Source organism: Cnephaeus nilssonii, assembly GCF_951640355.1.
Source record: "Cnephaeus nilssonii genome assembly, chromosome: 1".
In the NCBI taxonomy this organism is placed as follows: Eukaryota; Metazoa; Chordata; class Mammalia; order Chiroptera; family Vespertilionidae; genus Cnephaeus; species Cnephaeus nilssonii.
The window spans coordinates 23,570,118-24,651,791 of NC_137072.1; the positions used below are offsets into that span (position 1 = coordinate 23,570,118).

Sequence of the window (1,081,674 nt, forward strand, 5' to 3'; positions counted from 1 at the left end):
AAACTTTAAACATTTTCTACTGTTATCTACTGTTATGTATTAGGTATGAGTCCAACTTCTTGCCAGCTGACTCAGCATATTTTGTTTTCAAGTTTTCACATTTTTCAGGAAAGGATAAGAACAAAACACAATAAGATGTTAAAGTACAGTTGCTCCTTGACTTACCATGGGATTATATCCTGAAAAAAACCATTGTAATTTGAAAATATCTTAAGTTGAAATGCATTTAATACACCTAACCACCAAACACCCTAGCTTAGCCTAGTTCATTTCTACTGAATACCTATCATATTCATACTCTCACAAAGTCAAAAAATTCTAAACTGAACCCTGGCAAGTCAGGGACCATCTGAACTAATAAAACTGGTGTACATACATGGTGCTACTTACATTGAACTATATAGCCTGGGAAGAGTTCCTTTTTGTGACAGCTTGAAATATTTGTCAGCTAATTATAAAGATCTTAATTCAGAATCATGAGGGTTATTTAAGGACACCAATATGTAATTTTTAAATGGAACTTCTATGGAAAGCAAACACATAAAAAACAAAACAGGAACTACCCATAATTACCTACCTCTTGTCTCCTTGGTTCAAGTTTCCAGAGCACCTGCATGCTGCCCAGGTATTTGGAAAGTCCCTTTTCGGCACTTGGCCTGACTTAGGGATGCTACTAGTACTTAGCTTACTTCAGAGAAAGTGAGCAGCATACTGGATAGATGCTGATTAATCTGCCTTTTTATTGAATAACAGCCTCAGGGAAAGGCGCCATTAGAAAATCAAAGCAGAAAAACTTTAAGGCCACTAAAGCGCTCTGGAAATAAGCTATAAGTGAATTACAAGAAGAAACACTTAATAATCTTAGTTTATCTTTAAGAATAAATGCTTCATGATATTGAAAGATGTTCAGTAAGCGGTTTATTTACAAGAACCAAGACTAATAGCATATTAAGCACTGAAAAATTTAGTAATGTTAGTGTTATTTTAAATTCACTTTGATAATTCCTTTATCTTTTATTTACCTATTTACTTCTTGAAAAGTATAAGCAGATATAATTTTATTAATATAAGGCATCCTCAGAATTCTAGATATAAAGTACTTAATAATAATAATAGATATAATTTATTATGCAAACACAGTACTATGCAAAGATTACAATATATTTAATATCTTATTTTTCCTATCCTATATAATAAAAGGGTAATATGCAAATTGACCCTAATGGTAGAATAATGGGGAATGACCGGTTGCTATGACATGCACTGACCACCAGGGGGCAGACACTCAACACAGGAGCTGCCCCCTGGTGGTCAGTGCACTCCCACAGGGGGAGCTCCACTTAGCCATAAGCCAGGCTGATGGCTATGAGCGCAGCAGTGATGGCAGGAGCCTCTCCAGCCTCCTTGGCAGCGCTAAGGATGTCGACTGTGGCTTAGGCTCCCAGACTGCCAGAGGGATGTTTGACTACCAACTTAGGCCTGATCCCCCAGGGAGTGGGCCTAAGCTGGCAGGTGGACATCTCCCGAGGGGTCTCAGACTGTGAGAGGGTGCAGGCTGGGCTGAGGGACCCCCACAAGTGCACAGATTTTTGTGCACTGGGCCTCTAGTATCTTTTATAAAACCTCATTCTGGCTGGGTACATTTTAAGTCTTTAATACATATTTATTTTACTACAATATTGAGAAAACACTGTTTTCAGAATTATAAATGAAAATATTATTCTCAACTCTATCATTTATTAATTGTAATCTCTTTGTTTAATTACTTGTTTTGTTAGTTTTTTCTTATTTTTGTTTAGATTTGTTTTTGGAATAAATAATAAGAAAAATGTAAGTCAGGATAAAAGGAACTTTTTGCTGTAGGAACAAGAGGCAACTTGAATTTGTCTATATAATAGCTGCACAGGAGGCCATGCTTATATAGTACTAGAGGCCCGGTGCACAAAGAGATGCGTGCAATAGGCTTTCCTTCCTTTGGCTTCCAGCACCAGTTTTCCTCTGGTACCTGGGACCCAGGCCTTTGCTCCGGCCGGAGTCTGCTGCCTTTTCCAGCTTAAGCCCAAGTCTGCTGCTCGGCCAGCGTCTGCTGCCTTTGTCTTCACTGCAGACTCCGGCCAGAGTCTGCCATCTTTGTCTTCACTGCTTCACTGCAGACTCCGGCCAGCGTCTGCTGCCTTTGTCTTCGCTGCAGACTCTGGCTTGAGTCTGCTGTCTTCATCTTCACTGCAGATTCCAGAGTCTGCAGTCTTCATCTTCGCTGCAGCTGGAGTGCCACTTCTGTAGATCCCCTCACCCCCTGCCCTCCCTCTCATAGCAGGCGTCCTGCCCCACCAGGCTACTTCGCGCCTAGAGCAGCTGGGCAGCCACCATCTTTCTCCTTCTAATTTGCATATTCCCTCCTGATTGGCTAGTGGGTGTAGTGGAGTGATGGTTAATTTGCATGTTTCTCTTTTATTAGTGAAGATAGTACTAGTTGCATGAGGTGGGGGGATTATAGAACAGTGCTCACATCTAACTTACGTATCTTTCTAGTACTTACCCAAATCTGGGTTAGAATATAGATAGATGTACTTATTGCTTAGCTCCCATTTCTGAATTGTAAGCTCCTTCAGGTTATAATGTATTTCATTTGCTTGTTACCTGACGTTCCAGCCCACATCTTACATAGTATAAGTGCTGCTGCAAAATATTAGTAAATTTTAACTAATTAGTTAACTTCTTGTCAGAAATTATTGAAAGTTATAATTCATTTAAGTAAAGTGACTAAATTTTTTAACTAAAATAAACCTTTCTAACATTAAAAAGCATTGCATTTCTGTTATAGAATATTTGGAATATAGTGGAAGCCATAATTAGAAATAAACATTTCTCATAGCTTCACGAATAAGAGATGCCTGTGTTCATTTACCAATACTGAGCACTGCCTCCTGCTCCAGGGCCAGGTGATTAACTCCAACAAGCCTCTGTCTTCATGGAGGCTGGGTTGCAGTGGGAGACATGCTCCCAACTCAAACACCTGGGAGAAGTGTGTTCTGGCACAAACGTCCTAAAGGGGAGGGACTTGATGTGCAGGAATCTTCTGAGGCTGGAAAAGATGACAGAGGGTGAGAGTGGAATATGCAGATGCTCATGCAGGCCACTGTTAAGAAGCTGAGTTTTCACTTTATATACTACTAGTGACCCAGTACACGGGTTCATGAACATTGAAAGGAAATTAATTAGAAGGTGGCTGGTGGGGCGGGACTGGGCAAGATGGGCCAGACATGCCCTGGAGCCAACCTCCGTGGTCCCTTCCCAGCTGGCCACACCTGGGGTGGCACCGTGGCTCGAAGGGCATCTGCAGAGTGAGCAGGGTCCCTCCGGCAGGTAGGGTCCCTCAGCCTGGCCTGGGGGATTAGGCTGAAACCAGCTCTCCAACATCCCTTGAGGGGTCCTGGAATGCGAGAGGGCACTCTGCAAAGTTGCTGTAGTACAGGGTGTAGAACGCAAATGCAAGTGTGCAGTAAACCAGATTCGGGGCCAACAGTGCCCCAGCAACAACATCACTCATGGCCGAAGGTGGAATTGTGCGGCCCCATGAGGAATAGGGCTACCTCCTCTCTGGTTTCAGGGTTTGTCACCTGAGAACTGCCACTGCCAAGTCATTGCAGCTCGGCAACTCCTGCATTGAGCATCTGCACCCTGGTGGTCAGTGTGCTTCATAGCGACTGGTCGGACGGGTGGAGGAACACTTAGCATATTAGCCTTTTATATTTATCTCTGTATATAAAAAGCCAGTGACTGGAACAACCAAAATGACTAGTCACTATTATGCTCACTGTGGCTGGCCAACTGGCCTGATCGGGGGCAGGGCCAGCTAGCCGACCTCCCGCAGTCCCACCCCCCGCCAACCCAGCCTGATCAGCCCTCATTGGGATTGGCCTGCCAGACCCCACCTGTACACAAATTTGTGCACCAGGCCTCTAGTATATATATAAAGTCCTAATACACAAATAGACTGAACAGCGGAACAACTGAACAACCGATCGCTATGACGTGCACTGACCATCAGGGGGCGCACGCAGAACATGGTGGGTGTCAGCCAAGGCAGGATGGTGGAGCAGGTGAGCGGGGGTGCCAGACCGAGACGGGACACCAGTCGCTGTCATGGAGGCAAGTCTCTGGTGGTTACTGAAAATTCTTTGCTCCCGTATGCCATGGTTCTGCCTGGTGCTTGTGCCTGGTGCTCGCACCTGCTGCCGGCACCAGAGCTCCTGCTTGCACTTGCTGCTGGCCCCAATCACTCGGTACCACTAGTGGGTGTGAGCGGTGGCTGCCAGCCCTGATCGCCCCTCAGGACTTCTCTACCTCCCCCTGCTCTAGAGGGGCGATTGGGGCCAGCAGCTGCCTCTTGCATCCACTGCCAGTGCCAGCCCCACTCGCACCTTCTGCTAGCGCTGGCCCCAATTGCTCCACGCCATCAGCAGGTGCAAGTGGGGCTGGCACCATCAGTATGTGGGAGCGGAGGCAGTGGGAGTAGGCAGACAGGGGACCTGGGGTTGCAGTGGGAGGGGCCGGGCATGGGCACAGAGGATGGGCGGAGACCCACCCCTGTGCCCACTGCAGCCTCGCAGCCCACAGTTCCTTTCAAGGTGCACAAATTCATGCACTGGGCCCCTAGTAACATATAATTGGAAATAGTCTGTGAGATTTCTGAGAAGGTTATTTCAAGCACAGTGATGTGTCCTTTTCACCCTTTTTTCTTTCCTCTGTCTTCCTTCATGAACCCTGGATAGGAGGGGTGGTGTGCTAAGACCAGCATGGATACTGAAGTGATTTTAAATATGGAAGCAACTGCTAAGATGGTAAATCAGAAACGTAAAGAAAAAAAAAAAAAAAAAAAGCCCTAATGGCCAAGGAGCTTAAATAGCAGCTATGAATGCTGACATTCAGGCCTCCTTTATATAGGAGAAAAATCAAATTTATATTTCCAAGACACTAATTTTGATATTTTGTTTTACTTGCAGCTGCATTCAATCTGCAATGATACCCACCGGCTTGAGGAGGAGGATTGAATTTCAAGAACTACGTTTGGAAATGGTACTTTGAGATGCCTATTAGACATTCAAATGGGAGTGTCAAGTAAGCAACTGGATATAGAAACCTGGTTCTAAAGTTGGAGAATAGGGCTGAAGATGAAATGTGGGAGATAGTAAGAGAGTTAAACCATGAGGTTTGATAAGATCAGGTAGGAAGAAGGAAATGTAGGTGGGAAAGAGAAAAGGGCGCAGCACTGAGCCCTGGGGACCTCAATATTTAGGTGCCAGAGGGTGAGGCTGAGAAAAGCAGGTCGTAAGAGAATTCAAAGATTGTGGTTTCAATGCAGTAAAGAGAGGAAAATATACGAAGTCATAGGTTGCTGCCAATTATATTGAAGAAATTGAGTGGAGCATTGAATTGAATGAATTGAGTTCAAACAGAAAAGTGAATGTTAAGGTTGGCTAACATGGACAACATTTTATCTCTGACAAGAACAGTTTTAATGGGATGGAAAAGAGGGAAGGGAGCTTGAATTGGAGAGAAATAAAAGACGTGAATGGAAAGCTTTAGTTTCCCGCAATGTGGACAAACACATATCTTGGAAAGCCTCCCAAAGGAAAACTTAGAAATGCTGGACAAAGTATAGCAAACACCATCTTAAATATAAAGGAAACTACAAGATCTAAGGATAATCCCAAGGGGTAGACAATGAAGAGGATACAGAGGAACTTAGAAACCGTGAGGATACACTGAAAATAAAGCTGTAGAGCTGCCCCTGGTATTTGCCAATCACTGTTCAATTTTTTTCTTCAATATTGAGTTGGCGCGATGCTGTTTACTAAGTACTAGTGATGTATGAAAACAATCATGATAAATGAACTTACAAGAGCCTTTAAAGTCCTCCAGGTCACTTCACTTTCCCAACCCCTCAGCGTTAACCCCATCCTGAACACGTTATTACTATCTTCACTTTCTTTACAGTTTCATCAAAATGGTCACCGCAAACAAGGTTCCCATTAGCCCAGCAAGTTGTAATCTATATTTAAATAAATTCTTAATCTTTATGTTTTTGCATCTTGCTTTTTTTAGCTTAATAGTATTTTTCTGATGTTTATCAATGTTGTTACATGAAGTCATAATTCAATAGCTGATGCCAAAGGAAACGCTGCCCAGCGGGGAGGAAAAGCTGGTTTTGTTTCCCGAAGAGGGTGGCGGAGGATACGCTGAGTGAAGGCCATGCAGGGATGGTCAGGCAAGTTCCGCCCAAAGCTCTTTAGGCCCAAAACTGCCAAGCAGAACTTATTCTGTGATCGCGTGTGGAGATATTCTCAGATACTTTTGCACACTGTTGTACAGGTGGAAAACAGCTGGACGTGGCCCTGAACTTAGCACAGAGCAGGTACCCTGGCCCCATTCCAAGGTGCTCATCTCTTCTGGGCCAGCAGCCAGGGCCAAATGTGCATGGAGGGCACACACCCCTGAGGCCAGACGTTTCTCAAGCTTCTTGCACTTCTCTGCCCTGGGCAGGCTCACTTTCCTGGCACCCTGGACTTTTTAAAGTTTCACTGTGTTTAAAAAATCCACCTGAATGAGTAAAAAGGAGCCCTTGCTGAACCAGAGAAATAATATGTTTAAAATCAAAAGCGTCCATACATCACTCAGTGATTTTACATATGATAATTCACAAAGAAAACATTTTCAATGGGTTTCCTACTTTTTAATAATAAGCTCTCTTGCAATATTTCCTTAAAGAAGGGAGGGGTCCTCATCTTCATATTATATATTGCTTTTCTAGTAAAGAAAACATTTTAAGAACTTTTGTCATTTCTGATGATTGATTTAAAAAAAAAAAGTGCTCGATAAAAAGCACTGAGTTATTTTGGCTGCAATTATGCCTTCCCCCTCTAGAAAGTCTTCCATATGAAACTTCAGATCTATAGTGCTATCTGCCATCCTTATTTAATGAATAGGGAAACAAGGCTGGAGAGGCCAACGGGCTCATCCATGACCACAGAGTCACAGGGAAATAAATTCTCAGCGTGGACCCTCACTCAGGCCCTTTGCTGCTGACACCTGACCACAGGCTAGAGAGAATGGTGTGTGCAAATGTCAACATGGATTCATCTCCAAAGGGCTAATCAGTGATCTTATTATTAAATATATTGTACTAAATTCATGAAATAAATCACAAAATTGAATTGATAAACATTTAACTCATTGTCTACACAATGTAGCTGCTAGCATTATGGCTTCTTGTCAAATGCATCCCAACTCATATGCTTGTGTATAAATTATAAAGTATAATTTAATATCTGATATGGGCACATTTTCAGCATGTTTGATATAATATTAAGCACTTCAGAGAGTGTCTAGAGCTTACGAAGGACCACCTCCCCAGGTCTACCTGGAAACAGCTATTCATCTGTCACATGCCAGCTCAAGAGCCACTTCCTCTGAAAGGCTGTTCAGTATTCTGCACTTCTGTTTCCACTAGGTTAAAGAGGGAAGCTCTTATTTTTCTGTGGTAACTTGTTCATATTACCGTATTTTCCGGTGTATAAGACGACTGGGCGTATAAGATTTTCCTGGGTTAAAAAGTCGTCTTATATGCCAGAAAATACGGTAGTCCAATATATCTAATCCATTATATCTAATCCCATCAATATAGTCCAATATTCTGTATTTTCCGGCGTATAAAACGACTTTTTAACCCAGGAAAATCTTATACACCCAGTCGTCTTATACGCCGGAAAGTACGGTATTATTGCAATAGTTTATTATAGTTTTCCAGTGTTGGTTGGTTTGTTAGTTGATGTGCTTTAACATGCTGTCTGGATTCTCAGTTTATCAAAGGCAGGGACCACGCATCACTCATCTCTGTATTTCTAGTATTGATAACACTGCAGGTAATATGGCAGGTGCCTCACAGTTGTTTATTGAATTAAATTCATTTTCTGTGCAGATGTGAGAGCATCAGAAATTCTACTTGTTTTGGGGTCTGAGTGTGCTCATCATAAAATGTATATAGTCTTGGGACTTATAATGGAGTGTTTTCCTTGTATATTTGCATACCTTACAGTTTTTCCTAGGACGGAGTAGTTACAGAATATTAGAATCATATTGGATCGTTTAACTTTTCCTTAAAGAATGATGGCTAAAGACTTCCTCAAAGTGCCTCTCTCCTCCATTCTCTTTTTTCTGTTTCTTCTCTGGATCGTCATAAGGTTGTTTTTTTCCCCCTCTTTCCTCCTTCTATTTTGGACCTATCAATGAAGATTTCACCAAGAATCAAACTTCTTGAGAGTTATTTATATAAAAAACTCTTAAGATTTAAGATTTCCTTTCCTATAAACCTTTTCATAATGTATTCATACTTCCAGAATGTTTGTTTTCTCTTTTACTGGAAAGGAATAAAAATAGAGACAGAGCATGCTTATTCTCATACTTAATATTTTACACTTACCCATTCTTGATTAATTACAATGATATGCTGCAGATGTCCAGCATAAACTGGATCATTTAATGTGTAATTATACCTTTTAGATGAATTCCAGATCTATTGCTGTTATTTTCCATGGACTGGAGCAGTTATGTGCCTGAACAGAATTAAGTTCCAATTATCCTGTGTCATGGGGTATTATCTCATGGAAGATGAGAGTGAAATAGAACCTAGCTTGTGGAGAAATTGTTCCTATAATAACAAAAGTGTCACTTTGGGAATGCTTTGAAGTTCCTGAAAGACAGGAAACTACCAAATGCCACAATAACTCATGTAGTAAAAAGTAAACTCCATTTTACAACTGGTGAAACTGTTCACAGGATAGTGAGTAATACTGCCTGCCACTAGAGGAGTGGGTTTCAAGAAATGTTGTATCATGGACTTAATAACAAAATACTATTCGTATGCTTCAACTTTCTTTATTAAAAAAAAAAAAGAATTCCTATCTCTTTTTATTTTTATTGATTTCAGAGAGAAAAGGAGAGGTAGAGAGATATAGAAACATCAATGATGAGAGAGAATCATTGATCGGCTGCCTCCTGCACACCCCCTATTGGGGATCGAGCCTGCAACCCAGGCATATGCCCTTGACCTGAATCGAACCTGGGACCCTTCAGTCCACAGGCCTATGCTCTATCCACTAAGCCAAACTGGCTATCGCAAGAATTTCCATCTTTTAAACCCAAGAAAAAACTTTTAGTGTTGAAGGGATAAAAAGTTTTTTTTTTAAAAGACTACAGTATATATATATATATATATATAAATATATATATATATATATACATTGAGTGGCCAGATTATTATGATCTCTGAACACATAATAATCTGGCCACTCAGTGTATATATGTGTATATATATATTAGAGGCCCGGTGCATGAATTCGTGCATGGGTGGGGTCCGGCCAGCCTGGCCAGGGGGAGGGGACATGGGTGGTTGGCTGGCCTGCCTGCTGGTCAAACTCCTGGTCGAGGGGACAATTTGTATATTAGCCTTTTATTATATAGGATATACACTGAGTGGCCAGATTATTATGCGTTCAGAGATCATAATAATCTGGCCACTCAGTGTATAAATTCTTTATTGTTTAAAGTATTACAAATGTCTCCTTTACCCCCATTGACCTCTCCACAGTCATTCCTCCCCTGCCCCCAGCACATACTGTCACCCCGCTACTGTCTCTATCCATGTATTATGCTTATGTGCACGCATACAAGTCCTTTGGTTGATCTCTCCACCCCCCTTCCCCCCACCTCCCCCACCTTCCCTCTGAGGTTGGATGGTCTGTTCAATGTTTCTATGGCTCTGGATCTATTTTAGTTCATCAGTTTATGTTGTTTATTGTATTCCACAAGTGAGTGAGATCATGTGATATTTATCTTTCTACAACTGGCTTATTTTGCTTAGCATATTTTTTTTGCTTCATTTCAAACTTGAGCTTGTTGGAATAGAGTTAACATGCTATGTATTTTTCTATAGGAGTAACTATTAATCAAGACAGCACTGAATATGTGTGGCTGAGTTTTTAGAGATAATAAGAACCTTTAAAAATTTTATTGGATTAATGCCATAACAGCACTAGAATTTCAACACAAACTCTGAAAAAATCAATAACAGCTATATCTCTAAATTATTTCATTGAATTCTGCACTTAACATCTTAATTTGATTACAGGTTTTGAACCTTTGTCTTACTCTTGGAGATTTTTATAATGGGATGATAAACTATTGAAGTGCTTTCAAGGTCAAAAGATTGTGCACCACAGTTGCCTTTCAAATGCAGTGTTTCATAGAGCTGCTTTATTGAGGTGAGTTCCACAGCAAAAGGTGCATGTTGAGCTCACTGAGAGGCAGATTTTATAAGACAGAGCTGTATGCTGAGAGTCGGAAGCCAGAAGTGCAAGTTCAGTTTCATAGCTCTACTTTGTGAATGACCATTGGCAGGCAAGTCATGAACCTTATAAAGTTGATGGTAATAGCTGCTTAAAAGGATGGCTTTATGAATTTGATAAAATGATACCTGGGAAGGTACTGAAAAGTACAAAATTGCACAAATCTCAAACTCTAAATTTTGTCCTGCTCTGCTGCCCAAAGTATCACATTTGCCCTAAAGTTGAAGCATTTTGTTAGCCCAAAAAATGTAGCTCAAAGCACTTCTTTGGATTTAACTTCAAACACATTATATGCTCTCTCTGGTTGACGTAATTAATTTCTGTTAATCCAATTAACTTCAAAAACAAATAGCCACAGAGCTGTCATTTATTGAGGTGCTGTGTGCATCCCATCTATTTGCCCACTAAAAACTCTGTGAGGTAGTTAATATTATCTGCAATTAAAAAATGAAATTAAAAAATGAAACTCAAGAAGACCAGGATGTAAATTTTCAGTTTTTCCCTTCACATTGGTCTGGAGCAGCAAACCTGTATTACCTACTATTTATTAAAATATTCACTGGGATAACTAGGTTACTTAAATTTAACATGTTTAAATCTAAACTCATTATTTTTCTTCCCAGATCAGTGTCTCTGTCTTGCACCCCTACTTTAGTCAATTCTATCAATATCTGCTTAATTTCTTAAGCCAGAAACCTGGTATCTTTTCAGATTCCTCCTTTTCCCTCACCCACTGGAGCCTAATAGTCAAGACACTGCCAATTATACCATAAAAGTGGTTCTCAAAGTCTTTCTATCCACACAGCCATATTTCTCGTCCAAATCAAATAACTGTCTTGTCCCTATGGAAGCCTTTACGTTGGCCTCACTGCCATCCTTTATTCCTTATCCAGAAACCATCTATCACATTGGAAGCATAGCTATCTTCCTAAACTAATAATAAAAATGTGTGGTCCTGCCACTTCCTTGCTAAAATAACCACTATGTGTTTTCTGGTCAATCCAGGCTAGAATCTAAACTGCTTATCAGGACCTACTGTCCTTTATTAATATGCATTGACTTATGTTTCTGTTCTTATTTCCTGCCTCCAGTATCTTCTATCTCTTGCCTCACACATTAGCTGAACTCTTCCAGAAATTATCCAGCACTTCTCTACAGCTATGCTTTTGTTCTGACTTTTACCTCACTGGATTTTCCCAAAATTTCTTGCCTTAAAATCTCTCATTTATTCTTCAGACTTACTAGTAATTATACTATCTCTTTTATTAAGTCTTTCTTTAGTTCTCTGTCTATATGTGTGTTCCTTCTAGCAGACTAACATCTTCTAGAAGCTAACACTCAAGATTTACTCCCCTTTTCCTTGACAACTACAGTGTAGAGCATCATATATAGAAGTGTTTGATAAATTTTGTGAAATACATTATTGAATTAATAGTCTATTTCTGAATACACTGGAAATTCAAAGGATGATCAAAAGCTAAAATTGTCTATTTTAATAAAGTCTAGGTATATTTGTATGCAATAATATTATTTAGATGTACAAAGCTCAGGACAATTTTGTTGTTTTCTTTTCTTACAGTCTGCCTCCTGAACTTCACATATTGTAGTTTTACCATCTACAATGTAGATGGAGACTTAGACAGTTGCTACTTAATATGAAAAAAATAGACAAATTATAGCTTATGATGTAGAAAATCAAGAATATGTCACTCCCAACATAACAATGAAAAAAAGCCAGACAACCTACAAAATTATGATTTTTTTAGAGCTTGTTGAAGAGCTGAGGCTGTAAGATAAAGCAAGCTGACTAAATTCCTTAGATGTCTCTGAAAGGACAAAGAGGACACAACAACTGTTCCAACTTGACAAAATGCAGGAGAAAGAGGTGGCCATTATGCAAACAGGTAAGAGGAAATCAGGTGATAGACTTCCAAATGACAACATGAGTAGCTATGCTGCCTTGTTCTCCAGTAAAACTGGTAAAAACTATATTATAAATAAAACATTTAAAACCTCTGAAAATGATCCTAAGGGAAAATAGCAAATGAAAAAAAAAATCTATTCAAGAACTTCTATGAAAATCAATCCTACATAATAAAAAGGTAGTATGTAAATTACCATCACTCCGCTACGCCCACGATTGGGCTAGCGGGAGACACAGGAGGCGGGACTCGGGGTGGCTGGGGTGGTGATTGGGCCGGTAGGACGCTGAGCTTGCGCTGCAGCTCAGCGTCTGCGCCAAGGCTGTGCTGCAGCACAGACGGGTTTGGAGGTTTGGAGGCAGCGCGGGTGGGCGGGCGGCGCGGCTCCGGGGGGAGGAGTCTGGCGGCAGTTGGGCCGCAGGAGCACGTGGCGGTGTCCCTGTGTCGGCAGAGGACGCGGGTTTCCACGAAGGCAGAGGAGGCGGCGGCGGCGGCGGCCCCAGCCTTCCTGGGCAGGAGGCAAAGGCAAGACCCCTGCCTGGGCTCCGGCCGCAGGAGGACCACGCCCCCGCCCCGCCTCGCCCTAGGGGCCTAGGGACTTCGGAGCTGCCTGCCACACCAGGTCCCAACCAGCGGACAGACAGCCTACACGTGCATGATTAAATCATGCACTGGGCCTCTAGTCTACACTAATAAAAGAGAAACATGCAAATGGACCATACCTCTGCTACGCCCATGAACTCCAGCCAATCAGGAGCAAGTATGCAAATCAACCCAACCAAGATGGCTGCAGCCATGGAGAGAGCAGGTGGCTTGGGTTGTCCCTGGCGATGGGGAAAGCCAAGCTTCCCGCCCTGCCCTGGCCGGCCCTGGCCTCCACTCAAGGCTACAAAGTTTCAATTATAGAAGATAAATAAATCCCAGATACCAGGGCCTCTGCTTGGGTCGCCGGGGGGCATGGCCGGCCTGCAAACCACCACAGGCCCCTTGCCCAGGCTGCCCCATGCCCCAAGGGAACCCCCACCTTGATCTGGGACACCCTTCAGGGAAAACCAGCCAGCCCCCACCCATGCACCAGGCCTCTATCCTATCTAATTCTCCTATCTAATAAAAGAATAATATGCAAATTGACAATCATTCCAACACACAAGATGGCTGCCTACATGTTGTCAAAGATGGCTGCCCCCATGTGGACACAAGATGGCTGCCACAAGATGGCCAGCAGGGGAGGGTAGTTGGGAGGGACCAGGCCTGCAAGGGAGTACAGTTGGGGGCAATCAAGCCTGCAGGGGAGGGCAGTTGGGAGGGACCAGGCCTGAAGGGGAGGGCAGTTGGGGGGGACCAGGTATGCAGGGGAGGGCAGTTAGGGGCAATTGGGCTGGCAGGGGCTCAGTTAGGCATCAATCAGGCTGGCAGGGGAGTGGTTAGGGGGTGATCAGGCTGGCAGGCAGAAGCAGTTAGGGGCAATCAGGAAGGCAGGCGGGTGAGCAGTTGGGAGCCAGCAGTCCTGGACTGTGAGAGGAATGTCTGACTGCCGTTTAGGCCCGATCCTTAAACGGGCAGTTGGACATCCCTCGAGAGGTCCCAGATTGGAGAGTGTGCAGGCTGGGCTGAGGGACACACACCCCCGTGCACAAATTTTGTGCACCAGGCCTCTAGTATATATATAAAAGGCTAATATGCTGTGTCTCCTGGTAGCTATGATGCACACTGACCACCAGGGGCAGACGCTCAATGCTGGAGCTGTTGAGCTACTGTGACTTGGCAGTGGTGGTTCTCCCAAAACCAGAGAGGAGGGAGCCCGATTCCTCACAGGGGAGTGTGATTCCACCTTCAGCTGCGAGTTATGTTGTTGCTGGGGCACTGTCGGCCCTGAATCTGGTTTACTGAGCACTTGCATTTGCATTCCACACCCTGTACTACAGCAACTTTGCAGAGTGCCCTCTCGCACTTTGGGACCCCTCGGGGGATGTTGGAGAACTGGTTTCGGCCCTAACCCTGCAGGCCAGGCCAAGGGACCCCACCTGCCAGAGGGACCCTGCTCACTCCACAGGCGCCCACCCTTTGAGCCACAGAGCCACCCCAGGTGTGACCTGCTGGGGAGGGACCCTGGGAGGTTGACTCCAGGGTGTGTCTGGCCTATCTTGCCCAGTCCTGTTCCCACCCCCCACCCCAGCCACCTTCTAATTAATTTCCTTTCAATGTGCACGAATCCGTGCACCGGGTCACTAGTTTTGTAAGAAAGATGGGCGTCTGTAGTATTTGAACCAAGACTGCCCCTTCCTATCCTCTACTCACTCGGTGAGGCAGAAACTCTATTCCACACTACTGCCTCCAAGAGCACTGGTTCCCTCTCCTCTCTGATCTTAGAGGAGGGCTTTCTGTTTTGGAGGAGTAGGGCCGCAGCATGTCTCATTTCTGCCCCCACCTACCTATTACAGAGGTTAGGTCCAGGGTGAATACAATTGAAACACTAGCATTCCCTTCTTGTGCTCAGCCTTCACTTAGGGAACAGAGGTTCTATCTTGGCTGCAGCATGCTAAAATACTGGCAGCCTGATCACGCTTGTCCCAGTTGGTGAGGTGGTGGTTCCAGGCTAGAAGAGGCTTCTGCCCCCACCCATCAGCACTGGGTTCCGGGACCAATGTCCCACTCACAGAAGATTGCTACTCTCTGCACCCCTAATTCCAGAACCTTGGCTCAGAGATTTTTGCCTGGGAAGAGAAAGAAGCGCACAATAAAAACAGAACTACAAATCCCAGTGGACAGGCACTCTGAAGAATAATAGAGGTTGCGATCAAGGTGATTGGGAGGAGGTTCAAGCTATAGGATAAATTATAGGTCAGCGCTTTGAAGGGGAGAACTAGGAAATAATACAGCTCTGGGGAGTCCTGACGTCAGAATAAAAATCAATCACTTGTCTGAGAAACTATGTCTTTGAGGGAATCACATTTGATTGGATTAGCTTGCAGAACAATTTATGACCAAGACATTATTAAAAATATGATAGAGCAATCAGCTGGTACTTGGTAGACTTTAAGAGCTGTGGGTAGTCAGGGAAAAGGTATTTAAAAACTTGTACCAGTACTACTGTTATCCCAGAGCGACTGGATATACCCAAAGTTGTACCATCCTGAGGAACAACATCAGAGGCTGATACCGAGGGTCAGAGTGGGGTGGGGATTGGGAATAGACCTCACTAAAGTAATCCAGTTGGTCACTGCACAAGTAAATAAGCAAATAATAATAGCAAGCCCCTGAGTGCTTGTTAACAAGCTTTGTTATTAATAAGTACTCAAAGTTACTGCAATATATTATATAAACTGTCCTGTTTCCAACAATAAACATTTCTGTGCTATGCAAAACAAACAAACAAACAAAAAACAAAAACAGGAAAGTATGACATACACTTGTGGAAAAAAAGCAGGCAATAAAAAAAATTACCAACAAACGGAGCAATGGCTAAAGAAATTAAAGAAGGCCCTAACCGGTTTGGCTCAGTGGATAGAGCGTTAGCCTGCAGACTCAAGGGTCCCAGGTTCGATTCCAGTCAAGGGCATGTACCTTGGTTGCGGGCACATACCTTGTAGGGAGTGTGCAGGAAGCAGCTGATCGATGTTTTCTCTCATCAATGTTTCTAACTCTCTATCCTTCTCCCTTCCTCTCTGTAAAAAATCAATAAAATATATTTAAAAAAAGAAATTAAAGAAGGTATAATAATTGAAAAAATTCCATGTTCAGAGATCAAAATACTTAATTTTAAAAAATGACAATATTCTTCAAACTGATATATAGATGCAACACACTACCCATCAAAATCCCATACAACCTCTTTATAGAAATTAACAAGCTGATTCTAAAATTCATACAGAATTGCAAGGCATTCAGAATAGACAGAAAATTAAATAATAATAATAAAGAAACAAAGTTAGAAGACTCACAATTCCTTATTTGAAAATTTACTACAAAGCTTGAACAACCAAGAAAGCACTGGCACAGGACAGACATATAGCTCAATGGAACAGGATTCAGAGTCCAGGTATACTAGTAGATCTGCATATCTGTGGTCAACTGCTTTTTAACAAGGGTGACAAAACCATTCAATGGGAAAACAAACATCTTTTCAATAAAAGTATCGGAGACAACTAGATATCTATATACAATAATTTATATAAGATAGTGAAAATGCCCAAATGTAAGAGTTAAACCTATGAAACTCTTAGAGGAAAACCTAGAGGTAAATCTTCTATACCTTGGATTTGGCAATGGGTTCTTAGATATGTGAGCAAATACAGAAACAACAAAACAAAAATATTAAATTAAATTCACCAAATTTAAAAACACTTATGCTTCTAAGGAAACCATCTAGAAAGTGAAAAGACAACCCCAAGAAGGGCAGAAAATATTTGTAAATCATTCATATATTGCTGAACAAAACATGAGGCTGGAAAAAAAAAAAAAAAAAACGGTGTGAACCTCAGGCCCCACTCTAAGAATAAGGTAACAATAAGCAACTGCTATAGGTATTTGAAGTCAGTGGGGAACAGAAGGTTATGAGAGGAGCAACAAAACCTACAACAAGCCAAACTCCTGATTGGAATCACCCCACCACCAACTCTACCACCACACACACACATAGAAGCATGACAAAGCATGACGTTTTCATAATAAACACTATTTACCTCAGTTTCTACTCTTCTACATAGGATATCCAGCACTCAAAAATATTATAAGACAAAAAAGCAAGAAAAAACAATCCTAATCAAGAGGCACATTAATCAAAAGACCCATTTTCAAGTGACCCAATTGTTGAAATGATCTGATAGAGAATTGATTATAATAGCTATAATCAATAAAGATCTTGTGGAAAAAGTGGTAACATATATGAGCAGATGTGGGATTTCAGCAGGCAGAAAATAATGATTTTTTTTTAAGTGTCAAGTGAGAACACTAAAATAAAAAAATGTCAGAGATGGTGCATTCCTCCAATGGGCTCATCAGCAGACCAAATGCAGCTGAGAAAAAAATAACTAACTTTGAGGATAAGTATGTTTGAAAATTATTCAAACAGACTAAAAGATAAAAATTTTGGAGGAAAAATAACCCAAAAGAAACAAAAAAAGAGCACCTAAGACATTTAGGATTCTATCAAATGTTCTAACATACACGAAATTTTAATCCCAAAAGGAGAGAGAAAGCATAAGGCAATAAGAATATGGAGATGTAATAGCCAGAAAATTTTTTGAAATTTATGAAAAAAATATCCACAGATCCATGAATCCCAAAGAATATGAAGCAGGATAAATTCCCCAAATCACACCTACACACATTATGGTCAAACAACTAAAATTTAATGATAAAAAGAAAAATCTGGAAAGAAACCAGAAAATACAAGCAAAATTACATAGAGGGGAACAAAGACAATGACTTCACCAGACTTCATGTTAGAAAGTATATAGCCCAGAAGAAAATGGAGTGAGCTCCTTTAAAGTAGTTATAGAAAAATCTTTCAATACAGACTTTGATACTCAGCAAAAATATCCTTAAAAAATAAATGCAAAATAAAGACCTTTTTCAGACAAACAAAAGCTGACAGAATTTATCACCATAAGGCCTGTGCTACAAAACATGTTAGACAAATATGATAGAAATTGATACCTACCTAGATAAATAATGTAGTGTTTTTATATTTTTAAATATAAAAATAATGGTAAATCATCATAGATGTTTTCATAATTTTAGTTGCTTTAAAACATAATGCAGAAGTAGTGACAATGTGTTTTGTAGTTTTGACATAAATAGATGGTAAAAAGCATGGCAAAAAATAGCATGTAGGATTAAGAGGGAGAAAAAGGAAGGTTCTTACACTATGTATGAAGTGATATTTGATGTTTTGATAAATTGATGTATACTCTATACTGTACAATAATCACTGAAAATAATGTAACACTTTACCTGATAATATGGGAAATCTCTAGAATAAAAAGTGCCATACTTTTAAAAAATATGTTTTTAGCCCTGTCTGGTTTGGCTCAGTGGATAAAGTATCAGCCCACGGACTGGAGGGTCCCAGGTTCAATTCTGGTCAAGGGCATGTATCTTGGTTAATTCTCAGTGGGGGGAATGCAGGAAGCACTGATCGGTGTTTCTCTCTCATTGATGTTTCTAACTCTCTATCCCTCTCCCTTCCTCTCTGTAAAAAAAATCAATAAAAATATATTATATATATGCTGATTTCAGAGAGGGAGAGAAAGATAGAAACATCAATGATGAGAGAGAATTATTGATCGGTTGCCTTCTGCACACTGCAACCACAGCATATGCCCTGATCAGGAATCGAACCATGACCTCCTGGTTCATAGGTCTACCTTCAACCACTGAGAAATGCTGGTCAGGCAAATGTGTGATACTTTTAAAAATACATTGTTAATTAATGAAGACGATGTTCTCTTCTTATAAAATATTTGTTATAAATTGAAAATACAAAAATATTTTAAATGTAAATCTTTAATCTTAAAGCCAGTAAAGTTTATCTTTTTCATGCTGTAGTCTCTGTACAAATTCAAATATAAACTAACTGTGATTAATATGGTAAAGAATCTAGTGGACAATGTGGACAATATTTTGTTCTTCTACTATAGATACTCTTAGCACTATCAAACATAGTAGTGAAAGCTTAAGAGCATTTTGTTTTAAATAGCAAGCAATAAACTCACGTATTCTACTTTCCATTCCTTACTATGGTAGCAAAAACAATCTCGCATTATACCATCACCTTCCAGGGCATCATGTTTCAAATACACCATTGAAAATCTACACACAGAATGAAGAACCCCAGGCAATAGCAAGGACTTTGAAGGGGAAGGAAGAATAGTGTTTATTTGTTTCTTATACTTTTTACTTCATTCTTACAATGATATTTTGGATCCAAAACACATAGGGAAAAGATAATGTTTATATTTTTAGTTGTCATAAAACACATTCAGTTCCAATAAAACATTAAAAAGTTGAGCTTTTAATCCTAATATAAGGTTTCCTATAACTTCCAAATTATAGTTGTTGCTGTAATAAAATTGATAGAAACATATCAAATGCTGACCATTTTTCCTGCGTTAATTGAACTACATTCATTCTAATGTTTGGCTTGGTGATGGTTTTATGGTCTGCATGGGAATGAGCAGCGACTGAGCTGGTTTTCTGAAATTTCTTCCCATCTCCCTTACTTTGTTTTCAGTTCTGCCTCTAGATGCTGCAGTAGATCAAAGCTTTTCAAAAGCAGCAATGCGCTCATTGTCTTTCCAGTCATGGTGTGATACAAAGTGACGAAGAGGAACAAGAGTGTTTGGAACAGTCACAATAGTATCTATTATGCATCCATCATAGAAGGACTGGAGCTGGATTGCACAGAAGTGATATGTGCCTATTGTTGAAGCTTTTTCTGTGCTAGCAGATAGACATAATCATTCTGTGGAAGGCTTTCCTGGGAAAGATAGCCTCTCACTTTTGGACGTGCATTTTAGTGTGGTAGATGGTTCTGCAGTTCATATACGGCGCAGCAAATGAGTAATGCAATTTCAAAGAATTGGTTTTAATTACTGTGGCAATAGTAAATGACCCAGCATTGAAATGTAGAATACCAGGGGCCGAATTGGCAGTCCTTGGAATTAGAAATTGCTTATTTTCATATTTATATCTGGCAAACCCCTTAAGTGTGGAGAAATGCAAATACTTCAGGGAACTGCAAATGGGTATCTGCCATACAGGCGTCCATTAAGAGTAAAATGTCTAGTGCTCTTGAGAATCTTGAAATTCGTTTTCAGAAATCATGAAAATCCTACTTGACACAGGCCTAATGTGCCTTGTCTCCATACTTAGGGCACTGACTACTCTGCATGCCTTTCTTCTGCTAACATTTATAATTTTAAATGAAAATGTTAAATATTTTACTCTATTCCACTTTATAATACAAAATCTCTGAGGATGGTGTACTTCATCAAATATCCTTAGAAAGTGAATTCCCAAGGTCTTTTTCTAATTAAAAATTTCCAGGGGATTCATTTTGCAGGAAGATGTGTACAAGTTTATTAAAAATGGGCTCGATGATCTCACAGGCACATTATTAAGAATGTAAAATAACCAATTTTAGATTAAGAAGAAAAAAATCTTGCGAGAAATTGCTCCTAAGATTCTCCATGCATCCTTAATATTCTTTACCTGTAGGGAAAGATCTGTCACCAGTCACAGTGGGTCCTCCCTGAGCAGCAGAGCTTACACAATGGGCTAGCGCTGTGCAGACATAGAGGAGGCAACCTAAGAATTTTATCACTTCCTGTCTTGGCTCACCTGGGCAGGTATGGAGAAGTGGCTTCTCTTTACGATGGCCATGGGGAAGCTCTCTTAATCCAATCTGGAAAGACTGAAGAGAGGATATCCAAAGAAAGGATTTAGGCCTCAATTTCAAGATTTGACCCAAACCAGAAGGATATGATCTTCCTCTCTCTGGATCTATCATCTACCTATCTATCTATTTACCACCTACACATAACATCTATCTGCATCTACACCTACACCTATCTATATCTACATCTGTATCTACTGCTATGTTGTTTTTGAGAGTCCTTAACTTGTATCAATAGTTTGTTTGCACCATCACTACAAAGCTCTCTATTGAATTGCACATTATCTAGACATAAGAACATTTCCTTTCTCTCCTATAATGTGATACCTGTGTATAGACATAGAATATAATTATACATAGGCTTGATTGTGCTACTTACCTACCTATTCAGGATTAATGTCATTTAAATGGATACATTTCCTGCTACTGCACCTGGAAAACTACTATGAATTCGTGGCATACTGACATAAATGATTATCATTCTTGAAATTGATATGATCATAATGTTGAGTCCTATCAAAAGTATGCTTTAATTTGGCATTAAATAACTTTAATTTCTTGAAAACTATGTAGATTAATAATGAACAATATTGAAACCTTTATTTTACTTAGTTTCCAAGTCTAATGCAGTTCAGAACCTTGCATATTTGCACCTGAAAACAAAACGAAAGCACTGTAAATTGATTTCTGAGGAATAACATATCTCCAAATCTTCATCACAGAATGTGTACTAGGCAAATCAAAATTAAGTGGAATTGTTTGTACTCCACTTACAAATTTGTTGAGTGAATTGAAATTTTATTCTATTAAATCAAATCTGTGAAATTTTGGCAAATAAATATTTATTGTGATTCTTCATGCTTTATTTTAAAAATACTTTTAATAACTTTATAAACTCAGTATTAATTATCCTTTTATGAGTTTATATTATGAAAAGTTTCTAATGAATGTTGCTTTTATCCATCCTGCTCTAACAATCTGTTCTCATACATGCCAGAATGCTTTATAAAATCTATTAAAATAATGATATATATTATTAAATCTTTATTGGGAGTATTACAGATATCCCCTTTTTCCCCCATTGCCCCCCTCCACCCGGTTCCCAACCTGCCCCAGGCCTTCACCCCCCTACCGTCTGTGTCTATTGGTAAGGTCTTTGGTTACTATCTTCCCACCACCCCTTGCTCTCTTTGCTCTGAGATTCATAGTCTGTTCCATGCTTCCATGGCTCTGACTCTATTTTATTCACCAGTTTATTTTGTTACGGGCTCGATCCCCAGTAGGGGCTGTGCAGGAGGCAGCAGATCAATGATTCTCTCTCATTGATGTTTCTCTCTCTCTCTCTCTCTTTCTTTCTCTCTTCTTTCATCTCTGAAATCAATAAACATTGTTGATGTTTCTATCTCCCTCTCCCTCTCCCTTCCTCTCTGAAATCAATTTTTTAAAAAAGAACTTCACTTTCAATTAATATAATTAATCCATAGTAATGGACAATATGCAAAATGCACCTGTTAAAAAAGAGTAAAGAAATTATTAACCACCTGAATAAATAAATTTCCTAATCCATTCTTGGTCTACAATCACAGGTCATTGTCTAAATTAGGACTTGAATTTTACATTCTCTTTCTATTATATTCTCAGCCTTAATATATTCTCATACCCATTGTGATCTATGAACTAATAATGTCAAAAGAAACCATTGCAGGTCTTGTAGAACAGCACTGTTAAGGGCTGAAATGCTTGTATCCTTTTAAATTCACATATTGAAGCCCTACCCATAATGTGATGGTATTTGGAAATGAAGCATTTAGAAAGTAATTTGGTTTAGATGAGGTCACAAGGTGGGGGGCACAGTATGGGATTAATGCCCTTCTCTAAAGAAACACCAGATAAGACCTTCCTTCCCCAGCTCTTTCCCCTCACTAGGGAAGAAGAGGTCATGTGAGCACACAGTGAGTGGCCTATTCACCAAGAGACAAGGTTTCCGGTTGGAACTTACATTGCTGGCATCTTGATCCTGGACTTCACAGCTTCAGACTGTAAGAAATAAATGCCTGTTGTTTAAGCCACAAGTCTGAGATATTTTATTATTGCAGCACCAGCTGGCTAAGGTAAGCCCCGATTTATGCTTCAATTGGCTTTCTTTGGTTGCTAGAAATGGACCCTGACCAACTTAGGGAAAACAAAAGGACATATTGAAAAGATACCGCCCTAGCCGGTATGGCTCAGTGGACAGAGCGTCGGCCTGCGGACTGAAAGGTCCCAGGTTCGATTCCGGTCAAGGGCATGTACCTTGGTTGCAGGCACATCCCCAGTGGGGGGTGTGCAGGAGGCAGGTGATCGATGTTTCTCTCTCATCGATGTTTCTACCTCTCTATCCCTCTCCCTTCCTCTCTGTAAAAAAGCAATAAAATAAAATAAAAAAAGATACCAGGGAGCAAACAACATTAAAAATAAATAAATAAATAAATAAATAAATAAATAAATAAATAAATAAATAAAAGCAGAACCTCCAGAATGTGTGACAATTTGAATGGAGAGTTGCCTTGAACATTGTAGTAACGGGAGTAGGGTTACCAACTTTCTAGGCATTTCCAGGTTCTCTTGCCTTCAGTCCAACCCTCTTCCATTCTCATGTATCTTTGCTTAAGATGTAAATTCCCATCAGAGAGAACTCGGCCTGCCAGGGAGTTGCTAAAATTTAACCTGGGATTTTTGAATCATTTTTTATACGAAAAATTAGTCAAAATTTATTTTTTCTTTGTTACATTCATACTTTAATTTTATTAACAGTACAATACATGCATTATAGTTGAAAGGGGCATGATGGTTTAGAACAGTTCAAATAGCATAGAAATTTATTTCTATAAGATTTGAACTAATTTCTTTTGAAGCCATCATTGCTTTTTGATTTCTTCATGTTTTGTCATATCTCAAATCAATTTTTATAACTGCCATTTCCCTAGAAAATCATTCAATTTTAATCCAGATTTTCAAATTTCGTAGCATTCAATAATACAAATTATTTTATAGTGAAGAATTATATTTTTCTAGTCTTATTGAGATACAATTAACATATAACATTGTATCTGTTTAAAATATATAACAATGATTTGCTATATATTAAGATGTGTTAAATGAGTATTCAAATAAAGTCAAGTTTAGGACAATACTTTGTAACATTTTTCCCTAAAGTCAGAAATAAAATTTACTCATAGTGATGGGGAAATTGAGACATTTTTGGGGTCTAGCAATCTGAACCTGTGCCATTAACCTAATACACATTCTTATTAGCCTATAGTCTAGTCTCTGCCCCTGTTTACTCCCATTTTAGAGAGGCCATAAACTATCAGACGGAGTTGTCAGTGCTAGTGCCCGGCCAGGCCTTTAGTTGTGGTCTGAAGGAAACAGCACATGGGGCTCTTTAAGAACTTGCAAAGGGGACTGGAAAAACCCTTATTTGGGAGAAAAAGAACTGGAAAAAGTATAAATATGGAAAGCTTTCTCCATGTTTTTGCCCAGAATTTGAAAGACATTTTTCTCTGAGCCCACCAGTGTAATAATAATAAAGTATAGCCCTGACCAGTTTGGCTCAGTGGATAGAGTGTCAGCCTGTGGACTGAGGGTCCCAGGTTTGATTCCGGTCAAGGGCATGTACCTTGGTTGTGGGCACATCCCCAGTGGGGGGTGTGCAGGAGGCAGCTGATCGATGTTTCTCTCTCATCGGTGTTTCTAACTCTCTATCTCTCTCCCTTCCTCTCTGTAAAAAATCAATAAAATATATTAAAATAATAATAATAATAATAAAGTGTAACTCCATTTCTCTAAGCGTTGCTTGGTTTTTCTCTGGTCTTATGTAACAATAGTTGCATTGATTAGGATTACTATGATTTTTCCTTCCTGCTAGTTTGTATGCTGAGATAGTTCACCTTTGTTTCTAAGCTCTATGGAATCTAAATAAGCATTTTAAAACTTCTATTATTCAGGACCTGAAACAATTTGATTCATTATGTTAATAATGAATTATTCAATTATTTAATTATTTTAATAATGGTGGTAAAATCAAAGGAAAACAAGAAACTTAAGTAGAACATTTTATTAAAATATTCAGATATACAATGATGATAAGGTTCTGATTCAAATTCCATGAAACCATTCAATATATTCAGTGAGAATATTTATTCTTAAAGTTAATAATTACAGTAGTATTCTGAATAAACTTTCATTTTTTACTATTGCATAAGATGAGTTTCTATCACATTTGACAGATTGTAATTTTCTATATACTCTACATGCTAGATGATACTTGATCTTGACAATACTATTTGAGATGATTAGATACGGTCTGCAGGCTTCCTGATGTTGTGCCATATAGCGGATTTGGGAAGGAGTATGTAGAACTCTAAAGAAAAACACATTGAAAAGAATAGAATTTTAGGCATTAAAATAAGAGACTTCTTTCCAGATCATGAAGAATATAGCAAGTTTTTAATGATTTTCCACTGGAGTAATAAGTGGAACATCCCTAATTCCCCAGCACTCACTCCCAGGCTACACTGCCGGTACCTCTGGCACCTCAGTCTAGTCTCAGTGTGTGCTGTCTTCTGTGCTTCAGAGCCACTGCCTTATCCTCACCTCTGGTGGGTGGAGGGTATGCACTTGTCCGTATCTTGACTGCTACTCTTTATGGTGCTGGTTTTTCTAAGTCTGCTGTATTTACTATAGACATGTTACACAAAACAATAAAAGAAACAACCAATTGCTTTTATTTGGGAGAATTGTATTTTGCAGAGTATATTAGAAAATCTAAAATTTGGGACATTCTATAGGACAAACAACTTGATTTCTTTAACAGATAAATTGCAAGAAAAATATAAGAGTGAGAAAATGGAACCTAGAGATTAAAAGAGACTTAAGAGACAAGTCTAACAATTTGGATGCATATTATCTTATATTGATCCTGATTTTAAAAAAATATAGCAGCAATAACAACAAATATAAATGCCCATACTTATTTATGACACAATTGGGGGAGATTGAACACTGACTGAATATTTGATGTATCAAGGAACATTGTTAAATGTTTAGGTGAGATACTGTGGTTAGATCCCTTAAATGTGCAGCTGAGTCTTTATAGGTGAAATTAAATGACATTTGGAATTTGCTTAAAAACATTCTGGTTGACACCAAAAATGAACCTTATTGTAAACTATGGACTCTGTGTGATAATGACAAGTTAATGTAGGTTCATCAGTTGTTAATAATGTAGCACTCTGGTGCGGGTTGTTAACAGTGGAGGAGACTATGCATGTGTGGGGGCAGGGAATAAATGGGAGCTCCCTGCACTGCATGCTCAATTTTACTGTGAACCTAAAACTGCTTAAAGAAAATAAAATCTAAAAACGCCATCACCACTCTGGTGGGTGGAGGAAATGGGTGGCAATAGAAGTGAATCCAGAATGACCATGGGCCCTAACCGGTTTGGCTCAGTGGGTAGAGCGTCGGCCTGCAGACTGAAGGGTCCCAGGTTCGATTCTGGTCAAGGGCATGTACCTTGGTTGCAGGCACATCCCCAGTAGGGGTTGTGCAGGAGGCAGCTTATTGATGTTTCTCTCTCATCGATGTTTCTAACTCTCTATCCCTCTCCCTTCCTCTCTGTAAAAAATCAATAAAATATATTAAAAAAAAAAAAAAAAAAAAGAATGACCATGGGTTGATAATTGTTGAATTTGGTGGCAGGTACAATTATACAATTATCTCAATTTCTGTATCAGAATATGAGAATTTTCGCTGAGTGTTTGGAAGAGTATTTTGGAGAAATCTATTTCTCTGTTATAATGTCAGTGAAGAAACACAGTTTAATTAATACAAAGGCGTTTGTTTCTGAAAAAATAGAAATCAAAATAGCAACAAAGGTCAAGAGCAATTACAGGATTTTTTCTCTAGCCATTTGTAATGGAAGGAAAAAGGAATGTGAAAGGGGAATTTTTATTAGAAAATAAAATAAAAAGAAACTGCTTCCAAGGTTTGCTAGAGTCATCAGTCGCCCTGCCATAGGTACACATAGTAGAAAGCATCTTAAAAGCATGTGAAAGGTGGGTCTTTGAAATGGACCTCTTCCTGTCACCAGAGAAGCCACCTTCTCAGTACAAAGTAAAGGATCCTTAACACTTTCCGAGCATACAGTTAATTATTTTCAGTTGATGAGATATTAATACTTAAAATGCCAAATTTAAAACACTACATTTAATTCTTATATAATTTTCTCCTTCAGGTACTAAAAGTTAAGCTATGCTAAAGATAAAAAGATTACAATTTCTTTTCTTTAGTAAAAATGAAAATAGGTGTATATATAGGGTGTCCCAAAAATGTATGCACACACTTTGAATAATTATAAAGGCAGTGTTTATTAAAATCCATTTCATTTTCCAAATTGAGCTACCAGCTGTTAAAGTGTGCATACATTTTTTGGGGACACTGTATCATACCTTCCTACGTTGTCAAAAAGATACATTTGGTTTCTTTAACATGCACTTATTTATTTATTACCCATTAACTAGGAATAGATATCACTTTTACTTGATGTCTTGATTGACTTGACAGACCACCCAAATTAATTATCTCCGTGCTCTGGGAAATATCTTACTCCTTGTTTTCAATCCTACCAAAACAATACTCACAGTGTGTATGACATCATAATTGACGAAAACAAAAAAGTCAAAGGTTGTGTTAGACTTCAGCCTCACCAGCCAAGCCTCAAAATTACCAGAAACCACCTGACCTGATACCTTTGCTACTATTTTCAAGAACAATAACAAACTGCTCATGACCTATTTTCATAAAAAAATAATGGAGGAAAATTAAAACTTTTATGTGCTCACCTTGACAGGAGATTAAATTTTATATAACATTTCTAAAATCAGATGTGAGGAAGCTTTCAGAGATAGAAAGCGATGTGTCATGGCTAATACCATTTTATGCCCAAAAGAAGGCTCATATTATCCACTTAAGAAAAGGATGAGAAAGATTTTACTTGCCATGTTCGCTCTAGCCTACTTCATACGCTAGTAAGGAGTAGCCCTGAAATGGGCCAAGAAAGATGTAATGCACTATTTCTCTCTTTATCTTCTGAGTTTTCAGGTAAAGGCCCTCATTGTCCACACCTACACAAGAGAACACAGAATGCCATCCTCCCTTTTGTCTTTGACAATAAAATATGAAGAACAGTCATATTTGAACTAGTCAAATATGAGTAGATACTGTGAGTCGCTAACATTCTGTGGGTGAAACAGATATTTTCCAGATTTGTCAGTTCTCTGAGTATGAACAGTGGCCACAAAGCCATTTAACAGTGAACTGATTTTACAAGCAGATTGAAACTGTCCTGGAATGGAAAATTCTCATAGCACATTTAGAGAGACGGAAACTCCTTTCCACCCTCAGATGAAATCGCTCCTCTGAGTAAAACGTGTTCAAACAGCACTGTGTATGTGTGTGTGTTCGCTTCTGAAACAATGCAGTTCACCGCCGTCTCTTACCTCTGATTTCTCTGGGTTGCTCCAGCTCCCGTACACTGGATTAACGAATGCACAATTAACACTTCCTTTAGTTTTCCTTAAAGCACACGGGGTTGCAAAAAAAGAAAGAGAAAAGAATAAGTATTAAAATGTACCACAGTAAATTTTTAGGTAAAAATCTGGTAGAAATCTTTGCGAGACACATTGTCCAGTCTGCATACATATTTTTAAGAATATCTATATAAGTAAAAAGCCAGCGACCGAACACCGTTAACAACCGGAATGACAGGTCGCTATGATGCCCACTGTGGCCACGAACCTGCCCGATCAGTGGGTGGGGCTGGCCGGCCAACCTCCCTCGGCCCCTCCCCGCAGCCAGCTCCACCCTGATCAGCCTTTCCCACGCTGATCAAGGGTGGGGCGGCCTGCCAACCCCACCCCCCTATGACCCTTCCCCAGGCCGGCCTCGCCCTGATTGGCCAGCCCCACCCCCAAAGGTGCAGGCCCTTTGGGGGTGGGGCCAGCCAGCCAACCTCCTTCAGCCCCTCCCTCCAGCTGGCCCCACTCCCAAAGGGTCTGCACCCGATTGTCCTGCGGCCCCTCCCCCAGCCAGCTCCACCCCCAGTTGCCCCCCCCCCACTCTGATCAGGGGCAGGGCCAGCTGGCCAACCACCTATTGTCCCTCCCCCAGGCCGCTGGCCCCCGATCGACCCACCCACCCCATTCAGGGGCAGGGCTGGCTGGCCCACCACCCACAGCCCCTCTCTGCAGCCAGCCCCACCTCTGATCAGCCCCTACCACCCAAATCGGCCCATGGCCCCAATCAGGGCAGGCCAGCCGACCAACCTCCCACTGTCTCCTCCTCCCAATAGGCCCGGCCCCAATCTGCCAATTGGGGCCAGGCCAGCAGGACCCCACCCGTGCACGAATTTGTGCACTGGGCCTCTAGTATTACTATAAGTAAAGACTTTTTAGCCTGACACCAAAGCAACCACATTCTTGAAAGCAAGTGTTATTTATCCTTTGAATATTTAGATCCAAATAAACCCAGGCAAAGACAAAAATGGCATAAGTTGATTTTTAAAATTGACTTCTTAAAATATTTCTCAAATAATATGAGGAAAATATTAAAAAGAACAATCTATATATATAAAAGCCTAAGCAACCTACAACTGACTGACCAGAATGACCAGAACGACCAGTTTACCAGTCGCTATGACGTGCACTGACCACCAGGGGGCAGATGCTCAATGCAGGAGCTGCCCTCTGGTGGTCAGTGCGCTCCCGCAGTCAACCTCCTGCAGTCAAACCTCCCGCATCTGGCCAACCTCCCTCAGTCCCTCCCCCCTTTCCCTACCCCTGGCCAGCAGGCCCCAATTGGCCCAGCCCCGATTGGCCAGGCCCCAGTCAGGACTGGGTGAGACAGCCCCAATCAGCCCTGATCACCAGCCAGGCCTAGGGACCCCACCCGTGCACGATTTCATGCACTGGGCCTCTAGTATAATACAAAGCTGAACTGATTATAAGAAAAGGCCACCTTGAAGTCCCTGAGACTTTAAAGGTGCAAGTCCTCACATTCTGAGGACTATTCTTCATGACAGTGTATGTCTTAAAGATTTATGGCATCATAGTCTTTAATATTTTAAACAGAAAAGTTAAATATGAGTGTTTTGAAGAGTTCTTTATGTTAATTTTCCTTTTATGAATCACAAATGGGCATGTCCTTGGTAATCTCACACATTGGTCTAAGTCCACATAATTGACTCAGATATAGTGGGATCCTAAGCGATCATTTTCTTTTTATACTTTAATTACTTAAGAGTCAATAGGCTTATCAGAAGACAACTAGCCTGAAATAGTTGCTGATAAAGAAAAAATGCCCATCACAGGGACAGAAAAATGTATAATTGGATATGCAAATATACTCTCCTAAAGACAGAGGAAGGATCACAGTCATGCACACAAATATACATGCACACATACACATAATGGAGAATGAAAGACCAATTCCAGAATGATTGCAGGTGTCCTGAGGAAAAATATGTTCATGAATACTTTTGACTAATCGAAGTATAATGACGACAAATTTGCCAGTAATATACCTTTCGATCCTAAAAGAAAAGAGAGTAAAGAGGAAGCTCTTGCTGTTATGCTTTTTGAAAATAAGTTGTCACAGGTATGACCTCTTATTTTATCCACCATACCAACCACATAGTCCTCTTCTAAAAAGAGTGAGCCCGGCCGTATAACCTGGGTAAGTGTGTTTGGCTGGCAATACATTCTCCCTGTGGATTCAGTGTCTTCCAAGCTTCCTGCCCACCACTGTGTCTATACCATTGGCTTAAATATTCAATAATCTCACCAGTTCACCCTCACTGTGTCTACATTTTGGTTATTGATGAAGAGAGCAATAGCAGCCTTTTTGTGGATTACATTTTGGGAAAAAAAAAATCATAGAATACTCTTAAACGATGAGGCAACAAGTGTCATTAATTGAATACTTATGATTGCTCCAATTAAATCAAACAAGTGGTGCTTGATTCCTTGCCTGTTCTTCCTCCAAGAATAATCAATGTTAAGTTCTCAGAGTAGCAAGCTCAGGAATGGTTGGGTTGGGGCATGAGCAGGTTTGCTTTCAAAGTTGAGACTTGGTACGAAATGAAGGGCAGTTTTGAGATGCATCCAAGTGTCAAAGCAAAAGCTGGTACAGGAGATAGATATTAACATGGAGGTAGGGAGAATCAAAACAGAATAAAAATTAAGCAGTAGGTAAAGAGGCGATAGCCACAGATACCAGCAGCTCATAAAAATTAATCTTGCCATGAAAAGGAAGCAGGAGGAAGCCCAAACCGTAGGACCAGACAGGACAGATGGTGCAAAGGCCGGGCATGCAACCAGGATGAGGGACAGGCTTGGCAGCCAACTGGATAGAAGTGAGGCACAGAACACAGAAAATCTTAATATGAGGTGATTATCTTTGGCTTTGGACTGCTGGGGCCCAGATGACCTAGACCAAGATTAGCAGGCTGAAGTCAGGTAAATTGATCCATTTTCCAGCCCTGTTAATTCAGCTATTGAATCTAATTTTCTTCAGAAGGGATTTTGTCTTAAGCAATTTTATATTAAAATGTAGGTGGCCACCCTTTGGGGATTGAGCGACCACAAAGAAGGAAGTGTGCTACTTAAGGGGAAGGATGTGGAATTGTAATAAAGAGGAAAGGGTCACAGTATGAATAGTGGGAGTGGAACAAAGGTTAATCCTTCCTACTACAAATTATCTTTATTAGCAATCTCACACTTTTATTTTTTCCAGATAAAAAGATGTCTCCCAATATTAGAAACCTCTGAATTATTAGGATTAATTCTTAATATCTTTTCTTTGTGAAGTAAAATATTACTCGTCACCCATAAATACTACCATTAAATGGATTTCTGGTGTCAACTCCATACATTTACGATTTCAAGTTCTGTGATATAATTTTTTATCCTCCTCAATTTTGTAAGTTTGGTTTTCAAACATAATCAATTTTACTTCAAATGATGAATCCTTATATGAGGAAAACAAACTGATTATGATGTGTTTCTGCTAGTTCTAACACTATATGGTGCAATGGTAAGTCTGCATTAGGCTAAAAAAAAATGCTATGTTTAACTTCTATTATTTGTAGAGAGGCAGATGGTTCGGAAAGAGCTGAGATTTCAAAGAATCTAACCACCCCCAGGAATCAGCAAGGAATTGACTTAGACGTTTAGAGTTGAGGAAAGGAAAACCTGCATGGATCACATCAGTTTTCCACCCATAACTTATGCATTCACTTAAATTATTATTAAATGCCATGCTTTATCCAATATGTGCAGAAACTGCATAAAGAGGAATTCTGAGTGGGTTTAAGAGAGATATGTCAGTGCAGAACTAGGGCAATTCTGATGGGAATTTCCAATTTAAATATAGTGAGCATATGTATACTTCTAAAGGAATTCACTTCATGGATTATTGACTAAAATATTTTTTAGTGTTAATTAAAAACATGGAAGGGTTTATTAAAGGTATCTGAAATTATTGTAAATGGGCAATGAAGATAATAAAAAAGACTAAAACAAAAACTCATCTATGTTGATATAGTAAACATGACTTTGAGGTAAATGTTTATTTTATTTTATATATACAGGGGTGGGCAAAAGTAGGTTTATAGTTGTGAGTACACGAAACACAGTTTAACAGTGTATTATTATTTATTAATTATTGTATTATCTTCCATATGAACAACTGTAAACCTACTTTTGCTCACTTTGTATTTTAAAAGCCTCATTGAATTATAATTCACAAATCATACAATTCTTTCAACACATATAATTTAATTTTTAAAAGTAATATTGATATTAATTTACTGTAATTAGTTATTAATTTTGAGAACTGTAGTAAAATAACATAAAAATTGACATTTTAATTATCTTTAAAATGTACAATTCAGTAGAATTCATTACATTCACAATGTTATGCAACCACACCAATATGTATTTCCAAAATGTTTTTATAACTACAAATAGAAACTGTAGCCATTAAACAGTAACTCCACATTTTCCCTTCCTCCAGCTCCTGTAACCTCTAATTTATTTTCTATCTCTACAAATTTGTCTATTCTGGATACTTCATATGAGTGGAAATGTGAAGTATACAATACTTACCATTTTGTGTCTGCCTTATTTAACTTAGCACAATGCTTTCAAAGTTCATCTATATTGTAGCATGTACAAAAACTTCAGTCATTTTTATGGCTGAATAATATTCCATTGTATTCATATGCTACATTTTGTTTGTTCATTTGATGATAGATACTTGAGTTGTTTCCATCTTTTGGCTATTGTGAATACTTTGCTGTGAACATTGGCATGTAATTATCTGAGTCCCCATTTCCATTCCTTTGGGTATATAACTAGGAGTAAAATTGCTGGGTCATATAGAAATTCTATTTAGCTTTTTGTGGAAGAACTAAACAGTTTTCCAGAGCAGCTGCACCATTTTACATTTCCACTAATATTTTATGAGGTTTTTCTATTTCTCCACATCCTTACAAACACTTATTATTTTTTGTTTTGTTTTTGCCATTCTAATAGGTGTGAAGTAGTATTTAATTGTAGTTTTGATTTGTATTTTCCCTAACAACTAATGACATTAGTATAGGCCATTTGTATATCTTCTTTGAAGAAATGTCTATTCAAGTCTGCTTATTTTTTTAAATATTTGTTATTGATTTTTAGAGAGAGATAGAAACATCAATGAGAGAGAAATATCCATCAGGCTGCCTCTTGCACACCCTCTAGTGGGGATGGAACCTAAAAGCCAGGCGTGTGCCCTGACCAGGAATCAAACCTGCATGAGTCAATGCTCAACCATTAAGCCACACTGGCTGGGCAAGTCTGTTTATTTTTTAATTGGGTTGTTGCGCTCTTTGTTGTTGAATTGTAGGATTTTTGTGTATTCTGGATATTAAACTCTTACGAAATATATAATTTCAAATATTTTCTCCCACTTTGTAGGTTATCCTTTCACTTTCTTCATAATGTCCTTTCATGTATGAAAGTTTTTGATGAAGTCCAGTTTAGTTATTTTTCTTTTGTTCTTATGCTTTAGGTATCATATCTAAGAATGCGTTGCCAAATCCCAGGTCATGCAGATTTGCTCATATGTTTTCTTCTAGGTTTTTTTTTTTTTTTTATGATTTTAAGCTCTTTTTTAAATAAAAAAAAGATGTATTTTTATTGATTTCAGAGAGAAAGGGAGAGGGAGAGAGAGATAGAAACATCAATGATTAGAGAAAATCACTGATCGGCTGCCTCCTGCATGCCCCACACTGGGGATCCAGCCTGCAACCTGGGCATGTGCCCTGACCTGACTGGGAATAGAACCGTGACCTCCTCCTGGTTCATAGGTTGACAATCAACCACTGAGCCACACTGTCCAGGCTTAGCTCTTATATTTATGTCTAAATCAATCCATTTTGAAATAATTTTTGTGCATATTTGTGGTAGGGGTTCAACTTCATTCTTTTTTTTTAATATATTTTATTGACTTTTTACAGAGAGGAAAGGAGAGGGACAGAGAGTTAGAAACATCGATGAGAGAGAAACATCGACCAGCTGCCTCTTGCACCCCCCCCCCCCACCGGGGATGTGCCCGCAACCAATGTACATGTCCTTGACCGGAATCGAACCTGGGACCCTTCAGTCCGCAGACCGATGCTCTATCCACTGAGCCAAACCGGTTTCGGCTCAACTTCATTCTTTTGCATGTGAAAATCCAGTTGTTCCAGCAGCATCTAGACTATTATTTTCTTATTGAATGTACTTGGTATTCTTGTCAAAAATTAATTGGTCATAGATGTATGGGTTTATAGTTGGATTACCAGTTCTAGTCCATGTATACTAGTTTGTTCAGACCTCACCTTTAGTTTGCTATAGCTTTATGGTAGGTTTTGAATCAGGAAGTGTGAGTTCTCCAACTTTGTCCTTTATCAAGATTGTTTTGGCTCTTTAGTGTTCTTGCTCTTCCTTATGAATTTCTGCAAATAAAAGGCTGTTGGAGTTTTAATAGTGAGTGGGTTGTATATATAGATTGCTTTGAATACTTTCAAGTATTGACAGCTTGAAAATACTAAGTCTTCCTATCTATAAACTTGAAATGTCTTTTCACTTATTTAAGTTTTATTTAATTTCTTTTAGTAACACTTCATTCTTTTAAGCATAGAAATCTTTCACCTCCCTGGTTAAATTTATTCCCAGGTATTATTATATTCTTTTATATTCTATTGTCATATGTGATTGCTTTCTTAATATATTTTTATGATTTTTCATTACTTGTATTTAAGAGAACAACTGATTTTTGTGTGTTGTTCTTATATCCTGCAAATTTGCTGAATTCATTTATTAGCTTTAGTAAATTTCTTGTAGATTTTTGGGAATTTTCTATAAATACAGTAAGGTTGTTTGTAAACAGAGATAGATTTACTTATTCCTTTCCAATTTGGATTTATTTTATTTCTTTTTCTTGTCTAATTGCTCTGGTTAAGTTTTCTTATTACACTATATGAAATTGGGGTAATTATAATGCAGCTATCAAGGTGATTTGAAGAGCTAAACATGATAATTAATTTACTAAAATATACTTCTTGGGCATGCTTGTGTGAAGGAAATTGCTCTCATACTTCCACTATAAAATAATTTCTAGATATTGTTTCTAAATGTTAAAGAATATTCTAATATCCCAAAAAATGATTGTCCTGAGTTAAGGGAAATGATGCTCTACAATGTAGTCACTCACTCCTTAAGGGGTAGAAGGACATAATGTTGATTATGTTGTTTATCATCTTTCATATTTATTTAAATTTGTCCAATATTTCCAGGACACATACTATATACTAAACACTGCATTAGGTACTGGACTTACAAGGCTGATCAACATATCCATGAAACTTGTAGAACTTGAACTTGTCTCTAGAACTTCTTTTGGAGGGTGGCAGATATGGAATTTCTGTCTCTTAGATGAAATTGCATGTTCATAAAATGCCTACCACAAATAGATGCCCACTAATAGTTGAGTGCTATTCTCTTTACTTTTGTTTCTTTTTCTTTCCTCCTTTTGTCATTTATATCCACTTTTAAACTTGACCCCAATGCCTGGGACTAATGAAGTGACATCAGCATAAAGAAAAACAATGAGGAAGTATCAAATAATCACTGTAGTACTTACTAATATTTTAAAATTAGATCTATTAATTTAAAGTTATCAAGGACCTTTGTAATCATCTTGTTAATGACTTTTAACAAATGGGGCAACTGAGATTCGCCCCCCCCCCCCCCACTAGACAGTACAAGGATTTTTCTGGTTTTCTCTTCTACCTCAGCATCTAGTGAAGTACCTAGTGCAGTAGGAATCAACCAAATGTTTACAGGAAGGGTAATTTCATGAATGCATATAGTCTGAAGGCTTAATGATGGAACAAAATTCACTATCCTCTCTACCCTGTTCCCCAATGCCCTCCTAACAATATACGTCATTGGTATCCAGAGAGAGAAGACATTAATTTTTTGCTGTTGTTATCACGGAGCCACATTTGTATTAGTTTTCTGTTCCACTTAGTACAAGACTTTAAGTGGGGCAGGAGTTTACTTTTGCCCACTACTCTTTCCATTCTATTTTCAGCAAGTTAAGTGGCAGCCAGAAGAGTAGCTTGGGGGCTTCCCTGAAGATGAGCAGAGTCTAACAGACTAGAGAAGGCCCTTCTATCCCTTTCTATTACATACAAATGGGGAAAAGTCATATTATTGGAGAAAAATATATTTGGTATTAATAACTCATTTTATAATATTTGAAAAATAATGGTCTGTGTTCCTCATATAGTATATGTATCTCTGAAAAATGAGAGGCATGAAATATCCATGTATAACTATCAGAATACATTTTAGGCTATGAAATACTTGATTTGTTACTATTGAGGAAAATGTTTACTAACCATAAAAGTACATGTGACATATTTTTTAAAACTAAGGATCCATCTAAATGATGAAATACAACCATTTCACTAGTGGGAATGGAATTCATTTATTCTGAGAGTCATGCCTATTACCTTATATTTTGCTTAGCCTGATTAATGGTGAATCTGGGGTGTCTCAGAAAAGTGAATCTCAGTTCTACTCTCTCTATTTCCACCTGCAATTTTAAACACTTTTTAAAAATTTAAATCATTTTTTTTTTTATTTTTCAATTACAGTTGACATACAATGTTATATTAATTTCAGATATACACCTCAGTGATTAGACATATAATTTACTAAGTGATCATCCTAATAAATCTAGTACCCATCTGACACCATACATAGTTATTAGAATATTATTGACTATATTCCCTATGCTGTAATTTACACCCCCATGACTATTCTGTAAAACCCAATTTGTATTCCTTAACCCCTTTACATTTTTCACCCATTCCTCCAATTCCTTCCCATCTGGCAACTATCAAAATGTTCTCTGTATCTGAGTCTATTTCTGTTCTGCTTCTTTGTTTGTTGTTTCAATTCATTTGTTGATAGATACGTATTTATTGCCATTTTCTTCTTGTTGTTCTTGTTGTTCTTGTTTTCTTGTTGTTGTTGTTGTTGTTGTTGTTCTTCTTCTTCTTCTTCTTCTTCTTCTTCTTCTTCTTCTTCTTCTTCTTTCTTCTCCTTTTTCTTCAAAAAATCCTTTAACATTTCATGTAAAACCTGTTTGGTGGTTATGAACTCCTTTAGCTTTCCTTATCTGGGAAGCTTATCTTTTAAAATTTATCTTTATTGTTAAAAGTATTATAGATGTCCCTCTTGTTTTCCCACACCCCCGCACCTCCAGGCCTCCACCATACTATTATCTGTGTCCATGGGCTATGCAGAGAATACAAGTTCTTTGGTTAATCTCTCCCCAACCCACCCAATCCAGAGATTTGTCAGTCTGTTTTATGCTTCTATGTCTCTGGATCTATTTTGTTCATTAGTTTATTTTGTTCATTAGATTTCACATATGAGTGAGATATTTTTCTAACTGGCTTATTTCACTTAGCAGAAGCTCTTTTGATTCTAAATTATCACAACTAGTCCTTGCAGCGAATTGGCCTGGGGGTAAATCCCTCTCATTAAAGTGCCAACGACAATCAAGGCTCAACTACAATAGGAGGGTGTACACCTGGAGTGCCCAGCTCCAGTGAACTGGACCTAAAGGACACCTACTACCTTAAGCCACTCTACCTGGCCTGGGAGACATAGAAGATCTACATAATACATAAACTCATCAGTTAGGCTTTTTCACAAATGTTTCTAGTCCTAAGACTTTGTATGAAGCCCTTTTGAGTATATTCGTCTTTCAGAAAAGAGGAAAATATATTACAAAATCCTAGTAAAAATAAAATATTTCTGAGTTTCTACTTTTACTTGTATCTATTTTTAATGTTTCTTAACCAGGGTGTTCATAACTTTTTTCTCTGTCTCATCATAAAAATTAATACGTATACTTTTTTTCTTTTTGTTTCCTGATTTTAAAACCTATGAAACTGAGGTGTTTTTATTTTTTGTTTTGGTCACTTTGAACTCACAGTAATAGAAAGAGATTGGTAAACTGTGTTTCCTGTGTAATTGTCAGTGGCACATAATTCACACTTACCATCATATTTCTTTTCTTAGAAACTTAGACAAGTTTTATGTTACACCTGGTCTCTGATCATTTCCAATCCAAATTTCAGTCTGTTTGAATAGACTGTTTATAAGGAGAGTTATCACAAATTTTAAAAGTTAGACAATATTTTGTTATTTTGAAATAAGGACAGATTTATGGAAGTTTGCAAAGGTAAGCACTATAGAAGACTGCAAAACAAATAAAAAGTAGATAGGAAGCTGGAGAAAGGGACTCTGAGAACTAGAAAATAGAGTTGAGCCAGAGGTAATGAGATAGACAGCACATGAAATGGGTATAGTGAGAGTCTATATGTTTATTAAATGTAGAATACAAATTTGCCTTTAAGATTTATGAATTCAAATTTAAGCAAGACAATAAAGTGACATAGGGTCACACTTTCAAAAAGAAACAAACCAGGTACTTAGAAGCACATCTTCTCCAACGCAGGAGAGAAGACTTAACTTATACTGTGTGCATCCTGTTACCATAATCTAGCTAACAAAGTAGCAAGCCCTCAAAACATTATCTTAGGAAAAAATACTAATGGGTTTCAGTAGGTTGTTTGTTCACTCATACCTTTCAAAATATCAGACTAAAACTATGCCAACAAGTGCTTAGTGAAAACTGTCTAGGAGAAGGTGGTAGCAAGAAGGTGAATGAATTTTATGGAACCCTTGATGCACAGAAGGGCCTTAGAGAATTTGACTTGGGGGTGGGGGGACATTTTCATGTTTGTGTTTATCATAAAAAAGTCACCAAGACTAAAATATGTAGTATGTTATTAGAGTTGGCACATTAAATCTGTCATAAGGATCTATAGGTATAATGAATTGCATGACATCATGAGGCAATATAAGAAAGAATAAATTGAGTCTATTCAATCAACCTTTTCTCACTGACTGTACATGACTATGTATTATCTTACTACTGCTAAAGAAAAAGGGGGAAATCATGCTAACTAGTTAGTGGAGATAATCAGCTACATAACAGTATCTACTTCTGGCAAGATTATGACTTTTTTTAAAAAAGAATTAAAACAAACAATCTGGGAAAAAATAGAAAGGAAGAAAAGAAGCAAGCCAATTTGAAAAAAAAAAAAACACAGAAGGGAATGTTTATGAGCTCGTTTTCATTTCCAAGCCTTTAAGGAACAAGCTGAACCAAATGTTTGGGTGAAAAAGTTCAGAGAGAATTGGGTTCGCAAACATAACCAGAAATGCCACAAAAGGGAGAGGAAAGGATTAATCATCCGGGGTCACACAATCAAACAATCAGGACACCAAATTTCGCTAAACTCATTCACATGTTACAGCAGCTGCTCTATTTTCCTCTTACTCTTTTAAGGCAGGAAATCAGTATCGCTGACCACAAAACCTGTCACCGTTTAATGCGATCTTGCTGTGGCAGAGTGCTTCAGTGGGAACATGCCCAGGAATATGGATGCAATTAGCATGAATAAAGCTGACCCAGGTTCCTGTAGCTTAACCTGCAGGAGACCCCATGCTGCCAATGGGAGCGCAGTCTCCACTGGGCTTCCCCTCCTGACTGCAGTGTTAGCACATTCACAGCCACCTAACGGGAACCAGATGCAGAGCGGGAGCGTCCTTTGGAAGTGTATTTGATAGTACACTTGGGGATGTTTGCTTCACCTAGTAAACTTACTGGGAGCCAACCTTTAGGAAACAATTAGAGAGGAAGACCCAGATTTATACAGAAAAAGGCTCACCACAAATGGCTGATAACAATGAAAGATTAGATACGATCTACATGTCTAATAATATGAGAATGGCCGAATGATGAGACATACAGTACTTGCGGGAGCATTAGTGAGCCTTCCAAGTGATGCTTCAGTGGCGCGAGGGCAGCGTTTCCCAGAGTGCCGTCCGTGGACCACTGGAGGTCCTGAGACATCTCCAGGGGCCACACCATTCAAACATATTTTCAGAGTAAGACACAGGGGTAAGTGTGGGAGCCCCTTTCACGTCCCATGTGTTTCAGGGTTCCCGTTCAGGTCCGGTTTCTGGAGAAGGCCGCAATCAAAATGAAAAGAGACTGGAAAAGAATTAATTTGGGTAAATGGGGGGCCAGGCGGGAGCCCACCTCTAGCGGGAGGACTACTCACTGCTCTGGCCTTTGCCATCCCTTTTATTGGGGTTCTGAGATACACCCATATCCTTTAGGCTGGAAATTCCAATAATAGACAATCAGCAAAAATTTACATATGATTAACGGGTGCACGTTGCTTTAACTACCAATGTCTCAACTAAACAATGAGTGAATAGCTCCGACCATTCAGAGCGATGAAGGTTGACCCGGATTCCCTTTTCACATTTAACTTCCAATGTCTCAATGTTCCGTTTCCGGCAGGTAAGAGATTCAATCAAAGTGCAATCTAAGTCAGTTAATTTTATCATAACATACTTTCCCACTGTGTTGATATTTGTACCAATGGAGCAAGTGCAATGGTGGGTAAAAACTGCAGATTGGTGCAGCCACTGTGGAAAGCAATACCGAATTACTTCAAATAATTAAAAATGGAACTGCTTTATAACCCAGTGATTCCACTTCTGGGAATGTATCCGAAGAAACCCAAAACACTAATTCAAAAGAATAGATGATCCCCTATGTTCATTGCAGCATTATTTAAATAGCCAAGAGTTTGGAAACAGTCAGAGCCCATCAGTAGATGAGTGGGTGAGACAGCTATGGTACAGTTACACAATGGAACATCCCTCGGTTGGAAAAAGAAGGAAAATTTAGCCTTTCTGACAGTATGGATGGACGTGGGAAACATCATGCTTAGTGAAATAAGCCAATAGGAGAAAGACAAGTACCTTATGATTTCATGCATAGGTGGAATCTAGTGAACAAACTAAACTAACAAGAAAAATAGAGACTAGACTTATAGATAGAGAGCAGGCTGGCAATTATCGGGAAGGGGCGGGGGGAGTTGGACAGGTGGAGGGATTGAGCAAAAAAGAAAAAAGGAGAGAAAGAACTCATTGATACAGCCAACAGAAAAACCACTTCTCTTCTTTATACTCCACTATGCGCAGTGCATTTTACTCACAGAACATATAGTACTTCCTTTAATTGGGATGAAATACTTTTCTACGTAAATTGCTCTGTATGAAAACTCACTCAGATTTCCTTATTGAATTCTCTTAGACACATAATCCCTTTGTTGAAAACTGATTGCAATATTGAAGGTAATAATCAATCTTTGTGATTTGCAGTACCAATCACCTAGCAACTTGCTTCATTGTTAAGTTTTTTTTGACAATTTAAAGTTGAAAACCTTATGTAAGAATCTGTGTAGAAAATGGATAGTTGCATTTATTTATTTACATTCATATCTCTGTCACTTGAATGTTAACTTCCTCTGGGCAGAGCTAAAGTCTTCATTTTACAGTTTCTCCAGGAAACATTACGACTGAGTCCCGAGCATGTGTCATGGACTCTATTACAGAGCCACTCAGAGTGTGACTTATTTATGGCTTGGTCTTATTCTGTTTATTGTTCCATGATGAGATAAATACGAAAATTGAGAACCAGTGTTTAGAAACATTTGTAGCAATTTGACAGAGTAAATTTATGTCTGTTGGGGCTAAGAATAAAACATTTGGACTAGTATTTTATATCTTTTAACTTCATTTTTCCCCAATTCTTATAAAAACATTAATATGTGATGAATTGAAAACAACAAGCCAAAACAGAGCTGATCCTTCACCAAAAAAATAGCTTGAATGGCTTTTTTCTACACTGTGAGTCCACAGATGAGTAAACACTCATTTGCTTGGCTTACTTATTTTCCTTCAATAAGTTTTTGCTAGCTAACTCTTCTGAAAATATTCTTTTCTCTTTCTCCTTATGAAATGAGATCTCAAAGCTCCATTTTTGGAAGGGCCAAGTACTATATAACTTCCTCTGATCAAAATGAAATGCTTTTTTCATGTAAATTTCTCTATGTGAAACTCACTCTAATTTCCTTATTGAATTCTCTTAGATACATAATCGTTTGATTGAAATAGATTGCAGTGTTGAAGTTAATTATCAGACTTCATTCCCTTAGCAATCACCTAGCAACTTGCTTCTTTCTAAACCTTGTTAGATGATTTTAAAGTTGACAGCACTATATGAGAATTTGTCTAGAAAAATTGACTTGTTTTATTATGACTCTCAAATATTTGCAAATTCCTTTAAATAGAGCCTATTTTGAATTTAATACTTGTAGTTAAAATTGTCTTTTACCATGAATAAACTCAATTATAATACTTAAAAAACTTAAACAAGGAATAAAACTATATTGTCTTATAGTTTTAAAAACAACCTATGTTTGAAACTTCAAGTCAAATTATAAGCACACAGCACAATTAGCTTTCTATGTAGATTTGTTAAAAAGGAACTTTACCCTATTGATTCCCAGTATATTTCCCTCATTTTCTCTTACCTGACCTACGTTTTATTCACAGTAACCATGATTTTCTCTGTCACAACTCGTGCCTTTACACGAGTGCTTCTGCCTCCTTGCAATGCCCCTCCTCCTTGTCATCTAGTGATTTCAACCCAAGCCTTCAGGCTTGCATGATACGGCGCATCTCACTGACCCCTTCTTTCGCGTCACCACCATGTGACTTCCACTTCGGAGCAAATCCAGCTTCTCCTTGACTGTGTTTCTCTGGTGCTTTGCAGAAAGCAACGGTATGTCCTATTAAGATACACTTGTTGGAGAACTGATATTATTTGCTTTTCTATATGCCCTCTCTTACGAGAGTATAAATTATTTTTTATTTTTATATTCTCAGCTCCTAACAGTGCCAAGCACATAATAGGTGCTTAATAAATGTTTGCCAGCAAATATATGAATGAAGTACTACGAGTTTCTGATTTATGTGTGTTTTGTTTTACAAAGATGAAAATAAGCTGTTCATTTAAGTTCTGTTGTCAATCTGTCCTTTGAGTCATTAATGAGCTAGAAATTCAATACAGTAAACATAGTGCTAAACTTATAGCAGTGTCCCCAAGGATGCTTTTAAAAAACAAATATGTGAAATGTGATTTGAAAGCAGAAAGGAGTCTATCAGGAGGATAGCAAAGCAGTTACTGAAGAAAAGTTATGAAGCTGCTCCCACTCCCCTCTTCCAAATCCCTTATCCTCCCTCTAGTAACACCGATAAAGAACAACCTAAGTGTTGTTCTGATTCTGCAGTCAAAGTTGCTGAATGTATTTGCTGCATGCCATGGTAGAGCTATATGACTTACTAATAACACACTTCACTCGACTGCCTTCTTGTCCTTCCTCTTTTACACGGGTTACCTCTTTCAAAGAGCATCTCTGATTTTCCTACGACACCTTGACCTGCTCTGATGGCTGGATACAAGGAAACACATGCAACACAGAAATATCATGGGCTGAAATGCTGTGCTTTTGCTATGGAAGGTTTACAGTGAACTGAGGAAAGGGCCGTGAATCCTGTCCAGGGGACAGTCTCTGCCAAACAGTCCTGTTTCAAAACGGAAACGTGGCTGTCTTCAGACCAAACCATTAGAACCTGGGCCGGTATACAGTAAAGTGCTTGTAAAATCTTTATACAGCTTTCATTTATTTTTTTGTTGTTAATCCTCACCCTAGGTTATTTTTCCATTAATTTTTTAGAGAAAGGGTGGGAGGGGGAGAGACAAAGAGAGAGAAACATGTATGTGAGAGAGACACATTGACTGGTTGCCTCCCACACTCGGCCCTTGGGGCGGGCCAGGGAGTGAGCCTGCAACCAAGGTACATGTGCTCGCCTGGAATTGAACCCAGGGCCCTTCAGTCTGCGGGGCTGGTGCTCTATCCACTGAGCAAAACCAGCTAGGGCCATAGTTCATCTCTTGAGCTATTTGGAGTTTGTGTCCAATGACAATAGATTTGCAACCACACACAGGTCCACACCAAATGAAGCCGGTATTATTCAAGACTTGTATTCCTGACACATGGCAGGTAAACTAATTTTGTTTAGTCAAATAATATATTTTCTAACTATCATGGAATTAGTTATTTTTAAAATGACTAAATATTCAGTAAAAATAGCAAATCATTTTGGAACTCATATAAAATTTCTACTTTTGTTCCATTAATAAATATGAGAACTATTTTCTTGAAAAGAGTTAATCTAAATACTAATTTGAAAATGACTTCTCTAAGAAAATAGAATGAGGAGAACAATACCTTTATAAGTAAAATTGGTAATTACATTAGGTTGACAGATGCCAAGCAATGTTTTCAGAAGTTTCAGAGCAAAATCTGTCACATATATATGTACATCTAAATTAAATGCTCTGGTATGAGGATAATTTGGGGGAAAGTGAACACAGTTACTCTTGTAACTAAATTCCATTTCCTGCCCCCCTGAAGTGCCCAGGTTTTCTGATGCTAAGTTTTTTTTCCATAGATTTTGAATACTTATACTTGCAGATTTTGGTTTTCTTTATTAATATCCTAGTATTTAAGCTTCTGATTATGGACTGATTTTTAGTCCATTGTGGACTCCAATAATCAGTCTGCCAAGAGTCATACAAGCAGAATCATTTGTTGTTCCTTGATTTGCTTTCAACTTTCACAGAATAGAATGCAGTTCAGTCAACTGGGTGGAAATTCTTCAAGAATACCCAACAATGATAGCTCAACTTTTAGAGTCATCTTGTGAGGATTCTAATCTGAATAAATTCTGGAGCATTATGGCCAAGTAAAAGAGTGCTTTGGAATATAAATTGTTCATTTGGGTTCCAACATACTATTGTAAATAGGCTGAGAAATTCAACCTAACAAATATTTACTGAGATGAATTCTTAACTGCTACTTGTGAACTTAGGGATATAAATATGAATAGCACAAGGATCCTGCCTTCAAGAGGCTCAAAATCTTGGGAAGTCAAATGTGATGAGTGAAAAACAAGCTGAGAACTAAGTGCTTTGGGAGCTCAGAGGCAGAAATGGTTACTTCTGTCCAAAGTGCCCTGGGAAGATTTGCAGAGGACACCACTTTTGTGGTTAGCTTTGGTAGAAGTCTTACCTTTTATGTTTTATTTTTATGGTAAAGAAAGCATTAAGCCCAGCATTTCTGAAAGTTTGTTCTACATTTTATATTAGAAAGGTGGCAGTTTGCATTACTCATTTATGTCTTGAGCATAATCAGCCCATAGAGCCTGAACTCCAAGACTTTGATGTATTATTGTAAATCTACAAATCCCAGCCATCTTATTTTTCATCTTCCCTAGATGTTATTTATGAAATGCACACCATGTGTTAGGCAAGATGCAAGATAAACAGACAATGCTGTCCCTGCTTTCCAGAGAGTTATCAGTGAATAGAATTACAACTGAGTCCCAGACATTGCTGTTTTCACCAGTCAGTTGTGTGGTCAAGACCACCACACAGATAGATTTGCCAAATGTTTGGTCTCATATCGAATTACAACTTAGGCACATTTTTACTTTTTAAAATAAGCATTAACTCTCTCAGGGAATTGTAATGCAAAGATTAAGGTAGGATACTTCTCAGATTAAAGCTACCCTAATAGCCCTGGAATACTCAGGGCTCAAAGAATCAAGTTCAATATTCCATTTGAATCATGCAATTTTGGAGCTTGGAGATAGCTTTAAAATAATTTAATTATCATTTCCTATTATGTAGTAGGTGAAACAATGGTTATAAGAAAGAGTAATTTAGGCAACACAAACATTTTAACTTTATAGTTACATTTTATATTAATGTTATAATAAATATATATAAATGGCACATTAAACTCATGATTTCATGAATATTATTTCTCTAGAGAAAACTAAATAAAAAATGTACTCTATTTAAAGATAAATATAAGTAATAGTAAACATAATACATACTCAAGTCCTAAATTGTGGTGTGGATTATAAATGATAGAAAATTGGAAAATTGATTGAATTAAAGTTCCTCATTTTATACATAAGAAAATGTGGAATATTAAAGTAATTTTCTTCCCTATTATCAAAAGCAAGCTTATCTTTCTTCCTGGGTTTTGGATCTCTGTTAGTGGCATTATCACCTATGCAGTCGCTTAGGAATAACACCCTTGAAACAACTTTGATACTTGCATTTTTCTCACCTCCTATATTAAGTCAATTATCACTGTTCAGTTTCAAGTTCTCATCTCTCACCTAAACCTCTTGAACAAGTGTATGTCCTCTAGACTGCCAATCTCTTTCTCATCTATTTTCATGCTCTTCATTCTTTTATTGAACACAGACGTGAGCTTGCCATTCTTCTGTTTAAAAACCTTTCCTGGTTTGTATCGGTTAAGACCCTAGCAGGAAATAGCTGAAATACTCAAGTTGGAAAATTTGAGGAGTGTTTGATAAAGTGGCAATTTGCAAAGCCAGAATGTAGAGAAACAATAAAAGATGGTGCAGTAGCAGGGCCAATGACATCAGGCCTGTTATCACCCCAGGTGGGAAGAAGGAAAAAGGAAAGGTATGGGAGAAGGTCCCTGTGGAATGCATAGAGGCTCCTCCCTGGAACACTGCTGCAGGAAGAATCCAGGATTATGAATAACCAGACCCTTCTCTTTCCTCTCTCAACGTGCCCCACTTTGGCCAAACATAACAAATTCAGATGAGAAGAGAGCTTGTTAATGCAATCCAAAAAGGTCAAGTCTCCAGATTTACCTTCTGTACTTCTCCATGCTCTTTGGTTGAGGAAGGTGGAGAGTGGATCTGGGGACAGACAGAATATAGCCAGAACTCAGTCCTATTTTTTTTTTTAATGAGTTGAAATCTATTTAGACATTCAAAATTCTTTAACCACTTCTCCACAACCTCCTGTTCTAAGTGTAATTTACCATTTCCTTTCCCATATTCTGTATACTATGTGAGACATTTTTGAAAACATGATTTTCCACATTTTATTTTATTTTATTTTATTTCATTTTATTTTATTATTACCCCTCCTTCCTTTTCCTCATCTGTGCCTGGTTTCTTCATCCTTCAAGTCTCAATGCAAATACTATCTCCCCTTAGGAGCTCTCTTAATCCATCGGGATGCTAGCTCCCTGTTATATATCACCTCCATGTGACCGAGCAAGACCTGCCCTGTGCACCACTCATCCCACACTGAAGAAGAAGAGCTATGGCTTTATGGAATCCCTGGCCACAGCGTCAGAAGGAGGGCTCATATAAGAGGAGCAAAAATGTGACCCGCTTGGGACAAATACTCCTTTTCCTTTGAGTCCTCTCTTATGGGCCTTTTCCACCATTTCGGGACAAGAAAACAAAGGTGAGTATTAAGGGGAAAGTATCAGGCTGCATAGGCTTCTCTTTAAAATAGAGAAGGAGGAGGAGGAAGTGCAGAAGGAGAAAGAGGAAGAGGAGGAGGATCCCATTTTTAGGAGAAGATTTTGAATTCCCCTTCTCAATTTCCCTTTTCTTGCCCAAAGCAAACACTTAGCAGTATTAGCAGAGCATGGCCACTATATGTCTCACAAGGGACTGAGATTGGAGAGTTAGGCTCATGGGCCTTAACAGCTACACTTTTTGTGGGCAGACACACATGCAGACAGACCAAAGTGTGTCAGCATTATGAGACCACTGTGGTCATTGTCCCAGGTGGAATTCCAGTTTGCTAAGGCTACGTATTCATTTCAGGAACCAGGGCAGGCTCACTGGTGATACTCTAGCTGCAAAAGCAGCTGAATGCCTTGAGGCATAGAGAAAGCAAGGTTATGATTTTTGTTAAGGATAAATATTCGTTGCTGGGCCCAGGTTAGGCCTCTCCAGGGATCCTAAACTACATGAGCAGCTAAACTTCTGCCTCCAAAGCTCCACATTATTTATTATACAAGGTTTTAGCAGTGGGGAAAGCTCTGGTGGAGAGATTATATTATAGAAATAGATATTTTATTTGGAGGTCAGGACTACTCATTCATGATTTTCAAACAAGAACATTTATATCTCCAATGGGTTATATAGGGCAGCATGTCCAGCTTTTGAAATTCTAATTGCCTCTGTTTCTTATCAGAAATATTTTTAAAAATTATTCTTTTGATCATTCTCCCCTTCCATTTTACCCCCAAAGTATTTTGGTTTACATTTCTACCATGATACTCATCATAGTCTAACATATATTACAATTGAATATGAGTCAGAGAGCAGGGAAATCATCTTATATATCTTTGAGATCTCTCAAGACAAGCACATATGAAGTCTTCATTAATGTTTGTGAAATTTAATCATGAGACATTCCCAAGAGCACATTCTGATCTCATAATTTCCTTCTCAGCAAAGCACACACTAACTAACAATCTTATAAAAATTTTTTAGAAAATTTCCTGATCTAAACTTTTCCAAAAAAATCCTCACACAGAGATATCTTATTTCTCAGAATAACTAACTATAATGTTTGCTTTTAAAAGTTTTCTTAGTGTATTTATTACATTAACCTTCAGGAATAAAGTGCCACAATGCAGCTATTTATTGACAATTTCCCCCCAGGCAAAGATGATAGTCTAACTTCTCCCAAGAAGGCATAGAAATGGCATATATATATATATATATATATATATATATATATATATATGCTTAACTTCACTAGCTACTAGGCAAATGTAAAACAAAAGTACAATGAGATATGATCTAACACCTGTTAGAATGGCTATTTTCAATAAGACAAGTAATAACTATTGTTGGAAAGGTTGTACTGGAAAGGAACCCTTTATTCACTGCTGGTGGGAATGTAAACTCGTACTGCCACTCTGGAAAACAGTATAAAAATTCCTCAAAAAAAATTAAGAATAGAGTTACCCTATGACCCAGTAACTCCTCTTCTGGGTATCTACCTGACAATTTTGAAAATATTTGTTTGTAAAGATATATGCACCCCTGTGTTCATTGCAGCACTATTCGCAGTGGCCCAGACATGAAAACAACCCTAAGTGTCCTTTGATAGATGATTAGACAAAGATGTGGTACATATACAAAATGGAAACCTACTCAGCCGTAAGAAAAAATGAAAGACTGCCATTTGCAACAACATGAATGGACCTTGAGAATTATCATGCTAAGCAAAATAAACCAGTCAGAAAATGCTAAGAACCGTATGTTTCACTCATATGTGAAACTCATAGACACAGACAATAGTATGGTGGCTACCAGAGGGAAAGGGAGTATGGGGGTAGTAGAGATTAGGAGGAGTCAAGTGTTTGGTGATGAAAGGAGATTTGAATTTAGGTGGTGGGCACTCAATGCAATATGCAGATGATGTATCATAGAAATACATACTTGAAAACTATATCATTTTATTAATGAATGGCACTCCAATAAATTTATTTTTTTTTAAAGATGATATAGTCTACACTAGGAAAGCAGTGGGAATTATGTGGCTGCTGGTAAGGAAAGGATAGTCCATTATTTATATGTTCCCATTAATCTTGATTTCTAGGTATAGATTTTGATGATCAGATCTACTTTCTGTTACTATAAACAAGTCTAGAAGGCTGTCATAGCTGTTGCTTCCTCAACAGTCCCATGGCAGAATGAAACTCTGGTGGAGTCGGGGCCATGGGGACAGCTGTTGTGGATACCTTTCAGAGAATTTTCACAATAACCTCTTTCTTGTCCCATCCCCACCACTATAGTGCCTTAATATGGGTGCCTGCAGCCATGCTTATACTATTGACCTCGCCTCCTATCTCACCCGTCATGGATTTGGCCAGAAATGGGATCCTTACCTCAGTGGGCTAATCAGGTATTCTTCCTTTAGAATACCGAATGGGGATAGAAAGACAAATATTTACTCTTTCCCCACGTTTCAAGATCTAATGAGTACTTAGTACCCATCCTCTGGGTGGTGACCATTTTGTTATATAAACAGTGAGTAGAGGACTGCATTCTCACATTATCTCTCTATTTGTATCCCGGGGTATTGCCCTGCCATTCTCCCACAAGTGATTTATTTTGATAAGAATCAGGATGGATGTGGATAAAGAAGAGGACATGAGTGAATGAATAAATGAGAAAGGAGAAGCAGCAGGCCAAAGGAATCTTTCTCAATGTAGAAGAAAACGCATGGAATGTGGGCATCTACAAAATGACTCACTTGGAACCATTGGTGTCATGTACCCTCAAGAAGTCTCCAAGGCCTCAGATAAGCATGCTCCAGTCTGTAGAAGCTGGTATAGTGAATGGTGGCAATTACGGTTGTGGTCTGCCTCATGTTTGGGCTGAGGCCAGTCTGGTTCCTCAGAGGGAGTTCCGCTCTCTTCGTTCCCACTAGTGGGAGCTTCATTCTGTGGCCTCCACGGCAACATGAACAAGGAATGGTTCGGGAGATCACTAAAGACTGAGAATACAGTCTTGGGTGGTATTTTGGGGTGGGTAGTAGAGGGAATCAAACCTTTTTGTTTGAGATCTTGGAAATGAGAAGAGAAGGTACAAGGGAGAGGGAAGAAGATGTGGAAATGAATCAGTGTGTCAGAGACAGAGACACTGGCTTGGATCTCAAGTCTTGGACTTCACCTACCTCTATTAGGAGCAGAGACTTAGGATTTTGGTAACTGATTTGTAATCTTTTTTTTTCTCTACTGTGTTTTATCAATCATCCTCCCTTCTTGGTCCAATTCACATATATTTTGGGCAAATTTCATAACATTATTGTCTCTTTTAATGATTAAAAGTTAGTTTTTGATGTGTAAAACATAATCCAATCTACTTTAAAGCTACCAAGTAATTCCAGACTTTAACTTTTATTTGTTGCCTGCCCTTTCCCCATTCCAGACTTGAGATCGGACCATGGCTGCTGCTTGGAATCAGGAAGAGACTAAAGGTCATGGTTTTGGCTTTCAACTAACTCCCCTCCCCTGCTTTCATTTTTCATTTTTCAAGGTTATCATGGGGACACGGAGATGAAGGGGAAATGCAAGGCAGGGATCTTCTTAGCAACTAGTCTCCTGTCATTGGTTGGTAGGCCCCCGCCATTGCACAATGGATGGTTCTCACTTTTCTCTTGTCATGGCCTCCATGGTGATAACATATGGAATTCATGTGTGTGTGTGTGTGAATCAACTTCATTTTGGCCCCTTCTATTACTGAATGCCTTTTAAAAGAAGGCAGCTGTGTCAACATTGAGTTCAGTCCTTCCCCTAATGCCCTTTTCAGGAAGGGCATCACCTCACTTAACCTGGCAGCTGACTGAACAGCCCAACACCAATTTACCTCCATTCTCTGTGCTTCTTCAAATGGACCGAGGAAGGAAACTCTAAGTTCTCTTCCAGACATTTGGAGGGTTGTGCACAATTGGGATGCAGTTTAGCGCCCTTCCCCTCTCACTCCACTCTCCTGTTGTTTCCAGGTACATTGTACCACAGTCCTTTTAAGCCCAGCTGGAATAGGATGCTCCCAGGACCACCCACTTCCAGAACAATGAACCAAAAATTGTCTCCATGTCTTTCTGCAAAGGGTACATGTATCACGTACTCTTGAGAGCTTTTTCTCTGCATTGCACTCTGATGTGGAACAGGGATCAGACTTTGCAGGATTTTCACTCTTTCTTCTAGGCATCACAAATCTTAACTATTGATTCTCGTGGGGCTCTTCCATCCCATTGCTTTGGGTAGTGTTGGAGGTGGTATCTTCCTCCCTTCTTTACTGGGAAGGAGGTAAAACTTCTCACTGCAAACACTGCGCTGCTCCAAAGACAATGACTGCAAGGACCCCTTCTCTTTCCTTCCCAGGCCTCTCCCTACCTAGACTGGAGAAATAAAAGGTTGGTTGATGACAGTACAGATGGTTCTGTTTCCATTAGTAAGCCTTAGTGGGTTGTATCTGGCCTAAATTACTGGTAATCTTGGAAGTTCTTTAAAATATGCAGTAATAGGAGCCTTATATTTGTAAATGTAGCCAATTCCACTCAATTTTTTGTGTATCTTGTGCAAGAGGGGTTGTTATTGTAAGATAAGAGTTCTGATGTGTTCAGGTAGGATGATAAAAGCAGCTATATAAGCTTTTCACCTCAAATAATGAAGTTACTCTTTATTTTGGGGAATCTCAAAGGTAGGTTCCAGAGTTGGAAAATGATGGGTGCTAATATTTCATAATGTTAAAGTCAATGTATCTAGAAAAATTCTATGGAGAAGTCTAGCAAATAATTAAAAGCATGATATGAATCTGGAGCATGGAAAAGAACTTCAGTAAGACAGAGAGATTATTTGGAGCCATTAATGTGTAGATGGCATTTGAAACCTTGGAAATGAATGATATCTTACATGAAAGGGAATCAGATATAGAGGCAAACTCTGGAGACCATCAATAAAGGATGAGAAGAAGATACTAAACATTTTTTTAAAAAGTGTCAGAGAAACAGAAAAGATTAAGAGGAGATGAACAAATAAATAGGAAAAGAGAAAACAGAAATAGAATTTGGCAAAGAATGAAGGTGAGGAGTGATGAGGAAGGGGAAGTGTGATGTTGAAGAAGAATGATGGAAGTGAGAGAAAGGAGAGCTGGCTGTCAGGCTGTGGCAGAGTGCCACTGACATTTGCCTGAGAGGTCTCTCCAAAGCCCCAATGGCATAAGCTGTCCAACATGAACCTGGAAAAAGTGTGAAATTTAGGGTTCTTCCTAAATACTCTCGCTGGCTGTGTTAATGTGATAACTCATTCACATAACATGATGATTTAATTTTTTGAATCCTCACCCGAGGATATTTTTTCGATTGATTTTTAGAGTGGAAGAGAGAGGGAAAGACAGAGAGGAACATCGATGTGAAAGAAACACATTGATTGGTTGCCTCCTGCACAAGCCGTGACCTGGGCCCGGGCTGGGGAGGAGCCTGCAATTGAGGTCTGCCCTTGACTGGAATGGAACCTCGGACCCTTTGGTCTGCAGGTGACACTCTATCCGCTGAGCCAAACTGGCAAGGTCCATGGTGATTAATTTTATGTGTCAACTGGGCTAGACTGTGGCATCCAGTTCTTTGCTCAAATTCTAGTCCAGGTGTTGTTGTAAAAGTATTTTTTAGGTGTGATTAACATTTATAATCAGCCAAGTTTAAGTAAAGCAGATTACGTTTCATAATGTGGGTGAACCGAATTCAACCATTTAAACTGCAGGGGTCCTCAAACTTTTTAAACAGGGGGCCAGTTCACTGTCCCTCAGACCTTTGGAGGGCCAGACTATAGTTTTAAAAAAACTATGAACAAATTCCTGTGCACACTGCACATATCTTATTTTGAAGTAAAAAAAAAACAAAACGGCAAAAACACCCGCATGTGGCCCTTGGGCCGTAGTTTGAGGACGCCTGATTTAAAGGCTTTAACAACAAAGACTGAAGTTTCCCAAATGAGAAGGAATTCTGCCTCAAGGCTACAAGGAAACCCTCCCTGTGTTTCCAGCCTGATAGCATCCCTGGCAGACTTTGGATACAAGCCTACACCACCAACTCTTACTTGAATTGTGACTTGCCGGCCTCAATTACATAAGTCAATTCCTTAAAATAAATCTTTTTCTAATTCCATATACTATATTAATTATATTATCAATATAATTAAAATAATCATTTTTAAATTAATTTCCCAATAAATATAATTTGAATAATTAATATTATATATTAAATGAAAATATATCTTACTAGAGGCCCGGTGCACGAAATTCATGCATGGGGGGGTGTATGTCCCTCAGCCCAGCCAGCACCCTCTCCAATCTGGGACCCCTCTCACAATCCAGGACTGCTGGCTCCCAACCGCTCGACTGCCTGCCTGCCTGATTGCCCCTAACCACTTCTGCCTGCCAGCCTGATCACCCACTAACCACTCCCCTGCCAGCCTGATCAACGCCTAACTGCTCCCCTGCTTGCCCGATTGCCCCTAACTGCCCTCTCTTTCCAGCCTGGTCCCCCCTAACTGCCCTCCCCTGCAGGCCTGGTCACCCCCAAGTGCCCTCCCCTGCTGGCCATCTTGTGGTGGCCATCTTGTGTCCATATGGGGGTGGCCATCTTGTGTGTTGGAGTGATGGTCAAATAACCACAGAATTAGTAGGTCAGTATGTTCTTCTTGATAGTAATGGATTAAAAATGTCAGATCTTTTTTCCTAATGAATACCATAGTTCTGGAATAATTTTGCTTTAATTGATGATAACAAGTTTGGTGTCTGGTATTTAACAAGACTGCAGGCTGGATAGCTGAGAAGCATTCATCAGCAGGTGGCATATTCCATTTGACACCAAGGAGAATGCAGTTATCCTGTGCTCTGTGACACATCGGTGTTGCAGCTGATCTAAATCTCTGACCACAGACTCAGCTCACAAGACATGATGTGCTTTTTCAATATCTTAAAATTGTATTAAATCTTATTCTGAGTCTTTATCTTGTTCGGTTCATGGAAAAGATAGTCACTTTCCTTATTGGGGTGACCTGTATCCCTTACAGGTGATGGGAAGATGGGTATTGGGTAGGAAGCTCTTAGCATCATTTTTAAAATTTTATCTTTATTGTTGAAAGTATTATATATGACCCTCTTTTTCCCATTGACCCCTTTTAGCCCAAGCTGGACCCCTGCCCCAGGCCTTCCCCACACTATTGTCTTTGTCCATGGGCTAGGTATATATTCACACAAGTTCTTTGGTTAATCTCTTCCCACCCACCCTCACCTTCCCTCTGAGATTCCATAGTCTGTTCCATGTTTCTATATCTTGGATCTATTTTGTTCATCAGCTTATTTTGTTCTTTAAATTCCACATATGATACTTGTTTTTCTTTGACTGGCTTATTTCGCTTAGCATAATATTCTTCTCCAGGTCCCTCCATGCTGTCTCAAAAGGTAAGAGATCCTTCCTTTTACAGCTACATAGTATTCCATGGTGTAAATGTGCCACAGCTTTTTTATTCATTCATCTATTCCTAGTATCTTGATCAGCACAGTAGACTGTGAGGTCTCCTGTGTCACGCCTGTGCCCCGCCTGCAAAGTTCCTCCAGGTACAGCAGCTCTTGGCCTCTGGCCTGTGCATTTCCTAGGACCTGGGGGTCTTGGCCTGGAAAGATGGTGCCTAGAGTTCAGCCTTCCTGGGAAAGCCAGAAAGTATCTCTTTTGCAGTTCTGCCGCCTTCCCTGGGCACCACCATAAACTTGGATGTCCATCCCCTTCTATCTTTTTAATCAGTGCAGAATGCCATGTTCTCCTTTGTGTTGTCATCAAAATGCTCCTAACATAATTGAAAAAGTCAACTTTACTAAAAAAAATAAGTAAATAAGAGAAAGATATCATGAATTATGAAAACACTAAAGTTACCTTGCATGTAAAATGGAGTGAAAGGAAAACACAGCAAATTAAATGTTTCACTTACCTTACTGGTACTTTTCTGTTCACAAGAAAACACAAGGTGGCAACTGTAATATGAGTCATCAGGAAAGCTAATCCAATACCCAGGAGAGTCCATATATCTGGAATTTCAAACCAATGAAAAGGACACACACACAGTCAAAAATATTAGACACTCAAAAACCCAGTGATTCGTTTAGTCACAATGTCACCTACTATTCTGAGAGTATGTAAGATCTGCAGTAGAATGGTGAACTTTGATATGACATCGGTTTCCTGTCCATCCTTGTCGACATCTGGAAATGAGATAAAAGATGACAGTTAGAAAAACAAAAAGGAAGTAGCAGCATATTTTAGTAGTATTGTCATGGAATAAAATGATGAGTGTCAATAGACAATGAAATACCTGCAATGTGGGTAACTTTGATAAGAAACTAAAAATGTTAAACCAAAGTCAAAACAAAATTAAATTTCATTATTTTCACATTATTGTGTAACAGGATGTTTGTCGTGATTTACCTTCTCCTAGATTATAAGATGGGCACTTAGTTTTCAGAGACTTCCTTTTTTTGTTTTCAAAAATTGACTTGTTTTTCACCAGTGTCCATACTACTTTACTCATTTGTCTCAAACTTAAAAGCTAGCACATTTTTCAATAAAAAGTGATTTAACTTACTTCAGGTACTGATAGAGAAGATTCAAATTATGGATTAATATAAATTACAGATGATCCTTCAAGTTCATAGATTTGGAATCAGGTTGGTAATCTCATGAGATAGATTAGGAATACTACTAGAATTTCACGTCCTTTGTTTTACTTACGGACATACATGATGAAACTTAACACTGGGAGCATCTCTTTTGATATGGATAGTTTTCAATAGTTCAGAAATGGAGACTAGCTTGTGCTCAGAGAGATAAGATTGATTTCTAAGTGGTAAATGTGTTAGAATACTTCTGGTAGTATGTATTTGCATATGGGTGTGAAAGCTTGGGTACATATTCTTGTTTACCAGAAATAACACAATACAAATGAAAAAGGATTTAGTTGAATTTCCTGCCAGGTTCATGGTACATGCGACAAAATAGGATTAAAAACTAGCTTCTGACTAGTGTGCTTAAGAGCTGTGTATTGAACAATGCTTCTTCAGCACACATTTGTTTTAGTTTCAATCTCTCTTTTGAATTTGAAAACTTGAATGATCAATAGCAATTCCTTCAAAAAGCAATAGCTTTTTTAAATATAAAAAGCTTAGATGTATAAGGAGGTCCATATAAGAATATCTTCTTTCCTTAGGAGGTATTCTTTAAAAGGTAGAAATTTAAGACAATTTGTTTGGATGTTTCTGAAATTCAAATGAAAATAAATCAGAATTGTTGATTAATGGAGTATTTTTTCTTTTGAGTTTCTTATTTATGTATTCTTTCATTTATTTATTTGTTAAATTTACTTATCTCTTTTATTCTCATTCTTCATTTTAATATTTTTCTTTCCAACTTGTCATTCATTTTAAAGTGCTTAAAGATGTTTTTTTCAGCTTGGGTAACCTTCTAAAACATCTAATATTATTTTACATGCATACATTAATACTATGTTTTTTATTCTCATAACCCTTAGGATATAGTTCTTGTCAGTTCTCAATTGACAGTGTGACTCTACATGTCAGTCTTTCACATGTGCACAAACTGGTGTGGCCTAGAGACAGGGACAGGTTTTCATTTTGGTTAATTGGGCATCGTTAGATTTTTTAAAATGCCACTCACTGGCACGAGGATCATACTAGTCTTCCCTTTAGATATATGGTAGGTATTTGAATGTGCCTATTAAGATAAATGTCAGTGGACACTGTCTTAAAATACCAGTTAAAAAATGAATGGGAAAAATCCAAATGTGTGCTATCTATCGATCATCTATCTTCTCTCTATTTGTCTATTTATATATGTACTTATATATTATCATTTACCTATCTATAGTGTGTGTGTATATATATATATATATGTGTGTGTGTGTGTGTGTGTGTGTATGTATATATATCACTCTTCTGGTGATGAACAAATAGTCTATTAAGTAACTATTTCTTTTGACTATTTTTTTACTGAAAGAAAAATTCCAACTATACTGAAAATATTTTGATGATAATTTTACAGAAATAAGTACAGATGCTATTGATAAAAGGAAAATTAAAGATAGGCAATTTGTTTTTACATTGGTAAAAATATACCTGTAAAAAGTAACAGAATATAACCTTCCTTTAAAGATAAATATATATTACTGAATTTTTATTTATTTTTCTACTGAAGAACAACTATATTAAAGAATAAATCAAGGTGATATATAATCTTATCAAGTACCATGATAAAGGTAATAGAAAGAAATGTATTTTAAGGGCCCAAATTAGTTTCAAAATATGCTGAATTTTTGTCACTTTTGGCCAAGGAAATTTTGAATTTAAGAAGTATGAATGAAATTTTGAGTTAGATATTTATAATAAAAAATCCTTTAAAGGAGTTATTTTAGAAGAAACTGAGTATCCTACCCTCAAAAGTTTCCATTTAAGTATATCAGTCTGCTATATTTATTTGTTTATTTTTTAAATCCTCACTCAGGGATATTTTTTCCATTGATTTTAGAGAAAGGGGAAGAGAAGGGGAGAGACAGAGAGAAACAGCCATGTGAGAGAGGCACACCAATTGGTTGCCTCCCGCACATGCCCTGGCCCTGACCAGGGCCTAGTATTGAGCCTACAACCAAAGTATGTGCCCTTCACCAGAATGGAACCCGAGACCCTTCAGTCTGACACTCTATCCACTGAAGCAAACCAGCTAGGGCAATCTTCCTAATTTAAACCAATTGTTTTCTATATGTGTTTTCAAAGGGGCTTATCTCTGAATTTTAATATATATCAATTAATTTTGAAATATGAATAGAAATTACTGAAATTTTAAAATTATACAGTAATATCTATGATTCAAAAAAATTCTTGTCACTGGGCTGATGTGTCTCAGTGGTTGGGTGTCGACCTATGAACCAGGAGGTCAAGGTTTGATTCCTGGTCAGGGCATATGCCTACGTTGTGGGCTTAATCCCTAGTTAGGGGGCATGCAGGAGGCAGCCAATCAATGATTCTCTCTCACCATTGATGTTTCTCTCTCCCTCTCCTTTTCTTTCTCTGAAATCAATAAAACATATTTTAAAAATTCTTGTCAATAACAATAAATTGTTCCTTGAAGCAGAGATTGTAATCTCCACACCAACCTGATTCCAAGCCCTCACTTCCTTCCTATTTGATGTTTATCAGATTAAAAGTAATACATGCTTAAAGTCATGTATGTTTGAATACAACCCTTCATATCCCTATGTAATTCCATCCTCCTTATGTAACTAATATAAACAGCCAAGTATGTCTCTTTCCACTCCTTTACCCTTTCATAGAACACACACATGCACACACATGTGTGTGTTTATTGTAATAGAAGCATCTACATCTCTCTGTAACAAACTGGCTTTTACTTTCAACAATGCATTATGGGCTTCCTTAAGGCCAGCTGTCTATACAAACAACCCATACAGACAATTTTCAGAAATTAACATATCATGTATATATTTCTCAGTTTAATATTTTTGTTGTTGCTTTTTGCCTTCTCCTCAACCCTCTCCACTAAGGAGAAACATTAGCTTGGTTGCAAAAAGAAGCAAGTAAGAATATTTAACATATATTTTATCTTTGTCATACTAAACCTCTTCTATGGATATCAGTGTTCAAAGTAATTGTGGCAGTTGCATGCCTAGACTCCATTCAAACAGGGAGAATGGATGATATATTGGGGAGATTTTGGTGTGCTTTGATTAGGCGCATGCCAACCTGAGAGAACCAGTCCTGGTGGGGCATCTAAGGCAGAGCTGGATGGTTGTTAGAGTGGGGTGGGTGTAGGGAGTGCTGTGCAATTGTGTGATGCCAAGATACAAAGTAGAGATTAAAATATATGAAATATAATAAGGTTAAAAAAAGTGCTAAAGACCCTAGCTGGTTTGGCTCAGTGGATAGAGCATTGGCCTATGGACTGAAGGGTCCTGGATTCAATCTTCTCTCTCTCTGTCTCTCCCCCTCCCCTCCACTCTCTGGAAAAATAACCTTGGGTGAGGATTGGCCAATAAAAAAAAAATAATAAAAAAAAGTTTGCTTTCCTTTTTTAAGATAAATTATATACCTTTAAAAAAAAGTGCTAAAAGAGAGGATGAAAGAATTGCTTCAAGAATAATTATATTTCCAGACCCAGAAAGTGAAAAATGTGCAACCTCAATTATACATTTATTGAACAGGTGATATATTAAATTATATTTTAAATTATATTTATTCCAAAGAATGAAGTATAAAATGTTACAGAAAAATTGGTCATCCAATAATATAGAAATCATTTATAATTGATGAGATCTGGAGAAATATATTCAAATATATTATTATGGGGTCCCAAATTAACCTGTAGATCTCCACATTCTATTTTACACTGTGTTTGTGCAGCCATACTTCCTCTAATATTGCAGCTTTTGAGGATGTGGAAGTAAAATCCCTTCAGAAGCAGCATGCATTTTGAATATATTTTAGATTAGATTTATTAATTTATTAGATTTATTAATCTAGCATTATAGTAGTAGACTTGTTTTTCTTTTTCTTAGGTATTTTTATAGCAATATGTTGTGATTATTAAATTCATTTATATCATTTTTGTTTATAGGAGCCAGTATCTTCTATATTTACATTCCATGCTTCAGAAAACTACAATATATAAAGCCCAAAAGGAATTACAATTGAAAACCTGCTATGTGCTCAACAATATACTAAATGCTTTACTATACTATGTGTAATACAATAATGTTACAGAAAAGGAATTATTTCTCCATTTCATATTTGAAGAAATAAGTCACAGAGCGGTTGAACAGCAAATCACCCAGGGGTACATTCTGAATGAGATTTTCAACTATGTCTCTTACTCTCCTCAGCCAATGACTCTCTGCTCACTATATGGTTTTGCTTCCCAGGTCTTCCCAAAGTAGGAATTTAGTTGTTTATAATGGCAGTTAACTTTATAATGTTTATCTGTTAGAACTTCCTGGTCTTTGCTGTCTGGAAAAGTCCATTGATCACATTAAGCTTTGCTCTGGAAACATCTCTAGTTGTAGAGGAGGCAGTGTGGCGCTAAGGAAAGAGTAAGTAATCGGGTCAGGGCACCTGGGTTTGAGGCTAATCTTTGCCATTTTCTAGCTATGGGAGAATCAAATGACTCCAGTTTCCTATTATGAGCAGTAACAATTACAACTCACCTCATAGAATGTGTATGGGAATTAAACAACACATATAAAAGTCTATTGCAGAAGTGTTATCTCTGCCAAGCTGCCCCATAGCCAGGCTTTTACTTTCGGGTGGAAGTCATGGTCATGTCCCCTGCTGACTTTATGCCCTAACAGGCTGTCCCTCCAGGGAGCTGGCATCTGACAACTGCCCTGTCTCCCATCCTTGCCTGAGCATCGGTTAAGGCTTATAAAGCAGTGAAAAGCCATTGCCACCGCTTCTGCTTTCATGTGGTGATTTTGAGGGGGTGGGGGAGGAGTAGGGGAGCGTGAAGGTGGAACAGGGCATAGAGGAGATAGACGGTGATGGAAATAATAAAATAAAATACATAAACATTTTATATATAAATATGCCTGGAGGTTCTTAATCCAGTTATAGAGGTAGGGGAGGGAAAAGCGGTTGTTGAATATGCTCAGTGCCTGCAGTGTACATTCCTCCGCCCCAAACCAATGAGGCTTCTACCCATCAGACACATGAATCAGACACATGTACTAGTACTCCAAGCGGGGAGAGGGAAGTGCTGCCTCAACTTAGTCTGAGGGCACCAGCTCTGACTGTGTTTTCGGGGCTGTGTGCTGAGCCTGTGCCAGCGGAAAGGACACGGGACAATTGAGGAGAGCCCTTAACAAGCCATCCTGATTGTCATGGGCGAATTCATTTAACAGGAAACAAGAAAGCAGGAGCAGCCACTAAATAATCTCTGAGCCACAAAGCACCGAAATTCCACTTTGAGCACCGGTGACTAATTTGCTTAGACTAATTTCCTACTTGACTAATTAGCTCCACCATATTTTGTAAAATTTATAAGTATTAGGGAGAGTCCACCTGAAAGAGAAAGATAAATGTCCCACATCATCCATGCATAAGAGTTTGTTTTCTTAACAAAAACAGGAGAAAGGGAGAAATAAAATATAATTAGACACTCTCAGTCGGAGCCAACATGCTAATCTTTCCTTAATTCTAATAGGCCTTCTGCTATTAGTACACTATAACCCAGGGGCTCTGAAATCACTTATTTCTGGATGTGCTTGGTAACACCCATTCATTACCCACTAAACCTGGAACAAAGGCTCCTCCCATCCTTACTGTCATCTGTGTGTTGGCCCCAGTTCCTGTGTCTCATTGCCAGGGAAAAGGAAGAGCCATGCATTTTCTGAGCATAGATTCATGGGAACAGGCAGGAGGTTTATTCTTTTTTGTTTTGTTTTTTATTTTAACTACTTCAATTGTTCAACTAGGGCTAAAGTAATAAGAGGAAAAATTAAGTGCTAATGCAGAGGCATGGTTATTTCATTAAAATGTTGATATTTGCATATTCAAATTTAGAAAAGACTTAAAATGTAAATTAGGTAACTTAATCCAATACTTTTCACTGACTCAGGATAATGGGGAGATCACATTTGATTGCATTCTTCCTAACAATTATGAAACTAAAGGGACTTTTAATACTATTTTGAAATATAGCATTCCTAGCACCAGAAGGAGATAAAAATTTTTTCAAAGATAAAAAGCAATTTCTAGATTCCCATATCCATTCCTCTACTGCATCAGCTCAATCACCAAAGTTCCAACAGTTTACTTCTGAATTATCTCATCCATGCGTCTTCTCTATTACTGCAACAGGCTCCTCACTGGATTTCCTGCCTCCAGACTGATGTCACATTGTTCACTTCCCCAATTCAAACCCTTTACTACTTTCTCACAGCTCTTAGAGTCCTGTCCAGAAGTGGTTTTATACAGAGACTGTTTTCTGATATGGACTCTTGAAGGCACAACTGGTTTGATCTCAATTTTCTCTTTGCTCATAAACTCTTTATTCTTATTGGAATACCTTCACCTGAGAGATGTACTCTTTTGCCCTTCTACATCTTTCCAGCACATCTATTCCCATTCTCTGGAAGATGGCTTAACTTCTCATCCATCTGGCTAACGTATATTTATCCTTAAAGACACAGACACAGACCAAATAAACATTTACCCTGGGGGGCCCTCCTTTGTGTCCTGTCTGACTTAAAAAATACTTATTTGGGTCCCATGGCATCCTGTAAACTCTGAGGACAGCACTTGGCACACAGTAGTTCAACTGTCCTTTTCCTTATAAATCTTTTTAGACTATACATTTTTGGAAGGTAAGGACTATTATACCTGTTGTATTCTTGTAAGCTCCAATTAACACAATCTGCTCATAGAGATTTACTGAAAATATTCACTATCATCATAATTGTAGTTAACACATGGATAATTTGTTACAGTTATCAAAGCACCTTTATTTTGTACTTATATTACCTTATTTAATCATTATAACAGTCATATACACAATTAGTATGCATCAGAATCTCCTGTAAGGTTTACTAGTATAAAAACAGATTGCTGGCCCCATCCCTAGAGTTTCTGATTCACAATGTCTGGCTGATATTGTTGTAATTAGCTAGTTATTAATAATAGAAAAGAAGCAAAGAGGGAAGGCCAGGCACTATAGGCACGTCATTTGGGCAGCTTCACCAGGAAGCTGCAACTTTGCACTCCCCAGGGCACCACTGGCCTGTTCCCTGAAAAACAGTCAGGGAAGGGACCCAACAAAGGAAAGATCAATGCATGCCCAGTCAAGTTGGGGTGACACAGTCAAACCTGGGGACAGAGATCATTGGCCCAAATGGGATGGGCGTGGCCACTGCAAGCACCTGAAAATTTGGGAATACATAATCTCCTGAACAAAGCATTCTCTCTCTCTTGTGCTTTTGGCTCGCTCTTGGCTTCCTTGCATTCGCCTGTGTTTCCTCCACAGCCATGTTTACCTGTAGACCCTACCTGCAATGGACTGACGGACTGCAGTGGGGAAACACAGAGTACGCTAGCCTGATGCTGGATCGGACTGTGCAGACCCGGAATGTAAACTCTGGACACTGGCTCTGATTTTAGCTCTGCTGAAGACCTAGCTATACTTCTATGGCAGGACAAAGGGAAATGGGGCTTTGGAAATGTGGGGAATTAATTCCATGGAAATAAAGCCTTCTATCATATTTCATCCTCCTGTGTGAGACTCAGAAAATTCTTTTTCTTGGGATAGTGCAAGAATTCCACCCTCATGAGCCACCGGCAGGGATAAGACCTCTTACCCAGTAACAGATGGTGACCCAGATGAGACCCTACCAGGAGAACTGACTTATGGAAAGCATCCCTTCTCTTCTACTTCCCCGGCCAAAGCATGCCCACAGCCTTCAAACTTGCATGTCTGCACCTGGCCTGTACTCCAAAGCGAGAAAAAACTGGCCTAGGTTGTGGTGAGAAACCTCCGTCCCTAGCCTGGGAGTTTTATAATTCGTTTCTCACATTGTCTCCTGGATTGGTGCTTGTCTGAATCTTTTGCTTCCTTTTCTCTGCCCTAACTAGCTTCTGCTGCTTTGGATGCAAATCCAGTAGAAAGCGGCACCCTGCTCCCAGTCCCAAAGACACAACAGGCTCCAGAAAATGCTGAGAAGGTGCATGACCTGATACTACTATGGAGTTTGTGCCTTGTGTCCATACTCCTCCCTGTTTACAAAACTCATCTCTCTTAACCACTCCCCTGCATGCTGCTCATGTTGCTACAATTTAACTTCTCTCTGTTCCCGCCCCACAGGATTCAGATTGCGGGCCGGGAACACCCTTTATTGCCAGCGTGGTGCCAGTGCTATGGGTTCCTGCAGCGCAATATGCAGATGAGTGCCCGGGGGAGCCGGCATGCACTCACTACTGCCTTGACATTTACTCCTGGCCTGGGAAACCCCCAGCTCTCCAGCCTGCTTAAGCCCAGGGAGGGGCCAGCAGCCCCGCATCCCAAGCTGGGGGTTTAAGGCCAGACTCCCAGCCCAGTGCAGCCCCAAGCCAAGGACCATCCCGGCCCTCGCTTCCCTCTGCCTCCCATCTCCCTCTGCGTCTGCCCTGCTAGTGCGCCCAGGGTGCTGAGGAGCAGGGGTCCTGGAGGTGGGCCACAGACTGGATGGCTGCTGCCTCCTGCCCACACCCCTGCAAGTTCCCCAACCAAAGCTCCCCTGGACCTCATGGGTCTAGTGGCCTGGGGCTGGGCACCTGTGGGGGAAGGCGCAACAGAGACAGTCTGAATGCAGAGAGAAGCCTCCAAGAAAAGCTGCTACCAGGTCCCCGCCCCTGGCAAGCCCAGGGCTGCTACCTGCCTGGTTCCACCCTCTCCCTGGCTCATCACAGGGGATGGGAACTACAATCATCACTAGGTCAGAGGGTACCTCCCTGGCAGCCTGTTACTTGAGGCCTGGCAGCCCGTTACTTGAGGCTGGAAGTTATAAATTGTAACCGCCCCGGCAGCCATGTCATTGCTTAAGAGCAACCCGGCAGCCAGTCAGAGGAGCTGCTCACTGCTGGTACTGTTTCGGTTACAAATGAAACTGCTGTGTCATTTGATTCATGCAAACTTTACTACTTGTCACTAATGCTTCTTCCACAGGCATAACTAATAGAGAAAAGCCTCAAATATACAGTTGCTCAAAAAAAGAAAGGTTTTTGTTATCTAATCTTGGAAATTAACTACAAACAGAATTTAACCCCAGGGCCCCGGGTGTTAAATCTTTGTCTTGGCAGATTAACAGGGGATATTCCCCCTCTCTTAAAGGAAGCTGTCTCATGCTGCCAAGGGACTGAGGCTGTTGGGAAATGAGACAGCAACAGATTGCCAGCCCAGCTATTAAAGGCTAGTTTTAAAAGCCATATTTTCCCATCCAAGACAATAAAGAGTAAAAACCCCCAGTAAGGTCCAAGGCCATCAGAATCCCCTGTGTGGAGTTAAAGGCCCCACGCCTGGACAATTGTATTACTATCTGGGGAAGAGTCTCTATGCCAGGCGTGAGAAGGGATTTTGTACTGGGGGTGAATGTGAGTCCCCCGGCTGGTGAAGGTAGGATGGCTGTGGGACCTTGGTGGCTAAGGTGTCATAGGCCACTCCAAATTCTGGTATATGACAGAAAGCTGGAAAGCAGAGAAGACATTTATTTTATGCCTCCCTCAGCTATCAGGTCGCCTTGTCAAGTTTTTTTTTTTAAAGATTTTACTCCCTGAAGTCAATAAATAATGCGATCTCCACTCACAGTGCCTTGAGAGTGCCTACTCTGGCAAGAAATTTTATTCTAGGTTTATCAAGGAAAGGACTGTCTGCCTTTAAAGTACTAATACCTGGTCTCCAAGAACTCTTATCTAAACTATCTATTAAAATGCAAATGTTAAAAAAATAAATCTTGTCTGAGCCTCAGCTATTTGAGCCAACCAGTTTAACTCAATTCACCTATGATTTGCTAAATCAGTGAGCTTTACTATATGATACCTGTCTCCATGGAAATATGTCTCTTGAAGTATAAATATATTTGCTAGTAAATAAAGCAAACCTGTATTTCTAAAAGTTATGAAATATGTTTTCTGATCTTGAAAATGCTAATTTTTTATTTTTAGCCTTTTCTCCCTACATGATACCTCCAGAGCCTGACAATTCTTAATGAGTGCATAATGGCAATACCTTTCTTTGCACATACTCAATAAGACCAATTTCAAATGACCTGGTCTTATTAACCAATATTTTGACTAAAATACCATGTCTAAGAGAGACAGGCCTGGACTCTGGATGTCACCAGATGCCTTAAGGAATTGAGATTGACATCCAAAGCCAACTGAAGCCACATGGCCTGATACCTTACTTGGTCACATGGCTCATAGCAATCTTCCCAAGGAACAAACAAACATTGCTTTGCTGAAAGATGGCAAGAAAGAAACCTCAAGACATTTTGGGGACCTCAAGGACTTAAGGAATTGACCCAAACCTATAGGTATTGAAGACAAAGCCTGATGGAAACTGTAGCTTGCCTTCTCTGCCCTGAGGAGATGACTACAGCTCAATATTTAAATTCCTCGTGAAAGATGGCAGCGAAGCAAATTTGAAAGAGCCTGTGTGATTTGTTTGATCAGTTGCTATTCTTGTACTTATGCAAATACTCAGACCAAACTAAAACTGGACTTAATACAGTCTCTTAGAATATGAGAATAATTGTAAGAAGAAAAATTGTATGACAATAAAAACCACAAAGCCTAATTGTGGATTTTTGACTCTAGTACAATTAATTATCTTTAAATTTTTAGTTTTAGGCTATCTCTATATATGCCATACAGATCTCAGCACCTAATAATATCATCAGCGATGTTAAACTGCAGAAAATCTATCAGACTGTCACTGCTGGCTTTAATTCTAGCAAAAGCCTTGCATCTAAAAGTCTTCTCAACCGGTTTGTGATTTGTTATGAGCATTAACCTTTGGTTTTGTTTCCTTGCTTCTGTTTTCATAGGGTGCATGCCTATGTTCTTATTTACTTGATTGCTTATTCACACAACTCAAGCCTCACTCTAGAAACCAACCGCATCACTTGTCTTCTGAAATGAGTCAATGCTTTGGACTTAAGGTTGGGTCAATGAAATATGGACGGTCTATCAACTTCATTTGAAACTGCTTTCCTTTTTCTGCCCATATGGTTCAGACAGAAAAGCCCCACACAGGGGAAATCTTAAAATATTTCCCTTAGCTTAATCTATAAATAATAAAAGTGTAATATGCAAATTGACCGAACAGCAGAACGACCATCCAAAAGACCTTCCAGATGACCATGCTATAACACGCATGATGGCAGGCCAGCCAAGGCAGGTACGTTGTGATTGGTCGGGAACCCAGCCATTGCCCCATGATTGCCCTGCAGAGGGAGGCCCAGGCCACTGGCCGGCGGGGCAATTGATCAATCAGGGGGCTGCACAATCACCCCAGAGAGGGAGGCCCAGGCTACCCTGTGGTGGTGCTGTGGCTGGTGGGTAGGGCCTCCCTCTGCAGGGGTGATCCATCATGGAGCCCTGGCTGGGTGGGCAGGGCCTACCACTTAGGGGTGATCAATCATGGGGCTCCTGGACTGTGAGAGAGCGCAGGCCGGGCTGAGGGACTCCTGCCCCCAAGTGCATGGAATTTCATGCACCGGGCCTCTAGTTTAAATATAATGGGCAGAAGGGCTTCAGGCAGGTGTGACACACCTTCCTCCAAGGAAGCCACTCCTCCACCCTAATCTGGGGCATGTAAAGTTAACCTTTCCCTTTACCACATGGGCTCTTTATCTCTCACCAGACCTTTAGTTACTATAAGTCTCCTCACTTTTAAATTGTGCCTTTTAACCTTCTTGTCAAGTTTGTCATTTCCAGAATACAATAGGAATGCAGCTTGTCAAATGCATCATCCTCTGGACATCACTTATTTCACCTCACAGGGACAGCAGACTAACACAGATTTCGCAAAATCCCTCTTCCCTGTGTGAATACCCCACTTCCCTTTTGCTCCTCCTTCCTCTGTCAGGGAGAAACTCTGAGCATAGATCTGCCAGGGAAAGGCAGATCTACACCCTTTGACAGCCAGAAGCAATTACAAGAAAATGAAAACTTTCATCCATTTATTCTTATACGATTTCAAGGCTTCTCACCAAGAAACAAAGAGAGAGAGGGCCCAAATAATAGAAAAATCAGAAATGGAAGAGGTGAAGTATCAACCAATCCCACTGAAATATAAAAGATTGTTAAAAAAACACTATGAACGACTCTATTCAAACAAACCAGACAACCTAGATGAAATTGACATATTCCTAGAAAAATAAAATCTTCCAAAACTATCAGAAAACCTGAAAAAGCCGATAACTACCAATGAAATTGAAGAGTAATCAAAAACTTCCAGCAAACAAAAGCCCTGGTCCTGATTAGTTCACAGGGAAGTTTTATTAAAACATTCAAAGAAGAACAAACACAGATCCTCCTCAGACTATTCAAAAAAATTCAAGAGGAAGAAACACTTCCAAGCTCTTTCTATGAAGCCAGCATTACAATCCCAAAATCAGATAAAGACATGACACAGAAAGAGTATTACAGGCCAATATCCCTGATGAACATAGATGCTAAAATCCTCAACAAAATATTAGCAAATCACATCCAGCAATACAATAAAAAGATCATGCACCATGACCAAGTGGGATTCATTCCAGGGATATAAGGCTGGTACAGTAACCACAAATCAATAAGTGTGATACATCACATAAAGAAATTGAAAGAAAAAAATCACATATTAATATCAGTTGATGTAGAAAAAGCATTTAACAAAATTCAACACCCTTTCTTGATAAAAACTCTCAGCAAAGTGGGAATAAAACCTTAACATAATAAAAGCGTAATATGACAAACCTATACCCAACATCATTCTCAATGGGCAAATACTAAAACTATTTTCCCTAAAAACAGGAACAAGACATCAATCCTTCACCTATACTTTCACCAATCCTGTTCGACATAGTACCGGAAGTGCTAGCCATAGCGATCAGACAAGAAGAAGAAATAAAAAGCATCCAAACTGGAAAAGAAGAAAACTGACATTATTCACAGATGACATGATATTATACAAAGAAAACCCTAAAGTCTCCATCAAAAAACTACTAGATTTAAAAAATGAATTCAGCAATGTAGCAGGATACAAAATTAACACCAAGAAATCTATGGCATCTTTATACACCGATAATGAACTCACAGAAGGAGAAACTAAATAAACAATCCTACTTACCATTGGACCAAAATAATTAAGATACTTAGGAGTAAACTTAACTAAGAAGGTAAAAGACCTGTACTCGGAAAACTACGGGACATTGAAAAAAGACATAGAGGAATATATAAACAAATGGAAGAATATACTGTGTTGATGGATTGGTAGAATTAACATCATTAAAATATTCATATGATTCAAGGCAATCTATAGATCCAATGCAATTTCCATTAAAATACCAGTGGCATGTTTCACAGACCTGGAACAAATGCTCCTAAGATTTATATGGAATAAAAAAAGACCCTGAATACCTGCAGCAATCCTAAAATAGAAGAAAAAAGTTGGAGGGATTACAATGCCAGGTATCAAGCTATATTACAAAGCCACTGTTCTCAAAACTGCCTGGTACTGGCACAAGAACGGACACACAGACCAATCGAACAGAACAGAGAACCCAGAAATTGACCGAAGCCATTATGTTCAATTAATATTTGACAAAGGAGGCAAGAGCATACAATGGAGTTAAGACAATCTCTTAAATAAATGGAGTTGGGAAAATTGGACAGATACATGCAAAAAAAAAAAAAATGAAACTAGACCACCAACTTAACACCATTCACACACAAAAAACCCTCAAATGGATAAAGGACTTAAACGTAAGACAGGAAACCAAAAAATCTTAGAAGAAACCATAGACAGCAAAATAGCAGATATATGTCATAGCAATATCTTTACTGATACAGCTCCTAGGACAATGGAAACTAAGGAGAAAGTAAACAAATGGGACTACATCAAAATAAAAACCTTCTGCACAGCAAAAGAAACTATCAACAAAACAACAAGAAAGCCTACTGCATGGGAGAACATATTTGCCAATGTTACATTCGATAAAGGTTTAATCTCCAAAATTTATAGGGAACTCATACAACTTAACAAAAGGAAGATAAATAATTCAATAAAAAAATGGGCAAAGGACCCAAATAGACACTTTTCGAAAGTGGACATACAGAAGGCTGACAGACATATGAAAATATGCTCAAAGTCACTAATCATTCAAGAGATGCTAATAAAAACAACAATGAAGTACCATCTCATAGCTGTCAGAATGGCTGTCATCAACAAATCAACCAAATGCTGGCAAGGATGTAGAGAAAAAGGAACCCTCGTGGACTGCTGGTGGGAATGCAGACTGGTGCAGCCACTGTGGAAAATAGTCTGGAATTTCCTCAAAAATTTAAAAATGGAACTCCCATTTGACCCAGTAATCCCACTTCTAGGGATATATACCAAGAAATCAGAAATATCAATCAGAAAGAATATATGCATCTCTTTGTTTATAGCAGCACAATTTACAATAGCTAAGATTTGGAAACAGCCTAAGTTCCCATCAGCAGATGAGTGGATTAAAAGATAGTGGTAGATCTACACAATGGAATTATATGCTGCTATAAAAAAGAAAGAACTCTACTATTTACAGCAGCATGGATGGACATGAGAGCATTATGCTAAGTGAAATAGGCCAGTTGGAGAAAGATAAATATCACATGATCTCACTTATTTGTGGAATATAATGAACAACATACACTGATGAACAACAATAGATCCAGAGACACAGAATCATTGAACAGACTGTCAAACCTCAGAGGAAGGCCGGAGAGGGTGGGGTGGTGGGTTAATTGATCAACCAAAGGACTTGTATCCATGCATATGAACATGACCAATGGACACAGACAATAGGTGGGTGGGGGTATGTGCTGAGGGGTGGGAGCAGGATGGTAGAGCTCAATGGGGTGAAAGGAGACTTTATGTAAAACTCTCAACAATAAATAATTTTTTAAAAAGATTATTTTTAAAAATTTTAATTTTTTTAAAAAAGGCCTTATTTCTCTAAATGGGACACCAGTAGTTATAATTAGCAAGTAATTAATAATTGGAAAGAAGCAAAGAAACAAAACCAGATACTATAGGCATGTCATTTGTGCAGCATCAGGAAGCTGCAACTTTGCACTCCCCAGGGAACCACTGGCCTATTCCCTGAAAAACAGTCAGGGAAGGGACCCAACAAAGGAAAGATCAATGCATGCCCAGTCAAGTTGGGGTGATGTAAGGAAGATACTTGCCTGTCAGTCAAACCTGGGGACAGAGATCATTGGCCAGAATGGGATGGGCGTGGCCACTGCAAGCACATGAAAATTTGGGAATTCATAATCTCCTGAACAAAGCAGTTCTCTCTCTCTTGTGCTTTTGGCTCACTCTTGGCTTCCTTGCATTCGCCTGTGTTTCCTCCACAGCCATGTTTACCTGTAGACCCCACCTGCAATGGACTGATGGACTGCAGTGGGGAAACACAGAGTACGCTAGCCTGATGCTGGATCGGACTGTGCAGACCCGGAAAGGAAACTCTGGACACTGGCTCTGATTTTAGCTCTGCTGAAGACCTAGCTATACTTCCATGGCAGGACAAAGGGAAATGGGGCTTTGGAAACGTGGGGATTTAATTCCATGGAAATAAAGCCTTCTATCATATTTCATCCTCCTGTGTGAGACTCAGAAAATTCTTTTTCTCAAGGTATCACAAGAATTCCGCCACTGGTGGGGACAAGGATCTCTCCTGTATGGTAACATGGGGTGATCTCAGAATTTCATTTCTAACAATTTCTCAGGTGCCACTGACTGCTGATCTGGGGAATACTTTGAGACTCGCTGCCTTAGAATATTGCTTTGAGGCTGGGTTATTATTCTCAATCTACAGAGAACAAATTAAAACTTAGAGGACAATGGCTTTGTCAATGTTGAATTCAGATTCTTAGAGCTGCTTAGCTGTTTTCTTATTATTGTATCTATATTCCACTTCCTCACAAAAGTAGTATATTTATTACCAGATTCTGTTTTTAGGGGATGATAATTTGAAAATGCAAATCACATGTTCCTATGGCTTTTTTTTGTACTCCCACTTGAATTGGTAGCCAAGTTACTCAGAATTGCAAATGTAGGAAGGGAGCACATTCATATATTATTTCAAGTTATTACAACATCATAGAAACAAAAAACTGTTTCTACTCTTACTTCAGAGAGCATAAAGCAGATAAAAAGTGTTCTGCTTTCATTCATTTAGACTACTGGTTGGTGTGGTGCTGCAACTGATAGGAAACTAAAAAAGAAAAAAAAATTCCTAAAGATTATGTTTTAGGTTTTCCTCTTCTAACATTTTCCACTATTATGAAGTGACTAGTAGCCCTGCACATGAATCCGTGTGCCAGTAGCTCTCTGCGGGGCCTGGCCACTCCGCGCCTGCTGCCCAGAGGCTCTCCGCCTCCCAGAGGCCCATCCGTGGCCGGGCGCGGAACGCTTGCCTCATTGCCAGGGCGATGATGCAAGCGTACCCCCCTCCCCCCCACGCCTCTCTGTGCCTGCTGCCCAGAGGCCCTCCATGCCCGCTGCCCAGAGGCTCACGCTGCCCACTCTCAGCGGCCGCCCCCCTGGGACTGAGGGGACTCTGGCGGGGCTGAGAGGACTGGGCGTCACCATCTTGTGGCTATGGGCGCCACTATCTTTGTGACGGAATGACAGTTAATTTACATATTACCCTTTTATTAGATAGGATACTTCACTGGAGTTGCAAAAAACAAAAAGAAAGAAAGAAAAAGAAATAGCAAGGAAATGAAATAATTCACAAATTGGACAACTGAAAATGGGCTGAGAGTTAATAGAAACTAGTGTTGTTCTAAGATGACGGAGGTAAAGGCATTACACTTTTTGCTGTGGAGTACACTCACAACAAAAAATGGGTTTTTGAAATTTTTCTTTTGCTATTATATGATGTATGAAAAACACATGTCTTGAAAACATAGGTTCTGACCTTTTTAATTCCAGCAAGGCATTATTGATGTTTTCTTTATTTCACATTAAAGTACACACATGTAAGCACAAAATGGTAGGCTTACAATGAGAAAGAAGGAGCAGTGGGATGCTGGCTCTGGAAGGAACTTCCCATAACCACAGTGCTTACAAGGATGAGAATCCTTGGGTGTCTGCAGTCTACTTTGACCTTTAGTAAAGTGACAAGGCCCTTTACTTGCTCAGTACAAGACAAGGCATCGTCTAATGATTTTCCATCAAACTGAGAAAAATGTCTAAACTCCACACTCTTTGTTCAGTTAGTGATTATTGAGTGTCTTGAATTCACTAGGCCTTGTTTAAGGTGTACCATTGTCTGTTAGACCATTTGCTACTGGCCTCCAAACTCACTCCTTCACAATATGATAATGCTCTTCTCTAAACTCTCTTAGCTTGTTCTTATCTCAAGTACTTTATGTTTTATACTTTTTCTGATAGATAAGTAGTTTGCCCAAATCTTGGAATAGTTTTCCCTTTCATAAAACTGTGATCTTGACTCAAATGACACCCTCTCAGAGAGTGCTTAGTCAACAAGTTTATCTAAAACATACCACAGCCAGCACCTCTGCCTCATCCCTGACTGACAATCTGCTCACCCTATTTTCTTCATTGCTTTTGTTACTACTCAATTTTATGCACATATGCATACACATGCATATCCAATCTAATAAAAGAGTAATATGCAAATTGACCATCACTCCAACACACAAGATGGCCACCCCCATGGTCAAAGATGGCTACCCCCATGGGGACACAAGATGGCCCCTACAAGATGGCCAGCAGGGGAGGGCAGTTAGGGGTGACTAGACTGGCAGGGGAGGGCAGTTAGGGACAACCAGGCCTGCAGGGGAGGACAGTTAGGAGCAACCAGGCCTGCAGGGGAGGGCTGTTGGGGGTGACCAGGCCTACAGGGGAGGGAAGTTGGGGGGACCAGGCCTGCAGGGGAGGGAAGCTGGGGGAGATCAGGCTGGCAGGGGAGGGTAGTTAGGGGTGACCAGGCTGGCAAGGGAGGGCAGTTAGGGGTGACCGGGCCAGCAGGGGAGGGCAATTAGGGGCAACCAGGCTGGCAAGGGAGGGCAGTTAGGGGCGGCCAGGCCAGCAGGGAAGGGAAGTTGGGGGTGACCAGGCCTGCAAGGGAGGACAGTTAGGGGCGACCAGGCTGGCAGGGGAAGGCAGTTAGGGATGGCCAGGCCAGCAGGGGAGGGCAGTTAGGGGCAATCGGGCAGGCAGGGGAGGAGTTAGGCATTGATCAGGCTGGCAGGGGAGTTGTTTGGGGGTCATCATGTTGTCAGGCAGAAGTGGTTAGGGGCAATCAGGCAGGCAGGCAGGCAGGCGAGTGGTTGGGAACTAGCAGTCCTGGATTGTGACAGGGATGTCCGGTGGGATTGGGCCTAAACGGGCAGTCGGACATCCCTTGAGGGGTCCCAGATTGGAGAGGATGCAGGCTGGGCTCAGGGACACCCCCCACCCCCATGCAAAAATTTCGTGCACAGGGCCTGTAGTATATTATATATGTATGTATATTTAAAATATTTTAGATAAATATTAATTTTTAAGTATGTAGTATACATTACCTATAATGTATGTATAATAAACATGCTTATATATTATGTGCATATACATACAAACACATATTAAACTTTATAACCAGAAACTTGAAAACCTCAATTAAATGATTTTGCAATGGTAATATAAATTATAAAGTTAATATAACCACTAGAAAATGAGAGTAGATCCATAATGTATGTAATATTGAAAAAGGCTTAAAAATGCTTCAAAACTAGGCTATTTGGCTGTTTTGGTCTTTCAAAATTTCAAGAAAAGGTAATTCTCATGTTATACTTGGAATTTCAGAAAATAAAAGAAGCTACCCAACTTATTTCAGGGAGCTAATGTTTGCCTAAGATAATAAAAACCTAAAAAAAAAATATTATATACAGAAGAAACTCTGGGAACAATTCCACTTATAGATATCAAAATCCTAAATAAATTACCAGCACACTGCATACAAGAATACATTGTGCTGTAGGCTTTAGTAAAAACTGCTTCTTCCCTCAGTATGTAGTTATAATCCATAAGGAAAGGCAAATCAATGTGTATAAGGAGCAGAGGGCCTTGTGGGATAGAAGGAAAACTGTAGTAGAAGACTTATTGTTCTAAATTATAAACAGATTCCCTCCAAGAATGTTTCTACCTCTGAATCACTCTACTGATGACTTTTCTCCAGTTCTAAATGTATAAGTAACCCTCAAGTTATATAAACTCTTCTAAACATATAAAATGTGTGATAACAATGAAAAGTACATTATTATTAACAAATAATCCCTTAATATATTTCCTGGGCTAGATCTGTTTACTGGTGATTTCTCTCAAATATTTAGTAAACATACAATTTATTGATTACATATATATTCTTCTTAATATATGAAATGGTTAAGGTAAACTAATTTGTTTCATTAAGCTATATATCTCTGCTACCAAAGTAAAATACAGGAAAAAGTTTTATATTAGAAAGTCTAAACAGCAGACAGTAGTATTTGTTAATATATATATATATATATATATATATATATATATATATATATATATGATATATATATATATATTATATATATATATTTCCATTATTTGTATATCTCTGTTGTTAGATTACATGATGATCACTTAAAAATTCAAACCCTTGGACATCATGAAGAATGATGTTCCCTAATATGTAATACCTGGTGATGAAGGCGCTCTATGACCGGCGATGGTTGGCACAGAGGAGGAAACTCTGGAATAAGAATAGGGTGGTGTGGCCAGCAATGGAAGAAAAATGACTCTGTTAGGGGCTATTTCATGTTGTAAAAATCTCATAAATTTTAAGAATAATAGGTCTTTAACCGCCTGTCCTGTGATAATATAGGTGCATAGGGGAGAGAGAAGTTGGGGGGGGGGGAAAGGCAAGGCAAGTGCCAGCCAATAATGACAACAGTTTATCAGAGATATTGCTTTATCTTCCTCTTTGGTTTAGGCAATTTCTGTTATAATAAATCCTGATATTAGATAATTTTATCACCCCAAATACAGAGCAAAAACATTTCCTGTTAAATTAAATATATATATATATATATATATATATATATATATATATACACACACACATATATATATGTATATATATATGTATGTATATGTGTGTGTGTATATATATATATACATATATATATATATTAAACTATACATACATAGTTTTAATTATTTCTGAGCACTTTACCACATCTGCAAGGAAATAAATATCCACTTAAATTCAGATTTTTAGGCAATGAGAACTGACATGTAGCACATATTGGTTTTGTTTATGTTACTAAATATTTAGCTATTTTTATAGCATGTTATATTTATATGTAAACATAAAATCAAGTTGGTGCAAAATCATGGAATACATATTTTCATTTGCTTCACATCATATATTTCAAAGGTTGTTTTATAAAGCATAGATTTTTAAAAAATATTCAATTGTCACATTGTATGTTCCACATTGTGTACCATATATTAATACTAAAACATCTTTTTAAATAAATCATTGCATTCTTTTGAAATAAGATTTTATACTTGATTCATTTGTTTAAATATTTTTATTGAAGGCCAGGTGCTAAGTCTTAAGTGTGGTCTAACCGCACGAAGGACAAAGTCCTGACCTCCGGAAGTGTACATTTCATTGAGGAAGGGAGGGGTGGAGAAAGACAATAAGCAAATCCATGTCATCCTATCTACGGGGGAGTCAGAGAGGCTGCAGTGCCAATAGAAGGACCAAATTGGAGACAGAATGTGGATAACTCTTTTGGAAAGTTTTATCTCAAAATGAGAAGATACATTTGTTGGGAGCAGAAGCAGACAGTGGGAGCAAGTGAGAGTTTTGTTTGTTTTTGGTTTGCTTTGTTTTTTTAAGGGAATAGCTACAAGAGCATGTTTATTCAATAGATGAGATAAAGCTAGTGTCTGATAGAGAGAGACAGGGGACTTGAGAGAAATTCTTGGGAAGAGGAGAAGGAACGGGTTCCACAGCCCATGGAGGAACAGGGTCTTTTCTGAGAGAAGGCAGGTACATGAGAATGGGTTATTTGCTCCTGGAGTGATTGGGAGTTCTCTGATGATGAATCTTTTAACGAAATTAGTAGAGATGGTAGTGTGGGGTGGGAACCTTGAGGCAGAGGGGAGAAAACATAAATTGGAGTAATTTTGACTCAGAAATCACCCAAACTAGACACATGCAACAGCATTTTCACACAGGGCTGAGTGCCCATTAAGGTCATAAATGTGTGTGTGTGTATGTGTGTTTGTCAATAGAGGGAATTTTGCTATATTTATATTTTATTAAAGTATTGCATGCCTATTTTTCAAACACTCAAGTTGTGCTTTAGCTCCAAAGACACATGCTTTCAATTTCCTTAACTGTTTCTTTTAGTGCAAACCTCTATTTTTATTGATAATATACAACGTGTGCTTTTTGATTTGCCTATTTTATTGTTATGCTAAAATTTTCACTGGCATTGTATAAACAGCAACTCCTTACTTTACTGCCTCTTAGAGGCTTCCCTCCACCACTCAATATAATTAAATCAATATTCAGAGTTTATAATATTATTATTTCATAAATATTGCTGTTCACTGCTAAGCTAATAGTGTACAAAGATTAATGATCTATTTACTTTTTTTGGCTCCCTTTTCCTCGAGTGAACTATCCAATTCATTTTAATTTGCTAAGTATTCTATGCTTGTGGCTAATTCTTCAACTCTCCAACATCCTCTCAACACAATTTTTCACCTGGTTAAAATATCAGGTAGATTCTCAGTCTTCTTCTTTTAGGAATGTCCCAAGTCTCCTGTTTCTTTGGGCCAACCTGGACTGCGTGCTCTGTAGACCTATTCTTTGAGAATTTCTAGGACTTCTCTTCAATGTCAGCTCTTCCTAGGTTTCCTCCTTCATTTTGCTGGAGCGCAGTGTGCATGGGATGTTAAATTTTTGAGATCTTTTGTTTGAAATATTACACTCAAAATAAATGTTTACTTTGCTTGGCTTTAGAACTCAGGTTTGAAAATCACATCTATAATAATAAAAGGGTAATATGCTAATTAGACTGGACGTCCTTCTGGAAGTCCTTCCGGATGAAGCTGGGGTGGGAGCAAAGCCTGGATCCCAGGAGCCAGAGGAAAGTCTGTGCTGGCAGCTGGGGGAAGGAAGGCCTACTCTTGCAGGAATGTTCATGCATCAGGCCTCCAGTCTATAACAATAAAAGGGTAATATGCTAATTAGACCGGACATCCTTCCAGACAAAACCGGGGATGGAGGGAAGCCCGGGTACCAGGTGCCAGAGCAAGCCAGTGCTGGCAGCCGGGGGAAGGAAGGCCTACTCTTGCATGCATTTTTCATGGGGCCTCTAGTACTCTAATAAACCAGAGCATTTATTACCTTCTAGATATCTCCATTATCTTCTAGCTGTTAGAAGTCTCCATTATCCTGTATTTTCCAATACTTCTCTGATTACATGCCTCAATTTTTGTATGTGACCTATTATATTCACAGATATGTCCTCATCCCAGGTTTTCTGAAATTTCCCCACGGAGGCCATTGTATGGTTCTTTTTTCATTCACTGACACTTCATCAATCTGGGCAAGTTTTCTGCATTATTTCTTCTGACAATTCTCTCCCTGCTCTATTTACTCTGTTCTTTCTTTCTGGAATTCTTATTATTTGGATATTGAACTTCCTGACTTGGTCCTTAAATTTTCTTATTTTTATTGCATACTTTCCTTGTCTTTATATTCTATTTTGGGAAGAATGCTCTGATTTTATATTCTAATATTCTTATTAATGTTTAAGCATTTTAAGTGTTATATTTTAAATTTCCTTAAGTCTTTTTTTCTATAATCATTTTTTTCTCATAGACATTTCCTAACTTTCCGAGCACATTAACTATAATTAAACATTTTTATTCAGCTCTCCACAGTTTCTGTTTCATTTGAGTTCTATTTTTCCACCTGAGTCTGGTGACTTATTATTTTACCTGTCTTTCATATTAGTGGCTTCCTTGTACACCTGGTCATTCTTATCTTTCTAAGTGTATTTAAGAGTAAAGCTCTATAAAAATTATTACAGGGTTTCTGGCACAGGCCGAACTGGTTGACTGATGGACTACAGTTTAGGGCAACAAGGTTTATTCTATCTTTATATTGATGTCATCCCACCTCTCCATCAAGAGAGATTTCCATTTCTGTTGGAGTCTAATTTGGCATGGGGAAGATATAAGATTCAATGCTGGGGTTTTGGGAGCTGGGAAGAAATACGGAAAATAGGGTTTTCACCATTTAACATAAAAACAGGTAATTATTCAAGGAACACCTCATGGCTGCCCTCTGCTGAGTCTGGTCTTCTTGTGTCTGGAGTCTTTGGCACAATTTCTCCAAAGAATAATTGGGTGGGTGCCATTGGGGGTTGGATATCTAAGACTCCTTACAGGCTTTCAACAAATTATTTTTCCACTGAGTGTTTCATTCTGCCATTGGGGTACTCAGTACCTCTAACTATTTGGCTTTCTAGAGAGAGAATGCACTGTACCTCATTGGAAACCCCCTTCTCAGATGCTTAGATTTTAGCTTTTGCACTCAGATAAGTCATCCTCCACCTACATCTTATCTTCTAAAATGTTATTACCGTCCCTTGTTCTTTGTTGTTTATTCTTCATTGTCTTACCCTTGTCAATTTATATGGCTTTTACTTTTTTTGTTGTTGTTGATATTTTGACAGGTCTGGAAAGGAGACTGGGTAAATGCATATGCATTTAGTTGCTCTGGTGTAATTCATAGGAAGTTGGGTTCATTCAGAAGTGAAATGTGTCCCAATAGACCTGACAGATGGAGAAATGTGAAAGGGGGTTGGCAAGATTACCAAAAGAATATGTTTAATAATGAAACATGGAACTTAATCTCTGTAAGAATGGAAGTAAAGACATGAGGAAGATGATGATGAATGTATAAAATAGTTTGGGGTCAACAATTTGGAAAACTGAATAAGAACAGAATATTGCAGTGAATATACTAGATAGATTACATGGAAGTACGAGGCACTCTATTCAGAAAGAGTGATTTTGAAATCTAAATAATGTAGCTGGAGGTGGTGACAATGTCCAGAAACTGACCATAAGAATGAATAGATCTGCAAGGATAGAAGAAAAGCTAATTGGGGAGAAGTCAGAGAATGAAAAGGACCAAGAATATTGTTGAAGAACACTCCTAGATGCTTAGGTCCCTAAGAATGATTACCCAAGTGGAAATGAATACAGCTGAAAGCCAAGATCAATAAATGTGCAAGTCAGATGCCAGGAACAGTGAGAAGCAGCAAACAGTATAGCCAGATGGCACAGTTCTGAAAGGCCAGCCTGCGTTGTTATGGCAAAGACGTAAAGAAAATCATTCTAGAAGATACTAGGGTTCTGAGAAAGTCTGCTGACCACATATCTGAGACAGAGGACAGAAAGAAAGAGTCTGAGAAAATGGAGAGAGCTGGGGGATTGATTTAGCTTAGCAAATATAAAAAAACAATAATATTGAAACTACTTGGTCATAATAGATGACTGAGAAAGAAAAAATGTAGTAAAGTGAAAGTTTAAGCTAAGGCACTAAAAGCCTAAATTTTGGCACAATCTGGGCCAGTAATGGTCTATAAATCACTTCTCTCTTCCTGTATATAATAAATATATTACAACATTACTTTTAATAAGAAACCACAAATATTAAAATATATCACAATACCATGAATTACGTATTTTCTTTTACTTAGATATGGGCTTACTTTATTAAAAATGTTACTGTACGAAACATTCAGATTAATAAATCAGTTTGCTCTGAGATACAAAAAGGATACGACAATATCATCCCAAAACTGAATGAACATTTTAAGCCAATAATTTCCAAACTGGACTCATCACCAGCATCACTAAGAAAGTTACTTTTTATAAGACAATAAAAAAAGATTGATTGAGATCTCATGGCTTCGACTGAGATTACTGGAGTGAAGTAGTGTCTTTTTGATAATTAGACAGCACTTGAAACCACTGTCATAAAACAATATAAAACAAAAATTATATTACATCTAATTAATCATTAAATTAATAATCTAATAAGCAGGCAAATTCAACCAGTCACCATGTTTCTTCAGGCAGACTGGCTACAGACCTCAGGAACAGGGGAACCCTGTAGGGAGGAGTCCCCTGTTGCGTTTGTGTGTGTGTTTTTCTCCTCGCCTTCTGTATATCCCTGCCTAGGCAGTAGAAAAGGCCACAACCCATAAGCACCCATAGGTGTTGACAATAAAAGCCTGCTCCTTCTATCCATAAAACTGGTCAAAGGTGGCCCAGCAGAACAGAAACCTTTTAACCACATGGACCTGTTGTCCAGATCAATCCCATGTATGAAACTGTGCCATTTCCCCATACTAAAGGGTGAATTCTCCTCAACTGGTCTAACAGCAGTTCATCTTTTCCTCATAGAGAAAAACTCTCAATAAAATTTGAGAGAAATATATGATAGTCTTGTGCGGTTAATTTTTTTCTCCCTAGAGCTTAGAACAGTATGTCTCGCTGAGGGCTGCAGGAGCTCTGTGGGGGCTGAGTAAAATCCTTACTGTCGGGCTTGGGTTCTGCTCTCTCTTCTGAGAGCCCATGAAAAGTCCTGCTCTGTGGGGCTTCAAGACCAGCCATGATCATATGCCTCTTCTGTGGGATAACATCCCATGGTAGATGAGTAAGGGCCTCTTCTCCTGAGGGTTTTCACCTTGACTTTTTCTAGAGCCACCTAATTACCTCCTCAACCCACCCATCTGCAAATGAAGGGCTATCACCCAGAGTTTTCTTTGTCCTTAACTGCTTTTGTGATGGAGGTGATGTGGGTGACAGGCAAAGCCTCACTGATGAACCACAATCAGGAATCACGCTTTACTAAGTTATACACAGAACTGCACAAAATAGCGCTAAAACACGAGCAGTTGAAAATTTTAAAATCTGACTTTTCTTTTTCCTTGGAAAACTGGATGATGACCTTGAGTAAATCATTTAAACTCTCAATACCTTTGTCTGCAAATATCCACAGTATATACTCTGAGTTTCAGAAAGGCTAAGAATATATACTTGTTTCAAGAGTAGGAACGTATTAAAAAAAAAAAAAGAGTAGGAAAGTATTTTGAATTCTTCAAAAAGAATGACACTATATAAACTCAACAGTAATGTTTGGTTTTGTTTAATAACAAGTGATGAATAAAATGATTATTTCTCTCTCTGCTTGTTTCCTTCTGCAAGCTGCTTCTCTGAGATGTACGTCACTCTCCTTCAAAGAGCAGGTTAGGCAGAGACTCAATTAATTAACACTTTCATCTTAAAAGTCCTTTAATTTCCATTTCTCTGTATGCACTCTGCTTCAAATAATTAGTTAATCTGCATGTATTCAACTATAAATACAACATAGTGCCGGTATTGAGTAGTACCTAATCCATAGCAAAAATATATGGTAGTCTTGTCCGGTTCATTTTTTTCTCCCTAGAACTTAGAACAGTATGTATTAATTATACACTTTCATATGAAAGAAGTCTGTGATTGTATTAATAGTTGCTAAATATATTTTTGGATTCATTAAATCAAAAGGAGAAAAAATGAAGGAATGGATCTTACATGAACTCATCTGTATTTTGCAAAATTAATTCAAAACCTCACATTTTCCATCTGAAGCACCTATTTTGTTTATCTTGGCGCAAGCTATGGTGTTTAATAAATGCATCAATTTCTCACAATAGCAAGTAAGTCTTTTTTCTTTGGTTTTCTCTCTGTGATTACATTAATATTAATGTCCTTTCTTTTCCTTTCAAACAAAGAATATTCTTAAGTGTGTTAGGAATGACGAGGTGGAGAAAATGAAGTGTCAGCTACCACCTCCTCTTGCATGGAAACATAAAACCTCCCACCACCTCATCCAGCAAAACAAAAGAGTTTAACAAGAAAATCCAATTGTGAAACAACACTAGGATGACTGTAGCCAATTAGGTTTCTCTTTTATGAAAATGTAATGAAATAAAAAAAAAAACCTTCTAGAATTAATGCCACTATTTCTACAGCATGCTGTTTTGTTTAATTGGATTCATATGGGAGAAAATATTCGATGCTTTCAAGTGATTATAATGGCTTTTGGCTCTCAAAAGTAAAGCATACTAAAGAAAAACAAAACCAAACAGCTGTGTTTTTTTGTTTTATTTTGTTTTGTTTTGCATAGAGAAAGGTGGGACGTAGCTTATAAAATAATTTGAGCATTTTGAAAGGATACCTGACTACTATAAATAGACTTAGTATCCTGTTCTTCCATTTTCAAGGACTCATCATGCATAAATAATAACTTTTTAACTGTGTGTTTTCACTCCTAACCTCTAAGACCATGAAGACAGCAGTAATGTGTCTTGTTCACTGCTTTATCTGCAGCCTGGGAAAAGAGGCACTTTGTGGTCATTCAGTGTACACGTTTTGAATTAAACTGTGCTGAGTGTTTATAACATGTATGGATATCTCTGATGACCCAGAGAGAGAAGAAAACTCAGAACCCAAAACCAAGATTGCCAGAGACTGGAGAGATTTCTTCAGAAAAAAAAAAATCAGGCAGATTAACACAAACACCCAAGCTAGGAGACAATATGGAGTCCTTTTTGTTACTGCCAAGTACTTTATCTCTCTGTCTTTTCAGTGAGGGGGGTGTGTGTTTAGGGACAGGAGGAGTTTCCCCCCAAACCAACATGACCCAAAGATTGATTGGGTCACAGGATATCCTGTACAATAAAATCTGCACAGCTGAAGTTACTGAAGGGGGGATGAAGTTAGGCAAAAAATCCACATATCATCTCTGGCTGCGCTATTCTTATGCAATTCAGTATTTGTTATTAATCAATCCCAGGAATCCAAGGCCCATTAGCAGGTACAGCAGATTCTCCAACTTAACACCTCAGCTTGGAGATGAAAATGGGATAGTCGTCACCATTTGATTTGCGACAAACTTCAAATCTCCCAGACAGAAGTGGAGCAGGGACATAGGCACCTTGTATACTGTTTATTGACCTCATCCACAGGGAAAAAAAATGCCACCTTAAAAATTATGTTAGGGAAAGTTGAAAGGAATATTATCCTAAGGATTAAGAGAATGACCATTGTAAGAATGGCTTCTATGAAGCAGACCAATGGTGAAGTGAAGAGAGAAGAAAACAAAATGAATACAAAGAGGAATAAGGTAAGAAAGATTATGCAGAAATGTAAATCAACAGAGTTAAAAAATTAAAATCAAAATATATGTTAGAGATAATGAAAATAAAAATAGACATTTAAAAAATAGTTTATTGCTGAAGTGAATAAACTTGAGAATCTCATTCAGTATGTAAATAAAGATAATTACTTAATCTATTTGTGCTTCAGTTCCTTCTATAAAATATATCAATATAATAACACCTATCTCTTAGGGCTTAACTTAATATATGTCAAAGTGCTTATAATTGTACCTGGTATGTATTAAGCATTCTATGAATATTAGCTACTATTATCATAGACAAATATAGACACTCCTAATATATGGAGTGTACAGTGCTAATTATTATATATATAAATGCTAAAGCAGCTGACATATTGATCAAAAGTTAATCCCTGCCAGTGTGGCTCAGTGGTTGAGCGTTCACCTATAAACCAGGAGGTCACAGTGCAATTCCAATCAGGGCTTGTGCCCGAGTTGTGGCCTTGATCTCCAGTAAGGGCCATGCAGGAGGCAGCGGGATCAATGATTCTCTCTCATCATTGGTTTTTTTCCTCTCTCTCCCTTTCCCTTCCTCTCTGAAATCAATAAAAATATATTTGAAAAAAGTTAATCAAATGACTAGCAGAGAAAATACCAAGCAAAAGACTGAACTAGATAAGAAAGAGCTTCCTGTCCTAAAATAACACTGATGGCTAAAGAGCAAATAGTAGGAAAATACACAGATGAATCATTTTTATGGTCAGTTTTGCAAACAGGCAGTTTTCTACTTTGCCAATTAAAACACATACAAGATATCAAACCATTTTTTCTTCCAAAGTAAACATTTGGCTCAATTGATTTTTTATTTATTCTTTAAAAAATCATGATTGTTTTCAATGGCACCTCTCTAACAAAATCAGTGGAGCCATATGATGACTTTCAGAGGTAAACCACCAAGAGAGACCTTGCGTGTTTCTCAACTGTGGTCAACATTACAATGAAAAATAAATGGTATGAAATCAGAGGCCGTGCCAAGTACCCAGTAGGTAAACAAGAGAGAGTGATAAAATTTCACACAAAGTGAGTCCTTATTGCTTTCTGGTCCAAGTTGCTGCCCCATTCCAATTTACATAAAAGGAAATTGGAGATCAGAGAAGTGAATTAATTGGGTAGAAATGACTAAGCTTATGACTGAATATCCATCAGGGTCCATGACTCTTGACCTTCAATATTAAAATATCTCTAATATTTCAAACTGTTGTGTTTTGATTGTCCTTTTTTTGAAAACAGAATACAAAAAGAAGAAACTTTCAGTGACCTCTTCTAACACTCACTGTGGTTCATAACACTCCCACCTCCAGGAGTAAGTGTCAGGGATGCATGTACTCTCAGGTTTCCTTTTGAACAGGCAAGAATATCAGCAGTGTATGCAAAAGATCCTTAAAAACTGACCACACACAATATAATGTAGCACTATTATTTTGATTGTGCATATGATTCTCAAATCTATTTTGATCTTTTGTAAAACATCATTTTCTATACTTTGCCTGAGTATCAAAATATAGCACTTACAATATTAATCAAGAAATATTAGCTGAGTGCCATGAGAGAGGCAGAGCAGATACCCCAATGTATAACAGCCTCTTCTCTTTCAAAACCTACCATCTACTTGATGCCTATATTTATACTAGAGGCCCGGTGCACGAAATTCGTGCACGGGAAGGGGGTCCCCTCAGCTCAGCCTGCACTCTCTCCAATTTGGGACCCCTCAGAACTTCTGGCTCCTAACCGCTCACCTGCCTGCCAGCCTGATCCCCCTAAGTGCTCTCCCCTGACAGCCTGTTCACCCTAACTGCTCTCCCCTGCTGGCCTTGTCCCACTAACTGCTCTCCCCTGCCTGCCTGATAGCCTCTAACCTCCTCTGCCTTGGCCCCGCCAACATGGCTTTGACGGGAAGGTTGTCTGGAAGATGTTCAGTCCAATTAGCGTATTTCCCTTTTATTAGTATAGATGCCACCTTGTCCTAAAAATGCAGGTTGTTCCCAGGTTTTCCTATTGTGGAAGGGGAGCCTGCAGTAGCATCCTGGGTTCTGAGCAGGGCTTATGCGCTTGTGCTTTATCTCAGCAGATGTGATTCCTAGAAGAAGACTCTTGGATGTACCTTGAACATTTCTATCGAATTTGCCAAATCATCCTCCAAAAATGTTGAACCACTTTAAACTCCCACCAGCAACCATGCATGTGCCCTCCGTCCCACTTTGATACCAATGTCATTGATTTCTCCCTAGAAGCTTCCCTCCCGTCAGCCAAGACTGCTTGGTACTTGAGCCAACCTCATTGTTCAGCTGAGGACTTGATTTCCCGAGATAGAATTATGGAGGAGGAAAAATAGTTTTCCTCTAGCTTTCTGAGTTCTTAGTGGAGGCCCTTGTAATGAAAGACAGATCATCAAGAGAAAAACAAATGTTCATTAACATGTGTACCTCATGTATATGTGGGAGATCCCAGGGAAAAATGAGTAACTCCCCAAGGTGGCTTAGAATGCAGATTTAAATACCTTCTTCCTAGGGAAAGGGACAGGAGATGTAGGCCTCTTAGAGGTGAGTAAATGATTTTTAGGAAAGATGAATGGGGGTGGGAGAAATAGTTTGTAACAAAGTATGGGTGTGATGTCAACTTCTACTCTCCTGTCCTGTGACAGGAGTCAGTCTTCTCTGACTGATGACACTTCTCCCGTCAAGGGGACCTATGACATTTAAGCTCCTTTAGGGGGGTCCGATTTTAGGCAGATCAGGAGACTTCAGTGAAATCCTCTGCATGCATTTGCTGTTTTTCAAGCATCTGCAGGTCAAGATCATCAATATAACAACACAGCATATGTTGGGCTGGCATGTTCTCTGACCTTCAGAATAAACCCAAGAAAAGCTTGTTTCCTCTCTTAGATGATTTGCCACAGTAGCATTATTCCCTGGAGACGGTATTCTGACCAGACCTTCCTGGGAGTGGTCATAACATACCCTGTGTTTGTAGAAAAGTGTGGGCCACATCACTAAATAAACCCAGGGCAGTTTTCTCATCTTGTGGAAAGGGAGATAAAGTTATGATAGTTTATCTCCCTTTCCACAGGTTTCTTGCAGGTTTGTATCTCCGCTGCCCCCCCACACACACCCCCCAGCAGCCCCAGAGCCTCCGCCTTGGGCCTTGGGGCTTCTGGGTGTCAGGCCTATGGGTTTGTGTCTCCAATCCACCCCCCCACCCCCAGCCCCAGGTCTGCGGTGGCGGGGCTTGGGGCTGCTGGGTGCTGGCCTCCCTGCTGGTTTGTGTCTCCCATCTGCCCCAGCAGCCCCAGTGCCACCTGGCCGCTATGGGCCTCACCATCTTGGTTGGGTTAATTTGCATACTCACTCCTATTGGCTGGTAGCATAGCAGAGGTACAGTCAATTTGCATGTTTTTCTTTTATTAGATAGGATAATGGAATTTTCAAAGAACTTCTTTATACATTATTCTATTCAGTTCTCCGAACAGCCCTATGAAGCAGCCAAGGCAAACATTCTCAGCCCATTTTTTAAAAAATATATTTTTATTGATTTCAGAGAGGAAGGGAGAGGGAGAAAGAGATAGAAACATCAACGATGAGAGAGAATTATTGATTGGCTGCCTCCTGAACGCCCCCTACTGGGGATTGAGCCCACAACCTAGGCATGTGCCCTTGACTAGAATCAAACCTGGGACCCTTCAGTCCGCAGGCCAATGACTTTATTCACTGAGCCAAACTGGCTAGGGCTTAGCCCATTTTTAAGATGGAAAAATCAATGTTTATGGAAGTCTCACAAGCAATAATTGCAGAAGACAAGAAGTGTCACCTAAGCTCTTAATGCGGGGATCATGAAGGTTTTTTAATAATTTCTGAGTTATATATTTTGAAACTAGTGTTATACTTAACCAATTATTGAATGCATATATATATATATATAATCTGAAATAATTTATCTTTCTTAATTCCTTTACTTCTAACATAAAACATAACAAAAACAACTATATTTCCCATCCTTGCATTCATTTCTTGGTGCCTAGGTAGAGCTCCTCATTAAGTTTGCCAGACCGCTAGACATAGAGGTCCCTGATGTGGACGTTAGAATGCACTTTCACTGGGTTCTTCTGGGAAGCCACTCTGAACTTTACATTCTTAAGGAAGTGAAAAGCAAATCCCAAGGATTGTGTGGGAGAATGTACATTGATAGGATTTGGGAGGAAGGAATTAATTAAGTGAAGACTAAAAATTAAATTACTGCCGAAACCGGTTTGGCTCAGTGGATAGAGCGTCGGTCTGTGGACTGAAAGGTCCCAGGTTCGATTCCGGTCAAGGGCATGTACATTGGTTGCGGGCACATTCCCGGAAGGGGGTGTGCAGGAGGCAGCTGGTCGATGTTTCTCTCTCATCGATGTTTCTAGCTCTCTGTCCCTCTCCCTTCCTCTCTGTAAAAAATCAATGAAATATATTTAAAAAAAAATTTAAAAAAAAACCTTAAAAAAAAAATTAAATTACTATAAAGGCCAAATCAGTTAACAAAGCAGAAGCTGGAGGCAGGTCAAAGAGAAAAGGATAAGATGATCCAGGGTGGTTGAACGACTGTGACAGTATAGCAAAATGTAAAGGGTAAAAAAAAAAAAAAAGAAAGAAAAGATTGAGAGAGAATGAGGATAACAAGTTTAATCTGCAAATGGGGAAATTTGGTGATGGAAGGTAATAGGTATACAAAATCATCACTGACCATTTGGACCAATATTATTTAACACATGTCTGCATCACTATAATATATTTATTCGGCAGCAACAATCCTCTAATATATTATAAATTTTAAAAAATCTGGAGAGGTAGATCAAAATAGAATGGAGTGTTTGTTTGCAGAGTGAGGAAAGCGAAGTGAGTGAAAAAGATTGAGGATGTCATAAAAAAGAGAAGAGTGCCAAAGGGAAATGTTTCATAAAGACAAGGTCAAGGGCACTGTTGGACAATCGGATGGATCACCCTAACGAAAAAATTGTTGCTGCAAAATTGTCATGTTACTCATAAAGTAAGCATATAGCTTAGAAACATTCCCTAGAATTCCAATCTCTATTTGGGAAGTTTTTATAAAATTACATACCGGTAGAGACCACAGATAAATGCACAGGGCTGCGGGTTAGTTTGGGTCAGACAGAAAAAATAAAGTTCACTGGGAGAAATATTGCCAGGATTTCTTGGATCACAACAGTAAAAGTAATAACAAGAATGAATGATGGCAATTCAGCAAGGAGTAACTGGCCCTTCATATATTATTTTAAGTTATATTTAATAAAGAAAACATTTATTTATAGAATTAATACTTTGGAAAATTTAGATGAATATGTCTGAATATTGTTCTCACAAAACATTAATTATAAGGAAAATATAATGGCTGTCATGAACAATATCAAATAAAACATTTTAAGATAATTGATCTTTTATTGATATTTTTTAAATAGAAGATTATAAATGGTTACAATAATTAAACACAAATATTACCTGAAACCCTTAGATACTTCAAAATGTATTAGGTATAATATATTTGGCTCAAGACAATATATATTCTGTTTTTTTTATAAGCTCTGTAAAATTGTAGAGCTTTTTTTTAATGCCAATCCACCAAAACAATTATAATAGCTAGGGGAATAGAGCATTGACTATGTACTTAGCATTGATTTAGGTGTTTAGCCAATATTAGCGCATTTAATCTTCACACCTACACTATGAGGAAGGTCCTGTTACAATTTGTATTATACATATGAAAATATTGAAAAGAGTGAAATTAACTTGCCCAAGCTCATGCAGATAGATAGCATCAGAGACAGGAAATCAACTCAGATATTCTGAACCCTGAATGCTATACACTTAATCATGACATTCTACTGTCTCCAAATAAGATCATACACAATTAAGGTAAGTGTGTGGCCCTTGAGAGAAGGGAATTGAGAGAAGATAAATCAGAAATGTAATAGGGCTTCCTATCAGAGTCACTAACTATCTTTTTAAAAATTGTCTTTATTCTACTGGTATCTTTTTCCTTCATGGGTATGTCTTTTTGTTGATATATCTCACATGGCAGTCATTCAATCTCAACTATTATAATGGGAATAATTTTGGATAATATTATTATTTTATCTGTAGAAATATACATGACTTCCTGGATCTCTAGGTTCTTTGATAGCAAGTGTATCTTCAAATCACCAATAGTTACATTGAAGAAAGTCAAGCCCAGAGTGCTAACGAATACGAAGAAATCTGGGCCAGGAATGGTCTATAAATCACTTCTCTCCTCCTGTACTCAAAGGGAAAACTGCTAGAAACACACTCTTCTCCCAAGTCTTCAAAACCTCTTCCATTTGCAGTTCACTTTTAAAATTAATTTGACCAGAAGACGGCAGAAGAACAACAACAAAAAAAACTGATGAACATGTTTCTTTTTTTAATATTAAATGCAGTTTCTATAAAAAATGCCACTATTTGTGGTTTTTATCCCACAGAACAGGGCAAAGTATTGACCAATTGCATCATATTTTCTGCTCTCTAAAAGGAGTATTTTGTTTCCCATAAGCTCTGTGATTAACTTCAAGTTATTATCAGAAGAGAAGGATTAATTACTTTGTTAAATAAACAGGAAAATAGTTGCAGTTAGTTACTCTCTAATGAATCCAAATACCTTGATTCTTCATAAGGGGTTTATGTGCCGGTAGGGCAGGAAGCTGAAAGAGGCCGTGAATATCCAGGAACTCAGCCCCAGCACACACACAGGGCTGTGTCTATCTTCTACATTTCTTTCTTGCCTCATTCCCCTGGCAGTCACTTCCTGATTTCCCCTCTGTGTGTAGATATTTTCAGCTTCAATTTTCATGCTCTCTCATTTTCTCTGTTACTGTATTCAATGACAAAGGTAGTTTCTTTTGGGAACTTTGTTCCCTAACCTCTTTTTGCTTTAAGAACAGTGAATTTTAGATTCACCTGAAAGTTATTTGTTTGCAATGGGAGTAAAGGAAAGCAAAGAAATGCAGCCTTTTATTACAGCAAAGGTTTCCCTCCTAAAACATAGTGAGAACAAGAAACTGTGCTACTTCATATGATTCCCCTTTTGGGCTCATCTCTGTAAAAATGTGGATAATGGCCATTTGTCCTAAACAAAGACTGCCTTTACATCTGTTTTCACTGGTGCTTAACGTATAAACCAGGAAAGCATTGATAAAATTAAATAGACCTTCACCTCAAGGCTCGAATGATGACTGTGTTTGGTGAAATGTTTTATGCCACACATCTTGTTAATAAGATATATTAGAGAAAAAACCCACATTTTTTGATACAATTTTTCTTTCCCTTTTCTTAATCTTGCTTTAGTCTTTTATCCATCAAACTTGTTTGTTCCCACTGGAGGGAGCCTGCCAGGGGAAGCATTACTCCTGCCTGGTGGATGGCAGTGCATATGGAAGGTGATCAATCATTTTGTCATTTCAGGAAAATCACACATTCGTCTGCTCCCACCGGAGACAATGCTACGCTATAAAGTCTATGGCTGCCTATTCTTAATGCTGTACATGTCAGGAAGCCACTCAGTATGTCAGTGATAACCCTGCTCATTTTTAACAAAGAGCTTAATTAAACTGTTAACAGGTGATCATAGTTTCAACTGGATTCAGCTATCTGGGTCACTGTTGGGATCTCTCCAGCAAGGGAGGGCTTACATCATCTCTTCATTAAGCTTTCAAAAAATAGAGGAGAGAGAAAATGGTATTTAAGGTTCCTTTCTGTAATCTATAGAAGACTTTATATTTCTACTATCTTGTTATACTATTAAGTTAATTAGCTAATTAATTCAACCATGGACTAAGTCTGAGAGCTACAATGGTGAAAAAGAAGTAATGTTTAGCCAAAACCGGTTTGGCTCAGTGGATAGAGCGTCGGCCTGCGGACTCAAGGGTCCCAGGTTCGATTCCGGTCAAGGGCATGTACCTTGGTTGCGGGCACATCCCCAGTAGGGGTGTGCAAGAGGCAACTGATCGATGTTTCTCTCTCATTGATGTTTCTGACTCTCTATTCCCTCTCTCTTCCTCTCTGTAAAAAATCAATAAAATATATTAAAAAAAAAAAGAAGTAATGTTTATCCTTCTGGTTAGTTGGTGCTTTAGTGAAGGCAATTAGGAGGCACAGGAGTTTAAGGAGTGATGTCCATAATTTGTAGAATACCCAAAGAGTGTCACAGCAAAATGGACTGGCTAAAGTCTTCAGACAACTGACATCTTCATCTTGCATAAATTTACATATACATTTGTAATGACAATTAGCAGCCAAAGACAATGCTGCATAACTCAAAAGTTTTTATTAATAATGGAAAAACTACATTAAAATGGGTCACCATAGATCACCGAAGAATAACTAGGATAATGTTCTGAAATTTAGATAGACTATTCAAAAGTTTATTGGCATAGAAGTAAGGAAGAACAAAATTTGCAATTCCTTTCTGCTACCCTTTTGTTTATTTTATTTGCTTTTTGAACCTACAAAAACCGTAACTTCGATCTGAAGAAAAAATTCAGTAATTGTTTAGTTTTATTCTTGTTAGAGATCCAGAATATTGTTTGCATTTTTTTAACTGGAAGGAATTTTTAAGGAACACCACTGGCTTCTCATATTTACCCTCTTACTTTTATTTTTGAAACACTTGTCATATCTACATATACCATGTACTTTACCAATTCACTGCTTTTGCTCTAAGTACTAAGCTTGCTGATGGTATTCTAGTTGTTCAGAAGTAGACATTTTCCATGCCTATCTTACTGGGTTCTTCACCATTTGACCATTCAGGCAACTGTGGTTAAGGTTCTCCAGGATTCTAGGAATTCTCTCTAGGATTTCATGACACCGATGGTCCTAGTTACTTTCCTTACTCAGATTCCTCCTTATATTCCTTTCTGCACTCTGCCTGCCCCTTGCATTTATATACTGATAATTCTCCAAATCAAAACCTCTAGTTCTAAATGTTAAGAGCTACTGCTAGCAGACATACATTGTAATTGATATACATTATTTAGTTCTTCACATATAGAACCATAGAGGTAGAGGTTATTCCCATTTCAGAGTTAAAAAAAATTGAAGTTCTGAGAACTTAAACAACTCGCTGAGGTCATACAGCTTATAAGTAGTAGAGTGGTGACTACAAGTAAAGACAGTAAGACCAAAAGCTTCAACCTCTGCCCCTTGCTACAATGATTCTCAACAATCTCAAGTGCCAGACACTTCTATTGAACTCTCCAGAGGATATCTCCGTGTGTGTATTCTACAGGTCCTTCAGGGTCAGTATATACAAGGTTGAATTCAACATCATCCTGCAAAACCTTCTAATGTTTCTGCCTCTCTTGTTTCAGAGATTGTTATTCCTAGCAACCTAGGTGTACAAATCCACAACCCGAGTATTATTTTAAGCCATTCATTCTTCCTCATCCCTATATCTGATCAATTTTCAAGTCTTGCACAATTTCCACAGGCATAGTCATCATCCAGACTTTTACCTTAATTTAATTCAATAGCTGCCTGACTCGTGCTGCTTGCCTCGGTATAGTGCTGATCTATATCCATTCCCAGAGCATCCCTCATTGTGCACAGATTTTTGTAACGTTCACATCCCTCCCCATTTCTCTCAGAATAAGGCTTACCCTCCCTATTGTGTCACACATGAACTTTCATGATGTGGGCTGTCTGCTTTAAGAATTTTACCTTCTATGTCTCTCGCACATGGGCCATGTACTTGAGCAGCATGTTCAAAAGGTATGTCCTTGAATATTTCATTCTTTCTTAGAAGATACAGCCCCTTCCCTATTTGTAAACATCTATTTATCAAGCTTCACCCCACAAACAATTCATATGAGTGAGAGGCAGAGCCCATATCCCATTATAGGAATTAAACACTTCAGACACTTGCTTTTCCAGTTTCCATGGCAGCTAAGATGTCAACATGCAACTTAGGCTCCGCCAAGAAGAGGTTAGACTTTGAATTTGAGGCTAGTGATGCATCATGGACATCATCACTGATAGTGCTGGCATTTTCATAAGTTGTCCCAATATTCACATAATATGTTACAATATTCTGGGATAATATTGTGCTATAGTGCTACAAGCTTAGCACTAGTGTTTTGTGGTAGCCACAGTGATGTCCTTTCACCATTAGTTCTGGGGCATGCACTTAGCCATTGTTTCTCGCTTCATAGCCCCTGAGCATTGTTTTCCAGCCCTCCAAGTATTTCTGTGGATTATGCTATAGTTTTAAAATAAACTCCTTTTCACTTAAATCTACCAGAGTCATTTCTATTGCTTGCAACTGAAAACATTGACTGTTATGCCCAGGCAAGATTAAGCAAGCGCTATTCTCTGACTTTTCAAGGCTACTATGTACTTGTCTCATTATATTGTGGCTCCATAGCTCATATGTCTTCTCTACTATATAAATCATTTTAAAGCTAGGATAATTACTTTTTTTTTTTGTTTGTTTGTTTGTATCAACTTCCTATCACAGGTCATGGTGCATAATAGTGTTCAGTATGTGTTTGTTTGTTTGCTTTGAATGATGAAACTACTTAGAAGCTAAATAACTGTCATTCTGAAATAGTCTACTTTTCACATTATGCTTTTTCTCCTTCAAATAATAACCCTCTCTTAAAAATTAATAATTACGCCTAAGTAGGCTCACTCTGCCTATATAGAATCTGATGATTCAAAGTATATTCTGACGACAACAGTTGAGAAATCAAACAATATTCTTACATTTATCTGGTAAGAAGTATTTCTGAAGATAAATAAAGTAGAGTTCACCATAACACATCCCAACATATTGAAGAGTGGCCCAGCCTCATTCAGTTTTACCAATCTTCAGTTAACTAGAAACATCATCATAGACACAGACAACAGTAGGGTGGTTACCAGAGGAAAAAGGGGCGGGGGTAGTGTAGGATAGAGGGGGTCAAGTATGTAATGCAATAAGGAGATTTGACTTTGGGTGGTAAACACACAATGCAATATAATTGTATTGTATAATTGTATACTTAGAACTTATATGATCTTTCATTTCCTTTTAAATTTGTTATTTATTTATTTACTAGAGGCCTGGTGCATGAAATTCGTGCACTTGGGGGGGGGGGGTCCCTCAGCCTGGCCTAGCAGTCCAGGAGCCCTGGGAGGATGTCCAACTGACAGCTTAGTGGGCCTAAGCCGTCAGTCGGACATCCTTAGCATTGCCACGGAGGTGGGAGAGGCTCCCACCATTGCTGCTGTGCTTGCCAGCTGTGAGCCTGGCTTCTGGCTGTACGGCGCTCCCCCTATGGGAGCACACTGACCACCAGGGGGCAGTTCCTGCATTGAGTGTCTGCCCCCTGGTGGTCAGTGTGCATCATAGTGACCAGTCATTCCACCATTTGGTCATTTGCAATTAGCCTTTTATTATGTAGAATATGCTGTAGATGAGGCCCCCTAGAACCAAAAGAAATGCAAAAAATTCACTGTTAACTCATTCTCGAATTGCCCCCACTTAAAATCAAATTGCCCCCCTGTGGGGCATGTGCTGCACCTTGGGAACCACTGGGCTTGACACTTTTCCTCTCTGAGCTTCATTTCTGACTACATACACATATACCATGGGAATTGTAATCTCTTCTCCGCCTACCTCATTGGGTTGTCATGAGAAAGTTCTGAGCTAATAAACCTAGAAATGTTTCATCAAGTAAGTGATGTCTAAAGGGGAAGGGATTGTTATTTTTAAGCCCACGGGTACCCTCACAGGTAGCAGGTGCTGATGAGGGGAGGAGGGCATGATTGTTCCTGGGACTGTAGCTATGGAAGCTTTGCAGAGGGTTCTGCAGGCCTCAGAGGGCGGGCTCTGGCCAGCAGCCCTGTAGCGGTGGTCGTCTCTGGAGGCGCTGGCAGCTAATAACCACATGGAACAGCTAATAACCACATGGAACATTGACAATTACCAAGAGGGAAAGACTACAGCAAAGAGCAAAGTGGCTCCTGGGGGGTGGCGAGGCCGAAGGGGGAGTAACTGTCAAACCTTACTGCTTGGCGCCATTCTTTAAATTGTATGTGGCTGTTTCATAGCTCTACCTGCTCAGGGCGGGGCTCCAATCTCCTGGAGCTGGGTGGGGGCTGGGCCAGGGTGGAGCCAGGCAGGCTAGGAGGGCGGTTTTAGCCACACCCCCAGTGAGGTTCAGCTCGCTTCCACTGCAGAGAAGGCACTGCTGCTGTAGGGGGGAAGGGTCTGACCCTGGGGGGCCGCTCAGGCCTGCCTCCACCTGGGTCTGGAGTTGTAGGGAGGAGAGGTGTGCCTGGCCCCAGCAGATGGTGCCCCACAGCGGTGGGCTGTGGGCCCTGGGTGCCTTGGGGGCGCTAACAGGAGGTCGCCGACGTACTATTGTTGTGGGCGCCCCTGGCGGGGGTAGCATGGGAAGAGATCTGGAGTCAGAGGTATGGGCTGCAGCTACCCCCGAGGCTGGATCTTCTCCCCGTCCGGTCAGCCTCCCCATCCGCCCCCCCCCTCAGGGGTGCGGGGGCTGGGGTAGGGTCCCTGTACTGGAAGAGCTCCTCGTGGCCGCTTCCTCTTCCTTCTTTGCAGTCCAGGCTCTTGTCAGGTACTCTCCTCAGACCCCTGGGAACTTGTCTCCAGCTGCCCCCCCTCTGCTGCACGTGCATCAATATGCAAATTGGTCGTTATGGGGACACCATAATGGCAATTAGCAAATTACCTCTTTATATGTATGTGTGTGTGTGTATATGTGTGTGTGTGTGTATATATATATATATATATATATATATATATATATATATATATATACATATATATATATATATATATATTTACTAGAGGCCCAATGCATGAATTCGTGCACCAGTGGGGTCCCTCAGCCTGGCCTGTGGGGATCAGGCCAAAACCGGCTCTCTGACATCCCGGCTCTCTGAGAGGTCCTGCATTGCAAGAGGGTGCAGGACAGGCCGAGGGACCCCACCGGTGCACTATCAGGGCGGGGAGGGACCATGGGAGGGCTCCATGGCATGTCAGGCCCTTCTTGGCTCGTCCCGAACAGCTGGACCCCAGCAGCAAGCTAACCTACCAGTCAGAGTGTCTGCCCCCTGATGGTCAGTGCACATCATAGTAACTGGTCGAATGGTTGAATGGTCGGACACTTAGCATATTAGACTTTTATTATATAGGATAAAGAGAATTCATTGGTTGCTTCTTGTAGCCCTGATTAGAGATCAAACCTGCAACCTTGGTGTATTTGGATGACACTCTAACCAACTGAGCTACTTGGCCAGGGCAAAACCTATATAAATTTATTGACCAATATTGCCTCAATAAATTTAATAAAAAACACATATTCATGGTAGTTAACTAAAACATTACTGTAACTAAAACAACACCTAAATTATTTGGACTTGTGACCATTTAATTTACATTTTTAACATAGATAAAGAAGAGAAATAGTATTGTGGAAAATATTCCACTATGATATAACATATTTTATTTGGGTCAAGAGTAGAGACTATCCTTTGATAGGGACAGTAAGTCTAGAGCAGATGGGGAGATTGGTTTTTCTATTGACCACCCAGTGCACTTAGAAACAGCACCCCCGGCCGGTCTAGCTAAATGGTTGAGTGTTGACCCATGAATCAGGAGGTCACAGTTCAATTCCTGGTCAGGACACATGCCTGGCTTGCAGGCTCTATCCCCAGTAGGGGGTGTGCAGGAGGCAGCCGATGAATGATACTTTCTCATCATTGATGTTTCTATCTCTTTCTCCCTCTCCCTTCCTCTCTGAAATAAATGAAAACATATTAATAAAAATAATAAAAGAAACAGCACCCAGTGTTTTTTCTAACTTTCAGTAAAATCTCTGAACTGTCAGGCTAAACTGACAGCAATTCTAACTCTCAGTAGGAAGTGTTGCTGCAGACTGAATCTAAAGAAAGACCTAGGAGGCAGTTCATAGAGGTTCAGTTGACTTAAAAGATGCATATGAATTGATTGGAAATCTGTAACATTAAGAAATGATGCCCAGCTGGCATGGTTCAGTGGTTGAGCATCGACCTATGAACCAGGGGGTCATGGTTCCATTCCCAGACAGGGCACATGCCCGGATTGTGGGCTCAATCCCCGTTGTGGGCATGCAGGAGGTAGCTGATCAATTATTCTCTCTCATCATTGATGTTTCTGTCTCTCCCTCTCCCTTCCTCTCTGAAATTAATAAAAATATATTTATTACAGAGATGTTAATTGAGCCTGTAATGTAAGTTTATTGACCTCACAACAGTGTATCACTATCATAAATTTGTCTGTCTCCACGACAGTCCACTTGAGGATAAGAACTTTGTTGGACTTTACCATTCATTGTCATATTTCTAGGATAAGCACTGTGTGTGCTTGGCACAATTTTATTTTACTTATTTGTTTTTTAATATATTTTTAAAAAATTAATTTTAGAGAGCAAGAGAGAGTGAGAAAGAGAAATATTGATGAGAGAGAGAAACACTGATCAGCTGTCTCCCACATGCTCTCTACTGGAGATCAAACCCACAATCCAGGCATGTGCCCTGACTGGGAATTCAACAGGTGACCTCTTGGTGTATGGGAAGATGCTCAAACAACTGAGCCACACTGGCCAGGGCACTTGGCATAATTTTAAAAGTAAGTAGTCATGATAAGATAAAGTCCATAAACCAATTCCCCCTTAAAAACAGTTTAAAAGCTGCTTTTTGCAAGTCAACTCAAATTTTTTTATTATCCATTTGATGGTTTAAAGAGACTAATAATATCCACTTTGTCCTTTTCAATATTTCCATATGGCTTTAGTCAGTTTCTCTTCTTTTATTCCTCTAAAATATGTTAAATAATACTTTAGTTCTGGAGCATGTTTAAAATGTAAATAGTACCATGTTCACATTTAACAACAATCTCCATATATAAAACAGTAATATGCAAATCATCACTCCACTACACTCACAAGCCACGCCCACTGGTCACGCCCACCGGCCAATCAGAAAGGGAATATGCAAATACACCTAACCAAGATGGCTGCAGCCTCGGAGAGCAGTTGTTTGAACTGGGATATTGGAGCCGAAGATCAGAGGGGAATATCAGAGCCATCAGGGGTCCCCCACAGGTGATCAGAGCCAGCTGGGGTCCCCTGCAGGCGATCGGAGCCAGCTGGGGGTCCCTGTCCAGGGCCCGAGCCTCAGCCAGAGGCTTGCGGCATTGGCTGGGGGTGGAGCTGGGCCACTGGAACCAGCTGGGGTCCCCTGCGGTGATTGGAGCCAGCTGGGGGTCCCTGACCAGGGCCCAAGCCTCAAACAGAAGCTTGAGGCCTTGGCCTTGGATGGAGCGGGGGATAGAGCCATCTGGGGGTCCCTGCCCAGGGGCCGAGCCTCAAACAGAGGCTTGCGGCATTGGATGGGGGCGGAGCGGGGAGATCAGAGCCAGCTGGGGGTCCTGCCCAGAGCCCAAGCCTTGGCCAGAGGCTTGCAGCCTTGGCCGTTGGGGCGGAGCCTGGTGATCGGAGCCTGGCGATCAGAGCCAGCTGGGGGTCCCTGCAGGTGATTGGAGCCAGCTGGGGGTCCCTGCCCAGGGCGCAAGCCTCAGCCAGAGGCTTTAGGCCTTGGCTTGGGGTGGAGCCCTCCAGCGGAGCCAGCTGGGGTCCCTTGCAGGTGATCCGAGCCAGCTGGGGGGTCCCTGCCCAGAGCCCAAGCCTCTGCCAGAGGCTTGCGGCCTTGGCCGCTGGGGCGGAGCCTGGCAATCAGAGCAAGCTGGGGTCCCCTGTGGGCGATCGGAGCCAGCTGGGGGTCCCTGCCCAGAGCCCAAGCCTAGAGGCTTGCAGCCTTGGCCGTGGGTGGAGCCGGGCGATAGAGCCAGCTGTGGGTGTCTGTGGGCAATTGGAACCAGCTGGGGGTCCCTGCCCAGGGCCCGAGCCTCAAACAGAGGCTTGCGGCCTTGGCTGGGGGTAGAGCAGGGCGATCAGAGCCAGCTGGGGGTCCCTGCCCAGGGCTGGAGGCTTTAGGCCTTGGCAGGGGTGGAGCCGGAGATCACAGGAGATAGGTGTGAACTACAGAGGAAATACCTTTTCTGACTACTCATTGGCTAAGCTCCCTGTATGCCACTGGTAATATTCTTAGTAACTTGGGTATAAGAATCCAAAAAGGTGATCTAGGGCTTTTCCACCACACTCCTGGAGAAAAAAATGAAGGTCCACTGCTGGAGGGCTAAGAAATGTCATAACCTGCCCTACACGATTTGGCTCAGTGGATAATGTCTAGGTTTGCCAACCGCAGAGTCCAGGTTAGATTCTGATCAAGGGCATGTACCTAAGTTGCAGGCTCCTCCCTGGCTGGGGCCCAGGTCAGGGCTCAGGAAGGAGGCAAGCAATATAAGTATTCCTCTCACTTTGATGTTTCTCTCTGTCTTTCCCTTTCTCTTTCACATTCTCTAAAAGTCCATGGAAACATATACTCAGGTGAGGATAAAAAAAAAAAAAAAAGAAAGAAATGTCATCCTATCTAATAAAAGAGTACTATGCAGATTGATCATCACTGCAACACACAATATAGCTGCCCCCATGTGGTCAAAGATCCTGCCCCCATGTGGACACAAGATGGCAACCACAAGATGGCCAGCAGGAGAGGGCAGTTGGGAGGCACCCGGCCTGCAAGGGAGGGCAGTTGAGAAGGACCAGGCCTGCAAGGGAGGGCAGTTGGAGGTGATCAACCCTGCAGGAGAGGGCAGTTAGGGGTAACCAGGCCGGCAGAGGAGGGAAGTTGGGGGCAAACAGGCTGGCAGCAGAGTGGTTAGGGGGTGATCAGGCTGGCAGGCAGAAGCGGTTAGAGGCAATCAGGAAGGCAGGCAGGCAAGCAGTTGGGAGCCAGCAGTCCTGGATTGTGAGAGGGATGTCCCTTGAGGGGTCCCAGATTGGAGAGGGTACAGGCTGGGCTGAGGGACAACCCCCCTCCGTGCACGAATTTCGTGCACCGGGCCTCTAGTAACTAATAAACATATGTGAACTTGATATTTTAATTAATGTTACAGATGTGATATTGTGATTTTATTATATATAATAAACATCTAAAATATTTAATTGATTTTTCAAAACTAATGTCTTTCTCAAGTTCAAATACCATGACAGAGCTAATCCCCGCCATGACTGGTTCTGATGCTTACACTATCTCTTAAATTGTTTTTTGTTTTTATCTTCTAATATGCCTTGTAATTTCTTCTTGATAGCCAGACATGATATACTGGGTAAAAGAAACTAGGTGGTCAGGTGTGTGTGGAGGGGGGTACAAGCCCTAGAATTAGGTCTCAGTCTTTTACTGAGCCTATACCTCTGGCTGGGAACTTCACAGGTGTTTAACAGATTGGTTTTTGTTTTGTTTTGTTTTGTTTTGTTTTTCCTTTCTCAGGTGGGACAGGATGGGTAGAAAGGGCTGGAGTTAGGTATTTTCCTTCCCTTCAGATCAGTTAGGTTCTGGTTAATTAGTTTCCCCTGAGGGCAGGCCTCCTTAGGAAGAACAAAACTCTAAAGTATTTCAAAATAGTTCTTTTTCCCCTCCCCATGCTGGAAGCATGAGGGGATTTCTCTCTATTTACTGTGGGAACCTTATTGAGCTACTGGAGGTAAATCGCACAGTATTGTGGGAGGCACCAACGACTGCAGTTTTCAACTCATGCTTGTCCACGCCGAGACTCCAGCAGTTTGTCAAACCAAAGTCCAGGTTTCCCTGTCCTGGCACTCATTCCTGCAGTGGTTCCTGATGGCAACCTCTGCTCCGGCAAGCTGTGGCTCCTGTAGTCACCTGTCTGTCACTCAGGTCCTGGGAACAGCAGTTTGCCAGGTGTGGTGTCCTCCCCTCTCTTATGGCTCCAAGAAGAGTGGATTTTTCAGTCTGTTCAGTATTATACTTGTTGTTATCACATAGTCCATCACAAATTCTTTAACTAAGTGTAGGTTCCAAATGTGTGTGCTGCAACTGTTTGGTGTAGTGGTCTATACATACCATTTAGGTTAAGGTGGTTGATAGTGTTGTTTGGATAATGTTCATACTTAATGAATTTTAGTCTACTTGTTCTATCGCTAACTAAATAAGTGACATTTAAAATCATCAACTACGCCGAAACCGGTTTGGCTCAGTGGATAGAGCGTCGGCCTGCAGAGTGAAAGGTCCCAGGTTCGATTCCGGTCAAGGGCATGTACCTTGGTTGCGGGCACATCCCCAGTAGGGGTTGTGCAAGAGGCAGCTGATCGATGTTTCTCTATCATCGATGTTTCTAACTCTCTATCCCTCTCTCTTCCTCTCTGTGAAAAATCAATAAAATATATTAAAAAAAATATATAAAATCATCAACTATGATTGTGAAATTGTCTGTTTCTCCCTTTGAGAGAGTTTAGCCACTCTTTGCTTCATGAATCCTGAAGCTCTGATCTTAGTTGTATACATATTTAGATCAATAGGTCTATTGTTAGTTAATTGCCCCTTTTGTCATTATAAATGCCTCTCTTTACTTCTTATAGTACTCTTTGTCTTTAAATCTATTTTTATCTGATATTAACAGTCTCAGCAGCTTTCTCATTCTTAGTGTCTACATAGAGTATCATATTGATTCTCGAAGGCTTCACTCCTGCTATTGAATTCTTTATGTTAATTGAATAGTTTCTGGAAGTCCATTTTAGTTCTTCTGAGGGGGAATGTAGGGGACAACCTGGGGGGGGGGGGGGCGGGCGCGGGATAGCAATCTGAATCTGTGCCAGTAACCAGTATCCTAATGCACATTCTTGTTAGCCTATAATTAAGTTACTGCCCCTTCCTTAGGCAATAATCTGTTTTCCAAAATACTCCCAGTTTATGAGGACCATAAACCAAGAATTTAACAGCTTAGCCAGAGGGGAGGTCACTGGCACCACCCAGGCCAGGCCTTTGGGTGTAATCTCACTTCTCCCATCCCAACCCACAGAGGCACTGCAAAGCCCGTGAAAAGTCTGGAAGCCTGGTCCATGTTTGGGGATACAAAGAAACCAAGGGGATAAATGGGAGAGATCCTCCACATTCGGTACTCAGACTTTGGAAACTGACTCCCCTGAGTCACTGTACTAGTACATCTGCAAATAAAGGGTTTTTCCTGAATCTTCTGAGTACACGATGTGTGTTTTTCGGTCACCTGGTAAATTCTGCAACACTTCTATTAACTTCTTAGTTATGCCTTTTAAATTTGTTTTAATTGTTGTGCTAGTGCTATAATTATGTATCCTTAAATTATCAATTTCTAATTAAAGAGACTTTTCACTTCTTCCCACTTAAATTTCCTATTTCCCATTTCACAAATATGATAAACTCACAACAGTATAAGTCTGGTTACCCACCTCACCTGGTCCTTTTTGCTTTTTTTGTTACTTCACACACATTTCATATTCCTCATTTCCTACCTTACAATGTTAAAACATCAGCTGCCTCTTAAGAAAAAATGAGAGGAAAAAAACAAAACCTTTTTTTTAAAAAATATTTATTACTTTTGCCATTCCTGATGCTCTTATTTCTCCCTATAGATTCAAGTTTCCATCTCATATTGTTACCATTGTAACCAGCCAGTTATTAATATCATTAATAGGAAGAAATCAAAAGGGAGGCTGACATTATAATCATGATCATCTGGGCACCTGCACCAGGAAGCGGCAACTTTGCCCTCCCCAGGGAACCACCAGCCCATTCCCTGCAGATCACTGCGGGGAGGGGTCCAACAAAGGGGAAGATGGGTGCATGCGCAGTGAAGTCAGGGTGACATAGGGAAAATGCTTGCCTGTCAGCCTAGCCTGGAAAAAAAGATAATTGTCTAGGAGTGGAGCTACTGCAAGCACACGGAATGTTAGAAGGTCAACATCCCAGATAAGGGAATTCTCTCTCTCTTGTTCCTCTGGCTTTGCTCCTGCTTCCCTGCTCTTGTCTGTGTTCCCTCCGTGGCTGTGTGGCCCCTACATGCAGTGGACTGCACCTGGGAACACAGGCTGAGCTAGCCAGATGCTGGACTGGACTGTGCAAATATGGAGTGGAAATGCTGGACACTGGCTTTCATCCTAGCTCTGCTGAACATGAACTGGGATGATTTCCTTTGTGGGACTGAGGGGGATGGTACCTTGGAAACTCAGGGATTTAATTCCATGTAAATAAATATCACTTATTCTCCCATGTGAGTCTCAGAAAATGCCTTGTCTCCTGACATCGTAAGAAGCCCACTTTCACTAGCAGCGGGTGGGGACATGAAGGACACCCCACGGGTAACAATAGCATTTCCCTTTAGCCAGAATGATGTTCTTTTCATTTCTTATAGTATGTGGCTTCTAGTGACAAATTGTTTGGGGGGCTTTGTTTATCTAAAAATGTATTTCACTTTTGCTTTGAATATTTTAATAAACAGTTTCTTTTTCTTTTATCCCTTTGGATTTTGGTCCATTACGTTTGCTTCTATTGCTTCTGACAGGAATTCAACTTTCAAATGTATTACTTGTTCTTTGTATATAATGAGTTGTTGCGTTTTTTTTTCCTCCAGTAGCTTTTTTCCTTTCCCCTTTAAGTTTGGTTTTTAGAAATTTTACTATGATGTGTTTAGATATGGATTTTTTCATATTTATCTTGCTTGGTTGGAGTTTGTTGAATTTATAAGTTGATGGTTTTCACTAAATTAGGTAATTTTTTAATCTATGCCCTTAAATATTTATATGGTCAATCTCATTCTCTTCATCTTGGACTCTTATTATGAACTAGAGACCCAGTGCATGAAATGTGTGCATGGATAGGGTCCCTAGGCCTGGCTGGCGATCAGGGCCGATTGTGGGGCGACTGGTAGGCTAATCAGGGGGCCCCCTGCTAGCACCCACCTTGGCCAGCCTGGCGCCACCCACTAGCCAGCCCCAACCCCAGCAGCCGCCACCAGTTGCCTCTCTCTGTGGGGCGACCTGCGAGGCGATCAGGGGGGCCCCCACTGGCACCCTCCTTGGCTGGCCTGGGCCCTGCGGGCTGGGGGCAGCTTCTGTGTTGAGTGTCTGTCCCCTGGTGGTCAGTGCACATCATAGTGACCAGTCATGCCACTGTTCAGTTGATTTGCATATTAGGCTTTTATTATATAGGATACGTAAAACCATTCAGAGTATCATATTATCTAACAGGTTCTTAAGGTTCTGTTCATTGTATTTGCCAATTGGTTTCTTTTCTTTTCATGTTTTTCTGATAGCATAATTTTTATATGAAACTCCCTTAAGTTTGTTTTATTTGAATGGGTTGGCATAAAAGTGGTATGCTACAGAATATGCAAAATATGATATAAATGTGTCTAACTTGGGGGCATCAATTATACTAAAATAATTTTGGAAAACATTATTATATACAGAGAAATGCAGATATGACATCATGCACATTGCAGATTATGCTAACTTCCAAAAGGTAAAGCAGGAGACTATCAGGACATGTCACACCTGCAGAGCGGCATCAAGCCGCACCCCTGAACTTTCCCAGGGATATTCATTTGTGTCTTTCTGCTTCTAGTGCTCTCTTGGTGAAAAAAAAAAAATTGAGGAACATTTCTTAGACACTTGAGGACATTTTTCAAATCTCATTCAGCTTTAAAAATTATCTTAGTGCTTTTTTTCTGTCGGCCCAATCACCTCTCATAAGTCTTTTATCACTCAGTGCTCAGACCAGCTGTTAAAACTTTTCTGTTAAGGACTAAATATATCTTCACCACATTTTATTTCTTAAAAAACAAAGCAATGCATATTTTTATTTTGCCTTTTACTCCTGAACCAAGAAGAGTGAAAGCCTGTGCATTGGTTATCTCATTCAACACATAAAACAACTTCATTACAAATGTATTATTGTGATTTGCTTTATTATTTTTTTTAAAGTACCCATGTGCCAAACATTGTTTGAGTGCCAGGGATACAGACATAAACAGTACTCAGCCCCATAATTGAGAAACTAACAGAGGAAGCTTTAAACCCACATTAAATCTAAACTATTTTATATTTTATAAACATTTTGGGTCATTGGCTAACCAAAAGTTGGAAACAATGTAGTAGATGAGACAGTGGAATGAGTTTTCCTATTAACAATTCCAGCCAGCAGCCACATGCCAGTACCTTCCTTAATGAACTGCTGAAAAGGAAATGCTAACCTTTGGATGTGTCTCAGAGAAAATAAACAACAGGAGAAAGTGTCATGTTTTAAAAAGAAAATGGTGGTGGTGGTGGTGGGGGGATGGCGATGACTAGAGCCATAGTTCACATAGCACAACTTTGTTTTTCCTTATTTACATGAGCTACAAAACTTGCCTTTTGTCAACAAAGAAAAAGGGAATGAAGGAAAACCAGAATTGTTTTTTTGTAGGAAAAAAGATACACTGTTGTTTGAAGTATCATTTAGAAATTAAGAAAATAATTGGATTCCTACTCATTTCTTATATACTGAATTCAGAGATCACTGTCTAAGATTTTTACAAGACATAATGACACCATTACTCATAAAAAATAGAAAAATTACTGATAATGTCCTTTAATTAGAATTGACAGTACTATATTCCTTGTTCTAATCAGTACTAGAGAATTATTTATATACTGCCATAAAAATATAACTATTTTTATAGGATCTTTTACAACAAATAGTTTTATGAACTATTACTTTTTCACATATGCACCAAGAGGCTAATTATGAGGGTTAATAGTTAAGAGAATATTATTTATAGTCCAACAGATTTGGTTTATATTCCAATTGTGCTACTTATTAGATGAGTGACTGGGAAAGATACTAAATTGTTTGGACCTCAGTCAGATTCATCACCTGAAGACAACACTGCATGGATTTTTCCCCTTAAAATTAAATGAGACACTTGTGCCTGACCCACAGTATTAAAATAATGGTCATTTATATTATTAGATGATATACTGTCTATTACCAAAACTGTTTTGACTCATTATGGGATCATGTCATGAGAAAAGATCATTTTGGGAAATGCTAATCTTTAAGATGATTAGAATCAGATGCTGCCTTGTAGGTAGAGTGATATATCTACATAAGCATAAACACTCCCTCCCCTCAATCACTGCACATGATCCAATTGAATGAACTGTTTCTTCTTGTCTCTCTCTGATGCCTACAAACAAAGCATTTGGAGGCATAAGTGCCTTTCAACAAAGCAGACTGATAGAGCAGCTGTGGTGAGCATCTGCTGAGCTGTGACACAAACTTCACTGACTCTTTCAAATGAACAACAATGAGGTCTCTTTATCAGATCAGATATCTAAATGAGTTCAGGAAGACAGCACCCCACAGGATCCCTGGTTCCTGTACTTAGGGGATCTTTCAGCCCATAGAGCACCACTTGGTCCTTAAAATCAAGAGTTTGGAGGGGAAGCGTTCTGCGAGGGTTCTGACTAATAAAACAGATGATATAGTCGATTTGGTTTATTGAGGAGAGTTTATTAAAGGGATTTTTTTTTTAAGTGAAGGCAAGGTTTTGGCAAACAACAAGGAATTAGGCAATATACCAAGACAAGTAACAGCAGGAAGTTGAAGGAACTCTTTCCTGAGTTAAAAATATACTAGTAGTGGAAGAGGGCTACCAGAAGTTATGTCTTAGAAGGACACAGTTAGATTACAGTAACCCTGAAAGGAGGGGGCCAAGGAAACATACTCTCACTTTCCTTCTACCCTCTGATCTCTACCAGTGCATCCCACTGGCTGAATTCAATGAGAAGCCAAAGAGCAAGGGAGCCGATTGATGCAGTCCAGAAGGTCAGCGTGCCAGCCACAGAGCGTGGGAAAGCGGGTGGAGAATAGATATGGGGGTGGGGGACAGAGGCTATATGCTGTGAGGAAGGACAGATTGTGCAGTAGTTCTGAGGTGGACACTGCATACTAATAAATAAACCTCTTTCTAAAAAATCGTAATGTCAGGGGCTAAACTTAGAAGAATGGGTACCAATTTCCCCCCTCTATTGTCAGAATTAATGTGAGCTTACATTATAAAAGTACGTTAAAATTATTGGACAGTTTAATCAAGTACAGTGTTGGCTAACTGAATAAGTAATGTGAAAAGTCTTATTCAGGATAATTTAAGCAATTTTTATTTTACTCAAATTACCAACATGTCTCTTACTAGTTGTTATGCAAATTTTCCCTAAAAGGAAGAGAATACACATACAAAGAAAACGCAAGCGCAAACTGGACTTGACCATTATCCACAAGAGTAAGATAGCTAGCTCCAAACTAATTACGGTTATTACTACACCTACAGGCCATATTATGAATCAAACTCAATGAGAGTCTGAAGAAGAGAGGGCTTTCTGGAGCCCATGGTAATGCCTTTGTGGGCATAAGTCTATCTGACACCACGCCCTGAAGCCTATCAGAAACGTGTTCTCTCATGGCCTCCTTCTAACCTCACAACCCGGCTAACTGAGTAAGTTACTATACTCTCTACAGAAACACACGGATGCCAGAAATCTTTGATTCTTTTATTCTAGACTCTCAAACTTGAGTTATCTACTCTAAGACTTCAACTTTTAAAAGCCCCATGTGTCTTCTCATAGGAATGTTACCTAAACTGAACTTGAGGATGTTCATGCAGATTATATTTTATTTTTTGTTGTTGTTTTTAGATCTTTCTAAATTATTCAGAGTATTGCGCCAAGCTTTAGAAATAGATTTGTCCAGTTGGATTATATGTGTATGTACATTCTGATTATTTCAATCTCCCCACCATCTATTCAGTAAATTTTTAGCTTGTTTTTATATTATTTTCCTTTCTTTTATCTTCCACTTTTACTGAGGAATTGAAAGTAGCAATTTAAGAGGGTCAACCATGCAGGTAGGCTGCTTTAAATTAAGAAACTCAATATTTTGGTTGGTTCAGTTAGCATTTCACAAGCAAATTTTTTTGTACTGGTATGTAGATTTCAAAACAGGGGCACAAGGTCCAGTTAAAAATTTATACATTTTGCCAACTCTGGAGATCACAGAGTCCAGTACACCTTCACAGAAGAATGATAAGATTAACCACAAAGTTCAATAGATTTTCTGAATACTCTGTTATTCTATTTTGACAATGATTCCAGCCAATATAAGGAGATACATTTTATATATATATATATATATATATATATATATATATATATATATACACACATACATACACACACTAGAGGCCCGGTGCACAAAATTCATGCATGGGAAGGGGGTCCCCTCAGCTCGGCCTGCACTCTCTCCAATCTGGGACCCCTCAGGACCTCTGGCTCCTAACCGCTCACCTGCCTGCCAGCCTGATCCCCCTAACTGCTCTCCCTGAAAGCCTGTTTGCCCTAACTGCTCTTTCCTCCTGGCCTGGTCCCCCTAACAGCTCTCCCCTGCCTGCCTGATTGCCTCTAACCTCCTCTGCCTTGGCCCTGCCAACATGGCTTTGTTGGGAAGGATGTACGGAAGGACATCCGGAAGGTCGTCCGGAAGATGTTCAGTCTAATTAGCATATTACCCTTTTATTAGTATAGATGCCACCTTGTCCTAAAAATGCAGGTTGTTCCCAGGTTTTCCTATCATGGAAGGGGAGCCCGCAGTAGCATCCTGGGTTCTGACCAGGGCTTATGCACTTGTGCTTTATCTCAGTAGATGTGATTCCTAGAAGAAGACTCTTGGATGTACCTTGAACATTTCTATCGAATTTGCCAAATCATCCTCCAAAAATGTTGACCCACTTTAAACTCCCACCAGCAACCATGCGTGTGCCCTACGTCCCACTTTGATACCAATATCATTGATTTCTCCCTAGAAGCTTCCCTCCCGTCAGCCAAGACTGCTTGGTACTTGAGCCAGCCTCATTGTTCAGCTGGGGACTTGATTTCCTGAGATAGAATTATGGAGGAGGAAAAATAGTTTTCCTCTAGCTTTCTGAGTTCTTAGTGGAGGCCCTTGTAATGAAAGACAGATCACCAAGAGAAAAACAAAAGTTTCCCCCACCCCCCGCCAGCAGCCCCAGCGCCTCTGCCTCGGGCCTTGGGGCTGCTGGGTGCCAGGCCTGCAGGTTTGTGTCTCCAATCCACTCCCTCCCTCCCCCAGCCCCAGGTCTGAGGTGGCAGGGCTTGGGGCTGCAGGGTGCTGGCCTCCCTGCAGGTTTGTGTCTCCGATCTGGGGGCTGCTGGGTGTCGGCCCCCTGTGGGTTTGTGTCTCCGATCCAGCCCCCCGCAGCCCCAACGTGGCCATGGCGGGGCTTGGGGCTGCTGGGTGCCGGCCTCCCTGCAGGTTTGTGTCTCAGATCTGGGGGCTGCTGGGTGCTGGCCCCCTGTGCATTTATGTCTCTGATCTGGGGGCTGCTGGGTGCCGGCCCCCTGCGGGTTTGTGTCTATGATCCAGCCCCCTGTAGCCCCAACGTGGCCATGGCGGGGCTTGGGGCTGCTGGGTGCCGGCCTCCCTGCGGGTTTATCTCTCTGATCTGGGGGCTGCTGGGTGCCTGCCCCCTGCGTGTTTGTGTCTCCCACCTGGCCACTATGGGCCTCGCCATCTTGGTTGGGTTAATTTGCATACTCACTCCTATTGGCTGGTAGTGTAGCGAAGGTACAGTCAATTTGCATGTTTTTCTTTTATTAGATAGGATATTGTTGGGCTGGCCCTGGCCGGTTTGGCTCAGTGAATAGAGTGTGTGTGAGCCCACGGAGTGTAGTGTCTGGGTTTGATTACAGTAAAGGGCATGAGCCTTGGTTTCAGGCTCTATCCCCAGCCATGGCAGGGGCAATGGATGTGTCTCTCTCATATTGATGTTTCTCTTTTTCCGTGTTTCCCTTCCACTCTCTCAAAAGAAAAATTGTTGGGATGACATCCCTTAAAAACAAAGTATGTTGTAAAGTTTCGATAAATTTAGTTTGGGGTTGAATTTGAATTATATCATTAGAAAATATATTTTAAAAATATGCCATAAGTACTAAGATTAGTTTTAATTTGGAGAAAAAGAATGCATTAATTTTTATTTCACTCAAAGATAATCTCCAGGTCTGAACATTATGAGTTTACTTGCTATTACCAATAATAAAAGAACAGGTTTTAGATGTATGGATTGTAACACAACTTGGGTCATTTCACAGGTATGAGTGTTGAATAGACAATTTAACTCTGGGAGAGTCATGCCTAGTGGTAGGGAAACATTTTGTAAAATATACTTGTAATTAAATTTAGGCTGCTTGTTCCAGGCACTAAAAATCAACTAATGAGCTTGCATAAGAGGCAAACTCACATTAGACTGTAAATAGTGGAATATAGCTATAATACTCATTCTCCCATAATGAAGGCTTTTCATTTCAAAAATGTAACAAATGGTTTCCATTATTCCTTGAAGGTCTAACTTTTTCCATAATTTGTTTGTTGCGTCCTATAATCTGTAATGGAGAACCAGAGTACCACACAAAAAAAGTTCTAAACAAAGTCTAATATTGTATTGAAAAAGTTTTGTTAAATAAGTAAAGCCAAATCATTAATCTGCCTCAAGATGATGTCTTTTGCTTGCAATAACCATATTCTTTTATAGTTTTTTTCTGTATTGCAGAATATACATTTTTATTTGGCATGTAAAGCCTTTGTCTAATAATCAAAAGGCTTTTAAATGTACATATAATTATTGCTTAGTACTCTGATGTGCATATTTACTTAGAATATTTTTAATGTTATTCATTATTCACTTTAACCATTTTATCTAACAATAGATTTTTGAATGTTAATTTTAGAATTTCATTTTGTATTATTGCTTGCTGTTTATCAGATTTATTATACTATAAATACTATCATCTAAAAACAAAATCCACCTGCAATACTATCATCTAAAAACATAATCCACCTGCAGTATAGAGTCTATACTATATGAAAAATACATTTGGAATTTTAAACCTGACAAATATGTGATAAACATACCTTTGGGGTGTTAAGTCTGATAATTTTGGCCCTTTTCTCTTATTTAAGCCTAATTTTTTCTTCCATGGGACCATTAGTAAAAATGAATGTCCAATATAAATAAATGCAGATGACATTAAGATGATAATAATATGAGTAGACAGCAATTCCTAGATGATTTCTAGTTGCATATGAAAACAAAATTAAAAACATGTAGCACCATTTTTTTAAAGACAAAATCCATTACTCTGACAATTCCTTATTTGTTCTTTTTCTCTTTTCATTTTAAAGACAAAAATGTATTATATAATTTCCACATCTCAGCTCTTTTGCTGTGTAATACCATGATTACAGTTATTTCTGAATTACATAGAGAGGAGAAGGAGGAAACTAGATAAGTTCAAGAAATGGACTGAAAGGAACATTTTTACCACAGGGTAACAGTGACCCAGAGAGAAACAAATTAGAAATAGATGTTATTGGATACCACATTTTCCAAAATAGTCTACAGCAATGAGTCTATGAAATATTTGATGCAAAATATAATTAGGGTAGGAAGGAACATTAATAAAATCTTCAGTGTTCAACTGTATTTTTTTGGAAAGACCCTATAGTCAACTTTTTTATTTCAAAATATTAAAACACACTGTCTTTTTTTTCTTCCTTCTGCCTTTTTTTAAGGATTAAAGACACTCGGATACTGCAATGGGCCTGCAGAGAATCGCAGCCCAGGAGAACAGGACGAAGCAACGCCCCCTGGTAAATGTCAGTTCAATGGTGAGTCACTGCAATAGGATGTGTTGGGGGAAGGGAGGTGACTTGAAATAATTTCAATTTAATTTGAATTAAATAGTTTCATCCATCTATGTACACAGTTGAACCCTACTTGGTGGTGCAATGGATGCTTTTCTGCTGTGGAAATAATCTCTATCTCTACTATTGCCTGAAAAACAACAACATTCGTATAGTCCAATATGTGTGACATCCTACATAATAAAATGGTAATATGTAAATTACCATCACTCCGCTACGCCCACGATTGGGCCAGCAGGAGGCGCAGGGGGCGGGACTCAGGGTGGCCGGGGTAGCTGATTGGGCCAGCAGGACGCTGAGCTCGCGGCGCCACTGGCGCCACGAGCTCAGCGTCTGTGCCATGGCTGCCCCGGAGGCTTTCGGAAGGCCTGGGGCACCGGCGGACAGCCGGCCAGGTCCCCTGCGATCAAAGGCCAAAGCGGGGGACCTGGCCGGCTGTCTGCTCCGGCGCAAGGCCTTTCGAAAGCCTCCGCAGCGCCGGAGGCTTTCGGAAAGCCTGGGGCACCGGCGGACAGCCAGCCCGCTGGTGCACCAGGTGCATGATTAAATCATGCACTGGGCCTCTAGTATAGACATAAAGCCACACATTTGACTCTTTAGGGCAAGGCAACTCTGAGGTTTAGTTACTGGTGACTCCAACTACATCCTGTCTTGTTGAGTTAAAAACACTCAAATTATCTGTATTCTGAAAATGATACAGCAGTTAACTTCTGGCCAGGGGCATATATGTTGAAAATATGATCAGAACTACTAATGTTCAATTGTTATACAATCATACTCTCTTATTTAATTCCATCCACCAATAAAATAATTTGTATCTGTCATTTCCCACATGGATTTTATGGTGGAAGACTAGAGTTGTATACTGAAGTTCCTGTTCACTGAAGGAATGGACTATGAGATTAAAAGGACTCCTTTGGGGATACTGTGGAAAGTCAAACTCTGATTTTAATGAGTTGTTATTGTTACTATTATTATTATTTTGCATATTTCCCAAAATGTATGGTGTGAGCTGGGGAAAAGTTGATTTAAAGGGGTTGGGAATGTGTTGTGAGCAGAGAGCTATTTTACAGGACACTTGTGGGGATCAAACAGATGTGCCTATTGAATATGGCTCCTTCATTTCAGCCATTTTCCTATCAAGACCAATTAGAGAAAAGTATACAACTACTAGTATATGCTGACAGTGTCCTAGAGACAAATAAACATATGAGTTTCATCCATCTATGCACACAGTTGAACCCTTTTGATTGGGCAATGGATGCTTCTTTAGAAATGCAAGCACAGTACTAAGACTAAATATTTTTCTTTGCTATAATATAATTTTTTGAAGGAGAAAATGTTGCACATTTTATATAATCCAGAACTGTCTCTCTATTTGAACTCCTGGACCATTCCTCACTTATACTTCCTAACTTTTACTTTACTTCATGTTTAGTTGTTTGTCTTATGGAGCTCTTAGCTTTTACTTTTTTTTTTTTTTGTCTTCTGATAAAGCAAAATTTAAGAATTTAGTTTTCATGGGGTTTCAATCAAAAAGAGAAAACAACAACAACTTAGCCTTCCTGTTACTCTCTTACCCACATGACCAAAAGGAAGTTAAACTGTTTGCTGACATGTCTCTTATGCTTTAAGTCTGGGCTTCCTTCACTAGGAGTCTTGCCAAACATTCAACTTCCACAATCTTTTGTGGGAGGTGACTTCATTGGAATCTGAGAGCAAAGGCTAAAAAAAAAAAGTGCCATAACAACTGCAAACAAACCCTAGTTCTGGTGAAGGATTGCTTGGTTTACATTCCTGAAGTAGCTGGACATATTCTTTCTGGATAGTTTAATAGAATAGTAGTTTTCTTCTCTGGAAAACAACTCCTTTTCCAGATATTCAAGTTCCTCCTTATGATACGACCATTTTCCAAGTTATTAAAAGGCTTAGGGTAATCTTTCTTTCTTCCTCTTCCTTATCATCCCTCACTCACATTCAATTAACTATTAAGTTCTAAAGTCATTTTCCAAAATTAATTTTCTGCTACTCTCTTAATGCAGAATCACTTTTTACTTTTAGTTTAATAGTGTGACCATAACTTTTATGATTAATTTCAGTTACTCTAAGCAGTTGCTCCATTTTCATCTCTACTCTTATTTGTTTTGTCCTGTGCCTTTAACAAATTTGACATGATTTCATAGTCCATAGAGAGAAACAAAAAACAAAAAAAAAGAAGTTCCTTTGTCAAGTGACCTTATTCACTGCCTTTTAACTTTAAACATTTACCTTATGTATTCTTGGCATTCCTTTTTTTAAACAATTTATTGATATTAAATAGAGAGGAAGGGAGAGGGAGAGAGGGAGAAACATCAATGTGAGAGAGAAACATCGATCCTGCATACTCACTACTGGCGATCCAGCTGGCAATCAAACTGGAGACCTTTTGGTGCATGGGATGATGCTCAACCAACTGAGCTACACCAGCTTATATATTAGGACTAAAACTTTTGCCTTTTCTCCAGAATTCTTTGATCTGTTATACGATGAAAAGTGGAAATGGATGATAGTGATGGTTGTACAACTGTGTGAATATTACAACTTATCTCTACACTTAAAAATGATAAATTTTGTTATATAATTTTACACAATAAAACAATGAAAAATATATTCATAAGTATTATTTTTCAAACAAATCCTAAAGTACTTTGGAATGTCTATCTTCTGAAATGTAAAAGGAATTTAGCCTATATAACCACCCTCTGAACGCTCTCCTCTTTTTGATATTATTCCTTTCCAGATTTTAGTTCTGACTTTTTAAAACAAATTTAAGAGTAGGTATATTTTTTAGAGTTAATAGTTAGTAAATTTATAGAAGAATTTACCTGTTTCTTTAATCACAATTGTTTTATGCATCCTCATTTTCCCTTTGGGATAAACTTTTCTTTTTGCTTAAGGAATTATTTCTTTTATTGGAAAATCTATGGGTAGTAAACACTCCTAAACTCTGTATGACTGATGATGTCTTTATTTCACCCTCCCTCACACATGACTTAAATAGTTTATCAGAGCATAGAATTCCAGTGTGACAATAATATTCCCTCAGCACTTTCCTACCTCTGTTATCATCTGGTATCTATAGTCTTGGGAGAATACCAATGTCAGTTTAAATTTCTAAAACTTCATAAGTACTTTGTATCTTTTCTCTGAATGCTTTAAAAATATTGTTTTCCCTGATATCCTTGCATTAAGGTCTTTATTTTTTTGTTTCGTTTTGTGCACACCTGTGCATGTAACACTTTACATGCTAAATTTGAAGTCACGGCTTTATTCCAATCAGAAATATTCTCAGCCACTATGCTCTTTGAATATTGCTTTTTAAATATTTATCTTCTTTGTTCTAGAATTTATAGTGGCATATATTAAAGTTCATCAATCTACCCTTCGTATATCATAGGTGTTTTTCATATTTTAAAATATGCATTCTGAGTCAGTTTCTTAAAAATATCTTCCAATTTATCAATTCTCTTTTCAACTGTGTTCAACTTAAAATCTGATTTTAATTTTAATTTTCATGACTAGTTTTCAGTTTAATTTTTCTTGAATCATAGCCTTGAGAATTTAAAATAAAAAATGCTTTAACATACAAAATTTGAACTTAGTTTAAATTGCTTGTTTTTCCTTTTTATTTCACCAGGACTATATTTCCCAATTGTGATTTTGTTTACTGCCTCTCTTATTATTAGATTTTCCTCTGCCTTAGAGCTTTATTTTGTGAGTTTGTGTTAAATTGGAGCTCCCCTTTATGATTCTCCCGTGTAGAGGTTTTAGGTTACTTTTCTTAGGCTGCCCTCCATTCTCCATCAAGTATGTTATTGTTTCAAGGCTCCTGTACTGCCATGATACTAGATATCTCAAATATGTAGTTCTTATTCCTCTGGGTGGCTTTGTCCAGGTAGTAGTTGTAGGCAATCTTGGTCCTTGCTATGTAGGCATTCAGCTTTATAAAAGGTGCATATAAAAGCCACAATTGCTATTTTTTTAATCCTAATTTCCTGAGTTCTTGAAATTGAATCCTGCTTGAATACCTCATTTCATTCATTCTTCTATCAAACTAGGACTTCTGGTACTGATTCTTCTACAGCAGCAAAATGACCAGCCAATTTTGCCTTTTTTATTAGGCTTTAGCCAAAAAAAAAAAATCTCTAGAATCAAACTCTTTTTATTAAATGTTTATAGCTTATTTACTTTTTATAGCATTTTTTATAGCTCTGTTGTCTTATTTGAGGACCCTGGTCTGGTTCATGCTGCTCAATTTGCAGATGAGTTCTATGGGAGAGACTGCTGGGCGCCTAGTCCAAATCCATTCTCTCCTTCCTTATCGAAAGAACCCTGAAAAATGCCCAGCTGAAAAATTATTAAACTTGTATATTATACAAGCATAAATTTTCTAATATAATAAAAATAATATTGATTTTTTATCTTCCATGGTTTTAAATCTGTTACATATAAATACAAGTTTCAGGTGGCCTCATTTCTTCCCTGCTCATTTTAGGTAAATCAATATGTAATAGTTACTTTGAGTGACAAAATTCAGTCTCATTTTGGTGATCTAACTGCTCAATCTTATGTGATCATCAAAGCCCCAAACTTAAAGTTGTGTTTCCTTCCTTCCCTTAGTAGGATCCAGTTTTAGGAAGTCTGACCACCTTTGGAGAAGGTGAGCTGGCTTTTATTTTTCTCCCTCATCTCCTCCCTTTTCCAACTGCTTCTGGTCCATCTGGCATCAGAGTCTGGGCAAGGAAAGGGGAAAGCTGACAAAGAACAATCTTATTTGAGTTGTGCTTCTGTTCTCTGAGCCTACCAAGTGTCTAAAGAATCTTTCGACTTTTTCAGAAGGCAGTTTTAGAGTCATTTTGCTTTAGGGTCCCCTCAACTTCTGGCAAAACCACCTGGGGAAACCTTTTATAAACCACCAGGCTGACATTACTAATATGATAGAACATTGGACTCCAGGATTTGTATACTTTTGAAGTACTTCTAAGGGGAATCATGCAGTTGCTTTCCAATGTCCCCACCACTGGTTCATTCCGCCCAACAGCCACTGCCAGCCACCTTTAGATAACTCATGTACATGACAAACACCACTCCCATGAGTTTTACAGCTGTAGGAAACCTATACATGCTCGCTGTAAAGTTTCTGTGAAGCCTATTTCACTGTGTTTTTCCTTTAATGATGGGGTGGGGCTCAGCATGGCCAACAAATCTTTATAAATCTACTCCCTATTATCCTTTTCTCAATACTTTTAATAGTCTCAATGTTACACAAGATGTCTAAAACACAATTTCTTATAATTTGATTATCTTATTAATCTTTACTTCTTAAGCTAAACTTCCACTGAATACATTGTCTTGGTATATTTCTTAGGAAATTGAGGTATATTTGGAAATTGTTAGGTGGAGCTTCTGGTCAAGTCCCCCTTTCCCATCAACCCTATTTTCCTTAAATTGCCTGGAAAGGGGTTCTGATGGAGCACCAGGCCCAGAATGTGTCAGGAGCAGCACAGTTTTGGCTTTGGCATTCTTGAACAAATGAAATGATGCCAGCAATCATTTGTCTCTAGAACTTTGGTCATAAGAAAAAGGACGTTTCCTTCGGTTTTTAAGTCACTGAGCCAGAGCTCTGCTGCTAGAAGCTGGAAGGGCTTTCTAATTGATAAGCATACTGACACAGAGAACGGTTAGGAGATTTACCAAGGTCACTCCACTGGCCAAGGCCCCTTCCTATGCCCAATTCTGTATCCGGAAAAAAAGACCTTTATGAATCACATTCTTCTCTATGTCCCCTTGTTGGCTTTCTATTGGGTTTAGTCAATGGGAGCCAGAGTTTAGAGGGTGAGAGGAGAGATAATTGGGTGTGTTTTGTCTGTTTCCTCTAGCTTCTCTAGCAGGGTGGTTTGTGCATCCTTCAACAACTGTTGCTCCTGCTGTAGGGTCCTCCCCACAGTTCCAGCTCTCCCCAGGAGCTGTTGATCCACAACCCACACCTTGTCCCTTCAGTTTAGGCTTTCTACTTTTACCAGTGTCTTGCGTCTCAACATCCCTATTATTCCTTTAACCTTGCCTATACCTTCACTAAAGTAAGTATTCTTATAAGTTTTGTCATTTTAGCCATCTGGGTAAATTATCTTTTCTGTTGGGTCCCTGACTGATTCTGATGTATAATTATTAAGTGTTGTTGAGGCAGCTCTTCTAATTTCATATCCAGGCTTCCTTCTTTTGCACCTCACAATACTTCATATACTTAGTATTCAATGAATGATTAAATTTTATATATTGTGATGTTTTGCCATAAAAATAAAGAAACATAGGCAAATACTTGTCAATGTGGATATATATTTGTTCAGTAGTGTGATTTATCCTAGTAAACAATATACTATAAAAATAATATATTATATACTATTTATCAACATATACCTTTTTATGTATATAACTTGTATTCTCTCAACATTATAAAAGCCATAGCCAATAGGAAAGACAATGCATTATAATTTACATTGCTACAGAGAAAATTCTTATATCATGTTTAATTCCAACAAAATTGAAAAGAATAATATATGTGAAACCTTTTTTCTATATTGAAGTTTTTAGTCAAATTAAAAGCATTCTCATTCTGACATTCTAATAAGAAAACAGTGTTTTCAGTTTTATCTACAAAGTAAAAAAAATTATTAGAAAATATTCTCATTCCAGAATGATAATTCTATTTATTGTTAGATGGTAGAGCCACAAAATGTAAAGATTTGCTGTGAAGTGATCTTAAATGTTTTGATTCTGGATTCCCAGGCAATAAATTCAAAAAGGATGCATTTTTCTATATGCAATAATAAAATGCATGTTCTCTCCCTTTGATCTCTTTTCTTGCTGCTGCTCCTGTGGTATTTGCTGTAATAAATTTGTGTGCTCACTCAGTGCCCACACATAGAGAATGAAAAGGCAAGTAGGAGTTCTAGCAACACTATCATTATCATTTCTGAAAATTATTTTTCTGTGTTGTATGTTACAGTTTTCATGTATGATTCTCACAAATCTTTATCTTTTAACACACAGTAAACAGAAGGATAATATAGACATATAGATTATATAGGATTTATATATAGATTATATAGATATAGGTTATATAAAAATCTAGCTACTGATCATAGGTAGTCATAATTTAATTTTAAACTTGGAGACAGAAACAATTGCCATTACCTCTTTTTTCTTCCTGGTGAAAATAAAGAAAATAAACTGTCATCCTAAGGGGAACACAAACGGGTGCCCATATCTCAGAGTTACGATGGGCAGCAGTTAAGGCAATGGCAAACGTACACTTGGGCTTTCAGAGGATCAGAAAAATCCCACAGGGGTTTCAAAGTTGAAATGCATTTAACTACTTAGATCTGTCAACATTTCACTAGTAAGGGGGATAAATTCAAAAAGTTCTACCTCATTTGCTAGATTTTGCTTCTGGAAGGCAGAGATCAGCCACCTAGCAACAGCACAAAAGATTCTACTGTGACATAGTTAAACTCATGCTGACTGAGCAGGAAGAAAAGCTATGTAGGATCAAGGCAGAGCTGGATGGCCAGCAGTTCCAGTGCCACTCGGGAGCCTGGTTTGGGAAATTGTGAAATTCAGTCTGAGGAATGACTTTTCGTCAGCATTTTTTTGAAGCTCAGGTCTCTGAGCGTCTCCACTGGGCTCTCTCTCTCTCTCTCTCTCTCTCTCTCTCTCTCTCTCTCATTCAATCCAGTGCTTTGGAAACATAGACACACACACGTTACACATAGCCACAAAAGAAAAGATGTCATTTCCAACCAACGGCCACTCCATTAAAGCTCAGTTGTGCACATGCAAGGAAAACGGATAAAGTAAAAACTGTGTTGATGAAGAGGGAACATTTTCCTACACAGCTATTTGAGGATCGGTGAAGTAGCAGGCTTTTTTGAATTCCCGATCCCTATAAGATAGACAGCTATCTCTTGTTCTCTCATTTAAAGCAAGTCCTTTGGCATTAGATACGGCCCCAGAAGTAACCCACCACTTTTCTTCCAGGAGGAGAGAACTATCTACTTAACAGTCAGGTCATACCAGAGACTTTGGAAAATATCTGGACCACAAATCCCTGTCAGCAATGACCAGTGAACCGAATCTGGGCCATGTCCTTCCTTGGAGGATGCCCTCCCTGGATGAGTCAACAGGTCATTCAAGAGGCACTTACATCAAATTGTCAAAGCAATGCCGAGCTCAGCTGTGAAAGCCCACGGCTGGCATGGAAAGTCTAAACACAATTTAACAGTTAAGTGTACAAACAGATCACGTGGCTTTCTTTCTGGGAAAGGGGCAGAGAAGGCAAATTAGGGATCACTGTGCTTTTCATTTTCATAACGCTTTTGGCACATGTGATCAGAGAAGAATCCAGCTTTGGGAGGGAGGTGGGGAGGGAGGCTTGGTGAGAGAGGCTATTTGCTTCATGTTCAGTCACATTCCTGGTCTGTCTGACTTGTTTGGCTCTACACGGGGCAGAGAGTGTGTAATGCTTTCTGACAACAGGGTAAGAAAACCGAGGGACAGGCACATTAACTTGAGCCACTGCTAAAAGCAGCCAGTTGGCTGTGCCTTTTATGGTAAGAGATGTTATTGTTTTTAAAAAAATATTGCAACTGTTATTAGGATTTCTTTTTAAAAAATGCATTTCTAAGTTACAGAAGCAGTGCTTAAGATGAAAATGCAGAAACGAAAATATGAAACTGCTCTTTCCCCCGAAGCCAATTTCCCTCTACAGAGGTCACTGAACTCCCGAAACTTGGAGGTGCACACTGCTAGACTTGTTTTCTTTTTTACATGTACACATTTACATACTCCCCCCCCCCACATATGCATATTATTTTGAAATTTGCACTTTTTACAGAATATTATAGATACTTTTCTATGTCAGGACTTATATGTCCCATTTAAAATATTATGTAATATCCCATTTCACTATTTTGAACTTTTAAAAAAATATATATTTTATTGATTTTTTCACAGAGAGGAAGGGAGAGGGATAGAAAGTTAGAAACATAGATGAGAGAGAAACATCTATCAGCTGCCTCCTGCACACCTCCCACTGGGGATGTGCACGCAACCAAGGTACACGCCGTTGACCAGAATCAAACCTGGGACCCTTCAGTCCGCAGGCCGACGCTTTAACCACTGAGCCAAACCAGTTAGGGCTACACTATTTTGAACTTTTAAGTTTGTTTTCACAATAATACTGCAAAACACCCAAATCAACACATTAATCCATATCTTTCTTTTTATTATGTCATTAGCCTAATTATATTCCTATAATCTATGTATAAAAGGGTCAGTGTTTCTACATTCTATAGAGTTTATTATGAGACATTTTTTTCTCATTTTGACAGGTAAAACTGGAATTTCAAAGATTTATTTTGCACTTATTTATTATTAATGAGGGTTGAATTTTTTTCAGATATGTTGGCAATCTTGTCTAGTTATCTATAGTATAAATTTTATTGCTTTGAGAGGATACTATATATGTATACATATATGTACATGTGTGTATACATATAGGTATACATATATATAACAGCTAATATATAATAGCTAATCTTTGTCTGTAGTATATATGTATATCTTTTTTGTGGTCTGTTGTGCTTCTTAACATTTTTGTTTATGGCGTTTTCACCATAATGCAGTATTAAGAACCACCCATATGGTCAACTTACACATTTTCTTTTCTGGCTGCTAATAAACTTATAATTGACTTCTATACTTCAATATTTTAAAATATCCCCTTATTCTATATTTCCTTTCAGAATTTTTTTGTTTATATCTTTAATAAATCTAGAATGAATTCCTTGTGTATAGTATCAATAATAATTTATATTGTATTTTTAAAAAATGAGAAACAGAATGCTTTATTTCATGATACATGGAATGGAATGGAGAAAAAGTTTTCCCTCAACATTCAAAGATACATGACTTGTGGAAAATAATTTGTATTTTAAATAAATGTCTAACAATTACTCTAATATCAGTTATTACAAAACCCAGCCCATTCTCATGAACTTGAAATGTTACCTATTTAATACTAATTTCACCTGTTTGTAGACTCTTCATTCTATTCCAATAATCTGTCTATTTCTATCCCAGCACTGCAATATTTATTACCATTGTGTTATAGCAAGCTTTAGTGCCAAGTAGAGCAAATATCAATCCTTAATTTTTTTCTTTAAATATTATGTTTATTTTCTAGGTGAACATTACAATTCATTGGTCTATTTCAAAAAACAAACCAAAACCAGAAACACTAAAAAGGCTCTTTGGTTAATTGTCATTTGTACACTATTGAATTTTGCTGCTTCTGGAAAGAAAGTTCATCCATTATTTTTTTATCCATTAAATCGGGTCTTTGAATATTCTCACCTTCATTTGAGCTTTTTAGTTTTCTTTATATGGATCTTAAACATTACTGTTAAGTGTAGGTTTGTTTATCTATACTAATAAAAGGGTAATGTGCTAATTAGACTAGGTAGACTGAACGTCATTCTGGATGTTCTTCCTGACAAAGCTGGTGCCTGTGGCCGGCCTGGGATGAAGCCTCCCAGAGTCCTGGGTGCCTGCGGCCTGCAAGAGGGAGGGAAGCCTGAGTCCCGAGTGTGGGGGCAGAGGCGGTTAGGGGCGATCAGGCTGGAAGGTGAGCAGTTAGGGGCAATCAGGCAGGCAGGCAGAGGTGGTTAGGGGTGATCAGGCAGGCAGGCGAGTGATTAGGAGCCAGTGGTCCCAGATTTCGAGATTGGGCCTAAACTGGCATTCAGACATCCCCCGAGGGGTCCTGGATTGGAGAGGGTGCAGGCCAGGCTGAGGGACCCCCCCACCCCCGTGGATGAATTTCGTGCACTGGGCCTCTAGTATTATAATAATTGCTGCTGTTTCAGAATAGAACTCTGTTCTAATTATCTTCCTCAATTATTATGCTAATGGTAAAAGGGAAACTTATCTAGTGTTGCATATTTATTTTGTATCCATCTACCATGCTGAACCCTTTTATCATAGTAATAGTGTCACAGTTAATTTGCTTGAATTTCCTGCCTGTGAATATCTACAATAATATCAGTGTTTCTCCTTTTTCAATATGTTTTTATTCTTACTTCTTTTGCTTGATCCTTTGGCTGAAACATCTCGAGTGAATGTAATAATCTCAGTGCTAACAGACTTTTCTTTTTAATTTGGCTTTAAGGGAAAATGCTTTCAGTTTTAAAAAATATATATCACATTTAAATTTTTGGAAGAGAGGGACTATATATTTGACTTTTAAAATTTCTATTATGTCATTCAATCTGCTAAACCTTAAAACCTCTTTCTGGGGGCAATTTTGGTAACTTATATTTTCCCATAAAATTGTTTATACCATGTGTTGGGTTTGAAAAAAAAAATACACCTACATGGACTTTCAAGCTTACTACATAAAATATATTTAAATGCCCTCCTCTTTACATTGACCTTTTGAAACCTTGAAATGATTTTCATTTATGAAAAACTCGTGTTATTATGAATATATTTGTTAGTTCTTAGCAGTGAGTACTATGTTTGAAAAAATAACAGAGGCCATGATCTTAAATTTGATGATTTGTTCTGTCTTCCACCTAGTAAAGAACTATTTTTTGTTGCTATAGAGATGATTTCTATAATGTTAAAAAAGGAACTGGCAAATACATTACTAATGCTTCCCACTCAGATGCAACATTTAAAAAATGCTCCTTAGTAAACAAAACAATTACACATTACAGCAATAACGGAGCCATGTTTACGTCAAAGCTCCATTATGTCAGATATTGTTTTCTTAGTGAATGGCCATTTCCCTAGTCCCCCTCAGAAAAAGGTTAAATGATTTATTCAAAGTCATGGGGTTAGTAAGTGTGGATGGAGCTCATACTCAAAGCCAGGCTGCTTTATTTAGTACTGCTTATTAAAGGTATGGGAAACATGGCCAGTATTTTCTACGACAATTGTCTTCAAAATTATTGTCCACACATTCTCCAAAAGAGTTTTTTTGTAGTTACTTTAATATTGAGTAAAAATTAAAAATTTTATCTTAACATTAAGCATTTGCAATGGATTCACTCTCCAGGCTACTGCAAATAAAACTCTTACACTTTTAAATGTAAACATTGAAATGTAAATACCGTGGTTATTGAATACACATTATCTTCCAATCCATAACACATAAAGTAGTCTTTAGTATTTAGAAATATTTATTGTTCCTTTTATTCCTTAAACTAATATTTTGATTTTCCTTACCAAAAGATTTATATTCTAAGTTATTTTATACTTTAAAGCCATGGATTATGTTTTTCTGCAATAAAACAAGGACAATAATTTATTTTTAAATTTCCAATTACCATAATTGTCCAAAGTTACCTTTACAAATAAAACTAGTAAAAATTGGGTAAAACGAATTTTGTTAGTCACAAAAAATAAAATTTTATTGGAAATGTAATTCTTAGTAGGATAGACAGGGCATATTTTCATAAAACTTTTTAAAAATTGAAGTAGTTTTTAATAAAACTCATACTTGTAAAATAACAAGGTAACAGAAGCATAAAGGATCCCAGAAAGAAGCCATTCTCTCTGGTTGGTCTGGCAAAGTCTTCCCAGAGAAAATGTCATCCATATAGGATCTAAAATATTAAAAGACATTCTTTGGTCAAATAAGGTAGACAAAGAAAACTCTAGGCAGAAGGAACAGCGTGTGCAAATCTTGGAAAAAGGTAAAAATGTACCCTGTCTAGGCATCAGGTATTTTTGGACATGATAAATTTGTGATGCCTATCAGATATCAAAATGAAACCTGAATGAAATCTGGGGTCTTGTTAGCAATTGAATTTAAGAATGTAAATGTCAGTGGATAGGTTTGGGCTGCTGATAAATTGTATTCAAAGTTTATAAAGCAACCCAAGCTTAGATGTGATCATGTGTTAAGTAAGGGTAGGCAGAAGAGAGAATTTCATACACTGAGAACTGGAGCACTCCAATATTTGAACATCAGGGGAAAGAGAAGGAAACAGTAAAGGAGAATGCAAAAGGTGTCCGATGGTACCCTAGAAAGGAGGTGAAGAGAAAAAAGTGATCCGAGCTCAAATACTGCCACCTTGAGAAGGTGAGCGATGAGAAATTACCATTTTTATTGCCTTTTTAATTCCTGGCTAAAGTGCCTTTTTAATATAAGGGCTTCCTAGAAATGATATTTAAAATGTTCAAGAGTTGTTTTGTTCTTTGTCATCACTCTATATTTTTTATTTCTTGTTTTATTAGATTACATTTAGATAAATTGGCTGAGCAAAATCAACTGCTTTTATTAGTTTTTTTTTTTTTTTTAGTCAACTACGTGGATATAAGGAAATGACATATAATTATATATGTTTTTTAATTTCACGCTGCTTCCTATTTCTCCCTTTTAGCCTTGCTGACTTGATTTTCTTTTCTTTCTCGCAACCACTTTCCTGCCCTGAATATTAATTTGGAATTTATATTTCATAGCTCAGTCTATTTTTTCCTAACGAACATATTGATATACAACATAACATAATAATCAAGCCTCTTTAGCTGAGGGATATTTCCCTCCTCTGGCTCATGCTTTGCATATTCAGTCCTCAAACAAACATGACAAGCCATTGGTGTTTCTCAAGTAATGGGAAAACATGGTTCGCCTAGTAGTTTTTACTCTTGTGGATAATTTTAAACTCCCGGGAACCCAAATGACCTTCTTGTAAAGAAGTCTCTTTTTTTTTCTGGAATTACTGGTAAAACATGAATGTCCTTTCTCAAGGTGTTTTATTTTATTTTTAAAAATATATGTTTTTATTAATTTCAGAGAGAGAAACGGAGAGGGAAAGAGATAGAGAAACATCAATGATGAGAGAGAATAATTGACCAGCTGCCCCTGCCCGGCCACTACTGGAGATTGAGCCTGTAGCTTGGGTTTGTGCCCTGACCGGGATTTGAACCATGACCTCCTGTTTCATAGGTCGACGCTCAACCACTGAGCCACACCAGCCAGGATCTCAAGAATAAGTCCAAAGGTTTTTGTGGTAGGCCTCCTCAGGTAACCAGCAAAATCTTATATTCACAATGACCTGGATGAGAGGTGGGTTTGATCTGTTGTCCTTACTTCTTTTGGTGATAAAGACAATGCATTCTCACCCAGGAGTTAAAGAGTATGGCCTGATATAAAGCCAACACCTTTTCACAGTGCCCTCTATTTACTCTAAATTCTGCATTCTAGCCATGGCCTGGTGGCTTAGTTGGTTGCAGCGTTGTACCATAGATGAAAAGGTTGCAGGTTTGATTCTCAGTCTGGGCACATACCTAGGTTGCAGGTTCGTAAGGGAGACAACTGATCAATGTTTTTCTCTCTCTCTAAAAATCAATAAACATATTCTCAGGTAAGGATTAAAAAATTTAAAAACTCTCTCTCTATATATATATATAAAAACTCTGTATACTAAAGCTGTCTTTATTTAACCTTAAATTCAAAAATAAATACCTGTATGTGACAAATGACCTGGACACTAAATTTACTTGGGAATGAATTTGACACTAAGTATAAATAGAAATAATTTGCATGATTATTTGGCATTTCAGTAAATGATTAAAGAATTGTGCAGAATAAGTCAAATGGTGGATACTGCAAGATTTTTTGTGAAGCAAATATTTAAGAACTAAACAATCATTAGTAGGATAAATGGGGTTAATTCAGTGATGAAAAACCAATGATTTAAGTAGTATACTACATGGCATAAAAAAGAAAGATAAAATAATATTGATGGCCACCGTTCCTATAATATCTTGTATGTGCCAGGCATTGTACAGAGTGTTTGACGTATGTTAACCCCTGTAAACCTCACACCTACATGATGAGGTAGGTGGGGTTATTTTCTCCATTTTACCAAAAAAGAAGCTGGAACAAAGGCAGGCTAAGGACGTCTCCAAAACTACACAGCCAGCAAGGGGTGGATGTAGAGTTACATATACCAGCATAGAGAAAGGAATGATATTTCATAAAGAGAGAAAAAAAATCCCAAGGTAAAAAGTAGATGCATAAAGTGTAATTCGCATTTCTGTAAGAAACAAAGTTTGCTTGTATGTGTACATGTGTTTGTGAAAGGGGAAATGTAGACCATACTACTAAAGAGAGGATTTTGATGTTGGAATTTCTACTTTTGGTCTGTTACATTATGGTAATTTTTTAAAAATTATATATATATATATATATATATATATATATATATATATATATATATAAATTTTTGAACTGCTCTCTCTCTCTCTATATATATATATATATATATATATATTTATATTTATATTTATATTAAATCCTATATTACAATGTAAAAATTTTTCAAATGTCATTTTTCATACCTATGTTGTAGATAGCACTAAGTCCAAACATTTGTTACTATTGATAACAATTCTAATTATTTAGGCTATTTGAAAAATTTTATTTAATATCAAAAGTAATATATTAAAATATTTGATGGATTTCCAGTTAATTCCTTTCTACATTTGCTGCATTGATTTCCTTTCTTTTGTCCACCCCCCCCTCTCACATCTTCTCCCCCTATTAGAGTTTTCTTAATTGAGAGAAACAAGTTTCGACATCACCATCTGGATTTCGATTTTTGAAGTTTAATTAAATACATGAGGATGTTGCCAAGAACGTAAATGTCTTTGCTTGCTCATCTGAGGCTCGCTAGAGTGTGGGAGTTTTCTTGTCTATAAGGGTTAGGGAGCACAAAAAATTCAAACTTCTTTACTCTAAACAGTTGGTACTAAATAACATTCAGCTAACTTTCAATATTTATTATTTTAACATCATTCTCAGTTTTTTTTCAGGAGATTTTAGAAATTAATATTATGCATCCCATCTTTCCATCATGTTATATTATGACAAATTAATTTCCATGAAAAGGGATACAAGGAAAACTATAATTTTGTTGAGATGTGAAATAAATTATGTAATAAATTTGAGAGACAAAATACTTTGAGAAACCCATTAATAGTTCAGTTTCAATAATGCCAAAACAGTGTCTAAATATAGTTCATCAAAATTTTGTTGTTTTAATTTATAGAGGATTTTGCTTATTTTAGGGACAAACAACATTTCCTAAAATTTGAGTGTTGAACAGAAGGATATAAGGATTTAAGCAACTATTAATCAGTACCTTCCAGATACTTTTGTATGTTTCCTATGACTTGAATATCAATCTGAAATCAGTTCTCTAATAAGCAAAGTAATATGTCCATTGGTCTTCTAGACTGAAAAGTCATAGACAGAAATATAATTGAATATGCATTATTTCCTTTGGAATTTATGAAAGTTTTGCGCAATTCCCTAAAGGATGAGAAAAAAAATTCAAGCAATTTTTGATAAACAATGTAAATAACTTCCAAAAGAAATCACAAGGCCTATTTTTATTTATTTTTGTTTTAAAAATATTTGAAGTATACAAACGTATATCTTATCTGTACCTTAACTTAAGCTATTCATAAACACCCACTGCATAAACCAGAAATAGGATTTATTTATGAATTTTATTCTTTGTTGTTAGAAAAAAGAAGTATGAAATTTGAAATACAAAGGAAGAAACACAGACACTTAATTAACCTGAAATAGGATGATATGCACATAAAAATATTTTTATAACCTGATATAAATATTAAATACAAGGAGTAATGAGTATTATTAAACTATATATGCCATGTAATATAAAATGCTCAAAGACATAAAATCATGTTAAATAATTTATATTTTTCTGAAAGGCAATCACACATTACTTTTTCTTATTCAGACAGATACACATAAATAATGCCATTATTCACTATTTTTTACCTTATTAACAACATTGATACTCTATTATATCAGCCTCAAGAAAAATAAGTAAGCCAAGTGCAATAAATGTTAAAAAAAAACATAGACAATGCTACTTACCGACACATAGGACCACTTTTCTCCACCACACAAGTCCCACCATTTCTGCAATAAGCTATTGGACACTCTAAAAAAAAGCATCACAGAATACCAATGTTAATTATAAATATTACTAGAGGCCTGGTGCATAAAATTTGTGCACTTGGGGAGAGGGTCCCTCAGCCCGGATTGCAAGAGGGCACAGGTCAGGCCGAGGGACCCCCACCGGTGCATGATCAGGGCCAGGGAGGGACACAGGAGGTTGGCCAGCCAGGGAGGGACTGTAGGAGGGCTCCAGGGCGTGTCAGGCCTGTTTCGCTCAGTCCTAATCGGCCAGACCACAGCAGCAAGCTAACCTACCGATCAGAGCGTCTGCCCCCAGTGGTCAGTGCGTGTCATTTGAGTGGTTGAATTGCCTTAGCACATTATTAGCATATTATGTTTTGATTGGTGGAACAGACAACCGGATGACAAAACACTTAGCATATTAGGCTTTTATTATATAGGATTAGCAAGATGATGGTCATATCACTGTTAGTCATTGCATTAAATGTAATAATTTAACATCAATTGCTTTCTAGTTACTAAAAGCACATGAATTCTCTGAGGCTTCTTTCCTGTAGCTCTAAACTTACTCAGTGGCCCCTACTTCCTGGGATGTGTTCATTCTCTTCACATGCCTGAGTGGTGGACCAGATAAGTAGACTTCTCGCCTGGGTTAGGAAATGTGATTTGCTTTTCCAAGGATATATTCACCATCTTGCCTACACTTACTCCTCCCTGTTTAACGAATTTCAATAAGGAGCAAGATGCTGAAGACAAGAATAAAGCGCTTTACTCCTCAGGCACCAGGGGTATGCTCAACTGAATAGAACAGATTCTAAATTTCCTTCATAAACAAGAAATTAGCTGGTTTGATTAAAAATAGCTGACCAATATGATGAAGCATATGTAGATACAATCCTTGTTAGATAAACCTGTTTATGGTTATTTTTGGTCTTAAGTACAATTTTAGTCTTCCTTAAATAAGAGGTTTGTTTTACTAAAACACCAGTCAGTGTCTGATACTGCAAAGTATCAAAATACACACAGATGCACATTTCTTTTCTGGGGTTATTAATAATTACTTTGATTGTAGTGAGTAACATATAGACTAGCCTTATATCGGAATGATTCTGTGAGAATCTAGATCTGTACCCTCTTGCACTGAATAATGGAGCACCTTGAAAAGCAGAGAGTGGTATTGGTCAGAACAAGAAGTGAATCCTGGTATTTTGGAGGACAGAAGATTTGCAGATTATCTCTAATGAGTTTTTATAAGTTTCTGCTTTTCAGCCAGGTTCTTTATTCATAAAATGGAAAGACATTACACAGTATTTTCATCTTCAATTTACTCAAAACAGTTTAGAGCAGAGGGTAGATGAAATGGAGAAGGGCATGGGTCTGAAAAGACTAAATATATCTCCAGTAGTGAAGTAGATAGTTCCCAAGATTGGAACTAGGAATCTATGGGGTTTTGTTAGAATTAGTACAGGTCCCCAGGGTCTTTAGCCACACCGATATCTCACTGCCTTCTACTCCCTTGTATTGGTTATTATGACATGTGTCTGGAGGTCCATACAACTCATGGCTGACTTTGTAGAACAATCATTCTTTGAAAAATTCAAGTTCAATCCCAAAGTGGTGTATCACTTTGGAAAAAGAGGAACACCTATAAACTGGACAAGTGATCAATTTAAAAACAAAAGTAACTTTTAAAAATAAATATATTTTTATTGATTTTTTACAGAGAGGAAGGGAGAGGGATAGAGAGTTAGAAACATCAATGATAGAGAAACATGGATCAGCAGCCTCCTGCACACCCCCTACTGGGGATGTGCCTGCAACCAAGGTACATGCCCTTGAACGGAACCGAACCTGGGACCCTTCAGTCCGCAGGCCAATGCGCTATCCACTGAGCCAAACCAGTCAGGGCAAAAAAAAAAAAGGTAACTTTTAAACTTAAATGTAAATAATTTACAACTAGACACCTTTCTTTGTTGTTGCTATTGTTTCGCTCAATGTGTATAGAGACTAAGGGATTGACAGCTATTACAAGGTGGATTGTTGGGAAGGCATAATCATGTGAGTCTTGGTTTTCCCTCCCTGAAAACTACTCAGTTAATAAGTTGTGTGACCTTGGTCTAAGTATTTTAGTTATAAAGTTCTTCATGTTTAAAGTGAGGATTATTTCACCTTCCTTACGGGGCTGCTAGGAGGATAAATTAAATTTATAACACTTCTATACTAGTCAATGGTATGCATAAGTATTAAAATAATTGTTCTGATGCATCCTTCTATTTTGGGGCATTCTTTGAATTTGCCATGAAATCTAATTTTCATTACCAGTGCACTCTCCATCTTCTCATCTTCCTTTTCTTCCCAGCACCACTGCCATTTACTGCAGACCTGCTCTGTCATAATCTGTCCTAAGAGTTTTACCGGTGTTACCTCATTTAATCCTCATAACATTATGTGGTACATCCCACTTATCCTTTCTTACAGAGGACACTGCTTAATGATGTAATGCTCAAGTTAACAGCAAGGAAGCAGCAGGTATTGAACTAAATTCTGGTCCTCTCACTCCAAAGCCTGTCAATTTAAAAATGTCAAATGATCCATTATTCAGTTCAGAATTTCTATAACCCCTGGCAGTTCTTAACATTATGGGATTTTAAACCCCTTTGAATCATGTTGTCTTAATGCACTGCCATGGGTAAATATCCATATACACAATAAACAGCAGCGTAGTTTCAGGAGCAGTCTGGATTTTAAGAGTCCACCAGAAAGCTTGTGCAGCAAACCAAGTTCCCAGCTGGCACAGATTGTTCTCTTTATCTTGAAATCCCAGCACAGAGACTGCAGGAAAGATTAACTGCTGCTAAGAAACTTGAAATAGCTCCACAGTACCTACATGAGAAGTTTTTGTTTTTTGTTTTCATTCGGTTTTGAAAAATCTACTGAAATGTTATTTTGCTGTATTATTATTATTAGTAGTAGTAGTAGCATTTTATTATTCATATATTAAATTATATTCATAATATTTCATCCTGTACATTTAAATTTTAGTGTCTTTTCCTAATTCTCCTTCAAATAGCTGATTATCATAATTATAGTATCACCATTGCATAACCTTAATTAACCTCTACTACTGCAAATGACTGGGAAAACTTTCAACTTAAAATTAAGCTGGACAAATTCTGTTCAATGATTTTCTATTGCATAAACAGCCAAACTTGAAAAGAATATGTCTTTCTATTTAAACTTGGGAATAGGACCCACAGAAAATACTTAACCTGTAATACCCATTCATTGCCTGAGCTTGATGTTCTCGTTAATGATTTAAACTTTGAGGTGAAGGCAGACCAACTGCTCACCATCTGCTGTGTGACTACGGGGAGAAGTAGTGGATGCTGTAAGGTTTGGCATAAAAGTCTATGAAATGCTGACCTTAGAGGACTATGATGCTTGAAAGAAACAGGAAGGTTTAATGTGCACTGACACATCTTAGCATGGATTAGCATTAAAGTCATTCTTAAAAATGGAAGCATTGACTATTATATTTGATTGACAAACTAAAAAGCAAATAAAATATAAATAGAGAATACATAATATAATATGGATTTTATTTCTGAAAACTGTTCCACTAGTTCTTTATTTTACTTTAACCCCAAAGCTGTGGCAATGTGACCTATATATTTAAAAAAATTGCAAATGAATTGGTAAGTGATTAAAATATATGGGGCAACAAAAATGTATTATTATCTACTAGAGGCCTGGTGCATGAAAATTCATGCACTGGAGGGGGGGGTCCCTCAGCCTGGCCTGCCCCCTCTCACAGTCCGGGAGCCCTCAGGGGCGGGAGGCGATCCGGTGATCAGGGGAAGGCGATGCCTCCATCACACCTCTGCTGCTGCCACTGCCGGCAGCACAAGCCTCGGATGGCCCTGGTTACCTGAGCCTCAGGCGGCACTGGGCGGCTGGGCAGCTGCCATTCGGGGTTTGCCTGCATGTCGGGCCGGCCCTGGGTGACTGGGCAGCTGCCATCTGATCCTTGCCTGCGCCTTGGGCCAGCCCTGTGTGTCTGGGCAGCCACCATCCAAGCCTTGCCTCCACCTCGGGCCAGCCCTGGGTGGCTGGGGGGCTGAGGGGACTGGGCACTTGTGGCTGTGGGCACCGCCATCTTTGAGGGCGTGACAGTCAATTAGCATATTCCCTCCTTATTGGCTGTGGGAACCGCCATCTTTGCAATGGCGTGAGGGTCAATTAGCATATTCCCTCTTTGTTAGATAGGATAGGGTGTCCGTCACTCAGTATGAATGGCAGGTCTTCTGTATTTCTGATCATATTTTTACAGGTAGAACATGTTAAAGCAAACAATAAACCACAGCATATTATATTTGTTCTCATATAAAATTATACTAAAGAAACATCTCACCTTTATGTAAATAAATTTTGGTATTGGACTTAAGTACTGTGTCTTAATAGTTTCAAAGAATGGAACTACCTCATTAATATATTTCTAACTGTCTGAAAAGATAGCAAGAAGATTTACTTTTGGGTGTCTAATCTGATGTATGTGAATGCCTAGTAGAGAAATAATGTTGGAAAGCATTTATCTTTGCATATTTTATGGCACCAGATTTGCTCAATTCTTGATTTCCTTTTGTATTCATAAAATTCAGTGTTGTGTGAGTATTCATTTTCAGCAGCATAAAAAAAAGATGTCATATACTATGACTTGAATATAATTATCATGCTGTTTTCACTTACAATGTTCTCCTTTCTTGAAAGATACAAAGAATAGTCTTACAAAGAATGTAATTTTGATATGAAATATCTGCAATTTATTTAGAAAATATGATCAAATACACCTTTTATCACCAATTCATATTATCTTTAGTTGTGACAGATTTATATTGCCCCTATCTATTATTTTATGCTAGAGGCCCAGTGCATGAAAATTCGTGCACTCGGGGAGTACCTCAGCCTGGCCTGCACCCTCTGGCACCTGGGAGCCCCCAGGGGATGTCCACCTGTCAGCTTAGGCCCCCTCCCCAGGGGATTGGGCCTAAGCTGGCAGTCAGACATCCCTCTGGAAGCCCGGGGGAGCGGGCCTAAGCCGCAGTTGGACATCCTTAGTGCTGCAGACATTCCACCACTTCCACTGTGCTGCTGTCAGCCAGGCTTGTGACTGAGCAGAGCTCCCCCTGTGGGAGCACACTGACCACCAGGGGGAAGCTCCTGCATTGAGCATCTGCCCCCTGGTGGTCAGTGCGCGTCATAGTGACTGGTTGTTCCTGGTCATTCCACCATTAGGGTCAATTTGCATAATACCCTTTTCTTATATAGGATATATAATAGTCAGGAGGAATGCTAACAATGAGTTACAATAAATTAGAGCATATTAAAACAGTTTTGATCAAAGTATAACCACAAATATATATTATCAGCTCTTATAACTGTTCCAAGGTAAGAAAAAAAGAAAAAAAATGTTTAAAAGTCAGTCTAAAGTTTAATAAATTAACTTTTAGACATGAATAGATTATGCAAATAGGGAGCTCTTATGAAGAGGTGGAAGAACACTACAAAGTTTAAAAAGTTAATAACATGTTAGATTGTGAAGGGTTTATTATATAAACCAAGCAATTTTCATTAGAGTATTAAATGCTAATAATCTTAAATTATATTATAGTAAATTAAATTAAGTATTTGACTTTTCTTTATTTTTAAACATTGTTTATATAGAATAAGCAAGTTCATTATATTATACTAGAGGCCCGATGCACGAAGATTGGTGCAAGAATGGACCTTCCTTCCCCTGGCTGCTGGCACCGCCTTCACTCCAGCCGGAGCAACCTTTTTGCTCCAGCTCTGAGCCACCTTTCTGCCTTCCCACACTCCCCAGAGGCCCGGAGCGGCTGGGGTGGTGTGGAACGCCTGCATCGTCACCATAGTGACGATGCAAGTGTCCCACACCACCCCCGGCTGCTCGGCACCTGAATATGCAAATTAACCCATCTTTGTTGGGTTAATTTGCATACTCACTCCTGATTGGCTGGTGGGCGTCGCGAAGGTATGGTCAATTTGTATATAGATATTTGTAATATTTATTTGTTTATTTTTAAGATTTATTTTTTTATTAAATTTTAAAGATTGAGGAAAAAAGAGGGAGAGAGAGAAACATCAATGTGAGAACAATACATCAAACTGCTGCCTCCTGCATGTCCCTACGAGGGATTGAGCCCATAACCTGGGCATGTGCCCCAACTGAGGATTGTACAGGCTATCTCTTGGTGCATGGGATGATACCCCACCAACTGAGCCACATCGGCCAGAGCTGTATTTGTAATATTTAAATGTCAACATTCTTCTTGCCCCAAACCAATAATAGAAATGCAGTTATTTCATTCTTATTATTATTTGAATTTCATGTTTTATTATTATTATTGTCTGCAGGTTAAGTTACTATCTTAGATTGTAAAGAATATTTGAATGGAAATGGAGTACCTGAACAGCTGGACTCATCAAGTTGGAAGTCCATGCAGTTGGCAAAACCATCACAGCGCTCGTGAACTGGGATACAGCTGTTAGAGGAGGTGCACAGCAGAGCTCCAGCAGAACAGCTGACATTGGCTGGAAAAAAAGAATCAACATCATCATTTTTTTAAAAAAAATTTTCTAATGAAATAATACAATTTATTGTATTATCCTTCATTTATTAGTTCTATATTTAAATTATATATTCAATTTAATAAGTTGAACATTTTTCAAAGTATGTTGATGGAATCATTTCTCAGCATTGCATTATGTATGTATAAAATGCATCATATGTACTATGTACTAGTAGTCTGAATTGATTTTAGACTAGAGACAAATTTACATCAAAGAAGATCTCTGTTACTCCTCAAATGTCCCCGATATTAGGTGCAATTGAACTGATAGGTACCGTAACTCATTTGAGTGTTCATCAATTGCCAACTGGGTTATAAGTTATGAGTAGTGGCTAGGTGCCCATTAGATCTGGGTGTTGATGTGGTCACTGCAGCTCAATGTGCTATGACTGTGTGACCTTAAAGCACTGTGTTGGTGCATGATGGAGGTATTTTGTAAATCCCAGAGTATCTTATTAGCCTGACTTCAAGAAGCAAGCATAAGTCTTATTCACAAGACTTTCGTTTTGGTTTTTTTTTTTCAGAAAAATGTCTTTATTGATGCCTGTCAAGGGTACTGACAGTTCAATGGAGTCTAGTCCTGCAAATGACTAGACTTCCCTTGGATGTTCTCTTAGTCCTTACACTGTAGTGTTGTGTTCTTCTCTCTCATTCTCTGGTCTCTTTAGGATTGTGACTTCCTATAAAGCTGGAGGCTGTGTTTTAGACTCCTTCTATGAGTTAGGCTGAACCAGAACATTTCATTCTAGGCCATCATGTGTCTCTGTTCTCCCGATTACTTAAAAACCTAGAAACCAGCAGGCCTGAGTTTCAGGCCTGATTTCTATTTTCTCTGGTTCTACCTCTGTTTTGTTCCATGCTAATATTCAATGTCCTCAAGGCCTTTTGTGTGATAGCTCTTCTCTCTAGCATTGCTGTGTTTGGAGTAGAGGGAAAGTGTCAAAGCATGAACCCGCTGCGCCATCTTCTCAGAAACACAAATAGGTTTAGAAAGTAATAATAATGATATTGGTCTACACTGTTTCTCTAACCTGTTTCCTTTAAGTCATAGTGTTTTGCAGAGATAATGTGAAAGACAGGAGTGGTCAGCCAGGGCTTTCTGGGGCTTAACCCAAGTTCAACAAAAACAGCTCTGCTTTTCTTCAATATACTTAATGATATGATATAATATCTTATTTGAACATTTTAATTCAAATCTGCTAACATTTTTAAAGGATTGATCTGGGAAGTTACTTTTACTAGAATAAAGACAACTAAGTTCAAACTTCTCAAACTAAATGGACAGTTTAGAAGACATGGGAATAGAGATCCCCAAGTATGGTTCTTGCACAGATTTTGTCAGTTATTTTAAAAATTTTTATTTTTTTCAAACATATTTGTGTGCTGGAAGGAATTGTTTAGAGTTATCATAGGATATTGGCACAGTTTAGTTTGAGAACTGCCTATCAAAATTTATTTTCAAGTTGAACATAAAAATGTTGTTTCTAAGAGTTGTACTTCCATTGATTAAAATGCTGGCTCTGAACAATTAAAGTGACAGTCTTCATTCAGCAATCCTTCCTGAGGTGCTGGAACATCAATTCAACAGCAATAAATATTATTAAGCTGTCACGACATGTAAGATACTAGGCTTAGCATTTCAAATGAAGGGCACAGGGGAGACATGTAAATAAAGAGACATCAGAATGTATACAGCAACAATAGCAAGATAACAATACAAGAGTGATCAGCAGTTCAAAACAATAATAAAAGATATGCCATAAGGTCAGATTTAGTTGGTAAAGCACTGGTATAAATAAGCATTATAAAAGCAAGAGATTCCTTTAGTGTAGGGAGATCTATAAAGACTGAAAGAAGAGTAGAGTCTTGAGATGTGTTTTAAATTTTTTTTTTAATATATTTTATTGATTCTTTACAGAGAGGAAGAGAGAGGAATAGAGAGTTAGAAACATTGATGAGAGAGAAACATCAATCAGCTGCCTCTTGCACACCCCCTACTGGGGATGTGCCCCCAACCGCAACCAAGGTACATGCCCTTGACCGGAATCGAACCTGGGACCCTTGAGTCCGCAGGCCGACGCTCTATCCACTGAGCCAAACCGGTTTCGGCGAGATGTGTTTTAAATTTTAATGTTTCCAGAGAAAAGCCATTTAAAGTAATCTGTAGACAGAGAATCAATAAATTTGGTATTGAAACCATGAATAAAGTAGTTTGCCTTTAACTGGAGAATTATGTAAGAAGGTGGTACAAACAAACCTGAAAAACAAGGCTGAAACCAGCTTTGTAGAAATGGCTAAGGTCCCAAGGGAAAAGATAATCTAAGCTTTTCCAAAGGTTTAAGAGATTTTAGGATATACATTGACAAGATAAATCATATTTCAAACACATAAACTAGAAAATTGCACAATTTCCAACTCTTATAAGATCCAGAGATGTTTGCAAAATAATGTGTATGTTTATTAATGCATCTATATATCTACATGTATGAGCATGTGTGTATATATACATATTTTTATTATCAATGCATTGCAAGGAGCTGAGAGATAATATAAGATGATAGTTTTAAGGTTTTAAATAATATAATATATTGAAATTTGTAAACAAAGATGATAGATACTACTCATCTACTTATAAAGCATTATTTTTAATCCTTTTCTCAGAAATACTAATCCATCCATATTCCCTCACCCAATTTCCAGTGGGAATGATAGCTTATCTTCTAGTTGACTGCACAATGAAGATTTGTAACTTACCAGTAATATAAAATGTCAATTATGACCCAAATAGCATTAAAAGACGTAAAATATACCTCTATCAGAAAAAAATTTAAAAAGGGTTTTACTTTTTTCCTTTTAATAGAAAGTTTTCAATTTAGACAGTTAAAAATGGACCTTTTACTTTATAAAATTGAAAACTAAAACCATAGTTTCTGTGGCATTTTAAATAGTATAACATTAAAGTTAATGGATGTTTATCAATTTCCTTTTAAATGTAGGTGGCAAATAAATTATGAATGCAATTAATATTTACTGACATATACAGCAAAGAGCATTGCACTAAATATAGGACAACAAATTGAACTATTGCTCTCTTTTTCCCTTCTATCATTAATATATATACACATTAAGGACAATTTCCAAAATTAGTCCAAATAAGTCATATATGAAATTTATTATTTTTAACTTTATTTTTGTTGTTGACATTATTACGCTCCCCCTCCCGCCCCTCCCCCCCCCCCACACTTTGTCTACCTCCACTCAGCTTCTGCCACCTCTTCCCTTTGGCCATGACTACACTGTTGTCTGTGTCTATGGGTTATGCATAAGTATAAAATTTATAGGAAACTGAGATTTCAAAATGTTTCCCTTGACAATATCTACTTGTGCCACATTCACATTAAAATGTTATGTTTTAATGTCTACAGAAATACTTATTTCAATCTGTCATCATCCTACATTATCTTTCTTACCTAAATGAGCCAAGTAACACAGAACATTGTGTGGCTTTTAGCTCATTCACTCAGGTACTCAGGTAGATGATACATTAAAGATAAGCAATTCATGAATATTTCATTGGCGTCACTTCCCTAAAGCAAAATTCCTGTTATAATTGATGCATAAAAAAATAAACCCTAAGTAAAGCATGTATGACTATGGATGTGTATCCACCCAGTATCTTAGGAGCATGACCTATTCCAAGTGTTCGGTAAGGGGTATTCAACTTACTGGGACATATCAACTTCTACTGGAACAAATTAAAGTTAGAAAATAGGTAAATCATCCGCTTCCCTTTATGTTTTCCACAGATTTGTTTATCATTGATGGAGAGTTTCCATTTCCTCTTTTGAGTCATTCTCTACCTCCTCTTCTTGCTCTAGGCCCTGGGAGACTAAACTATAAGGACACATTAACAAGATTCTTTGTCCTTTGGATTTTGATTAGGTTTAATTTTTGTTAAGGTTTGGCAAATGGGTAGCATCAGCAGGAGACTAATACAAGGGAAGTGACTGTGAAATCACCCTTTAACCAAATACCACAACTTTTAAAAAAATAATATATTTATTGATTTGGGAGAGGGAGAGAGAAATAGAAACATCAATGATGAGAAAGAATCATTGATTGGCTGCCTACTACACACCTCCTACTGGTGGCCAAGTCCACAGCCCGTGCAAGTGCCCTTGACTGGAATCAAACCCAGAACCCTTCAGTCCACAGGCCGACTGTCTATGCACTGAGCCAAACCAGCTCACGCACCACAGCTTTTCTTAATGGACTTCTTTGACTCCAGATTCATACAACTGTTTCTTCCTCTTAAATGCTTTGGTCTGTAGGTGATAAAAGCCCCTATTCTGCCTATCCTGTTTGGTTTCTTTATGCACAATATTTCCCTAATAAATAATCACTTTATTAAAATATTCTCAAATTATACAGTATCAATGAACCATCTATTTCTTGACAGAATATTAATAATGCAATATCTGATGAAATCTTGAAATCTTGGTAAATAGATTGCTATCAGTGAGAAGACTGTTCCTAGTTTTGTGCTATTTTCCCATATAACTAAACCATACTTATTTTTCTTCATTTTTAAGGGAAAAGGGATAGTTTTGGTAAAGTAAATGTCACTCCAGTTCATTAAAACAATGTGTTTCTAATGGAAAGACAATATTAAATACAAATTATTTTTAAATGTTGAACTCATCACTGATTTGTTTAAACATTCTACCGCTACAGCATCTATTTTTGCCTGAAGAGGCCTTCAAATATCAATTGCTATTGATTTTCCTGCTTAAAATTGTAAACACCCCAGAATCCTATTCCTACAACATTTAAACATGTACAAGCCTATCAAAAGAAACAAACCAAACAAACAAACCTCTTATTTGGCCCTACATCTCACTAAATGTCAACTTCTTGAAAGAGTTGTCTATAATTGATTGCTCTTTGCCATTTCCCATTTTCTCTACAAAAGATTGACTTCCAAATTCTTCCCTCTCATTCCAGAACAGGTTCTCTCTTTCCAAGATCACCAGAAACCACCTTTTGCTTTTCCCAGCCTACATATTTTTTAGGCCTAATCTCTCTGAAACATTCCAACCTGTGGACACTCTGATAATTACAGGCTTTTATCATCAGATCATCAATCTCTTTTTGTTGTCCTGAGGTGTCCATGTCCACATCTTGGTGTCTTTCAATGCTTGGTTTTCTTAACTGTGTTTTAGATGTTCCTTAGGATTTTGTCTGCCACTTTCTCTTTTTACTCTTTATTATCTCATCTGCATCACAGTTTTAACCATCATATGTTGATGGCCATGTATCTGTATAGAACTTGCTTTATCTCTTTCCTGAGCTCCAGATATTCATTTCTAAATACTTTCTGAATATTTCTGTGGATGTGCTACAGATACCACAAATGTAACATGTTTAAAAATGAAGCCACAATCTTATGTAACAGGTCCTTCTCTTCCTATTTTCCCCAGTTCAGGAAATGGTAGATTAGTTGTCCTGGTGCCCAAATCAGAAACTTGGAAACTATTCTTGATTATTTTCTCTTCCTCTTCACCAGAATGTCTCTTAAATCTATTCCTATCTTTACCACACACCATTATTTAACCAATGCCTTTATATTTTGACTACAACATTTCCTAAGCAGTCCTCTTCCTTGCTTCAGTCCATTCCATGTGCTACTTAAAGGGTTGTGTAGCCCTGGCATGATGGGGAGGCCCCTTCAAGATTGAGTCCTTGCTTGCCTGTCCAGACTTATTTATACATTTCCCACCACAAAGTACTCTAGTTATACGAAATATGCTTCAAAGAACCTTTTCACTATGCTTGGGACATTCTTCACTGAAATTAAGCATCTCTATTTGCCTAATGACTACTTGTCTTTCCAAATTTGGCTCTTTTTAAAGTTTACAGAATCCCTAGCACCATAGTCAGAGTTGCCTATATATTCAATAACCCTGTATCTCTCTCCCTCACAGAACTTATCACATGGAATTCCCAACTATCACTTACCAATCTCCTTCAGTAATATAAGAAGTATCTATGAATTGGACTGGTACAATGCCAAATCCCACCTGAATCATAAATGTCCAGTACAATAAGTGGCATAAATTGTGTTCCTATTGAAAGTTTGTGAACAAGTGAATGAATGAATGTGAGTTTACAAAATATTCTAAATCAGTAGGTAAGCCCAGGAAAAAAAGTTATTCCCCCTTGGGAGGAAATTTCCATCATTGGATGCTTTTATTTTGTAATTTTGTTCCAGCATTTTGTCCATTGTTCATTTTCACACAATTTACCCTCTAGAGTAAGAACTCTTAAATATTTTAGAGATGGGTAGAAGCAATTTTCTCATGATAGCAGTCTATTCCTAATGTGGACTTATTTCCCTCTAGGAGCAGAACTTCAGATATTGCTACCTCATCAAACACCAATTTTCAACAAATCTCTAAAAGTATAAGGATACAGCACTTACCTAAGCTTCTCTTTAAATAGCATTGCTATTTAAAGTCAAATATCACATGATTATATTGAACTTAATATGATTCCTATCAGCCAAATAACATTAAAACCTTGATGGGAAAAGGGATAAGTAGTTAGGCAGACTTTTTCTTTTTTATTCATTTCCATTTGTTTACCTTGCCTCTAAGAAAATATTATAAGACTTGACAAGTTGGCTTTATTACAGAAAGAATATACTTGTATTTAATAACAGGGAGATAGAAAACCAATCTCTTAGTTTCAGCCAGGAAAAAGAAGTTCACTGATTTAAGGATGAAACCTTTTTAATTTTGTTTTTTAATTTACAGTTAAGGCTGAAACCTTTAAACATTCAAAGGATGCCTTCCTTTTCCTTCATTCATCTTTAGTCTTTTCCAATAATTACTATGATTCTGGATGTCCACACTAAATAGGGCACTGATATTGCCTTATATTTATTTCAATGTTCCAAAGTGCTTTTTACTATTTAAAAAAAAATGTGGTCATTAACATATGGTTTATGGAGCTCTATCATTGCAGCTCTTGCCAAAAATAGAGTATAGTTAACATACTATAAAATCAAGCAAATAAAAAATAATTACATAAATATTAATGGTGCTTTGATCCCACCACAATTATGTGCTTACCTTAAAGTTTGGTGTAATTACTTAACTAAAATTCTTCCTTTCTTATCTGACATAGGCTAATTATAATTAAAATAGAAGATGCTAAATAAAAGGGCTTGGGATTTTACAATGTATTCTCTCAAATCCTCACAGCCCTGAAAGGTAGGTATTATGTGGATGAGGAGACTGACTCAAATAACTTGCCCAAGACTGCACAGGTAGTGACAAGGATGAGATCAAACCTATATCCTTAGGGTTTACACGTATTCTTAATGAAATGATATTTGCCCAGGTAGTTGTCCAGGTCTAGCCCCTAACTACACATATTCATTGAAATGAATATTTTCCCATAGAGCTTTGCTTGTTTCTCTTCATTAACATTTATGGTGGGAAGAAATGATAATTACATGTCTTCAATCCATTTCCATAAACATTGTTAAAAACATTAACCAATACTTAAGACCATCCCCATATGAATGGCACAGATATGAGTAAGAAAGGAAATCAGATAAGTTTAACAGAGATTAATGTGACTACACAGATAGAATGCTTCTAGAGATGCTAAACAAGGGCTATATGTTTTGTCTAGAAACACAACATAAAGAACTATGTTATTGATGATATGGTCATGGTATGACTCTAGAGAATTTTGTTTTATTTGTCAAGCTCTCTTGATCATTCCCAAACAGCATTTCTTCCCTGGCACATTAAGTTAGTGAAATGACTCACAGCAGCTGGATTCATCTTCATTAAAGTGGCAGTCAGGCACTCCATCACATAGCAGGAGGGATGGGATACACTCGTGGGGAGAGCACGGGAACTCCATTTTACCGCAGAGCTGAGGAGGAGGGCTGAGAGAACAATCCATTTCATCCGATCCATCTATGCAATCCTCCTGTCCATTGCATTTCCCTGAGAGAGGGACACACTGGAGTGTGTAGACACAAGAAAATTGATCAGCTTCACAAGGAGGTGGCTGTGTTGTGACAGGACCTGAAAAGAGAACATATCAAGTCATTTTTGGCATTAGGAGTGTTATATCTCTGTCTAGTGTTAAAACATTGTAAGATATATTTATTCTTTATTAAACATAAAACATTTTGGTAATTTAAGTATATTAATTTCCAATTAGAAATTATATGAACTCCACAAAACATACAAACATGATTAGAGAAAATGCCTTATCTAAATCTCAGAAACAGCATTCTTTTTTTTTATTGATTAAAGTATTATATATGTGTCCTTATCCCCCTATTGTCCCCCCACCCCCCACTCATACCCTCATCCCCCTGTTGTCTGTGTCCATTGGTTAGGCTTATATGTATGCATACAAGTCCTTTGGTTGACATCTCCCCCTTACCCCCACCCTCCCCTACCTTCCCTCTGAGGTTTCATGGTCTGATCGATGCTTCTCTGTCTCTGGATCTGTTTTTGTTCATCAGTTTATGTTGTTCATTATATTCCATAAATGAGTGAGATCATGTGATATTTATCTTTCTCTGACTGGCTTATTTCGCTTAGCATAATGCTCTCCAGTTCCATCCATGCTGTTGCAAATGGTAAGAATTCCTTCTTTTTTTTACCGCAGCATAGTATTCCATTGTGTAGATGTACCACAGTTATTTATATTTATATTTATATTTGTATTTATATTTATATTTATATAAAACAATGGTCAATTAAATAGTTTCTCTTCATTCATTCTTTTTGTTGGATTAATCTCATATTTAAGGAAGGGCAGACATCCTTAATTTTATTTTTTTTTCTAAAATATTTTATTCACTAAACATTTATCTTTTGAACTCACCAAAGGTTAAAAAAGTTGAATAAACATTTTTGCATGTGATGAAAATCTAGAACCAACTTTAGTAGTGCTCTTATTATTTAGCTAAGATCTTTTCTGGGGGGGAAACAAACAAACAGAAACAACATCACCACAAAACAAAACAAACAAACAAAAATCATGAGGGAAGTAATTTTCTCTATTTCAAGACAAGTACAAGTTTCTTATGCTTCTCAGACTATTTCAAATGTGTGTGTGTGTATGCACTCCTTTATATTTTTCCTTATATTAGACTAGAGGCCTGGTGCATGAAATTCGTGTACATTGGGGGGTGTCCCTCAGCCCAGCCTGCACCCTCTCCAATCTGGGACCCCTCAGGGGATGTCCAACTGCCAGTTTAGGCCCGATCCTGGCAATCTGGCCTAAACCGCAGTCGGACATTCCTCTCACAATCTGGGACTGCTGGGTCCTAACCACTTGCCTGCCTGTCAGCCTGATTGACGCCTAACTGCTCACCTGTCAGCCCGATTGCCCCCAACTGCCCTCCCCTGCCGGCCCAGTCACCCCCAACTTCCCTCCTTTGCAGGCCTGGTCCCCCCAAGTGTCCTCCCTTGCCGGCCCGGTCACCCCTAACTGTCCTCCCTTGCAGGCATGGTTGCCCTTAACTGTCCTCCCTTGCAGGCCTGGTTGCCCCTAACTGTCCTCCCTTGCAGGTCTGGTCATCCCCAACTGCCCTCCCCTGCTGGCCTAGTCCCCTCCAATTGTCCTCCTCTGCTGGCCTGATCGCCCACAACTACCCTCCCCTGTGGGCCATCTTGTGGTGGCCATCTTTGACAACATGGGGATGGCCACCTTTGACCACATGGGGGCAGCCATATTGTGTGATGGTGTGAGGGTCAATTTGCATATTATATCTTTATGATATAGGATATGCAAAAACAAAATTCTCTCTTTTATCTTGAGGTAGCAATGTCATCAAATTTCAGAGCCATTTATATCAAAAGGTACTCACAACTCACTTATTCTAGACCCTTCTAAACAAAAAAGCTGAGGCACTTGTACTATCTATAAAGGATTCTGTGTTGTATTGCCTATAGCGGATTCCATCTTCCATCAAGATTAAGGTGTTCATTCTCACAACTGCCAGGAAATTACCAGATGACAACTCACAAATGAGTTCAGCTCCAGGAGCTTCCCTCTAAGTTGCACTGCCTCACAAGAACAGCTCCATTCGTTGACTAGTTAATTGTGGATAAGATGACCCAACCCATATGTCTCAATTTGGGACAACTATGAGGGCCATTATAGCCCTAGCGTTCCCCATGGCAGCCACTGAGTCCCACTATTGCACCTGCATCACAGCTCAACCCTCCCTCTGCCCAGTCCTGCTCCTTCACTTCACAAGGCTTGTTCCTGGGAGAATTTCCAATGAACCTTCTACATGGAAATCTTTGCCTCAGAGTTCACTTCTCTGGGAACCCAATCTAAGATACTATCCAACCATCAAAATATATCTTGTCTGAAATTAAATCTCCCTTGAATCATTTCTCAAATTTTCCACTGAAGTATTTCTAATGTAAGAGAATATTAACTTGCACCCTTCCGGGAGTCTACGTAGGCTCTTAGCCAGAAGCACTTTTCTGTAAGTTCAACATTTCTTTTAAGTCTCTTGTTTTATCTAGTGAAAGTTCTGCATATAGATGTTTTTTTAATATAAAAGCTTCCTCCAGTTCTCATTTCAAATAAAATGATTACTCATGGAAGATGAACTATGTTTATCTTTTGAATTGAAAGTATTCTACTATATTCTCTCTTTGAGAAGTTAATAAATTTTCCTAAAAATTTAATATCAATGTATTTATATTTCAATGTCACGCTTGAAGTTACATAATTATTATAGGTCATGTCTTTTCATATAATTCTGTAAAAACTGAACAAAATTAATTGTTCCCTGTTTTAAACTGAAAAATCTTAGCACCACCTTAAATGCATATTACTAAGTGAGAATAGTCAATCTAAGAAGGGTATATATTGTCTGATTTCATCTATATAACATTCTAGAAAAGGCAAAACTGTGGATAGAATAAAATGATCAATGGCTAGCAGGAGCTGAGGGGAAGGAAGAGTTGAGTACATAGAGCACAGAGGATTGTCAGAGCAGTGTCATTCTGTATGACATTGCAACAGTGGATACATGCCATGCCATAGACTGAATGTTTGTGTCTTCCCAAATTTCCTAGGTTGAAACCTAATCCCCCATGTCATGATATTTGGAGATGGCACCTTGGGAAGTGATTAGGTCATGAAGCCCTCATGAATGGATTAGTGACCTTGTAAAAGTGGCCGAAGACAGCTACCTTGCTCCTTCTGTCTCCTGAGGACACAGCACAAAGGCACCGTCTATGAGGAAGCAGTTTTTTTCTGGGCACCAAATCTGTCAGAAGCTTGATCTTGGACTTCCTAAGCCTCCAAAACTGAAAAATGAATATTTGTTGTTTGTAAACCACTCAGTCTATGATATTCTGTTTAGAAGTCTGAACAGATTAGACGTGCCATCACACATTTGTCAAAACCCGTGGAATTTATAGTACTAAGAGTGAAGCCTAATGTAAGCTATGAACTTTGCATGATAGTTATGTGTAAATATTGGTTCATCCATTGTAAGAAATGCACCACTGTAGTGGGGCATGTTGATTGTGAGAGGCTGTGAGTGGGGAGAGAGATGGGTATACATGAACTCTCTGAAACTCCACTTAATTTTGCTTTAAAACAAAAACTTCTCTAAAAAATTATATACTTTATATAAATTTTAGCACTAATATGTCCCAGAGCATATAATCTAGCTGTACAGAATGTTTTATGTTTTTCTTTTTGCAATTTTTATGTTCAGTGAGCTGCTTAGTCAGGTTGTTGAAAAGTCATGGAATTGAGTCCCAGACAGTGTGGCTAAGTGGTTGAGCATCAACCCATGAACCAGGACGTTATGGTTTGATTTCCAGTCAGGGCACATGCCAGGGTTCCAGGCTCCAACCCCAGTAGAGGATGTGCAGGAGGCAGCCAATTGATGATTCTCTTTCATCATTCATGTTTCTGTCTCCCTCCCCCACTCTCTTTCTCTATCTGAAATCAATAATTAAAAAATAACATATTTAAAAACATGGAATTGAGATGCAAGGCCAGTGAATCCACAAGCAAACGATGCCAGATTAGTCCTAACCTTAATTAGCTTCCTTGGAAATGCATGTTTTTATCAATTACATGAGAGAGTTATTCTGTGGGAGAGCATATAGCATGATAAGTACAAAACTAACACCTACAACAGGAAAGCAAACTGATCTGATTCTGGGGCAAGAAGAATATACTGCTATGAAAGCTTAGTGGATTTACACACACACACCCACACACACACATGCACACACACGCGCGTGTGCGCACATACTCACACACACTCACACCTTAATATATTATATCAGATTTAGGGGAATGTTTCTCAAATGGATCACAAGTCTCAAGTTTGTGGAGATCAACAATAAAGTATATCTCGTGTTGTAGTTTGCAATTGATTTACTCTTTATATTGGAGCCGCTTCAAGGCTGTACCAACAATAAAATTATGCTGACTCCCTAGTATCTCACCAAATATGCTTCTCCAGTGCAAAGTAAGGATGTGGATTTATAGCTATCATCTAAAAATTGTTTTAAGTCATCGCTCTCTTGCCTGTATTGCACCAGTCATATGACAAGCACATGAGCATTAGCTCTCATGAGTTTCAACAGAAAATAGGTTAAGAAATCTGATTTAGAGTACAAGGGGTTTGTATTGCAAGTTAGTTTGAGAACAGTGGTTCTGAAGCCAAAGGAAAATCCCACAATCAAAGCTATGCTAGGGTCATCATGAAATGTCAGTTGTGTCACGGCAACAGCATCTTTACCAGGCCTTTACCCATTCTAGAGGTGTGACCTCACACTGTGTTTGGACATTCCAAGTCAGAGTTGGAAACATGTTAACCTCCCTTTGAGAATGCAGCGACATATTCTTCAATAAATACTTCTTAAATTGATGAATAATAATTCATGGTTAAAATAGTTTTACTTTCTATGATTAATTAACATAAGGTAACAATAAATAAAGAATGCATTGACTATTTCCATTGATTTAATAAACCGTAAAATAGTATAGATCAGAAAAATAAAAACTATAAGACTCTTTAAAAATAACTTTCTAATATATGTGAATATAAATCTATAATTTAGTAACACCTATATTCATTTATATAGATGCTATGGTTTTTACCAATTGTTTTAGAAGGTTTATGAGATTTCACATAAAGCACTTTTGCAAACAAGGTTACATATAAATGTGTAAAAAGAAATGTGCCTTTTGTTTTATAATAAATGTTAGGAGAGAGAAAAAGAAAATATTTTAGGAAAAAAACCACCTGAGATAAAAGGGTGTAGGAACTGGCATTATTAGCTAACTTTTACATTCCCTGGAACCAAAAAATTCCTCTGATTACCACATTCTATTTCATTTTGTGCTATGAAGCATGTTACAATTTCTGACATCCTGGTTATTCTTTGTCTTCCTACAGAATGTTGAGTTTCATTGTTCACTTCGTTTGGGCAGCAGTTGAAATATCTTTCTTAGAGCAATAAAACTTACTTCATGCTGATAATTTGCAGTGAAATACAATGAAATGTTCTCATGAATTTCATATAAATCCAATACATGCCTAAATTGCCCAAGGATAACCTGGTGGATTTTTATCTTTATGATTAATATGTTTAGTGAAAGCAAAATGAATTGCTGGTGTTGAAAGGAAAAATAGTTTTAAAGAGGAGGAAATAAGCTCTTGCCAAATATTGCCATACTCAGTGATATAAATGGTAAATGCTCATTGTAAAATACATCAGTTATAAGTTGATAATTGTTTGTCTCTGGCAGATATTTTATTCACAAAAATGGAAAAATATCACAAAAACCCATGAGGAAAAATATCATTTTTAAGTGCAATTCCTAAGAAATCCTGGTTTGAAATTATTTTTAATTATAATTTTATATTTATCCTTTCTTAAGTTTCTTTATAAAGAACAAAAATATTCATTAATTTTTAAAAAATATATTTTATTGATTTTTTACAGAGAGGAAGGGAGAAGGATAGAAAGCTAGAAACATCGATGAGAGAGAAACATCGACCAGCTGCCTCCTGCACATCCCCTACCGGGGATGTGCCCGCAACCAACGTACATGCCCTTGACCGGAATCGAACCAGGGACCCCTCAGTCCGCGGGCCGACGCTCTATCCACTGAGCCAAACCGGTTTTGGCTTCATTAATTTTTTAATTTAAAAATTGTTATCTCTAGGTGGAGCTCTAAGAGAATCATTTTGATCTCCTTTAATCTCAATATCTGGTTAGTTTAAATATTCTTGGAAAGATGATAGAATGTGACCTCTGTTTGGACTAAAAACAACAGAAAAGTCTGGGACATACAGAGAAGTGTGGAGCATGTGGAGCAGAGGAGTCAGGAGGGCTTGTTGAGCTTGTCCAAAAGAGAAGAGCTAGAAGTTTGACAGAAGCGACAAGGCAAAGGCGGCCTAAAAGTTTCCAGAAGTTGAATCCAATACAGAAGCTGTCAAGCATCTAAGAACAAATGCCAAATAGAAAGTGATAATTATTTTCAAAGTAAGTAGCTGCAGCTAGCCAAGGCTGAAAAGCTACAGTAACTTAAGGAGAGAGCTAACAGATTAAAAAATTTATGTGATATACATATAAGCACTTATACATGTATATATCTGCATTTGTGCAATTATTGTGTGTGTGTGCATCTTTGCATATGCACACATGCGTGTACACAGTTTCACCAGTGACAGAAACTGTTCACCAGTGATAGAAAGGCTGGAGGAGAGAGGCTGGGCAGTGGTGCTGGGCAACACAGGTGAGAAAAAACATGAGACTGTGGTGGAGGGGCGAGTACCTTATTACCAGAGTTCTTTTTCCCCCTCGGCACATACTGAGAATGCAGACTTGAAAGAAACTCAAGAAAATATTTTCTGCACTAGGGAAAATAAGAGCTGAAGAAACGGAAGGTATTAAGAGGCCCCAAAAGAGTTATCCTTTTTACTCAACATCAATATCTGCCACGATTATAGAGAATTCCTTCCTAACTAAAAATAGTGATATCACTGCAAGTGACTGAAATTGTATAAATGAAGAATTTTCTGCCTTCACATAACACAAAATAATCTAAAACTTATGTGAATGGAGAAACATGAAATGCTAGGTTGCTGGTCATTTCTTTCTTGTCATGAGCCCTGAAATCCAGAGAGACCCTCGTGGATTACATATTCATTCCTATTTTATCATTTCCAGATGGTGCTATAGTTCTTGGTCTGACATATTTTTATTGGTGTGGCCTCTATTATATGCAATGATGGACCAGGTTATGTACTTGGACTAATTTAATGCTATTGTTCACTGATTACATATTAACTACAACTTTATTTAATAGTTAAGAATTCCCTAAATGCTGAACTCTTGATTTCTAACTTTAAGGACAATATTATGAAATAAATTATCCTTTTAATTCATGCTTCACATTGCATTTCCCAAAAGGAAGAATCCTGTTCAAAAATGGTTCTTCAATGCTTTATAAGTTTAACTCCACTATTCTTATGGGATTGAATGCCATTATCCTGTTGGTATTCAATGATCTGATGCCTGATTTGACCTCACGTATATTCTAAAACCTAAACCTGTAGAGGAAATAATGAACATTCCAGACACAGCAGCGTTATACTCTTTGCTGGCTGGGACGGGGCCAGGAAGGAGAATGTCATGTTAATCATGTGAGCGGAAAGGCTTCTCTTTACAGAAATTCTGAGTTGGTATTTAGGCACCAATCACTTCTTTGGTCTTTGTTTTTGTGTAGAAGGCTTAAGAATGGAGAGTGGGAAGCTATCTCTCCATCACACACCATAAATAATATAAATTCAAGGAAACATAAAAAGTTTTGGGCAATCTGTGAGGGAATATTGTTCAATTTCATGCATAATTTTGGAACACCTGCCTCAGGAATGTCAAAGGAGAGACACATGGCTTAGTGGAGTGGGCAAAGGAGAAGAACACTCAGGAGTCAACTGCAGTTCTATGGCGGCCTTTCAGAGACCTCCCAGCTGTAATGTCTTGACTACCTCTGTGATCCAGCCAAACACAGAAAGTGGCTATGGTACCATCATTTCCAGTTCACGGGGCATTGGCACCAAAGACAGGGACACACATGCTGCGTTTAACTTATTACTTTGGGGAAATATGGATGAGGAGCTTGGAGTGTTATATATTAATGTATCACTATTTTTAAAATCACATAGTTTTTGAGACTAATTCCTGCCTTGCTAATGAAATAATTAAAAATGATTATGTTAAAGTGTGTGTTGGGCTCTCTTGCCCTGTATGGGGTCCTACAGGAGGCGTGCCTAACTAACCTCAGATTAATTACATTATAATCAAAAAGAGCAGGAGGGTAAAAAAGCAAGACTATCTGGACTGGCCTCTTACTTGATTAATCATCTACTCCATCCTGCAGGCAAGACCCAGCCATGGGCCTGTCATTCTTTCAACAACCTCCTCTTTTTTTACCCGCCCCCCCAAAACCTGGTTATTTCTCTAGCTCCCTATTTTCTATTTTAAGCAAGTTTATATTAGTGAAGATGACAATTCATACTTGAAAACCCATTTACTTTTTGGTAAGCCAAGAAATGTTTTGTTTGTTTGTTTTCTATTTTCCCATTTCCAACTATTTTCACAGAGTAACCAGCATTTTCTGGGTAAAATGTTCTCACAGGCCAATAAGATGCTATCAGTAAAACTGGTCATTCTGTTGAAGTCATTTGTTTTTCCACTGAAAAAATATTTTCTTAAAACAGATTTTTTAGTAATGCAATGTCACATTCTTATTCTATTTCTTAGGTAATAAACACACAAACATGTTTTCATAAAGTCTGGATGTTTTCCATATAACAACATATGTGTTCCAAGAAATCAGAAAACCCGTAATAAAAATAGACTCTAATAGCCCAAGAGAACAAAACATGGCCAGATTGACCTTGGCTGTGAAAAGCACCCAGAATCTTTCATACATACTTTGCCTGGTAAAACATTTGGCCTTTTGTGTATTTCTCAGTGAAAAAAAGAGTCAGCAAAGGTTATAATAATTTCTAAAAATGACTAGGAATTTAGGAATTGGTTTTTGTTTTCATACAGTAGAGAAATTACTAAATTGCCACACCATGTTTTATTGTGTATATACATTATATTACATATATATCCAAGTATACATTGCAAGTGTATTTACATACTATATCCTATATAATAAAAGCCTAATATGCAAATAGACCGACCAGCAGAACGACCAGTCGCTATAATGCACACTGACCACCAGGGGGCAGATGCTCAATGCAGGAGCTGCCCCAGCCCTCAGGCCCCAGGCCAGCCAAGGTGGGTGCCAGCAGGCAGGGGCCCCCCGATCGCCCCGCTGGTCGCCCCACAGATTGGCTCTGATTGCCAGCCAGACCTAGGGACCCTACCCGTGCACGAATTTCATGCACTGGGCCTCTAGTATATACATAAATACATATATTGATTTGGGAAGTACCACTGTTCACATAAAAGCATTCAACTTTAAGACAGAGTGTTGGGATGGTAATTTATGGTTTGTCTTCAAGTTCAGGTTCACTGTCAAATCCAGGCTAACAGAATATGCTTCATACTGTTTTTTTCATGGTTGTCATTTGGATTTCTTTCCCTTAATTCAACAAGATTTCTCCAAACTGATGATCAGCAGGAAACCAAGTATGAATCACTTCATAACAGGCAAGCTTCTTTCTCCCATAAGCCTGCTTGGTACTAGCTTTTAATGCTATTTTCTGGTTCTGGTCCCCTTTCCCTCTTTAAATCTAATACTCCTTCTAGGAGTTAAGAGGAATTACCCCATCCTCTGACAAACTGTGAGGACTTCGTGATCCATGATAATAGATTTAAAACCCAAGAATATTCTATAAGCCAATAATAGGGAAATAGGATCTACTAATAATCACTTTCAGCTTTTTGTACATTCATCACTATTCATTTTAAAATTAGGTCCATGAATCAATAACTAAATCAAAATTATAAAAGTGAACCATGCATTAAAACCACATTTTAAATAATTTATCTACAATTGCTATAACTTCTGATATAAAATGGATATCTACTCTTTATATCAGATGCTGACTTGAAATTTATATTTTTCTTAGTCAACCTAATAGTTAAAGATCTCTCATTCTCACTAAAATAGAAAAAACAAACAAACAAGATAATGACAATGGGGATTTTTCAATGTGGAGAAACTGAAAATGATGTAATACAAGCTACACATCACAAAATATCACATAAGGCATATTATAGGAGAGCTGCAAACTTAAGGCTAAGCTCTAGAACAGAGTTTGGCTTCTTGTGGGGAAGATGAAATATAATTTCATGAAGAAGGTGGCTTTTGTTCTGCCCTCAAAGGTAGAAAAGGCTTTTAACTAGAGGAGGTAAAGGGCAGGGTGCTCCCAGCCAGGAAGCAGTAAGACCAAAGTCATAGAGATAAGAGAATATGGGGCATAATTGAGAAAGGTAAGAGGTCCCATTTTAAGGGATCATTTTGCAGAGACATACAGGTATGGCAGGAGTTGTACTAAAGAATAAGAAAACTATTTGGTAAGCAATTGGAACTTCTAAGCATTTTATTCATAACCTGTATGAATTTGTATATTTTGACTAGTTTCTCTTATATTTCCTCTCTCACCATTAGAGTATAGATAGTTTATTGTCACTGGTCAACTTTATAATTTGGTCCATATGTTGCAGAATATTCAGGTTTGATTATGATTTAAAAAGACAGAGAATAGCCTCACCCAGAGGTGGATAATGTGGAAATTAGATACAAAAGATTAACTGAGGAGACTGACATATAAACATATGACTTGGGCTTGGTCTATGGTGTGCTTCCAACAAGTTCTTTTAATTTTGAGGGAGTGACATGGGGACAGATAGAGATTATTTAAAGTGATGACATGGGAGCAGATATCCCAGCTTCCAAGAAAATTATTTAAAGGCAGTGGAATTCGCCAGTTTTACCCTCTGTTTTAGTCAATTTTACTTGTTTCTCACTCTCCTCTTTTGATTCTCAGTTTTACATTTGATATTTAGAGCTATCCAGTATCCTTTCAATAAACTTATTTTCTGCTTGTTAGCCCAAGCCTGATTTTTGTTGCTTGCATAAAAATTTATTTTGGTTGTTGTGGTGAATAAGAAAGATAGGTTTACCTTTTCGGGAACTTACACTATAATAGGGACTAGGGGACTAATTTGGTACTTGTATATGACACATGTCAGTAAATTTGATAAATCAGTTATGTAGCTATTACAGAGATTCTGATGAGCAATAAGAAGGCCTTGAACTAGAGCTTGAGTCATAAAATAAAACTGAGTGGGGAGGAAAAGAAGGCAAATATCTATATGCAGCCTGAGGTTTGTAGTAAGGAAATAAAGGAGTAAAAAACAAACAAACAAACAAACAAATAAAAAAATCCCACACTGATTTTAAAGTGGATATTTATAAAAAGAAAGGCACTGAAAATTTAATGACATGTTCTATGGTTATGCATAACCAAAAGGTTTCTCAGGAGTTTTTATCAACTCATACAAAAGATACAAATATCCTCACTATAGAATACTAGAGCCCCAGTGCACAAAATTTGTGTATGGGTGCCATCTCTAAGCCTGGCCAGAGATCGAAGCACGAGCATCTGGCATGGAAGGGCAGGTCCCAGTTGACCTCGGGGTCCTGGGCACCAACTGGGCCCCTGGGCCCCCCGCAATCCCCCCTCTGCCTGAGTAACAGCACCCGAGTCCCCATACGGAGATGCAGTGAGCATAGCTGGACACCTTGGGCTGGGACACAGTGTGGGCCTCTGAGCCGCCCAGCAGTGCCGCCTGGAAGCAGGGCAGGCAGCATGCTCACTCCTGGCCAGCCTTGCAGACCGGCTCCTGTGCGAACCCAAGGGAAGCCCGACCAGCCCCTGCGGTCCTGGCAGCTCACCCAGAAGAGGCCACACTGGTGCGAGGTGGGCTCCTCAAGGGCGTCCGGACCTGAGCATGGGGGCTTCCCTGGCGTGCAAGCCCTGGCATCCCAGGGTAGGGAGCAGGGGGAGTGAGAGTGAGCTCAGCCAACATCCCACATTCTTACCACACCTCCATCCCCTCAACCCCTGCCCCCAGGTAGCTGGTGAGAGGTCGCAGTGTGTCACTGACGCTCACCATGTTTAGCTATGCCTCTGGTAGTCAGCACACGTCATAGTGAGCAGTCAAACTCCCAGTCAAACGACTGCCCGAGGGGACAATTTGCATATTAGGCTTTTATTATATAGGACTATTGGCCTGGTGCACGAAATTCGTGCACGCGGACGGGGTGTTCCCCTCAGCTCAGCCTGTACCCTCTCACAACCCGGGACCACTGGCTCCTAACTGCTCACCTGCCTGCCTGCCTGATTGCCCCTAACTGCCCCCCCTGCCAACTTGCTCACCCCTAACCGCCTCTGCCTGCTAGCCTGATTGCCCCAACTGCCCCCACCCACCACCCTGGTCACCCCATGCAGCCTGCTGTTGAGTCATTTGGTTGTCCCTCAGTAACCCCCTTGCTGGCCTGGTTGCCCTATGCAGCCTGCTATTGAGTTTTTTGGTCATCCCTCACTAAACCCCTGCTGGCCTGGTCGCCCCAGGCTATTACTGTGACAGCATCCTGGACAATATGCATATTCCTCTATTATTAGATAGATGTTTCATTAGCAATATTCTTGGTTCACAATGCTAAGTAAATGTGCACCATTCTCTGTGTTGAACACCATTAGAGTATAGATAGAGAGTATATTGTTGCTGGTCAACTTTATAATTCGGTCCCTATGCTGCAGAATATGGACAGCTTCAGTTTTCATTCAACTGTCGAGCTGAGAGGAGGTAGCACCACTGCCCTGGAGCTCACTCCTCTGACCCTGTGTGTGCTGTAGCCTGTGGTACGACTGTGTGCATCTCTTCCCAATCCCACCTCCCCCTCCCGTGATGTCACACTGGTAACCTGCAATCAATTATGCTAGGAGTATTTACACCCAGAAAATAGGCAAGTGTTACAAATCAGGGCTCCTTTCTTTAAAGAAATAAGAGCTAGATTACCAGCAAACCACTGACTATTTCTCAGAATATTCAACTATGTCTCAAGAAACTACTCTTTGATGATACCTCTAAGTGAAACGAAATCATCTTAGAACACAGATCTTAGAGCTGACCGAGTTTCAAATACACTTTATCTTGCTTTAAACCTTCAGGTATGCATCATTATCATAATATCTCATTAGATTTTGAACTCCTGGAGAACTGGTGATACAATTATATTCATATCTGTCCTTCCGATCTAAAGTCAGGGCAACACACAGATTCTCAACAAACACTGACTCAATGAAAGCCTGGCTTACTCAAATTTACAGACATACCAAGTATTGAGAACTCTTCTGCATCTAATTGCAATAACATTTCTGCTTGTACCTGTGGGCCCTAACCCCTAGACCCCTTTTAACTTCCTTCTCCTTCTCTTTGGACTCTGTCCCTTTCTGTGTCATTCTCTGGTTCCCTTCTGCTGTCATGATCCTTGGCAACAAATCCAGTCCATACAATCATAAAATGGCAAAGCTGGAAGAGACTAAGAGATGTCTATTTAATTTCCTCAATGAAAAACATGGTTTAAAGATTTAAAATGGTTTTCTTAAAATTATACAAGTATTTAGTGGCACAGTCATGATTTAGACTCATGTTTTCAAAAGTTTAGTCTAGTCATCTTTCTAGCACTCAAAATAGTCACAGAATCTGTTGGACAATTCACTATCTTCTTTCTCTCTCTAAACAGGGATTTGAGAAGCCTGGAAGGAGAGTACATTGATGGTAGTAAAGAGAGGTACCATATGAATTCAGTTGGCAATAAGTTTTCTTTATTCATCTATCCATTTAACATTTATTTGTCTATTCACAGCATATTTATTGAATATCTACTATAAAACAGGAACTCTTCTGGGCTTGCGGAATTCATAATTGAAGATAATATAAATGATGATGATGATGATGATGATGATGATGATGATGGTGATAATGATGATGATGAAAACAGACAAACATCTCAACCTCTAAATAATTTGCATTCAAGAGAATACAACTGTCCTGGAAATGTTCCAGAGTTACACTTGCTGTTCAAGTTCAGGGATGTGAAAAGAGAAGGAGAATCTCTATTCAAAAATGAAGTTGTCCTTTAATAGTGATAATATAAATAAGGAGAATCTATGACTGCCTATTCCCCTTGAATTTCTAATGAATATTATACTTTATTTTGTCACCTTGTTTAGTTGCTATCATTTTATATTTACCATGTTAAGATTAAATCTAAAAAAGGTGCCCTACAATAATATTTATTTTCTTTGGAATTTGCATTCCTCCCTGAAAATCTATTTTCTTTAGATTAAACACATAAGAGCAAAGTTGTTATTTACTATGTATTAGATAATGGAGCATCAGACTCAGCACTATTCTACTAGGAATGTTCGCAGTGTAAGGTGAGATGTCTTACATTTGCTTAAGAATTATTGTTAGGTTTTGCCAAATAATTATTTAATTGTCTGAAATAGTTCATGAGATTCTTTTTTTTCCAACTTTTTTTAATTAAGGTATTATATGTGTACATATCTTACCATTGCCTCCCCCCTCACCCCACTCCCATATATGCCCTCACCCCCCCCCCCCCAGAGTTTGCGTCCATTGGTTATGCTTATATGCATGCATACAAGTCCTTCGGTTGATCTCTTATCTTCCCCACCTCTCCCTAATCTTCCTGCTGTAATTTGACAGACTGTTTGATGCTTTACTGCCTCTGTATCTATCTTTTGTTCAACAGTGTATAATGTTCTTTATTATCCATAAATGAGTGAGATCATGTGGTATTTTTCTTTCATTGACTGGCTTATTTCAATCAGCATAATGTTCTCCAATTCCATCCAGGTTGCTGCAAATGGTAAGAATTCCTTCTTTTTTATGGCAGCATAGTATTCCATTGTGTAGATGTACCATAGTTTTCTGATCCAGTTATCTGCTGATGGGCACCTAGGCTGTTTCCAGATCTTAGCTATTGTAAATTGTGCTGCTATGAACATAGGGGTGCATATATCCTTTCTTATTGGTGTTCCCAGTTTCTTAGGATATATTCCTAGCAGTGGGATTACTGGGTCAAATGGGAGTTCCATTTTCAGTTTTATGAGGAAACTCCATACTGTTCTCCACAGTGGCTGCACCAGTCTGCATTCCCACCAGCAGTGCACGAGGGTTCCTTTTTCTCCACATCCTCGCCAACACTTGTCGTTTGTTGATTTATTGATGAAAGCCATTCAGACAGGTGTGAGATGCTACTGCATTGTCGTTTTGATTTGCATCTCTCGGGTAATTAGTGACATTGAGCATGTTTTCATGTGTCTCTTGGCCTTCCTTCTGTCTTCTTTTGAAAAGATTCTATTTAGGTCTGTTGCCCATTTTTTTATTGGATCATTTATCTTCCTTTTATTAAGTTGTATAAGCTGCCTGTAGATGTTGGAGATTAAACCTTTAACAGTGATACCATTTGCAAATATGTTCTCCCATACAGTGGGCTTTCTTGTTGTTTTGTTGATAGTTTCTTTTGCTGTAAAAAAGCTTTTTATTTTGATGTAGTCCCATTTGTTTATTTTCTCTTTAGCTTCCATTGCCCTAGGGGCAGTATTGGTGAAGAAGTTCTTTTGGCATATGTCTGAGATTTTGCTGCCTGTGGATTCCTCTAGTATTTTTATGGTTTCCCGTCTTATGTTTAAGTCCTGTATCCATTTTGAGTTTATTTTTGTGTATGGTGTAAGTTGGTGATCTAGCTTCATTTTTTTGCATGTATCTGTCCAATTTTCCCAACACCATTTATTGAAGAGACTGTCTTGATTCCATTGTATGTTCATGCCTCCTTTGTCAAATATTAATTGAGCATAGTGGTTTGGGTCAATATCTGGATTCTCTATTCTATTCCATTGATCTATATGTCTGTTCTTGTGCCAGTACCAGGCTGTTTTGAGAATAGTGGCTTTGTAATACAGCTTGAAATCTGGTATTGAGATCCCTCCTACTTTATTCTTCTTTCTCAGGATTGCTGTGGCTATTCGGGGTCTTTTTTTATTCCAGATGAATTTTTGGAGAGTTCTTTCAAGGTCTGTGAAATATGCCGTTGGTATTTTAATGGGGAGTGCATTGAATCTATAGATTGCTTTGGGTAGTATGGACATTTTAATGATGTTGATCCTACCAATCCATGAACATGGTATGTTCTTCCATCTGTTTACGTCTTCCTCTATCTCTTTTTTCAGTGTCCTGTAGTTTTCCGCATATAGGTCTTTTACCTCTTTAGTTAAGTTTATTCCTAGGTATCTTAATTTTTTTGGTGTGATGGTAAATGGGATTGCCTTTTTAGTATCTCTTTCTGTAAGTTCACTATTGGTGTATAGAAAGGCCATAGATTTCTTGGTGTTAATTTTGTATCCTGCTACATTGCTGAATTCATTTATTAAGTCTATTAGTTTTTTGACGGAGTCTTTCGGATTTTTTATGTACAATATCATGTCGTCTGCAAATAAAGACAGCTTTACTTGTTCTTTTCCAATTTGGATGCCTTTTATTTCTTCTTCTTGTCTAATTGCAATGTCTAATACTTCCAGTACTATGTCAAACAGGAGTGGTGAGAGTGGGCATCCCTGTCTTGTTCCTGTTCTTAGGGGAAATGTTTTTAGTTTTTGTCCATTGAGTATGATGTTTGCTGTGGGTTTATCATATATCGCTTTTATTATGTTGAGGTATGAGCCTTCTATTCCCACCTTGTTGAGAGTTTTTATTAAAAAAGGGTGTTGGATTTTGTCAAATGCTTTTTCTGCATCAATTGATATGACTATGTGATTTTTATCTCTCAATTTGTTTATGTGATGTATCACGTTTATTGATTATTGGATATTGTACCATCCTTGCATTCCTGGGATAAATCCTACTTGGTCATGGTGTATGATCTTTCTGATGTACTGCTGGAGCCGATTTGCTAGAATTTTGTTGAGGATTTTGGCATCTATGTTCATGAGGGATATTGGTCTGTAATTCTCTTTCATTGTGTTGTCTTTATCTGGTTTTGGTATTAGGGTGATGCTGGCTTCATAGAAGGATCTTGGAAGTGTTCCTTCCTCTTGAATTTTTTGGAATAGTCTGAGGAGGATAGGTTTTAGTTCTTCCGTTCTTTTAGACAAAACACATTTCCTAAATCTTGACAATAATCATTTCATGGGTAAGGAAAATCAGGTCAGATGTGCGGTAAGGGGTTTAATGAAGGTTTGAACCTAGTTCTTGATGACAAAGTAGATCTCAATGTTGCCACTTGTGTTCGTTTCTTAGGGCTGCTATAACCAAGTACCACAGACTGGGTGCTTAAAGCAGCAGAAATTTATTCTCTCACCGTTCTGCAGGCCAGAGTCTGAATTCAAGGTGTTGGCACAGGTGTGCTCTCTCTGTTGGCTCTCTATGAGAACCCAGCCCATTCCTTTCTCTTGGCTTCCTGTTTTTCTGGCAATCCTTGTCATTCCTGGACTCATAGAAGTATCAGTTCAATCTCTGCCTCTTTCACCACATGGTATTCTCCCCTCAAGTGTCCCTGTTTCCTTGTACCTTCTCCTCTACTTACAGGGATGCCAGTCATATTGTATTAAGGCCAACCCTGCTCCAGTACAATCTCATCTTACCTTACATCTTAATCATATCTGCAAAGATCTTATTTCCAAATAAGGTCACAGTCTAAGGTTCCAGGAAGAACATGGATCCTGAGGCCATACTATTCAACCCAGGACACCAGTAAATTCTGGTGCTGAGATCATCTGCTTCCTACCTATCAACCCCCGCCCCCCGCCCCTCCAATTGTGTGTACTGGTATCTGCCTATTTATTAGACTCCTGACCAAATTATGTAGAAATATATCATATCTTTAAGCATCTTATAATTTCTCTGCCATTGTTGTTTCAAATACTTTAAAACATTTTATATATCCTATCAGCTCTGCAAAATGTTTCTTCATCCTGGAAAAAAATGTGATCTTCTTTGTTTCAAGTTATAGGAGAAAATAGCACACATCTCCTACCCTTGGACACTCACATGGCTAAAGAAAACAGACTGTGAACATAAATACATTTCTCTGCTGACTCAGAATTGCTAGAGATGTTTTATTGCATGGAGAATGCCTCCATTTAGAAAATGTCCTGGGAAACTGAAAGTAATTAAAGGGAGAGTGGAGAAGTAATAATGCAGAAAGCAAAGATTCTTCAGGGTGGTGGAGGGGCTACTGTTATACGACAACCTTCTAAATGGAAAGAAAACTACATGTAACTTGTGTTGACAAATGCTGTCTATTCCTTTAGTAATGGGAGAGTGTATATTTTTGGAGTGGAAACAGGAGGGTAGATAAAACTTCAAAAAACCTAGTATGAGGTTGAAAGGAAGTTGAGGGCTATTTTTAACCTTAGGATGTTAATTTGGACATGAGAAAAAAGCTGGTATGCTAAATGTAAAAATCTGGATGTCATATTATAAAATTTTTAAAAAAAATAACCTAAGTTAATTTAGCTACTTTAGTTCATTTGAATCTAGATGGAATCTAAGGAAAGATGGAAAAAGCAAGCAGTTTTGATAGTATAGATGGTTTCACCTTCTCCGAGGGCTGAATGAAGAACACACATAAGTGAATACAGGAAAAAATCTATTTAAACTTCTTTCTCTTCCTTTGTTTAATAAACATTCATAGTAGCGGATCCTGTACTATCAGAATTTTTGTGTCCTTTTACAACAATATTTTACAGGAAAGCTGTGTCCCATTCTGGGCATTCTTATTCAACATAAAAGAAAACTTGTGCAAGCATATTATCAAAATTTGATCAATTTGGATTTTACATGAAAATAATGCTTCCTTTATCCAGCATTACTAGGAAATGAAGTTTTCCTGGCTAAGTACTAACACTTAAAGATCATTTATTTTTAATCCTCACCTGAGGACATGCTTTTATTGATTTTAGAAAGAGAGGAAGGGAGAGAGAGGGAGAGAAAAACATTGATGAGAGAGTGAAACATCAATACATGGATGTATTGTATTGATACATCCCGCACGCTCCCTGACCCAGGGTAGAACCTGCAACCCTGACTGGGAATTGAACTGCCACCTTTAGCTGTAAGAGAGGAAGCTCTAACCAACTGAGCCACACTGGCCAGTGATAAAGAGTGTTTTTATCCAAGCTTACTGAGACATATGTGCGTGTGTGTATTTTTCCTTCTTAAAAGCTTTAAAAATTCTGTATGAGGAGCATGACATCAGAATGATGGTTGAATAGATGGCCCCTGGCTCACATACCCCACCGCCTCCCCACAAACAATACTCTGGCAGCCATCCATGGACAAACTGTCTGCTGGAGCTTTAAGAATCAGGTAGGAGGTTATGACCCCCCGGGTGGAGCCCCAGACCAGGAGAGCCACTTGGAGAATGCAGGCCCACACCTTGGTGGTGGGCTCATTGAATTCAGTCCTGGCTACAGACTAAAAGTAGCTCTGTCCCCCAATGGGTACAGTACAGCCCTGCTTAGCTGAAATTTTGCACCAGTTCCATCTTCCAAGGGGTCGGGGAGGAGCCATCCCTGTCTGTGCCCTTGTAATAGGCCACTGGCCTTGGACTCAACTGTGGATCCTAAACCAGTCCTGCGACCAGGCTCCAGTCTGAGACCACCCCTTCTACGGGAGTCTAGAGGCGTTCCTGCCCATGCAGCAACCAGCAACACTTGTTTGTGCCCCTGGGAAGCCGGACTGTCAGTATTAGTCCTGGCTGAGGACCCTGAAGCTATCCTGTGATTCAGTTCCAACCCTGCTCTGCTGTGGTCCAGGGGCAATCGTGCTCACACAGCATCTGGCAGGAGACGTGCCCATCTGTGCCCCTGGTAATAGGCCAACTGACCTAAACCCAACTATGGTTCCGGAGGCAGACTTGTGACCTGTCTTGAGTCCTGCTATACCATGGTGAGAAGGCAGACCTGCCCACCCAAGGACCTGGCGAGAGCCATATGCACCAGCTTACCCAGTAACAGACCTGTTGCTCTTGGACAAGACAGCGGACCTACAAGCAGCCCTGTGACCCAGCTACAGCCCTGCTCTATGATAGTCAGAGGCAGTCCTGCATGCCCAGGGTTAGAGTGGGAGCCACCCATGTGTACATCTCCGGTAACGGGTCTGCCATCTGCAGGCTTGATCACAGACCCAGAAGAGATCCCATGACCTGGCTCCAGTTCTGCTGGCCTGTGGTCCTGGAGGCAGTCTCATCCACTTGGGGGTCCAGCAGGAGCTGGGCACTCCCATATCCCTGGCAACAGGCCTGCCAACCCTGTTCCCATCTGTGGACTAGTAGCAGCCATGTGATTCATCTCCAGCCCCACTAAATTGTGTTCTAAATGTCCTAGGTCTTGTGAAAGAGGCAAGCTCCTCTCGGTCTTGAGGAGCTCACAATTAGTGGGAAATTGTGTGTGTGTGTGTGTGTGTGTGTGTGTGTGTGTGTGTGTGGGTGGGTGGGTGTGTGTGACAAGAGCCAAAAGTGACAGAAAAGAAACTGAAGATATAGAATAAAGGACAGAGAAGACTTTTATGGGAGAAGTTGAGAACAGAAATGATCAAGAAGAGAGATTTACTCTTGGAAAAATGGAGGTGTTTTTTTCCTGAGACAAAAGGTGACAAAAAAAATAAATAAAATTTGGTTGTAGATATAGGTATATTTGGAGATGAAAAGATAAAATTAAAGGTATTTGTTATAAAATGGCTCTATATTCGACTAGAGGCCTGGTGCACAAGATTCGTGCACTTGGGGTGGGTCTCTCAGCCCAGCCTGCACCCTATTGCAGTCCAGAAGCTCTCAGGGGATGTCCAACTGATGGCTTAGGCCCTCTCCCCATCTGGCTACAGACTAAAAGTAGCCCTGTCCCCAATGGATACAGGACATCCTTAGCACTGCTGCGGAGGTGGGAAAGACTTCCCCCACCGCTACTGAGCTTGCCAGCCATGAGTCTGGCTCCTGGCTGAGCGGTGCTCCCCTGCAAGAGCGCACTGACCACCAGAGGGCAGCTCCAGCATTGAGCGTCTGCCCCCTGGTGGTCAGTGCATGTCATAGCAACCAGTCATTCCTCAGATTGTTCGAATTGCATATTAGCCTTTTATTACATAGGATTCAAAGGATATAAAAACATCGACAGAATGAAGGAAGTCCAAGGAAGAAGTTGGAGGATTTGAGAATTGCTGTAGAAAAACAGTGCCAGGAATGGGAAACACATGTATCTGGGATCCTTGAAGGCCCAGCTAAGGGTCCAAAATTTCTAGTTGTCCCAGTGAGCATGAGCATCAGCAGTTTGGAAAATACAGATGGTCATAGCAATTCAATTTTAAAGACTGATAAAGTCATTATGACCAAACATGAGCTGGATACTTGTATCTATTCTACAGGGATGGTCTGATAAATACTTGCAATGTGCTTATCAGAGTTTCTGGCACATAATTAGGACCCATATTTATATTAAAATGAAAGAATCCTATATAATAAAAGGGTAATATACAAATTGACCAAACGGCAGAATGACCTGTTGCTATGATGTGCACTGACCACCAAGGGGCAGACACTCAACACAGGAGCTGCCTCCAGCCCACAGGCCCCAATTGCCCGATTGTAGGCCCCAATTGCCTGATTGGGGGCTGCTGGCCAACCTCTCAGTCCCTTCCCCAGCCGGCAGGCTCCGATCACCTGATGGGGAATGGGGAACCAGGGGTGGGTGGCGGTGGACATGGGCAGCATCAGGCTAAGGTCCCCGCCCCACCGGTTGCCCCCCACACAGAGGGCGACTGGCATCAGGGGATGGGGCCAGCAAGCAAGCAGGAATGGCCAACCTCTTGGTCCCTCCCCGCTGCCGGCAGGCTCTGATCATTGGATGGCAAATGGGGAACCAGGAGTGGGTGGCAGCGGGGGGCAGAGCCAGCTGCCAGCAGCAAGGGAAGATGGCCCTGATCACAGGCCAGGCCTAGGGACTGTACCCATGCACAAATTGTGTGCGCCGGGCCTCTAGTAGGACATAATAGAATTCAAAGTGCTGATTTAGAATGGAGTTGTGGTGTCTGATAATTACATCTGGGATTACTAGGAAGAAAGTATAAAGAGGGTGTTTTATAAAAAGCACATAAAACATTGAGAATCTAGAATTTTTTTCATATTATTTACTGAAGGCCAGGTACATGAAAATTCATGCACTGGAGGGGTGTCCCTCAGCCCGGCCTGTCCCCTCTCACAATCTGGGAGCCCTCAGGGGCAGGAGGTGACCCAGTGATCAGGGGAAGGCAATGCCCCCATCACACCTCTGCTGCTGCCACTGCTGGCAGCACAAGCCTTGGGCAGCCCTGGTTACCTGAGCCTTGGGCAGCCCTGGGCAGCTGGGCAGCCACCATCCAAGGCTTGCCTGCACCTCGGGCCGGCCCTGGGTGGCTGCGCAGCCATCGGTGGCTTGCCTGTGCCTCGGGCCGGCCCTGGACAGCTGGGGGGGACTCCGGAGGCAGTAGTGAAGAGTGGCCGGACCCACCTGGGGGCGGACCTGGCCAGGCTGCATGCCTGCCGCCCTAGCGGGGCTAAGGGGACTGGGTGCCGCCATCTTGTGGTTGTGGGCGCTGCCATCTTTGAGGATGTGGCAGTCAATTATCATATTCCCTCCTTATTGGCTGTTGGCGCCACCAGCTTTGTGAGGGTGTGATGGTCAATTAGCATATTCCCTCTTTATTAGATAGGATGTTGGAAACAGGTTTAGAAGAAGTAATCAAGAAGAAGAGAACATAAGAATTAGATGAAATTTTCAACCTAGATTTTCAGAGCGTGTTATAAGGTCCAGAAAGTAACTATGAGATTTGGTTAATGAGGAAAATATTTATGAAGGTGACTAGCACTGAAGGTCAGTGTTTTACACGAGCTCAATCACCTGGAAGTTGAGGTTGTCCAGAATTTAGGATCCAAAGAAAAATCACAAAAAAGATAAGAACCCTGATGTGTGACTAGAAGAATAAAATTTTGAAAGAGGCAGCAAGTAGGAAAAAGACAATGACCCTATTGTCAAGCATTAAACTTTTTAAGACTAAATTTAAAAGAGAATAAATTGCCACTTAAGGAAAACATCTTAAGTAGGAGAAGGTCAGTTTTCAGTTAAGGGGATTTTTTTTAAAGAGTCAGTGACAGGACTTTTGCTTTCTTTATGCAATAGAATAAGAATTCTAGATTGTAGAGAATAAAATGGAAAAAGCCTACAGAAAGGCAAAAGTTGATATGGATGGAAAAGACAGTCTGAAATATGATAGGTGACCAGAGGGATCTTTACCTTGTGCAGTTACTGCAAACCTACTTAAGAAAGTAGACAATAAAGCTATATTAATGAAACCAAATTTCTGCCATGCTTTTAAAAGAACTTTAGTCAAAGTTATTTTGTTGTCCAGATGACATGAAAATTCCATAGTGAAGCGTCATGGGCAGAAAAATCTTTACCTCCTATAATACAGACTGCTCTTTCTTCAGTATACAACTAGGATGGAACCTGGAAAGAAATGCTATTCCTCAGAATTCCAAATTCCTCTGTATTTAGATATTAAAAACAATGTGCGCATATCCCATTTTCTGAAGGAATCACTTACCTCCAAATACACATTCTGGGGTAAAGGAGATGTCATCAAGGGCAATAAAGATGTGTTCATTACCACTCAAATCAGCTTCAAATGCCACCTTAAATGGACTGTTACTGGAGAGATGTACATATCCGTACACCCAACCGGTTCTTTTATTGCCAATCACTGACCACACCAGGATATTTAGTCCAGATTCCTCAACAATATACACCTATGGGTGGGGGAAAAAACAGAGAAAAAGCAACTCTTTATGGTTTGGATATTAGAAATATATATACTTGGGTATCTTCTACCCAAGGCAGTATAATATTCTCAATGTGAATAGAAACCGCTTTTGACTTGTTTTGGCTTGTTTCCATGGTGTTTAAGAAAGAAGGAAGCCTGGAGAGCACTCTACACTGACTTGATGTTTTCAGGTTTTTTAGATGTAGGCGCTAGTTTCATTTCTGTGTAATGTACCCTGTCAGGTGCTACAGATTAAAATAGGATTAGTCCTTCCCTTTAATGGGCCATGTGATAAACCCATTTCCTCAACTATGGGCTGGTGGTTCAAAGGGCAAAGTTTGAAGCAGACTGCCCCCACTTGAATCCTGATTCTGCTCTTCATTGGGCATCCAAGTTCTTAATGAAAAAATGGAGTCTGGCCATGTGACAGCTCAGTACCTTGACTATAATATTTTCTATATGTTATAACCATAGTATGTACATATAGAAATTAACATGACAAAACCAAAGATTTAATTAACAAAAGACAATGTAACATACACATAGTACATAGTAGATTTTGTTAATTAAATCTTTGGTTTTGTCATGTTAATTTCTGTGTATCAAATTGGACATGGTAAAAACTATAACATTTTTAAGCATCTAAAAAGCTGGAGGTGCAATACAACTAGAATCTCTCATTGCTAAGGAGAAATCCATGTCTAACTAAGGTTGCATCACTGGAGAAAAAGAAAACCCTCACAGTAAGTGACTATGAGAGTTTTCAAGTAACTTTAGAAACTAATGTCAGAAAATATTTAATATTTTGACAGAAAATCTTCCTGAATTAATTTACGTCAATATTCAGGATGTTATAAAGTTCAAGAGCTAATAAAGTTCAGGTTTCAACAAAGAATAAATGAAATAGAAATACAGTTAGTTTTGAAACCAAGCTTTGTGCCAAGTTTTAATCATTTAAAAACAAAAACCTGTCATTTATAGCTCTCTTTACCAAAAGTTCTGTGCTTAAACAACAAAAAATGTAAAGCTCCAAAGTTATTTTTCTATATTTTCTTTTTGTTTACTGAATTTAATAGTGATCAGTTCCCTAGATCCATGGTCGGCAAACTGCAGCTCGCGAGCCACATGTGGCTCTTTGGCCCCTTGAGTGTGGCTCTTCCACAAAATACCACAGCCTGGGCGAGTCTATTTTGAAGAAGTGGCGTTAGAAGAAGTTTAAGTTTAAAAAATTTGGCTCTCAAAAGAAATGTCAATCGTTGTACTGTTGATATTTGGCTCTGTTGATTAATGAGTTTGCTGACCACTGCCCTAGATGATTAGTAATGTACTTGAGCAATCACTTATACTACTCTTGCTTTTATAGAAAACCAAGACCCAGAGAAAACACATAGATAGCAATTTCCTTGCATTGCAATAGTCTTGTTTGTGCAATGACATTCCCCTTTATTAAGTACTTTTACTTTCTTACTTTTTTTTTAGTGTCAAAATTTATCCTATAAAAATCTATCTAAAACGTATACTAACACAAGAAGATGATAAGACCATTCATCCTGCTGCATAAGATATTATATTGACATTCTAGAAATACTACCAAGAATTGTCAAATATTCCAGACCTGGAAATCAAGCATGTTGTCAATGCTCACCACTATAAAAAAAGTGAAGTCAAACCAGAAACCCAACTGTTAATGGACATTAAACAAAACAGTAAAAATAAATCAAGGGGAGGGGGGCGCATTAAACTGAAGAAAAATAGAAAGCTTGCACAGTTTGAAACCTGAAAAGTGAGAATATAACACCAACATTTTGAAAAAGCAGATATTTCTTAAGCAAAAATCACTTTTTATATTGATGTTTCAATAAATGAAATATGCTAAGTCTCAACATGAAAGGAATTTGAGTCATTTAACTGTTTCCACTCTCAAACATTCATCCCAAAGAGTCTTCAGCTCCAGGATTTGGTGGATACGTAGCTGTCACATTTATGCAAGTTTCCCCACACCCCTTTTTTAAAACTTAAAAGTAAAAAAAAAAACTAAAAAAGTATGAAGCTTTCAGTTCAACTTGATAATCAGACAGCTTACAAAATTATACTAAACTAGAGGCCAGTGCACGAAATTCATGAACGGGGGTGTGTGTCCCTCAGCCCAGCCTGCACCCTCTCCAATCTGGGACCCCACCGGGATTGGGCCTAAACGGGCAGTCGGACATTTCTCTCACAATCCAGGACTGCTGGCTCCCAACTGCTCGCCTGCCTGCCTTCCTGATTGCCCCTAAGCGCTTCTGCCTGCCAGCCTAATCACCCCCTAACCACTCCCCTGCCAGCCTGATTGATGCCTAACTGCTCCCCTGCCAGCCTGTTTGCCCCTAACTGCCCTCCCCTGCAGGCCTGGTCACCCCTAACTGCCCTCCCTTGCAGGCCTGGTCACCCCTAACTGCCCTCCCCTGCAGGCCTGGTCACCCCCAACTGCTCTCCCCTGCAGGCCTGGGTCCCCCCGCAACTGCCTTTCCCTGCAGGCCCGGTTGCCCCCAACTTCCCTCCTCTGCCAGCCTGGTCACCCCTAACTGCCCTCCCCTGCAGGCTTGATCACCCCCAACTGCCCTCCCTTGGGGGTGATCAATAGGGCCTGGTCCCTCTCAAATGCCCTCCCCTGCTGGCCTGATCGCTCACAACTGCCCTCCCTTGCAGGCCTGGTCCCTCCCAACTGCCCTCCCCCGCTGGCCATCTTGTGTCCACATGGGGGCAGGATCTTTGACCACATAGGGGCAGCCATCTTGTGTGTTGGAGTGATGGTCAATTTGCATATTATTCTTTTACTAGAGGCCTGTTGCAGGAAGATTCCTGCAAGAATAGGGCTTCCTGCAGCCTGAGCAAAGTGGAGAAGGGAGCGAAGCCTGCCTCGCTCCCTCCTGTCTCTGCTGCCTCGCTCCCTTCTCCGCAGCTTCGTTCCCTTCTGTAGCGCTTGGCTCCCTTCTGCAGCGCTTGGCTTCCTTCTACACTGTCTTCAGTCTTCGCTTCGTTCCTGTGTATGCAAATTAACCGCCATCTTTGTTGGGTTAATTTGCATACTCGCTCCTGATTGGCTGGTGGGTGTAGCAGAGGGAAGGTCAATTTGCATGTTTCTCTTTTATTAGTGTAGATTAGATAGGATAGAGGCCTGGTGCATGGGTGGGGGCCAGCTGCTTTGCCCTGAAGGGTGTCTCGGATCAGGGTGGGAGTTCCCTTGGGACATGGGGAGGCCTAGGAGAGGGGCCTATGGTGGTTTGCAGGCCGGCCATGCCCCCTGGTGACCCAAGCAGAGGCCCTGGTATCTGGGATTTATTTATCTTCTATAATTGAAACTTTGTAGGCTTGAGCAGAGCTAAGCCTCCTGCTTGCTCCATTTTTGTTGGGATTTATTTATCTTCTGTAATTGAAACTTTGTAGCCTTGAGGCTGTCCAGGGCTGCAGAAGCTTGGCTTCCTCCATCACCAGGGGCAACTCAAGCCTCCTGCTCTCTCTAGCTCTGTGGCTGAGGCCATTTTTGTTGGGATTTATTTATCTTCTATAATTGAAACTTTGTAGCCTTGAGTGGAGGCCTGGGGTGGCCAGGGTGTGCGGAAAGCTTGGCTTCCTCCATTGCCAGGGAAACCCAAGCCTCCTGCTCTCTCTGTGGCTGCAGCCATCTTGGTTGGGTTAATTTGCATACTCGCTCCTGATTGGCTGGTGGGTGTGGCTTGTGGGTGAAGCGGAATGATGGCTAATTTGCATATTACTCTTTTATTAGATAGGATTGAGTTTTTGGTTGTTTTTTTTACATAAATTATGCATTATTTCACAAGGATTTAAAAAGAAATAGCTTTATTTTATAACTCTTTACCTGGGAAAACTAGTGCAAAAAACCAATTACATGAAAATATAACCCAAAACTTTGTTTTTCACCCCCAAATTCTAGCATATATATGTATTTTAGTTATTAATGTATCTATTTTATTTACGCTTTATTGTATTCTCTACCTTCAGTCTTTTAAATCTTCAATCAATCCTGGATGCTCTTGCCAAATTCCTTTTTCTTTCATTGTCCTTTTACCTTACTTCTCAAAAACTCACCCCCTGATTGCTCCCAACCTCCCCTCCCCGCGCCCCCACCGACACACACACCATCATGAGCATTATCATTATGTCTCCAATAGATGCCAACCTATCTTGTCTCATTATTTCACCCTAGTATAGTCCAAATGAGTTCTGGTCAACTTCATTAACTAACTTAATTGCAATGAAACTCTTTTTGAGGAAGCAACTCTCAGCACTTGAATAAACATCCCTTTGAATTAAAATATTCAATAACATATATGAACAGATAATAGAAAATATGAGTGGTAATGATTAAATTCAGAAAATTATGGATATCAGAGACTAGTTATTTCAACAATATCCATGTGCCTAAATTATCCAGGTAAGAATTTAAATAACGTGATTAGTAGCTTTTGGTGAAGTTCCTCTCTTCCTTCCTGTCTCCTTCAGTAAGACAGGAAGGCTAGAAGAGACTGAAATTGCTTATTCCCCTCCCCCCACCTGGAAAGCTATCAGAGGCTGGGATGGGTATTTTTCTTTCTCCAATTTGTTAAGCTCTGGTAAACTCCAATAAATCAAGCTCTCTTTAAATAGTTTGACTTGAGGGCAGATCTGGCCAGGAAGATTAGAATGATGGGTATATTTCAAAATGGTCTATTTTCCCCTTTTCCTACCAAATGATTGCAGTGACTTTTCTCTGTTTTTCAATGTGAGAACCTTGTAAGGCTGTTAGAGGTCAAACTCACAAAAGTATGGTATTCCTTCCAGAATGTTTAACTTTCAAACTTGTCCACAGTGAGCCTCCAGCAATTCATTAATTATAGCCCAGGCTTTCTTACCCCAATACTGGGTAAGAAGCCCAGGCCCAGGCCTTGCCTTAGCAGCTGTGTCTGGGCTTCAGATCCAGCTGTGTCCTGGGAACCAGGGGGATAAAGAAGGATGGCAGAGGCCTCAGTTCTTGCAGGGTAACCTTTCCTCACTTTCTCCTGTCCTTTGGACCTCTGGCAGGTGGTTTGGGGAATGGTTGGTCTAGAGTTGGGGGAACAAAGGGTCAAGGCTCTTGGAGGCTCCCTGGATGGTGTGGGGCTAGCTGCAGCACTGAGGGGAATCTGGTCAGGCACCAGACATGTGGGTGGGGCACATCTCAGCAGGGCCCCTGCTTCTAGGACAGCCTCCCGCCCCCCACCACCCACCACTCCCCTGCCTGCCACACCAATATGGTAGAATTTATTCAATTCCAAGTATGATTGTAGCTATATCAATTTCTGGGAAAGATAAAACTATAAATTCAGCAAAAAAGATTAGTGATTGCAAGGGATGTGGAGGTGGTAGGGAGGAATGAATCGGTGGAGCACAGGTGGATATTTTAGGGCAGCGATGCTATTCTATATGATAATCTGGATATGTCATACATTTGTGGAAACCATGGAATGTACAAGAGAAAGGGTGAACCCAAAGGTAAACCGTAGATTTTAACGAATAATAAAGCATTAACATTGGCTCATCAATTGTAACAAATGTACCACAATAATGCATGATGTTAATAATAGTGGAAACTTGGGGTAGGAAATGCAAGGGAGTATATGGGAATTGTCTGAATGCTGCTGAGTTTTTCCTGTCAATCTGTAGCAGCTAATGAGAAAGCCTATTAATTAAAAAGCAAGAAAATATATACAAGTACAGATCTGGGATGGAATTTTTCTTATTTGCTTTGATTCACTCAATTGCCTAATTAGTTGGAAAATCACAAATGTCTCATCCATTTTAATGTCAGTTAAAACAATTATTCAAATGGTCACTTGGTTCTCTAAACACATTTACTCACTCTTTCCTCTCTTCCCTCTTTCCATCACACTTTCTAATTTCAGATATTTAAAAAAGTCTGGTGGTACATCATTTCTAATTTTACTAATGTCAACTGCTTTCCCAAGCTCCCTCTCCTGAGACCTAGCAACTTTGCCTGATCAGAGGCAAGGATGATCAAATACCAGGTACATTATGGTATCAAAGGAGGTACTAAAGAACTCAGTTAATAACAACAGTTTTCTAGAACCGGGCCCCAAAGAACAGTTAATGAGAAAATCCTTACAATGCTACAAAGCTTTCTTCAAGATTTCTCTCCCCTGTCCCTTTCCTCTATGTTTTGTTACTCTCTCCCTCCCTGTGTCTAGCCACAAGGCTCCCTTGCCAGTCCTCCTAAACACCAGGCACACTCTAGGCTTGAAGCTTTGCACTATTTCTTCTCATGTCTGAACTGTTCTTCCACCTGCAGCTCATATTTGCATGGCTCACTCCCTCACCTCCTTCAAGTGTTTGTTCAAAGTTTACATTTTTACTGCGGCCCCCTCTGACTGTGGTTTTGAAAATGAGCCCATACCCAGCTCCAACAATCCTATTATTCTGCTTTACTGTGTTATACAGTTTTTTAAAATAATTTTATTGAATTTATTGGGGGTGATGTTGGTTAATAAAATTATATAGTTTCAAATGTACAATTCTATAATACATCATCTGTATATTGCATTGTGTTTTCACTACCCAAAGTCAAGTCTCCTTCTGTCATCATTTATACCTCCTTTACCCTCTTCTACCTCCCCACACCCCACTTTCCCTCCGGTAGTCACCATGCTGTTGATTGTGTCTATGAGTTTTTTGCTTTTTTTTTCTTCTTAATCCCTTCACATTTTTCACCCAGCTTGCCAACATCCCTTGCCTCTGACAGCCATTTGTCTGCTTTCTGTATCTATGAGTCTGTTTCTATTTTGTTAGATTCCACATTTAAATGAAATCATATGATATTTGTCTTTTTCTCTGACTGGCTTACTTCACTTAGCCAAATATGCTCCGGATCTATCCATGCTGTCACAAAAGGTAAGATTTCCTTCTTTTTTTTCTGGTTGAATAGCAGTGTATTGTGTAAATACACCATAGCTTTTTTATCCACTCATTTACTGATGGGCCCTTAGGCTGCTTCCAAATCTTGGCTATTGTAAATAACATTGTAATAAACACAGGGGTGCATATATTATTTTGAATTCATGTTTGGGTTTCTTTGAATATATTAATAGAAGTGGAATTGCTGGGTCATAAGGAAGTTCCATTTTTATTTTTTTGAGGAAACTATATGTTTTTTATAGTGGCTGCACCAATCAGTATTCCCACCAACAATGCATGAGGATTCCCTTTTCTCCACAGCTTCACCAACACATGTTTTTTGATTTATTGATGATAGCCATTCTGATAGACATGAGGTGATATTTCATTGTGGTTTTAATTTGCATTTTCTGATGATTAATGATGTTGAACATCCTTTCATATGTCTATTGGCCATCTCTATTTCCTCTTTGGAGAAGTGTCTATTCAGGTCCTCTGCCCATTTTTTAATTAGGTTGTCTGTTTTTGTTTTTGTTTTGATGTTGAGTTGTATAAGTTCTTTATACATTTTGCGTATTAAGCTCTTATCAGATGTATCATTGGTAAATATATTCCCCCATTCAGTGGTTTGTCTTTTCATTTTGTTGATGGTTTCCTTTGCTGTGCAAAACCTTTTTAGGTTGATGTAGTCCCATTTGTTTATTTTGTCTTGTTTCCCATGTTACATGACTTTAAAACAATTACCCATCTTACTTATTTATCACATTTCCTGCTTGCTGTCTTCCTCCAGTATAATGTAAATTCTATGAGGGCAGAGAGTGTGTTTGTTTTATTTAATTATGTATCCTTAATGCTTAGAATATGACTGGGTACATAATAGATGCTCAGTAAACATTTGATAAATAATGAAAGAGTGGAAAAGTTAAAATTTTAAGAACTTCAGTGTTTTCAAAGGATCTTGGAGACCTTCTAGAGAACTAGAGGGAATAATTGACTCACTAGTTAATAATGGGAGCAGAAGTAGAAGCTCATATTTTTCATTGTGATATTTCTATCTTAGCAAATTTATTATTTTATTTTTAAAAAATGTATGTACTTACAAAACTCAGTCATTCAGGAGCTTCAGTAAGAACTAGTAATGCTCTAATCCCTATGTTTAGAAATAATTACTTGTTCACACTAAAGCATCACCTCAACTTCTTTTCTTAGTTTACTACTAGAGTTCACTGTGTTATAATTAAGCTACATGTCTTAAAATAAGAAATTCACCATAGATCCGTGGTCAGCAAACTGCAGCTCGCGAGCCACATGCGGCTCTTTGTCCCCTTGAGTGTGGCTCTTCCACAAAATACCATGGACTGGGCGATTCTATTTTGAAGAAGTGGCATTGGCAGAAGTTTAAGTTTAAAAAATTTGGCTCTCAAAATAAATTTCCATCGTTGTACTGTTGATATTTGGCTCTGTTGACTAATGAGTTTGCCGACCACTGCCATAGATAAGTATGGGCATGGGTAATTTTCTATATATCTGACACACATCCAGATATATGTGTTATATATGTATACAAAAATATATATATATGTTTAGAACAACCAGAATATGAAGATCAATTTACATTTAAGCTCTATCTTTAACGGTTGAATAAATAGATGACTCTTTTTTCTTTCTTATTTGAGATGGAAGATAAACAATACCAGTTTGTTCTCTAATATCCCAAAGCAAATTCAATGAGTTCATTCACATGAAATCTGTGTTGAAACTATAAAAACCTATCCAAAGTTGGTTGGTGATTACTAGTAAATGTGGTATAATGAGGCATTTCTATCATATTTTAAAAGCATACAGCTTTCCTTCAGTGTTTAACCTACCTAGCAATAAGAAGGCTGAACTTAAACTGGGCCTAGAACCCAGATTCTAATCCTGGTTCTGCCAATACTAACTGGATGTCTTAGTCTAACTGACCTAATCTGTTTAAACCTTGATTTCTCCTCTATTGAGTGGAAGATATTAATACCTGATAGGTATGTAATTAGGTTTAAATAAATATATATAATTCATATAAAGTTAATGCCAACACTAAGTAACACATCCTTATTATTATTCATGTGCTTGCTATTACATATCATTATATATTTTTTTAAAAAGAGTTTATATAGTAGGATTAATTATGTTAATAAGGATGCTTTCATCATGAGGAGCTGACACTATTGTAGGATTAAAAAGTAATTTCAGGGTTGTTTGTTTGTGTTTGGTGTGTGTGTGTGTGTGTTTCAAAAGCATTGTTAGAGTCCTCTTAATAAGGGGAATGAGACCAGAGAGCCTTAGAAATTTTCAGTGTCCAGTCATTTGTAACTCAGAAAGCTAGTCTGGGATAAGGTTTCCCTGTATTCCAGTTGATTGCCCCTCCTGAACATCACTTGAGTTGCAGTAAACAGCAGTGACTGAATCAGAGGAGGAAGAGCTGAGAAAACTACGGCTACTATGCATGTGGAAATGGAAACAGCAGATCTGTATTTAGCTCTACAACATTAACCTCACATTCTTTGAAAGAGCCAGACTATTTGGAAGTAATCAGAAATAAAGCATCAGCCAAATGACTCACTAGCAGAATGACCTGTGTAGCATTCAATATTAGCCTGATACTCACAAGTGATTTTTTTTCCCCTCCCAGCTAATAATATCACTGTACAGATCACCTTCAAAATGCCTTCAAAATACCTGCCCTCAAAAAGAAGAAAAATTAGCCGGCAAAATAGCAAATAAAAAAAAATGGAATAGGGTGTTAATTTACTTTAGTTTTAGCATGTTCTGCAAAATTGTAAGTATTTGAAAAAATGACTTGTGATTCTGATGGCAAAATGAAAACACATGCTTACCTCTACTCCTCAAGAATATTCCACTGCAAAGACAGGAAAAATACAGAAATAAATCTACTGACACTGGAAAATCAAGAGCATAGCTACCAACATAAAAAAAAAAAAAGAACTTTCTGAAAGTTTTAAACTGAATAGAAACTGATGAAAATATGTAAGTAAAACTGAGAAAGTTGTGAACACCTACAAATGAAGAAAAGACCAACCAAGAAATGACTGTTCCCAGCAGAATTCTGGGAGCATAAAGAAGGAGCTGTGCATGTGTCACTGGCTAGTAATTCATCTTTATAAAAAGTCAGGTCAATCTCTGTGTGAGGAGTTGCTGATCTAGCATCCGTGCCTGGAACACACAGCGTGAGTAAATACTAGTATTGCTCCTGTGGGCGATCTGACACACGAGTTTCCATGAGTGGGCACTGGGACCAGAGGAACGAGGAGGCGTCCCTTGTGACTGTCATGTAGTTCTCACACCTCCCTCAACAAATAAACAAGCTACCATTACATCACAATTTCAAGCCCCCTAGAAATTCAGCTCCTCCTTTACACCAGAGCAACAGAGAACTAGAGATCATGATTCAAAATAAGTATGCACTTTTAGGGGAATGAAACTGCTTACTTGGTTGGAGGCAATGAAATATATATATTCACACACACACACACACACACACACACACACACACACACACTAGAGGCCCGATGCACGAAGTTTGTGCAAGGGGCTTGGCCCTCGCAGCCTTGGCTTCATCCAGAAGGTCATTTGGACGATAGTTCTGCTGTTTGGTGTAATTAGCATATTAGATCTTTATTATATAGGATTATTCAATGTAGACTTATCCACATATAGAAATACAAAACCAATAGGAAGTAACCAAACCAGTGAGGAAAATTCTAAGAGACATTAAATTGCACAGAATACTAGTGGAATACCTTGAGGAAGATTGCTAATAGAGTAAGTGGGCAATAAATAATGTAAGTAACTCCCTTGAGAGATTTGGGTACCCAATATATCAATAGAATAGAATAGGATAATAAGAAAAAGAAGCATTCAGAGTTCTTAGAAATTAATAATATGATTGCAAGTATAAAACCCCAGAGATTAACTGAATAGCAGAATCAATACAAATTAAATTCCAAAAAGTAAACTGGAAAATTGAACCAAGTAATCAGATACAGTGCCAGAAGACCAGAACATAAAACCTTTGAAGACATGTTAGAGGGTAGCAAGGACAAAGGCAGTTTACACATGTGTCTAATAGATTTTCCCAGAAGGAGGTAATCAAATAAATTGCAGAATAAAACCACCTGGTGATGAAACATGATGAGGGCCCACCAAATTTCCAGGATGATGAACTCCAGGAATAAAAAAATATTTTACGCACTTTCTGAGAGAAAAGTAAGATTCATAAAAATTCTGGAGGAGAAATAATCAGACTGACATCTGTCTTCTGTAAGGCATACAGATCATGGATTTTAGAATACAATGCAACAGCGCCTTCAATAACTTAAGGAAAAATAATTTTGAACCTAGAAGTTCATACCCAATCAAACTATCTTTCCAATATGGGTACATAACAGTTTTTCAATTAATCAGGAACTCACAAAGCTTACCACCCATGTATACACTATTTTTGAAATGTGTGTAAAGAAGACATGTTATTTGGGGCTGACGCTGCCCGCCCCAGAGTTCATATGTTGATACCTAAACCCTAGTACTTTAAACTGTGACTGTATTTAGAGACAATAAGTGATTAAATTAACATGAGGCCATTAGGGTGGACCCTAATACAATTTTTCTGATGTTCTCAAAAGAAAAGGAAATTTGGACACAGGAAGAGATAGATATACCAGAGATGATCGCACATAGAGGAAAATTCACGTGAGGGAAGATGAGAAGGCTACTATCTGTAAGCCAATGAGAAAAAACTCAGAAGAAATCCAACATGTTGACAAGCTGATCTTGGACCAGTAGAATCTAGAACTGTGAGTAAATAAACTTCTGTTGTTCAAGCTACCCAATCTGTGGTATTTTGTTATGGCAGGTTAGCAAACTAATATACACAGTAAACAAAAAAATTCAATATAATGATTGCATAGGAATTGATAAAGACTAGTGAGCAAAGATAGCTATAAAAGTTTTACTTGATTATTATATATTAGTGAGGCATTTCAAAGGAGGTGATTGTCAAGAGCGTGGATGAACTACACCCTGAATCTTCTGTTCTAGCCAATTTTAGTAAGTCATAGAGCTGGGAGGATAAGCCAGGTCAATAAAATCTTGCCAAAGATCTTCATTTATTTGAGGAGTGGGTAGGTTGGAAGTATGCAATTCATTTACAATAATAGTGGATAAATATTTTAAAGAATTTAATAAAAATTAAGCGTCCACTTCAGAAAAAGAGACACAGCAATTAAAATTTCTAAATATCTGGGAATAAGCAAGAACAAAAGACATAAAAACGGAAAAGACATATAAAGGGAAAAATAATGAAACAAGGAAAAAGACACAGAAAACATACAAAAATAGGTCTCCATTTTGATGAAACAGCAACCATAACACTGAGTTGATTTGTAAAAGAACAGAAGCTCAGATAACAGGAAAAAGATAACCCCAGCCATATCTTTATAACTGACATAATGAAAGCCAACTATCACAGAATAATAAAAATAAAGAGATGGGTAAGATTTTACAGAAATTATTTTTTAAATGGTAAGAACATCCAAATTATTAACAGGCAAAAAGATTTCAGGGAAAGTATAAAGAGGGATGTTTAAACTTGATAAAAGTTCTAATTCCCCAAGCAGATATAACTGTCTTGAATTTTTACACATTCAACAACATAGCTTTGAACTATAAAGGGCTGAGATGGATATAAACAAAAAGACAAACTGAGAATTCTATAATCAAACTGGAGGAATTTAAAATACCTTTTCCCCAAATTGACAAACTCAGTAGATAACAGTAAGCATGTAGAGGATTATTATGTATCTCTGTGTTTCTATCGTCTTTCTATGCCTCTATCTATTTTTGTATCAAACTGAGAAACAACCTTTCTTTTATACATCTGTAGAAAATTTAAAAATGCATATATAAATTTCACGTATAATAATGGAAGCATGTCAAATCAACAAGAGAGGACACAGTACTGAATCAATGGTGATGGTGGAGGAATTGGCTTGCAAACGGCAAAAATTAGGAGCTTCTAACTTTTCACCATACATACACAAAATAAATTATAAGTGGATTAATTAATTAAATGTAGAAATCAAAATTGTATAAATCTAAAATAAGATTATTTTTATGGCAGGAAAGTGCTTCCTAAATAAAGCATTAAAGCCAGGATCTCTAAGGAAAATAGATTAATAGATTTCATGAAATAAGAATGTAAAAGAAATTTCCTTTAATCAAATATGGCATTTTTAAAATTTTATATAAAATAAAAGACCCAGACTTTTAAGCAAAGCTGGTTTTGGGGTCTTTCTTATGGTGACTTTGCACCTACTCAATGTTGGCAGGTGTAAGAAATACCTTCTTTTGCAAATTCCCATGTCTGTGTCTTAAAACTGTGACATTATTTTAATTTTTAGCAGCATATTTCTTCAAGATGAAGTTACTTTTCTTTTTCTGATTTTATTATATTCTAAAGGAAAATTTTATTTTGAAGGTCAGATTAGATTAGCTCCTTCTCTTGAGTGTCAGCCTTTTCATTTCATGTGGTGCCTGCCCACCAAGCTCCATTTATAATTTAATTGCAACTTATAGTAGTATGTTTTACCATCCTCTTTTTCTATTTTCTGCAATGGGAGATACACAGCACATCTCAGCATAGCTGGTTTTAGCTACACCATCAAAGTATCTCTTTGCTGGCAAGATCTACACACCCACCTTTACTAATCTGGTAACAAACGCCCTTGATTCTTATGTTGTGATGGATGATGGTTGTGTGTCGGACACACTCTCCAAGGCAAAGCTCGTATGTCATGCACCCCACCCAGCAAAATGCCTGGCACATGGCACATGCAACCTTACCTTTCTCTTTTATTTAATAGGACCTATCAGATTAAAATATGGAACACTGATAATATGTTGAAAAAACCTTGAATCTATTCTCAAAAAGGGAGGAAATCACAAAAATAGTTAGGTTAATTTCAACTATTGTTATTATATACTAGAGGCCTGGTGCATGAAATGCGTGCACGGGGGCGGGGGGGCGGTGTCCCTCAGCCCAGCCTGCACCCTCTCCAATTTGGGACCCCTCGAGGGCAGTTGGACAACCCTCTCACAATCCAGGACTGCTGGCTCCCAACTGCTCACCTGCCTGCCTTCCTGATTGCCCCTAACCACTTCTGCCTACCAGCCTGATCACCCCCTAACCACTCCCATGCCAGCCTGATTGATGTCTAACTGCTCCCCTGCCAGCCTGTTTGCCCCCAACTTCCCTCCTCTGCTGGCCTGGTCACCCCTAATTGCCCTCCCCTGCAGGGTTGATCGCCTCCAACTGCCCTCTCCTGCTTGCCTGATCACCCACAACTGCCCTCCCTTGCAGGCCTGGTCCCTCCCAACTGCCCTCCCCTGCTGGCCATCTTGTCGTGGCCATCTTGTGTCCACATAGGGGCAGGATCTTTGACCACATGGGGGCAGCCATCTTGTGTGTTGGAGTAATGGTCAATCTGCATATTACTCTTTTATTAGATAGGATAGAGGCCTGGTGCGTGGGTGGGGGCCGGCTGGTTTGCCCTGAAGTGTGTCCCAGATCAGGGTGGGGGTTCCCTTGGGGTGTGGGGCGGCCTGAGTGAGGGGCCTGTGGTGGTTTGCAGGCCAGCCACGCCCCCTGGTGACCCAAGCAGAGGCCCTGGTATCTGGAATTTATTTTCCTTCTACAATTGAAACTTTGTAGCCTGGAGCAGAGCCAAGCCTCCTGCTCGGTCCGTGGCCGGCAGCCATTTCTGTTGAAATTTATGTATCTTCTATAATTGAAACTTTGTAGCCTGGAGTGGAGGCTTACACTGGCCAGGGTGTGCGGAAAGCTTTGCTTCCTCCATTGCCAGGGGCAACCCTAGCCTCCCTCTCTTTCCAGGTCAGTGGCTGCTGCCATTTCTGTTTGGATTTGTTTACCTACTATAATTGAAACTTTGTAGCCTTGAGTGGAGGCCTAGGCTGGCAAGGGCAGTCAGAAAGCTTGGCTTCCTCCATTGCCTGGGAAACTCAAGCCTCCCTCCTGCTCTCTGTGGCTGTAGCCATCTTGGTTGGGTTTATTTGCATACTTGCTCTGATTGGCTGGTGGGTGTGGCTGGTGGGCGTGGCTGGTGGGTGTAGCAGAGTGATGGTTAATTTGCATATTACTCTTTTATTAGGTAGGGTTACATTGTTACTTACAACTGATTGCAATGCAGCAGTGTGTGACATGTGGAAAATTACTGCCCCAGTATATTGCTTCCTATATTTCTGCTTAAAATACATAAAATGCTCAATTTAGAGTATAATCTAGATCTTCTGAAAGACTGTTTAGATGGCAGAAATGTGTTATGCTCAATGACTCCTACACATATCTCTACCATTTATATCTGGGGATGCTGCATATACTATTGTTTCCTCTCTTAAACACAATCTACTATTATTTTCAAACTAGAGGCCCGGTGCATGAATTTGTGCATGGGTAGGGTCCCTCAGCCTGGCCAGTGATCAGGGCTAATCAGGGCCAATTGGGGCCAGGCAGCTGGAGGGAGGAACTGTGGGAGGTTGGCCAGCCCCAGGAGGTTGGGGCTGTGGGAGTACACTGACCTCCAGGGGGCAGCTCCTGAGTGTCTGCCCCCTGGTGGTCAGAGCACGTCATATCTACCGGCTGGTTGTCTGGTCTTCCGGTCGTCTGGTCATAACGGTAGCTTTGGCTTTTATAAATATAGACGCTGCCCTTGATAAGCAGTGTGCCACCACTGGTGAAAACTATGACCATAAACTTTAGCATAAACAGGAAAGAAAGAGACTTGGTTAATCTGGAACATCAGTAAAAATGTACTTTTAAAAAAGAATAAAATTATAAATGGAATACTGATGGTGCCTCCCAACAAATATAACATCATAACATTTTAAAATTGAGCATTAATAATATAAAAAAGGAATAAAACAAAATAACCAGATATGTAAATTGCCTTAAGGACATGCAATACAGTGAGTACCTATTTAATTTTTAATACATATTTTTAAAAATGTAACAAGCATTTTCAATATTTTTTCTCTTTTGAAACAACAGTTTTTTATTGGTTTTCTTTTTTACTCAACATATGCCTGGAGGAATTTATGCTGCACTCATGATAATTACAAAATGGGCCAGATCCTCATCTGTGTGGTAACATGTCATGGTAATAACCAGAGCCTTTTTGGCAACTTTTTAACAGAGGTTATCAGTTTGTAAGTTATTCTTCACTGCACCAAATGGTAAATAGTGCCCCAATTAAGTGAAAATAAATCTAAAATTTTTCCTCTACTAGTAGAAACTATTCATATTTCATTGATTCATTATTCAACTATTCATCATGACCATGGTTATATGTGGGTGGTGACATTAGGTGCTGATTGGTATGTCAAATGTCCTTTCTGGGGTATCTTATGTCCCAGCAGGCCCACGCTCACTTTGTGTTTAAGAAACAAGACAGAATGGGATAAAACTCTTCCTCCTTTGCCAGACTTCTTATTCTGAAGGTCAGGCATCTGGGAGCATCCAGGGAATAAAAAGAATTTCCTTCTTCATTAGCATTCAGAAAACCACCCTCTGAATGATCTGATTCTTCTAATAGGACATCTGTAAATCTGATGAGAAACTTGAGAAGTCCAAAACTGACCAGAAAAGGTCTTAATCAGTTTGACGAAGAGATGTAGTCTTGGTGGTCCTTGAACTACACCTTCAACAGTTAATTATTAAAAGCAGCAGAACACCTAGTACACTGATGATGGGAATGCAGACTGGTGCAGCCATTACGGAAAACAGTATGCAGTTTCCTCAAAAAATTAAATATGGGACTGCCACGAAACCCAAAATACCAATAAGAAAGAATGTATGCACCCCTCTTTCATAAAAGCACAATTTAGAATAGCTAAGATCTGAAAACAGCCCAAGTGGCCATCAGCAGATGAGTGGATAAAAAAGCTGTGATATATTTACACCATGGAATATTATGCAGCTATAAAAAAGAAGGATCTCTTACTCTTTGAGACAGCTTGGATGGACCTGGAGAGTATTATGCAAAGTGAAATAAGCAGTCAAAAAAAGACAAGTATCACATGATCTCACTCATAAGTGGAATCTAATGAATAAAATAAACTGATGAACAAAATAGATCCAGAGACATGGAAGCATAGAACAAACTGATGAATCACAGAGGGAAGGTGGGTGGGGGGGAGGTAGGGGGGAGAGATTAATTGGGGCACTTATATACATATATGCACAGCCTATGGACATAGACAATAGTGTGGTGAAGGCCTGGGAGGGGGGCAGTATGGGGTGGAGGGGATCAATGGGGAAAATCAGGGGACATATGTAATGCTCTCAACAATAAAGATAGTTTTTTTAAAAAGTATGTCTTTACTTAAAAAAAAAAAAAGCAGCAGAAAAAAAGGATGACATGGTAGGTCACATAGGCAATTATAGGTAAAACAAGTACATATAGCACCCAACTCACCAACTTTTAAAGAACTAGGTTTCAATAAATATTTGTAGACAATATGGGATGATTTTGAATAATAAAAATAAAGAAAACTAAAATGTGCCATAAAAATCGCCATCTAGTTCTGAGAGACAGTAAACACAGACTGGAGCGGGTGGCTCTGGGGACACCAAGGCCTGTCACCTCCTAGCTCTAGGACTTCAGACAAGCTCCAGAAGCTTCCTCTGTCTCATTATCGTTCTCTATTAAAATGTGGATAATATTAGCCCTGGCTTGTTTGGGTAAGTGTTTAGAGCATCAGTCCATAGGTCATAGGTTTGATTCGGGGTCAAGTGAGGTTCTGCTTCCCGGTATATGTCAACAGTTTGGCTCAAATAAACTCACAAAAATTGTTTACAGGTTTCAATGTTTTTTTGTGTTTTTTTTACTTGACATTACTTGGCACAGTCACGACAGAATTCCAAAGAAGCTCACCCAGGACCATCCCTTGGACTTGGACTTGGTGCTAGGATCCAGCAACGAGCCCATTGAGCCCGCCGGTTCTCCGCCCATTGGGTAAACGTGGATTCCTTGAACCCTAACAGATGCTGAGTAAGACCCCAGCATTAATGGCACCCAAGACAAGGACATCTAGAGAAGAAGATTCGCCAGAGCGAAGAAAAGAAGTTAAGCACCGGTAAAGGTGGGTCACAGAAAATTCAGTGGGGAGATTCACTGCGTGTAAAGCTTGCACCAAGTATTGGAGGTCGAGAGCCTAAGGTGGGCAAGAAAGTCTTTTGTTTCAAGCCAGGCCATAATGGGGAAGGATTCAACCAAAGGCGAAAATATCTTTGTAAATTTTTAGCTTCCATGCTCAAGGATAAAGAAATTAAAATGTTGAAAGGTACTCTTTTAAATCAGGCTCAAGGAAAAAGAGTGCCATTGTCATCTTTAACTATGTGGGGTCTTGTTCAAACTCTATTATGCCTAATTTGTATCAGGGATAAAAAGTCCATAATAAGAAAAAGGGCCTCGCCAGATCCTCTGCCTCTGGTGTTGGGAGGTTCAAAGGCAGCTAGAGAGGGTGGAGCTGTTAATCCTCTCGCCAGGGAATGCTCTGATGCTTTGTTTAAAAATTACCATAGGATGCCTTGGGACAGGCAGATTTTAGCTAAAATAACTTTAAAGGCCAGTCAATGCTTTGGAGAGCGGAATAGGAAGAGATTCAGGAAAAGAACTGCAATTTATTAAGTCTGTATGTTATATGTTGAATGTAGTTTTATCTGTCATTTTATTTGGCTTAACATGTGTACTGTTAGTCTATTAAGCATGCCTTTAATTCAATAAGAAAGGAAACCTGGGCGGCCAGGTCAGTTGCTAAATTTCCCAAAGCAAGCAGGAGGTGGGGGTGGAGAGACACCTGGTATTCCTGTAAAATGGACGCCCACTCCCGAGAGTACTATTAGGAAAATCTCATTGCTTCCAGCAGTCAAGGGCACAGACATCCGTTGTAGGTTCCTGAGCCCTGGTGGGGGTGCTTTCAGCAGGCAACAAATTGATATGTCTCTCTCCAGTTGATGTCTCTCTCTCTCTCTCTCTCTCTCTCTCTCTCTCCCCCCCCCCCCCACTCCCTCTCCCTACCTCCTACTCTCTCTAGAAATCAATGGGGAAAATATCCTTGGGTGAGGATTAAAAAAAAAAAAAAAGCAGACAATGTTAGTGCTTGCCTCATTGGAGGATGTGAGGATTAGACCAATCAATACACGTAAAACACTTTAGACAGTGCATAGCCTACAGTAACCATCTGATACTACTCTCTGCTATTTTTCTCTGCTCTTACTGTCTTCCTAAATATCACAGCAAAGCAAAGAAAATCTCACAAACACTGACCACAACAATAATGACTTACTGAACGGAACAATTACATGCTTAATTCCATAGGTTTTAGCAGAAATCATTTAGGTCTAAAAACCCCTAACTCTATTTCAACACAACAGGTTAACTGTTCTGAAATATGAAAAACAGGCAACTAGAAACCCATATAGATATATGAATTCATCTGTTATCACTGAACACAGTTTTAAGTAGTTGCTTATGTTTTTTTCTTCACAAGCAATTAGAAATTTCTACAAATTACCAAAAATAGTTGTAGAAGTATTAATTATTAAAGTTACCTGCCTTCCTTTGTGTATCTTTAAAAAATGAATTTGGATATTAAAGGATATTAGTCATTTTTTACAGGAATGCCTTTTGTCCAGTGTCAAACTTTACCTCTTTTCATAGACATTAAGTAACTCACATGAGTTAGCATTAAATATCAAAACAAGCTGAAATACTGGAATTAAATAATCTCATGGGAAATTGATTTGGTTCATTGAGGTTATTTTGGCAATGTGGATCAAAAGTAACTAGCACCATTTTAAGGAGTGCTTTTAATTTTATATGTAGGTAGGTAATTGAAAAAAAAACTGACCTAGAAAATAAAGTATGTATTAGCATTGTTCTATAATTTCCGAGCCTTTGAATAAAAGGATATTGATGCCTATATGAACATTTTATTATTCTGAATATTATTCATTCACCACCAGGCTTCCCAGTTCTTATAAAACAGTTGCCTTCTTGCCGAAACCAGTTTGGCTCAGTGGATAGAGCGTAGGCCTGCAGACTCAAGGGTCCCGGGTTTGATTCCGGTCAAGGGCATGTACCTTGGTTGCGGGCACATCCCCAGTAGGGGGTGTGCAAGAGGCAGCTGATCGATGTTTCTCTCTCATTGATGTTTCTAACTCTCTATCCCTCTCTCTTCCTCTCTGTAAAAAATCAATAAAATATATTTAGAAAAAAATAAATAAATAAAACAGTTGCCTTCTCTATGCAACACTCTACTTTGCAATCTGGGATAAATCTGAATTGTTTGGCTTTTTATCCCAAAAAGTTATAGAAAGCTCATAATTGAATTTAACTTTGATCTCCTCAACTGTACAAGTCTTCTTTGACTACTAGCTTTATATGATGCCCTTCATTAATATACTAATAACATTAAAGCATGCGTAATTTAGAAAATAATCTTAATATACCAGTGAAAATCTAAGTCTTGCTCATTATGTAGAGATTGCTTTTTAGTTTATCCTTATAGACTCCACTTTAGATCAAGCCCTAACTTCTCTGCCCAAACTTCTAGAAATCATCTAACTTGTCTCCTTGTTTCACTTCCACTTCTATCCTCCTCCTGCCACCAGCACTCATTCCTTTTCCCTGTAGTAGTGGGACAGTCTTTTAAATTATCAAATAAGGTTATATTATTCCACAGGTTCACACTCTCTGCTATGGATTGGATGTTTGTATCTGTCTCACCAACTTCATATGGCGAAGCCCTCATCCCCAATGCTTTAGTTTTTGGTGGGGCTTTGAGAGGTAATTAGGTCATGAGGGTGAAGGCCCTATGAATGGGATTTGTGTTGTTATAAAAAGAGACCCAAGAGAGATGATCTCTCTGCCAGGTGAGCACACAGAGAAGGCAGCCATCTGCAAATCAGGAAGAGGATGCACAACAGAAACTGAATTGGCGGGCACCTTGATCTTGGATTTTTCAGCCCCCAGGACTGTGAGATGTAAGTTTCTCTTGTGTAAGCCACCTAGTTCATGGTAATTTGTTATAGCAGTCCAAGACACTCCCAATGACGTTGCATGGTTCTTAAATAAAATCTAATCTCACAGTCACAAGGCCTACAGGAGCTGGCCCCTGCCTGTTTGATATCTCTCTTCTCTCTCTCTCTCTCTCTCTCTCTCTCTCTCATTTTGTGCCAGCTATACTGGCCCTCACATTCCTTTCATCTTTGCACTTTTTCATTGACTTGCTCCCTCTGCCTAGAACAAGGCTGGCTCTGTCTTGTTTTTCAAATATAAATTCAAACATTATTTTTCTCGGGGAGGATTCCTTACCATTCAGTATAAAATAACACTCTCAGCAGACCCTAAGTAATTATTCATCACCAAAATATGTTTTATTTGCTTCAGGGTATGGTATCACAAATTGAAGTTTTCATATTTGGGTGTTTTTAATTTTGTTTTCTGTCTTCCCTACTAGAGGGTAGTTTTTAATAAGTTAACATAAGCAGACAAATTTAAACTGATTGGTGCTGACTCAAAATTTTTCATTATTTTAAAAATTAATATCTTAAAAAGATTTGTATTTTCTTTGGGGTGGGCACTAATATCAGACAGGGACAAGCTATAAGATATAAACTAGTCTAACATATTTCAAAAATAGAGGAAATTTAATATGGGGAATTGGTTGCAAAATTTATTGCAAAGATGAGAAACCACCAAGAAATTTATGAGACAATAGATTAGTATGCACAGGAAGATGTTTCCATCCCTAAAACTAGAGCATTAAAGTAAGGTGACCAGACGTCCCGCATTTGATGGGACAGTCCTGATTTTTAACAATTTGTCCCGCGTCCCGCGGCGTTTTAAAAAGGTCCCAATTTTTGGAAAGAATGCATGACAAGCTAGGGAACGGCGGGAGAACGGGAAGGGAATATACGGTTTTCGGCAGCCATGTGGCTATTTAGCCAGGATATGAGTTTTATATTATTTTTGTTAATTTTATAATGTTAAACTTTAATAATAACAAATAATTGTTGAGAACTGATTATCGAGAACTGCTTATCAAAGTTCGCATTGTTGATCAGTTGTTAGAATTCGACCACCATTGTTTGGACTTAATGAACAATGGCATTTTTTGGGATTGGCAACGACGAAAACATTTTGTAACTGTCTCTCAGACAATACACATCGTACTGCATGCTAGTAAGCTACACCCCCCTCCCCCCCGCCCCCCCCCCCCCCCCCCCCCCCCGTCAATGGTGTCCCGCTTTACCAATGTTAAAATCTGGTCACCTTACATTAAAGGGAAGTAGTCACCAAAATTGAGTTGCTGGAAGAAGCTAGAATTTGGCAGGCTTACTTGGTGGGAGTTAGAACTAAGGAGCCAGTGCCTATCTGGATGAAACTGAGTTACAGATGAGATGCAGTTAGAAAGTCAGCCAAAAAGGAGAGAAGGGGAAGGCTTGCCTCCTCTTCCTGCCTGTATGTCTTTGGCCAGTGCCTTTTATTGGTCAAACTTATCCAGATAGCAGAGAGCAAAGAAACTTGGGAAATGTAGTTCTCTGGGATACAGAACAGAGTACAGAAGGGCAAAGATTATACAGTACTTAATATAATTTCATAAAATTTGTGCTGGCAAGAAAACACACTACCACAATCTACAATTGGAAATCTCTATTAGGAATGCTGTGCTATTTTCATTGCCTCATAAATCCTCTATTAGAAACCTCACCTTAGGTAGTTTCCTTGCCATACCCTTTCTAAAGGATTTATGTAATCACTGTAAGTAGTTTCAGATTAGCACAATTATACTCTGCCATGTGCTCCAAGACTATATTTGCTCTTTATGAACTCAAGCAGTCATCTGTTATGGCACATCCTAGAGCAGTATCTCTCAACCCTTTCAATTTAAACACCCTTTAGATATACATTTTTTAAATTAGAAAAGTATTACATATTTAATGCAGAAAACTATAAAATTAATGAGTAAAACTAATGAAATAATATTTTTTCTCCACCATCTAGAGATAATTAACCATTGTTTGTGTATGCTTACATATATTTCTTTTAAAAATGTAGATATTTATATAGATTAAGATATATATATTTATACACACTGATGCACTCAAAATTAGATATATGTTTTAAATGGCATTCTGGAATGCATCTTTATTAATATCTGCTTTAGTTATTAATGAGATATAAACACTTCTCTTTATCACTATTATTCATTAACATAATTAGTTTAATATATTATATAATAACTAGAGGCATGGTGCACGAAATTCGTGCACAGGAGGGGGGTGTCCCTCAGCCCAGCCTGCACCCTCTCCAATCTGGGATCCCTCTCACAATCCAGGACTGCTGGCTCCCAACTGCTCGCCTGCCTGCCTTTCTGACTGCCCCTAACCACTTCTGCCTGCCAGCCTGATCACCCCCTAACCACTGCCCTGCCAGCCTGATTGATGTCTAACTGCTCCCATGCCAGCCTGTTTGCCCCCAACTTCCCTCCTCTGCTGACCTGGTCACCCCTAACTTCCCTACCCTGCAGGCTTGATTGCCCCCAACTGCCCTCCCTTGCAGGCCTCGTCCCTCCCAACTGCCCTCCCCTGCTGGCCATCTTGTGGTGGCCATCTTGTGTCCACATGGGGGCAGGATCTTTGACCACATGGGGGCAGTTATCTTGATCTTGTGTGTTGGAGTGATGGCCAATCTGTGTATTACTCTTTTATTAGATAGGATAGAGGCCTGATGCATGGGTGGGGGCCAGCTGGTTTGCCCTAAAGGGTGTCCCGGATCAGGGTGGGGGTCCCTTGGGGTATGGGGCAGCCTGGGCGAGGGGCCTGTGGTGGTTTGCAGGCCATCCATGCCCCCCGGCGACCCAAGCGGAGGTCCTGGTATTTGGGATATATTTATCTTCTACAATTGAAACTTTGTAGCCTGGAGCAAAGTCAAGCCTTCTGCTCGCTCTGTGGCTGCTGCCATTTCTGTTTAGATTTGTTTACCTTCTATAATTGAAACTTTGTAGCCTTAAGTGGAGGCTTGGGCCAGCCAGGGCAGGTTGAAAGCTTGGCTTCCTCGGTTGCTGGGGGCAACCCTAGCCTGCACTCTCCAGCTCCATTTTTCTTGGGATTTATCTTCTATCATTGAAACTTTGTATTTTTGAATGGAGGCCTGGGCCCACTAGGGTGTGTGGAAAGCTTGGCTTCCTCTGTTGCTGGGGAAACCCAAGCCTCCCTCCTGCTCTCTGTGGTGGCAGCCATCTTGGTTGGGGTTAATTTGCACACTCGCACTGATTGGTTGGTGGGTGTGGCTGGTGGGCGTGGCTTGTGGGTGTAGCAGAGTGATGGTTAATTTGCATATTACTCTTTTATTAGGTAGGATAAAAGTGAATGTATTGTATTTCACCATTTCCTATCATTTGCCATTCAGTTGGTTTTAAATAGTTACTATTATAAATAATAGTAAAATAAAAAAACTTCATAAATAAAACATCATGCATGTCTATATTTATTTTCTTATATTTCTAGATGTGGAATGTTTTGATAATTATTATAAAAAATATGAAGCTTTCAAATACCAAAATATTCTTTATAATTTCATATTTATAGCAACAAATAAGAATATTTATTTATCCACACCTATACCAACAATGCACATTATTATTCATTTTATTCCTTTAAAAACTCTTTTTAATATTAAAATATAAGAGGTTCTTCCTCACCACAATTCCAGATAATATTAGTTAGACTTTTGGTCTTAGTTACTTTAGAAAACACATGCACAAATATTAAGTTCTCAGACCCCTGGTAGGGAGTAATCTGCTCACCAAAATTCCCCATGTCATAACTGCAGACAGTTCTTACAAATGCAACACATCTGTGGAAAAACCTCTGTCCCCAAAATGTAGTAAAACATGACACTGATATGCCCAAATTAGAGATAATAAGAAAGAAAAAGTTTATAAGATTATGAAAAAGAAAATATGTTTAAAGACATTCTATAAAGATTTTAGTGCAACACAGATCTCTGTCTTCCTTTTGTACCTTTAGTACTCCCATACTCCTGGGATCGGTCATGTAGAACCAGAACCGAACAGTACACACTCCGAGGCTTGCCGGGAAGTACTGAGAAGTAGTGATTCTTGCAGTGTATCCTTCTTTGGGACCAGATGAGTTGACATACACGAAGTGTTGTCCACTACCTTGAAATAGATAAATATAACTTTTTTTATTAAATTATATATTTTATAGCATGAGGCAGAATGTAGTTATACTATGTATACATTTCATTTTTCTTCAACCAACCACACACACACACACACACACACACACACACACACACACAAACATATACACAAATGCATTTAAACACAATTCATTTACTTTTTGTGAGTTATATATCAATAACATTTATTTTTTTGAACAACAACAAAAAAAAGAGTCATGATTATGCGATTCACAAAATTCACCCAGGGATGTGACTCATGCATAAAGTGATAAAATATTTGTGTGTTTTTCCCAGTTTGCTTAAATTGTCCATCAGTTTCAAGTAAATAAAATATTTTGTGAGCTGCATGTTGGGCAGGTATTGGGGGCTGATTGATGTATCTCATTTTCGGTTGTTCTGATTCACACACTAGCTACAGTAGTAGTGAATGGTGATACCAGCAAAGTGAAATGTAATTCTCAATGCCACTACATTATTTTTTTCTGAGCAATAAATGACTTCTCCTCAATTGCATTATGGCATGAATATGTTAAAGATCTCTCCATTTAAACATAGCTGGATTTAATTCCCCTGCATACATCATCATATGTCTTTTGACATTCTGTATGTACTGTCTGGAGAAATACCTATTCAGGTCCTTTTTAATTAGATTGATTGTATTTTTTTAATGTTAAGTTGTCTGAGTTCTTCATAAATTTGGATATTAATCTCTATTGGATATACAATTGGCAAATATCTTCCACCATGTGATAGTTTGTTTTTCCATTTTCTTGATGTTTTCCTTTGCTGTGCCAAAAGTTTTAGTTGGATGTAGTTCCATTTGTTAATTTTTTCTTTTGTTTCCCTTGTCCTAGAGGATATATCAGGGGAAAAAATGTTGCTATGAGAAATATCTGAGATTTTACTGCCTATGTTTTCATCTCATGTCATTATGGTTTTGAGTCTAACATTTCAGTCTTTAATCCATTTTGAGTTTATTCTTGTGTATGGTAGAAGAAGGTTATCTAGGTTTTTTTTTTTTTTTTTTTTTTTTTTTTTGCATATATCCATCCAGTTTTCCCAACACCATTTATAGAAGAGACTGTCTTTTTCTCATTGTATATTCTTGCCTCCTTTGTCAAATATTAATTGAATATAAAGGCATGGGTTAATTTCTGGACTTTCTATTCTATTCCATTGATCTAAGTGTCTGTTTTCATGTCAGTACCATACTGTTTTTATTACTACAGTATAGCCTTATAATATAGTTTGATATTAGGTAGCATGATACCTCCAACTTTTTAAACACTGCTTTAGCTACTTGGGGTCTTTTGTAGTTCCATATAAATATTACGATTATTTGCAAAAAATGACATTGGTATTTTAATAAAAATTATATTGAATCTGTAGATTGCTTTGGGTATTATAAACATTTTAATGATGCTGTAATTATTCCTATTCATGAGCAGAGTATATGCTTACATTCATTTATACCTTCAATTTCTTTCTTCAATGTGTTATAATTTTCTGAATACAGGTCTTTTACTTCCTTGGTGAAATTTGTTCCTAGGTATTTTTTGATGCAATTTTAAATGGTATTGCTTTTATAATTTCTCTTTCTGATAGTTTGTTATTGGTATATAAAAATGCATCTGAATTCAGAATATTAATTTTATGTCCTTTTTATTGAATTTACTTATTAGTTCTAGTAGTTTTTTGGTGGAATTTTTAGTATTATCTACATACAGTATCATGTCATCTGCAAATGATGACATTTTTTTCTTCCATTCCAATTTAAATGCCTTTTTTTTTCTTGCCTGATTACTATGGTTAGGACTTACATTATTATTCTGAATAAAAGCGGTGAAAGTGGACACTGTCTTGTTCCTGATTTTAAGTAAAACACTTAGTTTTCCCTTTTTACTATGACGTTAGCTATGCTTTTGTCATATATGTCCTTTATTATATTGAGGTATGTTTCTTCTATTCCTACTTTGTTGAGCATTTTAATCATAAATATATATTGTATTTTAAGTGTTATCCTGCATCTATTGTGATAATCATACGATTTTTAGTCTTCATTTTGTTTATGTGGTTTATCACATTAATTGATTTGTGGATTGAACCAATTTTGCATCCCAGGACTAAATCTCACATGATCATGGTGTTTTACCTTTTCAATGTATTGCTAAATTAGATTTGCTAATATTTTGTTGAATATTCTTACATCTATGTTCATCAGGAATATTGACCTGTAATTTTCTTTTCTTTTTTCTTTTTTTGTAATGTCTTTGTCTGGTTTTGAATTCAGTAAAGCTGTCCTTGTAAAATTAGTTTGGAAGCCTTCATCCCTCTTTAATTTTTTGGGATAGTTTGAGAATGATAGGAGTTAATTTTCCTTTGAATGTTTGCTAAAATTCACCTGTGAAGCCATTGGATTCAGAATTTTTTGTTGTTGCTCTTGTTGTTTTTAAATTAATGAATTAATTTTTTATTACTGACTCTATTTAGTTAGTAGGTATTCATCTATTCAGATTCATTGTTTCTTCTTGACTCAGTCATGGAAGACTGTATGCTTCTAAGAATTTATCCATTTCTTACAGATAGTCCACTTTGTTGTCAAATTTATTTCATACGCAAAAAGCCACAATACTAGGGGGTGAGACTATTAAACACTGACCAATTTCTCAAATCTTGAAATTGGATTGAACATCTTCACTTCCTATTCCAAATTTCCCATTTCATATTTATTTCCCCCAGTATTTACTTTTATTATAGTAACTTCTAAAACACAGTTTATTAAATATATGATATAATTACAAGGGATTTAGGACAAACTAAAATTTGCATTTTTAGGACTATATTATGAAATTTAATTAAAATATTTATAATTCACTGGGTCTAATAATAATCCATCATTTCACTGAAGCTTATCTACTTCAGTAAAAAACAAACAGTGTTATAGAGCTCAATATCAACGCTAGCAATTCCAATGATTAGTTAGAGCACTCTAAGTGTGTTTTCAAAATATTACCCACCTAACCTCTTGTAATTTGCATATTCAATTTTGGTCTTACAAAATCCTGTGCCTGATCACAAAAATCAGAAAGCCAATCCCTGGGTAATATATGAATGCATGAAAATGTGAAATTTTATCCATTTTAAAATTTAAGAATGCAAAACCATGCCTGGCAATTTAGAAGAGACCATTGCAAAGTTGGTCTTTGGGGATTTTTAATTGTGGAATTCTAGCATATGTAAATTTGGCTTTGTAAGGAGAAAAGACTTGTTGCAATAACATATTTTTACTTGAGAACTATAAAGATAAAAAGTTGCTTAGCCTCTTGAAATTATTAATAGAATTATATGAATTATCCAGGAACTATGTAATGTAGAACAAATTTATAAAACCTTACATTGAATTACATTTTCAGAAATAGACTCATTCTTTATCTTGCAAGTTCAGACTAGACCCACTTTCAAACATTTATAAACTTTCAGTTGCTTCTTTGAGAATTACCTATTTATATATCTAGCAAAATCCTTGGAGAAGGTCACTCTAACATCCCACACAAAGTTCATAATTCATTAAAGCAGTTAAAAAAGCTTAAACGTGTCAACTGCTAGAGCGTATTTAGAATGCAGTGGTAAATCATTAAATCAGTTCACTTCATTTATGTGTGACTCTGTGCAATGATCAACAACATTCATGTGCACTTTTTTTTGTTGGTTTGATTTTGGACTACTTTAAAGCTTTCTACTAGCCATTTAAAAGTTAGTTAACTCTCATATATTAGATCTCATGCATTCAATTACTTTGTAAAATATAGCATATGTTAACTAAGTATTAATAGATGTAGTACTCTGGAATGTGGGCATTCATTAAATATGTTTGAGTGTATTTTTAAAAATGTATCTTTATTGTTGAAAGTATTCAGATCCGGGGAACTTATATCCTATCTAATAATAGACAAATATGCAAATTGACCGCACCTTTGCTACGCCCAAGCCACGCCCACCAGCCAAGCCACGCCCACCAACCAATCAGGACGAGTATGCAAATTACCCCAACAATGATGGCGGCTAACTTGCATATCAAGACAGCGTCGAAAGAAGCCAAGAGCTGCAGAAGGGAGTAAAGCTTTGGAGAAGCAAGCAAGCCGGGGGGAGGAGAAGGGAGGAGCGGAGGCAGGGCCGGGGGCGAAGATTAAAGCAGGGCTGGCGGAGAAGACAGGGCGGGCGACAAGGGAGGAGCGGAGGCGGGGCCGGGGGAGAAGGGAGGAGCGGAGGCGGGGCCGGGGGCGAAGGGAAAAGCAGGCGGGCTGGCCGAGAAGGCGGGGCCCCGGGCGACAAGGGAGGAGCGGAGGCGGGGTAGAGTGCAGCAGGAAATCCTATTGCAGGATTTTTCCTGCAACGGGAACGCTAGTGCATATATCATAGCCCATGGACACAGACAGTGTGATGAAGGCCTGGGGAGGTAGGGTGGAGGGGGTCAATGGGAATAAAAAAGGAGACATCTGTAATACTTTCCACAATAAAGATAAATCTAAAAAAAAAGTATTACAGATGTCCCCTTTTGTACCCCATTGACCCTCTCTACCTCCCCCCCTTACCCTCAGGCCTTCATCTCTGCCTTCTGTGTTTTTCTGTACACTTTCAGGTACTACTTTAGTTTTGCTTATACAGGTTTTGTAAGTTTTTAATATTCTCTTTTTAAATTATCACCTGAGGATATGTTTCCATTTATGTTTTTGTTTTTTAGAGAGAGAAGAAGGGGGAGAAGAAACATCAATGTGAGAGATAAACGTGGATTGGTGCACCAACTGGGGATCAAACTGCAACTTGGAAATGTTCCCTGACCAGAATAGATCCTACAACCTTTGGTGTATGGAACAATGCTCCCGCCAAATAAGTCACTGGCTAGGACTAAGTTGTTAATATTCTTAAAGTACAGATCTTATCTTTCACATATCAGTTAAAATCAGGCACTGAATAGAAGTTTCTCATTAATATTCCATTTTTACTTTAAGAACTATTTAAAGAATTGCACACATTTTAAAAAATTAGGGTCTACTTAGTGCCCAATAGTGTAAATTCAGCATCAAAGTGTATTGTTTACAAATCACTATTGTTACTTGATATTGGGATGCCCAGTTGTACAAGCCACATTCCCAACCCATCCCCATGCTTCACGGACACTTTCTCCTTTCAGCGTTGCCAGAGTGGAAAGATCACCATTTGTCTTTTAGATGTTGTGAGCTACTATCTTGAGTTTTTGAAAATGGTTCCTCAAGTTATCAGGCTACCAGGTAATCAGTTTGACATTTCTTTTTTTAAAAGGACAGTTAGTACTTTTAAAAGACAGCATGTTTTCATAGCTCCAGTCCCCTCAGCAGAATCCCACTCATGTGTACTGGGGTCAAATCATAAAAGACAATTTCCTACTTCAAGTGATCTGAATACACTATTTGCTTTAAATTGTAGGTAATTTAAACTTTTTTTCCCCCTTGCTCATAAAATAAGGCTGCCTAATTTTTTTTTTTTCAATGCCTCTCTTTCAAAATAGCAAAATCCTTCCTGGCTTCAGAGTCAGACTTACATAAGCTTGGCTCCTCATCCTCTGTAATTTCTGACTGCCCCTCAGTCTAAATGGAAGGGTGCATAGTGAGTGACTATCAGTTGAAATGCCCTCAATCTCTTTTTGCACTTTAATCCCCCACCCCATATTTTCAAGGTGGTGGCTATTTGTGGCTGCAAGTTTTAAAGGCCTTAACAAGTAAGCATTCTCAGAGAGAGAACAAAAGTTTCCTCAAAGCTGCCGAAACGGTAACCACAGAATGAGTGCCTCTGAAATCAAATGAAATATTCTCATGGTCTTTGATAGAAATGTCTGTCCTTATGTCACTCTTATTTGCTTTTTGAATGGCTGTATAATGAATGGATTAGCATTTTTTAATATCTGTCTTTCCCAAAATTTATTTTTTTAGGCATTATTCTCTTTTGAGAGTAATTAAACACTTTTCAGCAAAATGTCTTATTTTAACACTATTTACTATTATAAAATTTAGGATTATTAATTTTCCCCCTCACTATGGATGGATCTGATATAAAAATGAAGCTTCTGATTATGACATGCCAACACAAGGTAGATTCATCTTATTTTGAAAGCTTCTAATTACTTAGCAGCAAATATATCTCAACCATATTATCTTATACTAGAGGCCTGGTGCATAAAATTCATGCACAGGGGTGGGGAGAGGTGTCTCTCAGCTGGCCTGCACCTCTCCAATCTGGGACACCTTGGGGGATGTCCAAACACCCCTAACTGCTCCCCTGCCATCCTGATTGCCCCTAACTGCTCCACTGCCTGTGGGATCGGGCCTAAACTGGCAGTCAGATATCCCTCTTGCAATCCGAGACTACTAGCTCCTAACCACTCACCTGCTTGCATGTCTGATTGCCCCTAACCACTCTGCCTGCCTGCCTGATTGCCCCTACCCCCTGCCTGCTTGCCTGATTGCCTCTAACCACCTCTGCCTACTTGCCTGATGACCCTTAACCCCTCTGCATGCCTGCCTGATTGCCCCTAACCACCTCTGCCTGCCTGCCTGATCACCCCCAACTGCTCCCCTGCCATCCTGATTGCCCCTAACTGCCTCTGCCTCCACCTCCGCCACCACGGCTTTGTCTGGAAGGACATCTGGAATGACATCAGGAAGGTCATTCAGTCTAATTAGCATATTACAGATAATAAAAGCATGGTATGCAAATTGTCCCCTTGACCAAGAGTTTTCTGGGAGTTTGACCAGGGGGCAGGGCTGGCTGGGGGAAGGGAGGGAGGCCTTGGCTGGCAGCCAGCAGCTGCTAGGGACCCCACTAGTGCATGAATTTTGTGCACTGGAACTCTAGTAATGATATACTAGTAAGGATGAAATTCTGAATCTCTTATTTCTCACATTAGAAGAACCCAGAGAACCTGAAATGTGTAACTTTCTTGTCAAGATGCTTTTGGAAACATGCATTGACCTCATAGCATATCTGAAACTTGATTTAATTTGACAAATGGAGATTAAAAAGGAAACTTATTTCCTAGACATGGAAGAAGGAAGAACTAATAAATCATAAACCTTTTTCTTTAGGTAAGTGACTTTGTTTAGATTTGAGATCCATTTAAACTGAATGAATGTGGAAAGCAAATAGAACAATATTTGTTTTCATTGAAACATAAAAGAGTTATTATCAGATTATTTTAATGAATATGTAATAAGCAGAAACTGTGGGGCAGATTGTCCACTAGTTAAGCCTGTAAGCACTCGAGCTGTGGGTTTCAGTTCAAATTCGATTCTACCACTTACTAGTTATGTGACTTTGAAGAACCTATTTAAATTCTCTAGGACTAAGAAGAAATAAAATATAAATATAGTAGATACTTTAGTCTCATGAGATTGTGGTGAAACTTAAATGTTACACTAAATGTAAAGTGCTTTGAATACAAGTGTAAAGTAGAGCTATTCTCCTGGGAAATTAGAGAATATGTAAGAAATATTATTTTAGCAGTAGTAAAACACTATCAATCACAAGTTATTGATTGAATAACTACTGCCATATAGAAGGCATCATGTGTTGCATTTGGATGTTAGGGAGTTGAACAAATCCTGGCTTGGAAAAAATGAAACATAACCCAAAGAATCTAATGATTAAAGACATCAATATGTACTATTGAGAAGACAAGCTCTAGATCACACTAGGTTCAAATTCAAACTGATACTTGCCTTTGATTTTGGGAAAATCATTACATACCCACTGTGTCTTATATTCATCATCTATCAAACAAGGAATAATTAATGATAATAATAATAATAAAATCTTCACTGGGATTATTGTGAATCTATTATACCAAATATTGATGTAGATCCTAAGTTGTTATACTATTTAGCAGATAAAAGATGGTTTAAATTTTGTGACTGAGAAAATACTTTATAAAATACATGTCAGTATACAGTATATTGAAGGAAATAGTGGAAAAGGTAGCAGGCAAAAAAAAAAAAATCAGTTTAGAGTGGCAAAGATCCTTCTAAAAATATAACCATGTGGGAGGATATCTGGTTTCTAGTCCAGCATGTAAGGAGCATAGAAGGCATCAGTCTCATCTTCACAACAAGAAAGTTAAACTAGCCCTAGCTGGTTTGGCTCAGTGGATAGAGCATCGGCCTGTGGACTGAAGGTTTGATCAAGGGCACACGCCCGGGTTGCGGGCTCGATCCTCAGTAGGGGGCATGCAACAGGCAGCCGATCAGTGATACTCTCTCATCATTGATGTTTCTCTCTCTCTCTCTCCCTTCTCCCTTCCTCTCTGAAATCAATAAAAATATATTTAATAAAAAAAGAAGTTTAACTAAAACTCAAAAACTCTCCTTAGATCCACCAGACACTAAAGTAGAGATCACAGGGCAACTGCCACCCCCAGTTGGAGAGACAGGTAGGCAGATGCAATTTAGTGGAGCAGAACCTCGGGAGCAGGAATCACTAAATGGAGCCCATACGGGGTGAGGAGCATGGCAGCTGTAATTAACAAGCTGGAGGCTCAGGGTGGAAAAGCTAAAGATATGAGAATTCCAGGGGGACAAGGTTTAGGGGTACCCTCAAAGTTTTACCTCCAGAAGCCCTAACAAGTTCTCACAGTGAAGACTGGAGAAAAATCTCTCTGCTTTTTTCAGGGGAGGGGAAAGTAGCCACTCTGAAGTGTGTCTATGTTTCCTCGCCAGGTCTAGATGTCCTCGCTCAGGTGACCGGGCAGGAGAACTGAGAAGCACTTGTGAAGGTCACAGTGAACGGCTTGCTAAAATCACAGGATTGTAGAATGCTTCCCTTCCCCCGACTTTACCACCTAACACCGTTCCACCTTACCACCCCATCGGTAAGGCTCCTGTACATTAGTAAGGGACTGGAACGGAAACAACTTTATCTCTCAGACATTAAGTCTCTAGGGGAACCAAAATAAAACAAGGGAGACAAAAACAAGGCTGCTAGAGGAAATTTTACCTTCTGACACTTACAGCAAACAGTAATCACATCCTTACTCCAGGCAAGATAAAAAATTAAAGGCCTATTTACTGCAGTTCCTTTTACCCAGTGCATTGTGTCCACTATCAAGCAAAAATTACAAGTCATGCTAAAACAATGATATGACCGAAAGTTGATGTTTATAACATCCAAAGCATATTTGAGGAGGGAGAATGCAGTGTTTGGAGCAGAATAAAAAAAAAATCACAGTCTAATGAAAACACAGGATGAAAACTTTAGGAGGGTGTGGATTAATTAGTCCATAGTGTCAAATGCATCATAAAAGGAATCAGGTCATTATGATTATGAAGTCACTAAAGTCCATGAAGATGCTAAATTATAAGCTCCATGAGGGTTGGGGCTATATTTGGTAAACAATTAACACTACAGTGTCTAGACCAGTGACAGTGGGTGACCAATAATTATTTGCTGATGAAATAATATTTTTGCAGAAGACAGGTTGTAGAGAACCAAAGAAGGTGTGTGTAGTGAGGTAGAAGATACAAACAATGTGTGGGAAATGATATTTTAAGATATAAGAATGAGCCCGGCAGGTGTGGCTCAATGGTTGAGCATCATCCTATAAACCAGGAGGTCACAGTTCAATTCCTGGTCAGGACACATGCCCGGGTTTTAGGCTCAATCCCCAGTAGTGGGTGTGCAGGAGGAAACCAATCAATGATTCTCTCTATTCATTGATGTTTCTATTTCTCTCTCCCTCTCCCTTCCTCCTAAAATCAATAAAAACATATTTTTTTTAAAAAAGACATAAAAATGAAAAATAGTACTCAAAAGGAAAGTGAAGTTAAGGTTAGACACATACTTTTCTTTCTTTTTTTCCACCCCAGGGAAATTGAGAATTATGATGCTTGAAGCCAAAACCTATACTGTAGTTATAGAGAGGCAGTGTAAGGATAATTTTTAAAAGGGAGTAAATAAAAACAGGCAAGGGTTTGAGAAGATAGACAGGGATATGTTTTATGGTTCATTATTTTATGAGAAATAAAGTCTGTAAAAAATATGCATCTAGTAAATTCCTTTAGAAAAACTACAATGATTGGTTTCTTGCAGAATGATGAAATAATTAACCTAAACTATTTTCAGATTATTTATTCAGAGTTTAATCTTGTCCTCCACGATTCTAAAAGATTTGGTTCGTTCACATGCTTTTCACTGACTACCTTTGTCTCACAGAGGATACCTCTTACCTTTTTATAAAAAGAAGGCATCATCTGGGTTCCAGTATGTAGTAAAAATAAACCAAGACAAAGGAAAGAAAAACAGGAATTACGATTATGTTTCTCTACAGAGGCAGAAACATTTGATATGAATTGAATGGGATATTGATTCAAATGGCACATGTCGATGATTGGAAAAGATTCATGATTTGAGACCAGAATGCTTTTTGGTAAAAAAAATGGAAATCACAGTCTGATAATGCAAACCGGAGGAGTTATATATGGTCTGGTCTTGTTCTTATTGCCTAATCATCACTAAAGTTAACCTTCTGTCTCAGAGAAAATATGGAAAACAGAATGACCCATGGTCTAAACACTCACTATGATTTCATGAAGAGAATTGCTTTTATTCTAAAGCTGGTAAACAAACAAATGATGCACGTAATTTGTTGCCGTTTTGAGAAAAATAAATCTGTAAGATGTATTCTGAGACTTATCAACTGAAATTCTCCTGGTTTTATTCCTTGCATTGTTGTGTAGTTGGAATGGAAGGTTTGTGTTTCTAAAAAGTAACACAAGACAAAGAGAAAGCAGACATGATACTGAACTGTGGTAAGAAAATGGCAACTAGAGTAAATAAGATATGTAGAAAAATGTAGAAAAAACATACTTGTGTTGAGCTGTTTCATATTGATAAAATGCCTCCCTTTTAATATAGCTAAAATATCACTTCCAACACTTGTGTATTTTAGAAGATAAACTATCAATTGATCATTATTTGTACGATCGTCAAATTGACACATTTCAGGAAGTGATGAGAATGTCATATTAAGCTGTAGAGATTGATGGATACTAATAGAGGCTTTCGCTTCAGAGAGACATGGGTCCCAATGATAGATTCAAGTGTCTTCTGCATGGCTAGGGGCATATTATTTACTCTCTGTGTGCATCAATTTCCTCTTCTGAAAAAGCCTCAAGGTAAATGTGAGGATTAAAGGAGAAAGCTTGAATAAGCCATGTACATGGTGATTGGCACTCAATGAATGGTTGCTATGTATAGTCACATCAATTTTGATGACAACTGTTCTATTCAGTTAGACATACAAGTATCTATTTTTAGTAGTATATTATTGCTTAAAAAAGAATAAAAATAACAATAAAAAATCATCATCATCTGTACAGTATGAAAGGAATTACTCTAAAGTATTTTACTCTAGAGTCTTTTATTCTAAAGTATTCGTTTAATGATTAAATTAATATATTATTTAGACAATATTGGAGCCAAATTGCTTTTAAAATATAGTATTAAAAGTTACCAAAATATTTGATAAAGAAAAATATTATTTGTATTATTTATTATTACTCAGTTTATACTATATTGTATGTCATTCTTTTTTAGAAAATCTCCTTTTACTTAGTACTCATATGTTTCAGAGGCACAATAGAAGTAAAGGGGAAAGGAAATACAAATAGGGGAGAATAAGAAAAAATACTAATATTCATAATTTACATACAGGCTGTCTTGCATAACTTCAGCAAAATCATGAGAAATATTGGCATTGAAAGAAAATTAGAATAAGTACACAAACATTTTGAAGTCATATTAAAAATCAAGGGATCTGTCCATGGCAAATCAAATAAAAAATGTTTTAAGAATTATGGAAAACAAATAATCTTTTAAAAATAATCTGAGATAAATTAAAGTGTTGTTGCAAAATGAGATCCTACATCCTACCACATTAGACTATGGGGATAATGCTGTTTAATTAATTGTTAAAGCAAAGCATCCAAAGCAAATCAATTTAGATGACCAGTAATGGTCCAGGCTGATGGTCATAATTCCAGTGAAGGTGGTGGTGGTGGTCAGTGAAATTCATGATGTAGCGATTGCTACTGAACTTCAACCCAATTATGTAGTAAGGCCAGGATATTCCTATTCAAGAGACTTTGGAATATGATTGTCTGCTAATGAAACAACTAAACATTTTATTAAAGTATCACTCTGCCAAAAAAAATTATCACATTATAGTATGTATGAAAAACTTTTAAGGCTGTCACCTGAAAATGCAGATTCTATAAGAATTAATACTAAATTTATACATTTATACCTCGAATGGTTTGCATATTTAATTATGGAGATAATTAGGGATTTGTCATAACATCCCTGCTTTCATAGGTATGTTTGTACACAGTCATAAATATTCTCCAACAGGTCAGAGACTCTATAATTTCACAAAAGTGATTAAGTATTAACCTTAATTTTGACTGTATATTAGAAAAAGAAAAACATAAAAGATAAGTTAAAGTACATATGGAATTAATGACATTGGTTCTTCTCTTTGAAAATTATTTAGGCAATAATTCATAAAGTATTATTTTTGGATATAAGAAGACTACATGTTAATATTTAATTATTAGGATGCAATATACATATAATAATATAACATTATGAAGATAATATATCAGATTAGATTATAATTATCCACTTGCTTTTTATATGTCCTTTTTAAAGCACCTTTCCCTTAAAGTAAAGTGGCAGTTAAATAGATCATCTTTGCAGTTCCTAGCTCAAGTGTGTGAATTCATCATGAAGAGATTGCCCACCTTCAAAGATATATAGAGATGGACACTAGTATTTCTTTAGTGAATTCAAGTGTTTTATTCACTTGATAAACAAGAAGGCCTTCCCTATGTCTGCAGTGAAATGTAGAATAAAAACATACTGTGAGCCACATCTGTATCTTTAAACATTTTAGTAGAAACATTTTTAAAAAGCAAAAAGAAATGTTGATTTTTAGTAATATATTTGATTTAACCAAATGTATCCATAATGCTTTAATTTCAACATATAATCACTGTATGTTATTGATGACTTATTTTTTTATATTGTGAGTTTCTTCTTTTTATTTGTATTACATATTCAAAATCTAGCATGTATTTTACACTTATTTTACATTTTACATTAACACATCTCATTTGGGACCAGCCTCATTTCAATGGCTCAGTAGGTCCTTGTGGCTGGTGGCTATCATATTGGACAGTATGGGCTACAGAGGAAAGTCTTTGGAGCTGGAGTTTAGTATTCCAATCCCCCTGCCCAGTCACTCCTGTGACTTGGTGAAGTTATTTAAACTTTCTAAAAATTTGGTATCTTCCATCATAATGTTTTAAAAAAATTCAATGAGATAACATATGCCAATCTTCTTTTGTAGTTTCTGACTGTTAGGAAATATTTAACAAATGTTAGTTCTCTTCCTCTAAATCCCTTGAGATTTCGATTTATTTATTTATTTATTTATTTATTTATTTATTTATTTAAGGGGGAGTCCTTTTGTTTAGAGTTTTGTGAATGGGAAAGAAGAGCAACTATTCAGCATCCATCCATGCTCCTTTATAAAACTAGAAGCAGTAATGCAAGCACCCTCATTCCAATGGCAAAATTTTTCTAATTTAACCCCCCAATTTTTTTCTAACTTAACCCCCACCCACACCACCACTCTGTACTCCTAGCTGCTCCCCACTAGTTCCTCATTGGTCCTTCTTTTGCTGCTCCTCTTTTCTTCTTCACCTCCCTGCCCCCACACACCTCATAGCATTAATCAACTTCCAACAAACTACACAGAATATTTATTTATAACACTTGATATTGATTGTCTATCCCCCCCTCTGTTATAATATCAGCTACATGATGGTAGATTTCCTTCTGCCATGTGTTCAACATGTATATATACCTGGAACAGTAACTAGCAAGAATGAGCTCAGCAAATACTTATTGAATGAATTGATAGAAAACTTTTTTTTTTTTTGCCATTCCAATATATTATTTTCTGAGACACTCATCTGTAGAAAATCTATTTAGTCACATAACAGAGTGGGGCAAAAGTAGGTTTACAGTTGTGAGTACATAAAACACAGTTTATTCTTGTATAATTATTTATTAACTAGTGGCCCAGTGCACGAAATTCATGCCTGGAGGGGCGCTTCCCTCAGCCCAGCCTGCACCCTCTCCAATCGGGGACCCCTGAGGGATGTCCGACTGCTGGTTTAGGCCCAATCCCTGCAGGCCTGGTTGCCTCCAACTGCCCTCCCCTGCCGGCCTGGTTCCCCCAACTGCCCTCCCCTGCAGGCCTGATTTCACCCCCAACTGCCCTCCCCTGACGGCTTGATCTTGCTCCCAACTGCCCTCCCCTGCCAGTCTGGTTGCCCCCAACGGCCCTCCCCTGCCAGCCTGATCTTGTCTCTAACTGCCTTTCCCTGCTGGCCTGGTTGCCCCCAACTGCCCTCCCTTGCCGGCCTGATCTCACCCCCAACTGCCCTCCCCTGCAGGCCTGATCTCGCACCCAGCTGCCATCCTTTGCCGGCCAATTTGGTTCTGATTGGTCGGTTTCTATGCCAGTCAGCATCAAAAGCTCTGCCTCCTAGGCAACCATTGGCTCCTCACACTTCACCCAGATTTGGTTCTGATTGGTTAGTTTCTATGCCAATCAACGTCAAAAGCTCTGCCTCCTAGGCCACCATTGGTTCCTCACACTTCACCCAAATTTGGTTCTGATTGGTCGGTTTCTATGCCAGTCAGCATCTCTGGGCCTTTAACGGGGCCTGATCAGAAAGGCAGGGCTGATCAGCAGCCATGGTGGAGACCTGGAGAGAAATGGAGGCGAGGCTGCTGGCCAGACTGGGAGAGAAAGAGAGAGGCAAGTGCTGATCAAAAGCTGCCACAGAGTCAATGAATCAGTCCCTGCTTCTCTCTTCAGGCCTCTCTCTGGCCCTGATTCGCAGCCCCCTCAGCAGTCCCTGCTGGGGCATTGCACCTGCAGTGGAAGTAGTCAGCCAGCGCTGGGTTGCCACAGTAACCCAGGGCTGACTGCAGGACTGACTTCTGGTTGGTGGAGCCTCAGTCATTACTGGTCGTTACGACCCAGGGTTTTTATATATTAGGATTATTAGGATTATTGTATTATTTTTCATACAAACAACTGAAAATCTACTTTTGCCCCACCCTATATTTTTTAAGTGGTGGATGAAGCATCACACAAATCATAGTTGATTTCCTTTAACATTCTTCTCAGACTTTAATCTCATTATAAATTGTAGTAGAACATTAGTAATTAACTCCCCTTGAAGTATAAAAAAAAATCTTAACAGAAATCTGCTCTGAACTGATATCATAAGAAATTCCAATGTATTATTTAAGGATTAGATAAAACAAAAGAAAAATTTACAAATCATATATTTTTTAAATCCTCACTCAAGGACATATTTTCACTGACTTAAGAGAGAGAGGAAGGGAGAAAGAGAGAGAGAGGGAAATATGGATGTGAAAGATAAACATTGATGGGTTGCCTCCTGTAGGTGACTGGACTGGGGATCAAACCCAGGACTGGGGATCAAACCCAGGACTGGGGATCAAACCCACAACCTAGGTATGTACCCTTACCAGGAATGGAACCTGCAACCTTTTGGTATACAGGATAATGCTCCAACCAACTGAGCCACCTGTCCAGGGCATCATATCCTATATAATAAAAGCCTAATATGTTAAGTGTCTGGTCGTCTGGTCGTCCGTTCAACCAATCAAAGTATGATATGCTAAGGCTGCTCAACCACTCCCTATGATGTGCACTGACCACCAGGGGGCAGACACTCTAACTGGTAGGTTAAACTTGCTGCTGGGGTCTGGCCAATGGGGTGGGCCTGACACACCCTGGAGCCCTCCCATAGTCCCTCCCCAGCTGGCCAACCTCCCATGTCCCTTCCCGGCCCTGATTGTACACCAGTGGGGTCCCTCAGCTTCTCGCAATCTGGGACTCCTCGGGGGATGTTGGAGAGCTGGTTTTGGCCCGATCCTGCAGGCCAGGCCAAGGGACCCCACCGGTGCATGAATTCATGCACTGGGCCTCTAATCCTACCTAATAAAACAGTAATATGCAAATTGACCGCACCTTCACTATGCCCAAACCACGCCCACCAGCCAAGCCACGCCCACCAGCCAATCAGAGAGAGTATGCAAATAAACCCGACCAAGATGGCGGTTAATTTGTATACATAGGCCCCCTGAGCTGACCCCCTGCGACGGATTGCAGTGAGCTGGGGTCCGCTCTGGCACCAGACCGAAAGCCTCCGCTGGAGGCTTTTGGCCTGGAGCCGGAGCGGACACCCAGCTCCCCGCTTTCGATAGATGGTGGGCATGGTGGATACCCAGCTCCTTGCTCTGATTGGATGGTGGGCGTGGCGAGCGGACCCCCTGCCATCGAAAGTGGGGAGCTGGGTGTCCGCTCTGGCTCCAGGAGGCTTTTGGCCTGGAGCCCGAGCGGACCCCCTGCCATCGATTGCAGGGAGCCTGAACCCTCCCGGTGAATGGGGCCTATCCCAAGCCCTTCTCCAGGACATCACCATAGCATGTGTGGTCCTTATTTACTGCTCCATCTAAATCTTCATATTTGGGGCCTCTTAACCTTTATTTCATGTCATGCTTATATGGCCATCTCACCCTGATCTCTGATATTTGGTACAGGGAGATTCCCATATTCATTAACTTGGGAGAGTAGGAGTGAGGTCAGTGACACACAGTTAGATATTGAAAAGTCAAATGATACTGAGTCTTATCGAAGTACTAGAGGCCAGACTGCGGCTTAGGTACGCTCCCTGTGGGGCGCAGGCCTAAGCCGTCAGTAGGACATCCCCTGAGGGCTCCCAGTATGTGAGAGGGGGCAGGTTGGGCTGAGGGACCCCTGACCCCCAGTGCACGAATCATTCAGCTTTTTACTGAGGTATAACATAGAAATGATGTCTGTTCTTCCTGCCGAAAAGGAAGCACGGTTATCATCTGCCTAGCCTGCAGGGCTCTGTCTACAAAGTATCAAGTAAATTACATTTGTTGAACACTTTGTGCTTTAAACTGCTATTAACACAGCAGAGCATTAACCTCACTAAGATTGGGGGTTTGACCTTGAGTTGTGAACATAGACGTAATAGTGAGCATGTGGGTTATATCGAGCAGTGTATTTCAGTCCAGTTACTTTTCAAACACTAGTTAATTCATAACCTCAGTTCCCAACACATTGTGTGTGGTGTTTCATAGGCATTCAAGAAATGCTTGTTGTATTAATTAATTCAAAATACATGGCTGTTAAAAATGCAGAATGAGATATATCCAAATAACATGACCTACACAAGTATTTATAAAGTACTATTCAATTTTAAATGCTGGAGTGAATATAAAAATACAAAAGATGTGACTCCTGGAGTTTATAGTCTAATTGTGGAGATGGTCGATTACGCCATTTAAAAAAGAGAAAGTTATGAAGGGAGGGAAAACAGAGACAGCGGCCATCTACATTACCCCGTTGTTAATTCATGTCACACAAATGTCACTCTTGCCATTAAATCCCATGTACACTATGTCTAAACACTATTCATGTGCAGACTAGAGAGTGGATTAATGTTTGTACTGTAGTTTCTTTCTATAGTTTCAACAATGGCTCCAACAAGACTCATAAATAGTTATGTGGTGGGCATTGAAAATGTCCTCCCTATGTATCTAATTCTTCATCCTGGTAACAATAAATGAAAAGATCCACAAATACAGTTTTAATTAACAGCAATCCTGTGATGCTTATAAATAGACCAGAGGCTCTTTGAATCGGTTGGCCTTCTCAGAAAGAATTTTGTTTTTCCCAGAGGGTCAAAATTAATTAATGTTCATACAATTTATTTAGCAGCCTATTACCTTAGAGATGCCTAAACAAGTTCAGTGAACCATGTTAGTGTATCAAGGATGACATAATCAAGCTGCTTTAAAGAGAACACTTTGTAAAAATATACTGTATCAAGTAGTAATTAACAGGGAGGATAATAAAGAATTCTGTCAGAATGATTACTTTCCTTTATCTCTGGACAACATTACTTGGTACAATATTAGATAAATAACCAAACACAAAACTTTTTATGTGGTCTTTAATGAACACACACAAGCTGTGAAAGTTAAAAAAATAAATAAATAGTGCTATTAATAGTCCTTAAATGTTCCATTAAAAGCTATCAATTGATGACTTTTGTTTGTCTTTTTGAACATGCATGAAACCTTCTCATATCCATTGATTATACTTTTATCTTTCCTAAAATGAACCTATAATACTTTTTGTACCATTAGTAATATTATACTAGCAGTGTTTTCAAATACTGTCTTAAGAAGAAAGAAAATGCTGCAAATGTAATCTAATGAACTAACACATAAACAAACAAAACAAAAACAAACTCATAGATACAGAGAACAAACTGATTGTTGCCAGATGGGAGGGGGTTGGAAGAGGTAAAAAAGGTGAAGGGATTGAGAAGTTACAAACTGGCAGTTACAGAACCGTCATGGAGATGTAAAGCACCATATAGAGAATATGGCCAGTAATCCTATCTAATAAAAGAGTAATATGCAAATTGACCATCACTCCAACACACAATATGGCTGCCCTCATGTGGTCAAAGATGGCTGCCCCCATGTGGACACAAGATGGCCACCAGAAGATGGCCAACAGGGGAGGGCAGTTGTGGGCGATCAGGCCAGCAGGGGAGGGCAGTTGGGAGAAACCAGGCCTGCAAGGGAGGGCAGTTGGGGGCGATCAAGCCTGCAGGGGAGGGCAATTAGGGGTGACCAGGCTGGCAGAGGAGGGAAGTTGGGGGTGACCGGGCCTGTAGGGAAGGGCAGTTGGGGGGACCCAGGCCTGCAGGAGAGAGCAGTTGGGGGGACCAGGCCTGCAGGGAAGGGCAGTTAGGGGTGACCAGGCCTGCAGGGGAGGGCAGTTAGGGGCAATCAGGCTGGCAGGGGAGCAGTTAGGCATCAATCAGGCTGGCAGGGGAGTGGTTAGGGGGTGATAAGGCAGAAGCGGTTAGGGGCAATCAGGAAGGCAGGCAGGCAAGCAGTTGGGTGCCAGCAGTCCTGGATTGTGAGAGGGATGTAGGATCCCAGTAGGATTGGGCCTAAACGGGCAGTCGGACATCCCTTGAGGGGTCCCAGATTGGAGAGGGTGCAGGCTGGGCTGAAGGACACCCTCCACCCCCTCCACCCCCCCACCCCCGTGCACAGATATTGTGCACCGGGCCTCTAGTACTATAATAACTATGTATAGTGTGAGGTGGGTACTGGACTTACTGGGAGGATCACTTTGTAAATTACATAAATTTCTAACCACTATGCCGTATACCTGAGACTAATATAGTATCAGATGTCAACTATATTGAAACAATGTTTTTTTAAATTTAAAAAAGAATTCACAGGCATTTGCATCAAGATATTACTGTCGGATCATAGTAGCAAAATTCAAAATTGTCTTATTTCTCATAACTTCTTAAGTAAAAAAAATATATACTTATCCTTAGGAATAATCATAAAAGTTTAATAATGTATATTCATTGTTGTGATACTTATACTACAACTGTAATAAATGTCACAACAACAAATATACCGCTAAATATATATTAATTGCTGATATTTATTATATTGCATGTGCCAAAAAATAATTTAACTTTAACATTAAATAATTTTATAAATTATGATATACCCAAAATGTAAAATACTATGTTCTAACTAAAACTATATTGCTAAAAATATTCCATAACAAAAAACCTACTCACATTACATTTTCTAAATTACAAAATACAAAGCTTACAGATGGTTATATCACTCTACTGATATTACGAGACAACTTTTTTATTTTTATTTTTATTTCTACCCTCCACTCTCCACCCTCCACCCCGCCCTGGCCCGCACGACTCTGGCAGCCGCCACGAGACAACTTTTTATTTTTTCTGCTTAATTATATTTTAAATTTTTTAGGAAAAGAGGGAATCCTTAGTAATGTAAAATTGATGAAAAGAAACATTGAACAAAACTAAATATTAAAAAAGTGAAAAGCTTTTTAAGTGGTAAACATTTAAAATATACACCACAATTCCATAAATACATAAATGTTCTACCATCATGTATATTCAATTTTCTTATGAGGTGCAATTCCTGTTTTACTTATTTTACTTTTAGATTTATCATCCTCTCCTTTATTTGAACCCTATCACCATCCAAGTAGTAATCCATTTTAATAAATGAATATATGTTTTATCATAATTTTTTCTATAGTCATATAGTTATTCATAGACATATCTACCTATATATTTATTCATATGCTCAAATAAAAGATGTTAGTCATTCTTTGCTTTAGAAAAACTGGGTCATACTATATAATAATTTTGCATATGGCTTTACCCTTTTAATAGTATCTTTTGGAAATCCCTACACATCAACTGTATAACATGAAACTCTGTTTTATGGATTGCATGACATCGCATGCTGTGTGTTTAACAGGTTACACTGGCCTCCAGGTTGTTCCTCCAGGTTCTCAACAGAAGTGGGGGCGGGGAGGGTGGTGATTTGGGCCCCAAGGAATTTCTAAGACGTTTTGACTGGTCAAGACTAGGAGAGAAGTGCTACTGCAACTGGTGGGTAGAGGCCAGGGATACTGCCCACTATCCTACACTGCACAGGACAGCCCCACACCAGCTAATTCCATACCCAAACCATCAGTGGGGCCCAGGTTCAGACTCCAACCAGGTGTCTGACCTCAGGGCATTTGGCACTGGCTGTCACTCTACTATCACTCTGTCACTTTCCTTAGACATCCAGATGGCTCACTCCTCACCTCTTTCAAGTGTGGAGTTTTTTATTTAAATGGCGTTTTCTCAATGCAGCCTACTTTGATCAGTATATTTTAACAGCCATCCCTCCCTCCCTTTTTCCCCTGCAACTGCAATGCACACACCCATCCTTGGGCCTTCTTGGTCCTACTTCATTCCTTCTTTCTCCTCAACTTCTAACAGTCCATACAATTGGAACTGTTTGTTCATTATCTTGACTCTCCTTGTAGAAAGTGAACTCCACTTCGGCAGCAATTTTTATGTTTTATTCACTAATGTATTCCCAAGACTAAAGAGTGCCTGACATTCAATCTATATTAATAAAAGGGTAATATGCTAATTAGACCAGACATCTACCAGACATCCTTCCAAACGTCCTTCCGGACAAAGCCACGGTGGGTGGTGGGGGCCAAGGCAGAGGCAGTTAGGGGCAATCAGGCTGGCAGGGGAGAGCAGTTAGGGGCAAGAGGGTGCAGGCCAGGCTGAGGGATCCCCCCGCCCCATGCATGAATTTCATGCATGGGGTCTCTAGTAGACCAATAAAGCAACAAGGAACCAATAACTGAATGTATGAATAATGTACATTTATTTTATTTCCTTTTTTTTTCCAATCACAAATAATGCTGAAGTAAGATTCCCTATACACATGTGCTTCTGTATTGGTCTTTTTATTTCTATACTAGAGGCCTGGTGCACAAAATTTGTGCACGGGGAGGTGGTGGTCCCTCAGCCTGGACTGCACCTCTCGCAGTCCAGGACCCCTTGGGGGATGTCCGACTGCCAGTTTAGGCCTGATCCTGAAGGGACCACTGGCTCCTAACTGCTAGCTTGCCAGCCTGCCTGATCGCCCCTAATCACTCTGCCTGCCTGCTTCACTGCCCCTAACCACTTGCCTGCCTGCCTCATAGCCCCTAACCACTTGCCTGCCTGCCTCATAGCCCCTAACCACTTGCCTGCCTGCTCGCCTGCCTTCCTGATCGGCCCTAACCGCCTCTACCTGCTTTCCTGATCGGCCCTAACCGCCTCTGCCTGCCTGCCTGATTGCCCTTAACTGCTTGCCTGCCTGCCTGATTGCCCCTAACCACTCTACCTGCCTGCCTGATTGCCCCTAACCCCTCTGCCTGCCTGCCTAATTGTCCCTAACCACTCGACTGCCTGCCTGATTACCCCTAACCGCTTCTGCCTTGGCCACTGTGGCTTCATCTGGAAGGACATACAGAATGAAGTCTGGAAGGTCATTCGGCTGTCCAGTCTAATTAGCATATTACACTTTTATTATTATAGATGGTCAGAATGTTTTCCAATCCATGAACATTTCCCATAACCATGTTTGAGTATCCTTCCCCTGCTTCTCCACTCTTTCTCTCAGCCATCTATAGGTGGCTTTTGAAAATATTTTTTCTCCATCTCTTTATTATTTATTTTGCATTTTTCTGATAACTTGTGAACTTGAGCATCATTGAATATATTTGTAGATTATATTAATGTAATCATCTGTGAATTGATTATGCAATAGATAGATATAGATATAGATTAGATATAGAGATAGAGATAGTGATAGAGATAGAGATGACATAAATATAATCTTACTTGTAATCTGTAAGGAAAAATTTTCTAACCTATTATGTGCCTATTGGTTTTATTTATGAAAACTTTAGACCACAGTTAAAATTTCACATAATGAAATATGTACATCTTTTCTTTTGTAGCTTCTGAACTTTTGGAAGTTAGATCCTGTCTTTAAATTGCACATTGCTTATCCTCTGTTTTCTTGCAAGAATTTTATTATTTGTTACATTTAAGTCCTTAATCAATCTAGGCTATATTTCTGTATATGAAATATGCAGAAGAAAAATGGGTTTAATTTTATTTATTTCCAGGTGAATAACCAGATATACCAGCACCATATTAAATAATACATCTTTTTAAATTGAATTAACTTTTGTTATATATTAAATCCTCCTAATTACTGACCTCAGTGTCTTGGTTCTCTTTTCTGTTCTTTTAACATATAATATGGTGTATATTAACTTCATGTTTTTAAAGAAAAAAACAGCTTGGTAAAAGGAAGAGGAAATATAACCTGGCAGGTCAAAAGAAATAAACATGTTCAATTTGAAGATGAATTAGGGAACAACTTTAAAATAAGAATGAGTACACATGTTGTAACTGATCATCATGTCATTTTCAATCTGCCTAAAATGTAAAAACAATAAAACTATAGTTCTATTCTCCCTAGTCATAAAATGTCTGGGCCAACCTCATATATTTTTCCTATGAAAAGTTATTTTAATTTATATAATCTTGCTCTTTTTCATTGTGCCTATGCTTCCATCCTTTTGAGTAATTTTTATTTGTTAGGTTTCTCCAGAAAAATAGAACTAATAAAATGTATGTAAATATAGAAATACATTTGTTATAAGGAAATGGGTCATATGATTATGATGCTGGTAAGCCTTAACTGCCCAGCGTGGGCCAGCAGGCTGGAGCCCCAGGAAAGCCAATGGTGCAGATGAAGTCCAAAGGCAGTCTGTTGGTGACATTAACTTCTGGTTGGGCAGCCCATCTGCTTTGTTCTATTAGGCCATCAATTGATTGGATGAGGACCGCCCATATTATGGAGAGCAATCTGCTTGAAGTTTACTGATATAAATGTTAACCTCATGACATATAGATGGTCAATAGACATATGAAAAGATGCTCAATCAGAGAAATGCAAATTAAAACCACAATGAGATATCACCTCACACCTGTCAGAATGGCTATCATCAATAAATCAACAAACAAGTGATGGGGAAGATGTGGAGAAAAGGGAACAGTCATACACTGTTGGTGGGAATGTAGATTGGTGCCGCTACTATGGAAAACAGTATGGAGGTTGCTAAAAATATTAAAAATGGAACTGCTTAAACCCAAAACACTAATTCAAAAGAATAGATGAACCCCCATCCTATGTTCATTGCAGTGTTATTTACAATAGCCAAGCTATGGAAGCAATCTAAGTGCCCATCACTAGGCGAGTGGATAAAAAAGCTGTGGTACATTACTCAATGGAATATTACTCAGCCATAAGAAAGATCAAAATCTTACCATTTGCGACAGCATGGATGGTCCTAGAGGGTGTTATGCTAAGTGAAATAAATCAGTCAGAGAAAAATAAATACCATATGGTTTCAGTTATATGTAGAATCTAGAGAACAATCTAAGCAAATAAATAAAACAGAAACTGAATCATAAGTGCAGAGAACAGACTAATGGTTGCCAGGTGGAGAGGAGTTGAGGGGCTGGGTGAAAAAGGTGAGGGGACTGAGAAGTACAGATTGGTAGTTACAAAATAGCCATAGGGACACAGAGTACAGCATAGAAAATGTAGTCAATAAAGCTGTAATGACTATATATGTTGCCAATTTGGTGCTGGAAATAGCAGGGGGAACACTTTATGTATGCTTGTCTAACCACTGTGTTGTGCACATGAAACTAAAACAAAATAATATTGAATGTAAAAAAAAATGTTAACCTTGTCCAATAACACCCTCTAAGTTGCTACATAAAATTAACCATCACAACTATCTCATGTTATTTTTTTATTCCTAAGAAAACTTATCTATAAAAAAGTTATTTTTTACCCCTGGGGAAAGTTAATTCCTAAAGAAGAAAAGTGCTGAGTAGGCAAGATTCCAGGCTCAATATAAATAAGGTTACTATCCTACTTATACTCTGATTCTACTAACTGTAAAACCATTAAAGGTTACATTTACCTAAAATCACAGGACATTTGTGGATGCTCATTCCTCCATCACCAACTTACCTCTCTGTCTTGGACCTTCAGAGAGACTAGAATAAAATTGGTGTCCAGCTACTGGCCATTGCGTATTTTGAGAATTCTTATCATTGCTAATTGTAAACCTTTTCATGCATTAATCTGATTGCCCCCTACTTGTCACTGCTCTGATTGTTGATTTAAGAAACACATTTAGGGTAGAGGGAAAACATTCTGTGACTCTCTTAAAATATAAGTCATGGATTTCCTTGTTGTAGCAATGTCAGTTCTGAGTCTATTCAGTAATTCAGGGGTTAAACAGAAAGTACTAACTTTCTTTTCATAATCCCTATTGATTTATAACTGCCCCTCCTCCCCCACCTGCAGGCATAACAGACACACACCAGCATTCAATCAAATAGATAAAGCAGGTTTCCAAGAGCCTGTGTATCTCTAGTAGGGTTACCTGGTGTATGATCAGAGTCTGCACTCAGTGCTTCATCAGGCACTCTGTTGCCAATGGCCCAGTCCAAGTCATCTTCAGAGTCTTGAGTAAGACTACAGGCTGTGGTCCAATTGCTGGAAGTTGTTTCAAAGTTACAGCTTCCTGTTGTGGTTGTGTACTGGCCTAAGGAAACAAACATTTTATTGAAATGTTCTGAAAATCCATATTGCACTTGATATTTTACTACATTAGTGATGATTTTAATTAATATCTGCATATTCTAATTCTTTATAAATAAATGCATAGAACCAGGACATTTGCACCCTTTGATAATATCAGTTGTAACCAGCTTTTTTAGCCCAGGGTCCAGAAGCTGTGCATGAATATTGTCATTTTCCCATTAAGAAGCTATATGGATTGACTAATGATACTTATAAATGATAGATAAAACTATCTACACATAAACAGTGAACATAACATTATAATACCTATCGAATCAAATAAATCAACAGCTTCAGTTGTCTGGATATTAATTCAGTTGCTCTGAGTACTCTGGTGTTTGAACAGCATAGACTGTTAGCGAGGCAAACTCATTAACTAAAGAAAAGGTGGCTTTGGGTGAAACAGTAAACTGTACGGACACACACCCTTTTGGCATACGATACAATCACCCATGTACAACATTTCAGAACTAGTCAGTAAATAATGAAAGATGTTCTCTTCTAAAAGTGTTGATTGATAACTCATTAAAAATTAAGTTATTCACAATATAAATTACTAGATAATAACTGTGTTGTGATAATAACTAGTTGAGATAACAACTAGTCATCTGTGAAAAGTGCCATCATAACATTCTGTTATCTGCTTTCATTTTTCTTTTTATTATTTTGCATAGCAGTTATTGTATTTGAGCATTCGCTATAAAAACTGTGTTGTACATGCAGAGTGAATTATTGGGTGACTGAATCAGTAGGAATCAACTGAGATTGTCATTGACTTTTCCTATCCTTTTTTTCTGTTTTTGTTTTTGTTTTGTTTTGTTTTTTGGTGTTTTTTTTAGAAATATGAAGTTTATATTATTTTAACATTTCTTCAAGTAGTTTCTTGTTTATAACTTTTTCTTAACATCAAACTAATACTAGCATATAGAAACTTCATCAGAAGAAAAACTTGCCGTTAAAATGGACACCAAATATATAGCAAAAATAGCTTTCATATCTTTATAGAAAATTTTCTGGATCTCTGAGAGAATTTTCATAAAGTATCAGCATTTCACTTCTCAGGTATGATTGCATTTTATCTCCAAAAGTAAAATCACTTTAAATTGTGTACATTTATTTCACTCATTCTACATAATTTATAATTAATTGATTTTTATGTGTTTCTTTATGGACACTATATATCTTTATGCTTTTCTGTATCAAACCCATGGCTTAGATAGGTTTATATTATGCAAACAATGTGGATAAAAGTGAGAGATTCAGTTCTCCAGGTGTTTAACCAGCACAACTGCAAAAATGCAGAACCTATCCATGTACATACAAGACAGCCACTGTGGGTTCTTCAGAATAATGTCACATCCAGGCTCTGTACTATTGTATGTCTGTGTAACTGACTCTCCAACACATAGGCCTGGCAATAATTATCCTACATCCTTTTCCTTTCTCTGTGACCGCTCTGTCCTAGCTCCAATTTATTTAATATATGACCTTTATCTTTGACCCTAGGGATATGCATGCAATCAGGATCAATTCCCTTTCATTCTCTTTACATCAAATTTTGAAACTTTTCCTTTCTAGCGCTAATCTCAGTCTATGATCTCTACTCCTTAGCAACACTATTTTTAGGATTCCACAGCCTCATTTATTTCAAAGTTACACAATTTTTCCACATTCGCCAATCTCACATTCTCTACTAATTACTTTCCTGTAACTTGCAGATACAGTCACGGTGTCCCTCTTGATTTAAAAAATATGTATTTATTTACTTAAATTTCTCACTCTGTATATCTTCACTCATCCTGTCCAGGGGCCCTTCACACTTTTATGCAGATGGCTTACAAATAAATCCGCAGCCATGATGAAATGCAGGCGTTTATCTTCAAATGCTTTTTGAACATTTCATGTGGAATACACAACCATTACCTCGAAACCAAGCAAGCCTAAAACAAACTCATCATTCACTTCTCAAGTTGGGTTCTTCTTTTTGAGATTATTGACTAATTTCATAGGATGAATCTTCTCTCTTTCTAAAGATTCTAACTTTGGAGTTATCTTTGATTCTGCATTCTTCATTTTCATATCCAATCTATCACCAAATACCTGTACATTCCCCCTTTGAAAACTTATTTAATGCATTTCCTTCCTTGCAGTTCCATAGTGCCTGTTCCAGTTCCATTGGTTTCAGCCACCTGGTTTAATGGAGTCTCTTTTTTTTAACGCAGCCTTCAATCTATCAACATTACAAACGCAAACCACATTAATCGCCTTTAAGAAAGTTCTTATGTGTTATTTCCCTGGCTAAAAATATTCAAGTTTTCACATTGTCTGAAGATACTCTCCAAAATCTCTAGCCTTGAATGCAGTAACCTTTATGCAATGCAAAGTGTTTTTCAGGCTGAAATCTGTCTCATATTTAAAATTGCCTGCCAACCGAATTTTTCAGAAAATTATCTCTTGAATAAAAACAGACTTTCTTCAACTTTTATGGTTAAAGCTAATTCTCACTTTTTAAAATGTTTTCTCTAGCATTTGGGTGCTCATTTGTCAGCCATCCCTTCCCTCTCTTGTTCAGGAGAGAATTGCAATTTTCTCCAGGTATAAACCTTATCTCAGTCAGGTCTGTGTTTTATGGGTGAAACAGCCCCTCAGCAGCTCCAGGGGTGACTGACTGATGGTTTATCTCAGCAATTGTGATGCCATGTTCCTCTTTCTTAATTAGCTTAGGCATCAACGTGGGATGCAAATCTAGACAATGAGACTTATTGGAGAAAAGGCACCTAGGAAATTTTTTCTTTAAAAAAAAATCAAAAAGGAAGAAAATCTATTTGTCCTTTCTCAGGATATCATTGCAAAAATGAGATACTCAGGATTGCAGAATTTGATGGGGAGGAGCTGGCTTTACTGAATACCAAATCTTCGTAACTCAAACAGACAGGAATTAATTTATTTCAATTAACAGTAAGTTGGGAAGTTGTCAGTTTAAGGTTGGCATTGTGGTGCAGCCGTGCAGTGGGTGCGGTGTGAAGCACACATTTCCCACCTTTCAATGCTGTCACCTTGTCATCCTCATGCTCATGCATGGTTGCAAGACAACTGCTGTACTTCCATGGGTCACAAACATTCAAGCATTGAGGGAGACAAAAAGAGGAAAGCGCTTTTTCTTTCTGAAAGAGACACCTTTCCACAATTCCCATGTGTATTCATTGGCCTCTGGTGGCTGTAAGGAAGATTGGAGATGGTGGTATTTGCAGCTGGTCACAATGCCGCCCCAGATAAAATTGGAGTTCTGTTTTTAAGCAACAAAAAGAAATGAAAAGCAACTAGCAGGGACTCCTGTCCATGTAAACTGCGTAAGGTTGGAATTTCTGTTACAAGTATCTTTATCTCCTCTTCTCCATTCCATCTTCCTTGAATGTCCAATGTCTATACCATCTCTGCCTTTGAAGACCATTCCAGTTCTCGGGGCATGTGTGGGTTTATGGCATTATAGTTGTTACCACTAATTTGGAAATTCATTACTTCTTTATTTTATATTGTCATCTTACTTGTTGTTTACAATTATATTACTATAAACATTTCCATGTGATCAGTAATTTTTAGTGAACTACATCATATATATCAAAGTGTTCCCATACATAATTATTGAATGATGAATGATATGAAGATTTTGCAATGTTTCTTGATGAGGTCTATGTATCATCTGTATTTTCAAAATAGCTATTGCTTTAGAAAAATGATTTTATAAATTGTGTGTGATCTTTATCATGACCCCTTGAAGGATTCAAAGCATTAGTAACATTCTTTTAAACAATTGGCATTTTCCCAGTGGAATAATATGGTTGTATGGTCAGTGTAAATATTGATCAATTAACATGTTTAAGAGATAGCACCATATTTATCTTTAATTCCTTACATCCACATATCCACCTTATTTTGCCATACCATAATGCATAATACATGAATATTAAATAGTTTATCCTCATTGTGAAATGGCATCTTTGCTGCATTGAGAAGGGTATTTAAGAATCTGGGTAGACTGGGAAAGAGGATGTTTGTCTCTGTAAGAGGCAGGAGAGAAAGAGACTGCCAGCACGCTGGATATCCCCAGCTGAGAACACAAGGTGCACTTGACACGTTTTAGGTAATAATTTCCTTCCATGAAAGAAGAGAGCACATTTTCTGATTTAACTGTTGTGGGTTGCTGTTGTTTTTTAAGAATCGATCTCACTTATTTGTAACCATATATTTTGCAACAGGAGGTAAAGATGCAAAAGAAAATTTTATTTTATGACACATTTTTGAGGAATAACTGCATTTATTTTCTGTAAGCATAAAGGCCATGTATATAAGACATGACTGAAAATTTTCCAGAGAATGTAAAAATGATGATATGGAAAAAGCTAACATTATCAATTCTAGGATACTGAACAGAGACATTCTTTACATTATTTCATTTAATTCTCAAAGCACTCAATAGGATGGATGTTATTATATCTACTAAACAGATGAGAAAAGTGAGTCATTGAGAATTTAAATAATTGCCCAACAAGTGAGGGTCAAAGTCAAAATGAGAACTCCAGTTTAATAACCCAAAAGATCAACTCTTTCTTATATTTCTCCAAAGGTCATTTTAAAAATGTGCAATTTATTCCATTATGCACATAGATTATCTGACTTCAGGAATGTAGCCCTGATGATTTACATTGGATAATATATCTAAAAGACCATCAATATAAAATATTAATGAAGTTAATGTGCAGAACTAAGTCACTTGTACATTTTTGTATGCTGTGTAGTTTTGTTTGTGGATATGAAAAAAAAAGTGTATCAAGAGACTAAGAAAAGTGGCTTTTTAATTTGTCAATATTTTATTTTTATATTAATAAATTCAACTATTTCTTGCAGTTGTCCATCATAGTTGTGGGTAACACTAACAGATATAAGTAATTGACTTCAGTTTCAGAAAATCAAAACTGCCTGTGAGTGTTTTCACATCAATAAATGTGAGGGGAAAAAAGCATATAAGGCAGTCTGAGAGGAAAAATGAGCGAAGTCAGAAGAACATGGGCAGCATTCACATTTGAAAACCCAAATTACCTATAACTCTCCCTAGCATTTTGTAAGCCTGTTTCTATATTGCACATACAGGTATATACACACACACACACATGCTATTCTTCATTTGTACTCTCTGAATAAGCTGTGATAACCTTATTCTTGATAGAACTTGTTACACTTTACAATTAACCAGGAAACATCTCATTTACTAACAACTTCTTTAAAAAGAGAGAAAAAAACACATTAGATTTAAATACAATTTTCTTCATAGTCCCTCACACACAGAGTACAAAGTAAGTTTTTGAAGTGTAAAACAATGTCTTGTTCATTTTTATATATCTAATGTTCAGAAAGTTGTTCCTAGCCCATATTAAGAATAGGAATAAATGAAAGAATATACTTTTATATAAATACTAGAGGCCTGGTGCACAAAATTCATGAAAGGGCCTGCACCCTCTCCAATCTGGGACCCCTCAAGGGATGTCCGACTGCCCATTTAGGCCCCATCCCAGTAGGATCGGGACTAAACGGGCAGTCGGACATCCCTCTCACAATCCAGGACTGCTGGCTCCCAACTGCTCACCTGCCTGCCTTTCTGATTGCCCCTAACCGCTTCTGCCTGCCAGCCTGATCACCCCCTAACCACTCCCCTGCCAGCCTGATTGATGCCTAACTGCTCCCCTGCCAGCCTGTTTGCCCCTAACTGCCCTCCCCTGCAGGCCTGGTCACCCCTAACTGCCCTCCCCTACAGGCCTGGTCACCCCTAACTGCCCTCCCCTGCAGGCCTGGTCACCCCTAACTGCCCTCCCCTGCAGGCCTGGTCCCCCCCAACTGCTTTCCCCTGCAGGCCTGGGTCCCCCACAACTGCCCTTCCCTACAGGCCCGGTCACCCCCAACTTCCCTCCTCTGCTGGCCTGGTCACCCCTAACTGCCCTCCCCTGCAAGCTTGATTGCCCCCAACTGCCCTCCCTTGCAGGCCTGGTCCCTCCTAACTGCCCTTCCCTGCTGGCCATCTTGTGGTGGCCATCTTGTGTCCACATGGGGGCAGCCATCTTGTGTGTTGGAGTGATGGTTAATTTGCATATTACTCTTATTAGATAGGATTTTAATATACATACATCTTTACATGAGAGGAAGATAATTTTACTATCTACAGTAACATTTCTATGTGCCTGTGACAGTATTCCTTTCTCCACTGAATATATGTATCTATGCCATCATATTTCAATTATTTTTTCCTTTAGAACATTTATAAATTTGGCTTAGTTTTTAATGTTTTACTGGTGGTTATGAAATGTTCTATTTGTTATGTCTTGTGGGGAAAATGGTGATTTTACAAGTGTTTTAGAATTCCATTGAAATCAATTTCTTACAGTAAGTATAAAAAATGTATTTTTGTCCCTGGCTAGTGTGGCTCAATTGGTTGGAGTGTTGTCCCATATATCAAGAGAAGGCAGGTTCAATTCCTGGTCAGGACACATACCCAGGTTGCAGGTTTGATACCTGGTCTGATGCACTTAAAAGAAGTTAGAAATAACAGTAAGAAGCATTATTTAATGTATTATAAATTTCATTTGAAAATACACATATTAAATTAAATATATAATTATTTTAAAATAAAGAATATAATGTGTAATATTCATAGTATAGTTTAAACAATCCAATTACTTTCACTTCCTTTTATACTTTGATTTAAAACTAAAATATGGGATGAATGTTGAGGACATTATGCTATGTGAAATGAGCCATTCACTAAAAAATTTAAAAAATTATGTATGATTCCAGTTATATGAGGTACCTAGAGTTCTCAAATGCATAAAAACAAAAAGTATAATGATGGTTGCTGGGAACTGGGGTGTGGGGAGAATAGAGATTTGCTGTTTATTGGGTACTGAGATATACTTTTTCAAGATAAAAACTTTCTGGAGATGGCTGGTGGTGTTGGCTACACTCATAGTTCTATATAGTGACATGATGGGAAAGTTTTCTAACATGATTTGCTATAGATTTATTGCAGTTTTTAATACAGGAGTAAAAAGAATGAGAGAGGACTGCCATCTGCATATTTTCATAGAGAAGTTGAAAAAATGTTTGGCTATTCTAAATCTACTGTAGTGCACGAAAAGAACATTTCTTCTCAGCTATGCCAATATGTTTCTCTACTAATAAAGTGAAAATCTGTGCTGAGCTGGCAGCATTAGAAGAGACAAATATACTTACCACAGTGAGCTTCATCAGACCTATCAGAGCAGTCTGGTTTATAGTCACAGACAAGGTGGGATGCAATACACTTCTTGTTGTGGCACAAAAAGTCAGTGGCTTCTGGGCAAATTTCAGAAGTCTCTCCCACTGGGGAAAAAACAAAGGTGTTACTTTGTGATGGTTTCATTACATTTGATTACTCATTTTAATCATTTTATATATTTCACACTATTAAATAAGTTAGTGATTTTAATAGTTGTCCAAGGTAGATGTCTACACAACTTCCCCTCTCTCAGTCCTACCTCCATTGTTCAGCAAGTTATATAGATGGTAATTTCAAAATATCCTTTAATTAGTCAAAGGCTGACCATTAGCTATTATATAAACCCAAACTTCTAAACAAATCTTTTGTTTTTTGGTACCTTAGTTTTTAATTCTCATTGTTTTGCAACTCTTCTCATAAGCACCTGCAACAGAAGGTTTCACAAATATGTCATTTGTCCTTTATTTTCCCATGTGTTCATATGCAGTTTCCTTTACCTACACCGACCATCTCTCTTGTGCTTCTGCTGGTCTTCTCAACCTCAAGACTCAAGGAAACAACTCCTCTCTCTACCCTTGTCTTGCCTTTCTCTTGATCATCCAACTTCCTGGTTGGACACCCCCTGTTTTATGCCAGTGAAGACCTCTTTTATTCCTATATTAAATACTCAGAACCTCATATAAGAGCAGTTTACATGCCTGTCTGTCCCTTCAGACTCCAAGCCCCTTAGCAGTATTCTCTTGGATTTAACATGGCACCTACTACGTACTTTGTGCTTCATAAATGCTGGTTATAATAATTGAAGGTACAGTACAATGGTTTCATCTAAAAGAAAAGTGAATTGACAGGATTTTCAAAGCAAGTCACATAATTGAATATCCCTTGAACTGATATGAAGTCTAATGATAATTTTCACAGCTTCAAAGTGATACACATTAAAGATATAAAACTATTTTTATCAAAATCAACAAATTAAATAAAGCTTAGCAATTCTTTTGATACATAGACTATAAGTTCAGTCTGGTGTGCCTGAGGTAAGGTAAGTTACTCAAGGTTAGGCAGTATTTCCATAAAGGAAAATGGTAAAACTCCATAGATTTGATAAAGTGCATTTTCATATCCTTTGAATCATCCCCACACACAACAGCTAAAACTTGAATAATTTGCAGAAATACTTTAACAGTAACATGTAGTCCAAATATGAAGATTGAAGAAAAAGCATCTAAGACAATAGCAAATATTTCAACTAGGAACATCACTAAGATGAAGAACTTACAGTCAGGTTCATTGGCTAGTTTAGAATCTTTCCCAAATAATTTTAATAAACACTAGAGAAAATTTACACTTATCCAGAGCAACATGTAGACATTATTTAGTATGCAAATATACGCATTGGAGATTATTTCATACTCCACAGAGGAAATGTCTTAACCCATAATCTAAGTAATAGGATTTTTAGTTTTTTAAAAATTTGACTAAAATAGGTTATATCTCTAAATATTATTTCCCTAACAGTATAGAATAACAAAGATATGAAGAGAAATCAAGTCAGTGCTTTGAATTTCAGTAAACCAAGCAACTGCTAGAATCCCTATTGTATGTGAATTATACTAAAAAAAATATATATATATATATATATATATATATATATATATATATATATATATATTAGAAAGCCTACAATTCTAAGAAAAGTAGATCCTTAAGACAAGAATATAGTCAATCAGATTGCAGTTAGCAAAAACATCATGGTAAATAGAAAATTTAGATTATTTGAGTGATAATGTTTATGCCTGTTCAGCCAGTTTCAATTTCTTCATCCAGTTAGTATGATACACTCTATAGATTTGATAAAGTTGTTAAATATAAGAAATAAAAGATAATCCCAAATATTCTATAGTTAATGATGCAATGATGGAAAAAATTTGGAGCTCATGTTAGAGAGATGAAGATAATCTGGCTGGCAGAATATGGCATATGAAAAAAACTAAATTATTTACTTTCGCCAAAAAATAAAAATAAAACATAAAAGATTGTCAGAGACATAAAGACCTAAAACTAAAGCAAGATAGGCTGAAGAATCCTAGAAAGGAAAGGCCTGAAAAATTATGTAGCCATAAGAAATGAATATTTAATCCAATGAAAGCATGAAGTATATATATATATAGGGTTAATTCATATGCATTTGAACAAACTGTCACCATCCTGAATGTGACATCAATTGAAAGCTGGCTTTATTCTGCTTTGAAACAGAATTTACAGTAAAGATGTCCTTGACACATGTAAGGATTTAATCCCTTTCATTGTGTAGAGGGCCTCCTGGGAAGGCACCTGAGCATTCTATATTTGTCCCTCTTACCCTTTAGGCCAAGAGGGACCCTCTTCTCACATTTCAATTGCTCACAGCTGTTGCATGAGCTCTCTGTTCATGTCGAGGCTTAAGTCTCGTGATGACTGGTGCATGGATCTGTCTCTCGCCCAGTGGGGCAAACTGAACCCTCCCTGGAGAAGAAACCCGGGTTTCCCAAGATATGTGATCAGTGCTGGGGCCCCGCCAGCAGGCGAGGGGATCCCAAGGCAGGTGCTGGGCATGGAGGCCACGGGGCCATAGGCTACCAAGGAGACAAAACTGAATCTCACGTCACCCTGCTTGGCCCCGGAGGATGGCTGGTTAGCCAGAGACGGGTAAGATTCCTCAGGGAAGGAATAACCTAAGATAGGCACAGTCGCAGTGGGGCCATCAGGAGAAAACTTGGGGGTCAACAGAGGTGGGGCACAGAACCTCACCCCCCCAACATTGCAGGGGCCTGAACCCTAGCCCCTTCTGAGGGAGGTCTCCTGCCCCCATGGCTGCTTCGTGCTTCCCATGCCCAGCTCAGATCAGGACCCAGGTGACCGACAGAGACTTGGCCGACAGCAGCTGCCCTCTCACTGCAACAAGAATTGTTTGAGTTGTCGTGTACCCATGGTGTGGGGAAGTGGGTTTTTGATATCTAATTCCAGCCTACCACCAGGAATGCTCAGGGCCTACTCAAGAAGGCAAATAATCCCTTCCACTAATATTTACAGGGTAAAATAAGATTATTGTTAGAGTAACAAATTTGACAGTAAAATAGTAGTCAAGTTTTCAGGCAAATTTAAATTGGCTAGTTGAAACAAGCGAATATTCTAGAAAAATTAATTGTACTGGACAAAAAGGTGTTCCTAAAGTGTTAACTAAAATTTTTATTGGTACTTCATCTCATGATAAAATTGTGCACCATGTAATGAACCTAAAACAGTAATATTATAGTGCAAAAAATTAAAATTTAAAAGCCATCAAGACTACATTATAAAATTTTCAAAAGCCTCATAACATTTAAATCAAAAAAGGAGGGGATAGTAGAAGAATATCATGTAAGGAAAAATATCCTGTAAGTAAATTACATCTAGAAAATTAATACTTTAGAAAATTAATTGTAAGGCTAAAAGCAAGACACCCATGAAAAACACACAAGGTGTCAAAACAAGCCAGAGGAAAATCATTTGGGCAAAAAATGAAATAGGATCCCAAGTCAAATTTATAGAAAATATTCCTTTATTAACTTTTGGTCGAGAATATGTTTGTATATTTTCAGAAAAGAACTCGGAGACCATGTGGATTCCAGCAACAGAGGAATCGACAGGACTACTCCAGCCATGAAGACAGAAGAGAAGCAGTCCAGAGATGGAAGACGCTGACGTGGCCTTCCCATACTAGCAGTTAGCAGCTGTGCATCACTGCAGGTTGCCCAGGACCAAACCAGAGAGAGTCGGACCTGCATTACCACCATTTGTCCACCATCCAGAACTGTAATGTCAGTGCTGACATGTACACATAAGGAACTGGTGGACATTGAAATTGGGTCTCAAAAGAACTGTTGGCCCAGAAAGAAACTCACTACAGACTGATTCATTTGCCTGTCACCATAACCATTATTGCTTGTCTCATTTTTGGTTCTTATAAGTGTATTTCTAATAGCACATGATCTTACTCATCTAGGGGAAATAATGAACAACATAGACTGATGAACAAGAACAGACCCAGAAACAAGGAGGCATGAATCAGACTGTCGGGCCTCAGAGGGAAGGTAGGGGAGGGTAGGGGTAAAGGGGAGAGATCAACCAAAGGACTTGTGTGCAAGCATATGACCCTAACCAGTGGTTAAGGACAACAGGGGGGTGGGGGCATGTGTGGGGAGGGGTGTGGGATGGGAATGGGGAGATGAGGACAAATATGTGATACCTTAATCAATAAATAAATTTAAAAAAAAGATGTCCTTGACTATAAATTTCTATTTGAATTTAAGTAGTTTTATACACAGGATTCATGCTACTTTATTTTATTGCTCCCATTATTCCAGTTTTGGCCAGGGGAAGCTCTTTAAGTTAGTTCCCGTGTCCTTTTGACATACCTCATCAATGTAGTCATTTCTTTTGGACACAACCTGATTTTCTAGCACTGCAAGTTGCTCAGGGTTAACATATATTTCCTGATCCAGTTCTAGAGTCAGTCATCAGCCATTTGGAGCACTGGTTTCCTTCACTGGAGAATGCCCTTAGAAACCAAGATCTGGGTACCAGGTTGCTCCTTGCTACCGAGGTGCCATTTTTTTCTATGCTACGATAACTTGAAGAGTCATGCCATTTTTCAATTATGGAAAATGATCAATATTTTCTGTTTTGGAATTCTTATTCTCACATGACATACTATCCTATATGTGGTGTGACACAAGTTTAGGGTTTTGTTTTGGGGCTGGTAGCTCCTATCTTATTTGTTTGTATTTCCTTCATTTTTGCACAAGCCCCTGGAAAAAACAACCACATTTCTTTGAGCCTGACCTAAAAAGACTAAGCTGTACGAAAAGAGTCATGCCTAGATCTCCTCTTCTCACACAGGATTATAAAATGCAGTCCCCACATCTTTTAGGCCACTGGGAAGTTAGCTTCCACCTGTGATCTATATTTTGATTCTTCTCCTTTGGTTCTGGGTCTAGTATATTTTTTCTTCTTTAAATTTCAGTTTAGAGTATTAATAAGTGCATTAGACATATTTTTATGTTTTCAGTGAGTGGAAATAGTATCTTATTATATGATTTTGTCAATTCTTCTATAGCCTAACTTTCAATATAAATTTAATATTTAAAATCTGTCAAAATATTATGAATTCTAAAAACAACCACAAGAAAGCTAAAGAAAACAATTTTCTCCAAATAATGTTCCTTATTTAATGTAAATTTTATGACACTTGCACTTTTTTCCAATAGCAGATCTTTGTTTAAAGAAATCTCTCTTTATTTTGTGTTCATAAAAAAGTAAATATATGTAAGCATCTGAGTGTACTCAGAGCAAGAGAAACATTAAGATGTATTTGTAGTGGTTAGAAGAGGAAACTTTTCCAAAACCAGGGTTTCTTTTTACTTGATAATGTATGAAATTTCTTTGTAATTTGTCTATTTTAATTTGATAAATTATCCCTGGATAGTTTTTTTTATTATAGGTATATCTCAGAAGTTTTAGCATTCTAAGTAAAAGTTTTTCTCTAGTTAAAGCTGCTGATAATGGACAGTAAATACTGATTGCAAATGGGCAGTCCAAATAAAAGATGTAGACCAATATAATGATTTTGAACTCCCATTCTTTTTGTTAAATCCTTACTTGAGAATATGTTTTACTGATTTGAGAGAGAGAGAAAGAGAGATCAATATATGATAAACATTCATCTATTGCCTCTCATACATGCCTTCACAGGGGATTGAACCCAGAGCCTAGACATGTGCCCTTAGGAATCAAACACAATAAACTTTCAGTGCATGGTCCAACCAACTGAGCCACACCATTCTTATAAAAGCTGCAACCTTAGGTTAAGTCATATAATATTGATCTCTAAATGAAAACATTGATCAATAGTTTTTCATACAAAAGACTATATGCTCATATCTAGTGATGTCATCTATTTAGAATCTTTAATTATTCATCCTAGAAACATATAGTAAGCAATTATCAGACACCCTGGTGGATATTATGATAGTTCTTACCTTCAAATAATTCATAATCTGCTGATGAAAACTTATTATTAAGATGGTATATGTTGTGCTATAATTGAAGATATTTATGGCTGGCTGTCAGAGGACAATAAAAAGTAGCTCAAGTTTATAGTTATTTTAATAAATATTTAATGCATTTATTCAGTTGATGGACTTTAAAGTGCCTATCATCTCAGTCATTCAGCCAATTAATAAAATAGGCCAGACCATCAACTGAGAGGAAGCAGTTCCTATATGAATTTTCTTCCATTCTTCTTAGCTTCCTTATGAAGAAAATTTGACCACATTGAATATATGGAAGATTCAGATTTATTTGAAGGAAGAGAAACATTTTGGATACTGAAAGGGAAATAGGCTCAAGAATAGATATTTTGGAAAAGATTATGCACCTCAAATCTTCCTTCACAGATGAACTTCTTATTTCGCTTGAGTACTCTCTTGTTCTAGAAACATCAGGGGCAAGTTTGTACATAAAAGGAAATCTCAATACTGCAGAAGACTCAATATCACACAACAAGGATTTTCAAATGTTTAGAAAATAACAGTGTTTCATATTTTCCATTCACCATGAACACTTAAATCTGTCTTATGTTAGAAAAATTGCTAAGTTTTAAGGTCAGTGCACATATCAGACAATTGATAGCAACACATCTGAAACTGTCACCTCAGTGATCTCAGTGACCGCAGAGCTCAGTGTGTGTCACATTATCTGAAGTGTTACTGGAGGTACTGGACCATGTCAGTGTACAGCAAGAGTTTGGGGAAATATAAAAAATCTGATTCTGCTTGTGATGCAGAGGCAAGCTGCCTGCTAAGTGGAAAATATCATAAAGATCAACTTTTCATGTTTTTAGACAAAAAGGGTGACTACAAACTGTGTCTATATTTGTCTGAAAGAAAATTATATGTACAAACCTCTCTTTTAATGAATGAAACCCAGATTTTTATCTTTAAATTTTTATATCTGGACATAGTTTAAGTATTTAGTTTTCTTTGTGATTTTTCACATATTTTAAGGGCAACAGATTGCTCAACCCTAAGAGATATATATATATATATATATATATATATATATGTATATATATATATATATATATATATATATATATATATATCAGTAATTGGTTTAAAGATTTATATAAAACAAAACACACACAATTTTAGAAGGCCCAGGAAGAAGGCAGAGGAAATAATAAGAAAATAAAACAACATCAACAACAAAACGCAACTGATTTAACTGACAAAGAGCACACATTTCTGTGCATGAAGAAATGTTATTAACGGTTTAATGTTTCAGAAGTCCTCATCAACTCCTCAGCTCTTTTCAATTCCCAATCCTCTACCAGAAGATAACTTGCTCAATTACTTGACTTTTAAATGGTAGTTTCTAACTACCGTTTAAAAAAGACATAGCAACCATTTCCATTCTGGACTTTACTGCTGCTTCTGATATGCCAAAAATGTCTTCCCTTTTGTAACCCTTAAGGCCCTTAGGTGTTTGGCATCATATTCCTGCTGTTCTGCTGCCTCTTAACCGTCCTTTTCTTCCCTGGGCTCCCGGTCCAATATGGACATTTAAATGCCTGTGGAGCAAATTGTGACCCTGACTCATTATCTTTTGCTCTTCCTTGGGCATCATATTTACTGTCATGGTTGTATCTACCAACTGGGGGGCTGATGACCCAATAGCTACATCCCAATCTGTAACTTTTCCTGAGTTTATACACTTATACATCTTCCATTGGATTTCTCTGTAACATATTAGACACACTAAACATGACCAAAGATGCATACACTGTCTTTTCTTTTTGCCTCCTACTTTATCTTTCCCTACTTCTTGCCTCACAATAAACTTCACAGTACCCATCTATATATGGTCCACAGATACACATTTTTTTCACCAATTTTGCCTTTATTCATGTTTTTATGCCTTCATACTTCACATTCCATGTGGTGGAGATGGCTGGCTATTTACAAGACATGCTCAAATTTCACATATTTTAAGGGCAACAGATTGCTCAACCCTAAGCTATATATATATATATATATATATATATATATATTATTATACCAGTAATTGGTTTAAAGGTTTATATAAAACAAAAACAAAACACACACAATTTTAGAAGGCCAAGGAAGAAGGCAGAGGAAATAATAAATCAACAACAAAACTCAGTGCCCTTGATAATCTCAATGATAATAGATGTATTAAAATACAGTACCATGATACATTTTCTGTTGCATTGATTGACTATATAATGGACAAAATAATCATGCTTATTCTGAAAAAAGTACAGAAGAATCCTTAAAGGAAGTAACTGTTTTATATTTATTGCTATACCCCTAAAACATAGCACAGAGCCCAGACTCCTTTCAGGTGATAAAGTAATATTTGCTGAACTGTGTTTAAAATTGGTAAACTGGACTTTACCATTGCAATCAGAATAGTTGGCTATTTAAACTTAAAATGGATTAAAAGCATGCTAAGAGTACTAAGAACTGAGAAGTGCATTTAGCAAATTTAAAATGCATTGGGTTAAATCATTCCTACAAAATCTTGCAGTTAAAAATAATTATAAAAGAACTGTCAACTACTGAAAACTGTTCAGAGGATAAATGGGCTGTGTGGTAATTATTATCACTGCCTAATATAATTTCTGAGATGTAATATATTCTGTGAGTTTGATAGTCCATATAAACACAGCTAATGATGTAATTTATTGGTTGCTACATGGACAAGGATGCTCAATGGTGTGTGATGACATGAGGCAGAAAGTAAAGACAATCTGAAGAGAAATGGGACAAGGCAACATAGAATATCCTATATAATAAAAGGGTAATAGGCAAATCGACCGAATGGCAGAACATCCTGTTGCTGTGATGCCCACTGACCACTAGGGGGTAGACGCTCAATGCAGGAGCCACCCCCTGGTGGTCAGTGAGCTCCCACAGGGGGAGCACTGCTCAGCCAGAAGCTGGGTTCATGGCTGATGAGCACAGTGATGTGGTGGAGCCCCTCCCGTCTCTGTGGCAGCACTAAAGATGTCCAACTGACGGCTTAGGCCCACTCCCCATGGGCCTCCAGTTAAGATAATAAAGGAAGATCAATTTGAGGAAGATGAATTTGGTATGCTACATAAAATTGTAAGGAAAGAAAAAAATTACTTAGGAAAATTATAATCATCATTAAAAGTGGCCCAATCATTAAAAATATTTGTTTACATGCTAGATTCCAACTTGGACTTAAAAAAGACCCATGATGGATGGAATATGTCATGTGTTTAGATCAAAGTAAAAAATTTGAATTGATATATTAAGAAGAAATACACACTTTGCTCAAAATTCATCTTCACTCCAGTGGAGTGTGATATAAGGGAAGAGTTGTACATTAAAGCACCAACATCATAGACATCTGACAGGGAATGACAAAGGAAGCAGATTCAATTACGTATTTAATTACATTTGTCTCAGAATACTATTGTCTTTTCCTTTGCTCAGGTAACTTTTTTTTTTTTAATCCTCACCCAAGTATATATTTTCCATTGATATTAGAGATAGGAAGGGATAAAGACAGAGAGAGAAACATGAGAAACATTGATGTAAGAGAGAAACATCGATCAGTTGCCTCCCGTGCACACCCCCAGGGACCAGGGATGGAACCCACAACCTGGGTATGTGCCCTGACCAGGAATCGAACCTGCCACCTTTTGGTGTGTGGGATGATGCTCCAACCAACTGAGCCATACTGGCGAGGGCTGTTCAGGAACTTTTGCATAAAATTTATACTGAAGCTTTGCTTCAAAATATCAGTTCAAAATATCCTATATAATAAAAGCCTAATATGCTAAGTGTCCAACTGTTCGACCATTCAACCAGTCGTTATGACGTGCACTGACTACCAGGGAGCAGACTCTCCAACTGATAGGTTAGCTTGCTGCTGGGGTCTGGCAGATCTGGACTGAGCAAGATGGGCCAGACACGCCCTGGAGCCCTCCTGCAGTCCCTCCCCAGCCCTGATCATGCACCTCTAGGGTCCCTCGGCCTGGCCTGTGCCCTCTCACAATCCGGGACCCCTCGGGGAATGTTGGAGAGCTGGTTTTGGCTCAATCCCCACAGGCCAGGCCAAGGGACCCCACTGATGCACTAATTACATAACATGTAATAAATAGTTTATTCATTCTGACCACATTGAAAACTACAATTTTTATATCTTACCAATCAAGTCAGCAATTATGTTTGCTTATTTCTATTTCTCTTACAACCATTATGGAATGATAGGTTAATCACTAAATTGATAGTCAATACGCCTTATTTCTATATTTGTAAAACCCCAAAATAACTTGAAATAAAATCATTTAAACACTCTGGATTGTTAGGTCTTTTCCCTCTAAAATTCTATAAAATATTAGATATTATCTGAAAACACTTTCTTCGTTAATTCACTGAAATTTTTCTGTTTTTTTTAAATATAAATGCAAGTACAAAAATGCTGTTAACAAGTAACCTATGATTATAATTTTCAGCTATCCAAAACTTCCAAAACCACATTTGTCTTATGAGGTAATATGTAAGAAATAAATTCTGTTAACATTTTTGGACTTTAAAGAGTTAAAAATTACTCTTGTAGACTGTCTCACACTATAGATATCCCCACTCCGGCATGTACATTTGCACTGGAAAGGAGACATCAAGAGTTACATAAAGCTGAAGAGTTTACTAGCATTGATCCCGTAGAAATAAGGTGTGGGAATAACTTGAAAAAAACAAAACCATTACATTTTTTGTGTACAAAATTTTAAAAAATAATGAGGTAAAGAACTTAGGCTCAGGGACAGACCCCTTGCCAACCGGGAAGGAGTGTAGCAGGAGGGAGACAGCACAGGACCCTCTAATGCTCATTACCAAGAATCTCATGGTGATACCAACATGGCTGCTTTATCACAGGATAGACAGCTGATTAAAGAAAGGCCAACGGGATTATTCCTATTGAGATGGAATGTTGGACCAAGACACACACAAATGGCAGGATCGGGGGCATAGGTGTCTACTGGGCGCTTCACTGGAACAAATTTCCATGAGCCCCTGTTGCTTAGGTCCTTGGAGCTTAAGCTTCCCAAGGCTGGCTTGCACAATTGTTTCTTCAATTCTCTGATCTTCAATTAAAGATCCCAGAATCTTTAACCAAAAATGACCTTGATTTATTTACTAGTAAGTTTGAAAAAGTTGGTACCTGCACTAAAAGGATATAAGCTGTTAACTACATTTACTTTTTATCTAAGTTGGCCCCGCTCTAGAAGTAGAAGGGCTGCAATAATAATCAATGATATGTGTAATAAAGGAGAACAATCCCACCCATGTTCAAGGAAATGTATAGCCTTCCTTAAAATATAAGGTTCTGGAACCTCTCTGGTGGTGATCCCTTTAATGGGCGTTAATGAAGATGAAGAGCTTTTGACATGCTGAACAATCTGATTCAGACTTTTTAATTAGTACAACTTGTCTACTATTTATGTAGTAAGGTCACGACAAGACACTGTTACATAATTTTAAACTTATGTGCAAATTTCAGGGTCAAACAATGATCAAGTTATGCTTTCTTGCATAAAATAAACACAAATCTAACCACAATAGAATATTATCATTGACCCTTTCCAATGAACTCTCTATTTTGTGAGATGTATAAAAAATTAATCTGCACTGTATTTTCTATATAGCATTTCATTCAAATCTTCAGAATTTAATAGGTTTACTGTGGACTGGAGGTTATTATTGAAACTGGGACTAAGGATAAATATTTATTTATTTATTTATTTATTTATTTTTTTCAATTTTTTTATTAAGGTATTATATGTGTACATATCTTACCATTGCCCTCCCCACACCCCCCTCCCATATATGCCCCCACCCCCCAGAGTTTTGCATCCATTGGTTATGCTTATATGCATGCATACAAGTCCTTTGATTGATCTCTTATCTCCCCCACCTCTCCCTAACCTTCCCCTTGTAATCTGACAGTCTGTTTGATGCTTTACTGTCTCTGTATCTATCTTTTTGTTCAAGATTATAATGTTCTTTATTATCCATAAATGAGTGAGATCATGTGGTATTTTTCTTTCATTGACTGACTTATTTCACTTAACATAATGTTCTCCAATTCCTCCCAGGTTGCTGCAAATGATGAGAATTCCTTCTTTTTTATGGCAGCATAGTATTCCATTGTGTAGATGTACCACAGTTTTCTGATCCAGTCATCTGCTGACGGGCACCTAGGCTGTTTCCAAATCTTAGCTATGGTGAATTGTGCTGCTATGAACATAGGGGTGCATATATCCTTTCTAATTGGTGTTTCTAGTTTCTTCGGATATATTCCCAGGAGTGGGATTACTGGGTCAAATGGGAGTTCCATTTTCAGTTTTTTGAGGAAACTCCATACTGTTCTCCACAGTGGCTGCACCAGTCTGCAATCCCACCAGCAGTGCACGAGGGTTCCTTTTTCTCCGCATCCTCGCCAACACTTGTCGTTTGTTGATTTGTTGATGATAGCCATTCTGACAGGTGTGAGATGGTACCGCATTGTTGTTTTGATTTGCATCTCTCGGATAATTAGTGACGTTGAGCATGTTTTCATGTGTCTCTTGGCCTTCCTTCTGTCTTCTTTTGAAAAGATTCTATTTAGGTCTGTTGCCCATTTTTTTATTGGATCATTTATCTTCCTTTTATTAAGTTGTATAAGCTGCCTGTAGATGTTGGAGATTAAACCTTTATCAGTGATGCCATTTGCAAATATGTTCTCCCATGCAGTGGGCCTTCTTGTTGTTTTGTTGATGGTTTCTTTTGCTGTGAAAAAGCTTTTTATTTTGATGTAGTCCCATTTGTTAATTTTCTCTTTAGCTTCCATTGCCCTAGGGGCAGTGTCAGTGAAGAATTTCTTTTGGCATATGTCTGACATTTTGCTGCCTGTGGATTGCTCTAGTATTTTTATGGTTTCCCGTCTTATGTTTAAGTCCTGTATCCATTTTGAGTTTATTTTTGTGTATGGCGTAAGTTGGTGATCAAGCTTCATTTTTTTGCATGTATCTGTCCAATTTTCCCAACACCATTTATTGAAGAGACTGTCTTTATTCCATTGTATGTTCATGCCTCCTTTGTCAAATATTAATTGAGCATAGTGGTTTGGGTCAATATCTGGATTCTCTATTCTGTTCCATTGATCTATATGTCTGTTCTTGTGCCAGTACCAGGCTGTTTTGAGAACAGTGGCTTTGTAATACAGCTTGAAATCTGGTATTGAGATCCCTCCTACTTTATTCTTCTTTCTCAGGATTGCTGTGGCTATTCGGGGTCTTTTTTTATTCCAGATGAATTTTTGGAGAGTTCTTTCAAGGTCTGTGAAATATGCCGTTGGTATTTTAATGGGGAGTGCATTGAATCTATAGATTGCTTTGGGTAATATGGACATTTTAATGATGTTGATTCTACCAATCCATGAACATGGTATGTTCTTCCATCTGTTTACGTCTTCCTCTATCTCTTTTTTCAGTGTCCTGTAGTTTTCCGTGTATAGGTCTTTTACCTCCTTAGTTAAGTTTATTCCTAGGTATCTTAATTTTTTTGGTGCGATGGTAAATGGGATTGCCTTTTTAGTCTCTCTGTCTGTAAGTTCACTATTGGTGTATAGAAAGGCCATAGATTTCTTGGCGTTAATTTTGTATCCTGCTACATTGCCGAATTCATTTATTATGTCTATTAGTTTTTTGACGGAGTCTTTCGGATTTTTTATGTACAATATCATGTCGTCTGCAAATAAAGACAGCTTTACTTGTTCTTTTCCAATTTGGATGCCTTTTATTTCTTCTTCTTGTCTAATTGCAATGGCTAATACTTCCAGTACTATGTCAAACAGGAGTGGTGAGAGTGGGCATCCCTGTCTTGTTCCTGTTCTTAGGGGAAATGTTTTTAGTTTTTGTCCATTGAGTATGATGTTTGCTGTGGGTTTATCATATATAGCTTTTATTATGTTGAGGTATGAGCCATCTATTCCCACCTTGTTGAGAGTTTTTATCAAGAAAGGGTGTTGGATTTTGTCAAATGCTTTTTCTGCATCAATGGATATGACTATGTGATTTTTATCTTTCAATTTGTTTATGTGATGTATCACGTTTATTGATTTGCGGATATTGTACCATCCTTGCATTCCTGGGATAAATCCTACTTGGTCATGGTGTATGATCTTTCTGATGTACTGCTGGAGCCGATTTGCTAGAATTTTGTTGAGGATTTTGGCATCTATGTTCATGAGGGATATTGGTCTGTAATTCTCTTTCATTGTGTTGTCTTTATCTGGTTTTGGTATTAGGGTGATGCTGGCTTCATAGAAGGAGCTTGGAAGTGTTCCTTCCACTTGAATTTTTTGGAATAGTCTGAGGAGGATAGGTTTTAGTTCTTCCTTGAATGTTTGGTAAAACTCTCCTGTGAAGCCATCAGGCCCCGGGCTTTTGTTTGCCGGAAGCTTTTTGATGACTGCTTCAATTTCGTCCATAGTTATTGGCCTATTGAGCTGTTTAGATTCTTCTTGATTGATTTTTGGAAGGTTATATTTTTCTAGGAATATGTCCATTTCCTCCAGGTTGTCCAGTTTGTTGGAATAGAGTTGTTCGTAGTATTTTGTAACAATCCTTTGTATCTCAGCGGGGTCTGTTGTTATTTCACCTCTTTCATTTCTGATTTTGTTTATTTGGGTCCTCTCTCTTTGCTTCTTGGTGAGCCTGGCTAGAGGTCCATCAATCTTGTTTATCCTTTCAAAGAACCAGCTCTTGGTTTTGTTGATCTTATGTATTGTTTCTTTGGTCTCTATGTCATTTATCTCCGCTCTGATCTTTGTTATTTCCTTCCTTCTGGTTACACTGGGCTTTTCTTGCTGCTCTTTTTCTAGCTCTTTGAGTTGTAGGGTTAAGTAATTTATTACCATTGTTTCTTGTTTTTTGCAATAGGCCTGTAGAGCTATGAACTTCCCTCTCAAGACTGCTTTCGCTGTGTCCCATAGATTTTGGATTGTTGTGTTTTCATTGTCATTTGTTGCCATGATGTTTTTTATTTCTTCCTTGATCTCTCTGGTGACCCAGTCCTTGTTTAATAGCATGCTGTTTAGTCTCCATGTGTTTGATTTCTTTGGATTGTATTTATTGTAGTTGATTTCCAGTTTTATGCCACTGTGATCTGAGAAGATGCTTGATATAATTTCTATCTTCTTGAATTTGAAGAGACTTTGCCTGTGACCCAGCATATGGTCTATCTTTGAAAATGACCCATGTGCACTTGAGAAGAATGTATATTCTGTGGCTTTGGGGTGAAATGTTCTGAAGATGTCAATTAATTCCATCTGGTCTAGTGCGTCATTTAGGATTGCTGTTTCTTTGCTGATTTTTTGTTTAGAGGATTTGTCCAGTGGTGATAGTGGGGTATTAAAGTCTCCTACTATGATTGTGTTGCTATTAATCTCTCCCTTGATATCCTCCAGGAGTTTTTTTATGTATTTGGGTGCTCCTATATTGGGAGCGTATATATTTACCATAATTATTTCTTCTTGTTGGATTTCTCCCTTTAGTATTATGAAGTGGCCTTCCTTATCTCTTGTTATGGCATTTACTTTGAGGTCTATTTTGTCAGATATAAGTATTGCTACCCCAGCTTTTTTTTCATTTCCATTTGCCTGAAAGATATTTTTCCATCCCTTCACTTTCAATCTGTGTGAGTCTCTTGTTCTGAGGTGGGTCTCTTGTAGACAGCATATATATGGGTCGTGTTTTTTTATCCATTCAGCTACTCGATGTCTTTTGATTGGAGCATTTAGTCCGTTTACATTTAAAGTTATTACTGAAAGGTATTTGTTTGCAGTCATATCTATTTTTGTGTCTGTATTCCTTCTTACCTGTTTATTTCTTCTTTTTACAGTATTCCCTTTAGCAATTCTTGCATTGCTGGTTTGGTGGTGATAAACTCCCTGAGGCTTTTTTTGTCTGCAAAGCTCCTGATTTCCCCTTCAATTTTGATTGATAGTCTTGCTGGATATAGTATTCTTGGATTCAGTCCTTTGCTTTGCAACACTTTGTATACCTCCTTCCATTCACTTCTAGCTTGTTGTGTTTCTGATGAGTAATCATTTGACAATCTGATGGGTGTTCCTTTGTAGGTAACTCTCTGTCTCTCTCTTGCCGCCTTTAGGATTCTCTCTTTATCATTTATATTTGCCATTGAAATTATGACATGTCTTGGTGTGGGTCTTTTGGGGTTGATCCTGCTTGGGACTCTCTTTACTTGCGTAACTTTTATCTTTCCCATATCCGGGAAGTTTTCTGTCATTATTTCTTCAAATAGATTTTCTAATCCCTGCTGCTCTTCTTGTCCTTCTGGCAGCCCTGTTATACGCATGTTACTTCGTTTCATGTTGTCCCGAAGCTCCCTTAGGCTTTCCTCCTGCTTTTTAATTTTTTTCTCCAATTGCTGTTCAGCTTGAGCTTGTTTCTGTACCTGATCTTCTAACTCACTAATTCGGTCCTCTGCTTCTTGTAGTCTACTGTTGAAACTTTCCATGGTGTTTTTGATTGTAGCTATATCACTTTTCATTTCTTCCTGATTCTTGCATAAGTTGTTGATTTTCTCATCCATCCGATGTATAAATTCCATGACCATTACTCTGAATTCCTTTTCGGTCATGTTGCAAGCTTCATTTTCACTAATTTCCTTTCTTGGCGACTCCACATTTTCTTTCCTCTGTGAGTTATTTCGTTTCCCCATTCTGGCTATTACCAGAAAGCTCAAGCTTCTGTTTGCGTGGACCTGGGCCGTGTGCTGTGGGGACTTCGCTCCACCCTAGTTTCACTGAAGTGCTCTGACACTAGGACGTGTGGCTGTCTTTGGTTGGTGGGAACCAGACTTGCCCAGGATCAGTGTCCCCAGTGTTCTGTGTGGTCTCGTGTGCACATTTAGAATCAGGGGCCCTGTCTGCACCACACTGTTGGTATGTGCCGAGAATGAGATCCTTAGCATATGCCAGGAGTCAGAGTTTCCCTGTGTCTGCACCAAGACTCGAGTGTCAAAGTCTCTGTTGCCTTGTGCGGTTTCTCGTTGAGAATCAGGGTCCCTGTGTGTGCACGCACCAACAATTGGGGTCGCTGGCTCTTAGTGTGAATGCGCTGTGAGTCAGGGATCCCAGGCAGCTGTGTCCGGCGTGCCAAATTCCCTGAAGTGGAGCTGCGTCCTGTGTGTGCTCTCTCTGCTGAGCCAAACCGGCTAGAGCGCACTTTCTTAAAAACCTGAAGGTGAGCCGGCTCAGTGCACTCTCCCAAAGTCCCAGAAGGGGGGCGGAGTCCGTCCTGCGCGCCAAATTCCCCAAAGGGAAGCCCCTCTGTGCAGGCTCTTAAGAATCTCCGAAGGGGGAGCTGTGACCCGCGAGCCAAATTCCCCCAAATTCCCCGAAGGGGAGCCCTCTGTGCGCACTGACAGATTTCCCCGACGGGGAGCTGCTTCTGTCCCGTGCGCGAGCGCGCGCCAAGTTCCCTAAGAGGGAGCGCGTCCCTGCGCAAAGCTCGGCAGCTTGGGCCGGGGGCGGGTCTATCAGTTACTATGGCGCTGTCTGTGCGCGCTCCTGTGAGCAGCTAGGGCGAAGGGCGCGTCTATCAGTTACTATGGCGCTTTCCGCGCGCTGTGGGCGCTCAGCAGCTTGGGGGAGGGGCAGGTCTATCAGTTACTATGGCGCTATCAGCGCCTGCGAGGAGGGGGATAGGCTCTTTGACTCACGGAAATCTGCCAGGAAGTCTGGATTCTTGTTGTTTGTTTGTCTGAAGCTGTGATAGCAGTTCTCTGTCCCCGGTGGCTGCAGGGTCCTGGTTTGTGTCAGAAGCCAGGATCTGAGTCTCAGGAAGCTCTGTTTCTCAAGATGGCGTGGTCTCTGCGTCCGCACCAGCCGCCGAGAAGTGTCTGCTTTGTGCGCGGGGCTCCGCCGTCTAGGGCTGCCCTGTTCGGGAGCCCTTGGAAGACCTGCAGAATCTAACTGACCCTATCTCATACACACACACACACCACACACATCTACACTCTCCTCTATGGGTTCCTCACTCACACTCTCTCTCTCCCTACCTTCCTGCCAGTCGCCATCTTTTTCTGTTCTCAAGGATAAATATTTAGATGTACTTTATATTTGTTAGCAAATAGCTTAGGTCCAACAAAGAAAATTTAAAATAGTTTTTTACAAAATCTTAAAATCTTTTTGAGTAAAATCCGTAACATTTTGTGTGTTTTGGTTAAACTAATTAATCTTTTTTAGGCTCTGATTCCTGATCTGACAAGTGGAGATAGTAAAGTTCCCATGTAAATAACAGCTGTGTAAACATGAAGTGAGATAATGTATGCTGAGTTACCAGTACATACCTGACACTTAGTACATGTTCTATTGATAGGGGTTCGGCACAGAGTAATAAGAATAGAACCACAGCTGTTTAATGATTATTCACCTTGTAACTATAGATAGGAGGTTTCCTTACAGACCCGGGAAACTGGAGGATGAAACCGGGCTGTGAAAGACAAGACACCTCGGAGCCTGGATGGGGTCGTTACTCAGAAAATATGTTTTAAAACCAGACCAAGGATATGACATGCTTTGATTTGGTCGTTATGCCGAGATCCTTACCCCCTCGGGAGTTTGCCTCAGGAATGCTGACCCTTCTCTGGTCCCAGGACTGGGCGGAGCTGTTCGCAATGTCATAGAAGGTTAGCCACCTTGTTATTGGGCTTTGAGCTCCTGAAGATCAGACTGCAGACCCTCCCCTCTCCTTTTCCCTGCTACACTCATAGCTGCACATAGCTTTCTTCCTCACCCTGATATAATCAGCCAGCTGGCAAGGGGGCAGAGCAGAATTTTCAGGATGACCTGCTGCTCTCCCATACTGCCGGCATTATTTGAATAAATGCTCAGATATGATTCAATCCTGTCTGTGCTTAATTTGGGTCAAGTAGTCACAGGTGGCCTCAGACCCAGTTAGTGTCCAGTATTACTGTTAATGATAGTTTTTCCATTTTTTTCCCTTGAATCTTGACTACTTGCCCTCTCAGAGTCTTAGTTTCTTTATTTATAAAATGGGTTCTTATAAGACTTAGCTAAGATAAAATATATAAAGTTGATAAACTCCTTGATTTATAGAAGTTGAAAGTCCTAGTTCTTCCTGAATTTATCCCAGGCCAGCATTCTTTCTACCAAAAATCACTGCTTTGAGAAAACATGAATACTACTTTATATAGTAATTTACTTGTAAATAGTTAGAAAATGTCAGCATTAATTGGTAATATTAATTATTGACTTATAATGGGCTTGATACTTGTTTAATCATTTTGCAAGGATTAAATCAAAAGATTTTTACAATAATTCAATTTGTATAGAAGAGGTATGGAGTGGTTATGTAACTTGTCCCAGGTCACACAGCTAAGAAACAGTGAAGTTAAAATTCAAACTAAGATAATGATTCCAATGCCTATCACCAATAACCTCTAAGATATTGCTTTCTAATCAGAATGGTTATGAAAGAATGTAACTAAAGTGTGTAATTTATACATTTAAGGAAATTTGAAAATAGTTAAAAGATTTAAAAGTGGAGGTCTTGGCATATTTCTAGATTGGAAACATCTGGAAAGTCATTGGATTCACAGTCAAACTCAACATAATATTTAAGTTGCTTAATATGTTTTACAAATTATTTTAAAAATAACCTCTCCTAATCACACACTATGTCCTAAAGAATAAAGCAGGGTTGACATCTTGGGAGAACATATACATTTTAAGTGGCTAAACATTTAAAAAATGATGGTATAGTTTTCCAAAATACATATAACCCTATATAATAAATAGGTAATATGCAAATTAACCCTCACAAGATGGCTGCCTACAACCAGGCTGGCAGGAGGGGGGCAGTTGGGGGTGACCAGGCCATCAGGGAAGCAGTAAGGGGTGACCAGGCTGGCAGGGGGGAGGCAGTTAGGAGCGACCAGGCCAGCAGGGGGGGGGGGCAGTTAGGGGCAATCAGGCCGGCACACAGAGGCAGTGAGGTGCGATCAGGCTGGCAAGGGGGGGTGCATTAGGGCTGACCAGGCAAGCACACAGGTGAGAGATTAGGAGCCAGTGGTCCAGGATTGTGAGAGGAATGCCCAACTGCCGGTTTAGGCCGGACATCCCCCAAGGGGTCCTGGATTGGAGAGGGTGCAGGCTGCCTGAGGGACATCACCCCCCCCCCCCACTGCACGAATTTTGTGCACTGGGCCTCTAGTAAAACATTATAAAACACCTCTTGCTAATTATATACTTTACATTTTTAAATATTATGAATAAAAGAAACATGTATTACTTCCATTTTTGGCAAGATGATAATTAAATCACCTCATTTGAGAGGAAGCATCTACAATGTGTAATAAAATATTGAAATATATTTTAAATTTAAGACTATTCAAAGCCAGAAATGAAATTAATTCAGCCAACAAGAAATATCTGTTGAAATCTTCAGATAACTTCATTGGCTCAGGCCCCACCCAGGACATGAAATTTATGGGAGGCTCCCACACAAAACTGAAATCTATAGATTTATACCTGCTGCATTAAAGTAAATGAGAAATAAGCCTGCCTATCAGAAGTGGTGGACATGAAATATACATCACCTAGATCTCAAATTTATAGGCAATATCAAAAGGCTAATAAGAACCAAGACACTCCTGAGAAAGAAGATCAAAATCAAGAGACTATATAACTTAGATAACAAAACTTACCTAAATATCTTGATAAATTATAATAAGTAAAATGGTGTGGAATGGCAAAGACATAGACTAATACACCATGGAAACATAATGGAAGACCTAGAACTGGATCTCATGTGTTTAGAAATTTGATTTTTGGCAGACTTGGCATGCATGTTGGAAAAGGAAGAATGAACTAATCATATATCAGCAATCTTCAGGCTGAGTTAAGGGTACATTGAAGAGAATATAAAGATCCTGCAAGGAAGATAAAGGCATATAGTTTTAAGGAAATCAATTTCTAGATCACAATTTTCAAATATGAAGCTTCCTAAGATCAACATGCCTGAGAATGCATCTATGACCAGCCTGGCTCTCCTTTGTACATTTCACAACCATACTCCCTACTTTCCAGGGAGTAAAAGAGCTTCGCATCTTTCCATTTATTCAACATTCAAAAATATTCATGGGCAAGTTGTGGCAGTACCTTATTTAAAGTCTCACACCCTATATAATAAAGAGGTAATATGCAAATTGACTGTCATGCCCTCGCACAAGATGGCCACCCTCATGTGGTCACAAGATGGTCTTCCATATGTGGTCACAAGATGGCCACCCCCATTGGTCACAAGATGGCTGCCCTAATGTGGTCACAAGATGGTTGCACCCATGTCATCACAAGATGGCCACCCCCATGTCATCACAAGATGGCCGCCACAAGATGACCGGCAGGGGAGGGTAGTTGTGGGTGATCAGGCCAGCAGGGTAAGACAGTTGTGGGTGAACAGGCCAGCAGGGAAGGGCAATTGGGGGGCAATTGGGCTGGCAAGGATGAGCAGTTGGGGGTGACCAGGCCTGCACGGGAAGGAAGTTGGGGGGAACCAGGTTGGCAGGGGAGGGCAGTTGGGGGTGATCGGGCTGGCAGGGGAGCGGTTAGGGGCAATCTGGCAGGCAGTTAGGAGCCAGTAGTCCTGGATTGTGAGAGTGATGTCCAACTGCCGTTTAGGCCCAATTCCACAGGGATTGGGCCTAAACGGCAGTCGGACATCCCCTGAGAGGTCCCAGATTGGTGAGGGTGCAGGCTGGGCTGAGGGACACCTCCCCCCCCCAGTGCACGAATTTCATGCAGCGGGCCTCTAGTCTTTATATTTGACTATTTTCAAAGAATGATTTATCTAGAAAGAGAGCATTGTGAGACTGAAGTAAAAAATAACATGAAACTATTTATCATACAATGTTATTTACTACCAACACATTAATCACTTAAAACAAACCTAATTTTTTTTATTAAGAAAACTAAAGATGTAAGTGCAAATGTAAATAAATTTAATATTTTAAAACTCTCATCAAAGTTGTCTTTGGAGGTTTGATACAAATTAGCATTGCTCATAGTGAAAGATAGAGAAAGATACACATCATTAGAAAAATGACAGTAGCTGATGTACTATTAGTAGCTACATGTTAAATGTTCATTTCGACACCTCAGAAAACTGATTCCCTATAATGACATCACTGCTATTGATGAATGTCTATGATGGCAGAAACTGTTGTTCAACAGGTTGTATCAAAAATTATGGTAGATTAACAAAAAAAAGCTATTCCTTAGAACAAAGAAAATTATGTTATCACTGAGCTTATAGTGAGCAAAGAGGAGATTGCTGAGTTTGGGCAGTTTTACACAAGTATATTTGAACTTACAATAGAAATGAGGTATATTTAGAAATATTTACAAATTCATATTGACCTATATATTTATATTTCCTGATGTAGCTGCTCAATGACAAAACAAAGGGTGGCTTCATTGCTCATATTCATCTCTATACTAATTTTAAAAAGATTGGCTTAAAACTCAACAGCACAAAAACACACAAGCAACCCAATTAAAAATGTGCAAATGACTTCAAAATATATTTCTTCAGAGAAGATATACAAATGGCTCATAAGCATGTGAAAAGATGTTTATCATCACTAATGCAAATTGGGAAAATGCAAATCGAAACCAAATGAGATGCCACCTCTCCCCTATTAGGATGCTACTATAAAACAACAACAATAATAAAAACCAAAAACCAAACAAACACAACAACAATAAAACACAGAAAAGCTTTGGTGTGGATATGAGAAGTAGGAATGCCCTAAAGAACTTAAAAACAGAATTATCATATGATCCAGCAATTCTAATTTGGCACATATACCTAAAAGAATTGATAACATGGACTCAACAGCTATTAGTACACCAATGTTCATAGCAGTATTATTACAATAGCCAAAAGGTGGAAATCACCCAAGTGTCCATTGGCAGACGAATGAATAAACAAAATGTGGTCTATACGTACAGGCTTAAAAGGGAATTCTTTATTTTTTATGGAAAGGTGGAAATTTATTGGAAACAACCACAGACTCCCACATGGGGAGGGGGTCTCAAAGGGGGTAGCCCACTAAGCTTGTTTTTCCTAAGGTTTATAAAGGCTGCAGTTCTTTGTGTCCTGATATTCTAAAAGGGAATTCTTATATATGCTACAACATCGATGAACTTTGAGGATATTGTGCTAAGTGAAGTAAGCTAGTCACAAAAGGACAAATATTGTATGATTCCACTTATATGAGGTATCTAGAATAATCAAATTCATAGACACAGCAAGTGAAATGGTAGTTGCTAAGGTTTAGGGGTTCAGGAAATATAGTTTAATGGATAGAGAATTTCAGTTTTGCAAGGTGAAAAGAGTTCTTAGACAGATGTTGGTGAAGGTTGCCCAACAATGTAAATGTACTTAATGCTACAAAACTATATACTTTAAAATGATTGAGATGGTAAATTTTATGTTCTGTGTATTTTATCACAATTAAAAATATATATATATATATATATATATATATATATATATATATATATGTGTACATGTATATGTACATCCTTTATAATAAAAGGCTTATATGCAAATTGACCAATCTACAGAATGACCGATCACTATGACTTGCACTGAACACCAGGGGGCAGTTGTTCAATGCAAGAGCTGCCCCCTGGTGGTCAGTGTGCTCCCGCAGGGGGAGCACTGCTTAGCCAGAAGCCCTGAGCCGGGCTCACGGCTGGTGAGCCCAGCAGCAGTGGTGGGAGCCTCTCCCATCTCCATGGCAGCGCTGAGGATGGAGAGTGAGCCTAAGTCATCAGTCAGACATCCTCCGAGGGCTCACGGACTGCGAGAGGCCTGGGACACCCCCCCCAGTGCACAAATTTTGTGCACTGGGCTTCTAGTGTGTGTGTGTGTGTGTGTGTGTGTGTGTGTGTGTGTGTGTGTGTGTGTGTATTGATTATCTACTGAGTGTTAGGCACTGTTCTAGAAGCAGGTGTTTCAGTATAGCCCAACTTCTTTTTTCTCAACTTAAATTTGGAAACATTTTTATTGATAGCAAGCTTTGAATGCTAAAATACTTAGCCTTCACTTGCAGAGTGTGTGTGGGACAGTGCTGCTAAAATGACAAATATTATTTTCTAGGAGATTAAACCTGTATATTTTTAAAAAGACATAAAGAATATGGGATATTTATATTCAGCAATTATTATATTTAGATGTGAGATAGCTGTCATGGAAGGTATATTTACACATTTATTTGAATTTTAAAAATAAAGATAAGTTTATAATGATGAAAACTAAGTCTGTTTTAACCGGCTGATTTACAGAGAACTGCATTTACCAAATATTACACATGTCAGACATTTTAATAAAAACTAGTGAACTAAATCTGCAGATTTGATATAAATTTGTCTGATTCATGTAACAAAATACTTATTTTATAAAAATAATGGATATTTATATTAAAACTAGAGGCCCAGTGCATGAATTCATGCACTTGGGGGGGGGCTCCTCAGTCCAGCGCCCTCTTGCAGTCCAGGAGCCCTCGGGGGATGTCTGATTGACAGCTTAGGCCTGCTCCCCACTGGGAGTGGGCCAAAGCTGGCAGTCAGACATCCTTAGCGCTACAGCAGAGATGGAAGAGGCTCCCGCCACAACCGCTGTGCTTGCTAGCCATGAGCCCGGCTCAAGGCTTCTGGCTGAGTGATGCTTCCCCTGTGGGAGCGCACTGACCACCAGGGGGCAGCTCCTGCATTGAGCATCTGCCCCCTGGTGGTCAGTGTGTGTCATAGCGACTGGTCATTCCACCGTTTGGTCTATTAGCATATTAGCCTTTTATTATATAGGATTACTCATTTTTCAACTTTTCACATCTTTATGACAATTTGTGTAGAGCAGTGGTTGGCAAACTCATTAGTCAACAGAGTCAAATATCAACAGTACAATGATTTAAATTTCTTTTGAGAGCCAAATTTTTTAAACTTAAACTTCTTCTAACGCCACTTCTTCAAAATAGACTCGCCCAGGCCGTGGTATTTTGTGGAAGAGCCACACTCAAGGGGCCAAAGAGCCGCATGTGGCTCGCGAGCCTCAGTTTGCCGACCACGGGTGTAGAGTAACTAGGGGATCACTTTAATATTATGCTAGCAATATACATTTAAAATACAATTTTATATGTATAATAAGGGCTCAAATAATAAAGGGAAAATTAGAATTATTTGAAGCTTTAAAAAATGTGGTTACCTTTACTCCACATCCAGAGATAATGATTTAAATGGTCTGGAATGGGGCTTGGGCAGAGATATTATTTTAATCTCCCCCAGAGATGTTAATGTGCAGCCAGGATTGAGAACTGCAATCACTGATTCATTTCACAATAGAAAGTGAACATTTTTTTTAACAAGATAAAAAAAAATGAGAGCGAGAGCGAGAGCGAGAGCGAGAGAGAGAGAGAGAGAGAGAGAGAGAGAAAGTGAGGGAAGGAGAGACTGAAGGAGGGCCAGAATGAAGAAAAGCAATTTTTGCCTCTTCAAAGAAATACCTTTGTCATAGTGGGTGGTGGGTAACATTAGTGTCAGAACCAATGAGAGAAAAGGGTATAAAATCAGGCAGGGAGTGGATTGATTTCTGGAAATGGGCATTCTTGGATCCCAGGCAACGAGAGAACTGAATTTTTTCAGGTCATTTAAACACGGAGGCTACCCATCGTTGGTTTACCTCGCATTGAAGGCCTCCTTAGGCCTTACAAAGGCTTATGTTCTCATGGTTTCTGGCCGACATGACACAGCTTATTGGGCAATTGCATCCAAAGCCCAAAGATGGCTGTATTCCACTCAGCTTCATTTCAATGTGCTTACAATAGTTAATAACTATTGAGATAAATTTCAATCAATCACTAAACTCATAAAATTATACCTAGGCATAAAATGATTAACATTAAAGATGGTTTAGAAACATATTAACATGTAAAAAAAGTAGTGATAATAAAATTATTAATTTCTTAATATTTTAATTTCTTTTTTTTACTAGCTCAACCAACACATTTAGCTTTAGTACAGATAAAAAGAGCCTTTTAATACCTTGGACTAAGTTTATATTTAAAGCAATAAAGAAAATGAAAGCATCTCCCTGCCAAATGAATCCCTATGAGTCCTTGATAATCAGGGTAATCAATGAATTTCACATTTAGTTTCCATCAGAGTGGGACAATTAAGAGAATCCTATTTAACTATTAAAGATAAACAACTAAAATGAATCCAGGGTGTTCCCTCAGTGCAATGGACAAAAAAATAAAATAAAAAATAATTACAATAGTAAAATGTGCCAACATGTAAAAAAATAAATAAATCACAAAACAAACTTGTGGTGAATTATTTTGGTAGAGGACTTGGGAAGAAGGATCAACCAAAAGTATAAAGCATTATTAATTAGACAAAATCTGGTGAATAAATATGTATGGCTCAAGGACATTTAAATATTAGTGCTAAATTATAAAGATGGAAAAAACTATGAAGAACATTTCATCTCAGAGTGTTTCTTAAGCCTAGTGATAAAGATAAACCTATAGAGTAAAACTTCGATTATATTAAATTAAATAAATTACATAAAACGTGTTCTATAAAAATATAAAAAGAGCCCTGGTGGTGTCATCTGGTGGGTCAAGGCTGTGGGTTCCATCCCAGTCAGGGCACATACAAGAGTCAACCAATGAATGCATAAATAAGTGGAACAACAAATCAATGTATTACTCTTTCTCTCTCTCCCTTCCTCTCTTTCTCTCTCTAATCAATATAAAAATTCAGTTATAAAAATATAAAACATAAAAAGAAAATGAAAAGCAAGAAAGTCATATTTACAACGTATCTTATAAAATAGCATTTATATGATTAGCAAAGAAAGAGCATGTCCAACTCAATATAAGAAAACAAATAGCTGTTCAGAAATTTTTGGAAGGAAATAAATAGGCTAGCCTGAAGAGAAGAAATGTGAATGACCAATAACAAGCACATCGGTTAAAATAAGCAATAAGCAACCGTGATGGAGAGCATGTGGAGAAACAGAGTAAAGGACACTGAGTGAAGAGTTGCCAGTGGAAACTTAAATATTTATACTCATTCTTAATTGACAATAAATATTAAAGTGATAATTTTGTATAATCTTAGGCTGAGAAATTGTTTAGTGAGAGCTTGTAGTAGGCTATTTGTTCTCTAAACAAATACCTATTCCCTTCCTTTACCTTAGATTATTTTGTTTTGTTTTGTTTTGTAATCCTCACCTGAGGTTATTTTTCCCATTGAGTGAAGGGAGGGAGAAGAGGGGGGGAGGGGTTTGAGAACCGCTGCTGTAGAGCCTAAGACCATCGGAAAACACAGATATTTACATTACGATTCATAACAGTAGCAAAATTACAGTTATGAAGTAACAACAAAAATAATTTTATGGTTGGGGGTCACCACAACATGAGGAACTGTATTAAAGGGTCGCGGCATTAGAAAGGTTGAGAACCACTGTTCTAAAGTATGTGCTCTTTGCCTCTTTCTGTACCTTTTTTTTTTTTTTTTCCTGCCAGTAGGAAGGGAAACCAAATGACTGGAGTTTAATCACTCATTCTGAACTCTTCCCCCAATATTTCAAACACCCATTTCCCCATCTCTATTCTTACTGCGTATGCTAGATCAATTCATTACTCTTTATCTACACCATTAGAGAAGCCATCTATTGGAACAATCAGGTCACTGGGCAATACCCTTCAATATACTTGTATATGGGGGTACTGTATGAGTATCTGTTAAATGAATACTAACTATTCGAAGAATATATCTTCAATGAGCCAATAGTGAACTTTTTTATCCCACTCCCTTTCATCCACCTACTCCCCTCATCCATACTGCCACCAAGGTGGAGGCCCAGTAGGTGTGATTGTACAGCATGTCACTGCCATCTGATTACAATTGACATATTTGAGAGTGGCCATTTGACCTAAGATAGGTCAATCAGAGTCCCCTACCAGAAAATGTAGAAATGTAACCAATCAGTTTCTGCAACAATGTGTTAAAGACTCTTTTTTAAAAAAACAAACAAACATATTTTTATTGATTTCAGAGAGGAAGGGAGAGGGAGAGAGAGATAGAAACATCAATGATGAGAGAGAATCATTGATTGGCTGCCTCCTGCATACCTCCTACTGGGGATGGAGCCCACAACCTGGGCATGCGCCCTGACCTGGAATCGAACCGTGACCTCCTGGTTCAAAGGTCTACGCTCAGTCGCTGAGCCACGCCAGCAGAGCTTATAGGCTCTTGAATCCTGTGGTGCAGTCCTGTTTCTGCCGTGTGTGCTGAAGCAGAGGAAGCTGGTTCCAGGAGAGAGGGGACAGAAATAGATGAGGGAGGAGCAATTAAACAAGAGAAGAGGCACAGAAAGATCGCAGCTCAAGTTCCCTCTTTTTCAATTCCTGGTTTTAGAGCCTTCCTGAAGCGGGGCTGTTTTTCTGATCCTGGGTTTCCTGAGATTCCTCATCTGAGGACCCTGCAGAATATGCCGGATGTTAAAGGCCCATGTGCCATACACACGTGCAAAGGCAATGACACGGCAGTTTTACTGTACGCACTATGCAGGTGCACCTTTATCTTGTGTAAAACTGATGTCACGATTTGGCAAGAAGCCTCTAGCGTGTCTGAGTTAGTATACAATGTGTTACTGATCAGCTGGTGGGCTGCTTTGGGGCTGCTGTGTTTGCAGTAAAGCATGGCCCACCTTCCTACAGCTGTTGGGTCTTTTTCCAATTCCCAGCCTCCAAAGAGGTCAAATCCCTGGCAGAGGAACTTGGACCCAACACCTCATCTCCATAATTAAACTCCCTTTATGTTTGATGCTATTGTCAATTAAACTAGACCTAATTAACCTAGAGATTTCCTATAAATTATCATGAGAATGTATAAAAATTAAAAAACCAAAAAGTAAACTACTTGACATAAATTCAAACTATAATGGGTCTTTTGTTTGTTTGTTGTTGCTGTTTTTTGTGTGTGTTTTTGTTTGTTTGTTTTTTTGTGGGGTTTTTTTGCTGAGCTCCTTCATGACCTTTTAATCAACCATTTAAAACTGTATTTCCCAACTCCTCTGAGGTAAATTTCCACACAATTTATGTGCTCCTATTTTGCTCATAACCTTTAAGAGCCTATTCTGTATTAAACACCATTCCCTCCTTAAAATGAATAATGTATGTGCCAGGTCTAGTTTGATCTTGGCACCCACTAGGTGCTCAATATATATTAGTTTCCTTCCATTGTCTTACCATGTACCCAATGCATGTTTTCATAAAACGTGAAGTTTGTATGTAACTGATCGATGAAGGAATTAGGTCAATACAACAGAGAAGTTGTGTTGATTCCTACATGGTTGTTCCCACTACAATAACCAAGGCACAGCAGAGGAAAACCGGAAAACCGCTGAGCCCAGCCAGCCAGGGCAGACACAGGGCTGCTGAGGATGTCTCACCAGTGGTCGTGGCCGCTTCTCCACAGGCTGCCTGACAGAAGCACTATTTGTCCTATGGTTTTTCCAAACTTCGGTCACTTTTCCTTGGGTCCTTTGCCCATTTTTAATTGGATTGCTTGTCTTCATTTTGTTAATTTGTATGAGTTCCTTATCTATTTTGAAATTAACCCATTTCTGATGACTCAGCTCTGCACGATGTGGCCTCATTTTCTCCCTCCCCTTGTTTCCTTCTGACTCGTCAAGGCGCTCCCCTGCCAGTCAACCTGCCTCACTAGTTCTGGGGCCAGGGTGCTCTTCCCCAAGGTGTTTGCCTGGTTGCCTTTTATTTCAGCGAAGCCTTTGCTTACCTGTAATCTTCAAAGGGGCAGTTTCTGACCACTCCAATCAGGTTAGTCATTCTCCATCACTTTCACCCTAGTTTGTTCATAATGCCTATCACTATGTGAGACAATATTGCCTATTACATTATTGTCTGTGTCCGCCACCAGAACGTAACCCAATGAAGGCAGAAAATTATCTGTCTGTCCCTTTATCCATCTATCTATCCATCCATATTCCTATTTTCCATCATATGTGAATCCTTACATTATACAATGCTACCTACCATCTCTCCCTCCCCTCCCCCCTTTTCTGACAATTATTTTTTAAAGAAAATTGTGAAAGATCTAAATGCAACATTTGGAACACATATGTTGAGCAGAACTATAGCTTTTCATCAAACTAAGTGAAGAAGGTAAGTTTTGAAATCAAACTCTACATGGTTCTGTTTATAGATTTATGCATTCGTGAGCTTTATATACAGCAATCACTGTTTTGTGATCTCCGAAGTTCAATTCAAATCCAGAGTGAGGCTGCCCTGAAATCATTATCATCAAGCCACTATTTTTCACTCCAGATGAATTACTGTTTAAAGGACACTTAGGAGTCATACATACAGTTTTAAGGGGAAAAGATGAAAGGTGTGAAAGTAGTTATAATAAAAAAGATGTCTTTTCAGGCTATGTGTGAAGACAATGTACTAGACATCTAAAATTATGGCACTGGCTTCTCTTATTTTATTCCCAAGTTATTTCCTTCCTTTCACATTTATGATTATTTGGGGAGCATGATGTGTTTTTGTTCTGTATGAATTTAGAGAGAGACTGAGTAGCTATTGTTTACTTAGAAGATTTTATGGACTTCTGGAAGCATTTTCTATTCCCTAAATTATTTCTTTTTCACTGAACTGAAAAGTGGTCATCATTCAATTGGATCTTCTAGGTTTTTTCAGGGGAAAAGGCAACATCTTATATCATTATTGGCTCCCACATGAGTCTCCAGGTTCACCAGTGTCTTAGAGACAGTTTACAGACCAGTCCTGGAAATATAAGATGGTTGCGGTGGTGGGGGAGCACATGGGGAAGAAGAGGAAATGCCAGGAGTCAAGAAAGGGTCTTAAAAGGTGAAATAGAAAATAAATAAAGCAAACACTGCACGCGACATGCATTTCGCTACTGCTCTGAGGAGTTGGGCCTAGTGCACTGCACAGAGCTTCCCTCCGCATATGCAATCATTAATTGTTTGCTGAACCTCTCAATAGGACAGAACCTGATCTTAAACACTGATATAAAAAGTATTGTGCTAAAACAATGTCAAGTCTTTGCTTTTGTTGCTTATTTTTAGTTTTAGCCAACAGATTTTCAGTGCTTGCTATATCTCATGCATTCTTCAGAGGACTTTATGTAAAGTAAATTATTTAATCCTTGTAAGAACTCTATGAGATGGAAGCACTGTCAGTTCAATTCCTAGCTGAGAAAATGAGACAAAGGAAGGTTATGCCCAAAACCACAGAGCAGACAGCAAATGGGTAAGCTAGGACCTGCACAGTGGTCTTGTGGCAGAACCGACAAAAATGCTATTTAGTATTAATAGTAAACACAGTAAGAATTAGGTAAATTACTATACTTAATAAATAATGTTCTGATTGAAAATTGATTAAGCATTTAAATTTAGAATTATCACATTTATAATTACAATGATGGAATATTCCTTTTCTTTTCATATGAATTATCCTCTTATTTCTCTGCTCTATAGAATCGTAGTTGCATTTATGATTTTTGTGCAAGATATTTTAAAATCAGTTTGAATTTTTAAAAAAGATTTACCAATTTCATAATCTTTCACTTATTTTTTTTTTTATAACTAAGTTACTTGCTCCCTTGTTAACTTGTCCAAAAAGGAGATATGCTTTTTAATGTTTCTGTGGGCAGACAAAAGAATATGTCTATTCTTTGGTCTCGTTTTTCTTTTTGAAAAAAGTACAATAAATTTGATAGTAAATTGAAGATAGTACCAGAATGCAAAGAAATAAAAAGAATATGTCTATCTTATTTTAGCCATGTACTAAATATTATATTTTAAATTCAGTTGTAAGTTTTTTAATGGAAAGTAAAAAAATAAATATGAAGCTCAAACAGCTTTTTTATTTGCAAGTAAAGTAGATAACTACCAAATATATATATATATATATATATATATATATATATATATATATCCTTTTTCTTCTTCTCCACTTTTATTCTTAATCAATTTTAAACTTTGCTCTCATGGAATAAGTCAGACAGAAAAAGATAAGAAGCATGTATACACTTTCACTCATATGTGGGATTTAAAATTGAAAGCAACAAATGAGCAAACAAGAAAAATAAACAAGCAAAATTTCATAGACACAGACAACAATATAATGGTTATCAGAGGGAAGGGAGGATTGTAAAGGCTAATGGGGGCCAAATTAAGAGTGACAATAAGATTTGACTTTGGTGGTAAACACACCATGAATATACAGATAATGTATCATAGAATTGTACACTTGAAACCTATATAACTTTATTAACCAACTAGAGGCTCGGTGCATGAAATTCATGCACAGGGGGTGAGGGGGGTCCCTCAGCCCGGCCTGCGCCATCTCGCAATCTGAGACCTCTGAGGAGATGTCGGGCCTAAATCAGCAGTCAGACATCCCTCTCACAATCTGAGACGTTGCATGCACCAGCGACCATACTTTTCATACAGGTAAAAGGCATCTTGTTGTTGTATGGGCAGCTACATTTTTTTGCCCTGATTGTAAAAAGTAGTACATAACATGATCCTTCTGAGGCAGTAGTACCATTTTCCCCATCTTATGGGTGGAAAACCTAAAGCAGAGAGAAGTTAAGTAGTTGGCTTTGTCACATAGTTACAAGTATCAGAATCAGGGCTGACCACAAAATGTGCAAGCCAGAGTCTATGCAAGTCATTGTTGCATCATCTTGTTTCTTCAGTGTTAGAGTAGCCTTGCCAGGTTTTAATTTTAAATCTAAGAGACTCTTCCCAATATACAGGGTAGGGTCCCTAGGCCTGGCCAGTGATCAGGGTCATCTGTGAGGCGACTGGTGGGTGAGGCAATTGTGGGGCCCCCACTGACACCCACCTTGGCTGGCGGCTTGGTGCTGCCCCTTGGCCGGCCCTGCCCCCCAATCACCACTGCCAGTCTGCCCCCTGGTGGTCAGTGTGCATCATTCCGCTTGCTGGTCCTTCCACATTTGGTTGATTTGCATATTAAGGTTTTATTATATAGGATGTCACCCCAATAAATTTATTTAAAAACTAAAAATAATAATAAATTGAATTCTCATTGTGTCAAATGATATATTTTCAGTAAGAAAAATATGCTGGATTCTAGAGTTGTCAATTCTATGAAAATCTCAGAGATGGTCTATTATGATCCTGTCATTTTGCAAACAAGGAAACTGAGGCTCTAAAATGATATGAGAAATGTTAAGTGATTAGTATCAAAGTCTATAGAACTTAAATAAATCTATACAAATATGATGACTTGCATTTGAGATTTCCTGGCTCATTTCTCCTTTGATGTCATCTTCTCTTTCTTTCATCTGTCCCTGGTCCACTCAATTTTGAATCCACTCCCAGTGGTGTTTGATTTGGTTTTTCATTTTTTGTATTGGTTTTGAACACGGGCTGATGTACTGGAAAGGAATCTTGGTGGATCCATTTTGAGAGTCCGCGGTAGCTGGACTGCTCTAGTCGCACCAACTCCCATAGACCACTTGGGCCCACTCATTCTCAAAGTGGGTAAAATCCCTCCCAATTTTAGCTGCCATTTTCAAACTGTCTGACTGATTTTCTAGTGAATATCTGCCTGTTGGCTCTATTGTGATTCTCCTGCCTTCTCTTTTGTAGACAGAAATAGCACACAGGTCTTGAGGCTGTTGCCAGTTTGTCTCCATTAGCTTGTAGGTTTTGTAGGTTTCAGTGCTTATTGACTTTGCTTACTAGGTACTCTGACTGTTTTGATATGAGGACTTTGAAAAATCCAAAAGCTATTCTGACACCACCACTACCATCTCTCCAGAATTCTCCCTCATTTATTTTTTTATTTTTATTTTTAATAGATTTATTGATTTATAATGTACAATTCACATTCCACTAAGTTAATCCATATAAAATTTAAAATGTAATGGTTTTACTATATTTATGAAGTTGTGTATCAATCACCATAAAAAATTAGAACATTTTTTCACCCCATAAAGAAACCCATACTCAATAACAGTCATTCCCCAAATCTACACTTTTTCAGCCCTAAGTAACCACTAATCTACTTTCTATCTCTACACATCTGCTATTCTGTACATTCCATATAAATGTTATCATATAATATGCAGTCTTTTGTGATTGGCAGGAAGTGACAGAGAAATGAACATTGTCATTTTAACTTTAATTTCAAATGGGAAACAGCAACAATTTATTGGTGACAGATTTTCATGACAAATTATCTGCATATGATTTAAGTTGATTTGCTAATACAGGGCATAGAGCACTATTTGAAAACATGGCATAGTAAATAATAATGATGATTATTACAGCAATCCTATATAATAAAAGGCTAATATGCAAAATTGTCCCCTCTACTGGGAGTTCGGCTGGGAGTTTGACCAGGAGGTGGGGCTGGCTGACCAACCACCCGTGGCCCCGATCGGGGCAGGTAGGCCAGACCCCACCCATGCATGAATTTGTGCACCAGGCCTCTAGAAAAGTATATAAATTTTACTAAATGCCAAGACTATTCTAAGTGCTTCATTTATATTATCAGATTTCATATTCACAGCAATCTATGATGGAAGTATCATTACTACTATCCCCATTTTATTGATAACAAAACTAAGGCTAAGTGAAAAAACACACACACACACAAAAACACACCCAAGGTAGACAGTAGAAGAGCCAGATTCCACACCCAGAGAGTTTGACTCAAGACTCCTTGTTCTTAATCACCATTCTATAGTGCTTTTCTGATTTTGGGGTGTTTTGTCAACTATCATTCTCTTCTTTTAAATTGCAATAGTAAAACACAACTTAGGGTAACATATTCTAAACTTTTTCTCATTAGCCATACTTCATAGCATTGATAGTTTATTGGTGTATGGAGTGGACATAGAGGGGATAAACGTGATGAAAAAATAATATTAAATTAATATTTAAAAATAAATGATCATATGTGTGATGATTAATTATTAAAAACAAACTAATGAATCATAGTTTTTTAGTTCCATGTTTAGTTTTTTAAACTTTTACATAATTCTTTTTTTTCTTTCTATTTTGATTCATATATAATTTGAAAAGCCTCATTATTTGTATCAAGCTGGTCTATTAAAGACAATTAATTTTCCCTAAAATATATTTAATATACAATTGACTACATTCACCTACAAGTGACCACAATTTGTCTTTATCATTTATGACATAGAAAGAACTATAGTAGTTTGTCACTAAATATAATATATTAAAGAATTACTCAGTAAACTAAGCATTGGATTGAACTGAACAAAATTAACTATAATCATGTAAATTTTCACAGGACTTCAAGATAAATAGGGGAGAAAACAGTGTAAACTTCTAAATGAAACCTGACAAAGTTGGAATAATTTTCCGTTTTCTTCTGTCCTGAATCAAACCACCTAAGAATCATTCTGCTTCTCTTGAGAAGAAAGAAATCTCTCTTGTTTAATAAAGCTTCTTCTTTTTTTCTAAAATTTTCAAAAACGCTTTGAAAAAAATGTTTAAGTTGCTAGAAGCATATATAGATTGAGTGACAACTGTAATAGAAATTTACCATATTTCTAGGAAAGTTACTAGGAGGGAGCTGAAGCAGCACATTGTGACCTCTAAGATACCTTTGCATGATTATAGTTCCTTTCTGCCATCCGGCATCCTCTCCCAAACTCCTCTAAGTCAGACGACCCTGTCTCCTGTTTGACACAGATACGGGGAGCTCTGTGCTCCAGATCATCTGGGCATGGATTCTGACTTTCTGTAACATGTTCCAAGAAACATAATGGGGGAAATCAAACTACAGAACTGACTTTTAAGCAGAATCCTTTGAAGCAGCCCTGGTCATAAAAAGAGCAGATGGTTCAACATCACCAAAAACTAAAGTCATATTTTTTAACTGCCTCAGTGAAGTCATATTTTAATATGAGAGCAACAATATAATTAAATAGCATTCAAGTTTAGCTCTCAGTCCCAGGTCTTACCTCTAAGTTACTCCATGTAGAAAATCACAGAAGGCATATCTCTCATTAGCAGTATATATCACACACCACTACTTTGGAAAGCAGATGGAATGATTCCTCAGAAAGAACTATGCCAATTGTGAAAATGTGCAAGTGTATTTATAATTATTTTTTACATTTTCTAGGTATTTTTGTAAGAAAAATCTAAGTATAGTTAGACTTCACATTTAGAAGCATGATAAATAGCAGAGTTTTGCAAGTTGCTGTTCACTTGCTAGAGTGGCTTCTTAAGTCCCCTAAGCATAGACTTCAACTCAAGTCCTGCTTGAATTGTACCTAGTTGAACTTATTTCTCATATGTTCACCAACTACTAGCTTTCTAATCAAGAAGATTCATCTTAAATTATATAAAGTAGATAAATGTATATAAATATTAGGCCTACACTTTAAATTATGTTGAAAATAAGTAATTCAAAGAAGAACACTTCTGCATGTTAGAAAGGGGATGTATGGAAGGAAGAAAGACATTACTTGAGCAATTAACAAGTGTAGAAAATACAACCTCTTAACATGTAAGTGTACGTTCAATAATTATGAAATGGAATTATAAATTTATTTTTATTTATGTACAGAACATATAGCAGAAGAACACTTTATAAATATGAAACCAAGACAAAAAGGCTAGATTATAAGTGTGCTTCCAAATGGAAATGCTTTCCAGAAACTTACCAGTCGTGCAGTTTTTAAATTCAATGTCATCAATTGCAGCTCCTCCTCCTAGATCCCTTGTTCTGATACCTTGGAATATAACTTCAAAATTTCTTAATTTTCCTAGCAGGATGACAGCCTTTTGCCACTGATCACCAGAAGTCTGCTTACTTTCTTGCCATACTTGAGATAGTCCTTTCTCTGTCTGAAAGTAAAATAGTTTACATTAGAGAAATAATTAAACACAAGAGGAAAAGAATAAAAAATACCCTCCAATCATTTCATCAGTGAAAACTCGATTTAAAAACATTGAAACTCTGATTAGCTATCTATATATATAAAAACCTAAGTGACTGAATGACTGGTCGACTGGTTGCTATGACATGCACTGACCACCAGGGGCACATGCTCAATGTAGGAGCTGCCCTCTGGTGGTCACTGTGCTCCCACAGCCACTTCCTATGGCCAGCCAACCTCCCACAGCCCCTCCTCCCCCCCCCCCCCCCCGGCCGGCCCCGATCGCCAGCCAGGCCAAGGGACCCCACCTGTGCATGAATTTGTGCCCCAGGCCTCTAGTGATATATATTACTGTATTTTTCCGTGTACAAGATGTTATGTTTTTCTAAACTCGTTAGACTGAAAATCGAGGGGCATTCTTATACATGGAAGTCAGCCGAAGAGTGAGCCACGTTGGTGCGTGGCTTCCCACACCTTGTCAAACAGGCTTCCCCAATCATGAGCCTTATTGTTACTGATGTCAGCTGATGCTGTAATTCAAGCATGTCAAACTTGCGGCCCACAGGCAGCATGCTTCATTTATTTGGCCTGTGTTAGCCTTTGAGTTTGACATGTTTGCTGTAATTGGAGGTGGAGGTGGAGAGTGCAGAGATGCAACAGTGATCAGAGCATTCTGAGCCCAAAAAGATGTCAAAAAATAAAAAGATAAATAGTGGTAAGCAATTGTCTTACTCTGCAAAATTCAAACTGAATGTAATCAGCTATGTAAAAGAGCATGGAAACAGAGCTGCAGAGAGAAAATTTGGACCTCCCTGCACTGATCAGACAGTGGAGAAAACAAGAAGAACAATTCCTTAAGATGCCAAAAAAGAAGAAGGCCTTAAGAGGACACCAGCAGAATGTTTAAAATATTGATTTCTTAATTTGGGGTTGGAAAAGTGGGGGGCATCTTATACATGGGGTGTCTTATACATGTAAAAACATGGCACATCATCAAAACAGACATATTAATCTACTGCAGTGTTTCTTAAAAGCAATACTAGCAGAAGTCACAATAACTTTGTTTTGGTATTTTCAGAGACACCATTATTAAAAAACTAGAGGCCTGATGCATGAAATTCATGCAAGAGTAGGCCTTCCTTCCCCCGGCCTCCAGCACTGGCTTCCCTCTGGCACCCGGGACCCAGGCTTCCCTCACAGCCCTGGCTTCATCCAGAAGGTTGTCTGGAAGGACGTCTGGTTTAATTAGCATATTACACTTATTATTATAGACTAGAGGCCCGGTGCACAAAATTCGTGTACGGGGTGGGGGGGGTGTTCCCTCAGCCCAGCCTGCACCCTCCCCAATCTGGGGCCCCTCGGGGGATGTCCGACTGCCGGTTTAGGCCCGATCCCCAGGACATCCCTCTCACAATCCGGGACCACTGTCTCCTAACTGCTCACCTGCCTGCCTGCCTGACTGCCCCTAACTGCCTCCCCTGCTGGCCTGGTCACCCCCAACTGCCCCCCATACTGACATAGTCACCCCCAACTGCCCCCCCCACCAGCCTGGTCACCCCTAACCACCTCCCCTGTCAGCCTGGTTGCCCCTTAGTGCCCCCCCTCCCCCCGCCAACCTGGTTGCCCCTCACTGCCCCCCCCCCGCCAGTCTGGTCGCCCTAACTGTCCCCCTCCCCCCCACGGGCCTTGTAGCCCCACACAGCCTGCTGCTCAGTCATTTGGTCACCCCTCACTAACCCCCTGCTGGCCTGGTCACCCCACCCAGCCTGCTGCTCAGTCGTTTGGTCACCCCTCATTGCTCCCCACCTACTGGCCTGGTCACTGACAACTGCCCCAGCCCCCCCCCCCCCCCCCCGTGGGCCTTTTTGCCCCATGCAGCCTGCTGCTCAGTTGTTTGGTCATCCCTCACTAACCCCCTTGCCAGCCTGGTCACCCCACACAGCCTGTTCAGTTGTCCGTTCGGTTGTTTCGGATGTGATGGTCGCTTATCCTTTTATATATATAGACTAGAGGCCCGGTGCACGAAATTCGTGCACGGAGGGGGGTTGTCCCTCAGCCCAGCCTGTACCCTCTCCAATCTGGGACCCCTCAAGGGATGTCCGACTGCCTTGAGGGCAGTCGGACATCCCTCTCACAATCCAGGACTGCTGGCTCCCAACTGCTTGCCTGCCTGCCTTCCTGATTGTCCCTAACCGCTTCTGCCTGCCAGCCTGATCACCCCCTAACCACTCTGCTGCCAGCCTGTTTGCCCCCAACTTCCCTCCTCTGCCGGCCTGGTCACCCCTAACTGCCCTCTCCTGCAGGGTTGATCACCTCCAACTGCCCTCCCTTGCAGGCCTGGTCCTTCTCAACTGCCCTCCCTTGCAGGCCGGGTGCCTCCCAACCGCCCTCTCCTGCTGGCCATCTTGTGGTTGCCATCTTGTGTCCACATGGGGGCAGGATCTTTGACCACATGGGGGCAGCTATATTGTGTGTTGCAGTGATGATCAATCTGCATAGTACTCTTTTATTAGATAGGATGACATTTCTTTCTTTTTTTTTTTTTTTATCCTCACCTGAGGATATGTTTTTATTGACTTTTAGAGAATGTGGAAGAGAAAGGGAAAGACAGAGAGAAACATCAAAGTGAGAGGAATACTTAGATTGCTTGCCTCCTTCCTGAGCCCTGACCTGGGCCCCAGCCAGGGAGGAGCCTGCAACTTAGGTACATGCCCTTGATCAGAATCTAACCTGGACTCTGCGGTTGGCAAACCTAGACATTATCCACTGAGCCAAACCGTGTAGGGCAGGTTATGACATTTCTTAGCCCTCCAGCAGTGGACCTTCGTTTTTTTCTCCAGGAGTGTGGTGGAAAAGCCCTAGATCACCTTTTTGGATTCTTATACCCAAGTTACTAAGAATATTACCAGTGGCATACAGGGAGCTTAGCCAATGAGTGGTCAGAAAAGGTATTTCCTCTGTAGTTCACACCTATCTCCTGTGATCTCCGGCTCCACCCCTGCCAAGGCCTAAAGCCTCCAGCCCTGGGCAGGGACCCCCAGCTGGCTCTGATCGCCCTGCTCTACCCCCAGCCAAGGCCGCAAGCCTCGGTTTGAGGCTCAGGCCCTGGGCAGGGACCCCCAGCTGGTTCCAATTGCCCACAGACACCCACAGCTGGCTCTATCGCCCGGCTCCACCCATGGCCAAGGCTGCAAGCCTCAAGGCTTGGGCTCTGGGCAGGGACCCCCAGCTGGCTCCGATCGCCCTCAGGGGACCCCAGCTGGCTCTGATCGCCAGGCTCCGATCACCAGGCTCCGCCCCAACGGCCAAGGCTGCAAGCCTCTGGCCAAGGCTTGGGCTCTGGGCAGGACCCCCAGCTGGCTCTGATCTCCCCGCTCCGCCCCCATCCAATGCCGCAAGCCTCTGTTTGAGGCTCGGCCCCTGGGCAGGGACCCCCAGATGGCTCTATCCCCCGCTCCATCCAAGGCCAAGGCCTCAAGCTTCTGTTTGAGGCTTGGGCCCTGGTCAGGGACCCCCAGCTGGCTCCAATCACCGCAGGGGACCCCAGCTGGTTCCAGTGGCCCAGCTCCACCCCCAGCCAATGCCGCAAGCCACTGGCTGAGGCTCGGGCCCTGGACAGGGACCCCAGCTGGCTCTGATCACCTGTGGGGGACCCCCGCTGGCTCCGATCTTCCCCTCTGATCTTCGGCTCCAATATCCCAGTTCCAACAACTGCTCTCCCAGGCTGCAGCCATCTTGGTTAGGTGTGTTTGCATATTCCCTTTCTGATTGGCCGGTGGGCGTGGCCAGTGGGCGTGGCTTGTGAGTGTAGCGGAGTGATGATTTGCATATTACTGTTTTATAGATAGGATGTCCACCCGGCCAGCATGGTTTAATGGTTGAGCATCAACCAATGAACCAGGAGTTCGTGGTTTGTTTTCTGGTCGGGGCACATGCTTGGGTTTCAGCCTTGATCCCCAGTGTGGGGCATGCATGAGGCATCCAATCAATGATTCTTTCTCATCATTGATGCTTCTATCTCTCTCTCCCTTGGCCTTCCTTTCTGAATCAATAAAAACATATTTTAAAAATATATCCTACTCAATTCAATCCACTTCTCCTGTCATGTATACAAAATATTTTATATCTTTTGGAATCTGAACAGTTTATAGAAATCCTGGATTTATAGCTCTGGCTATTCCTTCAAACTTCTATTCATATTTTTAATTATTGAGACTGCACCTTCATTAAAGAGCTGAAATAACTTAGAGAAGGAAAGGGAAAAAGAGATGAAAGGAGGACTATGTGGGGAAAATCACTTATCCCTGATGGATATGATAAAGGAACTGTGGAGTGAATTGAGTATGGGTGGAAAGTGATAATTCCTAAATTCTGTCAGATTTCAAAAACCCTATTATTCTATTATTTTGACTACTTAAATTCTATTATAATATTATTATTATATGAGCACTAACTATAACTATTTCTATACCAAGTTCTTTATTTATAAAAGAAAAATTAATTTCTAAGAGATTTATGTAAATATCTCCTCTGAATGTCTAAGGTTGGTCTACTAGTAGAATAGTATTATGATACCTGAATAATCCCAATGTAGTATGTATAACATGACATGACATATAACATAACCCTAATGATAAAAAAATAATGCCTATAGTAAAACAAAATATAAACCAGTTGAGCTCAAGGAAAAGTCTTTAATTGTCTACAATTTTCTTTAATAATTTTGAGCCTAGACTATCTCTGGGAATTAGATGTTTAATAAATCATGATAATAAATACAAGAAAGATAAATATATACATACATACATGCATATATTACATTTTGTTTATGGTTAGCCCCAAGTAATTAATATCTCAGGCTCCAGTACTGTGTTCTTATGATGAATTCACAAGAAAATCTGGCTTTCAAATTTATAATCAAACAGTAGAATAAAGAATATTTAATGTAATGGCATTCAGGAAATCAAGGAAAATATTTCAACAGATTTATAGCATACAACTCTGAAACATATAATTTACAGAATATATATATGTGTATATATATATATATATATATATATATATATATATATATATATACACACACATATATATATACTAAAGAAAAAAGAGAAATGTTTGAAAAAGATATCCAAAGGAGTTATGCATTCAGTTTCATGTTTTAGGGATCTACTGTTAATAAATATTATTGACCCTTGTTCTGCTGAGGGAGACACAGATCAATCAAGTGGCTCTTCCTCTACTGAGTTACAAAGAGAAAGTAGAACTCCATATCATTTCATCTAAAATTAACTTCACAAAGCAACTAAGGTAGATCTTTCAACACACTTTCCAAAACAACTAACCTTTACAACCAGAGACTCTTATAACTTCTGCATGAAGATGAAAAATCCACACCTACTTAATGGAGCTTTGGATCTTTCTGATGGCTAAAGAAGAGAAGCCATTTTCAAGGTTAGTCTTTGACTCTTGGTGATGTCTCAGTGATTTGGAATCAAAGGAATGATTAGTTAAATTAAAGATTAGAGTAGAAGGGTTCTGTCTGACACATAGCTATATAACAAGCAAGGATATTCATAAAGTCAGTCTTAAGTTACAAATTTAATTCACTTTGCTAATTTTTCCTTTCAACCTGCTTCTGAAGTTAATAGAGCCACTCATCAACCATGTCTCAAAAGGTTTTCAACAAAAATCATCAAAGAAGATCGTGTAATCACTTTAATCAATACAAGGAGAATCATTTCTTAAATCTTACAACTGGCTTTTTAATAAAAAGACTAGAGGCCCGATGCATGAAATTCATGCAAGAGTAGGCCTTCCTTCCCCCGGCACTAGCTTCCCTCCTGCACCCAGGACCCAGGCTTCCCTCGCAGTCCTGGCTTTGTCTGGAAGGTCGTCTGAAAAGATGTCTGGTCTAATTAGCATATTATGCTTTTATTATTATAGATATTTAAATAATACATACATTGTCATTTTATGTGTTAGGAAAAGAAAACAAGGGTAAATTCTTTTAAAAACCAACTATGGATTAACCTACTGATGTGTTATTGTAGAATATTATTCTAATATACTTGCTATTGCTCCACTTTGATATATAACATATAAAATCTTAACCTCATAGTTTTCAAAAGCATTCATCCAAGTGTGCAATGCATACTTATTTATTGTACTAGAAGCCCGGTGCACGAAATTCGTGCACGGCGGGGGGTTGTCCCTCAACCCAGCCTGTACCCTCTCCAATCTGGGACTCCTGGAGGGATGTCCGACTGCCCGTTTAGGCCCGATCGGGCCTAAATGGGCAGTCGGACATCCCTCTCACAATCCAGGACTGCTGGCTCCCAACTACTTGCCTGCCTGCCTTCCTGATTGCCCCTAACCGCTTCTGCCTGCCAGCCTGATCACCCCCTAACCACTCTGCTGCCAGCCTGGTTGATGCTTAACTGCTCCCCTGCCAGTCTGTTTGCCCCCAACTTCCCTCTGCCAGCCTGGTCACCCCTAACTGCCCTCTCCTGCAGGGTTGATCACCTCCAACTGCCCTCCCTTGCAGGCCAGATGCCTCCCAAATGCCCTCTCCTGCTGGCCATCTTGTAGTGGCCATCTTGTGTCCACATGGGGGCAGGATCTTTGACCACATGGGGGCAGCTATATTGTGTGTTGCAGTGATGATCAATCTGTATATTACTCTTTTATTAGATAAGATAGAGGCCTGGTGCACGGGTGGGGGCCAGCTGGTTTGCCCTGAAGGGTGTCCCTGATCAGGGTGGGGTTCCCTTGGGGCGTGGGGCGGCCTGAGCGAGGGGCCTATGGTGGTTTGCAGGCTGGCCACGCCCCCTGGCTGCCCAAGCAGAGGCCCTGGTATCTGGGATTTATTTTCCTTCTACAATTGAAACTTTGTAGCCTGGAGCAGAGCCAAGCCTGCTGTTCCCTCCGGGGCGGCAGCCATCTCTGTGGCAGTTAATTCACCTTCTACAGTTGAAACTTTGTAGCCTTAAGCGGGTGGGCTCGGCCAGGGTGTGCTTTAAAGCTTTGCTTCCCCTGTTGCCGCTGGCAACCCTGGCCTGCTCTCTCAAGCTCCATTCTGTTGCCATTTGTTTCAATTTGTTTACCTTCTATAACTGAAACTTTGTAGCTTGAGTGGAGGCTTAGGCCTGGAACGGCTATGGAAAGCTTGGCTTGCTCTGTTACCTGGGAAACCTTGCTCTCTGTGGCTGTAGCCATCTTGGATTGGGGTTAATTTGCATATTCGCCCTGATTGGCGGGTGGGCGTGGCTTGGCTGGTGGGCGTGGCTTATGTAGCAGAGTGATGGTTAATTTGCATATTACCATTTTATTAGAGAAGATGCATCCAGTCATTCATTCATTTAGCAAACACTTGCTAAATAAATGAATGCATCCAGTCATTCATTTATTTAGCAAACATTTGATGTTCATACAGATCCAAATACTATGTTACACACCAGGAACAAAAAGGTGAAAAAAAAGGGTGTCTACCATGTGATGGTATTAATCTAATAGGAGAGAATCATAAAAGTAAATAACTATAAAATTACTACAGAAATATAAAACAGATCAAGTTTTTAAAAAGTAATTACATATAAATTCCCAAATGTTTGTTCCACACACATCAGTGCTTTATTCATTTACTTATTATTCTGTTTTTAACTCTTTTTAAATTGAGAAAGAAAGGTCTCTCAATTCAAAGTCACATCTTTGCCACTGCCCATTCTTGTATCATGTGATGTTAAATTCAAGAACCCAAGGCAGTACACATATGAAAAGTGATTAACCACTCTAACCATAATTAAAAATACACATTAACACAAAATGTTTAAAATGTAAAAATTGGAAAAATACTCTCTTCTTATAATTTAACTTTTCATACAATTTTCATTGAATTCCCATATATTATGAATATTAACCATTTTATGTTATTAGAGGCCTGGCACACAAAATTGTGTGCAGGTATGGTCCCTAGGCATACCCTGTGATCAGGGCCATCTTCCCCAGCTGCTGGCAGCCGGCCCTGCCCCCAACCCCCATTCCCCATTTGCCATCCAGCAATGGGAGCCTGACGGCCGGGGGAGAGACCAAGAGGTTGGCCATTCCTGCCATCTCTCCAGCCCCACCATTGCTGCTGGTTGCCCTCTGTGTGTGGGGTGACCGGTGGAGTAAGGGCCTTGGCCTGGCGCTGCCCACATCCCCCAACACCCACCCCAGTTCCCCATTTGCCATTGGTGATCGGAGCCTTCCGGCCAGGGAAAGGGACTAAGAGGTGGTCAGTGCACCTCATAGTGACTGGTTGACTGGTCGTTCTGGTCATTCTGCCATTATGGTTGCTGTGCTTTTATTATATAGGATGGTGCTTATCTGTTTTTGCAATGTGTTTGTCTTATACTTTATTCCCTTCTTTCCCTTTGGGTCATGTAAAGAATAGTGATAAGAAATACTAAAATGGTAGAGCCACTTCGAGTTGTAGATATATATATTAATAAAGTACTATATAGCCATTTGAATTTTCAGTCTCATATGTTTGAGGTGAATATATAACTTTTCTTCAAATTATTAGTCTATTTTCCTAAAACCAATTGTTCAACAACTCTTTTCTCCCAACAGTTTTTCTCTTTATCATATTGTGAATCTGTTTTTAGAGTTCCCATTTCAGTCTGATCTGTATTCCTCCATCAATATCATACTTATTAAGTCACTATATTTTGCTCTGGGAATATCTGAATGGACTTAATTTTCATATTCTTCTTAAACTCCTGTGCATTATATTTAGTTTTATATAAATACTAGAGGCCCAGTGCATGACATTTGTGGACTGGGGGGGGGGGGGTTTCTCTCAGCCTGGCCTGTACTCTCTTGCAGTCCAGGACCCATTAGGGGATGTCCAACTGCTGGCTTAGGCCCACACCACAGGCCTAAGCCAGCAGTCAGACATCCCCCAAGGGGTTCTTAGCGCTGTCATGGAGGCGGGAGAGCCATAATCCCAGCTTCAGGCTGAGCAGCGCTTGCACTGACCACCAGGGGGCAATTCCTGCATTAAGCGTCTGCTCTCTGGTGGTCAGTGAGTGTCACAGCAACCGGTCGTTCTGCTGTTTGGTCTATTTGCATATTAGGGTTTTATTATATAGGATAAAGGATTCTAAAAAGTGGAGAGAAGGCAGACTAATTAGAGATTTCAGGACTCAAGGAACCACAGGTGATGAGTTTTCTAAATTTTCTTTTGTATCACATATCCCAAAATGGACATGAGAATCTGGCAATGTGGAATTTCAACAGGCACAGACTGCTCTGTCTAAGCCAAAGGACCAAGAAAGGGAAGTCTAGCAGAAATAAATCATTTCGATAATAATTGTTCTACAACAGCCAAGCACCATAGAAAAATTACATTCTGACCACCCACCCCAACAGCAAAGGCCAAATAGAGAGCTTAGATGGCCACACAAATTAGGCCCCAAGGGCCCAAGAGCCCTTCTTCCCAGGCTTTTTCTAAACAAAGGAAAAATAAAAAAAAAAATTGTCTCCAATAGACCTACCCTAAACAAATGGTTAAAAGAACTTCTTTGAACAGAAAAGAGAGTAAAGATATGATAAAGAGATGTAAGGTTTCTATGCTTGAGTCATTTAAGTCTTAATGTTACATTTTAATAGTCACATTTTCATCCTTAATATTACTTTTATTCTTTTGGCTTTCTCATACATTAATTCTCCCAAATGAATTTTAGAACAATTTAATGAATAACTGAAATATTTAAAGAATTAATTACTTTACCATGAGATATCATTTATCTTTTGATACCCTGTGATATCTTTTTTTAGGACTCTTTTTATGCCACTGACTAAAATTTTATAGTTGTCAATAAATAAGTTACAGACCTATTAAAATTTATTTCTAGATATAGCAATGTGTGTTACAATGTTGAATGGGATACTTCTCTATTATTCTTTGCCAACTGTTGATAATATAAACAATCATATTGACAGAATGGCAAACTAGCAATAATTGCTAGCTCCCTCACCAGATATAAACCCTGAAATACTATAGAAACTATTGGATAGAACTAGTTTGAGGAACAGCAAGTGGGAAGAAAAAGAAAGAAAGAAAGAAAGAAAGAGAGAGAGAGAGAGAGAGAGAGAGAGAGAGAGAGAGAGAGAGAGAGAGAGAAAGAAAGAAAGAAAGAAAGAAAGAAAGAAAGAAAGAAAGAAAGAAAGAAAGAAAGAAAGAAAGAGGGAAAGAGGGAGGGAGGGAGGGAGGGAGGGAGGGAGGGAGGGAGGGAGGGAGGGAGGGAGGAAGAAAGGAAGGAAGGAAGGAAGGAAGGAAGGAAGGAAGGAAGGAAGGAAGGAAGGAAGGAAGGAAGGAGAAGGAAGGAAGGGAGGGAGGGAGGGAGGGAGGGAAGGAGGGAGGGAGGGAGGAAAAAAGAAGCAGAAATTGTGAAACACCTGGGAAGTCTATAGGTTTTCTTGAATGCCAGTGCCTTGCGGGTGGGTAGGGAGTTCCTGCAGTGTGGGAAAAAGGGAGCTAGAAAGATCAATGAGCATGGGCTGTAGGGGAGCTCCTGTACAGGCATGTCTTTTTTCCCTATTGCTTGTAAGAATGATTGCCAGGCTTCACAAAAACCAGTACTTCAATTTTAAGCTGCAATATCTGTGATCTATTAAGGCAGCTGAAATATTAATGTATGCAATTTAAAAAACATTTAGGAAATTGAAATATCTCAGGAAGGAATGTGAACTGTGACAAAACAATCTAAATGTATTACCAATGTATAAAATAATTTCACTAAGGGGTTGGAGGAGAAAGGTGTTGATCTAAGTAAATTTGGAATGAATGGAATCTGTAAGACAAAGGCAAAAAGGAACTGCATATAAGCACTGTATTCTAGTTTATAAAGTGGTTTCCCATGAGAATATAGGTAACCAGTTTGAAGCCACTACACACATACATGTACTCTACAATTAAAAAATTAATCAAATGCAAAAAGAATAGTGAGGGCCAGGTTTCTCACCTTTGTAGTAAGAGGTTACAGATGAATGAGGGCTAAAGCTATGTGGCAATGAATTACAGTAGAAACATTATAAGCTTGCATTTAGGTTACTATAGATGCAAATGGTTACATATAGAAATATGTATAAATATGTGTATATACACAGTTTGTATACACACACATATATTCTAGCTCCATCAGCTAAAATATCCTACAAGCAACAAGACCCCATTAGCAAGGAGAATACCTAATGCCCAGATTTGGTTTATAATACCATCTATATATGTATCTACACTAATAAAAGAGTAAGATGCAAATTGACCGTACCTTCGTGATGCCCACCAGCTAATCAGGAGTGAGTATGCAAATTAACCCAACAAAGATGGAGGGTTAGTTTGCATACGTAGGTGCAGAGTGGCCAGGGGTGGGGTGGGACGCTTGCATCATCGCCATGGTGACAACACAGGCATTCCACACTGCCCCAGCTGCTCCGGGCCTTTGGGCAGCATGGGAAGGCAGAAAGGTGGCTCCGGCCTAAGCAAAGGCAGTGCTGGCAGCCAGGGGAAGGAAGGCCCATTCTTGCATGAATCTTCGTGCATCGGGCCTCTAATATATATATATATATATATATATATATATATATATATATATATACACACACACACACACATACACATACACATATACATATATATGTATGTATATGTATATATATGTGTGTATATATATGTATATATACATATATATGTGTGTATATATATGTATGTGTGTGTGTAAATATATATATAAAAGGCTAATATGCTAAGTGTCCTTTCCACTGTCCAACTGGTTGCTATAATGCGCACTGACCACCAGGGGGCGGATGTTCAATGCAGGAGCTGCCATGAGGCACACTTGCCATTTACAGATAAATGGCAGCACGGACCTGGCTGACAAAGCAACACTTGGCCCCACCACCATCCCAGAGTGACAGGCCACCAAATCCCTGCCGATGCTGCCGAGACCCCATAGCCAGCCTGAAAATGGTCACTGTGGGTGTCAGGTAATGACATCATGCAGCAATACCCAGCTTCCTCTCCCTAGTGATGACTAGCCTCCTTACAGTTTTTTCAGCCCAGGAACAGGACTTGCTTTATAGCCAGGTGGAAACATTTCCTACTGTAACCAAATGTCTGTGAAGCATTTTCCTGTGCCTCATCTAATTTGATCCTCACAGAAGTCCTAGAGTAGGTAGATAGGAGACTTGATAGAATCCTATTTTCTTTTCATTAGTCAGAAAATGGAGATTTAGAAAGCTTAGAAACTTGACCCGATTGAAAAGATGTAAGAAATGATGGACCTTGAAAATGACTTCAGGTTTTCTCACTGAGCAGAATATAGTCAAACACTGCTGCAGTTAAATATTTTACCCTTTGTTCTCCCTATGAGATCTACAATAATAATCTGCTTCGTGTTGATATTTACTGCTGTCTAGCTGACAATTACATGAAAGAGAAGTTAGGGTGCTTCACTGGGCTGGAAAAAGTTTCACCACATCAGAAAGCAGGTCTAATTAAGCAAATTTATTCTATATATATAAAAGGCTAAATTGACTGGTGCATATGCAATACATATAAAGCTCTCGCTGGCGCCAATCTCACTCCTGTGTTTCCATCTGTCATTGTTGATTGTGAATTTGGTTGACACTTCTATTATAGAGAAAGGGTGAATAGTGATATTAAAATATTTCTTCTAATTAATTTCCTTTCAATGTGCACAAATTCATGCACCAGGCCACTAGTTCTTTTGAGACAGCATGGAGGGACCTGGGGAGTATTATGCTAAGTGAAATAGGCCAGTCGGAGAAAGATAAGTATCATACAATCACACTCATATGTGGAATCTAATGAACAAAATAAACTGATGAACAAAATAGATCCAGAGACATAGAAACATGGAACAGTCTTTGGAATCTCAGAGGGAAAGTGTGGGTGGGTGAGTGTGTGGGTGGGTGAGAAGAGATTAACCAAAGAACTTACATGCATATATGCAAAACCCATGGACACAGACAATAGAGTGGGAAAGGCCTGGGGAGTGGGGCAGCTGCAGACTAGAAGGGGTCAATGGAGAAAAAGGGGAGAACATCTGTAATACTTTTAACAATAAAGATAAATAATTTTTTTTTTTAAAAAAAGGAATCAGGACTCCATGGAGAAAATGGCTGGCTCAGAAAATATGCAACATGGGCTTGGGGCATCTTGTAGCACCAGAACGTGAAAAAGTGTTTAAAAGATAAATACCAACTATGCTTGGGGTATATCAAAGGGACAATGGAGCAAACTGAAAGAAATCCCAATGACCAAAGTTGGAATAATTTGAGCAACAAAATAAATAAGGTAGTATTGGACTATAACCCTCAGTGTAAAATATATATCAATGAGTCCGTGTTCATATAAATAGATGTCAAATAAATAGATGAGAATAGACAACTCTGTCCCACTGAAGAATTCCAAGGATACTCCACCCTTAAAGAGGAGAAGCATGACTTTCTTCCAAAGAGTATCATTTGAAAGGGGGTAAAAAAGTAACTTACCAGTGGAGAGACATGATAAGCACTACCTCAAGCCTTGTGATAAAGGTTGCTATCACAGCGATATCACATTTTGATAGTCTATGCCCTTGATATAATGTGATAAGAATGGCATTTTGCTTCTGTAGTTTGACTCCCCAAAACACATCATTCCCCTATCTAATAAGAAAAACACCAGGTTAAATACTGATGGATAGATATTTTACAAAATATCTGAGCAATACTTCTCAAAACCATCAAGGTAATAAAAAACAAGGAAAGTCTACTGTCACAACCAAGTGGAGGCTAAGAAGACATAGTTACTGCAACAGAAAACTGGTATTAAGAAAACACTGAGAAAATCTGAATAAGGTATGGACTTTAGTTACTATTTACATACTATATTGGTTCATTAATTCTGACAAGTGTGCCAAACTAATGTCAAATATTAAAAATAGGAGAAACTGGAGTGTGAGGTATACAGTTTCTTTGCAGTCTATACTAATAAAAGAGAAATATGTAAATTGACCATCACTTCACAATGCCCACAGCCAGTCAGGAGTGAGTATGCAAATTAACCCAACAAAGATGGTGGCAGCCCCACCCCCTAGCCGCTCTGGGCCTCTGGGCAGCATGCCTCCTCAGGGCCTCCCTGCTGCGATCCACACCTGTCAACCGTCTTTGCAGCCTCCCTGTGGCCCAGCCCCCAGCCTCAGAGGCAACCCTCTGGTGCCTGAGGTTGAAGCTCCCTACCCCACCCCTGCCCTGCTGCTCTGATAAACAAAACCGTAGTGGGAGCAGCCCCGTGAGTGCGGACGCATGCAGGAGCTAGCTCGGTGCACATTTAGCGCTCCCCGGGAGCCCCGGGCCAGCCAAGGGGCGATGGTGGCATCTGTGGCGGCAGTGGCAGGCGGCTCAGCTTTGTTTTGAATAGATGAAAGAGGCCACCTACACAGTAACCCAAATTATCAGATCTCCCTCCTCCCTATCTCGCCAAATCAAGAGGGGAGGGGTGATGGGCTTGGAGGGAGGGTGGGCGGGCAGGGGGCAGAGGAGGAAGAGGATGAGGAAGGGGGCCAGGTGCATCCCACTCTCACAATGGGAAAGTGAAACGCACTAGCGCACCAACCGCTCCAGTCCTCCCCGCCTGCCTCGCTCCCCCCACCTGTTCCCCTCCGCACCTCCCCGGGAGCGCCGGTGCTGCACAGAGGAACTCTCTGGAGAAGGAGGGCGAGGAGGAAGCTGCGCTGGAGCACTCAAGGCTAGCCACCGCTGCAGCCGCTGCACAGGCTGCCGGAGCGAGCACGCTGCGAGCCGGCAGCCAGGGGAAGGAAGGCCTATTCTAGTAATTATGTAAATCTAAAACTATTATAAAATAAAAGAGTTTGATAAACACAATTTAAAAAATCTACTTTCTATAATATGTAATTACATCTATGCTTTAATACATATTAATTATATAACTATCTCTCTTTGTAAATTATATAATTATATTTCATGTAATTACCATGAATAACTAGAATTTAGAAATCCAATCTGAGGACAGAAAAAAAAGAACTATCAGAAACTTTTTTCATTTATAAGATAATAATGCACAGCTTCCAAATATTCCAATTTTAAAAAACTTTCTTTTTGTGTCCATAAAAATTTTGCTGTTTTTTTAAAATTTTTTCATCAATTACAAAAAAATTAAAACATTTTTAAGTAAACATAATCCTCATAATAAATTGAGCACATAAATAATATATAACAAAGATGAAATGTCACACAGAAATCACCTTGAAACTAAACAACAACAAACATAATTTAATATATGTTTGGCCCTACTCATTGTCATAGTAGCTTAGTTTTCTCTTCTCCCTCTGTACAAGATTAAAACATTGAATATTTGAAGCCACATGGATGACTTAACTTGTATTAAAAGCATCCATGGTTATAATAAAATATTTTTAAGTACCTTTTAACAAATGGAGTGGAGTGTCTAGGGCCTAGAATATGTTTCTAGCAGATAAATTTATATAATTCTTTAAATAATTTAAAATATTAAGTATTTAAAAATACTAGAAATTCCTTTAAAACTTAAAACATATTACAGTATTTACAGTTTATGTACAAGTTAATGTTATTTTGAATTTTTGAAAAGAATGAAATTGTGTAGGCTATTTTAAATTTGCATAAAAATCTCTTCCCCAGAAATATCTTGCATATAGCTATTATGCTTCGAGTAAGTTCTCTAACTCAGTGATTCTTGTTTTTACAGAAAGCCTTATTCCCTGAGATAATCACGTTGAGGATTAGATCAATATACTCATTGGGTAGATGTGTGTGGTCTTAGATGGATATTTTGTAAAATCATATTAAACAGACAGAATATCGTAACATTTTTGCCAGAATAATGTTTTGTTACATTCAAAATATTTATTTCCTCGCAATTTTAAAAAAAATCTAGGCAACTAATATAGACCTTTTAGTTGAAATAGACAGTTTAATGAAAAAATTAGAGATGAATGAAGCTGAAGTTGTATAATTAATGTCTTATAATCACATTCATTTTTACCATACTAATCTTTCTTTTTTTTCCCAGTGTTTCCAACTGCAGAATCATACACTCATTCACATTGTATTAGAAAGTTTAGTTTCTCTTTCATTCATATAAACACATATAGATGATCCATCCATCCATCTATCTATCTATCTATCTGTCTGTCTGTCTATCTATCTATCTATCTATCTATCTATCTATCTATCTATCTACACACACACAGATAGTGGTCACAAAGTCCCCCATGCATGACTCTCTCTTGAGCCTTTCTATTTTCCATACAGATGTTAAAGATTTCCTGCATGTTCACATGGTCATTTTATTCCATGTTTAATGGAGCAATATATGATATCAACCTTTAGGTCTTCAAAGATAACTAGCAGTGTTAAAGTATTTCCCTACTACGATGGTCTAAAGTTAATGGGCATAAATTGTTTGGTCTGATTATCAAGAGTGCCATAGCAAGTCTGTTCTGTGACCATTCTTTCATCCACTAAATGTGCCATTATGATATTATTTGCCCAGCCAGTGTGGCTCAGTGGTTGAATGTAAACTCATGAACAAGGAGGTCAGGGTTTGATTCCCAATCATGGCATATGCCCAGGTTGCAGGCTTGACCCCCATTCGGAGGCAAGAAGGAAACAGACAATCAATGATTCTCTCTTATCATTGATGTTTCTATCTTTCTCTGCCTCTCCCTTCCTCTCTCTGAAATAAATTTTAAAAACACACATAAGAAAATATGTTATTTAACCAGGAAAACATGAGTTGCTGGATCATTATCTTCTAGGATAACTGTTGCTTGGGCACATCTATTATCATGGTGGAGTAAATCATGTCTGAATAAGCACTGTGTATGTTCAATAAGCAATATGACTGACATGCTATTAAACACAATTTGGTTCTATCAAGTGATCTTATAAAATCAATGTTCATACTATGAAAGGAAGTGGCTACTTCTCAATTAGCAGGCACACAATCTCATGTTAAAGCGACTCAGAGATCTTCTGCCCAACCTCATTTCCTACCAGGTATCTCTTCATTCCTCCTGTGACATCTACACCCACACGTTTTCAGTCCTCGCAGCGGTCACCAACCGGTGGTCCATGAGGTCTGAAAGGTTGGCGACCTCTGGTTTAAGGAAACCTTTGGTGTCTAATGGCCCAAGCTCCTTCCCATTTCAGCACATTTATATGAAATGCTCCTTTTCTTTCCCCCTTTCAATACAGTTAATTCCCACTCATGTTTCAGTGGAATCATATCTGTCTAACACAACCTCATTGATCTCAATCTCTCTACCATAGACTCCGAGAGCATTTTGTACTTCTCCTTCATAGCTCTTATCTCACTTGTATTATGTAGTCTTTACTAGAGCGATGACTTGATAAATATTTCTCTCCATCAGATAGACTATAATGCTGGGTAAAGTATGATCAATTGTACCTAGCTAGCATAGTGCCTTGCATATAGTAAGGTGCTTAATAAATAACTACAAACAAAATACATGTCTACATATACATATGAAGAGAAAATAAAAATACATTATTTAATCGATACTAAATGTGTATGCAGTATAAAGAATGTAATCTGAAAATATATTCATTATAAAGCATCAAAATATATTTATTTTAAAGCATCTAAAATATTTCAATTTCCTTTTCAAACTGTTTTCAGGAGCCTAGGATATTGGGATTTGGGGGAAGAAAGACAAGACCAGTTCATACGTGCAATTACTGAGATTACAGAATTACAGTATTAGAGATTATATTTTTCTCTTTAAATGTCACTTTGGAGAAGCCTTCCCAGGACTTCAAGGGTGGGTTCCACTCTCAATCATATCATATCATCCTACCTTAATGTTTATAGCACCTTTTACTTCTAATTTTTTATTTTCTTCCTGTGTTTTAATTATTTTTAATAATTGTTCATTTTTTGTCTCCCCAGCACAATTTAAAGTCCATGAGGATGAGAATTTCTCTATCTTATTCACCTCTGGATGTCACTTGCCTAAAACAAAGCTTGGCATGGGGTGAGCACTAAAAAAACATTCCTTTATTCAATGAAAGCATATTGAATTTCAACTTGGTGAATTAAGATATTTCCTATAAAACTTTGACTATATTTCAGATTCTTTCTTCAATATAGGTTAAAACTAATTTTAATGTGTTTAAATTGAATAACTTGTAATAAACATTAAAAAACTCACTAAAAAGCATGTTCTCTACTGAGTTACTACATTCATATAGATAACTTTCTGAGACATACTATAATTGTTCTAAATCTTATGTGATACAAAAAGGAGTAAGAAGTAGTTATAATAAGAAATAGGCTGTGGAGCTGGTAGTTCTGACAAAGTTACATTCAGAAGGATTGTTGCAAGGTCTTTGCTATACACTATAGAAAAGGCTCACTAACCCAATTAAATTCTCAATCTATGATATTCAAGGTGATTTCCTACTTAGTGGTTGATGGTTGGTCTCTACTGCCTTTCACACTACATTTAGTTCCTGAAGGAGAAAGACATTCATGTGGTTGAACATAGGAGAACAATGTTGGAAAAAAATTAAAATGAGGAGTCCTTAGGAAGCATCTGACAGGAAGAATAATAAGAGGAGGCAGGAAGGTCTGGAGCAGGATGTCAGTCCTGAATGATTGTACCTGCCCATTGATACACTACTATTCATGAAGGTTGATAACCATTCGATGCAAACAGAACAACATTTTATGACAAAATTATTGGACATAATTCATCTCAGTGTCTTCCTCCAGGAGAGAAGAATAATGAGAGAGAAAATTGAACAAGTATATGTGAGTCAAACAGCAAACAAGTACAAATGAAAGCTAAGATCCTTGTACAATTTTTTCTTCCAAAAGGGACATTGTTTATAAAAAATAAATAAAAATATTTCAGTAGAGTATTACAAGTAATATTTTCAATTCAGAATCCTCTGAAAACCAATACTATTTAATGGTAGACACAAAAGAAAATGTATAAAGGTGCTACTAGTCAAAGAAGTATATATTATGTATGTATGAAGAATGGAAGGATTTTCTTGCTTGAATAAATCATTGGATTCAGCCAACTAGAAATACTGTTTGGTATTTAACAAACAAGTAAAAAATATCCAAACTTTTACTCTCCAACATATTGATGAAATAAAGATTATATTGAAAAAGCTATTGCAAAGCTAATATACAAGCATAAAGATGAAAAGACAATATCATCTGTTGCTAAGTCAATAACAAAGGAGGTAAGTCTAGCCATCAATTCTCACATGATAGAAATAAAGTGGGATACTCAATGATTTATTAATTTAAGATTAGAAACTCAACATGTTAAAATGAACTTATTTATTTATACTTCCTTACTCTTATATGGAGCAGCAAGTCTAAGTCAGGCATCCTTCTACTTGATGATAATCTATAATAATAAAAGCATAATATGCTAATTAGACTGGATGTCCTTCTGGATGTTCTTCTGGATGACCTTCCAGATGAAGCCAGAGATGTGAGGGAAGCCCGGGTCCTGGGTGCCAGAGGGAAGCCAATACCGGCAGCCAGGGGAAGGAAGGCCTACTCTTGCACGAATTTCATGCATTGGGCCTCTAGTATGTTATAATAACAGAAGTGAAACTTAAAATGAAGATTGTTTTACATAAACTCGAAGGAGGCATTTTAATTTGCTCACTACATTTTAATATTCCCTAATGCAGGTGAGGACAATGCAATCAGAATAATTACTATTCATGTGAGTGTAGTATTTTAATTTTACTTAGTTCTTATTAGGTGTCTTTTGTATGCCATTAATTAAGCCAGTTGTCAAAAAGAAAAATAAGTTATGATTTAAGGGGCTCATAAATAAATGGGAACAAAAACACCATATAACTATTATACTTGAGTGTGAGAAAATTCCATTGTATTATAGAAAAAAAGGTATAGTACTTTGGTAAGGTTGCAGTGAAATGAAGGGCCTATGTGAAAGTAGGAAAGTGCAATAACGAGTATAGCATTTGAATTGGGCTTTAGAAATGGAACAGGATAGCACCAAGTACACAAAGTAGATGAGGACGTTCTAAGCAAAGAAAAACAACATGACTAAATGCACTGAGGTATGAAAGTGTTTTAATATTTTGGAAGCCCTGAATAGTCTGATGTGGTTAGAATACCAAAAGTAAGTTAAGAACCGAGGAGTCACGACTAGATATACAGACCAAGGCCACATTATGGAAGGTGTCCTTCATTACATGTTGAGGATTTAAGTCTCATTCCTATAGCCAATTGGAAGCCACTGACCATTGTTAAGTTATGGTGTGCCTTCAATCGATCTGCTTTGGAAGGATCAGATCTTTAGCAGATAGAGTTGACGACACTAGGCAGGATGAATTCATAGAACATAATCCCAGAGCTATGAAGGGAAAAAATGGACAAGATTTATAAGTGAGTTGGGATAGGATAGATGCCAACAAGGAGCTGTAGAATTTGAGAGCAAAGGCAGAGGTTCCTGGGAATAGACAATGCTTTTAGAATGAATGAATTGAGGGACTGCATTACAGATTTAGTTAAAATTGGATATCATAAATTAGTAATGAAAATGATCAATATATAGTACATGGCTTTCTCAGTAGGCCAAAATCAAGAACTAGAAATCATACAAAGATTGTTAAAAATGTATAGGGAGAGTTGTGAAAATTTAGGGCTACAGCAATTATCAGAAGAAGCCACATGCTTGGAGTCCAGGTTCTGGATCCAGAGTGATTCTGTTTGAACCTTAGTTACATCCCTTACTTAATGTATGACTTTGGGTAAGTCACAATTTATTTTGGCCTCTTATTTCTTAGTTGTAAAATGGAGATGACAGCAATATTCATTCCAAAGTACTTTACCTCAGCCCTTTGTAATTAAATGTTTTTTAATTCAAAAATTTTCAAACATTTAGAAAGATATTAGAGTACTATATTTTAAGTGTATACCCCATACTATTAATTACATATAGTTGCCTTGGTGGAAATTTAGAAGAAAGGAAAAGAGGAGGTAAGTAAACATAGGTTTGTGCTTCACAAAGAAGAAATATCTTTGATCAAATTAACCAAATGTAGAATAAGCCATGAAAGCTAGGTAAGACTTTTAGACCATCCACTCACATCCAAATCACCGGCACTTCAACTTCCTAAACCCCTCTCCCACCCCAAGAAGACATGAAGGTAGTAAGGGAAAACTGATATTGGGTCAAACTGTTCTTTATTCTCTCCACAAGGTGGGGACGTTGATCTAGAACAGTGGACACTGGTCAGAGAATCTGGACAGGTGATGAAAAAGAGGTGAAGTATCTATAGCACCTTAGGTTTCTACGTTAGGATATTATTGCATGTGATTGGATATTTTGTCGGCTTGCATATGTGTATATATTGGTGGGCAAAAGTAGGTATATACTTGTTCATAAGGAAAAAGACATACAGGTTATGATTATTACAATAGCTTTATTAACTCAAAAGAATGTCATTATAGCACAGTAAACCTACTTTTGCCCACTTCTGTATGTAGTATATATACTAGTATATGCATTTTACTGGAATGCATTTCTTCTTGGGAAATGCTGTGTCTTATTTCTTTGTGTTCCTCTATCAAAGATGCCTAATGCAATATCTCCTATAGAGAAGATGCATACTAAGTTATAAAAGAATTGAACCTTTTTTTTTTTTAGCTTTCATGATGTAATACTAAATATAAATTCTAGTAATATTAACCTACTAGTAATGGTAACTATTCTGGGGTCTTAGATACAGTTTGTTTATTGCTAATAACAACCCTGAAAGTACCTATTATTAATCCATTTTATAAATAACAAAACTAAAGCTCAGTGGTGAGGAAACTTAAAGCTGAGAACATACATAACAAGAAAGGTGGTAGAGTAGAGGTTGAACCCAGATTTGTCTGAATCTAATGCCCATGCTGATATCCACTACCTGGAACTGGGAGCTACACTAACAAGAGGCTGTCTACAAAGCATGGATTAAGTCCTTGCTAAGCCAGATGCAATGTTTTTCTTTTAAAATGTAATAACAAGCCCTAACCGGTTTGGCTCAGTGGATAGAGCATCAGCCTGCAGACTGAAGGGTCCCAGATTCGATTCCAGTCAAGGGCAAGTACCTTGGTTGCGGGCACATCCCCAGTAGGGGGTGTGCAAGAGGTGGCTGATCGATGTTTCTCTCTCATCGATGTTTCTAACTCTCTATCCCTCTTTTTTCCTCTCTGTAAAAAATCAATAAAATATATTTTTTAAAATGTAATAACAACACTCTATAATGTATCATCTGGACATTTTAACTGCTGAAATACACGGTAGTAAAGAACAAAAGTTTCATTTGGTTTAGCCTTTAAATTTATTATGTATGTACAAATATGAGATCCATACCATTAAGGTTTAATGTCATGAAAGAACCATGAATGTCCCTGAAAGCCTTGGGCAATAGCTCTGAGATCCAAATGCCCAAGAGTAGTCAATTAATTACCCACAGTAAATTGTAAGAAGTTTACTAAGGACAAGAATACTCTGTGGAAAGAATAATTATTGCATTCATTTAGTCATACCTTTCTCCCAAGGACATGACCTAGATGTCAGCCACAGACGTTCCTCATAGCCACATTCATTAGTAAAATGTAGCTGCAAATACATACACACATTTGAGATGCCAGAGTTTCCTCTTATTTATTGCAGGCTGGAAATTCCACACCTGTACGTGGGCTTAGCAGGACAATGTCATGACCAGTTAGTGATGTCTCCATGAGACCCTATGGGAAGACAGTGCTGCTTTTTGCAAGTACTTCCCATTCCTTCAGTTGTATGGTAAGTGATCAATGAGCTAAAATCTCTCACTATTTTCAAACTTGACTCAACTATAATTACTTTAATTTGAGCTCAATGGAGTCTAATGGAAATAACTCACGTCTCTACTAATTGAGCATGTTTTTAACCACTTTGAACCTCATTTTCCACATCTGGAACATGAAAACTGTTGCATTTACCTTGTAACCTTTTATGAGGATTTGAAATCAACAATTTAAGGCTTCTAACATGATGCCTGATATAGAAAATATTAACATTTTACCAATATATTTTCATAATAAACATTGATTAATAAAATCTTTATCAAATTATAAATATACTAGAGGCCCGGTGCACAAATTCATGCACAGGTGAGGTCCCTCTGGGTGGCCTGTGGGGATTGGGCCCCAGCTCGCGTCCCCAACCTTGCAATTCTGCAGCCCTGCCTGGCACCCTGCTGTGGCCTGGCGCTGCCCCCATACCTGCTCCACCATCCCGCCTGCAGGGTGATTGATCGGGGCTGGCCCCCCACACTGCTCCCTCAGCGCCTGGGAATTGGGTGGCGGCCCCACCCCCCATTGCCACTGCTGGTTGCCGTCTGCAGGGGGACAATCAGGCAACTGCTTGCACCCTCCTTGGCTTGGTGCTGCCCGCTCACCTACTCCACCCTCCTGCTGTGGCCCCGCTCTCCTCGGGGCCCATGGGGCCAGCAGCGCCTCCACTGCAGCCCACTGCCAGCGCTGCATTGCTGACGCCTGCCATGTTCTGCACCGCCCCCTGGTGGTCAGCACACATCATAGTGAGTGGTCAAACCCCTGGTCTCCTGGTTTGAATTCCTGGCAGAATGACTGCCCGAGGGGACAATTTGCATGTTAGGCTTTTATTATATAGGATTTCTATAATAAAACTCATCATTGTTTAAACAGTATCATCCCACAATCTATTTTCTTTCCAGGGAGATGTTTTTGGGGAGAGATGAAGAAAAATAAAAAATAGGAAAGAAATACGTCTTCATTCTCAAAGATTAGGTTAATGCCCTGGGATTCGGTGGCAGTGGTGGGGAGACGAATAAATGTGTTGGTAGCTTGTGGCTCAAAGGAGACTCTAAGGACAAATAGTTACTCTGCAATCACCCTACTCTACAATTGCCTGGACCACAGAGGTCGCCACATTAAATCCATCTGTCCTGTCCAATTCCATACTTGCCAGACTCCAGTAAACAGAAACGAAAACAGAAACAACAAAAATGTAGATATTTATTTATATATCTACATGTACATATGTACACACTATGCTGTGTATGTCTACACACTTATGTATGTATGCATATCTATTACCATATTGCATATACACACACACACATGCATGTATATTTACCATAGCCTAGTCCAGTGGTCGACAAACTGCGGCTTGTGAGCCACATGCGGCTCTTTGGCCCCTTGAGTGTGGCTCTTCCACAAAATATCACGTGCGGGCGCACATGTACAGTGCGATTGAAACTTTGTGGCCCATGCGCAGAAGTCGGTTTTTAGCTCTCAAAAGAAATTTCAATCATTGTACTGTTGATATTTGGCTCTGTTGACTAATGAGTTTGCCGACCACTGGCCTAGTCAATGCTACTATTTATTGGGACTCACTAGAAACCATTCTCTTTTCCATAGTGGGGAGTCACTAATGACTAAGGAAAGGAAAAGGGAAAAATCATGACTAACAGGTGAAGACAAAACTAAGGTAAAATCCAAATAAACAGCCAAACTGTTTTATTAAGGCTAAGAATAAGAAAACATACTTATTTTTTAAAACTAATCTAAATGGCTTCACACGTTGACTTCACATTGTCATTTACTGGCTGTTAAAGGCAGATCACAACTGTCTTGGAAAGCCACCCTGGCAGATAAAAAGATATGGAGGAAATACCCCTGATCATTTCTTAATGATGTGATTAAATGTACAGCTATAATATTTAAAAAGACTAATCCAAAAATAATTCATGGCAACCATTAAAATGCTTTTGGAAAAGTGGTCCCTGTTCTCATCCTATCCTCTTTCCCTTTGGTGCAATGTTCTTTTTATTCTATTTTTATTCTGTTTCGTTGAACTTCTTGACATTGTTTTAAAGAGCCACCCCTTTGTTAGTGATAGGCCCACACTTCTCTGGTACCTGATGTTAATCTGTTTGCTGGTCCTTGTTGCCAAGCAAACTCAGCTCAGAATTTTATCGCTTTTGGACAAAGGCCATTTCCAGACTTAGAGAACAAGAACTAATGTGATTTTAAAAGCAAAATTTTAAAATATCGGTATAACAAACAAAGCACATTATTAAATCCTCCTGATAGTATCAACAATAAAATATTTTTATTGGAAAAAATAAAAGCAAGTGTTAATACTTAACACCAAACACAATTGGAGAAGTTTCTGAATATAAAAGCAGGTAACAGTGAGTTGTCTATTTCACATGAGCAACAAACACATTTCTATATTTTAATTGTAGCATTGGAAATAATTTTAGCTCTAATTTTTGAAATGTTCAATGTAAAGAAGAAAATCTCATGATAATGTATGTTTCTGTGTAGGGCTGTCTGTAACCTTTCTCTTTCTCTTTCTTTCTCTCTCTCAATTTTGTTTGAGTTGAAATTAGTTAAGATTATGTTAAAGAACAATTGGAATAATTCCAGAAATATGAGCTAGGTTCCCAAACTCTTGGTTCAATTTCTTTAATTAAATTTATGTTCTAAACATATTGTTTTTCCTTTTTTTGGGGGGGAGGGAGGCTGTTTTATTTTAATGTTTGATCAATCTTCTCTGGGATTGATTTCATTCAATATTTTTCTATGTAATCCTGTTAGATTAACACCCAACATAAATTATCTAAATGACATATTTTCCTCACTTCATTCTTGTTAATTTGTCAACCTGTTCCTATGTCACAGTGTGCTCATTGTTAGAATAATCATTCTTGTGAATGAAATAAAACACCCTAGTGCATCCTGGCCTTCAAGAACAGCAGACAGATGTATTTCAGGATGACACAAAACTGCCAGTCATGCAGTCTCTTTTCTGCTTTGTCCATAGTTAGGCTCTGGATATCATGTGGGGAGGCACACACAACCTTCCCCCCAGGGCCTCAACCCCTTATTTCTCCTCTCTTCATTATTAGAAGCAGTGTTAGTTGTCTCATGTTTTTATACACATGATGACCTGCCATCGGGGTCCCTCAATACTCTGAGATTCTTCCCTAAACACTCAGGTGCCACCTCTACTTCTTGCAGACAGGGTGATTCATGGCTTAATGCATTTAGTTTAAATTTCAGCATCATTATTTGCATAGAGCACTCCATTGTAGGGAGTTTGTTTTGGTTATTTTTTTTATCATATTAACTTTAAAGCCTATTATTCCTGAATTATGGTCATTTGAATTAAATAAACTACCTTAAATATAATAGAAACTAGAGGCCCGATGCACGAAGATTCATGCAAGAATGGGCCTTCCTTCCCCTGGCTGCCAGCACTGCCTTCACTCTGGCCGGAGCTGTGTTTTCACTCTGGCCCAGAGCCACCTTTTCGCCTTCCCACGCTGCCCAGAGTCCTGGAGCGGCTGGGGCGGGGCGGGAAGCTTGCGTCGTCGCCATGGCAATGACTCAAGCATCCCGCCCTGCCCCCAACCGCTCAGCACCTGAATATGCAAATTAACCCACCATCTTTGTTGGGTTAATTTGCATACTCACTCCTGATTGGCTGATGGGCGTTGTGAAGATACGGTCAATTTGCATCTTACTCTTTTATTAGTGTAGAGATAATTATTTTGGTATTTATTAATGGAGTAGTCATAAACTTCTGTCCCCAAAGAAAAAGGCTTAGAGTAAAACATTAAATAGGATTGCATTTTACTACAGAATGCTGAGAGTTTACAATAGATCTGTGCTTTATTGGAACAATATAAACAATTACAAGTTTATAAAGTTTTCTAAGCCAGATTTGGCCAAACCTCATATAGTCAATTACTAGGCTTCACAAAACTTCTCCAGTCAGAATAAGCACTGTTTTTTGTTGTTGCTGTTGAATGCAATCTTTCCATTTTAAGGAGAACTTCCAACCTGACAGCATACACCAGGCAGGCATGGGTACAGAGTGAGTACAGCAAAGGCACATGAAGCTCGCTGGGGGCTTACTCCTCAGGAATAGGCTAGTCATAACCACTGCAAATGAGCGCAGAGCCTGGTTAATGAGGTATTGCCCTGAAGTGAGACAGAAAGAGAGAGAGAGAGAGAGAGAGAGAGAGACAGAGAGAGAGAGAGAGAGAGACAGAGAGCAGGCCAACTACTTTTCTTGGGGGCATACTTGAAACACCAGAGTGAAGCATTAAAATGCTATCATTATTCCACACTTTGCATTTCTCATAGAAATTTCCAGCCCAATTAGCAAGGCTTCATAACTTTCCACAATGAAAGGAAAATGAAAACTCAGACAAATAAACTTCAAGAAAAAATTCTAGACAGAAAGTGAAATCTGGTTTAGAAGATAATATAATATAATGTAGTAATTATTTTACAGTGTTCCAATAAACCATAGACCCAGAGAATTCTGCATATTATCATTAGGTATAAAAATGCAATTCTCATTTGTTAAATTTCACTCTAAATCTGTACCTCTGGAGCCAGAAAGCAATTTTCACTCTATGCACAAATATTATGGGGTAATAATTATCTTTGCCATTCTTGAGTTCTCTCCAGCATGTTGTCTCATAAGATGTCAAGTCTTTATTTCATGGCTTCTCAAAAAATTGAAGGTCTTCTGGATTTAGTCCATGTGTTGCTGTGTTTGTTTACTGTATATAGCATTAGTAACATCTAAAGTATATTTATCTTGCTAAAACTTTTATTGTTGTTTTGTTTGAAATTCATTTCTCATGCACATTACTATGTTCTGCATAAAGGTATTTTATTGATCATAAAATTGCAAAAATATTGATAGCACAGCAGCATTCCATCTTAGGGCTCCATAGTCAATTTGTATTACTAGTGCCAATATGAAGTTAAGAAAGAATATAAATGAAACAGAGCTCAAATAGGAGCAATAAGACTTCTTTAGAGTTTAAAGAAATAGATTTTTTCCCTTTTCAAAATTTCTTCCTGAAAGAAATGATATTTTTCTGCACCAGCAGTCTTTATCAGTCTTCCAGAGGGTTTTGTTCTCAAATGGAATCATTCACTCTTCTTGGTTGTGCTTTAATTATTTTTCTGTTGCATCATCAAAGGCAGCTTGCTATGGTCGGGTCCAATCATGTGCTCCTTCCATCCTTCTTCCTGGCACAGACACACTAACTTTGGCTCTGGTCTTTGAAATCCCTGTACCTAAGCCAAACTCTCAACGTGTCTTTCAAGTTAAGGGTTTTAACCCAGTCATGGTAAAAAAAAAAAAAAAAAAAAAAAAAAAAAGTGCAATAACAGTCTGCCTTTGAGGACTGGAGGGGGATATGATGGATTATCAAAATCTTCTTTATGAATTACTGACAAGCCAACACCAATAATGGAAAAGCTCATAACTATTTTAATCATATTAATTTGAGTGGGATATACAGGATATGTTTCCAGCATGGCAATTAATCATTGCTGTATTTGGTCAAATTTGCAATAATAAAATATGTTTCTTCTTTATTTTATACTCTTCAGTAAAGCTTCTGGACATTCTCTAGCCCTGGAGTAATTAACCAGGGACATAGTAATTATAGGAGGTCAGTGTCTGAGATACCTTGTACTATTTCACTGGGGCCTCTAACCAAGAATTAAAAATGCCCTCTTTTCAAATTCCTTGTCTTGCCCTACAGTGACCTTAGGTGAATTAGCTATTACTTGTTATTCCCTATTTAAGTTTGTGAGTTTCTTTACACATCTCCAAAGTTAACATTATAATGTCAGTGCTTAGAACCAGAATATATCAGAAAACCAAGGTTCAAATAATAATTCTTATTAACAGAGTTTATGAAATATAGTGTGTAACAAATCCTAGGTTTAAAACACACATATATACATGGACACACACAAGTAACAGAAACATCTACAGTGACAGAAAAGTTAACAACAGACATTTTAACTGAAAATTACCAAAATTACTGCAAAATAAGATGTCATATTCAATACATTAAACATAATCCAAAGCTTCTTTTCAGAGTCACATAGAGGAGATATCTCCTTATCCACCAATTAAGAAAAATTTATAATTCAATTCTCAAAGTCATACCTAAAATATAATTATGAAGTTGAAAAATATAATCTTTAACCTTTTGCACTCGGATGTCGAGTGTGACTCGACACGGTTAGCATTAGAATAAAGGAATCGAGAAAAAAGCAAGTGAGTGCAAAGGGTTAATTTTTTTGGTTACAATCTTCTATACCATGGCATTTATATTTGAAAGTAATGTGTGTGTGTGTGTGGAGTGATTGGGTGTATTTTATTTATATATCAATGTTATCTAGCTAGTTAGGTAGCTGAATATACTTATTTATTATAATTTACACTAATAAAAGAGAAATATGCAAATTGACCATCACTTCATGACACCCACCAACCAATCAGGAGTGAGTATGCAAATCAACCCAACAAAGATGGTGGTGGCCCCAACCCCCAACTGCTGCGGGCCTCTGGGCAGCACGCATGCAGGCACAGAGCAGCCGGGTGGGGCGGGATGCCTGCTGTGAGGGGGAGGATGGGGGGCGGAGGGAGCTACAGGAGCGGCGCTCTGGCTGGAGCGAAGACTGAAGGCAGTGGCTAGAGCGAAGTCCTGGGTCCCGGGTGCCAGAGGAAAACCAGTGCCGGCAGCCAGGGGAAGAAAGGCCTATTGCATGAATCTTCATGCAACAGGCCTCTAGTATATTATATATGTATAAATCTAAAATATGTACACACACATATGTAGTCACTCTGAATTTTTATCTCTACAGTCAACATTGTGGTGAATAAATGAGTAAAAATAGAACTCAATAACTACCCAGGAAATGCACAAAAATGAATGGCATCAGTCTAGAAAAAACATTTTATTTATTTAAGCATATTTATTAAAGTGTATTTTATCCCTTTAAAAATGTTACATATGCTTACTTAAGATAAAGTTTTGTATATTTCTGCTTTTGTAAATTATTATAGTAAGGTTAATGAATGACTTAGAAGTAAATTTGTTCCACTGATTAGAGTTAAGCGTGCATTTATTTTAGAGTGTATGTTTGTCTTGCCATATTTACATATTAATTTAATTCAATGAATATTAAGCATCAAATAGTTACTTCTCATTGTGCTATGTGTCATAACAAATATAAAAGTGTAAACTGATGTTTCAAAACTCTAAGTATTTACAAACACTCTGGGAAAGGAACGTCATATGTACATGACGCTACCTATAGTAATAAAAGCATAACGTACAAATCAACCCAACGACTGAACAGCAGAATGACCGTCAAGACCACCTTCTGGACCACCACACTATGACACGCACTGGAGCCAGGCCAGTCAAGGCGGATGCAATGCACATGATCACCCCACAGAGGGAGGCCCAGGCCACCCTCTGCTGGGCAATCGATGGGGGGGGGGGTGGTCTGTGGAACCAGGGAACGGGGGTGGGGGGGTCGGGGGGAGTGGCAGCAGACACAGGCAGCACCAGTCCAAGGCGGGTGCAGGCAGGGGGCAGGGCAGCCAGGTCCGTGAGGCAGCCAGGGTCACGAGGGCACCAGTAGCCGGGGCTGCCAGGCCACCAGCTGGGGCAGCGAGGCACTGGAGCCACGAGGGCCCAGTAGCCGGGGCTACGAAGACATACCCTTGCAGAATTTCATGCATCGGGCCTCTAGTTATAAAAATAAGAAAACTTAGAGCATGCACCCAAATCAAAGTTTAATTTGTATACTAAATGTATTAGCAATCCAATTCATGAGGCAGTTTTGATGTGAGATATGGAAAGGAAGCAGTAGGCATTTAAAGCTATATGAAAGGACAAGATATTATAAGGAGATGCAAAGAGAAAAATAAGGAGGCAAGGACCTGTCATGAGGTAATCAAGGTTTTTACAATTAGTACAGAGATAGAAGAATTGGAAAAGGATATGAGAAGGAAAGATATAGAAGTCAGAAGAAAACCATGAATGTGTTCCATATGTCAAGCAAAGAATAAGAAAGTGTTTCTACCCGGGGATGGCCACGGATGTTGAATACTGCTGAGCAGCCAAATGATTCGGGCACAGAAAAGTGTTAATTGGCTTTGCTGGGATGAAACTAGCATCTTTTCAAGAGAAGATTCAGTGGAGTTTTGAGGGTTGAATACAAGTTGGGTGAGGAGTGAATACAAGTTGGAGAAGTGAGAGCAAAATAACTTTTCAAGAAGGTTTATGGTGAAGGGAAGCCCAGTAAAGAGATGGAACCTGAAGCAAGAAATAACATACATGCAAAATGGTAAAAAGATATCTGTATGCTGATTTGATGATGCAGTGACAGAGTGAAACTAAAAACATAGGAGAAAGGGTGTCATCAAGAAAGCAAGCACAGGAGAAAGGAGGAAGGCTTACAGTACGGAACATATACGGATGGCAACTGGAGAAGTGTGAGATAAGGATGCAAAAGTTGATCAGTGCCCAACTGTGTTGAGACTAATATGCAGGATTACAGGTTTGATTTTTTTTTCAGCTGGAAATGAAAAACTTCTCAATGTAGATGAGCAAACAAGGACTGTTAGAATTTACATCCATGCAGAATAGCTGGTAGCGGTTATCAGGATGGCCTCCTGGCAGGCAACCTCCATGGTGGCCGCCTAATCCACCAGCTGGTATTTACTGACCTGTGGCTTGAGACATCTTTGAGTGGCCCCTTCTCGCTTGAACAGTGCTGGTCTATGTAACCAATAGGTAATTGTGGAAATGACTGTGTGACTTCTGAAGCTGGGCTGTACTGGTATAAGACATCATGACTTCTGCCTTGTTCCCTTAGGCAAATTAGTTGACATGCAACCAGCCCTTTCATACAAACATTTAGTTTACACCTAGAAACAAATAACTGAACTATCCATATGTAATATTTTTCCTTAAAGGCCCATTTCACTTAGTAAATAAATATTCAGGTGCCTCTCTACTAAGCCCAATTCTCAAACCTTGGAATTTGTCTGGGAACAAAACAGACAAAAACTCTAATTTCTTTTTTTTTTTTTTTAAAAAAAAGGTTTATTGTCCAGAGAGGATAATGACCAGGAGCACACCCTTTGCTGCAGGCAGTATTATGTAGCCAGGGTTTTTTATTATTTAGAATTCTAATGGAATCCCCATTAAATATGAAAACTACCTTGATCTTTTTAAAGAATAATTATCATGTGGAAGTCTGTAGAAATGATCTATTCTCTAGGGCCTATTTCTTAAAAGAGCACATTTATAAATTTAAAAATACTAACCATTAAAATTGTCTGGTAATTTGTGTATGTCCTATTTTTATAAACCCTGCTTTCCTGTCTAGTCTACATGTAGAAATGGCTGGTGATTGCCATTTATCATGTTTAAATATGCTAATTAACACAATTAGTCTGAAGACAGTATAATAATACATTATTTGTGAAAATATAAATCATCTTAACTAACAGATTCTCAAAAAAGCAAGGAATTATATATTTAAATTATTGATTTAGTCTAATAACTCAGAAGGGGGGATCCCAATATCATTAGCTATTTTTTAAAAAGTTTACATGAACAATCTTCATTTAAATGAATGCGGATCCTATACTGCTCTGGAGGTATGATCAATGCCTAAACAGAAAAGTCCTTTTATGGCTGCCTTATTAGTATGTATGCTTAGCTGGTTGGCAGCCTATTTCAGTGGCTGTTGAGGCCTTTATCATCCCTTCCCAAGTCCTGTATCCCCTGTCCATCTCCAGCTGGGCATCCTTTAAGTTTGGCTGTTTGACTCAGTGAGCCATCCTTGATGCCACAGTACCCAATTTGGAGGCCTTCTCCCCATTCCAATCCTATGTCTTTGGTTTTAAAGATCTGATGTAATTTTTATGATTCCATCGTGTTTCATGACCAATGCCTTACAGCCGGTCATGAGAGGCTCCATAATGTGTTAAGTCCTTGGTTTAGTTTATGTCTCTGAGTTAAAAGAACTTAAACATGGGACTGAGAAGTGCCAGGAATCTGAGTTTCTTAGGGAAAGGCACCTGCCAATTAAAGGGGCAGTGACATCAGTGTGAAGACCTGGGGCTCAGATCAGATTCCTTCTGGTTAGACGGAGGTTTAGCCAGAGACACAAAGTAAAACAAACCAATAAATATGTTTTAAAAGGGAGAAGACTGATGGGTTAGAAAGGACCTTTCACTGAGGGAGAAAACAAACAAACAAGCAAACAAAAAAACTAAGTAGGATAGAGAAAATGAATTCCCGATTTCCCTCTACTTCCTACTTGCAATTTTTATACCAACCACTTAAAGACTTAGGTTTTTAAGTACCTCTCTTTCCCAATTCCAAGTCACAAACCACTTACTTAATGATGTGTTGTGTTTTTATTTTTATCACATAATTTTCATATTAGTTGTGACAAAATGGTTTACCAATTTTTACTTTATGACAGTTTTAAATTACACTTGAGTGGACTTACTTTTTCTCCCCCTCTAGTGCATTCTAGTATTACCATTAGAAAAGCCTTCTGGAAAAGACATAAAGATGTTTTATCCAGAAGTTTAATTACTGAACACAGTGCGTTATCATATAAAAGTCTGTAGGTCCGTTTCTATTTTGCTTGGTAGTTCAATTTATTCATTAAATTCCACAGAGACTCATAGATAGAGAGCAGGCAGACCGCTTTGGTTGGAGGAATGTTGTGGGGTGGAGGGACTGAGCAAAATAGAAAACAAAGAGAAAGAACTTGTGGAGATGGACAACAGTATGGTGATTGTGGGGTGGGGAGAGGGGTCGAGGTGAAAGAAGGCAAAGAGGGGATAAATGGTGATGGGGAAAAATAAAATGAAAAAAATTAATAAAATAAAATGAAAAAAATTTTAAAGCTCAGAGCCAGGAAAAAAAGTTTGTGTGGTCCAGAAAAAGCAGACCTTTAGCTCTGGCCGCATGGCTCAGTTGGTTGGAGCATCATCCCATACACCAAAAGGTTCTGGACTCAATTCTGGTCAGGACACATAACTAGGTTGCAGGTTCCATCCCTGGTCAGGATGTGTATGAGAGGCAACCGATCGATATTTCTCTCTCTCCCTTTCTTCATCTAAAATAAAATAAATGAAATAAAATAAAATAATAAAATAAAATAAAATAAAAATCAATATAAATATATCCTTGGGTGAGGATTTTTTTAAAAAAAGCAAAATATCAGACTTTTCCTGGAAAAATTACTAAATTATCTTATAAGAAATTTAATTTAATTTATATATTATGTAACACATTTAAGAAAATTGAACTTAGAGGGAAAGAATGATGAGGAAAGAAATTGGTAACCACTGAGCAAAACTGGCTAAGGCAGTTTTTTTTTTATTTAAACAAAAAATAATAATCTAGTAGATGGGTAGATAAAGTTGGGGATATAAATTAATGTTTTTTAAAATTTTCATGATTAAAAGAAAGAGTCCAATTAAATTGTGTTCAATAAATAAGTAGATATTTAGTGTATATTTTGCAAAGCAGACATAAAAAATCATGAATAAAAAAAACCTCTCAAAATCAATCAAGAATAAACAGGAAATTGACGAAAGAAACTTAAGGAAAGCAGAGTAAACTGAATATTTTTATTGAGTATTACTGTGCTTTCTTTGAGAATATAAATCGATGTTTCAGTCCTAAATTTGAAGTAGTGTTGCAAAATGATAAAAAGTTAAAGGCATTTTACAGAATACCAGTGTATAATAATTAAACCCCCCAAATTTTAAAATTATTTAGTTGTAGTTCACTGTCATTGAAAGCTATGAAGTCAGAGAGATTTAAAATCTTTGAATCTTAGTTCCTCACTTGTAAAATGGAGTAAATAACTATTTCATAATACTGTTAAGGGACTTTTAATACATCATGTATATAGTGTGCCTGCACATAGATAGATAGATGGTGTTTACCATTACTTTCTTTTCAAAGATTTCAATCCAGGTATTTCAAATGAGTTCAATATGTAAGAATAAAGTTATCATCTAAAATACATCATTCAGGAACGAGTTTTCTTCCTTCTCTGTAAAATGAAATGTATGATCTACATAGTAATAGTTTGTAAAATGCATAGTCCTCACTTAACACTACTATGAGAAGGAACAGTGATACACAACTGCAGGAATTCCCGAGAAAGATGACCAGATATAAACTTGGGAATAGAATGGCATGATACTTTTTCGGCTTTATGGCTTTATGGTGGCTCACTCTGCCTCCTGGTGGCTCATTTTCTACCTTGGTTTGCCGTTCCTCACTGTGAGTTCATCATTGCAGTGTGTGCTGCGGTTGTGAATGTGTCCCACAGGGCTCCAGGTGCAGCCTCAGGGTTGCAGGTGTCCTACATCTGTCTGAACGCTAATTTCTTATCCCAGGATGTCTCTACATGCAGACAGTAGCTCCCACTGAAGCACTTTAAGAAATTGGGGGTTCACATTATTTCAGAGACTTTTGAGGCCCACAAAAGATTTGTGAAATATGTCAAACTTTTTTGTTTCTCTTCCTTGTTGGTTGATAGAGTTTTTCTAGTACCATTTTATCAATTATTGATTTATTTGATTGATTCCATTTATGAGGATAATTTATGTGAGCCCAAACCCATTTGTGGGTTTAAAAGGGTGGATTATGTTCTAAACTTTGTAATACAGTTGTGTATTATGCAATTTACTATGTAATGATCAATGTGAAATATCAGTTCTCGCACAAAGCTCATACTTTCTTTAAAAGCTCTTAACATAGTTTTCTAATTAAATGTAAATATATAATTAAATTAAATTTCTTATAACAAACATGTTCTTTTACACAAATTACACAAATTCAGCTTTTGAAAGAGTGTGTGTCCAAGTTTGTAACCTCTGAACTATCCCATAAGCTACATGCAATTCTTAGAATAGTAATAATCTATGTGCAGCTATCATGCAACATTTATTCTCAACTGTGCCTGGCTTAAAGTAGGTCCTTAACTAAACATGGAAGGAAGTGAAATCGTATGGTTCTTAGCTTTTTCTGACTGACTTATTTCACTTAGCATAATATTCCCAAGGTCCATCCATGTGTTGTAAATGGCAGTATTTCATCCTTTCTTATTGCTGAGTAGTAGATGCCAGAGGGAAGGGGGTAGGGAGTTACAAGAGGGAATATATGGTGACGGGCAAAGATATGACTTTGGGCATTAGGCACACAGTGCAATACACAGATCTTGTATCATAGAAACCCACAACTGAAACCTATCCTATATAATAAAAGCCTAATATGCAAATTGTCCCCTCGGGTGGTCGTTCAACCCAGAGTTCGACCGCTCGCTATGACACGTGCTGACCACCAGGGGGCAGCGTGGAACATGGTGGGCATCAGCGATGTGCTGCAACGTCTCATCGGCTACCTGGGGATGGGGGTGACAGGAATGGAGGGGCAGTAAGAATGCGGGGTGTCCACTGAGCTCACTCTCACTCCCCCTGCACCCTCCCCTGGGACTCCAGGGCTCGTATTCTGGGGAAGCCCCCGCACTCAGGTGCCAGGAGCCCACGAGGAGCCTGCCTCACACCCGCGTGGCCTCCTCCGGGTGAGCCGGGCCACAGCCACCAGGACCGCAGGGGCCGGTTGGAGTCCTGCGGGCAGATCGCACAGGAGCCGGTCTGCGAGGTCAGCCGGGGGAGAGCGCGCTGCCCGCCCCGCTTCCCTGCGGCGCTTCTGGGCGGCCCAGAAGCCCACACTGGGCCCGTGGTGTCCAGCTGCGCTCATCGCATCTCTGCGTGGGGACTCCGGCGCCGTGACTCAGGTGGAGGGGGGCACACAGGGGCCCGGGGGCCCAGAGGTCAGCTGGGACCTGCTCTTCCACACCAGACGCTTGCACTGGGCCTCTAGTATGGTCATATTAACCTATGTCACCCCAGTAAATTTAATAAATAAAAAATAATAAATTAAACCATCATGGAAAAAACTAAACTGAACTTTGGTACAAAATATCAAAAACCATTTATTGTATAGCTAAAATTTAAAATTTGACATGGGATAATATAGACAATGTGAAAAGAAGAAAGTGTGAAAATAATACTTTTGGAAGTAAGAATTGCTGATATAAGGGTGAAATTGACATGAAGATGCAAGTAGCAAGGAATATTATCTGTGTATTTATGACAGGGCATGGCTTGAAACAGAAACAGACCAAGCTACCAAGTCACTAAAATCTGAAATACCATAAGCTAAGATTACTATGGTATCCATTTCTGATAAAATCAGGAAGTACAGATAGCTACATATAACGTCATAATTAAGAAGATGGAATACTTTCAGACTGTATAAATTGCAGAGAAAGTTTAGCTGGGTAGAAGATGAAGCAAAACCATCATTAGGATTTTAACTTAACACACAGTTATTTTTAAACTGCTTGTTTTGATGTAATTGTAGATTCACATTCAGGTGTGTTTTTTAATGCTCTTTTTTATTGTTGAAAGTATTACAGATGCCCCCCATTTTCTCCCTGCATAGGCCCCCTCCACCCGACTCCTGCCCCCTACAGCAATACCCTTTACCCAGTTCCCCCAGTGGAAACATCTTGTAGAGCTACAGGAAATATTATCCCCAGGACATTGACAGTGACACAGAACATTTCTTTAAGCACAGGGACCATTCCTGTCTCTCATTGTCCTCTTAGAGATACACCACTTCTCCCCCCTCCCATCCCCATCAAATGATGAACGATGACTTCTCTTCATTTAAGATAGAAGCAAAACTGATGTGCTTTTGGAGGTGGAAGGTGAACACAAAGGTTCTACATGGATATCTGACGAAACGAGCTAAAATCATAGCAATCATTAAATTATCCTCCTCATCCTCAGTGCTTTTATGGAGAACTGGCACTCTGGTAACAAAGTGCTTTTATGGAGAACTGGCACTCTGGTAACAAAGCATGGGCATTGTATTTTTCCCCCAGCACAGAGCTACTAAATGAGTTATCTGCAGCGCTGTGTCATGTTAATGATCCTCTAAGTGTGAGCTATGGTGATAATTTGAACATTTGTCATGTGAGAGAAGAGGAATGAATGTCTTTCTAATGGATTATGCTGACATATCTCAATACCCTTCCTTTACTTTAAAAACAAACATCTTAGTTTTTTTCTGGGTATTTATTTGTCCTGAATAACGCTCCTCATCACAGCATTCTGCTTGTCTAGCATCATCTCCTAAATGACAGACATCCTGAGCCAGGTTATGGGAAGCACACAGTAACAGCTTGTGCTCTAAACTTAATGCCTGACAGAATCGCATCATCAGCTATCAGTGAACACAGGCACAAAGTTCTATGCACACCCTCCAAATAGACAATGTGTGAGAACAAACAAGATAATGAGTTCTGGCATCAAAAAGAAGGACACTTAAATGGAAACAATATGAAAATTCCCAGTTAGAGTAGTAATGAATCACCCATGTTTGGATGATACATATTCTTATACAGTTAAATTTATTTTTAACCAATGTAAGTAAATATTCTGAGTATTACTTTTCTCTTTTTTTCTATGCTTACTTTTCATTATCAGTTAATAAAAGAAAATGACCTAGAACTTGTTAAATGCTTTATGGTTTTGAAGCACATTCTCACCCATTATTATAGCATTTGATGACCCTAAAACTATTTCAGCTCATATTATGACCATTTTTTTAAACACAGAGAGATGGCAGGACATAGATGCTAAGCGATTTACCCAAGGTAATGACTAATAAGTGGTAGAACTGGGATTCAAGTCTAAGTCTCTCTATCTGGCTACATGTATAGTGATCTTTTGTCATATCCAGAAGCCTACTGAGATATTCTATCAGCTAAACACCTCGCACTTTGGAAAATGAACTGATATAGGCCACTGTATCTTTTGATTGCTCTGGCAAAAGAAAGAAAAATGTACCCAAGGTCAAGATCATTGCTATGTTTGAGGTGGTGTTATCTGAAACAGGAATCTATTTTGCATTGGAAAGATAAATCATGTGATTCCTTGAAAGGTTCAAAGGAAGATCAAAAGTGAAGGAAAAGAGTAAGACTGAGAACTATTTATGTTTCTCTTCCTATGTTCTAAAATTCTAATTAGATACAACTCTTCTGTAAAATCTGACATACACTTATGCCTTGTGTTGGTAGTTTTGTTCTCCATTAATGGATTGACTTAAAGGGAAATGTGGTTTTCTTCCTGTGTTGAAAACAGCAAGAAAATTGCAGCAAGGTGTCAAGCCAGGGATCTTAGAGCCCCAGAAAGCAACTGGAGCAGAATAATCAGTGGCCAGAAATGTATGCAAGTAAAAGTACACAATGCTGAGAAGCAGCTGCCTGATAAACAACTCAGTGGTAGATAATAAAAATAATCTCAAAATATGAAGAGTGAGACCTTCAAGGAGTGAGAGAAGATGGTCCTTCTTGTTGAACATTAATTTCCATAAAAGAAGTGACTGTTCATACAACTACTTCTACATTCTACGGGTTCTAACTTCATCGAAAATAACAAGGAAGATGTTTCAAGATTTATTATCAAATTCATAAATATTTTAAAAATACAATAATGTTACTGTATGCAAAAGACCAGTAATGCCTCCTTTCAAATTGCAGTTGTTTTCACAATCCTTTTACAGGATTGGGTTTTTGGAGTCAGTATGTAATACCTACTGAATAAAATGCTAATTATCTTATTGAATACACATGTAGAGCTTTCATTTACATGGATACATTTATAGTAAATTACAAGGAAATTCATAAATTTGCTTTTTCTTCTCTGTGCATACAATTTCATATATTTTCAGAGTACTTATCATATATGAGAAGGTACAAATGGACTAATTGAGTACTGTGCCTTGTACTAGTATAATGATTCTGATTCTAGCAATTCACATTGAAGCTATTAAATTTAACAGAACTTTTCTGAAGTTCTGACTTAAAAGAGAATTGAAGTAATTTATATTATGTGTGTGCAAAATAAAATGGAATATGGATCTCTCTTCCCCAGAGAAGTAGGAAAACTAAGTGAATCTATATTATTCTGTCAGTCATGTTGAACCATGCACTGTCATTTACTTGGCTCTAGTTCATTGTCTCACTATGTTTGCATTCATAAAATTTTCTTAAAATATAATAGTGCTTAAGTTATGCAGAAAAAACATATATTTGCCTACAAAGTTTGAAGGTGGGGGAAGTGGATTTTCAAGAAAGCAGGGCATATCAAAAATTCTAGTATGAAATAGAAGGTAGCACATCTTATCTAAAAATAAATTATCTAGAAAAATGTTTCTGTAGATCCATGCTAATGCTATGCCTTTAATGGCTTCACAAAATAGAAAAACTTTTTCAAGTATTGAGCTATCCATTTTAAAGTATTCCATGAGTTTTTTCAAATGATGTTTATTACTGCATAGATAGAATAGTAATAAAAAAGCATACATGCACTCATAAAACTGTTCACAATCTCTCCACATCTAAGTAAACAAAGTAATTGGAAAAAATATTCATTTATATATTTCTATCTTATTTTATGCTCAAATGTAGAAAGAAAGTTTTTAAAATTTCTCTGATTTTGACTATTTTTTTTTCCTTAATTCATCTTCTGGTTAAACTTATTTTTTTTTTTTTTTTGTCAAATATCAAAAGAAACAAAGTTGCTTAGCTTGTTTAATACCATTTGGGGTATAATTTTCTCCTTTTCAATTTAGGTGCACTTGTGTATATGTTTATGTTCCTTTGGATACAAAGAAAAGTTAGCTCCAATGCTAATAAGGCTAAGAGGTTTTTTTTACCATTCTTTCATAATTTAGAAGCCATAGGACATCTAACTTTGGTGAGATTGTATTTGCTGAATGATCCCCAGTGAAGTCAAAAGGAGTCAAGATAAACTTATTAAAATATGACCCCTAAAATCCTTAGGGCTCGTGAATGCTGAAGAACTAAGTAAGTTATCTTGCCACCAGCAAGTTAGCATAAAAGAAGATAAGGCAATGTACTAAGATCATCTGCAGTATATAGTAAATAGCATACCTTGAGTGGAAAATAAAATTCATTAGTACTTTTAATTCTTAACAAAATCTTCAATGAGTCATTCATGGAAATTTGAATGTTAAAACCTTCATATGTATGGTCTGATCCATAAAGTAAGTCCATAAATAGATGGTCTAATTTATTAAAAGAACACTAATGCACTTTTGTTATCCTTCTGTTTTTCTATTTTGACAGAGTAATATCAACTATGATGTGATATAGGGTTTGCAATTAGGACCATAAAAGTAATGGCTTTATGTAGAGTAATTTGTCTAGACTACATAGGTAATTTCATATTTGGCTCCCACTCAAAATTTCCCCCAAATCTTCTACTTTGTGAATTCCTTTAATTATGTGTATTGGGAACTTCTTATATTTTTTCTAACAAATATAATATGTGTTTACAATGAGCCATTCATTATGAAGGACACAAAAATAAATTGTACCTCTATCTGACCTTCAAGAGAGTGATGGAAAATGGTAAGTGCCAAAAGAATGTAGAAAAAGACATTGATTTTTTGAAAAAAGTTATGCATAATGAAAAGACATGGATAAGAACGTAGAAGAAAATGTATATGGATAATGTGGTTGTATTTGCTTACTGAGAAATATTTTAAGGTTATATTTGCTAAACTAAATTTAGCAAAGGTATTAAGTTGGAAAGCTTGCCTTTGAGAAAGATGAACAATGATGTCCCTCACAAAAGAAAAGAGATTTCAGAATACTATAGATGAAGAGAGGAAAGTAGAAGGGTATAACATATATATATATATATATATATATATATATATATATATATATATATATATATTTAAATATATTTTATTGATTTTTTACAGAGAGGAAGAGAGAGGGATAGAGAGTTAGAAACATCAATGAGAGAGAAACATTGATCAGCTGCCTCTTGCACACCCCCTACTGGGGATGTGCCCACAACCAAGGTACATGCCCTTGACCGGAATCGAACCTGGGACCCTTGAGTCCACAGGCCGACACTCTATCCACTGAGCCAAACCGGTTTTGGCTATAACATATATTTTTAATGGGGCCCAAAACATTGGTTCTTAGGGAGTAAAATCTTAGATATTTCAATGGTTTGAAACCTTCCAAAACTTAATATTACTGAGAAAAATCTTTTACTTTAATATTTAATTAATCTTGTTGGAGATTTTTTTTGTATCACATGAACAGCATTGACATGAAATTCTTTAAAGTTATATAAATGTACGGAAGATGAGTGCTATGAAATGTTGAAAATAGATGACTCTGGAGAACCTTCTCTTAATCCATTTTTCAATGTTAAGTCTTATCACAAGAGTGCCTATAGGTTGGCACTATCTTGTCGATGTTGTTTATGTTGATCCTAAGTAATTTTGTGCATAAGCTGAGCTATAAAAACTGAATTTAAAAAATCATATTTTAATTTAATTCTATAAAAGTTATTCAACATGTGTCAATTGGTGAAAAGAAAATAATGTTGACGATATCTGAATGAATATCTAGCAGCTAAGTTGAAAATTCTTTTCTCATATCAAGCAGAAGTTAAAAGTTAAGCTCATTAACTATAAGTACTTTTAACAATTTACATTTTCAATTGTTTTCTTTTGCTGTTCAAAGAGCAATTTTGAATTATTTTTAAATTTGCTTAGACTGCTATTACCAGTATTTATACAAACCACCAATTTGCATTTATAATTTGACACATTTAAATTTAAGGTGAATACATTACAAGTCACTCAATATATATGGTTATAAAGTTAAATTAAAGCTAAAGATAAGTTATCCAAATTCTTCTTAATTTCAAGATCAGGTTTCCTCTAAACACTTTCAGTCCATAAATGTTTCAATAGCTTTCAAATTTCTAACATATTATATGGTTTGTTCTACATAGTTGGCATCTCATTATGTACTGCTTATATTTTCACTCATTCGATTATAATACCCACTATATGCTTGGCACTATATTTCATTCTAGAAACAGGACAGATGTATTCTCTGTCATGAAAGCTCCCTAGTCATCAGAGAATCGAACTTTCTGTAGAGAGGGTCATCATGCAGTGTAGCAGGGCCATGAAACAAAGACTCAGTGGTATGGGAACACAATGCCCCTTAATTAGGACCCATCCCATGAAACCCAGAGGTCCCTGTTTCAGGAATTCAGCACAGGAAGTCATAAGTCACCCTTTCAGAAAGAGTGTAATTTTGGAAAGAGGGCAATAAAATATTGAAGAACATGCTGTTTCTAATGGGAGAGATCTGTTTCTGATAGAAAGAATGAAAGTCATATTGCTGCTTTTGCAAGCATTTAAGTCTACTCTAAGCTTACCAGCTCCATGACAGCAAGTGTGTTTAGTACAAGCTCACTGAAGGATTATTTGAATGCATGAATGGAATCAAGGAGTGGAAAGAGTTGGGACTGAGCTGGCAACTCAGTATTTGCAAAGGAGTGTGTAGTCCTAAATCAAAGGGACTGAGTTAGCGACAGACAGACAAGGTAAGTGCAGAGGATATCCTAAACAGCCCAGCTTTTCTTTATTTGTATCTCTCACAGAATGCTACCCACAGATGTGGAATCACAGCAGAATCTTCCAAGAAGCTTTGTTGACACAAGTTCTAGATTATTAAAAAGATATTCCTGACTTCTTTAGAAGATGTGGAGAGTTGTACTAATCTGGAAAATACCAATTTAAACCTATTTATTCAGTGTTAAAAATTAGAACTTAAACATTTGTTTTATTTATTTTTTAATCTTTATTGTTGAAAGTATTACATATGTTCCCCTTTTCTCCCATTGCCCTCCCCCACCCCCTTTACCCCCATTTATTTTTATTAAAATTCACAAAAGATTACAAATAGGAATGTGTTATATACTCATCTTTCACAGAGTTAAGATTGCTAATATTATTGGGATTTTAATTATTTAATATGATAATACATATGAGGGTGAATCATAGGGGTTTTGTCTTTTCCAAATCTGTGATCTAGAATTAGCGAAAACTGACTGCCAATCTTGTAGCAACCTCTGAGTCAAGGATGTGAGTCAGTTAGAACAATCAGGCCATGAAAAAGCAAGTTTAACCTGTTCTGGTAGAAGCATGTGTTGCAAACTCCACAGCAAATTAACAGAGCAGGTGTTAAAAATGAACTGATGATAACTTATGAGTTCCAAATAGAATTACTATTATTTGCCAAACATTACTGTGATTTTTCAGACAATATCCTAAAAAAATAAAATGACATAAAAAGAATGTTTTGCCATGAAAATGTTCTTTTAAAATTGTTAAAATGTAAATATTATCAGAAATAAGCCAAAGTTAAAGTGAAATTAATTGGCACTCAGGATTCCTACATAGGACAGTTCTGTACAAAACAATTGTGCCTATGAATTTTCTTGGGCAAATTAACAGTGACCATGTGAAGCTATTGGCCAACTATATCTTAAACTAGGCATGTCACAATATTTTTTTTTCTTCTCTTTCTATCCTAGATCTTATCCTATATAATAAAAGGCTAATATGCAAATTGACCAAATGGCAGAATGACCAGTCGCTATGACGCACACTGACCACCAGGGGGCAGATACTCAATGTAGGAGCTGCCCCCTGGTTGTCAGTGTGTTCCCACAGGGGGAGTGCTGTTCAGCCAGAAGCTGGGCTCACGGCTGGCGAGCGCAGCAGCGGTGGCAGGAGCCTCTCCCGCCTCCATGGCAGCACTAAGGATGTCCCACTGATGGCTTAGGCCCGCTCCCCATGGACCTAAGCCATCAGTTGGCCATCCCCTAAGGGCTCCTGGACTGCGAGAGAGCACAGGCTGGGCTGAGAGACCCCCCCTGAGTGCATGAATTTTGTGCATCGGGCCTCTAGTCATAATAAAAAAGGCCAAGAGGCATCACGACCAAAACAACCAAATGACCAGTCACCATGAGGTGCACGGAGCACCTCTCAGGCCCGGCACCCTGTGGGATGCCTCCTCACACAGCAGGAGGCAGGGTACCTCCTCTTGTGATTTCAATCGCATGCTGGGCCTCTAGTATTAAATAAAAAGTCAATAGCTGTTAAGGCATTTGAAAAGACACCCCTGAATCTGGGTGACAAATCTCTCAATATATTAACCCACAGGCAGTCAGTTTGGAAGTTGCTGACTCTACCTGGCAGCAACCCTGATATCCAGCCACTGAAATAGCTCTTCTCTGTGGCAGAACCTAAGCCCATTTACATTCAGCCTGCTCTGGAATTGCTTCAGATAGATCTTCAGTGTCTTTATGTTTCATTCATTGGGTACTGGAGTTGACTTATGCAAAAATTTCCTACTCAGATAAGGCATAGTGATTTTTCTTAATAAATGAATGTAAACAATGAACATGCAAGATAGACACCCTTATGAAATTTAAAAATTTCAAGGCCCTCTATACATAAAATATTGCTTTTCAAGAGGATTGTAATATAGATGTGTTATCATCCTTAGCTACTTGATGATGGAAAGGAAGCAAACAAATTGAGCATATTCAGCTGGGAAGCAGAAGCCTATTTGCTTCACCAGGAAGCTACAGCTTCACACCCCAATAAATGACAGCATTGTCTCTCCCAGGGGATTAACACCCCTCCCCTCCCCCCTGCAGTTCAGGATTGGGTGTGTGAGGGAGAGAGCCGGGAAAATAATGACATACCCAATAAAGACAAAATGTGCAGGAGGAGGTGCTGGACCACAGAGGACTGTTGGTCTAACCTGGGAAAGGGATCATTTGTCAGAGGGTGGATACCATCAGAAGCCCACAAAACTTTGGGCAGCAAATTGGTTACTTTGGACAAGCTCTTGGATATAATTCCAGGAGACAAAGATCTCTCTCTCTCTCTCACTCACTCGCTCGCTCTCTCACTCTCGCTCTCTCTCAATGCATACTTGCCCCCTTAGTCTGTGTTCTCTCCCACCCAGGAACATGGGACCATACAGGTCTAGTGGCCATCTGGGGCCCGGGACAGACTACTCAGGCTCCCAAGGACTATGAAGCAGAAACTCTGGGCATTGGCCTTTGCCTTGGCCCTGCTGAATACAGGAGTAGACCTTTTCCATGGCTGGAGGGAGGGAAATGGGACATGGGAAGACCAGGGGCAGAGGCGAGCAGCACCAATAAAGCACCTTGCCACATTACAATTTCCCGTGCATGCATGGATCCTTGAAATGCTTTCCTCACAATCCCAGGGAAGAGCCTATTTCCTACCCACAACAGTTGAAGGAAATGCATCTTTATTCTTGCTGCTTTCAAATAAAATTGGGTATTTTCTTCAATCAAGAATACAGGCAGCAAACTATAGATATTAGTACTACCTGCGACTCTCTAACCAATAATAATAACAATATTTGATATAATGTTAAAGGTCTGTGATTACCTGATTATGCCTTTGAAATAATAGTAGTTATTTTATACTCTGTTAGGTGTTGTCATTTAACATACATTTATTAAGTCATAATTTTTTATTTTAAAAATATTTTAATAACTAGTATTAATTTAATTGTTCCTTTATAATTCTAATATTTTATTTTTTACATTTATAGAAGTATTCTGAGAAGTAATTCAGAAGTTCATCACACTAACAAATAAGTCAATGATACCCACAAACACCCACACACATGATAAACTCCAGATCTTGAAGAACTCTGATTTTAATTTAGAATGTCTCAGTTTTAAAGAGGAAAACATTATTATTGACCAAGTTTGATCATATGAGAGGAAGATTCTGAAAGAATAGATGTTTGCAATAATTTTAAAGATTTCATGCTTGAATAATAGTTAATGTAATTAATTAGAAGACTCATCTATCTAGTTTTGTTCGTATATAAGTCAAATTACATTGTTTTAAATTCATTCTTTCCTTACCAACATAAAAATGCAGCAAAATAATATTAGATATGATTCTGAAATTTATGAATTATATTAGATATGAGGGAGAGTGCTTTAGATAAATACTATTACTGTTGATAGATATTGACAAGCTAAGGTGGAAAAATAAATAAAACAGCAGAAGTTGCTGAACAGAATCATCTCCCCTCTCTAACATGTGTGTGGAACAGGCCTATGGATTTATTAATACGTAGAGATGGACATCTCTAATTTGTATGATTTCTGAACCACTAGAAAACTTTGATGGGCAGTAATATCTCGACACCCTGAGTATAAAAATGGTTTAAATGCAAATAGCAGAAGTTAAAAGTAATGGTTAAGAGTGTGGATTTTGAACTTAGACTTGGCTTTTAATCCTGATTATACCACTTACTATTTATGTGATCTGGGTCTCAATTTCCTTCTCTGTAAAATTAGGGCAAAGAATCTACCTCACAAATTTATTTTGTAGGTTAAGTGAGTTAATATATGTAAAAGACTTAGCACATTGTATGAAAAAAAAGGGGGGGGGGGAGATCAGCCAATAACTGGACATGACAAGAATAGTAGCAGTGGAAGTCTAAATAGAAGTGAAATAGCAGCTAGAGTAGTGAGAATAATGTTCTGCAGTGCTGACCATATGTGTCTCATGTAAAGCAAAAACTCCTGGGATTAATTAAACAGTGTTAGCATCCTGAAGAAGTGTTTTCCCTGTGACAGAAGGGACTCCAGTGGCCCTGGCTACACAGAAGTCCTAGTGGATAGCAGGAGAGGAGCCTGAAAGAGGTAAGAGATGTAGGAAAGAAGCGAGAAATTTTAAAAAAAATCTTACTTAGTAAAAAGTATGCCTGGAACAAATATGCCCATGTTCTCCAGGGTGATTAAAATAAACATTTATTATATATAAATCAGGACATTGTGATCTGGTGGCAGCTAATTTAATAAACCTCTGAGTGGGTTGATATCTTGCATGGCTCCAGCTTGAAATGCAAAGATCAACTTTTCTCCCCTGACTTGGTCAAGGTCAATAATGCAATCAATATAGCTCACACTATGTAGATGGAACTGTTAAGGTGCTGAAACAATTCTGATTAAAAAAAATAAAATAAAATGTTGATACTAAAAGTTTAGTATAATTGATTTATACAATCCACATGGCAGTCTAAAATAAAATAATCAAAATTTCAGAATATGTATCAATAGAGATTCTATGTATCCTCTCTATCCATATTTTCTACATCATTTTCTCTGAAACAGCGAATAAGATGCCAGCAATGTAAGTAAAATAGCATCAGATATTCAGTAAGCTGAAGAGATCAAAATATGTCTAAATCTGAAAATCGGTCTGACATACTCTAATATTTAGGCACATGTGGTGTTAGTAACTACAGTAGATGTAAACCTCAGGTCAGGATGTGGTGAGCGTGTGTGCGGGGGAGAGGGTAATGGCAGGTTGGTCAGGATGGAAATGCTCATTTTTGCCAGTTGACAACTGAGGCTCACTGTTCTCTAGACTGAGAATAAAAGATGACTTAGTCTATTAAGCAAAGAAATCTGTCCTTTCATTTGTTGATTTGATATTTTTCACTGCCTATTGAACAAAATTGGTATTCCCATATTCAATATGATCTTTACACAGAATTTCCAGGAAGTCAAATATAATAACTCTAAATTAGAAGTCAGAAGAATTGGATTCATATCCTAACTTTTTTTCTTAAAATACCATATGAGTTGGGGCAAGAAATATAACCTCATAATCTTAGTTCCTTCATCCGTAAAATGAATAGCTTAGATTAAATATATTTCAAGAACCCCACCAGCTCTAAAATTCTCTGAATCACTAAGCAAGATAAAGCAATGAACTAATTTAATTATGGTTTTTCAGCATAACTACGCTGCTATAATCAGAAGGGCTCTCCTGAAACACATTATTCTCCTCCACTTCTGGCTTGAATATATTATGTTTTCTATCATAATGGTATAATGGATAGCCCTGAATGCCTTCAGTCAAGTAGATGCAAATTCCCTACAGCATACAGTCCTTTGATTAAAATAACATTTTATTACGGATGGAGTAGCTCCAAAACACAATAATGTTCTTCAGGTAGCAGGTGCTCCTGTATTTTTTCAAATGACTAACTGAAAAGATGCGAAGGTGTTTTGTTTCTTGATGAGTAAACAGACGTATACCCATGACAACAAAATGGTAAATTAAAATATTCTCCCCAAATTCTTTACAGTGTATTAAAATTTACATATTACTCATCATTAATTAACCCCATAAGAAAACAAGTGAGTGGAAATATGAATAAAATTAAATATATTTATAAAAACAAGTTAACTTTTATGTTGTAGAACTCTTACCCTGCTCCTGAGCATGTACTTTTTTGTTTTAAATCTTAGATGATCTGAAAAGCAATACATTTAAATTTGATGAGAATGTATCAAATTTAAATAAGTTAAAAGGTAGGTTAAAATGATCAATGTTATCAAGAATAAGTATACTATTTAAAAATGAATTATTACTAAATTCAGAAAAATACATGACCCATGGATTTTAATTTAGATTATCAACATCCAATCTTCCTCCATAGAACAAAAACAAACAGACTGTATAACATTCTAATCTTGGTTCTTATAATCCCTGAGTTCAACTCTTAGCTCATCTAGTATCTTATAACCTTGGACTTACTACTTAACCCATCTGAGTCTTCAGTGAGGAAGGCAATGCAAAGCAGAGATCACAACCAGTTGCCATGGACTACATCCCATTCTCAATGTGGCTTGGCTCAAGCAGTGAGTGTTAGGCAACAATCCTTCTATTTGACAAACTCTATAATCTCACAATAAAACTAGCTGTATTTTTAAAAGTTGTTATTGCTCTTGAAAAATTTTTAGCTACTTTATTTCATCGTGGTTATTTTTTACATTTATAACTAAAGCAAACTTCAAAGAAAAGAAAAATATTAAGGTTAAAATTTCTCAACAAAATACTTCCTCTATCTTCTTGTAATTCACTTATCACTTTAAGACCGAAAGGTTACATTTGTTTCAATTACACCTGTTTAGTAAAAAGTAGTTCTCATACCACTAAAAGCAAGAAATATAGAAGTAATACATGCATTATGTAAACTAATACTGTTCTTTACTAAATATTCCCTAAAGCAATAGATTTTCTTTGTTGGGATTTCCCTAAATTAATTCCTTTATTACAGGAGCAGTTTAACAATTACACATATCCATTCTAAGAACTATTATTCATTTTGTTTTCCTAAAAAATAAAATGATTCTACGCAATGAATTTGGGTCTCAGTAAAATAAAGTCCCCATCTTATTAGGAGAGGGAAACATGCACTATTATCAGTGAAGGACATTTGGGGATGGTGAGGGGTAAATAAATAAGTTTTGGATGTAAATATACCTGAATGCCAACTCCCAGTCTGTTACTGACTGACTAGGTAGCCATGGGATGGTTATGTTATTTCCAATGAGACCCCTTTATTCCCTGTTATAGTAAAACTAGAGGCCCGGTGCACGAAATTCGTGCACGGAGGGGGGTTGTCCATCAGCCCAGCCTGTACCCTCGCCAATATGGGACCCCTCAAGGGATGTCCGACTGCCCGTTTAGGCCCGATTCCACCGGGATCGGGCCTAAACGGGCAGTCGGACATCCCTCTCACAATCCAGGACTGCTGGCTCCCAACTGCTTGCCTGCCTGCCTTCCTGATTGCCCCTAACCGCTTCTGCCTGCCAGCCTGATCACCCCCTAACCACTCTGCTGCCAGCCTGTTTGCCCCCAACTTCCCTCCTCTGCAAACCTGGTCACCCCTAACTGCTCTCTCCTGCAGGGTTGATCACCTCCAACTGCCCTCCCTTGCAGGCCTGGTCCTTCTCAACTGTCCTCCCTTGCAGGCTGGGTGCCTCCCAACTGCCCTCTCCTGCTGGCCATCTTGTGGTGGCCATCTTGTGTCCACATGGGGGGCAGGATCTTTGACCACATGGGGGCAGCTATATTGTGTGTTGCAGTGATGATCAATCTGTATATTACTCTTTTATTAGATAGGATAGAGGCCTGGTACAGGGGTGGGGACAGCTGGTTTGCCCTGAAGGGTGTCCCAGATCAGGTGGGGGTTCCCTTGGGGCATGGGGCGGCCTGAGAGAGGGGCCTGTGGTGGTTTGCAGGCCGGCCACGCCCCCTGGCAACCCAAGCGGAGGCCCTGGTATCTGGAATTTATTTTCCTTCTACAATTGAAACTTTTAGCCTGGAGCGGAGCCAAGCCTGGGGCTCCCTCCGCGGCCAGCAGCCATTTCCGTTGGGGTTATAATTGAAACTTCGTAGCCTTAAGCGGAGGCCTGGGCCCGGCCAGGGTGTGCGGAAAGCTTTGCTTCCCCTGTTGCCGCCGGCAACCCTGGCCTGCTCTCTCAAGCTCCATTCTGCCACCATTTGTTTGAATTTGTTTACCTTCTGTAATTGAAACTTTGTAGCTTGAGTGGAGGCTTAGGCCTGGCCAGGGCAGGCAGAAAGCTTGGCTTCCTCTGTTACCTAGGAAACCTTGCTCTCTGTGGCTGTAGCTATCTTGGTTTGGGTTAATTTGCATGCTCGCTCTGATTGGATAGTGGGTGTGGCTTGTGGGTGTGTCAGAGGTATGGTCAATTTGCATATTTGTCTATTATTAGGTAGGATTGGAGCTCACATTATTTAACTCAGAGGGTTGTGCCAAGAATTACATGAAATAGTACATGTTGATGTTCAACAAATGGTATGTGGTTAGTTTTCAAAAAATGTATCTATTATTGTGTGTTACTGTGGTTGTGCTCTACAAGCAATAGTAACCTTTAAAACTATAATATTATTAAACTAGAGGCCCGGTGCATGGAATTCGTGCATGGGGCGTGTCCCTCAGCCCGACCTCACCCTTTCCAATCTGGGACCCGTTGGGGGATGTTCGACTGTTGGTTTAGGCCCCATCCCCTGCTGGCCTGATCACCCCCAACTGCCCTCCCTGCAGGCCTGCCCCCCCCCCCGACAACTGCCCTCGCTTACAGGCCTCGTTTCCCCCATCTGCCCTCCCCTGTCAGCCTGATCACCCCCAACTGCCCTCCCCTGCTGGCCTGGTTGCCCCACGCAGCCTGCTGTTCAGTAGTTTGGTTTTCCCTCACTAACCCCCCTACCAGCCTGGTCGCCCCATGTAGCCTGCTGTTAGTCATTTGGTCGTCCCTCACTCACCCCCCTGCTGGCCTTGTCACCCCAAGCAGCCTGCTGTTTGGTCATTACTGTTACTGTGACGAAGTCCCAGACAATTTGCATATTCCTCTATTATTAGATAGACTAGAGGCCCATCTCACCCAGTCCTGATCGGGGCCAATCGGGGCCAGCCGGCCAGGGGAGGGACTGTGGGAGGTTGGCCTGCCATGGGAGGTTGGCTAAGGGAGTGCACTGACAACCAGGGCAACTCCTGCATTAAGCATCTGTCCCCTGGTGGTCAGTGCTCATCATAGCTACTGGCCAGTTGTCTTGTCGTCCGGTCGTTTGGCTGTAACAGTCGCTTAGGCTTTTACATATATAGACTGGGGGCCCTGTGCACCAATTTGTGCACCTTGAAAGGATCTATGGGCTGAGAGGCTGCAGTAGGCACAGGGGCCGGTCTTGGCCCATCCTCCACGACCTCGCCCAGCCCCTCCCGCCATGGCCCCCAGTCCTATGTCTGCTGGCAGCCCTGCTCCCGCTACCATTGCTCCCACGAGCTGATGCCAGTCCCACTCACACCAGCTGATGGTGCAGAGCGATTGGGGCTGGTGCCAGCAGCGGGTGTGAGCGGGGCCGGCGCCATTAGTGGGTGTGAGTGGCAGCTGCTGCCCCAATCACCTTTCAGGAGAAGGGAAAGGTGGAGAAACCCTCAGGGGCGATCAGGGCTGGCAGCCGCCACTCGTACCCACTGATGGCGCCGAGTGATTGGGACCAGGGCCTGGCACTGGCAGTGGGTGAGAGTGGCATCTCTGGCACCAGCAGCGGGTGAGAGCTGGGCCGGTGCTGGCAGCAGGTGCGAGTGCCGGGCGGGACCATGGCACACGGGAGCAAAGAATTTTCAGTAACCACCAGAGGCTCACCCCGATGACAGCGACTGGTGCCCCGCCTTGGTCTGGTGCCCTCACTCATCTGCTCCACCATCCCGCTGTGGCCAACACCCACCATATTCCGCACATGCCACCTAGTGGTCAGCACACATCATAGCAACCGATTGTTCTGTTGTTTGGTTGTTTGGTTGCTCCGGTTGTTCCGCTGTTTGATCTATTTCTTAGCCTTTTATTATATTGGACTAGAGGCCCAGTGCATGAAATTATAGCCTAGCCTGACCCCTCTCACAGACTGGGAACCCTAGGGGATGTCCTACTGACAGCTTAGTCTGGCCTCCCTCTGTGGGAGGCAACCAGGATGATCAGGGAAGGTGCCACCCCCATCACCCTGCTGCTGCTGCCACTGCTGGCCGCCGCAGCCGCCAAGGTGTTCTCATCAACACAGACTCCAGTCCCTTCACCACGAAAAAATGTCAACTTTCTTTATGCATTTTCAAGATGTCTCTTTCGTAGGATATGACATTTCTTTCTTTCTTTTTTAATCCTCACCTGAGGATATTTTTCCATTGGTTTTTAGAGAACATGGAAGAGAGAATGAAAGACAGAGAGAAATACCAATGTGAGAGGGACACTTCGATTGGTTGCCTCCTGCATGAGCCCTAACCTGGGCCCTGGCCAGGGAGGAGCCTGCAATCTAGGTACATGCCCTTGATCAGAATCAAATCCAGACCCTGAGGTCCGCAGTCTGAGGCTCTATCCACTGAGCCAAACTGGCTAGGGCAGGATATGACATTTCTTAGCCCCTCCAGCAGTGGACCTTCATTTTTTCCCTCCAGGAATGAGGTGGAAAACCCCTAGATCACCTTCTTGGATTCTTATTACCCAAGTTACCAAGAACACTGCGAGTGGCGTACAGGGAGCTTAGCCAATGAGCGGTCAGAAAAGGTGTTTCCTCTGCAGCTCACGCACAGAGGTGGGACTGCTGGCTCGCAGCAGCTGGCAGGCCCCCCTGTCTGCCTCCACTCTGGGCCTGCTCAAGCCGCCGTGGCATCTGTGGCTTGCCTCACCTCCCACGCAGTCCCCTCCTGCCCACCTGTGCACGCAGCCTCCTCCTGAGCTCCTGAGCAGTCATGATGTTACAGTGTCCCGGACAATTTGCATATTGCCTCTCTCTCTCTCTCTCTCTCTCTCTCTCTCTCTCTCTCTCTCTATATATATATATATATATATATATATATATATATATATATATATATATATTATTGTTCAATGTAATGTGACTCTTGCAACTGATTGCATGCCTGTATTTCAGATTTAGATTAAAAGTTCTCAGATATGACCAAAATGTTGTGCATATAATGCTGAACAGCCGTCCCTTTGTCCCAAACAAGGGTTGTCCTGAGCTTGGCAATAGGAGGGCACCACTCTTCTTGCAGTGCCTTCACCCATCAGTCCCTTCTCTGAATAGCTGGGATGGGCACATAGAGACTAAAACCTCAAGGCCTTGCTCTCAGGATTTTATAGTCTCTCTGTTGCAACAGAATAAATATAAATGAATAGCCAGAGAGCAGGAAGAACTTCTAGAATTCTCAGGGACACTCGGTTTAAAAGATGAGAAGAAAAGAGAAAAAAATGAAAGGCAGATTCCCTACTGCTCTTGTTTGCCATCTGGCTGGGATGCTTTCAAACTAATGAGCAGGGTACAGTCCAGCCCGGTTCCACAGAGAGAAGCCTAAGAAGATCTTTGTAATGATGATCAAAAATATGTACCATATTAACTAGCAAAATAAAATGATTGCCCTAAAGTTCATGAAAAAATCAATACATGCTATAAACTTTTTCTCTCCTTTGTAATTAATGTCACTAAATGAGAATAGACATATATTTTTAAATAAGTTTTTTTAATGTTAGGTAGATAGGTTTTTAAAAATGTTGTCAAATGTCCATGGGTATGTAGGAGTTCAACATGACTCATTAGGAAGATGTGTCTCAAAACAGTTTAATTGTACATTTTATAGCAATATGAAGTGTGTGTCTATAATATAAGAGAGCTGAAATGCAAACATGAGTGGAACAAATAATTAAAGCAAAGTCTGCAGAGCTGAACCAATCCTCTGCATGGTGCACATCACGTAAGTATCACATTCAACAGATACTAGGAAAACACCCCTGTGAGAACTGCAAGCATTACATTTTAGTAAGTCTTCCAATTTAAATACAAGAATAAATCACTGCAATATTTGCTGCATGTATTTTATTAGGCTGGCTTTCCTGCATTATTATAGCAGAGCCCTAAATTACAAAGTTAGCTCAGGTTTCAGATGAAACAAGGACTGTGCAGACATGTGGGCCCAGTTTTCTGGTCAGGCATTTCCGGCAGTGTCAGGGAACTTCACCAAAGCTCCTGCACAGTGAAGCAGCAGTAGCCTCAGGAGCATGATTTTAAAGTCAGCTTTCTTAAAATTCTAACTAGATTCTTGAAATGAACAAAACACACACACACACACACACACACACACACACACACACACACACACATACACATCTCCTTTTTGCTGCTGTTTGAACTTGCCAAAGAGTAAGTATATGAACCAAGTCTCATTAATATTAATATACACTTTGTTATTTTGCTCCCCGAACACTATCACTTTATTATACTAAATTAAAGCCCGAACAGAAACATCCAATTAATCCTCAGGAATAAAATGCATTACGGTGTCATAGTTAATAAGCAGTTCAAAGTAATCATACCTTAATCACTCTCCTGAGCAGTGCAGTTCTTTGCACGGTGTGCTTAGAAACCAGAATATCTAATATCAGTTCCTTTAATGATCACTCACATGTGAGTTAAAATGGATAGTAACTCTTCTTTCAGATGTACAAACACTCTACTTTCTTTTACTACGAAAAATAGGGGCGGAAATATCTAAGTAGTAAGAAAAAACTTACCTGTCTTAGACAGATTGATAACATAAAAAGTGTCTCTGGATTCAATCATAATCATAGGGGATGATGTTGAGCACAAAGCTGGTTAATAGGTCCAGCTTACTGAACTCCATAGACCATTTGAACCCCAGTAGCAGCTAAAGGAGGCTTTCTCTGGCCCTGTTAGCAGAATTGTAATTAAAACCTTTTTGGCCATGTGCTACTTGTAGGAAACCTCACTAAACTCAGAGGCATCATGGGCAAAGATCCTACCTTGATGAGAATCTGAATGGAGCCCGTGGCTTTTGCAGAGATGAAATACCAGAAGCTCATGGTGCATGCAGCACTGGATTCTTGCCACACACCACTCTTGAGGTGAGCTTCTTCACCCCGAAGGCCCACTGGAGTAGCCTCCAGGTACAAAAAGTGCCCTAGGAATAAGGACAGGATTCAGATAGGATAAAATAACAATGAGGGAATTATGTCAGCTTTTCCATCTTTGAGTTATTTATAAATTAAAATATACTTGACATATGAATGGTCAACAGACACATAAAAAGATGCTCAAGACTAATTATCAGGGAAATGCAAATCAAACCATAATGAGATATCACCTCACATCTATCAGAGTGGCTATTTATGAAAAAGACAAGAAATAACAAGAGTTGGTGAGGATTTGGAGAAAAGAAAACCTTCATGGACTGTTGGTGGAAATGTAAATTGGTGCAGCCACTGTGGAGAAAAGTATGGAAGTTCCTCAAAAAATTAAAAATAGAATTACCATATAATCCTGGGTGTTTATCTAAAGAAAATGAAAATAGTAATTCAAAAAGTAAATGTGCCCTAGCTGGTTTGGCTCAGTGCATGGAGCGTCAGCCTGCGGACTGAAGGGTCCCAGGTTTGCTTCCGGTCGGGGGCATATGCCTGGGTTGCAGGCTTGATTCCCATTAGGGGACGTGCAGGAGGCAGCCAATCAATGATTCTCTCTCATCATTGATGTTTTTATCTCTCTTTCCCTCTCCCTTCCTCTCTGAAATCAATAAAGATATATGAAAAAAAAAGTAAATGCACCCCTACTCTTATTGCAGCATTATTTACAATAGCCAAGATATGGAAGCAACCTAGGCATCCATAGATGGATGAATGGTTAGAGTTTTTAATTATATTTCATATGATCTGAGCTGCCAAACAAAAGGGAAATCTAAGAGGCTTGCCTCTAACTCACCGACAGAACAATTTCCAACTGTATGCTCTTAGCAAAGTATTTTATAGTATGCAGATTAACTCATCTGACAAGCAATTTACGCGATTGCATCAACAAGATAGTTATAGAAATCATTTAATGGATCCATCAGACTATCCAGTTATTGAAAAACAATGTGAAAATTACCTATGAGATATAAATAAAGGAACTTTAAAAAATGCAGTCATCAGTAGAGCGCATAAATGAAACACTGAGAATTTTAATAGGCAACACAACAGGAAACATGTTGAGTTTTATATTTGTGTATCCAAATATCCCAAACATTGTATGTATGTAGAGCTCAGTGCTTGGGTGGAACTTAGGCCTTCCATTTTCTGGTTTGGTCAGGCTGTCTTGGAGAGCTTTGTTTTTTCATCGGCCTGTGGAATTTCAATATTTAGACTTTTTTTTTTCTACTCTGTAGCACCCAGGAATTCAGGGCCCCTTCTTGCTAATGCCCTTTATCTTTTCACCAGTATACCTGAGACCTGTCTTCAGCTCTTCATTGTAAAAACGACAACCCCAACACCTTTAACCTATGAATCTTACAGTGACATTCGCACAGCGCCTCTACAGCTTTCACACGCTTTCCCTGCATGCACATCACCTCGTTTGATCTGTCCAACCCGTTTGGCACACAGGGCTAATTGTACAATCGCCATTTGAGAGATGAGGATTTTGAGAATCTGAACAGATCAAATGAGCGGCAGAATTCAGAGTGTGTCCTTTAGGAAATGTACCTTATGGCAGCATACATTATCATCTATCTACACTTATCAACATAAGATTAGGTTTTGAATACTCACTGTTATGGGTTGAATTGTGTTCCCTAAGAGATGTTCAAGTCCTTATCTCCAGTCCCTAAAAATGTGACCTTATTTGGAAATAGGGTCTTGCCAATGATCAAGTTAAAATAAGGTTCATTAGAGTGGGCCATGATTCAATATGTCTGTGTCCTAAAAAAGGGAGGAGGAAATTTGGACACAGAGGCAGATATGCATGGAGGGAATACAATGTGAAGACACAAGGAGGATAGCTTCTGCAAGCCAAGAAATGTGAGGTTACCATAGGCTGGGAGAGAGGCATGGAACAGATGCATCTCCCTTAAGGCCCTCAAATCCAGTCCTACTGACACCTGGTTTCAGAATTTTAGCCTCCCAAACTGTGAGAGAATAAATGTTGGTTGTGTATGCTAATAAATGTTTGTTATTTATACTATCCAGTTGGTGGCACTTGGTTATGGCAGTGCTTAGAGACAAATACACTCATTAAATGTTTCACTTACTTGCCTTGGAACCATGGTGGTCTCTCCAGAGCACTCCAGTTGCTGTCAGGGAAGATAAAGTGATGTTCACTGTGAATATGATTAGAGTGACTATACCAAGCTAACAACCTACCGTTTTCATTTCCAAGTGTGTGGTCTTTGGGGGGTCTTAGGCTTTGATGAGAGCCAACTCCCAAAACCCAATCAAAGTTCTCAGCCAGGGAGTTTTGCCAGCCACACCAGCCTTGTTCAAAAGTACAGGAGCTCCCACATTCGTTTTCATCAGTGGAATCTCCACAGTCATCTACAAAATTACAGCTTTGCTCTGGTTTATAACATTGGCCATTCTGACATTCCCGATAGCCATGTGGGCAGTAACCTAAAACATAGAAAACAAAGCAAAACAAAAAAAGGATGAAGAAGTTAAAAGGTAGTTAAAGTGGATTCACTTCAACATATAAAGAAATATGGTGTTCTTAGGAGTTTGACTTATCTGATCCCTATCTCTCTGTCCTAATTCTCCCCAGGATCACTCACAAGGATCATTCAAAATGGAAAAAAAAAAAAGAAATATAATTTTATTGATCTAGAAAAGTACCTCAAGTCTCCTTAAAAACAGCATTTCTTAAAAGCAATATTCAAGGATGTAAATTAGATCTAAAAGTCAAAGTGAGGCTTCCCATTTTTTAATCTGAAACAAAATTGTTAGGGTACTAAGAGGTTATATATTATGGCACATTTGGAAGTACATTCCATTAGTATCCATATACTCAATATTTTTCAGAAGCCAAGCATATATATGATACTTCCTTTAAGCAGGGGCAAGGATATAAAGGTAATACCAAACTATTCAATAGCTTTTTTTCCACAATGCATATTTATCTGCCAATTGTTTGGAATTTTAGAAGTAACTTCCCTATAAAGCAAGGTCAACCATAAATATTTTTTCACAAAGCTTAAGATAAAGAGCAATACTTTTGAAGACCTGAGTTTGAACCATGATTCTGATACTTATCAGTTACATGATTTGATGAGCTTTTAGTTTTCCTATTTAAAAAGAGAAAAAATAATAGTAAATGTAGATAGGTTAAACTAATTAAAAAGCCTACTGTTTGTGTCAATAGCATCTAGAACAGTGCCTGGCCCTTATTTAGGTGATCAGCAAATGTAAGTCAAAAAAATGAATTAGTAAACTAAAGTGCTTTAGAAATTATAAAGCAGTTCAGTATGCTCACTGAAGGTATTATTATAATCTTGCTCCGATATTACAATAGAACCATTGATAATAATATTTCAGTAGGAAAAGTTGCTTGCAGATCCAACTTGGGACATTAGCTTCACATTTGCTCTGTGACACTATAGTAGCAGAAATTTTCTTCCCATCCATCTTTTCCATCTGCCTGGTAGAGGAACTGATAATTCCACACCTAGATAATTCCACTTCTAGATAATAATTTCCATGGCCTGAGGCAAGTTGCCTGATGATGAGGATTGTGTGGGTTAGAGCTAGGAGGTGATTGAGGGATTTGTCCAAAGGTGTTTATTAGCAGGAAACTCCAGCTAATAAAATCTTACCTACCAAAAAAACCAAACAGTCCCCCAATTAAAAAATGGGCATAGGTCATAAATTGACATTTCCACAAACAACAAACAACAAAAAGTACTGGTGAGGATGTGGAGAAAAGGGAATCCTCATGCACTGTTGGTGGGAATGCGGACTGGTACAGTCAATGTGAAAAGCAGTGTGGAGATTCCTCAAAAAATTAAAAATGGAACTACCTTATGACCCTGAGATTCCACTTCTGGGGATATATCCAAAGAAACATGCTATATTAATTCAAAAGAATATATGCACCCTATGTTCACTACAGCATTATTTACAATAGCCAAGATTTGGAGGCAATCAAGTGTCCATCAGTAGATGAGTGAATACAAAAGCTGTGGTACAGTTTACACAATAGAATATTACTCATCTGTACCAAAAAAAAAAAAAAAAAAAAGGAAATCTTACCCTTTGCAACATCATTGTTAGACCTGGAGAGTATGCTAAGTGAAATAAGCCCATCAGAGAAAGACAAGTCCTAATGTACAAAACAAACTAACAAACAAAATAGAAACAGACTCCTAGATACAGAGAGCAGACTGACAGCTGTTAGAGGGGAGTGGTTGCGGGGCCAGATGGAAAAAGTGAAGGGATTAAGCAAAAAAACAAAGCGCACACACACACGCACACACATACAAAACAAACCAACTTCATAGACAACAGACAATAACATTGTGATTATCAGAGGGGAATGGGGGTCGGAGGAGGTGGAAGAGGGTACAGGGGAATAAATGGTGATGGAAGGATATTTGACTTGGGGTGGTGAACATACTATACAATATACAGTTGATGTATTATAGAATTGTTCATGCTGAAACCTATATAATTTTATTAACTAATGTCATCGTAATAAATTCAATACAAAATAAAAATAATGAAATAATAAAATAAAATCTTATCTAGAAGCGTTTAGTCCTGAATCAGTCTCACATTTAAGAAAATAGATGAGTAAGAGGCAAGAAGTGGGAGGAGATGACTGGAATGCCATGTAGAAACCACTGGGGAGGAGACTGTTGTTCTGAAGGCTGCTAGCCATTTGCACACAAATTGTTCCTGAACTGCGTGTTGCAGATTGCCCCATTAAATGGCCTTTACAATTACAAAGCCCTTGGACATAACTTTCAACTGTGCATTATGCCTCTAACAAAACTTTCTGTTTGGGTTAACTGCTAATATTTCCCTTTCTTGCAGTGTGGGTTTAAATGACTTTCACTTACATGACCAGGTCAGTTTATCAGATTAAGGGTAAGACAAAAGACTTCTAATGTTTCAATTACAGAGCTTAATTCTAAATCATAACCTTAAAGCATTTTTTGAACTACATAGAAATGGAGATCGTTTACATTAATCTTCACATTTATAGATGAGAAAACTGAGGATTACAGACATTAAATGACTTGATGATTTTTCAAGAGCAGAGATGCAATTTGAACCCAGGTCTAATGTCTAAAAAATTGTTTTTTTAATCCATTGACTTGAAGAGAAGAGTAGTGATATCAGATCAACTATCACAACACATGAGATCACCCAGGAACAAAAGTGGTGGCGTTGACTACCAGATGCATTATTTCTCATGGGGCTGCGGAAAACCTGAGAAATTACTAGATCGTTTCATTTTATTCAAGTTGGCATTGGTATTGATTCTGTCAATTCCAATTTGCTTGGGGAGTAAAAACAAACTGCTCCTGAAAATACTTTCCTCCAAAGTGACTAAACCAAGCTAAAATCTAATTCTTTTAAAGCAAACAAGAAAATAATTTGGACATGTTTCTAATTGGGAACACATTACAGATTGCAGTATATTACGTAATCAATATAGCTAATATTTTAGAATAATCAGAATGATTAAGTTTTACATTTCTAAACAAATAGCTGCATAATTTTAAAATATAATTCAAATATTACACAAGATTAATTTTGAATAGAAAGCCCTCTACATTAGTAAATAAAGTTTCACTGCAATAATGCATTCTACCCATAAAATAACATGCAACATTTTTCGACGAATATCAAGGGATATTATCAACTAATGCTATTCACCTATTTCCAAATTATTTTCCTTGCCTGTTGTTTTGTCCAAAGAAATCAGCTATCTAAGAGTAGGGTGTACATCTTTAAATGATTCATAAGAGTAGATTTTAAAGCTCTTATGAAATTGTGCAACTTTGATTATTTGTTTAAATTAGGCAGTGACCCTCTTGGTGGGCAGTTTAGTTTTGTAAAAAATAAATTATGTGGGATATAAAGCAAAGAGGAGCAAACAAAACAAAAAACAAACTCATAGATGCAGACAACAGAATGTTGGTTACCAGAGGGGAAAGGAGTTAGGGGGAGGACAAAGAGGGTAAGGAGGCTCAAATAGATGGTGGTAGAAGGAGACAAGACTTTTGGTGGTGAGCACACAGTAGAGTATACAAATGTCATATTATAAAGTTGTGCACCTGAAATTTATATAGTGTTATTAACCAATGTTACCTTGGTAAATTTAATAAAAAATAAATACCTGAAAATATTTTAATGGGTAATTCAAAAAAAGAATAAATTAGAAAAGTTACAAATCTCCAACTCAAATCTTAGAGACTTCTGAAACTCAACACGCTTAACTACAATCTGTGAATTTTATCCCCAAAACTTTTTTTCAATGAATAGTCTCCTCATCTCTGTTAATGGCAACTCTATAACTCCAGATACTCCGAAAAAACAAACAAACAACAACAAAAATCTCATAAGAAGCTCTGTATAGGAGTCTGACTCAACTTTTTTATGTTTGACTTGAGTGCTGACAGCTTTTCCCCTTGTGCCCATATTTGGCAAAGCTGATTAAAAAGTCCGGTTTTTCTCCTGTTGGCATTAGGTCCAAACCACACAAGCCCCTATTTGTGCACAGGATTCCTCCCCCTGGTCGCACCCCCGTAACCACCATACAACTCTAAGCCACTTTTCCTGCTCTCTAAAACGACTTTTGGACATGCCTGGGTGCTACCCTGATCTCCCAGTAAGCCTCATTATGTGAGTAACAGACATTTTTAAACCCTCTGGGTGTGTATGTGGTATCATCAGTCTTAACATCCAAGCCAAATTTGGATGAAGGTCCATCTTATAACTGAGGATTGTCCCAAGCTCTAGGAGCTGTATTAATAATAATATATATTTTATCTCATAACTCATCTATAATATTTAAATGAATTCTATTAATTAGCAATGCTACTATTAGAATATATCTCATCATCTCTACTGTTACTGTATTGGTTTTAGTCACTACCATTTTGTGTGATTTTATTGCAATACTTTCTTTCCTGTTCTCTGTGCCGTAACCCTGTCTTGTATGATCCATTAAACAGTAAAGAACCAAGGTGATATTTTAATATAAGTTGAATGTCACTCGACTGTCCCAAACTCTACTATATTTAAATACTGTTCCCCAATACAAAGAACCAGGTCTTTTTGGGAAATGGTCTATTGGGGCTGAGGAAAGGAGAGTTTAAGATGAGCCTGGGAATTTTTTTTTGAAATAGAAAATAATAAAGAGCTCAAAAAATTATGACATGATGACAGGTTTAAAAGGCCAATTTTTGCAAATGGTAAGAATTCCTTTTTTTTGTTACTGCAGTGTAGTATTCCATTGTGTAGATGTACCACAACTTTTTAATCCACTCATCTGCTGATGGGCACTTAGGCTGTTTCCAAATCTTACCTATGGTAAATTGTGCTGCTATGAACATAGGGATGCACTTATCCTTCCTGATTGGTGTTTCTAGTTTCTTGGGATATATTCCTAGAAGTAGGATCACTGAGTCAAATGGGAGTTCCATTTTTAGTTTGTGTTTTTTTTTTACAGCATGGATGGAACTGGAGAGCATTACACTAAGTGAAATAACCCAGTCAGAGAAAGATAAATATCACATGATCTCACTCATTTGTTGAATATAATGAACAACATAAACTGATAAACAAAAACAGATCCAGAGACATAGAAGCATTGATCAGACCATCAAACCTCATAGGGAAGGTAGAGGAGGGAGGGGGTAGGGGGAGAGATCAACCAAAGGATTTGTATGCATGCATATAAGCCTAACTAATGGACACAGACACCAGGGGGCTGAGGAGAGGTGAGGGCATGATCAGGAGGGATGGGGACAATGAGGGGATAAGGACACATATGTAATGCCTTAATCAATAAAGAAAAAAATATAAATTAAAAAGAAAACAGATAGCACCTTCGAAAAAATAAAAAGCCAATTTTTAAATAAACTTACTGGACAAATTAGAGACAATTTGAGCATCAAAAGAGTAATGAGAAGACTTTTGCTCCTAGTATGTACACAGTAAGAATGAGGTTATGAAGTTCTCCTCCAGCCATAAACAATTAGAAACCTGGACAAAATACATGAAACAGTGTTTTCAGATCACTGTCCAACAGAAAGCACAGAATTGTGATCTCTTAGGGAAAGGGGGGAAAGCACAAATGACCACCCCATATTTCTGCTTGAGGCACTTTCTAGAATGTAGCTCCCACAGGGTCAGCCCAGCAGAAAATGGGGCTGCAGTGAGCTCAGGAGACAGAGTCTGTAAGGCAAAGTGGTGATGGAAAGGGAGCTATATAGAGAAAGAGATCCAGAGAATTGCTTAAGCCTTTGGATGAATTTTAATGTTCATATTTATAGGGCAAATCCATAAAGAGAGACAGAGAACAACCTCTAATAGAAAAATAACCAGGAGACAAAAGCTGAAAAATGACCAGAATTCACATAGAACCAGATATCTTTGACTTTCTACCAGTCAGCATGAAGAGTCCTTGCTGAATAAGCAGGGTATTCAGTAGGAACTCCAGAAAGAGTTCATTCATTTTAGTAATGACACAGAGAAACTCTAGAAGGAAGTAGACTCTAGACTGTGGATTGGCAAACTACAATGTCAGGACCATATCTGGTCTACCACCTGTGTAACTGAATAATGTTTTACTGAGACCTAGCCATGCTCACTTGTTTACATATTATCTATGATTAGGTTACTTTCACACTAAAATGTAAGTTGAGTAGTTGCAACAGGGCTAAACACATTCAATCTCTTGACATATTTTCCTCTTAAACTAAACTTGTGTTTAAAAGAGATGGCTTTGAAAATAAGACTAAAAAATTTTCCCTTACGTTTAAAGAAAAATACTGAAGAAAAAATTGTGATTTCTGTTGTAAACCTGTCTTTAAACAAAAATTTAAAAATAAGAATCAAAAGGACCAAACAGAATTGTGAGCAACTTAAGTGCCCCTAGAACAAAGTTCAATGCTTTTTAAAGAAATATTCCAAATTTCAGAACTCAGCAACATAAAGTTCACAATATATAGCATCAAATTAAAAATTACTAGCATGTGAAGAAGCAGGAAAATGTGATCTATAATGAGGAGAAAATTTAGCCAATAGAAACAAGTATAGATATAAGAGAGATTATCAAAGAAGCTAAAGCAGCTGTCAGAATATGCTCATTGTGTTCATCTACAATTTTACAAAACCTGTAGAAAGATATTTTTACTAACAAGTAAATTTAGCGAGATTACATACTACCAACATACAAAAATCAATTATATTTCCATATTCCAGAAATAAACAACTGAAATCCAATTTTTTAAAAAACAATCCTTTTAAAATAACATCCCAAAAAATGAAATTCTAGGGATAAGTTTAACAAAATACATGCCTGGCCTTTACACTGACAACTATAAATCACTGGGTAAAAAAAAGAGACCCTAGATAATTATCAGGTTTATGATCATAAACCTCAATGATATTCAAAGCTCAATTTTATCTACAATTAAAATATAATTCCAATAAAAATTTCAACAGGATTTAGTAAAAATTAACAAAATAATCCTAAAATGTATTTGGAAATGCAAAGTACCTACATTAGTGTAATAGTTGGCAGACTTATAGTAACTGATTATATATATTATATTATATATAATCAATTATTATAGCTTCATATATAATATGAAGCTATAATAATTAACACTGTGTGGGATTGACATATATAGACAGACTGAGCAATGTATCAAGGTTATAGAGCTTATAAATAGACTCACAAACATATGATCAACTGATTTTAGAAAATGGTGATGTTAGTATGTAGTATTTTTCTCCAAAATGCATAAACTGAATCTAATTTGAAGAGAAATTAACAAACACAAGTTGGGGTATTCCCACAAAATAAAAAGCCTGTATTTGTTAAAAAAAAATAAAAAAAAGTCTGGGTAATTGTTATAGATGAAAGAAATCTAAAGATACATGGAAACTAAATGTAGTATGCCCTGGGCGGTTTAACTTGGTGGTTGCAGTGTTGGTCTGTGGATGAAGGGTTGAGGGTTCTATTCCTGGTCAAGGACACATACCTCAGTTGCAGGTTCAATACCCAGTCCCTGTTAAAGGCCGCTGCAGGAGGCAGCCAATCCATATGTCTCTCATATTGATGCTTCTTTCTCTCTAGCTCACTCTCCTATTTCTCTCCCCCACTTTCCTCCCTTCAACTGTCTCTAAAAATCAATGGAAAAAATATCTTAGGGTGAGGATTAAAAAACAAACAAAACAACAACAATAAAAAAACAAAACACCCACCTAAATGTAGTGCATAATCCTTGATTGGATCCTGAACCAGGTTAAAGAAAAGTACATTAAGACATTTTGGGGTGATTAGTAAAGTTTGAATGAGGCCTAAAATTTGAATAACATTGTATCAGTGTTAAATGTCCTGATCTGATCATTATACATGTAATTTAAAGGAAACAGACTATGAATTATTTAGAGGTAAATAATGGTTGGTTTCTGCAATTTACTCTAAAATGATTCAGAAGAAAGTAAGATTATATGTAGACCAAATGGGCAAAATGATAATAATTTGCAAATCTGAATGAAGTGCAAGTTCTCCATAAAGTTTTTGCACTATTTCTGTGAATTGAAAACCATTAAAACATTTAAAAAAAATATTAAAAGTTATAAAAAAGAAAATCCTCTAATCTCACTCAGAGAAAAAGCTTAATCCTTAAAATGGGCAACAGGAACCCCACAATCTTGCTCCCATTTTCTCTCTTATCATTGTCCTCCAGCCAAAGACCACCAGTCACACATCTGCAGCTGAACAACTTGGGTTTATTACTTGTAGCATACATTGAGTGGCCAGATTATTATTATCTCTGAACTCAGTGTATATCCTATATAATAAAAGGCTAATATGCAAATTGTTCCCTCGACCAGGAGTTCGACCAGCAGGCAGGCCGGCCAACTGCCCATGTCCCCTCCGCGTGGCCAGGCTGGCCGGACCCCACCCATGCACAATTTTATGCACTGGGCCTCTAATATATATATATATATATATATATATATATATATATATATATATATACACACACACACATACATACACTAAGTGGCCAGATTATTACGCATTCAGGGATCATAATAATCTGGCCACTCAGTGTAGATGAACAAATACCATTGGAATAAATGGGGCAGTTCAGTAAGAGGGTATAAAGAACTTATCATAGAATTAGGACTTTGGTTAGGCTATTTTTGGAGCGGGGTGTCCAAGGAAATGGAGTTTTGCTCCAGATCAATTACTGTCAGCAATCAGGGCTAATTCTATGATTGGCTGTCTTAATAATTCTTATCTAACAAAAGGAAAACTAGAATAGAATCTATACTAATAAAAGAGTAATATGCTAATTAGACCGAACAGCTGAACAACCTTCCAGATGACCTTCTAGAATAACCAGTGGGCGGGGGCGGGGCCAGTGAGCCATGGTGGTCCTGGTCCAGCACCATGGCCCCTTCCACAGAAGCATCGCTGGGAGAGGCCGCAGCACCGCGGTCCCGGAGCCTCCACAGAGGGTGGACAGGTTGCGACCTAGCCAGCCTAGCCCCAGATCTCGCCCCCACCAGTGGGCGGGGGGGGGGGGGGGAGGCAAGCGCTAAGAAGCTGCGAGCCTGGCTTCTGGTTGAGCCACACTCTCCCTCCTCCCTGCCCCTGCCCCTGCTCAACTGGAAGCCGGGCTCACGGCTGGCAAGCACAGTGGAGAGGGATGTCTGAGTTCCAGCTTAGACCTGATCCCCAGGGGGTCCTGGACTGTCAGAGGGCACAGGCTGGGCTGTGGGTCCCCCCCCCCTCCAGTGCACGAATTTCATGCACTGGTCCTCTAATAGAGTTATAATTGGTTAGAAACAGCTTTCACTCAGATGAATCAAAATGTTTGTGTTTTGTCTGTGTTCAGGCACAACTGCAAACTGATCTTGTTTTTATTTTAATCCACCATGGTCCCCGAGTGGCCTTGTCTAATATTGATGTTCTGTGAAATTGTTTATGTTCAACAGGAGAATCACCAGCTTGTAGCAACACCAATGCCTATATGAAAGGCCAAGTCTGGGTTGTCAGGGGCTGCTTTTCTTTTTCTCACTTCGTAATTCTATTTACCTGGCAAGAGAGTTCAGAGGGGCAGCTAACCCTTCTGTGTGATGTGAGAATAGAAAATAAAACCTTTCTGGTTAATTTCTTTGTAGTAGGTTAAAAAAAAAAGAAAGAAAGAAAGAAAAGGCAGACCAGTTGCTTTGGGAGATCCTGAAACATTTGAAAGACCATCATATTTTTTTTTAAGCCTTTTGATTTTTCTCCTTAGTAATTTGCAGCAAAATCTTGAAACTAGGAAGTGCAATGGCATCTACTTTTAATGTTAACATAGAAGGAGGTAATATATGGAAGAAATTCCATTAAATAGATGACAGTAGCCTTAAGGAACTGACAAAAAAAAAGATAGAAAAATTGTGTTTGCATTAAGAAAAAAAGAAAAACATGGAAGTCTAGGCAGAAAAGAAGCCTCCGGGCTTAAGGAGAAAGGACTAATGTGGTTCCAACTGGCTGGTAAATGTAGTCTATGATCCAATATGGCTGAAGCTCTAGTTCAGAGAAAACAGCAGCTTTTATGCTTACATGTTTCTAGGCAATGCTTACTATCCCTAGTCTCAGCCCCAACCAGAAACAAAGTGCAAATTGGTCCAAATACTGTCCCTGCAGCCTCCATATTTCTCATTCCAAATAGCAGCTCTCCAAATATTCTAAGAGCAGTTTCTGCAGTCTTGAGCTACATGACAAAATTTACACTAACAAAGTTACCACTCTGATTCATTCAGGACATATTTCCAGAAAGAATGACTTATATGTCAATCTTTAATTTACCCAATTTTAATATTAATGTTTTTAAAATGTTATGCTAACATTACATACTAACATTCAACTGATTCTAACTCTATAATTGGGAAAGCATTCAAGCAATAAATCCAAAGTACCTGTAAAAAGAAATGTGCCTTAATGATTCTGACTTGGAAGAAATTTTGAACAATTTGTATACCTTCTTTCCTAGTTATCCTATTTAGAAAGGTAAGGTAGTGAGTCTGATCATAAAAAATCATTATTTTCTGAAGTTTTATTTTTTTAATGGAATTTACTGTGGTGACACTGGTTAACAAATTTATATAGGTCTCAGGTACAAATTCCACAACACATCATCTGTAAATCGTATTGTATGTTCACCACCCCAAATCAAGTCTTCCATCACCATTTATCGCCCCTATCCCCTAAATTTTAAGTTCAACTACCAGGAATAGCATGAAGACAGTCCACTGAATTATTTTTGCCACCAGGAAATGTAGGATATAATAGTCTTTCATTGTCTTTCAATGCACCTGATAGAGCTTTGAGTATCTGAGGAGACTTAGTTTTGTCTAAGGCATTGTGAAGGGAGCTGCGGCCATGAGACAGAGCTGGAGCTTCAAGTATTACCTACGGATAAACCTCAAGATCAATATCACTTTAGGAAAATTATATTTTGTACTTTTATGCAGTCTAATTTGTCAATCTTTCCTTTTATGTTATTTGACAATATATTATTCAATAACATTTTCCCATATTTTTTCTAGTGCTGTATGATTACTGTATGATTTTACATTTTTAAACCTTTGATGAACCTGAAACTTACTTTGGCATATAAAGTGAACAAGAGATTCGTAAAGTGAAGAAGAGAAATACATACAAACTTACAACATACACACATGCTCATGTATTTATTGAATGCCTTTGAAAAAATACATAAGAAATTAAGGGTTCCTCTGGAAATCTATAATAATAAAAGCGTAATATGCTAATTAGACCGGACATCCTTCCAGGACGAAGCGGGGGCTGCAGCTGCCCACGGCTGCGAGGGAGGGGTCCAGGCAGCCACCACAGCTGCGAAGGCCTACCTTTGCACGAATTTCGTGCATCAGGCCTCTAGTAGGGACATAAAGGCTGGAGTTAGAAGAAATGTTCTTTGGTATTTTTTTTAAATCCTCACCTGAGGATATTTTTCCATTGATTTTTTAGAGAGAGTGGAAGAGAGAGAGAAAGACAGAGAGAAATATCAATGTGGGAGAAACACATCAATTGGTTTTCTCCTGTATGCACCCTGACCAGGACCGGGGCTGGGGAGGAACCTGCAACCAAGGTACGTGTCCTTGATCAGAATTGAACCCGGGAGCTTTGGTCCACAGGCCAACGCTCTATCCACTGAGCCAAACCAGCTAGGGTAGAAATGTTTTTTTGTTTTTTTAAATCAAATGACTTTTTGGTCATACTATGTGTGTGTATTTAAATAAATATTTGGCCGTGACCGGTTTGGCTCAGTGGATAGAGCGTCGGCCTGCGGACTGAAGGGTCCCGGGTTTGATTCCAGTCAAGGGCATGTACCTTGGTTGCAGGCACATCCCAAGTAGGGGGTGTGCAAGAGGCAGCTGGTCGATGTTTCTCTCTCATCCATGTTTCTGACTCTCTATCCCTCTCCCTTCCTCTCTGTAAAAAATCAATAAAATATATATTTTTAAAAAGCTTAAATAAATATTTGCATTAACTTTAAAAGTAATAGCATGATGTCAGAACAAAGGCCTGAACATGCCAGAACCCCATTCTAGGATAAAGAAAGGGCTCAAATAGGACAGTTAGGGTTGGAGAATCCTTGGATGAGGATCTGGAATGAGTTACAAGAATGTTGACAGTTTCTGGACACCATGGTTTATGGGAACTGGGAGATAGAACATTCTCCACTCTACATGACTGTGGAAGAAATGCTGAAATTAAGGGAGAACAAAATATCAGTTTAGAAAAGATATAAAGAACAAAGTTACCTGAGAAAATATCTAAGATCTACCCTAAATTTATGGTAGAGTATGAGTTGCAAAAGATAGATCAATAAGGGAAAGTTGATTGTGATAAAAGAATTCAGGAGAAACCCAATAGTCATTCTTGTTCCATGTTTCTCCCCTCATGTCCCATACTTAATCAATCATTGACACCTTCCATTTTATTTTACTTTCCAAATATCTCTTAAATCACTCACTTCTCTCAAGGGACACTTCTGTACTTGACCAATGAAATAGCTTCCTAATGACTGTTCTGTGTCTACTCTGGGCCTCCTGAAATTCATGTTCTACATTGTAATCAGAGTGGTGTTTTCAAAATGCAACTTGGATCACCACCACGCCTGAACGTCTTCACAGGCTTCCCATCACAGTTAGGGTAAAGACCAGATTTGCGATGTGACGTAGGATCAACTCAAAGTCTGTGTGCTACTCACCTTTACAGCCTCTTCTCCTACCATGCTCTCCTCAGCTCCCCACCACAAACCTACTAGCCCTCTAGCCGCTCCTTCAACAACAGAAACTTTACAAATGCTGGATCACCTGTCTCCAGAACTCTCTCTCTTTGAAAATCTTGCAATTTTTGTTTTAATGTCCACTTCCCATAAGAAACCTTGATTGGTCAATTCCCTCTATGAGAGCCTCTTGTCATACCAGGCAGTTCTCTTCCCGGGACTGTAGTAACATGCAGTGTTGTACTTGTCTGCCTGATTATGTGCATAATAACTGACCACCACAAACCTGTAGGGCCACAGATTTTGGGATAGAAACTGGCTTTACTTAGAAAATAATATTGTAATAACAATGTATGGTGTCAGATAGGTACTAGATATGGAGGGATCACGTTGTAAGTTATATACTGGTAAATGTCTAATCACTATGTGGTACCCCTGAAACTAATATAATACCTGGTATTGTGTGTTAACTGTAATTAAAAAATTAAAAATATTTATAAAAGAAAGTGCTCACTATACATTTTCTGGATAAACAAAAAAGTGAATGAATATAGCAAGGAGGAGGATACATGTCACTGAGTGAGAGCTTTCTAGATGGTTGTCTGGAAAGTCAGTTGGCATTTTGGTTGTTGGGCAATGATGAAAGGGATCAGGCTATGTTTTGATTGATAAACTTTGAGATACCAAGACTGAAGGCATTAGAAGAAGAGAATCAACTACCTCGGACAGATTTACTGTGATGAAAATGACAAACATTTCTGGGGTTTTTTCCTTTTGTTTTGGATAATGATAGCAGCTAAACAATTTGTTCAAAATATGCATTTCTAATACATTAAGCAAATATTTCTCTACAGAGGGAGCGGGCCTAAGCCATCAGTTGGACATCCTTAGCGCTGCCGCGGAGATGGGAGAGGCTTCCGCTACCTCCACTGCACTAGCCAGCCGTGAGCCCAGCTCAGGACTTTTGGCTGAGCAGTGCTCCCGCTGCGGGAGCACACTGACCACCAGAGGGGCAGCTCCTGTGTTGAGTGTCTGCCCTCTGGTGGTCAGTGTGAGTCATAGTGACCAGTCATTCCACTGTTTGGTCGATTTGCATATTAGCCTTTTATTATATAGGATTATTTGCAAGAGAGAGAAATTTGTACCATACTAAAATGTAAATACTTCATATTTATAGGACATTAACATTTATTATCTTATATTGATTGCCCTCATCTCAATTCCCAGGGAGATTAAGAGAACATGATCCTTTTTGTAGATCAAGTAAACTGAGCTTGAGGGAAGTATAAATGGTTTCCAAGTCTATAAATCAGTCAAAACATGTTATCACAGCATATCATGCATTGGCAAATATTGGCTATACTGCTGAATTTAATTGCTCTCTCAGGGAAAATGCTGAATTTTCCTTGAAATTTACTGATAAGTAACTGTATGTATACTTATAAACTATATGTATATTTATAAAAATAAAAGAGGATAGTCATAAATTACTTAGAAAAGATTGATAAATTGATCAAAGATTGAAGTAATTGAAATAATAAAGTTAATCAAAGGTAAACACAAATTGTTTTCTCCTGAAGTTTTTGGAAAATAGAAGAAAATACTTGAGTAAATATCAGATAAAGAATCAATGTTATTTCTTGTGTAATCAAGAAGCCAAATAATTTTGATGAACATATGAAAATGCCAGATAAGTGTAGCACCATGAATTCTACTTTTGGTGAAAGAAGGCTAAGTGCAGGAAGCAAAACCATTAACTAAGCATAGCACCTAAAGTCACCACATTCAGGTCAATTCACAGAACTTCAGTGATCTAAAGTCTGGTCTTAATCAGTTCCTTTAACCTTTCTGTATAAAAATTTTTCCACTTCTAAACTACTTATTAAAACTGACCTCACAAGGACATTTTAAAATATAAATAAATGCTTATAAGATGTTTTAAAGAAAAAATGAATCACTACTTAAATAGTGATATCAAAACAAATTTACGGGCACATATGCTTTGTTAAAAAAAATCTATATATATAAAAGCCTAAGCGACCGAACGACCAAACACTATGACACGCACTGACCACCAAGGGGCAGATGCTCAACACAGGAGCTCCTCCTGGTGGTCAGTGCACTCCCACAGCGGGAGCACCACTCAGCTGACCCACCCTTCCTGGTGGCCCACCAGCCCAGCAGCAGCCACTCACTCCCTCAATAGTCCTGTAGTTCCAATCTGTGGAGACAGGCCAGGTACCAACAGTCCGGCACTGCCGGCACGATCCCGACAGCATCACCGGCCTCCTGGAAGTCAGCCTTGGACACCACGGCCACTTCCCCACCCTAGATGCTCCGCAAGGAAGAAACGATATAAAATTGGCCACCAGGTGGTTCCTGACAAACTGTGCAAACATCAGCGGGACCGATCCAGATCCCGGGCTGGCAAGGGCATCCCACCACCCACCCAGAGGGCCGATCACATCCCAGCCCCGCGCACACCCCTCCCCTCCCCCACCCCCCGGGACAGGCGCCAGATGCAGGGCTCACGGCTGGTGAGCACCACTGAGGTGGCGCAAGCCTCTCCTGATCGGGACTGACTGGGCACGAGCCCGCAACAGGCGCAGCCGGGCCAGGATGAGTGGGAGTGGCAGGCAGGAGCAGCAGGCGGCATTAGACTGCCAGTTTCGGCCCAATCCCCGCAGGCCACCGGGAGGGACCCCACCTGTGCACAAATTTGTGCACTGGGCCTCTAGTTTATTAATAGTCATTTATGTCATTTTCATAGCTAAAATAAATGGAATGCCAACCAATGCTAGACATTTTATAAATACCATCTATAACTCTCACAATATTTAATAATAAGTATTACCTTGATTCTACACCAATATTAATTAACTTGTGCAAATTCACAATGTTTCTTAAAGGTGGATCTGAGGCTTAGACCCAAATGGATCAAACAATGAAGTTTGTGTTCCTTTTCATTCTAGCACATTGCATGAAATTCTAGGATAAAACAGAAAAATTAAGAAATAACAAGAATCAAAAGTCTATAACTTTCTCTAATGGGGTTTATAAATAATAACCATGCATACAGTTATAATAAAGTTTTTCTAATAATGCAATTCAATACATGGTGGGAGAACTGAATGACGTAGTGAATGCTGTGAAATATTGGTGACACCAGTAGCCTGGGTTGACTTCATAGAGGAGTTGAGTACTAATGCCCTAAATGAAGGGTAGGATTCATGGAAGAAATATGAAGAATAGAAAAATGCCTTTTCAGTATTTGAAAATCAATCTTGTTTGAGAAACAAATTAATATTTTCCTAGAACTTGATACTTTGAAAAGCACTTTAATATTGTATGTGTAGAAATTTGCACACATGTATGTACCTGTATATATTCACATGTGTATAATCATACTTTTTCTGTATCAAACTTTAAGAGCAACTGTATACAGAATGAACTAATAAATATTGGAGCCAGAACATAAAAATCATGTTCTCTCACCCCAAAATTCAGCTAGGGAATTAGTAGAGATATGATCATATAGAATACTCAGCTATCTGCTTCATGTTCAAAACTTTTCCTCACTTTCCATCTCCAATGGGATTTAGTCCAAACTCCTGAGTGCAGCTTTCAAGGACATTCACAAGCCAATCCCAGCACCTCTTTCTGGCATCATTATTTCAAGTCCTCACTACATCATCTACTCTTCATTCACACCAGACATCTGTTCATGCCTCTAAACATACATGGGCCTTTATGCACCTGAGTCTTTGATCATGTTCTTCCCGAGTCTTTGATCATTTCTCTTCTAGGTACAGGCTCACCACAATAGAGCGAGTATTGCAATCAAAGAATCATAATCTTTTTGCTGATGGAGAGTCTTGCCTTCAACTTGTGAAAAACACATCTGTGAAGCACAGAAAAAAAGAGGTATGTTTGTATATCTTTATCTCTGTATTAAAAATGTACTATTCCATCAACTTCAACTAACTGAACTTTATCAGATTTTTCATTCTTTAGACAAAAATGATAAAGAAAAGAAACTGGGTATTGTAGTATGAATAATGAATATTAAACATGTCCCTGCCCAAATCTCTGGGACCTATCAATATATTATTTTACATGAAGGGGAGATGTGGTTTTGGCAGATGTAACTAAAGGTAATAATCTTGGAATGGAATATTATCCTGGATTTTCCAGGGGGCATAAACTAATCACATAAGCCCTTAAAAGTGAAAGAAGGCAGAAGATTGAAGTACAAAAATAGAAAAAGAGTCTAAAAAGATACAAATTATGAGATGGACTTGACCCACTTTTACTGGCTTTAAGGATGGAACAGGAGGGCCACTAGCTTAGAAACCTGAGTGGCCTCTAAAAGCTAGGTACAATCTCAGCTGACAGTTAGCAAGGAACTGGCAACCGTAGTCCTACAACCACAAGGAACTGAATTCTGCCAACAACCTGAATGACCGAAGAAACAGATTCTCTCCTAGAGCCTCCTGAAAGGAATGCACCCTTAAATACACTGTGATTTTTGCTCAGTGAGACCTGTGTCGGATTTCTGACTTACAGAGCTGTGAGATAATAAATACATGTTCTTTAAAAGCCACTACATTTGTAGTATTTGTTATGGCATCATATAAAACAAATACAAGGTGACATGGATGTTGTAATTAGGCAAACATAAGTGTGAATCCCATATCCCTTTGTGTGATTTTCATTCAATTATATCATATGTAAGGGGAAGATAATCTTACACAAAAAAATCATCTAAAATGCTAACAGTGATATACCATATATAGCTGTTATTTATTACATTATTATTATTTTAATTATCATTTACTTGGGGGAGGATCCAAATAATGTGTTCATCAAAATATTATATAGCACATAGTATGTTTTTTAAAATAATTATTCATTTACCTGGATGCCTCTCCTTATCAAACTATAAACTTTCTACAGAAGAACAAAAGGCTTTGGTATTTAGCTTTGCATCAGTAGAGCTTAGAACATTATCATTTATAGAGTATCCACCAGTAAGCATATGATAAATTGAACCAGAGTGGAATACCCATCTAAGAAGTTTGAACTTTATCCTTTAGTGTAGGAAAGCTATTCAGTAAATCTCACCAGAGGAGTGATATGGTCAGAGTATTGTTCTAACATTTTTAACTGAAAAAGAATTAAAATTGGGAGTGACCAGATGCAGCGAGACTAGTTAGGTCTCAATTAGTTCGTTGCTGTTTTTTTCATTTGATATTTGACATATTTAGGAAATTGACACAGAATGGTGAAGTAACTTACTTAAGGTGATATTGTTAACTGTGAGGATACAAAGGAATAAAATTCATTTAAAAAATCAAGTCCAATATTTCTACTCTATAACATTGCTACTTGTGGTTCAGAGTCTGGTGGTAAACTTAATGCAAAATCCTAAAAAGCAATATTATTTGACAGAGAGTTCAACTTTTCAAAGTATAATGGGGAATCAATGAGGGACAGCCTACCCTGGTCCAGCTTAATTCCCAGGGAAGCACTGCTTCCGAGGCTGAAGCTAGACATAAAGTCACGTGAAGCTGTTCCTGTGAATCTACACCTACAATAGTTTCTGGTTATATTCAGTCTCATAAGACACAATAATATTAAGAATATTAAAGATTCAAGTATAAGAATAATTATTGGAGGCAGTAGGTATTAATAGGGACCATTCAGCCTAATAAGATTCTTTTAATCAAAGAGACACATCTTTCAGGGGCCAACACCATGTCCATTTTTTCAGTGCATCTGATTGGGAAAAGAGGAACAATTGAATGGAGGGACAATTTTCACAGGGTCTGTCATGGAAATATGTGGAATATATGATATGATCCATGCCTTATATGAACTTAAAATATTCCAGGTAAATAAGACAATCATACAAGCAACATAAAATAAACATAAAGACTGTGGTTTTCCCATTACTGCTCTGAGGGAAGATGGATAGTCTTTCAGAGTAGTAATTGGGACTAGATGGCTGCTGCCACCTAGTGGACACCATCAGATTTAGTTTGGCCAAGCCTCAATAAATTAAGTCCAAGCAACTCCTGGACTTAAGTTGGAGAAACTCCTGGAAGTGGGATCCCAAGGTAGTCAAAAGCAGCCCCTGTTATTGGTACTGGGGGAGGTAAAAGGTCTTCAGATATGCCTGTAACCTTTGTGTATAAGGAAGCCACAATTGCAGAACCGAACTGGTTTCTCTTTTGAAAATACCATCTTCATCTAATATGAGAAGACTGTTGAACCTTTTCCAACTCTGTGGTTAGCATCTGAGTGACCCCCAACCCAAGATGGTAATATCTGGGCACAATGACACTTGGAAATCTTGTAAAAGGTACTTGGTCTCCAAAAGTTCCCAATAGCAGGCCAGTGTCTGCTTCTCAAATGAATGTATTGGGCACACTTATTGGGGAGGCAGTGAGTCTAGTACCTAAAGCTGCTTCCCTTTGCCAGAGGTTCCAATAAGTTAATAGGTACCTGTAGCTTAGAGAGGGCCTTGGGAATTTAGGCTTCTAGAGGAATACTGCTGGGGCCGCCTATTGCACTGCCTCTAGCACTGTGTGCTGCTTAAGACCACAGCTAAAGTTGGCACATTTTCTGGCCCACTTGTACAAAATCTCTAGATGAGGCAAATATTATCTCTAATACTCAAATAGTCTGATTAGGTGCTGGATTTCCTTATTGATCCTGTCTCAGGGATCAATGTTTGATCCCCAGCCTATATTGTTCCCCAGAATTTGATGGGTTACAAAATAATTGTGAAGGGTCTGAGACTTTACCCTAGTTGAAAGCTTGTGAGTTAGCCTGCTTTGGCTTTATGGATTATTATAAAACACAGGACTCCTGGATCAGAGATGAAGGGCACTTTACTATTCAGAGGAGTAGAAGTAACATGAGTATCCTCACTTTTTGTGTGTATTTGTCTCTGAATCTCAGTTTCCACATAATGTGATGTAAAGATAGTGGGTTGCATTGCAGGAGAGGAACTCTGAGAATAAGAAACCTGGATATTTTGTAATAGGCAGTAAGTATGCCTGCCCTTTGCTTCAGAGAAAGAATATATCTTTACACTCCAAGGCTGTTAACAAACCTGGACTTTCCTTTGGAGGGAGACAATGTTTTTATTTCCAAAGCTGTTTATTATACAAACATCCAAAGAGCAGTCAGTGCTTCGTTTTGCAAAATGTGCAGAAATGCAAGAATTGTCTCCCAACATTGAATGGTTGGTCCCTAATAATTAATGAATAATTTATGAATCGTTCTTGGGGTCTCATGTGAGCTTGTGTCAGCTCTAAAGCCATTGTCCCTTATACTCTTGAGGCCTATCAATATTATATCATCAACGTAGTAAAGCCAATTAGCCTTAAGGATGTTTCTTCTACATCTCAATCCACCCATTGGTGAGACATAGGAGAATTCAAACACCCCTGTGATGACATAATAATTGTGTTTTGGGGCCCAACCAGATGATGGTACCAAAGTGATCAAGACAAAGGCATTAGCAATGGCCATGGTGGCATAACAGGTTCTGTCAGTTGTGCATTTGATTCTGTTACAGTCACAATGTTTGAAATAGCTGGGATTACACTAAATTAAGTTAGTGATAGTCAACAGTTCAACTTTTTTTTTTTTCAATCATCACCTGAGGATAAGTTTTCATTTATTTTAGAGAGAGAGGAAGGGAGAGAAAGAGAAACATTGATGCCAGAGAGAAATATTGATCACTAGCCTCCTGTATTGGCCTGAACTTAGAATAAAACCACAATGTAGGTATTTTTCCTGACTGGGAATTGAGTCCACAACTTTTGGTATATACAACGACTGTTCAACAAATTGAGCCAGCTGGCCAGAGAAACAGTTCACTTTTAACTGACCACATAGACCCAGTGGTCGGCAAACTCATTAGTCAACAGAGCCAAATATCAACAGTACGATTGAAATTTCTTTTGAGAGCCAAATTTTTTACACTTAAACTTCTTCTAACGCCACTTCTTCAAAATAGACACACCCAGGCCGTGGTATTTTGTGGAAGAGCCACACTCAAGGGGCCAAAGAGCCGCATGAGGCTCGCGAGCCGCAGTTTGCTGACCACGGACATAGGGTTGATATATGAAGATATTGCATCATAAAAAAAATAGCTCTGCTGTCTTGAAGTCATTAGTGAAATATGTACTTTTCTCCTCCTGGAATACTGTGTTGTTTTTAAAATAATATGGGAAGCTCATTTGGTGGTCTGTAGGGCACTATTGAAACTACAAGATGGACTAGTGCAACCAACAGATCTTCTAGTAGCCCTCCCTACAAGGTGGTCTTTGCAATCAGCAGTTGGGCTTGATGAGCATTCACAGTACAATCAGATGAAACATCAATGGCAATTACACATTCAGTAGCATCCACAAGGGAAGACAACAAGAATCTGAACAATCTTATCCAAGATTTCAGTTAACTGATTTTCCCTTCCTGATTTTTACTCCATTTCCAAATCCAGCCAGTTAAATGCCTGGCTCTTACTTCTCAAGAGAACCTGAATCCAAAGAGCATAAACTTTTGTATCTATCACTTTTCCCCTACCCCATAGTACCTTCACTGTGTTGTAAAGCCGCCGTCTCACCAGAAGATGGAAAACCTGAGGCCCTCCCTTATTTAAAGGCTGTCAAATCAGGATATGGCGACCCAGGCTCAGACAGTGGAGGAACTGAAGGACTAATTTGTTCTAAGGGTCACATTCTTGACCTAGTTTCTCCTGTAAAGGAAGATTTCTCTGTACAAAGGTATTTGGTTTTATAAGGGTACCTTCTCTTTCCACCAGTTGCATAACTGCCCAATTGGCTTGAATTGCAAACTTTGCCTAGTGTAGGGGAGAGTCTATCTTTATTCTGAGCATCTTTTGGCACAAAATGATCACAGCCTCCTACACAGGGCCTCCTGTTACTAACAACAGATTTAGTGAAATCCTTCATAGTGGGGAGTAAGGTGGATAGAGGAGATCTTAAAACTTACCAGTCATTCTCTGCATAAGGGACTCATGATCACAGCTGTCATTCTGTCAAATTATTCAGGCAGAATGAAGCAGCTTTAACTAGCAGCCTCCATGTGATTTCAAGAAATGTTACTGACCTTGGAGAAGTGTCCCCGTGTTAGCTATAATACAGTCATAGAAACTGAAACCCAAAGTAGCAAGCTTTGTTGTAAGGCAAATTCTGTCCCCACTGCATCCAAGTGGCTTGAAGCATGAAGTCACGTGTGAGATGGCTTCAGTGCTGCCATTTGCAGTCTACGTAAATAACCTTTCTCACTTACTCTTCTCACAGAGGCAGCAGCCAAGAGCTCTGCAGTCTATTGTATCAAGTGGTCCTGGACTTTCCATCTCTTTCTCTAATTACAGGTCAGCATCTCAGGGGTACAGAGGCATTGTGACATACACTGATGGATCTACATGTGCCATATCTGAGACACTCAAGACCTAATGCTCCATTCCATTTATAACAAGCAGCAAACAAGTCACTCCTCTACCCAAGGGAGGAACCATTCTATAGACTCTATGGTCACCCTGTCCTACTTAATTGCCTTTGTGAGTAGCAACAGAGACTGTGCAATCTCAAGGGACAGTTTGACACACTCATCAAAGACACAAGGAGGGCTAATGATAGACTTTCTCTCCCAACAATATGTTAAAACCTAACAATAATGGTTGAGCCCTGGCCAGTGTTTCTAAGTGGTTAGAGCGTCGGCCTTCACACAGAAGGGTAGCAGGTTTGATTCCTGGTCAAGGGCACATACCTGGGTTGTAGGTTCTATCCCTGGCCCAGTCAGTAGGGGCACATGCATGAGGCAACCAATTGATGTGTCTCTCTCACATCGATGTTTCTTTCTCTCCCCCTCCCTCCCTTCCACTTTCTCTAGAAATCAATGGAAAAAAATATCCTTAGGTAAGGATTAACAAAACAAAGAGTAATGATTGAATTATTTGTAGAAATAGTGATAAAATGAAATCAGCTGATATGTGAGGCATGCTATGACAAACTCTAGTTTTCTGCATTTTAATACTGTATCTTAGCTAATAAAGAGGGAATATCCAAATTGACCATCACTCCATCACAAAGATGGTGGTTCCCATAGCCACAAGATGGCAGCACCCAGTCCCCTCAGCCCCGCCAGAATCCCCCAGTCCTTTTAGCCATCGCCATGGTGAGGGGTAAGCAGGCCCCTGCAGAGAGAAGACAGCAGGGCCTGTGGCGGCGTCGAGCAGGCAGGTCTACAGAAAGCAGAGAACCATGGGGAGTGGGACTAAGCCATCAGTAGGACATCCCCTGAGGGCTCCCAGATTGGAGAGGGTGCAGGTTGGGCTGAGGGACACCACTCATCCCCCATGCATGAATTTCATGCACTGGGTCTCTAGTATTGTAATAAAGTTGATAAACTTTGAGATGTGAAAGTTGATCCACGTAAATTTGAAGAAAAAAAAAGAGCCCTAAACTTTCAGTTCTTAAGTTGATTTAATGGTGCTGCATTTAGTAAATGATACAAAGTTAACACAAAGTTTATTTAAGAATATATGAATTATTGCCTGGTCAGTGTGGCTCAGTGTTGGAGCGCCAGCCCATGAACCAGGATGTCACAGTTCAATTCCTGGTTGAGGCACATGTGTGGGTTGTAAGCTCAATCCCCTTTCTGTAGGGAGCTTGTAGGAGGCAACCGATCATGATTCTCTCTCATCATTGATGTTTCTATCCCTTTCTCCATCTCCCTTCCTCTCTGAAATCAATAAAAAATATTTTTAAAAGAATATATGAATTAGCTCCTTTGGCCAGGAAGATAAATAAGCACTGCACATGTGAGGTGTGTTTATTTCACTCTCTCCTCTTATGAAGTCCAACCCAACTAGTTCTTGCTACTAAGAAACATGAAAAATAAACAAAAAACAAAGGAACTTCCTTCATCCCTTTCCACATCCTATATAATAAAAGTCTAATATGCAAATCAACCAAACAGTTGAACAACCAGTTGCTATGACACACACTGATCACCAGGGGGCAGACACTTAATGCAGGAGCTGCTCCCTGGTGCTAAGTGCACTCCCACAGGGGGACTGCCACTCAGCCAGAAACCCTGAGCTGGGCTCATGGCTGGCAATCACAGCAGCGGTGGCAGGAGCCTCTCCTGCCTCCGTAGCAGAGCTAAGGATATCTGACTGTTGGCTTAGGCTTGCTCCCCTGAGGACATCCCCCAAGGGCTCCCAGACTGTGAGAGGGCACAGGCCAGGCTGAGGGATCCCAGTCATATGCACATTGGGGGTGACCAGGCTGGCAGAGGAGGGCCATTAGGGGTGACCAGGCAGGCAGGCAGAGGCGGTTAGGGGCAATCAGGCAGGCAGGGGAGCAGTTAGGGGCATTAGGTAGGCAGGCAGGTGAGTGGTTAGGAGCCAGTGGTCCTGGATTGCGAGAGGGATGTCTGACGGCCGGGTTAGGCCCAATCCAGGATCGGGCCTAAACCAGCAGTCAGACATCCCCTGAGGGGTCCCAGATTGGAGAGGGTGCAGGCCGGGCTGAGGGACCCCCACCCTGTGCACAAATTTCATGCACCGGGCCTCTAGTTTATTTCATAAGACAACAACTTAAACATACCCATCATCTAAGATTCTTGTTTATATTACCTTAAACATTACTCTCTATATTTCATGTTTACAATGGAATTTTAAGTAAAAAGAACTGATACACAACCACATGGGGACTGAATAAATGCAAAGTATCTTTGTTGCATCATCTAAAACCAACATTCCTTTACTATGATTGGATATCAGGAATTTAATACAATTATAACTCACGCATTATCTTGCATGGAATAGGCATTCTAAATACTAGTTAAACTAAACAACAATCTGGTCCTAAGAATATTTACCATTTTGATGAGAATTGTTTGTATACAAAAATAGGTTGATCTCAGAGCAGTCAGAGCATGGTAAAAAATGAATAAAATGAACCAGTAAATACTAGCTAAACTCTGATAAAATATTTTAAGTAGTGACATAGACACCTAGAAATCTACTTTGAGGGCTACATTTTTTAATCAGGAAAGACAGCTGCTTGCTCATTAATTGTAGTCTTCCAATCCCCTTATCTTGGTAGCTTTTGCAATTAAGGTTTTAGTGTTTGGTGTGTTTTATGGTTCCTAGTTTTCCAGGCACATAAGGCTTAATGCTATTTTCTGTTACATACTCACTAAAGAGAAACATTTCTCCTCTATAAACATGTCCATCTTTTAAGGGTTCTTTCAGAGAAGAAAATGAATGGCAGCCCAAGTTCAACCAGGTATTTATCTGGAAGCCCATGGACTGACTTTGGTATATAAGACAAACTACTCAGGCCAGTTTGTAAAGGAGAGCTCCTGAGAGTTCTCCATGCCACATAAAGTCACAGTGGAGCAATTCATTTATGTGACATTTCCATTCCTAGCCCTCCAGTGGTGTCTGGTCTATTAACAAGACAGCAAAGGAAAGTGTTCTTACTCCCAACAACAAATTGCAGAAAGGAGCCACGAAACAATTTATTTTCCAAAGACATTGGCATTAAAGAATTGCGGTAAAACTAACACTTATTTAACACTAATTGAGTGCTATATGAGAGTAGCTCTTATTGTGGCAATTTGACATCACAAAATTAGCTTTAATTTAGCTTTATTTTTATTTTAATTCATTTTAAAATGTTTTTTATTCCCCTATGATTTCTTCTGTGATGATTGATTTGTTTAGAAGAGTGTCACTTAATTGTGTATATTTGGAATATTCCAGATGTGATCATATTAATGCCTAACTAATTCCATCATGTTTAGAAAGCATACTCTGTATAACTTCCATTCATTTGAATCTATTGAGACTAGTTTTTGGGTTCAGCACCTTGTTGAATATTCTATGTGTACTTGAAATCGGTGTTATTCTGGTACTCTTAATAACTAATAGATTAAATATCACTGTTATTTAACTTCAACATCTTACAAATGTGTGTCAAACTTCTGTACAAACACATTGCAAATAATCTTAAAATAAATAAAATAACTTTGCTAAAGGTGCTCTATTATATAGTTACTATTGAAATATACTCATACTATCAATTATAGAAATCTTTACTGTACTGTTATTTTAGTTGAAAATACCAATATCTTTCTCCCTCTCCGCTCCTCTCCTCTCCTTTCCTCCCCTCCCCTCCACTCCCACCCCCTCTCCTCTCCCCTCCTTTCCCCTTTCCTGCCATCCCTTCTCCTCTCCTCTCTCCTCTCCTCTCCTCTCTCCTCTCCACTCCTCTCCTCTCCTCTCCTCTCCTCTCCTCTCCTCTCCTCTCCTCTCCTCTCCTCTCCTCTCCTCTCCTCTCCTCTCTCCTCTCCTCTCCTCTCCTCTCCTCTCCTCTCCTCTCCTCTCCTCTCCTCTCCTCTCCTCTCCTCCCCTTCCCCCCTCCCATCCACCCCCATCCCCTCCCCTCTCCCCTCCTCTCCCCTTTCCTGCCATCCCTTCTCCTCTCCTCCCTCCTCTCCTCTCCCATCAACCTTCTGTCCTTTCCTTGCTCCCTCCCTTCCTTTCAAAAAAATGCTCAGTTGAACTACTAATATGTCCCTTTTTAAGACAAGAAGATCTTAAGGAACATATGTTCGATATAGGGTGTTAAATATGCTAAGACTTAGAGCAGTAGAATTTTCACAAATAAAATAGTTCTAATTAAAAGAGATGCAATGGACACAGTTACTACTAAATGCCATTTAAAGAAAGGACTGTTAAAAAATAAAGATTCCTCCCGGTGAGGAAAAAAGATATGGTGCTTCATGTTTCTGCATCCTATTTTAATAACACCACTATTAATATAATCTGGAGTATTATTTTGGAAGATGATTACATGTAAAGATATCTGATTCAGAAAACTCACCATGGCTTTCCTACCCATGTGTACCCGAGGCTTCTCCTTCCAATTCCCAATAAGGTAAGCTTACAAGAAGTAGAAATAACTACTTTACTCAGCACAATGATTACTGGTAAAGATTAAAAAGAACAAACAACTAACCAGATATTAATTATGTGTAGTGTTTTGTTTTGTTTTTCATTCCCTGTGTCTCACTAACTTTGTATTGATGTCTTTAAGATCTCAGTATATGAGTCGGGTCTTGTTTTTGCACCTATAGCAAAATATTCATCTTTACATCAATGCCCCAACATTATTCTGTGACCATTTTCTTACTTTCCATTTTTAGATTATGCTATACTTTTATATTTACACTAGAGGCCCAATGCACGAAGTTTGTGCAAGAGTAGGTGGCCGGCTGCCTAGATCCCTCCCTCTCAGCTGGGCTTTGTCCAGAAGGACATCCAGTCTAATTAGCATATTATGCTTTTATTATTATAGATGCAGCTTTCTGGCAAAGGAATTCTTAGCTTTACATTGTGATAATAGGCTTATGTCTATTTGAACTTAGTAAGAAGAGGAGCTAGGCAGTAACAGTAATTTTATGCCAGTGAACTCATTCTATCTTCTCTGCAAAAAAGCATTGTTTGAGGTCTATTGTTTCTCCAGAACAAAATCAAGAACGTTGGTTAAAAATACAGAAATTTCTATTGTAAGACTGGATTTCTAACTTGAGGATTACAAGAATTACTTTTGTCTGCAGTATCTTATTTCCATTCATACATAAACATTTCTGATAGAGTTGTTTTTTTTTAATAGGTCATGTCTGTTGTAAGATTGAAGTATATGACTACATCTGAATGATCCTGCTTTACAGCCCTTCATGGATGCAAAATATTTACTTGATGGTCTCCCTGAAAGGTTCAGCTCATGGTAAAAAATAAAAGAAAAATAACTATGAAAGTTGGCTGCCTCATGAGTCTGATAATTAAATTCCCATGCGTATGTTTTGTATGGGAACATATGCTGTTTTCAGTTTATTCTTGTGGCTTTCATTTCTGACCTTCAGTCAATTGTTTTGTGTGCTTTCAGCTTGGCATGCCTTCATTAGTCAAATAACCACACAAAAAAATTGTATTGTGTGTTTATATGTCTGTTATCTGTTAAAGGTTAACATTTACCAAGCTGGTCAATCTTTTATTTTTTAATCTGTGCAACTTCTTACTATATCCGGGTGCCTTATATACAAAGCAAGTCAGTCAGCAAAGAAACACACATCTTCAATAGTTAATGTAATAGCATGAAAATAACATAGTCATGGTATAATCTATATTATATTTTTATGTGTGTTTTACTAAGATAAAAAGCACAATTCCTAACATGAATCTAATATGATATTATTTCTTTCATTAACTCTAGTTTCACATACATTAGTCCTTGAGATAAAAATAAAAGAGATTTTATAAAGAAAATTTAAATAAAATAAGAAGAGTTAAAACAACTGCTTCTTTTCTTTGATCTTGTACTTTCTGTTCCCTTAATTTTTTAAAATACTTGACAGTAGAAAAATATTAGATAAAATCCATGTTTGATATTAGAAAGCATTTTACAACATAAGAAATTATAATATTATAAGTTATATAACCAAACAATTTATATAATAACAAATAAATTTAATTATTTACAACATAACTGCCATACAACCTATTTTGCCACTATACTATAAATTTGTGTGTGGATCCTTTTATAGGAATTTAGTAAATAACAAAGGCCCATTCATATTGGACAGCAAAAAACCAAACAATTATTCCCATTATGAATAAGAGATAAGCATCACTATTGAAAAATACCCATCTCTCAAATATAAATAATGTAATGTGAATTTTTTCACAAGAAATATGATGTGGAATGCTTTTGGGAGATCATGCCCAAACTAATAGATAATAATTTTTATGAGTCCTAGGAAAAAATGTGGAGGAACAAATAAAAACATCACTTTTGCAGTGCATGGAGATTAAGATATAATGAGTTGTTGCTAGGTTATAAAAATTTTGGTATAATATATTGCACAATATTTATATGATATTTTCAAAAATTTAAATCATGCAGGGCTTGGACAATGAAAGACACAAAGGTCGTATGTCAAGAAGTGGCAAGAGAGGTAGATAGTTTGATGGCAGCTGAGTCTAAATTGAATAATATTAAATACTCATCATAGATAATATTTTCCAAAGGTCTAGAGGATTCAAAAAGCAAGAAACTCACAAGAGGCAAGGTAATGACCTTGCTCTTTATGAAAGCACTGCTCTGTACCAACCACATGTGTGTAGATCATCCTTGGGTTGCTGTGCAAGGAGTTCTGGCAAGATGGAATTGGCCGAGTGTTTGATGAGCAAATTGGCTGGAAAACAATAATGCTGTAGTAAAGTACAGAAGACCCTTGAACAATGAGAGGGATGGGGTGCAGTTGAAAGTCCACGTATAACATTTGACTCGCCAAAAACTTAACTACTGATTAACCTACTGTCAACCAAAAGCCTTACCTAAAACATAAATAGTTGATTAACACATACTTATATGTTAATATGTATCATATACCATATTCTTAGGGAAAAAAAAGTAAGCTAGAGCCCTAGCCAGGAGGCTCAGTTGATTAAAGTGTCATTTCATTCAAAAACTTGTAGGTTGGATTCCCAGTAGAGGCCCATATCTAGGTTGCAGGTTCGATCCCCAGTCAGGGTGCATATGGGAGGCAGCCAATGGATGTTTCTCTCTTACACCAATGTTTCTCTCTCTCGATCCATTTCTCTCTCTAAAAATCAATAAAACATATTCTTGGATTTTAAAAGTAAGTCAGAGAAAAAATGTTATTAAGAAAATCATAAGGGAGAGAACCAAGATGGTGGCATAGGTAAACACCTATACTTGCTGCCTCTCACAACCACATCAAAATTACAACTAAAATGTAGAACAACTACCACCCAGAAGCACGGGAAAGCTGGCTGAGTGGAAGTTCCACAACTAGAGAGGTGAAGAAAGCGCATTGAGACCGGTAAGAGGTGTGGAAGTGCAGAAAGTGCTGGCACCTGGATGTGCTGCTCTTTAAATCTGGAGGGAGATACAAGCTCCCGCTTTCGAACTCCAGTTCTGGGTGAGACTCTGGGGGACCCAGACACATATCGGGAGAAACAGGACTGTCTGGCATCGGGACAGGAATGCAGGGCAGCTTTCTCTCAGAGGTGCTCGCAGTGATCATTATTCCTGCACGGGGGCGTGGGACACTGAGAACCGGAGACCTCTCCAGTGCAGGGCTGACTGGCAGCCATTGCTGTTTGCTCCATCCTGATGATTCCCAGAGACCCCACCCCTCCCAATTTACAACCCCACCCAAGCTGTGTGCAGCGGCTTTTGTATATGAATGGCTTGTCCTTTTTCCACCTAAAACCTGTCAAACTGCAGCTGGGTCAGAGAGCCCCAAAACTTCCAAAAGAAGGCCCAAGGCCTGGCAGCAGCAGCCTGCCTTGCTTCACAGCTGGGCCTTGTCTAGGCACTTCCAAACCCCATACAAAGAGGAGGAAACTGCAGATGTTTCTGTAGCTCCTGCTGGGTGACCCCAGACAGTGGCTGACCTTGCACATCCTTGGAGATCCAACAGCCAGTGGTAAGAGTGACACTATACCAGATTACAACTCTTCACATCCATAAGAGACACACTCAAGGGGCAGACTCAGTGAGCACCAAAGTCCCACTGAAGCAAGTCCTGCCCCATAAGAGTGTCTCCTGCACAGCAGCTCTTCCATTGTAGTCACAGCTGGTCCTCACAGCCAACTGGCCTGGAGGTCAATTCCTCCCAGTGATAACAACAGCAATCAAGGCTCAAATACAACAAGACTGTGCACACAGCCCACAAAGGGGTGCACCAAGAGTGTCTACCTCAGGTGATTGGGGAAGCGGAAATATTGGGCCCTATAGGACACCTACCACACAAGGCCACTCTATCAACTCAAGGAGATTTAGCAGCTACCCAGTACATAGAAATAAACACAGGGAAGCAGCCAAAATGCAGAGACAAAGAAACAAGTCACAAATGAAAGAAATGGATGAAAGCAAAATAGTGGATACAGAGTTCAAAACCACAGTTATAAGGTTACTCAAGAATCTTCTAGAAACCTCTGAGAAATTTAGTGAGACCCTCAAGGATATGAAAAAGAACCAATCAGAAATTAAGCATACACTGATTGAAATAAAGACCAATATACAGAGATCCAACAGCAGACTAGAGAATCCCAAGAATCATGTCAAAGATTTGAAATACAAAGAAGCAAAAAACACCCAACCTGAAAAGCAAAAAGCAAAAAGAATCCAAAAAATATGAAGATAGTGTAAGGAGCCTCTGGAACAACTTCAAGTGTACCAACATACGAATTATGGGGGTGCCAGAAGAAGAGAGAGAGCAAGATATTGAAAACCTATTTGAAGAAATAATGACAGATATTGAAAACCTATTTGAAGAAATAATGAAATAATGACCCCTACCTGGTGAAAGAAATAGACTTATAAGTCCAAGAAGCACAGAGAACCCCAAACAAGAGGAATCCAAAGAGGACCACACCAAGACACATCATAATTAAAATGCCAAAGGCAAAAGACAAAGAGAGAATCTTAAAAGCAGCAAGAGAAAAACAGTTAGTTACCTACAAGGGAGTACCCATATGACTGTCAGCTGATTTCTCAACAGAAACTATGCAGGCCAGAAGGGAGTGGCAAGAAATATACAAAGTAATGAATAGCAAGAACCTACAACCAAGATTACTCTACTCAGCAAAGCTATAATTTAGAATTGAAGGTCAGATAAAGAGCTTCACAGACAAGAAAAAGCTAAAGGAGTTCATCACCACCAAACCAGTATTATATGAAATGCTGAAGGGTATTCTCTAAGAAGAGGAAGAAGAAGAAAAAGGTAAAGATTAAAAATTATGAACAATAACGTGACAACAAATACATATTTATCAACAAGTGAACCTAAAAATCAAATGAATAAAACACCTGATGAACAGAACAGACTGGTGAATGTAATAGAATCAGGGGCATGGCAAGGGAGCAGACTGACAATTCTCAAGGGTAAGGGGTTGTGGGGGGTGCAAGAAGAGATTAGACAAAGAGCTTACACCTATGGATGAGGTCTGTGGGGGCGGGGGAGAAGGCCTGGAGTGGGGTGGGAACAGGGTGGAGGGGAGCTATGGGGGTGGGGGGAGAAAGAGGAACATCTGTAATAATCTGAACAATAAAGATTAAAAAAAAAAGAAAATCATAAGGAAGAGAAAATACATCTACAGTATAATACACATTTATTTTTTTAAATCTGTATATAACTGGTAGCATGCAGTTCAAACCCAGGTTGTTCAACAGTCAACTATATAATCACTAGTGGCCTGGTGCACAAAATTCATGCACTGAGGGGGGCATTCCCTCAACCCAGCCTGCACCCTCTCCAATCAGGGACCCCTTCTTAAGTCATTTGTGTCTCAATCAAAATATTATTTTATTCCATATCTTAAACCAGGAGACAAATGATCAGTTATAATCTTAGTATATTTCTCTAAGCAAATTGGTGACTCACTATTTACTCTATGTGCGTTTGAAATCTGTCAGACCAGAGATGCTTTCTGTAATCTAAGAAGAGAGCTTTCCCCAGAACCTGACCATGCTGAAATCCTGATCTGGGACTTACAATTTTCAAATATATGAGAAATAAATGTTTGTAGTTTAAGCCACTCAGTTTATAGTATTTTGTTAAACAGAGTTAAGATACCCAGTTCTATTTTGGCTGACTTGTGAGTTATGGATATCAATGGCTCAGCACACCCTAACCCCGTGGTCGGCAAACTGCGGCTCGCGAGCCACATGTGGCTCTTTGGCCCCTTGAGTGTGGCTTTTCCACAAAATTCCATGGCCTGGGCAAGTATATTTTGAAGAAGTGGCATTAGAAGAAGTTTAAGTTTAAAAAAATTTGGCTCTCAAAAGAAATTTCAATCGTTGTACTGCTGATATTTGGCTCTGTTGACTAATGAGTTTGCCGACCACTGCCCTAACCCAATCAAAATGCACTCATGTCCATGAAGGACCAGCTGGAAAGCTTTAGCCTAGGGCTTTGTAGTGAAGGAGATTAGAGTCAACCTTGGACTTTTGAAGTTTCAGGGACCTATAAAGGAGACAAAAGCACATAAAGCTGGGGCAAAGAAGAATTCCACCCCAAAATAAAAATAAAATACAAATTTTTAAGCATCACCATAGGTCCTGGATGGTGTTGCTCAGTGGTTAGAGCATCAGCCCTCAGACTGGAGGGTCACGGGTTCGATTCCCCACCTAGGGCATGTACCTGGGTTGCAGGTTTAATTTCGTCGCTGGTGGGGGTGCTTGTAGGAGGCCACCAATCAATGTGTCTCTCTCACATTGATCTCTCTCCTCTCTCTGTCCCCTCCCCTCTCTCTTAAAATCAATGGGGAAGGAACAGAAAAGAAAAAAAAGCCAGCATAGGATATCATTATATGGTTTGGCTTTTGATCTGGATGGAAATAAAAGTAACATTTCTTAAAAATTGATATTAGCTATTTGTTATATAGGTATTTTTGCTTATTAGCTATATACTATATAAGAATTATATAATATATGATATAATATTATATAAGTCTATATTATTTGGCCAGTCCTTCAGATCAAGCTGAGAACTATATTTGAAACCAACACCTGTCCCTGTGCTGACACCAGGTGTCAGGTTGGAGCATAATCACATCTGTTTGGAGGACCTCCCACATAACCTAAGCCTCAAAGAGATCACACAAGTGGCATTCTAACTAATATCAGTTCATAATCAAATTCTCAAAACATAATAAGCCAATGTGGGCAGAAACAATCACCAACCATCTGAAACAGGCCCACAAAGACTTCAAAACAGACATTACAGAAAACAATACAAGAGAAATTCATTGAATATGTTAAAAATAAAAGAGATTGGAAACATGATGTTTTCATAAATGTCCAGGTGGGAAAAAATTAAATAAAATTTATAAATTCTGAATTTAAAATTCAATAAAAAGGCTAAATAGAAAAATAGACATACATAAAATAAAAATTTTAATTAGAATTACAAGATATCTGTAATGAAGTTTAAGAGGTAGAAATGATTCAGTGAGAAAGCCTAGTAGCATTTAATCAAAATTTCAGAAAGAAAGAGGAGCTTATAAAAATAGATATTCAGTGTTAAACTGAATATACTATAAACATCTTCATAAAACTTCAGAACAATCAGAGAAAAAGATCTTCAAAAGACTGAGAAAAAATTAATGATTCCTTAATTAGTAATAATAATAAATTCTCAACAATAACTACAGAATTCTAAACAGAATGGAATAACATCTTCTAATCTAAGAGAAAATAATTGTAAATCTAGAATTGCATGCCTATGAAGCTGCCTTCAAATGTAAGGGCTAATTAAAGACATTTTCAGGTAAATAAAAATTGTAAGTTTATCACCAAAAGATCCCTGCTAGAGAATTGCTAAATAATGTTTTTCCAAGAAGAAGTCAGATGAGCCTATAAGATGTCAGAAGAAATATAGAGCTAATAAACTGGCACAGAAATTTCTAGAAAACAATGGCAGTAATGTCAAAATTTGATATAAAAATATCAAAATAGAAATAAAGCCCTGGAAAACAACTACATGTAAGTGGGTAGAAGGGAAACTAGAGTTAAGGCATTTTAAGTTCTATGTAATATTAAGAAGGATGATAAAGATGCCAAGTTACTTTAAACCGTATTATATTACATATGCACATTAAAATTCTAGGGTAAAGTCTAAATAAAAGTGTCTATTTTCCAAAGGAAGGAGGGATAAAAATGTGTAAAATAAGACTTAAATCATTTTTAAAGAAATAAAATCCAAGCAAAACAATTCCTATAATTCCCATATGTTCTGACATTTGAATCCCATCCCATGAAATTAGAAATAATAAATAAAACTCAAGGGGAGAAATACTTCCAAAGATAAAGACACACATTTTATAAAGATAAAGAGTCAATTAAGCAAGAAAACATGGCAATCGTAAGTGTATATGAATCTAATTACAGAAAGCAAAAACTAAATAAATCAAAGGCAAATTCACAATATTTGTTGTGTTACCACTTCTCTATCAGTCTTGATATAACAAGTTTAAGGATATAGAAGACTAACTTTTTATGAGGCACATTGATCTAATTCACATTCATAAAAGACTACCTCAAACAAGAGTAGAATGCACATTATTTTCTAGGTCATATGGAACTGTCACCAAAATGCACCATATACAGGGCCATAAAAATTGTAAAGGAATAAAATCATGCAGAGTTTGTTCTCTTAATAAAACAGGATTAAATTAGAAATCAATAACAAATAGATATATAGAAAATCCACCAAATATTTTAAACCAAACAACACTATTGTGTGTAAGTCATGTATTGAAGAGAAAGACAAAGGTAATTATATATTTTGAACTGAAATAAAATGAAAACAGCATATTTAAAATTGATGGAATGCTGCTAAACCCAGTAGGTAAATTTATGCCATTAAATGATTCATTTAGAAATAGTTTAATATATATAAAATCAGTTTTCTAATCTTATACCTTAAGAAGCTACAAAAAAAGAAATTTAACCTAAAATAAGTAAAAATAAGAAAATAGTAAGAATAAGAGAAAATATCAGTGAAAGAAAGAACACAAACAGTGAAAAAGATCGGTGAAACTAAAAGCTATTTTGTGTGTGTGTGTGTGTGTGTGTGTGTGTGTGTGTGTGTGTGTGTTTAATATATTTTATTGATATTTTACAGAGAGGAAGGGAGAGGGATAGAGAGTTAGAAACATCAATGAGAGAGAAACATTGATCAGCTGCCTCCTGCACACTCCCTACTGGGGATGTGCCCGCAACCAAGGTACATGCCCTTGACCGGAATTGAACCACAGGTACACGCTCTATCCAATGAACCAAACTGGTTAGGGCTAAAAGCTGTTTTTTTGTTTTGTTTTGTTTTTTAAATATCAGTAAATTTGATAAAACTCCATTTACACTGATTAATAAAATAAAAATAAGACGTAGATTATCAATATGAGAAATGAAAGAAGCAATATCACTACATGGTGCATAGACATTAAAATGATAATAAAGAAATATATGAACAGGTTTATAACAATGAATTTGACAATTCGGGTGAAAAAATTCCTTCACACAAGCAAGTCACCAAATCTAACTCAAGAAATAACAAAAACGGTGAACAGCTCTACATTTATGATATAGAAACCATAATTAACAGCCTCCCTACAAAGAAGACTCTGGAACAAAATTTAGCTGGTATATTCTACCACACTTTCGGGAAAAAAGACTACTAATCCAGCATACATTCTTCCATCAAATAGAGTGATGGGGAGCACTTCCACTTGCATTTTATTAAGTCAGTATTACTCTAATACCAAAAGTAGAAAGGGACATTCAAGAAAATGATAGATCAATTTGCTCACCAATATAGGCACAATACTATTTAATAAATTAGTAAATAAAATGCAGTGGTATAAAAGATAAAATACTTAATGAAATATTTATGTTAAGATGTGAGGAATTTGTTTAATTATTAATCAATATAAGTAACCATATAAATTTTTTAAAAGGGAAAAAAAACAGGTTTTTCAATAGATGCCGAGGGAAAATGACGGTGTCAAATACCTGGCACACAGCAGAGTAAGAGCTGCACAGGCTCTGTGTTCTTTCAACTACAGCAGAACAGCAGGGGCTTTCACTTCTTTTAGCTCTTTGCCTGTGCAAATCAGTACTCTTTTCTATGGCAGCTATAGAGAGCTATTCGAATATGCAAAGCATATGCAGAAAGTGGTATAGAGTGGGCCTAGAAAGCATTCAATCAAGCAAATCCACTTTGAACTATGGATTGCATTTCATCATCATCATCATTGTGATCATCATCATCATTGTGATCATCATAAAGTGCATCTGCTAAAGCACAGTAGAGAAATCTATCTTCGGTGAGGCTTTGTGAAATTCAAACTAATTAATTTCTCCATTAATTCAATACATATTATTTAAACTATATATTGAATTAATGGGGAAATGGTGCACCGGTACGGTCCCTAAGCCAGGCCTGTGGGATCAGGCTGAAACAGGCTCTAAGACATCCCCCGAGGGGTCCCAGATTGCAAGAGGGTGCAGGACAGGCCAAGGGACCCCACAGGTGCACGATTGGGGCCAGGGAGGGATGCTAGAGGTTGGCCAGCTGTGGAGGGACCGTGGGAGGGCTCCAGGGCATGTCCAGCTCATCTCACTCAGCCCCAATTGGCCAGACCTCAGAAGCAAGCTAACCTATCAGTCGGAGTGTCTGCCCCCTAGTGGTCAGTGCACATCATAGCGAGTGGTTGGGCAGCCTTAGCATATCATTAGCATATTACACTTTGATTGGTTGAATGGCTGACTGGTCAACCAGACACTTAGCATATTAGGCTTTTATTATATAGGATTTTAGTATGGTTCTAGTTTAAGATAAAGAGGTGGCATCCATACAGTATAAAATCTAATGCTTAATCTCCAGGAATTTGAAGTTTAGTGTGAAAAAACACACTTATATATTTAAAAAGCTAAATAACTAATATTTACTAATAAAGTATATAGTGGGTGATAAGACAAAAAGTATCAAATTAAGTTTTTTCATCTTTATATCAAATTAACTTTTATCATGAGATCCCTGATGCTTTTTAGGTTGAAAATGGGGAAAACTGTGAATTTAATTGTATTGGGATTTTCATTGTTGGTAATTATCATAGTGTCATAGAGCTGGGAAAATCATTGTTCACAGAGCATTTAAAAATCCACTATAGAAAATTCCTGATCAATTTTTATCAATTTAGGATTATTAATTTGTCTATAGTTGGCTGGAAATACCAAAAAAATGATCAAAAATTACAATGACAATTTCCTAGAATCACCACAGTTAAATCATACCTTATATTTTCCTTTACCATATATAGTCATTGGAACAAACTTGTTTCTTTTTCCTCAATCCTATCTAATAAAGAGGGAATATGCTAATTGACCCTCACACTGTCACAAAGATGGTGGTGCCCACAGCCAATAATGAGGGAATATGCTAATTGAATGCCCCATCCTCAGAGATGGAGACATCCAGAACCACAAGATGGCGGCGCCCAGTCCCCTCAGCCCCACTGGGGCGGCAGGCACACGGCAAGGCTGGGTCTGCCCCCAGGCAGGCCCAGCCGCTCCATGTACCTGCCTCCAGAGTCCCCCAGTCCCCTCAGCCACCCAGTTGCCCAGGGCTGGCCGAGAGCCGGCAGTGGCAGCAGCAGAGGTGTGATGAGGGCGTCGCCTTCCCCTGATCGCCGGGTCACCTCCTGCCCCTGAGGGATCCTGGACTGTGAGAGGGGGCAGGTTGGGCTGAGGGACCCCCCTCCAGTGCATGAATTTTCATGCACCAGGCCTCTAGTGGTTAAATAATGAATGGTAACTCATCACTTTCATAACAACAGTAACAATAACAACACAATAATTGTGATTTAAACCTATAAAGAACTTAGCATTGTTGGTAGTCACACTTATAAATGTTTTACATCTTATTCAAGCTTCACAACAACACAATTGGGGTAGATCTGCTTATTAACCCTATTTTACATGTGAATAAACTGCTGAACAGAGGGTCAAAAGTAACTTGCTCAATGTCACACGGCTAGTAAGGAGCACAATTGAGATTTGAATCCAGATAATTTGGTTCCAAAATCCATATATTTTTTTATTTTTTTAAATTTTAATATATTTTTATTGATTTCAGAGAAGAAGGGAGAGGGATAGAGAGATAGAAACATCTATGATGAGAGAGAAACATTGATTGGCTGCCTCCTGCATGCCCCACACAAGCATGAGGTCATAACCCAGGCATGTGCCCTGACTGGGAATCGAACCCAAGACCTCCTGTTTCATAGGTCAATGCTCAACCATTGAGCCAAGCCAGCTGGGCCAAAATCCGTATTCTTAATCACTATGAATATTGCTACTTGCTTAAGGGCATGAAATGTATTTTAGTAAAACATTTTGAGTTTATGAAACTCAAACTTAATTAATTTTTACTTAATGTATAAAAAGCACTAATGTATTTTTCCTTATCTATACTAATAAAAGAGTAATATGCTAATTAGACCGAGAGACCTTCCAGAGATATTCAAGACATCCTTCTGGACAAAGCCAGGGGCTTGGCAAGCCTGCAAACCACCCCCAAATGGCCCTCAGCCCTTCATCCAGGCAGGCCACACCCCCCAGTGGGGACCCTCACCCCGATGGGGGCATGGCCGGCCTGCAAACTGCCCCAGGCCCCTCACCCAGGCTGGCCCCTTCCCCCAAGGGCATCCCCACCCTGATCCTGGACCCCCTTCAGGGCAGACAAGCCAGCCCCCACCCATGAACCAAGCCTCTATTCTATATAATAAAGAGGTAATATGCAAATTGTCCATCATACCCTCACACAAGATGGCCACCCGCATGTGGTCACAAGATGGCCGCCACAAGATGGCCAGCAGGGGAGGGCAGTTATGGGTGACTGGGCCAACAGGGGAGGGCAGTTGGCGGCAACCAGGCCATCAGGGGGGCAGTTGGGGGTGATCAGGCTGGCAGGGGGAGCAGATGGGGTAGTAGACCGGCAGGGGGGGCAGTTGGGGGCGAGAAGGTCAGCAGTGGGGGTGAGCAGGCTGCCTGGCAGAGTGGTTAGGGGCGATCAGGCAGGCAGGCAGGTGAGCGGTTAGGAGCCAGCGGTCCCAAATTGGGAGAGGGATGTCTGACTGCTTGTTTAGGGATCGGGCCTAAACCGGCTATTGGACATCCCCCAAGGTGTCCCAGATTGGAAAGGGTGCAGGCCGGGCTGAGGGACACACCCCCCGTGCATGAATATAAAAGCCCAGCGACCCTTATGGCAGAATGACCAGAATGACCAGTCACTATGATGTGCACGAGGGGGCAGACACTCAACACAGGAGCTGCCCCTGGTGGTCAGTGCACTCCCACAGAGGGAGCGCTGCTCAGCCAGAAGCCAGCTCCCAGCGAGAGCCTCTCCCGCCTCCGTGGCAGCACTAAGAAGCGGTGAGTCAGGCGATAAGGAGCGAGCAGGCAGGCAGTAAGGAGTGAGTGGTCTCGGATTGCGAGAGGGCAAATTTTGTGCATTGGGCCTCTAGTTTGTTATAAACACAATAAAATATACTTCACTATCTTCTTATTTTTAAAATGACCTAAGCTTTCTCTCTATGTTGTAAACATTAATTAACAAGTTATATAGAAATGGCATAGAAATTAAAGTGTTAGAACAACTGTTTTGATTCCAAACATTATGCATAGTTTTATTTATACATCAACATATTTGACAACAATATGTTATAGTTTGCAATTAACTATTTTTAACTAACAGAATCATGTCCTAATAATTGTAGAATTTAATATTTTATTTATCTGACTATGGCGATGGACTATAGGGCATGAATTTCTCTTTGTGATTCTCACTCCATAATGTATTGTTTTCTTATTGTGGCAATCCTACTGCTTGTACTCTGTCTCTGTCCTCTGTTTCTGTTTTACAGTTTTTAGCTGGATACATGATTGCCCAGAGAAGAGTCCATTTCCAAGAAACCCTTAGTGTGATCATGTGACTGAGTGAATGCCAATATCATGTAACTCCAAGTATCCTGTGGCAACCTTCAAAAATATTCCTTAATGGAAAACTGGTACATTCCTGTTAACCATTTCCTTTACCTCTTCATCCATCATTTACTTTACCTCTCCATCCATCTCCTTACCATCATCTTGGATCATGAAGTCTGAGGACTCCAGAGGATTGCTTTAAATACAGGGCAGTGAATTAGAAGAATCTGGAGTCCATCAACACTTAGTTGATGAATATATATATATATATATATATATATATATATATATACACACACATATATCTGAATATACACTTAAATATGTTATTTAAGTGCTTTCGCATATCAGTTATGAAATATGTATGATATTAATAAAATCATGTAACTGCCTTAAAAAAATTTGCATAGAGCTTCAGGAAATGCACTAACTAGGTTCAAGATAGTTTTCAGAAAACCCTGAAGCATTTGTACTACTAGGCTTTATACCAATCATTAAATCTTTAATATAAACATTTATCATGAAGGGTATTACATTGAAATTTTAATTTTATCCGTATAGGCTACAGTATTTTTAATATATATTTTTATTGTTGACAGTATTACAGATATCCTCCATTTCCCATCCTCTCACCCAGTCTCTTCCCCCCCTTCAGCCTTCACCACATTATTTTCTGAGTGCATGGGCCATGCATATCTATATAATAAAAGCCTAAGTGACTGTTATAGCAGAATGACCAGAACGCCCAGTCGCTATACCGCGCACTGACCAGCAGGGGGCGCACACTCAATGCAGAAGCTGCCCCTGGTGATCAGTGTGCTCCCACAGGGGGAGCGCTGCTCAGCCAGAAGCTGGGCTCACAGCTGGTGAGCGCAGCGGTGGTGGCAGGAGCCTCTCCCACCTCTGCGGCAGCGCTAAGGACCCGTCGGGGTGGGCCTAAGCCTGCCTGCAGACATGCCCTGCGGGGTCCCAGACTGTGAGAGGGTGCAGGCCAGGCTGAGGGACCCCTCCTCCAGTGCACCAATGTCATGCACTGGGTCTCTAGTTAATATATAAGTCCTTTGGTTTATCTCTCCTTGTCACCCCCTCCTCCTGAGATATGTCAGTCTGTCCCATGCCTCAGGACTTATTTTTTTGGTCAATTTATTTTGTTCATTAGATTTCACAGATAATATATAATATTAATATAAATTGAAATCTAAGCTGTATGTGCTGGTAAGATTATGCAATATAATTTTTAGTATATTAAAATGTTCTCTGTATTACAAGAAAATTTATTTCTACTCCATTACTTTAATGTACTATACATGTAGTCTAAATAACTAAAGCATTTAAAAAACAGTTGTGTGTATTTATATGTACAGTCTAAGTAACTGAAAACATTTAAAAAGTAGCAAATGCATGCACATATTTAAACAAACTTTCTTTAGAAATAAAGATGCACATGAGCAATAAATGCACATGAGCAATAAAGATGCCATAATTAAAGACCCTTCCCAAATAGCTTCTCAAACAATTTACCACTACAAAGGATAATTTATGCTAAGAGAGCAGTAAAGAAGTGCTTTTGCACTATCTAACATGAGGGAGAAACAAGCTAATCAGAATCATTATTTTAATTAATAAATGTGTGTTTTTATATATTGAGTGCAAATCTAACTGAAAAAATATTCCAGTTTTTCAATTTCCATGCTGACCTATGTTTTCATTTTGATGCCAAGGTCATAACACACAGTGTGAAAACTATAAAAGCTTCCTTGCTAATTGAACTTTATAATTTTTAGGAAAACATTGTGAATAATGTCTAGCCTACAAATCTAAGGACAATTCAAGGTGAGAAATAGTACCTATAAAAGTGTGAGAAACTTACAAGGAGTCATTTCCTTAAAAATTTTACAGAAATGTTTTCCTTCAGGTAATATCATGTCATTTTAATATTTACTAAAATGCAGATAGAAAACCTTCTGAAAAAAATTTCAACTTTCATCTTTCTGTTCTATGTATTAAAATAACATACATTTTAGCAATGGCTTAATTTTTCCACCAAAACCATTATATATTCACATTTTCTATGAATTTTAGCTTTAAAAGGTATACTTAAGAAGGACCATTTAGACAGGACTTTAATTCACAAGAATATTTAATTTAATTATTTATGATCTTTCATTATTTTTGAAGATTATTTATGAATGCTATAATGACAATATATGGCCTGACTGGTATTTCCAGTCTTGACAAACCTGACTATTTTTTTAAAAACTAGACCAGTCTTATCTATTTGTTATACATAATCTCTCTTATAAAAATAAATTTCCCTTTTAAATTTTCATATATACTAAAATAATACATGAATGGAATTTTAAAAGGTGAATACTACTTCAAATAGTCAATGTCTCATTGGACACTAATTTTGCATGAATTCATTTTTAACTCTTTCTGTTTTATCTGTCATTTTTTGCAAGTATCTAAATAAGATATCTACAAAGCTAATTCATGGCTTTTCAAGTTTCAGTGTTGTCTTTGTCCTATGGGAATAAGGACATTAGTTCTATACGATTCCTTTTTCCAACACATATTCTTCTCTCCCCTCATATACCCAAGAGTTGTTACAATTTTTGGTTAAGTTCTTATTCAGTGTTAATCCTATATAATAAAAGCCCAGTGACCAAAATGGTGGAACAACCAGAATGACCAAGGACCCTCGCCCAAGCTGGCCCTGACCACAGGGAGCAGTTAGGGGTGATCAGGCAGGCAGGCAAGCAGTTAGAAGCCTGGTGCATGAAATTTGTGTCTGGGGTGGAGGGGAGTTCCTCAGCCCAGCCTGGACCCTCTCACAATCTGGGACCCCTCGGGGGATGTCCAACTGCCAGTTTAGGCCTGATCCCATAGGGATGTATCGGGCCTGAACCAGCAGTCAGACATCCCTCTCACAATCCGGGACCACTGGCTCCTAACCGCTCACCTACCTGCCTGCCTGATTGCCCCTAACCACTCTGCCTGCCTGCCTGATTGCCCCTAACCACTCTGCCTGCCTGCCTGATTGCCCCTAACCACTCTGCCTACCTGCCTGATCACCCCTAAACCCTCTGCCTGCCTACCTGATCACCCCTAACTGCTCACCTGCCTGTCTGATCACCCCTCACTGACTACCTCTACCTGCCTGCCTGATCACCCCTACCCACTCTGCCTGCCTGCCTGATTGCCCCTAATTGCTCACCTACTTGCCTGATTGCCCCCAACTGCCTCTGCCTCAGCCCCTGCCATGGTGGCTTTATCTGGAAAGATGTCTGGAATATCATTCAGCTGTCCAGTCTAATTAGCATATTACATTTTATTATCTACTAGAGGCCAGATGCACAAAAATTCATGCAAGAGTAGGCCTTCTTTCCCCCACCTGCCGGCACTGGCTTCCCTCCAGCACCCGGGACCCATGCTGCCGGCACTGGCTTCCCTCTGGCACCCAGGACCCAGGCTTCCCTCCTCTAGCTTCCAGCAGGCACCCGGACCCAAGATGTCTTCCCCCAGGCTGCCCACAGGCACCCAGGACCTGTGTTAGCTTCCCCTGGGCCAACTGCAGGCACTGGGGACCCAGGCTGGCTTCCCTCCAGCCCTGGCTTCATCAGGAAGGACATCCGGAATGACAACCGGAAGATGTCCAGTCTAATTAGCATATTACCCTTTTATTATCCTACCTAATAATAGACAAATATGCAAATTGACCATAACTCTGACATGCCCACAAGCCATGCCCACCATCCAATCAGAGCGAGTATGCAAATTAACCCAACCAAGATGGCTACAGCCACAGAGAGCAAGGTTTCCTAGGTAACAGAGGAAGCCAAGCTTTCCGCCTGCCCTTGCCAGGCCTAAGCCTCCACTCAAGCTACAAAGTTTCAATTATAGAAGGTAAACAAATTCAAACAAATGGCAGCAGAATGGAGCTTGAGAGAGCAGGCCAGGGTTGCCGCCAGCAACAGGGGAAGAAAAGCTTTCCGCACACCCTGGCCGGGCCCACCCGCTTAAGGCAACAAAGTTTCAATTATAACCCCAACAGAAATGGCTGCCGGCCTCGGAGGGAGCCCCAGGCTTGGCTCCGCTCCAGTCTACAAAGTTTCAATTGTAGAAGGAAAATAAATTCCAGATACCAGGGCCTCCACTTGGGTTGCCAGGGGGCGTGGCCAGCCTGCCAACCACCACAGGCCCCTCGCTCAGGCCGCCCTACGCCCCAAGGGAACCCCACCCTGATCAGGGACACCCTTCAGGGTAAATCAGCTGGCCCTCACCCCTGTACCAGGCCTCTATCCTACCTAATAAAAGAGTAATATGCAGATTGATCATGACTGCAACACACAATATAGCTGCCCCCATGTGGTCAAAGATCCTGCCCCCATGTGGACACAAGATGGCCACCACAAGATGGCCAGCAGGAGAGGGCATTTGGGAGGCACCCGGCCTGCAAGGGAGGGCAGTTGAGAGGGACCAGGCCTGCAAGGGAGGGCAGTTGAGAGGGACCAGGCCTGCAAGGGAGGGCAGTTGGAGGTGATCAACCCTGCCGGAGAGGGCAGTTAGGAGTGACCAGGCCAGCAGAGGAGGGAAGTTGGGGGCAAACAGGCTGACAGCGGAGTGGTTACGGGGTGATCAGGCTGGCAGGCAGAAGCAGTTAGGGGCAATCAGGAAGGCAGGCAGGCAGGCAAGCAGTTGGGAGCCAGCAGTCCTGGATTGTGAGAGGGATGTCCGACTGCCCGTTTAGGCCCGATCCCACCAGGTCGGGCCTAAACGGGCAGTCGGACATCCCTCCAGGAGTCCCAGATTGGAGAGGGTACAGGCTGGGCTGAGGGACAACCCCCCTCCGTGCATGAATTTTGTGCACCGGGCCTCTAGTTATCTATAATCATTCTGAACGTTCTTCCTGATGAGGTCAGAGCTGAAGGGAAGCCAGTCCAGGTCATGGTGCTTGTGGGTGGCCAGAGGAAGGAAGCAGCCTGGGTCCCAGGTGCCTGTGGGCGGCCGGAGGAGGGAAGCCCGGGTCCCGGGTGCCAGAGGGAAGCCAGTGCTGACAGCCGGGGGAAGGAAGGCTTACTCTTGCACAAATTTTCATGCATAGGGCCTCTAGTTATAGATAATTAGTGTCCTTTATTTAAACACATATATTTAAGTTCTTATAAAAGTATTTTCCCGTATTTGTTTCCTGTTTTTACTCACTTGACTGCATAATTGACATATGAACTCTAAGTATAATCAAATCTATGATATAATTGTACACTTATGTGTTTTCTTAAAGATATTGTTTCTGCAGTTTGTGCCTTCTGACCCAATCTTGGTTGATGACCTTATGAAACTCTTGCATACCCATGGCTATGGAAATTCACTTTGCCTTTCTAATTAATTTATGTAGGAAATAATTACATGTTGAGCTCCCACTATGTGCCAGAGCTCATTTTTTAAAGGAATTTTTAATATGCCTGCTACTATGGAACTTAAATTTCTTTGAGAGGAAATAAAATAAATACATATATATGTAGATAGTATGTATGTATATATATATATATATATATATATATATATATATATATATATAAATGTGATAAGTATAATATTAATATGAAACAAGGTGATTATAAAAAATGTACAAGAATATATAGTTACAATGTTTGCATTAATATATATGCAAAAATCCTCAACAAAAATTTATCATATAAATTTTAGCAACAGATAGGCCAAATAATACATTCTAATCACATGGGGTTAATTTCAAGAATGCAAGGCTTGTTCATGATTTGAAAATCAGTTAATGTAATACTCATAGTTAGATATGAGAGTAGAAATATCGCATATTCAGAAATAGCATTTGACAAAAGTTAATATATAATAATGATTAAATATTAAAAGATTAGAAATAGAATAAAATTTCTTCAATCTAATAAAAGCCACTACCTTAAAAATGAATAGCTAACATCATAATGGAGAAAGACAGAATGCTACCCCCTAAAATCAGAAGTAAGGCAAAATGTATCTTCCCACCACCTATATTTGATATTGTTCTGGATATCTAAGCCAGCAAGAAAAATAAAGGCTTGAAGCTTGGAAATAAAGAACAATACTATTTTTATAATATGTTGCATAATTTTAAGTTCTAAAGAATTTATGAAAATATAACTATTAGAATTATTAATGTGAATTTTGCAAAGCCATAAGATTAAATTGTCAAAAATTAGTTGTAGTTTTACATCCTAGCAATGAACTTTTTAAAACAAGGTAAAAAAAACACAGTACTACTAACAACAGCACTAAACAATAAAAATCTGGTAAAAACCATCAGGGAAAAATAAACTGAAACCACAATGAGATATTATTTCATATGCACTAGAATTGCTAAGATTAAAAAGACAAATAAACTGAATATTGGTGAGAATGAGTAGCAACTGGCAAACATAAATTATTGATGGAATTATAAAATTAGAAAATCATCTTTAAATATTATTTGGTTTTTGCTTATAAAGTGAAACATACATCTGCCTCAGGATCAAGCAATTGCAGTCCCAGGTACTTATAAAGAAAAAACATATTTCTATAAAGAGATGTGTACACAGCCCTGCCCGTTGTGCCTTGGTGGTTAGAGTGTCAGCCCACACCAAAGGGTCTTGGGTTCTATTCTAGGTCAAGGGCACAGACCTCAGTTGCAGGTTCAATTTTTGGCCCTGGTAGGGGTTCATGTGGGAGGCAACCAATTGATGTGTCTTTCTCACATTGATGTTTTTCTCTCTCTCCCCCTTTTCTCTTTTCCACTCTCTCTAAAAATAAATGGAAAAAAATCCTTGGGCAAAGATTAACAAAAAACAAACAAACAAAACAAGTGAAAGAAAAGAGATGTGTACACAAATTTTCATAGCAGCTTAATTCATAATATCAATAATCTGAAACAACCCATTTGCTCATCAACAGAATGAATAAACACTTTGTGATATTCTCATAAAATAAAATAATATCTCTTTGTGGTTTCAGTTTATTTTTCCCTGATGGTTTTTACTTGTGCTTATAGGTCATCTGTATATATATTACGCTATAGTGTGCCTGTTTAAACATTTCACTAATTCAAAGATACAAAATAGTGATACGCTCAACAATAAGGATAAATTTTTAAAAAACTTACACTGAGCCCCATTAATAGGAAGCTCATTACAGGCCAATATAAATGATGGTGATGGACATTGGTTGCCTCTGGTTGACGGGAAATGATGGAATAGGGGGCAATATTACTGAGAAGGAGAACAAGGAAAACTTTGAGAGTGATAAAAATGTTTGATATTTTGATGTGTTTTGGATTCCATTGGTGTATGCATTTGTTAGAATTGATTGTATTTTATACTGAAAATCTGCACATTCTGTTTTATCTAAATTATAATTCATTTTTAAAATGGAAAAGAAAGAGTAAGATGAGATCAAACATAAGTCTTACTAGAGATCCAGAGGAGAAAAATGAGTGAATGCAGGAAAAGCAATATTCAAAGTCATAATTACTTAGAATGTTTCAGAATTTATGAAGCACATCAATGCCCAGATTCAGAAAGCTCTCGAGCATGTGCCCTTGACCGGAATTGAACCCAGAACCCTTCAGTGTGCAGGTCGACGCTCTATCCACTAAGCAAAACCAGCCTGGACAAGAGCTGATTTCTTGATCATAATAATCAATAGAAGGCAAGAGACTTTGGGAAAATATCTCTCAAAAATATCTAACAGAAAATACCAAGCTAAACTTGTACATCTCGTGCAACTACCTTTCAAACATTACATTGAACTTAAAGCATTCAATCTAATTAGAGATTATAGGTCATCATTAAAGAAACTCCTTATAGATATATCTCAGAAAACAAGAGAATAATTTCAGAAAGATCAGAAATATAAGTAAAAACAGATTAGCAATAAAACTGAACCTAAAAATTGTAAGCCTTTCTCTTTCATTAAAATCACTTAGATAAAATATTTGAGATCATGTGCATTTTGTCATAAAATTTTATATCTTCAGATTTGGAATTATAAGTGATATTCTGATTACATAATTTTATTTTGATTATCTACCCATATGTTTGTTAAAACAGACAACGTGCATTGAAAAGCCCAAATGTCAGTTAAAAAAATTGCACACAAAAATCCTAATTCTCCATATTCTTACCACAATATGAAAGAAATGGCTCATATGGAAAAAGTCCTAAATTAAAGGACATTTTCTTGGAACAATGATATAGTTAAAAATTAAAGTATTTTAAATTGCATATCTCTCCACTACTATATAAGTAGGGTACAGCCAATTGGCATTTCAAGTAAAGCTGAAATTTTCTAACATTTTAAGTTCATTGGGATATGAAATATATTTGGCTTCACACAATCATATTTTCTTTCCAAGAGAAATGTAATCTGTATTGTTACACTTATACTAAACCATTTGAAATATCTTTCTTGGTGTTTATTTAATCCAGAATGTATTTTGGGGGTCTCAAACAGGAAAAATAATTTAATTTTAGCCTGATAACCATGATAATGCAATAATGTAATTTCTAACTTTGCTTATAAATATTTCAGTTAGGATCAAGTTTATGAAAAACACAAACATAAATTATTTAAGAGATTAAAAATGTAATGTTTTGCTTTTTAGAGTTCCCAATGGAAGTAAACACAGACAATGAAATGTTAACATAATACAGTTTATTGAGCAAAGAGTTGAGGCTTAGGAATAACTAGTCAGATATCACAGAGCATCCTAGGAATACTTCCATCTTCATATGCTTTGATGATTCTTTTTTATATATTTTATTGATTTTTTACAGAGAGGAAGAGAGAGGGATAGAGAGTTAGAAACATCGATGATAGAGAAACATTGATCAGCTGCCTCTTGCACAACCGCTACTGGGGATGTGCCCGCAATCAAGGTACATGCCCTTAACCGGAATCGAACCTGGGACCTTTCAGTCCGCAGGCCGATGCTCTATCCACTGAGCCAAACCAGTTTCGGCGCTTTGATGATTTTTGATATCTCATTGGCTAATTTCCAAGCCTCCTTCAAGTGTTTGCTCAATAAACCTCATGTTAATTTTTCATTGTTCGAGTTAATCTGTATTATTTACAGAATCTGATTAGATTTGGAAGAAGTGAAGATCTGTTAACATTAGAAGTTACTTGTCTTCCCCAGCACTCAGTAATAATTTAAATATTACCTGCAGTATCCTAGAAAGAAGTTCCTATTAAAGTCAAAGCCTTAGAAGTTAGTGATGTCTACAAGTCTGATTTGCTGGTTGTCTTTCTTAAACTACCATTACATCTATATATATATAAAAGCCTAAGCGACCATTCGGCCTTTCGGCCATTTGACTGGTAGCTATGACACGCACTGACCACCAGGGGGCAGATGCTCAATGCACAGGCATGGACACATGGAACAGACTGATGAATCTCAGAGGGAAGGGGCGGGGAGGGCAGGAAGAGTTTAACCAAAGATCTGGGACCCCTCAGGGAGATATTGGGGAGCTGGTTTTGGTCTGATCCCCACAGGCCAGGCCCAGAGACCCCACCAGAGCATGAATACGTGCATCAGGCCTCTAGTGTTTACATAAACAAACTCAGTTGTGAATCCCTAGATGACATAGTCTAAGGGTTCTTCAACTATTTCATTTTTAAATCTACCTCTTCTTCAAAGCCAGATATCCTTGGTCAAAATGTCGCATCCTTTTATTTTCTCTTACATTCTAATCTCTTTTTTACGTGCCTTGCTTTCCTCTCCACAATTTTCTTAAGTTCTAGGGGCTTTCATTGTTAACATTAAGCAAAATATGGCTACATATAGAAGACACAGGAGAAACATACTCAGGACAAATGCACAATAAAATAATGGCTTACAGCACATTTGTTGCTGTGATGCTTCTCTTAACCATAGCAATGTCCATAATCAGCAGCCTCTGTATTGCCACTGCATGAAATTTTCAAAACCTTTTTGTCTACCAGCTGTATTTGCAAAAAACTTGAGAATTTTTCCCATGTTATATATTGTTTAAACAGTACTCTACTGATTTTAATTATTAGCCCTAACTCCCCAAAAAACAAAGAAGTGATACATGCATTCTATGAATTTGAGTATTAAAACCAAGAGGTATTCTACTTGTAAAACATTCTGAGGAGTATGTCTATATTTAAAAATTAACTTATTTCCTCTCCCCACCCATACCATACCCAATCAAGTCACTAACTTTTGTGAATTTTAGTACTATTTCTTGTTTATTTTAAGAAATACTAGAGGCCCGGTGCATGGATTCATGCACACATGGGGTCCCTCGGCCTGGCCTGTGGGCATCCCCCAAGGGGTCCTGTATTTCGAGAGGATGCAGGCCAGGCCGTGGTGCACAATCGGGGTGGTAAGGCTCCAGGGCATGTCTGGCCTGTGTTGCCCAGTCCCAGTCAGCCGGACCCCAGTAGCAAGCTAACCTACCAGTCGGAGCATCTGCCCCCTGGTAGTCAGTGCACATCATAGCTACTGGTTGAATGGTCAAATGGTCGAATGGTCGAAAGGTCGAATGGAAGAACGGTTGAATGGTTGAACGGTCAAATGGTCAAATGGTCGCTTAGGCTTTTATATATATAGAAAATAAAATCAGCAAGTTTACTAATTATATATTTTGGGGTTTTTGTGAGAGCAATTCCTTTGAAGAGAAACAGCGGCAGAAAGGATCTAAACCAGGGGTCCTCAAACTTTTTAAACAGGGGGCCAGTTGACTGTCCCTCAGACCGTTGGAGGGCCAGACTATAGTTTAAAAAAATCTACGAACAAATTCCTATGCACACTGCACATATCTTATTTTGAAGTAAAGAAACAAAACGGCAAAAACACCTGCATGTGGCCCGCGGGCCGTAGTTTGAGGACGCCTGATCTAAACTATTTCTTTGAGCAATGAATGAAATGTCACAAAGCAAAACCAGCAAGTAGATACTACGCTTTTAACAAATTTCAACTTGTAGTTTAATTTTATAATCCCTTCAGTAGGAGTGGCAGAAAAAAGAAAACTGAAAACCAACTATCTGCCAAGTATTTTTACAAACATATATCTCAATTATGTTTTAAATCACTTAGAAGTAAATCCCATTTTTACAGATAAGAAAGGTAAGAATTAAGGAGTTTAAGTAGACCAGGTGACGGATTTCATAGGTAGTAAGCAGTGCAGAGATCCAAGTTCATGTCTTTAAAACTCAAAGACGTGTACTTTGCACCAAACTTTGTGTAAAGGCTACACTAAATTACAGAGCCAAGTGCAATCAGCCTGATTTCCCTAACTCAGGACTCTGACTGATTTGCTATGCTGGCATTCTCATCAGTAGGTAGCAGCCTTTTAAACTTTTGCCAAATATTTCAGAGAAATGAGTGACCTTAGAAGGAGCTAATCCACTCAGCCCTCTTTGCCTTACATATATTTTTAAAGCAAAAGTTGATTACCATGTTATATCCCCAACTATTCTTCTTGCATAACTCATATTAAAAAATAACTGTGGGGACTCAAAACACCACACACACACACACACACACACACACACACACACACACACACACCTGATTCCCTGACCTCATTATACTAAGAGATTTTTTTAAAAATATCTGCCAATAAAACAGAGAATCAGATAGTGACTAAATTTTCATATGAACATTTAGAGAGGAATCATGGTTGAATTTTTCATATTGAAATTTGTTAAACAATAATTTTTATTCATCATCACTTGGTACTTAATAAAATTGCCAACAAAATAAGCTTTTAGAGGTGGAGGGGTTAGGGGGATGAGTGAAAAAGATGAAGGAATTAAGCAAAACAAACAAACAAAAAAACCCTCAATACATACAGAAAACAGTATGGTCATTACCAGAGGGAAAGGGAGGTGGGGGGAAGTAGGAGAGGAAAAGGGGAGATAAATGGTGATTAAAGGAAACTTAACTTGGGGTGCTGAACAGACAACACAATATTACAGATGATGTATTATAGAACTGTACACCTGAAACCTATATAATTTTATTAACCAATGTCATCCCAATAAATTAAAATAAAGTTTTAAAAAGCACTTTTTATGAATGTATTTTTTCACTCTTATTTATGTTCATATCATCCAATATACTTAATAGTGGAAAAACATTGATGCTTCCTTCCTAAAATTAAATAAATAAATAAAGTCTTAATATAATTCTGGGAAATTAATCCTACCTAATAATAGACAAATATGCAAATTGGTCATACCTCCGACACACCCACAAGCCACGCCCACAAGCCACGCCCACCATCCAATCAGAGTGAGCATGCAAATTAACCCAAACCAAGGTGGCTATAGCCACAGAGAGCAAGGTTTCCTAGGTAACAGAGGAAGCCAAGCTTTCCGACTGCCCTTGCCAGGCCTAAGCCTCCACTCAAGCTACAAAGTTTCAATTATAGAAGATAAACAAATTCAAACAAATGGCAGCAGAATGGAGCTTGAGAGAGCAGGCCAGGGTTGCCGCCAGCAACAGGGGAAGCAGAGCTTTCCGCACACCCTGGCCGGGCCCACCCGCTTAAGGCAACAAAGTTTCAATTATAACCCCAACAGAAATGGCTGCCGGCCTCGGAGGGAGCCCCAGGCTTGGCTCCGCTCCAGTCTACAAAGTTTCAATTGTAGAAGGAAAATAAATTCCAGATACCAGGGCCTCCGCTTGTGTTGCCAGGGGGCGTGGCCAGCCTGCCAACCACCACAGGCCCCTCGCTCAGGCCGCCCCACGCCCCAAGGGAACCCCCACCTGATCCGGTACACCCTTCAGGGCAAACCAGCTGGCCCCCACCCCTGTACCAGGCCTCTATCCTATCTAATAAAAGAGTAATATACAGATTGATCATGACTGCAACACACAATATAGCTGCCCCCATGTGGTCAAAGATCCTGCCCCCATGTGGACACAAGATGGCCACCACAAGATGGCCAGCAGGAGAGGGCAGTTGGGAAGCACCCAGCCTGCAAGGGAGGGCAGTTGAGAAGGACCAGGCCTGCAAGGGAGGGAAGTTGGAGGTGATCAACCCTGCAGGAGCGGGCAGTTAGGGGTGACCAGGCCGGCAGAGGAGGGAAGTTGGGGGCAAACAGGCTGGAAGCAGAGTGGTTAGGGGGTGATCAGGCTGGCAGGCAGAAGTAGTTAGGGGCAATCAGGAAGGCAGGCAGGCAAGCAGTTGGGAGCCAGCAGTCCTGGATTGTGAGAGGGCAGTCGGACATCCCTTCAGGGGTCCCATATTGGAGAGGGTACAGGCTGGGCTGAGGGACAACCGCCCTCTGTGCACGAATTTCATGCACCGGGCCTCTAGTAATAATATAACTAATTTGCTAACAAAGCCCTGTGTCTTATTTGGCTCATTAGAATCGCTGATTTCAGATTAAGTTCAATTGCATCTTCACAAATATATGTTTTGTCTCCTCTTGTCTTTTCAATTTTAAGCTATCCTTAATGGAGATGTTAGCCTACATACCTGAATATAGATGAAAAGTCTGCATGAACTGGATTGACTTTTAAAACTTCAATAAATATTAACATAACCTAATTACCCTTCTTCAAACTGTGAAAGTTTCAAGTTAAGTGTTTTTGCAGTAATAATAAATTAATATTTATTAAACATTTCAAAGATACACACTTACATACATATTATTATTTCAAAATAAATTAGAGTCATTATCAATAAATGATAAAATTGAATGATTATAATGTAATCCTACCTAATAAAAGAGTAATATGCAAATTGACCACACCTTTGCTATGCCCAAGCCACACCCACCAGCCAATCCGGACGAGTATGCAAATTAACCCAACCAAGATGGCGGTTAATTTGCATATCAAGACAGCATAGGAAGAAGCCAAGCACTGCAGAAGGGAGCGAAGCTGTGGAGAAGCAAGCAGGCGGGGCCAGAGAAGGGAGGCAAGCAGGCGGGGCGGGGGAGAGCGCAGCAGGAATCACTATTGCAGGAATCTTCCTGCAAGGGGCTACTAGTATAAAATAATTATATGCTTGTGGTTTCTGCAAGAAAAATAATTTTGTCAAAACAAATGGTAGAAAAACATGTTTTAATAAAAATGCGAATAATGGATACTTACTTTCAAATGGCTACACTGCCTAAGGAATAATGATAAAGGTGCTCCAAAATATAGCATAATATAAAATGAGATGATTTTATTGAATAAACGCTTACATTATGACAGCCATGAAACTAGAAAAATTACATAGGCAATTATCTCTTTTTATTCATAAGAACCCAAGAACCTAAGAAATAGGTGATGATCTATTTGCTTTAGAGATGCGGAAACTGAGTCTCAGAGTTGTGCAGCATGTAGTTAGTAAGAAGGGAGTCTGAGTATGTAGTCCACTAGAATATGATACTTGTGCTTTCATACTTGGCCCTGGGTATATTTCTGTGCTTCTATTTAAATAAGAATACAACTGCAATTCTTGGGAATTCACAAAATTTACCCTGAAAAATGGAACCCCATTGTCAGGGACTGACCTGAAAGTACCCTAACATTCACTTCATCTCCTGTGCTGCCCAGTGAGTGGCCATTAGCCATCACTGGCTACTAAACAATTGAATTAAGGCTAATCCAATTTGAATGTGCTGGCAGTTAAAATACCGTATTTTCCTGTGTATAATACGCTATTTTTTTTCTAAAGTCATTAGACTGAAAATCAAGGGGCATCTTATACAGGGAAATCAGTAGAGGAGGGAGCCATGCAGGTGCATAGCTGCCCATACTTTGTCAAACAGGCTTCCTACCAACTCAAAATTTTAATATAATTCCTTGGACAAATTACCAAAATATATTTTAGGTTAAAAGAGTATATGGACATATTCAATTATCTAAACTATTTAAGTATGTAAACTCAGCCACTCAAATTAGAGTTGTTGGTCTAAAAAGAATAAAGTAAACAGCATAACCACAGTAATGTCTAACTAAAATTGCATAACTCTGCCCTCAATGTTCATATATTTTATTGAGTGAACTGCTATTTTTTTAATCTTAAATTATGTATCAGACTGTAAGCAGAGAAGTCTTATTTTATTGGTCTAAGAAGAAGCTGACTAAACGGAGAACTCAGGAACTGATAAATAGACTGAAGCTTCGAGAAAATGAGGAAGATAATTTTATAAGAAAAGGCTTAAAAGGTACCTGTATTTTTGGAATACAAAGGATTTTTTTCATTATGGCAGCAATAGATAACTACTTGTGTATGTCATTGCTTTTTATTTCCTCTTTTCCCTCCCAGTTTCTACCCTGTAAAACCACCAAGCAAACACCAGTTGAAGTGTACCTGTTGGAGGAGGCACCGCTAGTTGTTCTTCCATGGACTGATGGGACGGTAGACAACTCTTCGTAAGCACAATGTCATCCAGTGCAATATCACCGCGGTGTCCTTTCCCAACTCTTCCTTCAAATTTGAGTTGGAAGTCCTCCTCGCCAGACAGTATTAGCTCCTTCCGCTGCCAGAAGTTGCCTTGTTCTCCAGTGAGATTAACTAGGAACGTTGTTTTGTTTGAGACTGATACTTGCATCAAGGTGAGTGCCCCAATGCCATTTCCATACATGTGATAATGAAAAATTATCTGTAACCAAGAGTAAGAATGTTATATGTAATTAGTACAATTAATTCCATTTTATTTTCAATGACAGTATATTGCCCTCTTCGTTAATTCCGGAAAGAAAACTAAATCTACATATCCTATTGTTCTATGAATACTCTAACACTGAGTACTAGTAAAGCGAGGCCAGCCTTAAATCATATGTTGCTGTATATGGAGGATAGTACAATAAGGATCAAATAGAAATTTAGTTTTAAAAAATGAGCAAAGTTCACTTTCTTCCTGTGATTTCTAAATGCAGGATTCATTGATAAACTCTTAACATGACCATCAAAGGAATAAAATATGATTAAAAAGTGATGTGTTATACAAAAAGACTTTTCATGATTAAGAAATAAGAGGGATGAAACACAATCATTTTCAGTCTCATGAAACTTAAATCATTTTCTCCAAAAAGCAGAATCCTTTATTGCTTATTCCACCACATTCTTGCACTTGAAACACATTTTCAGTTCTACAAGATCCTTGAGGCTCCACTATATATATCAAAACCACCAGGACAGCAATTATCCACATTTTACTGAAAATGCTAGAAACATGCTTTAGAAGAGCAGTTTGGGAGTTTTTCCCTGAGTAAAAATTAATAAACACTTTAACATTTCAAAGATAAATTTGACTAGCTTTTTAGTGATTGATACATAGAAAGGGAGAGTCAAAAAAATCTGAGAGAAAGAATAGTACAGGTTAGGAACAATAAGAATTCAGAGGGTTTTAAAGCTTTTTTTTGTCATTTGTATGAATGAGGGAAAACTGTAATGGGGCTTGATCTTCACACACAAAAAGACATTATTGAAACAATAGCATACTCTAGAGAAAGAAAAATGGACGTGTTTAAAGGGTAAAGAATATGATCAAACAATATATGCAATGCATACTTCAAAGAGCATGAAGAATACGTAAGCCATGTAAATGACTCTACTCAAATTGCCCAGCTGATGAAACTTTCAGATAGTATGCTCCAATCCAAACACATTTCTTTGAGTTGTTAAGCAATTAATGTTGGAAAGTGTGAGATCTATGAGCCCTGTGCCTTGTCCAGGAAGGACTGGTGAAACCAGGGTGGCATAACTCCTTAGAGTGAGAAACAAAAGGGGCCCGGGCAGACTCTTGGGCAGCAACAACAGGCATGAGAGAAACAATCTGATGGGCACAGCACACGTCTCTCTGGATCCTTTCTAGTCACAGGCGTGGTCTGTTTTCTCATTTGTACAAGAAACATGAAGTGTATGTGTTACAGCACAGTAAATACTTCTGTATCTTCTTGAGACCATTTTCTGAATGATGCCAGTAGGTTATCATGCAAAAAAAACATTGAAACACCTCCATTTCTACAGAGAACACCTGATGACAACAGAAACTTATCTCAGGGCAACCTGAGTGAATAAAAGTCTGCTAAGTACTAAATTCTAAAGAGGCATTTTCACTGAAAATTGTAGTCACTCAGAGGTTTGATCTCTTTCCTCATCAATCTCCATCACCACCACCCATTTCTCAAAAGGAAGAAAAGCCTCCCATTTGAGTTTTTCTGCTTGAAGGTATTCCACAAGGTCAAGTGATAGACAGGATTTTTGTGAAAAAATGGGAGGTCATTCTGCTTATCTAATACATATATATTTTTTACATGAGAGACCCAATCATTTCCAGCTTGACCTTTCCTTACTTCTTTGTATTCAATCTATATCATAAATATTCATAAAGTAAGCCATTCATCATTAATTTTTGACATTTCTTCTAGGCATACTTCATTATTCTCACACAGATGTTTAAAACAGTAGGGACTATAGTTCTGGGACCAGGGAAAACAGAGATGGATGAAATCCTTGGTTACTACAGAGTGAAAAGAAAAAAAAAATGTTTGAACATTTTTAGAGAAAGTGTCTAAATAGAAAAGCTTAGAAGTCAACTGGAATTTTATATGTATTTCATGTTTAATTTTAATTGGCTTTCTAAGACTAGAACTTATTTGTAATTTTCATATATATAGATACTCAAACTATATAAAGTCTGGTGTGTTTGGGCTTTATTTTTTAGAAAGTATCAAGTAATTTGGAAGATAACAAAAGCAAACAAAATAGATTTGATTAAAAGTCAGGTTTCCTTGTCAGGCTAATTAAAGTTTAATATAATTCTGAATGATATATTACATTCATTCTGGGCATCTGAGTTATTTTTCTAAAACTCTGATCTGAACATTTCACTTTCTTGCAGAAAAATCTCTGAAACCAGAATGGCACAACTCCTATCAAATGTGCCTGAAGACATAGAAGAGATGAGATCCCTATCTGAGAGTTTACCTATGAATCACCTTAAGCTCAGACAGAAACTCTCCCAAGACAAACTAAAGGTTAAACATGCTTTAAGACTGTGACAGTGGTGGGATGTGAAGGTTAGTCAGTATGAAACAGAAGAACAAGCATCTGTAACAGAAGCAGGTACAATTGGGAGCCTGTAAACAATGATTTAATCTCTCTCCTTCCCAGGGTTAGGGCTCTCACTAATGTGCAGAAAGGTACATGAGAATAGTAGAATTTGAAGACGTTAAAGAATTAAATCATGCCACTGTCTCCCAGCCTGATTCTCTGATCAATTACCAACTTTCTGGATATAACTGGCTTTTCTTTTAGTGCTCAGACTTTGGGGAAACACCAGTCAGAACCATGTGCTCAGATCTTATGAAGACTGCACTTTTCATTGTAAATATAAATAAAGACATAATGATTTATATATCAATCTCTCAAAAGCAAGATTCCTGTGAAGTCATCCCTGAGGGCTTAATTTATATTATATATAATGCCAAGTTTAGTTTCTACTGTAGCTGACTTGATATTTTTGTGGAATAGAAACCATCAAGCAAAAAATAAATAAAGGAAAGTGAAAGATTTTGAAAATACATAGTCATTTTATGAGGCTGTTTGGCCCTAAGAGCCACACAACCTTATTTATACTTTTAATACTCTATAAATGTTTTCTTCAAATTTCCACAGGATAGTGGCAAAACCTTTTTTTTTCTTCCTACCTATATAAATTATTCTACTTTTTTTTCTTTTTTTTTTGGGGGGGGGGGTAGTCAAGTTCAGTCTCTCTTTTTCCATGAAGACATCTTCAAACATTTTATTGTACCTCCACCTATCTCTAATAATAATCCTTGGATATATATATATATGCTTTTGTTTGTTTACTTAATTTTTTTTCTGATGGAGAAATTCTCATAATAGCAATAAGTACTAAACTTCCTGAGTGAAAACAACTGGTATTTTACTCCTTTTGAATTATCTGTGGATAATAATCATGAAATTTCCCAATGGTTTCCAAAATTGCAATATTTACGGATTATACCCACAGAATAAATTCTCCCTACAGTTCCAAGTATCCTTCCATCTCATTCTTACTTCACCATCTTTCTTCCTCACATATCCCAAGTTGAATAAATTCAAGCACATTTTTGGTCTTGTCCTAACCATTTCATTTTCCTTATTGAATCTATCAGAAGTTGATCATAATATTTCTGTATTTACCATACCTTGCAGTTTTTGCTTCTTTTACTTATGACCGGGCTGGAAATTCTGGCTGCTCTCATGGGCTGCTGAGGGAACAAGCTCTTTATGAAGATGTAATGACCAGACGAATTTCGCAAGGTGTGGTCAGCAGCTGGCTCTGTGCCTGCAGCAGGGATGCTGCTAGCTTTCAGATTCCAGTCAAAGTCATCATCCTGTTCCTGCTCCCAGGAACAGAGATCAAATTCAAAATCACAGCAGCCACTGGAGGGACCTGGAAAACATTTCCCAAATTATGGTAGAAAGAAAGAGGAAATTAGCTGACTTAAAGACATGCAATCCAAAATCACAGTGATCTTGCCATGTCACTGTAATATACAAAACTTTGCAACATACAAACAGAATATTTTAGTTTCCTACACACAGCTATTTCTGTGGTTTGCATGAGTTTATTTCTCCACAAATCTGGTCCCCAGTCTCAAAATCGATGAGGAAATATTTTAGCATTACACACATTTTCTCCTCCAAGTACCTATTTGGTCAATGTGATTTATTTCCTCTGTCCTTCATCTTTGTTTCTCAGGGCTTGGTAGAGAATTTAGCAAGTTTATTATTCTGCAATACAGTCTGGCTTGGGAAATGCTGCCTAAAGCAAAAGTTATTAATCATTGCAATTAGTTTGTAAATATAGCCTCATTTTAGAGATGAGAAAATTGTAAAACAGAAACGTAAGGTAAAAAGTGAAATAATTTGAATTAATTTATTATAATAAGTTGCAGAAATTAAATGTTAAGTTGCTTTAAATACCAACTATCTATCTAGTATTTTAAAATATTTTGTTACTAACATTGCTTAAGTTTTTTCTTCCATCTCAATCCTTATTGAATTTCTGCCTGAGGGATCTATGTACTTCTGATAAAGTGGTATGGAAATCCCCAACTATGATAGTGTGTTCATCAATTCGCTTTGCAAGTCTATTAGTTTTTGTCACACATGGCTTGACATTCTGTTGTTAGGCACATACACATTATAGACTGTCATGTTTTCTTGAAGAATTGACCCTCTATTGTTATGTAATTCCTTTATTTACCTTTGACAACTTTCCTTCTTTGATGTCAGCTCTGTCTGAAATTAAAATAACTACTCTTGCTTTCTTTTGTTTAGTGTAAGCATGGTATATACAGGTGTTCCCCCAAAAATGTATATACACTTTAACAGCTGGTAGCTCAATTTTGAAAATTAAATGTATTTTAATAAACACTGCCATTATATTACTCAAAGTTTGTGTATACATTTTCTGAGGACAGCCTATATTCTTCCATATAGTTACTTTTAATCTATACATGTTTTTATATTTAAAATAGATTTCTTGTAGACAATGTATAGTGGGGTCTTGTTTTTTGATCTACTCTAAAAATTTCTGGGGTTTTTTGGTGCATTTAGACCACTGATATTCAAAATGATCATTGAGATAACTGGATTAATATCTACCATATCTGTTACTGTTTCCTATTTGTTGCCCACATTCTTTATTCCTATTTTTATCTTCTATAGTTTTTCTGCCTGTTGCAGTTTTAATTAAATATTTTATATAATTGCATTTTATCTCCTCTCTTGGCATGTTGGTTATGCCTTTTTTAAACTCTTTTACTGATTCCCCTAGACTGTTACATTACCTTTACAAATAATCCAAACTCACTTTAAAATAATATTATATTCCTTCATGGATAGTGTGAGTACCTTATAATAATAATATAATCTTAATTCCTTCCTTCTATCTCTTACACCATTGCCATCATTCATTTCACTTGTATATAGGCATACGCAGGTGCAGAGCGGCCGGGGCGTTCCGCACCGCCCCAGCAGCTCCGGGCCTCTGGGCAGTGTGGGAAGGCGGAAAGGCGGCTCGGGCCTGAGTGAAGGCAGAAAGGTGGTTCCAGCCAAAGCGAAGGTGGTGCCGGCAGCCAGGGGAAGGAAGGCCCATTCTTGCATGAATCTTCGTGCATCGGGCCTCTAGTGTTATATATAAGAATACACAATTGAATACACTGTTGTTATTTTATTTTAAACAGTAGATCAATTGGGAGGGAGTCGATGGGAAAAAAGGGGACATCTGTAATATTTTTAATAATAAATATAAAATTTTTAAAAAAGAAAAAATTGAAGTTTTTATTTCATCTTCACTTATTTCTTCTTCATTCCTCACCATCCTTTATGTAGGTCTGATATGTATCATTTTCTGATCTATATCGTTTTACTTCTCTCTAAAAAACATCTTTTAACATTTCTTGCAAAGTAAGTCTAACAGCAAAATATTCCCTCACTTCTTGAAACACCAGTCAGAAAGTATAAGTGCACCCCTATATTCATTGCAGCATTATTTAAAACTAGAGGCCCAATGCACGAAATTCATGCATGGGGTAGGGGTGTCCTGCAGCCCAGCCTGCACCCTCTCCAATCTGGGACCCCTCGAGGGATGTCCGACTTCCCATTTAGGCCCGATCCCAACAGGGCAGTTGGACATCCCTCTCACAATCCAGGACTGCTTGCTCCGAACTGCTTGCCTGCCTGCCTTCCTGATTGCCCCTAACCACTTCTGCCTGCCAGCCTTATCACCCCCTAACCACTCCCCTGCCAGCCTGATTGATATCTAACTGCTCCCCTGCCAGCCTGATTGCCTCTAATTGCCCTCCCCTGCCAGCCTGGTCCCCCCCAACTGCTCTCCCCTGCAGGCCTGGTCACCCCTAACTGCCCTCCCCTATAGGCCTGGTCACCCCTAACTGCCTTCCCCTGAAGGTCTGGTCACCTCTAACTGCCCTCCCCTGCAGGCCTGGGTGCCCCCCAACTGCCCTCCCCTGCAAGCCTGGTCCCTCCAAACTGCACTCCCCTGCTGGCCTGATAGCCCACAACTGCCCTCTCTTGCAGGCCTGGTCCCTCCCAACTGCCCTCCCCTGCTGGCCATCTTGTGCCCACATGGGGGCAGCCATCTTTGACCACATGGGGGCAGCCATCTTGTGTGTTGGAGTGACAGTCAATTTGCATATTACTCTTTTATTAGATAGGATAGAGGCCTGGTGCACGGGTGGGGGCCAGCTGGTTTGCCCTGAAGGGTGTCTCAGATCAGGGTGGGGGTTCCCTTGGGGCATGGGGCGGCCTGGGCGAGGGGCCTGTGGTGGTTTGCAGGCCGGCCACGCCCCCTGGCAACCCAAGGGGAGGCCCTAGTATCTGGGATTTATTTATCTTCTATAATTGAAACTTTGTAGCCTTGAGCAGAGGCCAGGGCTGGCCAGGGCACAAAGCTTGGCTCCCTCCATCACCAGGGGCAACCAAAGCCTCCAGCTGGCTCCAGCTCTGTGGCTGCTGCCCTTTTTGTTGGGATTTATTTATCTTCTATAATTGAAACTTTGTATCCTTGAGTGGAGGCCAGGGCAGACCAGGGCAGGCAGAAAGCTTGGCTTCCTCCATCGCTAGGGCCAACCCAAGACTCTGGCTGGCTCCAGCTCCTTGGCTGCTGCCATTTTTGTTGGGTTAATTTGCATACTTGCTCCTGATTGGCTGGTGGGTGTGGCTTGTGGGCACAGCGGAGGTACAGTCAATTTGCATGTTTCTCTTTTATTAGATAGGATAGCTAAGATTTGGAAACAGCCCAAGTGTCAATCAGTAGATGAGTGGAACATTTACACAAAGGAATACTATGCAGCTATAAAAAAGATGGGTCTCTGACCTTTTGAGACAGCAAGGATGGACCTGGAGATTATTATGCTAAGCAAAATAAGCCAGTTAAAGAAAGACAAATATCACATGATCTCACTTATATGTGGAATCTAATGAACAAAATAAACTGATGAATAAAACAGGTCCAGAGGCATGGATACAGATCTCAGAGTGAAGGGGGGAGGGGAGTGGGAAGAGATTAACCAAATAATTTATATGTATGCATGCATAGCCCATATACACAGATAATAATGAGTTGAAGGCCTAGGATGGGATAGGAGACAGGTGGAGGGGGGCAATGGCTAAAATGGGGGATATCTGTAATACTCTCAACAAGAAAATTAAATTTTTTTTAAAAAGGTCTTTATTTCTCCTCACTTTTGAAGGATGATTTATCAGGATATTAATTTTGTGTTGCTAGAGTGTTTTGGACTTGTTTTCCCTTCAGCCCTTTAAATACTTCATTCTACTCTTTTCTTGCTTCCATGGTATCTGAGAAGTCAGATGCACAGTCAAACTTAAGTTCTTCAATGTCTCCCATCTCGAACAAGTTGATTATTAACCAAGTTATTCATGGAAAATATTTCAGTTGTCAAACAAAACTTCAGTTCTAGACCAGACAATCCTTTCATGCTGATACCTGTCTGAACAGTCATGTATCTCAGGAGACAACGGAGAGAATGTGTATGAGTAAGTTTACCACTAAACCTTGTGCTAGGAATTTTTTTGTGTGTTTTTTTCTGCTTATTATTATTAAATATGTACAGTAAATCACCATAGGCCCTAAAAAGGTTATTGATAGCAGCAAAGTGAAAAGGAAAGTTGTGAGAAGGATAGAGCTTAAAAAAGAAATATGGTGGAACCTCAGCTTTTGAACTTAATTCATTCAAGTAAATGTGTATGAAAATTTTCATTTTTTATGTACATTTCATTTCTTTTTGTTAAATTTTCATTTACATTTCATGTCCTTTTGTTTTTAATGTGTTTATTTATAGTACATTAGACATGTATTATATGTAAAAAGATTAAAACTGAATCATTTAGGGGGTCTGGAAAGGATTAATTCAATTTACATTATTTCTAATGGGAAAAAATGGATTCAGTTTTCAAACAAATTGCTTCTCGAACAGCCTTCTGGAAAAACTAAGTTCAAGAACCGAGGTTCCACTGTATTTCTTACTTTTGTTCCTCTATAGGTAAGGTGCTTTTTTCCAATGACTATTTTCAGGGTTTTACTTTATCTTTGATTTCCCTTTAGTTTAAAAATGATGTGCCCAATTGTGTGTTTGTGTGTGTGTGTGTGTGTGTGTGCTCACTGACCATTATATATATATATGCCTAAGTGACCATTATGACCAAATGACCGGAATGACTGAAACAACTGGTTTACTGGTCGCTATGATGTGCACTAACCACCAAGGGGCAGATGCTCAGCACAGGAGATGCCCCCTGGTGGTCAGTGAGCTCCCACAGCCAACCTCCTGTGGCCCCTCCCCCTCTAGCTGGCAAACCTCCCATGGCCCCTCCCCCCAACCGGCCAACCTCCCAGGATACCTCCCCCTGGCCAGCTGGCCCCTGATAGGCCTCGATCACCGGCCAGGCGAGGGACCTCACCTGTGCACAAGTTTGTACACCGGGCCTCTAGTCTTTTCATAATTTTGCTCAGTAAATTATAAAGCTAGCAATGTAAGCTAAGCTATTATAAAATGAAGCATTGTGTAATTGAGAAAACATATACAATTTTATGGTAAAGCTACTTTTTATAGTCTTTATTTTTAGTAAATATGCATAATACAGCATAAAAACCAATGTGTGATTAATTTGACCATAAGTTATAAAATATACTATTTAGAGTTATTTGATAACAGTAATTCTATATTAAGTTTTGTTTGAAAATTATAACTGAAAATGGAAATCTGTAAAATCATAATTATATGTGAGATGGTGCCGGGGCTGACTGGCAGACCCTGAACGATGGATGAATGATAACTGACACACATTTCTGTGAAAGATAAACTAAGGGTCTAGTTGGCCAAGAAAGCCCTGATTGCCTGCCTCGTTAGCTTTTTATTGTAACAACAGCTTGAACTAAAATTAACCTCTAGATACAATCAGCAGGGTAAGTATCCTCAAGAACGCACCTGCATCTGTAGTGTCTTTCAAACAAGGACATTTTGAAGTCTGAACATAAAGATTCTAGTAAAACACCCCGGGGTGGGGGGTCAGAGTTGTTTGGAAAAATCAAGGCAGGGGCTGCCACCTTCAGCAATGTTCCCCCAGAGCCCCCTGACCTTTCAGAGAATCCTCCTTACAGACATTCCAGCCAAGTCCCATGCTTCCCCACAAGATGGTGTCCAAAAACTAAAAATACTTGAGAAGAACTCAAGTTGCAACATGTCAATCTATATTTAGTTAAAGATTTCTCTGTTAATGAACAACTGCTCAAATGTTTATAGGCAATTTTATCTAAATGAGAGTAGAAATGATTTTGCCACCAAAATTCTCAGGGACCTGCCCTCCAATGCTAAGGCCAAAGGAAGGCAGAAATACATCCTAGCTGAAGTCATGGAGATTCCTGGATGAAGAATCAACTCTATTCTATTACATGGAATTACATAAGTTCTTAAAGAATTTCCAAATTGTGCTAGGCCACAAAACCATGTGTTTATTTTTTTAGGGATACATTCTTACAGTTAGCACAGATTAGATAAATATGTTTACACAAAATAATCTCTATTCTCTTTGCAGTTGATAACGTGGAGAATGTGAGAAAATTTTACCGTACTTTATATACCATTTTTAAGTGTATAAGACTACTAAAATGAAGATTAACTTAATCATATCCCCCGCCAAGAAACTTGTCCAACAATAAAAAAATGGTATAAAATTATCAATTTTAGCTTTTGAAAGAAGTAAACATTGATAAATGTAAGAAAGCATCGGGACTAATATGCTTTTTAAAATGGTTTAATGTAACAGTCAACCTAACACTGATGTATTTTCAAGGATAAAGACAATCTTTCTGTCATAATTTCTGTCACCAAATGAACAGGCTGGTGTTTTCTATCCAATTGCTAATTCCATTTTAAAATTACACTTGAAACTTATTTTGGTAATTTACTCTTTCCTAGAATAGACTGTAATTTGTAGAGCTTCTTTTAGTTCAGAATACTAAAATTCTCCTAGGTAGTATTTCAGAAGACTGAGAGGTAAATTTCAACTCAGCGTCTTGTTTAGAATCTGAACTGTTGACTTGGTTAAGAATTATACTGAAGTAACTAATTCAGTTGCCCTTGTGCTAGAAAATTCAGCAGCCCACAAGGGCTAGATTAACATTCAGACCAGCATCTAGAAAGGACATTTGTATGAAGAATGATGTGTGTGCTGCTAAAAAACAGATTTCATTTGGCTTCAAAAATCATACATATGTTGCTTTGTAAACCTCTATGATGTAAATCATATTTTTCTATTTCTATAAGTACTAAAGTTGGGATATATGTTTCCCCAGAAAGTTTAACTCTAACATCACTGGGAAAATACAAGCAAGTATAAGTTCTTTTTATTTCACATCACTGTGGCGAGAGAGAACAACTTATAATTTAATATTTATTATTTCCCACAGGTGCCAGGTGAGAAAACAGCCGTCTTCTGTGCAGATGCCAATTCCTGGCATTTCATGGAGTAATTAATGCCAGTGCCAGACAGTTATATCATCGGTAAGAAAATGACCACCTTTGTCTACAGGTGTATCATCAATCAAACCAGTTTCTACCTTTCTAAATGCTATAATTTTTCCATTGATCATTATCTTTATGAGCATGAAATGACTATTTCATTTAAAAAATAGATCACTTTAAATTTATCTTTATTGTTGAAAATATTACAGATGGCCCCTTTTCCCCACATTGGCCCCTTCTAGCCTGCACCCACTTCTCACCCAGGCCTTCACCACACTGTTGTCTGTGTCCATGGGTTATGCATATATGCACATAAATTCTTTGGTTAATCTCTCCCTACCCATCCAACCACTCCCAGCCTTCCCTCTCAGACTCAACAGTCTGTTCCATATTTCTATGTCTCTGATCTATTTTGTTCATCAGTTTATTTTGTTTAGATTCCACATATGAATGAGATCAAAGAACATAATGTAAGTCCTTTTAAAATCCTACCATTAAATTCCTAAATTTAAGATCTCACCATCTATTCATTTATTCATTCAATATAAATGTATTGAGCATATGCTATAAATAAGAGCACATTTAGGAACATGGGAAATTGACTGGAAAGAAGGATACTGTGTATTAAACAAATGTGTGTCAGATCCCGAGCTTTCACTTTATAAGTTATTTTATTTAAATCTCACACCTTTACATAATAGTTATTATTCTTATTTTTTGTTGATGAGAAAGCTTAAGTTTGGAGTTAAGTACTTTGTTCAGTATTACACAGTAAGTAGCAGAACTAGTTGTTAAGAGTATGATACAGCCCCTCTCCTACCATATGGAACCTTCTTTACCTATTATTTATTTAACGAACTCCCTATTCATTTTTTTTAGTCACGATCAACAAAATACTTAATTAGCAAAACAAAAAAACTAAACTACTAAAATTCATAGGATATATGACTCTGTTATGGTAGGCATAAAAGAGAAAATGACACTGAATATTGTGATGGTCTAATAATAATTAGAGCACTGTAGTATTTTTTAAACATTTAATTCCCATGTTTAAGGAAAATTTTGTTAACTGAAACCATTCAATGAGAGAAAGATTATATAATGGAGATCTAAAACCATGCATATTAGATGCTATTAAAAGATAGGATTCAAGAATATTAATTCTGATATCACAATTACTAACATGAGAACGGGGAATGTGAAAAGATGTGCAGAATTGATGGTACCTGTTTCCAATACTTAAATTTTTATTATCATGAAGAAGTAGAAGTTGTAAGAAATATTATAATAAAAAAACATACTGGGTAAATACGGAAACACTAATTCAATATTAGAATAAAACATTATTATATCTAGAAATGACTGACAGTTGAAAAGATTTTATATGTGAGGCAGTGTATTATCTCGTGTGAAAGTTTTCAAGCAGGAATTAGGTGATTCTCCATTGCCACCTCCGTTGTCTGCTAGGGCAGGAAAGTTATAGAAATGATCCCTTTATTGGTTGGTCATTCATTTCTCAATTCATTCAACAGCAATTAGTAGCTGTTGGGGCTGATTCAACAATAAACATGTCCTAATGGATTTCACTCACATTTTAATAGAATGTGATAAGTGCTAGAATGAAGATAAAAATGTATGATTCATTATAATTGACTAAAAGTGAATCCTTCATAGAAGTCTTAGTGTTAAATCCCTATTTCAAAAAGCTTGGACTAACTTCTATTAATCTCAACAACTCTATAATTCTTTGATTTCATGACTCAATTACTTGAACTCCACAGCATATTTTAACAAACTGTTTATATCATATTTATAAAAGGGTTAGAGCTATATTGTTTCTTTTTATTTAATTAATTGGCATTTTCAATAAATATGAATATCAAATAAAAGATTGAATGGAGACAAATTATCTATGGCAGAAATGAAACAATAAATATCATAGATCCTGTGGAAAACAAAGGGGTGATACTAGAATAATATGCACAACTCCACATGCATAAGTTCAACTACTTAGGTGAAATAAACCTTTTCCTGGCAAAGCAAAAGCTTACATAATGAAAAAATAACATGAGTAGTTTTATAACTACTCAAAATACTAATTTTCCTTACTAAGGAAACTGAACTCAAAGTTTTAAAATTCCTGAAAAAATTCCAGGTTCAGATAGTCAAACTGGAGAATTCTACCAAATTTTTAAGGCACATAAATCGAAGAGGAAAACTCCCAATTTTCAGATGATTTGATGTTTACATAGAAAAAAATCTAAGGAATGGACAACTGAAAAATGAGTCAACAAAAGTAAAGGACCCCAAATTAACATGCAAAATTAATTGTATTTATACAAACTAGCAACGAACATATAAAAACCAAATTTTAAGATATACTATTTAAAATCCCTCAAACAATGAAATATATAGCTGTAAATCTTAGGAAATATGTGCAGGACTTGTATGCTGAAAATTATAAAACCCTAATGAAGTAAATTTTAAAAATCTAAATACTGGAGAGACATTGTACTCATGGATTGGAAGACTCAACGTATTAAAGATAATTCTCTCAAATTGATATACATATTTAATGAAATTATCAAAATTGCATCATTTTTTGTAGATATTGGCATGATTTTCTAAAATTTATATAGAAAGCCCAGGAACTGAAATAACTAAAACAGTTTTGAAAAAGAACAAATTAGAAGAAATCACTCTACCCAATTTCAAAATGTATTATGTTATGTAGCTTTAGTTACCAAGACTGTGTGGTATTGCTGGGAAAATGGACACTTGGATCAACAGAATGGAAAACAGAACTCGGAAATTGCTTCACACAAGTACAACCCACTAATTTTTGACAAAGCTGCAAAAACAGTTAAATGAAGTGAGGAGAATCTTGTTAATGGTGCTGGTGCAACTGGATAGACAAAACAAAACAAAATCTTGACCCAAACCTTACATCTTATACAAAAATTAACAAAATGGATCATAGACTTAAATGTAAAATATACTATACAACTTTTAGAAGAAAAATTAGAAGAAAATCCTTGGTGAAGTGTTTTTCGGCATGTAAACAAAACCATGATTTCTAAAAGGAAAGATCAATACATTAGCCCTTATCAAAATATTCTTTAAATGTTTGTTCTTTCCCTGTTAGGAGAATGAAAACACACTCTGAAGCCTGGGAGTAAATATTTGCCACTCACATAGCTGTAAAATAATTTGTATCTATAATATATAAAGAACTCCAAACTCAACAGTTAAAAAAATCTGATTAGAAAACAGGCAAAAGACATAAAGAAACATTTCACCATAGAGGATACAGATGGCAAAGAAAGACAAGAGATGTTCATCTTCACTAGGTATTAGGGAAATGCAAATTAAGACCATTATGAGGCTACTCCACCCGTATAAGAACAACAAAAATAAATAAAAATAAAAATAAAATAATTACAATATCAAATGCTCACAAGGATGTGGAAAAACTGGATCTCTCACTGTCAGTGGCAATGTAACAAGGCACAGCCACTCTGGGAAATAGTACTATGGTATGTTATATCCAAAGCATCGAATACCAGTCAGCAATAAAAAGAACAAATAATTTGTACACAAACAACTTGGATAGATCACAAGGGAATTACGATGAACAAAAAACAATAACAATCTCAAAAGATCACATACTACATGGCTGCATTTACATAACTTTCTCAGAATGGCAAACTATAGAAACTGAGAATGAAGTAATGATTTCACAAGGTTAGGTAGGGATGGTGGGAATAAGTGTAATTCTCCAAGAGCAGATTAAGGGAGATCTTTGTGGAGATGGAATATCTTGATTGTAGTGATGATTACACAAATTTACACATGTAACAAAATCCCACGAAACTATATATACATGCATACTAAACCAAAGTTGGTGTCCTGATTTTGATATACTATAGTTATGTAAGATGTAACCATTGCATAAAGGTTACACCGAATTTCTCCTCTATAACTACCTATGAATCCATTATTATTTCATCTTTCCAAACTGATTAAAAGAACTATTGTTCTGTAAAAAGTATATTTGTTTTTGTAGGGGAAAAAAAAGATTTGGGGGTAAGTAATTTGGAAAAAATGCTATTAATAATATCAACTTTTTGAAAATTCACAATGCAGGAATTGATCCAGAAAAGCCCCTCATTCATGAGTTTGTCTTCCTTGATGACAACCTGATTTCATAATTTGGAAAACAGTATCCTAACACATATCACCTGAAACACTGAGTGGTGATTTTGGAAAGACAGTGAAACTTTCTGAGTCCCACTCAGCTAGAGGCTGCAACAATGAATTCATGAAGCTTCGCACAGCTGGTCCCTCCCAGAAAGCCTGGTTTATTAGCATGATGATACCTGACCTACTTTCTAATATAAGCTCCCAAAGACAACAGCAGCTACTCACAGACCATGGTTAATAAAACATGTACCTGAAAAAAACACTAGTTGTTTTCAAGGTGAGGTGCTGCTTTTATGAAAGCCCGTGCTGGGGTTAATATTCACAAATGACTAAATTATGTCCCTTCACCCTCCAAAAATGCTTTGCACTTATCTAACTCTCATTTGTAATGTGAATGTTTATGTACCTATCACATTTACTAGACAAAGAGCTCCACAATTATTCAGATAAGATCTGGTTTTTCTTTGTTTTTGCTCCAGGGCTTCTTATATTGGAAGTTCCCAATGTTTACCAAATAAAAAATGAAGGACAATGTCAGGTATTCAAGTGTTAATTACAGAATGTTGGCTTGGATTTATTTTATTTTTATTTATCTTATTATTATTAATTTTTTTTTGCTTAGATTTTATATGATTATTGACTAAGAACTAGGTAACTGCCCAGATCAGTGGTTTTCAGTGCCCAGGATGATTTTTTATTTTCTTTATATTTTCTCACATCAATTGTGACCTTTCAATAAACACTATAGTTTACTATCTATCTATCATCTATGTATCTATCTATCTATCTATCTATCTATCTATATCTATATATATATATACACACACACACACATATATATATATGTATATATATGTGTATATGTGTATATATATATACACACATATATATATTTATATATACAGATATATATATTTACATATACATATATGTACATATACATATATGTATATATATGTATATGTACCTGTATATATAAATATATATATATATATATATTGTATATACTATATAACAAAACCCTAATATGCAAATCAACCAAATGGCAGAACGACCAGTTGCTATGATGTGCGCTGACCACCAGCGGGCAGATGCTCAATGCAGGATCTGTCCCCTGGTAGTCAGTGTGCTCCCACTGGGGGAGCACTGCTCAGCCAGAAGCCAGGCTCATGGCTGGTGAGCGCAGCCTCTCCTGCCTCTGCAGCAGCATTAAGGATGTCTGCAGGCAGACATCCCCCAAGGGCTCCTGGGCTGTGAGAGGGTGCAGGTGGGCTGAGGGACTCCCCCTCCCCAAGTGCACAAATTTCGTGCACCAGGTCTCTAGCATATATATTTGTGTGTGTGTACAGACAGAGATTACATCTTCTGTTTAACACAAGAATATGAGGAATGGGATTTCTGCTGTTTATTTATTGATGCATACTACACAAACACTGCTTGACACATAACTTCTCAATAAATATGTTAAGTTAATTTTATATTTCTGTCTTCTTCATTTCTCTTGACCATTCTTGACAGGGTTTTGAAAATTTTATCAGTCTCTGCAAATCCTATCTTAGATTTGTGTTCTATTCCATTAACTTGCAGTATTAGATAGCTTCTAATATAAAAATTTAGTCTGTACATTTTTTCTCTAAGTATTCACTTACCTAAATCCCAGAGGATTTTATGCATTATTATTAAAACATATTCTAATTTTATTGTGATTTTTAGGGGGGCATGAGTTATTAACTGTATCTGTCTTTTTCCTTCCCAATAGCAATTTTCTAGCACTTGTCTCATAATTGATTTCCAGTGTAATTCAAAAGAGATAATCTGTTACTTCAACCCACTGAAATTATTTAAATTTGCTCAATGCTTAATGATATACTTTTTTTTTTTTTGGTAAATGTTCTGTGTGTGCTTAAAAACAATAGATATCTACAATTGGTACTGCAATATTACATTAGCCCATTAGGTTCAGATTACTTACCAGTTATGCTGATCAAATATTCAGCATTCTCACTAATCACAATGAATTAAATTATTTTGAGTATGCCTGAGATACTCTTAATTGTGTATCAATAATAAATATGCTCATTAGAACATACAGAAAAATAAAAATACGGTTATTTTCCAAAGAAACCTTTATATCATGGCAAAGATATTTTCAAATTAGATTTTAGAGTTCTCAGATATAGAAATCACTTTCTTCCTTGGCTACATCATATATTTTAGACATGGTATTTATATTATAAAGTAATAAATAATATAATAAATTTTCTTCTAGATTGTACTTTCAGAATCTACATTAATATATGAAAATTAAAGCAGCAGTTACATTTTGTTTACAAAGGATTATTTTCTTCTTTACCAGAGGTAGTCTACACCTTTAAAAATAGTTGAGTTTTTAAATTATTTCTGTTAGTCCTATGTGTCATTTTTCTACCTAATGATATTTCAGATGTTTTCTTAGAATTGTGATTCATGTTCAGTCTTCACTTAGAATTCTCAAGAAAATAAACAAATGAAAAACCAAAAATCCAAAGACTGTGGAACTTAAACCTAAATGCTTGGTTAGTTGTCAGCCAAACTTCTGAAAACAGTTCCTATAGTGATTTAAATTATTTTTCTTCCTATTCTTCTGGATCTAATTAGAGCTCCAATGTTTATAGTATACACAAGATAAATAACAGCACTCATAACTCAGATAGCAGATTTTTCCATTTATAATTAAAACATAACATTTAAGACCAGTAGAATGAATAAAATTTTTAAATACATAATAAAAATAAGCAATGCCATATAAAAAGACCTCATCATCATGTAATGAGAACCAATATAAAAATATGGGTTACTTTTAGAGTTTCTTGCATATTTTTTGTTAGTTTATTTGTTTAAAGAAGCTGAAAAAGTTTTCTTCTTTCTATGTAACATCTAGAACTAAGTCAGCTTTCTTGCTTTAGTATTGCTGATATAAGTAGGCCCACTCAAACTTTAAGTGATTTGGTGATCATTTCACCAAAAAACACCTCTAGCACAACCTTCCCTCCAAAGGCTTATGATTACTTTTGCCTCTATTTTCCATACAAACCAACTACCAAAACAGCAAATTTCAATACATTTTTAACCCTCTTAGAAAACCAGCATCCTTTCCCAAACACAGAGGATTCCTAGAAATTTCCACAATGTTAGAACCTAAATACAAAGAGTTCAAGAAAAATTTAGTCAGAAATTACTTGATTATTAAGTACTGAAAAAATTGCATTAAATTACATCTTGGAAAAAAGATATATTGGCAACATGATCCATAAAAAGTATAATATCTGTTCTGTTTCACTGATAACCTAATAGATTTGTGTGATATTCACATGAAAATGGCAATGGGAATTTTAAAACATTTGATGCAGAAAATAACTATAAATACATCAGAAAATATTCATGAGGTAGATAGAGATTAATATTAATACAGAATTTGAGATTTGCCAAACATTTTTGCTCAGTTCATATATGATAATAATGGATATTATAAGAAAGAATCCACAACTGAAGGAACAAACAATTATATGATATAAATAGGATTTGTAATCTGTAACTTTTTTTAAGATTCAGTGTTACACAGAAGTAGTATGGTGGCTTGGGCAAAAGAGTGGTTCATAAATTAAAGTGCATGGGTTCTAGGATCAACTCTTTTGATACCAGTATGATGAACTTTGACAAAATCTTAAGCACTGCTGTTCATGACTTCTGTGGAATGCACTAATAAAATATATCCCTACCCCTCAGGGCTGCTGTGAAGATTCTGTGGAGATTAGTAGATAAAAGGGCTTTGAAGGTTAAAAGTTTTATATAACTGTGAGCTCTCTTTATGCTGAAGTTATTCTTAATATGCCAGATTTGGTTTCAAGAGATCAAAAAGGCGCAAACTGTAATATTCTAGCACAGAAAATTATTACTAGTAGAGTGAAATACTTTGTCAAACTTCATTTTGACAATTTGTATTCACCTCATTTGCAATGAAATGAGGCAACAACTGGGCTACATTGTACAATTTTACAGATTTACCCGAATGAGCACATATGGCCCATTGAGCTAAGGATATTTTAATAGATGTTGTTTATTATAAATCAATCTCCTAAAACAGTATTACATAGTTGATAGGTATTTCCTTTAGACCACTTTGCCTTTTTTATGTAATATCTGGGTATTCATTTTTGGCTTTTAAACAACTGACCACATCTCACAATTTACATGAAGGAATGACAACTCTTTGAAATGCATCCAAGCATAGAGGCTTGATAACCCTGCATGAATAAGTTTTGATGGATGTTTTACTGTGTGTTTTTGTGTGTGTGTATGTGTGTGTGTTTCAAAACTTTCTTTTACATGGAAAATACTTGCTTCCCTTCTGCTGTGTTTTCCAATTTATCTCCAATTCCTTCACACACACACACACACACACACACACACACACACACACACACACACACATACCAATCCGTCATCTAGTTTTAAGAGAATTCTGGTTCTAAATTAGGTATTGAGAGAAAAAAAAGTGATGTATTTATTTTTTTAAAATTTATCTTTATTGTTGAAAGTATTATAGATGTCCCCCTTTTTCCCACCATTGACCCTATCCAGTACACACACACCCAGGCCTTCACCACACTATTGTCTGTAATAGGGTTATGCATATATGTATATAAGTTCTTTGGTTGATCTCTTCCTGCCCATCCACCCACCCCCACCTTCATCTGAGATTCCTCAGACTGTTTTATGCTTCTATGTTTCTGGATCTATTTTGTTTAACAGTTTATTTTGTTCATTAGATTCCATATAAAAGTGAGATCATGTGATACTTGTCTTTCTCTGACTGGCTTATTTAGCTTAGCATAATGCTCTCCAGGTCCCTCCATGCTGTCTCAAAGGGTAAGAGATTCTTCTTTTTCACTGATGCATAGTATTCCATGGTATAAATGTACCACAGCTTTTTTATCCACTCATCTACTGATGGGCACTTGAGCTGTTTCCAAATCTTAGCTATTGTGAATTGTGCTGCTATGAACATAGGGGTGCATGCATTCTTTCTGATGGACCCTAACTGCCTCAGCTGCTGAGCTATATACATACTCTGCATGTCAGCAATTAATGCATGGAATTGAGTAAGACTGTGGGAGATAAAGGCAAAAGTTAGAAAACAGAACACTTTTACTTACTGCAAATGAAGGTAGTCTCATCTGAATTATCAGTGCAATCATTCACAAAATCACACAGCTTGTCCTGTGCAATGCAGTGCTTGTTAGCGCACATGAACTCTTGAGCAGTGCACTTCCTGTCTGGGCTGAGGAGGGGTGAGCAATCTTGAAAGGTAATGTCATCCACTGCTACATCTCCCATGTAACTGACACTGCGTTTTGCCCTGAAGATAATCTAAGGAAGGAAGGGAGGAAGGAGGGAGGGAGGAAGAGAGAGAGAGAAGAAAAGAAAGAAAAGAAAAGAAAAGAAAAGAAAAGAAAAGAAAAGAAAAGAAAAGAAAGGGAAGGGAAGGGAAGGGAAGGGAAGGGAAGGGAAGGGAAGGGAAGGGAAGGGAAGGGAAGGGAAGGGAAGGGAAGGGAAGGGAAGGGAAGGGAAGGGAAGAGAAGGGAAGAAAATCAGTTTCAGTTAAGCTGTCCATCATATGCAAAACTTGGAGCAAGCACTAAATACACTTGACTCTACAAAAATGCCGCATAATGAAACTGACCCAAGAAGCTTGGGGATCATTCAGATTTGTACCATCCTCAACACATAGGGATGTGGGAGTGGCATCACCAACACCACTGCTCCTGTGTTGGTTTGTGGGATAGGTGGCCTAGAACACTGGCCGGAGTCACCAATCCACCATTGCTGCCTCTGCAGCTCCCAGATCCCAAACCAGCCCTGTGCACTTCTTAGAGCCTCATCACACATGGAAGCAAGAGGCCAATCCGAGCACAGAATATACCAAAAGAAAGGAGATGCAAGCACATCCTTTACTCTGTTTTGCCCAATTCTTGCCATTCCTCAGATCTGTCCACCCCAAGATATCAAACCTCAATACCATGAGGTTTTTTTATTGGCCACATCTTTGGAACTCACATTATTTTGAGTTGCCTTTGATTAATGTATGTGATGAACACAATTCTCGTGTGTGTCATTGTTTGGTAGTGAGCTCCCATTTATGTGGACTGCAATAGAATTAGAAGTGATGAAAAATAACAGGAGTCACTGCAGTTTTCAGAAAGGCTAGCTTCAGTTTATGACATGACCACTGCTTAGAACAGTGGTCGGCAAACTCATTAGTCAACAGAGCCAAGTATCAACAGTACAACGATTGAAATTTCTTTTGAGAGCCAAATTTTTTAAAACTTAAACTTCTTCTAACACCACTTCTTCAAAATAGACTCACCCAGGCCATGGTATTTTGTGGAAGAGCCACACTCAAGGGGCCAAAGAGCCACATGTGGCTCGCGAGCTGCGGTTTGCCGACCACTGGCTTAGAATAATAATGAATATAGTTTCATAGAACATAAAAAGTCACATATTGTTTAGTGTCAAATTTTTAAGTGAAACTAATTCAGAGTTTCTCTGCAGGCCAAATTTGGATTTGTGTGTTAACATAAGAAATACTCCTGTATTCTAAAGTACATTTAGAACAATTAGAAATTAGTTAACAAGAAATACAGTTACCTCAGTGATTTTACACAAAATATTTATTGAGATCAAACACCTTTGACTAAATATATATATAATTATTTTTCTTGAAAGAAATTATTATAATTTTGTTGTTGTTTAAGACATGTTATGCTTCTATACTACTGTGTGAAAAGCTAGGTGCTTTCCTCTTAAGATGAGTGGATAGAATAGTTGAAAATCAAGTGTCTCCCATTATAAAAATAAAAAAATAATAAAAATACAATTTATATGTAAATTCCTATATAAATTTACATAAAAGGGATAAATTGTTTTTCTTCAGATCAAATGTGCTAAGAAAAAATAAATTTATAAGATTTATTAAGAGCTTGGAAGTTACTAAAGGAGGTAAAACTGGAAAAATAATAACGACTACAACTTTTTTATAAGGTAAATTGAACCCTAGAAAACTGAAAAAGGTGCTCTATCATCTGGATATATCTAAACATTTGAATACGTGATGGAATGTTCTGTGAATAAGAAATCAGATAACTCAATTACTATTACATTAACTTGTTTATCGGCTATCCTTTAGACAAAATCTCAGTTGCCTGTCATGTCCAAATGGTCAAATCATCAATTATATCACAACTAGAGGCCCAGCTCGCAATTCAAATCACATGAGGAGGCGCCCCACCTCCCGCCGAGCAAGGAGGCACTCCGCAGGGAACCGGGACCCACACCTGACCCGCGTAGTGCCGGCCACCGCATTGTGTCCTGTCCACTGGGGTGGGGGTGTGCTCCGAGCCATGCAGCGGCCACTCGGAACACGCCCCCGGCCGCAGCGTTGTGTCTGCTGGGGTGGGGGCAGGCGCTCCTGTGTGTTGTGTCTCCGCTCCGGCCCACCCCCAGCCCCAGCCTCCCCACGGCCGCTGGGACTGGGGGTGGCATGCAGTCACCTCCCACCCATCTGCGTGTGCAGCTCCTCCTGAGCGGTCGTGATGTAGCCTCCTCCTGAGTGGTCACACCTGGCTATTTAGCATATTCCCTGTTTATATATATAGATGCTCCATACAATTTTGGTTAAGATTCCACAGACTTTGTTATTAAATGTGATTAAACATTTTAAAAAGAGCAATGATATAGTTTTGGTAGAATGAAAGCAGGATCAATTATTTTTTTAAATTTGGGAAACAATATAGTGTAGCAGTTGGATTATGAACTTGTAGATGACCTGCCTATGTATAAAGTTTGCCTCATCTACAGCGTATCCTACATAATAAAAGGCTAATATGCAAATGACTGAATGGTGGAATGACCGGTCACTATGATGTGTACTGACCACCAGGGGGCAGAGACTCAATGCAGGAGCTGCCCCCTGGAGGTCAGTGTGCTCCCACAGGGGGAGCACCGTTCAGCCAGAAGCCGGGCTCACAGCTGGCAAGCACAGCAGCAGGGGTGGGAGCCTCTCCCGCCTCCATGACAATGCTAAGGATGTCCGACTGACGGCCCACTAGGCTGTCAGTCAGACATCCCTCCAGGATAACCCCCCCCCCCCAGTGCACAACTTTTGTGCACTGGGCCTCTAGTGGTGATAATAATAGTATGTACCTCATACAGTTATTGTGCAAACTAAAGAAGTATTTTTAAATTCATAGAATAGTACTTAGCACTTAGTAATTGTTATGTATGTGATCGCTCTACTTGTAAAAATTATTATAATTAAAGATTCTGTTTAAATCAGAGTGCAGGTTACCAAACAAAACTCTGAAAACTACCCAGTGTTGAATCAGCATGTAATTTCTAAAATTATCTTATACTTTTCCTCAAGAGTTAGAGCCATTCATCTTTTGGAGACTAAAGTAAATGATATCATAAACATGAAAGAATCATGGACAATATGTCAGCTCACACTCTAGCTCCACTGCATAGTATTTTGCTTTGCACATAGTAGGTGCTAATAAGTTTTTACTGAAAGACTGATTGGTTCACACACAAAAAGATTTAAACAACAAATTTCAATATATGAAATATTTAATTTTGGAAAGGCCAAATTAGTATGTGATTCCTCTTGATTACATCCCCTTTATTGTTGTTTTTTTGTATATGATATTGCCATACAAATATTCTACTTACATAAAACTAGTTAAAATTTCATTCCCTCAAGTATAAGCCTATGTCTAGCAGCAATGAAATCTTTTACACGTTGTTGCTGAGGATTTTTCTTGCCTCAGTTAAAAGATCATGGAGGTTAAAAGGCAGAATCACTTAATAATATATTTCAGGATGTGCAAGGCCATTAAATTGCTTTCTAATATTTACTTCTTCAGGTTGAACTTATTTCTTAATAATTTCCTAAATTATCTATAAACTAGCGTTCCCGTTGCAGGAAAAATCCTGCAATAGGGTTTCCTGCTGCACTCTACCCCACCCTGCCTGCTCTCCTCCCTTGTCCCCCGCCCCGCGATCTCCACCAGCCCCCCTGCTTTTGTAACTTCTCCGCCAGCCTGCTCTCCTTCCTTCTTCCCTGGCCCCGCCTCCGCTCCTCCCTTCTTCCCCGTCCCGCCTTCTCTGTCAGCCCGCCTGCTTTTCCCTTCTCCCCCGGCCCGCCTCCGCTCCTCCCTTTTCCCCCGGCCCCGCCTCCGCTCCTCCCTTCTCCCCCAGCCCGCCTTCTCTGCCAGCCCGCCTGTTTTTCCCTCCTCCCCCGGCCCGCCTCTGCTCCTCCCTTCTCCCCGGGCCCCGCCTCCGCTCCTCCCTTCTCCCCCGGCCCGCCTTCTCTGCCAGCCCGCCTGTTTTTCCCTTCTCCCCTGGCCCCGCCTCCGCTCCTCCCTTCTCCCCTGGCCCCGCCTCTGCTCCTCCCTTCTCCCCTGGCCCCGCCCCTTCTCCCCCAGCCCCGCCTGCTCAACTTCCTTCTCCCCTGGCTCCGCCTCCGCTCTTCCCTTCTCCCCCGGCCCCGCCTCCGCTCCTCCCTTCTCCCCTGGCCCCGCCTCTGCTCCTCCCTTCTCCCCTGGCCCCGCCCCTTCTCCCCCAGCCCCGCCTGCTCAACTTCCTTCTCCCCAGGCCCCGCCTCCACTCCTCCCTTCTCCCCCGGCCCCGCCTCCGCTCCTCCCTTCTCCCCCGGCCCCGCCTCTGCTCCTCCCTTCTCCCCCGGCCCCACCTGCTCAACTTCCTTCTCCCCCGGCCCCGCCTCCACTCCTCCCTTCTCCCCTGGCCCCGCCTCTGCTCCTCCCTTCTCCTCCCCCTGGCTTGCTTGCTTCTCTGCAGCTTTGCTCCCTTCTGCAGCTCTTGGCTTCTTTCTACGCTGTCGCGATATGCAAATTAGCCGCCATCTTTGTTTTGATAATTTGCATATTCGTCCTGATTGGTTGGTGGGCGTGGCTTGGCAGGTGGGCGTGGCTTGGGCGTAGCGAAGGTGCGGTCAATTTGCATATTTGTCTATTATTAGATTAGATGACCCATTAGAAAACTACATTTCAGTGAGGCCAAACATACATGGGATTCATTACACCTATCTTTCCAAGAAATTGGGGATAATGCCGTATCAATCCCTTTATACAGCTGTGTCTAGCCTGTGCTTCCACAGGAGCTGAGAGGGGCTGATCTATCAGACACAGCACACGATTGTAGATACAGTCACTGAATATTAACAGCAGAATTGGCTACTTCTATTGCATATACAGAGGATTAGAAATGTAATCATTAGTAAATATATCTTATATCCAGAGATAAGTGATTCTAAATTTGTAGAATTAAGCCCTGTGCAGTCAAGGCTAATAGATATTTGCCTCATCTTCTAAGAAAACCCCCATTCTGCCAAAAAAAATAAAAATTTAAACCATACACACCCATTCATGGAGCTCTTGCTTTCTTGGTAATCCATAAAAAATAAAATCCATACCAAGTATCTTCGCACATAATTATTTTCACTTTAAACATTTTAATCTATGTTCTTTTCTTTAATTGTTTTACATATATCTTATCCTCCAAATAATATTATAGTCTATGTAAACACAAATACTAATACAACACACAATTTTGTTTCTCTCCAAAATATTTTCAAATTAAGTGAATCTATTATCTCTAATAAGGTTCAACAACACAATGCTTTAAAAAATATGTCCTTTTAATCAAATTTTTAAAAAATTAATGTAGTTATAGTCTCGTAGAATATGCGTATTTATAAATACAGGGAGGTGTTCTTTACCTATGGGGGACTGTGGAATGGAGCAGAATTGTCATTAAAATTAAATGTTCCCAGACGCATGTTTGTCTAGTAGGAGAAATAAGGACATTCTGAAATTTTAATTTCCTATGGAAAATACTATATATATTCATACAACACATCAGAAATGGAATGGGAGGACAAGACTATGAATGAAGAAAATAAATTAGGATTAAAGAAGAAAAATCACCAAAACTTATTACCCAAGTACTTGGATTACAAACCTGTATTTGTGAATGAATGCCTAAAAATAGTTCTACTTTTTTCCACTGTGCACCTTGCTGTCCACTTTGAGCCCACAATTTAGAGGTAACATTGTCTTTTTTGCTCAGTACCTGCAAAGATAAATCAAGTATGAAGTGCTGAAATATTTTATCACGATACATTTTAAACATGTAGAATTTTCCAAGTTTTTACTTTATTTTAATATTAACATGAAGTCTCTGATAGAAAAGCTGAGACAGTTTTTATTAGATATCTTTGTTTTCTATACAGCACTATGTCCCAGGGCATCTCACAAGCTTTATGTAATAAAAGTGAGCATGATTATCTGTCATTCAGGTCCAAAGAAATCTGGACATCATTTAACTAAGAACTCTATGTTAGTTTTGTTTTTTTTAATAAATTTATTGATTAACTTACTGAAAGAGAGAGGAAGGGAGAGAAAGAAAGAGGGAGGGAGGGAAAGAAAGAGAGAGAGAGAGATTCATTGTTCCACATATTTATACATTCATTGGTGTGCCCTGACCAGGGATTGAACCTACAAGCTAGGGGTATATGGATGACACTCTAACCAACTGAGCTACCCAGCCAGGACCTACCTTAGCTTTAAAACAAAATCTGAAAGTAGTAACAACTGGAATTTTACATATTAAATAACATCCATGTTGTTGAAAAAAGCACAAAGTACTTACTAAAATACTCTTTTGAAAATGATCTTCTTCATCTTCTTGGGTTCAGTTGGGACAGTGACAGTATTACAGTGGGAGCTCAATTACTTTTAACAACACACGTGGGTGATATGAGCATGCACCTATTCATGCTGTGCTAGTAAGATCTCTCTATACCACAGCCTTGAAACTATACATTCTCATCAGTACTATATCCTCATTCTAAGGGAAAATTCAGATTAGTCTCAGCAGACAAATTATCAGGCTCCTCTTTGAGAATGATACAAAATGAGTCATCAAGAGAGCAACTGAGGGTTAAGAGATCAACCAAAGGATTTGTATGCATGCATATAAGCATAACCAATGAACAGAGACACTGGGGGGGGGGTGAGGGTATGTGCTGGGGGGTGTGAGTGGTTGGGGAGAGGTCAATGGGGGAGAAAGGAGACATATGCAATTTTTTAATCAATAAAGAATAAATAAAATAAAACAAACTCGGGAAATGCAGAACAAGTCCACATTCTAAAAGAACAGGCTCAAGTAGTTTTTTTTTTTTTTAATCATCCTGTATAATAAAGAGCTAATATGCTAATTAGACTGAACAGCTGAACAATCATCCAGACGAACTTCCTTGCGAAGCCAGGGCTGTGAGGGCCGAGCCCCTTGCATGAATTTGGTGCATTGGGTCTCTAGTTTCATAATAATACTTTTTAAAAATAGGAGGTATACAAATCAAGGAATTATTGAGAAGGGTTTGTGATGATTTTGACTTTAAAGTGAAGGTAATTTTTAGTAGTTTCATTATCTTTAAAAAAAAAAAAAGTTCAAATGGCTGTAGAGCTTTTAGAGTCTTAACTTACTAAATAATATGTGCCTAGCAAAAATAACACTAAATTCTCAGTCTATAAAATTCATTATGTTATTGAAATCAAGAAAACATAATTTCTTAAAAAAATAAAAATCATTTTTGTGGATACTAGAAAGAATGTATTGGGAATAGATCTTTGTATGAATATTATTCTATACTAGAGGCCCGGTGCATGAAAATTCATGCACTGTCGGGAGGCATCCCTCAGCCTGGCCTGCCCCCTATCACAGTACGGGAGCCCTCAGGAGCAGGAGGTGACCTGGCGATCAGGGGAAGGAGACACACCCATTACACCTCTGCTGCTGCCACTGCCGGTAGCGCAAGCCTCAGCCGGCTCTGGTTACCTGAGCTTCGGGCAACCCTGGGTGACTGGGAAGCCACCATCTGAGGCTTGCCTGTGCCTCGGGCCAACTGGGTGGCTGGGGGACTGAGGGGACTGGGGGGACTCTGGAGGCAGGTGCGTGGACAGGCCGGATCCACCTGGGGGCGGGCATGGCCATGCTGCATGCCTACCGTCCCGGTGGGGCTGAGGGGACTGGGCACCACCATCTTGTGACTGTGGGCGCCGCCATCTTTGAGGGTGTGGCAGTCAATTACCATATTCCCTCCTTATTGACTGTCGGTGCCGCCATCTTTGTGAGGGCACAACAGTCAATTAGCATATTCCCTCTTTATTAGATAGGATATAAATCACTAAGGAAAATGTATTCATGAACAGAGTAATGCAACATTTAGTGTTATTCAGCCATGCACAAAAATAGGGATCAGATGTATTACTATTTTAACTATTTGATAGTTATGCATCCACTAACACAAAATCTTATCTAAAAAATGAAAGCATATTTTAGATCATCACAACTATAAAATATAGTAGGTAAATAAATCTCATTTTCCAAGTGAATAACTTGTAATAAATCATATTGTTTTGCCTAAAGATATTTTTTAAAAATCAATATAAAGCAAATGATCAATTGCAACCTCAATCAACAAGACTATTAGAATACTTTCAGATTATTAAACATTCAACACATATATATACTAGTATACAAACAAGTTTACTTTTAAATTGCTTTTGGTACGAAATCTCATCTATAATAAAGAAGGCAATTCTTCTAAAATTCATCTATAAACTTAAAAGTGTTTCCAATAAAAACAGCAGTTTTGAAATAATGTGTTTATCTAAAATTTTATTCGGAAAAGTAAGTGTTTAATATGGCCAGGAAAAGCCTAGAATAAGACAGCAATAACATTGGGGAAGGGGGAAACACCTAATATTAAAATTACAATCAAGCTACTGGGAAAGAAGTAGTTAAACAGCTGGTTGCATTATATTTCTCTCTCTTTATTGAGAAAAAGAAAGCAGATAACCCAAGTACAATCTCCTTGCAAATGTGCTAAACACAGACTTCTTTGTAAATAAGTTAATGGTATTCAACACAGGGAGAGTCCTTATCTCTGGCTGCCTTTACAGATATAGCTCTGATCTAAAACTGCTCATGGTAAACAGTTCTGAAATGTTGGAATTCATTTTTTCAGACATGGCTTTCTGGAAAATTTTATATAAGCTCTGAAACTGAGTAAAAATATAGATGCTTCAAAAAACTGAGTTGGCTTCTATGTAAACAATGTATCTATACATCTTACAGACAAGCTGTATATTACATAAGGCATTTCCAATATGGTAAGACAGGCTCTGAGGATGTGCATTCAGATTCCAGAACCTCTCTCTGGTTAGCCTGTACAACTTAGTCGTCTGAAAGAAACCCGGGCCGCATGGAGAAATAGTTAACTCCAAGGATGGAACAGTGTAAAAATAAGATGAACCTAGCACTTCTTTTTGTCCATAATGAAAGGAAATACTCAAAGATGGAGGCGCTTGTCAAGGAAACATACAAGTCAGCTTAAAGAGACTCCTATGACCAAATCTGTGACAATTTAAAAACCAAAAAATAAGCAACAGATAAGAAATTGAATACAATAGGAATCCATGAATCCACACTGAATAAATTAATTTAAAAATGGAGAGAAAATATTTTGGGATTTTTTTGTTGTTCTTCCAAAATAATACCAACTTATAGATATAGACAAAATAATGGAGTTGGAAAATCACAATTAGGTAATCATCATAGTAAAATTAATTCCATTAAAAATACTAAAGGATGCAAAAACTAGTGGGCAAAATTGAATCCAGGTCAGGATTTTACGGACTCTCAAAATAGTTCTTCACAAAATATTTATTGATAACAAAGGGAACAGAAGTACTGAGACTGTTTGACATCATGTACTAACCAATGGGATGCAATATTAGTGATGTTAAAGGGGGGGGGGAAGCTTAACATTCAATAAATCCAAATTGAGGAACATTACAAAATAATTGAATTATAATTTTAAGCATATCAGTCTCATAAAAATCTCAGGAAAACTGAGTAATCATTCCAGTTTGAAAGAAACTAAGAAGAAATAACAAGTAGGTGTGATATCTGATTCTGTATTAAACTGATTTTTTCCCCAATAAAGATGCTCCTGGGATAATGGACAAAAAATAAGATCTTTGGCCGAAACTGGTTTGGCTCAGTGGATAGAGCGTCGGCCTGCGGACTGAAAGGTCCCAGGTTCGATTCCAGTCAAGGGCACGTACCTTGGTTGCGGGCGCATCCCCAGTAGGGGGTGTGCAGGAGGCAGCTGATCGATGTTTCTCTCTCATCAATGTTTCTAACTCTCTATCCCTCTCCCTTCCTCTCTGTAAAAAATCAATAAAATATATTAAAAAAATAAGATCTTTGAACAAGGGTATATTGTCTGTGAGATTCTGGCAACCTTTTGTGAGTTTGAAATAATGTAATCTTTTTTACAAAGAAACAATATGAAAAAGACTCCTGGAGAATGAGCACCACTACTATAAATAACAACATGAAGGATGTACATTCAATTTTTTTACTAAAGTGTGTAGAGTCATTTGTGCTATTCTCTGAACATTGTTACTGAAATCTAAATGAAATATTTCAAGTATAAAACCATATTACACAGAAGCTGTAAACTCAGAATACAGACCATAATCATAAATTCAACAGTAAAAAAAATATATCCTACTAGCCATGCAGGTTCAATTCTGCTAAAGTATTTTTCCAATCATACCATGTTGAAGCGTTAATAATTGTCCATTTTCATTTATTAGTAGACTACATTTTAATAACAATAAATTATACATTATGAATTTTTATGTAACAAATTTTAAAAGTGCTATAATCTAAGCAATACCTGGAGAGAGCCAACGGTGGCACCATTCATGTAAGTCCAGAACACCAGGGTACATTTTGGTCCCGTGCGTGAAATAACAGGAGTGAGGATGTCAGCCATGTCACCAAATTTTCCATTTGAGCTATCAGCATACAGGTACCAGCCATCTGTGGTATTTCTAGGAAAGTATGATGTGTTTATAAGATAAAAAAGAAAATAGAAAATCACAAAATATAGTTTGTCATTTATCATATTTTAACATTCTACAGTTTTTCCTGTAAGTATAACAATGTTTTATAGCATAATGATGACTTATAACCTTCAGCAAAAATAATTCTTCTATTTTGATTTTGAATCCATATATCAATTAGTACAATGTGTGCAAATTATGGTAAAGGCCGAAATTACCAACTCTAATCTGTAATAACTTGGTTGATTTTTTTTTTACAGTGATACTGCCAATACTCTGAATAGCTTTATAGAGCTTCTTTTCATGTAGGTTAAAATGAGACCCTGAAACAGTGAATGCCTTAAGAAGAGGCATTAAAAAATAAATAAATATATTGATAAATAAAGCATTAAAAAAAACAGGATGGAAACTGGCCTGGGGTTCTACACATAGATCTAAAAGGCTGTCAGGTTCAAATTTATTCTCTGTTAAGTTAGGTCAGTTTTATTAAGTTGGTAGATAATTTTATTGTGTCTTTAATTTCCTAGATCCAAATTAAAGAAGGAAATAATGGTGGAAAAAAATAGAAATGCAATCTTGCCATACAGGATAGTGTTTATGCCCCTACTTTAATTGCCAATTCAGAAAAAAAAGAAAATAAAATTTTAAGACTTCCTTGGCAATACACAACTTTCTTAAAAGTTTAAATTTGTTAGAGTGACATTGGTTAATAAAATTATATAGGTTTCAAGTGTACATTTCTATGATACATTCTTCACAATTTGAGCATTCTTTCTTTGATTAATTAGATTTCTTACCACTTTCTCATCTAAGTATACTAGATAGTATGAAGTTTAAACTTGATAGTTATTGAAACCCCTTTCATTTGGAAAGTTTTATGATTTGATCAATGAAATGTGAGTCATTAATAGCAAATAGAGAGTAAGACAAAAGTATTCATTCAATCACCATGGATTTATTAACTTAAATTTTCCAGTCTTGCCTGTCTAAGGCACTGGGAATATGACTGTGAGCAAAAGACACACAGGGTTTAGCATCTGGCCTCATCATTTACTATGTGGGCAAACATTTGGGTAGGTTATTTAATCCCTCAGAACATACTTTCTTCATTTGTAAAATGGGATAGTTCCATGTATGGTTTTAATAGAAATTAGAAATAAAATAAGTGGAACATCTGACACAGTACCTGGTATATCTTATATAGTTAATAAATGGTAGCTGTGATTTGTGGTTAAGAGTTTAGCGTCCTTCAAACCACAGAGGATATAAATTAAGATCATTTTTAAGAGATAGGATTTTTACATTAATTTTTCTGAATTGTGTCTCAATGAGTAAGCACTTCCAACGTTGTTCCTTGTGTCTTAATATCCCAGATCTCCAGGGAGACCAAGAATAAAGAAGACATATAAATAATTCATTGACTTATAGATTCACTGAGATTCAGTACAATTTTAATAGACATTTTTCCCAGAAATGGACAAGCTTCAAATAGAATAACTATTATGGTATCAAGTAGGTACCAGAGTTATTGAGGGTATCACCTCATAAGTTATATAAATGTATAACCACTATACTGTATACCTGAAATTAATATAATATTTAATGTCAACTGTAATTTAAAATATTTTTAATTTCTAAGAAAGAAAGAAATACCAAGGACTAAGCATAGCCAATATTACTCTATCAGATGTCAAGATCCATTATGAAGGTAGAATAATCAAGACAGCGTGGTATTGGAGTAAAGACAGACAAATGGGTCAGAGAAATGGATGGAACAGTTCTGAAAGAAATCCACATATTTGTACACATGATTTACAAAAAGTTTAGATCATCAGAGCAGTGAAGAAAAGGACAATATTTTCAGTGTCTACTAAATTAATTAGATAGCCATCTGTGAAAATAAGAAAAATTGATATCTATTTCACTGCATTTAAAAATAATAAATTCTAGGTAGATTGTACCAGGAATGTGGAAGGTAAACCAATGAAGCTTATAACTAGAGGCCTGATGCACAAAATTCGTGCAAGGGGCTCTGCCCTTACAGTCACAGCGGCTTGCCTTGGCCCTCGCAGCCCCGGCTTCATCTGGAAAGTCATCTGGAAGGACATCCGGAAGGACGTCCAGAAGGCCGTTCAGCTGTCTGGTCTAATTATCATATTACGCTTTTATTATTATAGATAATATAATAATATCTTTATAATGTAGAAATTAGAAAGTTTCTTTAAACAATATATAAAAATAACCATAAGGAGAAACACTGGAAAACAGAGCCGAATTCAAATTAAGGATTTTTATTTATCAAAAAATACCAATATGATGATCAAAAAGCCGGTGAATGGGAGAAAGCATACGTATCACATTTCATAAATGCAATATTTATTGATGGCCTACCATATAGCATGCACTAGCCCACATGTTCAATAGTTATATGTGTATGTGTTGTTATACATACTAGTACATATTATGTAACTACATATATACAAGCAAGAACTGGAGAAAATATTCCAAAATGTTAAAATGTTTATATCTGTGTTTGGGGCCATGCATATTTTGTTTCCTATATAGTGCATGGTTCAAAGTAGACCCTCAAAAATACTTGATAAGTAAATAGACAAGTGAGTTTAAAGTTAGTAGAACGCATGTGGAGATAAAAGATGAAGGGAGTGGAGAACTGCGGATTCAGATGAAATTCAGATGACAAGTTGGTAATGTGTTCTAGGCTGGGTAAAAACAAAGCAAAACAATACAAAACAACAACAACAACAAATTTAGAAAAGACAGAGCAAAGCTAATAGATCTGGAGACCATGGAGGAATTAAGTGATTAAAAGTCACAATTTTGGCAATGATAAAAAGCATCTAACCTATGGTTCAACTGGAGGTCCCTGTGTTTGTTTCCCAAAAAGTATACAATGAAAATAATAGTAATTTCCCCAATCCATTAAAATTAAAAAATATTCAGTCACTCACAAGAATAAATATAAAATAATTAGTTATAATTATGTAAATTATAAATCCTTGCAATACTCCCTTGCTGGCAAGGAAAAGAAGGGAGACATGACAGGAGATAAATTTGAACATTTCAAACAACAAAACTGCATGTGTGTGTTTATACCGCACTGTGAACACAGTTACTAGTGTAGCAGTATATCATATATGCATTAACTCCGGGCACATGATGTACGTACAATTCCTATTGGAAAAATGAAGAATTACACAACTTGTAATGAACACTTGCCTGTGTTCGAGATGAGATTATTCAACCATGTACCTATAAAGGAAATCAACTCCCCTCCTAAAATGAGAACAGCAATAATGATCACACATACTGTGCTGTCACCCATAAAGTATCAGCATCTCTCTACCAGCCTTCAAATTGTCTTTTCTCATATAAAGCATGAAGTAATGTTTTATAGAAACATACATTTTCTAATAAAACATATCATAAACCACATAGTAGTAAAAGTTTAAAGAAGTGTTACACACCCAGGTGTTGCAAATGTACAGATCCGTGGTGATAATGTACAAGTTATTTAAAAAGTCATTATAAAAAGAGATCTGATTTATAGTCCATGCTATTTTAAAGAAAGTCTCCTAGGCCTCCTAGGTGATCAGTTTCTAAAGTCTTACCATTACACAGAGTAAGCAATTAAAATATTATCTTTCTCTCCCCTCTTTATTTGAGAATCTCCTGGGTACTAAAATAAATAAATAAAAAATCCTCTTGCATGGACAAAGTAAAATATGTTTGAGTTAGGTCAATTGGCCTTTGATCTTGTAAATATACCAGATGAGGGATATATTGTCCAGGCTTATTCGTTAGGTTGAGAGATATCTTTTGATTCATTATAATAATGTAGGCTGTTTTAACATAACTGATTGATATTAGCTACTAAGATTTATCATGAACTTTAATAGCTTCATGAGTAGCAGAAATACAAAGTGTCCCTTATGCAAATGCAAGGTAGCTCAATTTTAAAAAAGGACTTACAATTTTAGCAGAGTGTGTTTGGATTTCTCTTTCCTAGTCTCATGAAATAAAAATGAAGTAATTAACATTTGTTGAAATTTTATATAACCACCTGGGGTTTTTACCAGCTCAAAATTCAATAACAAAGGTACCAAGGCAACTATTTTAATTATAAGCACCCACAGTTCCTGTTTCAATATTATATGACATTCACTGGAGAACAATTATTTGTGAGGCAAGTAGAAAAACATTAAAAAGTAACTGCAAATTTTAAAAGTTTAAAAAATTACACAATCAGTTGTATTTATTTATCTTCTAATTCTGAAACAGGATTTTAAAAGGCTCACTAATGTAAATATATTTTTTTATAAAATAGATTTTAAGCCAAAGGAACACTAGCTTTTGAGATGTATAAAGTAAAATATTGTAAGTTTTTAGATGAATCTTTAAATTAATAAGCCTTTAAATTAGGGAATATTAAATAATAGTTTGTCATTGGACACTCATAACAAACCTCAAAAGTGGGATTATAATCATTACTGCTTCCTGGATGAGATAACTAAAATTAATAATTTGCCAGTGGTAATTCCCTTGAAGCCAGGACTTTGATCCATCTATCTCCCCATGCTTTATATTCTAAACTCATTCTCCTCTAAGAGAGGTGTCTGAACCAGCAGCATCACCTGGGAACTTGTTTAAAATGCGAATTCCTGGGCCCTATCTCAGATCTACTAAAAAAAACTCTGGGGAAGGGATCAGCAATCTGTTTAACTAATTCTCCAGTCTATTCTGTACATGCTAAATTTTGAGACTCTGCCTTAAACCACTTACATTAACAGTTAAAATGGTATTTACAATCCCAAGTTACTAAATCAAAATGTCAATCCAAAAGAAATACCTAGAAAAATAGATATTCCACTTTTGTTTTTCTTCTCAAAATAAGTACTCTGGGGAAGATAAATAACTATAAGATTAAAACAAAATTGTGACACCTGCTTTTAAAGCAACTCATTTTCTTTTATATATTGAATAAAAATAGGTCAGATGTTCTAGTAAAAAAAGAAAAGAAAAAGCTAGTTGGGAAGCGTTTGGTTTGGAATTAGTCAAATGTATTTGAGAAACCTAATACATAACATTTACACACACACACACACACACACACACACACACTTTTTTAAAATGTAAACAGCTCTTCTGGAGTTGGGAGTTGTATAACAATTGTCTATTATCCTGTTCTTGTTTTTGTTGTTGTTTTAAATCACACATTCCTAACACTTGACACATACACACACAAAACACTCACACACACACACACACACACAAAACTGCCACATGGTAAGCACTCAAAAAATATTTGTCAAATGAGTGAATGAAACAAACTTTATTTTGAGAATCACTAGATAAGTGATAATTTCTAATAGAAATTTTCTGACCCAGCTCTCAAAACATTAGAAAAAGTTATGAGAGATAAAAGGTATGACAAAACGTTATAGAGATCAACAATCCAAGAAGACATAACAATCTTTAATGTACATGAACCTAACAATGAGCATCAAACTATGTGAGGCAAAAACTACTAAAGAAATAGATGAATTCACTATCTTAGAAACTTCAACAACCCTATATCAGAAATGGACACTCACAGCAGACAAAAGATCAGTAAGGACATAGTTGAACAAAGCAACATCACTAATCAACTGCATATAATTGACACCTATAGACTAACTCATTCAACAACAACAGATTACACATTTGTCTCAAGCTTACATAAAACATTCACATTTAATGAGGACTGTTAGCCGAAATACACAAGTAATTCTTAAAGCTTAACAATAAAAAAATCAAATAACTCAACTCAATTAAGAAATGGGCCAAAGACCTGGACACCTCACCAAAGAATATATAAAAATGGCAAATAAGCATATGTTATCAGGGAAATGCAAATTAGGGCAACAATGAAATACTAGTACACACCTACTAGAATAGTAAAAATCTAGAACATTAATACCATCAAATTCTGGAGAAAATGAGGATGAATAGTAAGTCTCATTCATTGCTGGTGGGAATGCAAATGGTGCAGCCACTTTGGCAGGCTGTTTAGTGGTTCCTTATAAAACTGAACATCTTCTTACCATATGATCCAGAAATTATACTCCTTGGTATTTACCTAAAAGAGTTGAAAACTTATGTCCACACAAAAACCTGCACATGGATGTTTCTAACAATTTTATTCATAATTGCCAAAACTTGGAAGAAACCAAGATGTTCTTCAGTAGGTGAATGTCTAAATAAACTTTGGTGCATTCAACAATGAGATATTATTCAGCGCTAAAAATAAATGAGCTAGCAAGCCATGAAAAGACATATGAGAATCTTAAATGCATATTACTAAGTCAAATAAGCCAATTTAAAAAGGCTACATACTGATGATTCCAATATGACATTCTGAAAAAGGCAAAACTTATGGTGAGAGCCAAAAGATCTGTGGTTGTCTGCAGTTGTGAGTAGGGGAGGGATAAATAGGTAAAGCACATAAAGGATTTTTATGGCAATGAAAATTCTCAGTATATTACCAAAATGCTGGATAGATGGCATTATACATTTGTCCAAACCCATTTAATGTATCACACCAAGAGTGAGCTATAATGTAAAATATGGATTTTGGGTGGCTTGATATATCATTGTAGGTTCATCAATTATAACAAATGTACCTGGATTCATTCTAGAGAATGAAGCAGGGTACATAAGGAAAGGATCTACAGACAGAGAGACAGATATACATTATAAATAGAAATAAGGTGAAAGATACAAAAATGCTTAGCAAATTTTAACCTGTGACACAAATGATATTGTTATTATTTTATTGATTTCAGTGTTAGACAAAAATAAAAGAGAATTCTTGCAACAATATTAGCTAGCCATGTTTATAGTGAATAGATTTGTTTATTAAGACTTTTTATTTTAAAACATCATATATAGAAACACACCCTGAAATCCCCTCTAATTTGCCTGGTGTATCTTACCGGTACTATCACTTTCTGTAGGTTCCCTAATATGAAAAAGCTTGAGAAGCACAGATATATCCAAGCCCCTTTCCCTATTTATTTGCTAGTAAATTTAGTTGTAGGAATACAGAAACTGAAAGGAGCAATGGGAGTGAGCAGAAGTCTATCACTGTCTCAAAGTGTAATGTCTGTCATAGAGAAACAACTTCCCTGAAATACCTTCCTATGAAAAGCAGTTTTGCTTATTCTGTAATCTAAAATCGGTGTAAGACTGCTACTATAGTAGGTAAAGCATATATACAAGGAACCAGTCAATGTAAATGGAAAATAGGCTTGTCAGATATAAGTGACAATTATAAATATGCAAATGAGTCAAGGTTTTCCATTCATTTCTTGTTCCTTCAATATTATCAGGGTCTAAATTTAAATGATTCCTGTATGTGAATATTCATATCTGGAAATACCTTTCCAGATATCACAAGCTATGCTGCCTTGAGATTTTAAATACTTCCACCTTTGTGCCAATTTTTTTTTAAAGAAAAGCCCCTCTGTATTGAGCTAGAAATTAAATTAGTAATAGAATATAAGTACCAGCTACAGTGTCTAAAACTATCTATAAGCTGACCCTCGAATTTACGCACTTGAGAGAGCAGAGGAGTTGATCCTAGTTCTTAACCTCCTCACAATCATTTGTAAATGAGGAGATTCATGTTGTGCCATTACTTCCCTGTGCTTTGCCACCAGAGTTCAATAGCAGTATTTTAATGCCTTATATACTTTGTTAAGGATGATCATGAATTATCTTTCTTTGAACTTTGCACTATTCTATAGCTTTGCTCATCAGCCGTGATTGGTTATTTATAACACCACTGATCTGTGATAGAAAGGTCGATCTAAATTTGATCATGTTAGAAGTATTTTAAAATGTAAACAAACACCACCACAGTGTTTTTGTAGCTGATTGTCTGTTTTTCTAATCATATGACTACAGAATGTCAGAACTGGAATTTATACTACAGCAGTCCTAGTAGTGAAATGGAAATAGTACAAGCTACAACAGTTAAGTGCTGTTAAAAGGAAATGATTTTATTTGAACATGAACAATAAAAGGCTCTGATTCAGGATAATTTAACAGCAGATTTTTCCATTTCATAAAAAGCCTATCATGTCCTTTCATTGTAGACCAGGCATGCAATATGCTGATTCCATTGCCTGGAATTATTGGGTGTTCATATTTATATGTTTTAGAAATTTTTGATAGAAAATTACATTATTGAATTTAAGAATTGAATTTTGAAATAATGTAATCCTATATAATAAAAGGCTAATATGCAAATAGACCAAACAGCGGAACAACCGAACAGCTGGTTGCTATGACGTGCACTGACCACCAAGAGGCACGCACGGATCATGGCAGGTGTTGGCCATGGTGGGATGGTGGAGCAGGTGAGCGGGGCACCAGACCAAGGCGGGCGCTGGTCGCTGTCATCAGGTGAGCCTCTGGTGGTTACTAAAAATTCTTTGCTCTCGTACACCTGGCGCTCACACCTGCTGCCGGCACGGGCCCCACTCACATGCACTGCCAGTGCAGGAGTCGCCGCTCGTACTGCCAGCACCTGGCGCTGGCCCCGCTCCCTTCTCCACCTCCCCCTGCTCCTGAGGGGCGATCGGGGCAGCAGCGATCGCAGCGGCCCTGTTGCACCCGCTGCTGACGCCGGCCCCAGTAGCTCTGCGCCATCAGTGGGTGTGAGCAGGGCCAACGCCATCAGCACTTGGGAGCAGTGGGAGCAATGGCAGCAGAAGCAGGGCTGCGGACTGACAGGGGACTGGGGGGGGTGGGGGTTGCGGTGGGAGGGGCCCGGTGGGGGTATGGAGGATGGGCCGAGACCTGTTCCCGTGCCCACCGCAGCCTCGTGGCCCACAGTTCCTTTCAAGGTGCACAAATTCATGCACTGTGCCCCTAGTAATAAAATTAATAAAAATAATTTAAGTTTTTAAATCTACACTTTCTAATTAACTTGCCAAAAGTGTTCTCAGATGTCATGAGTCCTAGCTAACAGTGTGACTGTGTTTGGTTAGAAAACTTTGTATTTAACTTAAAAGAGACAGCAAAGTAATCCCTGGCAAGAGATTTAGATATCCACTTTAAAGAGAACATGAGAAATTTTAATTTTAAGCCTAGTGATTTCCCCAAATAAATTCTAGCTCAAGACATTTTGTGTCTTTTTTTTTAAAAAAGATACTAGAGGCCCAGTGCATGATTGAATCATGCACGTGTAGGGTTCCCTACATGCTTTCGCTTTCGATCGCGGGGGAGCTGGGTGCCTGTCTGCTGGTGCACCAGGCCTTTCAGAAGCCTCCGGCTCGGTGGAGGCTTCCGAAAGGCCTGGTGCCTGAGCAGACAGGCACCCAGCTCCCCCGCTTTTGATGGTCCGTGGCGGGACGTGAGCTCGCTGCCCTAGAGGCCCCTTCTGTGCTACAGCACAGCCATGGCGCAGACGCTGAGCTCGCGCCGCCAGCTCAGTGTCCCACTGGCCCAATCGGCTACCCCGGCCACCCTGAGTCCCACCCCCTGCACCTCCCGCTGGCCCAATCGTGGGCGTAGCAGAGTGATGGTAATTTACATATTACCATTTTATTAGGTAGGATGTTTTGTTGATTTCAGAGTGAGGAAGGGAGAGGGAGAGAGAAATAGAAACATCAATGATGAGAGAGAACCATCAATCAGATGCCTCCTACACACCCTCTACTGGGGATTGAACCCACAACCTGGACATGTGCATAGACCAGGAATAAGTTATTATTCATTTCAGTTACTGTATCCTTCATTTATGACTGGTTCTTTGCTATGGTTTCTATGTTCTTTTTCATGATGTTGTAGTTCTCACTAAGTTCCTTGAGCAACCTTAAAACCATTGTTTAAACTCTGCATCTGGTAATTTGCTTGCATCCATTTCATTTAGTTCTTTCTCTGGAGATTTTTCCTATCCTTTCATTTGGGAACTATTTCTTTGTCATCACATTTTGGATGCTTCCCTGTGTTTGTTTCTCTATATTATGTAGAGCTGCTACATCTCTCCAATGGAGTCGAGTGGCCTTGTGTAGTGTGTCTTGTAGGATCCAGTGGCACATCCTCCACAGTCACCCAAGCTGGGCACTCCAGGTGCACCCCTGTGTGGATTGTGTGCACTGTCCTGTTGTAGTTGAACCTTGATTGCTGTTGACATCACTGGAAGGAATTGATCCCCCAGGCCAGTGGGCTATGAGGGCCGGCCTTTGACTACAGTGGAGGAGCTACTGTGCAGGAGTCAACTCTATAGAGCAGGACTTGCTTCAGTGGGGCTTTGTTGCTCACCACGTCTGTCCCTTGTGTTGCTCATGGAGGTGGTAGGGTTGTAATCTGTGTGTTCTGAAGCTGTCAGCTGGTACCCTGGCTCTGAGGCCTCCTGGGAGGTACAAAGTCAGCCATTGTCTGTGCCCTGCCTGGTGCCACTCAGCACAAACTACACAGTGATTTGTAGATGAATGCTACTTGTGTTGGGCTTGGAGATGCCCAGGAGAAACCAAGCTGTGAACCAAGGTGAGCTGCCACTAGTGCTGGGCCGGGGCTACTGAGCAAGTGGTAGGGGTACACAGAGGCCAGCTGCTGCTAGTTTAAGAGATTTGGGTAAAGTCCAAAGCAGGACAAGTGTGCCCAAAGCCACATAGGAGTGAGGAGCTGGGATCCAGGTCTCTCCACCAGTCTGGTCAGCTCACCCCATGACTTGTGCCACCCTCACCATCAGAATAGAAGTGGTATTACCTCTTTGGCATCAGTGATTTCCAGTGGTCACAGGAAACACACTCTTTTGATAATCATTACTCAATATAATAGAATGTTTCCCTCAGATATAATTTTTCTTTCTTGTATTTCTTATCTGTTGTCTTGTAAAATATCTCCTTCCCAAGTGATCTTCATTTCTGTTTGAGGTACTACCAGTCACCAAGGCACTGAACCTGGGAATCAAATATTTCCCTGCCAACCACTTGTGCTGAGTTATTAGGATTTTATATTATAAAACTAAGTGTTTATCATTCCTCCATCATGGGTGTAACCACATTTTATCATTGGTGAATTTCTGTGTAGCTATTTAAAACCAGATCAAAATTACTTTTATCATACTGTATTTTGTTTGTTGATTTATATTTTGTGCACTATCAAGCCTCCCACCTTTGTGCCCAGATAATGTTGTGCCTTTGTTATAGTTCTTACATTCTGTTTTAAATGATACCTAATTTTTAAAATCTGTCTTATCTGTATTTCTAAATTTTAAAATTCTTGTATCCCTTTCTGTTACTTGTTTAAATTTTATATAACAGATATTTTAAAAATATCTTTTTACATTTAAAATTTTATTTTAATATAGGGTCTGCTGATCAGAAAACAACTAAATGTGTTCATAAATTTTTTTTTCAATTACTGTCGACATACAATATTATATTCGTTTCAGGTGTACAACATAGTGATTAAACGTGTATATAACTTATGAAGTGATCAACCCCATAAGTCTAATGCCCATCTAACACCATATATAGTTATTACAATATTATTAATTACATTCCCTATTCTATAATTTACACCCCTGTGACTGTTTTTCTAACTGGAATTTTGTATATCTTAAACCCTTTCCTATTTTCACCCAACACCTGTCCCATCTGGCAACCATCAATTAGTTCTCTATATCTATGAGTTTGTTTCTGTTTTGTATGTTCATTAATTTTGTATAACCCACATATAAGTGAAATTATATGGTATTTGTCTTTGTGCAAAAATATCTCTTAAATTGCATTTTAACATGCCTTTAAAAGTAACATTCCTTAGAGACCATAAATGATCTTATGAATATAGTTTGCACATTTATGAAGCTATATAGTCACTACATTCTTATAAAAATTTATCTAGATATATGGAGACAATTACAAAAAAATAGCAATGATGATATAGTTTTTAAAACCGACAATCTAATCTTAAACTTTATTATCCTAGAAACTGCATTATGTGTGGTGTTATGCCACAAATAAAATATTTAAATATTTTTAGGTGCCTAAAGTAAACACCATCTATATATACTTCCACTTTTAATCTTAGGATTGCAGAAATCTAAGAATTCTGTTACTTATTTTATGCTGAAAAGTAATAAAGAAAATGAATTGCTTCATAAAAATGAAAACAATTAAGAGTAAATAATAAATTAGTCTAATTAAAACAAAGTTCACAGAACTAGTATATTTCTAATGAGATCATTAAGTGATCACTTAAACTTCAACTTGTTCTCAAAATGTAATGCTATTTACAAAAAATACATATGATATAGTATAGAATCATAAACTAAAAGATACAGACATACACATATATGATAATAATAACATCAAAAGAAGAGTGGAGACATTAATAGGGGCCTTAAATAAAACAAGGATCAAAAATGCATTCCATAAGTTTCACAGTCACTGACATTAGATTATGAACTGAAAAGCATAAAAACTAATATAATTCAGAGCTCAAGAAAACACAAAATAAACCAATCCTATCTAATAAAAGAGTAATATGCAAATTGATCGTCACTCCAAGACACAAGATGGCCGCCCCATGTGGCCAAATATGGCTGTCCCCATGTGGACACAAGATGGCCACCACAAGATGGCTGGCAGGGGAGGGCAGTTGGGGGGGAAACAGGCCTGCAGGGGAGGGCAGTTGAGAAGGGGGAGGCCTGAAGTGGAGGACAGTTGGGGGGGACCTAGGCCTGCAGTGGAGGGCAGTTGGAGGGGGACCAGGCCTGCAGTGGAGGGCAGCTGGGGGGGACCCAGGCCTGTAGGTGAGGGCAGTTGGGGGGGACCAGGCCTGCAGTAGAGGGCAGTTGGGGGGGATCCAGGCCTGCAGGGGAGGACAGTTGGGGGGTACCCAGGCCTGCAGGGGACGGCAGTTGGGAGCAACCAGGCCTGTAGGGGAGGACAGTTAGGAGTGACCAGGCTGACAGGGGAGGGCAGTTAGGGGCAATCAGGCCAGCCGGGGAGCAGTTAGGCGTCAATCAGGCTGGCAGTGGAGTGGTTAGGGGGTGATCAGGCTGGCAGGCAGAAGCGGTTATGGGCAATCAGGCAGAGGCAGGTGAGCAGTTAGGAGCCAGGCCAGCAGTCCTGGATTGTGAGAGGGATGTCCAACCGCCCGTTTAGGCCCGATCCCACTGGGCCTAAACAGGCGGTCGGACATCCCTCAAGGGGTTCCAGATTGGAGAGGGTGCAGGCTGGGCTGAGGGACAACCCCTCCCCCTGTGCACAAATTTCGTGCACTGGGCCTCTAGTGTTTCAATAAAATTATATCATGTGCTCATATAGACTAAAAACTAATTGTTCACAAATATTTTCATAAGGAATAAACAAGGTGTAATTTAATTAATCATTTATTCAGTCACTTTAAAAGGGCTATTTTATTTAGCAAATACTGGTATACATCAATAAATCAGTACATGTATAACCAATAAGATAATTAACTGCATCTTTTATAAACCTATTGTAATTTATCATGACATCATAATGCTGGGTATTTTCAAATATCAGCCAGGTTTTTCTATTGAGCATATGTTTAAAACCAATTCTTATTAATACTAAAATCTTGAAAGGAAAAATCAATAAAAGCTCCAAATAATATTAAATTATTCCTGAAAGATTTGTCCACAAGATGATGAAGACTTCTATATTTATCTCTATTGAAAAAAACCATGCCAAACCTGCTTGTTCCTTACATAAAACACTTAAGTGGGAAAGTCAGACTCCAATTCACCAAGTTACAAACTATAAAGCATTTCAGAACAACAAATAGCTAGAAATTAAAAAGGACTGTGATTATAGAAAAGGAAATAGTTACCTTTGGGGGAAAAGTTATAAAAAAGAGTCCAGTCTTGTGAACACATACCCAAGAAGTTGGTAAAGGTGAAAAAGCTATTAAAGTTAGAAGACCATCTCTCAGAGGCATCCCTGTATGAGAATCAGGGCAAGAAATAGAACTTGTGTTTTTGGGTTATTCACACGAGACCTGAATTTCAGTATCTTTTTTAAAAAATGTATATATTTTATTGATTTTTTACAGAGAGGAAGGGAGAGGGATAGAGAGTTAGAAACATCGATGAGAGAGAAACATCGATCAGCTGCCTCCTGCACACCCCCTACTGGGGATGTGCCCGCAACCAAGGTACATGCCCTTGACCGGAATCGAACCTGGGACCTTTCAGTCCGCAGGCCAATGCTCTATCCACCGAGCCACATGGTTTCGGCTTCAGTATCTTTTATCAGTGTCTCCAAGTAATTCCAATGTGCTGCCAATTTTGAGAACCAGCTCTTGACTAAACAAATGCATCCTCTAAGTGTGGTTCCCAAACTAGCAGCATCAGCATCACCTGAGAACTTGTTAAAAATGTAAATTCTAGGGTTCCCCCACACCTACCTAGTCAGACATTGTGCAGTGAACCTAAGATTTATGTGTTTCACAAGTTCTCCAGGTAATTTTGAGAACCACTAAACTAAAACAATCCTCAGCAAAGCAATATGAGTTCACCTTGATTGGCTTATATCAACAAAATCTCAATTTTTAGGAGATTAAGAAAGAAGGCAAGAAAGGCTTGGGGCTTTGAACATTTCTTGGTTTTCTCTCCTGGTTGTCATCACTAGCACATCACCTATCTCTTCTCCCTTTTCTTCAAAATTATTTGTAGAGTACCAGTTTTCTGTCTCTCCATCTCCTGTGGCATAAAATTGCAATCAAGTCATGTCAAATCTTTCAAATGCTTGGCTTTTAAGTAAGAGAGATTCACAAGAAGATGGAGGATAGTGTTAAAGAGCACAGACATTAGCATCTGTGAGATCTGGATTTACAGTTTTCCATCTCTCAAGCTCACTAAGTAGAGTGCCCATAGGCAAGCATCCTTAAGCCTTTGTTTGCTCACTTGTAATTAACTTGAAGATAATTATACCACCCCCAAAAGTTCACTGGGAGGACTTGACATGATTGCATGAAAGGCATCTACACCAAACCCATCACATAATAAACACTCATTAGGACTGCTTTCATTTATAGAATGCTTCATTATATGAAAGCAACTACCGTTCTTTTATCAGGCCTCCTTGTTAGTTTTGTGTAGTCAGAGGACATGCAGGAGAACACATACCTACTTAAATATCAGAAGTTAATGTAAATTTGACATTTCCCTGATTTTCATTAACAGCATTCACTTGACTGTTTTGATATTGTTCTTTGAAATAGTAAAATTAAAGGTAGGTTTTAAATATAAAAATAGACATAATTTATCTTTATTCTACTTAAAGCTTACTACTAATAAATAAATCACCTGAAGTCTTCAGAGAAAAATTATTTAAAAAATAAATAATTGAATTAACATTAATATCTTTCTTTAGCTCATACATTTAGATTATGAATTGGTATGCACATAATTTGTGTTAGTACCTATTATATGCAAGACTATGCATGATTTTTAACACATACATTTCATGTATTTTTAGAAATACTTTTAAAATAAACACTATGTTGAGAGATATGTATCCATTCATGCATGAAGACATAATAGTTATTCTATGATCTTCATTATTGCTAAACCCTAACTACAATCTTCCATCCTTTTGTTACATGCCCTTAAAACTGATCAAAAATATAAACAAACAAAAATAACCCCACAATTTTTAGTCTGATCTGCCTATCAACCTTGATAACTAAGGCAAAACTACCCTTCTGAGATAATAATGTCATGAAGAACTTGAGGAATATTAGTTCTAAATATCAACCTTACTGGAAAAAAACATGATATTAAGGAACTATATTTTGAATTTCATTATACCTGCAGTTCTAAAAGGTGGACTTTGTAAGATCAATGTAAATAGTACTTAGGAGAAAGTACTGTGCTAGACAGGATTATTAATAAAATCTACCTCTGCTCCTACTTTATGGTTTAATTTGAATATCACATATACTCTTAGGAATAATTCACGTTTTTAGAGTCAGAGACATTTGGATAGCTGCATTAAAGTCATATCATTCTGTAAACAAATGTCTTCAAAATACAAGCATCACATTTAAACAAAATTCTTCATGCCATAAAGAAATAGCAATCTTTCTTTATGCATATTTCTATGCCTACTCAGTGAGTAGACAACAAACGTAGGAGATAATAGAGCCTTCTTTTCTGCTCTATTAAGCTCACTTTATACTTGTATACTGAGCCTCATATAGACCTCATTCATTTTGTTCAATTTATTTTAGTATCTCAAAATCCACAAAAAATTTTAAGTGCAAGTTAGTGAATTTTTTTGAAACAGAAGTTTAAAAAACAACTTTTATGGTAATCCTTACTGATTAAAAATATTACAATAAATTAGTAATGCTTATAATGAAGATTAAAATGTCAAATAGAAAATGAAACTAAATCAAGCAGGTACAGGCAAATAAATATTTCTATTAGAATACAATTAAGAAGTCTGAATGCAGATTATAGTAAGAGATGCATTTAGCTAACTAGGAAGACACTTTATAAAGCCATCTAAAAAAACAACAACACACAAACATTTTTCAGTCACTTTTCTTAGCATTGGAATTTAGGGAAAAAATTCAGATCAGTGGATTCTATGAGACTAATATCTTAGTAGGAGAAAGAAAATACACCCAGATGGATATATACAGAAAACAATTGATGGAATTAATGTTAAATATCTGAAAAGTGAAGACAGTCATAAAGAATATTATTGAAACAAATAATAGCTCCAAAGTAAAAAAAAAAAATGTCCTTTACATCTCCACCTCCCTACCCTGCACTTGATATAGCTTACTTGACAAACATTCTAAAGTGTAAATGATACAATTTTCTTCCTGGAATCTTGATCACAGCCATATATTTGTTCCACCATCCCTAGTAACTTCTAGTCAAGGTTCTCATCTGATTTAATTCTGCTATAAATACTCCGTGCCCTTAAACCTTAATATAATGGCATTGCTTTTTGGAAATCTGTAATGTTATTTTTTAGACATATCCTGCTCATATTTTGTTACACTATCTTTCACTGCCTTCAAAGATGTGATGCCAACCTCAGAAACAAAAGTTACTTTTACTCCTTTCCTAAAGTGATAACTTGTTTTCATCTTTTCTAAATGGCAACCCGGTATTTTTGTGAATTTCTATATTCCCTTTCAGAGACCCATTCTGTTCCCTTTATGCCTGATAATAATTCACAGTGTACTATGGTAAGTGTATGTTACAAACAGAGCAGAAAATTCTTCTTTAGTACTCTAGAGAAGCAATCATTCATGATAAATGGTAAAATAATAATAATTATAATAATGGAATTGCCTCTATTAATTTCCAGCTTACGGTCCAGGGAGGACATTTACATGATAAGGACTTCAGTTTTTCAGAGATTCTATTTCTCTCTAGTTCATGTCAATAAACCCACCTCAATTATTTCAGCTAATTTTCTTCCAGCTTTTTTCCCCCAATCCTGTCTACACTCATGTACCAGATTTAATTTTAATTCACTTCTATTATCTTATGATTCATTTGTATAAAAAACCTGAAATGATTCCTGTGTGCCCCAACTGTCACCCCCCGCAATTGCCAATATTAAACTCCTCGGCATAGTATTCCAGGCTCTCTGCAATTTGACTCAACATTTTCTTCTACTGGTCATCTTAGCCACACTGTAAGGACTACACATTCAGAGTTTGTATTATGAGACATGCACTTTGATGGTTGTTTTGCATGCATTTTCTTGCTTGTGACTGACAGTAACCATATTACATATATACTCTTGTGCCCATTTTTTCAGATGATGAAACTAAAATGCAGTTTACACCATCACCTAGGTCCACACAGCTAATGAATGCTGGATCTGGGTTAAATCTAGTGTTATTTGATTTCAGGATTTGTGCACTATCGTAGGCTAAATAATGGTCTCCTAGATACCAGATTCTAGTCCCTAGAACCTTGTAATACCTATTACATTATATGGCAAAGCCTATGCAGATGTGATTAAACTGACAATCTGAGATTGCGTGATTAACCTGAATAATCTGGAAGAATGATAAATAGAATCAAAAGTGTTGTTGCTTTTTTATAATAGTAAGGCAGAGGGAGATTTGACAGAGATGGAAGAGGCAATGTGACCATGGAGGCAAAGAGTAGATTGATGTGACCACAGACCAAGGAATGAGACAATCACTAGAAACTTCAAGAGGCGAGAAATAGATTCTCCACTAGAGAGGGAGGAGCCCTGCCAATACCCTGGTGTGGGCACAGTGATACAGATTTCATACCTGTGGCTTCCAGACCTGGGAGAAAATCATTTTCTGTTGTTTAAAGCCACCAAGTTTGTGATGTATTTTTTTTTTTTTTACAGTAGACATAACACACTAATACAGGCACTGAACTCTGCTCTACACTGCAGCCTAGAGGACAACCCTTGGTTCCCAAATCAGAATCAGTTTGAGAAAGAATTAGAGAGTAATGGCCAAAGGTCTGGGTTCAAAGACATGACTTCCAAGTCTGTAGTGGCCTGAATAGGACATTCAAACAACCCAAAACTAAAGGAAATGAGGTACCTCAGAGGCTGGGAATATTCTTAAAACACAAGGCATGAAATGAGAGTTGGAGAAGCATCAAAGAAGACTTAGGCCAAAAGTAGCACTAAGTACTTATTTTAGTTTCCCTTAGTTTTCATATAGTAAAAGAAAAACTGGTGATTGAACATGGTAGGGTTAATCCCACAAGATGGAGATAAGTGATTATGTCTGAGGGAGAAATGCCCATGTATCAGCAAGCTAGTAAGACAAGTTTGATGAATATAGTCACATGGATTCACATTGGAAGAATTGGTATTGTTAAAATGCCCATACTACCCATATTTTATGCAACTCCTATCAAAATTCCAATGGCATTAACAGAAATAGGAAAAACAATATTAAAATTTTATAGAAAAAAAAATACTCCAAATAGCCAAAGCAATTTTGAGAAAGAAGAACAAAGCTGGAAGCACCATGCTTCCTGATTTCCAACCATATTATAAAGCTATAGCATTAAAAACAGTATGGTACTGGCATAAAAACAGAAACACAGATCAATGGATCCGAATAGAGAGCTCAGAAATAAACCCATGTTTATATGATCAACTAATGTTTCATAAGGGGGGGCAAGTATATTCAAGGGGGAGAGAACAGTCTCTTCAATACATGGTGTTGAGAAAAGGATATTCACATGCAAAAGAGTGAAATCAGGTCCTTATACTACTCACAAAAATTAACTCAAAATGAACTAAAGCCATGAACATAGGAACTGATCCTTTAAAATTCCTAGAAGAAAACACAGACAAAAATCTCCTTGATATTGATCTTGGTAAATATTATTTGGCTGTGACATCAAAAGCACAATCAACAAAATAAAAAATTAAGAAGTGAGTCTACATCAATCTAAAATAGTTTCTCTACAACAAAAGAAAATATCAACAAAATGAAAGAGAAACTTGCAGACCATATTTCTGATAAGGGGTTAATATCCAAATTATATAAGGAACTCCTGGGCAAAGAACCCAAATAGACATTTTTTCCAAAGAAGGTATTCAAATGGCCAACAGATACATGCAACTGTGCTTAATATCACTAATCATCAGGGAAATGAAAACAAAAAACACGGTGAGGTATCACCTCACACCACTAAGAATGGCTATTATCAAGATGGTAAGTAATAAAAGTTGGGGAGGAAGTAGAGAAAAGAAAACTTTTACATTGTTGGGGGAAATGTAACTTGGTATAGTCATTATGAAAATAGTGTGAAGGCTCTTTAAAAAACTACCATATGAGCCATCAATCCCATTTTTGGGCATATTTCTGAAGGAAATGAAATCAGTATCTAAAAAGATATCTGTGCCTCCATCTATATTCATTGCAGTATTATTTACAACTAGAGGCCCTTTGCACAAAGATTCGTGCAATAGGCCTTCCTTCCGCTGGCTGCCAGCACTGGTTTTCCTCCGGCACCCAGGACCCAGGCCTTCGCTCTGGCCACTGCCTTCAGTGTTCACTCCGGCCAGAGCCTTCAGTCTTCTCCGCTCCGGCCGCAGCCCCACTCCTGTAGCTCCCTCTGCTCCCCACCCTCCCCCTCATAGCAGGTGTCCCGCCCCACCCGGCCATTCTGTGCCTACATATGCAAATTAACCCACTATCTTTGTTGGGTTAATTTGCATTCTCACTCCTGATTGGCTGGTGGGCGTCGTGGAGGTATGTCAATTTGCATATTTCTCTTTTCTTAGTGTAGATAGCAAACATATATAAAGTATTAACATTTCCATCAATGAATAGATGAAGAAAATGTTATACATACATATATTCAACTATAAATTAGAAACACCTGCCAGTTGCAATGTAATAGATGAAACTTGAGGGCATTATTCTAAATGAAATAAGTCAAACAGAGAAAGACAAATACTGCATGATCTCACTTATGTATGGAATTTATAAAAGCCAAACTATAGAAATAGATGGGAGAATTGCGGTTGCCAGGGGCAGGAGGGAGAGAAAATTGAGGAAATAGTTATCAGATAATTTCTATATGATATACAGACTTTTGACTATAGTCAACAATATGGTATACTAGAAAGTTGCTAAGAGAGTAGATCTTAAATGTTCTCACCACACACACACACACACACACACACACACACACACACATACACACACACAGTAACTATGTGAGGTGATGGAAATGTTAACAAACTTTATTGTAGTAATAGTTTTACAATATATACATATGCCAAATCATTGTGTCATATACCTTAAACTTATACAATGTTATATTTCATTTATATCTCAATTAATCTGGGGAAAATATCACTCTGGGAAAAATAATAATAAAAACTTATCAAGAATACAATTGGTAGACATAACTGTACAACCTAAGAATTCTGAGATGTAAAAATATGATAAAAAGTAAGAAAAGGCTAATAAAAAATGGGTAAAATCATTGCAACATTCAATGATGAAAAAAACCTCCCTCAATGCTTTAAAAGATCTTATAAATCAATAAGAAAAACACACACACAAGCACTAGAAACTGAAAACCAAGTAAATAGCACAAATAGAAAACACACATATACACATCCTCCCACCCTCCTCTCCCACCCCCGCCCCCCCACACAGAAATACTCCTGGACCAGGCACAAAGAAAAAAAATAGGTTACCCTCCTTAGTATTACAAAAATGAAAAATATACAGTTAGCTGCTACTTTAACCTGTCAACTGAAAAATATGAAAAAATAATTAAATACTCAGTGTTTGGCAAGCATACCAAAAAATAGACACCATCATATGTGCTGTTTGCAAAATGATACATTTTTGGAGAGTAACTTAAAATTATAAATCAAATGTTTTAAAATGTAAATATTACTGAATATAAAAGTTCAACTCTGTATGTTCTTTTTTTACTTTCATGATATAATCTATAATGTGTACAAAGCTGTATATTATTCAGTAAAGACTGATTACATTTCTGTATAACCAAAAGCAACTCATAAATCAACTAGTGAGGAGATGAATTAGTGAATTATGGTGCATCCATTTCATGAAATATTATTGGCCCCTTAAAAAGTATAGGTAAAGAGTTGCTTATCAATTGTATATGAAATAAAAAGTGGATTAGAAACAATGTGGTTGAATTTGTTACCATAGTTAGCTAGATAAAGGAAAGAAGCCAAGAAAGTCAGACATGGTGAGCCAAAATGGCGCAGGAGGAGGTGCTTGACCATAGCCGGTCAGTCTCATCGGGGAAAGGGATCATGGGTGAGGGGTAGACCCATCAGAAGCCTGAAAAAGGTTGGGAAGTTGATTGACTGTTTTGGAAAAGCACCTGATTATAATCCCAGGTGAATAAAGAAGCTCTCTCTCTCTCTCTCTCTCTCTCTCTCTCTCTCTCTCTCTCTCTCTCTCTCTCTCTCTCTCTCTCTCCTGACCCACACTTGCCCTGTTGGTTCCTGTAACAGGTAACTATGCGGTCTAGTGGCCACCTAGGGCCCACAGCAGACTGCGTGGGCTCTAAGGTTTAATATCAGGAGAGACTCTGGACAATGGCCGTTGTTTGGACCTTGCTGAAGACAGGGTTGGCTTTTTCCATGGTGGGATGGAGGGAGATAAGACATTGAGAACTCAGGAAAAGAACTCCTTTGATTTTGCATCACAAATAAACCTTACCACAGCACAATCTCCCCTGTGTGGGTCTCTGTAATGCTTTTCTCACAATCCTGTGGAAGAGCCTGATTACAACCAACAACATTATGAATCTATTTGCATTAAAAATATATATGCATAAATATACAATGCTTTCATCATGGTAGAAGGATTTTGCTTGATGTTGTTTATCTTATCTACATATATAATATTTTTATGGTAAAAATAAATTTATTCTTTTGTGGTTAAAAAAAAAAAGGATTTTTGTAGAAATAAGAAAGTTAAGCCCTAATCGGTTTGGCTCAGTGGATAGAGCGTCGGCCTGTGGACTCAAGGGTCCCAGGTCCGATTCTGGTCAAGGGCATGTACTTTGGTTGCGGGCACATACCCAGTAGGGAGTGTGCAGGAGGCAGCTGATCGATGTTTCTCTCTCACCGATGTTTCTAACTCTCTATCCCTCTCCCTTCCTCTCTGTAAAAAATCAATAAAACATTAAAAAAAAGTTAAGAAATTCTTAAGGGAATCAGTATATGGTCTTTACCCATAGTATTATTTTAGTTTATTTGTATTATTCAAAAAAAATCCAAAGACAAAATCCCTTCAGGTGTTATTAAAGACAAATAGATAACCAAGATAGACATGTAGAAAAGATAAATTGTTACCTGACCCTCCACAGCAGACTTCTCTTTCATCGTGTAACACATTACTGAGCACTACACTTCTATTCATTTACTTGCTGCTACCATGTCTGATTAAGCTTTCTATTTCAAGATCAGATGTTCAGGAAATATATTCCTAACAGACAAATTGTATGCCTAGATGTAAGGCAACCTCTGCATCTTGTAGGCCATAAAGATCTTTTATTTAAATAATTGATGTATCTGCATAAATCATTATATCAGAAGATCATGTTGATGTTGCAAAATATTTCATTTGTGAGCTAGTATGTTAGTATTTTCAAGTCCTTGTCATAATGTAGGACTTAAATCTAATTTATCTTTACTTAATTAAAGAAATATGTTTTTCTCTAGATTTTGTATAACAATTCTGTGCATACAAATATATTTACTTCATTTTAATGTGGTTACAGAAAAAGCATATTTAAAAACTTATATAATGAAAATAAATGTTTATTTTTTAATGCAATTGTAACCATGAAATAAAAGTTATTATTTTATTACTAAGCTGATTTTTGGTAACATAACATAAAATCATATACAATATTATATTCTTAAAACCTGATCCTGAATAGCAAATATTCCATCTAAGCACATTATTTTAGGTATAGTTTACAAGTGTTATTTTCAGCAATGATTTCTCTTAACTTTCATGTTTTCAAGCCACTATAGTTAATTTTTAAAATTACTTAGAGAACAACCAAAGGACTTGTATGCATGCATATTAGCTTAACCAATGGACACAGACACTGGGGCGGTGGGGGCTTGCCCAGGGTGGGCATGGCTGAGGGGGGGGGGCGGTCAAGCAGGGAAAAAGGAGGCATATGTAAAACTTTAGACAATAAGTAAATAAAAAATAAAATTACTTATCAAGCGAAAATACACTGAAATAAAAATTAAAGAGGTTTAATTCACTAAATCAAAACAAATTATTAGTATATATGCAAATATAAAAATAGGTGCTTAACTCAAGGACAACATATAATAAAAGCAAATTTTGTTGTGCTTTAGAGGCAGTTATGCATTATATGCTGTCCTGAGACAACACTGCTAAAATGCCCCTTCCCACAGGTATTAAAACAGTTAAGAGAAAAGTACAATGGTTAATTTAGATTTTGGCTGTTTGCAGTTTTATTTTTATTTCAATACATTTTTTCAAAAGGCTGATATTTAACCATTACTCAAGATTTATAAAACTGAATCTTTTAGAAATTATGCTAGAAGAGTGATAAGGCATCTAAATTGGACTATAAAATATTATCTTCTTACCAGAGAAGGCTCTCAGAAAGCAATAATTCTGGTATTTAATGTCTAAGAGACTAAAGCATTGAAAATTGTTATTTTTGCAGAGCCGGACACGTTAAAATATTTTCAGTTTTACTGAAATTTTCTGCCACATTTATATATAGCACTTAGATACATTATTATATGCCTAGTTATAGCAAAGAGACAACTTGCATTATCTATGTGACTTCTACTTCATGATGTCAAGCCTAGACAAATCTATACTAATAAAAGGATAATATGCTAATTAGACCGGGAGACCTTCCAGATGTCCTTCCGGACAAAGCCATGGTGGCAGGGCTGAGGCAGAGGTGGTTAGGGGTGATCAGGCCAGGAGGGGAGGGCAGTTGGGGGTGAGCAGGCCGGCAGGCAGGTGAACCGTTGGGAGCCAGTGGTCCCAGATTGCGAGAGGGATGTCCAACATCCCCCAAGGGGTCCAAGATTAGAGAGGGTGCAAGCCAGGCTAAGGGACACCCCTTGCCCCCATGCACGAATTTCATGCACCAGGCCACTAGTGCATAATATAGAGAGGAATATATGTACAGTTGCCACAGTGAGAACTATAACTCATTTATACCTGAAAGATAATGATCAATGTTATACATAAAGAGAAAAATCTAAAAAAAAATACTTCTACTTTACAAATAAGCAAAATACGAAAGAAAATTGTGCTCATCTAATCAGTATTTTTAATGAGTGGCTCATATTCAAATGGTTTAACAACAATCTATAATCAATCCCTAAATTCCAAAATATTTAAAAATATCTTTTTTTTCCAGATAAAAATGAGATTGGTACATTTTATTTTGATCCAACGGAAATACAGGGGTCATTTTGATTAGAATTAGAGAAGAGAACACATAGGCAAAAGGTTTGAGAAAAAAATGTTGGGTATTATACAAAGAATGAGGCAATATAGAGGGTGTCTTGAAATTATGTGTCTTTTAGAATTACTCAGAGCAAAAAGTTTTCTCCAAAACTGTTTCTCAATTATAATAGTTACTTTAGAGCACACAAATTATATTTTATTTTTAAATGCAATTACCTTAGAAGAATGTTTTCATTTCATTGTTTGTCCTGAAACATTCTTTAAATTATTTAAAAAAATATATTTTTATTGATTTCAGAGAGTCAGGGAGAGGGAGAGAGAGATAGAAACATCAATGATGAGAGAGAATCATTGATGGCCTGCCTCCTGCACGCTCCACCGGGGATGGAGCCTGCAACCACAGCATGTGCCCAGACTGAGCATCGATCCGCCACCTCCTGATTCGTAGGTCGATGCTCAACCACTGAGCCATGCTAGCTGGCTACAATTTTTTAATTAATCATGAAAGATAATAATCAATGTTATACATATAAAGAAAAATCTAAGAAAAAAATACTTCTACTTTACAAATAAGCATTTTCTACTTTCTCAATTTTTAAAAAATTATATATGAAAGAATATACTTAAGCTCTCCCATTCTATAAATTAAACTTCCATTTTTTATAGCACTGGCCTAGGGTGAAGTGATGGGGCAGAAATTTGGGAACTGCTTTAACGATTAGTTCCTAAGACACATGTTCGAAATATAGTATGTTGTCACTTACTTTGTATGGTCCACTGAGGGCCGGTGGTTTTCTTCCCCATGATGAATACTGCTTCCATTACCAAGACCCCACCGGAATGTGTTTGAATCTTGAATTAAATTTTCAGGGATTGGCTGGTACCATTTACACAGGCTTCCTTTTTCAAAGCTGCAAACTTCCATTACTTGAATAGGAGGGAGCAAAGACAAGATCAGCTAATCAAAATAAATGTGTCAGTAAATGGTGATTTCTATCTGCATTACCACTTTCTTACTTTTGGTTTTTTTTAAATTATAATATAACTTTAACATAATTAAAATAATTAGGCAAATGAGTTGTGTAATTACTAGAAGAGTTTTAAATAAATCTTGTTTATTATATTCAAACTAGAGGCCCAGTGCATGAAATTTGTGCATGGGCGGGGGGGGGGGGGAGGGGTTCATCTCTCAGGCCAGACTGCACCCTTGCGGGGTGTCTGACTGCTGGTTTAGGGGATTGGGCCTAAACCAGCAGTCAGACATCCCTCTCGAAATCCAGGACGCTGCATGCACCAGTGACCATACTTTTTATACAGGTAAAAGGCATCTTGCTGTTGTATGGGCAGCTACATTTTTTTGCCCCGATTATAAAAAGTAGTACATAACATGATCCTTCTGAGGCAGTAGTACCATTTTCCCCATCTAATGGGTGGGAAAACTGAAGCAGAGAGAAGTTAAGCAATTGGCTTTGTCACATAGTTATAAGTGTCAGAATCAGGGCTGACCACAAAATGTGCAAGCCAGAGTCCATGCATGTCATCACTGCATCATCCTGTTTATTCAGTGTTAGAGTAGCCTTGCCAGGTTTTAATTTTTAAATCTAAGAGACTGTTCCCAATATATAGGGTAGGGTCCCTAGGCCTGGCTGGTGATCAGGGCCAACTGTGGGGTGACTGGCAGGCGGGGCGATCTTGGGGCCCCCGCTAGCACCCACCTTGGCTGGCTGCCTGGCACCATCCACTGGCCGGCCCCACCCCCCGATTGCCGCCACTGGTCACCTACCTCTCAGTGGGGAGGGGACAGATGCTCAAAGCATCTGCGTTGAGCGTCTGCCCCCTGGTGGTCAGTGCACATCATAGCCACCGGCTGTTCCACTGTTTGGTTGATTTGCATATTAGGGTTTTATTATATAGGATACGTATAGTAACTGAAATACTAGGAATAAAGAATCTGCCTTCATGAAGAAATGAGATTTTAATTAGCTCCTAAAGCAGCAACTTAAGCATTGCCAGTCTCTTCTAATATAACACATATGTTGCTTTCATGACCTCCAAGTTCTGATAAGCCTGTTCTTTTTCCACAGTAATATTAACAAAGCTAAACTTTAGCCCAGTCTCTGAACGGATTTTTTCAAATTTCAAACTAAAACTCAAAACAATAAGATTTAAAATAACTTTTACATTGGACCTCTTTGGTTAAAATTTTCAATGTTCTTATAATGACTATATTCTAATATTACACAAAATTACAAGTCCATTTTTTATTTTTTATCAATAATAATAAAACCATAATATGCTAGTTAGACCAGACAGCTGAACAACCTTCCGGATGTCATTCTGGACATCCTTCCCGATGAAGCCGCGGCAGCAGGGGCCAAGGTAGAGGTTAAGGGCAATCAGGCAGATAGGCAGAGGGGTTAGGGGCGATCAGGCAGGCAGGCAAGTGGTTAGGGGTGATCAGGCAGGAAGGTGAGCAGTTAGGGGCATCAGGTAGATAGGCAGAGTGGTTAGGGGTGATCAGGCAGGCTGGCAGGCAAGTGGTTAGGAGCCAGCGGAATTGGGCCTAAACCAGCAGTCAGACATCCCCTGAGGGGTCCTGGATTGTGAGAGGGTACAGGCCAGGCTGAGGGACACCCCCTGCATGAATTTCATGCACCAGGCCTCTAGTATTTAAATATGTTTCTATTGATTTTAAGAGAGAGAGGCAGAAGGAAAGGAGAGGAATAGAGAGATAGAAACATCAATGAGAGAAAAACATTGATAGATGCCATGACTGGGAATTGAACTGGTGAACTGATGACATCTTGGTTCAGCTGAGCAACAAGTCCTCTTTTTTTTTTTTAATACATAGGTTATGTATGAAAACTCTCTCTCTCTCTTTCTCTCTTTTTTTCTCTCTCTCTCTTCATGTGTCTGTCAATCTTGTATGTGCCCTGATCTAAAACATAAATTTAAAGACACCACTTTTTAAGCATGATAGAAGAATGTATGCTAATTCTTCTATTATAATTTTCTATACAAATAGCTTTTATATAAAGAAATGGCTCAAGACAGTTGAAAATTTCTAACTAGAACACTAGGCCATGCTACTTAGAGATTATGCTAGAATTTCCTTATGTGTTTTATGGCTACATTTAATTAAAAAATAATAATTTACTTACCACAAAATGATTCATCTGATTTGTCAGGGCAGTCATATCTAAAATCACATTTCTGGATTTCTTCCACACAGTGACCATTGGATCTGCAGACAAATTCATCGTCTGTACAGTTGTGTGGAGGTAATGTTACTGGAAATGAAGTTTCTGGTGGAGTTGGAAGGTCCACTGGCAAATTACCTGGATAAGAAAGAATATTCAGGTGTCATTTAGCAGATATTTCATTTTTTTACAGATGTTACACAATACACTTTTCTAACTATGCTTCACATTCAAAATAATAAAAATAAATTTGATAGTATTTGCTAATCTCCTGAAGTTCCTTATGTAAACATATAAGATGGGGTTCTTGGTCTTAGCAATGGCAAATAAGTCTGGATATATTTGATTATAAAAGCAGGAGAAGGTGCAGATGGAAATTACTGAAAAGCTATTCAGAGATCACTGAATAAATAGGAGGCCTAAGAACAGGGCTTAGAATATCAGCAGAAACCAAGGGAGTCCAGATTCTAGATTAGAAACTAGAGTCTAGGTCTGATTAAACCTTCTAGGCCACCATGTAAATGAACTTTGCTCTTCCACTGCTACAATGAATCTAATATCTCCTCATCTTTGTTTCACACATCCTCACATAATCAAGATTCAATGTTATAAAGAGACCCACACCAGAAGTATTCATCTAGAAGTATTTAAACAATTAAAGAAATAATTTCTGAAATTACAAAATTTAGAAGAAACTTATAGAAGTTAATTTGTATAGTAAATTATTTAATAAACATTTGTTAATAATATCCCTATGTCATGTATATAGAAGGTGCAATAGATTTAAAGTCAAATATACAATCACTGCAATAAAATAATTTATAGACTAGTGGATAAGAAAAATTTTTCATTACAGTCCCATAGCATAAGTTTATGATAAAGACTATCACTCACTTAGCTCATTTGCATATATACAAAAAATTTTTATAACATTACATCATTATGTCATTAAGTGTCTTAATATTGTGAGGTACTTAGAATAGTAACTGTATACCATGAGCAACATGTAGGTCCTTTTATTTTTTATTTTTTAAATTTATATTTATTGTTGAAAGGATTACAGATGTGCTACTTTTTTTCCCATTGAGCATCTCCACTCTGTAACCTCCCCCTCCCAGGCCTTCACCACCTTATTGTCTGTGTCCATGAGGTATACATATGTGTCTATAAATTCTCTGGTTAATCTCTCTCCCTCCATTCCCCCATCGCCACATTCCCTCTGAGATTCCTCACTTTCTTCCATGCTTCCATGTCTCTGGATCTATTTTGTTTATCAGTTTATTTTGTTCATTAGATTCCACATATGAGCAAGATCATGTTATACTTACTTTTCTCTGACTGGCTTATTTCACTTAGCATAATACTCTCCTTGTCCTTCCATGCTATCTCAAAAGGTAAGAGATCCTTCTTTTTTTACTGCTGCATAGTATTCCATGGTGTAAATGTATCACGGGTATTTTTATCCACTCATCTGCTGATGGGTACTTGGGCTGTTTCCAAATCTTAGCTATTGCATATTGTGCTGCTATGAACATAGGGGTGCATACATTCTTTCTGATCGGTGTTTTGGGTTTCTTAGAATATATTCCTAGAAGTGGCATTACTGGGTCAAATGAAATTTCCATTTTTAATATTTTGAGGAAACACCATACAGTTTCCATAGTGGCTGCACCAATTTGCATTCCCACCAGCAGTGTACTAGGGTACCCTTTTCTCCACATCCTTGTCAGCACTTTTATTTTGTTGATTTGTTGATGATAGCCATTTTGACAGGTGTGAGATGATACCTCATTGTCATTTTTTTTTCCGCCTTCCCGCGGGGGGAGAGGCGGAGTCTGGAGGAGAGAGAGGGGCCCTCCCAACCCTCCCCCCTCGGGCCTCATTGTCATTTTATATTTGCATCTCTCTGATGATAAGTGGCTTTGAGCATTTTTCATTTGGAGGATATAAACAAGTGGAAGAATATACCATGTTCATATATTGGTAGGATCAACATAATCAGAATGTCCATACTACCCAAGGCAAACTACAGATTCAATGCAATCCCCATTAAAATACCAATGGCATATTTCACAGATCTAGAACAAACACTCCAAAGGGTTATATGGAACCAAATAGACCTCGAATAGCTGCAGCAATAATGCGAAAGAACTAAGTTGGAGTGATCACAATACTATTACTGTATATCAAGTTATACTACAAAGTCACTGTAATCAAAACAGCCTGGTACTGGCACAAGAACAGGCATATAGATCAATGGAACAGGACAGAGAACCCAGAAATTGACCTAAGCCATTATGTTCAATTAATATTTGACAAAGAAGGCAAGAGAAAACAATGTAGTAAAGATTGTCTTCAATAAATGGTGTTGGAGGAATTGGGCAGGTACATGCAAAAAAAAAAAAAAGAAGAAAAGAATAAAAGAAGCTAGACTTACAACACACACACAATAATAAATTCAATATGGATAAAAGACTCAAATGTAAGTTGTGAAACCATAAAAATCTTTGAAGAAACCATAGGAAACAAAATCTCAGACATCTCTTGTGGTAATATATTTGTGGATACATCTCTTAGGGCAAGGGAAACTAAAGAGAAAATAAACAAATGAGACTACATCAAAATTAAAAGCTTCTGCACAGCAAAAGAAACCATCAACAAAATGAAAAGGAAGCCCACTGTATGGGAGAACATATTTGCCAATGGTACATCTGATAAGGGATTCATTTCCAAAATATATAAGGAACTCAAACAACTTAACAAAGGAAGACAAATAATCCAATTAAGAAATTGGCAAAGGACCTAAATAGACACTTCTCCAAAGGGGACATATTAATGGCCAAGAGACAACTGAAAAAATGCTCAAAGTTACTTTTACTTTTTTAAATCTCCACCAGAGGATATGCTTATTGATTTTAGAGGGAGGGGGGAGAGAAGAGAGAAGAAAGGGGGAGAGAGAGAGAGAGAGAGAGAGAGAGAGAGAGAGAGAGAGAGAGAGAATTAATTGATTGCCTTCTTCATGTGCCCCAACTAGGGATTGAACCCAAGGCTAAGTATGTGTCCAGATGGGGAATCGACCTACAACCTTTAGGTATAAGGACAATGCTCCAACCAACTGAGTCACACTGGCCAGGGCCTATGTAGGTCCTTTCTAAATAAATAAACTGTTTTTAGATTTGAACTTTAGATGAAAAGAATCATTCTGTATTTAATCATCTGCACTTTTTACTCAACGTTGTGTATTAATCCATCCATGGTCATGTGTATTCTTATAGTTAGTTATTTTGACTGTTGTATAATATTTCACTATATGACTATATTACATTTTCAGCCTTTAATGTTTTTTCTTAGTAGATTCGATTTGAGGTTTTGTTTATTTGTTTCAACATTTCTTCTGCTGTATCTAGGAGTGAAACTGCTTGGTCAAAAAGTATGCACAACTTCAACTGGATAATGCAAACTGTTTCTAAAGTAATTGCAACAATTTCTATCTCTCAGCAATGCAAATTATGGTTGCATTACACACTCATTCTCCATTGATATATCTAGATATACCCATGTGTTTTCCATCTTCTTTATTATTACCTTTTGCAAATCTGTCCTTGTTGAGTTCATTTAGTCACTTTCTAATGTTCACGTTTATATAGTTCATTTTGTAGAGCCAAACAGTCTGGAGCAGTAAAGTCATTGCTTAATTTTGAATGTTATTCTCTGAAAGCCTTTTCTCACTCTCATTCCCGAGTTTTGTTGTGCTCTAGATTAAGTTATAATTCCTCAGAACTTTGAATATAACATTCAAATGTCTTCTGACTTAGCTCTTGCTGTTGTGAAATCAGCTTTCAGTCTATTTGTCTTTTTATAATTATATTTTAATCTCTGACTGTTTTTAATATAATTTCTTTTCATTTTTGTTTTTCTAATTCATTTCCATGAGTCTAGACCTGGAATTATTATTAATATTATATTTTCATGAGGTTCACTAGGCTTCTTTTAAAGTTTATTTTTATTTAAGTACTAGAAGCCCGGTGCATGAAATTTGTGCACGGCAGGGGGTTGTCCCTCAGCCCAGCCTGTACCCTCTCCAATCTGGGACTCCTGGTGGGATCGGGCCTAAACGGGCAGTCGGACATCCCTCTCACAATCCAGGACTGCTGACTCCCAACTGCTTGCCTGCCTGCCTTCCTGATTGCCCCTAACCACTCTGCTGCCAGCCTGGTTGATGCTTAACTGCTCCCCTGCCAGCCTGTTTGCCCCCAACTTCCCTCCTCTGCCAGCCTGGTCACCCCTAACTGCCCTCTCCTGCAGGGTTGATCACCTCCAACTGCCCTCCCTTGCAGGCCTGGTCCTTCTCAACTGCCCTCCCTTGCAGGCCGGGTGCCTCCCAACTGCCCTCTCCTGATGGCCATCTTGTGGTGGCCATCTTGTGTCCACATGGGGGCAGGATCTTTGACCACATGGGGGCAGCTATATTGTGTGTTGCAGTGATGAGCAATCTGCATATTACTCTTTTATTAGATAAGATAGAGGCCTGGTGCACGGGTGGGGACCAGCTGGTTTGCCCTGAAGGGTGTCACAGATAAGGGTGGGGGTTCCCTTGGGGTGTGGGGCGGCCTGAGCGAGGGGCCTGTGGTGGTTTGCAGGCCGGCCACGCCCCCTGGCAACCCAAGGGGAGGCCTGGTATCTGGAATTTATTTTCCTTCTACAACTGAAACTTTGTAGCCTGGAGCAGAGCCAAGCCTGGGGCTCCGGCAGCCATTTCTGTGGCAGTTAATTCACCTTCTACAATTGAAACTTTGTTGCCTTAAGCGGGTGAGCCCGGCCAGCTTTGCTTCCCCTGTTGCCGCCGGCAACCCTGGCCTGCTCTCTCAAGCTCCATTCTGCCGCCATTTGTTTGAATTTGTTTACCTTCTATAATTGAAACTTTGTAGCTTGGGTGGAGGCTTAGGCCTGCAACGGCTATGGAAAGCTTGGCTTACTCTGTTACCTAGGAAACCTTGCTCTCTGTGGCTGTAGCCATCTTGGATTGGGGTTAATTTGCATACTCACCCTGATTGGCTGGTGGGCGTGGCTTGGCTGGTGGGTGTGGCTTATGTAGCAGAGTGATGGTTAATTTGCATATTACCATTTTATTAGAGAGGATAGTTGGTACACAAACTTATATTGGTTATAGTAGTTTCAGGTATACCATGTAGTGATTCTACATTTTCATAACTTATAATGTAATCATCCCTCTAAGATTCTTAAATCCATGTGTTACATTAATTTTTTAGCGATTATACTTTGACTATTGCTAATATCATCCCATCAATATTCTTTTTCAGTCTCTGGAATTACATCACTTTTTATGATCTATCCTTCAAATAAATCTACCTTTCCCATTTCCCTTCTCTATATCTATATGCTGCACCCTGAAATGTTCTCATAGCTATTTTCCATTTGACTAATTACAATATTGATTTTGTCTTCCAGCTATTTAATTCATCCACTGAGATTTTTATTTCATTGATTTTATTTCTCATATCAAGAAAGACAATTGGATATATTTTCAAATTTTTCTGTTTCTTATTTAACAATGTCATTTCATTTTCTTAAGGCTTAAAATCTTTTAATATTTTAAATTATTTGTTTATTACTTTTCTATTTCTGCATAAGAAACTTCTACAAACCTTAGAAGTTTAAGGTAATAAACACTTAACTCACATAATTTCTGTAAGTATAAAACCAGAAAAGGCTTAGAGTGGTGGGTCTGGCTGAGAGTCTCACAAGGTGTTGTTACAATGTCAACCAAGGCTGCAGTCTTCTGAAGGCTTGACTGGCCCTGGAAGATCTGTTTCCTTTGGGGCTTGCTCACATGGCCCGCCAGTTAGTGCTGCTGTTGGCAGGAAGTCTCGGTTCCTGGAATTTTTCCACAGTCCTTCTTGAGTATCCCTTGGACTTGGCATCTGGCTTCCCTCAGAGTGAATGATCCAAGAGAAAACACTAGAAGCGTAGCTTTGGAAATCACACAGCGTCATTGCCGCAGGGGGCATTGGTTACGCAGGTCAGTCCTACTCAATCTGTGAGAGGATGGTATACAGGGCATGAATACCAAGATTAGGGATCACGGGGGGCTATTTTGGAAGATAGCTACCGTAATATACCATGCTTGGTTTTTCTGTGAGGATCCTTCGTCACCTAGTTTGTAGAAGAATCCTTCCAGATAAACTTGGAGTTGCTTCTTTGAAACCCCATGGGCACCTCATCCCACGGGTGTTATATCACTTATGGTCCTCCTTTCCCTTTCCCTCCCTCTCATCCACCCCATATTCTGCTCCTCCCTAACTCTGGCAGGCACATTATGCCGTCTGCTCAATTTTTAAACACTCCCTTTGTTTCTCTCACCTGGGGATTTCTCTTTTCTAAGTTCAGCTTAACATTTTAATAAATGGATGTTATCTGTTATCTTTGACATTTCTTGGTATATGTAATTTTCAGATCATCTGATCTTCCATCAGTTTTCAGATCTTCTGATCTTCCATCTTATTAAAACCAGTGGCTTAACTGTATCTTTGGGCTAATTACAATTTAAGGTAGCAAACCATTCCCCTTGGGATGAAATCATGGACATGAGTGATGTCTTAGCAAAAGGAGGTTGATGAGATGATACTCGGGAAAAGTAGATACAAGTTGTATGAGTTCTCTGTAAATTTTGGAGATTAAACCCTTATCAGAAATATCATTGGCAAATATGTTCTCCCATGCAGTGGGCTTTCTTGTTGTTTTGTTCATGGTTTCCTTTGCTGTGCAGAGGTTTTTATTTTGATGTAGTCCCATTTGTTTATTTTCTCCTTAGTCTCCATTGCCCTAGGAGCTGTGTCTGTAAAAATACTGCTATGACATATGTCTGCTAAAATGGGCAAAGGATCTAAACAGACACTTTTTGAAAGAGGACATACAGAAGGCCCAGAGACATATGAAAACATGTTCAAAGTCACTAATCATCTGAGAGATACAAATCAAAACAAGATACCATCTCACATGTCAGAATGGCTACCATCAACAAATCAACAAATGACAAGTGCTGGTGAGGATGCGGAGAAAAAGGAACCCTCGTGCACTGCTGGTGGGAATGCAGACTGGTGCAGCCACTGTGGAAGACAGTATGGAGTTTCCTCAAAAAGTTAAAAATGGAACTCCCATTTGACCCAGTAATCCCACTTCTAGGAAGATATCCCAAGAAGCTAGAAACATCAATCAGAAAGGATATATGCACCCCTATGTTCATAGCAGCACAATTTACAATAGCTAAGATTTGGAAATAGCCTAAGTGCCCATCAGCAGATGAGTGGATTAAAAAACTGTGGTACATCTACACAATGGAATACTATGCTACTATAAAAAAGAAGGAATTCCTACCATTTGCATCAGCATGGATGGACCTGGAGAGCATTATGCTAAGCAAAATAAGCCAGTCAGAGAAAGATAAATATCACATGATCTTACTCCTTTGTGGGATATAATGATCAACATAATTTGATGAACAAGAATAGATCCAGAGACAAATGGTAAAGGGAGTTAGAGAGCAACCAAAGGACTTGTATGCATGCATATTAGCTTAACCAATGGACACAGACACTGGGGCGGTCGGGGCTTGCCCGGGGTGGGAATGGCTTGGGGGGGGGTGTCAATTGGGGAAAAAGGAGACACATGTAAAACTTTAGACAATAAAAAAGAAAGAAAAGTATATACAACTCATTTCCATCTCAGAAATTATCCAAAATGATAGGTAAATAGACCACTATTCTAAACAAGAAATTGTAAGATTCTGAAATTATTTGTCCTTTTCTCATTACTCTTTTTTATTTTTTTTAAATATTTATTGTTGAAAATATTACATAGGTCCTCCTTTTACCCCCATTAACCTCCTTCAGACTGCTCCCATCTCTCCCACTCCCAGGCCCTCACCACCCCATACTCTTTGTTATTCCACCAGAATGAGCAAATCTTAAAAACCAAATAAGCCCAATATGTTTGTATTTGAGAACACCAAAAAAGAGCAAATTGAGGGAAGTGTTTCTTACTCTAGAGCCAAACTTTGGAAATGGTGGTGTTTGTAAGTGGGAAGATGTAGTTGTAGCTCTTTCCTTAGGATTTTCCATGGAGAAGTAACACAGCGTCCAGAAACATGGTTTAGCCAGGACATCATTTGAAGATAAGGCAAGGCAAGCACTGCAAGGTTCCTGATGCTGCATAATACCACACTCTGGATAGCTTAAACAACAAAGACCTCTTTCTCACAGTTCTAGAGGCTGGAAGTCCAAGATTAGGTTGCCAGCTTGGTTGGGTTCTTAGTGAGGGCTCTATTCCTAGTATGTCCTCACATGGCCTTCTTTGGTGCAAGCAGACAGAGATATATCTTGTCCTTTCACTTCTTATTAGGACACTAATCTCATCATGAGAGAGGCACCATTTATGACCTAACCGAACCCTAATTACTTCCCAGAGACCCCCCCACATCCCAATGGCATCACATTGGAGGTTAGGGCTTCAATATGTGAGTATGGGATGACACAAACATTCAGTACATAGCAGAGATTGTTGTTATTATTATTACTAGAGGCCCAAGGCATGAAATTCGTGCATGGGGAGTGAGAGGAGGGGGGTCCCTCAGCCCGGCCTGCACTCTCTCGCAATCCAGGACCACTGGCTCCTAACCACTTGCCTGCTTGATCGCCCCTAACCACTCTGCATGCCTGCCTCATCACCTCTAACCACTCGCCTGCCTGCCTGATCACCCCTAACCACTCTGCCTGCCTTCCTGATCACCCCTAACTACTCTGCCTGCCTGCCTTATTGCCCCTAACTACTTTGCCTGACTGCCTGATCACCCCTAACCACTCTGCTGCCTGCCTGATCGCCCCTAACCACCTCTGCCTCAGCCCCTGCTGTGGAGGCTTCATCAGGAAGGATGTCCAGAAGGACATCTGGAAGGTCGTTCGGCTGTCCGGTCTAATTAGCCTATTATGCTTTTATTAATAATTAGTATAGACTAGTGGCCCAGTGCATGAAATTTGTGCACTGGGGGGGGGAGGTCCCTCAGCCCAGCCTGCCCCCTCTCACAGACTGGGAGCCCTCAGGGGATGTCCTCAGGGGATGTCAGTCTGGCCTCCCTCTGCAGGAAGTGACCAGGCTGATCAGGGGAAGGCACCAGCCCCATCACCCCACTGCTGCTGCCACTGCCAGCCGCTGCAGCCGCCAAAGGTTTTTTTCATCAACACGGACTCCAGTCCCTTCACCACGAAAAAATAACAACTTTTTTTAGGCATTTTCAAGATGTGTCTTTCATAGGATATGACATTTCTTTCTTTTTTTTAATCCTCACCTGAGGATATGTTTCCATTGATTTTTAGAGAGCTTGGAAGAGAGAGGGAAAGACAGAGAGAAACATCAATGTGAGAGGGACACTTCACTTTTGGTTGCCTCCTGCATGAGCCCTGACCTGGGCCCTGGCCAGGGAGGAGCCTGCAACCTAGGTACATGCCCTTGATCAGAATTGAACCCAGACCCTGTGGTAGGCAAGCTGAGGCTCTATCCACTGAGCCAAACTGACTAGGGCAGGATATGACATTTCTTAGCCCTCCAGCAGTGGACTTTTGTTTTTCCCTCCAGGAATGAGGTAGAAAAACCTAGATCACCTTCTTGGATTCTTATTTACCAAGTTACCAAGAACACTGTGAGTGGTGGTGTACAGGGAGCTTAGCCAATGAGCGGCCAGAAAAGGTGTTTCCTCTGCAGCTCACGTGCAGAGGCCCCCTGCATTGTGTCCACTGGGGTGGGGGTGTGCTCTGAGCCACACGGCGGCCGCCCGGAGCACACCCCCAGCCCTGCATTGTGTCCACTGGGGTGGGGGTGTGCTCCGAGCCCTGCATTGTGTCCGCTGGGCTGGAGGCATGCTGCCTGCCCAGACGCCCTCCCTCCCTCCGCGGCTGGGGCGCAGGACGCTATGGGTGCCGCCATCTTTGTGACGGAGTGATTGTTAATTTGCATGTTACCCTTTTATTAGATTATATTATCATCAGTTATTTGCCTAGAATTGCAAAGAAAGACTAAAGTTGGTAGCAATGATAGAGTTAACTCTCCAAACAAAAAACACTAAAAGCTTTGTAGATGAAACAAAATTGCAAAGGCAAAATGCAAATGACTAGGTCTGCACTCACTAAGAAGCAGAGATTAGTCTGGTTGATATGATCTTCTTCTACATCCCTAAGCTACAGGCAAACCTAACCACCTGCACACCTGTCATTTGAGGTCAATGACTCAAGCTCCAGATGGAGTCAATGTTCTAACTCCTTGCTCTGTGACTTTCTTGTAACAAATATGATATACTTAATGCTACACTAATAAAATCTCTCTGATAGAACAGATACTCCAACTTGTTTTATTTTAGACTTCCTCATTACAGTCATTCCCACAAAGGTAATTAAGCAATAAAATTTATATTTGAACATCCCTAGTTCTTGATAAATTATTACCAGCTTTAGACATGTCATAATTATGTGAATGACATGAATGACTTGATTGATATGTATAATTGTTCTTTATCTATCTCTAGGTAACAGTGCACGTTTACTGTGTCTTCTGATGTAAAGAAATATGTGTACTTTAAAAAACTAAAGTCTACTTGAAATTTAAGCATAATAAATCTGCAGAAAATTTAAAAAAATTTGAAATATGTATAGCTCCAGGGTAAAGCATACATTTTTCCTATTGCACTTAATATAATAACTTAGAGTTATCCACAAGCTGAAACAACTACATTTAGCATGCTTGTACTAAAGTGTCTGTGTTAAGTCTACTTTTGGGGAGAGTATGTTTTATGAAAACACAGCTATTCTCTGACTATGATTTGTAACAATTTTAATTCAGCCATTTGTAGTGCCTTTGTTTCTGTTTCCAATACAGAAAATATTGGAAATTGAAAATATTGGCTGACATATTTTTGCTTTAATACATGCATTCAATACAATTTCCCATTTTTACAGACATTTTACTATAAAAGAGACTATAAGTAAGCTCAAGTATCAGTTGAATAATTTTTAAGCTAAAATCTAAATATTTTATCATTGTTCTTCATTTTTGGAATTTAGCAATTTCCTCAAAAGATGATAAATTTAAAAGTTTCAAATTAGGTTATGTCAGTTATTTGTCCATTTTTATTTCCTAGAAACAATAACAATACTAAGTTTGATGGGCCTTTGGCTTTGGGATATTTTTTCCTTTGGTACATATAACTCACTTTATGAGACTACACCAAAGATGTTAAAACCAGAATATTTAAGATTGCAATTACTGAATCTCAAATTTTTTCACTTTTTCCTTGAAGTCTTTTATTAAACTGTAAATATTTCTGATTATTTGTACTTTTTCAAAGTCAATATTTCCTTTAGAAAATATAGAACAAAAGAGAACCTCAAAATAAAGTACTTTCAAGTATTTTATTACTCTGAGAAAAATATAACAGACACACCAAAGAACTTAGTATTATAACGTGAAAAGCTGTAGGTGATATCTTAGAAGTGAAGACAAAAGTACTCAGACTTTTTCTTTGCCATGTTATTCACACTGAAGCAAACTGCTCTTTGTAGAAAGAAGGGAAACTTGAACAAGCATCCTATATAATAAAAGGGTAATACACAAATAGACTGAAAGGCAGAACAAATGGAACACCTGTGACCCCTTGTCCCACCCAGCCCCGCCCCCCAGCAGGCACCCCCACCCCAATAAGGGGTGGGGCTGGCCAGCAAACTGCCTGCAGCCCCTCACCCTGGCATCCCTGCCCCCGATCGGCCCCCCACCCCAGCCGGCCCACCCCAGATGGCCCCCATTGGGGCAGGCCAGCTGGAACCCACCAGTGCAAGAATTTGTGCACCGGGCCTCTAGTCTATACTAATAAAAGAGTAATATGCTGATTAGACTGAGAGACCTTCCGGACGTCCTTCCAGACAAAGTCATGGTGGTGAGCCGAGGCAGAAGCTGTTAGGGGGTGATCAGGCCAGGAGGGGAGAGCAATTAGGGGTGATCAGGTTGGTGGGGGGGAAGTTGGGGGCATGCAGGCCGGCAGGGGGGCAGTTGGGGGTGATCAGGCTGGCCGGGGGGAGTTGAGGGTGAGCAGGCCAGCAGGGGGGGGCAGCTGGGGTGAGAAGGCTGACGGGGGGGCAGTTGGGGGTGAGAAGGCCAGCGGGGGGGCAGTTGGGGGCAAGCAGGCCAGCAAGCAGAGTAGTTAGGGGCAATCAGGCAGGCAGGTGAGCGGTTAGGAGCCAGCGGTCCCGGATTGCAAGAGGGATGTCCAACTGACAGTCGGACATCCCCCGAGGGTTCCCAGATTGGAGAGGGTGCAGGCCAGGCTGAGGGACACCCACTCCCCATCCCCATGCACGAATTTCATGCACTGGGCCACTAGTTTAGAAATAAAATTGGTGAGAAATTAAGACTAATGTAGAGGGATGCCAAAATTTCAATCAACTCAGTTCAATAACAAAAAGCCATTCAGCAGATAAGGGAGGACATACAAAATATTGTTGTTAAGCCTCTTATAAGTATTTTCTATACTTTCTCAATTTTAAGGCATCATCAATTGGAAGATATGCCACTGACTTATTAGCAACTTTCCTGAGGAAAATAAAACACTAGATATCTTGAATAGTGAAATTCTTTCTATTAATTAATACTTCTAGTAACTAAATTCAAATATACATATTGAATTCTGAAATTTTAAATTAAATTAAAAATGGATAGGTAATTGCTTAATTGCTTTTTCTATCTATAAGCAGTATGTTGTGATACCATATAGTCATGGCTTTATTTTTCCAAATAACCCAGCTACCTCACCAATAATCCTTGATGTCTGGAAGTAAACTGTTGTATGTGTTCTGCTAAAGGGAATATATTTTTTGCTTTTCTTGTATCAGAAAAAAAAATAATGTGAAACAGATACTTCCTTTGGGTTACTGATTTTTAAATCTGAATGTCTGGCAACAATTCTTGCTTAATAATGTACTCTGAAGGTCAGATTCAAGGTGAGGGAAAAGCTATTGAATTTTGCCATTATTCCCCATCATTATCCACTCTGGGAATGGCCAACATCATCATACCCTGATGCAAAGAATAACAGGATTATATTATATGGTTAAGTTTGCCTACTTTCCCTAGAAATGTAATTAATCTTGCCTCAATATATTTTCTCTAGTATCCTCCTGGACCAGTTTTTGAATAAGAATCTATATCATCAAAGTACTGAAACAAAGGAAGTATGAACCATAGTTGGGAATGGATTTGAAAATTAAGTTAGAAACAACCAGAAGTTAGAAAATAAGAAAGATTTGACATTGAAGAGCAAATGATGCTCAAGGATGAAGTGAAAAGAAACTAAACTTATGACATAAACACTATTGGGGAAAATTAATAAAAGTTAGCAGTGAAAAAGCTATTAGAGTCAACAATTTTGAATCAGGGTCATGGCAGAGGTAATGGAAAAAACAGAACAGATGTGAGAAATATTTTGGAGTTGGAATCAGCTAGGTTTGCAAGTGAGCCAGTTTAAGAAAAAAGTCAAAGGCCCTAACCGGTTTGGCTCAGTGGATAGAGTGTCGGCCTGCTGGACTGAAGGGTCCCAGGTTCGATTCCGGTCAAGGGCATGTACTTTGGTTGGGGGCACATCCCCAGTAGGAGGTGTGCAGGAGGCAGCTGATCAATGTTTCTCTCTCATCGATGTTTCTAACTCTCTATCCCTCTCCCTTCCTCTCTGTAAACAATCAATAAAATATATATATATTTTTAAATCAATAAAATATATTTTAAAAAAATAAAAAAGAAGAAGAAAGTCAAAGGATACAGTGGAATTCCAGTCCCTGGTTGCTAGAGAATACTGATATTGTTAAAAGAAAGAAGGATGGCATGGAAAGATAGAGGTTGATTTTGAGGAAATAAGTAAAAATAAAATAATCTTTTTAATTGCTTTTAGTATAAAATAAAAGTTATAGGTAATGTACAAATCCACTCTTTAAAGAGTAGGTCAATATTTTGTGTTTGTGTATATGTTTTTCAATTTTTATTTGTTTTATTAACTAAGGAGAAAAATGCTGTAGATCATCAGTTTATACTTAAAGCAAATCAATGTCTGTAAATACTAGTAAACCTATATGTACTGATCCCACCTCAGCAAACATGATATCACAAATAAAATAGTTCATCAAGAATAATATTTTTATTAAGAGCCTAATTTTTATGGCAAGATTACATCAAATTCCTTTATAAAAGCTATGGTTATAACAGGCTTTGTGGTTTCAACCCAAAGTTTCTTTTGTTATAGAGCCAACATTAAAACCGCATGGTTCAGACAGTTTTTAGAATTCCATATTTTTCTTCTGAAAATTGAAGCAGAATATCAGGACTAATAGTCTGTAACTGATATTTCACATTTCACATCTCTGCCTTTGTTTCTGGCAGCTCTTCTCGCTCCACCTTGGAACCATCAGCCACAGAACACATTTAACGGGAATGGGAACTACAACAGTGTCAATGGTGACTGGTGTTTGTTCTCATTCTTTGTTGTTCTCTGCTGCCTGGGTCACAAGGTTTCTCCCTAATCTCAGAGTGGGAGGAGATTTGGGAAATCTCTGGCCAAGGACATCAAACAAGCTAAGGTGAAAATCTCATTCCTGCCCTTAATTGTAAATTCTCCTCCAGGTCACTTGTGTTCCTTAAGTTTAATTTTGTACATCTGTAAAAGTGAAATTGTGTTTTTTTCTTTTTTAGGTTAGTAGTTTTAGTGACCATTATAATTACAGTGGCTAACATTATGGTCGAAAGAAGCAGACATCATATTCTGCCACTTTATCATAGCAGGTAATCTCAGTCTGCTCCATAAAATTGAAATAACAAATGCATCAGCCCTATTCAACATTCAAAATCCATTCACCAACAATGGACCAGACACTATTCTAGACTCTTAAAGATTATGGAATTATGTGAGATGATGCATAGGTAGGTTGCATTATTGTGCCCATTTTATATTCTCCATTCTTGCCAAGCTCCTGTCAGTGGAGACTACTTCCCTGTCACATTTTTAGGCTCGACCGTATGACTTGCTCTGACCAATGGACACAAGCAGACATGATGCATACCATGTCCCAGTAGAAGCTGTAAGTATGCTCTCTTTTCCCACGCTCTTCCTTGACAACAGAATGGGTCACATAGGGACTTGGTCCTTGAGCCTTGGACCCATATACATAGGACACACAGAACAGAGCTGCAGAGCTTAGAGTTACATAGAATGTTGCAGAGCTACAAACAATAAATGCACAGTTTTAATGCTGTTCTATACTAACACTTAAAAACAAGAAATAAATGCTTGAGATTGTAAGTCGCTGAGATTTGGCTGTCAAGGAAAACTGACTGACATGACATAGTATCTTGCATGTAGAAGTACTTAATATTTTAGCAATAATAATAATAAACTAAAATATATAATAATACTATACAAACACTTCAAATGATATAGACATCTTTCTATCCACCCATCTAACCAACAAATATTTATTGAGAACTACATGTATATATGCCAGATACTATTTAGGCTGCTGGAGATAAAGCAGTGAACAGGTCAAATTTATGCTCTCATGCAGCTCACAGTATTGCGGGGGGGGGGGGGTGGTATAAATTTAACTATAAGAGGAAGAGGTGTTATAAAAAAATAACAGGGGAAGGAGATAGAAAATATCATATATGGAAGAGATCTGTGTGTGTGCCTGTGTATCTGTGATTGTGTAGTGTTCAGAGACAGCTTTACTAAGGGAGACACCTTTGAGCAGAGATTAAAAAGAAGAAGGGAGTCCAGTGGATATCTGGGGCAAGAGGGAAAAGCATGTGTCAAAGGGTTGGGGTAGTCAAGGATTCGTTAAGAGGCCTTCTAGCTGAGAGAAGTCAATTAGAGGCATTCTAGTGAAAGGTGAAGTCAGAGAGAAATAAGGGAGCCAGTCATTTATTCCTTGGAAGCTTGGAAGAAGCTCAGCTTTTTTTTTTTTTTTTCTCTAAATGAGATAGGATGGTCCTGGGAAAACATGACATTATCTAAGTTTTAAAAAGTCATCCTGGATGCTGTTTTGAGGAAAGTTTATATGGCTTAAGGGTAAAAGCAGGCATAATCCAGTCAGAGACAGTGGTAGCTTGAATCAAGGGGAGAACAGTGAGAGCCATGAGAAGCAGTGAACTCTGGATATATCTGAAGCTAGTGGCTGACCAGATTTGTTAATGAGGACTACGTAACTAGAAATAAACGCACTTATTGAGATAGGGAGGCATGTAGGAAGGTCAAAATTGAGGGGCAAGTGGTAATCAAGAATTTAGTTTTAGACATCTAGAGTTAGGGTAAACTTGTTCAATTCTGATTTTCTTCTTGCTGGCCTTCCAGAGAGGGATTTGACTTTCTGCCAAGACCGTGGGAACCACTGCGCGGAGTGGTTATGGTAATTAACCCTGCCAGAATGATGAGGTGAAGGATCAAAGCTGTGTCCCCTTGTTACAAGGAAAATAATTAGAGCCCAGCCCTCTGATTATGTCTGGGGAGGGGCTGGTGCTCTCCTGCCCAATAATGCAATGGTGACAGAGCAGGCTGCCGCTGAGCTTCAGCACATGGCAATGCTTTCTACATGGATTTTTACTATTGCTTTTTAAATACCCAGCCTCTGATCATAAAAATAAAAATAAAAGACTATGCTCTCCCCTGTCACAGATTTTAAGAGCCTCCAGCCTCACTGTCAGAATCATCCTCCAACAGCTTGATATCCATTCCGACTGGATCAGTAAGCACAGACTAGAATGAGTTTCCACTGGGGAGTTTTTGTTTTAGGTGTTTCCCTAGTTATCTTTGAGATTCCTGTAAGAAATCTAAATTGAAATGTTGAGTAAGTGGTTAGTATATAAGTCTACAGTTCAAGGAAAAATGTTGCGAATAGAGATATACAGGGTGGGGTAAAAATAGGTTTACAGTTGTGAGTATATGAAACATAGTTTATTCTTGTATTATTATTTATTACTTATTGTACTATTTTCCAGACAAACAACTACTGGTATATGGGAAACATGTATGAGTTCATTAATGGAAAATCTATAACATGGAGATAAAATTATTGAAATCAATCCTTAGGAAAATATAAGGTGTAGCCTGAGAATAAAACATCTCTGAAGATAACTGAGAGGTTAATAAAGTCTCCAAAACATTGTAATTACAAGGCAAAGAATTTGGTTATTAAAACCCCTCAAATATAATGAAGTTACAGTTTAACTTCAGACGTGATTTTCTAGTATTTTTCATGTGATGAGACACAAACACAACTGATCCAACCCTTTTTACCATTTTCATAAAGATTTGAAGGGTAATTACTAGCAAAGATTTACAATAATCTCTTCCAGGGTTAATATATTTGAGAGTATACAATTGAGGGTATTTTGGAATATTTGTTGAAATGAAATGCTGATTTCCTTGGTGGGTTTTTCAGTAAACAGGTTTGAAAATAGTTATATATTGAAATGTTCTTTCTTACCAGGATAGAGGATACAGTCCATAAAAGACAAATCATCAACTGCAATGTCTCCGGTGAAGCCATCTCCCACTGAAGCCTCCACCAAAATCTAAGAAAAACAGAAGAAATTTATTGTCATTCTAAAGGGAACTAATTTATGAAATCCCATAGCTGAAAAAGAATTCAGAATTTACCTAAAGAAAACTCTCTTCTGACCCATTAAAAAAATATTTTACAATAGTCTTCATAAGTAGGCATCTGGCCTCTACCTGAATAATCCTAGTCACGAGAAGCTCCTCACTGCCCTGAGCCTGTGGAAGCCAAGAAGCCCATAGCAGATTGATGTCTACTTCCCTATAACTTTCTACCACTATTTCTAGACTTTTCCTTTGATCCTTTAAGTATTTGAAGGCAAATTATTGTCCCCTTTTCCCACCTTTGCCCTTACAGTTCAGATGTTTCCAAGGTTAGACTTCTTCACCCTTTGAAAAATCCAATTTGCTGCCAGAGGTACTTGCTAGAATGTACATATTGAAGAGCTTTAAAATTTTTCTCACAACGACCTTATTCTGTAACACTTTATGAAACTGGCTAATCGTTATTAGATCTCCTTCTGAACCACATTAATCACAGTGAACTCAGATGACATCTGCGCTTTCACAGGAGCTGCAATTCCACCAAAACTCTAGTAAAATATGAAATACTGACAAACCACTGCAGTGTATGGCAGATTGTGATTAGAGCTGAAATTTACTATAATAGAATTAATCATGATGAATTATTTTAATACTTATGCAAATATGTTGAATACTTACTAGGAATCCTGCTACAATTTAATAATGAACTTCAAGCAAACTCAAACTTTAAAAACATGTTCTCTTTTTCCACTATTAGATGAAAATATGTTTCTATTTCATTTTTCCTCACAAATGATATATGTGGGAGTAGAAATTTTATTTCATTTTTTTAAATTATATGCTCCATCAAAAGTTATCTCATATATTGTTTATTGATGTTTTAGTTAAAGTTTTAAAAGGTCAAATTAATGACCTCAAACCTCTTGACATCTTCTTCCAACTTCCCAGTCTTTCTTGAGAACTACCAGATTTCCTCCCTGATTTGTTGCTCAGGGACTTAATGTGGGAGAGGTTGATGCATCTACAAATGGGTAAATATAGACCACCTAATGCTGCTAGAGGAACACTTAACAGTGGTATGCAGGAGTGTCCCACTGCTTTACAAAGGATCACACCAAATACAAAATGCACTCTTCTTTTTACCACCAGCAGGATCCAAAGAAAAATTATAGGCAGAGAAAAATGCTTTGTACAAAATCATACAACTATTCGAATAAACAAAAAGAATTGGGCAGTACATACTGTTAAATATATTTTGTTTTGTAGAAAATAAGACTGTGTTGGGTAAACAAGAGGAAAATGTTATAAGAAAAGACCAATTAATTACTAATACATTTCTTGGATCATTCTGTGTCTATCTCACTGTAGTACCATATAGAATATGCTAACAGAAGGCTCACAGGTGGAACAAAAAGTAAAAACTAAGATATATAAAAATAAACACTATTGACTTGGCTATCCTGCTCATAATTATCTTGGTTAATTCATGAGAAGAGATAGAAAATTGATATCAGAATTCCAAAATTGATCTTAATGAAAATGTATTGGGGTGATATTGGTTAATGAAATTATATAGATTTCAAGTGTACAATTCTATGACACATCATCTGTATATTGCAGTTTGGGTGTGTTTATCACCCAAAGTCATATCTTCTTCCATCACCATATATTTGACCCCCTTTACCCTTTACTACCACCACCCCATACCCCTTCCCTATGGCAACCACCATACTGTCATCTGTGTCTATGAGTTTTTGTTTGTTTGTAAATTTTTTCCAAAGTCTATAAAAAGCATACTTGTGCATATAAATATCTGTAAGATTATTTTAGGATATATACACATATTTAGTTCCATTCAAATGTATGGGACCAACTGTTCCAAAGTATACCTTTCGTTAAAATATTGGTCATTTGTAAAAATTACAAATTTTCTCATTTGTGGGCCACACCCGGTAAGCAGCATTTCTGAGTGGATGCTGTCTACATAGGCTTATTTGCATTAGGGTTTATTTCATATTATATGGCAAGCATTGCTTCTGTTAGTATCCAGTGCCAATGAGAAGACACTGAAATAGTCCGAGGCAAAGGACAGTTGGGTCTTGCTGTAAGGCACAGTTTAATCAGAATGTTCACCAAAACATCTTCAACTTCCTACTCCTCTAAATGCTAGCATTCTTAAGAAATAGTGAACAATGGTTTCAAGATGAGATACCAAAAATGTTATTTTGTATATATAATTGCAGCCATTTTTGAATATTAAAAAGCCTACTTGGTAACAAATCACATCTTTAGAAAAAGTTAATTCTATTTTTGTCCTATATTTAATTTAGTTTTGCAAAAGGCTTTGCAAAGTATCCTAAGAAACTAGTCCTAAGAAAATAATCACAAAGAGAGCAAAACCAAGTGATTCTATTCTGTAAAATTTACTTTTACTTCTGGTAGTTTTCCCAGAATAAATAGAAGGATATTCAATTATAAACATTGTTGTAAGATAGCATTGCCATTCTGAAAATTAGGGAAGCCAAATTTTACTCCTAAATTTCACTAGTACCTTACCAAATGACTTAAAGAAAAATTCCAGTTTGGTCTAAATGACCTGCATTTATCTGTAAAGGTCAATTCTACTTGCATTAGAACTATTGTTAGCTTGGAAACTTTATAAAGTAACCTAGCTCTTCTAAGTTTTTTTTTTTTTAAATGGGCTGCTGCATGCTCAAATAAAGATGAAATGGCCTTGTCAACTACACTGAAACTTTTACGTCTAATATAACTAAAGACTCAAATATTAATAAGGCTCTAGAGACTCACCTGAAATCATTCTTTAAGGAAACTCTGAGTTATTGACTAAAAATTTTAAATAATATGGAAATTATCATCATAATACATTTAACAAAATTTAGTCATAATTTTTATCAAACTACAATTTCCTATCTGCATATATGTGGGATATGTATATATGTGTGTGTATGTGTTTTATAGGCACTATTAATTCGTAAGATAGAAAAATAGAATTAATTCAACTAGTTAACTATGTTAGCCAACATGTATTTGGAAAAGAATACAAAATTTCAGCATACTATATCAATGTTTAATATAATACATCTCAAAAAGACTCAAATAAAAGAAATTCTCGTTTAAAATTTATAAAAGCTCATCCTGTGTAGAGCAATTGGAAGTCCAATGTATTGCTGGTGAGAATTCAAAATGGTACAGCCACCTTAGAAAATGATTTGGCAATTTCTTATAAAATTAAACACACTTCCATATGATGTGGCAATCCCACATGTAGGTAGTTTACTCAAGAGAAATAAGACATGTCTAAACAGAAACCTGTTCACAAAGTTTACAGAAGCTTTGCTTATGATGTCCAAAATTTGGAAACAACCCAAATATCCCTTAATTGGTAAATAGATAAGCAAATTGTGGTAGATATAGACCAGTGATGGGCAACCTTTTGAGCTTGGTGTGTCAAACTTCGCCAAAAAACTGAGCATAACTCGGGTAGTGTGTCACTTTGAGGAAAAAACATTATTTCGCAAATGTTTCATCCTCAGGAGCAGCAAATGTTTCATCCTCGGGTGGCCATGTGTCATCAGAAATGGCTACACGTGTCAGTGCTGACACGCGTGTCATAGGTTCGCCATCACTGATATAGACAATGGAATGCCATCCTATATAATAAAAGCCTAATATGCTAAGTGTCCATTTGTCCTATGACCAGTCAACTATTCAACCAATCAAGGCATAATATGCTAATGATATGCTAAGGCCGCTCAACCGCTTGCTGTAAAGTGTACTGACCACCAGGGGCAGATGCTCCAACCAGTAGGTTAGCTTGCTGCTGGGGTCCAGCTGATCAGGACTGAGTGAGATGGGCCGGACATGCCCTGGAGCCCTCCTGCGGTCCCTCTCCAGCTGGCCAACCTCCTGCCTCCATCCCCAGCCCAATCGTGCACCAGTGGGGTCCCTTAGCCTGGCCTGCACCCTCTCAGACCCCTGGAAGCCCTCGGCAGATGTCTCAGAGCTGTTTTCAGCCTGATCTCACAGACCACTCCCTTTGGGAGGACGCCAGACACAGGGCTCACCCAGGGGCTCCACCCGTGCATGAATTCATGCACCAGGCCTCTAGTTCAGCAATAAAAAAGAACAATCTAAAGATACATGCAACAACTTCTATAAATTACAAAAAGCATTACACTAAGTGAAAGAAGCTAGCTTAAAGGCTATATACTTTATCAACCCATTTATATAACATTCTAGAAAAAGGAGAATTATAAGAAAAGAAATCAGATTAGTGCTGCCAAGGGCTCAAGGGAGGGGAGGGTATTGATTACACAGAAGAATGGAGAATATGGGAAGATGATGAAAATTGCTGGTGGTCTTAATCCAGCATCTAGAAGGATTCAGGAATCTAGGGAAGGCGCTGTGTGTAAATTAATCAAGAGTCCAGAGATGAAACATAATTTTGGAAGGCATTTGGGGGGCCAGAGGAGCTTCGCTAAAGAAACCAAGTTCTCCCTTGTCTCAGGACTCCTTGCTTTTTATTAACACAAATTGTCCTAAGGCAAAGTAGATATACACATCAAAGGCCAGGGTTTAGTATACCAAATCCATTGTCAGATTGGAGGAATTGCCTACGGCTGTTCAGGTGTTTGGCCAGTATGAGGCAATAACATGTAGATTAAGATGGCCTCAGCTGTCTGGCAGCAAGCAATCATTTATGCATCCTTTTCAGGTTTGGGGAAATGCCCTCAGCCATTTCCAGATGATTCAGCCCTGCTGACATGCTGGAATTGGCTTCCAGCAGAAAATACTTTCTATTTCCGTTGTGTCAGTGGTTACACAGAGGTATGTTTGTTGAAATGTATAGAATTGCTTCCCTAAACATAATGGATTTTACTTACATAAATTATACCTCAATAAACAAAAAATATTTATTCTGTACTTATTACCATAAGTCATCAATATTTAGTATTACTTTTACTTTTGTTTAAATTGCTAACTTAATGCATGGCATTTGATAGTATATAGTAATCTCAAGTATTTCAATCTATTTTTCATTCAGCTATGAAAAATCTTCTCCTGCTATCCACTAATAATTTTCCAGAGAACAAATATTTATGTTTTCTCTTCTGCTTCCTAATAGTGTCAAACTTACTTTCATTTGGCATTCCATAATTAAAAGTGCAGAAATAATGAAAATGAAATACATTATAAAAACTCTCTTTATCCTTTTTGACAATTTACTATAAGCTGAAGTAGACAAATTCCTATAAATACATTCACACAAGTATCCAATATTTTATTGTATAAGATACAACTTGGAGTGCTCCTAGAAAGTCAGCTTAGAACCTCAAACTTTTTAGGCTAATACTTAAGAAAATATTTGCTTGATTCAACATTAAACAAGTTTCAATCGTCTTTTGAATTACTTTATATAACCTCAAGGCCAATCTCTGTGAAATAAAACTCAGAATTTTGTCTGACAAATTTGGTTTCTAACTCTATGTCTCTAGACATATCACACACACAATAAAGTGCAGAATAATTAGTTTTCAGTTATTATACCACACATATGAACACCACTTATTATTAAACTTGAGCCATAAGAGCCATACATAACCTGTACATACACTGAGCAGAGAAATTAATACAAGATAATATAACCCTTGTAAACATATATACACCCAATATAGGAGCACCCAAGTGCATATAAAAAGCTCTTTTTTATTATTTAAATTATTACAAATAGTAGTACATATGTCTCCTTTTCCTCCCATTAACCTCCCCCATCCCCTGGTACATGCCCTCACCCCCCCCCCCCACCCCAGTGTCTGTATCTATTGGTTATGTTTATATGCAATGCATACAAGTCCTTTGGTTGATCTATTACCTCCCCCCTAAAAAAAAAAAATCTCTTGATGGATTTTAAGGGAGAGATTGACAATAATACAGTCATAGTAGGGGACTTTAATAGCCCACTGACATCACTGGATAGATCTTCCAGACAAAAAATTTAGCAAGGAAACAGCGGCCTTAAATTACACACTAGATCAGGTGTATCTAACCAATATTTATGGAACATTTCACCCCAAAGCAACAGAATATACTTCTTCTCAAGTGCACATGGAACATTTTCAAAGATATACCACATGTCAGGGCACAAAACAAGTCTATAGACATTCAACTAAGTATCTTAATGGATTATAATGGCATGAAGTTAGAAATCAACTACAATAAAAATACTCAAATACATGGAGGCTAAATAGCATGTTATTAAACAATGAATGAGTTAACATTGAGATCAAGCAAGAAATTAACTACTTCCTGGAAACAAATGGAAATTAATATAGAACCACCAAAACCTATAGGACATGGCGAAAGCAGTCCTGAGAAGAAAGGTCTTAGCACTACAGGCCTACCTCAAGAAACAAGAAAAGGGATTAATAAACTATCCAAGCCTACGACTAAATGAATTAGAAAGAGAACAGCAAGAAAAGGCCAGAGGGAGTAGAAGGAAAGAAATAATAAAGATCAGAGCAGAAATAAATGACAGACAAAAAAAATTACAAAAGATCAATAAATCCAAGAGCTGGTTCTTTGAAAAGATAAACAAGATTTATGAATCCCTAGACAGATGCAACAAGAAACAAAGAGAAAGGACCCAAATAAATGAAAGAGGTGATAAAACAATGGACACCACAGAAATACAAAGGATTGTAAGCAAATACTATGAACAACTATATGCCTGGACAACCTAGGCAAAATGGACAAATTCGTAGATCAATCAGAAAAAAATCATAAAATCTGAGCAGGCTAATAACAACAGATGAAATTGAAGCAGTAATTCAAAAACTCCCAGCAAACAAAAGCCCTGGCCTGGACGGCTTTACCAAACATTCAAAGAATAACTAACACCTATCCTCCTCAAACTATTCCAAAAATTACAAGAGGAAGGAACACTTCCAAGCTCTTTTTTCGAAGACAGCATTATCCTAATTCCAAAACCAGATAAAGACACTACAAAGAAAATTACAGGCCAATATCCCTGGTGAACACATATGTTAAAATCCTCAATATAATATAAGCAAATCGGATCCAGCAATACATTAAAAAGATCATACACTGTGATCAAGTGGGATTTATTCTGGGGATGCAAGCCTGGTACGATATTCGCAAATCGATAAATGTGATACATCACATAAACAAACTAAAAGTTGAAAACCACATGATCAGGACTAGCTGGTTTGGCTCAGTGGATAGAGCATCAGCCTGTAGACTGAAGGGTCCCAGGTTCAATTTTGGTCAATGGCACATGCTGGTGATCCCCAGGATGGGGCATGCAGGAAGCAGCCGATCAATTATTTTCTCTCATCATTGATGTTTCTATCTCTCTCACCTTCTTCCTCCCTCTCTGAAATCAATAAAAATATTTTTAATGTATTTTTAAAAAAACATGTAATCATATCAATAGATACAAAAAAAACATTCAACAAAATCCAGCACTCTTTTTTGATAAAAACTCTCAGTAAAGTGGGAATAGAGGGATCATAACTCAACATAATAAAGGCATATATGACAAACCTATAGCCAATATAATACTCAATAGGCAAAAACTAAAAGCATTTCCCTTAAGAAGAGGAACAAGACAAAGATGTCCGCTTTCAGCACTCTTATTCAACATAGTACTGAAAATCCTAATACAGCAATCAGAAAAGAAGAAGAGCTAAAAGGCATCCAAATGGGAAAGGAGGAAGTAAAACTGTCATTATTCACAGATGACATGATATTGTACATAGAAAACCCTAAAGACTCCACCAGAAAACTACTAGACTTAATACATGAATTTGGCAAGGTAGCAGGATAAGAATTCAACATCGAGAAATTAATGGCATTTTTATACACCAATAATGAACTCTCAGAAAGAGAAACTAAAAAAGCAATCCCAAACAGCCCAAGACCCCATTGCAACAACAACAACAAAATTAAGATAATTAGGAATAAATGTAACCGAGGAGGTAAAAGACCTGCACTTGGAAAATTTTAGGACATTGAAAAAAGAAATAGAGGAAGATAAAATAAATGGAAGTGTATACCATGTTTATGGATTGGAATCATTAACATGTTGTTGGGTATACTACCCAAAGCAATAAATAGACTCAATGCAGTCCCTAATAAAATACCAATGGTATACTTCACAGAGCTAGAACAAATACTCCAGAAATCAATATGGAACCATAAAAGACCCCAAATACCTGCAGCAATCTTGAGAAAGAAGAACGAAGTAGGAGGGTTCACAATACCAGATATCAAACTATACTACAAAGCCATTATAACCCAATCATGCCTGGTAATGGCACAAGAACAATGGATAAGAACAGAGAACCCAGAAATTGACCCACACCATTATGGTCAGTTAATATTTGACAAAGGAGGCAAGAACATACAATGAAATAAAGACAGTCTTTTCAACAAATGATGCTGAGAAAACTGGACAGACAAATGCAAAACAACGAAACTAGACTACCAACTTATACCATAAACAAGAAAAAACTCAAGATGGATAAAAGACTTAAATATAAGGCATGAAACCATAAAAATCTTAGATGAGAACATAAGCAGTAAAATATCAGACATCTCACATAGCAATATGTTTACAGATACATCTCCTAGGGCAAAGGAAACTAAGAAGAAAATAAACAAATGGGACTACATCAAAATAAAAAGTTTCTGTACAGCAAATGAAACCATCGTCAAAATGAAAACGGAACCCACTGTTTGGCAGAACATATTTGCTAATGATACATTTGATAAGGTGTTAATATCCAAAATATATAAAGTACTCATATAAATCAACAAAAGGAAGACAAACAACTCAATTAAAAAAATGGGCAGAAGGTCTGAATAGATATTTCTCCAAAGAGAACGTACAAATGGCCAAGAAACATATGAAAAAATGCTCAAAGTCACTAATCATCAGAGAAATGTAAATTAAAGCCACAATGAGATATCACTCATACCTGTCAGAATGGCTATCATTAAACAATCAACAAATGACAAGTGCTGACAAGGATGTGTAGAAAAGGTAATACTAATTCACTGCTGGTGGGAGTGCAGATTGGTGCAGCAACTATGAAAAACAGTATGGCGTTTCCTCAAAAAATTAAAAATGGAACTGCCATTTGACCCAGTGATCCCACTTCTGGGAATATATCCTAAAAAACCCAAAACACCAATTAGAAAAAATATATGCACCCCTATGTTCATAGCAGCATTATTTACAATAGCTAAGATTTGGAAACAGCCCAAGACCCCATTAGTAAATAAATGGATAAAACAGCTGTGGTACATTTACACTATGGAATACTACACAGCTGAAAAAAGAGGGATATTTTACCCTTTGGGACGGCATGGATGGACCTGGAAAATATTATGCTAAGTGAAATAAGCCAATCTGAGATAGACAAATATCACATGATCTCATTTATTTGTAGAAACTAATGAATTAAATGAATTGACCAACAAAATAAGACCCAAAGACAAAGGATAAACCAAAAAACTTATATACCTTCTAGAGGCCCGAATTCTTGCACAGGTGGGGTCCAGATGGCCCCACCCCAATTGGGGTGGGGGAGACCAATAAGGGCCGGGGCGTGCCGGGAGGAAGGGCCGCAGGAGGTTGGCCAGCTGGCCCTGCCCCCAATCCGCAATTAGGTTGCGGGGGGCTGATCAGGGGCAGGACCAGCCGGGGAGAGGGGCCGCAGGAGGTTGACCAGCTGCCCCTGCCCCTGCAGTGCACATCATTGCAACCAGTCGTTCCAGTTGTTACGGTCCCTTAGGGTTTTATATATATAGATAGATATGCATAGCCCATCTACTGTCATTGTGTCAAGTGTTTCCAGGGTAATCAAGGAGAAAAAATGTGACCCTGTCCTCGAGTATCTCATTTCTAGGACAGAAATACTTTTAAGTGGTAACACCCTGGCTCTCAGGAGTTTTAGTTTACCCCAAACAGTACTTTCAAGTCAAACAGGTTGCCAATATTTTAGAAGTGGGATGTTTCATAAGAAGATCGTTGTAATTGCAAACTTCCCTGTGACTACCTGTTATACACAACTCTAAAGCTGTCAGTTACCATTTATTATTTTACTAGAGGCCCAGTGCATGAAATTTGTGCACGGGCGGTGTGTGTCCCTCAGCCCAGCCTGCACCCTCTCCAATCTGGGACCCCTCAAGGGATGTCTGACTGCCCGTTTAGGCCCGATCCCACTGGTGGTCAGACATCCTAAACCGGCAGTCAGACATCCCTCTCACAATCCAGGACTGCTGGCTCCCAACCACTCACCTGCCTGCCTGCCTGATTGCCCCTAACAGCTTCTGCCTGCCAACCTGATCACCCCCTAACCACTCCCCTGCCAGCCTGATCAATGCCTAACTGCCCTCCCTTGACAGCCTGGTCGCCCCTAACTGCCCTCCCCTGCCGGCCTGGTCGCCCCTAACTGTCCTCCCCTGCAGGCTTTGTCCCTCCCAACTGCCCTCCCCTGCAGGCCTGGTTCCCCCCAACTGCCCTCCCCTGCAGGCCTGGTTCCCCCCTACTGCCTTCCCCTGCAGGCCTGGGACCCACCCAACTGTCCTCCCCTGCAGGCCTGATCACCCCCAACTGCCCTCCTCTGCGAGCCCAGTCACCCCTAACTGCCCTCCCCTGCTGGCCTGATTGCCCCCAACTTCCCTCCCCTACAGGCCATCTTGTGGCAGCCATCTTGGGTCCACATGGAGGTGGCCATCTTGTGTGTTTGAGTGATGGTCAATTTGCATATTACCTCTTTATTATATAGGATACCTGCCTTCTCCCAATTCATGTCTTTTTTCTGGTTCCCATAGGCATTTGGGTTTGCAATTCTTTGTGCATATTCCCTCAGAAATTGTAAAGGGTCTGAGATTTTACCCTACTCACAAGCTAACAAGTTAGCCTGTCACTGTTTTGTAGACATATACTGGCAGAAGACACCAGATTTTTATTTAGAGAACAACAGAAAGCATCAGCCCAAAAAATGCCTTCCTTTGGTTCCCAAATTTCCACAGGACAACATGATGAAGGCCAGATGTTTTCCTGCACATGCAGTGGGTTGCACCAGAGAACAGGAAACCCTGGCATCTGCTTATCTTCTGGGAGAGAAAGAAGAGAGGAGGGGGGAAGGAACAGAGGGAGAGAAGGTGCTTACTTTGGAACATAAGCACATATTTCAGGGTAAAGCCTATTCCAATACACTCATTTCTAAGAGGGTGAACTGTACAGAACACAAGAAATCCATAAAGAACCATCTCCTGAAACTAATCCTATATGATAAAAGCCTAATATGCAAATCAGCTGAATGGCAGAACAATGGGTCGCTATGATGCACACTGACCACCAGGAGGCAGACGCTCAACACAGGAGCTTCCCCCAGCCTGCAGGCCCCAGGATAGCCAAGGTGGGTGCCAGCGGGGGCTCCCTAATCACCCCCCCCCCTCAGTCACCCCACAGATTGGCCCTGATTGCTAGCCAGGCCTAGAAACCTTACCTGTGCACAAATTTCATGCACCGGGCCTCCAGTACAAAATAACATTAAGTGTAAAAAAAGTCAAAAAAATTTAAAAAGTATATAAAATAAAATAAAATTTTTTCTCCCAACTGTGCAGATGAATGGTGCTACATTGCTGATATATTTAAATTTGTAGAAGAACAATACACCTTAATGTATATGTAAATTGAAATGTTTACATCAATTCAGCCTTCTTTCTTCTTTCCTCATTTTATAACACTCTGAACTGAATGAGTCTGATTTGTTAGTCTTTCAGAGAAGGCCACCCACCTGTGCCTGGCCAATCTCCTTTCCACCCACAATTTTTTTCCCCCAAATCAGGGTTTCTATTGTATTGAAGGTAGAGATATTTTTAAAAATCAAGGAATGGGGAATTTTGGTGGAGGAAATAAGGTCATTCAAAATTTCATTGATGTTTCTTTATTTAAATAGAATTCTTTCTGTTATTCTTCTTGAATGAAAGAGACAGAAACCTAAAAAAATCATCCCACGTATTCAGGTCACATGTGGTTTATTTGCTTTCTGTGATCTTTAAAGGAATGGGAAAGCAAAAATGTTATTTCAGCTACATTTTTGTGTTACTTTAAATATACAAGAAAGGCCAAGATCTGGATGACGTTTCTTCCTCCTCCAATATATATAATGTCTCTCTGGAATTTGCCTAAATGGATTTAAAAGAAATAAGTATTGATCAATTTATAACTAATTTGCTACTTGAAATTCTGCAAACTCACATGCTATTTTAAAGCATCCTCTGGGGACTCATCTACCATGTAACCCACTTCACATCTCATCTATTATTTGAATGAGGACAAATCATTCTCCAGTCCTAAAAATGTATATGGGATGTATTTGATTGGAAGTTATAAAGAAGCATTTAATTGAAAATAGCCTGATCGATATTACAGAGAGAAAAGTAAAGGAGATAGAGAATTGCCCAGCTGGCATGGCTCAATGGTTGAGTGTCGACCTATGAACCAGGAGGTCAGGATTCAATTCCCGGTCAGGGCACATGCCCGGGTTGCAGCTTGATCCCCAGCGTGGGTAGTGCAGAAGGCAGCTGATCAATTATTCTCTCTCATTATTGATGTTTCTATCTCCTTCTCCTCCCTTCCTCTCTGAAATCAATAAAAGTATTTTTTAAAGAAGATAAAGAACTATTGATTAGAAAGTTCAGAAAATTGCATATTTATTATTTTAAATGATTATTAAGGTATATAATAATAATATTTTAATAGAATACAGTATAATACTGTCCAAGTGATTGGTTCACACATGCCAAAATAAATTCTCATTTAAGAAGCATAGTTCTAAAATTCTTACTTTTTTAAATCAATAGACTCATTTTTATCCTCCACACTACTGAAGATAATATTTAAAGGAAAATGAGTAGAACTATGGTTTGTCATTTTATATACAAGTACTAGAGGCCCAGTGCATGAATTTTGTGCCCTCGCGGGGGTCCCTTAGACTGGCCTGTGTCCTCTTGCAGTCTGGGAGCCCTTGGGGGATGTCCAACTGACGGCTCAGGCCTACTGTGGGCTTAAGCCATCAGTAGGACATCCTTAGCACTGCCCTGGAGGCAGGAGAGGCTCCTGCCACCCCGCTGTGCTCGCCAGCCATGACCCCGGCTTCTGGCTGAGTGGAGCTCCCCTTGTGGGAGTGCACTGACCACTAGGGGCAGCTCCTATGTTGGGCATCTTCACCTTGGTGGTCAGTGTGCATCATAGCGACCAGTTGTTCCGCTGTTTGGTCAATTTGCATATTAGCCTTTTATTATATAGGATTTTACAATAATAATTATATATCCCTCACGCTTTCTCTAGTTCAATGTCCTGTAATACCCACCCAGTGGATACTGTGAATTAAAAAATCCATTTCAAGACTCAGTTTAGATGTTACTACCTCAGAGAAGCTTTTCTCTTGATCACTCAAGCTGAAGCTACTGTCCTTTACAAACTTTTCATAATTTTTAATTATATTTGTGCAACTCAATGATTGGCTGCCTCCTCTTGGAGACTTTAAGGACAAGCTCTGTGAGGCTAACGGAGGGACAGAACACTGTACACACAGCACCTAGCACAGTGATGAGCATGTAGTAAGGACTTGCATATGTTAGGGAAAAAAACGCAACTTCCAATTTCAACTAAAACTTGTTAGTCTTTTTTAAAAATTCTTTATTGTTGAAAGTATTACATATGCCCTCTTTTCCCCCCATTGTCCTCTCCCAGCCTATCCCCACCCACCAGCCCCAGTCTTCACCGCCGCCCCCCCGCATTGTTTGTGTCCATTGGTTATGCTTATATGCATACAAGTTCTTTGGTTGATCTCTTATGCTACTCTTGATGTCACACCATCGTGCCCACATGTTTTACATGGCATATGGTTACCAAAGAAATTAAAGGTGTAAAATATATTGTGTTTTATACTACACATCTAACTGTTGACAAATCTTAATTCTTTTTTCTTATACAACTTCCTGTGTCTCTTCCTTACACAGCCTTGTTCTTGGATTCCAACTCAATGTCTACCTGTATTTATATGGTTTTGTTGCCCTTTCCCCTTTTTCCATTCCTAAATTTATGACATCTGCATTTCCAGATCCTTCCCTCAATCTTCAGCAATTTCTCAAGCACCACTTTCTATCTGAAAAAATATATTTCCATTTATTAGAAGAATTTCTTTTAAATTGTCTGCATGTATTTGATAGCAATATTAGTTTTAGGTAGGCTTGCAACCATTTTTTTAAAGATTTTAAAAATAATATATTCATGGAATGAGACCTTAGAGAGCATTTAGAATCCAAAATCTTTATTTTTTTATTTGAATAAATGAGAGCCAGAATGTTTAAATAACTCACTCATAGACCTATAGACGGACTCTGTTGGCAAAATGATATCCAAAATACTCAAAAAAAGGTCTCATTCTTGACTAGTTTAAAAATCCAAATATTTTAATCAAATTTTTATTTTTCATTTGTCATTTTACTTTTATTATGCTTGCAAGCTTTTATACTAATCTGATAGTGACTAATAGGAATTAAATGAATGAGGGCACTGTGCAAATAATACAAGACCAATTTGTTCCTTGTATTTAGATAATTATTAATTCTGATTCCAGATGTGTAACATCTACCATTTAGCACTGTAATATTATCTATAATAATAAAAGTGTAATATGCTAATTAGACCAGACAGCCGAATGACCTTCTGGACATCCTTCTGGACAAAGCTACAGTGGCAGGGGCCCAGGCAAAGGTGGTTAGGGGTGATCAGGCAGGCAGGCAAGCAGATAGGGGAGATCAGGCAAGCAGGCGCATGGTTAGGGGTGTTCAGGCAGGCAGGCAGAGTAGTTATAGTGATAAGGCAGGCCAGCAGAGTGTTTAGGGGTGATCATGCAGGCAGGTGAGCAGTTAGGGTCAATCAGGCAGGCAGGCAAGCGGTTAGGGGTGATCGGGCAGGCAGGCAGAGTTCTTAGGGGCAATCGGGCAGGCAGGCAGAGTGGTTAGAGGCGATCAGGCAGGCAGGCAAGCCAGCAGTTAGGAGCCAGTGGTCCCAGATTGTGAGAGGGATGTCCGACTGCCATTTTAAGCCCAATCCCATGGGATCAGGCCTAAACCTGCAGTCGGACATCCCCTGAGGGGTCCCGAATTGCAAGAGGTTGCAGGTCAGGCTGAGGGACCCCCACCCCCCTGTGCAGGATTTTCATGCACTGGGCCTCTAGTTAGCAATATAGTACAGAGTTGGGCAAAAGTAGGTTCACAGTTGTTCATATGGAAATAATACAAAAAATAATAAATAATAATACAAGAATAAATTGTTTTGTGTACTCAAAACCTACTTTTGTCCCACCCTCTATTTTTTGTCACACTAATTTTTCATGCACATTAATACCAGTACTCAGTATATAATTGTACTTTAAAGTCTTAGCATAGATAAGCATGTCCTACATACTAAATGTTTTTCTAAACACTCTTTCAATTTATATTTTAAAAAATGTTTTTGAAACCAATGCTTTTAATGATGTTTGTTCTTTAAAAAGTTACAGTATGACATTTGACATTGTTATTTTAAATATTTGCTACAATACTTAAAATAATTGCAATTGCTTTTCAAATTTGACTTCTCAAAATAAAAAGCTGATTTTAAAGTTATCTTTGTTATTGCTTACATGTGGAAATGTAAGTGATCATTTACTAGTAAACTATTTATTACCAAAATGGTACATGAGGGTATTTGGTTTGTTCACTTTAATATAATGAGCCTTATAATGTAGCTTAAGTAAGAAAATATAGCTTATCAAAACCCATGATCTCATTTGTATTCATGCCTAGGATAAGACTAAAGTATATAATAGGCCTTACTAAACCACAGAATTATACGAACAGAACACAGAAATATCCATAAGTGTTGCAAACCCTTTATCATAGTAACTAATACCTATCCCTTCCTAATTGTTTGGAAAAGTGGATAATTTTAATTATAAAATTATCAAGATCTAGAGTAAAGTCTACACAGTATTTTATAGCCTGGGATGTCCATGCAAACAAAGTTATGCTTGAACATTTAAGATACATTTTTGTTATATTATTTCTTACTATAAAAATATTAAGAAGATATTTTAATGAAGCTATTAGATTTTTTTTGTCATACTAGGGGACATTAACTTCTGAAGAATTTTTTTTTTTTTTTATGTGTTTGTGAAGATGTGACGGCTAGTATAACCAACTACTGTTTTATATGAAAGCTCTTTGGCTTTTCTATGGAATAAAACCTTTATTCATCAATCCATTTGAAGGAAGAATTTTCTAGATCTTGAGTCTGTGAGATTGGATGTATTTTCTAGGATGGCTGAGTAAATTCAATTTTCTTGCATATATATATATATATATATATATATATATATATATATGTATATATATACACACACACATATATATAAACATATACATATATATGTGTGTATATATATATATATATATATTATACATTAGAGGCCCTGCACATGAAATTTGTGGACTCGGAGGGAGGGGGTCTCTCAGCCTGGCCTGTGCCCTGTCGCAATCCGGGAGCCTTTGGGGAATGTCCGACTGCTGTGGAGGCAGGAGAGGCTCCTCCCACCATTGCTGCGCTCGCTAGCCGTAGGCCCAGCCTCTGGCTGAGCAGCGCTCCCCCTGTGGGAGTGCACTGACCACCAGGGGGCAGCTCCTGCATTAAGCGTCTGCCCCCTGATGGTCAGTGCACATCATAGCAACCAGTCATTCCGCCGTTTGGTTGATTTGCATATTAGCCTTTTATTATATAGGATGCTCAAAGTTTTGCTAGAAATTATTTATAAAAATTTCACCAAACCAGGTGATAACCCTACTCGCTACATTAGTATAATAGGATAAGATTTCCAATGTTGGTCAATAGCAAAATAAAAAATAAGAAAAGAAAAGAAAGAAACACATCTTCATTTTAAACTATGTGATAGAGAACAACTCTTTATTTCTAACTGATGATTTTCTCACTTCTTTTTTTCCAAACTCACCAAGCATTGCATTTTTGTACAAATAAAACTAAAATTCAAATATCTATTTCTAATATATTAATATATCACTTCACCTTAAAAAACAAGAAATTAATGATCAAAACATCTCTCATATCACTCTCTGGTGGCTCAACAGGACAGTCCATTACCCAGTTCTGAGGAAGATACCCCAGCACAGACCCCAGCAGCTTCCTCTGACAGGAGATAGAGGGGAGTCCACTTTTTTATCCCTGCCCGCTGCTGTCAAGCCTCTGCCCTGGGGGCTTCTGTCCAAGAGAACTTTAGTCTCCAGCAGCGCCTCAAACCAGAGCTCAGTTCAGTGCACTGGGTCAGACATGCCTGATAATTCACATGCGGGCTTTCTCCTTCCGGCCCATCTGCTCCACAGCAGAAGGAGCACTAGTGGCTCAGGCTTCATCTCAGTGTCGGCTCCTCTGATCAGTCATCCTGCCTCTGGTCTTCAGTGACCCAGGCAGTTTCCCCAAAAACTGAATATAAACCAAAAATGTCGGTTTATTAATCTATACATATAAAACCCTAATATGCAAATAGACCGAACGGCAGAACAACCGAACAACCAGTCACTATGTGTGTGCTGACCACCAGGGGCCGCGTGTGGAACATGGCGGGCATCGGCCATGGTGGGATGGTAGAGCAGGTGAGCACAGGCGACAGACCAAGATGGGGTGCCAGTTGCTATCATCAGGGTGAGCCTCTCGTGGTGACTGAAAATTCTTTGCTCCTGCGTGCCACAGTCCTGCCTGGTACTCGCACCTGCTGCTGGCACTGGCCCTGCTCACACCCACTGCTGGCGCCGAAGCCACCGCTCGCACCCGCTGCCAGTGCCTGGCACTGGCCCCAATCACTCGATACCATCAGCGGGTGCGAGCGGCAGCTGCTGGCCCCGATTGCCCTGCAGGGCTTCTCTACCTCTCCCTGTTCCTGAGGGGCAATTGGGGCAGCAGCCGCTGCTCATAACCACTGACGGAGCTGGCCCCACTCGCACCTGCTGCTGGCACCAGCCCCAATGGCTCAGCACCATCAGCAGTTGCGAGTGGTATCGGCACCGTCAGCATGTGGGAGCGGTGGCTGTGGGAGTAGGGCTGCCAGCAAACAGGGGACGGTGGGCTGTGGGGGGGAGGGGCTGGATGGGGGCACAGAGGATGGGCCAAGACCACCCCTGTACCCACCACAGCCTCGCGGCCCACAGTTCCTTTCAAGGTGCATGAATTTGTGCACTGGGCCCCTAGTATGAAATAAAACATGACTGGAAATGTGTCTGAATGCCTATGTCAGCTGGTCACCATATTAAGGTTCTTAGAAAAAGAAATCTTATTGAACAAAATCCAGATCAGAAGCATACTTGGTGAGTAGATAGAGGGAAGGCAGTGTGGATTATTCTAGAGACAGTGTCAGCAAGAAAATAGAGCCTGTTGTTGATCAGATAGAAAAGGATAGCATCCTTTCACAGAACTGAAAACACAGATACAATCTTCACAGTAACAAAAGCTTGTATGTATTAAGAGCATTAAACATCACAATTTACTATAATTCAGCTATCTTCCATTAACTACATTTAACTTGGTGTCTTTTTAAGGCAATAAAAAAGCGAATTTAGGCCTCCTTGATGCTATTTAGGAGATAAGCTAGAATGAATAGCAACATTTACAATTCATTGCCAGGTATTTTTAAAATAAATTCAGATATTAAGTAACTGTAAAACCTAATGTAGGTATCATTTAATATAATATATCCTAAAATTGTTTTACCACCAGAATCACCCAGGGTGTTCTTTTGTTTTGTTTTTTTAATTAAAATTCTTAGTACTCTCCCCCAGAGCTTCTGATATATTGTATGAAAGTCTATCCTTTTTTTAAAAAAAATACTACAGATAGTCCTGATAATTAGGACAATTTGAGAACTACCAATCTAATTCTACTTCTATGTTGGAAAAAAAAACACCAAATTGAATTCCTAAAGAAGTCAATTCATTTGCTTGATAACTGAGATATTTTATATACACACACACACCCCTTAGACATCTAAAGCATTCTACCTGATCCTATATAATAAAAGGCTAATATGCAAATCGACCGAACAGCAGAACGATAGGTCACTATGACACTCACTGACACCAGGGGGCAGACGCTCAACACAGGAGCTGCCCCCTAGTGGTTGGTCGGTGCACTCCTACAGGGGAAGCGCTGCTCAGCCAGAAGCCTGGCTCATGGCTGGTGAGCTCAGCAGCGGTGGTGGGAGCCTCTCCTGCCTCTGCAGCAGCTCTAAGGATGTCCGACAAGATGGCTTAGGCCCACTCCCGCAGGGAGGAGTGGGCCTAAGTCGTCTGTCAGACATCCTCTGAGGGCTCCTGGAGTGCAAGAGGGCACAGGCCAGGCTGAGGGACCCTCCCAAGTGCACGAATTTTGTGCACCAGGCCTCTAGTAACTAATATAAGACACTAGAGGCCTGGTGCATGAAAATTTGTGCACTCAAGGGGGTCCCTCAGCCCACCCTGCACCCTCTTGCAGTCTGGGATCCCTCTGGTAGCCCAGGAGCCCTCATAGGATGTCCAACTAAAGGCTTAGGCCCACTCCCTGCGGGAAGTGGGCCTATGCCATCAGTGGGACACCCTTAGCACTGCCGCAGAGGCAGAAGGGGCTCCCACCACCATCGCTGCACTGGCCAGCCATGAGCCAGCTTCCGGCTGAGCGGAGCTCCCCCTGTGGAAGTGCACTGACCACCGGGGGCAGCTCCTGCATTGAGCGGTCATTCCCGGTCGTTCCGACATTAGAGTCAATTTGCATATTACCCTTTTATTATATAGGATTATTATATAGGATATGATAGAGAACTGACTGGCAGCTGTCAGAAGGGAGGGGTTTGAGGCTGGGTGAAACATGTGAAGGGAATAAGCAACAAACAAAAAAAAAAACCCATAGACACTAATAGCAGTATGGTGATTCCAGAGGGAATGAAGGGTGGGGAGAGGTAGAAGAGGATGGGGGGCAGTTTAATGGTGATGGAAGGAGACTTGAATTGGGGTGCTGAATACACAATACAATTACAGATGATGTGCTATGGAATTGTATACCTGAAACCTATATAATTTTATTAACCAATGTAACCCCAATAAATTCAATAAAAAAGAAAAAAGACGTATGAATGTGTCTTAAACAAGATTTCTGTATATTTAGCCATGCTACCAGGAGAATATACATTATGCACAATTTATTTATTTTATTGCTCAAAATGCTTTTTGCTGACATTTTCCTAAACTCTGGAGGGTATCTAGCCTCTTGTATACCAACTAAAGACTTGAGAGAAAATTACTTTCAATTTTGATGAGCTCCTTGTAAATTTCTACTTCCTAAAAATCTATTCTGTTTTCTCTATTCTCCACTATTGCATATGCCACACCTAAAATAACACTGCTTTCATAGTGAACTCTCAGTATTTAAGCTTGTGAGGAATATAAATATCATTTAATGACAACATTTCAAATATGAAACAAAATTAGAACTAGAACATATGGAAGCCAGTTAGCATAGAATTTATTAAAATTTGCTCTTCATCCCTAGGACTTTAAAAGGTATGCTTGTGCAATGCTGCATGCTCATTGACAGAAGTCAAGAGACACCTAGTGCAATTTAACGTCAGCTGAGATACGGTTTTCACTGCTTCTGTCCTGATTGTCCTGTTCACTGTCCCGCTGTGGGAGTGCAGATAGGCATCCACAGAGTGGGGACAGCTGTCCCTGCTCTTAACCCACACTCACGGCAGCACCATTTTCATATATGTTTGAGAAACCAAGGTACTGATCCATTAGTCGACATTTTGGGTGGCAGATGCACTCTGCAATAACCATGTCTCAGTGTAAATCTAAAATCTAGGTATACATACTTAACAGCCATGTTTCTGAGTTGCATGTTGATATGTCTTCTAGTTCTATAGAAAATGCAGGTAAGCAATGGTCTTTAAAAAAAAAACCACTAGCCCTGGAGGTCTCCTAGCTTTGAATCACATGGAAATCAAAGCTTCACCTTTCACTAATTTCTTAAAAATTAAATTTTCATGAAATTATCTAAGCATGCATGGAAAGGTAAGACCTCTGAGGAAAAAGTCTGTGGGGAAGTAAATGTAGTAAATCATATATACTTTGAACATCGTGGTGCGATGTGTTAATGAAGGAGAATGCCACCTGACATGTTTTAAAGCATGGGTAAAGGACTATTCTTAGAAAAGTAGATATTCATTTAAGATGCATTTTTAGAGAAGAGAATGAACAGTCATACAGATTATTAACAGTGATTCCTTTGGCTTCATTTAAGGGTGGGACACTGACTTCTATAGATTTCATAAGAATCTTAGAGTTAAAAGTAACATTTTCCTTTGCAAAGCCGCACTTTTACATTCCTTTTCATCTCCTTCATCCTATGCTAGTGATTTCCTTCCAAACTATTAAATTGCTTTTTCTGAAAACATATATTTTGTTTTCGGCCTCATCAGATAACCATTACTCTACTAAAGACTCGGTGCATGAAAATTCATGCACTGGAGGGGGGTCCCTCAGCCCGGCCTGCCCCCTCTCACAGTCCGGGAGCCCTCAGGGGTGGGAGGTGACCCGGCAACCAGGGGAAGGCGACACCCCATCACACCTCTGCTGCTGTCACTGCCAGCCCTGGTTACCTGAGCCTCGGCCGGCCCTGGTTACCTGAGCCTCGGGCAGCCCTGGGCAGCTGGGAGACTGAGGCGACTGGGGGACTCCGGAGACAGGTGCCCCGGCAGGGTTGAGGGGACTGGGTGCCGCCATCGTGTGGCTGTGGCACTGCCATCTTTGAGGGCGGGACAGCCAATTAGCATATTCCCTCCTTATTGGCTGTGGGTGCCGCCATCTTTGCGATGGCATGAGGGTCAATTAGAATATTCCCTCTTTATTAGATAGGATGTCTTAGCCTTCTAGAGTGCCTGAAGACAGGTTTTGTTTTTTTTTACCTAAGCTTTTTTTTGAGTAAATATTCCTAAAAATAAATGATCGCTTTCCAATAACCTTTAATTAATCAGTATGTTCTGTCTCTAGGGTAAGAGAGATAAGGCCAGTTAGTGTTGGTTGTTTAATTATGCAGCCATTTGTACAAATCTAACCAAATTATAATGCTCGGAAATAGTTAAATGGTATGCTGACTGGGAATGTGGCGACATGACAAAAAAACAATAAAGGACCATATCTAAGGATGACATATGATATCTGAGATCAATAACAAATACCCGACTTCCATTATAATATTGAAAGAATGTAATTCCTTATGGATTCCATAATGGCTGTTTATAAGGATCAGGGGTCAACAAACTTGTAAATAAAGTGTTTTTTTCTTTAATTGGGAGTCTTATGAAAAGGAAAGGTTGTATTTTGTTTTTCATTGGAATAGACCCATACCAATTTGTTTTTATTCTCTAAGGTGCTTTCATCCTACAATGCATCTTTTGAGTTGTCACCACAGTGACCCTATATCCCATGGAGTCTAAAATATTCACTACTTAGTTCTTGACAGGGAAAGTTTGAAAATGTCTGATATAGATTAAAACTGTTGTGCCTGCAATAATCAATTAAAAGGTCCTTTCACAGTCTTTAATTTTTAAGTAAATAATTTAAAAATATAAAACTATCTTAAAAATCACTTAATGTTGAATTATTAGGACTAAACTGTTTAAAGCTGCCTTTTTAGGAACCATATTTTCCTTTCTATCAATGTAAAATTGAAGATCTTTGTATTCACTGCACTTCTAAAACTGGGAAAAAAAAGGTGTTAGGAATATTTATACTTCCTCTCCATTTTAAGAGAGTCCTAGCTACTTTTGAAACGCAAAATATATCTTATATAATATTCTCAGGTATACTCTTAAATTAAGTCTTTTATTAGATGGGGCTTTAAAAAGGACAGGCATATCTACAATAAATTGTTAAAGTATTTTGGAAAATTTTCTATATAATAACCTTCCTTTAATGTGGTCTTGGTGGTTTTATTGCAGCATCTAGGTTTTGGAGGTATAGAATATCAAATCTATAATAATAAAAGGGTAATATGCTAATTAGCAGACATCATTCTGGACATTCTTCCTGACGAAGCCGGGGCTGGAGGGAAGCCAACCCAGGTCCCAGGTGCCTGCCAGCAGCCGGAGAAGAGAAGCAGCCTGGGTCCCGGGTGCCTGCGGGCGGCCGGAAGAAGGAAGCCCAGATCCCAGGTGCTGGAGGGAAGCCGGTGCCAGCAGCTGGGGGAAGGAAGGCCTACTCTTGCACGAATTTGTATGCATTGGGCCTCTAGTATATTTATAAAAGGGATGGATTATCAAAATAGTTTTGATGGATTATCAAAATGGATTATCAAGATGGATTATCAGATGGATTATCAAAATAGTTTTCTTAATGTGAGAGAAAATTCTGAAAGCAGGCATTTATTTTGAGAGTTGTCTCAGGAAGAAAGAGTGAGGGGCAGAGTGATACCGGAAAGGAAGGAAGGTTCATGATAAGGATGGTTTATCAACTTGTCTAACACTGCGTTGGGGCCTAACAGACTTTCGAAGGAGTCCTATAAAACAATCCAGCACTTGTCAGTTTGGAAGGAGAAAAGGGCTCTATCCTTTATTGGATCAGAAGTATCTTAAATATGACAAAGTGTTAAAAACAAGATGCTAAAAGTGTGGGGGGACATGCTGTCTGAACCACTATGTTCTATCCTTGGAACAGTGAAAACACAAGCAGTGAGAGGGCAGGAGTCACATATTCATTTATTGGGGCATTGTCACCACTAGGTTCACTGAAATTCATCTGCATGCTTGTATATGGCTTTTGATTTTAGCTGATACAGTGAAAATTATAAGGAATCGATTTATATTTTTAGGTAATTATAATAAAAGTGCTAATATTAGACATAATTTATATAAAACGTATATTCCTAACAGAAGGTTTCAAATGACTGTTGAGAGGATAAACACCCAATTCAATCTGTGCAAAAAGGCACACACCTGTGTCACTTTGCCCTGGATGGAGTCCAAGAGAAGTTTTGTTTTAAAGGCAATTTAGGTTAGTAAATAAGAACCTGAACTCTGGACTGATACTCAAACCTTAAAAACTTTAGTTCCACTACTCAATGTTTTTAATTTTTGTTTTGTTTTGACATGATTTTAGACTTACAGAAAATATGCAAAAATAAGATAAAGAGTCCCCTCATGTCTTTCAGCCTAATTCCTCTAATGTTAACATTTTACAAAACAATCCTCATTTTCCTCCATGAATGAGTAGACCCTCCTCTTAGTGTTTTGGGGAGATTGTGAAAAGATAATGCACAAAACACAGCACCTGGCACATAGGAAGTATTAAATAAATATTAGCTGCAGTTATTAACTTTGTTTCATGTCTACATGAGTAAAGCTTTGGTAGAAATAGAGGCTACAAGGGAAAACAGAAGGTAAAGCTCCATGATCTTTACCTTCCATGGCTAATTAGCATGACGGCCAGAACCTATCATCTCAGGTCCGATTCCCTGTGAAACAGATTTGGGTACACAACTTTTACTAGGCAACTCCCTTGAAACCAAGAACTGTAGGAGAGTGAAAGAATCAAGAGAGCTATGATGCAGTCACAACAAAGCATCAGGGAACTGGGATGGTCCTTCAGAGTTGCCCCAAATTGAAACAATAATACTGAGCTTTTATTGCCCCCCTCACCCACCCCCATAGACTGTTCTCTTGATATGAGCTGTCTCAAAGAGGGGGCATCACACCTCGGCAAGTCAACTCTCTCTCTTGTGGGCAATTTCTAAAGAGAGAATGAGCTGGGAAGCATTAGCTGATAAAACTCCCCGCAGGTGGGGGAGGAGTACTCCAGTCCTGAGGGAGCACTGGGGTTATACACAACAGTATCCATGACAAACTATTCATGGGAAACTGTGGACACAGCCAACTCAGGGCCAATGAATCAAAACTACACAATCTATTCTGCTGGGAGACAGAAATTAAAAAGAAAATTAAAATCTATATATTGATCCACAAAGTTTTTTTAAAACATTTGTCTTTTGCTATGTTTCACTTTGCTTTTGTTTATTTAAGAACCTCTAGAGAGAAAAAATATTTGTAATATACGTTTTGGACAGGACCAACTGTCCTGCAGTAATCAAAGGCATTAAAGGTTTTCCTTTATTTTCTTCAATAAATTTTATAATTTTACATTTACATTATATATATCTTAAATTTACATTTCACGATATATATCTTAAATTACTTTGAGGACATGGTGTGAGGTAATTGCTAAAGTTCATATTTTCCATTTAATATCCAGTTTTAGCAGCAACATTTTTAGAAACTTTATTTCCCTATGAATTACAACTGGCAATATAAGAGTGGGTCTCTTTCTAAACTTTTTATTCTGTTAAAGCAGCTTTATAATATCTCTTGAAATCTGGAATGTTAAGTCCTCCAACTTCATTCTTCTTTTTTAAAATGTGCTTTAAAATGCTATTCTAAAACTTCTGCATTACCATAAATATTTTAGAATCAACTTTGTAATTTCTCCAAAAAGGGGTATAAGCTTGATTTGGGTTATATTGAATCAAGAGATTAATTTGGGGATAATTATCTATCCTATCTAATAAAATAGTAATATGCAAATTAACCACCACTCCGCTACACCCACAAGCCACACCCACAAGCCAATCAGGAGCGAATATGCAAATAAACCCAACCAAGATGGCTAGGCCACAGAGAGCAGGAGGGAGGCTTGGGTTTCCCCAGAAATGGAGGAAGCCAAGCTTTCTGCCTGCCCTTGCCGGCCTAGGCCTCCACTCAAGGCTACAAAGTTTCAATGATAGAAGATACATAAATCCAAACAGAAATGGCGGCAGCCACGGAGCTGGAAAGAGCAGGAGGCTAGGGTTGCCCCCGACGATGGAGGAAGCCAAGCTTTCCACACACCCTGGCTGGACCCGGCCTCTGCTTAAGGCTACAAAGTTTCAATTATAGAAGATACATAAATCCCAACAGAAATGGCTACTGCCATGGAGCAAGCAGAAGGCTTGGCTCCACTCCAGGCTACAAAGTTTCAATTGTAGAAGATAAATAAACCCCAGATACCAGGGCCTCCGCTTGGGTCGCCAGGGGGCATGGCCATCCTGAAAACCACCACAGGCCCCTGGCCCAGGCCGCTCCATACCCCAAGGGAACCCCGAACCTGATTCAGGATATCCTTCAGGACAAACCAGCCGGCCCCCATCCATGTACCAGGCCTCTATCCTATATAATAAAAGCGTAATATGCAGATTGACCATCACTCCAACACACAAGATGGCTGCCCCCATGTGGTCTAAGATCCTGCCCCCATGTGGACACAAGATGGCCACCACAATATGGCCAGCAGGGGAGGGCACTGGGCCTCTAGTATATATATATAAAAGCCCAGTGATCGAATGGTGGAATGACCAGAACAACCGATCAACTAGTTGTTATGATGTGCAGCGACCACCAGGGGGAAGACACTCAAAGCAGGAGCTGCCTGCTTGTGGTCAGTGCGCTCCCACAGTGAGAGTGCTGCTCTGCTGACCAGGATGAGCAGCATTCCCACAGCGGGCCAATCCCTGCAGGCCATGACCCCACCAGTGCACGAACCATGCACTGGGCCTCTAATCATCTAATAAGTATAAAGCCTTTAACTGTGAACTTCATATACAGGCAGTCCTCAGGTTATGGCGAACTTGACGTACATCATTTCGTGGTTACGTCGCCATCTCCCATTTATTTATAAAAAAAAAAAAGTTCCGTGATTTCGACATGTGTACATATGTGCTTTATGTTTTTTATTATTTATTTACCACAAGTAAAGGTCAGGAATTGTTATCTTTATTTTAAATTTCTTTTACTGTTTCACTTCATTACTGCTGTGTATGTGTTCCATGTGAATGTCGTAGGTGCTTATGTAGGTGGGTTCCCACTTACGGTGAAATTCGTGTTACGACACGCTGTAGGAACGGATCTCTGACGTAACCCGAGGACCTACTGTATATATTTCCATTTATTTAGGTTTCTTTAATTTCACACATTAATGTTTTATAAATTTCATATCTACACATTTTTCATTAAATTTATTCCTAAGTATTTTATTATATTTAATGCTATTGTAAGTTGATTTGTTTATTTATGTAATGTAATTTTCTAGTTGCTTGTTCATTGTAAATAAAAATACAATTTACTTTATTTATTTTCATTTTACCCTACAACTTGGCTTAAATCCACTTACTAGTTTTAGCACTTTTCTGATGTTCCTGCAGATTTTATATGATACATTCATGTCATCTGCAAACACATACAGTGTTTTTCTTCCTTTCTAAAATATGCCTCATCACTTTCTTTTATTTTATTTTCCTATCCCTTTCTCCTCCCCTCCCTTTCTTCTTTACCTCTTTTCTTTCTCTCTTGTGCATTCACTAGTTTCAACCTCCAGTACAATCCTACCTAATAAAAGAGTAATATGCAAATTGACCATACCTTCACCACACCCACCAGCCACGCCCACCATGAAAGCATCCGCCAGAGGCTTTTCTGGCCTTGGGCACCAGCAGGAGCCTGCGATGGATCGCAGGGAACTGGGGGTCTGCTCCTGCGAGGGGGTGTGCTCCTGTGGTGGATTGCAGGGAGCTGGGGTCCCCTGCCCATTGGGCGGTGTCTGCGATCACAGGGAGCTGGAGGTCCCTGCCTAAGCCTAAAGCTTTGGCCAGAGGCTTTAAGCCTGTGCAGGGCACAGCCCGTGATTGGTGTGAACTATAGAGGAAACACCTTTTCTGACTGCACATTGGCTAAGCTTCCTGTATGCCACTGGTAATATTCTTAGTAACTTGGGAAATAAGAATCCATAAAGGTGATCTAGGGTTTTTCCACCACACTTCTGGAGAAAAAAACGAAGGTCCGCTGCTGGAGGGCTAAGAAATGTCATAGCCTGCCCTAGCCAGTTTGACTCAGTGGATAATGCCTCAGCCTGCAGACAGCAGGGTCTGGGTTTGATTCTGATCAAAGGCATGTACCTATGTGCAGGAGGCAACCAATCAAAGTGTTTCTCTCTGTCTTTCCCTTTCTCTTCCACATTCTCTAAAAGTCAATGGAAACATATCCTTAGGCGAGGATTAAAAAAAAGAAAGAAAGAAATGCATATCCTATGAAAGACACATCTTGAAAATGCCTAAAGAAAGTTGTCATTTTTTCTTGGTGAAGGGACTGGAGTCTGTGTTGATGAAAACACCTTGGTGGCTATGGTGACTGGCAGTGGCAGCAGCAGCAGGGTGATGGGGCTGGTGCCTTCCCCTGATCAGTCCAGTTGCCTCCCACAAAGGGAGGCCAGAGTGCAGCTTAGGCCCGCTTCCTGTGGGGATCGGGCCTAAGCCATGAGTAGAACATCCCCTGAGGGCTCCCAGTCTGTGAGAGGGGGCAGGTTGGGCTGAGGGAACCCCCACCCCCAGTGCACAAATTTCGTGCACCAGGCCCCTAGTATTTAAAAGAAGTGGAGAGAACCAATATCCTTACATTCTTCCCAATCCTATGTAGAAACCATTTATTTCACTACTAAGTAAGATGGTAGCTGTAGGTTTCTTTGGTAAACACATTTAATCCATTTGAAAATGATCCCTTCTATTCTTAGCTTGCTGAGAGTTCTTATTATAAAAGGACTAGGGACCCGTTGCAGGAATATTCCTGCAAGACTTCTGGTGGGCTTCCCTCCTGCCACCGCCACCTCTCCCGCCCCCCCACCTCTCCCGCTGTGGTGGGCGGGGCGGGGCGGGATGGGCGGGGCACACCCTGCTGGTCCCGCCTGCCCAAGTGCGCCCATGGCCACCGCCAATGCCTCTGCAGCCGCGCGCTCCAGCACCGCTGCACGCCCCAGCACCGCTGCACGCCCCAACCTGCACGCCCAACCCGCCAGCACCCGCTGCCGCTGCCTCCTGGGCTGCATGCACCGCTGCTGCGCGCCAAGCCCTGCCCCGCACGCACCGCCAGCACTTTCCCTCCAGTAGCTGCCTTGCTTTCCACTTTTCCTCCCTCTTCCTTCTATGCTGTCTTCAGTCTTCACTCCTCCCTCCCTCCACATATGCAAATTAACTGCCATCTTTGTTGGGTTAATTTGCATACTCGCTCTGATTGGCTGTGGGTGTAGCAAAGGTATGGTCAATTAGCATTTTTCTCTTTTATTAGTGTAGATGTTAGATTTTATAAGTTTGTCCTTTACATATATTGAAATGATAGCTTAATTGTCGGTAGATTTTCAGATGTTAATCTAAACTTGCATTACTGAGATAATCTCCCTTTGGTCAAAGGATATTATCATTTTTTTTAATATTTCTTTGAGTAATTTCACACCTAAATTCAAAATAAACATTGGTCTCTCATTTTCTTCTCTTGTGACATCTCTGGCTTTAGCATCCAGATAAGATTGGCTTCTGTTGGGAAATGTTCCTTCCTCCTTTTTTTTTCTTTTTAACTTTCTTTCATAAAACTACTCAGTAAATACCTGGAGTTTCCCAGGTGTGAAGTGTTGAATGTGAATTAAATTTCTTTACTGATCCAGGACACTTTGCATTTCCTTTTCTTATTGACTCAGTACTAGTGATCTGCATTCATTTCATCCAAGTTGTTCAATTTATTGGCATAAAGTTTTCCATACTACTTCTTTATTATTTTTCAAATTTTGGTAGACTGTGTCATTGTCTGTGGCTATTATTTAGTACTATTATGCACTGACCTTTTATCATTCTCTTGCATGATAAGAGAAAATAAAAAGCATTTTCTCTGGCTACCAGGTAGGGCTTTCTTTTTTGTTTATAATAATTAATCATGAAGATATAGAGCAAATGGTTTTTACATCCTCAATCATTTAGAAAGGGGATAGAAATATATATATATATATATATATATATATATATATATATATATACACACACATATATATATATATGGCTAATATGCTAAGTGTCCATCCAGGTAATGACATCATGTAGCAATGCCCAGCTTCCTCTCCCTAGCAACGACTAGCCTCCTTGCAGTTTCTTCAGCCCAGGAACATGACTTGCTTTATAGCCAGACGGAAACATTTTACACTGTAACCAGATGTCTGTGAAGTGTTTTCTTGTGCCTCATCTCATTTGATCCTCACAGAAGTCCTGGAGTAGGTAGATAGGAAACTCAGTGGAATCCTATTTTCTTTTCATTAGCTGGAAAATGGAGATTTATAAAGCTTAGAAACTTGACCCGACTGAAAAGAAGTAAGAAATGGTGGACCTTGGAAATGACTTCAGGTTTTCTCACTGCACAGAATATAGTCAAACACTGCTGCAGTAAAATATTTTACCCTTTGTTCTCCCTGCGTGATCTACAATAATAATATGTTTTGTGTTGATATTTACTGCTGTGTTGCTGATAATTACTTGAAAGAGAAGTTGGGGTGCTTCACTGAGCTAGAAAAAGTTTAGCTAAATCAGAAAGCAGCTCTCATTAAGCAAGTTTATTCTATATCTATAAAAGACTAAATTGACTTGTGCATGTGTGATACATATAAAGCTCTTGTTGGCACCAGTCACATGCATGTGTTTGCATCTGTCATTGTTGATCGTGAATTTAGCTGACACTTCTATTATAGAAAAAGGGCGAAGAGCAATATTAAAATATTTCTTCTAATTAATTTCCTTTCAATGTGCACAAATTCATGCACTGGGCCACTAGTTCTATAATATTTATTCTAGTTCAAAGACAGCTTTCAATTTTTATTTTTAAACTTAATAATAGTACCTAGTAAATTTATTATTATTACATATTAATTATTGTTGTTATTGCTGTTATTCTTACTATTGTATTTGAGTGATTACTATATGCCTTGATCTTTTACAAGAACGAGAGGCTGGGTGCACGAAATTCATGCAGGGGGGGGTGTCCCTCAGCCCAGCCTGCACCCTCTCCAATCTGGGACATCCCTCTCACAATCCAGGACTGCTGGCTCCCAACTGCTCACCTGCCTGCCTTCCTGATTGCCCGTAACTGCTTCTACCTGCAAGCCTGATCACCCCCTAACCACTCCCCTGCCAGCCTGATCGATGCCTAACTACTCCCCTGTCAGCTTGATTGCCCCTAACTGCCCTCCCCTGCCGGCCTGGTCCCCCCAACTGCTCTCCCCTGCAGGCCTGGGTCCCCCCCAACTTCCCTCCCCTGCAGGCCTGGCCCTCCCAATTGCCCTCCCCTGCTGGCCTGATTGCTCACAACTGCCCTCTCCTACTGGCCATCTTGTGGTAGCCATCTTATGTCCACATGGAGGCAACCATCTTTTACCACATGGGGGCAGCCATCTTGTGTGTTGGAGTGAAGTTCAATCTGCATATTACTCTTTTATTAGACAGGATAGAGGCCTGTTGCATGGGTGGGGGTCAGCTGGTTTGCCCTGAAGGGTGTCCTGGATCAGGGTGGGGGTTATCTTGGGGTATGGGGAGGCCTGGGCGAGGGGCCTGTGGTGGTTTGCAGGCTGGCCACGCCCCCTGGCGACCCAAGCAGAGGCCCTGGTATCTGGGATTTATTTATCTTCTATAATTGAAACTTTTTAGCCTTGAGTGGAGGCCTTGGCCGGCCAGGGTGTGCAGGAAGCTTGGCTTCCTCCATTGGCAGGGAAAGCCAAGCCTCCTGTTCGCTCCGTGGCCCCAGCCATCTTGGTTGGGTTAATTTGCATACTCATTCCTGATTGTTTGGTGGGTGTGGCTTGTGGGTGTAGGGGAGGTATGGTAAATTTGCATATTATTCTTTTATTAGATAGGATTATTAGGTGCATGAATTCGTGCACGGGTGGGGTCCCTCAGCCTGGCCAGCATTCAGGACTGATTGCGGCCATCTTGCTCAGTCCTGATGGGGCCAATGGAGGCTGACCAGCTGTGGATGGACCACAGGAGGGCTCTAGGGCACTTCTGGCCCTCTTGCCTAGTCCCCATTGGCTGGACCCCAGCAGCAAGCAAACCTACCAGTGGGAACATCTACCCTCTGGTGGTCAGTGCACATCATAGCAACTGGTCGAGTGGTCGACCAAACAATTGACCAATTGGTCAGACACTTAGCATATTACACTTTTATTATATAAGGTATATATCTATACATTTAAAAAGCTTAATATGCAAATTGTCCCCTTGGGAGTTCAATCGGGAGACCAGGAGTTTGATCGCTTGCTATGACATGCACTGACCACCAGGGGGCAGCATGGAATTAAGGAAGGCTCCTGTCGGCCCTGATCGCCGGCCAGGCCTAGGGACCCTACCTGTGCATGAATTTAATGCACCCGGCCTCTAGTACATATATAAAATATAATATTTACAAAAACTATGCAAGGTAGGTACTATTATTATATCCAATTATAGGTAAAGAAACTGTGGCATATCGAAGTTACATAATTTCCCTAAGGCTACATAGCTAATAAATGACAGAGCTAGGATTTGAACTTAAGCAGTTTTACTCCAAAGTCTATATTGCATTTTGATGGATAGCTTGAATATACTCTACAATGCAGTGAAAAGTTAAATTTATTATACCAAAAATCCAACTTTAATTTGAGCTACTTAAATGTAAAATAGCCCAGCTAGTGTAGCTTTGTGGTTGAGCATCAATCTATGAACCAGGAGGTCAGGGTTCGATTCTGGAACAGGACACATGCCTGGGGTTGCAGGCATGATCCCCAAGAGGGGGCATGCAGGAAGACAGCCAATCAATGATTCTCACCATTAATGTGTCTATGTCTCTCTCCCTTTCCCTTCCTCTTGGGAAACAATGAAAAAATATTTAAATTTATGTTTAAAAAAATGTAAAATAAAGTGAGCTCACATTTTACACTAAATAGTAGTTCCAGGTTGATATAAAGTTATAACATTGCATAAATTGTAGTAGTAGTATAACATTATAATTTTTAATATCAGTGTAATGTCAGTACAAATTGCAGTCCCAGGATGTACAGAGTTTGCTTGGATAGAATGACACATGAAACACCTACCTCTGTCATTAGCAGTTATCTGAACAGGAACAATGCCAAGAATTATAGAGCAAGCTGACATTACCTATGAGAGCAGAAATATCAGAGAAACTGACAAAGAAGCAAGAAGAAAATCTTAAAATGTAATCAAATCAAAGATCAGAAAGCCAGGGAAGAGCAATAGAGTCTTGGAGGTCAAAACAAGTAGTTACACATTGCATTGGATAAAGACAAATAAATCTTATCCTAAGACAGAGCCTGAGTGCTCTGTAGTGGATTTTGATTGCCTTTGACTGTTTTAATTTAGATGGAATTACAAGGACACTGTGGGCTAAGGTCTGCTCTCTAGTGATTGAAGCAATAAGAACACTGCAGTTAAAAGAATAATCATACACATGACACATACAAAGAAAAATGACAATAATGTATTTACACATATACATGTGAATAAAATCATGAATTTAGAGACACAGAAATATAGAAACAGCCTATACCTGACAAAGACATGATTATACACAAGGATACCTATTCCAAACTTTCTACAAAGTGAATGTTTTATAAACTTTCCACATTTCCTGAAAATTTCAGTTATTCCAAATGCAAATAAAATTTCCATTGGCAGCAACTCTCACAGAAATTGGGAGGAAAAGTTTTTGTCAGATATTCCATATAAATAGAGGCTTTAGGTACATCATGGAATTCCCCAATAAATCATAAATTTGGGGTTATGTGGACTGACTTCTATTTTTATCATTTTTTAGGACTTTTATTCATTTTCATATTCTACACTTAACCCTCCTGGAGTCTGGCTCAGGTATAAAAACATCTTTTTTAACCTTAAACATTTCAGAATTCCATCCTTTCATATTTTTAGTGTTTCCCCTTGGCTTTATATCATGAAATGAAAAGAACATTTTCTATATGAAAAAGTAAACCTAAAAAGGTTCAAAATGGCAACAATAAAATATTTTTTCCTATATAAATAGTGATATAATAAAGCAAACAAGAATGTATATTTGGGGAGAACCAAGATGGCGGCATAAGTAAACACCTGTACTTGCTGCCTCTCACAACCACATCAAAATTACAACTAAAAGACAGAACAACTATCCTCCAGAACCGTGGGAAAGCTGGCTGAGTGGAAGTACTACAATCAGACAGAGAGGTAAAGAAGAAAGCGCATTGAGACTGGTAGGAGGTGCAGAGGCACAGAACGGGCTGGCACTCAGGTGTGCTGCTTTTTTAATCGAGAGGGAGATACAAGCTCTCACTTGCTCTGAACTCCAGTTCCGAGTGAGACTCTGGGGGACCCAGACACATACAGGGAGAAACTGGACTGTCTGGCATCAGGGCAGGAATGTGGGGGCAGCTTTCTTCCAGATGGAGGTGCTCGCAACAGTCATTGTTCCTGCACTGGGACCTCTCAGGTGCAGGGCTGACTGGAAGCCATTGCTGTGTGCTCCACCCTGGTGATTCCCTGATCCCCTGCCCCACCCAACTTACAACCCCACCCAAGCTGTGTGCAGCGGCTTTTGCATATGAATGGCCTGTCCTTTCTCAGCCTAGAACTTGTCAAACAGGCAGCCGCTGGATCAGGGAGCACCAAGGCAGCAGCAGCCTGCCTTGCTTCATAGCTGGGCCTCATCTGGGCACTTGCAAACCCGATACAAAGCAGAGAAATCTGCAGATCTCTCTGTAGTTCCTGCTGGGTGGCCCCAGGCAGTGGCTGACTTTGCACCTCTTTGGAGACCCAAGAGCCAGTGTACCCAGTGGTCAGTGTGAGACCATACCAGATTACAACTCTTCACATCCCTAAGTGACACACTCAAGGGGCAGACTCAATGAGCACCAAAGCCCCACTGAAGCAAGTCCTTCCCCATAAAGGTGTCTCCAGCACAGCAGCTCTTCCATTGTAGACACAACTGATCCTCACAGCCAATTGGCCTGGAGGTCAATTCCTTCCAGTGATAACAACAACAATCAAGGCTCAACTGCTACAAAACTGTGCACACAGCCCACAAAGGGGTGCACCAAGAGTGTCCACCTCAGGTGACTGGGGAGGCTGAGCCACTGGGCCCTATAGGACACCTACAACATAAGGCCACTCTATCAATTCAAGGAGACTTAGCAGCTACCCAATACATAGAAACAAACACAGGGAAGCAGCCAAAATGTGAAGACAAAGAAACATGTCACAAATGAAAGAAATGGAAGAAAGCAAAATACTTGATATAGAGTTCAAAGCCATGGTTATAAGGTTACTCAAGAATCTTCTAGAAACCTCCGAGGAACTTAGTGAGACCTTCAAGGATCTTAGTGAGAATGCAAAAAAAAAAAAAAAAAAAAAAAAAAAAAAAAAAAAAAAGGAAAAGGACCAGTCAGAAATTAAGCATACACTGACTGAAATAAAGAATAATATACAGAGATTCAACAGTAGACTAGAGGATCCCAAGAATTAAGTAAAAGATTTGAAATACAAAGAAGCAAAAAACATCCAGCTGGAAGAGCAAAAAGAAAAAAGAATTCAAAAATATGAAGATAGTGTAAGGAGCCTCTGGGAAAACTTCAAGCATACCAACTTCCGAATTATGGGGGTGCCAGAAGAAGAGAGAGAGGAAGATATTGAAAACGTATTTGAAGAACTAATGACAGAAAACTTCCCCCACCTGGTGAAAGAAATAGACTTACAAGTCCAGGAAGCACAGAGAACCCCAAACAAGAGGACTTCAAAGAGGACCATACCAAGACACATCATAATTAAAATGCCAAGGGCAAAAGACAGAGAGAGAATATTAAAAGCAGCAAGAGAAAAACAGTTAGTTACCTACAAGGGGGTACCCATATGACTGTCAGCTGATTTCTCAACAGAAACTATGCAAGCCAGAAGGAATGGCAAGAAATATTCAAAGTGATGAATAGCAAGAACCTACAACCAAGATTACTCTACCCCAGTGGTCGGCAAACTCATTAGTCAACGGAGCCAAATATCAACAGTACAACGATTGAAATTTCTTTTGAGAGCCAAATTTTTTAAACTTAAACTATATAGGTAGGCACATTGTTATTAACTTAATTAGGGTACTCCTAAGCTGGCCTTTGCTAAAAACTCAAGGGCCCAAAGAGCCTCATGTGGCTCGAGAGCCGCAGTTTGCCGACCACTGCTCTACCCAGGAAAGCTATCATTTAGAATTGAAGGTCAGATAAAGATCTTCACAGACAAGAAAAAGCTAAAGGAGTTCATCACTACTAAACCAGTATTACATGAAATGCTGAAGGGTATTCTTTAAGAAGAGGAAGAAGAAGAAAAAGGTAAAGATAAAAAATTATGAACAACAAAGTGACAACAAATGCATATCTATCAACAAGTTAATCTAAAAATCAAATGAATAAAAAATCTGATGAATAGAATAAACTGATGAATGTAATAGAATCAGGGGCATGAAAAGGGAGCAGACTGACAATTCTCGGGGGGAAGGGGACATGGGGGGTACGGGAAGAGATTGGACAAAGATCTTACACCTATGGATGAGGACAGTGGGGTGGGGTGGGAACCGTGTGGAGGGGAGCTATGGGGGATAAAAAGAGGAACATCTGTAATAATCTGAACAATAAAGATTTTAAAAAATAATAAAATAAATAAATAGCCCTAACCAGTTTGGCTCAGGGGATAGAGCGTCAGCCTGCAGACTCAAGGGTCCCAGGTTCGATTCCAGTCAAGGGCATGTACCTTGGTTGGGAGTGTGCAGGAGGCAGTTGATCGATGTTTCTCTCTCAATGATGTTTCTAACTCTCTATCCCTCTCCCTTCCTCTCTGTAAAAAAATCAATAAAATATATTTTAAAACAAACAAACATATAAAAAAAGAATGTATATTTGGGTAAAAAAATACTTGAGAGACAGTATCTTGAATTTCATTTAAAGAAATTAGTTTTCAAAGTTTATAATCAGCTCTGGCAGGTGTTTCTCAGTGGTTAGAGCATGGACCCCACGTGCGCGTGTACACACACAAGGTCGTGGGTTCCATTCCTGGTAAAGGGCATGTACCTTGGTTGTGGATTTGCTCCCCAGTTGATCTCTTCCCCTCCTCCTCCTCCTTCTTCTTCTTCCTTCTCTCTCTCTTTCTCTCTCTCTCTCTCCTTCTCTCTCTCTATCTCTCCCCCCCCTCCCTCCCTTACACTCTCTCTGAAAAGCAATGAAAAAAATATCCTCTGGTGAAGATTGTTTTTTTAAGTTTATAATCAAATTTTACTTTGGCAATAGTTGACGATGCTGTTTTCTGTTTTGAAAACAATTTCAGAATAGCTCCTAAAGCAGGTCCAACTGGCAGTCCTGCCATAAGGACAATTCTATTAAGACCAAGAACATTGAATTTCTTTTTAGACCCTGAAATTCTGGGAAGCATTAGACTAAAAATCACCTACAATCCCCTTTTATCTTAAAAAGAAATATTTTTTATTAAAAATCTTAATATAAAAATTTGGTTGTGAACCAAAATCATCAATATGACATGTTTAAGGGGGAAAAAAGATATTGTGTCTCTAATCTATTGTGAGTTAATATGTTCCATAAACAATCCTGGAAGGAGGCTGCACTCTGAGTATAAATTGGTATAGATCGCTTTGCTCTCACAGATAGCGATACAATATTTTCTGCTGAATGAGAAAAAGTTTAAAGGTATAAATCAAGATAAAGCAATCACCTGACAAAGGATTACAAAGAGTCCCAAACCTTTTTCTTAGTGAATGCTGTGATGCATTGATTTTCTACTGAAGATAAAAGCCGAAATCATGTGTCATCAATATCAGCTAGCAAAACTATTTGGTTCAATATTTTATATTGTTAGGAAAAAACTTACGGAGAAAAAGCAAATCTGAAGTGTTTCACATGATCAAAACAAGTTTGAAACAGCAGAGAACAACACATTTGAAAGACATTTCATAGACATTTATTTGTAGAGAATAAAGAGTACATCAGAAGGGAATAAACTATTACTTTTGTTTGTCCAGCTAGATACACAGCTACTGTCTGAATAAGATTCTTATCTGGTGTGGTACTTAAAAGTATAGTTTTTAGCAAAATAATCTAACATTGATAATCTAATACACTTCTTCATATGGCAGCTTCACACAAGTATAAACACTTCCTTATAAAGAAGAGGCCAGCAAGGCAGCTGTTAGCATAGCCAGCACTTTCGTGCAATTCTAAAATGGAAAATAAATTCCACAACTGAGATTTCCTCCCCTTTCAGAGCCCCTCACCTGACAGTCTCACTGTGGCAAATTTGCACAATCAGACATGGCAACCCCCCCACGAGTCTACGAGGCTACATTTTCTTACTCCATTCTACCGAACCAGAAGGCAGGCTAAAGTGATTTGGAAGTATCCTACCTAATAAAAGAGAAATATGCAGATTGACCATCACTCCAACACACAATATGGCTTCCCCCATGTGGTCAAAGATCCTGCTCCCATGTGGATACAAGATGGCCACCACAAGATGGCCAGCAGGGGAGGGCAGTTGGGAGGGACCAGGCCTGCAAGGGAGGGCAGTTGGAGGCGATCAACCCTGCAGGGGAGGGCAGTTAGGGGTGACCGGGCCGGCAGAGGAGGGAAGTTGGGGGCAAACAGGCTGGCAGGGGAGCAGTTAGGCATCAATCAGGCTGGCAGCAGAGTGGTTAGGGGTGATCAGGCTGGCAGGCAGAAGCGGTTAGGGGCAATCAGGAAGGCAGGCAGGGGAGCAGTTGGGAGCCAGCAGGCCTGGATTGTGAGAGGGATGTCCGACTGCCTGTTTACGCCTAATCCCACTGGGCAGTTGGACATCCCTTGAGGGGTCCCAGATTGGAGAGGGTACAGGCTGGGCTGAGGGACATTTCGAAATTCGTGCACGGAGGGGGGCGGTTGAGAGCCAGCAGTCCTGGATTGTGAGAGGGATGTCCGACTGCCCGTTTAGGCCCGATCCCACCAGGGTCCCAGATTGGAGAGGGTGCAGGTTGGGCTGAGGGACACCCCCCCCCCACGTGCATGAATTTCATGCACCAGGCCTCTAGTCTATGAAAAGAAAGAGTGGCTTGTATATGCAGCGCCAGGGAGAAAAGGAAAGAAAGAAACAAAAACATAGTTATAAGAAGTTTCCAAACAGGGCATAGATTGTGAAGGGATAAGAGACATACTGGAATTAAAACATTCATTTATACTTAATAATTTTCTAACCCTTTTTTACCAACTAGTTGGCAATTTTAAAGAATTCAAGCCTACAACCCAAATCTTTCTTCCTTTGTCTTTCATTTGTTTTTTCCAACATGGATTATAGAAATACTAGAGGCCCAATGCACAAAATTCAACAAAGCGCTCGGCCCTCGCAGCCCCTTGTGGCCTCGGCCAGCCCTAGCAGCCTCAGCTTGGTCTGGAAGGTCGTCCAGATGGTCATTCTGCTGTTTGGTCTAATTGGGATATTAGCTCTTTATTATATAGGATTTGAATATTACCATAGCATATATTACTTTTTATGATTTTGCAATGTTCAATGACCCATAGTAATATATATTTCACATATATTATTAATAATACAAGGGTGGGCGAAAGTTGTAATACAAATAAATAATGCAATAATTAATAAATAATAATACAAGAATAAACTCTATTTCACATACAACTGTAGACCTACTTTTGCCACCTCTGTATATAAAGTATATTTCTAATGCTTAATGGCCCATAATTATATTTTACTATAATTTTGGAGGGTCAAAATATAAGATAAAATTTAGTATTATAGAAGCTGTAACAAGTAGAGAAGGATATAAAATGGATTTATTAAGAAATTAAACTTTTTTTCTGTTATATACACTCTCATAATAACCTCCATCTAACCTGTTCTTCTCCCTTCTCTAGTCACTTGTTCTTCAGCCAGGAAACCAAGTTTATCACTTTGTATCAGTACTGGATGATGTGTTGACATAATAAGCTGTGATTATATCTGAATTCAGCTGAAGATAGTATATGAGAAAGTTAAGATTATAAAAGGAGATTTATTGTGCTGTTCAATAAGCAACAACTCTAGGAGTGTCGCTACACAGACTAAAAGCTAGTCATCCAAATCTTTTCAATGCAAATTCTTGCAACTATACACACCCTGAAGAAAAATATTATATGAGGCTACACATGTAATTAAACTTTTAGCATTTCTGTACATAATTTCATGGAAAATGGGATCAAGTTAACATTATTAAATATGGTTCTGTTTAATTACAACATAACTTCAGAAACATTTTTTCCTAGAACTGAAATATTATGCACCATTTAGAATGTAAAAGTATATTCCACAAATGAAAATGTAAATTATGATTAAGACTTTTTAAAATATTTCATCACAAAACCACTTGGGAAAAATCTCTTTTACTTTATACCTAAAGATGTTAACAAAACAGAATTCTTTCAGAGTAAGTCAGAAAGTTCTGTGGCATTAAGAGGTCTAGCTAAACAATCTTTTCTTTGAAAGCCTATGTCCCCTCCCCATGCCTTCCTCATACTTAAAAACACGTTTTAGAAAAAGCACTAATGTTAGAAAAAAGTGAGCTGAAGACTGTCAGTCCTGGTTCCTGTGGTGCCCAATAATCAATAACTTTCATTAAACTAGGTTTCTGTAACACTTATCAGTGACTACTGTCCACATGACTCCATGCCAAGAAACTCATCTTCTAAGGGAAAGGCAAAAGGAAGATTCTCATCATTGATGTTTTCTATCTCTCTCCCTCTCTCATCTTCAATTCTGTATAAGAAAACATTTTCTGTCAGTATGTCCAGAGGTAGAGTAGAAAACCCAATGAAGTAATAAATTCTTAACACTGGAAGTTTGAGAGTACATCTGGCTTCAAATACTTGGTGAGAAAGTGCTTGAACGAATTTCAATGTTAAATAATTCAAATTGTACTCAAATGTTATAATTCTGATATAATATTTATGGCGCATCATCAATAAAACAGGCAGCCAACAACATCAGGTAATAAGTACTTGTGTGAAATATTATTGTTCATTATGTAGCTACAACTCCATTTAACTATAAGGAAAAATATGATATGTAGGTAAGATCAGATATGACAAATGATTTCATTTGTGTTTCCTTTGTTAGAAATTGTCCTTTCAGAAGGTTAGCAGTATGCTGAGTATTATGAGTTGAAACCTCTTTAGAAACTATGGTTTTAAATTTTCTTCAAAATAGCTATAACAACTCTTTTCATTCAATAGCCGCTACAATTGAAGATGGCTCAAATACCTTCCCTTATTGAAATGTCAATGTGACCCTCCACATACGGTGTTCCATAAAAAATTGTTTAGCTGTATTGATTTTTCATGGAAATTTTGCACTGGCAGTATAACTTAGGAGGAAGAAAGGTGTCTCCTTTCCGAAAAGCATACTGGAAAAGGGATTAGCAGTGAGTTCTAAGAGATTCTATATAACTTTTTAAAAAATGAAGTAAGTCTTATTAAACACGTTAGATAAACCAGCTTAGATAAGCAATAAGAATCCTTCAACCTGGCTGGTGTGGCTCGGTGGCTGAGCATCAACCTATGAACTAGGAGGTCAGGTTCGATTCCCAGTCAGGGCACATGCCCGGGTTTCGGGATTGATCCCCATTAGGGGGCATGCAGGAGGCAGCCAATCAATGATTCTCATCATTGATGTTTCTCTCTCTCTCTCGCTTTCCCTTCTTCTCTCTGAAATTAATTTTTAAAAACCATTTTAAAAATAAAAAAAAAGAATTCTTCAAAAGGAAAAGATAAACTGTCTAGGATGTAAAATTTTAAGCATGCTAATCCAAGAGCAATCTAGGATAGCAAACATAGTAATCTGTATTAGATAGAAATTTTAAGGATAGAGTTAGAACACTATACTGGTGGCAGAGTACTGGAATAAATGGAACACTGCTTGGCATACATGAATGTATCCCACAATATTAGTACCTAGATCACAGACTTACAGACACTATCTCACTCTCAGAACCACACTTGCAATAATATACCAGTTAAAAGGTAAATAGCTAAGAAAATATATTTGGGAAAAGGAAATGTTATTTTGACATACTATATTATGTCCATATACAAACCAATTATATGTGGTTTTTCTGCAGTGTGATTTCACTAACACCAATGTACCATTTAATAATTAGTATGGAATATTATTGGTAATAGAAGAGTAAATAATTTTATTAAGGGTCAATGACCAGCACTGCAACCACCAAACACATTCCAAGAAGTATTGAGATCTCCAGAAATTACAGTATCTAAATGCCATTATTCTCTTTCATAATGCTGTTATTTTATAGTCTTTTCTGCACCATGAAAATTGGGAAATGCCCTCTAAAATATATTTAGAAAAAGTGTGGGGAAAATAGGTACAGTTTTACAGAATTCATATATTTTGAAAATTAGCCACATTTTTCCCAAGTTATTTCTTCATATCTATAAAACTGACAAAAGAGATCTCTAACTTACCCATTTCAGGAAATTGCTGAGAGATCAAATAGTATATGTAAGTAAAAGTCACATAAGTATTTGAACTTGATGTTGTAATTTGACTTTTAGGAGAAGGCAGGTGAGAATTAGAGTAAAGAATATTTCACCAGGAGTAAGGAGACCTAGACTCAAACTCTAGCTCTGCCCCAGAGTATCTGTGTGATTTTCCAGCAAAGCATGCACTCTTCCTGGATTTCCAATGCCTACCTATAAAATGTGAAATATTTAGATGAACTATTCAACATATCATAATTAAGAGTCTGAGCTTTTTACAGAATATCAGAGGTGGTGCCAAACTCTTTTTTCCCTCCAGATTTTTTCAGCACAACAATTACTTAAAATCGAAGGACCCTGCAGCTGTTTCCAATGCCATGTGTCCATCTTCACAGATTTTAATCAAACATTATTGGGGGTAGTCAAGGAGAAACACAACGTAACAAGCTTTGGGACAGCCTTAATTAAATGATAAATGTGTATCAAAGTAACTCTGATCAAATTCCACTTGCTTTAAATTAAAAAAAATATAGCAACCTGTCATATTCCTTAGACATTATGATGCATTTCCAATACACATTATAAACGCCATTATCCATACCTGAAAAGGCTGCCTGCTGGAAATGTCGAGGTGTTTCCTTATCCACCGGTTGCCTTGATTCCCAAATATCTGCCACAGTAGCTTCCCCCTTGTGTTACTCCAGATTCGCTGGTAGATGGCCAGCCTGTAAATGTGCTTTCCGAACATGTGGTAATAGAAGCGGAAGGTGCAGCTTTCTGCACCGGTGGCACTGAGGATCGGGCTGAGTAAAGCAGCTGTGTTTTGGAAAACCTGTGGCTCCGAAGATTCTATGTAGAGATAGTGTCCTTTAGCTGTGCCCAAAGTATTATCCTTCATTGGCCCTGTATTAAGTGTTGATGTTGGACCCTGGTTCCTGGTCCAATCAAAATCATCTTCTGTATCTTGTTCCCAATTACAAATTCCATTTTCAAAGTTACATTGTAGTTCAGGTGCTGAAATTGGCAGTAAATAATAGCAAAAGATAATTAAAGATAAAAATAACTGATTAATAATACTAGCTGATATTTTAATCCTGCCAAAGTAAGCAATTTTAATCTAAAAAAACTGCAACAGTAAAGTTTTAAAAAAAGTGAATGAATTCTAGATAACACATCAAGTAATACTATTTTATGGGCTGAAAGTGGAATTATTTTGGTCATTATTTTCCATATGCCATTTATGCCCATCCCTTCCCATTTCTATTACTATAACTCTAGGCAAATGATGACAACTCAACAGCTGGCTCACAACACAACAAACTTCTGGCTCAGTGGATTTCAATTTTAGCTGAATGTTTCAATCCAGTGAGCATTAAAAAAACAACAAAAAACACAAAACCCAGAATTCATCTCCAAAAATGTTGATATATTTGGGCTAAATGATAGAGCCAATCATCAGGATACCTCATCAGCTCCCTTGATGATTCTAACATGCAGAGCTGAAAAGAGTCATATTTTAATAGATGTCAATCTTTTGGAGTCCTCTGTGGTATACGGTAATATTGCTTACATAGTAAAGCCTATCCAAGTACTAGTTTGTTAGATACAGGGTGAAGCCCAGGAATCCGTGTTTTTAACAAGTATCCAAGATGATACAAAGCAGATATTTTCCAGACCTCACTCTGAGAAACTTCTCTTGGGCTTCGTCCTGCCCCCGTTCCAAGTGTCCCTTCCATCCCTGGGCCAGAATGACCATTCTTTAATGACAGTTTATCCTTTTCCTGCTCCAATCAAAATCCTTGAATATATACTCATTTAACCTAAACTTAAATCTACACTCCTCTTATCTTTCAAGCTTCACATTTCCCAAATTAAATGAACTTCCTATTTGTCCTTCCCAATGTGCCCTAAGCATTCCACCCCTTTCCCCATCTCTATCTATGCCAAGTGTTACGCCCTGTGTCTTACTAATTCTTAGCTATGTCTCCTCAGTGGTCATCTTTTCTACTTACTGGATTGTAGCTCCTTTAAACTGGAGCTTTGAAACTTCTAATGCCCTCAGTCACTAGAATTCAAAGCACTTATGAAGCACTAGCCCCTTATCAAATAAATACCTACATTTCTAGGATAACATCGGAATATATTTATTTTTCAAGATGTGAAAATTGTGTCAACACCAAGTATTTCTTTAGAATAAATGTGACAGAATGTACATTTGACATTATTTGGAATTAGAATTAATGACTAGTTCCACATTTTAGCTTCATTTACATAATCTAATATTTTTAAAAAATAAATGTCAGCTGTCCTTTATTCAACTGTACTTGGCATCAAAGGTGAACAAATACTCAAACAATAAATAAAAGCATATGTGAATAAATGCAGCCAGGCAAGAACAAATCATCTGTATCTGAAAACTAGAGAACAGGGCTTAGACCTAATGAAGGGAGCCAAGTGAATAAATATCAAATGGAAGAAGAGCTTTCATTTGATATTTCCTCACTTGTGACTAATCAGGCCCAGCTGTGACGTGAACTGGGGACCGATGGTGTACTTTCCAGGTGTCAGTCTTTGGCTGTAGAACGGAAGGAGAATGTCAAGCTGCTGAGTGTTTTGACAGAAAGCCAACAGATTTGTATGTTGCCTGTCTTCATACTGACTACATGCTCAGTCTTCATTTCAAAAGGGAATATGTGTAGCTCGGCCCTTAAAAACAACCATGACCCTAAACATACTTCAGGAAATACAGTGAGGATTTAGAATGGCTAATGTATTCTATGTAGTACAGTAATATGTCTAGATGGACTGCTGAGAGAGCAATTGACAGTCTAATGACACTACTATTTTCTGTCATTAATATTTAGTCACAAGAAATATATTGATATTTTATGAAGTTAATAACTACTGTTTTCTGTCATTAATATTTAGTCACAAGAAGTATATTGATATTTTATGAAGTTAATACTGACAAGTTTGAGGATAATTTGCTTACTTTGAGATAGAGAACCCATTTTTTTAAAATCTTCACCCAAGGATATGTCCTTGTTGATTTTTGAGAGAGAGAGATGAGAGGGGAGAGAGAGAGAGAGAGAGAGAGAGAGAGAGAGAGAGAGAGAGAGAGAGAACAATTGATTGGTAGCCTTTCATATGCATCTGGATTGGGACTCAAACCTGAAACCTAGGTATGTGCCCTGACCATAAATCGAACCCACAACATTTTGGTGAACCATACAGGATGATGCTCTAACCTGAGCCACCCGGCCAGGGCAATAATTTTTAAAGAGTGGAATTTGGAAAGCTTGAAAAAGATAAAAAGGCTTTCTGAATTTGCAAAAAATAAATTAGATGTAAGACAAGCAATACTTCTTATAATAGCCATTGTTAAAATCATTGATTTTGTTTATAGCCACTCAAACATTAGTTGTGTACTGAAATTTCTGACAATGTCAAAGATCAAATATATGCAAAACTCTCTACGATTTATATGCAAATTTCTTAATGTAATGTTTATTACGATGTGCCCAGCATTTTATGGCTTTTCTTTGGTTTATAATTGGCCTCCCAACTTAATAGACACATAGTTGAAATATTAAGTATTGTTGCTATTTCTGCAAAATGAAAGATACAATTTTTCTCCTGATAGATTTTTGTAATTAAAAGATAAAACCACAACTATTAGTTTCTGATTCATATTCAGGACCAAGTGGATTAGGTACTCTCTGGAGCTAAGCTTATGAAGTTTCAAGAGCTACACAATCATCAGACACACAAATTTTTTGGTAATTTAAACCATAAACTCAGACTTATCTTTGACACCTTACCCTGTGCTCCCTATAGCCAAAACCTCACCAAATGTCCCTCCTAAATATTTCCCAAAACTTTAGTCCCTCCATCTCCATCCTTATCACTGTGACAAGCTGCCAACTCCTCTCCTGCTGACTACCACCATGGCTTCCTAATGGATCGCCTAAATACAGTCTTCTCTAATCCATTTATAACACTCTATATCTATAGTGACATTTTCAAATATGCCAATTTTATTATATTAGCTTTCTTCTTAAAAACCTTCAAATAAGGAAGAACTTCCTTAACATGGACTAAAAAGACCTGCAAATCTGGCTGCCCTTTACACCTCTCTCCTTACCTTGCACCCTCTTCCTTCTTTCTCCTTGCACAAGCCACACATTAGCTATCTTCCTCTGCCATGAGGTGACATACAGGGACTTTTTCATGCTTTGACTTATTACTTTTCAGATCTCAGCTAAGTAATCACTCTAGGAAGTCCAATGCCGCTATTCCATCAAGTCACATCACTCCTATTTGTAAATCTTGTCAAAACTTCCATTTTATATTTATTTATTAAATATTTGAATAATATCTCTCCTCACCTAGGCTTTAAGCTCCAAGAGGGCAAGGACACTGTATAGTTGTATTTAACATTGTTATCACTAGTATTTAGTTTCTAAATCTACATAATAAATATAGATGGCTTTGACTGACTGATTAATTAAATTGCACAAAACATTCATCGACCCTGGAACGATGTTTAGTGTCTTTGGCTTGATTGGCTAAAGAACAGTAAATTTAAGTAAGATCACCACTATCAAATGTGGGAGAGGGACAAAAATATACCTACCACAGTCAGCCTCATCAGTATGATCACCACAATCATCCACCAGATCACATAACCGAAGCTTGTGTATGCAAGCCTTAGTGTGTCCACACCAGAAATGATCTGGCCCTTCACAGCTCTCCGCAGGGAGGGGAAGGGTACAGTTTTCAAAACTGATGTCATCAATAGCTGAGACCCCATCATAAATGCCAAGGCTGACTTTTTCTAAGGTCAGATGGAAGGGGTGAGTGAGGCGCCCAAGCTGAATAGTTGCCTGTGACCACTGGTTGCCCTGGTTATATAAGACTCTCCAGAGCACTGTGGAGTCATTGGAATTTTCCACGTGTAGCTGGAGCACAGCTGCTCCCACTGACAGGCCATAGTTATAAAACCTGGAAAAGAGTAAACAAAAGAAATGGATATGATTTACAGGGATAGACTATATATTTAACTTTTACACTCTTTCACTCAGTCAACAATAAATAATTAGTCATCTTAATGGAGGCCTTTGTTTCTTGCAGCAATTGTGGCTGCACCTTTACAAAACTTATCTGCTAAGGTGCATACTCTGACTCTCAGGACCCTACGAGCATTTCTCAAGGAGTTTAGTCCAGAACAGAAAAGAGAAGCAGTGTTGATTAAGTTATAATATACTGCTGAAGGGGAAAAGGCCCTTTCATCTTAAGAAAGAACACAACAAACACTGATAATGAGCTCTTAAGTAAACTGCTAATTATGTGGAGCTAATGCAATAGCGATTTTTAAAGCAAAACCAAGGGCAAATCATAATATCTACTAAATGCAGGAGTATGCCTGCAAGCAAGGCACTGGTAGGGTAATTGACCATTGTTTATCATATTTACCAGAAAGAAAGTGTGCATCCTGTTCCTGTCTGGTTGATAGTTGGACTCTGGAGTTTAGCAACTTGTGCCAAGCTGCTGCTTTTCTTCAGAACGAACATAAAATGCCCTATTGGTATACAAAAACAAGTCATACGTTAGCCTATTAGACTATAAAGTGAGACATCTGTTGCTTAGCCCTACACTAAATAAGTTCCATGTCCAACTAAAATTAAGACCATACAACAATTAAAAATCAATGAAAGTGATTGTTAGTCAAATTTGCTCTTATAAATATTAAACTATGATCTATATCAAGGTCTAAATGATGCCAAAACAATTGGTAATTTAAGTTAACTCAGCCAAAAAATATATCTTATGCTCTACTCCACCATCCATAAAGGAATAATCCCATGCAGACAACATGAGTGTAACTGATAATGCTCAAATGCCCTACTTTGTCCTGGTAACAGAGAATGTGATCTGCCTCTCTTTCTCTTCTCTGACCTGACCAAAGGGGAACTGAGGTCATTCCCAAGAGCCTTTGCTTATTTCTTACCTTGAGCAGTATTGTGAGTGTGATCATAGGGAGGGGCCTGTTGCTCAAAATCAGCAGAAAGGTTACTTCTGGAGCTCCATATCCAGTCAAAATGGTCACCGCTAATTGCTTCAAACCAACCACAGCTATTTGCTTCAAAGTCACATTTGGAAACTGAAGAACAAAGATGTGGCTTTTAGGTTGGCTCTCAAAAGTGCTCGCACACTTACAAAGGGTAGAGTTCAATGGAAATCACCTTGTTAGGCTTCTCTAAGTATATCAAAGAACATACTTTAGGAGAAAAAGGATCTCTTTTGACCTGAAAAAGCCCTGGAGTTATGCTTATCATACTGGAAATTGATAAGGTAGAATTATCAATTTTAAAAATTCAATTTTTCCCAAATATTCTAAGCAGCAGCATCATTCAGCCATATTGTTAATAGAATTGCCAAAGTCTGCCTAATTTATTCTGATACTCATGTTAGTTTATCTGCTGCTATTCTATCATCTGGAAGGCTGAATTATTCCTATAGAGTATTTTCACTAAACCATGAGAGCAGCTACTTCTAAAAATATTTAGTAACTGAAAAATGTAGATCCATTGCATTTAATTAATGTTCACCTCTGGATTTTATAGAACTTTAATATTTCCTAAAGCATTATATGCATTGCTTAATTTGTACAGGGCAAAATAATTTTATACAGTTTTCAGGTAAATATGCAGAAGAATAAGTTAACTTCAAGGAAGAAGAGAAGAGAAAGAAGAGGAAAGAAAGGGAAGTTATAATAATAACAGTATAGTATTATAGCTAATGTTCAGAGAATACCCTATGTAATAGATCCTGAACTACTGAATGCTTTATCTAGATCTAACTTTCACATCAGCCATATGGGGGAAGTATTAGTATTATTACTATTATGATGATGATGACGATTATTATTATTAAGAGGAAGAAAGGGAGGTTTAGCGAAGTTATTAACTTAACCAAAGTCATATAATCAGGAAGTTGGAGAGAGGGGTTGAAATCCAAATATTCTGACTCCTAGTCTAATATTCCTTCTGCAACTGTTGACAATAACTGTTAAATATCATTAGATTGAAAAAAGGATAAAGCAAATGGCATAATCTAAATTTGCTTAGTGTGGATGTTTATCTATTATTATATACTAGAGGCCTGTTGCACAAAGATTCGTGCAATAGGCCTTCCTTCCCCTGGCTGCCGGCACCGGTTTACCTCTGGCACCCAGGACCCAGGCCTTCACTCTGGCCGCCACCTTCCGTCTTCGATCCAGCTGGAGCCTTCAGTCTTTGCTCCAGCCGGAGCACCACTCCTGTAGCTCCCCCCACCAACTGCCCTCCCCCTCATAGCAGGTGTCCCACCCCGCCTGGCCACTCTGCGCCTGCATGTGTGCTGCCCAGAGGCCTAGAGCGGCTGGGGGGCGGGGCCGCCGCCATCTTTGTCAGGTTAATTTGCATACTCACTCCTGATTGGCTGGTGGGCATCACAAAGTGACAGTCAATGTGCATATTTCTCTTTTATTAGTGTAGACTACTGGCTCAGTGAACAAAATTCATGCACATTAAAAGGGAATTAATTAGAGGAAATATTTTAATATTGCTATTTGCCCTTTCTCTATAATACAAGTGTCAGAGATGAAAGAAAATTAGTAAAATATATATGAAAATCTCCCTCCTGTCAAAGTCTGGGGCTCGCCGCAGGACCCAGAGTCAAGTCCCCGCCCACCCACATGTGCCTCAAAATTGCATGAGACCCAGACTCGGCCAGCCCCACCCCTCTCAAGCCCCGACAGGCAGGGGACACAGGATGCAGCCTCACATCCCCCATCAAGCCCCGCCGGGCAGGGGATGCAGGACATGGCTTCACATCCCCTATCAAGCCACACCAGATGGGGGATGAAGCCTCCTGCTGATCATGTGTAATGACCATTTGCATATTAGCCTTTTATTATTAAGATATGCATTACCTATGGACACAGACAATAGGGTGGTGAAGGCCTGGGGCAGGGCAGGAACAGGGTGGAGGAGGCAATGGAGGGAAAAAAAGGAGACATTGTTATATTCTCAACAATAAAGATTTTTTTAAAAACCCAAATGGGTGTAGCTGTGTTCCAATAAAACTTAATTTAAAAAGCAGGTGGAGCTGGATTTGGCCTGCAGGCTGCAGTTTGCTGACCCATTTTATTTTATTTTATTTTATTTTATTTTATTTTATTTTATTTTATTTTATTTTATTATTTTAAAGAATACTTTATTGAGTTTTAGAGAAAGAGAGAAAGGAAATGGGAGAGAGAGAGAGAGAGAGAGAGAGAGAGAGAGAGAGAGAGAGAGAGAGAAAGAAATAACAATAGGCCCACATCCGGGGCATATGCTCTGACAGGGAATCCGGCAACCTCCTGGTGCAGGGTACGATGCCTAACCAACTGAGCCACACCAGTCAGGGCTGCTGACCCCTTTTAAGTAAGTTTGCATTTCTGCTAGGATATTATCTAAGTCTAAGAACTTGTTTGTTTTGTTCATTCTCAGAGTGTTTTTCCCCCAAAACAGCATCTAATTTTTATTTCACATGTGCCATATATTTTCCTAAGTCTGAATATAGTAATAATAGTTTTGTTTTTAAGTTTTTCCCCCCTGCATATTGTTTCCTCAAAATTCTGTTTGTTTTTGTTATAGCAGAGGTTTTTCTCAAATACTGATGACCGCTGGTTATCTGCTCATGTCTAAGAGATTGAATAGCATAGCGGTTGCCTCTGTGGTGGCCAGGTGTTGACTGGGGCATGAGGAAACTTTCTGGGGAGATGGAAATGTGATATATCTTGAGTGAGGTATGGGTTCCCAGGTGTATACAATTGTCAAGAGCCGTTATACTGGCCACTTAAGACCTTTGCATTTTCCTATAATTGCTTAAAGAATATAAAAAACGGTTTATGAAAGCAAGCTGCTGAGTAGCCCTATTGGGGGGGGGGGTGTATGAGGGCTGGTTGACTCAGGGGCTCAATACAGAGAGTTGGGATTGGGCTGTTTCGTTGGGAAATCTCTGAAGCCACCCTATTTAGGTATTCTTTTCTTGGTGAGTTGGACTCTGAAAGAGAACTAATACAAACAGGAAAAAAACAAACCACTTGGAGAAAACAGTATGCAGGTAGAAGAAAACGAAAACAAACAGGAAATGAAACAACAGTAACAAAATACTTGTTGTTAATATAGTCAGAGATTGAAGGGAATGAAGTCTGGAGTATCCTGTCTGGAGAGTTTAGCCCTGACTTCACTGTCTGGGAGGCAGAGGGGAGGGGCCCCAGGTGATGGGATGGGAGGCAGGCTTCCCGCATTCAGGCTGGAGCAGTCAAACAAGCCACTGGTGGGTCACAGGGCTGCCCCTCCCCGTTGTCCTGCTGTGTCCTGGGTTCAGAGACCCTGTTTTATCCTCTCAGGACAATGAACCTTCCGTCTTTGTTGGGGAGGAGGCGGGGCAGCTACCCAGGTGTTTTTGGCCCCAGCTTTGCTCCCACTGCCAGGGGTACTTAGTTCATTAACACGGGCACTGTTGGGGGTTTTGTGGGGTAACCCCTGGTGCCCCTTCGCTTTTCTCACTCCTGGCTTAGGGTTCACTTCAAGGGCAATGTCCTCGGGCTGCTAAGGCACGGACCACATTCATCCGCCTTCCAGATTTAAATGTTTGTTGCCGTTGTCCCTTTCACTGTGTTCTTTCTGATTCATACTGTGGTAGGCAGAATAATGGCCACCAAATGTTGCCTGAGGTGCCACCCGCCTCCTCTGGAGCCAGGCGCGCTCAGAGTGCGGAATCTTCCCATAGGCCTAGCAGGAAACAGCTCGGGGAGGGCGCCTCAGAGCACCTCAGGGACTGATGAAAGTGGGGGGGTGGCATGGAGGTGGTGTCTGCGCTTCTGTTAACTTACACAATGTGTTTTACACCACAGCTTGTGGCAGCGGCTGTGAGCACCACCAAGCAGAGCCTGCGGGCCAACAGGAGTGCTCACAGCCACCGCTGCTTCCATGTGGGGAGCACAGGCTGCCCTCCACGGCTCCCCTGCGCCCATCCCTGCTGCCGCAAGTCCCCACCCACCTGAGCCTGCTGTGCACGCAGCCTGAATAATTGTTATGTGATGGCATCTCGGGCAATTAGCATATTCCTCTCTTATTAGTATAGATCCCAATGCAAAATGAGGCTCACTCCCACTGGTGATTATTACGGTACATTGAAATCCTTGTTCACTGGCTATTCTTATCCAAGGATATACTACCTAGAAGTTCTCTTGTAAAAGAACTTGGGAAGTAATCAGTAAGTTTTAGGGGCTATAAGTATACACTAAATCACTCAATGAGATTTTAAAATTTAAAACAATAAAGGCATTTAACCTAATTATAAATCACTTTTAATCTCATAAATTTTGAAAATGTTAATTCTACTCAAGGGAGAATATGAGGTAAATAGTACCATTACAAATACTTTCTAATTTTAATAGTTTCTATATAATACCTTATTTCCAAAATATATTTGTTTTCTGTCAAGTCCTAGCTGAAAATATGACCAGCAGAGTACTTTCAAATTTCATCAAAAGTCAATGGGAGGGGACCACTTTGTAAATTATATGATTGTCTAACCATTACAGTGTATACCTGTAAATAATACAAAGTAATATGTAATGTAAACGGTAATGGAAAATGAAAGCAATTAGAATATATGGATACATTTAAAAATAAATATTTTTAAAATGTTGCCTAAACTTTAATAAGCAAGGGATGATGATATGCCAGCATACATACAGAGACACTTAGAAATAAGCAAAATGAAGAAATTACTGCTATATTTACAATACAAATTTCTCAAGTAAAATTTAGAAATCTATGGTGAGGCATATTTAAATGCCACTTGAAGTGAGAAAAATGACAAATATAACAAGTTAAGAATAAGTGCTAAGAATATTTAAGTTCACATTTTTAAAGGCCATCTCTATTTGTGATTATAAAATATACCAATAACCCATAAATGTACATAAATTCCAGAGGTTTCAAAGTATGGAATGCCATTTCAATCCCTGAGGAAGCAAATGATTTTGTTTCCAATTTCAGATAATCTTCAAAACAGTTCTTGTTATACAAATACAGAAAGAAAACTAAATATTGCTATTGTATAATATCTATCCACATAGCTACTTGGAAAGGGGACCTTATCATTTGCTATCCAGGGAGATATTGCTGTGGAAATAAATGGATATTCAAATGGTAGTAAAATTTAGGAACTATAGCAGCAATTTTATAGTTCTCTTACATAAAGCTCTTTAAAAATAGTAATTTCAACAGGTGATTATGCTGTTAAATTTCAAATATGTTGTAGTATATTTTGTTCCTACATATTTAGATTTCTATACACATTTAAAAATCCACCTCAAGTGATCACATATGCAGTAATCAGATGAAATTACCTCTGGTTAGCCATTAATCAAACAAACTTCATTAGAACGGCTTTTGAAAATTATGTATATCTTTTTCTGACAGAAATACAATATCCTGGGTGTGTTTTAATAATTGAGATTTGAGGATTTTTCACTGTTTCAGGAGCATCATTAATGACTATCTCAATCATCATCATCATCAGAATTACCACAATAGCAATTACCATTTACTCAGGGATGATTATGTACCAAGCTTTGGGCTAGAAGTTATTACATTCATAACAGGATGCCAACACAGAATTTCTAAAAATTAAACATGACTATTTTATAGTTATGAGTAGAAAAGCAAGTGACTCTACAGCAGCTTTCAATGATATTATGTAAAATTACCCTTGTGACATCAATTAGTTATGTAAAAATAATTTCAGTAGATAACCTGGGGGAAAAGATGTTAGGGATATTTGGTGGATGACAAATAGTTTCATCACCCTACACTCTCTTTGTCATTTTTAGAGCTTTTACACTCAGGCAAAGAAGAGTTACGCATGGAGGAGCCAAGGAATCGTGTGAGTAAAAAAAAAATAAATCCAGAATCAGACCTTGTCTCATTTCATATTCACTGTCTTATAGCTTTTCTGATGGTTTCAGATCATCCTTACAGAGGTTCATTTGTAAGGGATAAACACAAACTGGACAAAGAGGAAGTCTGAACTGATAATTTGGACCTTGCAAAAAGACTTAAAATATACAGGAAGAGCCTCTTAACATTTACCCAAAGGTATTGAAAAGGTTTTATATGTCCATAAAAAAGCTATGCATGAGTGCTTATAGAAGCTTTCTTCATTATTGCCAAAACTTGGAAACAACCAAGAGGTCCTTCAGTAGACGAGCGGATAAAGAAATGATGGCACATCCATACAATGGAATATTACTCAGTGCTAAAAAGAGATATGCTATCAAGCCATGAAAAGACACAGATGAAACTTAAATGCATATTGTTAAGTGAAAGGAGTCAAACTGAAAAAGGCTACATACTATTTTACTCCAATTATGACATTCTAGAGAAGGCAACACTATGGAGACAGTCAAAATATCTGTGGTTGTCAGCAATTGTGGGTGCGGGAGCAATGAACAGGAGAAGCACACTTTGTATACACTATACACTTTTAGCAGATATTATATACTTATTTTTTAAAGCCTTTCTTATAAATGCCCATAAGTGTGAAGAGGTCTGCATTACTTTAGAATCTTATAAATTTAATCACCCTGGAAAACTTAATGACAAAATTAAAATCAACCCTGAGATTCACTTTGCACTCTCACCTCCACCCTGAACTAAATATGTGACCATAGTAAGGAACGTGAATTTCATTCTCCTTGGGCCTCTCTTTTCCTAACTATAAATTAGTTAATATGTGTAAATAAATCTCAGACAATTTTAGATACAAAATACGTGCTTTATAAGGGTGTGGTAGTATTTATATTATCATATGGTCTTTTAGGTATCTTTAAATCTATATATACTCCAAAGAGAGAGGTTTACATCAACAGTGGAAGAAAATGTAAATTTCAGTATCAACAATAGTAAAGTTCTGCAAGGCAACAAGACATTGTTTTCTAAGAAAACTTGGTGTTGAATAGGGGAGAATTATTTTACTTCCGTATACTTCTCATCAGATACTTTGCTAAACTGAAAACAGAAACAAAATGAACAAGAGTAGTAAATATGAGAGAAAAGAGAAGGACTGGTATAGAATGAGCTTACAAACAACAATAAAAAGACACTTAGACTTGTAATTTATAATTTTAGAGTAAAGAAGAACAATGATCTTACTGAAAAATAAAAGCCAAAATGTGCTCAAAGTAATGCATAGAAAAAATCCACTTTCTCCATAGATACAATAATATGTTATTGAAATTTAATCTTAAGTGATCATAGAAAAAGCCATTCTTATTAAATACTCAGATTATATTTTCAATAGAATTTTTAACTGAAAAAGAAGAATCCTGTATTTTTTAATCTCTAGTATCTTATCTATTATTTTATCTCTACTGCACTGACTTTCTTCAATCCAACAGCATTAACGGTCTGCAGCAAAGATTGATAAAAATATCATGGGTTATTTACCAGATTTTACTTGTCTACAGAAATATTTTTCTCTTTTTTCCCCTCAGTGATCAATGGCTCCATAAATGAGAATGAATGAAGTTTTTCTCCACTTCTTGGTTTTATGTAACAGAAATGATGAGCCTTCACCAGAAACAACTTCCCTTTCCAATATTTTACAATTACCTCTGTCAAGGGAGGTTTTTTGTGTGTTTTTTAACTGGAAAACAATGTCTAAGATTTAATTTGAGGACAATATGAAGAAGAAAATAAGAATCCAGTTTATTAAGAAAAAATAACATCTTTTCACCACAATAACTTCTTTATTAACCAATTTACACTTAATAAAAATGTAAGCTGTTAAATAATTAGCAAATATAGGTTTATTTCAGACATTTTCCCGTGGAGTCAGGCCTATAGAGAAGAATATAAAATAAAAATCAGCAGCTTATTTTCACTTCTTTGTAAAATAAAAAGTAATTTGTGTAATAAAGAGAGATGCATTATTTTAAGAAGGCTTTAATTTTATAATTAATTTTAAATATGTTGAATCTTACCTAAGAATATCTTCTCAAAAGCATTTTTCAGAAAACATGTGAAAAAAATACAGCCCCAATTAGAAGACAAACACACACACACACACACACACACACACACACGGTTTACAGCCAGTAGGCAAAAGAAGAAATTATCCACCACAATGCATCCAAAACAATAAAAAGGGTACATTGGAACCAAAAGAGAGATGTTCCTTACTCTCTATGCTTTGTGGCATCGCGTGGATCCACCCTGTGCTCTCTACTTACAAAGCCTAACATTGTATGAACTAGTTAGAAATGTTTACACAATCCGGCTCAGTATCTTCACTCAAAGCAGGGCAAAGAAAGATGGATTTGGAGCTTCGACACAATCAATTTATAAATGGCACATTTGGCTAATGTCTAGTCTGTAATTGGTGGAACCCTGTTTTAAATCCAGGCAATCAGTCTCCAGAACCCACATTCTTCACCACACATTATTTCTTTAATCACATTACAGTCCATAAATTTGAAATGTGCTGAATTACCTTCAACAAAACACAATAGTGTGTTTCAGGAACTTAAAATATTGTTTTATAGACTTGAAAATAAGAAGGAGATCATATTGGCAATGGATTCATGACCATAGTGAAATGAGTTTAAAAAAATAAAAATAAAAAAAAAGCAAATGAGCCCTAGCTGGTTTGGCTCAGTGGATAGATCGTCAGCCTGTGGAATGGAGGGTCCCAAGTTGGATTCCGGTCAAGGGCATATGCCCGGGTTGTGGGCTTGATCTCCAGTAGGGGGGTATGCAGGAGGCAGCCGATCAATAATTATCGATGTTTCTATCTCTCTCTCCCTCTCCCTTCCTCTCTGAAATCAATAAATATATATATTTTTTTTAAAAATAGCAAATTAACTCCCTATCTCTGAGTCTTTATTTTTATTTTTTGCCTGCTTCTTTTGCAGAGCTATTTTAATACTGGAGATCTGTTTAGTCATAGAAATGATAATTCTTCACCCCATTTTTATGAATCTATACATTAAAGATTCTAGCAGATACAGTAGTTTGGAGAAACTATACAACCAGCATCTAAGTTTGAAAAAAGTAAATTAGAAAAATAATAAAACATTCCTTTTTCTATACTGTCCTATCTTTCCTTAGGCTTTATTGAATTCAAATACTAAGTGTTGGCTTATGTTATTTTTCCCATAAGCAGAGAGAAATGTAGAAAATAAGAAATCATTTCGGCCTATTTTTAGCAAAAAATCACATGCATTTCAGACTAAACAGTTTTTAGATAGAAACGCATTATAGATCTCAGAAAAAGTTGTTTGAGAATATTAAAATATCTTTACTAAGTACAGATTTGGCTTTCTCATCTGCATTTCATAGTGTGGACTAGAACAATATATATATATATATATATATATATATATATATATATATATATACTGCTTATCCAATGTGACATAACAAAATGTATCATTGATACTATTTGACACATGAAATTTTCATTTCCAAGTATAAAGGTTACTTTCTAGAACTAAAGCAACACTATATAAAGTAGCATTACCTATATTAGTCTTTGAGAAAACTAAATATTTGTTTACAAAAATGGGACCTTCTGAACAGTATCTTCATGACCATGAGAGAACTGAAAGCAAATTTCAAAATGCACTTCAAGCACAGTGTAGCTGGAACCCTTCTACTTTGCTGGCATGATTGCTTATTAACATAATAACCCTTTGACCAAAAAAAAAAAAAAAAAGGGCAAAATGCACTATGTCATTAAATAACCATTTAAACAAAAATTCAATTTTAGTGCCTAACCTAAAGAAATAATTCAAATTAAAATTTTTAAGCTAAGAAAAATAAAGAGATGTGCTTAAAAGTGATGACAGTGGCATACTGACTTCAAATAGCCTGAGCAGGGGAAACAAACTTTTCACAACACTGAGATTGCTTGAACATACCTGGGCACTCTGCTCTCTGTCTCCCTCTCAGGTTCCCAAACTTTCTTAGGTTTTGTCCTACTGATGCCAAGTTGGATTTGAGAGCTCACATACCCAAATAATTTGAAACATTCTCTTAAGTGAAAACATAGATTATTTGTCAAAGTTCTTCATAAATAACAACATAAACCCATTGTAAAATCACTCTGGCATGAATTTTGCCAATACGTTTTTACCAGGCCCAAATGGAAATCAGCGCTTTACCCTACAGCCCACCCTATTAGGGTCTGAAGGACAAAGGAAGTTCTGCTAAGAGATATTATATCTGCCCTGCTATGTAGGTTCTTCAGTTCTTCAGTTATCATAAATAAATATTGGAGACACTTAATTTAACATCATTATCAGTGTATGGTATTTTTAACTGTCCAAAAAAGAAAGGAAAGATGTGGGGAGGGAGGTAGGGAGGGAGGGAAGGAGGGAGGAAGGGACTCCTTGAAAATCTGTACAAGTAGATTGCAATTTAAATAATCATAGTTTTATGTTGCAATTAATGAATACAGAAATGAATATAGAAATTCACTTACATTGTTGGCGGCGGCAAAAATGGCACCATGTGTTAGACTGGTGGAGTCAGACCAAACCTTGGTTCAGCAACCTTAGTACTTGAGTTCTGGCTAAGAAAGAATTCAGAGCCAAGACTCAAACTATAAGAGAACCTTTATTTAGAAAGTCACAAGGGTAGAAGAAGTGAGTGACAGAAGATATGGGCTCAGGAAACAAGTTACAGAGGCAAAAGAAGGACCCTTGAAGCTTAGGAAACAGACAAACAAGAAAAATGCACGGGGGTGGGGCGGGGAGAGTGATATGGGTGTGCTCCATAGAGAGAGTAGCACTGGGTTCAAAGTCCTAATGGCTTTTAAGAGCCAGGATCTTAGGGACATTCCCAGGGAAGGCTCTCAATAGGATATTTATCAGCCCTCCAGGCGTGTCCTTTCAGGGTCCTGGCCTCTACTGATTGGTCGGTGCCAGAGTAGAGGATCATTAATCAATGAAGCTGGTCCTAATGTCACCAGTGGCATCACCCCACCTGGCCTTGCTCCTTTTCTGGGCCTGGAGCTGCAACACAACTGAGGCTTAGATGTATCTGATGGGGGGTCAAAACCTCCTTGTCCTGGAGGTGCAACCCACATGACTAGCAACATGCCAGGGGAGAAAAGGTCAGAGGAGAGTCTGAACTGCCTGAACAGTGAGGTCTAAACCACATGTTAATAGCGATATGCTAATAGAAGAAAGGTTACAATGGGGTGAAGTCCTTCTTTTCCCAGTTTTGCTCTTTGCTAGGCACCTGAGCTCTTCCCTCTGGTGACCTTCCGTACCTGGCCCATACCCCTAGCTCTGCTCAGGTCTGTCTAATGGCCTATCACAAAATCATCCAAGGTTTTCAACATTCTACAAAATGACAAAATCTCCAGGCACCCCCAACTTTTTTTTTAATCCAATAACTTTTTAAAATTTCTTTTACCAAAATTGGTTAAAATATTCTAGTGTGTTTTTTTACTAAAAGGTTTGAAGATATTTCAGAGGCACTGAAAACCTATTTCTCAGTACATTTAATAACTGTTCTGTGGCAGGCCATAATCACTCTTATCTAAAAGAAAAAGAAATCAAGTTGGGTTAGCAATGTTCATAAAAATGAGAAAATTATAATAAATTGCATCAAAATATTAAATATTTAAAATTCTGGAATATTAATGTTCTTTTAAAGGAGGATTTATTATTTATGAATAGAAATCCTGTGGGTGGTATTGTCTTTTTCAGCTTACAGAAAACATCTGCTTTTTCAAGCAATTAAGTTCTCTATGGGGAAATTGATATGCTGGTTAGTTCAAGGCTAGATGCTCAGCTTAAAATCCATGTACTTCCTTCTCTCCTTTTTGCTGCAAAGAGACAAAAGACTCTTATCCTTACTCTAAATTTTTCACTGTGCCTTTATCTCATCTCTACTCACTGCCAGACTCTTTAATGCATAGGTTCATAAAAATGGGATGAAAAATTAGCATTTCTATGAGTAAACAGATTCCCAGGATAGAATTAGCTCTGCAAAAAAAAAAAAAAGCAGGCAAAGAAATGAAAATAAAAATTCTAGAGAATTGGAGTTTATTTGCCAATTTTTAACTCAGTTCACTGTGGTCATGGGCCCATTGCCAAATAGTGATCTTCATCTTCTGTTCATGTCTAGAAAATAATCTTTTAATTCCATGAAACATCCTACAGGAATTGAAGGCAATTCAGTACATTCAGATTTATGAAATGTAATGTGATTAAAGAAATAATTACTAAAGAGAATGGATTCAGTTTTGTTGTTATTTTTAAGGACATTAATTGTTTAAACTTCTATATAGAATTAACTAAGTTATTATTTGATCTCTTAGGGACCTAAGTAAGAGTATGAGTTCACCTCCAAAAGTGAATTTTTTATGTCTGGCTTCAAACTTCCTATTGCTCAAACTGGTCATAAGGGCAACTCTTCATTTCTGGCAAGTATCATTCTTAATTTAATGATGACCTTGAAAGGATAAAAAGACTAATAATATGTGCTTAAGAATATAGGTTTGTGAGGCACATGGCCTGCATTGAAAATGGGATTCCACTAATGAGGAAGAATGCTAGTTATAAATGTACTGGAGGCCCGATGCATAAAATTCGTGCAAAAGTAGGCCTTCCTTTCCCTGGCTGCCGGCACCGGCTTCCCTTTGGCACCCAGGTCTCGGCTTCAATCCAGCCTCCAGCAGGCACCTGGGAACTGGGCTTCCCTCGAAGCCCCGGCTTAATTCAGAAGGACATCTGGTCTAATTAGCATATTATGCTTTTACTAGAGCCCCAGCATGCGAAACCGCGTGAGACCCAGAGTCCCGCCTGCCACCGCTGTGGGACCCATCAATGCACCTCCTGGTGAGCCCAGTCATTGGTCGTTATAGCGTTACGGCCACAGGCCTTTTATAATATAGATTATTATAAATTGTATCTCAGCTCCTAAAGTACTCTTCTTTGCCCTGCTTTGAGATACTGGAGCTAGACCCTATAAACATTTCTCTTTTGATTAGTTTGCACCATGTTAGGCTTTTCAGTACAGAGCACAAGATGGGTACCATAATAGAAGGAACTTTATTTTTTCTTCCATAGTACTTTTTTCCCCTCTTGCCCTATAACTGCCAACAATGTAAAGACCCTTCAATTAATTTTTCAGGCATCCTGGTGGAGAATTTCTCCCTTGCCTTGGCCCATTGGCTATGAACCAAATCCAGCTCACAGCATCCCAGCGGATTTCCCCACATTCCAGGGTTCCCAGTCATACCCTCTACAAAAAAGTCTAAATCCCAGTGTTGGGATGTAGGTAGAGTGTACTTATCCAAATGTATTCTTTCCTTGGATTCACCATCTCAGCCCCAGATGTAGAAGCTTCTCCCCACGTTTGTTACTCTTTTCCTTTATATTGTTCCCTTTTTGTAGTTAACTACTTTTTACTAATAATAATTCTTTATATTAAATCTTCACTGTTCAAATTTCTCATGTGGTTTCTGTCTACTGAATGGACACTAACTGATGAGAAAGTCTGTAAAATGAGGATAATAATAGTGCCTACCTCTTAGATTGTTCATGATTAAAAGAGTTTATGTAGATAAAATTCCTAAACCATGTATATTTGGTAGCAGTTTTAATGTATACCAGAGACAGACTTAGACCTGTTGACCCATCCCTGGCTGACTTGTCAATAGATGACTCTTCTGACAAAGCAAGAAAACATTTTAAGAAATCCTGGCTGAGAAAGTATCTACCTTCCATATAATACAATTCTTCAACTCCTTAGAGTTAAAATTGCACACTGTTTACACTTTTGTTGTAGTCATATTACACTATAATGAAACACTACTAGACACTGCTAAAGTAGTTCTTTCCTAACAGACTCACCTTATTCTTTAACGAATCTCTTGGTACATAGTAGACATTAAGACAATAAAGGCTTGTGGTGAGTCAAAGCATGGCTACCTTGCCAGTGTATCAAAACTCACCAATGGCCTTCATTTTTATCATGATTCCTATCTATGTTCTGCATGAATTGCTGAAAGTCTCTCCAACTCTGCGCTCCACCATGCCTTATAAATATATCCATGCCCCCCATTTTCTTAACTGAAAACTACCTCTTATTCATTCTCATTGTCTTCAATAGTAGTTATATAAATACTTTTGCAAAAGCTTATCCACTAACACCCCCCCCCTTCTTTTTCTTCTTTATTAATTTTCCAGGAATGGTAGGATTCCTCTAGAGCAGGCGTCCTCAAACTACGGCCCACGGGCCACATGCGGGTGTTTTTTGCCATTTTGTTTTTTTACTTCAAAATAAGATATGTGCAGTGTGCATAGGAATTTGTTCATAGTTTTTTTTAAACTATAGTCCGGCCCTCCAACGGTCTGAGGGACAGTGAACTGGCCCCCTGTGTAAAAAGTTTGAGGACCCCTGCTCTAGAGCAACATCAGCATAATACAGAAAGAATGGAAACACAGCTTTGAAAAGGAGAAAGTTAAAAGAAACGCTGAAAGATTTAATAATATATAGAAATAGCTATGATCTATAGTTTTAAGACCAATTTATTTATTGATGCACTGTAGTTTGAAAGAATATACTTAAGCATTATGTTTTCCTCTGCATTATGTAGCACTGGAATGGCAACTGTTTACAATAAAAGTAAGCATTCTTACAATAGAAAAAAAGAATTTAATCAATGAATATTTATTTAATCAATGAATATTTATAATAGACTCTTGTTCTTGTCTTTTGAATTCATTTTTGCATTTATTTCAAATTTTATATTCAAACACAGCACAACAGAAAATAAGGTGTCTTCATTCATTTCTACTGCTTTAAAGCTAACCTGGTTTGCTTTCTTTTCTTTTCTTTTTATTTAATTCTTTAATGTTTAAAGTATTATATATGTCTCCTTTTCACCTCATTGACCTCCCCTCAGCCGTTCCCACACCCCAGCACATGCCCTCACCCCCTACTGTCTATGTTCATAGGTTATGCTTATATGCATGCATGCAAATCCTTTGTTTGCTCTTACCTCCCCTCTCCTTCCTTCTCTCTGAGGTTCAACTGCAAGTCATTTTAGTTTTAAGAGGTCTCAATTCTGTCTTTATTAAACACCACACACTTAAGTAGTATGCATTTCATATTCAGAGAGTGAATACGTACACATACATCTTAGCCAACTGACTACTGCAGTGATGAAAAGTCACTAAAAGTGACTAAGTAACTAAAGTACTGACTCACCACAATTGGCTTCATCTGCTCCTTTTGGGCTGACAGATGTAAAATCACAGACCTTGGATGAAATACAGCCTGCATCCTCACGTGGCACAAATCCACCTTTAAAATTAAGAGATGAAAAGGGTAAAACATCCTCTTCTCCTTCAACACATAAACAGTAGACATAATTGTTTCATGACCACTAGTTTTTAAATATGCTTATGATAAAGAAGCTGTACATAAAGACAAATCATGTATAATTTGCTATTCCCATCATGTGTCTGGTGCTTCAAATGTAAACATAAGGCTAATTCTAAGAATTGCCCCCAAAGGGTTATAGCCAATTGCAATGCCAACTGAAGCTTTCAAAGGCTTTAATTAAAATACTGGGTTGAGCCCTGGCCCATAGCTAAGTGGTTAGAGCAACAGCCTGCACACCAAAGGGTCACGAGCTTGACTCCTGATTAAGGGCAGTACCTGGGCTGCCGACTCAAACCAGGCTGCAGGCTCAAAGCTGACGCAGTGCAGGAGGCAACCAATCTCTCTCTTTTTTTATTTTCTCTCTCCTTCCCTCCCTTCCTTCCAATCTCTCTACAAATCAATGGAAAAATATCCTCAAGTGAGTATTACCAAAACAAAAAATAAAATACAGGGTCAAGGTAAATCTCTGGATATTTTGCCCCACAAATATAAAGCACTACCAGTGGAACTTGGCATCTTTTTTAACTCCCCTTCCAGTCCTGTCCCATAAGAGGCTCCTATAATTGGGTATTGAAAAATTTTGCAAAAACAGTAGTTTTTTTTCCTTTTTGTAAAATCATTGGCCTTTCAGGAATAATTTATATAATTTTGGTTTAATTAGAATTATGCTTTGACAAACTGGGCTGATATTCAAATTGAAGCACATATGAGTTTTGAATTCATTTACAAAAAGAATTATCTGTAATTGAAATCAAATCCTCTGAGATTTCTGATAAGGTTAATTTTAGTGATAATTTAAAATATTTAGCCACACCTTTGCCTCCAATTACATCTTCTCCAATGCCAACTTTAATGCCTTTCTACTACTCCACAGAGCTTTAAAAGATTTATTATAAGCCCAGGACATACATTCCGACTAATTACATGTTAACACAATATAAAGTTAGCCCATAGAATTATATATACAATCTCTCCAATGAAAGATGTCTTTAATAGAGATCTTTCAACTAAAAGTTCTTTAATCTAATTCTCAATTCAGAACTGTTTCTCCTATGTCATCCTGGTTTAGTACATTTACCTCCTATAAGGAATGCAAGTTTCTCACTCACTATGTTGGGTAAGGAAACATAACTTCAGAGTATATGATGTGTCTGATTTCCACATGCAAATATTTTTCATGTATACAGATAAAGAAAAATGAAGAGTAGCAGTGTTCAGGCAACATTTTTAATACTGCCCATTTATTAATTGACCCAGGAGTAGGAGTGGCCAGAGGGAAACATCACTTAGTGTTAGAATCACAAAGTAACTGCAGACACAATATATGTGTTTCAATGTACTTGCAGGACTTAAATAATGGTTAGACTTTCTGCACTAGCTGGTTTGGCTCAGTGGATAGAACATCAGTCTGTAGACAGGAGGGTCCTGGGTTCGATTCTGGTCAAGGGCACATGCCCAGGTTGTGGGCTTGATTCCTAGTATGGGGTGTGCAGGAGGCAGCCAATAAATGATTCTCTCTCATCATTAATGTTTCTATCTCTCTATCTCCCTCTCCCTTCCTCTCTGAAATCAATAAAAAGATATTTTTTAAAATAAGTAAATAAATAAATAAATAATGATTAGACTTTCAAAACTGCCTACTTGACTTTCAAAAATGCCTATTTGACTATTTAAAAAATCCATTTTATTATCATATTTCCTTAATTTAAACTCTCTATAAAGTATTTAGTCAAAGTATTAGCCAAACTCCATCTAGTATGTAAAAACTAGTGGCCCCGTGCACGAATTCATGCACATTGAAAGAAAATTAATTAGAAGAAATATTTTAATATCACTATTCACCCTTTCTATATAATAGAAGTGTCAACCAAATTCACGATCAACAATGACAGATGGAAATACACACATGCAATTTGCGCCAGTGAGAGCTTTATATGTATCGAGCATGTGCAAGTCAACTTAGCCTTTTATAGATATAGAATAAACTTGCTTAATAAGACCTGCTTTCTGATTTAGCTAAACTTTTTCCAGCCCAGTGAAGCACCCCAACTTCTCTTTCAGGTAATTGTCAGCAACATAGCAGTAAATATCAACACAAAGCAGATTATTAGTGTAGATCACGCAGGGAGAACAAAGAGTAAAATATTTAACTGCAGCAGTGTTTGACTATATTCTGTGCAGTGAGAAAACCTGAAGTCATTTTCAAGGTCCACCATTTCTTACTTCTTTTCAGTCGGGTCACGTTTCTAAGATTTCTAAATCTCCGTATTTTTGGCTAATGAAAAGAAAATAGAATTCCACCGAGTCTCCTATCTACCTACTCCAGGACTTCTGTGAAGATCAAATGAGATGAGGCATGGGAAAACGCTTCACAGACATTTAGTTAAAGCATGAAGTGTTTGCACCTGACTATAAAGCAAGTCATGTTCCTGGGCTGAAGAAAATGCAAGGAGGCTAGTCATTGCTAGGAAAAGGAAGATGGACGTTGCTATATGATGTCACTACCCGATGGACAATTAGCATGTTATCCTTTTATATATAATAGATATTATGTTTTGAATTTACACAGAGAATTAGGATAAGATTTAAATTTTTGGCTAGCCTTAAGTCACTTTTCCAAACAATATATTTTTTTAATCCTAAGTGATTCTGAAACATGAATTTTATTATATATTAAATTTAATTGCCAAACAAAATTAAAATAGAAATTATTTTTATAGATGTGCTTTAAAACAAGCAAAATAATTAAAATTCTTTCATAATTTTTAAAATTGAAATACCTAAATGTGACAATTTTAGCTTAAAGTTTAGAATATCATTGGAAGATAGACTGAAGTATAGATTTTGACATACCATAGTTTTACTTTTTTAAAAATATATATTTTGTATAAAATTAAAGCCTTCTGCACAGTGCAAGAAATTATCAACAAAACAAAAAGGCAACTAACTGAATAGGAGAAAATATTTGCAAGCAATACCTCCAATAAGGGGCTAATATCTAAAATATATAAAGAACTCATACAACTCAACAACAATAAAAAAATCCCAAGCAATCCAATTAAAAAATGGACAGAAGATCTGAAACAGACACTTTTCTGAAGAAAACATACAAATGGTCAACATATATATGAAAAGATGCTCAACCTCACTGGCTATAAAGCAAATGCAAATCAAAACTACAATGAGATATCCCTCACACATGTTAGAAGTGCTATCCTACCTAATAATAGACAAATATGCAAATTGACCGCACCTTCGCTACGCCCACCAGCCAAGCCACGCCCACCAACCAATCAGGACGAGTATGCAAATTACCCCAACAAAGATGGCGGCTAATTTGCATATCAAGACAGTGTAGAAAGAAGCCAAGAGATGCTGAAGGGAGCAAAGCTGCGGAGAAGCAAGCAAGCCTGGGGGGAGGAGAAGGGAGGAGCGGAGGCGGGGCCGGGGGAGAAGGAAGGAGAGCGCGGCGGGCTGGCGGAGAAGGCGGGCCAGGGGACAAGGAAGGAACGGAGGCGGGGCCGGGGGAGAAGGAAGGAGAGCGGGGTGGGCTGGCGAAGAAGGCGGGCCGGGGGACAAGGGAGGAGAGCAGGCGGGGCGGGGTAGAGTGCAGCAGGAAACCCTATTGCAGGATTTTTCCTGCAACGGGAACGCTAGTTATCAATAAGACAAGATATAACAACTGTTGGAAATGATGTGGAGAAAAAGGAAAACTCATGTACTGCTCGTGAGAATCTAAATTGGTACAGCCATTTTGGAAAATAGTTCGGAGGTTGTTAAAAAATGAATACTAGAACTACCATATGACTCAGCAATCCCACTGCTAGGTAACCACCTGAAACTCTGGAAACATTTATTCCTAAAGCTATATGTATGCCTATGTTCATTGCAGCATTATTCACAGTAGCCAAGACATATAAATAACCTAAGTGTCATTCAATGGATGATGGGTTAAAGAAGATGTGATAAATATTTACAATGGAATACTACTTAGCCATAAGAAAGGACGAAATATTGCCAATTGTGACAATATGGATGGATCTTGAGAGCATTATACTAAGCAAAATAAGTCAGATGGAGAAGGACAAGAAACCATATGATTTCTCTCATATGTGTGATATAAAACAGAAAGAAATAAATGAACAAATAAAACAAACAAAAAACTTATAAACACAGACAACACTATGGTGATTACTAGAGGGAAGGGAGGTAGGAGGAGGTGGAAAAGGGTAAAGTGGGTCAAATATATGGTGATGGAAGGTGGTGAGCATACAGTGCAATATGCAGTTGGTGTATTGTAGAACTACATACTTGAAACTTATATAATGCTATTAATCAATGTCACCCCCAATAAATTTAATTTTAAAAATAAAAATAAATAAATAGTCCTAGCCTATGGTTCAGTTAGTTGAGCATTGTCCTGTGCACTGAACATCACTGGTATGATTCCCAATCAGGGCACATACCCAAGTTGTGGGCTCGATCCTCTGGAGGGGTGTATTCAAGAGGCAACTGGTTGATGTTTCTCTCTCTCTCACTCTCTCTCTCTCTCTCAATCAATAAAAACATATTTTAAAAAATAAAATTAAAATATATATGTTTTAGTTTTCAAGGACATGTGATTTAACCCACATCTGGCATTAAATATTAGTGAGTTATATTATTGAAGAACTCTAATGTATTTTATATTTTGACTAAAAGCCCAATGCACGAAGAATTGTGCAAGAATGGGCCTTCCTTCCCCTGGCTGCTGGCACCACAAGCGTCCTGCCCCGCCCCTGGCCACTCAATGCCTGCATATGCAAATTAACCCACCATCTTTCTTGGGTTAATTTGCATACTCACTCCTGATTGGCTGGTGGGCATCACAAAGGTGTGGTCAATTTGCATCTTACTCTTTTATTAGTGTAGATATCAAGAAGAACTAGTTATTCCAAAGTTTAAAATTGCAATGACTATGAGATAAACTTACCTTTGTTTACTATGCTGGTACCTGGCAGTGACATATATGAAATTTCACATCCCTCGGATATACTGATGTCATCTAGGGCAACGGAAGCATTTGATGATAAAACAGTAGCTTCTAAAATTAACTATAATTACAGAAAGACAAATTATTAAAAATATACCATAAAAACAAATGTCTTTGTGTAGAGAGAAGCTCATTTGCATCTATCTAATTTTAGAAAATTATTCTGACCAGAACATTCAAGTTATAATTTAATAGTCACAACTGCTTTGACAACATTTTATGTAATCTTAGTACTTTAGGTAACCTTGTTTCAATTAAAAGTTGTAACATTCATCAGTACTGAAGGATTGCCTTCCCATTAGAGCTATTAAAAGTCATATGTATTTAAAATGATCTCTTTGGGATAATCAACTGTGTGGTTTACAACTCAATTTAATTGAGATATAAATTCATTTGTAATGTGTCTGCTGGAAACAATGATTCATTTTCATATCAGAATATTTAAATACTTATATGTAGTATGTATACATATACATAATTTACATAGTAAGGTAAAGCATACAATCTATAACCCTATACAGTGATTAGTAATATTCATATGCCAAAGCATCTATTTAAGTTTAATTTATTCTAACACTCTGAATAATGATTGATATAATTAATTTTCTTCTTGTTAATCACTCACATTATTCTGTTGTTATTCTACAATCTTAATAAAAAAATAAAAGAAAAATTGCATAGACTACAAAAATTAATCCTACTTTTCAGCCTTTATGCTAGAGAGACATTCCTAGGCATACACATGAAGGCCTGTACAGGAATATTTATTTCAATGCTGGTTTTGATAACAAATGAATATGAGTAATTCAAATGTGAGTCATAAATTAATGGTGATATAAACTATGGGTTATTATGCCAGTTAACATTAATCTATCTCTATGTGCTAATATGGAAAGACCTTCAATATGTGCTTCTGCATAAAAGAAATAAATTACAAAAAAAGTTATACTATGATACTGAGTCAGGATAGTAAGAAGCTAGAAAAATTTATTGGCAAGTAGAATGGAGAAACTGAGACAGATGGCTAACTCAAACTGGCCCTATCCAGCATCCTGCCTCACCTGCTTCCTTCTCCCTTGCAGGATCATTGGCTAAAGTATTAAGCCCTCAGGACAATAAGGTTCTGATCAGCATCAAATAATCTTAGGAACAAAGTCCCAGGTCTATTGGCTACAGAGATAGAGTTTTGGTTATACTAGAGATAACATCTAGGCCTCATTTGTGTTTCAGCTCCAGGCCCAGAAAAGCAACAAAATCAGATGAAGAGAGTCATGGCTGACATCAGGACTAGCTGCGATGACTGATGACCACCTGCCCTGGTGCCAACCTATCAGTAGACACCAGGACCCTGAAAGGGCACACCTGGAAAACTATGAATATTCTATTGAGTTCCTTCCCTAAGAACTCCCCTAAAATTCCTGCCTTTAGAAAACAAATAAAAACCCTTAATACCAAGGACTTAGTGTGCACTCTCTCTCTTAGAGCATGCTTTCTTCTTTCCCTGCTTCTTTCCTACGGAACGTATCTTTGCTTTCTTTCTCCAAGGGCCCTTATTTTGCCCCTGTAATTTGTTTCCTGAGTCCACACAGCCCAGCTGCCACACTTCTCCCCTGTGACTTTCTTTCCAAAGAGGCAAGGCAGCTCTGCCTAGCTCACTCCTACTGATATAATATTGCCTCTTCTGTCTTAAGCCTTTTCTTTGTTTCTCTCTCCCCAGCTTTAATAAATGTGCTCTCAAAATCACCTGGACTTATTGTGAACTCTTTCCTGCAAATAGTTAATAACCAAGAGCCCATATTGCCAGTAATAATACTATTAGGCTAAAAATACACAATGGGTTTCTAGATATACATGGTACGTACATCATAGTACATACATAGAAAGGATATAGGAGTAAAAATAAACTAGTGTCTATAGTTAACTCAAGATAAAGAATATGATGGGAGGTGATTGTGGTCAGGAGTGTAAAATGTTTGATACTTTATAATAAGATGTATATAATTTTAAAAATTCTGATTAAAACTGGTTTCTGTATAGTCTTAGCCAACTGAGAAATTTGGCCTTCATCCAAGAGGCAGGAAATAATAACAGGTTTTAAAGATAAATTTTAACAAATGAAATACAGGTATTGCAATTGTGAAATATTTTATGGTTAACACCATTAAGTTATTGTAATTTATTTTGGAAACCTTTAATTTTGAAAGGATTTTCATTTTATTCATTATCATAATACATTCTGGTTGAAGTCAATTAAAATATAGATGCTTAATTCTTTAAACTTACTAGATAAGCATTTGTTGATGACCATATTTGAAGTCCTGCACTGCTCAAAGACAAGCTGGATAAAATACAGAATATATAGGCAATTTTCTGTTCTCCTAGAGAGATGCATGATCCTATTCTTTAAATGGAGTGAGTGGGCCCTGGGATGAGTTAAAGTGGAATTATGGGGTAGGTCTTTAAAATATGGTTTTATCATTTTTCCTGAAGGAAACCACTAGACTCTTTTAGATATTCTTACTAAAATGTAAGCATAAAACAACTTTCAAAACAAATAAAAATGGCATTAAGTGATCTACACCTCTTCTTGTTAACTTCCATATAATTAAATTTAGGACTATGAAATAAAAAATATGATCTACCATTAATTAAAATCTCATCTGATGATTTCAAAATCATATTGGCTATTCCTATTTTTTACTGGTTGTTTTAACCAAGCTGATATCTTTATTTGTAACCCAATGCAGCTCCCTTTGGAAAAGACAGTACCTATTAATAATCAGTAAGTGAAAAAGAGATTGCTCAGAGAAGTGTTCAACCATGGATGAAGAAAGATTGAAAACCTCATTTCATAAGATTTTCAAGGCAATTTGAAAACTTAAACTTTAAATCGTATGTAGATGTCTTTCCCTTCTAAAACTATTTCTCAGGATCTGTTGAAATTTGTTTTAATTAATTAGTTATGTTATTCCATGAATGAGCAAAATCATTTCTTGTTTTTGCTTTCAGGAACCACAATTTGTAAATGATGTTTATAATCAAGGGATTACTTTTTACACCTGCAAAACTAAGGGAAGCTTTTCCAGAAAAACACTCAACTAGCGTATTTAGATTTTGGTTCTTTGATGTTTTAAAAATGAATAACAAGGATAATAAATATAAGTCTAAGAGGCAATGGAGAAAGCAGAAAGATATTAAGAGAAATTGAAATATAGTAATTTTTGAATGATGGTCGTATCAATAATAAGAGCAAGAGCAACTTTTATTTAGAGCTTTCTACACACCAGGCATGTTCACTTGCCTTAACCCTGTGAAAGATGATGCTATTTTTGCCTTCATTTTAAAGCAAAGGAAACAGAAGCTTAGAGAGTTGAAGTAATTGGTTGGAGGTCAGACATTTAGTAAAAAAAATATGGAACTGGAACCATTTAATGATTATGCTGTATTGCATCACTATAATGAAATAAGGAGATAATCAGTCTTTAGCAAATGCTGCGGAACAAAACTACCTAGCAAAATAGATTTAAGAAAGCCCTAGATTAAGAAGGCTGAGGACATAGCAATTTTACAGAGACTACTCCAGCCTTCTCCTTTGTATTATAAATCTTACTGAATCCTCAAATAATGTCAGGAAATTGTTATTGATTTCTATCACTGACTCTGATAAAGAGTGAACATGATATCAATCACTGTAGAAAATTTCTCGAAAGGGTCATTTTAAAATGAAATCTAAAATACGACACAATTATATTTTAATAGGAAACTCAAAGAAAGTAGATCAACTGAAAATCAATGGCCAGTACTCAGAAAAAGTGTCAACTTTAGATATTAAAACTAAGAACAGCAGTTAGAGGGGATATTCCAAATTAAATTAATGTATTTGTGTAAAAAGTTGAATATATCATGTGAACAGGACAAGCTAAAACATATTGGAAAGAATACTATTAACTATTTGACTTACATGCTTCCTGTAAAAACTCTTCAGGAAATGGGGAGAATATTGAACAGTTGTTAATTTGCTGTTCTTACGGGATAAACATAAGCCTAACCCTGTTCCTCCAGGAAGCATGAAAGCCCTACCTGACCAAGGTGCTTATTTCCTAAGGAAATCAAAGCAAATTGCACTCTGTCGTGATGTCTACTAGTACACGAGACATCAAAAGGACCACAGTGAATCAGAATTTCGTGGCTACAAGGGAATACGAGGTCATAGAGTCTATGCCTTTCTCCTTTCCAATATTTGGATTGGATTGGATTATGTTGTATAAATATGTTCAGAGTTTAGTCACTTTGAACTGAGGGCCAGGTGATGACTAAGGTCACCCTTAAAGGATTCAGTCCACTAAACTTAAAGTGCCAAAAATGACTATTTCCAAGAAGATAAACTTTAAATATTCAAATATTTAAAAGCTAGATTAACTATTTGTAAGTATAGTATCTTTTCCATGTGTTATTGATAGAAGAATGAAGTAGAGCCTAGCTAGAATCCTCATGCGTATTTCCATATTTTTTTAATATACACTTAGAGAAATCAGGTTAAAACCAACATAACATTAGCTTTTTTTTTTTCCTGTAGAGGATAAGAAATGGGATAAAAAGAGATACAAAGAGGACAAAGCTGCATCTAACAAACATTAGTATTATAAGCAAATAAAATGTTAACATTAGTTAATTCTGACATGTGAGTACATGGGTATTTGCCTCACTCTGTGTCTACTATTTGTTTGAAATATTTAATGATATTTATATTAATATGTATTAAATAATACTGTATGTATATGTGTGTGTGACTGTGCATATTTATGTATTGTGTATTTTTGTCTCTGCGTGTGTTTCTGTGTATAAAATCTGGACTGATTCACACCAGATTGTTAACACAGGCCCATGATATCTTATCTAAAGTCTTTGGGGCCAGCTGGGTTTTGAAATTTGAATAGTTCAGAGTTGAGGCTGTTAATCTAATACATATGGGATGTATTACATGATTTCCTGAGGAAGCTTGGAGGCAGCGCTGTAAATCAAACCCATCACTAAAAGAACTGCCTAAATACCTAACATAGTTCTGGTCAGATTAGGTTTTGCCTCTAAATTCATTTTTCACATACTGCCTTCCAAATTTTAATTTTCTAAATTGCGGCTGATTATCCTGGAATGGGTTTCTTTATGGAAAGCTAATGGAGATTTTCTTGGATTTTTTTTTTTTTTACTCACCTGTAGTCTCTAAAACAAACCTTTAACATAGCCAACTAATAGGAATAAGAAGGAGCGAGGCAGAGAAAAAACTCTTACCTTCTCGGGGATGAATTAAACATGGCTGAGGCTTAGCAAGAATCAAGACCATTCCCTCCCTTTGAAGGACATCACAATCAAGCTGAAGGTGATTAGTGATGAATGGGAGGCCCCAACTGGGTAGAGAGAAGAGCCAACATGTGGTGCTGAGCCCCCGTGGATGGGGATAAAGGGAGAAAGGAGAGTAGTTGGACAAGCCTGCTTTAGAAAACATCACAAATGTCTTGCTATCAAATTATAAAATCCTATCAAATCACTAGTGAATCTACAAACTACTTAATATTCCCCAGATAATAAAGAGTAGTCTCAATTTGTACTGCAAATCAGAGCAAAACAAAAACCAAAATCCTAAAGAAATATTAAAGAGAAAAAAAAACTACACAATGCTGAAACTCCTCAATAATGATAGGTTAATGAGTGCCTCCAGGCTTAGAAAGGAATGGCTTTGTTGTCAACCCATAATATTTCTCAAATAACTAGTACTAATAGGACATTCTGGTGTTTGTTTTGTTTTATTATTAAATTATTAAGACTTTTAGAGCAATTTTAGGTTCACTGCAAAACTGAGGGGAAGGTAGAGAGTTTCCATATGCCTCCTGCCCCCACCCATGCATAGTCTCCCCCATTATCAACATCCCCCACCAGAGGGACATTTGCTACAATTGATAAACATTTACATATCATAATCACACAAAGTCCATAGTTTACTTTATGGCTCCATGGGTTTGAACCAATGTATACAGGACATGTGTCTATCATTATATTGTCAAAATGTTTTCTCTGCCCTAAAAACCCTCTTGTCTACCCCTGCCTCTCCTAATCCCTGGCAACCACTGATTTTTTTTATTGTCTTCAGAGTTTTTCCTTTTCCAGATTGTAATATATTGGAATCATACAGTTGATAGCCTTTTCATATTGGCTTCTTTTGCTTAACAATACTCATTTTAGAGTTCCTCCAGGTCTTTCCATGGCTCATTTGTATTTAACATTGAATAATATTTCATTATCTGGATGTACCACAGTTTATTTATCCATTCACCTACTCAAGGACATCTTGGTTGCTTCCATCTTTTGACAATTATGAATAAAGCTGCTATAAAAATTCATGTGAAGGTATTTTTGTGTAGAAAAGGACATTCTGTTTTCTTCCCAATAATGTCAATGAACAATAGACTCTGAATGATCTTAATGGTTTCTTTCTAACTAAAAGTAGACCTAATTTAAAAATTTTATATAGAATATAAATAAATGAGACAAGATTTCAAATTGTTCTGATTTTATTTGTCTTGTCACATGTAATAGACATTGACATGAAAATGATTCCATGACTGGCCTTTATAAAATGTTTTCCAATTAAAAGTTCATAGATTCACAGTGTTTTTGTCCATTAGATTTGGGAGTGGAATCCTACCTAATAAAAGAGTAATATGCAAATTGACCCTAACTCCGCTACACCCACAAGCCATGCCCACAAGCCACGCCCACCAGATAATCAGGAGCAAATATGAAAATAAACCCAACCAAGATGGCTACAGCCACCGAGAGCAGGAGGGAGGCTTGAGTTTCCCAGGCAACAGCCCTTGCTGGCCTAAGCCTCCACTCAAGGCTACAAAGTTTCAATTATAGAAGGTAAACAAATCCAAACAGAAATGGCAGCAGCTACTGAGCTGGAAAGAGCAGGAGGCAAGGGTTGCCCCCAGCAACGTAGGAAGCCAAGCTTTCCACCTGCCCTGGCTGGCCTAGGCCTCCACTCCAGGCTACAAAGTTTCAATTATAGAAGGTGAATTAACTGCAACAGAAATGGCTGCCGGCCACGGAGTGAGCAGGAGGCTTGGCTCTGCTCCAGGCTACAAAGTTTCAATTGTAGAAGGAAAATAAATTCCAGATACCAGGGCCTCTGCTTGGGTCGCCAGGGGGCGTGGCCGGCCTGCAAACCACCACAGGCCCCTCGCTCAGGCCGCCCCACACCCCAAGGGAACCCCCACCCTGATCCGGGACACACTTCAGGGCAAACCAGCTGGCCCCCACCCATGCACCAGGCCTCTATCCTATCTAATAAAAGACTAATATGCAGGTTGACCATCACTCCAACACACAAGATGGCTGCCCCCATGTGGTCAAAGATCCTGCCCCCATGTGGACACAAGATGGCCGGCACAAGATGGCCAGCAGGGGAGGGCAGTTGGGAGGCACCAGGCCTGCAAGGGAGGGCAGTTGAGAGGGACCGGGCCTGCAAGAAAGGGAAGTTGGAGGCAATCAACCCTGCAGGGGAGGGCAGTTAGGGGTGACCAGGCCGGCAGAGGAGGGAAGTTGGGGGCAAACAGGCTGGCAGAGGAGCAGTTAGACATCAATCAGGCTGGCATGGCAGTGGTTAGGGGATGATCAGGCTGGCAGGTAGAAGCAGTTAGGGGCAATCAGGAAGGCAGGCAGGCGAACTGTTGGGAGCCAGCAGTCCTGGATTGTGAGAGGGATGTCTGACTGCCCATTAAGTGGGCAGTCGGACATCCCTCGAGGGGTCCTGGAATGGAGAGGGTGCAGGCTGGGCTGAGGGACACCCGCCCCCCCCCGTGCACGAATTTTGTGCACCGGGCCTCTAGTCATATATATATAATCCCTGAGAACTGTGTGAAAAAGCCTCTAATCATTGAGCCTAGATTTCTGGTCAATAGGACAGGCCTCTAAATAAGAATACTAACATTTACAGAGTGTCTATTATTCCCAGACAATGTTAAGGTAATAACCACAGCAACAGTAATAGCTGTTTACTCTATGCCAGATTTCTTCCACGTGCTTTACATGTGTAAATCATAAATTATTTAATCTTCACAATAACTCTAATGTATAATACTAATAGCAATCCATTCTATTCCCTATTCCTCCTGCTTCCTTGGGCAGGGACTTCCCTGAAGCAGCACTGCTGTTACGGACCCCTTACTCTTTTCCCTGGGAGGAGGAAGATTTAACTGACTGGAGATGTTAAAAAAAAAAAAAAAGCTGGGTGTTCTCAACTCATCCTCTTTGTCTCTCATTCAACCCTCCTTTTGTGAGCCAACCCGTCTTCAGGAGGCAGGCTCTCTGATATTATCCCTGGATAATGATAAAAGGCGTCCCCCAAAATGTGAGTCTAATCCTTCTCTAGCAGACTTGGTTGTTCACTGAGTGAATCTATTTATTCTGAGGTAAAGTATTATTTTAAATATATGGCTGCAGATTCTAAAGCCACCTTCTCTAAAATATTTCACTATTTGTTTGACTTTTATATTTATCTCAATTGATTCAAAATAAGGACCAAATGAGGTGTGTTATGTGTCAGAGACCCCTAACACCCTAACAATGACCTTCTCACATACCCCCACCGACACACACACTTACAGAGGAAGAAACAGAAAGGCAGAGGGATTAAGCAACATCCCTATGATTCTATACCTGGATTTGAAACCCCAGGCTCCAGAGCCTATGTTCACAGCCACTATTGTGGCAACTTTTTCTCCATTATTCAGAATCCCCTAAAGTGTTGTTTTGACTACTACTGGGATTTCACCGACTTGGAAATTTGAAGCTCAAAGATGTAACATGCATAGTCACTTAGGAAACAATGAACTGAGCAGAGATCAGAACTCAGACCACCTGATTCTGAAGGCATTGCATTTTCCACTACAATCTACTTAGTTTCTAAACCTAGTTCAAAAGTAACTCATTTCAAACATCATCCAGAAGGGAGCCATGTGCAGGGGGTGAAAGTTGGGGCACTCATTTGATAAGCTGCAGTTGCCATCCTTTATTATTAACCAAGAAAATGACATCAAGGATTGAAGAAAATCTCCAATATTAATGGGCAACAGAAATAGAGCAACAGGATTAAAATGTGAATATAGCTCAAGTAAGGTTTTTTCACTATCTCAAATAATCCACTATCCACACTTAAAACACACACACACACACACACACACACACACACACACAAAGAACATTTTCCTAATAAGTTACTCTCATCTCTGCCATCTTATTAAGGTCTTAGCCCCACCTTTGCTATGCTTCCACAGATCACTCTTGAGCACTTAGTCAAGATAACCTCTCTACTCATTCCTGATTGTGAACATGCTTGCTTTATTGATGTCGAAGGGATATATGTGCTAATGGTTGTCTGAGAAGATTAACATTAAATAGGAATCTTCTGCTGAGTTTTATTAATTTGTATATGCTTACCTGAAAAGGCAAACTAGATTCTCCAGTCTTTGCATAGAGATTGATTTTTGCTTGTCTCCATTGAAATTTGGAGATTCCAATTAGATCACCCTGCTTTTGCAAATTTCCATCCAGTGATGTTCTTGTGAAAACCGAGAGATGTGAATGCTGAGACAAATGATACCGAAACTGCACCTGTTGAAAAATATTGTTGAATATTCCATTTAACTGTCTCCAGTAGCTTTTCCATAATTAAACTACTTTGGTGTTAAATATAATCTTCGCAATTCTCCTTTCCTCCAAGTGTGTAAGCCCAGAACATGGAAAGCACTCATTTGCCAGACTTTGTATTCTCTCCTTAAGAAAAGGTGCAATACCCTGGCCAGTGTATCTCAATGGTTAGAACATTGGCCTTCACACTGAAGGGTCATGGGTTCAATTCCCAGTCAAGGGCACATACCTGGGTTGCAGGTTCCATCACTGGGCCTTGGTCAGGGCATGTGCAGGAGGCTACCATTCAATGTGTCTCCACATCGATGTCTCTCTCTTCCTCTCTCATTTTCTCTCTCTCTCAAAATCAATGGAAAATATATCTTCAGTAAGGATTAACAAAACAAAAAAAAACAAAAAAAGAAAAGGCTCAAGGTGGCTGTACCAACTGGTATATTTAACACGTGTCATGGAGCTGTCTAAAGAAATTGAGCACCAGCATACTACCAAAACAAGTTTGAGGACACACATTTGTCCACAGCGTCATAGAAGTTTCTCAGGAGCCTTCCCTATTGCTTCTTATAAATCTGGGGAGATACACTTTCTGTATCAAAGTTACAAAATCAGGTATTACTTTTCATTATCCTTGAAAACTATAATCAATACTTGTCATTAACCCCTTCTCTGTTGTAACATTATCAAAGAATTGGGGAGCTCATATGATACTACTCATTAACAATTTAATCCAAGTGAGATATTGTTCTTTTTGAAACTATGGAGCCTTGGTCATTTTGCTTCTACTTGTCATCAAAGATGACATCTATATATATAAAAGGCTAATATGCAAATTGTCCCCACACGAGTTTGACTGGGAGACCAGGATTTGGATTGCTTACTATGACATGCGCTGACCATCAGGGGGCGACATGGAAGGCCCCAATTGGCCCTGATCGCCAGCCAGGCCTAGGGACCCTACTGGTGCATAAATTTCATGCACTGGGCCTCTAGTAATCTAATAAAAGTTTGACAGGTAAACCATGTAATAAAGAAAATATATAGAGAGGATTACTTTAGGTGCTATCAGTACCTATAACATAGACTCCATCATTATTATTTATTCAACCAATATTTACTGACCATTTAATAAGTACTGGGCACTGTGAAAAGCAAAAGTAAATTCCTTCAATGGTTGGATAATTAACTCTATAAAATATGGCAACTACACCTCCTTAAAAACAGGTTCAGACACACAGCACTCTTTTTTTCTTCTTATGACACTAGAGGCCCAGTGCATGAAATTTGTGCACTGGGGGGGGCTCCCCTCAGCCTGACCTGCACCCTCTCACAGTCTGGGAGCCCTCGGGGGATGTTTCACTGATGGCTTAGGACATCTTTAGCACTGCTGTGGAGGCGGGAGAGGCTCCCACCACCACCACTGCACCTGCCAGCGGTGAACCCGGCTTCTGGCTCACTGACCACCAGGGGGCAGCTCCTGTGTTGAGCGTCTGCCCCTGGTGGTCAGTGTGCGTCATAGCAACTGGTCATTCTGCCATTCAGTCAATTTGCATATTAGGGTTTTATTATATAGGATAGAGTCTCAAGGCTGCTTTTTTTCAAGGGAAAAAATAACATTCAGAGATGAGGTCCCACAGAAACAGAATCCTTCTGTTTGGACTCAAAGTGATTCCTTTTTAGTTCACTATATTTTAAATTTTTGCTTTCTTCCCTTTGTCATTCTGCTTTTATTGGGTTATATGAGCAGATATTAGTTCATATATATATATATATAGTAATTTACCCATTTATTTCACTGTTGGTACCAATTTTAGTGGAGATGAAAGACTTCAAAATTTCATTAAATTCTCTTTTTAAAAATTGCTCATTATAAAATATAAAGCATTTTCTGTTCTAATGTGGTACATTTTTTTTCACCATATACTTAATTGACACCACCTGATCAAATAAAGTCTTTCTGGCTGTCCATTTCATTTTAGATTTTACTACCAGGATCATGTAAACTCAGATCTTGACAGGTAAGCAGAAGTGTAAAGTCAAATGGAAGTGTTTAATTAAATTCTATGGAAATGGAGGATTTATGTTCCTCAATTACAATTAAATTTTAGATCCCTGCTGTAATTTCAGCATGTTGCAAGGTTGTAAATATGCAAAAGAGCTTTAAACCTAGTTATACAAGAGATATGCATGCCCCATCAGAATTTCAAGCTGTCAAACTGTCACTCAGTACATCGCCCGTGTGAATTTATTTTAATAGTATATTATGAGTAAGAACCAATGGGATCCACATTCAATAGAATAATGGATTAGAACTTATATTTAATTTACTATTTAAACATAATTGGCATTGTAGAAACTTAAGGAGAATTCTTGAATTTATTATAGACCAAGAAACTTTCTATAGCCTTTTCACATTTAATATTGTTAAGGGTGAAAGCATGGGAAAAATTATTAATACAGCTGTGGGGGGCACTCATCAAGTGTGCAAGGTCTTTGGCTCTCGATCTGATACACACCAGGAGTAGAAAACCAAGACATGAACTCAAAATGATGATGCATGTTGTGAATTCCTCACAGAACCTATTACGGCAATTTGTATTCAGTAGGTATTCAGTTAATAAGTATTGAAAAAAGAGGAAGGAATGAGTGGATTGTTAGCATCAGTACTTAAATAAATATGTATAAACTTTGGAAGGGAGGGAGAGGGAGAGAGAAGAACAGGGACAGATGAGAGACAGAGAGAGAGAAGAGAAGGAGGAGAAGGAAGAGGAGGAGGAGAAGGAGGAGGGAGAGGAGGAGGAGAGGAGGATGAGGGAGAGGAGAAGAAAGAGGAAGAAGAAGAAGAACTTGCTCTGTGTCAGAATATGTACAAGATATTAGGTGTCCTTACAGATCTCAGAGTTTTATAGAGGAGAGTGGAAAAAAAAGGAATGAATAAGTATAATGCGCATAATGACCAAGGTATGAAAATAGTGTGGCTACTTACATGTAAGTTAATTAGCATTAAACAAATTTTAAAAATCCTTTTCTTAGTTATACTCATCATAGTTTATTTGTTCAGCAGCTATATGTAGCTACACACTGGACGTAACAGAGGAAAATTTCCATCATCACAGAAAGTTCTACTAGATAGAGCTGCAAAGCATGTACAATTACACCAATCATTTAAAATTTATTTACTGCTTGTCATTGTTAAAGGAAATTATTTTCTTGATTCATGCCTGATTCAGTAAAAAGCAGTTAAATACAATGTCAATGTTAACATTTAAAGCTTGGTTTTATGTCTCTTGGGTTTTCACTAAGGCACGTCTTACATAGTGTGTGACTGATCACTGTATTCAAGAGAATTTCATGTGCTAAAAGCTTGCAAAATAGCAGTTCCTTTCATTGCAAATTAGAGAGAAAATAATGCTTAAACTATTTTATTGTATTTATTTATTGTATTCTGTGATTTTATATTATTTATATATTTAAAAATATCAAATCCTCCATTTTACTACAAAATGAAAGGACATCTTAGGTGACTTCTTTACTAGTTACTGAGTACAGGTGGGTAACCACGCTGGAGAGTGGATGAACTCAGGGAGCCACTTGCTCTTTGGTTTCCAAGGCGCCCTGAGATGTTCCCTGGAGGAGTGGCCAGCTCTACAAAGGACTAACTAGGCTCGCTGGTACTTAATTCTGTGAAGGCTATAACAGGGCATTATTTAGAAGTTCAAAATGATTTCTTCCTTATTTCTGGTTTTCTGTTTCACTTGCCTTTGGTCTGTTTCCAATTGAAACTCTATCCTTCATATTTTCTGCTTCTTTCCTCAACTTTGCTATGGTCTCTGTCCCTATTGCTTCCCTAAGAGCTGCTTGTCCTCTCTTCACGCCCTTTCTCAGTTGTATTCCAACAGTCAGCTGCCTCTGCCATCTCTGCTTTAAATCAAATTGGGCCCTGTCTGGTATTGCTACACTTGCTTATCTTCAAGATCTAGAATAATAAAAATAGCAAGAAAAAAAGTTAAAAAAAATAAAGGAAACAAGTTATCTCCTCAAAATTCAGCTGGCAATAAGTCCATATTGAAAAGAAAGATTACTTATTACAAATACACAAAAAAATTAAAAAATTAAAAACAACTCACCATTACCACAGTGATTTTTATGATTCCTAGTTATAATTGTTTTGCCTGTGTAGTCCTTACCTGAACAAGGTTAAGTGGAAGTTAGGAATCCTCAGTAAATTATAACCTGTTTTTCTCATTAACCAATTAATCTCCATGTGTTTTGATCATATAAAAGTGAAGAGTACCTGCTCAATGCCTCCCCCATAACTGTTACTTCTCCTAGAATGCATCACATATTCTAACATCTATCCTTGGATTAAAAAAAAATCAGGGAACGAAGTGTGATTGCACCAATCCAAGCCCCACTCATAATTACTTTTTTCCTTAATTTGTCTTTGATGTGAGTTCATCATTCTACATGAGGAACATTATAAGACATGGCCTTTCAAAACTCATTGAGAAAGTTGTTATAAGTGGGTTATTATTATTAACTGTGTTCACCCTCTTGTAGTACTTAACTCTGAATTGCTATTGGGATCCCTCACTAAACCTACCTTTGTGACCGGCGTGTGCTCAGGTTGTCCCTGTTTTTTCCCAGCATTGAGAACTGTGATCAGCGCAGAGTAGGTAAGTAACCACTAGGCGTGTACTGAATCAGATAAAAAATGTTTACATTGGTGTTGCAGGGAGCATTCAGAGGAGAAGTCTCTGAACTATTTTTGTTTTGTGTTTTGCTTTTTACACTCCGCAATCCTAACCCATGATGACTCGTATGCCTTCTCTGCAGGGGCTGCTGAAACACTTAGATGCGAATGTGTAGCCTGGCCCGGAACCACTTTGCTTTGGAACCATCCCACTTCTTGCTTCATCTATCTTCGTCCTCTCCATTCATGTTTTTACTTATGAATTTTAAAAAAACACACCCAATATATATGAAGCAGAAACTTTATATTATAAATCTTCCTGTATCTAATTGTGAAATCCGAAAACTGAGATATTTTGTCTTTTGTACAGTAACTCAAATAGGAAAACTCAAAAAATATTAATCCACATACATCCCCTTCATATTTGATATTTCCTAGTTAATTGGAAACAGTAACAGCATTTCAGTACCAATAAGACATAGTGGCTTCTGGATCCCACATGTTCTGTGTGTCCTGTCTCCTGGCTGTTAAAGAGAAAAGTGCCAAGTTTCCACCAGTGACTGAAGGAAGGTTTGAAGCTTTAAATTAAAATCTATATATTGAACAAGAATAAACTCAGAACAACTGTGCATGTTGATACCATGTGTTGGCCATATATAAAGTACAAGGTAATAATTCATCATAACCTTAAAAGTCTGCTGATAGAAAAGAAAGCTTTGTGTTCTTTTAAAGTTCTTTAAAAAAAAACATGTTCTTCACTACATTAGCCTGATTTGATTATGTAAGAAAAAAGATCATATAATGTTATAAAATGAAGGCTTTGATCATACAAAGTGCCCAGTTATCTCACTGCCTCACTTTATCATTTTATAATGAAGAACATTTGCTATTCCATGAATACAATGTATAATATGTAAAATATAATCAATATGTTCAAATTAGAAAGATCAGCTGGGTTTTCTGATTACTAAAGAAAATAATAATTTGGTTTGTTCCCTTGTTCTGTAACTTTTATGGAAGAATCTAACATTGCCACAGACTTATAAAAAGGTAATTTTATATTCTTAAAATACTCCTTTTTGAGATAACATTAGTTATGTGTATCTCAAACTATAAATAACATTTTCTAACAGTCTAATACTATTTCCTAAGCTGGAAAATACTATAAAGTGATCCAAATATCCCTCCTTCTACCTCAAAGATTACTAAGATTAAAGCAGATGCAGACAAAATGTGAAAAACAAATACCTCTCTAACAGTCTGTGATGTTGTTGAAGCACTCTCACTTTTCCAAAAGTGAAGGCAAACGATTAAATCAGTATCTGAGGCCTTGGGGAGGTTGAGGACTTGGTTCTGTGAGATAAACTATCAGGCATCTAAACTGTCCACTGCTTTCACTGAGTCCTCACCTAAATAACTTCCCATAGCTAAGCTTCAAATTTAAGTAACTGTAGAGAAAAATGTCCTCAGGTGGAAATAATCATAAATTGAAACACAATCCCAGTGACCAAAATGAATGGCTACCAGCATACAACAATGGGAAAGGTAGATTATTTTTAAAAAGAAAATGAAAAACAAAATATGATTTCTCAGTGAGTCTCAGAAATTCCTAATAAGCTCTTAAGGTTTGTGTTCAAATTTTTGTAAAAGAGGTAGAATTAATACATTTTATCCCTTTGTATCCAATGTCTCTAATGTATTTAACAATAGGGATTGCATTACTTGAAGGCACAAAATCTCCAGGAGTTCTCAAACAAAATAGCAAAACAAACAAACAAACAGAGAAACAACTGTATTTATTACATAGGATTTCATTAAAATAAAGCAAAGATGGGTGTAGAGTGCAGCTGAGTGAAGTGGAAGTCAAGTCCAGGTAGTCGTTTTAATCCTAATCCCCACAGAGAAATAAGCAGAAAAGAAGGAGGAGGCGCCCTAGCTGGTTTGGCTCCGTGGATAGAGCGTCGGCCTGTGGACTCAAGGATCCTAGGTTCGATTCTGGTCAAGGGAATGTACCTTGGTTGCAGGGGGTGTGCAGGAGGCAGCTGATCAATGTTTCTCTCTCATCGATGTTTCTAACTCTCTATCCTTCTCCATTCCTCTCTGTAAAATATCAATAAAATATTTTTTTTAAAGGAGGAGGAGGAAGAGGAAACAAGAAAAAAAAAAGGATGGACACCTACTAAGAGTTCTGTGGACCCTCAGACTTCTATCAAGCTGAAAACATAATATATTTATATCTCTATATCATATATAATTTATTTACTAGAAATGTGCTGTATCATGTATTTACAAGTGATGAATTTAGTGTGTGGCAATATTGATATCTTCATTATTTTTTGATAACTAAAGAAAAAAATAAGCTGAAATCCTAAGGGCTTAGAGAGATGTCAAAAATCTCAAAATGAATGAAAACAAGACAAGCTGAAGAGAAAACATCTAATTTAGTTTTTGGTTTTATAGAAAGGGGAAAAATTATGTTTAGTGAATGCCTGTTTTGTGCCAAATACTTTGCTAGGTGATTTAATCACATTTTAATATTTACAACCATGTGAAGAAGGTATGCTAATATGAAGGTTTCCAGTGTAGACATTGAATCTCAACTAGAGCGTTTAATCTGTGGAAGAACTAAGATTCAACGAAGTTCCAGAAACTGACCAGGGTGGCTCAGTTAGGTGAGCATTGTCCTGTGCACCGAAAAGTTGCTGGTCTGATTCCCAGTCAGGACACACACCTGCGTTATGGGTTTGATCCCTGGTCAGGCATATATGGAAGGCAACTGATTGCTGTCTCTCTCTCTCTCTCTCTCTCTCTCTCTCGCTCTCGCTCTCGCTCTCGCTCTCACTCTCACTCTCATTCTCTCTCTTGCTCTCGCTCTTGCTCTTGCTCTCTCTCTCTCTTTCTCTCTTTAAGCATGTCCTCATGTGAGAATTTTAAAAAAAATGTGGCAGAACTGAGATTTGCACCAAGTCTATCTGATTCCAAACCTCAGCTTTTTTCTTTATTGTGCTTTTGAAATGAACTGAGTATTCTAATGCCTTGGTCTGTGTTGATCTGGTTCCAGGAGGACTAATTAAAAGGATAAAATTTCAGAAAACATAATTGTTTTTCTGCATATATTCATCCTTTTATCTTTCTTTCAACAAGCATTTTTAACTAAATTTGTTTTACTCAATAAACATTATTGGTAAAAATAAAAAGCAGTTTTAACAACATGCATCCACAGCTTTTAGATTAATGAAAGAATTGTGTAAAATAATATAAAATGATAGAAATATTCCTTAGTGCCCCTCCCCTAAAAAAGAATGGCATGAATTATGTTGCAAATGGTCTTTTGGAAGGACATGGCATCTCATGCTGAAATAACTCATACAAATCTCTCGATTCATCATGAAAACAGTGATAAAACATAGCAGACATTTACTAGCATGAGCAGCACAAGCCTAACACTTTACAACCACAGAATGGCCAATAGAAATTCCAATCGTAAATTACCTGACATGGGTTAGAGGCAGTAAGTGATTTTGTAAGAACAGGACTTCCAAGTTTGGCCACTCCAGGCAATTGATGTGCTCGCAAATAAATAAACAATCCTGCAAGAACAAATATAAAGTCATATAGATGCAGGTTCTTCTGTTGTACATTTCGCAGTTCCTTACCCTAGTATCTTATCCTTGCACACATTCAACTGTCAATTAAATAAAGAATATTACATTTTTACTTATTTACCATTAAGCTCTATAGACAACTAAAAGCCCTTTCAGATGAATAACATTAAACACCTAAAATAAAATTCAATTGATTAAAAACAAGCTCTTGAACTAATCTTATAAACAAATATTTTATTGGCTTAACTCACATCATAAGAGTTTGAAATCAAATTAAATGAAGCCTCTAGGTTTACAATTAGATACTCACTATGCCCTTAAGAAATTTCAATGAGAGCTTTATTTTTAAGGCTTTTCACAAAGTACTGAAGGATACAAGCTTATGGGATGAGTTTGGTTCCTCCTGGGGCTTACATGTTTGACATTGTGGTCTGTGCTAGTGGGGATGAAAGCTTAATTAAAGATCTAATCTGAACATTAACAAAATAACTGCTTATAGATTTTAACTACAGTGGATGTGCTCATGGCAAATGTACAGGGGGATAACATCGCTTAGCTGCTCAAAAGCTCACACATCTGAACTGCTGTCGGAGGGAGTTGTCATTGAATATTGAAAATTTACAAGAAAGGCTATTCTGAACAATGTCAAGGTTTGATCCTGCCCTTTGATAAGCAGGAAGTGATGGGCAATTTAGAAAGCCAACCATTTTTACTGGAAAATATCACATTCTCAAGGTGATTTTTCTAGATACAAGTCAATGCTGACTGCACAGAAATGGAAGGATTTCAGTATTAAAATGTATCATTTTATAGACACCTCCATATGTTTAACAAAATAACCAAAGTTGCAAGTTAGCAGTGTTGCCTTTGAGTGAGGAAAATAGTACCCAGTTTATATGGTTTTTAAATCTCGAAGCTAACTGGGAAGGATGAGGAATACTCTTCCCAAATTCCAACCTAAGACTAATGGTAACAGTGTATGTATAAGCTCATTTTATTCTCTACATTTTACCTATAAAGAAATAGAGTAGGAAAAGATAATATTAAAAAATTATTCCACATTTAAAATCCTCAGGTTCAGGTAAAACTCCAGTGAATATTTTAAAAGTCTAAACAAAATACTAAAAATTAAAAAAAATTCAGACATTTAAAACAACTTGTACAATTTCAAACAAACACTTAATAAAGAATAGGATATAGAAACACAAAAACTCTAAAACCTAAAAGACAAAAAGGGTTTGAATAAATTGGTTACACCACAAAATAACTGGAAGTGTGATAATGTCTACTAGAAATGTACAACCTCATGACTAAGCTTTATTTAATTTTTAAAGAACAAATACTTGCAAAATTATTCAAGGGATCTTAAGTCTTAGAAAATTAAGGAGAGCCCCCTGACTCATTTTATGATGCATGCAGACATCTTTAAGAATGGAAGAAAATAGAAGAATTAAAAAAAAAATAAACTATAGCCCAGCTCATGTGGTTCAGTGATTGAGCATCTACCTACGAACTAGACGATCACGGTTCAATTCCCGGTCAAGGCACATGCCAGGGTAGAGGACTGGATCCCCAGTGTGGGCTTGCAGGAGGCAGCCAATCAATGATTCTGTCATCACTGATGTTTCTGTCTCTCTCTCCCTATCCTTTCCTCTCTGAAATCAGTAAAAATATATTTAAAAAAGAAAATACTATCAAGCAACATCACTCATGTTCAGAGATATAAAGTCTAATAAAAATGTTATCAATTACATTTGAAATCCTTATTAAAAATTTAGATGTCCCTTACCAGGTGGCTCAGTTCATTGGAACATCTTCCCATGCACCAAAATATTGTGGGTTCAACCCCCAGTCAGGGCACATATGGGAGGCAACTGATTGATGTTTCTCTCACTCTCCCTCTCTCTCTAAAATAAATAAACATATCCTCAGGTGAGAATAAAACAATAATATAATGATGATTGTTATTATTATAAATTATTATTTCCTTATCAATCAGAGCTTTCCAAGAATGAAGATTTTGTTTAATTTAGCAGCTCTATCAACATAGTCAGCTAGATCAACAAATTAAAAAGTAAAATCATAGATTTATTTCAACAAATATTGAAAACACTGTGATAAAGCAGCCATTCCAAATAATATAACTTAATATTAAAGTAAAACAAATAAAGACTAATAATCAAATCCAAAATAAACAATATCCTAAATGGCAAACAACAGAACTAGTTTAATTAAAATAAATAAAGATTTTTGTTAACTAGAGATCATATTAGATAATATTATCTTAAACTAATATTCTTATAGGTCTAGTGAATGTAGATGTCAAGGGAATAGTATATTTAGTAAATATAACAGAAAAGTAGAGATAGAGTTCTCATGTTTTGCCACTAATATAATTGTAAAAGTAGAAGTTCCCAGGAATTCTATTTTTTAAATAATGACAAGTATTAATAAAAGAATTTGGTAAGGTAAGTGAAAACAAATATTTTAAGTTATTTTTATTAACTATAGCAATAAGGTATAGATATAGAAATGATGATACATATTGTTTTCACAATAACATTAATATAAAATACATAGAAATAAATGTAATAAGAAAGGGACAGACATAAGAATATTATAAAATCTTGAAAGAGACTATAAATCCTCTGATAAATAGAAAGAGATAACATTTTTAGATGGAAAAATGGCAATATAAAAATATTGTTAGTGAAAATTCATTTGGAAGCTAAATGCAATACTAAAAATTTAATCAAATATTTTAAAAATAAATAATATTATATTAAAATTTATATGTGAAGATAAAGGGTAAAAAAGATATAAACTCTGAACTCAGACCCAGGGACTTCAACATTTTTCAAGAAGTCCTAGCCAGTTCAATGAAACACACACACACACACAAACACACACACACACAAGACTTAAGATTTAGAAAGCAGAAAATAAAATTGTCATTATTTACAGAAAAAATAATTGTGAACCAATAAAATAAAAATACTATTCGCTATAATAAATAAAATAAACAAGGTCATTAGATATAAGGTCAATATTTAAAATTGCATTTCTATAATACTAGCAATGGTGAAATAAAAATATCAAAAAACCAACAAAAACATTAGCAAAATATTTTGTTTTGTTTTTTTGCTGTTTTTTGTTTGTTTGTAAAATATTTTTATAACTTACACACTGAAAGCTACAAAATATTATTTAGAGAAACTAAAGAAGATAAATAAATTGAGATAAATAAATATTTGAAAAGATAATTTTTCTAAGAAATACAAATAAAGGTTTCATATAAAAAAATCAGCAGATGAGTGGACTGAAAAACTGTGGTACATCTACACAATGGAATACTATGCTGCTATAAAAAAGAAAGAACTCTTACCATTCGAAACAGCATGGATGGACCTGGAAAGCATTAGCTAAGTGAAGTAAGCCAGTCAGAGACAGATAAATATCACATGATCTCACTCATTTGTGGAATATAATAAACATAAACTGATGAACAAAAATAGTTCCAGAGACAGAGAAGCATTGAATAGACCGTCAAACCTCAGAAAGAAGACAGGGAAGGGTTGGGGGGAGGGGTAAGAGATCAACCAAAGGATTTGTATGCATGCATATACACATAACCAATGGACACAGACAGTAGGGGGGGGGGGGTGAGGGCATGTGCTCAGGGGTGGGAGCGGCTGGGGAGAGGTCAATGGGGTCAATTTAAACAATAGAGAATTTAATTTTAAAAAATACAAAACAAAACAAAAAACCTTATACATTGAAAGCTATAAAGTATTATTTTGAGAAACTAAAGAAGATATAAATTGAGAAGCTGTAAATATTTGAAAAGATCATTTTTCTAAAAAATACAAATAAAGGTTTCATATAAAAACCATTTGCACCCATAAGAAATAATTTTATACTCAGAAACAGGAAAATTTTAAGAGAACAAAATGCCTATTTATGGTAGGTAAATGGAAATATTCACTCCTATTTTGCTAGTGAATATTTAAGTATTAAAATTTGTGGGGGAAGTAATCTATCAATATTTATTAAAAATATAAATACATATATTTTAGTGAAAATATAGAAGTCTCAATCCCAGATAACTAATACTTTAAAAACACCCTATGTAAGATAACATGTACAAGAATGAATTTTAAAAGCGTTGTTATAAAATCATCAATCAAAGGGGGAATGGCATAGCCAGTTCAAAGAAATGAAAAAACAAACAAAATGAATTAGGTATCTTCTACTGCCAGATTCAGTCTTCTGTCCTAAGCTAGTAAAATAAAAAAATATATATATTAAACAATGGTTTTCAAAAGTAGGACAATGGAAATGCATGATCATTAGATAATGATCTCTAAATGTGGGGTAACACATGAGCTAAGCCATATAATCATCCCAGCTTACCATCCAGACAGAATCCAGCTACCATGTAGAAAGCAGGGAACCAGGAGGGGTAAAGTGGTCTCTTCAAGTTGAAAAGATGGAGTTGGTATTTTGGGGACTCTTAAAAGTAGCTAGAGTTTATAAGGCAGAGTGCCAAGAAGGAGATGGTTACAAACACAGAGAGCTCCATAGATCTGCAGAAAAGTCCCCACTACGCCCTGCCAAATCCCAGGTGAGAACTGACCAGAGCGTGAATGTGAGGAAACCACTTGAGGCTAAAAGGGGCAGCTGCAACATGTCCCAAAGCTCACAAATGGCCAGAAATAGTAGGCTTTTCTCACCAACCATAGAGAAAACATTAATTCTACATTGGCATTGGACAGAGCTCTCAAGTCAAATAAAAAGTTATGTTCAGACAAAAAAACTATATGCAAAGTTTATAATCTACACTAATAAAAGAGAAAGATGCAAACTGACTGTACCTCTGTGACACCCACCAGCCAATCAGGAGTGAGTATGCAAATTAACCCAACAAAGATGGAAGGTTAATTTGCATACATGGGTGCTGAGCGGCCTGCACGTAGGCCCTGAGCAGCTGGGGTCCCAGAACACTCCCGGCCAGAAGTGACCCACCAGCGTCGGCGCTAAGCAGCCCGGGTCCCAGGATGGGCTGCCGGGGCACCAAGGAGCCCAGGTCCATGCCCCCCAGCCCGCAGACACAGCGAACATGGGGCCGCTGGGCTTGGGGGCGTGCCCCCAGTGGCCAGGGACATGCCCCTAGCCCAGTGGACACAACACAGGGGATCCTCTGCACATGGGCTGCAGAGGAAACACCTTTTCTTTTCTTTTTTTTAAAAATATATTTTATTGATTTTTTACAGAGAAGAGGGGAGAGGGATAGACTGTCAGAAACATCGATGAGAGAGAAACATGGATCACCTGCCTCCTGCACACTCCCCACTGGGGATGTGCCCCCAACCAAGGTACATACCCTTAATAGGAATCAAACCTGGAACCCTTCAGTCTGCAGGCCGAAGCTCTATCCACTGAGCCAAACCAGTTCGAGCGTAAGCACCTTTTCTGACCACTCATTGGCTAACCTCCCTGTACGCCGCCACTTGCAGTGTTCTTGGTAACTTGGATAATAAGAATCCAAGAAGGTGATCTAGGGTTTTTCCACCACACTCCTGAAGAAAAAAAACGAAGGTCCACTACTGGAGGGGCTAAGAAATGTCACATCCTGCCCTAGCCAGTTTTGCTCAGTGGATAGAGCCTTGGCCTGCCGACCCCAGGGTCCAGGTTCGATTCTGATCAAGGGCATGTACCTAGGTTATAGGCTCCTCCCTGGCTGGGGCCCAGGTCAGGGCTCATGGAGGAGGCAACCAATCAAAGTGTCCCTCTCACATGGATGTTTCTCTCTGTTTCTCCTCTCTCTCTTTTCTACACTCTATAAAAATAAATGGAAACATATCCTCAGGTGAGGATAAGAAAAAAAAAGAAATAAAGAAATGTAATATCCTAGGAAAGACACATCTTGAAAATGCCTAAAGATAGTTGTCATTTTTTCATGGTGAAGGGACTGGAGTTCATGTTGATGAAAACACCTTGGTGGCTGTGGTGACTGGCAGTGGCTGCAGCAGTGGGGTGATGGGGCTGGTGCCTTCCCCTGATCAGCCCGGGCACCTCCCGCAGAGGGAGCTGGCCTAAGCCATCAGTAGGACATCCCCTGAGGGCTCCCAGTCTGTGAGAGGAGGCAGGCTGGGCTGAGGGACCGCCCCCCCTCCCCCAGTGCACGAATTTCATGCACTGGGCCCCTAGTATATTCAAATTCAAACATTTAGAAACAACTCAAATGTCCCTTAACTGGTGAGTGTAACAGCAAGTGGTGGTTGATCCATACAATGAAAGACTACTCAGCAGTAAAAAAAAAAAAAAAAAAAAAAAAGGAACTACCACTGCAATCAACAACATGGATGAATCTCAAATCCATTATGCTTGGATTGAAAGAAGCCAGACTCAAAAAGTTACACACTGTATGAATCCATTCACATTTGATGAAGGCAAAGAAATCACATCAGCAGATGCCAGTGGCTGGAGGGGAGTGAGGTATTGACTACAAAGTGGCATAGCAGAATTTTTGAGGGGGTAACATAACTGTTTTATATCTTCTGATGGTTACACAATTATATATACTTATTCAGACTCAGTGAACTGTACACCACAATGATTGAATTTTACTGCATTTAAATTATACTTTAACATGAGATGATGAAAGGATTTGTCAGGAGCTATCTATTGTGAAGAAAACAATATAAAGATAGTAGTTACAATATGACCTCATTTCACAAAAATACTTATACATATCTACCATGCATACAGGCTGTGTGAATGTTTAACAGAGAAATTAGGAATGAAAAAGTAGAAGCCAACCAAAAAAGAAAGGTATGGAAATCAAGGCTTTACTCAAAAAAGATAAGCTACATCATGTCAACCCAGTCATCTTTTATGTAAAATTACATATGGGAGTGTATGAGAAAAATTACTGGATATTAAAGTTTTTTAAAAGCTGTAATCCATAAACACAAAGCTCTGAGAACATAATGCACTGGAAGTCTGTGGTTTTAGATCTAAAAACTGCAAGACTGACTCTGCTTCATTTCCCAGGAAACTTCCATTCCATTCCCCTTTCCCTCCAAGACTGCTTTTTTTTCCTCCTCATTGTGATTGAAGACTATAGTGATTACCTGAAGGTTAGATAACACAATCTTAGGTGAAGTGTTGGCTCAGTGACTGAGATATTTCCTTGATTTGTCCTTTCTAAAAAGAGAAAGAATGGCCCTAGCCAGTTTGGCTCAGAGTCCTCTACAGTAAGACATCGAAATCCACTTGAGTGACCATCCATCCCTTATAAAACATTTATAATGTCTTATTGCAAATCTTTACATATATGCTTCAGTTACTAGAGTCTGACCTATTCAAGGCAGAGACCATGGCTTCCATCTGCACACACCTAAGTCTATTAGATGGTATGTACTCAATCACTGGTTTGAGAAAAGGAAAAGAAAACATTACATGAGCAGGAGAAAATGTACTATGAATATAGTATAGTTCCAATAATTAAATCTCCTTTCTATTTTAAACTTTGTTTAATCCACTCTGCCAAAAAATCTTTAAGAAAAATAAAACTCATTGGCACAAAAGCAAAAATTAAGACCTTACTCCACTGTCAAATAATGAGCTGGTTTTATAGCTTTGGAGAACAGATGGACGGCCAAAGTCTCCCTCCCAAACCCTAATATCCTCCCCACCACCCCCAATTTCCAGTGGTTATAATTTAAAAATATGGCCAGCACTGTTACTTTTGGCATACTTATTTGGAAATCTTAAAAGAGAAACAAATAAAATAATGTCCAATGGGGTTATATGAGCTTAAAGTGGATCTACAGTTCAGTTGTGTTATTTTAAAGTTAATAGTATACTAATGTATCTGAGCAATGGCATCTAAACAAAAGAAAAAAAATAAAACAAAACCTTTCTGTTTTCCTAGGAGTTTCAAAAATCTTTATTGGAATGCTATATGTAGTTATAGTTGCTCTACTTTAAGGGGATATGTAAAAATTTTAAATATATGTTATTGATTTCAGAGAGGAAGAGAGAGGGAGAGAGAGATAGAAACATCAATAATGAGAGGGAATCATCAATCAGCTGATGACCAGCTCCTGCACACTCCCCACACTGTGGATTGAGCCTGCAACTGGGCATGTGCCCTGACCAGGAATCAAACTGTGACCTCCTGGTTCATAGTTCGATGCTCAACCACTGAGCCATACCAGCCAGGTAGATATGTCAAAATGTTAATGGTGGTTAAAAAATATATCTGAGGTAGAAGTAAGATTGTTTCTTACAAAGAAACCTTCAGTTATTAAATTTCACTCGAGTATTTCCAGATTTATTTCATAGATAATGTTAAATCTCTTTTTTTCAACTCCCAGAAGGAAGATTAAGCTATTTTTCTTTCTGTTTTGCAAAAATTGGATTGGTCCTAAAAGGAAGACAAGCTTACTGTACATAATTCCTGGCAAGAAGAGAAAATTACAAGAAGACTCCCCCCCCCACACACACACACACACTTATGCCTTTATTCCAATGTTTTAAAAAATGCAACAAAATGTTGATTATTAAAATAATGCTTCTTCCAAGAAACTCAATTAACTGCAAACTATTAAGTTGATCAGGATAGTTTAAAGCAAGACAAACCAAAGTTACATGTATATTATATATAGATAGAAATGAAAATACACAGTATCATCATTCCACAACATGAAAGAAAGATAACTAATTTTGTAATGTCCTACCATGATTTGTGTTTGCTGGGTGATCAGCCTCAGGAAGATGGTTTTCTCCACTGGTCAATCCTTTCACAAATTCCCAGTGTGAATTTTCTGTGAGAAATGGCTCCCAGCCGCAGAAACCAGACTCAAAGTCACACATGAGATGACTGGCTGTTATGCATGGAATAGAAAACAGGTAAGGAGAAATGAAATTGGAGCATACAAGGAAACATTGACCTATACTAGCCAATCAACTTAGGAGGTGAGAATAATCATTCTACTTTGTAAAGAATGTTTTCTGCTTATCAGGATAGTTTTACTTTCCAATTTCACAAGGTTTCCCACGTGCTGTGTGAGGCATCCCCCATCTATATTATTCTATCTACAAGTCTGGCACCTTAGATGCTGGTTAGCCATCTCCATTATATTTAACTAGAGACCCGGGGCATGAATTCGTGCACCAGTGGGGTCCCTTGGCCTGGCCTGCGGGATCGGGCTGAAACCGGCTCTCTGACATGCCCCGAGGGATCCCAGATTGCAAGAGGGTGCAGGCCAGACCAAGGGACCCCACTGGTGCACTAACAGGGCCAGGGAGGATGCGGGAGGTTTGACAGCTGGGGAGGGACTGCGGGAGGGCTCCAGGGCATGTCTAGCTCCTCTTGATCAGTCCTGATCAGCCAGACCCCAGCAGCAAGCTCACCTACTGGTCGGAGCGTCTTCCCTCTGGTAGTCAGTGCATGTCATAGTGACTGGTCAACCAGTCGACTGTCTGCCCCCTGGTGGTCAGTGCACATCATAGAGAGCGGATGAGCAGCCTTAGCATATCACTAGCATATTACACTTTGATTGGTTGAGCGGCTGACTGGCTGACTGGACACTTAGCATATTAGGCTTTTATTATATAGGATGATGCAAGGTGAAACTCTACAGCTTTTCAGGGAGTAACTAATACACATGCCAAGATGGACAAGATTCACCTGCTGAGATGGTAGTAAAAAATACCTATTGAAAAAGTTGGAATTTAAATTAATTCTGGACACCTAAAGAAGTTGAGTTCAGGACCTTGGTATTTTTTTTTCTATATTCTATTTTAACAGTTTCAAAAAATAAAAAAGCTAACCATTTTGGAATTGCAGGTAAATTAGATATTCCAAACTCTGCTGTTTTCCCTCTTAATACACAACTAAAAAGTTCAAAAATATTATTTAATCACAAAACAACTAGTGCTAGAGAAAGTCAGGATTTGGGATAAGCTTTATAAGCATTTTTCCTAGTTTTGTCAACATATTACTGAGAAAAAAATAAGTTTCAGAGGGCTGGGCAATAAACTAGAAGTTCAAACAAGTTGATTTGTACTTTTGAAAAATTAGTTATGTGTTTATTTCCTAAAATAAGAATCTTAGCAGAATGGGAAATAAATTAATACAATTAATTTTAAAATATTTTCATATATTTCTCTTTATGCAGATTCATTTTTTATAATAGCAGAAGGGAGAACAAAATAAATTTTGGTCAGAAAACATCTATTTTTCACAAGCTCCCTATGATCATAATACTATTGTTTTAATAACAGTGACAATAGACATGTTACCACTGATATCCAAGTATGTGCCAGGTATTTTACATATATTATTATCTTCACAAATACCCTACACAGTAAGTGTAATTATTCCCAAAAAAGAAAAATGGAACTTTAGCAGTAAGCCTCTTGCCTATGGTAAGTTTTAGTAAATGGAACATCCACGCTTTGAACTATCTGATGCCAAAGCTTATACTTTGAAACCTCTCTAAACCAGACATTCTGGCTCTTAATTCAAAAGACTCCATTATTATATGTGTGGCTCATTGACATTATTTTCAATTTTAAATAATATGGTCATTTGACCAGTATTTTGAATACACTCACTATATCTTAATCAAAGGATTTTCAAATTTCTATAAATAGGAATGCCTGATTTCATGATCAGATATTTCATCACTACCATGTCAACTTTAAAACACTAAAGTGCACTTTGTAAATAACAATGCCACTGCATTATCTCTACAGGTAAATCAAATGTTTAGACCTCAGAGCTATTCTTGTTTAAATAATCACATAATGGATACATAATGTAAGATATTTTTTCTTTGCAAGCAAATATTATTTTCTCCCTCAAGTGGATTTCCCCCCAAAAAATAAAAACAAGTGAATTAACTATAGTATAAGAATGAAAAATGGGGCACATTACTTAATGTTGAATCAATGTGACAAAGAAATGCCATTTACCCATATACCTAAGTGGAAATCTATTGCTTCTAGATATGTTTTTATTTTCTTATCTCAGGCTACAAGAGTTTATAGAATACTGTTATTGATAAAAAAAAAAAAAAAAACCTTACTCCTCAAAGGAGAGTCTCTTCTGGTGTCTTTACATAATCTTAAGCACCTATGACCTAGCTGTGACTGTCTCCCTGGACATTCAGAAAATCCTCTGGTCCATTTTCTTGGTCCTCCATGGACTTTGCCACCTACTAGGCCACCTCCAAGTTCATCTAAGTCAATCGGTGGGGTGCAGAAATATGCAAAATTCAAAATATATCCTTGACCTCTTAAATGTGCTTACAAGTTTCAAATTCTTGGCTATGAACTTGGTCAGAAATCTTCTCATCTCTCCCTAGTTCCTAAGAGACACATTTCCCTGGCATAGAAAATCTTCATAGATATGGTGACCACAGATCTGTGTCGGCCCACAATTGCCTCAGTTTATGCCTTTCATCCTAGTATAATAATTAATACCTCTCATTTTCCTCTCAAATGTCCCTGCTTGAGCAATAAATTCAATATTGCCATATTGGAGAAATAAATTATATACTGATACACAAAGGAAGCAAGTCCATGTGAATGACAAACTTATTCACTGCAGATAGCCACTGTAGTAACCTATTATGCTAGTAACCATTCTATTCCCCAACTAGATAATGGTGTGAAATGGCGATAAGATCAATAAGTGTGGAAATGCAAAGTACAACATGACCCAAGCATCACCAAACCCTTCGACAGACTCTTCACAACTGTGCCTGTGTCACTTGACTGCAAAGATGTAAAGGAGATTTCAAGATACAGTAACTTTGGGTTGTATAAATATTGACATTTGGCTTTAGGAGAAAAAGTTTAAACCATTTATTTCATTACTTGGATGGTGCACATTACTTAATGGTGAATCAATGTGGCAAGGAAATGTCATTTACCTAAATACTTAAGTGGAAATCTATTGCTTCTGAATATGTGTGTCTGTGTTGTTGTTTTTTCTCATCTCAGGCAACAAGAGTTTATAGTATACCAATATTGATAAAAACTTATTCCTCAACGGAGAGTCTCTTCTGTGTGTTTTTTTTTTAAATATAATCTTAAGCACCTATGACCTAGCTTTATAAGTTAAAATGCCAATTATTGCACTTTCCATGGAACACTAAACACCACTGTCCTTTGAAAAATGAAAATTAATTTTTTAAAATGCATCACCATAAATATATTTAAAAGCAAAATGGTACAATCACCTCTGTAAAAATCATGGTGAATTGTTCAGTTATTTTAACCCCTGGCATTTGTTCCAGTATACTAGAAAGGGCTTTTTTAAAAGCTAATATTCTAGAATTTAACTGCACTATCTATCTATCTATCTATCTATCTATCTATCTATCTATCTATCTATCTATATGCTAAGTGACTGGAATGGTGGAACGACCAGAACAACCGGTCACTATGAGGTGCACTGCAGTGGCCAACTGGCCCGATGAGGGTCCTGATCGGGAGTGAGGCTGGCTGGCCAACCACCCAAAGCCCCTCACCCTGAATGGCCCCATCCTCAATTGCCCCCCAATCAGGGGTGGTGCTGGCCAGCCAACCGCGGCCCCTCACCCCAGCCAGCCCCATCCCCAATTGCCCCCCAACCCCGATTGGGGGCAGGGCCGGCCGGCCAACCTCCTGTGCCCCCCCCCCTGCAGCCCAGTCCCTGATCCTCCCCATCGGGGGTGGGGCCGGACCCCACCCGTGCACAAATTCGTGCACTTGGCCTCTAGTAAAATATAAGTCAAATTCCAGACACCAAAGTTGAAGGTATTCCATTAATATTCCCTGTGTATAATTCAAAAAGTTTATCCTAGTAATAAATAGTGAAGAAAACCAAGAGGAACAAACATTCTGGAAATGAATAAATGCCTTATGATACCTTGTATGTCAGATACTAAATATATATAAAATCTCAAAGATCATCAATTCATATTATAAATAAAATATATTCATTATAATGAGTAATTTTGGTTATTTGGTTGCTTTTATTTAAGTTTCTGTGATTATAGAAGACACATCACTATCTCTAATCAGAGCATGAGATATGCCACTGTTGGTAATTTCAGTGAAATTTCACTGAGTTCATCACTGAGAGTAATATTTTTAATTGATGACAAAGCTTTCTCTTGCATATTTAACCACTACAGCATATTGGCAAAGAAAAATAATTTCATTGTGACACCAGAGGAAAATTCTTCTGGATCATAAAAATTAAAATATTTATGAATTCTCTAGTGTCAGAAGTAAACTAGTTTTCTATCACATAAGAAAAAAGTACATTTGGAAATGAATGGGTAATGTTCCATTCAATAAGCAGATATTAGATTTGAGTATGATTATATTATAAAAATGTTTGTTAATATTTATTAAGAAACCATAAGAATCTTTTCTCCACTAAACATGTATATATTTCTCTTAGACACTGGGAAGTATTTTTATATTTAATAATTTAAAAAATATAGGAAATATATCTAGAGATGGTATCATCATCTTACCTAATAATAGACAAACACGTAAATTGACTGTACCTCTGCTAAGCCACCAGCCAATCAGGAGTGATATGCTAATTAACCCAACAAAGATGGCAGTTAATTTGCATGCTCAGCCGCCGAGTGATGGGGGCGGGACGCTTGTGTCATCGCCATGGCAATGACGCAGGCGATCTGCCCCACCCCTGGTCTCTCAGGGCCTCTGGCAGCGTGGGAAGGAGGTGCCAGAGCAGAAAGAGGTGGCTCCGGGGCCTGAGCAGAAAGGGGCTGGGCCGGAGTGGAAAGGCGGTGCCAGCAGCCAGGGAAAGGAAAGCCCATTCTAGCACGAATCTTTGTGCATCGGGCTTCTAGTCCTATATAATAAAAGCCTAATATGCTAAGTGTCCAATCATCTGATTGTCCGTTCAACCAATCAAAGTGTAATATGCTAATGATATGCTAAAGTCACTCAACCACTCTCCATGACGTGCACTGACCACCAGGGGGCAGACCCTCCGACCAGTAGGTTATCTTTTTTTTTTTTTTTTTAATTTTTTTTTCAATTTTTTTATTAAGGTATTATATGTGTACATATCTTACCATTGCCCTCCCCACACCCCCTCCCATATATGCCCCCACCCCCCAGAGTTTTGCATCCATTGGTTATGCTTATATGCATGCATACAAGTCCTTTGATTGATCTATCTCCCCCACCTCTCCCTAACCTTCCCCTTGTAATTTGACAGTCTGTTTGATGCTTTACTGTCTCTGTATCTATCTTTTTGTTCAAGATTATAATGTTCTTTATTATCCATAAATGAGTGAGATCATGTGGTATTTTTCTTTCATTGACTGACTTATTTCACTTAACATAATGTTCTCCAATTCCTCCCAGGTTGCTGCAAATGATGAGAATTCCTTCTTTTTTATGGCAGCATAGTATTCCATTGTGTAGATGTACCACAGTTTTCTGATCCAGTCATCTGCTGATGGGCACCTAGGCTGTTTCCAAATCTTAGCTATGGTGAATTGTGCTGCTATGAACATAGGGGTGCATATATCCTTTCTAATTGGTGTTTCTAGTTTCTTCGGATATATTCCCAGGAGTGGGATTACTGGGTCAAATGGGAGTTCCATTTTCAGTTTTTTGAGGAAACTCCATACTGTTCTCCACAGTGGCTGCACCAGTCTGCAATCCCACCAGCAGTGCACGAGGGTTCCTTTTTCTCCGCATCCTCGCCAACACTTGTCGTTTGTTGATTTGTTGATGATAGCCATTCTGACAGGTGTGAGATGGTACCGCATTGTTGTTTTGATTTGCATCTCTCGGATAATTAGTGACGTTGAGCATGTTTTCATGTGTCTCTTGGCCTTCCTTCTGTCTTCTTTTGAAAAGATTCTATTTAGGTCTGTTGCCCATTTTTTTATTGGATCATTTATCTTCCTTTTATTAAGTTGTATAAGCTGCCTGTAGATGTTGGAGATTAAACCTTTATCAGTGATGCCATTTGCAAATATGTTCTCCCATGCAGTGGGCCTTCTTGTTGTTTTGTTGATGGTTTCTTTTGCTGTGAAAAAGCTTTTTATTTTGATGTAGTCCCATTTGTTAATTTTCTCTTTAGCTTCCATTGCCCTAGGGGCAGTGTCAGTGAAGAATTTCTTTTGGCATATGTCTGACATTTTGCTGCCTGTGGATTGCTCTAGTATTTTTATGGTTTCCCGTCTTATGTTTAAGTCCTGTATCCATTTTGAGTTTATTTTTGTGTATGGCGTAAGTTGGTGATCAAGCTTCATTTTTTTGCATGTATCTGTCCAATTTTCCCAACACCATTTATTGAAGAGACTGTCTTTATTCCATTGTATGTTCATGCCTCCTTTGTCAAATATTAATTGAGCATAGTGGTTTGGGTCAATATCTGGATTCTCTATTCTGTTCCATTGATCTATATGTCTGTTCTTGTGCCAGTACCAGGCTGTTTTGAGAACAGTGGCTTTGTAATACAGCTTGAAATCTGGTATTGAGATCCCTCCTACTTTATTCTTCTTTCTCAGGATTGCTGTGGCTATTCGGGGTCTTTTTTTATTCCAGATGAATTTTTGGAGAGTTCTTTCAAGGTCTGTGAAATATGCCGTTGGTATTTTAATGGGGAGTGCATTGAATCTATAGATTGCTTTGGGTAGTATGGACATTTTAATGATGTTGATTCTACCAATCCATGAACATGGTATGTTCTTCCATCTGTTTACGTCTTCCTCTATCTCTTTTTTCAGTGTCCTGTAGTTTTCCGTGTATAGGTCTTTTACCTCCTTAGTTAAGTTTATTCCTAGGTATCTTAATTTTTTTGGTGCGATGGTAAATGGGATTGCCTTTTTAGTCTCTCTGTCTGTAAGTTCACTATTGGTGTATAGAAAGGCCATAGATTTCTTGGCGTTAATTTTGTATCCTGCTACATTGCCGAATTCATTTATTAAGTCTATTAGTTTTTTGACGGAGTCTTTCGGATTTTTTATGTACAATATCATGTCGTCTGCAAATAAAGACAGCTTTACTTGTTCTTTTCCAATTTGGATGCCTTTTATTTCTTCTTCTTGTCTAATTGCAATGGCTAATACTTCCAGTACTATGTCAAACAGGAGTGGTGAGAGTGGGCATCCCTGTCTTGTTCCTGTTCTTAGGGGAAATGTTTTTAGTTTTTGTCCATTGAGTATGATGTTTGCTGTGGGTTTATCATATATAGCTTTTATTATGTTGAGGTATGAGCCATCTATTCCCACCTTGTTGAGAGTTTTTATCAAGAAAGGGTGTTGGATTTTGTCAAATGCTTTTTCTGCATCAATTGATATGACTATGTGATTTTTATCTTTCAATTTGTTTATGTGATGTATCACGTTTATTGATTTGCGGATATTGTACCATCCTTGCATTCCTGGGATAAATCCTACTTGGTCATGGTGTATGATCTTTCTGATGTACTGCTGGAGCCGATTTGCTAGAATTTTGTTGAGGATTTTGGCATCTATGTTCATGAGGGATATTGGTCTGTAATTCTCTTTCATTGTGTTGTCTTTATCTGGTTTTGGTATTAGGGTGATGCTGGCTTCATAGAAGGAGCTTGGAAGTGTTCCTTCCACTTGAATTTTTTGGAATAGTCTGAGGAGGATAGGTTTTAGTTCTTCCTTGAATGTTTGGTAAAACTCTCCTGTGAAGCCATCAGGCCCCGGGCTTTTGTTTGCCGGAAGCTTTTTGATGACTGCTTCAATTTCGTCCATAGTTATTGGCCTATTGAGCTGTTTAGATTCTTCTTGATTGATTTTTGGAAGGTTATATTTTTCTAGGAATATGTCCATTTCCTCCAGATTGTCCAGTTTGTTGGAATAGAGTTGTTCGTAGTATTTTGTAACAATCCTTTGTATCTCAGCGGGGTCTGTTGTTATTTCACCTCTTTCATTTCTGATTTTGTTTATTTGGGTCCTCTCTCTTTGCTTCTTGGTGAGCCTGGCTAGAGGTCCATCAATCTTGTTTATCCTTTCAAAGAACCAGCTCTTGGTTTTGTTGATCTTATGTATTGTTTCTTTGGTGTCTATGTCATTTATCTCCGCTCTGATCTTTGTTATTTCCTTCCTTCTGGTTACACTGGGCTTTTCTTGCTGCTCTTTTTCTAGCTCTTTGAGTTGTAGGGTTAAGTAATTTATTACCATTGTTTCTTGTTTTTTGCAATAGGCCTGTAGAGCTATGAACTTCCCTCTCAAGACTGCTTTCGCTGTGTCCCATAGATTTTGGATTGTTGTGTTTTCATTGTCATTTGTTGCCATGATGTTTTTTATTTCTTCCTTGATCTCTCTGGTGACCCAGTCCTTGTTTAATAGCATGCTGTTTAGTCTCCATGTGTTTGATTTCTTTGGATTGTATTTATTGTAGTTATTTCCAGTTTTATGCCACTGTGATCTGAGAAGATGCTTGATATAATTTCTATCTTCTTGAATTTGAAGAGACTTTGCCTGTGACCCAGCATATGGTCTATCTTTGAAAATGACCCATGTGCACTTGAGAAGAATGTATATTCTGTGGCTTTGGGGTGAAATGTTCTGAAGATGTCAATTAATTCCATCTGGTCTAGTGAGTCATTTAGGATTGCTGTTTCTTTGCTGATTTTTTGTTTAGAGGATTTGTCCAGTGGTGATAGTGGGGTATTAAAGTCTCCTACTATGATTGTGTTGCTATTAATCTCTCCCTTGATATCCTCCAGGAGTTTTTTTATGTATTTGGGTGCTCCTATATTGGGAGCGTATATGTTTACCAGAATTATTTCTTCTTGTTGGATTTCTCCCTTTAGTATTATGAAGTGGCCTTCCTTATCTCTTGTTATGGCATTTACTTTGAGGTCTATTTTGTCAGATATAAGTATTGCTACCCCAGCTTTTTTTTCATTTCCATTTGCCTGAAAGATATTTTTCCATCCCTTCACTTTCAATCTGTGTGAGTCTCTTGTTCTGAGGTGGGTCTCTTGTAGACAGCATATATATGGGTCGTGTTTTTTTATCCATTCAGCTACTCGATGTCTTTTGATTGGAGCATTTAGTCCGTTTACATTTAACGTTATTACTGAAAGGTATTTGTTTGCAGTCATATCTATTTTTGTGTCTGTATTCCTTCTTACCTGTTTATTTCTTCTTTTTACAGTATTCCCTTTAGCAATTCTTGCATTGCTGGTTTGGTGGTGATAAACTCCCTGAGGCTTTTTTTGTCTGCAAAGCTCCTGATTTCCCCTTCAATTTTGATTGATAGTCTTGCTGGATATAGTATTCTTGGATTCAGTCCTTTGCTTTGCAACACTTTGTATACCTCCTTCCATTCACTTCTAGCTTGTTGTGTTTCTGATGAGTAATCATTTGACAATCTGATGGGTGTTCCTTTGTAGGTAACTCTCTGTCTCTCTCTTGCCGCCTTTAGGATTCTCTCTTTATCATTTATATTTGCCATTGAAATTATGACATGTCTTGGTGTGGGTCTTTTGGGGTTGATCCTGCTTGGGACTCTCTTTACTTGCGTAACTTTTATCTTTCCCATATCCGGGAAGTTTTCTGTCATTATTTCTTCAAATAGATTTTCTAATCCCTGCTGCTCTTCTTGTCCTTCTGGCAGCCCTATTATACGCATGTTACTTTGTTTCATGTTGTCCCGTAGCTCCCTTAGGCTTTCCTCCTGCTTTTTAATTTTTTTCTCCAATTGCTGTTCAGCTTGAGCTTGTTTCTGTACCTGATCTTCTAACTCACTAATTCGGTCCTCTGCTTCTTGTAGTCTACTGTTGAAACTTTCCATGGTGTTTTTGATTGTAGCTATATCACTTTTCATTTCTTCCTGATTCTTGCATAAGTTGTTGATTTTCTCATCCATCCGATGTATAAATTCCATGACCATTACTCTGAATTCCTTTTCGGTCATGTTGCAAGCTTCATTTTCACTAATTTCCTTTCTTGGCGACTCCACATTTTCTTTCCTCTGTGAGTTATTTCGTTTCCCCATTCTGGCTATTACCAGAAAGCTCAAGCTTCTGTTTGCGTGGACCTGGGCTGTGTGCTGTGGGGACTTCGCTCCACCCTAGTTTCACTGAAGTGCTCTGACACTAGGTCGTGTGGCTGTCTTTGGTTGGTGGGAACCAGACTTGCCCAGGATCAGTGTCCCCAGTGTTCTGTGTGGTCTCGTGTGCACATTTAGAATCAGGGGCCCTGTCTGCACCACACTGTTGGTATGTGCCGAGAATGAGATCCTTAGCATGTGCCAGGAGTCAGAGTTTCCCTGTGTCTGCACCAAGACTCGAGTGTCAAAGTCTCTGTTGCCTTGTGCGGTTTCTCGTTGAGAATCAGGGTCCCTGTGTGTGCACGCACCAACAATTGGGGTCGCTGGCTCTTAGTGTGAATGCGCTGTGAGTCAGGGATCCCAGGCAGCTGTGTCCGGCGTGCCAAATTCCCTGAAGTGGAGCTGCGTCCTGTGTGTGCTCTCTCTGCTGAGCCAAACCGGCTAGAGCGCACTTTCTTAAAAACCTGAAGGTGAGCCGGCTCAGTGCACTCTCCCAAAGTCCCAGAAGGGGGGCGGAGTCCGACCTGCGCGCCAAATTCCCCAAAGGGAAGCCCCTCTGTGCAGGCTCTTAAGAATCTCCGAAGGGGGAGCTGTGACCCGCGAGCCAAATTCCCCCAAATTCCCCGAAGGGGAGCCCTCTGTGCGCACTGACAGATTTCCCCGACGGGGAGCTGCTTCTGTCCCGTGCGCGAGCGCGCGCCAAGTTCCCTAAGAGGGAGCGCGTCCCTGCGCAAAGCTCGGCAGCTTGGGCTGGGGGCGGGTCTATCAGTTACTATGGCGCTGTCTGTGCACGCTCCTGTGAGCAGCTTGGGCGAAGGGCGCGTCTATCAGTTACTATGGCGCTTTCCGCGCACCTGTGGGTGCTCAGCAGCTTGGGGGAGGGGCAAGTCTATCAGATACTATGGCGCTATCAGCGTGCCTGCGAGGAGGGGGATAGGCTCTTTGACTCACGGAAATCTGCCGGGAAGTCTGGATTCTTGTTGTTTGTTTGTCTGAAGCTGTGATAGCAGTTCTCTGTCCCTGGTGGCTGCAGGGTCCTGGTTTGTGTCAGAAGCCAGGATCCGCGTCTCAGGCAGCTCTGTTTCCCAAGATGGCGTGGTCTCTGCGTCCGCACCAGCCGCCGAGAAGTGTCCGCTTTGTGCGCGGGGCTCCGCCGTCTAGGGCTGCCCTGTTCGGGAGCCCCTTGGAAGACCTGCAGAATCTAACTGACCCTATCTCATACACACACACACACCACACACATCTACACTCTCCTCTATGGGTTCCTCACTCACACTCTCTCTCTCCCTACCTTCCTGCCGGTCGCCATCTTTTTCCATCCCAGTAGGTTATCTTGCTGCTGGGATTTGGCTGCCCTGGAGCCCTCCCGTGATCCCTCCCTGGCTGGCCAACCTCCCACGTCCCTCCCTGGCCTCGATCGTGCACCGGTGGGGTCCCTTGACCTGGCCTGCACCCTCCCACAATCCGGGACCCCTTGGGGGATGTTGGAGAGCCAGTTTTGGCCCGATCCCACAGGCCAGGACAAGAGACCCCACTGGTGCACGAATTCATGCACTGGGCCTCTAGTAAAAAATAAATACATTGCACTGAATTCTTGGTTTAAGCTTCTTTCATTTGAACATGTACCAACTTTTCCTTTAAGGTGTCAAAACTTACATTAGCATTTTAAAAGCTCTAACAAGTTCTACAAGTAAAATAATTTTTTCACAAATTATTTTCTCCTGTTTTGACTTAAATGCAGATCTATGTATCCTACCATCTTTTTTGGTGCATACACACAATATTTTTTATATACATATTTTGTGGACGGAAATGCCAATTGTTTAATTAATAAAACCTCAATACAGGAAAATAAATGGGAAAAACATATCCAAAATAAAATGCTAAAATAAAAGTAAATAAATAAAAAAACCATTTGTTTGAGATATAAGAATTGTATTCATTTAGTTGGAATTCATCATTTCTAAAGAGAGACACAGAATCTTAGTTGCTAAGTTACATCATATGAGAATCATCATATGATTAAATTATATATATACTAGAGGCCTGATGCACAAAGATTCGTGCAAGAATGGGCCTTCCTTCCCCTGGCTGTTGGCACTGCCTTTGCTCTGGCCAGAGCCACCTTTCCACCCCGGCCCAGAGCCGCCTTTCCGCCCCAGCCCGGAGCTGCCTTTCTGTTCCAGCCCAGAGCTGCCTTTCCGCCTTCCCACGCTGCCCAGAGGCCCGGAGTGGCTGGGGTGGTGTGGAACACATGCGTCATCGCCATGCATATGCCCCTGGCTGCTCGGCACCTGCATATGCAAATTAACCCACCATCTTTTTTGGGTTAATTTGCATACTCACTCCTGATTGGCTGGTGGGCATCGTGAAGGTATGTTCAATTAGCATGTTACTCTTTTATTAGGTAGATTTTTAAATATGACTAGGCTTGAATAGTTTTAGGTTTCTTGTCATCACTCTTATCAAAGACTCTCCATAAAAGGTCTGAAAGAAAGGTGTTAGGCCTTTTTTCCTACGTAATTGGTCAGAAAGGGAAAAGTCCTACATTTATAAAGGTTAGCAATCCTACCTAATAAAAGGGAAGTATGCAAATAACCATCACTCCGCTACGCCCACGATTGGGCCGGCGGCAGGCTGGGGGCGGGACTTGGGGTGGCCAATTGGGCTGACAGGATGAGCGGGGGGCGGGGACTCGTGAGTCCCCGCCCCCCGTTCCTCCCGCAGGCCCCAACGGCCGGCACTGCGGGAAGACCGATGGAGCCAGCGGAAGGCGCCGGTGGCGGAACTCTGAGTGGCCGATTGTGTGGCTGCCAGCACCAGTTTTCTGCCAGCAGCAGTTTTCCTCTGGCCACCCGCCAATCGGAGCGCCTACCGATCGAAGTTCCTCTCAGGGTGGCCGATTGCGCTGGCGGGAGGCGCTCCGATCGGCGGGTGGCCAGAGGAAAACTGCTGCTGGCGGAAAACTGGTGCTGGCAGCCAGGTGAAGGAAGGTCTATTGCACGAAACTTCATGCAACGGGCTTCTAGTATATAATATACTAGTATGTCTCCAAGGGGAAAACTAGAAAGAGGTTCCCTCTCCTACCCATTTCTCTCTTTAAGGAAAACACACACACATACACCACTAATGATAACTATTCATTTGTTGAACAGAGAGGTTTTGCAGCGCTAGCAATACCACCAATTCACAGCAGAGAATTAGTATTTGCTATACAGTCAGCTCTTTTATTAGTGCTAACATAGAAACCCTCGCAAGGAACAGTGCTAATAGCTTCAGAATGAGAATGTACATTCATCTTATTTCATATTAGCTTTACCTTGCTTAAAACAAACTCTAGTTTTTTAAATCCAACCACAGTCATTATTTGGAGCATGTTAATGAGTAAACTATTGATTCACTTACAGCAATTCACCGGGTCTTCATCACTCTTATCAGAACAATCCTGCCGAGAGTCACATACTGATTCCTGGGCAATACACTGACCATTGGCACAAGTGAATTCACCTGCAGAGCAAGACTTTCTGGATGCGGCCTGTGCACACACATAGACCCAGAGCTGATCCAGCCCAATAAAACTTCTCTGGCTCAAAAGAGCCCCTTCGAATATAATCTTTAGTGGGGGGAAAAATGAAAAAAAAAATGAGTTCATAATCTCTTAAAAAGACTAATTGTAATAATAATAGAGATTAAATTATTAAGAAAACATCTGTTTAAAGAACAGGCAAATACAATTGATAACAAAGTTCTTATTTGAGAAGCCTAACCCACACACATAAGATTAATAGGCACATTAGTTCCACTGAAGCCTCTTAGAAACCACCTATGCCCATGATCAGGTGAAGTACAGCATCCCACTTAATCCTCGACAATATCCCTGACTGCAACTATTTACTTGGTCTCATCTTTGAAGCTCTCTCTCTTTAATATTTAAGGAAAAGACTAAGAATTGTCACTATGTACACAGCAATAGCTATGCATATTTTTTAAATACTGAAAGTAGTATTGGAATGCATGAAGAGAAATGTCAGGCAAATGGTAAGGGATGCAACAGAAGAATAGAAAATTTTTTAAAGATTATAAAAATATATTAATTTTTATCAAAAAATAATATATTTAATAATCAAAACTTAAATTAAATAAATCTCATTTTATCCAATCAAATCGCTAGCTTTTCTGAAGGTATACAATACTAGCAAGTGAAACAACCATATGTTCCTAGTCCAATGTAAGATAATATCAAAATATTTTTGTAGGAATTGATTATAACTGATTCTTTAGATTGATTTCAGAGAGAGAAAAAGAGAGGGGGGGGGGGGAGAGACAGATCCACGTGAGAGAAAAACACCCATCAGTTGTCTCCCACACATGCCCCAACTGGGGATTGAACCTGCAACCTAGACATGTGCTCTGACCAGGAATTGAACCCACCACTTTTCTGTTATACAGGACAATGCTCCAACCAAGCCACAACCGCCAGAGCAATGTCAAAGTATTAATCTTCCTTCAGATTCTACCAAGAGCAATAGTCAACACCAAGAGGAAAAGACAGACAGAAAGAGCTAACTGGATAGCAAATAACTAATTGTCTGCTGTCCAATATGATAGTCCATATCTACTTTGGGATATTTCAATTTAAATTAATTAAAATTCAGCCCCTCTGTGGCACAAGCCACATTTTAAGTGTTTAATTAGTCACATGCAGTTTGTGGCTACCTTGTTGGAAAGCACAGATATAGAAAATTTCCATTACCACAGAAGTTCTATTGAACAGTGGTGAACTAGATGTTGTTAACATATGAATAAGATACTAGAAATAAAAGCCAACTTCTTATATCTCTTCCAGCTTAAAGTTTCTGAATAAGTTTTTTGCTTTGCAAAAACATGAACAACTATTATTTCTTTGTTAAGAATTACTTAAGATCAAGTTCAGTTTGCAAATATATTTAATGATTTAGTCTAGAAAATAATATTAAATTTAAATATCTAACATTAAGAAAACTTTGTAAGCTTCTACACACTCTCCCATAATGAGTATCATAGTAAAAATGTATAAAGTTATTGTGTCTAAAGCTGTATATTTTCATAGCAGCAAGCAATCAGACATGTAGAAATATCAGTTTGAAATTGTAATATTGAAAAATTTGAACTTGTCTCAAAATTTAAAAATTTAATCTTAAGTCCCCAAAATCTGCCACTATTAAAAATCTACTTACATTTAATGTGCATTTGGAAACCTAGAATAACTTCCAAATTATTTTCTTTATATTTTACTTTGTTTTATCTTGAGGTTAAATAACAAAATTTTAACATTCAGTCTACATAAAAAAGATGAAACTCCAATCATTTAGTACTCATTTCAGAAATTATAAAGATAGATATCAGCTTAGAAAAGTTTAAATAGTGTCAAAATGTTAAGTTAGTAGGCTATGTTATAAACCTCAACTTTACTGAGATTGCTACAAAAAAGCTATGGTTCAGAAATTCCAACCTCAGAAGTAAACAGGATTCTAAAAATCTCACGATTATAGATTAGTGTCATTTGGGTTCTCCCTTTTAACACCTAGAGACATGTATGAATATGGCATTAGCATAAGGAATGAAATTGCTTTCAGAAGCCACACATATACTTATATTCCAATATAAATATATACTTTAATGCAACACAAAATGAATGTAATATTAAATAAAGTACTGCACTTCAAAAATAAAATTCTAAATAGCAATTAATAATACCAGATATTAAAATGTTATCCCACTAACTTACTATATTTTGTGATATTGCCATATTAGAAAAGAAAGAAATGACGGGCAAACATTTAATATGAAAGCTTAGGAAAATGTTATCACATAATTATTTCAGCACAATTTCAACAAAAGCCCATGTAAGTTTTCTAGAGACAGTCTTCACTCTGAGTCCTTCACTCAGGGGAAGTTTGGCCTGAGAAGGTCTAGGTAGAATAAAAAGAAGTAGGTAATCGCTTTCCCCAAACATATGTCTACATCTTTAATGTAAATGCTAATTTAAATTTAGCAATGGGTGATAAATTCACCACTATACAGCTAATAATGAAACATGATAAAAAAAAAATACTTGCTCTTCCCTTTTATACCTTAAATGTCTTCAATCCTTCTGGTATTAACACATCTGTTTTCACCCAGTTTTTGTGAGTTGATGTATTGTATGTCCAAAATATTTCTTCTTCCTTTGATTAGAATAAAAAGACATTACTCATTCCCCACATTCCACTCTCACATTTACATACGTACACTCTTAATTACATTTTAATAGAATTTACCCTACCTGTAGGATATTAAATGCTAAGAAATCTAAAGCATTGGTGAAAGGGGTGTATAACATTTTTTAAAGGAAACATAAGGAAGTGGGGGAACACAAATAGGTGGAGTAGCAAGGATGTTTAGGGCAGTGAAAATAGTCTATATGATAATATAATGATGCATATGCCATTATCATTTGTCCAAACCTATGGAATGTACAACATACTATATTGTACATCTGTATAATGATCATTTCCCAGGTTGCGCCCAGTGCACGAAATTGGTGCACTGGTAGGGTCCCTAGGTCTGGCCAGCGATCAGGGCTGATATTCAGGGCGACTGGCGGGGCAATTGGGGGGTCCCCACTGGCACCCACCTTGGCTGGCCTGGGGCCTGCAGGCTGGGGGCAGCTCCTGCATTGAGCGTCTGCCCCCTGGTGGTCAATGTGCATCATAGCGGTGGGTTGTTCCGCCGTTCATTCGATTTGCATATTAGGCTTTTATTATATAGGATGCATTATGAGGTAACATGCTCAATAAAAGTCTCTAATGTACTCCAAAATTTTGCCTCTGGTATTGGGCTTTATAATTGGTGACTATATTCATATGCTCTGAAATAATCATATTTTTCTTTGGATTTTATCAAACAGTCAAGTTAATTTGACATTTCCCTGGTAATGTTCAGAATATTTACCTACAGGGTGCACTAATTTTTCATAGATCAACAGAGTGGAAATGCAAAAAGTGGCAAAATTATGTCTTAGGCTGAGCTTAGAGATGCCTCTGTGCTCTCCTTTCACTGTGAGATAGGCAATGGCACTGGAAGGTGAAATCTAGTTGTAATGACATTCACACTTTTCCAAACTCTTGCAAGCATTTATCTCCATACTTGGCTTCACTTATTTGATTCATATCCAAGATTTTCTAGAAAATGAATCTATTTTCAACTTAGTCCTTTACCCTCTGATTTCTATACATATTTCCAAGTATTAAATATTTCAGAAGATAGCCTAAACCTACTAAAATGTACTTCATTCCATGACTTTTTTATATCAACTCTTAAGACTCCCACAGACAGTGAAACATACATGTTAGACATGTTTTCATAGTCACATCAGGGTGAACTGGAGTTATAAAAAGGTGAGACACACAAGAATTTTTTTGCTAATTATTTCCTATGCGACTTCAGTTATTCCGCATCAAGACACTCGTCCTCCACAGACGCTTTTAGCGACACTGCTTGGCAAGCTGTATTCATCACTTCCCCTCACTTTCATTTTATGAGAATAACTGAGAGCAACTGTGCTCTTTTTTCACAATGACTAATTGATTCCCCTCTGTTCTACTGGAAGAAGAATGCATTTACATTTTTTTGAAAAATGAGCAGAGTTTTTTCTATATTGTAAATGGAATTTCATATACTAAGTTAATTGTATATTGTGTATGAAATCCAGATTTTTCTACCACATTTTCCTGTCTCATGCTACAATGAAAAAGAAAAATAATTAACCCCAACTAAACAAAATCAACTTTAATTTTATTTTTGTCCTCACAGACTCTTATCTAATTACTTTCAACAGGTGTCAATGTGAAAGAGACTCCCAGTTCAGAAAAGCCTTTCAAGTGATATTTTAATTTTTTATGATCTTAATCAATAAATAAAAATGTTAAAAATGTCTTTACTCCCCCAGATCAGCACCAATAATGCCATTTTTACCCTTCAAGAAAAATATTTGTTACTACATATTTTAGAGATATCTGCTTATCCTTCCCTCTTCCAGTGAAGAAAATAAAAGGAACCAATTTCAAGGGTTTATTTTATTTTATTTTTAACTAGTTTTTATTGCGTGCAGGATAGGATCATATACTGTGGTAAAGACCTTCCTTCAGGGAAAGTTTATTATGGCTTTAAAAACTTTATCATACGAGAAAAGATATTTCTAAGGCACTGTCTTCCCTGCCCTAACTGTTTTCTTCCTGTTTGCCAGTGGGAATTTAGAAAATATGTAGAAGCAGCACAAGTTGGGCACTGCCCTTGGCTCACTGACAAGGAAACTCTCCTCAGGATAAAAGATAGGCTGTTGCTATGGTTATTGCCTTAATAGATGATGAACAGAGACCTAATCCCAAACTAGAACTGCTATACACATAAGCTTACTGAGTCAACTTTTTATTTAACAACTTGCCTCTCACCTGTTTTCTATTTCTCAACTTCTATATCCTCTGAATATAAAGAAAATAACTCAGCATTCTCACTAGACATTTCTTTATTTACCTGTACATATCTTAAGGGTTTTTCCTTTATTGTATTCCTGGAAGATGTAAATGATCATTTTCATCAAGAGCTAATTTTGTAAATGACAGATTTGGAGTCTTTTTAAAGAGTGTGATAAAACATTAACCTGTGACTTAAATGTACGTTGTTACAAATTTGTGTTATGTGTATAAAATATAGCAAGTAGAGTGTCAGAAAAAATAGACCACTATCTTGCAGAATACTGGTTAAACTAATAAATCAAACATCAGTCAATACTCTCTATGATGTACTCTTAATTGCTTCCAGTTAATATACCAGATTAGTTCTCAACTAACAAACTTCTGTTCTTATAATGTGGGAAATGGATTGCTGATAACTGTATTCTTATTATATGAGGTGATATCTGAAGCCAATTTGTTTCTGTCTTTTCTTGTAGCATCGAAAAGCCACCAGAGAAATGATATCTCTAATTTTAAGTAATTCATAACTCTATTCTACATATATTAAAACTTTAAAAATCCATCACTGGTGTTCAGAGCAGATTAAAATAATCCCCAAAATTAGAAGATATATGATACAAATTTTACTTAAATGTAGAATAACTAATTCAGCATTTATCAAATATTAATTAACTAGAGGCCTGGTGCACAAAATTCGTGCACTGGGGAGGTGTTTCTCAGCCCAGCCTGCACACTCTCCAATCTGGGACCCCTCAAGGGCTGTCCGACTGCCGGTTTAGGCCTGATCCCTAAACCGGCAGTTGGACATCCCTCTCACAATCTGGGACTGATGGCTCCCCACCACTCGCCTGCCTGCCAGCCTAAGCACCCCCTAACCACTCCCCTGCCAGCCTGCTCAATGCTTAACTCTCCCCTGCTGGCCCGGTAACCCCAACTGCCCTCCCCTGCCAGGCCAGTTGCCCCCAACTGCCCTCCCCTGCCAGCCTGGTCGCCCCCAACTGCCCTCTCCTGCCAGTCTGGTCGCCCCCAACTGCCCTCCCTGCAGGCCTGGTCTCCCCCAACTGCCCTCCCCTGCCAGCCTGGTCGCCCCCAACTGCCCTCTCCTGCCAGTCTGGTCGCCCCCAACTGCCCTCCCTGCAGGCCTGGTCTCCCCCAACTGCCCTCCCCTGCCAACCTGGTCACCCCTAACTGCTCTCCCCTGCCGGCCTGATCTCCCACAACTACCCTTCCCTGACAGCCATCTTGTGGAAGCCATCTTTGACCACATGGGGGTGGCCATCTTGTGCAAGGGCGTGAGGTTCAATTTGCATATTACCTCTTTATTATATAGGATTACCTGCTGTGTAAAAGCACTTTCATAGGGCCATATATTTTTAAAGTGCCTTTAGCTATAATATAAATGTAACAAAATTATTCTAGAATTTCTTTGTTGAAGAAGGATACTGGAAATTTTAGCTGGTTGCAAATTGCATAGAGGCTATCTGGGCATGGTTTACATAACATAGGTAACAATAACTGAAAAATGACTGAAACATAAACATACAACATATGTGGGTAAAGTTTAACCTTTTTGTTTGTTTATTTGTTTGTTTTGTAAACTTTCCCCCATGTATCTGGAAAGTTTGGAGAACTACAGAAAGAGCAGGGAGATATTTTTACAAATTGAATGAAATATACCAAATAGATTCCAGGGCATTATGCTGCCAAATACTACTGCAAAATATATACTATTACAAAAATATAACCTAGTTACAGAATGCTAGACATTGTGTCTCATTCCCGTAACAAAGGAAAATGTATTAGGCCATCTAATGAGAGTATTCATCTAACTTTATGCTTTAGAACTCTGTGAATGTCTTGGAAAAGAAAACTAGAATAAGACTGGACATGATGAAAATGACACAAAAGGGAAAGGTAGAAGTGATATAATAGAACTAGGAAGAAAAAGACTTTGTCTTGAATTTTCAAATATCTTGCTAATAAGCATTTTGAAATTTGAGGATGAAAGAGAAGAAAATGCTATTGACAGATGGTTATTGGCACTTAATAAGTGCAGATGATAAATTAATTTGTGTTAAAAATGAATCTAGCTGAAGTCATGTGCAAGTTTCAACTGGATTTACCCAAAGTATTCTGAGCCAAAAGAAACAAATTTGGATGTTTTTACTGTCTTCCTTTTTCCAATATCAGAATTACTGCAATTATTGCCAAATGTTCCCCATTTCTAGAATGATTGCTGTTTACCCCTATGATTTATTTACTTCTATTTATAAGTAAATTTTTCCTCACAATAGAAATTCTCAGTGTCTCAGGTATTTTCCCACATGTAGAGATTTGTTTTTAGTTATAGTTAGGTTTAAAAAAAAAAAAAAGGCTTAAGCTAGCATTACCACCACAGTTTTTACTCTGCCCATTATGCAATTTCTTTCATTCAAATGACTCATTTGTCTGCATCTAATCAGTAATTGCCAGCCTTTAAAATTTTGTCTACTGGTACCAGAACGAGTAATTTGCTTCCATCATATTTAGAACTTTAATGGTATACAGATCTAAAATACAAAACAGATTACATCAGAGCTTCAATAGAAAGGTAACAAAAGATTCTCAAATAGCTCATTTTATTAGACCTATAGTTTCTTTAATATATTTTTATGAATGTTAACAGTTTTATGATATACTAGAGGCCCGGTGCACAAATTCATGCACGAGTGGGGTCTGGCCAGCCCACCCTGATTGGGGCCGATCAGGTTGGGCTGGCCGGGGGTGGGGGGAGGAGCAGGGAACGTGGGAGGTTGGTGGGCCAGCGCCACTCCCAATAGGGGTGGGGGGGGGGCTGATCAGGGGTGAGGCTAGCCAGGGATAGGGGCCACAGGCTGTTGGCCGGCCGACCCTGCCCCCTGGTTGAACTCCCAATCGAACTCCCAGTGGAGGGAACAATTTGCATATTAGCCTTTTATTATATAGTATTATCACATTGCTTTTGCAAATTATCACATTGGTTTTTGCGTATGGCAGTATTTCCTAAACCAACTTCTTAATATTTCTTTTTAAACGTATACTAAATAAAATCACGCTAAAGAATACCTAAAGCCTACATAGCTGAGAAACAGAAACAGAAGTTGCCAAGATTAGAAATTTCATTTATTCATTGGTTTTGAAATAAATGCAAGTTTCTTACCTTATTGTTATACAGACTTACTCTCAGGACACTGTTTTCCATAGCATAATAGAACTGCAAATGGCAGCTCTTGCCCCAGCAGTGACACACAGAGCTGTTCAGATAAGCCCTGCTGTCTAAATGGTCAAGTGAAGAAGCATGGTTAGCCTCTAACCACATGTAGTAGCCTGAAAATTAAAGGAAAAGAAAGCAATTTAGAAACAAATTAGGTACTTTCTGTTTGAACAAAATTATTGTATTTCTAGAGTTTTCAAAATCAGACTTGAGTCACAAATATTTTATTTAAAATGATGATATGAAGGTATGAAATGATTGCATCAACTACAAATGGCAGGTTTTTGTTTCCACATGCATTTCCTAAAATGCATTGAAATCTGTTCTAAATGTCTGAAATAAAAGTTTGATAATGCATCCCAAATGAAAATTCAAGTCTTATAAAAATCTCAATGCCACCAAATTTTCATTTTCTTTTAAATATCACAATGTAATTTTTCTTTAATCAAGAATTCTTCAGCCTTCTTTCCAAAATTCTTTTCCCTTTTGATTATTTTTTTCTACTTTTTACAAAGAAACCTTTGTAATTTGACAGAATATATATATATATATATATATATATATATATATATATATATATATATGTCTTTTATATTTTTTTAGAAAAACATTTCAGAATCAGACGTGTATTAGTAAGAATTCTTCAGGGAAACAGAGCCAATAGAATCAGAACTATAAATATATTAATTATAGAATTGGCTCACAGAGTTATGGAGGCTGAGAAATCCCACAGTCTGCTATCTGCAAGCTGGAGAACCAGGGAAGTTGGTATAATTCAATCTGAGTCTGAAGGCCTGAGAACCAGGGATGCAATGGTGTAAATCTTAAGAGTTTGAAGGCCCACAACCAGGAGCTTAGACGTCAGACATTTTTATCTCTCAGCATCTTACCTTCTATTTGCAATTCATCTCATGATCTGTGATAATCTGAGTAATTGTGATGGCAACACATGCCATGTATTACTGGAATCCCACTTTCTCTTGACAAGGATGTTGCTGTGCACTTCTCAAATCCCACCAATTCTATTTTTCACTTTGTTCTTATTGTTGACACTGTTACAATTGTTCCCATTTCCACCCCGTGCCCCCTGCTTTGCCCATCTCCACCAAGCCCCTGCCCACCCTTCCCTGTGGCCATTACCACACTATTGTCTGTGTCTATGGGTTATGCATACATATTCCATGGCTAATTCCTTCATCTTCTTTCATCTAGTCCCCACTTCAATCCCCCTGACAGCTGTCAGTCTGTTTCATGTATCCATGCCTCTGGTTCTACTTTGTTGTTAATCAGTTTCTTTTGTTCATTAGATTCCACATATAAGTGAGTTCATATGGTATTTATCTTTCTCTGACTGATTTCACTTAAGCATTATATTCTCCAGGTCCATCCATGCTGTTGCAAAGGGTAAGATTTTCTTTTTTCTTACAGCTGGGTAGTATTCCATTGTGTAAATGTACCATAGCTTTTTATCACCACATCTACTGATGGGCACTTGGACTCTGTTTCCAGATCTTGGCTATCCTACCTTATAATAGAGAAACATGCAAATTGACCGCACCTCCGCTATGCCCATGATTGGGCCGGCGGGAGGCTGGGGGGCGGGACTCCGGGTGGCCTATCTGGCCGTTGAGAAGATCAAGACGGCAGCGCCCAGTCCTCTTAGTTCCGGGGGTCCCTGGGGCGATGGGCACCCCGGGAGGGCGTGGCCGGGCCCATGCAGCCGCTCCCGGGGTGCCTGCGGCGATCGGCACCCCGGGGGGGCGTGGCCGGGCCCATGCAGCCGCTCCCGGGGTGCCTGGGGCGATCGGCACCCCGGGGGCGTGGCCAGGGGTGCCTGGGGCGATTGGCACCCCGGGGGGGCGTGGCCGGGCCCATGCAGCCGCTCCCGGGGTGCCTGGGGCGATCGGCACCCCGGGGGCGTGGCCAGGGGTGCCTGGGGCGATTGGCACCCCGGGGGGGCGTGGCCGGGCCCATGCAGCCGCTCCCGGGGGTGCCTGGGGCGATCGGCACCCCGGGGGGGCGTGGCCGGGCCCATGAAGCTGCTCCCAGGGTGTCTGGGGCGATCCACACCCTGGGGGGGCGTGGCCAGGCCCATGCAGCCGCTCCCAGGGTTCCTGGGGCGATCGGCACCCCGGGGGGGCGTGGCCAGGGGTGCCTGGGGCGATCGGCACCCCGGGGGGGCGTGGCCGGGCCCATGCAGCCGCTCCCAGGGTGCCTGGGGCGATCGGCACCCCAGAGGGGGCGTGGCCGGGCCCATGCAGCCGCTCCCAGGGTGCCTGGGGCGATCCGCACCCCAGGGGGGGCGTGGCCGGGCCCATGCAGCCGCTCCCAGGGTGCCTGGGGCGATCCGCACCCCAGGGGGCGTGGCCAGGGGTGCCTGTGGCGATCGGCACCCCGGGGGTGCGTGGCGGGGCCCATGCAGCCGCTCTCGGGGGTGCCTGGGGCTATCGGCACCCCGGGGGGGCGTGGCCGGGCCCATGCAGCCGGGCCCATGCAGCTGCTCCCGGGGGTCTGAGGCGGGGGTTGAGGGGTGGTGCCACCTCAGTGGAGGGGTGCTGCACTGCAGGGTATTGGACTGACTGATGTGATTCAGAGAAACTCCCAGTGCTAATGGGCCTCGCTCAGGCGGCCTTCACACTTCAGAGGCAGTGACTCCTGCTCCTGCCTTGACCCAAAAGCAAGCTAGCTACACCCTGCCCCATAGCAGAGCATGCCTAGGCAGTGAGTGGGAAGCCTTCCACCTGCTTTGGAGAAGGGAGGGCAGTAAAGAATGGGGGGAGAGGAAAGAATGTGGAGCATCCACAATGAAGAGGTGCTTGAGAAAGAGGCTCGGAAGCCTGACTGGAAGGTTTGTTCTGTTTGCTGGGCCGCTGCCCCTTAGGAAGCGCAAAGAGCATGGCTCTGAGGGCTTTCTGTGTGCTGAGTCAAGTTCCACAGCCAACTGGAATTGGCCTCAGTTTCCTGGTCTGTAAAATGGATGAAGCGTGTCCCAGTGCCTTCACTGAGCTTTGATGGCCAATTGAGATACTATATAAAGAAAATGAGGGAAGAAGTGAGAAAGAAAAGGAAGGACAAGCAACACAAAAGAAATACTGAAAGGAACCTATAAACCCATTGTCACTTAAATAGGGAATATAGTCAATAGTGTTGTAATGATGGTATGATGCCAGGTGGGTACTAGAAATATCGGGGAATACTTTGTAAAGTATATGATTGTCTAACCACTATTCTGTAACTAATATAAAACCTGAAACCAATACAAAATAATGTTGAATGTAAAGAAATGAAAATTGGAGTGAAATTTTTATAAATTTCAAAGTTTAAATAAAAGCTGTAAAGGAAGGAAGGGGAGAATAAAAAGTGTTTCATTTTGCCACTTCATTAAAAAGACAGTTGTCTTTATATGGTGCTTTTATACTTTTCTAAGTCATTATCTCATTTTAATTTCCGGGCAACTTAAAGACAAGATAAGTATTCCCTCCACTATTCAAAGAAAGGAAATCTTGGTGTCTGGTCCTAATGATTCAATCGTCAAGCCCTATTGTAAAGCAGGGTTAGTAAAATTTTCTGTGCAGGGTCATATCTATACTAATAAAAGCCTTGGGGGTGATCAGGCCAGCAGGGGAGGGTATTTGGGGGCAATCAGGCCTGCAGAGGAGCAGTTAGGGGGCAATCAGGCCAGCAAGGGAGCAGTTAGGGGGCAATCAGGCAGGTAGGCGAGCGGTTAGGAGCCAGTGGTCCCGGATTGTGAGAGGGATGTCCAACTGCAGGTTTAGGCCCGATTCCACAGGGATCGGGCCTAAACCTGCAGTTGGACATCCCCTGAGGGGTCCCATATTAGAGAGGGTGCAAGCTGGGCTGAGGGACACCCTCCCCAGTGCACGAATTTCGTGCACCGGGCCTCTAGTTGTAAATAACACTATAATGAACATAGGGGTGCAATATTCTTTCTGATTGGTGTTTCAGGACTCTTAGGATATATACTCAGAAGTGTGACCACTGAGTCAAAAGGTAGTTCCATTTTTAAATTTTTGAGGAAACTCCATACTGTTTTTCACAATGGCTGCATCAGTCTGCATTCCCCTAGCAGTGTACTAGGGTTTCCTTTTCTCCACATCCTTGCCAGCACTTGTTGTTTATTGATTTATTGATGGTAGCCATTCTGGAAGGTGTGAAGTGCTATCTCATTGCAGTTTTAATTTACATCTCTTTGCTGATTAGTGATATTGAGCATTTTTTCATCTGTCTTTTGGACATTTCTATGTCCTTTTTGGCGAAGTGTCTATTCAGGTCCTTTTCCAATTTTTAAAAAATACATTTTTATTAATTTCAGAGAGGAAAGGAGAGGAAGAGAGAAATAGAAACATCAATGATGAGAAAGAGTCATTGATCAGCTGCCTTCTGCACACCCCACACTGGGGATCCAGCCCTCAATTCGGGCATGTGCCCTGACCAGGAATCAAACCATGACCTCCTTGTTCATAGGTTGAAGCTCAACACCAAGCCATGCCAGCCGGGCCCATTTTTTAAATGGATTGTTTTTCTTTCTGGTGTTCAGTTGTATAACTTCTTATATGTTTTGGAAATTAACCCCATATCAGGTGTATTAGTGGAATATACACTGAGTGGCCAGATTATTACATAGTGGCCAGTGACAACCCCATCAGTACTTTGTTGGGCCACCTTTTGCCTTCAATACTGGGGCGATTCTTCTTGGCATTGATTCCACGAGATGTTGAAAGGTGATGCAAGGAATCTGACACCATGCCTGATGAATAGCACTGTCCAGTTCTGTGAGATTTGATGGTTGTAGAACCAGCTGTCAGATGGCTCTTTTAACTTCATCCCACAAATGCTCAATTGGATTGAGATCTGGTGATTGTGGGGGCCACCTAAGCAAGGTAAAGTCTCCCTCATGTTCTTGAAACCACTCCTGCACTATACAAGCACCGTGGCATGGCGCATTGTCTTGTTGGAAGAAGCAACCTCCATTGGGATATGCCATCAACATGATAGGATGAACTTGATCAGCAATGATGCTTAGGTATGTTTGCTATTCAGATGTTGTTCCAGATGAATTAAAGGGCCCAAATCTTGCCAGGAAAACATGCCCCAAACTGTAACACTGCCCCCACCAGCTTGAAGGGTTGTACTTATGCATGTGGGGTGCATGCTTTCATGCTGTTTCCACCAAATTCTCACTCTGCCATCTGCATGATGAAACTGGAAACGTGATTCATCGGACCACATGACTTTTTTCCAATGCTCGACTGTCCAATCCTTGTGTTCCTGTGTGAATTGGAGACGTTTTCTCTTGGTAACTGCAGACAGCAAAGGTATTATAACAGGCCTTCGGCTTCCATATCCCATACTATGCAGTGTACGGCTAATTTGCCTACAAACGTCAGGTGGTCATAATAATCTGGCCACTCAGTGTACGTTCTACCATTCAATGGGTTTTCATTTTATTGATAGTTTCCTTGCTGTGCAGAAGCTTTTTAATTTGATGTTGTCCCATTTTTATATTTTCTTCATTGTTTCCTTTGCCCTATGAGATATGTCGCCAAAAATATTGCTGAGAGATATATGAGATTTTGCTGGCTATATTTTCTTCTAGAATTTTTATGGTTTCGTGATTTACATTTAAGCCTTTTATCCATTCTGATGTTATTCTTGTGTATGGTGTAAGTTGGTCAGCTTTCATTTCTTTTGCATGTACCTAATTTTCTCAACATCATATATTGAAAAGACTGTTTTCACTCCATTGTATGTGCTTGCTGCCTTTGTCAAATATTAATTGCCCATAAAGGGGAGGGTTGATTGCTGGGTTCTCTGTTCTGTTCCATTGAACTATATGCCTGCTATTATGCCAGTGCCAGGCTGTTTTGATTACAATGGCATTGAAATATAGTTTTACATCAGCTATTGTGATACCTTCACTTTGTTCTTCTTTCTCAAGATTGCTGAGGCTATTTGGAGTATTTTTTTTTTTTACAGAATATAATTCAAATGCCCTATTTCTTAAGAAACTAGATGAAAGCATCAAATCTGTGGATTTTTTATTACCTAAAAATATTATCAATCAATTTTTCCCATCTGATTCTTAAAACCAATTTTGATTGTTGATTAACTCAATAATGTAGACAATACAGAGCTATTTCCATAAATTTATAACTTCAATTTTCAAAAATAATCTTTCAAATGCTTGTTCTGTAAGTTAGTAAATATTCCTGCAGCTTCTAAAAACTATTTAAATTAAATGAAACTCCTATTTATTAGAAATGTTAGACTTTAATGAAAATAGCATAACAAGTTAATACTTTGCCTCAGACCTATACACAAGGAAATGATAAATAGAAAACACATTTTTACAAAGGCAAAGACAGGTCAAATGCCATCTCAAGAGAAAAGGAAAAAATATGCCAAGTGATGAGCAGGGCTGAAACCACAGAACATGGGCTTTAGGATAAAAAGCAGGCTGTTGTAGCTTGAATTTTGACTAATTTAAATTTTGCAAAAGCTAAAGGAGAAGAGTCAAATTCTCTTAATGAAAGCAAAGACTAGGGAGGGGAACCTGCTCATAAACAGAGGTGGGAAATATACCTTCCCTCACTATCTCGGGCTATAAGAGGCAGGATGTGCAAGACTCCAAGCATTGCCATGAAATACGAAACAGTATACTAGTATTGTTACTTACTTAGGTAAGGGATCAGGGAGCTAACTAAGTAATGCTACAACAAAATCACTGAACAAGCAGGTAGGTACAAAGAAAAACATCAGGAAAGAATGGAGGAAGGATAGAGAAAAAGCAAATCTACAGTAGATATCAGGAGAAAAGGACTATCACCATGTAGTTAGAAATGAAATGAACAGTTTTTCATTTTAAAATTGTATCACCACATAGCTTATTTTTAGGTGTGAGGCCAATTTAAAAATGTTTAAAGTTTATAAATACTAAGCAAGTTCATCACCACAAATCTTATGTAAATAAAACACAAGTAATTTAAAAAGTGAACCTTTGCAAGAAAAAAAAGAAACTGAAAGGGCGAGGATAAAATAATAGAAACAATGGTGACTAAAGAAAATGATAAAATGTATCATTGTAACAGTTGAAAACATAATAGCTTCAAATGATATTTACTTAAAAATATTTTTTAAAATATTAAACTATAATTCAAGACCTAAAAAGGGTGGTGGGTAAAGGTGGAAGAAGGTATAGGGGTATGAATGGTAATGGGGGAAAAAAGAAAAGAAAAGGGGAGGGTTAAAAATGGTAATTTAAATTATAATAAGTTCCTTCTATTCCAAAAAGTGATAAACATATTATCAAAGAAATTTAATATTAAACGTATTATCAAAGAAATTTAATATTAAAGATATATGTCAAAAATTTTAAATAACCATAAAAATACACTAATAAAAGAGAAACATGCAAATTGAGCATCACTCCACTACGCCTACCAGCCAATCAGGAGTGAGTATGCAAATTAACCCAACAAAGATGGCGGCAGCCATGGGGCTGGAGTGAGCAGGAGGCTTGGGTTTGCCCCCGGCCTGCCATGGCCTCCTCTGAGGGCAACCCAGGCATCCAGCCAGTCCTCGCCTCCGCTCAAGGAGGGGCTGGGAGCCAGGGTCACTGGGGGGCATGGCCAGACTGAAAATGGCCCTCAGCCCCTTACCCAGGTTGGCCACACCCCCATGGGGTAAGGGTCCCCTCTGGAGGGCTTGGCCAGCCTGCAAATAGCCATCAGCCCCTCACCCAGGCTGGCCAGGCACCCCAGTGAAGACCCCCACTCTGAAGGGGGTGTGGCCAGCCTAAAAACGGTCCTCAGCCCCTTACTCAGGTTGGCCACGCCCCCATGGAGTAAGAGTCCCTGCTGGGGGCATGGCCAGCCTGCAAACAGCCCTCAGCCCCTCACCCAGGCTGGCCACGCCCCCCCCCCAGCAGAGACCCTCACCCCATGGGAGCGTGGCCGGCCTGCAAACCACCACAGGCCCCTCACCCAGGCTTCCCCATGCCCCAAGGGAACCCCCACCCTGATCCGGGACACCCTTCAGGGCAAACCAGCTGGCCCCCACCCCTGCACCAGGCCTCTATCTATACTAATGAAAGGGTAATATGCTAATTAGATTGGGAGACCTTCCAGGAGACCTTCCAGGAGACCTTCCAGGAGACCTTCTGGACATTCTTCTGGACAAAGCCATGGTGGCGGGGCCAAGGTAGAGGCAGTTAGAGGCCAAGAGGGAAGGGCAGTTGTGGGTGATCAGGCCAGGATGGGAGGGCAGTTGTGAGTGATCAGGCTGGTGGGGGGGGGCAGTTGGGGGTGAGCAGGCCGGCAGGCAGAGTGGTTAGGGGCAATCAGGCAGGCAGGCAGGTGAGCGGTTAGGAGCCAGCAGTCCCAGATTGTGAGAGGGATGCCCAACTGCCAGTTTAGGCCCAATCCCTGTAAACCGGCAATAGGACATCCTTTGTGGAGTCCCAGATTGGAGAGGGTGCCAGCCAGGCTGAGGGACACCCCGTCCCATGCACAAATTTCACGCACCGGGCCACTAGTCCTATATAATAAAGATGTAATATGCAAATGGTTGTTATGCCATAAAGCGTAACAACCAACCGCATAACAACCAGATCACAGGTCAGCAAGAGGGTGGGGCAGCAAGCTACAAGTAGGTGGCAGAGAGCTACAGGAGGGGGCAGGGCAGCAAGCTATAGGGGGGTGAGGGAGTGGAGGGAGCCACGGGAGGGCAGGGCAGTGGGCGGAGAGCTAGAGAAGGGCAGCAGTGATCTACTGGCTACAAGTGGGCAGCAGAGAGCTACAGGAGAGAGAAGGGCAGCAAGCTATGAGGGAGGGTGGGGGGGAGGGGGGTGGGGAGAGCTATAGGAGGCCGGGGCAGTGGATGGAGAGCTACTGGAGGGTGGCAGTGAGCTACTGGCTATAAGTGGGCAGCAGAGAGCTATAGGAGGGTGGGGCAGCAGGCAGACAGCTACAGGAGGGCGGCAGCGAGCTACTGGCTACAAGCAGGTGGCTGAAAGCTACAGGAGGGAGAAGGGCAGCAAGCTATGGGGGGGTCAGGGGAGAGGGGGTCAAGGAGAGCTACAGGAAGGTGGGGCAGCAGGCGGAGAGCTACTGGAGGGTGGCAGCGAGCTACTGGCTACAAGTAGGCAGCAGAGAGCTACAGGAGGGTGGGGCAGCAAGCTATGGGGGGTCAGGGGAGAGGGGGTCAAGGAGAGCTACAGGAAGGTGGGGCAGCAGGCGGAGAGCTACTGGAGGGTGGTAGCGAGCTACTGGCACACGGATTCATGCGCAGGGCTACCAGTAATATATATAAATCAAAGCTTCTAAGCCTGTGAGAAAAAGAAATAAAAGACTAACAATCAAAGATTTTAACAGACACCTAACTGAAGAAGATATACAGATGACAAATATGCATATAAAAATGCTCCATATAATATGTCATCAGGGAAATGAAAAGTAAACAATGAGATTCCATTACACACCCATTAAAATGGCCAAAATCCCAAATACTGGCAACACCGAATTCTGGAGAGGATGCAGTACAACAGAAATATCATTCATTTCTGGTGGGAGCACAGACACTTTTGAAAATAGTTTGATGTTTTCTTACAGAACTAACCATATTTTTCCATATGATTCAGCAATTGTGCTCCATGGTATTTACCCAAAGGAGCTGAAAATGTAGATCTACACAAAAACCTGCACATGGGTGTTTAGAGCAGCTTTATTCATAATTGCTAAAACTTGAAAGCAACCAAGACATCCTCAGTAGGTGAATGGATAAACTGTGGTTCACCCAGACATTGGAATATTACTCAGCATTAAAAAGACATAAGCTATTGAGCCCATTGAAAGACATGGAGAAAATGAAAATGCATATTACTCAGGAGCCAATCTCAAAAGGCTTTATACTTTATGACTCCAACCATATGATACTCTGGAAAAGGCAAAACTATGGGGACAATAAAATCTACATGGAAGTAGATTAGTTTTTGCTGGAATGAAATTTTAAATTATACTTTTTAAAAATAACTAACAATACCCCTACCAAAAAAAAAAAAGGCAATAAAGAGAAAAGCACACAGAAATAACAAATTAGTGTTAGAATAAGAGGAAGAAACTCATTGACAATACTGCAGGGATAGGGAGAGCTAATAGAGTTGATAAACCTTTTTTTTTGTGTGTGTGTGGTTGTTCATGCAAAATCTATTATCTCCTGATGATAAAAAGTAATAAAATTTACCAAATTAAAATAGTTAAAATAGTTAATTAACCTAGTGTAATTTTTCCTAAATCAAGTGAAATTATTGATTTTCCTATTTTCAATGTCTATGGCATAATATATTTTCAATAAAATATACTCAGTATGTTCATCAAGACCCTGATCAAATGTCTGTATACAGTAACAATAAAGTACAATTCTAAAAATAATATATAAAAGATATTATTTTTTATTCCTACCTTCATCATCACTACTTTGATCCTGCTGAGTTGTAGATTCTAAAGGAGGAACTCTTCTTGCATTTGTGCGCAACCAGGAAATGTGCCCAGCAGGTGCTTCTGATGCCCAGCCACACGTGTCAAATTCAAATCCACAGGGCTGACACACTAAAGAGAGGCGAGAAAGATCCTGGTGGACTCTCACTGTCTATGAGAGTGGTTACTGCCATTGGGGTTTACACACAAATTCATATCTGGAAATTTTGGTTCAATAAACCTTAGAATGAACCAGCAATTCTATTTTTTCAAGTTCTTCAGTTCACTCAGATGGGCATCCCCCTAAATGAGAACCATTGCATTGCCATAAAAAATTAAAATTTTCTATCTTTCCTTGGACAAGTGCTTTGGTTTTGATTTTTTAAATAGCATAATATCTGACCTTAACTAATTTATGGAAATAATTTTATTTATATCATTGACTATTCATAAACACATTGAGATTTTAAAGAATCATTGCATATAAAATTCCAAAATGGTCTTTAGTGGAACTGTTTTACAAAATAATATTACCTTAAATTGATATATTTAATATATTTCACTTGTTGAATAAATCAATCTTCCAATAACATTCCAGCTAAAACTTGGGCATAAATGTCAACAAATACCAAATAACAAGTGAGTATCTTATATTCCTACTAGAGGCCCAGAGCACAAAATCATGCACGGGTAGGGTCCCTAGGCCTAGCCTGTGATCAGGGCCATCTTCTGCCCACTCGCCAGTCCCCAGTCCCACCCCGCCACCACCCACTCCGGTTCCCTGTGGTTCCCCATTCACCATCCTGCGATCAGAGCCTGCAGGCGGGGGGTTGGGTGGGGGGAAAGGGACCAAGAGGTGGTCAATACACCTCTTATCGACTGGTTGATTCATGCTTGACTGGGCTTTTATTATATAGGATTAGGGATCTGAGTCTCATGAATGGATCACACAACAATGTGGGTATGCCAATTTAACACTTACATCTTAATCCTGCATCTGTAGAGTCAGATCTGCAGAGAGTTGTATCAGGATGGCATAGTTCCTGCTTGGTGACGGATGCTTCTTGACACGGTAAAGTTTCATCTATTAAATTTAAAGAGTGAGATGCAGATGCAACTAGGGGGAGTTATTCATTTATTAAGACACTAGAGGCCTGGTGCATGAAATTCGTGCACTCAGGGGGGGTCCCTCAGCTTGGCCTGCACCCTCTCGCAGTCCAGGAGCCCTCAGAGGATGTCCGACTGATGGCTTAGGTCCGCTCTCCTTGGGAAGCAGGCCTAAACTGGCAGTTGGACATCCTTAGCACTGCCACAGAAGCAGGAGAAGCTCCTGCCACCTCCGCTGCACTCACCAGCCATGAGCCCAGCTTCTGGCTGAGCGGTGCTCCCCTGTGAGAATGCGCTGACCACCAGGGGGCAACTCCTGTGTTGAGCGTCTGCACCCTGGTGGTCAGTGCACATCATAGCAACTGGTCATTCCTCCATTCAGTGGATTTGCATATTAGCCTTTTATTATATAGGATTAACACTCGTTCTACAAAGCATTCTCCACCCAAATCTTCTTTATGGCAGCATCATCCCTTAGGTGGACCCATTACACAGAGAAAAGATATATAAACCAGGCTAATGCTTCTGGGATTTAATCAGATCTCTGTGTTGAATGCTAAAACCAAATATTTCATCCCCACCAAAGTAACCTGTCTGAACATAAAAACTAACAGCATATTATTAAAAGGATAACAGTACATACATCAGATGTAACGTGTGGTGTCTTCTTTAACTGGAAGCAGGATCTGCCCTGGAACTATTTTCCCTGCAGCCCTTTCAAACAGTGCCTCCTTTCCTCCCACAGCCCTCCCAACACAGAACTTAAAAGTGGATAGGTGTCCTTCCTGTACCAGTAGCCACTTCCAGATAATTCTCACTCAGCTTCCTAAATACCAAGCTTTGAATCTCTGGACATCAAAGGGTTTCACTCTCTGTGCCAGCTTGTTGCAGTCATTTACAGACTAAGCACTACAGCTCAATCCTTGATGGCATTAGCCCTTTTCTCACTGTCATTCTTTGTCATTTCAATATTCATCTTCATTTCTTCTATTCTTCATTTCTTGATTTCTTCTTATTGGTGATTGTGAAGGAGAACGCTGATGAAAAACAACCCCTGCCACCAATCCTTGGAGGATTTTCATTACTAATAACATTTCCTTGATCTTAATTACAGGTGACCCACTCCACAACCTTCATCCCCATTGTTCCAGTTCACTCCCTCTCATATCTCAACTGCAACAATGTTTTGACAGCACCAGGCCTTACCAGCTAATGGTCCTACAATCTTATCAATTCTTTTCATCCTCTCTCATGTTCTCTCTTCCTTTTTTACAGATGTTAGACAGCCAGTCATCCTGGCTCTTCTCATGCTTCCCCATTCTCTTGGAGCAAAAACTGAAAAGTACAATTCTCCACATAGTGCAAGTAACGGATAGTTAGCTTTTTGATTGTCGTGTAAGTGCCTAACATTAAGCTGTTGATTACTGAGGCACCCATTTCAAAGACATCCCCTCGAATAAACACATGGCCAGCTACACAACTAGATAAAGAACCAGGCAGCCCCAACCCATGAAGTTCCCATTTTAGAAAGCCTTGATTGACCTAGATAAGGGACTGTTGGACTGACCCTGATTTTCCTTTCCCTGCTGTTATTTTTAAAATTCACCAATAAAGAGTGGACCCATAAAACCCTAGGTCCCCCACCCTTGGTTCCAATAAAGGCAGAAACCCTGGCCAGCTTTCGCTTTTGCTTTCTCTCTCTCTCTCTCCCACTATGACCTAAATGTATGGCCCCGGATGAGCCTCCAGGACCTATGACTAATGAACCTTGTTTTTTCAAACTTCCTTGACGGTTGTTGCTGAGGTGCATCTTATAATCTTAAAAACAACCACCACAAGGGCTGGTCCAGTCACAACTTTGGCTCCAGGCAGGGAAATGTCTGCAGGAGCCGCCACAAGTAGTAAGGGCCCAGGTGAGTGCCCCACGCACTCCTAGTTGATAGCATCACTATGGATAGGCTTGGATCTACAAAAACCCACCACCTACTCCATTTACATCTATGCAGCAGAACTTGAGTGAAGAGAGGCCCACAATCATGATGATTAAAATTACATATTCATGACTACTCATTTCATTGCATCATGGCAATGCCATACTACATTTTTCTAATTCTTTCCTTTTACTCTATTCCTAGACACTATTCCCCCTCCTTAAATTTCCACCTCCTCTTTCATTTCAGTTAATCATCCTTCATTCCACCTCATCATTCTCAGCTAATCATCTTGCTTCACATTTCATAGGAAAAATCAGAAGAAAACTAACAAGTGCCGCCATCAATCTACCTACACAGCTGTCCACATGACTTTCCTCCTGTAATGTGGGTCAACTAGCCATGCTCCACTCTAAGCCCACTCCTTTCATTCACTCATATAGTAAATGTATCTCTTCTTGCCTAACTAAGAAATCATTCCAGCAATTTCCTCTTCTCCTTTACACTAGCATGTCCTCTTGGAAATAGCTTCAGTACACTAAGTGGCCAAAATTTCACCCATCCTAAGGAAACTTCCTACCCTACAAGCCCCTCCAACTAACTTGTCTAAGTTTTTCATATTCTCACTGACTCCACACCAATTTGCCCCCCCCCTCATTTTTTCTTGAATCCGTTCCAATAAGGTTTTTGTCAAAAATCTTTTTATTGAGGTAAGAGTCACATAACATTAAATTCATTTTAACCATTTGTAAATATACAATTCAATGGCTGTTAGTACATTTACAATGTTCTACAATCATCATCAGTAGCTAATTCCAAAACATTTTCATTATACAAAAAGAAAACACCCATAACCATTAACAGTCACTCCCCATTCTCTCCTCCCTCATCCCACAAACCTCTAGCAACCAGTAATATGCTTTCTATCTATATGGATTTGCCCAGTACATTCCATATACTAGTAAATGGAATCATACAATATTGGCCTTTTGTGTTTGACTTCAACTTAGCATTTAATGTTTTAAAGGTTCGTTCTTGTTGTAACATGTATCAGAACTTTATTCCTTCTTTTTTTACCCCACCACTCCACTGGAACTGCATATGTAAAGGCTGATCTCTATATTGCTAAATCTAGTATTTAATTTTCCCTCCCCAACATACCTGACATAGAGTAGTACTAGAGGCCTGGTGCACAAAATTCGTGCATGGTGGGGGTGTGTCCCTCAGCCCAGCCTGCACCCTCTCCAATCTGGGACATCCCTTTCACAATCCAGGACTGCTGGCTCCCAACTGCTTGCCTGCCTGCCTTCCTGATTGCCCCTAACCGCTTCTGCCTGCCAGCCTGATCACCCCCTAACCACTCCCCTGCCAGCCTGATTGATGCCTAACTGCTCCCCTGCCAGCCTGTTTGCCTCTAACTGCCCTCCCCTGCAGGCCTGGTCACTCCTAACTATCCTCCCCTGCAGGCCTGGGTCCCCCCCACAACTGCCCTTCCCTGCAGGTCCAGTCACCCCCAACTTCCCTCCTCTGCCAGCCTGGTCACCCCTAACTGCCCTCCTCTGCAGGCTTGATTGCCCCCAACTGCCCTCCCTTGCAGGCCTGGTCCCTCTCAACTGCCCTCCCCTGCTGGCCTGAATGCCTACAACTGCCCTCCCTTGAAGGCCTGGTCCCTCCCAACTGCCCTCCCCTGCTGGCTATCTTGTGTCCACATGGGGGCAGCCATCTTGTGTGTTAGAGTGATGGTCAATTTGCATATTACTCTTTTATTAGATAGGAGGATAGAGGCCTGGTGCACAGGTGGGGGCCAGCTGGTTTGCCCTGAAGGGTGTCCCGGATCAGGGTGGGGGTTCCCTTGGGGCATGGGGTGGCCTGGGCGAGGGGCCTGTGGTGGTTTGCAGGCCGACCACACCCCCCAGTGACCCAAGCAGAGGCCCTGGTATCTGGGATTTATTTATCGTCTATAATTGAAACTTTGTAGCCTTGAGCGGAGCCAAGCCTCCTGCTTGCTCCGTGGCCACAGCCATTTTTGTTGGGATTTATTTATCTTCTATAATTGAAACTTTGTAGCCTTGAGCAGAGGCCAAGGCAGGCCAGGGCTGCAGAAGCTTGGCTTCCTCCATCGCCAGGGGCAACTCAAGCCTCCTGCTCTCTCCAGCTCTGTGGCTGCTGCCATTTTTGTTGGGATTTCTTTATCTTCTATAATTGAAACTTTGTAGCCTTGAGTGGAGTCCAGGGCCAGCCAGGGTGTGCGGAAACTTGGCTTCCTCCATTGCCGGGGAAACCCAAGTCTCCTGCTCACTCCATGGCCACAGCCATCTTGGTTGGGTTAATTTGCATACTTGCTCATGATTGGCTGGTGGGCGTGGCTTGTGGGTATAGCAGAGGTATGGTCAATTTGCATATTACTCTTTTATTAGATAGGATGCCCAGACCTTTTATTGGATTACAATATAAATATCATCCTGATGACTTGGCTCCTTCAAAGACATCTGCTTTTCTAAAACTAAAGTTCTCATTTTCTCTACCCAAACTTTCTCCTGCCACATTCTTTCCCATTGCAGTTCATGACAACTCCACCCTTATAAATTAGGCAAGAAATGTGCAGTCATCTCCGTCTCTCTTACTGTAATAACACCATCCATCAGCATATCTTTGCTTTGTTTAGAAAACACATTAAGAATATGACTGTATCCTACCACCTCCACTACCACTGTTGAAGGTAACAGCATTCTTTGTGGATTACAATAATAACTTCTTATTTTGCCTTCTTGTTTCTGCCTTTCTCCCAATATGTGAGTCAGATCATGTGTCCTCTGCTCAAAACCCTTCCCTGGCTTTCTAACCTTCATGAAGTAAACACAAAAGTCTTTACCATGATCATCCTCATATAAACCATGTTCATCCTCAGAAACTCTGCATTTATGGTACTTCCAGTATACACATCACTTGCTCACTCAACAACTTGGCTTTTTTGCACAGTAACTATGATCTCCATGTAACCATGCCTGACTACTCTAAAACTTCATCTCACCCTCACTTGTAGCACTTCTTATCTTGGTTTTCTGGTTTATTGTTACCCATAGCACATATCACCACTTGAAATAAAATATATTTTTTGTTTATTTGCTTAATGTCTTTCTCCGTCTGACTAAAATTTAAGTTCCGTGGATGCAGGAATTACTGTTTGTTTGTTATTTTTGCTGCTGTCTCCCCAATGTCTAAAAAACTTCTTTGGCACAATATATGTGCTCATTATATACTTAATTAGTGAATGGATAAATAAATAACTTAAGAAAAATTTGACAAAAAATTTTAAATGTCATATACTCTATGTAAATTATTTGCATTTTTATTTGAAATAAAATTGAAGCAATTGGTTATGAAAATGATTTGCAAATAACATCCATAATCTGTTTTTTCATGATGAAAGCTTACAAATGATTAATGTTCTAAGCCTCCTGAATGGAAGAGCCACTAAAAATAAAACTGCATATGCAATTAAGGGAGTGTGGGCAATAAATGAAACTAACATGGCACAATAACAGTTACCATGAAACAAAACTGTAATTTCTATAGTTTCGTTTAATAGCTACAAATCTTCTCCCCCTTACAGCTACATAATTAAATATTGGCTATAGTTTAAATGTTGTATATTATCTCTAGTTTTTCACTATTTATACAAGACAAAAAAACAACAACAAAGGTACTGTAAACAAAAATAGCAAAACAGGCAAGTATAAATTGCAAGAATTAAGAATCTAGCTTATACCTATTGATATTAAATATATTTCATCAATGTCAACCACTTTTGTTACCTTTGGCTCCAAAACTAGAATTTACAAGCATAAACACAATGGTGTGGGGGTATAAGTTGTCATTCACTTAATATCGTGGACATCATTTTTTATTTAGCGCATTTATCCAGAGCTCAGAACTATTTAAAATGTCAATTATTTGTATTTATGGTAATATTCATTTTATCTCCCTCCTCACACTTTTTCTCTCTCATTCTAACATGCACCACAATCTACTTGTAGAAAATTATTTTGTGTTTTTTTAATTCTCCATTAATGATACATGATCAGTAGGATGAAGCTTTGCCAAACATTTTAAGGTCTCTATACCAATGAGGCCACATGTCTAGAGCCTGCCATCCTTCACATCTAATCTTGTACAAGCAGGTTATGTGAAACTGGCCAGACTCCCACTGGTAGAGAAGGAATTCTCAAGGTCACTACAGTAAGTTATCAACATTCACTTTTGACTCCAGGGGCTTTAGGCAATCTCTTTGTCAATTTTCTTAAATTAGAAATTGGTAATGGATTTCAGTGAACAGTTATTAGATCTTAAAGGGTAGCTAGAAGTTAATAAGATGAAAAAGGTACTTAGGTTCTTAGTTATTTAACTGTACTGGATAAAACATATGCATCATGCAGATTCTCATTAAGAGATGATTTGTATATTTGAGGTATTTATATATTTGACAAAGGCAGACCAATCTAAAAATATTCACAGAATATTCAAAATATTCTGAGTATGGGCCACAGCATTCAATCTTTATAAAAATTATAATAAGCCTTTATTCACGGGTTAATGTTATTAAAGAAGCAGTGATTAAGCACTTTCTTATTTAGTCACAGTCACAAACCTTGATTTTTTTTTTTCTTCCATACTTGCTACGTGGGCAAAGTTTACAGAGATCCTCCTATTCAATGAAAGTACAGTGAATGTTTATGTGTTGAGAAAATCGGTAATTTACTGTTTGAAGATGTGAAAATAGTCTAAAATAGTTCTTTAATATTATAAAAAGAATTTAGTTTTATTGTACACCTTGCAAAATGTTCAGAAACCATTAAAATACTTATATCCAACATTTTTATGAAGAAAGTCATTGACATTTCAATAGTAAAAAGTACATATAATAAAATAATAAAGTTATTTTTTCCCCTCTAAAGATAATACTACACTTAATCTATGTAATACAATCTCACTATCAAAATTTTTCCAACTTTAAAAGACCTGGGGAGGTGGTAGGAGTAGGGAGGAGGGGGTGAATGGGGTGGAAATGGGAAGACATCTGTAAAACTTTCAACAATAAAGATAAATTTTAAAAATTAAAATTAATAAGTTACTTTAAAATTTTCCTTTTAATTTACATATGGTAATATTAATATTTTTTGGTATTCTATGAATTTTACCAAACAGAGAGCCAGTATCTGCAAATTCATTAAATTCCACTTATTGAGTCAGGTCTTCTTTGATGTCATTCACCAATGTTTGGGAGTTTTCAAAAAACTGATCCAGCATAAATTTTGTTAGATTTATATGCAAAACTTTACTTTGATTGTATTACAAATAGCACCATTTTTCTAACAGAGTTCTAATTATTCATTGCCATACTATAGAAATATAATATTGATTTTATACTGACCTTACATCCTACTACTATGATAAATTCATTTACTAGTTCTAGAAGCTTTTTGAAATATAAATTCTATGATATATTGTTTTAGACAACTGTGTTATTTGCAGATATGAATAGATTTATTCCTTCTGCTCCACTTGCATGCTTTACTTATGTGTCTTGCCTTATTGCATTGGCTACGACTTCCTATTGAAAAGAAGTGTTAAGAATGGACATCATTGCTTGGTTCTCAGTTTTAGGGGTAAAGCATTCATCTTTTCATCATTATGTCTGATGTTAGCTGTTGAGTTTTTGTACATGCCCTTTATTCCATTAAAGATGTTCATACTTTGCTGAGGTTTTTAATCATGACAGTATGTTGAGTGCTCTCAAATGCTTTTATGAATCTATTGATATCATCATGTGCTTATTTTCTTTAGTCTGTCACCATGGTGAATTACAGTGATTGCTTTACAAACATTGAACTAGTCTTGCATTTCCCAATGATTGTGGTGTGTTATCTTTTTTATATATTACTGGATTCTATTTGCTAATATTTTAGTAAAGATTTTTTTGTGATAGAAATGTTGGTGGTTAGTATTCTTATAATATTTTTGTCTAGTTTGGGGATTAGGGTAAAGCCACTCTTACAGAATAAGATGACAAGTGTTCACTTCTATTTTCTGGAATAGAAAATATAAAACTGGTGTTATTTCTCTCCTAAATATTCAATACAATTTTCCACTACAACCATGTGGTCCTGGAGTTCTCTTTAACAAGATTTTCACTATGAGTTCTATTTACTTAATAAATATAAAATTATTCAGATTATCAATTTCTTCTTCAGTGACTTTGGTTGCTTGTGACTTTCAAAGAATTTGTTCATTTCATATAAATTGTTGAATTTATGTTCAGAGAGTTATTTGTTGTATTCCTTCACTGTTATTCTTTTTAATATCTGAAGAGTCTTTAATGTTAGCCCCTGTTTCACTCCTGATATTTTTAATATGTGTCTACTCTCTTTCTTGAACAGGCTAGAATTTTGCCAATTTTATTTACCTTTTCAAAGAACCAACTTTTCGTTTTAATGATTTTTTCTATTATTTCCCATTTTTAATTCCATTATTAAGTGACTTAGCTTTAACATGTTCTTTTTCTACTTGATTTATATGGATAGTTAAATTATTGCTTTGGGATCTTTCTTCTTTCCTAATAATAAGCTTATACCTATTAATTTCCCTCTAAGCTCTGCATTAGCTGTATTACACAAATTTTAGTATTATATTTTCATTTTAATTCACTTCAAAATACTTGGCTATTTTGAAGTATGTTTTATTTAAATGTGTATAATTTAGTTTCCAAATAATTGTGGATTTCTCAGATTTATAATTTAATTTCATTTTGGTCAGAGGATATATTTTATATGATTTCAATTGTTTTAAAATTCTTAATTTTTGTTTTGTGGCCCCAGTAGTACATGACCAATCCAAATCAGAGCCTGAAAATTTCAATACTAATCCTGTCTTTATTCAATAATTTTAAATTTTGTTCATTATTGATATTGATTTTTTCATTAATTTTGATTTTTAATATATTGTATTAACATATTATTTATCACTAGAGGCCCAGTGCATGTAGGGTCCCCTACACGCTTTCGCTTTCGATCGTGGTGGAGCTGGGTGCCTGTCCTCTGGTGCACCAGGCCTTTCAGAAGCCTCCACCGGAGGCTTCTGAAAGGCCTGGTGCCAGAGCAGACAGGCACCCAGCTCCCCCGCTTTTGATGGTCCGCGGCGGGACGTGAGCTCGCTGCCCCAGAGGCCCCTTCTGTGCCGCAGCACAGCCATGGTGCAGATGCTGAGCTCGCGCTGCCACTGGCAACGCGAGCTCAGCGTCCAACCGGCCCAATCGGCTACCCCAGCCACCCCAAGTCCCGCCCCCTGCGCCTCCCTCTGGCCCAATCATGGGCGTAGTGGAGTGATGGTAATTTACATATTACCATTTTATTAGGTAGGATGATTAGTAGACATCTTAATTTACTTGGGCTGCCACAACAAAGTTCCATATACTGGGAGGTGTGAACACGTGATTTAAACAATAGATATTTATTTTCTCACAGTGCTGGAGAATGGAAGTCTGTGAAAATTGTCTAGCCAATGAAATGGTCAAAAACATGGACTTTTCCCATTTCTTCCTTTTTCCTGTCCTGTGAAATGTACAGAGCTTCAACAGTCATTTGGTGACCATCAAATGACAAGCATCAGGCAAATACCAAGGAAATCCCTTGTTCCCTGACTTTAATAATTAGTACTAAATAGTATTTAATGTGGTGTATTGAAGAAACTATACCATAACTACCTGTCTCCTCTATTTTCTTAAGTCACCTAAGAGAACATTTCTGTTTTTGCATCCAAATACATTTTTAACTCTACCTTCCACTGGAGTAGGATTTTCTGATGGAGATATACAGAACATGTTGCATTGGCTTTGCCTAACGTCTCTGATGCTTCCCTATCCTGACCATAATCACCAGGACTGCATGAGAAAGAAACCTCTGATTCTAGATAGCTAGCTCTGACCCAGGGCAGTCATTGTCAAGTATAATAATCAACATAAGAATAGCATCCCAAATATTAGTTCTAATCTTAAACCTGAGATTGGCTAGCTTCACAAAAAATGTCCTGAGAACATTATTTAAAATATAGTCCCCATCCTCAGTGATTCCCTTCTAGCAGGTCTGTAGTGAAGCCTAGAATCAATCACTCCTCCATGTAATTCTGAAGATTACCTAAATTTAGTCTATAATGATAGTGCCTGAACTTGACTGGAGAGCCTCATTTGGAAATTTAATGTTACATAATTTTACCATCTCTCACATTCTTGCCATTTGCAAAATGCAATTCTATCCAAATGCCAATTCTATCCCATCATGCTTTATCCTGTTTCTCCATTATTAATACTCCTAGCACTGTTTTCCCCTCACTGTTCACTCTGAGAAACAAAATACAAAACTTTCTGCACACTCACTTCTAAAGAACACATGATGTGACCTTACCTGAATACTAGCTTTTTCCATAAGATCACTTCCGTTGTACCTTTCCCAAGGGCTGACATCCTTTTCCAATGCCCCATATAACACAAGGCCCAAAATTAATTTTGCCATTTCTCTAAATCCCCATTGTTTCTCCTACACAACTGATTTATTCTTCCATGTATAAAAACGTCTTGGCTCATGATACCCAATTTATTGTCCTGTGTCATCCATACTCATCCATACTGCTTTCCATATTCACCGAAGACTTCAGTCTTGGATTTTTTTTTTTAAGTTCTCTTCTTTAGCCCCAAATTTTAAAATTTTGTATCAATTTAATATCCATGTGAAAGGTCTAGCCAATATTTAGCTTTAAAACTCATGCCTCAACTTTTGTGAACTTTATTTTCACACCATCTCAAAAACAATATGGTAACATTATCTAAAACTATTATCGTAGAAATTGTAGGCTGAAATATTTTTCTATTTGACCACAACTTTTCCTTTAATGTCCAACTTTCTGATGCTCTTACTTCTATTACTATTGCTTTTTTACTTCTATAATAATTCTATAGAGCTCTTCTGAGTGCTTACTAAAAGACTTGGCATTTGTCTTTTGTAATTTATTGTGGTGCATTTACATTGGCCTTTGACCCAGTATATGTATCTTGGGTAATTAGGGAAATGGCTTTGGTTCCCAGGGCCAAATGTGGAGAGAAAGTTCATGTTTGAAACAATAGTAGAGTACTGTTACAGGTGATTTCAATTCCAAAACACAACCCCAGCATGCTCCTGTGTAAATTTGTAATGCAAATAATTTCAATGACAGCAGCCCATTCCTAAATTCCTAACAGTTCATAAAGTCCAACCAATAGCTGACTTTATTGTCTCACTCACCTTTGAGAGTGATTAGCTAGAATGGCCAATGATTAGGACTAGTTAGGGATTACTTTGGTGGACTCCAGTTTCTGCAGAAACTATGAAGCTGAGATATATCAAGACACTGATGAAGTGATCAAGGTCTGGAGCCAGAGTCTCATTAAAAATTAAGCATAAGCTGGCTGTGCTCTAGACCCAGGAATACCATGCTGGTTAACAGAGGAAGGCATATTGGGGGAGATATAAATAGCAAAGTAGTCACTAGAGTTTGCTTTGCCTGAAGTTAACCATGTGTTCTATACTGATATATTGCATTCCTTCTGATAAGCCTAAAAATGTTATCTTCATTTGGTGACAAGGCATTGAAGTTTATACTTCAATTATTTACTCCTAGAAATGAGTGAGTTATATTCTGTCCCCTTGAAGTTCTCCATTTCAATTTATCTATATTCAATTTATCATATAGTGATTTCTTAGCTAAGATATGCTGAGCACAAATATTGCAAAGATGAAAGAGACCTTTATGTGTTCCAATGTCATCAACTCCTATCTTGTTCTGGGTGCTACATATTTGTAGGCCCTTATCCTATAAGTAGGAGTGCTGTTTAAAATCCAAGCACAATACAGACACCATTTATCAAGATTCCTTGGTTTCTCTCAAGTAGACCAATCCATCTCTTCTGTTCTTAAAATATTTACTATAATTACCATATCTTTACACCAAATTAGAACTTGGAATCCTCTCTAAAAAGTAACTATCTTTATTCTGATAAATCATACTACAATAAAATAAAATTTAGGAAGGAAAAAAATTCTGTCAACTATCTCACATATATATAATTATTGCTGATTCTTAAACTACATTCATTTTACCTAACCAAATTAAATTTTAACATTGCTATTTTCTATTGATAACAATGTGAATGGGGAATTGAATACTATCTACACTAATAAAAGAGAAATATGCAAATTGACCATAACTCCGTAACGCCTATCAGGAGTGAGTATGCAAATTAATCCAACAAAGATGAAGAACTAATTTGCATATGCAGGCACAGAGCTGCTGGTGGGGCAGGACGCCTGCTATGAGGAGGAAGGCGGGGGGCGGAAGAAGCTACAGGAACAGTGCTACAGCCAGGAGGGAGGACTTGCAGGCTCCCGGGCAGCTAGGAGTGAAGCCAGGGAAAGGAAGGCCTATTGCATGAATCTTCATGCAATGGGCCTCTAGTTCAATTAATATAATTAAGGGACCAATATGGATCATTTTTGGATCTGATATATGTGGTTTATCAATGTAGCTATCTCAGTTTAACTAGAAAACAAATTATAATTAATATCTCCATTATGTCTCTCAATGTAATGATCACATCAACTCTGTAAGAACTCAATTTCAAGTCTGTGGAGGCCAGTTTTCTCTCATTTTGCTAGAAAGCACAGAGTTCTCTTGGTAAGATATAACTAGCCAGTGTAAACACTGCTACGAGGTTTCAAATCTGAAACTAAATTATTCCCTTCAACTCTTTATAGCATCAGAGGCAGTGAAGAATAGCCTATATTCACTACTGGCATAGATCTAGTTATTGTTAGACAATTTATTACACAATGGATAACAGGACACTCTAAAACATCAGGCAAAAATAAAGAGCAGATCAAAGTCATTAAAAAGTTTGTATTGCACTGAATTTATTCTACACAATGAGGATCAAAATGATAAAAAGTTCTTACCATTTGCAGGCAAGCAGCCTGAACTGAAAGATATATCATCAATAGCTATAACTTCATCCTGTTCATGAGTTGAAACCACTTGACCTTGAAAAACAACCTACATGAAATAAAATAAAATGATTTGCAAAGCTTAAAGAAAGGAAAACAACCTGCCCAAAAATACACAAGAAATAAACAAAAATACAAAGCAAAGAACATCACTATCTCACAATCTTAAGGTAGAGAGCCTACAAATAAGAAACATCACTTCCTAGAAGCACTTGGGTAACCATGCCAGTTCCAAGTGGAAAGGGATCCAAGTATAAATGCTAAAGGACTGGAAAAAGTACAGTCATTTCTGTGTCTCACATGTCTAGCATAGGTTAGGTAACATGTTTGTGAAATGATACAACATTCACCTGGCTTCTGCCCTATAATCATCCTCTGAGTTTGGTTCCCATGTGTTCATACTACTTAGTATTTATCAGTTTTTGTATCCATGCTCTATCTTGAACTCTTATTCTTGGCATTTCACAACTTTACCCCATTTTCACCTCTGGTTTTCTGAATTTTACTCACAGTCTTGCCTTGGGTGTCCTTGTGCTATCCTCCACATTTTCTGCCATGATCTAAACATAGCTTGAGACATTGACCAGAAATGGTTGTTCAGTGACTTATTGTTACAATCACTGAACATTATATTGTGATGTGCAGCTAGTCCAAGTCTGCACTAAGAGAAAATACATAGGTATAATTAATCTGAGAAACTTAGAAAAAAAACTACTCTCCAGTCTCCTAATTACTTAATCAAAAGAAAATAGGTGTGTTGGTAAAGAGTATTATCCCACCCTTAGTAAAAATACCATTGACAATTTGGGCTTAATTCATGGATACATTAAATTAGTGTTCATTACTAGGCCTTGTTTATAATATAAACATTTTATTATTTTAAAGAGGCAGCACTGCTTTTGAGCTTAACAACAGGTCTGCATGCAGTCAACCCCAGAAGATCATTTTGCTGTGCTGCATTCTCCTTTGTTCCTGTTCAACATGGTGCACTGATACATTTTGATCAAACCAGACACTATCTGCCAGACTGTTAGAAATATGAAGAGAAATATCCATAACCTATTGAGCAACTTGTCAAAAAGTAGCCCTAAAAAAAAGTCTTATTTTCTTCACATAAAACAGAATAACCGTGTGACTACTTAAAAGCAGGACCAATCTATCAAAGATTGTTGTGTAGGGATGGTTTTATATGAGGGCAGTGGAGAAGAGTGGTAAAAGTGTATATTTGGAACCAGACTACTTGGGTTCAGGTACCCGCTACACCACTGAATAGCAACATGACCTTGGAGAAGTTACTCAAGATGTCTGTGTCTTGGTTTTTTCTTTGTAAAAGGGTATTGACAAAAAATGATGCTATTACCTATGTGATAAAGCATTTACAAGGATAAATGAGTTATATGTACAGCATCACTTGATACACAGTTAGTATTTAAATAACTATTATAACATAGATTTATTAAAATATTTAAGCTATTATATGAATACTGTGTTTACAGAAAAAAAATCTATTCTCTGCAGATTAACATTTCATTCTTCTTGAAAGCCTTTTCATATAGATACATTCCCCAGTCATTGCTGAGCTAAGCTTACACACACCTCTAGTAGCATATGAAAAGAGCTAAGTAGAAATAGGTGTTAACTAATCGTCAGGCTCTTCTATTTTTCTCCACACTCTTTCCCCAAACCCATTCATCCTCAGGATTTCAACTGTCACCCAGGTTGATGAAACACAAATTTACATCACAAATGTCAGCTTCTCTCCTGGGCTCTCCTCCCACATCTCCACAGCCTGATGTGCATTTTCACTCAGATAGTGTTAAGTCCGTTCTAATTCATAATGTTCTTTCCCCTTGAACTGGACCTGTCACCTGACCTTCATTGTCTGACAATGGTACTGATATCATTGTAATTAGCTACTTATTAATAATAGGAAAGAAAAAAGGGAAAGCCAGAAATTATAGCACGTCATTTGGGCAGCTTCACTAGGAAGCTGCAACTTTGCACTCCCCAGGGAACATAAATACATGCCCAGTAAATGTGGGGTGTCATAGGGAAGGTACTTGCTTGTCAATCACACCTGAGGACAGAGATGGTTGGCAAGAATGAGTGTGGCCACTGCAAGCCCATGAAAGTTTGGGAGTGCATAATCCTCCTTAACAAAGGAATTCTCTCTCTTGTTGCTCTCTCTTGTTACTCTTGGCTCATGACTCCTGACTCCTTGGGCTCTTTTGCTTCTGCTTCCTTGCATTCACCAGTACAGCCCAGAGCCAGGCAGACCCCGTGTGCAATGTACTAACGATCTGCAGCGGGAAACACAAGCTAAGCTAACCCTGATGCTGGATTAGATATGGCTCCCACATGGAAAGGAAACTCTGGACACTGGCTCTGATTTGAGCTCTACTAAAACCCCAGCTGAGCTCTATTTCTTTTATGACTGTACTAAGGAAAATGGGACTTCAGAAACCCTGGGTGTAGTTCCATGTATATAAAACTTTCTACAATGTTCATCCTCCCACGGGGGCTTCCAGAAATGCTTATTCCAAGAATCCCACTTCTACTAGCAACTGGGGGAGATGAACCCCTCTCTTATCCTGTAACAGTACCTGAAGATGCTCAAAACTTCAAATTGACCTTTGGAATTACTTTCTCCTTCAGTCCCATGTCCAATCAATCAAGACCTAGGAAGCCCTCTCTTCTTTTCATGCCTATTTCTAATCCTCTATCTTCACACATGATCTAATAAAGTAAATTAAATTTAAATTACCTTCTTACCTTCAACCCTCTCCTCATCAGAGTTTTTAATACATATAACATATTTATTGATTTAACTAAATTATTGTTAACTTCGTATAACTGAAGAAAAGTTAGTGTGAAAATTGGTTGCCATTTGAGCCCACTGATCCAACAAGAGGAAATGTTTTTCTATTTCTCTAAGTGTAGGGGAATTTACTAACAGATCTTCATAGCCACAAAACACAAGATCCTTCAGGCATAACTAGATCATCTAGTTACATATATTCCAACAAAAAGATTTTCCAGGGATTTTGGTTGAGATCCTAAAAAGAGGAATGGGTTGAAACATATAAGGAAGTGGAATCCCAAGATGATTTTTAAAAGCCAGGTCCTGTGATCAGAGGCTGTGTTGGGGTATAGTAGTTGTATTTCTTAGGAAAGTGGTGTTTAACATTCCTTGTTTTCTTCAAAACTTGGGCAAAGGGTATTTTTCCCCAAACATCCTCCTCATTTTAACTGTGTTAGGGGAAATAATGAAAGTTAAAAAAGTGGCAAAATCAAAGCAGATCACAACATAGATAATGGAGTTCGGAGTTGGCAGCATCACAAAAGTCAAGTTTGGCCTGCTCTGATCCAATAGTAAACATGAGACAAATTCCTTTCAGCCCTAACATTTTAAGAGAAGATGGCCTTTGAAGAGAGTGAAGGGGTCAGCTCTTGAGCTACTTGATTTAAATCTTAGATAAACTTTGACAGGCCCTAGCTGGTTTGGCTCAGTGGATAGAGCGTCGGCCTGCAGACTGAAGGGTCCTGGATTCGATTACGGTCAAGGGCACGTGCCTGGTTGCAGGCTTGATTCTCTCTCATCATTGATGTTTCTATCTTGTTCTCCCTCTCCCTTCATCTCTGAAATCTATAAAAATATTTTTTTAAAAAATACACAAAACTTTGACAGCAGGTGAATGGATGTGAACCTAACTTGGATTGTACAAGTAACTTCATAAACAGAAACTCTTTTTATTATTTATTATATTAGAGTTTCTTAATTAGTAGTATACATTCAATATCATTTCCTAAGTAAACAGGAAAGATGACTAATCCTGTCCCCGTCATGTGTTCACATAGTAAATATTTTTTAATTAAAGGTAAAATGACTTAGATTATAATTTTGAAAATTTTGAGAGTAGAATTTTTAACAATTCATTAAGATAACAATTCATATTGATTTGTATGAATAACTTATTTTTTGTCTATTTTTATAAAATCTACTGTTTCAGAATAGGAGGCTGCTGAAAATTCTCTGGCATTCCTAAATGAGAAGTAAATAATAGCATATTAAAAATGCTTCCAGCTATGGCTGATTTTGCTCAATGGTTAGAGCACCAGCTAGCACACTGAAGGGTCACGGGTTTGATTCATATACCTTGGTTGCAGGTTCAATCTCTGGACCTGGTTGGGCTCGAGCAGGAGGCAACCAATCAATGTGTCTTTCTCTCCTTTCTCTCTCCCCTCCCCCTCCCTTCCACTCTCTCTAAAAATCAATGGGAAAAATATCCTCACTCCTCAAGTGAGAATTAACAAAAAAAATGCTTCCATATCTTTTTACTAGTAAAATTTAGGCACTGACTGCTCATTTAGCTTAAGAATTCAAACATTCAACTTGAAAACCATTGTCAGTGATATATTTAGCAACATAGTATTCATTCCTTTCTATCCATAAAACCAATACATGGGTTCCCGTCAAAACAAAAAGGAAGGTAGGGGGTAATAAAGGAAGGTTTCACTTGAATTGGGGACTAAATTTCTCTTTTATGTTATGACTGTTTTATTCTTTGAACATTTTAGGACAGTAGTACAATTACTTGCTTATGTCTGCAATTTTGAAAAATGTGATTGTGGCTAAACTGCACCATACAATGCATAATAATATTGTTTCATCCAACACTGCAGACAAAAGAATATCTAATGAGTTTCATGCAACAGATCTGACCAAATCTGGGGGTTGAATGTTTTTTCTATCTTATAAATCCTCATACTGCTTTAACATGACAAAAATTATCGTGGTTCAGTGACAGTGACTACATGATTGAGATCTGAAATCAAACTAATCTGCTTGGAGTTAGTCCACCGTCTAAAGCTCTTAATCCTCATTGAATAATGGGGTAAATTATAGTTTTATTGCAGAGTACTGCTGTGAAGGGTCAATGAGATAATATACACAAAGGACTAAATGCAGACTTTACACATAGTAAGTGCTCAATAAATTGGTGGTTGTTATTATTCCTTAAACATCTTCATGACTTACTGAAACTCAGCCGTCTTTGTTGACTAAATGCATAAACACCACTCTTTGTTTATGTAGCAGTATTTTCTCAAAAATTAGCATGCTTCAATTTTCTTAAGGGATGGACCCAGGACTTTACAAATGAAGGTGATAAAGCCCTCACAGTCCAGAGGGTTTCTTAGAAACTAATGCTGAGCCAAGGTCCAGGTGGGTCTAAATTCTCCTATTTATATATTTCTAAAGGAAGCACGGATGGCTTTAAAATTACCAGAAGGCAGCATGGAGAGGAAATTGTGAAAAACAGAATAATTCTCAGAGGCTTGTAAATTGATGAGGCAGCAGACACTGTCTGGAGATACTGATTACAAATGCCCTCCAATAAGCCTCTCACTATAGCTTTTCAGGAATGAGCTACTGGATGGTGACAGGCAGTATTACAAGCACAGCACATCTCTGTGGCCCAGCCAAACAGAAGCAAATGAACATCTGCTCACTTGCTGACAGGAGAGAACTAAGGCATACCTGCAACCTGAAAGATTGATGTAGCCAAAGGTCCCAACAGAGTCATATTATTTCCTAATTTTTACAAAGCCTGTAAGGTAGGAGCACTGTTTCTATATCAGCAACAAAGTATTTGGGGAAACAAATTAATACACTGCACATGCGTCTGCTTTGGATGAAGCCACTGCTGCATTTTAAAGCATTCAAATGAATAACCCTGCTGCCTCAGCTACAGCTGAACTGCACTGGAGATGATAAATTTAGGAATTTTAAGTTTTATATTTAGCTACTACACATATTTAATCATCAACCCACACAATGTGCCTTTTGGGAATGGACAGATGAGAAAGACAAGGAGGCTATTTTAAAAGGTCTAACCTACAAAACCAACAGGTTCCAGCTCTGCCCAACATCTGAATGAGTTGCTCTACCAGTAAAAAGCCTGACCTAAGGAGAGACCGTTTGACATAAGAAAATAGTTCGACTTTTTTACCATCCACTCTGTTAGAAAGATGGAAAAGATGTGTAAACACTGATAAAATTTATATATAAACAAGATTCCCATGTCAGTCATTAAAGTTTATACAAGCATGCAGACAGAAGGACTTCAGCAGGTTCATCCTGCAGCATCTAGTCAATGAGACTCAATCCCCTCAAAAGCACTCTTGGCTCCATATTATTGCTTTTGTTGTTACTGAGAAAAGACAAGGAGACATAAGGGAGTAAGAAGAGAAGTGTAAGAAATAAACTAGAAATCTCTAGCACCTCAAGATCCACAACAAATTAGATACATTATTGGTGTCTGGATTCTCATTCCACACACCAAATCCAGGAACACATGACAATATACCAGTAAGAGGTTAATATCCAATATATGTAAGGAACTCAAAAAATTCAATAGAAAATAAACAATATGGGCAGAGCACCTGAGTAAACATTTGTACAAATTGCTAACATGAAAAGGTGCTCAGCATCACTGATTATTAGAAGAATGCAATCAAAACCAAAATGATATATACTTCACACATGTTAGAATGGTAAGGATGTGGAGAAACGGAAACCTTTATGCACTGTTGGTGGGAATGTAAATTGGTCCAGCCACCATGGAAAACAGTATAGAGGTTCTTAAAAAAATTAAAAATAGAACTACCATATGATCCAGGAATCCCACTTCTGGGTATATATTCAATGGAAATGAAATAACTGTCTCAAAGAGATAGCTATACTACCATATCTGCAGCATTACTCATAATCGCTAGGACATGGAAACAACTCAAGTATCTGTGGATGGATAAATGAATAAAGAAAATGTGGTGTATTCATACAAAGAAATAATTCCTAAAAAAAGGAAATCCTACCATTTATGACAACATAGATGGATCTAGATGGTATTATGCTAAGTGAAATAAGTCAGAAGAAGGAAGACAAATATTATATAATCTCACTTATACGTATAATCGAAACAATCCAAACTCATAAAAAACAAAGAGTAGAGAAATGGGGATGGAAAGAGACTTTGCTTTGGGCAATGGATGCACAATGCAATGTATAGATGATGTTTTATTGAGTTGTACACTTAAAACCTGTATGGTTTTGTGAACTAATGTCACTCCAATAAATTCAATTAAAAATAATAATAACTTTTAAAAAGAGCAGAATGGTAGTTGCCAGGGGCTGTGGTGTGAGGAAAATGTTAGTCAAAGGATACTAACTTCCAATTGTAAGATGAATAAGTTCTGGGTATCTAACATGCAGCATGGTGAATATAGCTAATAATACTATAATATGTACTTGAAAGTTGGTAAAAGAGTAGATTTTTTTATTTTTAAAAGATTTTTAATTGATTTTTAAACAAAGAGGAAGAGAGAAGGAGAGAGAGAGAAACAATGATGTGAGAGCAAAATATCAATTGTCTGACTTTTGCACACCCCCTACTGGGGATTAAGTCTGCAACTTGGGCAAATGCCCTGACCAAGAATTAAAATGGAAACCCTTGGGTGCATGGGACAGGGCCCAACCAACTGAGCCACACTAGCTAGGGCAAGAGAGTAAATTAAATGTTTTCACCACACAACAATAAAAACAACCTATAATTATGTGACGTGATGGGTGGGTTAACTAGCTTTATTTTGATAATCATTTCACAATATATACCTGCATCAAATCATCACTTTGTACCCTTAATTGTACATAATTTCACATGTCAATTCTATCTCAATAGAGCTGGGGAAGAACTCTTTTCCCATTAACATGGAGCTAGGAACATTCCCTGAATCCCACCTACAGCATCCTTAGTGCCCCAAATAAGTCTTTGTTAAACAAATAAATCAATCATTCATAGGAGAACTTAAATGCCTAATGGCTTAAGATAACCTCCCAACACACACTGATATATCATTTAAATTGAGTGCAAAGGCTCAAAATGACAGAACTGTGTTTCTTACCATATAATTCCATTTAAGTTTTATCTGTCCAGGTGTCATTTAACCATCTACTAAGTGTTTTTCTTTTAATTTCTTCGAATACACATTTAGTTTACAAAAGTCTGAAAATTCCAAACTACTGTGATTTAATGACAGCTCAATTAAAATAAATATGCCATTCTTATATCTTATAATTTAATTTTTATAATAGTGACCCTGCTCATTCTCCTGTCTTTCCTCTTTGCCATTCAAAATAGCTGAACTTAAAATTAAAACCAGTTCAAGTCCTATATTTAAGCAAATGCTAAATTCATCACATATCAAATGATTTTGCACTCTTTAACAAAATTATAAAATTGACTATATTATACTATCTTAATAAAGATGATAAAGGAAACCCATTTGGGCTATATTAGCTCACAAATCAGGTTTAAAAAGAAAATTAATTCAGAATAAAATGCTTTAAGATCCTCTTTTAACTGGAAAAATTTTGCTTGGCTGTCCCAAATGTTAAAATATGCAATACTTTTCCAAGAACCCTTGTAATAATCATTAGATTATAATTTCCACCATACATAAGTTTTATTAGGTTGTATAAATAAGTTTAAATTTTAATGATTTGCTTTGACTTTATTTCTCAAAACTATTTTGGAAAATAAAGACTATTGAATAATTTGAGTTTAACCATGAAATGAATATGACAATTATTTCATTTCAGCAGCATTTGGAATTAGCATTTAATTAAACAGTCTATTTCCTCATTGCCCAACATAACCCTGTTCTCTCAAAAGCATGAGAAAAATCTGAAAGGAAAGTGGGCCTTAAGAATAAATGAAAAGAAATAGGACATTGGAATAGTGAGAGAAATAAAAAAAAAAATGAGGGGGATTCAAGAATTTAAGAAGAAAATTAGAAGGTTATATTTTACTGATATATCAATATATCTAATATTTATCAACTTCAGTTTTGATACATAAACATAAAACCTTTTTTAAGTGTCTTTTGGGGTGACTGCCCAACCCAATTTTCTGGAACTATTTGGTCTCAACTCTTAAAACTCCTTGCAAATTCCTCAGTCCTATGCCAAATGGGACAGTTACTCACATCCCACTTTTAATTCACCTAGTACTCTCTAAAAATCAATAAAAACATATTTTTAAAGGAAGTTCTTTTAAAAAATTGCATCTTATCATATTTCTTTTAAAATAGCTAGAAAATATAACAAACATACCTGAAATTTCTGGGAGCACTGAATTCTGATGGTCTTTCTCTCCCACTGATTTTGGGGCCCCGCTATGTTTTGCCATAAAGGTTGAACAGGACCCCCACACGTAGTTTGAAGGCCAGCTGTTAATTTGCCACTCATATGGCTAGAGAAGTAATAAAATGTAATCTGTGAAAAAATAATTAATATTCAAACAATTATAATAAAGAAGTTCCCAAATGTAAAATGTTTTAAAGTGCTGTGTGCTTTCAAATACCTGACAAGCATGCAGGTTATTCATCGGAAGAAAAACTCGGCTTCTTAAGTTTGAAGGGGAGTCCGCTTTGGAGACCAGTGAGAGAAAGTGGGCTATTAGAAACAAGAGTCAGCATTTAGATTTAGGGTAATCACTGGTAAACTTAGTTAATACACCATGCAGTAATTCAGGCTTATATCCACATTAGATCAATATACTTTTGCTCAAAGAATTAAACATTTAACTATATTATTTGCTTTTGCAAATGATCTGACTGGTATTTTTACTTCATTATATTACCCATTGAAATAACTAATTGAGATTATATTCCCTATAGCACTATTATGGGCTGCAGTCCACAACCCAATTTAGCTTATATAACGTAGAAAGTTATAATTCTGCAAAGATGGTATCCAGAGAAAACATTATGTTAGGACTGCCCTCCAAAATAAGCAATTCAATGAGGAATTCAAAAGAGATCATTGTTTGCTGTGATTTTCTCCAGAAAGGATTGGATCAAATAGTCCCAGCTTTTTCCAGGATTATGGAAAACAATACTGAGCCCTGATACTCTCTTGTATGCTGCAGTACAGGCTGTGCCAGCTACTGTTTAAAAGCCTATAAAATAAATGTAGTCCTAGCTAGTGGTTAGAGTGTCGGTCCATGGGATGAAGGGTCATAAGTTTGAATCCAATCAAGGGCACATGCCTCGGTTGCCAGTTGGGGTGTTTGCAAGAGGCAACCAATTGATATGTCTCTCTCACATCAATGTTTTTCTCTCTCTGTCTCTACCTCTCCCTTCCACTCACTCTTTAAAAAGAGAAAATGAAAAAAGTATTCTTGGGTAAAGATAAATAAAAATCCTATCTAATAAAGAGGGAATATGCTAATTGACCTTCACACCACCACAAAGATGGCGGCATCCACAGACAATAAGGAGGGAATATGCTAATTGACTGTCCTGCCCTCAAAGATGGCAGCGCCCACAGCCAATAAGGAGGGAATATGCTAATCGACTGCCATGCCCTCAAAGATGGCAGTACCCACAGCCACAAATTGGCGGCGCCCAGTCCCCTCAGCACCATCGGGGCCTAGCCTTACCACATGCCTACCTCCGGAGTCCCCCAGGCCCCTCAGCCCCCCAGCCCCCCAGAGCCGGCCCGAGGCACAGGCAAGTCTTGGATATCAGCTGCCCAGCCACCCAGGGCCAGGCCAAGGCACAGGCAAGCCTCGGATGGTGGCTGCCCAGCCACCCAGGGCCACCCGAGGCTCAAGTAACCAGGGCCGGCCGAGGCTTGTGCTGCTGGCAGTGGCAGCAGCAGAGGTGTGATGGGGGCATCGCCTCCCCCTGATCACCGGATCGCCTCCTGCCCCTGAGGGCTCCCAGACTGTGAGAGGGGGCAGGCTGGGCTGAGGGACCTCCCCTCCAGTGCATGAATTTTCATGCACTAGGCCTCTAGTAAATACATAAATACATAAATAATAACATTCTCTGGACTTTCATAGATTTCCTGGAATACTTGACAAGATTGTAGTATATAATCTGGGAACCATTATTTTCTGCTTCTCTATTTGGTGTGCCACTATTTGTCAAAAAGAATGAAAAAATGATGTTGATGATGATTATGATGATATTTGTACCCTAGTTACTTAGTGGTATTTTAAAGCTAAGTTGGAAATCAAATTTAATTGTCACATCATTAGTAATCAATAGTAACATTATGAAACCTTAAATATCTCTTGTTCCCTAGACCTATTCCAAAATTGTACTCTAATTAAGCAGAAAGCAATGACATTAATGATTACTTATAGATATAGTCTGATGCATAATTGAAATTCCAGCAATAACAGAATGTACTCCCTGAAATCTTCTATCTATAATAATAAAAGCACAATATGCTAATTAGACCGGACGTCCTTCTGGACAACCTTCTGGATGAAGCTTGGGCAGCCAGGGAAGCCCGGGTCCCAAGTGCCAGCCAGCAGCCAGAGGGAAGCCTGGGTCCAGGGTGCCAGAGGGAAGCTGGTGCCGGCAGCAGCGGGGGAGGAAGGCCTATTCTTACATGAATTTCGTGCATCAGGCCTCTAGTTATTATGTATCTAATAAAAAGGTAATATGCTAATTAGACTGGATATCTTCCAGACGACCTTCTGAATGTCCTTCTGGACAAAGCCATGGTGGCGGAGCCAAGGCAGAGGCAGTTAGGGGTGATCAGGATGGCAGGGAAGAGCAGTTAGAAGGTTCAGACGGGCAGGGGAGAGCAATTAGGGGGATCAGGCCAGCAGGGGAGAGCAGTTACAGGATCAGGCCAGCAGGGGAGAGCAGTTACAGGATCAGGCCAGCAGGGGAGAGCAATTAGGGGGATCAGGCCAGCTGGCAGCCAGAGGGAAGCCTGGGTCCAGGGTGCCAGAGGGAAGCTGGTGCCGGCAGCAGCGGGGGAGGAAGGCCTATTCTTACATGAATTTCGTGCATCAGGCCTCTAGTTATTATGTATCTAATAAAAAGGTAATATGCTAATTAGACTGGATATCTTCCAGACGACCTTCTGAATGTCCTTCTGGACAAAGCCATGGTGGCGGAGCCAAGGCAGAGGCAGTTAGGGGTGATCAGGATGGCAGGGAAGAGCAGTTAGAAGGTTCAGACGGGCAGGGGAGAGCAATTAGGGGGATCAGGCCAGCAGGGGAGAGCAGTTACAGGATCAGGCCAGCAGGGGAGAGCAATTAGGGGGATCAGGCCAGCAGGGGAGAGTAGTTAGGGGGAATCAGGCTGGCAGGGGAGAGCATTTAAGGGGATCAGGCAGGTAGGCAGAGGTGGTTAGGGGCGATCAGGCAGGCAGGCTGGTGCGCAGTTAGGAGCCAGCGGTCCCGGATTTTGAGTCGGACATCCCCCGAGGGGTCCTGGATTGGAGAGGGTGCTGGCCAGGCTTAGGGACACACACACCCCGACCCCTGTCCATGAATTCTGTGCACCAGGCCTCTAGTATAAACATAATTTAGATGATGTTATCATAGTGATACAAGTGGACTATCAGTTTGTTCCTACTTCATATTCAGCAAGTAAAGCAAATGTTAAGCAAGTGATTAATTAAATAAGCCTAAAGAGCCACATTAAAATATTGTTTTAAGTTTAAATAATATTATTAGCAATGCAAATGACAATAGTATTCAACAGGCCCTAAATTACTGTTTATAAATATTCAGCTACTAAAAACAAACATTCATAAATATACAGGCAAATTGCTTTCATTTTTTAAGAAAATTACTTAAATTAATCATGTTTATTTTTTTAAAGTTTGGTCAAAAATCAGATTTGCCACATTATGCTAATAAGTATTAAGAGTAGCATTTGCAATAAAATAATCAATTATTTAAATAAGTAGGGTATTTTATAAATATAAACTATGACATTTTTTATGTGCTATGACACTGTAAATTCTGTATTTTGTCAGAAATTAAGTAAAGGTTAATCTTTAGGTTATCATGCAAAGTAAAGTTTTAAATTCAGAAAGAGCTTGAGGTCCTTTAACATTTGTATTGATAATAAGCTTTCCTTCCATGGGCAAAAAAAAAAGTGTTCAAAATGCATCCAATAGCAATTTCTTGTTTTCTACCTTTAATTTCAACTTGGTGATAATAACAGACATATTTTTAAATGCACTTGTAATTTTACCTTATTCTCTACAGTTTTCGTATAGAATTTCTTGCTTTCCATAAGACTTAGTCATCAAATCTATGATTATAAAAGAAAGCAGATCCTTGGCAGCATAACCTTTTCCCACATGCCCATTCCCTCACCTGACACCCCTCCTACTACTGGCTCTAAACATCAAGAAGAGACTTGTGAAGCTGACAACAACAACAAAAAATGTAACCAATGTTCTCTCCACACACCTCTCTTACTCCTTGAAGGAACATAGTAAATCAAATCACACATATATCATCATCATAATCATCATGTATTTACTATTAATCTCTAATATATTCACTTGTTTGTTTATATGATTCATAAATTCCTATTTTAAGCCTACCTCCCTAAAAGCAAGTGCATAGTATATCTTCAAAGCATGCTTAAAATAAAGTTGTGACAAAGTGATAATTATTAAGATTACAAAGAACATAAACAGCATGATTTCATTTATAATTATAAATGTTAATGTCAAAGGGCTTTCAAAATTATTTTTTCTTATTTACTGAGTAGGTGTTGGAGTAAATTCCAACATAACCAAGATTGACGACCAAAACAGGAGAGTATATAAAACATAAGCAACAAAAAACATGAATCAAGTCTTGAGACTAAATCCAATAACTTTGGCAGTGAATTCCACCAACTTTGATGCTCAGGAAAGAGAAGGTAAAATTTTCAGTCTTGCTTTCTTCAACTATTAACAGGCAGTCTTGTGTTTCCTCCATTTCCCAAGTTCTAAGTGATTAATGGGTATGATTGTGAGCAGAAGAAACATAAATCCTATTGCATGCTACAGAGTAATAAACTGGCTCAAAGGAACAAACACATTGAGTATTTTAGCAGTGAAATAATATCAGTTCTTAAGAACATTTTCCAAAATATCAGGCTACAGGAATGGATCACCATGACAAGGTCCAAGACCTGAAGAAAAGGTTAAAATGTCAAACTTTTAGAAAGGAAAAGGTGTGTTCATTTATGACAGAAATATGCCTTAGTTCAGATAATAGAGAGGAAATAATTGTCTTAGATATAAACTCCTTCTCTCTATTTATATAGAGAATGTCAATAAAGTGAAATTATAAATATCAATAACTAATCATTATTATAGTAATTAGTCATTATGATTTCTAAAAATCAAAATTATAATTCAGTATTGAGGAATACTCAATATGTAAAGATGTAATCTGTGGCAGTAACAGCATAAAGGTGTGAAAAATGGAGCTAGGTTGGACAAATGCTTTCATAAACTATTGCAATTAAATTGGTATTAATCCAATCTAGATTGTTTTATTCCCCAGGCAGCTACTAAAAACTTGTTCAAAAACAGATAGGTGGAAAAGTGAATCACTATGACACAGTATAAAATATCTATGTAGCACAATCAAAAAAAGATAGGCCCTGGCTGGTTGGCTCAAATGGTTGGAGCATCAGCCTATAGCCCAAAAGGTTGCAGGTTTGATTCCCCGTCAGGCCACATACCTAAGTTGCAGGCTCGATCCCCAGTGGGGGCTCCTACAGGAGGCAACTGATTGATGTTTCTCTCTCATATTGATGTTTCTTTCTTTCTCTTTCCCTTCTTCTCTGTAATAAAAAGAAAAAAATAAATACAAAACTTATCCTCCAGTGAGGATTAAAAAAGAAAAAGTAAAAACAAATATCAGGTGGCAAGTGTGAACCCTATCTTATCTCTAATTGTGATATGTAAATGGATAAAGTATCCAATCAAAACTTTAAGGTTGGCATCCTATATAATAAAAGCCCAATATGCAAATTGTCCCTTCGACCAGGAGTTCGACCAGGAGACAGGCCCCCTCCCCCTGGCCAGCCTGCCATGGTCAGTGGTGGTAGGGGGGAAGGGAGGCCCCTAGGAACCCTACCCGTGCACAGGCCTCTAGTGTTACATAAAAGTATGACCCACTCATAAGGTGTGTCTCTTATAGAAATCTTGTAGTAAAGATAAAAACATAACATACAAAAAAATAATAATAACAAAAAGGAGAGCTAGAATTCCAGGGGGAGGGTGGGGACATTTTAACACAAAAAAAAATTGTTTTAGAAATAAAGGACACTTATGGTATGGCACACTCTGCCACCGCTGCCCCTGGTGCCACCGGCCACTCTGGGCTGGCTTGCGGGGGTTGCTAAGGCACAGACTATGGCCAGCCAGAATGGGCGAGTGCACAGCCATGGCCCCCTGGCTGCAGCTCGCCTCTGTCTTCTTCCCTGTCAATGCCTGTCTAAATGACTCGCAGCTGGCCATGAGGGAGTGGGGGGGGGGGGGGGGGAGCTCCAACAGAGCTTGGGGCACAGACACCTGTGGCTGGAGAGGACTGGGGCCGGCTAGCAGAAGCAGTGGGGCTGCACAACATCACCTTCAGATATAACAAAACACAGAATGGGCCAAGTGAATCTGTTCCAGATTGGCCCAGGGGCCTTGGGTCGTCTCTGACGTAGGCCTGAGTTCCAACCTTGGTTCCCTACTTACCAAATCAGACTGTACCACATACTTGAATCCTGTGGGGAAGCATGTGATTGCTGATGAACATCACCATCAGTCAGTTCGCCTGTCACGACCAAGTGGCAGTCACCATTCTTTGGGCCCCAGGGGCCCTTGGCATCGAATTCCTAAAAGGATTTCGGGTAGTACGGGAGGAGCTGAAGTCAGAGGAGAGACAATTCCAACAACTGATTCTAAAGGACCCAAAGCAGCTCAACAGTAGCTTCAAAAGAACTGGAATGGAATCTCAGCCTTTCCTGAATATGAAGTTTGAGATGGATTTCTTTGTAAAGATTGTCCCTTTTCCTTCCATTAAAAACAAAAGCAATTATCCCCCTTTATTTTTCAGAACCCGAGCCTGTGACTTGTTACAGCCGGACAACCTGGCCTGCAAACCCTTCTGGAAGCCTCGGAACCTGAATAGCACCCGGTACGGTTCGGATATACAGCCACACACCTTTGCCTTCCGCTTCCTCTACCTCCATTACAAGCTCAAGCATGAGGGACCCTTCAAGAGAAAAGACCTATAAACAGGAGCAAAATACAGAGACAACCAGCTGCCTCCTTCAAGATGTATCTCCAGGGGATTATATCATTGAGCTGGTTGATGACACTAAGACCACAAGAAAAGTGATGCATTGTGCCCTAAAGCCAGTGCATTCCCCGCGGGCTGGGCCCATCAGAGCTGTTGCCATCACTGTGCCGCTGGTTGTCATATCCGCATTCGCAACACTCCTCACTGTGCTGTGCGGAAAGAAGCCACAAGAAAACACTTATTCGCATTTAGATGAAGAGAGTTCTGGGTCCTCCACCTACACCACAGCATTACACCTACACCTGCACCAGAGAGAGGCTCTGGCGCGGCCGAAGGTCTTCTTCTGCTATTGCAGTAAAGACGGCCAGAATCGCATGAAGGTCGACCAGTGCTCTGCCTACTCCCTTCAGGACCTCTGTGGCTGTGAGGTGGCTCTGGACCGGTGGGAAGATTCAGCCTCTGCCGAGAAGGGCAGAGAGAATGGGTCCTCCAGAAGATCCACGAGTCCCAGGTCCTCATCGTGGTCTGTTCCAAAGGCATGAAGTGCTTCGTGGGCAAGAAGAACTACAAGCACCAAAGCGGAGGCCGCAGCTCAGAAAGGGGAGCTCTTCCTGGTGGCCGTGTCCGCCATCGCCAAAAAGCTCCGCCAGGCCAAGCAGAGCTCCTCGGCGGCGCTCAGCAAGTTCACTGCCGTCTACTTGGACTCTTCCTGCGAGGACGATGTTCCTGGCGTCCCGGACCTGAGCACCAAGTACAAGCTCGTGGACCGCCTGCCCCAGCTCTGCTCCCACCCGCACTCTCGCGAGACCACGGCCTCCCGCGAGACCACGGCCTCCCGCAGCCCGGACACGCCAGCCGAAGAACTACTTCCGGAGCAAGGCAGACTGGTCCCTGTACGTGACCATCTGCAACATGCGGCAGTTCGTCCACGAGGAGCCGGACTGGCTGGAGAAGCAGTTCATGCCCGCGCAGCCTCCCCGGCTCCACTGCCGGGAGCCAGTTCAACTCCGGCCTGGTGCTGAATGACGTCATGTACAAACCGGGGCTCGAAAGTGACCTCAAGGCTGAGGTGCCGTCCCCGGGTCGCCTGAGGGGCAGCCGCTGGGCCCCAACGAGGCCGTGGGCACCCCTGTCCTGCACGCCGGGAAGGCCGCGGGACTTGAGCATCTACGACTCTACTCGTCTGTGCCCTCCTCCGAGCTGTCTCTGCCCCTCCTGGAAGAACTCTCAGCGGACCAAGCTGGATCGTCCTCACTAACCGAGAGCACGAAGTCCTCCTCAGGCCTGGGTGAGGAGGGCCCTCCTGCCCTTCTGCCCAAAGGAAGAGGCTAAGCATTGCCACTTTAGCTGCCACCTCTCTCTGGCTCCCAGCTCATCTCCCTGGTTGTGCAGCCCACTTGGAGCTGAGGTCTCCTACAAGGATGTTTGGAGTGAAATTCGGGCCAGTACTTGTTCTCCTGGCCCTTATCCTCTCACAGATATCTTGGCAAAGTCTCCAGTTTTCTAAAACCATATGGCGCTTGGAAAGGCATGTCCATAAGATCTGACAGCAGCTTGCCATGGTAGGCCAGACCTTGGGTTAGAGCCAGTACTGGGAGGTCAGGAGGAAACATATAAAAAGAAACGGGAAAATACCTGCACTGATCGTTCAGACTTTAATTTATCTCTGCAAACTGTCTATTCATTGTTGGCTACTTTGGTTTTAAATGCTTTGTAGAAAAAACACTTTTAATACTTTCACAACCACAGAAATCAAATGCCGGTCTATCTGGAGTCCATGTCATTAGAGATGATACTCCTGTCCACTTTAGGTGTGGAATTTATGATGCCATGGGTGTTTAAAAGGTCAAGAAGGTGACTGAACATATAATCACCTTTCATAAAATGACTCTTAATGTATTCATGGGTGGCATGGCTGGCTGAGGTGGGGGCTGCAGGGCCAGGATGACCGTCTAGACCAGTGGTCACCAACCTTTTGGACCTCACGGACTAACTGGCCCGTGGACCATAGGTTGGCGACCGCTGGTCTAGACCATTCTTTCTGAGATGAGTTGGTCAACATGCAAAAGGCACCAGAGCTCAGCTCCCAGGACAACTTCTGGGTCTGAGTAGCATCATATGAGGGCCAGATCTGCCTACCACGCTTTCCTGGGCTACCTTTATTGTGTTGTATCTCAGATGGTGGTGCCTGGAATTTTATTTTTGAGAGACTGATACACAAATGGACTCTAGTACTGGAAGTTGCAGTTCATGTGTCATTTGGCCTCTGATCTAAAAAGCTCTGTCCAGAATATTCGGGGTCAGAATCTACTGAAATACAACAGTGTGTGGAGGTTGTAGCCAGTTAATCTGCTGAACTGGTTTTGACTAATGACAAACCTCTTTTTAAGAAGGTGAAAAGGAGGGTGTCATAGTAATACATAGAAATGTTTAAAAATGCTTTAAAAATGCCTTAAAAATATATATGTTAAGAAGGTTTTAAAATGTTTAAATTAACTTTCCTTGAAACTTAAAGTGTGATTCCCCACTGCCCTGAAGCGTGTATACCTCATAGATAAGAATTTGAACTTCAGTAAACAACTCAGAGTGACTTGTCAAGATAACCACCTAAGTGAGTAATGTACTCTCCCTAGATAACCACATGTAGCCCCTTGCCCTGTTTGAAATTAACATGTGTCCTGGGTTTGATTGTGGTCACCTGGGTGGCTGCAAGTGGGGTACAGGCTTTAAAACTGGGGTCCAGACCAGTCAAAGTGCTCGTCTGTCGAGACAGCCACAAATGCCCGTCCTCTTGCCAGTCCAGCAAGGGACGCTGCTCCACGCTCCTCTCTCTGCCAGACAACAGAAGAACAGTCAGTAACACCTGATTGAGAGGCGACCGAGCTCTCGGGTGAGGAACGCCGGCCCCCTGCATCAGGACCAGACCAGCCTAACTGCCGGACCCCCAAGGACAGCACCACTGGGATCCCACTTAAGCCTGTACCCGCAGCACCAGGAATTGTAATATAATGCTGTGTAATTTGCAACTGCATATGTTTCATGTGGTATAATTCCTCTGGCAATTGATTAAATTATTTTGCGTACGCTTAAAATTTAAATTAAAGCCTCTGGTCTTTGTTGGTCCTAAGCCTGCCCTCTGGTCCTGCTTTGTGTAGAGTAGTATCTTCGCTAACAACTACTTGAATGTCCCACACCTGCACGGTTAAAGTTTATCTCAAGGGACGCCTTAGATAAACACCCCAGATCCTTTCCCAGGATCTCCTTAGGACAGAGGGACTGTCCCAAAGATGAATGTACTCTTTGAATATTGTCTAAAGAAGACATGGGACCTGAAATCATTAATTTCTTGAATCTGAAAGTATTCCCCCCACAAAAAAAAAAGAAAAAATGGACATTTATAATGAAAACAGAATCAACCCATCAAGAAACTATAAGACTTATAAACATATATGCACCCTTTCACTCTCTATAAGAATTAATGAAAAAATATCCTCCAATGAGAACAACAACAAAACAATTATAAGGATGCTCAGGGAACTTAGTGACAATTTCACCAGCATAAAAACAGACAAGCCATAAAAAGAACCAGTCAGAAATAAAGAATAGAAAAACTGAAATAAAGAATACATTAGAGCAGCGGTCACCAACCTTTCAAACCTCACGACTGCCAGTGGTCCACGGACTACTGGTTGGCAACCGCTGCTCCAAAGGTTTCCTTAAGGTTTCCTTAAACCAGCAGTCGCCAACCTTTTGAAACTCACAAACCACTAGTGGTCCACGGACCACCGGTTGGCGACTGCTACATTAGAGGGAATTGAGTAGATTAAATGAAACAGAGGACTAGACCAGCAATTTGAAAGATAAGGTAGCAGAAAATTCTCAGTCAAAACAGCAAAAAGGAAAAAGCTATCTAAATAAATGAGGATAATTTAAGAAGTCACTGGGACACCAAGTGTACTAACATTCAGAAGGAGAAGAGAGCACAGAGGATTAAAACCTATTTGAAGTAATAATTATGAAAATCTTCCCTATCCTGGCAAAGAAAATAGAGACACAAATCCAGTAGGTATAGAGAGTCCCAAGCAAGGTGAACCCAAAGAGGGCCATACCAAAACACATCATAATTAAAATACAAAAGGTTAAATACAAAGAGAGAATGGTAAAAGCAATAAGAAAAAAGCAGTTAGTTACCTACAAGGGATCTCCTATAAAACTGTTAGCTGATTTCTCAACAGAAACTCTGCAAGCCAGAGGGACTGGCATGAAATTGTCAATGTGATGAAAAGCAAGGATTTATACAGAGAGTGCAAAGTTGGTTCAACATATGAAAAACAATCACTAACTTGATAAAGAAAAGGCCAAAAACCTCATGATCATCTTGATAGCTACAGAAAACACACTTGATAAAGTCTAACACCCTCTCATAATAAAAAAAAACTCAACATAATAGTAACAGAAGGGAATATGCTTACCTGATAAATGGCATCTACCAAAAGCCCTCAGCTAGCATCATAACTAATATAAAAGATTGAAAATGTTTCTCCTAAACATTTTTCAGAATGGAAACAGAAAATAAAACTATCTCTATTTGTAAATGACAGGTTCTTGTATATATAAGGTCCTAAGGAATTATGTGATTGCATTGGGGCCACTTGAACTATTCAGTATAACCTTCCTATTTTAAGGTATTTCATTAATAATGTTAATTACATATACAAAGTTCTTTCACAGAAGTACCTAGATTAGTGTTTGATTGAATAACCTGGGAATGGGAATTTTGAGGGAGGGCATGCATCTTTAGAATTTTCCCTACCATAATTAGGTAGGCAGTAAATGGTTCTCTTGTTCCATTTGCTGTGTTTTAAGGTATTAACCAAAGTCTATAAAGCCTGAAGTAGTTGAGTGTCTGTAAGTTCTTCCTTGACTAATTCAGTTGTAGGACACACTAAATCAATGTGACTACTAATTACGGTTGGCAGAGAACGTTGGTTTGCAGAGAACAGAAATCTACTCGGTCACTGTAATTGGTAAAATTCCCTGCCCACTTTCATTAGACAGAATCTCAGTCTTCTGACAGAGTGGTTATGGTTCAAAAGATAGATTCCTTGAAATTTGTGTTGTATTTATTTCAGTGTACTAATATTTAATTTTATGTATTTCTGTTGAATCTGAATTTTTCACTTGTGGCTGAATTAATTTGAAAAATATGTACCCATATAAATTTAACAAATAAATAAACCATCCTTCCTGTAAAGATAAAATTTCTGCCAAAAGGAAAGAAAATTATACATTAAAAATAGTATATATTTTTATTTCATATAAACATATTACAATTTAAAAATATTATATAAATTATAGAATATATTTAGCTCTAATCTAATAAATAATATTTATTACTTACTTTAAGATATTTGACAGCGTGACTAGTTATGTTATGTGGAGAAATTTCATTGATGTCATATTAGTTAATTCAAATAATCAGCTAAGTTGTCAACTCTGATTCCCTGACTGATGTATTTCTCTGAATTTAAAATCAAATGGGAACATAAACATATTATATTATACAATAAAAATAGGCATAAATTTTGTTGAAGAATTATGGAAAACGCATGTAGCTTACTCATTTAAAAAGTTCACTCATGCAGACACCTATCAAGGACCTTGATATTATTAGTTTGACAATCAAAGAATTTGTGGAAGAAACTAAAGTTCTCTGCGAAATACTACTTGAGGAAAAATGAATCATTAAGTACCAAATGTGTATGCCTTTGAAATTCTTTATGTAACTCCTCAACCACTGCCACATCCATCAATGTCTCTCATTTCTGCTGCTGGGTTGGGCAGCAGCAGAATTAGAATTATCAACTGTGAAGGAGTTTTGGTAGAGAAGGGAAAAGAGGAAAGGACATGGTACTGATGAGTATCATCAATATCCTTTCAATAACATTTTTATTTTTAGAGAGAAAGAGAGATATCAATTTGTTGTTCTGCTTATTTACGCATTCATTGGCTGGTGTTTGTATGTGCCCTGACCAGGGATCAAACATACAACCTTAGCATATCAGTACCACACTCTAACCAACTGAGCTACCCATCCGGGGCCTGGTGACATAGTCTTGACATTCCCAAATACACTGTCTGCCTTATCTTCATTTCCAAAGACAGCATCCTCTAATCATAGCAGGCTGCTATATAATAAAAAAAATCACACTATGTATGAATTTGCTCAGACTAACATTATAGAACTTTTAGAATTTCTACCTGTATCGTAATTAATTGTGTTATCCTCAAAAATGCTTTCCAAATCTTCCTTAGTCCCCTCCTTAATTTCAAATGCATAAAAAAAACTGCAAGACTGACAGTCAAGGTGGTGGCATAGGTAAATGTGGTACTTGCTCCCTCCCACAGCCACATCAATATTAAAACTAAATGACAGAACAGTCATTATTCAGAATTGCTTGGAATATGGCTGAATGGAAGTTCAAAACTACGGAATTAAAGAAGGAGCTACATCAAGACTAGTAGAAGGGGTGGAGACACGGAAGGGTCTGGTCCCACACCCACATGTGGTGGATTAAAATTGGAAGGGATTTCACAGCTATGTAAGTTCCCCTGAAGAGGAGGGGTCCCAGTCCCATACCAGGTCCCCCAACCCAAGGTTCTAGTGCCAGGAAGAGAAGTCCCCATAACTCTGGCTATAAAAACAGCCAGGGATTGAGGCTGAGGGAGATGGAGGGCTGATGGTGTACCAAATAGTTCCCCTTAAAGGGCCCACACAAAAACTAATTCTGACTCACTTCCTCCAAACTCCAACACAAAGGCAGTAGATAGAAAAGCACCAGAGAATTGCAGGAAGGAACTGAATTGTCCAGTATCAGGTGAGAGCTGGAGGAGCAGTTTTCTCCCAGACTGAAGTGCTGGCAGAGGCCATTTTTCCTTTGATGAGCCCTCCCCCTACAGAACCAGCAGGTTGGTGCCATATCTGAAACTTTATCAACCTAGCTAACACTATTTGCCCTGCCCTAGTGATCCCTGAGGCCTTGCCCCACCAAACCTTCTGGCCAACCCAAGCTGTTTTAAGTGGCTTTTCCATACACCTGGCCTGTCTTGGCTCATTCTTCAGATTTTCCTAAAATCTCTCAAATAAGTAGTATCTGGCCTCAGTGGGCCCATACCTCTCACTAAATGACCCCAGGCCCAGCACTAGTCAGCCTTGGTTTGCAGCTTGGCCTCACCCGGGCACCTCCAAGCCCAGCATAAGTAGCAGCTATCTGCAGATTGCTTTGTAGCTCATGCCAGTTGGCCATGAGCAGAACATAGGTGACAGCTAACCTTGGCTTGCAACTCCTGGGAAGCCTCAGAACCAGTGCACCCAATGGATAGCTTCAGACTACACTGCATCACTACCATCTAATCACCTCCACAATCAACACACTCAAGGGACAAACTCAGTGGACATCAAAGCCTTGCTGAAATAAGTCCTGCTCTGTAAGGTGAGCCCCTGAACAGCTAACCCTCCATGGTAGTCAGAGGTCAGGGGTCATTGGTCACAGCCAGTCCTTGCAGCTGATTGGCCTGGGGGCAAACCTCTCCCAATAATGTGCCAATAGCAATCAAGGCTCAGCAACAAAAGGAGGGTGTACACTGTCCCCATGAGGGGGGCACACCTGAGTGTCCAGCTTGGAGTCATGGGTTTGATTGGGGAGGCTGGACCTTACTGAACATCTACTGCATTAGGCCAATCTACCAAGCCTGGATGATGTAGCAGTTCTACCTAATACATAGAAACACACACAGGGAAGCCATCAAAAGGAGACAAAGAAATATGTGCCGTGTGAAAGAACAGAACAAAACTCCAGAAAAAGAATTAAACAAAATGGAGACTAGCAATCTACTTGATGCAGAGTTCAAATCACTGTTTATAAGGATGTTCAAGAAACTTAGAACTTCCACATCATAAAAAAGAACCAGTCAGAAATGAAAAATAAACTAACTGAAATGAAGAATAATTACAGGGAATCAACAGTAGAGTAAATGAAGAATTAAATCAGTGACTTGGAATATATGGAAGCAAAAGCATCCAATCAAAACAGCAAAAAGAAAAAATAATCCAAAGTTGAAGATAATATAAGGACCCTCTGGGACAAATTTAAGCATACCAACATTCACATCAGGGGGATGCTAGAATAAGAAGAGAATGAACAAGAAATTGAAAACCTATTTGAAAAAATAATAACAGAAAACTTACCTAATTTGGTGAAGGAAATAGACATAGAAGTCCAGGAAGCACAGAGAATTCCAAACAAATCCCAAAGAGGCCCACACCAAAACACATCATAATTAAAATACAAAAGGTTAAAGTCAAAGAGAAAATCTTAAAAGCAGCAAGAGAAAAGCAATTAGTTACCTACAAGAGAGCTCCCATAAGACTGTGAGCTGCTTTCTCAACAGAAACTCTATAGGCTAGAAAGGATTGATTAGACATATTCAAAGTGATGAAAGGCAAGGACCTACAACCAAGATTACACTACCCAGCAAAGCTATCATTTAGAATTGAAGGACAGATAAAGAGCTTTCTAAACAAGAAAAAGCTCAAGGAAGTTATTTCCACCAAATTAGTATTACATGAAGTGCTAAAGGGTCTTCTTTAAGAAGAAAAAAGGCAAATATTCAAACAATAACATCACAATAAATACATACCTATCAACAATTGAATCTGAAAAACAAAATAAGTGAACGAGCAGAACAGAAATAGACTCATGATACAGAGGACGTTTTGACAGTTGCCAGATGGGAGAGGAGTTGGGAGGATGGGTGAAAATGGTGAAGCGATTAAAAAGTACAAATTAGTTGTTATGGAATAGTCATGGGGATATAAAGTACAGTGTAGGGAGTATAGTCAATAATATTCTAATAACTTTGTATGGTATCAAATGGGTATGAGATTTATTGGGATGATCCCTTAGTAAGTTATGTAATGTCTAATCCCTGGAGTATACACCCAAAACTAAAATAATAATGCATTTCAACTGTAATTTAAAAATGGTTTTAAAAAATAAAGTAATAAAAATTTTAAAAGTTGACCAAGAAAAAGAAAAAACTACAAAACCTTTTCTCTGGGACATTTGAGATATTGCTCCCTTGCATATGTCCTCAGTTTAGCTCAAATAAACTCTTATAAAAATTCTCTATATGTTTGGACATTTCTTGCATTGATACCCTTCTTTTCCCTTTAAAAAAAAAAAAGATGTCTGGGCCCAAGTATAATCTTTTTTTTTCTTTTGACAATAGCTCCCCTTTCCCCACCCTACTTCCTATAAAAATCTTACACTTCGTAAAAAAAAAAAAAAGCTTTCTAAAAAGATCACAAACACCTTGATATGCAACAACTATTTTAATAGTCTTTATAATATTCACAGAATTTATCATGATGCCTTACACACACTGGGACTAACAAATGCTTTTGAATTAAAATGAACAATTGTCATCACCATATGTAAATATGTGTACATAAACATATAAAATACATTTTTCTTTGTTACTTTTTACTTTTAAAATAGTGTAACTACAACATAAACAGCACAAGTAGAATAATACACTGTAATTCCACTTCATGAACACAAATCTTATTTGTATTTTTATTATTTAAAAAACAGGCTTGACTACCATAAAAATATCTTTAATTGAAAATTCAGATGAATACCAAAGCTAATTCTTTTATAGAATCAGGGTAAACATCAAGGTAGGCTTCAGCTACATTTGCTACAAAAGTGAACACTGGCCACTAAAATTAAGATTATAACTTGTTTGTTCTTAGAGGAGGAATGTTATCCTTTACTCATGTATCACCAAAATTGCATATTGTTAGATGCAAAAATACTCAATGTTTATTAAACAGACAAGGGACAGCAAACCACAGCCTACAGACAAATCACATTTGCCACCAGATTTTTTATGAGAGCTAAGGGTTTTTACATTTTAAATGATTGAAATTTTTCTAAAGAGTATTTTATGATTTGTGAAATTTACATGAATTATAAATGCAAGGGCCCATCAATAAAGTTTTATTATAACACAGCCATGCTTGATTCTTATGTGTTGTCTATGCTACTTTCACAATACCATGTAGAGTCAAGTAGGCTTTATGGCCTAAAAAAACAAAATTATTTACTGTCTGACCCTTTAAAGAAAAAAAAATGCAGGTTTCTGGAATAGAACAGGTATTAGATTTATGTCTCCATCACTAGATTACAAATTCATTGAGGACAAGAGCCATGTTCTTGTTCACTATTATATCTGTAGGTCCTAGAACAGATTGTAGAACAGTGGAAATGCTCGATAAAAAGTTTTTTAAAAAATACATACATAAAGGAATAAATGAACATTAATTTTTTACTGATTCCCAAATAAAAAGATGTTAAGATTATAAAGCCTGCAAAAATGTGATCTAGAGAGTGAGAATGTAGGATTCTTCTTTCTGCTGTTTTTCCTTAATGAAATAATCCAATTTACTGTCTACATAATGCAGCCTGACAAGTATTAAGTAATAGATTATGGTTCCCAGCAACCTTCAGAAAGGACAGCATAGAGCAATTTAGAACATGTTGGTATTAAAAAATCCTGTGATTAATTAATATAATGCTTACTAGAGGCCCGGTGCACGAAATTCGTGCACGGAGGGGGGGATGTCCCTCAGCCCAGCCTGCACCCTCTCCAATCTGGGACCCCTCGAGGGATGTCTGACTGCCCGTTTAGGCCCGATCCCAGTAGGGTTCGGACATCCTTCCCACAATCCAGGACTGCTGGCTCCCAACTGCTCAGCTGCCTGCCTTCCTGATTGCCCCTAACCACTTCTGTCTGCCAGCCTGATTACCCCCTAACCACTCCGCTGCCAGCCTGATTGATGCCTAATTGCTCCCCTGCCAGCCTGTTTGCCCCCAACTTTCCTCCTCTGCCGGCCCGGTCACCCCTAACTGCCCTCCCCTGCAGGGTTGATCACCTCCAACTGCCCTCCCTTGCAGGCCTGGTCCCTCCCAACTGCCCTCCCCTGCTGGCCATCTTGTGGTGGCCATCTTGTATCCACATGGGGGCAGGATCTTTGACCACATGGGGGCAGCCATATTGTGTGTTGGAGTGATGGTCAATCTGCATATTACTCTTTTATTAGATAGGATAGAGGCCTGGTGCACAGGTGGGGGCGAGCTGGTTTGCCCTGAAGGGTGGGGGATCCCTTGGGGTGTGGGGCGGCCTGGGTGAAGGGCCTGTGGTGGTTTGCAGGCTGGCCACGCCCCCTGGTGACCCAAGCAGAGGCCCTGGTATCTGGGATTTATGTATCTTCTACAATTGAAACTTTGTAGCCTGGAGCGGAGCCAAGCCTCCTGCTCGCTTTGTGGCCGGCAGCCATTTCTCTTGGGATTGATGTATCTTCTATAATTGAAACTTTGTAGCCTGGAGCGGAGGCCTAGGCCAGCCAGAGCTTCAGAAGCTTTGCTTCCTCCATTGCTGGGGGCAACCCTTGCCTCCTGCTCTTTCCAGCTCTGTAGCTGCTGCCATTTCTGTTTGGATTTGTTTACCTTCTATAATTGAAACTTTGTAGCCTTGAGTGGAGGCTTAGGCCAGTAAGGGCAGGTGGAAAGCTTAGCTTCCTTTGTTGCCAGGGAAACCCAAGCCTCCCTCCTGCTCTCTGTGGCTGTAGCCATCTTGGTTGGGTTTATTTGCATATTTACTCCTGATTGGCTTGTGGGCCTGGCTTGTGGGTGTAGCGGAGTTAGGGTCAATTTGCATATTACTCTTTTATTAGGTAGGATATTTTTAAAAAATTAAAATTGGGGGCTTCAGTTTAAAGATAAACAAAAGGGTAATAGTGTTATGGGAATGGATATTTGAAAAAATAAAATGAAACAAGTTAGCCCTGATTGGTATTGCTAAGTAGTTAGAGCATCAGTCCACACATCAAAAGGTCACAAATTTGATTCCTGGTCAAGGGAACATATCTGGGTTGCAAATCCAAACCTAGTCAGGGCACAAGCAGGAGGCAACCAATTGATGTGTGTCTCTCACATGGATGTTTCTCTCTCTCTCTTTCTTTCCCCCTCCCTCCCTCCCTTTCACTCTCTCTAAAATCAATGGGGAAAATATCCTTGGGTGAGGATTAACACACAAAAAAAAATTTTTTAAAGCAGTTTTTTATAATAGCTCAAAATAAGAAAAAACAAAGGTGTCAGTCAATAGGGTAATGGGAGAATAACCCATACAATTGCATACTGGCCAGCAATAAAAAGAAAAGAATTAAAGACACATGCTACAACATGGATGAATCAGAAAGCATTATACTAAGTGTAAAAAGCCTTATACAACAGTGTATGAACCATTTATATGAAGTTCTAGAACAGGCAAACCTAACCTATGGGTGTTGCAGGAATAAAAATAGTGATTGTCTTGAGAGTGAAGGGCAGGAGCATGGATTGACTAGGAGGGTACATGAGGGAACGTCCCAGCATTGAGAAGGAAAATAGGAGGGGGGGGGGGCAACTTTGGGGGCTTACAGCCTAGTTCAGTCTCTAGTTAAACAGTAATCTTACAAGCCCCATTCTAACTGATTTGGGCGGAGCTACAAAGCCCACCCCCAGGGGCCCACCACAAGAAGATATATATATCAAAACCTCCCCACATTGGCAGTTCCGGCTTTGGACTAGCAGCACTGCGTAATAAAGGTTTTCTTTCCTGATTCCTCGGAGTGCTGACTGATCATTCTCCTGAGCCATTTGAACAGCTGCCACAACAGCAAGACAGTGATGTTTCCCACTTTGTTAAGGATTGGTTGCACAAGTGAACACATTTGTCAGAATTTATCAAATAGTACACTTAATATTGGTGTTTTAATCTAATTTAAATTTTATCTCAAAGAAAAAAGGAGAACTTGAACTCTAGTGTAGGAGCACACAAACTTTGCTTGAAGGGCCAAATCATTTAGACTTTGTGGACCATATGGTCTCTCCAACCACTCAAACACTCAAATCCAAGTTTGCAGCACAAAAGCAGCCACAGACAATTTGTGAATGAATGGGCCTGGCTGTGTAAAACAAACAAACAATCAATCAAAAAAACCACACACATAAACACAAACTAATAAAAACCAACAACTTTATTTACAGAAACCAGAAAATACCCTAAGCCCATGGTTTGTTGACTCCTGCATTTAGTTAAGGATACCATGCTTTCATTTGGGGTAAAGTGATTCCTGCAATTTTCTTTGAATGCATTGCAAATATGATAGATTGAGGAATAAAGGAATAAATAATAAATGAATAGCTATTTGATAAAACAAATATAGTTATTTGAGTTGTATTACCTAAGTGGTAAATATATGGTTACTCACAGCAAACTTTTTCAACTTTTGCATATCCTTGAAAATGTTTATAATAAACTGCCAGAGGCAAAAACTAAACAAACAAAAAATAAGTGGGCACATAGTGCTTGCTTATAGCTTACTGGGGAAAACAGAGTTAATATGGCCATGAGTTAACACAGTATAGATGAGACTTTTAAAGCTCAAAAATATGCCCAGCAATGGATCACTGCAGGTGTGGCTCTGGAGAATAGCAAAGGACTGCAGTCCTAGGCTAAAACCATCACACCGTTCTAGAACAAAATAAAAAGTTTGGATGCTGTTTAAGAGTATGCTTATTTCAAAATATACAGATTTCAGCTCCAATTTAACAATTGGTCAAAGTGCAAAAGATTTAATATTACCATTTGAACCTGATTTTAAATACTCATAAGAAAGATGATCTTTAAAAAAAAAAAGTATCGTTATTGTTGAAAGTATTACAGATATTCCCTTCCTCTCCCCCCCTTGAGTTCCTCCTTCCCACCTCGGCCTTTCCCAGGCCTTCCATAAGAAACATGGTTTTTTTAAAATCAGTAATACATTGTAATCACTCTGCCCTGAGCTTTAGTAGACTTCAAATATTGACACAGGCATGTTTTTAATGTTCTAATAGATTTTAAAATTTAGCTTTGAAAATTTATCATACATAACCTGATTGAAAATTTACAACAGGGTAAAGATTAGGTAGCATTAATCCCATCTTACCTAATAATAGACAAACATGTAAATTGACCGTACCTCCGCTATGCCCACAGTCAATCAGAGTGAGTATGCAAATTAACCCAACCAAGATGGCAGTTAATTTGCATACATAGGTGCCCAGCAGCCAAGGTCCCGGGAACATCCTCAGCACCCAGGTCATTCCGAGGTAGGCCCCAAATGGGCCCTGAGCAGTTTGGGAAGGGCCTGAGCCAGGGGGCCCCTGCCCAGGTCTAAAGCCTTGGCCAGAGGCTTTAGGCCTGGGCAGGGGTGGAGCCGGCCATCAGAGTGAGCTAGGGGGCCCCTGCCCAGGCCCCGAGGATTTAGGCCTGAGCAGGGGCGGAGTCATGTTTGCAGTTCTACTACTGAAATACTGGCTTTATTTTAATCTCTCAGCCAGGATCTTTCCACACTCTGCTAACAAGCTTCTATGCTAATATACTAATGCCAAAGATATTCTTTTTTTAAAATGTATTTTTATTGACTTCAGAGAGGAAAGGAAAGGGAGAGAGAGATAGAAACATCAATGATGAGAGAGAATCATTGATCAGCTGCCTCCTGCATGCCCCCCACTGGGGATCGAGCCTGCAACCTGGGCATGCGCCCTTGACTGGAATCGAACCTGGGACCCTTCAGTCTGCAAGCTGATGCTCTATCCACTGAGCCAAACCAGCTAGGCGGGATTCGTGAAATCAGTCTAGCCAAAAGCAAAACATAAAATTGATGAATTAATTTATGTAGTCTCATGTTTAAATTTCACAATTTCCATAAAGAGTCAAAATATATAGAAAAATCCTAATTATTGTCTAGATACCTTTGGGTTCCCATATAAGAATCCAATGTGATATTTTAGAATAATAAATATCTTGAAAATGGTTACAGTATAAAGAAAATTAGACAGTATAATTATTCATATCTAAATATCAGCCAAGATTCTACTGCCATAATCAAATACATGACCAAAAAAAAGGAAGAAATGAAAGAAAGAAATTCAAAATATTTACCAGATATAGCACCATTATGATCATAAAATGGAGGTGATAGACCAGTCATCCCATTTCTCTTTGTCCAACCAAGTTGCAGACTCTGATCTTGTGTCATATTACAGAGCCCATCCTCAAAATCACATCTTTCATAATTTGAGCCTAATGAGAGAAAAAATAAATTAGCTTTCATAGCCCATTTGGCTTCTTAAGAAATAAGATAATATTAGAAAAAGAAAGCTTAGCAACAAATGACAAATGTAGATTAGCATAAAGATTATTTCTCACATTTAAGTTTACTTTATTAATGTAAAGCTTTTTTGCATATGACATTCTAATAAATCACCACACACAAAACCCAGTGAAATCAGAGGACTGAGGACCTAATCCTGGCTTTGTCTCTTATTAACCAAGTACCTTAGCTAAACCACTTACCCACAGAAAACACTTTTCTTCACTTATAAGATTAAAATAATAATACCCTGCCCTGTGTCCCTAAAGCAATTGCTGTGAGGATCTAATGACATATGTATATAAAAAAAATACTTCACAACTCATAGGCACTGTAAAATATGAGGAATTACTATTAGGGTTACATCTAACACAATCTTAATATTCCTGCCATCCAGACATATCAGAATTCCATTGTGTCTGTGATGGACCCCTGGAATTAAACATAGCACCTTCTTGTTGAATCTCAATGTTCTTGAAATTCTAAATGCTTTTATGTAGCAAAGGCATTTTCTGGCTTTTCCCCCCCTTTGGGTATAAGTGATCCAAGAGACTTGGGAGAAGCAAGATTTGGACACTTGGTTATTCAGAATAAGGCTTTATTCCGTTATAAAAAAACAAACAAACAAAAAAACACCCTAAATATATAAAAAAATGGTCAACCTAAAAAAAAAAAAAAGGTTATCTCAACCACAAATCCACAAATCACCTCTCCTTGGGTTGTAATCCTTAGCAGCTATGGAGATGTCACTTTAACAAGATTGTTCTTGCCCTGACTGTTCGCATTAGCTATAGTAAGAGTAATTACACTGGTTGTTAAATAGTGCTTGGCAATCCAGTCACAAAAACATTTTTTTTTTAATTTATTGGGATGACATCCTGTCTAATAAAGAGGGAATATGCTAATTGACCATCACTCCGTCACAAAGATGGCTGCACGCACAGCTGAGGCCAAGTTCCCTTAAGGAGCCTTAACGAGCAATTAGCAGAGACCTGAGGCTACGCCCTCCCCCGCCCCATGGGGCTTGACAGGGGACCTCAGGCCATGCCCCCCACCCAGCAGGGCTTGACAGGGGATCTCAGGGCGTGTCCCCACCTGCCGGAGCTTGACAGGGACCTCAAGGCATGCCCCCAGCCCCATCTGGGGGACCTCAGGCCATGCCCCGTTCCTGGCGCTGGGCCAGGGGACCTGAGGCTACATCCCCTGCCTGGCGGGGTTTGACAAGGGTGGGACTGGTCGGGTCTGGATCTAGCCCAATGGAGGGGAGGCGGCCAGGTCTGGGTCTCACGTGATTTTGAGGTGCATGTGGGTGGGCGGGGACTTGACTCTGGGTCCCTCTTTTAATGTGCACGAATTTCGTGCACCAGGCCACTAGTTGGTTAATAAAATGATAGGTTTCAAGTTACAATTTTATAATACATCATCTGTATATTACATAGTGTGTTTACCATCCAATATCAAATCTGTTGTCACCAAAATTTGACTCCCTTTACCCTTTACTACTTCATAACCCCACCTCTCTTTCCCTCTGGTAACCATGATACTGTTGCTTGTGTCTATGAGTTTTCCTTTGTTCAATTGTCTTGTTTGTTCATTTGTTACTTTCAGTTTTACATCCCACATACGAGTGAAATCATATTGTTCTTGACTTTTTCTCTCTGACTTATTTTGCTTAGCATGACATTCTCAAAATCCATCCATTTGGTCCCATAAAATAGCAGTTTTTCATCTTTTTTATGGCTGAGTAGTATTCCATTGTATATATGTACCACATCTTCTTTATCCAATCATCTCTCAAAGGACACTTCAGTTGTTTCTATGTCTTGACCACCATGAATAATGTTGCATTGAACATAGAGGTGCATATATCTTTACGAATAAATGTTTCAGATTTTAGGGATAGATACCCCAAAGAGGGGTTTCTGGGCCACATGGTAACTCTATTCTTAATATTTTTAGGAATATTTATATTTTCCATAGTGGCTATATCAGTTTGCATTCCCACAAGCAGTGAATTTTTATTTAATCACATTTGGGACAAAATATTATCCTCCTACCTAATAAAAGAGTAATATGCAAATTAACCATCACTCCACTACATGCACAAGCCATGCCCACCAGCCACGCCCACCAGCCAATCAGAGCGAGTATGCAAATAAACCCAACCAAGATGGCTACAGCCACAGAGAGCAGGAGGGAGTCTTGGGTTTCCCTGGTAACAAAGGAAGCCAAGCTTTCCACGTGCTGTTGCAGGCCTAAGCCTCCACTCAAGGCTACAAAGTTTTAATTATAGAAGGTAAACAAATCCAAACAGAAATGGCGGCACCCACAGAGCTGGAAAGAGCAGGAGGCTAGGGTCGCCCCCTGCTTTCTGCACACCCTGGCTGGCCCAGGCCTCTGCGTAAGACTACAAAGTTTCAATTACAGAAGATATACACAAACCCCAACAGAAACGGCTGCGGGCCACGGAGCGAGCAGGAGGCTTGGCTCCACTCCAGGCTACAAAGTTTCAATTGTAGAAGGTAAATAAATTCCAGATACCAGGGCCTCCGCTTGGGTTGCCAGGGGGTGTGGCTGGCCTGCAAACCACCAAAGGCCCCTCGCTCAGGCCGCCCCACGCCCCAAGGGAACCCTCACCCTGATTCGGGACACCCTTCAGGGCAAACCAGCTGGCCCCCACCCATGCACCAGGCCTCTATCCTATCTAATAAAAGAGTAATATGCAGATTGACCATCACTCCAACACACAATATGGATGCCCCCATGTAGTCAAAGATCCTGCCCCCATGTGGATACAAGATGGCCACCACAAGATGGCCAGCAGGAGAGGGCAGTTGGGAGGCACCAGGCCTACAAGGGAGGGCAGTTGAGAGGGACCAGGCCTGCAAGGGAGGGCAGTTGGAAGCGATCAACCCTGCAGGGGAGGGCAGTTAGGGGTGACCAGGCCGGCAGAGGAGGGAAGTTGGGAGCAAACAGGCTGGCAGGGGAGCAGTTAGGCATCAATCAGGCTGGCAGCGGAGTGGTTAGGGGGTGATCAGGCTGGCAGGCAGAAGTGGTTAGGGGCAATCAGGAAGGCAGGCAGGAGAGCAGTTGGGAGCCAGCAGTCCTGGATTGTGAGAGGGATGTCTGGTGGGATCAGGCCTAAACGGGCAATCGGACATCCCTTGAGGAGTCCCAGATTAGAGAGGGTGTAGGCTGGGCTGAGGGACACACCCCTGGCCCTCGTGCATGAATTTCGTTTAATTCTAGTTTAATAATTCTAGTTTAATAATAATACACCTGGTGCATGTTCTTGAGATCTTCTACATAAAAATTCAAGGATGATTGGGAAATGCCACTTTTAAACACTAACTAAACCTGCTTTGTTACTAATGGTCTACTTTATTAATTTTACTTCTTGATCCTTATTTTGAAAGATTTTATAAACCAGCTATATTCTGTAATAATAACAGGAATTTTAATAGCCACATTTTATTGAAGTAGATTGTTCTATGTTAGGTATTTTGCTTTCAGTAGTTTATTTATTCCTTATTAAGCAGACATTTTATTCTATTTTAAATGAGAAAATGGAGGTGCTGTGTTGGAGGCATGAAGTAACTTGCTCAACATAGAACTTCTAGTGAGTTCTGGGTCAAGGGTGGAACCAGGTCTTTTTTGATTTCAGAACATGAGCTCTTAAAACTCTGTTCTAAGATCTAACTGTGAATTTGCTGTTCCATTCTTTTTTTTCTTTATTGTTTAAGGTATTACATATGTGTCCTTATCCCCCCTATTGCCCCCACACACCCCATCCCCTGCTCATGCCCTCACTCCCCTGGTGTCTGTGTCCATTGATTATGCTTATATGCATTCATACAAGTCCTTCTTATCAAACACCTAGAATTGGAGGCCTATCAGAGTTTCTAGTCAACCTAAGGACACTAGCATTTCCAGACAGAATTAATGTCATTCTATCCAAAAGCAAAGAAACTTGGTTAGTCTATGAATCAAAGCATGGTTAAATTTATAATCTCTATAAGGCCTTTGAAATATTTGAAATAGCCAGACCATCCCAATTTTTACCTCATGGACCCCTAGGTGTTCAAGGACTACGGTTGAACAAAAGTAAACTAAATTACATAGTTAGATGTAATATGGAATATATATATATATTAGAGGCCCGATGCACGAAATTTGTGCATGGGTGTGTGTGTGTGTGTGTGTGGTGTGTGTGTGTCCCTCAGTCCAGCCTGCACTCTTTCCAATCTGGGACCCCTCAAGGGATGTCCGACTGCCCGTGGAATCGGACCTAAACGGGCAGTCGGACATGCCTCTCACAATCCAGGACTGCTGAACCCTAGCAGCGGAAAGATCCAGCATTAACAATACATATTTATTGTATTGTTAACTGTCCTCCCCTGCCAGCCTGGTCACCCCTAACTGTCCTCTCCTGCAGGTCTGGTCCCCCCCAACTGCCCTCCTCTGCTGGCCTGGAAACCCCTAACTACCCTCCCTTGTCAGCCTGGTCGCCCCCAACTGCCCTCCCCTGCAGGCCTGGTTCACCCCCCCAACTGCCCTCTCCTGCCAGCCTGGTCACCCCTAACTGCCCTCCCATGCTGGCCTGGTCCCCCACAACTGCCCTCCCCTGCAGGCCTGGGTCCCCTGCAATTGTCTTCCCCTGCAGGCCTGGTCCCTCCCAACTGCCCTCCCCTGCTGGTCTGGTCACCCCTAACTGCCCTCCCCTGTTGGCCTGATCACCCACAACTGCCCTCCACTGCAGGCCATCTTGTGATGGCCATCTTGTGTCCACCTGGGGGCAGTCATCTTTGACCCCATGGTGGCAGCCATCTTGTGTGTTGGAGTGATGGTCAATTTGCATATTACTCTTTTATTAGATAGGATATATGTATGTGTGTGTGTGTATATATATAACACACACACACATACACGTGTGTGTATGTGTGTGTGTGTTATTAATTAGCTATGCATTTATCTGCATAAATATGTATTGTTAATGCTGGATCTTTCCGCTGCTAGGGTTCAGGAATCTGGAGAAGGGGCTGCGTATAAATGAATAAACTAGACACTACACAAGAAATATAAATTTGGGAGGCATGGGAGAGCCAGGGGAGGCTCCACTTCTTAGTGTAGTGGGCTCTTTGAATCTCTGGACCCACATTTTGCCCTTTAGCAAAGCAGATATACATATCAAAGGTAAGGTCTGGTAAACAATAAAGGACCATCAGGTTGGGGGAACTGCCCTCAGCTGTTTGGCAGCAGGCAATAATATGCAGATCTTCAGCCCTGCTGAAGGTGTCCATCAGCCTTCTGACGAACTTCCTGCATAATTAAGACCTGCTGGAATTTGCCACCAGCACCTTATCATGTTTCCTTTAGTTTCCACCAATTTTTATAACTCTCTACTTGTGATTATAAAATATTCAAAACTATTTTATCACTATATTTTAGCAATTATGTGTATGAAATGTAGACACATTTCCTATAGGTGTCATTTTTTTTGAATACCAAGAAATTACCTTACAGTACAATTACTAGTTGACATCTGTTTGCAATGTTCATTGTTCTTTTTAATACACAAGGATAATGGTGATGATTTCTGGAAGTGGTAGAACTAGAAAAATAGCTAAATAAAACATTTTTTCCCTTTGGTCTCAACAGGGTTTCTTTTTGTTATAAAATAAATCTAAAGAGCATACATTTTCAACTAATTCTTATTTAAAAAGGCAATCATGAACTTCTAATAACTGCTGGATTATTCAAAAACTCATCAGAAAGTTTCTAAGTATTCATTTCCTCCACTAGAAAATTGTATGTTTTAAACCATTTAAACAATTTTTCTTGAATTGTGCCTGATTTACCTTTTAATTCCATATGCCACACATCTACATTAAAATCTGAAACTACCTGCTATTTTAAAATCTGCCTCCATGTAGATTTCTGCTGCCGCAGTCATCACTAAGTTGTAACAGTTGGATACTATGCAACAATGAGGAATGGTATGCAGGAACTTATCAGTAGAATCCATGTTCCTGGGTTTTTTGAACTTGTGGAACTCATCATTTCATTTTCTATTCTTTTTATTTAAATTTAGTGTTGAAAGTATTACAGATGTCCCCTTTGTTGTTTTTCCCATTGACCCGCTCCACCCTGCACCCCCTCCTCCCAGGCCTTCACCACACTATTGTCTGTGTCTATGGGCTATGCGTATATGCATATAAGTTCCTGCTAATTGCTCCTCCCACCCACCTCTGCCTTCCCTCTGAAATTCTTCAGTCTGTTCCATGCTTCTATGCCTCTATTTTGTTCATCAGTTTATTTTGTTCATTAGATTCTACATATTATCATTTTCAATTTTATGATTCCAAAGGTCAGACGTAGTACAGGAGGGAGGGTGTCTCTGTGTTGCAATTTGTGGTTTCTTGGAAGGCCCAATTCTCTCCTGAATTGGCTTCCACAGTACCAGATTCTCTCATTAAAGTTCACTGAAGAGTCTCTCATTAATGCCATAATGGGAAGGAAAATATTAAATTATGTCCTCAAGAGATAGTTAACTTTAGGGCATGCTTCTAAGAAAATGGGAAGGAATAGAATAAAGTTTTAGTAGCAGTAATAGTGGAGAAACTGGTGCAGAACTCAGGAAAGAATGATATGCATAGATTATCACAATGTAAAGTTCTTAGAATGCAGAGAAAATATAAGAATTAGAAAAAATCTAGAAAGGAAGAGGTAGAAGGTATTAAAAGCAAACCACTTATTTCACCTGGGCCATATTAATAATGCACATCTACTTTCCTCCTCAAAGTTCTATGAGACACGGTTATAGTCTTTCCTTAACAATAAATCCAACTCTTTTAATTTAAATTATGGTAAAATATACATGGCATAAAATTTACCATTTTATCCATTTTTAACTGCACTGATGAGATATTAAATACATTCATATTGTTATGCAACCCTCATCACCATCCATCTCCAGAACTTTTGCATTTTCCCAACTGAAACTGTATACCCATTAAATAATAACTCCTCCTTCTTCCCTCCCTCCAGCCCCTGGGACCCACCATTCTACTTTATTTGTCTTTTTGTGACTGGCTTATTTCACTTAGTATAATGTCTTCAAGGTTCATCCATGTTGTAGCATGTGTCAGAATTTCCTTCTTTTTTGAGACTGAATAATAATAGTTTATCCATTCATCTGTTGATAAACTCCTGGCAATCTTTCACCCCTTGGCTGTGAATAAGGCTGCTATGAACATGGATGTACAAATATCTGTTGGAATCCCTGCTTTCATTTCTTTTGGGTATATCTCCAAAAGTAGAATTGCTATATCATATGGTAGTTCTTACCGCCCCCCCAACCCCCATGCCTTTTTTTTTTTTTTTTTGGAGGAATTGCCATATCATTGCCACAGATTCTACAAGATTTTACATTCCCACTGACAATGCATAAACATTTCATTTTCTCAACATTTTTGCCAAAACTTGTTATTTTCTGGTTTTTGTGTGTTTGTTTATAATATCCATCCTAATGGGTATGAGGTGACATCTCCTTGTGGTTTTGAGTTATATTTTCCTAATGATTAGTAATGTTAAACATCTTTCCATCTTTGAACATTTATATACCTTTGGAGAAATGTCTATTCAAGTCCTTTGTCCATTTATTAAATCAGATTGTTTTTATGTTGCTGAGTTGTAATAATTCTTTATGTATTCTGCATATCACTCTTTTATCAGTTATATGAATTGCAAATATGTTCTCCCGTGCCTTTTCATTGTGCTAGTGTCCTTTGATGCACAAAAGTTTTTGATGAAGTCAAATTTATTTTTCTATTTTTTTGCCTGTGCCTTTAGTGTCACATCTAAGAAATCATCCCCAAATCCAATATTGTAAGGTTTCCCCCTATGTTTTGTTTTAAGAATTTCATAGTATTAGCTCTTATATCCATTTTGAGTTAATGGTCTTCAATCCATTTTGAGTTAATTTTGTGTGTGATGTAAGATAAGGATCCAATTTTAATCATTTTGTGTGAATATCCAATATTTGCAACAATGTTTGTTGGAAATACTGGTCTTTTTCTCTTGAAATGGCTTGGTGCATTTGTTGAAAATCATTTGACCATATCTGAGAGAGCTGACTTTTAGGCACTCTATTCTATTCCATTGGCCTATATGTCTATCTTTGTGCAAATTCCACACTCTGTTAATTACTGTAACTTTGTAAAAAAATTTTAAATCAGGGAGTGTGAGGATTATAACTTGGTTCTTTTTCAGGATTGTTTTGGTTACTTGGAGTCCCTTGAAATTCCAGATACATTTTATGATAGATTATATTATTTCTGGAAAAAAAATTTTTGGGACTTTAAGAAGGATTACATTGAATCTGTAGATTGCTTTGGGTTGTATTGATCTGTAAACAATATTCATTCTTCCAATTCATGAACACAAAATGCCTTTCCATTTATTTGTGTCTTCTTTCTTTCAGCAATAATTTCTAGTTTTCCATAAACATGTCTTTGTCTCCTTGATTATGGTAATTACTAACTATTTTATTCTGTTTGATGCCATTACAAATGAATCTGTTTTCTTAATTTTCTATTCAGATTGCTCATTGTTAGTGTATAAAAATGAAAATTATTTTTATGTGCTGATTTTGTATCCTACATCTTTGCTTATTTGTCCTAACAGGATGTGTTTAGTTTTATTTTTGTCAAATTTTTAAGGTGTTCTGTTTAAGAATGACATTTTCTGTGAAGAGAGATAATTTTATTTGTTCATTTCCAATCTGAATGTCTTTTATTACTTATTATCTAATTACTCTGGCTGAGATTTCCAATACTGTATAGATAGAAGTAATGAAAGAGGACATCCTTATCTTGTTCCTGATCTTAGAGGAAAAACGTTCAAATTTTTACCACTGAATAGGAAATTAGCTGTGGCTTTTTCATACATAACATAGCCTTTATTGTGTTGAAGTACTTTCCTCTATTCCTAGTTTATTAAGTGTATTCCTTTTTAAGGAAAACAATGATTTTCATTGTCACAAAAGTTTATATATAACTTATTGTGCTTTTTATTTTTTTAATAAATCTTTATTGTTCAGATTATTACAATTGTTCCTCTTTTTTCCCCCCATAGCTCCCCTCCACCAGGTTCCTACCCCACCCTCTGCCCTTACCTCTCTGTCACTGTCCTCATCCCTAGGTGTATGCTTTTTGTCCAGTCTCTTCCCGCACCCTCCACACCCCTTTCCCCCTGAGAATTGTCAGTCCACTCCCTTTCTATGCCCCTGATTCTATTATATTCACCAGTTAATACTGTTAATCAGACTTTTTATTCCCTTGGTTTTTAGATTCACTTGTTGATAGATATGTATTTGTTGTTCATAATTTTTATCTTTATCTTTTTCTTCTTCTTAAAGAATACCTTTCAGCATTTTATATAATTCTGGTTTGGCAGTGATGAACTCCTTTAGCTTTTTCTTATTTGTGAAGCTCTTTATCTGACCTTCAATTCTGAATGATAGCTTTGCTGGGTAGAGTAAACTTGGTTGTAGTTTCTTGCTATTCATCACTTTGAATATTTCTTGTCATTCCCGTCTGGCCTGCATAGTTTCTGTTGAGAAGTCAGCTGACAATCATATGGGTGCTCCCTTGTAGGTAACTAACTGTTTTTCTCTTGCTGCTTTTAAGATTCTCTCTTTGCCTTTTGCTCTTGGCATTTTAATTATGATGTGCCTTGGTGTGGTCCTCTTTGGATTCCTTTTGTTTGGGGTTCTGTGTGCTTCCCGGACTTGTAAGTCTATTTCTTTCACCAGGTGGAGGAAGTTTTCGGTCACTATTTCTTCAAATAGGTTTTCAGTATCTTGCTCTCTCTCTTCTTCTGGCACCCCCATAATTCTAATGTTGGTATGCTTGAAGTTGTCCCAGAGGCTCCTTACACTATCTTCATATTTTTGGATTCTTTTTGCTTTTTGCTTTTCCAGAGGAGTGTTTTTTGCTTCTTTGTATTCCAAATCTTTGACTTTGTTCTTGCGATCCTCTAGTCTGCTTTTAGGACACTGTATAATATTTTTTATTTCAGTCAGTGTATGTTTAATTTATAGTTGATACTTTTTCATATCTTTGAGGGTCTCGTTAAATTTATCAGCGGTTTCTAGAAGATTCTTGAAAAACCTTATAACCGTGGTTTTGAACTCTATATCCAGTCTTTTGCTTTCCTCCATTTTCTTCATTTGTGACCTGCCTCTTTGTCTCTGCATTTTAGCTGCTTCCCTGAGTTGATGAAGTGGCTTTGTGTGCTAGGTGTCCTAGCAGAGCCCAGTGGCTCAGCCTCCCCAGTTACCTGAGGTGGACACTCTTGGTGCACCCCTTTGTGGGCTGTATGTGCAGTCTTGTTGTAGTTAAGCCTAGATTGTTGTTGGTATCACTGGGGGGAGTTGACCTCCAGGCCAATTGGCTGTGAGGATCAGCTGTGTCTCCACTGGGAGAGCTTCTGTGCTCAGCTTGGGTGGGGCGAAGTCTCAGGGTGGAGCAGAGAGCCTTGGTTTCCCATCAGCCCCACCCTAAGAGGCCCCGTGTCTCAGTGTCCAGCGGCAATGGCTGCACGCACCTCTGAGAGAAGACTGCTCTCGAGTTTCGCCTGCTGCCAAACAGTCCAGTTTCTCCCCAAATGAGTCTGGGTGCCCAAAGTCTCACCCGGAACTGGAATTCAGTGCAGTAGGGAGGTTTTGTTTCCCTCCCAAACAAGAAAGCTAGCCGTGTGCTTGCTGCCCGCGCTCTCTGCGTGCCGCCAGTAAGCCAGCCGTGTATTCAGCTGCCCGCCCTTTCCGTGCGCGCGGGTCTCCGCACCTCTGCCCTCCACAGCTCCTCTGAGTCTCAGTGTCCTTTTTTATTTCCTTCTAGTTGTAGAATTTCCACTCAGCCAGCTTTCTGGTGGTTCTGGATGATGTCCACTCTGTCTTCCAGTTGCAGTTTTGAAATTGTTGTGCGAGGCAGCAGTATAGGTGTTTACCTATGCCACCATCTTGGTTTCTCCGCTTATTTTGCTTTTTAGAAAATTATTTCTTTCAGGTAGATAACATAGAAAAACATTTTCACAAAGAATTATCTCCTTTACTCTCATTAACTGTAAAAAAATAATGGCTAGTTCCTACAAAGGATGAAATGATCCAAATATTTCAAGTAAATAAAAGTAAAAATTAATTATCCTCAAAAGTAAATTTCTGTGGGAGACTGCTATTATTTGGACTGGCAATTACTTTTTTCCAGAAATGTTTGTTATCTTTCACACTGAATTAATTTTCATATTTTCACTGGGACAGAAACAGGAAGAAACCCAACTCACAAAGTTATGTAACAGCAAATGGAATTAGCACTTCCATAGCTCACACCAGTTATTTAATATTACTTAGGTTTGATTCTTGTCATATAATTGGCTTTATATTCAAATTATTGAGAACATCTTTGGTGGTATTTGCATCACTGATGGTATCTATGTCAATGAGAAAAGGATTATCAAACCATGTTTTCTCTTTACCATTGTTTAAGGTTAGTAACCCTTAAAGAAGGCCTCTAGTGTTTGTATGTGTCTGGTGATTTCTGCAGAAATATGGACAACACATGGCATTCACTCAATCTACAGCAATATATATTCAAGTACTGTAAATGCTGCATAGCTATTTGCATATAATTATCTGTACCAAAGTAGCATTTTGGTCAGAAGATCTTAAGGCTTTTTCAGTAATTCCTAAAATGGTAAATGCAGAGCCCTGATTAGAAAATTATATCTCTTGCATGGACAAACTTTTCTATCAAGTAAACTAATTCAGGAATAAATGAACTCTTGTCATTTTCTTTTCTAAACAGGTTTTCAATTTCTCTCAAAATAATTAAAATTTATCTTCCAAATCCAATCAAGCATTTCAAGACTTATTCACTGGAAAGTCACAATTATTTCTGGGTAGTAGAGAACATTATATTCGATTCATATTTCTTTGATGGAAACTTATTTAATGGCTGTGACTCAATGTCCTTTCATAAATTTGATAATTTTGACAACAGAATGCAAGCCTTCTCTTAGAATTCCTAGTCAAGCCTTTAGTTCAGCATGCACATGTAGAAATTATGTTTATTGACAAACAGAAAAGTTCCGTGGGATGACAAGCTTGGTAAGAGTTCTATCTATATACAGACACTGGATTTCAGAAAAAAAATTTGCTTGTGAAAGAAACGGTTTACCATTTGATGTCATCAGAGTATCTTTGAAATGTTCAAAGGGAGCCCACAGACTGAATGTCCCAGATGTTATGAACGTGTACACTTGAATCACAAAACAAGAGCAGATTATATAGCAAGACTGATTAGTTTTATCTAATTCCGTGGTGGAAGAAAAGACTAGTCTATCTAATATTTATTGACTGTGATAATCAAGGTTCTAGAAAATGGGGGAGGACTAGATAAATGTCCTGCCCTAACAGGACTAATATTTTGTTTTTTTCAGGGCCTCCTCCTTAAACTGTTTATAACTTTAGGATGGTATCATTTCATAAAGACATGCTTTATTTTTCTAAAGTATCATCAAGATACATGCTCCATCAAGTTCACTGTTTGTATAAAGCATCTTTTGTTGGGATTGTGGATAGAAACCCTGTAGGGTGGGTCAAGATAAAATTTTAGTAACACTTTAACCTCTTTCTTGGGAGAAAGATTCACTGTCCAGTGAATTTTCAGAACGCACCGATAATGCTTCTTCAGTGTGTTGCTTTCATGTTTTCACATACTCAAAGATGAAAGTACAACCTATATTGTATGTGGTTCATTTTTTCTCTCACATTTCCATTGCCCATTATGAACAAAAATAGTCCACACTGTGAAACAATTTTAGACATCAAAATCTATTAAGGGAAATGATTTATGTTACACAGCTGTGCACAGCAGCATCCAACACTGCCAAGAGGGAAGAGCTCCTGATAGTGCTATTTGACATGAAAGTATTTTATAAAGATTGTTTTCAAAATAGCAGAAAAGACTCTAATAGGCATACATATAAAAGAAAATGCTCAGTTCAAGGTCTCTGAAGCCCATCCCTTAGAGCAAGATTAAGATTAGCTCTCTTGCAAGAAAAATATTGTGTGAGGAAAGAAGAGGCTAGTATAAAAACAATAAAAGCCCCAGTGAATGTTTATTTTAGCTCAAATAAAATGATTAAAATTCTAAACAGACATTCATGGTATTTTGTTATTAGTACAAGTGGGTACATCTAATTTCCATTTGATATCCCTTACTCGTTGAAAAATTTTCAGACTCCATTGGGAAATGTTTTAGCAAGGAGCTTGTAATTTCATTTCCTTTGCACAAAAAGACTTACAATCTTTGTTAAAATATTCCAAGCTTTCTCAAGTTTGTGATGTCAGCATTCTTGACATCCCTCTCCCTAAGTCTTTTAAAATTTTTTAACATTTATCTTTATAGTTGGAAATAATACAAATGTACCCTTTTTCCCTGTTGACCCCTTCTAGGCAGCCCCTGCCCCACCCCGGGCCTTACCCACACTATTGTCTGTGTCCATGGGTTATGCGTATGTATGTATACAAGTTCTTTGGTTGATCTCTTCCCACCCAACCACCCCTGTCTTACCTCTGAGATTCTACAGTCTGTTCCATGCTTCTATGTTTCTGGATCTATTTTGTTCATCAGTTTATTATGTCATTAGATTCCACATATGAGTGAGATCATGTGCTACTTGTCTTTCTCTGACTGGCTTATTTTGCTTAGCATAATACTCGCCAGGTCCCTCCATGCTGTCTCAAAGGGTAAGGATTCTTCATTTTTTACTGCTGCATAGTATTCCATGGTATAAATGTACCACAGCCTTTTTATCCACTCATCTACCGATGGGCACTTGGGCTGTTTCCAGATCTTAGCTATTGTAAACTGTGCTTTTATGAACATGGGGATGTATACATTCTTTCTGATTGGTGTTTTGAGTTTCTTAGGATATATTCCTAGAAGTGGGATCACTGGGTCAAATGGAAGTTCCATATTTAATTTTTTGAGGAAATTCCATACTGTTTTCCATAATGATTGCATCAGTCTGCATTCCTACCAGCAGTGTACTAGAGCCTTTTTCTCCATATTCTCTCCAGCACTTGTCATTTGTTGATTTGTTGATGGTAGCCATTTCTATAGGTGTGAGGTGATACCTCATTGTGGTTTTACTTGGCATCTCTCCGATGATCAGTGACTTTGAGCATTTTTTCATATGCTTCTTGGCCATCTTTGTGTCCACTTTCTAGAAATGTCTATTTAGGTCCTTTGCCCATTTTTTAGTTGGATTGTTTGTCTTCCTTTTGTTAAGTTGTATGAGTTCCATATATATTTTGGATAATAACCCTTTATCAGATGAATCATTGGCAAATGTGTTCTCCCAAATGGTGGGCTCCCTTTTAATTTTGTTGATGGTTTCTTTTGCTGTGCAGAGGTTTTAATTGTGATGTAGTCCCATTTGTTTATTTTCTCCTGAGTTTCCCTTGTGCTAGAAGATGTATCAGCAAACATATTGCTGTGAGAGATGTCGGAGATTTTATTGCCTATGTTATCTTCTACATCCTCTGGTTTTGCCTCCACAGCCATTCTTAGGCAAATCTTATAGACCTTTCATCATAAACATTGAAAACAGTGTGCAGTTCTGTGGACTTAGGTTTTATTCTACCTTAGTCTTTTTAAAATCTGCACTGCTAACCATTTCATCTCACTTTTCTATTCATTCCATTTTACAGAATATTTTCTATTCTCACAGGTACCTCCTGTTCCTGTTCACCTCAACAGAAGTACCCTGCAATTGGTGCAAATCATGCATAACAGATCTGAAAGTATTTGGGTTGACAATAAAGTATAGATAAATAATATTGCCTATATGAAAATGTTACTGAAAGGAAACAATTTGAGAGATTTATGCACATATTCTGATATCAATAACTCATGGATAGTCTTATTTAGAAACAATATCTTTTATAGTGCCCTCTAAAATTGTCCAATACATGAAAATTAGATTGTACAACCAATTGTAAAACCTCAGAAAACTCATATTTGAAACATAGGATGAATAGGAACCCCAGTTTCAGTCTCAAGGCACTATTAATTAATACATACCCTTCTATTATTAATCTCTTGGTTTAGGGTCTCACCTCATTCACATTTACAAAATAAGGCTTTTGACTTAGAGGAGCTTGAAGGCATTACTTCTCTAAAATATAATGTTTCTAAACTTGTGACTAAACACCAGAGAAGACCAAAAGATCTGCAGAGACATTAAAGCAAACGGTCCTAATGAGTCTGCCCAATGCAATAAATGAAAAATATATTTTGCTATTTTTCAGTGAGTGCCCAATTCAGTGTGCTTAAATTGTTACATAAAATTAAAATAAATGTCACAGAACTCAAAACTATAGCACCCATGTAGGCCAAGACTGAAGTCTGTGAAAATTTTCTAATTTTCTTCAGCTAAGCTGTACATATTTATTATTAGATCTCTTACATATATAAATCTGTGGACTGAATGTTGGTATCCCTCCAAAATCCATAGGTTTAAGCCCTAATTGCCAATGTGATGGTATTTGGAGGTGAGGCATTTGGGATGTGATTGGGCCATGAGAACAAAATCCTCAAGATGGGATCCTTGCCCGTATAAGAAGAGACACTAGACATGACCTCTGTCATGTGAGACTGTGGCAAAAAAGTCAACTGTCTGCAAACTGGGAAAGGGACCCTCATCAGACATCAGTTCTGCTGGTGCTTTGATCTTGGACCTCCCAGCCTCTAGATCTGTGAGAAAGAAATTTTTGTTGTTTAAGCTACCCAGTCTATGATATTTGTTATAGCAGCCCAAACTAGTATGTGTTGCTGTGGTAAATAGGATTTTTAAAGTATTTTTATTAATTGTTTCATGGCAATGTGTATACTAATTTTGCATCCAATGATGTAATAAATATTACACATGAAATTTCACTCTATCAATGCTTTACTTTCCAGTACTTCAATGAACCAATTACTGTAAAAGTACTTGATATTTACGTCATTCTAGTGAAGAAATGTTTTGCTTAGGTTAAACACTATCACCTCTCAGATTTTGAGAATGTACTTCTAAAGTAGTTTTTACATATTTTGCATATATATTTAGATTTATATAAAATTAATACACTTTGAAAAAATGCTTGTTCTTAAATTCAAACAAATAATTTGTAAAAGAAATTAGGTAAAATCTTAAATCTTTATGATATATTCCATCAAACCAAAGTATAAAAGACTTCTGTCTCCTTATCAAAATACTAGAGTGAATAAAAGAAGCTCTTAAGCATGACATGTAGGTAAGGCAACAGTATTTTATTAACTGAATATATTTTTTCTCTTTTGGATTACAGTAAATTCTGAGAAAATTTAGCTCTAAAACAGCTAGTTCTAATACTATCACCAGATAAGCAAAAGTAATTTTCTAAGTATATTTTCTGGGAACACTTCAGTGGGAGGGATGCATTGCAATATGGATATATCTCAACATTGTGTCAACAGTACATTTTGTAATTTTCTGACTTATTTGGATTTGAATGGTAGCAATATAACACAGCTGCCTTTATGTTAAGAATAACAAAGTAGAGTAAAACCTTTGTACAACAAATAATTTGAAGCAATTGCTAGAAGTTAGACTATCTCTGTATTTAGTATTGACTCTGATATTAAAATAAATGAACAAATAAACATACAAGAGAATGAACACCAGGAGAAGGGAATCTGCTTGGAAGCAGACAATGCAACATTTGGAATATGATTTTTTTTAAATATCCAGACCAGTTACACAACATTTTTCCCTGGCTCAGGATAAAGTCTAATAAAGAGGGATTCTTGTCAACACCAGAACTAAATAATTGTTATACTTAAAAATTACTTTCCTTGCTTACTATATATTAAATGCTCAGTAGTGTGCATAAATAGAACTTAATCCATTGGGAAGATTCAGTCTTCCTAAACCTAATATCTTTAAAAACACACACACACACACACCTGAGTTAAACAGTTGGAGTATTCTTAAACAGAGTTCCATCATATAAAATGAGAACATTTTTAAAAACCTATGAATAGAATCAGTTGCATCTGAAATTCAACTTCAACTATGTCAATTTCATTAAGATAATTAGCCTATTAATCTATTTCTTAAAGGTCACATCATCTGGACATTAAAGGGAGGCACAGGTTGATTTTTTTCAAAATGTGACTACTGTACCATCATTATAAAGTTAGCTTTTAAAAATCTCACCTGTAAATTTAGCGTCACAAATTTTCATGAGAGAAATCGCTTGGCCATTATTATTCCCTCACAATATTCCTTCCCTCTCCACCCCCCAGTGTAGTATACAACAGAAATTCACATTTTAAAGCGATTCTCAATTTTATCTACAGGTTATGGTTCACGTTTTAAATAAAATACTGAAGTGGAAACTTCTCGGAAATGAAAATGAAAAATGAAAAGCCAAAAGGTGATCTCCCAATGTAACATTTTAAATGAAATCTGTTTATTCGACAGATGTGTTCCTTCGCTTTCCTCCACGGCTGCACGTTATTAGAACCTTTCATGCAGACGAGACCTTTCTCACCCTGCGTCTTCCTCCTTCTTTCACTGAACCTTTTCCCTGAAGCAGGACCATGCACGTTACCACAGCAGGTGCGCTAAAGGAGATTCATAGAGATTAACAATGGAAGGGGCTTGGCACTTCTTGTCAAAGCAGCCGAGTGGTTCCTCTTTGCCGCTCCCCAGAGGGCTTCCCCAGACAGACCCAAGAAGGGGAGAGGGAGGGCAGCTCGCCCACAGGTAGCCTTTCTGGGGAAACTGGACAAATATCAACTCCCAGTCTTTGGTTGTGCTTTGCATTTAATAGTTACTAACTGCATGAAAGCTATCCCAAACTATGGGGCAAACATCATTAGACTGTTTTCTTCTACAGAGAAGAAATTTTTCAGTAAACTTTTTCTGGTTTTAACGTAACAACTGAATACGTAAATAGAAGGCCAACAACAGCAAAATTGAATGTGTAGAATCTATTTTAGCAGAAGAAATTCTGCAAATACTAATGAATAGCGTCATCTGAACGAAAGAATTCTGCAAACATTAATTAATACAGTATCTGAATAAAAATAGAAAATATGTTTGAGTCAAGTGCACTGACTAGAATTAGTGCCTTCAGATAACTAGGTCATATTACTACGAACCAGCAATGACTCCATTTAATCCATTAGTTCTTTATGAAAGGCAATGGCATGTAAGAACAACACAAGTTCTTACTTGTGAAATGAAATAATTCCTTCAGGATGTCTTATTGGCAGAGGAACTACAGACACATACAAGTCTTTACCTATGTCTTCCCCTGGTGAGTGGTTTCCTGTTTATTAATATGACACCGGCAGGCAGTGGAGCACTTTCCCGCCTGTGAGAGCTGGCTCTTCTTATAATGAGGTGGAGGTTCCAGATCACACCATCAGTAGGTGGTCTACCCAGGCTCCCGCCCTAGGTCCTGCGCTCTGTGAAGCCTGTGCTCTTTCCTCCGCCCGAAACCAAGTGCTACAAGCCAGGAGCTGTGCTCAGTGCGTTAGCATTTCACTTGGTGGTACCGTCCTAGCAGCAGAAGTAAAATCTACTCATTTAACTTAGCATTTAGTTAAAATGTTTTCATACTGCATTCAACCTTAAGTTGATATTTTCCATCACAGAAGTGTAAAGCTGCAGCACTGCATTTCTTTTGAAATTTGCTCTACTGATACAAAATTAAATGCTACATTTCTGCCTATCATTCATGTAATCAGTAAACACTGATTTAAAATACATCCAGCTAGATAGAGTCTTAGCAATTTGATATTGCTTAACTCCGTGCTCGGCAAACTGCGGTTCGCGAGCCACATGCGGCTCTTTGGCCCCTTGAGTGAGGCTCTTCCACAAAATACCACAGCCTGGGCGAGTCTATTTTAAAGAAGTGGCATTAGAAGTTTAAGTTTAAAAAATTTGGCTCTCAAAAGAAATTTTGATCGTTGTACTGTTGATATTTGGCTCTGTTGACTAATGAGTTTGCCGACCACTGGCTTAACTAGAGTAATTTTTATTTACGGACCTGTCTCTTTAATGAAAAGACTATTTTAGTTTCTGTCTTACACTAAGGGCTTATAAATTAAATCCATGCAGGGCCAGGTATCTATCTGAATCTCCCTGGCTGCTCATCAGCCCCTGGTGCAAAGGTGTACAGAAAGTGGAGAAAAGAGGGGAATGGAACTTACATTGCTGTTCATCACTCCTGTCCCCACAGTGATCTGTGAAGTCACACACGTTGTCGGGAGGCACGGAGACCCCATTGCCACACTGAAAGGCCTCTGCTCCTTGCTGAGCCAGTGGAGACAGGAAGACACAGAAAACCCAAGGCACACAGGAAGCTCCATTCTTTGGGAATGCTAGCATTCTGGCCAGGCAGAAGAGCGGTACTTGGTATGTCTGTAGAAGTCAGGCAGTTGTAATAGGTGAGTCCCTCATTAGAAACATTATTTTTCTTTTCTCTGTTCTTCCTTTTATGACTGGAGACTATTGGTAACAATCTGCAACTCTGGCAAATGACTCCCAAGGCAGTTCCTTGAGTCTTTCAGAGGAGTGTCTTTAGAAAATATTTAACTTGAGTAATGGCACCATTTCTCTCTCTAGATAAACATACACGTTTATTGCTCTGTTTAACAATTTAAGCCTTTATGTTCCTGCTATCTCCTGAAAGAAAATTTAAAATAGAAAATGGGCAAGTATATAAATGGAGAGAAAACCACAATAAAATTATAAGTGATATGGAAATGTTCTGTGTAGATTTATATGCTTATTTAATCACATTCATGTAATTTAGAACATTATTGTGGTTACTAAAACTTACTCAAATATTTCAGGCCCAAATATTAGAATGGATCCATGGGAATGCAATGCGTATCCTTTATTATTGAATAGAAACCTTGAATTGCTTGTTTAGATGACTTGAGAACAATAAGATTTTAAACGTTAAAAAGACATTGGAGATCATTATTTTACAAACCGTATAACTGGGGTCCAAGAAAATATATGAGGAAATAGAATCACTTGGTGTTAGAAAGTAGAATTCAAATATCCTATTGCTGAGTGCACTGCTCGTCCTTCTATGGTCAGTTCGTTTTCGTTTACTCTTACGGGTGAAACACACGATTTTAGATGCATCTTTGGAATGCACAGTGTACCGAACTTCAGAATACATTGACATATTAATAAAATTCTATGGGCTGAATAATGATAGAAGTTATGTGAAGTTGAATATTCAAAATATTCCTTTATATTTGATTTCTCAAAGGCATGTTAAAGTTCTTTTCCAACTGCTTTCTTTTAATTTCTGAAATATGACAACAAGAGACAGAGCGAGCCCAGGAGATTATGAGAAGCAAGTGGACCATGTGCAGTGACAAGGACAATAGCTCAGGGGCAGAGAATGCATCTGCACATTTAAAGAAAGTCTGAGAAAAGTAAGATTCCCCATACCCCCCCCACACACACACACACATTCTAGAAAGAAAAGACCCAATGAAAAATTAAATTCTAAGATATGAGCATTCAGGACTCAGGGAGGAAAATCCATACTTTTGGATTATCATTGAGCACTCCACAGTCTCTAGTATTTCATTGCTCTGTGCTTTAATCCAACTTCATACCTATTTGTTTTCCTTATTTCTCTGTTTTGTAAAAGAATATTGAGTAATACCTTATTATTCCTCTTTGTGTATCTCTTAAATGTCCCTTATATTTCCACATTAGTCCTTCTCTATATTCAGATTATACATTTTTTTCACTTTTTTCTAGGCTTTCTCTTCACACTTACAATTTAAAGTATTATCTATACACAGGGCCTGCTGCACGGATTCATCCACCTGTGGGGTCCCTCAGCCTGGCCTGTGCCCTCTCGCAGTCTGGGGCTCTCACAGTCCAGGACCCCTCGCTCCTTACTGTCTGCCTGCAGCCGAGGCAGGAGAGGCTCCCACCACTGCCACTATGCTCACCAGCCATGAGCCCGGCTTCTGGCTGAGCAGCGTTCCCCCTGTGGGAGTGCACTGACCACCAAGGGGAAGCTCCTGGGTTGAGCTTCTGCCCCCTGGTGGTCAGTGCGTGTCATAGCAACCGGTCGTTCTGCTGTTAGGTCGATTTACATATTACACTTTTATTATATAGGACTATTTGTGCACTGGGGAGTGGGTGTCCCTCAGCCCAGCCTGCACCCTCTTCAATCTGGAACCCCTTGGGGATGTCCGACTGCCGATTTACGCCTGATCCCTCTAGATTGGGCCTAAACTGGCAGTCGGACAACTGCCCTTCCCTGCCAGCCTGATTGACCCCAACTGCCCTCCCCTGCCGACCTGGTCACCTCTAAATGCCCTCCCCTTGCGGCCTGGTCACTCTCATCTGCCCCCTGTGCAGGCCATTTTGTGACAACATGGGGTGGTCATCTTGTAGTGGCCATCTTGTGACGACATGGGGCTGCCATCTTGTGATGATGTGAGGGCGCGAGGGCCACCTAGGCTTTTATTAGTATAGATTGTTTTTTCACAAAGCTATATCTGAAGTCCTGATATGATATGTGGTTCAAACCTACACTTTAAGTCTTCTTCCTGAGTGTGTACATACACGCAGATAACACAGAGATAGCCTAACTGACATGCCTCCTTGAATCAAAAATTAAACTCATCTTTCTTTCCTCCTCCCAACCAATCAACGATCACTCCCATATTTTATATTTCAATAATTGGCATTTTCCTCTGATCCAGTTTCCAAACCAGGAACCTGTATGTTAGTCCTGGACACTCTCATCCACTCTACTACCAATCATCAAGTCTTGTGCATTCTATATGTCAGCTGAAGATTCCATCAATTCTTATCTCAGCAACACCCTGAACCCGATGTTTTTCTTACCCACAATGCATTTTCCATTCTTCAGGCAGAGTGATCATTCTAAGGCACGAATCCACTCCTACATATTTCCATCTGAAATCAGCATAAACGTCATACTCCTTAGCATGGCTCGCAAACACAGCTTACCTTTTTTTTTTTTTTAAATTTCTTTATTGATTAAGGTGTTACATATGTGTCCTTACCTTTTAAGACTTACTGCTTACTATGCCCGCCCTTATCTTCTCCGTCACAATTTTACAAAACTGTTCCGCTGGCAGTGCTCTCAAATGCCATCTCTAGACGCCAGCTCTGAGATCCCGTCCCCACCCCAGTCACCAGGTTAATACTACTTATTCTTGATTTCCCAGCTTAGAGGACTTCTCTCAGGTATCTTGGCTGATTTCCCCAGGCTGGGTTAAATTTCCTTCCTGGGCTTCCTCACAGCCTTCTGTCCGCATTCATCCTAGCACCCACAGGTCCAGTGTGGTCATTGTCTGTGGACTTCTGTGATTCCTCCATTAGTCTGTAATAATGTATCAGGCTGGTAACTTTTCCACTATTGCATCCCCAGTTATTAGCCAAGTTCCTGGCAGACAGGAGGTGCTCAATAGGTAATCGATAATTGAATGAAGTTAATGAGGGCTTAAAATCCTTTCAACGTTTGCTGGGCACACAAAAATAAACACGATGAGTATGTTAAATTTTAAAATGCTACTCCATAAAAGATATATAACTCTTGTGTTCAGTGTTGCTTTTCCATTTCTAAATGTGTGCTGTTTTAAAAGGCCCTCTAGATTTTGAAATTGCAATTTTGTTTTGTATTAGCAATGCACTCCACCATCTTCCCACACTAAATAAGCAAATGATTGTGTCATGTCACAGCCCATTTCAGGTTTTCCTGGCAGGGAAGAGGAAAGAGAAATAAGAAAGAGTAAAGAAGCATACAAACAGAAACATTTCAATTTTACATCCTGATTCTGAATTCAGGTCCCATAACATTTTATATATTCCATTTTTTAAAAATCACATATTTTGTTTCCCTCGTGGTTGTTTATTGCCTAGTTTCAGCTGGGAAACTCCTTTATCAACTGTTATTGTCTAGTAAAAATAACATTACCCTACACTGTTTCAGCTGCCATTCATCATTTAGATAAGAAATGAACTGGAATGATGGTACCCAAAGCAAATCAGTATAATTCCGTCACATAATATTTTATAAAGCAAATTTATATTGTGCTGCCAAAAGATAAAAATTATTCTCAGCTGATTATTTCCTTATCACTTTTTCTCTACGTGTACCAAAAGGGGCAAGGAATAAACATGCTGCTAGCAGCCAGGGTGGTGTTTGCCTGGCTTGTTCAGGAAGGGGATATGTCTCATAGACCCAGTGCTCTAATGTTCTGCTAGGCGCATCAAACACGGTGTCTCGTTATGTCCAAAATACCCTCTTGCATTGTTTCCTACTTTTACTTTAAAAACTATTACTCAGTTGTCCAAGATCACATGAAATGATGGAGCTTAGATGAAAACCCAAGATTTAAAAAAAAAAAAGACCATATTATTTTAATTGAATTGAAGTTGACCTTTGAACAACACAGGGCTTAGGGCACTGACTCCCCTTGCTGTTGAAAATTCACATATAACTTTTGACTCTCCAAAATGTAACTACAAATAGCCCACCCTTTACCAGAAGCCTTTCCTATAACATACTCCATTGATTACATATATTTTGTATGTTGTATTCCATACTGTATTCTCACAATAAAATAAGCTAGAGAAAAGGTTATTAATAATGTTATAGAGAATAAAAATTCATTTATGATATTTATTGAAAAAAAATCTGCCTATATGTGGACCCACATGTTGTTCAAGGGTCAACTATAAGTTGTCAATGATTTTCAATGGGAGACCCTGGCTGAGAATTTCAAAAGGCAAAAAATTTGAAGCTGACAGCAAACTCATTTAAAGTAAACACATTGTTTTATCTTTTTTAAAAACTTGAGCACTTACTTTATGCTAGACATTGGGATAAGGGGCAGGAAGATAGGAGAGATAGAAGGAAGAATAAGACAATATCCCTGTCTTAAATGGATTTACAACTTGGGACACATCAAAATTGTACACATAATACTTCTAATTTTGGCTAAAAAAATAGTGGATTATATTTCTTTTAAATAAAAAGCTACCTCTCAAACTATAACAATGTTCAATGTTGGATGGAGTGGAATATAAAAGACTTTTAAATACATAACTGAGTCCTGAAGCTGAAAGATGTAAAGCAAAGTTGAAAAGGAGATAGAGACAACACAGCGGAGTTTATTACTAAATGATCATCCTAAAAATAGTTTAAGAAAAATTCCAGAATTTATGCAAAATAACAATTGAAAGAAGGTATGAAATGCAAGGAGTAGTGAGTAAAGACTGAAGTTATATTACAGATAAAAGCAACACAGAACGCTAATTTTGAAAGATGTACTGGGAAAAGTAATAAGAGTTGGGTCTACATGAAATAGGAAATTAGAACTGATATCCTTGCATAAAGCCAGAGGGAGAATTTGCTAGGAAAAAATTCCTGGCACCTTCAATAAGGTACATCAGGATTCCCATAGAATTTGATTATCCAAACAAGGGCTCACAGTGAAAAATTAACTGGAAAGTGACCAATGCTTCAGAGCCAGCTCAAATAATCACATAAACAAAGGCACAATAAGATATCCAAAGATTTCATACACTGGCATTACGTGATAGTGAATAATCATGTATCAAATCTTTAAAAGATTAAAATTTTAAAATAAGCACAAGGAAGAAGAGACTAGGCATGGTTTTATAAAAGTGACCATGAAAAATGTAATTATTGGAAATGAAAACAAAGTAGATGGTATAAAAAGAAAAAATGAATATAGAATTTAATGAATTGGAAGAGAAATAAGAAAAACTTCTAGAAAATGCAACATAGAGACATATGAAAATATGAAAAAAATATAGTTCAAGAGCCTATAAAACAGAATGATAGGGCCCAACATGAGACTAAATGGAACTTATAGGGGAGATAAAAGAGAATATAGGGTGAGGCAATATTTGAAGTAAGCATTTTCCAGAAATGAAGAAAATCATGAACTCTAAAAATAAAGGTGCAGGATAAGTAAAAAGATTCTGCTAGATACTTCATAGTTAAATTGAAGAACTCCAAAGAAAAGTGAAGATCTTAAAATCAATTAGAGTGACAAAATATATTATCTACAAAGTAATATTATTTAGACTGGCAGTTAACAGCAACAATATAAGCAAATAAGAGAGTAGCAAGTGTAGCAAATGTAAGATAATGGATAATGTTTTTGTTCCGATGAGAAGAAAAATTACAGTTGAACGTAATAGCAACCTAAATGTTTACTCGGGATAAGGGACAAAATAAAGAAATGTTGAGATGATTAGCAACTGGGAGAGTTTATTTACAACAGACCCTAACTAATGGATGTATTTTAAATTCTTCTGCCACAAGAATACATGGAAATAAAATATGAGTTCATATAACTAGTTTAATATATTTCAAAGACACCGCTACACAGATGACTTCCTCTGATGGCAATGACATTCAGTGTAAAATCAAAAAGGAAAAAAGAAAAATTTTTAGAAGAAAAATTTTTAAAAAACACATATCTAAATGATAAAGCATTGTGAAGAGATGCCCTGGGAGTATGAGCCATCTGTTTCTGGAATTTACTTGAGCCTTCAGGACCTGTTCAATTCTGGTCTTGTGTAGACTGCTTCCATGGACGATTTGGCACACTCAGATTTATGACTCGGTGGATTTATTTTGATCAGCTCAAGTTGCAGGGTCACTGGTGTCTCATGATCATGAATTTGGTCTCAATAGCTATTTCTCAAAAGGAGAATAGCTGTTTTCTGGCTTCACTCCAAAATTATAGGAACCTTACAGAGTTGGACATAGTCTTATCAAGCATGCCAATCTCCCACAGATCTTGGCACTGCAGTCTTAACAGCTCAGGAACTTCACCTTGTTTTAGGTACCACACAGCCTTATGCTTTCTTTGCTTCCAAAATTCCAAACAAATTTTCTGCCTTTCTTTGAGATATAATGTGCAAGATGCAGCAAATTGTCTCTCACTTTGAGAGTTATCTTCATTCTCCGAATTCCATGAAGGTATCAGAACCCTACACATCCACTGAGTTTATCACCAACCTCTGTCACCTATGGGTTTCATCAAAGTATATAGGGAAGCTGCTAATCCATGCTCACCAGATTCTATCATAAGAATGCCATATGGATAGTGGATGAGCATGATGCCCCATACAATGGGGAGATAATCAAGCATCTTCAGACACATTATGACTCAAAGCAAGTGAGTTGATTGTGTTCTGAAGGTATATTGATAGTGAAGGTATATTGCTGATCCTCTTCATTGAAAGCAAAATATTTCTAGCATTCTCTGCTTTTGGGATAAAGAACAATGGTACATTTACCCCATTCACAGCTAGGCAGGGCTTTACTGATTTATTTTAGTAAAGAACCTGCACCTGGAAGACTAGCTCGCATAGAGTCGCTATCTCATTACACTTCCAATATTCCTCCATTAATTTCTGAGACCCCTCCACCCTCTGCATTGGACATAGGGTAGGTCAGATTAGGGGCTGCCAGGAGTTAGTGCTGGTGGCAGCACCAATCTCTGCAATTCCCCTGAGGTGGGGCGCCCTTTGTGTGTTCCTATCTCCGCAGAAAGGAATGGCACAGCAGGACCGATGCTATCCTTAGAAGGCAGGCTTACAATGCTGACCCTGGGTTGATGTCTGGGAACTTCCATTTTGGGGTGGTTTCCAGCAGTCTAAATTGTAAGAGTAGCCCACTGTGCCTGAGCTGTTTTGGCAAACAAAAGTATAGTTTACCCTGGCACTTGCTTTCCTCTGGGAGTCTGAAATTTTGGTATGTGCCAGGCAGAGTCCGCGTACTTAACTGAACCCCAATTTAATAAAACTCTCAGCACCTTAGGAGCTCTGCTGCTTGGCACCATTTCACCTGTGTTGTCACACTTGTTGCTGGAATTAAGTGTGCCCCGTGTCATTCGGCCACTGAAAAAATAGCCACAGCATGGTTTTACAGACCCGTGAGCCACTGACAGGTGGAGTTGTACATAAATTCCATTTATCATCTAACCTTCATCTGTCCTTTCCTCCATCTGATTTTTCCAAATGATAGGACCATGGTGATCTTCTGGATATCCAGGAATTAATGTAAGCTTAGAACCAGCATCTATTTCTCATTTTCCAGTAAACCATTACCATTAAATAGCACAGGCACAAGACCCAGAAGAGTATATGTGAGTGTGTGTGTGTGTGTGTGTGTGTGTGTGTGTGTGTGTGTGTGTCAAACCATGTAGGATTTTAATAAGTGGCCCACCTCTTTTATTCCTATGGATAGCTAACTCCATTACCCACCACCAACAATCCCTGGTGTGCCTGGCTTTGCCGACTATAATGGGAGTATTATGGTAATCATGCGAATCTTGCCTCTGATAATTTAGTTTTATTACTGTCCAGCATTGTTTTGAGATACCATCAACTCCACTTCATATGAAATCTGAATAGGGGAACCACTATAATATTGTGTAAGAATACTGCTAGTCTTTTCACCAAAGTACTTCTAAATGCTTTATTATGCAGGGTCTTGAAGGCCTCAGTTCATATAGAACAGGGGATGAATAAACAATGCACACCAAAAATCACTGAACGTAAGCCTCCTTAGAGACAAGTCTCAAGCAGCTGATCTGAGCAATCAGTTAGAACCTATTCTAGATGTTTAAAAATAAAGACGCCCTTACCAGTTTGGCTTAGTGGATGGAGCGTCGGCCTGCGGACTGAAAGGGTCCCAGGTTTGATTCCAGTTAAGGGCATGTACCTTTGCAGGCACATCCCCAGTAGGAGGTGTGCAGGAGGCAGCTGATTGATGTTTCTCTCCCATCGATGTTTCTAACTCTCTATCCCTCTCCCTTCCTCTTTGTAAAAAATCAATAAAAATAAAGAAATCTTTAGCCCAACTCAAAATTATGTTTCTCCTTTTCCTAAACCAACCTCTTTATCCCCATACAGATCTCCCATTTTCTACTGATACGATTTAACATAAGGTTGACATTCTTTTGGTGGGGAGTCTACTCTTCATAGGTCTGCGCATGGTTCTGGGAATAGTGGGGATGGTGGGGATGAGACATGAGAACCACATGCTCATGGGAGGCAATGCCTCCAAATGAGGTGACTGCATATCTCCATGCAAGGTAGGACCAGGCTTATGAGTTGGAGCAAGGGCTACCTCTTTTATCAAGGTGGGGTGGGGTGGAGTAAGGCGTTCAAGTTACTTGCAGTCCTCCAAATCCTCCCCAGTTCTCACACTTGCATAATCAATGCCCCGACATTTACATTTTAAAATCAACAAATTACAAAAACAGACTCAGTCTACAAGTAAATCAAGGTTAATTGAAGGAAGCATAAATTTCCTGGTTGTTTGACCATGTCATTGCCAAAGATTTAATAGCCCAAGTCTGTCATTTTCTTTCTTTAAGGATTGCACCCAGCCAATGGTACAATCCTTGTATTCCTCATTCTCAACCATCATGATTTCAAAGGCAGTAACTTGGTCTGCCACGCCCTCACCTTCAATATACCCTTAGTCCATATTAGCACAGATGAAGTTTTACCACTGTTGCCACAAAATACAGTGCCAAACTTACCATGCTAACAGGATTTTCATGGCTTTGAAACCCAATCAAGTCCAAACCCACCCTAGATACCAATGTCTTTGAGAAGCTACAGTTAGCAACCATCCTTGAGAACAAGTCAATTAAGGATCAGTAAGACACAACAAACAAAATGTATCCCTCTTATTGTCAACTTTCAGCTAGTTTCAAAATACTGTGCAAGGGCTGAAGAGTAAACATTAGGAGCATTTCTAGGGATAGTTCACCGATTCCGAAATCACTATTCTGTCTTGGTGTTTACTTCTCAAAGGACCTGGATTAACACATCCAGCATAGCAGATACCTAAGTAAATGTTCATAGGAACACCGGGAAAGGGCTTAGAGAATAATTATAGTCAATATTTTTCATGGTGTTGCATAATTCTTCTCCCTATGGACCTGGCCACCTTTCAATCAATGGGTTCCAGACATGAAGATTGGCTCAAGTCAGGCTGGTATCTACTAAGAAAAATAAATTGATAATAGCTTTTTTTTAAAAAAAGCACCAGACCCTGATTATAACAATGGTGACCAATAACCAAAGATTTGAGGAAGAAATTATTCCAATTCTGTACAATCTCTGTCTCTTCCAGAGACTTGCTCAGTGACCACCAGCTTCTCTCCTATTTTTTTCTTTCTTTTTTCCTTTTTTTGCTCCTGCTCGGGGTCAACCAGAGAAAGTCAAATGCACTCCCAAACTAGTCACATAACATGCCTCACTCTTAGTGAGCTACACCAACTCCAGCTTCACCATGCCAGAAATGTCCAATGAGGGCGTACCTGAAGCTCTTCCCTTTTCCCTACTTCTCTGCTAGACTTTGAGTGTCTGTAGAAGTGCCAGAGACGGTCTCTTATTACAGAAAACTCTTGAGTAAATAGCCTCTATTTATTCTCATTTTTGTGGACTTGTTTATTTCCACACTGGTAAGGGTGTTAACACATCTGCACCCCCCACCACCACCACTTTGCTCTGGTTGTCCTGCCCACTCTGGAGAGAGGATGCATCAATTCAGAAACTTGGGGATAAAAGTGCATTAGATGTGTTTAAAGTATAGATACTCAGTGTGTTCTGCCATTTACATGAATTCTAGCAGCTGGCTGCACTTTTCATCAACACCATAGCACTGCCAACTTAGGAAGGGGACAGCCAGCTAGCGTAGAGGCACTAGCGCACCTGCCAAAGGCAGCTCATGGCAGACCCAGCCCACTCACACCCACAACCAGGATCCCCTCCTCCCCCGGCCCCCCCCCCCCACACACATGTGTGGAGATGAGCAAGAGAAAAAGTCAATCTTCCCCCTCCCCTTGAAGATACCACACCATCCACAAGCTTTAATGCTTTGGGATCTTCTGCCCAGAAAGAATCCTCAAGGGCCTCCATGTGGATGTTTTTATTCCATGTTTCAGGGTGTACGGTTTTCCCAACTAGGGCCCTGACTTTGGAATAGCAGGCATGCCTTGCCTGAACCTTTAAATGTCTCTGAGCTCTGCAGCTATAACTATGGGGCACCCGTCTCCTGCCCCAGCATGCCATGCACATTCTTCCATGCTGACTCTCAATCAGCCTTGAACTTTTGCTAAGGACCCACAGTTCCTCATTACCCCTCTGCAGGGACCAGTACCACTTAGCTGTAAGCAGCCCACTCTGCTGTCTTTAAAAGCACTGTTTTCCCCTGCCTTCCATATACCCACATCCCTGCTTCCCTGAGGGCATTTATGTCCCAGGTCAATAAATATTTAGCAACTGGGAAAATATTTAGCAACTGCACTGTCACCTTGTGCCAGGGATTATTTTGCCCCATACACCATGCAAAGTGGTGTCCGTTTCACCCACAAGGTGATACTTGTACCAGCCCCAAACCTCATCCTACCACCTACTTTCCAGACTAGTCTCACTATCGCCTGAATGTGACTCAGGTCCCTTCACAGCAGATGCGAAACAGAGGACAAGAGATTGATCTTGGGGGACCCCTCATGATGAATAAAGGGCTGGGAGCTGGAGAAGGAGGAAGTGTCTTCTAACACCTTGGAGAGAAGAGGGAAAAGAAATTGGACAGCAAGATCTAGGACTATAACACAGAGAATTTTTCCAGAAACTATTCCTGAACTGTTTAGATGTTATAACCAAGCTAATAAAACCAACAGGAAAACATATAATTTTTGCCTTTAAGACTTGAAAATGTTCTGTTGGCAATTCTGTTCCCCCAAGACTTGGCATATAGCATGCTGATCACAGTCCTACTTGAAAAAGAGCCATCCAGAGGCTCTGGAGTAATCAAAATTGTATGATCTCCCAACTGCGGGCTCGATTGTTTTCCTCCTCAGTGGGGTGGGTGCTTGTTATTATGGGTTTCTGCCATAACATAAATGCCACTCTATAGAGAACTAACTGCACAAGTGAAGGGAGTATAAGAGAAGTCAGATTTCCAACAATTTTTGAAGTTTCTCTTTTCAAGATATCTATGAGCACACGGTTAAACTTTTCCCCTCCACATCACACTGGGGGCACTTCCCGTTTTTGACGCTCTCCTCTCCAATAAAAGAGACAACTTGTACAACCCAACACTCCTGACCTGAGTTCCTCCCCAGAAAAGCCAGAAGCTGGTGTGGGTGGTGCCAGCCTCCCGTCGGGTCTCATTGGGGGGTGCACTCCACAAGGCTGAGGCCCAAGAAAAAATTACGTGTTTCAAAATTTATGTCAACCTGTGAATAAGAAGAAAAGAAGGAAGAGCTACAAACACAGTCTCTAAATTTCTATGGTCCCTGATCTTCCTCTGTCCCTGAGACTCCTGCCCCACACCTTCTATCCCTAACACTACTCAGAGGCGGAACCAGTATAAGAGCAGCTCTGTTCTGAATTTGAAAGCCGGTCTCTCCCCCTTTTCCCTCCTCCACTCTGTCTCCTAGTTACATAATCTTAAGTCACTGCAGCACCCCACCTCACCTTCCACCCTCTCAATACTCAGTTACCTAAATTCCTTCACCAACAAAATATCTTTCTTATATCTCCTAAACATTCAGGGATTCACCCTCTGATTAATTCACATTGTGGGGAAAATGACCGTAAATATTTTGCATTATTTAGTGGAGTTTAAAAATAAAATAATATATTTATTTTTAAATATACATTTTTATTGTTAATAGTATTACAAATGTCTCCCTTTTTCCCCTCCTTCACCCCCCCTCCTCCCAGCCCCTACCCACCTCCCCAGTCTTCACCACCCTATTGCCCGTGTCCATGGGCCATAAGAGCTTTGGTTTATCTCTTCTTGTCCCCCCATCCCCACATCATGTGTTGAATCAAACAATAATGAAAATATTCATGATTTCTGTATATTTGTGGGAAATAGCTTCCCACAAGAGGGAATACTCATAAAACCAGACTTTGCTAATGCTGCCTCATAGACAAGAACTGCTTCACAATATCACTATCTATAGCACAAGAGTTATTTTAGTCTCATTTCTTTTGGTTGCTCCTAACAACTTTATTCAAATTACCCTCAGATGGGTGAGTGAGGAGATTTGTTGGAAATATGCATTAAGATTGCAGTTACTCAATCAATCAGTTTTCAATCAATTGCCAAGCAGTTTTTGAAGTATTAAGGACATAATGTTAAACAATTCAGACAAATGTCATGTTTGTGTGTGCTTATATTATAACTATAGGCCCAGTGCATGAAAATTCATGCACTGGAGGGGGGTCCCTCAGCTCGGCCTGCCCCCTCTCACAGTCTGGGAGCCCTCAGGGGTGGGAGGTGACCCGGCGATCAGGGGAAGGCGACGCCCCATCACACTTCTGCTGCTGCCACTGCTGGAAGCGCAAGCCTCTGCCAGCCCTGGTTACCTGAGCCTCAGGTGGCCCTGGGTGGCTGGGCAGCCACCATCCAAGGCTTACCTGCACCTTGAGCCAGCCCTGGGCAGCTGGGCAGCTGTCATCTGAGGCTTGCCTGTACCTCGGGCTGGCCCTGGGTGGCTGGGGGTCTGAGGGGACTGGAGGACTCCAGAGGCAGGTGCCTGGAGTGGCTGGGCCCATCTGGGGGTGGGCCCAGCATTGCTGCATGCCTGCTGCTCCAGCTGGCATGAGGGGACTGAGCGCCACCATCTTGTGGCTGTGGGTGCCGCCATATTTTAGGGCATAACAATATTCCCTCCTTATTGGCTGTGGGTGCCGCCATCTCTGAGGGCAGGGCAGTCAATTAGCATATTCCCTTCTTATTGGCTGTGGATGCCACCATCTCTACGATGGTGTGAGGGTCAATTAACATATCCCTTCTTTATTAGATAGGATAAAGGAATCATCCAATGAAAAATTAAATAATTAATCCTACCTAATAAAATAGTAATATGCAAATTGTCCGCACCTTCACTACGCCCAAGCCACGCCCACCAGCCAAAGCCACGCCCACCAGCCAGTCAGGGTGAGTATGCAAATTACCCAACAAAGATGGTGATTAATTTGCATACGCTGAGGGAGGGAGGAGTGAAGACTGAAGACAACTTAGAAGGAAGAGGGAGGAAAAGCGGAAAGCAAGGTGGCTGCCAGAGGGAAAGCCCAGGCGAGGTGGGCGGCAGCGGCACGCGGGTGCAGGCGCGCCGGAGCAGCAGCGGCGGCAGCGGCGGCAGCAGTAGCGCACACGGCTGCAGCAGCCGCTTGCAGGATTCTTCCTGCAAATGGGCTACTAGTAATATAATAAGAAGTGAGAACAGAGGGCAAGGAGAAGAGAGAATAGAATAAAGGAAGCAAAAAAGGGAGGAAGATGGGGAGGTAAAGCAGAAAGAAAGGGAGGGAGGAAGGAAGGGCAGGAAAACTTCAAATACTCTTAAGTTTTATGGAAAAAATAAAACAAGAAATGGTTATACAAAGTAGGTGGTGAGGTGATTTTTTTGAAAAGGTTCCATTTAAGCCGAGTCTTAAATAGCAAATTACTCATGGGAAGATCTGGAGGAAGTACCTTGCAAGCAAAAGAATAGCAAGTGCAAAGCCCTGAGGTGGGGGACATGTGTGAGTTCCCTAGGACATAGAGAAGGATGAAAAGTGTGACATGTTTGAAGGACAGGGAGCTTGTCAGTGCAGCTGAGCACATGGAAGGAGGGGAAGAAGGCTAGAGAGGAGGTCAGAGAGGTGGGAAGGAGCCTAATTACTAGCACATGTGGAGTTTTGCCTTTAGTATATAAGCAAAAAAAAAGACATTGGGGGATTTTTTTTTCCAGAAGCAGTCCATCATCTGATCTGCATTTTAAAAGGTCACTTTGACTCCCCTTTGGAGAATGGGTAGGAGAAGAACAGGGATGGAAGCAGAGTAATCATCAAGGCTGTGGCAGGACACAGAAGATAGAGGGCAGTGTGGCTGGTACTGGAGGAGGTGGGTGAGAAATTCAAGAACCTAGAGGCTCTGGAGATGAATGCCTTCTCTCTCCTTCTCTCTCTCTCTCTCTAGTTCTTACTCAGATACTCTGGACCTGTGGAGTTTTATCTGGCGGGAGAGTTGCCTCTTTCCCCTCTCTCTACTGGGAGCTTCAGCTGCTTACTCATAGATTTTGCTTCCTCATCTTGTTCAACTGTGTCTAGAAGATAACTCCTATCATGGCCTCTCCACCCCTTTCCAGATGTCTGGAACTTTAGGTTTTGGATTCATCTCTTCATTCACTTTTCCTCTATGTTGATTGATCCATGTTTATGAAATGAAATTGCCCAGCTCTCCTTTTCATGCTAATAGTTAGGTTTTTTTTTCCTTTTATTGTATTTAATATGGGTTTTGAATTTAAGAAATAAGATAAAATATTGATTTCAAATTTAAGGGGGAAAAAGCATATTATTAAATAAATATATCCTAGTTACTCTCTATTCAATTAGCTTATGAAAAGCTTATTTTATAAATAATAGTATTTTATAGTATTTTCTAAAAATTATAACCAGAGATTTATTTCATTGTTTTTAATACAATGCTACTTAAAAGAAGGCTTTGTATAAGACAAGATATAATGAGAATGTCAATAGTATTCTCATGGTCTTGCTGAAAATTCATAGGAAATCTAGTCTCATAATTGAATAAAATGTTCTACTTTTGTCTTTTCAGAAGTAAAAGTGACTCTCTGATAGAGTAAGATGGTAGAGAACCTAAGAAAAAATAGTAAATGCAAAATAAGTGAAATAGGGTCCCTTCCTACATTAGGAGCATGGTTCATGTAACATTTGGTTTCATTGTAAGCAGGTGGTCAGCACACAGCTTAGGATGAACAACGAGCAGATGTTTCTTAAAAGAGAAGAAACTAGAGTATTTGCATTCTAGGTGTAACCTCGGAATCTCATGCTGAAGAAGCAAGCAAGCTTGGATAGAAGTCTCTCAATATTTCCCACAGTTGGGACAAGACATCGACATAAGGGCTAGGATTCTGTAAGGTGGGAAAATTGGAGAAGGTAGCCATCTGCAATGTTATTTTATCAGACTTTACTTCATTTATTTCTCTCTCAGATTGTGAATGATACGTAGGAAAAGAACACTGTTTCAGTGTGATAGACATTACCAGGTAAAATATATATCAAAGAAAGCTGGTGGATGTATAAATTCCTTAAACTTGGCAATACTCAAACTCTGTTTAGGAAAGGAATCTTATTTAACATAAAAATTCCATAAATTTACAGAATCTTCACAAAGATATTCTATACAATTTAAAAGAATCTCACTCTAGTCTTCTCTCGGTTATTTCAATTTGCACTTGAATCACGTATACAGTACCCAGTAGAGCCCCATTGTTCCACTTAATGTTAGTGCATATCTACCATTTGTCCAGCACCCAGGTTGGTATTGAGTATGCAAAACTAATTACAGCACTGTCTCAACTTCATGGAAATAACAGTAAATACTCTAGAACTGCATACCAGCTTACTCTGTAAAGAATGTATTTTAATGGATTCGGTCTATATTCAAAATTTATCTGGAACTCCATTGAAGATAGAAATAATACATTTTAGAAGAATATCAACGACCATATAAACCCCTGCACCTCTGTAGATGGTATTGCGGAGACAGATCAGAGACTCATTCCTTTGAAAATTTTCTCCAAATTATACATTGTGGATAATTTTCACATAACGTGTGTGGTTTTTAAATTTACTAAATATTAATACATTTATTTTAAAGTTAAGACTAAATCTACATTTTACACTATATTATGCAGCTTAAAATCACAATATACATGTCAGTCATTGCAACAAGGAAAGTCTGAGTTAGTACTGAGAGCCTGGGTTCTGGCTCAAGGGATGAAATATAGCCTCAAAGACCAAAATAGATCACAGGAAGTTTGATTTCATCCCCATCAAGACTCCTATCTAACCCATTTTGAAGTGCAGGACTCACTTGTCTCCTTGGTATAAAAGCTGATACATTCAGTTATAACAACATGCCCACAGCAGTACTTTTAATTTCAAAAACCTTTGGAAGATTTAGCTTCCCTGGGTAACGTAAGTGACACTCTGTACACAAAACACATCCAGCTATTGAAACCGGGAGTGCACCAAACCAAATGAAAAGAATCCTAGAGTTTCCTAAAGTAATGATGTTTTCAAAATCTTCTTGAAACATAACTTTTGAACAGTTCTAATACCAAAATGTTCTCATTTTCTTTATCCTTCCCATTTATTTAACTCTTAAACAGAAAATCCATACTCCGGTCTTAGAATCCAGAAACTCTATCACCATGAGCTTATTTCATTAAAATAGATTAGTCTATATTTTTAGTTTTCTGTTCAATCCATATGTCTAGGACTTCCATTCATTATAAGGTTAGCTCTGCACCCATTGGGTAGATGCAAGTGACATAATTAGTGCCTCTAATTCAGTTTGGATCTCCCAGGGTATTGAGACAACTCAGGAAAAACATTTCACTCAGCCATATTCCAGACTCTTAAAGTTAGTAGATTCATGAATATGGCTGCTACACAAAGGAGGTCTTGGCTGGTAGGGATTCCGTGCTAATTTTCAGAGTAGTCTAATGTCCCTTGCCTGCTCCCCACTAGAATTGAAGACAGGAATGATGAGATCCCTTCATCCATATATCACTTCATGATAGAGCAAGCATGTCAAAATCATGGTCCGCAGGCTGGATGTGGCCCACAACGAATATTGTTGTGGCCCAGCCAATATAATGGCATATAAGAAACATTTTAATAAAAATTTCATAACTTAATTTTTACAATATCCTGTTATACATAATAATTAATAGCGAACTACAATGTTCACTATAACCTTGATCAGGTATCGAACCCATGACCCTGTGGTGCACAAGCTGACATAACCATGGAGCCACATTGGCCAGGGCTGGGACCCATTTTTTAAAAAAAATATGTTTTTATGATTTTAGAGAGTGGGCAAGGGAGAGATAGAAACATCTATGAGAAAGAAACATTGATTGGCTGCCTCCTGCATGCCCCCTACTGGGGATTAAACCTGCAACCTGGACATGTGCGTTGACTGGAAATCCAACCAATGAACTCTTGGTTCATAGGTCAATGCTCAACCACTGAGCCACACCAGCTGGGCTGGGATCCTTTTTGATATACACTTTTATGCAATTTAATTTGTGATATGGCATCCAGAAAGTATAATTTAATCTCTTGTTTCATGAATAGTATCCAGGACCAAAAATGTTATAGTTCTGCTCCTAATTTAGTGTCAGATGGCCCCTTGAAAATTATATTCAGTCTGGAGTGTCCTACTTGGAAAGAAATATTCACAATCTGAAGCATTTTGAAAGGAGAACAAGAAGACAATCAGGATTGTAAAGCGACCCAGATATTTGCCCTAAGAAGTCTAGCAGGAAAAAGATACAATTGTCTTCAGTGTTTGAAGATCATTTATATGGAGTTGGTAAGCCTTGTTCTCCATGGCCCCAAGAGGTATAGATAGGGCCATTAGGTACAAGTCATGAGGAAGTAGCTCTCACCCTAACATATGCAAAAATGTTTTTTCTTAACAATGATGGCACAAGAGATGGATTGTTCATTTTATTGGTATGCCACATCCCCAAAGTTATTATTAAAAAGAAGGCTGGGACACTACTTGAAGGGGAGTGAGTGCACTAACTTTTGGATAGCAGCCACAAGTGGCATTGTAAAAACCAACAGACGAAAAGGTAAAATTGTTCCAGACACTAGATATAACTTGGCTACATAAAAAGTTGACCAAAGAGACCAGTGTGTTCAAACTTCATACTAGGAAATACCCATCACAGGGTAGAAAATAATCATCTCTCTGTTCATGATGAGGATGTCAGAGGAAGCACGCTTATTTTCAGGTATTTTAGTTCTTCAAGGATACACATAAGGTAGAAGGTGAGAACCAACGTGTCAATCCAACACTCAGCCTGGATGTTGAAATCAAAACCATATCTTACTGTCTTCATTAACGTGGCTCTGCTGCCTTCCACTGTCTTAATTAGCATTCCTTTCCTCTTTCAGGACTGTCTTAGGGATTGCACCCTAAGATTCCTTGAATCTCTACCGCAAAATCCTCAACTGCTGTTTCCAACAATTTGGATTCTTACCTAATTCTAATCCAGTCCTTACATTGAAAGAACTGCATAAAGCCAGATGTCCAAATCTCTGAGACACTGCCAAGCTTTGTAAAGTTCTCTCTGCCTGTTAAAGCAACACATTCAGCTTTGTCGCATCAAAAGGTTTCATTGTAATGTTTTGGGGGCCATCTTTTGACAAAGGCAGCTAGAGAAGAGTGGTACCAAATAAAATGATTGCAGAGAGAAGTTAGAAATCAACACATATATAAGAAAAATTAAAGTAATAAAACATGAGTAACTCAGCAACATGACAGTGATGATAGACATCTGACGTTAAGGTGATAAGTGCAGGAAATACATGATTATAAATAAAGAAAACAATTGTGTATCCTTATGTGTTTGTATTTAGGAAAAAAGTGGAACTTGGATTATGCTGTTTTTGTTGTCTAACAAATGACAAACTCGTACCCCTCCATGTGACATATGTAAGAGCTGGCATAGTAGGCTTACAGATGGAGCCAGACAAATAAATCAGACATGGAAAATGCCAAGTGTTGTGATTAAATTTTGGTGATGCACAGTTCCTTGACATTTGCTTTTGTACTTGCCCTTTCCCCTTTGTTCTGTGGCAAGAATGCAAAGGTAGGAGTGAGATGGAGGAAGCCATAGGACAAGCTGCTTGTTATTATTATAAAACTCCATAAAGTGGAGTTTTCAAAGCTTGAAAGAGAACAGGAAGATATCCAAGTGAGTAATAAAGAATATTTTTTCTTTATTCGCTTTTCAATGGTAACAAAGACTTGTCTGGTATTTCTTACTCTCTTCACCATTCTATTTTCTCTTGAGCTACTTTTGCTTCAACCTTTTAAAGGACCAGATGTGTTCTGAGTTCTTTTAATTATAGCTGAATAAAATCCAAAGTCAGAGAATATAAAATGTGAATGGTATGGGTTAGAGGTGAAAAAGTATGGGTGAGACACACTTGCAGAAGACACTGAAAGATAAGTTAAAAGGCAGATGATTAACGAAAAGACTGGGAGAAAAGCCATAAAGATTCACTAAGATAAGATTAAATCACCAATAAGAAGTTAGAATAGCACCTATATGAAGGCAGGATATCTATAATTGTTTAAGTAGAAACTAGAAAGTAAAATAGGAAAGAAAAAAGCCATTATTTATTATCTGTGGTATATTATAGATACAGAGAAATTTCCTATGAAATAATCCAAAGGTATACAATAAGTATAATTTAACACAGTAGATAGACACAGAATATCCAACCCAAAATAAGATTGTGGAATACAATTGTTGTAGACAATACTGTAATATAATAAAACAGTGCATATTATTTTTAATGCTATGTTTAAAGTGTTTTACAGAATATGTGAAGGGTATTTTTTACTTGCTCTCATTCTTGGAAGAATTGTGAAGGAGCAAAGAAACCTAAAGCAACAGGGGGTGGGATAGCAAACTTGACTATGATAAGACAGCCAAAAAGTGGAAAAGAAGAAAGAATTTATCCACTGCATCTCACCTCCAGGTGGTGTTAACTCCCTGCTGGGTGGCACAAGCAAGGAACTCTCCAGGTGACATTAATAGAGAAGCCTCTAACGGTGTCTTAGTCCATTTGGGCTGATCTAACAGGATACCATGGACTGAGTGGCTTGTAAACACCAAACATTGATGCCTCACCATTCTGGAGACTGGGCATCCAAGAGGAAAGCACCACAGATTGGATCATAGATGGCACCTTCTCTCTGTGCCCTCACATGGGAGAAGGGATCAGAGAGCTCTCTGAGGTCCCTTACAAGAGCACGAGTTTCATTCATCATGACTTTATCACCTCCCAAAGGCCCCACCTCCAAATTCCATCATCTTGGGGATTATGTTTCAACATATGCATTTTAAGGGGACACAAACCGTTAGTCTATGGCATGCAGAAGGCAAAAAAGAGGTGCAGGTTGAAGGCAATGCATAGCTGGAACCAAAGAAAGTGAGTCTAAGAGGATCTGAACGTACCCAAGCAGAGCTGATACAAATAGTATTCAAAGCCATGATGCAGGATCAAGAGCATGAAGGCAGAGAGGAGAGAGAGAAACTCTGACTCCTGGGTCACTCCAATGTGTAGAAGTCAGAAAAATAAGGCATAAGGAGGTAGGATGAAAGCTGAGACAACGTGAAGTTCCACAAACTAAATTAAGAAAGAAACTGATTGTATTTTCTATGCTGTACTTTACATCCCCATGACTATTTTGTAACTACCAATTTGTACTTCTTAATCCCTTCACCCTTTCACCCAGCCTCCCGACACCCCACCCATCTGACAACCATCGTTCTGTTTTCGTCATCTGTTTGTCTCTGTTTTGTTTGTTCATTTTTTTTGTCTTTTAGATTCTACATATAAGTGAAATCATATGCTGTACACCTGAAGCTAATATTATAACGCATGTCAACTGTAATTGGAAAAACTTAAAGTGATTGTATGTCCACTATATAGGGTGGGGGCAAAAGTGGGCTTATGGTTGTGAGTTTGAGAAACAGAATTTATTCTTGTGTTTTAAAATTAATTATTTTATTATTTTCCATATGAAGAACTCTAAACCTACTTTTGCCCCACCCTGTACTTTAATAGGAGGAAGGAAGGAAGGTAGAAAGAAAGGAAGGGAGGGAGGGAGGGAGGGAGGGAGGGAGGGAGGAAGAGAAGAAAAAGAAAGAAAGAGAAACTAAAGGGGAGAGAATGATCAACAATGTCAAATGCAGCTGAGAGATCAACTAAGAAAAGAGCTGATGGATACAGCAACAATGTGAAAGCTATCGGTGACTTTGTCAAGAGCAGCAGGTAAGAGCTTACTGGAGTTCAAGACCAAATGGGAAGAGAGGAATTTGGGAAAGTGATTAGCTTTTCTAAGAGTTTTATCATCATGGGGGAGTGGGGGGAGAAGCTGAACATAGATGTGGGTTCAAAGGAGCTTCCTTTTTTAAGAAGAAAGAAAATGATGACATATTTGTAAGTTCACGAGAATAACCCAGAAGCAAGGCAAAGATGAATAATGCACAAGAGGAGGAACTTGCTGCAGGATTAGCCTTGAGTGGGTGCAGGGGATGTACTGTAGTGCCCCGGGGGGAGGAGTTGCAGGGCAGTTCATCCGTTTTCACTGGAGATGAGGCTGAGTATAAGCAGTCACAGAGTTGCGTTGGTGGGTGTTCACAGTGGGGGAGTGTAAGGAAGTGCTGTTTGGATTGCTCTGATTTTCTTAGAAATGTAGAACACAGTCCTGAGCTGAAAATGAGTATAGGATAGATAGTACGTACTGGAGGCTCAAGGGGAGAGGAGACGTACCGGAATAGCCCTACAGGAGGCATAAATGAGCTAGGAAGTAAGTGCACCAGGGACAACTGCATCACAGGGACACACTCACAGCCCCCGGGGGAATGACTTGATGCCAATGGCACAGACTCTGGAGCCAGGGAGCCTGAATGAGAACAGCCTTTGCCACCCCTTACCTATGTGATCTGTGCAAGTTAGTTAACCTCTCTGCTCCTCCCTTTTCTGCTCCATAAAATGCATAACAATAATAAGACTGTCCTCATAGAATAATTAGATGACCATCAGATATATTGTATATATATATATATATATATATATATATATATATATATATATATATAATATATCATAGAATTTTGTCTGAAGCATTTTTATATGTGTTAGCTATTATCTATATTGCTACTAATGAAAATGAATTTAAATTCAATATAAACACCAAAGATAAACACATCAAAGTTATTAAACTCATCCCTCTCTCACCACCTAATAATAAATGCTACTAAGTCCTGTGAATTGTAACTATTTTTTTTCAAATATCACATTGCATCACATAAAATTTATGATATATAATAAAATTGCTGATTTTATATAATAACTATATACAGTTTGACCTATATGTCTTCTAATTTGTGTCAGACCAACTTTAGATGAGGGACCCAAGCCCTAGTAGACTGGAATTTTCATCGTGTTTTATTGGCAAGTTTCTTTAAATAACAAAATATATCTGCTTTTGTAACCTTTCTTATCTTTTTCTATCACTATCTGTATTTTATTCTAGAACTCCATGACATTCACATGCACACAATCTCCTAAAATCTTTCTTTTAAAAACATCACTGGCAAAACATATTTTTCTAAATAGAAGAAAGAGGCATCTAAATCCATCTGGAGACAAATGAATGATGAGCTCTCAGAAGCTGAAAGGAAAGTGATGGATTCACTGGGTAGAATGATCAACTGAGCCCTGAAGGAAGAAAAGGGAACTTCAGCAAAGACCACCCCTAGGCAGAAGCCTGAAACACAGAGTTCCCTGAAAAATATCACAAAGATGATTGCAGGTGAGGCAAAACCCTGAAAACAACAATGATCAAAAAAACCCTTGAAAAGGTCTACTCTCACAACACACACACACACACACACACCCCAAGTCCAAGACAGAATGGCTTGCTTTGTTTTTCCTGAGCCACATACTGCAACGAGTGCCACTAAATCAAACACAGGAAGTTCCATCCTGAAAACTTCCAGGTGATATTGCAGCTACTCCAGTTTCAGCCACGGCAGTCGATTAGAAAAGAGCCCAAACTCTTGTGAACAGGTTTATATGCCTGCTGGATAACCATGTGGTTAGTTTCTGAAGAGGAAAAATATCATTTAAATTCAGTCTGCTATTTGGACTGTGAGGAAGCCGGTGTTTGCCGTCCCCATGAACGGCTTTCCTTTTACCCTGAGAGAACGGCAGGCAGATGCGCAGGTTGCGAAGTCTCCCTGAGCTGGAGGATAGCATTTCACACACATAATCAGTTTTAAAATATGCACACTTCTGCCTACGTTTACACAGGGACAATTCGATTTTCTAACTTAAAATAGCAAAAATATGTTATATTTCCAGAAGAACTCACTACCAGACTACTTTTTTGGAAACTTGAGGTGGCAAGATGCATAATGCATAGGTAATTTATGAGATTTCTACGCATTTTAATTGCCAAATTCAAACTGAATAAACTATATTAATGAAAATGTAGGCAGTTGCAGTAACCCTTGGCTTAATCCACATTTAACAAGTATTGACAGGCTCTTTTTTTATCAGGAAGGCAATAATCACACACCATCTGCTGCCAGTTAAGTGGAAGTAATTCAATTGTTAAATTACAAATGTAAAGGACTGAGTTATAAATATGTTTGATTAAAATGGACCTTGGGAAGATTTCTTTTGGTAGTGTCTGCTACAGCCAACTCTCAATCAGTTAAGGTTGGATAATTCAGTTTTTTTTTTTCCTTCTTTCTCCCTCATACTTTGCAATTTCAGTGTATGAGCACTTTTGCCAGAGAATGGGAAGAATGAGAAATGATGACTATCCACTGATCCCTGCCAGGTGTATGACTCCATATTAAAAACAGTAATATCCCACATTGTCTGGCCTTGTTTTTAATGACAAAAAAATGACTAGAATACTACCATATATAATAAAAGCCCAGCAACTGAAACAGTGGAATGACCAGAACTACCAGAGACCAGAACATCATGGCCCCTCGCTCCGGCTAGCTCCGCCCCCCCAGGGAGCAGTTATGGGGCAATCAGGCAGGCAGGCGAGTGATTAAGGGTGATCAGGCAGGCAGGCAGGCGAGCAGTTAGGAGCCAGCAGTCCCAGATTGCGAGAGGGATGTCTGACTGATCGGCCTAAACTGGCAGTCAGACTTCCCCTGAAAGGTCCCAGATTGCGAGAGGGTACAGGCTGGGCTGAGGGAAACCCCTCCCCTCGCACCCCGCCCCCCCCCCCCCCCCCGTGCACGAATTTTGTGCACCGGGCCTCTGGTATAGTAATAAAAGTCCCCCATATGCTAAATATAAAACTATATTTCATTGGACATATAATGTTCAGATTAATGAATTTCTGGACTTACAGACCTATTTAGTAGATGAAATTGCTATTATTCACTGCTTCTTAACTTACTCAAGTCTCTCTAAATTCACCTGTGAAATTTATTGAGTCAATTAATAAAAATATGTAAGAATTTTAGTTAAACATAGCAAATGGTCACTTTGATTCCTAAGCTTACTAATAAAGATAAAAGACCAAAAGATATAAATGCAAAAGTACAAAGAAATTAGGAAAGATGGTCATAGCAGGAATGAGGTTTCAACAAAATTTTGAAAGATGGAAAGTAGATGGAGAGATTGTAAATGACTTAGCAAAGAGGAGGATAAAAGTTAGTGTCTCACAGAAATCCTGAGAATTTCGGCCAGTGGAGGCACTGACACCTTGGAAAACAGCGTTAAGTTGCAGTAATACAAAATAGGACTTCATTAAAATCCAGTTTACAAATCTTAGACTTTCAGATCTCTCTGGCCAGCACAGCCAGGCCCCTGTCCTTTATTCTAACCCTTTCTGCTCCATTTGGCGTTATACAGAAGACCAAAGGTTGGCCTCTACAGAATCCTAGACCCTGGCAGTGCTCTCGGCAATCCCTCAGATCTGTCCGTTGCTTCAACGGTGTTTGGACTGAACAGACCCAGCCTCCTACCACCCTCCAACCTCTTTTCCTGTAACCACCTTCGGAACCACCTCAGCCATCTTCAGCCTACAAGGGCAGCCAACGCTGTTTTTGACCTTATTTCCTTATTGCCGAACAACCATAAGATCCCAAATTCATCCCAATCATTCCACTGAGGTGGAGGCTGCTGTCAGCCACCTGGTCAACCTGCATTGGTGAGCCTCCTACATCTCCTTCCCTCTGGGCTTCTGTTTCCCCTGCAATAATGTGGCTCTGGAGGGCATGGGCCACTTCCATGAGTTGTCAGAGAAGTGCGAGGGTGCTGAGCATCTCTTAAAGATACAGAACCAGTACTGCAGCAGTGCCCTCTTCCAGGACATGCTGAAGTCTCCCCAGGATGAGTGGGGCAAAACTTGCCATGGCCTTGGAGAGGAACCTGAACAGGCCCTTTTGGATCTGCATGCTCTGTGACCTCCTGGAGAACCACTTCCTAGATGAAGAGGTGAAACTCATCAAAAAGAAGGGTGTCACTTGACTAACCTCCACAGGCTGGCCAGCCCCCAGGCTGGTCTGGGCAAGTATCTCTTTGAAAGGCTCACCTTCAAGCATGACTAGGTGCTTTTGGAGCCCAGAGCTCCTTGAGAAGCCCTCTGCATTCATTCTCCTGGTGTCTGGCTTTTGTCTGAGCCTCTTCCTGAGATCATTTTAGCAACTCTGGAGCCCTCTCCCATTCATTGGACCAAGTGGAAACAACAAAGCTTTTTGCAGCAAAAAACAATCCTAGACTCTCCAAATAGCTTTTAATTGTATCATTTTTTAAAAGCCTGCATAGCAAAGTGCTCTAGATCGCCCTCCTTCCTCTCCACCCTGCTGTGTGACCCAGGAGGCCAAGCCCTGGAGACCAATCACCCAGGCTCCCCACTCCTGACACCCATGTGGATTAGTTGAACGGAAGGTGCCAGCCAGAATAAAGAAAATCCACCAGAAAGTAGATCAAAGACCAAAACAGAAAAATAAAAGAAAATTTGAGCACTGACCCAGGACATCCAACATCCCACTAATAAGTATTCCAAAAAAGGAGAGCAGAGAATACAAAGAGTGTAAATTATCAAGAAAATAATTTAAGAAACCAATTATTTGTATTATTTTTGCAACATTTTTGTAATTTTATCATTCCAAAATGAAGTTTACATATATATGTACATAGCACATATAAAATTATATTTGACAATATATGTCTAAGTAAGAAAAACATATTACATACAAAAAATTGAAAAGGCACTGGACTTCTCACACAGCTACAATGAGGATGTGAAAGCAATGAATCAACAATGTCAAAATGTTGAAGGAAAATTACTTTTGACCTAGAATTGTAAACCCAGTAGAACTATGAATCAATCTAAGTTTACAAAAAAGAAACAGTTCAATACTTGTAAGTACTGAGCATATATCATCAATGTTCTTTTCCTTAGGAAACCCAAATAAAATGTGTCATAGAATAACAAGGTAAAAAACCAAGAGAGGAAGACCTGGGACCAGTTTGTGTGCACTCCCAGGATGGGAGCTGTGCTGCTCACCTAGACAGCAGACAGTCTGGGCAGGAGCAGGTTTCTAGGGGAAACAAAAGGAGGTGTTCAATATTTGGAAAATTGTTGGTCTAGTGAGTATTTGGTGGAAAATGGAAATGGGTGAAGAAAAAAAAACAAGCAAATGGGGGGGAAAATGAGGCTGCTGTTAATTCCAGAAAAAACAAAAGGTGGTGGGGGGAGGGAGGGAGTTGTGCCAGAAAGAAAATCATTGACAATATTCACATAATAATAACACAGTGAGCACTGATTATTGGTATAAATAAAAACTGTAATCTGATTATACCAAGAGGATGGGGTTGGTGGCAGATGAGTGAAGTGGTCTAAGAGAGGCACATTATCAATCATCATAATAGCATTTGCATGTTGTTTAACAATATGGAAGTAAATGTCAGAAGAAACAGCAAGAAACTTTGAAGAAAGTTATTGCCTTTGTAGAAAGAGGCTAAAGGCTGAGAAAGGTTAGGGTGGCAGATGCCTGCTATTTAGGGTGAACTAGGCATTTTAATATTAAGTGCATATGTTACATTAATAAAAATAAAATTAATTTAAAATTAGTTAATTATACATCTTATCACTTTCAGTAAAATATATTTAGATCTATATTATTTGTAAATATATTTATAGATAAACTTCATTGCCTTCAAAGAGCTTGGTGAAATAAATAACTTGTGAATGGAAATAATGATGTACCTCAACATTACCTCCTAGACCCATGCTCATACCTCCTTAGATTTTCCAGAATAGTCATCATTTCAAATATTTTATCCCACTATTCTGATAAGTATGCTTATGCTTGTCAGATAATGTGGCCTCATTTTCTGATGGAAAATTGTTACTCTAACTGTATTTTTAACCTATCACTAATTTAACTTAGGCATATCAAAAACCTTATGCTGTGCTACCAAGAACCTTTCACAGGAGAACCAGAAAAATCTATTGCCTATATCATCAGTGTGATAAAGGTCACCTTCAGACAAAACAATCATCACGCTGTTTTAGCCTTGGCATTTAAAGAACTACAGCTACCATTCTAGAAATATAGATCAATTTTGAAATCATCTACCACAGTTTGCTTAACCTTTACAGATAGCTAAATCATAAGGTGTGTTGAAAGTGAAGAACTTTAAAAGAGAATAAATAAATAGTGGATGATGAGGCAAGGGGGAAAAAAGAAACAACAATGGTTTCATACCCATCAGTTTACAGGATTCTTTTAACTAAATTAAATAGATCATGTACCCTTTACAGATAAGGAAACTAAGACTTGGAAAGTTTTTAAAGTGCCAAGGATCGTAGATCAACTTAATTGAGCAATTACTGAGCTGCTGTTTACAAGGTGTAGCACCACCACACTAGGAATACAACGGTGATGGTTTTCAAGGATCTTACAAAGTCAGGGAGAACAGATAATAAATCACTAATGGGTAAGTAGAATACTAGGAAAGTATTTGGGAGAAGTAGCTTACCAGGACTTCTGGGAAAGCTAGCAACTAAACTGAAACCTGTAAAACAAATTAGAATTAACTAGGAAAAATAGGTTAGATTTCATTCTAGTAATATTGCTTTAGTCTGTGTTAATAAAAATTTTAGAGGGTGCCCAATATATGCAATGCATAGATCCCAAGTGAATGTGTCCTTAACAAAATTCAAATGGTGAAGCCCCAACCTATTTGGAGGTGGGGCCTTTGAGAATTAATTAGGTCTAGAGGAGATTATAAGGGTGGGGTCCCACATTGGGATTAATCTATAATAATCTATAATAATAAAAGCATAACATGCTAATTAGACTGGACAGCTGAACAACCTTCCGGATGACCTTCCGGATGAAGCTGGGGCTACGAGGGCCGAGCGCCTTGCACGAATTTCGTGCATCAGGCCTCTAGTGTCTTTATAAGAAGAGAAAGAGTCCAGAGTACTCTCTCTCTGTCTCCCCACCATGTGAGGACACAGTGAAATGGCGGCCAGCCAGGAAAAGGGTTCTCACCAGGCACCAAATCAGCTATCACCTTGAGCTTGAACTTCCAGCCTTAAGATCCTGTCGTTTAAGCTGCTCAGTCTATGGTACTCTGTTATGGTAGCCCAAGCTGACTAATGCACCATTTTTTAAAATAAAATTTAAAAAACCTACCTAGCAAGGTAATATAGAAATAAAACAAATTAATAAGTCAGAAACAGGCAGAACTAGATAACATGAATCCAAATTCTTGGAGTGACTGAACCTCTCCAAGCTAGAGTTGTCACATCTCTAAATTAGTAACCACATAGAGTATGCCTCATAGAGCTGTTATGAGGATTAAATGAGCTAAGGAATGTGAAGCCCTGTAAAAGACTGGAGAAATGATAACCATTACTATTATGATAATGAAAGGTGTCATGAGACAACAGCCAAGGACTAGTTAATATAAATCACATGCACTAATTTTTCTCTTCAGCATCTTTGCTCTTCCCTCCCTTTGGAACATACTCCCAACACCTCTTCCCAGGCCCGACCTCCCATTATCTTTGAGATCTCCATTTATTGCCTCCTCCTCGGCCAACTTCCAGGAACTGCCCTGAATCAAAGGAAGCTCTCCTTACTCCTCCTCCTGGCACCATCTCAGCCCCGTATTCTTTAAGGACTTGATATCATATGAAACTGCCCATTTTAACTGAATGCCTTTATTATCTACCTCCTCCTAATAGAATGAAACCAGAAGCATTTTCTTATCCAGGGTCCTATCCCAACACCCAAAACAGTATCTGGCACACAGTGGCAGCTCAATAAACATTTTAAACAAAGAAAGGTTGCTGGATTAAGAAAGTATAAATAAAAAAGAAATAATTCAATGGTTTGTGGGAAAGATGGCATCTACATAGAATCTTAACAGTATCTGTGGGGTTCACCTCAAAGAGACATTCTCTCCAGGAAGCCAGTATCCATAATTTTAGGCGCTGTCCCCATAGAGCATTGGGATTTATCTTGGTCTTGATACACATGAATGTGTGAGACCTTTATATCTCACCCAGTGGTTTCTGACAAGGGACAATACCATTTCTTTAGGGCATATGGTTTTGTTTTATTTTGTTTGGGCTGTGGGGTATTTTTTGACAAGTATATACATCGAATAGTACATGGAGCATTTTGCTGACACATAAGACCTAAGAATGAGGGATGCTTGATGTCCTGAAGTGCATGGGCAATCTCTCACCATGAAGAATTACCCTGAAGAAAACACCAATGGCACTCCCCTTAGAAATTCTGCAGGACTAAGCATCATAGATAGCTTCCTTGGCTGCTATGACTGATATCTGAGAATTGAGATTTCCCTTTTGGAACCATTGTACCAATTTGTTGTCTGGCCAAAGAATTCTCTTCCCTGTGCTGACATGTTTACATTTAGCCAGGAAACATTCCCTGAACTGCCACTTCCGAAATTTCATCACTTCTGATTATGGTAAACCTCCAATATAGTATATCTCATCCCTTTAAATCTGCAACGTTTTCATAAATATCTGCCAGATTAATTTTCCCCAAATATAAAGGTCTCAAAAGGAATCAAACTAACAACATTATAGCTTTAAACAAAACAAAAATTTAATTAGTTTTTAAAAATAAATATACCCCGATAACTATGGAGGAAATTGAAACAGTCACCAAAAAACTTCCAGCAAACAAAAGCCTTGGGTCAGACGGCTTCACAGGAGACTTTTACAAAACATTCAAAGAAGAACTAAAACCTCTCCTCCTCAGACTATTCCAAAAAAATTCAAGAGGAAGGAACACTTCCAAGCTCTTGCTATGAAGCCAGCATTACCCTAATCCCAAAGCCAGATAAAGACACTACAAAGAAAGAGAATTACATGCCAATATCTCTGATGAACATAGATGCTAAAATCCTCAACAAAATCCTAGCAAATCAGATCCAGCAATACATTAGAAAGATCATACACCATGATCAAGTGGAATTTATTCCAGGGATACAAGGATGGTACAATATCCACAAATCAATAAACGTGATATATCACATAAACAAATTGAGAGATAAAAGTCACATAATCATATCAATCAATGCAGAAAAAGCATTTGACAAAATCCAACGCCCTTCTTAACAAAAACACTCAGCAAAGTGGGAATAGAGGGATCATACCTCAACATAATAAAAGCCCTATATGACAAACCTACAGCCAACATCATACTCAATGGGCAAAAACTAAACCCATTTCCCCTAAGAACAGGAACAAGACAGGAATGCCCACTTTCACCACTCCTGTTCGACATAGTACTGGAAGTACTAGCCATGGCGATCAGACAAGAAGATGAAATAAAAGGCATCCACATAGGAAAAAAAGAAGTAAAACTGACATTATTTGCAGGTAACATGATATTGTACATAGAAAACCCTGAAGACTCCATCAAAAAATATCAGAGGGTATTGGGGGGGGGGGCACTTTGTAAAGATGTGATTGTCTAACCACTATTATTTATACCTAAAACTAATATAAAATAATATTGAATGTAAACTGTAATTGGAAAAAATAAATAAATAATGGGTTCAGATCCTAAAAAACAAACAAAAAACTACTGGATTTAATAAATGAATTTGGCAATGTAGCAGGATACAAAATTAAGACCCAGAAATCTATGGCTTCTTTATACACCAATAATGAACTCACAGAAAGAGAAACAAACAAACAAAAATCCCATTTACCATTGCAACAAAAATATTAAGATACCTAGGAATAAACTTAACTTAGGAGGTAAAAGACCTGTACTCAGAAAACTACAGGACATTAAAAAAAAGAGAGAGATAGAGGAAGATATAAACAAATGGAAGAACATATCGTGTTCATGGTTTGATAGAAACAACATCATTAAAATGTCCATACTAACCAAAGCAATTTATAGATTCAATGCAATCCCCATTAAAATACCAATGGCATATTTCACAGATCTAGAAAGAACTCTCCAAATATTCCTATGGAATAAAAAAAGAACCAGAACAGCCGCAGCAATTCTGAGAAAGAAAAACAAAGTTGGAGGGATCACAATATCAGATATCAAGCTATATTACAAAGACACTGTTCTCAAAACTGCCTGGTACTGGCACAAGAACAGACATATAGACCAGTGGAACAGAACAGAGAACCCAGAAATCGACCCAAGCCATTATGCTCAATTAATATTTGACAAAGGAGGCAAGAACATACAGTGGAGTCAAGACAGTCTCTTCAATAAATGGTGTTAGGAAAATTGGACAGATACATGCAAAAAAATGAAACTAGACCACCAACTTACACCATACACAAAAATAAACTCAAAATGGATAAAGGACTTAAGTGTAAGACAGGAAACTATAAAAATTCTAGAAGAAGCCATAGGCAGCAAAATTGCAGACATATGTCGTAGCAATATCTTTACTGATACAGCTCCTAGGGCAGTGGAAACTAAGGAGAAAATTAACAAATGGGACTACGTCAAAAGAAAAAGCTTCTGCACAGCAAAAGAAACCATCACCAAAACAACAAGAGAGCCCATTTCATGGGAGAAACAACATCATTAAAATGTCCATACTACCCAAAGCAATTTATAGATTCAATATATTTGCCAATGTTATATCTGATAAGAGCCTAATCTCCAAAATTTATAGGGAACTCATACATCTTGACAAAAGGAAGATAAACAATCCAATCAAAAATGGGCAAAGGACTTAAATAGACACTTTTCAAAAGAGGACATACAGAAGGCCAAGAGACATATGAAAACATGCTCAAAGTCATTAATCATCCAAGAGATGCAAATCAAAACAACAATGAGATACCATCTCACACCTGTCAGAATGGCTATTATCAAATCGACAAATGACAAGTGCTGGTGAGGATGCGGAGAAAAAGGAACCCTTGTGCACTGATGGTGGGAATGCAGACTGGTGCAGCCACTGTGAAAGACAGTATGGAGATTCTTCAAAAATTTTAAAATGGAACTCCCATTTGACCCAGTGATCCCACTTCTAGAAATATATCCCAAGAAAACAGAAACACCAATCAGAAAGGATATACGCATCCCTATGTTCATAGCAGCACCATTTACAATAGCTAAGATTTGGAAACAGCCTAAGTGCCCATCAGCTGATGAGTGGATTAAAAAAATGGTAGTACATCTACACGATGGAATACTACGCTGCGGTAAAAAAGAAATAACTCTTACCTTTCACAACAGCATGGATAGCATTATGCTAAGCGAAATAAGCCAGTCAGAGAAAGATAAATATCACATGATCTCACTCATTTGTGGAATATAATGAACAACATAAACTGATGAATAAAAATAGATCCAGAGACAGAGAGAAGCATCAAACAGGCTTTCAAACTTAGGAGGTAAGGCAGGGGACCGGAGGGGGGGGGGTGATAAGGGGGGAGTGTTAAGAGATCAACCAAAGAACTTGTATGCATGCATATAAGCATAACCAATAAACACAGACATTGGGGGCAGTGAGGGCATGTGCTGGGGGATGGGGGTGGCCAGGGAGAGGTCAAGGGGGGGAAAAGGAGACATGTGTAATACTATATGTAATACTTTAAACAATAAAGAATTTTAAAAAATAAAATAAAAATACTAAATTGCTATTAATACATATTAGTAGGATTTGAGTAGATGCAATCTGCAGAAAGAGGTAATATAATCAGGCATTTCATTTACTCAATATATATTTTCTTGAGTCCTTAGTTGTAGAAGTACTGGGTTAGGAATATAGGTGACATAAGCATATGCCTTAATAACTTTGGGCTACTATAACAAAAATATAAGCCGGGTGGCTTAAACAAAAACATTTATTTCTCATAGTCTGGAAAGCAGGAATCAGGGTGCTAGCATGGTCAAATTCTTGGTGAAGGCCCTCTCTCTGGTTTGCAGATGGCGATCTTCTTGCTGTACCTTCAATGTCAGAGAGCAGAGAGAGGAAGCAAGTTCTATGGCATCCCTTTTTATAAGGGCACTAAACCCATTTATGAGAGCTCCACCTTCATGTCCTAATTATCTTCCAAACATCCCACCTCCTAATAGTATCACTTTGGGAAATAGGATTTCCACATACAAATTTTAGGGGGGGACACAAACATTCAGACTGTAATAACACAATGGAACTGGATCCTTGCACTAATGACACTAAGAGACTTACCAATTGATCTCCCATCATTTTGCTCATCTTATGAGCAGAAGTACTAACTACCTTTATATGCCAGGCTATCTTTTGAAGGATGTTGATAGAATGAACAGTCTTGAAAGACAGAGAGAATAGAGAGCAAATTTGCTGATTGTCTAGTATAAAAAATATATATAATGTCTCCCTCTAGCACAAAAATCTAGAAGACTTATTTGCAGCCCATTATAATCTTCAGATTTCCTAAGTTTTCCATTCATTCCTCACGTGACACAAAGCCCCTGACTAGACAGAATCCTCCTAGGGCTTCATGTGTTACTCCCGTGGGACGCGGGGAGCAAGAAGAACTAACAAAAGAAAGGTCATGCTTCCCATTATGGCATAAGTATTAACAATCCTTTGTCTCTGACTCACGAGTCTCATGTCTTCTGCCAGCATCCATGAAATTGTGAATTGTTAATTTACCATGCAATTAGAATAACTCCTCAGACTAGTTCTTGACATTACAAAAGAATAATTACAGTATAAACTAGCATATAGCCTACACCTCGAACAATACATTAAAATTGTATCAGAGGTGAGAAAAAAAAATGTCCTCAGTAACATTTGAATAAGATCTAAAAGACAAATGTTTAAATGTCTAAGGAAAGCTAACTATAAATGCATTGCTTTCTGGCATGCAATGTTTATTCCAGGAATTGAAACTGGAGAATAAATGATTTATTGTCCTCAGAGGCCACTGAATACCTAGAATTTGTCCCTTCTGTTTTTGGAGATATTGACTGCCTAGCTGCATAACAATTCTCAGTTCATATCAACATTCGGAAAGCTGGTACCCTGACTTCTGTGTTTGTCTTACACACCACACCACATTCCTATCTTCACAAATTGGTGAGAAAACTCTTTTAAAATTGAAAATCAGATCCAATCACTTGTTATTTAACATTTCAAGGGCTTTCACTGAAACATGGATTTGATTTTCAATCAAACATTGGTAGTTTTCTATCAAAACTATCAATCTAGTTTTGGTTACCTCCCTCAGTCATTCTGAAATGGCTGGAGGCTCAGTGTGGACAAGTCTAAGAGTTAACAACTCTAAGGAGACCCAGATTTGAGGGGAGGAGTCATACTTCTGTGAGTTTTACCTCCAGGAGCTCTGCCAGGTTTTCATAGTGAAGATGAGAGAAAAATCCCCTTGGACTTTTGGTAGGGGTGGGGATAGTAACCATTTAATAGGGGACAGCCCTCAAGAGAAACTATTTTATCAGAGCCTAATTTATTGTGGTTTTATCAGAGCTGAAACAACCTAGGGAAGGGAAATACCCAAGTCCAGTCCCCTCTAGCCATCTTGTACCATCTCAGGGAAAAATAATAGATGATAGATAGATTGGTAGGCAGATAGATAGATAGATAGATAGATAGATAGATAGATAGATAGATAGATAAAGAAGCACTTATAAAGTTCAGAACCCAGGGCACAGGCTCACTAAAAGACTGAGACCTAATTACAGGACTATAGGATGCTTCCCCATCCTCACCACCTTCGTTAGCAAACACATTACTAATAGTTTAATTGCTGAAGTTCCTTTTATCCACTACATCATATCTGGTTATCAGGGAAAAATTAAAAAGGCAAAAAAATAAAAAATAAAAACAAAACAAACAAACAAAAAAACCACCCAGATTGAAGAGACTGAGCAATCATTAGAAACAGAATCAGATATGACAGGAACTTTAGAATTATCAGACTATGAATTTAAAACAATTATGATTAATGTTCTAAGGATTCTAATAAAAAAGTAAACAACATGCAAACACAGATGGAAAATGTAAGCAGAGAGATGGAGATTCTAAGAATTAAAAAATGCTTGAGATAAAAAACAACAACACTGTAACAGAAATTTTAAAATGCCTTTAATAGGCTCATTAATAGGCTAGTCATGTCTATAAACAGAATCTCTGAGCGTGAGGATATGTCAATAGAAATTGCCAAAACTGAAAAATAATGGCCAACAACTCCCCAAAGTTGATAAGAGATGTCAACTTATACATTTAAGAAGTGCATCATGCCCCAAGCAGGATAAACACAAAGAAAGCACAATCAGATAGCTAAAATCAAAAGAAAAGAGAAATTCTTGAAGCAGCATAAGAAAAATTAATTAAAAAGTTATTGTTAACTACTCATTATTAACAACAGAGTCTAAAAGACAATGAAATAATATTAAGTGCTGACAGAAAAAAAGAACCATCAACTCAGCATTCTATATCCAGTAAATCTATCCCTCAAGAATAGAGGTGAAACAGACATTTCAGATTATTAATAAAATGTAAAAATTCAGCACTAACAAAGCTTCATCATAAGAAACGCTAATAAAAATACCTCAAGCTGAAGGCAAATACACCAGGTAATAATTGGTGAAAAAGGGATAAGAAATCTAAACATATCAACAATTACATTAATTTTAAGTGAGCCAAACTTTCCCTCAAGAAAGCAAAGATTGTCAGCCTAAGATAAAGACACAATTAAAATGAAAAAAGATACAAGTTCCCCCTACTATCCAAAAATAAAGCATTCCTATGAAACCTTTTGTAAGCCAAAATGTTGAAAAGCAAAAATATCCCCTGCTTTCCCAAATGTTATACCATTTCACATTTATGAAAGACCTACATTAGTACAGTAATGGCTGTTCCCATAAAAGTGAAAGCCCTCTTCAGATTTCTTTCAGTTAGCAAAAACAGGTACTAAAGTGTTTAGGAAAGTGAGGTAGCGTAATGCAAACTTTCAAAAAGCATGGAGTACCTACATATCATGAAAAATGAATCATAAAAAAGCTTGGTTGGCTATATTAACATTGGAAAAATAGACATTAAGACAAGAAGTATTGCCAAAAATAAAAAGAAACTTTTTCTCATGAAAAAGAGTTAATATGTCATGAACACATAACACTCCTTAATGTGTGCACCTAACTACAAAGCTTCAAATGACATGAAGTAAAAACTAATTAAATTAAAAGCAAACTATGTAAATGTAACATCAAAGCTGAATATTTTTGTATTCCTCTTCAGTAATTGTTGAACCACTAGACTATCAAACAATTTGATCTTTCACATATACAGACACTGTATCCTTAAATTTAGAATATATTTATTTTCAAATGTATGCAAACTTTCACCTAAACAGACCATATTTTGAGCCAGAAAACAATAGTAATTATAATCCTAACAAAGTGGGCATCTATTTTTTTTTTATAGGAAGTGGGCATCTATTTCTAAAATTCATATGGAAAAACAAAGGACTTGGAACACTCAAAACAATATTGCTAAAGAAAACCGAAGTTGGAAATCATATGTCACTAGTCTAGAGGATGTACTATAAAGCCACAGTTATGAATTTTGGCTTAGAATAGAAATAGGCAAATAGAGTATTGAAACACAACAGAGAGTCCAGAAGTAGACCTCTGTTTATGTGGTTAATTAATATTGGACAAAGTTCTCAAAGTAATCCAGCAGGGAAAGGAGAATCCTTTCAACAGACAATGCTGGGACAATAGGATATCCAAGTGAAAAAACAAGCAAATAACCTTCAACCGTATTACATGCCATATACAAAAATTATTGTTAGATTGCTATTGTTGTAACTAGCTAGTTAATATTAATAATAGGAAAGGAGGGAAGGGAAGGCCAGGCATTATAAGCATGGTCATCTGGGCAGCTTCACCGGGAAGCTGCAACTTTACACTGTGCAGGGAACCACCACTCCATTCTCTGCAAATCACTGGGGGAAGGGAAATGGACACTTGTTCAGTGAAGTCAGGGTGAGATAGGGAAGGTGCTTGCCTGTCAGTCTGTCCTGAGAAAAAGATAATTTTCTTTTTCTTTTGCAGATAATCACTGCAGATATGTGAAATCCTGAAGGCTTAATTGGTTAAGCTTCTAGTTATAACCCCAATACAAAGAGTTCTTGTACTCTTGTTCCTCTTCCTTCTCTCCTCCTTCCTTGCACCTGACAAATGAATACATAGTAAGCACAATATCATTTGTCATCAGGAAAATGCAAATTAAAACCATAAAGAAACCATGAAGAACTGATGGAAATATAAAATAGTACAAGTACATTGTAGATATGGTTGGTATCTGTTATAGAGTTAAACACACACCAACACTTGGATCTAAGAATTCCATTTCTAATTATTTATCCAAGAAAAATAAAAACATATATTAAAAAAGGAATTATAGAAAAATCTGAATAATAGCCAAAAACAAATTCTTTTCAATTGCACATGAAACATTCAAGTGTTGAGCTATAAAATGATGGCAAATGTCCACCATTGGGAGAATGGAATAATAAATTATCATACACTCATAAAATGGACTACTGCTCAGCATAAAGAAGAACTAGTTACTAATAAATGCAAAAAACATAAATAAATCTCACAGATGTTACTCTGAGTGAAAAGAGCCAAATAAATTGAAGAGTCCCTATTGTGTGGTTCAATTTGTATATGAAGCGCTAGAACAGGTGAAACCAAGTTAAGGTGACACCGTGCTTCTCTGGGTTGGGCGGTGGGTATTGGTGGTAGGAGTAGTTTGCCTTGGAAGGGACATAGTGAACAGTTTTGGCAGATAAAAATGTTTCATATCATGATAAAGGTGAGGTTTCCTTAGTTATAAATATTTGTCAAAAATTATAAAGATTTATGCATTTCAATATATGCAATTTTACCTGAAAAAAAAAAAAAGAATTGAGTGCCCACTGAATCATTATTGAGAAAGGGATAGATAAGCTAGATAAGCTAGATGAAATAAGAATACCAGAAAGATGATCATTGTTAAAGCTGAGTTATTGTTATAAGGAGTTCATTTTACTACTGTCTTTATGTTGTGTATGCTTGATATTTATTATGATGCTAATTTTAAATGATTGTGTAATAATTCATTCATTTATTCAACAGATATCTTTTAGTGATTTCTATGTGCCAGAAACTTTCTTCTAAGTTCTGATGATAGAGCAATTAAAATAGCAAATATTACTACTGTCATGGAGGTCACATCTAGTGGAGAAAGATAAAAATAAATAAACAATGTAGTAAAGAAATAAGCAATAAATAAGTAAAAGATAAAGCATAACAGGTGGTCATAGTGCTCGGAAGGAAAAGTAGACAGAGAGGGGAAACTGAGTTACAAGGGCCAGTGATGCAATTTTAAAAAGAGTGATAAAGAACTCACTGGGAAGCAGACACTGAGGAAGGCCTGCAGAAAGTGAGAAATCCATCAGGAAAGGGAACAGAAAAAGCAGATGTCCCAACGTGAAAGCATACCAAGTGGTGCTAAAGAATTATTTTTGAAATCACGAATTACCTCAGATATTGTCCTGACTATTATAAAGATGAAGTTACCTTTTGTGGCAGTGGGAAAGACTGTAGGACGAGAAGATTAGGGAATGCTGGCTAAGCGTGTTCCCACAGCACATACTAAAAATATCTTTCATCCCCTCCATTTGTCTGCTTCCCAATGCTGTTGTATCAGTACCTAATGCTTGGAGCTATCCAGTGACATGTGACACCCAGTGAGACGAGGAAGACATAACTGACACTAAGATGTCACAGAAGGATGGAAAGAGCTTAGGCCCTTGATGGCCCTGGTGCCACTGAACCAACTCTGGAACATTCTATTTCTGGATTTCTTGTTATGCAAAATAACCATTTCTATTGTTTAAGCCACTTTAGACAGGTGTTCTATTATTTGTAATATGAAGCATCCCACCTGAAGCACTTCCTATGTACCAGTGGCTCTCAAAGTATGATCCCCATACTAGCAACATTAGTCTCACCTGGAAACTTTGTAGAAATACAGATTCCTAAACCCTACAGGGTCTCTGGAGACGGGGCCCAGTAATCTAGTTCAACAACCCCTCCAGGTGTTGTTGATACACTTATAGTTTGAGAATCACTGCTCTGTACTTTATTTTTTTAAATATATTTTTATTGATTTAAGAGAGGAAGGAAGAGGGAGAGAGAGATAGAAACATCAATGATGAGAAAGAATCATTGATTGGCTGCCTCCTGCACACCCGGCAACCTGGGAACGCACCCTGACGGGAAACCAAACTGTGACCTCTTGGTTCATATCTGTCTACACTCAACCACTGAGCCACACCGGCTGGGGCCTGCTCTGTACTTTAATGAGCAGGAGCAGATGATATGAAAAGCCATTAGATTTCCCCAAATTCTGACTCTATAATCCTGGTTCCATCAGGTAGGACTGAGAAACTACTTCAAGTGAACAACTGATATAGGATTTTTGGACTGGAACACATGGTGTTCCCCTGGGGAGGATGGCTTCCCAGGATTCTTTGTCCATCAGAGTTGAAGAATGAAACCACGGACGGAAGATGGTGTGGACGAAAGGAGCCACATGCTAACCTGACAAGCTCAGGGGAGGCCTGCGTGGCAGTCTTGCAAACTCAGAGACCTGGAATAACCACAAAGGATGGTTTGAAAATTAAATATTTAACTACAAACAGGGTATAGTGGGCAGTCATTCCTAAGCTGATACCTTCCCTGACAAAGATCAACTTAGATCTTCTTTCCTGAGCCCATTTGCCTTTTTGCCTCTAAGATAACATATCTGTGAGATGTCTGGGTAACTTGTAACTTCCTTCTTTTGCTGGAGCCCCTGGGGCACAACCAAATGTGGTAGGCGCCAGGACAGATGCCTCAAATTCCTTCATTATCCTGTTAATTGTTCCTGTACCCACCTAAGTATGTGTCCATCATTTTACTTTTTGTCCAATCCCAGGGGTTTCCCACTGTTTGACTTTATCCAATGAATTTCATGTAGCCCACCTATGTCCCTCCTTTGATGGCAATGTATAAATACAGATGTAACCCACCATTCTTCGGAGCATAATCTCAATTCGTTGAGGTTCTGCTTCCCGGCATATGTCGACAGTTTGGCTCAAATAAACTCACTAAAATTCTTTACAGGTTTCAATGGTTTTTTCGTTAACATTACTTGGCGTCACGAACAGGATTCCAAAGAAAACTCACCCAGGATCATCCTATGGACTTGGACTTGGAGCTAGGATCCAGCAAAGGGCCCCTTGAGCCCACCGGTTCTCCGCCCATTGGGTGAACGTGGGTGAGTCGTCTCTTGGATCCAGGACCTTCCCTCGCTTTGGTAGAGGGTCTGACTTTATTTGAGCTGTGTTTTAAAATCCTCGAGGTGGAACCAGGGTTGACAGAACCCCAGGTTAAGGGTTGGCAGAACCCAGGCTAAGGCGGGACTGGAGAAAAAAAAATGGGTGGCTGGTTTTGATTTTGGCTTTTCAATTGGAATTGCTGAGAGTCTGAGCAAAAGTAACTTTTGCCGTATAAATGAGCTGAATTCATTCAGCTCCGAAGATAAAGGGGCAACATTTTCTTTATTTTTAAAGAATAGTCCGATTCTGAGGTGTTCTTAGATGACTAAGAATTTTGTGGAAGTGTCAGAAATGCAGGAGCCCCATCTGGAAGTTCCGACACAACTGCTAAATGGCTTTTCTAGGGGGCCACCATAAGATTTGGTATGCCCGGGCCCCAAAACTTTTTTTGTGGTTTTAGACAGCCGGGAGAGAAACTGAGGCCACATTTGACCTACTACATAACATATCTAAAGTTTGCTCAGACTACAGATATCCAAAAATAAAAAAATTTAACATGGGAAATGTGATCTACAATATTGTGTTTTTAAAAGCCCAGGTGCGAGTTAAATCCTAGGCTTAAATTCCCAGTAGTTCAACTGGCCGGCATAGGGACCATCCTCAATAATACTAGAATACTTCCAATGGGAAGTAGATGGGCCATATTTAAAAATAATAAACAATGTGAACCCATCTCACTGTCTGAAAATTGGAAAAGTGAATGGTTATGCCCTCAATCCATATGGAATACTGAATTCACCCAGTCCTGGCTTATTGTATCTACCCCAACAAATAACAATATAGTATATAGGAAAGGGGCGTTTTTGCTGGGAAGGGTTAAAAGCAATCTTTACTGTAATATCACCAAGTTTACATTAAATAATACTAGAATATGGTGTAATACTGAAATTATAGTCAGAATGACTTTGCCTGATGTTCATAAAATCTGTGATAATATTGATACTGAAAAACCAATGTATTGGGAAATTGAACTCCTCCCCATGAAGCCATTTTTATGGGAACTAATTAGCCAGAAGAAAATTAGAGCTTCTAGATAATGAAATAGTAGAGTCTTAATTCATTTGGCCAAACATATCATAAGGTACAAATGACAGTGGATGAAGGAGGAAAGCATAATTAGCTTAATAGAAGATTATGATAATACATGTAATGGGTTTTTTGGTTGGCTGTGATGCTTGTTCCCCTTAGAATTTTCCTTGTCTAGTTTTAGACATTTTCTGTTCCTAATCAGTGTTATTGGTTTACTATTGTTACTTTTGTTCTTGATATGTAAATGTTATATTAGATGCAGAAAAGCAAAACGTAAGACAAACAGCAAAAAGACTCGGATCATGGTGGCTCAAAATTAGAAATGATCCAGAATACTTTTTAACAAGGACATATAGGATTTGACTGCCTCCCATTTACCTGCCTTTTTAAAATATATAATTCGACCTTAAATGCCATCTAAGGTTATGGTCTTGCCCCATCCCCAGTGGTCCACCTGTTCAGCAAGACATGCTGACACTGAGACATCCTAGGAATGAGCCTTCCTAGCACCGTGGGACTCCATTATCCAACCAAAAGGTTGGTCATCAATGCATCCTTTGGATTGATTTATGACCAAAAGGGGAATGTGTGGACGAAAGGAGCCACATGCTAACCTGACAAGCTCAGGGGAGGCCTGCGTGGCAGTCTTGCAAACTCAGAGACCTGGAATAACCACAAAGGATGGTTTGAAAATTAAATATTTAACTACAAACAGGTTATAGTGGGCAGTCATTCCTAAGCTGATACCTTCCCTGACAAAGATCAACTTAGATCTTCTTTCCTGAGCCCATTTGCCTTTTTGCCTCTAAGATAACATATCTGTGAGATGTCTGGGTAACTTGTAACTTCATTCTTTTGCTGGAGCCCCTGGGGCACAACCAAATGTGGTAGGCGCCAGGACAGATGCCTCAAATTCCTTCATTATCCTGTTAATTGTTCCTGTACCCACCTAAGTATGTGTCCATCATTTTACTTTTTGTCCAATCCCAGGGGTTTCCCACCGTTTGACTTTATCCAATGAATTTCATGTAGCCCACCTATGTCCCTCCTTTGATGGCAATGTATAAATACAGATGTAACCCACCATTCTTCGGAGCATAATCTCAATTCGTTGAGGTTCTGCTTCCCGGCATATGTCGACAGTTTGGCTCAAATAAACTCACTAAAATTCTTTACAGGTTTCAATGGTTTTTTCGTTAACAATGGTATAGCAAAAGTGGAAATTTATTGAAGAACAAGTACAGACTCCCACTTGGGTAGGGGGAAAGAGTCCCACTGAGTTCCTTTTTCCTGGGTTTATAAAGGCTGCAGTTTTTGTGCCTCGATATCCCCTCTGATTGACCACTATTCCTCTTTGATTTGGTCACTATAGCAACTCCTGAACGCAAAGGTCAAACCTCACAAGGGACTTGTGAGGCCTTCCTTCTTTATTTTGTAAATATAGACCTTTGGCTCCCCCCAGTTCCCTTATCTTACAGAAATGTAACTTCTGCCTTTCCCTTGTCTTATGGAAATGTAACTTCTGCTGGCTCCCTGTCTTATGGAAATGTAACCTTTTATAACTCTGTAGCCCTGTGTTTTTCCATGGAGTCCCTTAATTTTAAAAATTCCCTAAACCTGCCTTTTTCACCCCTAAAAATTCCTATTTCACAATTTCTATTTATATCTTAGAAACTGAAAATAGTAAATCTATGGGCATAATCATAAAAAAGTTTGAGGCAACTGTCACCACAGGTTTATCCTCATAAGTATAATTATACACGAAAGATAATGAAAACAGCTACTGGGAAGAGGGGGAGGAATTAAGCTGTCAACGTAAGAAACAACCAAATCTGTAGAGAATTTTTATGAGTTTATTTGAGCCAAACTGATGACAATGGCCAGGAAGCAAAATCTCAATGAATTGAGAAAATGCTCCAGAAAATGGCAGCTTTACCACTTATTTTATACATCAGAATCAAAGGAGAAGATTTAAGGGGGATTACCTGAAATCCACTGGTGATAGATTAGGGAGGCGGGACAAAGCAAAGTGGGGAAACCTCTGGACTTGGATGAAAAGTGAAATGAATAGCCCCATACATCTTTTACACTGGAGGGTACAGGGTAGTTAACAGTTAACAATTTACTTGATACCAATAACAATGAGGGGGTTTGTGGTCTCTGGTCTGGTGCAGTAATTGTGCCCTGAGGAGTCTAGAAAAGGAAATTACCCTGACATTTCAAAGGTATATTATCATAGATGCAAAAAGACAATAGACAGGCTTGTAAGAACAGAAAGAAAGAAAAAAAAAAGAATTTTCTTTTTCTATGCTGTAGCCTTCCACAATTTATGAGAAGCACCTGGTAATTAAACCCCCGAGATTGTTAGTTCCTCTGATTCAAACAGCCCCTGTGCTCAAATTACAAAACAAGATAAGCTACTCTCAAGAATTACCTCAGACATTGTCCTTGCATACCCCTCCTCCCTGATATTTTTACAACTCGGGTAATTCTCACAAAGTCTCTAGTTAGTAAAAAGTTCCCTGTCTCCTGAAGAACAAACAAACTACAGCCCCCACCACCACCACCCCAACATCTGCCCAATTTCAGCCCCAAATCTCCCTCCCTTCCTTGTCACCTAGCAACAGCAGCCATTGCCCTTTAAAAGAGAAGGCCACTGTTTATTACCTACCCTTGTATTGATTAGCAACGCACTGGCCCTCTTTTTGGGGAAAGTAAAATAAACTTCCTCTCTGCTTCTCTTCTTTTAGTGTGGATTCTTTCGCAGCCCTTGTCACTGGCCAAACCCTAACAAGGCTCAGGTAAGGTAAAATTGATCTTTGTCAGGGAAGATACCAGCCTAGGACATGACTATTCACCATGACTTGCTTTTAGTTTGAAAGTTTTAATTCCATATTTTCAGTCTTTGATTTTGAGGGCAGTTCAGGCTGCCCTCCCCTGAGCTTATCAGGTTTAATATGTGCCCCCCTTTTCATCCACAAAGGCCTTCTCTAGGCTCAAGAATGGCCCTACCAGCCCCCCTCCTCCCCCCCCCCCCCGCCCCCCGCAACAAACCACATCACGGCCAAAGCTAATTTCATAGCCATCGCTAGTACCCTTTCTGTATGCATATCTTAACCACTCCACCAATAATCCCCAAACTCAGTCCCCACAGTTAAATTTATATCTCAGTTGCTGGCAGCAGCTAAGTTTTAAGCATGGCCAATCATGTCCGGTGCATTTTGAATTTAAACCTAATTTAAATTCCAGCATTCGAGATTTCATTTGTAGAGCAATAAACTCTTATTGCTCTCCTGACTGATGCCAAGTGTAACACCATTGCCGCTGTGTGTTTTGACGGTCAAAATGATTCATTATGTCCTATATCGACTTTTTACAAAAGAGAGAACAGGTTATGTCAAAGAATTTGGAAAAAAAACAGTTTAAACCCAAGGTCATCAAAGTGTTAGAGACACCTTTTATAATCAATTGCAATTCAGGTACAGTCTCTGAAATCATTTGAAGTCTCTTCCCCAATATTCAAGTTGTCTGAAAGCAACAACTTGCAACCATGCTAACTGAGCTGTTAAGCAATTATCAGTGACAGCTGTAGCTCAGGGACCCAAGCAAGACCTGCACACAGCTAACTTTTTAATTCTTTCCACTGACAGTTACTGGATTAATATTGGATAGAGTTCAACCAGCTTCACCTTATTTGTGATAATGGAGTCGCCAAGATGCAAATCCACTAAGAATCTACTAAGTGCTAAAAGGAGTTTTTAGGGGTAAAATAGGCAGGTTTCGAAAAATTTAGGAATTAAGGGGTCCATGGAAAAAGCACAGGACTACAGAGCTGCAAAGGGTACATTTCCATAAGATAAGGGAGCTGGGAGTAGCAGAAGGTACATTTCCATAAGATAAGGGAGCTGGGAGTAGCAGAAGGTACATTTCCATAAGATAAGGAAGCCGAGAGCTGCAGAAAGGTACACATTTACAGTATAAAGGGAAGGAAGCCCCTCATTCAGAGAGGAAAGAAGAAAGCCCACAGGGAATAGGGAAACAATGAGGGAGAAGAAGGAAGGAACCTCACATAATTCATGTGAGGTTTGAGCTCAGGAGTTGCTATAGTAACCAATCTAAGGGGATAGTGACCAATCAGAGGGGATATCAAGGCACAAAGATCTGCAGCCTTTATAAACCGAAGGAAAAGGGACTCAGTGGGACTCTTTCCCCTTCCCACGTGGGAGTCTGTGCTTGTTTCTCAATAAATTTCCACCTTTTACTATACCATCTTTCGTCCGTGGTTTCATTCTTCAACTCCACCAGACAAGAGCCCGGGGAACCATCCTGCCCAGAGGAACACCACATGTTCCAGTCCAACTTCCCCGTATCAGGGCCAAGCTTGTGCTGCATAAATTCACACATATCATCTCACACATATATTTCACCACAATTTAAGGAAGAGGCATCAGGAACTGAGAGTGTTATATTGTAAATCAGAAGACGCCTTAATCAATAAGCCAAATTTATTTGGAGTCCTTTTCATTTCGCTAGGGCTAGCAGACCCAGAGGAAATCTTGTTTCTCAAATTCTGGGCCCAATATGGTGGAAGTCTTTCCTATTTATATGTTTTTCAGCTCTTTGTTTTCCAAATTTGGAACAAGACTTCTGTACCTTCTGAGAAAAAATCCTGAGATATGTGAGACCATATCTCAGGGCATGGCCTAGCACCAGCACTGACAATTCTGTCTGGGGCATAGTTTATGGCCTCTCTGGAATGGGGAGTAGTCTTATTTTTCCCTATTATTTAAGCAAGCAAACGTTTACAAAAACCAGAATAGCAGGGTTAAATTTTAAACAACAGTTTTTACCCAAGATGGAGGTTACTATGCTTCAAGAGAAAATAAAGGTTTTTACAGCGGCCCTAGGACCAGCATTTTTTAATTCCGGTGTCTCTGATTCCAAAGTGCTTCTTCCTTGTATAGCATGTTAGGATTTTGTGTATAATAATTTCCCTAATTCCTACAACCATTTTGTGATGTGAAAAGCCCATATCCTAATATCTAAGAAATCAAACATGGTCCCTCTTCACTCCAAATTTCAGAAAAAATTGTCCCATTGTGAGACAGTTCACAACCAAATCATAAGTAGTTTCACATTAATCTCTGGGACCTCCATGATACTGTTAGTACTCTGGTTATTATTAATAACAGGAAAGGAATAAAGGGAAGAGTAGATAAAATAGGCATGCCATTTATATAGCTTTGCTAGGAAGCTACAGTTAACATTCTCCAAGTCTGTTTCCCCAACACCTTACTTGCATGAGGTGGGAAATGTCAGGCCTGCGGGCCATATAAGGCCTGCAAAATCATCTGGTCTGGCCCTGCCAAAAGACATTAGGGGTGTTAATTAAACGTTTGACCAAATATAATAGGCCAATTTTTAAGTTGCTAATTTCATATGGCCGGCAAATGGTGCTATAAATATCCAAATGGCCCTTGGCAGAAAAAAGTTCCCCCCCACCCCCCACCTCCCCCACCCCCATCTACATGATTTGGGATGATGCTTATCTGTCAGTCACACCTGGGAGCAAGTCAGTGAGTGGCCAGAATAGACATGGCCACTGCAAGGGTGCAAAATCTTAACTCCTGAACAAAGGAAGTTCTCTCTTTTGGCACTTGCACTTTTGGCCCTCTTACTCCTTTGGGACTCCTGTTTGGGGCGGGGGGTGCGCTCCCCTGCATTTACCCATGTAGCTCACAGCCATGTGTAGCTCACAGGCACCCACACAATGGACTATAATTAGCCTAATGCTACATCAGACTCAGCTCCACCCTAGAAGAGAAACTCTGGACACTGTCCCTGCTTTTAGCTCTACTAAACCCACAGCTACATATTTTCCAGGAATGATTTAAGAAACATGGGACTATGCAAACAGGGATATATTTCCACACAAACAAAAACCATTCATTCTCCCATGCAAGTCTTAGAAAATACCTTTTCTGAAGATATCTCAAGAACCCCATTCCCACTAGTGATGGAGGAATTTCCCCTATCCAATCCTCTGGGATGTTACAAATTCCCCACTTCCTTTTTTGGGGAAATAATGTAGAGAAAGAGTGGGTAAAGAAGGAGGGCAGGCAAGAACTCAGGCACTCACCCAGTCCCTACCATGTGGTAGCCATGATGTCCTATTATTTTGCCCATATTAACTTATTAAACATATCCTCCCCACTACCCAATGGTAAATCCTAATCTTAAACTGGTGAAATAAATTTTTTCAGAGGTTCCAAAAAAACCCAGAGGTGCTACTGGAATTAAATTTTACTTCTGCATGCTCAAAAGTAATTGCTTTTCCCATGACACTGTTAAGATATATATACTCTCTCCTCTCTCTTTCTAGAATAAAACTCTAATATAACAGAATTTCAGGAAACAGGTCAAGAGCTCTATTCCCCACTATAGACAAATGCCTCTCTTGGCCACCCTGGCTTTGGTCCCAATTAATACCAAAACTTATATGCCTGCATCCCTCAAAAACCTCATTGCTAACCAAGCACTTGAACTGCTTTTCTTCCTCTGTCTCTTTGCTGCTGAGCTCTGTAGTTGAGTTTCACCACCTTTGATTTCCCTGAGCATCTTTCTGATGAATTCACAGTGAAATAACTAAGGGTTATAAAGAGGAACTGAAGAAATTTACAGTATTGTGATTGTAAAATTAAATGCAATTGCCTTACAGCACACTATTTAAAATGCAAATATTAATTACAGATTGCTTTACTTTAAATATTGCATAGGCATTTTCACTAAGAACTGCTGGTTTATAATCCATTAAGGCATAAAACAGAAACTTTGAAATCTAGGATGCATTAAAAGGACTACTTTATATAACAGAGTAGGAAACTTTCATTCTAATGTTTTCTCTCATTTTAATGAGATTCTCAGTAGTTCTCAGTGTTGTATTTATCAGTGTACATTTATCAAAATAATAAGGGTTTAGGCCACCACATACAGTTAATCCGCAATGATTGTCAAATGTATTCTAATTGATTTAATGTCCATCATTATTTTATTTTGAAATATAAAACACATAGACACATAATAAATAAATGATCAGTCAGTGATCTAGCACAACCAGAAAAATCACATTGATTATAAATTATTCAAAGTGAAATGGTGTCTCAGCAAAATCTTTATATAACTTCTGTTTGAAAATTAGATAAATAAGAAGGAAAAAATCAAGATTGTAAATGGGTTTCCATGGTCAAATTGATGTTATGCTTCAAATACCTATTAATAGTTACAAGAAAATAATATAAGCACAAGTATTTATATTACTTTGGCTGTATTCAATTGAGAAAGATAAAATCAAGAATGTTCCATTAAAATTATTAAGATTATTCATTTTGTATGTTAGAACAACAACTTTTCCAGGAATCTAATGTGCTGTGACTATAAATCTTGATAAGCTTGAAGATATTTTCAAGAAAACAGTAAGATGAATTTAGTACTTTTTTAAAAAAATAAAAGGAAGCAGACATATAAAGCTTAATATATTTTAAGCATGCAACTCTTTGAAATAACTAAATAATAAATATATAAGTGGATTAGATAGATACAAACAGCTTATATAGATATATTTATATGTCAGTGAGAAAGAAAGATAGCGGGGGGAGAAAGGGAAAAAAGAGGGAGGGAGAAGGAGATACTGGATTGGGTAAACCTAGTGGTCATGTAAAATGGATGTGTGCTTGCCAGATCATAACTTTTAAAACTACTACTTCTCTTGGATTATGCTAAATGCACAGGAATATTCAGCAAAAATCAAAACACCAATCATCTGGCAGAAGGTATAACATATTCATGTACAAGGGTTGACTTAAAAAGCTGCATTAATGTGAAGTGTTCTTTGCAATTTTGTCCAGCACATCTAATAAGTATTTATTGCTTTGGGTAAACTCATTTCCCATGTCCTTTAAGGATGGCTTAACCATATCTGGCTCAAGTGGTTCAATCTATGCCTGAGGTTGAGGTTAATAGGTTATAGTTATTAGTTCAGAAATGTATGGGTGACTCACTTCCTGTCACTAAAATGCAAGAGGTTTATTGTGGCTTTCAAGAAAGATATGTATCTCTCTGTGAGAATTTCTAGAAGGGCCCTTCTCTCTTTCTGGTCTTAACAAGAAAACACATATCCCTGATAGTGGTTGGCAGCATCACTACTTAAATAAGGAAAAATAAGAATAAAGCTGACACTGTCAAAGGTAGATTGGAGAGACATAGATAAACTCAGTTCTTGATGAACTGAATGAGTCACTGTATCAATCCAGGTTCAAAGAGCCTTTTACCTTTGGATTTTCCTCATATGTGAACCAGTGAACTCTCCTCACTGTTGAGGCCATTTTGAGCTGATTTTCTCTTAGTTGGAATCAAACCCATTAAAAATAACATAGTTACTTAACAAAGTACCAATTTAGTCAAAAATATGTTCCCAGCTTCTACTTCTGTTTATTTTTTAAAATTTACCTTTACTGTTGAAAATATTACAGATGTTCCCTTTTTCCCAATTGACCCTTCTAGCCTGCCAGCTTCTGCTTTTAAAAAGTACTATTCTGAGCACATGTTATAGTAATGGCAATGTAGATCCCAGCCTACAATCCTACCAAGTCATGGAACCCAGATTACTTTCCAGTCCAATTGCTGAACACAGTCTCCAGCCCCACCTAATTGTAGAGTACAATTAAAGGCCCTCCTCAACCACAGGGCCTGACCAGTGACCTTGACCAAAGGCAAAATGCAGCTACCTGATTGCAAAGTCCAGGCTGTATCGCTGCACAATTTTGAGGAACAACCTGAGGCCCCATCTGACCATAAAGTCCAACTTATATTCCTGCTTGAACATGAAGTCCAACCAGTGCAATCATACATTTAGGTAGCATAGCCCAAGGCCCAACCTACCCATGAGTGATTGTGGAACACAGCCCACAGCCTTGCCCAACTAGGGAGCCCACCCAGCAGACCCACTTGAAAACAAAGCCTGGTCAGCTGGCCCATCAACCACCTAACAGCACCCCAACCCTCAAATTCAGAGCATAAGCAGTGGCCTTACCCAACTAGAGACCCTGATAGCAAAGACTCAACTGCTTACAAATGCTGATGACCCATCCAGTACCACAAGTTGAGCAAATGGTGAAGGTCTTTCTCTGCTGAAATGAACCTACCAAGTCTGGAAGAGGAGACCACTTACTCAAATGCACAGATGCCAATGCAAAGATACAAGGCTCATTAAAAATTGGGTAACCAGACAGATTCCAAGATGGCGGCTGGCAGGGCGGCAGTGAGGAAGGGAGTGTGAGTGAGTGAGGGAGTGAAAGGGGAGTGTGTGAACGTGGGGTGTGTGTGTGTGTGTGTGTGTGTGTGTGTGTGCGCGTGAGAGACAGCTAGATCTAGCAGGACATTTGGGGACTGACAAACTGTGCTCACATAGCCAGGAAGCCTCTGCTACTGCTTTAATCTCTTCTGGAGTGCTGGCTCTCCCACAGAAGCCATGCCATCTTGAAGGGGAGAGCTGCTGTGACTGGGAGCCCAGCCTCACCTCCACCCAGGGTGCTCTCAGACACCACCCGGGATCCTACAGCCACTTCTACCAGGGACCTGCTGCCTTGGCTGTCAACCCATGGACACCAGGACTCCAGCCTCCCAAGCCGATGGCTCCTGTGAGTTCTGGAGGGTACTCCCCTTCCCCAAGCCCCAGGCACCACAATTCCATGCACACACGCAAACAGCCGTGCTTTACACAGCAGCCCGGGGCTCCGCAACCACGCATGCAGCCGCCCTGGGCTCCATGACCTAGCACGTGAACAGCCGAGCCTTACGTAGCAGCCTCAGGCACTGCCACTGCTCCAGCAGCCACGTGAGCAGCCGCCATTCTGCAACCACAAGAAGAGCAGCTGCTCCGCAACAGCCCAAGGTTCAGCTGCCGCCTGTGACCACCTGAGGAGCAGCCACTGCCCACAACTGCACAATCCGCCACCAAGCCTACTGCTGCAGTCACAGGACCTGCACAACTCGACACCTAGATCCTTTGGTGAGAAAAATGGGGAGACAGAAGAACAACCCCCAAAGGAAAGAAAAGGAGAAATCACCAGAAAATGAACTAATGAAACAGAGAAAAAGGGTCATACAGTTCATAAACCAAATGGATGAGAAAATCAACAACCTATGTAAGAATCAGGAGGAAATAAAGAGTTATATAGCTATAATAAAAAACAATATGGAAGTGTTCAACAGTAGACTAGGAGAAGTGGAGGACCGAATTAGCGAATTAGAAGACAGGGAAGCAAAACACACCCAATCCTAACTACAATTGGAGAAAAGAATCAAAAGACAATAGGATAGCCTGAGGGAGCTGTGGGACAACATGAAATGAAGCAACATATGTATAATAGGGGTACCAGAATGACAACAAGAGAAGCAAGGGTTAGAAAACATATTTGAAGAAATAATGTCAGAAAACTTCCAATATTTGGGGAAGAAAAAGTCACATAAGCACAGAGAGTCCCAAACAAGATGAACCCCAAAACACCCACACCAAGACACATCATAATTACAATGGCAAACGTTAACGACAAAGAAATGATCTTAAAGGCTGCAAGAGAGAGACAAAAAGTTACTTAAAAGGGAGCTCCTATTAGATTATCAAATGATTTCTCAACAGAAACACATCAGGCCAGAAAGGAATGGGAGGAAGTATACAAAGTGATGCTAAGCAAAGAATTGAATCTAAGAATACTCTATCCAGCAAGGCTATCATTAAAAATTGAAGGGGAAATCAGGAGCTTCACAGACAAAAAAAAAAAAAAGGCTAAGGGAGTTTATCACTACCAAGCCAGCAATGCAAAAAATGCTAAAGGGACTGTTATAAAAAGGAGGGGAAAAAAAGGGTGGGGGGAGAAGTAACACAGGCACAAAAAATAAAAATGGCTACAAACAAGTACCTATCAATAAATTTAAACATAAGTTGTCAGGGCCAGCCTGACAGGTTGAACTGGGCTGAGGTAGGGAGGTGGGAATTGAGAAAAGAAAGAAAGACAGGACAGCAGGGTCAGGAGGACTGCGAGCCATCGAGAGACTGCAGTGAGTTTATTAACTGTGTAATGCCTTTTATACACAAATACTGAATAGGAGGTCTGTGAAGAGGAATGTATTCTTTGTTCCTCTTAATCTCTAAGGGAGACAAAGAGCAAAAGGACAAATTCTCGGTACAGTAAATCAGGCAGATTCTTAGTATAGTAAATTTCAGTAAATAGTTACAGACTTCTTGGCACGCCATGAATGGTTGCTCTCATTCTACTGATAACCACCATCCAAACAGGCCTGGGAAAACTGTGTGGGTAGGGGGGCCAAGCCTTGCTAGCCCCTTCAGGTGCAAGGACCATGTCAGGTTACACCCGATCTCCAACAGTAAGTGGGTTGAATGCTTCAATCAAAAGTCATTGAGTGGCTGAATAGATTAGAAAACAGGACCAATATATATGCTGTCTACAAGAGACCCACCTCAGAACAAGAGACTCTCACAGACTGAAAGTGAAGGGATGGAAAAATATCTTTCAGGCAAATGGAAATCAAAAAACAGTGGGGGTAGCAAAACTTATATCTGACAAAATAGACCTCAGAGTGCAGGCCATAAAAAGAGATAAGGAAGGCCACTTCATAATACTAAAGGGATCAATACAACAAGAGGATATAACTCTGGTAAACATATATGCACCCAATGCAGGAGCACCAAAATACATTAAAAAAACTTCTGGAAAATATCAAGGGAGAGATCAACAGCAATATAACCATAGTAGGGGACTTTAATACCCCACTGACATCATTTGAAAAATCCTCTAGAAATAAAATCGGCAAAGAAACAGCAATCCAAAATGACTCACTAGATCACATGAATTTAATTGACATCTTCAGAACATTTCACTCCAAAGCCACAGAATATATATTCTTCTAAAGTGCACATGGGACATTTTCAAAGATAGAACACATATTGGGGCACAAGCAAAGTCTCTCCAAATTCAGGAATATTGAAATCATATCAATCATATCAAGCATCTTCTCAGACCACAATGGCATAATATTAGAAATCAACTACAATAAATCAATAAAAAATTCAAACATTTGGAGGCTGACTAGCATACTATTAAAAAATGACTGGGTTACCAAAGTGATCAAAGAAGAAATTAAAAACATCCTGGAAATGAATGACAATGAAAACACAACAATCCCAAACCTATGGGACACAGTGAAAGCAGTCCTGAGAGGGAAGTTCATAGCATTACAGGCCTACTTCAAAAAACAAGAAAAAAATGGTAACAAATTATCTAACTCTACAACTTAAAGAATTAGAAAGAGCACGACAAGAAAAGCCCAGCATGAGCAGAAGGAAGAAGATAATAAAGATCAGAGGAGAAATAAATGACATAGAGACAAAAAAAAAATACAAAATATGAATGAAACCAAGAGCTGGTTCTTTGAAATGATAAACAAGATTGATAAACCTCTAGCCAGGCTCACCAAGAAGCAAAGAGAGAGGACCTAAATAAACAAAATCAGAAATGAAAGAGGCGAAATTACAACAGACCCCACAGAAATACAAAAGATTATATTAAAAAAAATACTATGAACAACTCTACTCCAACAAACTAAACAACCTAGTGGAAATGGACATATTCCTAGAAAAATAAGACTTTCCAAAACTCAATCAAGAAGAATAAAAAAATCACAACAGGCCGATAACTAAGGAGGAAATTGAAGCAGTCATCAAAAAGTTTCCAGCAAACAAAAGCCCAGGGCCAGACGGCTTCACATGAGAGTTTTATCAAACATTCAAAGAAGAGCTAAAACCTATTCTTCTCAGACTATTCCAAAAATTCAAGAGGAAGGCACACTTCCAAGCTCTTTCTGTGAAGCCAGAATTACCTTAATCCCCAAACCAGATAGACACCACAAAGAAAGAGAATTACAAGCCAATATCCCTGATGAACTTAGATGCTAAATTCCTCAACAAAATTCTAGCAAATCGGATCCAGCATTACATTAGAAAGATCATACAGCATGACCAAGCAGGATTTATTCCGAGGATGCAAGGATGATACAATATCTGCAAATAAATAAATGTGATACAACACATAAACAAATTAAGAGACAAAAATCACACAATCATATCAATCGATGCAGAAAAAGCATTTCATAAAATTCAATACCCTTTCTTGTTAAAAACTCTCAGCAAAGTGGGAGTAGAGGGGTCATACCTCAACATAATAAAAGCCTTATATGACAAACCTATAGCCAAAATCATACTCAATGGGCAAAAACTAAAACCATTTCCCCTAAGAACAGGAACAAGACAGGGATGCTCACTTTCACCACTCCTGTTAGACACATAGTACTGGATGTGCTAGCCATAGCAATCAGACAAGAAGAAGAAATAAAAGGCATCCAAATTGGAAAAGAAGAAGTAAAACTGTCATTATTTGCAGATGATATAATATTCTACATAAAAAACCCTAAAGACTACATAAAAAAACTACTAGAACTAATAAATGAATTCAGCAACATAGCAGGATACAAAATTAACACCCAGAAATCTATGGCTTTTTTATACACCAATAATGAACTCACAGAAAGAGAAACTAAAAAAGCAACCCCCTTTTCCATTGCAACAAAAAAATTAAGATACCTAGGAATAAACTTAACCAAGGTGACAAAGGATCTGTACTCAGAAAATTTCAGGATGCTAAAAAAAAGAGACAGAGGAAGACATGAACAAATGGAAGAATATACCATATTCATGGATTAGTAGAATCAACATCATCAAAATGTCCATACTACCCAAAGTATTCTATAAATTCAACGCAATCCCCATTAAAATACCAATGACATACTTCAAAGACCTAGAACAAATACTCCAAAAATTCATCTGGAATTAAAAAAAAAAAAAAGATCCCAAATAGCTGCAGCAATCTTGAGAAAGAAGAACAATGTTGGAGGGATCACAATACCAGATATCAGATATCAAGCTATACTACACAGCCACTGTTCTCAAAACTGTCTGGTACTGACACAAGAACAGACATATAGACCAGTGGAACAGAACAGAGAACCCAGAAATCAACACAAGCCAGTATGCTCAATTAATATTTGTCAAAGAAGGCAAGAGCATACAATGGGGACAAGACAGTCTCTTCAATAAATGGTGTTGGGAAAATTGGACAGATACTTGCAAAAAAATGAAACTAGACCACCAACATACACCATACACAAAAATAAACTCAAAATGGATAAAGGACTTAAACATAAGATGGGAAACCATAAAAATCCTAGAAGAAGCCATAGGCAACAAAATAGCAGATATTTGTCGTAGCAATATCTTAAACAATACAGCTCCTAGGGCAATGGAAATTAAAGAGAAAATAAACAAATGGGACTACATCAAAAGAAAAAGCTTCTGCACAGCAAAAGAAACCATCAACAAAACAACAAGAAAGCCCACTGCATGGGAGAACATATTTGCCAGTGTTCTATCTGGTAAGGGCCTAATCTCCAAAGTTTACAGGGAACTCATACATTTTAACAAAAAGAAGATAAACAATCCAATCAAAAAATGGGCAAAGGAGCTAAATAGACATTTTTTGAAAGAGGACATTCAGAAAGCCAAGAGACATATGAAAACATGCTCAAAGTCACTAATCATCTGAGAGATGCAAATCAAAACAACTATGAGCTACCCTTTCACACCTATTAGAATGGCTATCATCAACAAATCAACAAATGACAAGTGCTGGATTGGATGTGGAGAAAAAGGAACCCTTCTTCACTGCTGATGGGAATGCAGACTGGTGCTGCCATCGTGGAAAACAGTATGGCGTTTCCACAAAAATTTAAAAATGAAACTTCCATTTGACCCAGTAATACCACTTCTAGGAATATATCCCAAGAAAACAAAAACACCAATCAGAAAGGATATATGCAGCCCTATGTTCATAGCAGCACAATTTATAATAGCTAAGATTTGGAAACAGCCTAAATGCCCATCAGCAAATGAATGGATTAGAAATCTGTGGTACATCTACACAATGGAATACTATCCTGCTGTAAAAAAAAGAAGGAATTCTTACCACTTGCAACAGCATGGATGGATCTGGAGACCATTATGCTAAGTGAAATAAGCCAGTCAGTGAAAGATAAATACCACATGATCTCACTCATTTATGGATAATAAAGAACATTACAAACTGTTGAACAAAAATAGACAGAGGCAAAGAAGCATGGAACAGACTGTCAAACTACAGCAGGAAGGTAGGGGAGGGTTGGAGGGGGGGCGGTAAGAGATCAACGAAAGGACTTGTATGCATGCATATAAGCACAACCAACAGATGCAAAACACCGGGGGGACGAGAGAGGGGGGGGGGGGGACGAGGGCAAGTGCTGGGGGGTAAGGGAGGCTGAAGGGAGGTCAGTGGGGAGAAACAAAGAGACATATGTACTACTATTTGTAATACTTTAAACAATAAAATTTAAAAAAAAAAGAAAAAGAAAAAAAAATGTCCATACTACCCAAAGCAATCTATAGATTCAATGCCATCCCCATTAAAATACCAATGACATACTTCAAAGATCTAGAACAAACTCTTCAAAAATTCATCTGGAATAAAATAAGACCCAAAATAGCTGCAGCAATCTTGAGAAAGAAGAACAAAGTTGGAGGGATCACAATACTAGATATCAAGCTGTATTACAAAGCCACTGTTCTCAAAACTGACTGGAACTGGCACAAGAACAGACATACAGACCAATGGAACAGAACAGAGAACCCAGAGATCCACCCAATCCATTATGCTTAATGAATATTTGACAAAGGAGGCAAGAGCATACAATGGGGACAAGACAGTCTTTTCAATAAATGGTATTGGGAAAATTGGACAGATACATGCAAAAAAATGAAACTAGACCACCAACTTACACCATACACAAAAATAAACTCAAAATGGATAAAGGACTTAAACATAAGATGGGAAACCATAAAAATTCTAGAAGAAGCCATAGGCAGCAAAATAGCAGACATTTGTCATAGCAATATCTTTACCGATACAGCTCCTAGAGCAATGGAAACTAAGGAGAAAATAAACAAATGGGACTACATCAAAGTAAAAAGCTTCTGCACAGCAAAAGAAACCATCAATGAAACAACAAGAAAGCCCACTGCATGAGAGAACATATTTGCCAATGTAATCCCTGATAAGGGTTTAATCTCCAAAATTTATAGGGAACTCATACAACTTAACAAAAAGAAGATTAAACAATCCAATCAAAAAATGGGAAAAGTACCTAAATAGACACTTTCGAAAGAAAACATACAGAAGGCCATGAGACATATGAAAACACTAGAGGTCCAATGCACAAAATTCATGCACTTGGGGGAGGGAGGGTCCTTTACCCCAGCCTGCACCTCTCGCAGTCCGGGAGCCGTCGGGGGATGTCTGACTGACTGCTTAGGCCCACAGGGAGCGGGCCTAAGCTGGCAGTAGGACACCCTTAGTGCTGCCGTGGAGTTGGAAAGGCTGCGCTCCCCAGCTATGAGCCTGGCTCTGGGCTGATAGTCAAGACATGGAAACAACCTAGGTGTCAATCAATAGATAATGGATAAAGAAAATGTGGCTTATATACATAAAATGGAATCTTCTGCTATAAAAAAGGAAATTCTACCATTTGCATCAGCATGGATGAAACCTCAGGGATGTCAGGAGTGGGGAACATCTGGCCTGTGGGCCACATAAGGCCCTCAAAATCATTTGGTCTGGCCCTGCCAAGGCATTAGGGGTGAGTTAATTAAATATTTGACCAAATATAGCAGGCTAATTTTTTTTTAAGTTGATAATTTTGTATGGCCCTCAAATGATGTTATAAATATCCAAATGTCCCTTGGCAGGAAAAAGGTTCCCCAGCCCTATTAAGTGAAATAAGTCAGACAAAGACAAATACTTTGTGATCTCAAGTGTACATAGATGGAATCTAAAAAACAAAACAAAACAACAGAACAGAACTCATAGAAAGGGTAAATTCTTTCCCAAGGTGGGGCCTGAGGCGGGGGTGGGTGGGGAGGGGGATGGAGGTGGTCAAGTGTATATACTTCCAGTTATAAAAGGAAAGATTTCTGGGGATATATTGTATAGCATGGTGACCACAGTTAACAATTCTGTATTGTATACTTGGAAGTTAAGAGAATAAATCTAAAAAGTTCTCACAATGAAAAAAGGTAATTATATGTGGATGTGACTAAAAACAAAAGAAAATTTTCAGAATATCATGGATATAAAAATGTCCTACAAGTCTTCAGAAGAACACATATATGCAATATATTTATATATAAAAACAATTGTATTGCTGTTTTGAAATTATGAAGTGAAAATAATTTTAAATTAGAATAATATGTAACAATACATAACCAATGTTAAGAGAAGAATAAGGATATTTTGAAACAAACAAGGTCACAAGAACTTTCCTTTTGAAGCAAACCTTCTAAAGAAGCAAATAAAATATATGCCGTACCAAAAGCAAGAGGAAAACTAAGAAGAAAGAAGGCATGGAGTCCAGGAAGCAATAATTTACACAAGAAAGCAGCACAATTTCTGGTTCATATATGATGACAACTATTGAGCAGGCCTAGGTAGCAGCAGTCTGCATTAGAGGACACAGGTGGAAGTCTCTAATCTCCAGGACTTACGTTCCCAAGGGGAAAATGATGAGTGTTGGGGGCAGGGAAGAAGACCTAATGCATTTGATTATCATGAGAAAAGTTTTATAGTTCTATCAGAACGTAGGCCAATAACAACACAAAAAGACAAGTATCTTCCAAGAAAAACAAGGCTGTGTATCAAATATTATCATTAAATGCAATGGAGTTCACTGGTCAACAATATTTACATATTATCAATATTATCATGTTAACAATATTATCAGAGGATAGAGACAAGGAATTGATTTTGAAAATTATAATCCTTAGGTACTACTTGACTTCTAAATTTCTCCATCTATTTCTATGATTAAGACGTCAAATTTAAGTAAAAGAAAGCAAGAACAACTTAAATGCTTAAAAGTTATTTCCAAGTTTTTCATTTTATTTCACATGAGCTTAATTTCAAGCTTCTAAAATGAGAAGCTAAGCCAAATTATTTCTGTTATCTCCCACTTCTGTTTTTTTTTTTTCTATGAATCTATAGGTCTATCCCTAGATATGATTTCTTTCATTCCACTGAGGAAGTATAAATGTGTACAGGAGTAAACCATGAAATTCATTTTGGAGCTCTTTTCCAGAGATCACATTTGCTAAGTTAATAGATTGTTTTCAAGACCCACCTAAGCATCATTCTTAGATTATTATTGGTATAATGTAGCTAATCTTCATTTCTGCACTCTGAACTTTATGAAGCAGTATACCTTTAAAAGCTGATGAATGTCCAGTGAATTTCATGATAGAATGATTTTTAAGAAGGAGATGATTCCCTGAGATAGGAAGCAGATCCCATTTTCTGACTTGCCCACATTCTCTCTAAATGACTTGAAAAACATAGTTTTCTTTTTCTTAATTTATAGAGTCACACTTTTTGAAAATAAATTTTGTGCTAAAACTAATTATAGAGAAGGAACCCTGACTGGTTTATGACAAGGTAAAGTCCAAAATCAAATAAACACAATTTTCACACTGAAGGTCAAATTTATAAAATGTCTCTCAACGCACAAGTCAGCTGTGGACTTTATCAAACAAGATATAGGTGTATTGATACAATCATTTTGATTTGTAACCCAACTATATAGAATATGCTCTACCAGGAAGTTTTTCTAACACTACATCACATTCTCCTAACAGATATGAATGCTGAAAAAGCAGAACCAGTTGGGCATAGTTGTGCATGAAAAATTTAGGTACACAAGCTTCAACTTATACAAAGCATCTTAGAAACCAAGAGCAATTGTATCTGAGCCTTCCCATTGAGGTGATCTATAATAATAAAAGCATAATATGCTAATTAGACCAGACAGCCGAAAGACCTTTCAGATGAAGCCAGGGCTATGAGGGCCGATCCCCTTGCACAAATTTCATGCATCGGGCCTCTAGTTAATGTAATATTATAGACATGATCATTTGAATTTTGTCCATATTTTGCTGTGAGTCAATCAATCTATTTTAACTTAATAAAGGGAGATGTCAATATTTTTTTCTCAAGATAGAAAAGAATTTTTAAAAACATAATGGAAGTGCATCTGATGTACATTTGTAGTCAACATAGTCTAAGATGCGGTGAGAGGTACTATCTTATTTAAAATATTTTCAGCCTTCAACAGAAATTTAAACAACCAGAAAAAAAAAAAAAGCTAAAGCTAATATTGTAATATTTAAGCATCTCCATGGTAACAGTCCATGTTCAGTGAGCTCTGGGGGCCATGGTTAAACTCTCCAAAAGGTCAGGAATGATTCCTAGTATATTCCTTCTTTAAAAATAAATCACTGCTATGTCTCTGGTTCTATTTTTGTTCATCAGTTTATGTTGTTCATGCATTCATATGAGCAAAACCAATGGACACAGACAGTAGCGGGGGTGAGGGCTTGTGCTTGGGGGAGGGGGTAGCGGGAGAGATCAATGGGTGAAAAAGGATACTCATGTAATACTTTAAACAATAAAGAATTAAAAAATAAATAGCTGAAACCGGTTTGTCTCAGTGGATAGAGCGTCGGCCTGCGGGCTCAAGGGTCCCAGGTTCAATTCTGGTCAATGGCATGTACCTTGGTTGCGGGCACATCCCCATTTAGGGGTGTGCAGGAGGCAGCTGATCTATGTTTCTCTCTCATTGATGTTTCTAACTCTCTATCCCTCTCTCTTCCTCTCTGTAAAAAATCAATAAAATATATTAATAAATAAATAAATAAATAAATAAATAAATAAATAAATAAATAAATAAATCACTGCTCACATATTTCTTTGACATCCTAAATAAGATAAGATGGGAGATCTGATGCTAAAGCATTCATTAGCTTTAAAATTCGGGACTTGCAATAGTTGTGTATCTGTGGCTATTAGGACATTTTTGGTTACAAAGGTGAAAAATCTGAATAAAATAAGCATTTTTTAAAGCTGAAAAGTCCAGTCCAGAGTGTGAAGCACTGTCACAGAATTCAGTTTCCTTCTCTCAGCTCCCCCATCCCTTGTGTTGGCTTTAGTCTCAGATTTTATCATTGGTTCTTAAGAGATCCAGTTATGCCTCCTTCTTGATATCAGGGGGCCAAATGGGGAAACGAAAGCACATGTTTCACTCCCCCAGAAGTCCCAGCAAATATGTCTTTAGCTCTGATTGGTTGTAAGTTCATCATTCAACCAACCCCTGTGGCCAAAGAAATGTGGTGCTGGGAAGAGCCAAGACTGAGTTACAGGTGTAAGGATTCATCACATAGACTAAGAATGGGACTGTGAAATACTACCACTATTAATACTTCTTCTTCTACTACTACTACTACTACTACTACTACTACTACTACTAATAATAATAATAATAATAATAAATATATACAATTTATATTTGCCCCAAGTTTCTGTTCATATTTTTTCTTTGATCCTGTTTTCTAGCGCAGAGCTCCTAAAACCCTATAATTTCCTGAGTGATAGGAGTGTCTGACAGAGAACTCCTAAATATCTTAGAATTTCTTTGGTGTTAGAAGCATTTTTTGTTCTTATGAGGTGGCTCTCACTGGGCTCTTGAATGGTGGACGATCACCAGAAAGAACAAGCCATAGTTAGAAACGTGGGACTTTCAGCCCCACTGCTCTTTTCCAGAGAGGGGAGAGGGGTAGGAAATTGAATGAATAATTGATCATGCCTACATGATGAAGCCTCCATAAAAATCTCAAAAGTATAGAGTTCAGAGAGCCGCTAGGTTAGTAAATAAATCCATGTGCCAGGAGGGAGGTGCATATAATAAGAGTTAAATGAATACCATGGACAATAAGAATTTTAGTTCTAGCATTTTTCTTCCATGCTAGCATTTCCATGTCATGAGATATTGCAGAGGTGGTCAATTCAGATTCCATCAGACTCAAGAAACATATTACATAACGAAGAGCGTCCCTGCCCTGGCTGGTGTGGTTCAGTTGGTTGAGTGTCACTGATTTGATTTCTAGTCAGGGCACATGCCCGGGTTGTGCTCTTGATACCCAGTAGGGGGTATGCATGAGGCAGCTGATTGATGTTTATCTCTCATCGATGTTTCTCCCTCTATTTTCCTTCCTCTCTCTAAAAATCAATAAAAACATATGGGGGGGGGGGAGGGGAGAAGAGCATCCCAGTGCATTACTCCTTCATTTCTAGCTCATTTAGCTCTCATCTATAAATCCATTTGATGACTCTATCACAGTAAATGATTTCCCAGCCATATTGATTGATATTTTTACTTTGTTTTATCCTAAAAAAGAGTATTCTTTAGGATAAGATTTACTCTTCATCACTAAATTTTTAAAGAATTCACTTAATTCTTGTGAAGTTTACATTTGCATAGGGAATTGGGGACATTGTAATTCAGTTCATCCAACTTCTGAATAACTGTATGTAAAATATTCTTGAGAAAGTAATGTAATGTAATTGCTTTAGAGAGGGCAAATTTTCAAGTCCGCCTTTGATGCAAAGGTTGGTATCTTAGGACTGTGTATGGTTAGACCAGAAGGCTAATGGATCAAGATCATAGCCAGTTCTCACATCACCAAGTTAGGTTTGGAAATATGCTTGGAGACTGTGCCCTGCCCATGTTTTGAGGGCCTTATCAATGCTATAGATTGAATAGTATCCCCTCTCCAAATTCATATGTTGAAGCCCTACCCCCCAAATGTGGTGGTATTTGGAGATAAGGCCTTAGAGAGGGACATAATTAGGTTTAGGAGAGTTCAAGAGCATAAGGCCATTATGATGAGATTAGTGCAATTATAAGAGACACCAGACAATTCTCCCTCCCTCCCTCCCTCCCTCCCTCCCTCCCTCCCTCCCTCCCTCCCTCCCTTCTTCCTTCCCTCCCTCCCTCTCTATCTTTCTTTCTCTCTTGCCCAGCAATGTAAGGACACAAGAAAAGTTGCCCATCCAACAAGCCAGGAAGACAGTCTTCACCAACCAAGCTGGTACCTTGACCTTGGACTTCTAGCTTCCAGAAGCGTGAAAAAAACAAACCAACCAACAAACAAAAAACAACTTCAATGTTTAAGCTACCCAAGCCATAATATTCTGTTTTGGCAACATGAGCTAAAGCACCACTTCCTTACCTAAAGGTCCTGTTTCAATTGCCGTTATCTATGACTCATCTGAGAGATTTCTCTGAAGCATCCCAAGGCATCTCATCCTGCAACCTGGAAAATGCCAAGAAATTAACTAATGCTCTCCCCACCATCAGCAACTCTCAACCACTGGTGGATGGTGTCTGACTCCTGGCCTCTGGAGGATAACTCTGAGGGTATGTTCTAAATCATTTATCAAGGGTAATGGTAGCTGGCTTGGTGACTGGCGCAGCTGTTTTTGGCTGCTTTCCCTTTGTTGTCATATCCCTACCCCCTGACGGGAATTTCCTGTGCCTCTCAAACTATTGGTACTTGAATCTTTCCTCAGGGTCTGCTTCTGTTGGAACACAAGACATGCTGATCCCCTCCCCCCGACCCTGTTTTTTTTTCTTTTGCCATTTTGTGGAGGGATACAGCAGATTGCCATGGGGAAACACATACTTAGGTATCATCAATTTTTGGAAAAAGATCTAACTAAGCACAAACTCTAATCTGGTGGTTTAACAGTATTTTTTTCTTTATTTTTCTCCCCACAACACGCAGGCAACACATGCATGTTTGTGTTGAGTATGTAGGTATTTATGGTGAGTATTTTATTGTTTATCTGCTGGGCCCACGCAGGGGCACCGTGCTGTAAGGGATACTGCTTATTTGGTTTGTCTACTCTGCAAGCCTTAATCTTCACTGCAGCTGTTCACTGGGGATGCACATAGAGTACATACTGGCTCAGTCATAACAGTTTTTGGATATTCAAATAATTCTAAATTAGTTGCTAAAAGGCTGCTTTCCTAATTCTCCTAGGTAGCCTTTCTTCCCATCCCTTCTCTCTCCAAGCTGCCCAAACCCTCCTGACCAGTCTCACCATCCAGATCTGACAACTGAAGGGTTGATGCGCACAAACTAAATTTCAGCACTACATATAGAACAAATTAAGAAAAAATATATAGTTGCTCTTTAACCCTTTGCACTCGCTTGCTTTTTTCTCGATTCCTTTATTCTAATGCTAACCGTGTCGAGTCACACTTGACATCCGAGTGCAAAAGGTTAATGGCATCCTTTAATTAATTTGAATGATTGAGACTATTCAATAAGTTCTATTTATTCTCACTTATTAATTTGCTTATTTATTATCAGCTAGCTAAAACATGAATATATGAATTGTTGTATATATATCCTACCTAATAAAACAGTAATATGCTAATTGACCGTACCTTCGCTATGCCCACAGCCAATCAGGGAGCTATGCAAATTAACCCAGTAAAGATGGCGGCCCTCACACGCTGCCCCGCCCCCCATCGCCGCGGGAACCGGGGCCGGCGGGAGGCGCCGGGGCCTCCCGCCGCTCCCATTGCTGCTGGCGGCACTGCCTGCCCCACGCCGCTGCCATCCGGGGCCAAGCCCCGACCCTGAAAGAAGGCGGAAGGCGGTGGCCAGAGCCAAGGCCTGGGTCCCCAGTGTTATATATATATATATTCTATTACACTATTTTTGTTTCAATAGAAAATATTTCTCTTGATGTAGTGACCTATAAAAAGGATATATACACACACATGTATGTATATATCCTTTTTATGTATATGTGCATGTAATCATATATATAACAAATATCTGATGCATTCATAACCAATGAGTATCATAATGTTGCCTCTGCTCTGGTCTTACTTCTGTAGTCCTGACCTGTACCATTATCCTTGGATCCTCTTTCATATTTTGTGTTATTTTTGTCAACTCTTAATGCATGTACAGGAAAGCTCAGTTTTAGTTTAACATGTCTGGGCACCTACAGCAGAATAGCGTGGTGACCCCACCAGGGAACACAGTACTGATCTGAGCAAGGAGACTATAGAAGTTGCTAAGAGTCAGCTGAGCATACCTCCTTCTTTCTGATGACTTGTGAATAAGATTCTTTCTCCTTTGTTCAAGTCCCTGAGAAGTGCCTGTAGTCTGTTATCCTAGGAAACCTCCACCCACTATGGATTTCTGCTCTGTGATCTCTCTGCTCTTTTGTGCCAGTAGGAGGAGTTTATAGAATTTGGAGAAGAGAAGAGCAGCTTCTGCGGTTGATAATAAACTGAAAAAGTCTTGTTTGGTGCACAGAACTATTACACTATTTTTGTTTCAATAGAAAATATTTCTCTTGATGTAGTGACCTCTTAGTTTTCAATCTTTAAATGCATCAAGTCCACTATGTGTACAGTGTACTTGCAAATGAATCATTTTATTTAATTTCCCCAACATCAATATGAGTCAGGATATTTGAAATTCTGCATTTTACATTTAAAGATGAGGACATCCAATATTTTGTGGGCTATATTTTACTTCCCCAATAAAAATAGCCAAATTAATAATGGCAACAACAAGAATGCTGTGTAAGAACATTGCTTTCTTAAGTCTCTGGCATAAACACAGACTCCTGTAGCTATAGCCAAATATAGGCAATTTGTATGAAAAACGATGCTCATAGATTAATATTTTAGAAATGATTGGTTGTTTGTAAAATGTGATTTTAAAGATACTGCCGGTAGTTCAGCATGTGTTTCAGTTCTAATTACATGCCTCTGGCTGTCTTCATTTCTTTCTTTTTACCTTCAACATATTACCATTTGAAGTGGGGGGTTTTCTGTTGTTTGTTTAAATATGTTTTTTAAAATTGATTTCAGAGAGAGGGAGAGAGAGCTATAAACATCAATGATGAGAGAGAATCATCCATTAGCCGCCTCCTGCACACCCCCTTCTGGAGATCATGCCCACACCCAAGAATGTGCCCTGACCGGGAATCAAACTGTGACCTCCTGGTTCATGGGTCAATGCTCAGCCACTGAGCCACATCAGCTGGGCATTACCAGTTTTTCCTCATTATTGTGTTTCCTCTTTACTTTTGCACTGTCTGGAGCAAGGTCATATACCTACAGCTCTTTATTATATAGGACTAGAGGCCCGGCACACAAAATTTGGGTACTGATAGGGCCTCTAGTTCTGGCTGGCGATCAGGGCCAATCTGTGGGGTGACAGGCGGGGTGATCGGGGGTCCCCTGCTGGCATGTGCTTTGGCCAACCTGGTGCTGCCCACTCGCCGCCCCGCCCCCCATCATTGCCACCAGTCACCTCCTGCTCGCCGGCCAGCCCCAACCCCCAATTGCTCTGCCTCTGCCGCCGGTTGCCTCCCTCTGTAGGAGGTGACTGGCGGGGCGATTGGGAGGCCCCCCACTGGCACTCACCTTGGCTGGCCTGGGGCCTGCAGGCTGGGGACAGCTTCTGCATTGTGCATCTGCCCCCTGGTGGTCAGTGCACATCATAGCAAGCTGTCGTTCCACCAGTCGTTCTGCCGTTCCGTCGATTTGCACATTAGGCTTTTATTATTCAGGATTACTAGAAAGCCATCTGGTAACCACAATTCTCTTCCCCACGTGCACTTTGTTTCTAAGAGGTGCAGAGAAGACATTTGTAATTCCTGGGGAAGATCACAGAGATGATTTCTGAATGTAGTGACCATACTTTTCAATTTGCATGCCCTGGAGCACCTAACATGGAGTCAGATGGACACAGGGTACATGTCTGTTGAATAAATGCTTGAAGTAGAAGAGAACAAGACCAGTAATAGAGTTTACACCCTTCAAGTAAAAGAAAAAGTACAGGACTCACAATAATAAAATGATAGAAAAATATTCATAAAAATCTATTCTTTATTTTTATTTGGTTGTGCATAAAAAGATTAAGTTGTCAAACTTAGGATTGGTGTGAAAAATGTCATCTTATATTCTATATAGCAAAATCAATACAATTTTTGCATCCTTATTTAGTCTAGTCATTGATGCACTCACAAATGAGCTACCTACTTTGTGTCATTAGGATAGGTACTATGGATACGACGGTGAGCAGAAGTAGATATGGCTTCTGTTTTCACAGTTCATGTCTACTGCAATATAAACTATAACTGTTTGATATTTAGAATTCTTTGATTATAAGCAGGAGTGGAGAATCAACCTGGCAAAGGTAAAAGTGGTAGGTGTGGGTAGGAATTTTTTACACATGTAACTGAAATGTGGAGGTAATTATTTAGGTACTAGAGGCCCGGTGCACGAAATTCGTGCATGGAGAGGGGGGGTGTCCCTCAGCCCAGCCTGCACCCTCTCCAATCTGAGACCCCTTGAGGGATGTTCGACTGCCCGTTTAGGCCTGATACTGGTGGGATCAGGCCTAAACGGGCAGTCGGACATCCCTCTCACAATCCAGGACTGCTGGCTCCCAACTGCTCACCTGCCTGCCTTCCTGATTGCCCCTAACCGCTTCTGCCTGCCAGCCTGATCACCTCCTAAACACTCCGCTGCCAGCCTGATTGATGCCTAACTACTCCCCTGCCAGCCTGTTTGCCCCCAACTTCCCTCCTCTGCTGACCTGGTCACCCCTAACTGCCCTCCCATGCAGGGTTGATCGCCTCCAATTTCCCTCCCTTGCAGGCCTGGGTCCCTCTCAACTGCCCTCCCTTGCAGGCCTGGTGCCTCCCAACTGCCCTCCCCTGCTGGCCATCTTGTGGTGGCCATCTTGTGTCCACATGGGGGCAGGATCTTTGACCATATGGGGGAAGCTATATTGTGTGTTGCAGTGATGGTCAATCTGCATATTACTCTTTTATTAGATAGGATAGTGCAGGGGTGGGGGTCAGCTGGTTTGATAGTGCAGTGCCTGGTGCAGGGGTGGGGGCCAGCTGGTTTGCCCTGAAGTGTGTCCTGGATCAATGTGGGGGTTCCCTTGGGGCGTGGGGTGGCCTGAGCAAGGGGCCTGTGGTGGTTTGCAGGCCAGCCATGCCCCCTGGCGACCCAAGAGGAGGCCCTGGTATCTGGAATTTATTTACCTTCTACAATTGAAACTTTGTAGCCTGGAGTGGAGCCAAGCCTCCTGCTCGCTCCGTGGCCGGCAGCCATTTCTGTTGGGGTTAATTCACCTTCTATAATTGAAACTTTGTAGCCTTAAGCGGAGGCCTGGGCCTGGCCAGGGTATGCGGAAAGCTTTGCTTTCTCCATTGCCGGGGGCAACCCTGGCCTGCTCTCTCTAGCTCCGTGGCTACTGCCATTTCTGTTAAGATTGGTTTACCTTCTATAATTGAAACTTTGTAGCTTGAGTGGAGGCTTAGGCCTAGCAAGGGCAGGCGGAAAGCTTGGCTTCCTCCGTTGCCTGGGAAATCTTGCTCTCTGTGGCTGTAGCCATCTTGGTTGGGTTTATTTGCATACTCGTCCTGATTGGCTGGTGGGCGTGGCTTAGGCATAGCAAAGGTGCGGTCAATTTGCATATTACCCTTTTATTAGGTAGGATTATCAGGGCAGGCAGCAGTCACTCATCATTTCCAGCTTTACTTTCCTCTTAAGTAGCTTGTTATCAGGCAGGCTCTCTCCATATCTTAGCCAAGGTGATGCCTTGTGCTCCAGGTTTATATGGGTCTCAGTATCTATGATATCAAATGGAGGTAAATGTTCCTTTCTCTGCTGTTTTATCTAAGATAATTTTGTATTCAACTGGCTTTTACTATGGCATAGAAGACCGTTTATTCAGGTCTGTGGCTGGAGTAGGCGAAACTTCACCCTCATATAAACCACTTAAAATGTGCCTCCATTTTTATGCTTCAGAAGAAGGAAGGAGGGATAATAAGCAGGCAAAAATAATTATAAATATAATATATAGCATTAACTATACTATAAATACTAGTATATACATATTTCCTATAAACAATAGTGAAAACATAAAAATTATTAATTTGAAAGAATTAAATGTAATACTATAAAATAAAGTAAAACACAGTGAGAGCTCCTCTCAGGAAAATTGGCCATTTCAGTTTGGGTGTTTACAAACAAACGAACAAAGGCAGGGCTCCTGCATGTCTCCCTGCAATGCCTCCCACCCCAGCCTCTCTTTAGGCACCTCATGTGAGCACTTCCCTGCCACAAAGCCTCGGAAAGCACATTCTGACCTGGCTGGGAGTATGCTATGGATCTGGGAGCTAACCTCCAAATGTGAGAACTGCCTATAAATATGGGAAGATTAATAACCTTGTTGCTGAAACACGGAGTCCTGGAGACACCAGCCCTTTGCAACCTTCAGCCCATATTACCTGTGATCTATGTATCCGTGCAAATTCTGCTATGTGAGATGTCTGATATTTTTCTGCTTACATTTTCTTCTAGGACTTTTATGGTTTCATGACTTACATTTAAGTATTTTATCCAGTTTATTCTTGTGTATGGTGTAAGTTTGTTGTCTAGTTTCAATTTTTTGCATGTACTTGTCCAATTATCCAACACTATTTATTGAAGAAATTTACACAATGCAATACTATGTAGCTATAAAAAAAAATAAGGAACTCTTACCCTTTGAAACAGTATGGAGAGACCTGGAGGGTATTATGCTCAGTGAAATCAGCCAGTCAGGTAAAGACAAGTATCACATGATCTTACTTACATGTGGGATCTATTGAACAAAATAAACTGATGAACAAAAAAGATCCAGAGACATTGAAACATGCAACAGACTGATGTATTTCAGAGGGGGTATGGGGGTGGGAAGAGATTAACCAATTAACTTATATGGATATATGCATAGACTGTGGACAGACAATAGTGCAGGGAAGGCCTGGAGAGAGGAAGGGGAACATCTGTAATACTTTCAACAATAAAGATAAATTTTCTTTAAAAAATGCAGGGAAAGTAACTAACAATAAAATTACAATAAACATCCCTAATACCTACACAGTAATTATTATATGGATACAGTAATCATTTTTAAGTGAAGAAACGTTAGTAGCATTCCTTTAAAAATTGGCAAAAAGCCATTTATACTCTAGCCATTATATATATTCATCAGTTTACTGGAGGTTTTGGCTATGTGGTAAGTCAAGAAAAACAAATTAAAGGTATAAAAATTAAAGAGGAGAAAATACAACTATTATTAATTTTGTTTGATATAGTTGTCTATCCAAAAATTTAAAATAATCTAGTGACAAATTATTACAAGTTATTAGATCTAAAAAAATGTTAGCAAGATGACTGGATATAAGATCAACACAACCAAATCAATTGTATCCTCCTATACCAGCAAAAGGTTTTTAAGGCACCATTTATAATATCAAAAGAAAACTATGATATTCATGTAAATAAATCTGAAAAAAAGATGAGTAAGAATATATAATTATAAATCTTTATTAAAGGAAGAGTTATGTCAAATTCATGCATGTAGATGTTGCCATCTTGGACTATAAAATTGAGGTAATCTGTGATGGTCAACAAGATAGAGGAGTTGAGTCTTCAGTTCAGACTCTGGAGTAGGGTCCCTCCAGTATAATATATATATATATATTTATATATATATATATAATATATATATATATATATATATATATATATATATATATATATATTATCACAGATGACTAAATAATTAATTACTCAGAAGCTTGGGGGCAATTTGTGATTTTTACATTGTATATGCCAAAGGGATAAAGGAGGAGATTAACATCCAAGAAATGAATCTAATGATTTATTTAGAAGGGTTTTACTCCCTTCTAAAGCCAGTTACTCTAGAAGATGGACATTTCCTACTTTTACAAATGCTAGAATAAGTTACATCAATGGTGTGCTGATAATCGTTTAATAATTGAATTTCCAAGAAAAGAAAAACTACACACAACAGTTCTGATTTGTGGCATCACTGATTTCTGAGTTGTAAATCCTTCGGCCATCGTCAATTTCAAGTTACCATTTGAACTTGCTAAAGGTGGATGGAAAGAGAGGCATACCTTCAAGCTCTTGTGAGACAGTCCCAGTGCACCACTACCTGTGTCAGTATCTACCTGTGATGGTAGATTGACAGATGTGAAGTTTGAAAAATGGGTGGGCTGACCTCTTCTGATTTCCTGTCTTATGATACTATACCTTCAGCTTTGAGGTCCTTCATATTTACTTGACTTCCATCAGTTACACTATTGAAATATAAAATAATAATTTCCTTAATAATTCCTAGATTGAATTTTCAACAGAAAACAAAAAGAAGAGTTAGTTTCCCCAAACATGTAAAAACAGAAGGTCAAGTTTAATAACTGGTCAACTACAAGTCAGATAGAACTACCTAATGACTGATAACTTTCAATGAAAGTCGCTATCAATGTTGTGTTTGATTCTTTTATCTTTTACAACATAACTCTACCCTTATCCCTGTCTTGATCTTCCCCGTGGTTGCAGTTAGTGCTGTGGATTATTAGGCCAAGGTTCAGACACAAGGAACAAAGATAAAGCAACATAAATGTGAACTTTGATATGCTGCTGCTTCTTAGTGATTGAAATTTTGTTTCACCAAGTGGCAAGTGAAATGACACCAGGTTTAAAAAAAAAATAGCATGTGTCAGTGGGAGGGAGAAAGGATGGAAGAATGCTATTAAGAAATAGTCAGGAGCTATAAAGAAAATTCAAGAAAGTCTGTTAACACCATTTCAATCAAAAAAATTCTTTTCTTCAATCCTTTTGAGTCTCATGTTTCCAAACATAAGCTAAATTATATACAAAGTAACTATTTTAATCCTTTACAAATAAATAGTTTGGTAAAAAGAATACGTAGAATATTGGAAATTCTAGGTAATATTTTTAACTGAAAATTAGGATATGAGATATATTCTCCTTTTCCCCCTGTATACCTAATTAGCACAGGCAATTGGAAAATGGTTATAGTAGGTGTTAACATGGATTTTAAGACCCAGTTTAAAGGTTCTGATAGTTTTGTGACTCTTCTAATTCCTAAAATACACAGTTAAGAAAAAATATTTTTATTATGGAGAGGATGGAAGTACTTTACATTTAGAACTTGGCCTCAGATTTTCAGTTTCAGGTCTGTTTATTCTGTATTCAATCTGGATTTAGGAGAGAGAAGGCACTGCAGAAACTCTTCACAAAGAAGCCTTCAGTTTCAGCTCAGCTTCCAATCTTTAAGCCAGCGATTTTCATCCGGTGTGCCGTGGTGGGCACACTGGTGTGCCACGAGAATTTTTAAAACATGCAATACCTGACTATTTAGCCAGAGACACTGACCTCTTTTCCTTTAGATTGACAAATTTAAAAAAGACAACAGTGCAGCCACTGTGGAGAACAGTATGGAGGTTCTTCAAAAAATTAAAAATGGAACTGCCATTTGACCCAGTAATCCTTCTTCTAGGAATATAGCCCAAGAAATCAGAAACATCAATTAAAAAGGAAAGTTGCACCCCTATGTTCATAGCAGCACAATTTACCATAGCTAAGATTTAGAAACAACCTCAGTGCCCATCAGCAGATGAGTGGATTAAAAATGGTGATACATTTACACAATGGAACACTACGCTACGGTAAAAAAGAAAGAACTCTTACCATTTGTAACAGCATGGATGGACATGGGGAGCATTATGCTAAGCAAAATAAGCCAGTCAGAGAAAGATAAGTATCACATGATCTCACTCATTTGTGGAATATAATGAACAACATAAACTGATGAACAAAAATAGATCCAGAGACATAGAAGCATCAAACAGACCATCTAACCTCAGAGGGAAGGCAGGGGAGGGGGGTTAAGAGATCAACCAAAGGACTTGTATGCATGCATATAAGCATAACCCATGGACACAGACAGTAGAGGGGGGTGAGGGCATGTGCTTGTGTGTGTGTGTGGGGGGGGTGGTGGCCAGGGATAGGTCAATGAGGGGAAAAGGAGACATATGTAATACTTTAAACAATAAGGAATTTTTAAAAAGTCAACAGCCAACACAACAATAGCTGACTGGTGTGAATGAATCATAATTATACCTACTTTTTTCTCAGATCAGCAAAAAATATATTTTTTGGTGTGCCACGGAATTTCAGTAATTAGTTTATATGTGCCATGAGGTTTAAAAAGAAAAAGTGGAAAATCACTACACTAGATGCAGTAAAATGCACCCAGAAACTGCCATTTTAACAAAGCCTAAAAATTTCAACCAATGTCTAATTCGCAGATTGAAATGACCTCTTAATACAGACAGAACAAATGGCATCTAAAAGGTTAAAATAAGACAGTATGCCGTGTATGAACAAATATGATAATATACATTGTTGTAGTTTCTCCAAAATGGAGTTGGAATATAAAACAATTAAAAATAAAACATGCTTTGTTCAAATCTTTAAATAAATAGCAGAGAGGAATAACTAAAAGATGACTAATTAAAGTTTTGAGAGAAGTAAATTTCGAACAAATAAAATATTGGTTTACATAATGGATAGTATAACAAGGACATTATAAAATGTTAACAAGGATCCAAAAAAGTCATGGGTAGGAGATACAATCAATCCCTATTATTCACAGGTACTAACTATATTTGCAAATTTACCATCATGCTAACATTTATTTATAACATCAAAATCAATACTCACCATGATTTTGCAGGTATTCATGGACATACACAGATGGACAGATATGTTGAGTCACTTGAAGGTCATGTTTCCAAGTAAGGTTGAAGAAGGTTGTTTTAGTTCTCACACTGTAAACAAGCATCCTTTTCTCAGTTCATTAGGGCCGCGTTTTTCACTGAATGCCACAAATCATTAGGGAAATGTAAAACACACACACACACACACACACACACACACACACACACACGTTAATATGGCTATGTTTAAAAAAGTCACACTTCCTGGCTGGCACAGCCCAGTGGTTGAGCATCAACATATGAACCAGGAGGTCACAATTCAAATCCTAGTCAGGGGACATGCCCAGCCTGCGGGCTCAATCCCAGTGGAGGAGCATGCAGGAGGCAGCCAATCAATGATTCTCTCTCCTCATTGATGTTTCTATCTCTCTCTCTCTCTGTCCCTCTCCCTTCTTCTCTGAAATCAATAAAAATATTTTTAAAATATATTTTATTGATTTTTTACAGAGAGGAAGAGAAAGGGACAGAGAGTTAGAAACATCGATCAGCTGCCTCTTGCACACCCCCTACTGGGGATGTGCCCGCAACCAAGGTACATGCCCTTGACCGGAATCGAACCTGGGACCCTTGAGTCCGCAGGCCAACGCTCTATCCACTGAGCCAAACCGGTTTCGGCAATAAAAATATTTTTTAAAATTACAAAAGACAACAAATGTTGTAAAGAATGTAGAAAAATTAAAACCCTGTACACTGTTGGAAATGCAAAATGGAACAGCTGCTATGGAAAACAGGAGAAAGGTTCCACATTTCTGTGTTTGTTGGTGATCTGTGGTTATAATGGCCCCCAAGCATAGCGCTGAAGCACTATCTAGTGTACCTAAGGGCAAGAGGCAGTGGTGTGTCTCATAGAGAAAATAGGTGTGTTAGGTGAGCTTCATCAGGCATGAGTTCTAGTGTTGTTGGCTATGAGTTCAATGTTAATGGATCAACATTATACGTAACAGTGACATATGTGATGTGGGGCATCTTTAATCAGAAACACAATAGAACAAGGTTGTCTAATGACTGGTTGAGCAAAATGTTGTGACTAGACACCACAGGAACCTAACCCTTAATTCACCAGTGGTTCAGTATTCCTTAATTCACGGTTCACAGTGACTGGATAGAACATAACTACAATGTATAATGAGAATTAGCTATTTATAATATGCTCTGACAGAAAGCTTAGTGTGATTGAAAGATGTAGCCACAACATTTTAAGGTTGTTGTTTCAGAGTACCATGTCGCATGAAATCACTTGGAATCTGAAACAAAAAATGGACTGAGTAGACCAGTCTGATGTAGTAGGCAAGATCTTTTATTTTCAAAAGGTTATTTCAAAAGAGCTGTTCAACAAAGCCTAAAGTTTTATTTGAATAAAACTAATAGGGTGTGGGTCATGAAATTAGAAAGGGCTTCAGAAGCTTCTTCTTTATCTAGAGATGTGACAACAACTTATGGGGTGCCATCCATCCCCAAGATTATCACTGACTAGATGAAGATGTTGTTTTTTTCCTGGACATTGGTTCTATGTTTTAATTACTTCATAATCTTATAAGATAAACAATTTGACCATGCTTCATTGTAAGACTTGAATTAATATTTGTAATTACTTTTTCAAATACAATAGAAGAACATAGGGATATAATACAAAGTATTTTGATGCATTGGAAGAGAAAACTATTGATTAACTTCTTTTTAAAAAAGTGGGAATGCGCTCTTAAACCAATGAACCATTAATATTTGATCTGAAATGAATTTACTATACCCTTTAAAGCTGGTATACTATAGCATTATTTTTAATTTTAAGAATTAGGGATTCAAAATATATCTACTTATTTCAAGAATTCTAGTTCACTAGAATATTTCATATTATTGCTATATCATTGCTTAATGAAGAACTTCATCTTTGCCTTTTCCACTTACAATAACATGGGGAGGGCAGTGTGCACACAATTTATGTTTTAGATGAAACTGAGTCAAATAGATGATTAGCCCTTTCTGGCATGGTGCTGGCAAACAAAAGTCTAATAGTAAACAAAATCTTTCTTGACTTACGGAGCAAATAGGAAGTTATAGTAAAGGAAAAAATGAGTGAAAGAGCAGGTGGAGACTTTAAGAGATAATTTTTGGTTTTGCCATTTAGCATCCATTTGCTTTTCTCTGGGAAGAGTACTTCAGTTTTCTTCTGGTGAATCACATTCCTTCCTGTCTTAAAAAAAAAACAAAAACAACCAAACTCACTCTGTTTTCCTTTTCAGTGCTTCTGGTCACCAAATGTGTGGGGGGTTTTTTTCTCACACCGACCAATTTTCCAAAACCACCTTGGTGTCCTACAATTCAATACAATTCTGATACTATCTACCAGATCCTGCAAGTTAAGGGTTTAGTCTCAAAAGACTACCCCCATGTTCAATGCCAATTGTTAAGTCTCAGGTCATCATCCATGCTTTTGGCCAACTAGCTGTAAATTGGCAGTCTTGGAAACCTCCAGTTCCATAATATGCTACAATGGCTCACGGAACTCAGGGAAATATTTATAGTTCACCAGTTTATTATAAAGGATACTAGAGGCCCAGTGCACAAAATTTGTGCACTCGGTTGGGGGGGGGAGCGTCCCTCAGCCCGACCTGTGCCCTCTTGTAGTCCGGGATCCCTGAGGGGATGTGCGACATCCATAGCACTGTCGGACACCATAGCGCTGCCAGCAGTTGGACATCTGTAGCACTGCCATAGTGCTGCTGTGAGCCCGGCTTCTGGCTGAGCGGCGATCCCCCTGTGGGAGTGCACTGACCACCAGGGAGCAACTCCTGCATTGAGCATCTGCCCCCTGGTGGTCAGTGTGCATCATAGTGACCAGTTGTTCTACCGTTTGGTTGATTTGCATATTAGCCTTTTATTATCCAGGGGTCCTCAAACTTTTTAAACAGGGGGCCAGTTTACTGTCCCTCAGACATTGGAGGGCCGGACTATAATTTTAAAAAAACTATGAACAAATTCCTATGCACACTGCACATATCTTACTTTGAAGTAAAAAAACAAAACTGCAAAAACACCTGCATGTGGCCTGCAGGCCGTAGTTTGAGGATGCCTGTATTATACAGTAGGTCCTCGGGTTACATCGGAGATGATCCGTTACTACGGCACGACATAACAAGATTTTCGCCGTAAGTCAGAACCCACCTACATAAGCACCTACGTCACTCACATGGAGCACATACACCGCTGTAATGAAGTAAAACAGTAAAAAAAATTTAAAAGATAACAATTCCTGACCTTTACTTGGGTAAATAAATAATAAAAAACATAAAGCACATATGTACACACGTCGAAATGACAGAACTTTTTTAAAAATAAATACTGTAAATGGGAGATGGCAACGTAACCATGAAATGACGTACGTCGAGTCCGATGTAACCCGAGGACTGCCTGTATAGGATAATAAAGGATACAGGTGAATAGCCAGATAAAGAGTCATATGCTGAGGTCTGAAAGGGTCCTTAGAGCATCAGTTATCTTTCCATGCACAAGTGTATGATATTCCTGCAATTAAAGTACAAGCAAAGCTCATGAGAATTAAGGCCATATCTCAGCAGATCATACCTTTCATTAGTTTGAACTGCATATCCATTTCAATATTAAAATGATTAAAAATATACCATGATTATCCTTAGTGCAACCAGTCCAATATTATGTACATTTTTCTATTCCCTTTGAATATTCTCATCCATATTTACAGTTTCATAGTGAACACAATAGCTTACATATAATTGTGTATTACTAGGTTGATACAGTGCCTTCAAATATTCCATCAAGTTGATTTAACAGTTTAATAACCATTTCCCTTTTGTCCCTAATTAAGCTTTTCAAAATTTTAAAATTACAAATAACCTTTGTAGCAAACCTCTCCATGGAAATAGGTTTTATTTAATACCATATCCATAGCATACATTTCTGAAGTGGAATACATTTTCTAAACCAGAAAACAGGTCTGGAACTTCTTTGTACACAATAAGCACACGATAAATATAAAACACAAAATTAAAAATTCTCAAGGAAGAAGCATGAAATAAGTTAAGAATCTATAGGGATCCATTTATCAGGAAAGCTAACAACTGAAAGACTGGAGTGGAACCATAAGGATCTTGCAAATTCTATTAACTGAACCCATTGGTGAAAATAAATATTTTGCACTACCAGGAGAAAGAATATAAGATAATTTAATAAAATAAGCAAAAAATAATTTAGTTTAAGAATCTAAAGATCAAATCCATATAGTGTTTTGGCAAAGTAATATAGTGCCATCTGGGTCTGGGTATACTACTCAGCAGAATGTTGTCCTCTGACCCAAGATCTGGTTCTCTACACAGTCATCCTTGGCCTGCACTCAGGGGGCTCCCCCTCATAATTGATTCTACAGAGTTTCAGGGTTAATGGCTGAGAATCTGTACTCAAATACAACTAAATCTCATCCCTTCAGTGGAATTTCTCTCTATTCTCCTCTTCCCCATTTTAAGAATTAGCCAATAAGATAAACTAATAGCATTTTAATTTTGTCTTGTACCTTTACTACTTCTAATTCTGATAAATTGGGCATAAATCAGTAAGTATCCCCTTCTTAAAGTTTGAGTCCAACCTCAAGTGGCCACCCTCACATTACCTGACTATAATATAAAGGGAGAAGGATATATAAATATAAAGACTGAGAAACAACCACAATGGCACATGAAATTGTTAATTTCTTATCTTGGAGAAAGAAATAGTCACTATGGTCCAGTATCCCTGATTTAACAAAAACATTTATCAAATAACTACTATCTTCTATTTCTAGGCATTGAACAAGATGGACACAGTACAGGCCAGTGGGAAAATGAGACATTAAACATAATTATGCCAGTAAATTATTAATTCCATCTAGATAAATGCTAAGAAGGAGAATCAGGATAGTGTGAAAACTTACAAATGTGGGAATTTACCTGTTCCAGATGTCTCCATGTTCTGGATGCCAAAGATTTTAATCTGAGTTCTGCAGTAAAATAGATCAAACAGCCTGTGTGGATACTCAGAGAACCATAGGAGCTTGACCTATTTAAATACCTAAAAATGACCACTGTGTAGATGGTGAGGGAAAGTCCACCTATACTTTATCTTCTAAACACTTAACAGTTTTTCTTTAATTATAGTCTGCTTCTATTCATTGATTCGCATTACTTTTAAATTTTGTATCTTTCTCATTAAATAATGAAGTCTTAATGGCAGGGAGTCTTTCTGTTTTGCTCCCCACCATATATGACCATGTAGCCTGACACAAGTTACATGTTCCACAGATATTTGTGGAATTAAGGAAGGAAAAGAGGGCAAAGGCGAGAGAGGGACAGAAGTAGCCTGAAAGCATCGAGATCTGAAGTTTGGGCATTCGACACACAAATTCCAGGGCAATAGCCACTGCACACAATGACACACACACACACACACACACACACACACACACACACACACACACTAAAAAAAAACAAAAAACAGAGTCAGGTAAAATTACCAACTGGGAAATTTTGCAAATTGAACTAGATCCTATACAATTACTGACATAGTATCTTTAGCTCAAAAACAAAGATCCCATGAAAGGAAAACACTCTCAACAGCACCCAGTATTCCTGCCCAGTTTAGATTATAAAAATGAAGTCTTAATTCCTGAACCAGAAATGGACCAGGCAAAAAACTAGAAAACAAAACCAAAATACCAATTTCAATATTTTATACTTTATAAAGGGGGCATCTCAGGAGAGAAAAAAACATATAAAAAAATCAGAGAAATAATGATTCAAATCCTAGGAAGTAGATCTCACAACTTAAGCATAGAGATCTTAAGGTAAGGTAGAAATGCAGTAAATTACTATGAAGTTAGTTGAAGGTGTTTTAGCAAAGTTTCCTAAACCAGAAGATATCTGTGGCTACTCTGTGACCACATCACCAGAATTGAGGATTCACCCAATTGCCTGGTACTGAGACTATTTTAATTCCATTTCAATTCATCATTATTTAAATATCACATTAGGTTTTAGATTTTTATATCAAACTGTACTTCTTAGTAGAATGTGTTTAAACGTATGCCAAATAATGTCCATTTCACACTTGTGATAGTTATTCCTGTGATACCTAAAGGGAAGGATTCATTCTGAAAGGTTATATCATTTTTCATTTCAGTAGTTATGAGCAGCTCAGAGCAGATTGCTGCTTCTTTTTCAATTTTAGATATGATCTCTTAATCTTTGCCTTCATCCCTCCCCAAAGGGTAACTGTCTCAATGGCTTAAGGAAGGAAAGTCTTCAAAGAGGTGATTCATTTCTGAGAGAAATGGGAGTCCTTAGTCGAGGTTAGAAAGATCTAGGGCTTAGTTTAATTAATTACAGGAATTGTTAAATAGAATGAAATAAAATTAACTAGTTTTCAGCCCTCATAAGAAGTCTGTTGGAGGTCAGTATACTAGTATATTGGGAAATTGGGGGGGTGGGATTATGGGGCTAGACCTTGAAACTTCACTCTAAACTTAATAAATATTTAATGAATTGGTTGATAATGGCAACTTTACAAGTCAGGTGGAAGATAATTCGCCAGTAAATTGCCTGAGGTTTTGTTGATAGGATGAAGGGGGAGACTTGTAATATTGGTAGCAGGCCAAAGACCAGAGAAAACATTTTGGACTATTTCAAGGTAGTGTTAGGAAATATGAAAAGCTGAAACAGAAAGGATTCATATAGAAAAGTGAAGGTGATTCAGGCTGTGAATTTAGGGAACTGGTGGGGAGGAAGAGACCAAGACCAAGAATGTTTTACTCAGATGTAGGGGCGAGAAGAGTGTGAAAGCATGTCATAGAGATTTAGGAACAGAGGAATAAGTTGAAGCTACTGTTGTCTGTTAAAGGGGTTATGGGGAGAGTACATTTGCCCTTCCTTTGGTTTGTTATTTCTGCTTTATTTCTGTTCCTATCTTACAACTTTGAAACTAATGTATATCCATGTTATTATTTAGTGTATTTGTTGATTAAATATGTCATTAACTTTTGAATAGCAAAAGCATTTGAATGTTGTACACATCAACTTATTTTTTTATTTTAAAACATGTATTGGGTGACATTGGTTAATAAAATCATATAGGTTTCAAATATACAGTTCTATAATACATCATCTATATATTGCATGTGCTTACCACCAAAATTCAAATATTCTGTCAAATATATTTGACCTCTTTTACCTTTTACTACCTCCTCTCCATCTCCCTTCCCTTCTGGCAACCACCAAACTGTTGTCTGTGCAAATGAGTTTTATTTTGTCTTGTTTGTTCATTTGTTGCATTCAGTTTATATCCCATATATGAGTGGAATCATACAGTTGTTGACTTTTTCCATCTGACATATTCTGCTTAGCGTGGTATTCTCAAGATCCATTCACATTGTCACAAATGGCAGTATTTCATCTTTTTCTATGGCTGAGTAGTATTCTATTGTATCTACATATATACCACACCTTCTTTCCCACTTTATTTTTTAAATTATTTTTTTAGTATAAGAAATGACCCTATCACTTATTTTTATTCATTGGATATTTTCTACCTTTCTTCCATGCATCTACAATAAATTTATTTATAATAATTTTTCTGCCCTAACTGGTTTGGCTCAGTGGATTGAGCGTCGGCCTGTGGACTAAAGGGTCCCAGGTTCGATTCAGGCAAAGGGCACATGTTGGGGTTGCAGGCTTGATCTCCACAGTAGGGGGCGTGCAGGAGGCAGCCAATCAATGATTCTCTCTCATCATTTATGTTTCTATCTCTCTATCCCTCTCCCTTCCTCTCTGAAATCAGTAAAAATATATTTTAAAAAATAATAATAATTTTTCTGATCACATTTTCTTGTAGCACCAAAAGGAAGATCTTCTGAATTTCTATAAGATAGAGCTGTATTATTTATAAGAAGCATATAAAACTCCAAAAATTTTCTTAAAATAATGTATCATTTTGTATAAATACATTCCTAAACATACTTGATTCCAATCATTAGATATAACTCTTTAAAATTATTATTACTGGTATATCAACTACACCCACCTAAATTCAGTTATTGTGAACACTTCCAAATGTGTAAAGTGGAAAAAACATGCAAAAGCATGTAATCTTAATCAATAATATTAGGGAATTCCGAAACCTATCTATACTACCAAAATCCCAATTCAGAAAGAAATTAAGCTATAAAACTACTATGATTTTCCAAACACAGATTTTGTACTGGATATTTGTTGGGTTTAGGCTATCCACAGTCATTCTACCTTCTTTAATAATAACAACATAATGAGGCATAGATAGCTTGAGGAAAAAAATAAATAGGGAAGATAATGAAAATACATCAGGTATAAACAGAAGTACCACTGAAATTTAAAGATGGCAATAGGTACTATATCGCTTTCCAAAGGGAGTCAGTTACACCAGAAAAATAACTATACCAGGTGTCAGTAATTCATGTGCAAAGACTGATAAAAACCCAATATGGTCTTTAAATAGGCCATGTCATATCCCGATGGAATGACTGAAATGTCAAGTCATTTTGAAAGTCTGTTGTCCTACCTTCTCACATGAAAACAGTGGTCTTAGAGTGCCTTTTCTAAGACATGTTCTCTATTCAACAAATGTGAACATCAGGAATGAAAAGTTTCCTTTGGACTTCAAATAATTTCCCCCCACCTACCTAACCCCCACTTTAAGATTGCTGACTTGTAACTTTCTATTTTATTTTATTTTTTTGCATCAGGCATAGTCAAAAGGAAAAAGTAATATAACTAGTTGTGATTTCAAAAGAAAAGGGTCAATAATAAACAAGGTATAGAATGAACAAAATCCATTGCATTACAGACAAATAAAGACTTATCCCAGGACAGTCTGTTATGTAGAAGCACTTCTGCTCTTGTCTGAAGGGAAATCTGGGCTCCAGGCAAAAGACTCACATGGAGGGAAAAGTGGGAAACATCATAGCACTTAGGAGCAGGTCTTCACTAACTTCCAGGAGGGGGCAGAGTTGTGGATTTTCCTCGTCTGTCAAAGCACCAACAACAAACCAGAAATATCTATCTTTGCAGGTTTTAAGCTATTTTTTTATGTTTTCTTCAGGATTTAATTGGTATCAACAGATTAATCATTGCATAAACACGTATTTATAAATGTCACCGGTCACACAGCCGATTCAGCGTTTTTCCTTGTCTTATCAAGACCAAGGTCAGATCACTTTTCACTGTCAGTTGCAGAACAACTAGTCTCCCTTATCAGCGGGTAAATCAAGCCCAGCCCTACCATTCACCCTTTATCTCTGGAGCTGAAGTTTTCACCTAAATTAGGTCAAAAGTAAATTATAAAAGCTTGGGTGTTATTAAGCCCTTTTCCCCAAGTCCTGCATACACACAACTATCCCTCATTTCCACACGTATGAGGCCTCTTCAGCTGTGTCTTCTGGAACTCTCTATCTACCGTGAAGCCTGGTAGGCCTTATCTTCAACTGAACACTACAATTCCTAAATATATATGCCCAATGCTCCCTACATACACATTATTTTGTAATTCAGTATAATTTCTTATCCTCAAAATAAAATTATTCATCTTATTTTGCATTTCTGAGTGTCTAGTGTGGCAGCAAACAATTAAGAAATAATATTTATGGCCCAGCTGGCGTGGCTCATGAACCAGGAGGTCAAGGTTCGATTCCCAGTCAGGGCACATGCCTGGGTTGGGGGCTCGGTCCCCAGTAGGGGGCATGAAGGAGGCAACCTGTCAATGATTCTCTCTCATCATTGATGTTTCTATCTCTCTCTCCCACTCCCCTCCACTCTGAAATCAATAACAATATAAATTAAACATTAAATTTAAAAAAAAGAAATAACATGTACGGATTTGATCTCCAGGTCATCCTTCATTGTAGCCATTTTGTTTCTGGCATGCAAATCCAGAAAAGTTTTATTAAACATGGAGAATCAAATTATGTCCTTTATAATCAATATAAATTTTAAATCTTTATCTTAACATGGTATTAAATAATTTGCTATTCTACTTCTCTTCATAACTATTTGAAACTCTGCTGCTATTTTTAGTTTCAGAAAGAGCAAGTCTGAGAAAGCTGGCCCTTTTATTTTTCCTCTTCGTGATACCACTATTATTGCTCCATTTTCTATGTAAAAGTATGGGCTAGCAGACAACACTACTCAAATGATGTGTGTGTGTGTGTGTGTGTGTGTGTGTGTGTGTGTGTGAGCACACATGCACTGGGGGGCGGGGGCTATTTGGAAACAGAATAAATAAAATATAATTCTACTTTAGCTTTAAGTAATCCTTTCTTACTTGAGTAAATTCCATGTAGATGCAGAATACAGAGACATAAAACTGGTCCTTTTATTATCTCAATATATACAAAGACATTTCAAGTAAAGGCATTGAATGATTTACTCTGAATTGATTTTCTTGGAGGAAAAAACCTTTAGAGGCCTAGAAGTAAATATATTATTTATTATATTATTTTTTGATTATGAATAAATAATTTGTAAGTTTATTAGAAATATTTTATAAGTCTCTTCGGTGCTACCTATAATAATTTCAAGAACTGAAAATTTTGAAAATGCATACTAAAATAGTAGAATATTATAACTTTTAATATCAGAAAAAAACTATAATAATTTCATTTAATATTGTTACAGGAAATTGAGCAGAGCAAAATTATAAACTTCACAATGCTCTTGCCCACATTTGAAAAACAAAAAAGTAAAACACATAGCAAATTATTACTTAGAAGGACACTGAAGCCTTAAGCACATGTATTAAATTTGTGTAATCTTGGTGAAAATAAGAACTGGTTTCCTCATTATACAATCTGAAATCCTTCATCTAAAACCAAATCCTACCTAATAAAATGGTAATATGTAAATTACCATCACTCCGTTACGCCCACGATTGGGCCAGCAGGAGGCGCAGGGGGCGGGACTTGGAGTGGCCGGGGTGGCCGATTGGGCAGCGGGACGTTGAGCTTGCGTCACCAGCAGTGGCGCAAGCTTAGCGTCTGCGCCATGGCTGTGCTGCGGCACAGAAGGGGCCTCTGGGGCAGTGAGCCCACGTCCTGCTGCGGACCATCAAAAGCGGGGAGCGAAAGCAGGGGAGCTGGCTGTCTGTCCACTCCGGCACCAGGCCTTTCAAAAGCCTCCATCGTGCCAAAAGCCAAAGCGGGGGAGCTGGCTGTCTGTCCGCTCCGGCACCAGGCCTTTCGAAAGCCTCCATCATGCCGGAGGCTTTTGAAAGGCCTGGTGCACCAGCGGACAGACAGCCAGCTCCCCCGCGATTGAAAGCCAAAGCAGGGAGCTGGCTGTCTGTCCACTCCGGCTTTGCAGGGCAGTGGATATGGCCTGGATGGCAGGTTAGGCCTAGGGGACCCTACACGTGCATGATTTAATCATGGACTGGGCCTCTAGTGAGATAATAAAGTAAGAGAAACAAGATATATTTTCTGCATAAAGGACCATATAACCCTATACCTCATTTAAATAATAGATTCATAATTTTATTTCAACTAACTATTCTGTGAAACAATGTGCTTGATAATACTCAAAACATATTTGATTCTTCTATATTAATATTATATGCACAAATACTCGTGTGTTTTGGTTTTGGTATAGTCATTTTTATAGTTTTTCATTTTTCATCTACTATCCTAATAAAAGACTAATATGCAAATTAACCATCACTCTGCTACACCAACAAGCCATGCCCACCAGCCACACCCACCAGCAAATCAGAGCGAGTATGCAAATTAACCCCAACCAAGAGGGTTGTGGCCACAGAGAGCAGGAGGGAGGCTTGGGTTTCCCTGGCAATGGAGGAAGCCAAGTTTTCCTTACACCCTGGCAGGCCCAGGCCTCCACTCAAGGGTACAAAGTTTCAATTATAGAAGATACATAAATTCCAACAGAAATGGCTGCTGCCACAGAGCGAGCAGGAGGCTTGGCTCCACTCCAGGCTACAAAGTTTCAATTATAGAAGATACATAAATTCCAACAGGAATGGCTGCCGGCCTCAGAGCGAGCAGGAGGCTTGGCTCCACTCCAGGCTACAAAGTTTCAATTATAGAAGACAAATAAACCCCAGATACCAGGGCCTCCACTTGGGTCACCAGGGGGCATGGCTGGCCTGCAAACCACCACAGGCCCCTCACCCAGGCTGCCCCATGCCCCAAGGGAACACCCACCCTGATCCGGGACACCCTTCAGGGCAAACCAGCTGGCCTCCACCCATGAACCAGGCCTTTATCCTATCTAATAAAAGAGTAATATGCAGATTGACCATCACTCCAACACACAAGATGGCTGCTCCCATGTGGACACAAGATGGCCGCCACAAGATGGCCAGCAGGGGAGGGCAGTTGGGAGGCACCAGGCCTGCAAGGGAGGGCAGTTGCGGGCGATCAACCCTGCAGGGGAGGGCAGTTAGGGGTGACCAGGCCGGCAGAGGAGGGAAGTTGGGGGCAAACAGGCTGGCAGGGAGCAGTTAGATATTAATCAGGCTTGCATGGGAGTGGTTAGGGGGTGATCAGGCTGGCAGGCAGAAGTGGTTAGGGACGATCAGTAATGCAGGCAGGCGAACTGTTGGGAGCCGGCAGTCCTGGATTGTGAGAGGGATGTCCGACTGCCCAGTTAGGCCCGATCCTGCTGGGATCAGGTCTAAATGGGCAGTCGGACATCCCTCGAGGGGTCCCAGATTGGAGAGGGTGCAGGCTGGGCTGAGGGACACCCCATCCCCCCGTGCACGAATTTCATGCACCAGGCCTCTAGTAAACTATAAATAAAATATAATTCTACTCATGCCGAGACCCTTGCATGCATTTATATTCTAGAAACTATATTCTAGAAATATGAGAAGATAATTTTTCAAAAATAGGATGGATGTTTTTAATATAAAACTGAGTGTCAAAGAGACTGAACAGACAATATTTAATAAACCTATGAAAATGTTAAAATTACTAAACTCTACCATTACTAGAATATGTCTCTTAGAAATAGGATTTTTAACTTCTGGAGACAATCAGCTTTAAAGACACAACTAAAATTTGTAAAGATTTCATAAAAATAAGGAATGTAATTTTACACTAAACTTGTATAATTGTTTTTGCTTTATTCTTATGTTTTAAATATTTTACAAGTATGGACATGATGTTCATTATATTATCCTGTATACTTTTCTGTACACTTTAAATCTTTCATTATATAAAAATAATTTTAAGATACATTTAACATTTTTACTCCATAAGTACAAAAAACTCTCTGAAACTTAGAATTTTATTAATAATTTTACTTTCAAATATTTGATAAAAATGCAAATATAAATTACATGTGACATTATATTATGTCTAGTATAATTTTACCCTTTTAAGTATTAACTAGCAGACACATCCCAATTCCATCACTCACCCAGTTTCTCCATAAAATTCTTAAAAGCAAATAAGAAGTATAAATATTAATCAGTTTTCTAAGATTATTGTGTGAAAAGTCTCTTAAAATTTAGTTATCTAGTTTTTCCCTTCTTTTCAACATTTTATGAAGTCACAAAACATAAATGTCTTAATTTAATTCAACAAAGAAACACTGAATAAAGATAGCGAGCTTCCCTCTAAGAATTCAAAAGCATCATAATATTATAGTAGCAGATACTCAGGGATTTGTTTTGATTAACTAGATTTTATAACCATAACATATTAAATAGAGTTCACTCTTACTCATCTATGTACTCTAATATTAAAGTTTTAAAAGAAAAATATCCATCTCCAAATTCAAAATAAGGAGGAAGGTTGTACCCCGGCAGCTTTGGAGTTCTCAGCCACACCGTTGCCAAGTGGGGATCTTGGCTGCAGCAGAGGGACAGTAATACCACACCTTTCCTTTCCCAGTCCCTTCAGCACCATTGTATTGACCTCCACATTAAATTCCTCTCTACTCAAAATATCCAGCGTTGTTTTTTTCCCCTCTGACTAGACATACTGACTGAAAATACTAGTATGAATTAGAGCCACTAGTTTTATTTTCAGTTTAGCTGAGTAGTTGGTGTATGTGAAAGAACATAGAAAAATAGCAACTGCATTACAATTACAGATTATTTGTATCATCATTATTTTATAGAAGCTGCATAAATATGAATAGAAGAATGCAAGATCAAAAAAAGAGTAAAGTCGGGAATAAAGGGCAATTGCACAATATGCTATATTCTAAACAATTTATCTTCATAGTCCTAACAAACAGTCCAGCATCTTTTGGTGAAAGGAAAGACAATGAGCACTGGGGGGCTCTTTTCCTAAAATGGATCTTGGGTGAGTACACACCCACTGACAAGCACCCCTTCAAACAAAATCCTAGTCAATCTGAATAACTACAACACATAACTCTTCAACACACTGCATAATAGCTGCCAGGAACAGTAAGCAAATTGCAAATCTAAATAAGTTAACATATATATAATAAAATTCTATAATAAAAGTAGGAGGGAAGCCCTGGCTGGCATGGCTCAGTGGTTTGAGTGTTGGTCTGCACACCAAGGGGTTGCAGTTTTGATTCCAATCAAGGCAAAGACCTCAGTTGTTGATTCATTCCCCAGCTTGCCCTGGGAGAGGTGCATGCAGGAGACAACAAATCCATGTGTCTCTCTTTCATCAATGTTTCTCTCTCTCTCTTTTTCTCTCTTTCTCTCCTTCCCTTCCACTCTCGCTAAAAAAAAAAGATCAATGGAAAAAGTATCCTTGGGTGAAGTTTAATTAAAAAAAAAAGTAGGAGAGAAAATCAATATACAGGGTGGGTCAAAAGTAGGTTTATAGTTGTGCATGGAAAATAGTACAATAATCTATAATAATAAAAGCTTAATATGCTAATTAGATCAGACAGCCAAACAGTGGAATGACTGTCCGGACCACCTTCCAGACAACCTTCCAGATGAAGCCGGGGCTGTTCGGCTGTGAGGGCCGAGCCCCTTGCATGAATTGTGTGCATTGAGCCTCTAGTCTTACCTTATAATAGAGAAACATGCAAATTGACCGCACCTCCGCTATGCCCATGATTGGGCCAGCGAAGGCTGAGGGCGGGACTCCGGGTGGCCTGTCGACCGTTGATAAAATCAAGATGGCGGTGCCCAGTGGCCACGCCCGAGCCGCTGCTCCCCTGGGGTGCCTGGGGTGATAGGCACCCCTGGGGGGCGTGACCACGCCCGTGCAGCTGCTCCCCGGGGGTGCCTAGGGTGATCGGCACCCTGGGGGGGGCGTGGCCGCGCCCGTGCCCGCTCCCCGGGGGTGCCTGGGGTGATCGGCACCCCGGGGGGGCGTGGCCGCGCCCCTGCTGCCGCTCCCCGGGGGTGCCTGGGGTGATCGGCACCCCGGGGGGCGTGGCCGCGCCCGTGCTGCCGCTCCCCGGGAGTGCCTGGGGTGATAGGCACCGGGGGGGCGTGGCCACGCCCGTGCAGCTGCTCCCCGTGGGTGCCTGGGGTGATCGGCACCCCGGGGGGCGTGGCCACGCCCGTGCAGCTGCTCCCCGGGGGTGCCTAGGGTGATCGGCACCCCGGGGGGGCGTGGCCACGCCCGTGCTGCCGCTCCCCGGGGGTGCCTGGGGTGATCGGCACCCCGGGGGGCGTGGCCACGCCCCTGCTGCCGCTCCCCGGGGGTGCCTGGGGCGATTGGCACCCCGGGGGGGCATGGCCGTGCCCGTGCACGCTCCCGGGGGGTGCCTGGGGTGATAGGCACCCGGGGGGGCGTGGTCACGCCGTGTAGCTGCTCCCCGGGGGTGCCTGGGGTGATCGGCACCCCGGGGGGCGTGGCATGGGGCGTGGCCGCTCCCCGGGGGTGCCTGGGGCGATCGGCACCCCGGGGGGGCCGTGGCATGGGGGCGTGGCCGCTCCCCGGGGGTGCCTGGGGCGATCGGCACCCCGGGGGGGCGTGGCCGCGCCCGTGCCTGCTCCCCGAGGGTGCCTGGGGTGATCGGCACCCTGGGGGGGCGTGGCCGCGCCCGTGCCCGCTCCCCGGTGGTGCCTGGGGTGATCGGCACCCCGGGGGGCGTGGCCGCGCCCATGCCCGCTCCCTGGGGGTGCCTGGGGTGATCGTCACCCCGGGGGGCGTGGCCGCGCCTCTGCTGCCGCTCCCCGGGGGTGCCTGGGGCGATGGGCACCCCGTGGGGGGCGTGTTCGCGCCCGTGCCGCTGCTCCCCGGGGGTGCCTGGGGCGATCGGCACCCCGGGGGGGCGTGGCCGCGCCCGTGCCGCTGCTCCCCAGGGGTGCCTGGGGCCATCGGCACCCTGGGGGGGGGCGTGGCCGCGCCCGTGCCCGCTCCCTGGGGGTGCCTGGGGTGATCGGCACCCCGGAGGGCGTGGCCGCGCCCATGCTGCCGCTCCCCGGGGGTGCCTGGGGCAATCGGCACCCTGGGGGGCGTGGCATGGGGGCGTGGCCGCTCCCCAGGGGTGCCTGGGGCGATGGGCACCCCCGGGGGGCGTGGCATAGGGGCGTGGCCGCTCCCCAGGGGTGCCTGGGGCGATCGGCACCCCGGGGGGGCGTGGCCACGCCCCTGCCATTGCTCCCCGGGGGTGCCTGGGGCGATCGGCACCCCCTGGGGGCATGTCAAGGGGGCGTGGCCGCTCCCCGGGGGTGCCTGGGGCGATCGGCACCCCGGGGGGTGTGGCCACGCCCCTGCCATTGCTCCCCGGGGTTGCCTGGGGAGATCGGCACCCTGGGGGGGCGTGGCCGCGCCTGTGCCGCCGCTCCCCGGGGGTGCCTGGGGCGATCGGCACCCCAGGGGGCGTGGCATGGGGGAGTGGCCGCTCCCTGGGGTGCCTGGGGCGATCCGTGTGAGAGGGATGTCCAACTGCAGGTTTAGGCCCGATTCCACAGGGATCGGGCCTAAACCTGCAGTTGGACATCCCCCTAGGGGTCCCATATTAGAGAGGGTGCAAGCTGGGCTGAGGGACACCCTCCCCAGTGCACGAATTTCGTGCACCGGGCCTCTAGTTAGTTAATAATAATCTATACTAATAAGAAGGTAATATGCTAATTAGATCAGGTGACCAGCCATCTTCTGGATGTCCGACTTCCTTCCGGACAAAGCCACGGTGGTGGGAGCCAAGGCAGAGGCAGTTAGAAGCGATCAGGCCAGGAGAGGGCAGTTGGGGGCCATCAGGCCAGCAGGGGAGGGCTTTTGAGGGCCATCAGGCTGGCAGGGGAGTGGTTAGGTGGTGATCAGGTTGGCAGAGGCAGTTAAGGGCAATCAGGTAGGCAGGCAGGTGAGTGGTTAGGAGCTAGAGGTCCCGGATTGTGAGAGGGATGTCCGACTGCGGGCAGTCAGACATCCCTCAAGGGGTCCCAGATTGGAGAGAGTGCAGGCCGGACTGAGGGACACCACCCCACCCCCCCGTGCACAAGTTTCATGCACCGGGCCTCTAGTCCTATATAATAAAGAGGTAATATGCAAATTGACCATCATATCCTCGCACAAGATGGCCACCCCCATGTGGTAACAAGATGGCCGCCACAAGATGGCCAGCAGGGGAGGGCAGTTGGGGGGGACCAGGCCTGCAGGGGAGGGTAATTAGGGGCAACCAGGATGGCAAGGGAGGGCAGTTGGGGGCAATTGGGCCAGCGAGGGAGCAGTTAGGCATCGATCAGGCTGGCAGGGTAGTGGTTAGGGGCAATCAGGCAGGCAGGCAAGCGGCTTGGAGCCAGCAGTCCCAGATTGTAAGAGGGATGTCCCAGATTGGAGAGGGTGCAGGCTGGGCTGAGGGACACCCCCACCCCAGTGCACAAATTTCATGCACCGGGCCTCTAGTACAAGAATAAACTGTTTCACATACTCACAATTGTAAACCTACTTTTGCCACACCCTGTTTTTGTGTAGGTCACTGAAAGTTAATGTTATATTTGAAAATTCTAATGGAGTGTACAAACACATAATGGATTGCTATTATTCTATAACTTTTTCAAATTGACATTTTATTAGCTAAGAAATTTTAAGATCACCTTTATTATTGTAAAAATATATTTAATAACTTTAACATTCACCCTTCATTGATTTAATGTAACATCTATTGATTTTTCAACTACAGGCTAAAAACAATCAGAATAGTGTACCCATCACCTTAAGAATCTTAGAGCCTAATTATTTTTTTTTCCTTTAAACAATGGTCTCCCTAGCTATGTTTTAATTTTAAATTTTGAAAACGTGAGACACAGTTTTTTAAATAGGAGAGCTTAGATTGTTTTCAAAATTGAAAACTTTACTTGAAGAGTAAAGTTTTGATTTACCAAATAAATTACTATACTTTACAATAAAGAGGAAATTTATTTAAGATTGAAGTGTTTGTATTAAAACTATATGCCATTAAAATAATGTATAAAGTGACTTAAATGATACAAATCTGATAATACAAATTATTCTTCATTGCTTTAAAAATGTATTTATAGTAGAAAACACTATTTGGAAAGTAGATATTTCTTACTCTAGACACTAGACTGTAAAGGAGTATGATGCAATTCTATGCCCAAAGTATTTTGGCACAGTTTAATCTACTCAATCTATTCTTACATGTAAAACTAGTCACCTTAAGACTCAATTTAGAAGCAAAAATGCAAAATTCTTATTAAGTATGGTAATAATAGACTATTTCCCATACAAATTCATTACCACACATGCATAAAACATTGAAATTTTCTCTTTCCTTCTCTTCAACATCCTACAAAAGCATATTTTCAATGTAAGGAAAAGTATATAATGACTACAAACTCTGGTTAGCTTATTTTTAAACAAATACATATTATAAAACTCATTTCATAAAAATTGCAGACTTTTTGGCAGAAAAACAAAGAAGAAAATGTGTTTTAAAGAGAACAAAATATTGAACCCATTCCAGTCATCCATGATTGCCAAACTTTAATTGGCTTCAGTGACATGAAAGAGGAAATACCTAGTCATTTTAACCCAGTTTTTTAAAATAACTTTTACCCATACTCATTGCCAGTTTCCAAACAAATCATTTCAAAAACAAAACAAAATATTTTCCACACACTTAATCCTTAATCTCCATAGTCTATGCTGCCATTGACACTCTTTATTCATGTTTTTCTTGATCAATGCACTTTTAAGTTTACATATAAATCTAGCCATTGATAAACAAGTACTAATCACAAGGGTCAGCTTTGCTATGAATTAGTTGATCAGCCTTTGTTGACATCTTGTAAATACATGGTAGCTATGATGTGTTTAGAAAAAATTGCATTAAGTAAACAGGCTAGAATAGCTTTAATTGATTTATTTCACAGTATAAACTGGATGAGTTACAAATAGAAAATGTTTATTGCTTGATTGAGTGTTCATTCTATTTTAAATCTATGACTTAAAAAAATGCTTTTTGACTTTTCTTTTCCAGAATACCTTAAGGCAGATTTCATAATTTGTGATCACTTAAGTGTATTAAGTATCTGTACAGATTTTTCTTCCATTAATGGCATAGTGGATAACTATCCCACAGATAGCAATTATAAACTCTAGAAAAATTATGAATAAACACCATCATTCTAAGTTAAGTACTAGAGAGTCAGCAAAACTTTCAAAACTTAAGAAGAAAACACTTTTGAAAGAGCAATGCACTGGGTGAAATTTATGTTCATGCAGCTTTTTCTGTGAGGGCACTTCCAAGTCTGAGCAGCTCAGTACATTGTGAACTCAGAAGATGGAGTTCAGGTCTGAAAGAGAGCTATCAAGGAGAGGAAGTAAATCTGTTTATAGATTTCACCCAAATCATTCATTGATCCCTGAACTGCACGTACTCCAGGGTGTGAGGGAAAAGAAATATTTGGAGGCTCCAAAAACTAAGGGGAAATTTCAGCTGCTTGCTCACCAGAGAGGTGATAGAGTTAGAAGTTGCAGTTCAGCTAACTTAGCCAAGATTCTACATTAAAAGACAACACAATCCAGAGTCCTTATAATATGTCAAACATAGTGTTCATTGTACAAAAAAAAAAATTACTTGACATTAAAAGAAAAGCGAAAGAAAAACAAAAATTGTCCCATAGTAAAGAGGAAGACAGGCCCACAGAAACCAAATCTATGATTACCAAAAATATTGGAGTTAGCACAGACTTCAGAGAAGCTATAATAAACATGCTAAAAAGCATAAAGGAAATATTTTCAAATAAATAAGGAAATGGAAAATATTATCAGAGACTTGGAAACTATAACAGTGAACCAAATGGAAATTATAGAACTGAAAATTATAGTACATAAAATTAAACTTTTGCTGAATAGTTATAATAACAAATTTGAAATGGAAAGCACAACAAACTTGAAGAGAGATTAACCAAAATATTCCAATATAATGAGTAAAGAAAAATATTTTTAAGTTATTAAAAATTATTTCTATCAAAATTTTAATCGCATTTTTCACAGAAATAGAACAAAAAAAAATCCTAAAATTTGTATTGGACCAGAAAAAAATTTGAATAGCCAAGGCAATCTTGAGAAAGAAGGACAAAGATAAGACATCACACTTCCTAATTTCCAATGATCAATTAATTTATGACAAAGAAACCCAGAATGCACAAAGGATAGTATCTTCAATAAATGGTGCTAGGAAACTGGACAGCCAAATGGAAAAGAATGAAACTATACCACTGTTTTATACTGTACACAAAAACTTACTTAAAATGAATTAAAGACTTAAATGTAAAACCCAAAACCATAAAACTCTTAGAAGAAAATATAGGTAGTAATTTACTTAACATCAGACTTGACAATGATTTTTTGGATCTCACACCAAAAGCAAAGGCAAAAAAAGCAAACATAAACAAGTGGGAATACATCAAATAAAAATGCTTCAGCACAGCAAAGGAAACCACTAATAAAATGAAAAAGGCAAATCATATATTTGATAATGGGTTAATATTCAAAATATATAAAGAACTCATAACTCAGTAGTAAAAAAAATCCAATTAAAAATTGGGAAGAGAGCCCTTGCTGGTTTGTTCAGTGGTTAGAGCTTCAGCCTCTTGACTGAAGGGTCCCAGGTTCAATTCTGGTCAAGGGCACGTTTCTCAATTGCAGGCAACCAATTGACGTGTCTCTTACATCTATGTTTCTCTCTCTGTGTCTCTCACCCTCCCTTCCACTTTGTCTAAAAATCAATGGGAAAAATATTCTCAGGTGAGGATTAACAACAAAAAAAAAATTAGGAAGAGAATTTGAATATACATTTTTCCAAAGAAGACATACAGATGGCCAACAGGTACATGAAAATGTATTCAACATGGCCCGGCCCGTGTAGTTCAATGGTTGAACCAGGAGTTCACGGTTTGATTCTGGTCATGGGACATGCTCAAATTGCAGGTTCAATCCCCAATAGAGGGCGTACAGGAGATCAATGATTCTCTCTCATAATTGATGTTTCTCTCTCTCTTTCCCTCTCCTTTCTTCTCTCTGAAATCAATAAATAAAAAAGGTACTCAACATCACTTATTATCAAGGAAATGCAAATCAATTGAGATATCACTTAACATCTGTTAGAATAGTTAACAAAAAGATAAGAAATAACAATTGTTGACAAGGATGTGGAAAAAAGGGGACCTTTTTGCAGTATTTGTCTCTAGTCTGGCTTATTTCACTTAGCCCAATGCCCTCTATGTACATCCAGGTTGTCACATTTGGCAGGATTTTTTCCTTTTTTAAAGCTGAACAATAGTCCATTATATATATAAAATAACATTTATTTATCCATTTATTTATCAATGGGCAGTAAGCTTGTTTCCATGTCTTTGTTTTTATAAACAATGCTGCAATGGATTTTAGAGTGCAGATATCTTTTTATGTTACTGTTTTCATTTCTTTCAAATAAATATGCAGAAGTGGAATTGCTAGATGAAATGGTAGTTCTATTTTTCTTTTTTTTTTAGAAATCTACTTAGTGTTTTGCACAATGACAATAAATATTTCAATCCCCACAGTGTACAAGGATTCCCTTTTTTCAAAACTCTCAACAAAAAGCTAACACAATTCTAGAGCACATTAAACGAATCACATACCATGATCAAGTGGGATTCACCCCTGAAATGCAAAGGTGGTTCAACATACACAAATCAGTAAAATGATAATGATATACCACATTAAAAGAATAAAGGGTAAAAATAAAATGCTCATCCCAATAGATACAGAAAGAGCATTTGACAAAATTCAATATCCCTTCATGATAAAAACTCTCAACAAATTTAGTTATAGAAGAAATGTACCTAAACATAAAAAATGCCTTGTATGACAAAGCCACAACAAATATCATCATACTCAATGCAGAGAAACTGAATGCTTTTCCTCTAAGACAGCGATTTTTAAACAGTGTGCTGTGGCACACTGGTGTGAGCAAGAATTTTTTTTAAATGCAATACCTAATTATTTAGTCAAGGGCACTGGCCTCTTTTCCCTTAGATTGTCAAATAATAAAATGACAACAGCCAACACAACAATAGCATTCTGTGTGAATGAATAAAAATTACAGCTCTTTTTTTGTCAAATCAGCAAAAAGAAATATTTTTGTGTGTACTGCAGAATTTTAGTAATTAATTTATGAGATGAAAAAGATTGAAAATGGCTGCTCTAAGATCAAGAATAAGACAAGGCTGCTTCATCTTGCCATTTTTACTCAAAATGTTACTGGAAGTCCTAGCCAGAGCCATTAGGCAAGAAAAAGTTAAAAAGGGCATCCAAATGAGAAAGTGTAAATAATTTTTAAATTATTTAAATAATACAGATGTTTCATCTCCCAGTCAAGATAGTGGAGTTGGTAAATGCAGTACTAACATCTTCTCATGAACACATCAAAATGACAATTAAACTATGGAACAGCCATCATTGAGATATGCCTGAAATCTAGTTGAACAGAAGTCCTATAACTAAGGGTATAAAAAAGAAGCCATGCCCAGCTGGTGGGGCTCAGTGGTTGAGCATCAACCTATGACCCATGAACCAGGAGATCATGGTTCAATTCCTGGTCAGGGTACATGCCCAGGATGCAGGCTGGATCCCCACTGTGGGGCATGCAGGAGGCAGCTAATCAGTGATTCTCTCTCATCATTGATGTTTCTATCTTTCTCTCCCTCACCTTTCCTCTCTGAAATTAATTTATATATATATTTTACTTTTTTTTAAAAGAAGCCATGTGGAGACTGGTAGAAGTGCAGAATAGGCTGGACCCACAGCCACGTGAAGTGGTTAAAAAATGAGAGGGATATCAGAGATCCCCCATGAAGATTGAGAAATCCCAGGCCCACACAAGACTCCCCATGCCAGGGTTCCAGTACTGGGATGAGAAATCCCCATAACTTCCAGCTGTGAAAAAAGGGAGATTTCAGCTGAGGAATGTGAGAGTCCCAGGCATTCCTATTTAAGGACCAGTGCGTGGAATTACTTGGACTAACTCACTCTGAGCTCCAGCTCTGGAACAGCAGTTTGAAAGGTCCCAGGAACATATGGAAGGAACTGAATTGTCTGGCTTTTAAGTGAAGAGAGGGGCAGCTTTCTCTCAGACAGAGTGCTGGCAAAAGCCATTGTTCCTTTGCTGAGCCTTTCCCCCACAGAGCTGGCAGGTGGGCGCCATATCTGAGTCTCCATCAATCTGACTGTTCATCCTGCCTGGTGATTTCCTGAGACCCTGCTTCACCAAACTCATGGGCCCATGCAATCCACTTCCAGTGAGATATATGTACAAGCAACACTCAAGAGGCAGACTCGGTGGGCAGCAGAGCCCTGCAGAAGGAGATCTGCTCTGTGGAGTCAGCCCCCGCGCAGCAGTCCTTCCACTGTTGTAGCACCTGGTCCTTATAGCCAATCAACTTGGGGGTTAATTCCTACAACTGAGGTGCCAAGAGCCACCAAATCTCAACTGCAACAGGAGAGTACACACGGCCCGCATAGGGGCACACCTGGAGCATCCGGCTTGGGTGAGCAAGGAGACTGAGCTACTAGGCTCTACAGGACACCTACTACATAAAGCCACCCTACCAAGACCAGAAGGCAATATCAGATCTACCTAATACTTAAAATCAAACACAGAGAGGCAGACAAAATGGGGAGCCAAAGAAACACATCTCAAATTTTAAAAAAAGAATAAAGCTCCAGAAAAAGAAAGAAATGAAATGGAGACAAGCAAACTATGAGATATAGAATTCAAAACAATGGTTATAAGGATGTTCAGGGAACTCAGAACTTCAACAGCATAAAAAAGGACATAGAAACCATAAAAAGAACAGTCAGAAGGAAAGACTACAATACCTCAAATGAAGACTACATTAGAAGAAATCTATAGCAGATTAGATGAAGCAGACGAATGAATCAGTGATTTTAAAGACAAAGTGGCAGAAAACACCCAATCAGAGCAGCAAAAAGAAAAATAAATTAATGAGAGTAGTTTAAGGGACCTCTGGGACAACATCAAGCATAACAACATCTGCATCATAGAGGTACCTGAAGAAAAGAGAAGGCAAGGGATTGAGAACCTATTTAAAGAAATAATGACTAAACACTTCCTGAAGCTGGTAAAGAAAAAAGACACACAAGTCCAGTAGGCAACAGAGTCCCAAACAAGATGAATCCAAAGAGGCCCACCTTAAAACACATCATAATTAAAATCCCAAAGATTAAAAACAAAGAGAGTCTTAAAAACAGCAAAAGAAAAGCACTTAGTTACCTATAAGAGAGCTGCCATAAGACTGTCAGCTGATTTCTCAACAGAATCTTTGCAGGACAGAAGGGATTAGCATGAAATATTCCAAGTGATGAGCCCTAGCTGGTTTAGCTCAGGGGATAGAGTGTCGGCCTGTGGACTGAAGGAGTCCCGGGTTGGATTCTGGTCAAGGGCACATGCCTGGGTTGCAGGATCGATCCCCAGGGGGAGTGTGCAGGAGGCAGCTATTCAATGATTCTCTCTCATCCTTGATGTTTCTATCTCTCTCTCCCTCACCCTTTCTCTCTCTGAAATCAATAAAAATATATTTTAAAAAATATTCAAGTGATGAATAGCAAGGACCTATAACCAAAACTACACTACCCGCCAAAGCTATCATTTAAAATTGAAGGGCAGATAAAAAGCTTCCCAGATAAGAAAAAAGCTAAAGGAGATCATCACCACCAAATCAATATTACAGAGAATGTCAAAGTCTTCTTTAATAATAATAAGAAAAAACTGTGAATAATAAAATGGCAATAAATACATATTAACTAAATGCAAATGGATTAAATGTTCCAATCAAAAGATATATGGTGGCTGAATAGATAAGAAAACAAGACCCTTACATATCCTGCCTACAAGAGACTCACTTCCAATCAAAACACACAGAGAGACTAAAAGTAAAGGAATGGGAAAGGTATTTTATGAAATGGAACCAAACAAACAAACAAAAAAGCTGGGGTAGCAGTACTTGCACCAGACAAAATAGATTTTAAAACAAAGGCTGTAACAAGAGATCACTTCTGTGGATTCATAAGAAAAAATCCAAAGCACTAATTCAAAAACAGCATATGCATCCATATGTTCATTGCAACATTATTTGCAATAGCCAAGAAATGGAAGCAACCTAAGTGTCCATAAATAGATGAATGGATAAAGAAGATGTGGTGCATATATACAATGGAATGTGGCTCAGTCATAAAGGGGAATAGAATCTTGCCATCTGCAACCACATGGATGGACCTAGAGTGTATTGTGCTGAGTGAAATAAGTCAGACAGAACAAGACAAATGCCATCTTTTTTTCACATGTATGTGTAATCTGAAAAACAAAATAAATGAACAAGCAGAATAGAAACAGACTCATAGATACAGAGAACCGTTTGATATTGTTAGATGGGAGGGGTTTGGGGAATGGGTGAAAAGGTGGAGGTATTTTACAAAGAAGTACAAATTGGTAGATACAGAATATCTGGGATGTAAAGTATCACATAGGGAATATAGTCAACAATATTGCAATAACTGTTTATGCTGTCAAGATGGTTACCAGTTTTATCAGAGTAATCACTATGTAATTGATATAAATGTCTCATCACTGGGTGGTACACTTGAAATTTATATAATATTGTATGTCAACTATAATTGACAAATAATAATTATTTTATGAAAAAAATTTAAAAAATAATGTAAAGTTTGTTGTCTGAACACAATGGGATAAAATAATCAATCAACCAAAATAAATATGAGAAGCCCCCAATATTTGAAAATAAATAGCACCTGTTTAAAAACATGAATCAAAAGAAATCACAATAAAATCAGCAAAGTTTTTGAACTGAGTGAAAAAATCATAACACATCAACATTCAAGTAATGCAGCTAAAACCGTGCTACCTGGCCCTTGTTGCCTTACCTTGTACGAATTGGGGCTCAGAGAACATGGGTCCAAAAATTTAGAAACTATTGCTACTGTTATTGTTATGAATAATAAACTGTCCTTTGCCTCTGACCCAGGAAACTTGTATTTTCTTCCAGCACCTATAAAACTATGGCAGCTAACTTGTTAACTTAGAAGAAGGGTAAAATCTCAGAGCCTTCACAGTTTTTGTTAGAGAATTTTAAAACATAATCCAGTCCTGGCTGGGTTGCAGCTTCATTCATTACACCAAAAGGTTGCAGGTTTGATTCTGGTCAGGGCGAATACAGGAGGAACCAATCAATGTTTCTGTGTGTCTTTCCCTTCTTCCTTCTCTAAATTTAATTAAAAACAACAACAACATATCCTCAGGTGAGAATTTAAAAAACAATTTTTTAAGAAAAAAGACATAATTCAGTAATAGATCTAGTCCATGTGAGAAATTACTGTGCTAAAAGAATAATTATAATTCAGTGGAAAAATTGTGACTTATTTAACAAATGTTACTGGAACAACTGGCTTCCCATCTGGGAAAATGAAAGAAGACCCACTCTTTTAGCATATACATAAATAAATTTCAGAAGGACAAAATATTTAAATTTAAAACATAAGACAAAATTTCTGCACAATATACAATCTAAGAAATTTTCTTTATCGTGAATAGAAACCCAATAGCTATAAAACATAAGTTAAACCTATTTGAGCCATAAAAACTTAAAAATTTTGTGCCCAGCCAGTGTTGTTCAGTGGTTGAATGTCGACCTATGAACCAGAAAGTCACAGTTTGATTCCTGGTCAGAGCACATGCCCGGGTTATGGGCTCGATCCCCAGTGTGGGGTGTGCAAGAGGCAATCAATCAGTGATTCTCTCTCATCATTGATGTTTCTTATCTCTCTCTTCCTTTCTGAAATCAATAAAATATATATTTAAACAGGTATGCAAAAGATTTTAAAAATATAATAATGCAAACCACAAAAAATGGAAATTATATATATATATATATATATATATATATATATATATATATGCCTAAGAGACCAGCCGACCGACCAACCATTAGCTATGACATGCACTGACCACCAGGGGGTAGACGCTCAATGCAGGAGCAGAAACCACAGACATGGAAACATGGAACAGACTGATGAATCTCAGAGGAAAGGGAGAGGGGGGAGGGTGGGAAGAGATTAACCAAAGATCTTATATGCATACTAGAGGCCCGGTGCATGGAATCGTGCACTGGTGGGGTCCCTCGGCCTGGCCTGTGCCCTCTCGCAATCTGGGACCCCTCAAAATGTCAGAGAGCCAGTTTTGGCCCAATACCCACAGGCCAGGCCGAGGAACCCCATCAGTGCATGAATCCATGCACCAGGCCTCTAGTAATATAATATAATATAATATAATATAATATAATATAATATAATATAACATAATATAATCTTAATATGCTAATTAGACCGGACAGCTGAACAACCTTCCGGACATCATTCTGACGTCCTTCCGGATGAAGCCTCAGCAGCGGGGGCCGAGACAGAGGTGGTTAGGGGCTATCAGGCAGGCAGGCAGAGTGGTTAGGGGCGATCAGGCAGGGAGGCAGGCAAGCCATTAGGAGCCAGCGGTCCCAGATTGTGAGAAGGTGCAGGCCAGGCTGAGGGACCCCCCCCCCCCCCATGCATGAATTTCTTGCACTGGGCCTCTAGTATAATATAATATAATACAATATAAATTCTTACAAATAGCCAAAGAAGAGATAAATTACCATGTAAAAGAAAATGCACTAAGGACATGGAAAGGCAATTCACAGAAGATTTCACCCAAATGACACAAATATATTTTAAAAGACGTTCAACTATAGTAGCAGTACAAGAAGTGCAAATTGAAGTTACTGTGAGATACCATCTTATTCCCATAAGATTGGCAAAATTTTTAAATGATCTTATCATCTCTTTTAGGTAACATCTAAAGGAAAGGCTACTCTCATACACTTTTTGCTTCTTACAACCCTAGCTTAAAAACCTTTGGAAAACAATCTATTAACAACTATTAAAATTAAGAACATTGTATCCCTTCAACACAGCAACCACATGAAGACATATGGATAATAGTTAATTGTAACACTGCTGATAGTGGCTAAACTTACAAATAAACTAAAATGCCCATCGTGAAACAGATACTGGACAATTTATAGTATGCCCAATCACAATATAACATTTAGCAAATAAAAGATATGAATGAGAACTTTACATCTGGAGAGTTTTGCATTGTTAAGTGAGGAAAACAAAATACAGAAAACTATAGACTATTATGTAATTAGTATTCATATCCATATGTGTGTATATTTTATATTTAAGCAAAAAGAAAATAGGAAGAACATGTTTTTAGCATTGGATACCTATGGTGGAGATGGAGGGTCAAGGTTATTTGATGGGAAAGGGAAGAAGAGGGGAAAGAGAAGCTCAGCAAAAAAAATGGAGGGGGATATATAATATGATAACATGAATTTATGGAACACGTTGTATCTGTATCACATATATGTGAAAATTTAACCATAAAGAGAGAAGACTATTTGAATAAATTATAAGAAAATAATAGACTCTCTAAGTCATTGCAGTAAAGGAGAACATACATTCATTTCAATTTAATGACCTGGCTTTGAGTTTTGACTTTTCCAGTTAAGAGCTATGTCATTTTGGGCAACTTAACCTCCTAGAGCCTCGGTTTCTTCATTTGCAAAATTTAATTAGAAACACAATCCATTATCTACTTTCACAGTGTTGTTATGAAGGCTTAATTCTATAATGTGCATTTAATTTTAACAAATTGTAAAATTTGGACTGCATGATTGTATTATTGTGTTAGAATTATATAAATTATACATTTCATCCTGACATTTTCATAAGCAACTAAAATTATCACTAAACAGAAACTATCCAGCCTTTTATTTCCAAAGAAAGGTAATGATGTCACCCAAATGGAAAGTAATGATAATAATTATAAACATATAAACAGACAGTATTGTACTACAACCACCACCACTGCCTTCTTCACTTATCCTCCAAAATTTTAGGTTAAATGTAGGGCAGCCTGGATTTCTTTCTTCAAAAATGTTGGTCATGCACAATTTGCATTTGACTTTATTCAAGAAAATGAAGTATTCAGCAAAATGATTTCTCTAATTGGGCATTACTGTATTTCAAAGGCAATCACTGGGAAGAGAGGCAGCACACCTCAGCACAGGTTTTCCCAGTGACCACTGCCACCACGGGCCATGCTGATCATCCCCGAGCAACATGTGGACAGCCGGCATCAGCAAGGTAGGGCTGGGGTGGTCCTGAAGAATATGAGCACTGCATATGATGGGGAAAGACTTGCCCTGCAGACACTCAGGGGACTTGCTAAAGTCACGGGGGCAGGACCGGGGCTCTGTGTGAGCAGGTGGGGTAAAGAGTCAGCAAATAAAGGATGATTGTTTTTAACGTAATTCCGTATGGACCCTCATGCTACTTCGTGTACCCTGCTGTGACTTGGAGAAATACAGATTGCATTATGTGATATTACTACCTGTTTTCTTCTAAAACCAAATTTAAATGTGGGTAAGCCATTATTTCTTAGAGACTTCTAAATTTTTAGGACAAAAGAGTTTCTAGGTATTCGAGGTATTTTTCTACAGGGACACACAAATACAGAGATTGACTTTCATAGTGTTAGTGGTCATGTTTATTGTTAATGAAAGAATCTGCTTTCATTTTCCCAGGCTGACAAAAAATGACTGCTAATATGTTATCTTACTTTAGACTACATTTTTTTTCTTATCGGTGACAATAAACGTGTACTTTTTTATAAAGAGAAGCTTTCAAAAAAGTGTTTCCCATATACTTAATTGAATTTGGTGATTATATATAATCATCTCCTCTAAGGAAGACCAAGGACACAGTATTTTTTCCCTGCTCTCTGGACTAAACTCGTGCCTCACACAGGAGGAGACAGGGCAAAAGTGGATATTCATTTATAAGTAAAATAAATTGCACCTTGACTTATTAGGAAATGTAATCCAAGAAAATAAAAAAATACTTTCTTTATATAACGCTTTGGTATTTCTCATCCTTATTAAATCTGTTCCTTTAAACTCCACGTGTAGGCCTTGGCTGCTCTCATTATATTGAGAAAAATTGACTTCCATTACTTGACCCCAAACCAGGCCTTGGGCTCTTTAGAAATCCATTTCGAATGTGTTGATCTTTACGCTGCACTTTAAACACTCTTATATCTAAAACTAAATGGAACTGCACAATGGTAGAAAATTATTATTCCCAGTATCTTAGACACTGAGTGAATAGTGAAGCAAAACAGAATCCTCATGTTATATAAAACTGTCCTGAGAAGCTAAAACAAGATTTCCCAGATCTCAAATATTTGCCCATTTCCTGCTATCACATAATCTCATTTACAAGGGATGTATAGTGTTAATTGTAAACAAATATTTGACTTTCATTCAACAAAAGTTTTTAAGACACCTATTATGTGTTAGTCACTGACCCATGTATGGGGTTAGAACAGGAGCAAGCTACATAGAATTGTTCATGATTATATCAATCTCAATGTCACTTTTAATTGATTCTATTTTTTATTTGTAGATACCAGAATGAAATAACCACATATACTAATTTAAAAAAAAAAATTTAAATGACACCAGGGCTTAGTAGTTATGAGATCAACAACACTCTATCTCCTTCCCGCTAGAGAATGCCGGCCAGGCAGTCAGCCGCACGTGCGCGTGCTCGTGTCTCCGTACCTCAGGCTTTTACGGCTCCTCTGATTTTCCTTGTGGTTTTCTCTTTCCTTCTAGTTGTGGGCATTTCAGTCAGCCAGCTTTCCTGTGGTTCTGGATGATGTCCGTTTTGACTTTTAGTTGTATTTTTGAAATTGTTGTGCCAGGCTGTAGATTAGGTTTTTAACCTATGCCGCCATCTTGGTTTCTCCAACAACACTCTATAAGGAAGAATGAAGATAGAATAGAGTTTCACCTGACATTATATGTTGTTCAGTTCCCTAACTTCTATTTCTCCTTATTGGATCCCACTTTAAACCACTAAGAGGTACAAAAAAAATTGAGAGAAATATATCCTTTGCTCTTTCCTGATTCAATAGTAAGTCGAAATCTCAAATTATGGGCACAAAATGTTGCTTTCAAAGGCAGAAAGCAGTGCATTGAGGAAAGCATCCTTCTTGCATTTATGTAAAAAAAATATATTTTTTACAATACATATTTTATTTTCCTTTCAATGAAAAATAAAATTCTAGAATTTCTTGGAATGTATTTCTATTAAAAATTAAATGTGTATAAAGATATTCCTTGCAGCAATGTTTGTAAAACTGGAAACTATGTCCCTCCTGGAGGTCATATTAATAAATTTTGGTACAACAATATTGTAAAATGCTCTGCAGAATTAAAATCATGCTGCATTCGTATTGTGATAGGTTGCATTAATGACCTCAATTTCTCACAACTCCCTGTACTGACATCCTTATTAGCACATTCCCACACTGACCCTGGGCTTGACCTCATGATATGCTTTCGTCAATGGGACAGTAGCAAATTTGATGCAAACATATTCTTGACACACCTCTTGTATGCTTCTTCTCAACTCTTGGGTCCCTGCCTCCATGATTATGACATGCATGAACTAGCCTCTTAAGAGATGTGAGAGAAACATGGAGAAAAGCCAAGTTTTCCAGCTCAGGTCATTGTGGACCAGTCTAGCTCCTAGTCTACTTGTCAGCAAATGTATGAAAAAAAACCCAAATGAGATCAGCTTGGATCGAAAAATCATCAAACTAAATGATGAACTCATTAGAAGTAAAAAAATGACTCATTTTAAGTCATTAAGTTGTTGTTGTTGTTTTTTTTGGGGGGGGGTTATCACACAGCATTACTGTGCCAACAGATAATTAAACATGTACTAACATGTAATTATTTCAAAGAGATATGAGTGAATCATAAAAGAAAGTCACAGGAAAATGATTATAGAATGACTGCATTAAGCAAAAACTAAATCTGATTCATATCTTGAAAAATAATATCTAGTCTAAAAGGATATACATTAAGATTTATAATATTTATCTCCAGAGAGAGTAGTAGATTGAATATAAAGGATAAGGTAGAGTGATATGTAGGAGAAAAATAAGTTTTCCTCAACCCCATTAGAGTCCCTAACTAGATCTGAAAATTAAATGTCAAAGATGGATTAACAAGAAGAAAGCATACAAATTTTAACTGAGGTCTTGCCACCTACCATGTACTACAATAGACCCTAATAAGCAAAGGTCAAATAAAATTAAAATAAATTCCTCCCCAAAATTCACTATCTAAGTCAGAAAAAAAAGGTTTAGCCCTAGCTGGTTTGGTTCAGTGGATAGAGCATTGGCTTGCTGACTGAAGGGTCGCGGGTTCAATTCCAATCAAGGGCACATGCCTGGTGTTCTGAGCGGGGGATGCAGGAGGCAGCCAAACAATGATTCTCTCTTATCATTGATGTTTCTATATCTCTCTCCCTCTCCCTTCCTCTCTGAAATCAGTAAAAATATATTTAAAAGAAAGTTTTTAAAAAAGTCATTAAAAAATGTATTAAATGCAATAAGATAGTTATAACCAGGGTGCTATGAAATTAGCCAACACAACAAAGCCACACTTCTAGACCAGTGCTATATAATATGGTAGCTACCGGACACATGTGGCTAGTGTGAGGAAAGAACTGAATTTTTAATTTTATTTAATTTGTATTAATTTAAATGTAAATAGCCACATGAGGCTAGTAGCTACCATACTGAAGAGTGCAAATTTAAATATGTCCATCACCACAGAAATTTCTATTGAACAGTGCTGCTCTAAACTAGGGGTTAGCAAACTTTATCTGCAAAAATTCCTGACAGTAAATATTTTAGGTTTTGTGAGTCATACCGTCTCTGTCACAATGACCCAACTCTACCAATGTAGTTCAAAAGCAGTTGTAGACAAGCAAACAATAAATAAATAAGTGTAACTACATTCCAATATAACTCATTATGAACACTGAAGTACAATTGTCATATAATATTTATATGCCTCAATATTACTCTTCTTTAAATTTTTTTTTCAATCATTCAAAAAGAATGAAAAGTCATCCGTAACAACAGGTCATACAGAAAGCCTGCAGTAGGCCAGATCTGTCCCATAGGTCATTTAAGCCCTACTCTAAGGTAGTGAAGGACGGCATTCCAGAAGTCTTATTAGTTGAAATTTGAAGTACTAAAATTCACCAGGATAATAATGTTCTGGAGAAAAAGGGAGGAAGATAGGAAGGAGGGAAAGGGAAGGCAAAGAAAGGAGAGAGGAGAAAGAAGCACAGAGATCTGAGCATGAGGGAGTATGTCACATTCAAGGAACTAAAATTAAACAGTATATAAGACACGAGTTTGAGAGTGGCGGGAAATAAACATGGGAAGCAGAAACAGGACTGGTATATGACTGCAATGCCCCCTCTTTGTTGATCTTTTAGTTTAGCGAAACAGTTAAGCCCACAGGACTATAATAGGCTACACTTGGCATAAGATTGACTTACTCGTAGAAGCACGTGGACATGGCAGTAGGGCAGTGTCAAGCATGTTTCCTCAGAACAAGTCCTCATGGAGTACAGAGTTTAGTCTCCTTTGGTCCCACCCTAATCAACACTGAGGTGCTAAAGAATGAGATCTTATTGGTGGATGTAGGAGCCACATCAGTTTAGTAGCCCCAGGACCCACATAGAAACCAATATCCCTTATAACACTCTTATAACATAGCTTCCAGGGATCCACTCAAGGAGTCCAGAGCTGTGGTTTCTGACACAATTCACCTAGGCGAGATGTAATATACCAATGACAGCCCTTTACCATTAGCAATATTGCCCAGTAATACAGCTGACATCCCACCTTTATCAGGTTTTCCAGGGAAGTTGGGGGGAGCACTTAATTCAAGATCAATGTCTCATGTAAAAAAGAAAAAAGTTTTGTTAACCCTTTACTCACAGAAACTTGGTCTTCATCAATAAAAGCAAATTTGCATTTTTGGGAAGAACATTCTGGTAGCAATGTGGAGGATGGACCAGAGAGAGGGGAGACTTGAATTTTGAGAAACCAATAGAGGAGTTGTTGCAATAATCCGTGGGATCATAAATTAAGGCATAAATAAAAGGGAGAAAATTAAAGACTTGACTTATTCAATAAGAGAAGTGAAAAGGGGACATAGATAAAAAAAATAACTCCCACATTTCTTACATGATTATGCTTCTAACCATCATGGTGTACCTGGGGTGAGGATGACCACCCCTGGAAACCCAGTTTCACTGTGAACAATTCTATGTGACTTCAGCACCGTATTCTTGACTTTTAAAAAATGACTCATGGGAATTTTGTAAGAATTAAATATTAATGAATGCCTATCCTATTTTCCCAACCCAGCGTTGTATTCAATGATTGCTACCCCCTTTTTCCATAGTGAATAAAATTTTCTTGATTCTATTTTCATAAACATGGACTATTTTAACCTATGAGTATTTCCAAAATATAAAAACACTACTATGTTCTTCCATTTTTGGCTCTTTTGATAAGATATCTGCCATACACTTTCAAAATTAGTAGTAAACATAAATTAGTCAGTTTTAATACCCTCATTTCTATCAAGCAACATCATGTGTGCCATGATGTAAAACAAATTTTCATAATTTTGCCATCATGATTAAATGAAAGAGAACTTGCATTCTGACATTAAAATAATATACATCCTCGCCCTAGTTGGTTTGGCTTTGTGGATAGAGCGTTGACCTGTGGACTGAAGGGTCCCAGGTTCGATTACAGTCAAGGGCACCTGCCCGGGTTGCGGGCTCGATCCCCAGTGTGGGGTGTGCAGGAGGCAGCCAATCAGTGATTCTCTCTCATCACTGGTCTCCCCCAACAGCCCCTTCTGCTGGCCTGGTCACCCCCAACAGCCCCCCTGTCAGCCTAGTAGCACCTCACAGCTCCTCCCCCCCCCACCGGCCTGGTCACCCCACGCAGCCTGAAGTTCAGTTGTTTGGTCATCCCTCAGCCTAGTAGCACCTCACAGCGCCCCCCCCCCCCCACCGGCCTGGTCACCCCACGCAGCCTGCTTGTTCAGTCATTTGGCCATCCCTCACTAACCCCCCCTGCCAGCCTAATCACCCCCAACTACCCCACCTGCCAGCCTGGTTGCCAACTGCATGCCCCCCACTGGCCTGCTTACCCCCAACTGCCCCCCCGCCAGCCTGGTCGCCTCTTACTGCCCCCCTGCCAGCCTGGTGGCCCCCAACTGCCCCCCCTGCTGATCTGGTTGCCCCCAACAGCCCGCCCTGCTGGCCTGGTCACCCCTCATGCCCCCCCACCCCCGTCAGCCTGGTCGCCCCATGCAGCCTGCTTTCAGTTGTTTAGTCATCCCTCACTAACCCCCCTGGTGTCCTGCTTGCCCCACACAGCCTGCTTGGTCAGTTGTTTGGTCATCCCTCACTAATCCCCCTGCTGGCCTGGTTGCCCCATGCAGCCTGCTTGTTCAGTCGTTTGGTTGTTCCTTGGGCCAGCCCTGGGCAGTTGGGCAGCAGCCATCCAAGGCTTGCCTGCACCTCGGGCCGGCCCTGGGTGACTAGGGGGCTGAGCGGATTGGGGGACTCCGGAGGTAAGTGCGAGGAGTGGCTGGACCCGCCTGGGGGAGGGCCCAGATGTGCTGTGTGCCTGCCGCCCCCAGCAGGGCTGAGACTGGACACCGCCATCTTGTGGCTGTGGGCGCTGCCATCTTTGAGGGTGTGGCAGTCAATTAGCATATTCCCTCCTTATTGGCTGTGGGCGCTGCCATCTTTATGAAGGCATGATGGTCAATAAGCATATGCCCTCTTTATTAAATAGGATAATTGGCATACAATAAACTATACATATTTCACTATATAATTTGATATGTTTTGACATATGTATACACTTATGAAATGATCATCACAATAAAGATAATATATTTATCGCCTCCAAAAGTTTCCCTCTGCTCCTTTGTAAATCTATCCCCCTTTTTGGCAATCCTCCCATTTCCAAATGCAGTGAAAAGACTTTGCTGTGGCCTCCTGTTGTTCATGCCCTTGCATAATTCCCTCCTCTTGGGTGTGAGCTGGACCTGTGGCTTGTTTCTAACCAATAGAATATAACCACTTTTGTATTTATAACACTAATGGTGGGTGAAGATCAAGTAATATCAGTTGTATATGATGATAATTAGTAATTTTTAAAAATTAGAGAAGAAGAGATCTAACAAAAGGAAAGAAGAGGGCTTTTGTAGAAATGCAATGACATATTTTTTTCTGACAACTTAATGTTAACTTTTTCCTTTTACTTGATGACCATTGTCATCATTTAAGCCCTGTTTTATACCAGAAAATTCTAGATGATTTGTCCTTAATAAGCACAAAATATCTAAACTCACTTTTATTTATATTTAGCTCTTCACCCCTAAAAGCTACAGGACCTGAATTGATAGAAATCCTTTAGAAAGCTGACTGATCTCAAAAACCACAGCTTGTGCTTCCATCACGTCAGATCACAATACATCTATTGAGTGCTGACTATATGACAGTCTTGTTCAGGTGCTGGGGATAGAAGATTAATAGAAATGGCCGTTGTCCTTAAGGAAATTTTGTTTGCACCATAGACTTAAAAACATAAGAAGATGATTCCAATGCAATGTATTGAAGTACAATGAGATATAAATAAGGTACAACCTCAAGGATATAAAGCCTACCTAAGTAGACAAGTGGTTGTGTGGATAGACATTTCCCCCCCAGGTTTTCGCACAAATATTTTCACGTGATTTTGGTACTAAAAATATGTCACCCTGCCAGTATGAGCCCAAAATCAAAATGTATAAACTACAAGATAAGGACATTTGAGAACAAATTCAAGAAGGGCAATCAGCACAATTTTTCTTTTATCCCCATCCTCACAGAATCCTTTCTCTCTACTCAATATAAAAGGTCCATTCTGCTGAATGGCTAATGATACTAAAATTAGGTACAGGAAAAGCCTTTAGATCGTCCTAATTTGATTCATTAGAAGTTCAATATTATAAGTTTTTTAAAATATACCGGTATATGGAAGTTTTCCTTCCTGTAGTGGCAATCCAAACTTCCCTGCAGAGAAAAAGTAGAGGTTGCAAAAAGATTTTTAAAGATCCATAAATGGCAACATGTGGCTAATGAGGCAATTTAAAAACTGCATAATTGAGACTTGATAAAGAGAGATATGCAACGAGAGAAATAAAACTATTTCCCCCCTGGGAATATTTTCTAATTCCAGACGAGTCTGATAAGAGGGAGAATGGCTGAGCATGGCTTTATAAAGATTCATAAGGCCAAGTCTTAAATTAGAGTTCAAGACCAGCTGAGAAGGGACTGTCAACCTGAGCATTTTTCTACCTGATTTGAGCCTGAACATCATGTTTACTGAATTCCATGAGGAACCACCTCATGGATAAACATGCCAAGAGATCCTCATGGCAGTTGCAAGACTTCTTGTGACATTGCCTCAGTAGTCAGTGGCATTATATTTGCCATATTCTACTAGAAAAAATTGAGTCACGGTGTCAGCTCAGACTCGAGGGTAAGGGAATACACAATGCTGTGAATAGTGGGGGACATGACTCCTTGAGAAGGGCATCTTTAAAAACGGCTTACTACAGAATGACTTTAGGTCCTCAAACTTTTTAAACAGGGGGCCAGTTCACTGTCCCTCAGACCGTTGGAGGGCCGGACTATAGTTTAAAAAAAACTATGAACAAATTCCTATGCACACTGCACATATCTTATTTTGAAGTAAAAAAACAAAACGGCAAAAACACCCGCATGTGGCCCACGGGCTGTAGTTTGAGGACGCTTGCATAGGAAAGTACTTAATTGATCGACAATCCCAGCTGAGCTCTCAACCAATAACCAGTATCAACTGCCAACCTAATAAGTCAACCATTAAGAACACCCAGCCCTAGCCAGTTTGACTCAGTGGATAGAGCTCAGCCTGTGGACCAAAGGGTCCGAGGTTCAAGTCCCATCAAGGGCACGTGCATTGTTTGCAGGCTCCAACCTGGCCTGGGCCTTGGTCAGGGCTCGTGCAGGAGGCAACCAATCGATGTGTTTCTCTCACATTGATGTTTCTCTCTGTCTTTCCCGCTCTCTTCCACTCTCCTTAAAATTCAATGGAAAAATACCCTCAGGTGAGGATGAACAAAAGAAAAAAAGGAGGGAGGAGGGGAGGAGAGGGGAGGGGAGGGGAGGGGAAGGGAAAGGAGGGGAGGGGAATTGAAACTTAAAATAATTCTGTAGTCATTATATGACTAGAACCATATAAGAAAACCCAAGTGAGAATTCTCCAAGTCAGCCCAATCACCACAGAAACACAAGAAATAATAATTATTAGTTTAGCGCATTGAGTTTTGTAATGGTTTGTTATGCAAAATTAGATGGTAGAAATACCTTTCATTGTCCAGGCAATAAGAATAAGAAAGTATTCTATAATATCCATGGTCACAAAGTATAATTAAAAAGCCAATAAAGAGGACAAATAAAAATAACCAATCCAAACAAATGAGCTTATAGCTATTTCACAGCAGGCCAATGCTACTGCAGCAATTAGGAAAAAAGTAATTATTAAAGTCATATGTTTAAAGGTACTAGGAGTCTATAGAAGCAAAGAGTTAGACAAAATAAAATTCTAAGGAGAATTCTGAAAAGTATCTAAGAGGATAAATTTTCTCAGGGGAGCTAATAACATCCACTTATTTTTCCCATGAAACATGAAGTAATTTCAGTTGTAGACTAAAGATCTAGTTTGTCCAAGCTTCAGGTTTGCTAAGCACAGGGCCTCTAACAAGGGAAATGCAAACTGGAAAAGCTTTGAGTAATCATAGTCAAAATAGTCTGGCAAATTAATAGAGTGAGGAACCTAAAGCAATATACTCACAAGACATTTTCTGCATTCTGAGCTATAAACATTGTCCAAAATCTTCTACTAGGGGACTGAAACTCTCTGTTTCTAAAAACTCAGGAAACTAAAACTTATTTCAAGCATACTGTCAAGTTTCTCCTTCAATATTTGCCAACATGTGAAAATATGCAGGGTCTGAGCCTAGAGATTTGGCTCTCAAGCATAGAACTGGAACTGTTATAATGCCTCACACCTGAGAAAAATAAGGCCAGCCAGGCTCTAAGCCAGAGTCTGGAAGAGACATAGCTTAGAAATAAAGACGATGCGGAGACAGACTGTGTAACTAAAACTAAAACGCAGCTTCAACCTAGTTCAATTTTGAATTGGATTGAGATAACAAAACTCTCACTCTGTCTGCTCAACGGATAAACAGAGAATCCTCTCTGGTAGAAGTTTATAACATCAGGAATATCTGTAACTCCTTATATGTCTAACATATATAAATGTTCAACATGAAATAAAAAATTATTTCAACTATGAAGAAGCAAGAAAATGTTACCAATTTAAAAAAGAAAGGACAGACAATAGAAATGAACACACAGATAATCAAAATATACTAGTATAGTTAGCAAAAACATTAAAATAATTGTAATGTAAAAGAAATAATGAATATATGGATCAAATAGATAAAAGAATGAAGACATTTAATAGAAAATCAGAATCTATAAAAATTAATCAAAGGGACATTCTATCACTTAAAATAGAAAAGTAGAATATATAAAATAAAGAACTCAATTGATAGGTTTAATAACAGAATCATTTGAAATGGCAACAAAAATTAGAAATTCGTAAATAAATCTAGCAAAAGATTTATAACATCTACATAGAAAACTATAAAACAATAGTGAGAGAAATTGTACAAGACAAAAACGGAAAAAAGTTATTGTGCTTATAGACTGGAAGACTCAATATTTATTTTATTTAGTTATTTTTTTCAATTACAGTGACATTCAATATTATTTTATACTAGAGGCCTGGTGCACGACATTCATGCACTGGGGGAAGGGGGGGTCTCTGACCCGGTCTGCGTCCTCTCGCAGTCCGGGACCCCTTGGGGGATGTCTGCCTGCTGGCTTAGGCCCGTTGTTCCTTAGCACTGCCTCAGAGGCGGGAAAGGCTCCATCCACCACAGCTGTGCTCACCAGCTGTGAGTCTGGCTTTTGGCTGAGAGGCACTCCCCCTGTGGGAGCGCACTGACCAGCAAGGCGCAGCTCCTGTGTTAAGCAGCTGTCCCCTGGTGGTCAGTGCGCATCATAGCAACTGGTCATTCCAACGTTTGGTCGATTTGCATATTAGCCTTCCATTATATAGGATTAACTTCAAGTGTACAGCATAGTGGTTTAACAATCATATAATTTACCAAGTGGCCCTTCTGATGAGTCTAGTACACATCTGGCACCCTCCATAGTTTTTTCAATATTATTGATTATGTTCCTATGATATACTTTTCATCCCCATGACCATTTTGTAACTACCAATTTGTACTACTTAATCCTTTCATCCTTTTTACTAAGTCCCCTAAACATCCCTTCCATTGGCAACCATCAATTTGTTCTTTATATTTATAAGTCTGTTTCCTTTTTGTTGGTTCATTTATTTTATTCTTCACATATAAGTGAAATAATATGGTGGTATTTATCTTTCTCTATCTGACTTATTTCACTTAGCATAATAACCTCCAAGTCATCAATTTCCCTCCTTCTTTTAATCTCATGGCACATATAAACTAATTACTAAAATTCTGTGGCACACCAAAAAATATTTTTTTTGCCAATCTAATAAAAAATAGGTATAATTTTTATTCATTTATACCAAATGGCTATTGTTGTGTTGGTTATCACTTTTTCATTTGGAAATTAAAGGAAAAGAGTCAGTGCCCCTGAATAAATAGTCAGGGATTGCATGTTTTAAAACTTCATGTGGCACACCAGTGTCCTATGAAGCACTGGTTGAAAATCACTGATCTACGTCAAACCATGTTGTCACAAATGGTAAGATTTCATTCTTTTTTATGGACAAGTAATATTCCATTGTAAGTATGTACCACTTCTTTATCCATTCATCTATTGATGGACACTTAGATTGTAGAGACTCAATATTAAAAGATGTCAAATTTCTTAAGTTAATCTATAGATTAAATGCAATCATCAAAAATATCCAATACTTTTCCTATTGCAATAAATAAATTGATTCTAAACATTTTTTTAAAGCAACAGCCAAATTATTGTAATAGAAGAAAGAATCCTACAAGCATTTGAGAAATGACAAAGACAGTGCTATGCATTAGTGAGGAAAGAATGGTCCTTTCAGTAACTGGTGCAGGTATAAATGCATATCCATTTGGGAAAGAAGAATAAAAGTCAACATACAAAAGAGTTTCAAGTTGATTACAGATCTAAATGTAAACCATAAACAATTTCTAGAAAATAGTAAAGGAGAATAAATTCATGACCTTAAAATATTTCTTAAACAGGACAAAAAGAGCACTAACTATAATAGGAAAAGGCTTCTAAATTGAACTACATTAAAATTTAGAACATCTTTAGAGCAAAATACAGCACTAAAGAAATGAAAAGCCAAGTCACAGCATGGGAGAACATCTTTACAACAAGACAAATGGTTCAAGTACAGATAGAAAGCCATTTTTACCCAATTTAAAAATGGGTAAAACCACAACAGACACTTCAAAAAGTACATATTCAAATGAGTGACAAATACCACCATTAATCACCAGGGACATTAAAATTAAAACTACTGTACAAGGAAATACCACTAGCCATCCACCAGAGTGGCTAAATTTTAAAATGCTGACAGCACCAGATTTTGTTGATTATGTGGAAATGTAAATTGATAAAGCCGCTATGAAAAACTATTTGGCACTATCCACCAAAACTCAGCATATAGACTTCTTACAAATCAGCAATTTGATTCCCAGGCATATAGCCAACAGAACTACATATGTATGTGCACCAAGAGATATGGACAAAAATGTTCATATTGTATTGCTCATGATAACAAAATCCTGGAAACAGCCCACATATCCCCTCAAAAGTAGGATAGATTGTAATATATTCATATAAAAGAATATATAAAATGAATTGCCTATAGCCAGTCACAAAACTTTGAGTGAATCACATCAGCATAATATTAATCAGCAGAAACCAGACCCACATAATTCATGGCAAGCATATGATTCCAATTATATAAATACTAGAGGCCCAGTGCACGAAATTCATGCACTGGTAGGGTCCCTAGGCCAGGCTGGCAATGAGGGCTGATCGGGGCCTTCCAGCTGCCAGCCGGGGCCTTTCTTCATTTCGCACTGCCCCCTGGTGGTCAGTGCACATCATAGCAAGTGATCAGTCTTCCGGTTGAACTCCCGTGGGGACAATTTGCATAGTAGGCTTTTATATACAGACTAGAGGCCCAGTGCATGAAAATTTGTGCACTGGGGAGGTCCCTCAGACCAGCCTGCCCCCTCTCACAGTCCAGGAGCCCTCAGGGGATGTCCAAATGACAGCTTAGGCCCGCTCCCCCGGGGAAGGCACTGCCCCCATCACCTGCTCACTGCTGCTGCCTCTGGCCTTCCTCTGCAGGAGGCGACCAGGCCAATCAGGGGAAGGTGTTGCCCCTATCATGTCTCTGCTGCTGCCACTGCCAGCTGCCATGACTGCCTGAGCCTTGGCCCTTGCAGCCACCATGGCTTGCTTGAGCCTCGGCCCAGCCCTCATTGCCTGAGCCTCAGGCCGGCCCTGGCAGCGGCAGCCACCATCCATGGCTTGCCTGAGCCTCAGGCAGCTGCTGCGGCTTTGTCTGGAAGACATCTGCTCTAATTAGCATATTACCCTTTTATTAGTATAGATACCAGACCTAATAAAGGTGAAATGATAGTGTTTAAAGCACAGACTATGATTGCAATTTTAATTAGTATAAAAACAAGACATTTTAATCCTATTTTAGAAACTTCCTTCTCTCCTAACTACTCTCTTACACACAAAAAACACACACACAAATTACTTGCATGTATGAAGTATTATATAATTTCTGAATTGTTAAGTTCAATAGAGTTCTTTATCAAATACATACTTCCTACTTTTCCTTTGTATTCTGTATTTTTTAAAGAACTTCGGTGTTTTAACATTAGAAGCTAGTTTGTTACCAGCAAACAGAATGTGTTTAATAATTTACATTTCCTCGGACTACAAAAATAAATCCAACCAAAAAAAAGTAAGACTCAATTTGTAGATTTATAAACCTTACTAAAACCAATTAAAAGAAATCTACATAAGGCAAATCCTTGAACTATTATTTTAATCAATAAAGAAGTATCAAAAATATATAAAGAATGCCTACAAATCAATTAGGAAAAGATACAAGTCAATAGAAATCTGAACAAAAACAAATACAGGAATTTCACAGAAAAGTAAATAAGAGGCCAATGAAAGTTTCTTAATCAGTAATTATAAAATGTAAATTAATACCAAATAAATATATTTTATACTCATTAAATGGGCAACAAATAAGTCTAGTAATATTGTTCTGACAATAATATAAAATCATGGGGATCCTTATACAATACTGATGGGATGTATATTGATACAATCACTTTAGAAGGCTATTTGGTAATATCTACATAGTTAAAAATGTGCATACTTTATCATCAAGCAATTATATTATGACCCACTGAAATTTTTTCATATGTGCATCCAGATATTGGTATATTAAAACAAGCAACTTTGTTAGTAATAGGGAAATTAATAATAATCATCATAATAATAACTGCAGGTAATACAAATGTCCAACAAAAGAAAACAAAGTTATGGAATATTCATACAAAAAATATTTTATAGCCATGACTGACCTACTCAGTACCATGAATTAATGGTATTGAATCTCATAAACATAACTTAAGGTTTTTCTTTTAAAAAGCTTGGTTAGCTTTGATGCAAACCCATCCTCAGAATGATGGCACTGCAAATGATTAGACTGTGACCATTTCATTGGACTTTGGTGATGGCAATATCACACGCCCAAAAACTGAATAAAAAATGAGATGACCTGGAGAGCATTATGCTAAGCGAAATAAGTCAGTCAGAGAAAGATAAATATCACATGATCTCACTCATTTGTGGAATATAATGAAAAACATAAACTGATGAACAAAAATAGATCCAGAGACAGAGAAGCATTGAACAGACCGTCAAAGTTCAGAGGGAAGGCAGGAGAGAGGAGACCAACCAAAGGACTTGTAATGCATGCATATAAGCATAACCAATGGACACAGACACTAGAGGGGTGAGGGCATGTGCTGGGGGGTGGGGTGGCCAGGGAGAAGTAAATGGGGGAAGAAGGAGACATATGTAATACTATATGTAATACTTTGAACAATAAATAATTTTTTAAAAATGAGATGACTGAGATACAGACTTAGTTGAAAAATTTGTAACCTAAAACATAATTAACAATATCATTGGCACATGACACAAAATTGTCCAAAAATCTTTGGAAACTAGCAAGGCATTTACTTAAAGCTACCCTTCAGATCTTAAAAACTAGACACACAGCAAGAACCCACCCACAGGTTCGTTTCTCTATTTGCTAAGTGTTTGCTGGTCAGTTGGCTCAATCTCAGTAAAATCACAAAAGTCTAGCCCAGCCTGTGTGGCTCAGTGGTTCAGCATCAACCTATGAACCTGGAGGTCACAGTTAGATTCCCGGTCAGAGCACATGCCCAGGTTGGGGGCTCAATCCCCAGTGGGGGCATGCAGGAGGCAGCTGATCAATAATTCTCTCTCTCTCCCTCTCCCTTCCTCTCTGAAATCAATAAAAACATATTTAAAAGAAAAAAAAAAGCACAAATGTCTAAACAAGTGGCTCATATATATTTTAATAACTAGAAGCCCGGTGCACGAAATTCGTGCACGGCGGGGGGTTGTCCCTCAACCCAGCCTGTACCCCCTCCAATCTGGGACTCCTGGAGGGATGTCCGACTGCCCGTTTAGGCCCGATCCCACCTGGTGGGATCGGGCCTAAACGGGCAGTCGGACATCCCTCTCACAATCCAGGACTGCTGGCTCCCAACTGCTTGCCTGCCTGCCTTCCTGATTGCCCCTAACCGCTTCTGCCTGCCAGCCTGATCACCCCCTAACCACTCCGCTGCCAGCCTGTTGATGCTTAACTGCTCCCCTGCCAGCCTGTTTGCCCCCAACTTCCCTCCTCTGCCAGCCTGGTCACCCCTAACTGCCCTCTCCTGCAGGGTTGATCACCTCCAATTGCCCTCCCTTGCAAGCCTGGTCCCTCCCAACTGCCCTCCCCTGCTGGCCATCTTGTAGTGGCCATCTTGTGTCCACATGGGGGCAGGATCTTTGACCACATAGGGGCAGCTATATTGTGTGTTGCAGTGATGATCAATCTGTATATTACTCTTTTATTAGATAAGATAGAGGCCTGGTGCACGGGTGGGGGCCAGCTGGTTTGCCCTGAAGGGTGTCCCAGATCAGGGTGGGGTTCTCTTGGGGCGTGGGGTGGCCTGAGCGAGGGGCCTGTGCTGGTTTGCAGGCGGGCCACGCCCCCTGGCAACCTAAGCAGAGGCCCTTGTATCTGGGATTTATTTTCCTTCTACAATTGAAACTTTGTAGCCTGGAGCAGAGCCAAGCCTGCTGTTCCCTCCGGGGCAGCAGCCATCTCTGTGGCAGTTAATTCACATTCTACAGTTGAAACTTTGTTGCCTTAAGCGGGAGAGCCCGGCCAGGGTGTGCTTTAAAGCTTTGCTTCCCCTGTTGCCGCCGGCAACCCTGGCCTGCTCTCTCAAGCTCCATTCTGCCGCCATTTGTTTGAATTTGTTTACCTTCTATAATTGAAACTTTGTAGCTTGAGTGGAGGCTTAGGCCTGCAACGGCTATGGAAAGCTTGGCTTCCTCTGTTACCTGGGAAACCTTGCTCTCTGTGGCTGTAGTCATCTTGGTTTGGGTTAATTTGCATACTCGCCCTGATTGGCTGGTGGGCGTGGCTTGGCTGGTGGGCGTGGCTTATGCAGCAGAGTGATGGTTAATTTGCATATTACCATTTTATTAGAGAAGATGACATTTACAAAAAGTATCAATGAAATGATTTTTAATAAAAATTGTCCAGAAAAAAAGTCACACAAACTCTGTCAAACAATCTTGAACATTTTCTTAAAATTTAAATAAATAATATAATTCCATGTTTTCAGACTATGAAAAGTATACACACTTCCTACTTTTAGAGCAATGTGTTTAAGCATTGCTCTGTGGTCTCCAAAGGTATAATTGAAGCACAAATTAATGGCTTTTAAGCCCAGTAAAGTGCTTTCTTTCCCTTTCATTTGTGAAAAGATGTTACAGTCACATTTGCTTTAACAAAAAGAAAATTATTCTTCTTGGCAGGTGTGGCTCCATTGGTTGAGCATCCTCCCATGCACTGAGATAGCTGGTTCCATTCTTGGTCAGGGCACATGCCTGAGTTGTGGGTTCCCCCAGTAGGAGGCATGCAGGAGGCAACCGATCAATACTCTGCCCTCACATTGAGGTTTCTCTCTCCCTCTTCTTTCCTCTTTTTCTAAAGTCAATAAAAACATATTTTTTTAAAAAAAGAATAGTATTCTGTTAGTGAGAAGAGCCAGTGAAAGATTCATTTGAAATATAATTTGTTAATCGAAGAGAAAATTTTAGTATGCATTTAAGGATCTGGTTACACAACAAAAAATATTAAGCATAATTAAATTATGTCTTCAGTTTGTTTTAAGGGCTGCCTTGTTTATCAGATATGCCTTGTTTAGTCAGTTTTAAGGGCTGCTCTGGATTAGTTAAGAATCCAAGTTTTGGAGTCAAGAACTGCTGTCACATCTATGTGTGTGACATTGGGAAGTTACCTAAACTAAGCTTCAGTTTCATTTTTTTAAAAAACAGTACCTAATTACATCTCATGTATTTCTTGTAAGAAATAAATGATAATAGTGTACAGAAATTCCTCTGAGGCTGGTACTGAGTAATTACCTAGTCAATGATTTTACTTTTGTTTTATATTGTTATTGAGGCATGTGTTTGTAAGATCACAGTATATAAAGAAAATCTTTTACGAAAGGAAAAGTCCCAACCAATATAATTTTGAGAATGTTTTTCTGTTCACATTCTCAGAAGGTTCTGGGAAGCAGGTTCGGTTAGCCATGGGGCAGGGCAGGGCAGAAGTCAGATGGAAGCTCAGCAGCTGCTGAGGGGACAATTTGGGATTGACAAGAGGGGTGGGGGAATGTCTGGGGGCGAAGGTCTTGAAAAGTTCACAATGAAGAATGTTACTACTTCAGGGTCTTTTCTACATATAATTTTATCATGGTAATAAAATAATTACTCCATAACTACTGAATTTTCACTAGAGAATGAACTGTAAACAAAGGTAATGAAACTTTAAATATGCTGCAGTAAAACCTAACTACACTGTGGTTATAGTCATTAGGGCTAATGCAGGAAAGGTGGAAGCAGAGAACAGTTAGGAAACGAATTATGAGGGAAATAGTTTCAGCAGACTAGGAAGGAGTGTTTAAGGTAAGAGATTAGCTCCTTCATGGGGTCAACAGTGAAGCACTTAACCAGGAATGACTAGCATGTACCCATTCAAGTTATTGCTTAATTTTGCCTGTGGGATCATATTAAGAGCGTAGTCTCAGGAGTCAAATATAGAGCTTTGAAGAACTTAGGCTAACCCTCACAGCTTCAGTTTCCACACTTGCAAAGTGGGAATAAAAATATCTGTCTCGCCCTAACCGGTTTGGCTCAGTGGATAGAGCATCAGCCTATGGACTGAAGGGTCCCAGGTTCAATTTTGGTCAAGGGCATGTACCTTGGTTGTGGGCACATCCCCAGTAGGGGGCGTGCAGGAGGCAGCTGATAGATGTTTCTCATCGATGTTTCTAACTCTCTATCCCTCTCCTTTCCTCTCTGTAAAAAATCAATAAAATATATTTTTTAAAAATAAAAAGTCTATGCTTTAAAAAAAAAACTGTCTTATAGCCTCAGTCGGTGGCTCAGTGGGTTGGAAAGTCATCCCATGCACCGAAGGGTCGTGGATTCAATCCCGAGTCAGGGCACATCCCCAGGCTTCACATACCAATCAATGTTTCTCTCTCACACCAATGTTTCTCTCTCTCTCTCAAAAGCAATAAACATATCCTCAGGTGATTATATATATATATATATATATATATATATATATATATATATATATGTCTCATAGACCTGCTTTGAGTATTAAAGATGATAATATATGAAAACCAAAGTACAAATCAATAGTCACTTAAGTGATCACTATTATTTCATTCTGTGTCAGCCATTGATGTGCTTCTATAATTTATGTTGAATTTCTCACATTTGCATTTTAAAAGAATAATAAAAGACTCACCACCTCTTGAATTTCCTACATTTTCAAGGACAATGCGTGAGCTATTAGGAACAAAAGTAACTAGAAATGATCCACTCATTTCTCTTCTAGTAGTATTTCCTAGGGGAATAATTTGAAATACTAGCAAAGGTATAATTCATACAAAGACATGAATATGCTTAAAAATTATGCTTGCCAGGACTTTTATGCCAGAGTAAAATTCTAATATTGCCTGGGAGGAATAAGACTAGCAATTTTATCTGCAGTCCTAACTCAGCTGCTTTAAAATGCATAGAGGGGGGAAAAGAAAGGATGGAAACAAAATGTGCTTTGAAACTGACCTCTACCTTTTGTGCCGTGCCTCCCACCATAGGCTTTCTACTGTGTGAGGGGAAGATTTGTAGACCTTCCTAGCTTTAGGCAGAGGCATTGTATCTTCCAGGCCTACTGTTGCCTGGAAGACTCTTGCATTATTCAGAATCTCATTGCTTTATGATTGTTTCCTATCGCTTGGACCTGCACATGGCCTGGCTCTAATGGCTGAAATTAAAAACTGTGTTGCTGCTACCGTGGTGCTTTGCAACATATGAAGTTGCATCCACCCTGTGCAGCAGAATTTTTCTTTTCATTCTTTGGAATTCTGGAATCAACAACAAAAGCCATTGCTTCCCTGATTCCTTCTGTTTGTGTTTCAGGAATGTCTCATACATAGATTATTGAGATAACTTCAGTCAGCACCAGTGCTCCTGCTAACAAACTCCATCTCCCTCACCCACTGTGCAAACTACAAAGAAGTAAAGCGTTCTAAACCAAGGTTTTAATGATATTATTCAACAGATGCTTATTTCCTAATTAACAAAACCTATACTTTGTGCAATTTTTCCTTTGATTACAGTCTTAATGTATCTGCTACCCTTTGCCTGGAGCACAAGATCTTCAGTCAATCTGAATTTTTCTCCATTCCCCGTCATAAATAACTCTTTACTGCCTCTAATCCGCTGACACAATTCCTTCACATTAAAACATCCCTTCTGGCTTTCCTCTCAGTCTTGAATATTCTGCTCAAACTTGTACCCACAATTAGCTGCTAACTGTTCTCTCTGCTTCCCCATTCGACTGCATACCTACTGTTCTCCAGGTGATGGCCACACTGACCTTCAGCAATTAGCTCATATCACTGCCAGCGACTTTTGATGGCCTCCGAATAGGATTTAGAGGACAAAGAAGACACCAACAACTCAGTCCCAGCCCACATCTCTCAGAACTATCTTCACTATCCTCAACATTCACCATGCTCATTCCCAGCTGTGGGCCTTCTGCGGCTCCTCGTGCACTTCAAGCTCATTCCCACCTCTGAGCCATCACACTTGCTTTGTCCTCCACCAGATTCTTCTCCCTCATCCACTTCCCAAACTTCTTATGGTGTTTTTTCTTCATGTAATTCAAGTTTCTACTCAAGTGTTACTTTTTTTCAGAGAAGAATTTCTAACTACCCTGTCTAAAATAAGGTCCTTTCCACCTCTTAAATTACACGCTATTCCTTTCCCTGTTTTTTTTGTTTTGTTTTGTTGTTGTTTTTACCTTTATACCATTTATTTGTATTATTTGGAGTATTTATTTATTGTTGAGAGACTAGATATACAAATAGACAGTAGCTAGCTCATATGTAAAAACAGAACTACTGTCTATTTGTATGTCTAGTCTCTCCACAGCCCAGGAAGCCAACCTATCATCTACAAATCAAACTTATAAGAAGTTGGACTACTGTCTCTAACAACCATTCCAGAAAACCAAACAATAGCTCCTGTAACAAATGGGCTCCAAATGGCCAGGACCTGAATAATGGATGGCTTCCCTCATTTTTAGCCTGCTTCCAGTATAGGGCCAACTGGAAAGAGCCACATAGGTACCCCCTAATTCAGTGGTCAGCAAACCGCGGCTCGGGAGCCACATGAGGCTCTTTGGCCCCTTGAGTGTGGCTCGGCGTTAGAACCACTTCTTCAAAATAGACTCGCCCAGGCCGTAAACCGACTTCTGCGCATGGGCTACGAAGTTTCAATCGCACCGCACGTGCGCGCCCGCACGTGGTATTTTGTGGAAGAGCCACCCTCAAGGGGCCAAAGAGCCACATGTGGCTCGCGATCCGCGGTTTGCCGACCACTGCCCTAATCAATTACATCAAGTGTCCACTTTTATTAGCCTGCCTATAGTTTCCCTATGTCAACAGTCTCCAATCAGTACATACCTGAAATGTTCCTTTTTTTTTTTTTTATAAAGCTTTCCACTCTCCCACCTGTCTTTGAGTCTCTATCAAATACAAGTGATGATGGTAGCTGACTCCCTTGCTATAGCAAGCTCTGAATAAAATGCCTTTGCTTATGCTCCTTATTGTCACTGATCGTTTATTTCTGTATTGTCAAAAATCTATCTGGTCAGGATATAGATACTGTGAGGACAAAGCATGTCTAGCTTGTTCATCACTGATTCTCCAGCATGTGGAATGGTACTTGTGTAACCAAAACACAGGGTCAGCTGCCTGTACAACTAAAGCCAAACTGGTGAGACAGGTTCTGGTGCAAAAGGAAAGCGGTTAATTCAGGTGCCTCAACCTGGGAGAATGATGAACTCCTGTCTCAGAGACCACCCCACCCCCTTCCTGCTGAAGCCCACAGTTCTCATAAGGATAGGGAGGGGAGGACTTTTTTCTATCCTAACTGTCTTGCTAGCTTTGCGGGGGGGCTTTCGCTCTATCCATTCATTTTTCTAGCTTTTGGCAGGCTGGAGCCCTGTCCATTCATCTTTCTAGCTTTTGGTGCTCTCAGTGTAAGAACTTGCCCCAGTGCCATCTTGGTCAATGGGGGACACTCCCCAGGGCTCCATGACTGTCTATGGTATCACGATCAGTGTTGGGGGGGAGGGGAATGCAGGACCTGCCAGCAGGAAGCCTGGAGATGCTGATGCTGCAGCCCTCAGCCCACCTCCCCATGCTGGACACAGCACCTGCACATCCAGGGAGCTGGTTGGAGTCCGGGGGGCACCCCTAGATTCCAGGGCACCCATCAGCCCCCACACAGCTTGCCCCTCCAACTGCCCACACTGAGACTGTCTACAGAACATTTGGAATACATGTTAGATAAAAACATGTCAAATAAATGAGCACCTTTCCTGAATACAACAGTTGGAATGCACCTCTATTCCTCTATGATTTCATATAATCTACCCTCTATCACCTGTAGATACTCCATTAGACTGATTTATAATGTAATATCTTGTACCCCTGTATTTTCTTCTCCTAACTGTAAATAGCTTGAATATAAAGAATGGTGCATATAATTTTTTTTTTCATGGTAATGGCCCACACTATCCTCTAATCATGACTCTGGTTGTTCCATGAATGTCAGTTTCATGTCTAAACAGGCCTGTTCTTCCTTAATTTTTGGTGTGGCCCTGGGTGAGGCAGAGCTTCTCTGAACTGTAGCTTACTTCTCTGTAAAAGAAGGTGGTTGGACCTCATGATCACCAAAGCGCCCTTTAACTCCAAGAAGCTATCTGAGGGCCTGAAGGTAAAAGACAAGAAAGGCAAAAAGGGTCCATGTTTCCAAATGACTTTCGGTTTAGTGTACTATATTCCATTAACATGCCAGTTATAAAGCCAGTTGTTATGCATTGCAGGTAAGACTTATTTATAGTCAGAGCATTGGGGAAGTTTCCATGTAAAACACAAGAAATGTCTAGCATGTCAATGAAGTTTCTGTCCTTTGAGGACAATCCAACTTGAAAAACAGGACAACAAAACTAAAGAGTTGCTAGAGGTAAAATATGTCATTATTTCATGTCTTAGGGCAAAGAAACTAAGGTACTTCGCATCTGACATGAATAAATCCTTTAATGTACATATAGTTTTACAGTCTCCACAAATTATACAGCCCAAAGAACAATGCATTAGTCTTTGATGTAGAATTTCCAAGACTTTTGTATTTAAGTTTTCCTTTAAACAGATACTTAGTATTAATTCATTTTGTTTTCAATATACTGTATACTAACTGACTACTTACTGTATCCAGCTCTGGACTCAGCATTATTAGCTATGTAAGTTTGAGCAAGTTATTTAACTGCTGTGTGCCTTGGTCTCTTCATCAGTTGAATAGGGATAATCATAGTACCCAATTCACAGAATTGTTGTATGAATTAAATTAATTCATATGTTCAAATCCCTCAAATAGGGACTAGCAGATAGTTAACAATACTTAAATAATTTATATTATTATTGGTGTTACTGTTGTTCTGTTATTGCTCTTTTTCTATGCAAGGGACTCAGTTAAATGTGTTAGGGAATTTAAAAAGAGATCATAGGGAACGGGAAGAAATTAATATGCAGAGCACAGAGGATTTTTAGGGTAATAAAAATACTCTACATGATACTATAATTGTAGATACATATCATTATACATTGTCTAAACTCAAAGGAAGTATAATACCAATAGCAAACCCTAATGTAAAGTATGGAGTTGGGGTAATTATGCTATGAAGGTTGATCGATAATAACAAATGTACCATTCTAGTGGGGAAGGTTGATTATAGGGGAGGCTGTGCATGTGTGGGGGCACAGGATGTCTCTATATCCTCTTCTCAGTTTTGCTGTGATCTTAAAACTGCTCTAAAAAATTGTCTTAAAAATGTCACAAAACATAATATACATGTCTTTCCCCTAAAAAAAGTTTAAAGTCATGGGAGAGGTAAATGTACTGAAAGATGAAAGTAATAATGCCATATAAAATATAGATAAAATGCTATGAAAATTAAGGAAATAAAGGGATTACTTGCATAAACTTACATTATAGCCCTTACCATACCATATGATTTTTTAAGTATGTTTTTTGGTCCTTCATCCCTTCACCCATTGGACTAAATGTCTCCTAGAAGATAAGAACCATGCCCAGTTCATTCATCTTTCATTCACTTTGCCTTGCACAGAATACAGTATAAGAGAAGACTTCAATAAATCTTGATTGTATGAGAGTAAATGGCTAAGTTAAGATTCTGACAAATAACACTTGTCTGTAAACTGTGCATTCACATAGAAAAATGTCTAATAAGGAATTAGAAACAACAAATAATTAAACTTTCTTGCATAAAGGAAGGGCCAAATATTGAGATTTATGCTTTAAGAAAATATTCTGATAGCTGTTTATAGTACAAATTGGAAAGAAAAATAAGTCAGGAATCCTTTGAAATTTTCCAGTATTATTCTACATTTTTAATTTTTCTTAAATGTTACATCTTTAATGAGATTTGTAGATACACTTTAATTCAATTATTGGAGTGGTATTAGTTGGTTCATATTAAAATAAAATCAGAACATTCTAAATGTAAGGCCATTCAACAGATACTGATTTTTTATCAGTTCTGAGATAACATTCATGTTGTAGATATTGGCAGAAAGAAAGATCTTAGAATAGAGACTTAGTCAAGAAATTTTTATTAGAAATTCTGTGATTGAGATTTTCTGTACATCTAGTCTTGTTCTTGAATAGTTGACTATAATCTATAGCCTTTAAAAAAAGTAATTTAGGGCAATAGTTTCACAGTAACACAGAGAATGGAATTAATAAATCAGCCTTTTCTATGCTGCAGGCATTGCAGAAAGTAAGATTAAAGTAAAATGTCCTCTCTTAGTGATATCTAGCCACATCGCCTCCTGAAATTTTGAGATATTTGCAATGTACCTTCCCACATTGCAAAGCAATTATTTATTTCCTTTATTTCCTTCTTCCCTAGGAAATCAGAGTAATTGAAATGTTGGTTCCTTATACTTCTGAAAAGATGATGAGACTTTTGTTTCTTATTATTTAGGAATTAATATTCTGAACAGACTACTCCAACCTACTGCATACAAATACTGATTTTGGATAAATTACAAAAATAATATTTTTCAAATGCATTGCTGATTTAAAAAAAATTTGAGAAAGTCCCAAAGGCAAGAAATTGATGATGATGATGATGATGATGATGATGATGATGATCTAAAAGTAGAGTGATAAAGAGAATGTGAAGCTGGAAATGTTCTGGGACAAATGCTAATAACAGGAGTCTAGAGTTTTGGGGTTACAAGCCTGACCATGATGGTAAATGAGGATGGGACTCTGGGTCTTTGTCACAATGGAAACTGCTAGACATAAGCTCACATACACAAAAACAACTCTACCAGAATGAAAGGATGACTAGGCAACTCAGCCCTGCAGCAAAGGGTGCTAAGAAAAAAAACTATCTGTTGCAACCTTGGTTCCAGGGGGGGAAATAGGGAAGAAGAAAAATGGTTTCTCATTAAAAATTTTAACCACAGACCTGCTACCACATGTGTCTTGGGCTTGATTCCATATTACATGGATGAGTTAGGAAAGAAGAAGGCAAAATATTAATTAAAGTGGACCCAGGACGATCACACAAACCCTCTGGAGAAAAGTATCCTCTACTTAGCACCCACAGCATTTTCCCATCCTATATAATAAAAGAGTGATATGCAAATCGATCCAACAGCCAAACCACCAGTCACTATGACACACACTGATCACCAGAGCGCAGACGCTCAATGCAGGAGCTGCCCCCTGGTGGTCAGTGCGCTCCACAGGGGGAGCACCGCTCAGCCACAAGCCAGGCTGACAGCTGGCCAGCACAGTGGCCCGCCTCAATGGGAGCACTAAGGATGTCCGAGGGCTCCCAGACTGCGAAAGGGTGCAGGACCAGGTGAGGGGACCCCTCCCCGCCAGTGCATGAACGTTGTGCACCAGGCCTCTAGTAATCAGATATTAGTCCACATTGTCAAATACATATGAAAATAAGTCATCTTGAGTGCAAGTTAGTAGAAGCAAAAGATTTATAACCCCAAGGATTTTAATACCAGAATACACTGAAAAGAAAATAATTAAGGAAGAAAATGAAAACACCAATTTGAAAAAAATATATGCACCCCTATATTTACCACAGCATTATTTACAGTAGCCAAGATATGAAAACAATCCAAGAATCCATCGGCAGACAACTAGATAAAGAAGATGTGGTAAATATATCTTACCTAATAATAGACAAACATGCTAATTGACTGTACCTTCGCAACGCCCACAGCCAATCAGGAGTGACTATGCAAATTAACTCAACAAAGATGGAGGTTAATTTGCATACACGGCCGCCAAGTGGCTGGGGGCAGGGCAGGACGCTTGCATCGTCACCATGGCAACAATGCAGGTGTTCTGCCCCCAGCTGCTCTGGGCCTCTGAGCAGCGTAGGAAGGTGAAAAGGCGGCTCCCGCCAGAGCAAAAGTGGTGCCAGCAGCCAGGGAAAGGAAGGCCCATTCTGGCATGGATTTCTGTGCATCCGGCTTCTAGTAATAGTATATTACTCATCATGAAGAAGAATGAAATTTGTCACTTGTGACAAGATGGATGGACCTAGAGAGTATTAACACTAAGTGAACAAAGTTGGACAGAGAAACACAAATACTATATGTTTTCACTTACATGTGGAATCTAAAAGCAAAGCAAATGATCAAATAAAACAAAACAGAAACAATTAATGAATACAGAGAACCAAGTAATGGTGGGCCAAGGGGAGAGTGTTGGGAAATAGGTGGAAAAGAAAAAGGAAATTTTAAAAAGTAAAAAATTCCAGTTATAAAGTAAGTCATGGGAATATAAACTACAGCATAGAAAATGGAGTCAATATTATTATAATAACTATGTATGGTGACATAATTACTAGACTTACTATGGTGTCACTTTGTTAGGTTTATAAATGTTGAATCACTGTGCTGTACACCTGAAACTAATATCAAATTATATGCCAACTATAATTTAGTAAAAAAGAAAAGAATAGAGAATTAAACTGTAGCAAATGGTCAAGAAGATATTAAAAATGACCAAGCCAATTTGACAAAGAACCAAGTAATAGGTCTAAAAATGGTAAGTATAATCTTTGAAGTTCAAGACTCAAGGGGAGAATGAAACAGCTCATGAAACAAAACCAGAAAATAAACCTGAAGAAAGTACCTACATGCACTATAAATAAACAAGAGAATTTAAGAGGTACAGAAAATACAATGGGAAGTTTTACATATATCTAATCACTGTTCCAGATAGAAAGAATACAGAGATTGAAGAAAGAAAAACAACAACAACTGAAGAATAATGTCTAAGAACTTTCTAGAAATGATAAAACATAGAAACACTCAAGCAAGATTTTTTTAAAAAGAAAATCATAACAGGTATATTAAAAATGCAGAAAACCAAAGTCTCAGAAAAGATCTTTTAAAGGTCATAAAAAACACCAATAAATAAATAAATAAACAAACATAAAAAGAAAGAAGAGAAACAAGAGCAAAATTAGCTGGGCCAGTGTGGCTCAGCAATTGAATGTGGACCCAGGAACCAAGAGGTCACCAGTTCAATTCCCAATTCCCTATTCCACGTCAGGGCACATGACTGGGTTATGGGCTCAATCCCCAGGAAGGGGCTAGCAAGAGGCAGCTGATTGATGATGTTTCTCTCTCACTGCTCTTTCTCTCTATCCCTCTCCCTTTTTTTCTATCTCTAAAAAAATAATAAATCAATAAAAACATATTTTTCAAAAAGAGCAGAATTAAATAAAATAGAAAACAAAATCATTTTTAATGTATCCCTGTCCACACCAATGAGCATGTGGCTCCCCATAGGGGCCCTCTGAAGTAGAACATCCTAAAACTGACCCTCATAAACATGGAAACATGATACATAACAGAGACAGCTTTGCCAGTCAGGAGGTGTGAACTGGAACTTAAAAACTGATGCTGGAAAATGTATTTTAAAACCACTGATGCTGGGATAATTAAAGGGAACTCCATCTCACACCATACAGAAAAATAAATTCTAGAAAATTAAAGATTTAAATGTGAAAAAAAAGAATATCTTCAGGACCCTTTAGCAAGGATGACTTTCTTAAACAAAACACAAAACCATAAATCATGATTTAAAAAGAAATAAACTTGACCCATTAAAACTAAGATATCTTTTTATTAAAAGACTAGAGGCCCAGCCGAAACCGGTTTGGCTCAGTGGATAGAGCATCGGTCTGCACACTGAAAGGTCCTAGGTTCGATTCCGGTCAAGGGCATGTACATTGGTTGCAGGCACATCCCCAGTAGGGGGTGTGCAGGAGGCAGCTGGTCGATGTTTCTCTCTCATCGATGTTTCTAGCTCTCTATCCCTCTCCCTTCCTCTCTGTAAAAAATCAATAAAATAAAATAAAAATAAAAATAAAAAGACTAGAGGCCCGGCCTGCACCCTCTCCCAATCCGGGACCTCTTGGGGGATGTCCAACTGCCAGTTTAGGCCTGATCTCATTGTGGGATCAGGCCTAAACTGGCATTCAGACATTCCTCTCACAATCCGGGACAGCTGGCTCCTAAAAGCTCACCTGCCTGCCTGCCTGATCACCCCTAACCACCTCTGCCTGCCTGCCTGAACGCCCTTAACCACTTGCCTGCCTTCCTGGTCGCCCCTAACCACTTGCCTGCCTGCCTTATTGCCCCTAACCACTCGCCTGCTTGCCTGATCACCCCTAACCACTCAGCCTGCCTGCCTGATCACCCCTAACTGCTCGCCTGCCTGCCTGATCACCCCTACCCATCTTTGCCTTGGCCCCCACCACTGCAGCTTCGTCCGGAAGGATGTCCTGAATGACATCCAAGGGGTTGTTCAGCTGTCAGGTCTAATTAGCATATTATGCTTTTATTACTATAGATTTTACAAGAAAATGTAAAATCAAAATCAAAATTAGAATATAGTTTTTTAATTCATCGGGCATAAATCAGAAATATATAAACAATTCTTTCTTACAAATCAAAGAGGAAAAGGTAACCAATTGGAAAATAGGCAAATGGGAAAATATAAATGCCTACTAAATAAGTGAAAATATTCCCAACACTGACATAATATATACACCATAAACCATGGAATTCTCTCATTTAGAGAAACATCTACACTCACCTGCACCATTCTATCCCATTCTGGGTTTATTCCATGAGGAGGGTGCTATCTATGCAAGTCTACTGTAATTCCCCAGTGGAAATTCCAAAAAGTGCTGTGGATCTTTAGAGCAATAATCCCAGGACTAATTGAGGTGAGCTGTAGAAAGAGAGTATTATTTTCAGTAATATCCTAATCTATAAATATAAAAGCCTAAGCAACGAAACAACCGAACGACTGAATAACCGGTCACTATGATGCGCACTGACTACCAGGGGACAGACGGCTGGCTGGCCAACCTCCCGCAGTCCGTCAGCCAGCCAACCTCCCGTGGCCCCTTCCACTGCCAGCCAACCTCCCACAGCCCCTCTCCCTGGCCAAGCTCCTGTGGCCCTGATCAGCCCCAATCACCGGCCAGGCCCAGGAACCCCACCCATGCACAAATTCATGCACCAGGACTCTAGTTTAGTTTAAAAGAAGATATGAGAAATTTTCAACATCTTTTTATCTTAGGAGTGGATGGAAGTCTTTTGAATCCATGATCCACAAATGCCATCGCCCATATTTTTAATTAAATTTATCGGGGTGACATTAGCTAATGAAATTATACAGGATTCAAGTGAACAATTTTCTGATACATTATCTGTATATTGCATTGTGTGTCTACCACCCAAAGTTGAGTCTTTTTCTGTGTCCATATATTTGAGCCCTTTTACTTTATACTAACCTCCCACCCTCTTCCCCTCTGGTAATCACCATACTTTGGTCTGTGTCTATGAGTTTTTATTTGTTTGTTTTTCTTGTTCATTTCTTGCTTTCAGTTTTATATCCCACATATGAGTGAAATCATATGTTCCTTGACTTTCTCTGACTGACTTATTTCACTTAGCATGATATTCTCAAGTTCCATCCATGTTGTCACAAATGGCAGTATTTCATTTTTGCTTATGGCTGAGTAGTATTCCACTGTATATATGTAACACATCTTCTTTCATGCAATCTTATTTTTAACCAGGGATATAAAAATTAAACTATGAGAGAACGCTTTACATATACCAATTGACAAAAATATAAAAATGTGACTTTAGCACATAGTGATAAATATAATGAACAATAAACAATACACCTTTAGTCTGAGGTAAATTGATTGAACAGTTTTGGAAAAGAAGTTGGGATTATTTCATAATGCCACTTGCCTGTGATGCACATCACACTGCTTTCATGTTTATTCAATAATAAAATTGTTTTCTCTTTCTTCTACCTTTGTGAAGAGGTTTTCTGGGTGGCAGGAGAATTTCTTAATTACATTTCCTCAACAATGGCAAAAGCAAATCACAGAAAAATACAGAGTAGGATACCATTTATTGATAGTTCAAGATCCAAAATTGATCTATCTTATTGTTAAAGGTATGTATATATTTTTACATTGTAATACATCACCCTTTTCTCCAGTTACATTGAGATATAATTTACATATAACATTGTGTAATGTGTTGATTTGATATACTTATATATTGCAAAATGATTTCCACTGTAGCCTTAGCTAACACCTCCATCATGTCACATAATTACCATTTCCTTTTTGTAATGAGGACATTTAAGATCTACTCTCTATGAGGTCAATGGAGGGTGGGGGGACCAAAGACAACATCAGTAATACTTTGAACAATAAATATAAATTTAAAAATTTTTTTAAAATCTACTTTCTTAGCAACATTTTTATTGAATTTATTGGGGTAGCATTGGTTAATAAAAACCATATATGCCCTAACTGGTTTGGCTCAGTGGATAGAGTGTCGGCCTGTGGACTCAAGGGTCCCAGGTTCGATTCCGGTCAAGGGCATGTGCCTTGGTTGCGGGCACATCCCCAATAGGAGGTGTGCAGGAGGCAGCTGATTTATGTTTCTCTCTCATCGATGTTTCTAACTCTCTCTCCCTCTCCCTTCTCCTCTGTAAAAAATCAATAACATATATATTTTTTAAAAACCGTGTGTGTGTGTGTGTGTGTGTGTGTGTGTGTGTGTGTGTGTGTGTTTTAAGGCTATTGAAAATAATGGAATTATAATACAAAAATCTGAATAAATATTATTGGAAAGAAAAAGAAGAGGGTATAAGTGGAGACATGGTATATGGTATATGGTTCTATTTTCCTTAATCTGGGTGGTGAGTACCTTGATATTCAATGTAGTACTCTTTGTACCTTTTATATACTGTTGCTTGGGTATTGTTTATGTAACACTCTTGCCTTGCTGTCTAAACAGTGGAACCTTCTGAAGTGACAGCTCCTAGTCTTTCATGTCTCTCTCCGCACAATTCGTCCCTATCTCACCACACCTCTCCCTGAGTACCTCGACCTCCATCCTGGGCATCCCTGTTGCTGAAGCATGCAGTCAGTGATGCAGAGCAGAAAATGCAAGGGAGTTGGCACTCTGAAAAGATACATTTTGACAAATAGGAGACAGGACACAATCAATTAATTCTTTCTATTTTGCTCCAGAAAGTCCATTTGTTGGACAGACCCTTCATGGACCCCCTTTGAGGACATCAGAGCATGAACGAGTGAATGGCTTGCTGTGAAAGCTGTGAGTAGCTCAGTAACATGCTAATTCACATTTGTTCCTTCTCCTTCCCTGCCTCATGATCCTTTGGTACCAAGAAAGCTTTAGCACATAAATTTTTGCCTCAGGCTCTATTTTGCCAAGATACTCAGATCAAGAAAAATGTACATATATTTTTTAAGTTTTTATGAATACATATAGTTTTAGGAAATGGTAAAAAAAAAAATAAGTATTTTAAAACTAACAAAAATAATGCTAACAGTATAAAAGATGAATACAGAAAAACTGTCCCAGGGAAAAATGGGATCCAGAGGATAAGTGAAAAAGTTATTTCAGGAATAACATCTCAGCTCTAGAATTGAATGGAAGGTCTAGATAAAAGGAAAAATTAATATGATGAAATAAATACGAATTTGAGCATGGAAACTCACATTTCATCTTTCTTTGTAAAGCAGAAATCTTTTACTGAGATTGATAGAGAAGGAAAAAAATGAGAATTGAGGAAAAGGAGAGTAGTCCCTGTACACACCACAGGCCAAGTGTGCGTGCCTAAGAAGCATTGGTGGAGCGCAGAAAGACATGGTCAATGGGGATGTGAAGTGGGCAGGTTCGGTCAGTTCTCTGGTTTCTCCTGGCAATGACTGTGGCTCCAGGGCAATGCAAGCAGCAGCCATTAAGACTGGAGGTTATCCAAGAGTACAGTCCAAGGGTACCATCTGTGGTCATAGATCAGTGCACATTAAATGACCTGCCAAGAAGGCCTGTAGCACAAAACTGCTAACACCTTTTCCTAAAAGTCAACCCTGGAGAATATACTAGTACAGAATCAGGAAGCAAACATGGATTCCAGAACTGAGGAAAAAATTAAATTAAATAAAGAAATCAAATGTGAGAAACTCCTAAAGAGAATAAAAGCTGGGTGGCATGAGGAAAGCTCTTTAAATGTTATTCTTTCCTCTCCCTTATGTTGCACTGGACAGCCATTGTGTCTACCACAGAAATGTGCAGCAACAGCCCAGGCCTCTTTTGCTGGTTAGGGAAGAGAGTATCTAAGCAGAACAAAAATTGCTATAGCCCATGGACACGGACAATAGTGAGGTGAAGGCCTGGGGTGGAGTGGGAGCCAGGTAGAGTGGGGCAAACGGGGGCGGAGGGTGGGGGGAATGCGGGACATCTGTAATACTCTCAACAATAAAAATAATTTTTTAAAAAACTGCTAGAGTTCAGAGTTGCTAGGAGTTGAAGCACAGGTATGGCCTGACTAGCCACCATACTACATTTCTCTCCACTCCTGTTCAAGGCTCCCAGGGCTGGAGGAATAAACCTAGGGAGACGTTATCCACCAAGAAAGTGCAGTTTCTTCGTCAAGGACTACAGGTGGTGCTGGGCATGGTTATCCCAGGTAGAGTCCCATGATGACTGCTGTTCTCTAATATGGTGTGTGGCCCCTCCCCTCTCCCAACACTCTCTCAGAATAACAGAGATTAGCACCTGGATTTCTGGCTCTTTCCAAGTTCATGTTGCCAAAGGTACCCCAGAAAAACACATAGACAAGAATAACTAGACAACTAAAGTTTAAAGTGACCTCAAATGAAAAAGGAGGAATTAGAAACCAATAAAATCTACTGCAGAATTACTGAGTGAGAAGTACTAAGAAATGAGAGTAAAAACCTTGGGAGGAATAGCAAGAAGGTATTCACAATTTGAAGGGAGAAAAAGTAATCATAGGTAGGAGCAAGTGCAATGTTAACTAAAATATTTGAAATAATGAATAAGATACTTAAGGTAAGCAATAAGATGAATGTTGTTTTCAAAACACATTAGAGAGATGAACAATTAAATTGAGAAACTCTGAGAAAATAGCAGAAAATGTTAAAAAGATAGAAAGATTTTTTTCAAAGCTAAAGAATTTGGAAATATATGTGCCAGGAGAGAGATTATGAGTTCTAGAAGAGAAGGGGTAAAATATTGAAAAAATAATAGAGATAAATTTCCCAGAATTAAAGAGGGACAAAAGCCCTCAGATCAAAGGGCATCATAGAGAGTGCTAAATATGAGATAAGAAAAAAAAAACCCATGGGAAGACAAATAATAGAACATTTTATGAACATCAAAAAAGTAGGAAGTTCTAAAGCCTTGCAGAGAGAAAAGAGCTGATCATCTACAAAGGCATAAAATACCTATCTGGGGCAGCGGGGAGGGAGAGATGGGGGAGAAGCAAGAATTTGCATCTCTAACAAGTTCCCAAGTGATGCTAATGCTGCTGGTCCAGAGACCACACTTCAAAAACCACTGTAATATATTTCACTCAGAAATTGAGTATGAAGCAGAAAAAAAATCAACACAAAATATTAATATGTGTGGGTTTTTTAAATATGTCTGAATTATATAATATGTCTGAATTATACATTATTAGCTATAAAATGAATTCTATAGGCCCTGGCAGGGTAACTCAGTTGGTTAGAGCATCATCCAAATACACCAAAGTTGTGGGTTCAATCCCCAGTCAGGGCACATATAAGAATCAACCAATGAATGCATAAATAAGTAGAACAATAAGTTGATGCCTCTCTCTCTCTCTCTCAAAAATTAATAAATTAAAAAATTTAAAAGTTCTATATCTAACAGACAGAACACACATTCTTTTCAAGTACCTGTAGGGCATTTACTAAAATAAACTATTAGACCTCAATATAAAAGAAGCCTCAATAAATTCCAAAGAATAAATATTTAAAGATTCTATTTTCCAACCATAATGGAAAAATAATAATTTCCTTAGAATAAAGCTGGAGGTGCTGGATTGGATTAAAGAGAGAATGGTGTTTTTAAATAAATGAAACAGACAGAGAGGCAGAGAAATGTAGATGTGTGTATACATGGGTTACTACATATACATATATTTCCAAATTCTCTTTACTGAGAGGTATTAGAAACAATGACACCCTGGTGAGAATGAACACATCTAGTACTCACATCTTAGTTTCCAAATATCACCCTATATAATAAAGAGCTAATATGCAAATAGTCATCACGCCCTCATGCCCTCACACCCTCACGCCCGAACTGCTCAGACACTCAACACTGGGGAGAGAGGAATGGGACAAGGACAAGCCACCCGCCCTGTGGTCTTGGGCACCAGCACCTGCACCTGTGCCTGTAGCCCAGGAGAGGGACAAGCTGCCCACCCCACGGTCCCAGGCACCAGCGCCTGCAGCCTGGGTGAAGCTGCCTGCCCACAGTCCCCTGCGGCTGTGGCCAGCCCAGGTGAAGCCAGCCCGCGTTTTGGGTGCTTGTGGCCAGCCAGTGGGAGGGAAGCCCAAGTCCCAGGTGCCTGCGACTGGCTGGAGGAGGGAATTCTGGGTCCTGGGTACGCATCAAGGCAGAGATGGTTAGGGGCGATCACGCTAGCAGGGGAGCAGTTGGGGGCAATCAGGCCAGCAGGGGCAATCAGGCAGGTAGGCAGAGGTGGTTAGGGGCAATCAGGCAGGCAGAGGTGGTTAGGGTCGATCAGGCAGGCAGGCAGAGGGGTTAAGAGTGATCAGGCAGGCAGGCAGGTGAGCAGTTAGGAGTCAGCAGACCTGGATTGCGAGAGGCAGTCAGACATCCCCCGAGGGGTCCTGGATTAAAGAGGGTGCAAGCCAGGCTGAGGGACCCCCCCTGCCTTGTGCATGAATTTTGTGCACTGGGCCTCTAGTTATTAATAAAAGGAGCAGGCCAGAAAAAAAAAAAATGAAGTGAGGGAGAGGATGTGAGTGAGGGGATGAAAGGAGAGTGTGTGGATGTGTGTGGTGTGTGTGTGAGTGAGTGAGGGACAGTTAAATCCAGCAGGAGCAGCAGGGGCTGGCAGACCAGGCTCTCTTGGACAGGGAGAACCTACCACCACTGTGGGCACTCCCTGGACTGTGGGACTCAGGCACAGAGCCCACACCATCTTGAAGGGGTGAGCAGTCTCTTCTAGTAACTCATCAGCACCACCACCCAGACAGGCCTTGTACACTGCCCACGACCTGGCAGCCACTCCAGCCAAAATCCTGCTGCCCCACCCACAGATTCGCGGACCCTGGGACCTCCACCTCCAAAGATGCACCGCTCCCACAGCAGTAAGTGCAACTTCCCCCCTCCCCAGTAGCAGACCTCCAGACACCACAGTGGTGCGTTTCCAGTGCACAGGCCTCCAGGAAACACCACTCCACAGGCTGCTCTTGGGAGCCACTGTGGGCCCCCACTGGGTGTGATTTTGTACAGATAAGGGTGCGCTGCCCCGCAGTAGAAATTCTGAATTCCCTCTTCCTGAATAACTTCCCACAGACACCCCAGCTGCACAATTTCAGCACCAGGGCCCCTCAGAGTGCGTATGAGTTCTGTGCCGGCAAACGCACTGCCACAGTCGTGCATTTCCAGTGAGCAGGTCCCCTGAGCCCATTTATCCACAGGGCACTCTTGGGAACTGGGTGAGCCCCTGATGGGTGTAATCTTGGACAAACAGGGACACACTCCCCTAGCAGTAGAAATTCTGAATTCACTCATCCTGGATACCTGCCCACAGACACCTCGATTGTGCAGCTTCAGTGCCAGGGCCCTTCAGAGTGATTCAGTGCGCAGGCCTCCCAAGCCCACTGCTACACAGGCAGCCCTTGGGTGTGCACTTATATAAACAAGGGTGCACTGCTGGGCTGTAGAAACTCTGAATTCCCTCATCTGTGACACCTGCCCACAGACACCTTGAGCACCAGTGCCCTTCAGAGTGCGTCAGGACACCCTGCTGTCAAACACACCATGGGAGCCCCTGTGAGCCGCCACTGGGGGCGTGTGTATCCAACCACGGAGGCAGCAACAAAAGCTGAGTCTGCCCACCCTGCAACTACAGAACTCTGGACACCACAGTCACGCCTTTCCAGAGCACAGGCCCCCTAGCCCCACCGCCCCAACAGACAGCTCCTAGGTGCTACTGTGAGTCCCTGCTGGGCATGCATGATTTCAATCAAGGGCACAAGACAGCAAAAATTGAGACACCGCCCCTCCATGGCTGCTGACTTCTAGACACCGCAGTTGCACCTTTCCAGCTCGCAGGCCTACATCAAGAGAACCCAAATAGCTCAAGTAGGGTGCTACACTAGATTACCAAGCCCAGGAGACCTGAGAGATCACAACAGTAGCACCATCCCCAAAAGAACCTGGGTAGCAAAGCAATTGGATCTACAATTAAAACGTTACAGCAAAACATGAGAAGACAAAAAAGCAATCCCCAAAGGAAAGAAAAAGAGGAATCACCAGAAAGGGAGTCAAATGAAATTGAGGCAAGTAACATGTCAGAGAAAGAATTTGGAGTAATGGTTATAAGGATGCTCAAACGGCTGGATGGCAAATACACACAACTCAATGATAATTATAAGGAGCTGAATGAGAATGTCATCAACATGAAAAGGAACCAAGAAAAAATGAAGGATGACATAGCTGCAATAAAGAACACAATGGAAGGCTTAAACAGTAGACTAGAAGAGGCTGAGGACTGCATCAGCGAATTAGAAACAAGGTAGGAAAAAAACACACAAACACAGCAGCAAATGGAAAGAAAATTTAAAAAGCAAGAGGAGAGCCTAAGGGAGCTTTGGAACAACACAAAACAAAACAACATTCACATAATAGGGGTTACAGAAGTAGAGGAAGAAAAGCAAGGAATAGAAAACCTGTTTTAAAAAATAATGACAGAAAACTTCCCTGATATTGGCAAGAAAAAAACTATGCAAGTCCAATAAGCACACAGAGTCCCAAATAAGATGAACCCCAAAAGACCGACACCAAGACACATCATAATTAAATTGGCAAACACCAACAACAAAGTAAGAATCCTAAAGGCTGCCAGAGAGAGACAGAAAGTTACCTACAAGGGATCTCCTATTAGAATATCAACTGATTTCTCAACAAAAATACACCAGGCCAGAAGGGAATGGAATGAAATATACAAAGTGATGCAAAGCAAGGGACTGAATCCAAGAATACTATACCCAGCAAGGCTATCATTCAAAATTGAAGGTGGAATCAGGAGCTTCACAAGACAAAAAAGGGCTAAGAGAGTTTATTACCACCAAACCAGCAATGCAAGAAATGCTAAAGGGACTGCTGTAAAAAGAAGAAACAGAAAGGCAAGAAGAAACACAAACGTTAAGAATAAACATGTGTATGGGAGTGGGGTGGGGAGGGCAATGGTAAGATATGTACACATATAATACCTTAATAAAAGAAAGAAAGAAAGAAAGAAAGAAAGAAAGAAAGAAAGAAGAATAAAAATGATGACAAGTACTTATCAATAATAACATTAAATATAAATGGATTAAACACTCCAATCAAAAGACATAGGGTAGCTGAATGGATAAGAAAACATGACCCACATATTTGCCGTCTGCAAGAGACCCACCTCAGAACAAAGGATTCACACAGAATGAGAGTGAAAGGATGGAAAAAATTTTTCAGGCAAATGGAAATGAAAAAAAAAAGCTGGGGTTGCTATACTTATACCTGACAAAATAGACCTCAAAGTAAAGGCCATAACCAGAGATAAGGAAGGCCACTAGGTAATAATAAAGGGAGCAATTCAACAAGAAGATATAACTCTGGTAAACATATATGCACCCAATACATAAAACAACTTCTGGAAGATATCAAGGGAGAGATCGATAGCAATACAGTCATAGTAGGGAACTTTAATACCCCACTGACACCACTGGATAAATCCTCTAAACAAAAAATCATCAAAGAAACAGCAATCCTAAATGACTCACTAGATCAGATTGACTTAATTGACATCTTCAGAATATTTCACTCAAAAGCTACAGAATATACATTCTTCTTCAGTGCACATGGGACATTTTCAAAGACAGACCACATATTAGGACACAGGCAAAGTCTCTTCAAATTCAAGAGGATAGAAATCATAACAAGCATCTTCTCAGATCACAATGGCATAAAACTAGAAATCAACTACAATAAAAACAATGAAAAAAATCAAACACTTGGAGGCTAAATAGCATGCTATTAAACAATGATTGGGTTATACCAAAGAGATCAAAGAAGAAATAAAAAGGATCCTGGAAATGAATGACAATGAAAACACAACAATCCAAAATCTAAGGGACACAATGAAAGCAGTCCTGAGAGGAAAGTTCATAGCTCTCCAGGCCTACCTCAAAAAAAAAAAAAAGAAAAAGAAAAACTGGTAATAAATTATCTAACCTTGCAACTTAAAGAATTAGAAAGAGAGCAACAAGAAAAGCCCACAGTGCCCTGACTGGTTTGGCTCAGTGGGTAGAGCATCGGCCTGTGGACTGAAGGGTCCCAGGTTCAATTCCGGTCAAGGGTATGTACCTTGGTTGCGGGCACATCCCCAGTGGGGAGTGTGCAGGAGGCAGCTGATTGATGTTTCTCTCTCATCAATGTTTCTAACTCTCTATCCCTCTCTCTTCCTCTCTGTAAAAAAATCAATAAAATATATTTTTTGGGAAAAAAAGCCCACAGTATCCAGAAGGAAGGAAATAATAAAGATCAGAGCAGAAATAAACAACACAGAGACAAAAAAAAAAAAACGTACAAAAGATCAACAAAACCAAGAGCTGGTTCTTTGAAAGGAAAAACAAGATTGATGAACCTCTAGCCAGGCTCACCAAGAAACAAAGAGAGAAGACCCAAATAAACAAAATTAGAAGTGAAGTAACAACCGACCCCACAGATATACAAAGGACTGTAAAATAATACTACTCCACTCCAACAAGCTGGACAGCCTAGACCCAATGGACATATTCCAAGAAAAATACAAGCTTCCAAAACTCAATCAGGAAGAATAAAAAAACCTGAATAGGCTGATAACTACTGATGAAATTGAAAGAGTAATCAAAAAGCTCCCAGCAAACAAAAGCCCTGGACCAGATGGGCTTCAGAGGCGACTTTTACTGAACATTCGAAGAACTAAAACCAATCCTTCTCAGACTATTCCAAAAAATTCAAGAGGAAGGAACACTTCCAAGCTCTTTCCATGAAGCCAGCATTACCCTAATACCAAAACCAGATATAGACACCACAAAGAAAGAGAATCATAGACCAATATCCCTGATGAACATAAATGCTAAAATCCTCAACAAAATTCTAGCAAACTCAATCCAGCATTACATTAGAAAGATCATACACCATGACCAAGTGGGTTTTATTCCAGGGATGCAAGGCTGGTACAATATCTGCAAATCAATAAATGTGATACATCACATAAACAAATTGAGAGACAAAAATCACATAATCATATCAATAGATGCAGAAAAGGCATTTGACAAAGTCCAACACTCTTTTCTGATAAAAATGCTCAGCAAATTGGGAATAGAGGGATCATACCTCAACATAATAAAAGCCTTAAATGACAAACCTACAGCCAACATCATACTCAATGGGCAAAAACTAAAATCATTTCCCTTAAGAAGAGGAATAAGACAGGGATGCCTGCTTTCACCACTCCTGTTCAACATAGAACTGGAAGTGCTAGCCAAAGCAATCAGACAAGAAGAAGAAATAAAAGGCATCCAAATTGGAAAAGAAGAAGTAAATTTGTCATTATTCGCAGATGACATGTTACTGTACATAGAAAACCCTAAAGACTCTATAAAAAATTATTAGACTTAATAAATGAATTTGGCAATGTATCAGGATACGAAATTAATGCCAAGAAATCTATGGCATTTTTACACACCAATAATAAACTCACAGAAAGAAAGATTAAAAAAACAATCCCATTTACCATTGCAACAAAAAATTAAGATACCTAGGAATAAACTTAACTAAGGAGGTAAAAGACCTCTCCTCAGAAAACTACAGGATGTTGAAAAAAGAGATAGAGGAACACATAAACAGATGGAAGAACATACTGTGTTCATGGATTGGTAGAATCAACATCATTAAAATGTCCATACTACCCAAAGCAATCTATAGATTCAATGCACTCCCCATTAAAATACCAACAAGCATATTTCACAGATCTAGAAAGAACTCTCCAAAAATTCACCTGGAATAAAAAAAATAAAAAATAAAAACGAATAGTTGCAGGGATCCTGAGAAAGAAGAACAAAGTAGGTGGGATCTCAATACCAGATTTCAAGCTGTATTACAAAGCCACTGTTCTCAAAACTGCCTGGTACTGGCACAAGAACAGACATATAGACCAATGGAATAGAATAGAGAACCCAGAAATCGACCCAAACCACTATGCTCAATTAATATTTGACAAAGGAGGCAAGAACATACAATGGAGTCAAGACAGTCTCTTCAATAAATAGTGCTGGGAAAATTGGTCAGACACATGAAAAAAAAAATAATGTAACTAGACCACCAACTTACACCATACACAAAAATAAACTTGAAATGGACAAAGGACTTAAATGTAAGACAGGAAACCATAAAAATATTAGAGGAATCCATAGGCAGCAAAATCTCAGATATATGCCAAAGCAATATCTTCACCAACATAGCTCCTATGGCAATGGAAACCAAAAAGAAAAATAAACAAATGGGACTACATCAAAATAAAAAGCTTCTGCACAGCAAAAGAAACCATCAACAACAAAACAACAAGAAAACCCACTGCATGGGAGAACATATTTGCCAATGATATCTCCGATAAGGGTTTAATCTCCAACATTTACAGGGAACTCATACAACTTAACAAAAGAAAGACAAACAACCCAATCAAAAAATGGGCAATGGACCTAAATAGATATTTACAAAAGAAGACAGAAGGAAGGCCAAGAGATATATGAAAACATGCTCAAAGTCACTAATCATCTGAGATATGCAAATCAAAACGACAATGAGGTACCATCTCACACCTGTCAGAATGGCTATCATCAACAAATCAACAAACGACAAATGCTGTCGAGGATGAGCAGAAAAAGGAACCCTCGTACACTGCTGAAATGAAAACTGGTGTAGCCACTGTAGAGAACAGTATGGAGTTTCCTCAAAAAACTAAAAAGGAATTCCCATTTGACCCAGTTTTTCCACTTCTGAGAACATATACCAAGAAACTAGAAACACCAATCAGAAAGGATACATGCACCCCTATGTTCATAGCAGCACAATTTACAATAGCTAAGATTTGGAAACAGCCTAAGTGCCCATCAGCAGATAAGTGGATTAAAAAACTTTGGCACATCTACACAATGGAATACTATGCTGCTGTAAAAAGGAAGGAACTCCTACCATTTGCAACAGCATGGATGGAGCTGGAGAGTATTATGCTAAGTGAAATAAGTCAGTCAGAGAAAGATAAATATCACATGATCTCACTCATTTGTGGATTATAATGAACAACTGATATATATAAACTGATGAACAAAAACAGATCTAGAGGCAGAGAAGCATCGATCAGATGCTCAAACCTCAGAGAAAAGGTAGGGGAGGGTGGGGGTAAGAGGGAGAGATCAACCAAAGGACTTGTATGCATGCATATAAGCATAAGCGATGGACGTTAACAACAGGGGGTGAGGGTGAGGGTGAGGGTGAGGGTGAGGGTGAGGGTGAGGGTGAGGACAGGACTGGAGGGATGGGCGGACAATGGGGGGATAAGGACACATTTGTAATACCTTAATCAACAAAGAAAAATAAATTAGGTGAAACAAAAATGAAAGGAGCGAAGACTCCCTAGAGAACTGGTTGATTTCAAGGTTAGGGCAAGAAAACACAAGATAAGCCAGGGACATCGAATGGTGTCAGAAAGTAAAGTGCTTAAAGAAAAAGAATAGTAGCACATCAAAGAGTGTAGGAACACACCTGGATGGCAAAAACAGGATATTTAGATAGACTAAAGGATCTCCCCCAAAATACTTAACAATTTCAGATGGAAAAATAGTTACTTTTGTAGTAGAAAATCCTGACAAACACCACCTTAACCAAGTGATCGAGGTTACCATCACAAGGAATATACTGTATATCGGCATAATTGACCCCTGGTAGTATGTTCTAATAGCTCTCAGGGATCCTTCCCACTCGTGCATAGTCTCATTATAATCATGTGGAATCACCAGCTAAAGCCAGATTGGGGGACATTCCACAAAAAGGACTGACCAGTACTCTTCAAAAGTGTCAAAGAAAGAAGACGAGGAAAGACTGAGGAACTGGCACAGATTGGAGGAAACCCAAAGATGCAGAACAATGAAATGTGATTCAGAAACCAGAATTGGATCCTGGGAACAGAAGTGGGGAATTACTGGAAAACTGGTGAATCCAACTAAGTTCTGTAAGTTAGTTACAGTGTTGTATCTAGGTCAATTTCTTAGTTATGATCATTTCTCTGTGGTTGTGTAAGATTTTGACATAAAGAGAAGTTGAGTGAAGGGTATCTGAGAAGTCTCTGTACTTTTTCTGCAACTCCTCTGTAAGTCTAAACTTGTCTCAAAATAAAGAATAAATGTTAATTTTTAATAAAGTCATACCAAAAATCTCAAGAAAATGGAAAATTATTTTAAATTTATAGCTGTGCCATACAATGAAACTTTAAGCATTCAAAGGCATTTTTATTTTTAAATTAATAATACAAAGGAAAAACAGAGATGAGAAACCATGTGGCCCTAGAGGGAGAGAAAAAGAACATTTATGTGTGATAGCAAGAATTGCTGCTTTTTCTCTGGACGATATTCCATTTTGCTTTTCTAAATCTTTTGCATGGCCCAATGGCGCTTCCATCATTAGGATCTGCAAGTTACTTTCCTATCCCCACAGTAAATCTTTATATACTAAAAATTATATGCTAAAACATCTGGGTTATTCAAGGACACTGAAAAGATTAGTAAATCAGCCAAATTTTTCAGAATTTTTGGAAGAAATTTGTCATATGCATTTAATATGTTTCATGAAAAATATATTTTTCCCATACCTAAATTCAATTAAGCTGCTAAAATGCAGAATCCAAGCATTATGTGTGCTCCTTATTAAAAACATTGCTGGGATACTATATTCTTTGCTTCTTATTTTTTCCTCTTTTCTCATAATATTAATGTTTCTAATTCATTTTTTAATTTTAGTCTTTCAGTTCTGGAGGCAAGGAAAGTGAAGTCCATGTGAAGTTTACATCATGTTTATGAGTTGACTTGTGGACTTGAATTTAGAATTGGGCAAAAAAAATATAGAGCACAAGTCATTGATATCTGGGCACTTTTTAAATTATGTCCTCATATGCTTTCTATGCTTTCTTGTAATACCTATATGACACCGTTACCATGGAGATTGGGAAGGGTGTTGTGCAGCAGTTTTTTCATACAATACATCTTGCATAACAAAATAGGAAGAGAGCAGCATCCCAAAGGCAGTGATGAATGGAATACTATGCTGCCATAAAAAAGAAGGAATTCTCATCATTTGCAGCAACCTGGATGGAATTGGAGAATATTATACTAAGTGAAATATGCCAGTCAATGAAAGAAAAATACCACATGATCTCACTCATTTATGGATAATAAAGAACATTATAAACTGATGAACCAAAAGATAGATACAGAGACAGTAAAGCAACAAACAGACTTTCAAATTACAGGGGGAAAGTTAGGGAGAGGTGGGGGAGATAAGAAATCAAACGAAGGACTTGTATGCATGCATATAAGCATAAACAATGGATGCAAAACTCTGGGGGGTGAGGGCAAGTGTGGGTGTGGGGTGGGGGGGGTAATGGTAAGATATGTACACATATAATACCTCAATAAAAAATATATATATATTAAAAAAAAAAGAGTCAAGTGCACACCTAAGGTTCCGGAGTTCTGGGATACTTCAGTACCGGAGCCTTCCTGCCTTTGTCCTTTGTTCTGATATCTTGGCCCAGATTCCTCCAAAAGACAGAGCCTGAGACAAGAATCTGCAAGCTGGTGGTAACTCTGGAAGGTGATCACAGGAAACAGAAATGAGAGACTGAGAAGAGTAAAACAAAGAAGGTATGAGAAATACATATTTGGTCTTACTTTCTAATAAAAAAGCAAATATAAGTAAGTATAGCAGAAATAAACCAATTTGCATGGGTTGATCTTCCTTCTTAGTGGTAAAATTATTAAAGTATTAAAGCATTTACTCTTAACATAATTGTGCATGATGTTTTGGTATGCAATTAGTTGAGAATATAATCTTAAGTCTTCATTGGATGTGGCTATGGTCAAAGAAACCAGTTTATGATTCACAAGGCTCTTTCAATAGACAACCACACTGAGTGGCCAGATTATTATGATCTCTGAATGCATAATAATCTGGCCATTCAGTGTATATATATTAGAGGCCCGGTGCATGAATTCGTGCATGGGTGGGGTCCGGCTAGCCTGGTCAGGGGGATGGGACATGGGCGGTTGGCCGGCCTGCCTGCTGGTGGAACTCCTGGTCAAGGGGACAATTTGCATATTAGCCTTTTATTATATAGGATATACACTGAGTGACCAGATTATTATGCATTCAGAGATCATAATAATCTGGCCACTCAGTGTATTTCTCTAGTTCAGGGAGAACAAGGAGGTTGTTTTATGCCAGTGATGGCGAACCTATGACACACGTGTCAGCACTGACACGCGTAGCCATTTTTGATGACACACAGCCGCATGCCGAGGATGAAACATTTGCTGCTCCTGAGGATGAAACATTTGCGACTAGAGTCTTGGAGTTAGTTTTTTCCTCAAAGTGACACACTACCCGAGTTACGCTCAGTTTTTTGGCGAAGTTTGACACACCAAGCTCAAAAGGTTGCCCATCACTGTTTTATGCCAATAATGAAGAGTAAGGAGAGCTGTGCAGAAGTGGAATGTACTGCTTTAAGGAATACAAAGCTCCATTTTCATTCAATGATTCTAATTCAGCTAAATACCATAAATTATGGTATTGTGGTATATTAAGTGAAGCAGAGGCGCACATAGCCAAATAAACTGTAACAGACATGAAAGTGCCATCACAGGTGACGGCTGTTAGGAGAGCAGACAGCTGGGTCAAGGATTTGGCTGTGCTTGAGGAATTAGGGAAATCTTTACGGAAGGTGACCAGGACACAAACTAGTCTCACCTGGCCATCTTCTTCCTCCTCAAGACTCCTGCAAGGCGATGGGCCAGAACAGATGCCCCTATTTTTTGAGGAGTCTTTGGGATTTAGCTTTGGCTAGCATTTTATATGAATTTAATCTCCCCTTTATTTTCTCCCACACAAAGACACTCAACTAATTTTAGATTGTTTATGTATCTTCCAAACTAAACTATTCTGAACTGTTCTAAAATTGTGCTAAAACTTCTGAAATTGTGCTTCAGCGAATATTTTAAAGGACTTGTGTCCATTCTGTTCACACAGTCTCTCCTTTCTATTGCACTATTCTAGAGCTGCTTAAAAACCCTGGTACCCACCCCACCCTGAGCTAACTGTGATAAAGCTCTCCCCCATCATGTGTTTTCCTGTCCTTTCATGCTGAGGACGCTCATCAGTGACATCGATTAGAATGGTGAGAATGTGCTCATACATAGTGTACTAGTATTTATATTATAACTTATCAAAACTGACGACTAGCTCTGCTGTAGGCTTTCCTTTTGATGATATATTGATGTCACATCGAATAAGAATTCCTCAGTAATGTGTTTCATTTTTCTTAATTCAAGTTTTATTGCATATTTTTATGAGTCTTACTTTTAGGGATAGGTGACAAAAAATAGATGGTGTTTTGCTTCTTTTTATAGTCCTCTGTCCATTTGCTTCATTAGAAATTACATAAATATTAAATATTAAATAACCAGTGACAATGGTGAGGGAAGCTGTATAACATTAAGGGACAATTCATATTTTAAAGGGGAAAAATGGATGTTAATGAAACATTGGGAATGCTATTTACAATGATGCATGATATATTTTCCAGTAGTTCAAGAACCATCTATGGGATGTGGAGGCTTTAAAACACAGCCTCCATTTTTTTTTATGCACCTCTCATTGAAAGATGGTGACTATAGTCCCTCCCGTGAATTGAGATTCTGTGAAATTTTAGAATGTAGGAAAAGTAACGCCGTGTCCATTTCTTTATTAAACTGGCAGCTCTCACTTCCTGTCTCTTGGACCCAGCCACCCTGCTATGAGGAACTCTACCCAGCAGAGATGAACTGCTCCTGTCAAACGCTGCCCAAACTGCAGATGGATGAAGGAGGAGAGGGAAGAGGAGGAGAAAGAGAAGGAGGAGGAGGGGGAGAGATGGTTTTTGTTTCAAGCCACTGTTTTGGAGTGATTTATTATATATCAATAGAAACTAGAACATAGAAGTTTATAAAATACTTAATAAAAATTTTTATTTACTAAGTTTATGGGGGGTGATATTAGTTAGTAACACTATGTAAGTTTCTGGTGTACAATCCTGTAATACATCATCTGTATATTGCATTGTGTGCTCACCACCCAATCTAATCTCCCTCTGCTACCATATATTGATCCACTTTACACTCTTCATCCTCCCCCCAGATCCTTTCCCTCTGATAATCACCCTTCTGTTGTCTGTGTCTATGATTTTGTTTGTTTAAATACCATACAGAAATTAAAATAAATTTAATAAGTAATAAATGCATATACATTTTATATGCACATATCAGATATTATTTTATGCACATATCAGTTTGAGAAATGTTCATGTGTCCTCATTATAAATAAGAAAATGGTCACCAAAAGGTTGAGATTTGCCCAAAATTAGAAATTTAATAAGAAGTCATCAGGATTAAAATGCAATTCTTCAGCTTCCTACTCTGATGTTTTGCCAATAGGTTGTGCCCCTTTGCTCTCAGCCTTTGTTTAAAAGGTATTTGTTTTCTAGGTCCAGTTTGCACTTAATTGGCATTCTTCAAAATATAACTCCAGCATTAATCAGGGCAAAGGGAACTCACATTACATGGGAAGTCAAATGCATGTCCCAGACATAAACATTTATTTTGGGATCAAAGCTCCTTTCCTTAAACTTAAGTATTAGTATTAGGCAACAGCACTCTATCCAAACATCTGGGCAGTAGAGTCAATTATACCAATAAGCAAGAAAAACAGAACAGCATAAATTCCAGCAATAATGAAAGCAATGGCCAACCAAATTAAAAATTAAAGGTTAGCAAAATAAATATGTCAGATGATCAGCTCAGATTGTATACAACTTGAGAATCTACTGACCTATCATTGGAAATAAATTTAAAACAGAAATATCCACCTGTCATCCCAGAAAAATATCACTTGATGTTTCCATTTCTATGGTAAATTTACTGAGAAGGGACCCTATGTAACTGGTATTTCTACAGTGTTTGCATCTCATTAACACTCAGTAAATATATAACAAAATCAAAGTAAAATGCCAAGTGGAAGAGATTAGACAAACCTGATAAAGCCAAGTACAGAGGAGAATATGTAAAGCGGGATGTAAATCTCATTTGTGTAACAGCTGAAGTACCTGGTGCACTGCTCAGGACTCCCACACCCAGCCAATGAAACAGGAAACTTTCTTCTGTTTCTGACTAGCAAAATAAATATTCCCAACCCCTGTCCCAACATTTTGACACACATGAATCAATGAATGTATAAACCTAAATCAGACTTCAGGTCCACTAGCTATTCTAGCCGGACAATTTCAGCAGCCAATAAACAATGTCTAGGCCTGGATAGATGACAATTTCTTTTTATATCAAATTTCTCTCTAAAAACCACTTCTATAACAGCAGTGATAGATGTCTATTCCTGGGAATGTTCTCTGCTTTGATTTCTCTGCCTTTAATACAACTGTCACTTGTCTGTTTCCAAGGAGTAGTTTAAAATACATTTTAGTTATCTGTTGACCAACTTCTCAGAACTTCTGACTACTAAATGTAAAATACCTGCTACTGAATATACCAGATACTTCATAGAATTTAGGGTTGGGAGTCAGACCTTGGTTTGAATCCTCAGTATCTTCTACTAGCATATGTAGTTTAGTATTGGGTAAAATACTAAACCTCTCCAATCTGACCTGTTTTTCTGAGGATTAAATTGGGTTAAATGGGAAAACAATCTTGAAGAAATTTTTATTCACCCATGGATAAAAACACAGCCCAATTAGCAAAAAAAAATAATAATAATCTTGTCTATCTCCTAAGACCCTATTATACCTACTGCACAATATATATGAAATGCACACTGAAGCATATGGCACAGAGTTATTATTCTATGCAGGAATTTTGGGTGAACATTTAAATATATTGTGATTATAAAACTTTATGCAAATTATCACATTTTCTGGAAACTATAACAACATCACCACAAGTACTTCTTATGAGAAAATATGTCTTCATAACAATTGTTGGAGCATAATTATCTATAGGCCCCTGCACCTCTGAATGCCTTGCAAGTGAGATATTCTTTCAAGGATGTTTGTATATATATTTAAAAAAATAGCCTTGGAAGATAGAGATAATTTCTCCCTCAGAAGCAAAGAGTAGGTTTGCTCCCTTGGCAGACAGAGATAGTGTCTCCCTCCACAGCAAAGGTCAGACATGCTTACTAAATAGCATAATAAAGATAATGCTTCTTCTGGAGAAAAGGGTAAACATGCTTATTGTCCATTATAAAAGATTCAGATGCCCTAAACTCAGGGTTCCTCTCCTATAATGCAATCAATTGTGTTTGCAGGTATATTCTTATTCTCTTCACATCACCTGGTGGAAATTGGGGCTTGGGAAACTGGTGAAAAATGCTAATAATCTGGCTACTGCTATTTCTGTGATTTATAAATTGTCCTTCATCTCTGATACAAGATGCTTATTTATTCCACCAGCATCCATGAAACTATGCTATGCTAACTTTTCAGTTTGCATGTAGAGTAAAATCTCAGACTATACACAGTCCTTGACAATAGTCTGCAATACAAATTTTTAATGTTATGCTGAAATATTTGAAATTAAACTTCAAGGTAATGATAGTAGAGTTACCTTGGACCACAGATTTCCTCCTCAGGTACCTAATGAAATTAATAAAAAGTAGCAGCAATCTACTAAAGAATTAGGTATATTCTAAACTCAAAATGTTTCGAAGAGTAATAGGTAGGTCAATGGGAAAAGGATAGAAAAGTAGGTACTGTGTGACCACTACTCTGACTGGCAGCCCATAGAAAAGGAACTGGTAAAAGAAAAGAATACTAAAAACTCATTATGATTGTCAATCTGGAAGTTCCTGTTAGGTAGAGAGATGGAAACCCCCAAAAAATGTTTAAAAAAAAAACTCTCAGGAGAAAAAGCCATCACAACCACCATAGGATATTCAGGTTTGTAGTGAACACTACCATGATTCATCATTTCCACGACTGCTTGAATTGTGTCCCCAAAAGAGATATGTTAAAGTCTTAGACCCTGATCCTTCAGAATGTGACTTTATTTGATATATGCCACTTCAGAGGTAATTGGTTAAGATGAGGTTATACCGGAGTAGGGTGGGATCCTAATTCAATGTGACTGGTGTCCTTGTCAGAAGGTAAGAAGACAGAGACACACAGGAAGATAGCCATGTGGCAATGGAGGCAAAAATGGATTGATAAATCTACAAGCCAACAAACACCAGGAATTACCGGCCACCACCAGGAGCTAGGAAGAGTCAAGAAAGGATTCTACCCGAAGTTTTAGAGGAAGAATGACCCTTCTGACACCTTGATTTTAGATTTTTGGTCAACAAAACAAATTTCTGATGCTTTAAGGCACTCAGTTTGTGGTCCTTTGTTATGGCAATCCTAGGAAACCAACGCAAGAAAAACATCTGAAACTTGAGGAGTATACCCATGAGAACAGCTCATGCAAAGGCTGAATAAAGCCCCACTTGAACTTTCCTCAACAGGCCCCACCTGCCATGCCCACCTACTCCATCTTACCACCATCCCAATGAAACAGAAAGAAAATAAGATGAAATGTGCTGTTCTTATGCAAATCAGAGAAGATAAGGTCTTAGGTTAGTCTCCTTTTCTCACTCTCCACATCCAATGCATCATCAGATTCTGCTGCCATTCAAATACATTCACAACTCCTTCCTCCCTTATCAACTCCACCACAATCACCTCCCCCACTTCCACTATTGTCTCTCAACTTAATCCTGCAGCAGCTTTTTAACTGATTTCTCTCATACTCTCATGTGTCCTTATACTCTATTTCTATACTGCAATAAGAACAATCCTATCTATCTAATAATAGAGGAATATGCAAATTGTCCGGGACACCATCACAGTAACAGTAACAACCACACAGCAGGCTGCATGGGGCGAGAAGGCTGGCAGGGGAGTTAGTGAGGGATGACCAAACGACTGAACAGCAGGCTGTGTGGTGCAACCAGGCCAGCAGGGGGGTCAGTTGGGGGCAACCAGGCCGGTGGGGAGGTTGGCAGTTGGGGGCAACCAGGCCAGCAGGGGGGGCAGTAAGGGGTAACCAGGCCAGCAGAGGGGGGCAGTTGGGGGTGACTAGGCTGTCAGGGGGAGCAGTAAGGGGTGACCAGGCTGGCAGGGGATGCAGTATGGGGCAACCAGGCCAGCAAAGGGGGCAGTTGGGGGCAACCAGGCCAGCAGGGGGGGGGGCAGTAAGGGGTTACCAGGCTGGTGGGGGGGCAGTTAGGGGTGACCAGGCTGGCAGAGGGGGGCAGTTGGGGTGACCAGGTCAGCAGGGGGGGCAGTAAGGGGTGACCAGGATGGTGGGGGGGGCAGTTAGGGGTGACCAGGCAGACGGGGAGGGGCGGGCAGTTGGGGGCGATTAGGCCAGTAGGCAGAGGCGGTTAGGGGTGATCAGGCAGGCAGGCAGGTAAGTAGTTAGAAGCCAGCAGTCCTGGATTGTGAGAGGGATGTCCGACTGCCGGTTTAGGCCCAATCCCCAGGACCGGCCCTAAAACGGCAGTCGGACATCCCCCAAGGGGTCCCGGATTGGAGAGGGTGCAGGCTGGGCTGAGGGGACTCCCCCCCCCCCAACCCCCCCATGCACAAATTTTGTGCACTGGACCTCTAGTTAAATATAAGTCAAATCATGTCACTCTGCTCAAAATTCTTCAAAGGCTCCCCATCACTCTTACTATTAATACCTAAATCCTTACAAGATCCTGACAACTTGCTACTCTTTGACCTTGCTACTCTCCTACTGTCCTTCCTCTACACTGGCTTCCTCGATGATCCTCAAACACACCAAGCCCACTGCCATCTCATGGCATATTCTTCTGCCTAGAACATGCTTCCTCCAGATAACTATATGGTTTGTTTTCTCACATTCTAAATATTTCTGATTAAAAGATCCCTTATCAGTGTCTCCTCTCTTAACCACTCAAAAATATTAACCCTTAATCCCCTAGATGTCCTTACCCTACTTTATTTTCCTAATATATATTTATTCATATCCATTTAAGATAGAGATATGTTGGTTTATTGATATACTGACATATGATTATTGGTTTATTGTCTGGTTCCTCCTACTAAATTCTAAGTCCTTTGAGGTCAGGGACCTTTCCTATTTTGTTCACTATTACATTCCCAATGCTTAGAACAGTGCCAGGGACATAATACCCACTGACCAAAATATTTATTGTTAAATAGGATGAGTTCTATGTACTATCTAGTAGATATATTTATAAGAGTAACTGGAAAGGTCTGGACAGAGATTTCCTACATGGACTGAGTAAGATAAAGTGTGCTGAAGTTAAAAATAAAAATAAAGGAAGAAAGAAATGTAGACTATAGTCCCAGAAGAGAGATGACAAAAGACAGAGGGTATGACTTATTCATCTTTTAATCAAAATTGTTGCTTAATATACATTTAATTAACTTTGTTTTATGAATATCACACATTTTGTTCTTTTGTAAAAAATATATTTTTATTGATTTAAGAGAGGAAGGGAGAGGGAGAGAGAGAAGCATCAATGATGAGCCTTAGCTGGTTTGGCTCAGTGGATAGAGCATCAGCCTGCAGACTAAAGGGTCCCGGGTTCTATTCCAGTCAAGGGAACATGCCTAGGTTTCGGGCTTAATCTTCAGTGTGGAGCATGCAGGAGGCAGTGATCAATGATTCTCTCTCATCATTGATCTTTCTTTCTTTCTTTCTTTCTTTCTTTCTTTCTTTCTTTCTTTCTTTCTTTCTTTCTTTCTTTCTTTCTTTCTTTTTCTTCTTTCTTTCCTAGAGACCCAGTGCATGAATTTGTGCATGGGTGGGGTCCAGTCGGCCCACCCCGATCAGGGGGCCGATCTGGCCAGGCAGGCTGGGGGGAGGGGATGTGGGAAGTTGGTGGGCTGGCCCCACCCCAGATTGGGGGCGAGGGGGCTGATTGGGGGCAGGGCTGGCCAGGGGGAGGGGCTGTGGGCGGTTGGCCAGCAGGCCACGCCCCCTCATCAAACTCCCAGTCGAAATCCTGGTCAAGGGGACAATTTGCATATTAGCCTTTTATTACATAGGATTGATTTCAGAGAGGAAGGGAGAGGGAGAAAGAGATATAAACATCAATGATGAGAAAGAATCATTGATTGGTTGCCTCCTGCATGCCCCCGCTGAGGATCGAGCCGGCAACCCCGGTATGTGCCCTGACCAGGAATCGAACCATGACCTCCTGGTTCATAGGTAGTCGCTCAATCAGAGCCAAGCTGGCCAGGCACATTTTGTTCTTTTTATTATAGCAACGGTCAAGTCAGAGTGGCAATTTATATTTTCCCTTCCTATTGTCTATAATAAAACTCTTTCTCCCTCAGAATACAACCAACATTTGTAATGATTCACTCAGTCATAATCCCAGTAAGTAAATGTCCACTATGGGAAATTCATATTTATAAAAATGGATTCTTTAGGACAACATCACCAAAATAATTTCAATATTTAAAATGAATGCAAATCCAGCAAGTAGTTGTCTTTCAAATTTGATATTTAACCCAAACATAAAGTTCATTGTATATTTTTTGGTAATTATTAAAATGCCTAGTGTATTAATTAACCCTCACTAATAATTCTTTTTTTTCCTCTGAGTCAAATTTACCGTCCTTAATTCTCATGTTCTTTAATAACTCTGCATATAGTAAAATAAATGTTAATATTTTACATTTCCTTCACATTTTCACTAGCCACATCCTATCTAATAATAGACAAATATGCAAATTGATCATACCTCTGACACACCCACAAGCCACGCCCACAAGCCACTCCCACCATCCAATCAGAGCGAGTATGCAAATTAACCCAAACCAAGATGGCTACAGCCACAGAAAGCAAGGTTTCCTAGGTAACAGAGGAAGCCAAGCTTTCCGCCTGCCCTTGCCAGGCCTAAGCCTCCACTCAAGCTACAAAGTTTCAATTATAGAAGGTAAACAAATTCAAACAAATGGCGGCAGAATGGAGCTTGAGAGAGCAGGCCAGGGTTGCCACTGGCAACAGGGGAAGCAAAGCTTTCCACACACCCTGGCTGGGCCCACCCACTTAAGGCAACAAAGTTTCAATTATAACCCCAACACAAGTGGCTGCCGGCCTCGGAGGGAGCCCCAGGCTTGGCTCCGCTCCAGGCTACAAAGTTTCAATTGTAGAAGGAAAATAAATTCCAGATACCAGGGTCTTCGCTTGCGTTGCCAGGGGGCGTGGCCCGCCTGCAAACCACCACAGGCCCCTCGCTCAGGCCGCCCCACACCCCAAGGGAACCCCCACCTGATCCGGGACACCCTTCAGGGCAAACCAGCTGGCCTCCACCCCTGTACCAGGCCTCTATCCTATCTAATAAAAGAGTAATATGCAGATTGATCATCACTGCAACACACAATATAGCTGCCCCATGTGGTCAAAGATCCTGCCCCCATGTGGACACAAGATGGCCACCACAAGATGGCCAGCAGGAGAGGGCAGTTGGGAGGCACCCGGCCTGCAAGGGAGGGCAGTTGAGAAGGACCAGGCCTGCAAGGGAGGGCAGTTGGAGGTGATCAACCCTGCAGGAGAGGGCAGTTAGGGGTAACCAGGCCGGCAGAGGAGGGAAGTTGGGGGCAAACAGGCTGGCAGCAGAGTGGTTAGGGGGTGATCAGGCTGGCAGGCAGAAGCGGTTAGGGGCAATCAGGAAGGCAGGCAGGCAAGCAGTTGGGAGCCAGCAGTCCTGGATTGTGAGAGGGATGTCCGACTGCCCGTTTAGGCCCGATCCCACCGGTGGGATCGGGCCAAACGGGCAGTCGGACATCCCTCGAGGGGTCCCAGATTGGAGAGGGTACAGGCTGGGCTGAGGGACAACCCCCCTCCATGCACGAATTTCATGCACCGGGCCTCTAGTAGGAAATATAATACCCCTCAAAAACAATTTTAAGAGGCATACAAGGTAGGGAGTAAAATTTACAATTATATTTTTCAAATTGAATTCTGCCAGTTTTTGAAGAGTAAAACATTCTCAAAACAGTGATTTCAAACCTTGAAAAGAAGCAAACTAACACAGAATTCAAATCTTACTGAGTAAAATTCCTGTTGCCCAAAGTTAATGTATAAATGTGTCAAATATAGTAATGAGCCTGACACAACTGTGTGCATCACAAGCCTAGCAAGGCATTTACAAGCATATAAACTATTGGGATAAATTGTTTCCTGGACTTCTTGGATTACAATGTTATTGGAACTTGGCACTGGAGGGAATTGGAACTTAATGAACTTTAGATGAACTGGGCTATGGGCGATTGCCCTGAATGAATCATTGTGACAGAGGCTTCTTTCCTTCTTCTTCTTCTTTTTTATTTTAATAGGAAAGTGAGCTTGGGGAGAGTTCGTTTATTTCCATCTAAAGCTCAATGAGGATTTGCAAGGTTAGTGGGAGTATGAGACTGCTTTGATGAATAACTAAAAGGGTTCGCTTGCTGAACACTAGATATCCAGCAGATTGCCAAGCATCTAGAAATACAACCTTCCACAGCAATTTACAAAATAAACGTGGAAGCAATTTAGAGTACTTTGTTCCTCCCGAACAGTTCATCAGTCAAAAGCAAACTAACTTCGCACTGGCACACTCTCAACATCAGCCTAGGGAACTGCCCTTGGGTTCTCAGGCATAAAGAGGTTTTTGTTTATTTTTTCAAAGGAAGATACCGTTTATTTCAAAGATCGTGAATTAAAATAAAAGCATAAATAGAAAAGGAACTTATGATAAGCCGAATGTGACTGATTTTTAAGAACAGAGTAAGCTTCTCAAAAAGACCTTTTTATTTAATGCACAACAGTGATATTTATTTAATAAAATATTTTTAATTTGTTTTATAATGAGAAATTTACTCTACCTCTGGGTCATTTTCATCCCCAACATGATTCTATCCCAGCTGAGCATATATTTAACATTCAAGTTTTAAACCGTATATGTCAGCCTGTTTTGCTATTGTTTTCTTTAAAGGAAAAAGGTTGGTATTTGTAGAGATAAGGTAAAATCTTTGTGTTCCTTTTTATTATTTTTTAAATTTTATTTTTCAATTACATTTTGCTATCAATTTTATTTTGTATTAGTTTCAGATGTACAACATAGTGGTTAGACAATAATATTCTTTACAAAGTGATCCCCCTGGCACCATATATAGTTATTATAATATTATTGACTATATTCCCTCTGCTGTACTTTTACATACCTGGGACTGTTTTGTAACTACCAATCTATATTCTCAATCCCTTCCTCTTTTTCACTGAGTCCCCCAACACCCCCGCCCCTCTAGCAGCCATCAGCCTGTTCTCTGTATCTATGAGTCTGTTTCTGGTTTGTTTGTTTTTGTTGTTTTGTGGGGTTTTTTTGCTTTCTTATATAGTTCCAAATATAAGTGAAATAATATGATATTTATCTTCCTCTGACTTATTTCACTTAACATAATACCATCTAGGTCCATCCATGTGTCACAAATAATAAGATTTTATTCTTTTTTATAGCCAAGTAATATTCCATGTGTATATGTACCACCACTTTTAAAAAAAAAATGTTTAATATGATTTTATTGATTTGAGAGAGAGAGGAAGGGGGATGGAGAGATAGAAACATTAATAAGAGAGAAACGTTAACATTGATCGGCTGCCTCCTGCACATGCCTGCTGGGGATCGAGCCTGCAAGCCAGCCATGGACCCCTACCCAGAATCCAATGGGCAACCTCCCCTGGTGCATGGGTCAACTCTCAACCACTGAACCACACCAGCTGTGTAGTACCACCACTTCTCCATTCACTCATTTATTGATGGGCACATAAGTTGCTTCCATATCTTGGCTATTGTACAATGAATATAGGGGTGCATATATTCTTTCTAATTAGTGCTTTGGGTTTATTCAGATATATACTCAGAAGTCAAATCGCTGGGTCATAAGGCATTTCCATTTTTAATTTTTTGGAGAAATTAAAATAAAAATGTTTTCCATAGTGACTGCACCAATCTGCATTCCCACCAACAGAGCATGAAAATTCCCTTTTCTCCACATCCTTGCCAAGTATTTTTGTTTGTTGATTTATTGATGATAGTCCTTCTGACAAGTGTGAGGTGGAATCTCATTGTGGTTTTAATTTGCATTTTTCTGATTATTAGTGACACTGAGCATCTTTTCATATGTCTATAGACATTTATATGTCATTTTTGCAGAATTGTCTATTTAGGTCCTTTGCCCATTTTTAATTGTATTGTTTGGGGTTGTTTTTTTTTTAATGTTGTCTATTTCTTGCTTTTTGTTTGGTTGGTTTTTGGTCAATCCTCACCTGAGGATATTTTCCCATTTATTTTTAGAGAGAGTGGAAGGCAAAGGAATGAAGGGAAACATTGACGTGAGAGAGAAACATTGATTGGTTGCCTTCCTCATGTGTCCAGACTGGGGTTGGGGATCGAGCCTGCAACTGAGGTAGGTAATGTGCTCTTGACTGGAATCAAACCCGGAACCCTTCAGTTCACGGGCCGACGCTCTATCCACTGAGCTAAACCTGCTTGGGCGAGTTCTATGTATTCTTTATAAATTTTAGATATTAGTTCCTTATTGGATTTATCATTGGAAAATATGTTCTCCTATTCAGTAGGTTTCTTTTTGTTTTGTTGATTGTTTCCTTTGTTATGCAAAACCTTTTTAGTTTAGTGTAGTCCCACTTATATATTTTTTATTTTGTTTCCCTTGCTTGAGGAGATATATTGGAAAAGATATTGCTAAGAGAAATGTCAGAGTTTACTGCCAATGTTTTCTCCTAGGAGTTTTATGGTTTCGTGTCTTACATTTAAGTTATGGTTTCCTGTCTTACATTTAAGTCCTTTATCCATTTGGACTTCATTCTTGTGTATGGTGTAAGTTGGTGGTCTAATTTCACTTTTTTTGCATGTATCTGTTCAATTTTCCCAACACCATTTATTGAATAGACTATCTTTATCTCATTGCTTGTTCTTTCCTCTTTTGTCATATTTCTGGGCTCTCTATTCTATTCATTGATCTATGTGTCTGTTTTTATGCCAGTACCATATTGTTTTGATTACTATAGTAGCTTTGTAGTATAATTTGATATCAAGTAATGTGATACCTCCCAATTTGCTCTTCTGTCTCAAGATTGCTGTGGCTATTCAAGGTCTTTTGTCATTCCACATAAAATTTTAGATTATGTGTTCTAGTTCTGTGAAATGTGTCATTGGTATATTATGATAGGTGTTGCTTTGAATCCATAGATTGCTTTGGTAGTATGAACATTTTAGCAACGATATTTCTTCTATCCATTAGCATGGTATATACTTCCACTTATTTGTATCTTCTTCAAGTTCTTTCTTCAATATCATAATTTTTGGAGTACAGTTCTTTTACTTCTTGGTTAAATTTATTCCTAGGTATGTTTTGATGCAATTATGAAGATTGTTTTCTTAGTTTCTATTTCTAATAGTTCATTAGTGATGTATAAAAATAAAACTAATTTCTGAATATTTACTTTGTATCCTGCTACTTTACTGAATTTATTTATTAGTTCTAATAGTTGTGTGTTTGGGGTTTTTTTGTGTGCAATCTTTAGGGTTCTCTATATATAGTATCATGTCATCTGCAAATAATGACAGTTTTACTTCTTTCTTTCTAATTTAGATGTCTTTCATTTCTTCTTCTTGCCTGATCACTGTGTTGAGGACTTTCAATACTATATTGAAGAAGAGTGGTGAAAGTAGACATCCCTTTCTTGTGCCTGATATTAAGAGAAACACTTGTAGATTTTCCCAATTGAGTATGATGTTAGCTGTGGGTTTGTAAATATGGCCTTTATTATGTTGAGGTATGTTTCCTCTATTCCTACTTTAATGACAGTTTTATCATAAATGGGTATTGGATTTTTTGAGATGCTTTTTCTGAATCTATTAACATAATCATATGATTTTTATCCTTCCTTTTTTTATGTGGTGTATCGTGTTAATTGATTTGTGAATATTGAACCAACCTTGCAACCCAAGAATAAATCCCACTTGATCATGGTGTAGGATCTTTTTATTGTATGCTGGATCCAGTTTGCTAATATTTTGTTGAGGATTTTAGCATCTATGTTCATCAGGGATATTGGCCTATAATTTTCTTTCTTTGTAATGACTTTATATGGTTTTGAAATTAGAATAATACTAGCCTTGTAAAATGAGCTTGGGAATCTTTTTTCCTCTTGACTCTTTTGGAATAGTTTGAGGATAGGTGTTAGCTCTTTGAATTATTTAGTAAAATTTACCTGAAAACCTATCTGGTGCAGGACTTTTGTTTTGGGGAATCTTTTTGTATCACTGCTTTGATTTTGTTGGTTGTAATAATTCTATTTAGAGTTTATATTTCTCTTTTGAGTCTTGTAAGACTGTATGTTCCTAAGAATTTCTCCATTTTTTCAAGGTTGTCCGATTTGTTGCCATGTAATTGTTCATAGCATTTTCTTTTTAAAAAATATATTTTTATTTATTTCAGAGAGCAAGGGAGTTGGGGAGAAAGAAACATCAGTGATAAGAGAAAATCATTGATTGGCTGGCTCCTGCACACCCCCCACTGGGGATAGAGCCTGTACCCCTGGCAGGTTCATAGGTCGACGCACAATCACTGAGCCACTGCATCCAGATTGTATTATCTATATATATAAAGAAATAAGAGGATTGGAAAAAGATGGCGACCGGCAGGAAGGTAGGGAGAGAGAGAGTGTGAGTGAGGAACCCATAGAGGAGAGTGTAGATGTGTGTGGTGTGTGTGTGTGTATGAGATAGGGTCAGTTAGATTCTGCAGGTCTTCCTAGGGGCTCCCGAACAGGGCAGCCCTAGACGGCGGAGCCCCGCGCACAAAGCGGACACTTCTCGGCGGCTGGTGCGGACGCAGAGACCACGCCATCTTGGGAAACAGAGCTGCCCGAGACTCGGATCCTGGCTTCTGACACAAACCAGGACCCTGCAGCCACTGGGGACAGAGAACTGCTATCACAGCTTCAGACAAACAAACAAGAATCCAGACTTCCCGGCAGATTTCCGTGAGTCAAAGAGCCTATCCCCTCCTCGCAGGCGCTGATAGCGCCATAGTAACTGATAGACCCGCCCCTCCCCCAAGCTGCTGAGCGCCCACAGGCGTGCGGAAAGCGCCATAGTAACTGATAGGCGCGCCCCTCGCCCAAGCTGCTCACAGGCGCGCGCACAGACAGCGTCATAGTAACTGATAGACCCGCCCCTGGCCCAAGCTGCCGAGCTTTGCGCAGGGACGCGCTCCCTCTTAGGGAATTTGGCGCGCGCTCGCGCACGGGACAGAAGCAGCTCCCCATCGGGGAAATCTGTCAGTGCGCACAGAGGGCTCCCCTTCGGGGAATTTGGGGGAATTTGGCTCGCGGGGCACAGCTCCCCCTTCGGAGATTCTTAAAAGCGTGCACAGAGGGGCTTCCCTTTGGGGAATTTGGCGCGCAGGACGGACTCCGCCCCCCTTCTGGGACTTTGGGAGAGTGCACTGAGCCGGCTCACCTTCAGGTTTTTAAGAATGTGCGCTCTAGCCGGTTTGGCTCAGTAGAGAGAGCACACACAGGACGCAGCCCCACTTCAGGGAATTTGGCACGCCGGACACAGCTGCCTGGGATCCCTGACTCACAGCGCATTCACACTAAGAGCCAGCGACCCCAATTGTTGGTGCGTGCACACACAGGGACCCTGATTCTCAACGAGAAACCGCACAAGGCAACAGAGACTTTGACACTCAAGTCTTGGTGCAGACACAGGGAAACTCTGACTCCTGGCACATGCTAAGGATCTCATTCTCGGCACATACCAACAGTGTGGTGCAGACAGGGCCCCTGATTCTAAATGTGCACACGAGACCACACGGAACACTGGGGACACTGATCCTGGGCAAGTTTGGTTCCCACCAACCAAAGACAGTCACACGTCCTAGTGTCAGAGCACTTCAGTGAAACTAGGGTGGAGCGAAGTCCCCACAGCACACGACCCAGGTCCACGCAAACAGAAGCTTGAGCTTTCTGGTAATAGCCAGAATGGGGAAACGAAATAACTCACAGAGGAAAGAAAATGTGGAGTCGCCAAGAAAGGAAATTAGTGAAAATGAAGCTTGCAACATGACCGAAAAGGAGTTCAGAGTAATGGTCATGGAATTTATACATCGGATGGATGAGAAAATCAACAACTTATGCAAGAATCAGGAAGAAATGAAAAGTGATATAGCTACAATCAAAAACACCATGGAAAGTTTCAACAGTAGATTACAAGAAGCAGAGGACCGAATTAGTGAGTTAGAAGATCAGGTACAGAAACAAGCTCAAGCTGAACAGCAATTGGAGAAAAAAATTAAAAAGCAGGAGGAAAGCCTAAGGGAGCTTCGGGACAACATGAAACGAAGTAACATGCGTATAATAGGGCTGCCAGAAGGACAAGAAGAGCAGCAGGGATTAGAAAATCTATTTGAAGAAATAATGACAGAAAACTTCCCGGATATGGGAAAGATAAAAGTTACGCAAGTAAAGAGAGTCCCAAGCAGGATCAACCCCAAAAGACCCACACCAAGACATGTCATAATTTCAATGGCAAATATAAATGATAAAGAGAGAATCCTAAAGGCGGCAAGAGAGAGACAGAGAGTTACCTACAAAGGAACACCCATCAGATTGTCAAATGATTACTCATCAGAAACACAACAAGCTAGAAGTGAATGGAAGGAGGTATACAAAGTGTTGCAAAGCAAAGGACTGAATCCAAGAATACTATATCCAGCAAGACTATCAATCAAAATTGAAGGGGAAATCAGGAGCTTTGCAGACAAAAAAAGCCTCAGGGAGTTTATCACCACCAAACCAGCAATGCAAGAATTGCTAAAGGGAATTCTGTAAAAAGAAGAAATAAACAGGTAAGAAGGAATACAGACACAAAAATAGATATGACTGCAAACAAATACCTTTCAGTAATAACTTTAAATGTAAACGGACTAAATGCTCCAATCAAAAGACATCGAGTAGCTGAATGGATAAAAAAACACGACCCATATATATGCTGTCTACAAGAGACCCACCTCAGAACAAGAGACTCACACAGATTGAAAGTGAAGGGATGGAAAAATATCTTTCAGGCAAATGGAAATGAAAAAAAAGCTGGGGTAGCAATACTTATATCTGACAAAATAGACCTCAAAGTAAATGCCATAACAAGAGATAAGGAAGGCCACTTCATAATACTAAAGGGAGAAATCCAACAAGAAGAAATAATTCTGGTAAACATATACGCTCCCAATATAGGAGCACCCAAATACATAAAAAAACTCCTGGAGGATATCAAGGGAGAGATTAATAGCAACACAATCATAGTAGGAGACTTTAATACCCCACTATCACCACTGGACAAATCCTCTAAACAAAAAATCAGCAAAGAAACAGCAATCCTAAATGACTCACTAGACCAGATGGAATTAATTGACATCTTCAGAACATTTCACCCCAAAGCCACAGAATATACATTCTTCTCAAGTGCACATGGGTCATTTTCAAAGATAGACCATATGCTGGGTCACAGGCAAAGTCTCTTCAAATTCAAGAAGATAGAAATTATATCAAGCATCTTCTCAGATCACAGTGGCATAAAACTGGAAATCAACTACAATAAAAACAATCCAAAGAAATCAAACACATGGAGACTAAACAGCATGCTATTAAACAAGGACTGGGTCACCAGAGAGATCAAGGAAGAAATAAAAAACATCATGGCAACAAATGACAATGAAAACACAACAATCCAAAATCTATGGGACACAGCGAAAGCAGTCTTGAGAGGGAAGTTCATAGCTCTACAGGCCTATTGCAAAAAACAAGAAACAATGGTAATAAATTACTTAACCCTACAACTCAAAGAGCTAGAAAAAGAGCAGCAAGAAAAGCCCAGTGTAACCAGAAGGAAGGAAATAACAAAGATCAGAGCGGAGATAAATGACATAGAGACCAAAGAAACAATACATAAGATCAACAAAACCAAGAGCTGGTTCTTTGAAAGGATAAACAAGATTGATGGACCTCTAGCCAGGCTCACCAAGAAGCAAAGAGAGAGGACCCAAATAAACAAAATCAGAAATGAAAGAGGTGAAATAACAACAGACCCCGCTGAGATACAAAGGATTGTTACAAAATACTACGAACAACTCTATTCCAACAAACTGGACAATCTGGAGGAAATGGACATATTCCTAGAAAAATATAACCTTCCAAAAATCAATCAAGAAGAATCTAAACAGCTCAATAGGCCAATAACTATGGACGAAATTGAAGCAGTCATCAAAAAGCTTCCAGCAAACAAAAGCCCGGGGCCTGATGGCTTCACAGGAGAGTTTTACCAAACATTCAAGGAAGAACTAAAACCTATCCTCCTCAGACTATTCCAAAAAATTCAAATGGAAGGAACACTTCCAAGCTCCTTCTATGAAGCCAGCATCACCCTAATACCAAAACCAGATAAAGACAACACAATGAAAGAGAATTACAGACCAATATCCCTCATGAACATAGATGCCAAAATCCTCAACAAAATTCTAGCAAATCGGCTCCAGCAGTACATCAGAAAGATCATACACCATGACCAAGTAGGATTTATCCCAGGAATGCAAGGATGGTACAATATCCGCAAATCAATAAACGTGATACATCACATAAACAAATTGAAAGATAAAAATCACATAGTCATATCAATTGATGCAGAAAAAGCATTTGACAAAATCCAACACCCTTTCTTGATAAAAGCTCTCAACAAGGTGGGAATAGATGGCTCATACCTCAACATAATAAAAGCTATATATGATAAACCCACAGCAAACATCATACTCAATGGACAAAAACTAAAGACATTTCCCCTAAGAACAGGAACAAGACAGGGATGCCCACTCTCACCACTCCTGTTTGACATAGTACTGGAAGTATTAGCCATTGCAATTAGACAAGAAGAAGAAATAAAAGGCATCCAGATTGGAAAAGAACAAGTAAAGCTGTCTTTATTTGCAGACGACATGATATTGTACATAAAAAATCCGAAAGACTCCGTCAAAAAACTCATAGACTTAATAAATGAATTCGGCAATGTAGCAGGATACAAAATTAACGCCAAGAAATCTATGGCCTTTCTATACACCAATAGTGAACTTACAGACAGAGAGACTAAAAAGGCAATCCCATTTACCATCGCACCAAAAAAATTAAGATACCTAGGAATAAACTTAACTAAGGAGGTAAAAGACGTATACACGGAAAACTACAGGACACTGAAAAAAGAGATAGAGGAAGACGTAAACAGATGGAAGAACATACCATGTTCATGGATTGGTAGAATCAACATCATTAAAATGTCCATACTACCCAAAGCAATCTACAGATTCAATGCACTCCCCATTAAAATACCAACGGCATATTTCACAGACCTTGAAAGAACTCTCCAAAAATTCATCTGGAATAAAAAAAGACCCCGAATAGCCACAGCAATCCTGAGAAAGAAGAATAAAGTAGGAGGGATCTCAATACCAGATTTCAAGCTGTATTACAAAGCCACTGTTCTCAAAACAGCCTGGTACTGGCACAAGAACAGACATATAGATCAATGGAACAGAATAGAGAATCCAGATATTGACCCAAACCACTATGCTCAATTAATATTTGACAAAGGAGGCATGAACATACAATGGAATAAAGACAGTCTCTTCAATAAATGGTGTTGGGAAAATTGGACAGATACATGCAAAAAAATGAAGCTTGATCACCAACTTACGCCATACACAAAAATAAACTCAAAATGGATACAGGACTTAAACATAAGACGGGAAACCATAAAAATACTAGAGCAATCCACAGGCAGCAAAATGTCAGACATATGCCAAAAGAAATTCTTCACTGACACTGCCCCTAGGGCAATGGAAGCTAAAGAGAAAATTAACAAATGGGACTACATCAAAATAAAAAGCTTTTTCACAGCAAAAGAAACCATCAACAAAACAACAAGAAGGCCCACTGCATGGGAGAACATATTTGCAAATGGCATCACTGATAAAGGTTTAATCTCCAACATCTACAGGCAGCTTATACAACTTAATAAAAGGAAGATAAATGATCCAATAAAAAAATGGGCAACAGACCTAAATAGAATCTTTTCAAAAGAAGACAGAAGGAAGGCCAAGAGACACATGAAAACATGCTCAACGTCACTAATTATCCGAGAGATGCAAATCAAAACAACAATGCGGTACCATCTCACACCTGTCAGAATGGCTATCATCAACAAATCAACAAACGACAAGTGTTGGCGAGGATGCGGAGAAAAAGGAACCCTCGTGCACTGCTGGTGGGATTGCAGACTGGTGCAGCCACTGTGGAGAACAGTATGGAGTTTCCTCAAAAAACTGAAAATGGAACTCCCATTTGACCCAGTAATCCCACTCCTGGGAATATATCCGAAGAAACTAGAAACACCAATTAGAAAGGATATATGCACCCCTATGTTCATAGCAGCGCAATTCACCATAGCTAAGATTTGGAAACAGCCTAGGTGCCCGTCAGCAGATGACTGGATCAGAAAACTGTGGTACATCTACACAATGGAATACTATGCTGCCATAAAAAAGAAGGAATTCTCATCATTTGCAGCAACCTGGGAGGAATTGGAGAACATTATGTTAAGTGAAATAAGTCAGTCAATGAAAGAAAAATACCACATGATCTCACTCATTTATGGATAATAAAGAACATTATAAACTGGAACAAAAAGATAGATACAGAGACAGTAAAGCATCAAACAGACTGTCAAATTACAAGGGGAAGGTTAGGGAGAGGTGGGGGAGATAAGAGATCAATCAAAGGACTTGTATGCATGCATATAAGCATAACCAATGGATGCAAAACTCTGGGGGGTGGGGGCATATATGGGAGTGGGGTGTGGGGAGGGCAATGGTAAGATATGTACACATATAATACCTTAATAAAAAAATTGGAAAAAAAAAAAAAAAGAAATAATATGCAAATTGTCCATTACGGTGTCACAGTAACAACCGTTCAACAGGCTGCGCACGCATGGAGCACCTCTACGTCCCCTCCCGCCCTGCTCCTGCGAGTGGCGGTGGCAGCTCCCTCCAGCTTCCCGGAGCAGCATGGCTCCCTCCCAGCTCCTGCAGGTGGTGGCAGCTCCCTCCTGCCTCCCGCGGAAGCGGAGCGCTCCCTCCCACCAGCTCCTGCCAGCTCCCGTGGAAGCAGCGTGGCTCCCGCAGATGTGCTGTGGCTCCCGTGGAAGAGGCAGGCAGCCTACTGCGTGCAATATTGCGTGCTGACTAGTTTTCCTATAATCCTTTGTAGTTCTCTGGTGTCAATTGTCCCTTCTCTGCTTCCTTTTCTGATTTTATTTATTTGGGTCCTCTCTCTTTTTTTTGTCCTTTTAAATATATATATATATATATATATATATATATATATATATATATATATATATAATTTTATTGATTTCAGAGAGGAAGGGAGAGGGAGGGAGAGATAGAAACATCAATGATGAGAGATGATCATTGATTGGCTGCCTCCTGCACACCCCCTACTGGGAATCGAGGCCACAACTTGGGCATGTAAGCTGACCAGGAATCTAACCGTGACCTCTCAATTCATGGATTGATGCCCAAACATTGAGCCATACCAGCCCAGCATCTCTCTTTTTTTCTTGATGCATCTGGATAAAGATCAATCTTCTCTATATTTTCAAAGAACCAGCTCATGGTTTCATTAATCTTTTGTTATTTTTTAGACTATATGTTGTTTTATTCCATTTCAATCTTTATTATTTCATTCCTTATGTTCACTTTGGGCTTTGTGGGTTGTTTTGTTTCGAGTTCTTTTAGGTGTACAGTTAGACTGTTTATTTGAGATCTTTTTTGCTTCTTTAGGTTAGGCCTGTATTGCTATGAATTTCCCTTTTATGACTGCTTTCACTGTGTCCCATAGATTTGAGGTTATGTTTTCATTTTCATTTGTGTCAAGGTATCTTCTGATTTTTTTTCCCTGATCTCATTGTTAACAAATTCATTGTTTACAAACATGATATTTAGCCTCCATGAGTTTGTGTGTTTTTTAGTTTTTTTCTTGTAATTGATTTCTACTTTTATACTATTGTGGTCAGAGAAGATGCTTGATATAATTTCAATCTTCTTATATTTATTGAGATTTGTTTTGTATCTTAACATTTGTTCTATCCTGGGAAGTGTTCTATGTGCACTTAAAAGAATATATATTCTGCTGCTTTGGGGTGAAATGATATGAAGATATTAATTAAATACATCTAAGCTAATATGTCATTTAAGGTTGCTCTTTCCTTGTTGATTTTCTGTCTGAAATATCTATCTATTAATGTCAACATGGTGTTAAAATTTCCTACTATGACTGTTTCATTGCTGATCTCTCCCTTTATGTCCATCAATATTTGCTTTATATATTTATGTGGTCCTATGATGGGTGAATGAATGTTTACAAGGGTTATATCCTCTTGTAGAACTGATCCCTTTATCATTATGTAATGTCCCTCATTGTCTCTTATCATAGTCTTTGTTTTAAAATCTATTTGTCAGATAATTATTGCTACCCAGCTTTTTTAAAATTTTCATTTGCATGAAATATTTTTCCATCCCTTTACATTAAGCCTGTGAGTGTCTTTCAATCTGAAGAGAGTACCTTGTAAATAGCATATATATGTGTCTTGTTTTCTTATCTATTTGGCTACTCTATATTTTTTATTTATTTATTTTTAAATATATTTTTATTGATTTCAGAGATGAAGGGAGAGGGAGGGAGAGATAGAATCATCAATGATGAGAAGCCCCTGACCAGAATTGAACCCAGGACCCTTCATTCTGCAGGCCAACACCCTATCCACTGAGCAAAACCAGCCATGGCTACTCTATATTTTTTATTGGAGTATTTAATTATTTTCATTTTAAAGTGATTATTAACAAGTATATAGTTATTGCCATTTTAATATTTATATTTATAGTCCTTTTTCCCCCACTTTTTTCTTCTTAAATAAGTCCCTTTAACATTTCTTATAATACTGGTTTGGTGGTGATGAATTCCTTTAGCTTTTTCTCATCTGGGAAGCTCTTTATTTCTCCTTCAATTTTAAATGATAGCTTTTTTGGGTAGAAAGTAGTCTTGATTATAGGTCCTTGTTCTTCATAACTTTTAATATTATATACCAATCCCTTCTGACCTGAAAAGTTTCTGCTGAGAAATCAGATGACAGTCTTATGGGATTTCCCTTGTAGGTAATTAACTGTCTTTCTCTTGCTGCTTTTAAATTTCTCCATAAATATAAGGTTTTACTTTAATTTCTTAAAAATAAAAATTAAAAAGGAGCTTCAGGGCAAAATAAAAATGGTGCCATTTCACAATTCTGGATCTCAAATCAAAAGATACAAATTCTAACATCAACTGACCCCTCTAAGAATAATTTCATTAGTAAGTGATAATTTTCATATACCCAATGTCTAACTCAGAGTGTCATGATAGTTAACAAAAGAGAAAATATTTGTTCTATCACCTATTCATTTAATTTTCCCTCTTCCCTTTTCTCCTTTTCCCCTTTCTGCCAGCACCACAGTTATATGTTTGAATTATAAAGTAACAAAGCTGTCATTTTAGTTCCTAGATCAGGCATGAAAATCACTGCTAATTATATAAGCTATTAATCTGAGTATTTGTCACATGATATCTGAATATCTGTGAGGAATTCAAAAAAATAAATCAAGAACAAAGTCTTCTTCCTGATGTAACTTTTTCTACTCCAGATAAAAGAACAATGTTTATTAATGACCAAGATATTAAAGTAACATGATGACCCGGTGAAAATGCTCCAGATGAAGCCTACCTACCTCATTTAAATTCAGCATAGTTAAAACAAGGGTTAGCTGGCATTTTTAAAAAGCTTTAGTTTATTTCCCTAAAATGCTTTTCAAAGTCTGACCCTGTCAACTTATACTAACATGTTCAATTATACACATCATCTGATTATCAGCTTCTTAAATAAGCAGTCTAAAATCTATCATTAGCTTCCATATTTTCTCCACTTTCATTCTGAATTGGCTGCATAGATTATAGCATAAACAGACTCAGATGGACCACTGTTATAAATGAAGCTGGTGCTATCACATAAATGTTTGCTTTCCTTGAGGAATGTTAGATCTGGAAGTAGAGGTCAAAATGACAGCTGGGAGGGGTGCCCGCCGGCCAGTGAGACTATTCCCTTGTATCACATCCTAATCATTCCAAACTATTTATGAGTTGCTTTCCCTACCAAATTGTACCAGTTTTAGAACCAGAACACCTGGGTTAGAATCCAGCTTCACCAGCCTTGGGCAAGTCACTTGTGTTCTCTATAACTCAGTTTCCACATCTGTAACATGGGCATAATACTAACTAACCTCATGAGATTGTTATAACAATTAACTAAATCAACTAAGTGTTTCAGGTTTGATTCACAGTCAAGAGCACATACTTGGATTGTGGGTTTGCTCCCTACCCCTGGTTCGGGCACGTGTGGGAGGCAACCAGTTAATGTGTCTCTCTCACATTGATGTTCTCTCTCTCTCTCTCTCTCTCTCTCTCTCTCTCTCTCTCTCTCTCTCTCTCTCTCTCATTTCTTCCCCTTCCTTCACTCCTTCTCTTCCTCTCTCTCTGAAAAGCAATGGAAAAAATATCCTCATGTGAGCATTAAAAAAAATAAAAACTACTATAAAAATTAGTCATAAAAAAGAATGAAATCTTACCATTGGCAACAACATGGATGGACTTAGAGGATATTATGTTAAGTGAAATAAGTGAGACAATGTAAGACAAATACCATATGATTTCAATTATATGTAGAATCTAAAAAAACAAAGTAAATGAGCAAACAAAGCAGAAACAAACTTATAGATACAAAACAGTGGTTGCATATGGGACTGGGGTTAGGGAGCTAGGTTAAAAGGTGATGGGACTAAGTACAAATTGGCAGTTAAGAAATAGTCATGGAGATATAAAGTACAGCATAGGGAATATTGAGATGATAATTATGTATGGTGCCAGATGGGTATTGGACTTATCGGGGGATCACCTTGTAGGTTATATAATGTCTAATCACCATGCTGTACAGCTGAAACTAATGCAATATTGAATTTCAACTGCATTTGAAAATTTTTAAATATTTTTAATGTAGTGGTGATGTGGGGAGAAAGAGCACAGATAAAACAAGATAGGCAAATATCAGTAATCCTTGAATCTGGGCTTTGTGGAGTTTCTTTACACTATTATTCTTATGTATGTTTTAATATGTCTAAAGTAAAATTTAGTCCAGCCAGTGTGGCTCAGTGGCTGAGCACTGACCCATGAATCAGGAGGTCACTTGATTCCCGATCAGGGCACATACTCAGGTTGTGCGAGTGCAGGAGGCAGCCAATCAGTGATTCTCTCTCATCACTGATGTTTCTATCTCTCTATTCCTTTCCCTTTCTATCTGAAATCAATAAAAATATATTTTTAAAAATAAATTAAGTAAATTTAAACACAATGATCTGAGCCTCTATATATGAAACATAGAGTAAGGACTAGACAAAAGGTAACTATTACATTTATTCCTCTTATCAACTGATAAACCAAACTGATATACCAGTTTGAGCCAGTAATATTCTAAATGCAGACACTTCATTCCACAGTCTATATCTTAGCTTTTTTGAAGATCTAGAAACTTCATTATGTCAGTGTACTCAAAAGTTTATCAAAACGTGATCCAAACTAACTAAACATGGAAATGTTAATAAACCTCTGCACCAATTTATTAATTTATATTCCAGGGAGACTCAGTTAGTGGTTAGAAGAGCCAAAACTCAGGAGCAATATAATCCCCATAGCATTTTTTCTTCCTAGAAAAGGCATAATAAATTGGAATTCAGATGGGTTGATACCATCAGTTAAGTTAGGTTTATATTTCATTGCTCAATCTCTCCTAGAGTAAAATAGGAAACAGACAAAAATCTCATCTCAACTCCCTTCCCTTTCTACATACTATCCTATCTTCTCTCATGTCCCCCCTTCATGGCATCATTTACTGAGAAAATGTCCTGCACCCTTCAACTCTGACACCCATTCTAATTTGGCTTCCACAGCTCATCAAAACCACTCTCAACCTCAGGTCACCAACGACCTATCCGCCTGTTAAATGTCAGTAAGACAAAATTTCATCTTAGAGTTTTATTCTATTTTATATTTACACATCATTCTACATGATGACCCCCCCTTCCTTTCCAAAACTATCTTTTCCATGACATCAAACTATTCTGGTTATTTCTTCACATTCTGGCCTCACCTTTGCTGGCTCCTCCACTCTCATTGCCATTAAATGTTAAAATTTGACTAGGCTCAGTTCTAACTTGTTCTTTCACCATTATATGCTCTCTTCCTATTCACCAGTATTTTCTAAATTGACATTTTTCACCCAGAATTCATCTCTGAATTTCAGATCTATATAACAAGTGCCTACTTGACATCTCTAGGATGTCACAAGTTACTTTGAAATATATACAAAACTGAAGTCATCATCTTGCAGCCAGCCCAATTTGCCTCCTGTATTCCTCACAAGACATCCAGTTCTATATAGCAAAAAATAAATAAAAAATAGTAGTTTCCCTGTCATCTCATTTTCTTCATTTCATGTGCACACATGAATTACATATGTGTGTGTACTTGTGTGTGTGCATGCTGATGTGTGTGAGCCTCATGGGAGCATTGCTGAGTAGTTCTGAATGACGGTTTGAGTTTTATAATAATGAAGTTAAACTAAAATAAATCAATAGAGTGTGTGATTTGCTCCAGAAACATGCAACTCCTCAGAGCATGAACAGAGGTTGAACAGTTACGTTTAATCGGGGTTGGGTTTTGCAAGGTGAGTCTAATGGAAGAAGAGAAAGGTAAGGAATCGGAGAACTGCAAGGGAGTGATTATAATAATGCATCATGAAATCTAATGTTGAGTAGTAGATATGTTAATAAAAAAGGGAGTAATGCTTAATAGAAATACTTGCAAGATCAGTGGATTGGAGGCCTTCAAGGGGCCAAAGAAAATGAATGGAACAGATTGGAGATCATGAATGGAATGCTTAAAATCAAGGAAATGAGAGTTAAATTTTGAGGATCTGCAAAGAAATGTGCTAAAGTAGTTATTAACGGTAGAGGAGAAAGGCATATCACAATATCTAATCTACTCATTTGTTTTCACCACTGCATCCTTGCTATCTGTTACCATGTATGGAAATGTCCAATAATACACCTCAATTGGTATTTGGTTAAATTATACAACATAAATAATAATTTTTATTTTTGTGTCCTATGGCAGGACCAGAGTTATTTCTAAATTACCTATAACAGTATTTTTCTTTTTTTTAAAAAAAAGAGACAATAACAAAAATAAGTATATCTACTGAGGATATCACTGTTTGCTGAAGTCTCATGCACAATTGAATAAAGTTAAAATGCACATTGCAGAGAAAACATAGCTATAAGATGCACATTAGTGAAATTCTGTAGATGTAAAAAGCATGGGAAAGATAACTAAAAATATAAAAATTATATTTCTGTTGTAAGAGCTTAAAAGGCAAATGTGGATAAGCAATATAAATCTCAATATATTTTATTCTTCAGAAATACTTTACACATCATTGTTAAAGAATGATACTTCCTTTAAAGGTTTAAAAATAAAAAGAAAGAATTTGCATTTTTAGTAAATAGTCCACCCTAGCGTGGGAGATGTGGTTTAGTGCCTTCTCACAAGGCAACAGAAACTTATGTGTACATTTTGTCTCTTTAAAAAAATATATATACACACACACACACACACACACACACACACACTGAGTGGCCAGATTATTATTATGATCTCTGAACACATAATAATCTGGCCACTCAGTGTATATCCTATATAATAAAAGGCTAATATGCAAATTGTTCCCTCTACTAAGGAGTTCCACCAGCAGGTAGGCCGGCCAACTGCCCATGTCCCCTACCCCTGGCCAGGCTGGCCAGACCCCACCCATGCACGAATTCATGCACCGGGCCTCTAAGATATATATCTATATCTATATCTATATCTATATCTATATCTATATCTATATACACTGAATGGCCAGGTTATTATGCGTTCAGAGATCATAATAATCTGGCCACTCAGTGTATGTGTGTATATATATATATATATCTGAATTGGCAAATGAATAATTAATGTAGTAGAAACTCTATTACAAACTTAGCCAAGACATTCTAGCATATGAAGATATGCTAAGCACTCATAATTGTATTGTTTCTGGTAAAGTGCTGCAATCATACCTTTATCTATAAAATTTTTTCAGAAATAAATGTTTTTGATATGTATAACAATAACATTTCAAAAAATTTTAAAAACCACAATTCTTCCCCATCACTTCTAGAGCTAGTATGTATTTAGCTCTATATGACTGCAGTTATACAATTCAGTTATCTTGAGATATTTCATACACGCTTCAAAATTCTCTAAATGAGTGTCATTAGACTGAGTGTCAGCACTAGTCTAAATTATTCAGCACAGCACATACCAAATCCAGCCGTATAAATATAAATAAACACTTTTATTAATGATGACATAAAAATTTAAGCCTGTAACTTACAGACAGAATTATTAGGTTTAAATGTCTACAAAAATACTTCTAGAGAGGAATTATTCAGTTATGCTACAAGCATATCCTTTTAACTATAATCATGCTTTTAAATTGCCAGACCTAAACGATAAAATAAACCATGCCAAACTCTTAAAATATAGGTTTTGCACTGCTTTAAAAAAATTTTATCTCAATGTAACCATAACAGACCAAGAGTGGGTGTGAAATCCACAAATGTGAGCAGCGTTTCTTATCATTGCTTCCCCTGAAGTTTAATCACAGAAGCAGCAAGAGTGCATAGACTGATCTTCCTTATTTTTTGATACTACATGGGAAAGGGCAATTTTCTAAGGTAACTGAAGTCCAATCATAACATTTTTCACTTAAACTCAACATCTCAAATTGCAACCTGGAGGTGAATCACAAAACCATTATAATGCCCCCATTTCTCAAGGAGATGGGCCAACATGTCCAATTTTTTAAAAGAGTGATATTTCACAGATGTCATGAGGAAACAGAAACAGAAAAAAAAAAGCTTTAAGATGCAAATGACATTTTGTGACATTTTTAAGCACTAAATATGGGACTGGGGGAGAAAATAACAGATTATAGAAATGAGAAAATAAAGTGGTTTCTCTTCAGATGCCAGGTGTTACTAGTGCTACTGAAGATATAGCATCAATCAGTCAAGAAACTCTTTTTAAAAATATATCCTAAAATTTGAAAGCCAAATCAAAGTGGCATTTCAAAAATAGAAATTATATTTTCCCTGCTTTTCCATCATTTCACTACTTGTTATCAGAGAAAGGAGAGAGGAAAAGTAAATCCCAGACCAGATAAGTTTTGCTACTTACTCCTGGTCCCCAGAAGGGTTGGGTGGCCATGGGCAGGTGTGTCATGGAGGGATAGTTTATGGCCGGAAGATGACTAAATAAAATTACAGAGTTACTTATGATTCTGGCCTACACCTTCTTGTCCAAACTCCATATAAATACTGTCTGGAATTCTGGACACCTGATATTTAAGGAATATAAAAGTAGATGCCCTAATTAGATAGCACACAGGTATTATGGGTGCAGTAGGTCTTAAGCATAAGGCATTACTAGTGTGTAACTATCTCACCAAGTATTGTAATAAAAGGTTTTCACTAATTATTTTAATTAAAGTTGAATTCCTTTAATTTTGTTATTTTGATATGGTCAAGATAATTCCCCCAAAATAGCATATGGAGGTAGAAATGGAGTAGACATATATAAAGCCTCTAAACACATTTGATTGACATTTGAGTCACATTCCATACTAATTCTCTGAGACTAGATTCTAGTGACTCTCTGTCTTTTAAAGTCTTTTAAAAGTATGTAGTCTTGATTTATTTCTAATTGCATAGATGACTGCAACGTGACATAAAAGTTGATATTTCAGCTCACACTCAAAAACAGTGTTTCGCAGTGGAGATACTATTAATATTTGAGGTAGAACAATTCTTCAAACTGGTCCACAAAATCCACCCTTGACATCTCTGAACTGGAGCAGAGGCCTCAGGGATGGATACCAAAGGGCTGGCTTGGAAGGGAAAGTCATTTGACCAACACATCACTCTCTGCTTTATTTCATTCTCCCAAGTCTCCCATCATGCCCACAAGCAACTACTGATCTATAGATTAGTAGTTCTGACATTATAGATTAGTTTGCATTTTTAAAAGAATTTTATATAAATGAAATCATATGGTATATACATAATATTTTTATTTGACTCCTTTCACTCAGCATAATCATTTTCAGATGAAGTGATGTTGTAGTGTGTAACAATAGTTCATTCTGTTTTATTGCTCACTAGTATTCCATTGTATGGACACAACGTAATGTGTTTATTCACTCATAAGCTGATGGACAGCATTCACTTACAAGTCTTTCTATGGATATTTCTGTGGGGAGCACAAGAGACTTGGTTGGAAAGTTGTAAGGGGGACATTCCGAGAAAAGGAAAGTGTATGGAAGGCCGTCTGCCCTATTTATCAGAATTCCGACTTATTAGGGGAGTGTCGAAGGCGGTGCCACTAATTATTCCTTGACCTTTCCAAACAAGCCTGTGCATGTGCAGACCCCGGAGTAATGTAAACACATGTGTCCTCCCAAGATTACTCACCCTACTGATTGTATCTAAAGATAAAAACTGCAATAAAAGCCTAACGAGGCAGCCTGGTTGCTATCAGTCAGGTCGTCCCTTAGCCCTCTCCACCCCCGCAGTGAAACTGTGTCAGAGTAATCTGTTCATCCGTCGTTCAGGGGCTGCTGGTCAGTCCCAGCATTTGCTTTCTTTTCTCTTGTGTAAGGAAGTAGGAACAGAATGTCTAGGTTATATAGTAGATATGTTTTAACTTTGCAAGAATCTGTCAGTTTTCCAAAGTGATACATTCCTATCAGCAGTCTATGAGAGTTCCAGTTCCTTCACGTTCTGCTAAAATTTGCAATGGTCAATCCTCTTTTTTTTTTTAGCTTTGTTGATTTTTACAGAGAGAGGGTGTCGGGGGAGATATATATATATATATATATATATATATATTGACTTGTTGTTCCACTTATTTATGCATTCATTGGTTGCTTTTTGTATGTGCCCTGACAGTAGATCAAGCCCGCAACCTTGGCACATCTGGATGATGCTCTAACCAACTGAGTTATTTTATCCATTCTCTTAGGTATGTAGTGATATCTCATCAAGACTCTGCATTGCTCTAAGCACTAATTATGTTAATTAAGTATCTTTTCATGTGTTTGTATGCCAGTTGTATATTTTTTCATGAAGTGTCTGTATAAATTTTTCCCCATTTTCATTAGGATGCCTGTTTTTTTATTGAGATTTGAGAGTTCTTCACATACTCTAGATTCAAGTTCTTTATTAAATATATGACTGCAAATAACTTCTCTTAGTCTATTGGCTTATTTTCTCATTCTCTTCACAATGTTTTATTAAGAATAGAGGATTTAATTTTGATGAAATCCAATTTATCAATATTTTACTTTAGAAATCACTCTTAGTCTCATATCTAAGAAATTTTTGCCTAACCCAAGGAAAAACATATTTTCTCTTATCTTTTCTTTTAGAAGATTTAAAGATTTTGGTTTAACATTTAGATCTATAATCCATTTTGAATTGATTTTTGTATAAAGTGCAAGCAATACATTAAAGTTTATTTTCCTCTCTTGCTTATGTATATTCAATTGTTACAGTAATTTGTGATAGATTACCCTTTCTGCACTATTCTGGGACTTTATATTTGTCAAAGAACAACTGTTGACTTTGCATTTCTGGCCCAGCATGAAAGAACTTTGGAGTCATCACTACCATCTCCCAACAAGAAAAAAGCCTAACACACTGAAAGCAGTAACTCTTCCTGGATCTCTCAGAGAACTGAGCTCACAGGGCAACTGCAATACTAGACGTTACAGGGACAGACAGGCAGATGCAGAGACAACTAAACCAAAGCTGAGAGTTCCACAGAAACCAGCGCCAGGACAGAAAAATCTAAACTGTAATTGACAAATAATGTGGACAAGTTTGAAAGGTAAAAACTCCAGAGAAGGCCCAGCCTTCATCAGGAACCACACCGTTATGAGTTTTACCACCACAAGGCTCTCAAAGTGAAGATCAGAGAAAGAAGAAAAGAAATATAGACAAATCTCGGAGATACTGTTCCAGACCAGCACAATAAAGTAAATATCACAATAAAGTGAGTTTCCCAGTGCATGTAGATGTTCTGTTTACCCTATACTGAAGTTTATTAAGTGTGCAATAATGTTATGTACATATCTTAATTTTAAAATACTTCATTGTTAAATAAATTTAAAAAATGCTAACATCATCTGAGCCTTCAGCAAGTAATAGTCTTTTTGCTGGTGGAGGGTCTTGCCTCGATATTGATGAAAATACAATATCTGCAAAGCACAATAAAGGGAAGCACAATAAAATGAGGTATGTCTGTACACTCATGGCGTTCTGTTTGTCACAACTCCTGCCCTTAAGAGAAACTATTTTTTCGGAGCCTAAGTGATGTGGGAGATGGCATAATGGGCTAGGGACTCTTTTATAAAGGCATTAATCCCATGCATGAGACAACCATCCTCACAACTTAATGATCTCCCAAAGGCCCTACCTCCTAATAGCATCACATTAGGGGTTAGGATTTAACATCTAAAGGAGGGGGAGGGCACAAATATTCAGACCATAGCAAAGGTAAAAGAAATATTTCAGAAAAAAAGTAAATTGATAAATGTCAGAAACTTGGATCTGCATGAAGAAAGAATATGAGAGAAGAAATAAATGAAAGTATAATAAAACATTTTATTTCTTTTCTTAATCTAACAGATAGCAATTTGTTCAAAATGATAACAGCAACAATATATTCGATGATCACAGCTTATGAATAAGTAAAATGAATAACAGCAATGCTATAGAGATGAAGAGGAGAAGTGGAAATACTCTGTCCTAAGGTACTTATACTACCCACGAAGTGGTATATTGCTATTTGAAAGAGGACTTGGATTAGTTGTAAATGTATATTACAAACTTAAAGGCAACTAAAAAAGTAACAAGCAAACAATAAAAGTATAGTTGATATGTTAACAGAAGAGAAAAATTAAATCACACAAAGTATTCAGTTATATCAGAGAAGACAAAAAGAATAGAAGACCAAAAAAACCCACAAAGAATAAGGTAATAAATAAAAAAGAGGAGTAACAAATATGGTAAATATTAATCTCTCTCAATAATCACTTTAAATATCAATGATCTAAATATATCAATTAAAAGACAAAGATTGTCAGAGTGGAAAGAAAAACAAAATCCAAACTGTATGATGTCTTTAGAAAACCCACTTTAAATATAAAAAACAGATAGGTTAAAAGTAAAAGGATGGATAAAGATATGTGCCATGCTAACACTAATCAAAAGAAAGAGGAAGCCCTGGCCAGGTGTCTCAGTTGGCTGGAGTGTCATCCCATACACTAAAAGGTTGTGGGTTTAATCCCCAGTCGGGGCATGTATGGGAGGCAACCAATCAATGTTTCTCCCTCCTCTCTCTCTCTCTCCCTCTCTTTTTTTCTCTCCCATACTATCTCTCTAAAGTCAATAAACATATCCTCAGATGAGGATTAAAAAAATAGCTAGAATAACTATATTAATTTCAGATAAAGCAGACTCCACAGCTAGGAATATTACCAGAGATAAATAGGGACATCTATACTAATAAAAGGGTAATATGCTAATTAGACTGGGAGACCTTCCAGACAAAGCCATGGTAGTGGGGCTGTGGCAGAGGAGGTTAGGTTGATCAGGCCAGCAGGGCGGGGTAGTTGGGGGCGAGCAGGCCAGCAGAGGGGGCAGTTGGGGGTGAGCAAGCCGGCAGGCAGAGTGCTTAGGGGCGATCAGGCAGGCAGGCAGGTGAGTGGTTAGGAGCCAGGAGTCCTGGATTGCGAGAGGGATGTCCGACTGCCGGTTTAGGCCTGACCCCTGTGGGATCAGGCCTAAACCGGCAGTCGGACATCCCCTGAGGGGTCCCAGATTGGACAGGGTGCAGGCCGGGCTCAGGGACACCGTGCCCCCCCCTCCACCCCATGCACGAATTTCATGCACCGGGCCACTAGTTGCATAATAATAATGGATCAATTCTTCAAAAAGACATAACAACTCATAATGTGTATTCACCTGACAACAGAGCCTCAAGATGAATAAGGTAAAAACTAATAAACTTACAGTTTTCATCATTTGAAAAAGTTTCATACATTATTTTTTCAAAATAAAAAAATACAATTACATGAATTATAGAGTAATTAAAGTTGTCCCACTGTGTAATTATTTTTACTTATTTATTTATTTATTTCTAATCCTTACCTGAAGATATGTCTTTTATTAATTTTAGATAGAGAGGAAAGGGAGAGAGAGAAACATCAAAGTGAGAGAAAAACAATGATTGGTTGCCTTCCACATGCTCCCTGACCAAAGATTGAACCCTAGACCTGGGTATGTGGCCTGACTTGGAATCAAACCTGCAGTCGTTTGATGCACAGGACAACATTCCAGCCCCATGGGCCAGGGCTTTATTTTTATAACGTTTTCTAATCCTCACCTGAGGACACGCTTAAAGAAAAGAAGGGAAAGAGAGAGAGAGAGAGAGAGAGAGAGAGAGAGAGAGAGAGAGAGAAACATCGATTGGTTGCCTTCTGTACGTGCCCTGACTGGGGATGGAACCTGAAGCCCAGGTATGTGCCCTGACCCGAATCCACACAGCAACCATTTGGTGCACAGGATGATGCTTAACCAACTAAGCCACTCCAGCCGGGAGCTTATTAAGTTTTTTAAATTCCTATTTCTTTCTTTGTGTTTCATTTTGGATTATCTATTACTATGCCTTCAAATGCACTAATATTTTCTTCTGTGATGTCAAATCTTCCATGCATCCAATTCAGTGTAGTTTTTATCTTACACATTGTAGTTTTCCTTCTATAAAGTTTAATTCAGGTCTTTTTTATAGCTTCCATGTCCGGAATTAATTGTTGAATGTTTGAATACTTGAAACAGTGTTCACTTTAGGGTTATTATTTCACACTACAGAGGCAGACCTTTCTACCTACTCTACCCAGTGCCCCAGAATTGTGATGTTATTCCAGTCTGGCTGATGGGACAGGCATTGTTCTGACCTTGACTGATTGCCATGTAGTGCTCCTGCTAACCCGTTCAGGTGGCTCCTTCTCTGGACGTCTGTTTTCTCACATAGACTCGCTGGTCTGTACTTTGCTAGACACTGGAGAGGGTCTTCTTGCAGATCTCATGGGTGTTTTTTTAATATTTTTTTTTTATTGATTTCTTGCAGAGAGGAAGGGAGAGAGATAGAGAGTTAGAAACATCGATGAGAGAGAAACATCGATCAGCTGCCTCCTGCACACCCCCTACTGGGGATGTGCCCGCAACGAAGGTACGTGCCCTTTGACCGGAATCGAACCTGGGACCCTTCAGTCCATAGGCCGATGCTCCATCCACTGAGCCAAACCAGTTTCGGCTCATGGGTTTTTTGTTTTTTTCTCTGTACAACTCTCTCTTTTCTCAGGACTATGTCCTGTGGTCACCTTGGACCCTCAGCTCTCTATCTGCAGTTCATGGAGTCCACTGAGTTCTACCTGAGTTCCTCCACCCTACACTACACCCTGAAACTTCTCTCAAGTCTACAGTAATAATCATAGAACTCACATCATTTGTTTTCGGTCTCTCAATCATCACTGTGCCCCATGCCTCATGTCCAATGCCTTCAAAATTATTTTGTATATTTTTCCCAGTTTTTGTTTGTTTGTTCATTTCAGGAGGGAAAGTAAATCCAGTAAGAATAAGACATTTTAATTTCAGAAAATTATGACAAGTGATGGTGCTATTTTGTATTTCTTAAGAATGTATGCAGATAAGAGCCCCCAGAGTTTAGTCAGAGGAGTGGGTAAATGAGACCCACCAATAAGTGTGGAGACACTATTAAGAAAAAAAATAAAATGCCTTTTCATTAGATCCTACAAGTTGTTCTTATTCATTGTACCAGTTACTCAACTTCTGGAAAAGCTTTGCTGACCCTTAGTATGGATGTGCTCATTCATGCCATCCCTTACCGCTATGAGTTTAACTGCAACCTCCCTCTGTTCAACAATAATTGTAAAACTTTTTCACAGAATGAGGCATTTACTTTCTCCTTGTAAAGTCTTCCAGTCAATATTTTCTGCCCATCAGCTGTCACTGGGACTTAAAGGAAACCTGAGACACCCTGGTCATATTTACTGCTCACACAAAAGGATTTGATAATGGAATCAGGCTGCACCCCGCAAGCTGTTTCCGCAGGGTCACAGATAGGGGACTTGGACAATATTGCCAAATTGGATTTTCGCGCACCACACACTGTATTTGATATTCCACTGACATAAACCTATCTGGTCTGTGTCTTTGACTACATGAAACTCTTGAATAAAAGGTTTCAGTCAAGAAATATCTTTGTACTGCAGCAATAAAATGTTTCCAAAGGCAGGAAGAACACTTACTGGTAGGCTCATTCTTGTATAAAAACGGAGCCTTGTGTACCTTCCTTGTTTCTAGATTATTCAGAATTGTACTGTATGAAAAGCAGCCTAAAAATGTTAAAGCACTTGCTACTTCAATTAAAATATCCATTAAGTATCTATTAAGTGATAGGCAGTGCCCTGTGCATGGAAAATACCACACAGAAGTGAAATAAATCAGTTCTGCCTTTATGATGCTTATAGCCTGGAATGGATCCATACAGCACTAGGCACTGAATGTAAATGGAATAAATAATGTGTGTCGTGCATGTATTTCTTATTATATTTCAACTATACATAGATTTTTCTGGATTTATACACTATAAATTATTTAAAAGTTTTCTTATATTAATACCATTTTTTGTCATGTCAACCACCATAAAAATTATAAGTAATATAAATGTTTTTATAATTTCTTTCTTAGTTTAAAAAGAATTCCTCACCCTGGCCAGTGATCTAAGTGGTTAGAGCATTGGCCCACACACAGAAGGGTCATGGGTTTGATATCCGGTCAAGGCCAGGTATCTGGGTTGCAGGTTCCATCACCGGCCCAGATCTGGGCACAAGTGGGAGATAACCAATCAATGTCTCACACTGATGTTCCTCTCTCCTCTCTCTATCTCGCCTTCTCCCTCCTTCCACTCTCTCTAAAAATCAATGGAAAAATTATCCTTGGGTGAGAATTAATAAAAAAATTAAATAAATAAAAATAAAAATAATTCCTCACAATGAAAAAGTTGGAAACTACATTAGTCCTTGATCAGTAAAATTTCCATTCTATCATGATTTGAACAGAAAAGGTAGCCCAATATCTTTTCCATAATTGTGCAATTCTGCAGCATTATACAAATGAAAAAAGCACACAAGCAAAAAATGAAAAGCCTCCAAAATAGTATGTAATCATCTGTACCCAAGAAATTAGTGTGAAAGCTTAAAAGAGCAAAAAGCTCTAATCCTGACTCTGTAGATACACCTCGCTCTTCTCTTACAGCATAAATAACATCTACTGTTGTAGCGCCGTCACACAAAGAACTGAGATGAAGAGTTTGGAAGAAAATGTAACCTGGCTGTGGTTCTCCCCAACTATTAGCATGTGTTTTTTAAAGGACTTTGTAGTATAAAAGTGAGGCATGGATGTTTTAAGCAAAACCAAAAGCCACTCTTTAATTAACTCCACCAAAGATATTCAACATTATACAGCAGTAATTAGAATGTAGAGCTATTTACTCTGCAATATTAAAGAATGTCAAGACTTCCATTATTTATAAAGCCGTATGTTTTTTTCAACTTTTCATTTCACTTGCTCAAATTGGCTCTGAAGAGATATGTAAGTGTATCTAGCTCAACCACTAAGCAAAATCGTTTCTAAACCCCAGGATGCTTTCAGTGTACACAGATAAGGGCCCCAAAGGCAATGGCCGCCTAAGTGGAGACTTACTTCTTCAGAGCCAGAAGTGATAACCTTGATGGTCACTGAAGCAATGTCCCTACAACAGTTATTGAGAACCAGAATTCTGGCTGTTGGCTAACGTTCAGCCACATAATTTCCCTTAGTCTTTTATCCTAAACCAACAGGAAAGTTAACTGCTGAGTTAGACCTGTCTGCTAACCCCAGCTCCACTACCCACCACTGTCTAACTGAATGAAAAAAGTTACATCCCTGTCTAATGAGAACTAGATGAAATAGTTTCTCTACTACAGGTGACATACGGTAGGATTTAAAACAATGTTGCTTTACTCCCTCAAGAAGTCCCCTCCCACACCCACTTTCCTAAATGCTTTTTATTTTCATCTCTTCCTCAGCTCTGAGCATTTCATTCAGTCTGTCGTGATCACTGGCTTTGACCTCACATTTAAGTGCTAGACACAGCAGGACAGGATAAAATTCACAGTTGTTTCAAATCTAGCCAAAGAGCTAAAATGTTGTTTTTACTCATAATAACATAGCTTAAATCACAAATAAAATTGTTGCCACAAATAAGTGTTTCTAGAGCTCGTGAAAGCTAAAAGCTAAATGTTGGGATGCTATGCATCAGCTATGCAAAAATCACTCACAGCCTTATTTCTTTTAATTTCTGTAGCAGAGACTGGAGAATTGAGATGCTTTCCCCGAAGCCCCCACAGCTGGGTTTAGCCATAAGACTCACTTCTAGACAATTAAATGCAAGTACAAGTCATTGAATAGGCTTTTTTTTAAATGGACAGTGGTATAGGTTTTGCCCTTTAATCTTTTCCTTTCTGCTGTATGGAACATAGATAGGATGCCTCAAGATACAATTGTAACAATGGGGATTCAAAACAATTTAAGAATTTAAAAAAACCCAGGCTTATGATGAAAGCGCTAAACTATTCTACCAGTCTAAGACTTCCTACTTACAAATTGCTTATTACATGAGACAAATAAACATCTTATTTGCTTAAACCACTGTTAGTTGAGTTTTCTGCTACTTATAATTGAACTTTATCCCAGCTGGCACAGCCTAAATGGAGAATAGAACTTAGTTCAACATAGAAAAATGGGAAAGAACTTTAGGTTAAAAAAAAAAAAAAACACAAAAAAAATAGCAGGAGACAAGCATGAATGATCTATACTTGGAGAAAAATGAACAGCATCATTTCACTGAAGTCGAGGACATGCAGGAGACAGTAGTAGATAAAATAGGATTGCATCTCTCAGAAAGGGTCCAAATACAGAGTGTCTGAATGCCAGGACCAAGAGTGGGAAGTAGGGAACTGAAGGGTTGATAGGGCAAGAAAGAGGCGATTGTATATATATATAGTATAGAATAGTGTGGTATAGTGGTCTGTCAGGGATTTTTTTATAATTGCTGAGTCCATAGACACATGGAACTGAATTTGTTACTCCAGCATCTATAACTAGTAATTTTCTCTTTGTAATCTGTGAATAGCCCTCACAAGCCCACTGGATGACACTCAATCCAGAGCAATACTAGAGCGGGGCCTCAAAATGAGTAAGTAAGTTAAAAGCAAGGACACATTTATCCCTTGGGCACTTTTTTTCTTTACTTACTGTTATTGCTCCTACTACTTGTAACACCCACTGATACTACAATGACAATAGCCAGACCCAGCTTCTCCTTACCTGGAAAGCAGCTCAAATTTAAATTGGTCACTCTCACCTCTATTCTACACATTTGAGAAACATGTGAGTCTTCGTTTAGGTTCCTCTAGAATCAGATGCTGATATAAGTATTCGCATACGAGGCTTTTATTTGACAAAAGATGGGACATTCCTTGGGGATTGGAGATCTAACCTGTATTTGACATGAGGGAAAGGGACCTGGAGTATTTATACACAACTTCCCATCAGTCCCTGGTGAGAGCACTGCGGGTGGGAATTCTCCTGCACTTTGGGCCAGCCCTGAGCGCAGGCGGAGCTGTATTCGTTGTCTGCAGAGAAAGGCCTCTGGGAGACGGTGGCACTTGGAAGCCTTACGGGAGCACTAAGGTGGTAAGGCCTGAGAAATGAGTGGAGGATCAACAGCAACTGCTACAACACACGTGGGCTGACCAATGACTAAGAGTCCAGGTCCCAGTTCTACAGAAAATGTAAAACACAAAGAGTAAGGCTTCACCAACAGACTGCAAGGCAGATTCGCCTTTCTTTGCTGCACTCCAGAAGCCAGATATGAAAGCCAAAGTGATTTCCAAAAGTAACAAAGAGGAAATACTCAAATGGAAGTGTTTGGTGGTCTGATTGCAACAAGAGCCCTTTCAGATTAAAGTAAAACATGCCAGTGGAAAATCACTGGGTGGGATGATTCCTTTCACTTTTGGTGAACACAGTAAGAGGCAAGTATGTAACACAATGGCAAAGAATAGATCAAATACTAAGATCCAGGTCTAATATCTTAATAGCTAGACAGGAATCAGGAGAGAAAGCCATACTTGGTTCTTCAAATGGCCAACTTTGAGCAGCCCCAACTTTTTTCTCACAAACCCTAATACTAGTATAATGCTTACTATGTGCTTGGCACTGTTTGAAGTGCTTTGTAAAGAAAACTCATTTAATTTTCCTAACAACCCTATGAAGTACTTACTGTAGTTTATCACCATTTTACAGATAGAAGCATAAAGAAACTAAGAGACTTTCCCAAGACAAATCTAACTCCAAAGTATTTTCTTTTCATCATTGCAATCTTCTGCCTCTTTCCAATAAGAATTTTATCAATGTTGGGGGTATATAGTCATGCCCTGTATCCCTATTACCAGTTCTTGCCTTTTTACAATTATCACTAGCCTATCCTCAGACTGTACAGAGAGGGTCGGGGGAGAAGAACTGAGCCTTCTGGCAGCGAAGTTCACCGCTAGGCTAATGACAAGAACTACATCAGAAATCACCTGATCACCAGAAGTAGGCTCAGCTGGCATGGGTAAAGTAATTGCACTGGTAGAATCACACTGCAGAATCTTGAACACCAGCCGACCGGTTTAGTCTTTACTATACTATAACCACAATCACAACAAATCATTGAAGAATATGAGAAAGTAAGTAAGAGCATGTACATGTGGTCAGGTGTCAGTTTGAGCAACAAAAATAGTGGACGTGTGGCAGGCAAAGGGGATTCCAGGAAAGCACAATTATCTGGAAAGGCCCACCTCCTTGTCAAAAGGGTCAGGACATAATTACTCTCCTTCTACCCTTCTGAAATGCAAATCTCCTACTAAGCAATAACAGCTGGATTCACTTTGAAGGGAAAAGACAGTTCTGCATTAATGTGAACATTCATAACCATGGACACCAACTGGCTTCTCTGAGTCTTTGAATTTACTCAACGACAAACAGAAAAATGCTACTGTCTTTCCGTCAGAACCAGCTGGTAATACACAAGCTGGTTTCCCTCAAGGGTGTGTTCCAGCCAGACCCTGAAATGTGTTCATCAGCTGCTTCTCCACATCTCCTCTTGACAGCCAAAGACTTGTAGACAGGATTCACTTTAGTACTAATGGTTCAGGGCCTGGTGGCTTGAGTTACATGCCTCTAGTGATAAAATTTCTATAGGTGACCCCAATTTTCACATATCTTCACATTTTTCTACCTGAGAACATATCACAGGAGTGTTTCTCAGAGCTGACTACCACTCCAAAATCCCTATGGCTTTTCGGTACATGCCCAGGACCAAATCCGGAAATTGTTATTAATGGGCTTCGGGTAGAACCTGAGCATGTACATTTTTTCAAACTCCACAGGTGACTGATGAAAAGCAAGTGGAGAACCACACCCCTGCAGTAAAAAGGATGCTCTTAGTTAACAGTTTTTATGTGCTTTCCATGTACCAGGCAGTTGACTGAGGGATTTACATGTCCAGCTCATCTGATCTTCATAACAACATTTAGAGGTTGGGGCTATTACTATCTCTATTTTTCAGTTAAGAAATCTGAGACAGAGATGAACTGAATAACTTTCCCATTTCTGGCATGGTGGAGGCAGAATTTAAACCCAAGCAATGTGCTATTAATATACGTATATTCCTTATATCAAATAAGTAAAACCAATTTATTTCTATAGCTCATGTGATGGTTTAAGATCTTAAATATTAAAATCTGAAAGCTTAAAGACCTTTCAATTTAAATGAGATTGGCTTGAACCTCTATTGTGTAACCTCTGAAAGTCTAATGACCTTCCCAAAATCAGTTGCCCTGGTCCTACAGGTAGGTAGTTCTGACTCCAAACTCTGCCCTTCATGAAGTTGGTTCATCCTGCCCTCTGCTTTGCACATCCTTCTTTCATTCTTTGTTGACTCTTGAGATAACCATACATGGTAATGAGCCACTTTCCATCATTAAAAAAAATAAAAGAACTAAGCTAAAAAGTTATAAACCTATTATAATCCTATCTAATAAAAGAGTGATATGCAAATTGACCATACCTCTGCTACACCCACAAGCCATGACCACCAGCCAATCAGGAGCGAGTATGCAAATTAACCCAACCAAGATGGCTGCGGCCACGGAGTGAGCAGGAGGCTTTGGTTTCCCCAGTGATGGAGGAAGCCAAGCTTTCCGCCCACCCTGGCCTGCCCTAGCTTCTGCTCAAGGCTACAAAGTTTCAATTATAGAAGGTAAATAAATCCCAGATACCAGGGCCTCCGCTTGGGTCGCCAGCGGGCATGGCTGGCCTGCAAACCACCACAGGCCCTTTGCCCAGGCCGCCCCATGCCCCAAGGGGACTCCCACCCTGATCTGGGACACACTTCAGGGCAAACCAGCCAGCCCCCACCTGTGCACCAGGCCTCAATCCTATCTAATAAAAGAGTAATATGCAAATTGACTGTCACTCCAACACACAATATGGCTGCCCCCATGTGGACACAAGATGGCCACCATAAGATGGCCAGCAAGGGAGGGACCAGGTCAGTAAGGGAGGGCAGTTGGGGACAATCAAGCCTGCAGGGGAGGGCGGTTAGGGGTGACCAGGCCTGCAGGGGAGGGCAGTTAGGCATGACCAGGACTGCAGGGGAGGGCAGTTAGGGGCAATCAGGCTGGCAGGGGAGCAGTTAAGCATCAATCAGGCTGGCAGGGGAATGGTTAGAGAGTGATCAGGCTGGCAGGCAGAAGCGGTTAGGGGCAATCAGGAAGGCAAGCAGGCAAGCAGTTGGGAGCCAGCAGTCCTGGATTGTGAGAGGTATGTCCGACTGCCTGTTTAGGCCCGATCCTAAATCCCCACGGGGGTGGGGGTGGGGGGGTTGTCCCTCAGCCCAGCCTGCACCCTACCGGGATCAGGCCTAAACAGGCAGTTGGACATCCCTGAAGGGGTCCCAGATTGGAGAGGGTGCAGGCTGGGCTGAGGGACAACCTCCCCCACCCCCCGCACGAATTTCATGCACAGGGCCTCTAGTAGATTTAACAAAGTAGTATGTAGCAAACTACTGATTTCTTGGGTGAGACAAAGAATAAAAATTTTTAATGGCAGCATGACAAACCACTTAAAACTGAATAATAATGTCCTTTCATTAAAATTCCCCCAGCCAGTTGCTCAGCCATATTCCTCTCTTATTTTTTCCTCTCCCCTTGCTCTCTCCTATTTTATGCAGCCTTTGCTGTCTTCCCACCTCTGGATTTCTCTTCATCTTTAAAGCAAAGACATTTAGCATGCTCATTAGTTGCCTCAATTGTTAGGACCAGCTTTCAAGTTCTCACATACCATGATAAGTGATTTAAGTATATTCTTAAGCAAAGGTAGTGCTTTCTCTGAATGGTATTGTCCTGCCTGTTTTTTGTTTGTTTTTGTTTTTTTCACCTTTATGTACTTTCTCTTGGTCAGGAACTAGGCTGTATCAATGTTTATACAAAATAAGTTTGTGATATGACCCTGAGTCAAAGAGTTGACAATTTAGATGGTGAGGCAAGATGTGTAATATAATTTCATAATAAATTAATATATCAATGTGTTCTGGGGAATAGTAAACTTGGAAATTTAGAGTAAGAGAAAAAATAGGCCAGACAAGTAGATTAAAATATAACAGAGAAGAAAACACTTAGGTTATGTAGGATTGAGAAGATCAGGGATGTGAAGTAGAAAGACTCCTGTGTCCCACCCCAGATCAGTTCAGTCAGAATCTGGGACCCAGATTATAGCATATTTTTCAAGTTCCCCAAGTACCTCTAATAAAGCCATGGGTGATCACCACTGTTCTATTTAGTAGCTCATGGCTTGCCTAGTTAGGAAATGTCAAGCATAGTAATAAAATTCAAATTTCTGACATGAGATCATTTTTTAAACTTCTAGTTGCCCTTTACACTATACACACACAGGCTTGGAATATTGCATTTTATTTGCTTTAATAATGATCCAATATTTTCTAAATTATAATAAGAATGTAGGTGAAAGGAAATCTGAATTTTTCATCCTCAATCTTATCTTTTAATCTCTCTTCCAGTTACTACAATAATAGCTGCAGCAGCATTTGGAAGTGGGTACCTGTCAACCAACCGTCAGATGGACAGAGCGTTCCACTGAAGAGAAATGTAGTAGAATGCACTATGTTATTTCAGCTTTTATGGATCAGGTATTGTTCTTGGTAGAATAGAGGCAACAACAAAATCAATGTGACTCCAAAACACTGCTGGAATTTGTCTCCAGAACAACATCAATGAGCTTCCAGACAAAGCCTCCAGAAGGACGTCCACGTACAGCTATGAAGGACCAGCTGGTGTCAGACCACTCACTGCTGGCAACACCTGGAAAGCCCAGGTAGAACATCTTACAACACAAAAATCTGAAGGCAATGTGCTCCTAAGGCAGCAAGGACTTGAGGGGCCAATCGCCTTGAGAAGAAGGAAGTACAAAGAGGTGAGGCCCAAATTCGCCATCACATTTCCCCTTGAGTCATTGGCTTTCTTTGATGAAGACGCTGAAAACCCAGAGGGAGCAATTCAGAGGCTGAAGAGCTGAGCGGAGTTGAACAGAGACTTCTATGGTCTCAGTGAACTGAGAAAATAAAATAAAAAAATTGGAGATGACAGCCAACCAGGGGAAGGAGCCTGGTAAATACTCCGGCTCCCACTTAGGACTCATGAGGGGCTATGCTATAGAGTAAGGGCAACCGGAAATAGAAGAGCTTTCCCCCAAATTTAAAGATCACTGCAAATCACCCCAATCCAGATGAGACTGAAGTATTCTTCTCCTAAACTCTCTCCATTCCAGAAACAAAGGTAAATTCTCCCTGCAGGAAGAAAACATGCAGAGCCTCAAAATCACTCCACAATTTTCCACACAGCAACTACAAGAAATAGTCATTTCTAGAAAATGGGGACAAAATGTACCCTATGTTACAGGAAGAGGCCTGTAAATTGCCTGGCATACAAATGCTCACCCCTAATAGTGGCCCTTGAGAAAATATTTATTGAGTTATGTCATATTAAAATATACTTCTTTTTATTTTTTCTGCCAGAGACTTTGGGGAATTGCTTAATAACTTTGTACCTTTTATATGAGCAAAAAGATGTGCAAAAATCATGATTAATGTTGATATTGGAAACTAGAGATACTTTTCTCAGCAAGCAAACAGAAATCAGCAAAAATGACAGTTCTACATTAATGACACCAGCACAGCTTGAAAAGCATTTAAACCTTACTTTTCTAGCCATTGTCACCATATCAAAACCCAGGCTGTTCTGTTTATAACTAAACAAAATGTCTGCCTGCAGCATCACAACCTGATGTTTTATAAGCAAGGGAAAATAATTACCTTTCACTATGGGTGTTCCTTAATGACTGAAACTGGAAATGTTTTATCCATGCTTTTAAAGCCTCAATATTATGCTATTCCCAGAACATCAGAATATAGTGTTGATATAAGGAATTAAATGCACTTCAAATTTATAGTGTTTTACCAACATCTGAATTCATATTTTATACCTTTAAGTAAGGATTATGTTTTGATATTTATACACTAATGGCTCAGAACATGACCATAGGAAATCTAAATGCCAATAACAGCCCAGATAATACTGAATTTGGGTGAAATTAGCCTAAATTGGGCAGAAATGATGGTTTCAATTTTGCTCAATCATTTACTCATCAGGCTTTTAAGGTGAGTTTAAACGATTTTTGAAATATCCAAATGTTATTTTTAATAACTGCCATGATTTTAGAATCGCCATAGGTGTATTGATAGAGCATACAGAGTTCAAAAAAGAAAAATATGAGATTTTTTTTTTTTTAAATAGTGTGTTCAAATTTCTTCCGCCACTCAGCTCCTTCCAAATTCCTGCTGGGCTGGGACTCAGCAGGGCAGGTCGCCCATGACCGCCTGTGGCCCTGTTCTACCCTGACCCCAATGCACTGCTACTCCGCTGCGAGTCACCAGGCCAATGCTGCACCTTTAACCAGTGGTACTCGGAGGTGACTCCCTTCTGCATGGAGGTGCCCATCATTATCACGGGCTGGAAGACTGACCTGCACAAGGACAAGTCGCAGGTGAAGAAGCTGCAGAAAACTGGGTTGGAGCCGGTGACCTCCCCCCGAGGCCAAGAGATGGGGAAGGCCGTGCGGCGCAAGGGATACCTGAACTGCTCAGCCTGGCTCTGCGAAAATGTCTTCCAGAAAGTGGCCGAGGTGGCGCTCAGCAGTCGCAGTAGCAACTAACAGCAGCGGATGGCCTGGAACTTGAACGTGGTGACCTGACAGCCTGGGCCCTGCCTGCACCGACCGCCCTGGGAAGCGCGGGCAAGAACCAGGCACTGACCTTGCACGGGATTGGCTGGGCTGGACCCAATCCCCAGGCTGTGACCGTCTAAATGCACCTCAGACAGGTGGGCACCATCAAGGCCGGGGCCCGGGGCCCAGGGTTGAACTTCCTGGGTGAAGCAAAACCCCAGGCCCCTGAATCACTGGCAGACGCCCAGCTCCCAGCCCTGGGCCACATCCTGGAGCGGCCTGTGCAGCCTCGCGCCACCTGGCGGCTGTTCCCAGGGCTGCACCTTCAGGACCTGGCATTCCTAGGACTCTCCGGCCAGAACCCACACCCTGCTCCTTCTCGCTTTGCCTTTCCCATGCATACACTAACTGTAACAACTAAAATGACATCAGTTGCCCCAAATTTTTTTGTGTGAAGTAAACAAACATTTATTTTATAAAATGAATAACGTGGCCTTCACTATGCCACAAACCCTACGTTGATAGTGACACTTGAAAGAAGACCCTTAGAAGGATTGGAATATTGATTATCTGAATGTCATAGCTTTCTTGTAATTCTTATTCTTGACCTACATTCCAAGGAGTTGGGTGTCTTTAAGTAAAAGAAATTATTCTACTTAATAGGATGAGTTTCTCTTTTTCCCAAGGATGGAAAAAAAATAGGAAAATGTGGCTAAATGCAAGAAAAGTTTATGATCTCTGATGAGTGCCAATAACAGAAAAGACTTCAAACATAGAGCAATGAGATATAATTACATACAGTGGCAGTTTTAAGTAGTTATAAAAAATTCTTATGACAGGAGAGTGAAATACTGGATTCTTGATTTTCAAATAGTTTCAAAATCCATTTACATGTTAAAACATATTTTAAGACTTGCAGACCACAAGACATAATATGGCATGACATATGATGTGATAGTAGTTGAATAGGTTAGCAAGTAGACAATTTTAGGCTGAAGTACTATTTTTAACTTAAGAAAAATTCAGTTATAATAGCAACAAAAACTATAATATACTTACAAATTAATAAGATAATTGACATACAAGGGACATATCAAGACAAATCTCTGAGGAAAGAGGGGGCAGGAAGTGATTAACCAAAAAATTTATATGCATATATGCATAACTCATGGACATAGACAATGGGCTTGGGGGGGTATGGGGTGAAGGCAATCAAAGGGGGGCATTTGTAATACTTTCAACAATAAAGATAAAATTTTTAAAAAGGGTTAAAAAAAGAAAGTTATTAAACTTTATTTATGGACACAAGACAAGACCCGAATACATGGAGAACCATACTATGATCTGGATTGAAGGTAAAAATATTATACTTTCTTCAAGTAAATCCATAAAATCAGTACACTCTTAATCAAAGTCAAGTAGAAATTTTATGGAACTTAACAAAGTGATTCCAGAATTAAATCAGAAAATCAAATAAGTGCAATAAGTAATGAAATCTTAAAGCAATTAAAAGGAATGGTGAAAGATTAATTCACTTGACAACTCAAACAACAAAACAATAACAAAAGCTTTAGTACCTGAGAGAGAATCTAATTGTCATAGAAATGATGAAGTAGATTAGTAAAACCAAATACTGAAAAACAGACTTAGTGTATGCATGTAAGAATTAACAAATGACAGTTTGATATTTTAGATAATTGAGAAAAATAAAATTTAAAAAGTTGGCTATTCACGTGAAAAACTAAAGATATATTTACTATATTGTACAACACAAAAATAAATTCCTGTCATACTAAATATCTAAATGTAAACTATTAAACATCCTGTGGCAGTATTCCCAGTAATCTCAAATTGTTATACTTCTATCCCCTATAAAGGAAATGCAAATTCCCTTAAGGAGAACTGAACAAGTGTTCAATTTTTTCCTGGGGCAGTCAAGTCCAGGCATGTTCCCAGTCTAATTGGAAAGAAGTAAAGGTTTGAGTTCCACAAGTGAAAGCTTTTTGGCAGTTAATTGGCAAAGACAGCTGTATGTAAAGCTTTAAGTACTCTTCCTGGAGTTTAATTTCTTGGAGTGATTGGACTAAATGATCTCTAAGATTATTTCAGCTCTAATATTCATTAAGCTTATGGGCCAATCCTCCAAGCTTAAGAGCAACAGAAAAAGGTCATTGTTAAGAAAGATGAAAATAAAACTTGGGGTTGAGGTGGTGGGGATGGAGCTAGTTATCAGCCAATCAGTTAATATCAGTTTATATTTCATAACAAAAAAGCGTGGAGCCTTAAGACAATACACATTTATTATTTCCTATTATTCTGTGTGTTGGCTGGTTGCTTCTTCCAGTCTGGGCCAGCTTACCTGGAAATGGATGGTTTAGAACAGGAGTCAACACACCTTTTCTGTAAAAGACTTTATAGATCATTTGGTCTCTTTTGCAGCTATTCAACTCTGTTGCTATAGCACAAAAGTGGCCATAGATGATATGTACATGAATGGCATGGCTGTGTTGCAATAAAACCTACTTGCAAAGGCAGGTGACAGGCTAGATTCAACCCATAGACCATAGTTTTCTGATCCCTGGTCTTAGTGGAGTAGCACACATGTCTGGCTGGTTAGTTCAATATCAGCCAGATGCCTTAGTTTTCTTCTAAATAGCTTCTTGTTCTCCAAGATGGTACCCTCTGTTCAGTCACAGGGTGTACTTGGAGTCAAGATGCAGCAAGATAACAAAGCCCTATTGTATAGCATTTTTTCAAGCTTCTGTTTGGTATATTTGGCCCTTTGGCCAAAGCAAGTCACAAAGCCAAGCTCTGAGTCAATAAATGAGGAAATAGACTTCACTTCTTTTTTTTTTTAATCTTTATTGTTCAGATTATTACAGTTGTCCCTCTTCCCCCCCCCCCCCCCACAGCTCGCCTCCACCCGCTTCCCACCCCACCCCATGCCCTTACCCCCCCAACACACTGTCCTCATCCATAGGTGTATGATTTTTGTCCAGTCTCTTCGCAAACCTCCCCCCCTCCACATCCCTTTCCCCTTGAGGAATGTCAGTCCACTCCCTTTCTATACCTCTGATTCTATTATATTCACCAGAATATTCTGTTCATCAGATTTTTTATTCACTTGATTTTTAGATTCACTTGTTGATAGATATGTATTTGTTGTTCATAATTTTTATCTTTACCTTTTTCTTCTTCTTCCTCTTCTTAAAGAATACCTTTCAGCATTTCATACAATATTGGTTTGGCGGTGATGAACTCCTTTAGCTTTTTCTTATCTGTGAAGCTCTTTATCTGACTTTCAATTCTGAATGATAGCTTTGCTGGGTAGAGTAATCTTGGTTGTAGGTTCTTGCTATTCATCACTTTGAATATTTCTTGCCACTCCCGTCTGGCCTGCATAGTTTCTGTTGAGAAATCAGCTGACAGTCGTATGGGTGCTCCCTTGTAGGTAATAACTGTTTTTCTCTTGCTGCTTTTAATATTCTCTCTTTGTCTTTTGCTCTTGGCATTTTAATTATGATGTGTCTTGGTGTGGTCCTCTTTGGATTCCTCTTGTTTGGGGTTGTCTGTGCTTCCTGGACTTGTAAGTCTATTTCTTTCACCAGGTGGGGGAAGTTTTCTGTCATTATTTCTTCAAATAGGTTTTCAATATCTTGCTCTCTCTCTTCTTCTGGCACCCCCATAATTCAGATGTTGGTACGCTTGAAGTTTCCCAGAGGCTCCTTACACTATCTTCATATTTTTGGATTCTTTTTTCTTTTTGTTTTTCCGGTTGGGTGTTTTTTGCTTCTTTGTATTTCAAATCTTTGACTTGATTCTTGGGATCCTCTAGTCTGCTGTTGGATCTCTGTATATTATTCCTTATTTCAGTCAGTGTATGCTTAATTTCTAGTTGGTTCTTTTTCATATCCTCGAGGGTCTCACTAAATTTATCAGCCTTTTCTAGAAAATTCTTGAAAAACCTTATAACCGTGGTTTTGAACTCTATATCCAGTAGTTTGCTTTCCTCCATTTCTTTCATTTGTGATCTGTTTATTTGTCTCCGCATTTTGGCTGCTTCCCTGAGTTGATAGAGTGGCTTTGTGTGCTAGGTGTCCTATAGGGCCCAGTGCCTCAGCCTCCCCAATTACCTGAGGTGGACACTCTTGGTGCACCCCTTTGTGGGCTGTGTGCACAGTCTTGTTGTAGTTAAGCCTTGATTGCTGTTGGTATCACTGGGAGGAATTGACCTCCAGGCCAATTGGTTGTGAGGATCAGCTGTGTCTATGCTGGGAGAACTTCTGTGCTGGAGACACCCATATGGGGCAAGACTTGCTTCAGTGGGGCTTTGGTGCTCACTGAGTCTGCCCCCTGAGTGTGTCCCTTATAGATCTGAGGAGTTGTAATCTGGATGTTCCTACTCTGACCCCTGGGTACACTGGCTCTTGGATCTCCAAGGAGGTGCTAATTTAGCCTCTGCCTGAGGCCACTCAGCAGGAGCTACAGAGAGATCTGCAGATTTCTCTTCTTTGTCTGGGTTTTGGAGGTGCCCAGATGAGGCCCAGCTGTGAAGCAATGCAAGCTGCTGTGGGGCCTTGGGCCTTCTTTTGGATGTTTTGTGTCTTTCTGACTCAGCTGCAGTTTGTTAGGTAAGTTTAGTTTTCAAAGGACCAGGCCATTCATATGCAAAAGCCTCTGTGCACAACTTGGATGGGGCAAAGTCTCAGGGCAGAGCAAACAGTAATGGCTTCCCATCAGCCCTGCCCTAAGAGGCACCTGGGTCTCAGTGTCCTGCGGTAATCGCTGCAAGCACCTCTGAGAGAAAGCCGCCCTCGGGTTCAGCCCAGTGCCAGACAGTCCAGTTTCTCCCCATATGAGTCTGGATCCCCAGAGTCTTGCCCGGAACTGGCGTTCAGAGTAGTGGGAGCTTGTGTCTCCCTCCGGATTGAAAAAGCCAGCCATGTACTCAGTTGCCAGCCCTCTCCGCACGCGTGCCTCCATACCTCTGGACTTCACTTCTGCAGCTCCTCTGAGTCTCAGTGTGCTTTTCTCTTCCCTTCTACTTGTAGAATTTCCACTTAGCCAGCCTTCCTGTGGTTCTGGATAATGTCCGTTTTGTCTTTTAGTTGTAGTTTTGACATGGTTGTACACGGCAGCAAGTTCAGGTGTTTACCTATGCCACCATCTTGGTTTCTCTCTAGACTTGACTTCTTGATGGGACCATTGGGCAAAGTCAAAATATAAAGTGGTGTGCAGAGAGGGATGGAAAAATATTTGTAGTCATTTTTATTATACGCCACAGTCACCCCTATAAAATACGTATCTTTAATAAATCCAAATTTTAATCATTTAGATTTTACTAACCACAACTCACTTAGAAAGATAACATTTTGAGATGACATAAGATATACTTTATTTCTTCTAAAAATAATGTTAATGTTGTGATTACTTTAAGCCTCTTGACATGGAAAGAAATATCACCTGATGAATTCCAGGGTTCCTCTAAACATAAACTGTGATTTATAAGGGTTGTGGAGATTAGACCATAAATGAGTAGATTAATAAAATCTTTTTAAGTTGAATTTTTTCTCCCTATATTTAAATGAAAAGAGAAATCTTTAGCTTACAGCAGTAAGAGTACATTCTTGAGACTAAGCATGCCCACTTCACGCCATCATTTTCACTCCACTTTGACACCTGTCCACTAGACAACAGAGGCCTGCAATGAGAGCAACCACTACAGAAATTGACTGGTGTTATTTTATAGCAGAAAACTATCTGAAATAGTCATTTAAAAAATGAAGAATAATCCTGAGAAAGCCAAAGGTGGAACTTCCGTCTTTAACATTTTGTCAGAAATATAGAAAGAAAAGTGAGAATAGTTAGCTATTTGATAGGGCTTTCAAAATAATAGATGGAATATTATGGTGGCCATGGTTGAATCTGATACTAACACGCACATTAAATTTTAAAATAATTTTATTTATATTAAAGTAGATCATTAATTTTTCAGCAATAGAGAATCACAAACATATACAAAACAGAGAAGCATTTGAAATAAAATTGAAAGTTCCCTGTATGGGGGAGAGATAGATGCCTTCTGTTTCGGCATGATTGGATTTGTCGTTCTCAATATTAGCTTTGTGAAAAAAACTGGCCTCTGCCTACCTTCTAATTCTCAGGAGGAGAAAAGTAAATCTTTAGGTAACCTTTCCAGAGAAGAAGCAATCATTCCTAAGCATGAAAAGAACAATGTAAATTCTTTTACAGATTCCCAGTTGAGGGCAGGGCAGGGAAGGGAATGAAGTCACATAAGAACATTAGTCCTTAAAGTGTGGCCCTTCCCCAACAGAATCAACCCCAACAGGGAATTCGTTAGAAATGTCAGTTATCAGGCCCCACACTCTGCTCAGTGAATCAGAAACCAAGAGTGGGGCCTAATAATCTGTTTTCACAAGCTTTCCAGTTGACTCTGACACATGCCATATTAGAAGATAACCCAATGTGAAGATTACATTAAGAGGGACCATTAGAAGCCAATTATGTCTGATGATTTTACACTCTCTGCTTTCAGCAGTCCCCGTGGCCCGTTCACTTTTTAAAAATTAGGTACTCAATCAGGATTTTCCAATTATAAGAACAAAAGTTGACTACTGACAATAGGCTTGATTAGCAAATCACCACACTGTGAATGCCTACTCTCATTACTGGACATAATATGGAATCCAAAAGAGCTCCAGAAGTTCAGATTTATTTTTTTACTTATGCAGTTTCCAATTGTACTTAGTTTTGTTGTTTCCTACCTTTATGGAAGAAGTTATGAATAGCTGGAATGTTAAATCCTTCATCTCTAGTCATTTTCTACATTCTATTCTCATCTTGAACATGGTGTTTTGGTAGAAGTACATATTCCATAGGACTTTCCAACAGAGAACTACTTAATTAAAATCACTTTGCAAATACTTTTTTACCTAGTGAAGCTTGTGGGTAACATTTCCAAGTGCCTAAGTCCATCTACAAAAAATCTTAAGCTCAAATAATGAAAGGTTAATAGGGTTCAGGAAACCAATCTAAGGAGTGCACTATCCTAAAATATGGCACTTTGGCATATTGTATATCTTAAGTTGTAGGAGTTTGACAAAAAGTTTTCTTCCAACAAGGTCATAGAAACTCATGAGGGAAAAGATTATCTTAAACGCAAAAACACCCTGGTCTTTTCTGTATGTACATTTTACACAGTTGATTGTCTAGATTCATAGCTAATCAAGATAGTTCCAGAGGTGACTAGTGTGGGAATATGGCTTCTTGGAATACAGGGCGGAATGGGGGAACATTTTTTATTTAGACTACTACACATCTAAAGCAAAGCACCACTAACCAGTGCTAGTCTCAGCTATTTAAAACCTAAATTTCTCTTTTCAAAGTTACTCTCAAACTTGGATATTTTATGTAGAATAAGAGGAAATGACCCAATATTATGTGTTGCTTTTATATTAAAAGATCGATTTTTACATCTTTAAAAGATAAAGCTATAAAACATCTATGCTAAGGAGAAAGGATATTTTCTGATGCATTATATTATACAACTAGCTTATCTATGTATACTAATAAAAGGGTAATGTGCTAATTAGGGCAGATGTCTTCCGGATGACCTTCTGGACGTCCTTCTGGACAAAGCTACAGCGGCTGCGAAGGGCCCAGGCTCAGACAGCCTGGGGGCGGCCTGGCACACCCTTGGCCCTTCTCCAGGCAGCTCGCTGCACCCCGGGGTGGGGGGGCGTTCTGCTCGGCCGGGGGTCCCCAAAGGCCCTGTGGACCCCTCTACCGCCTCCCATTTCCACCCGGATTCCGAGAGCTCCGGGGCCCACAGGAAGGAAGTGCGTGCCTGTGGGTGCTGTAGAGGGACAGGCGGCGGCAGGTTTGGGGGACCCTGGGGAGGCCTCCTAGCTGCGGATGCCCGAGTCCATTCTGGACCTAGGGCCCTGCTCTCCCCGAGAGCAACTCGGAAGCCACCATTGTCTAACTGCAAGTCTCCAGGAGGTGGGAGTGCATCCACCGGCCATCAAAAAGTAGGACCATCGAGCCCTTCACAGTCTCAGTGCAGGTGCGGGTCCCTGGTTGACAGGGTGGAGGCCAGACCAAAACAAAACAGCAGAAACACCCTGCCCATCTCGGCGGGTGCAGCTGCAGTCCACGCGGGCCTGGGTAGTGAAGAAAGCGTTACCTTCTCCCGGGTACTGTGGTGGCACCACCGCCTCGCTCACCCTCAAACCCCCTGAGTCCTGACAGCGAAGTGTGTAGGGCATCCTGCAGGAGTTGTGCCGTTCTGGGTGCTTTTGCCCAAAGACACCCTTTGGGATGAATTCAGAGCCACATCTCACTTCCCACGAGACTGGAAGAACCATGTAAAAGGAATTCGACAAAAGCTTTCCACATCTCTGTTTATTCTTTTGAATCCATAAAATGACATAAAAAAAGCATTCAGGCCACCTAAGAGAGAATGCACTTTCTGGCCAGAGCATGCAGGATTCTTCTGCCCAACGGGTTAAAGGAAGCAGAGAGCTGGCACAGTGGAAATGGCCCTGGTGCCCTATGAGGAGACCGGGGGAATGGGGCTGCAGAAATTCCATAAGCCTCTGGCCACCTTCTCCTTCACAAACCACACCATCCAGATCCGCCAGGACTGGAGACAACTGGGAGTTGCAGCCGTGGTTTGGGACGCGGTAAGCAAATCCTGGGGGCCTCTGCAAACATCTGTAATTGATTATAAGACTGGTCTTTATTTAAAAAGAAATAAAAGAACAGCTTTGTTGAGATACAATTCATATACAATGCATGTCACCTAAAGTGTACAATGAACTGGTTTTTTAAAGTAAATTCAGAGTGATGCAACCATCACCCTGATCAATTTTTAAATATTTTCACAGCCCCATCCCCTCCAAAAAAAAACTTCTACCCACTAGAATCACTTTCCTGATCATCTTCCCCAAAATAGATTGCCTTTTAAGGGTGGGTAAAGGAAAGTTTAGGAAAGTTAAAATACTGCACAAAGGATTTTGTAAAATGACAAAGCCCAAAGTGAACATCATGTGTTTTCTTTAAATGTTATTTTATTGATTTCAGAGAGGAAGGGAGAGGGAGAAAGAGATAGAAACGTCAATGATAAGAATCACTGATCAGCTGCCTCCCACAGGCCCCCTACTGGGGATCGAGCCCGCAACCCTGGCATGTGCCCCTGACCAGAATCAAACCTGGGACCCTTCAGTCCACAGGCCTATGCTCTCTCCATTAACCCAAACCGGCCAGGGCCATGTGTTTTCTTTAAGCTCTGCATGGTTGTAATGACCCCCAAATCTATACTAATAAAAGGGTAATATGCTAATTAGAGTGGACACCTTCCAGACAACCTTGCAGACAAACCTCAGCGGCTGCAAGGGCCGAGGCTCAGGCCAGTAGTGGCAGCGGCAGTGGGGTAATGGGGACGGTGCCTTCCCCTGATCCGCCAGGTCACCTCCTGCAGAGGGAGACCAGACTGGGGGGTGAAGCAGAGGCAGTTAGGGGCGGTCAGGCCGGCAGGGGGGCAAGGTAGGGGCAGCCTTTGTGTCACTGAGCTCCAATTCCTGCTGGTTTTTACAGCCCATAGTTATGAGGACTTCTTTTCCGAGCTCTGGGAGCCTGGGCTGAGGTTCTGGTGGGGGCCTGCGAACTCCTGCTCCTCATCAGCAGCCTCTGTAGACGTGATCTCCTTCCTGATTAAAAAAGTGGCACATGTGGGTGCTGGTCCAGCTCATTCAGCACCTCCACCCCTCCTACCAGTCTCAGTGTGCTTTCTTCTTTACTTCTCCATTTGTATGACTTCCATTCAGCCAGCTTTCAGGGGGTTCTGGATAATGGTTGTTCTGTATTTTAATTGTAATTTTGATGTGGTTATGGGAGGCGGCAAATACAGGTGTTTACCTCCACTACCATCTTGTTTCTCCCTCAAAGTATTCTTAAAACAAATTATTTTTACATTAAGAATCTAATTTTTTTTAGAGTTGTTGATATTCGTGTTTTTCCATATATTATCCTCTGTGCTAGCAAGAGAATTAGTGAGACAACATTTACTAAGGAGTTTCATTCTTGTCTACAGAATTTCCTTCCAAGCCGCTGACACTCAGCCTTCAAGGTTTAATGTCCATGCTTTCTTAATCTTATCTGAAGATGTCAACAAAAGGTTTTCAAACAGGGAAGATTTATATTTTTTTCAAATGATCCTTAATAATTTGCTGACTGAAACATCAAAGGGTTGCCATTGCCCATTCATGCCACTAAGAATAAATACCAAGCAAGTTGTATAGCCTAGTGGCAACTACATCACAAGTGGTACCCAGGCATGTCATAATGTATTTTGCAATTTCAGAGTTGTCAAAAGTAAAAATAACATGCATCTTAAAATCAATGACACACACCCAGCTGGTGTTGCTCAGTGGTTGAGCATCAACCTATGAACCAGGAGATCATGGTTCAATTCCCGGTCAGGGCACATGCCCAGGTTTTGGTCGCGATCATGCAGGAGGCAACCCATCGGTAAGTCTCTCTCATCATCGATGTTTCTATCTCTCTTTCCCTCTCCTTTCCTCTCTGAACTCAATAAAAATATTTTTTTAAAAAAATCAATGACACACTATGTTTGGCTTTATTTTCTTTAATTAATCTGAGAGATTGTGCTAATGGATTTAAACTCATTTCTATTTATAATTATTACGGACATATGTGGACATATTTCTGCTATCACATTTTGTGTGTTTAAAATGGTAACAGGAAATGAGTACTAAACTTATTGGGGTGATTGCTTGGTAAGGTATATAAATGCTAGTCACTATGTTATACACCTCAAACTAATATAACATTTATGTCAACTGTAACTTAAAAACTAAAAAGTTACAATTTAATAAAATGGTAGCAGGAAGTTTCAGCCTCTATGCAATCCAACATCTCAAACAGGACTTTTCTAAAATCAGCTTTAAAAAAAAATTCTTAAAGCATTATTAAAAAAATATCCTTTAATTATTTGTTGTATCATAATAGCTCATTTTATATTGAAATCTAAATTTTTGCTACAAGTAGTGATGATAATTAAAATCACTAGATAATTACTGTTTGATAGTACAGGTCAAGTATGTAGACGGTGGGAAATCATACTATACTTGCTATCAATATAGCACATGTACCTCATTAAGCTAAAACATACATTTTTCTTAATTGTGAAGTATTTATATTAAGGTGATTTCTAACAAAAATGTACTCCTTTTAGGAATAAAATTGATTGCACTGAGTCTTTACAATGAGTCAACTTAATTCAAATAGAATTCCTTCTGAGTGAAATACTATTTCTCCTCAAAATGAATTTAATTACCAGTGTTGCCATTTTTACTTTATGAATACTACACATGAAAAGATAAGATTTCAAAAACATTTAAAAAAATCCTAAGTCCAAAATTGAAATGTTATTTGGACACAGCCTGGAGAACACGTCCCCTCCGTGTGGGAGTGAATACAATGACTGTAGTTACTGTTTACACCGTGGCAGTGTTTTGGGGGAAACTTTAGGGCAGGAAACAGGAAGTCATTTTCTTTAAGAAAAATGCGGTTTTAGTCTTATGGTTTTCAAACCCAATCTTTCTTCAAAGGAAGAGCACTCTACTTTTAAATACAGTTCATAACTGTTCCTCCAAAAAATGCAAAGAATGGTGTGAAGCAGAAAAGGATTATTTCAACTTTGACTATATTATTTTCTTATGCAACTAAATGTGAAAGACAATGAAAGAACCATACGGAGCAGTCATTTGAAAAGCACAGGGAGTGAGCAAACAATGATGAAAAATAATAGCTATAGGGCGATTTTATTTTCTCAGAATCAGGGTCTCGTTAGATGCTGTCTAAGTTTAATATGTTCAGTAAGTTGAAAAATAACTTTTCAGTTACCTTAGTACATATACCAAATATATTTTATAGACTCACTGCATACCAAAAGGCAGAGAATCTCCCAGGAAAAGATAGACAAAATCTTAGGGAAAGACAATTGTATATTTTTCTTTACAATGATTTCAAGCATTGGAAATGAGAAGTATTGGGCCACCCTTCTTTAATTACTCTGAGTTGTGCAAAACACGTGGACTGCCTATTACAGCTTTGGTAGCATTACCTAAATTACCTTTTCAAGCTTGGAGACTGAAACAAAAGAATACAGACAAAATTTAGCTTCACAAAAAAACAAAACAAAACAAAACAAAAAAACCCGCAGAAACAAAAAATAAAAAAAATAAAAATAAACCCACACAGACATTGCAGGTAATATTAAATGGCCCAGGTACAATACAGTCCCTTCTCTTTTAACGCATCTTCAAAGATTCCAAGTGCTCTTAATTCAACGAGCTGTACCATTAAATAGGAAGGAGAGAGTTCACCAAAAATAAAAATAAAAAGGTTTTGTTTTATTTTTCAATGTATCTACATTGCCTTGCAAAAGTCAAGTTGCATCATTAATTGATATGTCCGTAGTTTGTTGAAAGCATTTTTAACTGAGTTAGCCCATCTTATAGGAAATGGAGACTTGCCTTCTCTTCCCAATTTCTTTCACACACACACACACACACACACACATACACACACTCTCCAAGAAGTCAGCAATAATCTTATTTTGTTTTTTCTCTCTTCCTTTAATATAGCAACTATGTTTCCATTTGTCCTCACGTGCAGCTTTCTATAATTTTCTAAGGGTGCATCCAGAGAGTCAAGGGGGAAGGGGAAAGAGACTTTGTTTGAGGAGCCTGTCTGTTTGCTCTGTAAATCCCCTCTGACCGTGACATTTATCCTTGCCAGGAGTCCAGTTGGGCAATATGACTAGTATGACAGTGTAAATGTATGCAAGCCTATATAATTGCTGATGATGGGGGAAAGAGAATTGAGCATAATATTGGATGGGAAAGAGAAAAAGTATGACCCCTTCTAGTCCCCAATATTCCGAGTTCCCAGCTATAAGAATTTGAAGCTGAGTGGCACAATACATACATACATACATACATACATACATACATACATACAGTGGTGAGCCTTGTCTAGAATTATAACACTGGATGTCAAATGCTCTGAACTCGGCTACTCATCTCCTGAGCAAGCCATTGTGTACTTACGTACAATGTAAACGAGTAGCTACTTCAACTGCAAGAATCAGGCCCAGGAGGGATTAATAAGAGTTAAAGGACCACTTCCAGCAAGTTCCATTTATTTACATAGCAACAAACATGCCAGACAAGGCCAGTTTGGCTTTCATGAACTTTAGATTCCACGTCCCTTCGAGGGAGTCGTAAGTGACACCAGCATATCTCAAGCCTAAATGATGAGTTGGAAGTATATTCCAAATATACTGGGAGAGGCAAATCAATATTTAAATAGCCTTCTTTTGGTATCTTCTAAAACTGTTGATTGGGTATTTATAATATTTTGTTTAGTCTTATGGGATTCTAATGTTAAATTCTTAAAGGAGTTAAAGAGAAAGCAAAGAGAATTTCACATTAAGTAGAAGTTGGAAATGAATCAAATCCTAGTTGCAAGTATTATTTGACCTCCTTATTGCTAAAACTTGTTCTAATATTTTATATACTCATCATTGTAATAGAACTTCCGGTGGAAAAGGGGAGGGATGATGGCTAGGTCACTACCAGGTATTAGGTATATAAAACATAGTAAACAGAATTTGTGAGGACATGGAGATTAAAGGGGGTGAGTGTGGTGCAATGATAACATGTCTAAGTAGCAGAAATTTTTATTCTTCTTTTGTATGCTTTATCCTTCAGGCTACACAGAGTCATACATAAATTAATCCTAAGATAATCAATTTATGCATGATATTGTATAGACAACTGTTTAAAAAACATAACTAATAAAGTTTATAAAAATCCCATCTGTTGTAATCAATAAATTTATTCTAAAAACATTTAAATGGCCTCTTTTTTTTTTCTTTTTGTCAATCCTCACTCAAGGGTATTTTTTCCATTGACTTTTAGAGAGAGTAGAAGGGAGGGAAGAATGGACAGAGAGAGAGAGAGAGAGAGCAACATCGAAGTGTTTCACATTGATTGGTTGCCTTTCACATGCGCCCCAAACTAGGGTCAGGGATCAAATGGGCAACCCAGGTACATGCCCTTGACTGGGAATCAAACCCGAGACCCTTTGGTGCATGGGCCTGCGCTCTAACCACTTAGAAATACTGGCCAGGACTATAGCCTCTCCTTTAATGAGCAGTTTCAGTTTTACAAAATACTGTGCCGAAAGACCAGAGTTGCTGATGCTAGTTCGCCTCTCCTTCCCCCAAACCCAGTTTCTCCATTGTTATTAATATATTGTAATAGTGGGACACATTCATAACAATTGAACCAATATTGATATATTATTATTAACTAAAGTGGTTTATTAACTAAACCATTAACATGGTTTATATTTAGTTCCACTCTTTGAATTATAAATTTATATGGGTTTTGACAAATGTATAAAGTTATGCGTCTACCTTTACAGCATAATATGGAATAGTTTCACTGCTCTAACAATTCCCTTTGCTTCTTGTATCATACCTACTCCCTTTTTCTGAACTCCTGAAAACCAGTGAATCTCGGTGTATCTATAGGTGCCTTTTCCAGAATGTCATATGGTTGGAATCATACAGAATATTACTTTCCAGACTGGCTTCTTTTTCTTAGCATTTAAAATACCTACATGGTGCCCTAGCCAGTTTGGTTCAGTGGATATAGTGTTGGCCTGTAGACTCAAGGGTCCTGGGTTTGATTCCGGCCAAGGGCACATGCCCGGGTTGTGGGCTCGATCCCCAGTGGGGGGCATGCAGGAGGCAGCCAATCAATAATTCTCTCTGATCACTGATCATCACTGATGTTTCTATTTCTCTCTCCCTCTCCTTTCCTCTCTGAAATCAATAAAAATTTGGGGGCGGGCAGAACCTACATGAGCTTTATAGTTCATTTCTTCCAAGGTTTTCCAATTATGAATAAAGCTGCTATAAACATTTATCTGTAAAAAATAAATAATTATAACCTAGTCGGTTGGAAAAAGGGGGGTCAGAATGGGGAGAGAGATTAAGGTCTGCTAAAGGTAGGTGAAGAATCGGTCTAGGGGACTCAGCCCAGGTCAAAATCAAAGCATGCAGATTGCCCCTAAACCACAAGGGATGGGGTAATAATAAGAGCAGCCAGCATGCCAGAACAGCACAGAGCAGGCAGTTTTGAGCCAATGGAGCATGGAAAGTTTTTATTCCATTTATATCAACTACTGGCCAGTGATCCCACTCCTATATGTGCAACAGAACCCAGGATTGACACCTGGCTCCTGGACCTCGGATGTGACACACTCAGCTTGCTAGGCCAATGAGGGTTTGCTCTAGATGTGAGGAGCCCAGACCATCCTTGGCATGAATGCACTTGGACGGATTCCTCCTTGCTGCTAATTCAGTCAAGGGACATTCATTGGTATTAGTGAAGTCTCAACCTTCCAAAATAAATACCATTTTATGCATGCATCTGTTTAGTTGGGTCTCACTAAGTTTTTTCAATTTTGAAATGAACGTTTTGCTCTTACTAGATGGGGCAGCATCAGAGGCAGGAGCTTCGTGGTGTAAAGTGGAATTTAGAAATAAAATTTACTGGTAAATATCATTATATGGTTGCTTCTGCAGAGATATTTTTTTCTGAGCCAACCAACATTCTAGAATACTCATATTAACCACAACAAATTTAAATATTTCTATATGTGGTTTATAACATTAAAATTTCTGCTGACAAATAATAAAATATCTTGAGTTTTTTCATTGTTATCCTTTCAGTCTTTAGTTAGGGCCCTTATTGAATTTTTTATTATTTTCCTGACAGGATCTAGAAGTTAATAATGACAGTGTCATAGGTCAAACAATGTGCTAGAAAGAATAATGATAGGTAATAAATGATTAGATACATAGATGATAGATAAATCGATTTTTAAATCTATGTAGATGAATTTTAGATAAGTGGTAGATAGATAGATGATAGATAGATAGATAGATAGATAGATAGATAGATAGATAGATAATAGATGATAGATAGATAGATAGATAGATAGATAGATAGATAGATAGATGATAGGTAGATGATAGATAGATATGGGAGTACATTTAGTTATACCCATCTGATTTCATTTGATTCTGGTCAGATTCCATGAAACAAGTAAGTCCAAAATCGGTATCAATGGGCCAAAATCAAGGTATCAGCAGGGCCACGAAGGCTCTGGAGGACACTCATTCTTACCTTTTTCAGCTGTGGGGACTGCCAGCACTCCTTGGTGTGATAGTTAATTGAATGCATCACTTTCACTGGTCTAAGGGATGCTTACATAGCTGGTAAAACATTATTTCTGTGTGTGTCTATGAGGGAATTTCCAGAAGAGATTAGCATTTAAATCAAGAGACTGAATTGATTCCCCCACCAATGGAGGTAGGCATCATCCCATCTTTTAAAAGCCTGGAAAGAACAAAAGGGCAAAATAAAAAAGGTGACTATGTTCTCTCTGCTTGAGCTGAGACATCCATCTTCTTGTGCCCTAGGACATCAGCAGTCCTGCTTCTCTGGCTTTCAGAATCTGACCAGAATTCACACCATCAGCTTCATCTACTCCCAACAATTCTCAGGCCTTTGGACTTTGGCTGAATTACATCCCTCACTTTCTGGTTATCCAGTTCATAGACAGCAGATCATGGGACTTCTAGGCCTCTGTAATCACCTGAGTCAATATCTATAATCTTAATATCCTATTGGTTCTGTTTCTTTGAAGAATGCTGATTTATAATACACTTGGCTTTTTGCCACATCACTCGCAGCTCCTTGCTCACACTGCCATATCCTCTTCCTCTGTGAGTAACCTTCCTCTGTCCCTCTCTTATAAAGACATCGTGATTGCATTAGGTCCACCAGATAATCCAGGATAATTTTCCCATCTCAAATCTTTAACTTACATCACATCTGCAAAGACCCTTTTCCATACACAATAACATTTCTAGGTTCCAGATATTAGTAAGAGACATTATATTAATGGGAGACATTATTCTGCTTATTATATTCACACTAGAGGCCCGGTGCACGAAATTCATGCATGGGGAGGGGGGTGTCCCTCAGCCCAGCCTGCACCCTCTCATAATCTGGGACCCCTTGGGTAGGGTCTCTAGGCCTGGCCAGCAATCAGAGCCTATCAGGGCTTTCCTTCCCCCGGCTGCTGGCAGCTGGCCCCGCCCCCGCCACTGCCACTGCTTGCCATCTGTGCAGCAGTGTCCCCTTCCCCCACCACCAGTCCCCTCCCTCTGAGGGCAACAGGTGTGGGGTGTGACCGCTTGGCTGGCCTGGGCCTCCCTCTGCAGGGCAATTGCTGGCCGGCCCCACACACCTGCCACAGCGTCGCTGGCTGATGGCCTGGGCCTCCCTCTGTGGGGTGATCGATTGTGGGGACCCCAGATCCATCGCCCACAGATGGAGGCCCTGCCCACCTGCCACAGCACCATCAGCCAGGTAGCCTGGGCCTCCCTCTGTGGGGCAATTGTGGGGCCATGGCAGGGCCCCCTGACCAATCACATCGCACCCACCTTGGCTGGCCTGGCGTCAGTGCGTGTCATAGCATAGTCATCCGGAGGTCACCAGGACAGTCGTTCTCCTGTTCAGTCATTCCGTCGATTTGCATATTATGCTTTTATTATTATAGGTTGCATAATCTTTCAAAATTATATTCAACCCCTCCCATTAACACAAGACCCCACATCCCATAATTAGAGACAAGAATAATATTGAGAGAAATGGGATGAGTAATCTCTGCTCCAATTTCTGAGATGTTTGCCCTCAGAAGACCCATCTAAAGATTTTATCTTTTTCAGGTAGACTCTTGGTTTCTTGCAACACACAGCCACCTCTTCTGAAACACACCATTCTGGATTCTAGGCACTCTGACATCTTCAGGCATCACTGAGTTCACATGTATCTTTAAGATCACGCAGATCAAATTGGTTAAAGGTGAAGATCTTACTCCCAAATACTAGTAATTCTAACTATCAGAAGAGTGCTTACCAAAGAATTCACTGTGGATTGTTTTTGCCCTGAAATATTAATAGGTGTTAATGGAGGAAAATACGCCACATGATCAAATCAGTTTGGAAAATCCTGGTTTAAAAAATATTAAACACCCATTTTACTGTGGCCCTACGGAGAGGCTTCAATAAATTAATACATGTTGAAATTCTCCTAGAAGGAGTGGGTGTGTGTAGCATTTTCCAGTTATGTCACCCTTTTTTGAGGGATTAACTAGAGGGGACAGTGAAGATATATAGATAATAGATTGAGAATCATTAATCTAGACTGTGCAGACATTACAAAGTAAACACAGAATGGTTGCAGCTATAAAGAAATGCAAGGTATCAGGGAGCTGTAAGCATTCTTTCCTGGAGCTTTAGAGAAAGAGAATAGCCTATGACAAGTTTGAAATATTGCTTGAATTTAGTCCCTCATGTCTTTCAGCTAGGTATGCTCAATATATCTACCCAGTGTTGTTTAAGATACCTATTTTAACTTGGCATGGGAGGTATTGCCCCTCTCTAATAATGAGTAAACAAATTCTACTAATTACAAAAATTTGCATATGGTATATCAATATGTAGGACCAGGTAATATCTGAAAGAGTATTTTCTGAGTGATCTTTAGGGTACCATGAGAATGTTTACTTTCTGGAGCCACAGACCAAAAAAGAAAAGGTGTCCAGTGGTTTTCTATACCTGGAAGCACAATTCATCCCAGGATTTTCCTGCCCACCCTGTTCGCAGGAGTAGGAAACAGAGGAGGTCATAAACAGATGGGACTGCATCAACATAAATAGTGTTTGCACAGCGAAGGAAACCATCAAAACAAAAAGAACCTACTGAATGGAAGGAGATAGATACATCTAAGAAGGGGTTGATATACAAAATTTATAAAGAACTCATGCTGCTCAACACCAGAAAAAACACACAAACAATCCAATTTAAAAAATGGGCAAAAGACCTGGATAGACACTTCTCCAAAGAGGACATACAGATGGCCCAGAGACATATGAAAAGATGCTCAACATTACTAATGTCAGAGATATTCAGATGCAGATTAAAACCACAATGAGATATCATCTCACACCTGTTAGTAATCCACAAATAGCAAGTGTTGTCAAGGATGTGGAGAAAAGGGAACTCTTGTGCACTGTTGGTGGGAACACAGATTGGTGCAGTCACTGTAGAAAAAAATAAGGAGTTACCTCAAAATATTCAAAAGGGAATTGCTGCTCTGGCCAGTGTGATTCAGTTGGTTGGAGCATTATCCTGTACACCAAAAGGTCACAGGTTCGATTCTCAGTCAGGGTACATATCCAGGGTGTGGGGTTGATCCCCGGTCAGGGTGCATATGTGATGCAACCAAAATTGAAGGGAGGGAGGTTAGGAGACCAGGTGAAAAGGTAAAGGGATTAGTAGTACAAATCGGTAGTTACAAACTAGTCACAGGGATGTGAAACACAGCAGAGGGAATATAATCACTAATCCTATATAATAAAGAGGTAATATGCAAATTTACCCTCACTCTGTCACACCGTCACAAGATGGCTGCGCCCACAGTGGAGGCGGGGGTTCCCATAAAGAGCCGTAATGAGTGATCAGCAGGGACCTGAGGCCGCGTGGCACCAGGCCGGGACAGGGGACCTGAGGCTGCGCACCCCCGACCGGGTGGGGTTTGATGGAGGAGCTCAGGCTGCACCCCATCCCCGGCACCAGGCCGAGAGACCTCAGGCCATGCCCCCCTCCCCAGCGCCAGGCCAGGGGACCTCAGGCCATGCCCCCTGCCCCGGCAGGACTTGATGGGGGACCTGAGGCTGCGCCCTCCGCCCAGCGGGCTTGACAGGGGAGGGGCCGGCCGGATCTGGATCTTGCCCAATGGGGGTGGGGCCGGCCAGATTTCAAGGTGCATATGGGTGGGCGGGGACTTGACTCTGGGTCCGACGGTGTGCCTCAGACTCTGACAAGAGGAAGATTTTCATATACATTTTACTAATTTTCTTTCATCTCTGACACTTCTATTATAGAGAAAGAGCAAATAGCAATGTTAAAATATTTCCTCTAATTAATCCCCTTTTAATGTGCATGAATTTCGTGCACCGGGTCACTAGTATTGTGATAACTATGTATGGTACAATATGAGGTACTGGAAATATGAGGGGGAAAACTTTTGTAAAGTATAAGATTGTCTAACCACTGTGTTGTATACCTGAAACCAATACAAAATAATATTGAAAGTAAACTGTAATTAAAAGTAAAAATAAAAATAATTTTAAAAAAAACACCAAAGGAAGACCAATGAGCAGCCTTTTTGTGATGCCCCTAGAGGTAAGTGAATAGGTCTTTCTATCTGTAAGATTATGTTACTAATCAATACAAACAATAACAGGAATAAGTATGGGACATTACAAAGATTACAAAAATCTTTTTTAAATATATTTTTATTGATTTCAGAGAAGAATGGAGAAGGAGAGAGAGAAACATCAATGATGAGAGAGAATCATTGATCGGCTGCCTCCTGCACACCCCACACTGGGGATAGATCCTGCAACCTGGGCATGTGCCCTGAACCGGGAATCAAACTGTGACCTCCTGGTTCATAAGTCGATGCTCAACCACGGAGCAACACCGGCTAGGCTACAAAAATCTTTTATATAATGGTTGTTTGAATTACCTGGAGAAAAAAATAAATCCAATAGAGTCATTCAAAGAGACATTAATTAATCCCTGGAGTACTCAGAACTATGGCCTTTGTAATAAAGTGTCATTGCCTGGTGTCTGAGTGGATCTGACCAGTGAAAAACCCCACAAAAACCCTCCGGTGCATAGGGGGGAAACAACAAGGGAAATAGGTTATTTTTACTCTATCCACACATTTCAAAAGAAAACAACCAAATAGCAAGGGTGAAATGAGGAGAATCAATGTGTAACAAACAGGGCCAGCTACATAATTTGCAAGACACGGTGCAAAATGAAAAAGGAGACCTCTTGCTCACAGAGCTGGCAAGAAGCTTTCTCCTAGCTTTCACCATCTGTCTCTTTAATGCTGCACTCTCTTAGGAGAGTCAAGACCTCACAGCCCTGCCCCACAACTGGGCACAAGAGGTTCATGCCGAATCCTAACCTTCCCCACACACCCAGACCCCGCTGAGGGTGGCAGCAAAAAGGGAGGGGGGAGCTGGTGCCTGAGCTCAGGTCCTGGGACACCTGGAGGTGGCGAAAGGCAGGAATCCCCCACCAAACCCAGGCTCCAAGCCCCTGGCACAGATTCCACTGTTCCATCAGACTTGAATCATACAGCACACATTCAAAGATTAAATTATTAAGAATTTCACGATAGCAATTGCAGAGCATTAAACCCCAAGTGCCTGCACTGGTCACTCAGGAAGTGGGTTCTGGTAATAGCGGGTGGTCCAAGCCCAGGACACGATTAGATGGTGATGAAGGAGAGCTGGCTGAGCCAATGGAAATGGCTCTTCTGGCACATTGAATCCTGCTTTCCATCTCTTTCTCTGCTCTGGTGACCTGCCAAGGAAAATTAATGAGGTTTAACCAAATCTGCGATGAAAGCGAGACTTTCTGGGAAGTGCTTCGAGTTGCTTCATTTTTTTTTTCTTATTATTGGTGACATTTAATTAACAGTGTTGCTGTTACTGAATAGCTCTAAAAATGTTTAGGAAGTAAATCTTTCTACCTCTTCTACCGGTTACTCAAGCCACTCATTTTTTCTATCACTGTAGTGCCAAGCAGATCCACACATTTTAATCTAATGTTTATTGAATTTAATTCCTCCACTAGTTGAAAGTTATCTAATACAAAGAATGTACAATTATGTATTTAGTAAATGATGTTGGAATTGGAACAATTTTCCCTGATTATTTTGTACATCTGCTGGAGTTGTCTAGCAAAATCCTATCTAATAAAGAGGGAATATGATAATTGTCCCTCACACCGTCGCAAAGATGGTGGTGCCCACAGCCAATAAGGAGGGAATATGCTAATTGACTGCTCTGCCCTCAAAGATGGCAGCACTCACAGCCACAAGATGGCGGCGCCCAGTCCCCTCAGCCCCACTGGAGCAGCAGGTGCTCGGCAAGGCCAGGCCCACCCCCAGGCCTTGCCACGCACCTGCCTCCAGAGTTCCCCAGTCCCCTCAGCCCCCCAGCCACCCAGGGCCAGCCTGAGGCACAGGCAAGCCTTGGATGGAGGCTGCCCAGCCGTCCAGGGTCACCCGAGGCTCAGGTAACCAGGGCCGGCCGAGGCTTGCACTGCTGGCAGTGGCAGTAGCAGAGGTGTGATGGGGTGTTGCCTTCCCCTGATCGCCGGGTTGCCTCCTGCCCCTGATGGCTCCCAGACTGTGAGAGGGGGCAGGCCAGGCTGAGGGGACCCCCGCCTCCAGTGCATGAATTTTCATGCACCGGGCCTCTAGTCCTTATACATTGCTGGAATTTTTTTCATCTGCTTGGTAAAAATTCACAATAAAGGGATTGAGACACAAAAATTTCAAAGAGGGCATTAGTATTTTTTTTTAATGTATCTTCTCTTCTCTTTGCCAAACTCAGAGAATCTAGAAGCCATGACATAAATCATTAAGTCCCCAAAGTTAGGGGAAACTTAGAGAGAAGGGCTGATAAAGAGAATAGCAATGTTTCATTACAACTTCCTCAAGTTCTTTCAGAATTATTAAATGATTTCTAAGGTTCTGACAAGGGAATAATATAGCACCAAATGCAGTCTTATTAACTGTAAAACATCTCATTCTTGAACAGACACATTTTCTCTATTCAACCACCTCCAGGGGTTAATTTTACACCCCAGAGTTTAATTTGAAGAAAGAAGAGAGTACTTTTTTAAAATAACATATAGTCTCAGCCTGCTTTGATTCAGTTTTTTTTTTTAAATGACACAGAAAAAAATAGCCCTATTTGAATCCAGCAGCAAAAACACGTAAAGGAAGGAATGAATTCTTCCCAGGGTTTTTGTCTATTATTATTTTCAACCCAACTGTCGAGATCTGGAAAGATCAACATAGTCTAAAGTGAATCAGAGCACAATAACACTGAGTTTCTAAAGGGGTGGACAGTCAGCAGGAGACAGGATTTATCATCTTTGCAGAGCCAGCTGGTAAGAAAAGATTCCCAGAAAGAAAAACAGGAATTGCATTCTCTAGAATGAGCTCTTCAAAGTAACCTTAAATTGTTTCCTTTTAATTTCAGCAGAACTAACAGAGTGAATAGAATTGTTGACTTATATTTGCCAAGATTAGCACACTTATAAGGGCAAATTAAAGTGAATCTAGCTTTTCACTAGATGTGCTTCAGAGAAAACAAATGTTTGTTTAAGAGAGGTGTCTCCTTAATCAACATAAATTTTAAAAATTATGTATCCCTGGTTATAAAATACTTTGTAAATTCTAGTTTTTCTTACACTATATCACATCCCCCAACTCTGACACAGAGTTACAATGTTGACTGTAGAAATATCCTAGAGGAGATTACTCCCTGTATTATACAGAGTCTCTTTATAAAGACCCATAAAATAAAGTTCTCTCAGGTCCATGTACATAGCAGAAATATATATATATGATAATAAGCAAATTATTTCTTTTTCTCCCATGATCATTAAAGAATATTCAACCATAATAAGTCCTTAGGGAATGCAAATAAAAATCACAGTGAGATACCACCTCATACCCACTGGAGTGGCTAGAATTTAAAAAAGAGTCAGGTAATAAGTGCTGGCAAGTATGTGGAGAAATCAGAATCCTAAATATACTGGTAGTCGGAATGTAAACTAGGGCAATGATTTTGGAAAATAGTGTGGCAGTTCTGCAAATCACTAAACACAGTTACCAGAAATGTCACTCTTTTGTATATACTCAACAGAAATGAAACATATGCAATACAGAAACTTGTACACACATGTTTATGACAGCATTATTAATAACAGACAAAATATGAAAACAATCCAAATATCCATCAATGGATGAATGGATAAACAAAATGGGACATGGCCATATAATGAACTATTATTCAGCCATGAAAAAGGAATGGGGTACTGATAACACACCATAATATAGATCAGTGATTTTCAACTGGTGTGCTGCAAGAATTTTTAATACATGCAGTACCTGATTATTTAACCTTATGACCTGTTTTCCCTTCCATTGTCAAATAAAAATATGACAGCAGCCAACACAACAATAACCTTCTGGTGTAAATGACATCTTGAAACCTAAATCTATAGGTCATATAATAGAGCTGCATCTTATTTGTCACATTGCATAATAAGGGTGTGTATGAATGCTTAATTATTTTTTTCCTTTTTATGGAATGTATTGGGTGACATTGGTTAACAAAATTTTACAGGTTTCAGCTGCACAATTCTACAACAATTCCACAATTGAACAACAATTCTACACACTGTATTGTGTGTTCACCATCCCAAGTAAAGTCTCTGTCCATCACCATTTATCCCCAATATACTGTCCTCCAACTCCCCCAATCCCCTGCTTCCCCACTCACCAATCACCACACTATTGTCCCAGTCCATGAATTTTTTCCTTATACTCAATCCCTCCAATCTCCCCACCTGGGCATCTCCAGACTCCTGATAGCTGTCAGCCTGCTCTCTCTATGAATCTATCTCTATTTTGCTTGTTAGTTCATTTTGTTCATTAATATATGAGTAATTGAGTAAAATTACTCAATTTATAAGTAAAATTATATGATACTTGTCTTTCTCTGACTGGATGACTGGCCTGTATCACTTTGCATAATGCTGTCCAGGTCCATCTATGCTGTTGCAAAGGCTAATATTTCCTTCATTTTCATGGTCAAGTAGTATTCTATTGTGTACATGTACCACAGCTTTCTTTTTTGGTCAGGGGGGTGGTGAGGAGGTTTATTTTCCTTCAAATTTTTTTTTAATTTAAGTTCTTTATTGTTTAAAGTATTACATAAATCTCCGTTTTCCCTCATTTACCTCTCCCCGGCTTCCCCCACCCCCCAGGACATGCCCTCCCCTCCCCCGTCTGTGTCCATTGGTTATGCTCATATGCATGCACACAAGTCCTTTGGTTGATCTCTTACCCCATCACTGCCCACCTTCCCTCATAGGTTGGACAGTCTGTTTGATGCTTCTATGACTCTGGTTCTATTTTTGTTCATCATTTTATGTTGTTCATTATATTCCACAAATGAGTGAGATCATGTGATATCTTTCTCTGACTGGCTTATTTCGCTTAGCATAATGCTCTCCAGTTCCATCCATGCTGTTGTAAATGGTAAGAATTCCTTCTCTTTTACAGCAGCATAGTATTCCATTGTGTAGATGTATCACCATTCTTTAATCCCTCATCTGCTGATGAGCACTTAGGCTGTTTCCAAATCTTAGCTATGGTGAATTGTGCTGCTATGAACATAGGGGTGCATATATCCTTTCTGATTGGTGTTTCTGTTATCTTGGAATATATTCCTAGAAGTGGGATCACTGGGTCAAATGGGAGTTCCATTTTTAATTTTTTGAGGAAACGCCATACTGTTCTCCACAGTGGCTGCACCAGTCTGCATTCCCACCAGCAGACTGGTGCAAGGGGCAATGCACTCCCCATTAAAATACCAGTGGCATACTTCACAGACCTAGAACAAACTCTCCAAAAATTCATCTGGAATAAAAAATGACCCCAAATAGCTGCAGCAATCTTGAGAAAGAAGAAAAAAGTTGAAGGGATCACAATACCAGATATCAAGCTATACTACAAAGCCACTATTCTCAAAACTGCCTGGTATTGGCACAAGAACAGACATATAGACCAATGAAACAGAACAGAGAACCCAGAAATTGACCCAAGTCATTATGCTCAATTAATATTTGACAAAGGAGGCAAGAGCATACAATGTAGTCAAGACAGTTTCTTAAATAAATGGTGTTGGGAAAATTGGACAAATACATGCAAAAAAAAAATGAAACTAGACCACCAACTTACACCATACACAAAAATAAACTCAAAATGGCCAAAGGACTTAAACGTAAGACAGGAAAACATAAAAATCTTAGAAGAAGCCATAAACAGCAAAATAGCAGACATTTGTCATAGCAATATCTTTACCGATACAGCTCCTAGGGCAATGGAAACTAAGGAGAAAATAAACAAATGGGACTACCTCAAAATAAAAAGCTTCTGCACAGCAAAAGAAACCATCAACAAAACAAGAAAGCCCACTGCATGGGAGAAAATATTTGCCAATATTATCTCCGATAAGGGTTTAATCTCCAAAATTTATAGGGGACTCATACAACTTAACAAAAGGAAAATAAACAATCCAATCAAAAAAATGGACAAAGGACCTAAATAGACACTTTTTGAAAGAGGACATACAGAAGGCCGAGACCTATGAAAACATGCTCAAAGTCACTAATCATCCAAGAGATGCAAATCAAAACAACAATGTGGTACCATCTCACACCTGTCAGAATGGCTATCATCAACAGATCAACAAATGACAAGTGCTGTCGAGGATGCGGAGAAAAAGGAACCTCCCGTGCACTGCTGGTGGGAATGCAGACCACAGCTTTCTTATCCACTCATCAACTGATGGACACTTAGGCTGCTTCCAAATCTTGGCTATTGTAAATAACACTGCAATAAATATAAGGGTGCATATATTCTTTTGAATTAGTATTTCAGGTTTCCTTGGATAAAGTCCCAGATCTAGAATAGCTGAGTCATAAGGCAGTTCCACTTTTAATTTTTTGAGGTAACCCCATACTGCTTTCCACAGTCGCTGCACAAATCTGCATTCCTACCAACAGTGGACAAGGGTTCTCTTTTCTCCAAATCCTCAACATCACTTTTTGTTTGTTGATTTAATGATGATAGCCATTCTGACAAGTGTGATGTGATATGGCATTGTTGTATTACTTTGCATTTCTCTGAAGATTCGTGATGTTGAGCATCTTTTTATATGCCTATTGCCCATCTGTATGTCCACTTTGGAGAAGTGTCTATTTGGATCCTTTGCCCATTTGTTAAATTGGGTTGTTTGTTTCTGGTATGGAGTTTTACAAGCTCTTTATAATTTTTAATATTAACCCTTTATCAGATGTATCAGAGAAAATGTTCTCCCATTTAATGGGTTGTCTTTTCATTCTGTTGATCATTTCCTTTCCTGTGCAAAAACTTTTTAATTTGATGTAGTCCATTTGTTTATTTTTTTTGTTTCCCTTGCCTGAAGAAGGGAAATATATTGCTACGAGAAATGACCAAGATTTTTCTGCCTATGTTTTCTTTTAGGATTATTATGTTTTCCAGTCTAACATTTAAGTCTTTAATCCATTTTTAATTTATTCTTGTGTATGATGAAAGAAAGATGCTTAGTTTTATTTTTTGTATGTATCTGTCCAATACTCCCAACACAATTTACTTAATACGTTACCCAATTGTATGTTGTTGCCTCCTTTGTCAAATATTAATTGACTATAAAGGTGTGGGTTTATTTTTGGGCTCTCCATTCTGTTCCTTTAATCAATATGTCTGCTTTTAATGCAGTACCATGCTGTTTTGATTTACTATGGCTTGATATCAAGTGGTGTGATTCCTCCAACTTTGTTCTTTCTCAAAATTGCTGTTGCTATTCAGGGTCTTTTGAGGTTCCATATAACTTTTTGGGATACTTGTTCTAGTTCTGTGAAATAAGCCATTGGTATCTTGATAGGAATTGCATTGAACCTATAGATTGCTTTGGGTAGTATGGACATTATAATGATGTTAATTTCTCCTATCCATGAACATGGTATATGCTTACACTTATTTGCATCTTCTTAAATTTCTTCCTTCAGTGTCTTAAAATTTTCTGAGTACAGATCTTTCACATCCTTAGTTAAATTTATTCCTAGGTATTTTGTTCTTTTTGAAGCAATTGCGAATTGGATTGGTTCTTTAGTTTCCCTTTCTAATAGTTCATTATTGGCATATAAAAATGCAACTGATTTCTGGATATTTATTTTGCATCCTACTACTTTACTGAATTCATTTGTCAGTTCTAATAGGTTTTTGATCGAATCTTTAGGGTTATCTTTATACAGTATATCTGCAAATAATGACAGTTTTATTTTTTCCTTTCCAATTTGGATGCCTTTTATTTTGTCTTCTCCTCTGAATGCTGTGGCTAGGACTTATAGTACTATGTCAAATAAGAGTGGTGAGCCCTGGCTGGTTTGGCTCAGTGGATAGAGTGTAGGCCTGTGGACCAAAGAGTCCCTAGTTCAATTCTGGACAAGAGCACGTACCTTGGTTGCAGTCTTCTCCCTGGCCTGGGCCCTGGTTGGAGGGGTGTGTGTGGGGGCGGGCGGGTGTGTTCAGGAGGCAATCAATCGATGTGTTTCTCTCACATAGGTGTTTCTCTCTCTGTCTTTTCCTCTCTCTGCCACTCTCTCTAAAAGATCAATGGAAAAATATCCTCAGGTGAGGATTAATAACAACAACAAAAAAGAGTGGTGAAACTGGACATCCCTGTTTTGTTCCTGATTTTAAGGGAAATTCTTGTAGTTTTTGCCCATTGAGTATGATGTTGCTTGTGCATTTGTCATATATGGCCTTTATTATACTGAGGTATATTCCCTCTATTCCCACTTTTCTGAGAGTTTTTATCATAAAAGGGTGGTGATGCCACACGGAAGATAGTGCTCCATCCAAGAAAGATGGTGTCTGTGGTTTGGAGAATGGCTCAGCACAGAGATCCTGGCAGCTGACCCTTCGGCTCCCTCCCCAGAACCACAAACCTCAGATTCTCCTCACATGACTCTATTCACTCTAGTGGATACCAAGTGAATAGAGTATCCACTAGTGATGGAAGTCAGTCACAAAAAAAAACACATACTATATTATTTCAATCATATGAAGATCCAAAATATATAAATCTACAGAGACAGAAAGTAGATTAGTGGTTTCTTATGGCTGAAGGGTAAAGGATAAAGGAGAGAGGTAAAAGCTAGAATGTACAGGGTTTACTTTCAAGGTGATTAAAATGCTTTAAAATTGACTGTGGTGATGGGTGCACATACCTGTAAATATACTAAAAACCATTGAATTGTACACTTTTAATGTCTGAACTGTATTGAGTTATATAGCTCAATAAAGCTGTTAAATTTTTTAATTAAGAAAATAAGATAATTTATTTTCTACTATGAAGTCAGTCAAATTTCTGCACAACTTCAGCAAATGTATAAAAAATTTTAAATATATTTTTCATTAATTTCAGAGAGGAAGGGAGAGGGAAAGAGAGTTAGAAACATCAATGATGAGAGAGAATCATTGATTGGCTGCTTCCTGCACACCCCCTACTGAGGATCTAGCTCGCAACCCGGGCATGGGCCCTTGACCGGAATCAAACCCGGGACCCGACGCTCTATCCACTGAGCCAAACCAGCTAGGGCTAAAGTTTTTAAATACTAATTTCATCCCAGCTTTATAGTAGTCCCTCCTTATCTATGGTGTTGTTTTCTACAGTTTCAGTTATCCATAGTCAATCAAGATCTGAAATATTAAATGGAAAGTTACAGAAATAAACAATTCATATATTTTAAATTATGCACTTTTCTGAGTAGTGTGATGAAAATTCATGCTGCCCCTCTCCATCCTGCCCAGGACGTTAATCATTCCTTTGGCCAGCTTCTCACACTGTATATACTCCCCACCTGTTAGTCACTGTGTCAGTATCACAGTGCTTGTATTCAGATCATTCTCATTTTACTTACTAACTAGAGGCCCACTACACGATATTTGTGCCTGGGTAGGATCCCTAGGCCTGGCCAGTGATCAGGGCCGATCTGTGGAGTGACCGGTGGGGCGATCGGGGGGGGGGGGGGGGAGGGGGGGAGGGGGGGCCCTGCTGGCACCTGCCTTGGCTGGCCCGGGGCCTGTGGGCTGGGGGCAGCTCCTGCATTGAGCATCTGCCCCCTGGTGGTCAGCGCATGTCATAGCGACCAGTCATTACACCGGTCATTCTGCCGTTTGGTCAATTTGCATATTAGGCTTTTGTTATATAGGATGGCCTCAAAGTGCAAGAATAGTGACACTGGCAATTCAGATATGCCAAAAAGAACCCAAAAAGTGCTTCCTTTAAGTGAAAAGGTGAGTAGACAACAAGATATTTTGAGAGATAAACTTTTATTACAGTGTATTATTATAATTGTTTCATTTTATTACTAGTTACTAGATGCTTGGTGCAGATTTGTGCACCAGTGGGGTCCCTCGGCCTGGCCTGTGAGGATCGGGCTGAAACCAGCTCTCCAACATCCCCCAAAGAGTCCCAGATTGCAAGAGGGTGCAGGCCAGACCGAGGGAACCCCTGGTGCACTATCAGAGCCAGGAAGGGGCCATGGGAGGGCTCCAGGGAGTGTCCAGCCCGTCTCGCCAGTCCTGATCGGCCGGTCCTAGCAGCAAGCTAACCTACCAGTCAGAGCGTCTGCCCTCTGGTGGTCAGTGTGCATCATAGCAACTGGTCAAATGGTTGAATGGTCGGACACTTAGCATATTAGCTTTTATTATATAGGATTATTGTTAGTCTGTTACTGCGCCTAATATATAAATTATATGCATAATATATCTATGGATAGAAAAAAGCATAGTGTATACAGGGTTTTGTACTTTGTCAGTTTTAGGCGTGTTAGGACTTGGAATGTATCACCTACAGATAAAGGGGGACTACTGTATTTCTACTTTCTTGCCCTTATCTTTTTATCACTCCTACCACCAATCAGTTTGCTTTTGTTTTAAAAGATTTGTGTAAAGTTCAACATAACTTTCAAGTTAAACTATAGTATATATAACTTAATTGGAAAGCAAGTTGACACAATTCAGCTTATTTTCTTAGAAAAAATGTATCACAACATTTTTGTCAAAAATGTAAACATCTGCACTACCACACTTCAGTTCTTGAAAATCAGATCTCCATTCTTGAATTTCAGTAGAAGACAAGAAAAGAAGGCTATCAACTTCACGGCTCTAACCATGAATAAAACATTTATTCCCACATTTTCCTTAGTTTGCCAATTTCAGCTTTGTGTAATTTCATAAAACCATGATATAGAAATTCTTACGAAAGAATGTAGTGGATCTAATTATCAAGATAGAAGGTATCTTTATAATTTTGATTTTCACTCTATTATAGTAAAGCTTTTCATACTCATGACTTGTGTGAAAAATGTTAACACTATTGAAAATCTGGTTAACATACTCCCTCTGCTGGTTTATAGCTGTGTTCTTCAAGCAAGGACATGCAAGTTCATCATCTCTTCCTCCTACTTACGGTTCCTTTACACATCAGATTTTCTATGTTATGCTTCCTTATAAAGAACCAAGTTACCTAAGCAAGCTATGAAATGCAAAATTCTTAAAACCATGGGTTTTTATTAAACTTATTATATGCAAAACTTTTCTTCTTGCCAAGTTCTAATTATTCTAATTATTCTGCAGACTTTGATAGCACTGTCATGTTTTTACCTTCTCTCTTTCATCTCCTACAAGTTAATATGATGAAAAATACTACTTTTTTATTTATAATAGTCAGGTATTAAAACTCCTACTACAGTTTTTCTGCTTCTAAGATACTACATAACTTCTGGTATCATAGGATACCTCCAAAAGTATTTGGAACATTACATATAAAATTAAAAGGCACAAAGAAAATTGCTTGTTGCATTCCAATTACTTAAAAACTTCTGTTAATTAATGAGAAATATCTTCCTTTTATAGATTTAATCTTCATTCTTATAGCAGTCTTCCTAGTCTATATTTCATTGTAATTTCATATTTACATTATTGGTTCTAATCATTCTAGTAATATTACTACCAGGAAAATTTTTCTTAGCCAGAAAATGTCCCTAAACCCAGTGTAATAATTTCACTCCCCTCCTCATAAATCAATAGTCATTTGGAAACAAACCACTTATGCTTTATTTCCTCCACTATCCTTTAAGGAAGTTGTAAATCCAAAAAGCAAAATAAAAAGTTTTGCATTTGTAAGTTTATGCATTGTTCTGGAGAAAGGGTTGCATAACTTTCATGAGCTTATCAAAAGGATTCATGACTTCCTCTCCAAAAAGTAAGAATTTACTTCTATGTGTCTGCATATACCCTGCCCCTCAACACATACATTAATGTATGCACCACATTGGCCACTTTGCTCTCTGAGTCTTACACCTAGAATGGCCTCCTTTTCTACATCCTCTATGCAAATTCTGTGATACTTCAGGACACAAAGGAAAGGACCATGTTCTGTATAAATCTTATTCCCACTGCTTCTCAATTCCTATTATTATTTAAGTAGCAGCGCTCTAGTTAGCACTTCATTATTCTCTAATAATTTTCCAATTATGATCAAATAACCATTTTCTAATATTTGTGACATGCATATTGGTTTTATTTTGCCAACTAGACTACATATATAGCTACCTTACTATTTAGCCTTTTTTATTCATTCAGGTGAACTCTCTGAGGGCAGTAAGCATGTTATTTGTATGCTAATTCCCAATGTCCAATATTTCATCTAGTGTTTAGTGTGAGATTCCCTAAATGTTTGATAAATAGAACTACAAATGCTCTAAAGAAAATAAAACATCTCATTATTCTGCTTCCTTCCATTATACAGGTATTCCAAAATATAAGTATATTTATACATTTTTAAAATTTTTTGTGAAAATATTCACAATCTAAGCTTTTCCTTATATAAAAAAATAAAGAATAAAAGGGCATCACTTTAGTTATGGTGTGGTATGTCCTGGAAGTTATAAGGCCTAAAGGCTTCAGTCTCTAAAGAAGATGTATAGTTCACTACAAGACATTTGAAATTGTACATTAAAACATGGATGGCAAAAGACAACCCAAAACCTTGGTTTAGTGGAGACTGTGTCCATATATCCCATCAGCCTGGTGGTAAGTGCTCAGGTTACCAGGTACAAAGTAATGTCTTTTCACATTGTTTTCTTTTTGGCCTGCATAAAACTGTTTGCCATCTCACTAAAGCCTATCCTATATCATATAAATTTTAAGCATTAGAAAGAACTGATAAGCAGCAACAAAAATGGCAGATGGCAAAAGATCTCAGTCCTAATTTATCAACTTGAATGCATTAATGACAAACAAAATTATCTAGCTATTCTCAACCCTCAATCCAGTTGATTCTTACCATTAAATCAATGGAAAAGCTTTCAGAGGCATACATATACTAGAAGTCCAATCCCAGATGTAATCATTCCGGGGTGGAGTGTGGGCATTCTTTTTAAGCTCCCCAGGTAATTCAAATGTAATGTCAGATTTGAGAAACTCTGCCCTGCACCTAATTAAAATTGTATCCAAACAGCATTTTATGAGATAACTTATACAATTCAGTAAACTAAATTCCATAATATAGATTTTAGGCATGAATGAGAAAAAGGAGAGGCAGGGAGGTAGAGAGGAAAAAGGAAGAGAGAAGACTAGAAGTACTACAAGGAAGAGGAAGGTACCAGAGCAGACGTGATATGGTAAAACTTCACTTCAGCTGTCTTCAGACTAACAATTTAAAAAAAAATGTTTCTCTAGAATTCTACATGTTCCCTTCAAAGGACCATTTTATTAAATTGTCTCATAAATTCTTTCCTTTAAAGTTCCTTGAAATTTAGATGAATGGTTCTTAAACAGCTGAATCATCATATTCAATTCAGATTTCTTTTTCTTCTTCCTCAAAACAGATTTCTTGTCCCACCTTCAAAAGCTCCTGATTTAGTAAAACTGCAGTGGAGTTCAAGAGTTTATATCGCAAACATTTCCCAGCCATGCCTCTGTGAGGACTGAGAACTGCTGATCTAGATTACTAGATAATGAAGTGTTAGTGTGCCCATTTCAGGGATTCTCAAGTAGACTCTTTTCAAAATACACACATTCAACTCAACCCAAGAGATAGTCATTTGGTAGGCAGGGTTTTGGCTAAACTATTTGTATTTTTTAAAGCAACATGGTGATACTGAAGCTCCCAAAGTTGAGAACCTGCAGCAAAGCTTTATAAAATTTTAATGAAAGAATTATTGGATACAGGCTCCTGTGGCTTTTGCCTCCTTTTAGTCTTGCTTTTGATTTGTAATAGTATTTATATCTATTTCTCATTTCCGGTACAGAATGCTCCTGCACAATTGTGGCCTCTTAACTCCTTGGAAGACTTGATGAAAACAGAGACCTATCTGACTTCCACAGATATTTTCTTCATGAAGCCAGGATTGTAAATGCTGGTGGATAATGTCAAGCTTCAATCCTGTCTTAAAGGTGCATTTCATTCTACAATGAAAGCATTGAAGGATCTCAACCCTGGAAGATGTCTTGGGGAAAAAAGGTATGGTTTGGTCATCCCTCAAGTCCAGCATCAACAAAAGGATACTTAAATAATATGCTCCTTAATTATATCCTCCGCTTACCAAATCACCATCATGGGACTGGGGGAGGGAGGTATGGAGAGGATATTCTGGGGTTGTGTATTTTTAACAAGCATTTGCAGGTGATTCTATGATTAGGCAAAATGTGGAAACACTGAAAAGGGAAAATGAAAGTCAGGCAAGATGTAAATGGAACGTAAGATAAACAGCTAGGGTTTAATCCAATAGATAAGGAAAAGCAGCTGATGATAGCATTACTAATGTAGATTGCAAGTCATTAGAACCGTGCCTTCGAAGATGTAAAGAACAAGGAAGACAGAATTTCACCACGGAAGTTAAGAAGCATAGCTTTTAAAAGTAACGTCATTCTTATTTCTACCCATCCTTTCCACTTCAAGAAATGATTTAGACTGGGTAACAATAAAACCACAAATACCTGGATATTGAATAAAATAAAAGTATCCATTTATAAAGATGGAAGGTAACAATTAATATTCATAAAACTCTGACTGATCAAAGCTATAACAACGGAATGCAAAGATTTGCCCTGAGCTTCCTAGCAGTCGAAGTAACAGGGAAATTTTGATATGTTGTTTACCCCTCATTTTCTGGTGAAAGAAAGTACATCAATTCATCAGGAGAAACAATTTTTTTTTCTTAAATCTGAATGTTAGGAAAAATTTGTCCCAAGGGTCTTTATATAAGGAACATTGAGAACGTAATGGATGAAGAATGTCATGTGGCTATTTTTTTAATATATATATTTTTTAATATATATATATTTATTGATTTTGAGAGGAAGGGAAAGGGAGAGATAGAAACATCAATGATGAAAGAGAATCATCCATTGGCAGCCTCCCATACACCCCCCACTGGGGATCCAGCCCACAACCCGGGCATGTGCCCTGACTGGGAATCAAATCATGACTTCCTGGTTCATAGGTTAACACTCAATCAGTGAGCCATGCAGGCCTGTCTCATGTGGCTATTTTTAATATCAAAGCCATGGTGAAAGCAAATGACACAATGCTAATGATTTGCAAAGGTATGCAGACTTCTGGTAACTTCCTCCAATAGAAAAATGATTAGTATTACATTAATGCTCAGAAAAAGTCTTGAGAAATTAATAAGTCCATTAAGCCTGCATTTCCCTAAGTTAATAATATGTAAGAATCACACAGGAGCTGCTAAAAGAAAAAATGTGCATTCTTATACTGCTTCCTAGAACCTCTGAATTGGGACCAGGAATCTACAGGTAGAATAATTCTCAGTTGATTGTGGACCACATTTGGAGAACCACCACCTGAAGCTTCCACTTTCAAAACTTAGTTGTTGCTGCTGGATTTGTTCTTATTCAAGACAGAAGAGCCCGGTGAAGGTCTGGTGAGTACGCAGATGTTTCTTTGCATGATGAAGTTTGAGAACATTTGTTCTAACTTTTGGGCATATAAATGAAGGAGAAAGGACAAAAAGATACATTATCATAAAAAGTAAAATTCCTGACTTGAAATAGCTAAGGGAAAGCCTGCTGGAGAACTTCTCACAAGTCAGGTCAATAGCTTAGAGAGCTGTTCCAAGTCTGTCCCAGAGTTCAAACAGGAAATCAGCTGAATGTTGTACCATCTGTTGTGAGTAATTAAAGTTTTCTACTTTTGCTCTAGGAAATGTCCTAATATGGCATCAGGTGGCATTGCAGACCTATGTTTTCAAATATAATCACCTTCCCTCTAAAACTTTTCTTAAACAACACCAGAGCCAGAAGAGACATTCCAGTTCATCTAATTAAATTCTCTCAATTTGTAGATGGGACAAGCGGAAGACAAGAGGTCATGTCCAAGGTCACTTGGTTAATTTTGTCACATATAGCTCAAAACTCTGGGCCACTGATGCTATCAAAGCAGACTTACTAATGCAAACCGGTGTTGTTGTTAGTATTGTTTTGTTTTTCTTTAAATCAAAGGTTTAATTTAGGAGTATGAAAACAATAATTTAATTCTTTAATATGCTATTTTTCATTCACTAAGAAGACATTGGCCTACCCTCAGTAAATGTAGATTTCATTTTTAGAGAGGAGAGGGATTTGACTTGGTTTTCATTCTCTGTGGTATTTTGTTTTGATTTGAGAAATAATATTTTTATTAGTAAAACAATATTTATTTACCTTTTATCATTTTTTATTTTCAATTATAGTTAATATACATTATTATATTAGTTTCAGATTCACACCCCAGTGATTAGACATTACATAACTTACTAAGTGATCATCCTGATAAAATCTTGTACCCATCTGACACCACACATAATTATTAGAATATTATTGACTATATTTCATATGCTATACTTTACATCCCTATGACTATTCTGTAAAAACCAATTTGTACTTCTTAATCCCTTCACCTTTTTCACCCACTCACTAACCCCCCTTCCATCATGCAACCATGAAAATATTGTCTGTATCTATGAGTCTGTTTCTGTTCCGCTTGCTCATTTATTTTGTTTTTTAGATTCAATTGTTGATAGATATGCATTTTTTGCCATTTCATTGTTCATATTTTTTATCTTTTTTCTTCCTGTTGTTAAAGAAGACCCTTTAACATTTCATATAATACTGGTTTGCTGATGATGAACTCTTTTAGCTTTTTCTTGTCTGGGAAATGCTTTATCTCTCCTAATTTAAATGATAACTTTGCTGGGTAGAGGAATCTTGGCTGTAAATCCTTGCATTTTATTACTTTGAACATTTCTTGCCAATTCCTTCTGTCCTGCAAAGTTTCTGTTGAGAAATCAGCTGGCAATCTTATGGGAGCTCCCTTATAGATAATTAACTGCTTTTCTCTTGCTGCTTTTAAGATTCTCTTTGTCTTTAACCTTGTTTCTTTTAATTATGATGTGTCTTAGTATGGGCCTTTTTGTGTTCATCTTGTTTGGGACTCTCTGTGCTTTCTGGGCTTGTATGTCTATTTCCTTCACCAAGTTAGAAAATTTTGTCATTTTTTACAAATAGGTGTTCAATTTCTTGCTTTGTCTCTTCCCCTTCCAATACCTCCATGATACAAATGTTGGTATGCTTGAATTTGTCCCAGAGATTCCTTACACTATCCTCATTTTTGGATTCTTATTTCTTTTTGCTGTTCTGATTAGGTGTTTTTGCTTCTTTATATTCCAAATTGATGATTTGATTCTTTGCTTCATCTACTCTACTGTTGATTGCTTGTAAATTATTCTTCATTTCAGTTAATGTATCCTTCATTTCTGACTGGTCCCCATTTATGCTGTTGAGTTTCTCACTATGTTCATTGAGCATCCTTATAACCAGTCTTTTGAACTCTGCATCTAGTAGATTGTCTCCATTTTGTTTAGTTCTTTTTCTGGAGTTTTGTACTGTTCTTTCATTTGGGACATATTTCTTTGTCCCCTAATTTTGGCAGTCTCCCAGTGTTTATTTCTATGTGTTAGGTAGAGCTGCTACATCTCCAAGTCTTGATAGAGTGACCTAATGTAGTAAGTGTTCTGTATGGTCCAGTGGTATATCCTCCTCAATCACCAAAGCTGTGCATAGCCCCACTCCGTGTGTGGGCTATGTACACCCTCCTGTTGTAGTTAAGCATTGATTGCTGTTGGCACATTAATGGGAGGGATTTATCCCCAGGCCAATCTGCTGCAAGAACTTGTGGCAACCATAGATCACTGTGGAGGATCAGCTGTACAGGGTCCTGCCCCACAGAACTAGACTTACTTCAATGGGGGCTGGTGGCCACTGAGTCTGCCCCTTGAGTTTGTAGCTTGTGAAGGTAGTTGTGTGGTGGTGCTTCCATGTGATCTGAAACTGTTCACTGTGTGTGCTGGCTCTGAGGCCTCCTGGGAGATACAGGTTTAGGTCAGCCACCACCTGTGTTCTGCCAGCATGAGCTACAAATGATCTGTAGATGGCTGCTTCTTGTGTTGGGCTTGGAGGTGCTCAGGCCAAGTCAAGCTGTGAATGAAGGTCAGCTGCTGCTATGCTGGACTTGGAGCCACTTAGTGAGAAGTATGGGGCTTGATGAGGCCAGATGCTGCTTGTTTGAGAGATTTTAGGAAAATCTGAAGCATTAGACAGGACAGGCCACTGGAAACAGCTTGGGTAGGCCCAAAAGTTGGGTGGGGCATGGGGCCTCAGGGAATCACTAGGGTGAGACAAACAGTATCAGCCAGGTTGATGGAGATTCAGATATGACACCCACCTATCGGCTCTATGGGAGAGTGCAGGGGGCTCAGAAAAAGAAACAATGGCTTCTGTCAGCCCTTCTGTTTGGGAAATGCTGTCCCCCACCCCCAGCTCTTGTCCTGATGTTGGACAATTCAGTTCCTCCCTGAAGTCTCTGGCCCTTTTCAAGCCGTTGCCCCTCAATGGACTTCAGAAGGAGTAGAGTCTGAGTTAGTCCATTGTGGGCCCTTTAAGAGAAACTGCCTAGAACTCCAGCAGCCTCCATGTCCCTCATCCTCAATCCCTGCTGGTTTTTAAAGCCAGAAGTTATGGGGACTTCTCTTTATGGCACTGGAACCCTGGGCTTGGGAGCCTGGTATGGGGCAGGGACCCTCACTCCTCAGGGAGGACCTCCCTCAGCCGAGATGTCCTCCTGATTTTTATCAGCCACACGTGGATGCAGGACCAGCTCATTCTGAGACTCTGTCCCTCCTACCAGTCTCACTGGGTCTTTTTTTAATTCTCTAATTGTAGGACTTCCAGTTAGCTCAATTTCAAGTGGTTCTGAATGATGGTTTAGTTGTGATTTTGATGTCATTATGGGAGGAGGCGAGTACCATGTCTACCTACGCCATGATCTTGGCCAGAAGTCTCCAACATTATTGTTAATCTAGCTATTCTCTTTACCCAGACCCCACATTTATAAGCTTCCTACTGTGAGTAAGGGGAAACTTGGTCTTTGAAAAAAAAAGTTCCCAGTGGTCTGCTTGTTGATGCTGAGTACCACCTTGACCTCTGTGGGATTGTGTTTTAAAGCCAGAGTGGCTCTGAGTCAATCAGTAACCCACTCATTCATAAAATTAGTCCTTTCCTAACATTTTCCAACAATATTGCCCAGCTTTCTTGATGTAAATTAATCCTGGCTGTAAATGAGGTTAGCCCCCCAAAAACCCAAAATATAGATCTAACCCTGACACTATACATTCTCACTTTATATTCTAAAGCACTCAGGAAAAAAAAAAAAAAAGGTTCTTTTTCTGCAATTGTGTTATCCAAAAGTCTTCCTAACAATCTATAAATCTGCTTTTTAAAACATCTTCAAAGGGAAAAAATCAAAGTAAACACTATTTTCCTGAAACACTTTAGAGAGTTTGCATATTGTCTGTATATACTTTTTCTTTTTCCTTTTACCTTATTCTGAACAAGGCTTAGTTGAAGTTTGATTGGAGGGGTCCGGAAAGCCTGCTAATGCAGCTTTGAGGAAGAGAAGGCATCAGTACACGTTTCAGGAAAGCAAAACAAGTCCCTGCACTTGACAATGGATGGGATGATCTTATAATGGAGGCACTACTTCACTTGAGATCATATTAAAGGAAAGGACATTTTTACTGAAACTTCAGGAAAATATGTTGTGAACTATATTTTATATGTTGTTTAGATTTATGGAATTTAAGAAAATCTACTAAAATGGTATATCATAATTAATACATCCTGCTCACCAAAAAAAGTTAAAATTTGGTGTAATTTCTCTAATCTTGATGAAATATTCATCAAGTAAGATACATGGAATCTATTTCTTAAATTTTTGATTTGTTATTATTAGAGTTTTAAAAATCCTCTTACATTTCATGAGCTATAGCCAAAATAGAAGCTTTTTGTCCAATATATGATTCATTATTTACTAGTTTCCATGAACCATTTACCATACCACCATTTGGAAAGAATCCTTTAAATTCATTCAACAAACATTTTCAGTAAATCTTCTTTGCTTCAGAGACTAGAAATAGAAGAAAAATAAGATATGAACTTTTTCTGTCAAAAGTCTGTTGACCTGTAAGAAAATAATACAATTCCTTATGGTAAGTGCTAGAAGATGTTTAGAGGCTAAATCAGCCCTTGAAGTAATCAACTCCCTTTCTTGGACAAAAACAGAGATTTATTTCAAAGCCTTCTCCAAGCTGAGGTTTACAGCATAAGGAGTTGATCAGGATATGTGCACATCCTAGAAGACTTTCCCAGCAAAGAATAAGCAGGACTACATATACAAAGGCAGAGTCATCAACAGCCTTAGTGTGACCAGAAAATGATTAATATCTTGGTATGTGTGTCTATGTTGAGGAAGGAAGTAGTAAGAATTGAAGGACATGAGGTCAGAAAATCAGACAAATGCCAGATTATAAAGGGCTTTAAATGTTCAGTATTCTATGTAAAGACTTTTAAAATTTTTATTTCATAAGTGCAGGGGGTCAATCTAAACTAAAAGAGTAGTGAAGTTACAGATTATGAAAAATATGTCTGAGGTAGTTATATATACGGTTGTAATGTATGATAAACTACTTAGTTTAACAAACCTGGTAAATTTAGAATATTAACACCTTTGTAAATAATGGTAAATTTGAGGCAATATTTCACATTACTCTCAATAGTAAATTACATTTAAAACTTTAAATTTGGGGATGTTTTAGAGACAACAAATGATAGCTACCATGTCTTGAAGCTAATACTTATGCAGTCACTGAATTTAGGTGTTTCTACCTTTTTATGCCTGGAGTCTATCTCGGTTCCACATTATTATCATTTTATATTTTGCCTTCTACCAGAATCCTACTGCAGTCTGGCTTGAATGGGTCCTGACTCATTACTCTTCCTTAGCATCACCTAGAGACTTCCTCTGTAAGACAGTTCAGGTGAATGTCACCTGAACACTCATCCTATACAATAAAAGCCTACTATGCAAATTGTCCAGTCATCTGTTCAGCCGTTCAACCAATCAAAGCGTAATATGCTAATGATATGCTAAGGTTGCTCAACCGCTCACTATGACGTGCACTGACCACCAGGGGGCAGACAGTCTACCAGTCAACCAGTCGCTATGATGATGTGCACTGACCACCAGGGGGCAGACTCTCTGACCTGTAGGTTAGCTTGCTGCTGGGATCCCGCTGATGGGGACTGAGCTAGATGGGCCGGACATGCCCTGGAGCCCTCCCACTGTCCCTCCCTGGCTGGCCAACCTCCCACATCCCTCCCCGACCCTGATCGTGCACCAGTGGGGTCCCTCAACCTAGCCTGTGCCCTCTCACAATCCGGAACCCCTCGGGGGATGTCAGAGAGTTGGTTTCAGCCATGCCCACAAGCCAGGCTGGGGGACCCACCGGGCCTCTAGTTCTAAAATAAAATGAAATACAAAAATCTATACTGAGAGATTTAAAAATTGAACCATAAACACTCAACGCTAAAACAGAACAGAAATATAAAAATGCAGTTTTGTAAGGGCTTTTCAAGGTCTTAGAGAAATACTTATCATAGAATACTGATTGATAAAAATATTGACTTCCAATCATAATTTCCAGGGCTATTTTTTTAATTTTTTAAATCCTCACCCAAGGATATTTTTTCCATTGATTGTTAGAGAGTGGAAAGGGGGGAGAGAGAGAGAGAGAGAGAGAGAGAGAGAGAGAGAGAGAGAGAGAGAGAGAGGGAGAGAAAGAGAAACAGAGAGAGAGAGAAGGAAACATCAATGTAAGAGAGACATATCAATTGATTGCCTCCCATATGAGCCCCAACCGGTGTCAGGAATCGAACCTATGACCCTTCAGTCCTTGGGCCAATGCTCTAACCATTGAGCAAAATTGGCCAGGGCTTTAGGGCTATTTTAAGCTTCATCTTCTCAATATAGATCATTACAGATTTCAATTCCTCTTCCACTTTACCACCCATCTCTCTCTCTCTCTTTCTCTCTCTCTCTCTCTCTCTCTCTCTCTTCCTCTCTCTCTCATACACACACACACACACACACACACACACACACACACACACACACACATGCATATGTCTATACAGTTAAGAGGAAGTTAATCAGGCTGGTCAAATTTGTAATGTGAGATTTATATTATCTTTTGTTACTCCATTGATCCTTCAACATTTTTCTCTTTCACTAATGTCTTCTCAGTCAAAAACTACTAAATCATCTCTTTCCTTCACACCCCCAATCATATTTGTTAGCATATTCTATTGGCTCTACCTTCATAATACATCTAAAGTCTTATCTCTTCTCACCACTTTAATTTGTTCCTCCCTTTTCAGAATTTTGTGATAGGAATAAAGAGAATGATAAATAGAGGGATGAGAAGAAAGGAAGTTTTGTGGTGTGTACAGTACATAGTTGGTGGAAAGTTGGTACTATAAAGGGAAAAACTCTACACTTGAATCCTATATAATTGTATTAATCAACTATAGGCCTGGTACACAAAAATTTGTGCACGCAGGGGGGTCCATCAGCCTGGCCTGTGCCCTCTCACAGACCAGGAGCTCTTGGGGAATGACCAACTGACAGCTTGGGCCCGCTCCCCATGGGGAGTGGACCTAAGCCACAGTCTGGCCTCCCTCTGCGGGAGGCAACCCGTGGGCCAATTGGGGAATGGCGCTGGCCAGTGAGCAGCCGGCCCCACCCCCATTGCCCCTCTGCCACTGCCGGTCACCGACACCCCCCAATCACCATCTCCTCCCTCTGCCTGCTGGCACCCACCTTGGTTGGCCTGATGCTGTCCACTCGCCAACCCCACCACCCACTGACCGGTTGTGCCACTGTCCGGTTGATTTGCATATTAGGCTTTTATTACATAGTATGTCATCCTAAAAAATTTAATTGAAAAATAAATACTTTGTTATGTATTTTTATCTCTTTCATAGTAGTTGAGCAACACAAGTAAGTACTTCAATTACTTTGATTTAGACTGGTTGGACTATATGCCTTTGGGTAATGAATCCTTCTATCTAAATGAGTTCTGGCTTAGCAGAATTACTGTAAAGACTCCCTTGGTTGTTTTTATTTTTTTTTTTTAAATATATTTTATTGACTTTTTACAGAGAGAAAGGGAGAGGGATAGAGAGCTAGAAACATCAATGAGAGAGAAACATCGACCAGCTGCCTCCTGCACACCCCCCACCGGGGATGTGCCAGCAACCAATGTACATGCCCTTGACCGGAATTGAACCTGGGACCCTTCAGTCCACAGACCGACGCTCTGTCCACTGAGCCAAACCGGTTTTGGCCTTGGTTGTTTTTAATCATTCCCATACCTTCTACATTCTTCTTACATAGATTAATATATTTATAACTCTAGTCCTGCTATCTGTCCTAGCACCAACCTTGTATTTTAACTGCCTTCACCTCCTTAAACTTTATTTGCTAGTGTTCCTTCTAAACCTTACCCGGATCTTCTGGTCTCTGTGAACAGCTTCCGTTCATTTTGCTAAGCAGCATCAACTTTGCCTCCTGCTCTCCTCTACCCAATATATTACATCTCCTGCTACTATTCTGTCCACCTCAACCACTGTTCAGTCCTTAGAGAGCTAAAGTTTCTGACAAGAAGATAAATGAACTGTATTTCAGCAAGTCTAGAAGAGGCACAGTACTGCAAGAGATAGGTCTCCCAAATATAAATCAGAGAGCAATTCTGGAGTGATGTTCATCTCAGAACTTCTGTTTTTTACAGTCCTGATGGAGTACAAATGCCTGACTATACTGGAGAGCCCATGGTGTTCTGTTCAGGTACCCTTCCATCTCCCCTGCAATCCCTTGCATATCCATCTTGTGTTCCATCAGACCCCCTAGGTTTTGGCCTATGGGGAGTCTCCTTCATAGTTACAATGCGTTCATCAAAATTTCATTATAGAATACTGAGAATCTTAATAATGCTGTAAATTGTAAAATGAGTTTTTGAGAATTTTGGGTTTGGGGAATCCTATATCCCTATCACTTTCTTTCCATTCTCGGATTATTATTAAGAATAAATTTCATTCAGTAAATCTTCAGAAACGGTTACCAGTTTATATTGCCAGTTATTAACCACTAAGTGTTCCTATATACTTAATAGCACAGGAAGCACTAATGTCATTAGTGAACATAACTCATAATTTTGCCAAATAAATCCATGGTTCACCAGTAATTGAATCCTCCGCTGTAAATCAGTGTGCCAACCCACTGGCCTCACACTCATTAAAACGGCTTTGTTTAGGTGATACAGCGTTTCAGCTAACCCCTGGAGGTAAGTTATATAAAAGCAGTATTATAAAACAATTATAGAAATGGAGTCCTAAGTTAAATGACACTTAAGTCATTGTGTACCATTAAGTCATTTACAGAAGCCTGAGCATAACTATGACCATAAGTATACTCTGTTGAATGATTTAAGTAAAATAGAAAGCACATTTCCTGGCCTCAAGCAGTATATAATTTAATAGTAAAAATTGAACAAAAAAAACCCTAATTAGCCTGGCCGGTTTGACTCAGTGGATTGAGCATCGGCCCACAGACTGAAGGTCCCCAGGTTTGATTCCAGTCAAAGGCACGTACCCTGGTTACAGGTTCCCCAACCCTGGTCGGGGTGCATGCAGGAGGCAACCAATAGATGTGTCTCTAACATCGATGTTTTTCTCTGTCTCTCCCACTCCCTTCCACTCTCTCTAAAAATCAATGGAAAAATATCCTCAGGTGAGGATTAACAAAACAAAACAAAAAAAAACACCAAAAAAAAAACCTTAATAAAGTGGGAAAAGAAAACCAAAATATAGCTAAACACATTTCCCATCCTTCAGTTCTCAATTCAAATGTCAGTTCTTCAAAATTTTCCTAGCCGCTATCAATTTGGTTTTGCTCTTAGAACCTGTGAAAATTCCCTTTATTTGATGAACTCCATTGTTAAGCATTAGCATATGTGTGATTATTTGGTGAATGTCTCTCTCCTGTGCTGGCCTGTAATTGCCATGGAGATGGAGTCCATGTCTGCTTTTTGCTCATCATTAACCCTCAAAACCTCATCTACTGGCACTATTCAATAAATATTTCTGAATGAGTGATTGAGTGTAAAATTTCTCCATTATATTTATAGCACTAGTTATATCTTTGAAAGAATGCCCAATGATGAAAGAAGTCTACTATTTGAAAAAAAAAAAGAAGAAGAAGAAGTCTACTATTTGACTTATTATAAAACCCTGAAAATGTCCTTTCCTTTTCTTTCTCTCTTTACCTGAATTTCCTTAGGACTAAAATGGGGATTAAAACATCTGAGTAACCTACCATTCCTTATATGGTTGTTTTCCCCCTTACTATTACTACATAACAAACCACCCATTAAACAATGGTTTTAGGATGCTCACAGACTCCGTAGGTCAAGAATTCAACCAGGGCAGAGGAGACTTTGTCATTTCACCTCTAAAATGATTGCAGACCTAATTGGGAAGACTCAAAGATTGGAGGTGACCCAATGGCTGGGAGCTGGAATTATCAGGAGGCATCTCCACCCACATATTTGGCAATTAATGCTAGTTGTTGACAAGGAGCTCAGCTGAGCTGTTTGCTAGAAAACCTGTGAAGGGCCTCTATAACTGTCTTCTCCAAGTGGGCTACTTGGACTTCCTTGCATTAGTGTAGTTGAGTTCCAAGAACAAGTCAGAAAGGAGCTATATTATCTTTTGTGATCTAACTTTAAAATTCATATAACCTTACTTGAATTTGTGCAGTCCCAAGTCCATCCAGTCCAAGGTGACATAGTTTATAGACCCAAATGCTCAATGAAAGGACTTTCAAATTCACATTATAGGGGGAGCATGTAGATGGAAAATATTGTTGCAGCATTTTTGAAATATACAATCTGCCACAGTTGCTTTGATAATCAAAGAAAGTACCAGCAAAAATACCAAAATGCATCTTTAAGAGTTAATTATTGTCCAAGTCTTGACCTTTGTTATTATAACAAAATCTTTGAAATTATATATTTCTAAAGATCCCTTATGGTCTATATTGGCATCTTTATGCTGTTGTATCGGTTCTTGATAGAAATTAAAATCCTAGAATTTAGGATTTTAAAACTGAGACCCTAATTTAAAAACTGGATGGACATAAATTATCAATTAGAAGTGAAAATATGATTCATAAACATGAGAAAATTATTAACCTAAAATGTGTAAATAAAACAAAATAATTTTTAACTGCCAAATTAGCTTAAAAATTACAATGCCAGCAAGGACTCTACCCCAGCTACTAGTAGGAGTGGGTATTATTTAACTCTGATGTGTAACAAATTTTCCTTAAAAGGTAACAAATAAAGCAACAAAAAATTATTATCTTACACAGTTTCTGAAGGTCAAGAATCCAGTAGTGACTTAGCTGGGTGGTTCTGGCTCAGGAGTTCTCATGAGGTGGCCATCAAGGTGTTGGCCGGGGCTGAAGTCCTCTGAAGGCTGGACTAGAGCTGGAGGACACTTGCATGATGTCTCACTCATGGTTGTTGATTGGAGGACTTGGGTCCTTACTGACTCTTGACATGAGAGCAAGGAGTGAGTCAAGCTGTCAGATGTATAAGAGAGAGGAAGGGACCAATACTGTTGCTGAAGTGACAGCTTCAACCCAGGAGGCCAGCCAGTTGGCAGCATGGTCAAGAATTGCTGCAAGATCCATGCAATCTGAGGCTGTGACTTCATGTTCCATTCTTATTCCTGCTTGGAACTTCCTGCTGCAAACATCTGGTGTCAGGTGGTGTGTGGTCCATGGCAGACCTCTCTTGGCAGACAAAAAGAGTTGGATTTGCCTGAAGTTCCATGCAGGTCAGGCCTAGATGCCTGACACTCCCACGAAAATGATCTCTCTCTTACTGACTGGCCCATGCTTTCCCATCCTTAGACCTGGAAGATAATATATTATGCCCTGGATGTGTTAAGAGGAAGAAAAGGATGATGGAAAGGTTAGTTAAAATGAGGAAGAAAAAGCAACCTGGTTTGAACACTCTCAATAAAGAATAAAAGGTGGAGAACTCACAGCTAAATTATTTGTATCCCAATGATTCCTGTGCTCTGTTCTGGACATCCTCATTGTTATCTGAAGCCTTAAGTACAGACATGAATGTCTGGATTCTGTACTTGAGGTTTGCCAAAATGTGACTGCCACTGCTGCTTCAAGTGTTCAGCTATGTAGAATATAATTTGGTTTTGTTTTAATTAACAGACTTTTTAGCAATTTTAGGCTTTCAGAAAAATTGAACAGAAAGTAAGAGTTCCCAAATTCTGCTGCCCGCTATTGCCCCTACTATCAACACCCTGCACCAAAATGGTGTTGTTGAATTTGCATTGACCCATCATTATCACTGAAAGCCCACGGTTGACATTAGGGTTCACTCTTTGTGTTTTACATTCTATGGATTTTTTTTATTGATTTCAGAGAGGAAGGGAGAGGGAGAGAGAGAATCATCAATCAGCTGTCTTCTGCACACCCCTCCCCCCACCACTGGGGATCAAGCCTGCAACCCAGGCATGTGCCCTGACTGGGAATCAAACCGTGACCTCCTAAATTCATAGGTCAAGGCTCAACTACTGAGCCACACTGGTGGGCCATTCTATGGATTTTGACAAATCTATAATGACCATTATAGAGTCATAAAAAATATTTTCACTGTCCTAAAAATTCTGTACTCCTATTCAACACTCCCTGCTCCCAATCTCTGACCCACTGATATTTTTACTGTATCCATAGCTCTGCCATTTCCAAAATGTCATATAGTTGGAATCATACAGTTGCCTTTTCAAAATGACTTCAGTCACAGCAATATGCGTTTAAGGTTCCTCCAGGTCTTTTCATGGCTTGATAACCCACTTCTTTTTGGCACTAAATATTCCATTGTCTGGATGTACCATAATTTGTTTATCCACTCACATATTGAAGGCCATCTTGGTTGCATCCAAATTTTGATAATTATAAATAAAACTTCTATAAACAAAAAAAAAAGTTTTATAGGACAAAGTTGGCTTTCAAAGGATGTTGGTTGCAGGAATGATTAAATTAATAAATAACCTGTTAGTTCCACTGCTAGGACCCAACTCTAAATAAATAAGATGGAGACAATAAAGATTTATATATCAAGACTAGGGGCCCAGTGCACAAATTCGTGCACCTTGAAAGGAACTGTGGGCCATGAGGCTGCAGTGGGCACAGGACCGGGTCTCTGCCCATCCTCCGCTCCTCCACCCAGTCTCCCCACTGTGGCCCTCCCTCCCCCATCCCCTGTCTGCTGGCAGACCCCTCCTGCCTCCGCCGCTCCCACATGCTGATGGCGCTGGCCCCGCTCACACCCACTGATGGCACAGAGCGATTGGGGCTGTCACCAGCAGCAGTTGCGAGCGGCAGCTCCGGCGCCGTCAGCAGATGTGAGAGGTAGCTGCTGCCCCGTCCTCCCTCAAGAGCAGAGGGAGGTGGAGAATCCCTGAGGGGTGATTGGGGCCAGCAGCCACTGCTCGCACCCACTGACAGTGCCAAGCAATCGGAGCTGGCACTGGGTGCTGGCAGCAGGTGCAAGTAGTGGCTTCAGCGCCGGCAGCAGGTGTGAGTGCCGGATGGGACCACAGTGCACGGGAGCAAGGAATTTTCAATAATCACAAGAGGCTTGCCCCAATGACAGCGACCGGAACCCTGCCTTGGTCTGGTGCCCCCACTCACCTGCTCCACCAATCTGCCACGGCTGATGCCTGCTATGTTCTGCACTCTGCCGCCTGCTTGTCAATGCCCACCGTGTTCTGCGCATGCCCCCTGGTGGTCAGCACACTTCATAGCAACCGGTTGTTTGATTGTTCTGCTATTCAGTCTATTTGCATATTAACCTTTTATTATATAGGATGTTCATTATGCATTATTTGTAATAGGGATGAAGTAGAAATAAATTAAATGTTCAAATAATGGAATCATTAAATTCTATTATGTCATGATTGTTTTCACAGAATTTTAATGAGATGTTTCTGATATAATGTTAAATAAAAAATGAATGCAAGATAAAAACAATAATTAAATATGATCCCAATTAATTGCACTCATATATGAAAGTAAGGAATACTGTCGGGGGAAGGTCAATGAGGGGAAAAAAGGAGACATATGTAATACTATTTGTAATACTTTAAACAATAAAATAAAATTTAAGAAAAGAATACTGTAAAAAAATACAACAGTTAACAATAGTTTCAGGTTGTGAGTATTAGTTTTTCTTTCTTCTACTTCAATGTACTTTCAAATTATCGATATTGCAAATATATTATTTTTTATAATCATAAATACTATTGATTTAAATATTGATTTATTGCTTTTCCTTCTCATGTATGTTCTTCTCAACAGTTCATGCCGCCCTACATAATCTTCTCAATAAGGTCATAGCTAAATTTTTGCACTTTACTATTAAAATGTAAATGTGGTATACATAAAAAAACTATATTCCTTATCTCAAGATCTATAATCACTAGAAAGTCAGCAATATACATAGCTATTTATGAGACTATATTTTTGCTATTATAAATCTGGGTTGAATTTCACTTGCATGTTACAAAATTATTCTAAAAAAATATTGCTATTCAAATCATAGAAATCACTGTTTGAGTGAATATGCAATGAACACCATTTGGAGACAGTCACGTTTCGTCTTGTTTTTTCTTTCTTTTCTTTCTATAGATAATTCTAGATTGCAATTCTAAGTTTTGCCTCCCAGCAATTCTGAAGTTAACTTTGCCTGTTCTGCTACATTATAGTGACACTGTCTTTCATCCAGAAACTCCAATTTTTTTTTTTTTTTACAAATGGCTCATTAAGACACATGTTCCTGCGATGGCTGGTGTAGCTCAGAGGTTAGAGAACTGTCCCATGTACTAAAGGGTCGTGGGTTCGATTCCCAGTCAGGGCACATACCCAGGTTGCAGGTTGCAGGTTTGATCTCAGCATGTATGAGGCAACTGATCAATGTGTCTCTCTCTCCTTCTCCCTTCTCTTCTCTCTAGCCTCAATGAAAAACATATCCTTGGGTGAAGACTTTTTTAAAAGAGAGAGAGATACCTATTCCTGAAGGTAAATGAAATAATTTAATTGTATAAGGTAGCACAAGCAGAAATTAAATGACCAATAGGACTTCCAAAGAAAATATTTAAAAGCCCTGGAAAGAGGAGGCTTTTTTCTGAAAGACTGGCCTCTTTTGCCAGAGTCTTTAATATTCTTGTCCTTTTTTGCAAATAACCTCTAATGTAAAAAATAACTTGAACCTTAACACTGGAATATCCAGCTTTTCCAAAACATCTCTATACAACAGGTAAAAATGTCAACTTTCTTAAAAATAAGAGCTACACATTAATAAGACTATTTTCTGTTCTTTAAAAATTAAAGTCAACCCACCCTTGTTGAAATAAATACATGTTTGCTGTATCCTCCTTCTTTAAAATGAAGTATGCTTCAAACTAAGAACCCAGTTAAAAGAAATAATAATTAGGACAAGACTAACAAAAATGTTTTCATACATTCATTATGGGATCTTTAATATTTTATCTCCCCCATTAAGCTGGAAACAATGAATCCACTCAAATATGACATTAATTAAAATGCTCTACACTTCTATCAGTCTATTAGTTATTAGCATAAAGCTGTTAGCATTTTTATAAAGCAACTTACAAAGTTACTCTGAAAGAAGATGGTAACCACATCTATCTCTCTATATAAAACCCTAATATGCAAATAGACCGAACAGCAGAACAACTGAACAACCGGCTGCTATGATGTGCACTGACCACCAGGGGGCACATGTGGAACATGGCGGGCATTGGCAGCAGGCGGCAGAGCACAGAATATGGCGGGTGTCAGCCATGGCGGGTTGGTGGAGCAGGTGAGCGGGAGCACCAGATCAAGGTGGGGCACCGGTCGCTGTTATCGGAGCGAACCTCTGGTGGTTACTGAAAATTCTTTGCTTCCACACGCCGCGGTCCACCTGGCACTCACACCTGCTGCCAGCACCATAGCTGCCGCTCGCACCCGCTGCCGGTGCCCAGCACCAGCCCCAATCGCTCGGTGCTGTCAGTGGATGAAGCAGTGGCTGCCAGCCCTGATCGCCCCTGAGGGCTTTTCCACCTACCCCTGCTCCTGAGGGGCAATCGGGGCAGCAGCCACCACTCTCACCTGCTGACGGCACTGGCCCCACTCACACCCGCTGCTGGGAGCGGTGGCGGCGGTAGCAGGGATGCCGGCAGACGGGGAACCGAGGGCTGTGGCAGGAGGGGCCAGGCAGGGGCACAGAGGATGGGCCAAGACCCGACCCTGTGCCCACCACAGCCTCGCGGCCCACAGTTCCTTTCAAGGTGCACAAATTCTTGCACTAGGCCCCTAGTATTTAATAATGTGTGATACTATGCCAAGTGTGAGACTGTCCTTTCCTTGGAAGTAATAGTATAATTCACAATTTAAAGAGTAAGAACTGGAGAAAAGATATAAACACTTTTTTTCCCCATTTTTTTATTAAGGTATTATATGTGTACATATCTTACCATTGCCCCCCCACCCCCACCCCACTCCCATACATGCCCTCACCCCCCAGTGTAAACACTTTCTTTACAGGCCTTTTTCTGTCTTCAAACATAAGCACTGGGTACTCTTACTACAGTGAAGCTCAAAGCAGGCTATTTGTTGGCACATTACTACGTCACCCAAAGGCTGTTTGGCAAATTGCCAAACTTACGAAAGAAAATGTTTGGATTTTACTATGAAACCTACAATTAATTAGTTTAATATGTACAAAGGCCTCAATTTGGTTTTGCATATAGTATAAATCCATCAATTATATATGCAAATTACATCTCTGATATGGCAAATACAAAATTTGTATCTGAAAATATAAATGCCCATCATTTTAAAGGCATTTGAATAGATTTATGTTATTTCTACTCTTTTTTTAACAAATCAAAGAAAGACATTTAAAAATTTATCTCCCATCGCCCTGACTGGTTTGGCTCAGTGGATAGAGCGTCGGCCTGCGGACTGAAAAGTCCCAGGTTCGATTCCGGTCAAGGGCATGTACCTTGCTTGCGAGCACATCCCCAGTGGGAGGTGTGCAGGGGGCAGCTGATTGATGTTTCTAACTCTCTGTCCCTCTCCCTTCCTCTCTGTAAAAAATCAATAAAATATATATTTTTTTAAATTTATCTCCCATCATTCCATTTTTATAGTGTATTATCTATCCTTAACTCAAACAATACACTATGTTGAATAAACAGTTAAAAGTTATTTAAGGGAAAGAGAGGATACTGTTTATCTTCACATACAATATATAATTTCCAAGTACTATCCAAATTTCTTCATAAACATCCATTTTACCCATCCCAGAGGCAATGGGACTTAGCAGGTAAGAGTACAGACAGTGTAGTCATATTGTCTGATTGGATCCAGGCTCTACCATTTAATAGTTATGTGCCATGGAGAAGTTACACAACCTCTCATTGCCTCAGTTTCCTCATCTGTAAAATGGGGATGATTTTAATGGTACATACCACATAGAGTTTTTACAAGGACTAATAAGTAATAAAGGAAAGTGCTTATAAGAGTATCTGCCACAGCATAGGGCTATGTGTTAGTGCATAATGCATAGTACTATTAATTTTTTCTGACCATTTCTGTTCTTGTTGCCACAACTTAATCCAAGAATACTTATGTTCCCCCAAGGTTGCTGCCCCAGCCTCCAAACTGGTGTTCCTGCCTTCCCTCTTTTCCATATCTAATACACTTTTTCTTTTCAAGAAACTAACAAGTAAATTTACCTATTGACAAGTTCTCACCCAAATAACTTTCCCTATTCCTAATTTTCTCCAAAATAAAGAACTAGCTCATCTTCATGGCCTTCCACAGTTTATGTATAACACTAGAGGCCCAGACCATGAAATTTGTGCACTGGAGGTGAGGGTCCCTCAACCCAGTCTGTATCCTCTCAGGCCAGGAGCCCTCGGAGGATGTCCGACTGCCAACTTGGGAAGAGAGCCTAAGCCGTCAGTCGGACATCCTTAGCATGCCGAGGAGGCAGGAGAGGCTCTCCCTGTGGGAGCACACTGACCACCAGAGGGCAGCTCCTGCATTAAGTGTCTGCCCCCTGGTGGTCAGTGCACATCATAGCAACCAGTTGTTCCACCGTTTGGTTGATTATTAGCCTTTTATTATATAGGATTATATAGGATGATATTTCAACATTATCTTTCTCTGGCTGCCATACATGTTGGTTCAACCAGGCTGCCTCCCTATCTTCCTTCTGCCTTCCTAAACTCTGCTCTGCTGTTTTTCCCGAATGTCTTCACCCCATCATTCTGTCTACCCAACTCCTATTCATTCTTCAAAATTACTGAAGTCCCAATCTGTTCACAACATAAATACTAAAATTCTTTGTCTGGGATGCACATTTTGGGTCCTTTGTCATATATTGCCAGAATTTCAGTGTGTCAGGGTATTCTCTATAATAAAAGCCCAATGACTGAATGGCAGAATGACCAGAATGACCAGTCGACCAGTCGCTGTGACATGCACTGACCACCAGGGGGCAGATGCTCAATGCAGGAGCTGCCCCCTGGTGGTCAGTGCACTCCCACAGTGGGAGTACCACTCAGCTGACTGGGATGAGCGGCTCTCCCACAGTGGGAGCAGCTGCTCAGAGGGCGGGCTCATAGCCATTTGGCTGACTGTGATGAGCTGTGTGTGCTCCCACAGTGGGCCGATCCCCACAGGCCACGCCCCCCACCAGTGCACGAATCCCGTGCACTGGGCCTCTAGTAATAACATAAGACTACATCGTACCTAGCTTTCAGTATTTCTCCCAAACAATTACCCTGCTTCTCTGAGGATCAGGACTGTGTTTTACTCCTCTTTTATTAGAGCTACAGTCAGTCACATAATGAGCACTACATGGAATTGATTTGAATATTTATGATCTCTGTCTAAGCCGACATCATCACATTAGCATACTAGCATCTTGTAACTGACAAAAAGACGAGGGAAGCTCTGCTGGGAAAGCTCATGGAAAAGTGCACAAAATTCATCAGATGGTTACCCAAGGTTTGTATTTGGGGCAAAAGGACCAAAGACCACAAATGAGAGTCCCGGTAGCTGTCTTGATGTCCTGGAGGGAATTCCTAATAGTGTAGATTTCACCTAGTCCTGTTATACCAATTCCTGTCAAAGGTGTAAGACTGAGATTCCAGTGGCAATGCTGTGACTATTTGAACTTATTTCTGTCAAATGACTAGATTGTCTGATTTTTCTTCATTCCACTAATTGGATCATATATGGTCAAATAAATCAGTAGTTTTGCCATTGTGATTTTGCACTGTTGCATTTTGTCAGTGCCCTGGCCCCAGGCCCCACAGAGCATCAGGGGGATAATTCCACCTCAACCCCCACCAGCTGGCCACCCAAAGAAAGGCAGGTGGTCTTTCTAATCTGCAGCCTTAGGAATGGAGGTGCATCACCTCCTCTTCTCAGCAAGCCCTGCCAGTATCTTCCCACATCATACCCTCAGAAGCTCCTCCCAGGAAAGCCCCAATTTGCTAGAGTGCTCAGATTGCACCAAAAGGTAAATGGCAGGTAGAGGCAAAACTGCTTTTATAATTGAGGGGTCATATGGAGGAGAGTTTGTGTAAAGAATTAATAGATATGAAAATTTTAAATAATTATTGTAAAATAAATGTTGTTAAGCCAAAGTTATCTGTCCACACAATCAATGTATCCACATCCTTTCCCAGAAAGCTTTGGAGATAGATAGAGATAGAGATAGAGATAGAGATAGAGATAGAGATAGAGATAGAGATAGAGATAGAGATAGACATAGAGATAGAGATAGACATAGAGATAGAGATAGAGATAGAGATAGAGATAGATAATTTATATAATTTAAATATTTATAATTTATGTAATTTAAATATATAATTTATATTATTCCAATAATATATGTCAAGACTATACCACTTTACTACTTTTAACTTTTGTTTTCCCTTCTTCACTACTGTTTTCTGTTTTATTTTCCTACTGTCCTTCTATATTCCCTTTATGTCCTCACTGCCCTTTAAAGTTTAAAGTCCTGATTGACAATTTATTTCTGGAACAACCTCTTTTTATCCAGATGAAGACCCAGATGGAAGTTGAGTGTTTGTAAACTGGCCATTATGTGGGAAGAAGGAGGACACTCAACCCAACAAGAAGCAGAGGAAGCCCTAACCGGTTTGGCTCAGTGGATAGAGCATCGTCCTGCGGACTGAAAGGTGCCAGGTTCGATTCCGGTCAAGGGCATGTACCTTGGTTGCGGGCACATCCCCAGTAGGGAGTGTGCAGGAGGCAGCTGATTGATGTTTCTCTCACGTCGATGTTTCTAACTCTCTATCCCTCTCCCTTCCTCTCTGTAAAAGATCAATAAAAATGTATTTTTTAAAAAAAAAAGAAGAAGCAGAGGAAGCCTGAGGGAGTAACAGCAGAGTGTGAGTCTTAGGGAAAATCCTGTCTCAGTGCCATGTAGGAAGTCTAAGAGGCATGTAGACCATCGAGTGATGCAGAGGCCAAGAGAGTCATAAGAAGTCTGATTGCTCCAGCAGATTCATATAAGGTTTCAAGGGGAGGATAACAGCCACTTTCTGGAAGCGAAGGTAGACAGGACCCACCCAACCCTGACACCTGCCAAGACATCAGGCTCAGTTCTCAACTGGGAGCTCGTGCCCTGGAGATGGGCAGAGGAAGCACCTGTTCCTTCATAGCCTAGGACAGGCAGCAGCCTGGCAGCCAGAGCAGAGATGGAAGGTGAGCTGCCTGAGCAATGGCCATCCTCATGTAACAACAGCTAATTACCTTTGCGTAAGCTGTCCCCTACACCTAGAATCTCAAATTCCACTCATTTTGGGAAAATTGTATTTATATTTTAATCTCAAGTGCAACCTTCTCCCTCCACCTCATGGTAAAGTGTCCTTTCTCAGTGCTCTAATCGTATTGTAGCAGAGCTATATATTTGTTTGTCAACTCAATGAACTAAGAGTTCCTTGAGGTTAGAAATTATATTATTTTCATCTCTGCATCCCCAAAAATGCTTTATACAATGTGCTCAATACATACTTGTTGATGAGCAAATGAGTAAATTAACAAATAAGAGAATAGAAGGATGAATGCATTCTTGAGTATTTGTGGTTTTGACAGACAATTGACTGTTTCTGAACCTGCTGAGACAGGGACACGGAATCCTGCCCTCTCACCCTGAGCAAGGAGCAGAGCTCCTGCAGACACTAGGATATAGACCAGAGACACCGGGATGGCACATGGACGGATGCAACAACTGACACCACCTCTAATAACAATAAGACTTCTCTGTCTTTTCTTTTCTTCCTGCCTCCAACCAGAGTTAAAAATCAACCACATACTGTTGATTTTTCTCATTTAGAGTATTTTACACTAGAACAGACTTTTCTACTTAAGAAATAAACTATATGACTGCAACTATATTATGTACAGAAGAAAGCAAGTTATCATCAATAAGATAACAACAATGCCACCTTTAAGGCTTGTGATAAGAAGTTAGTTTAAACTTCTCTGAAAGAACTGAGATTAAAGACAAGAATAATTACTCTCTTGAGGGGCAAATCTGTTCTACAACTTTGAATATGAGGAAGAGAAAAGATCTCAAGTCAAGCCTCTGTGATCAATAATTTCAAATGTAGCAATGATATTTTATCCTTATTAATTAGTTTATACTAGCACAATGCATTGGGCTATATAAAAATGGTTGAATTTTATAAAAAGGAAAAGGGAAGATTGCTACCAAAAAGCAATAATATGATTCTCACTTGTGAATTTGCTCAAACAATTGTTTCTTAGATATTGTGTTTAGAAACATCTCATTTAACTCCCCTATCTCTTTTGTGCTTTCCAACATCAGGTGTCAGAACATATCAGAGAAATTTATAACACTAGGAATACTGTCAAGCCTAAATCCTATCTAATAAAAGAGTAATATGCAAATTGACCATCACTCCAACACACAAGATGGCTGCCCCCATGTGGTCAAAGATGGCTTCCCCCATGTGGAAACAAGATGGCCACCACAAGATGGCCAGCAGGGGAGGGCAGTTGGGAGGGACCAGGCCTGCAAGGGAGGGCAGTTGTGGGTGATCAGGTCAGCAGGGGAGGGCAGTTAGGGGTGATCAGGCCTGCAAGAGAAGGCAGTTAGGGGTGACCAGGCCTGCAGGGAAGGGCAGTTGGGGGGGGACCCAGGCCTGCAGGGGAGGGCAGTTGGGGGGACCAGGCCTGCAAGGGAAGGCAGTTAGGGGTGACCAGGCCTGCAGGGGAGGGCAGTTAGGGGCAATCGGGCTGGCAGGGGAGCAGTAGGGCATCAATCAGGCTGGCAGGGGAGTGGTTAGGGGCAATCAGGAAGGCAGGCAAGCGAGCAGTTGGGAGCCTGCAGTCCTGGATTGTGAGAGGGATATCTGACTGCCCGTTTAGGCCCGATCCTACCGGGAAGTCGGACATCCCTCGAGGGGTCCCAGATTGGAGAGGGTACAGGCTGGGCTGAGGGACACATACCCCTGTGCACAAATTTCATGCACCAGGCCTCTAGTAATAGAATAAATGAATGGTATTATTAGATCATACATCTACATATATGACTTCACTTTTCCATGAATGAAGAAATAAAATTTTTTAAAGTTTAATATTATAACTGAGAACATAAAAAAAAAAAAATAGCCAAGTCTAAATCAAGCCTACATTCTTCTCCTCCAACCTAAAACATTCCCTGACTGAAATAAATATATGTGTCCTTTGACATCAACAAAAATTATTCTCGTGGTGTTACTCTGTATTATAGATTTGAAAGTTTAGGCTTGAAATTATAAAACAGGATGTTCAAATCCATATAGCTCACAGGCAGTAGAACTTACATTTGAAATTTTGTCCATTGAATTAATAAAATGCAAGTAAAGAGAGAGTTCTGGTAGATAAATAAATCAATTTTTAATTTGACTATGGATATTATTCAAATTCTCTATGGTTTTTTCCTTCAAAATAAATAAAAGCATCATTTATCACAACTGTTTAAAAATGTCATAAATTTCTGCAAATGATATGGAAATCAGATAAATTCAAAGAAATACTTTACAACAACAACAAAAAAGGTATATCTTTGGGCACTATTTCCCAAACTGTGCTCTTAGGAATATTAGTTTGTGGGGTGTTAAGCAATATTATAAGGTGGGGGCCAGAGATAGAAACTCAACAAAAATCAGATGCTTTTCTATGTATAATGAACAATTCAGAAAAGAAATTAAGAAAACAATTCCCATTTAAAATAGTATTAAATTGCATTAACTAACCATATTGTGGCAATTAATTCACAATATATACATGCATCAAAACATCACATTGTACACCTCAAACTTATATAATGTTATATGTGAATATACCTTAGTAAATCTGGGGGGAAATTTTTAAATAACAATAAATAATATACCATCAAAAAGAATACTAAGCAATAACTTTAACCAAGGAGGCAAATACCTATATACTGAAAATTACAAAATGTTGCTGAAAGAAGTTAAAGAAGACACCAATAGATGGAAAGACATCCTCTGTTTATGGATCAGAAGACTTAATATAGTTAAGGTATCCATATCACCCAAAGTGATCAACAGAACCAATGCAATCTCTATCAGAACCCCAATGATTTTTTTTTTTTGCAGAAACAGAAAAATCCATCTTAAAATTAATATAGATTTCAAGGGACCCTGAATAGGCAAGACAATTGTGAAAAAGAAGAAATTTGAAGGTCTCATACTTTCTGATTTCAAAACTTAAGACAAATCTATGGTTAATCAAAACAGTGTGGCACTGGCATACATACACATGTATATTTCCATGGAAAAGAATAGAGATCCCAGAAATAAACCTTCATATATGTGGTCAAATGGTATTGACAAAGCTTCCAAGACCATCTAGTGGGAGAAAGACAATTATCTCAATAAATACTGCAGAGGAAACTGGATATCCACATGCAAAAAATTAAATAAATATAGTTGGACCCTTACCTTACATCATATTGAAAAATAAATTTAAATGAACAAAAGAACTGCTTATCCAACACTCTTGTATCTCAAAAAATGGCAACCTCATCTTACCAGCTGCTCACATCAGATGCCTTAGTCATCCCTGTCTTCTCCCTTAATGTCATGCTACACATTCAATGCATCAGAAGACCAATAAGCTCATCCTTCTTAATATATCCTAAGTCTGACCACTTCTACTGCCTCGAAGCTATAGTTACCTTTCCTCTATACAGAGATTGCTAACCTCTTGCCCCTTTTTTCCTTCTCGTTTTATATAGTTTATTTTTTTCATATAGCCATTCTATTTTCTACACAGTTATACTATTCCTTTAAAACAAGCCAGATCATGTCCCTCCTCTAGTTTAAAACCCGTAATTGATTCTTATATCACTATAAATAAAAGTAAAAGTCATTATAGTTGTCTAAAAGGCCTACACTATCTGCCTCCTACCCCCCAGAGAACTTCTTTTTTTATGTATTTATTTACTAGAGGCCCAGTGCACAAAATTCATGCACGGGGGGGGGGGGAGGGTAGTCCCCTCAGCCCAGCTTGCACCCTCTCCAATCCGGGACCCCTCGGGGGATATCCAACTGCTGGTTTATTAAACTGGCAGTCGGACATCCCTCTCACAATCTGGGACCACTGGCTCCTAACTGCTCACCTGCCTGCCTGCCTGATCACCCCTAACTGACCCCTTGCTGGCCTGGTCACCCGCAACTACCCCCCCCTGCCAGGCTAGTCGCCCCGAACTGACCCCCCACTGACCTGGTTGCCCCTTACTGCCCCCCTGCCAGCCTGGTCGCCCCCAACTCCCCCCCCCCCCCCGCAACAGCCTGGTCACCCTTAACTGCCCCCCCCCCCACTGGCCTGGTTGCCCCCAACTGCCCCCCTGCGGGCCTGCTGTTCGGACGTTTGGTCGCCCCTCAGTGACCCCCCTGCAGGCCTGGTCACCCCACGCAGCCTGTTTGGTCATCTGTTTGGTTGCGATGGTTGCTTAGGCTTTTATATATATAGATTGCCTAAAGTTTTACATATGTCTTCTTTTTCCCCACTTGACCCCCCCCCCAGCCATTCCCACCCCAGGAAAGCCCCCACAACCCCAGTGTCTGTGTCATTTGGTTATGCTAATATGCATGCATACAAGTCCTTTGGTTGCTCTCTAACCACCACCACCCCTTCCCTGCCACTTGTCTCTGGATCTATTCTTGTCCATCAAATTATGTTGATCATTATATCCCACAAATGAGTGAGATCATGTGATATTTATCTTTCTCCAACTGGCTTAGCATAATGCTCTCCAGTTTCATCCATGCTGTTGCAAATGGTAAAAGTTCCTTCTTTTTTATAGTGGCATAGTATTCCATTGTGTAGATGTACCACTGTTTTTTAATCCACCCATCTGCTGATAGGCACTTAGGTTGTTTCCAAATCTTAGCTATTGTAAATTATGCTGCTATGAACATAGGGGTGCATATATCCTTTCCGATTGGTGTTTCTGGTTTCTTGGGATATAGTCATAGAAATGGGATTACTGGGTCAAATGGGAGTTCCATTTTTAACTTTTTTTAAAAAATATATTTTATTGATTTTTTACAGAGTGGAAGGGAGAAGGATAGAAAGTTAGAAACATCGATGAGAGAGAAACATCGATCAGCTGCCTCCTGCACACCCCCTACTGGGGATGTGCCTGCAACCAAGGTACATGCCCTTGACCGGAATCAAACCTGGGACCCTTCAGTACACAAGGCAATGCTCTATCCACTGAGCCAAACCAGTTAGGGCCATTTTTAACTTTTTGAGGAAACTCCATACTGTCTTCCACAGTAGCTACACCAGTCTGCATTCTGACCAGCAGTGCATGGGGGTTCCTTTCTCTCCACATTCTCGCCAACACTTGTCCTTTGTTGATTTGTTGATGATAGCCATTCTGACAGGTATGAGATGGTATCTCATTGTTGATTTGATTTGTATCTCTCGGATAATTAGTGACTTTGAGCATGTTTTCATATGTCTTTCGGCCTTCTGTACGTCCTCTTTCGAAAAATTGATTATTTAGGTCCTTTGCCCATTTTTTGATTAGATCATTTATCTTCCTTTTGTTAGTTGTGAGTCCTAGGTAAACTTTGGAGATTAAAGACTTATATGAAATATCATTGGCAAATATGTTCTCCGATGCAGTGGGCTTTCTTGTTGTTTTACTGATGGTTTCTTTTGCTGTACAGAAGCTTTTTATTTTGATGTAGTCCCATTTGTTTATTTTCTCCTTAGTCTTCATTGCCCTAAGAGCTGTGTCAGTAAAGATATTGCTACGACATACTAGCATGTCTGCTATTTTGCTGCCTATGAAGTCTTGTAGGATTCTTATGGTTTCCCATCTTACATTTAAGTCCTTTAGCCATTTTGAGTTTATTTTTGTGTATGGTGTAAGTTGGTGATCTAGTTTCATTTTTTTGCATGTATCTGACCAAATTTCCCAACACCATTTATTGAAGAGACTATCTTGACTCCATTGTATGCTCTTGCCTCCTTTGTCAAATATTAATTAGGCATAATGGCTGGGGTCAATTTCTGGGTTCTCTATTCTGTTCCATTGGTCTATATGTCTGTTCTTGTGCCAGTACCAGGCAGTTTTGAGAACCGTGGCTTGGTAATATAGCTTAATATCTGGTATTGTGATCCCTCCAACGTTGTTCTTCTTTCTCAGGATTGCTGTGGCTATTTAGGGTCTTTTTTTATTCCAGATGAATTTTTGGAGAGTTTGTTCTAGATCATTGAAGTATGCCATTGGTATTTTAATGGGGATTGCATTGAATCTGCACATTGCTTTGGGTAGTATAGACATTTTAATGATGTTGATTCTACCAATCCATGAACATGGTATGTTCTTTCATTTGTTTATGTCTTCCTCTATCTCTTTTTTCAATGTCCTGTAGTTTTCCAAGTACAGGTCTTTTACCTCCTTAGTTAAGTTTATTCCAATGTATCTTTTTTTTTTTTTTTTTTGGTGCAGTGGTAAATGGGATTGTTTTTTTTTTTCATTTCTCTTTCTGTGAGTTCATTATTGGTGGATAAAAAGGCCATAGATTTCTGGGTGTTAATTTTGTATCCTGCTACATTGCCAAATTCATTTATTAGGTCTAGTAGTTTTCTTATGGAGTCTTTGTGGTTTTCTATGTATAGTCATGTTATCTGCGAATAAGGACAGTTTTACTTCTTCTTTTCCAATTTGGATGACTTTCATTTCTTCTTTATGTCTGTTCACTATGGCTAACACTTCCAGTACTATATCGAACAGGAATGGTGAAAGTGGGCATCCCTGTCTTGTTCCCGTTCTCAGGGGAAATGAGTTTAGTTTTTGCCCATTGAGTATGATGTTGGCTGTAGGTTTGTCATATAAGGCTTTTATTATGTTGAGATATGATCCCTCTATTACCACTTTGCTGAGAGTTTTTATCAAGAAAGGATGTTGGATTTTGTCAAATGCTTTTTCTGCGTCGATTGATATGATTATGTGATTTTTGTCTCACAATTTGTTTATGTGAAGTATCACATTTATTGATTTGTGGATATTGTACCATCCTTGCATCCCTGGGATAAATCCCACTTGGTCATGGTGTATGATCTTTTTAATGTAATGCTGATTCTTATTTGGAGAATTTTGTTGAGGATTTTAGCATCTATGTTCATCAAGGATATTGGCCTGTAGTTCTCTTTAAGTTTTGTGGTGTCTTTATCTGGTTTCTACTCTCTTAGCAACTTTTTTATATAATACAGTATTACTAACTATCGGCACCATGTTATACATGACATCCCCAGGACTTTTTCATCTTATAACTGAACATGTATGTCACCCTTAATGGTGGCTTCATAGAAAGAGCTTGGAATGTTGCTTCCTCTTGAATTTTTTGGAATAGTCTGGGGAGGATAGGTTTTAGTTCTTCTTTGAATGCTTAGTAGAACTCCCCTGTAAAGCTGTTCGGACCAGGGCTTTTGTTTCCTGGAAGATTTTTGATCACTGCTTCAATTTCTTTGGTAGTTATTGGCCTATTCAGGTTTTTTTATTCTTCTTGGTTAAGTTTCAGGAGTTTGTATTTTTCTAAGAATATGCTCTTTTCATCTAGGTTGTCCAATTTGTTGGAATAGAGTTGTTCATAGTATTTTTTTTATAATCCTTTATATTTCTGTAGGATCAGTTGTTACTTCACCTCTTTCATTTCTGATTTTGTTTATTTGGGTCCTCTCTCTTTGCTTCTTGGTGAGCCTGGCGAGAGGTTCATCAATCTTGTTTATCCTTTCAAAGAACCAGCTCTTGGTTTTGTTGATCTTTTGTATTGTTTTTTTTTTTTTTATCTCTATGTTGTTTATTTCTGCTCTGATCTTTATTATTTCCTTCCTTCTGCTTATGCTGGACTTTCTTGTTGCTCTCCTTCTAAATCTTTGCCTTGTAGGGTAAGATCATTTATTACCATTATTTCTTGTTTTTTGAGGTAGGCCTGTAGAGCTATGAACTTCCCTCTCAAGACTGCTTTCACTGTGTCCTATAGATTTTGGATTGTTGTGTTTTCATTGTCATTTGTTTCCAGGATGCTTTTTATTTCTTCTTTTATCTCTTTGGTAACCCAATCATTGTTTAATAGCATGCTATTTAGCCTCCAGGTGTTTGATTTTTTTCATTGTTTTTATTGTAGTTGATTTCTAATTGTATGCCGTTATGATCTGAGAAGATGCTTGTTATGATTTCTATCTTCTTGAATTTGAAGAGACTTTGCCTGTATTCCAATATGTGGTCTATCTTTGAAAATTACCCATGTTCACTTGAGAAGAATGTATATTCTGTGGCTTTGGGGTGAAATGTTCTGACGATGTCAATTAATTCCATCTGATCCAGTGAGTCATTTATGATTGATGTTTCTTTGCTGATTTTTTTGTTTAGAGGATTTTTCCAGTCGGTATTAAAGTCCCATACTATTACTGTATTGCTTTCAATCTCTCCCTTGATATCCTCCAGAAATTTTTTTTTTAATGTATTTTGGGTTCTCCTGTATTGGGTGCATATGTGTTTTCCAGCGTTATATCCTCTTGTTGAATTATTCCCTTTAATATTATGAAGTGGCCTTCCTTATCTCTTGTTATGGCCTTCACTTTGAGGTCTAATTTGTCAGATATAAGTATTGCTACCCGAGCTTTTTCTTTCTTTTCCATTCGCCTGAAAAGCCTTTTTCTATCCCTTCACCATCAGTCTGTCTGAGTCCTTTGTTCTGAGGTGGGTCTCCTGTAGACAGCAGATATATGGTTCATGTTTTCTTATCTCATGTTTTCTTATCCACTCAGCTACCCTATGTCTTTATTGGAACATTTAATCCATTTACATTTAAGGTTATTATTGATAGGTACTTGTTTGTTACCATTTTTATTCTTCATGCCTGTGTTCCTTCTTCCCTTCCTATTTCTTCTTTTTACAGCAGTCCCTTTAGCATTCCTTGCATTGCTGATTTGGTGGTAATAAACTCCTTTTTTGTCTGTGAAGCTCCTGATTTCACCCTTAACTTTAATTGATAGCCTTGCTGGGTACAATATTCTTGGTTTCAAACCCTTGCTTTGCATGACTTTGTGTATTTCATTCCATTCCCTTCTGGCCTGATGTGTTTTTATTGAGAAATCAGTCAATAGTCTGATGGGAGATCCCTTGTAGTTAACTTTCTGTCTCTCTCTGGCAGCCTTTAAGATTCTTACTTTGTCATTGGTGTTTGCCAATTTAATTATAATGTGTCTTGGTATCAGTCTTTTTGGGTTCATCTTGCTTGAAACTCTGTGAGCTTCTTGGACTTGTGTGAGTTTTTTCTTCTTCCCAATATCAGGGAAGTTTTCTGTCATTATTTCTTCAAACAGGTGTTCTATTCCTTGCTCATTTTCCTCTCCTTCTGGGACTCCTATTATGCAGATGTTGTTTCATTAGGCTCTCCTCCTGTTTCTTAAGTTTTTTTTTCCAGTTGATGCTCTGCTTGGGTATTTTTTCCTACTTTGTCTTCTAGCTAACTGATGTGGTCCTCCTCTTCTTGTAGTCTACTGTTGATGCTTTCTATTGTGTTGTTTATTGCAGTGATGTCATTTTTCATTTCTCCTTGGTTCATTTCCTCTTGGTTCTGACACATATTGTTGAATTTGTCTTCCATTCTTTTCAGCATCCTTATGACCGTCTATCTGAATTCTCTCTCTGACATATTGCTTGCCTCCATTTTGTTTACTTCCTTTTCCAGTGATTCTTCCTTTTCTTTCATATGGGGGCTGTTTCTTATCTCCCCATGTTTGCTCTTCTCAGGGTTTCTGGTTATGTATCTCTCTCTCTCCTGCATTGACTCTCTCTAGGCGATCTCTGACCTTTTTGTCCACTGATTGCCTCACCAGCTGTGTTTAATTCGCCAATTCTGGGTGGATGTTGTTCGATTCTGCTGTTCCTTCTATCTGCTCTGTGAGAAGGCACAGGGCCCGTCCATGTATTTGGCGCTGCTTTTTCTCCCCCAAACAATCTTTTTAGGTGTCTGCGGCTGGGGAGGCTGGAATCTCAGTGTTCGTGGGTTTGCAGCTAAGGCAGCTGGTCCCTGGGCGATGTGATTATAGGGTCCCGGGAGGTTTCTGAGGTCTCTCCGGTTGAAGATAAGGCTGGGCTTCCGATCACAGCCACACTCCTCTTCAAGATGGCACGGTCTCTGTGGTAGAGCTGGCTGCTCCAGGAGAGATTTCAGCAGTAGTAGAGGCTGCTCTGCCTGGGGAGCCTGGTCTGCCAGTCCCCAACAGTTCTGTGGAATATAGCTGTCCCTCACTCACAAATACAGACATTCCCAGCATGTCCACACACTCTCATTTCACTCACTCACACACTATCTTGCAGCCTGCCATCCCATCAGCCGCCATCTTGAATCCCCTGGTCTCTTGTCCCCAGAGAACTTCTTGACTCATCTTATGCCATTCCTCGCATTATTCACTCTAACATATCTGCTTCATTGTTTTCCTTGGACAATACCCTGAATATTTTCTTAACACCTGAGTAGTTGTTATTCCTTTTTAAAATTTTTATTAAATGTATTGGGGTGACATTGGTTAATAAAATTATATAAGTTTAAGGTGTACAATTCTATAATGCATCATCTGTATATTGTACTTTGCATTCACGTTTTTTCACTATGCATACCAAAATTTGAAATATATATATATATATATATATATATATATATATATATATTTGTTTGCTTGTTTAGTGTCTATGTCACTTCACTAGAATATAAGCTCCATGAGAGAGAGAGTAAGGACTTTTTTTTCTATACCATTATAGGACCTGTCACATACAAAACCTCAAGGAATATTCTTGAATGAATGAATAAATGAATACAATTATTGCTACATTTATACATATAATTTACAGCTTTTATAATTTACAACTTACTTCATTGCTCCAATTCAATTCTAAAAGTTGAGTATTATCATTTTGATAATGAATGGCCATAGCTCAATTTAGTGAACAAAAATTAGTTTTAAATTATAGTGCTGACTTCTGGTCAAGATAGCAGTGTAGGTAAACACACTACTCACCTCCTCCTACAACCACATCAAAATTGCAACTAAACTACAGAACAACCATCATTCATAACTGTCTGAAATCAAGCTGAATGAAAATCCTGCAAGTAGAAAATTAAAGAAGAAGCCTCGTGGAGACCGGTAGGAGGGATGGAGACTTGGAACCCACTGGTTCCACAACCTCATATGGTGGACAAAAATCAGGATGGATATCTCCACTGCAGAGGTCTACCCCTAAGGAGCAAAGGGTCCAAGCCCTGTACCAGGTCTCCCAGCCGAGGGTCCCAATGCCAGGAAGAGAATTCCCCATAACTTATTATTGTAAAAACTATTAGGGATTGAGACTGAGAAAATAATAGGCTGCTGGAGTCCCAGGTAGTGCCTCTTAAAGGGCCAGCACATGGACTAACTAGGATAAACTCTCTCTGAGCTCCACCATGGAGACAGCAGCTTGAAAGGCTCCAGAGACATAAGGGGAGAAACTGAATTGTCCAGCATCAGAGTGAGTGGTGGAGGGGCAGCTTTCTCTCAGACTGAAGTGCTTGCAGAGGTCATTGTTCCTTTGGTGAGCCCTCCCCCACCAATGAGCCAGCAGGCAAGTGCCATATCTGAGACTTCATCAACCTGGCTCTCACTGTTTGCCACAAATTGGTTGTTATAGAATAGTCATGGGGATGCATAGGAAATATAGTCAATAATCCTATATAATAAAGAGGTAATATGCAAATTAATCCTCACACCCTCACAAGATGGCTGCCTACAACCAGGTCGGCAGGGGGGTTAGTTAGGGATGACCAAACGACTGAACAAGCAGGCTGCATGGGGTGACCAGGCCGGTGAGGGGTCCATGAGGGCCGACCAGGCTGGCAGGAGGGGGCAGTTGGGGATGACCAGGCCAGCAGGGGGGCAGTAAGAGGCAACCAGGCCAGCAGACGGCGGGGGGGGGGGGGGGAGTTAGGGGTGACCAGGCCAGCAGAGGGGTGCAGTTGAGGACAACCAGGCCAGCAGGGGGACAGTAAGGGGTGACCAGGCCAGCAAGGAGGGGGCAGTTGGGGGCAACCTGGCCAGCAGCGGGGGCAGTTAGGGGCAACCAGGATGGCAGGGGGGGGGGGGCAGTTAGGGGTGATCAGGCCAGCACATAGAGGCAGTGAGGGGCGATCAGGCTGGTGGGGGCGGGGGGCAGTTAGGGGCAACCAGGCAGGCAAGTGAGCGATTAGGAGCCAGTGGTCCAGGATTGTGAGAGGGATGTCCAACTGCCAGTTTAAAACTGGCAGCCGGACATCCCCCAAGGGATCCTGGATTGGAGAGGGTGCAGGCTGGACTGAGGGGACCCTCCTTCCCATCCACAAATTTCATGCACCAGGCCTCCTGGGAGACTTATCAGGACAATCACTTAATAAGTTACTAGTATGTAATGTCTAATCCCTGGGGTATACACCTGAAACTAATTTATGTCAACTGTAATTAGAAATTAAAAATGATAAAATAAAAAAATAAATTTTAAAAAAATGAATTACAATGATAATGGACCACTAATAGGAGGAAATTTTTTATTGCTCTTTATATATTGCAATTCAGAGGAACCCTTGTTCCCGTGATACCTTGGTCTTTTGGAGAGTAAAAGAATCTGAAAAATACTGACTGTTTTTTGAAATCTTGCCAGTCATTGTTTTGTTTTTTTTTCCAGGAATTAATGACAAACAACAGGACTGACAAGGGCAGCTCTGACTTTACTGATTTGGAACCTCTGTTATCATAGTCATGCTCCAAAGCTGTGTCAAATGTCTGGTCAAGTAAATTTATTATTTTTCTACCCATAGTGGATATAGCCTGTGAATCCTCCAACCCAATGATAAAAAGAAAAATTATTTGTAGTTGTTTCTTTTTAAGTAAAATTTCTTTCTATGTTTATAGAGATTCAAACTCTATACAAATTCTACAATTTTTATACCTCAGCCCAATTATGAATTTTGTACTGCAGATGAGATGGCTTCTCTGACCCTTTAGGGTATCCATTCTCAGGCAAGAGCCTGTTCTCAGTGTCAACCTGCCAGACCTGGTCTCCCAGGGTGAGCGAGGTTCCAGCACCAGGCTCATGTCTTCTCCATTCAAAATGCATTTCTCATGTTTTAGCTAGAACTAATATGCTAACTAATTCAGGCCAAGGTATAATGATGAATAACTTTACATGGAAATTTTGAAATGAGAAATCTTTTTCAGCATTACTCCAATCATACCACATAGGGAGTTCTTTATTATACTAAATATTATAAATGCCTTCTCAGGAAGCAAACAGAATGTGACTGAGTCTAGCATGACAAAAGTGGTTAAGCAAATTATAGCAATGTACTGAATGAATATTAAGTGTTCATTAAAAATGATATCCATAGAGATTATATAACAAGTATGCAAAAAATATGATTTTAAGTGAAAGTTATAGATATAAAATTGCATTTACCTTATGATTATGTCTGCTAAAAGTATGTGTGGATTTGGCTAAGGACTAGGAAAACATAAAAAATAAATGTAATTTGTCACATGTTCAGATATCTTTCTTTTAAATTTTTCATTAATTTTATAGCTATTTTAAATTTAAAATGGTGTAATTTTATGTAATGTTTTTAATAGTGTTATAGTAATACATTCTGTCTTCTAGGTTTTCTTTTTTAACTACTCTTATAGTCTTCAAAATTAATAGTCTTATATGATGATATTTTGGCTATTCCAATATAATGTATTTTAAGATCTATCACAAAAAGTCTAACAAATAGCTTACCTACTAAACCTGGAATAGTTTTAATTAATTAAAGGCAAATAATAATTTTTACATTAGTGTTATAATATATAAAGCTTATTTGGAGAATTTTAATAATCTTCTTGTAATATTTATTTCATTATGGATTTACTGAAAGCAATTCTTATCTCAAACAATCTTTAACATTATTTATTTATTTTGATTGTAACATTCACTGCTGGAGAAAACTATATCTTTATCAAATATTTAAAATCATCTGTAATTTCTCCATCCCCGGGATTTATTTGAAATGGCAGGTTTATTTAACTTCTGTCAAACTGTACCTTGAAGAGATATACATCACAAAAATCCTATGAAATCTTGAATCTGTGGCAGTTAAATATATGCCTTTGTTTGACATTTTATTTTGGCTGCAAGAGATTTTAAATATCCAATAAAAATACTGATTCTAATGTCAGATTTAGACAATTTTGCCACAGAGAAAACACTTCTAATATATCATGGTTTTAGGGCAGTTTAAACATTCTTCCCTAGTATACCACCCCCCCCCCCATCAAATAACAAAATATTGATTCTACCAAACTAGGCTCCAAAAGATAATTAGATGAGTTGAGAATAAATTCTGCTTTTGTGAAGAAGTGACCAAAGGACACTAGTGCTGCTCACTCCCTGATCTACGACTGTTGGGACAGGGGAGACCTCCTGGGTGTTGTGGAAGAAACTGAAGAGTGACTGTGTATCTCAGCAGTGGTGGTCCATTTTCCACTAGAACTTTAAGTAGGAAGAGACTCTTCTGACAAAAGAGCATTTAAAATATCCCTTCCGTTAACCAGCATGAGCTCAGTAAAAGAGCATAGAATTCTCAGGGTGAAGAGTCATGAAGTCGATTCATCATGTAGCCACAACCAGCATTTTATAGATTATAAACAAGAAAAGCAAACAACTCAGTGCTAATAAACTAAAGCCACTTACTATTTCTTGTATTTATTCACTGAAAAAAAAATTTATTGAGCACCTCCTATAGGTCAGGCACTCTTCCAACACTTAAGCTATAACTGCAAAAAAAGGCAAAGTCCCTGCCATTAGGGAGTCTACATTGTACTGGAGAAAGTCAATGATTAACCATCTGAATCAATGGGTATAGTAAGATTGACATGTGCTCCAAGGAAAACAGAGGTGGGTCAGAGGATGGAAAGTATTTAAAAGGTGGCAGGTCTCCTGTTTGATGGAGGTTCAGGGAAGGACTCTTGGATTAGGTGACATTGTATGGAAAAGCTGAATGAAGTGAGAGAGTTGAACTATGAGGTTTTGGATGAAAGGGCTTCAGACAGAAGCAGCATAATTTGCCAAAGCCCTAGGGGCCTTAGCATGATTGAGGAGGCCACAAGGAGGCAAGGTTGGCTGAAGGATAGTGAGGTCAAGATCGATAAGAGACACAGATAGAAAAACAGGTAAGGCCATTTCATAGATGACATTAGTTGCCACAGTAAGTACTTGAGCTTTCATTCTGAGTGAATTTGTAAGTTGTTATTGGGACAGGGGTAAAGCATGATCACAGAGCAAGAGGGGAAGCTGGGAGACACGTTAGAAACCTATTGGAATAGGTCAAGTGAAACATGATAGTTACTTGGACTAAAAAATGTTTCATTGATAACTCATTAGGATATATTTTGAAAATAGAGCTGACAGGATTGTCTGATATTTTGAAATATGTGGTTTAAGGGAAGGATAAATAACTTTTTGAGAGTCAATCTCCGGGTCAAGATGAGATAACTCAAGTAAGTGACTATAGACAGAGAAAAGACCTAAAGACTACACCTGAGATACTTCAATATTTGAGGTCACAAAGCCAACTAGGATCTAGGGGAAAAAAAAAACAAAAAAAAAACAGAGACTCAGCAATTTAATGAGAAGAAAAAGGAGATGATATTCTCATGACCAAGTGCAGACACAGTTTCAAAGAGAAAGGAGCAACCAATGATCTCAAATGCTGCTGCTCCATCAGTCAGATAGGGCTGGGAACTGACCACTGGGCTTAGCAACAGGGAGCATGTGGATAAAAAACAGGTGTGAATGATGCAGAAAGATTGGAGTGGGTTCTGTAGAGAATGAGAAGACAGAAAGTATCCACAACTATTTCAAAGAGGTTTGCTAATGCAGGCAGCAAAGAAATTAGACAAGAACCAGTGGGAGGTGAAGGTCAGGAGAAGGTTTTTGGATAGGAAATATTTCGAACAGCTTTTATATATTCAAAGATGTAAAAGATCCATCCTTATCTTATCTCTTGGCAAATATCAGAGTTTGTAGCTTCATTATACAGTCAATATGCAGTTTCATTATAAAGTCAAAGAAAAAAAGTCAAATAGGTTTTTTTCTCAATTTCTCAGCAATTTTTAAAGCATACTTCTTAAGGAATCTTTAAGATTAATTACTTTTTAAAAATGCAAGTCTTTTGAAGAAAATGTATTTTTTAAATTCTTGATATAAGATCAGCTAAACATAAAATTTAACATTTGACTTCCCAGAAAAAAATAAAATCATTTATGAAATGGAAAGTAGAGAAAGAAAACACACCTAGTGTGCTTCTCATTTTCAGGAGAAAGTTCGCTCCCTGCCATTTCATTAAGAATAATTTAATAACATAACGAATGTTGTTAAATGTTTGCATCCTTAATAACAATTTATTCTACGAGGCTTTATTTTACAAGAGAAATAACAGAGCAAGTCTTTTATTTGTTTTTATTACTCAAAACAAGCTTTCTTTTTTGTTTGTATTTAGCTTTCTGACTGTGTTTGTGCCTTCAACACTTTCACAACAATTTTCTGCTCCTCAGTAAGGAGAGTACGCTTGATTCTGTCACGGACACATTTAACACACATGGATCCACCCTGATTACATGTTTTCTCGTTTTAAACAAACTCATTAGAACTTTAGGTCTCACAGTACAGGCTCCACTAAGTCAGCCTGGGCTCACGCCACATGCAGATTTGGTGCTTTCTCAATCTTCTTGGTGTAAAGGTAAACAATTCTATTACCAGGGGTTCAGGACAGCCTAGTTTTGTTAAAAGCTCTATTGTAGGACAGCCTCCGATGGTATGTTAAATGCTAGACCATTCTGAATGCTCCCACACTGGTTCAAAAGACTGAGTCTGAGAGATCCCAGCTCCTGTGACTTATATGTGATATATACCAATATATACCAGTATATATATATTAAAGCAGGAAGACCTGTTGAGACTTTCTTTTCTTTCTAATATAGTTTTTTTTAATAAATCTTTATTGTTCAGATTATTACAGTTGTTCCTCTTTTTTCCCCCCATAGCTCCCCTCCACCTGGTTCACACCCCACCCCATGCCCTTACCCCCCTGCCCCACTGTCCTGATCCATAGGTGTATGATTTAGGTCCAGTCTCTTCCCACACCCCCCATACCCTTTTCCCCCCGAGGATTGTCAGTCCACTCCCTTTCTATGCCCCTGATTCTATTATATTCACCAGTTTATTCTGTTCATCAGATTTTTTATTCACTTGATTTTTAGATTCACTTGTTGATAGATATGTATTTGTTGTTCATAATTTTTATCTTTACCTTTTTCTTCTTCTTCCTCTTCTTAAAGAATACCTTTCAGCATTTCATATAATACTGGTTTGGCGGTGATGAGCTCCTTTAGCTTTTTCTTATCTATGAAGCTCTTTATCTGACCTTCAATTCTGAATGATAGCTTTGCTGGGTAGAGTAATCTTAGATGTAGGTTCTTGCTATTCATCACTTTAAATATTTCTTGCAACTCCTGTCTCGCCTGCATAGTTTCTGTTGAGAAATCAGCTGACAATCGTATGGATGCTCCCTTGTAGGTAACTAACTGTTTTTCTCTTGCTGCTTTTAATATTCTCTCTTTGTCTTTTGCTCTTGGCATTTTAATTATGATGTGTCTTGGTGTGGTCCTCTTTGGATTCCTTTTGTTTGGGGTTCTGTGTGCTTCCTGGACTTGTAAGTCTATTTCTTTCACCAGGTGGGGGAAGTTTTCTGTCATTATTTCTTCAAATAGGTTTTCAGTATCTTGCTCTCTCTCTTCTTCTGGCACCCCCATAATTTGGATGTTGGTATGCTTGAAGTTGTCCCAGAGGCTCCGTACACTATCTTCATATTTTTGGATTCTTTTTTCTTTTTGCTTTTCCAGTTGGGTGTTTTTTGCTTTTTTGTATTTCAAATCTTTTACTTGATTCTTGGGATCCTCTAGTCTGCTGTTGGATCTCTGTATATTATTCTTTATTTCAGTCAGTGTATGATTAATTTCTAGTTGGTCCCTTTTCATATCCTCGAGGGTCTCACTAAATTTATTGGCGGTTTCTAGAAGATTCTTGAAAAATCTTATAACCGTGGTTTTGAACTCTATATCCAGTAGTTTGCTTTCCTCCATTTCTGTCATTTGTGACCTTTTTCTTTGTCTCCACATTTTGGCTGCTTCCCTGAGTTGATAGAGTGGCTTTGTGTGCTAGGTGTCCTATAGGGCCCAGTGCCTCAGTCTCCCCAATTACCTGAGGTGGACACTCTTGGTGCACCCTTTTGTGGGCTGTGTGCACAGTCTTGCTGTAGTTAAGCCTTGATTATTGTTGGTATCACTGGGAGGAATTGACCTCCAGGCCAATTGGCTCTGAGAATCAGCTGTCTATGATGGGAGAACTTCTATCCTGGAGACACCTTTTTGGAGCAAGACTTGCTTCAGTGGGGCTTTGGTGCTCACTGAGTCTGCCCCCTGAGTATGTCCCTTATGGATCTGAGGAGTTGTAATCTGGATGGTCCCACTCTGACCACTGGGTACACTGGCTCTTGGATCTCCAAGGAGGTACAAATTTAGCTCTGCCTGAGGCCACCCAGCAGGAACTACGGAGAGATCTGCAGATTCCTCTTCTTTGTTTGGGTTTTGGAGTTGCCCAGATCAGGCCCAGCTGTGAAGCAATGCAAGCTGCTGTAGGGCCTTGGGCCTTCTTTTGGAAGTTCTGGGGCTCTCTGACCCAGCTGCAGTTTGTTAGGTAAGTTTAGTTTTCAAAGGACCAGGCCATTCATATGCAAAAGCCTCTGCGCACAGCTTGGGTGGGACAGGGTCTCAGGGAATCAACAGGGTGGAGGAAACAGCTATGGCTGATCCTCAGCCCTGCCCTAAGAGGCCCCTGGGTCTCAGTGTCCCTCGGTAATCGCTGCAAGCACCTCTGGAGAAAGCCGCCCTCGAGTTCTGCCCGATGCCAGACAGTCCAGTTTCTCCCCGTATGAGTCTGGGTCCCCAGAGTCTCTCCCAGAACTGGAGTTCAGAGCAGTCGGGAGCTTGTGTCTCCCTCCCGGTTGAAAAAGACAACCACGTACTCAGTTGCCAGCCCTTTCCGTGCACTCTCGCCTCTGTACCTCTGCACTTCACTTCTGCACCTCCTCTGAGTCTCAGTGTGTTTTTCTCTTTCCTTCTAGTTGTAGAATTTCCACTCAACCAGCCTTCCTGTGGTTCTGGATGATGTCCGTTTTGTCTTTTAGTTGTAGTTTTGAAGTGGTTGTGCGAGGCAACAATTTTAGGTGTTTACCTATGCCGCCATCTTGGTTTTCTCCTCTAATATAGTTTTATTGATTTCAGAGAGGAAGGGAGAGGGAGAGAGAGATTGAAACATCAATGATAAAAGAGAATCATTGATTGGCTGCCTTCTGCATGCCCCCTACTGGGGATCAAGCCCACAACCTGGGCATGTGCCCTTGACCGGAATTGAACCTGGCACCGTTCAGTTCTCAGGCCAACACTCTATCCATTGAGCCAAACCTGATAGGGCCATATGTGGTATTTTTTTTCTTTTCATATGTGGTATTTTTAATAACAATCTCCTAAAAACTAAAAAGCTTAGGGCACATGTTATAATTCTTTGAGAGCATTTCTTTAGTAAATTATTGTCATATAAAGTATCAAACTTTCTAGTGATCTTATGTCAGAAAATAAATGATTACTTTATCTGTTGGGCCAGTGCCTCTCAGAATTTTTCAGAACTATGCATGTCCTTCCAAGGGGCAGTCACTTGGTGTATCCATATACCCTCAACCCATCTATGGCAACACCAGGTGAGAAGAACCTTAGATTCTGACTCTCAAATATGAATTGTCTTCATCTCTTTTGAGAGAAAAGAACAGTAAGATCCAGACCAGACTCTCTGACAATTACCAAAGATACAGAATAACAGGATCTCATTTGCTTTAAGTACCTGAAATGCCACAAAGTTGAACTGTGACTGTAAAATTCCAGAAACCTGTCTGAAATTTTTCTTTAAAAGAAGGGGAACTCCAAAAGCAATCTTAGCTGGCCAGGAATGAAGTATGTATATTATTTAAAAGGTGCTCAAAAAATTTCATGATATCGTATTCAATCAAAAAGTTCAGAAATGACTAGATATAGTCTTAAAACTGCGTGCGTGGCTTGGGAATGTATAAAGGTTAGTGTTCTCCATCTACCACCTTGGTTGAAAATAATCTCAGTGTAGGAAATCTAAACATTTTTGAGGAGTATCATGTTCCAGTACATCCACCTTTGGAGAGGGGCTGATGGGTTAATGGCTTATCATTTCCAATGTGAAGAGGTACAAGCATTATACTCCAATTGTTTAATTTATGTATTGCTATATTCTACCACATTTCCAATGCTTAGAACAGTGCCTGGCTCATAGTAAGTGCTCAATAAATTTCACCTATAAAATTATTCACTCAGTGAATATTTTATTGAGCACTTATTACATGGCAGGCATTGCTCTAAAACAGCAGTTCAGGAATAGAACGCTTAAAATGAGTTATATATTATGGAAATCTAATACTGATAAATTCTACTAAAACAATTCTTGCCATAATCAGTGAAATAACATCTAGGAACACAGTCTACAGGATCACTTGCTTTTTTGAGGTCCATGTCCTTGACCAGAATCAAACCTGTGATCCTTTGGTCCAAGGACAGATGCTCTATCCGCTGAGCAAACCAGCCAGAACTTAACAGTTTTTTCTAAAAAAAAAAAAAAAAGTCAAACTTAGCTCTGGCCTTGTTGCTCAGTGGTTTGAGCATTGGCACCAAAGGGTCACAGGCTTGATTCCCGATCAAGGGCATGTACTTACCCTGGTTGCAGGTTTGATCCCTGGCCCCGTCTGGGTGCTTGTGGGAGGCAACCAGTTGATGTGTCTCTCTCACCTCTCTCTCATTCTCTCTCTCTCTCTCTCTCTCTCTCTCTCTCTCTCTCTCTCTCTCTCTTTCTCTCTCTCTCTCTCTCTCTCTCTCTCTCTCTCTCTCTCTTTCTCTCTCTCTCTCTCTCTCTCTCTCTCTCTCTGTCTGTCTCTCTTCTCTCCATTCCCTTCTCTCTAAAAATCAATGGAAAAGATATCTGAGGGTGGGGATTAACAAAAAATAAATAAATAAAATTTGAAAAGTCAAACATAGAAACAAAAAGTAAAAAGGTGATTGCCAGGGGCTGAGAAATAGAGGTTGGTAAAAGGGTACGAACTTTCAGCTATAAGATAAATAAAGTCTGAGAATCTAATGTAAAATATGATGAACATAGTTGATAACACTGTATTGTGTAATTGAAATTTGCTAAGAGAGTAGAACTTAAATGTTCTTACCAAAAAAAAAAAAGACAAGTGATATGATGGATGTATTAATTAACTCAATTGAGGAGAATCCTTTCACAATGTATATGTATATCAAATCACCACAATGTACACTTTAAAATATATTTTTATTAATTTCAGAGAGAGGAAGGGAGAGGAAGAAAGAGACAGAAACATCAATGATGAGAGAGAACCATTGATCGCTGCCTCCTGCACACCCCACACTGGGATTGAGCACGCAGCCTGGGCATGTGCCCTGACCGGGAATCGAACTGGTGACCTCTTGGTTCATGGGTTGACACTCAACCACTGAGCCACACTTGCCGGGCAATGTAGACTTTAAATATCTTACAATTTTATATGTCAATTATACATCAATAAAGCTGGTATTTTTTAAAGGCAGCCTGATTCTTGGACTCATCGCCATTGGTAGTTAGCAACTTCTGCTTACCCATCCACACCAATGGTTGCTGCTTATGATGTAACCTATTTCGTTGTAAATATCAAATATCCTCTCAAAACAAAATATAAAACTATAGCATGTCTCCAAAATGAACAACTATTAAATGAGTTTATTTTTCTATGCTGAGTGAGTATTTTATTTTTTAGACTCTTCTCTAAAATAGTGCAAGTATAAAATAGCCCCCTACACTCACCTACTTCTTCAGAAGGCTTATAAGCAAATCTTTTGCTTAAATTTTTAGGATCACATGATTTTCTTCCAAATAAAGCCAAAAGTGAGCACTCACTAGGGCACAAAGGCTTTCCAATGTAATTATTATGCAAAAATGAATCTAAAAGAGAAACATCTGCAGCCGTGCACTATGGGATGATGAAGACTGCAAAGTTCAGGATTCCGAAAGAGGATTCTTCCGTCATAGTAGCCTGCTTGTGCTGGGAAAGATGGAGGAAGAAAGAGAGGCTGATACTGATGCTGGGAAATAATTCTGCACCTAAAGTATAATGAATGAGAAGGACATGAGATAACTGTTCATTACACTCCTGGGACAAGGCGATTTCTAAATCCAGTGAAACTAAAACACCCACAAAAATGAAAAACCTTCAATGCCCAGAATTTGGCCAAGTATATTTTATCAAGTTCTCCTCAGTATGAAATGAACTCTCAAAGCAATGACAATCCAGGCTCAGATGCTTTAGATCACCAAATGCCCCGATGCCAAGAAAAGACACATTCGTCCTAATGTTTGACATTAGAGAATTTTTTTAAATGTGCGGTTTCCTAGTAATCATGGGCTTTTACATTTCTTCACTATTAATGTTCATATAGGCCAAAGAGAGAGAAATAGTTAATACAAAACAGCACCTATAATTTTTTTTAAAAAAATGTTGTTTCTGTATTTTGTACTGTCTACAGGGACGAAAGTATTGTCAGTTGGAAACTGATAGATGGTCTTTGTTCCTTAGTACTCAGTAGTTGCAGCCTAGTTGCTTATCAGTCCTGTGCTTCACCCAGGACATAAGCACACACACACCTTAGTATATTCAACATCACATGCTAAATTTCAGAGCATTCAGGGACAACAAAAACAGAAAGAACATCTTTTGGAAATGATTCCATTTAGATTTAGAAGCTTAATATAAGCACAAATGCTTTATTGTCAGAGGAGCAATCCTATTACTAGGATTATTTGCAAACCCCACAAGTTTTTACCACTTTATCTTGGAGATTATTGCAATGGGCCCCGGCAATGATAAACAGGCACTGGGATTCAAATGCGTTTTTCTCTAAGTATTTTTCTCTAAGTACAAGTCATATTTGTATGCCTTGCATACCTTACAAAGTGAATGTTGAATGGATGTTTAAAGCACAAGACTGTATGAGACCTCCAAGGGAGCTAATGTAGGTGGAGGAAATGGCCCAGGGCTGAGGCCTGGAGCATTCCAATTGCAAAGGTCAGAGAGATAAGAAATACCAGGCAGGTGAATTGGAAAGGGAAGGCAGTAAGGTGAGGGGAAACCAAGACAGAATAGAAACCAAATAAAATGTTTAAAAGATGGCAGAGTAGTTAACTGCAGTAAGAGCCAGTGATAGACCCCCTAAGAATACTATAATCATTCTCTTACTCTTTAGCATAATACCTGATACAGAATGAAAATGAATGAATATTAATAAATCTTGGATGACTATAAATATGCTTCAAGCAGTGGAAAAGCTGAAAAAATGGCACAAGGGACACAATAGTCAAGAATTATGCTTAAGGAAGTGGTAAGATGAAATTCACTTTAAAAGCTATTCTTTAATTAAATGGTAGTTTGGCCAATCCCCAGGAAGGAGTGCTTATTTGTGTGGGGGCAGGAAGAGGGGGTTGCCAATGCACAAAGCACTCAGTTTTAAGCATTATGATTTATAACTTCAGAAATATTCTTTTTTTGTGATGTATAGTGTGTTTATTTTGGGGGGAAATGGCTGTTGTTTCTTTAAAAACTGGTTGTTTGAATTAGTTTAAATTTTATGTGATGGGTAATTATTTTACTCTGTCTCTGTCTTCTCCGATAGCTTTCATTATTAAGCTTTTCTGTCTTTAAATGATTCCAATTCCCCTTTCTGTTTAATTATATTTAATATGTGAAAACACAACACTAATTTTTAAACTAAAAATATCCTAAGGAATTAATTTTAAAAGTGAACTAGCGTTGCCAGAATGTTGATAATAAAACTAATGTTATTTAGAGAAATTGTCTATTTACATATATACCAAGACACAAAGGATATGAAGAACTGACAGACAAAATTAACTTAATAAAATAAAAATAAAGACAAGTAAATATAAAACAAGGTCAGAACACCATAGCTATACCTTAACTATAAGACTAAGCATTAGTATATAGTTATGGATGTTGTACTTATAAAAACTGAGCCACAAATAAATTCTAGAGCTTCCTGATGGCCAATAATTTCTCCAAAGGAACATGCTGAAGGCTGCAATTCCCCATGTGTCATGGGTCTACATACAAGGGCCACGGAGTAGTGTGGTAGATGATACCTTCAACTGCTTCCCAAATGCTTACAATAAATGCAAAAATATATGCATCCCACAATGTAATTAATTTGAAGGCAAATGCAAAATAAATTTAAAAGGAATTCTGTGAAAAAAACAAAATAATATAGACCGCTGCATAGCGCTTTAATGCTTTGACTTAATTCGCAGCAAAGAATGGGCTGCCTGGAACAACCCTCCATAGAAACCATTTGTTTCAAAGGGGCTTGGGAAAATCCTAAAAATAATAAGTTCTTAAGAATTCATTCTTTGCCTGCTGTCTTAATTTAGCATCTGTCTCAACTGCGCTGTTGTTAATGTCTTGGTAAGGAGAACTCTCTCACTTTAATATAATTTTGTACAATACCTGGCATGGCATCTTGCAGAGGCAAAGGTTCTCAAAATAAAAAATAAAAAACCAGAAGCATTCATTTATCTAAGAACTTTATCTGACAAAAGACGGATAGAGAGCTTCCTCTCAGCTAACGGGGTCCCCTTCCTCCTGGTTCCCAATTGGCGGGACCGCACCACGTTCATCGATGGTCACACAATGGAGAGAGAGACAGCAGTCTCCCCTTCATCCATGCGGATATATTTCAAGACCCCCCAGTGGATGCCCGAAACCACGGGTAATACTGAACCCTATAATACTATTTACTGCTGTACATCTGTATCCATGATAAACGTTCATTTATAAATTTGAGATTAACAGCAATAACTAATCACAGAAAAGAACAATTATAATGATGTATTGTTATAAAAATTATGTAAATGTGGTTCGTGTGTGTGTGTCCAAATATCTTATTGTACTGTCCATACCTTTTCACTTAAAGGAAGCGCTTTACAGCATCCCTTTGACAAATCCAATTGCCAGCATCACTGCTCCTGCACTTTGAGGCCATTATTAAGGCAAATGAGGGTGACGGGAGCGTTAGCGCTGCGATACCTCAGCAGCTGATCCGATAGCCCGGGCCGCTCAGTGACCCCTGGGCAGGAAGCATGGACAGCCTGGAGATGCTGGACCAGAAAATGGTTCACGACTCAATGGCAGGCAATTTAAAACTTCTAAATGGTTAATTTCTGGGATTAGCCATTTAATATGTTTGGACCGTAGTTGACTTCTGGTAACTGAAACTGCAGAAAGCGGAACTCTGAAAAGGGAAGAACTACTGTCTCCTGAAACCAGCATCCGCAGTTTGGACCTTCAGAAAAGCACCACCAGCTCTCTAATCGTAACCTTTTTCACAGCGTTCAGTGTAAGTTATAGATCCCTTTAGTCCTTATGCTCCAATTAAACAAGCATGAGCTGCCCTAGCTGTTTGGCTCAGTGGATAGAGCGTCTGCCTGTGGACTGAAGGGTCCCAAGTTTGATTCCGTAAAGCGCACATGCCTGGGTTGCGGCCTGGATCGTGCAGGGGGCAGCCGATAGATGATCCTCTCTCATCATTGATGTTTCTATCTCTCTCTCCCTCTCCTTTCCTCTCTGGTATCAATAAAAATATATTTTTTTAAATAAATAAGTAAATAAATAAATAATAAGCAAGCATGAGCTAATGTGCAGAGTTGACCCAAAAACAGAAAAGCTAATTTTTGAGTACCTATGTAACAGTATTCACACATATTTTACTTAATGATACACATATATCATTAAGATTCAACTAACAGGTAACATTCATTTTAGACTTGAGCTATTAACATTTATAGAAATACAATTTTGGTCTGTTGTTACACATCTGGTAAATAGTAAAGCCTGGCTCAAACCGTAAAATCTATGCTCATTCTATGATTATCCAATAGTTCTCTCAGTTTCCTTATTCTTCTCTGTTCAGAGATTTAAAGTAATACGTATGAAAACAATATATACTTTTTCAAAACTAGCGCCTGATGTAAACCCATGTTCCTCTTTAATTTTCAGTTCAAAACTTTAAAGCAATGCTTATTAAAATAACTAGAAGCCCGATGCATGATATTCGTGCAAGGGGCTGGGCCCCCGCTGCCATGGCGGCTGCCTTGCCCCCCCCCCCCCCCCCCCCCGCCCTCCATGGCGGCTGTCTCTGCCTCGACCCCCCACAGCTGCAGCTTCGTGCATAAGGTCATCAGCAAAGTCTAATTAGCATATTACGCTTTTATTGTTATAGATACTTTTTTCAGAAATAAAGCCTGATGTAATATGATCATGCATCTGAAATTTGAATGCACAACTAACTTTAGAGTGCATTGCAAGAGGTGAAAACTTAGAAATTTTTTTTTCAATAAAAGTAGGACTCTCATCCACAAAGGTACATGATAAGATATAAATTCAATATTTTTCCCCTTATGAACAAATACTGAACAACAAACCTTTTTAGGACACTGATAACAGTAACAAAAATAACACACTAGTTCCTTACAAATGCTTATATAAAGATTTATGAACTAAAAATAATGCCTATTTTATTAATTTTTAATATATATTTATGTATATGATCAATTTAATAAGCCAGGTATACACATTTCCTTGAGAATTTTGGGAAACAGCTAAAATAAGCAGAAGTGAGGATGTTGGCCAGTGCACAATAAGATTGCCAGTGCTCAAACTTGGTTAACATTATCACATTATCTGAAATTCAAAGGTCCCATAAAATAAAGTAAAATAATTATGGAGTCAAATTACATATCAAATTCTAAAATGTTTAGAATAATTACTCTTTAAATACAGGCTTAAAATTGGCATGAGTTGAATAATAATAAAGTTAAAACTGTATGTCATTTTTGAAATATTATTTACCAACCTAGAGAAAAAAAATGAAGTGTTCCTTTTTCTTCTAATATCACAACTATCTGAAAGGATTTTCTTCACAACTAACAAATTTTACTTGGTGTAATTTTGAGATAATTTCAAAATGCAGATATAATTTCTAATATGAACTGTCAAGAAATTGTGTACTTTTTGCAATAAAATCTCCTGTTTTCTGTAATATCTCAGAAAAACTTTCTACTCAAAGTTGCAAGATTTTATTCTGTTTTCTTATATAAGATTTAAACTTGTAACTTTACCACTTAAGTCTTATATTTCACCTCAAGTTATTTTTCTGTAGGTGAGGCAAGAATTGATGTTCACTTTTTTTCACACATGAATATCCATTTGTTGAAAAGACTTTCTTCATTAAGTTGCCTCAGCACATTTATTGAAAGCAATTTACCATGGAGGTATGATTCTATTTCTGGATTCCCAGCTCTATTCCATTGATCTATATATGCACTACACACACTGGAATCACAAAATAAAATAATAGGTATTATTCCACATTAACAATCTAAAATTATGTAAATTAATGTTCCAATTTAAAAAGAGACAAAATTATTAAAATTGTTCTAGTTTTTTAAATCAGCTGTGTCTTTTTATATGCAATATACTGTATTAAAAATATAAAGCTATTGAAAGTATGAAAGTAGAAAAATCAAAATTTATATGCTAAGCAAATACTAAACCAAAGGAAAGCTTGCATAATTCCATTAACACCAAACAATTTGTTTATAAACTAAGAGTACTACTAGCATAGGTCAATTTATAAAGATAAAGGGTTGACTACTCATGGAAGAGCATCAGTTCTAAAATTATATGCAATAATATAAGTTCAGTGAATATAAAGTCAAAATTATACAAATGCAGTGAGAAATAGAAAAGTCTATCAAAATAGTAAAATGTTTTTAATACAGACCTTCCATTGATCAACAGGTAAATCAGGTAACTTACAACAATTGAGCACAAGTGAAAGTGCAAAAAAGGAACCCCTCAAAAAATTCCCACTGAAAATGCCACATCCAAAATTATCTGAATCCCTCCAACCTTATGGATTTATCATCTCATTATTCTCTTACAAAAAAAAATAAATTCTAACCGTTTAACATCCCTGAACAGGCAAGAAAAATGACTGTTTTTGTTTGAGTTAGCACCAATTGCTACAACAAACAAACCTAATAAACCTCCACTGGTTTAACAAAATAAAAATTTATTTTTAATTCATGTCACAATCCAATTGAAAGTTCTTTCCATATGGTTATTGAGAAATCCAGGCTATTTCCACCTGGTTATTCCACCATCCCAGAGGAATTTAAAACTGTTGTTAGATCTTCTCCATCCATCCAGAATTTGGGAGATGAGAAAGAATGGAGATTATGAGGTTTTTATGGGCCAGGCTTGGAAGTGGCATGCAAACTTCTATAGGATTTAGTAACATGGTCAGATATAATTGCAAGGGAGAAAATTATCATAAGATAGTGTGCTCTGGAAGTAGATAAAAATGGTTTTAAGAATCATCATAGCAGGGTCTGCCACAATGCCCCTCCATACTAATTAACCATAGAGCAAACAATTCTATCCCACTCTCTACAAATGTTTTCTACCTGGATATCATTCATATGATAGGATTGCCATGGTTCCTTTCTTAACCTCTTAAACATTTTTCTATGTTATGTCCTTGATATTTTCAGAACTCCTTTCTAAAAAAAGTGAGATGCAGTAAGGGAATAAGTAAGTAAAAACAATTGCTTTTTTGTTGAATTAAAGCATAATCTCCATACAGTAAAACCACTATTTTTGTTAACAGAGCTATGAATTTTTACAAGCACATATAGCTGGACTATCTGCACCTCCAAGGTTTAGATTTAGAATTTGTATTAGTCCTCCCAAAATTCTCCTCTTTCTTTTGTACTCAGTTCTCTCCCCATCCCTATACCCTGGTAACTACTGATCTTTCTGTTGTTTAGTTTTGTCTTTTCCAAAAAGGCATATAAATCGAATCATAGAGTATGTAGCCTTTCAAAAAATGATGAATCGGACTTCAAAATCAAGAACTTCTGGTCTTTAAGAGACACTGTTAAATATTAAAAGGACAGGTCACAGACTAGGAGAAAAATATTTGCAAATAACTTCTAATGAAGGACTTATATCCAGGCTATATAAAGAGCTCATAAAATGCAATAGTATTTAAAAATTATTTTTTTAGGCAAAAGATTTGAACAACCACTGCATCAAACAAGATATATGCATGGCAAGGAGCACATGAAAAGATGCTCAACATCATTAGTTATCAGGAAAATAAAAATTACAACTATACTATAATGCCTGAGGCTATGAATATTTTAATATTGGCAATACTAAGTGATCAGAAAAAAATGCAGAGCAAATGGAATTCTTCTAATTCCTAATGAGAATACAGAGTATACACCCAACCAATTTGGACAACAGTTTGGCAGTTTCAATCACGCAATTCTACTCCTAGGTATTTTTCCAAGTAAAATAAAAACTTAGATTCACATAAAAACCAGCATACAAACATCCAAGACAGCTTTATTTATAATCAGCGAAAACTGGAAACAATCCAAGTGTCCTTCTACCGAGGAACAGATCAACAAAAACCATTATTTCTCAATGCTTTGTTTGAAAAATGGCTCCTTAGGCCATTTATGAGATATAAAAAGAGTTTCAGGATTTGATATATGAAGAAGTTATCTCATATTCAACTGTAATTGTAGTCCTACACTATTGTTTTAGAGGTAAAGTTTGCTATCTTGTTTTCATTTCTCATTTCAATAAACTATCAGTTCTCTTCAAGGAAACAGTGGGAAGAGACCTGTTGTTTGTTTGGGGAATGTGTGAGATTTAAATATCTACTAGGCCAAAAAGATTGTGAGAAAGATTACCCCCGGTGAGGCCATCAGTTATTGGCGCTAAGCAATTGCTTTCAGCTGTGTCCTAGATTGCAAAAGTCAATACTGAGCACAGAGCTTCTTCAAAAGCCCACGGAAGTTCTTATTGACAGGGAGGCTCTCACAATGCATATCCATTTCCCAATCATTAGGCAAAAGTTGCATCCAATACATTCTTAGTAAAATAGGTTAATTATAAAGACAATATTATATGTGAGCCTAACCATAAACCTAAAACTATTAGGTTCTAAAGAAATACTTGTTAATAGTAACTTTGTCATGCTTAATTTATTTTTATTGAGATATAATTGATGGTTAACATTGTATTAGTTTCAGGTGTACAACCTAGTGATTCAATATTTATATATTGTGAAATGATAACAACAATAAGTCTAGTTAACATCCATTACCACCCATAGTTACACTTTTTTTGCTCTGATGAGAACTTTTATCTACTCTCTTAGCAACTTTTTTATATAACACAGTATTACTAACTATCGGCACCATGTTATACATGACATTCCCCAGGACTTTTTCATCTTATAACTGAACATGTATGTCACCCTTAAGTTTAAATGTTACATTTTCGTTTATTTCTTAGTTTTTAATTATTTAATTTCTTATAATTAATTTTTAATTTTGCTCTAATTACTATGCAACATTCCCAATTTAATTTTCCACAACATACTTGAAAAGTCTACATTATACATTAGTAGGTGAAAAACTTGTCACCTCCGTATTATCAAAGCTTTGACAAAACATGTCTAATTTGTTGACAGAATTCTAGGGAGGTGGTTGGCCAGAAACATGGGGATGGGGTGGCAAGGGGCGGGGGGTTGGGGAACGGGGCGGGGGGGGGGGGGGGGGAGGCGGGAGAGAAGAAGGACCAAATTTCAAATAAATGGGGCTGATGCAAGAGAGAAGGTTCTCAATCATATTTGAGGGTCATCAGAGTGGTTCAAGGATATACAATGGTGTTAGGGGATCAGTTTGACATCCTAAAAAGTGTTCCTACAGCAGAATAAGTGAGTGAAAGGGATAAAGGCCATTATCACCTACTTGTAAGAGACTGAAGACCGCCCTCTCTGTGGCTGGTCTCAGGCACCCACACCGAATCATCTTGCCCAGGTAACATCAGCAGCTGGGCTGTGGAAAATGCTCAGCGTGGCCATCAAAGAAGCATTAATGGGCCACTGGCATTAGTTCCCGGCTTCACATCCTTAGGGGACCCTATATGTGAGCACTTCAGAAGCGTGACAGCCTTGATATCTGTTGTGTAACATCTCAAGGGCCAGCGCTAACCTCTGAGGAAGAACTTCAGTGCTTCTGGAGGAAGGCAAACTGAGCAGTAAAACATCAGGTTTACCTATATCTGAATCTTAGAGTATCTGAATCTTAGAGTATCAAAATCTTGTGGACAGGAGAAATGGCTGTTAGAATAATAATGTTTTATTGCTATTTAGTATTCATCAAAAAGAGACAGTTCATTCAACTATTTACTTTGACAATATACATGGTAAGTGGCTCTTGAAAATGTCTCCCAAAGCAACCGAGGGTTTTTCCTCATAACTAAAAGAAGTCTGGATTTTAGATGGGATAGATTCCAGGGTTATTCCTCCTGTTACTTCTTATACCCTTATTTTACTTCTATAATGTAATTAGAAACTAACTGCATTTTAATGTTTAAAAAAAAAATGAGTCACGGGTAAAGACTTGAGTCAATTGTATTTTATCAGATTGAAAACATATTTGCTGAAGGCACAAGGTGAACAGTAAAGATTAGCACACTATTTTGATCTCCTGTAAAAATCAACAACACTGACTGAGGGTGTTTCCACAGATAAAACAGCAGATGTTTTTCTGTCAAGGTTAATTTTCTCTTAGAACTTATTGGGTAAAAATCATATGAGTAAACACAAATACAATTCCCTGGATGGACCAATATTTTAGAAATAAAAATAAATTGTCTCAAAGTGAAATAAGTCAGAGAAAGACAAGTATCACATGATCTCACTCATATGTGGAATCTAAGTAACAAAATAAACTGATGAATAGAGTGGACCCAGAGACATGGAAGCATGAAACAGAGTGCGGAATCTCAGAGGGAAGGCAGGGGAGGGTGGCTGGGTGGGAGGTAATCAACCAAAGACCTTGTATGCTTATATGCATAACCCATGGACACAGACCATAGGGTGGTGAAGGCCTGGGACAGGGGGGAAGGCGGGTCATGGGGGTGGGTGGGAAGGGGACATATGTAGTACTTTCAACAATAAAGAATTAATAATAAATAAAAATAAATAAATAAATAAATAAATTTTCTCATATTATCAGAAGAATTTGAAATTCATTCTACATTGCATTCATGTTTTAAAAAATAGTATTTTAGTCCTAGCTGGTTTGGCTCAGTGGATAGAGCTTCAGCCTGCAGACTGAAGGGTCCCAGATTCGATTCCAATCAAGGGCACATGCCTGGGTTGCAGTCTTGATCTCCAGTCGGGGACATGCAGGAGGCAAACGATCAACGATTCTCTCTCATCATTGATGTTTCTATCTCTCTTTCCCTCTCCCTTCCTCTCTGAAATCAACAACAATATTTTTTTAAATAGTCTTTTAGAATTTAGTTTTTTAAAAACTTCTAAGAATTATAATTTAAAATTCATATTTATAAAATATAAATAAACTTAATGACTTTGTTATTGGATAAAACCATCAGAAATGCAACATTTTGAGGAGGTACCACAGTGGTTAATGACAGCCTTTGAGGTCCGTAAGTCTGGGTTATAATTCTACCTCCTAATAACACCCAAACTAGGATGTCTTCTTTAGCAACTTACTTTCTTTTCAACAAGCTTTACTTTCTCTCCCTCCAGCAAGAATATAATATTAACACCTACCTCACAACTGATCAAGTCAACCAATCCTCCTGACGTACTGTTTTGTCAGCTGTAAAAGTGGGCTGTTAATACCGGTCTCAGAGACATTGTTAGAACTAAAATGAAACCTGGTAAAACATATTAAATGTAAAGAAATAGAACAATACCATAATTAAGTTGCTTTGTATTATTTGTGGAACATGGTGCTGTATGAATTAGTAAGTAATTAAATACACATCATTATAATTCACCAGGATAATTATCTAGTGCGTTGTCAAACTGTATCTCGGGCTTTCATGCAAATTAGAAAACTTGGGCCCTAACCGGTTTGGCTCAGTGGATAGAGCGTCGGCCTGCGGACTCAAGGGTCCCAGGTTCGATTCCGGTCAAGGGCATGTACCTTGGGTGTGGGCACATCCCCAGTAGGGGGTGTGCAAAAGGCAGTTGATCCATGTTTCTTTCTCATCGATGTTTCTAACTCTCTATCCCTCTCCCTTCCTCTCTGTAAAATATCAATAAAATATGTTAAAAAAAAGAAAGAAAGAAAACTACACTTGGAAATGGCCCGATTTACACTACCTTTGCCTTTATAGCATTAAGTGGGTTTGTCCTACAGATCAATGTGCACCAGGCATGACCAGACAAACCTATTTTATACCATGGCCTGGTCAAATCTGAATGCAGGTTGGCATGTGAGCTAAAAATGCTTCTGAACCTTGGCACTATTTTTCTTTCATCAGTTCTCAGCTCAGATTTCTTCCTAAAGAAAGCTTATATTTTATTGCTTCATCTCAGCTTCACAACCCTAGAGTATAACATTTCTAGAGATTTCTGCACAGCAATGAAGATTTTTTCCACCCAGAAAAAATGTCTCAGACCTTATTGCTGTTCTGACATCTTCCTTATATCTTTTTTTCCTTCAGACACCAATGCTAAACTCAAGGGTATCTTTTTAAAATATATTTTTCTTATATCACACAGTCAGAAAACTTTTATACAGTTGTAATTCCTCTGAAATCTCCATTTTAAATATCCAAGTGTGGTAGCATTCACTATTATCACTTTTATGCGGGTGTTAAGGATGGGAAGTTATTCCTGAATAGAACGTCAATGTACTAAGCAGCAGTATTACTTTAGACCTAAGAATTACCTGTGCTCAGGAGCTGACAGGCTCCTGATATTTAAATATATTTAAGTGCCTCTGCCTGAGCATGTCATCACCTTTGGAACTTATCTAAGGCAGGGGTAATGACATACATCAAGACAGCATACTTTTAATTGTTTATAATGAAATATTTAAAACATAGAAATATACTATATATATATATATATATATATATATATATATATATATATATATATACAGTATAAAGAATAATATTAAAATAGGCACAATATAGCCACCACCTTAGTTTAAAAATAAAATAATATCAATATTTTTATATTTTACTTTTTGTCCTTTTCATTTACCAATTGCATATTTTGTCCCTCCTCAACAAAACCTTTGAATATTGTGAACCATTGTATTTATATTTAGTAACTTATAATTAAAAGACATATGAAATAACATGGGTGTAAGGTTCGAGGCGCAGGAAACGGGAGTCGGAGACCAAGGCATGTTAAAAGAGGAAGTTTATGCCACACTAAGGAGCGAGATAGAAAAACCAGGATTAGAGGAGAAGGAGAAGGGGGCTGTCTCGCAGACTGGGGAGAGCAGCAACACATGCAGAGGTGAACACGCCTTTTGAGGAGAGGAACGGGAAGGGGTGGGGCCCAGGGCACTCGGCACGCACTGATTGGTGGTTCAATGTCTCGGGGATGTCCAGGCAGCAGACACAGGTTACGTCATACTCCGCCCACCAGTTGGGGGAAGGATCTATCAATGGGGAAAAAGGATAATATCAAAAGTAACATCTAAAAGCTGTTACTTGTTCAAAAGAAATTTTATATTTAAATATAATGTTATTACTATAAATGACATGCAGAAAGTTTAGAAGGTAGGAAAAATTATTGACAAGATAAAATTTACAGTAAAATATACTGTATTTATACATAGTTAACAGTAAAATGTACTTTTTAAAGGTAATTAATTTTTCCTAGCTTTATTGAGGTAAAGTTAACAAATAAAAATATATATTTAAGTTATACATAGTAATATTTTGGTATACATATACACCGTGAAATAATGTATACCACAATCAAGCTAATTAACATATCCATCACCTCACGTAGTTACCTTTTTTTTGTCATGAAAACACTTTATTCTATTAGCAAATTTCAAGTATGCCATACATTATTGTTTTTTGGTTTGTTTGTTTTTGAAATATATTTTTATTGATTTCAGAGAGGGAGAGAGAGATTGAAACATCAATGATGAGAGAGAATCATTGATCAGCTGCCTCCTGCATGCCCCTTACTGGAGATCGAGTTCACAACCCGGGCATGTGCCCTTGATCAGAATCGAACCCGGGACCCTTCAGTCCGCAGGCAGATGCTCTATCCATTGAGCCAAACCAGCTACGGCTATACATTATTGTTAACTCTAATCACCATGCTCTACATTCAGTCTCCAGAACTTATCTTATAACTGGAAGTATTATAACGTCTTCTATTTCCCCAGTCCCTCAGACCCTATTCAACTCTATGTTAACATTGATTCAACATTTTTATATTTCACATATCAATGACATCATATAAAATTTTTTTTTTTTTGGTACCTGGCTGGTTACACGTAGCATACTGTCCTCCTGGTTGTCTCAAATGGCCAGATTTCCTTATTTTTAAGCTTGTGTAATATGTATATATTATGTGAGTTCTAGTCTCCCTCTCCCTTCCTCTCTGAAATCAATAAAAATATATATTTTAAAAAATTCTACAAGTTTCCATTTCCTTATGTATAAATGGACTTTTACCATTTATAACATATTAGAGGCCTGGTGCATGAATTTGTGCACAGGAGGCGGGGGCTGGAGGAGGGACCACGGGAGGTTGGCCGCTGGTCCCGAGGAGGGAGCCGGCCCTCGGCCCCCCTGGGAAAGGGGCTGCGTCCACCCATTTCCTGTCATACCCTGGGCATGAAGGTCCTGCTGGAGTTGGGAGAGGAGGCAACGGTCACTGGGCCAGGCGTGGAGGGAATGGACGCCGACACCACCGTTCGTGCACAACCACCACGCGGTTCCCTGCCTCCACCTCTCCTCCTTCCCTCACCACCATGCCACCACCACGGTGGGAAGGCATCCCCATGGGAAGGGAGAGGACAGGAGTGAGACAAACCCTTGTGTCGAGGGCTGACTTTCAATAGATCGCAGCAAGGGTGCTGCTCTGTAACATAGGATATCCCCACCCAGAAGCAAGTCTCTATGAATGGTTTAGCACCAGGAGCCAATGGGGGCCAGCCGGCCAGGGGGAGGGGTTGTGGGAGGTTGGCTGTGGGAGCGCACTGACCACCAGGGGGCAGCTCCTGTGTTGAACGTCTGCCCCCGGTGGTCAGTGCGTGTCATAGCAACTGGTCAACCAGTCGTTCGGGTCTTTCTGGTTGACCCGTCATAATAGTCACTTAGGCTTTTATATATGTAGATATTTTATCAAATGCTTTTTCTGTATCTATGACATGATCATGTGATTTTTCTTCTTTAGCCTTTTGATTTGATGGATTACTGTCACATCCATTTACGGCTAGAGTTCAGGATCTGAAGAAGGGGCCGCACACAAATGAAAACACTAGAAAGATATATTAATTTAGAAGGCATGGGGGGCCAGGTGGAAACTTCCCTCTAGTGGAGAAGCTCCCAAAACCCTGGACCTGTCAGCTTTTATTCAATTTTAGATATACATCTTGCCCTCAGTTAAGCATGGCAAACCGGTAGCAGGCAGGCTATCTCAAAAGTCAGTAAAAGATCAGTAAAGATTTACTTTGAGGCTATTAGGTCAGGAAATTGCTTCAAGCCATCGCTATCTCAACAGAACAATTGGTGCATGGTATTAGCCCTGCTAATCGTCCAAGGTCCATTGGCCTTCCGAATTCCTAGTTGCACTTTCATGACAATGTTGACAATGGATAGCTTCCTGCAGATCACAATTAATTGATTTTTGAATATTGAACCAGCCTTATATACCTGGGATAAACCCACTTGGTCCTGGGGTTTTTATACATTGTTGGATTAGACTTGCTAATATTTTGTTGAGAATTCTTGCATCTATGGTCTATTGCTTTTTGTTTTTGTAATTTCTTTGTCTGCTTTTAGTGTGAAGGTAATGCTAACTTCATAGAATAATTAATAAATATTCCTCCTATTTCTATCCTCTGAAAGAAATTTCACAGAATTAATAAATATAATTTCTTCCTTAAATGTTTGGTAGGATTCACCAGTGAACCCATCTAAGTCTGGTGCTTTCTGTTTTGGAAGGTTATTCATTATTGATTCAACTTCTTCAATAGATATATAGGTCTATTTAGATTATCTATTTGATCTCTTTTTTATCTGTCTATTATTAGAATTTTATATTTTTTCAATAATTTGGAAAGGTCCATATTTCTTTTCCACAGCTACTATATTCTGGACCATTGGAAACATTGGTTTTCATGCATATAGAACCTAAGTGGCAGCTGATTAACTCTAAATTTTTACATGTACATACACTCGAGATCTTAATATTCAACTTAGAATGCACCACATCAACTGGCTGATTCAATGCCTTTGAGTTCCAAATAAGGAGAAGGGTCACAAGGCCAAGCCAAAGGAAAAAAAATATAAATAAAAGAAAACTAATATTGGATGAATACTATAAGGTACACAATTATCATGTACTTATGCAACAAATATCTATTGGCTATCTACCACATGCCAGTGTATGGCACTGTGTTAGATGCCATACAATCAGACAGCCCTTCTAGAGCTTATATGCTGTGAACATGGCAAACAATAAGCATGTAAAGAGATAGCATAGTATAATCATCTTAGTTTTTGATATATTCTCTGAAGAGAATTCAAGAAGACTAAAGGGATAGAGAAAGATTAGAGAAGGAAGAATATCCTATCTAACAAAGAGGGAATATGCAAATTGACCATCGCAAGATGGTGGTGCCCAGTCCCCTCAGCCCCACGGGAGTCTCCCAGTCCTTTCAGCCCTGCTGGGGGTTGGCAGGCACCAGAGTCCCACAGTCCTTTCAGCCCAGCCGGCGGGGGGGCGGGGGGGGAGTGGGGAGGGGGCGCGCGGCAGGTGCATGGTGCGGCCGGACCCACCCTCAGCCCCCCAGCTTCCCAGGGCCAGCCTGAGGCACAGGCAAACCTCAAATGTCGGCTGCCCAGCCGCCCAGGGCCACCCGAGGCTCAGGTAACCAGGGCCAGCTGAGACTTGCGCTGCTGGCAGTGGCAGCAGCAGAGGTGTGATGGGGGCATTGCCTTCCCCTGATCACCAGATCACCTCCTGCCCTTAGGGCTCCCAGACTGTGAGAGGGGGCAGGCCAGACTGAGGGCCACCCCCCTCCAGTGCATGAATTTTCATGCACCAGGCCTCTAGTATTTTAAATAAGATGTCAAGTTGAGCCATTCTAAGCTGATAACATTGAAGCAGAGATTTACACGAAGTGAAGGAATAGCCATCTCATTTCATCTGAAAAGAATTAACAAGTGAAAAAGCAAAAATCTATGACCCAGAAATGAGTTCAGTGAGCTTGGGGACAGCTAGGCCAGGGAGGCTAGAATGTAATTATGAGAACAGTGGAAGGACAGAGATAAAAAGAGACTAGAGTGTATAAGTCATTATAGAACACTAGAGGCCTGGTGCATGAAATCCGTGCATGGGGGTGTGTGCCCCTCAGCCCAGCCTGCACTCTCTCCAATCTGGGACCCTTCGAGGGATGTCCGACTCGGACATCCCTCTCACAATGCAGGACTGCTGGCTCCCAACTGCTCACCTGCCTGCCTTCCTGATTGACCCTAATCACTTCTGCCTGCCAGCTTGATCACCCCCTAGCCACTCCACTGCCAGCCTGATTGATGCCTAACTGCTCCCCTGCCAGCCTGATTGTCCCTGACTGTCCTCCCCTGCAGGCCCGGTCATCCCTAACTGCCCACCCCTGCAGGCCTGGTCACCCCTAACTGCCCTCCCCTGCAGGCCTGGTCACCCCTAACTCCCCTCCCCTGCAGGCCTGGGCCCCCCACACACACACACACACACTGCCCTCCTCTGCAAGCCTGGTCCCCCCCCCCAACTGCTCTCCCCTGCAGGCCTGGGTCCCACCCAACTGCCCTTCCCTGCAGGCCCGGTCGCCCCCAACTTCCCTCCTCTGCCGGCCTGGTCACCCCTAACTGCCCTCCCTTGCAGGCTTGATCACCCCCAATTGCCCTCCCTTGCAGGCCTGGTCCCTCCCAACTGCCCTCCCCTGTTGGCCATCTTGTGGCAGCCATCTTGTGTCCACATGGGGGCAGCCAACTTTGACCACATGGGGGCAGCCATCTTGTGTGTTGGAGTGATGGTCAATTTGCATATTACTCTTTTATTAGATTGGATGGTAAAGTGTTTAGGTTATATTCTGGCAGTGGGGACAAATGAGATGTACCATGATTCAATCTTACTCTTTAAGGGGATAACAGACTGTGGGAGCAGAGAAGCAAGAATAAAAACAGGTGAACCACTTAGGAAGCATGTGCAATAGTTCATGCAAAAGATTACAATGATTTGGACAGAAAAGTAGCTTCAGGGTGGCAGTTTTGGTGTCTTTAACTCCAATCCCATTGTTGCCATAGAAGTGGGTGGGTGGAATTTCTTTGTCACTAGTAGAAGTGGGGTTCTTGCAATATCTTGAGAAAAAGAATTTTCTAAGACTCACATGGGAAACCAAGTAATTTTTATTTGTGTAGCATTACATCCCTTGGTTTTCAAAGTCCCAGATCCCTTAAACCAGTCTTGAAAAAGATGCAGCTGGGGTTTAAATAAAGCTAGAAGCAAAGCCAGTGTTCAGAGTTTCTGTTCTATGGTGCAGTTGAGTCCGGCAGAGAGTCAGGCTAGATTCAGTCCATCAGTCCATTGTGTGAGCCATGTGGGTAAATGCAGGGGAGCATGCCCCCTGCAACAGGAGTCCCAAGAGAGCAAGAGGGCCAAGAGAGCAAGTGGAGGGAATTTTCTTTGCTGAGGAGTGAAGTATCTCAGATTTTTGTGCCCTTGCAGTGGCCACACCTATTCTGGACACTGACTCAATCCCAGGTGTGAATCCCATGTGTGACTGACAGGTAAGCATCTTCCCACATCACCCATACCTTACTAGGGGTGTGTCTATTGTCCAATCCCTTCTCCCAGCGATCTGCAGGGAACAGAGTTGGAGAAAACTATTAACTGCAGCTTCCTGGCAAAGCTGCATATATGGCATGTCTATATTATCTAGTCTCCTCTTTGATCCTTTTCTGTTATTAATAACCAGGTTATTATAATGTTATCACCATTACCATTCTATGGCATCATGTGCTTTCTTTCACTGGAACAGTACATGCTCAGTCATTCCCATGATGCTAAGTAATCACAAGTAATCAGTTTGTCTTTTATTTAAAGGAGTTTTTAATGATAAGATAATTTATGCAAGAGTCTTGTGATAGAGTTTAGCATCACAGGTTTCATTTCAACTATTTATCCATATATCTTGTTTAGGAAGTAAAGCTTTTATTCACACTTATTAGATGATGATCTATTCAGAAAAGCCAAACACACAGTTTCAAATTGGTGAGGGTAGTATATTAACTGGTGTTGTGTTTCACTTTGCTTTTTTCCTGACACCTAGGAGTTGGTCTGGCACTCACAGGTAGGACGTGATGTATTCCTTTTTCTGAGCACAAACAACTGTACAGAACATGAGCATCAGATAAGTACATTCTGTGGCCATGAAGATCAAAACAAAGTCAAGATCACTGTGTTAGTTTAACACAGACAAAACATGAACAATTGGCAAACCATCTTAATAACCAAACATCTCCTGTCCTAGGTAATATCGAGGCAATATAGTAAGAAACTAAGAAAATTCCTTGGCAAGTGGAACGGGGAAAATGAGACAGACAGCTGTCTGATCCAAACTGGTCTTTCCCAGCACCCTGACTCACCTGCCTCCTTCTCCCTTGCATGACCACTCCCTTAAGCATCAGGCCAGGCGTCCTCAAACTACAGCCCGCGGGCCACATGCGGGTGTTTTTGCCGTTTTGTTTTTTTACTTCAAAATAAGATATGTGCCGTGTGCATAGGAATTTGTTCATAGTTTTTTTTTAAACTATAGTCCGGCCCTCCAACGGTCTGAGGGACAGTGAACTGGCCCCCTGTTTAAAAAGTTTGAGGACCCCTGCATTAGGCCCTCAGGACCAGGAGGTTCTGATCAGCATCAAATAATTTTAGGAACAAAGACTCAGGTCTATTGACCACACAGAGTTTTGGTAAAACTAAAGATAACATCTAGGCCTCAGTTGTGTTTCAGCTCCAGGCCCAACAAAGCAGCAAAACCAGATGAAGCAACGCCATGGCTGACATCAGAACCAGATGCAATGACTAATGACCCCCTACCCTAGCGCTAATGAATCGATAGAGACCAGGACCCTGAAAGGACACACCTGGAAAGCTGATGATTATTCTATTGAGATCCTCCCCTGAGGCCTCCCCTAAAATTCCTGTCTTTAGAAAACAGATAAAAACCCTTAAGGCAAAGGATCCAGTGTGCACTCTCTCTCTAAAGCAAGTCCATGCCCCCCTCCCCCTTCTTTCCTAAAGTACCTATTTGCTTTCTTTCTCCAAAGGCCTTTTGCCTCAATAACTTGTTACTTTTGCCTCAGTAACTTGCTTCCTGAGTCCACGCAGCCCAGCGGGCTCACTTATTCTGCCTCTGTGACTCTCTTTCTAAAGGGCCAAGGCAGCCATGCTCAGTATCAACTCTTCCTCATGTTTCCAAAGGGCAAGGCAGCTCTGCCTAGGCTCACTCCTGTTGCTATGAGCTGGCCTCTTCTACCTTAAGTCCTTCCTTTGTTTCACTGTCCCCAGCTTCAATAAACATGCTCTCCAAATCACTTGGACTCCTGTTGTGACATCTTTACTTCACTAAAGTCAAGAACAGAGCGCCCACATTGCTACTAACAATATGAGTAAATGCTTTACTCTTGTCTGATCTCCTTCAAGGTAAGATTATTTAAGATATCTCTTAGAGGCTGAATTGTGTCCCATTGAAGCAGGTTGGTAAGAAACTAGAAAAATTCCCTGGCAAACAGAATGAGTAAACTGAGACAAATGGTTGAACAAATGGCTGGAATGATTGAGTAATTAACAGCCAGCTAATAAATCACAGGACCCTATCCTCCCTAACTGAAGATGCCTAAGAGCAGGTGTTTTAAATCACCATAGTCAGGGAGGTAGATGAAAAATAATAATTAGAACCAGACAAATCCAAGATAAAGGTAAAACTAACCAGAAAATGACCCCAAAGCTCATTATACCATCATTATAATGAAAACTGACACCACAAGTGGAAGTGGGGGTGAGGAGAATGAATGCCAAGACACATCTGGAATGGACCACATTACAAACAAGTTCCCATCCCAACCAGAAGACAGTGTCAGAATTTGGCACAAAGCTTGGAGATGACATGAAATCCCTTGGAAACATATAAAATCCCAAGAACTAACTGACCAAGTGTGCAACTCACTGGTGAGTTGGCCCGTGTCCACTCAGACATGTACTTTTTACTTCTTTTACAGTGGAACCTACGCCCTAGCCTTTCTTTTTCTCTACCTGAATAAAACTTGCTTTGTTCTCACCCCAATTCAACCTTGAAATTTTTCCTGGGTGAACGAAGAACCTGGAGACCGTGCTGGGTCAGGGCCAGCCCCCAGCATGGAAGCTGTCCCGAACACCATCAAGATTTATATATTGAAGTCCTAACTCCCAGTAATTCAGAGGTGACTATATTTGAAGACAGATCTCTAAAGAAAAAATGTTAAAATGTGTGGGCCCTAACCCAATATGACTGGCATCCTTAGAAGAAGAAAACATTAGAACACAGAGGGAAGGCCACGTGAGGGCTCAGGGAAAAGATGGACACCTACAAACTGAGGAGAGAGGCCTCAGAAGACATCATCCATGACAACAGCTTGCTCTTGGTCTTCTAGCCTCCAGCACTGTGAAAATTAAATTCTGTTTGGTAAGCCAGTCTATGGTAATTTGTTATAGCAGCCTGTGGTCTAATAAATATATTTGGTCTTCATCCTGGTATCTGGCACAGAGCTCCTAAAACTCTTGTAATTTCTTAAATTACAGAAGTGTCTTGATATTCATAACAAGCCCTTTGGATCACACCTGAGTTTTTGCTAGTGAGGTGACTGGGTGGGGTCCCTACAGAACCTCAGGATGGGTCTGGTTGCCACAACCTTTTACGACTAGGGTTCAGGATTTGAAGAAGGGGCCACACACAAATGAAAACCCTATACAAGAAATCTGAATTTAGAAAGCATGGGGGGCGCCAGGTAGAAACCTCTCTCTTGGAGAGGCACACCAACTTCTAGCCAGTCTGCTTTTTATTCACTTTTAGATAGACATCTTGCCCTCGGTAAAGCACGGCAAACAGGTAGCAGACAGACCGTCTCAAAGGTCAGTAAAGATTTACTTTGAGGCTATCAGATCAGGAAATTGCTTCAAGCCATCGCTATCTCAACACAGAACAATCGGTGCATAGCTTTAGCCCTGCTAAAGCTCAAGGTTCATCAGCCTTCTGAGTTCCTTGATGCACTCTCATGATAGTATTGACAATGAATGGCTTCCCACATCTGGTCACTAGAAAGATCAAGTGATTACAGGGTTGGAACTTTCAGCCTCACCCGCTGACCTCTGGGAAGTAAGGCGAGGGGTGGTCAGCTGGAGAGTAAATCTCTCTAAAACTCTTAAAACATGAGGAGCTTCTGGGTTGATGGATGCCATGTGCCAGGAGGTTGGTGCAGGGACAGTAGCTCCAATGCCTGGGGCCCTTCAGAACGTACTCTATGTACCTCTTCCCACTGCTGTTCATCTGTGTTCTTTATGATAAACTGATAATCAACATAAGTAAATGTTCTCCTGAGCTTTGTGAATCATTCTAACAAATTATCAAACCCTAAGGGGAAGTCATGGGAACCCTTATTTATAGCCAGTTGGTCAGGAGTACACATGACAATCTGGTCTCTAAAGTGGAGACAATTGTTACCAAACTAAAGGCATTGGTTTGCCCGTGCACATCAAAGCCTAATAAGATGCAACAGAAGTTTAAGAGAGTAAAGGTTTAAGGAAATGGCACCAAACTCAGAGGCACAGGTGAACTAGTGTTCTGAAACCTAGCTCACCGATGGCTCACATAGGGACAGATGATATATTTTTTAAAATTTTAATTATGGTGATTAATGGAGTTGGGGTCATGGGATCCACTGATTGGTTGAGTCCAGAGTAGGGAGTAGTTGGCCATCATATCAGATCCCAAAGTCAGCCATGGCATCATTCTGTCTCGTTTTGTGAGGGTATGGCAGGTAGGTCTGAAACACAACTGAGGTCAAAATTTTACCTTTAGTTTGACCAAAACTGTTTCTGTGGTGAACAAACCGGAGACTTTCTTCTTAAGACAGTTTGATGCTGACCAGAATCTGATGTACTAAGGGCTTAAAGATTAAAGAGGGGACTGGACAAACAGAAAGAAGAAAGATTGTGTTAAAGAAATGGAGTTTCTGCATGATTACACAATCATGTAAGACCGAGGCCTCAATCTGTGAGATCTGATGCTATCTCTACACAGGTAGTGTCAGGAATAAGATAAATGTGTAGGACACCCAGTTGGTGTCTGCTGAAAATAGTAGAATGGCTTAGTGGTATTGGAAAATTTTCCAGACAGCCATAGAAAACTAATGTAATACCTAATTATAGACTTATCTACCTCTGTCCACCACCATTCCCTTCCTGGCAGTGTCCAATCCAGAGCGAAGCTCTCCTTTCTAAATCCTCCCCCAAATCACCTAACCCAGGCCCAAACTCTGGAAGTCCTTTCTTACTCCCTCTTACTGAAACATCCCATTGTCCCCAAGATGCGTGTCCCCGTCTGCAACAATAGGTATGTTCTCGCTGGGGGAGGGGGGGGGGGGCTATGACAGTGTCTTGAGTTCATTGAGGGTTTCTTTGTTAATTACTCTCAGATGCTTATATTCATCAGTTTTACTGAATTACAAAATATTTTCCCACCCAGGTCGTTTCAGTGCCGATCTAGGGAACTCACAGTTTAAAGGACCAACCCCAACCATCTTATACCCCCATCCAGCAAAAGACAGCTCTGGTGATGTCATGAAAATGATACCGTTGTAATAATCTGGTTATTACTTAACAGTAAAGGAGTAAAAGGGAAGACTAGATATAGGCATGCCATGTATACAGCTTTGACAAAATGCTACATTTAACACTGTCCACGTCTGTTCCCTTTTCATCGATAGGGGAAGGGACTAGACAAAGGCAGTTTAGACGCATGCCCAGTAAGGTCTGAGTGATGTGGGAAAAAGCTTGCCCATCAATCACACCTGAAAACAGGTAATTGGCCAGATGGGCATGGCCACTGTAAATTCTCAAAATCTAAATATCTACACTTCCAAACAACAGAAGTTTAGTCTCTCCTGGCTCCTGGCTCTTAGGACTCCTGCTGCAGGGGGCCATGCTCCCCTGTGCACATATGGCACATGGCCATGTTGGGCTCCATATATGGACTAAGGGACTTTAATCTGGCCTGAATGCTGAACCACACCCAACTGCAACATGGAACGGAAACTCTAGACACTGGCCTCGTTTCTGACTTTACCGAATGCCCAACTGCATCTTTTCCAGTACTGGCTTAAAGGGCAGGGGACTTTGGAACCCAAGAAATGTAACTCCATGCCAATAAAGCCTTCTTCCACATTCCGCCCTCCCGTGAGCGTCTAAGAAAATTAATTTTCTGAAGATATTGTAAGAGCCTCACTCCCACTCTTGTCTGGGATGTCTGGCCCATTAATTTCTCTGGCATCAAAAATATCTTCAAAGCTCTTTGTCAGTTCCCCTTGCTCTACAAGTATGCTAGGTGCTTTGTATAATTTACATCCTATCATAATTAAGGTTGCTTTCTGTGAACCAGACATTAGCTTCCTCAATTTTAAGTGAAAGTTAACACCATCAAAATAAATGCTAAGATAGAATTTCAACTCAGTTCTGTCTAACTGCAAAGCCCATCAGGAATTTTCATAAGACTTTGTTAACATAAAACATTCATTTCAAAGGACACTTCTAAACTTATGGAAATGATCTACTTGTTGTTAGGGGGTAATTTGCATTGCTAAGTAGCTCCAGCCGACATTGAAGAAGTAGCAAAGAAAAAGGAAACCATACTGGGATCACAGTTAACAAACAAAAAGATAGTCAGCAGTTCCTCAGCACATTTTTTTCTTTCTGTAATTGTATAGAATACTTAAAAAAGCAACGTGTTGCGGGGGGGGGGGGGGGGGGGGGGGCGGGAGGGGAGGGAAATAGACACAATGCACCGATATATTGACTGTTTGTACTATAGATTAGATTAGCTATTAGAAAGCTTTCATAAAATGACTATTCAGTAAAAATTTTTTGAAAGAATGACTGAATAGTTTAACATCTTCACACTTGATCCTCACAAAAATCCTCGGAGATAAGGAAAAAGGAAGTGACCCCCAGGAGTGATTCTTTCAATTTACTAAGGGTAAAGGAATCATTTCTGAAATTTTTGCTTTAAAGACAAAGGCATTTATTTTTCTCCCACTGCTTACAGAGAATAGCTTACTTCATATAAAATAGACTTAGAATTGATAATTTTATAATGTAGTACTCTTTTCTTTCTTTGATTGGCTTATTTCTGCACTTCAAGAAAAGAAGAGAACAACACTTAGGTTGTAATAAATGACATCCATTTTCTTTTTTTGTATTTTTTTTAAATTTGTGGAAACATACTTTCTTTTCATAGTTTGCTTATTTTATTTTTCAATTACAAGTTGACATTGGTTTCAGGTATATAGCATAATGGTTATGACACTGTTGTAATTAACTAAAAATTAATAATAGGAGAGGAGAAAAGGGAAGGCCAGACATTATAGGTATGTTTCCCGCAAAACACTGGGGGAAGGAGACTGGACAAAGGGAAGATAGATGCATCCCAGTAGTTAGGATGACATAAGAAAGTACCTGCTACTTGTCACACCTGGGAACCAAGTTCATTGTCCAGAATGGGTGTGGCCACTGCAAGTGCCTGAAGATTTGGGGTATTTAATCCCCTGGGTAAAGAAGTGCACTCTCTTGGTTCCTCTTGGCACACTTGGCTCAGGGCTCACGTTTGGCTTCCTGGTATTCGCCCATGTGGACTCCCACACACAACAGACTAATGGACTGCAACTAGCCTGACGCTGTACTGGACCTGTCTCCAACAAGAAAAGGAAATTCGGGACACTGACCCTGCTTCTAGCTTTACTGAAACCCAGCTACACTTCTTCTATGACTGGACTAAGGGAAATGGGACTTTGGAAACACAGGGATTTAATCCCATGCAAATAAAAATCACTTGTTCTCCTGTGCAAGTCTCAGAAAATACTTTTTCTCAGGATATTGTAAGAAGTCCACCCCCAGCAGCACCCAGTGGGGAAGAGGACCCCCACCCCACTTCATCCAATATTGGTTAGATATTTATATAATTTAAGAAATGATCTCCCAAATAAGTCTAGTACCCACCTGGCACCATTCATAGTTATTACAATACTAGAGGCCAGGTGCATGAAATTTGTGCACAGGGGGCGGGGGAGGGGTCCCTCAGCCTGGCCTGCACCCTCTCACAATCCAGGACCGCTGGCTCCTAACTGCTCGCCTGCCTGCCTGATCACCCCTAACCGCTTGCCTGCCTGCCTGATGCCCCTAACCACTTGCCTGCCTGCCTGATGCCCCTAACCACTTGCCTGCCTGCCTGATCACCCCTAACTGCTTGCCTGCCTGCCTCATCGCTCCTAACCACCTCTGCCTTGGCCCTCGCCACCATAGCTTCATCCAGAAGGACGTCCAGAATGAAGTCCAAAAAGTTGTTTGGTTGTCTGGTCTAATTAGCATTTATGCTTTTATTATTATAGATTATTGACTACATCTCTTATTATTGACTTTACATCCCCAAGATTATTCTGTAACTACTAATTTGTATTTCTTAATCCCTTCACATTTTTTTTACCCAACCCCAAACTCCCTTCCCTGGCAACCATCAGTTAGTTCTCTATATCTATGAATCTGTTTCTGTTTTGGTTGTTCATTTATTTTGTATTTTAGATTCTACATACAAGTGAAATCATATGACATTTGTCTTCCTCTGTTTAATTTGTTTTACTTAGCATAATACCCTTTAGGTTCCATTCATATTCTCACAAATGGTCAAATTCCTTTTTTATGGCCAAGTAATATTCCATTGTGTATATATGTGTGTGTGTGTATACACACATATAATATATAGATTACATTCCAATTGAACTGACATCTATTTTCTGAATTAAAAGACATCAATTTTCTATTTTAAAAAATTTAGCATTCGTATATGTTTATGTAATATGTTATCATCATGGATTAATAATAAATCATTTTGTAAGGTTACTTAGTTTTCTATTTAAAATTACAACATTAGAACAGTTGATAAATATCAGTCTGATGACCATTCTCTGGTTCCCCAGATTACACCACATCCTGCTAATGCTTGGAGAGGTGCAAGTGTTCTGACCAGACCAATCTCCTACGTGGTTACTCAACACCCAGGTCAACAGCCTCATGATAAGTGAGTACACTTACCTTTGAGAATACCTGAAAATTTTGTCTGACTGATTCCAACTATCATCATTAACATTTTAAACTTGAGGGCAGTAATCAGAAAACAGGTTGGTAAAGTTAGCTCAGATATTTTTCAGGCACAACTTCAACCATCAGAGGGTCCTCTCACAGAGTAAGCAAATTTTGACTCTGTCACACATCAAAACACTAGTTTATGGCCTAAAGAGTGGGGAAAATTTACCCACTCTTAACACTGAGAATTATAATTGCTAGTATTTCATGTCTAAAGATCTTTTAAGCATAGGTTTTTCTTTTTGTGTAGAATTTTAATATTTCTGAATAGATTCTGAATCACTATTAATAATTCTTTTCTTAAATTTGCTGCTTTAAATTTAGTCAGATTTTAAGAGACCCAAGTTACTAGGTAGGAGGCTTCTGTGTCACTCTGTCCCAAAGTTGTTCCCATATAAAACTGTATATAGATCTGGTCACCTTGAGGATGGTACCAGGAGAAAAAAAAAAAAAATCTCTGGTTAAACAAAGTTTCCCTAAATCTATTCAGAACATCATAACTAATACATGATTTCATAAGATTATTGAATTTGAAATTTTATAAATAAGTTAGCACAGGATTTCTAAGTTTAAAATGTTCTAAGAAGGTAAGACTATGACTGAGGTTGTCATGTTTTAAGTTAAAATTTTTTATTTTAAAAATACATAAAAGAACTAAAGCTTTCAGATATAATAATTATTTGGCATGTACACAATGGGCCTTTAAATTCTAGAATCCTGTGGTGAGGCATGGGGGTGAAATGGGTGAACGGGTACTAACTTTCAGTTATAAAATAAATAAGTTATGGGGATGCAACAGCATGGTAACAATAGTTAATAATACTGTTGTGTATTTGAAAGTTGCTAAGAGAGTAAATTTTTGTGTGTTTTTGTGGGTTGTTTTGTTGTTGTTATTAATCCTCACCTGAGTATATTTTTTTCATTGATTTTTAGGCAGAGTGGAAGTGAGAGGGAGAGACACAGAAGAAATACATCAATGTAAGAGAAACACATCCCAAATGCGCCCCCACCAGGGCCAGGGACCACGGACCAAGCCTGCAACCAAAGTATGTGCCCTTGACTGGAATCGAACCCGGGACCCTTCAGTCTGATGCTCTGTCCACTGAACCAAACCTGGCTAAGGCTAAGAGAGTAAATTTTAAAAGTTCTCAATACAATAAAAAATACTTTGTAACTGTGTGTGGTGATGGATGTTAAGTAGACTTATCATGGTAATCATTTTGCAATTATACCGTTAGAAATGATTAAAGAAGATAATTTAAATGATACAAACAAACAAACTTTAACACATCATGATGCAGTCTCCTTCCTGGGAACTACAAAATGGGATGAAAGGCAGAAGGCTCTTATAGGATAAAGAATAAAGAACAAAGAAGAGAAAAATAGAAAATATCTGATTGTCTAGGGCCACGAGTCAACCTTGTTTGGGGTGAGAAGCCCTAGAGTTGGCTGGGTTTGTGCATTGGTTGACTAGAGAGAATGTGCCTCTGATCAGGAGCATTACAGGGACGTGAATGTATCTAAGGTTTAGTTTTCCGATGTGGCACCCCAGACAGGAATGATTCTCTCCTGAGCCTAAAAAGTTATTTTATCAATACATATACCAAACCATCATGCTGTACACCGGAAACCAATATAATGTTATATATCAATTATATCTCATTAAAAAAAAATCTAGGATTCTGGACACAAGTGCACGCATGTATACACACCTCCCTCTCTCCCTTCCCCCCACTCTCCCCTCATGTGGCTCCCCAGAAAAGAAGCAGAGTGTACAAGCAGTAGGTTCAATGTCTGCTCAAATTTACAATTTGTTAAAAAGTGAGATAATGGGAATTATTCTGACATTGGCCATATACAATTTGGAGAAGAACAACACCAAAAGTTCTCAAACACATACAGGAAATTAGGAAGTAAAGTCTTTAAAAGTCAGATTATTCAGTTTTGTGAAGCCATTTCTAACCATTTGTCATTCTATATGCTCTCTGGGCTCTGTGAGGAATAGTAGCTAAAGTGAAGCAAAGAATGTCCTGGTGATGCAGACACTTGAGACTAAGAAGGTGACAGCCTGGATGCCTGGAGATCAGCAATGGTCATGTGGCAATTGAGTGGCAGAGCTCAGTGCAGCTTTCCTGTGGACTCATTGAGCCAGGGCCCCAAGGCCCCAGAGCAGCGGGGACAGCGCTGCGTTAGGACTCCCAAGGCTGGCCAGGATGGAGGGCGTTTGAGTGACAGCGGCTTCTGGATGTCAGTCCTTTCTTATCAGATAATAACATGGGCTGGCAGCCCAAGAGTTCTCCCGGAGAGAATCTGCGGTGCACATTTGAAGGAGTGTTCGAGTTGATAGTTCCAGCCCCTCTGAAATGAGGAATGTGAGGACATTAAAAGAGAAGCCCCGAAGTGAGACAGCTGGCTCAGACGAATGGAACTGGTTCTCTTTTTTCTATTTTATGTAGGTCATTCTGTTTGATATAAACTCATTGCTACTTATATATAAAAGTATATATATACCAATACATATATATATATATATATATATATATATATATATATATATATATATATATATATATTTTTTTTTTTCCCCACCAAGTACAAAAAGAAAAATTCTCTAAACATCCCAATTGCCCCAAAGATTCCATAGCTCTCAGAAAAGAAAAAATGCTGTTTTTATCTATTATTGAGCAGGGTGTGCTGTTTTCCCCATCTTCTCTCTTCAGAGTAAATAAGGGATAACAGCAAGTTATGTGTGTGATACCTGATCTTCCCAGTGTCTAGGCAACTCTGTGGGAGAAGAGGCTTGGACTCTTTTAGGCCTACGTGGTAGCACTTATTTAAAAGCCACCCCACCCCCCACCCCCCCACCCCCGCCCTTCAATGATTTAAAAAGTTAACATGGCATCTACAAATACCAAGAACACTAACTGAATTTAAGGAACCACAAAAGTATCTTGGTACTTGTGATCTTGAGCCAGAACAATTCATTCTACCTAGTAAATTAAAGACTTTCCGCCCAAAGCTCCTGAACAATAAGCACCTGATGGTTTATAACGAATCTTCAGCCAACACTTGTTGAGTGTTCACAAAAGCTAGCATTTCACAAAAGCAGTGGTTCAATCATTCTAAACTGCAACCAAAATTGAAGCAGTGGGTCTCTATCACCAAACTTTTGTGTATGCACCATAAAATGCACATTCACAACTCTTTTGTGCTAAAAGTGAATGTCGCATCCACTGACTTTTTTAAAACAAGAGTAGGAGTAAAAACATTTTTTCTGTGCTTGCAGTGGCATAAAGGAACACAGAGAAATAACACATTTTCAAAAGCCTCCCGTCCCATTTTCAGCTTCTAATAGAAGCATCTACCCACAAAGATGACATTTTGTCTTTGTTTCTTCACTTTAAATTGTTTGCCATCACAATGTCAATCAAAAGCAAATTTACACTTCAGACAGATGCAAACCATAGCTTTTCCATAGCATTTTCAGGAACCAGTCATTTGTCTATCCGTCAAAGCCTACACAGCCTTATTCACACTCTAACAGTAATTCTCTTTTCAGAGTAGCTGATAATCATAGTTACTTCCAGTGTAGTGGGATCATTTCCTCCTGGACTCCCATTCACAAACTTACCAAGCAGCAGAGAGGCTGTTAGTATCAATTTTGCCCCTTTGATGGATTCTCTTGATTGTCACACCCTAAGAGAAAAGTGAGTTTTCTCATAAAAAATGTAGCATTGGCAAAGTCATCCAGCCAAGTACCTTGCCCTTTTAACAATTTCTGACCCTTTGAAAAATCCAAGAAAAAGTTATGAATAATTTCCCCAAAAATAAATACATATCCTATATAATAAAAGCCTAATATGCTAAGTGTCCAGTCGACTGGTCATCTGTTCAACCAATCAAAGCATAATATGCTAATGATATGCTAATTGAGCTCAACTGCTCACATGACGTGCACTGACCACCAGAGGGCAGCGCTCAATGCAGGAGCTGCTCCCTGGTGGTCAGTGCGCTCTCACAGGGGGAGTGCTGCTCAACCAGAAGCCAGGCTCATGGCTGGCAAGCACAGCGGTGGTGGCAGGAGCCTCTCCCGCCTCCGTGGCAGTGCTAAGGATGTCTGACTGACAGTTTAGGCCCATGGGGAGTGGGCCTAAGACATCAGTTGGACATTCCCCAAGGGCTCCCAGACAGTGAGAGGACACAGGCCAGGCTGAGGGACCCTCCTGAGTGCACAAATTTCATGCACTGGGCCTCTAGTAGCATATAATCATGGACGTGTGTGTGTGTGTGTGTGTGTGTGTGTGTGTGTGTGTGTGTGGTTTTAGGAGTTCACATATTTCTGAAGTTCATTCATGTTAAAACTCTTGCCCAGGGCTTTTGAAATGGGTTCAGTTACCCAGAAAGGTTATTACTTGTCAGTTATATGCTACCTATATCTGCACAAGGCCTCAAGAGGTGACAGTGAACAGAAAGCATCTGATTCTATAACAGTTGTTCAAAATGGCATGAGTTTCAGTCCCATACAATCAGTCCCAACATTACACGTCACTAGAGGCCCAGTGCATGAAATTTGTGCATGGGTAGCGTCCCTAGGCCTGGCCAGCAATCAGAGCTGATGTGGAGCGACCAGCAGAGTGATCAGGGCCTCTGCTGGCACCCGCCTTGGTTGGCCTGGTGCCGCCCACTCACTGGCCTTGCCCCCTGCCCCTACCACAGGTCGGGGCCTGCGGGCTGGGGACAGCTCCTGCATTGAGCACTTGCCCCCTGGTGGTCAGTGTGTGTCATAGCGACCTGTCCTTCTGCCGGTCATTCCACCGTTCAGTTGATTTGCATATTAGGGTTTTATATAGATAGATTTCTCCCACTTAATTATCATCAAGGACAAAGCTCAAGAGAACCCCTTCCCTCCTCCACACACAACCTTAACTTCACTTTTAGAAACTTATTCCCCCTTCCAGGAAGACCATCAGTTTTAACCATATTTTATCCCCAAGGCTACACACAGACTCATTCATTCTCTGAACCACTATGGATTGTATATCACTGCATCCTCAACTTTTCCTTTTGTAGGAAATTTTCCCTTCCTCAACAATGCACTGCTGGTTTGCTGCATGGGTTGGCTTTCTCACTGCATGCTTCACATTGCAGTTTTCCTGGTACATCTGGAAAGCATCATAGAGTCATTGCCAGCCTCTCAGTTGACACCCTTTCAGGTCACAAGCCTCTCTCTAGGCCTTGACAACTAGAATAAGAATTCTCTTGGTCAGTCTATACAGAGTAGTCCCCCCTTATCCATGGTTTTGCTTTCCATGGTTTGTTTTAACCATTTTTCAATTCCCCATTCTGATTAGTGTGATGAAATCTCAAATTGTCCTACTCTGTCTTACCTGTGATGTGTCATCCCTTTGTCAGCATCACCACCCAGCAGTCACAAGGTGGCTGATTCCTTATCAGATCGATTACTAGTATTGTGGTGTCGCTGTGCTTATGTCCATCTCACCCTTATAGCAGCCTAATACTATGTCATAATTCTGTCATTCACCTAACTGGTAATGTAGGCTTTGTATCATCTCATGTTATCACAAAAAGAAGGTGAATACAGTACAATAAGATATTTTGAGAGAGAGAGACATTTATATAACTTTTATTGCAGCATATTGTTATAACTGTTTTATTATTAGTTATCATGGTTAATGTCTTACTATACCTAATTTATAAATTAAACTTTATCATAGGTATGTATGTACAACAAAAACACGGTATATATAGGATCCAGTACTATCTGTGGTTTCAGGCATCCACTGGGGTTCTTTGGACATATCCTCTGTAGATAAAGGGGGACAACTATATGCAGTCTACCCTCTAACCTCTGTGAAACACCCTTCTTAGCCTCCTTTTAAATTTATATTACTTTGTATTTAATTAGCACTTTATATTGTCTGATTGATCGTAAGAGATCATACTCTTAATTAACTGGTACCATTTCTATTCTAAATACAAAGATGTGCTTCTATTAGGTCAAAGGCCAGGGGAACCTGCTCTCCTAGGAGTTCATAACATTTGCCAAACTCTCTGTGTATTCAAAGTAGTTAAAACACATGTAGTTTACTATTCTGCAATATCTGTGGGTTGTCAAGTAACCAATCAAGAAAAGGAGAAATTATTTTTTTAATTTTATTTATTTACTTATTTTTCCTTTTTAATGAATTTATTAACAAAATTATACAGGTTTCAGGTGCACAATTGTACAGCACATCATCTGTACATTGTGTTGTATGTTCACCACCCCAAGTCAAATCCCTGTCCATCACCATTTACTCATTAAAGAAGTATTTATGACCTTGGCTGGTGTTTCTCAGTGGTTAGAGTGTCATCCCATGCACCAAAGGGTCTTGGGTTTGATTCCCCATCAATGGCATGTACCTAGGTTGCAGGTTTGATCCCTGGCCCCGATCGGGGCCCTTGCGGTAGGCAACTAAACAATGTGTCTCTCTCACATCGATGTTTCTCTCTCTCTCCCTCCCTCCTTTCCACTCTCTCTAAAAAATTCAAAGGAGCCGAAACCGGTTTGGCTCAGTGGATAGAGCATCGGCCTGCGGACTGAAAGGTCCCAGGTTTGATTCCGGTCAAGGGCATGTACCTTGGTTGCGGGCACATCCCCAGTAGGGGGTGTGCAAAGAGGCAGCTGATCGATGTTTCTCTCTCATCGATGTTTCTAGCTCTCTATCCCTCTATCTTCCTCTCTGTAAAAAATCAATAAAATATATTTTTTAAAAAATTCAAAGGAAATATATCCTCCTGTGAGGATTAACAACAACAATAAAAGAAGTATTTATGTAGTTCCAGACCATTACCAGTCTGGAAGTGTGGAAGGGGGTGGGGATACAGATAATGCCCTTCCTTTATTTATTACTTTCATTACACTCTTGTATAAGGATGACAAAAAATAAACAGAGGATTGATAATTTTAGATAATAAAAAACAATATTAAAAAATATAAGGCCAAGTGCCATGATATTGAGTGCAATCGAGGATGCTCTAAGGTTTGGAGAGGTGATGTCTGAGTGAAACCTGATTAAGCAGCTAGCCATGCGAACATTGGGGAGCCGAGCTTTCTAGGCGGAAGGAACAACTATAGCCATGGCCGGAGGTAGGAATGAACTGGGCACTTTATCTAGGAACAGAAGGGTAGTCTGCATGTTTGGAACAGAGTGAGCAAATGGGAGAGTGTCATGAGATAAAGTTGGAGAGAAAGGATTTATTCTTTTCAGTTCATAGCAAGAGTAAGGGAGTTTGCATTTTAAATACAAGGAAAACCAAGGAAAGTTAAAGCAGAGGGTGACATAATCCTGTTTACATTGCTAGAAGATTACTCTACTAGTAGTTGTTATATGCAAATAGACTGCACTGGGTTAAGAATAGAAGCAAAAAAGTGAAAGAGAACTTAAAATAAGCACTCTGTACTAAGGAGAAAACTACTATTCCATACCCAATTTTTGAAAAGTGGTATTTTTTTTTAGCCTCCTAACAACATAAATCTTTATAGCAAGTATCATTACCAAATCATCCTATATTCTATATAATAAAAGGTTAATATGCAAATAGACCAAACAGCAGAACAACCAATCGCTATGATGTGCGCTGACCACCAGGGGGCATGCACAGAACATGGCAAGTGTCAGTAGCAGGAGGCAGAGCATATGGTGGAGCACGTGAGCAGGGGCACCAGACCAAGGTGGGGTGCCAGTCTCTGTCATTGAGGCGAGCCTCTGGTGGTTACTGAAAATTCTTTGCTCCTGCATACGTGGTCCCGCCTGGCACTTTCACCTGCTGCCGGTGCTGGAGCCACTATTCATACCCACTGCCAGCACCCGGTGCCAGCCCTGATTGCTCGGCACTGGCAGTGGGTGCAAGCGGTGGCTGCTGACCCCAATCTCCCCTGAGGGTTTCTCTACTTCCTCCTGCTCCTTAGGGGCAATCAGGGCAGCAGCCGCCTCTCATACCCACTGATGGCACCAGCCCCGCTTGCATCCACTGCTGTCACCAGCCCCAATCGCTCCGTGCTGTCAGCGGGTGCGAGCAGGGCTGGCGCCGTCAGCGCGTGGGAGTGGTAGCAGCAGGAGCAGGGCTTCTGGCAGACAGGGAACCAGGGGCCATGGCAGGCGGGGCCAGGCGGGGGCACAGAGGATGGGCCAAGACCCTCCGCTGTACCCACCACAGCCTTGCGGCTCACAGTTCCTTTCAAGGTGCACAAATTCGTGCACTGGGCCCCTAGTAACATTATAAACATAAAACTCAAGTTGGCATCAGGCTGGTGTGGCTAAGTAGTTGAGCATCAGCCCAAGTACCAAGAGGTCACCAGGTAGATTCCCAGTTACAGCACATGCCCAGGTTGCAGACTTGATCCCTAGTAGGGGCCATGCAGGTGCAGGAGGCAGTCTGTCGATGTTTCACTCTCCCTCTCCCTTCCTCTCTTTCTAAAATTAATTTTAAAAAACATATATTTTTTAAAAAGCTCAAGTCGGCATCACTGTTTAATTAAATATTTTTGAATGTCAAATCAAAACAGGGGACCCTTTTTGCATGACCTTGTTAGCTAAGTGTTCTTTGTAGTTCCTTGGAGCATTTAACTTTCAGAGGCAGACAATTACCTAAAGTTAATGGCTGCTTCTAGGGTTTTATTGTTTAATTCATTTGAAATAAAACATACATATGGTATTTTAGTTGGGTTTTGATGACAGCATTGAAGCTTTAAATAATAGCAAGATTGCTTATAATCTATATATATAAGAGGCTAAGTGATCGTCCAACCGGTAGCTATGATGTGGACTGACCACCAGGGGGCAGATGCTCAAAGCAGGAGCTGCTGAGTTGTGGTGACTTGGCAGCAGCAGTTCTCGGGTGACGCACCCAGAACCAGAGAGGAGGCAGACCGATTCCAGGGTGCGTCACCCGAGAACCGCCCTCTTGCAATCCGGGACCCCTTGGGAGATGTTGGAAAGCCAGTTTCAGCCTGATCCCCGCAGGCCAGGCCGAGGGACCCCACCTGCCAGAAGGACCCCACTCACTCCGCAGATGCCCTTTGAGCCACTGCGTCACTCCAGGTGCAGCCGCCTGGGGAGGAACCGAGGGAGGTTGGCTCCAGGGCATGTCTGGCCCATCTCGCCCTGTCCCGCTGGCCACCTTCTAATTAATTTCTTTTCAATGTTCACGAATCCCTACACCGGGGCACTAGTATTATATAATTGGATACAAACTTTTTAGGAGTTACTTAGTACTTATACAGAACAGGACTCTGTGCCTGAGTGCAATGGTTTCTACTGCTATCCCTATGCCTCCATTATATTAATTTCATTTTAAATAGAAGAAACAGTAGGTATGGCTAGTAGAAAAAAACTAGAAAGAAAGGAAGGAAGGAAGGAAGGAAGGAAGGAAGGAAGGAAGGAAGGAAGGAAGGAAGGAAGGAAGGAAGGAAGAAAGGAAGGAAGGAAGACCTATTTTTCATTCATCACATCTGAATATCTGAATCTTCCAGATCTACAGCTTGAGCTTTTGCTCTAGAATGTTTGTGTATTTATTTTTGTTTCTTCTTCCTTCCACTTTCAACAGAACTGTCCCCAGTTCACTCTGATTCTATTTTCGTGGATTTTTCTAACTGTTGGGAGGGAAGCAATTAATCTAGAATGTTGATAGTTAATAATGTTTAAGATATTTCTCTGTCCTGATATCAGGGACATTCAGAAACCCAAATTATGGTGCAAAGATATAAATGTCATTCTAAGGGGAGAAACTGCAGATGTCACTCTAGTAGCATAGTGATGCAGACAGGCCCCAAGGTTCTGTACTGATCTTACCACTAACGCCCTACTCATGTCCCACATGGAAAGTTACCTCTTTCAATCGCCATTGTCATCACTATCATTGCCACACGTGGAAGATGCTCAGTATTGGAATTTGTACCAGCTAGAGAAGAACCAACCATGTAACAAATACCTCCAAATTATTCTTCCCTAAAGTTCAATCTTCCTAAATGTGCCATTTTTATAATATTAATGATTTCTCCCTCTTATCCATCTTTTGCCACTGACCCTCTTTCTAAAATTTCATCTGATACTATGTCAAATTGCCAAAGGCACAAATTTAGTGCCGTAAATTTTTTAGTTAATATACTAGCTATTTCCATCATTCAGATATGGCAGGCTTAAATAAAAAATTCAATTTCTATCTCTGATGACATATAAGAAAAGCCAAAATATAGTGAAATGATGCCTTTGTCACTAATGCTAAATGAATTGCGTATAAAAGGAATACCCTGATTCATTTATTTTTCTCAGAAATTAATAGGCACACTCTCCATTTTTATAGTAATCTACTCTTAATTAATACCTAGAATTGAAGATTAAAAGTTTCAAATCTCTGTGCTGATTTCCATGCTTTATTTGGTAATGTGTGTGTTTTGTGTGTTTTTGTCTTAGAAATTGAGCAATTGTCAGTCATCCCTGCATTTTACCAGCTCCCTGCAAATAAGTTATTTGCTCACATGCTGATCTATTAAATAATGTAAGGAGAGAGTCAAAAGCTGGTGTTTCAATGAGTCATAAAAAGCTTAGGACATCACCATTTACAACTAATATACAGAATAACCATCATTCAGAACCACCTGAAATCTAGCTGAATGGAAGTCCTACAACTAGGGAATTATAAAAGAAGCACATTGAGACTAATAGGAAGGATGGAGACATGGGGTGGAATCGTGGAACCAGCTGATCCCACACCCATGGGTGGTGGTTAAAAATTGGCAGGGATATCTTGGATATGGAGGTTTCCCTGAGGAGCAAGGGGTCCCTGCCCCACACCAGGCTCTGCCCAGTGTTCCAGTACCCCACAACTTCTGTCTGTAAAAACCAGCAAGGAGTGTAGCTGAGTGACATGGAGGCTGTGGGAGTATCGGGCAGTTCCTCTTAAAGGGCCAGAACATGGATTTACTTAGACTCCTGTGCTGGGTCAGAAGCCTGAAAGGAACCTGGAACATTCAGGAAGGAACTAACTTATCTGGAATCAGGGCAAGAGCTGGAGGGACAGTTTTCTCCCAGACAGAAGTGCTGGCAGAGGCCAGTGTTCCTTTGCTGAGCCATCCTGCCACAGAGCTGACAGGCTGTGCCATATCTGAATCTCCATCAACCTGGCTCACACTTTTTTCCCTGCCTTGGTGGTTCCCTGAGACCCCACCCCTCCCTCTTGCAGGCTCATCCAAGCAATTTCCAGTGGCTTTTCCATACAACTGGCCTCTCTTGCTTTGGACTTTCCTAAAATCCCTCAAACAAGCAGCTGCTGGTGTCAGCATGCCCCAGACTTCTCAATAAGTGGCCCCAGGCCCAGCACTAGTGGCAGCCCACCCTGGTTTACAGCTTGGCCTCTCCTGAGCACCTCTAAGCTCAGCATAAATAGCAGCCATTTGCAGATTGCTTTGTAACCCATGATGGGTGGCCCCAGGCAGGGCACAGGCAGAGGCTGACTTTGCACCTCCCAGGAGGCCCCAGAGCCAGTGCACCTGAGGTCAACTTTGATCACCCAGATTACAACCCTACCACCTCCCTGAGTGACACACTCAAGGGGCAGACCAAAGCCTCACTGAAGCAAGTCCTGCTCCATAGGGTCAGCTCCTGCAAAGCAACTCTTCAGCTGTAGTAGCAGCTGATCCTCATAACCAACTGGTGTGGGGGTCAATACCTCCCAGTAATGCCAACATAAATCAAGGCTCAACTACCATAGGACAGTGCACACAGCTCACACAGGGGTGCACCTGGAGTACCCAGCTCGGGTGACTGGGGAGACTGAGCCACTGAGCCCTACAGATCACCTACTACACAAGGCCACTCTACCAATTCCAGGAGACATAGCAGGTCTACCTCATACATAGAAACAAACACAGGGAAGCAGCAAAAATGCAGAGACAAAGAAACATGTCACAAATGAAAGAACAGGAGAAGCCCTAGCCGGTTTGGCTCAGTGGACAGAGTGTGGGCTGCGGACTCAAGGGTCCCAGGTTTGATTCCAGTCAAGGGCACATACCCAGTAGGGAGTGTGCAGGCGGCAGCTGATCAATGTTTCTCTCTCATCGATGTTTCTAACTCTCCCTTCCTCTCTGTAAAAAATATATATATAAAAGAACAGGAGAAATCTCCAGAAAAGAACTAAATGAAATAGAAGCAAGAAAACAGATACAGAGTTCAAAACAATGGTTATAAGGATGCTCAAGGAACTTAATGAGAATTTCAAGAAATTTAGTAAGAACATCAACAGCATAAAAAAGGACAAGTCAGAAATGAAGCATACACTAAATTAAATAAAGATTACTACAGCCCAGCCAGTGTGGCTTAGCAGTTGAGCATCAACCCAGGAACCAAGAGGTTGCCAGTTTGATTCCTGGTCAAGGCACATGCCCAGGTTGCTCTCTCATCGATGTTTCTATATCTCTATCCATCTCCCTTCCTCTCTCTCTAAAAATCAATAAAAACATTTAAAAAAATGAATAATCCACAGGGGATCAACAGTAGAGTAGATAATCAAATCAAGAATTTAGAATATGAGGAAGCAAAAAACACCCAATCAGAATAGCAAAAATATAAAAGAATCCCAAAATACGAAGACAGCGTAAGGAGTCTCTGGGACAACTTCAAGCATAACAGCATTTGCATCAGATGTGCCAGAAGGAGAAGAGAGGAAGCAAGAAATTGAAAACCTATTTGCAGAAATGACAGAAAACTTCCCCTACCTGGTGAAAGAAATAGGCATACAAATCCAGGAAATGCAGACAGTCCCAAACAAGATGAACCCAAAGAGGCCCACAGCAAGACACATCATAATTAAAATGCCAAAGGTTAAAGACAAAGAGAGAATCTTAAAAGCAGCAAAAAAGAAAAAAATAAATAAAAAAGAAGTTACTTACATACAAGGGAGTACCCATGCAATTGTCAGCTGATTTCTTTACAGGCCAGAAGGGAGTGGCAAGAAATATTCAAAGTGATAAATAACAAGGGCCTACAACCAAGATTACTCTACCCAGCAAAGCTATCATTTAGAATTCAAGGTCAGATAAAGAGCTTCTCAGACAAGGAAAAATTAAAGGAGTTTACCACCACCAAACCAGTATTACATGAGATGTTAAATGGTCTCCTGTTATAAGAAGAAATTAAAAATATAAACAACATAATGGCAATAAATGCATATCTATCAACAATCCTATCTAATAAAAGAGTAATATGCAGATTGACCATCACTGCAACACACAATATAGCTGCCCCCATGTGGTCAAAGATCCTGCCCCCATGTGGACACAAAATGGCCACCACAAGATGGCCAGCAGGAGAGGGCAGTTGGGAGGCACCAGGTCTGCAAGGGAGGGCAGTTGAGAGGGACCAAGGCCTGCAAGGGAGGGCAGTTGAGAGGGACCAGGCCTGCAAGGGAGGGAAGTTGGAGGTGATCAACCCTGCAGGAGAGGGCAGTTAGGGGTGACCAGGCCGGCAGAGGAGTGAAGTTGGGGGCAAACAGGCTGGCAGCAGAGTGGTTAGGGGTGATCAGGCTGGCAGGCAGAAGCAGTTAGGGGCAATCAGGAAAGCAGGCAGGCAAGCAGTTGGGAGCCAGCAGTCCTGAATTGTGAGAGGGATGTCCGACTGCCCGTTTACGCCCAGTCCCACTGGGATTGGGCCTAAACGGGCAGTCGGACATCCCTCGAAGGGTCCCATATTGGAGAGGATACAGGCTGGGCTGAGGTACAACCCCCCTCTGTGCACGAATTTCGTGCACCGGGCCTCTAGTTGAAAATAAAAATAAATGAACAAGAAATCTAATGAACAAAATAAATTGATGAATAAAATAAAACCAGAGGCATGGAAACATGGAACAGACTAATAAATTTCAGAGGAAAGGGGCTGGGAAGAGATTAACCAAAGAATTCATATGCATTACCTATGGATACAGACAATAGGGTGTTGAAGGCCTGGGTGAGGCAGAAACTGGGCAGATTGAGGAAATGGGGGGTAGAGGGGGAAGGGGAACATCTATAATACTCTCAACAATAAAAGTTTAAAAAAAAAGACGAAAAAAGCTTGAGAAAATCCAACAAAGGGTGTTGAGCAAAGGGAAATTTAATTAGCTCAAGTGAAACTAACTCAGGCAAATATGCTGATAAACTAACTCCACCAGGATCTGATTCTCTTGAGAACAAACTTCCCCTGCTGTTTTGTCCAGGCTCACTTTTGACTCTTAAGTCACATTTGTGACTGTAGATTGTCACTCATCCAGCCATTTGCAGCCAGGGTTGGTCTGGGTTTGGTGACAGAGAAGGGCATGCAGACAAGAAAGCGAGGCCTGACCTCACTCAACAGAGGCTGTTCTCATGGTCAAGCCAAACAGTGCTCCTACCAGGTGGGGAGAAATTTCATCTACTCCCCCTGAAGCCACTGAGAAGACATAACAAGCTCATGGCAGAATTGGTCCTAATCAAGATGTCAAAGTACATGTCTGAGCTCATTTGTGAAACAAGAATGTGAGTCAATGTGAGGCAGGTTGTGTTTGTTTTATAGGCTGCTTAGGAAAAAAAGGCTATCTTCTACCACACTGCGGTTACTTCAGGAACCATTGGGCAAGTGAGAATTACATTTTGATCTGAAAAAAACACACACAAAAAATCTTTCCCAATACCTCTGAAGCAGCACCTCCTTTGATAACTGAAAGTGTCCAGATAACCTGAAGACCCAGATATAAAACATAACCAACATTTGCCTCAGAAGCTTTCATGGGAAGAGCCAGGGTTCTTTCAGTCCCCAAGACTAAATTCCAAGATTGCCTGAAGCCCTGTCTGTTGAAACATGCCTCTTCAAAATTGCAGACTCTCCTGTCCTCCTTTCCCTTTCCTGTGGGGAGGAGCACACTGGGAAAGAGGGAAGCGTGCAGGAGTGGTGAGCAGAGGCAATAGCAGTGTGGACAAGAGATTGGGGTCATAGAAGAGGCTGAGCAAACAAATCAATATATTGGGGTTAACGGAAGCCAGGTCTCTTACTGTTGGACAGGGAACTCACAGATGGAGAAAGTTGGAAGGCCATAAAGAAGTCTGCTGTTAAATTGGAATATTGTTTTTTTGTGTGTGAACACATGACTTTTAGTATGTACATATACATGAGAAGCAATATAGAGATAGACATTGCATTATTTGTATGTGTATGTGTGCAAATGTACATGTACATACATATGCACATACATTTATACATTTTTTCTAGGTGATTCTAATTGTGGGGTGGGTTTTTATAAATTGGGCAGCTTCTGGGTCAGAAAGTAAGGAGGTACTCATGATGAATTTGAAAGAAACAAAACAAACAGAATGGGAACATGTGAAAGGGATACAGGAGCCAACCTGAAAGAGCTCCTAATGCCCAGATGTGGGACTTGAGCAACAAGATAAGCAGTAGCAGAGGATTATAATGCTGTGGGAACCACCCCAGAGTCCATGGATAGTCAAGGCTAATTAGAGTGTAGAGGCCTTGCTGATAGTATGCCGAACGGCCAAGGCCACTCTGAACATGGGAATCATCATCAGAACGCCAAAGGACTACACAGCTGCAAGGCCACAGCGCTCTCACGGGACGCTGTGCCCTTCCTCAGCCAAATGATTGATGCCGTTGTTGGCTAGAGGCCCCTTCTGTCTAAGTAGTAATATACATGTCGTTAACCAGCCAGGGGGCTAGGAAAAAGGCGAGAGAGCTCAGACAGGGCTGAGAGCTGGTACTGCTACGATGTAAGGCTAAGAGCTCATAGAGAGCTCAGGTATACTAGTAGCTACCATGTTAACCAGCCAGTGTGCTGAGAGAGAAGCTCGGAGGTAGTTACTATGTGAGGCTACAGAGACCAGCCAGTGTGCTGGGCAGGGGAGACAGGAGAAGCTGCTGAGCTGGAGAGGCTGGGGAAGCCACGGAAGCTGTAGCTCTAAGGGAGAGCTCAGGTGTTGCTATGTAAAGCTATAGGTCTAGAGACGGCATGCGGCTACTCAGATAATAGCTATGGGCACAGAGATGAATGCTACTATGTGGGAAAGATAAGTGTTTACCAGTTGGTGTACAGCTGCCTGTACGGACTTTGCTGTGAAGAGCTGTTTTGTCTGAAGGCTATATGGCCACTGGCTTCTGCAATAAAGACTCATTCCTATACACCTACAACTTCTCATGGCTTCTCCATCTGAGACCCCGCGTCCTAGGAGGTCCAGCCCCAGACAGAGGGCCACGGATCTGACACCTGTAACTAGTGAGCAGAAAATAAAGGAGGAACTTGGACTAAGTTCCCAACAGTTAGTGTAGTGAGTAGGGTTCGAGAAGGAACCTACTCTGGCATAGTCGGGAAGAATTTAGAAGAATATATGGCTCAGAGCACCAGAGCTCCGGCAGGGCTCTGGCTGTCTCTGACAAATGCAAAGAATAAAATAAATATCCATGATTACTGAAAACATAAATAAATGGGGGCAAAAGGACAAATATTTCTTACAAAATTACTTCAAATAATAAATGTAGAAGGAGTGAGAGAAGTAGGAAAGCTGCATTAGAATCCCACAGTAATTTTTGCTGAAGGGAAATTCCATGAATGGGTGATAAAAGCAGTGGGCAAAACTTTAAGAAGAGACAGGACATTAGCATAGCCTCCACGTATCAGTTCATAATATTTATTAATTGTAGTACCTGTTAATTATTGTGACTCTAGGAGGTGGAGCTTAATTACCCTTCTTTGAGTGTGGTCTGGATTTAGTGACTAGCTTCTAATGAATAGAACATGGAATGGGACCAGACAGAAGCCTGGCAGACACCACCTTAATCAAGTGACCAAGGTTAACATCACCAGTATGAGTCATGTTGATATCATGTACCCACTAATACATCAAGATGTGAAGGGCATGTTACCTCTGTGGTGTGGTTCCCAGAAGTCCACAACCTCAGTTGAATTAATCATGAGATATCTGACAGACACAAGTTGAGAGATATTCTACAAAATGTCTGTCTGGTACTCAAAATCATAAAAAAATAAAGAAGGATGGAGAAACCAGATAAGATTAATGGACATCCAGGAGCCATGATATCTAAACGTAATGTGTTATCCTAAATTGGATCCTGAAACAGAAGGATGTTATTTAAAAAGCTGGTCAAATCCTAATAGTCTGAAGTTTAGTTAATAGATTTGTTCCAATGTTAATTTCTTAATTGTGATCATGTACCACGGTTATGCGAGATGTTAACATTAAGAGGAGCTGGAGGAAGGGTGAACAGGAGCTCTCTGTATGGACTTTGCAATTCTTCTGTGCATTTGAAATTATTTCAAAGTTAAAAATTTTGTTTTAAAGACTAGAAAACAATCAAGCCACTTAGTGTTTTTGCAGGGCAAGCGCCCGCGCGCGCGCGCACACACACACACACACACAACCCTCTTTGGCTTCACAGATGCTATTTCTCATTACTTTAAAATTTTAACTCTAACTTACATGTTTTTAATTTAAAAGATTGACCTAGGTTCTAGGTCAAGAGAATGGGAAGGCAAGCTACAAACTGACAGAAAATATTTGCGAAAGACATATTTGATAAAGGACTATTACCCAAAATAAATAAAGAACCTTTAAAACTCAACAATAAGAAAAAAAACAAACCAATTAAAAATTTGCAGAAGAAGGGAACAGACACCCCAGTAAAGAAGACAGATAGGTCCTATGGAAAGATGTTCAACATTATACCTCATTAGAAAATTGCAAGTTAAACAATTGCAAAACAGATGCCACTACACAATTATTAGAATGGCCAAAACCCTGGCAGCACCAAATGCTGCTGAGTATCTAGAACAACAGGAACTCTCATTCATTGCTAGTGGGAATGCAAGATGGTACAGCCACTTTGGAAGACAGTTTGGTCAGTTAAGACTAGGTAGGGTTAACAACTACCTTAATTAAAAGCAACTTTTTATTTTTAAATTTTAGTTTAGTTTTTTACTGATTTTAGAGGGAGAGGAAGAGAGTGAAACATCAGGCAAGCCAGGCATGTGCCCTTGCCAGGAATTGAATTGATGGCCTCTTGGTGCAGGGGATGACGTTCAACCAACTGAGCCACATCGGCCAGCGGTGAAAGAACCTCTTTAATCAGTGGTAAAGACAGGAAGGAATAGAGGGAACAAAACAGAAAGAAAGAAGAAACAATGACTGATTTTGCCCTTCTTTGTTCTTAACTTTGATGGCATCTTATGACAAGTAAAATAATTTCCAAAGTCCTTAGCCTGTCTTTCTAGTTCTCTAGGAATCACTGATTCCTAGGCAGCATTGCCAGTCATGATTCCCTAGGTTCCAATTCACAAAATTACTCAAATTCTCCAGACTCATTCATTGTTTTCTAGCTTCAGTGCCTTTTTTCATGTTATTCCTCCATTTTAAAATATCATCTTTCAAAATCTAATGCAAAGGCCAGTTCAGCTAAAAAGTCTTCCCAGGTTATATTTTACTAGAGGCCCGATGCATGAAGATTCGTGCAAGAATGGGCCTTCCTTCCCCTGGCTGCCGGCACCGCCTTTGCTCCAGCCTGAGCCGCTTTTCCACCTTCCCATGCTGCCCAGAGCCCCCCACCGCTAGGCACCTGTGTATGCAAATTAACCCGCCATCTTTGTTGGGTTAATTTGCATACTCACTCCTGATTGGCTGGTGGGCATCACAAAGGTACGGTCCATTTGCATCTTACTCTTTTATTAGTGTAGATTCTACAGGTAAAATTTATCTTTCTTTGTTTTTCCTATATTAAAAAGGCATTTTATACATATGTAAGAGCACTTATCACATTCTGCTTAAACAGCAATCGGCTGAGAATGTCCTACCTCCTTTGCAAGGCTGTAACCTGAGAGAGCGACCACAGCTAATTCACCTGTACTCCCCAGCACACCTATTGCAATGCCTGCCGCCTAAAACAATCCTTGAAATTTAATCTGAGTTGGAAGGAAACTTAAAGATCAAATAATAATTGTTATAAGGTGTCAAAAGTGTTGGTTGCAACAATGATGGAAGATCAAGGGGAAAGGCTTGGAAAAGAATATTAGAAATGGCAAAAGTAATAATAAATGCTAATTTAGAACATATATGCCACCCAATTCAAAGTCCATTGTGTATATTATCTCATTTAATTTTCACAACAATTCAACAATGTAGTAGGAATTGTCATCATTATCATTCTAACAGAGAAGCAAACTGAGAGAGGTAAAATGGTTTGCCTGAAGTTGAACAGTTACGGAATGGTAGAGCCAGAATTCAAACCCAGGCAGCTTGAATCTTTTTATACTTTCCAGTGTGATATAGTCCAGCTAAGGGGCATTTCACACATACCATAAAGAGAAAGGCCCTTCAGGAATGGGCAAATGAAATTTCCATCCTTGCTAACCTTTGGATGCCCACACTAAGCACACTGGGTGTAATTATCTTGAAGTTAAAACCCTTACCCCAAATGGTCAACATTTACATAATGTTATAAAACACCCATATAATATGATATTTTCAGAAAGCACATTTCTGTGATTTTTAATGCCCAAGTCCCCGTGAAAGCAAAACATTTGGTAGCCAGCCCAAGCATTGTGGCCACTAGAGGAAACTCGGTGAATTTAACCAAAAGCATGTACCCAGCCATCAGGGCCCTTCGAAAATGCTTGCTAGGAAAACCACATGTAGCTTTCATTTTCTATCATCTGCCCCTAAGATAGCCCTTGTTTTTTCTGCTTAGTAATAATTCAAAGCACATTTCCTATAGGAACAATTTTTTAAAGACTGATTTTTTTATAACTTCGATGTTAGGCAAATTTTTCAAACTTTCCCATTCCAATCAATGCTCCATAAAATACTTATAAAATACCGAGGCTTATAGTTTATTAATTTTTTATTTTTTTAACCAAAATGGAATAACACTGTGTATTATGCCATGTACATTTTCTGTGGTCCCAACAGGGGCTAGTTGTTAAGTCTATTTGACTATAGGGAATATGGGGTCACTTCAGCGTTCAGAAACCTTAAATTCGGCCTGGTGTAATAGCAGAGCAAATTTTAAAGTTGAGCATGAGACAATGTCTTGGGAACTGGTATAAAAAGTATTTGACAGGTAAACAAAATATATCATCAGTTAGTCTTCAATTAAATACACACAATCACACACACACACACACACACACACACACACACACACACACGCATACTTTGCCCCAACTCCATGCCTACTACTGTGTTGGGCCCTTTCGGGAACACCTCTCACAATATAGTCTAAGTCAGAGATTTTCAACTGGTGTGCAAGAAGTTTTAAAACATGCAATACCTAACTATTTAGTCAGTGGCACTGACCTCTTTGTCCTTAGATTGTCAAATAAAAATAATGACAACAGCCAACAGAATAATAGCCACCCCAGTGTGAATAAATAAAAATTATACCTATACTAGAGGTCCAGTGCACGGATTCATGCACATTGAAAGGAAATTAATTAGAAGAAATATTTTAGAGGCCAAGGAGGGTCCACGGGAGGTTGGCTTCAGGGCATGTTCAGCTGGTCTCACCCAGTCCCAATCACACGACCCCAGCAGCAAGCTAACCTACCGGTTGAAGCGTCTGCCCCCTGGTGGTCAGTGCGTGTCATAGCGACTAGTCAAATGGTGGAACGAACAGTAGGACACTTAGCATATTCGGCTTTTATTACATAGGATTTTATAGGTTGGCAAAATATATCTTTTGGAGTGCTGCAGAATTTAAGTAATTAGCTTATGTGTGCCATGTGAAGAAAAAGATTTGGAGGTTGCTGTTTTAGGTAAATGCTCCTATCTGTGTTCCTCCTGTTTCTTACTTACAGTCTCTTCCATCAAGTGGCCTCACAGTGATCTCATTTCCTGGGAAAACCAGATTTCTACCTTTCAATCGTATTGCAAATACCATGACTGATTTAGAGCTTACAGATCTACCCTTCCTGCATTTTAACAGGAAAAAAAATAAATACTCTGACAGGATCAGACCCTAACGCTTAAGGCTCTGGAATTTCAGGCACCATTTAGCAGAGAGCAGAAAATATCTGGGGACATCGAAGCATCTCATCCTTAATAAGAAACCATACAGATGAGTACCGAGCCCTCTTATATTAAGCCAGTGCTGCTGCTGATTTTTCATGAACCTTCCGGGCCTTGCTGTCCTGTGTTTCTGTGGGGAAGTGGAAATGTGGCCTGGCATTAAGAGATGTGGGTGGAGAACCAAAGACCTGGGCCTAAAGTTCTCAATGCCCCTGCTTCTCAGTAGCTCCAGCCTCAGTTTCCCCATCCTTGGGCACTGAGTGGGTAGTTGGTTCATTCATTCAACCCATGTTTATACTTATAGTAAAGTTCCAACTGTAAAATGAGAATAATAATATACTATGTCACAGGGCTGTGGTGAGTTTTCGGTGAGTTTACACCTGTAAACATTTACCACAATACCTGTGGCATTCAACAAATGCTAATGATACCGTGACATATTTATAAAGTTATATGGAATTTGATCTCTAAAGAAATTGCCCCACAATTTACTTCTTATTTGCATTACTCTTCCCGGGTTTTCATGACTCTCTCCCACCAAGATGACAGGACTCCAGATGTTGTTTCTCTTTTCTCAAATTACTTAACACCTTTGACGCCTCACTTTCCATCAGGACTAATAGGCTCTAATTGCAGACCTTATCAATGCGAATGGTGCTACTTCTTAATAAATGAGCTGCCGGCACAGGGTGTCCTGCCATATCACGTAGATGAACACACGGGGAGCAGTGTCATTCCCCAAATCACTGTTGGCACCAGGACGGGGCTGAGGGCAGCTGGCAGTGTCCCTGTTTCAGGGCACATGGCTTTGCCAGCCACTGATGGTCATCAAACAATACACTCTGACATTAGTCTATGGCTTGCTTTTGCAAAGAGACCCTTTCTAAAACAGTCCAGCTGACTCATTTCCAAGCCACTGGCAAACATAATCACATAGTGCAGACAGAATAATAGAACATTTGGTAGTTCTCCCGTCTTCTGTAATGAAATTAGTAGAAAATAAAAGACTGTACTTTGACTAAAGTTTGAGAAATGGAATTTCTGGGGTCAGAGGATAGACACACACATGACTTGATAGTGAGATATTTTTTAATAAGGATTTTGAGTGAATCCTTTGATTAACATTCCCACTGGAAATTAAACTTTGTTACCACAGAAGTTACTCTATAGCTGTTTCAAGCTTGAACATTTAACCTCTCAACTTCCCCATCATGTTAATATGTCACAGATAATTCTTAATGAATAGAATGGCCAGGAATGTACTTGGTTTGAACCAAGTACAATAAGCCCAACCATCAGTGAAACTTGAAAAAAAAAATGCATTTGAAAGTTCATTTTGTAGAACTTTGACAATATTGAGGAGAGCCGTCAAAATCTAAAAAGAAAAAAATTCTTTCATTTCCCCTGCTGAATTTGGAAATATCTAGCTGGGGAAATTATCTTTTCTGCAAAGCTTCTCTGACCATGATAAGATGATCAGAGACGATGGTCCCTGGAAGGTCAACCTGCCTCCAGCTACATGGTCTTAACCTCAGTTCCTCCAACTCTTTCTATTCTCACCTCAGCACCTCCCATTTGCCATTCTCTCAATCCAGAACCTTCTCCATGCCCTCACAGTGATCATCGCAGACACCGTGTTCCCCAAACCTGGGTTTCCTTCCCTCACACTCTGAAATTATCACGGCTGTGCTCCCTGCCTCCTTGGTAATGCTTTTCACACTTGACATGGCTTTGCAGCGTGGCTCTCTCCCATGACCTATATTGTCTATGATGACTGATGTTTGTGTCCCTAACACTTAACATAGGGCCGGTCACATTTTAGGCTTTTGATAACTATTTATTGAATGAATCTAGGCATTTTGGTGCACTTTTACAGGGTGGGCTTGACTTGACACCAGGAGACTTGCCTTTAGAAACATGACACCTTAGAAGTTTCACAGTCTCCACCGTAGTGTGTTGTATGTCTAGACAACCAGGGGCATAAATGTGGCCTCAAAGATCAAAGTGAAACCAAAAGGCCCACCTTTTGTACTGGGCTGTTCCATAGCAGTCACCAAGATTAAGAAGTCAAGGCACCAGTCACCAAGACTAAAAAGTAAGTTGTTCTTCATTAAAGCACATAGTTTATTAAAGCAGATACTCTGGCCATCTGTCATTTTCTAAAGAGCTGGAGATATGAGAATTTATCCATAACCTAAAAGAAAAATAAACAATCACACAAAATAATACTAAAAATACGGACGCTTCATAGACAAGTAACGTGGTCATCAAGGTTAAGGGGGGAATGAGCAGAGTGTGCAAGTGGCACTGATTTCCAGGGCGCAGATCACACCCAGGCCCCCTACACTGTAACAGACGTCTGCGGCAGAGGAGAACAACCTTCTACTTACGAAGGGGGAAGTGAAACTATACAAAGAACCTGCCCTACCAAGTGGACGAGTGCTTTTGCTGTCTCTGTGTATATAGACCGCTCGGAAGACTTAGAAACTGTCGCTCCAATGGACACGCTGCCCTTTGCATTGTGACGATTACTGGGTCTAATACCCAGGATGCAATAGGCAACCGTATGGTAACAAATAAAACCCAAAATCTTAGTGGCTTTAATACAAATTTATTTCTCCCTCTTGTCACATGTTTCTTCCATCTTAGGGTCTCACCAACTTCCGGCTTAAACTTCACCCAGAATTTTAGGGGAAGAAATCAACCCAGAAGTAAAACAGTTTACTTCTGCTGACTTTCCACTGGACAGAACTCGTCACCTCGAGAATCTAACTGGAAGAGAATATGACAAATGAGGAGCACATGGATATGGGTATTAACAGTCTCTACCATGCTACAGTTGGGTCTCGCAAGCAATTATGCTTTTTGACACATGGTTTTGATGATTTAGCTAAAAGGACTATTTTCTTTATGATGATTGGAGTTAGCCCACACATTTTAAAAATATACTCTCAGAAATCCATAGCTTTGCATTTATATTTTTGGCACTGTGTGCGAGGATATACTTAAGGTATTAGATTATTTATTTATTTCTACACTAGAGGCCTGGTGCATGGATGCATCCATCAGTGGGGTCCCTCGGCCTGGCCTGCACCCTCTCGCAATCTGGGACCCTTCAGGGGATGTTGGACTGCCGGTTTCGGCCCGATTCCCACAGGCCGGGCCGAGGGACCCCATTGGTGCATGAATCAGTGCATGAATCAGTGCATAGAATGGGAAGTGCATAGAAGTTTCACAGTCTCCACTATAGTGTATAGCGTAAAATGCTAATTAGACCAGATGTCCTTCCAGACAACCTTTCAGACGAAGCCAGGGCTGTGAGGGAAGCCCGGGTCCCGGGTGCTGGAGGGATGCCGGTGCCAGCAGCCTGGGGGGGGGGGGGGGGAGGAGACGGGGGGGGGGGGGGGAAGGAAGGCCTACTCTTGCACGAATTTCTTGCACCGGGCCTCTAGTCTTTGAATAAGTTAAATGGCTTGTTAGCAAAATTGAATGAAAGCATGACAGTTTGTTATTCAGTGATATTTCCACTCATAATGAATATTGTTACCTGCATCAGAAGGTAGGCTATTCAGAAGAATAAACAACCTCAAATTTTAAGTGGCATAAAACCACCAAGATTCACTTCCTGCCCTTGCTCCATTTCCTTCAAAGTTGAGATAGAAGAAAGAAGTGGGGAGAGATGATTTGCTTTTTGTTATTACTAGGAGACTCAGGCTGATTGGGAAATACCCAAATGTTGGTCACCAGACCATAGGAGGCAGAGAGCTCCAGAACTCTTATACCGGCAATTAGAGGTTTGGCCCAGAAGTGCCAGGCATCATTTCCACTCTCAGTTCATTAGCCAGAACTACTTACATGGTTTTCCAACCACAAGGGGTCACAAATTCCATTTTTTCATGTGCCCAGAATGGGAGAACCAGAAATGCTTGCAAACAACACTAATGACAACCACCATCCCCGGCACTTATCAAATATCACAGTGAGGAAATCTTTTATCTTTATTTCCAAGTTAAACGTCAAATAATTCTATTAATATATTCAAATTTAGGTTTTGTAATAATAACATTAATATCCTTTCTTAACATTCTTTATATTCTTAGAACTGCTATCCAAACTGCTTCAGGTCCCAGATGTAGGTTTGATGAGTCCTAGACATATTTGTTTTTGTTTCCAATAATCTCAAACTGAGCATCATCAGTGTTTGTACAAAATCTGGTAAATGGGCCCTGGGTATTTGTTTTCTGTCTCTCTCTCTCTCTCTCTCTCTCTCTCTCTCTCTCTCTCTCTCTCTTTTTTTACAGAGAGGAAGGGAGAGGGATAGAGAGTTAGAAACATTGATGAGAGAGAAATATCGATCAGCTGACTCCTGCACACCCCACACTGGGGATGTGCCCACAACCAAGGTACATGCCCTTGACCGGAATCGAACCTGTGACCTTTCAGTCCCCAGGCCGACACTCTATCCACTGAGCCAAACCAGTCAGGGCTGTTTTCTGTCTCTTAATATCTAATTAAGAAATCACTGGTTTTTATCCATTCTTTCAATTCTGAAATATCATATGATATATAGATATTTGAGCTATAGTAAACAAGATAAGGGCTAACTAGCTTAGAATTTATTTTATTTTTTTTTCATAAATATATATATATTAAAGTTCTACAATCCAAACATACTCACTAAATTAAAGGTTACAAATGATGTCATTGAATGACTATATTATTGTTCATACAATAGCAGTCAGAAATTCAGCCTTTTTCATTATATATTATAACAAATATGAATGTGCATAAAACTTTTTTTTTGGTTTCGGATAATAATGCTGGTTAATATTTATGGAGCACTGCCTATGTGCTTGACTTTGTACTAAGCATTTTACAAACATTCTTCCATTTAATCCTTACATACACCTTATGATTAGACATTACCATTATATCCATTTTACAGATGAGAAAATTAAGACCCACAGAGCCTAGTATATTGCCCAAAGTCACCCAGCTAAGAAATGCTAGACCCAGGATTTTTTTTTAAAATATATTTTATTGATTTTTTTACAGAGAGGAAGAGAGAGGGATAGAGAGTTAGAAACATCGATGATAGAGAGACATCGATCAGCTGCCTCTTGCACAACCCCTACTGGGGATGTGCCCGCAACCAAGGTACATGCCCCTGACCGGAATCGAACCTGGGACCCTTCAGTCCGCAGGCCGACGCTCTATCCACAGAGCCAAACTGGTTTCGGCTAGACCCAGGATTTAAATCTAGGTGAATCTGACTTATAAAGTCTATACTTCTGGGTAGAATTTATTTTAAAATGGCTTATTTCAATCTCTGAGAATATTGACAATCCTACCTAATAAAAGAGTCATAGGCAAATTGACCACACCTTCACTATGCCCAAGCCACGCCCACCAGCCAATCAGGGTGCGTATGCAAATTAACCCAACCAAGATGGTGGTTAATTTGCATACATAGGCGCCCTGAGCAGACCCCCTGCGACGGATTACAGGGAGCTGGTGCCGGAGCAGACCCCCTGCAATCGATCGCAGGGAGCTGGGGGTTTCTTCGGCCTGGTGCACGAGCGGACCCCCTGCGCTTGATCACCTGGGCAGGGAGCTGGGGATCTGCTTTCGGCCTGGGCAGGAGCGGACCCCCTGCGATTGATTGTAGGGAGCTGGGGGTCCACTCCTGCCCAAGAGGCTTTCGGTCAGGGCAGTCCTGGGCAGGAGCTGAGCTGGTGATCAGAGGGAGCTGGAGGGGCCTGCCCAGGCCTAAAGCTTTGGCCAGAGGCTTTAGGCCTGGGCAGGGCCCAGCCCTCCATTGGTGTGAACTATAGAGGAAACACCTTTTCTGACTGCACATTGGCTAAGCTTCCTGTATGCCACCGGTAATATTCTTAGTAACTTGGGTAATAAGAATCCAAAAAGGTGATCTAGGGTTTTTTCACCACACTTTTGGAGAGAAAAAAATGAAGGTCTGCTGCTGGAGGACTAAGAAATGTCATATCCTGCCCTAGCCGGTTTGACTCAGTGGATAATGCCTCAGCCTGCAGACAGCAGGGTCTGGGTTTGATTCTGATCAAGGACATGTACCTAGGTTGCAGGCTCCTCCCTGGCCGGGGCCCAGATCAAGGCTCATGCAGGAGGCAACCAATCAAAGTATTCCTCTCACTTTGATGTTTCTCTCTGTCTTTCCCTTTCTCTTCCACGCTCTTTAAAAGTCAATGGAAGCATATCCTCAGGTGAGGATAAAAAATAAAGAAATGCATATCCTATGAAAGACACATCTTGAAAATGCCTAAAGAAAGTTGTCATTTTTTCTTGGTGAAGGGACTGGAGTCCGTGTTGATGAAAACACCTTGGTGGCTGTGGTGACTGGCAGTGGCTGCAGCAGCGGGGTGATGGGGCTGGCGCCTTCCCCTGATCAGCCCGGTTGCCTCCCACAAAGGGAGGCCAGACTGCGGCTTAGGCCCGCTCCTGGGGCGCGGGCCTAAACCGTCAGTAGGACAGCCCCTGAGGGCTCCCAGTATGTGAGAGGGGGCAGGTTGGGCTGAGGGACCTCCGACCCCCAGTGCACGAATTCTGTGCACCAGGCCCCTAGTTATATATAATATCTATACTAATAAAAGGGTAATATGCTAATTAGACTGGGAGACCTTCCAGGAGATCTTCCGGATGTTCTTCTGGACAAAGCCATGTTGGTGGGGCCGAGGTAGAGGTGGTTAGAGGCCAAGAGGGGAGGGCAGTTGTGGGTGATGAGGCCAGGATGGGATGGTAGTTGTGGGTGATCAGGCTGGTGGGGGGCGGGGCCGTTGGGGATAAGCAGACCAGCAGGGGTGCCAGTTGGGGGCAAGCAGGCTGTCAGTGGGGTCAGTTGGAGGTGATCAGGACAGCGGGGGGGGGGGGGGTAGTTTGGAGTGAGCAGGCCAGCAGGGGGGCAGTTGGGGGCAAGCAGGCCAGTGGGAAGGTGGGGGCGAGTAGGCCAGCAGGGGGGGCAGTTGGGGGTGAGCAGGCCAGCAGGGGAGGCAGTTGGAGGTGAGCACACTGGCACAGGGGGCAGTTGGGGGTGATCAGGCTGGTGGGGGGGAGGGCATTAGGGGGTGAGCAGGCTGGCGGTAGGGGAGCAGTTGGGGGCAAGCAGGCTGGCAGGCAGAGTGGTTAGGGGCAATCAGGCAGGCAGGCAGGCAGGTGAGCAGTTAGGAGCCAGCAGTCCCAGATTGCGAGAGGGATGTCCCACTGCCAGTTTAGGCCCGATCCCTGTAAACCGGCAGTAGGACATCCTTCAAGGGGTCTCAGATTGGAGAGGGTACAGGCTGGGCTGAGGAACACCCCCCTTCCTGTGCACGAATTTTGTGCACCCGGCCACTAGTATAAAAAATATACCTCTTTTTTTAAGGGGATCAATTGTATGATGTTGGATAGTAACTAGACTGTTTGTGGTAGAGAGACTGTTGCATAACTTTTTACAGTAAATTTTTATAATTGTTCTATTTTATTACTAGTTACTAGAGGCCCCGTGCATGATTGAATCATGCATGTGTAGGGTCCCCTACATGCTTTCGCTTTCGATCACGGGGGAGCTGGGTGCCTGTCTGCTGGTGCACCAGGCCTTTCGGAAGCCTCCGGCACGGCGGAGGCTTCCGAAAGGCCTGGTGCCAGATCAGACAGGCACCCAGCTCCCCCACTTTTGATGGTCCATGGTGGGACGTGAGCTCGCTGCCCCAGAGGCCCCTTCTGTGCTGCAGCACAGCCATGGCGCAGACGCTGAGCTCGCGCCACGGTTGGCGACGCGAGCTCAGCGTCCTGCTGGCCCAATCAGCTACCCCGGCCACCCCGAGTCCCACCCCCTGCGCCTCCCGCTGGCCCAATCGTGGGCGTAGCGGAGTGATGATAATTTACATATTACCGTTTTATTAGGTAGGATTGTTGTTAAACTCTTACTATGACAAAGTTATAAATTAAATTTTATCATAGATATGCACATATAGGAAAAAACATAGCATATGTAGAATTCAGTACTACCCACGGTTTCAGGCTCTTGTAATGTACCCTCACAGATAAGGGAACTATTGTATTAATCAGTCTTAAGCAAAATTAGTACTTTTCTCTGCTACCTAAAACAAAAAGTATAGAACTTAGACCTCAATATAGGCAAACCTAAAATTTGGAAAATAGTCCTTATTACTTGATCTCCAAATTCTGGGAACATGAAGCCAGCATTTTTGGGGGGGGAGGGGGGGCGGGAGGGTAGTGAAATAATCTTTCTTAAAAAAAAAAGTAAACTTTAACTCTTGAGTATATCTCCTTAGATGTTTCAGATCAGAGCTGTGAATGTCACCTGTGTTAAAGTCCATTCAAATTCATATTTCTTGAATGTCTGCTATATGAAGAATGCATGCACTGGTAGGAATAGGTTATTAAAAGATGAAATGAAGCTAACAGATCCCCATTGGCAACTATATTTAGTTTTTAATATATTTTTATTGATTTCAGAGAGAACAGGAGAGGGACTGAAACATCAATGATGAGTGAGAATCACTGATCGTCTGCCTCCTGCACAACCCACACTGGGGATTGAGCCTGCAACCCAGGTATGTGCTCATAGGTTGACGCTCATCCACTTAGTCACACCGGCCCATTAGCAACTGTATTTAGAGATGACATTTCATATTATAAACTCTTATAGATGATGATTGCTTAAGGGCCTTGATAAACCCTATCATTCATGTGTAACCAATTCAAAATTCCTAATAACTAAACCAGCTCTATTCTAAAGTTTATTTTTGAAATTTCTTTGGGGGAAAAATATATTAGTAAGCAAATTGACAACACAAAGGCAAATGTAACAGCATTTTTAACCTACATATGATAATAATTTTCAACGACTTGGGCAATATTTTATTAGGTAGCAATAATAAATGTCAATTAACAACAAGTCTTATCTATCCATTAAAGCTGGTCCATCAGGATCTACATTTTGGCAAGATAATTAGCAATTTATTCAAGATAATTAACAACTTGAGAACATCAAACATTTTGGATTTTTAAAAAATTCTTTGTTCAGATTTTCAACTAATGCACCTTGCCTCTGTGACTTTAGATTGGTGAGGTTTTATCTGTATCTCTACAAAAGAAATTTTTAAACATATGTTGAGTCTTTCAGTTACCAAATCACAAGAACTTTCTGCAATAGGAAACCAGCAATTAAATAGCAAAGAAAATTCAACAGTGCAAAATGAAATCCTGTTCTGCCATCTAGAGGACACGTACTAACTGCTTAGAAAATCCCTTAACTCCTAATGGCACCTGAAGCTTAAAATAAATATATATTCTGTTCAAAAGGGGGGGGAGGGTACGGCGCGGGTATTGTGAAATTGATTCTTTATTTTTCTCTATAGCACTATCAGATTTCATCACACACACAGAAGAAAATAATTTATAAGCACTTTTCATTGTATCTATATGAGGAGATATATGGATGTTAGCTGAACCTATTGTAATCATTTGGCAATATATGAGAATCAAACTATCATGATATATGCCCAAAACTTACAGTCATGTGTGTCAATTATTTCTCAATAAAACTGGAGGGGAAAATCTATTTTATTAACTATCACAAAAGTAGTAAATCTACTGAATCTTGTAATAATTAAAATCTGAGCTCACTATAGGTCATGACAATTGTTTAATCTCTTTATTCATCCATGCACACTGAAGAAGAAAGTAGCCTGTGAGATGCTAGTAAGATGAGATCTATAAAAGCAATCATGTTATGTTAAAAGAACAAACTTAATTATGCTTTCATTTTATCTCTGTTCTGATGCTGTAAAGGTTACATGATTTGTTTTATTTTCTTCCAAAAGCTTACACGTGAAAGAACAAAAAAATACATAGAAGTTTCCATTTGAAAGATAAAAAATAAAAAGCACTTTTTAAAAAACTGTGGATTAGATATGTACCAGGTTGAGGTGTTACACCTTGCCAAATTTGCTTGGCCCCATCAGGCCTCCAAGGTCTTGGCCACATACAAATGCAGAGCCTCTCCATGGCTAAGACTCCTAAGAACACTCTCCTGGCCACTGTGGGGCATCAGCACAACCCTCATTGTGCCTGCCATGCCATAACTAGTTTTTTGGGGGCACCTGGGTTTGACCTCACCAAACTTAATCTGTCAGTCTTTCAAATGTTTCTAGTGTTACAATTTGACTCTCCCCAAATAACTCAACCCAGCATTCCTCAACAATTCCTCATATTTTTGAGATATACTAGTAAGCTTTCCCACCATTCATCTGTGTGTCTCTTTCAATGTTATGGCGATATTTCAACTCCTCTGGAGTTATTTGTTAAATGTCAAATGACCAAAGGGGGCGGGGGAGAGAGAGAGAGAGAGAGAGAGAGAGAGAGAGAGAGAGAGAGAGAGAGAGAGAGAGAGAGAGAGAGAGAGAGAGAGAAAGGAAAAAGAAATCCTTTAACTTAACCTATGACTTTGGCTAACTAACTCTCAGCTTTCCCTTGTGCATAATGTCGACAAAAAAAGGGGGGAGGGTTCAATAGAAAGTAACCTCACAGGCTAATCTGTTCATAAATTCCTAACTAGGCAGGTCACGGTAGCTGGTCACGCCCCAGGCATATGACTTCTTTAGCAAAAGGTTTATCTTGGCATTAAATAAATCCTGTCCATTGTTTCTGTGAATCTAGGTTAACACACCTTTGAAATAAACCAGAACCACCCTCCAGAAAGCACAAAATCTTGTTAACCATCCTGTAATCCAACCCCTGCCTTGCTTTCTCACATCTTCATGTAATCTTCCTTAGTTCCCTTCTTAATTCAAATGCATAAAAGTAGCTGCAGAACTGTTGTTCTCTGGAGCATTTGAGATCTTGCTCCCCAGCCTATGTTAATTTGGCTCAATAAACTCATAAAAATTCTCTACAAGCTTGGATGTTTCTTATGTAGACAATAGCAAGGAGGAGGAGGGGGCAGGAGAGAGACAGAGAAAGAGAAGAAGGAAGAGGAGAAAAAAGAGGATGAGAAAGAAGTAAAGGAAAAAAAAGAAACTCTAGAGCTGAGTACAGAAAAAAAAAAATAGAGCTGAATACATGTTATTGTTAGTGCGTCAGCTTAAACTATCTTTCTGTGATTGTTTCCGTTTAAATTTTTAATCTCACATTTTAAGATTTTCTAAAGTACTTTAGTGAATATATATCCAGTTAAGCAGTATTATAAATTGCAATGTGGCATTTACATGTACAGTTGTCTCTGGGTATCACAGGGATTGGTTCCAGAACCCCCTGCAGATATCAAAACCTGCTGGTGCTCAAGTCCCTTGTGGGAAATGTTCTATTTGCATGTAGGCTACAGCAGGGTATGCCTACAAATTACTTCATCATAGTGCTCAGTGTGTGGCAAATTCAAGTTTTGCTTTTTAAATTTCTCTGGGATTTTTTTCCCCAAATATTTTTGATCCCTGGTTGGTTGAACCCATGAATGCAAAACCTGCAGATATAGACAGCCTACTGCACAAAGTATTTGCTTTTCAGAATATTTTACAACATAATATGTACTTTAAAAAAACAGGTAACAGATGGCCATCCATATAATCAAAGAACTTCAAAACTGAAAGGGAGAGTAAAAATAATCTACTTCAATTTCTTCATCTTCAGCAAAGAAACTGAGGTCGAGATTCCATATTCTGTTGTATTCCATACATTCATTGATGAGGCTTTCACTATAACCCACATTGCCAACTTTAAAGTCCAACTTTTTTTTTCCACTTCATTTTTCCATTCATTCCACATTTAATGCATGCCTACTATGGGCTAAGCATTGTGATAGGCACTAAATGGGAAATGCCACATGAAAAAGGCACAGTCCCTGCTATCTAAGAGCTAACAGACTTGGGGGAATGGAATACTAGTCAGAGTCATATAAAATTATAAAACTCCAGATTAAAAAAAGTTTAATGGGAATATGGCTTGGTCTAGTCTAGGAGATCAGGCACAACCCTCTGCTAACTTGATCTTCCTGGTAACTAGGGGACAGACTAAACGTATTTTCTATTATATCCACTTGGACTGCCTTCCTATTGCCCAGGGATTCCCCTTCTCTTTTAAATGTGGGCTAGGAAACAGAGAATCCATTCTAGTGAAAGACTGAGAAAGGGGAGATGGGTAGGAGAGCAATAACTTCCTGGTTTCTTCTCAGTGTTCCTAGGTCTCTGGTCCCATCCTATTCCAGAATCCAGCTGTATCCTGACCTTGGGTTCCCAGCACTTGTCGAAGTACAGATCCTTCTCTGCTAGGGGCTGTACCCCTGTGAACACCAGGTAGTAGATGAAGACGATATAAGCAGTCATAGGCATATAAGAGAGACTTTATTGCAGACCAAGTAGCCATTGCTACCAACGAGCCACCAGACAAAACAGTTCTTCAAAGTAGCCTCACACAGCAGCCACACACATAGGAGCCAGCCACCTGCTGGTCAGTAACACACTCTTATACTAGCTCAGACAAAAGAGGCTTCTTGCCAAATAGTGACATCAGTATCTGGGTAATAGAAAAGTACCCCTGCCCAGGGTATACAGTAAGATTACTGTGTCCTTGCTGTGCGCCTGCGTATGGCAAATTGACCTTGAGCACCCGGCGTTCTCTGGACAGGGCCCCCACAGCACTTAGGATAAAATTCCACTCTCTTTGTTAGATGAGATGGGTTTCTATCACTTACAACAAAGAAGACTGTTAAAACAGATTTTATCTTTAAAAGAAAACACTGGTTTCACGTTATATTGGAAAAGTAATTATTTATTATGAAAAAAATAAAACTGTTGACTGAAAACAAATGAATGTTACACTGTATTGCACCATGATTGCAAATGAGGCAAAACTTGTCTAAAAGATGAACATTCCAGGGCAAACAGCATCCTTTTACTTGAGTATGTAGACATGCAAGCAACTCATTATAATGTAATTGCAGAAATAAAAAATCACGAGTAGCAGCAACCTAAACTTAACACATCAAAGAAGCCTTTTATGACAGTCATGAAGCTATCAAACATTTAAAACATGTCTTTTAAATAACCCACATTCGAAGCACATGCTTTGAACCATTTTCAAGTGATGATGTAAATGCTTTGTTTGCTTTTTAAAAAGTTTAAATTAACCCTTTACACTCGCTTGCTTTTTTCTCGATTCCTTTATTCTAATGCTAACCGTGTCGAGTCACACTCGACATCCGAGTGCAAAAAGTTAATGCTTATATAATGGATCAATAGCACACATTTCAGCTGCTTGGTAAGCAATCTGTGGTGTGAAAGACATTTTTCCCCCCTCTGTACAATCAGGGTAACCACAGAGAGTGCCAATTCATAATTTTGGCTTTATTAACACCATCTTCTATTTGACCAAGCATAATAGCTAAGATATTGTTATAGCTTTTGCAGAAAGCCTGAAGCTTGAATAATAACAATGGCTTGTATTTAAATCTTAAGACTGAACATAAATATAAATAGACACTTTAAAGTAGTTTTACATTCTGAAGCAGTAAGTATATTATACAGGGCCTGCTGTTTCCTCCTTAATGCTCTAAAGCACCAATTTATGTTAAGATGGCAACATGTGATTATATTAATTACATTCTGATTAGAATAAATGCAATAGCAAGGCTGTTGCTTTTAATTTTTTCCTTTTTAAACCATGTTCTGTGCAACAGATGAAAAGGGTAAAATTTGTAACTATTACATAATTGGAAAAAATATAACCATAATTTTATTTCACAATCTTAATGAAATAGCAGCTAAATTTTTTTAAAATCAAAATTAAAAGTTGACACTGAACAGTTTACTCCAAGAGAACAAGATAGGGGTTGTAGAGTCCCTGAATGTCCTGAGGGAAAATGTAAGATTAAAATGATTAAAGTATCTTATGAATAGGGACAAAATATGTAAATAAATTATACATAATCAAGATCAGCTGATAGTCATTTGATAGCTTACCAACACCAGTGGAAATATATTCACAGTATAATATAATCAATCAGATTTTGAGTTTTTCCTTTCCCTATTTGATATTAAACTAATTATATATTGATTGAGAACTTGCTCATTTGCTTTAATGAAGACAATATTCGGATCTGCTATGCCAGGCTAGCCCTGCTGGTGGTAAACAAGAATAAAATAAAACAAAATCTCCAAGGAATACTATCCCTTAGTTGTGAATTTTGCATATTTCAAACAGAGTTTGGGTGAAGGGGTATTTATGGGATGGTGTAACATCCCACAACTTGAGCAAAAGCACCTTATTATGGATTGGAAAATGAGGTAATTTTTAAATTAAAATTTTGTAAGTTTGTGCAAGAGAACATTTCTAGTCTTCTAGAACTATTTTCTATTTCAAAAGATATGCACAACACATTTTATTTCTCCATTTCTGAGAGAAAATGTAGATTACTGATTTTAAAAAATGCAAAAGATGCCTCTATGTGACTACACTCCCAAATTCTAAAAACCTGATCAGTCTTCAATCCTTTGGCCATATTAAAAATAACATAGGTCCAACCAGTTCTACAGTAAAATACTTTCTAGACTAGTTTTAAGTACTAAATGGGGGGAAATTCAGTTTTCAAATTTTCTATTATTTAATATCCTTTTGAAGATTTTTCTACCCATGTTTATCTTCACTATCAAGTGTTTTGACTTTTGTTCCTAGGTATGCCTTTATACCTCTAAATTTAACATTTCCCCAAACTATATACATTTAAAGCTGGATTTAGGTCTGCTGACCACAATAATTTTTCTACCTTAAATATAAAGTAGTTGATTATCTTTTTTTTTTTTTTTTTAATTGGCCTTCTCTATTTAGTTTTGGCCACCTGGTACTCTTAAAAAATACTTGTTGGGAACCTGATTTTTGGATTTCAGTCTTCACAGTAATGCTAAATAAATTTAATGTTTGTAAAATATTGACATGCTGGCTGCACTATCCTTTCAATGCTAGAAAGCCAAACAGAACTGCAGTTTGAGATGGCATAAAGCCAATAAACTCTGAATAAACTAACCCCTTCTAATTAGTAAAAGCCAAGAAAGTAAGCAAGGCATTTTCTAGAAGAGAGTATTACCAGCAGAATATGGTGTTTCCCTAAGCAGCTTACTAGCATGCTCTTAGCAATATGGCTTATATTCTCTTTTGCATTGTTACTAGCTATTAGATCAATTTAAGTTGATTAGCAGTTACTAGTTGAAATTTGTTTTCTTACTTGATTGTATTCATATACTAAATGAAATTAGAAGGTGGGAATCAAATAATAGATTAAAATGAATTAAATTTCACATTACATGTTTTTCTTTTTTTTTTTTGGTTTTTCAATTTTAATGTAGCATATGAAGATTCAGTATTTTAAAATCAAAAGACATGTTGGAGTTCTAGCGTAAGTTCCTGGGTACGTGAAAAACAATAGGGAGGGCACAAACAGTAATTGCCCAAGGTCCACTAGACAAGTAATGGCCAAACTAAGATTCAAAACCACCCCTTTAGATAGCTAGCAAAATATTCTACCAGATACAAATTATCATGCTGTATCCTTTTGTTTTTCTTTTCTTTTTTGTCCTTTTCTTACCATACTAGATCTTGAAATGACTTTACCTGACAAAATATAAAGGATCTTTTAGAATTGAAATGGATGGGAAATGTTTTAGATCCAAAGCCACAGATGAAAAGTCAGACTCATGAAGTTGGTCTTCAAATATAAATGTCAATGGAATTCACCCATTTCTATAAGCATAACAACAGTACATTTTTTTTCACCACACCAAAAATTTTTTTCCAATATTTTATTTTCTTTAAAAATTTCTTTGCTTTGTGACTGACTCCCTGTAACTCTTCAGAAAATATAGTATGCACTGCTGCCTATATCACTCACTGTTTCCATAGGAAAAAAATATATTTTTTCTCTTTATGTTATAGATAATGAAAGTTAACTTATGCTTAATGAAGATGACTATAGGGGTCGTGCATGTGTAAAAATTATTTTTAACACTAAAGTTATCTTTCTTCCAATGAACATAGAATAAAATTAGACCTTTAAGCATACTAACACAGAACCTAAAAGCAAAAGTTATGTATTTAATGAGTTTTTCAATAGATTATATATATTATTTCAGATTATAAAAAATTAAATTACACTAACAATACAAAATGTGCAGTATAACCCCATATAAAAGGGCCTGTTAATTCTAAAGGAGTTCTCAAATAGGTTTCAATAAGAGAGATGGGGCTAAATATGAACACAACATGCTCAAAATTAAGAAAAGTACCATATTTGAACTTGTTAGGGTAGCAATTACATTTTAGTTATAGCATATTTAAAAGACAACATTTAGTTTCTTTACACTCAAATTAAAAACAAAATGTACAATAACCTCCCTAAACTAATGTTGGTAGGTCCCTTGCTTCCCACTATCTACTAGAAACTTTGCTAGGCAATTGAGGGGTTGATGGGTAGGATAAAAACTCAGATAATATGACTGTTAATTAGCTGCTAACTTGATTTCCAAAGAACAGGTATAGTACAAAATTGAGAACTCATCTTAAAATATGAATATAGGCACTAATCACAAATTTACATTTTTCATCAGACAATATCCTAGAGTTTGTTGATTTACAATGAATGTCAGAATCAATGCTTTAGCATTAGATACATGCTTGGGTCAAAACATTCTCTTGGAGTAAAAGGTAATCAGTTTTCATATTACTGTAACAGGAAATATCTATTTAGAACCTATAATATACTTTTAAAAAGTCTTACATTAATTTCTTAATTTAAATTCCCAATTGGCACAAAATCTAGTTGAATGCCATTTCATTGTCAACACACAGCTAACATAAATTACTTCTAATCCAAACCAAATGTTTTTTAAAAAAGGATTTAGAAAATAAAATAAATTGTATTTTAAAAATTAAATAGCAAACTTGAATCTATACTAGTAGTTGTTCACTTTCAATATAATGCTGACATGGTAATATAAAAACAAACAAACATATAATTTGATAAGTGAAAATTGAGCCAGCCAATCTTATTAGATACAAGACAAATTTCAAAGTATAAACAAGGAGTATTAATGTTTTTTCTCAGGACAGAGTTAGGAGAACTATACTAAGTATTTGTAGCTAAACTGTATAACCAAGAGAAAAATTCCGATAAGTGTGCTTTGGGTAAATAGTATTTTCATAATCCCTCTTAGTTTCACTGCCACATACACACCACAAAGCATCCATATTGATTTTGTCTACTTTTCTCTCAGGTTGCTGATTATGGGTTATATTAAAAAGAAAATTTATCCTCTACCTACTATGAAATCACTAAGAAAAAGGTTCAAAACAATGTTAATAACAACTAGTTCCCAAAGCCCAAAAACCTTTCATCTAGCCATTTTTCAGTTCTAGGGTGTGCTACCACTAAATAGAAATCAGAAAATTATTACCACATTTAACTACATATTAATTAGACTAAATAGAATAAATCAAATATACCTGAAAACAGCAAAATTTAAACCAATTTACAATAAAAAAATAGAATTAAAACACCATTTTTGAACAGGTATTTTGATATTCTTAAGAACACTGAATCCTATTTTTGACCCAAATGAAAAAAAATACTGCAAAGATGAAGTATTATTATTCTCTAAGTATGTATTTTATCCCTTTCATTATAGCAAAATCATACATTTAAGATAAAGAGGATTAAAATTATGATACCTGTCCTCCTCAAGGTATGTATTATTTATTGTTCATATTAGACAACTGCCTTGAAAACTTTTAAATATTATCAAATAAACTTTCGATAGATTATGACTTTTTCCTATTTTTTAAATTTATATGTTGTTAGTGTATTAACTTTGAGTCTCATAGTACTATTCTAAAAGCTAGGATTAAATTTAGCAGTTTCCTATACTCCAGCAAAAGATTTTAGAGCATGAGGCATAACAATAAAGATTAAAATTGTTTCAAGCTTATTACACTACAACCTCAAACAGCTTTAAGAAAAGCCATATGGTTTAAGTAATGTACTGCTGGTGGTAGTAAGAGTATTACAGACACAATTTCAAATTTTAAGAAATAAAATGAACTCTTTATACTCTGCTTTAGCTTTGCCCAAAGCAGATGGGATGTCCCTTGCAAATGGAATAGTTGAACGTTAGGCTGATAATAAAGTTGTAGGCAATTGATAATAAAATATATTCCAAATGGCTGGTTTTAATATTAATGCTGGTATGCTTTAATAACTACTAATATTTATATATGCATTGAATAATGTGGCATTCTTAAAATACCAGGTTTATCCAAAGTAGGGCATTTAAATAAATATTTTACCTTGATTAGTTTTTAACCAAAACAAATGCCATGTTATAGGCAGAAATGTGGACTTCTTTTAGATAATAGCCTACTTAATTTCCATGCTAACAGTAACTTAAAATTATTCCATGACTTGCAATAATGTTAACTCATTTAAAGGCAGTTTTCATGATGTTTAATCTTCCTCACATATATCTTCTAGGCAGACTTCTTTCTCTATAGTAAGTTCTGTCCAAAAGGTAAGTGGTCTATAGAGGGAGCAAATACTTAGTGCTGGTTAAGTTTGCAAGCAATACCCGATGATTTCCTCTAATACTTTGTCAAACCAGTCATTATCTGGTGGGGCAGGGGTGGTCAAGAAATGAGAGAACTTGGTCATTAAAGTCATTACAATACTTCAGGAAACATTAGACATATGACAAACATTTCTTACAAGGCAGTCATTGAATAATTAGAGTAAGCAGTCAGAAAAATTCTGTTGCTGAAAACACAGTTATACATTAGTGTTCATCCAACTGAAGATTAGTGCATTAAAAAAAAGTTAAGAAAAAATCTTCCACGTTCCAGTTCAGCTGCACTTGATTCAAGTGTTGCTCATAGAGGTTTGTGTTGTTATAAATTAAACATGCTGCTGCCTTAGCAGCCAAAGATACTAGGAAAAAATGTTCATGTCACAGAATAAATAGAGCAGTCTCTTTCAAGCAAAACAGTTATCTCACACCAATTCTGGAGGTCATCCACTCTAGACCTTGGCATAACCTGAAACAAAAGAGAAAAATATTTTCAAAATGAAGAAGTTTATACTTAAAAATTGAAAGCATACTTGGTATTACAATAATTATTTATACTCTTAAGTGACAATATTTGGGTAACACTAAAGTAAGTGGAAATTTTAAGTGGAAGATTCACTTAAAATGACCTTATCAGTTGAGTAATGTGGGAAATAGCTTCAGTCTCATCTAGAGGCTACAGCTTTGGCAGTTTTTCAGCAAAATTGCAAATACTCCTCATCCCCCTCCCTTTAAGATGAACTAAAACTGCAACCACTATAGAAAGATAATAGTACTTCACCTTACCCTCCTAAATTCTAAAGAATGAGGCTTATAGCTCAATCTTAAAGGTATAGGTCAAAAAAGTCTACAATGTAGCATTATATTACAAGGTATTTCTAGTATGAAAAAACTAAGGTCACGTTAATTTGAGCATAAATAAGTCCTGGAAATAAACTGGGTAATCCATGCTTAACACACTGGGTTCTCCTTGGCCTATTTATCCAAACTCAACTTCTTTGAAAAGGAAGAAAATACTATAATGGCATTTATTTCAAATGTTTATTGTTTAGAAATATGCATCCCAAAATGACTCCTGATAATATAGGGGATGTACTCTTGTGGAAAGCTGGGAGTTTAGGCTTAATTAAGCCTTTGCAGAAAATGTGAAATTTCTTTGACGCTTCCTCTTTAAGTCAAAGGATATTATCGTTTTCTCCCAGTAAGTAAATGATAAAACCAAGAAATGAACAATAACTAAAAATTAGACTGTGAAAATTTAACTCAAAAGTTTATTACTTTTTTGGTAAAACATTCTGTTTGTATTAAGTTTACAAAAAATTTGTCAGTAACTTTGTGAAATTGTAATTTAACAATTGTAAATTGACTAAAATTATTTCCTGAGACATAATATAAAAACCACCTTAGCTCCCCCATTCAGATTAGCACTTACCCTTCTCCTGTTAAAGCACAGCAGGACTGAATGTGCCATGGATGGTCCTTAATTGAACTAAGGGTGAGGTATTTGGAGATTTCAGCTGCTGTCATACACCCTTTCATATCCTGTTTATTTGCAAAGATAAGGACTGCAGCCTTCCTTAAATCCTGCAATCAATATGAAATATTTCTAATACCTGAAATATCACAATTCAAATTAAACTAAGCACAAGGGTAAATGTACTCTACTGGACAGTTACAATGAAATCCCTCTACTTTAAAATGATTAGGCACAGATTTTTAAAAAATATATATTTTTTATTGATTTCAGAGAGGAAGGGAGGTGATAGAAACATCAATGATGAGAGAGAATCATTGATCAGCTGCCGCCTGCACGTCCCTTACCAGGGAGCTAGCCTGAAACTTGGACATGTGCCCTTGGCCAGAATCAAACCCAGGACCCTTCAATCTGCAAGCCGACGTTCTATCCACTGAGCCAAACCAGCTAGGGCTAGGCACAGATGTTTAATTAAAAAATTTTATGGAGCCCTGACTGGTTTTGCTCAATGGATAGAGCGTCGGCCTGCGGACTGAGAGGTCCCAGGTTCGATTCCGGTCAAGGGCATGTTCCTCGGTTGCAGGCATATCCTCAGTAGGAGGTGTGCAGGAGGCAGCTGGTCGATGTTCTCTCTCATCGATGTTTCTAACTCTCTATCCCTCTCCCTTCCTCTCTGTAAAAAAATCAATAAAATATATTTTAAAAAAAATTTTATGGAAACACAAGTAAATATCTCAAATAACCATGATTTAATAATTCAGTCTAACAAAGATAGATTAACCATTATATAATGTTTTATAAAGATGGCACATAAATAAAAAGGACATGAGGATGTACTGCACAGCATGGTAACTATAGTCAATAACAGTGTGTTGTGTATTTTAAAGTTGCTAAGAGAATAAGTCTGAAAAGTTCTCATCACAAGAAAAATATTCTGAAACTATGTATGGTGACATATTAACTAGACTTCTGGTGGTGATTATTTCAAAATATATGCAAATATTGAATCATTATGTTGTACACCTGAAACGAATATAATGTTATATTGTCAATTATATCTCAATAAAAAATAAAAAAGGCAAAAAAAAAATATGGCACATAATATTCTGTACAACTGACAGGTAAATAAGAATTTTAAATATAAAAATCTATATTGCCGAAACCAGTTTGGCTCAGTGGACAGAGCATCGGCCTGCGGACTCAAGGGTCCCAGGTTCGATTCCGGTCAAGGGCATGTACCTTGGTTGCGGGCACATCCCCAGTAGGGGGTGTGCAAGAGGCAGCTGATCGATGTTTCTCTCTCATCGATGTTTCTAACTCTCTATCCCTCTCTCTTCCTCTCTGTAAAAAATCAATAAAATATATTTAAAAAAAACACTATACTAATAAAAGGGTAATATGCTAATTAGACCGGACATCTTCCGGATGTCCTTCTGGACAAAGCCATGGTGGCGGGGGCCAAGGTAGAGGTGGTTAGGGACAATCAGGCTGGCAGGGGAGGGCAGTTAGGGGCGATCAGGCCAGCAGGGGAGCAGTTAGGGAGCGATCAGAATTGCAGGCAGAGGCAGTTAGGGGAGATCAGGCTGGCGGGGAGCAGTCAGGGGCAATCAGGCTGGCAGGGGAGGGCAGTTAGGGGCAATCAGGCTGGCAGGGGAGCAGTTATGGGGCAATCAGGCCAGCAGGCAGAGGCAGTTAGGAGCGATCAGGCTGACAGGGAAGCAGTTAGGGGCATCAGGTCGGCAGGCAGAGGCGGTTAGGGTGATCAGGCAGACAGGCAAGCAGTTTAGGAGCCAGCAGTACCGGATTGTGAGAGGGATGTCTGACTGCCGGTTTAGGCCCTGTGGGATTGGGCCTAAACTGGCAGTCGGACATCCCCCGAGGGGTCCCAGATTGGAGAGGGTACAGGCTGGGCTGAGGGACACCACCCGACCCAGTGCATGAATTTCGTGCACTGAGACTCTAGTATTTTTCTAAAAGTATAAAAATATTCATAGGGATGATAATCATTATTTCACCATAGTGGAATTCTTTTTGGTTTCCTTCAGAAAGGAAGAAAATCAAATTGGAGAAGTCTCAAAAGATATTTACTATATTATCTTGAGTGGTGGGAGCATGAATATGTTTTATTATTGAAGTTTTTTGTATATTTGAAATATTTATAATTAATTGATCTCAAATTATTCACTAAAGAATTTTCAGTTCTTATAGCCTCAGGATTTTATTATTTTATTTTTAAAAATATATATATTTTATTGATTTTTAGATAGAGAGGAAGGGAGAAGGAGAGATAAAAATGACAAAAGAGACACATCAAATGGCTGCCTCCTGCACGCCCCTTACTGGGGATTGAACCTGCAACCCAGGCATGTGCCCTTACCAGAAACGAAAAGGGGACCTCTTGGCCATGGGATTACGCTCAATCCACTGACCACCACCAGCCAGGCAACTGTTGGGATTTTAAACACTTAAGTTTTCTCCTTTCCTGCTTTGATCTATCAGACTTTTAAGGCATAAATCGTAGTTTTAACTTTGAAAAATCCCTAACAGTAGTCTAAAAATTAACATGCTGGATTTTTTTAAGTTTGAAAAAGCAATGAAAAATTTTATTAAGTTAATATATACAACTTTGTTAATGATGAAATAACCAACACCGGAGCATATTAATATTTGTAAAAAGCAAAACCAGTATAGAGACACCTTACTCCATTGTTTGTTTGTTTTTAAAACTTACCTCATGAGCCAACATTCTGTATAATTCTTCTTTCGTAATAGCTAGTCGTTCCCTGTCAATGCTATCTACAACAAGAATGATGAACTAGAAGACAATTAAAAAGAAAGAAAATTGAATGGGTTGTTGACGTTTACTACAAAACTATTTTCAAGTGATAGAAATATTTTCTTCACATGGCATCATCTTACTATAAAACAGTCTATTACTTTTTCATCATAAAGAGTTTATAGTACATGGAATTACATCGAGCAGTACAAAATAACATAACTTCATCAAATACAAACCATGCCTAATTTTACTTTTTTAAAGTGACATTTGAATACATAATATTCTGTAATACTAAGATTTATTTTGAAAACCAAGTAATAAAAAGTAATTTTAAAAAAATCACAGTAAGTAAAATAACTTTTGCTAAACCTTAAAAGTACTCTACAACCATTTATTTAGGCAATCAATAATTATGTTTACTATAGTCTTCTGTCTATTCAAAAGTACACAAACTAGTTTGAAAGAGAAACATTAAAAAATATTGAACAAAGCATTTTTACATAACAATATCAACAATAAAAGCACAAGAAAAATGTGTTACTTAGGTGTTAATATGCTAAAGATGATGCAGGTGAAATTAAAGAGAGCAAAGGAAACTGGAAAAAACTGTAACTATATATGAGAAAAGGTGGGTCTCATACACATTAAAAATAAAAACATCTTTGATAAGAAAAATAAGGAGATATAATGAGAAAGAGCTCCTAAACTGAGCATCTTATGCAGAAGGAACAGTTAAGAAATGAGATTAAATGGTGTAAAGGGTTATAGTAGAGAAAGTAATGAAAAATAAATCAAGACAAAAAGGGTAGAATCAGATTATTCAGATGACTGTAGGGAAAAAGACAACTAGGGTAATCTGAATATAAACTGAGAAAGGCTTAAAAAGGGATAAAATAGAAGAGATAAATATAAGAACCAAGGCAAAGTTAGAATGGAAATAATTCTGTAAGTTAATGAGAATAAGATATCAGAAATTAGTCATCAACTGTAACTCCTATTATAAATGAGTCATCTCAGCTTTTGGATGACTCAACATAAAGAATTTAAGAAGATGACAAGGGTGAACAAAGCCATCAGGAGAACACTACAAAGATAATAAGATCCTTACCTAGAATCTAAGATTGCAAATGCTATGTGTTATACAGGTGTGCTGCAATGAAGGCCGAAGGTTCTTTGTAGTAATTTTGCTATTCTTATAGATATAATTAAAAGATCATTTCATGCAAATGGCATCAGCAATAATGTATGTCTTTCTGGACGCATGCTAAGTCAATTTTCAGCAATTTCAGTAACTACTCTTTTCTAATTCTACAAAAGTGCGTGGATCAGCAAGAATCAGTTTTGACCTGCTCTTTTTACAGCTGCAGTTAACTGAGAGCTTTGAAAAAGTACCAACAGCTATACTGTTTAAACAGTCATAATGCTAAAATGTTGTTTTTCTTTTACTTTCCAACAAATGTTATTTTACTATAGAAATAAATATATTAAGCTAACTTATGAGCATAATATTTGCTTACCAAGCTATCCTCCACTGCAAATTAAAAAAAATTAAGTGCTACCACAACTGCTAAATATCTATGTATGCCACACTGGTTTTACCAGTCATACATGGCAGTAGAATATATACACACATATACATATGCTATCACAATATAAATCTAAAGGAATACGTGTTTTTATTTAAAAAGGCAAATTATTCACCAAAAATTCCTTGCATTTCTTCCACCCCCCACAAAAAACCCCACTCAATTTAAAAGGCTTCATTTTAGAAAAAATAATTTCTTCGTTGTACCTCTGTAAAGAAAAATTATGCATGTAATGGTATATTAATATTCTCAAAGATAAGCCTCTCTCAAAAGCACTGCATGTATATTTTATTATTTTTTAAATCTGCTTCTAAGAAAAAATAAAAACACAAATAGAAGACATTCTAAATTTGTTCCCCAGGATGGCTATGAACTAATAGTAAGTGACAGAGAAGTCTGGGGTCTGGCCTGCAAATCCATTACAAAAAAATTAAAATATAATCACAGCAATATTTTGAATGTTCAAATGATATTATTTGAAAATCTGTATTAAATTATGCTCAAAGCATTTTATTACTCCTCTAACCAGGGCCTGTAATAAAGCTGAGATCTTGGGAAAGATATATATATATATCTTTTAAATTATATATATAATTTATATATATAAGCCTTTTAAATTATATATATAATTTATCCTCATGTCCAATTTCTCCAACAATGGAGATACTACAGTATTAAGGTGAGGATAAACCGGAAGCCTGCACACCAGTAAGCACTCATCTAATAATAGCTCCCATTGCTCTCTCTCTTTTATTTGAAATCTCAAATTCTTTACTAAAAAAGGCAATTGTCAATATGTCTTATGTATAGCCTATCTATTTTCTAGGTTTACTCTCTGGTTCTTTTTATTAAATTTACTTTAGTAGTAACTCTAGTATACCTCTGTGTTTGAATAATACGTGTTCCAGGATGACCGCAATGACTCTTGACCACCAATGTCCCACATAAGAAAATGAGTGTTCTTCACAACTATTTCTTCAACATTGCTTCCTATGGTTGGAGATGTATGAACCACTTCATTCATTAAGCTGTTGAAAGATAGACACCATAAAAGCTCTTTTGTATATCTTGAGAATCTGAAGCAACTTTTAATCTCTGTATTTAACAGGAATCAATCTTCGTTATTTGCGCCAATTGATGGTAATTACAAGCATCAAAAATAGAACCTTAGAGAACATTTGTGCAAACAAATATCTAGACAAAGAATAACTACAAAATAAAACTGTTCTTCTGTTACTGGAATAAACTACGGGCTTGATCTGGATAGAAGGGAACTGTGTGGTGTGAGTTTGCACTTCTTTGGCCAAAATTTTAATACCACCATGTCCTGTTATCAGAGCAGAACCAACGCTCCATCCTGGAAGAGCAAGTTTCTAGGTGACAGGGACACCAATACTTACAGTGTAGCATCCATGGAATAGTAGGCTATTTATAATTTTGAAGACTGTCTATGTGAGAAAACTGAGACTTGACTCAGCCATAAATATTAGTTCAGTCCTATTAACGTCAATTATAGTCTTAAAAAGATAAGGCAATGGGCAAGTGAAAACTTCAATGAAAATTAATTCTAAATATATATAGTATAGAGATACTCATATCACATGTATTATCATAACCATTTGTTAAACTACATTAATTTATTCAACAAAGATGAATTTGCCTCTAACATGCCAGTGTTGTGTTACAAGAAACATGCTAATCCCTTTTGGGTATCCTACCTTATAATAGAGAAACATGCAAATTGACCGCACCTCCGCTACGCCCACAGACAATCAGAGCGAACAAGATGGCGGTTAATTTGCATATGCGGGCGCTGAGCGGCCTGGGTCCAGGAAACATCCTCCGGACCCAGGCCGCTCCTAGCCTGTAGGCCTGTGCTTAGGTCCTGAGCGGCAGGGGTCCCAGAACGCCCTCTGGCCACTCAGAGCCTATGGGTGTAGGCGCCAAGCAACCCTCCGCCCCGCCCCCAGCGGCTTGCAAAGGCTCCTGCACAAAGCAGCGGTTTGGGGCCACGCCCCTAGCCAGGCACCCAGGACCGGGGGCTGCCGCTGGCCTCTGGGGTGTGCCAAGACCCTGGCAGCCACTGCTGTGTGCTGCCCGGGGTCCCTGCAAGCCCCAAGCCTGAGCGCCTGGCTGGGGGCATGGCCCCAAACCGCCGCTTTGTGCAGGAGCCTTTGCAAGCGGTTTGGGGCCACGCCCCCAGCCAGGCACCCAGGACCGGGGGCTGCCGCTGGCCTCTGGGGTGTGCCGAGACCCTGGCGGCCACTGCTGTGTGCTGCCCGGGGTCCCTGCAAGCCCCGAGCTTGAGGCCCATGGTCAAGGTTGGCTGCTGGCCTCCCCAAGCCGCTTGCAAAGGCTCCTGCACAAAGCGACGGTTTGGGGCCACGCCCCCAGCCAGGCGCCCAGGACCAGGGGCTGCTGCTGGCCTCCTGGGTTTGCTGAGACCCTGGCGGCCACCGCTGCGTGCTGCCCAGGGTCCCTGCAAGCCTCGAGCCTGAGGCCCATGGTGGGGCTGGCTGCTGGCCTTGGGGCGTTTGGAGACGGGGGTGTTCCCGCCCCGCCCCAGAGGCTTTCCAAGCTCCAGCACCAAGTGGCAGATTGTGTCCATGCCCCAAGCCTAGCGCCCTCCACAGGGGGATGGCTGCTGGCCTCTGGGGTGTGCGGAGACCCTGGCAGCCACCACCGGGTGGCAGGGACACGCCCCTAGCCCAGTGGACACAACCCAGGGGCTGCATGAGCTGCAGAGGGGAGAGGGAGAAACAGTCAGAAATATCAATGAGAGGGAAACATCCATTAGCTGCCTCCTGCACACTCCCCACTGGGGATATGCCTCCAACCAAGGTACATGCCCTTAACAGGAATCAAACCTGGGACCCTTCAGTCTGCAGGCCCACGGTCTATCCACTGAGCCAAACCATTTTGAGAGTCAATACCTTTTCTGACAACTCATTGGCTAAGCTCCCTGTAGGCCACCAATTGCAGTGTTCTTGGTAATTTGGGTTATAAGAATCCAAGAAGGTAATCTAGGGTTTTTCCACCACACTCTTGAAGGAAAAAATGAAGGTCCCTTGAGGGGTCCCAGATTGGAGAGACTGCAGGCTGGGCTGAGGGACAACACCCCCCTGTCCCCCTCCCCGCTGTGCATGAATTTCGTGCACCGGGCCTCTAGTTATATATTTTTGAAGCTGTGCACAAAATTATTTCAACAACAGTGACAGGTTTCTGAAATGTTTATATTTTACTAGAGGCCCAGTGCATGAAATTCGTGCACAGGTAGGGTCCTTAGTGGCTGCTGGCCGGGGCCTCCCTTCCCCCGGCAGGGCCAGCTGGGGGAAGGGGCCGGCTGGGGGGAAGGGCTGCGGGCAGTTGGCCAGCTGGTCCTGCCCCCTGGTTGAACTCCCGGTCAAGGGAACAATTTGCATATTAGGCTTTTATTATATAGGATGTTTGTTTTTTTAAAAAAACAAGTAGCTACTCAACTTAAAACAAGTCATAACTTAGAAGCTTTTTAGCAAAGTAGCTGAAAAATGTTAAGCACTGCTTAAGTGAAGTATTTCTGGAGAACTGTCAGCTGGTATATTTAAGATGAGGTGGGAAGGCACAAGAGCCACACAATGGTGCACTGTGTTTTTTATAACCAGTTGTTAAATGCTTAGACACAGAGCCATTTTTATTGCTTAACACGGACCATTTCATTGGCAATAAAAGGATAATGGTATATACTTTGACAAGTGGGCTGATGTGCTGTTAAAATTTCCTTAAAGTATTAATGTACTTCTCTGAAAGTCTCAAGCTTCTTCATGTTGCAAAGCTACTAAAGCAATATTTTCAGGGGCAATCTTCATTTCTTTTGATTTGACAAGTCTGGCTATGTTAAACATTTCCAGAGCTATTAGGAGAGTAGCAAAAACTTCCTAGAGATAATCTATTTACATAAACCTCTGTGTGAGAATAAACTAATGAAATGCACTTTATCATCTCACTCTAGCACTATAATATGTGCTTTATTTATCCTAAATTTTATATTAATTCTTTCTTTCAAGGCCAGAAAATAAGTTTGTGAAGGCTTTAATAACCACAGAGTTTTTTAATTTTTAAAGTATGTTTTTATTGATATCAGAGAGAGGAAGGGAGGGGAAGAGATTAAAACATCAATGATGAGAAGCATCAATTGGCTGCCTCCCAAACACCCCATACTGGGGATCAAGCCAGCAACCCAGGTATATACCCTGACTGGGAATCAAACTCTGACCTCCTGGTTCATAGGTCGACACTCAATCACTGAGCCACACCAAACAGGCATTCTTTCATAAATTTTGTGTTCAGTAAAATACAAAAAACATATGTTCAAGTTTTTCCATTATAATACCTTATCCTTATTAATTATACAAATTAGTTCCAATAAATAAAATAATGAAACTATTTCAATATACACTCATACTTACAATTGATAAAGAATGGTAGTTTTCCCTGCATTGTCCAGTCCCACTATAATCACTTTGTGCTCTACAGAGAGAAAGCAAACCAAAAACATTTAACACTGCTGCATACTACAATTACATATTATCAACAATGATTATTAGTTAGCTCTCGAATGAGAATCATTCACTGGATATTTATAAGACTGTTAAAAAATGGAAAAGAAAAGAGAACTTACTTATGATGCCAAGACTACCTGCCTTAAGTGATACAATCTATTATGATATTATTTATCTAGCTCTCTTACAAAGGGATGCTGGAGATAGGGAAGAGGGGAGGACAGGAGAACCTGGCCACTTATATTGAGTTTGGGGTGATAAAACCCAATACTAATCTTGACAAAATATTATAACTTAAAATGTGTTCTGTTTTTATTAAGTGTTGCATACACACCTGCTTGCCATCTCTACTAATCAAATTAACTTTTTCTCAAGTTGTTTTTACACCTGGAAGTTTTCCCACCTTCATGTACCAAGACTTTTTTTCCATTTACTTAAAAGCTCAATTTAAAATGTAAATCTGAAGTTTCCTATTGCTAATAAGACACACATACTCTTAACTAGTTTTCCATTCCCTCCATTAATCTACAGATAAATACACAATTAGTTAATCTTTAACTTTTTTTCCAACTGGATTTTACAACTCTTTTGGCAGATACTGTTTTGGTTCTGTGTACAACGAAAACCTCTTTATTCTCCTCCTTCTGCACTAAATAGTAACTTTGTTTATAAGTAGTTTTTAAGTCCAATCTAATTATTCTGTTAAGAGATGAGTATTTTGAAACTTCCTTTGAACACAGGAGAGAACACCCCAGATTTCATCTTTTCTAGATTTTAACCTATACAGAATACTTAAAGATTGTTCTTCCCCAGGGAAGAATGTTTCAAAATCTACTCTTCATCAGGGTATGTAGGGAACCTGTCATAAGAACCACAATGCAATCAACTGTTCTGCAGCCAATGATGTGACACAGTTCATATCAGAACCCTGCTCCTCTTGTAAACCTTTCATGAATGTCAAAATTCTCATTTTATATCTAATCAAATATCAGATCATATTTCCACTCTAATATGTTAATATTGCATCAAAGAGTGGGACCATAATTTACAGAGAAGTTCTTAGGTGACAAACCATCTTTGTATCTTCTAATGACTTGGCTGCTGTAACAACATAATATTGCAGGGCAAATGACATGGTTCTCTGGAAGGGCTATTATTACTATGGTAGAAGATGCTTTGTAAAACAAAACAAAACTTGCTTGCTTATTATAACTCATAATTCTCCTTTTCTGGCTCTCTTGGTTTGTAGTCTCTAATTTCTAGTGGAACCAATATTGGAGTGTTGCTCCATCTTTCTCCCGTATAGTACAAGAACAAGAGCATTCTTATCAGTGGAGCAACAATCCCACCACCCAGCACCAAGCATTCTAAATTTTGGTGACAGCTGGAAACCACCTGCCTAGCATCAGGGGACCATGGGGTCCTGAAGGCATGAGAAGAAAGCCTAGTCTAGAGGTAAGCTAAATGTCAATCAGATAAACATTAGAAGTTTAACATCATTTTAACTTACAGAGCAGGTAGTAGAGATTTCCATTTCACTAGAATTTAAATACCTAAAGCTGTGAGAAACTTGTATACTTCTACAACTTCATCTGATCCTCAATATATATTCACTTCTAAATCTTCAAACTACACTCCAAGAAAACAAAATTATTTAGTTGATAGACTCAATTTCAGTTAACCTTAAATAGGGAAAACTATAACATGGATGATACTAAATTCTTTATTTAGAATAAGTGCTGCAAATAGAATTATAGAAAATTTACCTTCTTCTTGCCCTAAGTCACTGTCACCCAAATTGGTGACTTAGCAAACTTGGGATATTGGATACAATGAAAATAAGTCTGAATTATTGCGGGAGGCGCTCCAATCGGCGGGTGGCCAGAGCCAAGGCCTGGGTCCCAGGTGCCAGAGAAAAACTGGTGCCGGCAGCCAGGTGAAGGAAGGTCTATTGCACGAATCTTCGTGCAACGGGCTTCTAGTACTGATTATAAAATACTAGAGGCCCAGTGAATGAAATTCCTGCACTGGTAGGGTCCCTAGTGGCTGCCAGCTGCCGCCCAGGACCTCCCTTCATTCTGTGCCGCCCCCTGGTGGTCAGTGTACGTCATAGCGAGCAATCGAACTCCCGTTCGGTCAAATTCCTGAAGGGACACTTTGCATATTAGGCTTTTATATATATAGATAATAAAATATAGCTTGGAACAGACTGCAGAACTTGAGATCTATTCTTTCTCTCCCACCTCTTCAGTACCCGTGAAAAGTACAATTCTCCAAAAACACACAAAACTACTAACCCGGCGAAAGAAGTTAGCTTGAAAAGCAGGCAGATAGGGCAGTGGTCCAGTGGGAAACAAAGGCAGGTAGAACAGACAGGGGCAGACACGGCAGTGTGAGCAAGCCTAATCATAGAAACCAACCGTGTTTTTGGACACAGAGCAGAAAGTATGGGAAATCAAAGGAGGGCCTGCAGCAACAAGGTGTACATACACATAGAAACAGAACATTCAGGTCCGTTGCTGGGCAAGAACAATGATGGAATCAATCAGGTGGTGACACAGGTATATATGGAGCAAGCCTGTAGAACATGTATACTCCTAGAATGACTTCCTTTGCTAGCAACCCATTATTTGTGCCTCCTCCCCGTTGGGGAGTCTGAATCTGCTTGTAATACATTTTTCACACTTTTGCTTAAATCTTCTGGTCCTCGGAGCTCATTCTTCGGCATCAAGACATGACCCTAGGGGAGGAGGGGGGGTCCTCAGCTCACCTTTCCGGTTAACACTGGGTCACCTTGATTATTGTATAGAAAAGGAAATGGAAGTCTTCTGATATTAAATAACTTGTTTTAGTAAACATAATTAAAAGTTAGCATTTGTTGTTGGCGAGGATGCAGAGAAAAAGGAACCCTCATGCACTGCTCGTGGGAATGCAAATTGGTGCAGCCACTGTGGAGAAAAGTATGGAGTTTCCTCAAAAAACTAAAAATGGAACTCCCATTTGACCCAGTAATACCACTTCTAGGAATATATCCCAAGAAGCTAGAAACATCAGTCAGAAAGGACATATGCATCCTATGTTCATAGCAGCACAATTCACCATAGCTAATACTTGGAAACAGCCTAAGTGCCCATCAGCAGATGAGTGGATTAAAAAATCTGTGGTACATCTACACAATGGAATACTATGCTGCGCTAACAAAGAAGGAATTCCTACCATTTGCAACAAAATGGATGGAACTGGAGAGCATTATGCTAAGTGAAATAAGCCAGTCAGAGAAAGATAAATACCACATGATCTCACTCATCTATGGGAAATAATGAACAACATAAACTAATGATCAAAAACAGATCCAGAGACAGGGAAGCATTGATCAGACTATCAAACCTCAGAGGGAAGGTAGGGGAGGGTGGGGGTAAGAGGGAGAGATCAACCAAAGGACTTGTATGCATGCATATAAGCCTAACCAGTGGACACAGACAACAGGGGGGTGAGGGCAGGAGTGGGGTGGGTGGGAAGGTAATGGGGGGTGAGGACAAATATGTAATACCTTAACCAATAAAGAAATTAAAATGTAAAAAAAAAATAATAAAATAAAAGATAGCATTTGTTTCCCTGCTCTTTTTGCTATAAAATATTAACTTCCCTCCCCAATTCTTCAGCCCCGCCCCCCATTCCCACACCTCAGAAACCATATTCCTGGATGACAAAATTCTGTTAAAAGCAATTACATAAATTTGATGATTCAACAATTCAACATTTATTGAGCTCATTATATACATGACTGTAATATTTGTGATTAAGACAAATAAAGCAAGGTCTCTACTCTCAAAAGTCTTATAAGCCGGGTATGTAAACAAGTACTTACAATATAGTGTCGTTAGTACAAAGCAACAGAGAGAAGTATCAAATGGTAATATTCTTAAGGATAAATCAGATCTAGAATAAAGTAATATTCTAGACTGTCAGTCTAAGTGTTTTCCATGCATTATGTAAGTTACTCCTCACAATCATTCTGTAAGAAAGTGATATCATTCCTCATATCCCTGATGAGGAAACGGTTAGGTTAAATACTTGCCTATGGACACATTGTTGTGGAGTTTGGCTAATAGTCTCCCAACTTGACGTGTCCCCACTTTTGTGACACAAATGAAATCTTACAATCCTATATAATAAAGAGGTAATATGCAAATCGACCATCACTCCAACACAAGATGGCCGTCCCCATGTGGTCAAAGATGGCTGCCCATGTGGACACAAGATGGCTGCCACAAGATGGCCAGCAGGGGAGGGCAGTTGGGAGCGATCAGGCCTGCAGGGGAGGGCAGTTAGGGGTGACCGAGCTGGCAGAGGAGGGCATTTGGGGGCGACCAGGCCTGCAGGGGAAGGCAGTTGGAGGGGAACCAGACCTGCAGGGGAGGCCAGTTGCGGGGGGACCAGGCCTGTAGAGGAGGGCAGTTGGGGGGAACCAGGCCTGCACAGGAGGGCAGTTGGGGGGAACCAGGCCTACAGGGGAAGGCATTCGGGGGGACCAGGCCTGCAGGGGAGGGCAGTTGGGGGGACCAGGCCTGTAGCAGAGGGCAGTTGGGGGGGGGTACCAGGCCTTCAGAGGAGGGCAGTTAGGGGCAATCGGGCTGGCAGGGGAGTGGTTAGGGGGCAATCAGGCAGGTAGGCAGGCGAGTGGTTGGGAGCCAGCAGTCCTGGATTGTGAGAGGGATGTCTGACTGGCAGTTGGACATCCCTCAAGGGGTCCCAGATTGGAGAGGGTGCAGGCTGGGCTGAGACACACCCCTGGTGCACAAATTTCGTGCGCCAGGCCTCTAGTCTTACAATAATAAATAAGAACAGCTTATCTGATAGAAGAAAGACAACTTACAGGTAAACAAGGGGATTAAATGTAGATAAGGGAAGAAAATCAAAGAGCCTAATTATGTTGAACACTCTAAGGTCACAGGCCAGGTTGAAGTGTCTAAGGAAAAAGACCAAAGATCCTTCCTTTCCCCAACTCACTGAAAATAATAATTAAGAAAGGCTTCAACAAGGAAATACTGAAGTGTAGCTTTCTATAGAAGTTACCATGTTTTTCCTGTAAAAGATGCCCCATGTATAAGATGCTCCCCACTTTTCCAACCCTAAATTAAGAAATCAGTATTTTAAACATTTTGCTGGTTTTCCTTTTAAGACCTTCTTCTTTTTTGGCATTTTAAGGAATTGTTCTTCCTGTTTTCTCCACTGTCTGATCATACGCTCAGTGGGAGGAGGTCCAAATTGTCTCTCTGCAGCTCTATTTCCATGCTCTTTTGCATAGCTGATTACATGCAGTTTGAATTTTGCAGAGTAAGACAATCGCTTACTGCCATTTAGCTTTTTATTTTTTGACATCTTTATGGGCTCAGAAGGCTCCGGTCCCTGTTGCATCTATGCATTCTCCACCTCCACCTCCAATTACGGCATCAGCTGATATCAGTGATAATAAGGCTCGTGATTGGAGGAAGCCTGTTTGACAAGGTATGGGCAGCTACACACCCGCATGGCTCCCTCCTCACATGGCTCCCTCCTTGGTTATGTGTTGACACCCCTCGATTTTCAGTCTAATGATTTTAGGAAAAAATGGTATCTTACACACAGAAAAATATGATAAATGTTGCCCAGGGGCAAGTAATCTGCAAGGCAGGTGTTAAGGAACATAGACAATCTAATCACTGGTTTTCAAACTTGTTGAGCCATGACCACAGTTAAGAAATATATTTTATGTCATGATTCAGGACACACATAACTGAAACAGAAATTTCACAAAACAGTACTTTTACTGAGACACATTCTGATTGTTTCCATTTAAAATATTCATTCCTTTTTATTTGTTTTTTAAAGAACCTGAATCTAATAAAGCTTTTATTTTTTCAATATATATGTATATTTTATTGATTTTAGAGAGGAATGGAGAGGGAAAGAGAGATAGAAACATCAATGATGAGAGAGAATCATTGATTGGTTTCCTCCTGCACACTCCCTACTGGGGATCGAGCCCACAACCCAGGCATGTGCCCTTGACTGGAATTGAATCCGGGACCCTGCAGTCTTCAGACCTATGCTCTATCCACTGAGCCAAACCAGCTAGGGCTATTCATTCCTTTTTAAAGTGCTGGTCCTCAATAAATTGAATTTGGGTGGAAAAAATATATATTTGAAAAATACAACTGGGCGAGAACCAAAATATAAACATTTCACAAATTCAAAAAGTTCAGCAATCCCCAAATAAGGTAAATACAAAGAAAAGAAAAACTAGGTAGTTCATGGTTAACCTGCTGAAAATCAAAGATAAAGGGAAGCCCTAACTGGTTTGGCTCAGTGGATAGAGCGTCGGCCTGCGGATTCAAGGGTCCCAGGTTCGATTCCGGTCAAGGGCATGTACCTTGGTTGCGGGCACATCGCCAGTGGGGTGTGTGCAGGAGGTAGCTGATCGATGTTTCTCTCTCATCGATGTTTCTAACTCTCTATCCCTCTCTCTTCCTCTCTGTAAAAAATCAATAAAAAAATATTTTTTAAAAAAAAGATAAAGGGAAAATCTTGAAGGCAGAAGAAAAAAAAAGGATAAAGGAAAGATATAAATATTGACTGACATTCATCAGGGTGTACACACACACAGAGAGAGAGAGAGAGAGAGAGAGCGCGCGCAGAAGACAGTGGAATGACTAGAGCAGTGGTCGCCAATCTTTTGGACCTCACAGAACACCAGTGGTCCACGGACCACCGGTTGGCAACCGCTGGACTAGAGCACTAAAGGCAAAAACAAACAAACAAACAAACAAACCAAAAAACAAAAATTAAAAAAAAAAACACCAAGCTAAGATGCTGTATTCTGAAAAAATATACATCAAGAATGAAGGCATTTTCAGATAAAAGGAAACTAAGAGAATTAATTCATCATTACCACAGCCACACTATAAAAACACCAGAATTCTTAAGCGTGAAGTAAAATTATGCTAGATGGAAATTCAAAACATCAAAAAATAGTAGTGAGTAAATATAAGAGAAATTTTACCCTCTCCAAAACTTTAAAGAACATGTGACTGTTTATAGCAAAAAGTATAACACTGTATTGTGACGTTTATTAACATATTTAGATACAATATATATGATATATAACCTGTATGGTTACAAAGGACCAGGGGAGGGGAGAGTGCAACTGTGTAGTTTCAAGGTTCTTACCCTTTAAAAGTATTGCATTACTAAGTACCGTATTTTCCGGCGTATAAGACTGGGCGTATAAGATTTTCCTGGGTTAAAAAGTTGTCTTAAAAAAAAAAAAATGTTGTCTTATACGTCGGAAAATACGGTACCTGACACTCTATTCATGAGAGAGACTTGGGCGAAAAGCCTATTTACTATTACTAGATTGCAAAAATATAAGAATGTACATTGAAATCTCTTGAAGGACCATGGAAATGATGCAAAAGGCAATTGTTAAAATAGTCAATAAAAAATTAAAATGGAATTATAAAAATTAAAAAAAAACTAGTTAACCCCAAAAGGAGGGAAAGGTAAAATAGAATTTTAAAAATTAAAAAAACTAGTTATCCCCAAAAAGAGGGAAAGGAGGAGTAGAGTAACAGCGAAACAAAACAAAAACAGATAAACAAAAGCAGAGCTAAACAGAGGAAACACATAATAAAATTGCATACCTTTATATCTAACCATATCATAAATCCAACTACATAAACAAATTGGATTAAACATTCCAATTAAAAGGGAGAGAATTTCACACTAGACACAAAAAACGGTCTCCCTCTCTATGCTCTTTTAGAAGAGATACACATTAAGATACATAACATCTGAACAAGATTAACAACCACCTTAACTTAAACGTTTATAGAATACTAGTAGCCCATTTGCAGGAAAATCCTGCAAGCGGCTGTTGCGGCCACGTGCGCTGCTGCTGCCGCTGCCGCTGCCGCCGCCTTTGCGGCCACCACGCCTGCACCTGCTCGCCACTGCCGCCCGCCCCGCTCCGCCCCGTTCCACCCCGCTCTGCCCCGCCCGGGCTTTCCCTCTGGCAGCCACCTTGCTTTCCGCTTTTCCTCCCTCTTCCTTCTAAGTTGTCTTCAGTCTTCACGCCTCCCTCTCTCAGCGTATGCAAATTAACCGCCATCTTTGTTGGGTAATTTGCATACTCGCCCTGATTGGCTGGTGAGTGTGGCTTTGGCTGGTGGGCGTGGCTTGGGCGTAGTGAAGGTGCGGTCAATTTGCATATTACTATTTTATTAGGTAGGATTGCACACAACTGCAAAATACACATTCTTTTCAAGAGCAAATGGTGCATTCACCAGAACAGACTATATGAATGGATTATAAAAGTCTTAATAAATTAAAAAAAAAATCAGAGTATATTTTTGACCACAATGGAATTAAGAATAATAAGCTATCTAGAAAAAAACAACACATAAATAATCCATAGTTTAAAGAAGAAATCAAACAACAAATTTTTATAATATTTCAACCTGAATAACGAAATGCAACATATAAAAATTTGTGAAATGAAGCTAAAGCAGTATTTAAGATGTGTGTTTTAAAAGGAAAAAAAGGCAAAACCATTCTACCCTTAAGAACTAGGGGTGAAGCCCAGTCAGCATGGCTCAGTGATTGAGCATCAACCTATGAACCAGGAGATTAAGGTTTGATTCCAGGTCAGGGCACATGCCAGGCTCAACCCCCAATAGGGGGTATGTAGGAGGCAGCTGATCAATGATTCTCATTCTCTCTCCCCTCCTCTGTCTCTCCTCCTCCTCCTCCTCTCTGAAATCAATTATACAAAAAAAACTAGTGGTGGAGGGTAAAGTATACCCAAAGTAAGTAGTTGGAAGAAAATAAAAATCTTTTATTTAAAAAGATTAACAAAACAAAGTTGGAGTACTGACACTACCGGATTTCAAAATTTGCTATGAAACAGTACAGTAACCGTGATGGTGTAGTATGGCATAGATAGACATACAGATCAATGCAAGAGAAAAGGTTGGAGATAAATATTGAATCCCAAACTCTCACATCATAGCCCCAAAATAATTTTATTTGTCCTATAGGCATCTATATTAATAAAAGGGTAATATGTTAATTAGACCGGACATCCTTCCGGACAAAGCCACAGTGGCGGGGGCCGAGGCAGAGGCGGTTAGGAGCTATCAGGCCGGCAGGGGAGCAGTTAGGGGGCGGCCATTAGGGAGCAGCCAGGCCGGCAAGCAGAGGCAGTTAGGGGCAATGAGGCAGGCAGGCAGGCGAGCGGTTAGGAGCCAGTGGTCCCACAGGGATCATGCCTAAACCAGCAGTCGGACATCCCCCGAGGGGTCCTAGATTGGAGAAGGTGCAGGCTGGGCTGAAGGAACCCCCGCCTGTGCATGAATTTTGTGCACTGGGCCTCTAGTCTATATAATAAAACCCTAACTGACTGTTATGGTGGAATGACCAGAACCAGTTGCTATGATGCACAATGACCACCAAGGGGCAGACACTCAATGCAGGAGCGCCACTGAGGGGAGTGCCACTGAGGGGAGCGCCACTCAGCCAGAAGCTGGGCTCACAACTGGTGAGCGCAGCAACGGTGGCAGGAGCCTCTCTCGCCTCAATGGCAGCTCTAAGGAGCAGCAAGCTGAGCAGTAAAGAGCAGCGAGCAGGTGGGTGGTAAGGAGCGAGAGGTCCTGAACTGCGAGAGGGATGCCCTACTGCGAGCAGGCCGGGCTGAGGCACCCCCCCCAGCACATGAATTTCGTGCACCAGGCCTCTACTAAGCATATAAAAGCTAAAGCTTCTAGATGAAAGGAACAGGACACAGACAGCAATATCCATAAGAAAAAAAATTGAGAAATTAAGACTATACCAAAATTAAAATTTTCCACTGAAGAGAAATCCCCATTAAAGAAAATGAATAGGGAAGCCACAGACCAGGTAAAATATTCACAAAACATGTATCTGACAAAGGACTCAGTTCCAGAATACATAAGTAATTATATATAATATTTTAGAGAAAAACATTTTTTTAAATGGGCAAAATATTGGAACATTCCGCAAAGAAAGATATACAAATCGGCAATAAACACCTGAAAAAGTGCTTAATTCCCAATAGTCAACAGAGAAATGCAATTTAAAACCAAAATGAGATACAACTACACATCTAATAGAATAGCTAAAATTAAAAAGACTGGCAACATCAAATATTGCTAAGGCTGTGGAACAAGTAGTAGTCTCAAACATTGCTGATAAGAATATAAAAATGGTATAACCACTTTGGAAAAAAATCTATAAAAATAATCATATATCTACCCAATGACTTAAAAATTATTTTCCTAGATATTCACCTAAGAGAAATAAAAACATGTCTACAAAAAGTCTTAATGGTGTTCATAATATTACAACCCATCATAATGCAAATGAATAAACTGTGCTATATTCATGCAATGGAATTACAACAGATCTATGGGGAAAACTTCCAATATAAAAAGGTAATATAAAAATAAATTTAAAAAGAAAATTAAAGAACAGAAGAAAAGTTCAAAGAAACAGTAGAACCCAAACAAAAAAAGGTACAGTAGAATTGAAAAGAATACTTGATAATCAATTTAGTTCATTAAGATAAATCCAAAGCAAATAAAAATTTCTAGAACCAAAAAAGGTAACTTTATATTGAAAAGGTCCAGAAGGCCTATCATAATACACAAACAAACAAAATATCAAGGTACACCTCTTTCAATTTTAAAAAACACCAGAGCCTAGCCGGTAGGCTCAGTGGTTAAGCATCGACCTATGAACCAGGAGGTCATGGTTTGATTCCTGGTCAGGGCACATGCCCGGATTGTGGGCTCCACACCCAGCAAGGGAGTGTGTGAGGCAACCAGTCAGTGATTTTCTCTCATCATTGATGTTTCTATCTCTCTCTCCCTCTCCCTTCCCCTCTGAAATCAATAAAAATATATTAGAAAAAAAATACCAGAGATAAACAGAAAATTCTAAAATCAACTAGATAGAAAAAATAAGAGTAAGAATGATACTTGTAAAGAGGTACCATCTCACATCTATCAAAAAGGCTATCATTAACAAATCAACAAATGACAAGTGCTGGCGAGGATGGGAGAAAAAGGAACCCTCGTGCACTGCTGGTGGGAATGCAGACTGGTGCAGCCACTGTGGAGAACAGTATGGAGTTTCCTCAAAAAACTAAAAATGGAACTCCCATTTGACCCAGTGATACCACCTCTAGAAATATATCCCAAGAAATCAGAAACACCAATCAGAAAGGATATATGCATCCTATGTTCATAGCGGGACAATTTACCATAGCAAAGATTTGGAAACAGCCTAAATGCCCATCAGCAGATGAGTGGATTAGAAAACTGTGGTACATCCTCACAATGGAATACTACGCTGCTGTAAAAAAGAAGGAATTTTACCATTTGCAGCAGCATGGATGGGACTGGAGAGCATTATGCTAAGGTAAGGGAAGTAAGCCAGTCAGAGAAAGATAAATATCACATGATCTCACTCATTTGTGGAATATAATGAATAATATAAACTGATGAACAAAAACAGATCCAGAGACAGAGAAGCATCGATCAGATGCTCAAACCTCAGAGGGAAGGTAGGGGAGGCTGGGGGTAAGGGGGAAAGATCAACCAAAGGACTTGTATGCATGCATATAAGCCTAACCAATGGACACAGACACAAGGGGGGGTGAGGGCATGAGCGGTAATCAATAAAGAAAGAAAAAAAAGAATACTTGTCTTCTCAACAACACTTGAAAACTGGAGGACAATGACAAATCAAGATTTTGAAAGAAATGTTTTACAATTCAGAATTATATATTCAGACCAGTTATAAATAAAAAGTGAGGACAGACCAATACATTTTCAGGCATTTGAAATTGCAAAATAATTATCACTTTGGATAATGTTGCAGGAAATTTCTGAAGGATGTGCTTCATGAAAATAAGGGCAAAGCAAGGACACGAGTTCCAAAAAAAGTGAATTCCTAAAATGATAGCAAAGACAAGTCCAGAACAACTGTGTACCAGGCACAGAGGGAACAAGTCCAGTTTGGAGCAAAAAGGAATACTGAGGGTGTGGGAAAGGATAAATCATCTGATAGGTGATGTGGGAAAACTTGTATGGAGAGTTTTTGAATAACATAAGACGACTTAGTCAAATGTACAAAGAAACTAAAGCAATGAGATGTTGTAATTATTCTAGGGGGAAAAAGTTGTAGAGAAAAGGAAAACAATATAGCATATTGTGGCTCAGCAGTAACAAAACTTTAGTTACAACAATGAAAAGACGGTGTGGATTAAACAAAAAACTACATTGGAATGATGAAGGAAAAAGTCATAAAGATACTAATTTCTCTTCTACCATAATAAGACAAATGATTTGTTCAATTTCATATCTCAAAATCCATGCCTTCAGAAGTTATGTCTATTGAGAAAAACAGATAAACAAAGTAAACAAACATGATTACAGGTAGAGCAAAACATTAGTCCAAAAAATAGAGAATGAGTGTTGGGGTGGGAATAGTGGTCAGGGATGGCCTCTCTCAGGAGTGACATTTGGTCAGAAATCTGAACCATTTGAAGGGACAAGAGTGTTCCAGAAAACGAGGGGCAGATAGATGGTAAGGTTAAGTGTCCTATGTTTGAAACCAGCAAAAAGTCCAGAATTAAGAGCACAATAAGGTAAAGAGAGAAATGAAAGACACCAGATCTGAGCAGTCAGAACAATAACAATGTCATAAAAAGCTGGCTATCAGTGCTCATTGATAAGTGTGTCAAAGTAATCAGTCTTGTACCTTAAATTAATTGTGTACTTTGTAATAGCTTTACTTAAGCAACACATGCTTTAGTATGCTTATTCCCAGAAAGGTATCAAATTTATGAAGAGATGCTTAGTGCTCTAAAATGTTACAAGGAAAAAAGATGGACGTGAGGCGAATAATACAAGATAAGGGAAAGGAGTATTTAAGGTAAGTAGTTCTCAACTCTGGCTGTACATCTGAATTATCCTGGCACTGATGCCCAGTCCACCCCACCCCATTCTGATTGAACTGGTCTGAGGTGGGGCCTTGGGCATATTCTAATCTACAACCAAGATTGAGTGATTTGAGTATCTCTGGATTAGATGTGCTATAGTGGTTAAAATGGAAAATGCTGAGGTTGTCGTTAACTTTGTCAATACAGAAAGTAAAACCAGAGGCATGGAAACATGGAATAGGCTGATGAATGTCAGAGGGAAGGGGGAGAGGGGCCCAAAGGAACCCAGCAACCACCTTGCATTGCATACGTGCATTACCTGTGGACACAGACGATAGGGCGGTGAAGGAATCAGGGGGAGAGGGGCAATGGGGGGACATCTGTGATACTCTCAACAATAAAGATTTAAGAAAAGAATGGTTGCATCTTATAAAGTGAAAAAAGAAAGTATAAATACAAGACTACTAAAATAGCAATCCCTTGCTACAAAATAACACACCATGACTAAACTCTTCAACTGCTCCCATGGCTTGCTCTGTATAAAGTCTTCGTCAACATACAAGGCCCTCTGTGATCTGGTTCCCCTGGCTACCTTTCCAACCTCATCTCCTCTAACTCCCCCACAGGCAAACTAAAATACAGCCAAACTAAACTATTTTCAGCTTCCTTCCATGTACCAAACTGTTTAATTCCTCTCCCATTGCATATTATTAGTCCTTCTGCCTAAAATAACATGCCCCTTCTACTCAGTCTGCCTAACATGCCTTAGTTATAAACTCCTACTTATTATGGAAGTCCAACTATACCTTTTCCTGTAGTCTTCCAGGAACCACATTAGAAAAATTAATCATTTTCTTCTGGTACCATCACCACACTTTTATACATATCAGTTAATAATTTATCACATTTGATTTTTTTCCTACTTCTTTCTGTTATGTACCGATGTTTGAGCATTATGAGAGCAAGTAACTGTATCTTTTCTGTTTGTCTTTAAATCTTTGTATCTCCTATGTTTAACTCTAAAGACTGCTTTACGCCCTATGCCCATGAATGAATGAGAATAAAATGACAGAAAAACCACTAGTACTCAATATACAGCAGGAAAGTTAAAGTCTAAATAGTAATGAGGATTTACTATGAACAGTTATGTGACTATAAAAGCAGCCCATAAATACGTTTCCTCATCTCCCGAGTTTTCCCTTTATATTCTCCAGTCCCTTTTAATCTGATTAAGGAAGATTGGAACAAACAAACAAAACTAATAAAGAGCAGCAATAAAATAGAGAGGGGAGAAAGAGGAATGGGACAGATTACCAGGGAGAACCAACGACTTAGGTAATATTTTATTTCTTTAAACTACAGGAAAAATAAGCAGATGGTTATTATATGGATCTTTATACTTTTTAGCATGTCTTAAAAGTGCTGCTTTATATAGTAGCGAATTTATGTAACAAGGATTAGAAAATATGAACTGCTGAAAAAATAATACATTAAAGTATGGATAATATTCATAAGGTGTTAAACTCTGACCACTTTAAAATCACTTGAAAAGTGTGGTAATTGGCCCCAGCAGGTTTGGCTCAGTGAATAGAGCCTCGGCCTTCAGACCAAAGGGTCCCGGATTCGATTCCAGGTCAAGGGCATGTACCTGGGTTACAGACTCCTCCACCGCCTGGGCCCTGGATGTAACACATCGATGTTTCTCTCTGTCTTTCCCTCTCTCTTCTACTCTCTCTAAAAATCAATGGAAAAATATCCTTGGGTGAAGATGAACAACAACAAAAGGTGTGGTAATTGAATATGCCTACATATGTATATGCATATATATTTATAACCTTGGAAAAGATTATTTTAGTGTTCTTACCAATCTGTGGAACAAGTGAACTAAAACCACTTCATTGTCTTCACTTCTTAAATCCTGATAAAAGATACCACATTAACAGTAACATATTGGTATCATCCTAAAACAGTTTTTTATTATGTCCAGGTATTAAATTCGAAATGAAACTAGTTGAATTGAAAAACTAGTTTCAATTACTAAGAAAAATATTAAAAGAATACCTAAAACTTTACCTATTGTCGCCTTTTTTGTTTGTTTGTTTGGGTATTTTCCCTTTTCAGAAGACATCACATTTCATTCTCAGACTCAGAACAGGTTTTACAACTTGTTGGCCCTTTGGACTTGCAACTTCTAGATGTCTCATAACCAGTTCTAGAGTAATACGGACACGCACACCCTACCCAGAGCCAAAGCCTTTGGTTTTCTAACGTCTAGGAAAGGAATAAATATGGATTTAGGCTGAAGGTTTCCAGAAAGCCGTGTATCTGAAAGGGACGCCTCGTTCCAGAGTCCTGGAGAGTAGGCGGCATCAGAGAGAACGTGAAGAAGGCGCATTGGCTTAAAGAGCAGGTCGAAAACAAAGCAGCACTAGTTTAAAAAAAAAAAAAAAAAGTCGATCAGTTTCAGGGCGGACACTTATCCTGCCTGGGGCAAGACTTGGGATGTTGGATTAGAGACCTAAAAGGCACCCCAAATGCCTCCGGGTACCAATCGGTGTTTTCCGCTGAGCTTCGCCAATATCCAAAGACCCTAAGTTTGGATTCCGGGACACCAATGCCTCCCTTCCGGACTCCCCATTTCTCCCACACGCCAGCTCTCCCGCACCCTCTCCAGCCCGAAGACCGAACGTCTCCCCGCTCCCCGGACTCAGTCACTTCTCGGCGACAGCCCGGCCTGCGGCGGCGCCTTCGGCGGCAGACCCCCCTCCGCGGGCTCGGGCCGCGGCGCAGCTCCCTCCTCTCACCTTGGTTACAGAAGAGGCTCCACAGTTTGGCGAAGATGAGCCCCATCATGAGCACCGGGGCCGGCCGCGGGGTCCCTCAGCAGCAGGTGCCGCTGCGCGGGGCCCCTCCGCGGCGCGGGCAGGGAGTCCGAAGGGGAAGCGGCTGGGACGGCGCCGAGAGGGCACGCGGTGGCCCAGGAGCGGCGATCGGCCGTTCGGCTGCCGGTCCGAAGGCGCCGCGCCGAGTCCCGTCCGCAGAGTCCTTTGTTCCGAGCCCCGTGAACCCAACGCCGACCCGTAGTTCCCTCGGCCTGAACCCACCTACCCCCCCAAATCCGCCACCAGACCCAGACCCCGCCTTCGCTCCGCCTCCGCGCCCGACCTCGGGACCACCCATCGCCGGAAGGACGGCACCTGACGTAGCGCGCTGACGTCAGCCGACGCCTTCGACGTGGCGTTTCCTCCGGTTTCCTTTCCGGGGTGCCGGCTCCGGCGGCCAGGGGTGGAGGGGGAGGTGGGGAGGAGTGGGAGGTGGGGAGTTTCCCTCTCGTCACCGCTGAGAGCCGCGCCGGGTTCCCTTTGTGCACGATCTGCGGTCGGCAGGTGCGTCCCCGCCTCCACACCGGGCCGCGCGCAGTTTCCGGGCGCTGCCTCCCTTTGCTGCACAGAAGCGGCAAGTGCCAACTGACCTCTGCCTGGCTCCCTGTGCTGATGGCAGACAGGGGTTCCGCCCGGATTCTTCACTGAATCGACTTGATTGGGAGAGAATCCATGAAATAAGAAAATAACTTAGTTTTTGAAGTGTTGATTGGAAATAACTTCTTTTAATTAAAATGGAATCCCAGCAGTCTCTCCAGTTAAACAAAATAGAAAACCCACAAGTGCTGTACTTGAAGTAAAGCAAAAAAATGTCATGGGGGGAAAAAGTCAAGCTAGGGATTAAGATGTATATACTGAATATAACTTAGAAAAAACTATGACAAGCTAAGTTCAGTAAATACTTATAAGAACTGGCTGCAGCTGGAATTTAACTCAATTTATTACTCAGTTAACTCAGAAATCTGTGTGTATATAAACCAATTTGCTACATAATCGGTTCACTTCCATTTTCTTTTTCATGGTTAGTTTCTAACAAATTTAGACGCTTCACAACCTCAGATAAAATGTAACTAATTACCCTGAAACTAGTTTTAAGGAGCGAACTTAATTGAAAAGACTCTGGATTTTATTCAGGTGGTAGATTTTACCACCGTACCAAGTCCTTTTAACGTGCCAAACTATAGGCATAGCCTTGATTTATTGCTCTTTGCTTTATTGTTCATTGTAGTTATATTGCAATGTTTTTACTAGACCCTCCACCAGCAAAATTATTTCAACTTGATGAAGACTCAGATAATGGTTAGCATTTTTTAGCAATAAAGTAAGGTAGGTACATTGTTATTTTTTTAAAGATATAATACTATTGCACACTTAATATAGTGTAAACATAACTTTTATGTGCACTGGGAAACCAAAAATCTCATGATTTGCTTTATTGTGGTGGGCTGGAAACAAATCCATGATACCTCACAGGTATGCCTATATTTCATTACCTGTACAGAGAGACATATATGATTTATGTCCTCCCAGTGTTATGATTCAAAGACCCTTTAAGCTTTATATATAGGATAATGTGCTACAACTCTCTGATATTAAAGGCAAGTTTTAACCTCATACATAGAGGAAACTGTACATATGCAAATTAGTTTAACTTTCATGACCATACTTTGGCCTGCAAATGAAAATGTTTGTGTTAATAGAGATTTAAAGGAACGTTTTCTAGTCCTAATTTTATTAAACAATTAAGTTTAGATTTTGTAACTTAGCTTCAATTATTACACATTGATATAAACTACATTCTTTTTTTCTGGCTTTCAGATTTCTAAGAAACAGTATCCGAAAAAAGCATTTTTTGCAGAGCCTTGAAACAAAAAACCCCCACCCCAATTATACATTCCTTAAATATTTTTATGGTTGGCCTAAAATGATACTTTAGAGACAATAAATCTAAATTATTGTTTCACTTTTAATTAGGTGGAATGATTATATTTGAGCAACACTGCAGATTTTTTATTGGTTCTACTCTTTTGAAATGTATGAACTGCGACACCCCACCAAATCGCAGCCAACGCTGCCAAGACCCCATAGTGCAAAATGTGGCCCTCAGCCCAGCCCAGCCCAGCCCAGCCAGGAAAAGGTTGCTGTGGGTGCCGGGTAATGACATCACATAGCAACGCCGGCTTCTTCTCCCTAGTGACTAGCCTCCTGTAGTTTCTTCAGCCCAGGAATAGGACTTGCTTTATAGCCAGGTGCAAATATTTTACACTTTAACCAAACATTTGTGAAACGTTTTCCCGTGCCTCATCTCATTTGATCCTCACAAAAGTCCTGGAGTAGGCAGATAGGAGACTTGGAAGAATCCTATTTTCTTTTCATTAGTCAGAAAATGGAGATTTAGAAAGTTTAGAAACTTGACCTGACTGAAAAGAAGTAAAAAATGGTGGAACTTGAAAATGTCTTCAGGTTTTCTCACTGCACAGAATATAGTTAAACACTGCTGCAGTTAAATATTTTACCCTTTGTTCTCCCTGCGTGATCTACAATAATAATCTGCTGCATGTTGATATTTACTGTGTGTTGCTGACAATTACCTGAAAGAGAAGTTGGGGTGCTTCACTGGGCTGGAAAAAGTTTAGCTACATCAGAAAGTAGGTCTTCTTTAGCATGTTTCTTTAGATATAGCATGTTTATTCTATATCTAAAAGGCATGTTTATTCTATATCTATAAAAGGCTAAGTTGACACGCGCATGAGCGATACATATAAAGCTGTCGCTGGCGCCAATTGCATGGATGTGTTTCAATCTGTCATTGTTGATCGTGAATTTGGTTGACACTTCTATTATAGAGAATGGGCGAATAGCGATATTAAAATAGTTCTTCTAATTAATTTCCTGTCAATGAGAATGAATCTGTGCACCAGGACACTAGTTGATGTTAGAAAAAAATACAGATTAGTTCATTGTACATTTTTTTCAGTATATAAATTATAGTAGGAATACTTGTCAATAATTCAATCAAACTAGAGAATTCTGAGTAATATGCTTTTTAAATGTAGTACTTTTAACACCTTTGTGATTTTTTTCTTAAAAAACATCACTTTAAGAACTTTTAAAAACTAACTTCAGTGTAGCTCTTGATCCAAAGGAGGGAACACTGTTCTATGGAATGTTACAAATTAAATATATCTTTAATTAAATAAGAAAAATGCAATAAAGGAGAATGATAATGCAACCATTAGGATTATAACGTATTTTCTGAAGCGTTCATAGGAAATAACTTTCTTTAATTGAAATGAATGCCAGTAATCTTTCTCTCCAGTTCAACACATCTTAAGAAAAAGATACAAATGGTGTACTTAGAGCAAAACAAGCTGAAATTTCAAGGAAAAAAAATTTCAAATAACAAGGGAATTAAAAAATCTGATATCCTATCTAATATTCCTTAGAAGGAACTATTCTAAATTAACTTCAGATAGTACTTGGAAGAACTGGCTATAGCTGGAATTGAATTCAATTTATTACTCAGTTAACTTAAGATAAATTACGTAGCTTGAACCTAAAGCCCAGGGACAGCATGTTCTGCCAACTAGGAAAGAAACACTTTTTTTGTTGTTGTTAATCCTCACCAGAGGAAATTTTCTTCCATTAATTTTTAGAGAGATAAACATCCATGTGAAAGAGACATCGATTGGTTGCCTCTGGCACCCACCCTGGGGCAGGATTGAACCAGGTATGTATCCTTGACTAGGAATCGAACCCAATACCCTTTGGTGCACGGGCTAATGCTCTACCCACTGACCTACATTGTCCAGGGCAAAACTTAAGACTCTTAAAAAGAAATCAGAACAAAACTTTCCTAGCCCTGGCCAGTTTGGCTCAGTGGATAGAGAGTTGGCCTGTGGACTGAAGGATCCCCGGTTCGACTCTGGTCAAGGGCACATGCCTGTGTTGTGGGCTTGATCCTCAGTGGAGGGTATACAGGAGGCAGCCAATAGAGGATTCTCATCATTGATGTTTCTAGCTCTCCTCCTTTCCTCTCTGAAATCAATAAATATACATATATATATGTATATATGTATATATATGTATTTGTGTGTGTGTATGTGTGTATATATATATATATATATGTATATGTATATGTATGTATATATATATAAAGGCCAACTCTCCTAAACCTTTAAGATAATGTTCACTGTGATTTTAGCCTAGTTGGTCAGTTTCCAGATGAGTTGAGATTGATAGATTTCCAGCCTTTCTAGACTTATTTTTTCCTAATACCCTCATGCCTTCTCATGAAATTAAATATTGAGGAATAGTTGAGTTTATTATGTGTGTGTGGTTTGTGTGTGTATGTAATGTTAAGATTTGGAGCATTGTGCCCTAACTGGTTTGGCTCAGTGGACAGAGCGTCAGCCTGTGGACTGAAAGGTCCCAGATTCGATTCCGGTCAAGGGCATGTACCTTGGTTGTAGGCACATCACCAGTAGGAGGTGTGCGGGAGGCGGCTGATCGATGTTTCTCTCTTATCAATGTTTCATGACTCTCTGTCCCTCTCTCTTCCTCTCTGTAGAAATCAATAAAATATATATTTTAAAAAAGATTTGGATCATTGCAAACAGATTTAACACTATAAGCTTAGATCTAAGATTATTTTTGTCTCTCTCCCATATTGGGGGCCATATTATCCCATTGAGAACAACAGCCTAAATACTTATAGGGACCTTCCTTCACTTAGACCAGGGGTCCTCAAACTTTTTAAACAGGGGGCCAGTTCACTGTCCCTCAGACGGTTGGAGGGCCGGACTATAGTTTTAAAAAAACTATGAACAAATTCCTATGCACACTGCACATATCTTATTTTGAAGTAAAAAAAAACAAAACGGCAAAAACACCCGCATGTGGCCCGCGGGCCGTAGTTTGAGGACGCCTGACTTAGACAATATGTATTCACTGTGCCAATTTCAGGTTTGTAATATGCTTTTATTGGACCCAACATTAGAACACCAAAGGCCTCTCAATTAGCATAGTGGTCAACACAATAATGTCTAGCCAAGGATAGTTTAAGTGTCTTCAGCACTGTTCACAGGTGCTGAACTAGTGAACTGATTTCCAGCAAATATGTACTTTATCAGCATTTTCTTTCTCTACTAGTTCACACAGATGTCCATCCACTATTTATCTAGCCATTCACTACTTGAGTGCCTATTATGTGTTAGGCCCTGAGTATCAAGGGATATGATAAAGGCTTTATACTCTCTGAGTTTATGATCTAGTTCAATTTGTTCCTCCCTCTCTCTAACTCCTAAATACTGATACTGATTCCAACCATTATTGGTGCTATGGTCACCACAACGTCGAGGCTGCAGGTTCCTTTGGCAATGTCTGGTCTAGACATTTTCCTAATCACTTGCAGATGACTTAAGCACGGAAGAATCCCATGAACTTACTGAAGAAGTATGCCATGGTGGAAAGAGTAGCTAGTGGCTTTAGAAACCAGGTGGCTATGATGATCTGTATCCTGACATTCTCACTAATTGTGAGGCTGTGGGGTTATTTCAGCTCCCTTAGACTTGTTGTAGTCTTGTTTTACTCGTGTGTAAAAGAGATAATAACCCCCTTGCAAGGTTGTGTAGCATAGTGGCTAGAAGTTAAAATATATATATTTTTACAGAATCTGGTTGATGTAGCATTTAAAAAAATATGTTCATGTGAGAATTAAAGAGAAAGGACCCCAGGAAAAACTGTTTCCTATGGTTATGTGTTAATGATTACAGTAACGGCAAAAAAACACTTAAGTCAAGGAGATAGGAGAATTATTTTTAGTTTCCCAATCAATCACAAAATGACTCAGTGACTTTCATTAGGTACCTTCTCCCTTTGAATCTTTTTCTTCATCTGTAGAATAAAAAGCTTATGCCAAAGGTCTCCCGAGCTTTCGAATATAAAGCAACTAGTTAGAAATACTACCTGTGGGCTTTTACGTTTTACCTGAGCGTCCATTAGGCCAGCTTTTGAAAACTTGAATAATGTTGACTCCCAATTGAAGTCAGAGCTGTAGGCCTGAAAAAGGTAATTTCCTGGAATCAAAGGGTGGCTGATAGGTCCGAATAAACTTTAACTTCATCCTTTCTTGGGAGGTCATCTAGCACGTAACTACTGGACCCCTCACCTGTTCGGGCCAGTAAGGTCTCCGACTCATTCCACACCATTTTCGCCATTGCCCTGGACACCCACCTGCTGGACCTGTTGGCTCCACTAGAAAGCCGCGGTCCTTAACTCCGCCCCCCACCCCCGCGTCCCGCTGCACGTGACGTGCCGCCCACGAGCTCGGGGACCGCCCCCTCTGATGACGTACTGCAATCTGCGGCTGCGGATTGGTAGGCCGGGGAGGGCGGGGCGGGCCGCTTCGCCGGAAGGGACGCAACCGGAAGCGCTTTCAGCCGAGAAACTGTGGGCGCGGGTTTGGAAATGAGGCCTCGAGGTTGGGTGTCCTGAGCCGGTGCGAGCCTGGTGTCCAGTCCTCTGGGTTCACAAAGGATTCGCGCGTTATGCCATTTTGTTCCCTGCAATGTGCGTGGCCGCCCCTCGCGGAGACTTCGTGAGCGCCCCTGGAGGAGGCCCGCGGACGGGCGTGGTGGAGGCGAGGAAGCCGAGGAACGCGGGTGCGCTCGGCGGCCCTGGGCGGCCCCTTCGCCCTCGGCGGGAGCGGCGCGCTTTTCCTTGGGCTCGTGTGCGTGGTCCTTGTCCGGAGGCTGCTCGCTGTAACTCGGGGAGAGAAAAACCATCGAGTTCAGCATTGCTCTGAGCCATCGGGAAAATGTCTCTTTTCCCTAAAGTAGCCTTGAGACTTGAGGTTGAAAACTATCTTAAAGAGGGCTTTCTGAATAAGGAGGTAGGTCAGAAAAACACGCTCACTGGTATTTGCAAACATCCCAGTGCGGTATTTACACACCTTAGAGAAAAAGAAGTCTACAAGGAAACAATGTTTTTACAGCCTGGGTTTCTTACTACTTGTCCTTCCGAATGTGAGAATGCCGGTGTCTTTCCTCGGGGATTTCATTAGTACTTTCCGAGGGAAGAGGTGGATGAGCTATGTTTCAACACTTGGGAAAGGGAAGGAAAGGAGTGGGGAAGGCGGTTACGTTCCTGGCAGTGGCACTGAAGATGAGCAAGACAAGACCACCCGGAGACTTTGTCCTGCTTGAGGATACACGCTTGGTCCTAGCGCGCTTGCTCTGGCCCTCAGGTGGAAGAGATGCTGTAACTCCTAAATGTCACTGGTTGTGTTAGGTGATTTGCAGACCCTTACATCTTTCTCCTCGCAATCTTTTTTTTTTTTTTTTTTTAGTAGAAATTTCCTTCTCTCTGACGGTTCTCAGATCAGAGAGCTGAGGGTCCAAAGCATCCATGTAACTGATCCAAACTGACAGCTTTCAAATAACAGTCCTGAAATCCGAAGCTAAAGTTACAAATCCGAAGTACAGATTTATAATCCCTCTAGGCAACTTCGTATTTTCAAAATCTTCGGTTTTCCATTATAAAGTCACTTCAGTGTTACTCGTTTTTTGAAAATGTTACTGACGCTATGATCTTTACATTTGATTTCTACACTTTATTTCCAAAGATTATGTTAAGGGGCTGGACAGTGTGAAAAGAGAAAATATCTCTTGATTTCAAAGAACTTAAACTATAAGAAACATTAAGAGAAATGGAGGCATTCAGCATTTTTTTCTCAGCAATTTTTAAAATGGTCAACATTGTTTTATTAAAGGAGATGCAAATACCTTTTTTTTTTACACCACCTCTGCCTCAAACCCACTATGATTTTACAAGAACAGAATGTTTCTTTGTAAAAAAAATAATCAAAGGTAAAGGAATATTTAATTTAAAAAAATACAAAAAACTAAACCTTGAGGAAGTACTAATACTCTTAGGCTGGCAAATGGTTTATGAAGAATCCGTGAGGCAGGGTATAATCAAAGATGGGGAAATATGTGTCTTGAAAAGCTTCAATTAGTTACAAGAGAACTTGGTTGTTTGAGTCTATAGCTTCATTTTTGACTTGTATTTTGCTACCCAACTTCTCAATTTTTTTTTTATGATATCTGTTTGTTACATTTACTAATACCATTTTAAAAGCTGATGCCATGTGGGATCTTTGGATGACAGTATCAGTGTTACTCAAATTCTGGTGTTTTAAAAGACTAATATCCAATTTGCTCTAGGATATGAGGTTAGCAAGTGAATAGCTTTACAGAAGTGATGTAACAGTTAATGCATTATAAGTAAGTAGAAATCCTGAATCTGTGTGATGAACATAGCAGATAGGAACATGTTCAAAACGTTAGTAATGCTTTGAAGTTGAGGCAATATTTTTCTAAGCCTTTATGTCAGGCCTTTTCTTAAGTGTTTTTTTTAAATCACCATTAAACCTGAGAACCCTGTGAAGTAGTATTGGCATTCTTTGAGTGTTATTAGCCCATAAACAATACAGCAAAATGAAATGGAACTGGATAATTGCTGAAAGATGTTTATAAGTTGGAACAAATGTATATGCATATTCTGCTTAATATTTTTAATTTGTATAATGAAACTGAAACAATAACTTGTTCTTTTCTTTTCAGGTTGTATTGGCTTTCAATAAACAAGAAGCAGAAAGGAAGTTTGAAACTCTGTTAAATCACCTGTCACACCCTCCATCATTCACAACTGTCAGAGTAAATACACATCTAGCCTCAGTGCAACATGTGAAAAATCTGTTATTTGATGAACTTCATAAGGTTTGTGCAAATTTTTTATGTCATATGTGCATAATTACATTTCTATAATCTATGTCATGTTGCTCCTCACTAAAATGCTATGAATGATACAATACTGTTTTACAAATAAGGAAACTGAGGATCATGAATGTTAAATTAGCTAAGGTTACAAAGTAAGTGGTAATACTAGAACCCCTGAGCCACACTGGCCAGGTCCAATTCTATAAATGTCAAGTTTTGAGTAGATGACTGTTATAAGAAGAACCAGCTGTGATATCTGAGTGTAAGACTTGGAGAAAAATTAATGTGAGCTTTAATTGTTGATATGTTAATTTCATTGAGAGTAATAATATTAGACATAGTGTAAGCAGTTCCTTTAAGCAACTAAATTATACTTTTATAAAAGCATACATATATGCTTTCAGCCAGTAGAAAGGAAACTATTCTGAGATCCCCTCAGAGGTTTTCATAACTGAGGCAGATCCACATTCTTTTCTTTTCTAGCAGATTATTCCTGGAGCTTAGATATTCTAGTCTCCCATTCTGATGGGTATACAACATACCCTGGGCTAGTATCTAGGATAAGGCAGACAGAATCACTGGGTGGGTGTTGAGTCCTTTCCTTAAAGGTTAAGACAGAGAAGGTTGGGTCCTAAGCATTAGGTAGGAAACGGAGTGGAGCTGTACCAATTGCTAGCAGGAAAGGGGACTTGGAGGAAGTTTTAGACTATAAATTTTCTTTTTCCTTTCATGTTCCAAAGCTCCCATGTGACCGAAAGAGATGTCTCGAATGGGCTAAGAGTAGGTGCTTTGTCCCTAAGTTTCTCTGGGCGACGTACTGAAATTTAATAAATATGATTTAATTTAGCTGGTAAGGATGTGGAGAAACTGGAACTTTCAAACTTTGCAAGGGGGAATGTCAAATGGCTTGGCCTCTTTGGAAAACAATTTGGTGGTCTCTTAAAAAGTTATACATAAACTTACTGTACAACCCAAGAGTGGAGTGAAAACATATGTTCATATAAATGCTTAAACATGAATATTCATAGCAGCATTATTCATAAGATCTAAAAGATGAAAACTGTCCATATGCCTATTAACTGATAAGTAGAGAAACAAAATGTGGTATATTCATACAATGGAGTACTATTCAGCAATGAAGGTAATGAACTGATACATGCTTCAACATTGGTGAACCTCAGAAGCACCACAATAAGTTAAAGAAGCCAGGCACAAATATTATATATATTGATTTCATTTATGTGAAATGTCTAGAAAAGACATTTATAGAGAAAGAAAAGTAGACTAGTGTTTGCCTGGGATTGGAGCTAGGAACATGGATTGACTACAAATGGGCATAAGAAATCTTTGTGTGGTATTGGAAATTATCTAAAACTGAATTATGATGGTTGCACAATTCTTTAAATTTACTAAAAATCATTGAATTGTACATTTAAAAGGGGTGCATTTTATGTACAAAAAGGATGTTTTTAAAAGGGCATGGGGCCTGGCCAGTGTTGCTCAGTGGTTGAGCACTGACCCATGAACCAAGACGTCACCAGTTCGATTCCCAGTCAAGGCACATGTCCAGGTTGTGGGCTCAAACCCCAGTGAGGGCATGCAGGAGGCAGCCGATACGTTTCTCTCTCATCAATGTTTCTATCTATCCCTCTTTTTTCCTCTCTCTAAAATCAATAAAAAACACATTTTTAAAAAAGGGCATGGTGAAGAAACAAACAGAAAAAGAAGCAGGTGACATGATTGGTTTAAAAACAAGTTTATTTGTGTTGTTTCATGAAAGTTAGGCACATGTGTGTGGTTTTATGAAAGTTTTATTTTTGTATAATTTTAAAATCTGACAAGAGAAGAAGAATCTCAGCTTGAAAAGGATTGATCCCTGTATAAAGTATTTCTCTAGTGTAAAACAGATAGTACTTCTAAAACAACAAAAACAAATGACAAAGTTTAGTATCTTTCTTCTTGGAAAGATCAGCTTACCATCGTCTGTATATTGTAAGACCATCAAACAATGAGAAAGAGAAGGAAAGGGAGAGGTGACTGATAGAATAAGAAGGAGGTTACCCTTCAGATTTCTTAGTACCTATCTGTTAGATATGGTTAGTCTGAAATACCCTTTGCCTGAAGGGTATTTCAGACTAACAGAAATCAGGAGTGCTGTTGACTTGGTAGAAAGATGTAGTTAGATTTCTAAAATATGAACAGTTTCTTTCTATTATCAACTTACTAATAAGTTGATTTTAGAAGTTCTTTTCTAGATAGTGTATGGTTACTATGGAACAATGCAAATACATATTGTTACTGTTCTTTCACGTAGTGTGTGAAAATTAATGAGTTGATAATCACTCTAGTCTGCATGGCAGAGACTTGTTCTCAAATATTTGCATGTTGCCCTTAGATGGAGTATGTAGTCCTTGCTATTCAGTCCACTATTCTGCTCTTTTGTTTTCTGCTGTGTGGAGTGCCCAGTCATCTTCTGACTGCAACAGTGATGTGTTGCTACGTATTTAACAGCCCATTGCTAGGAAAAATAACCCTTTGTGGTGTTTTGCTGATTTAAGTTGTGTAAATATTCCTACTGTGGTCAATTTCTTTCTTTCTTTTTTTTTAATTTTTATTGATTTCAGAGAGGAAAGGAGAGGGAGAGAGAGATAGAAACATCTATGATGAGAGAGAATCATTGATTGGCTGCCTCCTGCACGCCCCCTACTGGGGATCAAGACCGCAACCTGGGCATGAACCCTGATCGGAATTGAACCCAAGACTCTTCAGTCCGCAGGCTGATGCTCTATCCACCGAGCAAAACTGGCTAGGGGTGTGGTCAGTTTCAAGCTACCAGCATGACCATGGAGTTGGTAAGAGATGCACACAATTGACTGTGATGAGATTGTTTGAATTGGCATCAGCACCTGTACCACTGGTCCTGAACCTATTTCCAGTCTGACGGCCAAGTATGATAGCGGATACTGAAAATACTGAATTTGCCAAAAAACATTCATTTCCCTCATCAAAATTGACATGGTATAGTGATAGTGCCTTCTTTTAAAAAGTAAATCAGTTAAGGTAAACATAGTTTGTATTTTGAAAGCCAAACAGTAAGCAAAATTGAGTCTTATAAGGAAGTCAGGACAGCATAGGGAATACAGTCAGTAACTATCTAATAAAAGGGTAATATGCAAATTAACCATCACTCCGTCACAAAGATGGAAGCGCCCATAGCTACAAGATGGCGGTGCCCAGTCCCCTCAGCCCCGCCAGAGTCCTGAGAGCGGGCAGTCCTGAGAGCGGGCAGTGTGAGCGGCTTGGCGGAATGCTTGCTTCATCGCCATGGCGACAAGGCAAGTGTTCTGCCCCGGCCGCGGAGGGCCTCTGGGCAGCAGGAGCAGAGCAGCCAGGCCCCGCAGAGAGCAGAGAACTACGGGGAGTGGGCCTAAGCCGTCAGGGCTGCCAGATTGGAGAGGGCTCCCCTGAGGGCTCCCAGATTGGAGAGGGTGCAGGTCAGGCTGAGGGACTACCCCCTGTGCACGAATTTTGTGCACCGGGCCTCTAGTGTTATAATAACTATCTATGGTGCCAGGTGGGTACTATACTTTTTGGAGGGCGGGGGGTCACTTTGTAAAGTATAAAATTGTCTAACACAATGGCATACACATGAAATAAATATAATATTGAATATCAACTGTAATTAGAAAAAAAGAAGTCAGGATACTCCAAAGTCAAATTACAGAGAGCACATAGTTGTTTTGAAGTCTAATTTTTATTGTATCCCATGGAATAACATGAAAGTATCCCTAACCATGCTTCATCCTCTGTTAGGTAATGATACTGAAAAGCTCCATAAATCGAAATTTATCAAATATATTGATTGCTTTATAATTTCTGTGTGTTTCCTTTTAACAGCAGTTTAATGGATTAACTGTTCCTATTCTTCAACATCCAAACCTTCAGGATGTCTTACTTATTCCTGTTATTGGACCTAGGTTTGTAATTATTTCATTTTCAAATTCTATTATTCTAAGTAAAAATTATCACAGGTTTTTTATTTACTGTTTGGTGACAATACTGAGTTTCTCCATTAATAGTAACTTTATATAGGTAGGAATTCACAAATTTGTAAATGCTGACTTCCATACTCTTATTTTGGAAAAAATTACATACCAAAGGTTTGTAATATTTTAATGTGAAAAATTATAAGGAGATTTTCATCTAAAAAGTGAAAATCTTGGGGATCGAGCCCGCAAGCAAGGCATGTGCCCTGACAGGGAATCGAACCGTGACCTTCTGTTTCATATGTCGACGCTAAACCACTGAGTCACACTGGCCGGGCTCTATTCTCTATACTGGCACTCTGTACATTGGATTTCCCGTGCAGACACTTTGTGTTGGGGCACCCCAAGACAACCTTCAGTTTGGTGATTGGTCAGAAGTCACAGGACTCAGCATGTAGTCATGCTCATGGGGAAGATTTATTACACAAAAGGATACAAAAGCAAAATCAGCAAAAGGAAAAAGGTGCATGGGGCAAAGTCTAGAGGAAGCCAGCCACAAGCTTCTGAGAGTCCTCTCCCCATGGAGTTATCAGGATGTGCTTAATTTCTCCAGCATCCTGTGACATGTGTAGCATGGTTGTCTAGTAGGGAAGCACATTAGAGACTCAGTGCCCAAAGTTTTTATTTGTTGTTGGTCATGTAGGCACCCTCTGCCTAGCATGTACCAAAATTTGAGCAGGTTGTTCACAATAAACGTCCTTGCTTGTATAAACAGCTTGGGAACAATATACCACTCTTACTATTAGGGAAAGTTTTATATCAGTGTCAGGAACTTTATCCCAGTAAAGTTTCCAGGTGCCATTCAAGGGCCAACCTTGTAAGGAGGCCTTTCTAAGAATAGTCTCAAGCCTGTTGTGTTAACTCTTATTTCAGAGAAGGAACTGTTGTTTATTTCCTGAGCTCTGCAAGTTTACTTTTTATTTTTATAACATAATTTTTTTATTTATTTCAGAGAGGAAGGGAGAGGGAGAGAGAGGTAGAAACATCAGTGATGGGAGAGAATCATCAATCAGCTGCCTCCTGCAAGCCCCATGCTGGGGATCAAGCCGGCAACCTGGGTATGTGCCCTGACCTGGAATTGAACCATGGCCTCCTGGTTCAGGGTTGGATGCTCAACAACTGAGCCACTTCAGCCGGGCTCTCTTTCTTTTTTTATCTTATTCTTATATCCCTTTTTTGAGTTTTTTTTTCTTTCAGCATCTTTGAAAATATAGAGAAGTATTTGAAAAATTTCCCTTTTTTTGTTGTACTTTTAAAAAATCTGCCTTTTACTTTTTTATTATGGCTTTGTTTTTGTTGTACTATCTGTGCATGGACCCCTTGTTGAATGAATACTTTTTGCTTCTCTCATTGAATGGGAACAGTTACATTCACATAGACACACCTTGTTTGCAATTTGCCCAAGGGTGATACAGAATGGGATGAAGTTTGTGCCTAGATAACTAATCAGATATGTTTTTTTAGAAATGCTTTCACCAAGTCCTCACTAGTGACACATCTCTAACCCTAGTAAGCTGAGCTGATAAAGTCTGAGGTTCTCTGGGAAGACTTTCTGCTTTTAGTTTAGTTTAGTTTAGTTTTGTTTTGTTTTGTTTTGTTTTGTTTTGGGTTTAAATTTGTTTGTGCTTATTAGTTAACTTGGGTGAAAAGCAACAAAGTTGATTGCTATTTTCCTTCTCCTCCTTCACCTAATGCTAGGCAGTTTATCCACGTTTGTTAGAGAAAACATTGTCTGCTTGTGCCCATTCTGACAGTTCAGTTCCTCTCAGCTTTATCTGCTGTGAACAATGCCTGGAAAGGCGTTCTCAGTCTCCTTTTTTTCTACGTGAACCACTGGTCCTGGTTTTTAGTAATAAATATGTGATTAGGCCCCAGGAGCCTTTTCTTGTCAGAAACATTCATACCCAGTTGAGGAACTAGATTTCATTCAGATTTCACTGTGTCAGGAAATTATTCTTCATCATTGGGATTTCTTAATTTTATTGCAAATGGAATTTTGTTCTCAGATTTTTTTGTTTCCCCTCCCCCTCCATTTCTGTGGACTTCAATAAAAAATACATTCTTACTCTTATTAGAAGTTCATTATCACACAATTATTTAAAATACCGAAATATAGGTTAAACTTTATTTATAGGTAGTAAATAATTTTAAAAGTAATTTTGCACCATAAATTTAGGTTCCTTCAGTTTACTAATATGATATTAAATATACTTATTAAGTATATTTAAGAGTTGGGAAGGTTTTATCATTAGTAATTTAATGAGATTGAACATATGGTTGTAAGGCTGAATGTGATGTTATCAATATCAATTTTATTGAAAATCTTACAGAAAAGTGAATGCTAGGCTTCTCTTGTTACAAAAATGTTTTTAACATTATGTCCTCACCAGCATTTTCTAAGGAATGCATTTAGATCAGTACAGTTTTTTTTAGTCCAATATTCAATTTGTAATTGTTAAGGATTTTTACATTTTCTCTGTTAGTGCCCTTCCCTTTTTGATAAAAATCGCAACAAAATATAGGGTGTCCCAAATTGTATACACACACTTTGAATAATTATAAAGGCAGTGTTTATTACAATACATTTCATTTTCAAAACTGAGCTATCAGCTGTTAAAGTATACTTTTTTTGGGACACCCTGTATTTGCAGCAGGTCAGAAAATTAACTTTCTTCACATTTGAATACACATTTCAATAGAATAAATCCCTTGAGATCTAAATAAGGCTGGATTTGCCCTTCTTGTTCAGGCTTCTTGATTTCTATCTTTCATACTGTCTTGCCACTAGTATCAATACTGTAAGCTTTCATTTGCTGTGTGTATATATGAAATAATAGAGTAAATGCAATAGAATATTCAAGTAATTGCATAATATGAAATTTCTGATTAAATACAGGTGACAGTGCTGGTGAAAAGAAATGTTTTCTCAATATCATCATATCTCAAAATTATGTTATCTCCCATTTGGTGTAGGGTTGGTAATATGTGCAGTTTAAAAAGTACCAAATATTTAACAGTCCCTAATTTATTTTTTAAAATATATTTTTATTGATTTCAGGGAGGAAGAGAGAGATAGAAACATCAGTGATGAGAGAGAACCATTGATTGGCTGCCTTCTGCACACCCCACATCGGGGATTGAGCCCATAACCCAGGCATGTGCCCTGACCGGGAATCTAACTGTGACCTTCTGGTTCATAGGTCGATGCTCCACCACTGAGCTATGCCGGCCGGGCAACAGTCCCTACTTTTTATATCTCTTTAGTGGAATATTCCCATAATCTAGTCACCTCATTTTTAGCTGTTTTAATAGTTTTCTGTCTCTTTTTTTAATTCTCACCCAAAGTGGGGTGGGGAGAGAGAGAGAAAGAAACAAACATCAATGTGAGAGGGAAACATGGATCAGTTGCCTCTGTATGTGCCCCAACCCAGGATCAAACCCACAACCCAGTTATATGCCCTCAACTGGAATCAAACCTGCTACCTGTCCTACTGGTGTCGCTCAGTGTTTGAGCGTCCCAAGAAGTCACAGGTTCGATTCCAGATCAGGGCACATGCTTGGGTTGCTGGCTCAACCCCAGTAGGGGGCGAGTGCAGGAGGCAGCCAATCCATGATGTTTCTCATTGATGTTCCTATTTCCCTTCCCCTCTCTCTAAATATCAGTAAAGTATATATTTTTTAAAAAAACCTTTAACCTTTTTGGTGTATGGGACGTGGCTCCAACCAACTGAGCCACCCAGCCGGGCTTCATAGTTTTCTCTTAATTAAAGTACCTTCATACTAATTTTCTCCCAATATGTATTACTGTGCTATTAGAAAATCATCTTTCTTTATTGTAGTTGTTATACTCCTCTATTTATAAACTTTTCATTAAACATTAAGCTCTTTTGGCCTTACATCAGCTTTTATGTTTCCTGGCTAAAATCATCCCCTTCAGCAGAACTGATTTTCACCTTGGTACTTACACATAACATTTTATGTTTTTATACTATTAGTCCTTATGTTGAGAGATCCTCAAGACCACACCCTGGTTCCATGATTCTCTAGGAGGACTCAGAGGATTCAGCATACAATGGTTCTGAGGACTATGATTTATTATAGTGAAGGAATCTGAAGCAAAATCAGCAAAAGGAAAAGGTGCATGCTGCGAGTCTAGGAAAAACCATTTGCAAACTTCCAGAATCCTTTTTCTAGTGGAGTCACACTGGACACGCTTAATTTCCCCAGCATGGGTTTGACAGCACATGAGATGTTGCCAACCAGAGAAGCTCATTAGAGCCTCACCATCCAGATTTTTTTTTCCTCGCTGGACAAGTAGGCACTCTCTGCCTAGCTAAAGTTTAGCCTCCCAGAAGGAAAGTCACTGTGCCATAAATCATGTTGTTTGTACAAACAATTTAGGCACAGTGAGCTACACTTGTCAGTTAATAGTGGGAACCCTCATGAAATCTAAGTTCATAGATGCCAGTCAGGGCCCAACTTTATAACCAGGCCTTCCAAACAAGGGATAGTAGTTCAAACATACTATGTAAACTATTTTCTCCGTAGGCTTTCATTCTCATCTCTCCATGAAATGGTTATTCTTATAAAAACACTCTGATTAACTTACAGGGTTCCATTTCACAAAACTTTGTTTTGCGTTGATGCTATGTGTAAGACCCAAAGGTGTTATAAAGATGAATGAAATATAGTTGTTTAGTCTAAAAGCAGGGAACTTTGGTACAAGTCAGATTGTGCTGAATGTCACTGTAGAGGTAGGAATTAAGTACCACCAGAGCATAGTCTGGGAACGGCTGAGTACAGGGACATGGCTAAATATTTTTCTCCAAGTAGATATTATTTCAGTTGGGCCTTGAAGGTGAGTAGGAATTAGGCTGATGAGGTAAGGTAGACAAGGACAAGGTAAAGAGAATGCATATCCAAAGATACAGAGTTATGAAAATGTATGGTGGTTCACAAAAATTTGATGATCAGGTTTGGCTATTCAACTGATTTTCAGAGAGATTGGAGAAAGATGAGGTTGAAGAAGTTGGGAAAGGCAGGCTGTGATGTGTAAAGGAGTGTTGTTTTTTTTTTAAAAAACTAAGCAATGTTTTATTTTTTACATAGATCATAACAGCCAAAGAAACTTCATTATGATTAGATCTGTATTTTAGGAACGTAATACTGATAGTAGCATAAAGCTCTGTTTTCCAAAGTGTGTGCAGATTGTGGTAGTAGGTTGTGAAATTAATTTCATGGGTTTTTAAATGAGCATTTTTAAAAAGGAAATGGGATATTTTATAATATATCATTTTGAATTGCCTTTAGTAAAGATATTTCATGAAATGTTTGTTTTGTGTGTGTGTGTGTGTGTGTGTGTGTGTGTGTAGGTATAAGATGAATTGCAAGACTGGAGAAGAAGTCATTTCCAACAATATGGTGAACTAGATAACCTGGAAATGTTTCTGCTACATACTTCTAGGAATACTAACTAAAAAATAGGCCACAAAGTGCACAGCTGAGTGATTAAGAATTTAAGTGAAACACTCAGGAATTAGAATGAAGAGTAACTGAAAACAGAGCAGTAAGAATGTGAACTAATATTTGGAGGTTGTAGGGTATGGGAGAGGAGGTAGTTGGTCTCATATTTAGGGGCTTTGGTTTTAACAATGGGGTGTTAACACTAGCTGGTGAGAAATATCCAGAGTCAGTAATTTAGGAATTGACTCTCTTGTCTTCAGGTCTGGGTTGAAGAAAAATCTTTGAGAATGGAGAACTGTGGTTCCATCCCCCATAAAGTCTTGGAATTCAAAATCAAACCTCCAAGGTGGTCTTGAGACCTGCAATCTGAGAAAGTAACATAAAAATTTGATTTCAATTTGAGATCAAATTTGAGGAGCTTGGCAAAACACTCTAGAGTGACACACATTCAGTCCAGGCCACACACATTTCTCACGATTTAAAGCTACACTTTAAACCACCATGAGTGAGAATCGGCATATATAGAAACTGAAGGATTGGGTTTCCCCAAAAACTTTAGCAGATGGAATTATGGTAGAGACTATAAAATCAGTGTTCTTAACATGAGTGAAAATAAAAGTAGGAATATAAAACATAGAAGAGCCCAAAAGGGGAGAAAAGGTAGAATAGAAAAATAATTTTTAGAAACAAAAATATCATTAACATTAAAAACTCATTCAGTGAGTTAAATTGTATGCTAGACTCAACTGATGGGGAATTATTGAAATAGATAAATCAAAGGAAATTATGTAGAATGCAGCAGAGATAAAAAAAGAAATTGAAAATGTGAAGTTGAGTCATGGAAAGTAGAATGAAAGGTACTTCATATTTCTAGTGAGTCCTAGATGTAGAGAGTAGAAAAAATAGGGTTAAGACAATATTCAAAAATCTAATGACTAAGAATTTTCCAGAATTTATATGAAAGACAAATTTAAGAAGTACAGTGTGCCTGAAGCCAAAGTAAAAATAAATCCATGTCTAGATACCCCACAATGAAACTGCAGAATACCAAAGACATAAAGAAGATCTGAAAGAAATCAAAGGTAAAAGGCAGGAAGCTATTCAGTTATCTGATTAAGAGATGTACTAGTATGCTTGATGTCACGAGATGGGCCCAGAAGACCTATCAGAATTACAAGTGGCATGCTTTGGTGACTCAGTGAATGTTAAGGTAAAAGGTTTAGGAAGAAGGGATTTAAGTTGATGCAGAGGTTTCTAGTTTATTTTCAAGGCAGATAATGACACTTTGTTCAAGATTGGACACATAGGAGGATGAAAGGATTTGGAGTGTTGCCAAGGATTTGAAGAGTGAATTAGAGAAAAATAACAGTGTCTAGGACTTACTGAGTTTAAGTAACTGTGGAATACCTAGATATAGCTACTTGCAGGTAATTAGAAATATCAGTTCAGGGTCTAGAAAGGTTTAGCATTAGAATACATGGATTATTTTTATAAGTGATTATTAAAATCATGGGATTGCCAAGGGATAGAATGCAAAGTGAGAAGAGATGGCAGCATGTTTTAGAGCTTGGGGCATGAACCTCATTAAGATATAGAGACCTAACAATGAGAATGTGTGGCACCAGGAATGGGGTAATATAGAGCTGAGAAGTTCAGTGAGATTTGATCATCTAGAGATGATGGAAAGAAGATGGGACGCACCTAATTCCCCCAGCAAGGAGTTGTGTCAACACATCTGAAATGTTGCCAACCAGGGACACTCATTAGAGACTCAGTGCTTGATTATCTTGATACCTCCTGAACTTAGAAAAAAATCTTTCTGAGTGTTAGAAGTGATACCTAGATTTTAGTTATCTAAAGAACAATTGGAGGTGAGAAATTAGAAAACATTTTAAAAAATAGTTGGGCAATAAAGAAAAAAAAAATTAGCTTTGTCCATCTTGTTTAAAATACTAATAATCTACCTTGCAACATTCTATCACTTTAGAAATGTTTTTGAATCCCTTGTATATTGTCTGTTTTAGTCTTTGAAGATGGACTTTATTTCTCTTCTAATCCTGTTATGAAAACAGCAATGCTTGTTAAATAATTAAGCAATTTTTGGTGCCACTTTATTGTCTTCTATCAGATGGACCTCTTTCTATTTTGTCTTTTCTCAAATGCCTATCTTCTTTTTTAAAAAACAAAACAAAACACACAACTCTTTTCTCAATATTTATTCTATTTTCAGATTTCTCTTTCTCATTTATTCATTAATGGCATTATGTTGGGACAATCAGTACTAAAGAGGTTACTTAGGATTTAGGTTGAAACATTGAAAAGGTTGGTACTTGTTGGAAATATATTACTGTGTTAAATTTCTCTTGTTTTATGTCCCTAGGAAGAACATAGCAAAACAACAATGTGAAGCCATTGTTGGAGCCCAATGTGGTAATGCCGTATTAAGAGGAGCCCATGTCTATGTTCCAGGAATTGTGTCAGCTTCAAAATGTATGTATGAAGGGTTGTAAAAAAAATAATACAAAGGAGCATATGTCAAGAGACTTTATGTGGCTCACAAAATCTGAAATATTTACTTGTCCTTTGCACAGAAAGTTCATTGACCCCGACCTATGAAATTTGAACAGTCCTAGCTATAGCTGATGGGCTCCTCTCTACTGTTGTCAGGTTAATGGATTAGACAAATTTATAATAGGTTAGGTCTTAAAACATTTTTTGGAAGTAGAATACAATTGTTAATGTTACTGTTTTTTGGTTGTTGTTGTTTTTGCTGAAAATAATTTAATGAAATGACTACAAAGCTAGATTTAATCAGCCATATAAATCAGCTCTGGACTCTCGAGTTTCAAAGAGTACATATACACATATAAATAAATATATGTGCTTATTAAAATCTGCTTTAATTGCTATAACAGGAAAACTGAAGAAATACCAACAGGATTATGGGATTTAGAAAGACTCCTTTGAGGAATTTGAGTGTATGTTTTTAAGAATATTTTTGAAGGAAACTTAGATAATTTGAGGATGAGGTCAAAATATCAAGATTTACATGAAGTCTTTTAGGGAATATTAGGTTTGGGGAAAATAATTTAGATTAGAAGATTGCTTTCCACCCGCCCGGCTGGTGTGGCTCAATGGTTGAGCATCGACCCATGAACCAGGAGGTCACGGTTCCATTCCTGGTTAGGGCACATGCCCAGGTTGTGGGCTTGATCCCCAGGAGGAGGCATGCAAGAGGCAGCCAATCGATGATTCTTTCTCATTGATATTTGTATCTCTCTCCCTCTCCCTTCCTCTGTCTCTTAAATAAATAAAAACATATTTTAAAAAATAAGAAGATAACTTTCCTTTTCTGCTTAGCTAAAGACTTCCAGTTGAGTTAGGATATTTTGAAGACTATTTCATTTCTTTGTTTTCCTAGAAAAAAAAACTTCAATTTAGATTTATTGTTATGGACATTTAAAAACAAAATGCCATTATTTTCTATTAGCGATTATATTGAGTTGATGAGCCATTTTAGACTGCTCACATGCCACTGTTGATGTCCTTAGAGTTTTCCAGTCTAGCTTAAAGAATATTAACTTTTTCTGTTCAAGTATAAAATCATTATGATTTTCTTCTTTCTCTAGTTATGAAAGCTGGAGATGTTGTTTCTGTATACTCTGATATTAAAGGCAAATGTAAGAAAGGAGCCAAGGAATTTGATGGAGTAAAAGTATTTCTTGGAAATGGGATTTCGGAATTAAGCCGCAGAGGAATCTTCAGTGGGCTACCTGAACGGAAGTATGTTATTAAGTGTTGGAAATAAGCATTTCTTGTGGTTCAAGGGAATTTAAAAACAATATAAAAATAGTAGCATTATATGAAAATTTTCGGGGGGGTATAAATTTAACTGGAAATTACTTGATCCATATTTCTATGTTTTTTAGAAAAAAAATGATCTAAGGTAATAGTAAATGCTCAGATTAAAGAGTTTTAAGTAAGCAACTAGGCATGCTGTACTTCAAATAATTTTACTTTTTCTTTTGAATTTTATTGATTTGAAATATTTTCATCTTTGGAGAACAATGCTTTTCTTGATAAAGGATGAATTATATTAACCTCTCCAGATCTTTTTAAACATTCTGATTTTGTGAAAGGAAAAACCCTATCAGTTTAATATAACTTAAAAAGAAAAAAAAATTTTTTTTAAATCCTCAACCTAGCATGTGCTAAGAGAGAAGGAAAGAGAAAGAGAAAGAAACATTGATGTGAAAGAGAAACATCAAACTAAGAAACTGGGTTGTCCACAAATTTATTTAGAGCCAGTAACAACTAGAGATGATTTAAAACTAATTATATTTTAATTTGGTTTGAGTAAATCCAAACATTAATTTTTGACCATAAGTATTGATGTGAGTGCTCACTTTTTGGTAAAATTTTTTTTTTTTAAATATATTTTATTGATTTTTTACAGAGAGGAAGGGAGAGGGATAGAGAGCTAGAAACATCGATGAGAGAGAATCATCGACCAGCTGCCTCCTGCACACCCCCTACTGGGGATGTGCCCGCAGCCAATGTACATGCCCTTGACCGGAATCGAACCTGGGACCTTTCAGTCCGCAGACCGACGCTCTATCCATTGAGCCAAACCGGTTTCGGCTAAAATTTTTTTTTATTAATTTTTTTTTTCTTTTTTTCCATCTGGAGTGGCTCAGTTGGTTGAGCATTGTCCTGTGCACCAAAAGGTTGCCAGTTGATTCCCAGTCAGGGCACATATGGGAGGCAATGTAACTTATACAGACTAATATTAGATTTCCTACTTTTCAGAGGTATAGGCATAAGAATGACAGAACCAGTGTATCTCAGCCCTTCATTTGACAATGTACTGCCCAGCTACTTATTTTTACAGGTAAGTAATTGTGAAAGTGTAATATTTAGTAACATTGAAACATACTACAGTGAATAATTAGAAATCTAAGGGTGTTTTTTTTACTTTATTAGTACATTTTTGTGGTCTGTTTATATATTTTCTGATCTACCTTTGGTTAGCAGTAAGAAAAAACTTCGTAAGCATTATTTTTTCTCTTTTTACCCTTTTTGTCCAAGAATGCTTTAATATAAAGATTATCATAACTGTTGCTTTCCATTTCAACATGTTAATTTGAAAATAATATATGCATTTACTATATATAAATGTTCATTTGTAACTGAGTAAGATTCAAATGGTTTACTGCTAATAGGTTTTTGTCAGGTGGTTATTAATTATGGTGCTATAACAAGTACAGTCAAATCTCAGGTCTCAAACGTCTCCCATCTCGAACAATTCAGTTCTCAACCAAGTTGTTCATAGAAAATATGTCTCAGTTGTTGAACAACCCTTCCTGCCGATACATCAGCATGACAAGAAGTGTCTCTCAGGCTACAAATGAAGGAGAATGCCAGTCAGTTTACCACTAAACCTCACATGTTGTTAACATCTCAGGAAATTGTGCTGTGAAATTTTTTTTTCTTTTGTTGCCTGTGAAATGAATGATTAGCACAATTTTAAAACATAAAAAGGCCATCAAAACTGCTAGTGTTGCTAAGGGTGTGAAAGAAACAATGATCACAGGCAATTGAAGAGGTGGAAAAATGGTTGTTGATTTGGATAAATGAAAAGCAATCAGCCAGTGACAGTATTTTGGAGGCAATGATACGTGAAAAATTGAAGATGCTGCATACTGACCTTCTGAAAGACACCTCTGGAACGTGTGCTGAAAGTGATTCCTTTACGGCTTAGTTCCATAGATTTAAGAAAAGAAGTGTTTGCTTATAGATTAAACAGTACATTAGACATTTTCTGTATATAAGAAAGGTTAAAACAGGAAATCATTTGGGGGTCTGGAATGAATGAATTCAATTTACATTATTTCTAATGGAAAAAGTGATTTGGTTTTCAAACAAATAGCTTCTTGAGCAGCCTTCATGAACCAATTAAGTTTGAGAACCAAGGTTCCACTGTAACCTATTTTGCCTTGTTCAGTTTATTAAGTATTTGTGTTTACATTAACTGATTTGTTGCAATCTGGTTAGGTGGTATTATTATTATTATTACTATTATTGTTATTATTCCCAATATAAGAGGATATCAAAGATCAGATCTGTTAGGGTTCTTGAAAGGTGTTACCCAGGTTAATGGAGCCTGCAGGTTTGATGCCTTCTTTGCCTGTCAGCTGGTGGGAGAAGGGCTCAACAATGGAACCATGGCACCTGCCAGCACTTCATCCTGCCAGCTATGTCAGACAGGGCTCAAAAAAGGAACAGTGGTGCCTGTCCTCCAGCCCTCGCCATGAAGCCAGGCAATTCCGTTTCTCCCCATAGATCCCTGACGTTCTTCCAGCTGCTGGCCCTGCACTGGAAATCAGAGCGTGTGAGTTTGAGAGTGAGTTAATCTGTCTGCTGGTCCTGTAAGCTCTTCATTGGCTGGGTCTCCAGCAGCCCTCCATCTCACTCAGCTCCAGTCCTCACTGCTTTTCACATCTGGAAGGTATAGAGACTTTGCTTCCTGGCACAGGAGCCCTGGTCTGGGGAGGCCTGGTGTGGGGCTGGGACCCCTAACTCCTCAGGTGGGACCTCCACAGCCGACATATCCCTCCTGATTTTTATCCACTACACGTGGGATTGGGATCAGCCCATTTTTGTCCCCACCCCTCCTTCCAGCCTCCTCTTTATATCCTTAGTTATGGGGATTCTGTTGAGCTGGTCTTCAGGCAGTTTTTATTTTCCTCAGGCAATTTTCAATGATGGTTGTTTTGTAATTTAGTTGTAATTTTTATTCTATTGTGGGAAGAGGTGAACACAGCGTTTATCTACACTATCTTGACCCAGAGTCTCCAGAAATTTTTAATTAGATGTAGTCTCACTTATTTTTTATTTCATTGCTTTTTTATTTCATTTTTTTTATTTCTTTGGGTATCAGATAAAAAAAAATCATTGCCAAGGCCTATGTCAGGGAGCTTACTGCCCTTGTTTTCTTCTAGCAGTTTTATGGTTTAAGTTCTTGCATCAAGTCTTTAATCCATTTTGAGTTGCTTTTTGTTTATAGTGTATGATGATAATGGTCTAGTTTCGTTCTTCTATATGTAGCTGTTCAGTGTTCTCAAAACCATTAATTGAAGACTGTCCTTTCACTATTGTGTTTATGTATTCTTATCTCCTTTGTCATAAATTAATTGAACATATATGTGTGAATGTATTTCTGGGCTCTCTCTCCTGTTTCATTGATCTGTGTCTGTTTTTATGCCAGTAACATAATGTGTTAACCACTGAAACTTTGTAGTAGAGTTTGAAATCTGAGAGCATGATGCTTCCAACTTTGTTCTTCTTTCTAAAGATTGCTCTGGCTATTCGGGATCTTTTGTTATCTCATATGAATTTTATGGTCTGTTTCTGAATATATTTAAGAAATCACTAAGTGATACTCTTGTGTAGCCAGGATTGAGAAATACTATAGAGAAAGGTAGTAGACTAAGTTAAGAAACTTTCATCATTTAAATACGTAGTGAAGCGTCTTTACTTGGACTATTTCATAATGTTTAATTATTGCTTGACCAGAAGTTTTTAATGTGTTATTTAAATGTCAGTGAAAATTTCTGTCATCTTTGATCCATATATTAATCTTATCTTTATTAGGAGTTAAGCATAACCATTTGTCTCTAGCTAAAGAATCTCCATTAGCCACTTACGAGTCTTTTCATATTAGAGTTCAATTTTTAAATATTTTTGGAATAGACCTGGCTCTTAAGAGAAACTATCTGTAACAGGTGAAGCTGTTTTTTGGTGTTTAGTGTGGAGGGACTGCTTTTCAGGTATCTCAGTTCATATTGATTTTCTTTTCTTTTAAATATATTTTATTGATTTTTTTTACAGAGAGGAAGGGAGAGGGATAGAGAGCTGGAAACATCGATGAGAGAGAAACATCGACCAGCTGCCTCCTGCACACCCCCCACCGGGGATGTGCCCACAACCAATGCACATGCCCTTGACCGGAATCGAACCTGGGACCCTTCAGTCTGCAGACCGACGCTCCATCCACTGAGCCAAACCAATTTCGGCTGTTCATATTGATTTTAATGCTTCCTGTATCCACAGGAAGCATTAAAATCAATGTTTTGAACTGGTGATCTTGGATTCACTGAGAATCCTATAACCTTCTCACAGTTCTTGAGGACATACTAATGGATTTAATGTTTTGGTGTGAGAATGAATTGAAAACTTTAAACAGCCCTATGCTTGTTAGTCTCTACTTTTTTTTTTTGCCAAATATTTTTAAAAATTTAATTACTTTGTGATATTATTCTATCTTATTTAAAGCTGTCATCCTTTAGTAACAATTCATATATAATTAATACTAAAAATGATTTATTATAACTTATTACTATAGGTAGAGGTATATTTGGGTTGTATTATCTCATAATATATTTTTCTTGTGTCTATCAGACATAGCTAAAATTTTTCTTACATTTTACTTTTCTCCTACTGAAAGGTAGTAGTGGTGGGAAGATGGGAACCCAAACATGCCTTTCAGTGGCATTAGCTGTATAAAACTGGGATTTTAAAATGGGAGTTAGATGATGAAGCACCTGAAGTTGCAAATTCTTATAAATTTTCTGGGGAAAAGATCCAGAGCTTTCTCATATTTCTAAGGGATCTCTCTGTCTTTGGCCTCCAAAATATTGAGAACCACTGAATTAAGAAAGGTTAATATTTTTTGCTGAATTGATTAGAGAAATGCATTATGCGTGTGCATGTGAGTGTCTGTGTGTGTGAATGTTCTATGAAATCATAGGATACTCTGGGAAACGGAGAATTTCCTGACACCATTATCTTCTATATATATATATAAAAGGCTAAGTGTCCATCCGTCTGACTGTTAGCTATGACGCACACTGACCACCAGGGGCAGACACTCAATGCAGGAGTTGCCATGATGCGCACTGGCCATTTAAAAATAAACGGCACCATGGACCTGGCACCAACAAACCAAAATTCGGCTTCCCCCAAGTGGGACACAGGCCCTGCCACCACCCTGGAGCGACCCCCCACCAAATCACAGCCAATACTGCCAAGACCCCATGGCGCAAAATGCGGCCCACAGCCCAGCCCAGCCCGGAAATGGTGGCTGTGGGTGCCAAGTAATGATGCCGGGAGCCAATTCCAGCATGTCATAATTACAAGAGTTTTATCAAAAGGTTGATGAAACCTGGGGGCTCAACAAGGACTGATTCACGTATGTAATTACCTGTTGGAGTGGCTAGAAGGCACTTCCCCCAAACTGAATAGGATTACTGTTTGCTGCCAGACAGCTCAGGGCATCTCAATCTACATGTTATTGCCTCCTGCTGGCCAAACACCTGAACAGCTGTAGGCTATTCCCCATTCTGACAATGCTTCTGTACCCTACCCTTTGAAGTGTATTATCTCCACCTTGCCTTAGGACAATTTGTGTGAATAAAAAGCACGGGGTCCTGAGTCAAGGAAGTCTTTAGCTCCTTTAGCTGAAGCTCCTCTGACCCCCAATGCCTCTCAAAATTATCTTTCGTCTTTGGACTCCTACTCAATCTACACACAACCTTTCTCCGGATTGCTGAACCTTCATAATGCTTGGACAAGAACCCCAGCATAATGATGTCACATAGCAACACCCGGCTTCCTCTCCCTAGCAACTAGCTTCCTTGGAGTTTCTTCAGCCCAGGAACACGACTTGCTTTATAGCCAGGTGCAAACATTTTACACTTTAACCAAATATTTGTGGAGCATTTTCCCGTGCCTCATCTCATTTGATCCTCACAGAAGTCCTGGAGTAGGTAGATAGGAGACTTGGTAGAGTCCTATTTTCTTTTTATTAGCAAGATGTGAATAACGATATTAAAATATTTCTTCTAATTAATTTCCTTTCAGTGTGCACGAATCCATGCACCGGGACACTAGTAGTTACAAAAAATGTAGAGGATGTTGTATTACCTCCAAAGATTTCTTTACATTCTCTGATTCTGAAATTTAAATTGATTTAGTATATTGATAATTGATTTTTTTTTTCCTTATAGAATTTGCCATCTGCTGTTGTAACTCACGTTCTGGATCCTCAACCTGGAGAGAAGATTCTAGATTTGTGTGCAGCACCTGGAGGCAAAACAACACACATTGCAGCACTAATGCATGATCAGGTAAGATTGTCTTCACAGCAAACCTACTGTATTTACATTTCAGTGATGAAGGTGGAACTACATGCAATTTATGAAACATTATGAAGACATTTGTAATCTGACTTATTTCAAATTCAGCCAAAGGGAAGACTGTTCAGTGCACCTGATCCAGAACTGGTTAGCTAGGGGATCTGATGATCTTGTGTAGGCTCATTCACTTTTTGATTGGTGTTGGCTTATGTAAAGTGGCCCCAGCTGAGACCATTAGGGTGCCCTGCCTCTGGTCCATGTGTTTCTTATCCTCCTGCTAGGAACAGATGGCTAGCCTAGCTGAGGGCAATCATTAAGGGTTGGCTGTGGCTGAGGGCAAAGTAGAGCAAAGCCAACTGTTCAAGTGCTATTCATTTCTCTGTTTGCATTACATTTACTGTTATCCTATTGGCCAACACTTATCACATCGCTGAGCCCAAGTCCGAATGGCAGAGTATTACAAGGTAAATGGCAAAGATGAGAATGTGTGGGGAATTAAACTCAAGTTAGGCAATCTTTCAGAGTGGGACAGCAATGGAGAAATGAACAACCTGAACAGAGATACTTGAGCCAGAATGAATCTTAGATTTTGTTGCTGCTTTTGATTCATTTTGATAGCTAAATTTTGTATAAGTTTACCCTCTTTTCTGTATTTTTGTAAAAGTAGCCTTCAGCCAGTGAAGTTACCACTTCACTGCAGTATATTTGAACCTTATTTTGTGTTGTTTTTGCCTACTTTTTCAGTTCAACTCACTTGAAATGGTTTTGTTTGTCATAGTATTAATTGGAACTATATCTACCATTAAGCCTGGTGTTACATTTAGGAATATTTTCAGCAAATTCCTGGTATTGTAGTCTATGCAAATGATGCATATGTCATGCAAGGACAGTGTGTATAAAGGGAACAAAAGCAAGAAAATATTTTGAAAGGTTAATTTCACCATCACTGCAATATCATTTCATAATATCTTAAAAGTATCATATGAATATCACAATACATTCATAAAAATGACCCTCTTGTCTTTATCAACTTTGACTGAACTGAAGTATTATGATTAAAAAAATATTTTTTAAATTTTATATGTTTTTATTGATTTCAGAGAGGAAGGGAGAGCGAGAGAGAGAGATAGAAACATCAGTGATGAGAGAGAATCATTGATCGGCTGCCTCCTGCACACTCCCTTCTGGGGATCAAGCCTGCAACCCGAGCATGTGCTGTTGACGGAAATTGAACCTGGGACCCTTCAGTCCACAGGCCGACGCTGTATCCACTGATCCATAACAGCTAGAGCTACAATTACTTTTGAGCTATGTTTTATACCAGTCTAGAACATTTTGCTGTGATATACAGACATATTTTTCTGTCTTTAGTTGTCAGAATTTACATGAATTTTATGTGGATAGCATAGAAAATATTGAGATGAGGATTGATTTTGTAAAAGGAAATACTTAATAAGTATTTAATATAAATTCAATATGTGTTTGGTTAATGAATTCAACTTTAAAAGTAGAGATAGGAGGAAATTGTGGAAGATCTTAGTTTTTCATGGCTTTCTCCTTTTTAATTATTTTTATGATTGCTTTTGGTTTACACTTTATGGGTTTTTTTGTTTGTTTGTTTTTAGGGAGAAGTAATAGCCCTGGATAAACTACCCAACAAAGTTAAAAAAATAAAAGAGAATGCTTTATTATTAGGGCTGCATTCCATTAGGGCTTTTTGCTTTGATGGAACAAAGGCGCTTAAACTTGATATGGTTAAGGACACAGAAGGTGAGTCAAATTTTATCTTTTAAAGACTTTTACAGACAAGCATATTTTGCTGTCATTGTTCTAGCCTCAAAATATCCACAGGCCTTGAAACTTTGGCATGGATCTAAGATTTTTTGCTTTAATAGATATTTCCTTTTCATCTCATCCCTGAATATCAAGTTTTTAATAAGTCCAATCCCCAAGACTTGGTCAAACTCTTTCTTCTTCTTTTTTCATCACCATTTATTCTCTCTATACCCTCTTTCACCTCCACCCACACCCCTACCCCCTTGGTCAAACTTTTTATACTTGACATATTTGTCTTAATTTTATAATGCATCTCACAAAGCTCCCGAGCCTTTCAATTTTATGATTCTTGAGCTGTTTTTTATTATTTCTTCATTTTTCTTGAAGAATGGGGCTATGGAGCTGGGAAGGGAGGGAAAACTGTTACATTTATTAAATCACTTTGTCTCTATGTATCTCTGTCTCTTATTTAGATTTGATTTCATGAAATACTCGAGAAAACTGTGTACTTTAACGAACTCACTGGCATAGTTTTTCCCGAGTGTTTATTGATTAAAGATGAGTTTTAAAAAGCTGAGGATATGGTCTCTGATTTGCCAACCCCCTTACAGATCATCTAGATCAGTGGTTGCCAACCAGTGGTCCGTAGTGGTCCATGAGGTCCGAAAGGTTGTCGACTGCTGATCTAGATTGCCTTTGTGTGCAAACAAAACTCAAGTAAATTTGAAGATCTACTTGGCTTCACTAAGCTGATTATTGGCTAACATACCATCTAGCAACTAAAAGCTTGCTCCCAGGGTTGTACCAAGGGGGAGGTTTTTATAGGAAGAAGAGTGGGGCCAGGACACCATTTCTTTCTCTTTTTGGGAACCGAAGGGGAGGGTTTTTATCCTGTAGATTGCCTTCTCTTTCTATGGGGAACATAGAGGGTTCACAGTGACAGATTACCTTATTGGTGCTTGACCAGAAAATTCCAGACTGGTTGATTAAAGATGTTTCTGGGAGAAGTTGAACTTGCAGTTAAATCTAGGTTTAGTATCCAGGGCTTTTAGCACTGAGTGTTGTCATTTTGATACTGTGGTTTTCTCTTTAATACCATAAGGAAAAATACTCTTTCTAACTCTGTAGTTTTGTTGTAGGCTGCAGAATGGCAACAGGTGTCTGACCGGTGGGGTTAGATCAGACCTGGTTCAGCAAGCTCGGTACTTGGATTCTGACTAGGAAAAATTCAGAGCCAAGACTCCAACCATAAGAGAACATTTATTTGGTAAATCACAGAGGTAAAAGAAGTAATTCATTAAAGAAATCGGCTTAGGAAACAAGTTTATAGTGTTGTATCATAAATTAGCAAATGAGATACAAGACAGCCTTAATGAGCCAATTAATTAGGAGTCGTTTATTGCTCACGGCCCAGAGGGAGGTGTCCCTTCCAAATCTCTGAGCACCACACATAGGAAGTCTCCCTTATTTATACTTTTCGAGCCTCTTTGCAGATATTACAAAGAGCTCTGTGTGAGTTATTGTTACAAACAGTTGTAACCTTGAATACATAATGAATTTGTACCTGGCATAAGAATATGGGAGTTGTTATCAGTATTAGTCTATTTTAGTCTATTACATTGGATGGCTAGCTTGCAAGGTCAGACAGTTAAGTTTATCTTTTTCTATTATTTGAACTAAAAACGAAGTCATTTTACAGAATAGCAGACTGTCTTAAAGTGACAGTTTATAATGACAGAGTTTACAGGACTAGGGACTATCTAACAATAGCAGAGAATTCAAACAGCGGTTTTATACAAGATGGAGGTTACTGTGCTTCAATAGAAGTGAAGGAAGGGCTCTTGGAGCTTGGGAGTGGAGAAGCTAATGGTAATGCACCTGGAGGGATGGAAAGGGGGAAGGAAAAGAGAAAAGAAAAGGTGTGGGAGTGGGCATGCTCCTTAAGTCCTCTGTCCTAAGGGTTTCAAGGGAGATTTTAGGCAGGTCCCAAGGGAAGATCTCAGTGGAATATTCAGCAGTTTTCCAGGTGTGTCCTTTCAAGGTTGTGGTCTCCACTGATTAATTGGCCTGCATCAGGGCAGGGGGTCATTATTCAGTGTAGCTGGTCCTGAGGTGGCTTGTCTGGTTTTGTTGCTTTTCTGGGCCTGGAGCTGAAATACAATTAAGGCCTAGATGTTATCTCGAGGGAGGTCCATACCTCATGACCAGATATGCTAGGAGAGGAAGGTCACCCTGGGGGCGTGGTCCCACCCTATAATTGTCCTTTTCTAGGCACCCAGGACTTTCTGCCCTGGTGACTTCTGTACCTGGCCCATAGTCCTTGCTCTGCTCATGTCTAACTGCCTACAACAATTTATCTGTATATAAGCTGTCGTTCATAAAAATGACCACTAGACAGTAGACAGTTCAAAATAATCCATTACTATAACTTCACTAAAATTGTTGTTAGGTCACCAATTTAAATAAGTCCCCGTAACATTTCTTATAATACTGGTTTAGTAGTGATAAACTACTTTAGCTTTTTCTTGATTGGGAAACTCTCCTTCAATTCTAAAATGATAGCCTTGCTGAATAAAGCAGTCTTGGTTGTAGGTCTTTGCATTTCATCATTTTGAATATTGAATATTTAATGCCAACCCCTTCTGGCCTGCAGTGTTTCTGCTGAGAAGTCACTTGACCTTTTTATTGGAGTTCTTTTGTAGGTAACTGATTGCTTATCTTTTGCTACTTTTAAGATTTTTTTTCTCTGTCTTTACCTTTGGAATTTTAATTATGATGTGTCTTTGCATCTCTACCCCCTCTTTGGTTCATCTTTTTGGGACTCTACATTTTCTGGACTTGTATGTTTATTTCCTTCAACAGCTTAGGGAAGTTTTCAGTCATTATTTCTTAAAAAATATTCTCAATCTCTTGCACTCTCTCCTCTTATACTTGTACCCCTATTTTGTGAGTATTGATACACTTGATTTTGTCCCAGAAGTTAAACTATCCTTATTTTATTAACTTCTTTTTTCTTTTCTGATTGGCTGTGTTCTGCTATCTTGTCTTCCAGTTCACTGTTTCAATCCTCTGTTTTATCTAATCTGATGTTGCTTCTCTCTAATGTATACTTCATTTTTGTTATTGAAGCCTTCATTTCTGACTGCTTGTTTTCTATCTCTTTGTTGACGTTCTCACCGAGTTAATTTATTTCCCCCCTAAGTTCATTGAGCATTCTTACGACCAATGTTTTAAACTCTGCATCTGGTAAATTGCTTGTGTCCTTTTAGTTTAGTTGTGTGTTTTTATTGTTGTTGTTGTTGTTGTTTTCCTGGAGCTTTGTCTTTTTCTTTTACTTGGGACGTGTTTCCTTGTCTCCTCATTCTGGCCGACTTCCTGTGTTTGTTTTTTTGTATTAAGTAGATCTGGTACATCTTGTGTTCCTGGCAGAGTGGCCTGTGTTGTAGGTGTCTTTTGAGGCCCAGTGGTGCAGTCTTTTCTGGTCAACCGTAGCTGGATTTCCAGATTTATTCCTTGTGTCTGTTTTATGTGCCCTCTTATTGTGGTTGAGTCTTGATTACTGTTGGTATATCAGTGGTTGGGATTGACCTTCTGGCAGACTGCCTGTGGATCTGGCCACGGCTACATGGGATGAGCTCGAGGGCAGGGCTGATCCCACTGAACAGGAGTCACTTTAGTGGGGCTCTGGTGTCAGTTGACTCCTCCCTTGCCAGTGTCATTTGTGGGGCTGGTTGGGTGGAGGTCTTATATAGTCTGTAGCCAGCCACTGCCTTTGTTAGTTCTGGAGCCTCTTGGGAGGGGATCTAGTGAATGTCAGGGACAACTGCCATTTTTGCTCAGTTGGGTGTCGGTGGGAGCTACAAAGTGATCTGTGGTTTGTTGCCACTTGTACTGGTTTCGGGCATGTATGGGAGAGGGTATGCTGTGAACCAAGCTCCGCTGACACTAGTGCTGGGCTTTGCGACCCTTTAGTGGGCACCATGATATGAGCTGAAGGCCAGCTTTCACTTGTGCAGGGCTTGTGGATGCTTAGTTGAAGCTATGTTTTAAGCCAAGGGTGGCTGCAGTTTTTGCCAGGCTTGGAGCCACTAGTTAGGAGTTACAATGCAAGTTGAGATCACTTGCCACTTGTGTTAGGCTTGGCGCTTAGCAGGAGGTACAGGGTATGCCAATGCCAGCCAGTGCTTGCTTGGAGTTTGTAGACCTTTGGGAGATTTTAGGAAAGTGCTCAGCATGAACCTAAATAGGCCACTCATGTGGAAAAGCTGCAAAGATATTCAGACTGGACACACTAGTTGGGTGGGAAGGGGTGTCAGGGAATCACCAGGGTGACACAAATGTGCTAGCCAGGTAATAGAGAACTCTGACTTGGCACCTGCCTGCACCTGGCCCTCTGGATGGGGGTTGTGCTCAACAAAGGAGTAATGTGCCTGCCAACACTTTCATACCCAGAGGGAGCTTTCTTGACCCTGGCCTCTCCAGCCCTTGTCCCGAATCTAGTGAATTTCATTTTTCTCCATGTGTCCTTTCTAGTTTTTGAGCTGCTGCCCTGCCCTGGGAGCGAGTGAGTTGGCAGGCAAGTGTGCGCTTGGGCCCTTTAAGAGGATGCCTAGGTGAACAGCAGCCTTCCATTTTACTTGGGTGTCATCACCACTGCTTTTTACAGCCAGGTGTTATGGGGACTACTTTTTCTGAAACTGGTGCACAGGGCTTGGGAGCTTGGTGTGGGTTTTGGACTCCTTGCTCCTCAGAAGGGACTGCTCCCACTGAGATATCCCTCCCCATTTTTAGTTGCCACACCCTGGGTATGGGACCTGTCCCTTTTGCATCTCTACCCCTTCTATCAGTCTCACCCTGCCTTTTTTATATCCTTAATTATCGGACTTCTGTTCAGCTTGTCTTGCGGTGGTACTCAGTGATGGTTGTTGTATAATTTTGTTTAATTTTGACATGGTTGTGGGAGGAGGCAGGCACAGTGTTTTCCCACTCCACCATCTTGACAAAACATAATCTATTCACATTTAATGTTGTTCTTGATATCATTGGATTTACATGTGCCATTTTACTTGTTTTCTATTATATATATATATAATATATATATAATATATATATAATATATATATAATATGTATATATTATATATATATTATATATATTATCATTATTATTATTATTATTATTAATTTCTGAGAGAAAGGGAGAGAGAGATAGAAGCATCAGTGATGAGAGAGAATCATTGATCGGATGCCTCCTGCATGCCCCCTACTGGAGATTGAGTCCATAACCCAAGCATGTGCACTTGACCAGAATTGAACCTGGGGCCCTTCAATCTGTAGGCCGATGCTCTATTCACTGAGGAAAACCGGGTAGGGCCTTAATTGCGTTTTAAAAAAATTAAGTACATATATACTAATGTAACATTTTATTTACTTAAATGACTTTCAGTTTGTGTTATGAACTCACATAGTTATAATAATAGTTATAATATTCCTTTATATAATTTTATGTCTATAAAATTGCTAAAAGAAACAGAAGAAAGAAGAGATATATAATTTTAGATTTTATGTTACTTTTCTTAATAGTTTTCTTCACTTGTTCCTGTGGATTTGAGTTCCATCTGGTGTCATTTTCTTCCTCCAATACAGCTTTGTTTCCACTCACCATTTTTGCTGTTATTGGCAAATATATTACATTTGCCATATATATACATACACTATATATATGGATAAGGATATATAATTCATGTGTATATATGTATATACATATATAGCCTTTATTACATATATAGGGCCATCATTGGAATTATATGCATATTTATTCAGTTGATTTTTAAATCAAGAGAATATGCATTTATACTGTTTTTTATAATTACACAATTACCTTTACGTGTGTTCTTTGTATTTTCATATGGACTCAAATTACACTCTAGTTCAGTTCCTTTCAACTTGAAGAACTTTAAAAAGTATTTCTTATAATGCAGATTTCTAGCAACAATTCTCTATGTTTTTGTTTATCTGGGGTATCTCTATTTCACCTTTATTTTTAAAAGATAATCTCTCTGTACTTTGAATACATCATCACACTGCCTTTTGGCTTTCATTTTTCTGATGAGAAAACATATTTTAATCTTATTGTGGTTCCCTAGTATATGAGAGTCATTTTTCTCTTGCAGCTTTTTATTTTTTTATTTTAATAGTATGTTATATTTACTTCCCAATGTCTAAAATGTTATCATTTCAACATATATCTCTTGCAGCTTTAATGATATTTTTTCTTTGCCTTTAACTTTCAAAATTTTTAGTATGATGTGTCTGATAGCTGATCTTCTTTGCATTTGTCCTACTTAAAATTTGTGGAGCATCATGATCATTTTTTCCAAATATTTTTCTAGTTTTTGTCTCTCCTTTTCTGGTGCTCTTATTGTGTTTATGTTGGTGCACTTAATGGTGTCACACATACCTCTGAAGCTATGTTCATTTTTCTTTTATTGTCTGTGATCTTCAGATTGCATAATTTCTTTTCTTCTATTTTCAAATACACTGATTCGTTTTTCTATCAGCTGAAGTCTATAATTGAGCCCCTCTAGTGAATTTGTCATTTGTTATTATACATTCAATTCCAGAATTTCCATTTGTTTTGTTTCTTTTTTGAAATTTGTATTATTGATGTGTTTTATTTGGTGAGACATCGTTGCTATGTGTTCCTTTGCCTCCTGAAGCATAGTTTCTTTTTATTTAATTCTTTGAACATATATTTTATTGGCTGTTTTAAAGTCTTTGCTAAGTCTGCTATCTCTGCCCTCTCACAGATAGTTTCTGTTGTGTTGGGTCACACTTTTATGTTTCTTTGCATAGCTCATAATTTGTGTTGTTGAAAACTGGGTAATAAGTTGCACCAACTCTAGATACAAATCACTCCTCCCTAGGCTTGTGGTTGTTGTTTGCTTCTATGTTTACTGTGATGGCTGGATGTTTTAGTAAATTGTACACTGAGTGGCCAGATTATTATGATCTCTGAACGCATAATAATCTGGCCACTCAGTGTATATCCTATATAATAAAAGGGTAATATGCAAATTGTCCCTTTGACCAGGAGTTCGACCAGCAGGCAGGCCAGCCAACCACCCATGTCCCCTCACCCTGGCCAGGCTGGCCGGACCCCACCCATGCATGAGTTCATGCACTGGGCCTCTAAAATTAATACACACACACACACACACACACACACACACACACACACACTGAGTGGCCAGATTATTATGCGTTCAGAAATCATAATAATCTGGCCACTCAGTGTATATTGCATGTACACAGTAATCCTGGGATGACAATGGATTTATGAGGGTTCTTTTTTTTTTTCTAAAAACCTTAACAGTAGTTATCACAAGGTGGTGGAATAGTGATAGTTGATTTTTAAAAAATATATTTTATTGATTTTTTTACAGAGAGGAAGGGAGAGGGATAGAGAGTTAGAAACATTGATGAGAGAGAAACATCAATCAGCTGCCTCCTGCACACCTCCTTCTGGGGTTGTGCCCGCAACCAAGGTACATGCCCTTGACTGGAATCGAACTTGGGACCTTTCAGTCCGCAGGCCGACGCTCTATCCACTGAGCCAAACTGGTTAGGGCAGTGATAGTTGATTTTAAAAAATATATATTTTTATTGATTTTGGAGATGAAGGGAGAGAGAGATAGAAACATCAATGATGAGAGAAAATCATTGATTGGCTGCCTCATACAAGCCTGCCACTGGGGATCGAGACTGCAACCCAGGCATACGCCCTTGACTGGAATCAAACCTGGGACCTTTCACTCCACAGGCCTACACTTGATCCACTGAGCAAAACCGACATGGGGGTTATGTCTCTTTCCCTGGTCTTTGTGTTAAACTGTCTGCTTCATTTACTTTTCAGATGCTATTTGCCTTCACTTATTTCAGGTTGATTATGCTGTTGTTTTCAATAGTGCTCAGGGGCATAAATTGTTTCACCATCTTGATCCAACAAATTTGGTACCCTTTGCATAGGTAATCTTTGAAGCCAGTTTTTGAGATTTGTTCTCACCCCAGGAGGGCTCTTCTTAGCTGTCTCATTTCTTAGTTCTCAGGTAAACTTCTGGCATGTCTGTGGTTTAGCTTACTGCTCTCATGGAGCTGCCAGCCTCCTCTTAATTGCTTACCACCATAACCTCCATGATTTCAAGAGTGCCCTCAGGCTTAAATTTCCACCATTGTGGTTAAAATAAAGTCAGTTCACTTGGGGAAAGTACCTGAACTCTGTTTTTACTTGCTATCTCTCCCCTTTGGCAAAACCTCTGGCCCACTATTCCAGAGATGAGGGCAAGATAGTGAGTGACCTATTTCTCTTGGAGTGACACTTGATGAATGAGCAGCACAGTACTGGGTTGCGTCATCATCCTCTGATTTTTCTCATCTTGCCTTTCCTAATGTGGAACTTCTTCACCAGCAATGAATTGGGGTGAGGGCAGTTGGGGCTTTACAATTCTCAGCTTCTGTGCCTATGAATTGGGGCTGAGTGGAAGGAGGCAGCCTCAGAGTTTTCAGGTGCTCTTACCTAGAGTTGAGCCTCTGCAACATGGGACTTGAGGGGGAGGGAAGGTGAGAAATGCTGGTAGACCTGCCCTTCCAGGTGAGATACCACAATCCTTGACTGGGAGCTGAGGGCAAGAGGGAGCCATGTGTCCTTGGCTGCACCCAAGTGAAGTGGATCTTCTTTGACTCAGAGCTTTAGGATGAAGAGAGGCAGTTGGGACAAAGGAGTGAATGTGGGTTGTAGCTCAGCCATAGTTTCTCACTATTCTTGCTGAGATGTAGTATATTTTCTTGAATAAGTGTTTCTTCATTTGATGTATGTCCTGGACATTTTCCAGAGACTTTAAATGGTGGTTTTTGTTTTTTATAATTTTCACCAGTTATCGTTATTTCAGTGGAGAAAAGGTTGTGGAACTCCTCATGTCCTCATTCCAAAAGTTGTCTCAATTTCATTTATTTTTAACAAAAAAATTGCTCCTGAATTATGGTTTTTACCATCCCAAAACAGTGCAGCTTTACAAATCTCTAAAGTTAGTTCCAATATATATTATGAGAAAAGGGTTTATGAAACAAAAATACCAGGACTCTTGCAGTACATAAGCCTTAAAAGTTTATCCCATGCCTTTCTAGGTTTGAATAAGAGAAATTTCACTTGGAACAGGTGCATTTGGGCAGTATTTTGGTGATTTTTTTGTCTGATCTACGACGGGTTTAGAATATTTTTATGAATTTCTTAATTTAATTTTTTAATAGTCATCCAGTACCTTCTATTAAAATTGTACTTACTAGGAAGCGTGAGTTCAGTGACTAGGCACTGCTCCCACCCTCAGGGCCACAGTGTACAGTTGTGCCCTGTGCAGTGCACCAGGCTAAGGGGCTAGTGGGGGCTGAAATCTGGCCTGTGCTCTGTTCATTGTGTGCATGAGAGTGTTAATCCAGAGGAAGGGGTGCCTTAGTTCTAGTTCACACAAAAGTATTCTGTGGGCTTGCAGATTTCTTGGTTTTTAAGGATTTTTTAGTGTTTGGGGTGGGGGAGAATAAGACCTGAACACTGGTGACTATAATTTAAGACTGTGCATCTGAAAGATACAAAATGAAGTCAGAATGTTTATTTCTCACGGGGACAATAGAAAAAGAGTTAGGGAAGGAGGTGGCATTTGTCAGGCTTCAAAAGGGTGCGTAGCATTTTGACAAATGGAAATGAGTGCAGGGGACATTGCAGGTGAGAATTAGCAGAGGCATACACATAGGAAAGTTCATGCATCTTGGTAACAAAGCAATGTTCTGTTTTGCTTTGTTTTTAACATTGGTGAATATGGGAGAATACAGAGAAATGCGGCTGGAGAAATAGATAAGGCCAGATTAATAATAGTCTCTCTTTGTTAATCTCAGGAGTTTATTTCATAATGTTAGGTAGCTATGAAACTAACAAATTTTTTTTATTAATGTCAGAGGAATAAATAACTTGTTGAGACCTGTGTTTTAGGGGAATTCATCTGGCCACAGGATTCAAAATAAAATTATACAAAGTATTTCAATAGAAAGAATTTAGTATAAAGTCACACTAAAGAGAATCAGTTTGGTAAAAACAGTATAAAGAGTCAGTTAAATAGGTATTGGAGAGCTGAAAAAGCAAAAGGAGGTCACTTAGGCAATCTAGAGGCAATAAATGGCAGAATGCAGTTCTTACCCTGTAGCAGGAGAAACAAAGGGAGGAGGTTTGCTCATTAGAACCAAAAAGCTCAGAGAAAAGGTTCCATGGAGTTGAAATTAAAAAGTCTAAGGAGCCCTAACCGGTTTGGCTCGGTGGATAGAGCGTCGGCTGCGGACTCAAGGGTCCCAGGTTCGATTCCGATCAGGGGCATGTACCTTGGTTGTGGGCACATCCCCAGTAGGGGGTGTGCACGAGGCAGTTGATTGATGTTTCTCTCTCATCGATGTTTCTAACTCTCCCTCTCCCTTCCTCTCTGTAAAAAAATCAATAAAATATATTTTTTAAAAAAACAAAAAACTAAGGAAGTGGATGCTACCCAGCTGCTGCTCTTCCCTTAGGATTGAAAGCAGGCAGTGTCATGGAGCTGGACTGAGACTTCTGAGGGAGGTCTGATACTTAATGGAAGTAGCTAGGAACTGCTGTTGCCAAGGTAAAGGGCTGTAGTTGGGATGCTTTTGATAGGAGTAGTAAGCAAACAGGAATGAGAAAGTCCATTCTGTACTCCTTGTCTCTCATCTCCCCACCCTCCATCACTCTGTCTCCTACATGTGAATCTTGAAAGGAAGCCAGAAACCAAGGGAGAATTGTTTACAGTTCCCACCTCAATCACACAGCAGAGGAGAGAAGGTGGATTTGGAGCTCAGAAAATAGAGATTAATAGCTAGCAAAACAAAAGCCCTTTAAATGGGTCCTTGAGGCAAAACAAAAGCCCTTTAAATGGGTCCCTATATGTACAAGAATTTAGTATATGATAAAAAAAGCATTTCAAACCTGGAAGAAAGAATAAATTAGTTAATAAATAGATCTGCGACAAATTATGGAGAGTGGGGGGAAGTATGTACACCTCATTTAAATAAACAAGGCATGCAGCTCGCTGGCTGCAAGTTTGACATGCTTGATGCACACAAAAGTAATTTGAAGATGGATTAAGGAGTTTACTATAAAGAATTAAACTGAAAATAACTAGAAGCACATAAAGGTGAACATTTATTAATTGCACTAATGGAGAAGATGTTAAAGCATGAAAGAAAAGATAAAACTCAACAAGGAAAAGGATATATTTAATATTCAGCAATCTATATATATAAAACCCTAATATATAAATAGACCAAACAGTGGAACAACGGCACAACTGGTCGCTATAACGTGTGCTGACCACCAGGGTGTGCACGCGGAACATGGTGGGCATTGGCAGCAGGCGGCAGAGCACGGAACATGGTGGGCATCAGCCGCGGCAGGATGATGGAGCAGGTAAGCAGGGGCGCCAGACCTAGGTGGGGCGCTGGTCGCTGTCATCAGGGTGAGCCTCTGGTGGTTACTGAAAAATCTGCTCCTGTGTGCCACGGTCCAGCCGGGCACTCGCACCCGCTGCTGGAGCCCGGCGCCTGCCCCAACCACTCAGCACCGTCAGCAGGTGTGAGTGGCAGCTGCCGGCCCTGATCACCCCTCAGGGCTTCTCCACCTCCTCCTGCTCCTGGGGGGCGATCGGGGCCGGCAGCCACCTCTCGCACCTGCTGCTGCCAATGGCCCTGCTTGCACACACTGCCAGAGCTGGAGCCACCGCTCGCACCCACTGCCAGCGCTGGCCCCACTCGCATCCGCAGCTGGCGCTGGAGCCGCCACTCGCACCTGCTGCTGGCACCTGGCACCGGTCGCGATCACTTGGTGCTGTCAGCAGGTGCGAGTGGTGGCTGCCAGCCCCAATTGCCCCTGAGGGCTTCTCCACCTCCCCCTGCTCCTGAGGGGCAATTGGGGCAGCAGCAGCCGCTCAAACCCACTGACGGTGCAGGCTCTGCTCTCACCTGCTGCTGGCGCCAGCCCCAATCGCTGCACGCTGTCAGCACATGGGAGCAATGGCAGTGGAAGTGGGGCTGCCGGCAGACGGGACCGGGGGCCACAGGGGAAGGGGTCGGGTGGGGGCACGGAGGATGGGCCAAGACCCGCCCCTGTGCCCACCTCAGCCTTGTGGCCCACAATTCCTTTCAAGGTGCACGAAACTTAGAGGAGAGGTTAATATTCTTAATATAAAAAGGACTCTTCTAATTAATAAAGGAAAATATAGCAATCTTAGTGGAAAAAGGCCAAAAATAAAGAATGTGACCATATACAGAAAAAATACAAATGGCCAATAAAATAATTGTCAACCTTTTTTATTTAAATAGATTTTCATTGATTTCAGAGAGAGAGAGAGAGAAACATCAATGATGAGAGAGAATTATCGATTGGCTGACTCCTTCATGGCCCCCCCCCCCCCCCCCCACTGCGGATTGTGCTGGCAATCCAGGAATGTGCCATGACTGCAAATTGAATCTTCACCTCCAAGTTTATAGGTCAACGTTAAACCACTGAGCCACACCAGCTGGGCAATAATTGTCAACTCTGATGAGGATTTGGGGAAGACAAATATACTCATGAACTAGAAATGTAAATTGGTATAGTCTTTCTAGAGGATGTATATCAGTATATATCAAAAACCTTGAAAATAATTGTTTACATTGAAAAGATACTTTTTCTGAGACAGTAAGAAAGCAAGGATGGTTATAGATGGAGATGAGTTAAATCAATAAGAGCTTGTGTCTGACAGTTTTGCAATCAAAGAAAAACAGAATGATGCTGTGGGTACTGTAGGAAATCAACTAGCTTTGTGTAAAAGCATTCAGCAGCATTATCTTGCTTGTAGTTAGCTAGCATCTATCTGTAATAATAAAAGCGTAATATGCTAATTAGACCAAAAGCATAATATGCTAATTAGACTGGACATCCTTCTGGATGAAGCCGGGGCCAGAGAGAAGCTGGTGCTGGCAGCCGGGGGAAGGAAGGCCTACTCTTGCACGATTTCGTGCATCGGGCCTCTAGTAAATATATAAGCAGACTTTGGTTTTCATGGCTTGCTCTAGTAACACTAAATAGTTCAGAATTTAGAATGGAGAAAATTACTTGAATACAGAGGGAAACCTATGAAAGATTGGATCTAGGGAGCTGTTATCTCATTGTAGAGCATAGCCTTGCTGATGGACGCAGAGCAAGGAGCCTGAGAAACCATACAATTAGTATGCTTGACTGGAACCTGATAGGTGCTCTCTTTTTCTGGTGCTGTCTACAGTGGGGATTACCACGAGAAGTATCGGCTCTCAGAATGACTTGAATTCTTTCCGGGTCTTCGCTCTAATGAATTGTGGCTTCTGACATTGGGGATACACGTTTGCTTAGGCCTTGATTTACACTATATCAACAGAATAACCCTCAATTGTAATAATCTTTAAACTTTTTTTAAAGTAAAATCTATCTACCTAATAAAAAGAGTAACATGCTAATTGACCGTACCTTTGCGACACCCACCAGCCAATCAGGAGTGAGTATGCAAATTATCCCAACAAAGATGGCAGGTTAATTTGCATATGCAGGCGCCGACTGGCCGGGGGCACACCACCTCAGCCGCTCCAGGCCTCTGGGCAGCGTGGGAAGGCAGAAAGGTGGCTCCAGGTCGGAGCGAAGGCGGTGCCGGCCTTGGAAGGAAGACCCATTCTTGCATGAATCTTCGTGAATCGGGCCTCTAGTATTAAATATAAGTCAAAATTACTTTCATCAGGTACTTGATTGAGGGGAGTAATTGTTTTTTCTACTTTCTATTCCAGACTGATTTTAAATTCCTGATAATTGCTTCTGTCTCAGGAATTTTTTTATTGTAGACCAATAGGGCAGACACAAATATGTTTATAATTCTCTTTATAGGAGAGCCCCCATTCTTACCAGAATCTTTTGATCGAATTCTTCTTGATGCACCCTGCAGTGGACTGGGGCAGAGACCAAACATGGCTTGTTCTTGGACTTTGAAGGAAGTGACATCATATCAACCCTTACAGCGAAAACTCTTTACTGTGGTATGTGATGATACTTTGCTGTGAAAGAGAGTTGGCCTTCACTGGTTTGATGTTTAAAAGATAGAAAGCGGTGTTCATAGCAGCATTGTTCACAATAACCAAATGTGGAAACCACTGAAGTGTCCATGAACAGGTAAATAAGCAAAATGTGGTATACATACAGTGCAATATTATTCAGCCTTACAAAGGAATGAAGTCCTGATACATGCTGCAACATGGATGGACTTTGAAAACATTATGCCAGACGTAAAAGACATATTATATTATTCCATTTATATAAGGTAACTTAGAATAGGCAAATTCATAGAGACTAGTGGTTACCAGGGGCTGGAGATATGAAGGAATAAGGGGTTACTGTTTAATGGGCACAGAGTTTAAGTGTAAGATGATGAAAAAAATCTGGATTTAGATAATGGTGATGATTGCCCAGCAGTGTGAATGTACTTAATGCCACTGAATTGTATACTTAGGCGTGGTTATTAATATGATAAATTTATTATGTATATTTTACCACACACAAAAGGACAGAGAAGGTCTAGTTTTAAATACAGGGAGCTTTCCTTTATGTTGACTTCACTATTTCTTTCAGGTAATAGTAGAATTTCTTCACTCAGATGTAATGAGTTTCCATCATTCTGCTTGATCTTTAAAATGTCCCAGGATTATTTACTACTTGATGTGAATAATCTTACCTAATAATAGAGAAACATGTAAATTGACCATACCTCCGCTATGCCCATAGCCAATCAGAGTGAGTATGCAAATTAACCCAACAAAGATGGAGGTTAATTTGCATACATAGAGGGTCCTGGGAACCTCTTCGGTACCCAGGTCACTCCCAGACGACCATCGGAGGGGCCGAGCCTGCGATCGGAGGGGCGGGGCGGGGGGGGCGCTTCCCAAGCCTAAAGCCTGGGGCTTGGGAAGGGGCCCAGACTGCGACCAAATGCAGACCATCCAGAAGTCAGCACTGGGTTGTCCAGCTGCAGCCTGGCGACCCAACACTGACTGCTCAGGTGGCTGAGACCCAGAAAGAGAGTCAGGGTCTGATCTGCAGCCTCAGTGGAAGCTGTTGATCAGTGTACTTACCTTACTCTTTCTCTCCCTCTTTCTTTCTGATCTTCGCCAGCAGCCATGCTTTTCTTTCTCTCCCGGCCTTGGCAGGGGGGTTTGGGGGTGGGGACTGCTGTTAAGCCCTGCCTCTTGGATCAGGCCCAGAGATAGGCCTGGAGATGCTCACTGGCATAGGAACCAACCAATCAGAACCAAAGGTGGGTGCTGTGGGGAACCAATGGGTGCCTAGGAGGCGGAGCTTCTGACGCTGACTAGCATAGGAACTGACCAATGAGAAACAAAGGTGGGTGCTGTGGGGAACCAATGGCTGCCTAGGAGGCGGAGCTTTTGATGCTGACTGGCATAGGAACCAACCAATCAGAACCGAAGGTGGGTGCTGTGGGGAACCAATGGCTGCCTAGGAGGCGGAGCTTCTGATGCTGACTAGCATAGGAACTGACCAGTGAGAACCAAAGGTAGGTGCTGTGGGGAGCCAATGGCCGCCTAGGAGGCGGAGCTTCTGACGCTGACTGGCATAGGAACCGAACAATGAGAACCAAATCTGGGTGCTGTGGGGAGCCAATGGCTGCCTAGGAGGTGAAGCTTTTGACGCTGGCATAGGAACCGACCAATCAGAACCAAATTGGCCAGCAGAGGAGGGTAGTTGGGGGGGGGCGACATCAGGCCTGCAGGAGAAGACAGGGGTGATCAGGCTGGCAGGCGGAAGCAGTTAGGGGCAATCAGGCAGGGAGGCAGGTGAGCAGTTAGGAGCCAGTGGTCCTAGATTGTGAGGGATGTCTGACTGCCGGTTTAGGCCCGATCCTTGGGATCAGGCCTAAAATGCAGTCGGACATCCCGCAAGGGGTCCCCAATTGGAGAGGGTGCAGGCTGAGTTGAGGGAATCCCCCCTCTGAGCACGAATTTCGTGCACCGGGCCTCTAGTTATATATAAAACCAGTTATTCTTTTTAATAGGGTTCCTGGATCATTTTAGATAGCAAATTTAAGAAAAAAGTGGGAAGTCCATTTATATAACTGTCTAATACAGTGGTCGGCAAACTCATTAGTCAACAGAGCCAAATATCAACAGTACAACGATTGAAATTTCTTTTGAGAGCCGAAAACCGACTTCTGCGCATGGGCCACGAAGTTTCAATCGCACTGTACGTGTGAGCCCGCACATGGTATTTTGTGGAAGAGCCACGCTCAAGGGGCCAAAGAGCCGCATGTGGCTCGTGAGCCGCAGTTTGCCGACCACTGGTCTAATATAATATTGTTACATTAACTGTAATTGAAAAGTTTTAAAAAATAGTAAAAGTGGGAAGTCCAAAAGAAATAAAAATGGGAAGTGACAATGTCCAGTGTAGGAAATAAGAGAACCATAAAAGCTGCAAATTTAACTGGTCACCAGTACATTTCAGAAGAAGTCCAGATAGAATATTTGAGAATTTCTCTCAGTCTTGCAAAAATGATACAATAGATTTCACAAAATATAGATAGCATTTGATCAAGGATTACTTCATTATTTTTACTCAGGTCTTAATTATAAACACATAGGCTACAGCAACAGTGGGTGTAATATTATGTGGTCTCTGAAGCTGTCTTTGAGTATATTTCCAGTCATCTCTCCTGTTGTCTCCTTTCGTACATAAAGGTGGCACTGGTCATGGATTATTTAACTTGTTCTTTTTTTATACAATCTGGGAAGAACACATCTTGAGAGTTAAAACAGCAAGCAGTGTAAAAGAAGCTTTATTTATAGCTAAAGTCCATTTTGATGGGGGGGGTAAAATTAGGATACTGTTTTAAGACACTTGGCTTTTCTTTCTAGATAATAGCAAAAAGAACTACTTAGGATGCATTATCTCAAAAAAAGGAACAGCTGACAGTATGAGAGGCAATGGAGAATATAGCAGGTATGCCATCTGGCATGGATTAAAATTGATTGAGAATGTGGACTTAGAATCAGACAAACTTTTTTTGTTAATTAAATTTTTCAGTTAGAGTTGATACACAATACTATATTACTTTCCATTGTACAACATAGCGATAAGACACTTATATGAAGTGATCACCCCCTTAAGTCTAGTACCCACTTGCCACCAGATATAATTCTTATTATTGACTGTATTCCCCATGCTGTGTTTTACATCCCCGTGACTATTTTTATTACTGGAAATTTGTGCTTCTTAACTCCTTTCAGCTTTTTCACCCATTCTGCCCAATCCTTCCTCCCATTCTAGCAACCATCAATTTGTTCCCTGTATCTATAGGTTGGTTTTTCTTTAGTTTGTTCATTTACTTTATTTTTTAGATTTCACATATAAGTAAAATCTATGGTATTTTTCTCTGTCTGATTTATTTCACTTGGCATAATAGTGGTTAGACATTTATATAACTTATGAAGTGATTCCCCTAATAAATCTAGTACTTCCCTGACTCCATATATAGTTATTACATGCTATTGACTATATTTCTTATGCTGCTCTTTACATCTCCATGGCAGTTTTGTAACTGCCAATTTGTACTTTTTAATCCCTTCACTTTTTTCCCCCAGCCCCATACTTCCCTTCCTCCTGGCAACCATCAATTTGTTTTTTGTATCTCTGAGTTTGTTTATGTTTTGTTTGTTCGTTGGCTCTTTAGATTCCACATGTAAATAAAATCATTTTTTGTCTTTCTCTATCTGACTTATTTCACTTAGCACAATATTCTCTAGGTTCATTTATGTTGTCCTTAACACGTTAAGCGCCTAGCCTGCTTTGTCTTCCATATGGAAAGTATAGTGTCAGTCACCAGTGAGTGACATGGCACTTAATGTGTTAATGGTGAGATTTCACTCTTTTTTTTAATGTCTGAGTAATATTCCATTGTATATATGTAACACATCTTCTTTATTCAGTTATCTATCGATGGACACTTAGGTTGCTTTTATATCTGGGCTATCCTATATTATAAAAGGCCTGTGAAAAAAAAATAAAAATAAAAAATAAAAAAAATAAAAGGCCTGTGGTCGTGACACCATTAGGGTCATGACCAAACAACCAGTCAGAGCTGCACGGCGAAGATGGGGCCTGTGACTCTGAGTGGCAAGGCCTGGGGTCCCACAGCTCTGCGCGGTGAGGCCTGGGGTCCCGCCAGCGCGGTCGGTCTGGATGTCATGCGATTTCGTGCTCTGGGCTTCTAGTCTAATCTAATAAAGAGGGAATATGCAAATTGACCATCACGCTATAATGGTCAAGATTCTTGCGCCCACAGTGGAGGCAGGGATTCCATGACACAAGATGGCTGTGCCCACAGTGGAAGCTGAGTTCCCGTAACGAGCCTTAACAAGCAATCAGCAGGGACCTGAAGCTGCGCCCCCCACCTGGTGGGGCTTAACGGGACCTCAGGCTGCGTTTCCCCACCCCGGCACCAGGCAGGGGGACCTCAGGCTGTGCCCCCTGCCCAGCAGGGCTTGACGGGGGATCTCAGGCCACACTCCCTGGCCCGGGCCAGGGGACCTCAAGGCGCACCCCCCGGCCTAGGCCGGGGCACCTCAGGCCATGCCCCAACCCAGCACCGGGCCAGGGGACCTGAGGCAATGCCCCACGCCCTGGTGACAGGCCGTGGGACCTGAGGCCGTGCCCCCCACCCAGTGGGGCATGACAGGGGACCTCAGGCTGTGACCCCTGCCCAGTGGGGCTTGACAGGGTACCTTATGCCATGCCCCTGCCCTGGTGCCGGGCTGGGGGACCTCAGGCCGTGCCCCCCGCCCCGGGCCAGGGGACCTCAGGCTGCACCCCTGCTTTGTGGGGCTTGATGGGGGACCTCAGAACATGCCCCCGGGCCTGGGCCGGGGCACCTCAGGCCATGCCCCCCACCCAGGGGGGCTTTACAGGGGTGGGGCCGGCCGGGTCTGGTTCTAGCCCAATGTGGGTGGGGCCGGCCGGGTCTGGGTCTCGCACGATTTTGAGGCGCATGTGGGTGGGCAGGGACTTGATTCTGGTTCCCATGGCACACCCCAGACTCTGACAGGAGGAAGATTTTCATATACATTTTACTAATTTTCTTTCATCTCTGACATTTCTATTATAAAGGGCAAAGAGCAATATTAAAAATATTTCCTCTAATTAATTCCCTTTTAACCCTTTGCACTCACTTGCTTTTTTCTTGATTCCTTTATTCTAATGCTAATGGTGTCGAGTCACACTCGACATCCGAGTGCAAAAGGTTAATGTGCATGAATTTCATGCACCAGATCACTAGTCCTATATAATAAAAGCCTAATATGCTAAGTGTCCAGTCATCTGGTTATCTATTCAACCAAAGCGTAATATGCTTGTGATATGCTAAAGTGGCTCAACTGCTCTCTATGATGTGCGCTGACCACCAGGGGTCAGATGCTGTGACCAGTAGGTTAGCTTGCTGCTGGGGTCTGGCCAGTCGGGACTGAGCGAGACGGGCTGAACACGCCCTGGTGCCCTCCAGCGGTCCCTCTCTGGCTGGCCAACCTCCTGTGTCCCTCTCCAGCCCCGATCATGCACCGGTGGGGTCCCTCAGCCTGGCCTGTGCCCTTTCATAATCCAGGACCCCTCGGAGGATGTCAGAGAGCCGGTTTTGCCCTGATCCCACAGGCCAGGCGGAGGGAACCCACGGGTGCACAAATTCGTGCACCGGGCCTCTAGTTGTAAATAATGCTGCAGTGAACATAGCGATGCATATATCTTTTCAAATTAGTGTTTTGGATTTCTTCACATAAATTCTCAAAGGTGAGAATGCTGAGTCATATGGTAGTTCTATTTTAAAATTTTTGAGGAACTTCCATACTCTTTTCCTTTTCTTTTCTTTTTTTGTAGTGTCTTTTTACTGATTTTATCTTATAAAATGAGTTTTGGAGTCTTCCTTCTTTATTTTTTTGGAATAGTTTGAGAAGGCTAAGTATTTTTTTTTGGGGGGGGGATATTTGGTAAAATTCACCTATGAAGTCATATGCTCCAGGGATTTTGTTCAATGGGAGTTTATTATTATTATTATTACTTATTTGATTTTTTAATTTTATTTATTGGTTTGTTCAGGTTTTCTTTTTCTTTCTTTTTTTTTTTTATTCAGTCATGGGAGATTGTATTGTTTTAGGAATTTATCCATTTTTTCCCCCCTCAGGTTCTTCTGTTTATTGGCATATATAGTAATTCTTTGTATTTCTGTGGTGTTAGTGTGACTTCTCTTTCTTTTGTGATTCTATTTATTTGGGCCCTCTCTCTTTTTTTTTGATGAGTCTGGCTAAAGCTATATATACACTGAGTGGCCAGATTATTATGATCTCTGAACGCATAATAACCTGGCCTCTCAGTGTGTGTGTGTGTGTGTGTGTGTGTGTGTATTAGAGGCCCGGTGCATGAATTCGTGCATGGGTGGGGTCCAGCCAGTCTGGCCAGGGGGAGGGGATATGGGTGATTGGCTGGCCTGCCTGCTTGGTCAAACTCCTGGTCGAGGGGAGAATTTGCATATTAGCCTTTTATTATATAGGATATACATTGAGTGGCCAGATTATTATGCGTTCAGAGATCATAATAATCTGGCCACTCAGTGTATATTGTTTATCTTTTCAAAGTATCAGCTCTTGGTTTGATTTATATTTTCTGTTGTTTTCTTTTAGACTCTATTTTGTTTATTTCTGCCCTGATCTTTATTATTTTCCTTTTACTCACCTTAGGCTTATTTTTTTCTTCTTTTTCTAGTTTCTTTAAGCTGTAGGCTTGATTGCTTATTTGAGAATTTTCTTGTTTCTTGAGGAATGCCAGAATCAGATAAATCTTGATTAGAGTCATGCATCCTCTCCATAAGTGACTTTGGGTACATTGATTCCATATCTGAGAAATGGAGGTAATAACTATACCTAATTTACATCAGTGGAGAGAGTAACTATAAGTCATATTTGTTCAAAAGATTTATTGAGAAAACCCATGTAAGTTGCTTAAAATAATAGCTGGCCCACAGTAACAAAATTTAAATTTTGATCAGCATACAGACAGTCCTCGGGTTACATAGGACTCGACATACGTCATTTTGTGGTTATGTCGCCATCCTCCATCTATATATATAAAAGCCTAAGCGACCATCGCTACCAAACGGACAACCGAACAGGCTGCATGGGGTGACTAGGCCAGCAAGGGAGTCAGTGAGGGATGACCAAACGATCGAGCAGCAGGCTGCATGGGGCGACCAGGCTGGCAGGGGGTTAGTGAGGGGTGACCAAACAGAGCAGCAGGCTGCATGGGGTGACCAGGCTGACAGGAGGGTTAGTGAGGGGCGACCAAATGAACTAACAGCAGGCTGCGTGGGGTGACCAGGCCTGCAGGGGGGGGGGGGCAATTGGGGGCGACCAGGCTGGCACAGGGGGGCAGTGAGTGGCAACCAGGCTGACAGAGGGGGGCAGTGAGGAGTGACCAGGCCGGTGGGGGGGCAGTTGGGAGCGACCAGGCCAGCGGGGGGACAGGGGCACCCAGGCCAGCAGGGGGGCAGTTAGGGGCGACTATGCTGGCAGGGGGGCATTTGGAGATGACCAGGCCACCAAGGGGGGCAGTTAGGGGCAATCAGGTAGGCAGGCAGGTGAGCAGTTAGTAGCCAGTGGTCCCGGATTGTGAGAGGGATGTCTGGCAGTCGGACATTCCCCAAGTGGTCCCAGATTGGAGAAGATGCAGGCTGGGCTGAGGGGACCCCCGTGCACGAATTTAGTGCACCAGGCCCCTAGTTTCTTTATAAAAAGTTAAAATTTCCGTCATTTTGACATATGTACATATGTGCTTTATGTTTTTTATTATTTACCGTATTTTCCACAAGTAAAGGTCAGGAATTGTTATCTTTTAAATTTTTTTTTACTGTTTCACTTCATTACTGTTTTGTATGTGCTCCATGTGAGTTATGTAGGTGCTTATGTAGGTTGTTTCCAACTTACGGCAAAAATCACGTTATGTTGCGCCATAGGAAAGGATCTCCTATATAACCCAAGGACCTACTGTACTCTGATTTAAAAGCATAAGTATACATTATATATATACACTGAGTGGCCAGATTATTATGATCTCTGAACACATAATAATCTGGCCACTCAGTGTGTGTGTGTGTGTGTGTGTGTGTGTGTGTGTGTGTGTGTGTGTGTTTGTGTGTTTGTGTGTGTATTAGAAGCCTGGTGCATGAATTTTTGTGCATGGGTGGGGTTCGGCCAGTCTGGCCAGGGGGAGGGGACATGGGTGGTTGATCAGCCTGCCTTCTGGTTGAACTCCTGGTCGAGGGGACAATTTGCATATTAGCCTTTTATTATATAGGATATACACTGAGTGGCCAGATTATTATGCGTTCAGAGATCATAATAATCTGGCCACTCAGTGTATATTTTGAAATATTTTGTTAAAATTTTAAAAAGATTTAAATTTTAATTATTTAGAACAAATTTATTTTTGTATGACACCTTATTTCCTGATTCATTTATTTATTGGAATTATTTATTGAGCACCTATTTTATGTAATATACTAGAGTTCCCGTTGCAGGAAGATTCCTGCAATAGGGCTTCCTGCTGCGCTCTCCCCTGGTCCCGCCTGCTTTCAGTCCCTTCTCCCCGCCCTGCCTGCTTCCCTTCCTTCTCCTCTGCCCCGCTTACTTGCTTCTCCACAGCTTCGCTCCCTTCTACAGGCTTGGCTTCTTTCTACACTGTCTTGATATGCAAATTAACTGCCATCTTGGTTGGGTTAATTTGCATACTCACCCTGATTGGTTGGTGGGCGTGGCTTGGGTGTAGCAAAGGTGTGGCCAATTTGCATATTACTCTTTTATTATGTAGGATTATTCTAGGTGCTGACAGTAGTGATAGAATAGTTTCTGCCTTTATTAATGAGGTTTCTATTCTGATTGGGTAGGAAAATGAACAAATAGGTGAGTAAGTTATTAGAAAGAAAGGGAGAATAGGAGTGCTGGATTGAAATAATTGCAATTTTACATAGGGTGGTCAGGGTGGGCATTGCTGGAAAGGTGACATGTAAGTAGAGTTAAGAAAATTGTGAAGAGCAAGCAATGAGGAGAATTAGGAGAGGTTTCCACGCTTTTGCACAGGTCCTTGGGGGGGGGGCGGGTCGGGGGGAGTGTGCCATAAATATTCCAGAACAGCAGAGGCCAGTGTTGCTAAAGCGGAGTGAGGAGGTGTTCAATGCGAGGTCAGAGAGGCAGCAAGCGGCCTGCTTTGTGTAGGGGCTTGGCATCCACTTTCAGGACTTGGGCTTTGACTCCAGGTGATAATGGAGGGCATTTGAAGGGCTCTGAGCTGAGAAGTGGTAAGTTGTGAAAGTAGTGCTCTGATTACCATACTGATAATAGATTGTAGAATGGTAAAGGGAAGATGTGGACTAAGTAGGATACTTGCAGCGATCCAGGCAACGACCATGAGACTTGGATCAGAACGGTAGCCATGGAAGTGGTGAGACGTAGCCAAATTCTGTGTATATTTTGAAAGTAGAGACAATAGGATTTGCTGATGTATTGGGAATGTGAGAAAGGAATGTGATAAAGGATAATCTAAGATTTGGGACCTGAACATTTGGAATGATAGGAATACGTCTCCAATAGGTTTCAGAGAGAAGATAGGGGTTCGCTTTGGGACATATCAAATTCCATAGTAGATATACTGAGAAGGCAATCGAATACAGTATATTATTATGGAATTTAGAAGGAAAACTGGCCTAGAAATATAAATTTGGTAACTAAAGTTATGGAACCAAATGATCCGATTTGGAAAATTCGTGGCCCAAATGGCTCCAAGATAATGAAATATATCTAGTCCGGAATATCTAGGAAAGAATCCTGGTCATACAGAACATCATTCTATTTATCCCAAATATTTGAAAGATATTACATAGATGTAAAATTCCTTACTATGTTTATTTAGCCTGGCGGTACATGTAGTCTGACCCTGTTTTTCTGTAGGCAGTGAAGCTGCTGAGGCCAGGGGGAGTGCTTGTTTACAGCACCTGCACCATCACGCTGGCAGAGAATGAGGAACAAGTGGCCTGGGCCCTCACAGCATTTCCTTGCCTTCAGCTTCAGCCCCAGGTAAGAATAATTCCCATCACAGAAACTCAAGTGCAGGGATCAACACAGGCTATTTTAATTGTCAGGTAAAACTTCTGAAACAAATACTGTCATAAACAAAAATGTTTCATTAAATCCATTTAGACTGCCCATAGAGAATTTACATCCTGACAAAGTTTTCCTTGTGTTCATCCCTTGCCTTTGTGTTAAATGCCACAGAGCCCAGATGTATTCTTTTTTTTAATTTAAGAAATCTTTATTGTTCAGATTACTACAATTGTTCCTCTTTTTTCCCCCCATAGCTCCCCTCTACCAGGTTCCTACCCCACCCTCTGCCCTTACCTCCCCCCGCCGCCCCATCCTCATCCATAGGTGTACGCTTTTTGTTCAGTCTCTTCCCACACCCTCCACTCCCCTTTTCCCCTGAGAATTGTCAGTCCAATCCCTTTCTATGCCCCTGATTCTATTATATTCACCAGTTAATACTGTTCATCAGATTTTTTTATTCCCTTGGTTTTTAGATTCACTTGTTGATAGCTATGTATTTGTTGTTCATAATTTTTATCTTTATCTTTTTCTTCTTCTTCCTTTTCTTAAAGAATACTTTTCAGCATTTCATATAATTCTGGTTTGGTGGTGATGAACTCCTTTAGCTTTTTCTTATCTGTGAAGCTCTTTATCTGACCTTCAATTCTGAATGATAGCTTTGCTGGGTAGAGTAATCTTGGTTGTAGTTTCTTGCTATTCATCACTTTGAATATTTCTTGCCACTCCCGTCTGGCCTGCATAGTTTCTGTTGAGAAATCAGTAGACAGTTGTATGGGTGCTCCCTTGTAGGTAACTAACTGTTTTTCTCTTGCTGCTTTTAATATTCTCTCTTTGCCTTTTGCTCTTGGCATTTTAATTATGATGTGTCTTGGTGTGGTCCTCTTTGGATTCCTTTTCTTTGGGGTTCTGTGCGCTTCCTGGACTTGTAAGTCTATTTCTTTCACCAGGTGGGGAAGTTTTCTGTCACTATTTCTTCAAATAGGTTTTCAGTATCTTGCTCTCTCTCTTCTTCTGGCACCCCCATAATTCTGATGTTGGTACGCTTGAAGTTGTCCCAGAGGCTTCTTACACTATCTTCAACTTTTTCGATTCTTTTTTCTTTTCCGGTTGAGTGTTTTTTGCTTCTTTATATTCCAAATCTTTGACTTGAATCTTGCGACCCTCTGGTCTGCTTTTAGGTCTCTGTATAATATTTTTTATTTCAGTCAGTGTATGCTTGATTTCTAGTTGATCCTTTTTCATATCCTCGAGGGTCTCGTTAAATTTATCGGCCTTTTCTAGGAAATTCTTGAAAAACCTTATAACCGTGGTTTTGAACTCTATATCCAGTCTTTTGCTTTAGTCCATTTCCTTCATTTGTGGCCTGCTTCTTTGTCTCCGCATTTTAGCTGCTTCCCTGAGTTTATGGAGTGGCTTTGTGTGCTAGGTGTCCTAGCAGGGCCCAATGGTTCAGCCTCCCCAGTTATCTGAGGTGGACACTCTTGGTGCACCCCTTTGTGGGCTGTGTGTGCAGTCTTGTTGTAGTTAAGCCTTGATTGTTGTTGGTATCACTGGGGGAAGTTGACCTCAAGGCCAACTGGCTGTGAGGATCAGCAGTTTCTCTGCTGGGAGAGCTTCTGTGCTCAGCTTGGGTGGGGTGGAGTCTCAGGGTGGAGCAGACAGCCTTGGTTTCCCGTCAGCCCCACCCTAAGATTCCTGTGTCTCAGTGTCCCACGGTAATGGCTGCACGCACCTCTCCGAGAAGGCTGCTCTCAAGTTTCGCCCGCTGCCAGACAGTCCAGTTTCTCCCATAATGAGTCTGGTACCCAAAGTCTCACCCGGGGCTGGATTTCAGTGCAGTCTCGGGAGGTTTTGTTTCCCTCCCGAGCGAGAAAGCTAGCTGCGCGCTTGCTGCCTGCCCTCTCTGTACGCTGCAAGTAAGCCAGCCGTGTATTCAGCCGCCCGCCCTTTTCACGCACACAGGTCTCCGCACCTCCACAGATCCTCTGAGTCTCAATGTCCTTTTCTCTTTCCTTCTAGTTGTAGAATATTTCCACTCAGCCAGCTTTCCAGTGGTTCTGGACGATGTCTGCTCTGTCTTCCAGTTGCAGTTTTGAAATTGTTGTGCGAGGCAGCAGTATAGGTGTTTACCTATGCCACCATCTTGGTTTCTCTCTCCCCAGGTGTATTCTTATTAGATTTTTCTTTCACTTATGGTTCTTGTTCATGTTGCTAAGAATTTTGTTTCCAAGTTTTTCTCTCTTCCCCATTCTAAATTTTTCAAATAAGGAAATTTTTGAGCAGTTTTTCCCCATGTCACATCAAAGCCCAAACAGGCTTTAAAATAACTAGAATATCAAAAGACTAATCAAAGTGGGGTAATGGTTTAGGATTATTGCTTCTTTACATTTTCTTATGTAAATTACATAGCATTTAGAAAGCTTTCTTGTACTTCATTTTACCTAGCACCATGTTTCTGTTATGATTTTTATTGAAAATATGTTTATAGCTAGGTTTTTAGTCCATGATGTTTGAGATTAAGCTTAAATCTATCATAATGCTCATATGCATTCAGATCATTGAACATGTAACTTTAATGCCTTTCTGTATAGAATTCTGGTGAATTCTGTGTAGAATTGTAGAATTATGGAATACATAAGTAAAAAGCAATCCAGAGATGGTTTCTGGATGCAGAAATTAAGATAATTACATTGTAAATGAAAGGAAGATTCAGAATTCACATGAAATTTTGTGTGTATCAATGTTTAACTAAAGGAGAGATTCTACCCACCCCACCCTCATAGGTTAATAAATACAGGTTTTCAGGCATACAACTAAGAAAATATATATTCAGTAACACAAACATTTGTCTGTGAAATGGGGAGTTAAATTAGGATTATGGGTCTTTCACAGTAGTTGTTTGCTAGTATCACTCAATTCCTATGATTCTTTATGCCTCTAAACTGATTGATGCTGCCTTAATTGATCTCTTTTTTATATTCTAGTGCATTTAAAAACAACAAAAACTTATCTACTTGGAATGGGTCAGAGAGAGGCATCTTTAGGAACTCAGTTTGGGGAAGTCTCATATATAAAACTGAATTTTATCTATTGCTGTGATTGATAACTAGAGGCCTGGTGCACAAATTTGTGCACGGTGACGTCCGGCTGGCCTGCCCCGATGGGGGCCAATCAGGCCAGGCCGGCCAGAGAGAGGACACGGGAGGTTGGCCGGCCAGTCCCACCCCCAATCAGGGTGAGGGGGGGATCGGGGTTGTTGCCGGCCAGGGGGAGGGGCCATCCCCCATTCGGGCCGATTGGCCGGCCGCAGTGCCGGTCATAGCAACCGGTCTTTCTGGTTGTTGCGGTTGTTCCAGTCATTCCGGCGTTCCGGTCGCTTGGCTTTTATATATATAATGTTCCATTTATTAAGGACCATATACCTCTTCTGTGACAGCCACTATATGCCACTACAGCCAGGCATGATAGCACCTTCTTTATTTAAGCCTCTGAGTATCTGAGTATTTTATATTTTATAAGATGAGGGAACGATTAGGTAAAGTTACTTGCTTAAGGTCACGTAACTAAAATGTGGCAGGGCGATGATTTGTATTTTTAACTATGACGCTCAGGTCCTTTGAGATGTCATGATGTTTGATAAGCAGAGTTTTAATATTTATTCTTTATGTGACCATATGTTACTGCTTCCCCACTTCACTACCTGGAAAAACAGTATATTCTACAAAAATAAAAGGTATTTACTCATTTTTCTATTTTTGGAACTTGTGATAATACAACTGAATTTGTCTTTTAAATTGTGCACAGGCACCTATACTTGCTAATTGTAGGGTGTTCATGTATATTTTTATTTATTTCCTCTAAATAGGAACCACACATTGGAGGACAAGGAATGCTGGGAGCTGGCCTGTCATTTGAACAATTGAAACAGCTGCAGCGATTTGATCCATCTGTTGTGCCATTACAGGACATGGACATTGATTCTCTCAAAGAGGCCAGAGTAGAAGACATGATTTGGCTGGCAAATAAGGATTGTATAGGTTTTTTCATTGCAAAATTTGTAAAATGCAAAAGTATGGAGGAGAAGGATCCTTAGAAATGAAAGTTCCAAACATTTGCTCAGTTGTGTGTGTGTTTTAATTTAAAGACCAATTTATTGTTGGGCCAAGTGATTGATGGCATGGTTGCTAAGGAAACAGAAAAGGCTGCCAGCTGTTTCACCAGTGATCAAGAGACATGGAGGAAATAACAGGTGGGGGAGGGGGAGAGATATGAGATTATATTTTGTAATTTGAGAATAATTTTCCCTTTTGGATTTAGCAGAGTACAAAGAAAAGATGTCTATAGATGTCTGAAACATGTTTATTTGGAGTCATACGTTTTCATTTTTAATGGCAATCAATGAATCTAACAAGGAAAAAAATAGCAATATTTAATTTGGTTATAAAGTATATTATTTTTCATTCCTGAGTTCCTAATTAAGTAGTTTCTTAAGAATTCAGGGCATAGGAGGTATGACATTTACCATGTGCTAATGACTGAGCCGAATATTTTACCTCTTTCTCTGCTTACTATTTGATAAATAAACCCTCTTTCAAATAAAGTCTGGATGTCTTGTAAATAAGAGTCTGCCTTTACTGTTTACTTTTCCCCCTCCCCCATGATTTATTTATTATTTATTTTAGCTTTTTTTTTTTTTATTTTTTAAAGTGTTACCCTCTCCCATGATTTAAACTAAAAAGTAAAATGAATCTTTTCTTCACTTTGTAGGTTAAAAAAATGAGAATATTCCGCAATGTCAGTACCTTTTATAATTTGTTGGAACACATGCTGTAATAGTTAATGAAGACGTGATTGGTGAGGAAGAGAAAGCCAACTTCTGACAACTAGGAACTGGCCTGGCATTTACAGGAAGGCTTTGGTGTTCTCCTATTGGACATAATTTCCCAGAACACCAACATCAGGCAAGACTATTATGACTATGACACATCAAGATACAAAAAGACCACTTCAAAATCAAATCTGAATTTAGGTAAAAGCAAGAACATCATCTAAACCAGCGGTCGCCAACCAGTGCTGTAGACCACTGGTGGACCGTGAGGTCCGGAATGTTGGCGACTGTTGGTTTAAGGAAACCTTTGGAGCAGCGGTTGCCAACTGGTGGTCCGCGGACCACTGGTGGTCCTTGAGGTCCGAAAGGTTGGTGATCACTGATCTAAACAACAAAATTGATCAGTCATCCCCTATAGTGGCCAATGTAAGTGACTGCTTAAAAAAAAAAATAATGATAAACTTATTCTTGCTTCATCCTACTTGTTTTTTTAGATGAGATATATTTAAACATTCAGCCTTAGTTTAAAGGCTATCATATATAGTTATATACATGTTTTTGTTAACACTTACCAAATCATCCCCAAATTCCTGAGCCTTGGGCATGTAAGTGGAGAGTTGGAAACAATTGCCTAATAGTTTCTTTCCCCCGTCCATAGGTTTCTGCTAGGAATGTCTCATAACTATTATACCCATCGAGATTGCAAGGCCTCCTGGATCAGGTAAGACCTTTCATTGGCCTCATCTTTGAAGAAGCCTTTCTTGAATACCCTTCCCTGAGTTTGAGGTAGTCATTTGTCTTTCTATACCCCTAGGGACCATATTTACTGCTGTTGTGGCACTTTGAGAATACTCTAGTTTTCTAGGCATGCTCCTAACTACTATCTTCAGACTTGGGGAGATTCTGGAGGCAGGGACCCTGTGTTTTCTGTCACTGCTTCCTAGCAGGTTGCCAACAGATGCTTATTGAATGAGGGGAAAAATATTTCAAGCTCCAAAGATTCAAATATCTGACTTGTTTATATCCTTCAGTCTGCCTTATATCCAATAGATGTCATTTGACTAAAGAGTAATAGTGTTTACCTGTGGCCCTTCTGTTTCTAGGACTTAGCACACCTCTCCAAATTTTAAATATATTTTGTTTTAATGCACAAAATCCATTTTCTCTCATGTTCTCTACCAAGCCTTATGTGTTAAGCTGGGATGAAAATGGTAGCAGCAAATGTATAAATTTTGGTTAATACTGATAAATAGCAAAATATAAGCAATGTGGGCAAAATAGAAGAAAAATATTTGCATATCGAAAACAGGACAAATAAATTAAATTCTTAAAAGTATTTCCTTTAACATACACATTTTCAGTGGTTTCTTTCCTTCAAAAAATAAAGCAAATTGAAAAATGAAACACATTCAATCTTAAAAGGACAAATAAAAAAATACAATAAAAAGGAAAAAGATCAGGAAAATGTGGAAGAAATTGATATATTATCTTTTAACCTTAGTGTTGACATATCTGTGAAACAGAAAAAGCATTTAATTCAACAGTGAGTAAACTCTTTATCACATTTTAGTTTAAACAGCAAAGAGAAGTACAAATAGTTAAAAAATATAATTTAGCCAGAATGAAACAACTGATCCAAAACCATGTAATCTTTTTTTCTCTAACAGTGTGACTTAAAGTTTCAATAAGATCAGAATATCTGAGACTAGCAGCATTACCTCACTGAGCAAGGATGAGGAATTAAATTTGTCATCAAAATGGATCTTCATTTAAAAATGAAGGAATAATAAAATTCATAGTCTGAATTGCACATGTAGAATTAAGGTGGAAGAGAATTATTATTAATTATTAAGGAGTATTATTTTGCTGTGCTCATATCTTAAAAGATCCTTTACCTACCTTAGCTATTATTTTATGACATCATGGGAAGGTCACTAAAATAACATCAGTGATTGGCATTGTCCCAAGGAAAATGCTCCACAAGTGGGAATCGTTGAATATTTAATATATTCTCAACTGTAAGAATCATTCCTCATATCACAATTGATGCTACTAATAATAAACAGTGCAGAAGCCAGCTCTTTATTTGTTTTAGATTAATTTCTTTAAATCAGGTTTGTTGAACAGTTCAGTGTAGCTGACAGCAAATGTTTAACAGGAATGCAGAGCAGACCGTGTTAAAAATGTGGCATTGTCCCAAAGTACAATATGACTAAGACACCCTACATTTAGCAGCACCTTTTTGTAACAGTAACTTAAATGAGCAGTAGAGAAAGAGCATAGTAAAAACTGAAATGGGTTTGACAAAAAACAGTAGAACTATTAAGAACATTTCCAGCATTTTCTAGGTAGACTACAAAAATCATGATTCTACAACTAAGTTAAGGTTAAGCTTTTGCTTTGTGAAAAGACTATAATTTTATATTCCACAAGTCAGTAAATATCCCATTGTCTGGGATTATTTCTTCATTTACAAATTTAGTACAGACTGTTTACAGATATGTTCACTATACAGTTTTCATGTATAGATACTCTTATCTCAAATCCTGAAATATAGTTTTTGAGAAATACTCTGATTTGGACTAACATTACACAATAAAGTTAAATAAAAACCGTAAGAATCCAGGTTTAGAATTTTAAAAATGGACTCCATTAGCACAACTTTTTGAAAGGGATTAATAGTAGCAGCAGGTTAGATACATACCAGTTATACTTCAAGAATTTAAATATTCTAAAGTTATTATTGGGATGAAATTATGTGTAGCAAAGAAGGAGGCTGGTGATCAGCAGCATCTTACCATGATGGAAAGTTTATCAGAAATATTTTATAAAAGTAATCTTAATTGGAATATGGTTTTCCAATGATGTGACTACTTTGCATCAATTTATATAATATGACTACAGTTTTTGTAGTCAGTAAATTCATTTCAACAGTACGGAGCTAATTAACAAATACACTGGTTTTGAGGGAAATGTTTCATATTAGCTGATAAAACACTATATATGTAACTCATTTTTAAAACTGAGTTTCCTTCGGAGTAGGGAAAGTAAGGAGTTAACCGTGAAACATTTTATTTATAAAGGTCCAGTAATATTTGGCAAGAACCTGGAATAATAAAAGAAGCAAAACAAAAATAGATTAACTTACTTAATAAAATCATAATTATATAATGTACAAATCTGAAGTCAGGCAATTATAGAGAGGCATTCTCCAGGGATAAATTCAGGTACTTGTACACCAAATACTGTCTCATGGTCCAGTCATAACTGGACAAAATGTACACATGGAGGTTTAGCCTTAACATGACAACCACATTGTGAGCTGCTCACAGCAGCAGCATTGAGATAATATCTTCTCGTTTCCCCTTCATAGATGTCTGATGTAGGAAAATGCTCTGACCATTTTGTTCACTTCAAGTCACCCCATTTGCCCTGATTACTTATGAAGAGCAGAAACTTTGGTTATAAGAAGCACTTCTAGGTTTTGACAGATAGTGAAACTCTTTGAGTTTGTGGTGGGGATGGAATGATAGGTATACTGGAAGATAACAGAACAATAAGCAGGGTTAGAAAAGTAAGTGGGAGAAGTTAGAAAAATTTATTTTCCCACGAAATAATTCTACAAGCTGTGTAAACGTTTCTTACTATAACAAATACTCGAACACACAAAGATTGTACATTTCCAGTGAAACACTCACAGTTAAAAGTTGCCTGTATTTTTTGCTCTATAGGAGCAAAAACAAGGAGCCAACAGAACGCTTTCCCAGTCACCTTTGGCAGCATGCTCCCTGCCTGCTCAACGGATCATTACAGCGTCATGCAGCACAATTCAGCTCAAAGCCAGGTGGGTAGGATTCTAGATACCAGTCTCTAGTTTCCTTATTAGTCTTCTGCATTCAGATTCATCTCAACCAACCACTCGCACATACTCTTACACACAGACGCACACACGCGTGCATACAGAGTTCCGGCTTGTAGACTCCAGTGCAGTGACATGAGACACTAGCTACTAAGAATGTGTGTCACAATCAGTGTGAACTGCATGGATTAGAACAACCTTTGGAGTTTGGTTATATTTATCATAATTTATGGTCAAAATTATAAACTTACAGGGATGGTAAAACATTCAGAAATTAAACCTTTTCAAGTCAAGCAATGACACATATTTACAGTATGTACAGACTTTCTACTAGAATGGAAATAGGCGCCTACACAATGTTATTACAAATTTCCTGAATGTGGGCAATTCTAGTCCCTGTACTTCATAAAGCAAATCTGCTGACTTGGCATTAAGACTAAAATAGTGTGATCAAACTGATATATATATATATATGTATATATTATATATAATTATAAGAAGGTGTTTGCAGAAATAACATTTACAAACTGTCTATACAGTACACAGTACTAGTACATAGAAAATATATTCTAACTTTATGATCCCCTTTGTATAAGGCAA

General features: G+C 39.1%; 3 protein-coding genes and 1 pseudogene across 7 annotated transcripts; 2 read left to right on the top strand and 2 right to left on the bottom strand.

The window, feature by feature from the left end:
- Positions 1–25,047: 25,047 nt before the first annotated feature.
- On the bottom strand, positions 25,048–650,080 carry MALRD1 (MAM and LDL receptor class A domain containing 1; the record flags this gene model as incomplete). The annotated part of the gene is made up of 41 exons (XM_079776420.1): positions 25,048–25,128; positions 28,265–28,340; positions 55,786–55,882; positions 55,977–56,056; positions 130,738–130,804; positions 137,266–137,391; positions 145,271–145,534; positions 169,217–169,418; positions 194,523–194,680; positions 219,833–219,994; positions 227,311–227,439; positions 264,302–264,485; positions 320,731–320,888; positions 323,098–323,343; positions 379,198–379,489; positions 383,046–383,293; positions 399,809–400,022; positions 405,690–405,800; positions 410,482–410,638; positions 436,420–436,582; positions 438,817–438,993; positions 456,435–456,522; positions 499,791–500,203; positions 503,826–504,193; positions 504,665–504,770; positions 505,200–505,352; positions 520,522–520,617; positions 525,671–525,791; positions 535,226–535,399; positions 543,615–543,712; positions 552,475–552,621; positions 566,231–566,438; positions 568,939–569,031; positions 574,499–574,665; positions 585,031–585,177; positions 586,028–586,129; positions 599,120–599,216; positions 608,340–608,501; positions 608,590–608,681; positions 630,379–630,519; positions 649,903–650,080. 41 exons carry the CDS (start codon positions 650,078–650,080, stop codon positions 25,048–25,050), a joined length of 6,543 nt encoding a protein of 2,180 aa, XP_079632546.1.
- On the top strand, positions 614,440–616,617 carry LOC307102120 (interleukin-17 receptor D-like; annotated as a pseudogene). The gene is made up of 2 exons: positions 614,440–614,657; positions 614,747–616,617. The product of its transcript is annotated as an interleukin-17 receptor D-like (transcript).
- A 334,723-nt stretch (positions 650,081–984,803) lies between the features above and the next one.
- ARL5B (ARF like GTPase 5B) lies at positions 984,804–1,018,088 on the bottom strand. The gene is made up of 6 exons (XM_079767081.1): positions 1,017,741–1,018,088; positions 1,001,841–1,001,901; positions 998,276–998,423; positions 995,762–995,845; positions 992,989–993,140; positions 984,804–992,025 (listed from the first exon to the last, which is right to left on the bottom strand). The coding sequence occupies exons 1-6, from the start codon at positions 1,017,787–1,017,789 to the stop codon at positions 991,977–991,979; spliced, it is 543 nt and encodes a 180-aa protein (XP_079623207.1). The 5' UTR covers positions 1,017,790–1,018,088; the 3' UTR covers positions 984,804–991,976.
- A 6,167-nt stretch (positions 1,018,089–1,024,255) lies between these two features.
- On the top strand, positions 1,024,256–1,081,079 carry NSUN6 (NOP2/Sun RNA methyltransferase 6). Of its 4 annotated transcripts, XR_013813325.1 has the most exons (14): positions 1,024,256–1,024,710; positions 1,026,443–1,026,598; positions 1,030,496–1,030,575; positions 1,038,488–1,038,597; positions 1,039,737–1,039,890; positions 1,040,917–1,040,998; positions 1,046,175–1,046,294; positions 1,047,929–1,048,073; positions 1,062,078–1,062,226; positions 1,072,235–1,072,360; positions 1,076,253–1,076,636; positions 1,077,155–1,077,348; positions 1,077,874–1,077,936; positions 1,080,947–1,081,079. XR_013813325.1 is itself a non-coding variant. In XM_079766827.1 (11 exons), exons 1-11 carry the CDS (start codon positions 1,024,636–1,024,638, stop codon positions 1,076,478–1,076,480), a joined length of 1,425 nt encoding a protein of 474 aa, XP_079622953.1. In that variant the 5' UTR covers positions 1,024,256–1,024,635; the 3' UTR covers positions 1,076,481–1,078,157. The 4 variants fall into 4 exon arrangements, 1 of the variants encoding a protein (XP_079622953.1); XR_013813324.1 differs by having other exon boundaries at positions 1,076,253–1,077,348; XR_013813326.1 differs by having other exon boundaries at positions 1,030,499–1,030,575; positions 1,076,253–1,077,348.
- Positions 1,081,080–1,081,674: the final 595 nt, after the last annotated feature.

Coding starts and splice junctions, on each gene's coding strand:
- ARL5B (XM_079767081.1), bottom strand. CDS start 1,017,789: ATGATGGGGCTCATCTTCGCCAAACTGTGGAGCCTCTTCTGTAACCAA. Junction 998,424..1,001,840: donor ACTACCATTCTTTATCAATT/GTAAGTATGAGT, acceptor ATCTTTCAACAG/CTTAATGAATGAAGTGGTTC. Junction 993,141..995,761: donor ACAGAATGTTGGCTCATGAG/GTAAGTTTTAAA, acceptor TATTGATTGCAG/GATTTAAGGAAGGCTGCAGT.
- NSUN6 (XM_079766827.1), top strand. CDS start 1,024,636: ATGTCTCTTTTCCCTAAAGTAGCCTTGAGACTTGAGGTTGAAAACTAT. Junction 1,038,598..1,039,736: donor AATTGTGTCAGCTTCAAAAT/GTATGTATGAAG, acceptor TTCTTTCTCTAG/TTATGAAAGCTGGAGATGTT. Junction 1,040,999..1,046,174: donor CCAGCTACTTATTTTTACAG/GTAAGTAATTGT, acceptor TTTTCCTTATAG/AATTTGCCATCTGCTGTTGT.